The sequence below is a fragment of the Miniopterus natalensis genome, chromosome 1 (assembly GCF_054644295.1).
Source record: "Miniopterus natalensis isolate mMinNat1 chromosome 1, mMinNat1.hap1, whole genome shotgun sequence".
Taxonomy (NCBI): domain Eukaryota; kingdom Metazoa; phylum Chordata; class Mammalia; order Chiroptera; family Miniopteridae; genus Miniopterus; species Miniopterus natalensis.
Genome location: NC_142081.1, coordinates 57,706,754 through 58,712,945, shown reverse-complemented (window position 1 = coordinate 58,712,945; position 1,006,192 = coordinate 57,706,754). Strand labels below are relative to the sequence as shown.

At 41.2% G+C, this 1,006,192-nt stretch overlaps 19 protein-coding genes, 1 non-coding gene and 4 pseudogenes across 45 annotated transcripts; 11 read left to right on the top strand and 13 right to left on the bottom strand.

The window, feature by feature from the left end:
• Nucleotides 1–13,034: 13,034 nt before the first annotated feature.
• Nucleotides 13,035–92,378, bottom strand: EHD4 (EH domain containing 4). The gene is made up of 6 exons (XM_087822120.1): nt 92,143–92,378; nt 72,417–72,593; nt 59,883–59,980; nt 33,059–33,471; nt 24,550–24,714; nt 13,035–17,223 (listed from the first exon to the last, which is right to left on the bottom strand). Exons 1-6 carry the CDS (start codon nt 92,376–92,378, stop codon nt 16,687–16,689), a joined length of 1,626 nt encoding a protein of 541 aa, XP_087678246.1. The 3' UTR covers nt 13,035–16,686.
• Nucleotides 92,379–100,754: 8,376 nt separating this feature from the next.
• On the bottom strand, nt 100,755–159,613 carry PLA2G4E (phospholipase A2 group IVE). Its single transcript, XM_016212303.2, is given in 20 exon segments — nt 100,755–101,053; nt 101,484–101,670; nt 102,569–102,735; nt 103,600–103,803; nt 104,348–104,455; nt 105,356–105,493; nt 106,072–106,186; nt 110,198–110,420; nt 112,639–112,775; nt 114,020–114,155; nt 115,966–116,003; nt 116,460–116,549; nt 116,647–116,807; nt 117,744–117,807; nt 118,492–118,534; nt 120,303–120,343; nt 121,310–121,441; nt 123,082–123,218; nt 128,480–128,552; nt 159,431–159,613. Coding segments are annotated over 20 exon segments (2,676 nt in total).
• A 13,066-nt stretch (nt 159,614–172,679) lies between these two features.
• Nucleotides 172,680–197,842, bottom strand: PLA2G4D (phospholipase A2 group IVD). 2 transcript variants are annotated; one of them, XM_087814769.1, is made up of 20 exons: nt 197,798–197,842; nt 193,488–193,560; nt 193,150–193,286; nt 192,475–192,606; nt 191,740–191,780; nt 191,309–191,351; nt 189,672–189,756; nt 189,213–189,349; nt 188,025–188,135; nt 187,857–187,894; nt 187,546–187,681; nt 187,071–187,207; nt 185,690–185,912; nt 178,894–179,011; nt 178,488–178,625; nt 178,122–178,229; nt 177,786–177,977; nt 177,343–177,509; nt 176,615–176,801; nt 172,680–172,906 (listed from the first exon to the last, which is right to left on the bottom strand). In XM_087814769.1, exons 1-20 carry the CDS (start codon nt 197,840–197,842, stop codon nt 172,680–172,682), a joined length of 2,475 nt encoding a protein of 824 aa, XP_087670895.1. The 2 variants fall into 2 exon arrangements, with proteins under 2 accessions (XP_087670895.1, XP_016067780.2); XM_016212294.2 differs by having other exon boundaries at nt 189,693–189,756.
• Nucleotides 197,843–221,807: 23,965 nt separating this feature from the next.
• Nucleotides 221,808–236,869, bottom strand: PLA2G4F (phospholipase A2 group IVF). Its single transcript, XM_016212302.2, has 20 exons — nt 236,759–236,869; nt 235,713–235,785; nt 234,975–235,111; nt 234,757–234,885; nt 234,299–234,339; nt 233,995–234,037; nt 233,449–233,515; nt 231,339–231,508; nt 231,102–231,215; nt 230,869–230,906; nt 230,518–230,653; nt 227,834–227,970; nt 227,334–227,556; nt 225,818–225,932; nt 225,457–225,594; nt 225,243–225,356; nt 224,095–224,283; nt 223,330–223,496; nt 222,353–222,539; nt 221,808–222,029 (listed from the first exon to the last, which is right to left on the bottom strand). The coding sequence occupies exons 1-20, from the start codon at nt 236,867–236,869 to the stop codon at nt 221,809–221,811; spliced, it is 2,550 nt and encodes an 849-aa protein (XP_016067788.2). The 3' UTR covers nt 221,808.
• A 2,415-nt stretch (nt 236,870–239,284) lies between these two features.
• On the bottom strand, nt 239,285–278,645 carry VPS39 (VPS39 subunit of HOPS complex). Of its 2 annotated transcripts, XM_016212346.2 has the most exons (26): nt 278,442–278,645; nt 270,957–271,022; nt 265,748–265,780; nt 265,185–265,249; nt 264,905–264,947; nt 263,571–263,665; nt 262,520–262,618; nt 261,826–261,918; nt 259,655–259,838; nt 255,682–255,802; nt 255,458–255,578; nt 252,465–252,594; nt 248,380–248,522; nt 247,798–247,941; nt 247,188–247,329; nt 247,003–247,089; nt 246,639–246,712; nt 246,203–246,301; nt 245,491–245,608; nt 244,844–244,972; nt 244,086–244,188; nt 243,802–243,847; nt 242,788–242,937; nt 242,508–242,642; nt 242,217–242,308; nt 239,285–241,402 (listed from the first exon to the last, which is right to left on the bottom strand). In XM_016212346.2, the coding sequence occupies exons 1-26, from the start codon at nt 278,512–278,514 to the stop codon at nt 241,327–241,329; spliced, it is 2,661 nt and encodes an 886-aa protein (XP_016067832.2). In that variant the 5' UTR covers nt 278,515–278,645; the 3' UTR covers nt 239,285–241,326. The 2 variants fall into 2 exon arrangements, with proteins under 2 accessions (XP_016067832.2, XP_016067833.2); XM_016212347.2 differs by lacking the exon at nt 265,748–265,780.
• A 1,628-nt stretch (nt 278,646–280,273) lies between these two features.
• TMEM87A (transmembrane protein 87A) lies at nt 280,274–320,184 on the bottom strand. Of its 2 annotated transcripts, none has more exons than XM_016212332.2 (20): nt 320,010–320,184; nt 318,708–318,768; nt 315,525–315,610; nt 310,445–310,558; nt 308,548–308,601; nt 308,412–308,456; nt 301,947–302,064; nt 299,179–299,240; nt 298,226–298,409; nt 297,152–297,251; nt 294,667–294,760; nt 293,831–293,902; nt 291,381–291,489; nt 290,371–290,429; nt 289,287–289,390; nt 285,157–285,230; nt 284,344–284,405; nt 283,863–283,918; nt 282,735–282,765; nt 280,274–281,504 (listed from the first exon to the last, which is right to left on the bottom strand). In XM_016212332.2, exons 1-20 carry the CDS (start codon nt 320,148–320,150, stop codon nt 281,463–281,465), a joined length of 1,668 nt encoding a protein of 555 aa, XP_016067818.1. In that variant the 5' UTR covers nt 320,151–320,184; the 3' UTR covers nt 280,274–281,462. The 2 variants fall into 2 exon arrangements, with proteins under 2 accessions (XP_016067818.1, XP_016067819.1); XM_016212333.2 differs by lacking the exon at nt 293,831–293,902 and adding an exon at nt 293,166–293,234.
• On the top strand, nt 320,177–389,017 carry GANC (glucosidase alpha, neutral C). Its single transcript, XM_016212331.2, has 24 exons — nt 320,177–321,286; nt 323,082–323,144; nt 324,752–324,860; nt 333,647–333,774; nt 338,600–338,782; nt 339,536–339,581; nt 343,886–343,952; nt 345,353–345,449; nt 347,287–347,467; nt 347,684–347,837; nt 353,500–353,735; nt 357,490–357,616; nt 358,503–358,582; nt 360,422–360,565; nt 361,675–361,771; nt 365,728–365,829; nt 366,913–367,156; nt 368,532–368,596; nt 371,448–371,524; nt 375,118–375,192; nt 377,482–377,595; nt 378,796–378,908; nt 386,117–386,220; nt 387,038–389,017. Exons 1-24 carry the CDS (start codon nt 321,258–321,260, stop codon nt 387,145–387,147), a joined length of 2,745 nt encoding a protein of 914 aa, XP_016067817.2. The 5' UTR covers nt 320,177–321,257; the 3' UTR covers nt 387,148–389,017.
• Nucleotides 327,162–333,730, top strand: LOC148094148 (uncharacterized; annotated as a pseudogene). Its single transcript, XR_015714551.1, has 3 exons — nt 327,162–327,375; nt 328,856–329,287; nt 333,647–333,730. The product of XR_015714551.1 is annotated as an uncharacterized LOC148094148 (transcript).
• A 5,050-nt stretch (nt 389,018–394,067) lies between the features above and the next one.
• On the top strand, nt 394,068–441,863 carry CAPN3 (calpain 3). 6 transcript variants are annotated; one of them, XM_016212296.2, is made up of 24 exons: nt 394,068–394,616; nt 419,476–419,545; nt 421,470–421,588; nt 423,119–423,252; nt 423,968–424,136; nt 424,953–425,081; nt 426,182–426,265; nt 427,149–427,234; nt 429,467–429,544; nt 430,328–430,488; nt 431,621–431,790; nt 432,094–432,105; nt 432,805–433,013; nt 433,758–433,794; nt 435,555–435,572; nt 438,445–438,558; nt 439,509–439,586; nt 439,978–440,035; nt 440,136–440,200; nt 440,676–440,744; nt 440,833–440,911; nt 441,102–441,218; nt 441,413–441,471; nt 441,837–441,863. In XM_016212296.2, the coding sequence occupies exons 1-24, from the start codon at nt 394,308–394,310 to the stop codon at nt 441,861–441,863; spliced, it is 2,451 nt and encodes an 816-aa protein (XP_016067782.2). In that variant the 5' UTR covers nt 394,068–394,307. The 6 variants fall into 6 exon arrangements, with proteins under 6 accessions (XP_016067782.2, XP_087678138.1, XP_016067783.2 ...); XM_087822012.1 differs by lacking the exon at nt 432,094–432,105; XM_016212297.2 differs by lacking the exon at nt 435,555–435,572.
• A 1,120-nt stretch (nt 441,864–442,983) lies between these two features.
• Nucleotides 442,984–494,610, bottom strand: ZNF106 (zinc finger protein 106). Of its 4 annotated transcripts, XM_016212343.2 has the most exons (22): nt 494,512–494,610; nt 484,051–484,136; nt 480,055–480,116; nt 474,453–474,653; nt 469,948–472,092; nt 467,793–468,426; nt 466,489–466,558; nt 465,004–465,158; nt 464,855–464,915; nt 464,056–464,391; nt 459,485–460,259; nt 458,734–458,789; nt 457,991–458,136; nt 456,462–456,596; nt 455,031–455,147; nt 452,548–452,739; nt 452,016–452,078; nt 450,867–450,986; nt 449,861–449,932; nt 448,997–449,068; nt 447,226–447,372; nt 442,984–446,918 (listed from the first exon to the last, which is right to left on the bottom strand). In XM_016212343.2, the coding sequence occupies exons 2-22, from the start codon at nt 484,102–484,104 to the stop codon at nt 446,862–446,864; spliced, it is 5,670 nt and encodes a 1,889-aa protein (XP_016067829.2). In that variant the 5' UTR covers nt 484,105–484,136; nt 494,512–494,610; the 3' UTR covers nt 442,984–446,861. The 4 variants fall into 4 exon arrangements, with proteins under 4 accessions (XP_016067829.2, XP_016067830.2, XP_087678095.1 ...); XM_016212344.2 differs by lacking the exons at nt 469,948–472,092; nt 474,453–474,653; XM_087821969.1 differs by lacking the exons at nt 480,055–480,116; nt 484,051–484,136; nt 494,512–494,610 and adding an exon at nt 475,052–475,068.
• Nucleotides 494,611–498,744: 4,134 nt separating this feature from the next.
• Nucleotides 498,745–524,703, top strand: SNAP23 (synaptosome associated protein 23). Its single transcript, XM_016212349.2, has 8 exons — nt 498,745–498,819; nt 509,352–509,455; nt 510,013–510,054; nt 510,475–510,523; nt 511,251–511,368; nt 521,130–521,288; nt 521,988–522,132; nt 523,320–524,703. Exons 2-8 carry the CDS (start codon nt 509,399–509,401, stop codon nt 523,383–523,385), a joined length of 636 nt encoding a protein of 211 aa, XP_016067835.1. The 5' UTR covers nt 498,745–498,819; nt 509,352–509,398; the 3' UTR covers nt 523,386–524,703.
• Nucleotides 524,704–528,178: 3,475 nt separating this feature from the next.
• Nucleotides 528,179–532,881, bottom strand: LRRC57 (leucine rich repeat containing 57). Its single transcript, XM_016212359.2, has 6 exons — nt 532,736–532,881; nt 532,541–532,646; nt 532,296–532,434; nt 531,524–531,792; nt 529,604–529,789; nt 528,179–529,124 (listed from the first exon to the last, which is right to left on the bottom strand). The coding sequence occupies exons 2-6, from the start codon at nt 532,622–532,624 to the stop codon at nt 529,083–529,085; spliced, it is 720 nt and encodes a 239-aa protein (XP_016067845.1). The 5' UTR covers nt 532,625–532,646; nt 532,736–532,881; the 3' UTR covers nt 528,179–529,082.
• Nucleotides 532,882–533,036: 155 nt separating this feature from the next.
• Nucleotides 533,037–544,097, top strand: HAUS2 (HAUS augmin like complex subunit 2). The gene is given in 7 exon segments (XM_016212360.2): nt 533,037–533,160; nt 536,864–536,956; nt 537,310–537,379; nt 538,445–538,577; nt 540,295–540,403; nt 542,190–542,345; nt 542,348–544,097. Coding segments are annotated over 7 exon segments (711 nt in total). The 5' UTR covers nt 533,037–533,067; the 3' UTR covers nt 542,405–544,097.
• On the top strand, nt 538,760–538,860 carry LOC148094147 (U6 spliceosomal RNA; annotated as a pseudogene).
• A 2,972-nt stretch (nt 544,098–547,069) lies between the features above and the next one.
• STARD9 (StAR related lipid transfer domain containing 9) lies at nt 547,070–649,002 on the top strand. 2 transcript variants are annotated; one of them, XM_087822090.1, is made up of 34 exons: nt 547,070–547,133; nt 552,567–552,636; nt 554,507–554,623; nt 590,670–590,786; nt 591,926–591,958; nt 592,044–592,105; nt 594,090–594,202; nt 597,010–597,079; nt 597,860–597,932; nt 603,133–603,200; nt 604,249–604,346; nt 604,753–604,962; nt 605,143–605,240; nt 606,380–606,457; nt 606,885–606,953; nt 609,340–609,519; nt 612,078–612,179; nt 612,608–612,659; nt 613,003–613,140; nt 614,045–614,127; nt 614,270–614,373; nt 621,457–621,647; nt 622,086–622,557; nt 624,044–634,192; nt 634,382–634,579; nt 635,749–635,932; nt 636,310–636,447; nt 645,274–645,391; nt 645,545–645,666; nt 645,894–645,958; nt 646,097–646,299; nt 646,506–646,585; nt 646,818–646,976; nt 647,479–649,002. In XM_087822090.1, the coding sequence occupies exons 1-34, from the start codon at nt 547,087–547,089 to the stop codon at nt 647,578–647,580; spliced, it is 14,163 nt and encodes a 4,720-aa protein (XP_087678216.1). In that variant the 5' UTR covers nt 547,070–547,086; the 3' UTR covers nt 647,581–649,002. The 2 variants fall into 2 exon arrangements, with proteins under 2 accessions (XP_087678216.1, XP_016067790.2); XM_016212304.2 differs by lacking the exon at nt 612,078–612,179.
• LOC107536552 (importin subunit alpha-1 pseudogene) lies at nt 575,973–581,194 on the top strand (annotated as a pseudogene).
• LOC148094146 (small nucleolar RNA SNORD69) lies at nt 586,201–586,273 on the top strand. Its single transcript, XR_015716541.1, has one exon. It is a non-coding gene; the product is annotated as a small nucleolar RNA SNORD69 (small nucleolar RNA).
• On the bottom strand, nt 640,536–672,311 carry CDAN1 (codanin 1). Its single transcript, XM_087821978.1, has 29 exons — nt 672,207–672,311; nt 671,519–672,015; nt 671,100–671,303; nt 670,735–670,904; nt 670,491–670,604; nt 670,330–670,408; nt 669,789–669,909; nt 669,496–669,605; nt 668,996–669,085; nt 668,255–668,330; nt 667,495–667,700; nt 657,986–658,106; nt 657,707–657,853; nt 657,456–657,622; nt 657,012–657,099; nt 656,678–656,767; nt 656,448–656,502; nt 656,080–656,213; nt 655,896–655,999; nt 655,471–655,629; nt 655,047–655,110; nt 654,791–654,869; nt 654,458–654,606; nt 653,156–653,263; nt 652,966–653,029; nt 652,621–652,802; nt 652,235–652,342; nt 650,058–651,609; nt 640,536–645,715 (listed from the first exon to the last, which is right to left on the bottom strand). Exons 1-28 carry the CDS (start codon nt 672,294–672,296, stop codon nt 651,484–651,486), a joined length of 3,702 nt encoding a protein of 1,233 aa, XP_087678104.1. The 5' UTR covers nt 672,297–672,311; the 3' UTR covers nt 640,536–645,715; nt 650,058–651,483.
• Nucleotides 672,312–673,618: 1,307 nt separating this feature from the next.
• Nucleotides 673,619–771,507, bottom strand: TTBK2 (tau tubulin kinase 2). Of its 5 annotated transcripts, XM_087822002.1 has the most exons (15): nt 764,734–764,817; nt 757,929–758,120; nt 755,737–755,848; nt 737,230–737,303; nt 731,221–731,361; nt 729,360–729,464; nt 718,826–718,891; nt 714,481–714,573; nt 713,469–713,594; nt 702,226–702,383; nt 693,173–693,389; nt 689,512–689,723; nt 686,767–687,349; nt 682,606–683,876; nt 673,619–680,647 (listed from the first exon to the last, which is right to left on the bottom strand). In XM_087822002.1, the coding sequence occupies exons 4-15, from the start codon at nt 737,239–737,241 to the stop codon at nt 680,185–680,187; spliced, it is 3,447 nt and encodes a 1,148-aa protein (XP_087678128.1). In that variant the 5' UTR covers nt 737,242–737,303; nt 755,737–755,848; nt 757,929–758,120; nt 764,734–764,817; the 3' UTR covers nt 673,619–680,184. The 5 variants fall into 5 exon arrangements, with proteins under 5 accessions (XP_087678128.1, XP_016067813.2, XP_016067815.2 ...); XM_016212327.2 differs by lacking the exons at nt 755,737–755,848; nt 757,929–758,120 and adding an exon at nt 771,372–771,507 and having other exon boundaries at nt 764,734–764,881; XM_016212329.2 differs by lacking the exon at nt 757,929–758,120 and having other exon boundaries at nt 764,734–764,838.
• Nucleotides 714,580–718,586, bottom strand: LOC148094145 (deoxyuridine 5'-triphosphate nucleotidohydrolase pseudogene; annotated as a pseudogene).
• Nucleotides 771,508–811,954: 40,447 nt separating the features above from the next.
• On the bottom strand, nt 811,955–923,618 carry UBR1 (ubiquitin protein ligase E3 component n-recognin 1). Of its 4 annotated transcripts, none has more exons than XM_016212308.2 (47): nt 923,523–923,618; nt 911,925–912,181; nt 909,399–909,477; nt 902,533–902,643; nt 897,086–897,216; nt 895,092–895,230; nt 894,062–894,124; nt 893,481–893,604; nt 893,072–893,179; nt 892,310–892,398; nt 890,806–890,904; nt 889,481–889,638; nt 885,501–885,600; nt 884,845–884,973; nt 880,988–881,168; nt 878,992–879,053; nt 878,599–878,709; nt 877,607–877,672; nt 877,259–877,360; nt 875,139–875,202; nt 873,179–873,303; nt 871,238–871,290; nt 869,018–869,120; nt 868,510–868,558; nt 867,958–868,112; nt 866,544–866,643; nt 865,842–865,951; nt 863,426–863,512; nt 861,775–861,956; nt 857,863–858,068; nt 856,362–856,455; nt 855,000–855,149; nt 852,162–852,259; nt 849,358–849,451; nt 848,163–848,311; nt 845,715–845,770; nt 844,574–844,670; nt 839,738–839,805; nt 838,747–838,897; nt 838,243–838,330; nt 830,321–830,454; nt 828,020–828,128; nt 826,310–826,366; nt 824,093–824,170; nt 817,383–817,553; nt 816,042–816,143; nt 811,955–814,555 (listed from the first exon to the last, which is right to left on the bottom strand). In XM_016212308.2, the coding sequence occupies exons 1-47, from the start codon at nt 923,601–923,603 to the stop codon at nt 814,414–814,416; spliced, it is 5,262 nt and encodes a 1,753-aa protein (XP_016067794.1). In that variant the 5' UTR covers nt 923,604–923,618; the 3' UTR covers nt 811,955–814,413. The 4 variants fall into 4 exon arrangements, with proteins under 4 accessions (XP_016067794.1, XP_016067796.1, XP_016067797.1 ...); XM_016212310.2 differs by having other exon boundaries at nt 852,186–852,259; XM_016212311.2 differs by lacking the exon at nt 923,523–923,618 and adding an exon at nt 917,284–917,325.
• A 16,511-nt stretch (nt 923,619–940,129) lies between these two features.
• Nucleotides 940,130–970,960, top strand: TMEM62 (transmembrane protein 62). 4 transcript variants are annotated; one of them, XM_087821924.1, is made up of 14 exons: nt 940,130–940,309; nt 940,560–940,671; nt 941,705–941,842; nt 944,508–944,553; nt 947,703–947,844; nt 950,324–950,448; nt 950,594–950,716; nt 953,507–953,662; nt 955,207–955,366; nt 960,118–960,231; nt 962,098–962,182; nt 965,326–965,430; nt 967,445–967,563; nt 969,955–970,960. In XM_087821924.1, the coding sequence occupies exons 1-14, from the start codon at nt 940,130–940,132 to the stop codon at nt 970,279–970,281; spliced, it is 1,932 nt and encodes a 643-aa protein (XP_087678050.1). In that variant the 3' UTR covers nt 970,282–970,960. The 4 variants fall into 4 exon arrangements, with proteins under 4 accessions (XP_087678050.1, XP_087678059.1, XP_087678063.1 ...); XM_087821933.1 differs by lacking the exons at nt 944,508–944,553; nt 947,703–947,844 and having other exon boundaries at nt 950,673–950,716; XM_087821937.1 differs by lacking the exons at nt 940,130–940,309; nt 940,560–940,671; nt 944,508–944,553 and having other exon boundaries at nt 940,732–941,842.
• Nucleotides 970,961–971,149: 189 nt separating this feature from the next.
• On the top strand, nt 971,150–981,687 carry CCNDBP1 (cyclin D1 binding protein 1). 2 transcript variants are annotated; one of them, XM_087821916.1, is made up of 11 exons: nt 971,150–971,271; nt 971,442–971,501; nt 971,790–971,875; nt 974,159–974,240; nt 975,090–975,186; nt 975,363–975,436; nt 976,247–976,323; nt 976,644–976,927; nt 978,175–978,235; nt 979,550–979,596; nt 979,845–981,687. In XM_087821916.1, exons 1-11 carry the CDS (start codon nt 971,169–971,171, stop codon nt 979,957–979,959), a joined length of 1,086 nt encoding a protein of 361 aa, XP_087678042.1. In that variant the 5' UTR covers nt 971,150–971,168; the 3' UTR covers nt 979,960–981,687. The 2 variants fall into 2 exon arrangements, with proteins under 2 accessions (XP_087678042.1, XP_087678049.1); XM_087821923.1 differs by lacking the exons at nt 975,090–975,186; nt 975,363–975,436 and having other exon boundaries at nt 971,151–971,271.
• Nucleotides 981,688–981,904: 217 nt separating this feature from the next.
• EPB42 (erythrocyte membrane protein band 4.2) lies at nt 981,905–999,821 on the bottom strand. Of its 2 annotated transcripts, none has more exons than XM_087821913.1 (13): nt 999,812–999,821; nt 997,703–997,888; nt 996,851–997,084; nt 994,168–994,286; nt 993,189–993,293; nt 992,063–992,243; nt 991,369–991,510; nt 991,000–991,103; nt 989,989–990,231; nt 988,613–988,912; nt 985,732–985,892; nt 984,510–984,643; nt 981,905–982,279 (listed from the first exon to the last, which is right to left on the bottom strand). In XM_087821913.1, exons 1-13 carry the CDS (start codon nt 999,819–999,821, stop codon nt 982,117–982,119), a joined length of 2,082 nt encoding a protein of 693 aa, XP_087678039.1. In that variant the 3' UTR covers nt 981,905–982,116. The 2 variants fall into 2 exon arrangements, with proteins under 2 accessions (XP_087678039.1, XP_016067518.2); XM_016212032.2 differs by having other exon boundaries at nt 991,369–991,507; nt 992,066–992,243.
• Between the last annotated feature and the right edge of the window lie 6,371 nt (nt 999,822–1,006,192).

Here is a 1,006,192-nt window from a genome sequence, read left to right as displayed (position 1 = left end):
CCACTCTGCCTCTGCGTGGCCTCTTCCCGAAGGCGGCCCACAGCATTCTCCAGCTGCTGCACCCATGCAGCAGCCTCCCCGGCTGCAAAGCGCCCAGCCTGCACCAGCTTGTGCCCTGTGCCCACCACTGCCTGGATCAGAGCCTCGTGGCTGCTCATCTCGCTCTCCAGGTTCTGTGGAGTCGGGGGAAGACAGGTCCGGGGGTGCTACTGGACACTCCACTGGAGACCCCAGAGTTGTGCCCAAAGCCCCCAGATCCCACAGACTTGCCCCCAAGGAATTCCCTGTCCTTGTGACCCACAAAGAATCCAGGGTGCCCCAGAAGCCCCCTGGAAGCTGAGCTCTATTTCCTCGGTGGGTTGATGGGGTGGGCCCGCATCTGGTGCTTCTCCTGCAGGCACCTTGTGTTTCTGCAGAGCAGCTGTGATCTGACCGAGATCCTGGCCCAGGGCCTCCTCCAACACCAGCCATCTGTGCTCCATCGACCAGGCTTCCTCCTGGTCACCGCTGTGCAGCAACTCTGCCTTCTGCAGGGTCTGCTCCAGCAAGACCCGCCTGAGGGACAGCAAGGATCACTGAGGGGCTGGAGTTGGGTGAGCAGGGGGTTTCCCACTAGGCTCAACATTCCCCCTTAGGTAGACAGGAGTTTTGTTTTCACTGGATGACTCAACAGAGGAGATAGAGGCCTTGGGGGTGAAGGTCAGTGTAGAGGAAGCTGCCAAGCCAGCAATATTTTAACCTGGGCAGGAGGTAATTTGGGTTATAGAAAAGTTCTAGAGAAGGTAGAAGAGTTGGGGCAAGCTCTTACCGGGCTCTGATAAGAGGCACCACGTTCTGGTGGAGCCGAGTCAGCTCCTGGGCTTTGACCTGTAGCACCTCCACACTAGTGCCTGGGGAGGAGTTCAGCTCTGAGGTCTGGTGGGCCAGATGCTCACATGGGCTCCATGGGCCGAGACCTGGGCCTCCAGCAGGTCATGTCTCTGCAGCAGCTCCACTACCTTTGCCAGCTGTTGCCCACAGGCTGTGGAGCTGGCCAGCATCTGGTGAGGGATGAGTGGTCACTGCAGTCCCAGAGTGGTAGGTCCCCATTAGTACCAGAGCTGGCACCCCTGCTGTGTTCCCCAGGGGTCTGCTGGTCTAGGGCCCACCTGCAGCTCCTTGAGCTGGTTGGAGGCAGTCTCCACCTCCCGCAGCAGGCTCAGGGCAACCTGCATGCCTGCCATCCACTTCCTCTGCCCTTGGAGATGCTGAAGGAGCCACTCCCAGTGCTGAGTGATCTCCAGCTGCCTGAAGGATATGAAAATAAGGGTGGCCTCTGACAGGCTGGGGCAGGGAAGCTGCTTTGGGGTGCACAGCTGGTTGGGGGCTTGGCTGCCCTGCAGGAGCCTGAGCTCCCTGGATGAGGGCTATGAGCATCCTAGACACAGGCAGAGAAACCAAGAGGGCTTGGGAGGTTCAGGCCTTCATTCCCACCACTCCCAGCCTTTTTTCCAGTCTCCATCATAAGTGATAGCAACTCCATCCTTCTAGATGCCAGGCTAAAACCTTGATAATTCACTTTCTCATAGCCCAATCTGATCTGTCTTCAGGTCCTCTTGGATTGAAAATATATCCAGAATCCCGCCACTTCTCATCACCTCCACTGCTTCTTGGACTGGATTATTTCAATAGCTTCCTAACTGCTCTCTCTGTTTCTGCTTTCACCCTTTCTGTCTGTTCTGGCATCCAGAGTGATGGTTGTAAAACAAAAGTTAGATTGTATCCCTCCTCTGCTCAATCCCTCCCATGATTTCCCATCTTTCTCAGTGGAAAAACCAAGTCCTTACTGTGGCCTATGGGGCCCAGCAGGATCTTTGCCCCACCCTTGCCCCTGTACCTCCCTGATCTCAGCTCCTACTTGTTCAACATTGGCCTCCATGCTGTTTTTCAAACATACCAGGCACGCTCCCACCTTGGGACACTGCACCATTTCCTTTGCTTAGTACAGTCTGTTCTCTAGTGTGGCTGGCCCCTCACCTCTTTCTGGTCTTTGCTCAAAAGAGAACCTCCTCTTGCCCAGGCAGTGTGGCTCAGTGGTTGAGCACCGATCTATGATCCAGGAGATCGAGGTTTGATTCCCAGTCAGGGCACATGCCCGGGTTGTGGGCTCGATCCCCAGCAGGGGGCATGCAGGAGGCAGCAGATCAATGACTCTCATCATTGATGTTTCTGCCTCTCTCTCCCTCTCCCTTCCTCTCTCTGGAAGCAATAAAAAAATATATTTTTAAAAAAGTGAACCTCCTCTGGCCACCCAATCTAACTCCCTCCCCCTGCCCTTGGCACCTCATATTCCCCTCTCCTGCTTTATTATTATTGATCACCATCTCACATACTATACATTTTCCCTATTTGCATGTTTACCTTACTAGTGTGTTAGTGCTATGAGGGGAGGCATTTTTGTGTGCCCTTTTCACTGCTAAATCTCCAACATCTGGAAGAGTGCTTGGGAGTAGTAGATACTCAATAGGTGCTTGTTTAGTGAATGAATTAATAAGAAGCTATCTAGAGAGGACAGTGCTTTATCAAAAGGGATGAATTATAAGTGGTGGAATTTCAGGCTAGATCTTTTTAAAGGGAACCCTGAATCCATAAATCACTCCTCTGTGACTGGGAATGGGTATATGTAATGATAGAGGTATGGTAGGAAGGTCTTAGTCTGTTTTGAGGATGGTTTATGTGCCTGGGGCTCACCTGCATGCCACATCTGCCCAGCTGTGGTACTGCTCCTGCTGGAGGATATTCACGATCTCGGCCAATGCCTGGAAGTGCCCTTCCTGGGGCAGGATGCCAGCCTCCAGTATGCCCAGCCTCTGGGTGGCCACCTCCGCTGTGGCCGGGCTGGCGGGCAGGGCTGCAGCCTGGCCCAGCACCTGCTGTGTCTGTCAGGAAGCTCTCCTGGAGGGCTGTCTTGTGCTGGAAGCGCTGGGCCGAGGTTTCTAGCCGCTCGAGCTGCAGGAGTCTCTGCTGCAGGGCCTGGCTCCGTGAGGCCTCTGTCTGCTCCAGGCCTGCCCAGCACCGCAACAGCTCCACAGGCCCCAGGCCCTCGTGGGGCAGGTAGGGCCTGCGGTTCTGGGCTCAGAGTGCTGTCCGCGCCTGGAAGAGCAGGGCCTCTGTGGCCCCTTGCTGCTGCAGCAGTAGTGCCTTCTCCCGGGTGTGGAAGGAGGCAAAGGCCCCCAGTAGCTGGTGCGTGACAGGCAGGGAGTCTGGGAAATCCCGTGCTTCCAGCTGCACCTGCTTCTCTGCAATCCAGCGTAGCAGGTCGGCCACCAGCTGCTCGTACTGGGTCTGCAGCTCCTTTGTCTCCTGGAGCTGAAGCAGGATCTGGCGAAGGGAACGGGAATGGGTCAGGACGACACTTTGGGGTAGGCCCTGGAATGGAGGCACCTCCATTTTGGACACCAAATGCCGTCCGGGATTGCCCAGGTGGGTGGTAGCTCCTTCCCTCAGCTGAGGATGCACTGAAGTGGGGTCATCCCGACCTCCAGAGAAGCGGGTCTGCCTGCATTGCACACTCAGACCTGGGATTGTGGGGCCCCCGTCCTACTTTCTTCCATCTTATTTTACCCCATTTGGCCTTACCTCTGGGGTGTCATCCTTTACCTGAGCCTTTGTTCCCTTCCCTGAGGCCCTCCCTAGTATAGTCTGCCCCCTAGTATGGCTGGCTCCTCAATTCTTTCTGGTCTTTGCTCAAAAGTGAACCTCCTCTGGCCCTGCCAGTGTGGCTCAGCAGTTGAGCATTGACCTATACTCCTAAAGCAGCTCGGTGCCCTTGGCCTGGATCATCTCCCCCATGTTCGACTGAGACACCAATCCTGAGAACAGCCCTCTCAGGCCTCAGCCTCTGCCATCATGCCCAGAGAGTAAGAGAGCCCCCCCAAAACATGGACTCAGCCCAGCAGAGCTGCTTCTGTGCTTGTCCTTGCAGAATCTGGCTCGCTGAGCCTTTAATCCCATTAGGAGTTTAGCAGCCTAAGAGCAGAGGGGAGGGGAGGGGAGGGGAGGGGATATAGGAGGGGACATTGTTCACAGGCTTTCTCTGTGTGCCAGGAACCACGTGGGCACTTTGCTCAGGCTCCCTTCAACCCTCCCCGCAGCCTTCTATCACCCAGGCATTATTGCTCCATTTCTCAGATGGAGCACAGTCAAGTCAAGCGACGTGGCTAAGGCCACACAACCAGGAAGTGGCAGAGGCAGGCTTCAAACCCAAGCGTGTCTAACTCCGGAGCCCCGGCTCGCCCTCACCTCTCCTCGATGCCACCTTCCCTTTGTCACCAACCTCAGTGAGTCTCCTCTGGACAGTGTGCCCGTGGTGAGGCGGGAGAAGTGGTGGCAGTAGAGGGAGACACAGGTCATGATGGAGCGCTCATCGGGCCGCAGGGCTGCCACATCCTGGGCGTCCAGCGGCCGAGCAATGCCCAGCTCCTGCTCGGCCACGCGGAGAGCAAGGTCCAGGCTGTGCGGTGGGCGGTCGGGCACAGGGAGCCGTAGTCGAGCAGGTCTGGCCTGGACAGAGCGCAGACAGGGCTCTTCCCCGGAGCCATTTCCTGTGTGGGTTTATGTGGCCTTGTTAAAAAGGCAAACAAGCTCCTATGGGTCACTCACCCCCGACTGTGCATTAATTTCCCCTGATGTCACCTGAGAGCGTGGCTGAAGGAAGAGCTCCGACAGAAAGGGGAGGGTTAACTGGCTCAGGGACCGGGCTCCTGGGGAGGGGGAGCCACAAAAGGGCAGGTGCTTGCCAGGAAGACGACTGAGAATAGAATCAGGGACACAAAGTGGCGACAGGAAGGGGCCAAAGGCAACCCTGGCCAGGTCCTGGAATTTCCTAGGAAAGGGGGGAGGGGTGGGCACAGAGCAGCGCCCTGGCTAGCAGCCTCTTCTCCTCCTGTGCCCAGGGTGCAGCTGCCAGAGGGAAGAGGGAGAGTGGGTACCCTGAGGACCTGAGCCCTGGAGCAGCTGACGCAGGGGGCGGAGGCCTCCAGGAAGAAGGCTGGCGCCTGTTTCAGGCCAGGTCAGGGCCGGGAGGGCGCTGGGGTCCCTGTTCCTCATGGTCACCTGTGGGTGTGGGCGAGGGCACTGAAGCCGAGCCCTTCACTCCAGCTACGGGAAAAGTCGGTGATGCTGACGTTGGCATAGCAGGCCGCCTTCCTCTGGCACCAGACCAGCAGAGCTCCCTTGGCAGGCAGCAGGGCCGCACTAGCTCCAAGCTCCTCCTGGAGGGACAGGGCAGCGATCACCATGCAGGGACAGGAGGGGAGGCAGGCTGGGCGGAGCTGTGGTCCTGCTTCCCTCTTCCCCACGAGGGCTGATTGTGCTTCCAAAGAATCAGGTCTCTGAAAGCTGTCACCTCCGAGCAGCTAGCTTTGAGTAGCAATAGCTCCCGTTTCTCCAGCCCTTCTACTGGGCCAGGCATTGTGTTAACTGACCCTATGCCACAGGGAATTGAGGCCGGGCTTCATTAGACCCACTCCTGGCCACTGTGGGCTTTCTGCCAACCAGGCTTTGGGCCCAGACACATAGCTCTCCACCCCTCACAGCCCTGTGAGGTAGGCACTACCAGCATTTACATTCTAAGGATGACGCAATGAGGTGCGGTGAGAGATTCAGAAGCTTCCAGGGCTCCCCAGCTGATGGGGAGGGTCTCACTTGACCCAGGAACACTAACAGGGAGTCTACTTCTGATGTGTGAACTCCCCTGTCTCCCACCTCCATGCCTCCTGCAGCTGCCTGAGGGCAGATCAGACACTTTTTCAGGCTGGGAAATGACCATCTATATCTGGTTTTAGTTTCCTCTTACCCCTGCATGTTCCTCTTGTGGATAATTTCCTTACTAGTGGATGATGTGTCCCAGATCAGGTCTGAAGCCCATGGATCTAGCTCTCACGTCAGCATATTACAATCTTGCTGACATTCCGAGTTCTGTGCCTGTGATTGAAGAGTGAATATTAATTGTGTGGATGCCAAGGATCTGCTGTAGGGATAACAGTTGGGTGGAACTGCTCCGTGTGTGAGCCTGAGGTGCCAGAGGTGCAGCCAGGGCTGGGCTGGGTAACTGGGCACTCAGGGCTGAGACATACCCTGTCCAGGCAGATGTGGGAAATCTGGAAACACAAGATGATGACCCAGATGAGTCCCAGGATGAGTGTCTGGTCTCCATCCATGCATGATGTTCTCTGGCCCAATGAGGGGGACTGGCACCTGTGGGCACAGTTGGCTAGACTCAGCATGAAGCCTGTGGACCAGGGAACACTCAGAGTAATCACTAGTCCAGGGAGCCAGCCACCCAGTAGAGGGGTCCTGGGATCTGTCCTGCCCCACAGGGTCCCCAAGGGAGAAGTAGGCAGGGAACAAGGCCAGGAAAGCAAAGGCTTTCTAAGTGGTTGGGGCTTTGGCCAAAGCCCACCTGGGTGAAACCCCAACCTAGTGAACTGGGTTGAACCACTGGAGTGGGAATGCTCCCTGTATAGGTTATAGGTAAACCTGGGTCAAGATCATTGGTTCAGCTACAGGTGTTAGAAATAAGGGGTCATAACAGTGAATGTATGAGCTCAATAGATAACTGTTGTCTACCTCCACTTTTTGGGGCATCTCAGAGTCTCCAGGGAGGGCTCATCAGTGTTCCAGCTCCTGTTAGAAATTCAGATTCCCAAACTCTCCAGCACACTCTCATGGGCGAGAACCTAGGGATTTGCATTTGGAAAAACACCCCAGGTGCTTCTTATTAAAGCTGGGAACCTGCTGCCTTAGATCTTGTCACTTGGTCAGGGAGGAGGAGTGAATCAAGGGAGAAAAGAAAATAAACATCAAAGCTGCATATGACCTGGGCCCTTTCACCCTCTGGTGCCATCCCCTCCCCTGGATCGCAGGGCTAAGGCCTGCAGGATTCTTGCATTCCCTTGATATTTTAATCACAGACCACAGGGCCTTTGTACTGGCTGTCCCTGATGTCTAAAAGTACTATTCCCCCAGATAGCAGCATGGCTACCTCCCTCTCTTCCTTTACTCAAATGCTACTTTCTCCGTGAGGCCCACCCTGGCTACCTTATTTAAAATCAAAACCTGAGGACTATTCCTCCTGTCCAAACACACACGTTTTACCCCTTTACTCTGCTTGTGTGGGGATCTTTGTTTTGTTCCCTGATGTCTACTAAGTACTTAATAGAGTGTCCAGCACATAGTGGGTAATCGATAGATAGGCACTGAATGAAGAACAGGAGAGACTCCCCATGAGGCCTGGCAAGAAGCCAGCTTCAGCCAATCACCCGCCCTGTGGGAGGCGCTGCACCCCGGGTACTCCCTATGGGTACACTTTATTATTGCCCCTGGTGTCTAAAGAATGCACCCCATGCTCTGCCCTCTTCCCCTGGCATACTGAACCCTTCTGTATTCACCTTGGCTTGGAGTTGGGGTGTCTGGTTGGTAGGGTGTTGGTCAGCTCATACCAGCTCATGAGGGCTGATCTTCCCAACTTTGTGTTTCCTAAGGTCCTGCTGGTAGCTTGAAATCAGCCATGGTGAGGGTATCGATGCCTTGGAAATCAGCAAATGCTACAAACCGGGCCCTTAATCTACCCCAAGAGAGCTGGTTGCTAAACACTGACAAGCACAACATTGATCTGGGTTTACCTCTCTCCCCTGAAATAGGCCCCTGTGATCAGGTCTGGGCTTTGCTGACTGCAGCCCCCAGCGTCGGCATGGAGTGCCTGGCACATCACGTTCTCCAGAAATGAATGCATCTCACATTCTGCTACTTATTAACCATGGTTTGGGGCAACTGCCTTGCTTTTGTTTGACCATAGCTGCCTCAGATGTATAGCAGAGACGAAGCTGTCCCCTTCATAGGCTGTGTATCAGTGACATGATGTGTATCTAAGCTTCTGTGGAGCTGCAGGGCCTGACATGGGGCTTGCACCCTTTCCCGGTTCCCCAAGGGGAGGTGGCTGCTCACAGGCAAAGCCCTTGGGCCAGGTAGGACCTGGGACTCTGTGGCTGGCAGTTTTCTGCTCTTTTGTGTGCTCAGGGACCACAGTGCTCCAGTTCCTTGCTCTGGTTTCTTACCTCCCTGGCCTCCCTCCAGCACACCAGGCTCCCAGAGGGCTGACTCCAACCTCCAACCCAGGACATGAGTGACAGGCAGACACACTCAGGCTCTGCCCAGTCCATTCTAGTTTAGTGACTTCACAGCCTCTCCGACCGCCATCTCTCAGCTTCAGTATCTGAGGCCAGAGGCCTTCCTAACTCCTGCCTCTCAGTGTAAATGACCCTTGCCAGGCCCTTGACACTGGGCCTAAGGACTTTGCTGTGTCCCTGGAGTACCTGTCTCCCTCAGTGACTATTTCTCTGGCCTTTACTTTCTTTTAGGGTCCACCCTGTTTGCTGAGGCCCCTCCCCACTATCCAGTCCAGTGTCTCCAAGGCAGACCCAGAACCTCTCCCCTCCACTGCGTGGCTCACTGTCCGGGACCCTAACCCTGTGTCCTGCCCTCAGCCTGCCTCCCACGGCCCCACATACAGGCTCTGCTGGCCAGTTGACCATGGATCTTGCATGGTCTTGCCTCACTTATGAAAAGAAGGTTGAGAGCACACTGAATCTTTCAGTTTAGAGTCCTGAGATTTTCTCACTACAATCAGTGGCACATTTCATCCCGCCCACTAGAGCTGATGGCTGTTCCTGCTGCAGTCAGGTGCTTTTTTAGTGGGAATACTGTGCCAGGAGGGGCTCTGCTTCCCGGCCCTCTGTATCCAGCTGCTCCTTCTGGATTCAGGCTCCAGAGCCTCTACGATGCCCTGTGGCCAGCCCAGCAGAGGTGGTCTAGGAGTCCAGCCTGTCCCCGCTGCCCATCCAGCTCCAGGCCCAGAAACCCTCTCCCCAGTGCTCACCTTGGCCCTGAGGAAGGCCAGATCCCGGATGCTGTTCTCTAGGAAGTGCACGCGCATTCGGCCCCGGCTCGGGTGGCAGGGCCTCCCCGGAGATGAGCTCCAGTAACCACAGTAGGTGGGTGCCGTCAGCCAGCTCTGCATACAGGTTCTGGATCTTGAGACCCACCTGGGAGGGATTAGGGGAGGGCACAGGGTCAGTGCTGCCTCACGTGTCTGCCCCATCCCAGGACCTGGGAGGAGCAGCCCAGAGGAGCTGCCTCGAGGAAGGAGCTTTGGCCTCAGCTGTGCTGTGGGGTTGAGAGAAGTGGCCTCAGCTGTGCTGTGGGGTTTAGAAAAGTGGCCTCAGCTGTGCTGTGGGGTTGAGAGAAGTGGCCTCAGCTGTGCTGTGGGGTTGAAAAAAGTGGCCTCAGCTGTGCTGTGGGGTTGAGCGAAGTTTCAGCCAGATGACCTCCTTGCCAGCCCAGGGTCCACTGGCCAGGGAGCTGGGGGGATGGTAGAGGTGGCTATGGGCACCTGGCTCACTCACCTGGCTCTGCTGGAAGATGCTGTTGAAACAGTTGGTGAATGTCTTCTCCTGCATGCACATGTGCTGTGCCTGCAGCTTGCGAATGTGGCCCATCTCATAGGCAGGGTACATGGTGGGACTGGGCTGGGAGAGCCGTCCCAGGGCCCTGCGATAGTCCTCCTGCTTCAGGTGTCCTGTAGCCCCAAGGAGCTGCTGGGAATTGCAGGGCTGATGAGCCATCAGGCCTGGAACCCTTTGGGTTGAGGGGCCAGCGGGCAGACATTTCCCTAGACTAGAGATGTTGGGGGTATGGAGGTTGGGGGAGGAGTGTGGATATGGTGACTCCTCCGTGGGACAGGTGTGCCTCTGCCAGGCATAGGGGAACCCTCCCTGCCAGACTACCCACATTTGGTGTTTCTGGCTGGTGCCCTGCACTTGAATGGCCCAGGGCCCCTTTTGCCCATCCCACTTTCCAGATTCTTCTCAGAGCTCTGATGCCAGAGGTCTCCCCTGGTCTACAGCAATTGGCTGCTGCTCCTTGGGATAAGTAGGGTGGCGGAAGGAAAACAGGAAACCGCTCACCTGGGTGCTGTCTGGGCCTGGAGGAGACCAGGCTGGACTGACAGAAACAAAAGATAGGAACTGTGGAGGGGGGAGAGAGCCGTCAGGAGAGGCGGGGGCGGGAGCTGGGGCTGGGCGGTGGCCCTCTTCCCGAGCCAGCCGGACGGTGGAGCAGTGCAGGGCCAGCATTATCCACCCACCCGCCGCAGGGCGTGGCCAGGCTGGAGGGGGCGGCTCAAGGATGCTCCAGACCATTGGTACAGGATCCCCTCCTTTATTACGCCCCCAATGTCAGGTGGGGGCCCTGGCTCCCAAGACAGAGGCCCAAGGGGTGGCCTCGGGTCAGCTGGGGTTGGGAGCCCCATGGAGGAGCTGCAGTCTGGATAAAGGAACTGGAGGGCAGAACCTCTGGTCAGAAGCTTCTGTACCTAACTTCCCAGTTGGGGACTGTACCCCACAGGGCCTCTTTGGGAGCACCCACAGGGGAGGGGTGGGAGGGAACATACTGGGCTGGAGCCCCCTCCTGCCCCTTCCTAGGGAATCGTCAGATCCTGGCTCAGCTTTCCAGCCCATACGGAGCCGCACCCTACCTAGCCCAGGGCTGACCGGCAGGGCTGCTTTCTGAAAGGGGCTCCCCCTGGAAAGGGTAACCCGGACTCAGAAAGGTTGTGGAGACAACAGAGGCCCCTCGATTGCCAGAGTGTTCACTGTTTGGGCTCCAGGGCGGGGCCCCAGCACCTATGCACCCACAGACTTGGCCAGGTGGGGGTCCGAGGCAGGGGCTGCTCAGGGAGCAGGTAGCTCCTTCCCCCTCCCTCCCTGAGCAACTGGAGGACCGTGTGCCAGAGGGAGCGTGAGTTCTAATTCAGGTGTTTCACAGAATGGTCTGGCTAAACTCAGGGTAGCTGTCTCTGAGCTGGCTTTTGTGTCTGTGGTCCCAGCAGCCCCGCGAGACTCCAGGAGGAGGCACAGAACTCCTAGGAAGGTGACCCTGACAGGCAAGGCTAGCGAGGGGAGCAGCGGCCACAGCCTGCCCGAGAGCCAGGGAGGATGCATCTCACCTGAACCTGGGCTGTGGGTCTTGGGGAGGGGCAACTCCCCTACATCTGAGAGGAGCTTCCTCTCCTGTTGTCCTCTCCCTGAGAGGTCCCTCCTGCTACTGGCTCATTCTCGATGCTTGGGTGAGCCCCCGCTGCTTCCCCGCTAGCTGCCCGGGCCCAGTCAGCCACCAGTGGCTGCTGCTGCATGCCCCCCAGTGCTCCACGGTCCACCCTCCCACCGTCTACTCTCACTGCCCCTGCAGGTGCTCATCACGGGTCCCCAACCCATCATCCTGCCTGCTTGTCAGCCTACCCAGGGGCCCCTGATTTACCTCCCAGAGCACAACTCTGCTCACACCTAGGAAGACTCCCCATTGCCTGGACAGAAAGCTTTCCTGCCCACATCTGGGCTCCTGTTGTTCTCTCAGCTTAGAATGTCCCCCAGTTCCCCATTCTCCTATCAGCCCCAGTTAAAATCTTGCTCCTTCTAGGAAGTACCTCCTCACTCCAGCTTGTTTCTCCTCCTAAGACCCTTGGCCCAGGGCACCTTGTGCCATGTCACCACTGGAGGATGGGAGGGAGCTACATGGTGCTTTGCACATAGATCTCAGCAGAGTTTGCTGGAATTGAGGCTGTTGAGTGGGGCTGGGGAACTACTTTTCTCTCCCATTAGCTCAACTGCAAGAAAGCCTCTGCATGTGAGGACCAGCTCCTCTTCTGCAGTGACTGATTGCAGCCCCTGCTGAAATGAGAGTCCCTATTGGTTTTGGATTATTTACCTTATGAGTAAGTGAAGTCTTAAGTCCAAGGGGTTTAAACAATATAAAGGGAATATGTTGGCTCACATAACTGAAAAGTGTGGCAGGAGGACTTTAGGTGAGGTTTGATCCAGTAGCTCAGATGATGCCACCACAGGCCTGTATTCCCTCTGCCTAACCTCACTCCCCTGCCCCCAGCAGCTCTGGGCACCCCCTTTTTTTTCTTTTCACTTTAAAAAAAAAATCTTTATTGATTTCAGAGAGAGGAAAGGAGAGGGAGAGAGAAGCATCAATGATGAGAGAGTCGTTGATTGAGCCCACAACCGGGGCATGTGCACTGACCGGGAATCGAACCCCGATCGCCTGGACCCTAGGTCGACGCTCAACCACTGAGCCATGCCTGGCCGGGCTGGGCACCCTTTTGATGCCATTTATATTGTCACGCCAATAGACTTGCTTCTTTACATTGCATGGTTCAGAGAAGAGAACATTTCTCCTAAGAGTTGAAACAGAAGTCTGAGGGGCCTGGCTCTCACAGGCTTCACTGAACCACATGTCCATTCCTGAACCAATTTCTGTGACCAGGGGGATGAAATACTTTAATTGGCTCAGGCCAATCAGGACCCACCCTGAAAAGAGGGGATAGGGGCCTATCTCACCCAAACCTCAAGGCTCAGACTGAGGGTAGGTAAGTGGGAAGTGCTCTGCAGAGGAAATTCTAGGTCTGGATCACCAAATGGTAGATGGGTGCCAGGGGAAAACCCAGCTGTCTGCTATGGGCGGTCCACACCTGTGAGGTGTGGCAAGAGGCAGGAGCAGTACCAGCCAGCCAGGGCTCCACCCCAGCACCACCGCACCTTCTTGTGTATGGGGAGGGGACACTGTGGCAGGACTGCTCCTTTGAGAGTGCTCAGTGATGCCGGGCCATCCTCCGAAGGGCCCACCTCCATGGCCCCCTAGAGTCTTGGCTTCTTGTCGCTCAGTTGGGGCTTTAGCTTCCCTTAGGGCCTGCTCCCAGACCTGGCCTCTGCCCCCAGTGGATGGAGTTGCTTTCCCTCTAAAGAAGCCCCACATTGGGAGCCTCCCACCAGAGAGGACACAGGAAGTTGGGGGTCACAAGGATGTTGTGCAGAAGGGGCACCCTGTCCCCTAACTCCTCGACCTGGTTTCAGAATGGATGACAGGGATCCCCGCTTTACTCCAGACAGCTGCATAAAGTCCCTGGACAACCAGAGCCAGCGGAGGAAAGGCAGTGGTGTTTTCAGAAGTTTATTGAGCAGTAGACTGTATCTTTTTTGTTTGACTTCTAAACAAGATTACAAAACAAGTAGAAGCCACAGACAATAGTGTGGTGAAGCCTGGGGACGGGGTGGCATCCAGGTGGAGGGAGTCAATAGGAGGGAAGGGGGGACATCTGTAATACTTTCAACAATAAAGATAAATTTAAAAATATAGAAGCATTGTGTATTAACTGCATTGGCTAATTGACATGTAATCTGACACACTCTTAAATTAGGCCCATGTTTACCTGAATAAACTCAGTGGTTATCTGTCCTAAGAATGTTCTTCTCCTGCCACGTTCCGTGGAGGAAATAAAGTGACTCTGCTAAATGCTCTCTCTCCCTATCTTCAAGGCAATTTGTCGGGGGTATTGGATGTCAGGCATGATACCCGTGGTTAAACCTCACCCCAGGCGGTGGGCTCCAGTACCAGACATTCCCAGTGTGGTGGAGAAGAGCTCCTTAGGAGACCCAGCCGACCACTGGGAAGGAATGTGGTCAGGGGCAGCGGAGCCAGGGCTCTGCCAAGGCCTCTCCTGGAGCCGCTAAGGAGGGCAGGGGTGGGGAGAGCAGGAGGCTTGGCCTCTCCCCATGCTCTCTGACCCACCTGGACACCCAGTCCCGTGATAATTAATAGAATAAGAATTCAGTTCAAGGCCCACCATCCTCGGGAGGAACCATAGCTCCAAGTCCAAAGACTCTATTGCTGCATAATGACAATGTTCCAGAGAGAACCCAGTCGAGCCCTGGAGAGGAGAAAGCCAACTAAATGCACAGCCTTCCCCACCTAAATGCACAGTGACCCCACCTGGGTGGGGCATCCAGGAGCGCAGGGAGAAAAGAATCAGCGAGAAAAGAATTTTTGATGCTGAGCTGGAGCGAGCAGAAGGCTGAAGCAGGTTGGCCGTCTGCACGTAGCCACAGGCTGGGGTCTGGGGGGGGCGGGTGTTAGTGCCCACCTCCTTACAGATGGGTCCAGGAGGGCTTGTTAGCAGGCTTACAACTGGGAACTCAGCTTTAGGAAGCGTAGGCTAAAGTTTTCATTTGTTCCCCTAAGCTCCAGACTGCAGAGGTTTATGCTATCTCTGAGATATTAGTGCTGTGTAGAAACTAGATTTTCTTCTGTGGAATCATGGAGAGTATGAACATAGTTTCTTAGAACTAGAGTTTACCTACTTCCACCCTCCCAACCATCTGTAAACACTCTAGGGAGGGGGTACTTTCAAATTGGGGTGGTGTGGGAAGTGCAAGGTTGGCCAAGGCGAAAAGACCCTGCTGTTCCCCTGCCTTGCTGCGTGGGGGCGGGGGTGGGGATAATGGGCGTTCTGGACACAGATTAAAGGAATTCTGTGCAAGTCCTGGGAAGATACGGGTCCTCACTTGGGTGCCATCCCTAATGTTTTTCAGTGTTTTTCTTTCCAATCAATTCCAGTGACTTCATATTTTAAGAGAAGATATGAAGAAAAATGGACACGTGACTTCCTTTTCCCCTCCTCGGCAGGGAAAGGACTCAGCTGCCTGATGTTCTCCTACCCGAGGGCATGGGGGTAGGGATCACAATACCATGTTTCCTGCCACGTAGAAACCAGAAACCTCAGTCCACTGGCTCTCTCAACAGTTCTCTTATATATCTCTACATAGACAACACTTGGCCGTATCTACATATGTACAGGTTGACAAGTGTCAAAAATTCATACTCATGTGACATATATTTATCTTGATATATGACAATTCAGTAGAGTTAAAGAAGCAAGATAATTCTGAATGGAAAATCAGCTAACCTTGGCGTCTCTGAACCTATGGACAACTGAACACTGTTTTGCTCTTTGGAGGACGCCACTGTGCTTACATAAGTGGGCAGTCCTAATGCATTCACAGGACTCTGCTCATATCACAGTACAGGAATTATAAACCCCTTTTCTCTGTGTCTAATTAATTTAAAAGTGTGCAGTAAGAATAAAACCACACTATGCATTTATTTCTCTTAAAATTATTTAGAAAGCAAGCTAGGGAGTGTGAGGGCTGGCATCTGACGCATGCTGCACTAGAGTAAAAACTTCTCTTAGGTCTGCAGTTCTGACCCTGATGTCACAAGTAATATCAGAAAAAAAAAAAAGTGTCTTTTGGAAGGCTCAGGTGGAGCTCCGATTTCATTAATTTCTGGTGCGATGCGGCCATCATTGTTTTGTGTGTCTCTTTTACTGCCTAAGTAATGGTGAAGGCACCTGCGCCCCCAGCTGGCGCTCAAACAGCGGGGAGGGTGCAGTGAGCACTAACCACCTCCACCTGACACGGCACCTGAGCGCAAGGTCCAGCGGGGCTGACACGGGGGACTTGGGAGAGAACCCTCAGGGAGCTGCTGTACAGGGGCCTGCCCAAATCCTGCCTCATGATGGGCATTCATGATACAAACCACACTGCTTTTTGAAAAGGTTTTATATGAAAGGTTCCATCCTGTTTCTGTATAAAGGCTTTTATCCTATAAGAAAAAAACTGGACATAAGAAAAATGCCTTTAAAAAAAATAAAAACAGTGTCTAACACTAGTAGACTGATCTCTTCTACCTGACAGCTTGGGGCAGGCTGGATTCTCACTCCCCTCTGTGTCCACAGGCCCAGGACACTGCACTCACTAAGACATGGTTTGCTGAATTCAAATCCTGCCACTGACCAAGGAGCCTTGGGGACATGAAACATATCTAAGTGACAACTGGGGAGAATCACCTCTTTTCCTCACTGTAGTTTACAATAAATAGACTTTGCTACAAATTATTGGACAGACCAGTAAGAAAAGCTAATTTTCAGACTTCAACATGACTTGAAATGAATACTAGAAATCTTGCTGGGGCTAATAAAACTAATTATTAATTCCTAATTAATTCCAAATTCCTAACCAAATACAACTTTGCTGGGAAGGCCCAGGGGGCGGGGGGGGGGTGTGTGGCTGGGAGGGCCAGTCAGTTCGGGGCTGGGACAGACTCGTCTGCGGCCTGGCTCACTGTTCTGCTCGGGCCTGCAGAAGGCACGGGGCTCACACAGACACCGTGCATTCTCCTCCCAAACCTCGGGCAGCACTCGCCTTCTCTTTGGTAGACAGTATGGAGAGAACAGAAACCCTCTCTACTCTATTTTTTTTCCACTCTAAATATAGCAGGAAACAAAATAAATAAGATCATCTTTGCTCCCTCAGGTTGCCCTGAGGGACAAACAGGTTTATGATGAGGAGCGGTCCAGGGAAGCCGGTCCAGGGAAGCCCAGCAGACACGCTGCAGCTGTGCCCCAGCTCACGCCCTGAGCTCCTGGGACCCCCGCAAGCCCGCCCCCACACTTAGGTCTCTCCAGGCTTCTGAGTGCTCTTTGGTCAATTTCTCTTTCTTCTCCACCCTGCAATCTCCTTACCCCACCTCCCCCCAATATTTTAATAAAAATTCAGGGATTTTTAGAGGTGAAAGAACCTCATCTAGTGTCCAGTGTCTGCCCTCCCCATTCTACAGATGGGGAAACTGAGGCACAGAGAGGGCAGTGCCTTGCCCGGGGTCACTCAGTGAGTCAGTGGCAGCAAAGGCCTCAGGCCCATGTCCCAGGAGTCCCACCCCGCACTGCCTGCCCTGTGGGCAGCTTGCCCCTCAGTCGGCTTTCTGAAAGGACTTCCTGTGAGAGGGGGGCACAAGATGAGGGGGCAGGCTGTTGGGTAGCTCGTAGCCGTCCAGCTTGATCTTGATGAGGTGCTTGGCCAGCGCGAACTCCTCCTCGTCCAGCATGCCGTCGCAGTCACAGTCGGCCAGCTTCCAGATCTTGCCCAGGACACTGTTGGGCAGCTTGGAGGTCACCATCTCCTTTTTGGCGTTGACGCCCGATATCTTGCCATTGATGGGCGACAGAGCGTAGAAGAGCTCGTCGTAGACAGGCTTGTCTTTGGCCACAACCCACTCCTCCTCATCGGCGCCCTCCTTGGCGCCCTCCCCGTAGCCCTGGTTGAAGGGGCCCTCTGAGGTGCCGTCAAAGGCGCCGCCCTGCACGAGCTGCATGGGCATGTTCAGCTCCTCCTGGCTGATGAGGCTCATCAGGGATGAGATCTTGCTGGTCAGCATGTTGTCCACGGCCTCGATCAGCTTGGGCTTCAGCGAGTGGAATTTGGTGAAGTCGTAGTTCTCAAGCTGTTCCTGCAAAAGGAGAAACCACAGACTTGGTCACATGCCATCTCTTCAGGAAGCAAACGGAGAGGAATTCTCCCTTAAAGCAGACACTCCATGCCCGGGGCTGTTCCAGAGCTCTGTCCCCACTTCCAAACTCGCCAGATACAGGAGTGACTTTTGGAACAAGAAATAAGATGCACGGGATACAATGTTTTGCTACAGTAGCTAATCTCTGCTGGTGGCCTGGTGTGCCTGACAGTGAATCCCTGAGGGCTTTAAGACGACCTTCCCTCACCCCGCCTTTTTCTTATTTTTAGTCCTCTAGAGATTCAGTATTTTATCTTTTATGACATCCCTCAGTTGACCTTCAGGACAATGCTGGGAGTAAGCAAGGAGAGGCATTAACAGCCGTTATACAGAGAACACATGGGCACCCTGGTGGAGTCGACAAGGGACCATGCATCCTGCCCCCTGACTAGCGCTCCTTGTGCTGTAACAGGATGCTGTGGCAGGGGGACTTATTTAGTTAAAACAATTAAGGATGTTGTTTTTGGATCAGCTTTTTAAAATGTAGTTTAGGGTACAAATAAGTAAAAGTTGAAATGGGTAAGAGGGAACAGGGTAGGGATGGGGAGAGTGAGTATAAATCCACCCAAAATACTGGTCAACTCCGGCAGGCCTCAGCTCCACCTCCCCGGAGACTGGCCGGTGAGCAGGCAGAGAAGCAGGAACACAGCCTCCAGGGGGACAAGGCAATCGCCTGGCCAGGGCAGGAGCCAACCACAGGAGCCACAGATGCTCTGTGGATGGCTGTGTAGAAACACTCTACCTACCTTGGTTCTCCTCGGCTACCCATCCATCCATCCATCCACCCACTCACCCACCATCCATCTACCCACCATCCATCCATCCAACATTTATTGGCCATTTGTTATGTTCCAGGTCCTGCTTTAGGGCCTGGGGATATAAATATGAAAAGCCATAGTCTATACCCTCAGAGAGCCAATGTTGCAATAGAGGAAGAACACTCAAGTGTATCTGTTCCTGTCTACTTTCAAAAAGAGTTGATTTAGCTTACAGCGAAAATGTTAACATGAACTAGAAGTCATTAGAAAGGGAAAACCCAAGTCATTAAAAGGGGGAGGGTGGGAATGGACACAGCAGACAACTAAGGAGAGGAAAGCTGCTGCTCCTCAGCTGCCCCGGCTGAGGTCTGGGGCTGGGGGATCACATCCCCTCCTTGTCTGAGGGGAGAAACCACCTGCTCATTGCAAACTTTCTCTTTGTCCTGAATTATGAGATTTCCCAGGGCTTTTTATGAGGGGCCTCAAAGATCTAGTGAAAAGTGTCTTCAACAGCAGTTTTGTCAAATAGATGCAGCAAATTCCAGGTTCTTATATGGACTCTACGTGAAGTATTTCTGTTGGGACAGCTCCAGAGGGCCGGGTGCGCAATGTTTGGGAGATGAGGCAGGAAAAGAGGTTTCACATACCCTTCGATCTGACGTCTGAGGCAGAAGTAATGTGATAGGCAGTTAGAAAATATAAAACTTTGTGCTATCACAAATATCACACTTCTATTGTAAATATTTTTTGAGGAAAACCCAACAAACAAAAATAAAAAATTTAAGTCACACCTGGCCAGCGTGGCTCAGTGGTTAAGCATCAACCCATGACCTGGAGATCATGGTTTGATTCCCGGTCAGGGCACATGCCTTGGTTCTGGGCGTGATCCCCAGTGTGGGTTGTACAGGAGGCAGCCAATTGATGATTCTCTCTCATCATTTATGTTTCTCTCTCTCCTTCTCCCTTCCTCTTCCTGAAATCAATAAAAGAAAAACATAAAATTTAAATCACTTATGATTCCATCACCCAGCAATAACCTGATATTTTGGGATATGCATTTCTAGCTATTTTTATAAACACACACACACACACACACACACACACACACTTTAACTGAAATAAGAACACAGTGTTTAACAACTGGTATTTTAAAGAAGTAATATCTTTCCATGATATTAATTTTTATACGAACTAATTATTTTTTAGTGACTTTCCCAAACTATCTTTTGCAAAGACTGTATCCACTGTAATCTGTTCCTTAGTCTGTGTTCAGCTAGTGTTTTGACAGACATTTCCTTGACTGCCAGGAGCTAAAACAAAAAACAAAAACAAAACTCCAAGACTAACCAACCAACAAAAAAATCCCACCTCCCATCTTTGCAGAATTGCTCTGTTCTGGGGCCGTCCTTCCACACTTAGCCAGGCTTGACACTAAACCCAGGAATCAGCCTGACGTATAACCTTACTCTTAATAGCTATATAACACTGAGTTTATAGTTGAGCCATTGCCATTTACCTTGTCCCATGTAGTTGGGTGTTTAGGCTGTTTCCAATGGAGAATCAAAATTGTGGTCTCTAGGGTATACGGGCAGGGGGGACATTCTAAGCTGTTCATTTAGAAGCGGAGCCCTTAGCTTTAGATGGCAGAGGGGACAGAACTGAAAGCTAAACAGCCTGGCACCATCTCTAGAGAGGCACCTCCAATACTCTTCTCAGCAGCCAACTCTGCAGCTGTGAAATCTTGCCGGGCTGGGCTGACATCAGTGTGCGGCCTGCACTTGGCTTAGAGCAGCAGGGCGGTGCAGGCTGGATTTTAAAATGCATTCCTCCATCCTCATGGACAGACTGTGGTCACCTGCATGCCACCCCAGCATCAGCACCAAATGATGCTGCCATCATCTGTCAGCCAATGGCACTGAGACGGGAAAGCCCGAGGAGGAAAGCAGGCAGCCTACACAAAAATCCGAGTGCCGCTGGGGTAACCAAGTCTGGATTCTCCTGCGCCCACAAACACCTACCCTATTTCCCCACGAATGAGCCCGAGTCCTGAGCACACACAGAGCCCTGTGTCTGGCTAAACAGACAAATGAGGGGGGTGTCCGCCCAAACTTTCCACCCTGCTGCAGGGGATGTGGATCCAGACTGCAACCCTCTGGGAGGCTGTCAAGGGGAAATGGCCACACACTTACAGGGGTGGACAGGGAGCAGCTGCAGCAGCAATTCCTGCCCCGGAGGGCACATAGGAAACGACTGCACTACCCCACCCCAGGCCTGACCAGGGAGTGTGGGGTACAAATTAAACCACTGCCCTCCGCTAGGATGGCTCCAAAACAGAAGTCTTTTTAATGGGATGAATACACCCTGGGGAATTTAAAGATTTACTCATCAACAATCACACCTGTCAAAGCCACCAAGCCCAGGACCCTGGAAAGGCTCCCTCCCAGATTTGTGTCAGTTCCTAGCCCAGTCTCCACGGGCTATCCCTTGCCCACTCACTCCCAACATTCACCAGAAGCAATTCTCCAATTCAGAGAGGGTCTGAGCAGATGGGGATGGCTCTGCTGCCCTCTGCTGCTGAAATGCTGCCAACTCCTTAGCCCTGGGGGCCAAATTCTCCTTGGAGGACTACGGAGGCTGCAATAAAGGTGGCCTCGCTAGTGTTCTCCTTGTTTTCCAGTAGATACATCGGTGTGGTAAATCAGGTTCTCTCCCAAAAGAGCAGGGTGAACACAGGCAGCTTCTCCAGCAGGTCACAGGTATCTCCCAGCACCAGGCAAAAGCCTTCAAAATACACCTGACTCGTTATGGCTAAGAGTCAGCTGGACCAGCTTGGTCTATGAGGGCACAGTGAGAACAGAGACTTAGAGCTGGCATCGGTGAGCTTTCTGAGTGACCCTGAGATGTGCAAAGATCATAATAAAGTCATTGCCAAGCTTAAGCCCTGCCAGGACTGTACGCAATCAAGGTTAGGTCAAATGTCTGTGCTGTGGATGATGTCAGATGCTCAACAGACTCAGGGGATGGCACAGGCCCTGACCCACACCATGACCCACCTCCCCAAAGCTTCCAGGGTTTCAGCAAACTGGCCTGAAGCACACCTTATGGGCTCCAGGCCTGCCTTGTTCCCTGGGGAGTGCCTGAAGGGACTGGGGCAGTATGATCAGGGCCCAGCTAGCTTCCCGAGGAGGAAGCCTCTTCCAGCTTTCAGGGGTTTGCTCTGGAAACTGCTGGTCTATAAGCCCTGTGAGAGTCAGAGTCAGGGCTGGACCAGGGTCTGAGAGAGTCACCACCTTAGAGCCTGCTATGATATATGTGAATGGAAAAGAGGGGCTATGTAGCAAACTTGACAAGCTCAGTGATCAAGAGGAACCACACAGGATGTCTAATCACAGATTCCTAACGGGGCATGTCATGGTGCACAGTCACACTCCGGGCCTATAGATTCCTTAATAAAGGGTTAATTTGTGCCTTAAGTAAGCCCTGCCCATTGTTTCTGTGCATCTAAAATAACAGACCCTTAGACCGTCAGTAACTGTCTTTCCCAGTCCCCTCAGAGGAGGCATAACCACGTGCACCAGGGCGGGACCACTGGGAAACTTCTTAGTTATCTTGTTGCTCCAGACCACCTCTATTTACTGTAAATGTGAAATGATAAGCATCCTGTACCTACCAATGTAAAATAAATACGTATCTGTTTTTACTTTTTACCCAATCCTAGAGATCTCCCCGCTTTGCTCTCTCCTGCCTCCTACCAGCAATGGATTTCACATAACCTTCCTTGTATTTTCCCCTTTGATTCTAAATGTATAAAAAGACCTGTAAAACTCCCATTCTTTGGATCATTTGTTTCTGGCTGGTCCTCAGTTTTTTGGCTCAGATAAACTCTTATAAATTTTTTTCTATAGGTGTAGGTATAGACTTTCTTTTTTGACATAAACATACACTAAGTTAACAGTGAACAGGTGTTGGGGATATGGCAGTGAACAGGACATGGGTCAAGGGCCTCATGGGGTTACAGCCTTGTGAGGAAGGAGCCCCTAAATAACAGACAACACATTAGTTAATTACACTGAAGCACAACAGCATTTGTGTGGTAACAAGGAGCACATGTCCCAACAAGAAGCTTTGCTGCCAAAAGCTTCACTGCAAACCACAGTCACAGTGGCAAAGACCATAATCTACACTGTACACCTTATAGGGGCAAAGCTTTTTGCCATTTGTTCATTTTTGTTCATTGATTTATTCTAGGGCCTAGAACAGTACCTGGCCATAGGAGGCTTAATGAATATTTCTTGGGTGAATAAATAAGTGGACATAAATGATGGAGCACCTGTCAGGTGGGACTCCTTGATCCCAGTTCTAGGGCACTCAGGTGTTCATTGAAGGTGCTAAGGCACCTGATGTGGGAGGTTCTCAGTGAAGGTTTAAGCCCTTCCTGTATTGTCCAGCTAACTGGGCTATGCTTGCTCCGGAGACCCAAGGTGAGGGGGCACATGGCTTCCTTGTTTTCTCCCCCAGGGACTGCCCTTCTGCCCCAGCACAGAGAGGCCTAGGCATCCTCTGACCCAGCCAGGCCCAGGCTAATGTGGTCATCAGATCTGGTCACAGTTAGCTCCCTATGTCAAAGCAGTTCACTGGGGGGTGGGTGGGAGGCCCTGGTAGGGAGGCTTGCAGCAGTCCCCCAATGGCTCAGTGGTGCTTCAGGTCTTGGGAGCAGCATCTTCTTGTAGGGTATGGCATTGTGGTTAGCATCATTAGGCTAACGAGCCACAGAAGCCCCATTAGGCCTTAGTGTGCCCAGTTTTCAGTTTAGTCAAGGAACCAATTTCCCTTTAAAAATTTCTGAAGGATGCCAGGAGTCAGGAGTCTTTCAGCTGGTCATGGGGTGCAGGGCCAAGGGTGTGAAAGTGGAACCTGCTCAGGAAGATGCTCCAAGAGGCCCCTCAAATTAGCCATCTTGTGACCAGAAAATAAAGCAATGTGTCTTCTGAATGCAGGAATACTTACTTCATTTGTGGAAGAATGCAGGTGTTTCTGTATTGATTCTGAAGCCAGCTAAGTCCTATTTGACCAGATCATATATTCCAGATACACTCACTCTGAGTCCTGCCATTGCAACAGTGAGTATAACCCACTCCTCTTTTAGTGTGTACTTACATAAAGTTCACATTAAAAAAACCCCTCAGGACTGGCACTTCCCCTCCTGCTGCCTGTTGACACTTGTCTCCCCTGTTCCCCTTCCCCCTCCCGGGCAGGCAGAAGCTCACAGGCCCAGCCTTCCAGCTGCACTTTAAACTGCACTCTCACTCAGTGTTGTCTTTCTCTGTGGCTCAGGGTGCAGCCAGTATTCAGGTATCCTGTTTGGCTTATGTAGTATTCTTTGAAAGTTTGAGCCAAAATTGGAAAGCCGGGGGACTTTATAGATTTCCAGCTTCCGGTGAGCTATCCAGGCCTGCATTCCCACAGGGCAGCGACCACTGGGCAGGACAGGGCCTTCCTCCTGGGCTGGAGCTTGGATCTCCAATCTGCCCCCATCATGGGCCCCCCACAAGTTTTCATCTCCCTTGTAGAATTGATTTCTTCCATGTAGAGACACATTTCTAGGAACCCACGCCTCTATCAAATGTGAGAAAATAAGAGGTCAGAGAGGACACAGTTTCTCTTCGCCTGGCTGCAGCCATCTCAGTTTGTACCGCTTGCCTCCCAAAGAACTGTGGCCTCCAGTAGACAGGTCCTTGCACTGGACAGGAAGACAGTCAGTATGGCTCTGTGAGGACCATCTTCTTGTCCAGTCAAGGACCTGTCTGCCTTGCTCAGAAGGATGTGGTCAGCATTGGTATGTTCACCTAACACCACTGCGGGTGGTGGGCACAGTGGTCAGGCCAGAGGGGCTGAAAGTAGCATGCACTCGGGCTCATCTGGGGCTGCCCACACACCTCAGCGAGACCGTGAAACCTGGCCAAAGGCTGCTCAACACGGACATCTAACAAAATCCTCAGTGAGCATGTCTCAAAGTGTCTAGTGAAGTCCAGCATGTCCACAGAGCCCCATGCCTCTTACTGGCCACTGAGCCTGCAGCTGCGACGCTGCCTGAGCATGTAATCCCATAGCACAGGGCCCCGCTGGACGGGGTGCTGGAGGGGCAGCCTGGGCGACCTCCAAGGTCACTCCCAGCTCTAATTCCCTTAAGGTTCTGGGATTCTAAAAACCAGGTGTCACCTCAACATCAAAACAACCTTGAACAGAGCCTGAGAGGGCAGTTCATGTAATTTTTTCATGTGAGCTTAATTAACTCCCTGAACTGTGTCCCCTTTGGTTCAAATGTTGCAGGAGGCAGGCAACTTCTGCCTTATTCACAGCAGCCTGTTATCACAGATCACAGTGAGGAACAGAAATTCACTGCATTCTCCTCCAACCTAAACCATGAACCATGTGTACCCAGTGACCAGCTGGACAAAGTGGCAGTGCCTCTGTCCCTGCCCATGACACTGTTTCAGGCACCCAGTACCTGCATTGCCTTGACCTCCGGGAAGTCCCCTGCAGAAATCTGGTATTCTCGCTGCAGCTGAATGTAGATTTCTGGCAACCTGCTGATGAGCTCTCTTTTCTTGTTTTCCTTTCCAAAAACACTCGGCATCTCCTTCTTCAGGTGGCTGATGATGTAGGCGTGTACCTGAAGGGGTAGATGTCAATGAGGAAGTGCCATTTAGAAGTACACCAGAAGGACAAACAAGAATGCATCTTATATGCATCACAACACACAACAGGCACCCACACAGAGCCACGGTCCTTGGGAACAGAGAAGGGCAAGGACTGGGGGAGATGACAAGCCTGGTTCTGGACATGTAGAATATGAGGTATACCAGGTATACGGGGCAGCTGTCACAGGGTGGCTGGAAGGGACGACCAGAGCCTGGGAGAGAGCTAGCCTGGATGATGGGTTTGAGAGCTGGAGTCGAGGGGGTGGCCAGAGCCACGCAAATGGATGAGACACTCGGGAACTGAGCAGAGAAAACCCCATCATTATGGGTCAGGAGGGGAAAGAGTTGGAAAAAGACTTTTGGATATGGAATGTGGCAGCTACGGACTGTGGGAGGACAGATCCAGGGAAGAGGTGACAGATATCCGAGTTGGGCCTTGAAGAGCAGGTAGGACGTGTGGGTGAGGGGAGGGATATGGCAGCCTAAGGGAGGAACAGCATGGACGGAGGTGTGGAGGCAACGCTGGGCCAGGCTTGGGGCAGTGCCAAGTACGAGGCTGCAGCGCAGGCTTAGAGGTGGGGAAGGTGGGTGCGTTTAGACTCCGCTCGGGGAGTTAGGAGCCGATGATGGATTTAGAACGAGCCTGCTGTCCTAACACTGTGCTAATGATGGTTCTGGGAGAGCAGGAGGCAGGAATAATGCCGTGAGCGCCCTGCTTTCCAGGTGGGCTGATGATACCTGGCTGTGTCCGGGGGGGGGGGGGGCGAGGTGGGCTCACACAGATTTCCCTTGGAACAATGTCCTAAAAAGCATCCCTGAGGAAGGCAATTGACCTGGGGAAGTTCTACGGCCATAGTTCAGTTTGCCTCGGAGTGACTGTTCTATGTCTGTGCAGGGAGTGAGTGAAATGGGTGGGGCCTGGGTGGGAAAGATCTTAGTTCTCTGATTAACCAGAAGACTTAAAGAGTTTCCCCGGGGCCAGTGCCCAGGAGCACCAGGAAACGAAACTGGAGCTGCCGTAAACATGAGCCCAGTGAGCAGTGAGATGAGAATTCACATAACCTTCCTGTGAACGATGTAAACCCTAAGATCTCCACAGGGGGCACTAAAGTCATTTCTGCACAGGACCAGCTGCCTGGGCCCATGCTGGACAGCAGAAGCTTGCTCTGGGAGAAAGGCTCCAACACACAAAGGGGAGCCCCAGAAACCCTGATCACATGGGGGTAGCAGGCCAGACTAGTATCCGGGGCATGAATCCTGCTTGGCCTATGTCACCACCTTCCTTAAAAGTTTGTACTTTTCCACTGATTTCCAACTTCAGGACATTAGAAAACGTTCATTACAAAAGTTCTCTTTGTGTATCTAGAATTCTAGAGTAATTTAGAAGTCAAGAAAATCACTAAAATAAGAAAGGATGAAAAACAGAGCAGTGATTACAAAACAAAAATGACTATGTAGCTACGGAAAATCCTATTAAAGAAAACAGACTTCTACTATAATCTTGTGGAAGAATGGAAATTAAATAAAGGGGGTGAGCAGATACATCCCCTGGTTCAGCTGAGGGACTCTGTGCATGGATACACACTGGGCACAACCAAAACCATTCTGCTAAGACCCAAACACTAAAATAAGTGCATAGTACAATGCTGGAATCCTTGGACCAGATAATGCCACCTTCTCCATCTCTATAAAGGCCATTTTTACACAAGCATGCATTGTGTTGCCTGGCTACTGCTACAAGTATAGGTTGGGAGAGACGATTCTAAACTTTCTGTCACTAGTAATTTTGTTTATCTACTTACTTTTCAAACTAAAACAACTTATAATATTTACATGATTCTTTGAGATAGAGAAGCCCAAAATTTGGGAATCTTTTATTTAGAGTGATGAGCTTTAGCTGCTTTCCTGAGGATATGATGAATAAGTGGTAAGACTGGTAATTTCCTTGCCTTGGATAGTGATGCCTGACTTGGTTTGGATGGGCTGCGGGGGGCCCTGTGTAGCCCCGAAGGACTTGGAATGGCTGCCATATTTAATCAGGGAGGCCCAGCTGCTCACCAGGGGTCCTTGCGTGATTTTCTTGGCCTCGGCCCTCCTGGAACCTCAACTGAACCTGTGGATACAGCAGCTCCCTTCCTTGCCCAGACCTAGCCTGCTCTGGAGCCAGCCCCAGTTAAAGTAGGAAGTTTGACAACTGCTCAGTCTCCCATTTACGAGGGCTTCTTACCAACACCTAACCGCCCCCCTCCCACTAGCTCAGGGCTGGAGCAGCTGCCAGGCCCCTGTAGGGTTCCCTAAGGCCCTCCCACCATCTATTACTGAGGTACCTTAGAGTTTCCTGCCCCTGCTCAGGGAAGGCTCACTCTCCATCCAGCCCCTGGCCCAGGCGCCCTGTTCCTGGTACCCAGGGGCCTGCTCTACCTGGGCTGAGCTGCAGGTGATGCGCACCTGCCACAGCTCTCCACCCACTGCCTGGCACCTGCTCCCTGACCTCAGCACTCATACTGTTCAGTGGCTGGCGACTGAGGCTGATGAATAATGGGCCACCTTTGGACACCAGGCCTCCAGGGCCCTGACACAACTGGGGTAGTTTCTGTGCCAGTCCTCAACTCCCTCCTCCTCCTTCCTGCCTGGTGCTACCTGAGTCAAGACCCTCAGGCGGCCTACTCATGCTGCAGGCTGCTCTCAGCCTCAACCTCCACTGCTAGGTAGTTCCATTGGCCTGTTTTGTGGAAATTTCCTATAGTGCCGTCTCTGTATGGCCACACCCCTCTGGCCTTCCCTGGGCACCCTGAGACAATAACCCAGGGTCAGATTCCATGAATGGGCCACACCTCTAAGGAGGTGATCAAGTTACAAACTAAATTATAATCCTTAGAACCATGGAGTATTAAATCTAGAAGAGATCCCCCATATCTAAGTGAACACCTGGTTCCAGGAAATTCATCTGACTTACTCAAGGTCACACAGCTAGTTAGGGGATGTAGAGTTGACGCTACCATTCAACTGCCTCATCCCATGCTTATACAATTGCTTTCTGTGGGTATGAATTAAAAACCTTACTGAAGCTGTTGAAAATCTGGAATTCAAAGTGAACTGTGTCCTATAGAACAACAGTGTGGGCAAGTTTGAGGTTTGGTTTCTGCTTGCTCCTAACTCACAGGGAAGCTTTGGAAGGTCACCTACTCTTCCCTTCCACACACCAAAAACAGATATGACACACAACAACACTGTGGACACAGTGTGGGTAAAAGCTGCAACCATCTGGCAGGATGGCACCTTGTAATTTTCTAAGGTCTCCTGGTAAACAGAGGGCGCAGCTGGGATGGCTGAAATCCCCAGTCAACAACAAAAGCCCTTATGTGCCAAAGGTGTCTCTCCAAATAAATGTGGGATGGAGGGCCAGACCAGGCGGTGGTCCCCCTAGAAGGAGGTGGAAACAGTCTGACATCTTTTGTTCTTCATAACGAGAGAAAACTCATTGAGAAGAGAAATGGGAATGAGAAGACGGGGGAGAGGGGGTGAGGGGGAGGCAGGGCGAGACCGAGCACTGGAAGGTGGAGGTCAGGCCCTGCCACCACTGCCCACTCCCTGAGCAGCTCCAGGGGGTGGCTAATCCCCAGCTGGTTGGCTCATTTGCAATTTGGAAATTACAATCCTTACCTCACAGGGAGGGTTATCAAAAGGTTGTGGACTTGAAGGCACTCTGTCCACTAGGGAGAGGAGTAAAAATATTACTTATTATTGACAAATGGCCAAAGACCGACAGCTGGAGGGGTAGCAATGCCAGGGAAGGCTCGTGGCCATTTAGTCCTCACTGAATAATGAATAAACTCTCCGTATTTAAATAGTAATACGATGAATTTGGGTCCCAAGTGCTTTATCCACAAATAAAGGACATTGAACCCTGGGGCTTTTGAATATTCTTATCTTGTCCAATTCACCCACTCCATTGTATAAAACTGGAAAAGCCCAAATGTCCATTTTTCTCTGGGCTAATAACTCAATGAGCAGAGAGATGTCCTCCCTTTAAGGGAACATGAATTGATAGTTCACATGTAGACTCTGCTGCAATCTCATTAACTGTGTCCGTGACAAGTGTTTGTATATATCCAAGACTGAGAAACATGGAGTCAGAGTAAAACTGGATATATCCACCCTGGGCTTGGAGGGCAAACCCAGCAGTGAGAGCTGGAAGCTTCCAGTGCTCGGGGTCAGCAGGAATGGAAATGCTCATGGAACTTGGATACCTGGGAGCAGTTAGTCTGGGAAAGCATGATTCTACACTGTGCAACCTCATCTGCAAGCTAACATGACCTGTCGGAGACCCGAGCCTTTGTGGCCAGCGGGAACCTTGCAAAGAGCCCTTGACATCAGGGGAGCAACACGTTTTTAAAGAGGGCTCATGATGATATAAGAAATTCAGTTCACAAAGACCCAAAAGATGAGCCCATGGGGGTCATCAAGTGTGAGACTTGAGCGGGGGTTTGCTGTTCTATTGAAATCAAAGCTGGCACTGATGGTTATGTGATTCTGAACAGCTTAAAGGGGACTTGAGGGGACCCACCCAGCCATCTGAGGTCAACCTTCAAAGACACAGGCTTCCCTTCATGGGCTCCAGCACTGACACCCCCACAGTAGCTCGGGGCTGCTGACTGAGCTATTTTTAAAGCCTGGAGGCAGACTAGCGTTACAGGGACCATCACCACCTGCTGTGGAGTGACTCACACACCTTAGCCTGGGTTTGTTTGGTGAATTTCAAAATGTCTAACTTCTCCATACAAGGATCGGACACTGACAGTGCAGACAAACCAGAAAGCTGGGCTCCACACATTACACGTGCCCAAAAAGGGAACATGTTTTGAAGATGAAACCAAATTTCACAGAACTACAGTGAACCCCGAAAATCACTGGCCTCTCCTTTTCCTTCTCATTTTTAGTAGTTCCTTCCACAAATGTTGACTCGTTTTCTTGAGCAAAGATCTCCACGTGGGAGGGAACCTTTCCTATTCTTGTGCAGTGTGTTTATAAAGGGGAGGGTCTGATAGTGAACTGGCCTCGATTTTTACTTTTGTGCATTTATCCCATAAAATACTATCTTCTCAGGTTTGTAAGAGCCTCATTTCTTTAGTTTGGTTATTTGAATCATAGTTGACTACAACTGAATTATATTTTCTAAACCTTTTTTTTGGTCTTTCCCCAAATACCTTACTTTAAAGAATCATGAAACAAACCCCAACTGCATCTTAGACTGTGGACACTCTTCAGAGAATGTCTGCTGATATTATGAGATGTGTGATCTTTGAAGCTAACCCAAAACCCGCTCCAAAGGTTTCCTGTTATGTGAAAAAGACAGCTGTGAAAGAAATATATAAATAAACTAGGAAATCATTACGTTTCAAGAGCTCTTTAATAAGAGTGACGTTTTTCATATTATTAAAATGTCATCTTTGTCATTTACTTTGCCTTCTACTGTCCTGCATAACTGGCAGGACAGTAATGCACTTGTTTTATTTCTGGATGGGTCATGAATTCTGCCTGATTATGGTGTGTCTATAAATAGTCACACTCCATACCCCAACTCAGATCTGACATCTCCTAGGTGACTCTGAATATCCTTTGCAGCCTTTCAAAATGTCAGCTTGATAAACCTCTAAATTTTGTAGGGTTTCTATGGATAGAGAATTTTATAGAATAAACAATGGCAAATCAATGCAGAAAGCAAGGACTCGCGTTAAGGAACAACAGATGCAGTCCACTCTGGATTTCAGGTGAACACCTCCCTGTCCGAGGAGTCAGACCAACTGGGGTTGGAATTTGTATTTTGCAACTTACAGGCTGTGAAGCCTTGGGCAAGTTGCTCCACCTTTCTGAGCTTCAGCTCCCTCATGAGAGAAATGAAGATAGAGTCTGTGCAGTTACTGACTAGGTCAGACAAAATAACATATGCAATGCAAACCATAATGCTTCCTGAACACAGCAGGCCTGCCCTCCGTAAGGACTGACTTGCCAAAGGAAAACTGGATCAAGAGAAATAAAGATAAATATACCAAAATCAAAGAGCATTTTCAAGAAATATAAATAGAGCAAAGAGAAAAACTCTGGCGACTCCTTGTCCATTTAAGCAACAAGCTCGCAAGTGGTCATAAAACTGCAGATGGTGTGAAGTGGATGGCATCGAAGGCCACTGTGCTGAGTTCTCCGTCTTATCTGCCCGAGACTGTTCCCTGGCCCCCTGCACAGCATGGTGCTGCCCCAGGAGCACACTGGCACTGAGAAGCTCAGCTGAAACATCTGTACTTCAAACATGTTTCATTATGAAAAAGAACAAGCCAGCACTATTCTCAGGAAGAAAAAAAAAAAAAAGACAAGCTTTTTTCCTAGAAGTAAGCTCAGCAAATTGACTGCCCCCTGCCCCCATCTACACAGGGCTTTCATTATTCCTGGTGTCTGTCCAGAGCAGTATTCTGTGTCTCTCTAGACCCAGGCCATGCTGGCCCATGCAGAGGGTGGCAGAAAGTCCCACATGCTTGGCATTCCCAGTGAGCTCTTGGCTCTTTATTTCTTTATACGACTGACTACAACTGCATCTCTAGTCACTAGGCTCTCAACAATGACAGGTAAATTAAAAATATTCATGTGCATTTAAAAGTAGTTCCAAAAAAATCTTGAAATCTGCAAAGGCTATGACATGATTTACCCCAGCCTTGGTTATAAAATAATGTTGGGTATTGTGTACCCTGAAGATTAAGTCCAGCTGTATCTGCTGGAGAAGAGAAATATCACATGCTAACGGGTCACTAAATGGGCAAAATCAGACTTTCTGCCACCAAGCATTAAGCCCAGGACAAGCAGGAGAGAAATCATTTCAGGAGAGCTACAAGTAAGTGGACTGACAAACTGGTTAGCACAACTGCCTTGTAGAACTGGAATAAAAGTGGTCATAGTTCCGGAAAGGAAACTGCTTATAGCAGGAAGAAAGGGTACAGAGCAGTGACTCACAGGAGCACCAGTGACTGAGATTAGCTGAGCAATATGGGAGGGATGGGACAGAAGCTGGGCAGAGAGGAAAGGGGCTGAAGGAGGTACTATATACGGGGCTGCGGCAGCCAGGAGAGATTGCTGCTGTGCGAGCACAATGGCACGAAGACAGAGGCTACTGAAGGGCAATGAGGAGGTGTTGGAAGGATGATCACCTTCATCCTGAAGCAGGATGAAGCCCTCCTGCCTTCCCTGGCCAGGCCCCCTCCTCAGAACACAGTGTCCACCCCAACAGCACAGAGCTGACCATTCTATAATGGGGTTCGGCGCCACTGTCCTCCAACCCTCCAGGTGGCCCTCCAGCCCTGGCCCAGGTGAGCAATTGTTGGCTGAATGAGGCAAAGTAGTGGAGGCATGGTCAGCTCGAGCCAGAGCAGAAGCCACTCACTGTGCAGCCAGCAGACTGCCACTCGCCCCTGTCAGGCACACACTCCTGGGGCTGCTGAAAGGCTCCGCTACGAGTGAGGGAGCCAGAGCCACCGTATACCCGCTCACAGGCCACACCCAAGAACGGGGATAGGGTGTGACCCCAAAACCAGTTAGGTTAGGCTGAACCAACCTTCCTTCTAGGGCTCCTCTGGGTCCTGGCAGTGACATCAGGTTTAGGCCTTAGGCACAGGTGACTAGTGGTGGCATCTCAGTTCTGCACTAGTCCCACCAACACCACCTCTCTCCAGTTCTGCTGATTACGTTTCCATTGTCCTAACTCAGTGATTTTCAACTGGTGTGCTGCACAAGTTTTTAAAACATGCAATACTATTTAGTCAGGGGCACTGACCTCTTTTCCCTTACACTGTAAAATAAAAAAATGACAATAGCCAACACAACAATAGCCTCCTGATGTAAATGAATAAAAATCATACCTATTTCTTTTGTCAGATTGGCAAAAAATACATTTTTTGGTGTGCTGCAGACTTTTAGTAATTAGTTGATGTGTGTATAAGATGAAAAAGGTTGAACACTGCTGTCCTAACTTAACAGTAGCTTCCAGGTAGTAAGTGCACTGATCCCTCCCCATGTGCCAGGTGCTACACCAAGTGCTTTGCAAGCCCTGTCACCCAGAATCCTCACGAGCACCTGTGATGTGCTCTTCTTAGTTCCATTTTACAGATTAGAAAATAGGTTTAGAAAGGTTAAGCCATTTGCCCAAGGTCAGAGAGCTAGGAGCCAGAATCTAAACAGGGACACCAATCTCAAGGCCTTCTCCTAACCTATGACAAGTTCCGTTCCCTAAGCCCCTGCCTGAGGGTGCCACCCGGGTACGTGCTGGCTTACCTTGGCCAGCCTCGCTCTCTTGATGAGGTCGTTGAGCTTGCGCACCGCTGCCTTCTGGGGCAGGCTCTGTATGTCTCTGAAGAGGTCTTGGGCCTCAGCCTCGAAGAGCCTGCGGTTGTCAGTGTTCTGGAGGGGCTGCGCCCAGAAGGAGCCGATGTAGACGCGCAGCACCTCGGGTGTGTTGATGACCTTGCCCAGCGACCACATGAGGGCCCCGTAGACACGCATCAGCTGCTGCGTGTCCACTTGGTCAGCCTTGTTCAACACCACACGGATCTTGTCGTCCTGGCCCCGGAAGGCCTTAATGGCCTCTGAGAACTCATCCGAGATGTCGAGTTTGTGAGCATCAAAGAGCAGGATGATCCTGTCGACCCGCTCAGCGAACCACTGCAGGACCTGGCAGAAGTCGTACCCTAGGTGGAGAGAGGTGCACGTCAGTACAGCCACTGCTGCGTGTGGGGGACACGTTTAACGAGAGCCCGGGAATCACTGGTTCTCCAGCAGCGGCCAGGAAGAGGGCCTGTCTCTCAGCTGGAAGCAGTGGAGGCCTCGTGACCTGAGCATCACTTCAAAAGGGCCCCCTCGATTGGACACATCTAGTTAATGCTGGGGTTCCCAGGAGCCCTTCCATGGGAAGAAACAGGGACTAGAAAGGGGCTCATGGTCACTGGGGCACTGCTTATTTCCTATCTGTAATTTAATTTAGTCCTCACGAGTCTCTTATTTCCCCTAGCACAGTCCTTGGATCAATGGAAAAATTCACCAAAGGCTCTACAAAACTGTAGGTCACAGGTCAAAACTTCTACTTCTATTGGAGTCTCACTTTCCTGGAAGCACCAGAGATAGAGGAGGAGAACCTAGAGGTCACCTTACTGGAGCCCCATTGGGTGTCCAGTAAGCACAGCAATAGAGGAATACCCTTTTCTTGACCCAAGTTTTTAAGAGTGTTAAGGAGGTCAAAGGTTGGGCTGGCTGAAATTGTGACCGATATTTATCACTTGGGCTATTTATATCTTAAGGATGTTGTAAATATTTAAAAAAATTATGTCTCACACTCATTCTGTGAAATGGTCTCTTGCCAGTTTCTTTTTTGGAGTGGCGAGGCCCACCGCAAGTTTTGTTTAGTTTGTTTTGGCCACGTACCAATACACTTCAAATCATGCAGTTAAATCAACACTCCTCTCAGCCTGTGGTCAAAACTTTCAGGCATTTCCCCAGGGAACAGAGTCCCTCAGAAAGCAAACAAGAGGAGGCCAGTCACACAAAGTTTATTTTTCATCTCAATCTGATTAGCTGTGGAAGCAGAGTCTCAGTGCAGCCCATGAGAGCCCGGATGGCACCGTTCTTAACTCCTGCTTTAGTCCTGTGTCTCTTGTTTTAGATTTTGAAAACTTCCAAATGCATAAAAGTCTAGAGAACCATAACATGAATGCTGATATACTCACCAGGTAACTTCAATAAATTTTGACACGTTACCTTATTGGCTTCAGATACTTTAAAAAATTTAAGTCTAGTTTATTTATATAACAAAATACCACACAGCACTGAGGATAAACTAGATTTTCACTTGTCAATCTCTGAAAAATTGGTAAGTAAAAAGAAAAAAAAAAAAAATCAGTTTCTGAAGGATATGCATAGTGTGATAACATTTAGGTAAGATGCTAAAAAACAAAGCAATACTCAACAGCCCATGGATACACAGTGCAGCACAAGTACAAACACGTCACCACCCATTTCAGGATATTGGGAGTGAAGGATCTCAGATGGATGAGAAAGCGCCCAGAGGACAAGGGTCTATTAGGCAGAAATGAAGGGGGTCCATGCACTACAGTTTCCGTGAAATTTGAAGAGCAGGTGTAAGGGGAGCAGTTGAAAGAGAAAACTGATTCAGACACATTTTTAATAAAAAAACAAAATGCTCAGCAATGCTGAAGCCCCCTGTGCACCCGCCCTGAGCCCTTTACTCAACCTCCTCCCAGAGGAAACCGCTGCCCGAACCCGGTATTTATTGTCACCGCCCGTGTTTGTGAGCTCCCAGGTCACGAGGTTCACTTCTCTAACCTGCCTCACTCCCCAATTCCCTGGGGATGACGAAAAAAGTAGTTCTCAGAATGTGGGCCCGAGTTTATTGTCACTGCTGTGAGCAGCCAGTTTAGAACAGAGGAAAATAAAAAACCGCTTGAGCCGCGCACACAGAAGCATGTAAAGATTCAAAGTCAAGATCTCACTAGTTCTGTCACTGCGAGGCCAGAACAAACTGTCTTCCGAGATAGGAGTGAGTGGTTCTGTCATCTGAGACCGGCTTGTGGGCCAGAGAGCCCCAGATCCGGTAGTGGATCCTCAGCAGATAAATGAAGGCGCTGTTCCCGGGGCGGGGAAGACACTTGGACCCGCCCACCAGAAGGACCTGCCTGTGAACTTGCTTTTCCAGTAGTGATGACTGACCTCTCTCTGACCCAAACACTCTCTCACTGGGCCTCCTTTGTGACCAAAATCAGGTAACTGAAAGTTCAGAAACAGGTTAAAGAAAATCTGTGTCTGGTGCATGATTTGCATTTTGCTGAACACCTTTCTGTTGGGGTGGGGGTTCCTCATAGGCCAAAGAAGCTGCAGGTGGGGCAGACAGTCCCTTGCCTCACACGTAGCAGGCTGGGGCACAGGTGATCTAGAATCAGTCATCACCTTCCACCAGAGCAGATTGTTGAATCTTGAGGGAATGATGCAGACACAGGAAGAATGAGACTTTATTCATAGTGGTGGTGGCTTCCTAACCTAGTTTTTGAGCCTAGCTCTCCAAACTTCTCATTAATTCTGTGAACAACCTGATCTTTTGGGAAATTCCTTTTCTCCTTAAGTTAGCCAGAATCAGCTTCTTTGGTGTGCTACCAAGAACTACGATTTGTAAATAATTTCCTCCCACGTTTGACTGTTTCTGAACTCTGGATGCTTCTTACAATCAGGCCAAAGGAAACTTGCCACTCCCATAACTGTCACCACTGGTGCACACGCAAGGTCAGCCATGCAAACAACATCTTTTCCTCCGAGGGCCACCTGGGTTGAGGGGTTGGCCCTGATAGCACCACCTGTGTTTAAGCTGTAACTTAAATTTGGGTTCCTAATAGTTACTTTAGATGTCTTTTAGGAACACTTCATTCCAATGCTTCGGTGCAATAAAAAGTTACTGGGCACCGAGCTGCCAGACGTCAGTTTGCTGTAAGTGAACTATTATTCCTCCCTGGAGGAATGGCTGCAGGCACATACTCTCTTGTTCTAAAACAGCAATCAGAGCCTAATAAGGTCTGAGTAGTACAGGCAGATAGATTGGTGTTTGTCACTGAGCAGGTGCAAAAGGATTGGTTGTTAGACATCAGGCAATACAATCAAAGGTGGAGAAATCACCAGTGTTTCAGAAGAAAGCAGAGAATTATCAAAGCTGGGAAAGGTTGGTTTACTCAAGCCCCCTCCCGCTGTTTTTATTATTACTCAGTGGCATTAAGCACATTCACACGGTTGTGTAGCCGTCACCACCACGAACCCCCAGAACCCTTTTCATCTCCCCAAACTGGAACTCTGTGCACTGTTTGTCTTTCTGTGCCTGGCTTACTTCACTTTAACATAATGTCCTCGAGGTGCACCCATGCTGTAGCATGTGTCAGAATTTCTTTCCTTTTCAAGGTTGAATAGTTCTGCTCAATTCTTCTATCTTCACGATATAAGATGGGCACCGAATACCTAGCTAACAAAAAGTTCTGGTTGATTTTATTTTATTTTTTAAAAAATATATCTTTATTGATTTCAGAGAGGAAGGGAGAGGGAGAGGGAGAGAGAGAGAGAGAAATATCAATGACGAGAGAGTCATTGACCGGCTGCCTCCTGCCCATCCCCGACTGGGGATTGAGCCCGCAACCCAGGCATGTGCCCTGACAGGGAATTGAACTGGGATCTCCTGGATCCTAGGTCGATGCTCAACCACTGAGCCACACCTGGCCGGGCTCTGGCTGATTTTAAAGAAGTGATTTAATTGATGATGTTTAGTCTGCCTGAATAAATGCAGAAGGAAAACAGTGATTCTGAAGGAACTAGACCATTGATTCTCAAAGTGTGGTCTTGCATCAGAATCAAGTAAGAGACTTGCTAAAACTTAGACTCCCAGTGCCTCCCTAGAACCACAGAATCTAAATCCCTGGGGTTGGGCATGGTGAGCTGCATTTTATAAGCTCCTCAGCTGGTTTCGATGCCTGGTAGCTTGAGGACCACTGCCTTAGATGGAACACTAAGGCATGGATGGCAGATATGTCTATGTCATTGCTGGTCAGCAAAACAAAACACATTTAAAGTAGTTTCTTTTTACTATAAAAAGTTACCGACAGATGGTTAGGTGGTGCATCCTGAAGTTGAGGAAACACAGAATTTGAATCTGCTTGTTTGAAGATGAATGTTAAAATTCATGAAAGCTCCCCTATCGCTGCTCATTCTGGGCCTTGGCCCTGCCTAACCCTTCCCCTCCCCCTCTAGGTTAGGACCTAGATATCCAGCCTAAACTCTCCTCTTTCTTCAAAACATGTGTGTGAACCTTGGTTAAGTTACATACTTAACTTTATTAAGCCCCAATTTTCTCATCTGTAACATCAGGTTACTGAGAGGTTTAATGAGAAAATGCTTTTAACGCGCTCAATACAGTGCTGAGACTTGGTCAACTGTCATCAGTGTAAGCTATTACTACTGTTTTTGCTCCCTCCTCTGATGTAGGACTCAACTGCTCCCTCTTCTGAGCTCCAGGAGCCCTTTGCTTGTGTTCCTATCACACCACCTTCCACAGGGTGTTATCATCGGGTGGATGTACAGAGCTCTCATTAGACAATAAATTCTTTAACTGCAGGGACCGTGTCTTCCTCATGGTTGCACAAGACAGTGGTTATCAGTGTGGGCTTTGGACTCAGGCTGCCTGGGATCTAATCCTTGCTCCATTACTGAGTAGTTCTGTGACTTGGGTAAGTTACTTAACCTCTCTGTGCCTCCTTTCCTCATCTGGTAAATGGAGCTAATAACAGTATCCACATACCTCATGGGGCTGTGGAGTTAATATATGTGGAAGCACTCAGAATCATCTTGGCACCTAGAAGGCTCTCCAAAATGTTATCTACTAGTTATTTTTAAAATCTTTGTATCCAGTGCCTGGTACATGGTGGGAAGTGCAATAAATATTTGTTGGAGGATGCCTGGTTGGGAAAAGTATAGTCTGCAACCATGGAGAGAAACAAAATTAATTAGAGTCAAGGTGACAATGCAACGATGCATGAGCCAAGCATGAGGCCCAGTGCTCAGAAAGTAGCTAATAGAAGATACAGACTGAGCAGAGAACTTCTTGTGTTTTATAAATAGAGCTAGTGGACACACAAAGGCCCAGTGGCCTTTCTTTTTTTTGCTTGTGAAACAGATGGAGTTCTACTAGTTGGTCTTAAAGACCCCGGGTTGTACCTGAAAGAAATCTATGATTCTATCAGAGACACTTCCTGGCTTAAGAAAGTCCAGTGTATAGCCACGCTGGCTGGGATAACTCAGGGCACACATTGTACTCAGTAGGAGGAGAGCAGTAAATTTTCCCAAAGATTCTGTTACAGAAGGTGGCCAGGTCCCAATGAACATGAAGTAGGTCTGTGGCAGGACTATCACTTAAAACCAGGTTGAAAACTAGTGGTCCTCAGATTGAACGTGGCTCCTGGCTGCAGTTTTGTTTGGCCCACATAGTGTCTGCATTTTGAATTGACTGTCTTTGGTGCAAACATGCATTGTCCACCTGGTGCCCATTTCTGAGTGAACACCACAGCTCTGACTCAGCTTTAGAGACTAAGCTGTGCCCTCTGAGAAGCCACCCTAACTCTCGTGGGCTTCTGCACGGGTCTCATAGCCCTCCAGAGAACTGTACCGTGTTAGTTCACAGGCGTCTCCAGACTGGGCCATGAACGTCTGAGGGCAGAGCCCCTTCTTACCCTGCTCTCTCCAGCATCAGAACAGTGCTCACCAAGAGCAGGTCTCAGCAAATGCTTCCTGGGGACTGAATGTTTTCTGTGGAAATGTATTAAACATTCCCAGATCTGGCTTTAAACAATTTTTTGGAGCACATCTCTGGAAATTGGAAGTACACTAAACATCTTGGAATTTAACAAGGCATGTTAAATACAAAAATAAAGAATGGATTAATTAATAATTATCAAGTGCCTAGGATGTCCTGAAACTGTTGCTGAGGGACATACAGCTATAAAACTGGGGCTACTAGCTTTACCCATAATAGCCCCAAACTGGAAACCACCCAAATATCCCTGAACAGGTGAATGGATAAACTCTGGTACATCTATGCAGTGGAATACTACTTAGCAGTTAAAGCAATGAGCTGACATATGCAACAGCTCGGGTGAATCTCAGAAAGATTATGCTGAGTGAGAGAAGCCAGACACTAAAGAGTACACACTGTGTGAGTCCATCTAATCGAAATCCTATAACAGGCAAAGCTAAGCTCCAGCAACAGAGAGCAGATCAGCAGTTGCCTGTGGCTGAGGGTGGGGCTGGGACTTACTGACAAGTGACATGAACAAAGAAGGAACTTCTCAGGGTCACAGAAAGTTTCTATTTCTTGGTGATGATGTTGGTTACACGAGTATGCAAATTTGTCAAAACTTGAATACAATTAAATGAGTGCATATTCACACAATTAAAATGTGTGCATTATGTATATGCTATACTTCAAATAAAATTGACTTAAGAAATAAAAAATAAATAAGAAATAAAGAAGGAAAGAAAGAAAAAGAAAGGGGAGGAAAGAAAAACCCCAAAGTTGCTCAACTTGTTTAAAGATATACTCCCCACGAACTGCTGAATGGACCTGGAAGTTGAAATCTGTTCATTAAGGGGACCATGTAGCTAATGTGGCTGATATGCAGTTGAATTTAGCTAAAGCAGGAGCTCTATGCTTTAGCTGAAATCAATTTTAACCAAAGAAACTGTTAAAATTTGGCTAGTCCATTGGAACTTTGAGAGTTGTATAATTTCACATGTGTCCTGCCTTCTGGCCTACGTGTGAAAAGAGACTCTCATGGTGATGGATTAGGGTCGAGAATGCTCTGAGCGTGCGTGTGTACACATGTGAGCATGCATGCAGGTGTACTGTATGTATGTACACGCATGTATGTATCAGTGTGCAGGAATCAACATAATAATAGAACTGTTCCCAGGGTGCTCAATATATTTTTAAAATTTATTCATTCAATTATAGACATTTCAGTTCTATAAGACCTTCCATTGGAACTTTTATTAGCCTGGAACAAAACAGAGATGTAATCAGTCCAATGTTTAAAAATATAATTTCTATCTTTGCAAAAGGACCCAAAAGCTCTAGAGCTTTGGGAGTTGGGAAAGAGAATTTGTCCTGCGGAAGGTCTCAGCTTGGCATTCCTGGCTCCCCATTCTGGGAGCTAAGGGAGGGGGCAGGAAGGAAAGGGCCCCTTCCACCCAATGAGGGGCTTCCCGTCACAGTCACAGCCCCCATGGAAACCGGTCTCCATCCCGGCCACAGGGCCCCACCAGGAAATGGCATCTGAGGTTAGAACAGTGGCCCTCTGGCTAAGGTAAATACAGAGTGGGGTCCCTGAGGAAGCAAATTTGGCAGAATATTTTTAATAGAACAACAGAAAAAAAAAAAGCTTCAATTTATTCCCAGAGCCAAGTTTCTAATTACATGAGTTTTAAACAAGATGTGTGTCAATAAAAGGATGCAAGATAATGAAGGACACCAGGACTGAGGCCAGGTTCTTCCTCCCACGCCCCCCAGCCCTATTCAAGGCCACTGCCTAGCTGGACTCTGCCCAGCACTGCTCCTCTTTGGTGGGGCCCTGGCTGCCCTTCCCGGAGCTCCCAGCTAACATTCCATGCAGGGGCATTCATACCCCACCCCCAGCACTGACTGTAGATTTGTTTGTGTAACTCAGGCCTCTCTTCCCGAGGCCCTCTACGTGTCATGTCTATCTTTGTGTCCCTCCTGCACCTAGCTGATTGTCCAGCACAGCCTGTCCCCGTCCTACAGGCACTGAGAGAGTGCTGGCAATGCCCTTAATGTCTTTCTCATCCCTGCCTCCTTCCTCGCCAATCCAATCCTCAAAGGATCCCCACCCCTTTTTAGGACTCAGAATCTCAAAAACTGTGAGGGTCCTAATTACTTCTAGAATAAATGTTTACAGAACTAACTCTGTATCACTAGCCCCCACCTTACCTCTCCAGCCTAGCCTTTTCTCATAGTCTCTTACTAAACCCAAACTACACCGGGCTCTCTGCTGTTCCCCAAAAGCATCCTGCACGCTCCTGCCTCTGCACCTTTGCCCACACGCTTCCTCTGCCTAGAATGCCCTCCCCTCTGCTCCATCTCCAATATACATACTCTTATGGCATCAATAATTTTTCTTTCATAGCACTTATACTCTATAATGATATATTTATTTGGTAGTGACAAAACAGAAATTCTATGAGGGCAGGCACCCCACTTCTCATTTTGTCCACCACTGTAAACCCAGTATCTCCTACCGAACATAACAGGTTTTCAGTAAATTTGATTTATTCCTTGAAAAATTAAAAATAGTACTACCATCTGATTCAGCAATTCCACTTCTGGGTATTTATCCAAAAAGAATTTAAATCAGGATCTTGGAGAGATATTAGCACTCTCATGTCCACTGCAGTACTATTCACAGTAGCCAAGATGTGGAAGCAACCTACGTGTCCATTGGCAGATGAATGGAGAAAGAAAAGTGGTGGATACATACAATGGAATATTATTCAGCCTTAAAAAAGGAAATTATGCAGTATGCCACAACATGGATGAAGCTGGAAGACATTATGTTAAGTGAAATAAGCCAGTCACAGAAGGACAGATACTACATGCTTCCACTTATATGAGGAATCTGAAATAGTCAAACTCAGACTAGAACGGTGGTTGCCAGGGACTAGTGGTAGGGAAAACAGGGAGTTACTATTCAACAGGCACAAAGTGTCAGGTAAGCAAGAGGAGTAAGTTCTAGAGATCTGTGGTACAACACTGTGCCTATAGTTAACAATACTCTATTGTACACTAAAAAATTTACGCGTGTAGGGGGTGGGAGAGACTGGAAGAGATTAACCAAAGAACATATATGCATAGCTCATGGACACAGACAATACTGCGGTGAAAGGGGGCAAAGCTGGGGCAATGGAGGGCATCTGTAATACTGTCGACAACAATCTACGAGGGTAGATTCCCATGTTAAGTGAATAACATGAAATTAAATTAAAAATAAAATGGAATAAACTTGGTTTAATAAAGGGAATTGACTTGAATAAGAAGTATAACTGATTTTTTTTTTTTTAGCAAGGTAGAGGGTTTAGTTGCTTAAATAGTCCTGTGAGTTTCTTTAAAAGGCTGCTACTAAATATAGGAAGTACAAATTGGCTCAAAATAAACATCAAATATCGGGATCACTCAGGTATTAGATATATATATTCAAAACTAGTCATTTCAGTTAAGAATAACAGCTGCTTCAGTTGGACATGTACAAGGAGTCCTTGTATTGTTTCCAGGCTGAGTTTACTTTGTAACTGGAAAAGGCTGTTTCTGAAAATGTTATTGGGGTTGGTGTAGAGTAAGAGCTAAAAATAAATACTTGCAACAAATATTTACTGGGCCCTATCAACATTCCTACACTGCTCTGAGAGCTTTATATCAACAGAATCTCCTGTAATCCTCATACTAACCCCATGAGGCAGGTACTATCATTATTATTATTTTTTTACTTCTTTATTTTTTTCCATTGCTTTTCACAGAGAGTAGAAGGGAGAGAGAGTGGAAGGGGTGAGGAGAGGTGAGAGATACACATTGATTGGTTGCATGCACCCCAACCTGGGCTGGGGATAGAGCCTGAAACCGAGGTACGTGCCCTTGGCTGAAATTGAACCCAGGACCCTTCAGTCCTTGGGCCGACACTCTAACTACTGAAACAAACTGGCTAGAGTCAAACATTATTATTATCCCTGTTTTGCAGGGAAGGATACAGAGACTCAGAGAGGTTAAATAACTTACCCAAGGTCACACAGCTATTTCCCAGGGGAGCTAGTGTTCAAACCCTGGGACTCTCATTCCAGAGCCTGCACTTTTATTCACTGCACTGTACCAGAATGGCGGGATTAGAGATCACTTTATTTTCTTTTTTATCATTTTAAAAAGTAGTTTTCTAAGTGTTCTACAATAATATATACTATTTTTGTAATAAGAAAAAATAAGCATATTGTAAAAATTATTGGTCCAGATGTGACTGGGCTAACAACATTGAGGAGGGAGTTCCTTTTCTTCTACATGGTGTTTACAGTGGTTGGCGTCCGATTCTAGTGCTTTCCAGCTTCTGGCCACTTTGCAGCTCCACAACCCCTGGGGGAAGAGGCAGCCCCAATCAGCTGTGCTTGCCAGAGCGAGAGGAGCAAGCTGTGGGAAAATGATCCTAGACACTTAGCTCCTGCGGCCCCCCTGCCTCCCCTCTCTTCTCCGGCTGACCAGACACAGCGGGTACAGGGTGGGAAGGGGCTGATGCTAAAGCCCACCCAGGAGACCAACAGGCTGCCCAGAGAGGACAAACACTGTGGCCTCTGCATCTGCACAGGTGTCCTGAGTTCATTTTTTTGGGTGGAGGTTCAGTGTCGGCTCACTCAAGGTGTTCAGTGGGTAATGGCCAGCTCGGGGAGAAGGTGATTAGTTACAAAGAATCCCCACAGTTAGAGTTCCTGGCCACCGCCTCGCTGTTCCTGGCCTGAAGGGGGTTTGGCGGCTGAACTACCACAATTTAAATAAAATCTAGGACTGAACCTGTCCTGGGATGGGTGTGGTGCTGTGTATCCTCTATCTCCTCTCCCCATGCCTTCTGCTTTGGAATTTAGTCCAAGACCCTGCAAAATAATTTTTTCTGTGCCTGTTTCCTCCTAAAATAAACAAGGTCACCTCACAGCCTGTCTCTCCTTCCTCTGGAGGATGTTGTGAAGATAACAGTGGGGCAGATGGGGGCCACGTGACCCCAAAGGACCACCGCGCCACAGCTTCACACCACACGGGGAACGGGGAGCAGAGAAGGGCTCTACCTGAATACTTAGCCAGATGAACACCGCTGCCCCGGTCACGTGACGCAGTAAAAGGGAAAATTTGGTTTCATATCTTATTTTCCATTTCAGATTAAAATTAGGTTAAGAAGTAGATCCATTCAAAAAGGACTGAGCCCTAGAAACAGACAGCAACCGTACAAAGCATTTTAGGCTCTTTGCTGGAGACAGAAGTTGGTGAAAATCTACCAAGAAAAACCTACAAGTCCTGGAGCCTGGCTCAGCCACTTTACTTAGCCAAGCCTTAGTTTCTATATCTATCTGATGGGTCAGATGACCAGTGAGGATGCTTTCCAGATCTTAAATTAAAGTTATATATGGTGGTTCTGAATATTAAGCTTTTCTAAAATAAAAAGTCATATTCTCAGGAGAATCAATTTAATGTCTGTAGAAGTCAACTAGCTAGTACCAGCATAAGAATGTAAAACCGTGTAAGTGGCTACAGGAATACTCAGTGACTGAAACTAAACAATAAAATTATCACGAAGCAAGTTTCATTTTATCATAGTCATTCCACTGGACTCATGTGCTGTGACATTTTGAGCTGGTTTGAAGGTCCTTCATGTTTCCATAGGGACAGTTAGTTGCCCTGAAGTTTAATTTACTTGTCATTCAATCTAAACAACTCTATGCTGAAAGAAAGGACCTGATGAAAAGCCACAGCATTTGAGACTTTCAAGGATGCTTAAGAGGACATTCGATTCAATCTTCTATTATTATAATCAACAGAACCCAGGAATCAAGTGTCATGCACATGGAAATGGCCCATCCCTCATTTTCAAGTGGGCTTTGTGTACCTCAGGCAAGAAAGTCTCAGACAATACGTCCATAAATCAGAGTCAGCCTGTACTTGCATTGGATTTTCTTGAGGCAAAATGCCAATGGTTTACAGACTCCACCCAAGTGTGATGAAGCCAAATACTTACAAACAAGGCTTCAATGGATCTTGTCATTTTGTGGTTCAGAAGGGCAAAAAGACAATGTTTCTTCGAGCCACAATTTTCTAAAGAGAAATGTTAAACCAAGAAGATGACAACTTTGGGATCAACAGAAGGCATGTAAGCACCTTCTGACCTTAAATGCCCTGCCCTGTTTCTCCTTTTAAACTTTCCCAGAGTTGTATGAGTGTTCTGCGAGCCTCTGGACACTGGCCAGTCATGAAGTCCAGCTCCAGCAACTGAATTATCAGCTAACTTGCTCCTAAAGCCAAACTATTACTCAGAGATAGTTATTTCTGGGTTTCTGCCACAGATGGAAAGACAGATCAAGTCAGTGGGGCCCTGTGAGTCCACACTGAGTTCCTTATGAAAAAGAAATGAGTCACTTTTTTACTAAGTAAAGGTTCATGTAGTTACCAACAGTATTTCAAAATGGTCAAATACCTCCAGAAAGGAAACACTTTGAAAAGATTTGTCAATATGAAAAGATACTCAACCACACTAAATGAAAATTAGAATTATAATGAGATGCCATCCACCTATCAGATAAAGCAAACAAAAAGATAAAGAAAAAATAATTGGCAATGCCCTGTGTGGGGAGGGTGTGTGGAAACAGGCCCTTCTGCCTTGTTGGTGGGATGTAAATAGGTACATCTTCTAGAGGGGGCACTTGCCATCAGCTACACAGTAAAAAGATCACAGTTCCCTCTGATTCAGCGATTCCATGACTAGGAGTATATCTTATAGTTACATGTGCACATTACTGTGCTGTTTGTAACAGCAAAAGATTAGAAACAGCCAAAATGTCATTCACCTAAAGGATACCAGCTATTAGTGTTGGCACATCTACAAGACAGATGAGGAGGAGGTAGCTCTGAAGTCCTGACGTGGATGTGCCTCAAGGTTCACTGCTAAGTGGGAAACCCTGGTGCAGAGCAGTGTGCAGAGGATCCCACGCTGGGAGGAAGCCCGGGAGACAGCTGACAGGGTTTGCCCTGGGAGAGAACGGGGGTGTGGGCCGGACAGACGCTCTTCACTATCTAACAGTCTGTAGCTTGACTTTCTCACCCCCAGCATATATACACATTTGCACAAAACAGTGGTTCTCCTGCAGAGAAAGGGGAAACGCTGAATCAGTGGTCTGACTTGTGCTCTGCATCGTGAGTTGGATTCAAACAAGAGGTGGTTTTGAGAAAGAGACTAAGAATCCAGGAGAATTGGAGGCTTCTTGAGGAAACTGGGTCATGGCACATGCGAGAAATATCCCTAGATACGAGAAAGAGAATGTTGGCAAAAAGAATTGGGAAAGGGACGAAAGCTGGAGCCCTCGGCCACAGGAGAACACCTCCTTGGGGTCATTCTCCTCAGCAGGTTCCAACTCCAGCCCTGCCTGCATTCTCCTGGCATCTTTCCACAGCTCTGCGGCCAGTCCAAACTTTTCCTTTACCCTCCCCCCTCCTTTTTTGGATCCCTGGAAGAGCCAAGTCCTTGTCTGTCTGAGTCTCAGGACTCGGCCACCATCTGCTCTCCCTGGAGAAGCTCTGAAACACTTGGCCGAACCAACCCTTTGATCCTGGTCAGTGTATGCCAGGGCAACCCCCATTCATGACATGAACAAAGATCGCCCTCACCACCAGTTATTCAGCAGGACTCTATGCTCAGTGGTTTATACACACTGCTTCACCTTCTCTTCAAACAACCCTGGGAGGGTCCCACAGTGAAGTGGGGGATCCAGGATTTGAGCTTAGGCCAGCCTCCTTCAGGGACCACAGTGAGCTTGCCTGCTCCTTACCACCTGACTCTCTGCTTCCATGGAAAACCCAGATGCCCTGAAAGCACCACTATTTCCAGTGAATTTCCACATCCAGATGGTGGAGATGCCTACCAGACACCAGTGCAGGAAACCTGACTTCCATCCACACTTCCATCTCACTCTATGCATGCTTCCTGGCTCATGTCTATGGAGCACTTAGGTATTTACACAGATTACTCAGATCCTCACAAGATCCAACCCTGCAAGGGAAAGTACTTTTCCCCTATTTTATAGAGGAGAAAACTGAGGCTCACGGGGTGGAGTAACTTGCCCAGGTCTTCCAGCTGGGTAAGTGGAAGAGCCAGAGAGATGGGAAAATGTCTCAGGCCAGTGTTTCTCGGCATGAACTGCTCCTCTCCCACCCAGAAGCCTTCATTGGTGCCCAGTGATTAGGGGGAGAGGGCTTTTGCCACATAACAATAGGGATGGAGGCTGTGTAACAAGGATGTCCCCATTATAGCAGTGAAGTTATTAAACATTTGAAAATGCAAATGACAAATCTTTAAAAAAGTCATTCTTTAGTGGTTCCTAAATATATTAGATTCCAAAGAGGACTAGAATGGTTTGGGGGTGCTCCTACATGGAGTGAAGGCACAGAGGACTGTGGCATCAGATCAGGACTGTCGTATGCCCACAAGGCTAATGCAATAGCAGTCACTTGGTCACCAATGGGGTAAAGTGATTCTGCTCCCTTTCAAAGCCCTCACCTGGGAGGATGTTGGTTAGTCACAGAGCTCAGCCCAGTGCTGGGTTGCCCCTCACTCTACGCAGACACCCCCTCTTTCACTTATATCTTCCGTCCTGTCACCCAAGGGCAGCATTCACACTGGTGAAACAGATGTGGGACAAAGCTCAAGTCCATTTTGATGGGTTTTCCAAGCTTGTGATCATGCTTTCTTTCACTTGGTTTGAAGGTGGCAGAGAGCATAGGAGGGAGCAGGCTCAGTGCTACCCCAGATTCCTCGAAGTGGGGACCTCCTGCTTCAGAACCCCAGGACAGCCAGCTTTCTGGGCCTACCTCAGAACCCCCGGTAATAACCTGTGTTAGTTGTTTATCCTTGAGGACAGGAGATAGTGTATGATTCCCAGAGCCTGAGAATCACTGCTCTAGGCTTCAGGGCATCGTTTGTAGCCTCACTGACTCCAGGGCAGAAGGGGAGCCTAGGGGAGAGGGTTATCGAAGAATGGGTATGACAGAAGAAATGACAGTGAAGGCCTGGTGTCAAAGGAAGAGAAAGTCAACCAATCAAACGAACCCACAGAAACTGGGAGACAGACCCAGAGACAGTTCTGTTTTTGCCCAGTACAAGAACACCCGGATGCTCATAGTGATAATTCTGAATAAAGAGGTTATGAGATAATCCTTCAATGGCTTCCTGTTCCTCTCAGAATCAAATCGACATGCTTCCCTAAGGCCAGCAGCTCACATCAGCAGGCCTGCCCAGACTCACTGCCCCCCACTTCTCCAGCCTTCCTGGAACCGGCCAGGTCTTACCTACCCTCTGACTTTGCCTGCAATGCCCTTCCCCCAACTCCCTGCCCGGATAGTCCTTCATTCTTTAGGTCTGAGACTAAATGCCACATCCTCAGAGACCTGTTCTCACTACCCATCTAAAGTAGGAAAGCACCCGATGTGGGACTCAGCCAGTATTTCCTCCAAGTCTTTGCTTCTGCTTGCAATGTGGGCTCATGCACTGGCCCCAGTGAATGCTCCAGGAAGGTGGAGACAGGGCCTATTCTGTTGCTGCTACAATGAAAGTGCCTGGTACCTGACACAGTATGTGCTTAAAAAATGGACAGGAGGCACCTAGCAGAGCGTGGTGCATGACAGACAGTGTAAGCAAAACTTCCCCTTCCCACTGTCCTCTGAGGATGCGGGACAATGGGTACTGTCTTTCCCAAAGATTACCATCAAAAAGCGCTAAAGAAACCCCCAGGAGATTTGGTATTTGTAGGAGAAAAGAATCAATTACATGGAAACTTGCCCTACATGGTACCCTTCCCCAGCGCTGCCTTCTGTGGGGTGTGTGTGTGTTTGGGGTGGGGGGGGCTGGGGGAGACCCCCAGTTTGTGTCCTTGTCTCTCGTGGTTAACAGCACGGGCTCTGGAACCAGGAGGTCTGGTTTGAATCCCACTCAGCCACTTACTTGCTGCTTTGGTTATCAGTTACCTTAAAACTTAGTGGCTTAAACAACTTACTGTTTCCTCTGGTCTGAGGGTTGACTGGGCTCAGTTGGGTAGTCCTTGACTGGGGCCTGTCATGAAGTGATAGATGGTAGTTGACTGGAGCCACCTGAAGGCTCAGCTGAGCTGATCGTCCACCACGACTTCACTCACATCTCAGATGGAGGCTGCCTGAGCCTCTCTTGCCTCTCCATGCAACTCGCTTGGGCTTCCCTCACAGGGTGGTGGTCTCAGGGTGGCTGGACTTTTTAGATGGCAGTTGGCTTCTCCAGAACAAACATGCTAAGAGGTCCAGGCAAAACCTTTAGGGCTTCCTATTATTTAGATTTGGGAAGTCAGAAAGCACCACTTCTGCTGAATCCTTCGGACCAAAAAGTGAGTCGGGAGGCCACCTGACTCCAGGGGAGGAGATGACACCAGGGCATGAATACTGGGAGGTGTGGTTCCTGGTGATGGGGATGGTGGCAGCAGCAGGCAGCTTTTGAGACTAGCTGCCATACTGGCTACCGGAACTTGGGCAAATTACTTAAACTCTTTGTGCTTCAGTCGTCTTGCCTATAAAATGGGATAATAGCTCCTACCTCATAGAGCTTTTCTGAGGAGCAAATGAGTCGATAATATATGGAAAGCACTCAATAATGCACTAAGTTTTTCTCTGATTAACCTCTGTATCCCAACGTATGTGAAATGTTTTATGATCACGAGCTGCTCTATATGGAAAGTAAGAGAAGTGCCCGTCTCTCAACTCCCCTCCCCCCAATTTTGTTTTTTATTTAAAAGTCTAGGGGGGTTTAAAGTTTGGGTAGAAGAGGTCATTCCCCATGATCAAGTATGCGTTTAAAATAGTAACGATAATGAAAAATAGCTGTCAGGGCTTGGCAAATGCCATTCTGAGTCACGGCAATGGCGTGCTCACATAGGGGCAGAAGCAGCAACACTTGTGTGGAATTTCCCGGGCACCGGTGGAAAAGGAGCCATGAATGTGTTTGTCAGCAAACTTCCCCAAAACAAAAAGAAACCAGGATTTCCTGTTGGAGGCCAAAGAAGCGAGTGATGTCCAGGACCTCACAACTCAACTTCAGACTGGCCTTAGCACTAGCCAGAAAACAGGATCTGAAGACAAATCATCAGTGGGCAGCCCAGCCCCTGAGGATGGACACTTTTCGGGTGCTGCCAAATTCAAACAAAGCTCAGAGACAAGTCACTGAGCTCAAGCTCTAGGTATAAAAGTAATTTCATAACCCATCGGAGCCTGTGGACACATGTTCTATTCTACAGTATTCTCTACCACGTCATCTGCTACTTCATACCCCTCAGTATTCCATGCAGCCCTTAGGACAAAACCTAGTCCCCTGACATGTGCACTCACCCACTACATACCCAAGTTCCAGCCTTGTGTACAACTTGAACTCCTCCAAAGGGCCCTGAGCTCACACATCTTCCCAGTTCTTGCACACACTCTTTCTGCCGTCTGGGAGAGGATAACAATAGTAAGGGGAGCCACAATTATCTTTCCCTTGACTATGCACCAGACAAGTGCTGTGGTGAACATTTCACTTTATCACCTCACTTTATCCTAACCCATCCTATGAGGCCCTGACCTCGATGACTGATGAATGCACACATTTACCTGGAGGCTCTGATCAAGTCATCAGGTCAGACATATAGATCAATCAAATAGAACTGAGAGTCCAGAAATAAACCTTCACATTTATAGCCAATTGATTTTTAACAAAGGAGCCAAGACAATTCAATGGGGAAAGTACAGGTGACCCTTGAACAACATGAGCTTAAACTTTGTGGGTCCAGTTACATGTGATTGTTTTTAATAAATACGTACAGTACTGTAAATGTATTTTTCTCTTCCTTATGATTTTCTTAACATTTTCTTTTCTCTAGCTTACTTTATAGGAAAAAAACAGTATCTAATACATATAACATATAAAGTATGTGCTGACTATTATGGTATTGATAAGGCTTCCAGTCAACAGTAGGCTATGAGTAGTTAGGTTTTTGGAAAGTCAAAAGTTCACACAGATTTTCAACTGCCCATGGAGTCAGTGCCCCTAACTCCCACATTGTTCAAGGATCAATTGTATTGTCTTTTCAACAAATGGTGCTGGGACAACTGAATATATACATGAAAAGAATCAAGCTGGACCCTAACCTCACACCATATAGAAAAATTAACTTAAAATGGATCAATGACCTAAATGTAAGTGCTAAAACTATAAACCTCTTAGAAAAAAATATAGGAGTAAATTTTCATGAGCTTGGGTTATTAGGCCAAAAGCACAAATAACAAAAAATTAAAATAATAAATTAGACTTAATTAAAATTGAAATCTTTTGTGCTTCACGCAATACCATAAAGAAAGCAAAAGACAACCAAGAAAAAAAGACAAAATATTTGCAGATCATATATTTGACTAGTACATAGTATAAAGTATGTTAAAACACAACAATAAAAAGACAGATAATCCAATTAAAATATAGGCAAAGGATCTGCATACACATTTCTCCAAAGAAGATATGCACGTGGCCAATGAAGTCCATGAAAAGATGCTCAACATCATCAGTCATCAGAGAAACACAAACCAAAACCACAACAAAAATACCAGTTCATAACTACTAAAATGGCTCTAATCAAAATGATAGTGTTGATGAGGGTGGGGAGAAACTGAAACCCTCATACACTTTTGGTGGAAATATAAAACAATGAGTCACTTTGGAAAATAGTCTGGCAGTTCCTCAAAATATTAAATATTGAGTTACCATATGATCCAGCAATTCTGCTCCTAGGTATATCCCTAACAGAATTAAAGACATATGTTTTCACAAAAACTTGTACATGAGTGATTATAGCAGCATTATTTGTAATAGTCCAAAAAACAGAAACAAACCAAATGTCCATCAACTAATGAAAAAATAAAATGCCATTCAACTATAAAAAGGAATGAAGTACTGATACATGCTAGTACATAGATGAACCCTGAAAGCATTGTGCTAAGTGAAAGAAACCAGACACAAAGGCCACATATTGTATGATTTCATTTATATGAAATGTCCAGAATAGGCAAATCCATAGAGACAGAAAATAGAATAGTGGTTGCCAGGGTCGGGAGGGACAGGGGTAATGGGTAGCGATTGCTAATGAGTACGAAGTTTCTTTTTGGGATGATGGAAATGTTCTAAAATAGGTTGTGACAATGGCTGCACAACTCTGTAAATATACAAAAAAATTCACTGAATTGTCAAAAAAAAAAAAAAAAGAAAGAAAAGAGAGAAAATGTAAATTTAAAAAAATAGGGGAAGAAGAATGCTTTCTCTGAGTAGCTTTGCTGAGTCTGCCTACCTCCCACCCCCCAGCTGGAGGCTGGTGAGGTAACCTCTGTTCACTGAACTTCCTTATCAGAACTTTAAGTAATGTGCAGGGTTAGAAGGCTTGTTTGCAGGTCCATCCACACCAACAGTGTGTGAGTGCCCTGCCTAGGGCCTGTGTCTCACTGATTTTGAATCCTGGCATTCAGGACAGTGCTTAGCACTCAGTAGATAATCAACGTATAGTGTGTGTTGAATGAATAGCCTCTAGTATGCCCCTAATACTACCCATTGCTTTTTATACAATCACTTCTAAAATAAACACCAAAAATATCACACACAAACACAGTTGTTTTAAAATTCTTTTTTCCATCAAATATTTTTTAAACTGAATAATCAATTAAAGTGTTATCTCTTTTCTACTTTCTGTGAGACATGATTTCAAAATTGAAAAGCAAATCATCAATAAAATGATCAAGATAATGTGGGAAAAAGGTAGAAACATTTATCCAAAAATAGCATTTTCAGTTCCTGAACAACAAACTTCACATTTCAAATAACTTGACAAAAATTTCCCCTACTCTATAAGACTGAAGACTTTACGAGACAAGAAAACTAATATAAATCAATATAAAGGTTAATTAAATTCAGCCTTTGAAAACTCTTTGGCCTTCAACAATAACAATACAATGAGATGATGAAGTTAATAACAGCTAATATTTATTGACCACTTACTATGTACTAGGCTGGGCATTATTTTCTGTGTCCTATATATTAATTCAGTTGCAACAACATTAAGTGGTAGGTACTATTACCCTCATTTTATAGAGAGGTTAATAACTTTTTCAAGGCCACACAGCTGATAAGCGGCCATAACTCAGTAAGTTCAATTCTATTGCCTATGCACTTCCTGCTCTATGTAGGGCAGCCTTCAGGGACTTCAGTCCCTTGGACCAAGGAAAGCAATTTGTTTGATTCTGTCTATAGACTGATTAGTGTAGGTTAGAGAAAAGATCTGTGGTGCAGCTGAAAAGATGGGACTGTCCTGAGCTGGATCTGTAATTGGATGGTGACCAGAATGGGGGAGAGGACAGCACTGCCTCACAACCCCCCCTTTATTTAATTATTATTTCTTCTCTTATTTATAATACTACCCAAGTAAGGCCTGAATTTCTTGTTCCAGGGGTACTTGACAGGCATTGCAGGCCCCTCTCAGAAACCTCATGAAGTTCAGCGCTTACACCTACAGCCTGGCTGTGAGGTCTACCTCAAGGACAGGCCCCACCTGCTATCACTGCCCTGCCTAGGGAGCTGTTGGTATCTGAAGTCTCTTTAATCCACTGCTTCTTAAAAGGCTCTTCGCTGCTCTTGAAGCTGGCTAACGTCTCGCCCCAAGCCTTCTTGTTCTTTTAGGGGACAAGACACATATGTGTTTTCCTCTCTACTCCTCTCATTCCCAAAGCCTGTGGGGAAAGTCATGCTTCTCTGGACATTTCTAATGTTCTTCTGCCTTCCTTGGACGGCCTTCCAAACTCGGTCTTTTGTCTTTCAAGTTCAAAAAATATGTCCTGTAGGTGTGTTTGCACTTCCCTGATTATGGTCTGTTTTGGTCTTCTCTATTTTTCTGCACCTTTATTGATTACAGGTTGGATTTCCGTGCCTTGTCTCCCAGTCTGTCAGCTCTTTTGCGATACTATATTCGGGCACCTCGGCTGTGCTGGCAGATCCTGGAAGCTGCATATTCATGTTTGCCTGTCAGTATTCAGAGGCCTTTTTTATTTTTGAGGACTTCACTTAGTGCTGTCCAGATCAGGAGGCCCTAACGATGTCTGTATGTAAGTGTTAAAACATTAATCAATGATTTCTCACACTAATGTTATTGTCTGTTATGTTATTTGAAGTGCAGTGAGATCCTTTCTGTTTCATGCATTACTATTATTTATTGTTTTTACTAGCCCGACATTTTCTGCCCTTTTATTTTTTACTATCATTGACTTACAATGAAAAGAGCTTATAGAGAGAAGAGCTTCCATATTACAAGAAGACACTCTCTACCTTTCACTTGACAAGCTACTGGTCCTGGGAGAATAGGCACATCTGTTACAAAATTCAGATCAAGAGTTTCTTTCTTCTAGAGTTAAGTTTTTAAAAGGGAAAAACTGGACTATTTTTGTTACCAAAGTCCATTCTGTTGACAACTACACAGGACCTCAGTCTCAAGAAACCACAGCACCTTCCAAATGCTTATGTGCTAAATACATGGCCAAGCCCACCAGCTGCCACAGTGGAGTTTTTACAGTGCCCTCCTTGTCAGACAGGGACATTATGATTGAAGCCAGACCCAGAGGTTTATAGCTAGTAGCTGGGAACAGACTTGGGTTCATGCTGGGTCCAAAAATAAATCCTAGATGATGTTTAGGTTCAGCATGAAATAAACAGTACTTTAGGACGCAAACAGTCCAGGAGCCAGAATAATAAGAGAATGGGAATGAAAATAAGGATGTGTGAATACATGTGCTCTTTTCTCATCACACACACAAAAAAGAGTCAAGAAAAAAAAAGAGTAAAAAATCTGAATGCTGTCATCAGGGGCAAAGAGTGTTTCTCAAGAGTAAATCAGTCAGATTTCACCCACCCACTTTGAAAAAATAATCCAAAAAATCTTAAGAATCCAGATATTCTTTTATTGGCTACAAGAAAAGAATCAGAAAAGTCTGTAGAACTTTTAGGTAGCTATTACTTCATTAGAATACAATTACTATCAATACATCAGAACACTTTTACCCTTGCTTGATAGGAATCTTTTATGTCAGCCAAGAAAGCTACAGTTTAGTAACTAAGCTCAATCGTTTGTTTTTAAAGATTTTATGCCAATTATAATTAAACTAAGGAAAATTTGAAAGGTGATGGGTTTTCTAATGGAGTAGAATACTAAAAATTGCTCCAAAGTCACTACCCTAGTGGGTTTTATTTATAGAGTTCCCAAACAGGAGATTTACTCCCCCAAATGCTGACTCTGCACTCTGATTTTCCTGGAGCACAGAGCAGGGAGACAAGAAGTGCAGTGACGTGATGTTCAGGGTCAGTGTGAAGATTCTGCTGATGAGAAGGCAGTGCTAAGACACACTCTAATGGGTAAAGGTCACTTCTAACAGAAGAGTGGTTTACCATGCTTTGCCTCAACCCTAACACCTCAAAATACAAACCAGCCTGTAGAAATGTCAAGTGCTTCTTCTTAACACCTATAACTTTGGCCTAGAGAAGAGCAATGTCTGCGAAATGCCATGTCCTCCTTGTAGTCACACTTGCCCCCTCTATTCAGCACAAAATAAAAAGGAACTAGGCTTATGATGTCATAAGAGAGAAGACTGATCAAGGAAGAATGGGCCACAGGTGAGGCAGGTGACTGAACCCCAAGTTCAGAGTCTCCATTAAAAAAAAAAAAAATCTTTATTGATTTGAGAGAGAGTAAGGGAGAGGGGGAGAGAGAGAGAGAAACATCAGTGATGAGAGATTCACTGATTGGCTGCCTTCTGCATGCCCCTGACTGGGGATTGAGCCCACAACCAGGGCATGTGCCCTGAGCGGGAATCGAACCATGATCTCCCGTATCCTAGGTTGATGCTCAACCACTGAGCCATGCCAGCTGGGTCAGAGTCTCCATTTTTGCTTTTACTACTGAGGCATCAGGACTCCTTCATGGAGACGCACCCTCACTAGAGCATCTGTTCTCCAGAGCTCTGAGATACCTGGGCAATGCCAGCTCCCCAGTTCAGGTCCCCCGTTCCCCATCTGACCCCCAGCAAAGCAGCACAATGCTCCACCACTCCACCTGCCACCTGTCTGTCCCATGCTGATGGGGAGAACTCCGGGTGTGGTGTAGTCAGTAGGTCCTCCTGGGGGATACTCAGCAGCCACCGCACACTTGCCACCTCCTCCTGCAGCTGCACCATCTGTCCAGCATGCTCTCAGCTGGGGCTGTACAGCCCTGCAGGCTAGAGGGTGGACAGGGTCCACACCGCAGCTTCAGCCTCCAGCGACTGCCTGAAGCACTCTTCCTCTGAGCCTGTTCTCCAAAAGTGGTGCCTTCTCAACAGTTTTTACTCTGACCACTCCCCAGATGTCAAGCTCCATCACCCATCTGCCCAGCACTGGGGAAAGAATTCTCATGCTCATTGGAAGGCTCTGCTTTCCAAGGGGAGTAAGGATGAGGAGGGTTTCCTTGGCCAGGGCTCATTTTCTGCCTGCGAATAACTGTATGTAACTTAGATACAGATCCTAAATGATCAGCACAGTGTAGACACACAGCTCAATACATGGTGGCCATTCTCATAGCACCACCGTGGATACACACTTCAAGGAGCGGCCTTAAATGTGTAAGAGGGGCCCACGTGGTGAGACCGCTTGTTGAAGGTTAACACATCGACCGCATAAAGGGACAAGGAGAAGGCACAGCAGCTGCCACCATTCCTCTTTCACAGACAGCTCTGTAAGGGAGGCACAGCTCCACTTATTAAGTCAATGCAGGTTCAAGTGTTCTGCACCTCCTTCCTCACCCCATGTTGACTTAAGTGCCTGACGAAGTGGGTATTGTGATCTAGGAAGCTGGGGAGATGCAAGTAGATATGAGCGTGTGTGAGGCTGTAGCACTGTTTGCAATAGTTTAAGCAGAAGCAGCTTTAAAACAGTATATATTCTTTGGGGTTAATGCGTTGGAACTGTCAGCTGAGTAACTCCAACCACCAACTGTGCCCAAATACGGTATGATACTAGAGCTGGGGAACACTGGCCCTTCGCGTATTTGCTATCACTGTTTGAAGCTCTGTCCTTCCTCACCAGCTGCTATTTTTTCAGGGTGCCAGGGACCAGCCGACTGGTTGGAACCACATGTGCTATTTCTGTGCATAGGATGTGTGTAAGCACATGTCACAGTAAGCCAGACCAGGATATGAGTCAGACTATTATAAAGTGTTAAAAAGGACTGATCTTCAAAGCATCCTGAAAGCATCATGCTAGGCAACACTGCTGCGAAGGAGCTACAGTTTGAAAGACACTTACAATTACTAAGCAAAGGAGAAATCCTGAAGAATATGGGTGATTAGAATTGGCCAAAGGCCTACCTACCAATGAAAAGAAGTGGACAAGGTTGAAGCTACAATCTAGGTCTTAAAACTTCAAAGTAAAAAAGAAAGATTTATTACCAGGACCACATATTTCTCCAGCAAACCTCAGTCAGACATGTATAAGTAGTGAAACATGGGAAGCTTGGAAAAGCTGTGGAACATGGGTTTATTTTCCTTTTAAAACAAAACATTAAAAAAATTTTTTTTAAAAATATATCTTTATTGATTTCAGAGAGAGGAAAGGAGCGGGAGAGAGAGATAGAAACATCAATGAGAGAGTGATTGATCGGCTGCAGCCCGCAACCTGGGCATGTGCCCTGATCAGGAATTGAACCCCGATCGCCTGGATCCTAGGTCGACGCTCAACTGCTGAGCTAAGCTCGGCCGGGGCTAAAACAAAACATTTTATCTGCATAGTAACTTTCATGGGGCCAGTTAATGGTCCTAAACTGGCTCTTAAAAAAAAACTATTGGCACTGAGGTGTAAAGATACAAAAAGATGTCTATCTATAGCACTATTTGTAAGAGTGAAAAAATTTTAACCATCACACTATCTACAAATTAGCTAAATAAACTATTTTACATCTCTTTGACGAAGCCTAAGCAGCTATTAAATGGAATAAAGTAATTTGAATATACTGGCATGGAGTGATGTCTGTGACAGATTGTTAGGGCAAAATCAAGCTGTAGAAAATGTGCATAGTGACCACATTTCTGTTAAAAATGATATGTTGTATATGCATAGAAAAGAGTCTCTAAGGAGCCAGAGAAAATCATTAATAACTGTCATTTGTGACAGAGGGAGATTTTTGTTACATTCTACTCATTGTTTGAATACTTTACAATAAACATTACTTTTACAACAGAAAATAAAACTGACAAAGATAGTTAAGAGAAAAGAACAGCATTAGCCTGACTTCTGCTATAAGTGTAATGTTCTTGCAGGCCTCAGGGCAGCCTAGTGACCCACTGAGCCCCTGGCCAAATGCGTGAGGCACAACCAGGCAGCCCTGAGCTCTCGGAGAGTCCCTGGAGGCTGCGGTCAGCATCTCTGAAATGCCACGAGAAAGGAGGGTGCTCGGACAAGGGAAGTCCATTATTTACCCCTCTCCTGGGACACTTACTTTCTAGTTCTCTGTGGCCTCTGTAACTACACTTCTGCTTCAGGAGCACCATGGGAGTTCCCTGCGTGGCCATGGGTTATGGCCATGACCCCAGACAGGTCCCTGCTGGGATCATGGCCATGGGTTATGGCCATGCAGTGTTCAGCATAGTTTCACTGACTTGCTGTTCAAGGGGTGGTGAAGAGCTGTCAGCTCCATCTTCTCCCTCCCAGCAAAGCCTGGAGGGCTTATCCTTTGCTTCAAGGGCCAGGATAAAGGGAACTTGACCTGTCTCTGTGGCCATAGGAATCCATTATGGTGCCCTCCCAGTCAGGAAGTTCCCTTCTCTAAGTAAATTGTATCCTCTGGTCTGCCCCGGATGTCCCCTTTCTCCAAGAGGGTGGGAGAGAAAGCAGGTCCATCTGTTTAACCACAGTGCAAGGGTCTGGAAACAGTGACTGCCTCAACCTTCTTTCCTGAAGGCTAAAGATGCCGACCTCACTGTTGTTGACGAGCATTTTCTATTCTTCATCAATTTCCCTGAATACCATGCAGTCTCTCTCTCCTTCCCACCCGAGCTACCCTCAGGTAATTCCTGGTCATCCTCCAGATTCTGGCTCAAATTCATGTCCTCTGGGAGCCTTTCCCAACACCCCACGGCCAGGCTAGGTCCCCTTATACTGATATACAGCCCCATCTCAGAGCACTTATCCCAGCTCTCATTTTCTATTTATTTCTGTGAAAATGTGATTAACGTTTGTCTTCCTCAACAGAGCATAAGCTCTGAGAGCAGAAACTGCACCTGCTTTGCTGCACTCACAGAGCACAGTACAGTGTCTGGCGCCAAGTACATACCAGTAACCGCTCAATGAAAGAATGCCGAGGGGGCAACTGGGTGGAAGATGTGCAATGGGGGAGGGAGGAAGAGCAGCTGGGAAGGCTCTGGCCCTTGTTGTCATTAGCTTGCCTCCTTTATTTTTTGTCATATGTGTCCAAGTGAATGGTTAGCCAGATTCCTTGGTTATTTCTTGGGGCCCCTGCGCCTCTGGATCCTGGGGCTGCCCAGGAATGTTGGGGGTGTCCTGGAGCATGGAGAGAATACACTAGCGACAGAAATCCTCTGCCAACGGCAGAGAGAGTCTTGGCCAGCGTTGGAGGAGGCGGGGTGGGGGGCACTGACCTCGGCTAATGCGCTGCTTCTCTCCAGACAGGATGCCAGGGCTGTCGATGATGCTGATACTCTTCAGGACCTGATTGGGCAGCTGGGAACACATGAATCTGGAAGAAAGAGAGCAAAGGTGGGATCAGAAACTGCCTTGCAGAGTGTTCTAACCATGAGCTCCTTGGCCTTCCTGGGCTACTGACATCACCTACTGTAAAGTGGGGGCTTGTAGGGGACTGATGGGACCACCACTGGGACTACCACCCATGGGGCAGGTATGGAAGGGGCCCTGGCACCTGCTGCTATCTGCCACCAAATTCCTTACTGTTCATTGTGATTTTTGCTAACATTTATTGAACACTTAGTTATTTTATAACATCATCTCATTTGCTCCTCGTATTATTCAGAAGGGAGAAATTACTGTTAACTTCAGAGAGGTTAAGTAACTTGCTCAGAGTCACTCAGAGCTAGACCTTAAACCCAGGTCAGTCTGACTCCAAAGCCTGTCAGCCTCCCCAGCACTTCCCCATGCTGCTCCTTGGCCAAGCATCCAGGTTTCTCCTCCCAGTGAATACCATGCCTCCTCCAGGGTCCCTGCCCGACTGGGCAGGAACATCCCGAGCTCCCTGCCAGCCCCTGCCTTATCCCTAAAGTGACCTCGGAGGTACTGGAGCCTGTTTTCACTGTGTGATGCCCTAGGGACTCAGCACCCAGCCTGGCACTTGCTATGGCTTCAGGCTCAGAGTGGGGCAGGCACCTGTGGGCAACCCCTCAAATCTTCCAGGTGACTGAGTCCTAGGGGTGCCCTATAAGTGGATGAAGGGGCAGGGTAGGGGAGGACCTGGCTAAGTTTCTCTAAGCCTCCTTCCTTGTCCATCACTTCCTTTCCTTTTCCTTCTGCTCTCCCTCCTATGGTTCTGGTTGGCTTCCCTGGCATAGGCCTCATGAGGTAGAGTGGAGTGGCAAGAAAATTGTGGCCTGGGGCTCAGCAGACCTGGGTTCAGGTTCAGCTCAACCTTTGCCAGTAAACTGCTGTGGGACCCTGGACAAGGACTTCTCCCCTCTGGGCCTCAGTTTCCCTTGTAAATGGAGACACTTGGACCAGGGCCTGGTGAGTTTTTTTAGCTCTAATACTGTCTAAGTCTAGAGTAAGGGAGGGAAAGGCTTTGTTCCCTCCACCCAGGGCAACAGAGCCCAAAGTGGATCTCTTTTAGGCACTGGGTATGTCTGAAGGTAGAAACTGTACAGGGAAAGGAAGCCTCTCCTTTTCCCACATTGTCAATGCTAACTTCCATATCTGTGTGGGCAGAAGCTTGAAACCCTTGTGAAAGCTCAATTTTTCCATTTAGTGGAGCTGGTGGGATTACTCAGAAAGTAAATATGCTGGGAATGCAGGACAGGGAGGCCTGCTCAGCCTGCACAGTGCAGAGGTGGACAGCCCTGAGCTTTTTCTGTAACTACTGACCTTTCAAAATAACTTTCTTTGAAGGTGCTCGGGACAAGTTTGTCATACATTCTTTCCTAGATATTCAAGTTAGCCCGGATGATGTAGGAAAGACATTATGATCATTTTGTAGCTAGAAAAGTTGAAGCTCAAAGTAGTTACCACATCCCAAGGTCATGCCACGAATGCATGGCTGGCTGCAGAGCACAACCTAATGTTCTGATGTCATATGAGTGGAACTCAACTCAAAAAGTTAAAAACCTCACAAAGTGAAAAATAAAGGGTCAAGTTATTTTAAGAGAAGCCCCTCATTTCTGATTTTTCCTGCCCCTCCTGCACCCTCCACCTTTATATAAACCCCACTGCCCACCACTTGGAGATCTGTGAGAATAAAGTACATGGGGATCCCCAAGCATTCTTTGTAAGTTCAAAGAATAAAAAATGCCACATTCAATTCTCTAGAACCGGGGTAGGAACAGAGCTCTGAGCACATCTGTGTTGGACCACACTTCTTGTCAGTAATGATTTGGTCTCTTATGACAGTCCTGTCCTTTCTATCAGATGGCTGGAGACATTTGGCAATCTGGAAAAATTGCACATATGTGGAAAAGCATTTCTGGGAGAAGCTGACCTTTCCCCCCAAACCACTCAATATCAATATTTCTGAAAAACAAACCTCTGAATTCTATTGTAAAATTAACAGAGGGATTCAAAAATTTATCACCTGTCCATTTCCTCCTGTGCAAAATGACAATGTTTCAACAACTCCCAAGGCTCCTGACACATCAGCAGAGGCAAAATGTATGAGTCACAAAACAAAATGCAGTCAGATATGGTGAAGTTGCCACACAATAAATAAGGAAGAGAGCTGTGGGGCCAGGAGGGGTAACTGCAGAACAAAGGAGGGGAAAGAGGGGAAGGGGAGAGGAAGGGAGAGAGGAAGAGGAAGGGGGAGGGAAGCAGGGAGGGGGGAGGGGAGAAGCAGGGACTGGAGGAGAGGGGGCAGGGGGAGAAGAGGAGAGGACACTAATGTTCCAATTCAAGGAGGAAGGGAAAGAAGGAAGAGGGGGAAGGGAGCACCCAGAGAGGGGGTGGTTGGGACTGTGTCCAAATCTGGGCTCCACTCCACAGAAGCAAGCATATAACGGGGAGGGGGATGGGGGGTTGGGGCGGGGAAGGGAGCACAGAGCACAAGTCAGCTTTCAGAACCCTTGTGGGGGAAGGACTCAAACTCTAAGGGTTAGAACCACATGTACGTTTTCTTAAATAGCTGTAATCAGAAAAAAATCCGAATGCAATCTGTTAAAGCAAACCTATCTTACGTTTATGATCTAAGAGAAGAAGATAAAAAGCAAGGTTATTTCTTGGGTAGGTTGCAGTCAGCCATGGGTCAGGTCTCCCCTGCTATGTGTGTTGCTGAAATGTTTCCAAGCCCAGATTTGCTGTCCCAAGATGGATTTCCTGCTCCTTCCTGGAGTGATTAACATGAAGTGTATCCGTTCCTTGCCTTCTACATTTCATGTGAAATATGCAGACATGTCAGTTAAGTCCAGGAGCCTCACATAAACTTTTATAAAGTGTCTCCCTCATCCAGGGCTGACTTGATATTTTATTTTCTGATAAAAAGAGGGGACCAAGTCCTACTCTGGACCCCTTTTACCTGTCACCCCCACAACTCAGGAAAGCTCTGGGGCAGCAGAAAGCAGGTAGGTAAAGGAATGGTCTGGGTTGTAAGGTCTTAGGCCAGAGGAACAGTACAACAAGGGGTGAGATTAGAGTTCTTGAAATTGCTTCCAAACACTAACATTCCAGTTCACTGGTCAACATTTTCAAAGAACTAGGCACTACCTTAATACTGCTTTTGATTTCCAAACAATGTAGTGATATCTAGTAGTTAACTCACTGGATCCTCACCACAACCTCAGAGGTAGGGGCTTTGTATTATTTTACAGAGGAGACTAGGGCACAGAGGGGTCACCGACCACAATTTGCCAAGTCGCATGGCTGGTATATGAAGCGCTGGGATGCTAACCTGGCTGTTCCGACTCCAGAGTCCAGGTTCTTAAGTACCAGGCTGCACCTACCATTTCATGCATTTGAACCACAACAGTGCACTTTATCACACAGAAGGCAACATCCTAAAACAAATGAGTGACATGCCATAGTCCTGAAGTCCCCACTGAAGAGGCTCTGGCACGTGACTTTTTCTCCACCCATTGGTGCAGGGTAGAGCAATTAACAGGAGGCTGTGGATCCAGGCTCTGGCCTCTTCCTTGTGACCTCCTGTAGGTCTCTGAGCAATTCTGAGAACTCCCAGGCTGTGATTAGGTTCAAATAAACCTAAGCTCCCAAGGAGAGGATACGGAGCTATTTGAAAGCACCTCCCTTACCAGCTCACTTTACTGATAAGAGTAAAACCAGAGATTACACAACTTCCTATTTACACAGTAAATAGCATACAATATACAAAAAGACTTTGAGCCCTAGCTTGTTCGGCTCAGTGGATAGAGCATCAGCCCACAGACTGAAAGGTCCTGGGTTCAACTCTGACCTAAGGGCACATATCTCAGTTATAGGCTTGATCCCTGACCCTGATAGGGGTGCTTGCAGGGGGCAACCAGTTGATTTGTCTCTCTCACATTGAAGTTTCTCTCTCTCTCCCCCTTCCACTCTATCTGAAAAGCAATGGAAAAAAAAAAAAGACTTTGACAACTAACCTGTAATAATTTTATATGGTCCTACCACACATATGTCTGATTTAACCTTCTACTGCCTAGGAGCAATTTATTTTAAATCCACACTATAAAAAGCCCAAAGTTACCTATCCCCAGATTTTACGGAATAACCACTTTTTCAAGTAAAAGATGGTTGAATATTGGCAATTTCATGTGGTTCAACCTAAATATGTACTTTTCTAAATCTGCCTGTCATGGGGGCAGGGGGGGAGGCCGGGTGCAATGCGCCAGTCAGTGCCAGTGCCCGGAAAGTCTGCTTGAGCCCAGGCAGTAGAGCTGGTTTTCGGGAATGTCAGGACCAGGACTGTATGGGCAGCTGCCAATAAAGAACAATAGTTTCATCACTGGGGAGCCACCACAATCCTGAGGTTAAAGATTAATGGGAAGAGCTTCAGAGAGTTTATTATGAATAAGCACAGCACGCACACAAAAACCAACTAATGCCTCAGATCAAAAAATTTTTTTTTGCTGGTAAATCAAGAGTGATTCTTAAGAGTGATTCTTGGCAAGAGCTTATTTCCCTTAGTCTCTGCAGCTAAATTAGCAGGTGGGACCAGCACATGTCTGGACTGATGCTACACACTTGTATTAAGTTTTTATTTTTATTTATTTTTTAGTTTAATTTTTTAAAATTTATTTTTATTGTTGAGAGTATTACAGATGTTCCACCATTTTCCCCCCCTTTTGCGTCCCTCCACCCTGCTCCAGCCCCGCCCTAGGCCTTCAACGCACTATTGTCTGTGTCCCTGGGCTATGCACACATGCATATAAATTGTTTGGTTAATCTCTTCTCAACTCCCACCTCCCCCGAGATCTGTCAGTCTGTTCCGTATTTCCATGTCTCTAGACCTACTTTGTTTGTCAGTTTATTTTGCTCATTAGATTCCACATATAAGTGAGATCACGTGATATTTGTCTTTCTCTGACTGGCCTATTTTGCTTAGCACAATAATCTCCAGGTCCATCCATGCTGTCTCAAAGGGTAAGGGAGCCTTCATTTTCACAGCTGCATAGTATTCTATCGTGTGAATGTCCCACAGCTTTTTTATCTACTCATCTACTGATGGGCAGTTGGGCTGTTTCCAGATCTTAGCTATTGTAAATAATGCAGCTATGAGCATAGGGGTACATATATTCTTTCTAATTGGTGTTTCAATATCCTTAGGATATATTCCCAGAATTGTTCCATTTTTAATTTTTTTGAGGAACCTCCATACTCTTTCCCACAATGGCTGTACCAGTCTGTATTCCCACCAGCAGTGTACTAGGGTTTCCTTTTCTCCACATCCTCACCAGCACTTGTTGCTTGTTGATTTATTGATGGCAGCCATTCTGGCAGATGTGAGGTGACATCTCATTGTAGTTTTAATTTGTATTTCCCTGATGATTAGTGATGTTGAGTATTTTTTCATATATCTCTTGGTCATCTGTATGACCTCTTTAGAGAAGTGTCTCTTCAGGTCCTTTGTCCATTTTTCAAAAAAAAAAAAATATCTTTATTGATTTCAGAGAGAGGAAAGGAGAGGGAGAGAGAGAGACAGAAACATCAATGATGAGAGAGTCATTGATAGAGCCCGCAACCCGGGCATATGCCCTGACCGGGAATCGAACCCTGATCACCTGGATCCTAGGTCGATGCTCAACTGCTGAGACACGCCCGGCCGGGGTGTTTTGTCCATTTTTTAATTGGATTGTTTGTCTTCCTTTTGTTGAGTTGTATGAGTTTCTCTATATATTTTGGAAATTAAACCCTTATCGGATGTATCATTGGTGAATATGTTCTCCCATACAGACAGTTCCCTTTTCATTTTTGAGGAGGTTTCTTTTGCTGTGGAGAAGCTTTTTAGTTTGATGTAGTTCCATTTGTTTATTTTTTCCTTTGTTTCTCTTGCCCTAGGCATTGCATTAGTGAAAATTCTGCTATGTGAGATGTCTGATATTTTGCTGCCTACGTATTCTAGGATTTTTATGGTTTCATGACTTACATTTAAGTCTTTTATCCACTTTGAGTTTATTCTTGTGTATGGTTTAAGTTGGTGGTCCAGTTTCATTTTTTTGCAAGTACCTGTCTAATTATTCCAACATCACTTATTGAAGAGACTATCTTTATTCCATTGTATACTCTGCCTCCTTTGTCAAATATTAATTGAGCATAATGGCTTGGGCCGATTTCTGGGTTCTCTGTTCTGTTCCATTGATCTACATGCCTGCTCTTGTGCCAGTAACAGCCTGTTTTGATTACAGTGGCTTTGTAGTATAGTTTGATATCTGGTATTGTGATCCCTCCAACTTTGTTCTTTCTCAAGATTGCTGTGGCTATTTGGGATCTTTTTTGGTTCCCTATAAATTTTTGGAGTATTTGTTTTAGATCTGTGAAATATGCTGTTGGTATTTTAATAGGGAGTGCATTGAATCTATAGATTGCTTTGGGTATGGAAATTTTAATGATATTAATTCTACCAATCCATGAACATGGTATATTCTTCCACTAGTTATACAGTATTTTCTTCTATCTCTTTTTTCATTGTCCTGCAGTTTTCCGAGTACAGGTCTTTTACCTCCTCGGTTAAGTTTATTCCTATCTATCCTAATTATTTTGTTACAATGGTAAATGGGATTGTTTTTTTAGTTTATCTTTAGTTTAGTATATCTCTTAGAAAGTTATAAAAATGCCATTGATTTCAGGGTGTTAATTTTGTATCTGCTACATTGCCAAACTCATTATTAAATCTAGTAGTTTTTGGTGGAGTCTTTAGGGTTTTCTATGTACAATATCATGTCATCTGTGAATAACGACAGTTTTACACACTCCTTTCCAATTTTGATGCCTTTTATGTTTTCTTCTTGTCTGATCACTGTGGCTAGGACTTCCAGTACTATGTTGAATAAAAGTGGTGAAAGTGGACAACCTTTCTTGTTCCTGTTCTTAGGGGAAATGGTTTGTTTTTGCCCATTGAGTATAATGTTCGCTGTAGGTTTGTCATATATGGCCTTTATTATGTTGAGGTATGATCCCTCTATTCCCACTTTGTTGAGAGTTTTTATAAAAAGTGGGTGCTGGATTTTGTCAAATGCTTTTTCTGCATCTATTGATACAATCGTGTGATTTTTATCCTTCATTTTGTTTATGTATCACATTTCTTGATTTGCAAATATTGTACCAGCCTTGAATCCCTGGAATAAATCCCATTTGATATGATGTATGATTTTTTAAATGTATTTTTGGTTCCGATTTGCTAATATTTTGTTGAGGATTTTAGCATCTATGTTCATCAGGGATAATGGCCTGTAATTTTCTTTCTTTGTAGTCTCTTTATCTGGTTTTGGAATTAGGCTAATGCTGGCCTCGTAAAAAGAGCTCGGAAGTCTTCCCTCCTCTTGAATTTTTTGGAATAGTTTGAGGAGAACAGGTATTAGTTTTTCTTTGAATGTTTGGTAAAGCTTGCCAGTCCAAGACTTTTGTTTGCTGGAAGTTTTTTGATCACTGCTTCAATTACATTGGTTGTTATTGGCTTATTCAGGTTTTCTGATTCCCTGATTGAGTTTTGGAAGATTGTATGTTTCCAGCAATTTGCCCATTTGGCCCAGGTTGTCCAGATGCATATAGAAGTTCATAGTATTTTCTTACAATCCTTTGTATTTCTGTGGTGTCAGTTGTTACTTCACCTCTTTCTGATATTATTTGTGTCCTCTCTCTTTGTTTCTTGATGAGTCTGGCTAAAGATTCATCAATCTTATTTATCTTTTTGAAAAACTAGCTCTTCATTGATCTTTTGTATTGTTTCTTTAGTCTCTCTGTCATTTATTTCCACTGTGATCTTTACTATTTCTTTCCTTCTACTTACTCTGGGCTTTTCTTGTTGTTCTCTTTCTAATTCTTTTAGTTGTAGGGTTAGATCATTTATTTGAGCTTTTTCTTCTTTCTTTAGGTAGGCCTGTAATGCTATGAACTTCCATCTCAGGACTGCTTTCACTGTGTCCCATAGATTTTGTGTTCTTGTGTGTTCATTTTCATTTGTTTCCAAGAATTTTTTGACTTCTTCCTTGATCTCATTGGTAACCCAGTCATTGTTTAATAACATGCTATTTAGCCTCCATATGTTTGAATGTTTTTAAGATGTTTTTTAACATAGTTGATTTCTATTTTCATGCCATTGTGATTTGAGAAGATGCTTGATATGATTTCAATCTTTTTGAACTTGGAAAGACTTGTTTTGTCTCCTAACACGTAGCATAACACACATACACAAAACAACTAATGCCTTAGATTAAAAAAAATTTTTTTTGCTGGTGAATCAAGAGTGATTCTTGGCAAGAACCTGTTTTCCTTAATCTCTGCAGCTAAATTAGCTGGTGGAACCAGCATGTGTCTGGCCTGATTCTGTACACTTGTATTAAGTCAGTTTTTAAAAAATTCCCAATGATACTAAGTGACTATATAATACTCATAATCTAAAAAAAGTCTATTTAGTAAAGCCTCATTTAATTACAAACACAGAGGTAATAAAGAGAGTGTAAGTCCAAAAATATGCATATGTATTCTACTATTGCTAAATTATCACACAAATGTAAGACAATATTTTTTTATCATCACCATCATCAGGCCTGGCTAAAATGACAGATGCACTAAAAGTACTGTTTAGATCTCTTCCGGTTTAAAGTAAGTTTCAAAATTTAATCCCTAAGGCCAATGATTAAAGTTATTTTTTTTAAAAATCGAGGCAATGAAGAAGTAAATGAGATTAAGAATTTCATCTGTGGAAGACTACATTCAAAATTATACTATATGCTAAACTTCAAACAATATCTGTAGCTATCTGAATTTGAAAATCAGACTAACATTTTTAGAAAAGTAGATTGAGGAGAAAACCTAACATCCAATTCAAAGCAGACTGCAGGGGGAAATGCCAGAAGCCAATGACTGACACTTGTTGAACTGACCAAAATAACTGGTATCTGTCTCCCAGGGCTCATGGCCTCAGGGTGCTGCTGATATGTCTATCTCCTCTGCGATGTGGAACTGCCTCCTGATAAGAGATTCTGTAATCACATTCCCAAGGAGCAACTCCAAGACAGGCCCATTTGTGGAATTCCTCTCGGAAGTGAAGTTACAGAATGTCACAGTAGTTGTTTCCACAGAACTCTTTTTGTTCTAGACTCAACTCCTGCTTTTATTGCTCAAGTATGGAATTTCTATAATTTAAAGCTGCCCTTTTGGGAATCTGTTTTCATTTCTCAAAAATGCACTGTAGACTGCCTGTTACGTTCTTAGGAACCAGAATTGGAGATTGTGACTCAGGCTCCACTGCTTTGCTTAATGCTTTGAGGCTGGTGTCACCTTGGGAAGTACTATGCTCTTTTAAAGATGCTGCTAGGGGCAAATGTCCAAGCCAATGCCCTATAATGAGGGGGCCAGGGCAATGGACCTAACCCATGGGGGACTGGTGGTTGCTCAGTGGGGAAAGAGTAGTTCTCCACAGCAGGCAGACAATTCTCTTTTTTACTAATTATTGTATGTTGACCTCATTCCTAGAAAGTATGCTATATAAAAAAAAGTTTCCCTGCCTTGATGCTAAAATTATGTACACATCTGAGCGCCCTATACTAACTGACTCTCTTATATAAGTGCTGGGGTAAACAGCAGCCTTTTCATCATTGTTGGTGGGCTATATTAAGAACAGCCTTGTAAGTCAGATAGGGGGGCATTAGGCAATGATTCTTAGTCTAAACATTATATCACTGGGCAGCTTAGTATATTGGTCAAAAGCAAGGTTCTGGGTTCCAATCCCAGCACTGCCACTCAGCTGAGTGACCCTGTGGGAGTTAAATCAACCTCTCCATGCATCAATTCCTCCTCTCTATGTTGGGGATGATAGTAGCACCTAGTCACAGGGTTTTTGTGAGGATTTAGAGCTAATGTAAAGTTAGAACAGTATCTGACACAGTAAATGCCATATAATTATTTGCTATTATTTTTCTATATATTCTGAATTCAATTAACATTTGATTATATAATGCATAGATTATTTTCTGCAAGTTTTCAATTCTGTGATAATGAACCTTGCCATTCAAAATCTTCCTTCCTTCCTTATCCTCACCCAAGGAGTGAGGATATTTTTCCACTGATTTTAGAGAGAGTGGAAGGGAGGGAGGGGAGAGAGAGAGAAACATGGATGTGACAGAGACACATTGATTGGTTGCCTCCCACATGTGCCCCAATGGGGGTAGGGATTGGACTTGCAACCCAGGTACATGCCCTTGACCCTCGACCCTCTGGTGTGCAGGCAACACTCTAACCACTGAGCAACTCCAGCCAAAATCTTTCTTGAATGCTTTGTTTTCATACTCATCTGCTAAATGTTTGGGATTTGAAAAAAAAGAAAAAAAAAATCTGTTGGGAAAGTAAATCACCGGCCAAAATTTAACAAGCCAAAAGCCACTCTTCCTACTGTTTCCCTCGTGAACATGGACTTTACAAAATGGGAACTTGAAAAAAGTCACAGCTTATTTCTTTTTTAAGCCTTTGTCAGGCAAAAAGAGAGAAAGACTAAGTGCAGTGGTAATGAAAGCAGAGGACTCCAGGCGGCCTTCCACAGAGAAGGATGCTGTACCCTGCACTTCCTTTCAGGGCCAGTCTTGGGACAGGAAGCCTGCCCCATGACCATGGCTTCCTAGGAGGCCCTGATGGGGGAGCTTCTTGTCCCACTTCCCCTCATGTGGTTTACTCCTTCCCATGCTGCCTGAGAGGGGGCCTCCTCTGTGGTCCCCCGTCCCCCCCCGCGCCGCTCGACCCCTACTTCTCCCACCAGGAGATGCTCTGGAGTTAAGGAATAAACTATAAATCACTGTCAGCAACAAGATGAAATTTCTCTCTGGCTCCATCTACACCATCGGCACCTTTCTATTTATCCTACTGCATAGCTCCCTCCCTGCTACTTGGATGCTGTCTTTGATCTGTGGTAGGAGCATAAAAAAGCCCTTAAAAGAGAATAAAGTTCCAAGAGAGTTCACGTTTTCACAGAAGGCACCTGTGAAGGTTGCCTGGGCCACTGTGGGCAGAGTGACCGCACGGCACCCAGGCATATCATTCATTCCACAGTCCTTGTGAACGGCGCCCCTGGAGTTGTGCAATGAGATGCCTCAGCCTCTGGGAGGACAGCAGTCAGTTAGGAGGATACATGCTAGTTTTAAAAACCAGCTAAAAAGGAGGAGTACAGCTCAAGCCTCTAGTCTGTCAGCTCTAGTCCCACCCCTCCCTAAAGGGGCTTGGATGATCCCCAACCTGTCCCTGAACCTCCCACAGCCCGCTCCCTCAAACCAACCAGTCTAAAGCAGTAAACTCTTAAAAGAGAAGATGAGAGGAGAGGGGAACAATAGAAAAAAAGAAAGAGAAATGTTAAAAAAAAAGGCTAGGTGTGGCAAAGAGGGGAGGCAGGTAAGAGCGGATCATATCTGAGAGGGCAGGGCCGCCTCCAGGAGAACCTGCAGGCTTGTTCTCTGCCCTCTCACCTGTTTCGTTGGGAACTGGTGAAAGGTTACAGGGTAGTACAAATAAACGCGTCTCCAGAGAAGACAGAGCCTCAGCTCTCCTACAATTTCACATCTATAAATAATGCCCATGTATGAAAATTAACTTTTTGTGTTGTTTTAGCTCTGCTTCCCCTGCTCTGCTCTGATAAAAACGAAGCAGCTCACAGCATGGGAGTGAGAAGTATAAGGGACAGCAGGGGAGGGGAGGGGACCTGTCTTGCAATAATCAACAGACTAAATCTGGGGGTCACGTGTACCTCAGGGGTCCTCTGGGCTCTGCATGGGAGGCCCCGGCACACTGCCTGAACAGTGGCCATCCAGCCAGCAAAGGGAGCTCACACCTCACAAGGCAACTTGATCCATTTCTGTGCAGCTCAAACTATTAGAAATTTGTTCCTTATACTGTGTGGCCTTATAATGTCCAATCCTGGGCCTTAGCTCTGCCCTCTGAAGCCACCCAGAATAGGTGTAAATGATCATTTTCTATGAAATTCTTTCAAATGTATATTTTAAATTGACTTTAGAGAAAGGAAAGGAGTGAGAGAGAGAGAGAAAAACATCAATTTGTTGTTCCACTTGTTTATGTATTCATTGGTTGATTCTTAAATGTGCCCTTAATGGGGATGGAACCTGCAACCTTGGCGTATGGGACAATGCTCTAACCAACTGAGCTACTTGGCCAGGGCAAGTTTCAAACATTTGAGTATATATTCTCTATAATGTCTCTCTTCTAGAACAGACATGCTCTGTTCTTCTGTTTTTGAACCTTTACACGTAATTGGCAAGAATTCAAAGAAAAGTTTTAAATGACCTGACCAAAGATGGCAGTTTGCTGGTCCTTACCGATTCAGGAAAGCATTTCCAAAGCGACCGAGCTTTCGGAATGGCTTTTTGGGGTCCACGACTAAAGCATTCCCGGGAGTGCTGCCCTCGCTTTCCCCATACATCACAGCGATGAAGGAATCGGTGGTGGGCTCTGGACCAATCCTCATGCCAGGGAAATCTTGCTCCAGTAAGTATCTAGAGAGGGGGGAGAAAAGAAACTTAGCATGTTGTCACAAAGCAAAAGGTCAGAAAGCTTCCTGGGTCTACCAATTTTTAACACAATCATTTAAAAATATAACCCCCCAGAAAAGGAGACTGACTTACTCTTTTGCTAATGTTTTTTCAAAGCTTAAAATCTACAGACCTTTTCCCCACCCCCAGCATAAGAAGCCTAGGGAACAAAGTCAGACATCTTTCAGACTGACTGGGCTTCTAAAAGTGCACCTCTGCTCAGCACAGCAATTCTTGTTCGTGGTTCCATTGGTGCAACAGACACCACCCCAGAGAAGTGTACCCAGCCAGCTCCTATGTATCCTGGAAGATGCTGCTCAGGCCCACCTTCTTTAGAAAGTGCCCCTGTCCCTCCAGCGTGTTGGGGACAGCTCCTCTGTGGGTCCCGGGCACCCTGTGCCTGTGGCCATCATGGTGCTCACCATGGGTACTGTACTTCTTTGCTTGCTGTCCCTTGCAGTCAAGCCCATGTCTGTGGCCAGACCCATATCCCCAGCACCCAGCACACATCACTGTGCCTGCCCAATGAATGAAATAATGAACCATTTCCTTCCTTGTCACTGATAAGTCTATGAGGCCGGCACATCCTCCCTTGTGCATTTTACAGCTCCCTTGGGCTCTTGGAGGCTGTAGCCATAGAAGATGATTTCCAAATAATTCAGTAGCAACAGAGGCTACTATGGAGGAGGGAGGTGAAGGAGGGGAACTCAGATTAGATGTCACCAGGGCCATCGTTAGCCCTGTACTAGGATTCAGGGTGCAGCAAGGAGGACTCCAGCTGGATTTTACCCCCCAAATGTCCCTTTGCCCAGGGGCCCTTATGTAGTTTAACCTGCACAACTGTATACAGTGGCCCTAGCAAATGTCATTGGGGATTCTCATTCAGTGGACTGAAGAGACCAACTGATGTGATATGGGGCATTACGGCTGGCTCAGTGACATGTGGAGGAGGGGCAAGTCTATTTTCTGTGGGAACTGGTTGAGCCCTAACAAAGCTCCCCACCCCCCACTAGCACTTCATTCAGCTCAAGTCACTTATAGAGTCCTTTCCTCCCCACCAAAATTCCCTTTCCATGATGTAGGAAGACAGTGTGCTTATGCAAATATGGGGGGGGGGGGTGGCAAAGACCACTCCCTCCTTTCTCTGCAACCAAGGGGAACATGAAGAAGGGAGTAGAGCTGACCCTTGAACAATGCAATAGAATATCCACATATAACCCAGCCGGTGTGGCTCAGCAGTTGAGCATTGACCTTTCGATTCCCAGTCAGGGCACATGCCCGGGTTGCGGCTCTGTCCCCAGTGAGGGGTGTGCAGGAGGCAGCCGATCAATGACTCTCTCATCACTGATGTTTCTGTCTCTCTCTCTCCCTCTCCCTTCCTTTCTCTGAAATCAATAAAGACATATTAAAAAAGAAAAAAGAAAATCCACATATAACTTTTGACTCCCCCAAAACTTACCTACTAATAGCCTACTGTTGGCCAGAGGCCTTACTAATAACAAACACCATACATTTTGTATGTTATATGTATTATAAACTGCAAAGGGAAGGGGGTGAGGGGAGGTAGAAGAGGGTATAGGGGAATAAGTGGTGACGGAAGGAGACTTGACTTGGGGTATACACATGATGGCTTATAGAATTGTACACCTGAAACCTATATAATTTTACTAACCAATGTCACTCTAAGAAAGTTAATAAAAGAGTAAAAACACTGTATTCTTACAATAGAGTAAGCTAGAGAAAAGAAAATGTTATTAAGAAAATCATAAGGAAGAAAAAATACATTTACAGCATTTGCTAAAGCAAATCTGCACATATGTGGACCTGCACAGTTCAAACCCATGTTGTTCAAGGATCAACTGTACTTTGGAGTACATTTCACTCTTTACCAAGCAACAGGTGGAAATGCAACACCTTCAGAGAACACTGTGAACAGGCCTGGGGGTGGGGAGTGGTAGGAGAGTGTCCCAGTTCAAGGTGAGTGGAGCAGAGTCGTGTCCCCACCCTGCCAGGGAGATGACACGTCACCTCGGTGAGAGGCTTAAGGGCAGAAGCCTGCACAATTTACTCTAGCTGCCCATTCCTGCAGTTAACAATCTCCTTGGTCCTAATCTATTTCCTTTATTTCTACAATGTCCTGACTGGTTAAATTTAAGCCCAGTACCTGTGGTTTTATTTCCAGGGATAGAAGAAAAGAACTGAACTATCAATTGTCCAACACAATCTTGCCATCTTTCTATGAATAAGAAATTAAGCCACCCTTTAGACCTGTTTTCTACATAAATAAAAGTGAAATTGTTTAGCAATCTTAGCAGGCTATTTCTAAACGTTTAATTCATTTTGTGGCTAGTTTTAATGCCATCCAAAGTTACTTTATTTCTGTGAAGCTGTGGAGCACCAGAATAGATACATCATTTAAATACATCCCCTGAATTTACAGTAAATGTGAAAAAATTGGATTGTAGCACCCAGCATTTACCAAGTACTCACTACTAACCTGCTGTAATACAAAGCCCTCTATGCACACATTGTTTCATTCAATCCCCAACACTCTGAAGTGGGCACTAACACTCTCAGTTTATAGGTGGGAACACTGAGGCATCAGAAAGGCTAAGCAACCTGCCCAAGGTCACACAGTGTTTCAGTGGAAATGGAATGCAGGCAGTTGGACCCCAGGTCTTGTGCTGTCTCTGGATATGTTTAACACTGGGTTCAAGTTGGTGGTTTGCTCACAAATGAGGAGCACAGGGGAGTTCAGGGCCATAGCACACAGTGTGCCACTGGGCATAAGGCACCATGACGCCATATTTCCTTAAAAGTGCAGGAAAAGAGCCCTCCAGATTGCCCTGCATGGTCTTTGGGCTGCCCTAACAACAGGGGCCAGCTCTCCCCCTTCTCCCTGGAGAAATGCTGGGGAGAAGACATGCTATTTTTAAAACATGTTCAAATTTAATTTTTAAAAATTTCAAAACCTTTTCAGACACCTAGTAGATTAGTAAATACTAGTAAATACTCTTAGGAGCAGAAATAGTCATGTTTTTAAATTCTTATGAAATTCCACACAAATACTGGTCAAAGTGACAGTGTCTTACATTTTGTAAAACTCCAGCATGTGCAGAGTGTATGTGGAGTGTGTGGATTTCACATATACATAGGAATGTGGAATTTACGTTTGAGGGATCTCAAGTCTGAAGTTATCAGCAGCAAAGCTAGAATTCAAGTCCAGATCACACCCCTCCATGTCCAGTTTGATTTCCATGCCCTGTGGCCTGGATGAGGCTAAGCCAGGAGGCCGGGAAAGAGATGGAGGAAGGGGAGAAAATTGGGGAGAGGGGCCGGGGCTTGGAAGAACAACAGCCAATGTCACCAGGCTCCCTGCAGTACACACAGTTTCCAATACACAAAAAAGGGTTAGGCCAAATGTTGTGAAACTTGACAGGCACCCTCCATAGAATCAATTGTAACTACAATGGTTAGCTTGCCAAGACAGCCCACAAAAGGTCACACATACCAATGAAACAGATAAGTCAGACAAGAACTGTAGCACTACCTTTTTTGGGGAAAGCTCACTATAATATGGCCCCTTCTCAGCACCTTCCCAGGCCTGGGCAGGAGGAGGACCCTCCAGCTCCAGGTGGTGGGGAGGTGAGAATGGGACACAGGCAGGGATGGAGGGTGTGTGGAAGCTGTAGTTAAGCACTGAGTCCCAGCAGGGCAATAACTCACAGGTTAAGGTGTGTAAGTCAGACCATCATTATGGAGAAGTGCCTGAATTGCTTCCTGATGTTTCATTTCTATAAAAGGACAGCAAACCCCACGATTTTGGAATGGCAGGAGTTTCAATGAAAAACCTAAAGTATAAGATTGTTTAAAGAAGAGCATGTTTCTTACTCAAGTTCATACTGTAATGGAAGCTAGAATTTCCTACGTAACAACCCTGCCAGGCAGAATGTTAACAAATAATTCTTTTTAAGTATGCTGCTAACATGAATCAATTTGAAGTAAAAAGTGCCCCTGAACTGTGACCTTGATAAATCACCCAATCCCAGGTACAGAGGAAGAAGCAGAACTAGAAAAAATTACTGTATTTTATAGTTTGCTTATATTATTAATTTCCTTAGTGATACTTTCTCCCATAAATAAAAAGCCAAAATTCAATGTTCTATTTCATTAGCAAGGTAATACTAATTAAAGATATAGTGTATGAGCACTTTAAAAAAATGCATAATAGTCAATGCTGGTGAGGCTGTAGTAGAATAGACACCTTTATATATGCTGGGGGATGAATAAGTTGGTATAACCTCCCTGAAAAGCAATTTGATACTTTGTGTTAAAAAAACCTTTAAAATGGGGGTAATTCTACTTTTTGAAATCCATCCTTAGGAAAAATCCTTAGGCACATGAAAAAGATTTCTGCCTGAAGATGTCCATTGCAGCATTATCTATAACAGGAAAAAAAAAATTGTGTTCTTTCCTATAGCTCTTATTCCCTCTATGATAATATAAAATTTACTTATTATTTTATGATTTATTCCCTACCTCCCCCTGGTAGAGTACAAGCTACAGGAAAGCAAGGCTTTTTCTCTCTCCTGTTCACTAATGCTTCCCAAGCGCTTGGAACCATCTCTGGCACATGGTTGAGATGGTCAATACTCACTGACAAAGTAGCCTCTCCAGTCTGTCTGATGCCCCCGCTCCTCTCTCTTTCATTTCCCTACTCATAGCACAAATCAGTATCTGAAATTATCTCACGTTGCTGTTTGCATGTTACTGTCCCAGGAGCATACTGAAAGAGAGGACCCTCATCTGTCTGGCTCATCACGGTATCCCAAAATCTAATAGTGTCGCCCAGCCGGGCGCGGCTCAGCGGTTGAGCACTGACCTATGATCCTGGAGAATGCGGCTCGATTCCCGGTCAGGGACATGCCCGGGTTGTGGGCGCGATCCCCAGTTGGGGGCGTGCAGGAAGCAGCCGATCAATGACTCTCTCATCATTGATGTTTCTATCTCTCTCTCTCCCTCTCCCTTCCTCTCTGAAATCAATAAAGATATATTTTTTTTAAAAAGTCCTTATTAAAAACAAACAAACAAAACCCAAAATCTAACAGTGTCTGGCACACAGTAGGGGCAGAACCAGTATCTGTGGACTCACCGACTTTCTCTGCGCCCTCATCCAGGTGGTCATCAGGTTTGGCCTCGCTCCCTGACTTCTCTGCCTCATCATACCTCATTTGGACTCTGGTCACTCCATTCTTCCAGCGGCGTCCCAGCTTCCCTCTCCTCCACTTGCCCTTGAAGGTCAGATTCTTTTTCTAAAGTACCACTCTGAGGGCCTAGTCCTTCACAGGTAACTTCTATTCGGCAACCCCCGCAGCCGCCCCTTGCAGTCTGGGCTCTTGCTCCTCCCCTATGACCTTTTCTTCTCCCCTTGATCAGTCTCTTCTAGGCCTGAAATTCCTGCCCCCATCTTTCCTTGCTTCTTTCCTCTGGCTGGTGGGGAACCATGCCTCATGATGTCTACTATCTATCCAGCCCACTCTTTCAGCCACTTTACAGCCTCCTTTGGGGCGGTCCTCCTTGATCATTCCAGGCCTTTTTATTTTTTTTGGACACTCCCTGCCTCATCTTCTCGTGTGAGCTCTTCACAGAACACTTAGTAGTGGTGTTATTGGTGGGCCTCTTTCCTCTCTTCTGATAGGCTGCCGTTTCCTGCAGGCCACCTTCCACATACTCAGAACTTTAGAGCCCCAAAGTCTCTTAGGAATCATTTGGTTCAACCCCATTTCTGTACATGCGAAGAGACTGAGGAGGAGGGCAGGAATGTGACTTGTTGCTGGTCAAACTCGCCAGTGGCCCTGCAGGACTGGAGCCCGGAGCTCCCCTCTCCTGGGTCAAGGCTTTTGCTCCACGTTCAGCCCCACAGCCTTGGGGTCCTACCATCCCCGCCCCCCCCCAGCTTCTGGTCCTCTAAGCAGGACCTGCCAGGTCCATGAGTTAATATATAACATGCTAAGCAGATTCCCCAGAAGAGTTTTTACAATGGATGACAGTGAAAGATACACTTATGTCACACTGCTGGGCAGGCAGGCACGTGTCACAGGCAGTGAGAGAACTAAGAACAACCAGGACAGGGAGGATCTGACATAAGCCAAGGGAGAATGGAGCGAGATGAGGTTCAAAACCAGCAACCTAGAAAGGAAGAGTCTGAGCGGATTCTGAGGTGTGATGTACAAAAACAGGTTACCAACACAGCCCAGGCATGAGGCTGATCAACTGTGTTAAAAAAAATTTTTGTTTAGACACCTCAGAGGCTTTCCCAAAGCCACAAGTTCCAGGGACTTTGTGGTGTTATCTGCGATAACAAAAATTCAAAGGAGCAAGAGGCCACAGGAAGCCTAGAGAAAAGAGTCTACCGTGATTCAGAGCTGCTGCCCCCGCACAGGCATCCTGTGCGTTGGACTGGGTTTCTGTCCCTGGCTCCACCTTGCTCTCCTTTTCCTGTGTTCTCAGAGAGGCTGCCAATTCCAGCGGTGATTGCTCCCAGAGTCTTGAGCCAAGCCATCAATGTAAAAAGGGACAAAAGGGACAGACATTTGTATTCCAAGAAGAGGGCTGGAGGGGGTGGTGGGAGGATGGGAGTCCCAATATCAACTTGTGCCTGTCGGAGGGCCACAGTTCAGCCTCATCCAATGGCTCCTGGGCACACTGGCTGTCATGCTCATCCTAGGCTCACGGAGCTGCCTGCACGTAAGAGTGCATGTGGACAGTGTCTTTCTTCTTCCACTGCTTAGGATAGAATTTCCTTTTTTTTTTGAATCCTCACTCAAGGATATTATTTCCATTGCTTTTTCAGAGAGAGTGAAAGGGGGGGAGAAGGGGGGAGAGAGAGAGAGAGAGAGAAACATCAATGTGAGAGAGACACATTGACTGATCGCCTCCTGCATGTGCCCTGATGGGGGTCGGGGATCGAGCCTGCAACTGAGGTACGTGCACTTGGCTGGAAATGAACCAGGGACCCTTCAGTCCGCAGGCCAACGCTCTAACCACTGAACCAAACTGGTTAGGGCACTAGAATTTCTTTTAACTTCATAGAAAAAACATCACTGTGACAAGAAGAAAAAAATCTTCAAGAGATGAAAAGTCCCTCAACATATTCAAGCACTCGCCATTTTCCCAAAGACAGACTTAAGAATGACTAAAATACAAATGAACAAACTGTACGAGGCACATTATTCCAAAATTCCAGCTGCAAATCTGGTCTCCCTGAATACTCATCCATGCATTCTTAAAGCTATTCCATCCTAAGTGCCTTATGGGGAGTACTGTTTCTATCCCCACTGTACAGATGAGAAAACTAGGGCTCAAATAGATTAAGTGGTTTATTAGAACCTAGGATTTCTACTAGTCCTGTGGGAACACTACCTGCCTGAAACAGGAGCCTGAGAGGCTGAGTCAGGCTCCAACAGGAGCGTTTACAGGAAGGCATTCCGTGAATCATAACAAACACGCAAATCTAAGACTTGTTAGCCGTATTCTGTAATTAAGTAAGCACTCTGAAAACTAATATGGCACATATATTTGGGGTGTATTATGGGCATTAATTTAAAATTCTCAAGCCAAAATCTAGAGATTGTGTAATTACTTGTGTAATGATAAATGAGATTTAAAAAATGTTTGTGTCTACACTGGCCACTGTGGATAGACTTTGAGGGTTCAATTCATTGATATGGCCTGGGACATTTTTTAAAAGAGCATTAAACAAACCCCAACAATCATTTTATTCCTTTGGGTATTTCTAAGGTTTTAAACCATAGAGATGTGAAAGAAATATTAAAGTACAACTTTTGAGCTCAGTGGCGAAGCAGTTTTATTTCCTTATTTTTAAATACATGGCTATGAGTTTAAATAATTTCAGTTTCTAATAAGTGTTGGAAAGTTTTACATTAGGTATTTATTGATAACACTTAATCCACTGTCTCCCTAGGAGAGGGAATGAAAAGGAAGGGTTAGTCCTTCAACTCTGGTTTGTCTGGAATCTGGAAATGATGTTTTTAAAGCAGTTTCCTTTGTTTACCTTCATGTTTAATAGGAAGAAATGGAAGTGGGTGGAGAATCAAACATCTGCTGGCACAAACGTCTTATAAAATGGTCCCGAATATGTAAGTTAGTACTACCACCAACTCTATTTCTAGAAACCACCAAACAATAGATCATTATGAAACCACGCCGTACACTTTATAAGGCTTTTCACACCTTTTATCACTTCACCCTCACTGTCGTTGGAGCAGGTATTTTTATCCCTTGCTTATAGAAAACTGTGCTTATGACAAGTTAAGTAGCTTGCACAAGACCACATTAGTACAAGATAATGACCACTTTTAACATTCTGAAATATTTCTATACATTTTCTGCAAATATAACTTCTTTTATAAAATTAGGATCAAGTGTTTAAACAATTTTGTATCTACATTTTCACCATTAGTTTTTTTTTAGACCATTAAAAATTCTTTGTAAACAATTTTTCCCCTCAAGGTCATGTTTTTATTGATTTCTAGAGAGAAAAAGGAAGGGGGGGAGGAGAGAGAGAGAAACACTGATGTGAGAAACATCAATCTGTTCATTGCCTCCCACATGTGCCCCGACTAGGGATCGAACCTGCAACCTTTTGGTCTATGGATAACGCTCCAACCAACTGAGCCATCTGGCCAGAGAAAAATAATTTTTTGTTTGTAAATAATTTTTAATGACTGCATACTGTTCTAAGGTGAACATGTATCAATTTAATTTACTATTTCCTAACTTTTGGGCATTTAAATAGCTTCCCATTTCTTACTACCATAAGTAATGCTGAGATAAATATCACTGAACAAATATTTCATCTACTTTAAAATTTCAGTATTCTCTGAGTTATTGAAAAACTAAGTCACAGTGAGCTTCACTTGCATTTAAAAACTGTATGTCTTCCTTAAGTGTGAAACCTTTTATTTTCATTTTTGTTTTTCCCTTAGTTAAATCATTGACATATTATCACCAGGAATGCTTATTCAGAATTTCATATTTGAAACTGCCGACCTACTAAGGGAACATTAACTTATTGGAACAAGAAACTGGAATTTGCTGGGCAAAGCCTTTTCACATCTCTGTTTGTCCTGCTATGAAAGGAATTTAAACTACACGGGGGCTGAAACGTTCTTAAAGCACACTGCTGCTGTCTGACCTATGCCGTTCCCTGCAGCTGCTCCACTCCACCTTCCATGCTGTTCTGGAAGGAGGATGGAAGGATGGGAAAGGAAGAAGAAAGGGAGAGGAAGTTTACTGGAATCAAAGGCAACATGTTTTCTGATTTCTTACAGCCTTGTTAATTTTCCAGTCATTCATACATTTGCTCATGCAATGATCTATTTAGTGTTTTCTATGTTATGACTTGTAATTTATGAATCTTACAGAAGACTGTAAGTTGATCCGGGAGCACTGTAGCCTTCATAAGGGGGCTACAGAACACAGCATTTCCCAAAGTTACTTGGCTAGAGAACCCTTTTTTGTTTTGAACACCTATTTACAATCTCCCAGAATTGCATTCCACAGAACACAGGTTAAAGTAAAAAGGCATTTAATAAAATTTAACATCCATCCTAATTTTTTCAAATGAAATTATTTTAAAATTAGCAATAGAAAGATAATTTCTTAATGTGATTTATTTATAAAATATTAAACCAATAGCTAACATCATATCTTGAACTGAAATAACACAAGGCATTATCATTAAAATTAGAAGCGTGATATGAACACTTACTTTCCAATACAATAAAATATGAAACAAAAGAGGAAACAAAGTAATCATGAATGTAACTGATATACCTGTCTATCTAGAAAACCCAAGAGAATCTAATGAAAAGCAGTTAGAAAAACTTGAATCACAGGAACAGACACAAAATGAAAATGCCAAAAAATTCATTAGCTATCTTAACATACTAGCAATACCCATTTAGAAAATATAAAGGAAAAAATCTGATGCACAAAGAGACGGAATACAAAATACTTATGAACAACATTAATATGAGTATCTCTAATTTGTATGAGTAAATCAACCACTTCTTGAGATATAAAAGAAGGTCTGAGTAAAAGCAATGCTGAATTCCTGCTTGGTTAGAGCAAGTCCCAAGATATAAAGCAGTTCCAATACCCATGGATCTGAATGGGATTTTCTGGGAAGGATCTAATGAAGTAATTTGAAAGTTCCTCTGAAAGAATAACAGGAACCGATGATGGACAGTATTTGGAAAACAAAGAGAAACAAGATCAAAAGAGTCTGCACTACCATTTATTAAAGAATGTTTTAAAGTGACAATAAAGATATTTAATACACTGAAAGTAACTTAAGACAGTACGGTGTGGGTCTAAGAATCTACCAACAGAACATTAAGATGCAAGAGAAAGGTCCCCAAAGATCCAACAATTTAACAAATTAGCATTAGAGGAAACCTCAGATGACATTAGGAGAAGGTAGAATTATTCAATACGTAGTATCAAAAAAAATAAAAACCCCAAAATATGAATACCTTTGAAACAGATTTTACTTCCAAGTGGGTTAAAGAGTTAAATATTTTTAAAAGCCTATGGGATAAACTAGGATTTTCTACGCATAAGAGCGATAAAAGACATTTATAAAAGAAAAAAAGTGGAAGAAGGCTTGACTTGGGGTGAACACACAACACAGTATACAGATGATGCATTATAGAATTGTACACCTGAAACCTATACAATTTTATTAACTAATGTCACCCCAATACATCCAGTAAAAAAAAGAGAGAGAAGTGTTAGATTTGACCACAAATATTAAGTATATTTGCATGTCAAAAATTATCATAAAAAATTATAAAAGCAAACTCAAACTGAAAAAATACTTCTAACAATTAGGACAAAGGGTTGATGGCCATGACTGAGCAAAATATTTAAACATCTACAACATAAAAAATAATACTCAAATGAAAACTGGGCAAAGTTCACAGAAAATTCACAAATAAAAACAGATGATGACTATATATTTTACAACTTCACCAGTTTAAAAAAAAGAAAATTAGAAGAAATTTTTCCCCTATCATATTTATTTGTTTTTAATAGTAATGCTTAGTCTTATTGAAGGTTTGGTGAAATAATGAATCTCACATTAGACTCCCTGGTGGGAATCTAATTTGGAATAACTTTTCTGAAAAGGAATATGTATACATATGTGCTATAAAATCAGAAATACATATAAACTTGATGAAGTAATTCATGCGAAGACAGCTATTCTAAAAACACCTAGAAATACTAAGATTTATAGCCAAGAATATTCATAACAGCATAAAATTAGAAACAATGTTCCAAGCTGTACAATAGAATGTGATGCAGTCATTAAAGTTATATTTGAAGATTACCTAACGACACAAGAAAAAGTCTGTTATATTAAGTGAAAAGGGCTGTTTATTAAATTGTATTTACTGCATAACCCGCAGTTTTGTAAGCATGGCTTCTAGTCTTTATCTAGGTTGTTTGCTAAAAATGTGAACAGATGGAGCCTGGACCACACTCCAAGGAAGGTCCACCAAAGTGAGGCTTTGAGGCTGACCCTTTCCAGGCTTAATGATTCAATTGTCACGATTCCATCAAGTGAACCTTCATCTATCAGTTGTTTCCAAATGTTTCCTGGAGGAGGCCAACCAAGAATCACTTTGAGAGGTAGTTTATAAACACAGAAGCAGATTTCCGAGCCTCTCCCACAGTGATATTTCACTTTGGGATGTCTGGGATGAGGCCTGGAATCTGTTCAGAAGATCTCCTGGTGGTTCTGACCCACAGCCAGATCCAGGAACTATAGCTTTCTAGGTGATAATTTTCTAAGGTTTTGAAAAGTCTATTGAATGTCTTTTAGAAGTAAGGTTCTAGATGTGAGTTACAGAAGAGAATCCTGTTATTAAAAAGAAACTTTTCTCCCCCACAATTTCCTAATCCTTTGGCATTGCTGCCCTTTGACGGCAGGTGATGTAATGAGCGGCCGAGAGGCCAATCTGCAGTGTCTCACTGAGCTGACTGCTGCCACCAACGCCACACCAAACCCGCCCTAGAGCCCCCACTGCCCTCCTCAGAATCTTCGCTCCAAGTCCTGCCTCTTCTTAGGCTTCTGAAACACCAGCTGCTGCCCTTCTACAGCCCCTTCCATCAATTCTTAACTCATGCTCATCTTGAACCAAACGTCTGGAATGCCTGTGACCAGGGCATGGTTCCTCCCCTTCAGTGCCCAGCTGCTGAGAGTTTTCTATATTTGACGCTTCACTTCCCACTCATTCCTCAACCCATCGCCACCTGGGTTCTATCACCACCACTTACTGACATGGCTCTTGCCAAGGTCACCTGGCTCCTGATGGCTAATCCACTGGTTCTATTTTAATCCTTTCCCAGAAGCAGCTGACATTGCTGACCACCCCTCTCCTCCTTTCCCTGGCTTTTGTGGAGGATGTCTGCTGTTTTACCTGCCCAGCATCCATTGCCCCTTTCTGATAATAGCACCCTGAGGAGGAACCTCTCCCCACTCTGAGTCCACATGGTTTGGAGGTTGACTACCCTACTCCGGGCATCGGTTATTTCATTGCCCTTGGCTCTAGGGATTGGCGTTAGCAATTGGCTCAGGGATGGGCATATGGCCAAAGTTGAACTACTGAGACTCAAACTTGAGATTTTTGCTAAACTGTTGGGGGAGAGATTCTCTTTTTTTCCCACTGGGGTTGCTGAGCTGACAGAATGTGAGTGTGGCATTGGAGAGAGCCACCTGCCCACTCCATGAGGGGTAACTGACTGAGAAGGAAGCCAACATGAGGGTGACAGCAGAGCTGAGAGACAGAGTCCTCAGCTTATTGTGCCGCTTGGGGTCCTAGGCCAGGCCTGAAGCCAGCACACCTTGTCTTATCAGCTTCATGAGAAAATTTGTATATTTTTTTACTTAAGCCTTTTATAATTAATTTTTCTGTCACTTGCAACCACAAGAGCCCCAAGATGGCTCTGAGCCACCATCCTCCCTGACATGACTCCACCTCTCTGGTGACTTTTTCCCAAGTGTGTCCACAAGCTCCTCTTCCTCACTCCAGACCTGTATGTCCCATCCCTCATGGACTCTATCCCTGGGTCTCCACTTAAACACAGGTTACAAGTTTAAATCTAAGCCCATAATTATGCCCCCACTCTTCCTCTTCTTGGGTCCCCACCTCGGGGGATAGCTCCTAGTTATCCAAGAAACCTGGGCTTCATCATTGGCACTTTCTCGTCCTCACTTCCTGGCCCCCTTTAGGCAGCTAATTCTGGCTCATTTCTCATTGCTTGGCTTTTAGGTTGTATCCTTAGGGGGACTTTTCCAACCTCCAAGCTTGAATGAAGGATCCCCATCCCACCCTGTGCTTCTAGTGTCGCAGCTCATCACCCAGAGCCCTAGTGGCTTGTGGATTCTTTTCCATGTTCCCCACAAAACCCTAAGCTCTGTGATAGTCAGGCCCATTCCTGAAATCAATATTATTGAACAAATGAACACTAGGGTGTGTAGGGTGATCTTATATATTGTAAATATAGTCTATTCTTCTGTAAAAATTAAGTATTTCAATATCTCAGAGAGATCTGCAGAGGTTATGGTATCTGGCACAGGAGACTATGATTTTCAGGGGCTCCAGTGCCTAAAGGAGGGTGGGAACCACCAAATTGAACTCTTGGTGTTTCTTTAATGGGATCTTTTCTGTTTTTTTTTAATTTTTAAAATTTGTTTATTTTAGAGAGAGGAAGGGGGAGCGAGAGAAACATCTATTTGTTGTTCCACCCATTTATGCATTCATTGGTAGATTCTTGTATGTGCCCTCACAGGGGATTGAACCTGCAACCTTGGCATATGGGATGATGCTCTAACCAACTGCGCTACCCAGCCAGGGCTCTAATGGGGTCTTTTTTAATGGGCAAATCAGGCTGCCTCCTGTGAGTGCCTTCACGTCCCTTCTCTTTAATAATGGAGTCTAGAGCTTATCAAAGGAATGAAGTAGAGCTTTGTTCTTAAACACAATCTATTTCTCCCCTTTTTTGAAAACTGGGATATTTGGCTGGTTCCAATTTTCTGATACTTTCCGTATTCCTCATAATTTCTTAAAAAACACCAACTGTAGTTCTTTGAGCACAAGTACAAATTCTTCCTATACCATCCTCCCATCCACCTATTCACCTAGGTACTTGCTGGGCCTTGCCTGTGCAGGCCCTTGAGAGTACCTCACCCTCAGGGTTCGAACTCCCTCTCGAACATGGCTGGGCTCCCTCTACCATCTCTGGATAATTCGCTGTGAGGGGAAAGGAGGAAGCAAAATAATGGCTGCGTAGTTCTGCTTTCTGTTCATGTAACAGCAAGAGTCCCAAGCACTGAGCCTATCGCTTCCTGATTCTTTTTCTTGTTCTAAACATGCCTATAAAGGTTTTTTAATTGTTGGAGGCATTTCTGCCCTCTCAGCCTGCTCATTCAGCTTCTTAATGCTTCATACTACCCATAAACCTTGTTCCCACCCTTGCATATGGAACCTCTCTCCCCTTTTTCCTATTAACATTATATTTAAATAATATTTAAAGTTTTAAAATACAATTAATTACTTTATCAAGTCTTTTATACAAAAACAGTGTACCTTGATTTTAGTAACTTGAGTGTTAGGAAGAATGAACATGTTTATACATTGACAAGAATATATAGGGAAAAACCATATAGGGATTGTGTGGTAGCAATTCCCTTTTTTCTCACACCCACTCCTTAGTTCCTTTTATCCCTGTGTTCTTTTAGCTATTTCTACTTCTTTCTTTTGTTTTCTTTTCTTTCTGGCATCCATTTTTATTTTAAATTATTGCACACAGATGCAGAAATTTCTTGACTGGCACAAATTGCAGAATTATGGAAGTTAAATAAATCATAGGATACTTAATATTGGAAGATTGAATTGTTTTATTTTTGTATTGAGATATAATTCATATACCATAAAACACACCCTGTTAAGGAGTATAATTCTGTGGTTTTTAGCATATTCACAAAGTTATGCAACTAATACACTATCTAATTTCAGTACATTTTCATCACCCCAAAAATAAACGCTTATCCATTAGCAGTCACTCTCTATTCCTTTCCAAGGTGGATATTCAATTATCCCACCATCATTTGTTGAAAAGAATATTCCTTCCCCTATTGAATTGTTTTGGAACCCTCATAAAAACAAGTTTACCATAGATGTATGAGTTTATTCCTAGACTCTCAATTGATATATATGTTTATCCTTAAGCCAGTATCACACCCTTGTTTACTGTAGCTTTATAGTAAGTTTTGAAATCAGGATGTATGAGAACTCCGGTTTTGTTCTCTTTCAAGACTGCTTTAGCTATTCTGGATCCCACACATTTCCAAGTGAATTTTAGGATCGGCCTGTCAATTTCTGTAAAGAAAGCAGTTGGAATTTTGGGTGGAATTGCGCTGAATCTATAGATCACTGAGTAGTGCTGACATTCTAAAACTATTAAGTCTTCCAAACCATAAACATTTAACGTTTTCTTTAATTCCTTTAAACAAAGTTGTGTAGTTTTAAATGTGTAAGTTTTACACTACTTTTGTTAAATTTATTACTAAGTATTTTATTCTTTTAGATGCTATTATAAATGGATTTTCCCCCTTAATTTCATTTTCAGATTGTTCATTGCTAGTGTGTAGAAATATAATTAATTTTGTACATTGATCTTGTGTCCTGACACTTTGCTAAACTGATTTATGAGTTTTAAGAGATTTTGTAAGGATTTTCCTAAATCTTTAGGACTTTCTAAGATCATGTCCTCTGTGAATAGAGATAATTTTCCTTCTCTCCAATCTACATGCCTTCTATTTCTTTTTCTTGCCTAATTGCCTTGGTCCCTGACGTTTTAAAGCCTATACAGTTTCTTGAGTGACTTCCCTCTTTTTTCCTCATTAGAAAAAAATTTCTGGGAGAAGGGGCCAGGGTGTAGGAGGAAGAGACGAAGCCAGGCCTTTAAAAATCAAGAGTTGCAACTGTGTGGTTTGAATTGATTTTCGGTGAGCCTCGTATCCTCTCAGTGGAAATATCTTCCTTCACAGCACCTGAGCCCAGGGACTTGCTGGGGAAATCTCTGAAATCTGTTTTCACTGGGTTTTGGGACACAAGCCTGACCAAACCCAACATCCACCCTTCTTTGCTGTTACAGAGCCTAAGATGACATGGCCATTTCCCTGTGCCCATCTCTTTTTCTTCTCTGGTCAATTCTATTTTGTTGGTCAGAGGTAGAGCACCAACAGTTCCTCTCATTGCATCTTCCATCTTATGGGAAATAAAACTGTCAGTGAGATAATAGGTTTATCAGCTGTTCTGCTTCTACCCCAAAGAGACTTTGACAAATATCTTCATCACATCTGAAGTCTCCTTCTGGGTCAGTTTTGTGATCCATGCGAGGAGAGTCCACCAAGCCTCTCCTATTTGTTCTCTTCCTTGTACTTGGGCCCCTCGTATTTTCTTGACACTCAGGCTCTTTATCCACCCCACCCAGGAGACCTTTTCATTGTAACAAACCACACACTTAATTTCCTCACTCCTGATGAAGGTCCTGGCTTACCATGTTTTAGCAGGGCTCCTACCTCTTCCCAGTTATGGGAAAAAAGGAGGGAAGAGTAAGGTTCCATTAAAAAGGTATGGAACGCACACCAAAGGCCTTGCTGAGTGGCTTTACAATAAGGTAAGTATCCCTCCACATCAGTGCAGGCTCTGTGTTACCAGTGACCTCTTGGGATGTGCACAAAGTGAGGTGGATAGAACCCATTACTATGTAAATAGGGGCATCCCACAGCCAAGTATGAGCTTTTAGTGCTTAATGGCTAGAAGCAAACAACATGGATACTGACCAGCTCAGAGAAAAGATAGCCACGGATGCAGGCAGGATCCAGGATGGTTAGCACCCTAGGCCAACTCCTCTGCCCCAGTTAAAGTGCAGGTCTCTAGAGGGTAGCTGCCCTTTTGTTTGGGGCTTTCCTCCTAGGAGCTAAATCTCTTCCTCCTAGCTCCACTCTGAAACCAAACTCAGGTCTCTGGTGCCTCAGCAAGCTTCCTGTCCACCCTGATTTCCTTCTAACTTCACAGGTCCACTTTGCGCCTGCTACTTAGGCCAGGAGAGGTCTCAAAAGCAAGTGCCTTTCTGATATGGTAACTCCTCCCTCACCCTGGGGTTGCACATGGCTCTGCCTACAGAGAAGTGGTCAACTTGGGTGGAGTCTCCAGGAGTCAGATCTCAAAATTCTTCTTAAAACTATGCTTAGCTATACCACAAAGCTCCTACCAAATGATCAAGCAGAGAGAACAGTGAGAAATACTACAATTAAATAGTAAACAAACAAAAAAAGATCAATTCACATTCCTTTGAATTGTGTTCCCCTGCCTCAGGCTTGCTTATCGAGTCTATAAGCATAGAATGAGCCACATCACCTCCAGGTAGGTACAGCATCAGCAAGGGCTCCCTAACCACACAGGGCATAAAATAAAGCCCCCGTGGCAAAGACAGACAAGGGAACTGCATGGGGTGCTGTGAACATGCCACCACTAATGTCTGAGATTACTATAATTATAACAATGCTCCCTCCTCATCCTTTATCTGCATATTTCAAAAGATCTACCTCCTACTCTTGTACCACTTGGTTATAATACTTCATTATCCCATATACTTAAAAAATTGTTAGCATTCCTAAGACCTTAAATGCATTGTCTGTCATCTTTCAAGGCACCAGTTACTGTAATATTTCTATGGTTCATTTTGAGTGTCTGGGGTGACATATATAATGTTATTTTCAACATATAAGTACCAAAAAAAGCAATTTTAAAATTATGTTTTTCAATCTTCCTTCACATTTAAGTTACTGTCTAGAACAGCGATTTTCAACCCTTTTCATCTCATGGCACACATAAACTAATTACTAAAACTCTGCAGCATACCAAGAAATATATTTTTTGCCAATCTGACAAAAAATAAGTATAATTTTGATTCATTCACATCAAGCAGCTATTGTTGTGTCACCTGTTGTCATTTTTTAATTTGACATTCTAAGGGAAAAGAGGTCAGTGCCCCTGACTAAATAGTCAGGTGTTGCATGTTTTAAAAATTCTTGGGGAACACCGGTTGAAAATCACTGGTCTAGAACTATATTTCAATATAGTGTATTTGCTTTGCTGAACTCATTCATAGAGTATCTGTAGGCCTGGATTGAACATATTTCCTGTAGTGACAGCCACTCTATTTGTAGGAACTATTTAGGATCCTGGAGTGGAGAAAAAGAGGCCACTACTTAATAGCAATGGCATGTATCCAAATATAGATACAGTTTTCTGAACACCTGTTGAACATCAGTGATGAAAAGACTGTTATAATTTTCAAAACCCTGGACCCAAACCTTAAATGGTCAGGCACTCTGTTTCAACTGACACAGGGTTTAACCCAGGAAAACAAGTTTCCTAACCAAAGAATGTAAAGTCTTAATAGCCTCTTCAAAAATCTGTTTCAATGTCAATTATTTCCCATCAAAAGTCACCACTGAGGAAGCTGTATTATTTGAACCTTAGGGTAGGCATAGTAATTGTTTGTTTTTGGAGACACAGAGGGCATGACAAATATTTTTAGTTGTCAAGGGTGAGCCAGAAGGGAATGACCCACCTAAGAAATGGAAACTAACTAATAGTAATTTGACACTCCCCCTTAGTTTCACTGGGTGCGGTTTGCTACACGCAGCTTACTTCCTACGACACGACACGATAAAGGCAAGGCTGTGCAAGAGCTGAATGAAGGTGGCCTCTCTGCCCCTAACCCCAGTACAGTGGTGGGGGTGGCATGCAACCTCAAGGGAAGGGGGCATGGGCAATACCCTCTACTGTTGCCATTCATTCATTCATCCATTCATTCAATAGTTACGCGCTGGGCACTGTGCTAGAGACTTAACTCTCCAGCTATGACTCAGTCAGTAGCCCTTCTGATACCCCACACCACTGTCCCCATTTCCAGCTCTAGGCCTCACTCTCTCATCAAGATGCTTATTATAGCCTCTCCCTCCCAGGTCCCCAGGCCAGGATGACAGGATAAAACCAGCCAGAGCAGTGCCTTTCCAAGAACAAGGAAAGAGGGCTCGAAGTAAGCGCAGAACAGGTCCCCGGGGACCTCCCTGGCCCCGTGAGGAGAGCCGGCCCCCACCCGCGCGGCGCGCTCCGGGGCAGGCCCGCGGTCACCACGCTCTGACGGGGAACCTGAGGTCACATGGATGCTGGAGGGGGAAGCAGAGGCGAGGGGGTTCCGTGAAAGGGGAATTGGGCGCCGCGGGGCGCCCGAGGGCGGCGGGAGGCTAGTGACCACACGCGTCCACTAGGAAAGACCGCCTCCACCGTGGTGGTGCGGGGCAAGGGTCCAGGCGGGGGTGAGGAGGGGCGGGGGGGGGGGGTACCTGATGAAGGTGGTCTTGCCCGTGCTGTACTGGCCCACCAGAAGGATCATGGGCTTGTTATCGAAGTCGGCGTCCTCCAGCGCGGGCGAGTGGAACTCGTGGAAGCGGTACGCCTCCTCCAGCGGCAGCACCTTGCGCAGGTAGAGCGAGCGCAGGCCGCCCGTCACCGTCTGCACGGCGTCCGCGCCGCCCGAGCGTTCGCGCCCGCCCGCCTGCCGACCCATCCAGCTGAACATCCTGCCGCCGGTCCGCGTGTCCGCCCGTCCGCGCCCGCGCCCGCGCCCGCCCTCAGCTCCGGCCCGGCGCTACCACGCCACCCCGGCTCTGACCCTCTCGGCTCGCGCTGAGCCGCCCCAGCGGCGCTCCGCCACTCCAGCTTGCCCCGCCTCGCGCCGCTGCAGCCAATCTCCGAGCGCCACGTCACGAGCGCTCGTTCACTATTCAGAAGGACCCTCTGAAGTCCTTCCTCATTGGGCCGCTGCCAGGGCGGCGTGGAGGTGTCAGCCAATGGACAGGAGGCCTTTAATGAATTACTGATGACGGAGCCTGTCTGGCGGACTGAGGCGGGGAGAGGGTGTCCCTCCGGCCGGGTGACGCAGACTCTGCAGCCGAGAGGCTCTTAGTCGCCTGGTCTCCACCTCTGGCCAGGTGGCGTCGGCTTCCGGGCAAATCTGAGCTGGCAAAAAAAAAAACAACAAAAAAACCCAAAAAACAAAAAAAGTACACCCAAACAACAACAACAACAAACAAAAAAGAAAACAAACAAATAAAAAAACCCAGGAGCCTCCGGATGCTGCCTGGTCTCCTGGAATATTCACTCAACCTCGCCCTGGAGACAAAAGTTAAGAAAGTTGACAGGCAGGTTCTTTCTAACCACTGGCAGGTTATTCATTTTATTGGTGGAGACCCTGACTCACGGACATAATTGACAAAATTTGAAGTAGGGGAAGTAGACTCCAATCTACTTGGGTACATGTTTCTCTTTGACAAACTGCCTCCACTAAATTCTGGAGCAATCGAAGGCCTTGTGCCCTTAGTTTTCTTTATCTGATTTCCTGTAAAACTGAAGATTTAATTCTCATTGATTACCAGTTTCCACATATTGACATGTAAAGGAGCTAATGTTACCTCCCAGCTGTCTCTTTTTTCAAGTTAAAAAACAACATTTACCTAAATTGAAATTGGAAGAAATAGTCAGCTGTCACGTTTGGTGACCTAGGTTACAGTTTTTGAATATTTCTCAATCGTTTTAGAGCATTTCTTAAGGGTGATCCATGGACCCACCTGCAGAAGAACAACCTGGGGTGCTCATTAAAATGCAGAGGAGTGGTCCTCACCCCAGATCTTCTGAGTTAAAATACTGAGTAGGGATGGAGCTCAACAAGTGCCCCAGGTGATTCTGATGTACCCTAGATTTGGGGAAATATGATGCACAACAGTACTCAAACTTGATAGTAATGCAGATTCTGATTCCGTGGGTATGGGGTGGGACCCAAGACTCCCCATTTCTGACAAACTCCCAGGTGTTGCATAGTTGCTTGTCCAGAGACCGTACTTTGAGCACCAAAGCTATGGTGAAGAGAGAACAGGACTTGGCATCAAAAGACCTGGGGCTGAATCCTGATAATATAAATTACTAATGGCTATGTGACCTCACATGCAATGAATTACCATTCTGCCTCAGTTTCCTTGTTTGTAAAATGGGAACTCTTTTGGAGTCATTGTGTGGAATCAAATATTTAGAGGAAGCTAAGCTATATGTAAATATGGAAGAAAAAAGAAAGTCAAGAAAAAATGAAATTAGATATTGGCCTCATGTCAAAATAAAACAAAGATTGAAATGTGAAATTAAAATGAAAACCATAAAACTATTAGGAGAAGGTACAGGTGAAGATTTATAAAAGTTTAGAAGGGAAAAGCCTTTCTAAACAAAAGCAAAGACAGAAATTATGAAAAAAAATGTTGATAGATTTGTCAAAAAAAGGGTAAAAGCTTCAGCCCAGCTGGTGTTGCTCAGTGGTTGAGCACTGACCCATGCACCAAAAGGTCACCTGTTCGATTCCCAGGTGCAGTCTTGATCCCCAGTAGAGGGCGGGCAGGAGGCAGCTGATCGGTGACTCTCATCATTGATGTTTCTATCTCTCTTTCTCCCTCTCCGTTCCTCTCTCTGAAATCAATAAAAAAATATTTTTTAAAAAATGTGAATACATTCAATTGCTATAGGAAACAGTATGGCGGTTCCTCAAAGAATTAAAAATAGAACTACCATATGATCTGGCAATCCCGCTTTTGGGTATATATCCAGAAAAATTGGAAGGAGTGTTTCTAAGAGATATTGTACACCCATATTCATAGCAGCACTATTCACAATAATCGAGAGATGAAAGCAGCCCAAGTGTTCATTGATTTATGAATGGATAAACAAAATATGGTATGCTACAATGAAATATTATTCAGCCTTTAAAAGTAAGGGGTTGAATCCTGTCACATGCTACAGTCTAGACAAACCTTGAGAACATTATGTTAAGTGAAATAAGCCAGTCACAAAAAGACAAATAGTGTGTGATTCCACTTACATGAGGTACCTAAAGTAGTCAAATTCATAGAAACAGAAAGTGGCCAGGGGCTGGGAGGGGTGTGAAATGGGGACTTGTGTTTAATGGGTATAGAGTTTCAGTTTTGCAAAACGAAAAAATTCTGGAGATATGTTGCACAACAATGTGAATATAGTTAACACTATTGCTCTGTACACTTAAAAATGGTTAAGATGGTAAATTTTGTTGGGTACTTCTTACCACATTTAAAAAAAAAATGAATGTATAGGATTTTTGTACTTTTGTAAAAAAGAAAAAAATTAAATTATCCAATGAAAAGATGAGAAGGATAAACCCCCACATAGTAATGCTCTCTGAGTTTTGGAATGATAAGTGATTTTAGTTTCCTTCATGGTGTGCTTTTGCATTTTTTGATTTTGACACAATTGTGTTCTTGTTTTATAATCAGAAAAAATTTTTAAGGAAGAAAATATTTTATTGTCCTTAATCCTAAAAAAATAAAGAAGAAGAAGAAGAAAGAAAGACCTGAAGGAGTCTGGCCCAGAAGAAACACCATCATGTCTTTTCTTCCCTCTCTGTCTTCTGATAGGCACAGTGTCAGCTTTTCTGCTTTTGCTCTGCCCTCTGTGGAGTGGGAGAGGGACCGATTCTCCCCAGGATAGTAATCTTGCATCCATTGCAAACTGTGATAGTCTTCTGGTTTTCTTTTTTCAGACTAAACAATCCCAATCTCAGTCACTTTTAAAAATCTGAATTCAGTTATTTTTCAGGTTAAATCCTATTACAGACCATTCTATAGGGAGTGCTATTGTTGCCTGGAAATTTGTTGTATTGAATAATTCTTAAAATAAGTAACTTGGTAATAAGACTAATGACTTTCTTTGCTATAGTAAAATTATAATTGTAATTCTGTGGGGGATTCCCCCCCCCCTTTCTTCTTGGTAATTTGATGGTCACAAGGTTTGCACTAGATCATGTCTAGCATCTTACTCTGATACCTTTAAATTCCAGAGTGGTTAAAGGCCTGTGAGACATGTAATGAGGAGACTAGAGGAGGTCCTTTGGCCTGAGAAGAGCCCCCTTCACCCTGACTCATCTCTTCTTTTTCTGTGGCCATTTACCCAGGTTACTGCTGCCACTTGGAGATGTAGCCTTTAGGAAATGCAGGTGGAGATGTCTCGTAGGTACTTGCAGCAAGACTGCCAGTTGTCTCTAAATTGTCTTTCTTCAGTAGTAGAACTGATTTTTAGGTGGGCATGTTGCAAACCAGGTAAAAAAAAAAAATCTAGTCTCTCTGCGGTTAAGCTCTGGTTGCTATGTTACCTGAAGGATGTGTGGGACTTGCAGAAATTCTCCTTTAAAGAGAATAAAGTTCAATCTTTCTTCCCCCTTCTTCCTTCTTGTAGTCTGGGATATGGATGGATATGATGGCTGGAGCTCCAGGGCTCATCTTGGACCATGAGGCCAAGGACTATACAAGGGATGGTAAATCAGAGAGCTGGAAGGAGCAGGGTCCCTGACAAATCAATGAAGTGCCATGCCAGCCTTGGACTGCCTCCCTGTGGGCTCCTTTTACATGAATGCATTTAAGCCACTATTTCTCAGGTCTCTGAAATGAAAGTAATTCATAACTAACACTGAATTTGTTACTGGAAATGGAGTCTGTGGTAACAGAATCCAAAAAGTGATAATTCACTTGCTGGAAGAGGGGCAAGGTCAACTTTAAAGATTCAGTTATTACAGAATGGGATTTAAAACTTGGCCACACTTTGTTGACAGGCTTCTTTTCAAGAGATGGAATCTTTGTCCCCTACCCTTAAATGTAGGCTGGCTTGTGAATGCTTCTGTCATTAGAGTACAGTGGAAATGGTGCTATGTGACTTCTGAGGCTAGGTCGCAATACTCCATGCAGCTGCCACTGTGTAACACTCACTCTTGGAGCCCTGAGCTGCCATTGAAGAAGACTCACTATGGCCTAGCCAGGCGTGGCTCAGCGGCTGAGCATCGACCTGGGATCCAGGAGATTGCAGTTCCCCGTCAGGGCACATGCCCGGGTTGCGGGCTCGATCCCCAGCAGGGGGTGTGCAGGAGGCAGCCGATCAATGACTCTCTCATTATTGATGTTTCTGCCTCTCTCTCTTCCTCTCCCTTCCTCTCTCTGAAATCAATAAAGACATATTTAATAATAATAATAAAAAAGAAGACTGACTATGCCGAGATCACGAGCCTGGGGAGGCCACATGAAGGTGCTATGACAGTCAGTCAAGCTCAGCCTGTCCTTCATTCTCCCCAGCCTTCCCAGCTCAGGCATCAGATATGTGAATGAAGTAGCTATCTCAAAAGTGGGTCCTTCAGCCTCAACTGTTACAGACCCCAGCCACCTGAGTCCTCCCCAGCAGTTCAAGTTATTTGAGCTGAGGCCCCACACATGGAACAGATAAGAGTTGTCCTTGCTGTGCCCTTGCCAATCTCCTGACCCACAGAACCTGTGGGCATAATCAAATGGTGGTGGGGTTTTTTGTTGTTGTTTGTGTGTTTTTATGCCTTTATACTTTGGGATGTTTGGTTGTTCAGCAACAGATAACTGGAACAGCTGGTAATTCTTATTATCTTGTTAAGATAAAAGTTTGGGTTGGTTTTTTTTTTTTTTTTCACAGAAAAGAATTCCAGGTCTAGGCAGGCCAGGACTAGTTTGGTGTCTTCAGAGTCAGCAAAGTCCCCCTGCTGCCAGGAATGTGGACATGATGGGTGGAGCTGCAGCAGCCATAATGAACCAGAAGGCAAACTTGAGGATGGCAGAACAAGAGCTGAAAGGTCTCTGATAAGAAATAAACTTCTTCTGTCTTGTTTAAGCCACTGTAATTTTAGACCTTTTGTGTTACATAGCAGAAGTAACGCTAACTGGTAGAGAATTTGAGTACATGAATCAAGAACTTAGGAAATTAGTTTGGCTAGAGATAAAGGTTTTAGAGTTTTCAAAATAGAAGCAGTAGTTGAAGTCCTGGGTTTATACGAGATTGCTTTAGGAGAGTATAGAATGAAAAGAGAGGAGAGCTAAGGAGAGAACCTCAAGGAATACCAGCATTTAGAGGATCACTAGGGAGGTGAGGCCAGGAGGGGCGCTTGAAAGTAGGAAGAAATCTAGGACAGAAGGTATCCAGCAAACCCGGCCCCTTCCTTCTAGGGCTGGGTTGGCAGCCCCTAATGTATGCCTCTGTGCACACAGCTAACAGGGAACTTTCTCTCTGTATTGCAAGGCTCCTTTTCCATGTGTGCCTCCTACATGGGACCCGAAGGAAGCTCCTTGAAGTGTGTGTGTGTGTGTGGGGGGGGGGGGGTCAATTGTTAATCCTTTTATTGTCCCAGACCTTCCAACAGTGACTGGCACATAATGGGAAGGCAACAAATATTTGCAAGCAGAACCGAATTGAACTGCGGTTGGCAAGGAAGTCATGGGAAGGGAGGGTTTCAGGAAGCAGGGAGTGGTCAGTAGTGCCAAATGCCGAGATCAAGTAAGATAAGGCCTGTAAAGGGCCAGTGCCATTTGACTCTGTATCTGGAAACTGGGAGGGCACTGGTGACCTTGGGGAGTAGTGTTTTCACGGGGATGTAGAAGGAGAACACATCTGCTGTGGGACAGGGTGGCTGGGTTGCGTGACAGTGTAGTATGCTGGCCACACTCCTGGGAAGGAAAAGGGAGACGAGGAGGAAGGACACTGGGGGAGAGAGGAATTTTTCTTAGCTTTTCTATTTAACCATGTTACAGGTGGAGAGCAGGGAACCTGAGGAGGGAGCCTCCCTGGCCTCGCCAGGACACGGTGCCCTGGCCCCTCTGAGAGCTGATGACACTTGTTCTTTAATCCTTGTGTGGCCCTGTAACATCACCAGCATTGTTTTAGAAGCTAAGTCACTAGTTAACTTCTCAAAGTTGCATAAAAACCTGTCCGTGTTTTTCTCCCCAACCCCAGTCTAAGTTTCTGGGAAGTAGGGGCTGGTTGCTGACCGCGACCACCGTGCACTAAGGAATTGCTCAGCTGGGGCTGGCGGCACTTCCTTCCTCTCGCTCCACCAGCGCTTCCTGAAAACCATGGGGCTTCAAACAGCGTGGGTCAGCAAGAGCTTGCCCTCCACTGGTTGCTGACATGGCTTCATAAAAAGAGGAGTGCCCCACACAAGAAGGCAGGGGCCCCTGCAGGAGAAAAGGAAGCTGCCTGGGAGAGGAGGGAGGGGATGGAAATGTCTTTCTGACACCTCTGGCGGTGGCCAGGCAGGAACGAGGCAGGAGTTATGCAGGTCTTACAGCATCAGGTGGGAATGAAAGCGGATGAGTCAACAGCATTTACCCTCATGGCCATTTTATTCCATGCTCAGATAATACAATGATTTTAGAAACCTCACTCTACCTACTTTGATGAATCCAGGCAGGGCTGCCTTGACCTTACGACAAACAGGTCTTGCAGCGTGGCTCACTCTGATAATTTAAGGAGAGCCTGTTTGTTGCAGATGGAAGGAAAAGATGTCAAAGTGGAGGCAGCTGGCTGCTGAGGTGGAGGGAAGGGGTGGGTCCCAGGTTAGCATTATCTGGGTGGGGACCAGTTTTGCAAGTCCAGGAGCCCAGTTTATCAGTGGCTCAGGGGAGTCGTTCGTTTATGCTTTCTAGGCTAAAGGAGGTGGGAATCTCCTTAAAATGTAGATTGGTTCAGTGTGGCTGGGGTGGGGCCTGAGATTCTGGATTTCTAACCAGTTCCCCACCACACTTTGAGTAGCAAGGATGTGAATTGGAGGCCAAATTTTCTAAACTTTTGGTACCTGTCATCACTTGTTTCCTAATAACCAAAGGACTGCTTAGGGAGCACAGTGGCCCAAAATGAGGGACATGTCTTCCAGGTTTGCTGGGCTTCATGCAGACTACATGCCTTTCTGGTTTTACCTTCCATCCGCCTGGGCATCTCAATGGCTCAGTTTATACATTTTTCAAGTTCCCAGCCTGATGGGAGACCTGGATTCTTTGATTTGACTTCTTTGGCCCAGGGCTTTCCCAGCAATTCATCTGGAAACCATCACCAGGGATGGCTTTTTCTTCAGGGCTAACCTGGTCCTTTCTGGGTAGATCCTTCTTAGTTTCTTTCTCTCAGGGTGACTCTCCAAGAGCTGGAATGTGCTGGCTATGGTGTTTACATGATAAATAACAGGAATCCCATTTAGAAATAAATAATCCCATCTGGAAAACAGAGGGGAGGGTGCAAAGAAAACTGAGAAGTGCTCCTGGAGCAGGTTGATCAGCAAGCGTCAGCTTCCTGGAATGGGCGGCACTGGTCAGCATCAGCAACCTGATGCCTCACTCCATTTACCTGCCTCGACACCCCTGAGTTGCATCACAGTTTCTTGGGCTGTGAATCTGAGTCGCAGACTTGGGCTTTGCCTGGCATTTCTTTGGAGCTTAATGCTCAGACATGGTTGTCTGGTAGGGATCACAGGAGTCACCAGTCCTAGGGTTCTGAATGGCTACAGAGGGACTGCTGAAACCTATCACCTGTTTGGCTTTGTTGTTGAAGAGACCAGGATGTCTCTAGTTCTCCATTTACATCTTCTAGCATCATGCTCCCTATTAATAGCCTGATTCATAAAGATAAAATATAATTGCCTACAAAATTCACAAGAATATAGTTGACTTAAATTTTAAAAAGTGCTTTTTTTCAGAGAACCCAGAGTACTTCTCACGTCCTCTGGTGCATCCCCGAGGTCCTCCACGCCAGGATGCAGAGAGGAGCAGGAGGGGAGGGCTCTGAGCTCCAACTCAGTCTGAGGTTTCTGGGGAACCAGCCTCCTCCTCAGGCATTGCTTTTATTTCTGGACTTTAGGCATGTGTGGGAGCCTATGTCTACTGGACCCCTTTCCCTATAGGGAAAGATTTAAAAAATCCAGTGGGTATAATCCAGTGGTCTCTTTCTCTTTCTCTTTCTCTGTCTCCCTCAACTTTTAAAATTTAAATTTACATTTTTTTGATAGAAGGCCCAGACCAGCCTGCCTGCACCCCTTGCCAGACAGCGAAGCCAGCTATGTGGGCTGGTCAGCGCTGATGGGTTCCGCTCCTGAGCTGGTGGAAGCAGACACAGAATCAGTGAGGTTCCCCAGGACCTAGGGACACTGGTTCTTCAGGAGTTTCTTCTTCTCCACTGCCATCCTCAGGGCCTGAAGGAGCTGGTCTTTGTTATTCAGGATGTTGTACTCGCAGAGGTTCACCAACTTGTCGAAGGCAGCCTCCGTGTATGTCAGCTCCTTGGTGGCATAGGGAGTTTTGGGGCCATAAATGTCAACCTGGCCCTTCTCCAGCTCCTCGGGGCTTCGCTCCACACCTGGAGGCAGCAGAAGGACTTGCTATAGACTCTTATTATGTTAAATTGTAATGACTTGTGTCCTACCTCTCCCCCAGCCCACCTTGGCATGCACGCGCGCAAGTGCGCGCGCACACACACACACACCCCCCTCCAAGCTCCTAGGGCAAGGGCACAGCTTTCCCATCTTAGGACTGCCCCAGCACCAACACAGTGCCAGGAGCATAGCTGGATCTTAATAAATGTTGAGTAACTGAGTTTGAGAGTAAAGTTTGACATTGCCAGCTCACGGAGCTGTGGGGGTCTTTTCTTTCTTGCCAAACCAAGGTTGACTCAGTCTGGAGCTAAGCAGGCTTCCTGTGAGTGCTATTAGAAGATGGCATATGTTTAAAGACAGGAGCTTCAGTCCAAGGCCAGTGGGTGGTGGGAAGTGAGCTCACAGGTGGCTTACCTGGGGCCTTGTACTTTTGGAAGGTGTCACTGATGAGTGGGAAGAAAAGCACAATGGGGGCATCAGGCTCCTCGGAGTTCTTCATCAGGTAGCATTCCTTGAGATTGTTATTCCCCTCCTCTTGGATGTCATAGTTGGGGAAGGGGATGTTCTGCACAGAGCAGTACTCACAGGTTTGTTTCATTGGCTAGAATATCACAGGAAGATATGTTTGAGGATTTGGGGTGGGGGAGAGGGTGGATAAAAAACACAGAGATCTTAGATCCAGCTTCCTGATTTCCCCAGCTAACAACTCAGGTCTCAAGCAGCTTGGCCTATTTGTGCTATTTTTAGAACAAAGCCTGGTCAGGACAAAGGGCCTGAGGCAGTAGGTTGGTGTGTGTCGAACTGTAAGCTCCTTCCCCGTGTAAAATGGACAGAAGCCCTTTAGATGATGCTTCATCCAAACACAGACCTGGGTGGATGTGGACGGCAGCCTGAGGGTGATGAGCTGAGCCACGTACAGCTCTGGCTGGCAGGCTCCTGGGGGACAAGTATGGGCTTTGGAACTGACAAAGTGTCGGGGGCTCCAAAGGACTCTGAAAGGGTATCATTATAAATGTAATGTAACAGAAAGAGCAGTGGACGTAGAGGAGCAGATCCCCTTAATTTGCCCCCCTGTTCCACACTCACTAGCTGTGTGATCTTAAGCAAGCTACTTATCCTCTCTGTGCCACAGTTTCCTCAGCTACAACATGGGAAAAACAGCAGTTGTGCCATCTACCTCAAAGAGCTGGTATCAGGATCAAGTGAGATCATGTGTAGGGAAGATGTTGTCACTCATTTACAAACTTAAGTTATGGCAAACACTCAGATGCAAGAGTTGGAATTAGCTCAGTGAGTCTTCCCAAACCCAGGGGACAGAGTGCGGGGGAAGGGGGGGCACTGCCTGTGAAAGGCCAGCAGGCTGCCCCCTGAGGCTTGGATAGCGCCCTTCACAGCACGCACTGCAGCTTGAGTTTCTCCAATGCTAAATCTTGGAGCCTGGAGGGGGCTCACGTTCTGGTCTGTTACAGAAGAGGAGAGCCTTTTATTGTCACACTTGCCTTTGTCTGGGACCCTGCACAATAATTGAGGTGGATGATGAGGTCAGCTTTCCTCTCCGGCCTGAGGAGGGGTGGGTAGCTGGAGTTGACAAAGAACGCAGTGTCCAGCAGACACAAGTGGTTCACGGACTGTGTCAGCTGGTTCGGGAAGCTGTCAAGCACAGTGTCTGAAATCCAAGACTTGCAGTTACCATGACACCCCGGTACTTGATCTCAGTGGACGGTCAGAGGTACCTGGTAGGGATGGAGTGCCCTGCCCAGAGCTCATGCACCTCAGCCTGGACCTCCAGCCCTCCCAGGTCTGTCTAGGATGCCCAGGTGAGTGGGTGCCCCTTGGGGTGGGCTGATGAAGAACAGCATTATCTTGGGGTTTTAGCAAGTCTTTCATGGGATATGTACAGAAGACCCAGTACAACTCAGCCACAGGGCTTGTGGAGTAGCAGGGTGTAAGACTATCCTATAAATTGGTACAAACTCTGGGCGCGGAGCCAGTGGCCCTTTCTACCCAGACGGTAAGATGAGGATTATTAGGCCAGGCCTAAGCAGCCATTTGCAGGCCGTGGCCAGATAAAATACAAAAGGTGGTGGGAAATCAACCTCAGAGCCTTAATGTAGTGGGGAGGAGGCACTGAGCTGAGCCTGCAAGACCAAAGTCTAAGGTCTGGCTCTGCTACTTCCCCCTTAGGGGTTCTTGAGCTGAGCCATCCCTGCCCAACTCAAGGTGGCACCATTTGCATGCAAAGATGCCCCTGGAGCACAACTGCAGAAAGTCTCATTTCCCCACTGTAAATAGGCCAACTTCTACCTGCTGGGATTGTTGGATAGATTCAATGAACTAACTATGTATACTGCTCTGCCCAATGTTCAAGACTTCACCCAGGAATACACCATGGGGTGGGGTGGTCTGCCACATGGCCTCATGAAAATGGTCAGAGAGTTTTTTCATCCTATTTCCATGGCTGCCTTGACACCCTTTTCCTTCCTCCAGACATAGGCGGGCCTCAAGTAGCAGCCAGGCAGGGGCGGGGTACCTTTCCACTTGGAGAACTGGCCATTCTGGAGGTAGTTGGTGTGCAGCTGCAGCCCCAGTAGGAAGTTGTGGAACTCAGACACAAACGAGCGGTAAGTGAGGATGTGGCGGAAAGTATTGGAGAGCCATGACCCTGGGATCACCACCGAGGTCTCCAGGGCGTTGGCATCACATTTGGGGATTTCAGGAAGGAGCGGCTCATCTTCTGCAGGGGAGAGGGTGTGGAGAGAAGGTCACAAGAGTTGGGGTCCCAGATTGCTCAGGCAGAGCCCTGCATGGTGGCCCAGCACCAGGGGTGAGTCACTGTAAGTGCCATTCGCACCTTAGTGCATAGCTCTCAAGACCCTGGCATTGGAGTTGGAGCACCTACGTGAGACACAGAACAGGGGTTGCGGGGAGAGGTAACAAGTAGGAGGGGTTCCAGAGAGGCTGGTCTAGACCAGCAACCTTTAACTGTGCTCATAGATCCCTACCCCCTTCAGCTCTCTGGGGCACCGCACAGACTACAGAGGGAATCTACTCCCCAGACCACCTAGCCCTGGCCCCCGGGGGCCATATGTCTTCATCTACAATCACCCTCCCCTCTAGGCAGGGAAGACCCTCTAGCCCTAGCTGCCTCCCCGTGTTTGTGGGCCACAGAGATGGTACTGAAACACCTGGCACATAGACTAATCCTCAGTTTGTGATCCACTGCTCTCCCCCCATCCCCCATTACCCAACCAAGAGGGGAAGCCAGTGGGTTTACCCACCAATGTCTTGTACTTTCTCCCTTGTCCACCTGTGAAAAAACTCTTCTGAAGATCGGGCAAAATTCCAGGCATCGAGCAGGTTCACAGAGAAGATGCTGCTCCATAAACCTAGGGAGCAGGGCCAGCTGTGAGCAGCTCCATCCAAGAGCCCCCAGACTCACCCAAACACTGACTGGGTCTGCTTTGGCCTTGCTTCCCACTCCAAGTCAGGCTGCTCAGAGGCTGGGACAGACTTTGATGTCCCTCTGCCCATAGTGTAGCTCAATCCTGGCCACATGACTGATGATCCCCAGCTCTCAGCTCTTTTCCACCTTCCTCTCAGAGCTGGGAGAGGGTACAAAGGTATATAAGGCACAACCCCAGCAGCGACTTAATGTTGATAGGTGCAGGCTTCAAGTTCAAGTCCAAATGCCCAGTCTTGTATCAGTTAATACACTAGTTTAGGTACATGCCTGGCACATGATGAGCACTTGATAACTCTAATGTTATCTCTTATTATCATGATTTTTAAATGTAACACATTAATAATAACAATCATGAAATCTTTCACATACGTTGACCCATTTGGGTCCTCATAAGATAGGGTTTATTCTTAAGCCAGATTTACAAATGAGAAAACTGAGGCCCAGAGAGTTCAAGCCCAAGTGTCTTAACTATAAATCTCTGAACCACATGCCCAATAGCATAGGTGTTAGAGGAAGGAGAGGCCACCACGGGCTGGGGCTTCTGGGCAGGTTTCACAAAAGATATGGGGCTTGATTTGAACCTTCTGGGATGGGCTGGATTGGAATAGATGGGAGAGGGGTTGGGGTGTAGAGAACTAGTTTAAGTAAGGGCATAACTCTGGTGAGGATGAAAAATGGGTCTGTTTTTTGAAGACGCCCTTTGGTGGATGAAGTTCATACTCTGAAGGGGAGAATTAAACGAGTGGGCATCATAGTCAGGCCCCTGCACCCAGAGCGCCAGCATGGGGCAGGGTTCTCAGGGGCCTCCCCCATCAGGAGTCACCTAGCAGGTAGCACATCCGAGACTCTGGGATCCTCCGCATCAGCCGTCCCATGAAGAACTCGGAACCGAAGAGCTCGGTGGGGACGAAGGCCCCATACTTCTGCATGCCCACCTCGTACGGGGAAAACTCGCACCACTCTGCACAAGCAGCAGGGCAGGGCGTCAGTCTCAGGTGGTACAGCCACGCCCTCCATCCTGGCCACCTGAAACTGAGACCCTTCCTTGGGAAGACCTGGACAGTGAGGCCACAGTACCCCCACAGGACACATGGGGGCGCCATCGCCAGCTTCAGCTGGCTGGGCAAGACAGTTTTGCAACCTGCATGGCACATTTGCTCCTCAAAACCAGATAAACAGGGACCAAAACTGACCCCAAAGCAGAGCTGACCCCAAAGCAGGGCAGGTATTTAGAGTCTCTCCCTCAGGGCAGCTTAAGAAATATCTAGGATGCTTTCCCTCATGACCTTTATTTCCCCCTGTCCCCTCAAACCGCCACCCAGGGAAGCCAGGGGACCCTGTCCCTATCCCCCACCCCTCCCTCTTCTCCACCATCCATGCCCCAGGGCAGAAAGGGGTAGCAAAGTCTATTCTTCAGCTGTAAGGAGCACCTTTTGATGTGAAGGTTGGCAAAGGTGTGGGAGGCCTGTGTGCTGGGTGCAGGGTGACTTTGCTTGCTGAAAAGGGACCCCCTCGTAAATTGCTAGTCATCAGTGTTACCTCTGAAATCCTGGTTGCTTACATCGTCCTTGACATTGATGGTGAGGTAGATGGGCAGGGGGTTCTGGCCCTGGCTCAAAGCAGCACGCTGCTCTGAGAGTTTGCATTCATTTCTCTGTGGGGAAATAAAGGGGGTTAAGGAAAAGAAGCAGACAGCTCCAGGACAGCACAGAATGAGGGACAGCTCGGACTTCCTGAGCCAACCAGGCTGCTTTGTAGGGCCGGGCTGACAGCAGTGAAACCTGCTTTTAAAATGCACCAGTAGGAGGTGCACTCATCCTGGACTGTTCACTGCTGCAGACATGTGGATGGTGTGGGACTGCATGTGCAGTTCAGGGCTGTCCCTCAGAGTCGCAGGGTTCTCCTGGTGTCTCGGGAACCAGGGAATGAAGAGGTTGGGGTGGAAGAGGCCACCACGGCTCCTCTTCATCCCCTCCTCTTCCACCCATTCAAACTGGACCAGCTCCATTTTTTCTATCTGCTTTGCGTGTTGCATAAAATGTGCTTGGGAGGGGAAAAAAGCTCCCATCCTCCCTCCCTCCCTCCCTCCCTCCCTCCCTCCCTCCCTCCCTCCCTCCCTCCCTCCCTCCTTCCTTCCTTCCTTCCTCCTCCTTCTCCTTCTCCTTCTCTTCCTTCTTCTTAACATAAGGCTTGGAAACTTGGGCACCTGGTGGCAGCCAAGGTCCCTCTAAGTTCCCAGAGCACTGTGCTGTGTAACCATAGAGGGAGTCCTGCAGATCAGCTGGGGCCACGGGCCACCCTTCAAAGTGAGCCAGCCAGTGTAGACAAGGCCAACTGGGGTCTTAGAGGCCCAGGTGCTGATCCCAGGCCAAGCAGCTGCCTACTAGGTGACCATCCATGGTTAACCGAGCTTGTGAAGGCCATGGAACCCATGTGGGATGGTAAACACATGCGTGGGCCAAACAACTCTCAGGCCTCCCTTGAAAAGCAAACAGTACAAAGCCACTGTAATCAAAACAGCCTGGTATTGATACAACAACAGGCATATAGATCAATGGAACAGAACAGAGACCCCAGAAATAGACCCACGCCATTATGGTCAGTTAATATTTGACAAAGGAGGCAAGAGCATCCAATGGAGTAAAGACAGTCTCTTCAATAAGTGGTGCTGGGAAAATTGGACAGATACAGGCAAAAGAATGAAACTAGACCGCCAACTTTCACCATACACAAAAATAAACTCAAAATGGATAAAAGACTTAAATATAAGTCATGAAACCATAAAAATCCTGGAAGAAAACATAGGCAGTAAAGTTACAGGCATCCCACATAGTGGACTTTTCACTGATACATCTCCCAGGGCAAGAGAAACAAAAGAAAAAATAAACATATGGGACTACATCAAACTAAAAAGCTTCTGCACAGCAAAAGAAAACAGCCTCAAAATACAAAGGAACCCCACAGTCTGGGAAAACATATTTGCCAAGGATGCATCTGATAAGGGGCTAATTTCCAAAGTGTACAAAGAACTCATACTACTCAGCAAGAGGAAGACAAACAACCCAATTAAGAAATGGGCAAAGGACTTAAATAGACAGTTCTCCAAAGAGGACATACGGATGGCCAAGAGATACATGAAGAAATGCTTGATGTCGATAATCATCAGAGAGATGCAAATTAATTCCACAATGAGGTGTCACTTCACACCTGTCATAATGGCTCCATCAACAAATCAACAAACGACATGTGCTGACGAGGGTGTGGAGAAAGGGGAACCCTAGTACACTGCTGGTGGGAATGCAGGCTGGTGCAGCCACTATGGAAAACAGTATGGAGGTTCCTCAAAAAATTAGAAATGGAGGTGCCGTTTGAGCCAGCGATTCCACTCCTAGGAATGTATCCTAAGAATCCTGAAACATTAATCAGAAAGAATATATGCACCTCGATGTTCATAGCAGCACAGTTTACAATAGCTAAGATCTGGAAACAGCCCAAGTGTCCATCAGTAGATGAGTGGATAAAAAAGCTGTGGGACATTTACACCATGGAATACTATGCAGCTATAAAGAAGAAGAATCTCGTACCCTTGGGACAGTATGGATGGACCTGGAGAATATTATGCTAAGTGAAATAAGCCAGGCAGCGAAAGACAAACATCACATGATCTCGCTTATACGTGGAATCTAAAGAACTTAATAAACTGATGAACGGAATAGATTCAATGACATGAAAGCATAGATGAGACTGACGAATGTTAGAGGGATGGAGGAGGGTGAGTGGGTGGAGGGGGAGAGAGTAACCAAAGAATTTATATGCATATATACACAACCCAAGGACACAGACAATGGTGGGAAGAGGGACTGGGGAGGGGGAAGGGACGGGGTGGAATAGGTCATTGGGGAGAAAAAGGCACATCTGTAATATTTTAAACAAAAATAAAAATTAAAAGAAAAGAAAAGAAGAAAAGAAAAGAAAAGCAAACAGGATGCCTGTCGTAACTGGGCCCAGAGATCTGGGCACCATAGGGCTTACTGTCCTGGAAGTAGAGGAAGGTGCAGACTCATGGAAGACCTAGTCCACACTCATTGTCAAGGGGGCCCGAGGGAAAGGGGCTCCTACTTCTGGCCAGCATGGAAGAGCAGAGGCCTCCTAACATTAATCCTAGACTTACTTTCCTGGGAACCCTGGGAACCCACACCAAAACCAGGAGGTAATGTTCAGACTTTTGATGTTGAAGCCTTGGTGCTCTCCTCCTCAACACATGGGGCAGGCACTAACTCGTTAGAAATATCAGCTACCACTTGTTGATGTAATTCCCATTCAAGGAATAGGAATAGCACAGAACAGGGCCAGAGTTTAAACCCCATCCTGCCCAAATCCAAAGCCAACACCCTCAGTCTCTGCCTGCCCTGCTTCATCACGAGGACAGGTTAGATCATAGGTTAAAAGGGGGGCAGGGCGGGGTGGGATCCATCAAAAGCTCTGAGTGCCTCACATCCAAATCCCCAAGGTCTAGCACAGCTCCTGGCATGCAGGATGTACTTAATTTGTTGAAAGATTGAATAAGTGAATGAATGAATGTTGAAGATGTGGTTTGGGCCATCCTTGGTTGGTCAAATTGTCTGAGTTTTCTGGAAGAGGGGACCTACTAGAAAATAATTTGCTGTCTCTTCTACTTCTGGAAAATTATTATTTGAAATCAGAACTCCTCAGACACCTTTGGAGTGTGGCAGACAGCCACAGTCCTGAATAGAAATTAGGTGGGAAGCTCTGATTTGGGGCCAAGCAATAGTCAAAGTTGGTCCTCCCTGGGCCTGTGCATCTGGAATGATCCAGGTGTTAGCTGAATTCATCCTGATACCCAGGATCACAGTATCCCACAGGTCTCACTCCTCCAGCATGTCCCACATGGCTCCTACACAGTTGGGTCTCAATATAGGCTGATTATCTTCTTGGGCACATATTGCTCAGATCATTGGATCTCAGATAAGGAAGGAACCTCATTGGGTCCATCCTCTATGTGGTGACCTTGAGAAGGAGCCCTGCAGACCTCCAGCTACAGGGAATGTCATTGAGTGAGGGTCCCAGCTGCTGTGTTCTGAAATCCATGATGTTTGTGCTGAGGCCACACTTCCCATGGGCAGCCCCCAGCCCATTACGGAGTGGGGTAGGGATACTGAGGCTGGCCCATCCTGGGGGGTGTCGGGCTCCTCTGATGGACAACTTGGCTGGAGGACTCTCAAAGATCGTGCTGAACCTTCTAGATCATGCATAGCTGTTTATGATGCTTCCACTGGCCTTTCTTCCCTCTCTTCTCCACTAGGGGTCAGACTTGCACCAGAGTCTGATGACTCTCCAGTCTTTTTCAGCTCCCTCCCTATTTTCTCACAGGTGTCTTGGTATGGCTCTCAGAGGACATGCTGCCTCTCTGCAGGGTTGTACCTAAGTCATCCCCAACAAATGGGTCTCAGTCATACTCTAAAGCGATGTGAGAAGACAGACCTACCATCTTCCTCCGTCACACATTTGGGCACCTCACACCTTTTACCTGCAAGAATGCATCTGCAGGTCCAACCTAACTCCCTCCTGCTGCGATATAAGCCCAGACACCCCCATGAAGGAAGAGAGCTGGGCAAGGCATGGCCCAAGTGAAGCTGGTACCTACTTCGTCCCCCAGACAGGCCTCGATCAGTAGGCCCCAGAAGTCTGTAAAGTTGACCTTGTAGCCTTCCTGACTGCGCTGCCGGAGCTCCTCCCGGAATTTGCGGAGCTGGTCTGGGAACAGGGCAGGCATCTTGTCCTTGACCACGTGCCTCCGGGCCTCAAGGATGGCAGGCTCCAGGTTTTTGGAGGACCAGTCAGGATCACGGTATAAGGTTGCCATGGTCCTGGAGAAAAACAAGCATAGCCGATAGAGTTGAGCCAGCCCTGGTCCTATCAACCCCAGGCCCTGGCAGGTTTCATGGGAAACCCCAACCTGCCAGGAGAGGAGCCTGGAGCAAGTGGGATAAACATGATTACACACAGTCACGATTGCTACCATTTCTTGATTGCCTGTTGTGTGCCAGGTGTAGCATGTTGCTTAAGAATGAGGATTCTGGACCCAGATCTTCCTGGGTTCAAATCCAGACTCTACGATTCACTAGCTATGTCATCTGCGGCAAGTTACATAATCTCTCTTCACCTCAGATTCCCCATCTGTGGAAAGGGGAGAGTTAAGGTAATTGTTTTTATCTCCCAGAGTTATTATGGAGATTACATCAGTTAATACAATGTGACATGGTTGGAAGAAGCACCTGGCCCAAAGTAAGTGCTGGGCCTTGGGGTGGTGGAGCATCATTGGAACCCAGGCTCGGCTGATTCCACATCCTGGAATGTTTCTACTCTCCCACACTAACTCCCACAATTATGATGCTGGCTAAGGATTTGTTTCCCTTCTTCTTAACTTCCATGTGGGCAGTGGGGAGCAATAAAGCAAAGATGGGGTCCCCCTGGCCCCAGGTCTTTGTCCCTGCTGCCTCCTCTCGGCCTGGACCCAGCTTTCTGCCTATGTGAGGACAGAACCCGGGACCGGCCACAGTGGACCTGTACAGTTAGCTGTCTGAACAGTGGCCTCTTCCTTCATAGGACTCGTTTCTGGTCAGGGAAGGTGGAGGTTGGTCAGGAGATTTCTTCAACATAAAGCAGCCTGTTCTCCATAAGGTTCACTCAGTTACTTTTATACTTTTTAAAAAAATTTTCAAAACCATCACAAATAATTGGTTTTAAAATAATCTTTCCCAGTGCTTTCCTAGGCCAGGTACCCGCCCTCCGCCACAGAAGCAGGTTATCTCCTTAACCTACTACCCATGGGCAGCCATTTAACAGGGAGCTTAAGAACCTGGGCCCTGGACTCTCACAGCCTGGGTTCAAATCCCAGCAATACCACTCAGCTGAGTGGTCCTGGGCAATTCCTTTGCTTCTCCAGCTATAAAATGAGCAGAATGGCATCTCCCTTATAGTTTTCTCATGAAGAAGCAATGAGATGATCCATTGGAAACAGTCACACCAGTGCCTGGCACAGAGGCGACCCTGATAACTGTCGGCTGTTCCTTCTATATCCCACCTGGGCTGGAGCCTCAGGGCCCCTCATACCCCAGGAGTCTTGGTTTTCCTAGGGTGAGCTCACATCTACTCGCCCAAATGAAGGTCACCCAGAGTGCCTCCAGGGTGGGGGCAGCAGCTTGGGACCTCGAACACTCAGAGGCCCACCAGCCACAGACAGCATAAGACACTGGCCTGGCTGAGAGAGAGGCCTTGGATGATCAGAGGGCTCTGGCCACACTGGACCAGGGCTGTGTTATGACTTTGGTGGCCCTTTCACCATCAACATACTCAAATTTTTGTTTTATGACTGTTGTATAAAGACAAATATTATAATAGTCTTTATTAAAATATTGTCTTCAACCTAGAAGTTCATTTTTTTCTTCTGATCTGAAAAGAAAACATTTTTGTGGGCCACTACAAGGACTGTGGGACCTAGACATGGTGGCTCCTGTGGAGAAGCCGACCTCATGCTGGTCTCACTTGGGGGAGCCCCGTTCTTACTCTTTGCTCATCAGCAGAGTGAGGAGGTGGGAGCCTGAGGAAGCCTACAGGGCAGGATGGGTGGTGGGCTGGAGTGTGGGCAGCCAGAGCAGCTGGACCAGCTCCATTTACCCTGGGAGACTTGATACCCAGCCCCCCTAGGAGAGAGGGCAGCTTCCTCTCCCCAGCAGGATGGTATCAGTGGCACCAGGAGTTCATTCACAGTTGGCCACCATGCTCCCAGGTCCCTGCACAGCCCCAGGGAAACAGTGACATCAGTAACGACCAACGTGTATGATGTATTTAGTGTCTCTCATGTACTGAGCACAGGGAGGGCCTCTCTAGCAACACCACGAAGTCGGTACTATTATTATCCCCACTTTAGAGATATGGAAACTGAGATTCAGAGCTGAGCTCACACAGCTGTAAGTGGTAGAGCTGCTTCTTACATGGGGGCGTGGAGCCTTCACCAGGGACCCAAGGCTGACCCTTCAGCTGTATGCTCTGGGCTCCACCGAACAGTAGCCCCCAGTTCCTTACCAGGTGGCCCCTGACAGGCCAGTGATGTGGCTGGCACAGTTCAGGAGGTTCAGCTTCTGCAGCCCCAGCAGGTGGCCGTACATGGCGGTCATGGATCTTGTTCCACCCCCAGTGGCCATGATGGTGATGAGCGGCACCTGGGCACAGAGAGGCAGGCTGTTCGGGCAGTGCTGGGTAAAGGAGCCTTGGAGTGACAGGCAGGAGCTGAGAAGGACAGTAGACAAGGGAGAGCCGGCTACACGGAGTGGACAGTGGGGCACTGAGGGACCTGAACATTGCCTTTCACAGAGTGACTGGCTACCCAGTAGGTCTGGAATTAGACCTTAGCTCCAAGCCCAACAATTGGTGTCAGTCAAGGGCTCTGAAGATTACACGGGTTTGGTAAGTCAGGGGGTCTTTCTAGCACTGTTAGTCTAGCCCTCAGCTAACACACGAGGAAATGGAGGTACAGGGGTCTGGGGAGTTAGCTCAATAACCCAGCTTATATCTCATTCCTTAATGGTTACAAATTGATTTTCTTCTATAGAGGGATTTGATGTGAGGTGAGGGCATCAGGCCTGGCACATGGTAGGTGCCTAATATGTACCACATGTGTAAGAGCAAGAGGAAATAAATTTCTGAAGTGGGATGGGGCAGGGTTGTCACTTCTGGGTTGACATAGGTTTACTATATATGCCCTTGGTGTGTTTCCCTAAAGATGAGAGGAGGGGGCTCTTTGCCAAGACTTACTCTGTTTTCATTTGAGCAGAGACTAAGATGCTTCTGTTGGCTAACACCCTGGCACAGCCCTCCTTGGGCACGAGGTCTCCACCCACACCTATGGTGGGCCTCGGAAGGCAGACGCTCGGAGGACTGACCTGCTGTCCAGGGGACTGTGGGCCTGAGTCCTCACAGGGAGGGGGCAGGGCTCTAACAAACGCTCCATTGTCTGTTCCATGGGAAACAGCTGGCCTTGCGAGTGGAAGCTGCTTTCCTCCAGCTTCTGCCCGCTGTTCTTTCTGGGTGTGTGCATGTATGTGCATACTTTGGGGGAAGGAAGAATTGAAAGATGAAAGTCCTAGGGCCTTGTGGGTGAAGGTGTGGGAGGGGGTGGAGCATCACGTGTTTTCCAGGCTTGCAGAGGAGGCCATTCTGTCACCTCAGGATCTTTTAGTGCTCTTTGCTTTCTTTCCCCACTCTGCTCTACCCTCCCCTTGTAAACACAACTAATCGTGCCCAATAGAGCCCTTACCTGGACCTTAGCATTAAGAGCAACCAGCAGAGGCAGCGGCCGGGGCAGCTGGGCAGCAAGGGCTGGGGGAGGCAGACGTTAGGGCCTGGTGTTGGAGGGACAAGCTCAGAGCCGGCACTGAGCCCAGGTGGCTCACCTCCGCTTACCCACCTCGTCCATCTGCAGGTCCTCCTCCAGCTGCAACACCTGCTTCAGAGCCTTGGCCACCACCACCTTCCGCTTCTCCAGGAACTCCAGCTCTTCCTGGCACAGGCTGTAGCCCAGCCGCACGTCCAACGTCTGGGGACTATGGGGACAGAGGATCTTGGGTGAGCAGGCCTGCAGACTCCACCTCCATGGAGAAGATGTGGCTTTAGAGTCTCTGCTTCATCTATAAAGTGGGGCTAATTGTGCTTAACTCCCAACTGTCTTCAGGATTTAATGAGATAACAAATGTAAAGACCCCAAAGCTTTAGATGGTGCATTGCAAGCAGGTACTCAATAAAATCAGGGACTCACTGAGCCCTCTGCCTCCTCAGCAAGATCTGGAAGGTCCAGGAAGGCTTCCCCCAGGCACTTTCTATAGACCAAGGCCAGACATGGTGACAGGGGGCCCTGAGATCCTTCTGGCACTCTCCCTGGACAAGGCTCTACAGTAAGGGCTCTTCTGAGCCTGATATATCACAGGCCCATTCTCCTGGAGTTCACATTCTTCCTTATGCTCTTCCTGCTCCTGGAATAATAATCATCCTATGTGTGTGTGCAGTTGACAAAAACCCTTTACCTCCCTGATGTCACCATGTCACCCCCCAGGTCTGCAAGGCAGGTGGGGCAGAAGCTGCTGTAGTGTGACCAGCGCCTGCCCTCTTTGTATCACATTCCTGTCCTGAACAAGTCCAGGTTTCCAGCCTGGCATCCAAGACCCTACGTGATCTGTCCAACCTCACCTCCAGCTACTTCCTAGGACAGCCCATCGGCTCCCAGAGCTCAGGAGCACTTTTGGTGCTGAGCCTTCGCACAGGCCCTTGCCTTCACTGGACGCTTCCTTCCTCTGCCCACCTACGTCCCTGCATCCTCCAAGGCCCAGCCCCTCAGTGACTCCTTGCAGATGGACCTTGACAATTTCTTGGTTAGTGATCTGAGTCACTAACAAGGTCACACCTCCTTGATGGCAGGGCTGGGAGCTTTTCCCTCACATTCTTCCATGTCTACCATGGGGTGCAGATGCAGCTGTGAGAAAAATAACTCTTTCCTTGACCTCAACAGGCATGGATAACAGAGCAGTGATAATCAGAACACTCGATGATATTTGCTGAATATCACTTGCCAAACTCCCATTGGATCCTCAAAGCAACCAACAATGGTCAGTACTTTTGGTATTGCTCCAACTTACAGAGGAGAAAAACTAAGACTTAGAGGGGTTAAATATCCTAAGGGCAGAGGGATAATCAAATTGGAAATGGAAATTATGATCACTTGATTTTTGACAAGGGTGTCATGACAATTCAATAAAGAACAATCTTTTCCATAAAAATGCTGAGACAAATGGAAACCCACATGCAAAAGGATGAAGGTGAGTCCCTGTGTCACACTATATAAAAATTAACTCAAAATCAATCATAGACCTAACTATGAGAGAAACCACAAAACATTTGGAAGAAAACATGGGAATAAATTTTCATGACTTTGGATTAAGCAATGGTTTCTTAAATATGACAACAAAAGAACAAGAATAAAAGAAAAAAATAGATAAATTGGAAGTCACTAAAATTTAAAATGTCTATCCTTTAAAGGACACCATCAAGAATGTAAAAAGATAACCACCAGAATAAAATAAAATAGTTGCAAATCATATATCTGACAAGGGACCTGTATTCAGAATATACAAAGGACTCCTACAACTTAAAATAAAAGGCAAATCACCCACTTTAAAAATGAGCAAAGAATTTGAATAGACATTTCTCCAAAGAACATAAACAAATGGCCAATAAGCCCATGAAAAGATGCTCAGCATCATTAGGCATCAGGGAAATGCAAATCAAAACCACACTGAGACACCACCTCCCAGCCCCTAGGATGAACAGATCAGAGGGACAGTCAGAAAGAGGGTACTTTACCAGGGTGTAGACTTCACGTGTAATTCACAGTTCTCTCCCTGGAACATGAGAGAAAAACTTGTCAGGGGCGATGATTCAGAGCCAAGTGATCCCAACCAAAGAAATGCAGAGTTACCACACTATCCATTCCCTGACTTGACTCAGCTCACATGTGTGCACACATCCGTATGCTCACACGCACGCAGGCACGCACACACACTACATGCTTACACACAGGCATGCTCACATGCACACAGGCACACGCACACATGTCACACACATGCTCCATCCCACACCCTCTTCTGGGCATGACCCCTCATCGTCCTTAACTCGGCCTCCACACACTCTTTGGCTCCACACTGCAGCTCAGCATCTCCTACCCCACCGACTCCTCTATCTGCCTGAGAGACCCCGTGAGTTACCCTCCCCGCCCCGCCCCCAGGCTTTTCCCATATCCCTGCCGCAGCAGCTCCAGGCTAAGCCGCTCAGGCCCCTTCCCAGACCCAAGCCCTCACCGCAGGCAGGGTCACCGCCTGGCCATCAGTGATGCAATCCAGGGGCTGGTTGACAACGTTGTTCCTCTTGTGCGAGCCGCAGCAGCAAAGCTGGAAGGAGGGGTGGATCTGTGAGTGGGGGTGAGGGGCTCCCCTGGCAGCCCACCTGACCCAGTCGCCCACACCACCCCCTCATGCTGCCTTGTACCCCACAGCTCCCTTGGCTTCTGGCCATGTCTACGTGCATCCGGGACTGGAAATACTTGGGGTAGTGGAAGTAGGCAAGGTTTGGGCAGCAGGACTCCAGGCTCTGTGGGATGCGCTGGGTGTGCTCGAAGGACTCCGTCACTGTTACCAGGAGGTCCTTCCCTGGAAGAGAGGACAAGAGGACTGAGACCCCCCAAAAGCCTCTTACTTCCCCCATCCCAACTTGGCCCAGTAAAAAGCATAGCTGGAGGTGCCCAGGACAGGGGTTTAGAATTACCTGGGGCACTGGTTAAAATGCCCCAGAGAGTCTCATTCTGTAGGACAGGACCAGCCCAGGAGTCTGCATTCTAAAAGGCTTGCATGTGAGGCTGACAAATGAGGTCCCCAGAAAACCCTCTGAGATGCTGAGTCCTCCGGACTAGTCCTCCTGGGCTCTGCTTCTCCGGGAGGTGCCTCAAAGTCACCTCCTACTCAGTAAAAGCAGCCTTCACCATACCCCAAGTCTTGGGTGGTGGCCTCTTCCTACCTTCCTCACCCATGTCTGTGGGGCCACACTGCTCCCCTCTCTTGGGACAGGGCTGGAAGTCCTTGCATGGGAGCATGAGGTGGAACGATGAACTGGGGAGTCTTATGTTTGTGGATCTCTTAGGCCTCTGCCAGCTACCAAATGCTAGGACTCTATGAATTGTCATCTGGACAGAGGAAGGGCCCTCTGGGCCCTGGGCATTGTTAGTGCCCGCCCACCCCAGCGCTGACCACTGCACCTGGTCAGATCCAGCAAACCCCTGGTGTGGCAGGAGTAGGGTGCGGACCACTATGGGTAGCACTGTGCCACTGACCCCGACCCGGGGTGCTCGTCACACCTGGGAGGCTCTGAGGGTCATGCAGGTGCCTGAAAGAGCACGTTCCTTATAGAGGGGTGGGGGTGGGGTGATAGGGGTTCACAACCCCTGGTCGTGAGATGATCCGAAGGCACCTCCCACCAAGCTCTTGGCTCCTCAGCTGAGCCCAAGGCAGCCCTGGAACAGCCAGTTCTGGTGCTGGGAGGGTTGGGAAGCAGCCCTCCCCCCAGCAGGCAGAGGCAGCCAAAGGACCCACTTTTCCTATTCTTCCTCTGCCTTCTGGATTCTGCATGAACCTCCAGGCAGGAGACTTGTCGAGCCTGCAACAAAGAAGCCAGGGTCATCCCAAGCACAAGCCGTGCCCCACTCTGTGTGACCTACCTGGGAAGCTGGGGGCAGGGGGCGGAACTGCATTTTCTGAACCTAAGCAAGTCCTGTCACCTTACTCAGAGATCAAATATTTGAAAATGAAGATCTCCTGAAAAATCTGGGGCTCAGCTCTGTCAGGGCTCATGTTCTCAGTGCAGATCGGGGGTGAAACCCGAGGGAAACTTCCTCTTTGGGCTTTCAAAGAGAGTAACTTCCAATGGAATAGCCTTCTCAGGAAGCAGAGGTGGGTCAAACTCCTTTGCCACAAACTCCCAAAGACTGACTTTGGGGGAGAGATTTTGAATCCCGGGGTTTTCGATGCATCTAATTAAAATGGCTATATCAACAGCTGAATTATGAAACTCTTTCTAATACTGAACTTGTTCTCATAGAGAGATTGGGGTTGGGGGGAGATGGGACTGAGATTGATTCTGGGAGAAGGCTGCCTCCTAGTGGGCTTTTATTGGGGAGGTTCCCAGGAGGTATCATCTTGAGGGATATGGGATGCAGGGCCAGGGTGACTGATGTCCCAGCTACCCCAAGCTGGGCCTAATGTTCTCTCCCACAATCTGTTCTCCTGAGAGCAGCGGCCACATGTGGCCTCTGGAGTTACGGGAACCTGAAAGGACAATTACCACCAGCACGCCATTGGTGATGAGGGTCTCAGGTGGAGAGGGACTGGAAAACAAAATGAGAACTCTTGGTCAGTTATGTCACTTCTGATTTCGCACAAAGGTGACAAAAAGCCGAAACAGGGTCAATAATGAGATAGCAGAGCCTCCTGGTCCTCATGAAAAATATTGGCTTAAGAAACCTCAGGTATATAGATTGTCAAGGAGAAAACTGGCCTAACATTTTAAATAGAACGTCCAGAAAAAAATAGATTTACAGGTTAGAAGGAGTAGAAGAGGAGTTTCTTTTCTTTGTCCTTAAAGAATAACTGTTCTTTATGTCCAACCAGACGAAGCACAGCGTTATGAGGCTAAACAGGCTGCAGGAAAGCCCAGGCCACCACCTAGAGCAGATGTAAACAGTTTTGGTAGAGAAACTGACCCATTCTCTGTTCTGTGCTTTATTTCATTTATGCGTTTAAGAAACGGTTCTGACCCAGGCAGAAAGAGGCCTGGTGAACAAGAAATGTCCTTGTGTTATAAAGCCCAGAACATAAGTCTCCATGGTCACACTTAGCAGTTCACCTAAGCCCAAGATGACTGTGTCTTCAGATCAACTCTTAGTACCAATTTTGACATATTTCATGTTGCAAGCCACTTTCTAATTCAGCCAAGGATCCTCCCCCCCCCCCCCCCCCAATTCCTGTCAAATCAAGATCTGGAGAAGAGAGACCAGATTTTCTTTAATGTGAAACAAAATTGAATCTAAGTTGTCAATCAGCTGTTGATGGAAAATGAGGGACCTCAAATACAGTAATGCCTCAGTTAATGCCCTCAATAGGTTCTTGGGACTGCGGTGAAATGATGTGTAATAAAACCAATTTTAACACAGGCCAATAGAATTAAACAAGAGTTAAGTTCCTATATCATCTCATCATTATAACAAAATGACAAAAGATGTTGAGACATTATCTGAAGACTTGCTGGAGTTCCAAGAGCCCCTGGCAGAGAACTCTCTGAGTGGAATGTGACATGCCCTGTTGTTCTAGAACACTTCTCTTGTCTTCCCTGTCCCTGGCTGATCATAAATCCAGGGGCCTCAGCTCTGCCGGGGCTACAAAGAGGGGAACAGCCAGCTGCCCCATCACAAGGCACACTGTCATCCTGGGCCAGGCTTGTCCTCTTGGGCAGGGGACCTGCTGCCCTCCCTCACCACCCCTTCTCTTCCTTCTCTCTTTGTCCTCTTGTCCTTCCCGTCCTCCAGCTCTGTGGCCCATTTCCACTGGAGACCCCAGCACAGTCAGACCTCCAGGACCCTGGATCATTCTTCTAATTAAACATGATGAGAACCCCACATGTTGGGTCAGGGCCTCCCCCTCACTTGGTTCCAGAGTGGGCTGCAGGGGGGACAGGGAGCAGCCTCTGCTCTAGGCCAAGGTTTGGGGGAGTTTGTTCTAACAGTTCTGGGTCAAGCAAGAGACGCCTTGGTCCTGACCTCTTTCTCAGCCTGGCTTCAATAGGCCTGATCGCTGGTGGCAGGAATTCTTCCTACAGGCAACTCAGGAGTGCAGGGGAGCCAAGGGAGGGCAGTTGGCCAGAGTATTTGATCTTTAAAGCAATACTGATGCCAGTAGAACAGGATGAGTAGGAACGAGGCCCAGGCACCTACAGTATTTTAAATTTCCCAGTGATTCTAACATACAGTGAGGAGTCTGAGGTGAGTGCCAGGGGAGAGAGTGGAAGAGGACAAGATAGCAAAAAGCAGACCAGGCTCTAAAATACAACTCAGGGGGTCAGGACCCTGGGGGAGCCCTCAGGAGCTGGGGCCTACTCACCTCTCCTCCAGCAGGAACTCCACCTCCAGCTCCTCCATGCCCTGCAGGGGAGGAAGGGAAGCAGCTGTGAACTGTGAGCTGCCCCAGGAGCCTCTGAATCTGCCCCATCCTTCCCACGAAGCTGTCCTGCTAACATGGAGCTGCTCCTGGCCCTTCTTGTTCCCTCTGCCTCTTGCTGTCCCCAAGTCTTTGACATCAAGAACATCACTGACCACCCATGGGGCAGGGTATGGAGATGACCCCCAGTCCCAGCATGCAAACTCTTCTGCCCCAGAACATTTCCCTTTCATCTACCCCCATTACTCTCCTGCCCTCCCAAAGGGCTGTGCCAGGGGCAAGGAAGAGCTGCGATATTGCCCCCAGAAAGTTCAACTCTGAAGGGTAGGGGCCCCTTCCCTGCCTATCCCTTTACAGTGCTTACTGTGTAACTTCAGGCAAGTCATGACTCTCTGGACCTTAATTTTCCCACTGAAGTGTAAGCCAGGAGCGGGCAGGGATGCCAGTACCCTGACAGGTTCCCAGTGGGCATTCAAGCATTTGTTGAATGAGTGAATCTAGAATATCCCAGTCTTTTCCAGCTCTGACTTTCTCTGATTTGCAGATTTGCCCTCCTTTACTCTCCTCTGTCTTCTGTCCCCTGGGGATAGCCCAGCAGCAGGACACCAAGGAGAGGAACGGAGGAAACGGAATCAACACTATTGCATCTCCATTCTGTACTGTGACCAGTGCTAGGTGCCTTAGTCATGTTTTCCCATTTAAATCTCACAATGACCCTGTGCAATAGGTACTAATATCACCATTGTATAGACCAGGAAAAGAACTCAGAGGAATTAAATAATATCCACAAAGTCATAAAGCTAGTAAGCATTAGCACTGGGGTTTGAATCAGCAGTTATCTTTCTCTGACTTGGCTGTTACACAGAGAGGAGCCTGCGGAAAGGCCTCACGGGAATGACCAGATGCTCCTCTTGAGGCAGGAGGCTGAGGGGCTTGGCAGGTGCACTCACCTCTGGATTGAGTGGGAACTTCACATGGGTTTTCTTCCTGAAGCAGAGCTTTTTGAGGTCATAGAGAACTGTCAAAAGATGGTCATCTGGTGTCACTGTGTCTTCATCGCAGACGCTCAGCTCTAGCACATTCTAGGGGAGAAGGCAAGGTACAAGTCTGGTTACAATGGTTGCATCAACCCATTGACCCATTCCCAGGACAAGGGGCCTGACCTCAGTCCTAGCAAGGAGGTGGTCTGAGGGACAGGGACCAGTACAAAGGTCCCTGCTCAGGTGTGGGAGGCATTTGTAGGGAAATGGAATTAGAGAGGAAAGTGCCTACTCCATCCTTTCCAACTTTCTGAAGCCTTCCTGCCCATCTGCTCTGACTCCCCTATTGGATAATTTGGCAAGCTTGGCAAGAGCCTGTGAAGTGTGAGGGATTTCATTTTACCTGGAGGAAGGACAGAAGGGCAGAGCAAGCAAGACTCCTGCCAGGATATAGAATGTGCTCAGCACTGGGGCCCCAGGAGCTCAACACAGTCTCTGTGGTGTTAGAAAACCCAGATTAGAGAAGCTAACATCTTAACACTCCAGGGAAGTGATGTGCTAAAGATCATAGGCATTCTGATACTTGATGGGGTTAGGGTGAGGTGGTGGAACTTCATTCTTTGGCTCATCAGCTCCTAATGAGACCTCATGGAGGGTCCAAAGGCAGCATGTCAAGAGTTGAGCACCTACCCCATCATTTGACTGAACTCTGAGGTCAATGGTCTCAGGTGACATGGATTAACCTCTGGGGCCTCTTGTTCTAAGGATCCTGGGAGATGTAGGTAGAACCTGGGTTTGCTTTTTTGATCCCTATTTGGTGGGCATGAGGCGGTTCTGGGGGGTTGCAACTGAATGAGATCTGTTGACCTTGTAATTACTAGAAACCCAGGTATGTCCTAGAACCAACCCAATAGCCCCCTAGATCTTTAGACAAAGGAAGTTCAAATTCTGATTTCAAGATGGCCAGTTGAGCCCACATTGAAATCCTTTTCTTTGGCCAAAACCATGTATATGGTAGATATTTTAAAAACAATAAATGTAAAAAGTACTTGTCATGAACCAGAAATGGAAAAGCATGCCTAAACTATGAAAGCAGTAAACTGGATAGAGCTCCCATGTCTCAAGCATTCAGACAGTCAATGCTTCCATGAAGAGGCCAAATTTCTCCTAAGAAGCACTCTGCTGAGGCTGTCACAACTCAGGGTGTTCAAGGCAGAATTCTCCCGCAAGGAAATGTGAACTCGATTTAGAGTCCCCATATATCTGAATAAGACCAACATCATGAAATAAATCAACAAACGAAAGAACACACACCCAAGGAATTAGAAATAAAAAAGCAATCTAAAAAGAATTTAAGGTAGAGAAAGCCCTCTAGATGGAATTAGACTGGCTTGGAACCTAGTGATTAGAATAGATCTCCTCTTCTGTGTATTATCCTGCTTGGAGTATGTTCTGGAAGGTATTGGAAACACACTCTTTTTGGAGCAGGAGACACCCAGTTCCAGAAACAATTAGGTAGAAGGACAAGAGAGATAAGAAAGGAGGTGGAAGGATAAGCAGACTCAGAAAGACAAATATGAGACAGGCTGGAAGGAATGGGTGAATGGGAAGACAGGTCAATAGGGGGACAAGTAGGTAGAAAGACAAATGGGCATAAGGACACATAAGCAAAGAGGACAAGCAGGAAAGGAGGGGAATAGAAATGCAGGCAGGGCAGGCAGGTGCAGTCCTCCACATCTCACCTTCACTTGGCTCTGGATCTGGAAGTTGAAGCTTTCATTCCACTCTGGGTTTGGGCAGTTGGAGATGGTTCTAGTCCTCAGCTTCTCATGAGAAGCGGTGGGCAGCCAGAGGCTCACATAGCAGTCCGTCTGGCTCACTGTCCAATGAAGACAAGGGGGGGGGGGGGGAAGGGTGAAGTGCCAACCCAGGTCCAGAGAGGAGAGAGTACGGCGTCAGAAGGGAACTTCAGGCAAGTCGCTTCCAGAGCAAGAAGGCCTTGTCTTAGCTTCAGGTCCTCTCCTGACTCATGAGTCTGACTCTCCAGAGATTTTTGTCTCAGAACCCTGAGAAGGTCACAGACTGCAGGCTAAATGTTTCACAGAGGGGGACCCAGGTCTCACTGACTGTTCTCATGGACACAAATGGCCTTTGGCTCTTATTAGAAGCACCTGTGCCCAGACTGTTTTTCAGTCCTCATGGCTCAGTTGGTTGAGCATCCCATGCACCAAGAGGTTGCTGGTTCAGTTCCCGGTCAGGACACATGCCTGGGTTAGGGGCTCAATCCCCAGTAGGAGACAGGCAGCTGATCAATGTTTCTCTTTCATTGATGTTTTTGTCTTCTTCACCCTATCCCTTCCTCTCTCTCTCAAATCAATAAAAACTGTTTGTTTTTGTTGTTTTTTTTAAAGAAGCACCCTGGCTCCCTGGTTTGGGACAAGGCATAGCTGAACAGTGTTCTCTCTGCCAGGGAAAGATCTGGAGGATCATCCCCAAAAGGTCCAGTTTACCTCTTGCATTAACCCAAGGCACCAGGGAAACCAAAGTAGGGCTCAGCTCTTCCTCTGGGTTGAGGAGAAACAGGGATTAGAAGGGGTACCATCTGCTGTGAGTTACCTGTTCAGCAGGATCTAGGAGCAGGAACCACCATCTTCATATGACTCAGTGTCTCAACTGAACTTGCTGGGCTTTTCATACCTACACTTGTCTTCCAACATGAGGTGTGTGGCCCAAGAAACCCTCACTTCTGAAGCCATATACTTTTTTTGTTTGTTTGAAATGAACAACCCAAGTGTGCTGATGCTGGAGGTACTCTGGAGAAGGGACAAGGGCTGTGATTCCAATAGGTCCAGTCAAAGTGGAAGAAGGCCTCTCAGGTCTTTTGGTTGGAGCACCGGAAAGCATAAGGTGAAAAACAGCAACCCAGCCTGGCTCCCTCCTTCCCTTCTACACGGGAGGAGGGAGGAAGAGGTGCCATGACTGCCCTTGGCGCTCTCTTGGAGACATGCTGGGCTAATGCCCAGGGTTCATACCAGATACATTGAAAATGAGAAAAAGCAATAGTTTCCAGTGTCAGAGAGCCCTCTAGAAGGTGAAGCTGGTGTGGGCATGGGAGTCCTGTACTGCTAGGACTGATCCAAACTAGTTCATGATTGTTAATAACGTCCTGTGAGAGTGGAACCAGAAGTGTACCCCAGAATGACTTATTCCTACATTGCCACTACACTGAGAACTTTACCAGAGTTAATAACCAGGGGTTGCATCACAAGCATCCCTAGCTTCTGATTTTATCCTCAATGTCTGGTTAATCTCTGAGGGCTTATCATTCAGTGAACTGGAATTCACAGCCCTCCTCCCATTGAATAAAGGTGAGATGACACTGTCCTTTACATGTCATAATCATCATTTAATCCAGACACAAAGAATGACCGAAACTCAACAGGATTTTTTAAAAAATGACCTCATCATTCCCATCATCCCCTCTGAGCCCAACCTGGTATCCTCATCGCTGACTCAGCTGTCCAGGCCAGACACCAAGTATTGTCCTTGATTCTTGTATTGAGTCGATTTAACTCCTTTGGTCTCTCCAGCCCGCCCACTCTCCTTTCTTGCACTGCCACAGATACATGCATACAACATGTGTATGCTCACACAGATGCACACATGTGCTCACGCTTGTGCGAGACTCCAGACAAACCCAATCACTTGTAGGTCTCAGGAGGTGTCATACTGTTTTGTCATTCCTTCTGTCTAGATTACCCTTCTCTTCCACTTTCACCTCACCCTTCCCTTGTGTAGCCCCTCTAGGTTTAAGAAGGAACCTCCTCTGGAAGCCTTCCCTGAGCCCCGAGTATGGGCCAGGTGCCCCTCTTCGCCCAGAGCCCTGTGCTCTTCTGGCAGAGCGCCGGCTAGCACTGCACCCTGAACACAGGCAGGCCAGGAAAACCATGCGTTAGCACTTACGAGATATTTGTTGAGTAAATGAATGAATGTAAAAGCCCAACTTCCTGCTATTGGGCTATATCGGTACCTGAGAAATTCCGGGCTGAGTCACTGCAACAGGTAAGCGAGCTGGCGTGTCTAATCCCTCTGCCCACAGGGAGACTCCCTAGGGCCTGCTCAGTCCTCCTGGACCCCTCCTGTGGCTTTTTCTGGACACTGACCCTTCTCTTGGACCTGTAACATTCTCCGTGGTCTGCCTCCTGTACACTAGAAGCTGACAGGCAGCAACCTCACCAACTCCACACCTGTTTGCTTAACACAATATAATAGACCCTATAAAGGCTCCTTTCCCCCTAAAAGCCCTTCCCTATCATCAGCCCATGCCTAAAATTCTCCCATTAAACCTATAAATAAAACCTCAGTATTTTGGGCCTGGAAGAGACAGGGCTGATCAGACACCCACACTTGACACATTAGTTTGTTTTTCAGTCCTTATAAGGAGAGCTGTTCCCACCTCCACCTCCAAAAGTTGGGAAAAGGGAGAATGCAGCCCAAAGAAGGGGTAATCCTGGGGAGGGAGGGATGATGGAGGAAATCCGGTCGGGCTCAGGTGGCAATCTGGGGCAGGTGTCATTAGCTGATTGCAAGGACAGTGACAGTGTGTTTGTAATGAAGAATAATGTTTAAACAACGGTGACCCAATTCTGAGGATTTCAGGGACTGCAGGGGATTTCCTAGGCATAGATAGGTGACAGAAGGCTTGGTCATCTGAATGACGTGTATCTTTTCCTGAAAGGGGGTGGCAAAAATGACTCAACGATCTCTACAGGTGCTGGGAACACAGTCTCCCTAATACCTCTACAAACACCTGCCTCACATCCCTTGGGGTGCTGGTTTGCATTTTAATTTATTTTCCCAAGAATAATAAAAGCATTTGACAGCTGGAAGGTTTCTGGGCAGACTCCCTCCCAGTTCTGGCCCAGGTCTGGGCGGCACACTCCCTGACCAGGGGTGTTGTCCCTCAATCTCATCTCTTTCAGGCTCCTTGAACTGTTGGAAACAGACATATACTAAAGCTGAGCGAGAGAGGAATGTGCTTTTGATCCAAGTCAGAAGGGAGTGATTTGGGGAAAGGGTAACCAGGGCCTGGAAGGCATCAGGTTAGTCTCAAGCCTCACCAGACAAGGCAGCAAGAGCCCAGCCTATGACAACTGCGGAGACAAGATACAGTGACTGGACTGGCACTCCCAAACACCATGCATGCCCCTAACCCTATTTCTCAAGGGAAAGGAAAAAAACTAAACAACGAGGGGTGCTCAAAGGGGACTAGGTACCCTCAAAAGGCAGTCTGGGTGCCAAGGCTCATGTGGGGAAGGGGGAAGTGATGGAGCCAAACTTCAGCCCATTTCTCTGGCTGTCTGCGCCTCCATCCCACTACCTCTGGTGAGGGGTGTGGCAGGGAGAAGACAGAAAGGCCAGGCAGGGGTGGGACAGACATACCTGGGGAGGAGTGGATGCTGCCTGGAACTGCTCCTGCTGGAATGGGCTCTGGGCACTCCTTGGTGATCCAGGGGACTTGGTTTGAATCTTGCCTGATCCCTTTGCTTTTTCTATGGCTTCCTCCCTTCTCCACCCTCTACACTCTTCCCTGCACTACAGCTTCCCAGCAAGTGTCTCAGCCGCTCCCCACCTTCGCTCCTGCATAATCTGCATAGGATCCCTGGGGAGGTCATACAGTCCCTTCCTCGAGAACTCTGGTGCCCCATCACTTAGATCTGACCTCTCCCCTGCCTGCCTGCCTGCCTGCCTGCCTGCCTGGCTTCTTCTCCGTCTACCACTAGCGCCAGCCTCCTTCTCCTGGCTTGTTCCCTCTACTCCCCAGCTCTCCAGACCTGGGATTGAGCACTTTCACTAACCCTCATCTGCAAAATGGGCCTCACAGCACAAACCTCAGGTTGTTGGGAAGATCAAATGGTGTTTGGACGGCTGGCCCTAGCTGGCCCTCAGCAGGTGCGTGGGGATACACTCCTCTCTCTCCTTCAGGATGGTCCCTCCCCAGCCTGGGCTCCATGGGCCTCTGGATGCTCACAGCCTGCCCCTCTCAGACTCAGGCCCCCAGTGCAGCCTTCCTTAGCTACTCGCAGTTTTCAGTGTCCTCCTCTGAATTTTAATTCTGTACTGACAAGATTAGAATGTCATATTCTATGACTATCTATAACCACTTTGGGCAGAGATGTCTCCCCTTGTTAAAAAGTATACTCAATATCATGGCTCTGTGCATTCTCTGCCCCTCTGAGTTGAATCCCAAGGCAGTGGAAGTATAATGAAGCTTTGGGGAACCCTGGTGGCTGTTGGGCCATTCCAGTGAGTGGGGACACCCCCTCAGCAGTGGGGCCTTACCACTGAGCTTTCCCATCCTTGAGGGCCAAGCTTTCTCTCTGGATGGGGGAAGATGAGGAAAGCATAGGGAGGGGCTTTTGGTTCTCCTGGTCTCTTGAAATGTGACCCCAAAGCCAGGTATGGGGGGAGCATCCTGCCCACCCAGGTGCTGTCTTTCCTTCCTGAAGCCAAAGACTGCCCTGGGCCCCCATGGCCTAGGTATGCTGCAGGGGCTGGGATGAAGGGAAAGTTTAGGCTGCAAGAAAACACTGTATAAATAGCCCTGGTGAGTCAAGCCACTCCATGAGGCTGAACTGCAGAACTGAGGGCTATGGGGCTTCTGGCATGGTCCCTAGAACCCAATATGAGATCCAGTTCCTGAGAAGGAGCACTGGGACTAGGCCAGCAGCTGGCTCCATGATGTCTGAGGGCCTCTCCTTTCCTTCACCAAACAACCCCTAAACTCATGCAGAAGCAAGGATTGCCCATGTGGGAGAAGCTGGAGCTCCTGGAAATGGATACTAGGGAGAGGGCAGTGGGAGGAGAGAGTGAGGTGAACAGTGCCTTTGGACACAGGCAGATGCCAGGGCACCACGGTAGTGCCAAGGTTACAGCTAGAGGGAGGGGCCTGCAAATCAGTATAAACCCCAAAGGCTGAAATACAATCTGAATGTAAAACACACACCACACACACACACACATACACACACGTGCGTGCACGCATACATACACACACACCTGACCATTTCTTCAGCCAGGGCCTGTCTCCATCCAGGCCCCAGCAGAGAAGGAGGAGGGCAGGGAGAGGAAGATACTCACGCCTGTCAGCCTGCCGGACGTTTTTCATCCGAATGACCCTCACGGTTAGCAGGTAGCATGGAGATAGCCCCTCCTGTGGATTAAGAAGACAGTGGGCTTACTATCCAGGCAATGATGGCAGGTGGCCATGGCGGAGAGGGCAGCTCAAGCTGGCCACAGGCTCCTAGTGCCTGGACTCAAGAACCTCCCCACAGTCAAGCCGCATTTCGGGGCCCTGAAGGACTTTCTAGTCTCCAGGGGACCCCAGGTACGAAGGTGAGGGGTTTCTTCCTAACCACACTCTGAGCCACCACACTCTGGAAGAGGGACAGCTTCATGCCTGTTCCTGACTTTCCTGTTTGAACCTCGGGATTTGAAGCCCTTTCCCTGAAAGTTTTACCCAGGCCTAGATGAGTCTTTTTTCTAGTTCATTCCCAGCCCATGCCCACGGCAGATGCCACTGGAATCCTCCAACTCACCAAATGACAGTATTTATAGAGGCCTCTGAACTACAACCTTTACACATCACGAAGTCCACTCTATGTTGCTAAAATCACCTTACATCTTTTTAAGAGGATGCGATTCTTCTCTTTTAAAAATAATATTGGGGTTTGGGAAAAACAAAAGTATGAAGAAAGAGAGTCCCCATAATCTTACCACTAAAAAATGATCATTATTATCATTAAAAATTTTTTTAAAAATTTAAAAAATATACCTTTGTTGATTTCAGAGAGAGGAAGGGAAAGGGAGAGACAGAAATCAATGTTGAGAGAGTCATTGATCAGCTGCCTCCTGCAGGCTCCCCACTGGGGATCAAGCCCGCAACCCGGGCATGTGCCCTGACTGGGAATCGAACCATGATCCCCTGGATCCTAGGCCAATGCTCAACCACTTAGCCATGGCTGGCCGGGCTAAAAATTTTTTTAATATTATAACTATTTTATTTTCAACTCAGACTGTCCAAGGATATCTCGTCAGCCTTGGCTATTATCAGAGATGATAATATTTGTAATAGCAGCATCTATTGAATATTTACTATTTGTCAGACACTTTTCTTCATTTCTAATCCTCATCAGACCTTTGTAATAGAGATGTTGACATATTTTTTTTAAAAACTGAGATATAACTGACATATAACACTGTACTAGTTTTAGGTGTATAACATAATGATTTGATATATAGATAGATATCTATATATTACAATACGATCACCACAATAAGTTCAATTAACATCCATGACCACACATAGTTACAATATTTTTTACTTGTCATGAGAACTGTTATCATTTTGATGCCGGTTCTTCCAGCCTCTTCTGGGGCTTAATTCTAGCCAGCAACAATAGAATGATGACTGGGAAGGCTGTTGCTTAGATACGTAAGCAGGTAGATATATAAGTCAATCTTAGGGTCTCTTCTTCCTCTCTCCCCAACAGCTGCCTCCAAGTTAGAATAAAAGCCAATCTGACAGTAATCTATAGTTTAAGGATTCCTGTGGTGAGATTAACTCTGAAATATTGAAAATCTTCATAGTCAATAACTTGCTCTAACAGGATTCTGTTTTGAGCTTTGTAACTCGGGCCAAAGGCCACACAGACCACTTCTCTTCTGGTTTTAGAAATATGGCTGTGGCCCCCGGCCAGACCCGCTCTGGGTGCAGTGGGTTCCTTACTTCTCACTTGCACCTGGGCAAAGTGGTATCATAGTCTGATCTGGTGAGGAAGGAGGAGTCAGCTTTCACCCAGGAGAGTAGTTCTGGCAAAGCCTGTTCCCACTGGCCCACTTTCTCAGAGGGCAACTAGAGGCCTCCAAGTGGGGAGCCACCCAAGACTTCAGCCAGGCAGGGGTCAGTCCTCAGGGACATTTCATAGTGTCAAGGGGCTCTGAACTCACAGCCCTGGTCCTCTTGGCCATCACTACCCTTCTCCTGACTCCAGGAGGGGCTGCCCTTGGCCCTGCCCAGCTCTCTTGTGTCTTCTCTGGAAGGAAGCGAGCTTTTGCAGTTTCCCAGAGGACATCACCTGAGGTCTCCCTGCCTTCCAGGAAGAGATCCCTATTGCCATCTACCCTGACAGCTTCCAATGATGCTGACCATTTCTTTCTACTCTAACTCAGCAACAATAACATCAGCGACCACCCTCTGAGTGTCTGCCATCTGTTACGTGTTGTGTATGTAATGTCTACATTTTGTCTTGCTCAAACCCTACACACACCATGAAGCAGTTATTATTAGCTTCACTGCACAAATGGAGAATCTGAGCTTAAGTCTGGACTTCAGGCCCTCGCCTAGAATCAGAGGAGCCCAAGTTTGAATCCAGTTCTAATTCTCATAACCACGAGTATCCTGCCACCTCACCTGAAAGTGGCCCTTGGCAAACACGAAGACAGGTGCTACTTGCCTTCATCTCCTCTTCCTTCGTCTTTTGCTCTTTTTTTTTTTAATCCTCACCTGAGGATATTTTTTCCATTGCTTTTCAGAGAGAGTGGAGGGGAGAGAGAGAGGAGAGAGAGAGGAGAGAGAGAGACACAGATGTGAGAGAGGCACACTGATGGGTTGCCTCTCGCTTGCGCACCAGGGCCAGGGATTGAGCCTGTAACCGAGGCATGTGCACTTGGCTGGAATCAAACCTGGGATCCTTCAGTCTGCAGGCCAATGCTCTAGCCACTGAGCAAACCCAAACATCTCCGAACATGGAGAGAGTACAGAGGGCCAAGGGAGGAAGGCAGAAGGAACAGGGGACTCAGGTCTTGGGCCCAGATGATTCCAAGAATCAGGACTATGAAAAATGACCTTCTTGGCTTAAAATGTATTTTGCTCCTGATGTAATTATGCTCTAGTGGTGCTAGAGATAAGCGAAAATTCATGGACCCAGAGGTAATTGACACACAGGAGAAAGATGTGAAAGAACAAAACACAGTGTCTGTGACTCTGCAGATGGGAACCAGAAACCAGTGAGATTAAGAAACCAAGTGTAGCCCGGCCGGGCGTGGCTCAGCAGTTGAGTGTCGACCTAGGATCCAGGCGACCGGGGTTCGATTCCTGGTCGGGGCACATGCCTGGGTTGCGGGCTCAATCCCCAGTGGGGGGCCTGTAGGAGGCAGCCGATCAATGACTCTCTCATCATTGATGTTTCTGTCTCTCTCCTTCTCCTTTCCTCTCTCTGAAATCAATAAAGATATATTAAAAAAACACACCAAAAAACAAGTGTATGGGTAGCTTATGGTATGCTAAGGGTAAGCACTTCAGGGACTTGGACAAGCCCATCCCTAGGACAGGATGCTCTGGCTGGCTAGCAGGGTGAAAGTTTAAATACCTAAGGACAGGCATGGCCAGGCACTGTGCCAGCTGGACTGCAGCCCTGGAGCAGGGACAGGCATGAATCCTGTGGTTTATGGGGTGTTGGAGGGTCCTGGGGGGAGGACTAGGGAGCACTCAGTGGTGGAACACCAGGCAGGGACTCTGGCAAACAGTACAGAGGTGAGTTTAAGACACATTAGCAACTGTGTGGGGAGGACGACTGGGGAGGAGTTTTCTGGGACAACATTTCTCAGGCTGCTGGCACATTGCTCTGGCTTCCTCCCTGGCCTTGGTCCTTGGGGCTGATCTTGCCAGGCCTTCATCTCCCTCCAGACCGCCTCAGGACAGGGGGCATTTGTTGGCTCATATGGAAAAGATGTAGCCCCCTGACTCTCAGGAGTGGCTATTATGCCCACTCCAATATTACCCCTTCCCACCCCGTCACTTTATAGATGGCCCTTTGGCGGGAGGCTGGAGAACACAATGCATTACCCTCCTCTAGTGTGCCAGGTCCTGACTCCAGGTCCTGCAGATGGGTGTACTGCATCTGTTCTCATCCAGCCCTGCAACCCTGCTCTGAAGAAGGTGCTATTGTGCTGGCTTTGCAGAGAAGACTGAGCTGAGAGAAACTGCATCTCGCATAGGGTCATATGCCCCAGAAGTGACAGGACTCAGGTATAGGTCTCCTTGACTGTAGGGCAGCACAATTTCCAGCCACTTGGAAGCTGGCCTTCACCATGAATGAACCAAACCAGCCTTAGGCTAGTTCTTAGCAGAGGCAGGAGTAAAACCCTCAACTCCTAATTCGAGACTCTCCTTACACTCCAAGAATCTAGCTACCACTACGAATTAGTCAGATGAATATTTAGTCACAGATATTCACTCAGGGCCAGGCTCCCAGGTAAGGATGGGAGTAGGGAGAAGGCTCTGACAACTATGTGTCAGGAATGGTGGGTCTGACGCCCACCCTAAGGTCAGGTGTACCCTCACCAAACTAGCCCACAAGGTCTGGGTGCTAAAGAGGGGAAGACAGGAGCCTGTGGGAACTCCTCTCCCCAGGGCTGCTCAGGGCAGGTCCAGCTGGTGATGCCATCTCCTCCTTCCCAGAGAGCTGGGTGGATCCAACAGTTCCTTTCGACACCTGTGTCAGAGCTCAGACCAGCCTAGTGATAGCTTCCAGGATGCACAGGCCCTTCCTAAAAGGAGACCATTGGGGTGGAGACCCTGTGGGACCTCAGAACATTTCCCAGCTAATCTGAGCAACATCCCAGACCAGGGGTCACCTGCAAGGAGCCACTATGGCTGTTTTCCTTTTTACCATCCAGGCTAGGTGAGGGGTCAGGGCAAAAAGTCCCAACTCTGAGTCATGGACCCTCCAGGACCTGAGAGGAACAGGCGCAGTTCTCAGTTGCTTCACTCCCCACTTCGAGGTAAGCTCTGTCCCTCCTGTGGAGGGACTCCACAGCCCAGCCCATGCTCTTGGAAGCTCAGTAACACTAGAGAGGGAAAAGCAAGAGTTGACCACCTCCTCCATGAAGCCTTCTCAGATCCACTCTTTCCCTTCCCAGCTAGCATCCTTTTTTCATCTTCTGTACTCTCTAGTCAGTTATTAGCTCTGTAAATCATAAATGTTTACAAATGCAAAGGCCTTATATTGGCCTTCCTAGGATACCTGTGAGGGGTATTTAGCTGCTAACTAAAGTTTCCCCAAGGGCTGTGGGGAAATATGGGTACACCCCTGAAGGCCATGTCTATTCTGGCCAGGACAGCAGGGCACCGGCACCATGCAGCACTGAGCTCCCCTCCTGGGCTCCTTGGAGACTGAGCAGGGTCTCCATCTCCCACTCCAAAGGACAAGACACTTTCAGGCATCACACATCTCATTCAGTGACTTAGCGTGGGCTGGAGGAAGGTAATGAGAAATAAGTTGCTGCTGACAGTCCTTGGCATGGCGTGCCTATAGCAAATTAGAAGAGTGAGATAAGATAGGAAAGCCAAGGCAGCACTGGTGCAGAGCCGTGGCAATCTGACCATAAACCTTGGTCCTCCTGCCATCCTGAGAGAAGTTGGAGAGACCCATGAGTCTTAACCACAGGCCCAGGTGGGAGGCTCCTTGGTCAATGGTGACAGGTTAGCAATGTCGCCCATCCTCACTAGACATCACACCACATGCTCACATAGCATGGCAGTTTAGGATGTCCACAGGGTAAATACCTGCTCGCTGCTGGGATAGGCCAAATACGGACCCACTCCCGGCAGTGCTGAGCACTGTCTACCTGGCTGCTGGCCTGGTCCAGGATGGCCCTGAGCCACTCCGTGGCATCTTGTCAAGCCCTTGGGTACCCACAGCCAGGGCAACCACAAAGCCCTAGCCCCGACTGGGCCAAACACGTCTCCAGGTACCAGGTGGGAGCTGCCCCAGCAGAGGTGCTTCAGGTCTCTGGAGTCCACAGTGCCCCCAGTCTCCTTGCCCTCAGCTTCTGGCCCTACCCACCCAGCATTGCTTCCTTACCTCCAAGGCACAGGTGGCTAAGGGTCTGCCATCTTCTGCTTGGCATGGGTCTGGCAGGTAATGGGGGACCCAGGCGGGCATCTGCCTCTGTAGCATTGTGGCGGCTCTCCAGCTGGGTGGTGAGACTGGGAATTTATACTCTGACTCAGAGCTCCACCCTCTGGATGCCTCTTAGCATTGGACAGGATTGCTGGGGGAGGGATTAAGGTGGGTAAGCAGATAGGTAGTCCGGAGTAGGCCTCTTAGTATCAAGGGACCCTCAGGTCTTCAGATCTTGGAAATGCAGGGACCAGCAGGGGCTCTGGCCCTTGGGTCAACAGTCTGCTGCCCTTAGAAGCTCAAAATAACCAGCTGTGGGAACAGAGCGTGGCAAGAAGAGGATGCTGACTCTCACAATTTTCGGATAAGCCCTCACTCTTCAGCTAATCGAGGTCCTGGCTCTGGGATGCCCCTCTGGGGTGAGGGTGCCTGCCTTTTTAACTCTACTTAGTCCCATGGCTCAGAACCACAGGAGCTGTGGGCAGGGACCTTATAGGAGGCAGGGACTATGGCTAGGGCTCCTAAAGTTAGAGGGTAAAGAAAGAAAATAGTTGCCCAAATCCTTGTTGGAAAGAGTTGGTCAAGGGCAAGTGCCCCCAGCCCTTCCTGCTGGGAGGCCAGGTAGAGAGAGGGTGTGCCCAGCATATGCCGGGTCTCAAGGCAGCTTAGAGGATGCTCCTGCCCCACCCAACTGATCCCTATCTCTGGCCTGGTGGCTGGCTCACTAGGGGGCCTGGTGAGGTGGCTTCACCTGTTCGGCTGCCCAGCTGGGTATAGTGGGAGTTTCCTGCCTGAGCTATCGCCTGGGGCCCCACAACCGGCTTTTCTGGCCCACAGATTAAAGTACATTTATGAAACTGAGGGTGAAATCTGAACACAGGGCTGACTGGGCTCAAGCACAGGGATGGAACCTGGTTGATGGTATCTGTGGGACCTCTTCCTGTGCCAGGTAGAGGAAGTCCCCACCCTATCCCCTCTGTCTGCCAGGCCCTCCAGAGGGGAAATAGGGCCTTGGCTTGGACCCCATGCAGCCCGTGTCCTTCCTTACCCCTGACATCTATCCAACTGCCAAGGACAGATTCAGCACCCACACCCTTCCGTGGACTTTACTAAATTCAATTTAGTTTACACACTTAGTGAGTACCTACTGCATACATTGTAAGAGAGAAAATCCCAGGATTGAAGTTGTTGACAGTCCATCATGGGAGCCAAATGCTTCCAACCTCTCAGAGGCTCAGAGGTGGGAGTCTCCTGTGCTAACAGGGATATCCTAGGAGGATCAATGTAAATCCTTCACATTTGTAAACATCTGTGGTTTACGGAGCTAATAACTGACCAGAGAGCACAGAAGATGAAAAATGGATGTTAGCTGGGAAGGGAAAGAACGGGCCTGAAAAAGCTTCATGGAGGAGGTGGCATCTGAATTCGACTTTGGATAAGATTGCAGTAGCTAATGAGAGATGGGAAAGGCATAACAAGAGAAAGGAACAGCATGAGCAAGCATAGGGAGGCCAGAGGGCACGGCATGCTCAGATATAAAAGTGGTCTGGCGTCAGGGTACTGAGCTGTATGGGAGGAGATATGGGGGTGGGCGCAGGTAGAGAGTGGGACACAGTGGGTGGTGGAAGTTGGGCAGAGAGAGGGGAGACTTTGTGAAGGAACAAACCTGGAAAATACATTAGGGCCCAACAGTTGTGACCCTTAAAGACCATGCTTTAAATTCACTTATTCTCCAGGCAATGGAAAGCCATCAATAGTTTTTGAGCAGGAGAGTGACATGAGCAGAGTTGAACTTCTAGAAGGCAATGCTGACTGATGTGGTGGGCAACCCAACCCACAGCACATCAGTGTCCTAAAAGTGACAGGGTGAGGAGTATGGTGAGGTCCAGGGGACCTTCTCCCTGAGGACCCCACCTGTCTCCACATTCTCTCCACTCCCCAGCCCTTCCCCCATGAAATAAGCCTGGAGCAAGCCCCAAACTCCAGGGCATTCTTCAAACCCTGGACCTTGATCTTATTCTCACTGGAGGAGCCCAGCCACAAAATGTCACAGCCCACCGTGCTCCATCCACCCTAGGCATGGACAATCTAGCTCTCTGATCCTTGGATTTGCTTGGTGTGCACCAACTCCTCAAGAGCAGAGCCTCACTGTAGTTAAATGAAATCAAACTGGAGAGGAGGTGGGTGGAAGTTTCGCACCTTCTCCATAGCCTCTGACCCAGGCTGGAGCTGCTGCAATAGCAAGCTGAGTGGACATTCTACCAGCACGCACTTACTGAGTGCCTACTGTGTGCCGAGCTGGGTGCTGAAGGCTCAGGACAGGTTTTGGAAAAAAACACGGAGAATTCATGATCTAGTGAGGGGGGAAGGGGCTGAACTTAGTGCTAAATTGTCCAGTGTGAACTCCAGCATGGGACAGGAGGGGGACAGAGAACTCCAGTGTGGAGACACTGGGAACTGGGCTGGAAAGGTAAGGAGTGGGAGGCAGAGAGACGTCGGCAGACCGAGCGAGGGATGCCTCATCCCCTTCTAATCCAGTGTGTCTCTAAATGAACATACAGTTTAAGCTAAACCCCTGTTCTTGGTACACACCTGATGCTCTCTCCCTGCCCCCAGAAGTCCTTCATGTGGAAACTGCAGCTGCCTCTGCACAAAGGAGCAGGGACTAAGCTCCTTTCACTCAGCACCCCTGTCCCTGAGGAGATGAGTCTCCGAGGCCTCTGCCTCTGGCTGTGTCTGGGGACTTGTTCACTGGCTCCCATTGATGGGGCGGCCAGGACCTGCCTTTTGCCAACAGCCTCTTGGCCTCAGGTAACCCAGCATTGAAAAGTACATTCCTCTCAGAGCCTCATCTGACATCACTCCCCTCTGAACCCAGCGAGGATGAGTTCTTTACCTTTCCTTCCTTCCCACTCTGTCTTTCAGTAACATCTTTCTCCCAGCTTCCTCTGCCTCTCACCAGTTCATCTCACACACACCCGGCTGGCTGGTCAGTGAATTCTGTGACCACCCCTTCAACCTGTTATTCCCCTTCTCAAAGGCATCCAATGCTTTTCCATTCTTGCCAACACATTCTGGATTCCAAAACCTTCCATAAACCAAGGAGAACCCAGAAACAGCCCTGTGTATATATCAAATTTCAGTCTATGATAAAGGAAGTATTTCAAATCAGTGGGGAAAGAATAGACTATCTATTATTGGAAAAACTAGCTTACCCTTGGAATAAAATAAAGTTAGATCCCAACTTCATACCTATACAAAAATAAATTCTACAGGTTAAATATCTAACTATTAAAATAACACTATAGAAGATTTAAAATAAAATATTAGAGAATATTTAGATAACATTGGGATGAGGAGGATCTTCCTAAACAAAGTAGGAGCCAATCTGGAAAAGTATTGCCAGGTTTGCTGTAAGCACAGTTCCACCTCCAAAACATGTCCCAGATTTCTTCCCCTTAAGAAATATCCATGGATAACAAAATCATCCTTAAAGGGTAACAGTAAAGAGGAGAGTCTTGCCCTAACAGACCCTTAGATCAACTACGAAAACCACACTAAAACAAACAGTAGGTTGTTGATGCAAGAATAGGACCAATGAAACAAAATAGAGGGGTCAGAGACAGACCCTAATATTGAAGGGAACTTAGTATATAATAAAATTGGCACCACAGATCAATAGGAAAAGAGAAATCGGTTTAATAGTGACATGGTCTCCAGTGACTCACTATATAAAATAAAATAAAACAAGATGGGCTATAAACAGATCAACACATGAAATGGGAAACTATGAAGTTAATAGAAGACGATGTAGGAGAATCTATTTGTGACCTGGGGGCAAGAAGGATTTCTTAAACAACATTTTGAAGCCATGAACCATAAGGAAAAAAACTTCTAAATTTGATTACGTAAGAATTAAGGATTTGTGTCAACTGAGAACACACAGAAAAAGTTAATACTTTGATAGCTGACAGAATGACAGAAGATACTCGCAATGCATTTGCAGATCACCAAAGGAGTAATATCTAGCATATACAAAGAATTCTTACAGATGCCACAAGAAAAAGATGGCCATGCCAACATACAAATGGACAAAAGATTTGAACCTGCAATTTATAGGAGGGGAAACCCGAAAAGCTAATAAGCTCTCAAGGAAATGCTTAAAATTACTGATACTCAGGGAAATTAAAATGACAATGAGATTATATTACAGCTATTAAATTGGAAAACACTTGAGAAAGTTGGATAATGGTTTCTTTTCTGTGGGGAGAGAATGGGAAAGAACAGTGGGTACAGGGAAATAACAACCAAGAAGGCAAGCCTGGGCCTCACTGTGACCGAGGGTGACACGGAGCCGTGTCCTCAGCCGGTGCACTCAGGTGAAATTGTCCCCCCTCCAGCTTTCTCCCAGCTTCGCTGCCACTGCTCGAGTCCAGACCGTTATCTTCGCTCATCTCAACTCCTGCGCTAGCCTAGCTGGTAAGTGGAACCCCTGCTTCCACTTTTGCCTTCCTGTAAACCATTCTCCACAGAAGAGCACAAGTGATGTAGAAACATCAGCTGGACCGTGCGACTGCCTGGTGAAAACTCTCCCGTAGCTTCGGGCTGCCCTTGCTTGTTGCCATGGCTCTGAAAGGTCCTGTGTGGCCTGGCCCCTCACGTCTGTTCTACCCTTTCCCTCACGCACAAGTTCCATAAGCTACACTGGCCCTCTATGTCCTGAACATGCCAAATTCCTTCCCACATCAGGGATTCTGCACTTGCCTGAAGTCCTTGACGTCCCCATACGCATGGCTGGCTCTTATGCATCTTGGCTCTGCTCAAATGCCATTTTCTCCAGCAGCCCTTCCCTGACCACCCCTGTGCTTCTGTACCCCTCTTGCTGTTCATTTAATTTAATTTGATTTAATGTACCATATCTTGAATAATCTTGCTCATTTAATCTTTCTTGCCTCTTTCCACCAGGTTGTAACCCTTTTCAGGGCAGGGACATTGTTCGTATTGTTCATCAACTGGGAACACCTAACGCCCATCAGTAAGGGAATGGTTAGATTCTTCATGGCGCATTCACACACTGGATTATCTCACAGATGTTAACAGGAATGAAATGGCCAACGCTTACTGAAAGTTTACAAAGTGACAGGGGCTATTCTACATATTTTATATTACCTGTGAAGTAGATACTGATTTCTCATTTTAAAGAAGAATTGAGGCATGGAGAGGATAAGTAACTTGCTCAGTGTCACCATAGTAAGTGACAGGGCTGGGAGGAAAGCCAGTCTGACCCCAGAACTTCGGGTATAACCACAATACACTCAGCCTCTCAGTATATGTTACTGTCCTGGAAAACTGGGATTTTCCATTATGTTTTTTAAAAGCTTCTTTATGCTCCTATGTTACTTGATAAATAAAGATGAATTTCCTAAAACAAATATCAAGTTTCACAGCATAAAAGAAAATAAACACCACTCTCCAAATAATGGGAGATAAAAATCAACCATTGAAGTTAATATGCTGAGATGCCTCAGAACCTCTGGTCAACAAACTAGACCTGACTATTTGATGATGACAAGATGCAAAAGAGAGAGAGAGAGAACAAGAAAGGACTTTTATCCCAATGTAGGTCATATTAATATTAATATTCTTAGTGTTATCGATGGACCTGGCTCACATATATTTTCTGTCCTTCATTATCTTTATAACAAGATGTTAAGGCCTGGCTCAGTGTTCAGCTTAAACTTGTGGCCTCTGGTTTCAACTAGATGGTAGGTTTTATTTTTCAGTCTCTGCCCCCTCTCATAGCAAGACTGCCTGGAGCCTTTTGTTTTTCATTGCTTTTTAAAAATTTTATTGTTTATTTGTTTGTTTTAAATATGTTTTTATTGACTTCAGAGAGAGGAAGGGAGAGGGGGAGAGAGAGAGATAGAAACATCAATGATGAGAGTCATTGATCGGCTGCCTCCTACACTCCCCTTAATGGGGATTGAGCCAGGGCGTGTGCCGTGACCGGGAATCGAACAGCGATCTCCTGGTTCATCGGTCGATGCTCAACCACTGAGCCACACGAGCCAGGTGCCTGGAGCATTTTATACACTGCATTTACACTGTCACTTGTCACCTCTGTGAGGATGGCATTGTCATTGTCTCAAACCTGACTGAACATGGTATAGTTGATTAAGGGTCTGGACTTTGAAGTTTCATAGACCTGGATTTGAACACTGGTTCTGCTACATATTAGCTGTATAAACTTGGGTAAACTTATCCCTCTAAGCCTGAGTTTCTCCACCTGTAAAATGGGAAGCATAACAGTTCCTACCTCATAGGGTGGTTGTGAAGACTATATGAGAGAAAAGATCCTAACACATGGCCAGAACTTAATTAGCGATGGAGTCACTGTAAGAGGTATGATACACAGTATAGTAACATCAGAGACACAAAGATGTCATCCTTGTCCAAGGAGCTCACCACCTAAGTTGAGACAGGATGGTCATTCAAACGATCTTAAGATGATTATGTCACATATGAGGAGAGGTGTGAAAACATGCTGCACAGAGAGCATGGCCACCCAGGGCTGAGAAGGTCAGATGAGGCTGCCGAGAGAGGAAGAACTTGAACTTGACCTTGAAGGAGGGCTAGGGATCTGATGAATGAAAAAGTAGAAAAGGGCACTTTTGTCAGATGAGTCAGCATGAGCAAAGGGATGAAGTCTGAGAAAGGAAATTAAAGGAAATCCCAGATAACAAGTGCAAGAATTATGTTCTTTTGTTGGCAGTGATGATTTATGGAAGGTTTCTGAGCACAGTGTTTAAGAAAGAGAGCAAATTCCACTCCTACAGGTAATCAGCACTCCGTGGTTTCGGTTAGCTGGAACAGAGGCGTGCCTCCCTTCGTCAACCCCCTGTGGCTACTTCTGGCAAGCTGTGGCCTGCAAAAGGCCCCTGACAAATGTCTCTCTCTCTTCACCTATGAGGAATGGCTGCTGGGTCCTATCCAAATGGCCTGCAGGCTTCCAGGGCCTCCAGGGCCATGCAGACTCTGCCTCAGATTGACCAGCTGTCAGTTGCTCTGGGCTTGAGGTGTTGGGACAGAGAAAGATAAATCAGCATGTCTGTGGTGGAGGAATTCAGAGCAGAGCCTGTGTCTGAGGGAAATGGTGGTGTCAGCGGGAGATGGGGAGAGGCAGGGTTATAGGCTCCATTCATTTCTTCACTTTGTCTCCAGTCACCCGGGCCAGGCGAGAGCAGAGTCTGTTTGGGTCTGCCTAAATCTACACAGGCAAACACTGCCTTTCCCTCCGGCTACTTTACAGGAGCAGAAGGGCCTCTTGCTGGACTTGAGGCTGGATGTTGGCAGAGGCCTAGTTGGACAAAAGTCACCTGGCTATGTAGTCCACATGGCGCCAAGTGCCAGCCCCAGATAACATTGCTAAATGGCAGCAGCTGAGTTTACATTGGGGAACACTCACGGAGTGCTCATGAGGTCCGAACACTGGGCTCTGATTCTGGAGAAATTGATTCTGAACAGAGACCTCTTCCAAGTAAGGGACTCTTGGGTTAGAAAATATCTTCTCCTGAGAATCAAAGATTTACCAAGGAGTTAAAAAAGAAAACAATGAAATGTACACATCTTTAACTTATGCAGTTTCATTTTATGTTTTTGTCCTTGTAACCCCTACAGTCCTTTCCTCCCTCAAACTAGCCCTGGTCTCTGCTCCAAGGAAAGAGGCCAACTTTAAAATACAAAGAGAAACAGGAGTTAATCTTGGCTTCTGAATTTCTCTAGGCCTAGTTTTCCTGTAAATAATAGATATGGAAAAATACTTAGACAGTCACTTATCCTATTATGTGCCTCCACCTCCGCTATCCAACAGTAAAGATTTAATAGATCTCCTGGGGGATCCCTTATTGGAGAGTACGTGTGTCCTGCTTCCCACCTCAGGAAAATGCAGCCTCAGAGGTGCCCTTTGCCCACCAGAGAGTAGAGGAAGAGGCCTGGGCAGACTCATGACTCATGGAAACTCTCCAAGGCTGCTTGAGGGGTCCTGGAAGTTGAGAGCAGTGGGCATGCAAAGGATAGTGAGGCTGTGTGAGCCAAACAGTGAGAGTGTTCAGCTGAGGCTGCTGAAGGCTGAGAGGTCCCAGCTCAGGTAACGCCACATGAAGGGTGTTGGCGGACAGCCCAATAGGATGATTTGCACTTTTGGTAAACTGATCACTTGGTGAATTGACTTCTACTTTTTTACTTCAAAAATCAAATCTATTGAGCCCTGGCTCAATAGATGGCTCAGTTGGTTGGAGGTCTTCCTGTGCACCTGAAAATGGAAAGTTTCAGGTTCGATTCCTGGTCAGTGCACATACCCAGGTTGTGGTCCACTCCCTGGTCGATGCTTCTCTCTCACATCGATGTTTCCCTCTCTCTCTCTTTCTCTCTCTCCCTTCCTCCCTCTCTAAAATCAACTTTAAAAAAGCAATTTTATTGAGGTATAATTTAATATAATAAAATGCGCCTACTTGATGAGTTTTGACAAATATATAAAACTGTGCAACAACTACCACAATAAAGACATAGATTATTTCTGTCATCTCTAAAAGTTGCCTCATAGCCCTTTGTGGCCAGTCCTTCCCCTTTCCCTGGGCCCCAGGGAACCACTTATCTGCTGCCTGATCTGATAGGTTAGAAGTGTCTTTTCTAGGGTTTCATGTAAATGAAATCATAGTGTTCAGTCTTTTGTGGCTGACTTCTTTTGTTTAATGTAAGGTTTTTGAGATTTATCCATGTTGTTTTAGGTTCATTCTTTTTCACTGTTGTGTAGTATTCCATTGTAAAAATATTACAGTTTATTAATCAGTTGAAGGATAAAGCTGTTTCTAATTTTTAGTAATTAGGAATAAAGTTGCTATAAACATTCAAACATTTTACATTTTCATGTAAATATAAGTTTTCATTTCTCTTGGATAAATACCTATAAGTAGAATGGCTAGCTAGGTCTGACTGATTTTTACAAAGTCACTCAGAGCTGAGAGTGATGTCATACTGGGGCTCATCTGGCAATCCCAGTCCCCTGGACAGAGGCTCTGTCCTTGACAAGTCTCCACTCTTCTTCCTTTCTCTCATTTTCTTTTCTTCCTCTCCCTTCATCCTACTTTCTCCTGTTGGCTTCCCTTTTGCCTTCCCATCCCGCAGGCCTCTCCTGATGAGCTTAGGGAATCCACAGGGCAGATGGGGGCGGGGGACTGAGCTCCTGGCTTCTCCCACAGAGGGATAGTGGTAAGGAAGCTCTCACTGTTCTTGGTCCAAGACTGGCTGACCAGGCACCCCCATCAAACTCTACCAGGCCTCCTGATAGCTCCTTAGCTGGGGTGCCTGGGGGGAATCCCAGACTCTACAGGGAGAGGACTAGGGAGGTCTTCTAGCAAGTTCAGCTCCCAATGCCATTGTTTCAAGAACTGTATCTAATGGTTCTAGTCTATCCCATTTACTGGTGATCTGTCTTTTGACTAAATTTGGTTCTATGCCCAGCCAGGCATGGCTCAGCTGTTGAGCATCGACCTAGGATCCAGGCGATCGGGGTTCGATTCCCGGTCAGGGCACATGCCCGGGTTGTGGGCTGCAGCCAATCAATGACTCTCTCATCATTGATGTTTCCATATCTCTCTCCCTCTCCTTTCCTCTCTCTGAAATCAATAAAGATATATTAAAAATAAGTAAGTAAATAAATAAATAAATAAATTTGGTTCTAGCCAAGTTCTAACAGAGGAACATAGTTCTCCACTGGTTCTATCTAATTCAAGCTCCCAAGCTAAGGTTCTGCGGGTCCCTCCTGAGAGCCCCTCCCCACCACTTGTAGGGCAGGGGAGATGGGAATAGGGCAGTGTTGGCCTGGGATGGCTGATGAATAGGAGATGCCTTCACATCAAGTTCTAGGTTTGACAGGGACCAACGGAGTTGAGGAATGCCCTGACTCATTGTTGGTTTCAAGGTCACCAACCATTCGTGTTCAGAAAACTGCTGTGGAGTGGTGGGCAGAGCACTGGACTGGAAGCCAGGATCCGTGGGCTCCAGTCCTAACTCTGCCATATGATATAAAACAAATGGCTCCCCCTGTCTGGGCCTCCTCACTTCCCTCTTCTGTAAAATGGGAGGTTGGACCAGGTCAGTACAACAGGAGTAGGGCCTGGCCTCTGCCTCCTTTTATCATGTGAGGTGAGTCTGACATGGCCACAGAGAGACTACGGACCCAGGTGGCCTCAGAGTCCCTTCCTGCTGCTGGCTCCCGGGGTCTGGCCTGCCCTGCGGCCCACAGAGGCCGCACCATGCTTGCGCATCAGCTCAGCATGAGAACAGATAGAGGACTCTCAGGGCCCTTCTGTGTAAGAGACGACATGCCAAACTGTAAGCACAGGATGCTTGGTGCCAGAAAGGAGAAATGACTAAGAATATGGTTGGGACAGAGCTAAAAGTGGCTAAAATAAGCTGGTGTTTGGCGAGGGAAGTGGGAAATCTTATAAGGGGCACATTGACGGGGGTGCAAACAGAGCTTATGGCCTGTCCTCAGCAAGATCCAGGGTTGGGGACTCCTCTTAACCTCCCACCCCCACACTGTGTGTGTTTGTGTGTGTATGAGTGTGAGAGTGTGTGTTATATGTGTGCGAGTGGGTGATTTGTGAGAGTGTGTGAAACTGTGTGTGGTATGTGTGTATTATATGAGCACATGTGTGTGAGAGTTTTGTGTATGTGTGAGTGTGTGTATTTTGTGTGTGTAAGTGTGTATGTCGTGTGTGTGTATGTGGGAGCTTGTGAGTGTATTTGTTTTGTGTGTATGTGAGAGTGTGTGTGTGTTTTATGTGTGTATGTGTGTGTGGTGTGAGTGTATGTGAGAGTGTGTGAGTGTGTGAGTCTGTAAGTGTATGTGAGAGTGTGTGCTGTGTGGTGTGTGAGTGCTTTGTTGTGTGTGTGTGTGCTGTGTGTATGTGAGTGTGTGAGTATGTGAGTGTTTTATGTGTGTATGTGAGTGTGTGGTGTGTATGAGAGTGTACGAGTGTGCGAATACATGGGAGGGAGGCACATGTGCTCTATCTTATGGTGCAGACCTTTGGGAGGAAGAAGGATCCTGAGCCCAAATTGGAGAATAAACTCCTGTTGCATCAAAGTCAGTCAGTGTCCTCAGCCCCTGGGGGGCCTGGAACATGACCCTGGAGACCCATTTTCAGTTGTCCCCACAAGCCTCAGCCCCACGACCCTGCTGGACTCTGGATTCATGTAAGCCTTGAAACAGGTTCCGGCAAAGTACCCTGAGGGATTTTTGGTCATATTCGGTTCATCTGAAGGTAATGATCCAGGTTTGAGTTAAGGAATTTTGCACTGAGGAGGTGGAAAGTGGCTGAGCTGGCTCTGACACAGCAGTGACTTCTGGGAGGCCCACTCCCCCTGGCTGCCTGCACACTCTCCTTACAGGTTCTGTCTGGTTGGTGGCAGGTGAGAACCAGAGCCAGGGCTTGGAAAGCAGAGATGCCACTGGGACAAAGGGCATCCTGGGGTGTTGTTGGGTGGGGTTGACTCTGCAGTCAGGATGCTGTAATCTAGGTGAGGCTGAGGACTCGGGTGACCCAAGCACAGCAGGCAGGAGGGAGCAGGAGTCACTGCCTGCCTCCAGCAGTCTGGGAAAGCTTCCTCCTGCTGGGTCCTCCAGCTCTGTCCAGAGTAGGCCCTGGAGGGGGCTGGGCTCAGGCCTTATTGTACCCATGTGGGGGAGCTGGCGGCATTGCAGTCATCTCCTACCAAGTTCAAGTGACATCTCCTTCTATAAACATGCGTTTGTAGGGTGTGGTGAGTGGGGGTAAGGGGTGATGATGCAGATCTTCAGAGGGAAGGATTCTGGGCTCCAGGAGTGCAGGCCTGAACCCCCGTTGCACCTGGCCTGGAGCCCTCAGCTCCCATTTGCTGCAAACAATAACTAAAGACTCATCTGAGGGTGACCAACCAACGCAAACTGCACAGAACAACGGACTTTCAGTGCTAAAACCAGAGTCCTGGGCAAACTAGAATGATTGGCTACCCTATCATTTCTAACTTTCCTTGAAAATATTTTTTGAAGCAGAGATGGAAACACCTGGTACGGCAGACTGAGATTTATAATTATTTATATGTATTTATAATTACTTCTAGGCTTTATAATTATTTGAAGCAAAATAATGATTGTTTTTTAATTTTATTTTAGAATATATGAACAAAATCTACATGGGACAACTCCAAGTATTCGGGTCAATTCTGAGGTTAAGGGGTGAATGAGTCAGTGTGTGGGATCCTGATGTAGTGGACATAGTGACTCCCAGCATCCCTTTCCTTTTCCTCTGATAAGAGAACACCCTTTTCCTTAGGGATATTATGGAGCTGTCAATCATGGGGCACCCCCCCCCCCCATCCTCTATCCCCGCCAAAGGAGAGCCCCTGATCAGTCTGGCCAATCATCTTTCCCATCCTTTTAGACCCTGATTTATTCAGGAACAATTCAATCTCCTCTTCCTTCCTCTTTTTAGAATTATATGGGTGGTGGGGGGGGGATAGAGAGAGATTATTCTTTTCTCTGGATTATGATCTCTAAGGATACTAGTGGTCATCTTTGTCACCAAGCGGAAGGACTCAGCCTAAGAAATGAAGTTGACATAGGAAAAAGCAAAGTTGATGGGAGAAAAAGAGAAAGTTCTGAAGACATGGTCTGGAACACTAGATCCAGCTGTGTCTGAAGCCTACATACCACCTGGGCTTTTAAGTTACATGAGACAATAAAGCACTTTTTCCTCCCTTACATTTTAAAAAAATGTATCTTTATTGTTGAAAGTATTACAGATGCCCCCTTTTTTCCCCCATTGACCCCTTTTACCCCGCACCAGCTTTAGTTACTCTCTTGCTTGTGACTGAAGTTCTGACTAATGCACCTGGCCACCACATCTGTGGCAGGTCTCCACTTGTGGCCTCTGCAGCAGGGAGAGGGAAGGGGAAGATTACTGGGGGCCAGGGAGGGGGTGTCCTCTCTGCTTTTAGATTAGGGAAACCATCTCTTTTCCAGGCTACATCTAGGGTGGGAGGCGAGTGTCTGTGCTTGTGCCTTCAGGAGCCTCTTTTGGAGATAATGGGGCAAGAATTCTTCCAAGTCCTCTTTCTCATCTGCCCAGTACCTCCTCTAGATTTGCTAGGGTCTCTCTTTTGCCCCTGACTCTGGAAGTCAACTCTGTAATGCATCCACCTCCCACTCACATGCCTTCCTGCTTTTGTGACATCACAGCATAGGTAAAGCCAGTTCAAGACATGGGAGGACCGACAGTTGTTAGAATCATTCCATTTCAACACTTCATAAACTGGGATGGAGAAAGAGCACCTGTCACTGTCCCTGTCTAGAGGCAGGAGAGGGGAGGCTGTTCCCAGGCTGGGGGTGGATAGAGGCAGCCACCCTGTCCCAGCCAGTAAGGCTGAGCTGAAGGAAGGAAAAGGCAGCTGGGATGGCGCAGGCCCAGGAGATAAAGCAAAGGAAGAAGCAGGTGGTGGAAAGACCACAAGGAATTATAAATCATACCCTATGCAATCTGGAGAAGAATTCACAAATGAACTCAGTACTTGACCTTCAGGGTGACCTCTTAACCAGAAGATATCCAGCAGGGAGAAGATGGGAGGAGGGAAGAGGGGTGAGGGCAACTTGGGAGCAGAGATTGCTTTCCTGCCCAAATAAAACAGCCTCCCAGGAAAGCACACCTTTCCTGCTTAGCTTCTAACTTTAATTGCTCCATTTAAAAAAAAGTATTAAGCAATATTTATGATATACAAAATGTATAGAGAATAATAAAATGAACATCCATGAACCCACTACCAGCTTAAAAAATAAAACTTTGGTATCTAAGCTGAAATCTCCTTGTGTGCCCCTTACCTAGTCACTTCCCCTCTCCCTTCCTAGGAATAATCATGAACCTGAATTCATAGCTATCACTCCCATGTATTTCTTTATTCTTTTTCTACATAGGTATGCATCTCCAAGCTCTATTTGGTTTTATTTTGCACATTTTGAACTTTGGATAAATATCATATATGGGATATATATTCTGCAGTAAGCTTCCCCCCCAGTAGATACTATGTTTATAGGAGTCGCCTATATTGATAAGTGTAAATCCGGTTCATTCACTTTCATAGCTGTGAACTATACTACAATTTATCCACTTTCGTGTGATGGACATTTAAGCTTCCAAGTTTTTGCTATTACTATATACTATAGTTCATAAATTCTAAGACACATCCCTCCTCCCCCAATTTTAAAATCTCTGAATTAAGGGGTACTTATTTAAAATGAAGATATGCAATATTTAATTGGCAGTGTTTTCCGTTAGTGAGTTACCTTGGATTTCATTAAGAAGAATACAAACAGTGCTGCGTGAGCTCTGCTGTACACGCCATGTTTCTTTAGAGTCTATACCCCCGGAAGTATAAATCACTGGGGTATAAGGTATATTATCGCTAATTTTACTAGATATTGCCAAATTGTTCCCCAAAGTAATTTTTATTGTTTACACCCCCACCACTATGTAAGAGTTTCCGTTGGAGTATACTAAGGGTATCATCTGACTTTTGAGTTTTGCTAATCTGGTAAGTATAAAATGATATCTTATTGTGGTTTTAATGTGTATTTTCCTGATTATTAATAATCTTGGGTGTTTTTTTAAGATCTTCTACTTTCTCTAACTCATATTCTTGGGATTCTTCATTGACTCCCCTGCTTTAGGCCTCTTTATGCCCCTTTATTACAGTCAAATCCAACATCCATCAATACTTATCAATGTACTATAACAGCAGTTACCACAAGCTACATAACTACTGATGTTCAAGTAAGTTCACGCTAGGAAACTCATACTAAGAGAAAGAAAATGCTACATGCTGAAAAATGTTAAATGCATGTAAATTTTGATGGTTAAGAATTGAAAATCACCCAAATATTCATTATTGGTAGATATATTAATAAATTATGGCATATTCCTATGATTGAATTCTATGTAGTCATTAGAAAGAGAACTATAGCCCTGGCTGGTGTGGTTCAGTTGGTTGGGTGTCATCCTGTGCACCAAAAGGTTGCCAGTTCGATTCCTGGTCAGGCAACATTTTTCTCTCCCTTCTTCTCTTTCTAAAAATCAATAAAATATCTTTTAAAAAAGAAGAGAGAACTATAAAGAGAATGTATCTATCAATCTATCTATCTGAATTTAGGATATAATAATGTTGGCTGATTATAAGAATAAGCAAAAATTATAAATTTTCCTATTAGAATCATAACCACAAGAGAAAACAAGATCCCTTACACAATAGCAATAAAAAATAAAATAAATAAGCCTGGGAGTGAGGAAATAAACAAGAAATTTACATGTGAAAATGATGGCATTACAAATTATTAGGGAAAAGATGGATTATTTGACATTAAATTGGAAAATTAAACATTTTCTGGACAAAAACATACACACCCATTTTACCATTTGGAGAAAGAATAAAAAATCCATCTCATTCCTTATATTAAAGTAAATTCCAGAAGTAGATATAACCTACCTGGTTATTGTTTTATCATCATTAGTGAAGAAGTAAGATACAAAACTGAGTTGCATGAAGGAAAACAAAGATAATTCTGACTATATACATATTAAATTTCTCTATGTCAAAACAACTATAAATAATAATAATAAAAGACTAATTTGTAAAAATATTTGCCAAATTTATGATGAAGGGCTAATTTTCCCAATAAACAAAAAGCTCTTTCAAATAAATACTAAAAAGCCAACAAGTCAATAGAAAAGTTGACAAAAGATACAAACAGGCAATTCATGGTAATAATGTATATTTCTACCATTGCAGCTGTTCCCCAACTTCACTGAACATTGTAATCACCTGTTGATCCTAAAACAAATATTGATGCCTGGCTTCCAGATATAATTGATGTGGTATGTGACTTGGGCACTGGGATTTTTAAAAACTCCCCTGGAGATTCTAATATTCAACAAAGTTTGGAATCATTAGCATATGCAATAAGCCTATGAGATTATCACCAACAATAAGAATGTAAATTAAAATAACAAAGAATGTAAATTAAAACAACAAAGAGATGTTATCTTTCATTGATCAGATTGGCGAGGGTGAAAAGTTGGTAAGATTCAGTCTTGGTCAGGGTGTGGGGAAGTGTCAGCAAGACTTTGTTGATAAGATATAAATTGACACAAACTTTTTGGAGGATGATTTGGTAATCTCTATCAATACATAAAAATATTTCTAGGAATTTATTGTACATAAACTCTTGCACCAATCCTCAAAGATGTTTCATTTAGCATTATCCCTATAACTGCTTTTTATTTTTGTTGGTGTTGTTTGTTTATTTGATGTAACAAGGGCTATGGCTTCAAAGTTGTTGATGGATGGAGATAGCAGTCATCCCCTTCCCTAATATATCCATGGCATCTGGGCCTTGGACATTGCTGAGGGGAGCTGGCTAGCACTCTCTTTTAGGAATCTAGTTGCATCCATAAATTTACATAGGAGCAGAGAAGCCTTTTGAGGGGAAAAAGAGGTTGGGACCCTGACATCTTTCCATTGGAAATTCAAGTTACTGAAATGTATATGATGAATGAAGAGATCCTCAGGAGAAGCACTGAGGTCAGATAGCCAGGAAGGACAATGGGAGTCCCAGAGAGGAAATGCACCATAAGGATGAGAGAAGGTTGGACCAGTGTCTTGGATTCAGTACTAGGGCTTAGTTTACTGGAAGCTAAGGATCCAGGGTAATGCTGAAACTCCTTTGTGCTTATTTACCTTGTTACCATGGATCTTATTTTGGGCAAACTGGTTCCCTGTGTGTGGACTGAGGGAGCAGTATCATTACTGGTAACTAAGTAACTTTGCTGGGGGGCTCTCTTCATTGATCCTGACAGAGCAGGTGCATTCCTTAGCTGGGCAAATTAGAAGAGATGTTTTGGAGAGAAGTCTAGAGTCAGCAGACAAGTGATGGAAGAACTGCCTCAGGGACAAGAGCACTAACCCTGGGAGTTCTCTGGCTACTGGAAGAAAATCATTGGGAAATATTGAATTCTCTGCCAACTTGGCAAGGAGAGAAGAACCACTGTAATTTAGATATTAATAACCATGACATGTTTTCTAGGCTTTGGGGTAGTATTCATAGCATTGGAAACAACCTAGATGATATAATATGATATTGTAGCAATTAAAAAGAAATTTTTAAAAATTTATCTTTATTGATTTCAGAGAGAGGAAGGGAGAGGGAGAGAGATAGAAACATCAATGATGAGAGAGTCACTGATCGGCTGCCTCTAGCACGTTCCCCACTGGGGATCAAGCCCGAAGCCCGGGCATGAGCAAAAACTTTTTTAATGGCAGAAGAAAATTATTACTATTTGCTGTTAGGTGGAAAGGATGAATTTTACAATAGGAGCTCAATTTTACATGTTTAAATATATGTATCTATAAAAAAAACTTATTTCTATGTATATATGTGCCTAGAAAAAAGAATGAAAAGAAATATATTAAGGGTTCAAGAAGTTATGTCTAGATGATGGGATTATTGGGAATGTTCCTTTTCTTTATTCAACTTTAAATTTTTTCTAGTCTACTGAACAGATACTACATGCTCTTTATAGTCAGAAAACCAATTTAAAAAAGCAAAGTTATTATATGTTAAATAAATGGATAACATTATTATATGTTAACTAAATAAAGAGACAGGGAAAGAAAACAAACCTGTATTTCATGCCTCATCTGTGCTGGGCCACCAGGCCAGATATTTACATATGTCAACTCTGTAAGGAGCAGGCAGGTATATTTTCTCATGTTCATCCTCTGAGAGTAGTAGGAAGCACTGAGTAAGGACAAGGTCAGGCATGTCCGCCCGGGGGAAGCCTCTTCTCCTCTCACCCAGCAGCTGGGCCACTGCTCACCATCTGGACCCTCCTCTTTCCTGGCTGCAACATCCAGATGGCTCAAGGAAGGGGGGAAAACCATGCATGGCTCATTGAAAATTTGACTGAAGCAGCCCTGGCTGGGTGACTCAGTTGGTCGGAGCGTTGTCCTCTACACCAAAAGATTGCAGGTTCAGTCCCTGGTCGGGGCATGTACAGGAGGCACCTGATGGATGTTTCTCTCTCACAGTGATGTTTTTCTCTCTCTCTCCCTCCTTCTCTCTCTCAGATCAATAAAAATATCCTCCGGTAAGGATTAAAAAATTTTTAAAAAATGGAGCCCAAGACCGCAGGGCCTTGAAATTGCTGACTATGGAAGCTAACTTTGGGTGTGAAAAGGGCTGTCAAGCAGAGAATAAGATTAGACTGATGTTGTGTCACACCTGACTGGAAATGGGGCCTTTGTGAGTGGGTAGATTTGACATCAGTGTAAGAAGGAACTTGGTCACTTGGGAGGTAATAAGTTTCCACTGCCGGAATTATGCAAGGGGTACCTGCCTGGGAGGCACAGAGGAGAGTCTACTGGGCAGGAGAATGCTCTAGAACCCAGGTGATGTTTCAGCTTTGAGAGGCTCTTATTCTACGCGGCCATGCCCCTACCTAGGAATAGTTTGCTGGTCTTGAACTTGAAGCACCTGTGGGAGAGGCCTTCTGAAGGTCAGGACCACCTTTGTTGCCTCGTATATAAGTGACTCCTAGGGTGGAATTTTCACTAGGTAAAGAGGAGAGGGCAGGGCAGGGCCTGGTTGGCCTGGTGGGGTAGATATTTGGGGAAAGGTTCTGTGGATAACCATCCACTCTGGCTTTCCTAGACCCAGCCCTGGAACTCACCTCGCAGGGCAACTGTGACAGAAACATGGAACATTTGTCCTGGTTTATCTGCCCAATGACACATCCTCACAAACGGCAGGTAGTTAGGAAGCACCTTCAGCGTAGAGGTGGAGGATACCGGAAAAAAACAAAACAAAACCAAAAACAAAATCCAACCAAACCACAGACCAAGGCGGCCACCAACAAAATGCTTACTACAACAAAGTTTCACAAGCTAGTTGGGGACAACACCCACACAGAAAATATAGAGAATAGAAAAGTATTTTGGAGTCAGAGATCTGAATTCACATCTTGGCTGTAATGTTTTCTAGCTGGGTAGCATTAGGCAATTGCTTTATCTCTTTGAGACTCATTAACCTAATCTGTAAAATGGGATTATCAGTACCTATTTTGCAGGATTGTTGTAAAGATTGTATATACATGGTTGGTACACAGAATCTGGCATATAATGAACCTAAATAAATTGTAGCTATTGCTGTCTTTCTTATTTAGCTACAGGACAAATAAATTCGGCAGAACTAACTATAAGTGCAGCTGGAAGGCAAAGAGCCTAAAAGTAGTGTGAGCTGGTCAGAGAAGGCCTTGTTCACCGATGACAACCACTAAGAGCTAGGCACTCTGCTATGGTTCTGGGTGTCAAAAAGGGTGTCACGCCCTGGCCAGTTTGGCTCACTGGTTAGAGCGTCGGCCCGTGGACTGAAGGGTCACAGGTTCGATCCCAGCCAAGGGCACGTACTATGACTGCAGGCTCGATCCCCAGCCCCAGTGGGGACACGTGCAGGAGGCAACCAATCGATATGTCTCTCTCTCATCGTTGTTTCTTTCTCTCTCCCTCTCTCCCTTCCACTCTCTCTGAAAAAACAGTGGAAAAAATATCCTTGGGTGAGGATTTTTAAAAAAAGGGTGTCATACCTGTGCTTGTGGAGCTTCTGGTGAAGTAGAATTGATAGGCAATGAACAAATAAATAAAAAGCAATTTATAATCATTAATTATGTCTTATGAAGGAAAAGAACAGGATGCTACAAAAGATACTAACAGAGGGTAATTCAGATTGGGGGAGGAGTCAGGGATGACCTCTCAGAGGAAGCAGCCTTTTAAGCTTGATGTTACAGGAGATTAGAGTTAGCTCTACAGGGCCATAGGGAAGAGCTGCCCAGGCCGAGGGCACAGCATGTGCAAGGCGCTGAGAGATGGTAAAAGTTGGTGTGTTTAGCAACTGAACATGTGTGTCTGGGGCACTGTGAGTAGGGAGGGATGAGGTGAGAAATGTCTGGGAAAGTGGGCAGTTGGCTGGATCACATAAGGCCTTGAAAACCAGGGTAAGGATTTGATATTTAATCTTAAGGGATTGGATGCCACTGGCAGGTAATAAGCAGAGAAATGACGTGAATAAGATCACTCCTGGTGCTGTGAAGGGGGCAAATGGGACAAGACTGGGAGTGGGAAGATGAATTGTAGTGGTTCAGATGGGAAACAAATGGTGACTCAGGACAGGGTGAGGGGCAGAGATGCAGGGAAGTAATGGGATTCAAGAAACATTTTGAGATAGAACCTACATAGTCCAGTGGATTAGAGATGAGGGCAGGGGACATCCAGTTGGTTTTAATAACGTGGTGGGAAAAGATGTAATCCGTAAGGGTGGTCCCGAAGGGAAATCTATCAAGTACCAAAGTGGAAGGCAGATAGGGAGAGACTGGGGAACTGAGCCTTGAGCTGGGCCTGAAATGTGGGCCAGGTTAGGAAAGAAAGAGACAGCATTCCAGGAAGGAAGAAGCAGAATCCAGATGACAAGTGGGAATGAGCTTGCCTCATACCATGTGGGTGGCATTGAGTGGGATGAGCGCCATGAGGAAAGGGTGCTACTGGAGTGGGGAAGGAGCAGGGGTGGGGCCTGATTACTCCAGACCTCTGAGGCCACGCAGAGGTATCAGCCTTGATATCAGAGATAATGGGAAGCTGGATGGGCTCTTAGACCAGCAGCCAGCCAACCACATCTCACTCAACGCGCCAGGTCTGTGCCAGGGGCTGCAGAGACATGAGTAAGTGGACACAAAGCTTGTGCTTCCTGAAAATACTTACTGACAACCTGCTCTGATGATAGCATGGGATGTTAGAGAGAAAGCCTCTTGGCCCTTGGTTTCTTCCAGCCTCACCAGCTATCCATCTCAGCCTCCTTTCATGGCTCTTCTGCCTCCACCAGGCACCTCGCAGGTGGAGAGCAGGGGGGCACAGACTGCGTCTCTTTCTTCTGCCTCTTCACCCCATCCTTTGGAGATCTCATCCAGGTCTGTGGCTTTAAAAGCCATCTCGATTCTGCTTCATGTTCTAAAACTAATTATCTCCTGAACCGATCTCCTGAGTTCTAGCCTTGCGTTTTCAATTGCCCACCTAACATCTCCACTTGGATACAGAACTGGCACCTCAAATTTAAAATGTCCAAGCAAAAACTTCCAGTCCCCTCCACCCAAACCCATTTTTACATGGTGTTTCCCAGCTGAGTGAGTAAGGGGTACCTCCCAGTTATTAGGGCAAAAGCCTAGGGGGCATCTTTGATTTCTCATTCCATAGCCAATCTATCAGCAAGCCCTGGAAATTCTGCCCCCAGAAAAGTTCAGAATCTGTCCACATCTATCGTCCATTACTACCGCCCTAATCAAGCCACTGCCACTTACTCCGAGCCTACAGCAGAAGCCTCATCCGTCTCCCTGTGCGCTCGAGTCCCCAGGCAATCCGTTCTCCCCAGACCAGCCAAAGTGATCAAAGCCCTCTGCTGGCTCCCCAGGGCTTCAGAACAACACCAGAGCTGCTTTCTGCAGGACCTGCCAGCTAAGGCCTGACCTTATTTTCTACCACTGACTTCTCTCTTCTCCTGCTCTTTGCTCCCCAGACACACTGGTTTTCTCTCTGTTTCTAGAACAGACCAGAACAAAGGTCTTGTGCCCACCTCATGATCTTTGCACTTAGGATTTGCTCTCTCTGGAACTCTTTTCTATCAATCTTCTCATTGTTCAGACCTTGGTTCAAATGTTACCATCCTATCTGATGTCTCTTCCCTGCTGCCAGTCATTCTCCATCACATATTTTGTTTTGATATCTTTGACACATAAATAGTCATGTATTTATTTATTGAATGTCTTCTCCATTAAAATGTAAGTTTCAAGAGAGCTGGATCTTGTCTGACCTGCTCTGTGCTCTATCTCCCACTCCTACAACACTAGGTGCACAGTGGAACTCAATAAATATTTGTTCAATAAATAAATAAATGCTTTGGATGTGATTCCTGGTCTTCTTGAAATGAAAGATATGTAACAAGCCACAGGAAGAGTTACCTAAGAATACAGTACAGGAAATGGTAACCCTGAGAAACTCATTTTTGCTGAAGTGTTGCTGGGTAACAATATGCTGCCCAGTAATGCCAGCTCTAATGGGGCCTTAGAAAGATAAAGGTATAATCCACTGGGTTGTCCTGGAGAGGTTTCCCTCCAGGACCAAAGTAGAGGGCAGATGAGCTATTTGAAGATTGGTGGGTCCTTGTGGTTCCTTCCAAATTATCCATGTAAGTAATCAAGGACTCCTCTGTCACTGAATACACACACATCCTTTCCCACTCCAGCCCTGGCCAGTGTGGCTCAGTAATTAGAGCATCAGCCCACACACCAAAGGCTCATGGGTTCAATTCCCAGTCAAGGGCACATACCTGGGTTGCAGGTTTGACCCTTGGCCCAGGGCTCATGTGGGAGGCAACCAATTGATGTGTTTCTCTCACATTGATGTATGTGTGTCTCTCTCTCCCTCTCCCTCCCACTCTCTAAAAATCAATGGAAAAAATATTCTCAGTGTGAATTAATAAAAACAAAACAAAACAAAACAAAAACAACCAGACTCACTTCATACATACACTCCCTAACATCACACCCCCTTTTTGCAGGGCTGGCTGTGAGTTTTACCTTGTTCAGATATTTCATAAAGGTCTTAGGGAATGACCAAGTGACCAATTTCTAAGAAATTTGTAAAAATAAAGCAACTATAATGGCCCTGACTGGGTAGCTCAGTTGGTTAGAGCATCATCCTGATATGCCAAGATTTCAGGTTCGATCTCTGGTCAGGGCACACACAAGAGACAACCAATAAATGCAGAAATAAGTAGAACAACTAATCAATGTTTCTCTCTCTCTCTCAAATATTGAGTTTAAAAAGCCTTTTACATTTCACCATGAATCTTAATAAATTATAGTACAGGCACACAATAGAATACTATTCAGCCATTAAAACAGTAATTATGAAGTTTAAGTATCAATCTAGAAATCATTCATGGCTATAATTTTAGGTTAAGAAAAACCCTGGGCATAGATCTGGTATAAATATGATAAGCACAACTATATCAACATTATCTAAGGAGAAAAAGACTGAAAGGGAATCGTTACCATGTTAATAGGATTATGGTGGATTTTTCCTTTATGTTTCCAAATCTTTTTAAAATTACTTTTACATATATAAAAATGAAAATAGAAAGATGAACTGTAATGTCCTTGTGCGGTTGTCTCTGCCCCAGCCCTGTGGCCTTTCTTCTTTTCCCTCAGGCAGCTGGAACAAGATGAGCAACGGCGGGCACAGCTATGTTCCTGCACGTCAGGCACGGGGACGATGGGGCCCAAAGGTGAGATGTAATCATAAAGTCATAACAGCAACAATGGTTGACACTGTTCCAACTTCAGGCACTCTGCTAAGCATGTTATTTATTCCTCGCATTCTTTTTCCCCCGAAGGTGAAAAAAATGGAAGTCTGAAGATGTGAAGGAGCTGGTCTGAGGTCACAGTGCTGGCAAATGACAGAGAAAGGTATGGAATCTGGGTCTGATTCTACAACCGATGCTCTTGACCACTCTAACAGGGCCAACACGTGTATAAATATTGAACCACTGTGTTTTAATGGCTCTTATAACTTTCGGTCCGTCACTTCTAGGTGTGAGTCAGGAGGTGAGGCAGGCCCCTGACCTCTCTAGCAGGCAAGCACTGGGCACACGGCCCCTGCAGCGTATCAGGAACAGGCCTGGCCTACTGGACCACAGGGGCTTCTGGACAGAAGATAGAATCAGGAAGACGAGGGGAGGAAAGCCTGCTTGTGGGGGCTGGAGAATTGCAGGAAGGGAGGGCGGGAAGGTGTGAGCACTGGGACATGACTCCTGATCACTCTTCACTTGTGGCTCTGGGAGGAATCATGGGCTGGGGCCCTGGTGCTTCCTGTCTGGTCAAGGGCTGGGTGGTGTCCTGGGAGGATTGGTTAACCTCCAGCAGCCCCAATTTACCTTGTGTAGTAGACGGTAGGTTGATAGCCACAACTATGAAGTGGGACCTACTGGAGCCAGGAAAGTTGAGCCCATGATCTAGGCCCAATACGGACCCACCAAACCAGGGTCCGACAGAGGATGAGGCAGAGACAGAGGGCTCAATAGGAAGCGAAGGGCCCATGATCAGTGCTCCCTGTGAGTGAGGCTCAGGCCCACAGAAGGAAGCACAGCTAAGCCCTTGCATAGCTCAGCCTGGCATGGTCACCGAGACCATAGCAACCAGAGGGGCACAAGCGCACTGCCCCCTCCTCGATGGCTGGGAGCCTACAGGAAGCTCACACACTACCCAGAGGAGAAGCTGGGGAAGAAGATCTGGATCCACTGATAATTACCTAAAGACACTGTTCAATTTTTGTAGCTCACTAAATTTACAGATGGGATTTCTTTAAGGCTTTCTCTTCACTGACTAATAGATGGCGTCCACGAGGAAGGCTAAGTCAGTACATCCCCTCCAACTCCCTTTGAGTTGCATATGATGACATTTATGTGCCTGCCCTGCCCCTATGCTAGATTGCACAATTTGAGCATCTATTACATCTCAGGCAATCTGCTAGGTCTTTCACATGCAGGATCTCGTCCACTGTTCTCAGTATCATATTAACAGAAATATCTTCAGTCTCCTATCTCCTGTCAACTAGCTGTGTGACCTTAATCCCTTTGAGTCTCAGTTTCTTCATCAAATGAAGATACTAATCCCTTCCTAGCTGAGTGTCAGGCACAGAGAACACACTTAGTAAAAGGTTGTCATCATTTTAGTTAACAGTTTTTTGGGGCACAGTGACAAGTAAGGACAGAGATGTGATGAGGGTGGGGCTGAAAGAATGTCTCTGGGAAAGAAAAGAATTAACAAAAACACAACCTCTTAACTCTGCAACAATGCAGGTGATCTTTTTCAGAGTCAGGGAAGTGGGGGTAAAACATAAGGTACCAGGAACCCTCTGTCCAGGAATCCAGACGTACCTGAGAGCCCCACGGGGCCATAGGAAGGAGAGGTGGGAAATCAGGAGTTTCCAGGTCCTGTGTATGCTCAAACTCACTGACATTTCTTCCAGACCTGCTGTCTTCTTCATCCCCTTGTAGGCTCTGTGAGACAAGCACATCAGCTCCTAGGCCAGGATGGCCTTCCAAGGCCTGGAGAGTCATCCCAGCCACGACCACCTCTCTGGGGCTCTGCACAGGCTGTGGGGAGCTGGGGCTGCTTCTTAACAGCGAGGTGTCCAAACATCCTTGGGAAATTTCAAGAGAGTTTTACAAAAAAACGAAAGTAATGCCATCGGATTCCTCCTGAGGTAAATGTCCTGATGAATTATTAAGGCGGTGAAGGAAGTCGGGCTTAGCTGAAGGAGTCCCACATCTCTGTGACTGTTTCAAACAACCTGAGCTTTCTTTGGTGGAGAGAACTTTCCTGTGCTGCACGAAAAGTAAGCAGAGAGCTAGAATTATGCTCACATAGGGCAGCTCTTGGTCAAGGGAGGACTGCATTTCCTGGCTGAGAGCCAGGCTCACAGGTAACTTCTTACTGCTCAGAAGCTATTTTTAAAGTTGTGAAACTCAATATATCAGTGGGGAGGAGTAGGGGAGGGAGGGCTGGAGGTGAGGTGGCTGAGGTGCCCAGGTCCCTGAGGGAGACTCGCTTTCCTGGGAAGATGAAGCCACTTGCCCAGTGCTTGGCTGGCACTCCCAGATCTCTCTTTTGAGCTCTGAAAATAAATGTCTGGCCTGGTGTTCAGGGCTGATGTTGGGCCTGTGGGCCAGAAAAGAATGTAATAACTTATTCTGATTCTCACTTCAACCCTTTCTTTGGTTTAATTGGTACTGTGTCTGGCGGTTGAAGGGGGGTATGTCTGATAAAGTTCATTTGTCTGTCAAGACTCGAAAAATGGGCCTGAGCGTCTTCAGGATACACCAAGGTTGAGGTTTGACCTTTAGTCAGGGCACACACAAGAAGCAACCAATGAATGCATAAATAAGTGGAACAACAAATCGATGTTTCTCTTTCTCTCCCTTTCTCTGTCTCTCTCTGTCTCTGTCTCTCTCTCATCAATAAATAATTTTTTTTTTTTTAAAAAAGACCCCCAAAATGGAGGGTGGCCCAGCCCACAACCCAAATCTAACCATAAGTAAGTCTGTGCTTACCAGAAACATATGTCAGGGAAACCTGAGAGATACCAATCACAGTCCTCCAACTCAGCTTCAGCCAGTTTACCTCACCCTGGAAAAGAGGACCTGTTGTTAGCTGTATAAATGTAACAGAATGAAATGGTTCCTCTTTTGATAGCCCGCCGGCTGATGGCTAATTAACTAGAGGAATTCTGCTTGAGGCTTGAGCAGCCCCTTGTTGGCAAAGAGGTGGGGAAATATGCACAAGGTAATGACTGTTTTTCAAAGATTCACAAGTCTCCATAACTGAAATCAGATCAGTGGGAGTCCACATACCAACCAGGACCAAAGAGACCAAGAAATTTTGCACTCTTCCTTGGATCCTTTTAGACACCTGCCTATGCCAACACCCATCTCTTGCCTCTCTTCCTCCCTTCCCTTAATGTTAAAAGATGCCTGAACTCCAGACTGTTACGATGGATTTGAAAATCAGTTTTCCCATCTTCTCAAGCTAGACCTTCTTGATCAATAAACATTCCCTTGCATTTCTTTTGAAGCATTGGGTACACAAGCCTCCACATTGTCTCTTCTAACACTCTATAATACTCCCTTTTGCCCCAAATCCCCCCGGAAGAGTGTTCTATTGCTTGTGAGGCACTCCACTCCCCCAGTCCATGGATTGTTTCTCCTTAAATAAAGGACATCAAATTTGTTACTAATTGTTTTAGTTTTGTTATTTACACATCACAGTTTGATGTTAAAGATAAAAATACAAAACTAAAAACAAACTGTGTAGTTTGCAACTGTTTTAAAATGTACGTTCAAAATGCACTTTCTTCATTCCACATGTTGGCTCTGAGTGACCCTCTCTAGTTGGGAACACCCTATCACCCCCCATTTCAGGACTCTCTTTTCTGAGGTTGTCGTTTTCTAGTGGCGACTCTCTCTAGCCTAAACAGCCAGACCCCACAGTCCAACTGACTAGACTTGCTGGGGTGGGGAATGTCCGGCTCACAGGCCATATGGGGCCTGTGGAATCATTTGGTCTGGCCCTGCCAAGGCAACTGTAGGTGGGACTCAAAATTCAATAAATCAAGGAGCTTTTTTCATAGCTAAGTTTTAAGGTGATAAATTTGTATGGCCTGTGAATGATGTTATAAATACTCAAATGGCCCTTGGCAGAAAAAAGGCTCCCCACCCCTGGACTAGAGGCACATGTTTGGGTGGAAGATGTGTATAAAGTGTGTTTTTCCTATTTGTGCTGAGGGGCAGCAGGATTCCACTTTGGCATAGGGTTATTTCAAGCTGAAGGCAATCGAGAAGAAGCAGATACAAGAAAATGCCCTCCCCCTGTTTGCTTAAAAGCATGACATAAATTTACAAAGGTGTCCCTCTTCCCCTCTTTACCAGGAAGGACAAAAGGTAATCACCAGAGACAGCTCCAGGCCCTCATCAGCCCAGAAAAACACCAGAGGAATCCACATGCTAAGCTTTCTAACTAGTCCTTATCTCCCATTAGTTCTGAAACTGGACACAATGGGTCTGGGCTGCCTATCACTACTTCAACCAATTAAGAAGAGACAAGGTTGAAACATATTTGAGTGTTTATTCCATTATTGCCAGCAAAATGGGAGAGCAGAGGGAATTGTCCACATAATATCTGCTCTGCCTTTCCCTTATTACCTGACTGGTTATATAGGGCTGCATGCAAGGGGGAAAGGGGAGGAATGGCTGCAGGGCCTGTGGTCCGTGTGTCTCCTTCCAGAATCTTGAAGTCTGATAACAAGGTAGTTCATTTTTAATGGTGTTAAAACCCAATTCCAAAAACCCAGTTCTGCCAGTTCCTGAGACCTGAGAATAGTCAGCATTCTTGAGGCAAACTCCCAGAGAGGGGTCAGGCTCCAGGCACAGCAACCAAATCATAGCGAAGTGCATCCTGCCCTTTGTCTGTTCTCAAAATGCATTTTCTTTTCTGAGCAATGGACCCATCCAGGCCCCAAGGTGTCTCATCTTTTTACAGCTCTGTTTTCCTTCTTGCAGCACACCTTCCAGTTTCCCTGGGTCTGTAGGAAAACTTCTTATCTATAGTTAGTAAGGTGAATAATCATTAAACAGCTATGGTCCTATTCCTATTAGGTGCCTCCCCACTTTCACAATCACCGTTAACAAAGTATAATCAACATATCTGCCCCCAACAGTTCCCCAATATGTTCACTTTTCTATAGTTTGCTCCCCTAGAGAATCAAGGTCCTTTTCCTTTATCTTGTCATTTGTCTAAAAATGTATTGTCCAAGTTCTCACCACTAACTCAAAGGAATTAACTCATCTCCAAGTGCTCCTCTGTGTTACATGTTGGTTACCTGTGTTAATAACCATCTTCTTGTTTCTCTCGTGTTAATCTGCCTTTTGTGAGTCTAATTTACATGACCCCAGGCAGAGAACCTAAAATGAATCCCTTGAGGAGATGAGGGAGGAGACAAACCCTCCGTGACAGTTCCCTCTTCTCCAAGCCCCATACCTGGAAGGCTTCAGCCCTATCCACCCCCAGTCCATGCCTGCTTCTTACTTCAGGTTTATGGCTCACTCTTGGAAGAAAGTGCCTAAACAGCTTTTCTTAGAGAAGGAAGATGAAACAGTTTTCAAGCAACAAAAGCCCTTTTCATTTTGCTCAAGAAAGGGAGGTGGGGCTTTATCAAAAGGAGCTGATTTATCTTCAGCCATGGATACAAGGAGGTAATAATCAATTAGAATATCTCCTTACAGGTCCTTGGAAAAAGGATTGGGTGACATCAGGAAAGACAGGAAGGGCTGGGTGCTCCTCCAATAGTCCCTGACTCCAAACTGGATGGAGCAAAGCAGTTAAGGAGTTGGCGTGGGCTTGTGGGGTGGGCGGTGTTCTCACAACTAGAGAGCATACTACTTGCAAGTTACCTAACCTTTCTAAGCCTTGGTTTCTTCATTTGTAAAATAGGAATAATAAAGATGATGCCAGCCTCATAGAAGTGTGAGAATCCACGCCTGGCAAATAGTAGTCTGTAATCAATGTTAATCCCCTTGAAACCAGACACAAGGGGTCCGAGGCCACCTGTCACTACTTGAGCTAAATTAAGCAGAGACAGGATTGAATCATATGTGAGCATTTATTCCATTATTGCCACAAAATGGGAGAGCAGTCGGTTACCTTGGAAATTCTGCTCTGACTCTCCTTGCCAGTTGGCTGATTATACACCAGTGAGGGAGAAGATAACTACCTGCAGCTGTGAGCTACAGGTGTAAGAGAGAAAGGGGAGGGGAGGGAAGGGGAGGGAAGGGGAGGGTCTGCAGTCTGGCCGTCAGGAGCTCAAAGTCCAATAACCAGGGGGCTAATCTTCTATGATATTACAAACAGCTCAGCCCACTCCTGGGACCAGAGAATGGTCAGTGTTCCTGAGGCAAACTCCTGGACCGGGTCAGGGTCCCGGCACAGCAACCAAATCAAAGTGTATCCTGTCCTTGGCCTGTTCTCAAAATGTATTTCTTTTCTGAGTAATGGACCCACCGAGCCATCTTATCTTTTCACAGCCTTGTTTCAGCCTCCAGTTTCCCAGGGTCAGTAAGAAAACTTCTTATCTATAGTTAGTAAGGTAGATGATTATTGAACAACTGTGGCTCTGTTCTTATTATGTGCCCTTCCCCACTATCACCTTTTCTGTGTAATCCTCCATTACAGAGTGTGGCTTAAATAACCCAGCTTGCTACCAGAATGGATATATGTGAATATCACAGATCTATTGCAACTTCTAAAATTATCTCATTTTTAAAAGTATATATATATATATCCCCAATACATTTAATGTAAACATTATATACATAGGCTTTCTTTTCTTATTCCACCAAGGCAGGGGTGGCCGTTTTCCTAACTTTCCTTCAAGAATCAGCGTTGAGAGTGGTGTGCTTGGCATCACTTCCCCACACCTGCCCCCTCCCATACACCTGGGAGTTCTTCACAGAGCAGGAAATGACAGGATTTGGCTCGAGTTAAAATTTTCCTCATTCTAGGGCCCAGAATGCAGAAATAGGGAAAGGAAAGTAGCTCAGAGTCAGCCTGTGGCCAAAGCTGCAAACTAAAAACCCTTTTGGACCCTACCACCCTGGTACTAGGCCTCAGGGAAAGTGGCTGTGGGCTGGTGCAAACATCGGGAGCTGAGGGACACAGGGTGGGCCTGAGCCTGGAAAGTGGTGGGCAAGCCCAAACCCCCTGCCCCAGGGAAGTAGCTACTCTGGGTGTGTGCTCTGCAAAGCCCTCTCAGCTTCACTCCCTGAGATGGGGTGACAGGCAAGCCAGGCAGCAGATGCTGGCTGGGACCACAGTCAGCCTGACCAGATGGCCCAGTGTTGGGCAATGAGGACAACCCCAGGGCAGCTGGAGCTTCCGTATTTCATCATCGGTTCTGCAAGACTGGGAGCTGAGATTGCTTGTGCTTGGTTCTGCAAGACTGGGAGCTTGGTTCTGCACGATTGCTTGTGCTTCACCGTGTTAGGTTTGGACAAAAACTTAATATTCCTGAGGACTCACTCCTCCCCTGCATGAGAAAGTACCTTCAGATGAACTCAAACAACACCCTGTTCATTATGCTTGGTAATTCTCCACTCCCGCTCACAAAAACCACACGGGGGACCAAAAAGTTCCCTCCCTACACCCTATAAAGAGACTTCCTCTCCAATCACTCAGGGCTGATGCCATTTGGAGCTCAGCCCATCTGTATTCAGATGCTTTAACCATCTGTATTCAGGTGCCCTACTAAAATTGCCTTTACTTTCTCATCTGGCCTCCTGTGTTCTTCCTCAGCAAGCCTAACACAACGGTGACACGGTGTGGCAATGAAAACAAAAACAGCCAAAAAGTCAGGAGAAAACCTTGGCTGAAGGGAAGTTGTTCAGTTTCTTCTCGGGATTTTAATGACCAGGACCCACCCCTTTGGGCTAAGTAACAGACCCTGGGGGAGGGAGGGCGTGTGGTTATCACTGGCAGGAAAAATCCTGGAAGGAAAGACATTTATAAGTGGACTGGTTGGAGGTTTGAAGTCAATTAGATTGATAATTAACGCAGTCTTAATTTGAAATCCCAGAGAGTAATTGCACGCTGTTACCTTGAGGGCGAATCGTCACCCCTGGCTTAGACGAAGATCATGTAAAACACCCATGACAAGTTGTGAAAACTTCCTGACACCCAGGAGAGCGTGCTCCCCCTTTCTAGATGAGAGGCTCAGGATGCTCACACTTTCTCCAGAGGCGAAGGCTCTTCCTCTTCCTGGTGCCTCCATCCGCGAGTGGTCCTGCCACCCACCCAGTTGCTCAGTGGATTGATTAGTCAGGGCTCTTTCATAAACAGCGATTTGTTGCCTCATCTAGCCTAGAAAGACACTGGATTAACTCACAGCATTGAGAAATGAAGCTCCTGGGAAGCTGAGGAAGGATAGAACCTGGGATTCAAAGCAGCAAGACTTCCTCTTCCTCTCCTTCTCTTAGCCCTGACCTCATTTTCTCCTAATGTGGATTGTCCCCTTCCACCTGCGGGGATATAGCCATTGGCAGCCCAAGCTTAGCGAGCCCCATATGAAGGGGCAAGTTTTATTTTTTACCAGGCACTTTTATCCTAGGGAAGGGCTCTGATCAGTTAGCTTGAGTTCACTGTCTGCCCCTGGGCCAAAGAGATGACATATTGTGATAGACTAGTCCTGACCACACCCTCTCTCCTGAGGCCGCTGGGCAGGGGTTGATGGCAAAAGATCATGGGAAGGCAGGCACAAATGGAAGGCTATTACAGTCCACTCTGCAGATGCTGGCACCCCCAGGGGTTTAAATAAACTCTTCATTGAAGCTTAATGTACTTACAGAAAAGTGCATGAATCACTGTGTGCAGATCAAGGAATTTTCACTATTGAACACACCTACAGAACCAGCACCCTGATCAAGAGACAGAACGTTATTACCAGTATCCTAGAAAACCTCCTTGTGTTTCTTTCCAACCACTACTCTCCTGACCCCCAAAGGTAAACGCTGTCCTGATTTTTATACCATAATTCAGGGGTGGGGAACCTCTGGTCCACAAAATTATTTGGTCTGACCCTGCCAAGGCAACCGCAGGTGAGACTCAAAATTCAATAAATCTAGGAGCTTTTTTCAAGCTAAGTTTTAAGTTGATAATTTTGTATGGCCCACAAATGATGTTATAAATATCCAAATGGCCCTTGACAGAAAAAGGTTCCCCACCCCTGCTATAATTCATCTTATCAGTCTTAGAACTTTATATAAATGCAGTCACTCAGCATTATTCTTTTATGCCTGGCTTCTTACAAACTCAATATTATATTTATAAAATCCATTCATATTGTTTTGTGTGTAGACACAGTGTTCATTTTTATAGCCGCATAGATTTGTTTATCCATTTTACTGTTGATGGACATCCTAGCCAGAAAGAGGGAGTTCCAAGTTCTACTGGATTGTGATACTAGTTCAGTGAGAGGCTTTACCTAGGCATTTGTCTTTGAATTTTGCTCTAAATTATGTACTTCTTTGAATATACATAGTTATATGTAAATGCTGGTTACTAATTAATATTTAAGGTTGCTACATGAGTTTTAAAGTATATTTAATGGAAAGATTTAGAGAGTGATGAGTATGCTCTGTGCCCTGTGGGGCCCACCACGCCACACCTTTCTCTGTCCTGGCAGTGGTCATGGGGCAACACATCCCTCTAATGGTAGCCACCTAAACTGCAACCATGACTCAGAAGAAGTTAACTACCAGTTTTTCAAACGAGGCATTATTGCCAAGTGTTACAACCCAGATTATTTTTTAAAAACCCACAAAATAGAAAAACAAAAACAAAAAAACACTTTCACAGAAACATCCAGAATACTGTTTGACCAAATACCTGGGCATTATGGCCCAGCCAAGTTGACACATAATAAGATGAACCATCACAGATACTCTATGTCGGGTTAAGTAAATGTCCTTCTATTTCTAGTTTTTTAAGAGCTTTTCATAAATCCTGAGTTTGTGTTGAATTTTATGAAGCAATTACTTTTATATTCCTATCTTCATTTAGTCTATATATTGTTCAATAAGATGTATAAGTTTCATATTATAAAACCATTCTTGATCGTTGAGATAAATCCAACTTGATCAGGAAAAAGGAATGTCAATTCACCCTTTGCTCACCATTCCCACTGCCACCACTTTGGGCAGAGAGCAGAGTGCCAGCCCAGTTTCAGGACAGGTGATGAAACAGCCTATAGGGCCTTCCTGTCCCTACCTCCAGCTAAGGGCCTGGCCGAGGAGTGGCTCACGGGCTGCAGGAAGAGGCTTGAGCAATTCACAGGGAGCCTGTGGGTGGGGCCTGACAACTGCCTGAGTCACAGTCCTCACCCAAATTGGGGTGGGGCTGACAGGGCCTCCTAGCTCTTTGGTAGTCAGGGGACCTGGGGTAACAAAAGCTAGTCAGGGGATGAGGGAGAGGCAGAAAAACACACACACTCATGTACCAGGTATGGCCTTAAGCCTCAGCTCTGCCCACTCAGGGGCTGTACAGAACTCCTCGGTGTTCTCTGTCTTTATTGTAACTTTCCCAAATTGAACAAGTCTTTTTTTCTGCTTGTGCCCCTCCTCATTCTTCAGATCATAGGTGCCCTGAGTCCATCAAACCGCAAGGTTGAGGGCACAGTCCCTCAGACTGCCAGGTCTGCCCAGGACTTCCAATCCCATTTGCCAGGGAACTTACCAAAATGTACCTTCTGCGGGAACAGCCCCACAGAACTGCCCTCACTCCAGATACCTCACTCCAGCTGCAAGTTGAGGGGTCCCCAGAACCACTGTCACTTCAGATCAGCTGGCTACAAATTCAGGGGGTCCCCAGAACCACCCTTAGGTTTGATAATTTGCTAGAACAACTTGCAGAAATCAGGAAAGCACTATACTTATGATTACAGCTTTTTTGTTTTGTTTTGTCTTTTTTTAAGGTAAAAGGATACAAATTAAAAGCAGCTAAAGGAAGAGATATACAGGGCAGGGTCCAGGAGTGGGGGAACGGGCTTATTGTCAGATTTGCGCTTGTGTGAGGTGATTTATGGAATGTTCAAGGAAGCCAGGTGTTGGTCTGCATTGGGTGCTGTTAAAAAGTGAGGGCAATTCCGTGTCTGGGTATCTTAATAATTTTTATCTATAATTAGTAAAGAAGCAGTGATCTTTCATGCTAAACAGGAGAGGGCAAACCTCGGTCATATTGGTGGTCACACTGATCTTGTTTTTGTCTATGCTCAGACATGATTACAGAGTGACTTATTCTGTCTCACTCCATCACACTTGCATAGTGATGCTGTCATCTGACTTTGGTGTTGTCATCTGATGTCCGTGTTCTGTGCAAGTGTGTTCAGCAGGGGACACCACAGCCCAGCAGTCAGTGCCAGGTCAGCTCCCAGCAGACTGAGCCAGGGGCTGACTTTTTTTTTCTCAGCCCTGAGTTTTAGTGGTGATAAAATGGGGATAATAATTCTACCGAACCTATTTGGAGAGCTGTGAGAATTAGGGAAATAATGTAAAATGCCTGGCATAAAATAAAAGACAATAGTCATATAAAATAATAAGAAATATATATGTTTGTCTCTGTTCCTGGTTTTTGATACATATAGAGCTCCTAAAGCTCCTGTAGAAAGGGGTGCTAGGTCATTCATTATGATATTTACTCTTTGACCCCACTTCCTGACACAGAGTTCCTAAGACCTTTGTAATTTCCCGAGTGATAGGATCATCTGACACCAAGTACTGCAGAATTTCTTGGGTAACAGGACTAACTTTTGTTCTAATGAGACGACTCTTGCTGGGCTTCTGGTTGGAGCCGCTGGTCACTGGAAAGGGGGCTGGTCACTGGAAAGAACCAAGCCATAATTAAACGTTTGGAACTTTCAGGACCATGCCCTGTTCTCAATAGAGGGGAAAGGGGCTAGAAGTAGAGTTAATAATCAGTCATGCGTATGTGATAAAGCCTCCATAAAAATCCCAATAGTATTGGGTTCAGGGAGCTTCCAGGTTGGTGAATACATCCATCCCAGGAGAATGACATACCCCAACTGCATGGGGACAGATGCTCCTGCTCTTGGGACCCTTCTAGACCCCTCTGTATGTACCTCTTCATCTGACTGTTCATCTATATCCTTTATCAATCCTTTAATAAACTGGTAAACATCACTAAGTGTTTCTCTGAGTTCTATGAGCCATCCTAGCAAATTATTGAGCCCAAGGAGGGGGTGTGGAACCCCAATATATAACTGGTTAGTAAGAAGCACAGATGACAGTTGAGGACTTGCAATTGGCATCTGAAGTGGAGGGAGTCTTGTGGGACTGAGCCCTTAATTTATGGGATCTGACATTAACTCAGAATTTAATTGAATTATAAGACATCTGTCGGTGTTGCAGAGAATTGCTTGGTGTGGGAGAAAAGCCCACTCATTTGGTGACCATAAGTGTCAGAGGGGTTCTGTGTGAGTAGTAAAGGAGAAACACAGGAGTGTTTTTTCTTACTCCAGCCAGTAGATACCATCATCAACATCACTGAAAAATAAGTGTTTCCAATAAAATGGAGAAATTGTAGAATCAAAATAAAACCAAATACATAAGAGGCAGAGGGATGAGGGTCCTGAGGAGAAGTCATCAGACGAGGACAATCCCAGAGCCAGGGTCTGTCACTGACACCCACCTGGGGTCAGGGAAGCCATAGTTGTGAGTTTGTGTGTGTGTGTGTGTGTCTTTGAGTGTGGGAGATCATAAGTGAGTGTGGCAGCAATACATAATAAAGGATTATATAGGGTTGGGCAAAAGAAGGTTTATAGTTGTTCAAATGGAAAATAATATAATAATTAATAAATGGTAATAAGGAATAAACTTTGGCTCAATGGTTTGAGCATTGAAGGGTTGAGGGTTTGATTCCTGTCAAGGGCACGTATCTGGGTTGCAAGTTCAATCCCCGGTCCTGGTCAGGGCGTGTATGGGAAGCAACCAATCAGTGTGTCTCTCTTACATTGATGTTTCTCTCTCTCTCTCTCTGTCTCTCCCTCTCTTTCACTCTCTCTAAAAGTCAATGGAAAAAAATATCCTCCAGTGAGGATTAACAAAAAAAGTGAATAAACTCTTGTGTTTCAAGTGCTCACAATTGTCAGCCTACTTTTGTCCCACCCTATATATCATGACCAAGTGGGATTTGTCCCAGGAATGCATCCAAAAATCAATTATTTCAATACAGCACATCAACAGAATAAAGAAAAAAAAAACTACATGATTATGTCAATAGACCAAAAAAAAAGAAAAAAAAAAGAAAGAAAAGCATATGAAAAAATTCAGCACCTTTCATGATAAAAACACTCAAAAAACTTGGATTAGAAGGGAACTTCCTCAACCTGCCAAAGGGAATGTAAGGAAAACCACAGCTAATATCATACTTAATGGTCCAGATTGAATGCTTTCATTCCAATATTAGGCACAAACAAGGATGTCTGCCACTTCTACTCAACTTATACTGAAGATTCTAGTCGGGACAAGAAAAAGAAATAAAGGGTATTTAGATCAAGAAGAAAGAAGTAAAACCATCTCTATTTGCAGGTAACATGATCTTCTTATATGAAGAAAATTCTAAGGAGTAAAAAAACCTATTAGAGCTAATAAACAAGTTCAGCAAGATTATAGGCTATAAGATCAATATTAAAAATTTTTATTTCTTTATAATAAAAAGAACAATTCAAAAATAAAATTAAGAAAATAACCCAATTTACAATAGCATCAAAGAAAAGAAAATATTCAGGAATGTAATCAAAGAAGTTTAAGACTTGTGCATGGAAGACTACAAAACATTGTTGAAAGAAATGAAAGAAACCTACATAAATGGAAAGACATCACATGTTCATGAATCAGAAGACTTTCAATTGTTAAAATGGCAATACTCCCAAATTAATCAGATTCAACTCAATCCCCATAAAAATTCAAGCTGTCTTCTTTGCACAATTTGACAAGCTAATCTCAATATTCATATGAAAATTCTATAGCCAAAACAATCTAGAAAATGAAGAACAAAGTTGGAGGACTTATACTTCCTGATTTCAAAACTTACTACAAAGCTACAGTAATCAAGACAATGTGGTATCAGCATAAGGATAGACAAATGGATCAATGAAATAGAATCAGAGTCCAGAAATAACCCTCACATTTACAACTAACTGATTTTCAACAAGGGTATCAAGACTATTCAATGGGGACAAAAACAGCCTTTTCAACAAATGGTGCTGAAGTAACTGGATATCCACATGCAAAAGAATGAAGTCAAACCTGTACTTCACACCATTTACAAAAGTTAAAATGAATCAAAGACCTAAATGTAAGGCTAAAGCTATAAAACTATTAGAAGAAAACATAGGTGTAAATCTTCATGACCTTGGAATAGGCAATGGTTTCTTAAATATGACAACTAGAGCACAAGCAACAAAAGAAAATATAGATAAATTGGGCATCATCAAAATAAAAAATGTCTGTGCTTCAAAGGATATCATCAACAAAGTAAAAAGACAACCCACATACATTGAATCAGGGATTTCTATGTAGAATATATAAAGAACTCTTACAACTCAACAATAAAAGACAAATACTCCAATTAAAAGAAGGCAAAAGATTTGAATAGACATTTCTCTAAAAAAGATATCTAAAAGGCCAATAAGTATGTGAAAAGATTCTCTCCTTTTCTGTAAGATTTTTTAAAAATTGATTTTGAGCCTCCTGCTCGATCCCCAGTAGGGGACATGTGCCCCGAATCCATCTGATGACCCTTCGAGCACAGGACGACATCCAACCAACTGAGCCGCACCAGTCAGGACTGAAAAGATTCTTAACATCATTAGCCATTGGAGAAATGCATAGGAGATGCCACTTCATACCCACTAGGATAATTATAATTAAAAACACAGACTAACAACTATGGCAAAGATGTGGAGAAGTTGGAACCCTCACACAATGCTGACAGGAGTGTAAAATTGTGCAGCTGCTTTGGAAAACAGTCTGGTCCTCAGGGTGCTAGGGACCCTAAGCAGCCTCAAGACTGTGCCCCTGGAAGCCTGGCCGCTGGGGCCTGGTGCTTCAGAACTGTCCTCAAGGCCTGCAGGATGGCGTCCTGGCTCTTCCGAACATTGTAATCACTTAGTTGCAGCAGGCGATCAAAGTCTTCCTCCTTGTAGGTCATGTTGAACAGGGAGTAGGGTGAGGTGGCCCCAGTGAGATCCACCTGGCCGGCCAGTAGCTCTGTAGGGTCGCGCTGGACACCTGCTCAGGGGTAGGAGGGTGTTAGGAGCAGCACCCAGAGGCCTCTGCAGTTGGGCAGAACTAAGCCTCACAGCTGGGCACAGGGGTGGGCTGCTCCCCATTGAAGGGGCTCCTTGCTTCTCTCCCAGTCCTCTATGTCCTTTGTCCAGAAATATAAATGTGTATAGTAGGATACTATTTTGAGATATGAAAAGTTTGCTGCTCCCCACATTTCCTTGAAGCATTACACTTCTTCCACTATTCAGGTAACTCATATATCAATATAACCTTTGGGGGTAAGCTGGAAACAGCCAAAACCACAAAGTCAGTCAGGTTAGTGAAGGGATTCTTACTAATGATGAAAACAAGAGGCTGAAAACCAAAGGACTTCTGCTTTGCAAGAACCAGTCTTGGCTGAGAGAAAAAGGATTCCAAGATGAGTGTTGACCTTGTTAAGAGTAAAGCTGAGGAGGAGAAACAAGATGGCGTGTAGGTAGCAGCCGCACCCGCCGCCTCCCGCAACCACATCAAAATTACAACTAAAATCCAGAACCACCATCACTCAGAACCTCCTGAAATCTGGCTGAACAGAAGCCCTATAACCAGGGAACTGAAGAAGCACCGAGAGCAGTAGGAGGGGTGCAGACTCGGGCGGATTGGGGCTGAATCATGGCTGAATTGTGGAGACGCGGCCGCGGGCACACACCAGGTGCCGCGGTTGAAACTCAGAAGGGAATCTCGGCGGCAGAGGTTTCCAGGAGGAGGAAGGGGTACCAGCCCCACAGCAGGCCTTCAGCCCAGGGCTCCAAGCTGGGAAGAGACATCCCCACAACTTCGGGCTGTGAAACTAGTGGGGACTGTCCCTGAGGGTCGCGGAGGCTGCAGGAGCCCCAGGTTTTCCTCTTAAAGGGCCCGCGCACGGACTCACTCAGACGCGCTCCCTCTGAGCCCAGCGCCGGGCAGCAGCTTGAAAGGACCTGGGACACTCGGGGAGGAACTAACCTGCCTGAGATCCGGGTGAGAGGTGGAGGGGCAGCTTCCTCCCAGGCAGAAGAGCTGGCAGAGGCCATTGATCCTGTGGTGAACCCTCCCGGAATACAGCTGGCAGGCAGGCGCCATATTTGAACTGCCAGCGCCTGACTCTTACCTTTGGCCCCGCCCCATGATTCCCGGAGGCCCCGCCCCTCCCCACCTGCAGCTCATCCAGGCCATTTCCAGGGGCTTTTCTATGCAAGTGGCCTCTTGAGCCTCAGGCTTAGGACTTTCCTAAAATCTCTCAGACAAGCAGCAGCGGGCCCCATACAGCTTGATAAGTGGCCCCAGGCCTGGCACTAGCAGCAGCCTGCATTGGCTCATAGCTTGGCCTCTCCTGGACAATGCAAAGCCCAGCACAAGTAGCAGCCAACTACGGTTTGCTGTGTAGCTCATGCTGGGTGGCCCTGAGCAAGGCACTGGCAGAGGCTGACTTTGCACCTCCCCAGAGGCCCCAGAGACAGTGCACCTGGTGCTCAGACTCGACCACGCTGGATTACAACCCTACCACATCCACGAGTGACACTCAAGGGGCGCACTTGGTGAACACCAAAGCTCCACTGAAGTAAATCCTGATCCATAAGGGTGTCTCCAACACAGCAGCTCTTTGGTTGCAGTTGCAGCTGGTCCTCACAGATGATTGGCCTGGGGGTCAGTTCCTCCCAGGGATGCCAACAGCAACCAAGGCTCAGCTACAACAGGACAGTGCACACAGCCCACACAGGGGAGCACCTAGAAGGCCCAGCTCAGGTGACTGGGGAGGCTGAGCCACTGGATCCTACAGGACACCTACTACACAAAGCCACTCTACAAATTCCAGAAGACATAGCAACTTTACCTAATACATAGAAAAAAACACCTGGAAGCAGCCAAAATGTGGAGGCAAAGAAACATGCCGCAAAGGAAAGAACAGAAGAAATCTCTAGAAGAGGAACTAAATGAAATAGATCCAAGCAAGCTGACAGATAGAGAGTTCAGAATAATGGTTATAAGGATGTTTAAGCAGACTGTTAGGGAAATAACTGAGAAAACTGATAACATAATAAAGTACCAATTTGAAATGAAGGCTACAGGAACTGAAATGAAGAATAATTTACATGGAACCAACAGTAGAGTAGAGGATGCTGAGAATCAAATCAGCAATTTGGAACATGAGGAAACAGAAAACACCCAACCAGAAGAGCAAAAAGAAAAAAGAACCCAGAAATATGAAAATAGTATCAGGAGCCTCTGGGACAACTTCAAGAGGCCCAACATTCATATTATTGGGGTGCCAGAAGGGGAAGAAAGAGACCAAGGAATTGAAAACCTATTTGAAAAAATAATTACAGAAAACTTCCCCTACCTGGGGAAAGAAATCAAGTTACAAGTCCAGGAAGCACAGAGGGTCCCAAAGAAGAACCCAAAGAGGCCCACACCAAGACACATCATAATTAAAATGCCAAAGGTAAAAGACAAAGAGAGAATCTTAAAAGCAGCAAGAGAAAAACAGTTAGTTACCTACAAGGGAGCACCCATACTACTGTCAGCTGATTTCTCAACAGAAACTTTGCAGGCCAGAAGGGAGTGGCAAGAAATATTCAAAGTGATGAAAAACATGGAACTACAACCAGGATTGCTCTACCCAGCAAAGCTGTCATTTAGAATTGAAGGTCAGATAAAGAGCTTCTCAGACAAGGAAAAGCTAAAGTAGTTCATCACCACCAGACCAGCACTACAGGAAAAGTTGAAGGGTCTTCTTTAAGAAGAAGCTAATGAACTAAAGAATCTGATGAACGAAATAGATCCAGAGACATTGACGCATGCAACAGACGATCATATTTCAGAGGAAAGAGGGAAGGGGGGTGGAGGGTGGGAAGAGATTAACCAAAGAAGTTATATGCATAACCCATGGACACAGTTAATAATGGGGTGAAGGCCTGGGAAGGGGGTGGAAGGGAAGTGGAGGGGATCAATTGGGGGGAAAAATGGGATACCTGTAATACTCTCAACAATAAAGATAAATTTAAAAAGTAAAAAAAAAAAAAAAAGAGTAAAGCTGAAGGGAAATAGAAAACCAGGAATAATGCACAAAGGCAGATATTTGGTTTTCCCAGCAAAAGGAGAGAAAAATCTGACCAGTTGGTGGAAGGCAAGGATTGAAAGGAATGTGATACAGGTTTAGATTTCAAGGGTCTCAAAGAGAGGCCTAGCTCACTAGGCCTGGGCTGGGGTAGGATAATAGAGGCAAGGTGAAACCCCACATAGGTTTAGGGGACTGAGAGAGTGGGGCCCAGGGCCTCTCTTTCCTGGCTGTCTAGCCTGGAGAGCTTTTATAAATTCCTCCAACAACTTGGTACTGAGCAGCAGTGGAGATGACTGCAGACTATGACAGTGCAGGCAGCCTCTGGATGAAGGGATCCTTTGAACTCCAGCCCATAAAGCAAGAGAGCTGAGGGGCCCAGGTGTAGCTAGGGGAATTTGGGCGGGAGGGTAAAGGAGTCTGGGGTCATGACAAAGAGGACAGCAGCACAGTGACTTTGCAAACAGAGGGCCCCTGCAGGGATGTGGGCATCAGCAACAGACACCAGGGCACTACAGTGTTCAAAATGGGAGGGGAGGGGGATCTAGCCTTAAGATTCTCACTGGGGAGGGCACTAGGCAGTGTCTCTGAGGGGCCAGGCTGCCAGATTGTTATGGAGGGAGGGGCTGCCTTACCTGGGGCTGAGTGGTCCTTAAAGGAGGCGTTGACCAACGGGAAGTGTAGCAGAACAGGCGCATCAGGGCAGGTGGGGTCTGAGAAGAGGTGACACTCCTTGGGCTGGCGCTGGTCCTGTGGGCTGGGCTCCACGTGGGGGAATGGCAGCCCCAGGCCTCGGCAGTACACCTCAGTCTGCTGTAGCATCTGGTTGGGGAGACGACCCCAGGGAGAACCAGCTACTTCCTGGTCATCCTAGGTCAGTGCTCTAGAAAATGCTAGGATGGCTCCAGCCCAAACTGACTGCCCAGTGTCAAGACAACTGGTTCCTGTTCATGGCCCTGATAAGCTCAGAGGGAGGCAAAGGATGCCAGTGGTTTGCAATGCTGTTTAGTTAAAATCTTTAGGTAGGGTACCCCACCCCCATTTGGTCCCAGAGCCTAGAGGGCCTCAGTAGGGAACCCAGGGAGGCTCTGGGGGGATGGATGGACAGGCCAGGGTCTCTTCCCAGCTCTGACCAGCTGTTCCTCTTGGGGCAGGCATGCACGCTTCCTCCTGTCCACCTTTCCTGGGAGCCAGGGGCTATACCACCTCCATAGCCCTTTCCAACCAAGGACCCTTGCAGGAGGATATGGGTCAGAGCCTGTCACCCCCCTCTTCCTTTGGGGACACAGGTTGGCTGGGTCTGTGGCCCAGTGGCTATGCTGTTTGCCCCTGGAGCTCAGCCTGACTGAGCAACCAGAAGTACCTCAAAAGGTGAGGATAGAGAGTAGTCGAAGGAGAGTATGAGGTCCAGCCTGCGGCCTGGCCGGAACATAGAGGGATAGCTGGTATTGAGGAAGTAGCCGGCATCCACCAGGCAGAGTTGGGGCTCCTGTGGGGTCAGCTGGCCAGGGGTGGAGTCTAGCTGGCTGTCTGGTGGGGGAGGCAGAGATAGTCAGGGGCAGCCAATCTGCCACAGATCATCCATCCACAATCACCCCCCTTTATATTGCATTTGCCTCCATGTCCCTGTCTTACCTCTGGTGTCACTCCCTGAATGCATATGACACCTGCCCTTCCCATTACTTTCTGCAGGCCACACCCCAGAATTGGATGCTGTAACCCCAAGGCCTCTGCCAGTCCAGCCATGGTCTATCTGTACCTGGAGTCTAACCCTGTTACCCAAGGACAAATGGTAGTAGCCCTTACCTGCCCAGGTAGAGAAAGCCTTCTGGTTACAGTAGTCCTGGTGCAGCTGGAGGCCCTGGAGGAAGTTGGAACTGTGCTGGTAGAGCAGTCTGCCTGTCAGGAAGCCCTTAAATGCCTGGGCCAGTGCCGTTCCTGGCTGCAGCCACAAGGCCTCCAACCATGAGGAGGTCTTCAAGGAGGCAGGGGGGTCCTCTGGGCCCAGAGAAACAGACATTTGGTGCAGTGAGAGGTGTGGAGGTGCCTGGCCCTGCCTCCCTCTGACAGCCTCCCCCAACCCCAGTATCTGAAGGGGAAGCAGTCTCATCCCAGGCTCCCCTTACTGCTTCCCTTACCTACCCAGGTTCCTGATTTTGTCCTTGATGTGCTGCCTCCAGGTATCACTAGAACTGGTGAGGTCATACCAGGCGTCCAGCAAATTCAGGGAGAAAATGTTGCTCCAGATGCCTGAAGGCCAAACTCCCATGAAATATCAACCTCCAGCCTCAGCACCCTGTCCCCCATGGCTTAGAAGCCAGTGGTCCCCGTCCCTGGGTGCAGGTGGAAAATGGGAGGGGGAGCAGGCTGCGCCTGCAATGCCTCTTCCCCACAGCCCAGTGACGGCCCCCACCCAGGGGCTCTGCCAGACCTGAGTACAGGAGTCACATCCAGTCAAAGAGGCCTGGCGAGGGCCTGGCCAGGGCCTTCAGGGTGACCACCCCTCACCTTCCAGGAAGCAGATCCGGGACTCAGGGAGCCTCTTCATCAGCTGCCCCATGAAGAACTCAGAGCCGAAGAGCTCAGAAGGGACAAAGGCTCCATACTTCAGGAATCCCACCTCATAGGGGGAGAACTCGACCCACTCTGAGGGGCAGGACGGAGAGGTGGGAAAGAGAGAAGAGTGGGCAGGGGGAGCCCTAGCTCTGACAGGAACCAAAGATTCTGCCCCCAGCAGGCCTCAGCCTCTTCCATGCCTGGCTGACTCCTGCGCTGACCACTGCCCCACCCAGCCCCTTGACCACATACTCACCACCATCACCACCACCACCACCCCACCCCACCCACCTCCAGGACACCCCCTCTCATGCATGTGTATGATGGAGGGTGGAGTGGACAGGACTGAGGACTGTACCCTTGAAATCAAGAGTCTCCAGGTTGTTCTCTTTGACATTGAGGCTCAAGTAGAGGGGCAGAGGGTTCTGGCCCTGCTCCAGTGCAGCTCTCTGTCCTGACAGCTTCTGGTCCATCACCTGCAGTGGGGACATGGGGGCCTAAGTGAGGTTAGGAGCACCCTAGAGGCAGCAACTCCACCAGGACAGGAGTGGGGTGGGGACAGGCTGGGGGTGAGGCGGCTCCCGTTAGGATTTGGTGGAATGGTGGGTGCACACATTCAGTTACCACTCCTGCCCAATGTTCTGACCAGCCCCATGTGCAGGGTCACCATGTGGGGCTATGCAGACTGCACAGTGTATCTCCAGAGAGTGTCATTCACAAGGACTGCAGTGTCAACAGTGCACCCACCCCTACATCCTGGGGGTCCAGTGGCCCCATCTCCATGGGCTGAAGGGTGGAGTGGGTGTGAACCCTGATGCACAGACACAAAGGTGCACACACACCTATGAGCACGTACTGCTTTCTAGAAAGGACACTGGAATCCCCTTTTAGGTTGGCAGTTGAAATGACAGGAAGATGAGGAGGGAAACAGAGGGGAAGGATTGGAGGTGGCCTGAGTCAGGCAGTGGCAGTGACGTTGGGGAAGTGTTTTGGAGGTAGAATCAACACAGTTTGGCCTGGTTGGATGTGGGACATGACGGGCAGGTAGGGGCCTGGCAGAGCACAGCTTCAGGTGCAGGGTGAAAATCCTGCAACATGTTTTCAAATGTAGAAGGCCACCCAGATTTTACAGTCCATCTTAGTTAATCTTATTTAAGTGTGGCAGTGGTTAGAGGAACATAAGAGGAAACTCCTGGTGCAGACTAGGGTAGATGGAGTGCAAATAAGAAATACTCTCTTGGAGTCATCAAGAAAAACATCTTATTTGATGTCATTGGCTTTTGCTCAGAGACAGTGAGAAGCTCATCTGCAAGGAAATTCAGACCCTGATGTCTGTTTTCTAGGTAATTAAAAGGTGTTCTTTTAAGCTGGGAAATTTGTGCCATAAGGATGTTTCTTACTGTAAGTAGGAATTGTATATTGAATACATAAGCTCTCTGTATTACCAGCTGTGCCCATTTAAAAGCCCATTAAAATACAGTATAGAAATTTTACCTCAATACTAAATAAATAAATAGTAAGTGAAAAAAAAAAAAAAGGAATCCCCTTTAGTATACATTGTAAGCTCTGCCCAGGGATGGGCTGCCCCTTTTGGGTTCACCTTAATGCAGTTCAAGTTTTAGTCCCTCCCAAATGTTTTCCTGACATCCTTGCCTGTCCTGCATCACCCCCTTGTTTAGTCTTGCCTTCTGTTTCTAATTTTCTCTTCAGTAACACTCCAGGTTCTGCATTTGATGGCAAGGATTTTAGCTGGCCTTCTAGGGAGTTCTAGGGACACAGAAAGGTCTTGTTTAATGCCGGACCAGAGATGCAAACAGGGTTCATCTCAAGCATCAGCAAGGCTAATGGTGGCGGCTGCCTGGAGCCCCACCTTGGGAGGGATCCTGCTGCCACAGGCCCTGGGCTGTTTCTGACGAAGCACTGCATGTACAATGAATGTGCCACTCCTCTCTTGGACTCTGAACTGAAAGGCACCTCCCTCAGCAGCTAAACCGAGGGGGTTCCAACCTGCCATATCAGCCCTTCTCCTCAAGTTACTTAGAGAGTACGTCAAATATACAGATTACTGGGTGTATTTTGAGAATCAGCAGAAGCCAACACGGAATTTGCCTTTTTTAGTCTCCCCCAGGTGATTCTGAAGCTCAGCCAGGTGTGTGTCCCAGGACTCTAGCCCGGCCCATCCAGCAAGGAGACCCCCCCACCCTGGCAAAGCCTCAGTACACGGGTGAAGTTCCTCTTCCCACCAGCCTTCTGTCACTCAACGAGAGCACTCACGTGTCAACCACTGTCATCTTCTCCCTCACTTCCTCAGTGACACCAATATAACTTGAGTTTTAGGGAATCCACAGGAAAGTCCCCTCATATGCCTTAAGCTGCAGGCGCTGACCATCTGTCACATCTGTAAGTCAGACCTGCAGGTGTGAATGTGTGTGTGTGTGTTGAGAAAGGAGGGCGCTTGATTAATACCTGCATTTTCCATTCTCAAAGTCTTTTTAGCTAGGAATCCTGTTTGCCTGGTTATGACATGCCTGATGAGGGGAAATGTGTCCCTTTACTACAGATGCACAGTTTCTGCCCTGGGGAAAGGTTTGGTAAAGGATCAGCCCACCCCTCCATCGACTGAAGCAGGATCCTTCCTTTCAATAGCCCACCCACCGGTAAGTCATGGCAGCCTCTGGGCCTCCATGCTCCCTAGCTCCCAAACGAGGGTCCCTAACCCAGCAGAACATCATCTGATGACTCGAGGGGCCACCTGAAGGGAAGGAGCTGGGTACAGTGTTTGTGACATGGTGACAGCTCAGGGCACTGTACAGAGTGGGACTAAAGAGTGTGTAAAACCTTTTGTCCAAAGTTAAAGAAAATCATGTAAGACCTTACCTCAGGAAAAGATAAGAGAAAAACGAGTTTCTCCTTGAATGGGGAGCAGCTTCTAAGCAGTTCAGTGCTCGCCAGCAAAAGGTTCAAGGCAAAGTTTCAAAGAGAGTTTGAGAAGCACTGATTTTAACTAGTGTATTTTTAAAAATATATGTTTTTATTGATTTTTAGGGAGAGAGGAAGGGGTGGGGAAGAGGCAGACATCAATTATCTGCCTCCCACATGCACCCAGACCAGGAATTGAGCCCGAAACCTGGGCATGTGCCCTGACCAGGAATCAAATCTTCAACCTTCGGTGCATGGGACAGTCATCAACCAACTGAGCCACACCAGCCAGGGTGAACTAGTGTATTTTACAAGGGAATTTTTTTTTTTTTTACAAAAACTGAAGCAATATTATAAAAGCATGTGAACTAATAAAGTTGTTCTGAGTAAAATTCAAGGTATAATATTTCTCTGACAGTACTTAATATTAATGAAATTGTAATTTGTTGTGAATGGAGTTATATTTTCTGGCACTTTAAATTGACTTTTGGTACTGTAGATTAGTATAGTACAGTAATTAGATTGGTTTTATAGATACTTATTTTCACCTAAAGACTTAAGTTTAGAATCAACACTAAATTTGTCTAAATAAAGAATTATTTTATTTTTATTTTTTAAAAATATATCTTTATTGATTTCAGAGAGAGGAAAGGAGATGGAGAGAGAGATATAGAAACATCAATGATGAGAGTCATTGATTGGCTGCAGCCCGCAAGCCGGGCATGTGCCCTGACCGGGAATCGAACCCCGATCACCTGGATCCTAGGTCGATGCTCAACCGCTGAGCCACGCCCGGCCAGGCAAGAATTATTTTAAAAAGCATACAATGAATGTGAGGTTTAAGAGATAAAATATGATAACTAAGAAAGAAAGAAATCATATTTGAAAACCTTTCCTATTGGGGCAACATTTTTAAAGCCAAATGTGTGCTCATTTTTTGGGTGGTGCTCATTTTAAAGAACACATTATTGTTTAATAATACCACAAGAACTTTTATTCTTGTGAACGAAAAAAACTAAGTCTGTCTTTTAAAAAAATAACTATAATAAACCTTGTACATAAAACTGCATTGAGTCATTACTGAAGAATCAAATGGTAATTAAATTAAAGTCTACTTTATGGCCTAGGATCAAACTGTGTTTCCTAGCACCCTGTAAAGTGAACTGTTAACAAGCTTCTCCCACTCTATAGTAACTAATTGGTGCCACCAGGCAGTTAACAAAACAAACACCCTCAAAACTGAACAGGAGCTTAAACAGTAGATGCAAAGAGTACGTAGTATCTATTAATAAAATAAAAATACTTCAAGTAATTAGGTTGGTTTTATAAATTGAATGCCATTTTAACAAAAATCCCAATGGCATTTATCATGGAATTTGAGTAGCTGATTCTATTATGTATACAGAAGAGCAAAGGGCCAAAAGTAGCCAAGATCGTTCTGAGAAGAGCCAAGGTGGCAGATGGGGGTAAACTTGCCCTGTTCGATACCAAGATTTATCACAAAGGTAGAGTAACTAGGCCAATGTGATACTGGCACAGAGACAGAGAATCAGTCTCATCAGAATGGAACAGAGCTCAGGAAGAGGCCTGTGAATATATGAAGGCTGACACATGCAGAAGTAGCAAGGCAGATCGTTGGAGAAAAAACAAGTGATGTTGGGGAAATGTGCTACCTATGTGAGAAAAGACAACTGGATTCCTATTCACATAATACCTGAAGATAAACCCTGGGCAGATTAAAGTCCTAACTGTGAAAAACAAATCTTTAAAACTTTTATAAGAATATATAAGACATTTTATAACTTCAGGAGAGGGAAAGATTTCTTAAAAAGACCCTAAAAGCACAAACCATGAAGAAAAAGAATGATATATTGGTTTACATTAAAATTATGCATCAAAATCTGCTAGAACTGGTAAAGAATTAATATCCAGAATATATAAAGAATTCCTACAAAATAAGATAAAAAGATGAACTAAATAGAAAAATGTAAAAGAATTTGAGTAGGGCCCTAGCTGGCTTTGCTCAGTGGTTAGGGCGTCAGCCCGAGCACTGAAGTGTCTCAGGTTCAGTTCCAGTCAAGGGCACGTACCTGGGTTGCAGGCTCGATCCCGGGCCCAGTCAGGACAGTGCGGGAGGCAACCAGTCGGTGTGTGTCTCTCACATTGATGTTTCTCTTTCTGTCTCTCCCCATCCCTTCTACTCTCGCTAAAAAAATCAATGGAAAAAATATCCTCAGGTGAGAACAAAAAGAACAAAAAGAATCTGAGTAGGTAATCCACAGAAGAGGAAGGCCCAATGACAAATATACTTGAAAATATGATCAATCTCGCTAAAAACCAAGGAAATGAAAAACTACAATAAAATTTCATTTCACACCAATAAAATAAAAATTTAAAAATCTCAAGAGCATGTATAGAAAAGAAAGTATGATACACTGCTGGTGGGGGTGTGAATTAATACAACCCTTTTGGAGAACAATTTGATAATAACTAGGAAAGTTGACGGACATGTACCTAGTGGCCTAACAATTGTACTACGGGCGTATAACTTCAAGGCATAGAGAGTCTCTAACACGTGCACAGGGAGAGTTGTACAAAGCCATTTGTGTAAATAATATATTTTTCTTAAGGATATATATTTTTAATAAAAGTATACATAGTAAAGGTATATATAATAAAGTATATGATAAAGGTATATAAAATCTATGTTACGTAATTATATATTATACAATATAGTAAAATATACAGATTTCAGATATATATGTGATCATAAACCTGAATTCAGAATAGTGGTTACCTGTGGGGGTGGGAGGGAAATGGGGCTGGGGAGTGATCCACCCTGGGCTTTAATTCTTTCTGTTATATTTCATTTCTTAGGCAGGTTGGTGAGATCATAAATATTCATTATGTTATTCTTTATGCTTTATGCATTTTCTTAGGTCTGAAGACTATTGTAATAAATATTTAACAATATTAAGGTTTTTAAAATAAATATTTTAAACTAATAAATACAAAATAAGAATGGATGGTAATTTCCAAGTGGCATTGTACTTGCTAGCAAGAATAAAAATTTTTTAAAAATCAAAGCAAATTCATTTTTAGTTAGTTTACATGATAATCATTTTTGGTCAAACTCCTGATACCCAAAGATAAGAAAGATAAGGCCCGGCCGGGCATGGCTCAGCGGTTGAGCATCTACCTAGGATCCAGCCCATCGGGATTAGATTCCCGGTCAGGGCACATGCCCGGGTTGCGGGCTCGATCAATGACTCATCATTGATGTTTCTATCTCTCTCTCTCCCTCGCCTTTCCTCTCTCTGAAATTAATAAAGATATATTTAAAAAAAAACAACAACATGATTATTAAAAAAAAAAAGAAAGATAAGAATATTTCCTCTGCTAATATGTTTGATAGTTTATTTTTGTTATACATGTTAAATATATTTTTTGTGTTTCAGTTGTTTCAAATGCTTAAAAAAACTTTGTTCAGGTAATTACATATGGTAAAACAATATGGTAAATCACTGATTTTAATAATTGCATCAGTTAATGTAAGATTCAGTAGTTAACTTTCTAACCTTTCCTGAAAAAAGCAATGTATAAAAAATATATATACTCAGTTTTATCCTAATGGTGTTAGGATAAGAGTAAAGAAATATACTAGCTAACACAGAATGCTTACTCTATGCCAAGGTACCACTGAATGCTCACAACAACTCTGTTAGGTAAGTACTATTTTCATTCCTATTGTACAGATGAGAAAACTGAGGCAAGTAACTTGCCTAAGGACACATAGCTAGTAAGAGGCCTTGGAAGTAGAACCCAGGGAATCTGGCACCAGAGTCTGTGCTTTAACATTACCATGATGATGCAGAGAAATAGTATATTTCAGATTGCAGTATAAATAAAATAAAAGCTGTTTGAACAATCTCACTGACTCTTAAACACATGCAAAAGCTGTGTCTGGGGAACTGACTTTGGTATTGTCTGATCCCTAGCTCTTGGGAGACCCAGAAATTTCATTTTCATGGCAATTTAATTAAAAAATAGACTGACTCAAAAAGGCAGCACCCCAAAGTTAGGCAGACACTGAAACACAGAGGTGTCCACATTCTTTAACCAAGGGTCCAGGACTCTCATCCTTCAGGAAATGCGCCTGCGTGTCAGCTGGCTGCACGGCTGCCCCAGCCCTGCCATTGCACTCACGCTCCCCCCCGCACGCACAGGTGCCCTACCTGGCCATGCAGCATGGACTCCAGCACAAGAGCCCACAGGTCCACAAAGGTGGTGGGGCGCCCCTCCTCCGCTCGCAGCTCCAGCTCCCTGCGGTAGCTTGCCAGTCTCTCTGGGGAGAAGGCTTCTAGCTTGCTCTTGGCCAGGTGCTCTCGGGCATGTCGGATGGGTCCCTCGAGGTCCTTCTGCGACCATTCAGGGTCCCCATATAGTTGGGCCATTGTCCTGGGAAAACAAAGGGACAGTACAATAGGATGCTGAGGCCCAGCATGGGTCACTGCAACTCTTCCTTCCCACTCTTGACTTTTCCCAACATCTTGCTCCTGCTGCCAAAGCCCTGTCTATCTGGAAAATGTCTCAGAGCTTTCTCTCCTCCTAGTGCTGACCAATATAAATATAATGTAAGCCACATATGTGATTAAAAATGTCTTAGTAACCACACTTTTAAAAAGTAAAAAGAAATCAGTAAAAATTAATTTTAATAATATATTTAATTTAATTTAACTTAGTTTTAAAATTCACTGTATTTTATATTTATAACAACTCAGTTTGGACTAGGCACATTTCAAGTGGTCAATAACCACACATGGCTAGTAGCTACTGTATTGTACAGCAAAGCTCTAGACTCTCCCTACTCCCATCTTCATAGGGCTGTCCTGAAGCCCTTTGAGGCTACTTGTCAACAGCTGTCACCTAAACTCCTCTGAGAAGAATAGTCCTCTTTTACTTAAAGTCACATTTCAATAAGACTCAAAGGAATGCATCTCTAACAGTAAAAAGTTCCACCTCATTACAGGCAGGGTGGGGTGTAGGGAGACAATTCTGTCTTTAGGTAAAATAGTGCCTCTTGACCTCAATTTCCTCATCTGTACTATAGGGACAATAAGAGAAACTGCCTTAGAGAGTGTTGTGAGTATTAAATGAGGTAAAAACAATTAAAGAAAAAAGAAGAGCTATCAATTTGGAGCTCCTGGGACGAGTCAGACGTATTAAGTGCTTTACTTGAGCTGATCCACTCTAATCCTATGAAGGATGTACTATTATTACCCCCATTTTGGAGATGAGTCAACTGAGAATCAGAGGAAATAAGTTGGTCAAGGTTACCCAGCCAGTAAGTGATGTTGTGAAGGCTCAAACCCAGCTCCTTCTGAATTAGCTGCCTTGCACTTCTTCAGCAGCATGGAGTGGACATCCTGTAAGACCTCACCCATGGAAGGACTCTGTAATGTCTGTTTCCTCCCTTTTGAGAAAGCCACTTGGCACCCATCAAACCATACTGCTCACACCTATCTGGCTTCCCCATATAGAGGGTCTCTCTGGTGTCCACTCCAGTCCCGTCTGGGGCCTGGTCATCTCTGATTCTCCAGTCCCCAGGACTCTCACCATGTAGCTCCCGAGATGCCGCTGAAGTACGTCACACAGTCCAGGAGTCCCAGCTTTTTCAGAGCCAACAGATGGCCATAGAGAGAGGTCATGGCCCTGGCACCTCCTCCTGTGGCCATGATCCCTATGATGGGGACCTGGACCATACAAAGACACAGCCTGGCTTAACAAGGACAGGGATAGAGCTGCCTCCTGCCTCCAGAGAGGGGACCTGATCAGAACTGTGGTCAGGGCCTGGTGGAGTCAGAGTTAGAGCTAGTACTCAACCCCTCCCCAGGAAGTGACAGCTCTCAGACCTGGACAGAGCTCTAAAGGGAGTGAGAAGCCCAGAGCTTACCCATGCCCCATATCTCCTCCCACATGCTCACTCCCCAGTCTCTGCTGACTGGAGTGTCTGTAGAGAGCATAGGAATCAGTTACTCCCTTAAGGCCAGTCCAAGGTATCTGCACCCCCACTTCCCTGTATCCTCCAAACCTCATCTTCCTGTAGGTCTCTGTCCAACTGCAAGGCCTTCTTCAGGGCCTTGGCCACCACCTGCTTCCTTCTGCTCAGGAAAGCTTTCTCCTCCGCACACAGATCGAAGCCCAGGCGCACGGCCAGCTCCTCTGGGCTGGGGCAACAGAGGATCCAAGGGTCGGGGGCACTTGCTGAGCTCAGCCACTGGTTGGCCAAGCCCACAATAGCTGCTAAATAACTTCCCTGCTCCCAACCCCAACTCTTTCCACAGCGCTCCCCTGCTCCATGACCACCCTTCACAGTTCCGGACAGATATGAATGTCTCTTACCAGCCCTTAGCCTTGAGCTGTAACCTCACTCCTGGGGCCTGAAATCAAAGCAAGAGACCTTGCTCAGAATGTCCTAGACCCTGAGAGGAATGTGAGTATTTACTGAGGGCCTTGGGCTTTCCCATCATTAATCTCACTGGCACTTCCCCTCCAGGTGAGGCCACTTACATTTGTAGCAGGAATGTCAATGGTCATCTCCTTCTCCATAGTGAAGGGCTTCAGAGGCACAGTGAGGTGCCCAGCTGAGCTGCCTGAGTTCCAGCCATTGCCTTTAGAGCTCTGGAGGAAAATAGTCACTCATTCATTCATCCATTCACTCACTCAACAAATCCTTACTGAGTATCTAAACAGTGATCCAGAGACAGTCCTTCCCTGATAATACAAAAATAATTACAATTTTTGTAATTATTAAAATTATAATAATTATAATTACAAAAATAATAGCTAGTATCACCCTGGCTGGTGCGGCTCAGTTGGTTGGAGCATTGCCCCATGCACTGAAGGGTCATGGGTTTGATTCCTGGTCAGGGTACATACCCAGGTTTTGGGTTCAATCCCCAGTGGGGGCATATATGGGAGGCAACCGATCGATGTTTCTCTCTCATATTGATGTTTCTCTCTCTCTTTCCCTCTCCCTTCCTCTCTCTCTCTCAAATCAATAAAAAATATCAAAATAATACTAATGGCTAATATTTATTTAGTGCAATAACAGCTAATATTTAGTTATTGTTATAACTGAATCATGTATGAATTTATAAAGAATTTATAAAGAAGCAGGTAACGAACTGATGTTAATAAGTGTTGTAAAGGAAATAAGCAGTGTGGTAAGATAGAGTAACCAAAGGTGAGATGTGTGGGGTCTATTTAAGATGGGGGGGTCAAGGAAGACCCCTCTGAAGAGGTGCCATTTGAGTTGAGATCTGAAAGAGGAAGAGGAGGAGCAGGCAGCCTTGGAAGGAGCCGGAGGAAGACAGGGAAAGTACTTGGCAGGCTGGGAAAGCGAGAAGAGACAAGTTACAGATGGAGCCTCGTGAGCGAGGGGCAATGTGGGTCAAAATGAGGCAGCAGAGGTGGGCAGGGGCCAGGCTGTGCACAGCCTGTGGGCACAGACATAGGATTTTGTTCTAAGAGCATCACTGGAGGAGCCATTAAAGGGTTCAGACAAAGACAGACATGGTGTAACAGCCCCCCAAACCCACCCCAGGCCCTGGTGATCCTCCTGTCTGCCAAGGGAGTGTGTCTAACGGGGAGGCTGACAAGGCCACAGGGAAAGGCCAGAGAGGGACCTGCAGCAGCTGAAGCTGGCCCAAGGCTGGGGTTGGTGAGAGAGCTCAGAGTTGAGACCCAAAGACCCACCTTCAGGCGTCCACTCAGCTCTGCCTCTTGAGCCACCATGTAGTGAAAGCAGAAAGCAGAGGCTGTGCCCAGGGCAGATGTCTGTGTGTCCTCATATGACCCCTTCAGCACCAGCTCCAGCTCCAGGTTCTCCTGATCTAGGGAGAGAGGGAGAAGGTTAACACGAGGGGACCCAGAACACTGGCAGTACTGCCTGGACCTGGTGGAAGCCAGAGTGGCCGGATCATAGCAAGCAGGATGCTGGAAAGGGCCCTCCCAGCCTGCTGGGCCCCAACCCCCATGGGACTCCTGCCCCCCTGTGACATGCCCTCCCCCAGGTCAGGGGAAACCTCCTGCCCAGAGGAGACCTGTTGCCCTTCTGCTCTGTGGGTAAGAAGAGGCAGGCTCTGCCCTGCCACTTACCTCCGCCCTGTATGTGTTTGTCAGCCCCCCCCCCCCCATTCCAGGCAGAAGTCAGACCTGGTTCTGAGCAGGACTCACTTGAGACCACGGCTGTGCTCCCCATGCTCTCCAGACGAATGTCCAGGCATGACAGCTCTCGAGCCTGGGGCAGACCACATCATGGGCAGGGGGCTCTACTGGGGAAGCTGAGGTCCCCTCAACCTCACCCTCTGAGCCCCACTGTCCCAAATCCACCACACACAGAACAAGAAATGGTGTCCAGAGTGGGACTGGATGCAGAAACCCCTCACACCACCTCTGATGTGCTGCAACTGCTAAGCCAGGTGTCCTGGAACAGCCAGGAGGGCCCATCTCCACCCACCCCCAAGCTCTCCTAGATTTGCCAGACTTTTGGAATCTCCACAGGCCTCCAGCTGCCAGGCACAGTTTTCTTCCCTCTAGGTTTCTCTACAGCCTCAACCTGCAGGATGCATTCATTCTACTACAACTGCTCCCAAAGAGTTATACAAACCACTGGTCTATAGGATAGTGGAATGGATCAGAGAAACCCTTGAAATTTTAGCAACTAGAATACCTCCTGACGGTCGTCCACTTAAATGAGTTGCCAAACAAGCCTGCTGCATTCTCTCTGTAATGCGTACCAGCTGACGGCTGCAGCCCACTCCACTCTTGCTATTGACCCCCTCCTGTAGAAATGCCAAGTTCATCAACATACCCCTGGTCTCCATCACCTCAGATAAGAGGCAGCTGCCTTCGGTACGACTATTTTAATGTGTGCAGGCACACCTCGAATATACTGCGGGTTCCCTTCCAGACCACCACAATAAAGCAAGTGTCATAATAAAGTGAGTCATAATCTTTTTGCTGGTGGAAGGTCTTCTCTTCAATTTGTAAAAAAACAAACAAACAAACAAACAAAAAATGCAACATCTGCAAAGAGCAATAAAGTGAAGCCCAATAAAATGAGATATGCCTGTATTTGCAAAAGTGATCCTATTCCGTCAAGCAGGCACTCGTAGGACCATGAGGGGGTACTCCCTTCCATTTTGGGCTCTAGGTGCCTTATTCTCCTCCTGCTAGGCCTGGCCCTGCTCTAGGTCAGCTTGCTTATTGTGGGACTGCACTTTGAGCAAGAAGTTTCTAAGGCATCTCTCGCCACCACGTGTCGGTTCCTCCCCACAGCAGCTTTGTGAGCTTGCTGTGTTTTCAGAGAGCTGACCAGGACTCTCCACTGTCTCAGGGGAGAGCTGACTGACCCTCTGACCCTATCCCAAAGCTCCCAGATTGGAAGCACACCACCCTGGACACTCCCTCTGAGCCTCAGTTACCTCCACATTACCAACCTGAGCTAGGCCTGCATGGCTTTCTGGCCAGGGCTTCCTCTTCTGGGGCTAAGAACTATGAGTTCCTCACGGGTGACCATACACACCAGGAAGCACTAGCAATTCCCTCAACCCCCCTCAGCCATACAGCCTTGGGGGGGAACCTTCTCACAGCAGCCTCAGCCTCCCCTCTCTCCATGCTCCCTTTAGCCCCAGGCCCCTCTAAGCCCCCTGTCCCCAGCCACATTCCCTGGGGGCCACCTAGCTGAGAGGCCAGGGGTGGTCTTACCACCAAGCCCTGTCGTTGCTTTGTCCCTCTGGCCCACCCCCACCTCAGCGCTCCCTCACAAGCCTGGGGAAGGTAATGGTTACCACAAGGACGTTGTTGGTGATGAGGTTTTCTGGGCGGTCTGACCTGGAAAAATCAAACCATCCACAGTCTGGCCTTGCAAAGGCAAAGGCTCCCTATGCTGACCTGCCTCTCTCAAGCTCAACCCAAGCTCAACCCACGTGGGGACTCCTGGATGATACTGAGGGTTCTCTGAGTCCTGGATACTATTCAGGGTGCGGGAGATGCTTCTGAAGAGTGATTGGTGAGGAGAGAGAAAGTGGGGCAGAGAAACATTGACCTTCCTCTCCTTGTTTTTCTAAAAGGATCCCCACCCCCCAGACTGGCAGGGGTAGGGAGATGAGGGACAGAGAATTTGGGCTGGACAGACCAATGGGCATATCTGGGTCAATGACATTTCCCTAAATAAAGCCTGGGTCCTTAGACACTCCCTGGGCTGTGTGAGACTACTCACGTTTTTTCCATCAGGAACTCCACATCCAGTTCTTCCTGTCCCTGAAAGCAAACATGAGCAAGTCATCCACATTTATATATGTCTTTTGACATAGTTCTTTTACATTCATTATTTCATCATCTCACGTCTCTAAGGGAGGCACTGTATTACAATTCTTCCCTTTTTACAATGAGGAAATTGAGGCTTAGGGAAGGTCGGGCTACCTGCCCAAGTTACCACAGCTGGTAAGTTTTCAGAGAACAGGCCTCTGGCAAGGCTGAGGGGGAAGGTGAGGCGCATAACCCAAAGGAGGCTAGAGGATGTCCAGGGCCCATTTCATCTCCCCTTCAGGGGGATTCAAACCCAGGACTCTGGCCTCCCCACCCCAGCCTTCACCAGCTGGAGAAAGAACGAAAGACCTGCACAAAGCAGGCCTTGAGCACAAGGAGGCTTGAGGCAGTCAGTATGAGCGATGAAGCCACAAATGCCCAGAGGGTTAGTTACACACGTGTGTTCTGAGGGGCATTAGGAAGTCCTCCACCACCAAAACCTCCTCCCACAGACAATAACATTTCTCCATTGAATGATTCAGCCTGTAACAGTCAGGTTGAGTCTTTGTCTTTCCTATTAAAATGTAAATATCTCAGGAAGGAGTTTGCCTCTTTCTATGAATCAGTTCAACCCAGCAGCATCCTAATAGGTGGGCGAAACTGTGCAACTTCCTTAGCCTGGATCCCATGGGGACGCCCCACACACCTGGGGGCGCAGGGAGAAGGTCTTCCGGAGCAGCTTGCCAGGGAGGACTTCTGAGATGTCATAGAGAAACTTGAAGCAGGTGTCATCCTCCGTGACTGAGTCCTCGTCATAGACGCTCAGCTCCAGAACGTTCTGGGGACCGGAGAACAACTTAGCACATTATTTACTCATCGCTGTAGTCCACATCAGAGCCAGAAAAGATTATTATGATTCTACCCTTTACTTAAAAATAAAAATAACGATAAAATTTACAAGCAGTAAAAGAAAACCCAGAAAAGATCCTAATTTCCCCTGCTAATTTTTATAAAAATAATATTCTTACAAAGAATTCCTTCCCTCCACTGTATACCCCTGCTTTGCTGGTTTCCTAAGACACTGTATGGATCAGGCACTGTACCAGAAGTGTGTTACCTTTACTCTCACAGCAGCCCAAATCAGGAGGGGATTCTTACTATCTCCATTCCATAGATGGGCAGAGAGAGAACCAGCACTTGCTGGACGTCAGGCCTGCAGACACTGGGTTCACACATTGTCTTGCATGCAGCACACCCAGGTGGGGGCACAAAGACACCCACTCCCTAGTTTCTCTAAGCCCTGGAGGAAAGTGTGTTCCACCCCAAGAACACTCCCTGTGCAAGGTACAGCCTGTCCTCAGGTGGGTGGCCGGACCTTTACCTTAACCTGTCTCTGGATTAGGAAACTGAAGCCCTCGTTCCATACGGGATGACTGGAGTTGGTGACTGTTTTGGTCTTAAACTTTATTCCAGGTGCAGTTGGCATCTGTAGGACCACATAGGGGTCTGCCTCGCTCACTGCCAACATCAAGAGAACCATCATGAGAGAGAATTCCTCACACCCCTCTCTAGGGGCCTTGCCAGATTCCTACCAAGACCCTGGAGGCCACAGTGAGCAGTCCAGCCCAGCCCAGCCCAGCCCACGGCATCTGTCTGGGCCTTTCCCATGGGACCCAGGCATCCCTATAGCACTGAAGCCCAGGAGACAGTTCCACTCACACACGTCGGTCCAGCCCAGGCCTCGAGCCTCCAGGACCCTCACAGTGAGCCGCCAGCAGGCAGAAGCCTCCCTCTGGAGAGAAATAGCAGACAAATGAGTCCCTCCTGCTCATTCATGAGCCCACCAGTCTGGGCCCAGGCTGCTCCTGCGATGCTTGGTGACACTGCTGGGTATTCTGGGGCCAAAGTGCCTTTGCCCACCTCTGTCTGGGGGGCAATGGTTCTGGGCTGCAGCAGCCAGGGAAGGACAGACCACCTGGGGGGCTTGGAATCTTTGGGACTCTTCCTTTCAGGGACAGGATTGCACAGGTGGGGAAAGCAGGGAACTGAGGACTAAGGAATGGCCACCACAATGGACATGTCATTTTGGGATCGGCCACCTCCAGAGCTCACAGGGAGTCAGCCCTTTGGTAAAGCATGTGACCCCGTTGCCCAACCTGTCCCCTACCTCTGGGCAGGAAGTGGACGCATGACTCCAGGGAGGCCAAGCCTTGGGGAGCCAGTGGGCTGTGATAGCTGCAGGTATTCAGCCTCTCTTGGGTGGAAATTAAGAAACTCCAAGAGCATCAGGCCATTACTGTGAGCAGTGGATGAAAGATCATTGTGTAGAGAGATGCTGGCGAGCCCTTGTCGGTTTGGCCCAGTGGTTAGAGCATTGGCCCAAAGACTAAAGGGTCCCTGGTTCAATTCCAGGTTAAGGGCATGTACCTGGGTTGCAGGCTCGATCCCCAGCCCCAGTCGGGGCTAGGGCAGGAGGCAACCGATCGATGTGTCTCTCTCACATCGATGTTTCTCTCCCCCCGCCCCCCTATCTGAAAAGCAATGGAAAACATCCTCTGGGGAGGATTAAAAAAAAAAAAAGATCCTGGCGAGATCACGTCAGCCCACAGACATGTCCAGTGAGGAGGAAGAAACTAAGTGGGCAGAAGCTGGGAGGGGTAGAGAAGATGCTCAGAAGAAGGTGGCAGGAGGAAAAGCAGAAGACAGGTAGGGTGTGGCTGAGTCCTTCTGGGGACAGGGCACTGGGGAGATATCCCCAGACCCCTACTACCCAGGTCCTTGGCACTGCCAGGATCCAGAGTTTCATTCTTCCTGAGGCCTGGCTGTGTAGCTTTCTCTGGGCACCCTGCACAAGTTTCTCATAATAAGCCCCTGTGACCTGAGGCAGGGGCACCACCATGCTTGCAAGGTGAGCATTTGTCATGGCCTGGTTGGGACACAGTGTGGTGAGGAAACCAAAGCTGCTTCCTGCCTTGCATCCTCCCAGGACCCGTCCCACTGCGGCGCTTGGGATCGGAAGTCTCTTCTCCCACCAGGAACCAGTCTCTGCTCTGCACAGGTGCTGCTTGCTGGGGCCTGGCTCAGTGTCCACGGGAAGTGACTCTCCACCCCCCACCGAGAACCTTACAGGACAATGGACCACAGCAAAGCCACTCAGGACTCGTGACCCACCCCCACCCTCCTCCTCTGGGTCCCTGCATTGTCCCTCTCCCGTGGCTCCACGCTGAGTGTCCCTGTCATTCTTGTTATCTTTCTGGAAGACTTATTTCTCCCTTCCTGGGGATTAACTCCAGTGACACCAGCAACATTTCAAGTCTACAGATCTTAAATCAGAGGTTGACATCGGCATGGATTTAATGAGTTTTTAGACACCTGGCTCCATTTCCTCCCTGCACCTGTCACTGCAGTGCCGCAGAGAGGTGCTGGCTGGGGTCCCAAGGCCCTGCAGGACATTGCACTGCAGTGCCGGCTTCAAAACAGAGGGGGAGGGCAGAGGCAACCCACCCTCTAATGCCTCTTGGGGCTACTAAGAAGTGCCCCCAAAGGCTCACTTTCCATCCAGTCACGTTGCCCAGTTGGAGAATCATTGCCCATTTTTCACTCTGGTCATCGATACCCTCTTGACCTCAGAAAGCCCCCATCTCCTGGCAGGATATTTTTTCCTGGGGTGAAACCCCATTTCTCTTCACTTCTAAGACATCGCTAACACCAAACACCCAGAGGATGGGCTCTGACAATAATTCTGACTGATCATTACTAGGGGCAGTAGAGCCGACTGGCCAAGGACAGGCTCCCAGCCAGGCTGTCTGGACCTAAACGCTGGTCCTCCACTTATTTGCTGTGTGACTCTGGATAAGTCACTTCTCAGTGCCCTCGTTTCCTCACATGTAGTGGGACTAACAATAGTATCAACATCACACGGTGTTCTGAGGCTAACTGTATTAATGCTTATAAAATATTTAGCAAAAAGCAAGCAGTTTCTAGACAATTGTTCTTTTTTTTTTAAAGTGTAGTATTTTTTTAAAAAATATATCTTTATTGATTTCAGAGAGAGGAAAGGAGGGGGAGAGAGAGATAGAAACATCAATGATGAGAGAGTTATTGATCAACTGCCTAGCCTGCAACCCGGGCATGTGCCCTGACCGGGAATCGAACACCCGATCTCCTGGATTCTAGGTCGATGCTCAACCGCTGAGCCACGCCCGGCCAGGCTAGATAATTGTTCTTATTGCTAGTTATTAAGTGCGTTATGTTTCTAGGTGCTGTAGTAGCACATTACATATACCAACTTGACTTACCTCCCAGCAGCCTCATAAGATAGTGCCCTCACTTCGTCTCATTTGACAGATGAGAGAACTGAGGCTCAGGAAAGTTAACTTGCCCTCAGTCTCAGAGTTAGTAGGTGGCATCGTTAGGATTCAAAGCCAGGTCTGCAAGGCCAGAGCTCACAACCCGTGCGCTATTCTACCTTCCCAGGACTGTGCTGCTTTGTAAAACCATGCAAATTTCCCCATTGCCCTGTGGATATCTAGACACTAGGATTTCATTGACTTGTTTTAGCCAAATATGATTATTGAACTAACATGTTAACTAATAGGATTCCTTTTCCCCTGAGGGCACTGAGGCTTCATCTCCCCTGTTGAAAGATGGTCTTAGCTGAAATACTGCCTTCATTGATGACTCACCCTGGACACTCGAGTTCTCCAGCAGGGACCCTCCCGCACCCTAACCCCCAGCTTCCTGTAGGATCCTGAGAGCACCACCCTGCAGAGACTTCCAGCCACTGTCCCCCTGAGAAAGGTGAGCAGGCCACCTTTTCCCCTGCTGGCACCGAGCGATCCGCGGTGGGGCAGTGAGGAGGTTGGAGAGGGGTGGAAGCTGCGGCACAGCCTCGGGCCCCGCACCTCCTGAGTCAGGATGAGCACAGCAGGCACGTCCCAAAGCAAGTTCCAGATTCCCGGCCTGCCCTGCCAGCCAAGCTCCTGCCGCCAGAGCAGGCTCCAGTTTTCCATCCAGCAGGAGCGAGCCTGGGTAAGGATGCTGCAGAGGCTTGCCTTGAAGGCTGGGCATCGAGGGCCTGGCCTTGGGGGCTCAGCCAGTTCCCGGACCATCAGCCGGAGGCAAGGTGCTTCCCAGGTGTGAGGACAACCTCAGGCTCCCAGGGTCACTAAACCTTGGGCTTTAGTTTTGAGCCTGGGCTAGGCCTAGAGCAGGCAGAGGGTGGGAGGAAGATGCCCAGCCTTCTCCAGGGACAGGAGAGTGAAAGGGGACACTTCAGAAACCTCTGCAGCTGGGTCCTGGGGCTCAGGCTTCTGATGGAGTAGCAGATGGAGGCAGGGCTTCCGAGCACTCCCACCACCCTGCACCTGCAGCTTTGAGTTTCTCTCAGACCCCATCAGGGCACTTTCACTGGTATCCACCTTGCAGAGGGTCCGCCAGACCTCAGGCAGACACAGGCTAAGGCAGCAGGTGCTGTCCTGCGATGGGTGGGTCCCTCCCTACCTTCCCCAGGATTCCTTGGTGCCTCACCTGCCCCAGGCAAGTCTTCTCCAGGACCACTAGCCTGGAACAGCTTGTCTGGACCCAACTCAGGCCTGGATCTCAGGGCCAAGGCTCCAGAAGTCTGGGAAGGTTTACAAATAAGGTATATGCCTCAGCATAGTGAACTCGACACACTTTGCCCCTTCATGGCCACTTACTGGGGTTCCAGGGGAGACATGAGGAGCCAGTCCCTCTGGCCTTGGTCCCTGTCTGAGAATGAGAAATCTGAGCTGAGGGGAAGCACATGGGGTGAGCAGTTTGTAAGCTTCCCTGGCCTGATTGCAGCCTCATTGCTCTTGACATAGTAAATAATTGGCAGTGGGTGGGGATTTAGGCTGGCAGAGCTGCTGAGACACACGGGTGGCTTCTGGGCTTCAGCCAGTTCCAGAAAGTCCACTGCCGATAGTGGTGGGCTGTGGGCCTGGTAGGATCTCTTTCTGTGACACGCAGCCCCTGTGTTGCTTTGAGGGGAGGAAGGGAAGGGTTACCTGATGAGGATGGCCAGGTGGTTCCCTAGGTGTCAGTCTCTCCATGCCAATCCTTTCGCTCCGCTCCAGGCCCAGCTACTGCCAAGATGCCGGCTCCCTGGCAGGGCTGCAGCAACTATTGCAGTGGGATGGGACTGGCTGTGAATCTGCCAGCCTCTGAGGAGCCATGATCCTATAAACAGATTGGGGCCCCACCCCTAGATCACTCCCTCAGCGCAGAGCCTCCTCTTCTTCCCCAAGAGGCTGGGTCAACCAGCATCTCCAGAAACATCTGGCAGGGCTCCAGGACAGGCAGGTGGAGCACCACTTCCAGATGTGGGGCGTCAGGACTGCAAATGCAGTGAGGCAGGGAGACGAGTCCCAGGAACAGTGGCAGGAATCTGCTCCACTAAGGCAGCAGGCCTAGGGTGGGGTAGGGGCAGAGCTGAGGAAACTACTACAGCCCAGCCCCAGCCTGAGCCAGGCCAGCCTCTGGGGAAGGAGGGCTGTGCATCTGGGGGCAGACAAGAGGCCAGGCCTATTGGCAGCTCCATGCAGCCTGGAGCCTGGGTGTATAATCAGGGCAGTCATGCTGGAGGCCCTGAGCAGCCTTTGAGAGCTGCAAGTGGCCCTGGACTCTGGTTCTAGACCACTCACTCTCGGCTTCGGCTTTACTCTCACTCTTTCCATTTGGCTCTCCTAGGGGTTTAGAGGATTTTCATTAGACTCATATAACAAACTTTGTAATAAAGGTAAAAGAGACCAATCGGGAAACTCTTAGATAATATTACAGAAAAAAAACCACCCACAAACCAACTCTGTGAAGTCGTGTGTTTAAACTATTTAATGTGCACAAGAACACTAAATGTTTTCCTGAAATGACAAATTCAGTCATTTTATTGTCAATTTATGATGCAAATGAACAATAATGATTTGTTTTTTTCATGGCAAATGAAACTGAATTAATGTTAAATTATTGCAAATGGATCTAAAATGTATTATTACAGAATCACCCAAAAGAAGAAAATAGTCTCTGAACAAGTGAAAAATAATTGAATGGAAAATATTTCTAAGTTGCCTAAACCAGATATAAAATGGAATGAAAAGGTGGAAAATGTAGAAAACTACAAAGAACAGCTTATTCCAAAGTGGGTCATAGATGAAACAATGCACAAAGTCCCTAGCCAACAAGAGGCAGAGATAAGGATTATGCTCTCTGGGTTGAAAGACATGTCTCCTCCCCAGACTGGGCTCAGCCTAGCCCAGAGCCCACCCACCATGGAGTCTTCGGCTCTATGACCTGGGCCAGTCCCAGAGCCACCCCAGAGCCACCAAAGTCCTGAGGAAATACATCCTCCTGGGGAGCAATTTCACATCTCCCTGAACTGATGCGGGCCTCATCTGGAACCACATGGAGGGGCTTAGAGAGGCAGAGCTACAGCATCACCCTCCATGAGGTGATGCCCAGTGCAGTCCTCCACTCCAGTATGGGAGGGTCAGTAGCCCCATGCCCCAGAGGGCTCAGCTGGTTGGACTAAGAGAAGAGCATCTTGGTGCTCAGTTTCCCATCTGTGCAGTGATAAAAGCTGGGCCTGGTGAACACCATAAATTCCTGAACCAGGAAACCTTGATTTGAGATTAGGGTCTATGGATGGGATTTAGAGCACTCCCTCCAGTTCCTGAAATTATAATCAAAATTATACCCATGCTTCTGGAAAAGGGTCTTGAGCAGCCCTGTCCAACAGAAATGTCATGTGAGCCACACATGTCATACTAAATTTTCTAGTAGCTACATTTTAAAAAGCAGAAAGATACGGATAAAATTACTTTAATAATATATTTTATCAATTCAACAAGTAATCAAGATATAAAATTGTTAAGAAGATATTTCACATTTTTTTCATACTAAGTCTTCAAAAACCACTGTGTTTTATACGTACAACATATCTTAATTCAGACTGGCTACATTTCAAGTGTAATGTAGTAGCCACGTGTGGCTAGTGGCTACCTTGTCAGAGAGTGCAGGTCTATAGGCGGCCAGCCACAGAGCTCTGCATGGATGAGGGGAATAGGCCCCTCCAACAACAGTTACAAGACTTACGTGCCAAGACTTAGGATTTTCCTTGGTTGAAGCCCAAGATAGAAAGGGGGAGGGGCTAGGAGCAGGGATGAAAAGTTGTTGGCTTAAATCTTACTGGTCTCTTTACCCCTGACCCTGCAAGGCTGTCATTAGAGGTTAGACACAGGACAGGTGGATCAAGAGGGACAAAGGTCAGGGCAAGAAGACAAAAGAGAGGCAGAGGAAATCTGGAGGTGGTCAGTGTGGAGTATGGCCAGCAGGCACAGTGGGGTGTGGCTGAGGCCACATGTTGCTCACCCAGGCCAATGGGGTCCTCGAGGGGGGACATTCCTGTAGGAGGAAGGCTTCAGCACCTCCATTTTCCATTCCGTCATCCCTCCCTTGCAGGTGTGGGGGAGGAGTAACATTCCCCTACCCTCAATGTTCTTTTGGCTGTTCTAATAATCAAATAGACATGTGACAGATTAGCAAGCAAAAATAACACTTACTTAATACACACGTATGTATGGGAACCCCATATACATGAGAGAGTCAGAGACCTCAATGAGACAGGGTAGTAAGAAGCTAGGAAAATTCCTTGACAAGAGGAATGGCGAAACTGAGACAGATTGCTGAACAAACTGGTGGAGCAATTTACAGCCAGATACAGAGTCACTGGGGCGAAATGCCTGAGTGCCTAGCAATGGGCGAAACTGTGCCGGACCTCACCGCAGGGTGGCTTTTTCTTCCCTGGTATATCACTGGTCACTCGGTTTAGACCTCCTGATCTTTCCTCCCTAGAGATAACATCGAGGCCTCATTTGTATTTCAGCTCCAGGCCCAGAAAAGCAGCAAAACCAGGTAAGTGACGCCAGGACCAGCTGCAGTGACTAATGACCCCCTGCGCTGGCACTGACCGATCAGTAGAGACCGTGACCCTGAAAGGATACTGTTAGGGGGACTTGCTGAGGGAGAGATGTACAAGGCTTGTTGAGAATCAAAAACATGTTTATTGAAACCACCTGGATGCAGGTGGGGTGAGGCTCAATGGGCAGTTTCCACCCGAGGAGGTAGAGACGGTTTTTTACGGGGCTTAGTCAGACCAGGAGGGGGAATGGGGAGTGGGGAGTTGGGTAAAGAGTTCTTCACTGTTTTTTCTTTCTGTGTTCTTTCCGTCATCCCTGGAGTAAGGTACAGGTGTTCTCACCTGTTGTTTGTGGTTTGGCAGGGGCTTATGGTCACTTTGTGGTTTGTTGGTTGCCATGTTCCTGCTTCTGTGACTGTTTGTACCGAGGTGGGAGGTTTGGACTTGGGTTGCCAGGGACCTTATAGATACACATGCAGAGCTGATGAATATTCTATTGTGATCCTCCCCTAAACTCCCAGTTTTTAAAAGCCCTCAAAACAAAGGACCCAGTGCTCACTGTCCCTCCCAGGAGCACGCCATACACCATGCCTTTCCCATCCCCCTCCTCTTCCCCCACAGGCGTGCATCTCCTCAACTCTAAGGGTCCCCAGGAGACTTGCAACCAGGGGAGCAGTGGGCAGCAGCAGCTCTTCCTGGCTAACCCCCTGAACCTGTTTCCAAAGCCCCTTTTTCTCTGACTTCTCAGTGAGCCAAAGCAGCCCTGCCTAAGCTCTCTCCTGTTGCTTCTATCCTAAGCCCTTCCTTATTTCACTGTTTCCAGCTTTAATAAATATACTCTCAAAATCACATGGACTTGTGTTATAAAATCTTTCCTGCATGAAGTCAAGAACCCACACACTACCGGCTGGCCTGAGGCAGATCTGCTCTGGGCCAGGTCCCCTTCCCCGTAATACCATAAGCCCAAGAGGTTCAGAGACAGATAGGAAACATAAGACATAGGGGCATATAAAACATCCTGAGCTGGGGAGGGGGCGAGGTGCCTTGGGGGCTTCAAAGCATCATTGCAGAATGATAAGAAGAGCAGATATTTAATAAGTAAAAGTTTATCCTGCCCTACAGACAGGCCAAAAGAGGTTATCTCATAATTATCCCATTATGGGCACAGTCCCTTATTCAAGGGAGTCAAAGGAGGGCAGGAGTATCTCCTGAGCCCACAGCTAAAGGTGTCCTTAGCTCAAAACAATCCGCACAACACAGAAGCACTTCTTGGAGTGACTGGCTCTGAACCCCAACACTGGCTTTCCCCCTTCCTACCACTCTCCTCAAAATTTGCTCTACACTCACAGTAAATGAACATACACTTTTTCATTCGGCATTTATAGACCCTGTAATACCCCCAAATTTCTTCTGCAGAACCAGCCCTTCCCCCACCCCAACCCCCCCATTTGGATGGTGTTGCTCCGCCTCCTCCAGCTGTACAGGGCGCAGGCTGTGAACCTGCGCGTGGACTCTCCCCGGCCGGGCGATCGGCTCGTCGGATTCATGACCAGGCTGAGGGATGCGCCTCTTCTTTCCTGCTGGACAAGCACCTGAGAGTATCTGAAACTGGAGCTGCTAAATGTAGCCATCTTGCCACCACATGAGGAAGACCTGTGAGACGATGGAGCCAATGATAATAGTAACGCTTAAACAACACTTACTGAGCCCAGGCAGAGGTGGGTTTACTGTGGAGCTAATGGTGCTTAAACTGGGCCCTCCTCTTGCGCATGCCCTTCCAAGGCTCTGAGGACCCCCGCAACAGGTTCTTGTGGTCGTTCACCTGTTCATCAAAGTTGCAAAAGTAAGCTATTTAAACTACAACTGGTTAAGAACACTTTCTTCCCATTCTTTCATCTCCTCTGTCAGAGTTGATGTGACTGTGGATATTTTTAGCATCTGGCTAAGGAGACATTGAGTTAGAGATGCATTTAATTTCAATTTAGTGGGACATAATTATGCAGTTTGCAGTCAGTTTCATGTATAGTGAGGTTACTGCTAGCCATTCTGGTTTAGGAATAGTTTCCAAAAATACGACTGCTACCCACTGTGCCAAGTCACCTGGCATTGTGACACAGAGGTACACAAGGCCAGAGGTTGTACTGCCGTGTGAGGAGAATAGAGGAAGAGAAACAAGGTTGGAAATGTACAGAGCCAGAAAGTAGTCTGTGGAAAATTCCTCCAATCAGACACATACAAATTTAAGTGAAAGATCTAGTTTCCATTGCTTATGTGTCACACTGTTCAAAGCACTTTATATATAAAACATATGTATTGAGTCCCAAAACCTTATGAGGCAGGTACTATTATTCTCACTTTATAAATGAGACAGCTTAGGCAGGAATTAGTTGAAGAACTGCCCTCAGATCACCTCAAAATCTATCCTAGAGGTAGTGCTCTTTAACCACCACCTGCAATATGGTCTCTCTCCAGCAGAAGTACAGGCAAGAGGGAGCACAAGAGAGTCCCTGGATCAAGCCTTGCCTGAAGGAGTAAATCTAGTTCTGGGCTTTTAATTTGAGTCACAGCCTTTCCCCATCTACTTTAACTCCAGGAAAAAAGAGTTCAGTCACTCTCCTCTCTTCCCCCTTCCCCCTCCCCCCTAATAGCACCCAACGACAGTCATAGGGGAGAGAAGGCACCTGACTGGGGTGGAGAAGGAGACAAAGCTGAGGACCAGCCGACTCCAGTAGGTGGTGGGACAGGTTGCAAGATGTATTGTGTAAGGCAGGGATGACACACACTTCAGCATTTGACACTAATTACAATGTCAAGATCAAGGCACAGGCAGACCTGTGCTCTTGCCTCATGAAGAAATAGTTACTCACTCAGATGACAAGAGACAAGGGACCATTTCCTATTCATGACCTCTCAGAACCAAGCAGAAAAGGAGCACCAGTCCCTGTCCTCATTCTAGGGCTATTGAAAAAGATGAGCCTCTCCCTGAGCAAGGGGCAGGATACCACCAAGCCAATCTAGTCATTCATCCAACAAATATTTATGAGTGTCTACCATGTCTCAGATAGGGCCAGGTGAGTCAACACAGGCCTGATTCCCACCTCAGGAAGCTTCTAAACAGTGTATAATCTGCCTTCCACTCCAAGTCCTTCACCCAATGGAGCACAATGGTGTCTTAGAACCTGGGACTTACACTGCTGGCCCTTGAGTCCTGGGGCAGGTATCTGAGAAGAGAGCCTCTGGAATTTCAAGGTAAAGAGCTATGGAAGAACTGTAAACAAATATTTAGCTAATTAACTTTGAGGGCAGTGGTAGCAGGTATATGAGCTGCAAGATATTAAGAAATAGGGACATGTCTGATGTACCTGGACCAGTCTCCCTTCAGGATGCATCTGCCTTCCCCATCTGGCCTTCTCCAACTCTGTGGGGCTCTCTCTACCCCCACTCTGCTCTACTGGTCTTTTCCTCTCCAATTCCTCTTTTCATAAACCTTCCACACATTGGAAATGTGTGTGAGTGTTTAAAATTTATTGTGTTTATAACTTTTACATTTTAGCTCATAATTTTAAAAACACAGTCATTAAGTCTTTTATATATTTTTCAAAACCAAAACTAAACTGTTTTAAACATGAATAAGGTCTTTTAATGATCTTTATTTCTGTGGGTTAGTTTATCTCAATAGAAAAAATCTTTCTCTAAACTCCAGTGGTGACCTCCTCCTGCAACACTAGATTCATAGAAGAACCACATCCAGAGTTTCAGGCACCCTGCTCTGTTGCCAGGAGTTCATATAAAATGTACCCTTCTCCCTTCACCTAACTTTGACTCATCTGAAATGTGGTAGCTTTCCCACAAACCAGCAACCCCCAAGGGCAAGGACCATGAGGCAATCAGCTTTTCTGGCTTCAGGAGGGGGGTGTCTCATACCTGTGCCACCTGCAAGGCCTGGAGCCCCAACCAACCTGCAGCTGAGAAAGCCACATGAGCTCCCCTCCCTCCCTCTGTGCTCCACAAGGGGCTGAAGCCATAACTCGTCAAGCCCAGCCCTTCATCACACTCCCCAGCCACAGCTACAGTAGACATTTTCTCTCATGCACAGGATTTTAAATGTATATGTTAATGTGCTTTTAATGCTTTGACTCCTCGTGCTGTTTGTCTTCCCCCTCTTTGGCCAATGGCACCCATTGTCAAAGCTGGAGCTGAGAGGAAAAAAAGGGCCCTCCTCCTGCTTCGGTTCTCACAGTCAACCCTCCAGAGACAAGGCTTGAAAGCTGAACATTGTGAGGAAAATAAAGGGGTTTCTAAATTCCCAGAGTTCCCTTTTACATATCGTAGCAAAGTCCTGTTTAGAGAGAGAGTACTTAGGGCATGTGCCCATCCAACAACATACGATGAAGGGGGAAGGCACCTGTACGTCCAGGAGGAGGAGCCGGGAGGACAAGATGTTGGAGAGTCGTGTGTGTTAGCTCCTGCCCAGCCCCAAACCCTGAGGGAACATTATGTACAAACAAATCATTTGGGTGAAATCCCATAACTGTGGGCTTGGTCTGTTCTCTACAGGTGCATCATGGGAAAATCACGTTCCTTGAGAGAAGCACTGGTCTGACATAGGGATGCCCATGGTGGTTGTTAGAAATGATTGAGGAAGGATCTAGGTAGGGCGGGGGCTACCAATGGTCCCCCCCAATCTGCCTAGGCCCCCTATGGTATAGAAGGGGCCCAGAAGTCTTCCTGAAGGGCATAGAAGATAGCTAAGCTGAGAGTGAAAGGCCTGCATGGGGCTGCCATGGAGAGTGGTGAGTGTGACAGAACCCATGGTGTGGCCAGCCTGAGCCAAAGGATGGACAGGGTCTGAATGAGGCACAGAGTATTCTCAGCACCCAAAAGAGCTGAGGTGGGTCCAACTCAGCCAACGACCTTGGCCTCACCAGCATAGAATAGGACAGCTGTCCCACTAGCTGTGATTTCAGCAAGCAGGAGGACTCCAGAAAACCCCAAATAGATGCTAGCCTGTATCCCTAACCCTCCAAGGCTGTTTTAGGCTCTCCCTATGCCTAGCTGTTATATTGGTTCTGAAATATGCACTTCCTGAAAGTGGTTGAGTTTACTCAAATACAAAACTGAAGTTAGTTTATGTTAAGTGGCAGATTTTAATTCCTCCCAGTCCATGGCAATCTCCCCATTACACAACCATCCAGAGGCTTAGGAACTTGGGAAATGAGATAACACAAGTTATAAAAATGCAAAGAAATCTAAATGGGACATCTGAAAAAGATTCACAGAGGCAATATTCCTCAAGTGGAGACTTAGAAGACAGGTTGGTACTTATTGCTTATTGCAACATCAATGTACAGTATTCTATGCTACTTAGCAGTAGAGTACCAATATACTTAGCAGTGTAAGATGTTATTTTGGAGGTCATCCAGCAGCTGTGCTCAGTCTTTGTCTACTGTCTGTAACCCCTCCCCATTCCCCTGCCTACCCCTTCCCAGACCTCTCACCATCGGCCCTCTGAAGCCGCCTTTATCACTCAGCTTCTACAACCTCCCCATCCTTGCCCATATCATATTGCCAGCCCTTCCCACCCCCTGCTTCCTCAGAAAGGCTGAATAGAGGAGCCCTCTGAAGCAGATGCTTCCCATGAGGCATGGATTAGGCACCCAACAGAGTCCCCAGCCAGGGCAGAGGACTGTCCCAGAAGCAGGAGTCCCGGGAGACCCATCCCAGAAGGTTCAGGCAGCAGGCAGGGGACCAGCTGAACCCTGGGCTGCCCCTCTGGGTACACTCAGGCAGGAGGGCACTGCGATCAGAGGCGGCAGAGGCAGCCTTGCTAGAGAATCAGAGTCTTTACATCTGAGTCCAGTGTCAGTGACTCTGTTGTTGCATTATGCTGAACATGCTTACTGAGCACAGCTCTCCCCGGCACAGTCAGGCATTACCATAACATTTTGTATCAAACTAAGGCACATTCTAGGAAAACATTTATCTATACTTCCTAAATCTTTAAGAAAAGGAAGAAGCCCTGGCCAGTGTGGCTCAGTTGGTTGAGCAGTGTCCCATACACAGAGAGGTCACCAGTTGGATTTCCAGTCAGGCACATGTCAGGTTGTGGGCTCAATCCCCAGTAGGCATCTGGTAGACTTTGCTCTCTCTCCTCAATGTTTCTCTCTCTCTCCCTCTCCCTTCCTTTCTCTCTAAAATCAATAAAAACATATTTTTTATTTTATTTTTTTTATATATCTTTTTATTGATTTCAGAGAGAGGAGAGGAGAAGGAGAGAGAGAGAGAAACATCAATGATGAGAGAGTCATTGATCGACTGCAGCCCACAACCCGGGCATGTGCCCTGACCGGGAATCGAACCCCGATCACCTGGATCCTAGGTCGAAGCTCAACCACTGAGCCATGCCCGGCCGGGCTAAAAACATATTTTTAAAAAATCGTTATTTTTAACGAAAGAAAAGGAAGAAAATCACAATCAACAAGGCAAAACTTCTATTGCAAGAATCATGTGCACTCTAGTGAAAGATCCTTCTGAACACCTGAAATATAAATGCAAAAGTACTAAAATCAACAAAGATAACTCAGAACTTGAAACCAAAAACCAAGACAATCAGTAAGTGCTTTCTTTGAAACAAAAAACATACATAGATATGAAAATATTGAAATCTCTACAAAAAAATATTAAACAAGTTTCAGTTAGATGTCCTCAAAGTTATCAAATAAGGTGTGGCCTTATTTGAAGAAGGACCCAGAGGAATGTTAGAAGTTTGAAAGTTTGAAGTTAGCTTCCAACTAGCTCTTAACCACGCCTCGACTTGTATAAATTCAGAAAGAACTTTTCCAGCACCTGGGACTATTATTGGTTCTTAACTGCAAGATAACACTTTGACATACTTAGTTGATTAAGATCATACTTTTTAAAACTATCAAATAATATTTTTTCTCATTTTTTCATTATTAGTGTTTAATTTGCTAATCCAAATATTTTTACCTTCTGTGCTGATCATATATTATGTATATTTAATGTTAATATTTGTAAATGGAGGCAAAGAGCTGTGGAGCAGGGGCGCAGGGCAAGCAGCAGCCCAACTACGGCTGCTCAGCACTGAGGGAGGGGAGCCCGGGAGGGGAGCGATGAGGCCTCTGGGTCAGGGTGAGTCTTTTTCTCCAAATTAAAATCTGCTCACCCTGAAGAAGTTCTCAATATTTGGTGGTCCAAAGTGGCTTGGGGGGATGAGAAACAGACCTGCTCAGATCAAAAGAAGCATCTATGAAAAAGCTAGGAATTCAGGCCAGGCTCTCTCACACACGTACATACACACGCTTTAGCTTCCAGAACAATGAGCCCAAGTTCACATGAGGTGGCAGCCCTGCACCTGGCCTGAGTTCAAAGAGCCGGCTGTGGCTGAGCAGGGAGGAAACTGTGCACACCCACTAGAGGGAGGCCTGCCAGCGTGGGTCTGTCACCCCACAGCCTTCAGGAAGCTGAGCAGGGAAGGTGCTGAGTTGCAAGGAGGGACAGGAGTGGCTGGCGAGCAAAGAGGAAAAGATGAAAGGATGGTGAACCAGAAACCAAGACTAGCAACTAAAAACAAAGGACCTGTACAGGCATAATGTTGAGTGAAAGATGCCAGACACAGAAGGGTATACACTGCATGGTTCCATGTATGCCAGGATCCGGAACAGACAAAATTCATCTATTGACAGAGGTTAAGTGGAGTTACCTTTGGTTGGAATTATTTTCTGGGAGGAGGCACACGAGGACCTTCAGATGTGATGAAAAGTGAAGCAATATTATTAACTCCAAGGGAAACTAGAAGTTAAGAAGAAACAAATGTAATCATATACTGCACTAATGTAAATAACAAATGTTGACAAAAATGAGAACAATATTGAGAGTTGAGAGAGGGTAGGATAAAAGAACTAAGCCGTCACCTTCTGTAGTAGAAAGTCAATAAAAATCAAGAAATAACAGTAGAAGCATGTTGTGTAGAAATATGGAGGTAGACACCAACTCAAAGAGTTCAAGTTGTTACTAGTGGGCGGGAGTGGGACAGGGAGTTGATGCTTTTCATTACAAGTTTTGTAAAACTATTTGATTTTTTAAAATTAAGTGCATGGATTACTGTAATAAAAATAAAGATATCTGAAAATGTGCATGCTTTGTCATTAATAATAAACCACTTACAATACACACCACAATTTGTTGCCACTCCCACTGCTCCAGGACCCACGGCTGCAAACCACAGCTCAGAGACAGTTCATTTCCTTCAGATGCTCAGTTCCAGGGGAAGCTGCAGAGGCCGTGGAGGCAGGGAAAGTTTGGGGGAACAGTAATAGCAAGTTCCAGAGATGGTTCTGAAAGTTCCTGACATCCAAGAGGACATTCAACAGGTTCCTGGATAAGGTAATACTGTACCATACCTATCCTTTCCAAAAGGGAAATTTTCCCTCCTGAGTTTCCTTTTTCAGTAAGTAGCAGCAATGTCCACTCAGTTGGCCAATGGATTAATCACAATTTTTTTAGGTGCAAGTATCAGAAACCAAACTCCAACTGGCTTAAGCAGAAATGAATTTATGGAGTCCGTGGCGTCCAGGGGGAAACCCTGGGAGAAGCCCAGGTACCAGCCCTACCTTCAACATTCACCATTGTGTAACTTGAACAAGATATTTCAGTCACCTATGACATGAGGGTTATAATAGTATTGTTGTGACTATAAAGTGAGTTAACATTTTAAAGTACTTTGAATAATGACTGGTGCATAGCCAGCACTTAATATATAATTGTTATTATTATAAGCTATTATCCAGGAATCACAACAAATCTGGAGGGCTAATAAAAATATTCATCCTAGATGTATTACAGTGTAACTGAAGGACAACAAAGATAAAGAACAAAATATTAAAAGCCCTCAGGGAGGAGAAACCAGTTGCCTACAAAGTATTGATAAATAGGCTGGAGCAGATTTCTCAACATCAGCAAAAGAGCCAAAAGGAAGTAAAATAGCTTCAAAATGCTGAGAGAGAAAAATTGCCAAATGAGAATTATAACTCAGCCAAACTTAAGGCTTAATATTAAATGAAGAACTTATCAGATCAACAACAACTGAAAGTTTACCACCACCAACCCTCAGTACCCACTTCTAAAGATTTACTCCAGGAAGAAGGAAATAGAACTCAGAACAAAGGATTGATGGGAAAACAAGTTAATTAAGATATGGTAAACCAAAATATTGACTATGCAAATAATAATAATGATGACTAATATTGGCAATAAAAGAGAAAGAAAGAAACAAAACACAGAACTGACAATTTTTTTAAAAAAATATATCTTTATTGATTTCAGAGAGAGGAAGGGAGAAGGAGAGAGAGAGAGAGAAACATCAGTGATGAGAGAGAGTCGTTGATCAGCTGCCTCCTACAGGCCCCGACTGCACATCGAGCCCGCAAACCCCAGACATGTGCCCTGACCAGGAATCGAACCATGATCTCCTGGATCCTGGGTTGATGTTTAACCGCCAAGCCACGCCAAGCCAGGCAGAACAATGAGAATTTAAATAGAAAAATGTGTCAGAGCTAATGCATTCTGAGGAGCTGGTTTGTGCTGGAGAAGGGTAGAGAAATTGATTAACTTTAAACTCTGTTAATTTAAGCAAACGGGTTAAAATTTAGGGTATTTACAAATGAAATAGAAATAGAGGTGATATTTCAATATAATAAGGAGGAGAATAAAGAATTCAGGAAAGAAATTTAGAAAAAGCAGAGCAAATAGAAGGCATAAAATAAGACAGTGATGATGAATCCAAATATTTCAACCATCACAATAAATGTTAATGGACTGAAAAGAGATATTGTCAGTCTAGAGTTTCTAAACAAAACTTCTATAGCTGTTTTCAAGGGTGCGCTGAAAATATAAGGACCCAAAAATTTGAAAATAAGGGTCTAGAAAAAGATATATCAGGGAAACACTGATCACAAGGAAACTGGTGTACATATAGATAAAAGAGACTTTAATGGAAAAGTCACTAGGTTAAAAAAAATGGAATGATTAACAAAGACCTAAAAAATGTAAAAATATGCCATGTTCCTAGATAGAAAAACTCCATATTTAAAGATGTCAATTGTTTCCAAAATTAATCTCTATATTTAATGCCATTCCAAATGAAATTTCTGAAGTTTTCAATGAAACTTGACAAGCTTTATCTAAAATTTTATACAGGGGGAACTGATTTGTACTTTACGTTTCCACAGGGAGTGCTTTATGCAATTCCTCACAAAGGCACTGTTAGCCCATGTGATAGGGGATAAAATGAGAGGGTCGCATGTATCTTACAAACTTTTTCATTTTCATTTTTAAAGAAGCAAATTTCTAATTAATCAGAAAGGGAAACTGTAGCTGTTTAGGTCCAATCAAGAGTAGGTTAAATGGGAAGTTTAATATAATATGAAGAATTATTAGCTATGGTAAAAGAGTAAGTATAGATAGAAAGAACCTTTATATGGTAGCCTAGCACTGAGGAAGAATGTCCAAGGAAGGACAGTCTTGGAAAGGGTTCAGACCCTGTGGGAGAAGGTATTCAGCCCACTGGATGGCAGAGAATTTTGCTGGTTTGACCGGGCCAGAGCTGGTCTGCAGTTGCTGGGCATGCAATAGCCCTCACTCCAGAGCAGGTGTCAGCAGGTGGTGTGCATGTGCAATGTGAGTCCAGGCACCTGGGGAGGTGGGACAGGAGCCCTTCACAGCATGAGGGCGATGTGGAGGCTTTCGGAGGAGTCCAGGCCACTCACTGAAGCGCAGGTGGGGGAACAGTTGGTCAGCAAATGCTGACGGCGGTATGAGGTGGGAACTGGGTACCAGTGGGGGCAGGATCATCTGTGTGTTCAGAGGTCCTGATTTCCCTGTCAGGAAGGTGTGGAAAGATCATCGCCAGACCAAGGCAAGGTCACAGAGGGACCTTGTCTGGGCCTGTACCCTGGACAGGCACCACCGATATTCTCACACCCATGCCCCACAGATAGCAGGAGAGTCTCTCCCTCCTGTGCCCTCTCCTGAGGAGCTTCATATGGTACTCACCCCAAAAGAGAGATACTTACAGGAATCTTGCTGTTTATCACAGGGCATATATACCGAAGGGGCATTGGGGCCAAGAGGCAATACATTGATAACTGACAAATTACCCATGACTGTCCAGGCACCATGGTTCTCTCCTCAACACCATCACTTTGTTAGTCTCAGGCCAACCTGGAGAAGAATCTTTCATTTCCTCTGGTAGACTCTACCTGATGTGTCACAAATTCATGCATTCTCCTCTGAAGACTCCAAGTCATGCTCTCTCCACTCTCTCCTTCTGCTCGTGAGCCCTCATTCCTGGCTCCCCCTTTCCAGGACTCTTCTGTCTCTGTTCTCTTCCTCTCCTTAACTCCTCCTCTATTTTCCGTCTTTGTCTCATGCATGCACACCCTCAGTCAAGAATGTATGAGTTCTGACTCGACAATCTTACCGAATCCAAACCCTCCTACCGACTTGCAGGACCTCCACTGCCTGGCTGTCCCTGGCACAGCCAGTGATCTTCCCACTCCTGACAGCCACGGCAGAACTCCTCACATCCCCTCCAGGACGACCCGTCCCACCTTCTGTTCCCCTCTGCCCTTGCCCTGATGGCCTCTCCCCTCCTCTGCCTGTTCTTTGTAATCAGGTTAAGCCCCTTCCTTCAAGAAGCCTTCTCATGCTGGACATGCCAACTCCTTTCTCCTCTGTCTCCTCACAGAGGTGGCCAGCACCAGGCAGCTCACCCCTCAGCAGCTGTTCTGAGCACCAGGTATCTTCCCACAAAAACTGTTCAATGACTTCTCAACTTTTCCACAAACTACACCCTGATGCCCCATCCCCAGACTTTGGCCATGGAGATGGCCCAGAGCTAATGCCTGTTTGATAGAGAGTTGTTAGGTTGTGCAGCAGAAAGGGCCTGTATTGGTAACTAACAACCTGCTGGACCTTTCCATCCTGAGGCCTGAGCAGTCGTTCCACCAGCTGGCTCTGGGTCTGGCCACCAAGGGGCCCAGAGGCTGCAGGAAGTGCCTTGTACAATGCTCAGGGGAGCCTGTGGGTGGGGGCCTTACAGCTGCCCAAGTCACAGTCCTCACTCAGGTGAGGGTGGGGCTTTCAGGGCCCTGGAGGGGCTGGTGGCCTGAGTGTTACAGCAGCCAGTTGGGTCATAATGTGACAGACAGATAGATACACCACATACGGTTCTCGAGGCTTAGCCCAGCTCACTCTGGTGTGCCCTTCAGCCCTATATCTGGCTTTATTGAAAGTTCCCCAGGTGCAGAGTCCTTTTTTTCTTTTTAAACTTAAGCCCCTCATGATGTTCTCCACACCCATGCCCCAAATAGAGCATGCTAAAAAGTAAGCACTCAAGGATATAAGGTGGTTTGATGGTTAACTGCTTGAGTGTTGGAATTGTTAAAAAGCTCTGAGTTCAAGACCTGGCCCTGTCACTTTTGATCTTAGTGTTCTTGGGTAACTTAACACTTCTCTGCACCTCAGCTTGTACATCTGTAAAATGGGAATAATAATACCTCCCCCACAAAATTGTTGTGAGGATAAAGACAAATATATATGTAAAATGTGTAGCACAAAATAAGCATTCAATAGAGGATATATAATTATATTATTATTACTAAAAACAAGAGTTTGTGATAAAAATAAGGGAGGCATACAGAAAACCCCTAAAATGCAGAAGAGACAGAAGGAAATGGGAAACGTTTGGACCCAGTGGCAATCATGGGAATGTTCAGACCTTCAAGAGAACCTGCTGCAGGGGCATCAGTGACCGATGGCCCCAGCAGCCACCCTCGGGACCACCCCTGTGTTCACTTCAAGGCCACACTTTCCCAGGGCTGCTCCCAGCCAATGACTGACACAGTGGGGTACGAGAACCAGCCCTTTCCTGTGTGGTGTGGGACTTCTCTACCTGGCAGCTTTGGCTGCAGAACTCCCCATCTGCCAGGGTGGAATTTTCTTAGAACCGAGTGCAGGCTGAGGCTCTTTCTCCCTAATCCTCCTTCCTGGCCCCTCCCCTTTCATGGTTTATGATCTGCAGGCTGTTCCTGCTAGTCCAGCGTCCTGCTCTTTTCCATTCACAGGTGTTTCTCTCAATGCATCTCTTGCACAAATAAAGCCTCTTCTCAGAGGACCTGAACTCACATAGGTCCCATCGCTAACGCGGGACTTCTTTGGAGGAAGGACCCTGAGAGGGGCCATGAGTGGGGGGTCTGTCCCAAATTGCTGCAGTGTACCAGCTGGGGTGATGTAAATCTTGAGTGAGAATTGGGAGGTGAGTCTCCTCATGCCTCATGCCTCACGCCCCACATTCCATTCTGTGCTCCAGTTGCCTCTCGGGCCAGGCAATCTCTGACTCTTGTTGCCCCCATTCCCTGGTCAGACCCCTCTGGCCTGCACTTCAGATTTATTCTTCTGGGGCATGAGAATAATTACTGTGAGTACCGTTTGGTTGGACCAGTATTCTCCACAGGACCGGCGCAGAGTTTATTGACAGCTCCTCTCAAACCAGACATGGAAGTAGGGAGAACTGTAGGTGGGATGCAGCCCCCTTGGCACTGAGACCAGCTGCTGAGGTGGCCCAGGCCTGGAGAGCCAGGAAACTCTAGCCCAGGAAACATGTAACCCTGCTGCCCTTGGAGGAACAGAGAGTGGCCCTCTGAGTCTCTGGAGGCCTCCTTCTGCCCCTAACCTCCAGGTACAGCATCGCCTTGAAGTCTGCAGCAGGGTACTGTTGTCACATGGCTGTAAGAAGTGGTCAAAGTGTTTCCTCTTGGACATTAATGTAGGAAAAAAATAGAGTGAGGAGAAATCGAAAAGTTGACTTGGCTGCCCTGGACACCTGCCTGAGGTGAGAGAGAAGGAGGTTAGGAGCAGGTCACAGAGGCGTCCCACTCAGCTGGTAACATGAGGCCTCCAGGTTGGGCATGGGCTGGCCTTCATGTGTGGAACCAGAAATACCTGTAGGCTGGTCCCCACCTGAAACTCTTATTATTCTCAGGAATAATAAGAACAATCATCAGTTCTATGGTCCGTCATAACAGTCATTCACTGACCCCCACTCTCAGCCTGGTTGCCCATCTCTTGCTTTGTTATACTCTCTTGGCAACACACAACCCTGATGGAATCCAACTCTTGGACCGTTTGGCACCTGCACCCACATAGCTGAAAGTCTCACTTTAACTCAGACCGCCCAGCAAGCAGTTCCAGAACAGTCCTGGGTGTCCAGCCTGCTCTCTAGCTGCTGTTTTCCCCACTCACCCCATTCCTGCAGCCTTGGGCTCTTCCCAGCCTCTAGAAGACACTTTCATCTGCTAATGGACCATGTTTTCTGGGGCAGCTAGAAACATTAGGACCTCAGGCTGACATAAGCTATGGTGGCAAGTCCCTGGTCATATTGAGATTCCATAAAAGGGGATCTCTGGCCCTGAAGCCCCCAAATGCTTCTCATTCCCAAATTCCCTAGGGTCAGCCTAACCCCACAGCAAGCCTTCTCTGGGAGTTCTAATTGGAAACTACTGGTCTAGACCCAGGTCAGGCTTAGATTTCCAGGGTCAAGGCTTCAGAAGCCAGGCACAGTCTGGGAATGAGACAAGGAGCCTCAGGATAGTGGCCCTGGTCACATTTGGACACCATGGGAGACCTAAGAAGGCAGCCTGCAGTAGTTCTGGCTCAGAGGAAGGCACAGACCAGGAGAAGCTTTTAATATATGAAAGAGAGGGAGTGACAGGAGGCTTCTGGGCCGAGGGTCAACAGAGATTCTACTGAGCATGAAACTCTACAGTTGTATCTGGGAGCCACTTACCAGCCTGGTGAGGGCAGGGAAGGGAGCTTGTGTCAAGATTGTGGCCTCAGCTATTGGTCCCAGCACGTAGTTTTAAAATGTTATGGCTGAGGAAGTCCATGTGGTCCCTTCGGTCTGTACTTCTCCACTTTTTCATGTGTGGTACTCCTACAGGGTGGAGCCACTGATTTGGCACACTGAGGTAAATGGACACGTCCGCAGGGGGCTAAACACCCAGGCTGTCCAGCCTCTTCAGGGGCTGAGGAACTCAATGTCTCCCGTTCAGAAATATTGGGAACAGTAGCCAGTAGCTGGAAGCCCTGCCCTCAGCTACCAGCTCACCCTGCCAGTCCTCCTGCCCTGGCTCTAGCCCTGGCTCTGGCTCCACTCCAAGTCCAGCTTTTGACAAAGATACCTGCTTCCTGGGTGATGACAGCAGCAATCACACAAGGTTTGACCTTAGATCTGCCCAGCTCGGCAAGGAAAGGACCTTTGAGGAGGTCAAGGCTCTGCCTTCGGGGTGGTTCCCTTGACAAAGGCTTTTTCCTCACGTTTTGGAAGTCAGCCAGCACCACCAGGAACCTATGGCCCAGCTAATAAAAGAAAGAGAAAGCACATGTGTACACACGGAGGCACACGAGGTGGAACACCTCCTCCCAGGCCAGGAGCAGGGAGGAAGAGGAGGCGGATCCATGGGACAAAGACAAGGAGAGAGTCCTATGTAATGTCCCAGAAGACCAGGTCCTATCCTGGCCTAGGGGAGGGTTGGACCTGAGGACCAGTCACTCTGGCCAGCATCATCAGCCGTCTTGACCCCCGTCATGTGGCCCAGTTCTGGGCCAGCCTGGCCGAATGCACCTGGCAGGGCACAGGGAGCAGTGAGGACCAAACCATTTAGGAAGAGCCAAGAGGCCTTTTCTTCCTGGCAGCTCGGAGCAATTAGCACCCAGGTAAAAGTGACCGCCATGTATTGAGGGTGCGCAGTGTGCCGGCCACTGTGCTCAGCATGTCACACACTTTGTCCCATTTCACCCTCACAGCACCCTGTGAGCTGCCTCAAGCCTTAGCGAGGCAGCTCTCAGACCAGAGGCGCCTCTCCTTCCAATGTGTCAGATCCAACTCGTCTGGAGGAAGAGCGGACATCAGTTCAGATTGATGGTGCATTTGGGGACTAAAAAACACAGTGGTGATAACAAACAAACAAAACAAACAAAAAAACTCAGATATTGTTACTAGAATAAAATTTTATGCAACAATACTTGAAATTTCTTTATTATTTTGGATGTACAATAGTTAATTCAAAGTAGAATTATTTCTTAAAAAGACAAATTTAGAAAACTTACTGTGTAACTGAAAATTGTTATTTTTTTAAATGTTGAGGAGTGATCCTCTCCTATCTTGAAACTGGAAATTCTCCTTTCGAATACTTTACTTAGGCCCACCCCCAACACCAATCCATCAGATTAATGATGGAAAAGATATCAATGCATAAATTCATAACCCATGATTCAAAACAAGAAAAGGAGCTCTTTAAGGATCAAAAGCTCTGAAGCAACACTAAATAAGGGGGCGAACTGGAGCCTCAGCAGTACACCGGGCTGCTGCTGCAAGGTGCCATTGCTGGACTGTCACCCAGGGGCTACCGCACTGCTTGTGGGCTCCGTCACTGCAACCGTGCATTTCAGCCTCCTTCCCTAAGTCCCATACCACCACCTAATGGTCACTACTGTCACTGCATGGCCGATGACATGACCGGCTATCACAGCCCAGAGCAGGGATAGATGAGACTCCAACCAAGAATTACCAAAGGTATAAAGAAGGCAAAGCTCCTGACAGAGAGTCAACAAATAAAGAACCTACCCCCAAAAAATAGTTCACAGGACAATCAAGAAAATTTCTTAAGAGGTAAACATTAACACCATTTGAGTTAGAAGAGTGAAGCACATTGTGCAATGAAAATGTAGTTTTGGAAGATCCTACCAGAGAACTTTAAACTGAAAAACGTGATAGTGAAAAGTGAAATAGAAACTCACATGAGCTAGGTAGAGGGGCAGACTGGACACAGAAGAAAATATATTCATGAACTGGAATATGGAAATGAAAAGACAGAATTTGTAAAATGAAAGTTGAGGGATATAGGGAATCAACTCAGATCCATATTTCTAAATTCACTTAATGGGAATTATAGAGATCATGAAGAAGAATTGTTTTCAGATGAAGTTGGTAGATAATTTCTTAGAGCTTCAAAAAGACATGAATCCAAAAATTGCAAGAGCTCACTGATATTTTTTAAGGTCACACTTAAAAAAAAAAAATCACAGTGAAATTTTTGAAAAACCAAGACAAAGAGAAAGCCCTAAAAGTTAGATGAAGACCAATGACTCAGAAAGTTTACCACCCATGGACCCTCCATTAAAAAACTATTCAATTTTGAAGTCCAACAGAAAGGAAAATAAACCCAAAGGGAAGGAGTTATAAGAAGCAATAGTGAGCAAATAAATCAGTAAAATATATTGTAAAGCTGAATTAAATATTTCTATTTTTCAGTTTGCAATACATTGGAAATAAAATTCAGGTAAGAGCCCCAAAGTAGTTATAGAAAGTTTGGGTGGGAGGGGAGCAGGATGTCGGGCAGGAAACATGTTAGCATGCTAAGGTTCTTGTCTTGTTTGGGGAGAGAAAACGGAGGCTGCCTGACTTTTTAAAGGGGCTTTTTAAAAGTAAAAGTTTAAGTATTAAAAGCTTAACGGGAGCCCTAAACTGGAGATAACTTAAATTTCCATCAGCAGGTGAATGGATAAACAAACTGTGATATATCCATACAATTCCTGCTCAGCTGTAAAAAGGAATGAACTGCTGGCACACACAAGAACATAGATGAATCTCAAAAGCATCATGTTGAATCAAAGAAGCCAAACACCAAAGAGAGCACCCTATAGTGGCAGAAAGCAGATTAGTGGTTACCAGGGCCAGGGATGGGAGACTGATTGGGACATAACACAAGAGAATTTTGGGGTAGTGGAAATGTTTTATATCTTGATTATGGTGATGGTGACATGTATATATAAATTTGTACACTTCATGCCTTCCTACTGTCCTTCCCTCCCACCCTTCTTTCCACCACCACCCCTTTTTTGTCTGAGGAGACTGTTATGAATGCCCGGAGACGTATCTGAAGAAGCCAGGGGCCCGATATTTGGACCAGCCTCTGGGCTCATCTCCCTCAGCTAAGCCTGCGGTCTCAGGGCTGCCACTGTGGTACAACTCTGGGGGCAAGTTCCCACCATCAGTGCCCATGACTGGCAGCCCCTGGAGTTGTGCAGTGTACAACCTGGGCAGCCATTCACTGCAGCCTTGGAGGCCACACTTTTCCTTCCTGTGCATGATTAAAAAACTCTGACAAGTTGAAGAATGATGCTCCATTCTTGTGTGTCTACCCAGCCTCAGAGGGAACCAAGCTTACATCTGTGTTCTGGCCAAATCCCGCTAACCTAGTCACCTCCTTGAAACTTATTTTCACCATCTTGGGAAAGTGTTGGAAATGTGACAGAAATGGAGTAGAAACAGACTCAAATTTCTCCTCACCTAGGAACAGGAGCCAGGCCATCTTTAGCCCCTAACTCCTCACTCTCGTTGGCTCCCACATTTAATTCTGGAAATGTTTCCTCATTCTCTTGCTGAGGTCGCCCTTGCACTTGCTGACCAATTTCTTGGCTGCACCAACCTCCTCCTTCCTGTCCTCCCAGCTTGTCTTATTATGTCTTCCCAAACCTAATCTGAGCCAAAGTAGCATATCCTATACTTCTGTGAGAATGAAGGTACCTACCAGCTCTGGGCAAGCCCACATGCCTGCTTTCTTCACAAACCTTGCTGGCTTGCGAGGGCAAACACTGGCCCCCACCACCCTGGGTGGTGATCACATAGTGAAGCAGAGACCTTGTTGTATGCAACTTTTCATATATATTTGCATTTTTCTTAGGAGAAGGACCATGGCTTTCAAAGACTTTTAAAAAATATCCAAATAGATTAAGAACCACTGGAGTAGAATGTTACACACCTTTTTGTGGTTGGTATGTAATGATCCATCTCTTTAGACTGTAGGATCCCATTCATTTATTTGTTAAATATTTACTGAGCATCTACTATGTGCCAACTACTGCTCTAAGCACTGGGGATACAGCAATAAACAAAACAGACAAGAATTTCTGCCCTTGGGGTTTACTTTTCAGGGGTCAGAGATAGCTTGAGACTGTATGAAGGATTAAATGAAAGACTAAAGAGTCTAAGTTTGTTTTTGTTTTGTTTTTTAAATATATCTTTATTGATTTCAGAGAGAGGAAGGGAGAGGGAGAGAGAGAGAGAGAGAGTTGAAACATCAATGATGAAAGAGTCATCACTGATCGGCTGCCTCCTGCACACCCCCAACTGGGGATCGAGCCCGCAGCCCGGGCATGTGCCCTGACCGGGAATCAAACCACTATCTCCTGGATCCTAGGTTGATGCTCAAGCACTGAGCTACGCCCAACTGGACTAAAGAGTCTAAGTTTTGAGCTCTAGGGAGGTCTAAGAACTCCGTAAACTCTATGAGTCAAATTCTAAGAACTCTATGAAGTCCTAAGTTATGAACTCTATAGAAACCCCAATAAACAAGTTATTGATGATGGTGGGCACAGCAGTGGTGATGACACTTGCCATAGCAGGAGTTCAGGGATCAGCCTGGGGCTGCCCCAAAGGGAACCTCCTCCTGCTGAGCCAAGAGGCAGGGACAGTAGTGGCCTGTGATGAGCAGCAATGGTGAGGGGGCAGGAGAGAACCAAGCTGCCCCCGTCCCATGCCAGCCAAAAGCACTGGCCCTTTTGAGGCCCGACTGCCTCAGTCCTCCAAGCTCATGTCCAGCTAGAGGCCTGGGGGTCCCAGGCCAGGCCAGGGGCAGAGGCTGAGACCCAGCTACCTTCCTCCCAGCTGGAAGCCAGAACTAGGGTCTTCTTCCCAGAGTCAAGATGCACTTGGCTCCCTTGCATAGGTGGCTTCCTTGCATAGGTGTCCCTGATTGAAAGAGGAATGGTGACTTTGGTCCTGGAGAGAATGCTTATGTATGAGAGAGAGGGAGGTGGGGGTGCAGCCAAAGAGAGCACTCCTGGTGGAGGGGGCAGTAGGAGTAAGTGTTCAAGTGAGTATGCCAACTGGGCCATGGAAGGGCCCCGGCAGCCCAGGGGCAGGGCTGAGGAGAACGACAGAGGCTGACAGCCAGAAGCAGGAGGTCAGAGTACTCTCTCCACAGACCTAAATCTACCCCTGCTGGAGAGGCTCCAGGTATTTGGAGGATCCCAGGTGGGTCAGGAAAAATGAGGAACAGGCAGAGAGAGGGAGAGAAAGATTGCCCAGATCATCGCTGAGTCTGTGGAAGAGGCAGGAACCCAGGTGCCCGAGGTCCCAGCCAGGCTCCCTCTACCACTGCCCAGCCCTGGCCAACAGACAGACACTCCACGGCTGGCCCTCACCAGGAACATGCACACAGATGCAGAGGCACATTCGCTCTGCCCCCTGATACATGGATTTGCCCTCTAGACACACCCTGCTGGGAATGGCGAGACTATTTGCATAGGGTGGAAGCTGTATCAGTGAGCAAAGAAGGGTGGTGGGCCATGAGAAGGGACGACAGGGGAGACAAAAAGGCAAAGGAAGATTAGCGAAAAGGATGATGGAGATAGTGACCCAGGCGGGCAATCCCTTTATTCTCGATAGCACTCACCCTGCACCCGGGAGCTGGGGACCGGGCAAGGACTGGGGACAAGAGGGTATCAGGGATTGGGCCACGTGCACAAGTGTGGATTGGATGGGTGCATCTTGGCTTTTGGTCTCAGTTTAAGGAGAGTAACCTGCACCTTAGCTCTCATAGCTCCCATTCTGGTGAGGGTCCGAGGTCCTTCTGCATGTGGGGTGGGCCCTGGGAGTAGACTATTGCCTTGATGCCCCCTACACACTCCAGGGTAAAATGAGCACTGCTCACTTCTGTCCCACACCTCCAAGAGCCCCTGGAGAGACATATGCCCCCTTCTTCTCCCTGAAACGCATACAAGAAGGGCTCTGCCCCAAGTCCAAGCTACAGTTCTGCAGGAGCTTTTCGGGGTCTGGTGGACCTAAGTCAGGTCCCAGCAAGATGGGAAGCAGAAGCCCCACAGGGCCCACTCCTCCCTCTCCCAAGCCCTAGTCCGTATCCCCAGAGTCCCTCCTATGCCACAGTCCTCCCACTCCAGCCTGGATCAGCTTCCAGCCCTGCCCACAGCCTGCCGTCGGTCCAGGGCCAGCTGGAGGGCCTTCTTAATGGTCTCCACGTTGTTCAGAACATTGTATCGGCTCAGGGCCACCAGCCGATCAAACTCCTCCGGCTCATAGGTGAAGTTCATCATGCCATAGGGGGTGTCTGGCCCATTGACGTCAAAGTCCCCAAAGGCCTTCTCCTCAGCTGTTTGTCGCTCCACACCTGTGGGTTGGAAATGAAGGAGAGACAAGGCTGGGGTGCTCTGTGGCTAGAAGCTGCCAGCCCAGGACCCCCCCTTCCTTGCCCTCAGACATCTGGCTGGTTCTTTGTGGGCCCTTCCTGGGCTCACATCTCTGCTCTCTTGCCCATCAGGGATAGCTGGGCCAGTGCCAATGCTGAGGTCCAGGAAGCAGAGGGCAGCAGTGGCCAGCTCGGGCCCTCCTGGGTGCTTTGTTACCTCGTCAAGGGGGTCCACTCTCAGAACTTCACCCCGTCACCACCCCAGGGCCCTGTGGACCAGACCCAGGCCCAGGGCTTCCCCTCACCTGGGGCCAAGTGTGTGCGGAAGGTACCATTGACAAGGGGGAAGTGCAGCACAATGGGTGCACCGGGGTCCTCTGCCCTGGCAAACAGGTAGCACTCGCCAGGCTCCTCCAGGTCCTCAGGGAGCACCTCGATTCTGGGGAAGGGGATGCCGCGGTCCTGGCAGTACTTCTCTGTCATCTGTAAGACCTGGGCAGGGAGGGAAACTTCTGACCTGCCTGCCCCCTACCTGGACTCACAGGTCCAGTTTCCAAGGGCTGCTCTGCCTCCTACCAGCTGAGGGACTTCAAGCAGATGACATAACCCTTCTGAGCCACTTTCTTCATTTATAAAATAAAAATGAGAATAACTCTCTTGTGGGGTTGCTGTGGAGATTAACAATAATCACCAGTGTCCTCACTGTCGTTCTGCCCTGGAACTGCCCACTGCTTCCCTTCTCTGACCCTCCCTGCTCCCTCTGATAGGCTGTTTCAGTTTCACAAGGTTGCAACCGAATGATTATGAGGTCATGTTGGACCCAAGAGGAGGAGGAAGAGGAGACCAAAAAGGGAAGAGCTGGCCCAATAGCATGATCAGAACCTGCATCAGATGGTGAAACCTGTCCACCACCACACGGGGTTTGAGAGACCCGTGAGGGCACTCTGATGACTCTGTTGTTACCATAGTAACAAAGGGACAGCAGACCCAGACCCAGGCCCAGGCCCTGATGGGAGCAAGGAATGTTATCAGGAACAGGCAGGGTTCAGACAGGGGTCTTCTGTTCTCCAGGCCAGAAGACACCTGAGGACCCTCTTTGGATGCCTCTCCTGACTCCCACTCCCTCCCATAAACTCAGTGACCCTCTCCTCCAACCAGGGAGACCAGTGCCACTCACAGTGTGCATGAGGTGGCCCCTGCAGGTTAGAACCCATGCCCTCTGCCAAGGGCCATCCCCAAACACCCAGTCAGACCACCCTAACAGGGGATCCCCACCCCTTACCTCAAAAGGAGCATCCAGGGAGTAGTCAAAGGACACAATGAGGTCCACCTCTCTCTGCGGCAGCAGGATCAGCGGGAATGGAGAGTTGATGGCAAAGCCCCCATCCAACAGGCACAGGGAGTCCCGCATGGGAGTGAGCTGGTTGGGGAAGGCGTCTGGTTGTGTGTCTGCACAGGGACAAATGCTTGTTTTTCTTAGCAATCCTATTGCAAATGTCCTCTCTACGGAGACCTCTGCTTCTTCCCTGCTCTCTGACAGCCACTCTGGGGTCTCCCACCTCAGTCTCCACCCAGTACGGTCATCCCCCATCAGCCTCTGGACAGAAGGAGCCCACACTTCAATCCCGGTCAAAAGGCAGAGCTGGCCCGGCCGGGTGTGGCTCAGCGGTTGAGCATCGACCTAGGATCCAGGAGATAGCGGTTTGATTCCAGGTCAGGGCACATGCTCAGGTTGTGGGCTTGATCCCTAGTTGGGGACGTGCAGGAGGAAGCCGATCAATGATGACTCTCTCATCACTGATGTTTCAACTCTCTCTCTCTCCTCTCCCTTCCTCTCTCTGAAATCAATAAAGATAGATAGATGATAGATGATAGATAGATGATAGATAGATAGATAGATAGATAGATAGATAGATAGATAGATAGATAGATAGATAGATAGATAGATAGACAGATATGTAGATATGTAGATATATATATAAAGGCAGAGCTGGCCTCAGTGAGCCAGAGGCACAGGCAGGAGGGCCCCACCTAGAGCAGCACCCACCTTTCCAGGCCACAAACTCCCTGCCAGCCACATAGTCCTTGTGCAGACAGAGGCCACGGGTGAAGTTAAAGTTCTCCGCAGAGGTGAAGTGGGAGGTGAATATGTCTAGCACAGCCTGAGAGAAGGGCCCCTGGGGGGTGAAGAGTCTCGTTCGCAGCCTCGTGGGGTCCTGAAGCCTCTGTTGGTTATCTAGAGAGAGTAGGGTGTGAAATATAGTGAGAAGTGGTGCCAGCCTTTGTCCAGTGGCCTTTATGGTTCAGGGGGGGCCCCTACTTCTCCTCCTGATACCCCTCCTCCTCCACCCCACCTCCCAGGCCTCTGACCATTGCTTCCCAGAACCCCTTTAAATGCCTTTTTTCTTTCATGTTTCCCATGTTTTGAAAGTTGCCTATGACACTGCATTTATAAAATAATTTATTTCCCACCTTTCTGAAAATAAAGTTGCATATACAATTTCCAATCAGAATTTCATCCATTAAACACTTACTGAGTGGCTGTTGCATGCTGGGCACTGTATTAAGCAGCAGGAATGCAAAGGTGACTGGGGCCTGGCCCTCAGGGCTCACACCCACTTAGGGGAGAGTCATATAGAAAGAGAAGGAATCCTAACAGTGTCCTCAGGTAGGGACAATGAGGGGGTGTGTATGCAGTCTTCCAGGGATGTTGGTGGTCATACCCACATCAGCCTGGAGGGATGGAGTGGAACAGAGACACTCCCTGACAAAATGATGGCTCAGCTGAATCTTAAGAGTTGAGTAAAAGTTACCCAGGGGAGAAAGGTGGGAAAGGAATCCCTTGAAGCAGGGAGCTCATGGGCCATTTAAGGAGCAGGCGGAAGAGGAGCCCTGAGGTGTGTGGACAGAATATCAACCAGATGCCCAATGGTCCTGGGCCGAGTTGACCTGATTGGAGCCCAAGCAGAGAACTCAAAGGTGTAGCCCAATTATAAAGAACTCATAGTTCCCACTGTGTCTTCTCCGTGGGCCCGCCCTCAGCCCCCACCCCCGCTGCCTCTGCAGAGAAGTTGGTCCCATAGGACTTCTCTGAACCCAGTGGGAAAGCCAGTCCTTCACCATCCTCCCCCTCACTCTCTATGCCTCTGCCAGGGCCCTATTGTTGGAAAGAAGAATGGGGGGTCAGGTCTGAACCCTCACCTGTGACCTTCACGCTGCCACGGTGCCAGTCCAGGAAGCCAAGGTTAAAGCCGGCGGTCTTCTGGAAGATCTCATCCAGGCTGGCTGCAAAGGCACTGCCCCACACACCTAAGGAGACAGGCACGGTCCAGGCCCTCACAACTCCTCCACCCATATCAGGGCCTGGCCCCATGCCTGCCCTGTACCCAGCACTTCAGCTTAGACTCACCCTGCAGGTAGCAGATTCGGGGCTCTGGCCAGGGCTTCAGCAATCGCCCCATGAAGAACTCTGAGCCGAAGAGCTTGGTGGGAACATAAGCTCCATACTTGGGGAAGCCGACCTCGTGGGGGGTAAACTCGCACCACTCTGGGGACCCAGAGTAAAGGTAACATTGCCAGGGCTTCCCACCAGGACCCCAGTGTTTCCCTCTGGCCCTTGTGACTGAGCAAAAATCTCTGCCTTGCCAAGAGCAGAAGGCAGCAACCTCACTGTGCTCCAAGGCTCCGCCTGTATCCTGATAGTCTGGCCTTTTACACCCTCCAACCAACCGTCACCTCCACCTGCTTCCTATGTCTGTACACCCAGGCACCTGCAAAGTCTTCCCCGCTGATGTTGGTGCGGACGTTGACACTGGCATAGATAGGATAAGGGTTCTGGCTCTGGCTGACTGCCTCCTGCTGGTCAGAGAGCTTGGCTGGGTTTTCCTGGGCAGGAAAGAAGGGAAACTGATTGGCTTTTCCCATCCCAATGGCCCGAGGCTAGTAACCTACAGAGTGTAGTGAGTCCACTAGAGGGAGTGGTTGCCAAGGCCAGTGCTCTAAGGGACAGGCTTTGGGCTGCCGCAGAGGTAAGGCTACTGTGGGTTTTGTGCAATTCCAGGGGCATTAGGAACATCCTTCCCCCTTCTTTCCCATACAAGAAAACATATCGAAACCAAAGAAAGTTAGAGCGACACTTTTAAAGTAATAACTGAAGATCCAGTTTATTTTCTCTAAAGAGTAATAAAGCACTAGAAAACATGAATTCTTTTCTTAGAAATCAGAAACTGTCACCCAGCAAGACGGCGGCGTAGGTAACAGCTGACCCGCCGCCTCCCACAACCACATCAAAATTACAACTAAAATACAGAACCACCATCACTCAGAACCTCCTGAAATCTCGCTGAACAGAAGCCCTACAACCAGGGAACTGAAGCTAACGGAGTTCATCACCAGCAGAATGGTACTACGTGAAAAGTTGAAGGGTCTTCTTTAAGAAGAAGCTAATGAACAAAAGAACCTGACAAATGAAATAGATACAGAGACATTGACGCATGCAACAGACAGTCATATTTCAGAGGGAAGAGGGAAGGGGGCTGGAGGGTGGGAAGAGATTAACCAAAGAAGTTATATGCATATATGCATAACCCATGGACGCAGTCAATGACGGGGTGAAGGCCTGGGGAGGGGGTGGGAGCGAGGTGGAGGGGGTCAACTGGGGGGGGGAAATGGGACACCTGTAATACTTTCAACAATAAAAATAGATTTTAAAAAAAGAAATTAGAAACCACTTGTGATATACATCCACAACTGATAGCCACACACCAGTGGGCCAGGCCCCCGTGGCTGAGACCCTCACTCAGCTCTGAATCTCTCATTTTCCAGGGCATTCTGGGCTTGCAGTTCTACAAGGAACCACCAGATGGTATAAGTCATGGCCTCATGGCCAGTAGGTGAGAAGGGTGTTCTGCCTCAGCTGCAGATTGGAATCACTCGGAACACTTTCGAAACACACTTGTGCTAGCACTGGACCACAGACCAATCAAAATCAGTGTCTCTAGAAGCCGGGCTCAGGCATGGGGATGTTTTTAAAAAGTGGCACAGGTGATTCTAATATGCAGACAGACCTGAGAACTGCAGACCAGCCTCTCCCTCCCCAGGGGTTAGGAGCCAGGAAAGATGAAGGGGTGTCAGCCCCCAGGAATCTCACCCTTTGCCCCCAGGGAGCTCAGACCTAAGGGATAGCTTTGTAAATCTCAGATATTAGCCTAGCAGCTAAAGCAGAATTAGCTGGAGGGGCAGAGCTGGAAAGGAGGCCAGTTTATTTGTTACCTACTCTTCTCTTACCTCCTGGTACAGGAAATACTCCATGATGAGGCCCCAGAGGTCAATAAGGGAAACGCTGTGATTGCTGCTTTCCAGGTTCTTCAGTTCCTCGGCATAGTATTGTAGGCGCTCCGTGGACACTGCCCCCTTCTTGCTGCTGCAGACCCGAGCCTGGGCTCGCTCAGTGGGGCCCTGCAAGGCCACCTGGGACCAAGATGGGTCCATGTAGAGTGTGGAGATGCACCTGGGCATGGAGGAAATTTGAGGTAGTTAGGGACAGGAGAGCACAGCAAAGGGAGAAGGGGATGCAGGTGTCTGTGAGTGACCTCTCCTCCCCGATCACTCATACCCACTGCCCTGCATCACCCACTTGGGGTCCCTAGGAACTCAGTCCCTTCCTGCCCCTCCTAACCCCCTTGGAGGCAGCCTCCCCCCACCCCAGGGACTCCACCAGATCACCAGGTCACACCCTGCCCTTCAGAGCTCTCCTTTACTCTGTACTCTGCCCCTACCTCACTTACCAGGTAGACCCCGACACCCCACCCAGGTAGGTCACAGTGTCCAGGAGACGGAGCTCCTGCAGCCCTGCTAGGCTGCCGTATAGGGAAGACATGGCACGGGTTCCACCTCCAGAGCCCAGCACAGCCACCACAGGCACCTGGGAACAGCAACAGTCAAGATAACAACACATACTACCACTGTCATTCACATAGCACTGCCTATAATGTCAGACATTGATCTGAGAGACTTACATGGGTTATCTCACTGAGTCCTCAGCAACCCAATGAGATCCTCATTTTACAGATGAGGGAGCTGAGGCACAGGAAGGTTAGATATGTGCCCGCAATCATACAGTTAGTAAGTGATGGGCTAGCAATCCAAACAGTATGACCCAGAGATGGCTCTTAACCATGACACCAAGAGAAGATGTACCTGCAAGATATACTGGGTTCACCCAAAACAGCTAAAGCATGGTTTCTCAGTCTAGGCACCACTGATAATTGTGGACCAGGTAATTCTTTGTTGTGAGGAGATGTACTGTGTGCTGTAGGATGTTTAGCAGCATCCCTGGCCTCTACCCAGTAGATGCCAGTATCATCCCTCTCCCCTCCCCCAGTCGTGACAATAAAACATGTCTCTAGACATTGTCAAATGTCCCCTGGGTAGGGTGGGAGGGGTTGAAATTGCCCCCAGTTGAGACCCACTAAGCTAAAGTGACAAAAACCATGAAGCAGCCTGGACCTGTTCCAACATGAGCGGTGTCTGTGGGATCAGATTAGAAGTTTTTTGGTTGCTCAGCTTTTCCATGAAGGTTTCTCTCATTTCACCCCAGATTTTTGGTTCCTTTCCCTGTCCTCCTTTATTCTTCTGTCTTTAAAAAAATGCTTCCAGCAAGGACATCACCCCTTCAGAGAACTGGAGGAGACAGAGCTCTCTTTCCCTTCCACCTACAGGATGGAGATGAGCAGAGAGCAGGCATTACCCAAACGAACAGTCTAGTCTTGCTCAGCTTGTCAGCTCTGGGCACAGGCTCGTCTCCTGAGTTCACTTGCAGCCAGGAAAAAAGCCATCAACTTGTTCCTGATTTACCACAGGTCTCGCCCTCAGCGCCGCCTTTCCTCCTGTCTACTGCTATGAACTGAATTGTGTTCCTGCCCTCCCACCCCCAGTTCAAATGTTGAAGCCCAATGTGATTACTGAGGAGAGAATAATATTAGGGGAAAATTAATGAGGTCTCTTCTCAGATTCACTGCTCAATTATTCACAGAACTTGAAGCTTGAGGAAAAACAATAAATATATCCTTGACATTTAAACTTTTAATCTTTCCTAGAACTCTTCAGTCCTGTGTTAGACATTACAGAGATTATAATCAGTATATTATGCGTCAGTGCATGGACTTCAGTCAGACGTGAGATCTCCTCAAAGACAACTTCTTTGTGACTAGACTGCCTGGCACCCCACTTGACCGCCTGAAATCTATTATCATAATTACTGATACTAGTTCATTCATGGTAACGGACCGATCAAATAGCTAAGAATGCAAGGCCCCTTTCTCTCTTGTGATCCAGTTACATCATAAAAACAAATGATTTTTCTTTTTTCCTCAGGACATTTCCAGTTTTATTCCTAGTTATGTTTCCAGTTTCTAAGATGCTTGAATAAATCTCTGTCATTTATTTCCAGCCAGAGCCTTCTCTTTTTTATTACATGCAACACTGTATTTGGAGAAAGGGCCTATAAGGAGGTGATATAGGTTATGTGAGGTCATAAGGATGGGGCCCCAGTCAAATAGGACTGGTGTCCTTGTAAGACGGGTGGGAAACGCCCAGCCTGAGGGCTGTATACGGCCTGCAAAATCATTTCGTTTGGGCCTGCCAAGGCAACCTTAGGTGGGACTCAAAATTTAATAAATCTAGTTTTTTCATAGCTAATTTTTTTAAAAATCCTCAACCAAGGATATTTTTTCCATTGCTCTTCAGAAAGAGTGGCAGGGAGAGAGAGAGAGAGAGAGAGAAACACTGATGTGAGAGAGACACATCAATTGGTCACCTCCTGCATGTGCCCCGACGGGGGCAGGGAGTCGAGCCTGCAACTGAGGTACATGCCTGTGGCCGGAAGCGAACCCGGGACCCTTTAGTCCGTGGGCTGATGCTCTAACCACTGAGCAAAACTGGCAGGGCTTCACAGTTGACCATTTTGTATGGCCCAAGAATGATTTTATACATATCCAAATGGCCCTGGCAGAAAAGAGGTTCCCTACCCCTGTTGTAAGAGGAAGAGATGGAGACCTCCATCCCCGGCACATGCACGGAGGAAAGGCCATGTGAGGACGTAGCAAGAAGGTGGCCATCTACAAGTCAGGAAGAAAGGCATCACCAGAAACCAATCCTGACAGCACCTTGATCTTGAACTTCCAGCCTCCAGGTGAGAAAATAAATGTTTGTTGTTTAAGCCCCCCATTCTGTGGTGTTCTGCTATGGCAGCCCAAGCTGACTAATTCACCTCCCTTGGCCAGGGCTGTTCAGATCTCACTGCATACGGGGTCCCGACTCTTCCAATCAGCTCAGATGACAGGCCTGCCCCCTTCCTCCTCTGCTCCCCATGCTTCCTCTAGGCTTCCTGTCACGTTTTAGCCACATAGTCCTCTCAAGGAAAGAGACTGGATTTGGTTCTCGTGACACTGGGGTCTCCTCCATTCCATACCTGGCCACTGTCGGGAGACTGGCTCAATCCCAACACCTGCTGCAGGGCCTTGGATACGATCTGCTTCCTCTTGTCCAGAAACTCTCGTTCCCCGTCACAGAGGTCAAAGCCAAGGCGCAAGTCAAGGTCCCCAGAGCTGCCTCAGGTGGGGTGGGGTTGGGATACTGGATGACTGCTCAGTGGAAGAGAGCCTTGGGCGAAGCCAAGTTTTCACAGGAGCACACCCACACTCCATGGGACCCCTCAGAAAGATCCCACTAGAATCAGACACACCCACCCCTTGCCCCCAAGCTGAGCAGAGAAGGCAGGAGAGCTCCCACACGTCCAGCCCAGCCCAAGAGCCTTCCTCACCTCATTTCTGCCTTTACATTCAGAGACACCTCCTGGCCCTGAAAGAGACAACGGCTGTCCCTAAGCACACAGGGTGGGATTCTGCCACCTGCAGCCCCTGTTGCTCTGGTAACTCTGCCCCAGATGTGGACCATGGCTGAGCTCCTGGCTGGTCTGATCTTTACCCCCTCTCAGACCCCTCCCCCAGACCTTTTGTGGTGGTCACAAAGCAGGACACTCAGACAGAGCCTTACCTTCCCCACAGCCACCAAGCGCTGTTCCTCCTGACCTAGGGCCAGGGAGGAGAGCAGGATGCCCCCCTCACCCAGATTGTTGGTCTGAGCCTCCAGCTCAGCACTCGGGTCGCTCTGCAGAGAAGAAAACACTATGGAGCCCCCAGAGTGAAGGACACGTGCCAGGATGGCAGCTCTGGAGTCCGGCTCGAGCACCACTGACTCTATCCTACTCTTCCAGGCTCTGGGCTCACTCACCTGCAGGATCGTGAGCTTCTCTCCAACCTCCATGAGCAGCCTAGAGCGAAGGACTGGATTCACGTGGAAGGCAAAGGTGTCTGGGGGGTAGCCCTCCAAGGGAGGCTGCAGGGGCAAGAGCTGTGCTTTCTCGTAGGCCCCAGGCACTGCCAGACGAACTTGCCTAGAGCCTGGGAGCGGAGGGTCTTAGTAAGTGAGTGAGAGCAGGGATGTGTGTGTGTGTGTCACGATGGAAAAAGGGTTTTCTTCCCCTTGGAAACACCAACTCCTCACCCTTCTCACTCTCTGGCACTGTGACCCATAGCAAAGGCATCATGAAAGACACTTGGGGTTCTATAACGCACCTGGTCAGAACTGGGAACCTGGGTGAGGGTGGGAAACACACAATGCCTGGGAGAGGGGTAAAGGCAGGGAGGGAAAGGGCCCCCTGCCCAGAGCTAGTGGGCTGATGATTTTGAGATTATTATATTAAGTATATAAAACATAATTTTACAAAAATTGTATTATAATTATCACACATTAATTAATATATTAATCACCAGTTTTCAACTGGTAGTTCCCCTATCTCTTGCCCCCATTCAACCTCTGTGCTCATCACCTTGGGGGAGGTTTGTAGCGAGGCTGCAATTTTCTCAGTCCTTTGTTTCCAACGTGTAAGATCTTGGGAGAACACAGATGGCTTGCAGAGGAGGTAAAAGAAAGAAGTGGGTTTCTGGGCATAGAGAGAATTGGTGGCTTGGAGAAGGAGTGGGGAGAAGCAGGGGATGGCCAGCCCAGGCTAGAAGGTGAGGCTGGGCTGGGAGGAGAAGAGAGGCCTTGGCCAAGGAACAGCAGGGCTGCCCTGTTCCTAGCAGCATTCTGGGGAGGAGGCAAGACCCTAGAGAGAAATGGCTGAGCATGACACCCAGGCAGAGGGGACCCCAGGCAGACTCATAAAGGAGCCCCAGACCCCAAGTGCCCCAGGAGCAGAGGTCCGAATGGAATTCCTCTCCCTGCACACACCTCCTTGGCATTAAATGAGACCTAGAGACTTGACATGACCCAGGAGGGAGGGAATTAGAGAAAATAAGAAAAGTATATTCTTTCACACCATGCTTTATGTACTGAGATTGATATGTACGTGGTGTTCATAGTGAGAAACAGCAGAATTGGTGGCAGAGAGAGCAGATGCCCTGGAATGTCGCCAACCTGTGTTTGGTCCTGGCTCCACCACTCCCTGGCTCTGTGACCTTAAGCAAGGTCCTTCTCTGAGCCTCAGTCTCATGAATTAAAAGAGGATAATGATTATACCTACTTTACAGGGTTATTAAGAGGATTAAACAATAAACACATATCAAATGATTTAGCACAGTGTCTGCCACTCATAAGTGCTCGATGTTACCTGGGCGGGACCCATCATGTAGACTGACTTGCAGCCTCTCAGCATTGGAGGGACCTTAGCTGTCATGCAGCCTCTGCTCTCCTCCCCATCAGGCCCTCCTCCTGAGTGGCAGCCCTCTGAGGCAGATGCTTGGGTGGGCTCAACGCTTCACCTCTGGATTTCTCACTCTTTACCATGTGACTTCACTTCTTCTCACTGAGAGGCTGACTAAATTCCCTGCCCTCCATCTTAGGGTCAGCCTGAGGACCTGTTTTGACAACGTAATATTAGCGGCTGTGATGGGACCAAAGGCTTGAAAAGCACTTGCTCATTTGGGCTTGCTCTCTTGTGCCTCTGCCCCAAGAGCATGCCCAGGCTAGCCCACTTGTCACAGAAGATGGATGAGAGCCACATGGTACAGAGCCAGGTCACACCCGCCAAGCCCAGCCCAGCCCAGATCAGCCCAGCCCCCGCTAACCACCAGATGTGTGAATGAAATGCATGCTTCCTGCTACATGCCTCTGAGATTTGGAGGTGTTTTTATATAGAGTAGTTGGACTGATACAACCGCTATGCTTGAATACTTCCAGGGACAAAATTTCACTACTTCCAGAGGCAATTGTTTCATCCTTGTCAGCTTTAATCAGTGAAAAATTAAAAACTTTCTGCCCAGACTCACCTTCTTGAAATCAGCAGCCCTTCAACCCCCCAGGAGAGAGGGGAAAACCCAATGCCACTGGCCAGACTCACCATACTTTGGATGTAGAGCTGTCTCGTCTCCCCCTAGGGTGCCCTGGATTTTCAGACAGGGCTGAGCCTAAGGAAAGCAGAAGCCTATGAAAGCCAGACAGTTACAGGGCCCGAACCAGGAGGGAGAGAAGGGAAAAGGGAGAGATATCTTGGGCAGTGTCCAGATAGCAATCTTCCCAGCCTGTGCCTTATAGGCAGGGGTCTTCTGTAGCAGCCCCCACTCCTAGGACTCAGAGGAAGTGGCCCCTGGTGGGAATGGGGGAGGAGGGAAGGGCCTCTAATCCTGGCTCCTTCAGAAATCTCAGAAGCCAGGGTTCCAAGTGAGTAATGTGCTGTGCACAAGTAGAAGACTGGTTTTAGACTGTTCACTCAGTCAGGAGGCAGTGTCCTTCCCCCTTATCACTGGAGATGCCTACCCAGCACACCTCCACTCTGAGGAGGGTTGAGTGGCCTTCAGAGAGGCAAGTAGGTGTGACAGGTTCGACTGTGGACTCCTCAATGCCCCCCAGCCCTGTGCAGCCCCAAGCTAGGATCTCCCCTACTTACCACCAGAACACCATTGGTGATGACTTCAGATGCAGGCACCTGGCTGCAAAGGATGGTGGATTCATTGGATATCTGGGCCCCTTAAGGTGGCTGTTACTATAATAATGTTACCAAAGCAGTTGGAAGAGCCTGGGGAACATGGCAGGGTTTGGGGATAGGGGTGGGTGTTGGCCAACACTCAGATGGGCCTCAAGACCAGGACATTCCCTCTCAGGTCAGGCCAGCACAGGACCCGGTGACTGAAGCTGGGAGCTGTCCATGAGTTCAGAGTAAATGGGGGGACATGGGCTCTTCTTGGACTCACCTCTTCTCCAGAACAAATTCCACCTGTAGCTCTTGTGAATCCTAATGGAGGAGCAAAGAAGCACCAGTTTTCAAAGAGCTCCAAAAACCTCAGGGATCGTCCCTACCCCCAGCCCTGCTCAGCCAGTCCAGGGACTAGGAGAGGAAACTTGCTGTGGCTTCTCTGGGCACAGGAAGGGCAGTGGCATCTCCATGAGAAGCTTCATCCATTGAACACTATGTAAGGACACTGTTCTAGACACTGAGGGTTCAGCAATGATCAAGACAAAGTGCTCTGCCCTCAAGGAGTTCGTATGTTGATTCTGCTCAAGAGGAATTATTTGAGGGACCCCTTGGTAGGATCAGTGGTGCAGGATGGAGTCCTGGTCTGTGCTGACTGTGAGTCCCCTCCCCCGTGCCCTGTGTCAGGCATCCTCTACCTGAGCTCAGCTCATTGCCAGCACAGATGAGGCAGCTCACCTGTTGGTTGAGTAGGAAAGTGTGTTTGTGGGGTTGGCCAGGCTTGAGGCTCTTCAGGTCAAACAGCAGCAGGGAGAGTTCATTGCTGCCCAGGACGTCCTTGTCATAGAGGGTGAGCTCCAGGACATTCTGGAGACAGGACAGGCAGGAAATGGGAGCCTGAGGCAGGGCAGGCACCTTAAAGGAGCCCTTTCCCTCTGCCACTTGTTGGCTCTCACCTTCACAGCACCATGGATCTGGTAGTGGAAGGTCTCATTCCACTCAGGGTCACTGCAGTTGTCTATCACTCTTGTCTGGGCATGGCTGGGAGATGCTGTGGGCAGCCACAGTTGCACATAGCAGTCAGCTTTGGACACTGCGGGTAGGATGGGAAAGAAATCCTGGCTTCATGTTCTTATTGCTGAAAAGGTTGCCTGGAGGAGGCTGGGGCAGGAGGGGAAGGAGCAGAGCCAGGAGGAGGCTCCCATGTGGCAGGTGGGGTGAGGAGATGGACGGTGAACCCTCATCTTCAACTCCATCTCCACCAGTCACACCTCCCATTCAACTGAATGGAAATCCTACAGTGGCCAGTTGAAAAGATCACATGGCAGCACAGACCACTGAGTAATTAATTCCCAGAAAGGACATGATTCAGGTGACAAACTCCCCTCCCAGTGTGAGCGTTGGCATGGGGAGTTCTGGCGACAGCAGGTGTCACACTCTCTCCCAGGCTGTCACCACTCTACCTGCTACACTCAGGAAGGAGCTGGGGTCTGCACAGTGCTCCCCTGCACCCCCAGCTCCTGCCTGCCAGCTCTGGGGCTGAGGCCTGGACTCCCTCACCTCCTTCCACAGTCAGCGCCAGCCCCTCTGCCCCACTCCAAACGCACACACGCACTTCAGGCCAGCCCCTGCCGAGCTCTGCAGCGGCCGCGGGGGAAGGAAAGGGAGAAAGGGTGGAATTGAGGGTCACTCACACAGGTCTTTGCCCTGGATATTCCTGGCCCTCAGCACCTTCACCTGGAGGTCATAGTATGGGTGGGTTTCCCGCTGAAACAACAAAACTTGGGGGACTCAGTTCCAGGAAGCCAGATGTGGGGCCTGATCTCCCTGCCATGACGCCCAGTTCTGGTTTCCCCCCTCCCATCACTGAGCAGCAGCCTGGCCCAGGGTCTCTGATGTTTCTGTGCTGTTGCTGTGCCTGGGACCTGGGAAGTCTTGGCAGAGAAGGCGTTGGAAGTTCACCATGTTCGTAACAAGGCTGGACCTTGGAATCAGTCAGACTGGCTTCAAATCTAAGCTCCACCATGGACTAGCTGGATGGCCTTGGGCAAGTTACATGATTTCTGTATGGTTCAGGTTTCCCATCTATGTGGGGTTATGATGATAATCTGATAGGGTATGGTGAGTTTTCAATAAGATGTCGTGTAAAGTGCTTGATACATGTAACCATTTTTACTAATTATGGATATCATGCACCACAGACCTGCACTCCCCTCAGACCACAGTGCCACAGCAGCAGCTGGAGAGGTGAAGTGAGGTGCTTAGGAGATTAAATATTAGAAGAGAAAGTTGTGATCGGCCCCACCCATTAGCTCCCTGACAAAGGCTGGATGGCCTAGGAGGCTGAGGGCAGGTGAAGGGAAACCAAGAGTCACCCAGTTTGTACTGGTCAGATGAGTTGCTATGGAGACTGCACGTTGGGCCCAGGAGAGGTAACGACAGACTGCAGCAACTCATGGGAGTGAGACTATCTCCTTAAAACCCAACAGCCGGATTAGGGCATTCTGGGCAAAACCCAGTCAGCTGCAAGCGCTACAGGACCTAGCCCTCCATTCCTAATTATATTCAAGAGCCAAGGTCTTGGCCAGCCTTTCTAATTCAAACTCCCCCAGGCTGTCTGGAGCAAATTGGTCCCACCCCAGATCAAAACCCAATCCCCTGGCTGGCCTCAGTCTTCACAGGGGACACATTCCTAGGACCCCTCCAGTCCATATTTCTCAGGGAAGAGCAGGTACTTTACCCGGCAGTGACTCCATTCAGGTGCCCTCTTCTCTCTCTTTCGCAGCAACACTACCCCCAGTAGGGGCAGCCCCTTGCTTGTCAGCCACTGTGGCCAGAGCGCCCAGTGCATGGCCAGGCAGCCCACTTTCCAGCAAGAAGCCGTCTTCTTTCCAGAGCCACCCCCCTCACTTCTGGATACAATCACTGCTAGCTCAGGTCTAACAGGTAGTGCTGGGGTGGGGAGGGTGGAGCTGGCTGCTCTGTTGCAGACTCAGGGCCCTGTGGGCCTGGAGGTGGGGTTTGACAGACTCCAGGAAGTGACTGGAACCCAATTTCCTCAGGCAGGAGGCACTCTGGTTCCCATCCCCAGCCCTGGTTATCATTGGGCTGCTTATGTAAAATAGATACCTGAGCCTCACCCTCCATATGATTTGATTTGGTGAGGGCAACAGCAGCCAGGAGGTGCTGCATCAGGGGCCCAGTCTCCTCCAGCTATAAAAAAAACAAACCCAATACCTTTCAAGTCCCACCTTCCCCAGTGCGGAAGCAGCATGGAAATCTCTGATTCAGCGTTTGACTTGGACTCAAACATGTTTCTAATCTCTCCTGGCCTCCCTCATTTGTTCTCCAAAGAGAGGCTGCTCTGTGCAGAACCTGTGCAACACCTTAGAGCTGCAGATAAGGAGAGCCGATACATATTCTGAAGACATTCACAACCTCATGACTCCCTGCAGCTTCTGCCCAGGCTCTCTTCCTGGATCAGTGGAAATACCTGAATGGTCCAGGTATAGAGGAAGGGATACGGCCAAGTGGTATTGATGCCAGACACAAGGGGTCCAAGGCTACCTATCACCACTTGAGCCAAATTAAGCAGTGACAGGGTTGAATCATATGTGAGCGTTTATTCCAATAATGTCCCCCAAATGGGAGAGCAGTCGGTCACCCTGGAAATTCTGCTCTGACTCCCCCTTGCCAGTTGGTTGATTATATACCAGTGAGGGAAAAGATAACTACCTGAAGCTGTGAGCTACAGGTGTAAGAGAGAAACGGCAGGGGAGGGAAGGGGAGGGTCTGCAGTCCGGCCGTCAGGAGCTCAAAATCCAATAACCAGGTGGCTCATCTTCTCTGATGTTACAAACAGCTCAGCCCACTCCTGGGACCAGAGAATGGTCAGCGTTCCTGAGGCAAACTCCTGGATGGGGTCAGGGTGTGGGCACAGCAACCAAATCAAAGCGTATCCTGTCATTGGTCTGTTCTCAAAACGTGTTTCTTTTCTGAGTAATGGGCCCACCGAGGCATCTTATCTTTTCACAGCCTTGTTTAAGCCTCCAGTTTCCCAGGGTCAGTAAGAAAACTTCTTATCTATAGTAAGGTGAATGATTATTAAACAACTGTGGCTCTGTTCTTATTACATGCCCTTCCCCATCTCGCTATCAACGAGGGCAGGTAAAAAGCAGGTCTGCCAGTCCTTAAGCTACTAGAGATAAAGATTTTCACATCCTCCATTGACCAATGTAAGCCTTAGGCTGCAGGGGGTATGCGATGTCCCCTTTTCTGTGAACCACGGCCATCTAGGCAGCCAAGACAAGGTATAGTCTCCAGTAGAAAGCATCTCTGGATCAGTGAGCTGTTGGAAGATACATTTTTGTTCCTCAACCAAGACCTAGTCATCTCCACTCCCCTCCCCAAGGTTGGAGGTGGAGACTGAAAAAAACAAACGTCTAAAAAAACAGGTGATTCAACTTCAAAACAAACCCTGCTGGCAAGTTCAGACCAGAAACTCCCAGAACAAAGAGCATATGACCTTGGCCAGGCCCCAAGGGGAGGGTCTGTTTCTACTCAATATGGAGCGTGAAGCCAGGACCTGTGCTGGGGTCTCAGGGATGCTAGGGCCCAACCTCCTTGGAGGCCTGTACCCACAGCATGTAGGAGACCCCACGATCCACAGAGGAGCCTGAGGGAGGGTGTGAAGCGAGCTGGCCTGGCATACAGATAGCCTGGGTGATTTGAGTGCTTTCTGGGCTGTGCCACACTCTCCTGGAAGTCATCTGCCCATGCCTCAATAAAGGTATGCCTTAGCTCCAGATGTTTTTCATTCCCTGAGAAAGCTCATGAGGGCCACAGGAGGCTTAAGAGGGGGAATAAAGGACCAAATGATCTTTTCAGAGCTGGCCAAAGTGGACCAACATTTCTCCCCTTCTCAAACATCACTGGGTCAATCCAACCAATTCCATAGCTTCTGTGACCCTCCCAGTTATTACGAGCTGCAAGAAGAGGCACAAAGCCTTGGGATTAGCTCCAGTTCCAGTGTGTCCAGCAGGAATTCGTGATGCTGGAAACATCCTCTATCTGTGCTGTTGATACATCAGCCACTCTGCAGTGCTGGATGGCACAGATCGAGGCACACAGAACAGATGGGTTACACTGATCTTTGTTCACAGTCACTAATGGGCTTACTCTTCTCAACTCTTAGCTAAATTATGATCCTCATTATTTTCATCAAACTCCACAGGAAGGGGGAAAAAGGAGACCCAAACAGGCTTGGTTTGTTACTTTATGATGTTTATTACGCAAGGCCTTCATCAGTCCTCACTACAGAGCTTTCAGCTCCAGCCTTCTCCACACTCCACAGAGGACAAAGACAGTCTAGGGAAGGAAGACCAGAATTTGGGAGAACTGGGTCCTTTATGTGTTCCAGAGGCGGGAAACACACTCTTCGTTCTGTTGCTTCAAGCAGATGTGCCACACAGGAGTGGGAATGGAAGATATAAACACAGCAGGCCAGGAAGGCAGGGCTCACGTGGTGGGGCAGGGTGAGGGCTGCCTGCCAATCTCACTGCTGCTCTTGGAGGAAGCTTGGTCTTCACTGACGCAAAAGGCCAAGGGCAGCACTGCTTCCTGTGGGTGGGTGTGGCCAGTTGGGACGGTGGCTCTTGAGAAGTGCTCCTCGATCTCCAAAACCTAAGCAGAGAGTCCCTCTCTCTCTGAACGTGTTGCCTGCACTCATTGTCCCTTCAGACCCTCCACAGAGCACATGCCTAGAAGCCTAGTGTATAACTCTAGCAAGTCGGCCTATAGCACAGGCCTCAAACAGCAGTGCTGAAGTTTAAAAAGGATCACAGCACGTCAAGGACAGGCCACTAACGGGTCAGTGTGGGGCACTGTCACTCACCCTACTACCATTAAGGAACTGAGGAAAGAAGTCTGCAGAACCCTGGGGAAGACAGGAAGCAGGGCCTCTCTCTCTCCCCACGTGTCCTCTGTTACAGCGAGAGACACTCATATGTGCCTCTAGGGTGCCATGTGGAAGCCAGGGCCTCCCACACACAAGTGCTCAGAGGATCTGGCGGTGACATACTTTATAAACCCAGATGCTGCCACTCCTGCCGCCTGCAGCACTCCTGCTGCCCTGAGCACTTCACAAGTATGCCTTACACCACATCACTGTAAGCCCCTAATCTGGCCATTCCTGTGTGTACCAGTCATCCACTACCTATGATATCCCAGTGCAGCCCTGCAACCTCTGCAAAACCAAGCTGGAGAGCACCCCCCAGGCCATGCTGTAAGTGGGTGACACTGGCTGGAAAGAGAGAGGCGGCCCAAGCACAAAGTGCTTATTCACAGAGACTAAACCAACCTGCCTGGGCGGCTGGTGGGTGAACGGGGAGCAGGAGCCTCTGCAGATAGCAGCCTAAGAGGTCATACGCCCAGTGCAGTGCTGTCCATTCTTAGAGCTATGGCCACACTCACCCTGAGGAGAGGTGCACACGGCCCTTCCTAGGCCAAGAATGGTGCTCTCCTAAGCTTCCAGGCAGAGAAGCATGCAGTCCAAGGGGGATCTATTTACAAGATACCTGACAGTCAGTTATTAATTAACCCTAGAAAATACGACTTCCTCTTGTTTTTCACTTTGCCTGGCTTAAATATTAGTTATTCCCAGTGTCAGGAAAATGGGGAAGGAGGCCTGAGTAGAGCAGTGAGGAGAAAGATACAGGAAGAAAATAGTGGGAAAGAAAAGGACACTCAAAAATAGAGGCGAGTGGGGAGGCTTGGGGGGGCGGGGAGCACGCAGGTCACGGTGACCACGGAGAAAAGACTGTCACTATCTAGGAACAAGTGTTTGGCCTTTGCAGCCAAAGGAGCTCTGGTTCTGCTCTCTTCTCAGACTTGGTCAGCCATGCTGAGGTATCCCTGCGAAGCCCTGCATATGACTTGATAGAAAACTAAACAAACCACCCTGGGGTTGCAAAAGCTGGAGGCAGTTTCCTTATTCAGGTGACTGGTATGCGAAGGCAAGACAGTGACCGTCACCGCCTCCTCCAGTCTCAGCAGGTGTTAAATTCTCTGGGACTGCCTGCAACACAATGGTATATAAAGTATAACTAATCTCTTTTTCTATTAAAAAGCTGGTAACACCAGACCACAAGTCTGATTATTTCAGAGATGTTCCAAGGCGCAAGGTAGCCATCAGTGTCCAAATGGGGAGACACCTGGTGGTGGCAGCAGCCCCCGACCCTAAGGCTGGTGCCTGTTTCCCTCTCTGGGACGGCCAAGCTGTCCATCTGCTGAGTCCTGCGCACGCTGAGCTCAGGTGTCCGCCGGGTTTACCTCTTTGGAACAGAAGTAGTGCACGACCACTCCATTGGGGTATCTCGCAAATGCGCTGCAGGGAAGACAGATGACTTGGGAGTGAGGACTGCCTATCCGACCGCTTCTTACCCAGGAAGGCACCTTACCCGGGAGTCATCCTGGCAGCAGCCCACCCCCACCACAAAGAGCAGCCTGCCCCCAGGGTCTCTGGATTTACGTAGCCATCATCTCTGTCCAATAACCAAACACAGGATGAGGCCCACGAAGCTCGAGTGCACGGGGATATTTAAGTCATCAACGTGAAACACAGGCAGATGGGGCCGTGTGCCAGCCTGGCCTAGCACCAGCTTACGAGAGCCAATGATGCTCCTCAGAGCAAGTCTCAGGCTAGTTCTAACGCAGGGCAGAGTTAGGTCTTTCTAAAGAAAAGAATTCTTCCATGTAAGAAAGAGGGCAAATCACTCTCCTTTGAGGGAAAGGGGATCGACTAGAGGATATGCCTTAAAACAGTATGGTCCTGGCTCACTCAAATCATGACGCAGCAGGTTAAAAAAATCTTTTTTCTTCCTTCAAAGGTGCTTCCTTCAAAGATAAGGACTTTCTCCCCACATACAACTCTCACATACCCACTGGCTACATCACAATTTCTAGCTGCTAGAGAGGAAGGACTTCATGGGCAAGAAATCAACAGCCCTATGCCATACATTTCAGGTTTTGAAATTCTCAAAGCCCACCCCCAAGAGCCAGGACTGCCCTCTCTGGCCTCAAGAGCTAAACGTGCCCAGACAGTGAGGAGCTGTGCTTTTCCCCCGGGTTAGAGGGCAGAGCTCCATCCTGAGCATGACCCGCCCCAAAGCAGACCCTGCAGAGGTGCAGAGCAGGCTCACCTGTTCCCAATCTTCTTCTTACACACCATGCACACCTTCTCCTCCGTGATGATGCACTTCACCTGCTGGTGTAAAATCCGCTCTTCCTGGACCTGGGGGGGCAGAGAGATTGGGGGAGGAGTCCATTGTCTGGCCTGGGCCAGTAGGTTCCTCTAATTGAAACACTTGCAACTAAATGTCAAGTTGGTTAAAGGTGTTAAACAGGGGTCTGCTTTGTCTAAGGAATATGTATGTAGTAACTGTCTTACACTAAAAAGCACTAGCCCACCCTAGGGTGTGCAAGGCTCATACCCGCAGGAACTCTGCATGCAGAAGGTTCTTGAGCACCTGATTGAACCGTTTCTTTTGTGCATTTTCTTCCAAGACTTTTTCCAGAAAGATGCGTATATCATTAATTTGAGTGTTTGCTGGCAGAAGGTTGAGGGCCTGGGGATGGGAACAGAGTGAGGCGGGACAGGAGACTGAGGAAATGGCTGAAGCCACAGAGCTGGAGAACCCCAGGCCCTTTCTCCATCCCCTCTTGCCATTCAGTGCTCCCTGCGAGCGCCCTCCATCCCCGAGAAGAGCAGACCTTGGTGGTGTCCAATTTGCTGTGGTGCAGCTCGAGGACCTGCAGGGCAGCCTGGAGGTTGGCTTGTGGCTCCAGCAATTCCAGCTTGATGGGCCCCAGGCAGTGAACACTGGGAGGTGACAGGTACATACGGAGCAGGGACAGATACACCTGTCTCACACAGGTACAAGGCACACAGGTAAGGCTGGCGGCAACCCCTCCAGAACACCCAGCTAAGAGGGTTTGTCTACAGTAACAGCTGTCATGGAGCACTTATAGCTCATCTTTCTTACCTTTACAGATTTTGGTCAAACGGTCTAATGAAGGTATAAAAAATTAAGGATTGTGGTTTCCCTGAGAGAAAAAGCTAAATGCCTTGTTAACCACTGTCAAAATGCCAACGCTGCAAAACGACTCTAAGCGCTACCTCACTTCCTTTGGCGTTGAAGGCTGAGACCCTGTCACGTTCCGGCAGGTAAGGATTAAGCCAAGGTGAGATCTGCATTTCCTACTGGTACCAGTACCACAGGGTTTCTCCACCCAGCACTCAACATTTTGGGCCAGATAATTCTTCGCTGGGCTGTCCTGTATATTGTTTAGCAGCAGTTCTGGCCTCTACCTCCGAGATTCCACCCCCCTCCCCAGTCATGCCTATAAAAGATGTCTCTGGACATTGACAAATCCATGTGCAATCTCGACAGAGCACATCTATGCACTTTGTCAAGGACCATTAGATGTTCTTTCTCAATAGGCTGACCACACTGTTTATAATACAAGCGAGGACTCTTCCGAGAGTAAAGGGGTGAGGGCGCCACTCATAATCACAGGGAGGACAACAGACATAAGCCAGAACTATGCCATGCAAACCAGGACATATGGCCACCCTGCCTCTTCCTTAAGATGCACAAGCAAATTCAGTCAGTGCACAGACCCATGTCCTGTCTTCTATTAGCCCTTCACATTAGTGTCACCTGTGGCCAAACCAGAGGAGGTTAGGAAGACTAAGAGGGACCGTGGACCAGGGTCACTACTTACATCTTTGTAGCCATCTTTGTTTTGGTCATAATGCTTGTGGCAGTACCTGCAAGGGAGGAAATGCTTAGACAAGGCCAGAGGGGCCACATCTAGAGAAAGGTCATCAGTGCTGCCTGCACGAGCAGCCTAATGACAGCCAAAATCAGAGGCCAGCACAGAAGGTGACTCTCCCCCCTGTGGCAGCGCGGCGGGGTGGTGGCTTCCTTAGTCTCTCACGCCTCTCTTCTCTCTGGGGGGGCCTGCTTTCAGACCCCAGGGGAAATAGGATGACAGGGTCAACGTACTCCTCAGCCATCTTTGTATCCTTCAGAATGTGGACATAGATGAAGAGAGCTTGTTCATGTTTCCCCATGCGCCCCAGCAGAAGAGCACGTTCTTCTAAGAGGCCTGTGGGGGAGAAGGAATATAAGTAACCATCACCACCACTATGCAAGCACAGGGCCAGGGGCTAGGCTATTACGGAAATGGATACTGGAGCAATATAAACTGGGAGAAAATATTTTTATTACTTGGAATTTATGCAAGGAGAAAATTACTAAAATTTTATAAAGGGAGAGGGAGCTATTTTAGGAGGAACTTTATCCCATCTTTTTGTGACCATTTACGAATGGGGCAAGATCACCCATTCAACAGTCAAGTGCAGAGTAAGCACCTACTGCATGCCAGGCACCTCAAATCAGGGAAACAAACACCTGGTCTCTGTTCTCACTGTGCTTACACATCAGACAGATATGTGTCTTTTTCATACAAATTATGCCAGATTACAAAGATTGGTAAAGCAAGTGGCCAAGGACAGGTGCTGAAGCAATAAATAGGTTTCAACCTGGCTATCAGTTAGCATGTGGCTCATACCCCAAAGAGTCTCCTCTTGGTCACAGTACAAAAGTGAGTCCTTAGAGGGGACAGAGCAGGAGCACTCACCTAAACACATGGTTTTTCCCAGGCCCAACTTTTTAGAGGCTTGGGGAGCTGGAAAAAGGAAAGGTCAATTTCTGCATTACCGTCAGCTGAAATGGCTTCTGGATCCAATCCCAACACTTACCATCAAAAGGAAAATCACAGATGAGCCGGCCTGGGTCATAGTAGCTGGAAATTTCCAAGAACATAAGGAGCTTCCGTCGATATTCTCCCAGCTCACCCTCTTCCTCTCCAGCAGGAACTGGAGTTTTGCCTTTAAGGGAAACAAAGTTCAACCTGAAAGGATGCTGTTGGGCAGCAATGTGGGTTGTCAAGAAAAATGAGGGTGGTGAGGTTCAATGATGTCAACCATGATCATCAGAAAGGGTCTTCAGAAGAAAAAAAATAAAAATAAAAATAAAAATAAAAGGGCCTCCAGAGTGGTTTCCAGTTGGCCTTCTCCCAAACATCAGCTTAAGGTTTAAAAAAAAAAAAAAAAAAAAGCTGCCTAGAGAAGCACTCTGTTAAGCAAACCTGTTTCTTATCTTGAAGGCAGATTGTTCCTTCCCCTTCCCCCAGGGGAGACGCCAAGAGATTCTTAGAGATGCCCAGATCCAGACGAGCTGCTGAGTCTCACGTTCTGGGTCACTTAGCTGCCCTGGCTCCTCTGAGGAACTTACTGCTCACCTGGGACCCACAGAGAGTCTGCTTCCCCATGTCACACACAGCACCCTCGGGTCCCAGCTTGCCTCTAAGGCCAGGGGTCATATGACTGTCTATGAGAACTGGTACCTGCAGGGAAGGCCAGGAGGTACTCCTTCATCAGACCTTGCACCTTCTCACAGTACAGCTGGATCAGGCAGTTGTGGAACCGGGAGCCCGTCTCCTCCCAAACGTGGATGACATGTTCCTGAAGCGAGACGTAGATCTGCTTGGTCCCCTCAACACTGTGACCCAGCCCAGTCACCCTCACGGTTTTAAGGCCCAACAGGTCCCATCCAGACTGTCTCCTAATTAAGCTGCAAAGGCTACCAAGGAACAGCTCTTCTAAAACCATTGGGAAATTTTGCAATACAACCCAGCCACATCGGGAATTCTTATCTTGATTTCCGATCTACCCTCCTTTATTAATTGTCTCATAATCCTCTAAATTGGCCCATGTAATTAAGGTTAAATATTTGCATTCTGGTACTTAAAACCGATTTGGTTGTCCTGTGGCCACAGCTGAGTTAGGTTGTACAAATGTGGCACTGAAATGTTTTCCTCAGCATCCTTCTCTTATTCCTCTGTACTTTACCAAGGTTTACAAAGTATCGGCAAAGAGTGCCACTTCCAGCTTGGCCACTGGACTCTCTTTTTCAGAGAATGTTGAAATGACTCTTTTCCTTACATTCCTACCAGTCCCCGTGTGACCAAACCCCAATCTGAATTGCCTGATAACTGACCCAGGAGGCCCTGGATCCTGGGTTTGAAGCTTTTTAGTTCAGACCAAACAATATCTTACCAGATAAGGAATAGCCAGACCCTTAAAATTCTCTACCAGGAAGCCAAGCACTCGGTCTCGGGGCAGAGACTCCACCTCCAGGAGGTCTTCAGTGAAGATCTGTTAAAACAAACCCGCGTTCCAGCAGCAGAACCATCTGACTGCAATGCTGCCTGCCAAATGCACAGTATGCAGTGGACAGACTTCTGGGGGAAAGGGAAAGGGCGTGCAGGGTTTCTGTAGCCAGTTAGGGTGTGACAGACTGGGGCGCAGGTCTCCTGACACCTGTGCAAGACTCTTTCCACTACACCACACTGTCTCTCACATTTCCCAGTCTACTCTTTTGAACACCAGAGAAACTGCATGAATCCTTCCTCTATCTCCATCCATCCCTCTCCTGAGTGGAATCAGGCCCAACTGTGGCACCAGGTGAATCTAAGGACCTCTCATGACCTACCTTCAGGCCGTCCTCGGGGAAGTCTCTCAGCACCCACACTGAGTAGGAAAAAATCAAATGCAGGTTTTCTGTGCCTGGAGGAAAAATAAGACTTGGCTGCAGGTGAAGCCTATCCTGCCCACAGGACTAGGAAGGCAGGTACCAAGGTCAGCCCAGGATTTATTTTCTAGAGTCATTCAGGGCTGCTTGGCCCCACTGGGCTGGTTACATTCTAAGGAGCTGTCATGGGTCCACCACTGGGGGACTTTTACCCCAGCTAGCGGAACAAGGAAGGAGGGGACTGACCAGCCACATCACAGATGGAGGCGATCAGGTTTGTCTGACTACAATTCCTTCCCGACTCCCTTTCAAAAGCAGGACTCACCCAGATGTTGCAGATATTGCACCGTCCTCTCATGGCCTTTCAGAGGCGAGTTTGCTTTCTTGGACTGGTCCACCAGCACCTGCAGGGCTGGCCAAGAAGCCCAAGAACAAGGTCACGAGCCTCCTCCAGAAGGCCTATCCCCACAGATGCATCACACCTCAGCTCCCCTCCCCGCGTCCGGGCACCTTTCTCGTGGAGCCCTTTCTTCTCATACAGGATTATCAGCTCACTGTATTTGTGAGCCTTCTTCAGCACGTGCTCACTCTCTTCGATGTGGCAGTGATTGTTCTCCAGGCGCAGCAAGGGGGCTACCAGGGCCACGTTCGTCTGCAGAGGAAGCAGGACTTCAGCAGAGAGTGCTTCCTGGGGAGCCCCGCCCCTACCCAGCCAAGGCCTGCTTCAGGCTAAAAGGCCAGGGATTTAACAAAAGCAAGAGACAGCAAACCACCCCTTTTCAGGACTATAGGCAGTGGCTTTTATAGCATTTATGAGCTTTCACACGTTTTAATGGTATTGGGGGTCAGGGGAGGGAGGGGATATTTCCTGTGAGGAAATACTGTTCACATTGGATCACTAACCCCAATCTTACCAGAGAAGACCAGCCCACTGTAAGACTCTGGCCAATATCTTGACTTAAACTCTTAATTCCAAGAAGCTCACAGGCATCAGGCAAAGACTAGGTGGTTCCCATAATTAAAGATTTCACTCTTGCTAACAGCAGGCACCCCAAAGTGGCCCTTTTCCCATTTAGGCAGACTGGGGGATTGTGGGTATCCAAGTGCTCAGAGAACTCACGTGGAGGTAGCACTTGAGCAGGGTGGTGTCGATGATCTGCAACAGCTTCTTCTTGGACTTGATGGTGGGAGTGCCTTCCATGAGTGGGGAAGTGCTGGACTGGTGATCAGCATCATTCAGCTTCTTTACCAACTGGCTCCGTTTCTGCAAAGGCCAAAAATGTGGGACCAAGGCCAGGACTAATCTTCCTTTATCACTTGATCTACCTCCAGGTATAGTTTCAAATACCTCCATATCAGCTCGTGCCTATCCACACCCTGATCTCACATCGGCACGCAATATTTTGGGAAGTTTAAATATTTAATGGTCCTTGAAAACTTAAGTTTATATTTATGATGTATAGCTCAATTTTACATTAATAATTGTTACAATTCTACTCAGGTGACATTTGAAAAAACACAGTCATTTGGTTGCAGGAAATAACATTTAAAAAATTAAAATGACAGTTTGCCCACCCAGGCTTCTAAGTGTTCATTTATGGAATGCCTGAAGCACTACAGAATGCCCTGGGTTCCCTGCCGTAAAGAAGCATGTATTAGAACTCCCAAGTAATTCCTCCATACACCTCTCTCTCATACCTACCTGTGTCAGGTAGTCAATCAGAGCTAAGTGAGCCTTCTCCAGTTCAGCCCCGGAGAGTGCAGGCAGGGGGTTAGGATATTGCAGCTGCTTCCTGTAGTCTGTGGGTAGCAGGTCCGGGTACAGGCCCATCACATGGGTAGGATCTATATGGAAGGTAAACATGAAAGAAGCACAGCAATTTAATGATAAAATAAAACAAGTTCCAGACTGGTTTTTTAAAAAGAATGACAAGTTCATAAAGACTCAGTGAGCTACACACTTATAATTTGAGCACCATTTATATATATATTTCACTAAAACACTACAAAAATGGCATGTTTCTATATCCCAAGACACAGACACACAAACATGCATAATTAGAAATGAAAATTTATTCTCTAAAAGCACAGGAGAAAACAATTTCCAAGGAAAAACTGATAAGGCATTGAAGGTGAAAGATCAATAAAATAAAAAATAAAAAATTCTATGTCAAAAAAGGAATATTGCTAAAACAAAAAGACCAGACAACAGGCTAGGACAAAAATTTGCAGCATATATGGCAAAAGACTTAAAGGTTGATTACATAAAACAAATTCACACAAATTGGTAAAAAAACACACGCAAGATCTCATTTGATAAAAGGGCAAAAGATATAACAACTGACAAGAGAATATAAATAAGTGGGAAACTGTTCTGCTACATTAACAATCAAAGCCTTTTTACTCATTAAAAATGTCAGGTGATTCAATATTATTTTATATTGGTTTCAGGTAGACATTTATATAATTTATGAAGTGATCCCCCCAATAAGCCTAGTACCCACCTGGCACAATACATAATTGTTACAATATTGTTGACTATATTCCTATGCTCTACTTTACATCCCTGTGACTATTTTGTAACTACTGATTTGTGCTTCTTAATCCCTTCACCTTTTTCATCCCACCCCCCCAAACCCCTTCCTTTTTGGCAGCCTGATCAGTCTGTTTTCTGTATCTATGAGTCTGTTTCTGTTTTGTTTATTTTGTTCTTTAGATTCCACATGTAAGTGAAATCATATGGTATTTCTTTCCAAAGATACTAAAATTTACGCATTCTCAGAAAACTTTTTAAAAAGCTAATTTTGTGAGTTGATGGATTTGTTAATTAGCTTAGTTGTGGAAATCTTTTCAACATGTATAGAGTATACCAAACATCATGGTGTAAAATTTAAACAAAAATATATTATGATTTTATTTGTCAATTATACTTCCATAAAGCTAAATCCAATAAAAATAACATTATAAAACAATAAAAAGTGTCAGGTGACATTTTCATACCCACTTAATTAGTAATAAGAGTATTTTTATATGATACTACCCAGTGCTTGCAATTTTGTGAAACTGAATCACCTTATGCTACTAAGGCAAAAGATATTGCTACCTCAAAAAGGAAAAAAGCACTCACAACCTCAAATCCTACTTCTAGGAGTTATTTCTAAAAAGACAATGCAAAAGATGGGCGAAGCAACATCTGTATGAACAGGTAATGTTACAAGCATTATTTGTAACAATGCAGTTTTGGAAACAATGCAGAATTCTTTCAACAGCAAAAATAATGTATTTTTCATTCAACTGATAGAGTATTATGAAATCCTTACAAATTATAATTTTGAAAGGCACCCAGCAACATGGAAAAACACTATTAACAATTTTTAGGTAATAAAAGCTATGAAAGTGTATTATAACTATGTTAAATATATACACGAAAAGAAGCTTGGAGGAAGAAGAGACAAATGATGATCTCTGCAAGTACTAAGAATATCCACTACTGGGCAAGTGGATCAGATCTGAGACCAAGGTTAGTCAGCATAGGTGCTGCCCAAGAGGCCCAGTCAGGAGCCAACTGCCCCCTAGACAACAATGCCACCAGCACACATCCTGCTGCCACTGGAAAGGGTCCACTTGTGCCTTATCTTTCCTATTGGACTGCTCTTTGAGAGAGGAATTCCTGTCTGATTAGTTCTGGTTGGGCCCAGCAGAGTGCACTGAACTCTCTAGGAGCTCAGCATATATTTGTGGGATGAATAAATTCAAAGGTAGTAGCTTCATTAGGATTGAATTTAAACCTTTTGGACTGGGGTTCAAGTATCATTGGTATATAGACAAATAATCAAATTACTATAAAAGTTCTATCTTATTCCAGTGTCTTTTCAAAGAGCTGGTGGTACACTGAAAATAAATGCCCCTTTGAGTTCATTCAAAGGAAGGACAGTAGATATTTATGGATTTCAGGTTTCCCAGCTTCCATATCCCTTTTTAACAGCAACTTATTTCCTTTTGGCAAGCTCCCTCTTCCACAGCAGGTGTAGTCTTGGTGAGAGAACAGTTCTGGGCACCTACCTTTGCCTTCAGAAGCAGAGAGGGGCCACAAACTCTTACAGGGAGTGAGATTATGACCTAATCCTGGACAATCAGAGCCCCTTGATCTTGAGAAAGTGACTCAAGGATGACAAGCAGCGCAGCACACACCAACATATATCCCACCCATCCTCTTATGTTATGTGGGCACTCATCCATCAGGCAGGTCTGTGTTCCCTGGCCTTAAGCCTGGAAGGATCCTTGTACATCAGCAGAATATGGCAGATGGACAGTCATAAAAGGCAATGAGGCTTCCACTTAGGTCTGTTGTATTGCTCACTCTGCATGCGGACACTCAAGCAGCTTTGCAGAAAGACCAACTTGGTAAGAACTGGAGCCCGCAGTCTACAACCAGCACCAACTTGTCAGCTATAAGAGTGAGTCACCTTAAAAGTAAATCCTCCTGCCCAGTCAAGACTTCAGATGACAGTAGCCAAGCTCAGATACAACTGCAAATGCATGAGAGACCCCAAGCAAGAACTGCCCAGCTGAGCCTTCCCAAATTTCTAACCAACAGATACCAAGAGAGAAAACAGATAATTTGTTATTTTAAGCCACTAAGTTTTGGGGTGGTTTGTTACATGGCATTAGACAGTAATATAAGCTGGTAGGGGGCAATTTTTATTGAGGATGCAACAATAGGAGAGGTGGTGGCAGTGGCTAAGGAAGTGGCTGTGCCAGTGAAGGACTGCCCAGCCTGTCCACACAACAGAAGGATTACAGTAGTTCAGCTTCCTGTTTCCTGCTGGGAGGTCCTCCGGAGTTCCCTCGTTCCTATTATTCCTGAGCCTGACCCCCCAATTAATTTTGCAGGTCCCTCTACCTGCCATTCCCCTTATTTTCCAATAAACCATGTCTAATTTATCCAGATACTGCTTAAATTATCCAGAATTGGTCTCCACTGCTGGCAGCCAAGAACCTTAACTGTTACAGGGAGTTATCATAGCTCATTATTGGTCAAGGTTGAGGGAAGGTGGAAAAAGGGCAACACAAAGAGGAGAAAAGAGTCTAACCAAGGATATACAGATTGGTCCTAATTAAACAAAAAAGAAATACACAGAAATAAAAAGTTTAATAATAACAGCAAATATTTAATTGGTAGTTATTAAGTACCACACACTGTTCCAAGCATTTTACATAATCTCCACACTATGAGGTATTATTATTTGCTTGTTTTTCAGAGAAGAAAACTGAAGACGAGAGAGAGGTCCAGGACTCTGCCAGACAGAGGTCAAGGCAGCCAGACTCCAAAGTGTTTGCTTGTCACTATGATGCTCAGGGTTTTTAAGACACTGAGAAAAGGAATGGCTTCGCAACACTGCCCTGTGCTGGCTCTCAAAAATGACCTACTGTTTAACTCTACCAGCTCAAGTCCGGGACTTTTGTCTAGAATAGCATTCACCAAACACTCGATTATCCAATACACATTTGTTGAACTGAGTAACTTTCTGTTACCTTTCTCTAATGGCAATGGCAAATCATCCTGGAAAACTGGAAGTCTGTATTTACAGGCGAGACCAGGTTCATAAGATTAGGACTATAAATATCTCACCACCATAGTCACCTGCAGGACCCTATTAGATATGAGGATCAATGTAGATAAGCATAAACATTCCCCTTTCTCAGAAGTCTGGTATCATTTTTCCTGGTCCTTTCATTTCCCCTCCCTCTGGTAGTTCCTATCCCAAGGCTGTGCCCACTTGTTACCTGTGCCAAGCTTAGCAAAGACCTGCATGGACTCATCAAAACGCTTCTGGCAGAAGAGGTTGAAGGCATACAAATTCTTGATGTGATGGATCTGCTGTTGCTTTTCGCTGTCGGAATCATCTTTCATTTCCTAATAAGAGAGCAGAGTAGGTAAGAGCTCACTCACTCAACAAATATTTACTCAGTACACACTAGGTGATAAACTATATCCTAACAGGCACAAATTCAACGTGTACAGGCAGCCACATGGTATCTGCCCTTACAGTCTAACCTTAAGACTGATAAGCAACTATGCAATTAAAATACAACAGGGTTTCTACAAAATATACCTGACGAGAATTCCTGAGAACTACCAAGGCCATAAAACATAAAGGACTAAGAAACTGTCACAGATCAGAGGGCACTAAGGACACAGGACAACAAAATGCAATGTGATTTCTGGATTTGAACCTAGAACAGAAGAAAGGAACATTAATGGAAAAACTGGAAAAATATGAATAAAGTCTAGAATTTAATTTAACAACAAAAATAATAAAAACCAAAACAAAAGAGGGTAAGAGTGGTGACAGAAGCACCTGAGAGGGGTATGCAGCACCTGAGAGCGGGTCTGGGGAGGGCTCTCGGGAGAATATAAACTAAGACATAAAGAATGAGCTTGAGCCAGGCAGGTGACGGATGGGAGGGAAGAGAGAGGGAGTGTTCCGAGCAGAGAACAGCACATGTGAAAGGCCCTAAAATACCAGAGAGGGAACACAGTGCGCTCAAGGAATAAAAGACACTTCACACAGCTGGCAGTTAGCAAAGGTCCTGCTCAGAGCTATTTATTATCTCTATATCTTCCTTACAAACTTCCTCCCACTTGTCTCCTTTTTAACCAATCTTTACTATATTTAAATTCTTCTTTCAAAATGTCTTTCTTTTTTTTCTCTTCCTTTCCTCTTTTTATTGCCATCACCCTAGTCCAGATCACCGTCAACATGTGGCAGCACCTGGTCTCAGCCCTCCAGCTTGGTGCATTATAGGCTTTCAGACCTGGTGTAGCTCCCTTATCCAGCTTATTCCCAGACAACCAAGCCACACCCTCCACCCCAGTCTGGATGGGCTCCAACATCCTGGAGACACTTATTACCACCTCTTCAACTTCCTGAGGCTCCTCAATGCTCTCTGTTTCCTGCTCCTGATTTCACCTGTCCTTAAAGGTCCAACCTTAGGGTGCCTTTTCTGGCCCTCAGGGGACAGTCCTTTCTCTCACATTTTGTTCCACATTCTGTGAACACTGACGTTTAGTATATTATTGCCCTCTGAAAGTTAAACATACAGTCTTTGATTTACTTAAATAAAAGAGAGATTCCTCAAGAACTAAGATGTTGTTAACCAACCTTCTTCCATCATAGGAGAGACCACCTAGTAAGTACAAGCCTAGAAAAGAGAAGAAAAAATGGAAACCCACTTTCACCTTCCCTAGTGAAGATTAAACAGAAAACCTGCATCAGGAAGAGCATTGAAAAGACCTGAGACCTTCATGTTAAGAAAAATATAGATACTAGAAAAGCTATACACTGCACGATACCCCCTTTTATTAAGTTCAAAACTAAATACATATTCTAGCCTGGCTGGTGTGGCTAAGTGGTTGAGCATCGACCTATGATCCAGGAGATCACGGTTCGATTCCTGGTCAGGGTACATGCCCGGGTTGCAGGCTCAATCCTTAGCAGGGGGCAGCCGATCAATGACTCTCATCACTGATGTTTCTCTCTCTCTCTCCCTTCCTCTCTCTGAAATCAATAAAGATATATAAAAAACAAAAAACCTAAATACATATTCTAGCACACCTATATGTAAAAGATTAAACAAAAAAATTTAAAGGCCATGATAAACAAAAATTTTAGATAATTGCTGTGTCTGGAGAAGAGACAGAGGGACGGGATGGACAAAAACATACAGGGTTATCAGTTCTTTTTTTTGGGTAGCATGATGGTTCATGGGTATTCATTAATTTAAAAATAAAAAGAAAAGAATATAGGGCAATGCATGAGGGGAATGTAACAGAGTAGTAAGATGCTGAAATTAAATGTCCCAAGAAAGAAATAATTTTTATGGGATATTAAACATGCCTGACTATTAAGACTGGATTTTCATTTTAAATACAGAATTCATACATCCAAAATAAATTGTTCTTCAAGAGTATCCACCATATGTGGTTATGAGCATATGTATACCAAAATCTGTGACTATTGCTTTCCTTTCAGAAGTAATTTATAAGATACTCCAGAAATTAAGTTTTCCTACTATTGTTTTCATAAACACTTCTCTTTTACCAAATTACCACCATCTGGTTTAACGACTAGGAAACGCTCAGAATGACTTTTGGTTGTTTCCTAACATCAAATCCACCCACTACAGATGATAATAATTACCACTGGGGATGTTTAAAAGAACACCTGCATCGAAAGTCAGTGTCCAAGAAGTCTGGGGCAATGGGAGCATCACTGGCACCAGAGAACGGTCACTATGTTACCATGAACATCATCCTCTGCAAACATTCAAGGAGAGGGACAGTCATAAATATAAAAGTGCAGCCCTGCTGAATGCAGTAATCTGCAGTGGTAGCAGAACACCTAAGAAGGAAGGCCTGCTTGTCCAAGCACAGCAGTCCACCGCTGAAAGGGATGCTGAGAGGCCCTCTAGTGGCTGCATTCAACCAGTGTCACTTTACTCCAACGTAGACCATATCTATTACTTTATTCTATTAATTCTATGAGGTACATAATTATAATTGACATCCATTCTATATTTGCAAACTGAAAAAATGAAATCACTTAAAGTGATTTTACATAGATACTTTGTGGCAGAGTCAGACCCTGAATCCAAGCCCTCAGAATTTCATCTTTTTACCAGTAGAAACCAAATATGAAAAACTCAACCCAAACTACCTGTTTTGGAGAACAATGAGAAAGGCATACTCACACACAAATCTTAGAAACAAGACTTACTGCAAGTTGCAAAGCCAATTCAAACTGTTTGTCCTGGAGCAGCTGTTGAATTTGGGTTGCCATGGGGACAGGAATGAGTCTCCAAACAAAATGATTGCTGGCCACATAGATAATGTTTGATCTGGAGGCAGGAACAAGAATATCAGCAAAACAGCACAGGTTTTATGATGTCATAGGAGACTTAAACACTCTGTAATGACTCAGTAAAGGAAGAAATTCCTTACCCTCCTGAGGTGATGAAACGGGGCCTCTGCAATTCAATGCTCTGAACCAGAAGCCTCGGCTCGAGTGTTCGGATCTCCACATATCGAGGCAACACGGCAATGATGTAGGGAGGCTGGTGCTCTGTGCAAAAGAGAACATGTTGAGTTCTGATCTAAGGCTTTAAGTTTATGGACTATCAGTTGCCCATTTCAAAGCTGCATTTAAACAGGATCTCCAAAAAGCCCACAGGTCAAATACCAAGCCAGGATCCTACAACGTGAAGTACAAAGACAAAAGAATAGTTTGCCTGAGTGATGCTAAGAGAAATCCCTTGCACAAAAAGAATGCACACAGCTTCGCTAAGAGTGACCTGATCCCATTCCTACCATTTCTCCCAAAGAACTGGGTGGAAACTTCACTTGCTCCTTTCTCATCAGTCACAAAGTGAAGCAAGAGGAGGGCACCTTCTTTTTTCCCTAAAATTATGCTAAAGAAAGAGATCCCCATTTCTGATCAGTGTTGCTTCTGCCTGAGATTTCCACAGGGATGAGATGCAAAACTCCACTTGGCATTTGATGGCTCAGAGAAGGCAGCTGGATTGCCTCCTCAGTGCATCTGTTTTCTACCACTTACATGAGGTACCCAGAGTGTCAAATTCATAGAAACAAAGTAGAACGGTTATTGCCAAGGGCTAGGGGAAGTGGGGAATGTGTTGTTGTCTAACAGGTATAGAGTTTCAGTTTTGCAAGATGAAAAAGTTCTGAAATCTGTTGCATGACAATGTGAATATAGGTACCACTACTGAACTGTACACTTAAAAAATGGTTAAGAAGGTAGATTTTATGTTGTTTTTTTATTACAATTAAAAATAAAATTTAAAGAAATTAGTAAAAATGCACCACTAGACTAATTGTCATATAGACATTTAACCTCAAAGAAAATATTCATAAGAATAGCTTCTTCATTGTGGCTAACTTGCTATGAATTAATTTTCCCCATTATCTATTTTCTGATAAAAAGCTTTTTACTTTATATTTGAAATTTATACTCTAAATGAATAGTACAATAAAATTTTAAAGCCCAAAGGGAACTCAGAAATGAGGAAACTGAAGCCTAAGTAGTATTTCCATCAATTTGAATGTTATTGCTATTATGCTTTTATTTTTCATCTTGCCAAAAAATATACTTTAAAAACATATTTTTTTGTATTGGATTTTTAAATTTTCTTTTTAATGCTAGCCTCATTTTAAAAAGCTAGTACAATTTCCCTTAGTGTTTTTGTATAAATATGTAAAGTTTCTCTGTCCTTTTTTAATCTGAATAAGTATAGCCTGGCCAGCATGACTCAGTGGTTGAGCATCAACCTATGACCCAGGAGATCGAGGTCTGATTCCCCATCAGGGCACATGCCTGGGTTTCGGGCTTGATCCCCAGTAGGGGGCGTGCAGGAGGCAGCCACTCAATGACTCTCCCATCACTGTTTCTCCTTCTCTTTCCTCTCTCTCTCCTCTCTCCCTGCTGAAATCAACAATTTTTGAATGAACCACTAGACATAATTGCCATATAGACATTTGAAATAAAAAATTTTTTTTTTTTAAAAAGGTCCATTTTTTTTTTTTTTTTAAATAATCTATAATAGAAACCCTGCTGGTTGTCATATCTCATTTGTTCAGTCTCCCCAACTCTTCAGCAGTGTTTCTCAAACACAGTTAAGATGGTCTGGATCTCTTTGTATCTTCAAAACTTGGCAGAGTGGCTAGTGTGCAGCAGGCATATAACAACTGGCTGGCAAGGCCATGTTTCAAGAGCTTCCCAGAGTGGATCAAGACACAAGCCCAGAGCTCAGAGCCCTACACGTGCAGAAAGATAACTCACTGCACCCAGTGGGGCCGTGTGGGTGCTGTGGTAGGCTCTGCGGCAAGGACTCTGGAAGCACCAAGGGGGAAGTGGCTGACTCTGCCTGCAGGTCAGAGAAGATTCCATAGAGGAAGTGCCACTGTACGGGCCTTGTCATATAAGCAGGACGCTGCTGGGTGAGAAGAAAGGAAAAGGCAACAGTACAGACAATGGCAATGAGGGGGGAGTCCAAGATGTCTGGAGCCTGGGTGAAGTAGTAAAGATGGGAGTAGAAATATAAATGAAATTTAAAATGTATGCCATTTTAAGAAGTTAGTCTTCCTCCTACCAGATGGTGAGCCTCCCACCCTACCCAGAAAGAATGTCCTCTCCTTCAGTATGTTAAGGCACAGAAACACTTCTTTTTTTTTCTTTTTTCTTTTTTAATATATCTTTATTGATTTCAGAGAGAGGAGAGGAGAGGGAGAGAGAGAGAGAAACATCAATGATGAGAGAGTCATTGATCGAGCCCACAACCCGGGCATGTGCCCTGACCAGGAACCGAACCCCGATCGCCTGGATCCCAGGTCGATGCTCAACCACTGAGCCACGCCCGGCCGGGCAGGCCCAGAAACACTTCTGAGAAACAATGCTGAAGGCACTGGGCACTAACAAAGGTTTTAAAACATGATTTCATACCGGGGAATGAGAAACATACTTTAAGCATATTACACATACCTTCATCTAAGCTACCAACGCTCTCCTAAAAGGAAAACAAGGCCCCTGGAACACTGTGAAGCTTCTTGTGAAGCTCTTACCCCTCAAACTCATTAATATGCATAATCCTGGGCCTTATAAAATATTACCCTTTGGATTTATCTTCCTCCTGCTCAAACCACCATGGGAATAGCCACCTTAGAACTTGATGCTTTCATCAAAACACTACAACTGAGGAATCTACTGGCCTCTCCACCCTTCGCATGGGCCTCTAACAACTGGCCCTAATATTCCCCCATAATTCAGACCACCCGTTCTAGCGAGTGCAGTTTCTGCCATGCCCTCTCACAGATCAGCATGTCTTCTACATTTCCACTCATTTTTCAAATTATTCCTTCTACCTAGAGTGAAAGGGAATTTTTCTTAAAGCCAGATCCTAAACTAAACTCCCTGCCAGTCTACTGCAATCTTACCGATGTAATGAAACTACTTCCTGACTAATAAATAATGAACTGCTGAATCTCGAGTCATCCCATTTAACACATTAAGCAGTGCCTTAGGTAGCTTTGTCTCTTTATCCAAAATTTAATTTTTGTCTCCAGAGCTAGAGTCCTTAAAGTTTGCAGGCCCCATTCCACAGCAGTAACTATTATTAAAATGCTCATTTTTCCAACTGGCAATACCTCCGCAGAGAGCTGGGAGCCTGAGGCAGGTGTGGGACAGAGACACCTAATGTGTAGGACAGAGGCTGACACCTAAACACAGTCTGTACCTCTAAGCTACAAAAACAGCAGCAATAACTACCACATAAAATTCCTTCAATACTGAACTACATGTATTACAGAAATGAATAAGGAATTTCCACTATTTGGCAGAGGACACAATAAAACCATTAAAAAAGAATTAAGAAGTAAAAATAACAGTAGATAATTACTTCTAAAATGTATAATTCTGTTTAGATTTTCCTCCCTCTGGGGCAAGAATCAGCTTCCTATAAAAATCAGAATATTTGCCCTACCCAGTTTGGCTCAGTGGTTAGAGAGTCAGCCTGCAGACTGAAGGGCATAGGTTTGATTCTGGCCAGGGCACGTACCTCAGTTGCAGGCTAGATCCCAGGCCCTGGCTGGGTGCATGCCAGAGGCAACCGATCAATGTGTCCCTCTCACTTCAATGTTCTCTCTCCCTCCTTCCCTCCCTCCCTTTCACTCTCTAAAAATCAATGGAAAAAATATCCCCAGGTGAGGATTAAAACACATACACAAAGCCAGAATATCTCATTTTCAATAACCCTACAACAGTCATCTACTTATAAGAAGGGGAACTGAGAATGAATGACACTATAAACCACAGCCTGCTAAAGCTAAGAATGGGATTCCATTCTCAGAAGATGGCATACAGCTCCAGCCCAAAGGGGGCAACAGCAGCTACTGTTGGTCTCACCCATGGCCACTGGTATGTCAGTCCAATTCAGAGCACATTTCTGTGTGCAGATCCCTTCCTCATTGAGCACCACGGTGAGATCATCCTGACCCACGGCCACTTTTCCGTCCGCCAGAGGGGCAACTAAGGGCTCCAGTTGTTTTCCTGTTGGAAAGAGCTCTTTGATAGACCCCTTTCCATCCACCTATGGGAAGACACAAAGTGAGTCACCCAGCATTCTCTGGCCAGAGGCATGAAAAACTCAAGATAAAACCCAAAACCTACAGAAACCAATAATAATCCTCGTTTGGCATATGGAAATAGATAACAAATACAGTCTGTTATGGAAAATTTTGTCACCACTATGTAGAACCAGTTCTCTTTTTCTCTAAGAGACATGCATCTAGCCTGGCAAATAATGTCTAGTGCTGACCAGGATGAAGAGCAACTGGAACTCTCACATTCTGCCCGTGAGAATGCAAAAGCGTACAGCCGTTCCGTCAGTTTCTTTTAAAGCTACATAAACACTTATGATGTAACCTAGCAATCCCATTACTACCCATTTGCCCAAGAGAAATGAAAACTTACTTTCATTACACAAAAACTTATATGCAAATGTTTATAGCAGCTTTATCAGAATGGCTAAAAATTGGAAATAACTTTGCCTTTCAACTGATGAATGAATAAAGCTGTAGTACATTCATACCATAGAATACTAATCAGCTATAGAAAAGAAGATATTGACACAACACAGATGAATGTCAAACGCATTATGCTAATCATGTACATGATTCCATTTATATGAAATTCTGGCAAACGTAAAACTATAAGAGACAAAGAACAGATTACTAGAGGGTGAGTGTAGGAGGAGGGGTTGACCTCAGAGGGGCAGCATGAGGGAATTTCTGGGGTGATGGAACTGTTCTAAATCTTGATTGTGGTGGTAGTTACAGAACTCTGGGCAATTTGTCAAAACTCAGAACTGTACATCAAAGAAAATAATTTTTACTGTATATAAACAAATGAGTAACTTTTAAATATCCTGGTCCCATAGCAAGATTTCCCACCCTCAAATGACTCTACCCTTAAAAGGGAGATGGAAGCCTGGCTGGCATGGCTCAGTGGTTGAGCACCAACCTATGAGCCAAGAGGTCACGGATGTCAGGTGATAAAAATACTCCAAGTTCTGGCTATCTCCCATCCCTTACAGATTTCTCTTGGCACCTATATGCCCAGATGCTATTTAGTCACTTGCACAACAGTGACTCCTTAAAGAGTTTACAACTCTGATGCTGATAAAACTAGGATATTCCAACAATATAAATATGGAACAAATAATATATTAACTAGATAAACAATGAAGAGCTAACACAGTGGGGGTAGGGAAGGGGGGAGATGGGGAGAAAGGTTTCTAGAACTGCCAACACTGGATTATGAGAGGGGTATGAAGCTAAGAAATTTAGATGATTTATTAAATGAATGGTATATCAACCTTTTTCTATAGTTGTGTGCAAACAGTGCGCATACTGAAGAAAAAAGAGCAATGTTGTGGATAATTACTGCTTAGGTAAAAAAAAAGCAGGTTATATTACATAGTATAACATATGTAATACCCATATGCATATAATATGGTATATTTATAAATAAGGTGGAAAACCATATACCAAAGGGTTAACAGTGACTATTTTTGAGTGGAGGGATTACGGATGATTTGTGCCTCTTTTATTTTCCTTATCTATATTTTCTTATTTTCTATAATAAACACATTTGGCTTTTGAAGTTTAGAAAAACAAAACAGTGAAGATAATTTTTAAAACTCATATACTAAAAGATTGGGGGGGGGAGCAGAAATCTCAAAGTCTTAAAAATACTTAAGGTAATACTAAAATAGCAGTCCACAACAATGCTGTTGGACAGAGGCAAGGAGCTCTAAAGATCTGTTACAATAATTAGGTACAGGATATGGATAATTCATTATGTAGAGAACTGAGAGTTGACTCTGCCTGGCTTAAGATACACAGGCATCTTATTTGTGGAAGATGCTGAGAGCATGAAAAATAACTAAATATACAAATACAAACCGTGTTATGCCAAAAACTCTACTTAAGGCAGTCTCTTGACTTATAATTCAGAAGCACACAATCATCTTCCCCAACGGAAATTGATGATATTTGCAAAATAATAATTTTTACCCTTATTAGATAGTAGTCTCTCTTGAAACCCACACAGATGGAATTTTCACACCATGCCATGGACTTGGGCACATCTGGTACACTAAAGTCCCCCTGAAGAAAGACAGCAAGAGTTCAATTGGAAAGATGTTAAAAGAAAAAACTCCACCACGTTCCTGTTATTCCTTCCCCATTCTGCAAAATCACCCGCATTCTCACCCGAATTCAATTCTATACGCACAAGACCTGGAAACCACCCATAATAAAAATACAGCCAGTCCTTGAATAACGTCATTTCATTCAACATCGTTTTGTTATAATGTCAACAAGATGCTGTAGGAATTTAACTCGTTTATATCAATTAGCCTATTTTGTTATATGTCGTTTTGCTTAAAGTTGCAGAACCTATCAACTACGTTACATGAGGACTTCCTGTTAAGTCACCCAAATACTGGACAATGTGCATTTGAAAACCCACTTTGAAATAAACCAACCTTTACAGACTTTGTACAACTGTATTACTGCTGCCTCTGAAGAGCACAAGACTTTGACCAGTGGGCAGGAAGAAGCTCTCAGGTACAGAGCATTCATCTGAAGAAAACTCCAACTGGGATCCTGACCTTCACTACAACTGAACCGCTCGTCTTTCAAGCTGCAGGTCAACTCTAGCAGCACGTCCTACCCAACCCATGGACCAGGTAACAGTGGACTTTACCTGCAATTCATGAAACTCCCTGTCCTTCCAGAAATAGAGCTGCAGCTTCTTTTTCACAGCTACACACATCCGCAACACCTCCTCACCAGTCTCTATGTGCTGGGAAGACACACCCAGAGCAAATGAGGATGCGCACACAATGACTCTATAACTGAACAACAACTAGGTTAGAGAGCTTCTACCTTGCAATGGCTACCAATCTGAAAACCCCCTGTAATACAGTCATATAGCCAGGCAAGCTAAGCTGAGGAACGCCGGTGTCTAAGGTGAGCTCAGAAACAATGGGCTGAGGAGCACTTCCTCGCCAAGGTCTGCCGGTCAAAGGCCCTCGCACCGGCAACTCTTGTGGACATTCTTACTCGGAGAGGACAATCCCAGGGCAGGCCTTCACCTATACAACCGCTTCCCTCTTCCTCCCCCTAAATGCTTCTCGCTCCTGGCTGTCCATACATGCTGGGTCAGAGATCAGCATGTGTCAGTGGCCACTTTCAATCCTTTAAAGGAGTTGGGGGAAAGAAAACATCGACGCATAAAACAGTGCAGTGTCAATGCAGTTCAGCAATGCTAAAGAGTGATCAGAGTTGGGGGTAAGGCAGATTTTGAAGAATGTGTGATAAATTAGCAAAAATAAGGAGAAATGTCTTTCCTGAATGTCAAAAACTCTCCTAAAGACAAAGGCCACAATGATATGCTTAGAACAAGAGTCAATTTAATGTCTCATAGTTATGTTCATGGTACTGCTACAGGTTTGATTTCCTAGTAAAGGTATGTCCATGACAGGTGTTTTTATTTTTATTCTTGGTTAGTTGCCTCCTGCCATACAGATGTCTGGTGCTCTAATTAGCACACATACCAGGAATGCAAATGTTTCAACCTCGGACTACATATGAGGGGAAAACTCCTCTAATGCAATCCAAAATCAAATATTCTCTTTGGAGTCTCTGCTGGGTTTGGATATCAATGTTATTCTTCCCATCTAAAGGTAGAAATGATAGAGGAAAGGCTGTATTTATTGAAGCACAAAATCGAATTTCATCTTGCCAACACTTACCTGGAGGTCACATGTGAACAACGATGCTCCCTTTGCCTTTGAAACCGTAGTGATTTGTTGAAATGTTAATAGGTCATGGACATAAATATTATTTTCTGTTTAGAAGGAGACAAAAAATCACAATAAATTATCACAATTCTCTAGTACAGCCACCTTCAAGATAAAAACACACACAAACAAACAAACAATAAAAGTATAACTACCAAAGGAACCAAATGACAAATGTTGGTAAAAGATGGACCTTCAGTTTCACTAACAATGATTTATTCTGGTCTATTACGAAACATTGAAGAGGTCACTCAGCCTTCCGAACTTGGATATTTTGTTCCTTTAAACTGGGGCTGGCTTGAATAAAAGAGCTCTTTCACTTCCAAAGCACTCTTACACTGTTTCTCAAGTCTGGAAATTTGTGATGCAATATTTGTATAAGAAATGGTTTTCAAAGCTACTTACATTAGGAGGCTCCAATAAGAGAAAGGAAACCCCCTGCAGATTTTGTACAAACCCATTGCAAGAATTTCTTTTCTAGCAAAGCAAGCAAAATAATTTCACTCAGGCCTCCTAACTTTTGTCATGAAGATTTAGTTACTTTCAATGTTCCCTCTCTCAACCCAGAATCTAAGTTTAAAATGATTCTACTATTTGGGCACTGGGCTTAACAGTACTGAGTGTGCAGCAAGTTTCTAGTCGTCTGCTTGCCTCAGCTAGTCCTCACTGGCTGCCTTCCATGAAGCTGTGGCTTTCACACAAGGCCCTGAAGAGTCTGGCCCAGATCTGTCTTTCACCTGTCTCTTGCCACTCTCCACCACATAACCTAAGTCTGGCCAGTCTCAGGGCCTTTGCTTAAGCTGTTCCCTCCACCTATAATGCTCTGCCTACCACTTTCTTTCTGTCAAAATCCTAATCATCCACTAGATAATGTTGTCCCTCCCGTTACTAAGGTCCCACAACACTTTTTATAACTTTCCATGGTAACTTACCACACTGTATCATGATTACTTTGTCATTTCAGTCTCACAATCAGAACACAAGATAGAACCCATGTCTCATTCAACTCGGTATCCCCAAGGCCTAGAGTAGGGCTCAATGAATATTTGCTCAATTACTGAATGAATGAATGAATGAATGAATAAAGTTGACACTCCTTGGAGAACAAAGCTCAAGTTTATGGAGGATGCTGTTGCCTTAGTTACCTGTGTAGCCTGTTATATCTTGTTTGGAACATGTCAGTTTCATTGTTAAGTAATGGCTATCAAATTAACTATGAAAGGATTAATTAGGTCATAGTTTATGTTTTTTGACACATGAAATACAATCATAATCCCTTTTCTTACCTAACAAGCTGACTAGAATCTTAAACTGGGAAACGACATGGATCTGGAAAAGAGCAAATCATTAGACTCAATTAAACATTCCTGACAAGGGTTAGCAAACATTCATTTAACTACAGTCCTAAAAAGGGACTAAAGAACCTGTACCAATGACAGGGATCTGACTTACGAATTAGAGGACAGAGCAGTGGATTCAAAGAGTTAAATAATGTGACCAACGTTCTAGCTTTGCCAGGGTCTGTAGAAATCAAGTATAAATGTAGCAACCACCACAGCCGCCTACCTGTTGAATCTTTTTGGAGAAGTTCTTATTGGATTTCTCTAGTGTCACTTCAAACCTGTTGCAGCCTATGGAAAAGAAACAAACACAGTTCCAAACACAGGAATACAATATAAAAATTACAACACAAAATTCTGCTCCATACTGCTCTCCTACATGAGAGTCTTTTAAAAAATCTTACAAGACTAGAAGTCAGAGATGTAAAAGAGCCAGCTGTCCTTATTGCGTATAGTAAGTTGCTTTCAACTCCAATTTTAGAGCAGAGGGCTTCATGCACTTCCACTTGGCATTAGAGACAGCATCACACCACAGTTTACTGAAGCTGCAAGGTACTTGTGAATCTGAAGATCTTATCCTACAAAATAGTACCTTGGCAAAGTATTTCGCAAAAAAAAGAGTGTAAAAAGTAACAGTCAAATGTAAGAGCTCAAGCAATGAAACCCAGCCCAAAGCATCCTTAGATCCAGACCCAACTAAATCCCAGCTGTTACCCAATGTCCTGGGACAGAGCAAACACACTCAACACCATCCCCAGAGCTAAAGTAATTTAGTGCATCTACACTTACTGCCACTTTCAGGTGATGCCACAGCGGCTGGCACTGTTGCAAGAAAGGGGGAAAAGTTATATGCCATAAAAACATGTGAAGCCAGCCTTGCTGGGATGACAAAAATATTCAGCCTCAAAAGTCACCAAAGAGTCAAAAAGAAAATAATAATAACAGCAGCTATCATTAATTGGGTTTTAAAATTTAAGTGTTTTCAGTAACCTCCCAACTAACCCCAAGAAACAGGTATTATTATTCCAATTTCATATCTGAGGGGCCTCATGGGTCAAGCAGTTAGGTAGCAGCCCAGGGAAAGGCGATCCAGAAACAAGCTCGGGGCTGACGGGCAGCCCACGCCCCGAGCCCACACCTGCCCCCTGCCTCCCAGCTCCTGGAGAAGCTGCTCACACTGCTGACCCCAGCTGCGCCCCACACCCAGGAGAGCTCCTGCCCCCCCAAAGTCAGTGGAGATTCTCTGAGGCAGCCACAAAGGCCCATGCTACCAAAGCTGGTCATACTTCCTCCATGTGTAACTCAGCAGAGAAGTTGAAGAAGGGGTCGTGAAGTTTCGGGAGATTCACAAACATGCCCTGTACCATGCCATTATATTTCATAAGAAAAAGAATAATTCGGTCACTTCCTGCTTGACAGAGAGTTCAAATAGAGAGTTCTCTGTTTGAAAAGGGCTTTATTATTACTTGGAACAATTTTCTTTATAAGCAGAATGCTCTAGGGCAAAGATTCTAAAACCGTTTTGGTTTTAGGACCCCTTCATAATCTTAAAAATTATTGAGGACCCCAAAACTTTTATGTGGGTTATAGCTATCAAAGTTTGCCATACTAGAAATTAAAACTGAAAAAATTATGCCCTGGCCAGTGTGCTTCATTTGGTTGGGCGTCGTCCCACGGGCCATGCCAGTTTGATTTCTGGTCAGGGCACAAGCCTGGGTTTCAGGCTCGACTCCCTGTGGGGGGCATGCAGGAGGCAACCCACGGATGTTGCACTTTCACATCGATGTTGCTCTCTCTCCCTCTCCAAAAGTCAATATACTATTCTATTGAAAAAAAAAAAAACTAAAAAAAAATTTAAATGTTATTTATTAACTCAAAAATAACAGTGATAAACCCATTACATTTAGCATGAATAACATACTTTAATGAAAAAACTTTTTTCAAATTAAAACAAATGCACTGTTTTACATTTTTGCAAATCCCTTTAATGTCTGGACTAACAGAAGACAGCTGGACTCTCAATCTGTTTCTGCATTTAATCTGTTTTGATACATTGCTTTGGTTGAAGTATAGGACAAAAATCTGTCCTCATATGGGCAATATAGGTAGACAAGGGAAGAATATTTTAACAGCTTTTCCAGATTAGTCATGATCATCTTTGATACTATACCCAAACTTGACAAAGTTCTTTACAATGTGGAATCTGAAACCTATTAATGAACTTCTCTTTAAAGTTCAGTGGTCTATCTTACACTTTGAATGGATCTTTTATTCATGATTTAGAAACTGCATGCCCTGGAAAATATTGGTTTACTGAGTTATGCAGATTTTCCAAATGCTGGCACATTTCGTTACAGGATATATTTTTTAAAATCATACTCATTATTCCCCCCAATCTCATGAGAGAAAACTTTAGTATTGAGAAGCTGTCAAGCTCATGGGTGTGGGTACAAGTTTTCCACAATTCTAATTCTCTCTCAAAAGCTCTAACTTTATCATTAGCAACAAAAATTGTCAGTTGTTTTCTTTGAAGTGACAGACTGCCTTTGCTCATTTTAGAAAAAATATCTACCAGATACCCAACTGGTCTGAAAGACCATAGTCTACCTATCAGTCATTCTTTCAAGCAAAAATGATGCTCCATGAAAAAAAGTGGCCAGTTTGGCTCATAACTCAAACACACAAACCCAGACAGCAGCTGTGCTTCATGCCTTGGCACCCTATAGAAGAGAGTCATGTGAACTTCCCATGACATCACAGAGATTATTAAAAAGATGTGTTCTCATAGGTCAGGATATAATAAAATGAAGAATTTTTACTGTCTCACAAAGAACATTCTTAAGTGAAACCAGCTTTTTAAGAAAAAAACAAACCACTGCGAGTGCACGCTGGAGAACACAACTCCTAGCACAGTTTGGTACCAACAAGTTTGCTGATCACTATCTTGAACTTGTGCTAAGGGGCCAGCAGTTTTAGCTGCCATTATTTTTTTTTTACCATTGTAGATCCTCTGAAAGGATCTTGGGGACCACACTTTGAGAACCACTGCTCTAGGCAGACAGCACCACCGAAGGAAACCTAAAGCTGTTAAGACCTTAGATGTGCACTAATCTAACCTCTTTGTTTAAGACATGAGTAGAATGAAGCCTGGAGACTTTTTTGAGTTCAAAGGAGATGGCTCACGTCAGATCTGAACCCAGTCCCCTTAATCCCAGCCTTTCCATGACATCTTGTTACCCGCTTCCTTTCCTCAGGAAGACAGTCTAGTTGCAGACCTATCCAGGTTTGGAATATCTCAGATTTAAAAACCGAGTTAGTTTATGGCTGATTCACAGAGGCCCAGGTCTAGTCCTGGCCCAAAAACAAACCAGAACTAAACTGCTCTCTAAGCGTATAGGAAGAAGTTTCTAATCAGAGTCTGATTTTCTAATAGTCTAAGGTAGGTTAATATTGCTATTCATGTTGCCAATGGGGAAACTGAGGCCTAGGAAGATTAACTAACTTGTCAAAGGTTACATGGTTGAAATGATCACAGGGCAAAACTGTCACCACCAGGGTTCCAAGTCAGATTCACACTAATATTTTCAGTTTGAGTCTATGCTATGTTGAAAGATTTATTTTTATAGTCTAGTTTTCAATTCCTCATCATTTATACATAAATGGTATATTAAACAAGTCACTTTATTATAGTATTCAACATTTGATGGTACAAAGAACTGATTCTCTGTTCGTGGAAAAGAATACTAGGCTCTTATCTCCATGTTCTGCACAGTATCTGAACCCAAAATAGTCAAAACACAGCTGCTGAATGCTGAACAAACTCCAAGGCAAGCTTAATTTTCAAATTACAGACTGGGTAGATGCCGCAGAATGCAAATATTCTGGCTCTGAGAACTAAAAATTTAAAGCAAGAGCCAGCAAAGTACTGTCCATGGGTCAAATCCAACCCTTGACATGTTTTTGTAAATAAAGTTTTATTGGAACATAGCCACGCCCCTTATTTACATATTGTCTATGGCTGCCTTTTTGCTACAACAGCAGAGTTGAGTGGTCACAACAGCATCTAATGACCTGCAAAGCCTAACGTATTTACTATTTTGTCCTTTTTTGGAACAAGTTTGCTGATCCCTGATTTAAACTAAAGTTGAAACACTTAGAAATGAAATAAACACTGTTTTGAACTTACGGTTTCTCTTCTTACCACACCACAGCAGGTGCCTTTCTCTTCCTACTGCACCAGTGAAGGGCAGAATATGCCACCTCAAAATATGCTACTTTGGCTTAAGAATTATTTTGAGCTGAAGGCAACTGAGAAGAAGCAAGTACAAGAAAAGCTCTCTCTGCTCTCCTCCTATTTGCCTAAAAGCAGGACATAAATTTACAAAGCTGTCTCTCCTCCCCTCTCTATCAGGAAGGACAGAACTTAATCAATGGAAACAACTCAAGACCCTTATCAGCCCAGAGGTGGCAGCAGAGGAATCTACATAATAAACTTATCTCCAATTACATCCCCCATATATTTGCTTTGCCACAATTTGTCACTCTAGCAACTCAAAAGTCCTTTTCCTTTGTCTGGTCACTTCTCTAAAAATGTGTTGTGTGCTTGTTAGGATGATACAAAGGCCCAAGTTCTAATCACCCCTTTGCCTCATTCGTCTCTGAGTGCTCTCATGTGCTATACAATGCACCAGGTAATAAACCTCCACTTGTTTTTCTCTTGTTAATCCGGTTTTTGTCTGTCTAATTTACAGGTCCCTGGCTGATGAACCTAAAATGAGTAGAGGGAAAAAGAATTTTTCTCCTTCCCTACACCAGTAAGATGTTCTTCCCTTCCAATGTTACCTTTGCTCTAGGTTCTGAAGACTCTATTTCCATCTTCCCTTAAGCTACTTACTACAGAAAGTTATTAGGTTGCAAGCTATGACATTTTGCTTTTTCTAACATGGTGAAATAATGGCAACTTCATATGGTTCAAGGGGCTGTGGCATGAACAGATTTCTACAGACCTGAAGCTCCAGGGCACAATACCCAAACAGATCAATTTTCCATAAAAAGGGTGGAGAAATAAAATTAGGAAAAGGAAATGACGTGCTTTTTCTGTTAGAGGGTACTCTAGCAGAATCAATTTCACATACTTTTTACTTACTAGTCTACATTTTTACTGACAAAGTCACATTTGATTAGAACTTTCGTTTTTAAAGTCCTTTCAAACATTTTATTGTATCTGACACCAACAAATTTGTGAGAAAACCAGTTTATGGAAAAGAAAAATGACATTGGAAAGGACCTACTCAGTCAAATAGCCAAACACAAAGCTGGACTCAAACCCAGGTCCTTTTCCTCCCAGTTTACCCGTCGTAAGGTAATAAGGTCTTTTAAATCAATGGTTCCTGATTTCTTTCCCTACTACTACATCACTTAAAGAAAAATCTTATTCCCATCAGTAATATTTCTTATTTCTGGCAGTGAGTCTCCAAAAACTGAGGAGGGGAAGAACATCTAGTCCCCTCTGACCCAACCCCACCCCGCAAACCCCATGGCATATGGGCAGTGAAAATTTTTTTAAAACCTGGAGATTCTTGCCTGGCCAGATGTGGCTCAGCGGTTGAGCACCGACCTAGGATCCAGGAGATCATGGTTCGATTCCTGGTCAGGGCACATGCCCGGGTTGCGGGCTCCATCCCCAGTTGGGGGCATGCAGGAGGCAGCCCATCAATGACGACTCTCATCATTAATGTTTCTATCTCTCTCTCTCCCTCTTCTTTCCTCTCTCTAAATCAGTAACAATATGTTTAAAAAATAATAATAAAAAAATAAAACCTGGAGATTCTCACATGCTTCTCCTCACTCTCCCCTGGGCTATTCCCAACCCCATTCACTCTTTTAATGGTTCAGAAATCACTGATTTCACAGTTGTTCATTAGCCAACTACCAAAACTTTTTACCAAAGACATGATAGTAAGTCATGTCTTTATCAGTCTGGAAAGCTGCCACTTACCAATGTCCTTCCGAATCCTATACAGAAGGAGATGTCCTTGTTTCGTTCCAACGAGAAGCCACTCCTCTGGAAAAGGAAAGAGCTGTGAGAATCGTCAGCCAGTTTTAGGCAGACCCTTTCCTTATCTGGGGGTTGTAATCAGAATCAAAGGGTCACGAAAGTGAGGTGTGTTTTTTATAGCAGGTGTTTTGCAAAGCTAAAGAATGTTTATAGTCAAGAAATATTTGAGAATCAACCAATCAAAAAAGCACTTATTCAACAACTGTTAGACTAGACATAATAAAGAATTAAAAAAAAATCCCTGGCTTCATTGTTTCAAAATTAAACTGACCAAAAATATCACGGAAGTTTACAAAATCATAAGATGGATAGTATAAACATGAAACTAGGTATCTTATCTCAGAAATAACAACTAAAAGGCATCCTCTGAAAGTTTAATGATTTAACTTTTAGGAAAATAAGAAGTGCCATAGTATATTAAGGTTACAGAATTCATTATCTCAAAAGATGGTCTAGCAGATAATAACAAGTGTTGATGAAGATGGGCATAAATTGGAACCCTCATACATTATTGGCAGGAATACAAAATGGTGCAGTCACTTTGGAAAACAGTGTGACAGTTCAGCAAAAGACTAAGCATAGAGTTACTATATGACCTAACAATTCTACCCCTGGGCATAGAGAAATGAAAACATACATCCACACAAAAACTTGTACACAAATGTTCATAGTATCATCATTTGTAAAAGAAAAAGGTGGAAACAACCCAAATGTCCATCACCCGATGAACAGATAAACAAAATGTGGCGTATCCATACAATGGAATATTAGCCAGCTATTAAATGAAGTGCTGATACATGCTACACCAGGGATGAATCTGACATTATGCTAAATGAAAGAAACCAGACCAAAAAGGCTACATGTTGTTTGATTCTATTTATATGAAACGTCCAGAACAGGCAAATCTATAGAGACAAAAAGATTAGTGGTTGCCTAGGACTGGTGGGCTTGGGAGGAAATAGGGAATGAATACTAATGGGTTTGGGGTTTCTTTTTAGGGTGATGAAAATGTTCTAAAATTCCACTGTGGCAATACTTGCACAACTCTGTGAATGTACTAAAAACCACTGAATTAAACATTTTAAATGGGTGAATTTTATGTATGTGAATTACATTTTAATAAAGCTCTTATTAAAAAAAGATGATTGAGGCCCATACCTCTTAAACTTTGGTGTGCATCAGAATTATTTGATTGAGGCTTTGTTTACATTGCTGGGCCCTGACCTGCTTATTATTCAATAGGTCTGGAAGTGGACCTGGGAATTTGCATTTCTTTTTTTTTTTCTTTTTCTTTTTTTCTTAAACCCTTACCCAAGGATACTTTTTCCATTGATTTTTTATTATTTTAGAGAGAGTGGAATGGAGGGGGGAAGAGAGAGAGAAAAAAAAACATCAGTGTAAGACACATTGACTGGTTGTCTCCTGCCACGCACTCTGACTGGGGCTGGGAACGAACTTGCAACCCAGGTGCATGCCCTTAACTGGAAATCGAACCCACGACCCTTCGGTCTGTGAGCCGATGCTCTAACCACTGAGCCAAACCAGCCAGGGCTGCATTCCTAACAGGTATCCAGCTGATGCTGTTGGTTCAGGGGCTCCATGTTGGGAGACATTGGTCTACACTAAAAGTAAAGAGGTTCTGAAAGGGTTTAAATAATTACCCTGACAGATCTATATTTACTAATTAAGAGAAGTCAAGCACATACAGATACTTCTTCAGCTTTCTAATCTTGTAACACAGAGGTCAGTCAATCATACGCTCTTGCTCCTTGCAAAATAAAATATTGAATAATAGTACAAATAAACTATATTGAGCATGCATTGTATTACAGGAAATACTAAGCACATATCATGCTATTTAATTAACCCTCACAACTATCCTTTGAAATATGTCCTTTTCATAAATCCTCATTTTATATGTGAGGGAGTTGAGGCCTTGGGGATAGTGACTTGTCCAGAGTCACACATGTAGTAAGATGTGCATAGGAATGTCAAGACCTAACCACATGCTGTGATGCACTTAATAGGGCACCCACGTCAGAAGAATGGGTGTTGGCCAGAGGCTGTTGGAAGGCAGTGGTTATATTTATAAAAACAAATCAGGAGCCACCTCAGGAACATTTCTCCAGGTTGATGTTGTTAGTCTTCCAGAAAAAGGTAGTGATTCTGTCTTCTTTTATTTTGCATTTTAAAACAAAGGCAGGACACAGAAAATAAGTCACTAAGTGCTCTTAACAACATAAGTGGAAATCAGAAACAATACTAGCTCTAATGGAATGCTGGAGATTTATGTTGGAGCAGAATATGGGGGGAAAAGAATTCAGCTTACAGTACTTGCTTTGTAAAAGATATTGTTTAGATATCACTGTATTGAGTAATTGGTAATATTAAAGTTGATTTTTAGGACACCCACTGATATTTCAGATATAAATAAAATGAAGTGTGAAGTGTTTAAAAATTCTCTTATAATATACATAAAAATCTATAACCAAAAGGCCAACATAATAACGTTCACCATCTTCCCTATCCTTCTTCACTGTGTCCCCCAAACCCCTGCCAGTTCCTGTTTTTCTTTATCTCTTTCAACAGCCTTACCTTCCACGAGGTCTGCAAGGCCTACCAATTTTCCTTCCACAAGGTACCTCCCAAAAGCCTTCTCCCACAGTCTCTCCAGGGATTCCTGTGATGGCCTCAACTTGTCTCACTCCATGTGTTTTTCCACGCTTGCTGTCGGGTTACCTTACAGCAGATCTCTGATGCTGTCCCACAAGGGCTTAAATTCTCATGAAGCTATGCTACCTCAATATGCAGTCAAACTCATAAACATGACATTTGAGAGCCCATTTTCCATTTTTATTGAAATACTTATTTGCCAATAGATGTTTCTTATCAAATGTCTACTAGTCATAAAATGGAATTAGATAAGTTCATTGAAACTGTTTAAAAAGCCCTGGCCAGTTTGGCTCAGTGGTTAGAGCGTCAGCCCGTGGACTGAAGGGTCTCGGGTTTGATTCCAAACAAGGGCACATACCTCGGTTGGTTGCTCAATCCCCCACCCTGGTCAGGGTGCATGCGGGAGGCAGCCAGTCAATGGGTCTCTCTCACACTGATGTTTCTCTCTCTCCCTTCCACTCTCTCTGAAAAGCAATGGAAAAACTATCCTCGGGTAAGGATGGAAAAAAAAAAAAAAGAAATTGTTTAAAAAAATTTTTAATATGTTTTTATTGATTTTGGGGGGAAGAAAGAGAAGGAAAGAGAGAAACATCGATGAGAGAGAAATACTGATCAGCTGCCTCCCATGTGCCCCCTACCGGGGACTGAGCCTGAAACCCAGGCATGTACCCTGATATGGAGTTGAACCAGCAACCTTTTGGTGCACGGGACAATGCCCAACTAACTGAGTCACACCAGCCAGGGCTGTTTTTAAAATTTTTAATTGAAATTTTATTTGACCCTTTTCAACCTTTCATTTGGAGGTGCTAAGGAAAAATGCCTTCATCATATATGCAAAGTATTGTAACAACTTTCCTTTAAATAGTAAAAGCACCATACACATACTCATTCCTAATCCCCAAAGTCATAAGGAAAATGGAATAAGAGCATAGAACCTGGAAGAGGCTTAATTTGGTTACAGAGGACCTGAGCCACACTGGACCTTCATGTCCTAGTGACATGTCACCGTATAACAAGCTGTGCATGCAAAACACAGAAAATGAGGAGCCTGCAGAGCCGGTACAGCGCAGGGTAAACAGTCCCTTCTGAGACTCAACACTGCATATCAGAAGTGGAACACACTACACAAATAAGTAACACACTCATAAGCAAATGAGAATAAGCCCTAGAAAACTCCTGACAGCTTAATTCTGAGACACCAGGTTGGACTTGATCCCTCCTCAGAAGTGAGCAAGGCTGGCCCTTCTTGCTCATAATTACCCTATTGAAGCTCTGTCTAGCAGTGCAACCCAGTCCAACTTCATGGGATAAACAACTCCATTCCTGGCCCAATGCTGGCCATTGCAGGGAATAAGCTGGTGCTCACTTCTCTTCATTGGGTCAGAGTGTGTCTCAGAACATAAGCCCCTGATTAGCCACATCGGAATCACTTGCACTTATTAAAAATGCACATTCCTGAGCCCTGCTCCCAGAGATCTGGAGTCAATGATTCTGTGGTGGTGGGTGCCCTGAAATTTGCATTTTTAAATTTCATTTTATTATATGAGATATTTATGTAGTTCCAAAGTTAAAACTGTGAGAAATCTAGCTTCCATCCTTGTCCACTCTACCCTGTTCTCTCCTATTATAGGTAAGCATTTTAGTAGTTTGTGATTTATTTTTCCACTGTTTCTTTGCATAATATAAGCAAATATGATTGTGTATATACAAATACACACACACACAAATCTGCATTTTTGTTACAGGCTCTGAATATACATTAAAGTTTGGGAACCAGGCTCTAGAATCAGTCATAATTTACTAGATACACAACCCTGAAAAAAATTTAAATTCTCAGGTTTTTCCTCTGCAAAATGGAGTTATTATTTTATAAAAGCTCAATATGATTAGTATTCAATAAATATAATCTATTACAATTAATATTATTAATTAATAAAACAAATACTTAATGGATACTCATTAGGACTTTGGAACTGTTCTAGGGACTGCATACAAAGCAATATAAAAAACAAAGTTACTACTCTGAAGAAATTTATATTCTAATAAGGCAATAATAATATACAAAATAGCATTAGATGGCACTCCATGATAAAAGGGAAGATAAGACTGAGTAAGAGAATAGCACACTGGTGGATGTAGCATTCCCTTTAATACAGAACAGTTAGGGAAGGTCTTGCTGATTTATGTGACATTTCAGCAGACACTTGAATGAAATGAGGAATGAGCCATGAAATATCTAAGGCAGAGGAAACAGCAAGTGCAAAGGCCCTGAGGTAGATATGTGCTGTATGTGTTCATGGAACAAGAAAGACCATGTAACTAGTACTAGATAGGTTCAAGAGATAAGAGCAAAGGAAACAAAGTCAGAGAAGTAACCAGAGGCCTAATGATGTCAGGTATAGCCTGCCATGGTAAGGACTTTGGAACTTATTATAGTTGTGATAGGAAGCTATTGAAGGGTTTTGAGCAGAGAAAAGATGTGATTAGATTAAGTTTTCACAAGGTGGCTCTATATGGATAAAAAACTGAAAATGGCACAATGACAAACACAGGGTGATCAGTCTGAAGACTTCTATAGTAATTCAAATGAGAGAGGATGGTGAATTCATCAAGAGTAGAAAGAAATGGTTGGATTCTAGATTTATTCTGGAGGTGGTATCTTGAAGACATCTTCCAGTTCAGGCCCTGCAGGCTCCTGAATGAGTATCAAGTAATATGGATAATGACTAGAAATATTTATTGTTGCTAAAGTCTGAAAATAAAGTAGTTTTGAGGCAGAAGGTGGTAAATGACCTCTTGTAGCCCCAGTATCTACCACAGCATCCTAATAGGCAACAGGCATTTCTCCTGTTTGGGAGATCCAAAGCTACCTACCATTTCAAAACTGCCTTCAAGAAAAGCACAGGTACAGGGAATCTTTACTGTGACCAAGTGGAGTTGGTGAGAGGACTACTAGTTCCACAGGGTATCAGAGTCAAGCACTGGGACAAGCTAAGTGGAGTGTGGTAAGCAGCTGCACCCATCCTTTCAGAAGCATATGTCCTAGACAGAGTTGGGTACCCCTCCTTCATGTTTCCCTAATATGCAGCATATGTCTCTAGTATCATTTATCTTGTATCATAATCTGTTTATATGTCTTTGTCCCCCATTGTGTGTCCTAGAAGCACAGGTACTGTGTCTTACTCATCCTTATATTCCTGTCCCTACCAGAGAGGCTGGTCTATGTAGGCACTTAATACATATTTGATGAAGAAATAGGGGAATGAATCCCTTTGTGCAGTGTCAGGTCTTTCATTTTTAAAGTTTTTTTCCCCTCTATTTTTAATTCTTACTGAGAGCATTTAATGACAGAAAATGAAAACCTTCTTGACATATCTGGAGGAAGCAGGATTCTCTCAACTTAAAGGACTAAAACAACTTACTATGGAGGTGTGATTTTAAAGAGGCCTAGGGCTGTTAAAGGCGGGAGGGGTGCATATTAACATGAAGATCTGTGGTGAAAGCACCCTACTGAAGAGGCTGCAAAGAACTCTGCAACACTGACTGGGTGGCACTCTCCAGATGATGCATAAGATGCCAGCCACCATCAAGATTCCTCCAGGCCCTCAATATAAGATATGATTAAGGGTTCTGGGCCACCTTTTTATGGCCCTTGATTTCTAGTATCTGGACATTAGCAGGAAAGATTGAAATTATTTGTTTGGTCTTTGGTGGCTATTAGACACAACCAGTCACAGATAAGATCATAATGTTCATAGTTAAGAGTCAAAGTTTAGACCCCTAAAACCTTTGTGTTCCGCACTATACAAGAGATAAGAGATCCTGACCCTGGCTTTCTGCACTGCCACTCCCAAGAGTCTTATGCCAGTTATGATGAGTTAAACTTCAAGACAGCCTGGAATGATATTCTTCTACCTACAGAGTTAGGTAAGTTGGGTACTTGAATATAAGGCAATGAACCACTTGGCTAGATCAGCGATTTTCAACCTTTTGCATCTCATGGCACACATAAACTAATTACTAAAATTCTGCGGCACACCAAAATATATATATATATATTGCCAATCTGACAAATAATAGGTATAATTTTGATTCATTCACTCTGGACAGCCATTGTTGTGTTGGCTGCTGTCCTTTTTTTTAAGGGAAAAGAAGTCAGTGTCCCTAAATAGTCAGGTATTGCATATTTTACAAATTCTTGTGGCACACCGGTTGAAAATTGCTGGGCTAGATTAAGAGTTTAGAGTAACAACGTGAGTTACCTACAATAATGAGAAGTGAACAATGAATGACCACTAAGGGAAAAAAGGCACATGGTGTTATTCTGTTCAATCCCACCCTCCACCCCCATCCCCGCCCCCAAACCAGCACTACACAATCATCTGGGTAAGTTAAAGTCCCTGGCAAGCTGAAAACTTCCAACTGCTTGTGCCTCCAAACTAAAGACTTCTTGGGAATCGAAATAAGCCAAAGCGGAGCACAATAAGGAAAGCTCAACCTCCGACTCTGCACCAAGAGCAAGGGCAAGTGGAACGTCCCTAAAATGCTTAAGTCCCTGGGGATCTCCCACAGAGCCCCACCGCCCTCGCGCTCTGCAATGCTCTGCACTCCTTCATCCCAGTTCTCTTTCGGACAGCGTCAGACGGGAGCCCACACCACACAGCCAGACGCCGGTCCACTTCCCCAACCTCGTGAATGGTCGGGGCTGCTCCCGCGCTGCCCCCGCCTGGGCCCCTAGGTCTCTCGACTCACCCCAGGCAGCCAGACAGTCGATCTGTAGAGGCAGCTTTTCTAGGATCGGCACCGGCTCGAAGGCGTCGTGCATGGCGGCGAGCAGGGAGTCGCCGTCACAGACTCACTCTGTGCGGGCCGGGCTCATGAACAGGACCACGTAAAGGGAAAGAACCACCAGGATCTGGCCAGGGACTCCAACCATAGGCCCTTAGACAACAGAGCCATCATCGACACCGGACTTCCTGCTGCTCTAAGCCCACCCCTTCCGCAGGCGAAGTCCCGCCCCTTCCGCCCCAGCTTTTAAATCCCCTTTAAGGAATGCGCCAATGCTTCGGTTCCTATTTCACCCAAGACCCAGAGATTCTCCTTCGTGGGGTAGCTATGAGCTTAATAAGGAGGGAAAATCATCTTAATCTTAGAACTGTATTAGGAAGTGTAGTGTGGTAGTGAAAGAATTCGGCGTCAGACCTGGGATGGAAATCTGCCATTTTGGAAACTGGCTGTGACATTTAATTTTAATCTCCCAAGGACTTAAATTTCCGTATCTTAAAAATGACGGTGTTACGTACCTACCTAACGTTGTGAGCACTTAGTAATGCCTGACATACTCAGCACTCAATAAATAGTGTTAGTATTTCCATTATAATCACAGCCTTACCCTTACATTTTAAAGGTGTTCCAAGCCAGTGGTTCGCAAAGGGTGGTCCCTAGACCATCAGCATCTGGGAACTTGTTAGAAATGCGGTCTCAGCCCTCATCCCAGCCCTACTCAATCAGAAACTCTGAAGGGTGCCAAGGTGGGGGTGTCCACTAGTCAGTTTTAATAAGTTCCCAAGGTAAGTCCATGCACTGAAAGTTTGAGAACCACTGCAATGATCAGCATCTGGCAATTTACCCCCAAGAAAACAACAGGTATGTCATAAAATTAAGCATTTTGGTTTAAAGCAAAAATGTAAAAAAAAAAAAAAAAAAGGGGGGGGGGTGAGTCTATGATATGAAGCAAAAAATGTCCCTGGTCACTTTAATTTTACACAATCTGTTTCTTCATCTGTAAATTAGGAATATTGTTCCACCTTTACTAGCTGTTTCTGATAATCAAATATTTCCAAGTAGTAAGAAACAAAAAATTGCTAACAAATCTTATGTCTGTTTTTACCATAGAAGCTGAACACTTTGAAAATTTAGAATTGCCAGCTACTGTGCTGGAGGAAGATCTAAAAATACCTGTAGTTCCAGGAACATGGACAAAGACTAAAATAAACAATGTAAACTATAAGGTAACAGGTCAACATAATACTATATATCCCTTCTGAACCCGTTCTAAAAAAATGACACCCATATACAATCACAGTAACATAAGCAGCCATAGAAAAAGCAGAAAGAATTATCAGGTCCCAGGCTACAGAATTTATACTATAAACTCCTGCTTAACATAACTCCTGCTCTCAAGTCGACATCTAACCAGTCTCAAAAAATATTTGACCAACTATCCTGACACGTGTGACTATTATTCATTTACTAAGTTTTAGTATGAAGGAACAGAAGCATGTGACAATTATACCAGCCCTTTGCTAATAGGTTAACCTGGGAATATAGTCAGTTCCTCATATGGTTCCTTAGAGATACTGCCCAAGAGATTTTTTAAAAATCACCACAGCAAACAACTATAGAGAAATGTTACATAAATGTGAACACTTTCACTATGAGTTAGTGAAGATTGTGGTCACATGGTTATTGGTTTCAACAGGTTAAGACGATATAGAATAAAAACCATGTAAGGGAATTTCCCACAAGTTTGGGAGAAAGAAGGGGCTTTAGAGAAAGTCCAAAAAAAGAGAGAAACACATTAATTTTGTTAAAACTTTTTTATATTAAAAAATGGCATGAACTTTCTATTGTAGAACAAAACTTTTGGGAAGGCAAAAGTAGACAAAACCATTAAAACAGAAACAGAGTGCTTCAAATGAATCCCATCACCTTGTGATGTCTTAGAAACAGTCTCTAAACCAACACCAGATACAAGAACAGTTTACCCTAAAGGATGAGCAGCAGTCCAGGGCCTCCACACTACTTCATGCAGCAAAACTTCAAGCTAGAAGGACCTGTTTCCTTTGTATTAGCTCCTGCTTCTGAAGAATTACAGTCTTTAACGGGGTGCTCACTCACAAGCACTTAAATGGAGTGCCTCTCTGCATCTAGTGCAACAACCCAGTGAATGGCATGAAGGCAAACAAAGCATTGCCTAGAGTCTGCAATGTTGCCTTGGAGGCTTACAAAACAGTAGTTAAAAGTTCTGGAGTGTGCACCACATTGCCAGCAATGGGATGTGTCACAATAGCAGATGTCAAAAGAGTTAAGCTAATATTTCTCTCTAAAGTACATCTGAAATAGAAAAATCTTTAATATATACCATTTGTAAACAAAATTGCACTTGATTTTGCTTTTTTAAATGATCTGAATTACACTGTAACAGTTTTTTTCTCTCCCTCCTTCTTCCTTCCTTTTAATTATTGATAGAACCATGGCTCCTTAAGTCAGAAGGACTTTTTTTCTCAAAACTACCTCTGCTAGATGTAACCTTGACTTCCCCAGAAGTGGAAAGATAATGAACAATTTCCCCCATCACCTATGTAACTCCCTAAATAAATAAAAATTACAGGCAGTTGCTCCTGGAGATTACAATGGTATTGATGTCACAGTTGTTTAGAAGATGTTGAACTTTTTAGTTTGACAGATTAAACAATTTACACATCATAGAAGGTTCAGGAATAGCACACATAAGTTGCATAACATCCATGTCAGGGTGTGGGAGGGAATGGGGCATCAATGTTGTAAATAAGAAACTTGTAGGTTCTCATCCTATGAACATCATTCAATGAGATGTTCTAGTTCTGACACCTCTCGGCAGCTCCAATGCACAAAGATCAAGGAACAGATCAGTTGTCATCGCTCCTTTAATCCGGGAGCAGTGTAAGATGATTAACAGAAGATGATCTCTTCCCAGATACCAGCCGTCTTAACCGCACATCTTCCCACTCTTTACTCCATTTTGGACCTTTCAAAGTGTGTGATCATTCGTTCCTAGGGGGAAAAAAGGTTTATTCAAAATAGATTAATCTTAAATGGTCTACATTCCAAATATCTTCTAACGTAGTTGCTACACAAATGCATTTTCTGCAAGTACTTATGTTCATTAAATACTTAGAGAGATGGTTCCTGATCATCTATGAAGATTTTGAAAGACAGACATGTCTAGGCCCCACACAAGATTAAGCGAATCAAAATCTCTAGGCTTCTGTACATCAAACCACAAATCAAAAGGAACTGTATGCTTTAGAGTCCATTAAGATGATTAAACAAATATTTACTTAAGATTAAGCTTCAATAAAAATATATACTTCCTCTGATTCAGGAATTAAACTTGAAGAAATTATTAAGAATGTGGGCAAAGATTTAGTCACAAGCATTCTACTGCAACACTCAGGATTATAGGAAAATACTAGAAAGAATTAAGTGTCAAAAACTACAGAATTGTGTAAGCAAACTATTGCATAACCTTATAATGAAATATTATATACTCATTAAAACTACATTGATGAAAAAGTTCTAGAGATCTTTTGCACAACAATGCATATATAATTAACACTGTGCACTTGAAATTGTTAGGATGGTCATTTTATGTGTTTTTCAACATAATTTTTGGTGCACTCAAAAGGCTTCCTAAAATATTCTAACATTCAGAACATGTCCAGAACTAGTTTCCATTAACTCAGACTGCAATTCTTATATAAGACTTTATTGTGAAGCCTTCCAGATGAACCATATAGAAGCATATTAAAAGATTAAAAATCAACATACACATTAGGGGTACTAATTATAATCCTTAATATCTGAAGAGGATAATAACACAGACAACAATGAATAATAAGTAACCTAAAATAATTTATAAGTTTTGCTTTGGCCTACGATACTCCTTTCTCAATCCTTTTATTATTTTTGCCTAGATTAAATAAGGGTTAAATCTGAATTTTTTAAAGACAAAGGAATTAGAAAGTGGGACATTATGGATATTTGCTACCCAAATTAAACAAAGACATTCTCAAGTCTGACCACATAACTTTGGAAAAGGAGGACATATACAGAAAGTAAACATTCTAGAATATTTGAGTTCTAATAGTAATATTTCTCTTCTCATCCTTTTCACTGATACACTTACTGAGTCAAATAAATAAAATATCCCTGAACAGATAACTTATGACTCCCTATTAAGTCACCAGACTCACATTTTATGTACATGATTTGATTACTAACCTCATCAGAATCAAGAAGGGCTGGAAGTGCTCTGCAGAGAGGAAAACACCAAATGGAATAATTTAAAATAAAGTCATATGTGGTTCAAAAAGGACAGTGGAATAATAAATGCAATGTAAAGCTTTTTTTTTTTTTTTTTTTTTGTAAGTATATATTTGTATCCTATTAATGGCCATTTAGGGGGGAGCAAATAATTAGAATCAAAGTTACTAAAATTATATAGAAGAAAAAAAGTTGTTCTGTACTGTAATAAACCAATGTTTGATAAAATTATAGCCAAAGAAAGGAATTAAAAAATCCCCCAAATAAACAAACAAACAACACTTAGACTCATAGATACAGAGAACAGATTGATGGTTGCCAGAGGGAGGAAGGTTGAGGGATGGGGTGAAAAAGGTGAAGGCATTAAGAAGTACAAATTGGTAGTTATAAAATAGTCACAGTATAAAGTATAGCACAGGGAATATAGTCAATAATATTGTAACAACTATGTACGGTGCCAGGTGGATACTAGAAATATCAGGGAAGGACTTTGTGAAGTGTAGGACTGCCTAACCACTGTGCTATATACCTGAAACTAATACAAAATAATACTGAATGTAAACTGTAATTAAAAAAAAAAAACATTCCAAAAGAATTATCCCACTGATTTTGGAAAGACCTATACTGAAATCTTTCTAAGCAAAAATGTCATCTGAATGAATAATCTCAATTACTTTTGTCTGTACATCATCCCTATTCCTGATTTTTAAACACCTTTTTGTTTTTAATAATTCTTTTGAAAGGTTAACTATAAGCATTCTCATTAGTATACTCTGCCCCCCCAATTAAAATAATAAGTTAATACTAACTTTGAAATAGGATTCTTATAGTAACGATTCAAAAACTTATACTTCTGCCTGGCCAGTGCTGCTCACTGGTTGAGTGTCAACCCATAAACCAGGAGATCCTGGTTCAATTCGTGGTGAGGGAACATGCCTGGATTGCAGGCTCCATCCCCAGAAGGAGGTGTGCAGGAGGCAGCAGATCAATGACTCTTTAATCATTGATGTTTCTATCTCTCTCTCCTTCTCCCTTCCTCTCTCTGAAATCAATAAAACATATTTTTAAAAAAACAAAAAAACTTACACATCTGTCACAGAAGAAGGAACATTTTCTTCTACCCACTTCAAATCATCTTCCTGCTGGGAATATACAAGTACCAGTTGTTACTAAAATGCATAAAATAGTACATCTTGGGTAAGAATCTAGAGGTCTCAAAATCTTTAAATTTAATCTTGTCCCTCTGAAGTAATATATTCACATAATAAATGGGACTGCTAACAGCAAAGGCAAATAATTGATGAAAACCATTAAACAAAACCATCACTCTGGTCTTATACCTTTCCAGGACATAGTAACAAAACAACTAGTTAAAGATTACTAAGTCCCACATAGACTCACTTGCTGTGTCCGTTTTTTAAAATGTAAATGTAATATATATTAAAAGATTTAAACAGCAAGCTTAATTACAGCAACAGTAAAGAAAGTCATTAAGGCCTATACCTAACTGCTGACCTCCACCAAGGACTGGAGAACAGGGCAAAGAGGAGAGAAAAGTCATACTTACTGCTTTATTTACTTTACTATTTCCATTTGGTTCTTGTTTGGTACTTCTCATTTTCATTCCTTCTGTAGAAAGGAAAAAAAGGAGATTGGTTAACTATGTCAATATACTAGCAACGATCACAAAAATGGATTCAGAGTTTTATTTTAAGCTTACTGACATTGAATTATACAAGAGATGTTTCTCCATCTTTACATTTATGCTAGGAAGTTCAAAGCCAAATTTTCAGCTCATCTCTGGTAAGTAAACTGGACACTTAATGTCCAATTATTTACAGAATTTACCATAGCTTCATCTTAAGATTCATGCCCTTATTTTTGCTCCTCCCTAACTTCACCCCACACACAGCTGTAAAATAATAAACAATGTAATTATATCAAAATATCTTGATTTTGATACTCAAAATGTTATACAGTTGACCCTTGAACAACATGTGTTTGAACTATGTGGGTCCACTTATATGTAGATTTTTTTTCAATTAACATAGTAAATGTATTTTTTTCTTATGATTTTAATAACACTGACTTTTCTCTAGCTTACTTTATTGTAAGAACATAGCATATAATACATGTAACACACAAAATATGTGTTAAATGACCGTTTATGTCATCAGTAAGGCTTCCTTCCAGTCAACAGTAGGATAGTAGTGAAGTTTTTGGGGAGTCAAAAGTTATACAAGAATTTTTGACCGCATGGGGAGTCAGCACCCCTAACCCCCATGTTGTTCAGGGCCAACTGTACTTACTTTATTTTACTCTATTTCTAAAAACCAGGAAAGAGTATTTAAAGCAGAAACACAAGGTGAGTGTTACCCACCAAAGCTTTCTTTCAGCATAGGTTCCTTCTGCTCCTCCTCCTCCTCTTCCTCAGACAACGGTGAGAAGGCAAATCTGAGAACAAGGGCAGAACGTGAGGGAAAAAATTAGAAAACTACAAAAATTGCTCCACTATCTGGATTTTACGGGACTAATTATCGAAGCTCTGAATTACAGTCATTCATAACATCAGTTTGCTAAATAATAAAATAGTTCTTCCCTTTCAGAGGCTCTCAACGCCTGCACCGGCAAGGGAGCGGCGCACACCACCTCTGCCAGTGCAGGCTCAGCCACAGCCTACCTGTGACTTTAGACAAGTTCCTTTTTCCCTCCGTACCCCCCGTTTTACCATCTGTGTGTGGGATAACAGAACATTACTCAGAGGTGTTCTGTGACAAGTGATTTCAGAAAGTGCTTACAGTAATACCTGACATAGCATAAGCAGTCAGTAAATGTTTGTTTACAAGCATATGCATCACACAGAGGTAAGCAAATTCTCGTGTAACTTAAAATCTGTCTTCAATTAGGTATTTGAGATGGAAGTTCTGATCTTGTGTGTGTCAGGTAATTTAGAATCTGTTCCCAAATGGAGAATGGGAAGATAGCCTAATCTGGTACATCTCAGATATCTTTCCTTCACAACTTCCAAGAGACTCAGTCAGTAGACAGGTCATTCCTAGAATGCTTTAGCTTTGAGCTTGCTCTGTACTTACTATAACCTATTATTTTCATTCTACCTTTTTAAAAAATCTCCCTTCTGTGATTAAAAAAGAAAACTCTATAAGCTAGGAATAGAGAATACCTATAACATGTTAAAGGGTAACTAACAAAATTTCACAGTAGATATGAGAGTTGATGACACTTGAGAAGCATTTATTTTAAAGTGAGAATAAGATGAGGGGGCCCACTCTCCCTGCCTCAATTCAACAGCCTAGGCCAACACAAAAATCAGAAATGAAGCGGCAAGGTAATCTGGACAGGAATAACATTGACATTAGTTTAGCTAATAACCAATCTACTGAGAAATTATCAGAACAAGGTAATGCAGGAGGCTGGATGGATATTATAAATATACAAAACCCAACAGCATTTCTACATATTTGGAAAACTCAGATGTATTATTTCTAAAGTATGTATCCTAAGAGTCATAAATGTTTAAAAACACTTAAATAAAATTATAAAACATAACTGAAGCACTGAAAAAAAACAAAAAATGGCCCGGCTGGTGTTGTTCAGTGGTTAAATATCAACCCATGAACCAGGAGGTCACCATGTGATTCCCAGTCAGTGCACATGCCCAGGTTGCAGGCTCAGTCCCCAGTAGGGGTCATGCAGGAGGCAGCTGATCGACAGTTCTCTCTCATCAGTGATGCTTTTCTCTCTCTCTCTCTCCCCTCTCCCTTCCTCTCTCTGAAATCAATAAAACATATTTTTTTTAAGAAGAAAAAACTAAAAAATGAAGATATGCCATATTCAAAGATGGAATCATCAAAAAGATTTCCCTAGTTAATGCATTAATTCTATTAAATTCCTATAAAAATCTGAAAAGGTTTTCCTAGAATTAAACAACCAAGGTCAATTTTTATTGAGGAGCAAGGACCCAATAGTAAAGGACATTTGAAAAAAAAAATTAGAGGGAGAGTGGTTTTAGGCCCTCCAGATAGCAGGGCTTATTAGGAAGCTAAGATATTTAAGTGTGCTATTGAAGCAGTATCAGAGCAACTGAAGAGAGCAGAGAACCTATAATTAAACAATTCTTGATAAATGGAATCTCAATTGTGAAATTTTTTTTAAATCACAAAGTAACTTTATGACTTTACCTCAAGCTAGGAAAGGATATCTTAAAACAAGAGAGAAAATATACAATCCATGAGGGGGAAAAAATTTACAAATTTTATTCCATATTTTCAAGTGTTTCTATAACCAAGAATACCATAAAATGTTCAAAAATAATCAACAAACTCTGGTTATAGTTAATAGTTATAATAAGTGAGATGGGGGAAGAGTGAGGGGCAAGGGAGTACTAAAGTGTGTAAGAATTGGTGTACAAGGGTATTTAACACATCACTGTAGTTTATTCCTATTTTTAATGAACCCTATGCATAAGAAGTAACATAGCAGGCCTTTAGGGGGCCTACTTACAAGGATGCCCTATGGCTGGTGTCTGGGAACCTGGCACTTGATCTCTCCCCTGAGTAAGGGTGGATCACTGTGCCTAGACTATCTGCACAATACAATCTAAATTAAGGTTTGCTTACCTTCTGGGAACCTGGAATTTTGGTACATATTAAGTAGAGGGTGCTTATGTGTCGCCCCATTAAAAACCTGAGTGCTGAGTCTCTAATGGGCTTCTCTGAGCAGAAACACTGCTATTGCACTTTTTGTTGCTGAGGAAAAGAGAGCACAGTTGATGTACTTCCTCATAGGAGGGAGAGAAAATATGGATTTTTCTATATTCACCTGTGTCTTTTCCCTTGTTGATCCCATCATTTTGCTGTAAAAAACCTTTGCTTTAAGTACAACTATATGCTGAGGCCCGTAAGTCCTTCTAAACATACAGGTGGTCTTGAAACCCTAAACCACCCCAAACTGGAAACAGTTCAAATGCCCATCAACATGGAAATAAGTTAATTAACTGTACTACATCTGTACAATCTATGAAAATAGTTGTTTAATTTAAACCAGTTGTCTTGGAAGGCATTTCCACAATGTACTGTTGAGTAAAAGAAAATTCCATATTTGAACAGGGAGTAAAATGTGGAAGTATACATCACATTAGGTTGGTAACACTGGAGTTAAAGGAAGTGGGCACAATCTTTTAAAAAAGATGACAGAGAAAGGAAGAGGAGAGGTAAAGCAAAATTTTTTTAAAGGCTGAAAAAAGGGACAAATTTTATACAGGAAGAGCAGAAGTATGTTTATAATTGAAATACAAATAAATAAGACAATAAATAAATAATACAAGAATAAACTGTGTGGATCAGTTGGTTGGAGTGTTGTCCTGTGAACTGAAAGGTCACGGGTTTGATTCCCAATCAGGGCACATACCTAGGTTGTGGATTAAATCCCTGGTTGAGGTGTGTACTGGAGGCAACCCATCAATTCCTCTCTCACATCGATGTTTCTCTTCCTCTCCCTTCCTCTCTCTCTAAAAATAAATAAATAAATAAATAAATAAATAAATAAATAAATAAATAAATAAAAACTGTGTTTCACATACTCACAATGGTAAACATACTTTTGCCCACCCCCATACATAGATACAGCTATTGAGCAGATTAATAGATCAATGTAAAGGACAGTCATCAGAATGTTTAGATTCTTTCTGAATAGTATGAGTTGAGATTTCCTTTATTTTCTTCCATGCCATTTTTTTTTAACTTTCCTTCAAGGAACACAAATATTAAGTGTATAGTGTAAAAAGAAAGTCTATTTTCATAGGGGTCAAAGAATATCATTTATTTTATTTCTAAATCTTTTACTGGTATGTCTGATTACAAAACTAGCTGGTTAGTTTTCCTTCTTTGGTGGTGTGGTTGTGTAATATACTGTCTAAACATACAAAAGGAGAAAAAAAAAGGAAACAAAGGCATAGTCACAAAATTAAAATAGTCAGTTCCTAAATAATTGAGATTTGCCTATAGTTGGACAAATCAAACTGAAACATGGGCTTTTAATTCCAAAGTCATTTATGTAAGTTTTCATTTACCCTCTCTATTGTTACAAAGTGGGCTGGGCTACAGACTATAGAAATTGCCCTTTCCTTATGGACACTAGACAGGTGTGACTCTCATTACAAGTGTCAAATCTACCTTCCTTATTTTCCCCTACAAATATTTACATTATCAGATGTCAGAATGAAAGGGACCTCATATTAACTGGTTCAATCCCCCCCATTACATGTAGAAGAAACTAAGGCCCAGATTAGTGAAAAGAGGTAGCATGCCAAAAATTACAACACAAATTAATAGGAGAGCTGAGACAGAAACTTAATTCTCCTGATTCCAGACCCAGTGAGTGGTCCTTCCACTATTATGACATGACCCTGACACTGACACCCACTGCACCACCCTTATTCGACAACACTGGTCATTCAATGGTTAGAAGCATAAATAAGAAGTGTCCAAGAACCTCTGGTTGTTTGCAGATGGTCGCCAGAGAACCATGATGACAAAGAGGATCATGGAGAACAGCAACCGCCAGATGGCATCGTCCACCCACAGCTCCCGCCAATCCTACCAAAAGGGGAAAATGTACATTTATACATTATCTTTTATCCCTTTGTTCATAAGCCCTATGACATAGAACAAGAATTACTTATTATTAATTCAACTTATATTAACTAAGAGCCTGTTAGGCACTGTGCTAAGTGATGGGAATACAAAGTAAAGAAACACAGTTTCGTCCCTTGTAGTGCTTACTGTTGTTAAAGAAAAGGAACCAACTAGCCCTGGCCAGGTAGCTCAGTTGGTTAGAGTGTTGCCTCAATACCCCAAGGTTTTGAGTTCAATCCCCAGTCAGGGAACATACAAGAATCAACCAATGAATGCATAAATAAGTGGAACAACAAATTAATGTTTCTCTCTCTCTCGTCCCCTTCCTCTCTCTCTAAAATCAATCAATAAATTTTTTTTTAAGGCACCAACTGAATGGAGCACATGTGAGTACTTCATTGTAGCTCTGAGAATCTTTGGGGGAGGGTTTTTATACAAGGTAAGAGAAAGTAACATTAGATTGTTATTTTTTATAATTTTCATTTTAATTCATTTTTACAAAAACGGAGCCTTAGGTACCTCCGAAGAAATTGGCCACAATCTTTGTACTCAGATCTTAGGGAAATGACTTCTACTCAGATTAGCATTATTCATACATACTTAATGTTTAGAAGTCTAGATTTCTTGAGAATTTCTAGTTAAGATGGGGTCATGACAGACTGTGGTTATCACTTATAAAATTCTTTCCCACTACTGGGATATATAATCAGATCCCCCACCCCCAAAACAAAACAAAACAAAACAAAACAAAACAACAAATCCTGCCATACCAAGAGCCATAGTAATATAGAATACTTAAGGAGAGAGGGAAGCATTCTAACCATCAGAGTGGAGTCCTAACCCTAATTTCTTGTAAGGTGTGAACCTTACCATTGTCATCAACATTGCTGTCTGTGTATAATACAGTACACTATTCAAAAATGCATGTGTTTATAACTCACCGACTGACAAATCACTATCCTGAACTTCATGGTTGTCCAGATGATAAACACAATAGATGCTAACAGGAAATGAAAGATCTGGTCAGAGTATGAATATTGGTTTACATCCCCAATTACATTCTCCAATTCTGGTTAAGTGGAATCCCACACATCCCTAACACCCAATACATCACAATTTTTTTCCCCCCCAAGTTATTTTAACAAATTTATTCAGTACAAATTTACTTAACAACTACTATAAGCAAGGTCCACATTCTTGTCAATGCTTTCTGTACTTAAAGACTAATTTTGTTTACCATCTGGCTACTTCAGTAATCCTCACAATTGGAAAAAAAGGTATTGAAAATATGGCTTTTTCCAGCATTATCGACAATAAAAATTTTTTGCCCTTCCTTTATCCTTAGTATAGTAATGCTAACTTTTCTTTGGCTAGTCAGATGGAAAAAAAGGTTTCTAAAATGAATGCAAGACAAACAGAGTTGTTGGTTCCAACCACAGGCCAGACCTCCCATTCCCGGTACAAGGGGTTAAAGGCAGGCAAATTAAATTAGCCTACTTTGGCTATGGTCTACTTTATATTTTATGCATGCTTATGATATACGTAAAAGCAAAATAATAGCAACAGACCCTATAGGTATTTAACAAAGCCAAATAAGCCAGTATTAATGTCTTCTAAAAGGAATCTAGATACTATATGGCACTCAAGCTAACTTGCCTCAAGAAAAAAAAATGCTTCAGAAAAAGGACAGGAGACAGATACACTAAGAATTGAAATAATATATAATTGATTTTCAGCTATTATACTTAAAATAAGTGGTTCTCAATCTTTTTTGAACCACAGACCCCTTTGAAGAATTTGGCAAAAGTTAAAAGACAAAGGCCCCTTCCCCCAAATGAAATGCACAAAACCTTCGAAGTAATTTTAGAGAGCCTATCTATGGCCTCTCAGGTTAAGAATCTCTGTTTTAAAAGGATAGCATTTAACCAGCAGGAAGAAAGTCCCCACTTACCTGCCACTGCCAAGATAAGCGTGTTGGTGAAATGTCGATACAGAGAGAGTTTTACAATATTCCTCCGAAGTTTTAATAACTTCATTGTTTGAGTCAGGCTAATAAATATGTGTTTGCAGGTCAAGGAAATCAACATTCAGATAAAACAATAAGCTAGTAAATTAATTCTCAAGTTTCTTTGAGGATCTGGGGTCATACTGATAAGAGCTTCGGATCCCAGAGGCCTTACAGTTCTCTTATTCTCAATCTCACAAACACCCCAAGCCTCACCATGATTGCTAAGAAAGTCTTCATTTTTAACAAGAAACTGAAGACAGAACCAGGATAAAATAAGAATGCAAAAAAAGAAAAAAAAGTGAAATGAAAATGAGTAATAGACAAGGAAACAGGAATTAGCATCTGCTTCTCTCTTCCTTTAAGGTAGGCAGCTCTGTTCTCTATGCTCCAGCTAATCCAGCCTAGGGTCCTTAATACACTCATGCCTACAACCTCCCTGAGCTATAGTTAGCACCCTCATACCATGTAAAAGAACCTGTCATCAGCTGCCTGATCAATTCTGAATTAATAGGGCCATACTATTACAATTGGCTGAAAATTCCAGGCAGTAAGGCTCTAAAAGCAACAACTCTCCATTTTCAGAGCATTATTCCCAAGTAGAAGTTGCCACAGAAAGACAGGAGAAGTGATGACTGCCAACAACGCTATCTGCTCTCATGTCCAAGTTTCAGAATCAGCAGATATTAAAATAAGTGACTGGTACTTGGTCTGCCCTGTGACAGAGACTTAGCTGCCCCCTAATCATTGGGTTATCTTATTCTATGGCCCAGTCCCTCTCTCCCCTCTTCCCAATATTCATAGAGGTTTACAAGACACACTTGAAAGATATTGACCTAGAAAAGCTTTAGCTTTTTAAACCTAAGACCCTTCAATTTCAAACATTTTTGATATATGACAATCCATTCAAATGTACAAAATTACAATTTGGTTTACATTCAGTTTTTTATAGTCACAGTCTATTACGACAATAATACTGCACAATTACACATAGGACCAAATACACAAAAACCAAAACAGATTTTTAAAAATCCCAAAAAAATAAAAGTCCAAAAACTTGAATCCTTCATTTAACAGGTCAAGTCTGTAATAAACAAATGTTTACTTTTAAGAAGCAAGAGAAAAAGATTACTTAAATAGAAATGTTTGTTATCTACTGGTTAACTTTGCCTATAAATGAATCGACATTTATTTCAGAGCGGGAAGTCTTCAGGCAATTCCAAACCATCTTCTGAGTAAGGGTACAAAACACTTCCCCTATAAGGGTTAAAATCTGCTGAACCTACAGAGAATTTTAAGAGTCAAAGAATCTTAAATCACATTTTAAGATTTAAATTTTTTTCATCATTTTCAAAGCATTTAATAATTCCTAGAGGCTGAAAGAGCAGGAGCAGAATAGTCAGTGATTGTAGCACTAATTGGAGTACACAAATAAGGCCAAAATCAAGGTAAAAATGCTCATTTAAGAACAAAAACAAAAAACAGAGCTTTTATCCTTTTGCTCGATCCATAGTCACCAGCTTCTAAAGCAATTTAAAATTAAAAACAAACAAACAAACAAACAAAAAACTGCTTACCTGAGCCCTCAGGCTGTTATACTAAAAATACCCCAATCCCCAGACTAAGAAGTAATCAACAAAACTGGTAAAACCCTTTTCAGAAAGATCAATGGAAACCCATATCCAAGGGGAGAAAATGGACCGCCATCAAACAAGCCAATGAGAAGGATATCCACCAGCACAGGGCAGTGTCTAGGAAAGCCAAGGGGATAAAGGCCAAGAAAGCAAGATCAGTCTGGGCCTGCAGACAAAGAAAGAGAGGTTGGTAAAAAGAGATGTCTAGGGATGCACAGAGAAGAGACCAGCACACGATTCTGCATTTATATAATCACATGGAATGGTTTTGCATTTAGCTGAAAGAAAATAAGAAGGAGTAACACTTGGCACCGACATCATTGTGCCCCTCTGACAAACCATCATGCAGAATGTTAAACTGCAAGCATTTCACGCAAACTGTCAATTACAATCTCAATACAATAAAACATGCTGCTAACCACCAAAGAATTCCTAGCATGCTAAGATCCATTTTAAGTGACCATACTAAAAAAGTTATGGTAGTATAAGTCTCCATCCATCCTATCATTTCTGTCATTTTGATCTTGGTTACAAGTCTAAAAAGACCCTTCTTATATTTAAAATTACTGCATCATTAACATACTAAGAATTATTGATTTCATGAATTATAATATAATTTTACAAAAAAGTGCTCACCTCAAAATAAGATGTTAAGACAAGTATCTATCTCCCAAACTATGCTGCTTGTTTTCACAAGTTTATATATATAAAAGATGCTATTTATAACCCTACTCAATTACCACGGTATAATTAAAAGGATATCCATAAAATAGTACAGGCATCAATTGTTGACAGGGCCAGATTTACTATCAAAGCCAAGGTGTAAGCAAAATACTACAACAGCAGAAGAAATAAAATGCAATTGACAGAGGGCTACAGTTGCTCAAAGTCTAAGAAAACTACATACAGAGGACAGTGTGATTTGAACACCAAATTTGCATCCAAAAGTATTTTATTTAATAGGCAATTTATTGCAAAATTTATTGAGCCCAGTTTAACTGAAAGAAATGTAGAGTTTATAGCATTTACCATCTTGAATCTAACAGGTTATTGCAGAGTGAGTTTTCAGTAAGTAACTGCAATGACCTAGGGAGGCCCACTTCTCCTTCATATTAATCCAACTCTAACATAAATTTCTTTATCACTTATATCTCTGTGCTTTGGTTTCCTCCCCTAAAAGGGTATAATTATGTAATTCTCAAGAATTATGTGAAACTTAGTTACATTTTAAGAAAGCCTCTGAAACTCAAGTGCTGGTTAAGCAAACAGCACTGTCCCTTTAAAACAAAAATTAGATTAACCAGTAAGTACATAATTACAGGTATTGCAGCTTATACAAGAATGGAACCCACTGTCTGGGAGGAGGAACTAAACAAGTAGTAATTTGGGGACAGGTGGGAAAGCATTCATTCTGATCACACATTGAATTTTAAAGCTTAAAAAGAAAAAATGAGTTACATATACATTTTAAAAATCAGAGCTCAAAAGTAACTTAGAGGAAATAGTAAAGAAGCCCACAGATATTCCCAGTTCACCTTCTCAAGAAAAAAACTGTATGTCTGAACTGACCACAAAAACTCAGATTAAGCAGTACTGACCCCAGTAACTCTGAGGACACCTTCCATGCCAGAGAACAAAAGATAAAGGGCTCCAGCTACCACAACCTTATGAAGAGTGACTCCAAGGCGAGGCCTAAAGAGGAAGCAAAGAGATAGTTGAGTACAAATGTGACAAATGTGAGACAGGCTCATGTTGATTAATATAGGCCAATAACTTAGCACAGATAAGCCAGACATACTTTGTGAATTCACCTGAGAGAGAAAAACTAAGAAGACCATATGCTCTTAAATAAGATGCTGAATACTAAAATTTTACATCAGGTCTCCTGATTACAGCATCTTTAATTTTTTTTCCCTACTGATTTTTGGAGAGAGACGGGAGAGAGGGAGAGAAACATCGATGTGAGAGTGAAACATCGATCCACTGCCCCCTCCCCTGCAACCACCCCCCCACCAGGGATCAAGCCAGAAACCTGGTAATGTGCCCTGACAGGGAATTGAACTCACAACCCTTTGGTGCATGGAATTTTTAAAAATATATATTTATTATAGAGAATTTTAAAACATACCCACAGTATAATAAGCCCTTATATACCCGTTCTCCAGTTCTAATATCCATCAACCTATGGCCAATCCTGCCTCCCATGCACACCCCCATCCACTTCCCATCCTCCTGTATAATCTTGAAGCATATCCTAGACATCATATCTTTTATTTGTATATGTTTAAGTATGTTTTTAAACAGATAAGATTTTTTTTAAAAAAAACGTAATCATAAAATATTTTCAAATCTAGATATTTAAACGATTTCTTAACATACTCAAATACCCTATTGAAGCTCATTAGATAAACAGTACATCATAGAACTCATTCAACAAAATACAAAACATCTTTTGAGAAGCTTCTGCTTGAAGGAAGAAAAGTCTTAGATCCTTGATATTCAAAATGCTACTGAATCAGAATCTGTATTTTACCGAGATCCCCGAGTTATTGATTAGTGCATTATACACTAGAAAAGCTCCTTATGGGCCCGGATTTTTCTCCACGCTGGTATATCTTAGAAACCTAGAATACTTCTTGATATATAGGAGGCATTGAAATATTTGTTACATAAATTTTAAAAATGTAACACCCCCACTCCTCTAGTCCCATTTAAGCAAAACTCATTTACATGAATAAATGTTAAAAGTGAAAACCTCCCATATCTTTAGCCCACTTAAAACAAAACTCCCTGAGATAATTGTGTATACCTGGCTAGCTCCAATTCTTGTCCTATTCTCACTTGAACTCACTCCAACCAAGCTCACTCCAAGTCCTACCACTTCACCAAAACTATTCCTGCTAAGGTCCCTATATCCTGCATGTAGTTAAATCCAAAGGTCAATTGTCAATCCTCTTTGACAAAATCACTCTTTCTTTGAGTCTCCAGGGTTGTCTCCCACAGCTCTGGTCATCCTCCTCAATTTACTCTACTCTAATTCTACTTTGTCTCACTGACTTCTAAGTAACAGAAAATGTTCACGGGCTCAGTCCTTTAACCTCTTCTCTATATACATTTACATCCTTGGTGATCATATCCAGTCTCATGGCTTTAAATAACATCTACATTCTGATGACTCGCAAATTTATATCTCTACCCTGATCTCTCCCCCTTACTTCTCTCATTTGGGTATCTAACTGAACTCATCTTAACTTATGCTACCTAAGATCTTCCTGAACCCAGTCAATGTCAATTGCATCCTTCCATTTGCTCACACCAAAATAGTTGGCATCATCCTGGCTTCCTCTTCTCTTTCACATCACACATCTGATTCATCCACAAAGTCCATTGGCCCTACCCTCAAAATATATCCAGAATCTGACCACATTTTAGCATCTCTTCCCCTGGATGTACATATAGTTCCCTCACCAACTTGAAATCTTTGCTTAAACGTCACTAGGTGAGGCCTTCCTTGACCACCATATTTACACTTGCAAGCTCCACCCCCCTGCCTAGCAGTCTCTCTATACCTTCTGCCTGCTTTATCTGCTCCACAGCACTTATAATTGACATATTATATATTTACTCACTATGCCCCCCACAATGTAAACTCCAAGTCTTCTGTTTATTTGCTGTATCCCCAGGGCCTAGAAAAATGCCTAAGGCACTCAATAAAAAATTTTAATAAAAAATTTATTTTCAGACTGTCACAGCAAGAATGCTCTTCCCATAAAAAAAAAAAAAAATCTGATTTGCAAAATATTTTGGAAGATTAAAGTCACTATAAGTTTACTCTAAAAGTTTGGTGTTTCAATGTTGTTCACTAAACTGCAGGCTTTCCTACAGATGCTCCTTGAACTGTGAAATGCAACACTAACATTTTTCCAACTTTTACAACTTCTACAATATTTCAGATACCTTTCTTATTTCAGAACTACTTTTTTATATCAACTGTTACAGGACTACCACACTAGGAAGCTGCAATACTGTTTCAATTTAATCAGTGTTTTAATTTGCTCTTCCATACAGGAAGTGAATACTTACTTGACTATGCCATATCCCAGACTGACTATGATGACCAGGGTTCGAGCCAGTGAGCGTTTAACTGCTGAAAGCAGCTCTGCAAGGATCAAGGCGCCTTGGACTACAAGAAGAAGAAAGGGGGGGGAAGGGAGGCGAAAATCTAAGTTTGAGAAAAGGTGCAATTCTAGAACCAGAATATAGATCTCTAACACTCTTCAGAATTAAGCACTAAAGTATTAGTCCTACTAAAAAAAATACTTCTTCAATTTTTACAGGTATATAGGCTAATACAGCATAATCTTACTCATGTAAATAGCAATCTGGCTGTGTTCAATTTACCTTCTCTCCCCACCCCATCCCCCACTTCACTAAAACCGCAGCAGAATATCTCACCCACCTTGGACAGTTTATAGCATCTAGGAAATATTCCCCCCATTTTTAAAAACTGAAGTATAGCTATACACAGATAAACATAACACGCACACACACTGAGTTTTCAATTCATTTTCACATCTACTATTTTCAAGCCCTTTCAAAGGTCAGGGAAAGATTTAATTAGTATAATGTGCAACAATAATTATCAATAATTAAATGCTCTGATGAGAGAGAACTGAAGCTATCATAAAAAGCTTCAGTACAAAATAATTTCTGCCATTATCTGTTCACCTTACTAAACCATAAGCACCCTCTTATTTTCCTGGTATTACTGTATTTCACCAATTCATAGATGCACCCCAACCCCATTTTAACATCTGTGAAATCAAAGTATGACTTATAATCTTAAAATTAAATTCACCGTATTTACTTTCTAAGATGTGTATAATAATAGTGCCTTAAAAATCAATGGCAATGAGATTCAATGATGTTAATAGTCTTTCCCCAAATAGCCATTACTTTTGTGGATATAGTTCAGTAAATTTATTCTTAAATCACTGAACCCACAAGTTATAAGATTAAAAACAAAAGTCACAATCAAAGTTATTCTAATAATTAAGTAATTGAAAAGTTAAACCTACTTAATGACTGCTGACCTTAGGAAAATTGTCACACGTTTCACCCGCCCATCACTTACAAACTGACATTTTGGTTACATACCAGATTCTCCTTTGTATCGGATATTCTGAAATTCTGCATAGAAGACAGCTTTCTCAAGCATTCCCAGGAAGATGACAGCACCAATCCAAAACTGAATTCTCAGGAGATCTCGCCAGTAGCAGGCAGACCATGCCAGCCACAGAACACCAAACAGGACATACACAATGCACATCACCATAAAAAACTGCCACAGAAGTGGGTAAGAGAGAAATAGGAAGATTAAGGCCAAGAGCAAATTTAGCACCAATACACTCTTAACAAGATATAAAAAAATACATATCATACCTTCTACTTAAAAGATTACTTTATTTCTGTGGATCTCTATACTAACACACAAAACAACTGTCTCCTCTTGAGCAGAGGGAGACTACCTAAGGGCTTGTCATCACGCGACAGCTCATGTGTATTGAATGAGCTTTTTTAGCTCACAATGTAAAATTATATAAATGAAGTGAACACTAAAGAAGAAAAAAGGCGTGGCAAGGTTAGGATACCTGAAGACAATGAAACACGACAAGGTGGGGAAACTATAAAACGGAAAGGAAGAAGAAGGAAATGAACAAAGGAAATCTGAAACTATATTATGGATATTCCCACAGACACACACAGAAAGGACGAAGCTTCTGCACTGGTCATTTCGAGTAGGATCAGAGCTGCAGGGCTGTAGGAAGCGCCCCACTTCGAATCCTTCGGAGAACGTGAAATGTAAAACCATCTTTGAGGTACTTTCCAACTCTAAAATTCCCTCCTCATTTTACAGATGAGAAAATGAGGCACAAAGGGGTTCAATGACACTCCCAAGTTCACCTTCTAGTAAGAAGTGCAGAAGTACAAGCAATAGTTTGTGAACTGTTCAGAGACAATTCTTTAAAAAAGAATATTGCCACAAAACATGGATACTCTTTCAAGTTAAACTCATTTAACGTGAGGTTAAAGAATTTAAGTTCACTTACAATCATCAGCGGATATTCTTCAAGTGTGAGGTATTCATAGGGACCCTTCAATTCAACAGTCACTGCCAAAACACAGTCCTCACAATTAATGTAAAGGATGCAGGAATTAAACAAAAACATTATCTGATATCTGTTTAATAGAGTTAATGAAAACTCCAGTGGGTCATTATTTTTAACCATTTCAATCCTGGCGAATATTAGATGTGTAGAGCACTCTGAAATACACTAAGTGTTCTCATGGTTCATGCTATGTCCCACATGGGTCTCCATGCCTCTGCTCCAGTCAGTATCTTAAGTGGAAAAGCCCTTTTTCCTATACTCACATCCTTTAAAGACTACACTGAATGTATTTCCTCCACAAAGCCTTCTATGACCTGCCCAACTGGAATTTCCCCATCTCTAAATTCTAAACACACTTCATACATACTTTTTCTTACAACACATCATTAATATGCTTTGAAAAGTACAGGACTTCATTCTTTCACTTTGACTTCCTCTGTCTTCTCTCTCTCCTTACTTGTATTTTTCTATTGCCTTTTTTAACCTACTTCGATTTATGTGACTTTGCTACATTACTGTATCACTTTTAGAAGGTGCCTAATAACAACAAAGTGTTTAATGAAGCAGAACAAGTGACAGTAACAAGAATCTGAAAGGCAAATTTGACTTACTGAAGCAAATTTATGACTATTTTTAAATTGTAATGGGTAAAACTATTTAAATTTTATATCTGATTAATAAACAAAAACTGATCTACATGAGAAATGGTTTCTATCTGCAGAGAAACACTAATAAATGCCTATTCAACAAAAATGTCTCAATTTTTACCACGCAGAAAGGGCATGCCATTTTAAAAAACAAATTGGGTCTAATTCTTTTATGAACAAAAAGAGCATCCCATAATAGCAATCAAAAAAATTCATAGCAGAACTGGTTATTAAATCTATATCTTCTTAATCTAATGAAAGAGCAAATAAAATAATTAGTGAGTATTTGTCACATTCTTTGCTTACACTTTGCCAGAGGTCAGCAAAATACAGCACATGGGCCAAATCTGGCTATCTACTTTTTGTAAAAAAGTTTTAATAAAGAACAGTGATATCCACTCACTTACACATTGTCTACAGCTGCATTCACACTATTGCAGAGTTAGGTAGTTGTAGGAGAGAGAACATTTACTATCTGACCCTTCAAGAAAAAGTTGGCTAACCCCTACTCTATGCTAAACTAGAACTTGAGCACTTACTATATGATACACACTATGGAAAACAGAGGATGGTCCGATGTATAACATGTTTTCTGCCATCCTATTGGATTACTGTCTAGAGGAAAGTGTTAGTTGAAAAGCAACACCGAAAACTGTCTCTCTGAGCCAGACTCAGAAGGATGAATTTTTATTTTCCAGGATAAAGTAAAAAGCCATTCAGGCAGAAGAAATAACAGAGACAAGTGTAAAGATGCATGATATATTTAAAGAACATGTAGTCTGAGACTATACATAGTACCATATCATAGCATTTTGATACAGGCAGCAAAAGGTAAACTGGGGCAAGTTGTAAAGTTGTATAAGCCTTGCTGCAGACTGTGGGCATTTTATAGGCAATAGGGAGATTTCAAAGGTTTGAATGAAGGCAAGAAAAATGATAAAACTGTTTGAGAGAGAAAATTTTCACATGACGTAGTTTAGTCTGTGCTTTAAAGTTTCTTCTTGGCTCCAAACAACAGATGGATAAAACAATAAAGAAAACGAAAAGAACATAGGTTGGAAAACAAGTGTGTGTGTGCGTGTGTGTGTGTGAAGACCAAATAATGGCATCTCAGAAATTCAAGAAAGGTTTAACATTAGAAAACCAGTTAATATAATGCATCACATGAACAGATTAAATGAGGAAATCTATATGATCATTTTAATCAATATATCTGATAAAACTGAGCATTCATTCTTAATACTAAAAAAAGAAAAATACACTTAGTAAAATTGGAATAGAAAGGGATAGCCTTAACCAACTAAAGGATATTTTTTAGAAATCTACAGTAAACATGATACTTAATGGTGAAATATACCAATATGGTAAGATAAGGGTGGCCATCGCAATTGTTTCTAGTCAATATTCTCCTTGATAAAGCAGAGGAAAGAAAACTGCAGAGGAGGAGGAAGACAAAACAAAACAAAAACATTACAAGAAATAAGGCCAGTTAGTAAGCTATTGCAAAATTCCAGGTAAGAGATGACTCCACGAACTGGGCAGCAAGAGTGAAAAGGAGAATATCAAGAAAAACTGAGACAGTTGACATACAAAATTATATTAGTTCTAGGTGTACAACATAGTATTATGATTTTGTATAATTGAAAAAGAAATTTAAAAAAAAGAAAATATACTGAGACATTAAAAAATTAGCAAAGTCCATTAATTTTAAAATTAATTTTAAAATTGCCAGGTTTTGACTCGGTAACCAAGTTTTGACAAGTCTATTTCAGAATACCAAGAACATGATACTAATTAACAATTTAAAAAGCTGGAGGATCAAATGAAGGGAAATGAAACCTAGTATCTATCATATATAATAAGAACGCATATATGAAGTGTCTAAGCCTATGTCCGGTACACCTTGGATACAGAAAAATGTTAATTTCTCTCCCTCAATTTTTCTACTGTAGAACAAACATTCTCAATTATTTCCTCCCTTAAAGCAATTACACATGACTCACCATGCATGTACAACGAGATAATAATACAGAGGAGGAGGAAGAAATGAAATGTACTTACTAGTAAAAAGATTATTTAGTAAATTTTCTTTTGATGATTCCTTTGAGGGTGAAATGCCAACATGTACAATAAAAATGTATGGTGCATCTTGCCAAGTTTTCAATGGATCGTGCATTGCCTAGAGAGAAAAAAGGCATTAAAACTTCAAATCTTAAGAATTAAGAGCACAAGTTAATAATACAGTATGAAACTTTTGTTTCAGAATGTACCCAGAAGCATGGTTGAGCTCTCCATGTTCATCCATTAAAACAGTAGATACAACAAAACAAACAGGCCTATTGTATACACAATAAAAGAGGTTAGATTATAAATTACTAAAAGGCAGGACATATCCTATCTTGTTATACACAAAAATCACACGTTTTACTTATTTATTCTTCTATAAGGAAAGCCTCAACTAAAATCACTAAATTGAATCTCTGTTTAACAAAGCCATGCTAGGCCACTAGGCTGTATTTTAAAACATAATATCCCAAACTAAGATTACTTAGATCGCCTAAAAATATAACATCCATGTGAGATCAGTGAGTTATAAACACCACTTCCTCAATCTAATTCCCTTTGCTCATGCCCTTCCAAGACTACCAGAATTTCTGCTGATAAGGTCTCACATTTATACAAATTTAATCTTGGCTAGTCCATGTGGAAAGCAAGAGTCACTGTCCTGCAAAGTCCAGGAAGTGGAGTTAACAGCCTACATGTTTATAGAACTGGTTACTTAGGAAGAATCTGTTCCAAGGCCAGTTAGTTTGTACACAGCCCTAGAAAAAAGTCTTCAAAGGATTTGTTGCCATACATTCTAGACAGATTACAGACCTTCAAAACACAAGACTAAGACTTGAAGGTAAAGGAGATGAACACAGAAAACGATTTGGCTGCTTCTTCTTTGTGTGTGAAAGGAGGTATTGCTACTTAGACTTGCAATTTATTACCTTCTGGTCTTAAAAGGAACTTCTATCCAGAAACCAATGGGTAAGCTTCATTGATCTATGAAATCCCTCAGAGTGGATAATAGATTTTGTACATTTACGCATTTTCCTGTGGAGCCACAGCTTTTCTCAAATGGTCAAATTATCCTACAACCCAAGAAAAGACTAAACAAGAGTTCGAAAAATTATAGTCCATCATACAAATCTGAAGTGTCAAACAAAGCAGATTAAATGATTTTTCAGCTCTACATTTACTAGGTTATCTTAGTAACTTAAGAACATAAATGCCATGATGCATCATACATTTATCTCTGTGATTCTGATGGTCTTTTTCTGACAAAATTCAGAAGCAGTTTGTGAGAAAACTTTGTAGCTTCAAAGTTGCAAGTATATCACTTCCTATATATCCATAATTAACTGAACCTTTACTGAACTTACTTGCTCACTAACCAATAAAACTTTGGTGTAATAAGCTGCTCTGCTATTAATTTTATGTATCTTAAAACTACCTGTTACAAATTTCAAAAGGGACTGAGTAGTTCTCACATTCCAAAATTTGACAATGTTTACATTTAATTTTGGAATTATAAATGTTCTGACACTATAAAAATAACACTCATATGCCAGACACTGTGTTAAGCATGTAGCATTTATTATCTTCTTTAATCCTCACAATAACCTATCAGATAGGTACCGTTACTAGTTCTTCTAATAGGTGTCCTTCAATAGGTAAATGGATACATAAACTGTAGTACATCCAGACACTGGAATATTATTAGCACTAAAAAGAAATGAACTATGAAGCCACAAGAAGGCATGGACAACCTTAAATGCATATTACTAGGGAAAGAAGCCAATCTGAAAAACTGCGTATTACGATTCCAACTATTTAACATTCTGGAAAATGCAAAATTATGAAGACAGTAAAAGAAATCAGTAATTACCAGGGGCTTCAAAGTTGCAAGTATATCACTTCCTATTTACCCATAATTAACTGAACCTTTACTGAACTTACTAGTTCAGGAGGGAGGAGGAATGGTGGGGGGGTACGGGACTTTCAGGGCAATGAAATTATTCTGTATGACATTATAATGGAATATATCCGTCGTTACACATTTGTTAAAACCCAAACAAGTATAACACAAAGAACTAACCATAATGTAAACCATTGACTTTGGTTGATAATGATATGTCAGTGTTGGTTCACCAACTGTAATAAATGTACCACACTGGTGGATGATGCTGATGGTGGGAGGACTGTGAGTGTGAATTTGTGGAGGAGGTATGTGCAAAGTCTCTGCTTTCTGCTCAGTTTTGTTGTGAACCTAAAACTGCTCTAAAAAATAAATCAATTGAAAAAATATTATAACGGTATATATATAACATTACTGCTTAAATCAAACTAGAAAACTGAGTTAATCAGATATTAAATCTTTCATGAGTGAAGGAAGGGGGAGAGGCCCTTTCCTCTAAAAAACATTTTTTATCACAGCTTTTACAACAGGGGTAGAGGCACTGAACTTGTATCCTTTAAATAGGACTATAAAGTATTCCCTTAGGTTCACTTTTTAGGAAGAATAATCAAAGGACAGATAATTCTTTGACTCCTTTTTTACTATAATCTGAATAAATATTTCTAAGTATTACTTGTGATCTTCAACAAGGCCATCTTTCAGGCATCTTTAATCACTAAGAACAGGGCTCAAAGCTTATGTATATTATGCACTGAAGACCATTGAATAGAACACAATTTACAAACAGCTAATATGCACATAAATGAATGTTGTTTTAACAATCATTTTTTAAAAAATACAATTTACATAAAATGCTTTAAAACTGCATAAAATGCTTTAAATTAGAATAGCCATTGTTTGTTAAGAGGGACACTCAAATCTTATTGCAACAACTCTTCTCTCCAGAGCACTTTGGCAAAACATAAAAAAAGAACTTAAAAATCATATACACTTGCACCCAACAATTCTATCTCCAAGAATTTAAGCTAAAGAAATACTGTAAATGTGCACAGAGATATAACTAGACATTATGAATGTGACCTTATCCGTAACAGTGAAAACTGGAAACAACCCAATGCACATCAAGTAGGTGTTAATTATAAAAATCCTGGTAAAAGGAAATAGCACACAGCCTTAAAAAGGTGTAGTGCTCAATGTACTAATTTGTTAAGTAAAAAGAAAAAAATTGCACAGCAGTACAGAAAATACCTCATTTTGATTAATATGCATGTGTTCTGTGTGATCACAAGAAACTGCTAGAAAATAAAATTACAAAGGATTTTTACATTTAAGTTATAGAAGCAAAATGTTCACCAGCATGGAATTGTGGAGATCTAAAAACAAATATATCTATAAAAATATTCACTGCAGTGCTGTATGAAACGTAAATGTCCAATAATAGAGAATCTGTTAACAAATTGCAATGTATTTGTACAATAAAACACTACTCAGGCATTTAAACAATGATGCTATAAATATTTACTGAACTGGAAAGATGTCCATGTTATACTGCTAAGCTAAAAAAAAATTACAATAGCGCAGCAGGTTGTGGCTTAGCGCTTGAGCCTTGGCCTAGGATCCAGGAGGTCAAGGTTTGATTCCCAGTCAGGGCACATGCCCTGCCTGAGGTTTCAATCCCCAGTAGGGGGCGTGCAGGAAGCAGCCGAACAATGATTCTCTCATTGATGTTTCTATCTCTCTCTCTCTCTTTTCCTCTCTCTGAAATCAATAAAGATGTGTGTGTTTTTTAAAAAGTTACAATATGTATAAGATTCCTATTTTTAAATAAATTAAATATAAATAAGCACAAAGACAAAAGACTAGACGATAAATATATTTATAGTCTCAGTGTGTGGTAGTATTACAGATGATTTTCTTTTTGTTTATGTATAGTTTCTAAACTTTTTATAGTAAATATACATATTAGCAATAAGAAAAAACCCAATGGATGTTCTCTGTTTAAAAAAAAAAAAGTAATGAAGTCTGCCATGTCTACTCCATTTTTAGGTTAAAATTGTATATAACTATAATCAGGGCAGGGAGGGTGGGGACACTTCCAGAATGGAAAAATAAGGACCTCTGAAAATACACTCACCCATAAAAGCAACAAGAATATGGGCAAAAACTATCAAAATCAACTTTTTTGGAACTCTGGAAATTAATTAAGACTTGCAAACAATTCTTTAACTGTTTCAAGAAAAATAGCTGAAGGGGAAATCTCAGTAAGAAAACGAGCTGAATCTCAGTAGGAAAAGCAAGCTTACAGTACTTTTTGTAAACCCTAATCCCACGCCCCCGTTCCAAGCTCTTTGAAACCAAAGTACTCACAAGTATAACAGCTGTGAAAAACGAAAGTTTGGCAACCACTGAAAAAAACAAAACAAGTTTGGAGGCTCCCTAAAGCCCAACTACCAGAGCTATCTCTGGAAGGTGCTGAAAGCTCCATTCCCAGGGCTCAACTTTTATATGACCTCACTCAGAGCTCATTCGTGGGAAGGACCCTGTACTCATGGCACTCTCAAAAACACATAGCAATTGTGAAAGACCATAGCTGCCCCAGTCAATGTTACTAGGTGGGGCTAGCAAGAGGCTAAAAACTTAGAAAGAAAAATTGGAAATAAGATGTCCAAAGGGGTTTTGAAGAGCTCTAAGATATCCCTAGAAATCTAGAAGGCGAAGAATACATGCAGGACTGTGCATGTATGTGTGAGACTGGGCACACATGACCAAAAGAGACCTGAGAAGACCCTGATCACTCACCTCTGGCTGATCTTCAGGCTCTGTACAAGAAGGAAGTAAAAGTTAAGACAGTTTTAAATGGTGACAGAAGCCAGACATTAGGCCACAAACTATATGATTCCATTTATATGAAATTAACAGAAAAGGCAAATCCTTAGAGACAGAAGAATAGTGGTTGCCTAGGGCTGGGTGAAGGATGGAATGAGGAGTGACTGCTAATGGCTATGCCATTACTTTTTGGGGTGATGAAGATGTTCTGGAATTAGATAACAACTGGTGGTTGCACAACTTGTAAATATATTAAAACCCACTGAACTGTATGTTTTAAAAGGGTACATTCTGAGATATGCATATTATGTCTTAATAAAGTTAATATAAAATTAAAAGTTTTAATCAGTTTTGTAAAAAGCTTGACCCAACATGGACAACTATCTTATTTCCTCTATATTTTTAACTGACAAAGTTCTGAGGAATTAGTTATTGTGAATTAGAAAGCGAGTTATGAAAATTTAAGGCATATTTTTTAGTCTATGACCTATCTCAATTTTCTAAAATCTCTTCTATTTATATTCTATCACAAGATAATTTTTTTAAAAATTTATCTTTAACTATGGAGCAGTCAGAATATTTTCAGAGGGAAGGCAGGGGTGGGCAGGAGGAGGAGGAGAGATTAATCAAAGAACTTAGTTGCATATATGCATGACCTATAGACACCGACAATAGTGTGGAGAAGGCCTGGAGGAGGGGCGGGGTAGATGATGGGTGGAGCGGATCAATGGGGGAGAAGGGACATCTGTAATACTTTCAACAACAAAGATAAATTTTTTTTTTAAAAATTATCTTTATAGTTTAAAGTATTATAGATGTCCCCTTTTTATCCCCATTGACAGCCTCCCCCCCATCCCCCACCCCCCTGTAGGCCTTCACTGCAGTATTGTCCGTGTCCATGAGTTATGCATATTAAGTTCTTTAGTTAATCTCCCGCCCCACCCTCCTTCTTTCCCTCTGAAATTCCTCAGAGTTTAAGGTTCTTTTTTAAAAGTTTCTTCCTATTTACAAATAATAATTGTGAAAAATAATATAACTGGAGCCACTTCAAAATGAAGTTGGAGCTGCCACCCCAGAGGAATTGCGTTGCGCATCTTACTCAATTCTCTGAAATGTGCCAAATCAACACTGTACTCTAAACAACTGTTTGCAAAGCTAACAGAAAAGCAGACAGCCAGACTACCAGACTGAAAATTAAAGACATTCTTTAGAATTAGCACCACCATGTAGAGCCAAAGAATAATTTAGCTTATTTGCACTTACAGAAATTCCTTCCTTGACTTATTAACATCAACATAAATTCCTTTCTTCAATTCATATAATCTTTCACTTTACCTTTCTCATAAACACCCCCTGCCTTTACCTCCTAAGCAGAACACTATGTGAGTCTCTGCCAGAATCAGTGTTTCCCAGGACTGCAATTCTTTCTGGATCTCAAATAAAATGCTTTTGCCTCTCACCTTGGCTTTTATTTTTAGGTGAACATATCTATGGGGTAATAATTGCAAAAACAATACAGAATGATTGCAGCAAATATGAAAATTACAAAAATCACAAAGAAGAAAATAAAAATCACTCATATCATCATCCAGGGACAACCATTATTAACAATTTGGTGTACAGCTTCCAGTCTTAAGTTTCTTTTTAAATGTTAGCATATCAAGATAATTCAAAATACACAAACATAAGAAAACTGAAATATGTGTTCAATGCCCCAAAGTCTCTACTACACTTACAATTTTTTCTCCAGTAAAGGTAAGATTTGTTCCATTCTCCTTAGCCTTAAAACATTAAAAAAAAAAAAAAAAAAAAAAAAATTAATTCAAAATTTTTACTTTACTCTCAGAAATATTTAACAAGAAAAACAATTACCTCCTGTTTTTCTCCTAAAAGAGGCAATCGATGCACAAAATCCCCAGAAAAACTCTATGAAAGAAATATAAAACTAAAATTAAAGATATATAATAAAAATATAGCTCAAAAATCCATAAAAATTGTTAAAGCAAAACACATTATAACAGCAAATATAGTAATATGGCACTGACAGACAAAAGATTTTCAATTAACCACAAACAAGTGAATAAAGCCCTGCTTGCTGGGAACTAAAAATACCACCACAGCAAAGTGGCCACTCAATTCTTCTAATAAGAATTATAGATATTTAAGAATGACAAACCTTAGATAAAAGATACATGCTTAGGATGGAAGGATCTTACAATTTCCCATCATTCTGCACATAAGGAAAATGTGGCTCAAAGCTATAAAGCTTTATGTAGAAATAGGCTTTGAACCCAAGATTCCTAACTCTTGGGTTCACTGCTCCTTCCACCACAACACACTCCATGGCTATAAAAAACCTACTCTAATTATAGCACTTACCTTTCTTACCAGATATCAACAAATGAGGCTTTCTCCTCCCTACATAATTAGAGCACGTACTTCAACTCTGTTACACTAGACTGGAGGAGAGAAAAACTTACCAATAAGGGTATATGCCAATACCCTGGAAAGATTATAGCAGATCTAAAAGTTGGGAATCTTGGGCAACAGAATACAACAGGTAGCTTTCCCAATCAAATCTAGGAAAGGCCAGCCGATTCTCCTAGCCTGGGGGATAAATTTGGAGAACCAACAGAAAAACCCCTTACCCAACATCATGTTGTTCCTAGCTTTCTTTTTCTACCATTTTTCCACCATTTAAAAGATATTTTCTTTTTCTTCCAAGTCCATAAAATCTAAGCTACAACAAGTACTCAATCTTTATAGTTCAAGTATCAATTATTTCATTTGCTCATTACTAATTATTCAATTAAAGCCTTTTTATCAATAAACTACTTCTAGTAACTAGAGAGAAAACCTAGCTCTCAGTGAACTTCCTTGCCTCTCCAAGGCAATTTGCTACGTATTCTGAAGCAATATTTAAATGCAGTAAACACAAAGCTATAGTTACAGTCACTATTTTTAACACCTATAGCATATGTAATTTTTCTTTAAAAATTTGTGTCAAACCCTATTTCTAAGAGAATTTTATAATATAAACCCCACTTATATGTGTAAAATTCAACCCTTTGACTTCAGGTCTATATTTGAAAATGCTGATTTTTCTGAGGACATATCAATTAGATGAGATGACAAGAGAATTAAAAACTGGAGGTTTCAAATGTCCATCAATGCATAAACAGATAAACACAATGTGGTATATATGTACAAGGAAATATTATTTAGCCTTAAAAATGAATGAAATTCTGATACATACTATATGGATGAATCTTGAATACACTTTGCTAAGTGCAAGAAGCCAAACAAACATTGTATGATTCTTTTATGAGGTATCTAGAATAGTCAAAATAATGGAGACAGAAAGTAGAGTAACTGTTACCAGGAACATGTGTGGGGGCGTTATTGTTTAATGGTTATGAAGTGTTAGTTTAGGATGATGAAAAAGTTCTGAAAATGGCTAGTGGTTATAGTTGCAAAACAATGCGAATGTACTTAATGCCACTACATGGCACACTTAAAATGATTAGAACAATAAATTTTGTGTTATGTATATTTACCACAATAAAAAAAATTAGGGGTTTGGTTTTTACACACAAAAGAAATACAAATTCTTCTATGATGAGAAAATATGTAAGTGACTGGCTATGCACTTATCAAAACACGCTTCTAACTTATTTCTGTCAGAACAAACTGGGGAGTAGGAAACAGATATCACCCAAAATACATTTTTCATCTTTTCTATTTCCCTCCAACCACTACCAAACATTACCTGTGCCTTAAAGAGTTCACTACAGTTCTGGAACAATTTTGATGACGTTTGATATTTCCCAGACAAGCCCTTTTTTCCCCTAAGGTTTTCCAAATATGTTTCCATCTCTTCTGTCTGGAAAAAGAGAAATACAAAGTATTTAACTTACTTCTCACAAGCAAGATACTTAAAACACACAGATCATCTATAATACAAATATAGTTTGGGGCTTACTATTTTAAAAATTAACAAGCACCAGATAAAGACTATGTAATAGTATCCAAGACTAAAAATGTTAGACTCTAAAGTACAAAAGTCTATGGCTCACAAAGAAAGGGTAGTTCCTCTAAAAATTTTAGCAAGGCTGGGAAACTGTCAGACTCTAAAAGGTTTTGTCACAAGAAAATATATTTATAAGAGTTACCTGACTAAATTAACACCACCAATGAAAAGATATACTTGTGTTCATAAGCTAAGAGCACAAAATTGTTGTAGACATTCACAGCCCACTGCTGATACTCTGAAAAAAGCATCATTTTTGTGGCTTCACTAATCAGTTCTGTGTATTTTTTTTGATACCTACATGTCTGATCTCGCCCTTTTTTTTCTAGGGTCCAATATCACATCTCTACCTGTTTGTCATTTCCACAATTTTGTCCTGTGGCAATCCAAAATAATTTTTACATTCTTAACTTGTACTACCTATGAAGACTGGATCTGCTAAGCTCTTGACCAGTTTATCACGTTTTAAATATATGACGTTTTTAACTGTAAATTCAATTACTAATCTTTAGGAGAAAAAGACACTGAAAAAGATTTCAAATCATATTCTGATGACATTATCATTTCTCTCTCAATTCTTCAGTAGTCCTTTAGTCCTCCTCCTATCAATCCTACCCAATGTTGTATAATAAATGCAAAAAAACAATTACTAACACCACAAAAAAGATAATTTAAACCCTAATACTGGGCAGAAATTAAAAATGTTTAAGTTTTGAAAAACTGATTGAATGGTAGACATTTTTAAAAGACCAGTCACCACTTACCACTGCAACTAAAAAAATAAGATACCTAGTAATAAACTTAACCAAAGATGTAAAAGACCTGCACTTGGAAAACTACAGGACACTGAAAAAAGCAACAGATGAAGGTATAAATAAATGGAAAAATATACCATGTTCATGGACTGGAAGAATTAACATCATTAAAATGTCCATACTACCCAAAGCAATCTATAAATTCAATGCAATCCCTATTAAAATATCAACAGCATATTTCACAGATCTAGAACAAACACTTCGAAAATTTATATGGAATCAAAAAACACCCCGAATAGCCACGGCAATGCTGAGAAAGAAGAACAAAGTCGGAGGGCTCAGAATACCAGATTTCAAATTATACTACAAAACCACTGTAATCAAAACAGCCTGGTACTGGCACAAGGACAGACACACACATCAGTGGAACAGAGAACCCAGAAACTGACCCACACCATTATGGTCAATTAATATTTGACAAAGGAGGCAAGAACATACAATGGAGTAAAGACAGTCTCCTCAATAAATGGCGCTGGAAAAATTGGACAGGCACATGCAAAATAATGAAACTAGACCACCAACTTACACCATACACAAAAGTAAACTCAAAATGGACAAAAGACTTAAATGTAAGATGTGAAACCATAAAAATCCTAGAGAAAAACATAGGCAGCAAAATCTCAGAAATCTCTCGTAGCAATATGTTTGCTGATATATCTCCTAGGGCAAGAGAAACTAAGGAGAAAATAAACAAATGGGACTGCATCAAATAAAAAGATTCTGCACAGCAAAAGAAACCATCAACAAAGCAAAAAGGGAGCCCACTGTATGGGAGAACATATTTGCCAAGGACACATCTGATAAAGGGTTAATATCCAATATATAAAGAACTCATACAACTTAAGAAAAACAAACAATCCAGTTAAAAAATGGGCAAAGGATCTCAGTAGACACTTCTCCAAAGAGGACATAAAGATGGTTAAGAGACAAATGAAAAAATGCTCAACGTTACTAATCATCAGAGACATGCAAGTTAAAACTACAATGAGGTATCACTTCACACTTGTCAGAATGGCTACCATCAACAAATCAAGAACTACAAGTGCTGGCGAGGGCGTGGAGAAAAGGGAGCCCTAGTACACTGATGGTGGGAATGCAGACTGGTGCAGCCACTATGGAAAGCAGTATGGAGTTTCCTCAAAAGATTAAAAATTGACCTGCCATTTGACCCAGTGATCCCACTTCTAGGAATATATCCTAAGAAACCTGAAACACGAATCACAAAGAACTTATGCACCCCTATGTTCATAGCAGCACAATTCACAATAGTTAAGATCTGGAAACAGCCCAAGTGCCCATCAGTAGATGAGTGGATAAAAAAGCTGTGGGACATTTACACCATGGAATACTATGCAGCTATAAAAAAGAAGGATCTTTTATCCTTTGGGACAGCATGGAGGGAACTAGAAAGTATTATGTTAAGTGAAATAAGCCAGTCAGAGAAAGACAAGTACCATGTGGTCTCACTTATATCTGGAATGTAATAAACAAAATAAACTAATAAACAAAATGGATCCAGAGACATAGAAGCATGGAACAGGCTGAGGGATCTCAGAGGGAAGGTGGGGATGGGGAAGTGGGCGGGAAGAGATTAATCAAAGAACTTCTATGTTTATGAGCATAACCCATGGGCACAGACATTGGTCTGTGGAAGGCCTGGGGGTGGGGTGGATGCGGGGTAGAGGGGATCAATGGGGGTAAAATGGGACTTCTGTAATATTTTCAACAATAAAGATAAAGAAACTTAAAGAAAAAAAATAAAATAAAATTTAAAAGAAGACCAGTCAGATTATCTTTGAAAAGAAACCTCAAGAATAGCAAGGAAATGTAATTTTAAAGAAAATTTTTGAAAGAAAGAAAGAAAGAATGCAAACAGGAGGGTGGAAACAGAGTGAAAAAGGCCTAAAAAAAAATCTACCTTGGAGCCATAAATCTTCAATGCTCAAATACAGTGTACTATGGCAATTCTGAAAGTATGGTCCATGGACCCTTTCCTTCGTGAGGTCTAAGAGGTCAAAACTATCCCTTGTTCCTCCTCCTCCTCTTCCCCTTCCTCCTCCTCCTCTTTCTATTCTTCATCATCATCATATGTTATTGGCCTTGCCATCATCACCATCATCATATGTTATTTCCCTTGTACTGATAGTACAAAGTAATGATAGGTAAAACCACAGTCCCTTATCAGCAACCAAGGAAATGGCACCTAACTGTACTAGTACTCATTGTACTCTTCACAGTCACAAACTTGAAGTTAAAAAAAAAGCCAGTTTTATGTAAGAATTCCTTGATGAAGCAGTAAAAATTATTAAAGTTATTAAATATGAACCTTTTAAAAAATTATTAATTTTAGAGAGAGGATGGGGAGGGAGAAGGGGGGGAGGGAAGGGGGGAGAGAGAGAGACATCGATTTGTTGTTCTACCTGTCCATGCATTCATTGGTTGATTCTTTTATGTGCCTTGACCAGGGACTGAACCCGCAACCTTGGTGTATCAGGACAATGTCCTAACCAATTGAGCTCCTCAGCCAGGGCTTAAATCTGAACCTTTGAGTACATGCCTTAATATGCTATGAGACAAAATGGGGAATATTCAGCATACTATAAATGATTATGTTGAGAAAAAGCATTCTGCAAATGTTTTGACTTATAAACTAAATTGGATACTTTTTTCATTTATTTAACAAACTAGTTACTTAGACTTGGTTATTTGGGAGATATTTTCTTAAAAATGGGCAAAGGGAAGCTGTCACTTCAAGGAAGACAACTGACAGTATTCATTGCCAATGATAAAATTTAAATTTTCAAGTAACAACTGGAATTATGGAAAACTTGTTATCTGCCTCATTATGAGCTTAACAGTTTCCAATACTTAAGGAGGTTCTGATGAGATTGAAGGGTGATACTGACAAATATAATTTTTAGTTAATTGTAAAATGAGTTAATATTTGGAAAGTTTATATAATTTGACCAGCCAATATTTTATAAATGACCAATGAATGATGTTACAAAAACAAACATGGGTAAAAGGCCATTCAAAGTAAATACACACCAATTTATTTTACTCTAACAAAGTTAAAAAAAAGTTCCCTGATACTGTTTCAGATTCCACCTTACAATTAACCTTTAAGAAACTCCACTTATTACATTTTGGTAGAGAATCAAAGAACAATATCCACACTTATCTGAAAACATTTAAAAAATACTATTCCCTTTTCCAACTACATATCTGTGTGAGGCCATATTTTGTGCTTATACCTCAACGGAAATAACATCTCAACAGACTGAGTAAAAGATGTAAGAATCCAGCTGTGGCCCTGGGTAGTGTTGCTCAGTGGCAAGGGCGTCAGCCCTAGCACTGAAGGGTTGCAGGTTCAATTCTGGATCAAGGGGACGTACCTGGGTTGCAGGTTCGTTCCGGGGACCTAGTTGGGGTGCATGCAGGAGGCAACCAATAAATGTTTCTCTCACATTGATATTACTCACTCTCTCTCTTTTTCCCCCCTTCTCCATCCCTCCCTCCTTTCCATTCTCTCTAAAAATCAATGGGAAAAAGTATCTTCCGGTGAGGATGAACAAAACAAACAACAAAAAAGAATCCAGCTGTCTTCTATACCAGACATTAAACAGATTCACAAAAATACAAAATAATACTACTCTTTTTTTTTTAAAGTTATTTTTCATTAACAGTTTTTTATATTAACATGCAGTGAGTTTATTATTGTTATTTTAAAATGAATAATTATTTCTCTATTTTCTCAGTTTTAATTTCTAATATGGTAACCTACATGAACAAAGGCTTTTTGGAGTCTACATAACACTTAAGAATGTAACAGAGTTCTGAGACCAGAAAGTCTGAGAATTGCTGGCAAGTAGGTCTGCAAATTGGGAAGCATGGATCTAGTTTCAGTTTTTCTCCTCCACCGCTACATGACACTTTTTCCTCTCTAGGCTTGGAACCTGAAGATCTTTCAAGTTCAAGAAAAGTCTATAATTTTATGTTCCTACCTTGAAGTTGTAGATTTCATTGTAACAATCAGCACTTTTCAGATACCAGGTTATATTCAAAGATGCATCACAAGGTTCTCCATCAACTATAAAATAAGAATCTTTGTGAATAAAAGATGATTCCCAAACCCCACATCTCATTTATTTCCTGCTAACATGAGATACTTATAGACCATCCCTTCTCCAAACAGGTCATGAAGTAATACATGCAAAAAGAACTGGATATGCTTCAGAAAAAATTAAGCATTGTTATCCACGAAAAAAAAAAGGCAGTTAAGCAGTTTTTAACCTTTGAAATTGTATCTATTTTTATGCTTTAAAACCTTGATTTCTTGTTCTCTGTTGGAAAAAGCCTAGAAACAATAAAGCAGTCAGTCCTAAGTTAAAACAGGTCTTCTATTATCATTCAAATATTTATTGAGCAGAGCACTTAAATACAAATGCTACAAGGCACTGTGTTAAGCCCAAGATGGAAATAGGAGGAAACCAATTACTAAAACCCTTAAAAAGGCTACATTCTAGTTGGAGAGATGAGGGATAACAACATTAGAGATATCACAAGGCAATATTCAAAGTAGTTCCACTGAGGGGAAAAATCATGGCTTAAATCTTGGAAGATATCAAGATTGGACAGAAAGAACTATGAGTAAAAAGCAAACCTGGCTGGGCAAAGGAGAAAAAGAATAAGCAAAAATAAAAGAGTATTAGATTCTTTTCAAAACCCACCTTAAGAAAGGCCCAAGGAACCTACACAATTATAAAAGCCTCAGATAACTTATTAAACATAGTCTGGAACACAATATTCTAGTGGACCAAGGCATTAGTCTGAAGATTTGGAAGTTTGAAACTGACTATATGACTGATTGGCTGTCTCACTGGGGGAAGTCAGTATTACCTTCTATCTTTGATTCTTGCTGTAGAAGGGTAAATATACTAGAGATACCAACTTTATGCAAACATGACTGCATCTAGGAACCCACTTTTGGATCTTAACAAAAGCAGCACGTCTAAAGTTATAACCTTTCCCTTTTCTTTAAGTTGTTTTCTCAAACTAATGTTTAAATAACACATTTTGACAAGCCTCAATTAAAACGCAAAAATCTGATGTGCTGAACAGAATTTATGTGAATGATAAAAAGGATATTGCCACCTTGCTATGAACTGCTCAGAAAAACCTTATAGAGACAGGATTAATTAAATAAAAGTCAGTAAGAAGTGCCCCTAAGCAGGAGATTTGGAGGGAAACTTGGCTACAAAAATACTATTTATGTTAAAAGGCACCAGTTAGAACTTTGAATGGATGGCTTTAAGAGGTAATAAAAATTGCCTGGCCAGGCATGGCTCAGCGGTTAAGCATTGACTAGGATCCAGGCAATCGGGGTTCGATTCCCAGCCAGGGCACATGCCCAGGGTTGCGGGCTTGATCCCCAGTCAGGGGCGTGCAGGAGGTGGCCGATCAGTGACTCTCTCATCATTGATGTTTCTATCTGTCTCTCTCCCTCTCCTTTCCTCTCGCTGAAATCAATAAAGATATATTTAAATTAAAAAAAATAAAAAATATATCTTTAATAAAAAAAAGAGGTAATAAAAATGGTTCTGCCAATTTCAAGGAAAGCTATATAACATACCCACAGAAGTATAAGATCAGAGACAAGGTAAATATGAGAAAGCAGAGAAGTAAAATGAAAGATAATGCAAATTTTAAGGAGTAGCAAATCCTCCAAAAACAAAGAAATGTAGACACTTCAAAATATAAAATATGTAGTTTGTGTGACTGGGCAAAACACCATTAAATCAAAATACAGGTGAGAAAAGACTGTATGTAATAAAAGAGAAGAGCAGACAGGCCATCAGACAAAAGACAAACACTGCTACCCCTAAAAGCTATTCTTACCTACTAAGCCAACCTCATAAGAAAGACAAGTGTGTCAGAGTAGATTTGATTTAAATCAAATTTAAGTCATTAATCAGGAGATTATATGATCCTGGACATGGTGAATTCTTCACAGAAATTCTACCTGTCTCCTTCACCCCCAGTAAACTCAACAAGAGAAGGGTCCTTTTCTATCACTCCCTGCTGTCTCAAACAGTGCCTGGCACATAGTAAGTTTTTAATAACTACTTACTAAATGATTAAAAGAATAAAATCATCAAACTATAACTTCCAACTTTGCACTTTCATGGAGAGAGATATGCATAGAAGCCCACATGGATGACTTAGATTTTTATCCCTGACCTTGAAATAGAGCTGGCCATGTTCTCTAAAATAAAGCCAGTTTCAGAAATAAAAGGAAGCTTTTCTTTAATGCACAATGGGATATTTTGGATTGAGAGACAGTGGTTTTTCAACTGGACAGACTGGTTTTGTTCTACATAACCCCTATTTCCTGATAAAGAATATCTCTGAGTTTCCTCTTGCAAAGATCCAAGTGGTAAAATACTCCTTTGGCAAACAAAAGATTTACTGAACATATTCATTCATAGCCAATGATCTGACAAGCCTACATCATGTGTTCAGTAAACATCTAACAGGCACTCAAAAGCAAAATCGGTGGTATCTCTGTATCTCAAGAACAGATTAAAACACCATGCCCGCAATCAACCAACACAATTTGTCTAACTATACAGTTGACTCTTGAGCAACATGGTTTGAACTCCATGGGTCCACTTATACATGGATCTTTTTTCAATAAATACCTGTACTATTTTCATCAGCAGTTAGGAGTCTGTGGATGCAGAGGGCCGATTGCATGCATTGATCTATACCATTTTATACAGGGAACTTGAGCATCCTCTGATTTTAGTATCTGTGGGGGGATCCTGGAACCAGTCTATCCCCTACAGATTCTGAAGAACTACTTAAGTTTTGGGGGAGTCAAAAGTTATACATGGATTTTTGACTGTGAGGGGATTTGGAGCCCATGACCCCCTTGTTTTTCAAGGGCCAACTGTATACAGTAAACACCAGAAAAACAGGAGAAGAAAATTAAGTTCACACAAATAAGTATTCTGGAGATTATTCAGTGGAAGGACCTTAGTTATACTTCATTACCTAGATAGTGGACTATTACATTTCAGAAATTACATTGAAAGTAAGTCGTAAGAGGTAGAAAATAGGTAATTTAAAAGTTTAAAGATCACTCAAAAACTCAAACAAAAACTTCATGAAATGCAAAAACTCACATTTCAGGAAGATAGTGGTATTTTTGAAGAGGATCTTTCCAAAACTAAAATAATTTTTTCCCTGCAAAGATAAAGGGGAGAAAGGTAATTAGCATGTGATCACTTCAATTCCCAAGGCAAAATATAAATAGTACAAAAACCTACATTTATAAAACATTCAAGTTAGTTTTCTTAACAAAAAATGGCATCAACAACCTCCCTTTGGGTAAAATTCCACCATATTCAAACTGCAAGATTTTGAAGCTTGGTATAGATACGATTTTTTCCCCCACAGGCTCATGGGGCAAGGACTCTAGAAGTCCAGACTTAACTTAAATCATCACAGGAGGTACTCCTTAATCAGCCCATCCCCTTTACTCACTCATCACTGGCCAGAACAACCAATAATTTCCTCAAAAAAACTATCCTATGAGAAGATGGCCAGATTTAACTCATTTTAGTAACACGTGAATACCTAAAACTGAGAACCTAAATATCTTCAACAAATGAACAAAAGCTATAATGCTTGCCATATCAAAGCTCGAATAAGTTTTTGGACATTACAACCAGGGGGCAGAGCAGAATGAAACAAAAAGGCCACCGTGGATTTAATAGTACTAATGCTTTTCCGCATTTCCTGCCGGCATCAGATTTTTGCCTGATCACAGGACCATAGCTCTTACTCAAATGAGGTTTCAAAAGGGGGCAGGGGACAGAAAAGGTAAATCTGTTTGGTAACTGTCCAAAAGAAAGACTGGCCTTCCCATATCAAATTTTATAATACTATTTCTTCCATGTTAGCCATTCTTGTATTAGAATTTTTTTTTTTTTAATGCCTAGGTTTCCTAATCACACGGCAAAGCTTGGAATAACCGCTTCAAGTTCAAACGAAATCATACAACTTCGTAAGTAGAACTCTCCATCAACAAAAAAAGTGCAGAGGGGAAAAAGACAGACGCCTATTTACATACCCCTCTTATCCCACCCGGGGTCACTGAGTCCTGTAAACTTCCACTGGAAGAGAAAACTCTCTACCTATGCCTCAAGTTTACCTGTCTCAACTCAGGCACTGGAAGTTCTCTGACTGCCAGGAAGCCGTTCCACCACTCCTCCCCACGCCTGATGTGGCCCCGACATTCCCGCTACTCTAGAAATTCCCGGCTTTCCGCTGGACGGACGTGGATCCCAGTTAACCAACGACGGGGACACTCCCGGCGACCCCACCCCTTTGGAAGCCGACTTTGGCGGAACCTTCATGGACCCCTTGGGCCGCCGTAGCCCCACCCCTTGTTCCCCGGGACCCAGTTGCTTCAGAACACTCACCGACGGTATCGGAATGTGCCACTTGGACCGGTCGGCTGCAGCGACGGGTACTGGCCCTACGCCCAAAAGCGACAATGGGGACGGCTGAACCCCCAGAAGAAGAATGACAGGCACCACCTGAAGCCACGCAGCCGCCGCCATCTTCACAGCCTCGGAGCGTCTACCGAAAGCATTTCACCTTCTTCCGGCTCGTCCCGCCCTCTTCCGGCTCTGCTCTGGGGAAGGGGGGGGATCATCCGGGTCCTCACAACCTCGCGATGCTTGTTTGTTTTGCGACTCAGCGGCCCCTCCCTCCTGCGGTCGTCAAGGCTCCGTGCAGGGCTTTGGGAACACTGCGCAGGCGCCGTCCTGTCCGTAACCTGGTCACCTTGGCGAGTTAGGCTGATTTCCAAAAGACACTCCGCCTCCGTCGGCTCTTCTCTCTCCCAGCCCCTAGCGGGTTTGGGGACCAGACAAACACCCCGTGTAGCGTTTGGCTCCCTCCTCCAACTGTTCGCGCCAGCCCCTTATCCCGCCGAAGTCAAAGTCAGACTTCGGGGCCAGAAGTCTGGGAAAGCCGTAGTAGTCTGGCTGCCTGTTTGGTGTCTGGTAGTGAGTTCTCGGTGTCTGGAGGTAATTAAGCAAAGACTGGAATTTGTCGGTGGTGCAGTATACGCGATTCCTGGATCGTGTAATAAATAACCTCTTTAAAAAGCCTGTTTTAACCCTGAAAAGTATGACGCTACTGTAGAGTTTGGGTGGAGAACAGAAAGCGCCAGCAAAGACCTGGCCGGCACTTCCCACTCAAAATTTAAAACGGGGAGAAAGTGGGTCCGTTTTCAATACATATGGCGTGACTGTCGCTGACACAGACCTGCAGAAGCTTCGCCCCAACCTGGCAGGCCCATCTAGGTACTTCCTAGTTCTCAAGCTCTTGAATTTTCATCCTTTACAACTGCGTACACGCCCCCTCTGCTGCAAAGACAGTTTCGGTTCCTAACGAAGGCAGTTTCTCAACAGCCACTCATTACCAAGAAAAATTTGCCAAATAAAATAAGTCCCTGTAGAGACACTGGTTTGGGCCTGGGAATTCCAGGAGGAAGAATCGAATTGCCACTCCTTAAGGACACGGAGGGGACTCCCGTTTCCCAGAAATTTGTCGATGGTGAAGTGCTGGTGGTGATTTAGAAAGAGGGTTATCCTCGTTTTGAAAAGATCTCCCAGGGTCTTGGACTGAAAGCTGGGAGCCAGTGAAGTGACTTGGAAGCCATGGAAGTATCCGAAAAAAAGGAGATCAGGTAAAAACCCAGTGATCCTGCAGGGACTGACTCCAGGCAGGGGATAGTACCTGCAAGCAACATTTTGGCTTTGAAGGTTTTATTGTTTGATTGCACTTATTTGCATGCATTATATTTGTGCACTTAATCTTTATCGGGTGTTTTGGTTTTTTTTCTCAGTTTCCCAGAGATTAGTTGATATCAATAGCTAGACCTTCATAAAATACTTTCAGGATGGTTAACAAAACTGGAAGAGTTGTGATCAGAACTCTAACACATGAATTTCAAGCATATTGCTTACCAAATTCGTCTATACCCACCTCTTCTATCATTCCAGAGCTCATTCTTTAAAACTGGAAAGAGGAGACTACAAATTTCTTAATCTTTGCACACTTGATTTAAAAAAAACAGTAACAAAGACTGAGTCAGTGAAGGATTTGATTACTTCCATGATAAACCATTTTTTAGTATGGCCAAGTGTATGTTTGGACTTGTGTTTATATTTTGAAATTGGTGTTCAGTCATAGCTATAATCATGGACATGCTTACTACAGCTCTATTCAGCCACACCTCTACATGAAAGCCAGTGTTTTTCCCCTCTTCTACCCAGTAGTTGTTTTAATGGGCATATGTTAAATACATAATCTCAATTAGCAATATACATACATCTTGTTCATGTTCTATTCCAGAAATAGTTTTTCTGGAAATTTGGTCTTAAAAAACACTGACACTGAGATTGTCGGTATCGTCTTAAGAAGCTAAAGATTTTTCTTCTATACCTGTTTTCATTCTTATTCTAGCACCTTGCACATATCTCTATTGTAGCATTTGTCAGGTTGATTTGTGATGGTTGGTTAGGCTCTCACAGACATCATGGACATAGTCCTTCAAATCTTCCTCAGAGCCTAGCACTCAGTAAGAATATTCTGAAAATATTTTGTTGAATAAATGGATGGGTTGTTTTTTGTTTGATTTGGTGTTTTTTTAAATTGATCTTTATTGTTGAAAGTATTACAGATGTCCCCTCTTTTTCCCCATTGATCCCCTCCATCCTGCACCTGCCCCCCCCCCCAGGCCTTCACCACACTATTATTTGTGTCCATGGGTTATGCATATATGCATATACGTTCTTAGGTTAATCTCTCCCCATCCACCCACCCACCCCAGCTCTTCCCTCTGAGATTCATCAGTCTGTTCCATGCTTCTATGTCTCTGGATCTAATTTGTTCATTAGTTTATTTTGTTCATTAGATTCCACATATAAGTAAGATCATGTGATACTTGTCTTTCTCTTATTGGCTTATTTTGCTTAGCATAATACGCTCCACGTCTGGGTTTTTTGTTTGTTTTTGCTCCTTCAGATTTTATTGTTGTAGTCATAGCCTTCCTCATTATTTTAGTTTACTTATTTTTTGAATTGAATTTATTGGGGTGACATTGGTTAATAAAATTATATAGATCTCAGGTATACAATTCTGTAATACATCAACTGTATATTGTATTATGTGTTCACCACCCCAGCTAAGTCTCCTTCCATCACCATTTTTCACTCATTACTTTAAAAGAACCCTTTCTCATAAGTGACAGTGCTCTTTTTCTATTGCTTTCAGAGTAATCCTAGAACCTCATCTTTTATTCTTTACCTTGGATGATTTAAAAAAGGATCCTGTTCTGCAGCACATGTTATTGTGCTATGGCCATGACACAATTTTGCATTGCAGAGGTTTACTTCCCATGTTCATACTGTAGTTAGAGAAGGTGCAAAAATTGGATTCACAAACTCTATGTAACTTTCTTAAAATGTCTGTTTATTTAGTGTTGAAGATGAAGCTGTGGATAAAAACATTTTCAAAGACTGCAGCAATATTGCTTTCTACAGGTAAGGAGAGGAAATGTATTACTTAGATCAAAACATTCCTGACAATATTTCAAGATTGGTGTTCAATAAATTTTTGAGAACTGATAGGCTTTCTAAGGAAAAGGCAATTAGGAAATTTAGTGATTGAGGAATTTATCAGACATTTGCCTTTAACCTTATATACTTACTACTGTAGTACTTAAATTTTTCAGCGAACAGGTAGTTTATTTTTATTTTTAAAGTCAAAGCATTTAAAAAAAATTTTTTTTTATTGATCTCAGAGTGAAGAAGGGAGAGGGAGAGAGAGATAGAGATAGAAACATCAGTGATGAAAGAGAGCCATTAATCGGCTGCCTTCTACACGCCCGTTGGGGATGGAGCCTGCAACCCAGGCATGTGCCCTGATGGGGAATCAAGCTGGGATCTCCTGGATCATGGATCGATGCTCAACAGCTGAGCCATGCCGGCCGGGCTAAAAGTCAAAGCATTTTTAAACTGATATTAAAATTGTATGTCTTTGAATATATAATATGTTTATGTGGTTCAAAAATCAAATAATATGAAAATATGTACATTGAAAGGCATTATTTTCATTCCTATTCCCTTCCACCCAATTCCACATCTGGTCTTATTAATTTCGTATTTACCCTTCCCGTATTTTTTTGTGACTGCATATATTCTTATATTACCCTTCTTAAACCAAGTAGTTTGCTATATCCACTATTGTGTACCTCTTTTTTTTTTCCTGCTTCATGGTTTATTCTGAAGAGCTCTGCATGAGTATATGGAGAGTATTCTCTTTTTACGGCTGTATAGTATTCCCTTGGGTAGATGTATTATAATTTATTCTGTTTTTCTCATATTGCTAGGCTTTGGGGTTGTTCACTATAATATCTCTGTCACAGTGAAAAACTATACATACGTCATTTCCTACACACGCAAATATATTTATAAAATGAATTTCCTGGAGGGGATCATTGGGTCAAAGAGTAAATGTATTTGAAATTTTATTTATTACAAGATATCCCTCCTCAGGGACTGTACCATTTTGTACTTCCATCACCACTATATAAAATTGCCTGTTTCCAGAGAGCTTTATGTGATCATGAAATTGAAATCACCAAAAATTGTATCATATATTACAACTTTCTAGTTTATTCACACTGCTCTAAAGGAAGAAAATTGTATCATTTTCATTCAAACAAGTACCTTAGAATTCTGTAGTGAACTCCTGGTTACCTTGTTAAACCACTAGATCATACTGGATTTCCACTAGAAATTATTAATTTTCTATTAAAGTGTACATTTCATGGAAAGAGTGAAATTAATAAGCTAATAAAAGTCATCTATGAAAACTGCCCCACCTTCTTAATAAAGCAGACAAAACACCATCTTTGAGCAGTGCTATGTTGAACAATTTTATTAGTATTTTTCTTATTACTACTAATTTTATTAGCACTCTAATAACAAGGTACTCCTGTTAGTACTTTATTGGAGTACTAATATTGTCTGTGCCCAATTCACTTACTATCGTAGTAAATTTTAATGACTTCCCCTTGGTAATATAGTCTATTGGATGCTGACAGTCACAAATAATTCTTGGGCATCTGTATACTTCACATCTGTAGGCGTCAGAAACAGCAGCTCTCCAAGAAGTCCACCTATCGGGCATTCCTAGACTCAGTCACAACAGGCAAAGATAGTACCAAGTTCCAAATCATCAATGAAGCAACTAAGGTGAGATACAAGTATTTTCTACAGAGGATTATTTATTTCTATATTTATTTGGGTTGAATGAAATAAATTTCCACAAAGGCTAATTAAAACTATGTATGTTTTAAAAATAAACTTTGTTAGAGAAGTACTGTAATCTTTTTCATATCTACTAATATTACTATAAAAGTAATATGAATACCAACAATATAGATTGCCTGTGTATCAGATGCTTTCCTAGATGTTTTACAAATGTTATTTCCTTTTAAGTAGTCTTCATCTAAAAGTCATATCATATTATCCCAAATTTTCAGGTAAGGAAATTGAAGTCTAAAAAGTCACTTGCTCAAAGTCACAGCTAGTAACCAGAATCTTTACTAGCGACAGCTAGTAACCAGAATCTTCACCTGCTTCTGGGGACTCTATCAAGCACCCATGCTCTTTCTATCACTGTTACCCAACATACAGTTGAGCATGCAGCCTGAGCATGGTACAGGTTCAGCATTTGTCCAAACCTCAGAATTTGGGTGAGCAAGGGGAGAAAGGGACTGTGCAGTTGAAAAACCTAAGTCACAAATGTTCCATCTCCTGAGCTGCTTCACTAGCAGATCACCATAGTTATTATATACTGAAAAGATTAGAGCAGTATTATATTCTAAGTTCTTTTCCTCACCTGTCAAGTCAGCAAACTATTTCACATGGGCCAGTCATGGAGGAAGTGCTATGGGCTGGGCAAGGAAGTGTTACTCTGCACAAATACCTGATGCTCCCAACCTGATCCTCATTTCCAGATCCTCACCCATCTTTGAAAGGCATCCTAAGCTTCTAAAGCCCGGGTGGGGAACGTCTGGCCTGTGAAATCATTTGGTCTCACTCTGCCAAGGCAACTGCAAGTGGGATTTGAAGTTCAATGAATTTAGGAGCTTTTTTCATAGCTAATTTTTAAGTTGATAATTTTGTATGGCCCACAAATGATGTTATAAATATCCAAATGGCCCTTGGCAGAAAAAAGGTTCCCCACCCCTGTCTAAAGCCTCCCAGACCAATCTGACTTAATTGGTAACTCATGAAACTGAAAGACGTAGTTAAAACTATATGGTCCAGTTCCCTAATAGCTTAGATAGTAACTCCACCAATGCACTAAAAAAAACCCAGTTCTGGGAAGCGGACTGAGAAGAAATCTCCACATTCACTGCAAAGCTGTGAGAGGTCTCCTTACGACTACCATATCTCTGGTCCCATAGTACTACACCAAGGAATCTCCTCCAAGAAGATAGAACAAAAACTACCCTGCGAAGTCAGGGGGCTGTGTATAACATTTGTAAGGTCTTTAATTTAGCAGAGGGTCCCAGATAGTCTGGTCTCAGACAGAAGGAGCAATTACACAGTGAAGAAAGCTACCTCCCTTTGAAGTTTTAAAGATTTTAGCTTATTTCATAGATGTGGAATTTTCTAACATAGCTTTCTTGCCCAAATTCAAAATAGAGACTAGAATCATATCAACAGTTCTGTGTTCTCTATCCCTGTTCCCTGTCCCTGACTTCTGGTTACTTAAGGATGTAGTTATGGTGGCAGTACACTTAGTTCATCTCTCTTAACTAAACAGATGGGATGGTTAGCCCTTCTCCAAAATTTAGTGCTGCTTCTTATACGACCCATTTTTTTTCTGGAGGAATTTGCTCCTTTGAGTTCTCAGCTCATGGTACCCCAGAAGTCATAGAGCCTCTCCTGCTGATCAAAGTCTCCAAAACTATACATCCTTTTGTAGCCTAGTTTGATAGCTGTTCATGGGAAAACATGGGGCAGCACTAATTTCTTTTCTAGGGAGCCACCTGCCATTTTCATGTGGTCTAATAGCTTGACACCCAACCAAACACCTGTATTCAGGGTCAGCAGAGGCAGTTGGCTCCAGAAAATGCAAGGAGTCCACCAGACACCTTCTAGGAGTCATTCGGCCTGCTACCAAATGGCAGGTACCTTTTCTGTCTCATTTTTCCTGTAATTTATTCATTTTCCTTCCTGTCCCCAATGTATCTAATCCTAGAGAGTTGTGGCTGTCATCACTTTCCATCCTTGGGGGGTTTAGTATATTGAGCACCACCTGAACAATCCAGTGTCATGATGACACATGCTGAGGCAAAGTAAATGAGGCAAATGCACCTGAATACCAGTGTAGGCCAAAATGCAAATTCTCAGTACAGCTTGATACCAGTGCAGTTAGTGGTAAATCCCAACATATGGCTTTTTATGAGACTATAGATCATTTCTCTGCATACACCTCTCTTTGGATCCTGAAAATGTGAAGGATAACACTGTTCAGATCAGATGCCAGACCCCAAACCCACCAGATCTGATGCCTTCAGTGGAAAAGAAACAACAGTCCAGGAGGACCCACAGGATCTCAGCACAAGATAGCACATGGATCAGAAGGGTCAAACTGAGGAGCCTAACAAGCAAGGACAAATTATCCAGGATGTAAGCAACATGGTTCCCAAGACTGAGAACTTTGAGGACCCCTTGGGACAGACCTCATTTTCAGGTGAGCAATCTCAGGGCTTCCTAGTGAATCTTCATGCTCTGACTTCAGGCAAATTCATGCAACTGTATACGTTTTGGGAGGTCACCCAGAAATTCTAAGCTGAACTCCATTTTAATGACCTCCTAGCCACTTGGATTTGAAATTACTAATAGGGATTTAGGATTTTATGGCCTCCATCAGTTTGATAAGGACAAAGAAGATCCAGACAGTAATCTCTAAAGTCTGAGCCTTGTATCCCACTCACTGCATAGTCAAGGAGCCTCTGTTAGACATTGTTTCTGGGACGAGATTGGGGTTTTCACCGTGATTTCTCATTAGGCTATGGTTTGGGTGTGGCCTGGAGATTTAAAACAAGCTGCATACATTCACTTATTCAGAATAACAGCTTTTTATTTCAGGTTCAGAGATACAGAGCCCAAAGGCTAAGAGGATCCTATTCAGCTCACAGCTGCAGTTCTCAGATTTCACTGATGAGGCAGATTCTTACAAACCCAGCACTCTCATTGCCTGCCTCCCCCACACCGTTGAAACTCTTTACTTAAAGCAGTAACCTTGTTAGCGAGATCTGTTGTTAATTTTTGAAATCCTTCCTAATCCTCTATCCCCATTCTGCCTCTTAATAAGTAACCAGAAAACAGAACCAGGCTTCATTCAACATTGTCTTAGTACCCTCCGGCTGCCATAACAAAATACCATAGGCTGGATGTCTTAAAGACATCTATTTCTCACATTTCTGGAGCCTGGGAAGTCCAAAATCTAGATATCTGTTGAAGACCCTATTTCTAGCTTATAGAGTGCCACCTACTTACTGTATATTTACATGGTGGAGAGAGAACTAACTCTCCAATCCCTTCCTGTAAGGGCATTGATCCCATCATGATCCCACCTTCATGACCTCATCTAAACCTAATCACCTCCCAAAGGCCCCCTCTCCAAATACCGTCACTTTGAGGGTTATAGCTTCAACAAGTGAATTTGGGGGGCACACAGTGTAGCCCATAGCAAACATGATGTACCTGGGACACAGTAATGTTAAAATAAAAACTGAAGTATTGCCCTGTGTGTTGTCTCCAGGTCATGCTTTAGGCATCTAAGCTTTGAAGAAGAGCTGATTGCAGGTTCTAATGCATAAGTTTTCTCAATAGGGTCCCAGTGTAGTATCTTGTCTATTTCTGATGACAGAATAATAAGGTAGATATTTGATAAAGAAGCTTGCAGAAGAAAATCTAAAAGGAAAGGAGTTATCAGTAAAATTGTTGACTGTTTTTTTAGAACTGTTTTTGTTGTTGTTATTTTCAATTTTTTACCTTCAATGAAAATTTGACCTGGATCGAAAAACAGAGATCTACGCTTATGACACCAGAGCAGGGAAATTTATGCTGTCTTCTGAGTCTAGCTAAAAAGCCACAGACCTCTCCTTGACCTACTTCATATTGCTAATTTTGATGCTTTCTCATGACATGTTTACTTTCTTTTGCAGCCTGTTTGCAAGTTTTCAAAAGAGACAGCACTTCTAGCAGCTTCTCCAAGGATGCAGGGGTATCTCTGAGCACCTTCATGAAGTTAACCCTTGCCTCTTCATCTAAGCCTGACTTTGCCCAACCAGCCACCTCCTCGGCATATGAGGCACAACTACCATTTGTTAACCAATATAGTTTCTGCAGAAATGGCCAGGAACAGACAGCTAATTTGGAAACTAGCCAAACAATCAGAAGCACACCTGGACAGGCTAATTGTACTTGGAGAACAGGCATTAGCCTGGCATGAACTTGCTAATATTCTCTGTAGAAAATCAGTGCTTGCAGTAAACCAACTGGCTGCAACTGGAAGGGGCATCTGGTGCCCTGCAGAAATTTAATGAAGTCTTAGACCATTCTCTGAATCCTGGGAGATTGATTAACAGCTGAGAGAGGTTATTGCTCAACCTTCTTGGCCTTTTTTTTTTTTTTTTTTTTTTTTAATTCTCTAAGTTTGTGGTAATTTGTTAAGGCAACCCTAGGAAACAAATACAGTAAGTAAAGGGAGTTCTAACTGCAGGAAAGCAGGGATGATCCTGCCTAGGATTAATGGAAAGGGGAGAGGTGAAATTGTCGGGGGCAGAAATATTAATCATGCTGTGTTGACCATGGTTGTTAGCTATAGTTAGAAAAAATATTGGTCATATTCTGTTAACTGTGATTTTTCTGTTCTAATTAGAAAAAGCCTGAGATTCTGCATTTCAGTGGGCTCCCAGGTGATGCTGATGTTACTGGTCTACAGAAGGCCACACCTTGAGAAGCAAGGCCAGCAGTTAGAGTAGGGATAAAGAGGGAAGTGTTAAAATTTAACTGTTTTGCTTTGTTTTGTTTTAAAATATATCTTTATTAATTTCTGAGAGAGGAAGGGAAAGGGGGAGAGAGAGAGAGAAACATCAATGATGAGAGAGTCATTGATCGGCTGCCTCCTGCACGCCCCCAACTGGGAATCAAGCCCACAAACCCGGACATGTGCCCTGACCCAGAATCGAACCGTGATCTCCTGGATCCTAGATGGATGCTCAGCCTCTGAGCCACACCCTTCTTGGCCTTTTAGGTTAACTGTTCCTTATAGTAGAGAGAACTGGTGCCAGAGGAAAAAAGAACTCTCTCCATCAAGGAAAACTTGGTGGGGACATAATTTCCCTTCTTAATATCAACTGCCATTTAAATGTGTGTTTTAAACTCAGTCACAGACTCTATTAGTTATGATTCCCAGTTCTGGTTGAACAGAAAGTTTTGTTTTAATATAATTGTAATCAAGCCACTACTTGAATACATAGACAATACATAGTCACTACTTGAATACGTGTTTCTACCACCATGATTTATACAACCTGTCTGATATTTTTGCCCATATGGCCAAAAAAAACTAGACTTATAGATGACAGACTACCAGGTTTTGTATTGAGTATGGGAGAAATAAGATAGGAAAAGGGAATTAATACTCTCTTCCAAACTACAAAAGGTAAGCCTGTGAATAAAGGTTTATGAAAAACCAAGTAGAGACTCGTACCAAAAGGAACCTCCAAAATGTATTTCTTTCTCTGAGGATTTCTCTCATCTTCCCTGTGTAGGTGGACATTTATATATCTTAAATATTTTTAAGGGAGTAAAGCCCATGCTGTCTCACCTCATTTAAAATGTTTAGTTACATATTCTTTCACTTATTTTACATTAATCCATCTTGCTGCAATTTGAGTGTAACTGCTACTATTATCTAAGTATTAACACTAAATAATTCTTAGTTTAAGTGATCTAACTTCTGTAACTTAACATATTTTTTCATTGTCATTTCCAGTCATCACTAATAGGAGGAAGAGAATGGATAATTTATTTGTATATTATTGTTTAATAAGTGTCCAAACAGGTCCCTAGAGAAGAACAGGAATATCTAGAAATCCTTAATGTTTTAGATAGACGAATACAACAGTCATGTCCAGACTTTTTGACAGAGTAAGGTTTTGGTGGGAGAATTAAGCAATAACTGGCAGTTAAGAAGCCCAGGGAAGTGGTTCATAAACTGTCATCCGCAGAGCCCTGAGGATTCCATGGAGGTGTCTCATGCTCCATGCAGGGGGGGAGGGGCCTCAAAGGTAGGGGCTGTGAGCTACTCCCGACCATCTTCAATCCGAGTAGCTTTATTTATTGGACTTCTGAGAGTCCGCTGCTATTAAAAAAAATTTTTTTGAAGCCATTTAAAAGAGCATGGGCCAGATCAGGGGAGCAAATGTATACAAAGGTCTCAGGAAATTATGTGCTTGGAACATGAAGCTATATTGGTGATAAGAGATAAGAATAAATCTAGATATAGACCTTGAAAAGGGTACCTAATTGGAAAATTTGGCTTGCTTAATTAAGTTAAAATAACAACAGAATGGGGCTTTGACTCTGCTTTATATGTTTGGTTGCATAAGGTCGTTATGTAAAGAGCAGGGCTATTGCTACTTCCTCTCATATAATTAGGATTCTTTCTTGGGATGCAGCCTCAAGAACAAAACATACAAACCAGTCTTTGGTTTTAAAAACAAATTTTTAAAAGAAAGCTATTTTACTAAAATGGGAGGATCTCTGAGTACATAAACTAGATGCAATTTGTTAATCATATAGACAACCTCTGTACCCTCTGCTTGGCTTTTTTTTTTTGCCCATTTTTGCCTACCCAAAGTCCCTGAAGGCCCTGCTCATGTCCCTCTTCCTCCAGAGAGATGTCCCAGAACCTCTCTCCTTATTGACATCCTTAACATTCTCCTTCCTTGTTCTCCCACAGCACTGTCCTTGTCCTTCTATCTCAGCATAAAATGCTTTATGTTTACTATGTATGTTTTGTCTCTAAATTGCTATCTCCCTAAGAGTATAGCCATCCTTTTCACAACAAACAGCACATCACAATATTAGATGCCAAATAAATGTTAGTTGAATTGTATTTGAGAGCAATGGAAATACATGTCTAATTTGGGAGCGAATACGTAATCTAACAGGATTTTAGCTTTATATTTGGACACGTTTTCAAATTTAGAATTCTGACCCCACACTAATTCAAATGTACAAAAGAACTTTAAGCATGTAAGCAATAATTACTGTATGATTGGGGTGGGGGGTAAAGGGGAAATGGTCAAAGACTATAGACTCCCAGCTATAAGATGAATAACTTCTGGAGATCTTATGTACAGTATGGTAATTATAGTTAATAATACTCATATAGTTGAAAGTTACTAAGAGAGTAGATCTTAAATGTTGTCACTACAAACAGGAAATGATAATTATGAGACATGATGCAGGTGTTAGCTAAGGCTATCGTAATCATTTTTGCAGTATATAAGTATCAAATCAATACATTGTAGACTTTAAACTTACACAATGTTATATACCAATTACATTTCAATGAATCTGGGAAAAATAATTATAGTATGATCACTACTACATCATAACCCTGTCTTAAAAATGTCTGTAAAAACAGTCACAACCACTGCACTATTTACCTGGTCACTCTTCAGTGTCATGTCACTGTTTAAGTGCCTGACTTCTTTTCTGCATTCCCGAAAGTGAGGCTCCAGTAACATCACTTGTTTGTGGCTGCTTTGATATTCTACTTCCTATCTCTTACTTGCACCACATTGTACCTGCTCTATGCTATGTCACACAGCCTACCCAGTTTAGCCTTTCATTTAACATACATTATAGTAACAATAGATGTCCCCTGTTGTAACCAGAATTTGGCATCACACTTGATGAAGGATCTGCAATTCACCACAGTGTCATGGCACAACAGTTGAAAACCACAGTCTTAAAATATTTCTCCAATCTAGACACCTCACTTTGTAACCTTAATCCAGCCTCTCCTACTCTCTTGGGGTTTTTTGTTGTTTTGTCTTATTTTTCAAATTCTGTATTGTCTTTATGATTCCATATTGCATCTATCTCCCATTGTAAGCAGAACTTTACCTAAGTTCCCAAGCCTCTTAAGAAAGCTGAGAATATCCCAGCCTCTTGAGAAAGTTCCCAAGGCCATATGCCCAGATATACAGGAAAGTGCCTTGATTTTAGTGCAACAAGCCTCATTTATCTACACTAGAGAGCCCCAATGAGCACCATTTTTCTATTCTATTCTATTCTATTCTATTCTATTCTATTCTATTCTATTCTATTCTATTTATTCTATTCTATTCTATTCTATTCTATTTATTCTATTCTCTTCTATTCTATTCTATTCTATTCTATTCTATTCTCTATTCTATTCTATTCTCCTATTCTATTCTATTCTATTCTATTCTATTCTATTCTATTCTATTCTATTCTATTCTATTCTATTCTATTCTATTCTGGCCTGTTATCCTTCATCTTCCATTCAGCTGGAATCCAGTTACTCTAGTTTTAACATCAAACTCTTATTCTCAAGATACCTAGTTTGTCAGAGATACAGAGGCCATAAGTCCCAATTTTGCAAGAGCAGTTTCAGTTTATGCCTGTAATCCAATATAATTATTAATAGGGACCATTTTCACTCTTAAAGGTCTTGGTCCAGACAGTTATATGTTTGCCTAGCCATAGAACACATAGAAGGTGTTTCTTGTCTCTACCACAGGAAGAGACAAGGGAGTACGTATGTGGATTGAGGTGCTTTTTTCTTCATGATTGCCACTATTCTTGCTTGACTTATAATAATTTAAACATAGTTTCCTAGTCATTGTCATTGACTGTAGAACTGACCATCACTGGGGTAACCTATGGAAACTATCTCATATGTCTGTATCCAGGTTCCTCTTTTGGTTGAAGTTTTTGGTATAGAGGGAAATATTTTCAGGCTTAAAATCAATGAAGAAACTCCCCTGAAGCCCAGGTATGAAGTTCCAGATGTCCTCACAAGCAAGCCAAGTACTATAAGGTAAGCTAAGGATCAATATATCTCTAATACACCCTCAATATGTTATTTTATCTTACCTTGAGTAGTAGATTTTGTATGTACCTCATGGAGCAAATGGTTGATCAACCAGACTTTTGGGAGCAAGTAGAAGAAGAGCTATTTAATTTACTCACTCAAATTAACAGCAGGGCTCCAGAGATCTAATACACTAACCAAACTCCCATGCTTATAGTTAGATTGACTCAGGTTTAATTAAGGGTAGTCTTAGAAGTGTAACATGTAATTTGACTTAGAGGCAGAGGCTAATGAATAATCAGTGTCTAGGTGAAAAAAATCTTTGGGAATTAAAGCATTTTCACGTACCTGTAGAATCTTTATCACTTCTCAGCACTTTCCAGTGATATTTCAACTTGGTTCTGCCTGTTGTTTTCTGTTATTTTTTTTCATATTATTCCCCTAAAGGAATATAAAATTATGTTAGATGCTTTAAATTTTCACTACATCATCATAGTTTTATGTAGATTATTTTCCCCATGAAAAATAATTTCCATTATTTCCATGAAAATAAAAGATCAATAGATTATAAGGAGAAGTTCATTGTTATGGTAGAACCATCATAAATTTAAAATATGTCAATTCATTGAGCCACTACTGTATGCCAATATTTAGGAAACAGCAGGAATTAAAAAGAAAATGTTCACAAGGCTTTGCACTTTGGCAAATGGGTGTATATTTAATACACACACACACACACACACCCCTCCACTTGGCCATTATATTATTTTTTACTATCCTGGAGGATTCACTTTACTAGTAGATCATTTAACATTTTTACATTTGTATTCATAAGTAAAATTAGTCTGTAGTTTCATTTTGTATGTGTATAGTTTCTTTTTTAAATTAAATTTATTGGGGTGACATTGGTTAATAAAATTATCTATGGTACATCATCTGTATTTTTCATTGTGTGCCCACCACTCAAAGTCAAATCTTCTTCCATCATCATATATTTGACTCCCATTACCCTTACTACCCCTTTTAGTCCCTTTCCTTCTGGTAGCCACCATACTGTTGTTTGTGTCTATGAATTTGTTTGTTTATTTTTTGTTTATTTACTTGTAACTTTCAGTTTTATATCCCACATGAATGAAATCATATGGTTCTTGACTTTTTCTGACTTATTTCGCTTAGCTTGATATTCTCAGGATCCATCCATGTTGTCACAAATGGCAGTATTTCATCTTATGGCTGAGAACTATTCCATTGTATATATGTCCCACATCTTCTTTATCAAATCATTTGTCGAAGAACACTTCAGTTGTTTCCATGTCTTGGCCATTGTGACTAGTACTGCAGTGAACATAGGTGTGCATATATCTTTGCAAATAAATGTTTTGAAATTTTTTGGGTAGACCCAGAAGAGGGGTTGCTGGGTCACATGGTAACTCTATTCTTAATGTTTTTCCATACTGTTTTCCATAGTGGCTGTACCAGTTTGCATTCCTACCAGCAATGAATGAGAGTTCCTTTTTCTCCACAACCTCTCCAACACTTATTACTTGCCTTGTTGATAACAGCCACTCTAACAGGTGTGAAGTGATATTGTAGTTTTGATTTGCATTTCCCTAATAGCTAGTGAAGTTGAGCATCTTTTCATATATCTGTTGGCCATTGATTTGTATATTGTCTTCTCCGGAGAAGTGTTTGTTCAGGCCCTCTGCCCTTTTTTTAAATTGGTTTTGGTGTTGAGTTGTGTGAGTTCTTCATATATTTTGTATATTAACCCCTTGTCAAAGCTGTAGTTTTCTTTTTTTCTTTGCTATCTTTACCATGTTTTGGGGTCAGGGTGATACCAACTTTGTGTAGTAAATATGGTATATTAGTTCTGCTTCTATTCCATTCTCTTTGTAGAAGGCCTTTGGCTATTGCAGTAGCTAGAGCTAGTTTCTGATATCATTTGGGTTCTACCAATCAGATGCATTTATAGGTATCTTGATTTCAGAACTAAGTTTCCTATTTTGCTGGTATGGATTTGGCAGATATAGAATGGCTCTAAAGCTACCCTAGTTAGTGCAGTGGTTTCCTGATCTCTGGATTGCAGCTATGGTGGCATGATTCTGGAGCCCCAGCAGTTGCCACAGTGACTTCTAATTACCCACCTTCCTGATTCTAGCTGAGATGGAAGTTCCATTGGCCATACAGTTATGTAGTATTGTTCCAGGGGTCATTTCTAGACACCCAGACAGGAACCTACTACCTCAATCCTTACCATGATGTTGTAAGCTCCTAATTCCCCCATATTAAGTCATATACTTTATGCTTAAAATAGCCAGAGTTCTGTTATCTACAGTTGAATCTTGGTTGATATAGTCAGTGGTATCAGCAGTGAATAGAAGCAACAGGTACTCAAGGATGGGAATATGAAATTGGTTGGCTGATCTAGTTGGATTTGAAGGCCATGAGGACCTAATTATCATTATAGGATAATGATAATTATTAGTGTTGTGGGCCGAATTGTGTGCTCCCTGACAAACTTATGTGTTGAAACCCTAACTGCTTGTATCTCAGAATGTGACTTATTCAGATATAGGGCCTTTGAAGAGGCAATTAAGTTAAAATTGGGTTGTGAGTATGAACTCTAATTTAAATGACTGGTGTCCTTTAAGAAGAGGAGATTAGGACACAGCCGACACAGACAGAGGGATGATCATGTGAGGACAAAGCAAGAAGATGGCCATCTGTGCCAAGGAGAGAGGTCTCAGAAGAAAACAAAACTGCTCACACTTTGATCTTAGACTTCTAGCCTCCAGAATTGTGAGAAAATAAATTTCTGTTATTTAAGCCACCTAGTCTGTACTATTTTGTTATATCAGCCCTAGCAAGCTAATACTACTAGTAATAAACCGCATCATTCCATGACAAAGTTCCTTAAATTACTGCCTATAGTAAATTGAAATAAAATGCCTATTTAAAGCATGGCTGTGGCAGACCAAGTGGTGAGACTATATGGAATTCAAAATTCTGAGGTGGCCTGGCTACTGTGAAGAACTTAAGAAAGAAAGCAGCAGTCTCAGGGCTTTAAATTCTTAGCTCAAGGCATTGTCAGAAACCTAATAGGTTTCTATGACAATCTAAAGTCTCTTATACCTGTTGTAGCTACAAAGTCCTTGTAGCTGAAAATCAGATGCTGAGTTTGATTCCATGATTTGCTGAATTAGACCATAAGGTTGAATTCAGTCTCATTAGGTGAATTTAGGGCATTAACTTGGAAAAAGTGGAACCCCTCAAAATTGAATAGCAACATTTGGGAAGATGTGGATAACTCTGAATACAAACCTCAAAACTCCACCAAGCCTCCCATTCCAGCAGGAGCAGCTCTTTCTTCTCTACCTGGTAAAGCTGATCCTCCCTTGCTTGGACATCCTGTGTTGACCTGACTTAACATATACCATGCAAAGGGATTCCAGTGCTCCTTGTGCCTCCTACCACCCTTCACTGCTTCTAGACCCACTGTCAGAATCAGAATCCAAAATGCCTAGGGAGCCAAATACAGTTAAACCTGGGAGAAGGCTTATACACCTAAAGAATTTTATGATTTTATATTGGCAAAAACATGGGAAATATGCGTGGAAATGATTTTTCAGGGATTCCTAGACCAGTGCAAGGAAAATAACTTTAGCATCGCACTAAATTCATTTACATGGGTACACGTACCAGAGAATCTAGATTTGATATGCTAGCTGGGAGTGGTTCTAATTATTTGCTTAGTTGGCTACCTGTATTCTGTATTCAGCTATGTTGAACTCTGTTGAATGAAGCTGAGATTACAGAAATTCTTTGACACACTATGGAAGAAATGATCCATAGACTTAGGGATATAAAGATGTTGAAGTGGAAATATCATATGCAAACAGCTCAGCTAGCCCCTAATTCTGTTCTCCAAGAGGATCCAGAAGACACTCCCTTCATTATACATTAGTGAGGGAACACTGGGAAAGCATTGTAGTGAGCGAACATCTTTTGCAAGCCATTAAAATTGGCTCCTTGATTTCAGTGGAGATGATGAGACTCCAGGTAGCAGAGTCAAAGTAGCAGCATTTAGTTGTTAGAGACAAGGTGGACATGTTTCCATAATATACAGCAGAGTCTTAATGGTTAAACCCTCAGGGAAGTGAACAATAATATCGAGGGATCTATTAGACTGAAACAGATGGACTGACATCCTACTTGATGGAATGATCAAAAGAATTCTATTTATGTTTAATGGACAGTGAGATAAAACCTCTCAATTCCAAATAGAGTTAGTTTCCAGAACGTGGGGGAGGCCCAGAATTAATGGAGAAGGATATTGTAAGGATATAATAAGAACAAATTATCACTCCTAACCTTCCCCACAGAGGTCTGTGACCACTTAACAGTCTCAGTGTGGCTTCTTCTTTATATCCTTAGTTGTAGGACTTCCATTCAGCTAGATTTCAGGTTGTTCTGAATGATGGGTGTTCTGTAGTTTAGTTGTAGTTTTGATGTGGTTGTGAAAGGAGGGGAGTACCACATTTACCTATGCTGCCATCTTGACTGGATCTACTTATTCTTGCTTTATTATTTCCACTTTACAGATGAGGAGAAGTTGAAAGATGAACTTGTCCAAACTTAGACACCTAGTGCATGGTAGAGCTATGTTCAATCCAGGCTCTCTGACACCAAAGCCCAGCAGTTGTAGCTCTCCATTGCCCTATGCTATGTGACATGAATATTTATTTACTAATTAATGAATTTGAATTGAGAATTGCATTGAGCCATGTGAATCTGTAGCAATTTTTTTTTCTCTTCCTGCTTTGTTTTCTAGGCTAACTTCTTGCTCAGGGGATACAGGCAGCCTGGTATTGGCAGATGGAAAAGGAGATCTGAAGTGTCATATCACGGCAAACCCATTCAAGATAGACTTGGTATCTGAAGAAGAGGTTGTGATGAGCATAAACTCCCTGGGCCAGTTGTACTTTGAGCATCTGCAGATTCCTCTCAAGCAAAGGTATTTTTGCACATTACTTGACACATAAAGAATTTAAGAAAACCTGATTGTGAATACTATCTGCCTAAATCTATAATATGTCAGTATAGAAAATTGGTTTGCCAAAGAGTCTGGAATGACTGGACAAAGTCAGTCTACATTATTATTAATGATAGAAATTAAAATTGAAATGCATTATCTTTTCTAAAAAAGTTCAGATTGGCAAAGGTTAAAGAAATCCATAAAGTTTAGTATTGTGATGACTAGAGAGAAATGAGCACTCAAATACAATTGTAGGTGATAGAGTAAGTTGTCACAGTCATTTTGGAAGGCAGTGCATTATGCTGCTCTGTACTGCAGTAACACCGGGTGAGGGGAGCTGTGATCCTCCTTGCTTCCCTCAGGGGCCAGGGCGGGGATCCAGCCTGCAACCAAAGTATGTTTCCTTGGCCAGAATAGTACCCAGAACCCTTCTGTCCGCAGGCCGATGCTCTAACCACTGATCCAAACTGGCTAGGGCTGATGAAGCTATTGTTAAAAGATTTAATAAGAAAATTCATATATACCAATATTTGTATAAGAAATCAAGCTATTGGGTTAATGTTTATCATAAATGTTCAATTTCATAAACTTATTTTTATAGTGATGTTATTTTTAATATGTTAAAGCATATAATTTATAGGATCTCAAAAGTTGAAAATGAAAATCTTTATCATTAAACAAAATTCCATCAGTCTTGCCATGTGTAAAACAATTTTATTTATATTAAAACAGAGCTACCAGAGAAAAGGAGGAGCATGCATCAGTTGACACCTCTCAGGTAATCTAGATTGAACAGTTTGTCTTTTTTTAATCTTCTTAATCTTCATCATTATTGTGTGGCACATAATGTGTCCTGTTCTTTTCTTCTTCTTCAGATCTCTGTTGCTCATCTTCTCTTCTAATTGATTCATTCATTTATTTGTTCATATATTTATTCATTTATAAAACAGATCATTCCTGAGTGCCTGCTTTGTGCGAGCCACAAAAATGCTAGGCAAGGGGAGTCCACAGTGAATAAAACAAAGCCTGTGTCTTCATGAAACTTAGAATCTACTGGAAAAGACAAATACTAAAGAATTACAAGCATGAAGAGCATTACAAAAGGGTGCAATAGGAGACTGCAACAAGAAACTTGACCAAGATGGGGTCAGAAAAGACCTCCTGAGGGAAACAATGTTAAAGCTGAAATCGATGCATGAGGATACAGCAGCCAGTCAAAAAGTTGGGAAAAGCACATTCCAGATAGAGTTGAATATTCGAAGATCTTTAGGTACAGAGGAGTACATTTGAAGAAATTAAATACATGCATACACACATATATAACTTTTAGCAGGAGAAAGGACAGCAAAGGAAAGGGTGCTGTGTAACAAGGCTAGAGAGATAGGCAGGGGCAATTCTGTGGAGAGTCTTGTAATAGTTCTCTTATTCGACAAACATTTGGTGAGTACCACCTCTGTGCCTGGCACTGTTCAAAATATTGGTGATATATCACTGAACAAAATCAAATTACCCCATTATCATGGAGCTTACTTACATTTTTCTAAATACCCTTTTTGGACTTTAACCTAAGAGCAAAGGAAAACTATGGAAAAATTTTAAGCAGCAGAGGTACATGTTCTGATTTCTATTTTTAAAAAATTATTTCAGCCAAATTATGGAGAATGGGCATTTTAGAAATATTTTTTTTCTTCACCGAAAGCCACGTGCATCTTCAAAGGACCCCTGACAGTAGCTATGGCCACCAGGAATGGTGAAAATTTTTTATGGTGCAATAAGGACAAATGCTTCTTCCTTTTGAGAACTGACCCATACTGCTGAATATTACAGGGAATACTACTTTTTCATTTCAAACCGAGAAGATCAGGACAACTAAAATATAGCCTTACACAGTTTTGTGTCAGTATGTCAGATCAGCTTTTGGGAGACTTCTAACTAGGTAGTTTAGACAGTGGTTTTGAGACACACAACCCCTTGGGAGAATCTGATGAAAGCTGTGAATCATCTCTATAGTAAATTGTTTTTGGTTATACTGTTTGAGGGGAGTTCACAACTCTAAATATCGTCCATATACCCCAGCATAATAATCCCTACATTAAGAATTCAGATGTGGCGAAACAACATGTTACTAAATAATGATGGGTCAACAATGAGATCAAGGAAGAAATCAAAAGGTAAATTGAGATAAATTAAAATGAACACACAACAATCTAAATCCTATAGGACACAGCGAAAGCAATCCTAAGAGAGAAAGTCATAGCAATACAGGCCTACTTCGAGAAACAAGAAAAATCTTAAATAAACAACCTAACTTTACACCTAAAGGAACTAGAAAAAAACAACAATAAACAAAGCCTAAAGTGAGTAGAAGAAAGGAAATTATTAAGATTAGAATGGAAATAAATGATATAGAGACTGGTAAAACAATACAAAAGATCAATGAAACCAAGAGCTGGTTCTTTGAAAAGATAAACAAGATTGGCAAACCGTTAACCAGACTCATAAAGGAAAAGAGTGGACCCAAATAAATAAAATCAGAAATGAAAGAGAAATAACTGACACCACAGAAATACAAAGGATTGTAAGAAAATATTACAAACAATCATATGCCAACAAATTGAACAACCTAGTCAAAGTGGGTAAATTCCTAGAAACATATACTCTTCCAAAACCGAATCAAGAAGAATCAGAAAATCTGAGCAGACTAATTACAACTAATGAAATCAAAGTGGTAATAAAGAAAACTCCCAGCAGACAAAAGTCCTGTACTAAATGGCCTCACAGGTGAATTTTACCAAACATTCAGATAACTAACACCTATCCTTTGCAAACTATTCCCAAAAATTTAAGGAAAGGGAAGACTCCCAAACCCATTTTATAAGGCTAGTATTATCCTAATTCAAAAACCAGATAAAGATACTACAAAAAAAGAAAATTATAGGCCAGTATCCCTGATAAACATAGATGCTGAAGCTCTTGACAAAATATTAGCAAACTGGATCCAGCAATACACTAAAAAGATCATACACCATGGTCAAGGAGGATTTATGCCTGGGACGCAAGGTTGGTACAATATATGAAATCAGTTAATGTGATACACAACATAAAGAAATGAAGGATAAAAGTCATATGATCATATCAATGGACACAGAAAAAGCATCTGATAAAATCCAACACCCATTTATGATAAAAACTCTTAGCAAAGTGGGAATAGAGGGAACATACCTCAACGTAATAAAGGCCATATACGACAAACAACAGCTAATGTCATACTCAATGGAGAAAAACTAAAAGTGTTTCCCTTAAGATCAGGAACAAGACCGGGATGTCTGCTGTCACCACTCTTACTCAACATAGTGCGGCAAGTTCTAGCAATAGCAATCAGACAAGAGGAAGAAATAAAAGGCATCCAAATTGGAAAGGAAGAAATAAAACTGTCATTATGTGTGGATGACATGATATTGTATATAGAGAACCCTAAAGACCACCAAAAAACTACTAGAACTGATAAATTCGGTAAAGTAGCAGGATACAAAATTAATATTCAGGGTAGGGCAAAAGTAGGTTTACAGTTTATATGGAAAATAATACAATAATAATACAAGAATAAACTGTTTCATGTACTCACAACTGTAAAACTACTTCTGCCTAATCCTGTACCAATAATGAACTAGCAGAACGGGAAACTAGGGAAACAATCCCATTTATAATTGCACACAAAAAAATAATAAAATACCTAGGAATAAATTTAGCCAAGGAGTTCAAAGACCTGTACTCAAAATATAAGACACTGAAGAAAAAAAATCAAAGCTACAAATAAATAGAAGCATATTCCATGTCCATGGATAGGAAGAATTAACATCAAAATGTCAATACTACCGAAAGCAATCTATGGATTCAGTGCAGTCCCTGTCAAAATACCAATGTCTTATTTTGCAGAGCTAGAACAAATAATCCAAAAATTTATACAGAACCATGAAAAACCCTAAGTAGCCTCAGCAATATTAAGAAAGAAGAACAAAGTTGGAGTATTGCACTACCTGATATCAAACTATTCTAACAAGGCCATAGGAATCAAAATAGCATGATAGTGGCATAAAAACAGAGATCAATGGAACAGAATAGAGAGTCCAGAAATCAACCAATGTCTATATGGTCAACTAATATTTGGCAAAGGAGACAAGAATGTACAGTGGGGTAAAGACAGTCTTATATATGTAAAGAGCATTTTTCAAATTGCTTTCACATCATTTTGGCTCCTGTAAAGATATCATGTCAAATGATGTGGCAGTTCTTCAAGAAATTAAACATAGAATTACAATATGATCCAGCAATTCCATTTATGAGTGTATATCAAAAAGCAAAACTAAACAAACAGGTATTTGTATACCTGTGTTCTTCATAGCAGCATTATTTACAGTAGCCAAAAGATGGAAGCAACCTGGCAATCCAGGTGTCATTGACAGATGAATGCATCCACAAAATGTGGTACATGCATGCAAATGGATTATTATTCAACCTTAAAAAGGAAGAAAATTCTGACACATGCTGCAAATGGGTGAATCTTGAATACACTATATTAAATGAAATAAGCCAGACACAAAAGGACAAATGCTGTATGATTCCACTTATATGAGATATCTAGAGTAGTCAGACTAATAGAGACAGGCAGCAGAATAGTGGTTTCCAGGAGCTAGGGGGAGGGAGGAATGGGAAGTTACTGTTTAATGGGTACAGAGGTTCAGTTCGGGAAGATGTCCAAGCACTAGAGATGGATGGTGATGATGGTTGCACAACAATCTGAATGTATTTAAGGTCACTGAACTATACACTTAAAATGGTTAAAATGATAAATTTTATGTTATGTGTATTTTACCACAATAAAAAGTATATTCATGTCAGCTATAGTTCATAAGGATAATTACTGACATTTATATAGGACACAGATCTAATTTGTTAAATATACTGACATCACAAACTGATCTTAAGAGATGAACTCATTTCTGGGGTCTAATTTTTTAGTAATCCAAATAAAATGTGCTTGCAATGTATAAATTTAATTTGCCCTCCTTTTTGTGCCAATAGGAAAATCAAGAAGATCTGGGCCTGTGGGAGGAGACATTCAGAAACTTTGTGGATGTCAAAGTTAATGGTAACATTGAAACTGCTGTAGTGCTAAAACAGATCTTTCCAAAATGGCTAAATATCTCTACCCAAAAGTCCCTGGAGCTTTGGCACCTAAACAGGTGACTTCTTCAAGATGAACAGAAATCTCAGATTTGAGTCCCCTATTCTTCCATAATGTATTGCAACAAAGAAATAATGATTATATGCCTTTTGTGGGGAGTGTAAAAGAACGATAGGCCTCATGGAACATGGTCTCATGGAGGGGTCTAGATCAGCACACTGTTTGCACTATCCAGTATATCAGATAGCTGCAAATTCCACGTTCTATTTTTATGAGAGTCAAGTGATGACAAAACAATCTCTAGAGCTCATCAGCTCCAACATTCCAAGCCAGTGGTTCTCAGCCTTTGCCAGGCCTCCCCATCACTCACATGAGCATCACATGCCCATCTGTGACATTTCTCCCTAGGCTCAGTGATGCGTGTGTGTATGTGTGGAGTTTGTCTCTTTAGGAGATACCTTTCAGATACTTGGGCCTTGTGTAGTTGGAAAAAATGCTTTCTTCTTTCCTCCTCCCTACCTGTAGAATGACAGACCCTCCCTAATTCCTTGAGAATCCCTGTTCTAGCATCTATATCTATAGTATATGATCAGGACTGACAACTTGCCCAAAATTTATAAGCAAGGGGGCTCTCAGACTTCTTTCTGTAATATCATAATCTTTTTTACCTTTTCTATAGCACCCTCATTCCATAAACTTCTCCAATTAAGTATCATTTGAGGTCAGATACTTTAAGAATGAATTTAAGGCGATGTTATCTTTCCTAATTATTTGCATCTTTCCCATGTCTCTAAAATGATTGTTAAAGGACTATGTCTTTTGTTAAAGGAAATTATGTGTTTACAATCACAGGGTATTCTGAGGAGCCAGGAAAGATCTCCTGGTGCCCTTGACATTACAGTCCCTGGACACAGTGAGAATAAACTATCAGGTAGAAGACACCCACTCTTTCATCTAGCGAAGATTAAAATTGCTCAATATCCTTTATTTCTTAAAGCAAAGGAGTATGCAATATTATTTTATAAAAGTTTAGATTAGAAAAAAAAACCTAACATTCTGTAGTCATACTGTACCAATAGAAAAGAGATTTACTGTAAATGAGGACACAGAGAGCTTTAGCACACAGTTAAGCGAACACAACGAAAATGTGACCAGAACTTTGTCCTTTGCATTCCTGTATCCCCACAACACTTGAATATAACATCTTACAGAGTCAGCACACATCATTTACTGATATATCGGGGAAAGCTCAGATCTCTAGATCTCTAGTCGAGTCATCGTGCTACATTCATAGTTCACTGAATCTCTTTAATTGAGTGCCCCAAATGAGAAGCAAAACTCAATCAATATCCTGGTTCTTACAGGTCCTGCCTCCATTGGTTTGGATTTCTCGTTGCATGGATTTGAGCATCTCTATGGGATTCCGCAACATGCAGAATCACACCAACTTAAAAATACTGGGTAAAATGAAAACAAGAATTCTTACAGGAAGGGCAAATATGTGAGATGTCTGAAACAGTGCTAACATGTGCCCGGCCTTTTCCTCCTTGATGTTGCTTATAGATCTTTAAGAACATTCCTTGAATGATCCCACAAAGCAGTGGTTCTCAGTTTTTTTGGCAAAAATTAGACAATTATAAAAACTATAATGCTGAACCTAAAAATACAAAGGAAGTAAAAATATGAAGCTGCTGTGGTTGAAACGGGGGAGATTTTCATCACACCACCTCCTGGGCTTTGCTTTCACTTCTCAAGGCCTTAGTGTGGAACACTGGAGGAATGCACTGTGAAAAACACTGACCTAGAAAAAGGCTTTTACTAAAAGAGGTCTGTGAGCCAGAGAATGGGAAAGTGTGGCATTTCATATCACCTTTGATTGCCTCAGGGAGATCATTTCAAACTAACACTACTGGCAAATAAATGCCAGAGGCGTAGGACTAACTGCAAGCAAAAACCAAAGAGAAACAGTCTGATAAAGTTTGCCAGGTTCAGATGCTGCTTATATGACAGGAAGGCATAGTGACAAGTGCCTCAGAAACCGCGCTGGTTTCACACCAACCCCAACTCTGCTCTCCACCCCAATTCAGGTCCTGATTTTTTTCCCTACTTAGCACTGTGTCAGCACGTTAAGACACTATCATTTTGTTTTAGCGGCAGAGAAATACAAAGTTTGTCAAAGACACTTACTGTGTGCTTGCTATTGCAGAGGATTCACAGGAAATAGTCCTAACCTCACAAGAGATTCAGAAAAGATATCTAAGATATGTGATTATGCCTGCCAATTGCCAATTAACCTTTAAAAGACAGCATTTAAAAGACAGCATCATACAAACTCCATATATTTTCCAGGATCAACTGTACAAATAATGGTTTCTTTCCTTTTGCCTGTAAAAAAGAACGTATATGCTTAGGTTTCTGAGTATTTAAAGGGATACCAAAGGAATCAAAGGGGGAGGATCGTACTCACCCAGATTGGATCAGAAACCTTTAGGGAAGTAGTAAAGTTGAGCCTTGAAAGATGCCTAGGATCCAGGTGCAGGGGAGAATGGAACTACACTCTTCATTAATGATATAGGATGTCCTCCAAAAATGTATACACACTTTAACAGCTGATAACTCAATTTTCACTCCCTTTCAGGTTTGACTGATTTGAAATAATGGGTGAAGCCAGACTAAATTTTGAACAAAGAAAATGTATCCTAAGGTGCCACTAGACTTTTTTTTTTTATGGGGATGTATAAAAGAGAAATACTTGCTTTGCTGGTACAAAACCAGCAACAGTCGACGAATCGAGGGTACACAAATACAGAACAAAATTATTCTTTTGTTTGTTTTTAAAATATATCTTTATTGATTTCAGAGAGAGGAAGGGTGAGGGAGAAAGAGAGATAGACACATCATAGATGAGAGAGTCATCATTGATTGGCTACCTCCTGCACGCCCCCTACTGGGGATGGAGCCTGCAACCCCAGCACATGCCCTAACTGGGAATCAAACCTCAGTCTCCTGGATCCTAGGTCAGTGCTCAGCCACTGAGCCACACCTGGCTGGGCAACAAAATGATCCTGGTGTTTGTGATTCCATTGCTTTGTGTTATCAACAGTGCCTGGACCAGAATGGTCATCAGTTTGAAAACAGGCATTGACAAAAAAGTATTCATTTCTGTAGATTCCTTTAAATTTTGAAAATGAACTGTAAATAAACACTGATTGTATAGTCATTCAAAGTGTGTATACATTTTTTGAGGACACCCTGTATATTTGTGATGGTAATTGATAATCCTCCTTGTGTGTTTCAGTGATAAAGATGCTTACCGTCTTTATAACCTGGATGTCTATGGATATAAAATACATGACAAAAATGGCATTTATGGTTCAGTGCCTTATCTCTTAGCCCACAGACTGGGCAGGACTTTAGGCATTTTTTGGCTGAATTCCTCAGAAACACTGGTGGAGATCAATACAGAGCCTGCAGTAAAGGTAAGCTATGGACCATAGCTGCATGTCCTACTTACAGAAGAAACAAAACTATAAAGTGTAGTTATAGCTCTGGACTAGTTCACTGCCACCAGTCTTTGCAATATAATCAGTGAAAGTTAATAGTATGTAAGAAAGGAACAGACCATTACTCCCATTTGGATGGACATTGTAGGTTAGAGGGAAATTTTTCAAACCTTTATTCCATTTCTTTTCTAGTACACACTGACCCAGATGGGCCCAGTTGCTGCTGAACAAAAGGGTAGATCTCGAACTGATGTTCATTGGATGTCAGAGAGTGGAATCATTGATGTTTTTCTGCTGACTGGCCCTACACCTTCTGATGTCTTCAAGCAGTACTCATCCCTTACAGGTACTTGCATGTTGAAGTGCCCATTTCTTGTTCCATTATATTTCCTCTATTCCATGTATGATTACTGTAAGTTAACATTTATCACACACCATATAGAATTCAAAAACAATTTGCCTAAGCTTTTTAAGAAGCAAGCATTTCTCCCCCCACCCACATTCCATTCAGCTTGGTTAAAAGTTGCACTGGGGCTAGAACTCTCCATTCTCTTGCCATCTGCCTTCCTTAGAGCCTTTAACCCCTGGGCTTTCTCTGCCTTTATCTCGTGATCAGTAGCCTAACCTTTTCTATTTCTCTTCTCCATTAAAATATACCACTGGCTTTAGCTCTAAAGCATTTTACCTTTAAAAGATGTAAGATATACCAATTTCTGCACCTCAATTGGTGCAGAAAAAGCATTTGACAAAATCCAACACTATTTCGTGATTTTAAAAAACCACACACTCAGAAGACTAGGAATAGAAGGGAACTTTTTCAATATGATAAAAGACATTTATGAAATGCCCACAGCTGACGTCATATTCAGTGGTGAAAGGCTGAAAGATCAGAAACAAAACAAGGCTGCCCATTTTCACCACTGCTGTTGAACACTATACTGGAAGTTCCAGCCAGAGCAATTATGCTAGAAAAAGAAATAAAAGGTATCTAAATTGGAAAGGAAGAAGTAAAATTATACTTACTTGCAGAGAATATGATCCTGTATGTTAGAAAAATCCCAAAGACTCCACACAAAAACTACTAGAACTAATAAATTACCAAAGTTGCAGGGTACATGATAACACACAAAATGAGTTGTAATTTATACACCAGCAGTGAACAATCTAAAAAAGAAATTGAGAAAACAATTCCATTTACAATAACATCTAAAATAATAAAATACTTAGGAATAAATTTAACCAAGGAGGTGAAAGACTTGTACACTGAAAAATACAAAATATTCCTGAAAGAAATTAAAGAAGGCCTAAATAAATGGAAACATCTCATGTTCATGGATTGGAAGACTTAATATTGTTAAGATGGCAGTGCTACCAAAAGCAATCTACAGATTCACTGCAATCTACCAAAATTCCAACAGCCATTTCTGAAGAAATGGAAAAGCTGGTCATATGGAATTGCAAAGGGTGCTGAATAGCCAAACAATCCTGAAAACACAAAAAACAAAACAAAACAAAAAAAACAAAGTTGGAGGACTCATACTTCCCAAGTTCAAAAATTACTACAAGGTTAAAATAATACAAATAATATGGTACTGGCATACAAATAGACATACAGGCCAGTGGAATAGTATTAAAGGCTATAGACCCATACATGTCTGGCCAATTGATTTTCAGCAAGCTTCAAGACCATTCAGTCGGGAAAAAATAGTCTCTTAAGCACATGGTACTGGGACAAGTGGATATCCACATGCAAGAGAATGAAGTTGGAACCCTGCCTCACACTATACACAAAAAAGTAACTCAAAATGGATTAACATAAATATAAGAGTAAATGCCATAAAACTCTTGGAAGAAAATGGGTAACTCATCATGACCTTGAACAAATCAACAGATTCTTAGATATAACAACAAAATCATAAGAAGAAAAAAAATAGATAAGTTGGACTTTATTAAAACTTAAAATTTTTGAAGTGAAAAGACAACCTACAGAATGGGAGAAAATGTTTGCAAATCATATATTTGATGAAGTATTTGTCTAGTATCCAAAATATATAAAGAACTCTCACAACTCACCAACAAAAGACAGCCCAGTTCTAAAATGGGCAAAGGGTCCAGCTGAGCATGGCTCAGTGGTTGAGCATCGACCTAGGATCCAGGAGATCGGGGTTCAGTTCCCGGTCAGGGCACATGCCTGGGTTGCGGGCTAGGCAGCCGATCAATGTCTCTCTCATCATTGATGTTTCTGTCTTCCTCCTCTCCCTCTCCTTTCCTCTCTCTGAAATCAATAAAGATATGTTTAAAATTAAAATTTTAAAAATGGGCAAAGGACTTAAATTGACATTTCTCCAAAGATCCAGAAATGGATTAACAAGCACATGAAATGATGCTCAACATCTTTAGTCATTAGGAAAATGAAAATTAATGAAATGCCATTTCCTACCATCTAAGATGGCTAAATAAAAAAAGGAAAATAATAAGTGTTGATAGGATGTGAAGAAATTAAAACCTCATACATTGCTGGGGGAATGTAAAATTGTTCAGCTGCTGTGGAAACAATTCAGCAGTTCCTCAAAAAGCTAAACATAGAATTACCATATGACTGAGTGTGATGGTTAACTTTATGTGTCAACTTGCAGAGGTCATGGTACCCAGATGTTTGGTTAAACACTAGTCTAGATGTCATTGTGAAGGTATTTTTTAGGTGAAATTAATCGTTAAATCTATTTGAGTAAAACAAGTTACTTGCCATAATGTGGGTGTGCTTCATCCAATCATTTAAAAGAAAGCCTTAAGAGAAGAGGACTGAGTTCCCCTAAAGATAAAGGAATGTCTCCAGACTGCCTTCATATCTGGGCTGCAACTTCAGCTCTTCCTTGGGTCTCCAGCCTATCAGCCTGCTCTGCAAAATTCAGAGTTGCCAGCTGCTGCAATCACATGAACCAGTTCCTTAAAATCAACCAGTCATTCTCTCTGTATGTGTATATGTATGTATAGAGATATATGCATATATACACACAACCTATTCTGTTTCTTTGCACAACCTTGACTAATACATCCAGCAATTCCACTCCCAGATATTTACCCAAAGGAACTGAAAGCAAGGGCTCAAACACATACATGTATGCCAGTGATCACTGCAGCATTAGTCACAATAGCCAAAAGATAGAAATAAGTGCCCATCAAAGATGAATTGATAAATAAAATGTGTCATATACATAAATTGGAATATTATTCAGCCATAATAAAGAATGAAGTTCTGATACTTGCTGGAACATGGATAAACCTTGAAAAATTATGCAAAATGAAATAAGCCAAAAAAAAAATATTATGATTCCACTTATAAAAAGTACCCACAATAGGCAAATTTATAGAGACAAAAAGTAGATTAGCAGTTACCAAGGGCTGGAGGGTGAGATAAGTAATGGAAAGTTACTGCTTAATGCCTACAGAGTTTCTGTTTGGGGTGATACAGAGTTTTGGAAATAGCTAGTGGTAATGCTTGTACTACAGTGTGAATGTAATTAATGCCACTGAATTGAACACTTAAAAATGGCACATTTTATGTTATGTATATTTCACCACCAGTTTTTAAAAGTTGGTAATGTGATATACCAAAAAATATTGAATTGTATGCTTTAAGTAGGTGAATTGTATGGTATATGAGTTACATCTCAATAAAGCTATTAAAAATAAAAGTAATGTAGCATCACTTCTGCTCATTCTATAGTTAAAAGCCTCTGAATCCAGCCCATGTTTAAGGGAAGAGGAATTTTATTCCAATTTTAATGATAGGAACAACAAAGAATTTGTGGATATGGGAAGACACTCATATAGGAATAAGTACTGTTGAGGCCCACCTACAGTCCCTTTCAATGTTGTTATTATGGAGAATAAGCCTGATTTATAGGAAAATCTGTCAAAAACACTGGATCTGCCACCATGTTCAAAGAAATCTAGTTTATAAGTTTATAGATTATATGTTAGCTCCTAATGAAGATTTAACTCAATAATATCTTTCCTTTCTCTCCCTCCTAATAATGTTGGTAGCACAAATTTGGTTAAATCAATATTCAGTGTTTACATTTTTTAAAATGCCCAAGGGTAGCAGACACTTTAGCCATTCTTCTTTTTTCCTGGAATTTCCCGTCCAGGTCACTCCGTCCTGCTCCCATCAGAACTGTTGCTCTCTATCCCTGCACAGCTATCATCCTAGGTTTTCCAACTGCTGTCATCCTAGGACTTAACATTTGCTGTTTTCTGATGTTAGATTCCTCTTTTCTTGGGTCCCATGTTTTTGTGTGTGTTATATTGTCTTGTTTTTGTTTGTTGTTTATTTAAAGCATATTCTGGTAGTTTCCTAAGAAAGTGTGCATTAGGGGTACACTTTCTGCATCTTCGCAGTTATGAAAACACCTTTTCTTCTACCTTTATTGGTAATTTGGCTAGCTAGATTGAAAATTCTTCCTCTCAGAATTTGAAGGCACTTCTCTGTTGTCTTCTATCTTCTTGTTCCACAATCACTCTGAATTCTGTTCCTTTGTGTAAGGTCTGTCTTCCTCCCTGAAATATCTTTTTCTTTATCTCTAATATTCTGAAATTCCTGATATTTTGAAATTCTGAAATTTTACAATAAAATGCCTTGATAAAGACTTTTTAAAATAATCAGTGTGCTGGGTATTAGATGTGGACTCTTTCAATCTTGAAACTTATAATCCTTCAGTTCTAGAAAAGTCCTTTATTATTCCTTTGGTAATTTCTTCCCCTCGTTTTTCTCTTTCTATTCTATGGATCTAATCATCTTTCTTCCCATTTTTGTCTATTTTTTCTGAGCAATTTTCTCAATTTTATCTGCTAAGCCTTCCATTTATGCTATCATATTTCTGGAGATACTAATGATAATGCTTTTATATTTCCCCCTGGTTCTCTATATTGTCCCTCTTTTCTCAGAGATCCTTTCATTCTATTTTTTTATCTGGGTCCCTCTAATTTTGGAGGCTTTGCTCAAATGGGTAACCCTTGGCTATTTAGAAGGATAAGGCTCTGCCCTGGAAGCTCTGCATGCCTGAGGAGTCTTACACTAGTATTGGGGGCAGGGGGGATTCTCCTGTCTGCTAATATTCTGGGACCAGGGATGAGCCCTTCTCATCAGAATTCCCCTCACTCTGGTGAGAACTTCCCTGGCTTTGCTCAATAATTACCATCCCTCCCCTGCCTGCTGCCTTACAGAATTTTGTTCTTTTTGTTCCTGTGGCTTTGTTTTGTCTTTTCATTCCTCTGATTTTAGTGGGACTTTAGGAGGGGAAGAGATCAGGCAAGTGGTAAATGTTTTGATAAGTTCCTGACAGTTCTTCCTGCCTTCATTCTCTCCCTTCAAGTCAGTCTCAACACTGCTCCACAACGAATTTTTCTAAAACATGTGTCTGCTAAGGTTACAACTTGCCAAACTTTTGATAACTTCCCATAAGGGAAGATTTAGAATTCCTAGCCTGAACTACAAGGCCCTTTACAAACTGGTCCTCTCCAGTTTCATCTCCTACTGATCTCTTTCACAGAGTAACTACCTTGGAATATTTATTTTTCCCTCAGCTTATCATGTACTTCTCTGCTGTCTGTCTTTTCTATTTCCTGTGCCTGAATGCTCTACCCATTCTTCTGTCTGGTATACTCCTACTTAGTCTTCAAGGTCCAAACCAAGTGTTACCACCTCTTTGAAGCCTTTAAGACTCCACACTTCACTGTAGGCAGAATTTGTTAACCCCTCTTATTGCCATAGCACTAGACTGATACCTTCAAGAGAGCACCTCTGCCTCAGAGCAGAGCAGTTCATGTACATGCTGCCTCATCAGCCAAATTGTCACTTTCTTGACGGCAGGGACTATGCTTTCTTCTCCTTGATAGTCTAAGTACCACACTGAGTGCTTGAACCCTGTAGGCATTTAGAAATGTTTGTCCAATGTAGAATTATCGCTGTGGTGGTAGTTGGCTCAGCTGTTCTCTTCATCTTTTAGGCACTCAAGCCATGCCCCCTCTCTTCTCCTTGGGGTACCATCAATGCCGCTGGAACTATGAAGATGAGCAGGATGTAAAAGCAGTGGATGCAGGATTTGACAAACATGACATTCCTTATGACGTCATTTGGCTGGACATAGAGCACACTGAGGGCAAAATGTACTTCACCTGGGACAAGAAAAGATTCCCAGACCCCAAGAGGATGCAAGAGTTGCTCCGAAACAAAAAACGTAAGGTAAAATAAACCATTTCTGAACCTTTTAATTACAAGCACTTTTTTAAAAAAATATATCTTTATTCATCTCAGAGAGAGGAAGGAAGAGGGAGAGAGAGAGAGAGAGAAACATCAGTGATGAGAGAGTCATTGATTTGCTGCCTCCTGCACGACCCCGACCGGGGATGGAGCCCGCAACCCGGGCATGTGCCCTGACCGGGAATCAAACCATGATCTCCTGGATCCTAGGCCGCTGCTCAACCACTGAGCTACGCCCAGCCAGGCTACAAGCACTTGTTTAAACTTGCTTTGGCACATTAGTGGAGGACTACCTGATTTTTAAAATGGCCATGAAAATAGTACCTTTAAATGCACTTGAAACCAGGATAACAGAAAAGCAATTGTGAAAAGATGGTGACGCCATCCCTCCCTGCCTTATTTGTCTAGGTCTCCATAAGGTTGAAGGGGCCTAGCATTCAGGCCCATTTGTTATGGCCGCCCTGTAGTATTGTGGTGGGTCCCCCACCCATGCAAAATTTGGTTCTGATGTTGAGATTGATGACATCACACTGGTACCAAGATTAATTAGCCAAAGAACATATATGCATAACCCATAGACACAGACAACAGTGTAGTGATGGCCAGAGGGAAAGGGGAGCAGGGGCTGGGTGGAGGTGGGTAAATGGGGAGGGGGTAATGGGGACATCTGTAATAGTGTCAACAATAAAAATATAGTTAAAAAAATAAAAATAAATAATAATAAAAGATTAGTCACATAGTAAGGCATTCTTGGGGTGCAAGGCTGGCTCCCAAGCATGTTTGAAATTGGCTTGAGAGATCTAGAAAGGAGACTGGCTCAGCTTTTACCATGATTAGGGAGTTGGACTGGGGTGAAGAGTCTTGTGCATGTGCCAGGGCTTGTGTGGTTTGAACTTTCTGCTGGCACCAAAGGAGGGAGCATCAGGGCTTTCTCTGTCAGCATGCACAGATGTAGGAAGAAAGGTGAGGGGGCATGGTGGGGCTTGAAAGCCCTTAAGTTCATCAGAAACAGAGTTGATTTTTCATTACACCATTTTCCTGCATGCTTCCCTAATGGATTTCACCTGTCAATCTGGCCAAGGAAAGAACTAGAATAGAAAATGGGGAGGGGAAAAGATACTGGAACATGTGTAATACAAGGATGGGCGTGGTGGTAATAGCAATAATAAAGAGAGGGAAGGAGAAGAAGCGGGGAACCCGTATATATCACGTAAGCGGATCCCTGCACTCCCTCTCCCTGAGGTTAAAGTTGCCTTTTCAGTCCATTCTTTCAATCCCCAGGCCTTTCACAGGTGGCCAGAACCAACCCTGTTAAATCCTAATTCCCCAATTAATAAATAGCTACCACTTATCCAGCACTTCTTATGACCCAGAGAGTATGATAAAACACAGTATTCCATCCAGTCATCACGAATTATGAGGCAGATTTTGTTATCCCACTTTTCAGATGAGGAAACAGGGGCTTAGAATGGTTTTGTATGTTGCATAAAGGCACACTATGAGTTAGCAGCAAGGCAGGAATTTGAACCCTGATCTGCTTGACTCCAGAACCTATGTCCTTCTAAGCAGTGATGTTCAAGATAAGTGTGCTAAAGATGAAGGGAATGTGGATATGAGCTCCTTGGGTATCTTACAGTGAGTGGGGGAAACGCAAATCTACAACAGCCACAGTACAGGGCAGTAACATGATGGCCGAAGAAAGGTCAGAGAATGAAGGTTGCATCCTGCTGGCCTCGAGCAGGGATTTGTGCATTTTAGATGAGCCCTGAAAGATGAGTCTCCAGTGGAGAAGGTGAGAGAGGGAAGAGGGCAGTGCAGCCAGAAGCTGGAGCACCCAGTGGTGTTCAGAAAGCACCACAAGCTGGTTTGACAGGAAAATAAGGCATGGGCAAGATTTGAGTAGTGGGGAGTCTGACCTTATTGTAGGTTGTTTGTATGCATTTGAAGACATTAAAAGTTTCTGAATAAGGCGTCAATATGCAGAATGTATGAAGAACTCCTACAACTCAACAGTTAAAAATTGGGAAAGGGTCCAGCTGGCATGGCTCAGTGATTGAGCATCAACCTAGGATCCAGGAGACCACAGTTCAATTCCCAGTCAGGGCACTTGACTGGGTTACGGGCTCCATCCCCTCTAAGGGCATGAAGGAGGCAGCCAGTCAGTGACTCTCTCTCATCATTGATGCTTCTATCTCTCTCTCCCTCTCCCTTCCTCTCTTTGAAATGAATAAAGATATATATATTTTTTTTAAATGTGAAAGGGACTTGATAGATATTTCTTCAAAGAAGATATACACATCCAACAAGGACATGAAAAGATGTTCATTATCCCTAATCATTAGCGAAATGCAAATCAAAACCACAGTGAGCTACTACTTCATACCATTAAGGTAGTTACTACAAAAGAAACCCCACCACAGAATATAACAAAATGTTGGTGAGGATACGCAGAAATTGGAACACTTGTGCATCAATGCTGGGAATGTAAAATGACACAACCTCTATGGAAAACAGTATGGAAATTCATTAAAAAATTAAAAATAAAATTACCGTATGATCCAGCAATCCTACTTATGGGTATATACCCAAAGAATTGAAAGCAGGGACCTGAGCAGAAATTTGTACACCTATGTTCATATCAGCATTATTCACACACAATAGCCAAAAGGTGGAAGTAACCCAAGCATCCATCAACACATGAATGGATAAACAAAATATGGCATATACATGCAGTGGAATATCACTTAGCCTTAAAAAGGAAGGAAATTCTGACACATGCTACAACATGGATGACTGTGAGGATATTAATAAGCTAATCACCAAAGTGAAATAAACCAATCACCAAAAGACAAACACTGTACGATTTCACTAATCTGTAATACCTAGAGTAGTCAGAATCAGAGAGACAGATAGAAGAACGGCGGGGGGGGGGGGGGAGGGAATAGGAAGTTGTTATTTAGGGGTCTAGAGCTTCAGTTTTGCAAGATGAAAAGAGTTCTGGACATAATTGTACAAGAATGTGAATGTATTTAACACTACTGAACTGTACACTTAAAAATGGTGAAGATGGTAAATGTTGTCATGTATATTTTATCACAATTAAAATTTTTTAAATGAAAGTTTTTGAGCAAGGGAAAATTAAACTTTAGTATATAGAATCGATTTGAATAGATACAAGGACGGATGATTAGAAGGTTGTTCTAGCCAAGTAAAGTGGTTTTGAGGGCTGAGACTAGGTGGAAAAAATGATGCTAGAAAAGCAAGGAAGGATACTAGAGACACAGCCGTGATCACAGCTTTTCTGAGACCTCCTTCCTCAGTATGCCTGTATCTTTGGAATTGGGGTTTCTGTTTGGTTTTAACATGCTATTCTCCTGCTTTCTTTAATGTTTGCTTTTGTCAGTGTTATCTTAGCTTCTAAATGTCTAGGAAGCAGAAACCTTACCTGCTTAATCCTTTATGTATAGCACACAGCACCGCAGATAGATAGAAGCTTAATAAATGCTATCTTAAAAACATGTATTGGTTAGGCAGCAATAACTCCTATAAAGGAGCATTGACCTGGTGACCTGGTTTTGACATCAATTTATTTTTCTATAAGCACATAAAATATTTCAGTACTAATAGTTGTTTCTGAGTAAAACTTGAACCCAAGAACTATGATGAAAACATGTACATGATCATATGCCTCATATGAAACTGATGAGATCTTCAAACCTTTATGTCCTCCTGACAGCTCGTGGTCATCAGTGACCCCCACATCAAGATCGATCCTGACTACTCAGTGTATGCTAAGGCCAAAGAACAGGGCTTCTTTGTGAGGAATCATGATGGGGGAGACTTTGCAGGGGTATGCTGGCCAGGTAAGATATTACTTTATATACTTACTTCCCTTGTTCAGTCCCAATTAATGAAGGTTTCATGACCGTTGTTCTTAATTCCTTGTAGATGTGTCTTTCTACATTTTAAGTGCCTCTAAGGAGGAGATAGTGTTGCCTTCTTTTCTATCTTTCATATTAACACTGATACAGTGTACTTTGTATACATTTATTGGTCAATGAGTGAATGAAAAGTAAACAGGCAAACCTCAGTGGCATGCTATTTCTCTAAGCAAATAAAAATGAAAAGCCAAGGAATGAGAAAAGGAGAGGAGAAAGAAAAGGGCCCTGCCGTCTCTCCTCCTGCCATTCTTCTTTGCCCTGTTAGCCCATACTTTTGACTTCCCAGACTTTCATGAGTGACGTCAGCTGCCTCTGGCAACTCTGGATTCTTCATTTCTGAAAGTATTAGTTTAAAGCCATGGTAGAGATTCCTCAAGGACAAAAGGAAATCACCAGTCTATCATATCATAGCCCTCTATCATAAATCCAAGCACAGTAGAGAAACCCCAGGCATTTTCCCCCCTTCTATCAGTTATGAACGCTTCTCTGTTCTCTTTAAGAACAGAGAGGCCACTGCAGAATACTTGCCTCCGTATTTGGGCCATCTCAGTGAGGGACAAGCTCCACCTTGATACTTGTTCACTGGCATGCCCCTGGGCCTCTGGAGTTGAAAGGTCTAGTAGGTTGTCACTGGAGTCCAGCATTGCCTTCATCTGCTTCTCACCAGACCATGCCTCTGTAAAGGCTGTCTTTTTATGTTTGATGCCCATTAATTACTGACCTTTCACTTCTGATATTCCTTCTTACAACACATTTTACCCTGAGGACCACTGTTTCTAACAGGCTGTCTACTCTTCTGCCTCTACAGGTCTCTCCTCTTACCTGGATTTCACCAATCCCAAGGTCAGAGAGTGGTATTCGGGCCTTTTTGCTTTCTCTGTTTATCAGGTTTGTTTTTATTCATTTGTTCTTTCCAAGTTACTTGAAATGAAGAAAGAAGGAAAAAAAGTGATTGGATAGAATTACTCTGCTTCACTGAACAGCCCCTAACAAATAATGTTTGTATGAAAAGGCAAGGTTGGAGACACATTACAGACTTTGGTGGTGCCGGGAGAGGTGCCATGTGTATTATTAAATGCACAAAAGCTGTGACCTCTATTATAATAGGCTCTATGATATATCACAGTACTTAATAATAGAGAGATTTATTATATTTTCAAGTTACTATATAATTTTTGTATAAAATAGCATTGTATAACTATTATTTAAAGGTGATAATGCTATATGTGAAAATATCTTGCAAAGTATGTCATTAAAAGTAAGGTATAAGAAATAATAGATCAAGTTTTAAAATTTTATAAAAACCAGAGAAAACAGGAGAGATCACATCTAGAGAACTGTTTTCAGCCAATTGTGATGATCATGATAATGATGCCTAATATAAATTATTTGCTATGTGCCAAGCAGTGTGCTAAACACTTTCTGTGCATATACCATTTTATCTTCATAATAACCCTCTGAAGTTGGAGCTCTAATTAACTCTACTCCCACAGATGAGGAAATTGAGGCATGAACAAATTAAAAACCTGCTAAGTTCACCCATCTAGTAAGTGGCGGGCCCAAGATTTGAACTCAGTTCTATTTGTCTCCCAAGCTCAGCTCTTAACCACTCATCTAGTCTCTGAGCATCATGTATAAGGACACAGAAAATAACTTAGAGCAGGGATGAACAACACTTGGGCCACATGCTCACTTATTTCCCTATTGTCTATGGCTTTCCCACTACCAAAGCAGAGTTGAGTTACTGAAAAAGAGGCCTTATGGCCTGCAAAGTTGAAAATCTAGCTCTTTCCAGAAAAAGATTTCCATCCTTGCCCTAGAGTAGCCCCTGATAAATAATAATGCTTGTATGAAAAGGCAAGATTGATAAAGAACAGTCATGGTAGTTAAATGTTTGAAAACTATATAGCCTTGTTCATAGAAGTACACATGTTTAGAAGTAGTTAAAGAGACAAAAGAAAACAAATGAGCCTCCTTTAGGCACTTGAAAAACCATCATGTGGGTGAGGCAACAGATGTATTTTGAGGTATCCCAGAAGAAGCTAGGCAAGATGTTATCAGGAGCAGGACTTTCAGAAAATAATGGAATGAGCTGCCTGAAGGACTCCTTGTCTTCATGGCTATTGAGTCAAATGCTAAGAGACCAGGGATTCTATAAAGGGATTGTAAGACCGTGATAACTAGATGACTCAACTACCCCTTCCTACTCTATGTTGACCATTCTATGTAGAACACAAACTATAGATCATGCTAACAAGCAGGTATCTTAGCTGTCAAATTTTTCAGTGTTAGAGGGAAGGCAGAATTTTATCATATACAACTACAGTCGCCCTTCCCTCAGTTAAGAGTTGTAGCAGATGATGGATGATATAGAGCCTAACTGTGAACATTCACCACCTTTCCTGTGGGGGTTCTCCAGGTAGATCTTGGAGTGGACTTACTGGGCAATATGTGTTTCACAGACAATAGAGCACAGCATTCTTTCATTCATCAACAAATACTTACTGAGAACCTTCTGTGGTTCAGGTACTGTTCTAAGTGTTTGGGACCTATCAATGAACTCCCTGTCCAGTGGAGCTTTTTATTAGAGCAGAGGACAGAGCACAGATCATAAACATAACAAATAATAAATTAAATGGAATAGGAAAGAGGAATAGGGGCAGCTGTCATATTAACATCATCACTGTAGAAGTAGTATCTTGACCAAGATTTAGATTTACTTCCTAGGGATCTACTGACATCCTCTACCTATGGAATGACATGAATGAGCCCTCCGTCTTTAGAGGTCCAGAGCAAACCATGCAGAAGAATGCCATTCATCATGGCAACTGGGAGCACAGAGAACTTCACAACATATATGGTTTTTATCAGGTAAGACATCCAAGAAGAAGCCAATTATACCCATGTGCCCTGCCTTTTGAGCTGTAAGTTATTTCCTTTGTGATAACCATACTATATACTGTTCATTTCTCTTTGTGTGTCTTTTCTGACAACTGCAATGAGTCTTATCAGGTTGTAGCCAATATAAGACTTATTTCTCCCTTTGTATCTTTTCCTTCTATAATGAACTTGAGGAATTCTCAGATATTGTGAGATTCATGATAATATAGAAACATCTTCCCTGACAGGAGCCGTTAGGAAATGGCATTGGATACTACCTCAAAGCTTTTATTGATGTAAACAGTGTGTAAATACATAAAGGCAGTTAAAACAAATGTTTTGAAATTTTACAACTGTCTAAATACATTGAGTCTTACATTTATACTAAGGGAGTAAGATTTAGAACACACATACACAATTTCAATAAGTATACTTTTTCAATATAGAAAGCCTTCCTTAAGTACTTAGCTTTCTCAATAGAAAGTGGTAGAATTGTCTTCTATTGGCTAATCACATCTAAAAGACTTGGTAGTCACTGGCCCTAATTTATATCAGTGATTCTTTGTTATTTTCAGAATGTAACTTTTTATGGCTCTCCCACCAACTGGTATTTTCCAGTGGGAGCTACTGGCTAGATATAACATGGTTTTCAGATAGAATGTGTTTACTTCTCTAACAACCTCTTGCTATAATTGCAAACTACTTTAGAGAATTTCCTTATGTAGGCCAGGGCCAGTCACTTAACCTCACTGAATCTTAGTTTTTTTTATTAATAAAAACTATCTCAGAGGTTGTTGTATAGCTTGGAAGAGAAAATCTTATAAAATGCCTAATAATAGTAGACACCAAATAAATGCTAGCTTGTTATTTACTATTATTTCATTGCTATTTTAGTCAAATAAATTTTCCATTCTTTTAATAAGGGAATTTAGAGTAATTACATTGTAAAAATTGCTTGATGGATTTTTAAAAATATTTTCCGTTTTCCATTCCTACCTATTATTTACTTTTTGCATTGTAAATAAGTAGTTTATTGGGGATATCTACACAATGTCCTAATCCAGTCATCTGTTTGAAATTTTTCTCCTTTGACTTTATAGCAAAAGGCTACTGCAGAAGGACTGATACAACGATCTAAGGGAAAGGAGAGACCCTTTGTTCTTACACGTTCTTTCTTTGCTGGATCACAAAACTATGGTAAGGAATGGCTCATATGACCAAACTTAAAAACACAAGTCTTTATAGAGCTACTAATGCCTTCCTTTTCAGTAGCCATTGGGCCTTAGATGTGCCCTGAAGTATGTATATTGTCCTATAGCGGAGTAAACCAATTTTAATAAAGTTTAGTTACTCATTTCCCACTGAAGAAATGACCCCTTAATTGTTGGGTGAATGACCAGAGTATCTCAGTTTCCTGGGATGGTCATCTCTGATCCTGTCTCTTTGATTTTTCAAAAACAGGGAAAATATACTTCTAACACATTCCTTCAACCACCTGTTCCACTTAGCAATATGGCTTAAAATAGATCTGGCTGTTGCTTGCAGTCAGGGTCATCTATAACTGGATCCAGTTTACTAGCTAATGCATATCTAGTTCAACTTAACCACCCTGTGGCAGGAAGGCTATTTTAAGTCCCCTGGCCTTGCATAAATAACTGGGAGCTTAGGTCCTAGTTTGAAGAATCCAGCCTTTACTGTACTATAGACATTACTAGGTCTCCTACTCCACCCCTGCAGACCAGCCCCTATGGTACTCAAGAAAAGGCCAAAATATTGTCATCTCAAGCAAAGACCCATGTACAGAGATGCTCACCACAGTATTAGTTCTTGAAACAAAAAAGGAAAATCCAAATATGTGAGGGAATAGTTATAGAACTATGGCATATATATATATGTTAGACTGTTATAAAGCTATTTAAAATAGCCTTAATTGCATGAGAAAATGTTTGACATCATGATAAATGAAAAAAACAAGAATGCCTAAATGTTTATATATTATTCCTATTTTGTGTGTGTGTATATATAGTATGTAACATATAATATAGATTACTATATATTAATCTAAAGAAGTATAGTACCATGGTGATTATAAGTGATTTTAATTTTCTTTTTACCTATCTCTCTTTTCCCAATTCTCTACAAGCATCATTTTTAATCACTAAAAAAATAAAGTATTTTTAAAGAAAAAATTTATGAGCGGCAGTCAAGATAACAAAAACTATGCATACTGAGTAATCTTTGTTGGCCCAGTGCCTAGCTTTCAGTACTTTGTGTGAAGCTATCATCTTTGCCTCAAAGAGTAGCAGTGAGTGAGGCATTACAGAGAACACTATTGTGCTATCATATGCTGAGACCAGTAGCCAGAGAAAGCTTCTGACTAAAAAACCATATGAGACATGAAAACATCTGCATGTTTACATGAACTTTTCTTTCTTGATGGGAATGGCATCATTTAGATTTCAAAATCTTTATATAAATAAATACATATTTTATTTGAAGTCAAAGAGACATTATTAGAGTATTATTTAATAACAACATTCGCTTGGGGGGAAAAATACATATATATACACACATATATATATATTGCTGGCATAGTACAACCTAAAATTTCTATGGAAGAGTAAAACAAAAATAGCCACAAAAGCTATTTTGGTAGAACACAGACAGAAATGCTTCAGGAATTATCTAGATATAGTAAAATAAGGTTGTTTTCTTGTATGGATCTCTATAGTGGTATATAATCTATCTTCACAAACTCTTATCAACTATACAGTGAATAAGAACACTGGCTTTAAAGTCAGATTGCCTGGGCTCAAATCCTGCCTTTACCACTTAGTATCTCTCTAACTCTGGGTAGATTATAATACCCACTGTTTGCCATATTTCCCTCATCTGTAAAATGGAGCTAATAATAGTGTTTACCTGGTAGGTTTGTTGCGATGATTAAGTGGGATAATATAAGCAAAGAAGCTTAGTAAGGGCTTGATAAATGTTAACTGTTGTTGCTACTGTTGTTATTATGTCTCCCCTATATGGTCTGTACCACTCTTCTCACATTATAGAGGGCTTTGGTTGGGGGCAGGGGAGTAGGCATATAGTTCAGTGGAATAAAATAGAGAATCCAGATAGAGTCCCACATATATATGATCAATTAATTTGCAACATAGTCACCAAGGCAATTCAATGGAGAAAAGAGGTTTGTTTGTGGGTTTGGGGGTTTTTTTCAATAAATGGTTTTGGAACAACTGGATATCATGGGGGGTGGGCAAGAAGAAACTCAACCCTTACCTCATACCATACACAAAAAGTAACTCAAAATGAAATATAGACCTAAATTATAAAAGCTAAAACAAACAAATCAAAAACTTCTAGAAGGAAACAGGAGTAAATCTTTGTGACTTTGAGATAGGCAAAGATTACTTGGATAGAACACAAAAAGCATGAACTTTAAAAGAAAAAATTTATAAATCGAGCTTCATCAAAATTAGAAACTTCTACCCTCTCAAAGATATTGTTAAGATAATGAAAAGTCAAGCCACAAACTGAAAGAAATTATTTTCAGTATACATCTCTGTCAAAGGATTTGTATTCAGCATATATAAAGAACTTTTTTTAAAAATATGTCTTTATTGATTTCAGAGAGAGGAAAGGAGAGGGAGAGAGAGAGAAACATCAATGATGAGAGAGTCATTGATCGGCTGCCTCCTGCACGCCCTCAACTGGGGATCAAGCCCTCAACCCGGGCATGTGCCCTGACCGGGAATCGAACCCCGATTGCCTGGATCCTAGGTTGACGCTCAACCGCTGAGCCACGCCCGGCCGAGCAAGAACTTTCATAACGAAATAATAAAAAGACAATCTACTTTTTTTTTAAACTATGTCTTTATTGATTTCAGAGAGAGGAAGAGAGAGGGAGAGAGAGAGAAAGAAACATCAATGATGAGAGTCGTTATTGATCAGCTGCCTCCTGCAGGCCCCCCACTGGGGATCACTCTCGAAACCCAGACATGTGCCCTGACTGGAATTGAACCTCGATTTCCTCATTCATAGGTCGATGCTCAATCACTGAGCCACACTGGGGGCAAGACAATCTACTTGTAAAAATGAGCAAAAGATTTGGATACTATGCAAAAGAAGACATGAATGATCAATAAACACAAGAAAAGATGCTTAATATCATTAGTCATTAGGGAACTATAAATCAAAACCACAGAGAGACATCATTACAAACCCATTACTGTGACTTGAATTAAAAAGACTGACACTACCAAGTGTTGACAAAGGATGTAGAGCAACTGAATCTCTCATCTACTGTGAATGTAAAATGGTGCAACCACTTTGCTAAGCAATTTAGAATTTTTCTTAAATTCTTCAGTACACACTGAGCATGGACCCAGCAATTCCCCTCCCAGGTATTTACCCAAGAGAAATGAAAACATACGTCACAAAAAGATTTGTACACAAATATTTAAAGCAACTTCATTCATAATAGCCCAAACTTGGAATGAATTCAAATATCCATCAATAGGTGAATGGATAAACAATTTGCAATATATCCTTACTATGGAATACTACTCGGCAAATAAAAAGCAGTAAACAACATTATTCTGACAGAAAAAAGCTAGAACACAAAAGAGTATATATTATGTTTCCATTTATATGAAATTATAGAAAAGACTAATGTATAGTCATAGAAATCAAATCAATGGTTGGTTAAGATGGGGGTTTACTGACTACAAGATGTGAACTTCTGTTACGGAAATGTCCTGTACCCTGCTTGTGGTGGTGGTTACATGGTGTACACATTTTAAAAATTCATCAGACTCTTAACTTAAAATAGGTACATTTATTGTATGTAAATTATATCTTAGTGAGGTTGATTTTTTTTAAATGTTCCTCCTAAAATCAGACTTCCATAGACTTCAAAGATAAGTGTGATTTCAGAATATTTTCACAGATTGTTTTGTGGTTTTTAATAACGTTGTTACATTAGAAAATAAATTATAGTTTCATTGTGGAAACCCAGAATCTGTATATTTTAAGGTAAGGAAGATATGTTTTCTTCTGTATTAATTTGTCTGTTACAAATAAGGAACCTAAATATGATGGACTAATGTGTGATTTTTTAAATACCTTGTTCCTGGTGTCCAAAGGCGCTGTGTGGACAGGCGACAACAGAGCGAAATGGAGTTACCTGAAGATTTCTGTGCCTATGTTACTCACTCTCAGCATCACCGGGATCTCTTTTTGTGGAGGTAAGATGATGTCCTCAGGCTTGACGTGAGAGGAAATAGAAAGGGTGTTTCCGCCAAGCCTGGTCTCCAATCCCTTTTCGTTGGCTGTTTTGGGATAAATGTGGGAAAGAGGAAGTGAGGAAAGTGAAGGGTGGCTTCAAAGCTGTTTGTGACTTATCTGAATTGCGGACATGAAGTCAGTCAGAAAGGGAGCCAGAGTGCGCTTTCCCTCATTCTCCTGCTGCTTCCTCTTTAGCCACTTTCGGTAACTGAGTTTCTCTTCCTAAAACATGCCTTTTCTTCTTGAAAGAAAAATTGAAAGAACTACAAAGAATTTTGAAAATCAGAAATCTGCCTTATAGAAATTCTTTTTACTCAGCAAGTTTAAAATTCTGTGACATATTTTTACTGTTAAAAAAAAAAGATATGCTCTTGGGAAGGATAAATTTAGTTAAAATAAAATTCTCTAATGTGCTGCCTTCACAAATCCTAATAATTCTCTGCAGATGAGAGATCTCAATATGGAAGGTACTCAGCATGGTTACAGTTCCAGCTGCTCCTTGTTTTCTCTAGGAATAGAAGTGACTAATATCACTTTTTGATAGGTGTGTTTTTATGGTATTGGTCCGCATACAAGGAATATGTATCCTGTTTAAGCACTAAACATGAAATTCTACTTAAACCTCTAATTCTCATTTCTGTTTCTCTTTAGTTATTTCTGTAATTTTTATCTTGCTTTAGCTGTTGCTTTCAAAGGAAATCAATTGCCAACCCTCCACAGCCCTAAATACAGACTTATTGAATCATACAGACATTTTGCAATTTCTGGGTTACCTGGGTTCAGGAACATACCTGAAAGTTTACCTTGCAGCAAAGCCTCTGACCTTGACAAGAATAGAACATAAAAAGGGCGTACTGTCAGATCCCCAAACAGGCTCTTTTTCACTATGTGCTCCCTAATTTGAGGCCACCGTTTTATCCTGTCATTTTGAGTGCGCACACAGCACGCTTCTCCTGTCAGTCTTCAAGGCCTTGTTTTACTTGCGTGCATCGTTTGTTAGAAGCCTGGTTGCCTCACAAGCCTTTCTTTGACTAACGAATCAGCTGATGTCGGCGGCTTCATCGGGGATCCAGAGGCAGAGCTGCTAGTACGTTGGTACCAGGCCGGAGCCTACCAGCCCTTCTTTCGTGGCCACTCCACCATAAACAGCAAGCGACGGGAGCCCTGGCTCTTTGGGAAGGAGCACACCCGGCTCATCAGAGAAGCCGTCAGAGAGCGTTACGCCCTCCTGCCCTACTGGTACTTGCTGTTCTACCGCGTGCATGTGACTTCTGAGCCCGTCATGAGGTAAATCGGCTTCACCTGTCGGAGGCCCCGCAAATAGTCTAACCACCCGATAGGGAAAGGAGTAATTACACAGCGATTGCCATGTGTTTAGTCAAGGGTCACTCAGCTTATTGAGCACCGAGAGCAGGGTGCTGGCAATGGAGATAGCAGAAGATAACTAAAGAAATCTTTTGCTGCCTTGTGATTCAAGTGTTAATATTTGATATGAGACAGAAGTAGAGCTTTTTCAAAGAGAAATGAAATTACTTTTTAACTGAATTCATTCAATATTTAACCCAAAAGCATCCTCTCATGAAGAGCAATTTATTCTGCCAGTCTTAGGCTCTGTCTTACCCTTGGGGCTAAACTGTTCCAAGTTTGAGGTGAACATTTTTCCTGGTATATAAATTATATCCTGATTGTATTTGGAAGGCAGATATGAAAAACCGACCATCTAGGTTAGAGGAGGAATCACACAGGGATGCACACAGTACCCCAAGACTTCTGGACCCGCCTTCCTAAACTGGCTCAGATAAAAATCACCTGGGAGCTTTTCTAAAATGCAGATTCCAAGGCCACACCGCCAGACCTACTAGGAATCTCTTTGGGAAGGTCCCAGGGATCTATATTTGTTAGAACTTTCCCTGGTGATTTTAGACATCAGCCAGTTTTAGAGACCACTGCTGAGTTACCATTTTCAGTAGGAAAGGGAATACATTGTTACAAAGGCTAGTGAATAAACTAAAACCAAGTCTCTTATTAAAAAATATCTTTTCCTCATGAAATTGAAAAATATTAGAATCATTAATATTCAGATACATAGATATTGAAAGTTTTCTTTATAAGCCCAAATGCCCTTTAGATAATTGTGTACAATAACAATAGAACCAAAACTACACAACAGTCTCTCAAAACTCCAAAAATGTTGCCAGCTTGAAAACAAGAAAAAACAGTTCTTTTTATTTAAATAGGTAATAATTAAGGATGCATGAAAGGCAGTGACAGCATGAAAAAAAACGGAACATTATAAAATGGTTTTACAAACATTTAATTTGTTTTATACCAAACGTGTTAGGCATTTGTACTTGCACAAAACTCTGATTCTGCCTGTCAAAGTAATATTTATTTATTGTTCAACAATTAGAAGGAAAAATTGCAGGTACCAGAATTCTCAGTCTCTCATTGTGACATTTAAGCTAATTGATAGCTCTTTCACTTAAGAAAAATGTAAGTAATCATAACAATTGTTCATAAAATCTTGAATCATATGAAGAGTCTTGGGTCTTTGGCTTTTTCCAGTTTCATCTGAATAGTTACAAAACTGAAAGTATAAGTGATTGAATTATAATAAAACATCTAACGATGTTGAAGTAAGAATTTTTTTTCCTTACCCCAGGCCTCTGTGGGTAGAGTTCCCTGATGAATTAGAGACTTTTGGTGTGGAAGATGAATACATGCTGGGTAAGCATTTCTTGATTAATTATATTTATAATAAATACTGTAATTATGTTATTGTTATATTTTCTAGTGTGAGAGCAGTAAAAAAAAATCCCTAATTTCAAAAGAGCCAAAAAAATAAGAGATTTCATCTCCAAGATTAGTAGTGCATTAGTAAGATCATAGCTATTAGCTCTTATCATATTAACTTTAAATAAATCCATTATATTTGCGAATGCAATTGGTATTCTTGTTCTGGGTCCACTCCTAAGTCTTGTTATACCATTAAAGGGAAGGGGAGTAGAGCCCTGGCCGGTGTCACTCAGTAATTAGAGCTAGGCCCTCACACCAGAGGGTCTCAGGTTCGATTCCCAGTCAAGGGCACATACCTGAATTGCAGTTCAATCCCTGGCCTAGTCAAGGGCAAGTGCAGGAGGCAACCAATCAATGTGTCTCTCTCACATCGATGTATGTCTTTCTCTCTCTTTTCTCTCCCCCCTTCTTCCTTCCCTTCCACTCTCTCTGAAAATCAATGGAAAAAATATCCTCTGATGAGGATTAACCAAAAAAAGGGAAGACAAGTAGAAAAAAGTAGACCTGATGGTTGTAGTAAAGACACCCCACATGCAAAATAGGATTAGTTGGGTAGGGGGCGGGGAAGGTGGCCTCTTCTTTAACAAGGGTTAGCCACCAAATCCAGAGCATGGAAGTCTGTCGTCTTGGCAATAGCGCTCAAAAAGCCAGGCTCGACGGAGTTGCCCAAAAGGTGGAACTCTAGAGAGTGGAAACCCCAAAATGTAAAATACCTTGCTCTTTAGGTCTCTGCTCATCCTTAGGTCACAGTTGAAATAGCTACTTTCTTGGAGAACGTTTTCCTGACCAAAACTGCCTCCTAATACCTAATTCCACCTACTTAAGTCCAAGTCAGTCCCTCCCATTACATAACATTTATTTTATTTTGTACTTAGCCTTTTTGGTATTCATCTTAACTCTAATTTATTTGTAATTATTTATTTAATATCTGTCTTCATTGACTGTAAACTCCATGAGGGCAGGGACCATGTCAGCCTTATTTGCCACTATATCCCCAGAGCTTAGCACAGTGCCTGGTACTCAGTAGTCACTCTATAAATATTTGTTAAATTAAAGACTGAATTCATAAATGGGTGAATTTTACACACATGTAGTACCATGGTCAAAACAAAATTAATAATTCAGATTGTGTTTAGGAGACTTTTAGCCTTCCAATGATAATTGCCCAAGGAAGAAGATCTGAGTGTCCACACTGACCACACTTCTGGGTAACAGTTGTAGGCTCACCATTACCAACATCACTTTATAGCAAATAATGAAGCACTTGGAGAGTGCAATGGTGCTTTCAGACTACTGACACACTTGCAGTTATGTCACCAGAAATGGACTGGACCCAGAGCAGGTCTGCCTTGGGCCAGCCTTTAGTGTATGGGTTCTTGACTTTGTGCAGAAAAGATTTCACAATGTCAGTCCAGGTGATTTTGAGAGAGTATTTATTAAAGCTGAGGACAGTGAAACAAAGGAAGGGCTTAGGATAGAAGAAGCAACAGGAGAGAACCTAGGCAGTGCTCTCCTTTGGCTCTCTAGAAACATTATAGGAAAGAAGTAAGCCATGCTGGGCTGTGTGGACTCACTGAGAAGTAAAAATCACAGTGACAGAAGTGAGCCAAAGCAAGGCTGCTGTTGGCTCACTTAAAAGTCAGAAAAAAGGGGGCCTTGGAAAGAGGTTCAGGGAGTTACCCCAGGATAAGCTGCCACTGCCCACTGCTCCCCTGGTTGTAAGTTTTAACGGGACCCTTAGAGCTTAGGAGAAAGAGAACAAAGATACATACCTGAGAAAGAAAGGGGGAAGAAAGGTGTGGGCTCCAAGAGGGAGCCCAGGCTGGCTTCCTGTATCTTGAGGGGGTTTATCTGTTTTCTAAAGGTGGGGAATTTCAGAGGAGGTCTCAGGAGAAGATCTGAATAGAATATTCATTGGCTTTCAGGGTCATGGTTTCCACTGATTGGTCAGCGCTGGGAGAGGGGGTCATTAGTCATTGCATCTGGCCTGGAGCTGAAGCACAATGGAGGCCTAAATGTCACCTCTAGTTTGACCAAAACACTGTCCCTGTGGTCAACAGACCCAAGGCTTTGTTCCTAAGATTATTTGATGTGGGTCTGAACTTCATTGTTCTGAGGACCCAAGGCTTTGTTCCTACGATTATTTGATGTGGGTCTGAACTTCATTGTTCTGAGGGCCCAGTGCTTAAGGGAGTGGTCATACAAGGGCTTGTATGGGAGTTATATAAGGTTATTCTCCTGTACTCTTGTTCTTCCTCTAAGGGGGTCTAAAACCACATAACTAGTGATATGCCAAGGAAGGAAAGCTCAGGGGAGGATCCAAACCTCATGACCAGCAATGTGAAAAGTCAGGGGTTTTAAACCACATGAGCAGTGATATGCTAGGGGAGGAAAGGTCACCTTCGTTTTCCCAATTTTGCCCATTGCTAGGCACCTGGGGCTTTTGCCCTGGTCACCTTCTGTACCTGGCCCATCATCCTTGCTCTGCCATCTTTCTAACTGCTTACCACACAAAAAGAGACTGTGGGTCCCTCCCTAGAACCTCAATATACTGTAAATTGATTAGTGATAAGTAATCATACAGTCACCTCTGTGAGCACCTATCCTTTTTCTAGCAATGCATCTCTCTGATGAACCATTGGTTCAACTCACCAAGGTCTCTACCTTTAAGAAGTTCACAGTCTAGTGGTCCTTAAAATTACAAAAGCACTCAATTAAAAGGAAAGGATGTTTTCAGACCTCTTATACTAGTATTCAACTTTATTTCTTCTCCATTTTTCAGGAAGTGCTTTATTGGTTCATCCAGTTACAGAGCCAAAAGCTACTGTGGTTGATGTGTTTCTCCCTGGATCAAATGAGGTAAGAGTAAATAACAGTCACATATTCTATGTCTCATATCTCATCCCTCATTCAGATGAATTAGCCTGTTAGGAAATAGATTTCTTCATCATGCAGTTGTGAAGACAGCCCAAATGACTATAGCAACTACAGATTCTTGTAAGCCATGACCACTGTCTTCAGAGGTCAAGAAACTTAATGGAACAGTGGGGAGAAAGATGAATAGATGATGATAGCAGGGAGGATCAAAATGGTTCTTTATCTTTACACTTTGACTTGCATAAGTGACTCCTTATAAACACATTGAGGTTTTAGGTAGGAATAAATTTTTAGTCTACTAAGAGGTATCAAATTCTTGGGGAAAACAAGTATAAAAAGACTTTGCTCTTTTCTGACTCTATCTGAATCCTGAGTTTTGGCACCAAAAGCTGATCTCCAGACATTCACCAAGGTGGATAAAAAATAACAACAGTGACTTCCCTCTCTGCCCCTCCAGCCTTCTACTCTTGTATTGGTTATTGTCATTGATTATTGCCATTGTATAAAATATCATCCTCTTGGAGCCCAGGGCACTGAACCCAGGCAGGGAATGGAGCAGAGGTGGGAATAAGCCAAAGGACTGCAGAGCAGAGAGCCAGTCATGGGTGATAAGAGCAACAGTCTCCAGAGACAGACCAAGGATATATCCGAAGGGGCTAGGAGAAGAGACAGGGCAGAAACTCAGGGCATCAGGCCACGGAAAGAGTGTATGGAATGGAGAGCAGGAAGGAGACAGATCCTGGAGAGGGTCCTTGAGCACTAGAGCATTGCCACAGGCTTTAGCAGACAGGGGAAGGAAGCATGAAGGATACTGAACTAACATGGGACCATCATGGCAAGATAGTGTTGGACTGTCAAGGCAAGTGATGAGGTAGCTGAACCAGCCATGCTCACTGCTCAGTACTGTCAAGCGCTGTCATGGCAACACCAGGAAACCAGTGCCAGTGTTCTCCCTCCATCAAGCTTTACATGTTTGGTTGCTGCATTTGTTCCTTTTTTTTTTTTTTTTTTTAAGGTTGAATAAAATGGCTTAATGTATACTCCCTATATATTGATCTTTTGTATTGGTTTCTTGAGGCTGCTATATAACAAATTACCACAAACGTGGTGGTTTAAAATGACAAAAATGTATTCTCTCACAATACTGGAAGCTTAAGTCCAAAATGAAGGTGTTGGCAGGGTTGGTTCCTTCTGGAGGCTCTGAGGAAGGATCTGTTCCATGGCTCTCTTCAGTTTCTGGTGGCTCCCACAATCCTTGGCATCCCTTGGCTTGTAGTTGCATTACTTCAATCTATGCCTCCATCTTCACAGTGCCTGCTCTTCTGTATGTCTGTGTCTCCTCTTCCTTCTCTCTCTTATAAGGATGCTTACGATGACATTTAGGGCCCATCTGGATAATCCCAGATAATCTCCTTATTTCAAGATCCTTACCTTAGTCAAATCTGTTACCACAGAGGGTAATACTCACTTCTTCCAGGGATTAGGAAGTGATCAGGCTTTTCTCCAGAATGTTCAAGAATTATGGTCCTTGCCCTTGGTTTCTCCATTAATTTGCAGTTCTGAAGCTTAAGGCTCTTTAAAAAGCTTCCCTTGCCAAAAAGAAACTTGAAAAAAAGGTCAAATACAAGAGCTAAATAAATTGTCCTGCAAAGCATTTCTGCCAAGAGTATCTCAACTTGGTTCTAACAAAGCATAGACTCCCACTAAGAGGAACCAGCCCCCTTTCTGATTAGCCACAAATTTTTATGAATGACCTGTCACCATTACAGGCACATTGTTGTGACTAAGTAATATACTCCCTCAACACAATTTCCCAGAGCATTCTCTAATTGTTTCTCTTGCTTACATGTTCCCAAAGCCTGGGCAGAAGAGTCAAGCCATTCCTTGCCAGGTGTTTGCCTCTCTCGTTAGCTAGTACCACATCACAGGGTGCAAGGGGAATATCTAAGGTCCCTCACTGTCATTTTCCCCATATGTCTGTGTGACCCATTCCCTCTCCTTCAAGGCTTTTCTTGAATATCTCCTCAGCAAGGCCTTCTCTGACCACCTCTTTAAGATTATAACACACACACCCTTATACTGCCTCAGTCCTGCCCTCTTTCAACCTTTCTTTTTCTCCACAGAATGGTGCCACCTTCTAACATTCTGTATATTTGCTGAGATGTTTTGTTTATTATCTGTCTCTCCCATTAGAATGTTAGCTTTTTGAAGGCCGATTTTTATCTGTTATGTTCACTGCTGCATCCCCAGCACCTAGATGGGTACTTGGCACATAGTAGGCCTTCATTAAATACTTGCTGGATAAGGAGCTTGGTGACTGAGATCTAGGTCTGGTCTACATGGTGTTCTGTACCAGTTATACCCTTTCTAGGTTGGAGATTGTTGTATATGGCACCAGAACACATACCATATACCTCTCATTCTAATTAGTTCTACAAGTGGTAGACAGGTAACCCCAAAATCTTGTTTGAATCAGTGTTTTTACCTTTCACTCCCAGCTCTTTATCTAAAGCTACTGGAATTCGCCAAAGAAAGACATTACAAGAAAAGAAACCTAAGACAATATCCCTCATAAATACAGACACAGAAATACTTGATAAAACATTAGCAAATTGAATCCAGCCAAGGAGAATACTTCATGATGAGGTGGGGTGGATCTGGCTGAATTAAGAGTTCACTGTAGCTAACCATAGTCAAGTCACAGCTCTCTCACATTCACAGCAGGACAGTGACAGACGCAACAGCCCAGCTATATAAAGGATGTGATAATCCCAGGAGGTGAACTTGCGAAGGAGACTCTGTGGCTGCCAGAAATTATGCTGAACTAGCAGAGAGAAAAAGAGGTTTTTGTTTTTACGCTGCTTCTGGTGGTATCTTAAGGATTTATCCAAACAAATTACTTTGTAGGGGTTTTTTTGGTGCTTCAGCAACTAAACCCCCTTGACAGGAACCCCAGATAAGAGTTTGAACCTCTTCCCTGAACTGTACTTTGTAAAAAAAATGATCCTATAGCAGTAATTCAAGTTTTCATTTGTTTTTCTCCAAGATCTGTTTCCTTTTCTGACACTTTCCTTTTCTCCTGCCTCATCTGTGCTTCATTTGGTTGCAGTGTGATTTCCTTTTTTATTGTTTCCTTCTCTCCTTCATCATCTTTTTCACTAATAGATGCATTAAGTTCTTATAAGTCAACTGAACTGTAAAATCCATAAGGTTAAAAACTTCGTTTTTCTGTTCGGTCATGTGTACCTAACAGTGTTAGGCACATGGTAGGTTGTTTAATTGGTAACTTTTGGATGGATGGATGGATGGATGGATGGATGGATGGATGGATGGATGGATGGATGGACAAATGAGTGGCCTTTTAGTCAAATTAATCTGTCACAGTAGTAGGTTAGTCTTTTGGGATCTTAAAAGTATGTTACCTTCCTAACTTCTACTCAAGATTTTTTTTAAGTTATACTTATTTTAGCTTTCTGGTTATTTGAAATCAAGACAAATGGGTATTTTGCTAAATAATGAAATTGTGAGCAGAGTTGCTCATATACTCTTTTTCATTGGAGTCTGTTCCTTTTCAGGTCTGGTATGATTCTAAGACATTTGCTTCTTGGGAAGGAGCATGTACTGTGAAGATCCCAGTAGCCTTGGACACTGTAAGTTATTTTTCTCAAAAACTGTTATTTTTACCAATTGTGTTATATTAGCCTGTTCGGACTGTCATAACAAAATACCATAGACTGGTTGCCTTAAAAAATAGAATTTATTGCCCTGGCTGGTGTGGCTCAGTTGGTTGGGTGTCATCCCATGCACTGAAAGTTTGCCAGTTCCATCCCCGGTCAGAGCACACTCCCCCGTTGCAGGCTCAATCCCCAGTAGGGGGTGTGCAGGAGGCAGCTGATGAATGTTTTGCTCTCACATTGATGTTTCTCTCTCTCCCTTTTTCTCTCTTTTAAATAAAACCACACAGTAATTTGTTATCTTATAATCCTGGAGGCTAAAAGTACTAGATTAAGGTGCCAACCAATTCAGTTCCTGGTGAGGACTCTCTTCCTGGCACGTAGACACCACTTCCTTGCTGTGCCCTCACACGGCAGAGGCAGAGAGTGAGGAATGGAATCAAGGCCCCACTCTTAGGACCTCACTTAACCTTAGTTACTTCTGGAAAGGCCCTGTCTGCAAATACAGTCACATTGGAGGCTGCGGCTTCAACGTATGAATTTGGGGGGGACACAAATATGCAGTCCAAACATGCACCTACCCAGAAGGAACCAAGGATATTAGAGCTCTGCAGAATTACATGTATATATGGAGACAGAAAGTAGGTTAGTAGTTGCTTAGGGCTGGAAAAGGGACAGGATTTGGGGAGCAATGGTGAGTGACTGATGAGCACGGGATTCTTTTTGGGGTGATGAAAATTTTTAAAAATTTATTGTGGTCATGACTCTGAATATACTAAAAACCATTTAAATATATACTTTAAATGGGTAGCTTGTATGGCATGTGAATTATATCAATGAAGCTGTTAAAATGTGAGGAAAAAGTATAAAAATAATATATACTCTGATGAAACATGAAGGACAAACAACTCTTCCCTGTATACTTACATTTGTAAGTCTAAGAAAAATAGTAACACTGAAAACAGAAAGCAAACATGGTGGTCATCATACATGCCATACAGAATGTCCTTCCACAGGACCAAGTCAAAAAACATGTTTTGAATTGTAATCCTGGACCTCTAGGCCCAAAGGAATGCTATCAGTTATGATGTTAGAATCAAAGTGGCCCGTCCAGGTAGAATTTCTGAAGGGAAGTTGGCTCCTGCAGCTGAATCACCACCACTGCCACAAACCCTAAGTAGTGTGAAGATTAATAAATAGGAATTGATGTTATTTTTCAAAATTGTCAGTAGCAATATAAACTCCATTATAAAGAAAATGATTTCATATGTCAGCTTTCAGGTCTAGAAGAGACCTTAACATGCATCTATTCTAATCTCTCATGCTTGCAGGTGAAGACACTGAGGTTCAGAAAAGTAAAATTACTTGTTCAGGGTTGTGTCTAGATTATGGCAGAACTGAGACAAGACTCCATTCCATACTAACCTACTACCTCATTCTTTGACAGGAAAAAAAGAGACTGGCTGATGAGGGTGGGATGATAGATGTGCTTTGCTTCTTGCTGCCAACTGCGAGTCAAGCAGAGGTTCACATCCTCACTAGTCTATTCTCACTCCCTGCTTCATTTATATTCTTGTTCTCTTCTCCCTGCTTGTACTTTACTCAGAGCAAAGCACAGTTGCTATATGGTCCAGGGAGCTTTCTTACAGAGCACCGAACTGGAAGACAGGAAACCTGCTGGGCTTTCCCTGCTGGGAATGGCATTCCAGAAGACCCATGGGTATGGGTCATGCCTACAGCCCTGTTATCAGAGTCACTTAAAGTGCCCTTGGTGGCTTCTATAACAGAAGTTTCACAAATATACCCTCAGAATTGAGTCATTCATCCTGATGATACAGGGAATCAGGGAGCAAGACAGGTGTAACTTGCAGTGAGTAAGAACAAAATTCATCTCTCCCCAAAAAAGAAACTACCATCTTTCATCTACTAACATACCTATACACATCTGGGCCTGCTGGCACAGACAAGGTCACTCTTTAGTAGGGCCCTAGAAATAAATGCATTTGTTATATTGACAGGAAAATTAAAAATACAAAACCGAAAAGGCTACTGATAGGATAAGTAGAACAGATGATAAATTGATGAAGGGTGAGAAGTTTTTAGTGTTTGAATGCTTCCTTTTAATACCAAGGCCCTCATATTTGCCATGAATTTATATTGCTTTTGAGTCTATATTTGTAAAGAGTATACAATGAAACATTTTTAAATTCTACTTTGAAATTGCCTTATATGAATACTCCTTCGCTGAGTTTTGCTCTGTTACAGATACCGGTGTTTCAACGAGGTGGAAGTGTGGTGCCTATAAAGACAACTATAGGAAAATCCACAGGCTGGATGACCGATTCCCCGTATGGACTCCGGGTGGCTCTAAGCACTAAGGTATTTGGAAAGTGTTACCTTTACACATTTCATGTGTTACTACTCTTACCTCTTCACAGTGGTAGCCTTTTGAGTGTGTGACTTTATGTAAGTGGTGAACCCCATCTGTGGGATAGATGCTTCAGATGTTTATCTAGAAATCAAAGTTTTGTATCATTTCTGAATCATTGTCTAGCTTGTCTGACTTGTCTGGAATTGTTCTTAAAGGAGCTCTGAGAACTAGAAGTAATGGACATTTCCTCTAGGACACTGTGACCTTTGGTGCTTTGCAGCTTGGCATTGATACCACTGGACTGAAAGGTCACTGGGGCCTAGGAAGCCTGCCACACGGATTAGCCCTGAGACTCAGTCTCCTGTAAAAGGAATACCACCCCCACACAGTGACTTCTGTTATCAGATGGCTCAAACAACTAAAATCTCCTTGGGTAAAGGCTGGAAGCATCCAGAATTGATCTGTCCTTTTAAGCCAAATGAGTCCTATAGCAGATTCCTCTCCTATTCATTTGCCCAAATATAGTACCAAACACAAATTCTTACTCATGAAAATATTATAAAATAATTAAGTTTTTTTCTTACATTCTTCTTTTCCATCTGTTTCACCTCTGCATGTTTTATTGGGCCAAACTATGTGCCTTGGGCCCATAAGAAGCCACAGAATAAAATACAAGAGACTCGAGATCTATAGCACATCAAGTGTTGTCCATGACAGTAAGCTGCCATATGGAGTGCTCTGACATTGTTTGACATGCAAAAGGAAACCTCCTACTAAAAAAAAAAAGTAGGTACTAGATACCATTCTCTACATTGAGGGTCTTCTAAAGGTAGTTGATCTCATCCATTATATACTTTTTTTTTAACTTCAGTTTCATTCTATGAACTTTTATGACCTGTTGTCACACTTTAGGATAGTATTTTCAGGGAAGCCACCTATGCCACTGACCATACTTCATAATTTAAATTTCTTCCAACAAGGCATAACTTTTTGTGCCCCTCTTACATGATTTCCTTATTTATATTATTTCACTAAAGGGTATTGATTATATATATTTGTATGACTATTTTTACAGCTTGAATATTAAGCTTTTGTTCAACATAATTTTTCACAATTTTTAAAATCTGTTATTTCCCTTTAGGGGGTGGCTTTCTTTTCCCAGAAAGCTATTTTATAATCACATTCTCTATCTGTGATTCACTCTCCAGGGTTCTGCTGTGGGTGAATTGTATCTGGACGATGGCCATTCATTCCAGTACCTCCACCAGAAGCAATTCCTACACAGGAAGTTTTGTTTTTGTTCAGGTGTTTTGACCAACAGGTAATGACAGCTAAAAATCTGTGTGTTTTCAGAGGTAAATTATGCTACCCTTTTGCTATCCTCAAATACACAGCTGATATTTTATGATACAATTTAAAGAAGTTAATGATGAAGGCCATTTGTGGAGTATTTTCTTTTTTCAGCTTCATTCAGGTATAATTGACAAATAAAATTATAATATATTTAAAGTGTACAGTGTGATATGATATACGTATACATTGTGAAAGGATCCCACCATGGAGTTAATGAATACATCCATCACCTCACATATTTACCTTTTTTCGATGAGAACACTTAAGTTCTACACCCTTAGCAAATTTTAATTATACAACACGGTATTATCAACTATAGTCACCATGTTATACATTAGATCCCCAGACCTTATTTGTCTTATAACTGAAAGTTTTCATGTACCCTTTTATCAGCCTCTCCCTATTTCCCTCACATCCCATCCCCCAGCAACCACCATTCTACTCTGTTTCTATGAGTTTGACTTTTTTTTCAACATATCTCATATAAATGATACTATGCAGTATTTGTCTTTCTCTGTCTAGCTTATTTCACTTAGCATAATACCCTCCAGGTTTATCCATGTTGTTACAAATGGCAAGCTATCCATCCTTTTTAAGGCTGAGTAGTATTCCATCATGTATATATATCACATCTTCTTGATCCATTCATTCACTGACAGACAATTAGATTGTTTCCATACCTTGGCTATTGTGAATAATGCTGCAGTGAACATGGAGGTAGAAATCTCTTCAAGATAGTTATTTCATTTCCTTCAGATATATACCCACAAGTTGGTAGCTCTATTTTTAATATTTTGAGGAACACCCATACTGTTTTCCATAGTTGTCATACCAGTTTACATTACCAGCAACAATGTACAAGGGTTCCCTTTTCATCACATTTCCACCAGCATTTGTCTTTTTAATAATTAGACATCCTAACAGGTGTGAGGTGATGTCTCATTGTAGTTTTGTTTTGCATTTCCCTGATGATTAGTGATATTGAGCACCTTTTCGTGCACCTGTTGGCTCATATGTCTTCTTTGGAAAAATACCTACTCAAGTTCTTTGCCAATTTTTAATTGGGTTATTGTATTTATTTATTTTTTTTGCAATTGAGTTATATAAGTTCTTACTATATTTTGGATGTTAATTGTATATTTGGACATACCCTTTTTGGATATGTGGTTAACAGATATTTTTCTCCTATTCCTTAGGTTGCCTTTTCATTTTGTTGATGGTTTCCTTTGCTGTGTTTTGTAGTTTGATGTAGTACCACTTGTTTATTTTTGCTTTTGTTGCCTTTGCTTTTGGTGTAAAGTCTAAAACAATCATCACCAAGATCGATGTCAGGGGGCTTACTCCCTATGTTTTCTTCTAGGAGTTTCATGGTTTCAGGTGTACCATTTAAATCTTTACCCATTTTGAGTTGATTTTTGTGTATGGTGTAAGATAGGGGTCTAATTTCTTTTTTTTTCTTTTTCTTTTTTTGGCATGTGGATATCCAGTTTTCCCAAAAACATTTATTGAAGAGATTATCATTTCCCTATTTTATATTTCTGGGGTCTCTATTCTGTTCCATTGATTGATGTGTTTTTATGCCAATACCATACTGGTTTGATTACTATAGCTTTATCATATAGTTTGAAATAAGACATTGTAATGCCTTCAGCTTTGTTCTTCTTTCTCAAGATTTCTTTGGCTATTTGGGGTCTTCTGTAGTTCCATGTGAATTTTAGGATTTTTTTTTTTTTCTCAATTTTTATGGGGGTGACATTGAACTTGTATATTGCTTTGGATAGTACAGACATTTTAACAATATATATTTTTTAATATATCTTTATGGATTCCAGAGAGAGGAAGGGAAAAGAGAGATAGAAACATCAGTGATGAGAGAGTTGTCATTGATCGGTGGCCTGCTGCATGCCCCTGACTGGGGATGGAGTCTGCAACCTGGGCATGTGGCCTGACTGGGAATCGAGCCTCGATCTCCTGGATCCTAGTTCGATGCTCAACCACTGAGCCACGCCTGGCTGAGCTAACAATATTCTTTTAACCAGGAACACATAATATCTTTTTATTTGAGTCTTCAGTTTCTTTCATCAATGTCTTATAGTTTTCAGTGTGCAGATTTTTCACTTCCATGAGTAAATTTATTCCTGATTATTCTTTTTGATGCTATTATAAATGCAATTGTCTTCTTAATTTCTTTTTTTAATAGTTTATTGTTAATGTGGAGAAACACAACTATTTTTGTATATTGATTTTGTATCCTTCAACTTTACTGAATTTGTTTATTCTAATAGTTTTTTGGTGGAGTCTTTAGGGTTTTCTATATATAATATCGTATCATCTGCAAATAGGTAATTTTACTTTTTTCTTTCTGATTTGGATACCTTTTCTTTCTTTTCTTTCTTTTTTTGCCCCTAATTGCTCTGGCTAGAATGTCCAGTACTATGTTGAATAAAAGTGGCAATATTGGATATCCTTGTCATCTTTGAGTATGTTAGTTGTGGGCTTGCCATAAATGGCCTTTATTAAGTTGATATGTTCCTTCTATATCTAATTTTTTGAGAGTTTTTATCATGCAAAAGTGTTGAATTTTGTCGAAAGCTTTTTCTACATCATATGTTTTTTAAATTAAATGTATTAGGGTAACAGTAGTTAATAATATTATATAAATTTCAATTGTACAAGATCATATGATTTTTATCCTTCCTTTTGTTAATGCAGTGTATCACATTTATTGATTTGTTATGTTGAACCCTCTCTGCATCCCAGGGATAAAACCCACTTGATTGTGATGTATAATCCTTTGAATGAACTGTTGAATTCAGTTTGCTAATATTTTTTGAGGATTTTTACATCTGTATTCATCAAGGATATTTCCCTATAATTTTCTTTTCTTGTAGTCCCCTTGCTGGCATTGGTATCAGGGTAACGCTAGCCTTGTAAAATGAATTTAGAAGTGTGTCCTCTCTCTCTCTCTCTCTCTCTCTCTCTCTCTCTCTATATATATATATATATATATATATATATATATATATATATATATATATATATATATATATTGTGTGTGTGTGTGTGTGTGTGTGTGTGTGTGTGTGTGTGACAGTTTGAAAAGGATTTGTATTAATTCTTCAAAGTTTGGTAGAGTTCACCAGTGAAACCATCTGGTCCTAGACTTTTCTTTGTTGGGAGGTTTTTAATTACTGATTTAATATCTTTACTAGTAGTAATTGGTCTGTTGAAGTTTTCTATTTCTTCATGATTCAGTATTGGTAGGTTGTATGTTTCTAGAAATTTATCCATTTCTCCTAGCTTATCCAATTTGTTGGCGTATAATTTTTTACAGTAGTTTCTTATAATCTTTAGTATTTCTGTAACATAAAATGTAATGCCTCCTTTCTCATTTCTGATTTCATTTGAACCTGCTTGCTTTTTTCTTGGTGAGTCTAGCTAAAGGTTTATCTATTTTGTTTGTCTTTTCAAAAAACCAGCTTTCAGTTTCATCGCTCTTTCCTGTTGTCTTTTTAGTCTTCATTTATTTCTGCTCTGATTTTTATTATTTCCTCCCTCCTACTAACTTTGGGCTTAGTTCTTTATTTCTAGTTCCTTGAGGTGTAAAGTTGGGTTGTTTATTTGAGATCTTTCTTTTTTCTTAGTATAGGCATTTATTGCTATAAACTTCCCTCTTAGAACTGTTTTGCTGTGTCCTTTATGTTTTAGTATATTGTGTTTTTATTTTCATTTGTCTCAAGATACTTTATTTCTCTTTTGATTTCTTCTCTGACTCATTAGTTGTTCAGGAGCATGTTGTTTTATCTCCACATATTTGTGAATTTTCCAGTTTTCTTCTTGTAATTGATTTCTACTGTCATACAATTATTGTCAGAAAAGCTTCATATAATTTTGGTCTACTTAAATTTAAGACTTATTTTGTGGCCTAACATATGATCTGTGCAGGAGAATGTTCCACGTGTGTTTGTGTGTATAGTCAGCTACTGTTGACTACCTATTAGATCCATCTGGTCTAACATGTAGTTTAAGTCCAATGTTTCCTTATTGATTTTCTGTCTGGATGATCTATTCATTGTTGAAGTGGGGTAGTGAAGTCCTCTACTATTATTGTATTGCTAACTATTACTCCCTTCAAGTCTGTTAGCATTTGCTTTATATATTTTAAGAGCTCTGATGTTGGGTGCATAAATATTTACAAATGTTATATCCTCATAATGAATTGACCTGTTTATCATTGTATAATGATCTTTGTTGTCTCTTGTTACAGTCGTTGGCATAAAGTCTGTTTTGTCTTATATAAATATAGCTACCCCTGCTTTCTTTTGGTTCTTATTTGCATCAATATCTTTTTCCATTCCTTCATGTTCACTCTGTGTATGTCCTTAAAGCTGAAGTGAGTCACTTAAAGGCAGCGTATAGTTGGTTCTTGTTTAGCCGCCATTCAGCAACTCTATCATTTTGATTGGATAATTTAGTCCAAATATATTTAGAATAATTATTGATAGGTATAGACTTACTGTTGTCATTTTGTTCATTGTTTTCTAGCTATTTTGTAGTTTCTTAGCGCCTTTCTTCCTCACTTTTTCTCTTCCTATATAATTTGATGGTTTTCTGTAGTGGCATTCTTTGATTCCATTCTCTTTATCATTTGTGTATTTACTATAGGTTTTGGCTTTTTGGTTACCATGAAGCTTACATAAAACATCTTTTAATTATAACAGTATATTTTAAACTGATGACTTACTTTTTAACACACAAAAAAAAACTCTACATTTTTACACTTTCCTCCCCACCTTTGTTTTTGGTGTCATAATTTTGTTTTTTTATAATATGTATCATTAAAAACTTTTGTTATATTTAGTTATATTTATTTTTAGTTATATTTAGTTTAGTTATATTTATTTTTAATACTTTTGTCTTTTAAACTTTATACAAAAGTTATAAATGATTTATCCACAACCATTACAACCTTACAGTATTGTAGATTTAACTATATATTTACTTTTACCAAGGAGTTTAATACTTGCATATATTTTCATGTTCTTAGTTAGCATCCTTTCATTTCGGCTTCATGAACTCCCTTTAACATTTCTTGTAGGGCTGGCTTAGTGGTGATGAATTCCTTTGGCTTTTATTTGTCTGGAAAACACTCTCTCCTTCAATTCTAAAGAACAATTTTGCCAGGAGAGTATTCTTGGTTGGCAGGTTTTTTTCTTCTTTGAATATATCATCTCACTCCCTCCTGCCTTGCAAGTTTTCTGCTAAAAATTTTTCTGATAGTCTTATGGGGTGTCTTGTACATAACAAGTTACCTTTTTCTTGCTGCTTTTAAGATTCTCTTTGTTTTTAACATTTGAAAATTTAATTGTAATGTATCTTGGTGTGGGTTCTTTAGATTCCTCTTTTTTTGTTATTCACTGGGGTCCTTGATCTGGATGTCTGTTTCTTTCCCCAGGTTAGGGAATATCTTAACCATATTTCTTTGAATAAGGTTTCTTCCCTTTTCTCTTCTCCTTCTGGGACTAATATAATGCATATATTGGTTCACTTGAGGGTGTCCTATAAATCTGTTAAGCTATCTTCACTCTTTTTTATGTTTTTTTCTTTCTTTTTGATCCTCTGATTGGATGAATTCCACTGCCCTATATTTGAATTAACTGATCCTTTCTTCCACTTGATCTAATCTGATATTGAAACCCTCTATTGAATTTTTCAGTTCAGTTATTGTATTTTTCATCTCTATGGTTTCTGTTTGGTATACTTTTTTATATTTTCTATCACTTTGTTGAAACTCTCTCTGTGTTCAGGCATTACTTTCTGATGTTGGTATTTGTTTGATTATTATTTTGAACTCTCTATCATGTAAATAACTTATCTCTATTTCATTAAAGTCACTTTCTGTAGACTAATAATGTTCTGTTGTTTGTAAGATACTCCCTTGTTTCATTTTCCTTGACTCTCTGTGTTGGTTTCTGCCCATTAGATAAAACATCCTCCTCTTCTAGTCCTAACAGACTGGTTTTGTGAAGGAGATGAACTTCATCACTCAGCCCGGCCTGAGCTCCTGGTTGCTTCTCAAGCTTTTGTGATTATCCAAGCAGCCATCTTTGTTCTTAGTTGCTGCTAGTAGTTGAGGATGTACCAAGACCCATCAGTGACCCAAAGGGGGGAATGTAGTCAGCACCTAGATGCAAGCTGATTAGAGGACCTCCAGGCAGTAGCTGTAAAAATTTGCAGTCATACTCCTTCCAGGGAGAAATTGGGAAATGGGTGTTTTGCCTGCTCCCTGTTTGCTGAGCCCTGAGGGGATAGTACACCCATTAACAACTGCTTCTTTGTTTGATATAACCCTGTGGAACTTATAAACATGAATAAACACTGTTGGCTATCAGAGTTAGATGATTTGGGGGCCTAATCCCCAGGTGGGAAACTTAAAAGTTGGGATGCTAGAAGTGTAGTCCAAATCTTTCACTCTTCATGGAGAGGCTGGGAGTTGGGGTTCCCTCCCAGTTGTATGGCACTATGCGGGGGGGGGGGGGGGGCGGTTTATGGAATGTCTCAGCCATTCCTGCCTGTTTTGATGTGGGTATTTTTTCAGTCACCAAATGTGTAGGACTCAGCAAGTTTCTGGATTTCTCTTAAAGTGAATTACTCCATGTGTAGCTTTACATTTGGTTCATCTGTGGGAAGAGAGAAATTCAGGAACCTCATATGTCACTGTCTTGGTCTGGAGTCCTCTGGAGTATTTTTTCCATCACTCTATGAACCTGCCTTCCTTATTGTCTCCATTCTTCTTTCCTTCTCGCTCTAAAAGAATTTTTTTAAAAGAATTCAATTGAAGTTCCCATTAGTCCCATTTATTCAACCATTCAAAAATTCATTAAGTATTTTATTTCTTACAATTGAATTGCCATGTCCAAGTCACATTTGTGACTTCCATGTCCTTAAGTGATTTCTCTCCAAATGACATCTTAAAAAAAAAAAGATTAGTTTGGCTCCTGGTTACTTAGCCTTCACCATGTAGAGTCATCTGTTTCCACCTTTTCATCCTGGTAAATATGATAACTGTATGGTTCAGGCTTCCATAGGAGAAGATGGGAAGGGAACCAACAAGGCTGGGGATGTTGGGCCTGTTAACCCCTCTTCTTTTCTTAATGCCATTTATATTTATTTCAGTTGTGCTGATGAGAGGGGTCATTATCCCAGCAAGTGTGTGGTGGAGCAGATCTTCATCCTAGGTCTCAAGAAGCAGCCATCTTCTGTGACCACCCACTCATCTGGTAAGGAAACAAGCCATTTATTTTTATAAACATAGACATATCTGAGGTGAAGAGATGATTAGCCCTAAAACTGGCATAATGTGCTTAGCCAAGTAGACTCTGCACTTTCTGGTAGAAGCCAAATATGCTAGTATCTAGATGGAGCAAGGCCATCCTGCTTCTCTTCATCAACTGGTCTTTCTGCTCACTGTAAGCTGTCCATGGTTTTTTTTAAGGTAAATTAATTTGGGCTTGAAATAATATTGTGGCTTCTCTGGATATTTTTAACAAAAACTGTAGATACCTGCAGCCCTATTCATGTTTATGGAGTTTCTTAAAGGACATAGGATGAGATATATCCTTTCTAACCTACTGAATTTCTTGGACAAAGTATTTTGTTCCTTCCAATCTTGCATTCAAAACAATGGAGTGTGCCTGGCTGGGCATAGCTCAGCAGTTGCAAATCAACCTAGGATCCAGGAGATCACAGTTCAATTCCCAATCAGGGCACACACCCGGGTTGTGGGCTTGATCCCCAGTGAGGGGTGTGCAGGAGGCAGCCGATCAATGTCTCTCTCTCTCTCCCTCTCCCTTCCTCTCTCTGAAATCAATAAAGATATAAAAAACAAAAAACAAAAAAACAGAAAACAAACAAACAAACAAAAAATGGAGTGTTTTGTATTTAAAAATGTATGGAAGTGCATGGGTAAAGATGGTAGGTAAAATACTCCAGAGTATAAGGTTTTATGACAGAGTCAGAAACATTTCAGATACAAAGAAAAAAATTTTCTCTCCTAGATGTTCATTAAGCGTTCCCTTTTATTGTCTTGATATTTAGAAAGTAAAGATCAGCCTGTGGCTTTTACATATTGTGCCAGAACATCCACCCTGAGCCTGGAGAAGCTCTCACTAAACATTGGAACTGACTGGGAGGTCCACATTAAGTGACAGAGAAGTGCATCTGGTGATGAGTACCGGGAGCGGCCTGTACCCTTCAACCTTTCCCTTGGCGTTTTTTGAGATTTGTGCTGTGTACTAATTGACTACTCTGGCTCAAAAAATCTTCCATTAGTCATCAGTTTACTAATGAATGATATATGTTAGTTTTTACATTTTTAGATGTATTAGTAATACTCCTTTAGATGTATTAGTAATACTCAAGCACCACCTCTTCTGGATGCAGGGAGCCCTGAAACATTTATAAAGTTTCTTATTTTCCATTGCTTCTTAGGCTGTGGCCCTGTGGTTAGCACCGCAGGCCAGTAAGTGGCTTCTCTTTGAGCATGGCAGGGTGGGTGTGTTTCATGTGAGATGTGGGCCATGCCCACTGACTGTGGCCCATCTGTGAAGGTTGCCTCTGGCAAAGTCACTCTGGCTATAGCAGCTGAGTTGCTCAAGGCCTATTTCCAAGTGAACAGCAGCCTTCGGCACCCCCCACAGTTATCTTTCACCCCCTTAGACATGGGCAAAACAATCCTTTTCTGCTTGCACTGCATACACTGCAGCAACAGGGAGTTTTTCTCCCTAGACATTGATTCAGGAGTACAAAGGTTCTTTTTTCTGTTGTGCTTTTTGGCCTCTAAAGTTCCAAATTAATCTTCTTAAAATTCTAATTTCTTTATATTAATTGTTTTTATTAAATACTGTCTTCTAAGCAAAGAATATTTGTACCATGGATACAATATAATTAATAATAATTAATTATATAATTAATAATAAGCTATAATTAATCATAATAAAATAGCCCGGCCGAGCGTGACTCAGTGGTTGAGCATCAACCTAGGATCCAGGCAAGTGGGGTTCGATTCCTGGTCAGGGTACATGCCTGGGTTGTGGGCTTGATCCCCACTTGGGGGCGTGCAGGAGGCAGCTGATCAGTGACTCTCTCATCATTGATATTTCTACCTCTCTCCTTCCCCTTTCCTCTCTCTGAAATCAATAAAGATATATTTAAAATAATAATAATAATAAATACCCATGTCCTCACCACTGAACTTCATGAATAGAACACATGGCTTTGACCTGGGTAACTAAGGCAAGTGAGGCACTTACCTTGGACACACACAAAAACTGTGTGACAAAAAACAACAACACAGTAACCAAAATAAACCATATTTAAATGCAACATTTTTAAAAATCAAAATTAATGCAGAAAATCCATAATTAACAAAATATACAAAATTTAAATACAGACAGCATCAGTATTACTGAGTTTTCCTTTTGCCTCTGGCTCCAGTACAGCTTGGTGTGGGATAGAATATACAACATACCTGTTCCTCAGGATGCTCCCTGCTCTGGAGACCCCAGTGACCTCCTGCTGCCTGCCACAGCATCTGCTGGGGCAGCCTCATGTCCTCAGCACTCCTCAACATGCACATTTTCTTTTCAGGCTTCCTCCACTTAGCAATTCGCTAACTGCCACCTCTGTGCCTTCTGTTCCCTGGGCCCCAATATCCACCCCTCCCTCTGCCTATGCACATCTGACCGTCTGTCCACTCCCAACTCAAATCCTACTTTGCCATTAAGCCTTTCTAACTACCCTAACACCCCCGTTGCCCTGCACCCATGAGCAGTGATTTTCCCCTCCTCTGAAATCCTGCCCCAGTTATATTACGTGCTCTAACTTAGCATTCTCAGGGATCATCCCGTAATGTTTCAGGTTTGTCTGCCTTGTTCCCCTGCTAGACTGTATGTTCCTCAAGAGCATATTATATTTGTCTTATATCTGCCAGAGCACCATTATACTTGGCTTTTAGCAAGCATTGACTATAACTGGTTAACTGATGGATTTGATTGATTAAAAAGTGAGAATTGAGTATATTTGTTTCTGATTCACTTTTCTGACATAGGGACTCTTCTCTCTAGAGGCATATACACTGTGCATTTCCTTGTGCACATATTTCATTGCATTAGTTGAGATTTGAGTTTGGCACTGTATATAAGCTCACATAGATATATGCAGATTCTTTGCTCTTATTTCTATAAGTTTTGCAATTAAGGAGAAAAGAAGAAGCCTACATCAGCTGAAGTTGTATTTCTTAGTTTCAAATTTCTCTTGCCTGAAAACTAGGTGCTCTTACCTAATACAAATGATGATTTTAATAGCATTTAAAGCTAAATAATTAAAACCTATATTCGGATCAACATTTATTACACATCTATTTTTCCATTTAAATATTTTTGGAGGAAAGAATGAAACAATAACTACTAGAGTAAATTACTGAGAAACTGCTCTATCTTGACCCAGAACTATACTGAAACATTTAACCAGAGACATTGAGTGGAGAGAAATATAGCCTGGGGTTGTTTTTCATTATTTCTGTTTTTATTGCATCTCACATTTTACCCACCTTCTATTTCTGAAGCTATGTACCAGAGAGCTGTGTGGGGCTGAGCTGGCCTATAGGTGTTCTGTTACCTTGTACTTCTTGATATGTTTTCTCAGGAAATTGGATTTTATGTAAGAAACTAGAACCGCTTCAACAGAGCTTCAAACGAAGCTCTAAAATGAATGCATGTGTCTTTCCCTCAAGACTTAAATGCCAAGGAATGAGTTGACAAATCAGTTTAAAAGCAGAAACTGGCTGCCCTGGCTGGGTGGCTCGGTTGGCTGGAGCATCATCCCATTCACCAAAAGGTTGTGGGTGTAACTGGTCTGGGCGTGTATGGGAGGCAACTGATCGATGTTTCTCTCTCACATCGATGTTTCTCTCTCCTTTCCTCTCTCTAAAATAAATTAAAAACAAACAAACAAAAACATATCCTAGGATGAGAATAAAAGAACAAAACAAAACAGAAACAGAAACTGCCCAATAAAAATATGGGCAAAAGAAATTAAAACAGACAAAATAAACATGAAAGATGCTCAGCCTTATTAATAATCAAACAAATGATTTTTTTAAAATTTTTCTTTGCCTGATTGGTCAGAGGGAAGACTGCAGTTCTGGAATTTGGTCTGTGTGCAGAATTCCTTCACTTTTTCACATCCCTTTCCGTATCAGGGTATTATAATGATAAACAGCAGAAACACAGTCAAAACACATAAATATCTGGAGCTGAATGGTTTTTAGCTCATAATTGACCAGCCTACCCAAAAGCCTTTTTGGTAATGGAATTCCTATGACAATATCAGGCATTTCAGTCTGCTTTTAAGATTCCATATATCAACCCCTTGGAATGTCCTGCATAATTCCAGCAGGGGCACTCTAGGCTAAAATAATGTCTCAGCCCAGGAAATAGCCAACAGCAGCTCCACTGGAAACAGATAATGAGGCCATATAACTAGCATTCTAGGAGAAATAAAGGGACACTGGCATCTGATATCAGATCTGCCTGTCCTATGACCAGCCTTGCTAAAGACTGCGGTGCCACAGCAAGGCCAGCCAGAAGGAGGCAGCTGCTTCTTGACAGTTGTTTCCAACAGGGCTGATGGTATTAGATTCCTCTTCAGTCAGAACTCGGGGAAGGGAAGCCCTGACTATTTATATGCAAGGATCCAGAGATCTTATGCCTAATTTATGTTACTGGAGTCTTAGGTATTTACCCCTTCACTGGAAATCGGGAGACCTGGAGTCTAGTTTGGTTCTGCAGTGAACTAGCTGAGTGATCTTTGCCATGTCATTTAATATCTCTAGGCCATGGTTTCCTCATCTGTTAAAGAGATAATCTCTAAAACAATAAGTTTTCCACGACTTAACTAAAATACAGCAGGTATCTCAAGTTTCCTCAGTCGTAAAATGGGATTAATGAAACCTGCAGGGTTGTCCTACAGATTAGAAATACCTATGCATATGGAAAGGAAAAAATAGTAACTTTACTTTTGAGAAAGCTGATAAACACCACCCTAGCCAAGTAGTCAAGGCTGACATCACCTATAATAAAACACATCAATATCATGTACCTCTAGATATGATTTAATGAGAAGGGCACACTACCTCTATGATATTCTTCCCCCAAATCTATAATCTTAGTCTAATTATGTGAAAAACATCAAGTCAAGGGACATCCTACAATACAACTGACAAGTACTCTTCAGAAGTGCCAAGGTCATGAGAGAGAAAGACTGTGGAACTGTCAGGGATTGAAGGACACTAAGGAGACATGACAACTGAAATTCAGGATCCTAATTTGGATACTGCAACAGAAGGAAGAAAAAAAAATTAGTGGAAGCACTGAATAAATACAACATATGTCTTGTAGTTTAGTTAATAGAATTATGCCAACATTAGCCTCTTGGTTTTGATCACTGTACCGTGGTTATATAAGGTGTAAACACTAGGGGAAGCTGGGGTGAAGGCTATACAGGAACTTTATGCACTTACTACCTTTGTGACACTTTCATAAGTCTAAAATTACTTTAAAATTTAAAAATTTTTAAACTATGGGATGTGGCTAGCTTATCCTAGGCACTTATTGAATGATAGGTGTTATAACAGTTGTTAAATCAAAGAAATATTTATTATTTGCTTCCAACAGTTGTTGAATCAAAGAAATATTTATTGGTGGAAAAGACAGTGATATGGAGCCATTAATTGGCCTTGTTGCTGCAATAGAAATCATTCCAGCCACAGATATTGCATGACCTTGGCTAAAAAAGAGGGCATCTGTAATACTTTCAACAATAAAGATTTTTCTTAAAAAACTAGTTCTTTATCCTTGAAGAGGCTTCTGTGAATTGAAATGTGCAGCTATTTATATGCTCATTTTCTACCCATTGCTCATGGGCTCAGTTTGGATTTCTTCCTGATAGTATGTATCACTACAGCCAGGTAGCTGAATAAACCTTGAGTTTGGACCTGCTAATCTGAGAGGGGGTTTTATCCACCGTAATGGGTAGAGCAGAATGAATAGCACTTTGCACTCTGTTTGATATTCCCACCCTGCTGTGATAATTCATTTCTGTCACACCCTCGTCTCAGTTGCTAACAGATGGAGCTGGCTTAGACAGCTGAACAAAGAAAGATCAACATGTGTGTGGCCCAGAGAGAGCTCCTCCCCCCAGGGGCAAATCAGCCAAGAAACTTTCACTACATTGGCAAAGCAATGAGAAATGTAAGTCCTCCTCACATAGGGAAAGTTCATTCAGGAAATGCACAACACGTATTTATTAAGAGCTTAACTCTGAGGGCGGAGTAGGGACACAGTTCCCATCTTCACAGAGCTTACAGTCTTATAAGCAGACAGGAAGTTCAAGAAACAAACAGTAAAATGTGGGTCACTGCTATGAATCTCAAGGTGGGATAGACAGAGCACTGAACTGGGACTCAAAACGTATGATGCTGGGGAAGAAAACTCCCCCTCTGCTCTCCATGCCATTGGTGAGTTAGAGGGTGGAAGACATTCTTTTTAGAGGCTCCTTTAGTGCAGGCAGGTAACAAGCCTCTGATTGGAGACACTGTGACCACATGATCCTGGCAGATTGCACCTACCCTGGTGCTGTACACGTGGAAGATGTTCACGCTCGTAGAGTGAGTGCTGCCTGGCACCAATGAGTGCCTGTCACTCAACTCGATCTAACCTTAAAGTAACATTAACTTCAGGCCATCTAACAACATTTATTGAGTACTTAAGACAATCCTGGCACTATTAAATGTTTTACATAAATTAACTTAATTTTTACAACTGCATAGCAGAATGACTATCATTATACACATTTTATAGGTGAGAAAACTGAGACATTGGAAAAAAGGAAGAAGTAACTCACCTAACGTTAGATAGGCACAGCCGGTGAACAGCGGGCCCAGACTGGGAACCTCAGCAGTCAGCCCTCAGAGGCTGCCCTCCTCTATCTGCCTCTCCAAGAGTAGCAGTAAAGATCTTTGGGCATTTCCTTGGAGGTCCAGGAGGATAGGCTAATGGTTCCTACAAGGTGCAACTCCAGGCACAGGGCTCCCCAAACTGCAACCCCAGGGATCAAGAGCCTGGTTGTACTCCCTATTTCAGCTGTCACTTCCCACCTTCTCTCATAGCCTCTAACCTTGGGAACAGGCAGGGCTGCAGTCTGAGACAAGCATCCACTCAGCCACACTTGGAATGCAGCCATCTCCTTACAGCCTGTGTAGCAGCTACAGTGGGCAGAGGCAAGGCAGAGGCCAGGCAGACACTGCCCTTCCCCAGAGCCCTGAAACCAACTTTCGGTATGACATCCCTGGACTTGACCACCAGCCTGGTTCAGTATCCAGTTCCAACTCTAACTCAAGTGACTGACGTGGCATGCCGGGATAAAGTGTATTCAGATGCACTTTGTTTATTCTGGGGGTGGGGAGAGACAAGAGGTGGCTATATCAAGTGGGCAAGAAGGGACAACTGAGGACTGCTGAGTGGCATTTTCCATCTGGACAGCTCTACTCAGCGCTGACACCAGAACATTCTAGAAGAGTTACCAACTCCAATTGAAATGTTCTGATATCCTAGAGTTTTAGAAAGTAAAAATCATGCCCTCAAAAATGCCTAGAATATTCTCCCAGAATTCAGTATCTCACCCTTGTTAGCATTTTTCCCCAACAGTTTTCCAATAATTTGGTGTCCAATAATTTGATAGTCTGTGAAACAGACAATTCAATAACACATCAGCAGTTCTTTGCTAATTTTCAGTGTTCAACTTACTCGAATATTTCTCTTTCGTTTCCTGACAACACCAGGACTTAACGGCAGCACGCAAACGCCCCGAGCCGGGTCCTTCTCTCTCGACCACAGTCCAAGCTGCAGGCTAGCCTCTCTCTTGCTCTCATACTCATGATCTTTTTTCAGGTCTATTTTTAGTTTTCCTGGCTCAAGCTTCTTCAGGCCACTGTAACACAAGCCTCACTCTCTTTCTCTCCCTCTGGCATGTATGCTGCTGGTAGGAGCCCCCCAGGTAAAAACTGGGGCATAAACCCTTTAGCTCTCCTTCCTCAGGAAAGCGTATGGCTTCGGGATCACAGCTCAGTTTTTAAGACGGACGCAAGCTGGACGACCTTCTGATGGGCTTTAAACTTTGAATTGGATGTGGACATTTTTCTCTCAGATGACAGAATCACCCCAACTTCCCCTTTGCAGTTGCTTCCTTTCCTTGAAGGTAGCTGTATCTTGTTTTCTTTAAAAATCTGTTCCTTCCATATTTGCCTGCCATGCCAACGGTCATCAGCCCATCTGTGGCCCCGCAGACAGGGGCCGAGCCCAAGTCCCCAGGGCCAGTTCCCCACCCAGCCCAGGGCAAGACCACTGAGGCTGGGGGCGCCAACCCAAGTGGCATCTACTCAGCCATCATCAGCCGCAATTTTCCTATTATCGGAGTGAAAGAGAAGACATTTGAGCAGCTTCACAAGAAATGTCTAGAAAAGAAGGTTCTTTATGTGGATCCTGAGTTCCCACCGGATGAGACCTCTCTCTTTTATAGCCAGAAGTTCCCCATCCAGTTCGTCTGGAAGAGACCTCCGGTGAGTAGCTTACTGGTTGCTGGCTGGGTTTTGGCCTCAGGAGTCCTCCCACTCAGCACCTCCCCACGGCTCCAAGGTGCGCATGGCGCTGGGGGAAGGGTCCTGGCAGCAGCTCCGCCAGCTCTGTCCTCCAGTGAGGCAGGGCTGCTCCTCTCTTTTGCTCTCTCTCTCTCTTTCTGAAAAACATTCTGCTTTCTATAAAAGTAATTGGAATTCTGTTTAATTCATCCTATAAAAATAAATATTCCTTTCCCAAAACATATTCCAAACAATCTAGATCTGGCCTCTCTGTTTAAATATCTTGCATCTTTATAAGATTCCTTTAATTTCTTGGGCAACAGTCATGATGTTCTTCTTCAGTTTGCCAGTAGCCCTGTCTTTGTGAAACACAGAAGCCCTGGAGAGAGGGGAGTGGCAGGCAAAGACTACTTCTTCATGCATAAAATGTTAGGATTGGAAGGAGAAACACTGGCAATTGTTTTGTCCATATACCTCGCCTCACAAATGAGGAAATAAAGGCATGCCAGAGTGAATTATATCCAGAGAGCCCATGACAGCCTAGATTTAAACCCTTTCTCCTCTAGCTAACTCTTCCAGCCTCCAGGTTTCATTTACAGTGATCCCTGGCTCCCTCCTCTGATCATACCGCCAGTATGGCTCATGTTCTTAATTCAAAAACTATTTGCTGAGCATCTACTAGAGCCAGAAACCAGGCAAGTACCTGGGGAGAGAGCAGTGAGTAAGAAAGACAAAAATTCCTGCTCTCCTGGGGCCTAGCTTCCTGAGGGGAAGATGGGCATTGAACAAGGGTGACTGTCAGGAGACAATGTCCAGGGAGCTATGGGACCATCAGGCAAGGAAAGCTCACCTGGTCCAGGGAAGTAAAGCCTCCCTGAGGAAATAATTTACCCTGAGGCTCAAAGCTATTGATTAGTTTGATCAAGTTAGGTTGAGGCCCAGTGCTATTCATTAGCCATGTTTTTCTTTTTAACCTGAAATGAAATATCCAATAACCCTGTTCTCACCCTGCGTGTTCCACAGGGCTCCTTTCCTCTCCTGACAGTTCTGCGGCGAGGCCCATGACTGTCTCCAGGGCCCTCAGTTTAGAAGTGAGGACTTGAAAGAACTTTAGTCTTTAACTCAGTTGCTGCCCTGCTGCTAGGGTACTGGGACATGTCACACACACACACGCACACAGAAATATCTTCAACAACACCACTCCAGCGCCCCCACCCATGCCTTCAGGATGAGTCCAAACCCCTTGGCTGAGATATGGGCCCTTCTCAAGCTGGCCTTGCCCCTCTGTGCATCTCATCTTCACCCTCTCCCCTTGGGCCCTGACATATTCAGCTGTTCTCTTGTTCCAAGTCTTCTCATACCTGGAGGCCTTTGCCTGTGCTGTCCATCCGTCTGTCTGGAATACCCTTGTTTTCACCTCATTGACTCTTCCTCACCCTCTCTCCAAAACCCTGTTCAGGTGTTCCTTCCTTCAAGCTTTCTCACTTCTGTTGTCCATCTTCTGAGATCAAGGGCCATTCCTGCTCATCTTTTGACCCTCTTGCCCAGCAACGGGCCAGGCCCCCAGTAGGTCCTCAGCTGCTGCTGGTGAATGAAACCCCACATCTGAAGCACTGAGCACTGAGAGAAGAAATCCCTGCCTGCCAAGGCTGGGAGCTCCTAAAAGCCTTTTCTAATACAACTGTGAGAAAAAGCAAAAAAAAAAAAAAGTATATATACTGTGCTTAGTGACATCATTGCTGGATTTTAGCCTTAAAAGTTAGATTTCCATAGTAATAAAAATGTTTTAAGGTTCTGTAATGCTCTAAGTACTAGATCGATCCTAAAACTTATACTGTCAATATCAGTGTGACATGAGGGGCACCGATAGACCTGTCTGTCCCAAACTTTGCTCCTACCACCAACAAAAGTCCTGAATTTTCTACTGTTGCTAAAGGTCTAGGTAGCAAAGCCCACTTTGGGTTTAAATGCCCCTTTTCCTGGGGTAAAATTGAGGGAACACTGCCTATTGGGTTTATTATCATAAATTAGCACATAGAATAAGAGATGGTCAGAGTTGGAATGAATCTCAGAGATGTGGTCCAGCCCCTCACATACAGACAGGAGAGGTGATTAAGGTCCAGAAAGGGCAAATGACTTATTCATAGTCACACAAGTTGGTTGAAATTGAAAAACTGGAATGACTTCAGAACTTTCTGAAACAGAAAGCACTCTCGGGAGTCATAAGTTTTCCTTGTACTCCACAGGTGTAGTCACCTTTGCCAGGCTTGAGCAGTCTGAAAAGGAGACTATGTCTAGGAGAGGCCTTCCTGCTTTTACTGTCTAACACACAGAATCACTGAAAACCAGTATGATCTTTTTCCCCACAATCGAGAATTACTTATTACAACCAGATGATGATAATGATGATGATGAAGGGAGAATTATTCTCAGCCAATGATCATTCTAGTTAAGATAACATGCTGCACTTTCAGTCTTTCCCTCCTGCAAAATGATAGACTCAGGTCACCTGTCCCCGGCACACCTATAATCTCTCCTCCCACCTGCTGACCTGAGTGACCTCACTGCCTTTCCTTCTCTATTAGAGAGAGTCTCCAGGCCAAAACAACCTGATTCGTCTCCCCTTTTCTTACATGACCTATTTCTAGGATCAGAAGGCAAACAGCCCTGCCAGCATGGCTTAGCCGTTAAGCATCGACCTATGATCCAGGAGACCTCAGTTTGATTCCCGGTCAGGACACATGCCCGGGTTGCAGGCTCGATCCCCAGCAGGGGACATGCAAGGGGCAGCCTGTCAATGACTCTCTCTCATCATTGATGTTTTTATCTCTCTCTCTGAAATCAATAAAATATATTTAAAGAAAAAAGAAAGCAAACAAACCATATAATACTTCCCAATTGTTAAACCACATTTTCTTGATGACAAACCCCTGGGTAGACAAGAATGGTTTCTAGAATAGAGCTTCTGGGAGACTGATTACTCTTGCCCAGTATCACTGTGGACAGGTGTGGGAGGGAAACAAATGTGCCATTCTGTGCGGTGGGGACTTCAGTCACACAACACTGCTGGCCTCTCTCCTCCCCTGGATGGATTTGTAAAGAGAACCTGACCTGTGAAGCTCAGTCCTTGTCTTCCTTTTCCCTCCGGGGAGCAAGCTACCTGCTCCTCCCCTGGCAAGCTGTACAGAGGCAGGTCCTCATAGAGAATCCTGCAGAGGTCCTGGGCCACCTGCCACTACTGGAGAACAGTAATGATAACTGATCTTGATTGAGAACTCATCATATGATAGTAATTATTTTAAGTGCTTCCTTATATTAACTCATTTAATCTTCACAACAACCCTGTGAGGTAAATACTATTATTGTCCCCACTTTACAAATGAGAAAACTGAGTCTCAGAGGGATAAATAACTTGCTACAGACTTCCCAGTTAGTAAAGTTTGGAATTGGGATTTGAACCCAGGCAATCTGGCTCTAGAACCCCAGCTCTTAACGATGAACTCTATCTAATTCCGGGGTTTAGAAGCCAATATCAGATTTATCAACAATAAATGTGGCATCTTGGACTCCTCCTGCCCAACACTTACGTCTTATTCCTCCACTAGTTCAAAACTCAGGCATGGAAACAAGGTGTCATTTATTGGGTCTCCACAAGCTGTAACAGGCACTGAATGATGCCTCAGGGTTTGGCCCCTGGAAGCAGCAGCCTCTGTGAGCTGTAGATAGAATGGCACAGTGGCTAAGAGCCCAGTCTCACCAGGTTCAAGTCCTGGCCCTGCTACTTAACACTCGGGTAATCATGGTCATGTATTTTTCTCTTTGCCATAAATTTCCCATCTGAAAAATGGAGAGTAATCAAAATAGAAGAACCTATCTCATAAAGTTGATAAGAAGATTAAATGAGTTAATGCATATCCAACGTTTGAAGAATGACCGGCACCTGAGTGAGAGCCCAATAAACATGTTGTGCAGTCTTATCACCACCTACATCCGCTGTGCAGCCTTGAAAAGAGGCAACACATCTTTCCAGCTTAATATGTGTCTGGGACCAATCAAGATATCAACCAGAGCAATGTATTTGTGTCCTTCATACTTGATCTAAATAAATCAGTCCAACTGAACATGAGGATATGTATGTGAACAGGCCTCTCAGGGGCAGGTGATTGCTTGTTCTTTAGGACAATTCCAGTCATCCACATTAAATACAAAATGTGTGTTTTGATGTGGAAATGCAAGTGTATCAAGCGCCTCCAACTTATCCTCCAGCTTTTCCCCTAGGAAATCTTCTCTTCCTCCTCTGCCCTCCATTCTCCTGGGGCTGGTAGCTGGCACTCCACATTTTCTCTTTGCAACTTTCTGCTCGGCTTTCTGTTTCCACTGGCTGTTGTGGGAATTTACCACCTTCCCTTATCGCCAGATCCAGTGCTTTATACTTTACTGGCAGCGACTAGATCTCCTGGTCATAGGCTTCTCAACCTACCTCTTTCCTCAAATCCTGTTTCCATCCCTCCATCATGGCCCCACTTTTTGCTAGGTCAGAGCTGGGTCTCATCTTCACCCACATTTCTCTAGTGTATGCCTTCCCTCTTCCCTGTTATTATGATTACAACCCCATACACATTGGTGCTTTGCCCAGTTGGTCTGACCTGGCTCTTGGCCTTGTTCTTCTGCACAACTTGGGCCAACTAGTTCCCTCCTGGACCTGAGGAAACCTTCTCCCAGACAGACAGCAGCCCCTTTGGAGCCCTTTATACTCCAAACAGGTGACTTTATTCCCTATAGTTCCCAAACCTGGAAATCTTTTGAATTAGACTCTTTTTAAGGACAGGGTTTATGTAAGTTTCCGAGGCTGCAATTCATCATGAACCACATTTCACCAAGTCTAGAAGATTTTGGTGTTGGTACTTTCCTGATCTTATCAGAAGGTGTCCAAAGAAGGTCATGACCACCACCCAGCTAAAGGCAATTGAAGGAAACTTTCTAATGTAATGTTAGAAGGGTGATGTTAGAATGTAAGGGGGGGTGCCTTAGAATGGAAAAATAAGACAAATAAGACCTGTTTCCCCTTAACCCAGCTCTGCCATCCCCTTTCTACTACTCTTCTCAAATCATTTCTTTCTCCCACACCGCCTATCAGCATGGATCCAACCATACCTACTGGGTTTTGCTGCTGTCTGTCTGACCTGGTCTCCTGCCCCTTCCTGAGACCTCATTACCCAGGCAAAACCAACTTCTCTCTTGTCCCAGGACTGTTACACTAGGGGGTGGAAAATCATTGCATTATTTAGATGAGGTCTTGTTACTATTACAAAATTATCTTTGATTTTTTGCACCTGTGTAGCCAAGTGTGTTTAACAAAGCTGAATCCTTGGTATGGCAGATTCTTCCACTTCTCTCAAGAGGAAAACTCATAAGGAAAAATTAGGAAGATATTTGAGTAATTTCTCCCTGGGGGTGCACATGATTGTTTTCTATGGAAAAACAAGGGGAAAATTTGCCCCTTACATATAATAGGAGGAGAGCTAGAAACCAAAGAGGGGTGGGGAAATCAACAAGCCAGGAGGCCACACGCCCCAGTGTCCCTCCCCTTGACCTGGCCCCCATCATCTTTACTAATGATAAACTTGTGAAATGCCTGAGGCAAGCAACTTTTGGGTAAAGGGCGGAAGTTAGTACCTTGATTTTTACAGGCAGGACTGAGCCAACACACCGGAAGTCAGAGTGTGGAAAGCACAGGGGTGGAGAGAAAGAGGGAAGCATAAAGACAAAAACCACCAGGGACCCACTGAACCCTGGTGGGGGTGAAGAGGCTCTGCCCTCTCAGAGGCTATGGGGGGGGGGGTGATATCTGCAGGGAACTGGGCGGCCCTGCTAACACCTGGGAAGCATTCTGCTGAAGAGAAGCTGACGCTTGCTTTACCATTTTCACCCAACCTTCAAGTTTAAATAATCACCATCAGAGCTTTTAGAAGTTTATTACATATGCCCAGAACACCAGGAATAGAGAATGAAAACTACTATTAAAAACTCCTTACAGCCTGGTCGGTGTGGCTCAGCGGTTGAGCATCGACCTAGGATCCAGGAGATTGAGGTTTGATTATGGGTCAGGGCACATGCCCGGGTTGCGGGCTCGATCCCCAGCAGGGGGCGTGCAGGAGGCAGCCGATCAATGACTCTCATCATTGATGTTTCTCTCTCTCTCTCCCCCTCTCCCTTCCTCTCTCTGAAATCAATAAAAAGACATTTTTTAAAAACCTCCTTGTAAATCATAAGATGTTTGGGAACTGCTTTCGGCTATTCCAGGTAGATGGACATCTTTCCTGATGTTTTGAAGGGGAAACAGATGCCCCCTCTCCTCCAATAACCTACAGTTAGTACCTTTCACAGTCTGAAAATCCATCCTTATTTCTAGCCAGAACTCTCCCAGCCACAATTTTAACACATTATCTCTAGCTCAGAACCAGAAGACAGTGAAATAGAGTTGGCTGATTTCCTCTGTATAGTAATTCTCCCTATTCGTGAGTAATGTCATCCTTTCTTTACTTGCTTCAGCTCAGATACTCATAAAACTCCTCCAGCGTTACCCCATAGGTGTTAGTTTTCCAGCGCTGAAGAGGCCAGTGCTATCTGTGCTCCATACACAGTCAATCCTCATTATTCGTGGATACTTGTGAATTCACCTGCTCACTAAAATTCACTTGCAGCCCCACAATCAATACCCATGGTGCTTGTGCGGTCCTTTGTGGACATGTGTAAGGCAGTGAAAAATTTGAACCTCCCTACCCGCACTTCCCCAACTGAATGAAGTCCAACAAAGCGACACTCTGCCTTCTTCTTTCAGTCCTTTTTACAGTCGATTTAGTGTCATATTTTTCACATTTTTGTGCTTCTTATTGGTGATTTCTCTGCTTAAAATGTCCCTCAAGCCTAGTGCTGAAGTGCTGTCTAATGTTCCTAAGTTCAAGAAGGTTGTGATGTGCCTCAGGCAGAAAATACGGGTGTTAGATAAGCTTCATTCAGGCATGAATGATGGTGCTGTTGGCTGTGAGTTCAATATTAATAAATCAATAATATTTTGTTTAAATAAGGTGCCTTTAAACAAAAACACACACAAAATAAGGTTGTGTATTTATCGGTTGATCACAATCAGAGAGACTTCCAGGAACTTAATTCTGTATTTCCTCTAGGAGCAATAGCTCAGGATTCACTAATTCGGAGTTCACAGCAACTTTATAGAACATAACTACCATGAACATTGAGACTCTGACTGTACTTCCTATATGCTCTGTATTCTTTTTTTTTTCTTTTTTTAAAAAATATATATTTATTGGTTTCAGAGAGAGGGAGAGAGAGAGAAAGAAACATCAATGATGAGAGAGTCATTGATCAGCTGCCTCCTGCACGCCCCCGACTGGGGATTGAGCCAGCAACCCAGGCATGTGCCCTGACCAGGAATCGAACCCCGATCGCCTGGATCCTAGGTCGACGCTCAACCACTGAGCCATGCCCAGCCGGGCATGCTCTGTATTCTTAAATATCACAACTCGAAACAATATTAAGAGTGTGATCAGGCCCGGGCAGTGTGGCTCAGTGGTTGAGCGTCAACCTAGGATCCAGGAGATGGAGGTTTGATTCTTGGTCAGGGCACATGCCCGGGTTTCAGGCTCCATCCCCAGCAGGGGGCCTGCAGGAGGCAGCTAGTCAATAACAACTCTCTCATCACTGATGTTTCAACTCTCTCTCTCCTCCCTTCCTCTCTCTGAAATCAGTAAATTTTATATTTAAAAAAGAAAAAGAAAGAAAGGGGGCAAAATGCAGAGGACAGCTGACCACCAACTTCCTAGGACCTAGTTGCTTGGCCCTTACATCAGCACTCAAGTCGGAAACCTCTTGCAACCCATGCTGACACCAGAGGTCTCTTGCTCTGATGACATCTTCCATGTGCCCCATGGCCTCTCTAATTAACACCTCACCCTGTGCATCTTCCCAGGCGAGGGTTCACTTGACCTGTGCTACTGAATTCTGAAGAGAAGAAATCCTAGGTTGACACAAAATAAAAGTCACTCCATGCCAGTGTGAGATGGGAGGAAGGGAACAGAAGTGCGGAAACACTTAGGCTGTGAGCAGTGAGCCCTCTGCTCTTAGGGCACAGTCACTGTAGAGCTGCTTCTCTCAGGGTTATTATTTATCTTTCCAGTGAATCTGGTCTTGCAGGAGGTCTGCTTGTAATCTGTTTGAGAGAGTCATCTTCTGTCAGACAGTTTAGAGAGAAGTGGGATCACTGGGCCAGCCACAAAGAGGAAGAGCTAGGGGCATTGTGCAGAGTGGTTAAGTCAGCTGAATTTAGAACCAAACTGACCTGGCCTGAACCCTGGATCTGCCACTAGCAGGTCACATAACTCTCTAAGTTTTGCTTTTCTCTTCTGTAATGGGGATAATGATATTCTAATCTTATGGCCGTTCTGAGCCATCGTCCGTAAAGTCCTAGTAGGTGCTCAAGGTAAGGTAGCAATTACTATCAGCGTAGGCAGCAAAGGACAGGAGCATGACACACTGATGAACTGCACAGGCCTTAAAGTCAGACAAACTTAATTCAAACCCGGCTCCGCCTCTTAACAATGTACCTCGGACAAGTTACTAACCATTCCTCGGTCTCGGTTTCCTCATCTGTGGAACAAAAATAAAAGTTCCTTCTTTCATAGAGTTGTTGTAAGGATTAAATGAGATACTATATATAACCTGCTTAGCACAAAGAGTCAATAAATAGCGATGGTGGTAATTAAAAGACAAAATGAGGTGCCCAATTGAGAGCAGCCCCCCCTCTTTCTACTCAGCAAAGAATCATGACAGTGCAGCCCTGGGGGTGGGGAGGCATAAGTGTTGATGAAAGTGACAATTCTATAAATATCTTTTAGGACTGCCTTTCATTACATTCCAAAGACAGCAGCTCCTCCTGGGGGTCATGATGGGGACAGAGTCCTAGACATCACAGTGAACATGCTGAAATAACTCAGCAGTATGATGCTTCATTCCGTTGGGACAGGCAGAAACAGAAATAGCCAAGAAATGTATGAAAAGATGCACTTCCCTGTTTATAAATGTCAGAATATCTTTTTACGCATTTATGTATTTCTTGATCATTTGTTATCTTGCTCTCCATGTTAATGTCTTTCATTCATTTTTCTATTGAGTTGTTTGTCTTTTTCAACTTAAATTGTGGGCATTCTTTATATAGCTTGATAGTAATCACTTATTGGTTAGATGTACTGTAAATATCTTCTCCCACTTTGTGAATTGCCTTTTCACTCTCTTAAGGGTATTTTTAATTTAAAAAATTCTTAATTAAAGTTCTTAATTAAAAGGTCTAAATGAATTCTTAATCTACTATTTTTTCCTTTATGGCCAGTGCTTTGTGTGTCCTTTTAAAGTTTTTCTTAAACCAAAGTCATGTTAATAACAAAGGACCTAATAGGAATCTTCATCTGATTCCCAAATTTATTATCATTTAGAAACTACTTTTCTGCCTTTATATTTGGGTCTATAATCCATCTAGAAATGATTTTTGCATGTAGTATAAAATATGGATCACATTTTGTTGTTTTCCACATGGATATTCAAAGGTCCCAGCACAATTTATTAAAAAGACAACATTTCTTCCACTGTTTTGCAATGCCACTTTCTAAATAAATCAAGTGTCTATCAATGTGTGGTTCTGTTTCTATGCTCTATTGTGTTCCATTTGAGTTTATTTTGTCTATTTTTGTGCCAACACCACACCTTGTGCCAATAAATCTTGACATGCAGTAGAGCAGGTCCTCCCAACTTGTTTTTCTTCTTCAATATTGTTTTAGCAATATCTGACTCTTTGCCTGTCCATTTAAATTTTAAAATCAGAGAGTGGAGTTCCACACAAAAAAATCCTGTGGGGATGTTCACTGAGATTGCATTGAATCAATATGGAAGAACACACATCTTGACAATATTGAGTCTTCCTATCCATGAAGAAGGGATGCCTCTCCATTTGAATAGGTCTCCATTAGTGTACCTTTCAATCAAGTTTTTAAAATTTTTTTCACTGCAAAGGTCTTGAATATCTTTTGTCAAATTTATTCCTAGGCATCTTTTGTTGTTGTTATTTTTATAAATGGCATCTTTCTTAAAATTCTACTTGATTTCTCAAGCATAAACACTCATTTGATTCTTATATCTTATAAACTCTTAGTAATTCTAATAATTTTATTGCAGATCCCAAGTTACTGGTCTATAGACTCTATATTTCTATAGTTAGGTGGTTTGCCCAGTACGTTATGCACAACTGTATTCACCAGTCTAATTCTTGTCTTATTGCACTAATTAAACCCTCCGGCATAATGTTAATAGCAAAGGACCTAATAGGAATCTTCACCTGATTCCCAACTTTAAAGGGAATATTCTTAATGTTTCACTGTTGAATAGGTTTACTGTAGATTTATTTGTAGATACAACTTATAATTAAGAAGTTCCCCTCTAATCCCACTTTGCTGAGAATTTCTTTTGAAATCATAAATAGTTGTTGAACTTTTTCAAATACTTTTTCTGCCATTACTTGAGAAGATCATGTGATTTTCCTCCTTTAAACAGTTACATTAGTAGAGTTTTCCACCTGACTGGGCGTGGCTCAGCGGTTGAGCATCGACCTAGGATCCAGGCGATTGGGGTTCGATTCCCAGTGAGAGCACATGCCTGAGTTGAGGGCTCAATCCCCAGTTGGGGGCATGCGGGAGGCAGCCGATCAACAACTCTCTCACCATTGATGTTTCAATCTCTCCCTCTCCTTTCCTTTCTCTGAAATCAGTAAAGATAATTTAAAAAAAAAAATATATAGAGTTTTCCAATGTCGACCCCCTTGCATTCCTAGAATAAACCAAACTTAGAATGTATTATCTTTTTTAAACATCACTAAATTTTGTTTTGCAAATCTTTTATTTAAGCTTTTTGCACACGTAATTAGTGAGATTGGCTTATTATTTCTTTCCTGTGCTGCCCCATTATGTTATCAAGGCTACACTAGCCTCATAAAATGACTGGGGAATGTTCCTTCTGCTATTCTGTGAAATAGATTACGCAATATGAAAACTATATGTTCCTTAAGTATTGGGTAGAATTTTGCCAACGTTTTCTTAAGGGAAGATTTTTATTTATTGATGCAACCTCTTCAAAAACCATGTAATCATTTGAAATTGTCTTTCTTTTTGATACAGTAGTAACATTTATTTTTCTAGGAATTTGTAGTGACCCTGTTTTATTTCTAAGAAAGATTTTTTTCTCTCTAAAGTCAATCTTGTTAAATATTAATGTAGGTACACAAGCTTTGGGAAAAAGGTTTTGTTTGATTTTTTTTTTTTTTCATTCTTTTACTTCCAACATTTCTATGTCCTGATGTCTTTGGTGTGTGTATTATAAACTATAACTTTATTAAAAACCCAATGAGAAAACATGTGTTTTTTAACAGAAGGTTTTAGTCTCTTTGCATTGATTATGAGCATTGATATATTTTGAATTCATTTCTATCATCTACCATAAACTTTCCTTTTGTATTGCTCTTTTTTTAAAAATTTATCTTTATTGTTGAGAGTATTACAGATGTCCCATTTGTCCCCCCCAATTGACCCCCTCCACTTCGCTCCCACCCCCTCCCCAGGCCTTCACCCCCGTCATTGTCTGTGTCCATGGGTTATGCATATATGCATATAGCTTCTTTGGTTAATCTCTTCCCACCCTCCACCCCCCTTCCCTCTTTCCTCTGAAATATGATCGTCTGTTGCAGGATCAATGTCTCTGGATCTATTTAGTTCGTTCGATTCTTTTGTTCATTAGCTTCTTCTTAAAGAAGACCCTTCAACTTTTCCTGTAGTGCTGGTCTGGTGGTGATGAACTCCTTTAGCTTTTTCTTATCTGTGAAGCTCTTTATCTGACCTTCAATTCTAAATGATAGCTTTGCTGGGTAGAGCAATCTTGGTTGTAGTTCCATGTTTTTCATCACTTTGAATATTTCTTGCCACTCCCTTCTGGCCTGCAAAGTTTCTGTTGAGAAATCAGCTGACAGTCGTATGGGTGCTCCCTTGTAGGTAACTAAGTGCTTTTCTCTTGCTGCTTTTAGGATTCTCTCTTTGTCTTTAACCTTAGGCATTTTAATTATGATGTGTCTTGGTGTGGGCCTCTTTGGGTTCCTCTTGTTTGGGACCCTCTGTGCTTCCTGGACTCGTAAGTCTATTTCTTTCTCCAGGTAGGGGAGGTTTTCTGTCATTATTTTTTCAAATAGGTTTTCAATTCCTTGCTGTCTTTTCCCCCTTCTAGCACCCCAATAATACGAATGTTGGGCCTCTTGAAGTTGTCCCAGAGGCTCCTTATACTGTCTCCGTATTTGTGGATTCTTTTTTCTTTTTGCTCTTCTGGTTGGGTGTTTTTTGTTTCCTCATGTTCCAAATTGCTGATTTGATTCTCAGCATCCTCTACTCTACTGTTGATTCCATGTAGATTATTCTTCATTTCAGTTCCTGTCACCTTCATTTCAAATTGGTACTTTATTATGTTATCAATTTTCTCAGTTATTTCCCTAATAGTCTGCTTAAGCATCCTTATAACCAAAATTCTGAACTCTGTATCTGTTAGCTTGCTTGGATCTATTTCATTTAGTTCCTCTTCTAGAGATTTCTTCTGTTCTTTCCTTTATGACATGTTTCTTTGCCTCCACATTTTGGCTGCTTCCAAGTGTTTGTTTCTGTGTATTAGGTAGAGCTGCTATGTCTTCTGGAATTTGTAGAGTGGCTTTGTGTAGTAGGTGTCGTGTAGGATCCAGTGGCTCAGACTCCCCAGTCACCTGAGCTGGGCCTTCTAGGTGCTCCCCTGTGTGGGCTGTGTGCACTGTCCTGTTGTAGTTGAGCCTTGGTTGCTGTTGGCGTCCCTGGGAGGAATTGACCCTCAGGCCAGTCAGCTGTGAGGACCAGCTGCAACTACAGCCAAAGAGCTGCTGTGCTGGAGACACCCCTATGGAACAGGATTTACTTCAGTGAAGCTTCGGTGTTCACCAAGTGCGCCCCTTGAGTGTGTCACTTGTGGATATGGTAGGGTTGTAATCCAGCGTGGTCGAGTCTGACCACCAGGTGCACTGTCTCTTGGGCCTCCGGGGAGGTGCAAAGTCAGCCTGTGCCAGTGCCTTGCCCAGGGCCACCCAGTATGAGCTACACAGCAAACTGTAGTTGGCTGCTACTTGTGCTGGGCTTGGAGGTGTCCAGGAGAGGCCAAGCTATGAGCCAGTGCAGCTGCCGCTAGTGCCAGGCCTGGGGCCACTTATCAAGCCGTATGGGGCACGATGCTGCTTGTTTGAGAGTTTTTAGGAAAGTCCTAAGCATGAGGCTGGAGAGACCCCTTGCACAGAAAAGCCACTGGAAACAGCTTGGATGAGCAGGTGGGAAGGGGCGGGGCCTCCAGGAATCACGGGGCGGGGCCAAAGGTGAGAGGTGCTGGCGATTCAAATATGGCGCCTACCTGCCGGCTGTGTGCGGGGAGGACTCGCCAAAGGAGCAGTGGCCTCTGCCAGCCCTTCTGCCTGGGAGGAAGCCGCCCCTCCACCTCTCGCCCGGATTTCAGGCAGGTTAGTTCCTCCCCGAGTGTCCCGGGTCCTTTCAGGCTGCTGCCCCGCGCTGGGCTCAGAGGGAGCGTCCGAGTGAGTCTGTGCCGGGCCCTTTGAGAGGAGCTGCTGGGGCTCCTGCAGCCTCCGGGACCCTCAGGGACAGTCCCCGCTGGTTTCACAGCCCGGAGTTGTGGGGACGTCTCTTCCCGGCCCTGGAGCCCTGGGCTGGGGGCCTGCTGTGGGGCTGGGACCCCTCTGGGAAACCCCTGCCACCGAGATTCCCTCCCGGGTTTATCCCGCGGCACCGAGTGTGGGCCCGTGGCTGGGTCTCCAAGATTCAGCCCTGATCCGCTCATGTTTCCGCCCCTCCTCCAGGTCTTGGTGCCTCTTCAGTTCCCTGGTTGTAGGGCTTCTGTTCAGCCAGATTTCAGGAGGCTCTGAGTGCTGGTGGTTCTGTATTTCAGTTGTAATTTTGATGTGGTTGCGGGAGGCGGCGGGTGCAGCTGGTACCTACACCACCATCTTGTTTCTCTGTATTGCTTTTTAAATGCTCCTTTTTTCCTCTTTATGCCCATTTTAAAAAATTGATTAAAAGTGTTTTCTCTCCTTTTTTTCTTCCTACTAGTTTGGAAGTTATAGACTATTTCTGTTTTTTCTGTAGTTGCCCTGAATTGTTAACATACCTATTATCTTGATAAAGCCTGAAATTGGTCAGTAGTTTTATTTTCCTCATAAACAATATGAGGACCATATAGTACTTTAATCTCAAGTACTCCTCACCTAACTAATATCCTTTTCAGGATTTTAGCTCTATCTTCATTTTTCAACCTTAAAAATTAGAAAATAATATAATGTTTAACACAGTCAATATCTTTTTAGATTTACACACATTCACCAATTTCTTTGTTTACTGTTCCTTCTTGAGTCCTTGACTTTTACTTCTAGAATAAATTTACTTTTTCCTAAAGTACCTTGTCCATAAGTTCCTTTAGTGAGGGTCTATTTGTAGTAAGCATTCTTGATTTTTTATTTGTACAAAATTTGCTCTCACTCTGAGTAATCAGCCCTAGGTTGATTCTCGGTACCATCTCCTGCCTTACTCTGTTGTTGAAATCAGAGTAATAGGCCATATGCCTTTTCTCTCTGACTGCTTTTAAGATCTTCTGTCTGTCTGGAGCATTCTGCAATATCACTATGTTATGTCTGAACATATATTGCTTTATATCTTTCCTGCTTAGGATTCATTAGGATTCCCAATTCTAAGAGTTGTACTCATTGATCAGCTGTGGACAATCCCTTGGAATATTAACTCTTCCCATGTTTTCTATTATCTTCTTCTAGGACTCCAATTAGCTATGTGCTGAACATACCTTGCTTATCTCACATGTACATTAACCTTTTATTTTTCTTCTTTTTTTTTTTTTTTTTTTTAAGTGTCCCATCTTCTTGATTCTCTGTGTGGTGTTCTAAGTGGCTTCTTCTGATCTAGCTTCTAGTTCACCAATTCTCACATCAACATCACCCAGTCCAATTATCAAATTATTAAATTTCAATGTGTGAACCCTAATTGAATGGTTCAAAAATAAAAGCAGCTATAAAAGACATTTGGGGAACAAATTAAGAAATTAGTATATGAGTTTGGATCTTGGATAAATTAGAGAATAATAGTTCATTTTCTTAGTGATAATGGCATTAAGGTCAGTTGGAAAGTGTTCTTATCCTTTGGGAGGTACCTGCTAAGGACAAGTACCTGCTAAGTATTTAGGTGTGAAATGTGATACCTACAACATTCTTTCAAATGTTTCAGGGAAAAATTTATATGTACACATATAGATAGGTAAAAACAAAGATGGCAAAATGCTAACAATTGTATCTAGATTTAGGCTATATGGGTGTCTGTTCTTTAAACTTTCCTGTGAGTTTGAAAATTTTCATAACAAAAAGCTAGAAAACTAATAGCTGGAATTTAAATTTCAATAGCTAGGTTAAAATATAAAATCAAATAAATCTATAATGTAGAACAAAAAATATAGAAAAATACAATAAAATTAGTGGTAGCTTAACATCTGATTTTTAGGAGTTCCAATTGAAAGGGAGAGAAATGTCAAAGATAATACTAGAATATCCCAGAACTAAGGACTAAAGTCTTTATATTGAAAGGAGTCACTGAGTGCTCAGCACAAATAATCTAAAAATAAACTCATTCCAAGGCACATTAATGTGGCTTTGGAATTGGGGAGGGTAGGAAGGGAGAAAACCCTGAAAGCTTTCAGAGGGAAAAGACCGGTCACATACAAAGGAATGTTCAAAATTGCTTCTCAACAATGCCAGATACTAGGAGCAATGAAGCAAAGCCTTAAAAATCCTGAAGGAAACTGGTTTTCAACCTAAAATGTGAATAGCTCAGCTGGAGCGTTGTCCCTATATGCCAAGGTTGCAGGTTCGATCCCCAATCAGGGAGCATACAAGAATCAACCAATGAATTCATAAATAAGTGGAACTGCAAAATTGGTGTTCCTCTCTCTCTCTTCCCCTCTCTCTAAAATCAGTAAACAAAAAAAAAATTTTTTTAGGAATGTTTCCAAGAAAATTCAGCCTTTTTGAGCTAGTATAGTACCCTGTAAAGCTAAAATCATGGTTTCAGACTCTGGTGGACATAAGAATCTCCTGCTGTGCTTATTTAAATTGCAAAATCACAGGCTGGCCAACAGGAGTCAATGAGTGGGTGAGGAGACAGCATCCTCCTAGAGGGCAGTTGCCAGACCTGAGGTTCCACCACATCAGCTCCCTGCTCTCACATCGGAGTTGCCCCCTGATGCGTGGTGAAACTGAAAAGGCTGAACTTTCTTGAGAACATAATTCTGACACACACTATCCTCCTTCCCCACCCATCGTATTCTCTGCCTCATAGGTCCTGAACCTGCAACTGTGGGTGTCTGTTCACTGCCACTGGGGCCCACTCTAATGGGGACTTTCGTTTGAGGTTGAGTCACCTACCCTCTTGGTCCCTCTAGCAGATTAGAGTCCCTAAATGGCCAGTCAAGGTCTTTGGGGGGATGAGGCAGGGACATCAGGAGAATGAAGGCTTCATGAGCCTCAGACAATAGCGTGGAGCAGATTCCTTCCATGCATTCAGCAGCCAGTATAGGATTAGTGTATACGGCATGTTTTAAAGGCCCCATGCTATCTCCCACTGGCCACCAGGGTCAAAGGCATGAATGCCATTTGCTGAGGCAGGGTAAGCCTCTCTGTAATTATATTTTCTCTTTTCAATGAAAGAATCCCAGCAAGGCTGATGGAGGTACCCTAAATGTCTACAGGCCATTGTAGTCTGTCCCAGGGCTGTCCCTGGCTCGCTCGCTCCCCTTTCTGGCTCTCTGACTGGAATGGTGTTGCCCCTTGACCGTGGGCTCAGGGGCCTCCAGCCAAAGCTGCTGACTCTGATCCCGGCCTCTGGGCTGTGTTCATTTGCATCGAGATGCTGAGGGTGGAGGAGCTATATAGGCTCCAACCCATTCAGGAGAGGATTAGGCCTGGACTGAGGGCGCAGTGGGACAGAGGTCACAGTGAAGGCCCAGCTCCACTCCCTGAGAGTCACCATGCCCTACATGCTGCCAGGATTCTTCTGTGATCGTGTGATCAGGGAGAGGGACAGGAGAAATGGAGAGGGCACTGTCACACAGCCCCTCAAGTTTGAGGGGCAAGATTTTGTCGTTCTCAAACAATGGTGCCTGGCTCAGAAGTGCCTCTTTGAAGACCATATGTTCCCAGCCAGTGTTCAGGCCCTGGGCTCCCATGAGCTGAGCCAAAAAACCAAGATGAAAGCCATCACATGGAAAAGGCCAAAGGTAGGGATGGGAGACAGCTCCTGGGGACAGGAGGTCAAGTGTTCCAGAGCCTGAGGCCATGGATCCCTACTCTGAGCAAGTGGCTTAAGTTTCCCACTCATGTGCCCTCAAAATGCCTTCCTGCTTCCTCCTGAAACTGATGCTATTATCTATGTCTGAATTAGAAATGATTATAATATTTTATAGGTCCCTGAGACTGTAAGTATTTTTAAGAAAACTAATGCATGGATTTAAATTTACTGTAAAATAGTAAATATAATTGACTCTCATGTCTCTTTTTGGGAGCAGGTATTCTGGGGATGGGGAAGTGGGGTTAAGAATACTAACAGTTTCAAGGAGAGTTCTGTGGAAGATGGTTAACAGTTAAGAAATAGGAGGCTAATAAAGATCATTTAAAAACATAAAAAATAGAAATAAAAATTTTTTAATTAAAAAATAAAGAATAATTAAAAAAGAAATAGGAGGCTGCAGGAGACTGGAGACATGCCTTTTGGACCTTTCATGTAAGGCTGGATTATTAGTGACGTGTCACTTCTGTTTAGACAGAAAGGTCCATGCTGACCAGCCAGATTCCTTGCAGGGTGAATCTGTTTGCTCAAGGATACCTTACTGTGCCAATGAGGAGCCAGTTTGTTTCTGCTGGATAGGTAAAAGTAGTTGGGGATATGCAGGACCAGGGCCTCTCCCTGCATGGAGGCACTCATCACCCTAAAAGGGTTCACTGCATTTAGAGCAGGCAAGGAACCTTCTAAAGCAGTGGGCTCCAAGGTGGGGCATGTGCAACCCAGGGGGTCTGCAAAGGTGATCCATTGGAGTGTATGAAAAAAATATCTGAAGTAGTTGTTTTTTAAATAAACTTTCCATTTTAGAAAGTTTTAGGTTTGCAGAAAACTTGTGAAGCTAGTACAGAGTTCCTATACACTTTGCATTCAGCTTTCCCTATTATGAATATTTTATACTACTCTGGTACATTTGCTACAATTAATTAACCAAAATTGAAACATTATTATTACCTGAAGTAACTCCATACTTTATTCAGATTTCCTTGTTTTATACCTAATATCCTTTTTCTGTTCCATGGTTCCACATAGGATGTGACATTGCATTTAGTATTGTCTCCTTAGCCTCTGCTGGCTGTGACAGTTTCTCGGATTTTTTTTCTTGTTTTTGATGATCGTCACAGTTTTGAGTACGGAGCAGGTATTTTGTATAATATTCCACAACTGGCATTTTTCTGCTGGTTTTCTCCTAATTAAGCTGGGCTGATGGCTTTTTGGGAGGAAGACCACAGAGGTAAAGTGCCGTTTTCATCACATTGTATAGACTATCAACATGTCTTATCATTGTTGACCTTGATAACTGGCTGAAGCAATGTTGGTGGTTTTTCCCTACTATAAAGTTCCTTTTTTTCATTTTTTCATAATGCACTCTTTGGAAGAATGTCACTAAACATAGCGCACACTCAAGGAGTGGGAGTTACATTCTACCTCCCTTTATCTACATAAAGTATTGAGAATTCTGCATGGGAACTTTGTCTATTTTCTCCATTTATTTATTTATTGAATCACTTATTTATTTTAATGTGGATTTGTAAATATTTATTTTGTATTCTGTATTGTAATCAACTATTACTTTATTTTCTTGCTCTGATTGTTTTAGCTTTAGCCATTGGGAGTTCTTTCAGTGGACTCCTGTCCCTTTGACATATCCTTATTGTTGTGAGGTTTTTTGTTTTTTTCTTTGAATACTTTCTTACTTTCTGAAGCTATAAGATGCTCCAGGCTCATTTTATGCATTTTCTTTCACAGCCCTAGAATCAATCATTTCTCTATGGAGCCCTGGTACCTCTTATTGGAAAACAGTATTAGAAACCATGATCAGAGTGCTAGGTGTGCTCATCACTTCTGGGGTGTCATTGCCATTGTCCCTCTCAGCTGATAGACAAAGAAATTTCTTGAAACTTCTTCTTTGACCCATTTGTTATTTAGAAGTGTGTTGTTTAATTTCTAAATATTTTGAGATTTTGCAGTTACCTTATTGATTTCTAGTTTTATTCCACTGTGATCTGAGAATATACTTAGTATGAGTTCTAGTCTTCTAAATTTGTTGAAGTGTGATTTATGGCCCAAAATGTGGTCTATTCTCCCATGTGATCTTGAAAGTGTATTCTGCTGTTGTTGAATGGAGTGTTCTATAAATGTCAATTAGATCAAGCTGATTGATAGTGCAGAAAATCATTAAGGATAAGGTCAACTATATCCTTAATGATTTTCTGCGTGCTTACTCTATAATTACTGAAAGAAGGGTATTAAGGTCTCCAAATATAATACTAGATTCATCTATTTCTCTTTTCAGAAATATCACTTTTCGCTTCATGTCCTTTAACACTCTGTTGTTACATGTACCCACATTTAAGGCTGTATGTTTTGTTAGAGAAATGACTCCTTTATCATTATGTAGTGCATCTCTTTATCTCTGATAGTTTTTCTTGTTATAAAATATGCTTTATCTGAAATTAATACTCCAGATTTCTTTTTCTAAAATATGTTTTTATTGATTTCGGAGAGAGGAAGGTAGAGGGAGAGAGAGATAGAAACATCAATGATGAAAGAGAGTCACTGATCGGCTGCCTCCTGCATTCCCCCTACTGGAGATCGAACCCAAAACCCAAGCATGGCCCTGACCGGGAATTGAGCCATGACCTCCTGGTTCATAGGTCGACGCTCAGCCACTGAGCCACACCAGCTGGGCCCAGCTTTCTTTTGATTAGTGTTACCATGGTATATCCCTCTCTAGCTATCTGAATCTTTGTATTTAAAGTGAATTTTTTAGAGAAAAAATTTTATCTTTTAATTGGTGTATTTAAACCATTAACATTTAAGTTATTATCATATAGTTGGATTAATATCTACCATGTTTGTAACTGTTTTCTATTTGCTGCAACTGTTTTTTGTTTCTCTCCTTTCCTGCCTTCCCTGGTTTTAATGGAGTATTCTTTATGATTCCATTTTATCTCCTCTCTTAAGTATATCAATTATACGTCTTTTTTTAAAAAATCTTAATGATTAGAGTTTCCAATATACAACTAATCCAATTTCATCTTCAAATAACACTATACCATTATATGTGTAGTCTAGTACCTTATAATAGAAAATTCCCATTCGTCACTTCCTTCCCTTATGACATTATTGTCATTCATTTCACTTATCCATATGTTACAATTACTCAACACTGTTGTTATTGTTATTACTTTAAACAAAGTTATTTTTAGATTAAGAATAAAAAAGTAGCATGGCTCAGCAGTTGAGCATCGGGGTTCAATTCCCGGTCAGGGCACATGCCTGGATTGTGGGCTCAGTTCCCAGTCGGGGGTGTACAGGAGGCAGCCAATCAATGATGACTCTCTCATCCTTGATGTTTCTATCTCTTCCTCTCCCTCTCCCTTCCTCTCTCTGAAATCAGTAAAGATATATTAAAAAAATTTTTTAAAGAATAAAAAAGTAAAAGTTTTATTTTACCTGAATTTATTCCTCCTCTGATGCTCTTCTTTTCTTTATGTAGATCCAGGTTTCTGACCTATGTCATTTTCTTTCTCCCTGAAGGACTTCTTTTAACATTTTTTTGCAAGGCAAATCTGCTAGCAATGAATTGCCTCTGATTTTATTTGTCTGAGAGTTTACTTCTCCTTTAGTTATGAATGGTAATCACTCTGCATATAGAGTTCTAGGTTGGTGGGTTATTCTTTTATCAATGTAAATATATCAATCCAATCTTCTTTGCTTGCATAGGATCTGAAGAGAAGTATGCTGTAATTTTTATCTTTGTTCCTCTATAGGAAAGCTATTTTTCCCCCTCTTGGATTCTTTTTAAGATTTTTTTCTTTGTCTTTGATTATCTGCAGTTTGAATATGATATGCCTAAATGTAGTTTTGTTTTGTTTTGTTTTACTGATATTTACTCTGCTTGATGCTCTTTGGGCTTCATGGATCTGTGGTTTGGTAACTGTCACTAATTTTGGAAAGTTCTTGGCCAGAAGTCCCTTACATATATTTATTATAGCCCATCCTTTTAAATGTATGTTTTTGTTTATTTTATAATGTACATTATATGTTAGGACAATATTCATTAATATAATTTAAAACTAATAAGAATATTTACCTAGGGTTGCATTTTCAAAATATTAATGATGGAGATATTTTTTAAAAAGTTTGGAGACACTATGCAAACCACAGTTCTCAAGAACAGAGGAAATGGTAATCTGTTGTTTATTGCTGGGAACCCATCATTGGCAGATCCAGTCTTCAGGTTAGATTATAGCCAAAGGGGTAGCTAGAGGTCCACTAGTAGCTTAGGTACTCAAGCTAAAATGACAGAGCTGGGACCACTTACCCTCTATTCATACCAACCAACACAAACAGGTCTCCACACTCTAGGGGATATTTATGCAATGTTTATAAGTAAGGAGAGAGGGATAAGTAGATGGTAGGGAGAGGGTATCTAAGCTAATCAGAGATTTTTGATGAATTAACACTCAACAAACTTGGTAACTGACCCTCACCAAACAGCATCTCTTATGAGGGCAATTGAGGGTTACTAGGCTGTGGGTTAGCTAAAGGACAGAAAGATATGATATCCCATTTTTATTGGATCCTAATTCCCCTGGTTCTCTACATACTTGAGGACTCAGTTAATGTTTGGTGAATTCAGCTGAGGTACAGTTGAGGGTAAATGTGGCTTATTAGGGAATCTCTACTACTGTAAAACAATGTCCACTCCCTTCAAAAACCTGGGCCTCCAAACAGACTAGATATCAGTGTAGCTGCTGCTGCATTTCCAAGCAGTCAGCCCTGGAATTGGTAGGAGGTAGGAGGATGAGGGGTGCTTCTGAACTTATAGACCCAAAGAGAAGAAGCTGCACCTGTGACAGCTAAAAGACATAGCTAAAAATCCAGTGTTTGAGTCACTCTATAATATATTCCTTATAACACGGGCAGAACCTACAGTAGTCAAGTGTCTCAGCTGGCAAATAACAGAGGCCCAACTCAAACTAGCTTAGGCCAAGAAAGCGCATATAACTTGAATATTTAAGGGTGATGTTGGGTATAGACACTGAATTCAGCCCTCAAACCATGTCGTCAAGATATAGTCCCCAATATCTATCTATCTATCTATCTATCTATCTATCTATCTATCTATCTATCTATCTATCTATCTGTCTGTCTGTCTGTCTGTCTGTCTGTCTGTCTGTCTGTCTGTCTGTCTGTCTGTCTGTCTGTCTATCTATCTATCTATCATCTATCATCTTTCACCTCCCTCCTCTGACCTCCACTTCCCCATCTGTTTCCTGGGTTGGCTTTATTCTCAAGTAGATTAACTTCATAGTGGGGCAAAGCTGCCACCAGCAGCTTCAGACTAACCAGTTGAGCAACTCCAGCAGAAGGATGGATTTTTTTTTTCTTTCTCAATAGTTACAACAAAAGTCTTGGTCCATATCTCATTGGGCCAGATTTGGTCAAGTGCCCATCCTGAACCAATCACTCTCACTCTAACTGCCCCTATTATACATGTGGAAATGAGGGAAGGGGGGGACTCATCAAAATAACATGGGCTGACACTGGGGTTGCTCCCCAGTGGAAAATTGAGATATAATCCCAAGAGAAGGGGGAATGTATTTCAAACAGACAAAACACTGGGGAGATAAAAATAACATATGTCCACTATACCTTAATTGGCTTCTTTGTGTTTTTTGTTTGTTTTTGTGTTTGTTTGTTTTTAATTCTTTGGGATTTATTATTATTTTTTTTTTTAACACATCTTTATTGATTTCAGAGAGAGGAAAGGAGGGAAAGAGAGAGAGGCAGAAACATCAATGATGAGAGAGTCATTGATCGGTTTCCTAGCCCGCAACCCGGGCATGTGCCCTGACTGGGAATTGAACCCCGATCGCCTGAATCCTAGGTCGACGCTCAACCTCTGAGCCACTCCCGGCTGGGCGGCTTCTTTGTTTTTTAAGAGGACAGAGCCTTGTTTGGAATAATGAATTTTACATTTTATTAGTGGTTTTTAAAAACTACAATTGTGATGTTGATGTCCTCTTTACTACCAGACTGTTATTGCTTCTAGTTGTTTTGTTTCTTTGTTTGTTTGGTTGGTTTTAGTGAAGAGAGATAGGAAATGTTTTTTAAAGAGACAAAAATAAATCATGAGTTATATATTCAATTCAACTTTAACACTTCAGGGTTGTTACTTAAGTTATTCAGTTTTATAATTTTACATATTTTCTTTTACACTGAAAAAAAAACACCTTGGTTCCTAATAACAATATACATATCAAAGTTTTAAAATAATAACAATATAATTATTATTTCTTATGGTTTATATTGTTATGGTTTTGGTTTTTGACCTTAGGATATAACCCAAAATGGATAAACAGCCAAAATGCTACATTTTAATTAAGTCACTTAAACTCACTTTTTTTATGTGTGTAGTCATGTCATCAACTTGATATGCAGTTGGGTTCTTTTGCTTCACATTGTTTTCAGCTGTTACAGATTGCTTTTTAAAATTATCTTTTCTTAAATTTTGGCTCTTTTTTTAAAAATATATCTTTATTGACTTCAGAGAGAGGAAGGGAGAGGGAGAGAGTTGAAACATCAATGATGACAGAAAATCATTGACCAGCTGCCTCCTGCATGCCCCCTGCTGGGGATCGAGCCCACAACCCCGGCATGTGCCCTAACTGGGAATCCAACTGCGATCTCCTGGATCCTAGGTTAATGCTCAACCACTGAGCCACATCTGGTGTGTTGGGTTAGTTTAAATAAAGAAATGCACCCTCCAACAGAAGGGAAGACTTGCAAGCCACACACCAGATTCACTCTCTGCTCTCCCCATTTCTCAAGTTCTGTGGACCTGGAACATACACGCTGACTAAATATCTGTTACCACATCTTGGGAGAAAGATCCTTATTTTCCCTCCTGGATCTCTTTTCCTGTCATCGAAAAAACAAAAAAAACCAGCCATGCTTTCTGTTATCCCTTTGCCAAAGCTGTGACAGTAAAAACACTGCCCTCTGAGGGTACATCCTTAGTAAGACAGTATGTCAGGGTGAGAGAGCAGAGCGGAACAATGGGAAAAGGAGGCATGCTTTTGGCTTCTACCACTTACTGGCTGTGTGTCCTTAGGCAAGTTTCTTAACATCTCTGAACCTTGGTTTCCTTACCTAAAAAATAAGGATGATGGTATCCAATTCACGAGACGTTTTTAGATGCTTAAACGAGTGGTGTGTGTAATACTCCTGATACACAATGCCAGTACTACACAATGGACCTTAATAAATAATAGCTACTACTACTGTCATTCTTTCCTTTTGTTTCACAGGAAATTTGCGAGAACCCTCGATTTATCATTGGTGGAGCCAATAGAACTGACATCTGTCAAGGAGAATTAGGTAGGAAAGTCCCTCGGGTTATATCCAGCTAAACAATCAAGGAGGGGTTAAAAGGTGTGATCCCTTTACAGGGAATAAAGGGGCAATAATCTGCTTTTGTTTTCATAACATTACTTTATGTGCTGATGATTGCTTCATTTAATTTCTGTTCCTCCCACATTTCTCATTAGTTTTAGCCGAGTGTCCCAGGAGGTAGACCTCATTCCACAGCCTCCCCTCTAGAGTCTGAAGGACGGTCACACACTCCACTCAGCAAGACAAAGCCCTGCTTTTGACTGTTTTTAGCTTCCTTAAAAGATAACTCTGATGGGGAGGGGTGGAGATGGGGAAGGGGGGAAAATGGAGGACAGCTGTAATACTTTCCACAATAAAATAAATTTTAAAAAATAAATAAAATACACTTAAAAAAAAAAAAAAAAGGCAGCTTTGAAACTATCTGTATACCAAGCATGTCCCTTGGGCACATAGAATCTATATGTACACACAAAACACAGTACCAAAAAGGGGGCTTGTAACTCACACTCCTGTTTAAATTGCCCCAGAACAATAGTTCCATATTAAGAGTCTTTCAGCCTGGCTGGGTAGCTCAGTTGGTTAGAGCGTCACCCCTATACTCCAAGGTTGTGGGTTTGATCTCCGGTCAGGGCACATACAAGAAAGAGCTAAACAAATACATAAATAAGTGGAACAACAAATTGATGTCTCTCTCTTTCTTTCTCTGGTTCTCTCTTCCTCTCTCTCTAAAATCTTTTTTTTTTAATTAAAAATTAAAGGTCTTTCAACAAAGACAACATTTGCCCTGTGGATGATTATCCAGTTTTCTGACTGGCTAGTTAGCTTGGCTACCCCATCAGACCGCCCCCTCTCTCTGCCTCTTGTTCAGGCGGTGTCACCTCTGGTGCCGACCACAGGGAAGCTCTGTGAAGTAAAGTTGGGAGAATATCCACAGATACAGTTTAAAACTTGAGGATAAAGGGCACCAACCAAATGTAAGGAATAGGACTAATTTGGCCCCAGAAGGAGAGGTTGAGGAGGTTTTGGTAGCTAGGTTCCTGTCCCTGCAGAGCCCTGGGCAAGCTAGTAACCTGGGCCTTCTACCCAATTCCCTGTTCCAACGGAAAGCCTGGCTGCTTCAGGGGGCACCAGGGGGAGGGGCTGTCTCAAAGTTGCTATCACATCCCACACAGCAAAATAAAGGCCTTGCATAACTTAACCCATCCTCCTAGAAGGCAGTTCTGTGACTGTCAACGCACCAGGAGTGCCCCTTGAGCACTCTCTCCCCCCACATCTCTCTCTCTCTCTCCCTCTCTCACACACACACACACACACACACACACACACACACACACACTCACTCACTCACTCACTCACTCACTCACTATCGCCTCTAACTACTCTGCCAGAAAGGAAGTTCAGGGAATAAGAAAATGTCCCCATCTCATTCCATTGCCAGCAATGTCTTAGTGCCCCCTGCAGACTGTTCCAGAGCAGCTGCCTAATGACTTCTTATAACACAAACCCTCTTGACTGGTGACTCAGATGCTCAGTCTCCACTGAGGCCAGAAGGGGAAATGGACTCACCTTGCAAAGATGTGGGGCAGGCGGATTTCCTACAGGCCTTATGAAGAACGACCCAGTTATGACCCACTGCTCTGCTTCCACTGAGGTCCAAAAAGGAAATGAGGTTGCATTGCAGATGGAAAACCACTCAGGAGGGTGTAAGTTACCCTGTTGGTCGCATGGTTAAGGGACTGCTGTCAAACTCCTTCCCTGACTGGCACCTCTGTAAGGTCAGATCTGGAGGTAGGACAGTGAGCACCACTTAAACTCTGCTCTCAGAGAAGTGGAGCAACTGGGATTGGGTCTCTTTCTTGCCTGGAGGTACAGGCCCCTCCTTTGACCTGTGCCACGTGTCTGCTTACAGGGGACTGCTGGTTTCTCGCAGCCATTGCTTGTCTGACCCTCCACGAGCACCTGCTTTTCCGAGTCATACCCCATGATCAGAGTTTCATCGAAAACTATGCGGGGATCTTCCACTTCCAGGTGAGGTCAAGGGAGTGTCCAGCTGCCATTCACTCACCACTGGCCTCCTGGCTTTGACTTCCCAGTGGCTCCAGAAAGGTTCTACCCACCCTCCAAGCCATGGCTGAGGGCAGTGATCCCCTTAAGTCCTCAGCCTGTGAGGAAGCAGTTGTTTATTTCTGCCCCTCACAGTCCCCCGCACACACCTTCTGCTATGCCCCAGAAAAGCAGGAACACATCCTGTTTGCTGGCCTGTAGGTCTATTTTTGCCTCTCCAGTTGGCTGGCTGCTGTGTTATTACCCACAGTCCTTCTCAAGTAGGTCCCTGAGATATTAGCATGGGAATCCATAGGGCCCTTTAGGTTGTAAAGGAAACGCTGTCCATAACTGTGGCTCCTGTTACCTTGTTTCCATTTAAGGCAGGTCTATACCAAGTCTATCACTGGTCTCTTCTAGACTCAGGAAGGAAAGTCTGGTTAATCTGGGGACTAGGTTTCTTAGTTCTAAACTCAATTCAGCCTTTGGACATTTTCTGGATCCAACTTGCCCTGGCATAGAGCCAAATCCCTGTGCTGGTCCCCCACTGAGTGAGTTCCACATGTGGGGATCTAGCAGATACTAGGGTTCTGAAGCATCCATCCATCTCCAGCCCCAAAGGCTCCAAATGTCTTGGGAATGACCCAAACCATCAGTTGATGTAACTGCTGATCCTGTACCTCAGGACTGAAGACCTCAGAAAGGTCTTCTCTTCAGGTTCAGAGTTAGCATCCTGCTACCATCCGAGCACTGGGTAAGGCAGACAGGCCCTCAACTTTATTTCTCCCCTGTGCTGTCAAGCTGCTAGTTTCTCTCTGATATTTAAAGGGTATGGTATCTAAAGGGACATAAATACAAAGACAAGATAGATTTTTTTACCTCTTGTCAACAAGGGGAAAATACATCATTAGAAGAAAATTAAACTACATCTGACTTTCTTCAGTTAAAACTGAGTTGTTCAAAAAAGAACAACATCCAGAATTGCAATTGTTGGACAATTTTCCTGCTTTGGTCATAGTATGTTCTGGGCACGTTCTCTTCCACGTCAATCCTCATTTTCGACAGCAATTTCTACCTTTTTTGTCATCAAGAAATGCATAAATCAATACATTACCTTCACCTAGACCAGTAGCTCTCAACCCTGGCTGCATATTAGAATCAGCTGAGATACCTAGACACTAATACCTAGGCCCCACCCTAGACCTACTGAGCTGGAGAATAAAAATTCAAGTCCTCAGATATTCATGAAGCACCTACTATCCCGAGTCCTGGGCTGGACTCTGTGGAAAAGACAAAGTGGTTTATAACTCACTTCCTGCCCTCAAGGAGCTCACAGTCCAGTTAGAGAGAGAGTCACACATCCCAGACCTAGAATAGTATGAACAAGCACCAAGATGCAGAGCTGAGGAAGTTGGACTGCTTTGGGATCAAAGAGACCTCTAAGGAATGTTGAGTAGGGACACATTTTCCAATAGTAACCTGAGCATGTGACTCTGTGCTGATGCTTCTGTGCAGTTCTGGCGCTATGGAGACTGGGTGGACGTGGTTATTGACGATTGTCTGCCAACCTACAACAATCAACTGGTTTTCACCAAATCCAACCACCGCAATGAGTTCTGGAGCGCTCTGCTGGAGAAGGCGTATGCTAAGTAAGGCAACACTTTTGAATGCGAAGCAAGTCAAGAAATGAGGAGGTGGGCTGCAAAATCCACCGAGGCCTCACTCAGGAGAGGAGGCACGTGTATCTGTGCGTGCACACGTGTTTTTGTGTGTGTGTGTGCAACTGTGACCCCAAAGTCAGAGAAGATCAAGTCCAGGCAGAAACAGCTCTAACTAAAAACACTATGTTTAAGAACAGAAATGAAGACACGTGTAGGAAATCTTTAGCTTTAGCTTCCCAGAATGAGCTCTTTAATTCTGTCTTTGAGGTGGTGTTACAAGCCCTAAATCCAAGCATTATATTTCTGGAACTCAGATCCCAAGGTCTTGCTTGGCTCAACCTCTGAGGGGGTATATTAATAAAGCCATATTGCCCCTCAACTTAGAAGCCCCACCCCAGCTACTGATGGCTTTAATGAAGCCCTACTTAGGGTTCAGGGTATAATGGAAAGAGAACTATCAGGAAGTGGGAATAGCTTGTTTCTGGTCCCAGTGCCCTGGCTCTTGGTGGCCTTGGGTGAGTCACTCAGCCTCTGGAGCTCAGTTTCTCCTTTGTGAAGAAAGGGAATCATAGTAACTCTCCATTAGCTTACAGGGTTGTTGGAGGATTGATGAGAGAACATAACAGGACCCGAGAGTAAAGTTCTGGTGGCAGTAGTTTCCTGGGACCCTCTGGCCCAGGCTGATCTTCATCCTTTCTCCAAGGCTCCATGGTTCCTATGAAGCTCTGAAAGGCGGGAACACTACAGAGGCCATGGAGGACTTCACAGGAGGGGTGACAGAGTTTTTTGAGATCAAGGATGCTCCCAGAGACATGTACAAGATCATGAAGAAAGCCATCGAGAGAGGCTCCCTCATGGGCTGTTCCATTGATGTAAGTCTGGGGTATGGGGTGCAGGGCAGGGGGCAGCCAAATATCAGAAAGCCTTACCCAATGACTAGCATCACAGGGTTCTCCTCTGGGACAGGGTGAATGTTTTGTTTTAGGAAGCAGGAACCAGCTCTCAACTTTGAAAACTGGGAATTTCTCAAGGTAGAAGAGCTCCTGGGGATTTTCAATAGCGCTGGAATATTAGGAATAGATCCAGAGGCTTGTGTCAGTGTGGGAACTGCTCAGTCCCAGCATGCTCCTGTTAAGTTGGCCAGATACTTGGTTATGGACCTGAGTCCACTGGCTCCCTAAGAAAGCCTCTCAGTCATCGAGCTTTGATCACATCTCTCACTTGGGGCATGGGCTTTGTGTTGTAATCTGGGAGCAGCTCAGCCTGCAGTCCCCCTCTCAGTGCAATGAAGTGGTTTAAACTGAGACCAGAGCCAAGGGTAAGGAGATGGCAGACTGGACAGGCCTCCTGAGTTTCAGGAGACACACCTGCAGCAGGCTGCTCAACGTATAATAGTCTTGGTGCTTCCATTGCTGAGGAAGGGGCTCATGCTGAATTACTGTTCCTTCCTCTCCCAATACTCGCCTGGATAGGAAAGCTTGTCAGATCATCTAGCATGAAACACCCAGAGATGAACATTTTCTTCCTGTATCACTTATCTCTACCTTTACTCCATTCATCCTGTTTATCTCTCCTCTTTTCCTTTGTCTGTCCTCTCCCTTCCTTCTGTCTCCCCTTTTTTATCACCTTCTTTTGCTTGTTCTCTCTCCTTCTCTTGGACTGCCCCTGCCCTCCCCATGGGGCCCCAGGATGGCACAAACATGACCTATGGAACCTCTCCTTCTGGGCTGAAAATGGGGGACTTGATAGCACGGATGGTGAGGAATATGGATAACTCGCTGCTCAACACCACAGGCTCCGATGACAGACCGACGCGGGTGTGTACACCTCCAGTTGTCAGGAACGACCATCCCTCCAACCTGCACGGCCCTGCCCTGTTGGTTTCGCACTCCCCTCAGTAGCCAGTGCCTTACACACGGGTCCTCACCTGGGGCCTTCCAAGGATCTGAGTTGGAATAACTTACCCGCTCCTAGGCTCCAGAGGGTGGGATAGACAGGATTTGGAAGGATTCTCCATGGGAGCCCCTTCTCCGTGGTCCAGGCAATTTCTGTGATAACAAATGAACAGGAAGAAATACCAGAGAGACTTCATTTATTTTGAAATGTTTCTCCTCTTCTAACTCATTCAACACATATTTATTGAGGTGTCAGTTACTTTTCTAGCAAACAAAGAGAATTCTCTCCTCTTTGTTCACTATCCTAGTGAACAAAGCAAAGTCTCTCCCCTCATAGAGCTTATATTCTAGTACGTTCAGAATATATGCTCCCTGAAGAACACCGAGCCATAGAGTAAAGCAGAAGAAACATTAACCCATCTTTCCCCATCGAAAGGCACTAACTCTTAACATTTGGTATATGTCCTCCCAAGATTTTTTCTATGTATACACTTAATCTGAATTTTTATTTTTTAATGTTGTCATACTGTATGTACCTCTTTGCAACATGGTGTGTGGTTTTTGTTGTTTGTTGGTGGTGGTGGTTTTTAGTTAGCTTTACATTTTTTTTTTTTTTTTAGTATGTCTTTTTGATTTTAGAGAGAGGAAGGGAGAGGGAGAGAGAGAGAGATAGAAACATCAATGATGAGAGAGTCCTCATTGATCAGCTGCCTCCTGCACGCCCCCTACTGGGGATCGAGCCCGCAACCTGGGCATGTGCCCTGACTGGGAATCGAACTGTGATCTCCTGGATCCTAGGTCGATGCTCAACCTCTGAGCCACACCTGGCTGGGCAGCTTTATATTCTTAATGTGTCTCCTATAATATTTAAGAGTCTTCTCACAGCCAGAGGCACACTTTCAGGATGTAGAGGAGCCCTCGTCCCCACAGAACTCAGAAAATGACCCAGTATGAACTCTGTCTCAGGTGGCAGAACTTTTGCTTCCCAACCCCTGACAGGCTGTCTGGTTTTTGCTCCACAGACAATTGTCCCGGTTCAATATGAGACAAGAATGGCCTGTGGGCTAGTCAAAGGACATGCCTACTCCGTCACTGGGCTGGAGGAGGTGAGCCTGGCAGGGCTTTGTGGGATGGAACTTGAGGAGCTATTTGGGTTAAGCTCCTGAAGTCAGACTTTAGCTTTCTGTGTCCCTTTGTAGCTACAGAGCTTGCCTCCAATCAGAGGATCTGCTCAAGGCTCAGGCCAAAAACTTGGGGATGGAGGGGACCACTGGGACTCACAGAAGTGAATCTTGCCACAAGATGGTGCTCAGTTGATCTTTCTTTTTAGTGCAAAGATAGCCATTTTCCCCAAATTTCCAAGGAACAAATATACATCACTTTGGTTTTATGAAGTTGATTTCACGGCTTCTCATGCTTCCTGTTTTCCGGGACATCTGGCCTTTACTGGGTCACATCAGAGACAGGAACCTTGTCTGACTCACTGTGCATATTTAGTCAGGTTATGCCACAGGGAAGGACAGAGAGGGGCCATCATCTGGAGCAGCACACACAGCGGACTGGAGGCAGGGCACCTTTTTCTGATTGGTCCATCTAGAGGGGACATTTGTCTGTAATTCCTCAGCCAACAGGGGCGTTTTTCCTAATTCACACAGATATATAATGTGCTAGTGGGACCCTACAGTATATGCCCTGCCTCCTCCCCCAAAGCTCATAAGAGCCGGATGCTCACTGGGGAAGTCACTTCTGAGAAGATGTGAGGTGACGGCCAAGCTCTGACTCCCGAGGACTCAGTCCTGAGGTTCTGACCCCTCACCCTGCCATTCCACAGGGAGCTTCTGGTTAGTCTCCTTGACCAGGACCAGGCAGGACAGCCCCAGTACGGGATTCTCTCCCCATCCCTATCCCAGCCCTCAGAGCAAGACAGAAGACCCCCTTTCCATAAAGGTTCCATAACGGAGCGTGAGAGCATTTTCTCTTTTGCCCAAGACCCTGTTCAAAGATGAGAAGGTGAAGTTGGTGCGGCTGCGGAACCCCTGGGGGCAGGTGGAGTGGACCGGCTCCTGGAGTGATGGGTAGGTGAGGGGACCCTATGAGTAGGAACAACAGGGCCTAGGGCAAGGCTGGGTTGGGAACAAAGCCACCAGAGTACTACAGATACTTGGTCTAAAATTACCTTCCACCCGGCCAGGTGGCTCATTTGGTTGGAGCGTTGTCCATACACCAAAAGGTTAAGGGTTTGATCCCCGGTCAGGGCACGTACAGGAGACAACCGATAGATGTTTCTCTTTCACATCGATGTTTCCTCCCCCCCATCCCTCTCTCTCTAAAAAATAATCAATAAAGACATATCCTCAGGTGAGGAATAATAATAATAATGATAATAAATAAAATAAAATTCTCTTCAAAACCAATGATCCATAGAAGAGAAGAGGGGATATAGGCTCCAGAAAAGGGCTAGGAGATTAGCCAGGAGAGCATGGGAGCCAGAGAGCTAGCTGATGGCCATTGGTTGGAAAGGAAAGATTCTAGAAGCATGGGTTAGGTCCAGGTAGGAGGGGCATCTTAATGCAGGGGTCCAGACTAGACAAGTGACTCCCCTTCTCAGAGTCCGTTGCCTTATCTATAAAATGGGAACAATATTGGCTCTTCCCTGGTGGCTGTCAGGAGGAGAAAATGTGTTTGTGACTGGAGAGTACTCAGCCAGCCTAAGATTTCCTCTCCCTCACTGTCCCCATAGAAAGGCACACAGCCCTTGGAAAGAGCTTTACTGATTATCGCTGAGAGCAATAGACTGGGGGCAGCAAAATTTACAAACATAGGAAACTTATGACAAAGTCTCCAGAACATGTCCAGACCTTTATGGTCCCACACTAGCCACTGGCTGCCTTACGGAATGGGGGCTGCTCCGTGTGCCCCTCTGTTATCCCAAGAGGGAAGAGTAGGACTCAGCAGCTGAGGACCATGCCCAGGCTGCGTGTGCCCTTCAACCCCAGTGCTTACCTCAACAACCTCTCATCCCAGGGCACCGTAATTACCGGTTTATTCAGCCATTTGCTTACTTAGCAAGCATTTATTGAGCACCTACTGAAGAGCAGGCACAGGTCTGAGCACTAGGGATATTCCTCCCTCGAGAGACTGTGATAGGTGCTGGTCCTTGTCTCCTACTGTTTCCTTCACTCATTCACAGGACAAAACCTTACTTCCTCAGGGCTGAGTGTATGTCGGGCACCATGCTACTGTCTAGGGGCTTAGAAATGAACACAGAGCCACAGGCCCTGCCCCTGTAGACTTTAAGGTCCAGTGGGAAGGACAAACACTGATAATAATTGAGATAAGTGCCATGGGTAGGGTCACAAAGAGAGATTCCCTCTCCTAGCTTGGGTAGGATGGGAAGGTACCAGAAGGCTGCTGAACAGAGTGGCATTTGAACTAGGCTGTATGTTCTAGGACCTTGGTGCCCCATCAATTGTCTACTCCACTGGCCCAAGTGACCCACAGGGACCCTCGCTGTGTTGTCCAGCCTTAACCTACTTCCTACCAAGGCCTCTATTGCAGGAACTGCTGACAAGTGGGGTTCAGCCCTTGGTCACTCAAGGGGAGACTCCCCTTCCCCAGTGCACCCCTCCTTCTGGTCTCAGGACTTCCCATTTCCCTTCCAGAACTCCCTGACTCCAAGTTTAGTTTCATCTTCCTCAGTGTGCTTCATTTCCTCCCTCTTCAGGAGAGAGAGTGTGTGAAACTGCCCAGCTTCTAAAAACACAAGCTGGGCTGTTTCCTGGGCTGGCAGGGAAAAGAAAATGTTTACATGCCTGGTCTTTCTCTTAGTAACTCAGACAGTTATCAGAGGAAGGGGCACTGTTCTATAAGTTTTGCCTGCATTATGTCACATATTGCCCATCACAGCCCTGTGAGTGGGTAATATACAATCATTCCCCTTTTGCAGCTGAGAAAATAGAAGCTGAGCTGATACTGGTATTATTAAATTGGAATCTCAGTTTATTTATTTCCAGCACCCAACTCCTAACCTTTAAAGTGTGAGGAAGGGTAAAAGATTCAGCCAGAGAAGGGTCAAGCCCTTATAAACCCACTTAAGGAATTTGGTCTTAATCCTGAGGCTGGTGGAAAGCAATTATTGGGTTTTACAGTGAGGGGATCAGATCAGATTTGTATGTTGATGGCTCCCAGTGGCTGCAATTTGGAGATGGGTTACTCTTTGAACTCCTTTGTATTTCTCTGATACTTCCTATCCCAACCACATTAGCCCTTCCTTTCTTCCTTCCATAATTCCTCTGTTTTCCCTCCAGTTGGAAGGACTGGAGCTTTGTAGACAAAGATGAGAAGGACCGTTTGCAGCACCAGGTCGCTGAGGAAGGAGAGTTCTGGTGAGTCCAGGACTGAGGGAGATGCCAAAGGGTAAGGGATGGGGCAAGAGCTGAAATTTCAAACCCCAATTCCCAGACAGAGGCTCTCGGATTCCAGCCCTTGGGAGACCTGGGCCCTGTTCTCCTCCTCCAGCTGGAGGCCCAGCAAGGATGAGGTTCTGAGAGGAGCCTGCCAGGTCACGGTGATGACCCGGCTAGGAGCCAGGCCAGCTTCACGTGGTTCTGCCTCACCTGTGCCCCTCTCCCATGCATGCTGCTCCAGACACTTGCTCCCCAGCCTTTACAGAGCTGTTTTCTGAGCCTAGAAAGCTCTACTTCTCTGCTCATCCAGTGCCCTCACTTCCACCCAGATCATTTCTACTCAGCCTTCAAGTCTCAGCTTAAAGGGAACTTTCTTCAGGAACTCTTTGTCTTCCCTAGGACTGGAATGAATTTGTCATACTCATCGCCCTTAAAATCGTTTGCTTAATTGCCCTTCCCACAACTCTCTCCTATAACCAGCATGGTGGCTAGGCCCAGTGGAGGGTCACACAGTGACTTTTGGGAGAACTGAATTGCTGCTGAGCTCCCTCATCAAGGACACATGGGTTTGAGTCCTTATTGAGAGAGATGATGGTTTAGGGTGGTTATACCAGAATTGACAGTGTTTACCCTAAAAAGGGGAGGACAGTGTCCTGTCTGGGACTGTGACCAAGCTCAGCTGGACTATTTTATTGAACTGTGTTAGCCTTGGAGGCTTACCTTTCCCTCCATACGGGTCTCTCTCTTCTTCCAACCTCTCAGGATGTCCTATGACGATTTCATCTACCATTTCACAAAGCTGGAGATCTGCAACCTTACAGCCGATGCCCTGGAGTCCGACAAGCTCCAGACCTGGACCGTGTCCGTGAACGAGGGCCGCTGGGTGAGGGGCTGCTCTGCTGGAGGCTGCCGCAACTTCCCAGGTGGGAGAAGTTCTGCCTGGGGAAAGGGTCCAAACAGAACAAGCTCCAGGTAGAATAACGTTAACTAGCATTTGCCGAATTTCTACTAAGTCCCAGACATACGTTATCTTATTAAACCCTCCCTATTTTACTGAGAAGGGAACCAGCATGCTGAGGAGTTTGCAATAGAAGGTTGGTAACCACGTTTAAACAGGACATTGTATTAGAATAATACTGTGTTCATAATGCTGGGAATGGGACTAGACGACAGAGTTAGCAGCTACTGCAAGAGTTCAAGCCAGAAATGATGAACTCCTAGGCCAAGTTGGAGGGAAGAGAGCTTAGGGGAAAATATACTGGGTTATGTGGGGAAGGAAGAATGAAGAATGACTTCAAGATTCCCAGTTTGGGGGCGTAAGTGGATGGTGTCAATGTTGCGATATAAGAAACACAGAGAAAAATATTGATGTGTCACTTGTTTTCGGAGGGGTTGGTTGACTATGGGTTTGTAGGGAGGGAAGTTTAGTGAGGGACATGGTTTGAGGCACCTGTACTACATCCAGATGAAGATGTGTAATAGAGACCTGAATGCATAGATAGACTGGTACTCAATATGTATTTGTAGAAGGAAGGAGGGGAGGGAGGGAGGGAGGGGGAGGGAGGGGGAGGGAGGGAGGGGAGAAAGGAGGGACATAGGAAGAGAAGGAGAGAGAGGGAGGGAGTCAAAAGAGAGATGGAGGCTGGGACCTATGGCTCAGGCATCACCAGTGTGTAGGGAGCAGTTAGAAAGTGAAAGTGGATACCACAGCCTAGGGGGTGCAATGCTGGGGCGAGAGAACCGCTCTAGGACCAAATCTCAGGAACCAACAACATTAAAAGGACAGATGAGGAAAGCAAAGCCATCAGCCAAGACTGAGAATAAAAGCTCAGAGGAAGGAGGAGGCACACAGCCAGGCAGGGCAGCCCCATCTGTATAAAGCATAGGCTACCTGCCACCCCCACCCCAATAACAGACCAGTGCCTGAATCATTCCTTCCATATTTATTGAGCACCTAGATATGGAAGACAGATAGGTTCTCTCTGTCTCACTTCCCTTCCTGCCCATTCTCCAAGAGGCAGATCTGAATGTACATTTTCTTTCTGGGGGGCACAGACACTTTCTGGACCAACCCTCAGTACCGTCTGAAGCTCCTAGAGGAGGATGATGACCCCGAGGACTCACAGGTGATCTGCAGCTTCCTGGTGGCCCTGATGCAGAAGAACCGGCGGAAGGACCGGAAGCTGGGGGCCAACCTCTTCACCATCGGCTTCGCCATCTACGAGGTATGACAGCTTCAGCCCAAGAAACACACACCTTCTCAGGGAGGAGGCTTCCAGAGCGGTCCTCCCGCTTCCCTGATATTCAGTGGCCCCCAGAGCTCCTGGTGCCAGGCCCACTGTGTCACAACCTCTCAGATATTTGTAAGGAGTGGATAAAAACCAGGGCTGGCCAGGTAGGTACGCGGGGAGTCAGACTTATGTGTTCGCTCTACAATTGCTAGCGCTCCCCTCCTACAAGCTTTTCGTCTTCATTCAGATCTGAGATCCACAGAATCTGAGTGTCTTCTTTTTCTGTTTCTCCTCTAGGTTCCCAAAGAGGTATAGAAGTGGCAGCAGCCAGCAGCTGTGTGCAGCATTACTGGGGGTCCCGTGTCTGTCTGTGGCACATGGGGGACCTTCCTGGTGGGGTTTGTGGGCAGGACTATGATAGGAGAGGGCCTTGACTGCGTTCCTGAACTCCAAGCAGGTGCGTGGCCCCCTGGCTACCAACCACCCTCACGCTGTGTCCTTCCTCCTGTCCCACCAGAGACTGTCACACACATGCTTTCACATATTCATAGTCACTTCTTCACACTCACACACATGCTTTCTCACACTCATTCACACTCGTACAGTTACACACTCACTCATATCACACAGCCACATTCTGAGGGGGACTGCCCTCTTTGGGATGGAGGAATCACCTCCCTCAGACCCCAGCTAAGGGCCCTCCCTGGGGTCCTTCCCCAGCCTGGAGGTGATCGGAATTGACCAGCAGCAGTTCTGGTAAGTGGTCCTGAGTGTGGGAGTGATAGACTTGACCTTCACTTCTGAATCACAACAGAAAAAGAAGAGGGAATGGGGTAGGGAGCTGCGGAGACACTGAGCTATTTGAGGCCTTGGGAATCAGAAGTAGGTAGGTCATGACTGTGAGCTGGGTGACCAGAGCATTGGGAAGGGAGCCCTGGAGGGGGACTGTTGCAGGAAAGGGCATCCTTCCCGAGGGCCTCAGGTCCCTCGGGCTCCTCTCTGCTTCAGATGCACGGGAACAAGGAGCACCTGCAGAAGGACTTCTTCCTGTACAACGCCTCCAAGGCCAGGAGCAAAACCTACATCAACATGCGGGAGGTGTCCGAGCGCTTCCGCCTGCCTCCCAGCGAGTATGTCATTGTGCCCTCCACCTACGAGCCCCACCAGGAGGGAGAGTTCATCCTCCGCGTCTTCTCCGAAAAGAGGAACCTCTCTGAGTGAGTCCTAGCCCGCCTTCCCAACCTGTCCCTAAAAGCCCTCGTGGCCCTTTCCAGAGACCGGAGGCATGAGACGGCTGGACGGGTCTCTGCCAGGAGTCCTGGGACAGGTTGACCAAGCTGCACTCTCCCTCCGCTTCTGAGCCACTGGCCACATCTTCCGAATTCATTCATGTCAGTCAGTCCGTCAGTCCGTCAGTCATCCCACAGATATTTCTCGAGGATAGAGCAGTGAATTAAACAGAAAGAAATCCCTGCCCAAATGGAGATTAGCATTCTAGCATGAGACCGCAATGTATAGGAAAAGATATATATAGTATGTTAGAGTTTGATAAGTGATGGGTGGTGGAGGGGAGAGCGGGGGTGACTGAACTTTTAGGTAGGGTAGCCAAGGAAGCCAGCAAGGCCTCATCCTGCCCTCTAGGCCACCTGAGATGGGTTCCTAGGCCCTGCCACTCTGATCTTTGTCCCTGAAAAAAAGCTGAAGGTCTATGAATAGGTGGCTGGGACATGCCTTTTGGGAGCCCTGGGCAAAAGCAATGAGAATCCGTGTCTGCACTTTGCTGCTGGTGATGGTGCCTACGTGGGCCTGGTTCCTGGGGTGGGGGGTGTCAGTGCCTGGGCTTCTCTTAAGCTTCAGTCCTGACTTAGCTCTGAGAAGTCATGTGATCTGAGCAAATTCTTTCTGCATTTCCTACTTGCTTCTGGTGACACTGAGCCCCCTCATGTTTGTATTCCTCACAGAGACGTTGAAAATACAATCTCCGTGGATCGGCCAGTGGTGAGTGGTTTAGCCCTTACGTGTGAGGAGGTCCCGGGGACAGCTGGGTGGTGGAGGGGAGAGCAGGTATTGACAGAGGGAAATGGGAGTCTGGGGTGTTCAGAGCGATTACTCCATGTTACTGCAACTTCTGTTTAGCATGACCAGAAGGACTGAATGGGCCTTACGGTCCTGGGGGCATTTAGTCAGTCGGGGCTGGGAAGTACAGAAGAGAGTCCTAGAAGGGAGAGGCAGATTGAACAATTAGAGGGAGGTATCAGGGCCACAGAAAGGGATGATGAGAGCCTCGGCTAACACTGGACTACAAGGCACAAGCTCACAGAGGAAAAACGTACACATCTCCGCAAAACCTGAGTCCTGTACCCATTAGCTGGGTGACCCGGACACGTCACATAAAACCTCCGACTCAGTGTCCTCCTCTTTAAAATGGGGATAGCACGTGCCTTGCAAGGTTTTTATGAGGTTTGAATCAATGAGATCATGTATGTAAAGTGTCTGACTCAGCACAGCCCTCAAATGGTGGTTGCTATTCATGTGGTTTATACCTTACCAGATACTTCTCATGTGTGTTCTCTCATTTGATCCTTGCAAGGTTCCTGAGATGTAAAAGGTTATTGCCCCTGGTTTTAAAGCAAGGAAGTGGAGGTTCAATGAAGTTAAATGGCTCCCTCAAGTTCACAGAGCTACTAAGTATGCTAAGCAAGGCTCACACACTCTCTCCCCAATGCCATGCGGAGACCTGTCCCCAGGGGTGTGAGGCCCAGAGTTAGCACAGAGTTGGTGTATATTGGGGCCTCCTTGTGTTGAGAAGTCTTGTGGCTGCCTTGGGGCTTTGGGTCCTGGTTAGTAAACAGTCCCTTGTGCTCTGTGGGTGTATCCTGGGCCAATAAGAGGACAGCAAATGTCCCACTGAACTGTCTTCTGGGTGGTGACCTTCATGGTTTTAATCCTGACCCTGTACCAGGGCCAGATCTCCAAGTGCCTTCTGCAGTATCGCAGGTGTTGTTTTTAGTATTAAGTGCACTTGGTGCTATTCTTATCTTCTGGACGTTGGTCATCCAAGTACAGAGTTTATCAGCAGTTTTAAGCTTATGGGAACTGGGATGTCACCTAACAGAGCCGAGCAAGCAGGTGTAGGGGTTTGGGTGTCCCTCCAGTGGCCTGAGGTTCGCAGTTGACATTGGCTTCTGTGTCGGAGGCATGACTGGGATGGTGGTGACTGTGGCAGTGTGGAGGGTGCAGAGAGCAGCTGCTCTCCCAAATTGTTGCCACAGGGGGCGCAGGTCCACCCAGGCTGCCCGACCTAATTTTACAAAAGAAGCTCCAAACCTGGATTCCCATTAAGCCTCCCTATGTATTTGCTAAGTATTTGCTTAAAAAACAAACAAAACCCCCAAACTCTAGAAATCAAACAAAATTCATTTTGGGGCCAGTTTGGGTTAGCTACTTTTTTAGTATTTTCATAATCAAGTTCATTAAAAAATACAAAACGTTAGGTAGCACCTCCCTTTCTTTAGCTGTGTCCAAGAGCAGAGTGAACTATAAAAACAAAGCTGTAGCAGCTGCCCATATCGGGGCCTGGAGAAACCCCTTCTCCCTTTGTCCTCCAGGCCCCTTTTGGCTCCACGTGACCTGAATTTCCAAACCCCAGAACCTACCCAAAGTTGAGAACCAGGTCACAGGGAAGCCAAAGGCCAGTGGATTCTCTGGAAACTTGCTTTTCACTTAATCTGCATTTACTGTTTCCTTTCCTTGTGCAGAAAAAGAAAAAACCCAAGGTGGGTGTAACAGGGTGAGTGGGTAGACAGCGCGGGGTTTCTGGGCATGTGTGTGTGAGCGCACGCGCAGACTTGCCTCTCCCCCGCTGCCCCCACCTCCCTCCCTGTTGCAGCTGTGGGTGCAGAGCAGCGAGCTACCACTTGCTGAGTGAAGGCTATGTGCCAGGCGCCCTTCCAGGTGCTTCCTGTGGATAAACTCAGTCAACAACCCTGTGAGATTGATACTATCTATCATTATCCCCGTTTTCACAGGAAGAAAAGGTACAGGCAGGTTGACTAATACCCAAGGCTACAGAGCCAGTAAGGGGCAGAGTCAGCGCTTGGAGCCAGGTAGAGTCTGTGCTCTGAGCCACCAGTGCTGCACTGCCTGCCTCTCACCTGAGGGAGAGGATGGTCACCCAGTGGAAATGAGCCTGACACGGGAGTCCTGCAAAAGCCAAAGGAGCAGCCCATCTTTCTCAGAAGTGGGTTTGGCGATGCTAAGCAAGGCTTGATTCTTTGGGGGGAATGGCAACAGGTTCCGTTTGTCAGGGTACAGTGAGGTGGTGTGGGAGGATTCCCACGGAGAGTGAGGGTCTCGGGATGCCAGCTGCCTGCTCTATAGACAGGGCAGCCCCTTCTCCCTCCTCTCTTTTCCCTGCCTGCTCCCCAGTTCTCCTTCTTTCTCAGCCTTCTGGGGAAGGGATGGGAGAGGATATCTAGAGGGCCTAAGTCACTGCCAGGGCTCTTATTCAAGGTGAAGCCTGTTGCAAACCCCCTTCTAGACAATGACCTCTCACTCTGGACCTAGCCCCCCCCCACCCAAAGTCTTGGGTCCTGATAGACTCTACGTGCTGCCTGTGTCCAGATGGCAAAGGGCAAAGGGGAGAGAGCCTCCACCCTCACAGCCCCAGAGGAGCTGCTCAACTTGACTGGTTAAGGGGGGAAAGGAATGAGAGCTACCTGGGCTGCTTTCCCTCCGGGAGTCTTGAGGAGTCACCCTGATTCACCAGGGCCTCCGATGGCCCCTCCTGGGTGTCCTGGTTATAATCACTCTGCTGTAAGGAGACCACTGCTAAAGGTGACCATGTGTGCTAAGAGTATCTCAAGAGCCTCAGATCAAAGCTTTCATCTGTGACCGGGGACCCTGTTTTTTTCGTGTACTTTTGGAACTTGAGTTGTTTAGCAACTCAGATTTCCCCTACCCCATCCTTGCTCCATTTACCCCTTAACTTCCCCGGCCTCCAGGGCAGTAACGCCTCCGATAATGGTTACCCCTTACAGAATTTTGGTTTGACCGCCCAGAGTACCAGACTACCATCCAGAAATGACTGACATTTTGGACATCCTTAAGCCCACAGGGCAGTAGCCAATGTTTAGACAATGTTTGGTGTTAGTGTTTATGACAACATCTGGAAGGATCCTCTTAGAGGTCCTCCAAGTACTGTGCCCGTGCAGACCAGAGCTGACCCTCATCAAGCACCTACCACGCATTAGACACTGTGCTGGGGGTAAAACAGTTTTCAATCACAACAGTAGCTACAAAGTAGCTGCTGTCGTTATTCCTTTTATAGGTGAGGATTAAGATTCAGAGAAGTGAAGCAGCTTGCCCAAGGACACACAGCTAATGAGTGGGGAAACTGGAATTCATATCTGTCTGGTCCAAAACCCATGTTTCTTGCCCTCACCTCTCTGGTGCAGGCCTTTTACACTCCAAAGCCTGTATCATCCAGATCCACACTTGGGCCTAGAGATAGGTGCCTGGCATGGATGGGCACACATTCCCCTCAGATTGTGACCCTACTTGCTCTGGAATCCCCACAAGCTTCCGTTCCTTGAGCAAGACCCTTTGCTTGGAAGGCAGAGCAATCCAGGGCCTTTGGGGCCTGCTAGGAGCCAAAGCTTGGGGAGCTGTTGCCATAGGTTTGTCCATTCTTGCTGTCCTAGACGAACACCATGGAAAGGCAGATGGGGACGCAGAGCCCAGTCAGGTTCCTGTTCTGCTCTGACTCTGATTGCCCCCTTGCTCTCTGTCCTGAAGCCTCTGGCCCCTACCACCTAGCCTTCCTCTGCTTTCCCTGCAGGGCACATAGCACCAACCAGGCTGACAGCTGCTTTCCACCCTTTACGTATTCTCTTCGTTTGCATGAGCATGTATTGAAAATAATCCCTATATTTGTGTAGCATATTAAATGTTTTTGCAGTTCACTTTTACATTCGGTATCTCATGTGACCCCACAAGAGCCCTATGAGAAGTGTAAGGCAGGTTTAGTCACGTTAATGAGTGACTAAACTGAAGCCAGAGAGGATATTTCTCATGTGATGGCAGGGCTGGGATTCCAGCCCCGTGTTCCGACTTCTCACCCCTTGACCATGCCACGAATCAGAGTCCTTTTTGCAATTTGTTCTCTGCAGAGTCCTAGAGGTTCCTTGGAGGTGCCTCAGTAAATGCCCTGGTGGTGTAGGGGCACCTCTTCATCGAGCAGAGCAGCTCTGTTTTTAATGACTCACATACACTCGGCTTCTGGGGAAATTTAATTTGAACAATGTTTCCATTTAAAAAAAAAAAGTCTACAAAGTATTTGAAAATCACTGCACTCGATCACGTTGCTTTTAGCATTCTTAGCACTTTCACATGTGCTTACTACCTTGTTTAACAGTCATAACTCATCATGAGGAGAAGGAACGGAGGTCCAGAGAGACTTAGCATCTTTCCCCACAGCTTGTTAGTGGCTGAAATGGAGCTTGAACTGAGTGAGGTTGAAGAGCTCCTAACTGCTCTTTCCCTCTTCACTGGACCTGCCGCTCCAGGAGGAGGTGGCCTCCGTGTGCCCGCTCAGCCTGTAACCCCTGCCTCCTTCCTGCCCCCTCCCCACTTCCCTCCTCTCTCCAGCCCATCATCTTCGTTTCGGACAGAGCGAACAGCAACAAGGAACTGAGCGTGGACCAGGAAGCAGATGAGGGCAAAGACAAAACAAGCCCTGATAAGAAAGAGAAATCCCCGCAGGTTCTGAGCATGTGGCATGAATGGGGTGGCCAGCACACACTGGGGTTTTGTTTGGGGGTGCTCAGGTTGGAGGGGCTGCAGGGGTAGGATGACCCCTTAACATCTAGAGGTTTGGATTTATCTCACTAATCTTTTCTCTCAAGTTCTCCTAAAATTTGAGGTGCTGCTCGAGTGAACATCTTAGGGGTTGGCAGCCGCACCAAGGCGGCCCAAGGCCTGGGAAGGACAGGCTGAGCCTCCCTCCTGGAAGCCTATGCAGCTAGGACGAGGGACGGGGCAGGCAAAGCCCAAGACAGAACAACTCCTATTTCCTGCTGTCCTCAAGCTCTTAACCACAGGGGATAAAGAACAGTAGCAGAAAAGGGGGCGGCATCAGAAATGGACTGCGCCAGAGCCCAGGGGAGGGTGTTAGTCTGGAGTGGGAAGAGGTGGTCATTTAAGTTAGTGAAGGTGGGGCTGAGAGACAAAAGTCCACGGACAAATCCAGGCCCACCTCCTCCGTCCCGAGTGCCATGCAATGGAGTGGGAGAGGGGTCCTCTGAGGGCTTGACCTTGGTAACAAAGGCAGCTGGAAGTGTCCGAATGGCCTGGTCCCCTTTGTCCTGCTGGGGCTCATTTGGTTGGATGATCGGGCTCACAGCTGTGGAGAGGGCTCTAGCTGGCGGGGATGGGGAAAGGGACCACGGGGCTGTCTACACGTCTGCATGGCTAAGTTATCTCCTCTGTCTGGGTGTCTGGGTTGGGCAGGTATGCAGTGAAGGGTCGCTGGTGCCTAGACGATTCTCACTCCAGCTCACCAGGTTTGACCAGGAAGAGCATGTGCCCTGTACTGCTCCTGCTACCACCTAGGGCTGTTGTAGGCACTCGGGCTCCTTCAGCCTAGAGGGAACTCTCAAGGGTCTGCCCACCTCCCCGATCCCTGTGAACCAGTCTTCCTTGTGCTTCCACAGCCACGGCCTGGCAACACCGACCAGGAAAGTGAAGAGCAGCAGCAGTTCCACAACATTTTTAAGCAAATAGCGGGTGATGTGAGTACTTCCAACCCCAGCTCCCACACTACTCCTCTCCTTGATTAACTGCTCAACTGACCAGGTACTGCATCACTGTTCAGTAGGGGTCATTTTAGCTTTTGGTGGAAACGGGACATATGTGTGTAGTACAGAAATCCACAAGTCAAGTCCTTGAGTTTTAGACTAACACACCCATGGGGTGGCCAAGGCCTTTTTGCTCTGAGCTGCCCACTGCAGTGTGGACAGCTGGGAGTGCAACGTCTGTCTTCCACAGAAAAGCCCCAGCTTCCCTATGACAATAGCACTGACAGGGACTTTGCAAACATGGACAACCGAGATTTACTTTGCAAAGCCTCTGCTCCACCAGCTGCTGTGCTCTTGAACATGACTCTACTCCTTTCCTCCTCAGGACATGGAGATCTGTGCAGATGAGCTCAAGAATATCCTTAACATGGTTGTAAACAAACGTGAGTGGCTCCAGTTGTATGTGCGGGATTGGGGGGGGGGGGGGTGGCAGGGGTGGCAGCTATCTAAAAGTAGTTCCTCACTTTCCTCCATACCCCCCAGATAAGGAACTGAAGACACAGGGGTTCACGCTGGAGTCCTGCCGTAGCATGATTGCTCTCATGGATGTATCCTTCCTGCCACCCTTCTCAACCCTCCCAGGGGGCCAGGGCAACAATGAGGGGTGCCTAGTCTGGCAGAGGAGCCCAAATTCACACCCAAGGAAAGATTTAAGGACGTCCTGAGTCAGAACCTCCTGGCTATTGGTCTGAAAGAGGCTATTGGAGGAGGTCCAAGTTGGGAAGGCCATTGGTTATGACCAGCTCCTGTTCTTACCTCAGGCTGGGATTCTGCCTGGACCCTGGCCAAGCAAAAGTGGTCCTTAGGAGAGAGGCTCCCCTGGGTCATAGACACTGACTGGGGAGGTATGGAGGGGTGGGTTAAATACCAGGACAGGGCATTAATACAGGACAATGGGTAGGAGGATATCTTGGGCAGAGCCTTCCTGTGGGGCTACCTTCCCTGCAGAGCCCTCTAGAAACCCCCCTCCCAAATCCAGGAGGATTTTGCTATGTGCACCCTGTAGCCCTGACCTTCCTCCAGACAGATGGCTCCGGGAGACTGAACCTGCAAGAGTTCCATCACCTCTGGAAAAAGATTAAAGCCTGGCAGGTGGGGACAGAGAATAAAGTGTGGGAGTGAAAGAGGCTGACTCAGGGGTTTAGTGTATGACGACTGTCCTCAAATTTTCTATTGCCAGAAAATTTTCAAACACTACGACACAGACCAATCTGGCACCATCAACAGCTATGAGATGCGAAATGCAGTCAACGATGCAGGTGCTGGGGGAGAGGGGGTGGCTGGGATGTGGACTGGAGCTGGTAAAAGCAGGAATGGGGAGGGCTAGGCCATTGGGCCCTAGTGGAGAAAGGGAGACAGGGCCTCACATTTTCCTTTCCCAAGAGGCAGGGCAAGTAGAATGCAGGCCTAAGGACTGCAACTCTACTTCCTCAAGTGCTCCCTCCACAGGATTCCACCTCAACAGCCAGCTCTACGACATCATTACCATGCGGTATGCAGACAAATTCATGAACATCAACTTCGACAGTTTCATCTGCTGCTTCGTCAGGCTGGAGGGCATGTTCAGTAAGTGGGGCTACCATTCCGCTCTCCTGTGCCCTTCCTGCCCCCTCTCCCGCACTGGGAGCTGTAGGAATCTAAGCCTGACCGTCCCCCAGTCTACCGTATCCAGGATGAATGGGTTGGCAAAGGGAGGGCTATGGGTGATGCTCTGCCTGGCGGAGCATGGTCCTCTGGCCTGTGTTCCTTCTCCCACACAGGAGCTTTTAATGCATTTGACAAGGACGGAGACGGTATCATCAAACTCAACGTTCTAGAGGTAAAGCCTGTAAGCTTACCCCTGTATCTTAAAATTCAGAGTGGAGTCAATGAGGCAGACTGGACCCACTGTGTGCTCCTCACTTGAAAACGGTGGTGGAAGGATGGGATAGGAGAGGAACAGAAAGAGCAGCACAGTGGGGAATGTGGCTCATGGGGAACGTACACTCCAAAGGGTCCTCATTCTTAAAATAACTTTATGCTGGAAAACGTGTACCTTCCTAGGAGATATGGGGGGAAGGTGCTGCTTCCTAGAAAATTTTCCCAGGGTCTGGCATGCTGGGCCTGGGCGTTTTCCCCTGCCCTGTAAAATCCCTAGGGCTGGGCTGTCTTGTTTGCATTCTGATGTGGGATTTCCTCTTTCAGTGGCTGCAGCTCACCATGTATGCCTGAACCAAGCTGGCCTCAGCCAAGGCCATGCAGGATCATTCAGGACTTCAATTTCACCCAATACAGCTAGAACCACTTACCTCAAAGGTCGCGGTAGCTGCACCCCCAGCAGACCTCCAGGCGCCTCTTCAGTCTTGTTCCTCCCTCTACTTCACTCCCCTCAGCCTCAGTGCATCTGTCCACCTGTCATGCCCAAACTGACCGTTTAGTTAAGGAACTTTTGTCCCTTTGCACATGGAGGCAAGTGTCTGTCTGCCTCAGCTGGTTGTAGCCCAGCTGAGGGATTTGCTTGGAACCTGAGCAGCCTCAGCTCTGAAGCGAATGCTTTCCTTAGTGCGTTCTAGGCTGTTCACAGAAGCTTTAGCCAATGCACTCAGTACTTCCTGTGCTGGAGCCCTCTGTCACCTTTATGTCCTCTCAACCATCGGGCAACAACCAAAGTAGCACTTGGTTCTGTCTCACTATTTCAGGATGGGCCTACTCTGGGGGAAACTAGCTCAGTGAAAGAGAGCTGGATACTTTCAGTTGTCTGGCTCCTAAGTTTGGCTGCATTCTGAAAAAAGTGGATCTAAATAAAGGCATATGTATGACTGGTTCTGTTGTGTTTTGTTTTCTCACATTTAGATTTCAGCCATAGCAGGGCTGGGGAGCTTCCAATATTACACTCACCTATCACGTACAGAGTGCCCTAGTTTCAGAATACAACAATGAAAACACACATACACAAATAAACCCCAAATCCCACTTTAATCATGCCTATTTGTGTTTCCTGAGCATAGAAACCCCTGAGATACTTTCCAAAATATGTAAGGGAAAGCAGGGGAATAGCTCTTAGTATATAGAACAAGAAAAAATGGGTTACCTATAACCGGAGGGTCACTTACCTAACTGTAATACAGGAGAAATGTAGTTTTAAATCTTAGCTCCTCCATTAACTAACTGACCTGTGTATATGACCTTGAACAAATCCTTAAATGTAGCTGTTTGCCAAACGTATCTGGCCCATGGTCTGTGGCTTATCTATAACCACCTTATGTTTTCCACCCAATTTTCTTCTTAGTCTCTGTACCACCATGGAAAAGGAGAGGTTGGCTAGGAATGTGCAGGTAAGGTAACAAAAGTAAACAATTAGTAAAAGTACTTTATTTTCCTCTTGTATTTGCTTTATATCTTGCTTTACAAAGTTATGAAGTTCACAGGTTTATACCAAAATGTAAGACTAAGCTATTTGCTTATAAACATTTTTGCAGTCAAATGTCATCTGATTTCATTCTTCTAATCCATATTCAATATTTTAAAAAATTCAAATATCAGGGGTGCTACAACAGCTCTAGGGCATGTATTTCTCTTAAGCAGAAAAAAGATCTTCAATAGCCTTTCTTCCTTGACTCCCCTCCTCCCCCAATCCAATTAGGCTACTACCTTGAATATAGAGCAAATATGGGAAATTTCAGTGGCCATGTGACCCAGCAGGGCCACATACCTGTGAGTTGGAGGTGAGGTTAGTTAGAACTTATTGTCTGATAACTAGTAGGTTTGTTTTATGTCAGAATTTCACATCCACTTGCATATGGAACTCAGTATAACCCAAATCACCTCCACCACGGCTTCTATTCCTAGTCATTAGAGAGCTTCTTTGCAATCCTGAGGGTACCAATGATTTGGGGCAGGGACGAAATCATTATTTTATCAGTGTGACAGGCATGGCCTTCACAGCAATTCTCAAAGCTCTCCTTTAGGTAACAGGAACAAAAGTTCTAAGTCAGCGTATATTAATTGCAGTTATTTGAAGTCAGCGTACATTAATTGCAATTATTTGAGCAAATCGGGAGGACCATGCTGTTCAAATCTCACATCACAATATACTCTGATCTCCCCTCCAATGAATTCTCTTCCTTAAAACATACCATACCATTCTACTAAGTGTTGTACACCTACTCCCACCAAATCATCCACATACCTAGTCACTAAAGTTGTCCACTGTAAAATCTAACCCCCCAAACCCCTAAAAAACAGAAACAAAAAAACCTTTTTTAGGCAAATAATCACTTAAACAGCAGTGATGTTGCCTGTAACTTATAGGTAGGTCAGGAGCTAAACACTCAACTGCTAACTCTTCTGAGACAGGAAAAACTCCCACCCCACAAAAGCAGGAGTGTGGTAGCAATGATGTTCTCTTAAATTCAAGTAGCATCAGGTCAAAATAATTCTTTCCTCTTACAGTTCTGTTTGTACTGTGTTTAACTGCTGTAAACTGAGTAGAGGAGTATGCCAAAATACACTTTGAACCTGATTTAAAACTTTAGGATAAAACTTGAAGTGACTGATATTATATCAGAACAAACTGCCACTAAAACACTAGCATATGCACACAAAAGGATGTACACCATCCTCGGCTTCTAGCCGTAAGAAGTAGGCACACGTATTAAAAATAACATTCTAAAAAATGGCCTCCAACTCCTTGTAAGAAATGAGTCAGGTTTTTGTCAGGTCATGTAACGGTTTCCTTTCCACATAAAGTACTAAATACCAGAGTTTATGCAAATCCCTGAGCCACAGCTCTTCTCTAAGGGGGGACAGAGGGCTAGAATCAGTCAAGACATCATAGAAGACATAAAAATAGCCAAAACTCTGCATAACTTTCAAGACACTTTAAAGTAATAACACATAACCATACATAAACAGCCAAGATGATTATGGTGCATTTATTTCTAAACAGAGGGCTAGAACAGTGGATTTAGGATAACACACTAACCTGATGTTAGACAAATTTTACACATCCTTGAAACAAAGACATTACTGTCACTGCTTCAAAGAAACTTTTTGTGAAATGAGGAAAAGTATTCCAAGTATATGTGCCCATTGGCATACACATGTACAAGGAACATTCATACACACGAAGGCAGACAGACTGTGCACAATTCCACCAAAGTGAAACCCAAACTGGTTCTTACTAATTCTACCTGCAAAGGTTCCCCACGATTGCCCAACACCTGCCCTACAAAGGCTCCACAACTCTCATCTTTTCAGACATGTCCTCAGGCAGGACAGAAGGACACCTATGCAAAGTGCATGCAAGATTTTCTTAGCACACAGCCAGCCAACTTGGTAATGTGGCTTCACTATAGGCCAGCGAAAATGCCAGGTTTGGCAATAAATCCAAATATACTTTCCTGGGAATTCACCATTCCCAAACCCACAGAACAGCCTGGCTTCTCTGGTCACCTGTCCAGAAAATGGGGGAGAGAGGTGGGAAAAGCTTCATAATGTCATAGAGAAACAGCACAAAGAGTCTTTATGCACTAGAACCCTCTCTGTTCTCTCTCAAGGGTCATGTAAATCTCAATAGTGTGGTCAACAAAAAAGTTTTCCCATTCACAAATAAAGAAGTAAATAGCCTGTGAGGCCATTCATTATCTAGTAGTAGCTCCTATATTAGTTCTTAATGTTTTGGATCTAGTAAGAACCATTAGAGCTTTCCCTGGAAAAAACAACACATACTTCGTCTTGCATACAATTCCAGGGGGTTCACATACCCTTCTGAAACCTATCCGTGACTCCCCAGTGAAGTTCCCCTGCCCTAGAGCCACAGTGAAGAAGGCATGTGAGTAGATGTGTGTGTACTAATAGGAGTGGAGAGAAACCTGGATGCTCTGCAATCCTAGAAAACAGTAGGCACCACACCCCAAAGCTTAGTTATGTGGCACTGGGTTCCTCTCCTTTCTATCTCCCTGAAGAACCTTTCAGAGTTCTGTGAATCCAGAAACAAAAGAATGGAAAGTAACACTCCTACAGTTCTCTTAAGAGTCCAGAGAAAAGCCCAAAACAAAGCGATCTCACTAAGGCTTTGTTAATGTGGCTGCTCTCAATGGACAGGTAGTCTTCACCTTCACCAGATTCCACTCTTCCTTCCAAGCTAGTGGAGAGGTGAAGGCGAGGCAATGGTTTTAGAAATCAATCTCTAAGAAGCCTGCTTGAGGCTCTAAAAACTGAATTCAGATGCTTTATCCTAACTTTCCCATCCTGGTGCTGCAGGTGAGTGGAAAGCAGCTGCAAGCCCAGAGGGAGTGCCTGATGGCTGCCATCAGTCTAAGCACAGCTGAAGAATGGGAGAGACAGGGTTTGAAAATGGAGCAAACTAAAAGGTTTCAATCCCACAGCAGCCTTGAGAGTCAGAAACTGGAAAGGGAGATAAAGGCTGCAAATCCAGTTCGAACAGCCTGACAATCCCTGCAGCAGTGAGTGCCCAGGTCTAACAGCACAATTTCAAGGTGGACACTAGGTCTGTGTGCTGCCTTGAACCAAGCAGCCTAGCAAAACCTGCAGAGAGAGAGGTTCACTAGGTAGTGCTATCTGTAAGGACTTGTCATTATGTGATTTATTGTCTGAGTTCCTAAAATAGTCAGCAGACTGCTAAAAATCTACAGTGTCTTCCCTTAGCATTTAAAGCCAGCTCTGTCCACCTACAAAGCAAGAGAATATTGAAACACACTAAACATAATTGTTAAGAAGAAAACTATTTGCTTCTAATTTACATACCCAGTTATTACAACTAGTAAAATTAAAACTGACCCTAAAAATCTAGTACTTGAACAAACTGGTACTTAAAGCCTGACTACAGGTTTAAACCATCATAAGAATATAAACTAAAAATCACAAACAGAAATCAATAAAAATATGATTAGGGTCAAATCAGGTAATCAATTAAGGTCTGCATCTTTAATAAGCACCTGGAGAACATCAGTGGCATAAATTACTATATGCCATGCTGTCCCAGGAGTATGGTTCCTGAAAATCTGTTTAAATCTGACAAACCTCCAGCAAGACCTTAAAGCGTAACCCATCGTCCCATAGGGCTGCTCAGACTTATGCTAGTGGTAAGCCTGGTTGGTAATCACTTTCCTTCCCTACTTCACAGGGGAAGGGAAGAGGGTGGCCTTTTTAAGGGCCAATGTGAAATTAGTTCAACTAATGACTTCCCAACATGGGAGGCAAAAAACTTCATGAATCAACTTTACTGTCATCCTCAGCATGTCGTTCAATATGTCCAGCAGCATCCTAGGAATAAAGGGAAAAGGGCCCATGAGAGAGAAGCTGGTAGAAGGACAAGAGAAAGTCAAAGCCAGGGAGAGTTTCGTGGGTACATTCTATGATCCATCCATGAAAGGCAGTTAGGACCCAGCACTCTTCACTTGAAACTTCATTAAGCTATCCCTCAAATCTCCGAATAACAACAAAAAGAAAAACCCCTGGACTCTCCCTATTTATTACAATTCTCAACATTCTAACCAGGCAAAAAAGGTTTCCAAACCCTGCCCCCAGAGGTCAACTGACCTCAGGCTGTCCTTGAGTCCCAGTGATGTACCTGTTTGGATCCTTTCCTAGCAGTAAAAAAAGCATCACAGTTCTTCCAGCGACATTTCAGAGTTTGAAAGTTCGGGTTTGTATGGTCAGTCAGCAAATGTTGTTTTAAATGATCTAGAACGCCAAATATTAGAGAGCAACCATGCCACTAGAGAGAAACAGAATGAAAAAGTTAGAAAGGGTACCGGGAACACGCAAGTAGAATACTCCCACTTGTATACCATAAATTCAGTGGAAACAAAAAGTCCCTTATTATTTAATTTTTTCTTGGCTAGCAAAACAAAACTAGAAGCAATCAAATTAATTATCAATATGAAGAATCTTGAAGAAACTGGGAAGTCTTTTAACATTTTGGTATTTTAAGAAGGCAAAGCACTAAGGTAGCCAGTACATTGTTAGATAAGGGAAAAGTTAGTAAATATTTATAGACCAGTAACCATGAAATTACATTTAAATCATACTTATTCTTTATCTTGCCATCATAAAATGAGTTTCTTTGTCCATTTATTTAAAAAGTTAAAGAGCATTCCTATAATACTGAAAGGGCTATTTTTAACAATTCTAAGAACTATTGACTTGTAAACTTAAAAAATAAAAGTGCCTGATTAAAAAGGGGAAAAAAACATGTGTGGAAATATTTGTTGTAGAAAACTGTTGCCACGGAAGCCCGACTTTCCATACAATCTTGATCACGTGAATCACAGTCTTGTGATCATCTACTTTTTTTACTGTTTACTTCCCAATGTGACTCAATTTCACTTGTTAGTCAGAAAGCATAAAGAAATTTTGTCTCCGCTTTTTCCCTATAGGCTTGTTTGTAATAAATCTTATGATTCTAATTCTAACATGTTCATTTCTAAAATGTAATGCAAATTTGAGCATTTCCTCTCTCTCAGTACCATCCCATCGCTCTAGCTGTAAAACCAGACAGTATTTTCCCCATTTCTCTAGATAAATTAACTCTTTTATTTGTATACTCTGCATCCTGTTGTACTAAAAAGCAAACAGTAATGTGTAAAAGGCTGCAAAATAATTAAGCTGTGGATGAGCCTAAAATCAAATTTTAAAATGGAGAGTGTCAGTCAGAAAACTTTTCTTTGGTCACTAATATTAGAACTGATGAAACAAATTAAGGCTTATAAGGAATAAGTGTGAAAATTTTGAGGGTTAATAACCAGCACACCCCCCAAAATAAAAACTATGTAATTTAACCTAGAAAGTGGAGGTTTAAAACTTCGAAATATGCCCTGGCTGGTTTGGCTCAGTGGTTAGAGCATCTGCCCTCGGACTGAAGGGTCCCAGGTTTGATTCCGGCCAAAGGGCACATACCTCGGTTGCAGGCTCAATCCCTGGCCTCAGCCAGGGCCTATGCGGGAGGCAGCCAATTCGTGTGGCTGTCTGTCTCTCCCTCTCTCTCTCCCCCTTTCACTCTCTCTGAAAAGCAATGGAAAAAATATCCTTTGGTGAGGATTAAAAAAAAATTTGTGTTATCCCTAAGGAATGGGTATAGCATGAGCAAGTCATGAAAATAATTCTACTTTTTATTTTACATACTTATGCATTGTTGATTATTTTTATAAGCATGCATTGATTTTATAACAAAATAAAAATCACCCAGGAGATAAACTGAGTGGAGGGTTTTTAAATATACCTCATATCCAATTTTAAAATAGACTTTTCATTAAAGAAATATAAAAAACGCTACACTGATGACAATGAAGGTCTATAAATTAGCCTCCAGTTAAGCAACTCCAAACAGTTTCACTCCTTACCCAACAGCGATAATTCTGCATCAGATTTAGCCTCACGGCCTGAATACTGCCATCATAACAGCCAGTATAAATCTGGAGAAAGAGGTTTATCATATCAGACCAATACACACACACCAAAAAACTACAAAACATCCTGAAAATAAGAGTCAAAAGCTACTTACAGCAACTTAAGAAAACATAAAACTAGCCCCATGGTACTACAACATGAAAGTATCTTCTAGATCTTCTATTCTAGACCCTTTGAAGCTGTGCTCCTTAGAGAGCCACTCTTGGGAACCCGGCTGACAACAAAAATGGCAGGGCTCAGAGGCACCTACCTACACTTTAACTGGCTCTGGCTTCCACTGGGCATTATGTATTAGGCACCTGTATTTCATTGGAACACAGGGTTCTACTGCTCAGAGTCTAAAAACTTGTTCAACCTCATAATTTAAAAATAAAATAAGTCAAGGATTAGCAGGGTTAAGTGAGTTAGCTTCTACTTTTAGGTCTGCTACAACCATGCCACACTGGCCAAACCTCCTGACTCTACTCCAATATTCTGTTCAGATCATAATGTCTCTGGAAAAAGCACCATTCCTTTTTTTTTTTTTTTTACACGTCTTAAATTTATCTTCCACTTAGTGGTGCTATTAAATTTTTACTGTAATTATTTTAGCTATTAATAGAAAATGAAATATTTAACAATATTACTGGGTTACATCTTGATATTATGCCAAGAGACAGAAAGATAACCAATAATGAGGAATATCAGAAACAGATGGCCATTTTTGGAAGTGACAAGCAGTCACTTTATCATCAGTTTGTAGAATTTTTAGTAAATACATTCAAAGGCAAATGTGTGACATGGCAAACAATACTCACCATACTTTTATGGATGGTCATACACATAATCATGTCTTTGTGTCCTCCATAAACTTGCAGTCGATCATGGGACTTAGGTGGAGGAATCAAACAAAAAGAGAATTAAGGTTATTTACACTTTGCATACTCCCTGAAGGCCTTCGGCAGGTTTAAAACTACACCCGAGCCACACCAAACTGAAGTATCAGGAGCATTTTTTTTTAATCCTCACCTGAGAATATGTTGTTGTTTTTTAATTGATTTTTAGAGAGAGGAAGGGAGAAAGATGGAAAGAAGGAAGGAAGGAAGGAAGGAAGGAAGGAAGGAAGGAAGGAAGGAAGGAAGGAAGGAGGGAGGGAGGGAGGGAGGGAGGGAGGGAGGGAGGGAGGGAGGGAGGGAGGGAGGGAGGGAGGGGAGGGGAGGGGAGGGGAGGGGAGGGGAGGGGAGGGGAGGGAGGGAGGGAGGGAGGGAGGGAGGGAGGGAGGGAGGGAGGGAGGGAGGGAGACAGGGAGACGAAGAAACATCAATTGGTTATTTCTCGCACACGCCCCAACCGGGGACTGAACCCACAACTTTCTGGTGCACAGGATGACATTCCAACAACTGGGCCACCGGGCCAGGGTTCAGCAGCATTTTAACAGAAATATAATCTAATGGCAACCTTTCTAACAAGTCCTCCTCCTCAAGGGAGGAGCTGGTAATTGGAAATAATACAACCAATTTTTGTGCAGTTTCAAAGTCTCCAACCTGAAATTGTATATAAGGAGGACCAGATGGGTTTTAAAGATTGCAGTTGCTCTCCAGAAACCATTTAAATTTTGACACCTGTGAGCTGACCACGTATCTCAGAACAGTGTTTCTGAAAGCACCGTCCGCGAATCAGTTGCTTCATAATTACCTAGAGTGCCTGTGAAGAATGCAGATTCCTGGGTCCCAACTCAACCTTACTATATTAAAAATTCAACATCAAACCCAAATAGACAATCTTCCCAAATCATTCAAGCAAAATGCTGGATCTAAATTCTACCTGTAATTCATAGACGCGAACAAATTTATCCAGGCAAGCAGTCACCATCACCTTTCCTAGGATGTTCACTACAGTCACTGCATGATTGTGACCTTTATAGATCCGCACAAGCTCCCCAGTCTGCATCAGGAGAGAGAGAGGAGTCACTACTTTCCAGATATCTTCTTACTTTGAGATTTATAATTCTCTAATTCTAAAAGTCATAATTCTGAGGTTACTTGTACAACCACCTAGCTGTACTAATTTTAACAGCTGAAGTACTCTCACAAGCATTTGCTACCTATACAAAATATAATAAATGTAACCCGATGAAAAGAACTCGGTATCTCAGAAACATAAGGGTCACAGTTCTATCTGTATGTATTTTACAGCTTTCGAAGTATAGTTGGCCCTTGAACAATGCAAGGGTTAGGGGTGCTGACCACATGCAGTTGAAAATCAGCATATAACTCTTGACTCTTCCAAAACTTAAGTGGTCCCTCAGTATCTGTGGAAGAATGGTTCTAGGACCATCCCCGCTACCCCCTATAGATACCCAAATCCCAGGAAGCTCAAGTCCCCTATATAAAATGGCACAGAACAATGCAGTCAGCTCTCCACATCCACCGATTCACAATCACAGATCAAAAACAGTACAGGTGTTTATTGGAGGAAAAAAAATCCACATATATATGGATCTGAGCAGTTCAAACCTGTGTTGTTCAAGGGTCAACTATATTTTCACTTTTATCATTTCACTGGATCTGGATAAGTCCCTGAGGACTTGGATTATCCCCAGGTTTACAGACCAGGAGCTGGGCTTCAAAGAGTTGCCCTTAGGATGTGAGTAGAGTCTCCTGGCTATTTTTATTGGTTCTATTTTAAACTACATATCATATCCACTTTCTTAGTGCCTCAGATGCTCAATTTATTTCAAGTTTAAATGCGGCATTCAAACTAAACCTTACATAAACTTTGAGTCTGCCCCCTATTAAAAATGTTCATGGGTCAGAATTTCTAGGGTGCTCAATATTATCTCAGAGCTTATGCACAGGGATTATTAAGCCTCTGACTGGAAAGGGGACTTAATTTAAATTGTAAGAGATCTGACAAATCCTTCAAGCTTTAACTACCATTCTATTAAAGATTTCTTACACCAACAGGGCTTACATGAATGTTGTGGGCATGGACTGACTGATCACTGGAGCCACTGAACACAAGGTCATTCACCACCTTAAAGAAAAAAATTCAACGAGTTAGATTTGGTACAAGGTTCTGAGTTCCCTCTGTAACTTGCAATGCACATTGGTGAACTCTAATTTTGATGAACATAAACTAGGTATAAAATAAATTTCTCAAATTTTCTGAACTGAAACTTATGTTCTACCACCAGGTACTCTTGATGACTTAACAATGTGTTACTGAGTTTGTTACCTCTGTAGAGTGATTATGAGCTAGCCTAGAAGGGCATTAGAGTATATCTACATTCTATAGTCAAATACACTTTTACTGTTTCTAAGTTAACATTTAAAAAAAATAGTACATCCCTCGGTGACCCAGGCCTGAAGAAAAGGACTGTAACCTCCTTCCTCTTTTCAAGATGACTGTGTTCTAAATAAGGCATTAGACAACACAGTAAATGCCACCCAAACCCCTCTATTTGTGCCAGACAACTAGCTCCTGTTCTATGCGCTGTACTTGCCTTCATGCAAAGGACAGTTTTGCTGTGGCCCTCCAGCGTCCTGAGGAGGAGTCCGTTCCGTGCATCGCGTACACTAATGGTACAGTCATAAGACCCCACAACCAGCAGCTTTCGGGCACCTTCCTGAGCTGTGGCAAGACAGCTAACTGCCCGAGGGCCATGGCATTCAAAGATTTCGAGTCGTTTGTTGTTCTGAAAAATAAGGCACCATTATATGAAGTAAAAGCCACTTAGCTGATAAACCTCAAGATCAACTAACCCAAATCACTACCTTGACACGAACTCTAAATTCTACCACCTGTACTTAACTTCTCATACCCATCCCCCCATCTTTAACTTCCCACCTCTGCCTTTCCCATTCCAACTCCCTCTGCCCCATCTCAGGGGGGCAAACTCTTACCTTATGAACTCATGTCTAACTCCAACCTCCACTGTCCTGATCATAATTAGAACTTGACTCTCTTTTTACGCCCTCCCTCACTCACCTTAAGTTAATGATAATGAATGATCAACCTTTTTTTTCATATTCATATACATTTTCCATGCTACAGCCCCAGGAACTCTTTCACTATTTTTTTCCATCCAAAATGTATGCAACCTATTTGTCAGGGTGTTTCCAAAGTTCTCCATTGAGAACTACTTTCTTAGACAATTTCAGTAAGAGTTCGTCTTTCTCCACCTTTCTGTTACTCTGGTGCTCTTCTGACTTCTGGTTCTATGCCATCTTTCATGCCACCCTCTAGTGCAGCACAGAGGCCTCTGCACCAGTCAGAGTCGCATGGTCACACCCTGAATTCCCAAACTTCCCTTCATCTCAGATTTTAGATGTGCTTCCCTCATCCCCACACCAACCTGTTCATAAAGTCTCCCGCTTCCCAAAACCTCTAAAAATGAACTTTAGGTGCAAGCATGGGGTGAAGCTCCCAGAAACTAAATAAGCACTAAGCAGCAGCTGGGGGCCTACAGAGCCAAGCAATGACTTCAGCCATCCTGAGGTGCTCAGGAGACAGATCAATAGGACCCGGCCCCATGGTGGACGGGCCCTGATAAACTGCCCTGGCTTTCTGTTGAGACCCCAGAAGCACAGCATTCTAGGAGTACAGGCAAATCAGAAAAGGCCCAGCCCTAATAAGGCTTCAAAATTTGGTCTCGAGGTCCATCTTCTCTGGGGTTTTTCAACCATCTAAAGACTATTTAAATTTCCTGTCATCATCTTACCCCTAAAGTCTTGCTCCTAACTGTACCTACCTTTGATAACATCAGGCTCATAAAAGAGAAGATTATTAGGTAATTATCAAATTTTATTCATTAAAATATTTAAAATTTATTCTTCCTTCTTTATTTCTATTGCCCTGACCAAATCTAATCTAGGCTGTTAGCACTTCACATCTGGAATGCAAAATCCTTCACTAATTACCTTCTGTGATCTATTCCTATCAAGTGAACCAAATAACTTAGCACCTAAGTATATGTGCTAGATTCTTAAAGACAGAAACCAAGATATATTTTCTCGCATCTCTTATAAGTAGTTCAATCTAGCAATGTAGGTACTCACTAAATATAAGAATGATACTATAATTGGGTATAACTTAGTAAACATTCTAAGATGTCTAACATGCTGTTAAAAGATGACCAGATGACCTTGAGATACAGGGCTACAACATATTAGTAACCAAACCTAACAATTCCACCTCTTAGATTACATCTCCTACCCATTCTCTTCTCTTCATCCTTAGTGTAACCTTTCATGTCAGCTTCCATTAGAAAGCCTCCTAAATGGCCTCCCTGCCTCTACTATTACCAATATTTTCCAATCCTATCAACTCCAGAGTGACTTTTTCTAAAATACAAATTGGATTACATCTCTCATACATTAAAATCTACAACATGAAGTCCAACTTCATTAGCAAAGCACACAGGGCCATCAAGAACTGGTCCCTACTCATTTCCTAAGCCTCATCCTGGGGCCTAGCACAGAACAGATGCTCAATTAAGGTTTGCTCAACAAATGAATTTATCTTTGAGTTAGGAAAGAATAAGGCCACATGGGCATGAAGACAAGCCTTCAACTTAGCTCACTTTACAGAATAGGCCACCCTCATGAAACCCTAAATCAGTTCCAAACCACATCAATGTCATACTCAATGGAATTTACGCTCATTTTTCAGAGTGTCATTCCTAAAAATGAGATAGACTAGTTTAACCTGTGACTCATTATTTGGCTCCAAATTGCCAGGCTTGGTTTAATTTAGTAGAGTTACATTTTGGTCCTGGCACACTTGGGTCTACACAGGCAGAGTGCAGGATCTTCTTTCACTTACACCCAAAGGGAACAGTTTTTTAGTGGTTAATTGTTGCTTTTTCACATAAGAAAACAGGAAAATGTCTGTCTTCCACTTCTTCCCCCACAATTTTCCCCTTCTTTCCCCACACAATTCACTATTCTCGAGTAGGAACTCAGCCTTCTCTCCCCAACCACTAACCTCTATGTTGAAGGTGACCACAGTGCCATTTGCTAGTCCTGCATAGAGGATTCGCCATCTACTGTGAAGGCAGAGGACCCGGTCTTCCAGCTGTAACTGCTCCACACACTCTCGTGTCTGATAAAAATACACAACACCTAATCAGCAGAGTGTTAAGCAAGCAAAATGTGAAACCAATCCTCCTAACAGCAGAGTATGAAGTGATTTTATGAGGAAGAAAAAGTCGTATCATCTATTTTGTAGAAGGCCATCTTAGACTTTTTTTTCCTTTGAAATATATAGCCAAAGAGTCTCAAGCTGTAGATAATATAAAAAACAAATATAAATTCTATATGTTAACTTGGAGTGCAGAAATTCTTCAAAGAGCACTATGAATTGGGTATTAGCCTCTTAAATTAAGTAGCCAAAGGTAAAGTTAAAGCTGTATTTGGGATCTAAAAGGAAAGTAAAAATTATATTTGTATATATAATTGCATTAATCAAATATGTGCTCTCCTGCAATTCATTTTCTATTTTAATAGCTCCCAAGTGTCTCCTTCAAACCAGTGTGAGGTTAGCCAATCCATGAGTACCCAAGCCTTTAAAATATACAGAGCCCCAAGCTTCACCTCGAGTCCCTAGATTCTAATTCAATAGGCTCTGGAACATGTATTTTTAAAAATTTCCTTAGTAATTCTGATGCATATCCAGGTTAAACAAGGACTGTTTAATCTGACCTTCAAGAAACGATTTCCATAAATTTCCAGAACTGGGTTATATTAGCAAACTTAATTACCTAGAACCTAGAATAGGGCCAGTAACTAGTAAGTGCTCAAGATTTGTTGTTAATGATACCAAGCAACTAAATGCCCAGTGTAATTTTTAAGACAGGTCTGGATAGAGATGTTAAAATTAAGATGGTTGTAAGTGGGTAGGATGTGACAAGCTGTGGGTAGGGTAAAAGCTGTAGGTTGTCAAGGCCGTCTTTCTCTTCTCCCAACTTCTTTCATACCTAAAAGAGTCAGTCTTTACAATTTTTCAATTTCCTCCATAAAATTACAAATATAAATGCCACATATGAAATTGTAAAATAAAAAGAGAGTAAATATGTCCAAATGTTAAGATTCATTGTTGCCTCTGGTTAACCCAAGTGAGATCTTTTTGTAATTTTATAGAGGAAACTGAGCACCATACATACAATGATAAAAAAGTGTTACTGGCACATGCAACAATATATATGAACTTCAGATATTATGGTGAGCTAAAGCTAGGCATGAAAGGATCCATGCAGTATTGTTTATTTAGATGAAATTCAAGCACAGGCAAACTCTCTAATGATAGAAGCAAAAGAGAAAGTGGGAAGAATGAAGCATCTGTTTCAATGTCTCTATACAGTAAATACAGTCAAAGCAGTTCAACATGATCATTTTTCATTTCTCTGGACCCACTTACCTTAACATTATAGCAACGAATGGTGTGATCACTGGAACCAGTGTAAAGGGCAGCATTCTTCCCAGAGGTTTGAGTAACCAGGAGGCAGTTCACTTTGGAAGTATGGCCCTCAAAGACACCAATGCACTTCCGACTCTAAAGTCAAGCACAGATCAGATTACCATTGTGGATACAGAAGGATCAGATAAAGCATTTCCTCAACAAAAAGATGCTATAACGTAATAGCTCACTGCTGCATCCTCAGTGCCCAGAAAAGCGCCTGGTACACAAGCAGTGCTCGGTAAATATCTGACCAATGAACACAACAAATATCTGACCAACAAATGGTCACATGTAGGAAGGTACTTCCAACTATGTCAGCTGAGTCATACCAAAAAATACTTAGGGCAATTAACTGTAAGGTTGATTAGAATTTTAATGCTTAGGGCAAGGCTCTCCAACATGTAGACCAGAGATCCAGCAAATCCAAACTGTAGCTAATTACCCAGATAAGTTCCTGCATTTGATTAGTAGCTTATGAAAATGCTCCATAATATTCCAAGACATGCCAGGTGTCATCACAGGTCCCAGTGGTCCAGGTATGGTTTCATAAGAGGACATCATAATAGTTATCTGTGCTATCTCTGAGATCTATTTAGAATGTACAGATACACATATACTTTATCTTGCAATTCAGAGTTAGAGCCAATCCCCCAAACCTTACACTCATACTTCATGGTACCACTGCTTCCTTCCTTCAGTCATCCCTTTTGCCCATCACATTATTAGGCTAAAGGAACCTATACACTTATTGTCTATAGGAAACACATTTTCTTGGTCCATCATCTAACCTTTTGATTTTCAAGGGCTTCAGCACAAATACTTTCAGTGTTTGTTCGGACAAGATAGAGTTACTAAAGTTTCTTGGCTGTCATTGTTGATAAACAGAGTTAGTTTGACATATACCAAATTCAAAATTTAAAAGTTCATTCTATGAATATTCAGAGTAATGAGCATTAGAGTATACTAATTGTGTGTAGTGGAAGACTGTTGCTCTCCTTAATAACTTGCACAATTAATCAACTGTCAGGGAAAATGCCTGCTCTAATACTTCCCCAATACTCATTTGACCCCCTCTCTGTTATATAGCAGCCATGTAACTGAACTCATCACAAACTCCCAGGTTGGGATCTGACTAGTCCAAGTCTACTGCTGTAATCCCACCTCCCTTTGCCAAGTGATTATTCAGGGAATAATGCACTGAATAATTTGGTAGTAGGAGGGAAAAGAAACCCCAGTGGCTCCTGGCATCTATTTCTGAGCAGGAGGAGAACTACCTTAAGGAAGAGGTGATACGAGGAAGGCAGACTGGAGAGAAAGAATAAAATTAAGTTTCCAGTGACCCTGTTGAGCAGCTGGATCAACTTTATCTAAAGTTAGTCTAAAGCCCACCCCATCTCTAGAAAGCAAATAAATCTCCCTATTGTTATGAGGTGGAGTTTCTAAAATCTGCAACTACCATAACCATTCAAATTGCTCTATCAACTTACCACCAGATTATAAGCTCGCACAGTTTTATCTGCTGAACAGGTATACAGTAAGTTCCCAAATATCTGAATTGCATTCACTGCAGCCTGGTGCCCCTCAAAACTCCCTTCTGTGGGTTCATCATCATCTCCTGGCTCTGAAGATATTTCTAGAAAACAAGAATAAGTTTCAGACATATCTGCTGTGTCTGAAAAGACACTCAAAAATTAAAACCATTACATAATATATTGGTCCCTGGATTCTCCTTAAGCCTAGTTCCCCTCGCAAAATACCACATTTTTTTCATTAAGATCTTCATCATCAAGATTTCATAGCAAAAAGCAGGCAAGGCCTTTCAATTAAGAAAATGATACTATGTAATGAGTTTTTGAGTAATAACTGGAAGGTATCAAATATCTGTCACATACAGTTATTTCGTTGAGCAAGGCATTAATTAGTCTTTAAACAGTTCCATCTCAAAGCAAAAACCCCTGGAGCCAATGAAACCTTAATACTAAATAACTGAATAGATACAGAGCCAAGTAAGAGAGATGGGAGTAAGAAACTGAAAAGCCAGGACTTAACGATTTAAATTATTAAATTATTAGTTATTAGTTAAGAATACTGTAACAGCTGGTCAAAGCAATCCTCTTGATAACTCCTTCCTCCTATTCCACAAGAATATTTAAGTAGATTTAAACCCTGGCTCTAACATTTACAAGCCTTTTTCTTTGTGGTTAATTTAAATAAAGGAACAACCAAATACCTGAAGAGTTCTTTGATCCTTTTATGGAGGAGATCACCGTCTGAGTTTCTGCTACACTACAAAACAATAGCAAAAGTCTTCTTAGCATCTGTGTGAACAGGACAGGTAGTAAACCTTAAATTACCCTGACTCAAAGTATTGTTCTAGTCAATGGGCAAAGTAGCAATGATACGAGATCACTTTTCCATCTGAAATTTCTCTATGAAAGGAAATAAAAGTACAGCAAATATTTATAACACAAATGAGAAAGCAGCAAATCTCCATTGCCACGGTATGAGTCTGCCACATCTGGAATACCTATTGATTTTCTATAAATTTGATTCTTTTAAAAATTCCGAGTCATGAAAAAAGTTCTATTTTTTAAGAAAAGAATAATGGCAAAAGCTGTTCTGACTGGACCAATTCAACATCCCTACTTCACAGGTGGGGATATTTTTTAAGAAAAAGAAGAATGAAGCCCTGGCTGGTGTGGCTCAGTGGTTAGAGTGTTGGCCTGCAGACAGAAGGGTCACAGGTTTGATTCCCAGTCAAGGGCACATACCTGGGTTGCAGGTTTGGTCAGGGCTCCTGCAGGAAGCAACCAATTGATGTGTCTCTCTCACATCGATGTTTCTCTCCCCCCCTTCCCTCCCTAACTTCCACTCTCTCTATAAATCAATGGAAAAAATATCCTTGGGTGGGGATTAACAAAACAAAATCAAACAAAAGAATGATGAAAGCTGTCCTTATTGGACCAATAGGACATCCCTACCTTACAGGTACACCATCTTTATAGCGAGTGCCAATCTCACTGGTAGAGCTAACTTCATCACAACCAGAACGAGAAGTTTCTAATGAGTTTTGTTCTGTGCAGTTCCAAATATCCTTCTTAGATGGGCTGTCTGGTTTCTCTTCTCCGGATTCAGAATCAATGGCTACCACTTCTAACTGAGGATTAGGAATTTCTAGGACTTCCAGGGAGGAGTCACTATCGGGCTCATCTCTGACACTCTCTTGCTCTGGGCCAGTTCTGCTATCCTCCCAGGTGGAGGTTGTTACTTTCCCTCCTTTAGTTGACTTTCCAGTTTTCACTTTCCTCACAGGTTTAGCAGTAAATACATCCTGTTCAGTGTCACTATTCTCAGGAACATGGGCGGCTCGCAGAGTTTTCTTCTTCCTAAGTTTCTTCTTTTTCTTGTTTCCCCTCGTTTCGGCTGATGTCAGAGTAGACTCTGCTTGTTCAGGCTGCTCAGCTGGAGAGTGGGGCTCCTTCTCTAAAGGGGTTTCAGAAGCAAAGAACGACTTTGGAAAAGAACTGGTACAGGCCTCAGACCCGCTGTTGCCTTTGGCTGGCTCTTCACCTTCTTTATTTATGCCAGGAAGACCAGTTGATTGGGAATAGAGAGCATTCTCCCTGTTTCTGGTGTTTCCTTGCTCCATGGAAAGCTTCGGTTCTTGGCTAGGCTCGCGGAAACTTTCTGTTAGCTCTGACAAGGACAATGGTGCAGTAATGGATGGATCGACTGAGCAATGGTCACTGATCTCTCCTGAATGAAGAAAAAAATTATTGCATCTCATTTGTGTCTATTTATACTCATAAACTGCAATTATTTGTTACTGATTGAACCTCTAATGAATACTGACATTTGTTAACTAAACCATGGCTTTTAAAAGCTGTTATCTCTCAACTTCCCATAATCAAAATAAATTTCTATTAGAGCACTTAGGACTCTACCTTGCAGTAATCTCACAAATAGCATGGATGTCTTAGAGTCTACAAAAGCTCCTTATGGGCAGGAATTGTTTCTCGCCCAGGTGGGCGTGGCTCAGTGGTTGGGCATCGACCTAGGATCCAGGCGATCAGGGTTCGATTCCCGGTCAGGGCACATGCCTGGGTTGCGAGCTAGCCGATCAATGACTCTCTCATCATTGATGTTTCTATCTCTCCCTCTCCTTTCCTCTCTCTGAAATCAATAAAGATATATTAAAAAAAAAAAAAAAAGGAATTGTTTCAATCTTTTTTTCTTTGTTTATTATTTGAAATGTCTACTGAACATTGTGTTTTATTCTTAGACACTTAAGTATCTACTTAGCTGAAGTGCATTCACCTTTATTTGTTCTAAATTTTCATTATGCATGTTACCTGCACACACATCATCCAGTTTAGCTACATTAAGTAGTTTAAAAATCAGCCGACTTAAAAATGTCCATTTTCGCCCGGCCGGGCGTAGCTCAGCGTTGAGCATTGACCTAGGATCCAGGAGATTGCGGTTCGATTCCCGGTCAGGGCACATGCCCAGGTTGCGGGCTCAGTCGCCAGTCAGGGGCGTGCAGGAGGCAGCCAATCAATGACTCTCTCATCATTGATGTTTCAACTCTCCCTCTTCCTCTCCCTTCCTCTCTCTGAAATCAATAAACATTTTTTTTTTTTAAAGTATTTTCTTTGACTTAGTTATTTCATGTCTACAAATTTACACTGATGAAATAATCACATACTCAAAAACATATACAATATGTTATACAGAATACTAAAAAAAAACCACCTAAACCTTCAAAGATTATGTAAATTATTGCACATCTAGCTTATTATGTAACTTCTCAAATATTATACTAGTGAAATAAAATATTTTAGATGAAATATTTTTATGACACAGGGAAATGATCATGACACATTAAGTGGGAAAAAGCCAGGTTATAACAGCCTATGATTTGTCCTTTGTATAAAATCATCATGTAAACACAATCATGTAAGATTTAAGAAAAGACTGAAAGCCCTGGTCAGTGTGGCTCAGTTGGTCGAGCATCGTCCCATGTACCAAAAGGTCACCGGTTCATTCTGGGTCAGGGCACACACAAACATTGTGGGTTTGGTCCCCAGTTGGGGTACACATGCAGGAGGCAATGGATCGGTATTTCTGTCTCACATTGATGTTTCTCTCTTTCTCTCTCTCTACAATCAATAAAAACATATTTTTAAAAAAACCTTCCCTACTCGGATATCATAAAAAAAAAAAAGACTGAATACAGGATATCGCCCAAAAAATGTATATGCACTTTGAATTATTATAAAGTCGGTGTTTATTAACATACAGTTCATTTTCAAAATTTTAAAGACTCTACAGAGATGAATACTTTTTTTGTCAATGCTTATTTTCAAACTGATGACCATTCTGGTCCAGGCATTGCTGATAACTCGAAGCAATGGGATCATAAACATCAAGAATCATTTTGTTCCATATTTGTGCGCCCTCAACTCGTCGACTGTTGCCGGTTTTGTACTGTAAACTTTATCTTTTATGTATCCCCATAAAAAAAGTCTAGTGGCACTTTAGGATAAATTTTCTTTGTTCAAAGCTTAGTCTGGCTTCACCTATTATTTCAAATCAGTTAAACCTGAAAAGGAGTGAAAATTAAGTGAGTGTATGCATTTTTTGGAACACCTTATATATAACACATCTAGATTTTTAGTTACCCAAGTATTTACAATGAACATAAATTAGTTTTGTTTTTATAATATATCTTTATTGATTTCAGAGAGAGGAAAGGAGAGGGAGAGAGAGAGAAAGAAACATTAATGATGACAGAGTCATTGATCGGCTGCCTTCTGCACGCCCCCGACTGGGGATCGAGCCCACAACCCGGGCATGTGCCCTGACCAGGAATTGAACCCCGATCTCCGGATCCTAGATTGACGCTCAACAGCTGAGCCACACCCAGCCAGGCAGTTTTGTGGGGGGTTTTTAATTCTTAATTTTTAAATTGATTTTAGAGAAGGAAAAAGGGAGGTATGGAGAGAGAGAAAAACATCGATGAGAGAGAAACATTGATGAGAGAGAAACATCAATTGCTGCCAACCCCCCCACTGGGGGATCAAGCCTGAAACCTGGGCATGTGCCCTGACTGGGAATGAAACCAGCAACCTCTTGGTGCATGGAAAAACACTCAACTGAGCCACACCAGCCAGGGCAACATAAATCAGTTTTGCAATCAGTAAAAGAGATCTAATAAAAGCTTTTTAAAAAAATTAGCTTAAAAAGTCACTATATTCTTCATTACTAGTTTTTTAAGGAAAATACTAAATAATATACATATAATAGTAACAAAATTCAATATGAAAGATAACATCCAGTTGATACAGATATCTAGATTAGTGTTGCAACAGGTAGCAAAATCTAGAGTAATTCTTCAGAGTTTTTATTTTGGCTCAAGAAGTCAAACAATGTCAATTTGTTTACTTTTTACTTAATTATTAATATAGCACCACTGGGGTTATGCAAACTTCAGATAAGATTTTAAGTTGTTCAGAAGTTATTCTCAAATGGTAACCAAGTGAGTGTTATTATTTTTTTAAATCCTCATGTAAGGATATTTTTTTCCATTGCTTTTCAGAGAGAATGGAAGGGAGGGAGGGAGGAAGGGAGAGAGTGAGAGGGGGAGGGAGAGAGGGCGGAGGGGGGGAGAGAGAGAAACACCGATGTTAGAGAGACACGTCAATTGGTTGCCTCCCACACATGATCCCACCTGGGGCCAAGCCTACAACAAAGTACATGCCCTAGGCAGGAATTGAACCTGGGACCCTTCAGTCCATGGGCTGACATTCTAACCACTGAGCCAAACCAGCTAGGGCAAGTTGAGTGTTATTTTATGTAAAGACTAAAATTTTACCTTGGCTATTTCTCAAAACCACCCAAGTTCCTATTAGATGATTCCAAACCCCAGAGCCCCCTCTGCCTTTCATCATGGCCACCTGCCTCTCAGGCTTACATTAATCCTGACTTGTACTTTAGATGATTAAGACAGTAACTGCTGCCTGGCTGGACATGGCTCAGCGGTTGAGCGTCCACCTAGGATCTAGGCGATCGGGGTTCGATTCCCGGTCAGGGTTGCGGGCTCAATCAATGACTCTCTCATCATTGATGTTTCTATCTCTCTCTCTCTCCCTTTCCTTTCCTCTCTCTGAAATCAATAAAGATATATTTAAAAAAAAAACAACAACAGTAACTGCTGAGACATTCAGAGGACATAACTTATTTAGAAAACTGACTGAAAAATACCAATCCCATTTATTTCCCCAAAACTAAATAATTCTGCACCAATGCTAATAAATGGAATCTTTTAAAAAGGTGGTAATACAAAGTCAAATTGGTAATTCTATATTAGAGAACATTTAGGAAAGATTATTGATATTTAAATAATTTTCATGAATGAAGAAAACCTCAGGAAAAATTAATTGTAATAACTTCAGTTTAATGGGCAAGTATAACTTAACATCACTGATATAAAATTGCCCTAGACACATTACAGGGTTGCCCGTATACCAGAGAAAAGTATATATACTATTACCTTGCAGTAATTCCTTGGACACATTGCAAAGAGAGCCTTGTGACACAGCATTCACATTCTCATCTTGTTCAGAAGACATAGGTTCTTGTTTAATCTGAACTGATGAGTCTGGAGCAGGAACACTGCCATGGGCTTGGAAAGTAGGAGATGTGGTTACTTGGAAAGGAACTCCTGTGGATGATGGAGACACATTGGAAGATGGAGGCTCCAGAAAAACTGGGAAAAAGGGAGTAGGCAGCAGCGTGGCATCAGCAGATGTTTGAGATCTACTGCTCCTTTGTTCTCGTGTAAGGCTACAGGGAACCTGGTATGGGCGTTCAGAAGGTTCGTATGTTTCTGGAATGGAAAATATACATATATACAAATGCAAAAATGATATCTGAAGGTCACTTGTTTCTTAAGCCAAAGTGTGTTTTTAAAGATTACAAGAGAATTTAAAGTCCTTCAAAATAGTTGTCATATATCTACATAACCACCAAGGATACAGACAGAACAGGAATTAATAATCTAATTTCTCATATTTCAGTGACTTATCCAAAGTCACATAGGTAACTAATGGAAGAGCCAAGATTTGAACCCAGGTCTTTTGATGCCTAACCCAAGGTTCTTTCTGTAACATACTGCCCCCACTGCTCAGCATTTGGGGATGTAAAGTCTCACAGGCCTTTCAATAGAAGAATGGAACCAAAGAGACATGAGAGAAATCATGACTTTTAATGACTACTTTAATTCCCCTCTATAGAGGAAAAAAAGGTAACAGGCTACAGAGGGCCCAATCCATCACATTCTCTCCAAATACCTTGTAATCCCTGTAGAATTTGTATTCTATGGGTCCTCAGTGCACTCATCTCCATAGTTATCTAAAAATAAAGTATTTTGTTATAAATTTTCAAATCCGACTTTAGAGATGATCGATTCTCATTAAATGTTCCATCAGCTGTTTGTTACCTGCTGCTTGAGCATAAGTAGCCTCTGAACTTCAACATAAGCTGTCTGAAGTGCTGCACGGGCTTGCAGAAGATTGTTATCCATGCACTGCAATGACTTGCTTAGTTCTTCCTCCCTTAAAGAAATATTCAGCAGCTGGTCAACCTGGGAACGTTCTGCCAAAAGAAACCATGAGCCTTGGTTTAATACTGGAGACTTCCCTTTAATATTTAATAATAGAGCACCTCAGAAGATGGAACTATATCAGTTATCTAGGATAAGCCTTTATTTTCTCCCCAATAGGTACTGGAGCCTCACCAAATCTTACAAGTCATGTAGTTAAACAGTATTTAAAAGTGAGAATTGGTTAAGATGAAAGTGCCTCAAAAGTTCACAAGTACCACCACATGTACCACCACATGGTACCTTCTTACCTAATAACAATTTTCCACCACTACCCTTCCAGTGAAATCTTTGTCCCAAGCAAAAAACTGTTGTAGTTTTCATTTCCCTTTCTTCCTTTGCCTACCACCCTCTTCACCCAGGGCTTTTGCTTAGATTGGGCCCCAGGCCTGTTCTACTTGCACACTCTGCCCAATCCATATTTTTCTAGTCTGTTAGCTAATATAGTTATCTTTATTACAGAAGTTTTCCTGAAGGAGATATAGCTATAAAATAAATAAAATGTTCTGCTATGTGTATGTATGTCATCTTTGTCTCTTTCCCATTCAATATGCCAGGACCTCTTTCCTAAACTCCAGACCCACATATCCAACTACTAACTTGATATCTCTACCTAGGTGTCTCTAAAAGTCCTTTAACTCAAGGCATCCAAAAGGGAACTTGTCACCTTACTCTATTCTCAAGCTGTTCCTCTTATGGAGTTTTCTACTCTACAAATGATACATCATCCACACAGTTGCCCCAGCCAGAAACTGGGGTCATCCTTGACTTGTACCTTATGTGTCACTTCCAATCACCCAAGGCTCATCCAATCACTTTCCACACTAGCTATTATACTGGATCAGGGTAAGAGTCAGTGGAAAGCAAGTGTTGTAAAAGCATATCAGCCAGGGAGCCACCTTAATAACTTCTCTCCTTAACTCATATGAGAAAAGCAACCAAGATGCCTCAAAAATAAATGCCTCAAAAATAAAAGAAATGGCTAAATTGAACCAGAATGGACAAAAATTTACTGAAGGCCTGTTCCTCTTCATCTCACTGAAAAGGCCCAATGGAGACTTTCTGATTTTATAATGAACTCAATTTGTCCAAGATATATATTAACTTTAGCTTACAGATCTATGTGGCACCATGCATTTCTTCTATAGCTGCAACTGTATATAATAGAAAATCAAACTTGTCTATGCCACTAAGACAACAAAAATGTAAAAAATAATAATAATAAATGGACAATCAGTGTTTGACAACCATAAGCTATACTATATCAAGTTATAAAAGGGCTAAGAGAATAATTTCTTTCTGCCAGAATATTCTGCACTATACCTTTCTTTCCTTTAATTTTCCTTCTTTTATTTTTTCTCTCAAGACTTGGGAGTTCAGGAGAAGATCCATCCTGAGGAAATACAGAAAATTGAATAATATTAAATACATAATGGCCATTATCCAGAAGGGGAAAAAAATCAGTTCTGAGATAGTTATATAATAGTCTTCATTATACCTACCATCTCTAACAGGATAGTAGTAGGAATCTCAAGCACATGGTATGAACTAAAATATTAGTTGAATAAATGTATATGATTTTTAAAAAATCTAAGGTCAAGTACCTTCCTAGCATTCTAGAAGTGGTAAAGCCCACATGGCAAGGGCAAAGCATTTCAAACCTTGGTAAAGCAAGACATAGAAGTATGGACAATGCCAGTGATACATATATCTGATTTCATCATGGCACAGTCTCTATTTTATATTTCATCAATAAAATCTTTACAATAAAAAGCTAGTCTACTGAAATAAGCCCCAAGATATTAGCTTTGTCACAGGACAATCTCTCACCCAACAATATCCACTACAGTGTCTACCTCAAAGGGGGGCAGAGTTGGAATTTGAATCCAGGTCTACAGCCTAGGCCCTTATTTACTCTACTATATTACACTGCCTCAGTATTAAAGGGAACAGCCCATTTTCTCACAGTGCCAGATTCCAGACTGTATCACTATCACAATTCTTTTCAGAAAGGGTTCCTGAAAGGGTCAAGCAATATTAGCAACAGAGATGCCAGAACAGAAGTGGTGACAGAGAAGGAATAAATTCTGAAAGGCCAGGCTGGATAAATGAAGCATGAAAGATAGAGTAACAGAGACTATAAATATTTCTAAGACTATGCTCATATAGCTGCACTCTATTAGTATTAAAATTTTCTTGGTGTTAAGCCTAAAGCTCCTGGATCCAATAAGCCTACATGCTCTCCAAAGGCAACACTAGAATGCCTTTCTTCAGAGCAGTTCAGAATGCATCATGGAAACAGATAAAGTTACAGCTGAAGATGTGGCTTACTCCTTGTCAGGTGATACAAAAATGATTGACTTGAAGACTAATTTTAGAGATGACTTCATATTTTCCTGGTACTGTACATTCATATTCAATTACATGTAACTCAGTAGAATTACTCAGTGAAAGAAACCAGTAGAATAAACTGAAAGTAACAGTAAGAACCTTACAAGTCTTCTATTCCAGAGTAGGGAGAACCACAACCCTAGACACCCAAGAAAAATTAAACAGTTAAGTCTTTCTTGCAACCTCCAAGTCACCACATAAAATGTTCTACAAAAAACACAGGGAATCATACTCACTCCAGTGGCTCTTCGTTTCTTTCTAATGCTCTGACCATCATTTTGTTCAGCACCAGAGGTACAGCTACTATCTGTGCCGGCATCTGCCAAACTGGAGGCTGCAAGAGCTGAGGATGCATTTGATGATAAAGAGTTTCCTTCTCCATTACTCTCCTTGGCATTCTGATTCTCTGAAGGCGGTCCAGAACTCTCCTGGCTATTCAGGTCTTTTGCCAAATGCATCAAAGATTTTGTACAGTCAGAGGATAATTGTGCACTGTGTCGCCTGCGAGTACCAACATTTTCAGCCCTTTCACCTGTTCTTAGGGAGGCAGCCAGAGGCGTCACTTCCTGCTTAAGGCCCACAGTTGTTTTTTGACTCTGTGTAGCCCTCAATGAGTTACTATGTGAAAAAATCTGCTGGGGCTCATTTTCTTTGCCTACACCTTCCTCACTGAAGAAGCTATATACAGAAGGAGCCCTGTCCATGATCACACTGCTCTCAGAAAGGCTTCGCTTCCTTGCCAACCCAGGAGATGAAGAAATCGAAATATCTTCCCACTGGAATCCTTCTAGACTGGACAGATCAGGCTCCTCATCCAAATCCAAGACCTCTTGTTCATTTTGAACTAGAGGCACCATTTCTATGCCAAACCTTAAGAAAGAAAGAAAAATCATAAATCCAACATGGTTGACAGAAGGGAGCACCACTTAATGTGCCAGACTCTGTTAAGCACTGTGACAAATATAAGTAAGATGATTTCTGCCCGTGAGGAGCTCACAGTCAGAGCTTTACAGACATAAATAACCACAGTATAAGTTTTGCATTATAAGTTCTATAAATCAAAACATAGAGAGAAGTATGTCTAAATTCAAGATTAGTATATAGCTATAAGAATACATTTGAGAGTAAAAATGGAAGGTTTTGTTTAATATAGAGCTTGAAACCAACAAGTATGTAATTTTAATAGCAAATAAATCAAAACAAATAAAAATGTATACTAAGCATTCACAAGTGCCAGACATTATACTAAGAATTTTCTATTTGTTTTTTAATATGTTTTTTATTGATTTTTTTTAAAAAGAGAGAGGAAGGGAGGAGCGAGAGAGAAACATCGATATGTTGCCTCCTGTACACACCCCGACCAGGGATCAAACACACACAACCTGGGTATGTGCCCTGACCAGAAACTGAACCGGCAACCTTTCAGTGCACAGGATGACGCTCAACCAACTGAGCGACACGGGCCAAGGCAGAACCTTATATTTGTAATCTCAATACTCACAAGCTATGGAAAAGGAAAAGGGGACACAATAAACACGTTATTTCAATAAGGATCAAAATTTAAGCCCGGAGGGCTATATAATAATAATGCAGTAGATTGATGTTCAAGTAGCAAACCCAGGCTGAATGCTGCTTTACCTCAACATCAGGTGATGAGCCAACATGTTACACAAGTACTTAAGGGAAAATACTTTGTGATCACAAATCTAATGCCCATAGTAAATACAGAAGGGTAACAATCCATAGGTTCTAAGTAAAAGGTAATGAGAACAGTTATACTTAAAGTTGCACCACTTAATTAAGATCTAAAGATAAGGAGCAGATTTATATACTTTTTTTTTAAAGGCAGTGTCTTTTTTTTTTTTTTTTAAAAGATAGAAACATCAATGATGAGAGAGGCATTGATCAGCTGCCTCCTGCATGTTCCCAACCGGGTATCAAACTCGCAACCCGGGCACGTGTCCTGACTGGGAATCAAACTGCGATCTCCTGGATCCTAGGTCAATGCTCAACCACTGAGCCATGCCCAGCTGGGCGATATACTTTTTTAATGCTGTTATTTTCTGGCCCCTAAAACCAAAGTGCTGGATTTCTGTTTTTTTCTTTCTATGTCCCCATCTCATTTCTCAGAAGTAGAAATGACCTGAATTTTTAACCTGAATTCATCGATTTGTTGTTCCATGACTTATGCATTCATTGGTTGATTCTTATATGTGCCCTGACCAAAGATCAAACCCACAACCTGGGACAACGCTCCAACCAACTGAGCTACCCAGGCAGGGCACACATATTTTTCACAAACATTTAATTAAATGTAACAAGAATTCTCTTGATCAGGGTCAAATGGTAAGCTTAAAAGAAAGAGAAATGATACTGAAAAGAGGCACATACCTAGGTAAGCCCTTGCCTAGCTCTTGCTTTTTCTTGGTTACTTGATGAATGACCTGTTCCCAGTTGACATTTCTCCGAGATGCATTTAGAATCTGCCGAAGGGTTGGCTTGAGCCCAGATTCCTTCTCTGTTTCACTTTTCCGATGACCACTAATATTGCGAATGCGGCGAGCACTGTTGAGGTTTGGCTCAGGAAGGTGCACTCCAGTTTTGCTCTTCAAACTAATGTGCCGGGTGAGATCTCTTTGGAGTGAGGCAGGAAAGCCAAGTTTACTTAGTTCGGGCAGGAGAAGGCCTGAGGGCTGAGCTATATCGCTCTTTTGAAGATCTGCATCCAAGCCAGTACTCTCAAAGCCCTCTGTTTCATAAGATACATGAGATTTAACAGAGTCATCAACCTGTACGTCTTCTAGCGAGGTTTTCAAATCTAGCAATAAGCCAGCGCGTGGACTGACTGCAGATGTCATTTGTAACTCAGATTCTTTCTGGTGAACTACTGACTCGCACGGGGAAGTGGATAGTTTTCTAGATGTTTTCAGGTTTTGGTCATCTCCCTCCTTCTGATCAGCACTGTGAGTGCTGCAAGATAAGGCTTCTGTAGTTGCAGAAACCAGGGTTCCAGTTTTTGTTCCGTGCTTTTCTGTGTCAGATATCTCTCCATCACTTTCATCTTCTAATGAGTGTACTTGAAACTCAATCTTCAAAGACCCTTTTTCAGACTCTTCTACGTTCCTACCTGCTTTTTCATAGTTCCTAATCCTTTTAGAAGTGCTAAGTGGATTTTGCAATGTCTCATGAAACTGCAGCACCTCTTTGGCTTTTTGTAGTGTATCACTTAAATTCTCATCAGGTTCCCTCTGAGTACCAAATCTACTTTTATTCCCTTTTAAACCACGAGGACATGAAGTTTGCAATTTAGACATGTAAGAAGAACCATGACTGTCTTCCTCCGTGTGTTTGTTCAAGGAATTTGAATGTTCTCCGGGGGAAAAAGAATTCGCTTTGGTGATTTTTGAGGGATTCTTTGAATCTTGCTTTTGAGGGACTGATTTAGTGACTGGAATTGGAAGAAGTGGGGATTTCAATGATGGCATCTTATTTAAGTTACGTGCTTGTTCAGGTTTTCCTGTAATGCAGTCAGAAGTGGTTTTGTGGTTAAGCGATCCAGTATGTGTTTCTTTTTGCGTTTTCAATGTTGGGGAATTATTTGTCTCATCAATTTGGAGCTCTTGTGTTCCTAGGATTAAGGTAAAATCAAAAAAAGGCTTATCTATCATTTCTGACTTGTTACCAGTTACTTCTTTCATTCCTGACTGTAAATCCAGAGCCTTCTGGGATGGGTACGGAGTCCAGCGACGGAGCTTTTCCCTTGCTATGCTGCCACTCTTTCCACCAATTTTGGAAACTATACTCTCTGTCTGTTTACTGGTTTGGCTTTCCGGCTGCTCAAAATTGAAATCAAATAAGCTTTGTGAAGAAAATTTATCACTTGTATATCCTTCAGAAGGACCTCTGTATGTGGCAACTGTACCAACTTTGTCATTTTCTTGCCGCTGCCAATTGTATCTCTCTGGATTGTATTTGTTTGACTTAGATTTCTTGTTCCATAGCTTAGTCATGTCTTCCATTTGACAGTTAGAATTTCTGTTTCTGCCTGACTGAAATTTGTCTCCGGGGCTACTGTAATTCCAACTATTTGTATTGCGTACACTGGATTTCCAGTTTCCGTTACTGCTGTTCATATGCCAACTGGAAAAGCCACCTGTTCCTTCAGAATGCCAGCTGGAATTCCTTCCTGTAGCACTGTGATTCCAATCTACTGTTCCATTATTTGAATGCCAACCACCTCCAGAATTACTATGGTTATGAAACCAAGTAGAGGAGCCTCCTGCAACACCCTTATGCCACCCAGAACATCCTCTTGGTCCACCACCATTCCTTAAAGAATGTGCAAAACTGTTTTTCCTAGTATTACTAAAGCCCTCTTTCTCCCACTTCCAATCCCGCTGAGGAGGTCCCCGATGATGCCATGCTGGCTGGCTGTAGCTCTCTCTGTCTTGGTAAGGGATTCTGTCTTCTCGTCTCCGTTGGAGCCGCCTATCATCAGATTTTATTTCTTGGCTGCTATTGGAGGGTTCATCTTGTCTGGAAGAAAAAGTTTTTCATTACTGATTTAAAGAAATTCTTATATTTCCTTTAAAGGCATAACCCACCAAACTTCCCGACCTCCCTCCCCTGTTACTTAGAATATGTAATAGCAAGTCCATTTTTATTTCTAATAGTGGTTGCTTTCATATCTTTAAATGATATAAATTTATATTCACAATTTATCAAATTAGAAATTAAACAGTATCTTGTTTCTCCTCTCACCCCAGAAATATTAAAAGTTTGACACATTTATACTCCTTTTCTTATTCCTGTTTTTCTTGGCATGTTCTGGGATTTTTGTCCCTATCACCCAATTATTATATTTACATTACACAGCTTTTTGAAAATAAAAACAATTATATTTTGTAGCTATGGTTAGTTATCATAGTTAACACAATTTAAGTTCAGCTGCTCTTAATACCATTATTTCTCCAGTTGTTGGTTCCTTCTGAAAAACCCAGTTTCTTAACCTATTTTAAATGGTAAGCTTTTACTATGCATAATCACGTTCATTAATAAACACTTTATCAAGCACACATTCAATGACTGTTAGTGGTGAATGAAAACTTTTATGCTCCTTTCCTGTTCCTGAAGGGCTTACAACCTAGCTCAGAAAATAAGGTCACAAACAGGAGTAAAATAGCAAAAACCAAATAAGCAGCACCCACAATAAATGCTTTAAGGAGCTCTCTGTGCTGGAGGTTTTTATGAAGAAGCTACAGCTCTTTGAACTATTCTTGTTAGATAAGGAGCCTGTAGAAATGTGAATGAATTTAAGCAAACATCACAGGAATATGTGTAAAACTATTTCTTCTACAAACTTCCTATGATATGCCAAGCATAGTGCTTAGCATATGGTAGGTGCTAAAAAAAAAAAGAGGAATACTAGATAAAATTTATTGACTACCTACTAAGTGTCAGGCATTTAATGCTAAGAATTTTATACAGATTATCTCATTTAATTCTCACAATTCTGAAGCAAGTATTATTATTCCTACTTTTTAGCTGAGGAAACTGAGGATTAGGGTAGTAACTTGAGCCCGGCCAGGTGCGGCTCAGCGGTTGAGCATCGACCTCGGATCCAGGAGATCGTGCTTCGATTCCCAGTCGGGGCCCATGCCAGGGTTGCGGGCTTGGTCCCCAGCCAGGGGCGTGCAGGAGGCAGCCAATCAATGACTCTCTCTCATCATTGATATTTCTATCTCTCTCCCTCTCTCTTAAATCAATAAAGATATATTTTTTTAAAAAAAGGAAGTAACTTGCACAGAATACCACAGACAGTAAGTGGTATGGCAGAGATTTGGACCTTGGCAGTCTTACTCTAGAGTCTACATTCTTAACCAGTAGGCGATTGAATGAAAATTCCAAAACAAAATTTCTGTAGTTGGGTTCCCTCCTCTGAACTTGACATAAATCTTAAACTCAGTACTGACTTTAGTTGGCTCTAAAAGTTTCTACTGTCTGTAACATTAGAAGTTAACTATAATAATTAGAAGTTAACTATAATATGAATTTACTGAGAAGCTCTTTTACCCTCTGACTTAATGTTGAATCATTTATACAGATAAGCTACCAGTGGCACAAGAGCATAATAGCCAAAATAGTAGTCTCCTAGAGGCTCCAATACCTTAAAACAAGAGTCAACTATAGCTATACTGAAAGTAGTGACTATGTCATTTGAAGGACTGAACAATTTAAGAACCAAGTTGCCAGTGACATTTTAAAACTAAGAAAGTCTCCTTCAAGGACATGTTCAGGAAGCTTTTGGCATATAGAGTAAAAATTACTTTCTTTTTGCATTCAAACTTCTAAAAATGAAGTACAGACCAGATATAACTAGTACTCAAATTTAAAATATAAGTTTATTCAATAAGTATTAAAGCACTTAATAATAAAAGGATACATCAAATTTGGTAGAAGCACCAGCTAATTCAATTAGGCAAAACAGTTTTTCCTAAGGAATGCAATAAGACTATATAAAATATTCATGTGAAGCTTACATACTAATACCTTTCCACTAGAAAATTTGGGTATCAAATAAATAGAATTTATCAGTATCCAAAATCTCTGGAATAAAAACAGTCCTAAACATAGTTAACATAGTAAAAATTTCAGAGATGTAGCAGTGATAGCTAGCTTTACGCAGGAAGACCACTGAGTTCTCTTTAAAGCAGACAGTATAGTAGTTCAGGAAAGCATTCTGTTGCCCTTTTATGCATAAGACAGCAACTGCAAGTTAAACTTCACAACTAAGATAAGGTTGAATGCTATAGGCTGACAAGGATGGAAATGAAAAATGTATTCTCTACTATGCTGTTTCAGATGGGCACTTGAAAAAAACTACAATCATTACTCACCGACTTTGTTCTTTCCTTTGTTTTATTAACTGAACGAGTTCCTTGTCAAAATAATCTTCTTCCTCTTCTTCTCCCTTTCCGTCATCTTCTCTTTCCTGGGCATCAACGTTATCTTTGTGCAACTGGCCAGAAATGTGCTTTGCATATGCGGAAAGACCTACTTCTGTGACCCCGCATACCCGGCACTCATGACTGCTGTCCCTAGGGAAAGAGGGAGATGAGGGACATTCAATTCTCCCCACTGGCATGGCACACTCACCAGATCTGCTATAGTTTCCTCGGAAAGGCACCGAGCACTTTGGCACAGTGGAAAATTAGTGCTAATCAACTTCAATGGTCCTTTCATCCCTTTTAATAAGTTTGTTCATAAGTTACTTTTGAAATGAATTTAAGATTCTTTTCCAGCAATCAAGAGGCAATACGCTTCAGAATAATGTCGTTTAGGAGGAGAAATCTTCTTGAATTGCTGTACTTAAAATCTTGCCAGAGGAAACATGGTGAAAGGGGAGGCAGGGCAGGGGGCTCAGAGCAAACAGAAGTTGCTCTGTAGCACACCCATGGTGCCAGCTGCACTCAGAAAGCCTGGTGACAGCACTTACATTTAATCTCTCGCTCAAGAACTTTCTCCCAGTGAAAGTTAAGGGGTGGAGAAAAGAGTAGGCAGCATAGCCAATCCAAACAAGGGAACTAAATCGGAGCAGCTGGAGCTCTGCCTGGAATGTGAAGATTCCGGACCCAGGGCAACCGATCAGAGTAGTCTCAGCAAACTTTTTTGGTCTGCATGATACATGTGGTCTACATTCTGCATCAGAAGGGCTTATTTTAAAGGGAATGGAAAACATTTCAGTTGTAGGAAGTCAACAGCTGTGCTAGGCAAATGGTTTTTCTCAAGTTTCAGAAAATGCTACAGTTTAGAGAGAAACAAAACCAGGTTTTTAGTTAAGAAAACTGAGCAGACTTTTTTTTTTCTGTTTACTTTACCCACTTCATGGTAAAGCTCACCCTTGGCCAGTTTAAGAAGCTATAATAGATGAATAATTAAACTGCTTTTTAGCATCCTGAAATCCCTTGATTGGTTCAGCTGTTTATGTGGGCATTGATGAGAAACATCTGAACATTATGACCCCTGATATAATGGACAATAATATCCATTCCACAATCCAAATTGGCTTAACTGTTATCATCTGTCTTACACTAGTGATCTGGGTTACACTAGTGATACTTCTGCACTTCCTATGCCAATCTCAAAAAAAAAAAAGACATGCTGTCTTTGATAAAACAGACACAGACACACATAAACTACTCCATCTTCCCCTCACATGTCTATCAAGACATGGCAGAATTCATATAAATTAACCAGAAGAGACCTTCAAAACTAAGTACTTCATTTACTAGTTATAGATCACCTGAAAACAGTCATTAAAAAAAAAAAAAACTACACACACAACTTATTGAGCAACTACTAAATTCTAGGCACCATGATATGTAGATGGTTACAGTTGTCTATGGTAACAAAGTATAAATAAAAAAATGCCCAGTATGCCCAGTAAATTAAAAACACACATACACACTATATTTTATTTTGTAAGAATCATAGAAAATACCTCAAAAAAATAAGAAAAATCAGTAAAGTTTTTTGGACTTTGTAACCTTAAATCTGGATACAATATAGTTTTTCACATTAAGATTCATTTTAATGAGTTCTAAGTAGGTTCCCTAAAAATATCCTTACCTGATTACCCTGAGTATCAATATTCTAATTCCTTCTAATCCTCGAGGAACTCTATTACATTGTTTTCACTGAGAGTTTTCCACTACATTTATATACTTAAAGAATAATAATCCTCAACTTTATCCAATTTATCAGGGATAGTCATACTCTTCTCTCATGCAATTAAAATTATGGTAGCTCATTCAAAGTGAACATTAACTTGTAATAGAAAGCAAGCCTTTTCTCACAGCAACATTGAAAGAAGTTTAAAATATATAAATATAGCCCTAGCCGGTTTGTCTCAGTGGTCAGAGCGTAAGCCTGCAGACTGAAGGGTCCCAGGTTCGATTCCGGCCAAGGGCACGTACCTCTGTTGCAGGCTCCAGCCCTCACCCAGGTCAGGGAGCTTGCAGGAAGGCAACCAATCGATGTCTCTGTCCCACATTGATGTTTCTCTCTCTCTCTTTCTCTCTCTCTCTCTCTCTTTCTCCCTTCCTCTCTCTCTGAAAAGCAATGGAAAAATTATCCTCAGGTGAGGATTAAAATATATATATATATGTCCCCAAATGGCAGCATCAAAAGACTCTGAAGACTGTAACTAGCCTAGAATACATAATTTATACTATAATAAAATTTGAATCAACTGGATTTTCTGGTTAGAAAATCTTTTTGGCTTTAAAGTTTAAACTCTCCAAAACTATGGAACATCTTTTAGTCTACTTTTCTACCTAAAAGCTTATAGAATGCTAACCTGTATACTGCAGTATACAGGAACATCACTTTAAAAAGTACTCCCAAGTAAAACCCCTGATTTTACCCTTCCTTCTAAAGTGCAGAGAATTTTTCTCATATCCAAACTATCAAAATCCCTCTCACTTTAGACATAACTGGAAGGTCACACTGACTTGTTAAAACATTAAGGAATGTAGTGTAGACGGTATTTAACTCTGTTAAAAATAAATGTTTATGTTCATAAACCCACACACTTTGCAATCTCCAAAGCACAAGCATATGTTGGACATGTAACAGATACTTAAACACAGATTTTAAAAACATCTCTGCTTTCCTTGCAAAAACTATTAACCATAGTTCCAAAGTTATTCAATAGAAAAACACCTCAAGAGATCCTGCCCAGGAGGGTACAGGCAACATAAAAGTTAACACTAAAAACAATTTATCAAAAAACAGAAATCCCTAACATTTTTCTTATAAATGAAATCTAGTTGTAAAAACAGATAGAGAAGCTTTAGCTCTAAAGGAGAAAAGAGGATCCATATTCATCTATGGAAAGATTGGAGTAGGTCAACTACGTCTTGAAAATTCGAAAGTATCTGTGTCTGGAGGCAAGCATATTCCACACACAGTATGCATTCATGCTTCCATAGATGGTGTTTGGTAAAGCACATGTTTTAAAAAGTTAACAGCAAATTAAGTAATATCTTAATGATGACACTTTTCCAGTTATTGACCAATAACCAATTAAAATACTAGTTTGTATAAATATATAAAGTAATTGTTGGAAAAAAGTACTGCTTTACTTCTTGACTAATAAAGGCAAAAATTCTCCTCAGGGCGTGTAAAGGGCCCAAATTAGCTTCATCCTGTTACCACACAATTTCCTCTCCTATGAGAAAGGCAAAGCCTTAAGATATTCTATCCATAAGCGTTTCTTTATTAAGCCTGCTCTAACTATACCACAACAGCTGGTTGATAAATAAAGGTTTGTGCCTTTTTAATAGCATCTATCTGTATAAACTACTTACAGTCCAAACATCTGAACAAGTATATTAGGATAAAATAAGGAAATGCTCCAGATGTCCACAACTGTGAACCAAATAAGACAAGTTTTTTACTTCTCAATCAAGCTGGCATTCAAAACCTAAAAAAATATGCTCTTTACATTTTTAACTAGATCACAACCAAAAGTTATAGTGATACAAATATAAAGCGAAACAGAAAGCCTTAACGTCAGAAAGCTACTATTTAAACATGGAATCCAGAGAGGGGGGAAAAAAAATCACAAACTGATGATAGAAAGAAAAAGAAATAATAACTAATAACTACTTGTCCCTACGGTGTAAACTAACGACTGTCCCTACAATAAATGCTCCAAGTAAGTAAATGATCTGAGATTTTATCTGTTTTTTATAGTTTTGTGAGCTACCTGCTTGCCTTCTCCCTTGCAATCTGTCACAGGCCAGAAAACTATATAAAATTTATTAGCACTGTATCTAAAAAATTAGTATATAAGTACTAAAATGATCTCCTTTAAATAAAATGAGTTTGGGTGTTAACAATGACATTTATATTGTCAGCTCAGAAGCTTCTAATGCTTTCTCTTTAATTATTTGACCATACTCCAAATAACAAAATGGGGTGGGAGGAGAGGAAAAACAGCAGAGCAGTACATATGGAGTATGTGGTTCAGTTACGTAATTAAGACAAAATGTGTGTGCATAGCCAAATATAAATCTCCATATACGCACAGAAAGAGGTGATAGGATATATGCCACACTACTGACTTTCCTCCAACAGGGGAATAGGAGCTGGGGGGAAGGGGGTTAGACAACTTCTACTTTTTTTTTACTTTCTATAATTCTGTATTGATTATGAATATGAATCTTAAGTAATCAAAATTAACAAAGTGTTTTAAATACCTGATTAGTGATCTCTGAATATAACAGGCGTTAATCTTCAAATAAAATGGGCTTCTCCCCTAATGACTAGATTTATTGACCTCATTTGTTTTTTTTCATAATATAGTCAGGTGACAGGTAAATAGCCCAGAATAAGGTGAATTCCAGAAAGAAGTTTGTTGGAAACGGGACTAAGTAATTAAGATATTCCACATATAGTCGAAGGCTGACTGTATTTCAGAGGTTTCCAATAATAATGAGTTAAAGTGATATATATTCAAGGTATTATAAGGGCTCTCCACACTAAATCTGAGTGAAAGGCTCTTTCAGATTGCTGTTAAGACCTTCACACAGTAAGGGACTGAGAACATGGAAAAATTCTACTAATACGCTAAACAGTTGCTGAAAGTTTAATAACATATTAATTTGCCCACACAATCTAAAACTTTATTACTTAAAATACATATAACTCCAAATAGCTTAGGTTGGCATCCTGATCAAAGCTTGTAACTGTTATGCATGGAATAGGATATAATTAATATTTCTCAGTTTCCCAATGTTTCTCTTTCATGCTGTCTTCAAATTTCAAGTTCACAGAAGTCAAAACATCAAAAAAGGAACCACAGATGGGGGGGAAAATGACATGAAATATAGACATATGCTACATATAATTTTTTAAAGGTGCTTATACTTTCTTTCCTTAAACATCTCAAGCCTTACATCACAAAACAGCATTCTTAAATACTCAAGATCTGTACTTTGATTTCATTTACACTAATGAGATTCAGTACTATTTTGCAGACTCTAGACTTCTCAGACTATTCTAGCAACACTAAAGGTTTATTGCATGCAATAACTTGTAACAATGGGGCAATAATATAAAATGTAATAATATAATATAAATGGGGCAATAATATAAAATAACTTGGGACAATAATATAAAATGTCCTAGTTGCAAGGCTGGTGTGTAGGAATGACAAAGCTTGCTAATGAGAGCACTAGCTCTTCCCAATACTCCTTTGTTGTAATCTATTTACTAGAGCTGCTGTGAATTCTACACATTTGAGATGCACAAAGGTTTAATCTTTCGAATGATCAAAAAATCTATTGTACTTGTTATTAATACTAAAAAATAGTTCTATGCCATAAGATAATATTCATTTATGAAGGATTACTATAAAATAAGCTGACAGGTCTCATCAGCACTCAGCTCCCCCCACATTCACAAGTTTATGGAAGACAGCCGTTCCCATACCTGCCCTTCAGGTTCTCAAGTTCCCTGTGATGCAACATGCTCCGCATGTGTTCGTCCATCTCCTTCAAAATTAAAGAAAGCAGATTAAACTAAGGGGAATTGCTTTGGGGGGGAAAATTCGTCTGTTCCTGTTCAATCAACAACTTGGGCTCACGTTCCTAGTGTCAAGTGTTTGTTCTGGTTACTCTTCCTCAATTCAACATTGTAATCAGTTCCTTATTAAATACTTCTTTAGTTATGTTCTTGACATATTTCATTTTTAAATAAAGGAATTTTAAACAAAGACCTATACAAGTGGCTTCTAAAAAGGTTAGAAAGCATAGTGTTTAGAAGGAAAAAGCTTTAAGAATAAATTATGTGGGTTAAACTCTATCCCAATATAAGGAATTTACTAAAGTTTATTTTTTTTTAAAAACCTCTGAAATCACATAACTTCCCAACTATTTGACTACATACTCTCTTTCCCCACTCAACTGAGTTTCTCAAAAGTAAGTTACAACTCAAATTCATGTCTTGGCCAGGCCTGGCAAACAGTTGTCAATAGCTGTTGAATGAACAGATGGATACATCAATTCTAGACAAAACATGAATATAACAGAACTTCTCAATAGTTGATCATGAAGTTTTTAAAAACTACTTTGAACACAGCAGCTCAATTGTGCCTTCATCTTCACTGCCCGCTGTCCCCATTTGATTTGTTTGGCTCTAAAGAAAAGTTTGAAAATTTACTACGTTCTCCCCTCCCTCCCCGTCCCACCCTTCATGGGAAGGAAATTAAATCTGTGGGAAGAGCTTCCACTTTCAAACGTATATGCACATACCTCAAAAAACTAAAAAAGTTGTAAATGTCTGCCCCTTTGCCATGCCAAAATATATATATAGTCAGTATGCCATAATTAGAGAATGGCTTTTACACATATAATAAAAGGGCTTCTATAATTGCTGAGTATTATAATTGCTGTTAACTGTGCTCTATGCTTAAGTGCCTCAAATATTTTCTCACTTGAACTGCACACACTGCTAAGGGAGTATTATTCACTTCATAAGGACACAAGCATGCAGAGAAGCTAACTCATTTATTCACCAAACATTTACCAAGTGCTTATTATCATGTACAAAGCTAGGCACTGAAGGGGTAAGTGCGAAAACATTCCCAGTCTTGCCCTCTTAGAGTCATGGATAATCAAGTGGTTGAACTGGGACTCAAATCCTGGCAGATCTGACACCAAAGCCAGTATTTCAAACATCGTGCTACATTGTAAGCATCTAGTGCCTTGGGATTTTTCATTTTATAGTTTATTTGTCAAAAAGCATACAACAAACACTCCCATAAATGGGAATTTTACTGAAGATGACCATCATTTCCTCACCTTTACAAATGCTTCATTTGGAGGGGACAGCTTTACATGTGACCCCTTCTAACTACTACAAGTGATTGGCGACTAACTAGAATGGTTAGAACTGAAAACTGAGTCAAGTTAGTGACATAATATAGAATGAAAAAAATCCATGAATAACACACATCTGCTCAAACCTCTATTGATTGTGTTCAGTTTTTCCTCAGATTAGGTGTATATATGCCAGGGCCCTGGCCAGGCAGCTCAGCTGGTCAGAGTGTCATCCCAATACACCAAGGTTGCCAGTTCAATCTGGGTCAGGCACATACAAGAATCAACCAATGCCTGGCCAGTGTTGCTCAGTGGTTGAGCATCAACCTATGAACCAGGAGATCACAGTTTGATACCCAGTCAGGGCACGTGCCCCAGTTTCAGGCTCGATCCCCAGTGGGGAGCGTGCAGGAGACAGCTGATCAATGACTCTCATCATTGATGTTTCTCTCTCTCTCCTCTCTCCCTTCCTCTCTCTGAAATCAATAAAAAATAAAAATTTAAAAAGGAATCAACCAACGAATGCATAAATAAGTGGAACAACAAATCAATCTCTCTCAAACCAATAAATAAAATAAAAAAGATTTACATGTGCCAAATCCCCTTTTATTAAGTTAAATTTAAGTGAGTTCTGTTTCTTGCAATAAAACCATTCCTGACCAAAACAATATTCACTGAAATGAGTTATTCTCTAATATAAAAACCAATTCTATATTCTATTTCAATTATAAAAATATTATCATTCAAAACTGATTTTAACATACCTTTCGATTATCTAAAACATTTCCCAAATCTTTTCCTAAATTTACACATGAAATTCTCTCCCATCTTGCTGTAAGGAACGAATGCAAAGACACAACTGAGCTTGCAAAATAAGTGGTAAAGATCCATAAGCACGGATTAAAGTAACAGCCGCAAATGCATACCTGCTCAGTTACCAAGCTTCTCAGTCTTTCATACTTTAATGCGTATCAGGATACTCAGGGATGTAGTAAACAGCTCATACTTATGTCACCCTAACATCCTTTTCACCTTGTGTATATGGAAAAACCAAGGTTATACTAGTTTGGGAAACTAGAGGAGAAAGCACTGCCTCAACATAAGGTGTACATGATCTATCTAGAAATAAGTATTAGAGTTATCTCTTTCAATTAACCCATTTTTCTCATTTCTTAGACTCATTAATCTTAACACTTAAATCATGCTATTCCCTTGCTTAAGAAGCTATAGTTGGCTTTCCCTAAGGCAGGAGTGGACAATCCCAACCTTGATTTAATTTCATTATGATCCATGTAAAAGCATGAAGAGATGAAAACATGTTTCAAGCCAGAGTAGAAGAAATGCCAAAAAGCCTTAAAATAGCAAAATTATGAGATATAACAGATAGGGCTGCCACTCTATCAAAATCTGAGTCCACACCTCTGAGTGTCTATATCCATCCATCTTATACCTTCTCAATTTCCCATTCCTCAAATCTGAAAGTAGCAATAAAGAATTTTTGTTTATTGAAAAGTTATATAAACCCTGATCTAAACTTTTTAAAACCACAGGAGCAGCTATTTTGGGGTTTTGTTTGTTTGTTTTTTACTTTTGTAAAAGGCAGCAGGTATATTATTAAACACGATTTTAAAATCTCAATTGATTTTTCCATCACTAACAGAAATCCTATACGGGGGGGGAAAAATTCTTCACCCCAGCCTACTAGATGGATCATAATCAAATCCCTTGGTCTTGCACTCAACATTGTGTATCAACTGTCTTCACTTAAATCACAAATTAAATTGCAGTCCCACTATTCCCAAGACAAAACTGTTTTAATCAAATGAGCCTTCTTACAAGTCCTAGAACTGTTATATGCCATTCTGCCTCTGTATCTTTGTACATGTTCTCCCACCTAAAATATCTCTTCTCTATTTCTTTTAAGCCATCTTACTCCCAAACATCTTTCATGATAGCTCACAGTAACCTTCCCAGTTCTCTGAATTGACAATAAAGAGAATCTCCAATGACAATAAAGAACGTCTTGAAAGCATAGAGAAAAAAACTCAATATTGAAGCTAGCAGCACTACGTTGAAAGCAAAGAATAAAGGCAAGAAAAAGCAAAGAGTGAGACAATTTGCAGCCAATTTCCCTAAGGCACAGGTGAATTCTTTTAGTTCTTAAATATGTCTGTTTTTCTTTGTGCAGCATCCCCACCTTGTGGACATCTAGGATATTATTAATATCATTTCTGCTGTGCTATACTTCTCACAAGCACAGGCAGAAAGAGAATGCAGGTGCATATAATGCTGTATCCTCAGCTAATTAAAAAGTGATATAACCTCAAATAACCTAAATTGTAAGGTATTTTCTCCATAAATGGCTACTAACTAAATTTCTCTTTATTGTCTACTTTTGAGTATCCTCAAATTCTGGGTAGAGGCTTAATAATATAGTTACTGGCTTTATGAGGTAGTAATGAAAAAGAAACCAGTGGAATGAGACTATGGTTTAAGAAAGAAGCACAAATAAGACAGCATTAAAAGCTTTTACCATCTATAAATTTCATACGATGTCTGAAAAAATGACCAGTCATAAAGCCTCAGAGTCTTCCTCTTCTATTATTACCTTTTTTGAGCTGTACACAGTGTTGCACAATATGCATTTTCGTTCTCGTACCATAGTGACCAGATCTGAAGCACTCAACGTCACACCTGCAATGAGGAAGTAACATTTAGTAACATTTTTCCCCCCAGTCTTCTTAGATTCTTCTTAGCATGGCCAAAATATCTTGCCTCTCCCTCACCTCCACCCTGCTTCTCCCCTAATCTTCCCATCTTATTAAATGAAAATTCCAATTTTCCAGGTACCTAGGGCAAAAGCTTTAAGAATCATCCTTGGTTCTTCTTTCTCGCCCCATATCCAGCCTCACCAGGAAATCCTGTCAGTCCCACCTTGAAATATATCCAAAACCCAACCATTCCTCACAATTTAGCAGCATATCATCCCATGGCACCAGCCTACTGATGACTTCCTACTTCTACTCTTATCTTCTCACAGTCCATTCTCAAAACAGTAGCCAGGGATTTTCAGAATGAGATTCTTTGAAAATTTAAGTCAGATCAATAAGTCCTCTACTCAAAATCTTCCAATAGATTCCCACCTATTCACAGAAGATCCAAAGTCCTTTGTCATGGGACACAAAATCTGTTTCTCACTTACTCTCTGACTCCATGCCCTACCACTTTCCCTCCATCCCTCCACTCCAGTCACATTGCCCTCCTTCTACTCCTTGATCACACTAGGAATTCTCTTCTATATTTCCTGTTCTTTCTGTGTGAAATATTCTTCCCTAACAAGTCTTTATGGTTGATTTCAAAATGGTGGCATATTGAATGGAAGCTACACTGACCCTCTCCCAGGACAAAACTGAAATTAAAACTAAACTATAGAAAAACCTTTCTGAATAATCAACTGAAGACTAGCTAGAGAGCACCCTCATAACCAAGGACGTAAAGTGGAGATGGTACAGAGACTAGTAGGAACTGCATAGGCGCGAGAGGGCTGGCTGTGCTCCCACGGGCAGCAGCTGAAGATCTGGAGGGAGATCTCAGTTGTGGGGGGTTCCTGATGAGACCTTTGGGGTGTAAACTCCAAGCTGGGCTTCCCAACCCAGAGTGCCAGAACAGAGGAAGGTACCCACATAACATCTGACTATGAATAGCAGCAGGGCTCCTGTCTATCAGGGAGAGATGGCTGGAAATGAAGGTGCCCTCCTAAAGGGCCAATGCACAAAGTTTCATGTGCAGCCACTCACCTTGGGCTCCGGCAGAGGGAGGGCAGAATGGACTAGAGCTGTGTGAGGAGAATCCAGGAATGCTGGATTGGGGGACAGAGCTCAGAGGGCAGCCATCTGGATTCCTGTGCTAATACATTCCCCCATATGGCAGAGGGCAGACATTTACTATCCAAGCAGCTTTTTCGGGGGGAGAGGGGGGAAATTGCCCCACCCTGTTGGAAAACCCATTGTCCCACCCCTTGTTTCTACAGCCTGAGGCTCATTAAGAAACTCAATAACAATCAGCCACCCCACCCTGTAGAGTTTCTACAACCTGAGACTCATAAAAAACTGAATAACAATCAGTCTGTGGGTGCTTTGAGTCTTTGTCTGATTTGCTTCTGGACCCAGAGCATGGAAAAACAGACGCTGGTGCACATCCTGGTCTTTTCTAAACCCACCCAGTCCCAGCAGAGGGAACCACCTGTGGAATGCAGAAAGCTTCAAATAGGATACTCAAGGCTAGTCACCAACAGCATCTGACACTGGCCTACACCATAGACCATCCAAAAGATGGGGAGTCCTAGAGGATCTACCTAATACATAGAAACATATCCAAACACTCAGCCAAAGTTGGGAGACAAAAAAACAAGCCCCAAATGAAAGAACAAAAGAATTCTCCAGAAGAGCTAAATGAAATGGAGATAGCAATCTATCAGAGTTCAGAATATTGATCATAAGGATGCTCAATGGCATGAGAAAAGAAATGGAAACTATGAAGGAAATTAAGAATGACATAGTGAGAAATAAAAAATACATTGGAAGGAATAAACAGCAGATTAGGGAAAGCTGAGGATCTGATCCGCAAATTAGAAGACAGGGTAGAAAAAATCACTCAGAGGACCAAAAAGAAAAAGCAATTAAAAAACAGGAGGGGAGTTTAAGGAAGCTGTGAGATAACATGAAACATAACAATATTCACATCATATGAGTACCAGAGGAGGTAGAAAGTAAGCAAGAGTTAGAGAACCTGTTTGAAGAAATAATGGCAGAAAACTCCTCTAACATGGTGAAGGAAAAAGCCACACAAGTTCAGGAGGCACAGAGAGTGACAAGTAAGAAGAATCCAAAAAGGCCTATGCCCAGACACATCATAATTAAAATGCCAAATTCAAGACAAAGAGAGAATTTTAAAGGGAGCAAGAGAAAAGCAATCTGTTACCTACAAAAGAGTTCCCATAAGGTTGTCAGCTGATTTCTCATCAGAAACTCTACAGGCCAGAAGGCAATGGCATGAAGTATTCAAGATAATGAAAAGCAAGGATCTGAAACCAAGAATACTCTATCCAGCAAGGCTATATCATTCAAAATAGATGGTGAAATAAAGAACTTCCTAGACAAAAAAAAAAAAAAAGGCTAAAGGAGTTTATCACCACCAAACCAGCATTCCAAGAAATGTTAAAGGGACCACTGTAATAAGAAGTTGAAATAGAGAAAGTGAGAAACATAGGCATAAAGAAATAAAATGGCAATAGATAAGTACCTATCAATAATAATCTTAGATATAAATGGATTTAAATGCTCCAATCAAAAGACATAGGGTAGGGGAATGGATAAGAAAACAAGGCCCAAATATATGCTGTCTACAAAAATCCCACTTCAGAACAAAAGACACACAGGCTGAAGAAAGAAAAAAAACCCTTCTGGAGGACTTTAAGGGAGAGATCAACAGCAATACAGTCATAGTAGGGGACTTTAACACCCCACTGACTTTACTGGATAGATCTTCCAGACAAAAAATCAACAAGGAAACAGTGACTCTAAATGACACACTAGGTCAGGTGGATTTAAATGACATTTACAGAATATTTCATCCCAAAGCTGCAGAATATACATTCTCCTCAAGTGCACATGGGTCATTCTCAAAGATAGACCACATGTTAGGACACAAAACAAGTCTCTACAGGTTCAAGAAGATTGAAATCATATCACGCATCTTCTCAGATATTTACAATATGGAATACTATGCAGCTGTAATAAAAGGAAGATCCCTTATTCTTTGAGACAGCATGGTGGGACCTGGAGAGTATTACGCTAAGCAAAGTAAGCCAGTCAGAGAAAGACAAGTATCATATAATCTTACTCACATGTGGAATCTAATGAAGAAAATAAACTGATGAAAAAAATAGATCCAGAAACACAGAAGCATGGAACAGACTGACAAATATCAGAGGGAAGACAGGGGTGGGTGAGTGGGGAGTACGGGGGTAGAGATTAACCTAAGAAGTTATATGCATATATGCATAACCCATGGACACAAAGAATAGTGTGGTGAAGACTTCGAGGTGGCGGAGTACAGGAAGGAGGGGATCAATGGGGGAAAAACAGGGAACATTTGTAATACTTTCAACAATAAAGATAAATTAAAACATTAAAAGAAAAAAATATTTATGATTCTCATGGCTCACTCTCATGCTGCCTCATCAAGGAGGCCTTCCCTGAAGTCCTACTGAATACTGTACTTTCTGCCCCTCATTTCTGCTATTCCCCTATTAACCTGCTTAATTATTATTTTTTTTAATAGCACTGTGGTAGATTGTTTCCATAGATGGCCAAAGCATTATCTCCCACCCCATGTGCTCTTCTGCCATGTGATCTTGTCATCACCACCTACCAAAGGTGAGTCTAGCCCAGCCAGCATGGTTCAGAGGTTGAGCGTCAGGCAATGCAGGAGGCAACCAATGTCTTTCTCTCCCACATCAATGATTCTCTCTCCCTCCCCTTCCATCCCTCCCTTCTACTCTCTCTGAAAAGCAATGGAAAAAATATTCTCAGGTGAGGATTAAAAAAAAACACACACAAAGAAACACACATTTATGGATAGGTACAGTATTATCTACCCTTCCAGTATTCCTAATCTCCTAAAGTCTAAAATTAACATAAATAACTCTGGTGCTAAGCCTCAAAGCATAGTTATTCTTTTAATTCCCTTATATCCTAACATTTACTTCAACTTTAATTATAATTACTGTTTACATGCAGTATCTGATTACTTCATTCAACAAGCATTTACTGAACACCAAGCACAATTCTAAAAGTTGGGGAAATAGTGGTAAAGAAGGTATGTCCAGAAATGTTTTTAATACTGCTTCAAGTTATTAACCATCAAAGCAAAACAGAAACAAAAAACTGAGAAGCTGGCACAAGCAATAGCAGTCATTATGGAGTTTTTACATATTTACTCAACTGGAAACTAAGCACTAAAATACAAATTGTGTTTCTATTTAATAAAGTCAAATATGTCAACTCCTAGTAAACGGATAAAAAAATAAAATCATACAGTAAAATCATTCTCTATCAAGCTTTTAACCAAAGACTCCCTCTTTTTATTTACTTTTTCCTTTCATGAGCTCCATGTTTCTAATCTGCATGTATTAAGTAAATTCATTTTCACTTTTGTAAAAAAATCAAAAAGTATAATAGCAAACTATTTAATCAATAAGGAAGACCTACTATTTAAACACTGAGTTGATATGATTCCAGCCAAAGACAAAGGAATCTTAACTTGTATATGCTTAAAATAGGTAACTATGTGATTTCCATTAAGCTTTCTGAAATACTGAAGTTCGCTTGCAGCCTTATACATGGGAACCACCCAACTCAGATCTCTAAGTGCTTGAGAGGTTACATCATACAAATAAAGTAAGTACATAAAATTCCAACTATTGCTGTCCTCACTTAAACCACCTTATCTTCCCCCCTTACCTTTTACATATACTCACTGTAAAATCTATCAAAATTTCTCCAAATAACTGAAAAATATCTATGATATTCCTTAGCCTAAAACTCCTATAAATACTTTTTCTTAACATCCTAGTTACTATTCTCTCAACATGACTACCATTCCCATAGTCAAAACCGTATTACTGATTTTTTTTCTTTTAGATTCCCATACTTAGACGCTAAGTCCTAACGGATTTCTGTTTTTCACTGTTACCTATTCTTCAGTGTGATAAACCTGCATGGCCTTACTACATCTGTTCTTCTCCCTTCACCCTACTGCTCTACTCATTCCTGCCCTGACTCCTGCCACTAATTATATAAACAAGTTCTCATAAGCAGTATATCAGAATCACCCACATAATTTATTAATTTAAAAAAAACACCAAAAACCCACAGTTGTGCAGATAGAGTAGAATAAGTGCATTAGACTCTCCAGAGACTCCATTTTGTGCTTCATTATGCTCTCTCACCTTATACAGGAGTAGTTCCTCAAAAGTGACTTAAACTGGTCAGGAAGACAGCCTTCCAAATAACTACTATCTCATGACACTGTAATCCATCTCAAACATCAATGTCAGAATACTTCTCTGCCCTGGTTAGGTGGCTCAGTTCGTTGGAGCACCATCTCATATACCAAAAGGTTGTGGGTTTGATCCCCAATCCAGGAGCATGCAGGAGGCAACCAATTGATGTTTCTCTCTCTCTCTCTCTCTCTCCTCTCTCTCCCTCTCCCTAAAATCAATAAAAAGATATCCTTAGGTGTAGATTAAAAAATATATATATATTTCTCCAAATATTTATTATGTAGCTCAAAGCTGGAAAACACTGTTTAGTATCAAAGAACTTTATTTGGAACATTGTTACATTATCCCTTTCTACTGTTTAAACAACCTGTGAAATACACAAGAACAGGCTATTTGTTAGTAGGTATGTCTAATCTCCCTAGCTTTGCCATGAGAAAGGGATCTGTCTTTTCATATACCTCTAGCATTCATTAGTTAACCCAGTAGTACTTAAGATATTTGAACTTTGACATAAAGCCAACTCAGACTCTTTATGACAATAATATACTATAAAACACGAAAGAAAAAAAGCTTAAAAATTATTTCTTGGCAGGGGGAGTGGGGAGGGAGTAGTGGTACTCAGATCAGAATCCTTTGTTTGAATTCCACAGGTAACTTTCCATGCCTCCACCTTAACCCTGATTTCTCGTGAGCAAGACAGAACAACAGAGAGAGTGTTCAGTGATAGAACAAGTTTTGCCATTACCCCTAGGTTGCCCAAAAGGTTATGGAACAAAAGTATGACTGGCACTTCTGGGAAGTCCTCAATTTGCTGAGTGGGCCTCCCAGAAAGTTTCAAGGCTCCTAGCTAAGTTGACAACAGAGGTCAGGAAGTATTTGGGGGCACATCAACATATAACTACAACTTTCAAAGACTTATCCTGGGGTAACTGCCCTATTTGCTAGTTCTAAATTCTGGCTGACTCCTGTTTCCCAAAGCAAGTGATTGGTGGTTTCTTGCATTCATAAGCATTCTATTCACTAGCATTCCTACTTTTTATATTATCTGTCCTAACACTACATTTTGCAGGAATATATGTAGCAACCACTCTTAATTAGTAAGCATAGGACTGAAACAAAGATAAAAAGTTAAAGCTGTGACTCAGGAAAAGGCATTAAAAGTTGAGCCCCAAGGAAATTAAGCTGTTCATATTGCCCATTACCAGGCAAGGAAATGGACAGGGGAGACCTGAATTTAGAACTACTGTCAGGTTCCAATTCCTTACTCAATTCTGAAACTTGGTGAGCACTATGTCCTAAAGGGAAAAATAACTGAGAAAAAAACTGGGATAGCACCAATCCTAACAAAATAAAAGTATTAGCAAAAGTTATCATCATTTAACAGAGTAGGTCTTAAGCCCAAAGATGGCTTGTACAAACACTGTTTGAAAAGTATTACTGGGCCCGGCCGGGTGTGGCTCAGCGGTTGAGCATCGACCTAGGATCCAGGCGATCAGGGTTCGATGCCCGGCCAGGGCACATGCCCAGGTTGTGGGCTCGATCAATGACTCTCTCATCATTGATGTTTCTGTCTCTCTCACTCCGTCTCCTTTCCTCTCTCTGAAATCAATAAAGATATATTTAAAAAAAAAAAAAAAAGATTAAAAAAAAAAAAAGAAAGAAAAGTATTACTGGGTAGTTTGTTGTATTTATTTAGCAGTTTAAAAATTTGCATTCCTGGCCAGTGTGGCTCAGCAGTTAGAACATCAGCCTACGCTCCGAAGGGTTGTGGGTTCGATTCCCAGTCAAGGGCACGTACCTGGGTTACAGGTTTGATCCTCGACCCCGGCAGAGCTGTGTGCAGAAGGCAACTAACCAATGTGTCTCTCTCACATTGATGTTTCTCTCTCTCTAAATCAATAAAAACATATTTTTTTAAAAATAAAGTAAAATAAAAAAGACTGGCTGCAACCACTGTGGAGGATCTGCTGTGCAAGGTTGACCCCACAGAACAGAACTTACTTCAGCAGGGCTCTGGGCTCTACTAAGTGCACCCCTTGAGTGTGTCACTTGTAGAGGTGGTTGGGTAGTGCTTCAAAGTGATCTGAAGCTGTCTACCAGGTGCACTGACTCTGAGACCTCCTGGGAGGTACAGGCCAAGATCAGACACCACCTGTGCCCTGCCCGGGACCACCTGGCATGAGCTACAAAGTGATCTGCACAAGGCCATTACTTGAGCTGGGCTTGGAAATGCTCAAGAGAAGCCAAGCTGTGTGTGCACCACTAGCAGAGGCCAGCTACCACTAATGCCTGGCCTGGAGCCACTTAACAAGAGGTACCAGACCAGATGCTACTTGTTTGAGAGTTTTAGAAAAGTTTGAAGCATGAGCCCAAGACAGACCATTTGTACGGAAAAGCCAAGGGGAAATGGCTTGGATTGGGCCGACAAGTTGGATGGGGTGAGGGGTCTCAGGGAATCGACAGGGCAGGACTAACAGTGTGAGCCAGGTTGATGGAGACTCAGATACTGCTAGGGCCAGCAGGCTCTATGAGAACTCAGAAAAGGAACAATGGCTTCTGCCAGCAAGTCTTTCTGAAAGCTGCCACTCCAGCTCTTGCCCTGAAGCCAGACACTTCAGTTCCTCCCTGTATGTCCCTGGTGCCTTTTGAGCTGCTTGTCCCAGGACTGGGGCTCAGAGCAAGTCGTCTGTGAGCGGGCCCTTTAAGAGAAACCCTGAGTCTCCGGCTGCCCTCCGTCTCACTCAGCTACAATCCCTGCTGGTTTTCACAGCCAGAAGTTATGGGAACTTCTATTCCTGGAAATGGAAACTTGGGCTAGGGGCCTGGTGTGAGGCTGGGATCCCCTCACTCCTCAGGGGTGACTTCAGCAGCCAGATAGCCCTCCTGATTTTTTATCCACCATACGTGGGTGTGGAACTAGGCCATTCTGCATCTCTGCCCCTCCTACTAGTCTCTACGTGGCTGCTTCTTTATTTTCTTCGTTGTAGAACTTCAGTTCAGCTAGATTTCAGGCAGTTCTGAATGATGCTGTTCTGTTGTTTAGTTGTAATTTTGATGTGGTTGTGGGAGGATTCCAGTATGGCGTTAACCTATGCTCCCATCTTGACCTGAACCTTGGATCATTCTTTCTAACAGATGCATCATTAATTTAACAGGTTCACTACTGACTCAACACTTAAGAACTCTCACTTCTTTTTTTCTTTGATTTATTTATTGATTTTTAGAAAGGAAGTTAGGGAGAGAGAGACATTGATCTGCTGTTCCACTTATTTATGCATTCATTGGTTGCTTCTCATATGTGCCGTGGCAGGGGATCGAACCCAAAACCTCGTCATATGGGAATGATGCTCTAACCAACTGAACTACCCAGCCAGGACCAGAAACTCTCACTTCTTGATAGTCTCTTTCAGATTGAAAATTAAGAAACCTAATTGACTCTAAGGTTTCCATTAGAAATTTAGCACGGCGGATGTGCAACTGGAGTATTCATATGTAACTTGTCTGCCTAGGTGCTCTTATTCACTGAGTACACAAATTAATCCCAAAGTTCCCACTTAGATACGAAAATTACAAAATATGTGTACTTCTCACTGAGCCATTCCTTGTGCCAGAACCAAGACCACTAACATCTCCCATTATTCCCTTGCTTCAAACTACTTGTGCTCTAACCTAAATGTACAATAACACTGTTCAGTTTTTCCTTTTTAAACATCTTTATTTTAATCAAAACTACTGGCTCTGAACTAACCTGATCAGGCTGCTTCACACTTTCTACCTCTTTCCAAGCCACTGTGAAGTTCTCTTTAAAAACTACCTACTATCATTAAAGGCTCCTACCATTTTCTAGACTCCTGTAGTTAACTCTAGAAGCTATAACTGTAATGTAGATGCTTCTGAGCAGAAGTACTTAGTATATCTAACTTGGTGTGGCAGAAAAAAGATAAGCTTGGGTCCTGTATGTGAATTTCGCCACTTACCCCTAGCTAAATTAGCTTGAGCAAATTACCATCAAACTCTCTGCCCTCCTCTGAAATGTGCTCCAAAAAAACACCTTCCATTACAGTATCTCATTAATTTTTTGTGACAGACCCAAGTGTTACTGGCACATGTGTAACAGGTGCTAAATAAACCCTAGCTGAATGTAAATATTATCTTCCATTGTTTCATTTACTACCAAAGCTCGAGAACAGGACTTAAAACAAATTTTAAGATTTCCCATGGAATTTAGAACAATACTAGGCTCTTAGTAAGTGCTGAAAAGTTAGTTTGGCTTGAGTTGATTCGATATATAAACCATTATGGTGAATAAAGCACTCATTTAGTAGCTAAAAGAAAAACTTGCCCTGACCAAATGGCAGTCCCAAATTGCTAAGAGCCGTGGAAATCTCAAACGTCCCAGGATGATTTAACCTCAGACTCTCAAAAGATCATTCTCTCAAAGATGATTAAATGGAGCAGACTGAGGGGAGAGGAGGAGACAAAGCATTTTCTCTCTATTATTATGCACCGAGGCTTGGATTAAACATTAAACTGACACATAGTAAGCGCTCCATAATTCTGTTATTAAAATGCATGCCACTGGGGGAGAAAACGGAAGGAAGGCAAAACAACAACAGAGACTAACAGTCGCAAGAGGTCGAAAGGTGTCCGTGGCCTGGGACCCGCGGGCCTTTAAGCACCTGGATGTATGGACTACCGGCGGCACCGGGGGGCTTAAGGAGGTCAGTGGCCTTCCCTAAAGGTCAAGGGTCTGCAGCCACGTTTCTCGCTGGGGCGGGAAGCAAGACTGGAACGCCCCCGCGAGAATCTGTACCCCCCAAGCCAGGAACACAGCGGGCCCGCAGACGCGCGCAGGCTGCAGGAGGGACGGCCAGGCTGTCCCCGCACCACGCCCGCAGGAGCAGAGCCCCGCCGCGCCCTGCAGCCCCCGCCCTCCCTGAGGGGCAGACCACCGGACCCTGGGGCTCTCATATGCCTCAAAGCAGCCCGCCACCGCATACTCACACTTCCAGCCGACCCTCTTACTCCATCAGGCCGCCGACGCCCCGGCGAGGGAGCTTCCAGACGCCCCCCTCCGTTTGGGGTCCGGCGGCCCGCTCCGGACCCGCTCCACGCCGGGCACCGCCGCCGCCGCCGCCGCCAGTGCGCAGGCGCAGAGCGCCGCCTTTGCGCTCCCTTTTTTTTTTTTTCCTTTTGCAGCCCGCCTTTCTCAACTTTATTTGAACACGCGACAGTGAACAACGGACACGGGGGGGGGGGGAAGAGGCTTTACTCAACAAGAATGGAACACGCCCGAAGGCAGGCTGACTTGCGGGAAACAGCCCGCCGCACCGGACACTGCTTGTGGCTTGCTTCCTTGCCTACTTTTTTCATTCTCTTTACTATTTCTAGGCCTCCCTCTTGCTCTTACTTTTTTCCTAAGGCCCCACCATTCCCTTTAGATAGTGGCAACGGTTTCAGCTAAATTTCCAACCACTCCTTTGCAAAACTTACTAACGCGTACTGGAAATTGGAAAAGCTTTAGAACAGATAGACCTGAGTTCAAATGTTGACGTAGGTACTAATTTGTGACTTTGGACAAAATCACAAGTTTCCTTGGAACCTCACTTTCCTCCGAGTTAAAATTAAGAAAATCTTATCTCTCAGGGTGTTGCTAGTTTAAAATTAGCAGACAATCCAATACCTATGATTATATTCTTATTAATACCTACTATACTTATATTTATTATTAAACTTAGCTTATACTCATTCCCACAGGATGCTACTTTAGCAACTATACTAGTCAGATAAACCAAATTACATTAAGGTTGATAATGGTGTAAACCGTTACTCCTATATTATTGAGCCTCTAATAATATCTATGTTTAACAAGACCTTCAATGCCTCAAAGCAGAGTAAGCAGCTCCCACCAGTTACATGTAAATCCAGATTTGCTTCTAGAGGATTGAGCAACTATTCCAATTCTGTATTTGTGACATCACAAATCCTTGAAACACTCTAGGTCTGGGGTATGCTGCTCATCCTACTCTCCTTTAAAGACATACAATGGAAGAACTGCTTTATCTATAAGCTTGGGACCACAATCCAAGGAAAACCAAGGTCATCTGTTGGTGAGCATCAAGGTAATCTTAGGTTAGGGTTTCTCAACCTTGGCACTATTGACAATGTGGAGATAATTCTTGTGCTGTACTATGAATTGTAGGATATTTAGCAGCATCCCTGGACACTAGATGCCTCTAGTGCCCTCCCTTACATCTTCTCCCACCCTCCCACCCCCATCATCTCAACAATCAAAAATGTCTCCAAACACTGCCAAATGTCCGCTAAAAGGCAAAAATGTTTCTCGTTAAAAACCATGGCATTATGCCAGTGACCATCCCAACCCTAAATGAACTCAACCATACATTTTCTCCAATTCTACCCTCAAAAAGTCATTACTGCTTGAGAAATCCACACAGGAATGCAGAACTGGTAAGTTCATTTTTACTAATTGTATACAGGTCCTCGACACTGCTTACTAGACCTATTACTTTTATCTGGCCAACTTGCTCTGTCACTTTCTACAATATCCCAAATCTTTCTATTTTCCTTAAAATTCACAACCTATTTTCTATCAGCAGTTTCACAGAGAAAACAGAGGTCATCAAATGAGAACTTCTTTAACTTCCTGTTACAAAACATACAAACTTACAGATATTTACTTTCCTTAGGAAAAAAAGATGTCTTATCTCTCTTCCAAGACATTCTTCCCATCAGTGCTTTGAGTTCCCTTTACTCTTACGATCTCAAGATCTTTTACCACTGACTAGCACTTCTCTCTCTCTTTTTTACTTTTATTAGTATTTATTTTATGTTGAATTTACTCCCAGGCCAAAAATTTTGTTTCTTCAGTTTCTGCTGGGATATCTTTTTTCTCCTATGCAACCTCCTCTTCTGGTTTAGGAACAATCTGCTCTTTTTCAGGAAGGATCATCTCAATGTGGTAGGGAGAGCATATGTATGGTTAATCCACCCATGAGCTCTAAAGTTTTGTGCCACATCTTGGGGGCTTTGTTCACCTGGATGTGCTCAATGACCAGAGAATCTATATCTAAACCCTTAAGTTCAGCATTGCTCTCTGCATTTTTAAGCATGTGCAGCAAAAATTGAGCACTCTTTTTGGGCCACTGATCCTGTGTCCTGCCCCACTGTTTCCCCTGGACACACCTACCAACTTTACCATTCTGTAGTAACAGAATGGCACACATTGCTTCTGTAAAGTAACATCCCTCAGATACTTGGTGGCTTTTCTAATATGTATACACTTGATGGCCTGGGCAGTTTCACGAGTGTTTTTTGTGGGTTTTTTAAAAAAATCCTCACCTGAGGATATTTTTTCCATTGCTTTTCAGAGAGTGAGAGAGATAAACATTGATGTGAGAGAGACACATCAATTGGTTGCCTCCTGCATATGCCCCCTCTAGCGCCAGGGATGGAGCCTGCAACAGAGGTACATACCCTTGGCCAGACTCAAAATCGGAACCCTTCAGTCCGCGGGCCAACACTCTAACCACTGAGCCAAACCAGCTAGGGCACAGTGTTTTTAAAATGCACACGAAAATTTGAACCTCTTGATTTGCATGATTTTGTGGGTTTTTTTGGGTCAAGTGAATAGCGAACCATTTTCAGAGGGCACCTCTGGCTGCTTTCAGGAAGAGCTGACTAGCACCTCTCTATTCAACTGTACTTTCTCACTTTTATGTCCTTATCATGTGTAAGTTTCATCTGTTTTAATTATTTTTAAAAAATATATCTTTTTTTATTTCAGGGAGGGGGAGAGGGAGAGAGAGAGTTGAAACATCAATGATGAGAGAGTCGTCATTGATCAGCTGCCTCCTGCACGCCCCTGTCTGGGGATCAAGCCTGCAACCCAGGCATGTACGCTTACCGGGAATCAAACTTCGATCTCCTAGATCCTAGGTCGACACTCAACCGCTGAACCATGCCCAGCTGGGCTTAATTACTTTTATTTTATTGATTGTTGTTTTTTTGGCTTTTTTGAGAGAAAGAAACATCGATGTGAAAGAAACATTGATCTGTTGCCTCCCATATGTGCCCCAACTGGGCATCAAACCCTCAACCTGGATATGTGCCCTGACCAGGAATGGAACCCACCACTTTTTGGTGTACCAGACAACGCTCCAACAAACAAAAACAGAAACAAAAAACTTTGACCTCTTGCCATCTTCTTTCCCTCCTCCTCTCAAGGCCAAACTTTCCAAATACATTCTATGTCTTGCCCCCATTTCTGCATCTACCCTCTCTCCAAACTACTGCAATCCATCTTTCAACCTCACTGTTTTTATCACATAGCACTAAGAGCACCACTGACCTCTGTGTTACTAATTCAAAAGATGTTTCTCAGACTTCATCTTCCTTGACCCCTTAGGAATAGACTACTTTGAATCTGTCTCTCTCCCCTCTTTAAAAATTTCCAACACTGTTCTTTATTCTTAGAGGTGCTTGGAAGGATTCCCATACCTGCTTTAAAACCCTCAATAACACTCAGCGGGCATACTATAAAGTGCAGGCTCACTAGTCCAAAAATGCAAGAACTTCCTAGATCTAGCCTTGGCCAACATTTAAAATTTATTCCCCCTTTCACCCGGAGATATACGATGAGCTCTATGCCTCTAACTAGGATGAACTACAAAGAATTTCCAGAAGGCGCTATGTTATTCTTGGCATAAGCTGTCCCAATGAACAGTCTGGAAAAGTCTGTCTATCTCCCCCCCTCCCTGACTTCCGGAGGAACTCCTTATCCTTAATGATTCAAAAGTCACTTCCTCCGGGAACCCTTTCAGACACCCCTAAAAATAAGGCGCTTTGTTTATTGTGCGCCAACGGTGTCTCAGATATTCTATATGCCACGCACTATATTCTGTCCGCTATAATTTGTTCACATATCTATCTCCCAGTCTACACAGATCAAAAGACTCTGGAGGGCAGGGAAGGCATTCCATTCGTCTCCTTTCCTCAGCACACGGCTTGCCCTCATTAAGTGTCTGCTGCACGAACACTTCCCACCTGCCAGCGGCACTCCAATTACCCGTTAACGGGTGAGTCCCCAAGCTCTTAGCTTGCGTGGCAGGGATATTTAAACCCGCGGCCCGCTGATTGGCTCCCACTGCAGGGGTGTGTCCGCGCCCAGGCGCCAGGAAAGTGCGCAGGCGTGCGACTCCGGCGCGCGCATGCGCAAGAAGGGCGCAGCGCCTAGCTGGGTCTGGCGGTGTCCGAGCTGCCGGGCCGGAGAGGAGTGACCGGAACTGCTCGGTGAGTCTCCAGGAGTAGGGCTAAGGGAGCTGGTCAGGGTGAAGATTGGGATCGCCCCAAGAAGAAAAAGTATATCGTGACGGTTGAAAAGTTGATGGTGTAGGGCTCTAGGGGAGGAGGGGACGCCCTAAGCGGGACTGGGCTAGTCGGGCCCGGAGCGAGGACGTGAGGCGCTGAGAGACTGTCGAGGGGCTGGCGGAGGAAGGGTGGCGGAAGGGTGGTTTTCTGGACCCTTCCTTGAACCAGGCTCAGGTAAACCCCTATTCCCTCATCGCCACAGTGTTGCTGTGGTAAGGGTTAATAGTCTATCTGGTGGTTACAGTGATCAGACAACTCTGAACTAGTTGTTTGAAGTTTCTGAGGTCTGTGCTCTCTAAGAAAGTCCATTCTTTCCTCGCGGCTTTACCGCAGACGCAGGAAAAAAAAGGATCGGTAAAACGAATTGTGAAATTCGGGGTTGGAGTAGCGGGGGTCGGGGGGAAGTACTGGAAAGTGCTGTTTTCACTTCGTTTTTTTTTTATTGTCGTTAGTCACTACAATGTTAGGAAAGGCAGTTGAGGGTAGAGGAAAGCGAAAGACATTAAAGTTGGGAAAAGAAGATGAGAAGGAAGTATTATTTTGCCTTTTGCTACTTGTCATCTCTTTTGGCGGGGGGGGCGACTGGGTGAGGGGAGTTTGGATACTGGCAGTTTCTGACAGTGTTCCCTCAAACTTGTGAAAATAATGCAGCTTCTTAGTAGCAGATATTCCAAGAATTAAGAAGGATATTACTTCATCTGTCCTGGTGCCCTTAAGACTGGTTTTCCGATGTCCTGGTAAAATACTGCAGATACCCAGGTAGAAATGGTTCTCCCACGTTCTTGCCCAGCCCGATAACCGCATTTGAAATTCATGACACATCATTAGCTAGAATACTTTGGAATCTAATCTTAAAATACCTCATGCTAAAATTTTTAAAAAGTAATATTTCTGCCACCAGCAAAATTGATTACTAAGCATCCAGTGATCACTTGTCATTCATTCTTTTGGCAAGAGGTAATGAGAAAGAACATATTTATGTAAATACTAGGACGTATGAGGAGAAACACCTTTTCTCCCATTACTATGCACCTTTGACAGGTTATAGAAAGTAAAGAAAATGATCATATAAATTAACCTACAGTTTGAATATTTATCAGTGTTTCTAGAGTGTTTTTTGTTTATTTGTTGTTAGGTGCTTATCTGGATATGCACTAGAAAATTGCTGTTACCTTCATTTCGGAATAGGAATAACTTACTGTGCCATTATTTTCTTAACAATAGTACACTCTTTTCTATAAACAGTAGAATTTCTGTATGTATCTTAGTGTTTGTTGATTTTACTCTAAATGAACTTAAACGTAGTAACAAACTCAAGTAAAGATCACATATTTTCTAATCATTCAGAACACAACATTGAACCAAGAAGAAAGAAAACAAACAAGCAAAACAAATAAAAAAATAGACCCAGTTTCTCATGGGACAGCTGTCCATACTTCACTTACCTTGAACCACATACCACCATCCTAAAATTTGCCTTTTAAAAGGAGTATCTGTGTTATTATTTTACTTGCTATTTTTATTGGACTTTTAAAAAAACATTACCCTCTTCCAAAGTGATAATCTGTGAAATCATGGTTTTGATGTATTTTATACCTTTTTCTAGTTTACATTATAGTAAATACATAAATATTTTAAATATATAACTGTTGCTTATGTGACAGCTAAAACCATAGCTTGTTCTTGCTCTGTACTTTGGAAAATACAGCTTTAGGTCCTAATGTATTCATTTTTATTTATTTATTTATTTATTTTACTTATTTATTTTACTTATTTTTTTAATATGTCTTTATTGATTTCAGAGAGAGGAAGGGAGAAGGGGGGAGAGAGAGAGAGAGATAGAAACATCAATGATGAGAGAATCACTGACTGGCTCCCTCCTGTACACCCCCAACTGGGGATCGAGCCCGAAACCCCAGCATGTGCCCTGACGGGGAATCAGACCTTGATCTCCTGGATCATAGGTGGATGCTCAACCTCTGAGCCACCACCCGGCCGGGCTAATGTATTCATTTTTAAAATAAAGTGAAAATTGGACTACCGAAACTCTAAGGCCAATGGACTTCAAAATTCTGTGAGCCCTATGACTGCCTTCACTATTATGACACAGTTCTAGTAAATTTATTTACTTGGTTTCACCAAGTGAAAGTAGATTAGAATAGCAAAAGGAAAAAGGGGTATTTACTCTCTGAAATTTTTGTGAAATCAGGTGCCTTTTTTTTTCTTTCTTCTGATTAAGGCATTTTCTTTTCTTCCTTTGGTTCCTATGTCTTAAACATTCTGGAAACCTTTTTTTTTTTTTTTTTTTTTTTAATATGTCTTTATTATTTCAGAGAGAGGAAGGAAGAGGGAAAGAGAGAGATAGAAACATCAGTGATGAGAGTCATTGATCGGCTGCCTCCTGCACTCCCCCTACAGGGTGGGGATCGAGCCCACAATCTCTCGCATGTGCCCCGATTGGGAATGGAACCTCCATGTCCTGGATCATAGTTCAGTGCTCCACTGCTGAGCCACACCGGCCATGCTGGAAACCTATTTTTTAACTGTGTTTGTACTCTACATTATGTATATATAAGTTAGTATTTATAATATGATGTTGCTTGCATCCAAGAGTGCTGAACTTTTTACTCCAGCGCCATATTTTGTTTCCGGGTCTGTAGATGGACAAGGGAGTGGATGACAAGGACTGGTATTTTCTTTGTTGTGGGAAGTGGCTTGAAACTGATGGTCCAGTGCCTCCAACAATTGGAGGAAGAGGATTGTGGAGTCAGGAAACAGCATGTACTGTGTAATATTAGGGGTGGAGGGGTGTTTTATTTGCACTCATTTAAATTCACTGATATTTTGGTTTTGATTTTAATATAGGTTGTATTGCTACTAAAATATTTAAATCACTGATCACTATATTTTTCTGGAATTCCCTCATTGATTTTGTGAGTTCTGTAACTTGGATTTAAAGTTTGTTTTAAATTTATTTTAACAATGTTTTGACAATTGAGATTACCTTTAGATGGCCCCTTGATGCTTATAAAATAAAAACATTTTGGTATAGTATACAAAGCCCTTGACAACTTTTCTGCTATCTGCCTTTTGAAGCCACCTGTCCCACTTGTATGCATGTTAAACTCTTGCAGGACTATGGAAGCCTTACATTGTGGCACTTCTTTGATAGTCTAAAGTCACAATTTCTTTAGAGTTGATCATGCTTGGATTTTCATTCCCAAATCAAACTCATGATAGATGCTTAATAATTATTATGAAAAAATTATAATAACTTTATTGAGCACTACATGACAGCCAAATGCTTTGCATGAATTAACCCAGTCCTTATAACAACATTTGAAGTAAGCATTATATTCTCATTTAATGAGAAAACTGAATCACAGAGACATTAAGTAAGCAACAGTCAGGATTTGAAACCATATGCCTCCAAATATTGCGAACTTAACCATTACACTGTATTGCCTTTTGTTTAAACAAGAATGCTATTCTTTTAATCTACTGTGGGGGAATATTCTTTTCCAGGGATCTGAGTACTTATGCTTTCTATCCGTGACATCTGACTTCTGGTATTAGAATATTTGAAAACCGAACCGGAAAGCTTCTAGACAAACTTGGAGTCAGAGCCAAAATTTTGAATGGTTTGGGTAAATATTTCATTCTGAGAAGGTGAAGCCTTGCCAGTCATCCCCACCTCACACTTGGTATCTCCCTGGCAGATATCGTACTTAGGTCTGCCAGATTGTCTCTCTCTTCCCTGGAAAATAAATGCTGCATTCTTTAATTTTTATTTTTTCACGCTTTTATTGATTTTAGAGAGAGAGGAAGGAGAGGGAGGGAGGGATGGAGAAAAATAGAAACATCAATGTGAGAGAGAAACATCCGTCAGTTGCCTCTCGCACACACCTTGCCAGGGCAAATGCTACATTCTTGAACCTCCTTCTTATCTTTTATATAGAACATCCTTTTTCTGTTCTCATAGCCTTTTTTTTTAGATGGGGTCAGTATAATTGATTACTTGATTATAATCACATCTAGATCTACCCCCTCAGGATTATACCCCATGGTCACTTAAAGTAAAATTGTGGAAGTTCCAAGGTTGAGCAGGACTTGAAAACTAGGTTTCGGACACCAAGCAATTAAGTTATAATAGGTGCTTCTGTAAAACTAAAGTATATTTTTGGTTCATGTCGTTTTGGTTCATGTTTTTTGGTGGTACTTTCTCAGCAGTATACAATCATGTGCTTGAATCATGTGCTTCAGTGCTCTTTAAACCAAGATGTTTAATAGATATGATTTAGTGGTGTACTTACATTTGCATTGTTTTGGGGCCTCTACATAAGAATAGTTAAAGTTCTTCCTTTAAAAGGAAGTTGAAAGGAAACTAGGAAGAGGAAGTAAAAGGAGGAAGCTAGCCTTAAGATAAATAAGACACTTATCTAAATGCCTGCAGGAAGAATTAAATTTCCTAACCTGAGCCTGGATTCTTTTTGGCCTAACCTAGAGTATTTAGAATATTTTGTAGTTCTATGCATCTGTACCTTTTGAGTATGTATGAGGACATCCCCCCCCCCAAGCATTTTTAACATTTGATGTTAAAAATGGAATCTAAGAGCAAAAATATATTCCTAAAAAGAAACTAAGTTCTGCCCTGGCTGGTGTTGCTCAGTGGTTAGAGCGTTGGCCCACACACCAAAGGGTGGTGGGTTCGATTCCCAATCAAGGGCTCCTTGGCTCCAGGTTTGCGCCCTTCACCCAGTCTGGGCATGGTTGGGTCACATGCAGGAGGCAACTAGTTGATGTGTCCCTCTCACATCTATGTTTCTCTCTATCTCTCTCTCTCTCCCCCTCCCTCCCTCCCATTCTCTCTGAAAAGCAATGGAAAAAATTTCCTCATGTGAGGCTTAAAACAAAAAAGAAACAAAGAATATTCTTGGAAAGATTTTTTTTAAAATATGTTTTTATTGATATCAGAGAGAGGAAGGGAGAGGAAGAGAGAAACATCAAGGATGAGTGAGTCATCATTGATTGGCTGCCTCCTGCATGCCCCCTACTGGGGATTGAGCCTACAATCCCGGGCATGTGCCCTGACTCGGAATTGAATCCTGATCTCCTGGATCCTAGGTCGATGCTCAACTGCTGAGCCACTCCCGCCTGGGCTATATATATTTTTAGATGGAGCATTAAGATGTATTGATAGAGCCTGGCCAGCGTGGCTTAGTGGTTGAGTGTTGACCTATGAACCAGGAGGTGACACTTCAATTCCCAGTCAGGGCACATGCCCGGTTGCAGGCTTGATCGCCAGTTGCAGGCTTGATCCCCAGTAGGGTGCATACAGGAGGCAACTGATTAATGACTTTCTCATCGTTGATGTTTTTCTCTTCCTCTCTCTCTTCCTCTCTCTGAAATCAATAAAAACATATTAAAAAAAAAAAAGATTTATTGATAGAAAATAATAGCATATAAACTTGTATAATGACTATTTTAAATCTCTAGAAACAGTTCAGTGTTTTCAGATATACTAACATATAAATAATGATTCTGATGTTGCCTTTTTAGATTTCACTTTCTCTTGCACAAGTTATTAATTATACTCGGGAGTGCCAGTCCAGATAAGTACCTATCATTCGAAAACTTGGTTTAATTTAAACCTGTTTAATATCTGTCTTGACATGTGCAGACTTATGACTGGCATGAAAATAGTTTAGATGTATAGCCTGTACAGTGTCATCAACTTTAATGTTCAAATTTAGCCTTACAGATGGAAGTTAATATTTAGTAGCTATTATTTTCAGTGTCATTTACATAGATGTCATTCATATTTAACATTGCTGCTTTACATTCATTTTGCCTACTATTTCTATCTGCTTCCCTAATAATATTAAAAGAATGGCTGCCCTAGCTGGTTTTGCTCAGTGGTTAGAGCATTGGTCTGAAGGGTTCCGGGTTCAGTTCTGGCCAAAGGCACGTACCTTTATTGCAGGCTTGGTCCCCGGCCCCGGTAAGGGTGCTTGCAGGAAGCAACCAATCAGTGTGTGTCTCACATTAATGCTTCTCTCTCTCTGTCTCTCTCTCCCCCCACCCCTTTCTCCCTCTGCCTTCTACTCTTTGAAAAGCAATGGAAAAAATATCCTTGGGTGAGGATAAAAAAAAAAAAAGTATAGTAATAAACTATATGAGTGTAACTCATGGAGCAACTTCCAGTGTGACTAATTTTTGTTTTAGATTAGAAGGAATAAGACAGGAAACTAACTTGGTAGGCTATTTTAATGCAGAATTCTTGCTTTCCAGTATAAAATGGATTATTTTATAAAATAATTCTTATATTGGTCTTGGACACTGGAATTGGTGATGATTTAAAGGGTTGTTTTTTCCATTATTTCCTGAGTCTTTGTCCATTTTTATGAGTGAAGACATATGGATCTCCTATTGATTAAGTTCTAAGCCCTTTTTTCTTTGTATTCCTTCTTCCCAATAGTATTTTCATTTTCTAAGTTAATGTAGATAATTTTAGGTCTAAATTATTATAAAACAGCTGAAAACCATGATTAGCCTTTCTAGTTCTTCCATTTAACTGTCTGAGTCTATGGAAGAGATCAGATTTCATGGTTTTATTTTATTTTATTATTGAATTTATTGAGATGATATTGGTTAATAAAATTATATAGGTTTCAGTTATACATTTCTGTAATACACCATCTGTGTACATACTGTATTATTCACCACCCCAAGTCAAAGTCTCTTTCCATCTCATGGTTTTATTATAGAAGGCATCAGGAAGGGTGCCTAGCCTATTTTCTGATATTCAGCACTTCTTATATCATCTTATATTTGTTAAGGGTAGATACGTCCAACAGTAAGACTTTTTACCAGACCAGGAGCTATCCTTGGTGTCAGAGTAGATTCAAACTTATATATTAAGTCTGCTCTTTACTCACTCCTTCACCCTGGGCATTAGTTACTTAAACTGAGCCTTAGTTTCCCCATCTATAAAGTGGTATAATAGAGATAATATACTATATAAATACTAAGTAGGGTGTATGGCATATAGTAGGTACTCAATGAACATTTCATCTTCACTCCTCCCAACGTTTATAATAGAAAAGAAATTAAGGATAAATTAAGAGTCTTCTAGTAAGCCCAGATGGACTGTAGTAAAGGAGATAAGGTGTAAAAGCTCTGAGAAAAATTATTTTTTTCTCAAAGGCACACGATTAGCATAGCATGTCAAGTTCCTGGAGCACTGGAAAAATAACCCAGATATTTAATCAGTTTATATTTAAGAAAAGTGAGTTTAATGGGATCTTTGTGTCAAGTGATGTTTTGTTTCCCTTCTCCTCTCTCTCCCTTAATTCTCTTTACTTCATCATTCTGGATAGCCCTTTCCTGACCCCATGAGAAAAACTACTGGGGATAATAATAAATATGAGTAAAGCTATATAGCTAATTCTGTGTTGTATCCTGCCTGACACTTTTGAGTATAAAGGCTAATAAGAGCTTGTGGAGTCTTCTTTTGTCTCCTTTTGTCCTTCCCCTTACAATTCTACTTTATCTCTCTTGCTCCCACTTACTACATTCGTGTGCTCAACACCTTCAAGAGTCTGGAGTAGAGAAGTCTTAGGAAGCTTGTATCCTGATGTTAGCCTGCAAACGTGTGAGAACTTTACAGAAGTCTGTTTCTTGTCTTGTGTGTCATCTGCTCAGGGAAGAAAAAAGTACTAGGAAGCACTTTTGAGTTCACTGAAAGGGTGTGTACTTCAAAATATCCCTGTTGCCATGCCAGTAGTGACTGTTCATATCCGCCTCTCAGCTACATATGCCTTTTTTTTTTTTTTTAAATATATCTTTATTGATTTCAGAGAGAGGAAAGGAGAGGGAGAAAGAGAGCTAGAAACATCAATGATGAGAGAGTCATTGATCGGCTGGCTGCAGCCCGCAACCCGAGCATGTGCCCTGACCGGGAATCGAACCCTGATCGCCTGGATCCTAGGTCAACTCTTAACCGCTGAGCCACGCCCGGCTGGGCGGCTTTTTTTTTTTTTTTTTTTAATAAGAAAGCAGGACTCTTGGAGTCTTCAAGTTTGATAGAGATCAGTTTTGCATTTAAGCCTCTCTTTGAACCTACACACAGTTTTGCTCTTTTAAAATAAGATAATAGCAAATATTGACTTGTAATTGTCAAGAATCACCTCCAGGAATAGAATTACAAAATTATACAGTTTGAAAGATCTGGACTTTCTTACTCCCAAAATGTCTTTCTACTCACAAGATACTGTATTGGAAAACCTGACTAGGGTGTCATTTCTAGGCACTAATTGATTAGTGTGTATTACTTTTCTTGTCACTTTCTGCTTTGTTGGGCTTTGAGAGGGATAGATAACTTTAGAGCATACTGCCTGGGAAGGGCAGGCTTTGAATGGTATCTTGTTGGGGCTCTAGGAAGTGGTTGAGAAACACAAAGCTGCCTGGGCAGGAGATGGGGATATTACAGAAAGGAAAGTTTACAAAAATGGAGGTGAGAGAGTACAAAAGCATCCTTTTCTCTTTTTGTAATTGTAACTACAAAAGATTAACAAAAGAGAAACTAGAGTGAACATGTGTGATAAAGCCAAAGGCTTATAAGTAATTAGCAAAGTACTAAAGCATGTGGTTCTGTTTATAATTAATATCTAATGAATGATCAGTTCTTAATTCAAGAAAGGCCTCTATATCTTAGAATATGAACCTTTTGCCAGAACCAGAGTCCTATGGCAAGCAAGGTATGAAATTAAATTTTCATCTTTTTGCAATAATAATTAATGATCATATTTTTCATGAGGATTAACAGCTTTAAGCAAGGCTCAAAATCTTAATTAAACTTTAAAAAACCTGAAGAGCTATGACAGAATTTTAAACATTCCTGTACTGGGAATGTAGTAATATTGTCACTTTTTGTTTTATCAAAAACTATTTTACTAAAAATGTGGGTTAGCTATGAATGTGACTAAAAAGATTTGTATGTGACCAGAAGACCATTCCAGACCATACACATGTAATGGCAGTTTTTGGTTTGTGGTTCTAGTGGTTATTTGCAGGCTTTGTGCTACTGTTACATGTAGCTTTGTTTCTAAGATCCACTTAAGTACTTTGAGAGTACACTTTTTTTTTCTACTTGTTTGTTCATTCAGCACACGTTTACTGGAGTACCAACTGTCAGATCCTGTTAGATATTAGAGTGTTATATACAAAGATACAACACAAGCGTTCAGTCTAGTACATTTCCAGGTACCTAGGTTCCCTGTTTTTCAGTGAGTGTACTCCATGGCAGGATTTCTCAATCTCAGCATTTTGATATTTTGGGCCAGATAATTCTTTGTTTGGGGGGCTGTCCCAAGGAGCATTATTAGGATGTTTAGCAGCATCCCTGGCCTCTGTCAATTAGATGCCAGTAACACTAGCCCCCACCCCAGCTGTGACAATCAAAAACTGTCTCTAGACATTGCCAGATGTCCCCTGGGAAAATCCAGAATGTGGACCAAATTATCTGTCATTGACAGAGTCTTTTTAAAATTAGTTTTCAAAAATACAAAGCTAGCTAATGTAATGAAAAGAAAACAGCCTAGCCCTGGCTAGTGTGGTTCAGTTAGTTGGATTGTTATCTTGTGCACCAAAGGGTCATGGGTTCAATTCCCAGTCAGGGCACATACCCAGGTTGCATCGGTTGTACGTGAGGCAACCCATTGATGTTTCCATATTTCTCTCTCTTCCTCCCTCTCCCTTCCTCTATCTCTCTGAAAACAACAACAACAACAACAAACCAGCCTAGATCTGTCACACTTTGCTTATTACTCCACAGGATTCCACATACATAACAGTAGTGCTGAATAACAAGTTTTTAGGTTGAGTGTCTATGAGATCTCTTTCTGAGTTACTGTGTATAGGAGAATAATTGTTCCGTTTCTTAATGACTTCACTAAAACAATAAATAATACAGTAATTGGAAATGGTGAGTCTTAGTTCTTTTCTGGGCTCTTATATCAAGATTACCCTCTTCTTGTGAAAAAAATATTTTATTTTCTCTAATGAGTAGCCTGGACAACTGGCACATTTAGGATGTTTTCTGTGATCTTCAGGCACGTGAAGCCTTCTTCACCTTACTGCTTTTCCATATTCAGACAAGGTGTAATGAACATTGTGTAACCAAGAATTTATCTCAGTAGTTTCTTAAAGCTTGTGTTCTGGTAATGCCTGCCTTCTCATAGAGGCACCACTTTCCTATCGGAAACAGCACTTCACTAGAAGTTCGGAAACCTGAGTTTTAAGTTCACCTCTGATACTAACCAGCATTTAAGCATCCATTAATCCTCTCAGTTTCATTTTCTTCACCTGTGAGATACAGATAGCTAGATAACCTAAATTCCAAAAGTCCATGCTCTGCTCAAACAGATTTGTTTCTTGTATCCTTATTCTTACAGAATATCTACGTTTCAGTTTCTGTGCCTATCAAGAGTGTTAATTCATCATGGATAATCTGTCAGCAGAAGAAATTCAGTTGAGGGCTCACCAGGTTACTGATGAGGTAAGCATTTTACTTGGAATAAGTAATTAATTTTCTTTTAATTTTAACAGTGGAGGGATGAGGGCACCTTTTTAAAAGAAGACTATTTTGGCCTTTTCCAAGTCCCTTTGTATCAAAGAATGCATTTGCCCTAGGTTGCCAATACTAGCTCCTTATTTTTTCATTTTACCAAAAAACTGAATAAGTGAAAACAATTTGTATGCTTTTTTAAGGTAATTATTAACAGTTACAACAAACATATTCTAGATTTGAGGAATTCTGGACATTGAATTTTAACAGAACTTTCTAATATCTGTGTAATATACCTAGATTTTTGCTTACATTAAAATTTTATAAATCCCATTAACTTCACCACCCATATTTTTTCTTAAGGAGCACCTGGTAAGAAGGAAGCTAAAGTTATAGTGATCAACTTTTTTGTTTGTTTGTTTTAAAGGGAGGGATTGATATGCTGGCAATCTTTAAAAATAGAGTAGCATCATGAGTGTAGCCTATGATCAGATTTTTCCTTTTTTCTACATGTTTTAGAATGCTAAAATTCTTATGTTTTCTTCTAGTCCCTGGAAAGTACAAGGAGAATCCTGGGTTTAGCCATTGAGGTAAGAAAGTATTTAATTATCAAGTTAAATACAGAAACTATATAGGAGGGATCCTGATAGCATAAGCTGGAATTGGCTTTGTATCAATAATCTTTATTGTTTGACACCAGCAATTGATGAAATTGTCAAACCACGCACTAATGGGATTCTCCCCTCCCCACCTCCCATTGACAGAATTGGAATATGACAGGGAAGATGAGTGCATCATAAGTTTGTGATTTAATTATTTGGGTCTGGGGGGCATAGCTAGTATGTTAAAGTGTGTTGGTTTGGGGATATTAATTTTCTCTGTGGCTTTATTCCTCTAAGAACTTAGGTTTCTAAATGATTCTCTCCTGCTATTGGTCAGGCCTTACAGTTTTTGTTTCTGTTATTTTTGCTATGTTTTGTTGTGCTATCAGCTTTTTTCCCTTCTTTTAGTCTCAGGATGCAGGAATCAAGACTATCACTATGCTGGATGAACAAGGGGGTGAGTTGAAGTTATTGGCAGAAACTTTTGATTTGACTGACGATTCCAGAAAGCCCTTTCACATGAGCCATGTATAAAATTAAGCATTTGGGAGTGCCTTCCCTTAGTAAGATAAGAATGATATGTTGCTTGTTTTTTTCTGATTTGGATTATGTTATGTTTATTGCTAATTGAAGGTGGGGGCAACAGTGTCCAAATGTATACCAGTTATTTGTTAGGCAGTAGGACTTACTATGTGCATTGGTCATATGTACATTAGACATTGTGACATTTTTTCATTTTCAGAAATTAAGTCCTTAAATAGGTCTATATTCAGATGAGCTTGGAAGCATTCTGTTTGAGTTGGCCTTGAGTCATTTGGTCTAGTTTTTGCTAGTCTTACGACAGCTCGCAGGTTTTGAGCCTATTCAAGGATAGAACTGCTGGAGATCTGGTCTGGTCACAGTATACTTAATTTGATTGCAAGGGTGATCTCTAAACAAATCCTCACATGCTCCTATTATACAAATTTCTTTAGAACAAATCTTTCCGCAATAAGAGGCCAGGTGCCTCAGGATCGGGTATGTGAAAGATTGTTTTTATGTTGGACAGTATGTAAAACTTCCTGGCACTGGTACAGTCACTATGGTGTGTTATTGTTGGATTCAAGGTTAAAGTTTGCTATTTTATAATAATAATTAGTACTATGAATGTAATACAAAATGTAACTTCCACAACTTATTCTCAGAACAACTAAACCGCATAGAAGAAGGCATGGACCAAATAAATAAAGACATGAGGGAGGCAGAGAAGACTTTAACAGAACTCAACAAGTGCTGTGGACTTTGTGTCTGCCCATGTAATAGGTGAGTTGATAAATCAGGACCTTTTAAAAATAAATTTAAAGTGAGAGCATACCCCTTCCCTGTTCCCTAATAAGGAAATGAAGTGTGACTGGGCCTAAATAAGGAACTTTGTTAGATAAACTTAAGCTATTTCTCCTTCAGGCAGATCAAGCTTTTCATGTAAATGGGCAGATTCACTAAAAACCATGGCTTAAATTTGATCAATTCTTGGATCAAGTTCCAATTTCATTTTTTAGTAATACATGAAAAGATTGGGAAATATACATCCGGATAATACAGAACAGGATGGAATTAGTGTATTTTCTTTTCAAACAAGGAGTATTAACAAAATATATATTCTGTGCTAGGCACATGAGGGATAGCCAGGGGAGTAAAGGACCTGGATCCTGTCTTCAGAAGACTTACCATGTGGTTGGATGTATGAGGAAGAATAGCAAAAAGTAAAACATATAAATCTAGTGCATGTGATATCAACTAAGGCTAAGGGTACAGAACTGATAAAGGTTGATTTGGGGAACATGTTATAGGAGAGGCAGGACTTGAATTGGGCTCTTAGGGATTAGAAGGCTTTGGATGGACATGGAAGAACTGGGAGGGCATTTCCTGTGGGAGATTTAATGTAAACAAACATTACAGACAGGCTTGACTTAACTGAGCTGCATGATTTATGTAGATGAGAAGTGGAAAATAAGACAAGTAGGCAGTAGAAGTAACTTGAATACAAGAACTAAGGAGTTAATGGCTTGGAGTGGAGTATATAACTACACACCACAAGATTAGTTAGAAACCTTTTGTAATCTAGGCCTGTGAAGTAAGACCTTGCCATTGAGATTAGAGAGAAAAATGTAAGTCAGAATGCATTTTAAATCAGCTGATTGTATGTCAAACACAAGGAAGGAAAACCCAAAAAAGACTCCAAAGATCTGAGATCTTTAGTATACTAACTAGGAGATGAAAAGTCTTTAAACTGTTTCTATACAGTGTATGAGATTTTTTTTTTTATGCTTGACAGAAAGGAATTCATTCTTCTAGGTGACTCTATTTGAATATTTAAATTCTCTGCTTATTCAAGGGTAAACCAAACTCCATGGTATTGACAAATACTGTATTATTCAGACCACGATGAGGTTTGGACTAGGGCAATTAATCATTATCTTGCTTTCTGTTAGAAGGAGCTCATCTTTGTTTTAAAAAGTAATTAACAAAAAACCTTTGAACTTTACCCTTAGTTGAAAGGACAGTGTCTGGAGATTGAATGACTATCATTACTGCTGAGAGTATTCATTTTTTAAGAGCTTCATAAACATTCGTTCGGTATTTCTGTCTAGTTGTCTTGGTGTAGTAAACCAAGAACGGGATACGAAGGTTTACAGACTCTCAGGACTTTTACTCCCCAAAGGAGTTAGGAATGGAGGAACTTTTGTTATAGTGTCATAATTTTTGATAAGTGTTTTCATGTGATAACAGTCTCTATGCCATTTCTACTAGAGAAAATAGAGTTAAGTTGCTTGTTGATTAGCTTGTTTTAGACACAAGAAGTTAAGATTTGACAGTGTTCTATCTAGGCTTGTCCATTGGCTTCTTATTCTAAGACAAGTCTGTTTTGACCTTTTTAGACCTTGGATGACTCTCCAAAAGTGCATATTTTAATGACTATGGCTGTCAGTCAGGGTTTAGCAGATTATTGTAATCCAACAAATTAGAAATGCATAAGTTTTTTGATCCAAATGCTTAACTATGTTTTGCAAACTTGTCCCTTTTTTCTGTGTTCTGTGTACCATCTTGGAAGAGTGTAGAGGGAAAAAAGTAAGTTAATTTCCTTGTGATTAGATAGTATGAGAAGAGCAAGGAGAAAGAAGTCCTTCTTAGAACCTACAGCAAAATCAGTTCTGAGGCAGGGGTTGAATAGGAAGAGCAGTGAATTGTAAGATGGTCTAATATCATAGAAAGTGGGAAATGAAACTACAGAAGTATTAATTTTATTTCTCTTTGTGTATCCCAGCCAAACATGGGCAAGATTTTCTTGGACACTTGTGAAAGAGAAGGTAGAGTATGGTCCTGAAGCAGTTTTTTGCCTCTAACCTCAGCAGAACTCTTTCTCAGAGGATCAAGAGAAAGAACTTCTTAACAGATGGAGTCAAGAGGTTACTAAAATAGAGCAGTTGTTTCCTGAAGAGGAGAGAGTTAGAGATGTCTGATAATAATTGCCTTCCTTCCAAACTTATCTTTTCTTTATGTCATTGAGTCCTTGGCCTCTATGGTATCTCTTGTCCTCAGCTTTATCTGCTATCATTTCTGCCAGTGTTTTGATCTTTCCAGTTTCATCTGCTGGTTTCCATTTAGGCTTTTCATATAAATCGCTATAACATGAGCCTCTCAAAGGCCAATACAGGATCTTAGTCGTCTTCGTGTAAGGGTAGTACTAATTCTAGTATTAGTAATAACAGCTCAGGTCCACAGTCTCTTATCTGCCATTCAGAAATATAAAAGACTCTCAAAGCCAAAGGTTTGTTGTTGTTTTATTTGTGTTTTTTTCATAATGTGGTACCAAAATTCATTAAATAGGCCACAAAATATAACCTGAACTGAAGCTATTTATAATCTTTATCACACTTAATATGTCAGTTTGTTTCACTGCAGAAATATTGATGTATTTGATTATGTGGTATACTGCTCAAAATGTTTTACATATAAGGGTTTGGACAAGAGTTGTGGGCCTATAATGTTAATTTAGGCTCTTACTATTCTGAGAACTTTAAATTTAATACTAACAGTAACTTTAATATGAGATAGACTCTCTTATTATCACCATATTACATTTGGGGAAACAGAGGCACAAAGAGGCTACATTAGCAAGTGGAAGAGTTGAGATTCAAAACCAGCAGAGCCCTAGCTTTTTTTTTAATATGTTTTTATTGATTTTAGAGAGAAAGGAAGGGAGAGGGATAGAGAGATAGAAATATCAATGACAGACATCAATCACCTTCCTCCTGCACGCCCCCTTCTGGGGATCAACCCTGCAACCCAGGCATGTGCCCTGACCCGAAATCAAACTGGGGACCTCTTGGTTCATGGGCCAGTGCCCTAGCATTTAACTATATCCTACATTGCTTGACTTTGGTGAGAAAAGAATGAACTTTTTTGATGTTGCTGTTGTTAGATGTATTGCTATAAAGAAAATGTCTTGAGTAGATTTGTTCTTTGAGATGTTTTTTTGTTCAGTAGTAGTCATTGACGCCAGGTCAACAAATCCTTTTTTTTTTTTGAAATAAGACATGGAAATAGCTTTACTTAACAGAACTTTATATTAGAAGGGAATTTTAACTTCAGCTAATTTTTAAAAAATATGTCTTTATTGGTTTCACAGAGAGGAAGGGATAGAAACATCAATGATGAGTGAGTCATTGATCAGCTGCTTCCTGCATACCCCCCACTGGGGGTCGAGCCCACAACCTGGGCATGTGCCCTGACTGGGAATCTAACTGAGATCTCCTGGATCATAGGTTGATGCTCAACTGGTGAGCTGTGGTACGCCGGCTGGGCTCAGCTAGTTTTTTTAAGGGATTACTAGACTTTAAAAACAGACTAGTAGGATTAAACTTTAAAATTATGAATAAATGTCATGTTAGCTTGTTACTATTTAAATCCTAAAAGCAAAATAGCACATAGCCTTATTAAAATTTTTATATCTTTGTCAGTAATTTAGAAAAATTGTAATTCTTTTTTTTTGTTGTTAATCCTCACCCAAGGATATTTTTTCCATTGACTTTTAGAAAGAGAGTAGAAGGGGGGAGGGACAGAGACAGAGACAGAGAGACATTGATTGGTTGCTTCCTGCACATGCCCTGACCACGCACGGCCAGGGATTGAACCTGCAACTCAAGTATGTTCCGTTGACCAGGAATTGAACCCAAAACCCTTAGATGCGCAGGCGGATGCTCTAACCACTGAGCAAGACCAGCCAGCACAAAAAGTTGTAATTCTAATTAACAAGAGCTTAAAAGGGGGCAGACTTAAAATGGGAAGTCTCAGACTAGTAAACTTCCCACTGTACCAGTTTCACCATTCTCAGACAAGGTACCCGTCTTTACTTGCATTTCTTCAGTCTGTACTTGTCAAACATAATGGCGCAGAGTTTGAAGACAAATTGGTATTTCTGGACCACTTCCTAGAGAAGTTCAAAATTGGTACTACAGGTTTTATACTACTCCAGTCCTGTGTCATACTGAGGTACAAATATTTAGCTCTGATTGGTTAAAATAATACTGAGTTATATTTTAGTTCACATTTGAGTGCTTCCTCCATCCTGTTCACTGAAGAGATACAAAGATGAGTGAGGCATAGGTCTGGTGCTGTTTTATTTATCATTACTCTATTTTTGTGTCTCACATGGTATCTGATACATAGTAGGTGCTCAATAAATACTTGTTGATTGAATGTCCTTGAGAAGCTTGTTGGCTTACAATAGAATTGACATGTAAAATTATTTTTAAAAAATTAAAATACCAACAAAAATTATAATAGAAGTAATTAAGAGAAATCTGTAATCACAAAGAAAAGAATGAGGAAGTTTTACAACCTCTCCATTTGTATTTACCTTTCTTCATATTTTCACAATTTTTGGAAAGTATTATTACTCAGACATTCTTAGGAAAGATAAAGTATACTCTGATTTAAGTAGTTTTTTTGTTTTTCTTTTTATCCAGATTCTCAGATGTTGGTTGTTTCTATGAAATCAGGCAGGAATTTAAATGCATTGTTTTGAAAACTCTAAACCTGCTTCTGTTCTGTTTGACTGGCATTCACTATTTTCTGCATTTCATTCTCTCACCTAATCTTTTCCTTTCTAATCTGCTTACTAAAAATGAAGATTTAACATCAGAAGCCGGGCTCAGTAACTGATCAAAGGGAACTTTAAGATGCAGTCTTGTGGCGCAGTTGGGGCTGTTAACCTGCTATCTAAAGGTGATGCTTCAAATGGCTTTTCTGTGCATGTGCATGGATTTGTGAATGGTGGAGACTGTCCTAAAAACTGTGCTGTGGTGTGTACTGTAAAATGAATTTGTTCTTGATGGGTGCTGTCTGCCAAAAGGTGGACTTGACAAAAAGGATCTTAATTTATAATACCACCCTTTGACTAATGGCTCTGATAACTCAGATTTGTTAAATAACATTTAATATTATAAAAATAAAAATACCCTTGAACTTTCCTACGGGGTTTTAAGTAGGTCAATGTAGAGAATTGCTGTGTTCTAGTGCTGATCAAATGTAAGTAAATTCAGACTAAATCCATCTCTTTCTATAGGATTTTGATTTCAGCATCCTATCTTTTATTAAGCTTTCTTACTCCTTTGTGGTTCCACAATCAGGATTTTCTGTATTAAAATGTTGCTTGTAATGATTTGGATTCCCCATGATTTAGGCCACTACCAATACCAAATTGAGGAATTAATTGCCCAATCCAGCCATCTTAAATGTCATTTGGAACAAGGTGTGAGATATGAATTTAAAATGTTACCATATCTAGTATCTTCTTTTTTTTAAATAAGGGTTCCCCCCCTTTATATATGTTACAAACTGTTCCATAATTCTAATATGTCATGTGTTAGCTTTCTGTGGTTTCATGTTGAATTAATATGGAGCTAACTAATCTTTTTTATGTAATTAACTCTCTAGTCAGACTACTGTTGACTATAATGTTTGATTTCTTCCTTTTGGATCTCTATGGGAACTATCAAGACTGTGGTTAATTGTTAGAAAGCTAAATATTTGATTTTTACCCTTTTCTCTTTGTCTCCTTTTTCTTCTTTCCTATAGCCTGATCTTCCAATACACACATGCACATGTGTACTCATTACAATTGGTATTTATTTGATCCCTTTTCTCCTTGATATGAAAGAAATTTGGCTAATATTTGGCTTTCTTTTTGCTATTCAATTTGTAATAATGTTGACAACCAAAACTAGAAAAAGAAATTGTTAAAGTTATTGTGTTCTTACCCTGATGCTTGTTGTTTTCTGCTTTTATAGCAGTTTGTTGAATTAATTAAGGGATATTTTAAATTTTTTTAATTTCAAAGCTGTCATTTTTCAGTGAGATATATATGGAAAAAAAGTGGTTAAAGGTTATTAGGCTTCTTAAACTGATAGAGATGAAGCTAACTTTCCAGATAGAGTTCTTAATTACATTAAATTCTACCCCAAATTTATGTAAACATTTTATCATGAAGTCTAATTTCTTCCTAGAGGGGCTATAAATTTTATTATGCAAAAGAGTTCTATTGCAGATCAGAACCATTTCTTTTTTACTGTAAACCAAAACAACCTGGGCCTAGATGTCTCGTTATGTGAACATATCCCAACTATATTCAGCTACCTGTAGATCTCAAAGCTAGGGAATATTAATGGGCCAGAAGAGTAAACATACTGATGGTAATCTGTGCATTTTAAAGGCATGAACTATTAATTGAGGATTGGGTGGAGGTTGAAGCCAAAGAATAAAAGTACTTATCTAATGCTTTACAAAGCAACTTTGCATCCATTATCAACAGGACTTTTCACAGGTTTGTGAACTATTAAATGTTGTTATCTTTTTTACATAAAACTTAAGAGATGGAAGTTTGCTTAAGGTTTTACAGCTATTGAATGACAGGTCTGGGATTAGGATTCAAGTCAATTTACTACAAATCTTGTAGCTTTAAAAAAAAAAACCTCCTGGTGTAGACCTTTGCTTCCTCCAGATCAATTCCTCAGTGTCTCAATACATAGAAATACAAAGACTATTAGAGTAATCTAAAATATTTCTTCTAAAACAGATTGGAAGACCCTTAGGACAGTGTTTGTCTTCCCTGCCTGGGTAGCTAATGACCTAAAACAATAACAACAAAAAACTCTCAAGTTCCACTTCATACATATTGAAGCAGAATTTTCATAGTGTAACCTGTGCTGCGCCTGTATGTTCAAAGCATCCAGGTCACTCTGATGCTTATTCAAATTTGCGCATATTACCTTTAAAGCATTTAAGACCCTTTGTAGGAAGACAAATTAAATTAACATTAATATTATTATTACTATTATATCTTTACTTTATTTTTTTTTTAAATTTTATTGATTTCAGAGAGAGGAAGTAGGAGGAAGAGAGGGAGAGAAACATCAATGATGAGAGAGAGTCATTGATCGGCTGCCTCCTGCATGCCCCCTGCTGGGGATCGAGGCTGCAACCTAGGCATGTGCCCTGACCAGGAATCAAACCGCGACCTCCCAAATCATAGGTCGATGCTTAACCGCAAAGCCATGCTGGCCGGGCTATTACATCTCTGTTAACTTCTGAGAGAGGAAGGGAGAGAGAGAGAGAGAGAGAGAGAGAGAGATAGAAACATCAATGATGAGAGAGTCGTTATTGATCGGCTGCCTCCTGCATGCCCCTGACTAGGGATCGAGTCGGCAACCCAGGTATGTGCCCTGACCGGGAATTGAACCGCCATCTCCTAGATCCTAGGTCGATGCTCAACCACTGGGTCATGCCCAGCAGGGCTAAAATCATTATTTTTATTAGATAGGCAGCTACCTGACAATGCCCTTAAAAACAGATAACTTTCAAGGGTGTTCTAACTTGGTGGGAGAAGCCCCAGGGTAATAGCAAGTGGTAGGATCTAGAGCAACCAGAAGGCATTACCCAGAGTGAAGGTGCTCAAAGGGAAATGGAGCTATCACAAGGATAAAGATATGAAATCAACAGCATTTAAAAATCACTTCTTCATAAACATGCAGGTGTCATGTCATAACCGCATGAAAAAAAGTGCAGTATTTCCCCAACCTGTTTGAAAATAAGCCTGACAATCCAATGCAAAGCTGTAAAAAAATTCAGATTTTTGTATCATTTCCCCCTTGATATTGGAGGAACATCTTCAGGGAACCAGTCCTCTTAAAGGGAGAAGGGTTTAGTAACCAGTCTGATTCTTCATTTATAGACTGACTTAGTTGAACCTCATTCATATCATGTTAAAACAGTTTGTTTGCATCTTATGCCCTTTAAATCTAATTGTGGAAGGAAGAATTCTCAAAAGTTTAATTCAGATATCAGCTCTTAAGACTGAGAAGGAGGTTGGAGCATGTATATATCCCTTGATAGACCAAGAGCCCACAGTCCTGTTTTAACACATAAAGAGTAGACCTTCAGGAACATAGTGTCTTAATATTTAGTGACTTTTGAATTCCAACTCTCAGTCTTTGACCTGTTCTACGACCTGACATACTGATAAAAGCTCCACTTATCTTCTATTAATACATCTGGTTGTTCACTTTCTGATAAACTAATATGTTTATTTTGTTTACTAGCTATTAGCCTGCTTTAGAATTTTACCTGAGATCCATCTTATTAACAAAGAATACATGTAAATTGGTTTCACCAAACTAACAGATAATTATATGTAAATATTCCATTTAAAAGTGTATATATATCCCACCTTGTTCCAGGAAAGATTTAACATGGCTTATTAAGAAATAGAGTAATAAAACATAATAGCATAAGTTAGAAATCAATTGTGAGAACTTAAAAGTGGAACCAAGGAAGGACTTTGAGAACTAGCTCTTCAGTGTTCATGGATTTGTTTACCTTTTCAGTGCCTCTTAACAAAAAAGTAGTAGTATCCTTTCTTTAGCGTTAATGATTAAGGTCCAAGATCTAATTCTGTTTGCCAAAAATGAATCCTCACATATCTATTAAAGAAGGAGCCACTATTTTTATAAATTCTCTGCTTTTGTAGTTTTGAAACTTCCTCATTAACATATTTATGTGGAATAAATCAGAGGCCAGTATTATAGCCATATCCTACTTTGTTTTTGTATATAGAAAAAAACTAAAATTGTATGAGTGAAACTGTACCTACTCAATCAGTAAAAAGTTTTGTGTTTTTTTGTAATGGCTATTTTAAAATCATTTACATATGCTATTTTTCGAGCTGTTTATACCAGTTTGAGTAGTAAATCCCATAGTAAAATTCTGGCTTTGGCTGATTTTTGGCTATATCAATTACATCTAAAGCATATGCTTTTATTTTTAAGAGGCCTGGATTTAGGATTTTTTTCTTCTTCAAATTAGAAAAAGACTCTTAAATGAAAAAGCCCTAAACCAAAGGATTTATAACTGGCACCAGTTTTGTCAAGATTGTTAAGTTATTCATTGGTTGTTCAATTTGGAAATAATTCATGCCTTTCCTTCATGATGTTTGTTAAGAAATACTTTTTAAAGTTTTAATGCGAAATTCTAACTTAAAAAAACCGATCAGCTGGAACTACTCCAGTTCAAGTAAGGGCGTCTAAGTATTGCCTACTCAGCCTCCTTACTATTCCATCCTCATCAACCTCTGAGATGCTGCCAAGGAACCTCTTAAGGCATCCCAGAATACTGCCTAAGGGATTTTTTTTCCTAGTGTCCATTAAGTTCTTTTCTGGAGAGTGTTAGAGGCTGAGGGAACCTGAAAAATCGAATAAATGCATTTTGCTACTTGCTAATTGCTTAATGAAGATTTGGTGGAAGTATTTGAACCTTTAAAAAATTTTTAATGTCAGCGGGTATTAAAATTCATCTTTTTTCCTATGCCATATTGTGATGTTTCAGAGTATAGATATTCTAGATCTAGCTGTATGTATGTAGCTATTATGGTAAGGGTTCAAGCATCATTTTCAACAGAACAAGCACTAATAATTACAACTCTCCTTCTCCTGCTTTTTGGTGTCTCTCTGCACTCCTGACTCATATAGGACAAAGAACTTTGAGTCTGGTAAGGCCTATAAGACAACATGGGGAGATGGCGGAGACAACTCTTCCAGCAATGTAGTATCTAAGCAGCCAGGCCGAGTGACAAATGGTCAGCCTCAGCAAGCAGTCACAGGAGCAGCCAGTGGTGGATACATTAAACGGTATGCCAGCTCCTCCCAATATTTTTACCCCTTTCCTAAGTGAGTGGCTCACTGAGGAGGATGGGTGTAGTTATACATGAATCCTAATTCATCAGGTAGAAATAGCATTTAAAATCTGTCTTCTGACAAAATGTTGACTGTGGTTATTGGCCTTCAATGATGGATTTTTCTTTATATTTTTCAGTACTTTCCAAATTACTGAAGTAAGCTGTAAATAAGAAAGTGTGTTTTAAAATGCAGGGGTTGGCCAAATCCCTATAAGAATAGCTATAAAGGTCAGATAATATTTCAGACTTTGCAGGCCATACAGTCTCTGTCGCAACTACTCAACTTTGTTGTTGTAGGAAGGTTTGTAAAAACACAGATTGCTGGGATCTACTTCCATTCTGTTTCAGCAGATCTGGAATGGAGTGTGAGAATTAGCATGTTTTGTGTCTAACAAGTTCCCAGATGATGCTGGGAATTACATTTTGAGAACCACTGTCTAGAGTTGTTACTTAATCATCTCTTACATTGTGCTCTTTGATTCGTCTTTCAATTTTTACTATAGAATGTTTCTAATAATGGTAACCTATGTTCCCTTGGGTTTAACACTTGCTTAAACTCATTTCGGTTGCTTATTTTTATGCAAATTAAATCCAGACTTACTCCTTGTAGAATTCACCAAAAAATGCTGAATTAACTATCTTTTTGTGATAGTATAACAAATGATGCCAGAGAAGATGAAATGGAAGAGAACCTGACTCAAGTGGGCAGTATCCTAGGAAATCTAAAAAGCATGGCCCTGAACATGGGCGATGAGATTGAGACTCAAAATAAAAAAATAGACCGGATCACAGAAAAGGTAAAAGCATTTTAGTGCATATAAAAATGAGACATCTACTATAGTGTTTCAGTAATGGATATCTGTGCTAGGTACTTTGGGGGAGAACAATAGGTTAAGATCCTGTCCTTACCTGTGTTAGAATTTTGATTAGGTGGCCAGTTTTAGCACATTGAAAAACAGTAGCTAAGTTCTTTTGCTCACAGCAGTTGGTTCATTTTGAAACCAAGAACTTGGAATGAAATGGTTTTATTTAAAATTGTACACATGAAGCTTAGAATCTCTAACCTTTATGTGGGCTTCCCCCCTCCCCCCCCGCCAATGAGCAAGGTAGCTTTTGGAGTTTTATTTTGTTAAATAACAAATTAGTAAGTTCCTGAATCCTCCTAAGTCAGTAAGGTGAAAATCAGTTCTGCAGATTGGTTCTTTTGGCACAAAATAGTGTGCCACAGAGAGTAATGAAAAAGGGTGATTTTTTTTTTTCTACTGCGAGTAAGATAAAAGACACTGAAAGTGAAATTGTGTTCAGTGTTTGGATGTATCACACCTAAATGTCATTCTTACTCATTGTTACTCAGTTTACTTTGAAAGATAGGGTGAGTTTTTAAGCTCGACTCTCTGGTGAATCATGTAAAATTAATTTCATTGAGGCAAACAATGCTTTCAGTGCTATCATTGGGTTTACAATACATAATACCCATCATTTTAATTTGTATATTGATGTGGATGTGGTACTATATCTGTTCCAAAGGTCTTAGGGAAGGTTATTTCAGTCTCTCGGTTTTAGAACTAGGATAGCTCTAGATGGGATTGTATGATTCAGTGTAAGGGACCTCCCACTAGGTCCAGATCTGTAGCAGAGATGAGCATTCTGATATTTCATTGCATCTAAATGCCCTTGATTGTAAGATATATCCTTTTTTAAATATATAAGATGTATTCTAATTTCAAATATGATAAACTGTGAAAAAATATTGTAGAATTCATGAAATACAGGCAAGTTCTGTTATACCTTTTGTTATATTTATATACCCAAGTTTTTTCAAATTAATTTGATATTCTGTCCTTGCCCAAAGTAAATTTTGTAATGTGACTTCAACTGTCTTCTGAATTTTCTGAGTGTATCAGTTATTCCAAGTGTATGAAATTTAACTTCTATTAGATCAACTTACCTTGTGAAGTAACGTTGATGTCTTCTTTTTTTTCAGGCTGACACCAACAAAAGTCGTATTGACATTGCCAATGCCCAAGCAAAGAAACTCATTGACAGCTAAAGTACTGCTGTACTTCTTTACCATTTATTCATGTACCTAGCTCTTCCTTCAGAGTCATTGCCTTTTCAGAGTTTGAAATTTTGGTTCCACACTCTTCTAATCAGGAGATAATGTGGAAGAGGGGCAAAGAGTAACAGCTCCTTTTTTTATTTTCTCTTTTTCCCTTGAAGGTAGACTGCTGCTCGGCCTTCCTTCTAGTACTTTCTCAGTTTATACTCTTAGCTTGGTTTTTATACATCATATATAGCATTGTTTTTCACCCTCCTTATTTAATATAGCAGGTTCTTCTTTCAAGATTTGGAAGTATTGCCAAAGACAGCCATGAAAAAGGAAGCTGAGGGCAGGGGTGGGGGAGTGCAAGAAGGAGAAGCAAGTGATAAGAGGTCGTTACCTCAGTAAAACCTTCAGGACACAAAGCAAAAAGTTGCATAGCTACAGTAAAGATCTAGTTGGGTTTAGATTTTAAGTTGCAGTTATTGCCAATTTAGGCTAATACTTGGTTTTGGAGCTTTTATATACAATATTTTTGTTATACATCACAACTTTGCAACCTCTGCTTCAAAAAAGAATAGAATGAGTTTTCCTAAAGTGAGCTTAATTCCCAAACTCTTGATGGTTCATATATGTACATAGTGTCTGTGATCACATTTCACATTGCACCATACAGGAACACTTTGTACAAATGAATAGCTTTTTATTTTCATATTAGTATCATGGTTCCAATTCAAGCCTATTAACCTCATAAATTTGTCATTAGTCTTTGAAGAAAAATATGTAAATATGTATGTACATGAGAATTTCTGTCTAAAGCAGGGCGTAAAATTTGGGGGGAGTTTGACAAAATAAATCACGTGATTTCAGATTTACCTCAATGCCAACAATTATGTTTAGGTAGGAAAAAAGTTGTTTTGATCTCAGGTAGAAAAATTGTTAGATTACTTTGAGTTTTATGTAGACTTAGACTTTTAAAAAGGTAGACTTCTGTTTAACTAAAAGTGATTTGCAAAATTATGCCTTTGGTTTGATTATTGATTGTACTGTTATTCTTTTAGTACCCGCTTTACTTAGACCCTGAACAGTGTTATAAGAATCTGATTGGTATTTGTCACCTTTCTTTAAAAGCTAGCACCTGCACACATCAAAGCTATTGGGTTGGTTTGACCAATAACCACTGCTTGATCCCTACAATTAAATTTTTTAACTAATGGAATTGTTCTTTCAAAGAGGCGTGTTTCTATGACTGTTCTTTGGTGGTGTCAATCATTTCATTAGCTCTTATTCAACAAATTAAATAAAGCAAAGATCCATAAATCAAGAAGCACTCCAAAAGAAAGCTGCCTTTAGGCATCTTTCCCATTTTTGTTGGATATACTGACAAGACTTGCCTTTCTGTGATTTGTCATGAGGTTCATTTTAATTATTATTAGCCTTTTACTCATTTGAGCTTAAATACACCAGTGACTGACAAGAGAGTGTTTATGAGAGAGAACTACAACCCACTTGAGAAGATAGTTAACACGAGAGTTTTCAAAGGCTGAAGAGGAGCATATTTAAAGTGAGATTCATTTAGACCCTCTGTAATGGAAATGTTCCATGCTGAAGAGAGTAGTTTGGCAGCTGAAGATACATGTGTAAAGAAGGTATGAAACACTGGGGATTGTGCTATACTTAAACACCCTTCCTAAGAGCACTTAAAATTCTTTAACACTATTACGGCTAAAGGAAATAGTTCTGAGGATACCAACCTGCTACAGTCACAGTATAATGGGTTAGAAGTGTGAGCTTAGGCACCAAATTGTCTGGATTTATTTACACTGTAGCTCTGCCACTTGCTCGCTGAGTGACCGTAAGCCCGTTTCTGTGCCTGAGTTTCCTTGTCTGTAAATGGGGATTAACAATTCCTACCTCATAGACTCAACATGGTAATGCATGGAAAGCACTTAGAGCAGTGTCCAGCAAATGTAAGCGCTTAATAAGTAATAGCTGCTATTCCCTCTAGAGTGGAGGTCTGTCTGGACCAAGGATGGATCCCTTTGTGAATTTGATGAAAGACAACATCACAGCCTATCTATGAAGAGAAAAAGACACACAAACATGACTCATGCATAAATGGGTCTTGAAAGCCCATCCATGGATCTTAGGTTACAAACTTTATTTTTATTTTTTTTAATCCTCACCCGAGGATACTTTTTCCATTGCTTTTTCAGAGAGAGTAGAAGGGAGAAAGAGAAACATCAATGTGAGAGACACTGATTGACTGCCTCCTACACGTGCCCCAACCAGGGCTGGGGATTGAGACTGCAACCAAGGTACGTGTCCTTTGCTGGAATTGAATCAGGACCCTTCAGTCTGCAGTCCGACACTCTGACCACTGAGCCAAGCTGGCAGGGCAACTTTATTTTTATTGATTTGAGAGAGAGGAAGGAAGAGAGAGAAACACTGATTTGTTGTTCCACTTATTTATGCATTCATTAGTTGATTCTTTTATGTGCCTTGACCAGGGATTGAACCCACAACCTTGGCATATCGGGCCGACACTCTAATCAACTGAGAGTTTTCAAAGATTGTGCTACTGAGAAAGAGGATGAGGCCATAGAAATTAGGCCCATAATACGCTAGAAATAGAAGCTGTTGACTTCAAGATTTTCCCAGGTTTTCTCCTGTAGTATTTTTGGAAACTTGTTTGCATTACTTCTAAAAGGTAATGACTGAAGTGGTTAACACAGCTTTGCAGTCTGACCACCTGAGTTCAAATTTTGGTTCAGTCACTTAGTAGTTGTGTGACCTTGAGCTTATCTATAACTAAGGAGTTAAAATACAGTATTCTCTACTGAGCTTAATTTTTTTAACAGTAAGCTCGCTCTCTCCAAATTTCCAGTCTTATAATGGACAATGATTTTTATCCCCTATAGTTGTGCCTTTTTTTTCTTCCTTCAGTTTTAATTCATCCTTTATTACCACTTCAGCTCTAGATATTTTCATGTCATGTGTGGATTGTGAATACCAACTTAAAATTTCTACTTCCCAATTGTGCTTAGAATTAGTTTCTTTAAATGCTATTTTCTTTAGGTCACTCTCTTACTAAAATTCTAAGTTATCTAGGCCTAGCTGGGTTTGCTCAGTGGTTAGAGCATTGGCTCACAGAATGAAAGGTCTCAGGTTTGATTCTGGTCAACGGCACATATGTTGGTTGCAGTTTAGACCATGGTACGGATGCATGCGGGAGGCAACCAATCAATTTGTCTCTTTTACATCAATGTTTCTCTCTGTGTCTCCCTCCCTTCCACTCTCTGAAAAGGAATGGAAAAAATATTCTCAGGTGAGGATTAAAATAAAAATGCTAAATTATCCCAGTTACCCATGTCAGATTTGTATTTCTCAGATTGATCCAAGTTCCTTATTCTCTAGTCATTTGTTTTTTATCTTTTTTAACTTGGTACCTGATCAAAGCCTTTCATTTTTCTACAACTTGCTATATTCTATTTTAATACCTTACAGATGAAATAAATGGCACCATTTATTAAGTGCTTTCACTGCTGTGGGCACTGTTCTAAATGCCCTTGTTGGTTTTTTTTCTTTTAAATATGTGTTTATTGATTTTAGAGAGAGAAAGGGAGAGAGAGGGAGAGATAGAAACATTAATGATGAGAGTCATTGATCAGCTGCCTCCTACACGACCCTGCTATGGATTGACCCTGCAATCTGGGCATATGCCCTGACCAGGAATCAAACCATGATCTCCTAGATCATAGATCAATGCTCAACCGCTGAGCCACACCTAGCCGGGCGAGAGGGCGTTTCTGACTGAGCAAACAATGTAAAGGCAGTTAAAGGAGAGAGACATTGTACTGTGGGTTTAAGGAGCAGCAGAATCTGGCATGACTAGGCAGGCAAATGAGTGAAGAAAAAGTACCTGGAAATAAGGCTGGGTCTAAGTAGTAGTCATTGATAGGGGTGGGGATTTTTTAAAACTCAATAATTAAGTGGCTGGGGACATTTAAGTTGATAAGTTTCAATTTATTAGATGATAAGAACTGATAAAATATTTAGAGAAAAATTAATTGTTCAGTCAGTAGATCAATAAGATCAAGCATTAAAATTTATTTTTTTGAAAAACTCAATAATGATAAACTATTCCTCCCCAAATTGAGAAACAGAAAACAACGCGGGAAAAAGACTACCTAGACTAGCCCGGCAGGGCGTGGCTCAGTGGTTGAGCATCAACCTAGGATCCAGGCAATCGGGGTTCGATTCCCGGTCAGGGCACATGCCCGGGTTGTGGGCTTGATCAATGACTCTCTCATCGGTGTTTCTGTCTCTCTCTCTCCCTCTCCTTTCCTCTCTCTGAAATCAATAAAGATATATTAAAAAAAAAAAAAAGAATACGCAGACTAGATTTAAGGTCAGAGACATCCTCATAGAGATTAAATACTAGGCTCTTAGGATCTCTTGACATAAAGGTCAAACTAGGTTTGTAAAATAAGAACTGTCAATACACGGTAAATAACAGCCCCTTGGCCATGACAAAACTTCAGAAAATGACAGAGTGGTAGCTTTCTAAATGTTGATGTCAGTAACAATTTGAACCCATCTATCTTTGTATCTTCAGTTTCTCTTAATAGGCATGGTTCCACTACCACAAAATATCAGTCACAAGAAAGCATTGAAGTAATCCTGCAAACTGAACATGAAACATTTCTTCCTAATCAGTTTATTTTTAAACAAAAGGCCATTTACAGGTTAAAGTTTTCCTGTCTTCTTTTAAAAGATGAACCTTTCTTCCAGCCAAAAAGTTCATTAAAAATTCTTTATTTAGTATATTCTCTCATTCAGGGAATAAACTTGATTAACATAGGTTGTTTTAAAATACTGTAGTAGCTTATTGATGGGTAATTTGATTAGTAGTTATAAGTACAAAAAGGAGAAAAGGATTACCAGAAATAAGACATTATTTCTAACAAAGTTTCAGGAAAATCTTGATTATTAAAACCCCTTGTATCTTACAAGTTTTGCATATATGGTTTTAGCTCTTCAGAGCTCTCTACCAATAAGGCACCTGCAATAGTAAAGAATTTGCTACTGCAGCCTTGGGGAACATCTCTTAATGTTGTATTGATGCTTCTTTGACAAAGTACGGTTTTAATCAAGACAGTCACATATTTATGTACACCCTAAATTCCAAGTATAAATACTATAATTGAACTGATGGACTGGAATAAAACACAAATCCTTAGATTAACCGTAGCAGCCTCTGACAAGTTATTTGAATTTCATAAAAATGTGAAATGTTAACAGAAGTGGGATGGCAGCTGATTCTATGAGAAAGCTCACTCACTGAAACTAGACATGAAATTTCAAGCTGTGGTATGAAGCTATTCTGTTACCACACAGCATCCCCTGTATAAATAGCAATTAGGTACTGGTTTCTTAAAACCAAACTAATGATGATTTTGAAGATCAGCATTGTCCATTGCCCTATCCATGACTCAAAATGGAGACTTCTTCCTGTCTGTTCATTCCTTTTAGCTTATTTGAGATAAGCTCTACAAAGGAAAGAGATCAAATAAAATATAATCTCCTGGAGTATCAGCTCCTTACTGCAGACATCCTTAACAACAACAGGAGCCTTTGATTCAGCCAGATTGCAACAGGTTCCAAATTAACGTCCTATAAGGAGTCCCATGCTTGTGGAGAACATCATGCAAACTTCTTCTTGGTGGCCGTGAACCTCTCCATGTACTAAAAATCATGAAAGAAGAATATATACATATGTGGTATTTTTGCATGAGCAAATTTATTACCCTTTTGTTACTTAGGTTTTCATATGATTTTTTTTTTTTAACTTAGGTTTTTATTGGATATGGTCCTTCATTTCCACAAAATCTACCTATTCTAAATGCAAAACTAAAGCACATAGTTTTGGGGACTTTTAAACTTTTCTTTGATATTTTAATAAGAAACCTATCAGGAGACAAAGATGCTTTACAATACACTGTCTATAAAAAAAGTCACCTTGGTACAGTACAAGAATGTATACAAGTAAATCTTGGTACAAGAATTTGGCTGATTCTTAGAACTCACCTCCAAAATGGGGAACAAATCCTGTTGACAAATAGGATTATCCATGCAGCCTGTGGCTATAAACACTCATGTGGGTTACTTCACCATTGTCTTCTCTGGAGCAGTGACTAGAAATGCAGAAGTACATGAATACATACCTTATCATAGCCTTCTAGTTCTCGAAGTTTCTTTATTTCAAAAAGGTTGCCTTCCACAGCAAGCAGACAGATTTGGGAATCACTGAGGATGCTCTGTGGAAGCATGCTGAGCTCAAGGCAGTTCTCTTCCAGACGAAGAACTTTAAGGCGAGGACAGCAAGATATCTTTACCGAGATCTGAGATATCTATTGAACAACAAAAAAGAATAACAGGAAAAAGCATAAGCCTTGTAATGGTTATTTTTTACTAAATTAAAACAAAAATACCTTTCCTTGACTATTTGTCCTAGTTCTCCTTTTACCGCCTCCATTTTCTCACTACCTACTCACTCCAGAAGCCTCTGTCATCTAGCTTCTGTCACTACTTCCCCCACACTTTTGGGGAGGGGGTGAGGACTTGCATTTTGAACATCACCAGTGGCTTTTTGGAAATAAAATTTTCTGATAATAAAAGCACTATTTATTATAGAAAACTTGAGAATCAAATTCTAAAATTTAAAGAAAAGTTACCTGCAATCTGCCACCATAAACATTTTGGTACATTCACTGCCAATCTTTTATGTGTATATAAATGTTTGATTGTGCTACCTACCCGTTCCTTGAAACTCCTATTGTATCTAAGTACTGGGTTTTTCTTCCTGGCTTTTGAATTATTCCTGATTTTTGGCTCCCTTTCTTGTTCCTATGGACATTTTTCAAGCAGTAGTCCCTACTACTTAATATTTGATTGTCTTTCTAAACTTCCTCCTAGAAAGCTCATCCATTCTTTTTTTTTTTTTAATGTTTTTATTGATTTCAAAGAGAGGAAGGGAGAGGGAAGAGAGAGAGAAACATCAATGATGAGAGAGAATCATTGACTGGCTGCCTCCATGCCGCCCCTGCTGTGGATCAAGCCTGCAACCCCAGCACGTGCCCTGATCTGGAATCAAACCGCGATCTCCTGGATCATAGTTTGATGCTCAACTGCTGATACATGCCGGCTGGGCTCAAAATTTTTTTCAAAAAAGCTCAAGAATATTCACTTAAGGAAAAGAGGCTAATATCTTCAGAGACAGACTGAATTTCATAAATAATTTAGGATCACTACTATAGTTTTGTCCCAATAAAACATCTGCAATGATTAGAATGTTCTATATCTGTGCTGTCCAGTATGATAGCCACTTGTCACATATGGTTTTTGAGCACTTAAAATATGGCTTGTGACAACTGAGGAACTGAATTTTTAATTTAAATGAATTTTAATAACTACATGTCAGTAGTGGTTCCTGTATTGGGGCTATAGATCTAGAAGCACAGACACTGGAAAACTAAAGGCCACCTAGTCTCACTAAGTTTAATGTTTCATCATCTGTGCCTTATGTCTAAATCAAAGATGGTCTCTCCAGTCATACATAATTACCAAAGAGCTTCTGAAGTAATGGAAACAAATTTCAAATATTACAATCAAAGGTCTCCAACAATGAAGTGAGCTATCTCCAGAAAGCCTATCACTGATGGTTTCTTAGCAAAAGCAGGACACACATTTGACAAAGATGTCAAAAAAAGGACAACTGATTACCTTCAATGTCTAACTCTGAGAACCTATGAGTGTAAGCCTCTTTCCCACTCTGACATAGCTCCTTGCTAGATGACTAGAGACATCTGAGAAGGATCTGAAGAACTCTTCAAGATTTGTGAGGCAGTAGTTAAACTTTTGAAATTAGCACTCCATCACCTATCCCACCATCCAAAAAATACCTACACAACAAAACCAGTGTCAGCTAACTCCACAGGACTTTGGTCTTTGAAATTAGTTCCGCCCACAGGATACATCTCTCATCTAGCTTCTGGTGCCCAGCTCTATTATTACAGTTTAGAGAAAAACCAGTTATTCAGGAGACTAAACCCATATATATAGAAAAAAACCCTTAAGCTCTAGACCTGGTTCTGGTTGAGATTGAGTTCGATGACCTGCAGCTCTCCCACTATGTCAGGTACACTCCGAATCTGGTTCTTGGAGAGATCCACCACATCCAGCTGCCGTAGGTTACAAAGTTGGGGTGGTAGTGCTTGCAGACGGTTCCCAGAGAGGCTCAGTGTCTTGAGGGCAGACAGATGCCCAAAGGTAGAGGGCAGCTCTCTCAAGTGATTGTTGTTTAGGCTTAGTGTCTCTAGTTTTTTCAGATTGCATAACTCATCAGGAAGAACAGCTGGTAAAAACAAAAACGGTAGAAATCTGAATCTGATACAGCTGAAAAACACCTTTGATGAAGTTCATAAAAACTGTATGACAGCCCTCTATGCCTCTTGTTAATATACACAGAATTCCCACATGTTGTGCCATTTTAAAGTATTGTATTTTTTACCAACATAGTCTTCAGAAGGCGAGGGTGCCATCAAAATGCAGGAAAGCATTTATGTGTATCTTTTGTAAGGGAGCCTCCGCACAATCTGACAGCAGTTTTGTGGGATTCAGCAGCCCCTCCCCTTCGATCCCCCCCGCCCTCACCCGTCCAAATGATCCCAGTACCAATCATTATACCACACAGGAGGCTTTAGATGTAATTACAAGAGACAGAAAACTTCAAGGACTCTGACATTCTCCTGCGTCTTGAGCAACCTGAACGGTTTCATAACAAAAATCAGCTTGTAAGAGAACACCACCCTTAACAGCTGATCAGTGGCAAAAGCTTCCCAGACGCAAAAGCCATACTCAGTTTGTTGTTGTTCAAGGAGAGGCTCTTCAGCAGAATGAACTTCCCTATAATCATAGGCGGCAGGCTCTCGATCTTGTTGTTGGATAAATCGATGGTCCTGAGATTGCTTGTCAGTTTCTGCAACTCTGAAGGAAACTGGAGAAAAGGATTCACAGCGCGGAGAATCCCTCACCGATTAACTTCACCGCCCCCGCCATCCCTCTCCCTTTAAATTCCCTGATCGGATCCCTTCGAGTCTCACCTCGGTCAGCCCACGGTCCTTAAGCTGAAAGACACCAGTTTTCTGCGCGGTTTCCACGTGAGCACGGAGGGCACTGTTTCCCATCCTAGCGCCGCGACTCGGGTCCCTGCGGGAAGGAAGCGCAGCTGTCACGGCTCGGTCCAAGCACCCAGCCACCCCGACGGCCTCCCGGCTGTCTCCTGCCCCAGCCGTCACCTCCTGCAGATTTCTGAATCTTAGGGACCAGCCCAAGAGTGGCAAGGAAGAAAGGGAAGAACAGCCTGGCCACCAGGCCCTGCCGCTTTAGCAGCTGTTCCGAGGCTACACGCCTCTAGGGGCCTACGGGGATTCAGGGGGCCATGACTCGCCCCCTACCCCTCGGCTCACAGCTGGCCCCGAAGCGGAAGACCCGGGATGCGCGCAAGGCGGCGGAGCGCTTCCCGGGCTTCCGCCTGAGCCGAAACGGCTCGTGACGTCATCGAACCGCGCGGCGCTTCGGCCGCCGCTCTGCTCATTCCCAAAGCTGCTGGGAGACGGGGATCTCAGCCATGGCCGCGGCGAACCCTTGGGACCCCGCGTCTGCGCCAAACCCTGCGGGACTGTTGCTGGGCCATTTCGTAGCTTCCGGGATAGTCACTCAGGTACCTGGGCGGCGATGGCGTCATTAAGGGGGGTGCCCACGGTGGCGACAGAGGTGGCTGTGAAGTGGTGGTACTGGCTCGGGGCTGTACTAGAGACAGAGGGAGCGGCCCATTCCAGCCAACAACAGACACCGTTCTGAAGTGGGTTCTGCGAAAGCGGGGCTCCGAGTAGGTGGTGACTCGAGTAGACGGTGTTTCGGGTGTCTGCAGGCGAGTTATCCCAGGTCTGTTCGTGGGAGATAATAAAGACCGGTTACCTCCGTCCTCCCGTGTTTTGTTTTTTTTTCCTAATCCAGTGCTACAGTCTCTAGATTGCAAATGGGTGACGGGTTGGGAGAATGGCTAGGTAATTAAAGCATACGTTCCCAAACAACGCTCGTCTGTGTGAGGTATTGAAGCGTATTTGGGGCGGGAGGCGCTGGGTACACGAGAGTGCCAGGGGAAACGCGCATCTTTAAAGGCCCCTCAAAAAAAAGTATTGGTGAAAAAGACCCGAAAGACCTTGTAACCTGAATGGAGGAAGGCATTAATTTTGAGTAGGAGAGACTAGGGAGATTAGCGCAAGGGGTGGTAGTTTTAGATTGGGCCAGAAGACCATGTTCATAGGCCAAAGGGAAGAAGACAATAGAGGGAGAAACTGAAGATGTGAGGGAATAATGGAATACAAGTGAAAAAGGAACAAGGGACTCGGGAAAGTGGAATTGAGGGAAATAAAGAAACTTTTAGGCCCGGCCGGACGTGCCTCAGTGGTTGAGCATGGACCTAGGATCATGGAGATGGCAGTTGACTCCGGGTCAGGGCCCATGCCTGGGTTTCAGGCTCCATCCCCAGTTGGGGGCATGCAGGAGGCAGACGGTAATGACTCTCTCATGGTTGATGTTGCTATCTCTCCCTCTCCCTTCCTCTCTCTGAAATCAATAAAGATATTTAAAAAAAAAAAGTTTTTAGATAATAAGGAAGTTGAATATCACTAAGGAAACAGAAAAGTAGAAAGGTAAAGTCATTGGCAGAGATTAGCAGTATAAACATGATGAAAGATTTATGGAAAATAGACAGCTTTTTTTTTTTCAGAGAACGTGGAAGGGGGAGAGAGAGAGAGAGAAATATGGAGGAGAATTGGTTACCTCTGGTTCTTGGGCTGACCATGGCTGGGGTTGAGCCTGCAACAGAGGTACATGGCCTTGGGGTGAACTGAACCTGCGACCCTTTGGTCCAAGGGCTGATGCTCTAACCACTGAGCCAAACAAGCTAGGGCAAAATATACAACTTTTTATACTTAGAAGAGTCATTAGAGAATTCTACTTCCTTGAAATGAAACTAAGGCCTAAGGAGACCAAGAAATTTGGCCATGGTCACTTAACTAGTAAAGTGTGGGATTAGATACCAGAGCTCTCCCTTTTTGATATACTGGTTCATCTCTAAGATGAACTGTGACAGATGCTACTGTGACACTATCTTGAAAGTTTAAACTTCTGTTGAAGAACTCTTCTAAACTGCTTGAATACCTAGTAACAGGACCTTATGAATGTGGGGTGGGGGTTACAAGTAGTAGTAATGAATGCATTGGAAAATAGGAAAAACATAACCACATCACACCAGTTCTCACCTTCCTCACTTCTCTCCTGTGTTTTCTTCCTACCAAGTTGCCTAGTACTCTCACTAGTTCTGTAACAAAGTAATTTGATGAACTCCTACTATAAGACATTTGGGACTTATCCCTGTAGAGCTCTTGGTAGAAGGCATAAACATCTAACTAAAGGAGTAAGTCTCTGGTGAGAGAATTTTACGCATTGATGAGTGAGCTGTTTGTTGGGATGGTGGTGATTTTGGGGGAGGATCTTCCTAGTGTCCTTCAAGTAACAATAATTAGATAGATAGTTATCTGTTTTGCCTCTGAGTTCTGCCAGTCCTTAGCTCCATAAGACCATCTTACAATCTTACTGCACAGCTAGTCCCAATGAAGAAACTTTAGATTTGGAGCGTGGTTTTACTTTAAGTAAACTTTACATATGAAAACCTACTTTAATTAGAAGGGTTTAGTATAGACTCTTTCAAAATGATGCATTATATGATTCCTTTAAACAGTCCATTTCTTAAGTGCACTACATCATCCCATGTGCATTAAAAATTAAGAGTGATGCTTAAAATTGTGATGATACAACTCTTCTGGAAAACATAGCTTGTTTGAGCTTTGTTCTGTTTTGATCTATCCATTGGAGAGTAACTTAATTAAAGAAAGGTAGGGTTAACTGTGGGATAACATGGAGTATTTGCTTTCTTTTATGCTTTAGTGGCCTTACATTCTACATATTTGTCAGGCAAGTTTGAATGAGTCATGGCATCTTGATCAAAGCTCCCTCTACTGGTAATGTATAAGGTAAAGATCTGGACCTACAAAACACCCAGAATCTATTATTTTTTAATATATATATTAGGGCTTAGTCACAATTCTCAAATGGTTAGAATTTCTGTTTACTAAAGAAATTTGCCTACTCTTTAATTCCTGTCTCTCTTTTGTGGGGCCTCCCTTTCTTCAACATTCTTATTTTACCTCTGGTTTCTATCACAAGTTCTTGCCTGAGCTCCATTACCCTGTTGTTGAACCCAACAGTTTACTAGTTTTCACATGTGCAACTAAGCCGGGCTGGGTGTGGCTCAGCGGTTGAGCATCGACCTAGGATCCAGGAGATCGCGGTTCGATTCCTGGTCAGGGCACATGCCCGGGTTTGTGGGCTCGATGCCCCAGTGGGGGTTGGGAGTGCAGGAAGCAGCCAGTTGATGACTCTCATCATTGATGTTTCTCTCTCTCTCTTTCCCTCTCCCATCCTCTCTCTGAAATCAATAAAGATAGATAGATATATTTTTTAAAAAAGTGCAACTAAGATTAGTTTGTACGTATAGAGAGACAGAAAGAGACCAGAGAGTGAGTAGGTTACAATGAGGAATTGGCATTGGGCTCCATTTAGCTCATGAGCTGTGTAGTTTCCTAACCCCTGTCCTATAGGATCTCTAAAGTTCTTTCCTGTGCTAACATTCTGAAAAGCAGAAGAGGATGCAGAAAATTATGGATGAAGTCAAGAGATGAACAAGATAATATTCTTATTCTGAGATTACCTGCAATTTAAGGAAGCAATATAAAACATAGAATGAAAGGATTAAAAAGGTGGTAGTCTTTTTAGAAGAATAATTATGCCTGGGCAAAACATTCCTTTAACTAAGAGAGTGAGAATGTGAAAAGAGATAATGTGAATGACTTGTAGCTAATAGAGGTCATTTAATGAATCTAATAAATGTCTCCATGGGAGTCTGGTGTGGGGAGAGCATTTGATTTTAGCCCCAAGAAGGTCAGAGAGTCTAGGTGTTGGTCATTTGTATAGGGGTAATTCTCCAAAACCTCAGCCTTAGATTCCTCTGATAAACTATCAGTAATGCAAATCTGTTGTTCCTGGTACTTTAGGAAATAGTACAAAGTGATTAAATAATTTGGTTTTCTAACTTTTAAAATATTTGGGCAAATGATTTGTGATAGTGGAGGTTTTAAAAACAGAAAGTACACATTATTACTGTTGTACTCTGTATTTCATTTTTCAGAGGCAGTGATGAATGCAATATATCCTTATATTTTAGATCTATAGGCATGCTTTTCCAGTGCATATAGAAACTTTAGATGACATGCTGCCTCTATCTGTTTACTTCCCATTAGGAGATGTTAAATATATCTAAGAAATCAACTCCTTGCTTTGTGAACTTCTCCAGGCTACAGCAAACCACAAATATTCAAGCTGAAATCAATCAGGTAAATTATGTTGAACTTTTTACTTTCTACTTCTGGTACAGGAAAAAAATCTTAATTGTTTCCAACAGCAATTCTCTTGCACTTAGAACAGTGTCTAGTAAATAGCTGGATAGGTGTTTACTTGTAGTAGTTGTAACAGTAATAGTAGTAGTTGGTGGTAGTAGTAGTAGCAGCAACAGGGCTTGAATACCAATGTGAAAAGCTTCAGTAAATCCCCTGGGCTCTCATAACAAATCCTCCTCCTACCCCCCTTAAATATTACTTGGCTAAAGACTTTCCATTTTTATCAGAGACTATCCTTTAATCAGGCTCCTTTCTGAGTGAGCTAAATACTATTTTTGTTTCTCATGCAGAAAAACCTGGAAATTGAACTTCTAAGACTAGAAAAAGATGCAGCAGATATTGTTCATCCTTCTTTTTTGGGTAAGTGGTTTGGTTAAATGGGTGGGTAATCATTGGAATTTCAACTTTTTCTTGCATTACTTTAAATAAGCACCAGGCATTATGATATACCATTATTTTTCTAGGTATTGCCCCAAAGCTAACAAAGTTTCCTATTTTTGTGTTCAAACAGAAGTCTTTTGGCTTGACTAGTGCAAATTGCATAAAAATTGACCAAGGTAGGAGCTCTGCAAAATCAGGAGAGCTTGGAAGACAAAAAAAAGGGCTGAGGAACTTTACAGATTAAAGGCAACCAAAGGGACATGACATCTAAAGCATAGATTGAATACTTGATTAGAAAATTTTTTGCTGTAAAGGACATTATTGGGATACTTGGTGATATTTGAATATGGGCTATATTAAATATTGGTAGTATTGTGCCAATGTTAAATTTTCCGAATTTGATACTTGTAGTGTAGTTATATAAGAGATGGGAAATACATGCTGACATTTTAGAGGTAAAAGGTCATGATATCTGCAGCTTACTCCCAAATGGTAAGCAAATATACATGTAAGGGTGTGGAGAGAAAGAGGGCAGGGGAAATGTAGCCAAGTGTTAACAGTGAGTCTAGGTGAAATGTATATGGGAATTCAATGAACTATTCTTGAAACTCTCTGTAAGTTTGAAATGTTTTCAAAATAAAAATTTAAAAGAAGAGGCCATTAACTGAATTCTGGGGGAAATATTGAAATGATTATAAACAGCTTATAAGACAATTGTTTTTTAATGTTTGTGTAGAATATTAGAGGCAGAGATGGGAAAAGAGACTTTATTTGAAGAATACAGCTCTGGCTGTAAAAACTGAACTAGAAGTAGTGTTGAAAAACACAATGTAGCAGTGAGTTTGGTTGTCAGTAGGAAAAATAAGAGAAAATGAAATTGGTATTGGGTATTAGGAATAGCAAAGGGGAGATATTTAGGAGAGAAATGGTGAGATAATTTTTGACACTGGTAGTATCAAACCAAAGCAAGGAAAGAACTTATTATTGATTTCAAAATTTACTTGTCCTATTGCTAATTATAATTATTCTTTCTGGTTTGTGTAGATCAAAAGTGTCAAACTCTGCAAAGCATGAATAATCATTTGGAAGCAGTGCTAAAAGAGAAGAGGTCCCTCAGGCAAAGACTGTTGAAACCCATGTGCCAGGAAAACCTGCCTATTGAAGCTGTTTATCACAGGTTAGACTAAAAAGTAGACATTAACAGTTACATATGTTTTCTGAATATAGTTTAGACTAGTAGTCATTTCATAGCATAATTTATTAAATAATATATTAGTGATTATATCTATTAAATTATTATTAATGCTGATACGTTAAACCAGAAAGAAAATCTTCAGCTTTTAAAGTATAACTTGATAGTCGCTTCAGCAGCATATATACTAAAATTGGAACGATAGAGAAGATTAGCATGGCCCCTGTGCAAGGATGACACACAGATTCATGAAGCTTTCCATATTTTTCTGGCTAAAGAAGATGTGGTACATGTAGACAATGGAGTACTACTCAGCCATAAGAAAGGATGAAATACTACCATTTATAACAACGTGGATGGACCTTGAGAATATTATGCTAAATGAAATAAGTCAGTCAGAAAAAGCTAAGAACCATATGATTTCACTCATGTGTGGGATATAAAACTGAAACTCGTGAACACAAACAGCAGTGTGGTGGTTTCCAGAGGGAAGGTGGTTGGGAGTGAGGAGTGAAGGGGGTCTTAATATATGGTGGCGGGAGAAGATATGACTTTGGGTGGTGGGCACACAGAGCAATATACAGATCTTGTAACACAGAAACCCATACCTGATACTTATATGTTCATATTAACCATTGTCACCCCAATAAATTTAATAAAGTGTTATAAAAAATAAAGTATAACCATGGTGAAAAGGAAGGCATTCCTTTGTCCATAGTGTTTTGGGAACTATAAATAATGATTTTAATGAAAGAAATTAGATCCATAACATAGAGTAAATTGGGTAAAAATTATTTTTATTATGTAGAGATCATTTTCTATGAAGTAAATTTGTTGCATTAATGTTGCCTATACAGGGTGGAGCAAAAGTAGGTTTACAATTGTATGTGCAATACAGAGTTTATTCTTGTATTACTATTTATTAATTATTGTATTATTTTCCATACGAACAACTGTAAACCTACTTTTGCCCCACTCTATATAAAAATTCTGTTGAGGGAGTTTAAGCAGGGACAGATGAAAACAATGTCAACTAAAGGAGGGAAAACTGGTCTCATCTGTATTGTTTATATGCCTCAAAGACTTGGGCAAATGATTTAAGCTTTTGCCTCAGTTTCCCAGTCGATAGATGCTCTCCATTGCTCTCTTCCTCATGGGAGTATTTCAAGTACCAAATTGAAGATGTGAGTTATTATTAATAATAAAATAAAGAAGCAGGCATCTGGGAATCTGATCGCTAATTTTCTCTATCAGTGCCTCACTAGCTGACCCTGAGCAAATCAGTATCTTCTCTTTGGTATCAGATATTTTTATCTTACAGTAATATGATATACAAATCCCATTCTTGTGGACCTGTTCTGTATAGTAAAATACCATTAATGTATATGTTAATACATTATATATATCAGAAGAACTGAGTAATGATTTTAAAGCATTTTGCAAATGCAAAGGTTCAAAGTAGTTTTTATGTATAGGCTATTTCAGTGAAGTACATTTGTCCTTATTGTCTTAATCTTCACCCAGAATGAGTAGTTTGAAATGGATTTATCACTGATATTTCCATGAATGCAGAAAGTTATTATTGGATCATTGGGTAGATTGTAATTCTGTTATCTCATATTGAAAGTCCTAGTAGGGGAAAAGGAGAACACAAAATACACCAAAAAATAATAATAATTGGCTTTTTTCCTCCCTCTTTCAGATACCTGGTACATTTGCTGGAGTTGGCGGTTACTTTCATTGAGAGATTAGAAACCCATCTTGAAACAATTAGAAATATTCCTCATTTAGATGCAAATCTAAAGAAAATGGTGAGTATTAACAATAGCATTTAAGTACCTCATCAACTCCTTTCAGCTATCTTTAGTTCTTTCATACTAGAATCTCAAATGTGTGATCTACTTGTTTAATTTTTTGATGGCTAATTTGAGTGAATTATTTTTTAAAATCAAGAAGCTGTTTCTTTTTTTATATTCTTTAAAAGTCATTTTACATTCTTTTATTGAAATATTTAATAAATATGTTATCTTCTTTGTGCAAGGTATCATGAGAGATTAATAAGTATGACTAATCCCTGCCCTCAAATTCTCAAGGTTTGATGAGAGAGCTATAAGATACTTTCTACTTTATAGTATATTTGCACAATGAGTATAGCAGAGAATTAAAAAGAAGATGCTGTCTATTAAGCACAGAAAAGGCTGGGATTACTTTCACTTTAGGGAGATTGGGAGTAGGATAGGGTTTAGGAATACCCCAATAAAGTTTTATATAGGAGTTAGAGAGCTGAATCTTAAAGAATCTGTGAGGTTTGCACATGCTTTAGAAAGAAAAAGCAGCAGTGTGAGAAAAGACATGAAAATTAGAGAACACAATGCCCTGGCTGGGTAGTTCAGTTAGTTGGAGCATCATCCCGATATGCCAGGGTTGTGGGTTCAATCCCTGTTTAGGGCACATACAAGAATCAACCAATGAATGCATAGATAAGTGGAACAACAAATCGATGTTTCTCTTTCTCTTTCCCTCCTCTCCCCTCCTCCCTTCTTTCTTCCTCTCTCTATAAAAATCAATAAATAGAAATTTAAAAAAAGAAAATTACAGAGCAAAACTAGTTTGGGGAAGAGTGGTATTACACTTTTGGTGATGAGATTAATTCAGTGTTGGTTTATGGAATGCCTTGAAAACCAGACTAAGAGATTCAGGCTTAACTGTCTGAGTGTGGGAAATCATTGAATTTTGTTTTGTTTTTTAGAGAAAGGAACAGAGGTGTGACTTGATCAGAACTGTTCTTTAGTCATGGAGGAAATATTAAATAGAGTGGACTGAGCCTTGCCACTCAGCGTGGGCAGAGAGCATCAGCATAAGCATCACCTGGAAGCTTGTTAGAAATGCAGAATTGCAGATTTCATTCACCTTAGACCTTCACAGTCTGAATCTACAGTTTAACAAGTTCCTCAGGTGATGCCTATGCACATTAAAGTTTGGTAAGCTGTTTGTTAGAGGACTAGGCAGAGGAGCCAAAGGAAGAGAAACTTGGAGAAGAAATAGTTATTCAGATAAAAGATTTAAAGCAGAGGAATACAAAGGATTGTGTAGATTTCTCTAGAGTTTGAAGGTGAAATTTCTAAAATATTGTTACTATTTGGACAAGGAACATGTCCAAGGTAATGAAGTTTCTAGTCTTGCTGACGAGAATGAGTAGGAGCAAGATATTAAAGAAGTTAATGAGTTTGTTTTTTTGGTATTTCTTGCACAGATAGTAAATGTTCAACCATTGTTTGTTGAATTGCAGTTAAATTGAGTTTGAGATATTGAATGTACATCCAGTTGGAGATTTCTAACAGACTGAAATGTGGGACTGAATTTTAGGAAGGAGATTAGGGTCATCTGCTTCGAGGTGATAATTGACAAAGGTGAAGTGACAAACACAAAAAAGCATGTCTGTAAGAAGTGGGAGAGTGCAACTTTAAGGCATGTTTATATTCAGGGGCTGGAAAAGATCAGGTGTTAACTTTGGTATCATAACAGTTTGTGATATTATAATAATATATTGATGACAGGCATAATTTCTCTATTTTCCCCTTCTTTCAAATGTTACAGAGCAAAGCATTAGCCAAGATGGATATTTTGGTGGCTGAGACAGAAGAACTGGCAGAGAATATACTCAAGTGGCGAGAACAACAAAAGGAAATTTCCTCTTGTATCCCCAAAACATTAGCTGAAGAAAATGATCTTCACAAACGTATTGTAACATCATAACTCCTTCTTTACAATTTACTTCTGAAGTTCATGTCCAAATTATTACTGCCAAATGATTCAGTTTAGCAAAAATGATTTATGTAGTCATGTGAAGTCCATTTCTAGTCAATGATAACATGGGTGTTTATAGGCTTTGCTGCTAGCAGTACTGAGAGAGCCCTTTCTATGTTGAAGTACTAAAATTCCACGTTCGTTAAAACCAAACTAACTGTTCGTTTGTTTTTCATATATTTTCATATTGCTTTTCAATAAAACTTATGAAAATCAAGTATTACTATGACAATTTATTAACATGAGTGTATTATCCATATCTCCATATCTCAGGCAGCAGACTGTATGTCTTTTTTTAAAAAATGCTTGTTTCTGAATTAGAAGAGTCTTGAATCTGAACCTATGTTGATTGTTCCTGTGAGATTGTCACTAAATATGCAAAAAAGTAACATACTATCTTTTGAAAATCTTGCTTGTAAGATTTGAGTCCTTTCCTGATATGTCTGGGAACTTAAATTTGAAAAAGATTCCCTCCACTCTCACTAAGAGTTGTTCTCTGTGATGAAGCTACTTGTACAATGTGGTTTGTGCTGAATACCTGCTTTCCTTCTGGGAGTCTAGAATTTTGGTACGTGCTAGGCAGAAGGTACCTATGTATCTAGCCTGCAGAAATAACCCTCAGCCCAGCATCTCTTTAGCAGACGTTGCACACAGGTCACAACTCAGGTTCTGGGGGAATGAAGCACATCCTATGTGACTCCACTGGCAGAGGACTCTAGAAGCTGTCTGTGTCCTGTGAGTCCTCCAAGCATGTCATCGAATCTGGGTGGGGAGGGTCTTGGTGAATCTGACACATTGAGCAATTCCTGAGGGTGTTTACTGACAGCCTTAGAAATAGGCAAAGAAAAAGGCACATTATGGCAGAACTTTTAGAGGTTTACCTTACAAGATGCTCAGATATTTTACCTATCTCAGATTATTGTGCATATAAAAGGAAGTGGTATACTAAGACTTACTAAACCTCAAGATGTAGTCATTTGATCAGTACAATAACTACCCCTGGCTTATTTTTAGACTTAGGGTTCTCTTTTGTTTTAAAATGTGTGCATCAGCCCTGGCCGGTGTGGCTAAGTGGGTTGGGCATCATCCTGTACACCAAAAGGTTGCCAGTTCGATTCCTGGCTAGGGCACGTGCCTGGGTTGCAGGTTCGATCTCTGGTAGGGGGCGTGCAGGAGGCAGTCTATTGATGTTTTGCTCTCACATCTGTGTTTATATCTTCCTCTCCTTTCTAAAAAAAAAAAAATCAGTAAAAAATCTTTTTAAAAAATGTGTGCATAAGTATTTTTATACTGTTGTATTCTCTGTATCGGGGGGTTCACTGATCCTTGTATTCATCACATTCAACACAAGAAGATCTCAACACAGTGAATGAATAAAGTAGTTGTTTGTAAGGAAACAGGATCATGGAGAAAAATATCCTATTAAAACAACCAGGGATGTTTTGAAGCTTACTTTGCTGACTTTTGCAAGTGGGATATAAAACAGTGATCATAACATCTTAAACATTACCTAACACTTAAAACTTTCAGTTGTATTTCATCAGAAATCTGTTCAGGTCTGCTTTTTATAATAAACTCGCATATTCACAACTATAAACCTATTTTTGCCCCAACCTGTACATAAACTATATAATATATAATAAGGGTGATAAATAAAAATGTATTTTACAAAATAAAAAATCTAATTTCTAACTAAAATGTAGTGGCCCTTGTCTGAATTCTTTATGGTAGAGAGGGAAGATTCTATATTTAACTTACACAGTTAAAGTACAGGCATACAGGCTGTCTGACTCACAAAAACTTGAGGTAAGTTAAGCCTGAGGTCTACTTAAAAAAGAAAATTTAAATTTAGTACTATGGTAGAGTCAATAAGTGCTGATAATTTTTTTCTTTTTAATTCATCTTTTAGACGTGGATGCTAAACACACAAAGTAGCTCTGGAATATTTTTCTACTTACACTGGGAAATGTGAAATTTGTGAGTTCACTTCCAGCATAATGATGCCACTTTGTAAGGACTATTCTGGAGGAATGCTGCCTGGTCTTTCTAACATTTTTGGTATTTTACTCCTTCCTCTGATCTATGACTCTGCCAGACTGACTCCTGTTATCCTCTCAAATCTTTAATAAATTCGGGAAAATAGTCTGAGGAATAGGAAAATCCAAAGGGTTTCTTGATATGCAAAATACAACAGAGTTGAGTGAGAGATTAAAAAAACTAATATGGAATTTCCTGAGATGTCTAAAACAAATGAATTTAAATAAATATTCCACAGTTCAGGGAATCCATTCGTGTAATTGAGTTTAATTTTTTTTTTAATATTGATTTCAGAGAGAGCAAGGGAGAGGGAGAGAGAAACATCAATGATGAGAGTCATTGATTGGCTACCTCCTGCACAACCCCCACTGGGGATCTAGCCCAAAACCCAGGCATGTTCCCTGACCAGGAATTGAACCAAGATGGTGATCATAGGTGGTTGCTCAACTGCTGAGCCACACCAGCTGGGCAATTAGGTTTACTTTTTAAAAAGTATAGTTAGAGATAAGCAGACCACATTCTAGAATTCTTTTAATTTTGCCCTTTTCCCCCCTTTTTCCCATTCCCAAGTTATATTTTCCCCTCTCCTTTTGGAAATGTCTTATTTTTGTAGGAAATTATTTCTTTTAGGATATGATAAGAACAAAAGTGTCCCATTATCAGTTTATGAACCTTTCCTGGGAGACTAACTTGATAGACTTCTAATGTTGCTGTACCAGAATTTAAGATGATAAAATAGGAGTCAAATACCTTTTTTGAGAATTTGAACCACTTAATTTTCTTGATGTGGAAGGCTAGTAAAAACAACCACTTTTTGATCCAGCAATCCAACCCTGACTGGTCTCTCTTGGGTTTACGTCCTTTCGCACTCATCAGAATAGTCTAAAACCAGCAGCCAGAGTAATCTTCTAAAAATATAAATCATATTTTGTTCTCTCCTTAAAACTTTCCAGTAGTTTTCCAGCTCACCTAGGAAAAAACCTAAAAACTGTACCATAGCCTCATGCTACCTCTATGACTCTACCCCTCTGTTACTCCATTGTACCTCCACTAGCTTTCTTCTTGTTCCTCTAACATTCCATGCTATCTCTGAGCTCAGGTTCTTTACATTGGTCTGTTTCTGGAATTGTCCTTCCAGATAACTGCATACTCTTTTTAAGAAGTTTTACTGATTGATTGATTGATGAGAGAGATTTGTTGTTCCACTTATTTCCATTTATTTACACATTCATTGGTTGATTCTTACATGTGCCCACAACCTTGGTATATCATGAAGGTGGTATAACCAACTGAGCTACCTGGCCAGGGCAGCATACTCTTCTTTCACATCCTTCAGATTTTTCTCAAGTGTCACATTCTCAGTAAGACCTTCCCTGGCCATATCATCTAAAATTTCAACACCCTTTCTACTCACTTCCTATCGCCTTTCCTGCTATATTTTTTCTCTTTAGCTAATCTGATATACGTTTTACTTCAATTGTTATTTGTTAGTCTCTCTCACCAAGCTCCATGAAGTTATCTTCACTTCTTTGTCCCTTTGTGCTTAGAACAAAGCCTGTCATAATAGGTGCTTAGTTAGGAAACACTGTTAAACAAATGAATACTTGCATAGCTCCCTCCCTTTCTTGAAATCTAGTCAAGTGCCACCTTTTCAGTGAGGTCTCTTGAAGATCCTAGATAAAAAGCATCTTTCCCCCTACATACGCAGAGACCATTACTATATCTTCTTATCCTGCTAAGTTTTTTCCACTCAACATCATTTAACATAGTATACATTTATTTACTTGTCTCTTTTCTCTCCAGTCGATTTCAATTTCCACGAAGGCAGAGACTGTATCCTCAATGACTTAGAAGAGCATTTAACTCTTGGTAGGTACTCAATGATTATTTCTTGGGTCAATTAATGAACCATTTCTGACCGAAAGCGTTCCCTCCACAATGTCTGACCACAGACATTGCCAGGGTGGCCATGAGGTTTCCAGCACAATCGAGAGCTCCCCAATGGGCACTCTAAACTCCCTCACACTCCAAATGACCCCTCAAAGAGAAACGCTGCTCTTTGCTGGGAGCTGCAAAAACATCGGTGTTGTCCATTTCGTTTCTGCCCCTAAAATTTAACCAAAGAATTGACAGCTGAGGTGAATAAAAGTAGTCAGCAAGTCGCTGTAAACTGTCAGGCGTTGACCAAAGTTTAAGGGATTTACTTAACTGCTACAAGCTGTTTCTGCGTGTCGGAGAACAAAAGCTAGTTCCCTGTAAGAGGGTTCGGACGCAGCCCGCCCGACGCTGTCACTCACTGCGCTCCACCGCCCCCGGGGCTCAGGATTGGCGGAGGCTAAGCAGGCACCGCCCCGGCCGGAATAGGGCGCGCTTTTGGGCGAGGCCTTCTCGGGAGGTGCGTGGGCGGAGCCTGGCGGGGAGGGGCGGGGCGAGGCGGGCCAGGTCGGACGTCATCTCTCCCACCGGGCTCAGGATTGGCGGGAGTTCAGCAGGCACCGCCCCGGCTCTCCAGGGGCGCGCGCATGGGCGGGGCCACCCCGGGAGGCGCGTGGGGCGGGAGTGGCGGGGCGGGAGCTGGGGCTAAGTTTGGGGCTGGGGCTGGTGATGCTGCGGCTTGGCCGACTTGCCAGGCTTGGGCGGAGGCCGAGGGATGGCGAACGTGAGGGTGGCTGTGAGGGTCCGGCCCCTCAGCAAGAGGTGAGTCTGGGCGGGAGGGGGCGCGTGAGGCGTCAAGTGAGTTCGGAGGGCGAGGTCCCCGCTTCCCCCTCAAGTGATTAGGGCGTGGAGAAATCGGACACAAAGTGGCCCTGCGGGCCAGGGTCCGGAAACCGTAAAGGCGTGGCAAGGAGAGACCTTGGGTTGAGCTTTCGCGTCGTGCCCCGGGAGCGAGCGGTTCCTGGATGGCCTCGAGGGTGGGCTGCCTCGTCTCCGCGTCCCTGGAGTCCTGCCAGCAGGAGTTTTGAGGGACCTCGGCTCAACTCTTGAGGCCCAGGTTGGGCGTTTCTCACTGGGTACGTTGAGAAGAAGGGCTGGGGAAGTATCTTTACGCGGGGAGAGGGATGGTCAGTCTCTCTCTCCTTGGTGGCTCTGGGGTACCTGTGAGGACTGAGGCAGAATTGTAGGTGCACGTGTGTTTCTCCGCGAAGATGTGGAGAAAGGCAGAGTGTAAGGCACGAGAGGGAAACTGAGGCCCAGAGGGATCGTGGTTTCGCCCTATGCTGGACAGCAGAACTGTGAAACGGGAAGTTACTCGAACAAGGGCCCTTCTCTCAGCGTCGGCAGTGCCCATTTCCTCACAGGTGAATCTGATTCTGCACCTCTCAGCTCTTGAGGCATCCAGTGTCCACACACATAATTTCTTCCCCCTTTCACTAACTTTCCACTCAGGTTTGGAAAGTCAGGGAAGGCTTCGCAGAAGGGTTGGTGTTGGAACTGTTTTTTAAAGACCTGTTTGCTGACAGGTGGAGAAGGTGGAGAAAGCACTCTGTAGTAAAGCACTGACAGGTGGAGGTGTAAAAAGTACTCTGTGTGGACATAGAAGCATGGAACCGACTGAGGGATCTCAGAGGGAAGGCGGGGGAGGGGGTGGGGAGAGATTAATCAAAGAACTTACATGTTTATAAGCATAACCCATGGGCACAGACACTGGTCTAGGGAAGGCCTGGGGGTGGGGTGGATGCGGGGTGGAGGGGATCAATGGGGGTAAGAAGGAGACATCTGTAATATTTTCAACAATAAAGAAACTTAAAAAAAAAGCACTCTGTATAGTAAAACACTAAGAGAAAAGGGCATAGGCTGTTAGGAAACAGTTCTGGTTGGTTGGGGAGAGGGTATGTGGAGGGAAGTGAGTGATAGGACATAAAGCTGTGGGAAATGTGGTTTGGGACCAGTGGCACATATTGGAATTATTTGGGAAGTTAAAAAATTTTCAGGACATAAGATGGCTTGAAAATTGGGCAGAAGGGTCAAAAAAGGTATTGTCTCCCATAATAAAATTCGGTACTAGCAGGGATTGTGTTTGTCCTGATATGAAGGTGACTGGCTTTGAAAAGTCGTGCAAAAGAGGTACATTAAGGAAGAAAAGAAAGCAGGCAAAAAAAAAAAAAAAAAAAAGGAAAGCAGCACATGCCTAAACTGCTATGTTTAGATTGGTAAATGGATTTATGACATTTGGCTTCTGCTTTAAGGGGTGTGGTGGCTCAAGGTTGTGTGTGGGGGGGTCTGCTACCCTGAGGGTTGCCTTTGGCAGATCCTATTTTTTTTTTTTTTTTAACTCCTCAGTGGAGGATATGTTTTTATTGATTTTTAGAGAGAGAGAGAAACATTGATCAGTTGCCTCCCATACGTGCCCTTACTCAGAATCAAACCGGCAACCTTTCAGTGTACTGGATGACGCTCCAACCAGCTGAGCCACCGGCCATGGCCGTCTGGCAGATTGCCTTTTTGCAAAGCTGTTCTGGTGAGGGTTCTCAGGATAACAACATTGACGACTACTCACAGTAACTTCTCTGTTTCTTGGGAGCTAGGAATTTATAATAGCATGGATTAGATTGAGAAAATGCTGTTGAAATTGAGTTGCTGTTTGCAGCCACAGTAGAGAATAACATCTCATTAACCAAAAGTAAGGGGAAAGAAGGGTGCACAAAGCTTATTTATTGAGCTATGTGAATAGCTTTGAATAGCAAGCAGTAGAATGTCAAGACTACAGATATCCAGGTGTGAGCAGATTATAGCAGGCTTCAGCTATAATCAGGAACACAGATTCAGGAGCAGATATGGAGAAATCCAATGTGATGCCAGCTAAGAAGCTGAGACCACTCCCCTGTTCTCACAGAATCCTGCAGAGATGAAGCTATACGCCAAGATTTGTTAATTTCCAGCATCTTCACTAAGGCTCATCTGAATGTAGGGAATCTGCTGATTATGTAGTTTATTCCAACCCTCAGTAAGTCATTGGCACACACTCAGTTAACAAAGTCATTGGCTCTGATGTTGTATTTGGGACGAAATCTTAGAGATCATCTGGTCTAAGCTTCCATTTTTTTCTGATTTTCCAGGTGAGAAATGGCCTTAAGGTCTAAAAGTAGAGCCACGATTCAATTCACCAGACTAAACTGTTTCTTCCTGGGATTACAGAAAAGTTGAACTTCTCAGTCAAATGCCTATTTGCTCAGTAGGACTAGAACTGATCATCAGTAAAATGATAAAATGGGAAATGGTTTTGTTGCACACCCCTCTACCTCACACTTGTTTCCCATAATCAGAAAATTAGTAACATTATGAGGTTCTGTCCTTTGTCTATCCAGAATCATTCATCATTGAAACAGCATATTCTCTTTCACCAATACTATAGGCTCTGAAACACTTTCCATTGCACTGCCCAAAGTTACTTTTCATACACCATATTCCCTTTCTATGCTTTAAAAACATTTGTAAAATAGAATAACTACTTCAACGTTTTTGTGAAGATTAAGTGAAAGAATACATTTAAAATACGTAGAACATAACAGAATCTGGCTCATTATAAGTATCCAATAAAGTGTTAGCTATATAATTCTTAACTGTTTTTATTTCTCTCTATACTTAACTGTCTTTTTTTTAAGTTTCACAAATGAATAGATAAGTGGTAATAACTTGGTAATTTCCCCCTCTAGAACACTGATTCTGAAATTATAGTATGCATACAATCCACCTGGGGAGCTTGTTGTACTGCAGCTTATTAACAGGATTAAGTAGCCCACCATCTCCCGTATTTCTGATGAAAGTGGCCTGTGGACTGCTTTGAGAAACACTCTCCTGGGAGTAATGTGTAAAGGAGGATTTATTCCTTTGCAAAATCTTTAACCCTAAGGAATGAATGCCTGTTGGTGGAATTTAGGACACTGAGGTGAGTGGTAGTAGCTCCACTCTACTATATGTAAGACTCATCCTCAATAGATTTTCATGGAGCTCCTCAACTGAGGTTAGTGTCCTTTGTTTCTGTTGTGTGCAACCTTAATTCACCCTCATTTTGTTCTAGAATATTTTGGAACCACTAGGTTACCAATGGTAGGGGAGGAGCAGCATCTCACCCTCCTATAGTGTTATATCTTTCTGCTAAGAGTACTAGTTTTTTGTGTTGTTTGTTTGTTTGTTTGGTTACTTGCTTGCTTTATGCCAAAGAGTCCTAGATGAAACCTTAAGAAAGGGCAAACTTAAAAAAAAAACTAGATAATAAATTTGGAAAAGTTATTGTGTGATTTTTTTTCCTTATTTTCTTCTTGTCCACATTTACTTATATAGAATCTGTATATTACTTTTATAGTGAGAGGAGGGATAATAAAACTTACTTTAAACTGCAGAAAGGAAAAAATCTTATCTTGTAAAATGTTAACACCAAAAATGAAAGGTTGTGGGTTTTTTTTGTTTGTTTTTTTGTTTTAGAAAGCTGAGGGCTGGGGTGGGGGTCAGGGAGCACAGTTTAATGATCCTGGGAGACAAAATATCTCTGTTGATTTAAATATCCAGCCCTGGTCAGCCGGGCATGGCTTAGCAGTTGAGTGTTGATCTAGGATCCAGGTGATTGGGGTTTGATTCCTGGTCAGGGCACATGCCTGGGTTGCTAGCCTTGGTCCCCAGTTGGGGGCATACAGGAGACAGCCAATCAATGACTCTCTCATCATTGATGTTTCTATCTCTCTCTCCCCCTCTTCTTTCCTGTCTCTGAAATAAATAAAGATATATTTAATAAATAAATAAATAAATAAATAAATAAATAAATAAATAAATAAATAAATAAATAAATATTATCCAGCCTGGCTGGGCGTGGCTCAGCGGTTGAGCGTCCACCTAGGATCCAGGCTGTTGGGGTTAGATTCCTGGTCAGGGCACATGCGGGCTCGATCCCCAGCAGAGGTAGTGCAGGAGGCAGCCAATCAATGACTCTCTCATCTTTGATGTTTCTCTCTCTCTCTCTCCCTCTCCTTTCCTCTCTCTGAAATCAATAAAGATACATTTAAAAAAAAATTATCCAGTATGAAATGTGAAAGAAACTGTATCAGGGCCTTGGGGAAATGTCATTCTCTGGGAGAGGGAACATTTCTATCCAGGGCTTTATTTCACTGACAGGTTTAAAAAAATAAATCTAAAGACATCCTCACCCACAACCAACCCCATCCCCATTTCCCCCCTCTAGTCCTCAAATTCACATCCTGTGAATTCAGAGAAAGGATAAAATGAAACAATGTGTTTCCTCAACTTTCAGGTCCCAGACTAACAGTAATTTAATAACTTTCCTTGCAGTGGAGGAAGTGCTAATAAATTTCTTATCTATTAACATTTTGGTGGTGAGCACTTTAGCTAAAGCTCTTCATGTTATGAAAAAAAAATGTTATATCTAGTATATTTTATTCACTTTAGGCTTCAGTATGTGGGTCACTTGGATTAAACCCCTTAAAGTGAATTTAGGGGTTGGTTAAATGTTAAGTGTTACTATATAACTGCAACATAGGAAGATTCTTAAGGATCTTGGTTCTCATTCCAATATAAGGAAAGGACTGGGGAAATATTTTTTCAGGATCTCAATAGAAAGGACCCCAATACCCTTTTCATGCTTAAAATCCCAGAGAAAGTGAGAGGTGATGTCATGTTGTGTGCGGTACCAAGGATACTCTCCAGGGTTTCCAAGCCTGATGTCTAAGGTATAGGGAAGAGCCCAGGCTTTGTGGTCAGAAAAATCTGGGTTTAAATCCCAGCTCTACCACTGCTACCTGTATGACCTTGGACAAGTTACGTGCTTTTTCTCAGCTTTAGCCTTCCATCTGTAAAAATGGAGACATGTTAGGAAGTTATCTCAGAAGGGTGTGTTAAGAGGATTGCACAAGACTAAATACAATATGTACTGTACCTAATACAGTGCCTAGCATATAAAGGGTGCTCAATAATGGGGACTTTTAGTGGTCCAGAGCCAAATTCTAAAGATCCAGAGAAGCATGCCAAGTAGGGGACTGTTCAGTGTGATGCTTTCAGCCACTTATGGAGACAGATGCCCCAGTTATGGATACAGGAGTGGGGAAACATTTTGTCCCAATAGCACTGGTCTCAACTTCTCTTTTCTTGATCTTCTCATATGGGTTTGGATCTTGTTTCTAGGGAGACCAAAGAAGGAGGAAGAATTATTGTGGAAGTTGATGGTAAAGTGGCAAAAATCAGAAATTTAAAGGTAAGCCTGAAATTGTTTTCCTTTTTCTCTCCACTGAGGGGCTAGTATTATTACAGGAGCTTCTGGGCTGAAGATATGTATGTGAATGTGTTTAGAGGGAGAGTGGAAGAGCTTTGATCAACCACTAAGCAAATTTTAAAAAATAGGAAAGAAGTGCAGAGGATGTTGCTGCCACAGCTCAAGTTCTATCAAATAGGGTGCAGCTGTTTTGGAAACTGTGCAGTAGCTTCTTTGAAAGTAAACACAAGGGATGTATGGGGGATGGGCATGGCTAGCTTAAATCATGTTGAGGACAGTCCATGCATATACTTAACTCGCCTGAGCACCAGTTAGACTTTGTCCCAAGCCTCTCATTTGGTATCACTTTGTCTAGAGGTGCGTGCATCTGCTAATGCAGGATTCATTTTGGCCATAGTGGGGACCAAGTAAGAACCTTCACATCTCAGAAGGGAGTCAGTAACTAGTCTGAGTCTTGTTACAAATGCTCTTTCACAGATTTGACTGATCTTTGAGTCACAGTTGTACAAACTCTGGGAACTTCCTCCTCTACCCCTCACCCCCTCCTAGGGATAATTTCCTCCATCACATTCCTCCCTTACCAAGCCAGTGGAAGTGGAAAGGATTCTTTCTTTCTGTGCCTTGGGGAGTAGAGGGAAACAGGGGAGATGGCCATATGAACTGCCTGAGTGAGGGTTATCTGGACCTCAGGCCACCCAGCCATGCCCACTCACATGTTAGTCCTGTGATGTGATCTGTTTGCTTTTGTCAGTAGCTCTCTGTTAAAAGAGAACAGGAACTGCCAGACTTGTCAACAGGAGCTCCCTGGGGACCAATGACCTTTTATAAATGTATTTTTAAAAAAAAATATATCTTTATTGATTTCAGAGAGAGGAAGGGAGAGGGAGAGAGAGAGATAGAAACATCAATGATGAGAGAGTCACTGATCTGCTGCAGCCCGCAGCCGAGGCATGTGCCTTAATGGGAATCGAACCCTGATCGCCTGGATCCTAGGCCGATGCTCAACCGCTGAGCCATGCCCGGCCGGGCCCAATGACCTTTTATTCTTTGCTGTCTCTTATATCTCTGTTGCCTGATCACTTCAGCTGCTTTGTTCTGAGAGATCATATTTTTGCTTCTTAATAATGCCTGGCCAAGATCAAACTCTAATCTTCCCGCATGCCTTGCTGGCTGCTTATTTCCCTGAGGTCAGTTATCTACTAAGAATCTCTTAGTCATTGTGACAGCCTCATTCTACTGTGGTTTGTGGATCCTAGTGCTGGGATTGTCTCCCTGTCCAGAGTCTAAATTTTAAATAGTAAGACAGGCATTCTGTGAATAATGCCATTCTCCCCTGTACAGCACCTGAAGGTCAGTGCAGTTCTAAGCTCTGGCTCTGCCCTCATCTACCTTGGGCAGTTGGATTGGTACTAGTTCTTCTGTCCAACATGCTTTCTAATTCACTGGGGTGGATCCCCAGGGACCTCTGTGAAAGCCTGAGGTTGACAGAAACCTGTCAGTCCCAGGGACTAAAGTACTCATGCATTTCTGTATCTGCTATAGAAATCTTTAGAGGAAAAAATGATAGTGATAAGAAGATGCCCAGACAGGTAAAGGTTTTCTTTCTCAAGCTGTCCACCTCATTTGTAGGCAGATACATGATAGTATGATAGACATTTAATTAATTCTCTGGGGCTTTATCATATACAGGATGAGGACAGAGGTTAATTTTTCTCTTTTTTTAGATAGATATCATAAAGATCCTCATGACCAGTACAGGTCTCTCTAGCTATAGTAAGAGAGGAATCAAGTGCCACTAGCCAGATTCAGATATTATAATGGAGAAGACACTGGATCCTATGTTTGATTTTAGGTGGACAGTCGATCAGATGGGTTTGGCGACTCCCGGGAGAAGGTTGTGGCATTCGGCTTTGATTACTGCTACTGGTCAGTCAACCCAGAGGACCCCCAGTATGCATCTCAGGATGTGGTAATGTCATTTTTCCTTCACTCTTCTCAGTTTTTTGTAACTGTATAATTATTGGGAAATTAACATGAAATCTGGTCCCTGCCTATTTCTTTTTTTTTTTTTTAATATATCTATTGATTTCAGAGAGAGGAAGGGAATGGGAGAGAGAGAGATAGAAACATCATTGATGAGACAGTCATCATTGATCGGCTGCCTCCTGCATGCCCCCAACTGGGGATCGAGCCCACAACCCGGGCATATGCCCTGACCAGGAATCGAATGGTGATCTCCTGGATTCTATGTTGATGCTCAGCCGCTGAGCCACACCCAGCCGGGCTGCCTATTTCTTATGGTAGTTTGGTTAGAAACTAATGATGTTTGATCTGAGAAGTAGTAGTGAGGGCCATCAGTTGTAGAAAGAGGAAAGGACTGCTTGTTCAGGGAATGGGAGTTGGCTAGTGTTTGTTTTGGCTTGGGCCTCAGCGTGATTCAGGTGGGTACAAGTTAGTTTAGGTGGTGGTCTGCTCCTATGGTGAGTGAATGGGCTCATCTCAAACTTGGCCTTGTGTTGCATGCAGCAGAAGGCCCCAGGAATCCTAGAGGCTAGTATCTTCGTTGAACCTTAGGTTTGTGTTCCTAGGCTGAGAGTTAAGGCCTAGACAGCTAGTATGCCTGCCTGCAATGTATGTAAGAGGTAAATTCTGTTGATCTGATGAGGATTGAGAGGATCAGCTAAGGCTGTTGGTCATGCTTTCTATGTCTGGTAGTGCTACCTAGCTCTCTTACAAGTTCCTGAGGCAGCAGGTCTGGTAGGACTTCCCTCTGTTTCTGTGAAGAAACTTCATTGGTCTGGTTTGTTCTGTCAAAGGTCATGCATTCATTCCCCATGATGGCCAGCAAGCCTTGCCTCATTCAGTTCTATGACCACAAACAATAGCCCTCACCCCAGCTGCCACCAGGGACTGTGTGAAAGTCCATCCCTAAAATTAGAAATACATTTATTTCGCCTTTATGGATCAGTATCATTGTACTTACATATGAAAGAAAATACTACAGGAGTATGTCCTTAGGAAATACCACTGAAAATGGAAATATTATGGGGGGAACTCTGGACAATAATTGCCTATCTGTCTATATTCCTATGAATAAAAAGCCAAAGTGTGTTTTCTAAGTATTTTAGTCTTTTGTGAAACTTTTTCTAATTAAGTCCAGGGAACAATGTTATCAAGTTTGAGTGACTTAGAGGACAGTACTGATATTCTGTTAATGCAGACTTCTGAAGATGATTGGAGAGTTCTAAGCCATGGACGTGTAATCCCCCCATTCTTCCCTTCCAAGGGGAACATGTGGAAACAAGACCCTATACCACTGTGGGACTTGTGGTCTTTGTGGGCTCCTTCTGTTATGATATGAGCACCCTACCTTTGTAGTCAAACTGCGTTTGCTTAAAATGCTCAGCAGAAAAAGGCAGTGTGGCCATTCCATGGAACTGGCTGGAACTGGCAGGCCCAGGCTTGTCTTATGGCCCTTGATTTGTATCCCAGCACTCAAGTATCTCTGAGGTATCTGGTTACTGGTTTTTGTAACTGTTTTACTGAGATCCTCCAAGAAGAGCCAGGAAATAAACTGACTCTCAAGTAAGAGGATGGAATGTCTATAGCAGTTCACAGTTGTGACTGTGTTTGTGGCGTAGAAGGCAGTGCTATTCCTATTAGTAGAAAGTGTGAGCATACTGATGACTGTTTCAGTCCTCCCTGGCCACAGCACACTCAGGGCTCGCTGTTCTGTACCTAAGAAAAATTAACTATTTTGTGTAACATTTGATAGGTCAGTAATCTGGGAGGTGTGTGATGTGTGTAAACAAAAAAACTACATATTTCTATATCAACAAGCTTGGGTATGATTTTGGTGTGAGGTTCACATTTTACATTTATGTAGCTTGAGTGTGTAAAAATAATCTCATGGAAGCCCGGAAGTCCATAGATGAGGAGGATTCATAAATACGATTTTTCCTCTGTTTCCTGATTTGAAGTTCAATAGAAAGATCAAATGGGATTTGGACAGGAAGCCTGTGCAGAGAGATAAAACCAGAGTCTTCTGAGGTTGATTCTGACTTGTTTATTAATTGTCTAAAGCCTCATTGGTCCCAAGGGGAGTCAGGACAGTAAAGAGAAGGAAAGGAAACTTTGTCACAGGCTAGAGTAGTGCCAGAGGTCCCAGAATGGTGGCAGGACTCACATCCATATGATTTAGTTAGAGGGACTCATTAATTTAACACAGAAATTGGAGCTTAGACTTAACCCTAATCACTATGGCTTTGAGGTCACCAGGGGTAGGAGAAGCAGATTATCATAAAATCATAGGACTTGAGGTGGGAAAGAATTTCAATGTCATCCAGTTTATCCTTTCCCAAAATATAGCTATCCTCTCTGCAGCATTTGTGATCATATTTAGGGGGGTGTGGAGAAAAGGGTGAGTTTTATTGAAGTATAATTTAGATACAGTAAAATTCACCTTTTTAGTATACAGTTCTGTGAGTTTTGCCAAACTAAGGTGTGTAGTTTACCGTCAGTATATAAAACAGTGCATCACTCCCAAATTCCTTCACTCCCCTTTATAGTCAGGCTATTCTTCTTACCCCCAGCCCCTGGCAAACGGATTAGAAAACTGCTGATTTGTTTTCTGCCCCTAAAGCCTGGCTTCTTTAATGTAGTATGATGTAGTTGAGATTCATCTCTGCTATTGTGTGTATCATATCTTATTCTGACCTTGATTCAGAATTATTTAAATTGTCTTCTTGCCCAGAAGGAATCTCATGGCTTTGGATTCTAACTGCAAAGAGGGACCAAGTCCCTGGAGGACTGTGCCTCCTCCATCTCTGTGTCTCTTCTTGTTGTGAAGGAAGAACTGTCATTGCCCTCAGAAATATAGCACTGATTTCAGGATATTTAAATATCTGAGGGGGAAATTTCCTCCACTGGCCTTAGAGGAATTTTGAGCAGTATCATCAGCCATTGCTTGATAGATGTTGACAAGAACGTCACCTATTTGATGTTGGTGCTGCCTCATCATAGTCTCTTAGAATGTGAGAGCTTGAAGGGAATTTAGCAGTCGTCTAGGCCAAGCTTTCTCAGCCTCAGCACTGTTGATAGTTTGGCCAGGTAATTCTTTGTTGTTGGGGTCTGTCCTGTGCACTGTAGGGTGTTTAGCATAATCCCTGGCCTCTACCCACTAGATGCCAGTAGCAGTCCCAGTCATGACCATCAAAAATGTTTTCAGACACTGCCCACTAATCTATGGCAACCCCCTCATATTCCAGATACAGCCATGTGGCTTACATGGGGTTTTACAGATAGGTAATGCGGAAGTGGGACTAGACCCATATATCTTTTTTATTGATTTCAGAGAGAGGGAGGAAGAGGGAGAGAGAGATAGAAACATCAATGATGAGAGAGAATCATTGATTGACTGCCTCTTGCATGCCCTTGACTGGGAAATGAGCGCGCAACCTGGGCATGAACCCTGACTAGGAATTGAACCTCGATCTCCTGGATCCTAGGTCAGTGCTCCACCGCTGAGCCATGCCCAGCTGGGCAGCCCATGCTTCTTATATTGGTCTTTTCATTGCATTGTACCATTATACCTCCCTTTTTTCATATTTTACAGGCTTAAAAGATAAATTCAGAATTAAAATTCCTTAGTGCTTTAGCCCTTCCCAGTTCTTAGTGGTAATGCACTTAAATGGATCAGGTGTCAACAAATATGGGCTGCTAGAGAACAAGTCAGCTATTGCAATTTCTACTGAGAGGCTTTAATTGTTAAATATCTGTATATTCTAATGTGTATCCTTTCTTTTGATTGTCTCTCCAAATCTATTAAATCTATATTATTTACTCCATTTTATAGATAAGGAAACTGAGGCACAGAAAGCTTACAAGAGTTGGCCAGTGAATGGTGGAGCAGGGATTTAAATCCAAGACTGTCCAGCTCTAATTTGCATGCCATTTCCACCAAGCCTCACTGACTCCCAAAGTTAAAATAATCCCATTTAGTCTATTAGTGCCCAGGTCATCTCTTTATAAATATTATTTGATTTGATTCTGTCAACAGCCTAAAAGGTGGGTTTTATCTCTCTTTCATAGTTGAGGAAATTTAGGCTTAGAGAGGTTATATGATCTGCCCAAAGTCAGAAGTGAATCTTAGATTTGAGCACAGGATCATCTGAATGCAAAGTTTATATTCTTTACTCCACAGCAGTGTAAAAATTTTGGGAGAAAGAGGGATATAGGGAAAGGAAGGGATGGAAATTGAGGAAGAGGAGAGAAGGTGAAGGGGAAAGAGAGAGAAAAGACTACAGCGGATGCGGACTGGTAGGGGAATCATATTTGACAGTCTTGTCCATTACCCCATGGCCCTGGTGTCATTAGCTTCTTATTCTTTTTTTTACGTTAAAAAAATTTTCAATTACAGTTTACATTCAGTATTATCTTGCATTAATTTCAGGTGTATAGCATAGTGGTTAGACAATCATATACTTTACAAAGTGTTCCCCCCAATATTCCCAGTACCTACCTGGCACCAATACATAGTTATTACAATATTATTAACTATATTCCCTATGCTGTACTTTACATCCTCATGACTATTTTGTAACTACCAATTTGTATTAATTTCTTCACCTTTTTCACCCAGTCCCCCAACTCCCCTTCCCTCTGGCAACCATCAGTTTGTTCTCTGTATCTGTGAATCTGTTTCTGTTTTGTATGTTCATTTATATTGTTCTTTAGATTCCGCATACAAGTGAAATCGCATGATATTTGTCTTTTTCTGACTGACTGACTTCACTCAGCATAATACTCTTCAGGTCCATCCATGCTGTTGCAAATAATAATCAGCTTCTCATTCTTAAGGCAGGCCATTATTAGTCTAAATTGTGTTTTTAGTCTTTGTGAATATTTGGACTTGCCAAAGGCTTCTACAAAATTGGACTACATTTTTATCTGGCTTGAGTTGACGTTAAAGTCAATGTACTTCTCCTCTGAAGTTAGACCTGGATTTGAATTCAGGCACAGCCACTTAGCTGACTTACTTTGGACAAATTACTTAACCTCTCTGAGTCCTAGTTTCTTCAACTCGAGTTATGGAGAGGAGGAAATTAAATAATTATCTAAAGTGCCTAGCCCAGGGCTTGGCAGTCAGGAGTTGAATAAGGGAAGTCATAATGCTGTGGCTTGGAACCCTATTGTGATTACCACTGTTATAGTATGATTGAAGCAAGGCTCAAGCTTCTAAGAGCTGAACTAGATCTGAAAATCTCTGTGAATCTGCTTATGATCCCTTCTGGGATCAGCATGCTCTACTTGGAAAATTAACTTCCCTCCCTTCCTCCTGGTCAGGAACATCTGTTGGATCCCAGAGTCCTCTGCTGAAGCATATTGTGTTTGGGTGATTGTGTGTTTGTAAAACTTTCCATGAGGAGCATTAACTCAGCTTTACCCACCAAGAACTGTAATTGGCTGTCAAAACAAGTACAGACTGAGTCAACAGAAAGCAGGTCCAGGAACAAAGCTACCCAGCCCTTTCTGGAAAGCAATTGCTCCAATTCTCCTGGGAATCTTTATTTTAAAATGGTCTGTTATTTAGCTAAAACACAATAGCTAAAACACTTGTAGCTTTTCCAGATAAAAATTCATGTGAGTGAGCAGTAGATTTCCTCCCCACAACCATTGAATACAAAACTGAAATTATAGCAGCAATGTGATTGGGCTTGTTGTTTTAATATTTGTTTAGTCTCCACATACACTGAACATCAAAGAGCACACAATATAACCGTTGCCTGCCATCAAAGAGCAGAGAGAGAGAGAGACAGACAGACAGACAGAGACAGGCTGTGTGTGTTACAGATTCTTTGGTGAATATTTTCTCCAGTTCCGGACTTCGGCTTGAGGATGTCAAGAACTTGGAGAGGCTTCAGAGGAAACCTGTCCCCCCCCCCCCACTGTCTCCACCAAATAATTAAAGGGCTCCCTGCAGGAACCAAGAGGAAAGCCACTACCAGTGTGGCACACCTCATATCCATACTGTATGAGATAGGAAGATAGAGAGGTGATAATAATACCCTGCAAGTACAGAACGTGATGATGATTTTAGCAGTTTATGGAGCATTAGAACCAGCTGGTCTTCATTGCTATTAGGATAAAATAGGAGATTTCAATTTAAACTGCAGAGAATGATATTGCATTTAGGACATGAAAAGTAACTTGTGCAGAATTTTAAATCCTGTTATATGGTAGCTAAATAGTTTGACTTTAGAATTCCAGAATGTTGATATTAGAAGAAATGTTAAAAGACCATTCAAGACACTTATTTTATTTATTTATTTATTTATTTATTTATTTATTTATTTATTTATTTATTTATTTATTTTAATCTTTACCTGAGGATATTCTTTCCATTGCTTTTCAGAGAGAGTAGAAGGGAGAGAGAGAGAGAAACATCTATGTGAGAGAGACACATGTGGTCTCTCTATGTGAGAGAGACACATGGGGTACGTGTGGTTGCCTCCCACACGTACCCCAACCAGGGCTGGGGATGGAGCCTGCAACTGAGGTACGTAACCTAGGGCAGAATCCTTCAGTCCGCAGGCTGATCCTCTAACCACTGAGCCAAGCTGGCTAGGTCCTGCCTTCTTTTCTTGATCTTGCTGCCTGTTTTGAGAGGGCCTTGTCATTTGCCTAATTTAGGGAACCATGGTTTAGTTCCTCTGTGCATCTCCTTTCCCTAATGCGTGTATGTGCAAGGGAGCTGGGGAGCGTGTGGGCGTCAAAGCATTTTCTCATGAATATTTGCAGAGCTGTGTACATTCCATCACTAGTGCTATTTCTTCCCAACCAAGATGGAGACAGAAGTAGAAGGGAGAGCGCTTCATAAGAAAAAGCCTTTTTGTGCAATAATTGGATGGGGCTCCGCAGGCATGAGTGGGGGAAGGGAGATTACCATGAGTATTTCATTTCAGTATGTTCCCTCTGCCAGCAGCACAGCTGCTCAGCTCTATAAACATGTCCATGGGCTGGATTTTAAAGGAATAAGGTCATTTTCTTGGCTTCATCTAGCTCATTGTTTCCCCTCTCTAGAAACTTGATTATGAATCTTTAAAGACTCAGAAAAATATAGAAAACAGAGATCTTTGACACTTACTGCTTGCTGCTGGTGCTGGATGCCTATACAGAAATGAATAGCAGAAACTACAGAAATCTTTTAAAATGCAAAAAAGCTTGTTTGGATTTTTTTCCCCTCTAGGAGCCAAGGGTAACAGAAATTTCTGGTAGTAGCTAGACTCCTTGAGATCTAGGAAGAGAGAGGTTATCTGTAGGGGAGGCATGCCCTAAGCTTGGTAGTCACTTGTAGACCTGGGCAGCTAAGCGTAAATATAGATAGAATCCTGAGTCAGTTGTCCTTGACATTACCCAGTTCTCTTGCTTGTATCTGCAGTGCTGAGTACTCTTGTTCTCCCATTCCCTTTATACTTAAATTTGTCCTGGGGTTTAAAAGGATTGTCACTTAATTGCTTAAAGAGGAGAAGTATGATGATGGTGATGATTACTTTAAGAGTCTTTAGAAATACTGATTTGCAAAATCATCTAAACAGGAGGATGTAAAATGAAGAGCAGCCCTTTGAACAAAAGGCGCATGTCCACCACTGTAAGTGCACAGGCAGACTGATAACAGTAGGCCTCTCCAGAGGAAGCCACCTGGCCTGCCTCGATAGGTGCTAAATTCTCTCCCACATAGTTGCACAGTAAGCCTGTGTCCATGTACCCTCTCAGCACCATTTCAGTGGTCCTCTGTTTGGGGGAGCCAGTCCAGCCGACTAACAAAAGGCCCCTTCTAAATGCAGTGTTCTGAAAAGGGTTGACACACTAGGGGGTGGGGGAATGGGACTGGTTTCGCTCCAGTTTTGTGCTCAGCAGAAAGCAGATGACTACATAAAAAGTGTCAGCAAATTAATTTGTTTATTAAAATATTTTGCTGTAGAGGCAATACAAGCTAACTGTAAAATAGTCAAATAATGCAGAAGGGTATAACGTAAAAAAGTGAAAAAACCTTCCCCTTCTCTACCTCCCCACCAGTCTCAGTCTCTAGAGGTAACCACTGTCTAGTTTTGTTTGTTGTTTTTCTTGGTATCCTTCCAGACATTCTCTAATTATAAGTAAGCATATGTTATATATCTTTTGTTTAAAAGGGACTTACACTGTACATACTACTTTTTTAATCCTCACCTGGGAATATGCTTATTGATTTTAGAGAGAGGGGAAGGAAGAGAGAGCAAGAAAGAGAGAGAAACATAGATGAGAGAGAACATCGATTGATTGCCTTCCGTACGTGTCCCACTGGGGATCGAACCCTTAACCTTTCCGTATATGGGATGACGCTCCAACCAATGGAGCCACACTGGCCAGGGCACGGTACATACTATTTTTCAACTTACTTTATTCTACTCAACTTATCTTGGTCCTAATTTATTTGCAGTACCTGTAGTTCTACCTCACTGTTTTAATGCTACATAGAATTAGCGTTGTATGAAAGTATTATTGTTTAGTTTTCTGTGATGGACAGTTAGGATATGTCCAGATTTCTGCTATTATACATAGTACTGAAGTGAGCATCTTTACATTTTTTTGCAAGTATAACTAAGATAAATTGTTAGAAGTACAGTTGCATCTTTAAAGAGTATGTATAGTTTAAATTTCAATAGATTTTTTTGTCTAATTGCCTTCCAAAATGGTTGTAGCAGTTTACGCCCTTAACAATAATGTATCAGAATACTTTACCACATCCCTTGTCAACAGTAGGTGTTGTCATACTTTTTAATTTTTTGCCTGATATGTAGAAATAGTATCTTATTGTTGCCTTTTATTATAATCAAGGTTGACCATCTTTTCATGTTTCTTGGCTATTTGTATCTTTTCTTCCCTGTGAATTATGTGTTCATATATTTTCTCCCATTTTTCTACTGTATTGTTCATCTTTTTCTTATTTTTAAGAAAAAGCATATTAAGGAAATTGATCCATATGTCACAGATGTTGCAAATATTTTTCCTGCTTTTTACTTTTGTGTTTATTTTCTTTATGGTAATCGCACCCCCCCCCGCCCCGTGTGTGTGTGTGTGTGTGTGTGTGTGTTGTAATGGAATTTATCTTTCTATATGGATTCATGTTGTGTTAAGTTTTAAAAAGCCTTCCATTCTGCCTGGCTGGCATGCCTCAGTGGTTGAGCATTGACCCATGAGGCAGGAGATCATGGTTCGATTCCTGTCAGGGCACATGCCCAAGATCCCCGGTGGGGGGTGTGCAGGAGGCAGCCAGTCAGTGATTCTCTCTCATCATTGATGGTTCTCTCTCTCTCTTCTTCTTCCTTCCTCTCTCTGAAATCAATAAAAAAACATTAAAAAAAAAAAAAAAAAAGCCTTCCATTCTGAGATTATACAAGTATTCACCATGTTTTTTTCTGGTATGATAGTAGATTTATCTTTTTAATATTTCAGTGTTTGGTCCATTTGAAATGAGGCGGGGCTTCAGCTTTATCCACACCCCTTAAATAGTTAGCCAGTTGTCCCATTACCATTTATTAACATCCACTCTTTCTCTACTAATGTAAAAAGCCACTTTTATTTTTATTTTTTAATTTAATTTATTTTTTTAAATTTATCTTTATTGATTTCAGAGAGAGGAAGGGAGAGGGAGAAAGAGAGATAGAAACATCAATGATGAGAGAGTCATTGATTGGCTGCAGCCCGCAACCCAGGCATGTGCCCTGACTGGGAATCGAACCCCGATCTCCTGGATCCTAGGTTGATGCTCAACCGCTGAGCCACGCCCGGCTGGGCAAAAGCCACTTTCATCATGTACTAAATTCCAGTGTATACTGGGTTTTTTAAAAAAACTCTGTTTTGTTCCATTGATCTATTTGTATTCTTGTGCCAGAGCAATACTGTTTCAGAAGTTTTTAAATATACATAAAATTATACACCATACTGTTTCACTACTTTTTAATACTAGACAGGACTAGTCCTTTTTCATTTTGTTCTCAGACCATCCTGGTTATTTTGGTTATTGCTTTTCCCCCAAATGCCATGTACTTCCCTGCTTTTGCTCATGCTGGTTCCTCTTTCTAAAATATATTAAAATATCTCACCTTCCCAGTGCCATTCAAAATGTTCTTCATGAGCCAGTTATAATGGTACTTTCTCCTTGAAGTCACCATCCCTTAGTTTCTCACAATATTTTGTTACACTCTGACACTTTCTGTGTATTAAGTAAAATTACTGCTAAGTCATTCTTGAAAGCAAACTAGGCCTTATTCATCTTTGATTATCCCACATTCCCTAGCACAGTGACATTTCATTCTTCCAGTAAGCATTTAGGAAGCAACTACCATCTGCTACACAATGGCCTTGAATGCTGTGGGGAATATGGAATGAAGTAAGATGTCATCCCTGCCCTCAGAAAGTTTGTGGTCTTACTGAGAATACCAGGCTTTAGGCACATAAAATAATCAGCAATACCAAGCATTCAAGTGTTAAATGAGTGGTACTTACAGTAAGTACTTCAGGAGTCCAGAGGAATAACCTACTATCCATAGATTGCACTGAATGAATTTAAGGGATATCATTTCAGTCAGAGAGAAAGGCATAAGCAATGATTCTAAGGCAAGAATGTACAAGCTGTGTTCTAGTGGATTAGGTGGTGCCAGTCCAGGGTGAAGCTAAGAGGATGTAGTCACGGTGTCTATTTCCAAGTGTTCCAGGAGGTCAGACTCCCACATTCCACCTCTGAGCTGCCCAGACTCTTAGGATATATGGAGGCTAAACACAGATTCTCTGACACAGTGGCAAAATGGCCTCAGGAGCATTCTTTTTTTTTTTTTTTTTTTAATATATCTTTATTGATTTCAGAGAGAGGAAAGGAAAGGGAGAGAGAGATAGAAACATCAATGATGAGAGAGCCATTGATCGAGCCCGCAACCCGGGCATGTGCCCTGACCGGGAATCGAACCCCGATCGCCTGGATCCTAGGCTGACGCTCAACTGCTGAGCCATGCCCGGCCAGGCAGGAGCATTCTTGATACTTAGCTGAGTCCAGTAGATAAAGGCCATGGCATCACTCCCATTCCAAAAGCAAGAAAGGGAAAATGGGTACTTTCACTTTAGATAAGTTGGGAAGCCATGAAGATTTTTAACCTGGGGGCAGGAGGTAGAGTATCCTGGGTTACGGAAACAGCATTCATTCATTCAACAAACATTTACCTGAGGTATGCCAGGAGTATGCTAGGAGCTTGGTAAACAAACTGTGAGTGTGTGTGAGTGTATATATGTATGTATGTATGGCAGAGAGAGTTTTACTCAATTTCTTTACCTCACTTGATTTATCGCCTTTTCTGCAGATCAGATTTCAAGCAAATCTAATGTCTCTTCTAGAGGTTCTAATAGGCTGTAGTGCCCATATCATCTTCCTTTCCCCCACACTGTTGCTTGGGCATCACTGTCTTTCTTTGTTTCCTGGTCCTGGGCTTGAGGCCATGGTATCTCATCTTTGCTGCTCTCTCAGGAATCTGCCTATGAGGCATCATACACATGTGTTCTTGTTCCAGATGATAGAAGTGTTATGATTTTAACATTTAAGCTACTTCCTTGTAGAAAAATAGCCTCTAGGAGCACATTACTGGTTTTTCCTTATGTATGTGGATGTTCATTGAGCTTCACCAAGACCAAGCATGTCCAGATGCCTCCTTACCATTGAATGGAAGAGCATGTTCCTTCTACTCTTTGGGATCACAGAAGGAGACAGTCTGGGTGGTTCTGCCTTGCTTCTCAAAGTGTGGACCTTGGTATTGCCTAGAGCTTGTTAGAAATTTGTACTTTGACCCCCCCACCCAAATGAATTAAAATCTGCATTTAAAAAAGATCACCAAGTGAAGAAGATTCAGATCCAAGGCTTTTGGGGTAGAACTTAAGATGCTGCTGGGCTGAGGACCACACTTTTAATAATACAATTCTGGAGTATGTGATATATTCCACCTTGAGGGATGGAAATGATGACTGCTTTTCCCAAAGCCCAGTTAATTGTGTAAAATGTGCATTATTCCCTGATTGACATTTCTCTTACTTGTCTGTCTGGCTGACTGGAGAAAGAAGCTGTGTTAGACTCTGACATATCTTTCTATTCCCATCTCCTTCCCCTATGATGAGACAAACATTGTTTCATAACTGCCATCTCAGGCAAACCTTGATGGCTTTGGTCTTGTGAAACAAACTTTATACTATCTGATTTAAATAGCTTTGGATTTCTTTTTTTTAAAATTTAATTTATTTATTGATTTTGGTGAGGTGGGGAGAGACGGACAGACAGACAGACATCGATTTGTTGTTCCACTTATTTGTGCCTTCATTGATTGCTTCTTGTATGTGCCCTGACTGGGGATCATTGAGCCCACAATCTTGGTGTATCGGGACAATGCTCTAACCAACTGAGCTACCCAGCCAGGGCAGCCTTGTTTTTCTTCTCACTCAAGAGAGAGTGATAGTTTTCCACCTACCAACATCACAGGAATATTGTTAGGATAAAATGAAGTATTAGGCTGGGGAGAACTTCGCAAAAAGAAATATTAAATATCAGTTCATATTATTACTACTGTATTACATTCTCTGTTGTTTCTGTACCAAGAAAGTGTGTTTGCAGAGTTTTTCATGTTGCCAATGAAACTCTTTTGCTCTTAATTCTTTAATAAAACTATTTTTTCTAGAAATACTGTAATTTATTAATTTTAAAAAGGTAATATATGCACATCAGAAAAAACAGTACAAAAGGATTATACAGTGAAAATTAAATCTTTCCATTCTGAACTCCTTCCCCTATGTTGAGACAAACATTGTTATCAATTTCTTGTATATAGTTCCTGAGAATTCTGTGCAAATATATGCATGTAGTTGTATATTCTCTTTAAAAAAATGATAGCACATAAATTAGTCTGTATCTTGCCTTATGCAGTTCATATATCTTGGAGACATTTTAAATTCATATATATGTATAATTACTTCATTTTTATCGATGGCCATATTGTAACCTTCTGTTATGGGTATACCATAATTTAATTCTTACTATGAACTTTTAAACTATTTATGTCTTAAATTTACAGTGAATTTCTTGTAGGTAGCATATATGTAATTGGGTCTTGTTTTGTTTTCCTAATCAGACCATCTCTGCCTTTTAATTAGGATTATTTAGGTGACTTACTGTTATAGTTATGACAATTATTTTGCTATTTGTTTTCTATTTGTCTCATGTTCTTTGTTCTGTTTTTTATATTTTTCTGTCTTCTTTTGGGTTGAGTATTTTATCTTTGTTAGTTTTTTAGCTTATAGCCCTTTGTTTTGTTAGTGGTTGCTTTAGGGTTTAAAGTATACATTTCTAACTGATCACCATCTGCCTTCAAGTAATAATATACTACTTCCTGCATAAAATAAGATTCACTAGAATACTTCTATTTCTTTTTTCTCTATCTTTATACTATCAAGTCACACATTTTTATGTCTACATATGTTTTAAACTCCATAATGCATTATTAATAATTTTGTTTAAACAGTAAATTGTCTTTTAAAGACTTTAAATAATTTTAAAAAGCTTATATATTTATCGGTGCTCTTTATTTCTTTTTGTAGACCCATATTTCCACCTGGTGTCATTTTTCCTTCTGTCAGTATATTCTCTAACTTTATTTCAGCTATTATAGTTTGGACACTACAAAGATGGAGATTGTATTTGATTTATATCTCACAAACCACATAGCATTAAGTCAGGTGTCAATAGATGACCCACATTGGTTTGGTTTGTGATATGCTCCAGGGACTCTAGCAGAACTAATTTTAATTTAGCATTGTCTCCTAAACCAAAGGCAAGTCCAGCACAGTGATAGTATGCTGTGGCTTCTAGAGCATGGGCAGGGGACTTTTCCTTATACTCTAAAGCCAAACAAAATCAGAAGTTGATAATTTACTATGAAACAATTTGGAATATTTCAATTTGTTGGTCTTGGCTATCCCAACATCCTTGTTGCTGCTTGCTGTTCTTTTGAACCGCATATTTTGGGACAGGAGTTTGGCTTCATATTTTCTTTTCCAGGGTCTGAAGTTAGCAGTGGTCGATACCATATACTAGCTCTAATTATTCTTTTATTTACATACATTTATATAAGCTCAGCTCCCAGCAAAAATAAACTTTTTAGAATTCTGGGCAGATGTGGGGATGAAAAGGGAACAATCTGTTTATATCTTTGTTCTTTCTACTTCTACTTGGTTGGCGTCCTTTTCTTACCTCTTCCTTAAACCAACATTAAATTTGATGTTTCTTTTATTTGTGAAAGCTCATTAATGTCATATAATCATTATTTTACCTTGTTTATACTTACCATTAAAAACAATTAGTTCTTGAGGGAGACATACATAAAAAGATAATTACTTCACAGTGTGTTAAGTGCTGTAATAAATATTTTAATCAAGTGTTTGAAAAAACTTGAAGAGGGAGAGGTAGGTCTTTTTAATTGGAGCTGGGGAAGAGAGATTGTCAAAAAAAGTCTGCTTCACAACATGATTGCTCTGTTCAGGATTGAATAGGATTTAAACCTGTGGTTCTCTTCCAAAGGTGGGAAAGACATTTCTTAAGACTTGAAGGTGATGCTTCACATATGTAGATTTAACCACATAGCTTGGGAGTTTCTAAAAAGATCAGAGACTTCTCAAAGCATCATATGAATCATTCACTAATCTTAACTTAGAGATCCCTTCTTGGTTTCATTCTAGACACCTTAGTCTTATAATAAAATAGGTGTATGAATCATTTGATTGAGACTGGCTACTCAGCATATTAACTTGATGTATGATTGTTATGGAGGGAGCTGGGTTCAGTGAAAACCTCTCCTCTCTGCAGGAAAAGCAGACTTGACGGTTTCTCATTTTTCAAGTGTGAGGCAGAGGAACTTGAGCTATTTATAAACTCACTTCCCCCCACAGACTGAACACAATAGAAGCCTGAAATCAAGTGGTGACCAGATGTGCCCAGGCATCCCCCAGTTTGTATTTAGAAGTTGGAAAAGGCAGAGCCCCTGGGGGGTTGTTCTCAGGGCAGGGATGGATGGACTCACTCATAAGATCTTCTTTTGTATACAAAAGACGGGGACCCTTACATCAGGTCCCAGGAGCAGAAGTAAACAGAAGAGTATGCTCAAACTCGTTTTCCTTGCTTCTCTTTCTGGAAGTGGGGGATTATTCTTTTGCCAGTTATTTCATTGCTCAACTCTTGTCTCTCTAGTTATGCAATTAGACACGATAGAAGTGGTTCTGGGGATAGATGCTGAATTGATATAGAAGGATGAATTAATACAGCTTCCATGCAGTTTGTAGAGATAGTGGTTCTGCTAGGATGAAAAGAGATCTGACAGGAATGGAAACCCTTAATTACTTTTTTCCCCCTTTACTATTACTTCCATATTGAAATAACCCCATCTTGTTTGTGGTAGTTTTGTGGTTTAAAGTTCAAATATGTAGTGGTCTCTGGCTGGTATTGCTTTTCCTTTTCTCCCACATCAGAGATTTTAAGAAAATAGAAGCAACTTCCTCCTTCATAAGCATCTGGAAACATTCCTATGTAGTTTAGAGACTTGATTTCAGGGTTTGGAAAATGTTCTCATGACCAACTTGCTTAAGTGGGCTTTTTGAGAACCTACTCTGTTCCAGGTACTGACTTATTACCTGGAACAAATAATAAGTTATTCCTGCTGCCTGCTATGTGAGCTAACTCCTCCTGACTATGTGCTTGCCTCTAATATTTAAAGCATGATATGAATTAGCTCACAGAAAAATTTGGACTGTTAAGTTTTGCATTTACTATAGGAAAGGACCCAAGAGTCATGAAGAAGGAATATGTGTTTTCAAGCCTCCCTATTGATGCCTCTCTCTTAGATATGGAGAACATCACCTACTTCCAGTTTTGTATGTGAAGCAAGTGCTTGTCTACAGGTGCAGTCACGGTGTTTTATTTTGAATCCCCTGGATAGCCCTAATTGACCCAACCACTTTCTGAGACACAAGAAATAGCTCACACTTAATAGCAAGTGGATGCTTCATTTCATCTATTCTGACCTAGGGACCAGGTTTTGAAGTGGACTTTAAAAATGGTGAGATGTAGCCAGAGGTGCCCAGGAAGGAGTCTGGGGTCTGTGCACTAACCCTGCCATCCAATGTGCTTCCTTCCCAGCAAGAATAACTCAGCATCTCCCAGTACCTCTTTTTCCGAGTAGGTCCTTTTTCATCTGTGAAGTACCCTAGGGTGTCCAGTTTCATATTGGGGAGGGAAAGAAGGAATGCAGGGCTTCCAGATTGAGTCCAGAAGAATCTTAACATATGTTTTTGAATTAGGCAAAACCCTACATTATTTTCTAGGTTTTTCCTGAATTCTACCAGTTTTAATTTCCAAGTATTCATTTTTCAGCAAAGATGAATCTCATCCACATAGAAGCATTTATACACCAGAGAGAATGAATCTCTTAGGCACTCGTCAGCTCTGTCAGGGTTTTTAGAGGCTTATTAATAATTATACTTCATTGAAAATCAGTCCCAAGTTCCTGAGTGACTGTCCAGGTTTTTGTCAGTACATTTCTCGGTTGTCACCAGCAGGTAACTGTTGAGCTAAGTGCTCACCACTGTCAGGTCTCTCTTTCATCATCTTATTTTTTGTGTGTCTTTTGTATGCACTTTGGTAACAACCCTGAGAAGCACTTTTGTTCCAGGGTTATTGGCTAAGGCTGGAGTCACACTTTGTTTATTTCATTAAAGTGACTTGATATGAAGGGCTGAGATGCAAGAGCGCCACAAGAGCAGTGTGGTTGGAGATTTTGTGATTCTAACATGCAGCTCTTCTCTTCTGCAAACTAGTCTGCAGGGTTGAAGGAGGGAAGTGTGGCTCGAGGGAGGAAGGCCCCTGCCAGTGGTATGCATGAGACAGATGCTGTTCAGATCAACACAAAACTAATCTCTTTAACTAGACTTTGGATGCTTAGAATGATATGGGGCTTCAGCTGGGCCAGCTGAACCCAACTATGAAACTGGAACTTTCTTGGGGGCTCAGCTCATTTGCTTCTTGAGCATTAAGATTGGTCTCTAGAGACCCATTCAAACTAAATAACATTAAAAACAGGAAATTTGCTCCTAGCAACATGGTTGCAGGAAAACTTTTTCTACTTAGGCAGGAGGAATGAGAGTTAAAAACAGAAACTTCATCCTCCAGGCTTATTTTCTTCTTATATAAAAGTATTAGCAACTCAAACAACTTGAAGCAGCCTTGTCCTACTTGACTGCCTCTCAGAGTGCTGCCTGATGGGATCCATTACAAGAGATGTTAAAGAGCCCTTCTGAACACATTCAAAAATAGGAAAACAGCCCTGCTGGATGTGGCTAAGCGGTTGAGCATCCCTAGGATCCAGGAGATCGAGGTTCAATTCTCGGTCAGAGCACATGCCCGGGTTGTGGGCTCCATCTCCAGTCAGGGGCTTGCAGGAGGCAGCTGATCAATGACTCTCTCATCATTGATGTTTCTATCTCTCCCCCTCTCCCTCTCTCTGAAAGCAATAAAGATACATTTAAAAATATATATATAGGAATACAGTGCTATATGGAGGATACTGACCTGGTGATGTTCGTGTTTGCCGAAGATCAAATATGCAGAATTAATGCAGGCAGAATTTAGGGAGATCTAGGGAACAGCCATCATTTAATTTTATTCAGCACACATTTATTGTGCATATTCTGGAATCAGTCCATAGATGATGTATTCATTTATTCAGTCATTGTTAACTGAATGAGTACTGTGTGTTGTGTGTGCCTGCCATGTCCCAGCTGCAGCCTTAGATGTGTGACACTTTTTCCTCTTTAGTACTGCAGGGGCCTGCTCAGGTTTGCTTGTGATAGTAAGCCCAGGGCATCCCTAGACCCAAGGACCCAACTCCTGGGATTGCTGCTCTTTTGCATGATATGCTGCTGAGGCTAGTGGGGGTGCATAGGGTAGATGTTTTGAAAGCAGGGAGTGGGGACAAAGAGGAAGCTAAAAGCGAGAGAAGAAATGCTCTTTTTTCCTTCCTCCCCTGTGGTGATGTCACTCTGCCTAAATAGACGAGTGTTGAGGAAGGCTTCTGAAGTCCTCGGCGAGCATGACCCAGGCCATCTCTGATCCTCCAGCAACATTCACAGTCTCTTCTCTGGCTCAATCGATGTCATAAACAAGCTTCTGCAATAGAAAAGACCACATGGTCAAAAGATTCTTTAGCAGATATGTGTCATTATTTTTTGCTGGTGAGAAAACAGAACTCTTTTAAAAAACTTTTTGTTGAACTATACATACAGAAAAATGCACGTAAGTGTACAGCTTAAATTTTCTCTCCTCTTGAGTTTTCACACGCTGAGTATACCCGTGTAACCAGCATCCAGATCCAGAAACAGAACGTGACCAACACCTCAGAAGTCCCACTTGTGCTGTTAAAATACACTTTAAAGCTCTTTCCTGGAGCTTTTTCCCAGTGACTGCTCTGAAATGTTGAGAGGTGAGCTGCTTGTGAATGGGTCTGTCAGCTCTGTTCAAGAGTGATGCTCATCATGCCGGTTTTTGGTAGACCCAGGGCGGGGTCTTGTAAAAGTGGTTGAGAATAGTCTCTTCCCTTTTTTCCAGACTCTATCAAATGCTACAGTGTGTTGGGGTGATAGAGTTTGGTTGCAGGGGTTACTTTTATGTGTAGTTTTAGAGTTTGCCTGATGAAGAGAGGTTGAAGAAACACCGGTAATGGAGACCCTGCACAAAATACACCCATGAGAAATCAGGATGGTCTCCTGAAAGTGCCTAAGGGTTCAAATGGATAGAAAGTTTGGACATAGGCATAAGTCCTTCTTTATCACTTGCTATGTGACCCTGAGCAAATTACTCCTTTGTGGATATCAGTAATGTCCCTGCTAACCTGCTGATCTCTGAATCTAAGAGAGGGCAGACAGGCCAAGCATACCCCTGCCAGGCTTTCTCAAACTTCTCTTCTTTTTCTGACTTCCAGGACTGTATGTGGACTCCTTGAACAACCTAAGGCCCAAGACAATGTGCCTCTTCCTCTCTCTTTAATTTCTGCTTATATTGTGCTTTCTTTATGTTGGGTCTTAATGGGATTCAACTGAGAGCTGTCAGTAGCCTATTAATCTCCTTACATCCAGCCCTGGGCTGATTTCTATAGGGATGGATTTTAGTTTGCTTTTAACATCTATCATGACACAAGACTGGCAGCTACCTGAACCTCTTTTTTTAAACTAAATGCAAGTTAGTATGGGATTGAGATTCAATGTGGTGTTTCCTCTACAGAAATTTTCTTTACAGCCAACTTTGCTTGCACATGTTTATTTTATGAGGATATCCATTACATAGGAAAGAAAATATCACAATAAGTTTTTTAAAGCTTAGTGTTTGTCTCCTTGAAAAGTCCCTCTATAGTAAGGTAGAACCAATGTAAGCTTTTATCAGTTCCACTCTGCAGAAATGGTTGAAGTTTTCTTTATAACAGTGGTCCTCAAAGTGAGGTCTTCAAATCAGCAGCATCAGTATTAGCTGGGAACTTGTTAGAAATTCAGATTCCTGGGCTCTGCCTCAGCCTTATTGAATCAAAACTTCTGGGAGTGTAGCCTTTCAAACTGTTATAACAGCCCTCCAGATGATTATGATACATGCTAAAATCTGAACCAGCACTCCACAAATTTTCTATTTTTAGACAGGTGGGACATAGTCACAATTATTGGTTGGGAGAAGGATTATAACTTGAGAAACAGCTGTATTTAAATGAGCTAACTTCTTCATAGTATAGTATTCTCTAACTTCCAAAGTGCTTTCACATGTATCAATCATCATAGTCACATGTATTTGATTGTCACAAAATTGTGGTAGGTACCATTATTTCTATATTTTAGAAGGGCTGATAGTGACTGTCATTATCTAATAAGTTGTAGAGCTAGCACTTTGTCATTTGGAATCTGCCAAGTCCAAATCCTGATCTCTTTCTGTAGCATCATGTAGCCTTTCTATCCTCAGGCTGTGGGGTGGGCTGTTTTTCTGTCTGGCTTCCTCAATAACAGATCCTGAGATAAGGACTTATGTGAAAGTAATTTATTAGGAAGTATTGCTAGGAAAGAAGTGATAGGTGAGGTGGGAGAGACCGGTAAGGGAAGGCAGCCAAGCAATACCACAGAGTTGCTTTGAAGATGGAGTATAGAGTTTTCCTGATCAAGAATTTCCTGATCAGAGTTGTCCTGCACCCATCAGTCATTTGTTAAGGTTGCCTTCTAGGACACCAGGCTCTCAAATGGAGTTTGGAAGTCCTCCAAAAAAGAGACGGAGATACAGCTGCTGACTTTTGGGAGTGAAAGTACACTAGGTGCCTGGTGTGCATGAAAATGGTAAAGGAATCTAAGTGTGTGTGGGAGGAACCTTAATAGCACATGCTACACCATCAATGGTGATCTAGAAGACTGCAGTAGGAAACTAAGGAATTGTGAAATATATGCTAGTCCCAAAGTGGGATGTGGCAAAACGTCACTGTGTATCCTGTCCCCAAAATTTTCTGGGAGAGCCCTGCTCCTCACGAGTTTCTGGTTCATCCCATGGTCAGTGAACACTGAGTCTCCTATATCCTCTGCATTTACCAATGTGGGCATCAAGAATTGATATTCATAATGATGACCTCAGGGTCCTGTCATTTAAAAATCCTTAGACGCTAAGGAAAAATATACCAAACAACTTGAAATTTTAATTTAAATGAAGTTGACAGTGGTTCCTGACTAACCAATTAATCAGAAATTATTTTTTTTTAAAAATATATCTTTATTGATTTCAGAGAGAGGAAAGGCGAGGGAGAGAGAGAGAGAAACATCAAAGATGAGAGAGTCATTGATCGAGCCCGCAACCCGGGCATGTGCCCTGACCAGGAATCGAACCCCGAATGCCTGGATTCTAGGTTGACGCTCAACCGCTGAGCCACGCCCAGCCGGGCAGAAATGTTTTTTTAATAAGAGAGTCTCATTTTGTGATTATTTAGGTAAAAGTGGCTTAACCATTACTATGTGATAGTCATTCATGCAGCTCACTGAATAATCATCACTCTTCATCTCCTGCTGAGTGATAGAATTTCACTTCCTGGCGACATAGTGTGAGGTGGGGCCATATGATTAGCTCTGTCTAGTGTATCTGAGCAATCAGTTGCTGGAATGTGACCTTCCAAAGCCCTCTTTCTTCTCGAACCATGATCAGCAACATTGGAGGTAGGTGGTTCTGTCAGTAGAGTCCTAGAGGAGCTACAACCATCAGAGCTCCTTAATGACCCATACATGTGGCATGAGCCAAAAGTAAAGTTTTGTTGTTTTAAGCTACAATGCTTTGGGGGTTTACTGTAGTAACCTGACTTAGCCTGCCCTGACTGATAGACTATTTACTACTATGCTTTGGGGGTTTACTATAGTAACCTAGCTTAGCCTTTTCTAACTGATAGACTTCAATGTTGAGGTTATTGATGACTTTAACTTTGGTACAGTATCAGTCATTGTAAGAAAATGGGTCAAGGTGTTCTGTATATATACTGTCATTTTATTTTAAATGATAAATGGTTTTAATTTATTTCTAAGGGTTCGAAGGCCTTTTGCATATGCAGGACTTTTTTTAGTCTCGCTTTGTTCCCTTTTCCTTTTGAAACCCACAAACTTCTATTTTTGAAGAAATTGGCTCTAAAAAGGACTTTTGCCCTATAGCAGGGGTTAACAAACTATGGCTAGTGGGCCAAATATGTCTACCACCTGTTTTAGTAAAGTTTTATTGGAACATAGATATGCCCATTTGTTTATGTAATATTTATGGGTGCTTTTGTACTACAAAGGCAGAGTCGAGTAGTTGTAACAGACACCATATGACCCACAAAGCCTAATATATTTGCTCTCTGGCTCTTAATAGAAGAAAATTTGCTGATCACTGCTCTGTAGGATCTTTAATTATTAGGAATGGAAAGATTCCCAGGCGATTTGCTTTAGTTGTTGCAGACACCTTAGCTCCCAGAAGTGTTACCTGTTGGAATGAAGGCCTTCTGGATCTCCAGTGTACATTTATTTTTATTTATTTATTTTTAATTAAAACGTGTTTTTACTGATTTCAGAGAGAGGAATGGAGAGGGAGAGAGAGATAGAAACATCAATGATGAGAGAGTCATTGATTGGGTTCCTCCTGCATGCCCCCTACTGGGGATCGAGCCCACAACCTCAGCATGTGTCCTGACCTAGAATTGAAATGTGACCTCCTGGTTCATAAGTCAATGCTCAACCACTGAGGCACGCCAGCTGGGTGATTGATTGATTGATTGATTGATTGATTGATTGATTTGAGAGAGAGATTTGTTGTTCCACTTATTTACGCTTTCATTGGTTCATCCTTGTAAGTGTCCTGACTGGGGATCGAACCCAAAACCTTGGTGTATTGGGACAACACTAACCAAATGAACTACCTGGCCAGGGCCAATGTACCTTTGTTTTATATACTATCCTTAAGGCAGTGACATAGCTTACCCTGCTTGGATTCTACCTATGATAAAGCAAAGACTTTCTAAGCCCTGATAATCAAACCATCTTCCATATTGCTACCCTCATTGTCTTTGTCCAGGCCAGTTGCTGGGCAAACTGCTAACAAGTCCACTTCTCATGTGACTGGTGCTCAGCGATTCTGTTCTGTGCTTCTTCTTGTTGATGGTTGAACTTGCCAATGTGACAGGGATTTTTCAGACTGCATGGAAGAGAGGTGATCAGGTTATCTCACATGATGGGTCATGAATGTAAGGCTGTGTGGGTAAATAAGGAAACTGGAAATTGTCAGCAGTCATACAGCCAGGCCACATGACACTGGAACATTATTCATTACTGCTCAGGATTCAGTAGTAACTATTGGAGGCCAATGCAGCTTTCAGAGCTCCCCAAGAGAGTAGATTGTATCAGTTAATTTTGTTTTGCATTTGTGTGTTTTTTAGCTTAAAACAGCAATTTATTGTCTCCCAGTTCTGGAGGCTTAAAGTCCAAAATTAATGTATTGGCAGGACCATGCTCCCTCTGAGACTCTGGGTAGAATTCCTCCTTGTCCCTTCCCAGTTGACAGTCTGTCTTATGCGCATGCTGAATGTGCTTGCTTTTGCTTGGGGTCCAGTCAGTTGAGGACTGGAAAGCAGGGTCAAATGACATAAAACATGGGAAATTATGATCAAGGAGTCTACTTGTGGTTGTGTTTTTAGAAGGGGCTATGGGAATGGCAAGAACTCAAGAGTCTTCAGATTCTACTAAAGAACTTAATAAACTGATGAACAGAATAGATTCAGTGACACAGAAGCATAAATGAGACTGATGAATGTCAGAGGGATGGAGGAGGGCGGGTGGGTGGAGGGGGAGAGAGTAACCAAAGAATTTATGTGCATATATACACAACCCAAGGACATGGACAATGGTGGGGAGAGGGACTGGGGAGGGGGAAGGAACGGGGTAGAATGGGTCATTGGGGAGTAAAAGGGACATCTGTAGTATTTTAAACAATAATAAAATTTAAAAAAAGAGTCTTCAGATTCTATTCTAGCAAAGCAATCTTTCATCTTTTCTCACAGGATTCTGTCTGTTGAATCCATATTTTTGCAAGGAGGAAGAAGCATTAAAGCTAGATATCCATCTGCCTGTTTTAGGATTTCCTTGCTTATGTCCACAGTGTAGGACAGCCACATACGGGACATACCAGATCTCACATGCCATTCAGACAGTTGTCCATGAAAACATTATTTAGCAAAAAAAAAAAAAAAGCATCATTAGCGATAGCAGAATCTTGTATAAACAAAGATACGTGTTTTGGTGATCTCAAAGCTCAGTTTTCCTGGTTCCTTTAGGAACCAGAGGCTTAACCTGAGAATATGAACTTGTGTTTTTTCATGCATGTATGTATGTATAGGTATGTGTATCTCTTCTATATAGGTACTTGCTGCTATGTGCAATTTTTTTTCTCTCTCTCTGTCTACTTTTCAGAAAAAGAAGCCCTATACAAATGAACTGAGGGATGCCTAGAGACAGACAGGGATTTCTTTTTTTTATTATTTTAATTCTTTTTATAAGTATAGATTCAGAGATTAACATTAGCCTAAGATATGTATATATATAATTTTATTGGATTTGTTGGGGTGGATTTCTGTTTTTTATCTTTTGATAAAGGTGATAAAAGAATTGCATTCCATAGAAGAGGGTGTATTTTAGGGTCTGATATCAGAGAGACTGTAGACTTTCCTCCTTGACAACCCATCTCTTTCCTAGATGAAAGGTGGTAAAATATAGTGATTAAAAGCGTGGTTTATTTCCCAGATTCACAATACTGGCTGTGATCCTGGGTTAGTCCTTTTATCTCTCTGTGCTTCAGTTATTTCATCTGTAAAATTGAGATGATAATGATACGTACCTTAGAGTTGTTGTGAGGACTAAGTGAATAAATAAATATAAAACACTCAGAACAGTGCTTAGCAGATAATAAATACTACATAAATGTTATCTATTATTATTGTTATTATTAACTTGTCTGATACCTCATCAAGATCTTATTCAGCATAAAATAATTTCTTCAGTCCCTTTTCCATTAAAAATAATGTATCCCTTTTTCCTCTCTAGTGTCATGTGCATTTTAATAGGGGGCATTGTGAAGTTATGCTAACAATGCTAAGTAATTCATCTTAGCTAACTCAGATGAATTACTCTGATGAAGAGAATGTTTGATATTTTCCAGGATGGTGGGGAAAACTATTTGGGCACACTGTGTCTAGAGATTGAAGAATCAGGAAATCCCATGTTTGGGGAATATTTAGAATGATAGAACTTGAATGTATCTCAGTTTCCCTTCATTTTTAGCCCCAAATTTTCTTAAGTCTTGAAGCTATGGGATCCATGCTGCCTCCTGTGGAAGCCTGAGCCAGCTCTGTAGCTTTCTCCCGTTGTCTCGTGGCCATACCCATCAGTGAGAATGCTAATTTACCAGCTGCCTACCTTAACAGATTCAAGGGGAAAGTGTACAGAAATAAGGTGGTGCTGAATAGAACTTAATGTGGGAGTGAGGAAAGCTAAGAAGGATGACCAGATGCTGAAAAGGAGAAATGTAAGCTTGTTTCCTAATGATGCTATTTCTCTACTTAAAACTGTAATAACCAGGGCACTGTAAACTGGTTTGTTGATAATAGTGTCAGAGACATAAATAGCAACAATTTGGAAAGCCAACTCCAAGGTACTTGAGCCACTAGGAAACTGCTTTCTAGGGAAAAATAGCCCCCCATAGAGAACATAATACAGGCTGGTTTGATTCCAAAATTTGTGTCCTTCTTGGGCAGAACTGATTGTAGTCCCATTCAGTTTGAATCTGCTTGGTCCCTCACTAACATTGCTTCCAGGATATCAGAACAGACCAGAGCTGTGGTAGATAGAGGTGCTATCCAAGTATTCATTTCACTGTTGACATGTCTCTATGCTCACATCCATGAATAAGCTGTATGGGCTGTAGGAAACATTACAGGTGATGGTTCAGTTTTCTGAGACCAGGTTATCAGCTGTGGTGCAGTTGACCCACTGTTGGCTTTTCTTGCATTTCCTAATATGTCATCTTTAGCAAGTGGTTACTTGCTTCATTTTACCTGGAAACTTTCAAACCTTTGTCACAACAAGAATCCTGCACCCCTATTAGATGCTGTTGAGCACATTCTTCCTACTTCAGTTCATCTCCTGCATCATGGTGATCCAGAAATATTAGCAGACACCTGTTGTAGGCCATTTCCTACCTTTCTGATGGTCCAAATGAACAAATTGAAATGGTTGTGAAAACAGGAGTTGTGTTCCAACTTGTGAAGCTCCTAGGAAGTACTGAACTGCCAATTGTGACTCCTGCTCTAAGAGCCATAGGAAGTATTGTCACTGGCACAGATGAACAGACTCAAGTTGTAATAGATGTGGGAGCACTTGTCCTCTTTCCCAGCCTACTAATGAGCCCCAAAACTAGTATTCAGGAGGAAGCTACATGTACAATGTCAAACATCACAGCTGGCTACCAGGACCATGTACAGGAATTTGTGAATCATCGATTAGTCCCATTTTTTGTTGGCGTTCTCTTTAAGGCAGACTTTAAGGAAGCTGTATGGGTTGTGACCAACTGTACAAGTGGTGGAATAGTGGAACAGATTATTTACCTTGTTCATTGTGGTATAAAAGAGCCATTGATAAACCTCCTAACTGAGAAAAATACTAAAATTATTCTGATTATTCTGGGTGCCATTTCAAATATCTTTCAGGCTTCTGAGAAACTAGGTGAAACTGAAAAACTTAGTTTAAGGATTGCATGATTTTTTAAAAATTTATCCTTATTGTTGAAAGTATTGCAGATATCCCCCCTTTTTTCCCCATTGATCCCCTCCACCCTGCATCCCCTGCCTCAGGCCTTCAGCACACTATTGTTTGTGTTCATGGGTTATGCATATATGCATATAAGTTCTTTGATTAATCTCTCCCCACCCCCACCTTCCCACTGAGATTCATCAGTCTGTTCCATGCTTCTCTGTCTCTGGATCTATTTTGTTCGTCAGTCTTGCTTATTAGATTCCACATATGAGTGAGATCATGTAAAACTGAATCAGGAAGAATCAGAAAACCCGAATAGCTAATAACAACTGATGAAATCGAAGCAGTAATAAAAAAAAACTCCCATCAAACAAAAGCTGTGGTCTACATGGCTTCATATGGGAGCTTTCTATTCTTTAAGTTGTAGGGTTAGATAGTTTACTAAAAAGTTTTCTTGCTTTTTGAGGTAGGCCTGTAGTGCTATGAACTTTCCTCTTAGGACTGCTTTTGCTGTGTCCCATATATTTGGGGTTGTGGTGTGTTCATTTTCATTTGTTTCCAGGAAGTTTTTTATTTCTTTCTTGATCTTATTGGTATCTCATTCATTGTTTAATAACATGCTATTTATCCTCCATGTGTTCGAGTGTTTTTGAGTGTTTTTACTGTAGTTGATTTCTAATTTCATGCCATTGTGATCTGAGAGGCTTGATATGATTTCAGTCTTCTTGAATTTGTAGAGACTTGTTTTACATTTAAGGTTATTATTGATAGATACTTATGTATTGCCATTTTAATTCTTTATGCCTATGTTTCCCTCTCTATTTCTACTTTTTTTTAAAAATTTATCTTTATTGTTGAGAGTATTACAGGTGTCCCATTTTTCCTCCCAACTGACCCCCGCCACTTCAGTACCCCCCCCAGGCCTTCACCCCGTTATTGACTGTCCATGGGTTATACATATATGCATATAACTTCTTTGGTTAATCTCTTCCCACCCTCCACCCACCTTCCCTCTGAAATATGATCATCTCTTGCATGCATCATTGTCTCTGGATCTATTTAGTTCATCAGATTCTTTTGTTCATTAGCTTCTTCTTAAAGAAGACCCTTCAACTTTTCCTGTTGTGCTGGTATGGTGGTGATGAACTCCTTTAGCTTTTTCTTATCTGTGAAGCTCTTTATCTGACCTTCAATTCTAAATGATAGCTTTGCTGGGTAGAGCAATCTTGGTTGTAGTTTCATGTTTTCATCACTTTGAATATTTCTTGCCACTCCCTTTTGGCCTGCAAGGTTTCTGTTGAGAAATCAGCTGACAGTCGTATGGGTGCTCCCTTGTAGGTAACTAAGTGCTTTTCTCTTGCTGCTTTTAAGATTCTTTGTCTTTAACCTTTGGCGTTTTAATTATGATGTATCTTGGTGTGGGCCTCTTTTGGGTTCCTCTTGTTTGGGACCCTCTGTGCTTTCTGGACTTGTAAGTCTATTTCTTTCCCCCGATAGGGGAAGTTTTCTGTCATTATTTTTTCAAATAGGTTTTCAATTTCTTGGTCTCTTTCTTCCCCTTCTGGCACCCCAATAATACGAATGAATGTTGGGCCTCTGGAAGTTGTCCCAGAGGCTCCTTATCCTATCTTCATATTTGTGTATTCTTTTTTCTTTTTGCTCTTCTGGTTGGGTATTTTTTGTTTCCTCATGTTCCAAATTGCTGATTTGATTCTCAGTGTCCTCTACTGTTGATTCCCTGTAAATTATTCTTCATTTCAGTTTGTGTAGCCTTCATTTCAAATTGGTACTTTATTATAATAGTTATAGATTTTCTCAGTTATTTCCCAAACAATATGCTTAAGTATCCTTATAAACAAAATTCTGAACTCTGTATCTGTTAGCTTGTTTGGATCTATTTCATTTAGTTCCTCTTCTAGAGATTTCTTCTGTTCTTTCCTTTGTGACATGTTTCTTTGCCTCCACATTTTGGCTGCTTCCAGGTGTTTGTTTCTATGTGTTAGGTAGAGCTGCTGTGTCTCCTGGAATTTGTAGAGTGGCTTTGTGTAGTAGGTGTCCTGTAGGATCCAGTGGCTCAGCCTCCCCAGTCACCTGAGCTGGGCCTCCTAGGTGCTCCCCTGTGTGGGCTGTGTGCACGGTCCTGTTGTAGTTGAGCCTTGGTTGCTGTTGGCATCCCTGGGAGGATCTGACCCCCCCGTCCAATCAGCTGTGAGTACCACCTGCAACTACAGCCAAAGAGCTGCTGTGCTGGAGACACCCCTATGGAGCAGGATTTACTTGAGTGGGGCTTTGGTGTTCACCAAGTGCGCCCCTTGAATGTGTCACTCGTGGATGTGGTAGGGTTGTAATCCAGGATGGTCGAGTCTGACCACCAGGTGCACTTTCTCTGGGGCCTCCTGGGAGGTGCAAAGTCAGCCTGTGCCAGTGCCTTGCCCAGGGCCACCCAGCATGAGCTACACAGCAAACTGTAGTTGGCTGCCAGTTGTGCTGGGCTTGGAGGTATCCAGGAGAGACCAAGCTATGAACCAATGCAGGCTGCTGCTACTGCCAGGCCTGGGGCAACTTATCAAGCACTATGGGGCACGCTGTTGCTTTTTTGAGAGATTTGAAAGTCCGAAGCATGAGGCTTGAGAGGCCACTTGCATAGAAAAGCCCCTGGAAATGGCCTGGATGAGCCTGCAGGTGGGGAGGGGTGGAGTGTCCGAGAATCACCAGGCTGGGGTCAAATGTGTGAATCAGGTGCAGGTGATTCAAATGTGGTGCCTGCCTGCCAGCTGTGTGCGGGGACGACTCTCCAAAGGAGCAATGGCCTCTGCCTGGGAGAGAGCTGCCCCTCTGCCTCTCTCCCAATTTCAGGCAGGTTAGTTCCTTCCCAAGTGTCCCAGGTTCCTTTCAAGCTGCTGCTCAGTGTTGGGGCTCAGAGGGAGCGCGTCTGAGTGAGTCCATGTGCGGGCCCTTTAAGAGGAGCTGCCTGGGCCTCCCGCACCCTCCACGTCCCTCAGAGACAGTCCCCACTGGTTTTTACAGCCCGAAGTTGTGGGGACGTCTCTTCCCAACCCTGTAGCCCTGGGCTGGGGGCCCTCACTCCCCTGGGAAACCTCCACTGCTGAGATAACCCTCCTGGGTTTAAACCACAGCATCAGTTATGGGACCGTGGCCGAGTCCCCGGGATTCAGCCCCAATCCACCCGCGTCTCTGCCCCTCCTACTGGTCTCGATGCTTGTTCAGTTCCCTGGTTGTAGGGTTTCTGTTCAGCTAGATTTCAGGAGGTTCTGAGTGACGGTTGTTGTTCTATATTCTAGTTGTAATTTTGATGTGGTTGTAGGAGGTGTGGATACAGCTGTTACCTACGCCACCATCTCGTTTCTCCAAATCTCGGTTTTTTATATTTTTAATATATTATTTAAATAATAAAACATTATAAGAATAATACTGTGAATACTCAAATACTGATTCTTGTCAGTAAAGGTATTTATTACTGTGCTAAGTAGAAGTTTTACTAAAAGAAAAAAAGTATTTTCTAGTACAATCCTTTTATTTTAACAATGGAGTTATAGACCAAGACAGATAAGTAATATTTAAAATTCATTTAAACAGAATACATCATAGAATTTAAAGACATTTTCTCATATATATTTCTTTTGGTAACTTTACAAAATCTGATGAAGAGTTTCTTTTTGTGTGTGAAAATCTTAGTTTATAGTAGTAATTTTATTTCACAATAGAAATGTATGGGTTAAAAGGAACAAATTTCTCGTTATAAAGTAAATGTCTTGGGGATGAATAATGTACAGCATGGTGACTATAGTTAGTAATACTGTGTTGCACATTTGAAAGTAGAGTGCATATTGAGAGTGCATATTGAAGGTTCTTATCACAAGAAAAAAGTTTGTAATTATACGGTGGTGGATGTTCACTGGATTATTTATTGTGATGATTATTTTGCAATATATACAAATACTGGATCATTATATGGTATACTTGAAGTATACCTCAATTTTTTAAAAAGCCAGGGGGGAAAAATTTTAAGGGCCAAGAACTTAATGAATTCTGTTGGATAGATAACCTTCCTCTCAGTGACATGATTTTCTTATAAAAGGGGAAGAATAATTCCTAGGCCCTAGCAAAACCTTCAAGATATAAAGTTTTAATTATTATTTTACTTTAATGGTTTGTGAAGGTTTTTTGGAAATAAATTTTCAATAAGATAGAAGGTATAAAAGTTGTTCAAAAGGTGAAGTTGGGAAATACTATGCTATCTGTATCCAGATATCTGTTTTCCAAACTAAGTACATGGTTCCCCTTAAAATATATGAGGGTACCAGAGAGAGATGTAACTCTTTTGAGGAGTCCTTATACAGAAAAATGGAAAAAAATGAAGTGCAATAACAATAAAAGCTTTCACTTCTTTAGTGCTTACTTTGTGTCAAACATTGTTCTAAAGGCTTTACATGTATTAACACAATCTTCTCAAAACCCCTTTGAGTTTTAGGTACTTTTAAAATCTCCATTTCACAGATGTAGAAACTGAGGTAAGGTAACTTGCCCAAAGAGCCAGGTTTTTAACCTAGAAAGTTCCAAAGCTTGTGTTCTAACCACTAAACTCTAAATATAGCTGTTTAGAAGAAGAGGAATAATTCTAAGCCCTTACACAACTCCAGGCCCCATTATGTTATGTATTTTATATGAATGCTCTCTCTTCAAATTGTAGACCCAGAACCCTACTTTTCTATATATTCTACCACAAGTTTGGAGAGAGGATGGGTCAATAGAGCCACAAATAGTATCAACCTTACCTCAGCATCTCTGTGTGATGATATGTGTAAGTACAACTCTGGGTTACTTGAGGTTTTCTAAGTAACAGCGTTGGTGAAGACATATGTTTGAATAGTTTGCAGCAGTTGAAATGCCCCTCCTACTTCTCACTCATTCAACAACTTCTGAAACCTGTATTTGGAATCAGTATTTATTTCATTGTTTTGAACACTTTTTCATCTTAAATTGTAGTCGCAGATTTTTTTGTTATGAGTCTACTTGGAGTTTGGAGAGCATAATGTATAATAGAAAGAACTGCAGGACTACTGAAAACAAATAAAATCTACCATCAAGTGATGATAAACTGGATCTGACGGACTATGCTGAGTTTGTTCACTCCAACCCTGAGCTTCGTGTTCTGTCTCCTGTCCTCCAGATATGCTAATACCCTCATCAATTACCATCTCTTATTCCAGAAAATAAAAGAATCTATCAGTGAAAAATGTCTTTAGGAAAATACAGGTGGCTATTATACTTTAAACCGTCATGAAATCTTCAGTGGTATAGTTGATTCTAGCTGTTTTCAAGAAGGGTATGTCTGATAATGTTGCTGATATTGAGGCAGGATATCCTTTAAGATTTATTATGTTGATCTTTTTAAAAATAGGCTTTATTTGTTATAGCAGTTTTAGATTTACCACAAAACTGAGTATAAAGTACAGAGAGATCTCATTTACCGTCTGCCTTCCAGCTGCCAACATCTCACACTAGAGTGGTACATTTGTTACAGTCCATGAACCTACATTGATTGACACATCATCACCCGATGTTCATAGTTTACATTAGGGTTCATTTTTGGTTTTGTACATTCTGTGGGTTTGACAAATGTATAATGACATGTATACAACATATAGTATCATATAGAATAGTTTCACTGCCCTAAAAATTCCTCTGTGCTCCACTTACCATACCACCCTCCCCCTGCCAATCACTGATCTTTTTACTGTCTCCATAGTTTTGCCTTTTCCAAAATGTCATATACTTGGAATCATACAGTATATAGCTTTCTCAGATTGGTTTCTTTCACTTAGTAATATGCATTTAAGGTTACTCCATGGCTTGATAGCTCCTTTCTTTTAGCACTGGATATTCCATTGTCTGAATGTAACACCACTTATTTATCCATTCACTTAGTGAAGAACATCTCGGTTGCTCCCAAGTTTCAGCAGTTATGAAGAAAGGTGCTGTAAACATCGTGTGCAGGTTTTTGTTTTTTTGTTGTGTTTTTTAGCAAAAAAGAGAAGGTTTTTATTATAGGTCAGCTTTTGCTTAAAAGAAAAAGTATGTGACTATACCATCACCTCATTTTCTGCTTAAGAATTTTATGGTTTATGGAAATTCCTTGTCTTTTTTTTTTTTTTTAATTTTATTTTTTTGAATTTTATACCCTTTGAGACAGTATGGATGGACCTGGAGAATATTATGCTAAGTGTGCAGGTTTTTGTGTGGACTTAAATTTTTAACTCCGTGGGATAAATATCAAAGGGTGCAATTGATGGATTGTATGATAAGAATATGTTTAGCTTTTTTTTTTTTAAATCCTCACCTGAGGTTATGTTTTTATTGATTTTAGAGAGAGAAGGAGAGAGAGAGAGAGGAAAGAGAGAGAGTGAAACATGGTTGTGAGAGAGAAACATCAATCGGTTGCTTCCTGTATGCACAGATTGTGGATTGAACTGGCAACCTAGGTACTCGCCCTGACCAGGATTTGAACCCACAGCCTTTTGGTATATGGGACAATACTCCAGCCAACTGAGCCGCCCAGTCAGGGCGAGCATGTTTAGTTTTGTGTTAAAAAACCCTGCTAAACAGCCTTCCAAAGTGACTGTTCCATTCCCACCAGCAATGCATGAGAGTTTCTGTTGCTGTCCATCCATGTCAACATTTGGTGTTGCTAGTGTGTTGGATTTTGGTCATTCTAATAAATATGTGGCAGCGTTATCTCCTTGTTTTAATTTGCAACTCTAATGACATATGATGTTGAACATCTTTAATATACTTATTTGTCATCTGTATATCTTTTGTGACATATCTGTTGAGCTCTTTTGCACATATTATAATTGGGTTGTTCATTTTCTAATTGTTGAGTTTTAAGAGTTCTTTGTATATTTTGGATAGCAGTCCTTTATCAGATGAGTCCTTTGCAAATATTTTCTCCCAATATGTGGCTTGTCTTCTCATTCTTTTGGGAACTTACTTTTTAAAAAAATTCTGATTCCTGGATTCAGTTGCCCTTAGGAAATGGGTATTGGCAGGGCTTTTGGTTTTGGCTTCAGATGTTGGGAGTCCCCATACAACAGCACTTGGTGGGTTGTCCCCTATGTAGTTAGTACTTAAAAGCGTGGAAGTACTCCATTACATACAGTTAATATGTCTATTGAACACTTTCTTCTACTTATACTCCAGAGAAAAAATTGACGCTGCCCACCTCTCCTCCTGAACTGGACCCTCTATCTTTAGGTTACCTGTTGGTGACTTGTTTTAGCTTTCAGTCTGTTCTTGGTATTCACACTGAGCTTTTTCCATCTGCTTTATTATATTATCATAGTGAGAGTAGACCATGGTATCAGCTGGCCCTGTAGTACTCTATCTAGGGCTGTGCTTTTTCCTGGAACTTATGTTGAGCTAAGCATCCCAGTTCTTGCAGAATGGTAGCTATATCTTAACAGTTTACACTAATTCCGGGTTTGGAGTCTACTGGGTTTGCCTGTTGACATCTTTTACTGTTGAGTAAAAATGGTATCTTCAAAGATGTTTTTCATAAAACCTCCAGGCAATTATTTGAATTTGGATAAAGACATGGACAAAGTAACATTTTGTTGTTTCCTTCACAATCCACTGAGCTCACCCTGCTGAACTGTGTGTAAATGGTGAGAAGAAAGAGCGTTTGGACTAGATGTGGGCTGTCTCTGTCTGCACCTCTGTTCCCACTTCCTACTGGGGCACTAGAAAGAAAGGTTGAGTTTTGTGGAGCGTTTTCCAATTAGTAAATGGATGACAGCCAACTCAAATGGTCTGATGAAGAGAAACAACCCTTCCTTCAATCCCTGGGAATGTAACCCAGACAGATGTCAGGAGTCAAAGAGAACCCTGCCAGATCCCTAGCTTTGCTAATATAGGAGTGAATGAATGGGGAGGGAGAAATGCAGAGCTGGGAGGGAAATTGGGGGGTAGAGATGGTACAAGGCTTCAATATTTCACCACACCGTGGGTTCTTTTGGCCCTATACCTGTTGTGTTGTTTTTTTTTGGCCCTATATCTGAATATTAGAAACATTGAAAATGAACAAACAAAACAAATAGTTCACTGTCCAGAAGCCTAACTGCAGCTGCTAAAACATAGAACCAAAGTAGTGTAGTCTTGAGCCAGCAACTTCTTTGTCCTGTTGCCCCTGGTTATGTGTATTAGCTCACTTAATCTTTATAACAAACCTGTGATAGAGATACAAAATATCCACTTCACAGCTAAAGAAACTGAGGCTTACAAATTTTAAGTAACTTGCTCAGGATCACACAGCTATGAAGTGTGAAAGCCACATTCCAATTTAGAACCATATCAGGTCGTTCACAGAATTAAAGAAAAAGTTGAAAAAATGGATAGGAAACCACAGGATCCTAGGTAGCAGGGAAGCCAGGCAAAGCCATACCACAGACTCGTGTGATGTAGTCACCATACTTGGCACTTGTACTACTATTTGTTCAAGATGCAGTGCTGTTGGGCTCTTGATTCCACCATGGAGAATTTACCCACTATTCCTTCGTTTTTGCGTCATTCTTTCAAAATCCAAGTTGGAACACCTAGTTTGGTGAGCCTTATTTAACTTGTTGTTCTGGCTGCCAGGAGGTAGAAAGGAGTCTCTGGCCTGCCTGTTTTCTGTCATGGAGGGTTGGACCTTGCTTCCCACCAAGACTCACAAAATCAGAGACTTCCTCCAAATAGGAAGAGTATTTGAATTCTGAGCAACAATAATTCAAGGGGTATATGTCCATCATACAACCATAGGATGGGGATGTCCATGTGGCACCCTGCTGAGGACTGGTTGAACTGGGAAGCTCTGTGTTCCCTGTGAGCCAGGCTGTTTTTTCTTGACACCAGGGTCTGCCTACAGCATCCAACAGAACTTTCAGGTGCTACACAAAATACTCTATATGGGTTTTCACATAAAGACCTCTGCTGTTTCTGACTCAATAAAGCTGACCACCACAGAGATGAGTGACCAGCAGAACCAGTGAGCTGTTAGGATCAAACTAAGGAGAGAGCATACAGAAAAGAGATCCATAGGGAAAACTCCTCCCTGATTTCTGGGTTTAACTGATCCTCACTGTGGTGTATTGAGATCCTGAATTTGTATATGTTCTGGGAAATATTTCATTATAGCTTTACCTGATTAACTATATGAAACATTTTCTTGTAATGGGAAGGAAAAAGTATTAATGCACATGGTCTTTCTTCAGTAATTTGCTTGCATGTCTTTTCCTTTCTTTGCCTTAAGATTAGAGACTGTATAAATTTTGTAACTTTAACATCTATCATTGTGCCCAGCATATGGTAAGAACTTTTAAAAGTATTTGAATGAATGAATGAATTTTCCTTGGCAATCTTTTTCTGAAACTGAATTGATTCTTGTGAAATGGTGGAGAATTTATAGTTATGTATGTTTGAAACATTGTGTAAAATTTTTAGATTAAAAAATAATTCTAAATCTGCTATAGGAAAAGGACACAGTGACATGCTCTTTACTTGTGTTATTACAGGTGTTTCAGGATTTGGGGACTGAAGTACTGTCTGGAGCTGCTAAAGGCTATAACATCTGCCTTTTTGCCTATGGACAGACAGGCTCTGGGAAGACATACACCATGTTGGGGACCCCAGTGAGTATTGGTATTGGAATGAGATATCTTCCCAATGGCACAACAAGCCTGAATCTTGCATTGTCCTTGCCACTGAGAAAGAGAATGTGAATTTCATAGTCAGTAAACTTTAACAAGATTTAATGGACCCTCTACTGTATTAAGAATGGGTTTCTAAGCACTTTAATTGAAGGATAAACTTTGAATCATTAGCTCTACTAAACCCTGAAGAACCTTAGAATTTTACAACTCCCTTTGATGAAGCAGACCTTGTCAGTCCTTCTGAATTTCTCGTATCATAAGACCCAGACTGAGTGTTAATTGCTGGCTGGGGCTGAACAGAAATGAGGCTATGTGTGTTAGACCTGAGTGTTAGGAAGAAGTAGGAGAATCAGTTACTGGGATGGGAGCTTGCAATAGTGTGTAGGATTTATAAGAGCCTTCTTTATCATGGAAAATTAGAAGGGTAGAGTTCCTTAAGAATACCTCTTTATTTTGGGGTTAGAAGTCCCCTGGTGAGATGAACTGGTGGAACAGTGACAAATAGCACTACACAGGGATATTCTCTAGAAAACTATTCCTCCTGAAAGATTATCCTTGCTGTTTGGGCCCAGCTCATGCTCACTATGTCCATGTTTAGTGTGATTTTATATATTTGAAATTAAAAGAAGAAAATGCTCATTAAAGCAGAGGTATAAAGCCTTTAACCTGAGTACAGGTTAGCACTGGATCCAAGATAAAAAGGGAAGCTACTTCTCTCTAAATGTGTATTTTGAACACCATTGTACTCTAATTCTCCTGTGTGTGCAGAAACAGGAGGTAGGTTCTGGGAGGAACCACCATGGTAAACTGGGTTTATCCAAGAAGGATGAAATTCCATTTCACAGAAGCAGTTATCTGGGTTTGCTACCTTCTCTCTTCCTTCTTGTGGTGGTGATCAGCCTTTCATCTGGTGCATTCCTCCCAGGAGTGTCTCCTGAGAGCACTGGCGAATAGAGGCTTCTGCATATAGCCAGTGAAACTCCCTAAAGTGAAGAGGCTAGTACAGGGAGCCCATGTGCCTGCTCTCCCCTCCCCCCCACTGAGGACAGTTCCTGGGTGTCGGGGTGAGAGCATCACCGTGAGTGAACAGCAGTACTTTCCTTTCTTCTGTTTTCCAGGCCTCTGTTGGGCTGACGCCACGGATATGTGAGGTATAGACTCTCTTTTGACTGGATCCTCTCAAAGTAGGTCTCCTTTGTACACTCCAGTGAAATTCCAACCCTCTGGTTTATGCAGGGTCTCTTCATCCGGGAGGAAGACTGTGCTCCACTCCCTTCCTCCTGTAGGATAAAAGTAAGGTAAGAACCTACCAGGCTCTGGGGCCTAAAGTGCTTCTATTTCCACTCCAAATTCTGTCATGTTCAGCTGTTCTCTTTGCTTCCAGAGTCATCCAGAAGAATGGGGAAAAGCCATAGCAGAAATATCTTGCAGTATAGGGAGATGAGAAACATACTTTCTTTGAGTCGTAGAAGACTTAATTCCTATCCTCAGGCTTACAAGCAGGTGTCTCCTTTGTGCCAGTTTGCCCTGGCTTCACTCTCTGTACAGCTTCATACTAGCTTTTAGAATTTCTTCTCCAGCCCCCTACTGTGTTGTTCTCCAGGTTAGTTGTTCCCAAACTCTAGTTCCCAGACTATGCTGGTTACTCCAAGATGGAGTTTTAACCAGTCTGTAGTGAAAATGTTGGCAGAAGGTTACCAATTGCCCTTAGATTCTCTGTATCCTTTTTTGTGTATGTGTTCAGTGTCCTTTAAAAAAAGAGAGAGACATAATTTTAAACCATAAAATTCATGCTTTATTTATTTAATATGTTTTTATTGATTTTAGAGAGGACAGAAGAGGGAGAGAGAGAGGCATCAATGTGTTGTCTCCTGGACACCCCCTACTGGGGATCAAGCCCACAACCCCATCATGTGCCCTGACGGGAATCAGGGAATCAAACCGGCGACCTTTGGGTACATGGGATGCCGCTCAACCAACTGAGCCACACCTGCCAGGGCTAAAATTCATGCTTTTAAAGTATACAATTCAGTGATTTTTTCCTGATATTTATAAGGTTGTCCAGCCATCATCATCATCTATTCCAGAACATTTTTATCACCTCCAAAAGAGTAAATGTCCATTTAGAAAAATTAAATGATTATGAACATTATTTTTACATTTTTTAAGCTTGCAAAGTAAAAATTTGCAAACTCATGTGTTTGTGTATGTGTGTGTGTATAAACATATACATGTATATTAAATGTTTTATTGTCCATGATATCTGAGAACCACTATTCTAAGAGACATCTAGGGTTTTTATGTCTAAATATGAGAAGGTTAAGGAGAAATAATTTATAAGAAGTGTGTGCATGGAGTTCAGCTTTGAGTTGGAGCCATTTTTTCTGACTGCTGATTCCATAGGCAAGCATCTGTGTTCTGGTGAAGACTTTTCTGTGGAAGTCTGCTTTCTTTTATATCAAAATTTTTACTGATTTTATTTTTTTATATATATTTTTTATTAATTTCAGAGAGAGGAAGGGAGAGGGGGAGAGAGAGAGAAACATCAATGATGAGAGAGTCATCGATGGACTGCCTCCTTCACACCCCCTGCTGGGGATCGAGCCCCAACCCCTGCATGTGCCCTGACCTGGAATCAAACTGCAATCTCCTGGATCATAGGTTGATGCTCAACTACTGAACCACACTGGGCAGCTGTTATTATTTTTAAAAGGACTAAAATGCCAGTAGATTCCTATAAGATAGAGTATATCCTAAGCAGAATCCTGGTATATAAAACAGATAAAATTAGAATTGTCCTACTTAAATTAGGGTGGGGGCCAAAACCTTATTCCTTAGCTTCCTTCATTGCTCACCAGTGACCCTTGAGATGCCTTCAAAGAATAAGAGAGCTCAGAGAACACATTTGAAAACCACTTCAGCAAACAAGCTTGTGGACTCTGTGCTGTGATGGTCTCATCAAGGCACAGTTTGATGACAGCATACACTAAAACGATGCTGAAATAGCCTCCTGAAGGCAAATTGTGAATCAGTACTGACGCTGTGCTAAAATGTGCTAAACCTAAAACTGAGGTGTTGATATCCAGTGCTAAAAACCCTATTGTACACATGTAGAAAGAGACTCAAGGGGGATCCCTGGCTTGATCAAGGTCTTGGAGTATCAGAGATGGAACTAGAACAAGAACTTGGACCTTCTGACTGTAGGTGTTTTCCTACTTACTTGAAAATCTAATCATGTTGCCATTTTCCAAAATCTAACTGTGTCTCTTTGCATGTCTCTAGTTTTCTAGAAATCTATAATGAACGAGTGAGGGATCTGCTGAAGCCACCTGATCAAAAAAAGTCTTATACCCTGCGGGTCAGGGAGCACCCAGAGATGGGGCCTTATGTACAAGGTGAGCCACTATGGTCCTAGAGATCTGAGACCAAACCAGAGTCAGGGAAACTCTCCTAATGATCATTAATTCACTCAACAAATGTATAATGAATATTTACTCTGTACCAGCTACTGTACTAGACACTGGGTATGTACCGATAAAGAGAAAAGACAGTCCTGCCCTCATAGGCAAGCTTACAATTTTGTGGGGGTGAGTCAGAAAACAAGCACTAATTACAAGTTGTGATAATGGCTAATGAAAAAATAAATAGATGCAGTGATGGAAAGGAGCATTGGGTGTTGTAGGCAACCCATCTGCATGGGGCAGTCAAGAAAACTTCTCTGAGGAGGTAACCTTTTATGCTGACCCCTGAGGGGATACAGGAGCCTGTCATGTGAACAGTGGTGCAGTGAGGGGAAGAATGCTTCAGGTAGAGGGAACAGCATGAGCTGGAGCCCTGAAAGAATTGCTGGTGGTTTCAGGAGGTCAGTGTGTCTGAAACATGGTGAATGAGGGGGAAAAGGTTGGGTCTGTGGTGCCAGATCTAACAGGGCCTAGACTGGTTTCTAGGCCATTCTTCTTTTTAGGGTACTTTCTCTTCCACTGATGGTGATAGGGAGATGGGGAGATGTCAGACACAGGGCAGGGTCTGAGCTGTTTCCTCTTCACACACGATATTTGGTGTTTGGTACCATTTACTTTGTTGGGAGCCAGTTGGGGTTTCCTTTGTCCCAGATGCTAGCCTTATCTTTCTGGGCTTCCATCTTCCTCCAATAGGTGGCCTGGAAATTTTTTTACTATCTGCTTATCCCTCTGTGCCTTCAAGCTGATGTCCTTCCTGTTTCATTCAGCTCTTTGTTTGTTTCAGGACCTTTTATTTAAAAAAATCTTCCCAGTTTTATTGAGATATAATTGATATACATCACTATATAAATTTAAGGTGTACAGCATAATGGTTTGACTTATACATATTGTGAAGTGATTGCCACAAAAAGTTAACATCCATCATCTCATATAGATACAATAAAAAGAAAAAACAAAAAATTTTTCTCCTTGTGATGAGGACTCTTAGGATTTACTCTGTTAACTTTCATATATATATATCACAACAGTGTTATCTATAGATGTCATGTTGTGCATTATTACATCCCTGGTACTTAATTACAACTGGAAGTTTGTACCTTTTGACTACCTTCCTTCAATTCTCTGCCCCTGCCTCCATCTCTGGTAATCACACATCTGACCTCTTTCTGTGAGTTTGGTGTGTATTTTTAGATTTCACATATAAGTGAGTTCATACAGTATTTGTCTTTGTCTGACTTGTTTCAGTTAACATAATGCCCTCAAGGCCCATCCATGTTGTTGCAAATGGCAGGATTTCCTCGTTGTTGTTTTTTAATTACTGAATAATATTCCACTGTGTGTGTGTGTGTGTGTGTGTGTGTGTGTGTACATACACTGTGTGTGTGTGTGTGTAAATATATATACATATATATGTGTACATCATATATATGTACCGCAACTTAGTTATCCATTCATCCATTTGATGGACACTTTGGTGGTTTCCACATCTTGGCTATTGTAAATAATGCTGTTGTGAACGTGGAGGTGCAGATACCTTTTTGAGTTAATGTTTTAATTTTTTCCTTTGGAAATATTCCCATGTCCAGCTTTTTAAAATAGTCTTCAGTGAAAGGCTTGGTTTATATTATTACCAAAAGCAGAAGGTGTCCATCCTTGCTTACATTTAAAAAACTTTATTATAGAGAATTTTGAACATACACAAAAGTAGACAGACTGTAATGAACCCCCATATATCCACTACCCAGTGACATAACCGTTAACCCTTGGCCAGTTCTTCTCTGTACACATTCCTGTCTACTTTTCCCATCCTATATTATTTTGAAGCAAATTCCAGATGTCACATCAATTCATTTGTAAGTATTTTAGTATGTAGCCCTAAAAGATAAGGAATGTTTTTAAAGAAAACATAACCACAAAGCTAGTATCACATCTAAATAATAACAATAATTCTTTAATACAAAAAAAAACTTTAGTAGGTGTTCAAATTACTTTGTTACTTTTTAGCATAATTGTACTCATCAATGAGCCTGTGTATATAGAGATTCACTAGCATAGTTATGAAGACCCTTTTTGATTTGGCCAGTAACCAGTCATAAAAATTTACTTTCTTGTCCTCAGGGAACTCTTCACCTATCTAAATCTTCCCCATCCTACAGTGGCCAAATTTAAGTCTCACTTCCTTCGTGGAACCTGTCCTGACCATTTCTCTGATTTCCTGACCATTTATTATCCTACTCCCGTGGCTCTTGTCCAGATTGTCATGTATAATATAACTTCTCATCACTGTAAACTGTGAGAAGATAGGGACATGTCTACTGTATTTTTTGTATGACAGACTGAGTCTGTCATATTGTGGGGAGATAGCTCCTCTATACTTCAGGAATTTAGTGAGGGCCAAATGAAGTAGTATATGAAACTTTTTTCATAACCTACATAGCGAAATTGTAAGGGGTTTTGTTGTTATTGGTTGGTTGTTGTTGGCGTAACAACTATATGAATTAGTCTTAGATTAAAATCTCTGTGAGGGCAGAGACCTGTGTTTCCAGAGCCTATCACTATGCTTACCAGTAGGCTTCCAATTAATATTTGTTGATTTAATTTATTATCTGAATGATTCAGCAAGTTCCCCCATGTCTACTAAATAATATAATATAGAAATGATAAATTTAAAGACCAACAGGAAAAGGTTAAACTTTATCAAAATTTTTATTTAATTTTTTTCTCCTTCACAAATCTGATAGGTTTATCTCAACATGTAGTTACCAGCTATAAGCAAGTAATTCAACTCTTGGAGGAGGGAGTAGCAAACAGGTAACAGATTTGTTTGTTCCTATCATCGTTTTGAGCTCCATTCTTCAGTCCTGTGTTCTCATCCCGCTTTGGCATGTGTGACGACATCCATCTCTGCGACTCCCTACATTCATAATCAGGAGGCCTTTCTCGGAACAGTAATGTACCCACAGGCAGGTGCAGTGACAAGATTTAGTGCTCTTCTCCCTAGTAATGAGATGTTCTTAAATTGAAGAATGACTGACTTCGATTTAGATAAAGGGAATGCTCTCCTGACTTAACATTGGAATGAATTTCTTAGGGAGACTGAATTTCATCTGGCTTAAGCATGACCTTGACATAACTCAAGATCTCCTTTCAAAGGTCTTTCTGGCACTATAAGATTAATCTTCTCTGTTTTGTCATAACTTTCTCTATCTTTGAGGCTTCTTCTCCAGCAAGTTCTTTACCTCCCCTGGTATTATTTAATGGATCTGTCTTGGGGATATTCTTCCAGGTCGAGCACTCTTCAGTATTACCCTTTTGAACTGCGATTTTTGTTTCTGTTGCTTAAAAAAAAAGTCCTAATGTAGTTTAATATGAAGATACATTCCCGTTTATTCTCATAAATCAGTATCTAGGACTCTCCTCCCGCCCTCATTGGACCACTCTCCTAAGTATACTGGACTAAATATGGATGTTTTATAATTCTCATCTGTAAACCTCAGCATTAGCATTTCTTGTGTTCCCCATGGATCCTCAGCCATGCATAAACCGTGCATAAACAATCCTCGTCCTAATTGTCTTGCCTTGTATACATAGAATCACAGCAGCTACCCATGTTCATGAGGCCAGCAGCAGATCCCATGCCATCTTCACTATCCACTATACACAGGTTGGTTACCTCTTGTATTTGGTTAGATTTCTTCCTCTCCTAGTCCCTTTTGACTTCTTCCTGTTACAAGTCTGTTAAGCTGTATACCTAGAAAGGGTAGAGACATTTAATAAGACTAATCAAAATAGGTTCTCCTTATATTTTACTTTTAACATTTCAAAGCACTTTCATATATATGTGATCAGTATGGGCATTTAAAACAGAAAGCAAGATCGAAATGAAAATAAGCATTAAAATGAAAGAGTAGAAGATTCACTTCTATTATGATGTAATGAGGAGGTCAACAAATCCTGTCCCCGAAAAGCAGCTATAAAGCTGGACAAAACTGTCAAAAACAACCATTTCTCTATTCTGAAAATAGACCACAGACATATATAATAAACTGAGAAACATATATTCAAAAAAACTACTGAATTTCAAGTAAGAACAGCTGAGATGTATGGTGTATTGTCTTGGGTTGCTCCCATCCCTACACACACCCCAATCTCTGTGAATGAGGTAGTTCAATCAGGGGAGGGAAGGTTCTGAAAAACAGCAGTTTTGTTGCTGCCACTGCCAGAGGTGTTGATTTGGAGCATTGTCAGTTAAAGTGGTGATCTCAGTGGTAAGTGAACAAGGAGGACCAGTGGCTCCATCAGCCTGAGATTGTGGGTCTGTTTCAGGCACGAAATGAATTGGTAGACTATCTGGGGGTTTAATGAGTTCTGAGAGATGATACAGCCATAGGGGCTGTGATAAGATCCTCACATATCCTGAGGAACTGAAACTGCATACACATAGCAGAGACTAAGTGGACTCAAGCCAGCCACACAGTCCTGACTGGCAGAATCTGCACATATGTTCAGAGGAGACACAGAGGGCCCTGTGCCTAGTGAATTGAATGCTGGGTAAACTTAAAAACTGCCTGAGCTTTTAATTTATTCCCTAGCCCACACATAGATCCATCAATGGAGAATAGAAGTCTTATTGGCTGAAGATATTTGATTACAACTTCTGACCAATCTTTGGCTGAACGCTAAGCTATGCAGACACAGGGTGGTCCCTGAGAAGCCAACCTTGAAATTAAAAACAACTATGGGGAAAAACTACAGAGACTGCTTTGGCTGCATATTGTGGGGACACAGATTTTAAAGATTTAGACCAGGCAAGTTACCAAACAGAACAACCACCACTATCACCCTAAACAGGAAAAAATTAGAATCCAAAATTGTTACAATACATTATCTAAAATATCTAGAGTTCAACCAAAAATTATTAGACATGGAAAAACAAACAAGAAAGTATGATCCATGCTAAAGAAAAAAAAACCAGTCATTAAAAACTGATTCTAAGTGCTCCATATATTGGATTTAGCATACAACAGCCCCAAAGCAGCTAATACAAATATGTTTAAAGAACTAAAGGAAACCATTTTAAGAATTAAAGGAAAGCGTGATGACAATGACTGTAAGAAATTGCACTAAAATGATATAGATTATTTTTTTAAATGGCAATTCTAGAATTGAAATGTATAATAATTGAAATGAAAAGTTTACTAGTGGAACTCAGTAGCAGATTTGAGATGGCAGAAGAATTAGTAAACTTGAAGACAGACCAATAGAAATCATCCAATTTGAATAAGACAAGTAAAAGTTGAAGAAAAATGAACAGAGCCACTCAGACGTGTGGAACAAAAGTCTCCCAACATAAGTGTAATGGGAATTCCAGAAAGAGAGAAAAAAGAATAGTCTTAAGAAAATTTTGAAATATAATGGCTGAAAAAATTCCCCAGATTAATCTTCACATCTAAGATGCTTAGGAACTCCAAGTAAAATAAACACAGAGCCATACCCAGACACATCATAGTCAAACTGTTGAATGAGAAAGAGAAACTCTTGAAAACAGCTGGAGAAAAAGGACTCCTTATTTACAGAACAATTACATGATTAATGGCTGACTTCTCATCAGAAAGATTGGACCCCAGAAAACAGAGTGATGAGAAAAACACGTGTGAATCAAGATTTATCTATGCAGCAAAACTAGCTTTCAAAAGTGAAGATGAAATAAAACATTCCTAAACTGAAAAAAAAAAAAAAAGCCAGTATTCTTGCTAGCAGCTCTGTTACAAGAACACTAAAGGAAATCTTTCAGACTAAAATAAAGTGATATATTCTTTCTCATTTCCTCTAATGTCATTAAAAGAACAAAATTTTATAAAACAGTGATATAATGTTGTGTTGTTGCACATCATATGTATGCATTGTCATATATGTGACTAATAGCATAAAGGAGTAAGGAGGAAAAAAATGGAGTAAAGATTTCTATATTCTATAGGAATTAAGTTAGTATTATTTTGAAGTCAGTCATGGTAGGTTAAGATGCATATTCTGATCTGTAGAGCAGGAAGTAGCCTAAGTAGCACTAAGAGTAGCTCAAAATTATAATTTAAAAATCAGCAGAAATTAAAATACTTTTTTAACACACAGAAGGTGGAAAAGGAGGAACACAAAAACAAAACATCATGAGACATATAGAAAATAAATAGAAAACAACAGATATAATTCTGAACACACAAAGTGTGAATGGATGAGGGTACAAATTATCAGACTAGGTAAAAAAGACCCAACTATATGCTGTCTACAAGAAACACTCCTTAGATTCAAAGATACAGATAAGTTGAAAGTAAAAGGATAGAAAAACACACACCTTATAAATAATAACTATAAGAGAGCTAGAGTACTATATTAATGTCAGACAAAAAAACAAACAAAAACATTTAAAGACAAATACTAGAGACATACATTTCATAATGATAAAGGGTTTATACATCCAGAAGATACAACAATTTAAAATGTATGTGCTCCAAAAAATAAAAAAATAAAATGTATGTGCTCCAAACAATGGAGTCCCAAAATACATAAAGGAAAACTTGACATAATTGAAAAGAAAAATAAATAGGCAATTCAGTAACAATAGTTGGAAATTTCAATACCCCACTTTCAATAATTGGTAGGACAACTAGACAGAAATCAAGCATATAGATTTGAGCAACATTATCAACCAATGTGACCTTATATTTAAATAATACTACCGTTAACATCTATAGAACACTTATTTCCAAGTGCATATAGAACATTCTCCAGGATAAACCATATACTGCATGAAACTAAAGTAATCAAGATAGTGTGGTATTAACATTAAAATAGATTAATGGAACAGACAGAATAGAGTCGAAAATAGACCGACACATATATAGGCAACTTATTTTTTTAAAAAGTGGCAAAGGCAATTCAATAGAGTATGTCTAGTCTTTTCAACAAATAATGGTAGAACAATTGGATATCCATATGTTAAAAAAAAACCTAAAACAAAACAAGACAATTTTGATCTATACCTTGTACTTTATCTAAAAATTAATTCAAACTGGATCATAGACATAAATGTAAAACCTAAACTATTTTCCTTGTAGAAGATAACATGGGAGAACCTTTGTGACCTTTGATTAGGTAAAGTTCTATTTTAGATATGACACTAACAATACAAGTGAACAAAAGAACAAATGGAAATTTGGAAGTGGTCAAAATTTTAAACTTCTGTTCTTTGAACAACACTACTAGAGAATAAAAAGAAAAGCCACAGATTGAGAGTATTTATAAGACATACACCTGATAAAGGACTTGTATCCAGAATATATAGAGAACTCTCCAAACTTAAGAAAACAATGGGAAAAGTTTTGAACCAACACTTCATTAACGAAAATATTCAGATTGCAGTTAAGTACTTAAATAGATGCCCAACATCATTAATTATGAGGGAATGCAAATTAAAACCAAATGAGATATCACTATTCACCTTTTAAAATGGCTAAAATTAAAAAGAGTGATTATTCTAAATAGTGGAAAGATGTATAGGAGCTGCAGTTCTCATACACTGAACTACTAGTGGGAATGGAAAGTGGTATAACAACTTTTGAAAACAATCTGACAGTTTCTTAAAAAATTAAGCACATATCTACCATGTGATCTAGCCATTCCACTCCTAGATGTGTTTCCCAAGGAAAAAAAAAGTCCATACAAAGACTTGTAAACAAATATTCATATTTGTACTTGTACAAAATGTAGTTTGTAATAAGTTATATAATTTGTAATTATTCAAAACTGAAAACAACTCAGATGTCTATTAAGAGGTGAATGGATAAACAAACCATACAATGGAATACTACTCAGCAATAAAAATGAATGGACTATTGATACACACCTCAAAATGTATGACTCTCAAGATAATTATGCACAGTGAAAGAAGCCAGACATTGTATAATTCTGTTTGTATGAAATCCTGAGAAGATGAATTTATAAAGATAGAAAGTTGATGAATGGTCGCCTAGGGCTCGGGATGGGAATGGAGACTGATTGCAAACACACTTGAGAAAAACGGGAATATTTTAAAGCTGGATTTTGTTGTTTTAAAATAAAACAACAAAAAACCCACACTGAATTTAAGAAAAAGGAAAAATAGTTTCGCTCTTGAGGGCTGGATGCCCCTGAATAGAATATAGAGAGGCAGAGATTTTTCAACCCTTGTGTTTCAACACTGGTGTGCTGCAAGAAGTTTTAAAGTATGCAATACCTGACTAGCCAGGGGCACTGACCTCTTTCCCTTAGAATGTCAAATAAAAAAATGACAACAACCAACACAACAGTAGCCATCCCATGTGAATGAATCAAAATTACACCTATTTTATTTGTCAAGTCAGCAAAAAATATTTTAATAATTAGTTTATGTGTGCCATGAGACGAAAAAGGTTGCATATCGCTGCCCTAAATCAGTTAACCTGATGTGATTCATGCTAACAAGACTGACACACCAAACCTCTTGCAGGGGCCCCAACCTGCTGAGAAAGAGCCCCCTGGAGGGGAGATGAGTATTTGCCTGGTAAATTGTACTAAAATTCTTGGTGCCCCCGAGCATTGTGCTCAGAGGACTTTGTGGGATTTGTCCAGTTTTTCTGCGGAAGTCTTGCTTATATTTTCAGTGAAGTAAGTACCCAGAGCTTACGAATTATATCTATCAGATATTGTGATCTCATCTAGCACATTTGAATACAGAGTTTTTTGAATGAGTGGCTAAAAATCTAAAATATCACTTTGGTCAGGAGGGTGTATAAGGGGAAGAAAAAACACATGTGCCAAATGACAAGCTTTAAATGTTTTTTCTACCTTAGGCGGTTCTGGAGAACAACTTGCCCTCTGAAATCACTAGCAAGATCAACCTTGTGGACCTAGCAGGCAGGTAATTAGGATTTCAAAGCCAAGGGGAATTACTCCCTTGGCAGTGACCTTGTTCTTGCCCATTTTTTAGGGAATAAACTTGTTCCAGCCCTTTTCATAGTTCAGTAATACTGAGGAAATTACAAAAGAAATAAATTCTTTCAATGCTAGATTAAGAAATTATAACTTCTAGGACCTGGAAAGTTCCACATCAGGGGTTTTCAATCTTAGTTGCCCGTTAAAATCACCTGGGACCTTGTAAAATTCCCAATGCCTGGGCTGCACCTTAGACCAAGTAAATCAGATTATTAGTGGAGTCAGGAGGGGTGCAAGCATCAGTAGTTTTTAAAGCAGCCCGGTGATTCCATTGTACAGACAGAATTGAAAACCACTGCTCTAAGAAGGGGTAACTGAGTTAGCATGCTTTTTTCCTTTGACTTAGTACTGCCTTTTAAGTATTAGAAGGAAGCATGAATCATAGTCACATATCCAGAAAGAAGAAAGTCTTGGGGATAATGTGGTCATCAAAAAGTGTAAGATGAAATAAGGAAATTTTCTTATTTTAAAACTGCTAAACAATTGATATGATACAGCATTCCCTTAAAAACTAAGTGCTATCTGGAATAAACTGTATCAGTTAATCAGAAGTGTAAATTTTGAATATTTGCCATTTACTTTAAAAAGGAATTTGAGACAGTTGACAGTTAATGACACAGATACTATAAAGCCATTAATGTGTGAAATAAAACAATAAAGGTAGAGGGGAGGTATACCAAAAAGCCACGCTAATATAATTATTGTAAATGAGTATTACATTTAGCTGGAAGTGCTCTGGCAGCCAAAATAAAAACAGAAATGTAATGAATTATTTGATTTTTAAAGCCTGAGAAGCAGAAGAATGCCAGTTCATCACAAGATGGCAACTTTTTTTTCTGGAATTGAATTCTAAAAGGGACTTATTATGTGGGTATTTTACATGATGTACAACATAATGGATAGTGTCTTTGAGCATATTATAAGGATAGTGTTGTCTTGTTTGCTTTTGTTTTTGTTTTTATTGACTGTTTTAGTGAAAGAGCGGACCCCAGTTACTGTAAGGACCGGATCACTGAAGGAGCCAATATCAACAAGTCTCTTGTGACTCTAGGAATTGTCATCTCCACTTTAGGTATTTTGCTGATAGACTGGCTCATCAGAGTGGGAGGGAGACTTTGGAGAATAACTTATGTATTTTCATTTTGTCAAAATGGGGTAGATACAGGGTTCTTTTTGATACAGTTACCTTCTGGTTTGGAGCATAAAAATTGATATTTATCTGTTGTTTTAGACAACTTGGCCATCATCTTGTACTCTCATTTCAGAAAGAAGAGAGACTAAAATATTGTGTAGCTCAAATATCCATGTCATAAGCCCAAACTCTAATTTAGGGCTTAAACTTAAAGATCTTACCGTATGCAGAAAGGGATTAAGAAGTGTGGAACTTAAGTCTTTGTTCCCCAACCATTGTTTTCTTTTAATGAATTTGTTTTAGAATTTCTTTTTTCTTCCACTTTTATTATTTTTTGTCTTTTAAGCCCAGAACTCTCAAGTATTCAGCAGCTGCCAGAGCCTCAACAGTGTAACCAGCAATGGTGGTGACAGTGGGATTCCTAGCTCTCCTTCTGGGACCTGTAGTGGAGGGGGACCCTCCCGGAGGCAGTCTTACATCCCATATCGGGACTCTGTGTTGACCTGGCTGCTGAAGGACAGCCTTGGTGGCAACTCCAGAACCATCATGGTTGCCAGTGAGTGGGATGCTGGGGCTGGTTCTGTGTTGGGACTGGTACTGTGCCTCCGAGAAAGGGCCACGACCACCCATTTCATCAAGGGTCTCTTATACAACATGGACAGTAGCAGCAAGGCAAGTGGTTATGGGCTGGGTCAGAGGGCTTGGCATGTTTTTTAACTTTCTTCTTTTACCTCAGCTGTGTCTCCTGCACACACTAGCTACAGTGAGACCATGAGTACACTGAGATACGCATCCAATGCCAAGAACATCATCAACAAGCCACGGGTAAATGAGGTGAGACCTTCATCTGAAGTCCTGGTCTGTTATACTTTACCAAAGTTCTCCTTTTGTTCTCTCTCTCATTGATGTCTTTCTTTGTGTACTCACTCTAGCTTGCCACACTTGTTCTTCAAATGATAAGGAAGTGAAATTCTTTCTTCTAGTGTTCTACCCTTCTCTGATATCTCTACCGACTTCATTTATAACCTATTATGAATAATTTAGATATTTTCCTAAGACCATTCCTCTTAACATTCATGGTGTACCATTATCATTCTAAGAAAGCTTATTTAAAAGTTTCTTTATTTACTAATTTTATTCTGAGTTTTTGTTGATGTATGCTTTTTTTTCCTATGCATATGGTAATTACGTCTGTGTTTTGGGCTAAAAAAGGCATATAATAAATTTTTTAATGAGAATATTCCAAAAATTCCTTATCTGCTTTGCAATTTCGCTGAACAGTTCCAAGGCAGGCATTACAAACTGGTGGCCACACAGATCTAGCCCACCTGTGAACTGTTTTAAAAGGCAGTGTAATTAGTCCTGGCTGGGTGGCTCAGTTGGAGCATTGTCCCATGCACCAAAAGGTTGTGGGTTCCATTCTGGTCAGAGCACATACCTAGGTTTTGGGTTTCATCCCCAGTTGGGGCACATGCGGGAGGCAACCAATTAATGTTTCTCCCTCTCTCTCCCCCTCCTTTCTTCCCTCTCCCTTTCCTGTCTCTCTAAAATCAATAAAAATATTCTCAGATGAGGATTTTAAAAAGTTATTCTTTTAAAAAGGCGATGTAAATAGACAGGTACTAAGTTTAGTTACCATACAGAAAGATTAGCACTTACTATCTGTACATGCCCTGGCATTTGTGTTACCTGCCTGACCTGCTCTAGGACAGTGATTCTCAAACTTTAGTGTGTATAAGAATCTCCTGGAGGGTTTATTAAACCACAGTTGGGCCCCAGCCCTCAGGAGTTTCTGATTTAGTAGGTGTTGAGTAGGAGCAGAATTTGTATTTCTAACAAGTTCTTAGTCCTGGGACCACATCTTGAGAAGACTGCCCCAGAAGGTACTCCAAAGGAATAATGTACTTCTTCCAAGCTAATTGCATGATCTCATAGCTGTTATCAATCACTGGTGACTGAGTTCTCTGTTTCAGGATGCAAACGTAAAGTTGATCAGAGAGCTCAGGGAAGAGATTAGACGACTGAAAGCCATGCTATTGAGCTTCGAACTGGTATGTTGGCAATCAGAACTTGTATGTATTGAAAAGCCCCTTTTCTTCTGCAAACCGTCTGCGTGCTGCTTTGTGTTCTCAATTAAGTGACACCTGTGGAGCAGGGGCAGGTGCAAAAACTGGATGGGGATTACTCTGATTACCTGTGTAGTTTCAGATGGGGTGGACATCCTCTCACTGTATCATCTCTATTGTCCAAAGTGCATTTCCCTGAATGGCTCTTACTCTGTTTGTGGGTAGATATGGGGAATGGGCCCTCCAGAAAAATTTCTTTGAATTCACCTTCTTTGTGTCTATCTGAGCCCAAATACTTAGGCTTCTGATTTATTTCTGATTTTAACAATAGTCTTTTCCTTATGTGTACTGTCTCTTCCCTCTCACAAGAGTAAGGGTGGGACCCACAAAACACAACTCTCTCTTTGTTCAGAGAAACTTCAGATCATTGAATGAGAAGGATGGAAATCTGAAGGAGCTGGTTCTCCAGAATGAATTGAAGGTGAGTGTGTGAGGTGGACTCAGTTGTGCTTTACATCACCCTGGGAGGAGGCCTGATCTCTCTCCATCATTCCTAGGCTGGGGCTGCTCCCCTGTCAGGACAGAGAGGTTCTGTCTAGTTTAGAGATAATTTTTGTCTGCACTGATCCTTGAATGGGGGATTGGTTTGTCTGAACGGCTGGTGACCAGCTTTCTGACTTTGTTTTGTTCTGTCAAAAATGACAACTCCCTTTGTATAGTCGCAATAGCTTATAAAATAGAATTTATTTACCAGTCAATCAACCAACCAACATGTATTCATTGAGCACCAAATAGGTGCTCAGCATGATGCTGCAAAATATAGTAGTCCCTGCTCTCAAGTGGCTTACAGTCTAGCTGGAAACACATTTAGAGACATTTAAATTTAAACACATTTAAATGTAATAACTATATGAGTTAGATGAAAGAGCTTAGGGAAGGAAGAAATCATGATGGCTTGGAATTTTCAGTGCAGGTATTACATTGCTGGAGCTGAAAGTCCGAGAACTTGAACTAGACCTTGAAAAATTGATAGAGTTTGTTAGGTAGGTAAAAGGGGTAAGGAATTTGGGGTGAGAAAGGGATAACATAAGCAAATCCATGGAACTGAGGGGATGAACTGGTGTGGGAGGCCATGTGGAAGCACACAGTGTGAGAGGCCATGTGGAAGCACACAGCTAAGCTATCTGGGATAGGCGCTCTTGGTAGAGGTTAGGGAAGTAAGGTGAGGGCAGTTTGGGAGGTTTGAACTTGACATAAACGGATTGATCGTAGCTTCCTGAGCCAGGTTGGTGTTATAATAAAGGAGTGTAGTAGGGAAAGTAATATGACAGTTGTATGTAGGATGGATTGAAGGGAGGGGAGCCTATAAGCAGAGAGACCAAGGAGGAAAGAGACTGTTGTCGTGACCCTGTGAGAGCGAGGACAAGACATTTTGGGAGATTAGATTACATGGTGATTCCCAGAGACACTTAAAAGGAAAAAATGACAGGCACTATTTGGTGGCAGGTTCGATTTAGATCCTGCAACCAAATGTCTCAATTTCCAATCTTCTATTACATCATCCTATGTGTTATTACAGTATCCTGGCTATGTCAACATTTTGTTATCCAAACTAAACTTCAGGATTATATCACGTATCCAGAAGTTTCTCAAAAATTCTGTGTTTAACCATATGTTCTGATTTGGGGTTCAGAAAATATTGTGCTCCTATACATAAGAGATGAGGAAAGAGTCAAAATCATTCCAGGCTCATTAGCATTTTTGCATTGTGCAGGCCAGTGGAATTCTAGTGGATGCAGGACTCAGTGAGAGAGCCGGCCAGAGGGAGGTGTGTTCAGCAGTGCCTCCAGGTTGCTGTGCCAGGCTGGCCAAACTATAAGCTAGAGTGACCTGCTGCTGCTTGCCTCTGCCAGGTCCCAATCCAGCTTGGCCCTTTGGTTACCCTGTAGTTTTCAAACTTCAACCCAATGATTGTGACATTAAAAGTAATGTTTATAGGGTCCTTAACATATTGTACCTCAACTTGGCATAGTTTCTTTTTTCTTAAGTATTCCATTTATGATAGAAGAATTTAGTTGAATCCAGTTTCTTTTCCCGTGTTCCTTAGTTCTTACATTTCCAGGATAAGCTGCCTGCCTAGGCATGAATTTCCACCATAAGAAGAAAAAAGGACTCTGCAGTCAGTATTGTTTGTTTACATTCCCCAGGTGGTCTTAAGGCCTCTAAGTCTTGGTATATTTATATTTAAAACTGATCCTGATAAGCCCTCAGGATTTTATTATTATGTTGTTATTTTATGACTGTGGTCTTTCAGACCAGTTTCATATAGTCTTTGTTCTCCCCCCGGGAGACCTGTGCTTTGTGGTCTTTGAGCTACGTACACACTTACATTAGAAGTAAAAGAAAAAAAAAAAAGTCAAGGTGCTGCACCTTGAGAAAGAAGTGTTAGGTCACAAAAGGATTCCCAGCATGGATCACATAGAATAGAAGGGGGATGGGAAGGGGGAATTATAGATGTCTGACTAACATTTCAATTAATTTTTTTAAAATAACATTAATGGTGTGTTTTTTCCCAATTATAAAAACAATACATGCTTGTTGCAGAAAGCTTTAATGTTTATATGGGAGTTTCTATTTATGAAAGTAACACTTGCTTATTTAAGAAAACTTAAAAAACACAGAGATGTGACAGAGGAGGTGCAAGGGCCTCTGTGGGGCTTTGAATAGTAACGGGGGAGAGTAAGAAAGTAATACGGGGTGGGGGTGGGGGTGGGGATGGGGGTGAGGGGAATCGGGCCAGGATGACATCTGAACTTTAGTTTGCTTCTCATGCTGAGTCTCTGAGACCACCACCTCTGCCTCTGCAGATAGACCAGCTGACTAAAGACTGGACCCATAAGTGGCATGAGTGGAAGGCCTTCGTGGAGCATTACAGAGTGGACATCAACAGGAGGAGGGCTGGGGTTGTCATTGACTCCAGCCTGCCACACCTGATGGCCTTGGAGGATGATGTGCTCAGCACAGGTGTCGTACTCTATCACCTCAAGGTGCGTAGGCAGGTGCATTCCTTCTTCCTGAGCTACTGGTCCCAGAGGTCAAGGAGGGAAAAGCCAGGGGCAGCATCTGTGCATCTGTTAATTGAGAAATGCCACAGAGCTGCCTTCAGGTTTGCCCTCAGGAAACAACTAGCCAACCAATTGGGACCCATTTGGTTTTTGTATGAATAGAGCAGAAGACTGGAAATCAAAACAATCATTTATTCTTTTAGCTGCTGCTACTGTTGCTCTTATATAATTTACTTTTGTTCTCTGAGCCTTAATTTCCTCATTTTAAAATAAGAATGCTGCTGCTTGTATTCTTTTTCTGGCTTCCTGAAACACAGGAATGTAGGCAAGGAGGTGAAATCCTAACCTTAAAATACCACTGGTGCTCCTGAGCTGCTCACAGATGGCTAAAGGGAGAATCAAAAGATCTGAAACAGTTTCATTTCAATGCTTCCCCACTTCATTCAGCCTCCAAATCAACAAAACGTGCTCCTCCCAATTCTCCATTATTAGCTTTACTTGGGAAAGAAGAGAGGAGAGAGAAAGTAGATACAAGAAGTTTAGAGAAAGCATGAGGGAGAATCCAAAGGCTGGGGTGGGGTGTGGGGTGGGGCCGTGGGGGCATGACATGCAGCCACCCAGAGGAAAAAAAATTAAGGCCTTTCATGAAGGACCTGGCTCACCCGGTTCTTTGTCACCTGGAGGCCAGATCCTCATTTATAAATGAAGCAGTTAGAATTAGTGACTCATGGTAGATAGAGTCTTATATCCTGCCCTCATCAAAAATGTCCTGCTGTAGAGGGACAGTCTCTGTGGAAGGCAAAATATACTTTTCCTGGCCCAAATCCCTATGCTCACTGAAAATCCAATCTTCATTCTTATAATTGTCCCCAGCTGACAATGTAAAGGAAGAGAGTTTATGGGGCACATGTAATGCTGCTATTATCCCTGGAGAAATTAGACTCCTAATGCTGCAGTACATGTGGTAGTGAGATGTTAGCAAAGCTCATCATGTTCAGAAAGTCTCTTCTTAAGCCTTGAAGGAGTTGTCAGAGACTGAGCCTCTCAGACAGAAAGTTAAAGTAGCTTATTTTCTGATACACAGAGTATAAATTATCTCAGTGAAAATGCCTCAGGCAGAATCTAAAGACTATGGAACCACAGGGAGAGGTTGGAAGTCAGGAAGGGACGGGGTGTTTTAAAATGGTCAGTATTTGAGTAGAGCTGATCTGATATATTGATTGCATGTGGAATGAGCAGATGAAGCTAGAAGTTAAGCGGCAGGGCTTGGAGTAGCAGTAGAGGGTGAAAGGATGTGACCGGCCCCCTCTGAATGCAGAGATGCTGGTTTTCCTCCCTGAGCCAGTGCACACCCAGGGTGGCACTCCCTGCTGGGTGCATTTCCAGTGAACCTGGGGGATGGGGTCCAGTTAGTGGTAATACTGGCATTTCTGCATTTTATGTACCCATTGTTTCCATTTGTTTACACATTGTTTCCATTTGTTTACCCATTGGTTTGGGTAGTAGTATAACAGTAATCACTCAGATTCTGTTTTGTTTGTTTTTTGCTTTGCTGGCTTGTTTACAGATCCAGAACTAGTCACTAGAAACGCCCTGAAAGCTTGGGAGGAACCTTGGGCGGGAAGGGGGCCAGGGGAAAGGATGCATAGAGCACAGGTTACTGATATCCTAGAATTCATCCTCATAAGTGCCTTTGTGCTGCTAACTTTCCCCACGTAAAGAGGCAGAGGGGCAGCATGCACAGGTTCCAGTTCAGTCCTTGTTAAACCGATGCCATCACATTTTTTGGTTGTTTCTGCCCTGCAAGTCTAGAAGTTGTGATATGCTGTGGCCTTTTTCCTTTGGGGAGGAATGTGCCTCATCATCAAGGATGACCCTGAACCCACATGAGGGGTCTTGACCTCTTTCCCTTGATTCTGTTTGGCAGTGTTTGGAGGCCAGTCTCCATTGGCTTGTGTGATCCTCAGTGGCTGAGCAGAAAAGGCTGGGCTCTGGCTGTTTGTGGGTGTGCGTGTGGAGGGGGGCACAGAGCCTCATTCATCACTTCTAGGAATCTTTCTCCTCACAAGCTATTTTGGGGGAACTGCAGGGACCACCCCTCTGGCTGCTAACTGTGAAGCCTAGTATGACACACTCTGGTCACTTTGAAAACCTTGGTTACTAGGGAGGTGGTATGCTGAGGTTGGAAAAGCATGGAATTCTAGCCAGAGCTCTCCTGTTTAGTTTGTGGGTTCCTTGGGCAACTTATTCCCTATTAGCTTCAATCCCATGTCTATAAAAGGGGGATAATAATACCTACATTTTGGTTGTTAAAGGGTTAAATAAGAGATGTCTATAAAGCACTCAGTGCAGTGCCTAGGAAATAGTGAATCAATGAATGATAAATATACATCTAAACTCAACATCTCTGTTGCCGTGTTGCTGCCTTCCTCAAACAGCTATGTTGTCTGAATTGCCATGATCAAAGGCCAAAAGGCCTTGTCTTCTACTAACCTTGTGATTCATTTATACTAACTCCCATTTCCCCTCCTCTCTTATACTCTCTTCCAGTCCTTTTTGATTCTAGATGTGCTTTTCTCCTATTCGTGCTTTACCCTTCTTACAATCTGGTGTCTGTTAAACTTCATCTGCGGACCAGGAAGGTAAAAATCCTGTGCTTCCATACACCTTCATAGAACACGTGTGTCTGAGACTGACTGGACCGAACTTGGAACACACGAACCTTAGCCCCTGAGAGAAAGCTACACCTGTGTACCCACTTCCTCAGACTAAAGAATCTCTGACTGACGGCCCTGGCTATTCCCTAACCTCAGGCTATACTTGTTCGACTTTGCAAAGATCTGGTGCTGCTTTGTCAGATATTTTTTGCCCCCACCTTCTCAGTGTCTTCCTGGCTGCAGAGTGAGTGGGCAGAGCAGTCAGAACAGCCTGGACCAAAGTTGAGAGGAGTGGTGTAGAAAAAGCTAGGTGTGGGAAGACAGTGATAACACTCAAACAGGTGGACTCCTCTTTGGGGACAGGGCTGTGTCCCTTTTTATTTTCATTTAGATGACTTTGTTTTTCCCTTTAGGAAGGGACAACAAAAATAGGAAGGATTGACTCAGAACAGGAACAGGATATTGGTAAGTGACAGGGCATATGGTCTGACACTTTGTGGCAGATACTCATGCCTGACAGCTTTCTGCAGAGGAACCTGATGGTGCTCTAAGAGGAAAGGATCTTTGAAGTCCTAAGGGGCTTCTCTTTTTGCTGCTAGGTTGTCGGGCTGCAGCTGTGTGTCTGGGACATGGTAGGAGGGGGACCCACATGTAGGAGGATCCAGGTCTGGGAGGTTTCAGGTGGTGGCTCTTCCCATCTTGGGATACGAGATCTTCCAGATGTGGAGTCGGATCTCATGGGAAGAATGGAGGGGGTGTTTCCCTGGGCCATGCCTCTGCCCAGGTGACCTCCATCTCTTCTCTGTAGTCCTGCAGGGTCAGTGGATAGAGAGAGACCACTGCACTATCACCAGCGCCTGTGGGGTCGTCATTCTGCGGCCTGCCCAGGGGGCCCGCTGCATAGTCAATGGCCGGGAGGTCACTGCCTCCTGCCGCCTGACCCAAGGTAGGACTGTCTACCGCCCTGTGTATGCTAGGATGACTGATGGACCAGCTCCATTCCCATGGGCCAGACCCAGAGAACTCAGTAAAGCAGTTTCTGCACCCAGAGATCTGAATATTTCCTAATACAGTCTTCTTCCCATACATGAAGAAGCCCTAATTCCTGGGCCCCAGAATGGAGAATAACTCTGAAATTTGTCCTGTGTTTGTTAACTCTGTGTCCTTGGGGAATTATCTGAGCCTCAATTTTCTCATCTGTAAAATGGGGATAATAAGAGGATTGAATAGCAGGAAATGTGAGGCTTGAATGAGCTAATCCATGTAATGTTCTTAACAGTGTTCTTGGCACTTAGTAAATGCTCATTATCATTATTACTGTCACAATTACTACTATTATGAATCTGGGTTTTTTTGGTTTTTGTTTTTAACTTTATTTATTTTTTAATTTTATTTTTGTTTAAAATATTACAGATGTCCCTTTTTCTCCCCAATGACCCATTCCACCCCGTCCCATCTCTCTCTCCAGTCCCTCTCCCCACCATTGTCCGTGTCCTTGGGTTGTGCATATAAATTCTCCCCCTCCACCCACCCGCCCTCCTATTATGAATCTGTTTAAAATCTCTGTCCTTTGAGGCTGAGCTTATATTCCCCCTCTTCCATGAAGTATTCCCTGACTACTCCACCTGGAACTCATCTTGCTTCCCCTTGGAGTACCAGACTCTACCTGTTCATTTCATTAGTTTGATACATATGCTGTACAGTATCCAATGAATACATATATTATTGACTCAGCTAACTTATCCACTTGTTGAGGGCAGGACTTTTGCCTCACAAAACAGTGCCTTGCATATAGTGTGTACTCAGAACAGGAGCTGTTGATTGAATTCTCCTCTGTCTCTGTATCACAGGAGCAGTCATAACCCTGGGGAAAGCACAGACGTTCCGATTCAACCACCCAGCAGAGGCCGCTGTCCTTCGGCAGAGAAGGCAGGTTAGCGTGCTATTTTTTCTGTGGCTGTTGGCCTCCCTGCTTCTCCTTTCTGGGGGAGGAGTTTGAGCTTTGTCTGGTTCTCTTGGGAGGGTAAGGAGGGTTGATGACTGCAGCCTTGCTATGCTTTCTTCCTTGTTCTCAGGTTGGAGAGGCTGTTGGTGGCAGTGGCTCTTTGGAGTGGCTGAACTTGGATGGAGATGTCACTGCCTCCAGGTTGGGTCTCTGCCCTTTGCTTTGGAAGAAAAGGTGAGAAACAGCTGCTCATTCTGCTGTGGAACCTACTAGTTTTTCTTCTTAGTCCATTACAACATGGAGCTGGGAGACGAGTATAGCAGCCAAGGTGTGAATAAAGCCTGGTCTGAACCAGCTTGGCAAGTGACTTGAAGATGCTGAGCTAGGTGCTCAGCTGATAGTTGCCAGGGAACTGGACTTGGCCCTCATTTATTTCCTCTTCAGTACCGCAACTTCCTTCATCACTGACAAAGTATAGCATTTGTTGTTTCCTATGGCCACTTTCCTCTGTCAATAAGATTTAAATGTGGTGTTTTTATAGATAGCTTTGATACAGTTTTTGAACTTACCTCCCTGTATACCTCTTTACATTCTGTGCTACCTGTGTGTGCATGCAGGTGTGTGTCAATTAGCTTCCAGGACTATGGCATTCTCTGGTTTTTTTAAGACATTGTGGGGCTGAGAATCTTTTTTTTCTCTTAACCAAGGGTCCAGAATGATGCATAACAGGGGCAGGAACTCCAGGAACAATGTGAAAATATCTTGGGGTTCTGCCCTCTCACACTCACTTCACCAGCATTGTAACTGTGAAGCATGGAGCCAGAGTTTTATATGTGACTGGTGGCAACTACTTTTATTCTTCATAGTCATTTTTCATCCATTTCTTCATAGAATTCCCTTCCCAGATCTAGACACGTGTGGATTTGGTACTAGGAACAGTGGTATCCTTCTTTTCACAGAGCCAAAGTGGCTACTGCTTTCAGGACTTCCTTTAGAAAATGTCAGCAGGGGATTCGGTGACTGTCCAGCACCATGAGCACGGGGTGTTATGATGGCCTTTGGTCCCCTGGTTCCTTTACAGGGAACTAGCTGCTTTTTCCTCAGGCCAGGAGAGTTTAATGGCAGCTAAAGATAGTCCTGGGTCTGACCTTGGTAGTGGGGGATGTTGGATGCAGGAGCAGATGTGCTCTGGTGCAGGGAGCATGAGATCAGGCAAGTTCTCACAGTGTGGTTGCTAAGGGCCAAAGGGCCATGCACCAGAGTCTAAGGGAGGACCATCCTAGAGTCAAGAGACTGAAGGCTGTTTGGGGGGACGGGTAAGGTGGGAGAGGTGACATCAGGTGAAGTGTATGAAGGCCAAGATGGACTCAGGACTGAGGCTGGGGCTCTTGTTTTGTCAGAGTGGCCCTCTCTTTTTGTAGTGAATCCATGAAAGGAAGCCTTGTCTTAGGTAAGGTTTCCATTGGAAAGACTTACTGAGTCTCTGAGCCTGTTTGCTCACCTCTAAGTAAGGATACTACTCTCTCTCCCAGGGATCCTTGCAATATGGGTTGAAAAATCTAGAACATGTGGAGTACTTTGCTGAAGCTCCTGTTCTCCCATCTCACCACTGCTGACCAGAGGACACTGCTCTCCAGCCTTTTTAAGGCCTTCCTGGGCTCTCTGGCCCAATGGACACTGATCTGACCTTTCATTTAGAGAGCACAGAAAGGGATTAGAGAATCAAGGCCTCTCCTATTCGCTGCCTCCACTCTTTAGCACCAGCTCTAAGAGCCTGTGGGCTGAGCTGGTCCTTCCTAGCTTCCGTAGCTGGCATCTTATGCCAGCCCTGGTAGAAGTAGGGTGGTGTGGGCCTCCAGCCTGTGATTGGGCAGAGGAACTGGGAGGAGAACCCATGAGAGTGGAGAAAACTGCAAGTAGTCAGCTGGGTTCCCAGTTGGTTTGTGGCTGTATCTCCATGAGAGTCTCTTCTCTGCTCTTGGTGGGGTTGGCTCCCAAGCCTCCCCTTGTCCTAGGCTTTCTTTCCTTACCTTTTTTCTCTGGAGGAGCAGTTGTGGGGAACCTGCAAAGCTGAAACTGACTCCAGAGCTAGGGGAAATTGGCCAGTCTGTCTCCTTTCCTCTTGCAGCAGTGTTCTGGACCAAGGAATTTGTCCTTGAAACTGTTTGTTGCCCATGTTCTTTGCAGTTTCCCATTTGGAATTTTGGGGACTTAACCTTAAGTGCTCAGAGCCCAGGAGACACTGTAATTGCTGCCACTGCTACTGCTGCCTTAGTGAGTAGATGCTGCTGCATTTTGCTGCAGAAGCTGTCAGACTCTGAGGTGACCGGGAGGGCGCCATGGAGTCCTGGCAAGGAGGGGTCCAGGCAGCAGCTGGGGGAGGCAGGAGCCACTCAAGATGAAGGGGGCAGTCATCTGAGAGAGACAGAAGTCCTTGGCTGGCAGGTAACTGAAGGCTTGCCCTTGGTACTCTACCCAGACATGTAGCATAAGGTTGGTATTTTCTTTCTCACTTGTTTTTTGGGAACTTGGCTGATGTACTTAGCAGAGGAGCTGTTTTCACTGTGATGACAGGGGCATCTCGGGAGAGTGTGCGGTATCTGTAGTGATCCTCCCAGACCATCTCTCCTCACAGGCCTCGATGCTGCTGTGAAGGAAACTACTGGATTATCAGAAACTGACTGGCAGCTGCCTTTCTCCAAGAGGAGGGCTAGAGAGAGCTCTCCTCCAGGGAGGGAGAAATTGTAACCAGGGTTCAAGATGTCAGAGAAGGAAGCTAAATACTCTCCGGGAATTCAGAATAAAGATCCCCTCCCTGCCCCTTGCATCTGCTGGTCTGGATCTTAGCTGGGTTTGTCTGAGACACTCAGATGGGCTTATGTGTGTAATTCTGCCATGTCTGTAGTCAGACAAATTTTGGAGTAGTAGGGTGGACATGACACATGTATAAAATGTTTTCCATTAACTGCTTTTTTCTATTTGTGTAGCATTAACTGTTTTTTTATTCCAATTGCTATCCCTAGACTTTTGCCTCACATGCATCAAAGTGTTTTTGCTCTTTTATGTCCATTCTACTATGTGTATTTGGCCTTTTGCCCACAGTAGTCAGTGCCAGTCTCCCCCAGAGTGCATTCATTCAAGTATCTGGGCCTGTCCTAGTCCTTGGACCCACTGCATTTTTTTTTTAAATTTCATATTATTATTTTAATTTTATTTTTTAAAATTATTATTATTATTTTTCTTTATCTTTATTGTTGAGGGTATTAGGGGTCCCATTTTCCCCCCCAGTTGATCCCCTCCACTTTGCTCCCACCCCCTCCCCAGGCCTTCACCCCGTTATTGACTGTGTCCATGGGTTATGCATATATGCATATAACTTCTTTGGTTAATCTCTTCCCACCCTCCACCTCCTTTCCCTCTTTCCTCTGAAATATGATCGTCTTTTGCATTTGTCAGTGTCTCTGGATCTATTTAGTTCATCAGATTCTTTTGTTCATTAGCTTCTTCTTAAAGAAGACCCTTCAACTTTTCCTGTAGTGCTGGTCTGGTGGTGATGAACTCCTTTAGCTTTTTCTTATCTGTGAAGCTCTTTATCTGACCTTCAATTCTAAGTGATAGCTTTGCTGGGTAGAGCAATCTTGGTTGTAGTTCCATGTTTTTCATCACTTTGAATATTTCTTGCCACTCCCTTTTGGCCTGCAAGGTTTCTGTTGAGAAATCAGCTGACAGTCGTATGGGTGCTCCCTTGTAGGTAACTAAGTGCTTTTCTCTTGCTGCTTTTAAGATTCTCTCTTTGTCTTTAACCTTAGGCATTTTAATTATGATGTGTCTTGGTGTGGGCCTCTTTGGGTTCCTCTTGTTTGGGACTCTCTGGGCTTCCTGGACTTGTAAGTCTATTTCTTTCCCCCGATAGGGGAAGTTTTCTGTCATTATTTTTTCAAATAGGTTTTCAATTTCTTGGTCTCTTTCTTCCCCTTCTGGCACCCCAATAATACGAATGTTGGGCCTCTGGAAGTTGTCCCAGAGGCTCCTTATACTATCTTCATATTTCTGGATTATTTTTTCTTCTTGCTCTTCTGGTTGGGTGGTTTTTTGTTTCCTCATGTTCCAAATTGCTGATTTGATTCTCAGCGTCCTCTACTCTACTGTTGATTCCCTGTAAATTATTCTTCATTTCAGTTCATGTAGCCTTCATTTCAAATTGGTACTTTATTATATTATCGATTTTCTCAGTTATTTCCCTAATAATATGTTTAAACATCCTTAAATACAAAATTCTGAACTCTGTATCTGTTAGCTTGTTTGGATCTATTTCATTTAGTTCCTCTTCTAGAGATTTCTTCTGTTCTTTCCGTTGTGACATGTTTCTTTGCCTCCACTTTTGGCTGCTTCCAGGTGTTTGTTTCTGTGTATTAGGTAGAGCTGCTATGTCTCCTGGAATTTGTAGAGTGGCTTTGTGTAGTAGGTGTCCTGTAGGATCCAGTGGCTCAGCCTCCCCAGTCACCTGAGCTGGGCCTTCTAGGTGCTCCCCTGTGTGGGCTGTGTGCACTGTCCTGTTGTAGCTGAGCCTTGGTTGCTGTTGGTGTCACTGGGAGGGATTGACCCCCAGGCCAATCAGCTGTGAGGACCAGCTGCAACTACAGCCAAAGAGCTGCTGTGCTGGAGACACCCCTGTGGAACAGGATTTACTTCAGTGGGGCTTTGGTGTTCACCAAGTGCGCCCCTTGAGTGTCACTCGTGGATGTGGTAGGGTTGTAATCCAGTGTGGTTGAGTCTGAGCACCAGGTGCACTATCTCTGGGGCCTCCTGGGAGGTGCAAAGTCAGCCTGTGCCAGTGCCTTGCCCAGGGCCACCCAGCATGGGCTACACAGCAAACTGTAGTTGGCTGCCAGTTATGCTGGGCTTGGAGGTGTCCAGGAGAGGCCAAGCTATGAGCCAGTGCAGGCTGCTGCTACTGCCAGGCCTGGGGCCACTTATCAAGCCCTATGGGTCATGCTGCTGCTTGTTTGAGGAATTTTAGGAAAGTCCTAAGCATGAGGCTTGAGAGGCCACTTACACAGAAAAGCCCCTGGAAATGGCCTGGATGAGCTTGCAGGTGGGGAGGGGCCAAAGGTGTGAGGTGCTGGGGATTCAAATATGGCACCTACCTGCCGGCTGTGTGCCGGGAGGACTCGCCAAAGGAGCAATGCCAGCTCTTCTGCCTGGGAGGAAGCCGCCCCTCCACCCCTCGCCCCAATTTCAGGCAGGTTAGTTCCTCCCCGAGTGTCCCAGGTCCTTTCAGGCTGCTGCCCGGCGCTGGGCTCAGAGGGAGCGCGTCTGAGTGAGTCCGTGCGCGGGCCCTTTGAGAGGAAAGCGTGGGGCTCCCGCAGCCTCTGGGACCCTCAGCCACAGTCCCCGCTGGTTTCACAGCCCGGAGTTCTGGGGACGTCTCTTCCTGGCCCTGGAGCCCTGGGTTGGGAGCCCTTAGTTGGGCTGGGACCCCTCCCTTCTCCAGGAAACCTCCCCTGCGGAGATGTCCTCCCGGGGTTCAACTGGGGCACCGGGTGTGGGCCCGCGGCCCCGTCTCCATGATTTAACCCGGATCCGCCAGCATCTCCTCCCCTCCTCCCGGTCTCAATGCTCCTTCAGTTCCCTGGTTGTAGGGCTTCTGTTCAGCCAGATTTCAGGAGGTTCTGAGCGATGGTGGTTCTGTATTTTAGTTGTAATCTTGATGTGGTTGCGGGAGGCGGCGGGTGCAGCTTCTGTCTACACTGCCATCTTGTTTCGACCCCCACTGCATTTTGAATCACCTCACAGCATCCTTCACAGAGAAGACACTGCTCATGTTTCAGCTCCTACCCACGTACCTCCTATCCATCTATTCACTCTCCCACCCATCCATCCTTTACTGTCCTCCTAAAGCTACATTAAGGAATCTTAATTCCTCTAAGACAGAGGCAGCAAATGGTCTGTAAAGGGCCAGGTAGTATTTTAGGGCTTTGCAGGACTTAGAGTCTCTGCTGCTGAGACTCAGCTTTGCCATTGTGGCTCAGAAGCAGCCTAGACAAGATGTAAATGAATGGTGTGGCTGTGTTCCAGTAACACTTTACTCACAAAAACAGGCAGTGGACCCAATCTGGCCCACAGGCTATAGTGAACCTCTGCTTTGAAACCCTCTGTGATTTCATTCTGCTCTGCAAAGTGTAAATCTCCTGAGCAGAGTGAACCGCTTAAGAGCATGCTGCTCGGCCGAGAGCTGGTTCTAGTGTCCAGTCATTGCATCCTGGGGCTGGAATGAAGGCTGAGGGAGGCTGGATTAAGGCACTTTTGTGAGCCTCTGGTGGATCCTGACCCTTCTCAGCCATTCCCCCTCCAACTGCCATCCTGGAACGTCCACTCAGTTTGCTTCTTTAGGAACCCAAATGACAGGGATGAAGTGACCCTGCAGAAATAGCATGTGAGGTCCTCTCTAGAAGGTTATGTGTGACCCAGGGCAAGGTTAGCATGCCAGGCATAAGCTGCCAGTCTTTAGGGGAAGGCTCTCAGTCATCCATGGTCACCCAGGAACCTAGTAGCAGAATGAAGTATGACTGTAATCTAAAATTCTTTTTGAACTTTGTGTTATGGAAAATTCCAAATACACTACAAACAATCAACTCATAGTTAATCTTGTTTCATTTACATTCCCACTCACTTTCCCCCACTCCTCCCCACTGGATCTAAGCAAATACCAGACAAATTCATCAGAAAATGCTTCAGCATATATCTCTGAAGGGTATGTTACAGTCTAAAACTCTTGAACCCTCTTCCAGCGCTGGTTCACACAAGTGTGGTTGTGTAAATTCTCTGTCTGGAATGGCTGCCGCCTACCACCAGCTCTCAGAGGATTTCTGTTTCGGGGAATGGAGGTGTAGTTGTAATCTATGAACATGTGTGCAAGACTCTCCATTCCACAGGGACTCTGGGGCTTCTGCTCAACTTTGTTTCCAGCAAATACCCTTTTTTTGAAAAAAAAAAAGGCAAAGTTTCTTGACTTAGCTAAAATGTTTCAGGGCTTTTTGTTTGTTTGAAAACTGCTTTACTTTCCTGGTTATTTTTCTTAGATTGTGCTAAACCCACAATCTAAGAATACGCTAGTCTAAGGACTGTTCTCCCTCCTGCACTATGACATCATTAGCTGCCTGTGACACCACGCCTGTGTGTCCCAAGTTGCCAGAAGTCCAAAGCCCTCTCTGCCCTGTTGAATTTATGGGCTCTCTCAGAGGGACTTAGATGTCCACTGGTTTGTACTGAGATGGATTTGCATTTCCCTGGGTAACCTTGGCCCCTCTGTGACAGGAAAGTGCTGGGGGAGCAGCGTGACAAGGACCACCAGCTACCCAGGGCTGGAGAGACAGTCCAGAGGGCCGAGATTCAGCAGCAGCAGTGCTACACGGGGGATTTGAGGCAGCGAATCCTAGTGCAACAGATTAGAGCCAAGCAGGACCTGGAATTGGACCAGGCGCATGTCAGCTGGCAGATTAAAGACAGTAGGTGCCCGCTGCTCACAATGTCTGCTTCATCTTCTCATCTCTTCATTTTCATTCTTCCCCAGACTTCCGTATTCTCCCCTTTGTTTTCTTTGTGATATGATGGAATCTTTGGCATTAGGCATTCTCTCTTCTTTTTTTAGAGACCAGAGGCTCTTACAAGGGTCTGGAAGCAAGAATAAGGAAGCAGCTTCCTATTGCCCCTCAGAGTAATGGACCTCTGCTCACTCCTTCTCTTGCGCACATTTGTCCTAGCATATACCCACTGCTGTGCCGAGGCCTGGGGCTTCATTCCCTTGCCCTGTGGTAAGGGGATGTCACCCCGGCCAGCTTTTTCACTCTGTATAGGTCCAGCCATGGCCGGAGGTGTCTGAGTCCAGGCAGCCACCGGCAGGGAGGGAGGTGCTGACCTTCTCTCAGGGTGTTTTTGGTTCCCAGACCAGCAGTGGTGGCTCAGAGAAGAGACCTGGTTGGCCAGCTTGCAACATCAGCATCAGCAAGACCGTGTAGCAGAGAAAGAACCTGAGGCCTCTGTGCCAACTGATTCTTGGCTTCAGACATATCCTGAGACTCAACCATCCCCACTGGTCCGAAGCCAGAAGAGGGCAGTACCACGTCAGTTCCTTCGGAGACGAGCTCTACGGGCAGCAGAGCGGACCGTCCGGCGAAAAAAGGTCTCTTTTCAGCTAGAGAGAATCATTAAGAAGCAGAGACTGCTGGAGGCCCAGAGGAGACTGGAGCAGCTCAAGGCATTGTGCTGGCTCCAGGATGGTTGTCCCCAAGACCCCCAACACCAGGTCCCCAGCTCCAATGCCACGGCCACAGGGCATCAAGGTAGAAGCAGATCGACAAGTGGCAGCTCTTTGAGCCTCCGAAGCCTCTGCCTCCAGTACTTGCCCCAGCTACACAGGTACAGCCACCTGGAAGCTTTGGTTGAGGTTTAAAGCCTTGTTGCCCAGGCCGTGCTCTTTACTTCCCAATGCCTCAGCTTCCTCAATCTGTAAAATGGAAAGATGTATTTACTCCTCTCTTCCTTGTCACCCTTTCCCTCTTCTGACTCCTTCTTTCTCTGTAGTTGATATCTCCTAAGACTCAGGCTTTTTCTTTCTCCCACTCTGAGTGGCAGCTCTTCCTGCTTTGGTGTGATCTTCTGTGTGAGCCTTATTTTTTGTCTTTAGACCCTGACTATCCACTTACATATCCTTGTGTATTCCTGCCCCACCTCCCTCTCATCCTGCCTCAAACCAGACTCTGTTCCCACACATTCCCTCCTCCTCCCTCCCCACCTGACCTGCCACCTCAAGTGAGCTTCCTGACCCCACCTCCCAACTGGTGAGCGAGGAGAACATTATCTTTCTGACTCCAGGTTCAATTTGGGATCTTTCTTGTTTCTTTTCTCCTTCACTCCTTACATTTAGTCAAGGTGAGGATATGTTATCGCCCAGACTGCTTGGAACAGGGGACTGTGTCTACCTCTTTATGCTCTGGGCCTACCCGGGCCTTACCCATAGTAGGTAGACAATTAACGTCTGTGGGGTTATGCTTGCTCACCTCTCTGGTCTTCAGAGTAGTAGGCAGGCTTTTTTAAAACTTTTTATTATGAAAAAATTTTAAACATACACAAACTTGGGAGAATAATACCTAACCCATTCAGCAATTATCTGGAGTCACCATGCTTGCTTTATCTCCCCTCATTCCTTTTTCTGATGAAATATTTTAAAGCAACTCCTAGACATCATGCCATTTCAATCCTACATCAGGTATACACTTCTAAAGCATAAGGACTTTTACTATAACCACATTGTCATTATCACACCTAACAAAATTAAGATGAATTATTTGGTATAATCTAAATCTAGGCCATATTCAAATTTCTACAGCTGCCTCAAAAATATCTATTTATAGTTAGATGTTCAAATGAAGATCTATATAGGATTTACACACACATGTGGTTATATCTTTTAAGTTTCTTTAATTTTTTGTTTTGTTTTTATTTCTTCATATCATTGATTATTAAAAGAGAGTGAGCCAGTTCTTTAGAATGTGCTATGTTATAGATTTGTCCGTTTGATTCCTTGTAGTATCATTTAAATTGTTCCTCTGTTCTTTGTATTGCCTATTAACTGAAGTTTTCTTTAAAGGCATGATTAGATTCAGAGTCAATTCAACCTTTTTATAAGATAAAAAAACTGAGGTATAGAGAGCTAGGTCTATAGTCCACAGTTTCCTTTTGTACCTATAGAGCTTTTCTCTGACATGAAGGACTATAGGGGACAGTGACATTGGCCTAATTTTTAACTTCTTTCAATGCAGATTAGGTGGGACTTTATAGTCCCTCTGTCAGCAGGAAGTAGGGACTGCTTTCTTTTCTGAGATGGCTTTCCTTTTCCCCACAGTGTTTTCCGGAATCAGGGCCCCTCCACCACGTTACCTCCTATGCCTGACTCTACTGATCAGACATCAGAGAAAAGCCAATCTGAAGAGTCTTTGTCCCAGGCTGCTCCTTACCCTCCAAAGACAGGGCATTTCAACATCAACGTCCTTCGTTCCTCAGGCGAGGGGCAGCTCTGCACAGCCAGGGCAGCCTTGGCCAGGAGATCCTGGGCCCCAGGCACCTGCTTCAGCATGAGCTCTGAGTCTTCCAGCATCCAGGAAATGGAGAGAGTGGGCAAGCATCCCCACCCAATGGTGTCCCAGAACTTAGCATCTCTGGGCCAACCAGCTAACAAGCTGAAGCCAAGGGATGAGCCAGACGCCCTCACACCTTCTAGCAAGACCTGGAGGGCTAAGGGACTATCAGACTCTGGCCACAGACCAGCAGGGTGGCGAAAAGAAGGGGACCTTGGGACCCACAAGGCTGCTAAAGGAGCCAGTTGCAGTTCCTCATATCCCCATGGATCCAGACAGGCAGCTGGGCATGGAAAGGCAGCCAAGACTTTTTGGATAGAATCCAAACCACCTTCTCCAAGCAGGGCATCAAAAGGGCAGCAGAGAGTGTTGGCAACTAGGGTCAGAGACATTACCAAAAAGTCCTTTCGTTTCCCCTTGAAGAGGCAACACAGTGCAGGAGACCCAGACACCATGGCATCACTCACAGATGTCGGCCCAGTAATGGATCATAGGAGAGAAAAAGATGGTGATTTATCGGATGCAGATAGCACTTACTCGGTGGATTCTCTCTCCTGTGTCTGTGCCAAAGACCTAATGGAGCCACTGAAGCCAGGGAACCCCCAGGGGAAGGAACAGCATCTCTCAGAGCCAGAGAACACTGAAAGTGACAACAGCCAAATATCCGAGGACTCGCTGACTGAGAATGGGAACCAAATCCCACAGAACAGCCCAGGGGGCAGTTATCTCACCAATGGCTATGGTCACCCCAGGGCCAGAGCTAGAGCCACTGTGAGGGGCTTCACCACATCTTCGGACAGTGGACTATTCACCCAGGCTCGTAGGAGCTTTTCTCTGGATAGCCTGATTGACGCTGAGGAAGAACTGGGGGAATATCAGCAAGAAGAGCCTTTCTTCAGTTCAGCTGACGAGATGCCAACAGAGACGTTTTGGCACCTGCAGACCTCCAGTCTGCCCATAGTGGACCAGGAGGCAATGTACAGGCTTGGTCCCATCACTCAAAGAACAGGAGCCAGGCTGGATGCCATCTTGCCAATGAGTAGTTCATTTTACCTTGATTCCCAGCCCCAGCTCCCCTGTGAGCAGCCTGAGTGGAAGGTGGAGACAAGCTCCTTTGAGCAAGCCAACTCTCTCCAAGGCATGCAGGTTTCAAGAGGGAGCCCTCTATTGTCCATGGATTCCTGGTTTTCCTGTGACTCCAAGATCAATCCCAGCAGCCCCCAAGGAATAGTGGGTTCTTTATGTCCAAGTCCTGATATCCAGGAATTTCACCCCTGTGGTTGGGAGAGGCCTGGATACTGGCCAAAGATGGAAGGACTAAAGCCATCAGGTGCAGAAGCAGTCCTGTCCTATACCTCCAAACTGCCCCGAGACAGTGCTGAGCTGCCCTGCAGTGTAAGAGCTGTGTACACAATTCCTGCTTCTGATACATCCAGGCTATCACTCTGGGGGTCTTACAGGCTTCTTCAGCCAGTAGCTGACAGCACCTTTCAGACCAGAGGTGTCCCTGACACAGCCGAGCAGGGCAGCTCTGAAACATCCAACAACTCCAGTGTGTCGAGCGTGCTGCCTGCCTCTGATGCCTCATTTGCTCATGTAGGCAGTGCCCGTGAGAGGGACTGGGCTGCCCTTCAGCACAAGTACCTCCTTGAACTATCTCATCCTGTTTTGGAGGCTATAGGAGAGCCCAGGCCAGCTTTCACCTCCCTCGAGAAGGACTGTGGTTTCCTGACCCAAGCTTCTGGCAAAGGAGGAGATACTCTATTGGCAGTTGGTTCTAGGGTATCTAACAGTTTGAATTTCAGCAACTTTCCTATCCATATGTCCCAAATTAGGCGTTTGAGAGCAGAGAAAGAACAGGACAGTTTGAGTGTAGAGTTTGAAGGTACTTCAGATGCCTTTACAACTAGTGAGAAAGAGGTGAGTTACAGTGGAAATTATTCAGCAGACGTAGAATCGTCGACCTCTGGAACTACAAATGCACAGGTCTTTGCAGCAGAGAACAAGGTAGCAAAGTCCACGGTAGAAGCATATGAAGTCAAACAGAACAACTTGGAAGAGTCCTCCCAGAGTGGCGGGAGGAAGCCTAGATTGATGACTTCCTCTGATGTATGTTTCTTTCTGAAGAACCCTTGTCACAGTAATGTCACCATAGCCACTGAAGACCATTGGCCCCAATGCTGTGTTCCTCTCAGGAAGAAGAGTAGTGGCCAAGCAGGGCAATTAAATCGCAACAGCCACCACCCCCGACAGGAAGAGAAGGCAGACTACCAGGAGAGCTCCAAGGAAGTGGTTGGAAGACACACCAATCTTTCCTTTGCCTTTCCGACGGGTCCAGAGCTGTACCTCCACTCTGCTCCTTGGAATTCATTCCCATCTTCCCTGCAACCACCTCCCTTAGAAACATTCTACATGACCAAAAGCCGGGATGCCCTGACAGAAACTGCCTTAGAGATCCCGGCCTGCAGAGAAGCAAGAGTGTATTCCCCACCCCCCAGGGAAGCCTGGGGCTTTGGTCATGACTACCAAGTACTCCAGAATGTTTATTTAAAGAGTAATTTGCCAGTGCTGTTACAAAAACAGAATTCCAAGATTGCCTCATTGCAGCAGGTCACAGCAGAGAGGCCAGTTGATTTCAGCACCAAGGAAGTTAGTGGAGAAATAGGGAAATGCCCTGGAAATATTCAAGAAGAAAGCCATAATTCAGTGTATTTGTTTGTTGCTCAGAACAGACATTTTCTTACATCTGCCAGCACAGAAGTATGTGAATGTGAAAATCAAGTTGGAAATTTAAATAAACAGAGTCTTCCAGCACTCAAGGAGGGTGAAAAGATTACTATACAGCCATATTGCAATGTTTCCTCAGATAGTTCTGGGTCTGGGGAGCCTCTTCTTATTTGTGAATCTCAGGCAGGTGGGGAGGAACAGCAAGATCAGCATACAGTCCTAAGACATACCCAGGCCTCTGGGTGGAATAGACAGCTCCCTTCTGGGGCCAGGTCTGAATTCATCTATAAAACCATCAGTTTAGGCCTTGACAGGGATATGCTAGGGGAAACTGCTTTTTCTTTGAAGTCTAGATCACATCCTAGAGTAAGCAGCCCAAAGATAATGGTCCAGGATGGTAGTCCAACCCACAAGGGGAAAGGGAAGAATGAAACTGGGCTTTCTAGAAAATCTCTCCATCCCAAAGACAGCTCAGAAGAGTATAAGCTTCCATGGACAGAATCTACACATGAAAGATTCCAGTCAGTTATATACTCTCAGGAAAGAAACCTCACTGAATGCCAGGGCCTTGGAAAGTCGCAAGAAACATTAAATCCCAGAGAACCACCTTCTGGAAAGAAGCAGAATAAAAGAGTTAACAATGCTGATGAAATGGCCAGGCTAATTAAGAGTGTCATGCAGCTAGAAAATGGTATCTTGGAAATCGAATCCAAGCAGAATAAGCAGCTATATGCTTCCCACACACTAGGAGTCAGTAATGAATTTGTGTTCCAGGGCGAGGAGATGGCTGACCATGTCCTGAGGCCAGGCAGCTGTGGAGACCACTTGTACTTCAAGGATCAGCCTTCTCCAAAACAAACAGATGATGCTGTCTTTAGAGATGGTGAAATGGAGGGTAACAGCAGCACTGGGGAAGATCTCCAGCTCCAGGAAATCACCCTGAGCCCCTTCAAGTCAAGCGAATGGGTACAAGACATTAAATGTGTGAGAGAGCACACACTCCCAGCTGTATTAGATAGACCGGCCAGGGACACTTGTGATTATTTAGGGGCACGTACAACTCACAGTGAGTGCCCCAGAACTTTTGTTAATCCAAGGACGACGAAAGCATTGGCTAGAGCTGTGCCCTTGCAGGCCAGGCCTGAGTGGTCCTCTGAGAAGGAAAGCGAGTTGGTGCTTATATCATCAAGCCCCAGAGGGCAGCCCTGTGGCTTGGAAAGTCTTGAGAAATCAGAGACTGTGAAAGGTTTTCAGGAAAGTCAAGTTCCCAAACACATAAGTAGTTTTAACCCAGAGGAGCCAAAAGTTCAAGGCAGAGTTAAAGAAATGACTATGCAAAGAGGAGAGAGACTACAAGAGGAATACAGAATGGTCTCACCCACTCAGAAACTTCTTAGTCCAAGCCGACGTTGTATGGGCAGATTTTTCCGCCAGGAGACTGGCCCATTGCTGAGCTGGCCAGACTCCTCTACGGCTCCCCACCAAGACCCGAGTAACACCTTGCCACTGAATTCCCTAAGACCACCAAGAAGCTGTCTTCGTGCTCCTGATGCTACAGACATCTCTTCAGTTGACTATGTGCTGGATCCTACAGTGCTGAAAATGCCTGACAGTCTCTGGGTAACTGAAGCAGGATGTCAGGGCCAGAGTGGAGAGCTCAGAAGCCACAGCCCTCAGGGAAATGTTCGAGGGGGCTCCTCCATGCCACACACTGCTTGGTGTGGGTCTGCGATCTTCATGGCTATGGGATCTCGGGATCAATCCAGTGCACCAGAGACAATTCCTCAGGGGTCTGAGGGCAGGAGATCAGCAAGCAACAGCCCCCAAGACCAAGGAGGGGGTCCCAGAAACACCTCGATGGGCTTGAGTACCAGGGTGGGTTCTGCTTCTGAAGCCGAGGCAGCTGTACAGAAAGGAACAGAAAGAGCCAGCTCCCTGAACATGGTCTCTAACCCGCTTGAAAAGAGTGCCAGCTGTCCCTTAGAAGAGGGTAATGACCAAGGCAGGGAGGTAGGGCAGAAGGCAAAGAAGGAGGCTGAGGACCTATGTCCTACCATGGCTACTTTCTCAGCACCTATGCCCCTGGAGCCACACCTGGAACCCTCTGCCCATACATCCACGGGCCTGGCTGTGTTGGAGGAAATCAGAGAGACAAAGGCCCACGGAAAGCAGCTTCATGACTTGGTGGCTGAGGGCACAGTCCTTCCTTACTATGAGACTTTATTAGAACCTGAATGTTCTTCAAGGGCCCCTGGCAGACCTCAGTGTCAACAAATGGACCAGCCAGTGTCAGACAGGACTGGGAATATGGGTGAAGCACAGGGACTTTTTGTGGCATCTCCCTCTGCTGAACTAGGACATGTGTGGACTGATAAGAGGAATGTCCTTAAGACCATATCCCTCTCTGCAGACAGCTTTCAGCCTTTGCCCAACACTGAAGTTAAAGGGTCATGGCAGCCCTCACAGACTTCCTCCCATGCTGACCCTGCTCTAGGCAAAAGCCATTATTCTGGAGAACTGAGACATTTCCTGAGAGCAGATGAGCAGTTTATTTGTTACTCTGGTCCTTTTGAAATCATAGAGAAAAAGAAAGAAGCATTTAGAGTAACTTCTGCTGATCATGTAGGCTTGGACAGTCTTCCTTCAGTAGCTATAGAGGAGGACGGAAGGGTAATAGAGAAAGTAGTGGGTGCCTTATCTTCTCAGGACCCTTCTGACGATCCTGGAGTGAGTCGGCAAATCCAGTTAGTTCCCTGGGAGATGGCAGAGGGCATGCCCCCTGGCAGTCAAGAGAGCAGCCAGGCACAACAAGAACCTAGAACTCTAGACACCACATATGGAGGAGGGTCAGGTAACTTCATAGTGGCTGCACAGGGAGGAAAAACAACCTATTTTGAAAATCAGCTTGTGATCTGTGATGTTCAGAATTCTGCCAGTCTCTTAGGGCCTAACCAAGACTGTGTCCAGGACCTCCAGGCTTCCAATGGCTTAGAAGAAGGAAGGGAAAGTCCCAAACAAGATGCTGTCCTGCCTGGATCCCTGAGAAGAATTGAACTGGAAGCCCCCTCACAGCAGAGTGTGAAGGGGGATGTTGGTTCTGGGTTGGCAGAAGCCTGCAGGGCAGGCAGCAAACTTCTCGGGCCAACTCCATTGCCAGATAAGAGACCTAGTCCAGATCCTGGGGAAGATAGGGAAGAGGCTCTGTGCAGATGTCCACAGGAAACTTTTGACTGTGTTGTCTTCTCAGGGAGCATTGAAGGCAGAAGGACACTCAGCCCATCTGGGGGACAAGAAGACAGCAGAACTCTTCCTTGTCAACAACTGTGCAACCCTCAACCCATTGCTTCTCATGCCTGCTCCTCCCCTTCCCCCACTTTACTGTGTCACAGAGATGGTGACCTGGGGAAGGGGACTTCTAAGGCTGCCCCACAAACTCTCCACCCAATCTGCAAAGTATTTTGTAGGGTCTGTGGAATGGATGAGAGAGGAGAGAGCTATTCCAGTGACTCTGATACTTTCTTGGTGCATGGCCTTGAGCCCAAAGGCATTTATGTGAAATTTGGACCAACAGACAGTAGCACACTAGAACCCTCTGCCACTGCTGCTGTCCTGTCTCTGGCTCAAAGATGCAGCTCCCCTTCTGCCCCTGATATGACAACCAGTTCCGTCAGCCACTCAGTTGCTGTAGGGGATCCCGAGGAACAGGTTGCTGAGAAGAAAGCCAGCTCAGAGCTTGAGGCTGCCCCTTTTCCTAAAGGTGTGTGCTCTGAGCCAGTGAGGAAGTTTCAGGACAGCTCAGTAGGTGGCCAGAATGCACAGCCAGAACTACCTGCAACAACCAGGAGACAACACATCCTGCGTTTAAGTGAAGGGTCTGTTGAGAATGAGCTGCTGGTGGAACCACAGCATGGATGTTTAGAAAATGCCGTAAGATGCCTTCCAGAAAAGCCACAACTTTCCACTGAGTCCAGAGATCACAGTGACTTGGATCCCCAAGCCAAATTCGCAGCGAAGTTAAAGCACGTCTCCAGTCCCCAGGTTAGCAGTCCCTGGAAGGAGGAGAAGCAGCAGAGAGAGCAGACTTCAGGTGATGGCGAAGACCCTGACCAGGGCATGCGTCCCCCACATTCCGATGAAGGTGGTTTGGATGGTTGTCAGATGAGAGATGCAGGCAGAGAGGAGGGGGCTGCGGCCAAGGCCCCTGTGTCCAAGATGTACTCATCAGGCTTTCAAGACTCAGCCAGCAACCCCATGGGGCCTGTGGCCCAGAGCCCTGGCCACCCCTATTCTGGAAGGGAGCAACCGGCTCCCCACCACAGGCGCTCACTTCCTGTGATTGCAATCTTCTCTGGCCCCAGTCACTCCAGGTTCACCCCCAGACCACAGTTCTCAGTAGTCAGCTCTTCCCGATCTCTTCGGGAACTGAACTTGAGTGTAGAACCTCCTTCCCCCACAGATGAAGAGACACAGGAGCATAACAAATTGTGGAACCGACATCCTAGGGGCCACTCCTCAGAAAAGCCAGCAGTGGAAACATCTCCAGAAGCTGAGAGCTACCATCAGAAAGCCTCATCTAACCTGAACATTAGTTCTACTTATCACAGGCTCCTTCAACCTGCTAGCCCTCCTTACCCAACGCCTTCAACACCCTCATGCATGCCAACCCCCAATTTCATGACCCATTGGATGTCTGATGCAGTGAAACAGGCCCAGCAGGGAAAGCCAGAGAGCCTGGATGGCCCGGCCCAGTCAGAGAAGTGGTTTTCTCAGGCGGACAAAGGAGCACTGCACTTTGGCTCCAGTGACGTCAATCCCTATGTTCCGCCCTGCCCTCCAGAGGGTCCTCCGCCCATTGGCTGGAAGCAATGTGTGTTTGGTAGTGCAGTCGATGTCTCCTATAGCCAGACATCCCGGGGCCTGGTACCATCAAAAATAGCTTGGTGCTCCAGCATGGACAATGGCCTAGAGGACCGGAACACCCCATTCCACTCCCACCTCAGTACCTACACCAATGCCCAGGGCCTGGCAAGCCAACATAGCAGCATTGAAAATACTCGAGGTTCACAGGAGGCCTGGGAAGTATGGGATTCCTCAGTTGCCTTGGGGAACCACCACGTCCTGATAGGCCCTGAAGGAACACCCCCCACTAAGGGTCCTGAAAAGAGAGCCCAGTTCCCAGGTACCCCTGATGAAGCAGGCTGTATGAGGAGTGAGCCCCCCTGGGCTGAAGGAAGTGCTGCAGGTCCAGTGGATGAGATTATGCTGCTGTATCCATCAGAGGCAGGCAGCCCTGTGGGACAGTCTAGGATGAACACCTTGGAGCAGGGCACACAGACCCTGGGCTGCAGGCTCCACTGGAGCCACACCAACATCTCTGCTCATTCGGAAGCTAGTGCAATGCCAATCTCTGATCTGGCCTCCTGGGCCAGCATGCATAATCTGTCTCTCCACCTCTCGCAGCTTCTGCACAGTACTTCAGAGCTGTTGGGGAGTCTTTCCCAGCCAGGTGTGTCTGAAAAGCAGCGAAACACCAAGAGGGAGACCCCAGGTGAGACACCCTGGACCATTATGATGGACGGTTGTACTCAGACCACCATAGATGAGGGCATCCAGACTGACCTGGCCTCACCACCTCCACACCTCCAGGCCCCAGAAGCCAGTCCTCAGGAGGTCAATGTGGGCCTTGAAGTGCTGGGCTCAGATATCTCCACCATGTCTCAAGAAAAAGGACATGTCCCGGGGACAGTTCAAAAAAGAGAGGCAGACGAAACAGCATGGAAACCAGCACAACCCCCAGATCTTCAAGAAGAAAGCACCCACTGCAGGCCGCAGAGCCCTCCAGTACCCTCATCTCATTTGAGGCTTCAGAAGTCCCCGCCTGGACAGAACCTCCCTTCTTTGAGCCCCCAGGCTTTTCCTGATGCTTCCCTGCCTCCTGGCTCCCAGCCAGAGGAACCCTCTTGCCTGGCTGTCAGCAGCCCCAGCCTTAGCATCTCTCACTCTCCAGGACCCTGCCCCAATGCTGCAGAGTCTGTCAGGGAGCCTAGGGTCCCAAAGGAGGTGTGCTCCACGAGTGCCTTGTTGGTGGACAGGGCCTCCTCCCCAATCCTCACCCTTAGTGCTAGCACTCAAGGGTCAGGGCTCCCCCTAGGCTCTTTGTCTCTCTCAGCCCCTTTAGTGCAACCTCTTGAAGGCCACCAGAAGCTTGTCTCCAGCCTGGACCTTCCCCTCAACTCCTCCAGGCCTCCAATGGATAATTATTTTCAAACCATTGATGAGCCAGGTAGCTCCAAGAGAGTGCAGGCTCTGTGTGAAGAAGGCAGAAGTTCCTTAGAAAGGAATGAGGACAGGTCCGTCCTTGAGGTGAGTTCCCAAGGCAGCCCACAGCACAGCTCAGAAATCCAAGTTCATTTCTTAGAGCAGTCCCTTCAGCAGTTTCAGCCCCGAAACACCGCCTGGGTCCAGAGCAGACTGCTGCCTCTACCACTGAGGAACAGGAGTCAGAGGCTGGCTGAGGGCTTTGTCCCTGAGGACATGGCTTCCCTGCAGTGTCGCCCACTTAGCAGTAGGGGGGCAAATAAATGGCAGAGCAGGACAGAAAATGGGGGTAAGAGTTCAGCATCTCCAGTGGAGCTACAACCCACTCTAGACAATCGCTCTTCATGGGGAGGCCTGCAGGACCTCAGCCCCTGCCCTGTCCCTGGGTTGACTGATAAGACAAGGCTCCAGGGTTCTACCTTGGGCTCAGCTGAGGCCTGCCAACCTCAGGGGCTGCTGCGCTCCAGTTCCCAGATGTGCATGGCCCCTGAGCCCCAGCCTCACAGCCTGAGGGACCTCCCAGTGCATAACAAATTTAATAGTTGGTGTGGGGTTCAGGATGGCTCTCCTGGGGAGCTAGGAGTGATGAGGTTGCTGAGATCCAGACATGATCTCAGCTTTGGAGAGCAGGGACAGCATCCCTCACAACCTCTTGATAACCAGAGCCAGGATCCTGAGTGCTCCCAGAGAAAGCCGATCCCCCTGCAAGTTGGGGCTCAGAACCTCTCTCTCAGCACGGAACTCACAGAAGCAAAATTACACCACGGCTTTGGGAAGTCAGATGCCCTGCTCCAGGTGCTGCAGAGTGGGATGGGGGAAGCGCTCACTGCTGATGAACCTGTGCTGTCCACCTGGGAGGAGCTCCATGCGCGGTAAGGCCCCCAGCCTGGAGTGGGAGAGCAAGGGTGGCTTAGGAGGAAAGAGAATTGGAGAAGGCTACCAGCTGACTGTTCTCTCTCCTCTTGCTAAGTTCTGGGATATTCCAGGGATCAGAGCGAGATCATAAGATGGAGAAGGGTGTTTGTGGCCAGTTTCAGTGAATCAATCATGTTTTATCTCAGGCAAAAACAAACCATTGAGTCCCTCCGGAGACAGCGGGCTGAGCGACTTCAGACCTTCCGCCGGACACGAAGCCTCAGCCCCCAGAAGCAGCTGAGTCTCCTGCCTAACAGGGATCTCCCCACCCGTGACCTTGACTTACCCAGCAGGCGCCGAGAATATCTGCAGCAACTGAGGAAGGATGTTGTAGAGACAACCAGGTAGGGGTAGACCCAGAACCCTGCAGTGAGTAGGCTCGGGGTGGGGGTGGGGGTGAGAGGGTTGTGGGGAGCAGGGTCTGAATTTCAGCATCCTGGAGACTAGAAGCTGAGCAATTCCAGGAGTGGGTCTTCTCTACCTGTGGACAAGTGGAGGTGGCTGCAGGAGAGTGAGACAAAGGGAACAAAGAAGATGTGAGAAGGAGCAGGGGGGAGGGTGGTGTGGGCAAAAAGTCCTGGGAGAGAATGAACAGAGAAGCTATGGCACACTGAGACTGCAGGTCAGCGCCTCCGAATGAAATACAAAACCAAAGACCCTGTAGGCAAAGAGAGGATGGGTCATTCAAAAGTGGTGTTGCACAGAAAGTAAAGTGGTGGAAAAAGGTATTCATGAAATACTGGGGTAGCAATACCTATACCAGACAAAATAGACTTTAAAACAAAGGCTATAATAAGAGTCAAAGAAGGACCCAGTGGCTCTACTTCTGGGCATTTATCTGAAGAAACCCAAAACACTAAATAAAAAAGACAAAATGCATCCCTCTGTTCATTGCAGCAGCATTTACAATAGCCAAGATATAAAAGCAACCTAAGCGTCCATCAGTAGATAAATGGATAAAGAAAAAGTGGTACATATATGCAATAGAATATGACTCAGCCATAAAAAAGAATTAAATCTTGCCATCTGCAACATGGATGGACCTAGAGAGTATTATGCTAAGTGAAATAAGACAGAGGAAGACAAATGCCATATGATTTCACTTATATGTGGAACCTAAAAAATGAACGAACAAGCAGAATAGAAATAAACTTGTAGATCTAAAGAACATTTTGACGGTCGTCAGAGGGGAAGGGGTTGGAGGAATGGGTGAAAAGATGAAGGGATTAAGAAGTACAAAATAGGGAGATGTAAAGTACAGTTTAGAGAATATAGTCAATAATATTGTGATAACTAATGTATAAGATGGGTACTAGACTTATGGAGGTGACCACTTTGTACAGTATATAAATGTCAAATGTCTAATCAGTGAATTGTATACGTGGAACTAATATGTACGTGAAGTATAATTGAAAAGTAAAAAATTATTTAAAGTAAGAAATAAGTGTTGAATAGGCCAGGGCCAAAGCCACCATGTTAGAAGGCACCTCTCTGCCCCTGTGGTCCTTCCCAGGAGCCCAGGGTCGGCATCGAGGTCTGCTCACCCACCCTCTGACATAGAGCTGATGCTACGAGAATACCAGCGGGCTCGTGAGGTGGCCAAGGTGGAGATGGCCCGGGCCCGGGCCCGACTGCGGGAGCGAACTGAACAGGAGAGGCAGAGAATCCGCCAGCAGATCATCTCCCAGCTGCTGAAGGTGGGAAACAGGGCCAGCCTCTGATTTCAGGGTGGGCCTGGAGCCTGGAGGCAGACCTCAGACTGGGTCAGTCTTCACTGGGGCTGCCTCAGTCATGGGATGTAGCATTTGGAGGAGAGCATTAGACCCCTGGTACCAGGTCAAAGCTGTGCTCACTCTCTGCATGGCATCCTCATCAGACCAGCTCCTGTCACTGGGCCAGAGTCTGGGAGAAGTCTTGTCTTGGTATATAGTTGGGGTGGGGAGGTGTGAGGCTGAGGCAGGAGGCACTGGGAGTGATGGGATCTGGGGAGGTGAGAAGGGGTGGATCCAGGGCTGTGGGTCATGGGTAGTGAGGGTGCACCGGAAGCTGGTTGATGGTGATCTGTCCTTCCCAGGAAGAGGAAAAACTACACACCCTGGTTACCTCCAGCCCCCTATGCACCAGCTCCAATGGGAGCCTCTCCTCTGGTGTCACCTCTGGCTACAACAGCAGCCCGGCCTTGTCAGGCCAGCTCCAGTCCTCAAGCAGTGTGGTGAGTAGGCAGATGATTGGTATGAGCTGGGGGCCAGGACTGCTAGGGCAAGAGTTTAGGCAGGAAGTTCTGCCTCCTGGAGGCCACTGCTGACATCTGATGGACAGTGGCCTTTGACCTTTCCTCTAGTTCTTTCTCTCTCTGTTCATTCATTCAACAAATGTTTATTTTGGAGGTGTTGTTTTAGGCATTTGGGGTACAGCAGTGAGCAAAACTATTCTTGTCCTTAGACTATTAGAAGGATAAACATAAAAGAGGTTATTTTAAAATTATTTAATTATTGTTATATAGATAAATAAGGGATGCTAAACCAGTGTAAAACGGGAGACCTGACCTAGTCTGGAAGCTTGGTAAAGATGCTATGAGACTGTAAGGGTGAGAGCACAGTAAAAGCCTAGGCTGGTGGTGTCCAGAGAGATGTGGTGGCCAGAGGACGGCCTTCCAGAGGACCCAGCAAGGAAGGCTCTGAGGGAGGAAGGGTTTGAGGAACTAAAAGACTTGTGTGGCTGGAATGTGAAGAGTGAAATGGGAGAATGCCATGAAAATGGACCAGAAAAAGGCAAGATCATGTAGACTCTATTGAGAATTCTGGGCCCTTTCTAATTCATCTGATTATATTACTTCCCCAAAGCTGCAGAAAAGCCTTTAAGTAGGGAGTAGAATGATGAGATTGTGAGAAGGGGGCGAGAGCAGCTCTGGTAGACCTGCTATTGACCATAGCAGAGCTGAGTGAGAGATGATGATTGTTTGGTTTAGGGTACTGCTGGTGAAGGAACAGGTGTGGATGCAAAGGAGAGAAAGCATCCACAGGGCTCGGTGGAGGAAGGGAGAGGGAGGAGTTGAGAACAATGCATGCTTTGGGTTTGAGCAACTGAAAGGATGATCTTGTAGACAGTGACGGGAGCCCTGGACGTGCACAGGTTTTGTGGTGAAGATCATGAGTTTAGTTTTGTGTTTACTGGGTTGAAAGTGCCTGTGAGAGATGCAGGGGGCTGTTGGAATACAGATCTGGAGCTCAGAGGTGAGATCTGGCTGGGGATATAAAATTTGAAATTCATTTTATAAAGAAAAACTTCACATAGTAAAAAATATATAGTTTTCAAACAGTAGCAAAGTACACACGTCAATTGCATATTTCAGTTGCCCATTTGCCCTCCCCAGAAGCAGCCATTCATCCCTGTTTGGTATATACTTTCAGAGATAGTCTGTGCATCTATAAGGCTATATCTTTTCATAAAGCACATGAACGGAAGCATACGGTACCCAGTTTGTTCCTTTGCTTTTTTCTCCTTAAAACATTTTTTGGATATTGAGTATCAGTAAATCTAGGGCTGACTCGTTCTTTTTAACAGTTGAATAGTGTTTCTTTTTTCTCTTTAATTGCATGTTCTTAAATGTGATGTTTGTATAGATAATATGAAATAGAAAAGGCAAAAAATATATATATATAGGTAAGGGTATATAGGGAAGTACTCATCCTGTTTCCCATCTACCTAGTCCAAATCCCTTACCCCATCCAAGAAAACTGGTGATTTTTTTGGGGGGTGGGAATCATCCTAGATAAAGTGTCTTTACGCATACAAAATAAAGCATATTATGGCACTGTTCTGTACTTTATATTTTTTTCCAATCAGTATATCTACATGACAATGTAGAAAACTTTCTCTTTTTCTTTTTGATTGCTTCGTAGCATTCCATTGTAGGGATGCACTGTAGTTTACTTGACTAATCCTCTACCTTGGGTTGTTTTCAGGTTTTTGCTGTTATTAACAATGCTGCAGTGAATAGCTTTGTGCATGTATCATTTCTTACGTGCGCAAATATATCTGCAGATAAATTCCCAGATGTGGACTTGTTCTACAAGTATATGAATTTGGAAATTTGATAGACACTGACAGATTTTCCCTCACAGATATACTGATTTTTACTCCCACCAGCAACAGGTGAGAGTCTACCTTCCTCCCACACTCTTGCAAACATATGAAATGTTTGGACTGTTGCTGAGTCATCTGTTCATACCCTTTGCTCATTTTTCTTTTTTTTTTTCCCCCTTACCAGTTACTGGGAGTTCTTTATATAGTAGCAAGATAGCCGTTTGCCTGATATGAATTACAAATGTTTTTCCCCAGTTCTGCATTCTCTCTTGACTTTACTTACTGTTTGGAGCCATTCAAGACTTTCTATTTATCAGTTTTCCTTTTATCGTGTCCATGTTCTAAATCATAATTAGAAACACATTCTCCATTCTGAAGCTATAAAGAATTTCTCATATTTAAGTCTTTGATCCATTTGGAGGTATATGTAGTATGAGGTGTGGATCCAACTTTATTCTTTTCAGGTGGCTATTCAGTTGTGCCTGTGATGCTTGTTAGATAGTTCATCTAGACAGCTCATCTTTGCCTCACCAGATTAAGACGTCCACTTTTCTTGTACTAAGGCTTATAGTATATTCTACTACCCATTGCCCTTCTTTTTTGAAATTTTTAAAAATATTCTTTTATTTTTATATAAAATTTAGGATCAGCTTGTCTAGTTTAATGATAGAAATTTGTTAGTATTTTTAATAAGATCATGTTCAATTTATGAATCGACTTAGGGAGAAATCACATTTTATGCTGTGGAATTTCCTAACTAAGAACATAGTAGGTTCAAACCTTTTTATGTTTAAGTTTCCTTCATATATCTCTCAAATTTCTTGTCTGATTTATTATTAACTGTTTTAACTTTCTTATTAATGTTGTAAACAGGTTTTCTCTTCCTTTATATATTCTATCTGGTTATTTTATATGTTTGAAAGCTGTTGATTGCTGTGTATTAATTTTGTGTCCATATTATTTTTGGTTGATTCTCTAGATCTGCACTATTGCAGTAGCCACTAACACAGGTGGCTCTCTTAATTTAAATTAATTAAGTTTAAAATTTTTGTTCTTAAGTCACACTAGCCACATTTCACATGCTCCATAACCACATGTTGCTCCTGGCTACCATATTGTACAGTCCTGCTTGAGATTTTTTAGGTGTACAATCACATCACCTGCAAATAGTGAATGTTTTTACCATTTCCTTTCCAGTTTTTGTGCCACTATTTATTCCTCTTTTCTAATTGAATTACCTAGTAGCCTAAGCATAAATAAAATAATAGTGATGACAGTGAACATCCTTGCCTTAATTCCAGGATTTATTGGGAATGCTTCTAGTGTTTCTCCATTTAAGTTAGACACTAACTTTTGAGCTAAGATAGATAATATTTTGTAATACTAAGGAAGTATCCATCTATTCCTATTTTATAGAGTATTCTTTTCCAGAATAGTTATTTCAGAGTCTTTGGAGATGATCATTTGATTGACTGATTTGGGGGCTAATATTGAACCATTCTTATAGTCCTGGAATTAGTCCTGTAATACAAATACATTATATACTTAAGCATATCATGTATTATTTTAATGTATTGTCAGTTTACTTGCTAATATTCAGGATTTTGCTTCAATATCTATGAGTTTTTCTGTAGTTTTGGTTTTACAATATATCTCAGGTTTTGGTATCAATATTATATTCCTTTTATAGTAAAAAGGGTGAAAGTTTTTTTCTTAGTGTTTAGGAATACTGTAGTTACAAAAGTAATGGAAACCTTATACCTATTAAATTGTCAAAAATTAGAAAGCTGAATGATGCCAGATGTTGGCAGGACTTTGGGGATATAGGAACCCTTATAGGGTTATGACCCAGCATTGCTAGCAGAGTTTATGAGGGAACATGTATGGAATTGTTTATTAAAGTATTATTTGAAGTGGCAGAGAGTTAGAAGCCATTAGCAAATCCATTATTGAGAGAATAGATAGGTAAAACATGGTTGATGCACAGATGGAATACTATGTAAGAGTTAGTCAACAGATTAGGTGGACTCCTAGGCAGAGTATTGAATGAAAACAGTCTGAAATAGGCATAACACTATTTGTATAAATTAAAACTACATATATCCAAAACAGTCCTTTTTGCAAGAATACATACAAACAAAAAGATATACCCCCAAACACTCAGAATGATTTAAGGTAGATGGGAGAGGGAAATGGGAATGAAAGGTGAAAACATTTTTATTTTTTTATTTTTATTTATTTTTGTTGCTGTTGTTTTAAATACATCTTTATTGATTTCAGAGAGAGAGAGAGAGAGAGACAGAAACATCAATGATGAGAGAGTCATTGATCGGCTGCCTCCTGCACACCCCCTGCTGGGGATCGAGCCTAAAACCCAGGCATGTGCTCTGACGGGGAATCGAGCTGTGATCTCCTGGATCCTAGGTCCATGTTCAGCTGCTGAACCACGCCCGGCCGGGCAGTGAAAACATTTTTAGAATGAAAATCTTTTAAAACTTGGTATAGTTATACTGTAAAACTAACAAGGCCTGGTATTTGGGGGGATTAATGCTTTGAAAAGTCTCTTCTATGGAAAGTGGTCTGTTAAGAGTAGAGGTTGGCAAACTATGGCCCTTTGGCCAGATCTGGCCCACTGCTTGCTTTTGTAAATAACGTTTTACTGGATATAGCCTCACCCATTTGTTTATGTGTTGTCTATGGTTGGTTTTATGTTACAGTGGCAGAGAAGAATATTTGCAACTATTCCAATGGTCCCCAAAGCCTTAAATACTTCTGCCCTACCCCTTAACAGAAAAAATTTGTCAACTCCTGGTTTAGGTTTTCCATCTCTCTGGAGTCCGTTTTGATTCTAACTTGTTAATTTCTGTTCTATTATTATTCTTTTTTCCTGTGATAATTTCTCAGTCTCTCCTTGTCTCATGGTAATTTTGTCGAATTTGTCTGCCTTCTGTTTTCTCATGATTAGATTGAGGTTTTGCATTTTTGGCAAGAATACCACAGAAGTGATGTTGGGGTTGCCAGGTAAAGCAAAGAGGAATACAGGATCCCAGTTAAATAAGAATTTGAGATAAACAACAAATATATGCCCCATGCAATGCCTTATTTTCACTACATTAGGTCAGAGGATGCATACCCTGACTGGGAATCAAACTGTGACCTCCTGATTCATAAGTCAACACTCAACCTTTGAAACATGCCAGCTGGGCTTTTCTTTCTTTTATGTTATTATAAATGGACTTTTTTCCTTAATTTCATTTTTGGTTTGCTAATTGATGCTATACAGAAATACAGTTGATTTTTTTATATTAATCTTGTTTCCTGTACCCTTACTGAACTCATTTATTAGTTCTAATAGTTTTTTAGTCAATTCCTCAGGATATTTCTTTTCCATTGCTTTTCAGAGAGAATGGGAGGGAGAGAGAGAGAAATATCGATGTGAGAGACACACATCAATTGGTTGCCTCCCGCACTCACCCCCAACCGGATCCAGTGATGGACCCTGCCCAGAATTGAACCTGGAACCCTTCAGTCTGCAGGCTGACACTCTAACCACTGAGACAAACTTGACTAGCATCTTAGGATATTTCATATACAAAATCATATCATCTGCCTTTGTTGTTTTCTTGCCTAATTGCCCTGGCTAGAATCTCTAGTCAGTGTTAAATAAAAATAAGAGCAGACATTCTTGTTATTGTTCTTAGAAGAAAACCATCCAGCATTTTACCATAAAGTATGCTAACTAATCTTTCGTAGATAATCTTTATCAGGTTGAGGAAATCTCCTTCTAGTCCTAGCTTATTTAGTAAATCATGAAAAGGTGTTGGATATAGTTAAATACTTTTTCTGCATCTATTGAGATGATAATGTGGAATTCTTTATTACTATGGTGTATTACATTGATTGATTTTTATATTGAACTAACCTTGTATTCCTGGGATAAGTCCCACTTACTCATAGTGTGTAATCCTCATGTGCTGCTAGATTCATTTTACTGGTATTTTTTTTGAGGATTTTTGTGTCTGTATGCATACAGGGTATGGGTCTGTAGTTTACTTGTGTTGTTTTTATATCGGGGTAATTTGGCCTCATAAAATAAGTTGGGAAGTATTTCCTTTTATTTTCTGGAAGAACTGTGAAGGATTGGTGTTAAGTTTTCTTTAAATGTTTGATTTCACTAGTGAAGCTATCTCATCTTGAAATTTTCTTTGTGCGAATTTTTTTACTACTAATTTAGTATCTTTGTCTATTCAGATTTTCTGTTTTTTCGAGTCAATTTTAGTAGTTTTGTCTTTCTAGGAATTTGTCCATTTCATCTAAGTTATCTAATTGGTTGGCATATAGTTGTTTATAGTAGTAATTTATTTTTATTTTTCATTGATGTAAATATTTAAAGTTTAAAATTTGCCTCTGAGCACTGCTTTAGTTGTATCCCATAAGTTGTGATATATATTTTTATTATCTTTGTTTTGTAGTAATTTTGCAATTTCAGTTTGTATTTCACCCTTGATCCAATGTTAAAGAATTTTGAAAAAACTTTTTGGCAGAAAGGCCCTTTTTTCTGATTTTATTTTTAGTTTATTTGCTATGTATTGAGAGAATGTATGATTTCAGAGAAAGTGTGGTTTCTATTTTTTTATATTTATTGAGGGTTTTTTTGGTCATAAATATACCATGGACATCTAAAAATTATTTTTGTTGACTTATCCTCATTATGTGGTCTTTTTTCTCAGCTTTAGAGGTGTATATGTGTTTTATCATTAGGAAGTCTAATTTTTAATATTCTTTTCATGATCATTTTTATATCTTTAAATGGTCTTTATTTCTTGGTTTAGCAGTTTTCTTTTCACTCTGCCTACAAAACATGAGGACATCAATGTATTTCCACTTTCTTTCCTCTTTTTCTCTTTACCTTTTGTTATAGTATTTGCACTGTTTATGATGTTTGCATTCAAAGTTTTAGTTCTTGTGCTAGATTAAGTGGACTCTGCTCACTTCCAGCTCTTTGCCATGCATTCCTCTTTCCATCCTACTAGTAATTCTTCCTTTCGTAATTTTCTCAAGAAAGACTCAAGGGCACTGGATTTTCTAGGTTCTCTAGTTCAAATACAGAATATGCCAGTTTACACTCTTAAATAACAATATGTAACAGTACCTATTTACTCACTCTCCGCTTAACAGAATGCTATCAAGGGATTTTTTTTCTTCAGTCTGCCAATCTGATAGGCATAAATAGTGTTTCATTTCAGTTTTAATTTGCAGTTCTCTTCTTGTGTCTGAGATCAAGTGTCTTTTCAGATGTTTAAAAGCCCTTTGGTCTTTTTGCTCTGTGCCCATCTCTGTTTGGTTGTCCTTTTGTATTTGGAAGCCCTTCTTTATAGTAAGAAATTTATCCTTTTTTGTCATTTGAGAGGCCAGTGTTTTCTCCTAGTTGTATGTGTTTAGTTTCTTTATAGTTATTACTATATAAAAAATTTTAATTTTATGTTGTCTAGTTTTTATCCATCTTTTCTTTCATGGCTTCTGGATTTTGTGCCCTGTTTAGGAAGGTATTTGCCCACTATGAGATTTAAAAATTTTTATTTTATCATAATATTAAATTTTCCCCCACCCCTTATATTTTTCAGCCAAAAGCATAAAGAATTTTGGCATGATGTAGAAAATGGGTCTCTGATGTAACTTTTTTTAGGTGATGACTCCATTGACTCAGCAATATTTATTAATTCACAGATATATTTTTGGAAGTCATTAATGTAGCCCTGAGAACAGGTAGGATCACCTAGGAGTATATTATAGAGTGAGAAAAGAGGGCCTGGGCTTGAGTCTTGAAAAAACCCTTGAGGGGAATGAGCCAACAAGGGAAATGGGAAGAAGCACCAGAGAGATCAGAAGCCTGGGGACTTGGGAGGTGAGCATCTCAAGTGAAAGGGAGAGGCTGGCTGAGTGGAAGTGAGCTGAGAGGCTCAGTAAGTGAGGACTGAGTTGTTCACTAGATCCAGCCATTGGGACCTTGGCGATTGCTGCTTGGTGGAGCAGGGAGGCAAAGGCTAGATTTGAGTGGGTTCAGAAAGGAGTGACAGGTGGGAGATGGCAAACAGTGACAATCCTTTCAAGAAATGTATCTGTGAAGGTCAGGGGGGCAGAGATGCCTATAGAGAAAGGTTTTTAAAGGTGGGAGACTATTTGCATGCTTAAATGCTAATAAATAGGAAGAATCTAGTGAAGAGGGAGAGGTGGAGGCAACAAGTGAAGAAAGGTATCAGTAGTGAAATGTTCCTAAGAAGGGGAACTGAGATCTCAATTTGCCTAAAGTTGGAGAGGCCACTTGTATTTTGCAGAAGAAAAGGAGGTGAGGAGATAACTGCTTGTTCACTTCTTCTTGTCTTTAAAGTAGCGCTAGGTTAAAAACTGATGATAGCTAGTATGATGGGTGCCTGTAGACCCAGCAGAGGTCAAGGGTCATGTCATTGAGGAACTGGCTGAAGTTAAAGGTGTGATGACTGTATTGCAGATCCAGAGGATTAGGTCCATCTGGTTCCAAATTAGGACTTTTGGCTAAACTGCTGTACCTGGGGCTCGGGCCAAGGGTCTAGCTCCAGCCATAACCTCATTCCTGTTGCAGAGTAGTGCAGAGGTCCCCCGCCCACTGACCCCTGGTACCCAGTGCTTTCAGGCCCCAGTTCATTCTGATCCCTGTGGAACTTCCCTACAAGCAACTTTTGAGCCTGTGGCTCAGAGCAAGGAGAGGTTGTCCAGGGACTGGTTTGTATTGCTGTTGACCTCCTGGAGCACCTGGCCTCCTGTAATCGCGATAGGGAAGATCTTTTTCACTCAGTCTTTATGTTGGAAGCTGTTGGTGTATTTCAGAGGCAGAGGAGATAATTCTGCACTGGCTTTTTGGTGGCCTGCTCTCTCTCTCCCTTTGTTCTAGTCTTGAGCATCTTCTCTTCTGCAGGGGGACACAAATTTGCCTGATTCTGGAGACTCTTGGATCGGGGATGTGCAGGGCTGTTCTGCAGTGAGGAACAGTCACCTGAATCTGGCTGGGTCTGCCTGGAAGAGCTGCATCTACAGTGAGTGGTGGGGGCATAGCCACCTGCCTGGTTTGGGAACTTTGGAGGCTGAGGTCTGCTAGATCCAGGGAGTTAATATCCCTCAGAAGCTGCTGCTGCTGCCCAAGGCCCTGGTGCTCATGCTGCCTCAGAGCCTCCACCTCTTCATTGTAGGTCGCAGAGCCTCTCTGGGCAGTTGTTGCTGTTCTTCATCCAGTGTGTCCAGCCAGGGGACCTGCTTCTCTTCCTCCTATCAGGATTTGGCCAAGCACATTGTGGACATCTGTATGGCTGACGTGAGGAACTGTTCCACCTGTTCCCCACCGTTTCTTGAACAGTGCTCAGCTGGGAAAGAGAAGGGAGGGAAAGATCAGGGTGGAGGGTCAGCAGGGCTGATGTGGCTTCTTCAGTGGCTTTCTACCTTGACAAAAGGGGATTTCAGTAAATGCTGGCCTGAGTGACCAACCCAAGGGCCTGGTTTATACCATACCCACTAATTCGGGTGTGGTTGCTGTGTCCCTAGGTAATGGCTGCTTGCTCAAATGATCTGCACAATCTTTTTAGTCGCCAGGCAGCAGCTGGCTGGAAGTAAGTTCCTTTGTAGTGTCTTGTCCTAATCCTGTTGTCCTGCCTCGCGCCTCCCTCCTTTCCCTTCTCCATCCTAAGCTCCTCCTTTGTGACCCTGGAACCCGTTTCACCTCCTCCTCCTCAACCACGGCATTCCAGGTATCAGGGTGAGGAGCAGGAGGTGCAGCTCTACTACAAGGTGTTCTCCTCTACTCGGCACGGCTTCCTGGGGGCTGGGGTGGTGTCCCAGCCGCTGTCTCATGTGTGGGCAGCTGTGAGTGACCCCACCCTGTGGCCCCTGTACCACAAGCCCATCCAGACAGCAAAACTGCATCAGCGAGTGACCAACAGCATCAACCTGGGTAAGTCTAGGGAGGCTTCTGTGGGCTCTACCAGGGGATAGGTAGCAGGTCGGGAGGCTGGGTACTGACTACCTCCAGATTGCTCAGGCTGGATGTTGGGCTGTGGGATGATGGGGTCTTGGGGGGGTGGGGAGGCTGGACTGGGAAGGATTTAGGACTGGGTCTGTCTACGCACCTGCTGACTCTCCCCATCCCTGACCCTCCAGTGTACTTGGTATGCAATCCAGCCCTGTGTGCACTGAAGCAGCCCCGGGATTTTTGTTGTATCTGCGTGGAAGCCAAAGAGGTACCTGCCTTGCTGGTGGTAAAGATATTATGGGAAGAACTTGGGCTGGAGTGTTGTGAGAAGCAATCTTTGTGGGCCTCAGGTCCTCTGGGGGAAGGCAAGCAACTTGGGTGGGAGTAGGGGTGACAAGCCAGGCCTAGTGCTGCCTTCTACAATACTGACCGCACTGGAGCCCATCCGTTCGATCCACACCACATAGGCAGGACTCACATGGCTGTCTGTCTGTCCCCAGGGGCACCTTTCTATCATGGCAGCTCAGTCTGTATATGACACATCCATGCCAAGACCCAGCAGGTGGATGGTCCGAGGGGAGATCCTGCCCAGTGCCTGGATCCTGCAGCCCCTCACCATGGAAGGAAAGGAGGTCACCAAAGTCATCTACTTGGCTCAGGTGATGTACCCTGTGCAGCCAGCTTCCCAGCCCCATTGGAGTTTTGTTTAGCTGGTCCATGTCCTTCAGTGCCCAGGCCCTGTGGCCTGAGAGCTGAAGACTGAAGGGCTTCTTGGGTCACAGTAAGGGGAGTCAGCTGGGAGTCACAGAGGAAAGAATGAGAAAGGGGAACTATTACCAGAGAGCCCAGCAGCCTACCTCTGGCTGTTCCCAGGGTCCTCAGGAAATACAGGAGTTACTGAGAGGCAAAGGCAGCAGTCTCAGCAGGAGAGAGAGAGCATGACCCAGTCTATTTGACTCTACTCCCAGTTCCCTGACTTAACCTTTGTCTCTGGGAGGTAAAGCTGCTTAGATCTGAACAGCAGAGCCAAGGTCTGTAAGTTCCAGGACCGCAGAAAGTCTGAGGAGTTTCACCCATCACGACAGCCGGGGCGGGGGGGAGGAGGGGGGCACTCTCAGGTCTGTCTCTACCTTTGACTCTTCCCTCTCTGCTTTATTTCAGATAGAACTTGGTGCTCCAGGTTTCCCCCCTCATCTCTTAAGCACCTTCATCAAACAGCAGCCACTGGTTATAGCCAGACTGGCATCCTTCCTTGGTAGTTAGCATCTTACTGTCAAGATGGTGCTGCTGAGATTCAGGCCCAGGATGCTCCAGAAACTCTAAGGCAGCTCTTGTTCCTCTCTGTGAGGCTCTTCCTGATGCAAGAAGAGCCAAGGCTACCTGCATGGCCAACTGGGGAGACAGCACTCAGCCCTGAGTTGCCAGCAAAGCCCAGTCAGTAAGTACTTGGGCACAGCTGGCAGCTCTGCAGAGCAAGGGGCCTGAGCTCCTGACCCTGGCCATCCAGAGCGAATGAAGCTCAACTCATCTTCTTGGAGTTTTCACCCTTCTTTCCTGTCTCTGGGACCCTATGGCAGACAAGCTGCTCAAGGACCAGGACTGGACATAGCCAGTGGAGCTGGGAGATGGCAGTTCTCTGTCACAGTGCTTCCCTGGTGCGGCCCAGCCCTTGGGCTGGTAGGGAGACAGCCATTGGCTAAAACTCTGCTCAGAAATTGGCCTCCAGAATTCAGTTTCACTGTGGGATGGAGTGTTACCAAAACAGAAAACTGGTTTAAAAAAAGCTGCACAAACCAGAAGAGTGATTCAGAATCGTTTCTCCTTGAATTTTTACCGAACGCTTTATTATTACTTTTCCACCCTCTTCCTTTTCCTTACAGGAGAAGACGTTTGGGTCTTTGTCTCAGTCAGGAGTATTGAGCAATGCTCTGTCATGGAGCCATCACTGCAGAGCTCAGTAGAATGAGAAGACCACTCACTGTAGAAGCTGGCTGGACAGATTTGGGGTCTAGCTCTTTAAGGGAGGATGCGGTGGTTAGGAAGTGGGCAGCCTGATGCTGGCTGCTGACAAGGCAAAAGGAATTTCAGAGATGAAAAACTGCCTTTTGACAATGGGAGAGAACATAATAGACCTCCTAGAAGAGGTAAGTGGTTAGTGAGGAGGAAGCTCAGTTCCATTCCTTACTGCCCTCAGAGCCTGGGTCAGTGGTCTCGTTAGCATTTTACAGTGCTGCAGCAGCCACACCTATTTAGGATGGATGGAGAACGGGTAGTTTTCTTTTGCTTTAGCCCGGCTGGTTGTGAGCTTCTGAATATTCTGTATGGTTACGTGGAAGAGATTCCCAGCTTTAGTTCTGGTGCCCAGAAGCAGGTGACTGAGTGGGGAAGATGATGTGGTAAAAAGGTAAATTTCTGTAGAGTACAGCAGAGATTTATTTTTCTAAAAGTGTTTGCAGGATTTTTTTCTCTTACCTCAAATTTATTTATTTATATATTATTGAATGGTTTTTAAGTTGCCTTTAACCTTTTATTTTTCTGGGTTTTCAATTTTAGCGACACTTGATATATTTAACACCCTATTTATGTACTCCCAAAAAACCACCTCTTTTCATATAAATCTCTTACCAAGACTGTTGATTGAACTGTCAGAACACTTGCAAATTAAAAGTCTGATATGTACTTTTATTAGTGAAGACTGTCCTGGGATAACCTAAGTGTGTCATTTGAGCTCAGAATTTAGCCTGGAGATGGCAATAACTACTCATGGCCCAGTTTCAACTTACACAGTTTACATGGATGTACTAAGTGCTTTCCATGAACATGGCACTGCTTTAAGGCATGTAAATAGCAACCAGATTCATTGCCCAGTTAGGGCCAGCTGTAGCCCAAATACCAACCATAAGCAAGGATTCCAGAAGAGTCATTACCACACCTAACAGTGACCACAATCCCCTGGAAGGTACCTCTTTAACAGATGTGCATCTCAGGGGCTTCTGAGGCAGAGCCAGCAATGGGAATTGAGCATGGGGTAGCCCAGAGGTGACCTTAACCCCTTACTAGAGAAACCACACACCAGGCCTGTGAGTCAGCAAGCTAAAAAATATTAACAGGCTGATATAGCAAAATGCTAAAGTGTTAAAGATAATCCACAGACCTAAACTATCATGATAAAGTCAGCTTTTGGTTTAGACAAGTGATTTACAGACTTCATTGTGCATCAGAATCACCAGAAGGATTTGTTACACCCCAGGTTGGACCCCACCCGAGTTTCTGATTCAGTGACCTACATATTTGTATTCCTAGAAAGTCCCAGGTGAGCCTGAGGCTGCTGGTCTGGGGACCACACCTTGAAATCTTAATAATTAAGGGAGAGCAGATATAGGGCATCCCCAAAAAATGTACACTGAATAATTATAAAGGCAGTGTTTATTAAAATACATTCATTTTCAAAATTGAGCTATCAGCTAAGCTGTTAAAGTGTGTGTACATTTTTTTGGGACACCCTGTATATAAAAAGGAACTTAATTAGTCTACTAGCTCATTAGCTGCCTCTGTAATTCTTAATCTTACTGCTTAGAGTAGGCCTTTAAGGCTAGCACTAAGTTTCCTAAATTGGACCTGTGCTAAGTTTAACTGAGTGACCTTTAACCCATCATCCTTGAGCCTTCAGGTTTTCCCCTCTGCTGGCCTGCCCATCCCACCTTACTCAGAGCTGGGTGTCTGAAGTATCTGCTGCTTACCTTTGGGCTCAACTTCCTGATGTACTGCTTTTGTTCAGCCACCCCTAATGGGTGCAGAAAGTTCTCAGGCATTGAGAACTTCCTGAATTTCTGTAGGAGAAACTGAGTTTAAAGGAGTGACTGGGATGAGCTGAGGAAAAGGCATAGGTACGGCCTGACTGGGCAGAAGCATGATTGCAAAGTGGTAAAGAGACACTCCGTGGGACTTCGAGTAAAAGCTCTTCACCAGCTTTACTGTCACAGAATAGACCCCTCTAGGCCAAGAGACTCACCCTTCCTTGGTTCAGAGATCTCAGAACTTTTCCCAAGAAATAGACAGGATTTTGTAAGTCATTTCAATAGGGTTCACTGAGTACCTTCTTCCCCAACAGCCTGAATCCCCACAGATTTTACAGGACCTTAATTCACATTATCAAGGTAGTGTGTGCTTAAAAATCAATAGATCATTTAGAGATACGCAGAATGCTTTTGTTGCAAGCCAAATCACATTCCCCAGCGCTAACAAAACAAGCTTAAGAGCTGCCACCATCTAGTTTAATAGGGAGTACTGTTGAGTAGAAGCTTATCCTAAACCTTTCAAGAGTTGCACAGAAGCCAGTACTGTTGGCAGTGAGTCAGTAGGGCCCTCCTCATATGCTGGAACACTGGGCAGTGCTAGGTGGCCACTCGTACAGCTAGCTCTACCCTATCAACACTCAGCTCCAAGCCCACCTTGAGACTTTGCAGCCTTCTACAGGGAAGAATCAGACATGAAGCCCTCGGTGAAGAGTTTATTTTAAAAAGCTCTAGTGTTCTGCCCCACGCTTGGCCTCTGGTTGGAGCTGGAATCAAGAGTTACCTGCAGAGGGCTTAAAGCAGGGAGGTGCGGGGGTAGAGCTGGGTTTCTGTTGGGAGAGCCCCATCTCATCTGTTGTGCATTTTTAAAGAGATGGCAGTCCAGCTCCTGGTGGTAAGAAAATGTAGACTCCCAAGATTCATGTTTTAACTTTACTCACAAGTTAAGCAGTACGTCATTTGGCTCTGTCATGATTTCCCAAATCATAGTCTTAAAGATGCTGGGATAGCAGCAAGTGGGGCTCAAGCCCACATACATCATTTCATTTAGCATCCAAGAAATAAATGCCAACTCTTCCGCTCCAGGACTGGAGTCTCTAGGCTTTTCCACCATAATCCTGAATCAGGCAAACCCTCCTCCTTCTAGGACTCAGGGTGGCGAGCCTGCAGTCAATGAGAGGCCAGGCAGCCAATACTTACTTCACATGTAAGCAGGAAGCCTGATTACAGATTCAGCTACTCCTGCACCAGCAAGAGTGAGTCAGCATTGGGCACTTGGGGTGATGCTGGGCTCTTGGGCCTCCTCCTGAGGCACAGTCAGGTGAAGTGCCATGGTTCTGGTGAGACTTCAAGGCAGGGCCACTTTTGAACACTAGCTCTGGGCTAGGACAGTCCCCCGGTTTGGCTGCACCAGCTCACAAGCTCTTAGCTGGGGTTCTGGCATCTGGGGCTCAGCCAGAAACAGGTTGAAGAGTGTTGCTAATTCTTCAGCGAAGTCCTACAATAAGAAAAATTACAGAAAAGGCAGATACATAATTCTGAATGGTTCATCCGTTCTATTAAAAATCCCAAATATCAAGCCCCACCTATCATATTTCCTAACTGCCCTCTACACTGAAATGGCCCTGAAACCTTGTCCCATTAAGTACTCTGGAAGAGTAAACTGACGGAAGGCTCAGAACCATCTAGTGAGTACTTATCACCATCTAAGTACTTAATTTGCACATTATTTCATCTTGACAAACCCTAGAGGAATAAATTATTCCCATTTTATGGTTAAACTAAGATGAACTCTTTGCCCTAAATCACAATAGATGAGGTTAAAATTCAGGTTATTGATTTAAAAACCCACACTCACTATGCCATGCTGCTTTCCAACTATACCTGCCTTCCATCTTCCCTTCCTCCACTGACACGGTCCTTCATACAGTAGCTGCTCAAATGTGAAGAAGGCCCACCAGAACAGCTACTCCAATTTAGGGTGGTCCTGAAGACACCTGACAAAATCCACTGAGCTTTGGAAAGACGCTAAGAATGCCAGGCACCATCACTTGCCCCCTTTCAGGATAAAAGGGACATATGATACCTGTTCTCTTCCCAGGTCAGGGGAGATGACACCTTACCTCTGGCCACTGGGCCTCACGGAGGCTGTCCAGGCAGTCCTCTATCTCTTTCCGTCCCATCAGACCTTTCTCTACCAGCTCCCGGAGCAAGAACAGCAGCAGGTCCCACTGCAACACACATACAGGGGGAGGTCAGGGTGCTAGGAAGACTACACAGTGACCATGACTGATACTTAAAGGACAGAGCTGCTGAGGAGGGAGAAGACCTGAGGTTAGCCTCTATAGGAGTCCATTTCAGCATGGAACAGAAAACGAGCAAGCTGTCAGAAAAGGGGGAACAAAAGAAACAAGCTCATAACATTTGGGGTGAGGGTGGTAGGTATATAAACATAACCCCAGAGGGCTAACAAGCCTGTCTGGCCCAGCCACCCACCTCTCTGACTCACCTCCCTGGGCCGAGTGTCTGCCAGAAGGCCCACGTTTCTTGGGCTCAGCAGCAGCTGCAGTGGAACAGGCACCTGAAAGTCATCCTTCCACAGGGAAAGCAGCATGTGCAGGAGCCTTCGAGCCTGCCCTCTCTCCAGCCGGTGTTGTGCCGGGGGCCCTAGGACAGGAATCTGGTCTGCAACTATGGTAAGAAAGGAAAGCCAAGCTTTAAAAAATGGAGGCAGGGTCACCTGGCCAGTCCCTGGGAGGAGGACGAGCAGAAGAAAGTTTCATGTTCTAATCTTGTTTGTACCCAACCCTGAGACTGGGGGGATCTGGCAAGAGTGAGGTGACAGAGGACATACCAAGGAGGGATGCTAACTCCACAGAGCACTTTGCCAGATGCTGCTCGGCAGGTGGGCACAGGAACTGAGGAAAAAGCAAGGAGACCCTGGACATTAGCACCATCCTTAGAGTAGCAGCCCTGAGCCAACATGACTCTGGTTATTAGGCACATACAAGGACATGCAAGAAGAGCATCTTGCCATGCCATACCTGGCGGCACTGCAGTGTCTGACCTAGCTGGCCTAGAAGTTGCTCAAGATGCTCTGGGGACACTCCCTCCTCAGGGTCCCGGGGCCCCACGGCCACAGAGAGAACATCCTAGAGAGAGTAGTGGCAGGAGAAGAGAGACCACAGAAAATGTGGCTTGGGGTGGGGATCAGCCAGTGGAGAGGCAGAAGGAAAAGGAAGGCAGGGCTCCTGGGGTGAAGTGATTGGGCCAAGGTGCCCTTAAACTGGGGGCTGGGGCAGGCCATCACAGCTGGGAGAAGCAACCAAGTGGACAACAACAGGGGACAGATGGAGCAGGTAAGCTAAAGAACAACATGCTGCCAAAATTCAAGAGACAAAGCCATATCTAGCCAATTCCCGGACAGCACCTTCTGAGAGAATTTAAGAGAACCAGTCTACTGCATACACATATTTTCTATCCCTCATGCTTGTCTATTCATCTCAGAAGAGTCGAGGTTTCAGTACAGAAAGCCTCTATGTTGAAAACCAGTAGCTAATGGCCACTCAGCCTCTCCTCCTCCCTCCTGTTACATTCTTAGTCATGCCTTCTTAGTCCTAGCCCACATCTTTACTCCTAACTACTATCCTAGACGAGGGCAAACCAGTAAATACTTTAGGCTTCACAGGCCATGAGGTCTCTGCCCAACTACTTAGCTCTGTGCGGTAGCACAAAAACAGCCCTAGACAATTTGTAAATGAGCAAGCATGGCTGTGGTTCAATAACACTTTACTTACAAAACAAGCAGCAGACTGGTTTTGGCTTATGGGTTGTTTGATGACCTTGGCTCTAGATTGTCTCTGATTTTTAAAAATCAAGTTAAAAGCACTGATTATTCTTACTGCCTGTACGAAACAAGCATTACCTCCCACATAGAAATTTCTGAAATCACATCCCAATACCCGGTGACTGCCCCTTAAAGATTCCTACTACACTGGACAATCACCACCCACCCCCATCACCATCTGTGAAATATGTATCTAGTAAAAAATTTTCATATCTACCCTTTCCCTTTTTCAGGTGATTCAAGTACCAAAAGTCAAAGAGCAATTAGGAAAGCCCTTCAATTCAACCCTGTCCTACCTCATCCCATTCAGTATCAAACAAAATGGGAACTAGCTGGATAACACAGAAAGCTGCAACACAAATACTGGAGCTGATGTGAGAAAGGAGGGAGGCCAGGAAAAGAGCAACACAAATACTGGAGCTGACGTGAGAAAGGAGGGAGGCCAGGAAAAGAGCAGGCAGTGGGGGAGAGGAGCTGAAGGGAGTAGGGAGCTGTGTACTTTGATCTCGGAGATGAGGTGGGAGGGGAGGGGAGCATGGTGCTCACAGGCACGGGAGCAGCCCCTCCGATCCCCCCGGGCAGCCGGTTCAGGACCCTGGCCTCGAAGCATGCGACTCACTGCTGCTTTCAGCTCTCTCCTGATCAGCGCTGCAGGTTAGAGGGAGAACAAAAGGGGTCACCAGAGCAGTCCTGCATGGGCTCACCATGCCCTACCCATGCCCTTCGCTGTTTCCAGCAGGCTCCAAGTCCTGTTTCCCCCAGATGGCCTCCAACTTCCTGCCAGTCCACTTCTGAAAAACTTGGTCAGCCACTCCCCTTGCCTGGGACTTACCTGTAACGTTGGCTGACAACCAAGTACAAGCTTTCTCTGTTGCAAGCCCCACAGCAATGTTCTCTGCGCTGCTTAGAACCTGTGATACAGAAGGACTGCAGAGTTAGGGGCTGGAGGAGGGTTAGGAACCATGACGAATGCCCAAATTCATGACTGACCCACCCAACGCGAGCAGCCTCACGTGCATGTTCACGAGCACACACCTCTCCCACACCAACCGCCCAGCCCGCTAGCTCCAGGCATCCTTCCTACGTACAGCTGTTGGAGTCTCCTCAGGGAGGAGTGCCCGCAAGGCACCAGGGCTCTTCTTTTGGCAGAACCTAAAAGGAGACAGAGAGGGTCAGTGAGGTCTTATTTCAGCCTGATCCACAGAAGGACATGCCCTGAGTGCACCAATCACATGAACAGGAAGGGCTCTGCCTCAGGGGGAACTACTCTCAGGCCTCTGTCCCCACCCAGATGCCAGAATGGGAACCCCAACCACCTGCTCTTCCAATACAACTTGGACTTTGTGTCCCCAAAACTAAAGCCAAAGACAGCTTACAGAGGAGGCAAAAAAAGAATGAAAACAGTGGGGTGGGGAGAAGATGTGGAATAAAGGATATGAGTGTGAGGGGAGAAAAAAAGGCAGAAAAATATAAGCTAAGAGGAGAGAGTCCAAATAGACTGGTGTCTCTTACTCCCGCCCCTGGGTCAATGCCTGGGCCCCATGGGGGCACAGCTGGGAACACAAGATCTCCAACAGCTGGGCTGGATCTCCCCCTTCCTGCCTCTGCGTCACCAGCTGCTCTTGAAGAAGTGACTCTGCCTGGTGCACCAGATCTGCCACCAGCGTGGCCCTGTAGCAGGGACAGCAATGTTTGGAGGTAGTTGGAAGGGTTGAATCAGAAAGGGGCTGCAAATTCAAGGAAATCTGGTCAGAACTAACTTCAAAGAAAGTTAGCAATTTCAGCCTCCCCCACCCGACCCTTCCTCCCCAACCCCCTGCAACTGACTTTCCTCAGTTTGGCAACAAGGTATTAGGAGTTAAAAGGGAAAAAATGGTAAAAGAATGAGACTGGGACCCTCAACACCCCCATTCCTAAACCCCTCAACCCATACTCACTTGATATGTTTGACACAATTAGAGCCAATTCTCTCTGCCACAAACTCCACAGTCCTGCGTAGGGAGGGTGGCTGGTTGTGGAAAAAGGCTTGAGCCAGCTGTGCCTATGGGAGGAGGGAGCAGTGCAGTGAAGGATTTCCCTTTTCCCCACTGAGTGGCCCCCTGCCTCCACCTTGCCCCTCACCTGCAGCCCCTGGGTGGTCCGGAGAGGCTGGGCTCCCAGGCTGGTGGTGGTGGTGGGGGTGATTTTCCTTACGAAGCCCCCACTCCGCCCACTGCTGCCTGATACCCATGAAGCTAGCAGTTTGCGGAGCTCTCCTGCATCAGGGAAGACCAAATACTTAGTTCTAGAACCTGCCCCTGCCCCCCCAGCCCAAAGCATGTTGGACTTTAAGCATTTGTGAAGCAAAGAGGCTGAGGCACCTGGGGAGTGTCTAAGAACAAAACAACACATTATGGTGTTAGGCCCATGGAGTGCCTTTTGGGTACTCAAAAAGGGACAGGCCAAGGACTAAGGACCATTGTTGGGGGTGGGGGGACAAGTATCCTCACCGATATAGGGGCAGCAAGTGTAGAGTAGATGCTGGTCCACCACAGGCATGCCATCCTAGGGGAGAGAACAGCCAGAATTGGGAAGGCAGGCAGGCTTCTTTTCCTTCCCAGTGTGCCAGAAATTATATGAGAGTTCAGTCTCTATCCTGGCTTGTCTCCTGCTGGGCCTCAGACAGCCTACCCCTTTATTCCTGTGGACCCTATGGCTCTGGCTGGACCCCAACACTCACCAAACCATGCTCTGAAGCTTTTGTATCCATCTCAAAGACCTCCAACTGACCCTCTTCCAGAAAGAACAGGTCTTCGGGGACTGTGGGAATCTGAAGAGAGATTAAAGCAGTACAAGCTGCAGTTAGCACTGGAGATTCACCACATCTCCTACCTACCTCATGGTGTCAGGGTTTAGGCAAACTTCCTCTGAAACTATGGTAATTCCCATACCTCCTTCTGAACCTTCATCTTCTGGCTCCAACCTTGATGAGACTCAGACATTCTCCCTCTCCCCATCTCCAGCCACAGTAGTTGCCCCCCTCCTTTCCAAATCTGGACCCTCACTCCACCAACCTGGAAAAGCCAGCCCAGGACAGCAAGCAGCAACAGCTTATTGAGAAAGCACATCTCCCCTTCACCCTCCTTTGACAAAACCAAGTTCCTAAAAGGTAAATGAGGGTATCAACTGAATTTGTGCAAAGAAAGAAATGAAATGAAGTAAAAGAAAGCTATGGCTAGGATGGTAATTCTCAAAAGCAGATCCAAAAGGGACTGCAGGCAACCAGAATCTCCTCAGTGCCCCTTCTCTGATCTGTACTCCCTCTTAGCTGGGCCACAGTGGGAACAGAAAAGGGCAAATAACTACCCAGTGTCTTTTTTTATGGAGCAAACCCAGCCTCTCCTCTGAGGGTCGGTTATGGCTATGGTACCATATAGGAAGCATAGACTGCAAAACTCTCTTCTTAAACATCAACCTCACCCCACACCACTTTAAAGCCTTGCCCTTTCTCTACTCACCGATGTAGTTGTAGTAGGAGAGTGAAGATGCTGCGGTAATAGTCCAGCATGGGAACAATGTGGTCAGCCAGGGAAAGGAACTCCACCAACCAGGGCACCGTGAGCACTGCTCTGTGGGCCTGTAGCCCCTGCTGTAGCAGAGCTCGTACATCCAGGACTGGGGGCACCTGGCAGGGCCAAAACTCAGTCAGCAGGTCCCGAAGGGCTCTGTGGCTCCTCCCAGCACCCTCGATACCAGAGCCCCTACTCACCTGGCTTCTCAGGGCCAGAATGGAGTCCTGGAGCTCACGGGTTGGGGGTGGTTCAGGCCCCCGGTATGGCAGGAAAGCCACAAAGCCCAGGAATTTAGCCAGAAGCCTCAGGCTGAGTAGCACCACAGCAAACTGCCTCCGTTCACCCTGTAGATCAGGGAAGTAAACAGTCCTAAGCATAAGGCTTCTAGAAAAACCCCAAATCTGTTACAAAGTTCTTGAAAATATCCCTTCCCTCCTAGGTCACAATCCCTTCCACTCCCTTGTTCTGCTTTTAACCTGCCAGTCCACATCTGACTCTCCATCTTCATCACTAGGCTCAGGCTGAGGCAGGACAAGGCCATTGAGCTCCCGGATCTTCAAACTCAGACTATCCATGAGATGCTGATTAAACTGGAAACTAGGAAGGGGAGCAAGAAAGAAAAAAAAAAAGGCACTGGAATAGGTATAAGAACCAGAATAGAGAAGAGGTACTCCAGACAGGAAGGCTCAGTGGTGTTGAGAGAGGAGGCCAAGGAGCAATGAGGTCACTCACATGGGTGAAAGAATGAGAGAGAGATCTTAAGGTGGTGAGGTAGGCAAACTGTGCCCCACCTCCTCCCATGACCACATCAAAATTTCTACTAAATTATAGAACAATCATCACTGGGAACCACCTGAAGACTAGTTGAACTGAAGTCTTATAACTAAGGATATAAAGAAGCCACTTTGAGACTGTCAGGAGGGGTGGAGATACTAAATGGGCCACAAGTGGAGATTAAGAATCAGGAGGGTTATCTCAGTTGTGGAGGTCCACCCTGAAGAGAGAGGTGGACCTCCACAGCCCCATACCAGGTTCCCCAGCCCAGGCTACCAGTGCCAACAAGAGTCTCTATAACTTCTGGCTGTGAAAAACAGCAGGGACTGCATCCCAGTGAGACAGAGTACTGCTGAAGTCCCAGGCATTCCTCTTTAGGAGCCAGTACACAGACTCACTTGCTCACAAACTCACTCGCTCTGGCTCCAGAACAGGGGTAGCAGCTTGAAAAGCTCCAGGGACATGGGGAGGAATTGAATTGACTAGCTTCAGGGTGAGGGTTAGAGTGGGAGAAGTCAGGGCACCTCTGTCCAGGGAAAGAAACCCTGGCAGGTACTGTTCCTTTCTTGAGCTCTCCCAACACCCAGCTGGAAATCTGTGTTCTCCATTTGCTGGGTAACATGATTTACTGGCCCTGGTGATTCCCTGAGACCTGGTCCCACCCCTACTCGAAGGCCTGGCTTGAGCCACTTCCAGCAGCTTTACCACACAAGTGACTTGCCTTGGCTTGCGCTATAGACTTCCCTAAACTCTCTCAAACGTCCACAAAACCCAAATATGCAGAGGCTGGCCTTGGTGTGCACTATATCTCTTGCTAAGCAACCCTACGCCTGGTACAAGTGGCAACTGATCTAAATTTGCATTTTAACTCCCACCAGGTGGTCCCAAGCCTGGCATAAGTGGCAGCCAGTCTTAGATGGGAACATAGCTCCACCAAAGTGGCCAATGCCAAGAATACACAGCATAGCCTCTCCCAAGCACTGCTAAGTCCAGCACAAGTGGTAATCAAACATCACGTTATAGCTGCAACCAGGTAGCTCCAAGACAAGCACAATGGCAGCTGACCTTGGCCTGCACCAGAGCCCTTCCTAAGAGACTCCAGAACCAACACACCAGGTAGCTGGCTTCAGATCACAACAGTGCACCAGCCAAACAAGTCAACAAACAACACACCTAAAGGGGGACTTGACTGATCCCAGAGCACTTTTAAAGTGACTCTTGCTCTGTGGGGTCAACCCTCACACAAAAGCTGTTCACTGTAGTCATGGCGAGCCCTCATAGCCAGTCAGACTGAGGGTCAGTCCTACCCCACTGATGGGCCAACAATAATCAAGGCTCAATTACAACAAGAGGGCACACACAACCCACACAAGGTACACCCCTGGAGCACATAGCTCAGGTGAATGGGAAGACTGTGCCACAGGACCTCCCAGGACACCTACTTCATAAGGCCATTATGCCAAAACAGGGAGATGTAGCAAATTTACCAAATATATAGAAACAAATATAGGGAGGCAACCAAAACGAGAAGACAAAGAAACATGTTCCAAATGAAATAACAGGAAACTATAGCAAAAGAACTAAATAAAATGGAGACAAGCAATCTACTAGATACAGAGTTCAAAACACTGGCTATAAGAATGCTCAGTGGGGCGCTGGTCAGTGTGGCTCAGTTGGTTGGGTGTTGTCCTGCATACTGAAAGGTTGCCAGATTGATTCCTGGTCAGGGCACATGCAGGGGTTGCAGGCTCAATCCCTGGTAGGGGGTGTGCAGGAGGAAGCCAACTGATGTTGCGCTCTCACATTGGTTTTTTTCTTTCCCCCCTCTCTCAAAAGTCAATAAAATTTTTTTTAAAAAAAGAATGCCCAATGGGGCAAGAAGGCCATGTGAGAGGAAGCCAAGCAGAGATTGGCTGTTTTAAACCAAGAGAAGAAAAAAAAAGAATGCTCAACAATGCTCAAACATCGGGGAAGAACAGATGAACTTGATGAGAACTTCAACAAAGAGACAGGGACTATAAAAAAGCCAGTCAGAAATGAAGACTATAATAACTGAAATAAACAATATGTTATAGGGAATCAAAAGCCAATTAAATGAAGCAAAGGACTGAATCAGTGATCTGGAAGACAATGTAAAGGAAAATACCCATCAGAACAGCAAAAAGAAAAAAGAATTTAAAAAAATTAGATCCCTGGCTGGACGTGGCTCAGCGGTTGAGCATCAACCTAGGATCCAGGCGATCGGGGTTCGATTCCCAGTCAGGGCACATGCCCGGGTTGCGGGCTAGCTGATCAATGACTCTTTCATCATTGATGTTTCTCTCTCTCTCTCTACCTCTCCTTTCCTCTCTCTGAAATCAATAAAGATATATTAAAAAAAAAAAAAAAATTAGAATAGTTTAAGGTGTGTCTGGGACATCATCAAGGGTAACATTAGTATCACAGGGGTACCAGAAGGACGACAGAGAGCAAGGAATTAAAAACCTATCTGAAGAAATAATGATGGAAAACTTCCCTAACTTGATGAAGAAAATAGAAATACAAGTCCAGGAAGCAGAGAGTCCCAAACAAGATGAACCCAAAGAGGTCTACACTGAGACACATCATAATTAACATGTCAAAGGTTAAAGACAGAATCTTTTTTTTTTTTTTAAAAATATATCTTTATTGATTTCAGAGAGAGGAAAGGAGGGGGAGAGAGAGAGAGAGAAACATCAATGATGAGAGAGTCATTGATCGAGCCCACAATGTGGGCATGTGCCCTGACAGGGAATCGAACCCCGATCACCTGGATCCCAGGTCGACGCTCAACCGCTGAGCCACGCCCGGCTGGGCAAAGACAGAGAATCTTAAAAGCAGCAAGAGGAAAGGAGTTAGTTACCTATTAGGGACCTCCCATAAGACACTCAGCTGATTTCTCAACAGAAACTTTGCAGGCCAGAAGGGATTAGCACAAAATATTCACAGTAATGAAAAGCAAAGACCCAGAAAAAATATTACTCTATCCAGTAAGGCTATCATTCAGAATCACAGGACATTAAAGAGTTTCCCAGATAAAAAAAATCTAAAGGGGTTCATCACCACTAAACCAGTATTACAAGAAATGTCAAAGGGACTTCTTTTTTGTTTTTTTTTTAAAATGTTTTTATTGACTTGAGAGAGGAAAGGAGAGGGAGAGAGAGAGAAACATCAATTGGCTGCTTCCCACACACACCCTGACTGGGGATCGAATCCACAACCTGGGTATGTGCTCTGATTGGGAATCAAACTAGCAACCCTTCGGTGCACAGGATGACACTCAACTGAGCCACACTAGCCAGGGCTCAAAGGGATTTCTTTAAGAAAAAAAGATAAAAGAATAAGAAAAACATATGAAAAAAATTCTCACTGACAAAAGACACAAAGTGGTGGATAAACCAACTATAAGCTAGTACAAAGGTGAAAAGGCAAAAGTAGGAAGGTCATGTGTAATTACAATAAGGAATAGACACACACACACACACACACAAAGGAAGTAAAAAAGAATGACAAAAACATAAATGTAGGGGGGGGTGAGTAAAAACTGTAGTAATTTTAGAATATGTTCAAACGTAAATGACCATCAACTTAAAAGAGACTGCTATAAACATAGCTTGGTATATATGAAACACGTTAACCACAGACCAAAAATCTATAAGAGTGCACAAGATATACAGAGAAAGGAACCCATATACAACATTATAGAAAATCATCAAAATACAAATAGAGGACGAGAATAAGAAAGGAACAGAGAATTACAAAATCAATCAGAAAATAATAAAATGCTGCAATAACTACATATCTATCAATAATTATTTTAAATATAAATGAACTAAATGCTCCCATCAAAAGACAGGGTGGCCGAATGGATAAGAAAACAAGACCATTACATATGCTGCCTACAAGAGATGTACTTCAGATCAAAAGAACACACAAACTGAAAGTATAGGGATGGAAAAGTTTTTCATGCAAATGTAAATGAAAAAAAGCTGGGTAGCAATACTTCTACCAGACAAAAAAAGACTTTAAATAAGGGCTGTAACAAGAGACAAAAAAGCGCACTTCATAATGATAAAGAAATCAATCCAATAAGAGGGTATAACTCTTGAAAACATCTATGCACTCAACACAGAAGAACCTGAATATATAAAGCAAATACTGATGGACATAAAGGGAGAGACAGTAATATACAGTACAGGAGTTTAACACCCCATCAACATCGATGGATATATCTTCCCAACAGATAATCAACAAAGAAACAGCAACCTTAAATGAAACACTAGGCCAAATGGATTTAATTGATATTTTCGGAGCATTTCAACCCAAAGCAGAATATACATTCTTTTCAAGTACACATGGAGCATAGTCTAAGATAGAGTACATATGAGGCCGCAAAACAAGTCTCAATAAATTTAAGAAGATTGAAATCGTATCAAGATCTTTTCTGGCCCGGCCGGGAGTGGCTCAGCGGTTGAGCGTCGACCTAGGATCCAGGCGATCGGGGATCGATTCCCGGTCAGGGCACATGTCCGGATTGTGGGCTTGATTCCCAGTCGGGGGCGTGCCGGAGGCAGCCGATCAATGACTCTCATCATTGATGTTCCTATATCTCTCTCTCCCTCTCCTTCCTTCTCTCTGAAATCAATAAAGATATATTAAAAAAAAAAATCTTCTCTGATCACAATGGCATGAAACTATAATTACAGGAAAAAAATGAAAAACACATAAAAACATGGAGACTTAATTATGTTACTAAACAATGAATAGGTTAACAATGAGATCAAGGAAGAAATCAAAAGATACCTTGAGATAAATGAAAATGAAGACACAGACAATCCAAAAAAAAAAAAAAAATCTATGGGCACTAGTCGGTGTGGCTCAGTGGTTAGAGCACTGGCCGGCAGACTGAAGGGTCCTGGGTTCAATTCTGCCCAAGGACATGTACCTCAGTTGCAGGCTCCATCCCCAACCTGGGTGGGGTAAGTGTGGGAAGCAACCAATCAATGTGTCTCTCATATCGATGTCCATTCCCCCTGCTTGTACTCTTTCTGAAAAGCAATGGAAAAAATATCCTCGGGTGAGGATTTAAAAAAAAACACAAAAAAATCTATGGGACACAGCCAAAGCAATTCTATGAGGAAAAATTCAGGGTCTACGTCATGAAACAAGAAAAACCTCAGATAAATAATCTAACCTTACACCTAAAGGAACTAGAAAAGAAAAAACAAACAAAGCTCAAAGTGAGTAAAAGGAAGGAAATAATAAAGAGCAGAAATAAATGAAATTAACTCTACAAAACTATTGAAAAGATCAATGAAACCAAGAGTTGTTTCTTTGAAAGGATAAACAAATTGATAAAACTTTAGCCAGACCATCAAGAAAAAATTAAAGGGCTCAAATAAATAAAAGCAGAAAGAAAAGAGAAGTGACAACTGACACCACAGAAATACAAATAATTATAAGAAACTACTACAGTCCAGCCAGCGTGGCTCAGTGGTTGAGCATCAACTTATGAACCAAGAGGTCACCGGTTTGACTTCTGGTCAAGGCACATGCCCAGGTTTTGGGCTTGATCCCCAGTGGAGGCAGTCAATGACTCTCTCATCACTGATATTTCATCTCTCTCCCTCTTCCTTCCTCTCTCTGAAATCAATAAAGATATATTTATTTATTTATTTTTAATCTTCACCCAAGGATATTTTTTCCATTGCTTTTCAGAGAGAGTGGGGAGGGTGGGGAGAGAGACATGGATGTGGGAGAGATACATCTATTGGTTGCCTCCCACATGCGCCCTAACTGGGACTGGGCCCAGGGATTAAGCCTGCAACTGAGGTATGTGCCATTGGCCGAAATCAAACACAGGACCCTTCAGTCTGTGGGCCGATGCTGTAACCATTGAGCAAACCCAGCTAGGGCAAAGACATATTTAATTAAAAAAAAAAAAAAAAAAAGAAAGAAAATACTACAAATAATTATATACCAAAAAATTGGACAACCTGGAAGAAATGGATAAATTCCTAGAAACATACAAACTTTCAAGGCTGAACCAGGAAGAAACAGAAAATCTGAACAAACTGATAACGGCTAATATAGAATCATTAATCAACAAACTCGCAACAAACAAAAGCCTTGGACCATGGCTTCACAGGTGAATTTTACCAACCATTCAAAGAGTTAATACCTATCCTCAAACTAGTCCAAAAAAAACAGAGAAAGGAAGACTCCCAAACTCATTTTAAGAGGCCAGCACTATCCTGATACCAAAACAAAAAAGACTACAAAAAATGAAAATAGGACAATATCCCTCATGAATATAGATGTAAAAATCCTCAACAAGTATTAGTAAACTGAATTCAGCAATAACTTAAAAAGATCATAATCATTGTCAAGTGGGATTTATTCCTGGATGCAAGTTTGGTTCACTATCTGCAAATGAATTAATGTGGTACATCACATAAACAAAATGAAGGATAAAAATCATATAATCATATCAATAGATGCAGAAAAAGCATTTGACAAAACCCAACATCCATTTATGATAAAAACTCTCAGCAAAGCGAGATAATAACTCGACATACCCCAGTGAAAATCTGAAAGCTTTTTATTTAACATCAGGAAAAAGACAGGGATGTCCACTTTCACCACTTTTATTTAACATAGTATTAAAGGTTCTAGTCACAGCAATGAGACAAGAAAAAGAAATAAAAAGCATCCAAATTGGAAAGGAAGAAGTAAAACTATCATTTTTTACAGATGACACGATACTCTATACAAACAACCCTAACAATTCCACCAGAAAATTATTAGGATAAATGAATTCAGTAAAGAATCAGGATACAACATTAATATTAGGAAATTGGCTTCACTTTTATACACCAATAACAAACCCTCAGAAAGAGAAATTAAGAAAAAATCCCAGTTACAACTGCATCAAAAAAAATATCTAGGAATAAATTTAACCAAGGAAGTAAAAGACCTGTACTCAGTAAACTATAAGACACTGAAGAAAGAAACTGAAGATACAAATAAATGAAGCATATATCATGCTAATAGATAGGGAGAATCAACATTGTTAAAATGCCCATACTACCCAAAGCTATCTATAAACTCAATGCAATCCCTATAAATATCAATGGCTTTTTCCCCCCGCACAGAACTAGAATAATTCTAAAATTTATATGGAACCATAAAAGACTCCAAATAGTCATAGCAATCTTGGGAAAGAACTAAATTGGAGGTATCATGCTATCAGATATGAAATTATATAAGGCTATAGTAATCAAAACAGCTTGGTACTGGCATAAAAACAAACACATGGCTCAATGGAACAGAATAGAGAGCCCAGAAATAAATCCATGCATGTATGGTTAATTAATCTATGACAAAGGAGGCAAGAATATATGGTGAGGTAACGACTGTCTTCATTACATGGTACTGAGAAAATTGGACAGGTCCATGCAAAAAAGAAACAAGAAACTGGACCACTTTCATACACTATATACAAAAATAAACTTAAAATGGATTAAAGACTTAAATGTAAGGCCTGAAACCACAAAACTCCTAGATGAAAAGCAGAGGCAATAAACTCTATGACATCACTTTTAGCAATATTTTTTTGGACATGTCTCCTGGGGCAAGGGAAACAAAAGAAAAAATAAACAAATGGAACTACATCAAACTAAAGTTTTTGCACACCAAAGGAAACAATCAACAAAACCCAAAGACAACCTATTGAAAGGGAGAAGGTATTCACCAACAATACGCCTGATAAGGGGTTAATATCCAAAATATAAAAGGAACTCATATAACTGAACACCAAAAAATCCCAAACAATTCAATTGAAAAATGTGCAGAAGATCTGAATAGACCTTTCTCCAAAGAGGATATACAGATGGCCAATACACATATGAAAAGCTGCTGAAAGTTAACTTATTATCAGGGAAATGCAATTTAAAACCAAAATGAAATACCACCTCACACCTGTCAGAATGGCTATCATTAAGACACAAACAAGTGCTAGCAAGGATGTGGAGAAATAGGAAACCTCATGTACTGTTTGGTGGGACTGTAAATTGGTGCAGCCAGTATGTAAAACAGTATGGAGGTTCCTCAAAACATTAAAAATAGAACTACTCCCCGGACCACATGGTTCAGTGGATGAGCATCGACCTACAATCTAGGAGATCACAGTTCAATTCCCAGTCAGGGCACATGCCCGGGTTGCAGTCTCGATCCCCAGTAAGGGGTGTGCAGGAGGCAGCCGTTCAATGACTCTCTCATCACTGATGTTTCTCTCTCTCTCTCTCTCTCTCTCCCCCTTCCTCTCTCTGAAATCAATCAAGACATATTAAAAAATAATAATAAAAAAAGATCTACCATATGACCCAGCAATTCCACTACTGGGTATTTATCCAAAGAAATCCAAAACACTAATTCAAAAAGATGTATTGCACCCCTATGTTCAATGCAACATTATATACAGATACCAAGTATGGAAGCAACCTAAGTGTCCATTGGCAGACAAATGGATAAAGATGTGGTACATAGTGTATATGGAAATTACTCAGCCATAAAAAAATGAATTAAATCTTTCCATTTGTGACAACATAAATGAACCTAGAGGGTATTATGCTGAGTGAAATAAGTCAGAGAGAGACAAATACCATATCACTTCACTTATATATGTAATGTAATAAACAATATAAACAAACAAAATTATACAAAGAGCAAACTGATGGTTACCAGATGGGAGGGATGTTGGGGATATGGATGAAAAAGGTAAAGGAATTAAGAGGTATAAATTGCCAGTTATAAAAACAGTCACAGGGATGTAAAGTACAGCATAGAAAATATAGTCAATAGTATTGTGATAACTATGTATGGCTTCAGGTGGGTAATAGACTTATCTGGGTGATCACTTTGTAAGTTATATAAGTTATATAAATTTTTAATCACTGCTGTACACCTGAAACTAATATAATATTTAATGTTGACTGTAATTGAGAAAAAAATTTTTAATTAAAAAAAAAGAGGAAAACGGAGGCAGAAAGTGTGAGCTAGAAGGAGGCCCAGGTATCACCAGTCCCACCCTGTTATATTCTAGGCAAAGGAGAGAGAGAACCATCTGCCCTTCTGGGAAGACAACCCTCTCCTGGCCTCTGTCCCACTCACCGCAAGACATAGGAACCTTTACCTGCTGGCACTCAGAATAAAGTCCCTGAAGAATCCCTGACAGCCTGGGAAGGACGGGGGTGGGCAGGGACCACCACTGCTCTGAGGGGCTGCAAGCCGTTCCTGTAGGCGCCGCAACCGTCCCAACTTGTCAGCTCCAAGCATACTTAACACATCAGAAGCCTCACCCAAGATTGTGCTCCCAGCACCACCAGGACTCTGGCACATCTGGAGCAGTGGTGAGGAGAGAAATAAAAAAACAATAAGTTTTTTTTTTTGGAAAGAAGGATTGAACAAAATAAAGAGGAAGTAATAAACATTTATGGAATGCCAACCCTTTATTGGTGCCACAGATACATTTTTTGAGGTAGGGGTTATGTTCTTGTTTTACAAGTGAAGAAACTGCAACTGCAAGATGAAACATCTACCTAGGGTCAATAAAGCCAGGATCTAAAACCAGGCCCATCTGAGTCTTAAGCCCACACTCTTTCTACCACAACAGAATTCAAGGGTCAGAAAGTAGTGAGAGGTTGAAGGCAGGTAGGAAGGTAAGGGGTGTGAGAGGAGGCCCAGGGAGGTGGGGGTGCAGGGCATGTTGAGAGAGCGCCCTCACTCCTCTCTGCTGCCTGAGTTTCAACCACTACCCAAGAAGCAGAACTCCTGTTTGAACTCCAGCCCAGGACCTGCCTGGCTGCCCCCACTATCCCACAGTGCCAGCCATTACTTGGCTGTCTGTAATGCCTACTGTTCACTGTAGATTAATCTCCTGCTAGGGCTATTACCTGGAGAAGTTGTTTTTGAAAAAGCCGAACAAAATGACTGTGGCTGCAGGCTGCAGAGAGTTGACCCATCATGGCTCTGAGGAATGAAGCAGGAACAGAGTGTGAGGGAAGGAGGAAGGGGCTAGATCTGAGAGAACCACCTTGGGACTTTCAGCCCTTTACCAGGCCCTCTGAGCAGACCTCTGCCATAGCCAGCACAAGAAAGTAGGAAAAGGTAAGGGACACTTTCGTCAGTAGTGAGATCCCTTCAAGGCTAAAGATACATTTAGCCAAACAAGAAATAACATCACTCCTCTAATCATCAATCCTCAATGAGTGCCAGTGAGCTTCATGACCCAGGAGGAAGGTAAATCACTGGGCAGAAGATATTCTTTCTGCATCCTAGTTATGTAGCTATGCAAAGTGATCAGAATTGCCAAACCAGACAATGGGGAAAATAGAAATTGGAAAGGCTCTAACCAGTAACTTGGGCCAAAACTCAAGCAAACAGGAGTAAGAGCTTTGCATTTTTCCAAGCGTTCACCACCACAGAACAAGTATGTAATTTCTGAGTGAAAGGAGCTGGAGAGACAAATCCCCGAGGAGAGGCAGAGTTGTCAATAACTGGAGAGATTAAGAATAGGATAACAGCTTCAGGCCGGAAGCAGTGGGAGAAAGGCCTTCCTCCAGTTACCCAAGTACCACTAAGCTGCTCCCTGCTGGAAGCAAGCAAGACAAGGTGACCAGTGTTTGAGCACCTACCTGATCCTGCTGCCCAAGCCCTTCTCAAAATCCCAGCCAGGCTCCTCATGGCGATCTTCCCACTCTCGAAGTACCTCATAAAATACATCTCTGACAGACACATAAGAATGACTGATGAACTAAGGCACAGCTGATTTCATTCCCAGCTGATCTAACTCAATCCCAAGAGCACCTTCCCTAGCTCAGAAGAACTGAGGACAGGACTACCCACAGCCCCATTCCTTATGTTTTCCAAAGTTCCCTACAGGATGACAATGTTATAACCCAGCAGCAGCATACCACATGCCTAATGTACTTCTGTGGGTACCGAAAGCTCTAATTTGTCTGAGAACCCTGTGACTAAGTCACACCCTGTGAGAAGGCTGCTAAGATCAGAGGTTCAAGTCTAAGGGCATAAAGCAACTGTTAGCACCAAACTTTTAGTTTCTATGAAAATGACATAAGTTGCCTATCCCAGAGTAAATGTGGCTTCATCCCCTCCCCCTGAATTCCCTTATCACCTCTGCTTTTTAAAAGTATGAAAGGCTCGGTCACTGGAGAAGTTGGCACGATTGTCAGTTTCTGGCTGAAAGGAGACAGCTTGAACAGATGGTGGCATCGTCAGAGAGACCTAAAATATGGCAATGACATTAGGAACAGGAGCCTGCAGAGTGCATGCTCAGAAAACTTCATCCCTTTATTCTTGCCCAGTTACACCACAGGACAGTAGAATGGTGTGAGTTGGGCTGCCTGAACTATGAGGCTGGAAAGGGTCAGGTCTGGGCCAGTAGACATGTAAGATAAGAGTCAGTACCTTGGCAACACTGCCCTCGTAGGCAACTCGAAGGCGGCCTTGGAGAGATGGTGAGAAGCATAGCAGCCGCTCATTCTCAGCCAACAGCTTCAAGGTCCCTTTGTCCAGGTAGGAAAGAACTCTATAGGGTCAAGAGCACATATGACTGTAATCAGACACAAACTGCAAATAGGAAGCTGGCACCTGCACACCACACAGAATATGGAGCACGGAGCAGGTATGTAAGGCAAAGTCACAGGCCAAGGATTAAAGATGATAAAAGTAAAAGGGGAGGAAATGAGACCTTATGGAGTAGGGAGCAAGAGAGCAGGACAGGAACATGAGACATTAATCCAAAGGTCAGTCACCAAGACCACAGTGGGCAGTTTGATTCTTTCACAGGTTAAATTCATAGCCTTGATACAAAATTAAAGGGTTACATGTAGGAAAAGGTACAGGGTAACTGCATACACATGTTAAGCTCAAGTCCATACACGAAGTGGCCAGAAAACCAAGTGGACAATGGGAATAAGGCTCAGATGTCTCAGCTAGGGAAACTCACTGAAACTGATGTTCCAAAACCTGCACTGCGAAGAAGACACAATCGTGGACACTCTGGAATAGTGGGCTTTCCAGGGAATCTAGAAGGATAGTATCAAGCTGTCAGTTAAGAATTATTCCATTTCTAGACCCCATTTCTCAAAAAGAGGCTTGTTCACTGACCTAGGACTCCCAGACTAGGTTCAAAGTCACTGTCCTTGGCAGCCACCATTCTCCGGGCAGTAAGCAGCTGAAGGACGAAGAAAAGCTCCAAGAAGAGATTTGGCACCAGGTTTTCTGGATATAAGAAGAAACCCCAGCACAATGAGCACCATTCAGAATCAAGGCTCAGTTCTACATGCCTTATCAATTCTCTTACCCTACAGTTCTTTAAGTATCCACTCCAGAGCCCTTTGCTCTCACTCACCTGCAATGCATGAAGAATAGACAAGGGCTACCAGCTCTAGGCGCTGGCGAGAAGACACTTTGGCAGGATCAGCAGGTTCAGCTGTGAGGTTTCCTGTCCGGATGGGGAGGGAAGACCCCAATTCTGGGGTAGGACAGGTGGGAGCAGGTGATTGCTGCAGCTGCTTAGAGCTATGGAGATAAAGAGATATCATGAGCACTCTGCCTGGCTTCCCCTCCAAAGCTATACTCGGGTTCCTCCAGAGGGGACAGCCATAGCCCAGGAAACATACCCAAGGTTCCCAGGGGGCAATCAACCTCAGGGAAAAGCCTTACAGATCCCCCACAGGAAGGAAGCTAACATCCCAGGGAGCAGCAAGGCCATACCGCTCCTTCCTGAGCATCTCCCGCTCTTCTTGCAGACTTCCGCACCCTGGGGTAAGGCCATGGCCCCAAGGGCTAGAGTCCAGGACTGAGGGTTGGGAACTGGGGACAGAGCTGATGGGGGGTGAAGTGAAGCAGATCTTGGGCTTGGAGAGTGACCGCTCTTCGCTCACCGGAGTTGGGTTGATCCTGCGTGAAGGCTTCGTCCTGTTGAGAGTAGCTACAGGTTTTTCTCCAATTCCCACTTCAAGCATCCTGACAAGAGCTGGGGTCTCTGCGACACGCCCCTCATTACTGTAATTATCTCATTCCCAACCTTCCAGCAATTCCCAAGCTCTACTAAGGAGTGCCCAGCCCCAAGTTATTGACTCCCCTAGCATAGCTTTGCACCACCCATCTCCTGGATGAGAAGTGATTCTCACCCTGCATTGCCCGGGGGAATCGAGCCTACTGGAGGGAACTCCTCCAGGTTGCTGAGGTTTGGAGGATCAGAGCGCGCGCGGATGGGGCTGCCAGAGGCCCTAGGCCTGCGGCCCCCCGCCCAGGGCAGGCTCTCCCCGCCGACCCCCTCTTCCAGGCTCCCGAAGCCGCGGCCCCCTCGCTCACGGGCCTGCCCCGGGCCCCGCCTCCTGCCTCCGCGGCGGGCTGAAGGGGCCTCGGCGGCGGCGGCGGCGGCGGCGGCGGCGCTCAAAGGCTCGGTCGGAGGAAAGAGCTGGCTGCGCGCCCCGCGGCCGCCCCGCGGCGGGCCCCCGGGCCTTCCCGGCAGAGTTGCCGAGGAGCCCGGGGCCTTGGCTGGAGTCGGGGGACCCTGCGGGACGACACGGCTGCTCTGCTCCCTCAGGAAGTTCAGCAGGAACGGCACGAATTCCTTCCGCAATGGCCGGAGTGAGCTCAGCGCGGCCGCCTCCGGGGGGTCATCCTGAGGAAAAAGCGGCAATAGGTGAGAGGGTCAGCTGCCAGCCCAAGGCCGCGAACAGCGGAGCGGCCCCCAGTTAGAGCGCACTCGGCCCGGGCTGACAGCCAGCCACCCTAGAGGAAGGGGAACTAAGGGGTGGTATCTCCGCTGAAAGCGGATTCGGGTCAGGCCTGGGGGCGTGTCGGCGCTGTTACCTCCGAACTCTCAGCGCTGCGCGCGATCCACCGCACGGCGGCTGCGACCGACACCTCCTCTCGCAGCAGCGACTCCAAAACGGCCGCCATCCCGGTCTGGGCGCTCCGAGGCGATTGCGCAGGCGCCGGCGCGCCGCGAGCGGCAGGGGAGGGGCGGGGCCGGCGCCGCGGGGCGACCGTTGGGCCGCGGGGCGGAGGGGCGGGGCCGGGCCGGCGGAACTTCCCTCGGCTGAGGTTCGGCTCCGGCCCCGAGTCAAGGCCGCAGTCCGGGACTACAGGCCTGGTGGTGTGGGAGGTGCAGCGCTCGGCTATGGGTGCGCCCCGGCTCGGCCTGTCCTGCCCCGAGGGGCGACCTGCGGGGACTGGGGGTCGCGGCGGGAGAGACCGAGGGCCGGGAGAGCGGCCCGACGGTGAAGGTGAATAATTCTCCGGAGAGAGGCCCTGACTGTATCTTTCTCGATAAGCACATTATTTTCTAGCAATCGTTTACGCTTTCCAGATTCACCCGTTATCCCTCTAAAAAAGTTACTATAAAGTTAGCCTAACCTCATTTGACCTTTTTCAAAGGCTTGAGTTTTCAATCCCCGCCCATGCGGTACCCACAGGTTTTCCGTCGCCCGCGTCACTGGCCGACCTTTTACACTTGGAGCCAGAATTCTTGCTGGGAGGGAGGCTTTTTAAAATCCTCAGCCCACAGCCCTTCAAGTGCCTCGGGCTTCCCTGCAGTGTGTCTTTACATCCCTCACACGTAGTTATGATGGGTTTACACCAGGTTAATACTTCAACTGCTTTGCAATTGAGATGTTAATAGGCACATTCCTGATTAGCTTTCGGGAGCCTGAGTTACTCCTAAATTTATTTTGAAAAACATGAGCGCCAGCCCTTTGGGTGTTGCTGCTCACTGAGAAATCAAGAAAGGGAAATCAGGCAGAGAAAAACATACGGCACCAGCACTCCACGCCAAACCAATCCCGGAGGGGAGAAGCAGTGCCCAAGTGAATGCCTCCCAAGAGTTCCTCTGGCTCAAAAAGGGTGACAGGTGGAAAGGAGAGGGTGGTGAGGAGTGGGAATCACTCTAATACTACAAGGGATGTTTCCTTCACAGAAGGGAAAACCACCTCCAGCCAGAGAATGATGGATTGAAAGGGTGCTTTTGACAATTTCAATTTTACTACCCAGGAATCCATCTCCTCATATCCCTGAATCCTGGCTTTCACCTGCAGGGATACTGATAGTTTGTATTCAGTCCTGTGCTGCTTTTCTAGGCCTCTGGATGTGGTACTGCATTTATAGTAATACTTTCTGCTCCCTGATGACCTTGGAAACTCCGGTGCATTCAATAACGTTATTAAATTAGAAAAACAGTATTGCCCACTTTTGAAATCCAAGCCATCACACAAATAGAGCTAGAGTTGCATGCGGAATGAATATTTTATTACTAGATTATAAAAATAAAATACAAAATAATTTCAAAACAGAACTTAAAACACTGTACAAAGCTGTAATATGATACAAATGGAAAAATTAAATAAATAATTACACTTTTATGTACAGATGACCCATACAAAAGCACTCCATGTTTCTGCCAATACTCTGTCCTTGGTTGCCTGAGCAAAAATGCATAAAGAGGGCTGCTTGGAGGGGAAAGGGACACAATACCTTTGGAGGCATTTCCAAGAACAATTTCTCATCACTGATTTCATGAAGAGGAGAAGAAAGGGAGAAAACTGGAATTATCAAAGTCCTCTATGCTAACATTGGTCTTGCTCAACAAGAGAGAATTCTGGTTTGTGGTTCAATCTGATTTAACAGCTGCCAATAGTTCATAATTTTCAAGATTTATATCTAATGCAATGTTTCCCCCTTCCCCTTTTTTCCTAAAAGCTGTCAATGTGTAAGTAAATGGCCTAATTAAATTGGCATTGGCTATTTTAGGGAAGGAGTCAGGAAGGGGACCAGGGGCTGTGTATGAGGGAGAGGTGAGGAGACTCAAGCCTGGGTCATCAGATCTGTTCTCTGTTTGTTTTACCCAATCCAATTTCAGAGCCCCAAGTGGCACACTGTTACATTTCCTTTATCTTCCTATCTGTATTTCTGAATGTTTTTTATCTTAGTGAACTGATTTACCTATCTGAATAGTTTAAAAGAAAATTGTTTTGAAAAAGTTCCAAGGGCATCCCCCTCCCTGGGTTGCTCCCTAAAATAAATCATATTCAAGCTCTGGTAGCCTTGTTTACCCTTGTGGGTGAGTGAAGAACACCCAGATAGACTCCAGGTAGGTTGAAGTGCTGCACATGGAATTTTAAGGATTTAAACTGTGTATTATTGGGTGGAAGGGGTGAAGCATCATATGGCAAGGGTAGTTTATACAAAAACTTGGTTTACTCAATGTTTTTAACTGAGTGAACATTTCTGTACACAATATGGAATTAATTAAACGACTGAAAAGAAATAAAGTTCCTATCCATCGTTAGCATGTAAAGTTATGTCACCAGCAAATTCTGTAGTTACATGGGCTCAAAGATCTGCCTCAGTGAGTCATATTCTCTAGGTCAAGAAACCCAGAACCCCTGGCCCAGGTTATCTGAGACACATAACAGTATCGCCAGTGATAACACACTATGCCCGTAACTGTCACTTCCAATTAAAGAGGCAGACCTGATTAAAGTTTTACACAGCAACGAAAGAAAAGACTTCACTTCTTTTACATGTCTCTTTAAGACCAAGGATCCAGCAAAGTCTAAGGAAATATTCAAATCATTACTGAGTAAATGGTACTACCTGGCTGTTCAGTGCCTTGAGATTGTGTATAACCTCAAGGTGACGTTGATCTTGTCACTTTAATTTTCTTTAAATTTGTTTAAGGGGAATAATTTAAAAGTCAGAGCCAATAATCAAAACTGAATTTAAAAAATGTATTCATGGGCCAAGACTTTCTAATGTCATCATTTCATGTCCATCCAGGGATTTTTAGGGATTGAGGTGTGCAGCATCCAAATTCCCCTTTACATGAACAGGGATCCCTATCCCAGGTCCTGGAGCTACCTAAGAACTAAAGGAATTCCCCATACACCTCTTACAGTTCTCTCTAGCAAGGATGGCAACAGATAGGCTCTCAAGACTATCTGGGTTAAATTTCTCATAATTCTAGAGGGACAGCCAAACTACTACTATCCAAATGATCTGACGTTTCCACACTACACCCACATCCTTTAAAAAAAATTTTTTTTATAAGAATTTATTTGAGCCAAAACTGAGGACAACTGCTGGGGAGCAAGATCTCAAATGCTCTACTCCTAGATCCTTGAGGTCCACACCAAAGTTCTGTTGGATGAGACAGGGAAGGTGGGATGTCCTACAACCACCTGGGGCTTCCACAAGGAAGAGAACCATCTTACGCACCATCTACGGTTTCTGAACTTGGGTAAACATTGATTTGTGAGGACTACTATAGTGGTTCCATTCCTTAATCCTATAATACTTTTTGTATTAAAACATAGATAAGTAACTGCAGATAAACTGTCTACAAAACCAAACTCAAGAAAGTTAAACAATGGAGTTGTCAATCACTATAGCCACAGTAATACAGGCCCTAAAATCTCTCTCCCTTTAGGCAAAGCCCCAACACATCTGTGGTAAATGCACATAAGCAGAGATGGGCAGATGTTCAGGGAAGAATGTAAACAACTTAATTCCAAAATACAGGAGCATGACAGGAGAAATGGTTCCCTAACATGTGCCACGTTTTGATATAAAGGAATGAAAAACATTTTTAAATGTGAAAACTTTGATCTCCAAGACTAAATCTAGGCTTATCTATAAATAAATATATTTTCAAATAGCCACAGTATGATGCATTTTCCCCCTAAATTCTGAATTCTGAATCTTGCTTCTCTTATCATCAGTTCCTTATGTTAGATTAAGAATGTTCCTAGAACAAAGAATCCTCTGCTCTTGGAGAAAAGGCATCTATTTTTAACTCAAGGCTATTGGGTATAGTAAAACGAATTGTTGTTTTAACTACCTGTGTCTGGGTTTATAAAACATGCACCAATGTACACCTTTTCCTTGTAGATTGAATACAACCATAGAAATTTTCGCATAAAAATCTGTGGCTTGGAAGGAATCTCATGATTACCAAAGAACCTCAAGTTCCCATAGTGGCTAGGAGGAGCTAAACAGAAAGAGATACTGCTCAACTAGTTCACTGTATTAGTAAGCAGCTGAAATTGGTTTAGTATTTTAAAGCAAATAATATAAAGTGGATAATAACAGTGGGTTTCAATTATTTTGCTACTTATTTAGGACTTGATTAACTTGACAACTTTTACAAAAAACATTTCACAACATGCAACTTAAAAACAGTAAATGTAGCTATACCACTGTCAGCAAGGCCAGCTTGCAGTACCAAGTTGAGAATGATGGTGCCTGTCTAACACTTAGCATTGAAAGATGTTTATAATCTGTGCTATAAAGTTAAATTTAGTATGACCCAATTTACCTTTTTTGTTCACTATATGTTAAAGTTAAGTGCCTTTAAGCTGTGCAAAAGATTACTATGTGAAAATTTTAAATCTTTTAACCCACCTGTATACCCTGGAGATTTGGCAGCATAACTTAGAAAAAATGCTTACCTAAAGGGGCCAAATGGTTGCTAATTCCACCCAAGTAATTACAGAGATAAGATAGGGAAGGGAAGGGTAAATGTGACTAGGTAACCTGCCACTTTGTTGTGATAGGAGAAATGACGAGGCACTTTATTTTCAAAAGATAACTTACTTCTGCCCCATAATTGTTTTAGTATAGTTTGGCTTGACTTTAATTAATGGCCATGTCCCTCATCTTAGGTAGAATAACCAAACTGGTTTAAAACTACTTGGATGATCTATGTTTGTCACCGAAATCTGAAATATGCCATCACTAAAAAAAATAAAGAAAAACTACAACTCAGCTCATTCTTTGTACCATACTTTAAAATGAAACAAAACCAAAAATCCTTGTGCCAAAAGTGCTTTACTCAGGGCTGTGAACTTCTCTTTTTAGCCCGAGCCATGTAACATCTAAAAGCAAAAACTGCATTTAAAAACCATAATCGTAAATCTCTATATAGGGTGGGGCAAAAGTAGGTTTACAGTTGTGAGTACACAAAACAGAGTTTATTCTTATATTCTTATTTACTAATTACTGTATTATTTTCCATACAAAGAACTATAAACCTACTTTTGCCCCACCCTGTATAAGACAGTAGTACTTTTAAGTGGATCTACTGATACATAATATATAATTAGTCTGTGTTCTTTTAAAAGTATCAAGCAGAAAAATCTTTGGTTAACTTTTTTCTCTACATGCAAAATAAAATATTCTTACATAGCGAGGCTGTTTCTGGATCTTGAGTTTGTGGGTACCATTTAGAAAAGGGAGCAACATAGTGGAAAAGTTAGGAGAAAAATGGAAGGAACTAAGAAAGGAGAAAAAAACATTAAGTTGCCATCACTGTCAATTTTGACTACTAGCAGAGAAATGCCAGTAAGATATAAAATAACACACAAACCACACTGCAGCTTCATCAGCTTTTCCAACGGTTACCACAAACACATTTCTGACTAAAGGGGTCAGGACTTAAAGCTGGCTACTTTTAGTATAATTTAGCTAATACAACAGAAAAAAAGATAATTTCTTAATTGTAAATTACTTCCTAACCACCCCTCAAAAAGTAAGGTTAAAAGAGGAAAGTAGAATGGTCATTTAAAGAGATTTTTAAAAAAATCAATTTATGTCAGACCCATGATCATCATCCCAGTTTATCCACTTTAACCATAAGGACAGCATCATGTGATTAACATGACAAATCTTTGAACCAGTATTACAAGCATGTCCCAGTAATTTTCTCCCTATTAAAATCTTTAAAAAATGAAAATGAAATAACCTATCTTGGCTTGTTAAAGACTACCAACCTTTGCATTATACACAAGGAAGGCGAGAAGAATCTTAAGTGTCAAATACCAAGAACATATTTTCAGAAAATGAAGACAGGCAAAGCCCAAGTGTACGTGAGACACACCATAAAAAGGTATTTCACCATCTGTGATCTTGACATTACAAATGGAGAATGAGAAAGAATGAGTTTATATAAGCATAAGTTTCTCTATATATTTATAAATATTTATATAATTTACCATGAAGACATGCAAGTAGTGTTATAGCAACTATTATACAATATAATACAGAAGGATCAGTCTTTCAATGTTACAGTTGCTTTAGGTAAACAACAAATATGTCTTATCTATTGTATTCCCCTATAGTGCTTGAAACCAGAGAGAAATTAAGTTTCCACACTAGCTATATTTCTTATGGGAGACCAAATATGCCTCAATAGTGTTTTGAGTTTTGTTTTGTTTGTGGGTTTTTGTTTTGTTTTTGTTTTTAAAGCTCAACACATAAAGAGAACAAGATAAATTCAGTGCAGCTTCAGGGCAACTTTGATGCAGCATTAGAATATGTTCACTTGGTGAGAAAATATATTTTTTTCCCCAATTCAACCATATTAGGTTTGGCAGCAAACACAAGGTCAAAGAGAAAGCACAGATGTTTGCTAGAAGGCAAATTTCAACAGCAAGCGGACCAATTTACCTGACTTAATAAGGTCTTTACAACACAAAAAACACCAGAGTATAAAAGAGCCCATTTTCAAAGTTTACTATGATTTAATTTTGCCTGATTCCTGTTAGAAGAGTGAGATTAGAACAAATATATCTTCTTTGTAGCTTTATAAATTGAGATTACATGGAAATCAGGTCAAGAAGCCCAAATGTTCAAACTAAAGCACAGGAGAAGCAGGTAATAAAACTTTAAAAGATAAATACTGAACCTAAATTTATTTCCCCAGATACTCATTCCTAATTGACTGAATGTATAAAATACAAAGTTTGAGGATCATAAGTCTCAACAACATACCTAATTTCTTTCTATTTTTCTTTCTAAATCTCTAAAAGCATAAGGTCACATGCCACAGCACGGTACTTCCTTGGTATCATCTTGGAGGTTGATGTTAGAAATAGTTGGTACCTAGAAGAATTAAGGAAGCAAGGTCCATTCTGGTCAGTTTTCCTTCCACAAAGAGGAAAATTACAGGGAAAGAGCATTCTTCTACCTTGAAGGGTATTAACTCCCACTCTGCCCCTCTCTCCCTAAAGCACTAAAGCCTGCAAACTAGCTCTATTTAGACTTTTCCTTCCATTACCTAAGTGTCATCAGTTATTTTTCACAATAAAAATATACCGAGAATATAATGCTCCAAAGAAAAATACTAGGGGACTACAAAACAGTAATCGGATTTGAAATTTTTAGCATGTGCTGCTAAAAGCATATTAGAATGTATTGTTGTTAAAATACAAGAATAGAGATTGGATCCGGTGAGAAACACTAACTTTAAAAAATGTGAAATCCAGGGAGGGTACTAGGAATGAGGCAAAGTAAATATAGACAAACACACAAGCCAAATATATGTCTATTAGCATTGGCTCCCCAGCAACAGGCTTCTAACATATTGGAGCAATTCTGATCTCCAAAGTTTGGGAGTTTTGAATGAAAATATTAAAACAGGAAGTTTCAATTTTGCTATATAATGTTAGAATAGAGCCTTAAAAAATAAGTAGGCCAAATCCTTTAAAATTCCATTCCATCTCCTACCTCCAACTCTCTTGTTTCAGAAGCAGCTAAAAAAATTAGTTCATTTAATCAGTTTCTCCCCCTTGGATTTGCTAGACTGCCCTTCCTATGCAAAGGCATTGATTCCTGATCTGCTTGTTGCCTGCCTTAGTAATGCCTTATCATATATTTATGTCTCCTTATAAATAATTTATCATGTTACTTTCTTTTGCAAGAGAAAATCACAGATTTTTTAAAATAGTACAGGGACACACATGCAACAGGTTTAGGAGGATGATCTCACACCTTTCACAGAGATGCAGCCTGCCTCCTATCTGCTGAGTTTACTGGCTGACTTACTCTTCCCTGGGGGAGCTTTAGTGCTGGCTGAGTGGTGGTGGAGGCTGCCGGATCCTTTCAGGCCATTCTTGCTGGGTTTGCAATGCTCCTGTTGGCAGGACCTCCTAGAAGAGGAAGATCCCGAGTGGCTGGGAGGTGACTTGCTTCTCCCCAGATGCGGGGATGAACTCCTCTGGTCATGGTGGGGCCGTCCAGCCCTAGATGGTGAGGAACTAGACGTGCGAGGCAAAGAAGAGCTTCGAGGAGAGGCACTGGGACTCCTGCGAGGGACAACTGGACTCTTGGGTGGTGTTTTTGGATTGTGAGGGGATCCTGGACTCTTGCATTGAGTAGTGCTCCGGGGTTTCTGAGATCCATTTTGAAGAATTTGGGCCAGGCGGGAGAAAAGGTCTGAGTCGGAATTGCTACTCCCTAGAACTTTGTATCTGCGGAGCCTTAAAAGTACAGGGAAGAATTATTTTCATTTTAATTCATTTCAAGTGTGCCTAGAAAGTCCCAAAGTCCCAAATCATAATGTGTCTGATGTGAATTAAAATCTAAACACAGGATACAGTTGCTCTTTCACATACCAGTTATATGACCATGGACAAATTCTTTAACGTCTCCTAGCTTTTAATGGGAATACAGTGGTACCTCAGTTTTCGAATGTCTTTGTTGACGAACATTTCGGTTTACGAACACCGTAAACCCAGAAATAAATGCTTCGGTTTTCGAACACGCCTCAGATGTCGAACATGCCATGCAGCTTCCGCTGAGGGCAAGATCTTGAGGCCCAGCTGTCGGCTGTTGATCCCTCGGTTTTCAAACATTTCAGAACTCGGTCTTCCGGAATGGATTACATTCGAAAACTGAGGTACCACTGTATTATCAATTGCACAGCATTACTGAGCAGCCAAGTGCAATAACCTCAATAAAGTACTTAGTTGGATGTCTGCCATTCAGAAGCACTTAGATGTTATTACCCTTCTCCTATGGCACGTTTGCTCTTCTGATTTTAGGATTAAGCCTACTCTCAAGGATCTTTTAGTAAAAATTGAAAATTGGAATAAAACAATTCCTTTGTGCCAGGACCTAAGTGGGAAAGTTGAGTTCCCTCTGAGTTTCCAGTTCCAAGCTGGTCAGCTCTAATGTCTGGCACAATGCCACAGGCTTGGCTTAGTTACCAAGTGCTACTTTTAGGGGATACGTAAAATGTTAAATAATGAATGATAATTAAGATTTGTTTGTTGCAGTCCAAAGCAGTTCAGGCCACAGATATGCCATCTCTATTAAGCATAGATGCCAAGCAGAAGAAAAAGGGGGATGTGTAAATACTGTTCATGGAATCACCTTCTAAAATCTAAGTGACTGCTGTTTACTTATCATCATTCTTCCTATGGAAGTCTAGTCCCACTGGCACTTCCAATCTAATATTTAGTTACCCTTGAACCTGAAACCCTAGGGAAAGTCAAAACTAAACTTTCTTTAGTTAAGGGTAACAAGTTCTGCTGAGTAATGATACAGATAGAATCTCACTTCAATATAATTCAGAAATCCTTACAACAGGTGGAGGCCTATTGTTACATTATCTAGGATAGGCTATAGTTTTCATGTACATGTATTTTGATTTTCACTTTATTGTTAAAAGACTGTCCTTTTCCTCCCTCTTCTCCAAGAGTTTAGACCATTCTCCTCTGTGAAAGTAAGTAATGGCTCCAAGGAAAGCACTCTCTAACTGGTTCATCACTTCCCAACATTTTCCCCTCTTCTTCAAAATATAATCACTCTATGGTCAATTATACATGGGAAATTCAATAAAAAAGTATACCATATGGTAAATATTAAAGCAGTAACTTTATTATGTATAGTTGTATCATCAGACCTAGGGAAATCTCCTATAGGATTTTTGTTTGTTTAATTCATTATAATCAAATAAATAGTAGTGCTACCAGGGCCTAGTCATCAAATGATGGACACAGAATTTGACATCATAATGACATCTGTTATAAAAGGATTCTGATTAGTCAAAGCTAGAAAACTACCGAGTATCTAGTTAAAATGGACTGGAAGAGAAATAACTTTTGTTGCATGCTAATTAGCACTGCAAAAAGCTTTAGACATACACTCCCTTATTTCATCCTCCTAAAACCAAGAGGCAAATGTTCTACCCATTTTACACATAGGGAAATTGAGGTTCACATTGAAGAAAGCTAAGAATTAACTAAGAGAGCTAAGAATTAACCTGGATCAATCTGACCCCTTCTACTACACTGTGCTATAAGGCTTGGGAAAGGCAGGGGAGGAAGTAAACAATCAGAAGCAGGCAACAAAGAAATGAAACCACTGACGTATTATAGTCAAGCAGATAGAAACAGTGCTACAGACTTAACATACGGAGAGCATCCAGCATTACCTGGCTTCTACTCCGGGCCTCGTGGGTGGCTTTCCTGGTGGTGGCCGAGGCAAGAACTGTGATGGAGTTGAGCTATTGACTTGATCTGTGTTGACCCATGACACTGGCCTTGGAATTTTGCTCTTTCTAGACTGGGAGATGATAGGTGACAAAAAGCTATCTTCAGCTGACCTGCTCAGGGGGGTGTCTATTGCCAGTCTTGAAAAGGGAGTCAAGACTTCCTCCTCAGAAAAGGGAGCAGGAACAGTGGCTAGTCTCTCTTCCAGCAATTTATCAGAGGCACTTGAGAGGTCCCCAAGGAAAGACTTGAGTTGCTTTTTTTCCACCAGAAGTTTGAGTAGGTCTGGTTGATAAGCTTTCTTTTGGAGGAGTTTTTCTTTTGCAGAGACTGGAGAGGATGATTCAAAAGCTGAGTCTATCTCTTGTGCTAAAACAGGGATTCGGCTGTGTCTAGTTACGAAGGATGACCTAATCACATCCTTCCGGGATGCGGGACAACGTTCACTCTCTGAAACACAATTAAATAGCTCTCTATTTCTAGGTGCAATTTTCTCTTTCTTACCCTCTTGGTGCAAAACAGTAGAGAGGTCTCCTTGATCACCTGGCAAGTCTTCACTCTTGATGTCATCATCCTTAGATATCTTACTTTTTTGCACTGTTGCCACCTGGCCTATATGTTCTTCAGCATGTGGGTCAATGACTTCTGGAGAAATTTCTGAAGTTTCAACTGCCTGAAGAGTCATTATCTCATGATTTTTGTCTTGATTAGGCACCACACTAAAAGTCTGTGTTTTTGTCATATCAAGAGGTTCGGTAGTCGCTGAGTGATCTCTTTCCACAGTTACCAAGTCTCCTGGGAGAGAGGAGATCTCAATATAATGCTGCCCTTTACTTAACTTCTCATCTTCATTATCTGACCCTAGCAGAATGCTTTTCTCTTCAGTTTCCCTAGGGAAACTCTCAAATTCTCTCAAAGCCAGTCTGTTATGGTCAGGAAGGTCCTTTGGTCCCAGGTCTTGGGATTTGTCACACTCTCTAATATTGGGTAACATGTCATGACCAATATCTATCTGAAGCCCCAAGTCTGTTCTGCTTCCTCCACTAGGAGGTTCTCCCTCTGTCACAACCAAGCCAGAGAAGTTCTCTCTTGGAGAATAAAGTTCCACAGTGGGCTCCATGGGCTGAAGGTCTTTCTTCTCTGGCTGCTGACCACAGTGAAAGCTTCCTGAAGTTGACTGTGTAGATGCCACAGAAGGTCGAGGAATTGTAATCTGGAGAGAGAGAAGAAAAAAAGTTAAAATGCAATAATGTGGAATATAAATGAAGATGTGGGATTTGAGATTTAACACCTCAAATTCTAATTTATAAGAGGAACACAGATGTTGGCCAGGTCTGCCTAACTCATATATAAAATGAACAATTTTGAATAAAAATACATGACACTCAAGCTCCCCTACTCAGGAACTGTACAGCACAGTCTCCCCTGAGGTTCATCCCTGCCTTTTCTTTAGTCAGCTCTGTGTTCTGGAAGATGAGTTCTGCAGACTGTGCTACCCAGGATCCCTTGCCTTCTGATTTCTGGGTTTGCCCAATGTCCAGCACCAACAGAGAATCAGAGTTTGAGGAGAAAAAGGTCTGGTATTAATTCTCTCTGCTTCCTCCCCAAGGGACTGCAGGGTTAGTGGTGGCTACATTCTACCACTCCTGGCCACAGCTCCTGCTGCATGGCCCCACTCCCAGAGATCTGACTCTTACCAGGTTCTATTAACAGCCCCTCTTTCTCCTCTTTCAGGACTCAAGATAGGAATGACTCCCTCTATTTAATGTACCTATCCTAAGTTAAGGAAGTGATAACATCTGCTTTGCAAAGGTAAACCCTGAATTTAAGCCTCAAGAAGATAATCAAGATAGATATATTTTTTATCCCAAGCCCCACAAAATGAAGGAAATGGTAAAGTTTAATACCTTAGACATAAGTAAAACAGTGATGTAGCTGACATTTCTTTAGAGACCTTTAGTTAAGAAAAATATTTTAATTTTAAAATATTTGAAAATATGTCAAACTTATAATATTAAATATATAAATACAAGTCTTTCAACAACTTGATAGAGAAAATGTTGCATATAATGTAAGAGAACTATGAGAAATCTTTGTGGACAGGAAAGCGTTGATGGGAAGGCAAAAAATACTAGAAGAAACGAAGCCAAAGCTTTAGAAAGCCTTCTGTAGGGAAGCACACCAGAATGCTATTGGAAAAATACTTGAACAGTGAGTCACTAGCATCTAGAGTCAAAGAAAAGAAGAAACTGAATCTGAGAAGGTGGAAAAGGGAATGAATGGAAAGAGAAAAGGTGGGGTGGAGAAAGGGATACAGGGAAGGGAAGGAGGTGGTAGGACCTGCCTCTAGCCCATTGGGTACCTCTGTACAATTTGGAAAAGGTTGCTCTTCAAAGAGGAAACAGCCCTGCACAAAGATGCAGAGTTTGGCTGGCAAAGTTTGGGCTAGATTGCAGCCCCAAATGTTCCTTGGGGCATGCAGTAAACTACCTATATAACTGTACAAAGCAGTCTTGGGAAAGAAGGAAAGACCAACTAACTGATTAAAAAAAAGAGGTAGCCCAGTCAGAGGGGCTCACTTGGTTGAGTGTCATCCTGTGCACCCAAGGGTTATCAGTTCAATTCCTGGTCAGAGCACGTATTTGGGTTGCAGGTTCGGGGCATGTACAGAGGAAAACTGATCAATGTGTCTCTCTCACATTGATGTTTCTCCCTCTCCCTCTCCTTCTCCCTCTCCCACCCTCTCTCTCAGCATGTCCTCGGTGAGTATTAAAAAATAAAAAAAATAAAAAATAAGAGGTAGGCATTTATTTTACTGTTTTGCAGTGCAAGTAAATTCCTACAGAGCTATTCACAAAATCAAGTTTTGTTATCTTTTCTCAGTTTTATACCTGCCTGAAGAATTGTGTTCTAACAGAAAACATTTCATCCTTGGGGACAATGTTGTTTCTGGTGAGTTAGAAGAGCGGGCTGCTAGATGATGATGGAACTTAAGAAAAGCTGGTATTCTCACCCATGTAAGGACAGATGTACCTGCTGGTGCCTAAGACCTGTGTACACAGTTCCTTATTGCCTCCATATCTGGCTCTTCTGGAGCACCTGCTACTCACACAGTCACAGGGACAGCACTGCTTACTGAAAACAGCAGTGTAACACGAGTCTCCAGCTGAATGCCCAAAGTGAGAGTCAACAGTAGTTTCTTCAAAACATTCCTTTGCAAAAGGCCTAACACAATTGCATTCAGCTGCTTGTAAAACTGCAGATTCCTGCCCTAGCCTGTTTGGCTCAGTGGTTATGGCATTGGCCTACAGACTGAAGAGTCTAAGGGTTCAATTCCAGCCAAGGGCATGTACCTCAGCTGTAGGCTTGATCCTGGCCCTGGTCGTGGAAGGCGCAGGAGGCAACCAATTGGTGTGTCTCTCTCTCTCTCCCTTCCACTCTCTCTGAAAAGCAATGGAAAAAATATCCTCAGGTGAGGTATAAAAAATTTTTTTAAATTAAAAATAAATAAAAGTAAACTTCTTTAAAAAATGCAGATTCCTGGACTTGCTCTATCCCAGACCTACTGAAACAGAAATTCTGAAAGTGAGCCTGGCACTCTGTATTTTAAACAATGGACATCAAAGCTTAAACTATTGCTTGAGAGGAATGTCAAATATGAGAAATGTCTAGGTAGAGGTTACAAAAGAGAAGGGAGAAAAAAAAGAATTAGACTTAGCAACAGTATAAAGTACAAGCCATGAATGGTTAAATATATACCTTCCTCACCATATTTCTAATGTAGATACTACAAATATCTAGGATTACAAGTTTAAAAAAAAAATTATATTATATATACATACACATAGATAGATAGGTCTTGTGGTCTAAGTAAAAATGTTATTCTGAAATTAGGTTATGACATATTGTGTACCGAGTTGGTATCCTGATAGAAAAGCTCACTTTTTGAGAAATTTCATACTGAAGACTAGTCCAGGCATCACTCCCTATACCCATGTGCCTACTTAGGCCTCTGCTAAAGAACCTTAGCTGATCAACTGTTAGTCTTTTTTTAGTATCACCTTGAGTGGATAGTAGATAAATGACAGGAACAAATCTCTTACCGCAGTAAGGGGTCCTTCCGCTTGTGCCTCCATTGGACTTGTGGGTGTTGCTGCAATAAACTGACCACCAGCTCCAGCCTGGAGTTCTAGCCTATCTGTATATTGCTCTAAAGCAGCAGTGGCAAGGCACTCCCCAGAAAGTGCTAAGATCACATCTGAGGTTTCCTTCTTGAAATGAGTATTTTCTGCCCAAGGATCCAATCGGAGCTTTTCATCTTGAGGTGATTCCTCTAGAACTTGAAGTACTTCAGGCTCCTCATCAGAAGGGCTCCCCGTGGTTTTATGGCCTAAAACCTCATTTGTCCTAAAATCCCGAAGGTCCTGCTCCTTGTCCACAATCACCCATTCTTTGGAATCAACCTCCTGTTTGCAAGAGCTCAAATTAACAGCTATAAATCCATTGCTGCCACCGCCATCCACCTGCTCAGGGGTGTTGGCAGAGGCAGGCTTAGAAGCATCTGGAAGATATTCTTCATCATAGTTCCAGATGTGGTCAGTACGGGCCCCAGCAGGAACACAAGGCTTATGAAGCAGAGCAGGAAGAACGGGTTCCTTTCCTGCATCTTTCTGCATTTTCTCCAGGCTTAAGAAAACAGAGAAAAGTTACTCAACTGCTCAAGGGTAGTATATATTGCATAACCTATAAGCTCTATACAGAATTAACATTCACACAGAGATCAGAGAGGAAAAATATGGATAAAGCATAAGGAAAGTTTCACTGGTTGATAATGCTCTTCTCTTCACCTGTCATAATCCTGTTTTGGAAGATGGAGCCCATGGGAGGAAGATGTCTCTCCTGCTGCAGGACAGGAGAGAAGCCTAACTGGGTTGACTTGTATGATCCACTTCACCTTTGCTTTGCCAATTCAGTCACACTGCCCTCTGCTTCTGTGCTCTCTCTGAGGGACTGAGAACAACTCACCCAAGGGGCTTTTGCCTCACCAGAAGCCCTATTAAAGGAAACAGAGTCCTGGCCGGTGTGGCTAAGTTGTTTGGGCCTTGTTCCATGCACCAGGAAGTTGCCAGCTTGATTCCTGGTCAGGGCACATGCCCAGGTTTTGGGCTTGATCCCGGGTTGGGGGAGTGCAGGAGGAGCTGTCACATGGATGTTTCTTTCTCCCTCCTTCCCTTCCTCTCTCTCTAAAAAATCAATAAACTTTTTAAAAAAGGAAAGCAGCTAGTATACATAAGGAAAATACTTTCTGCATTTGTTTGTCTCTAGCAATGTATGTAAATGTATACTCATTCAATTACACTCCTCCAAAGGCAGGGCTTTGAAGAAGAGCAGGTAGTGTACCTGCTCACCCACACCCAGCCCACTATGCACAAAGAACTCCATATATGGTGGTAGGGCAGTGGTGGTGGTATGGGGGAAGATTCAGGGTATATTTTCAGTTTTGTTGGATCAAGAAGCAGTTGACATTATATATACAAATCTCTGCTGCCTGAGGAGCAGGTAACATAGTGTAACTGGTGGTATTTGGCTGCACTGGCTTCTGAGAACTGATCTCATCTGTAAGGAAGTAGTTTAAGCAATACACTTTTCCTTTCCTTAAGTTATAATTAGGTGCTTCAATTCCCTGTTCATTCTAGGTTCTGGCTTGAGTTCATTTTCTTGGATTAATTCTGTTCTCAACCTGTCTTATGTCTCAGCTCTTCCCTCAGCATGGACTCTCTTTTTAAAACGTTTCATTCTTTTGGTAGACTAATTTTTTACCAAACTAAGCTTTTATCCCTATTGTACCTTTATATTTATTCCAAATCTTAGCCACAACTCAAAATGTTTAAATACTGCCCCAAACCTAGTCCATCCTTTTGATCATATCAACATGTAGACACAAGCTTACATCACATAGCTGTGAGATGGAATGATTACCATGTGAGGAAGACTACACATAGATGAAGGACTGCTTAAAACGGAAGCCAGACTGGACCACGCCAGAGAGGCTGAATTGTCTCTGGACATAGTTACTACCATGTCAAGTACATGATCCTTCTAACCTACTATTCCACTGCCAATAATAGCCATCGGCGATGTACACTGAAGAGTGTGACTATTACTGAAGTCATTCTGGTCTTAATATTATTGAAGCCTTCTATAATTCATAAAACCATATCCTAATTTCTTTTAAAAGTTTCATTCTGACTTTTGTTTGTTATCAAAATTTGAGGATAATGGGCCTCACAACCATGAACTGCAATCATTACCAATGTATGGCTCTCTAAAGTTCCATCTTTCCTTCTTCTTAGGTAGAATGATAAACTTATTCACGTCTATTTTTCCTACAGCACTTACTCATAGAAGACCTTCATTAAAATGAACTGAGTTGCCTGTCCCTTGTATATAAATTCCTTTTTTCCCTCTTTCATGTACTCACCCCTCCTTCCTACTTAATGCCCTCTCCAACTCTACACTGCATCTTCTCCATTCCAATAAAAGAGATCACATTCCAAACAAAGTCACTTCAAAATGTTCATTTGACTTATACTTAGTATTATGAAGTTACCAGCCCCCACTGCTCAGCTCCCAAAGCCAAAGGCTATGTTATAGAACTTTTAAAAATATTAGGAGACAATTCACATCAAAAATCAGGATGATAATTAAAACCATGGATGAAGAGGAGAGCTTAATCAAATCAGTGCTACAGAAATGCAAGAATTTATTTGACTTTACATAATAGAAATAAAAATTTAAAATAATAAAATCTTAATAGCTTTTAAAAAAGAGGAAAAACTATTTTATACCAGGTCTCAAGAAACTTGTCAGTATCTGGCTTTGGCTCCAGTGTCAGACGTTTTTCCAGCTCAAAGCTGTGGATAGAACGTAACTTTCGCACCAATGGGACATCTCTGTCTGGCTGAGTAATCTCTGAGCGGACACGAATTGGTGAACCGAGGCTTGGAGCATTCAGAATACCATTCACTTGACCATGGCTATTCTCCTCTTCAGTAGCAGCCTAGACAAAATATAAAAGAAGACCATGAAACCATTCCAGTTACTATATGTGGTAGTAATTATTAAAGTCTTTCAATATAACATAAGCAAATGAATGGGATGTGTTTTCACAGGATTAGGATATTTTGGCTAGTTTAGGTCATGGCATACTTGTCTATTAACCCTTTATTAGGTGAGCTTTCTTAATTCTCAGGTTTCAGTAGTTTCTATATTTTTGGTACAAAGATCAATAGTCTAAAAATGTTTAATAGCCTTAAACCTTTCCTATTATGTCTAACTAAAAACTCCCAGGACCCCATCCACTAAACTAAAGCTAAAACTTGGAAAAGACATTCTCTTTGAGACAAGTGGTTTCACAGGAGGTAGGAGAGGTTACCAAGCCTCAATACCCCGCCACATTCCCTCTCTAAAAATCAAACAAGAAGAAGAAAACATGGTGTTTGAACAATAAGGAACTGGGCAGAGCAGGAGGCCACTGAGCATTAGGCAGCACAGAGGGGTGGAGCTACCTACTCACAGATGCCTACAGCAGTGCAATTATCAGGAAAATTAAGACTTCCACCAGTACTGGGATGAGAGAGGGGAATCTGGGACATCTTTTCTGATTAAAGGCCCTCAAGGAAATGCCCAATTTGTCTACTTTGGCTACTAGCAGAAGCCAAAGACAATCTTTTCTGAAGGAAGGTTTCTCCACTCCCTAATTTAGGTCTACAGAACTCCCACCAATGGTTAATTAAAGAGTAAAACATTAAAGAGAGTCAAACAAGCGCTGGCCAGTGTGACTCAGCTGGTTAGAGTGTAGCCTCATACACCAAAAGGTTGCGGGCTCCATCCTTGGTCGGGGAACATAAGGGAGGTAACCGATTGATGTTTCTCTCACTATCTCTCTCAAATCAATTAAAAAAACATACCCTGGGTTGAAGATTAAAAAAAAAAAAAGATAGTCAAACACATGAGAAGGCATGCCCCCGTGACTAAGAGTCAGCAAGCAGATATGATACTTTTTTTAAATGTAAACTTTCCAAAACCCTCCGCTATCAAACTTGTTTAGATACAGAATATAGAATAGTTATGGGTAAAATGTTTAAATAAAGAATTTTTTGGAATTAACTGATGAGTTTAATATTAAACATTCAATTAACAAATTAAACAAATTAGCTATAAAAGGCCACAGTTATTAATTAGTGAACTAGAAGACACAGAAAAAGAAATTACATAGAATGAAGCACAGCAAGGTGAGAAAAATATGGAAAAAGATATTAAAAGGTATGACAAATAGAATAAAAAAGGCATAATATATGTTTAATTGGAATCCCAGGAAGAGAGAACAGAAAGAATGAAGAGGTGGCAATATTCAGGTAGAGAACAGCTGTGTATCTTCTAGAACTGATAAAAAAATATGAATCAAAGATTCAGAAAACATAAGAAATCCTAAGCAGGATAAACAAAAAGAAATATATGTGTAGCCTGGCCGGCATGGCTCAGCGGTTGAGCATCGATCTATGATCCAGGAAATCGAGGTTTGCGTCCCAGTCAGGGCACATGCCCAAGTTGCAGGCTCATCCCTGGCAGGGGGCATGCTGATCAATAACTCTCTTTCATCATTGATGTTTCTGTCTCTCTCTGAAATCAATAAAAATATATTAAGAAAAAGAAAAGAAAAAAAAAAATATGTGTAGATATACTGTAGTTAAAATGCAGAACACCAAAGACAAGAAGAAAAGCTAAAAAGTAGCTGGGGTGGGAGGACAGGTAGAATGATCATTAAAAAAAAAAAATCAGAATAAACAGCAGACTTCTGATACCAATAGATGAAGCAAGAGAAAAAATAACTGTCAATCAAAAACTTTGAATCTAATAAAAAAGAAAAAAAAAAAGCTTTGAATCCAGCATAAACTATTGTTAAAAGAATGAGGTTGAAAAAAATACATTACTGCTAAGTAAAAATCGAAAGAGCTCTCTACCAAAAGACCTCAACTAAAGGAGCTTCCAAAGGAAGTATTTCAGGAAGAAAGATGAGTCCAGATTAAAAAAAATAAAGAAGACAGATGAGTCCAGGACTTTAAAAAATGCAAGGAAATGGTAAACACTTTTTTAAAATTCATATAAACATTAGTTGTACGAAAGAACAACACTAATATCTAAGTGGTTTTTTTAAAAAAATGAAATTAAAAAATAAAAGAGAACTAATAGAGATTAAATAGTGATAATGGATGAAAAAAAACTAAATAATTAAGATCTATGCCAAGTGCCATCTCACTCTCTCACATACACAGATAGCAATATGGGCTGGCAACTAGAGGTTTTTGGGTTGTTGTTTTTTTTACCATAAGAACAATTTGCTCTTGGTGCCATAGAGAGAGCCAAAGCTGACATTCCCTAAAATCTGACACTGACCTTCTAACAACTTTTTCACTACTTATTCCTGATTACTATTAGTCCAAATAGCATGTATTCAATAGCCAGACCACAGTGCACCATATCACACCTATTCAGAGAAAGTTTTTGCAAATGACTCCCATGATGGAAAGTATATACTCTTATTTTTTAAACATATAGTTTAACAATGTAGTATATATTATCCAAAGATAGGCCAAGCTCCTCAGAAGTGATCATAGAGAATTCTTTTCAAGATATATTCCTCATTCATAAAGCATGACTAGCCAACTTTCTATCAATCATGTTAACAGGTATGAAGCCTAGGTCTCATTTTACACACCTAGAAGCTTAACCTCCTTTGCAACTAGACCTTTATAAAAACATAGGAAGCAGCAAAAACTGATTTCTAACTCCTTGTCCCTACATACCATTTATCTTCATCTGATCCTCTATGAAAATGGAAATGATGAGGAACAGTAAGATCAGAGAGAAATTTGGGGAAAAACTGCCCCAAGGTTACTAAAAATTAATCATTCAATTCAGTATCTTTCCCCATACTTCAGGTGGACTTGCTTGCCATCCTGATGAAGAAAAATTCATGTCATTTTTTCAACATCCACTTCGTCAACTCATAAACAGTTTGCTTGATGCTTCCCACTTCCAACTCTCACTTCCCCACCTCCATTTGAGACAGTTTTCAGAATGGGTACTTATAGCTCCATCAGTCCACACCAAAGGAGGAGCCCAGAGTTATTGTCACATTATTTAGGAAGACTATTAACTTCTGTTCTATAGATGTCTCTTCCTTTTGTCTCAATGTCTAGTGTTTTTTTTAAAATACCTTTATCTTTTATACAAAATACAAGATGAAGATTAATGTTCAATGCCCATATTTCAACATTTTAGGCAAAATTAGCCAAAATATTGCAATTACAAATATAGAAATAACTAGCAATACACTGTTTTGTCTATTTCTCATTCAAAATTGAGAATCATTATACTTTGCTATAGCAATAGGAGAAAAATAATAAGTACATAGAAATACATCACTTCTATGCAAGAAATATGCACCTTACAAATCCCAAGCTTTATCTTGTTCCTGTTGGCATCCATCTCTTCCCAGACATCCTTCTCCTGAGGATGAGTGTGTCCCAGAGATCCAGGCAATTTATCTGGTGACATACCAACAGGGATGCCATTCTCCCCATCACTAAGCTGTTCATCTGGAAACACTTCATCTGTATTTTCTCGAAGCAAGTCCCCTGGGATGGGAGTGGCATTGGCAATTCTAAAAATGAGGGGTAAAGAAAAGGTAGAACTTAAAAACACCAGGGGGAAAAAATTACTAGGAGACTATTTTACATTTTGCATAAGTTAAATTATGCAATCTATATATCATTAAAAGAGTAAAACAGAACAAAACCAAAAAAACTTATTAATAGGTCATGTCAATTCTACAAAATAAAACTTTACATTTTAATCAACAGAATTTTCAACCTGATTTAAAAATAAAAATTCTAATACAATAACTCACTGATTTAACAATTACTTTAAAAGTTATTAACATTTGGCTTATTTTCCAAGAAGTCTTTGTCAGTTTTTGTACTTTCTGTTTTTTTAACCTTTCTCTTAAAGAATAACAAAAACTATAAACAGGAAAATGTTAAGAATCATAATGATATAAGCAAGTATCAGACCAATAAGTTATGTTATGTTTTTTAATAATGTGAAATGTGCATTTCTTTTTTCATTTATAGACGTTTTACTAAGTACCTACTCCATGCAAGGCCTTCAGGGGACATAAAGAGGAGAAAGGAAATTCTTGCCTTCTAGGGGAAACTAGAAAATCTGCAATTACACAGTTCATACATCTGCATGAACTGACCAGGAACAATATAGAAAATGTAAATTGGCACTTTGTCTATTTACTGCTTTCAAAGTAACTTCATGCCTATTTACATGATTGATCATCCTTCCCTTAGGCTTCTAGCCCATGAAGGGCTTTTCAAGTTCTGTTATCACTAAGTGATCAGGCCCCTGCCAGCTCTAACTCTACACTATACTCAATTTTTTTTAATACTGCTGATTGAACACAATATTTAGCATACAATGAAACCTTTTCTTAGAAGTGATCTGGAATGTTTAAAAGTAGAAAACCAGTCTTCAGTAGATTACACTGACACAATTATTATGAGTGGCAAAATAGGCATCTTCTCAGTGAACCACTCACTCTATGGGTAACAGCTATACCCTGGCCCAGGTGTCATAAATATGTTGTGCTGTGAGAACAAAGGTCAGTCATTTTCAGGGACTTGTTCCACCTGATTTGATGACCTTCACTACCACTTCTCCCTACCGAGGTCTTCATCAATAGGTTAGAGGTAAATAATATAGAAAAGCATTGGCCATGGCTCTCAGGAAAAAAACCTTATAGCCTTGTAAAGTAGTACCTGTAGTTCTGACACTAAGAACATCTTGAAAAGGTACTTTTGCCTAAAATAGTTCAAATGAAGGATTTAACTATAAAAGTAAAGTTCAGTAGGGGGTGGGGTGGAGGTAGAAGAGGGAATAGAGGGATAAATGGTGATGGAAAAAAATAAAATTTTTAAAAAGTTAAGAAATAAATAGGCTATTGAAGGATTTTTCAGGTATAAATTCAATATAATTTATTTATTGATACAAGGAATTACAATGGACACTAATATATGTGTTATGTGGTATTCCAAATGTTTATTGAAAAAATTCCCTCTATTTCTGAGGAAAGGGACTGGGGCCAAGAGGATAAATATTTGAGTTCAGAAAGCTCAGTCTACTAGCCCCAAGCGCCCCCCCAATCACTCAGTATTCTTCCAAATCCTTTTTTCCATATGCCGAGCTACTACTCTGCTTCTTTCCAACTACCCAATTCCTTGGCATTTTCTTCTTCCACTCCTCAGGGGACAAACCACACCTCCACCTATGAGACTGCTTCTATTTTTACTCTACCTTAGTTTCCTCTGTCTCTCTTATGCTTCACTATAATACCACACACTTCAAGGAGCTCTTCCATCGTCTCCACACAAGCTGGCTCCCCTCTGTACTAATTCTCCCATTTTTACTCCTTACATTATTTTCTTCCTTCTCCTTAAACTCTGATCCAAATCTGGACTTTGAGATATAGAAAGAATTCCTTTCCAGAGAAATTGTGTTAAGGAATAAGAATGATTGAGAAAGTATGTGTGAGTATTTTTAGCTCAAGGTATGTGTTTGCAGGTGAGATATAAATTATAGAAGTAGATTAGGGAGAAAAGTAAGGAGGTGTACGGGAGAACTGGAAAAGTAGTAAGAATGGACATCCTTTTCATATTCCCTTCCCCATAATCTAAGTCAGGAGCTGGCAAACTAGGGCTTGTGAGCCAAATCTGGCCTGCTTACCTATTTTCTGTTTATACAGTGTTATGGCACACAGTCACGCTCACACGTTTCCAAGTTATCTATGGCTTCTTTAGCACTACAATAGCAACGATAATGGAGACAGAGGCAGCAGAGTCCACAAATATTTATCTGGCCCTTTACAGATAAGGTTTGCTGACTCCTAATCTAAAGCATTTTCCTACCTTCTCCTGAACTTACTTTCTCCTTCTACTAAGACATTCAGAGTTGCGGGACATACATTATCATTTTTTATCTTTAACACTTATTCTCTAGGGCTTTGCACTTATTCTTCCATATCATTTGCAAACAGAGAATTCAGAGGTCAGCAAACTTTTTCTTAAAGGGCCAGACAATAAATGGTAGGCTTATGGGTCTAATACCCCCCCTGCCCCCTCAGTGATTCAGCTAGTTTAAATTCCATGCACTCTTTAAGCCTTGGGCTAATATGTATTATACAATTCTCGGTCTGCCTTTTCAAAGGCACTTCAACTTATAAATACCATGCTAGCCCCTCCCCAGGAAAACAGGACCAAGTTAACTGCCCAGTCAACTAACAGCAGGAATCCTAGTCCTTCTCAAGTCAGTTTCCCATTTGCACTACCTTTTCTCTAGCCCCTTTTAAATTATTTCTTTTTTTTTCCTCTTGAGGCTTTCCCCCCCGATTTTATTCAATGTCCTTTACGAAATTTTCATTTGAGTCTATTCTCCTTTGTGCATTTTGTAATTTACTCAATTCTGAGATATCTTTTTCTTCCATTTCTTTCCTGACTTCAATCAGTTCTCATTTCATTTCTTCCTCTCTGTTCCTCTCTCTGTCCCCACCTCTTTTGGGGTCTAATTCTTGAAAAAAAATTTTTTTTTTAAATTACAGTTGACATAAAAAATTATATTAGTTTCAGGTATATAATATAGTTATTAAACATTTATATACCTTACAAAGTGATCCCCCCAATAATTCTAGTACCCATCTGATATAATATAGTTATTATAGTATTACTGACTTATTCGCTATGCTGTACTTGACATCTCTGTAACTATTTTTTATAACTGGAAATTTGTACTTCTTAATCCCTTTCACCTTTTTCACTCACCCCTGGGTGAGGGTGGGGGGTGTCTATTTCTATTCTTAGTTTTTAAATTTCTGATGTAAGGTGGATATCCATATCTTCAAATTAATGAGCATATTTAATTCCATTTTGGGCCTTACAGTTGTCTCTTTCTTTCTTTTTTACAGTTTTCTAAATGGTTGTTTTTTTCTTTTTTCACCAATAATTACTCCCCCCCCCCCATCACCACGTGGTTGTTTTTCTGAGAAAATTTCCTTAGTTACTATGTATTAAATTTTCTTTTCTGATTTTTTTACTATAATGCTTTATGGAACTTTAAAATCTTTTTCCTGTTAATTTTTGTGTTATTGAAGTATTTTACAAGATTCATAGTTTAGTGCTGTCTTCTGTTAGTACAGCAAAGTTCAAACACTTAAGTGGATATTTATTTGTTTTTGTGGTCAGGGGAGATATGTGTGTCCTCTGATTTTATACATTCTTAAATGTAATTAAATTTTTTCTCCTTTTGCTCCTGTGCAATTATTGATTTATTACCTTTCAACTCCAAATTCATCTTTTTTGCCTGTTCTGTGAAAGTAGATCTGAGCCCTTTAGATGTTCTCCTTTGCTAGCTGGCACGGGAGCTGTGTTAGCAGACAGCACTGGAAAGAAACCGCAGGAGGAAAGTGCTCTTTTGGGTTCTAGTATACAGCTTGGCAAGCTTCTCCAGCACATGAGGCTTTCCCCAGTGCAAGGATCCTGCAGCACTGCAGCCTCTTCAGGGCCTGTCTCACACAGACAGCAGCAACTAACAGCTTTCCTGAGCAATGCCCTTTATCCAGAAGTTTTGTAGCAGAGTGTGGCTGGTGAGACACCCCCCATAAATAGCTTTCTTTGGTACCCCAGAGGGCAGACTTCCAGCAAATTTTACCAGTGTGGCATCAGAGTGACTTCTATCCAACGAAGGATGGACATAACTTCTTCAACAAGGTCAGTACTCACCTCAGCCCTGGGGTCCTGGCTGGGGGAGCTTTGTTTGGATGCTTAATCTTGGCCTTAGGAGTAGGAGCTGCACTTTATATTTGCTATTCCTGTATTATTTACAGTTCTCTCTCCTTCTTATAAGTCAATCCCACGTGATTCCAGCTCCGTGTTATAGGTAATGATCCTTTCCTTGTTCAAATTACTATGTAGTCTCTCTCCTGACGAACCCAAATGATTACATGCTTTATCCTTCACAACTCAACTGATAAAGGGCACTTCTCCCTTCTTTTTGTCTTTTTTCTTTCCCAGGAACGATGTGTTTTGAATCATGCATATCTGTAGTTAATGATCTGATCTATTTGATCTTTTTAGTATTTTTGTTCTTGGGATGAGTGTAGTTTTCTGGTGTTGGTTTTAGACCAACCTTGAGTTTCAGTGCTAGTTCTCCCCTTCTCCAGTTTTTACTGATCTGCCTTTATAAAGCCTTGTAGCAGGGCTGTGTGAGGCAGGACCATAAAAGATACCACACAAGGACTTGGTGTCTTTTTTCTCTTTTTACTTAGTTATTCTGAAGTTTGGGCATCCTTGATCTTGAAGTTATGCTAAGGTCATGGTTTTGGTGTAGTTTTATTTTTTTCTTTCATGTTATTCTGTCTTATTTTAGGAGGAAACGTTGGGAGATGGAAACTTACGCTGGTGTGTCTTCATTGACTACAACTATCTTGAAGTCCTCTTACCTGATTTTTGCAAGTTGGAGGCTTATCTATTTCTAACAACAATTAAAGGAGGAAGAGAACAAAGACACTAAAATAAAAATCAGAATTTCTATACAGCTCGCCCGGCCAGGCGTGGCTCAGCTGTTGAGCGTCGACCTAGGATCCAGGTGATCAGGGTTCAATTCCCAGTCAGGGCACATGCCCGGGTTGTGGGCTCGATCAATGAATCTCTCATCATTGATGTTTCTATCTCTCTCTATCTCCCTTTCCTTTCCTCTCTCTGGAATCAATAAAGATATTAAAAAAAAAAAAAAAAAAAAAGAATTTCTGTACAGCTTAAGCTCCATGACTAATATTTATCTAAAGTTGGATGATTCACTCAGAGTTAGGATTATTTCCCCATTTATAAAATGGGGTGGCTGGCTAGGGGTTCCAAGCTCAGATAAGCACGAGAAACATATGATACAAATGGACTTCTATGCAACATCCCTAGATTCTGACTCAGGAGGTCTGGGTGAGTCCTACAAATAGGTCTCTTAAACAAACGTGTGGTGATTCTGATGTAGCAAGTCAGGGCCTCACATTTAAGAATTCTTAGACTAGCTAATCAAGGATAACATATTCAGTTATATGAGCCCATGTAGGCTTTTCTGATAAATAAGCTCTAGGGATCCCACCTTTCAATATAAAATCAAAGCAATGGATTAGGATAAAATGTCCCAATTAACTCATATTGTATGAGGATTTTTTCCTATTTACTTTCTTATTTAAAACCAAACAGTTTGATTCTCCCTCTGAGGAGCATGTCTGCCCATTTCTATCTTCTCCTCCCCTAGGCGTATTACCTTTGTCTTTCCCCCTCCTAATCTTCAAGGTCCTTCTTTTGCTTCTGTAACTTGTTTCAGAAGCCTGGCTGGCTCACTTCTGCTACCTCTTATAATTTGAGTTCTTGGCTCTGAATTCTTTCCTTGCTGAACTCGAGAACCGAGGTCCAGTTTTGCAGCCAAAACCACTGGTAATACCCCAGCTCATTCTCAGTCTCAGGGCTTTAGTGATTGATCCCATCTCCATTCTACAGAATATTCCATCAGGATTCCAAGGCGGCGGTGGATCAAGTGGAAGCTACACTGACACTTTCCCAGGACCAAACTGGAATTACAACTAAAATACAGAAAAACCATCTTGGATAATCAACTGAAGACGAACTGGACATATAACCAAGGACATAAAGTGGAGACTGCACAGAGACTGGTAGGAAGTACAGAAGCACAAGAGGGCAGGCTGGGCCACCACAGGTAACAGCTGAAGCTCTGGAGAGATATCTCAGCTGTGGGGGGTTCCCAGTGAGAACTCTGGCTTCTAAACCCCAAGCTGGGCACCCCAGACCAGAGCAGTAGAACTGAGAAAGGTACTCAGATAGCATCTGGCTGTGAAAATAAGCGGGGTTTCTGTCTGCCAGAGAGAGATGGTTGGAAATGCAGGCACCCTCTTAAAGGGCCAATGCACAAAGTTCTGTGTGCAGCCACTCACTTTGGGATCCAGCAGAGGGAGGGCAGAGTGGGCTAGAGCTGTATCAGGAAAATCCAGGATGCTGGTTCTGGGGATAGAGCTTGGAGGGCAGCCATCTGGTTTCCTGTGCTGAGTCATTCCCCCATACTGCAGAGGACATATTTCTCAGGCATACCTTTACTATCCAGGCAGCTTTTGCCTTGGGGGAGGGGGTGAAAGAATTGCCCCACCCGATGGACTTTACACCTTGTTGTGGTCTACAGCCTGAGGCTCATTAAAAGACTCAGAATAACAATCAACCTGCAAGAAGAGGTGGATCTCTGAGTGCTTTGAGTCTTTGCCTGATCTGCTTCTGGACCTGGGGATTGGAAAAGCAGAACTTGGTGCACATCTTGGCCCTTTCCAAATACATCCAGAATGAGAAGAGGGAGCCGTGAACTGTGGATCACTGATAGCTCCAAACAAGGTACTCAAGGCCAGTCACAAACAGCATCTGACATTGGTCTGCACCAGAGACCCTCCAAAAAAAGCGTCTCTACCTAATACATAGAAACAAACCCAAACAGGCATTCAAAATGGGGAGGCAAAGAAACAAGCCCCAGGTGAAAGAACAGAATTCTCCAGAAGAAGAGCTAAATGAAATGGAAATAAACAATCTATCAGATATAGAGTTCAGAATGCTGATTGTAAAGATGGTGAGAAAAGATAGGGAAATTATGAAGGAAATTAAGAATCACATAGCAGAAATAGAGAATATATTGAAAGGGATAAACAGCTGATTAGAGGAAACCGAAGAGCAGATCAGTGAATTAGGAGACAGGGTAGAAAAAGCACTCAATCAGAGATCCAAAAAGAAAAAACAAGTAAAACAGGATTACAGCTTAAGGGAGCTGTGGGATAACATGAAACATAACAATATTCCCATCAGAGGAATACCAGAAGGGAATAAAAGTGACCCAGGTATAGAGAACATGTTTAAAGAAATAATGGCACAAAACTTCATTAACCTAGTGAAGGGAAAAGTCAAACAAGTTCAGGGGGGCACAGTGTCCCAAGCAAGAAGAACCCAAAGAGGCCCAAGCCCAGACACATAATTAAAATGCCAAAAATTCAAGACAAAGAGAATCTTAAACGCAAGAAGAAAAAAAGCAAGCTGCTACCTACAAAGCAGCTCCTATAAGGCTGTCAGGTGATTTCTCATCAGAAACACTACAGGCCGGAAGAAAATGGCACAAAGTATTCAAGGAAATGAAAACAAGCAAGGATCTGAAACCAAAACTATTCTATTCAGCAAGGTTATCATTCAAAATAGATGGTGAAATAAAGAGCTTCCTAGACAAAAAAAAAAAAAAAAGGCCAAAGGAGTTTATCAGCACCAAACCAACATTGCAAGAAATATTAAAGGGACTGCTATAATAAGAAGTAGAATGCTTGGTAAAGCTCCCCTGTGAAGCTGTCCAGACCAGAGCTTTTTTGTGTGCTGGTGTTTTTTGATTACTGCTTCGATTTCATCAGTTGTTGTTGGCCTATTCAGGTTTTCTGATTCTTCCTGATTCAGTTTTACATGATCTCACTCATATGTGGAATTAAATGAACAAAAAAAAAATCTGGTGTACAAAACAGATCCAAAGACATAGAAGCATAGACCGAGGAATCTCAGAGGGAAGGTGGTTTTGGGGGAGTGGTGGGGAGACATTAATCCAAGAACTTACATGGATATATGCATAGCTCATGGACACGGATAATAGTGTGGAGAAGGCCTGGGGGGAGGGTGGGCGGGGGCGGATGCTGGGTGGAGGGAGTCAATGGGGGAAAAGAAGGGGACATCAGTAATACTTTCAACAATAACGATAAGTATGCCATCAATAAATAAATAAATAAATAAATAAATAAATAAAACCAAACAGTTTGAAGCAATCAGAGCAGGTAAAAAATGGGTCAGAAAAAGAAGACAACCTGCCTCCCCCAAAGCAACTATTTATGCACGTAGAAAAAACAATAAACTCAAAAAACCAAGAAGATGGAAATATACTATAACCTGTTACTAATATTACACTTTGAAAATTAAATCACTCTTAAGAGGAACAAAACACATGTTTTGTTCCCACTAAACTTAAGCACAGTATAATTAGATATCATTGTGGCTCATTCTGTCCAGAGTCCCATGTATTCTTTAGAAGTAAATGCAACAAATGCTTAAATGAGAAAACCCACTGTAAATCTCACATCAAGTCACACAAGCTCTAAGCTCCCATTTCACAGTATGATTTATAAACACTTTCTAAGAACAGTAAATCTGAACAAAGGCATATACAAGAGCAATGTCAATTCAAGAAAAGCCACAGGCTTCCACCTATGTCTTAGCATTTGGTCATCTGAGGGAATCTGGATGAAAACATTTCTGCCAATATAACGCATCCAGGAAAGACTGCTAAATGGGCTGCTGAGGACATACCCAATTGCTGCAGGGGTCAAGCGGGTGTGCAGCTGAGGGGTGGTAGAAGTAGTGGTGGTTGTTAGAGAGCCATCAGTTCCAGTCTTCTCCCAGTCAAAAGGGTCACTCTCAAATACTCCAAAGGTTTTGATGCTGTTGTCAAACACGGATGTAAGAAGCTAAACCACAAAGAAAAAAACTAGAGTAAGCCAATAGTAAACAGTCACTTTATTCTTTAAGCACCCCAGACTCATAAATTAGTTTTGTAGATATTTTTTAAAACCCGATGACATAAAGAAGGGAATTTGAATAAGGACTGTATGTGGATGATGATACTGAATTAATACTGATTTTTCTTGGTTGAGGCACTGGTTTGTAGTGACACAGTAGAATGTCTTTGTCCCTGGAAGACATATAGTGAAGTGTCATATCTAAAACCTTTAGCATCAGGAAATGTGTGTTGTATGTATATTTGAGTATTCAGTTTCAATCATCTATGTGATTTTTTTTTTTGGTCAAAAGGGGCATTTCTATATGGTTCAACTAAATAAGTGACCAGTGTTAATAGCTGATATGTCTAGGTTAAGGAGTATACAGAAGTTCATTGTGTTTTTTTCCAGTTTTTTTTGTGGGTTTGAAAATTTCTTAGTTTGTGTGTGTATACACAATTATCAAAAAGAAATCTGCCCTATTATTTGATATATAGTATATATAATTTCAGCTTTTTTTGGCCTTTAAATTCCAAAAGTCTGATGTCATCTTGAGAAAAATCTCCCAAAGACCTTCCTTTACTGTTTCTGACAGTATGTACCATTTTCAGTTTTATGATTAGAGCCTTATTCTCTTCTCATTTCTCTTGCTCTGTATCTATTAGTATCCTATCCTTAGAGATTCATCTTGTACATTTCCCATCCCAGACCTGGAATCAGCACTTCCTCACTGAAGGATTTTGTGAAGGTCTGTTTTAGGCTTTAAAAAGATTCCTCTGCCTATTAAGTCGACAATAGATGCCAGAAAGGGGAGCAGGAATGAGGGTGCTAGGAACAGATGTGAGTTAGGAGGCTACTGAATTTAAACCAGCACAGTAACAGTGGAGGTGATAAAAAGTGGTAAGATTTGGATATAATTTGTACAGCCAACAGAACTTGCTGATGGATTAGATGAAAGCTAGGAAAGTAAAGAAAGAATAAGAAATAATTTATATTTCTGTCCTGGGCCACTGGGTAAATGCTACCACTTACTGAGATGAAAAACAGTGAGTCTGAGAATTGGGATATTGAAAATTTTATGGCATTTAGGAAGGAACAGGAACACAGATACAATGTTGATAGTCAACAGTGTATAGATATTAATAAGTAGTATTTAAAGCCATACTACTGAATGATATAATCTAAGGAAAGTAGGTAGTAAAGATGCCCAAAGGCTAAGGCCTGGGGCACTCTAACATTTAGATGGACTCAGCGATGGAAAACAAGAAGTGACTAGTGAGGCAGGGAAACCAAATGTGTGGTGTTCTAGATGCCAAATGAGCAGTCTCAACAAGAAAAAGGTCAAATGCTATCAGTTTTATTATTACCTCTGATTATTTAATTGATATGTCTCTCTCTCTCTCTCACCCAAACAGTAAGCTCCAATAGGCCAGTACATGTCTGATGTTGCTCATTATGTATCTAACATATGCCTTATATATGAGCGCAATATTGTGATCTGTAAGAAATATATATTTGGTAACTCAAATGACCAAAATATAGTCCTCATATATATTTGGTCTTTGTCCATGGTTCCTGGCGTTAAGCTCCCAAAACCCTTAGAATTTCCTGAGAGATAAGTGCAATGGAAGAATCTTTGGTTCTAATATTAGGTCTGGTCCTCCATTCCTGATATCACTTCAGAGCCATAGAGGTGAGATGAGTGTCTTGTTATTCTTAACAAGCCGCTTTCCACCACAACTGGGTTTATGTTAATGAGGTGACTTTTGGAAAGCACCTAAGGGTGAGGGGTGGTCACCAGAAGAACCCACCCTGTGATTAGAGGATTGGAACTTTCAGTCTCACCTTTCTGGTCTCTAGAGGGAAGAGAGGGCTAGAGGTTGAATCAATCACTAATGCTCAATGACTTAATCAATTATGCCTATGAAATGAAGCCTCCACAAAACCCCAAAATGACAGGGTTCTGAGAGCTTCTGGAGTGGTAAACACGTGGTGGTACCCTCACAGAGGGCTTAGAAGCTCTGCACCCCTTCCCCATGCCTTGCCCTATGCATCTCTTCCATTTGGTGTTCCTGAGTTATATCCTTTGGAATAAACCAGTCATCTAGTGATAAAATTAGTTTGCTGAGTCCTAGAACTGTTCTAGCAAATTATTTGAACCCAAGGAGGGGGTTGTGGGAACCTCTGATTTATAGACAGCCAGTCCATCAGAAAGACAGGTGACAACCAGGACTTGCAACTGGCATCTGAAGTGGAGGACAGTCTTGCGGGGCTGAGTCCTTAACCTGTGGAATCTGATGCTAGCTATCTCTGGGTAGATAGTGTCAGAAATGATTTGAATTGTAGGACACCCAGCTGGTATCAGAGAATTGCTTGGTGGTGTGGGGGGAAAACATACAAAACTAACCATGTTGGAATTGTGAGCACAAAATCTTTAGTCACTCCAAAATCATTTTAAGAATAAATGTTTGTGATTAATAATATTTACTGAAAGATTTCCATAACCCTACCTTTAAGTCCTAAAGAAAAAAATGATAAATGTACAAAAGGAAACTAAAAAGATAAAAGGAATTGGAAAAGACAGTTATAAAACCTGAGAATTTTTATTTTGGTCATATTTTTGTTGTTAACTATGTTATAGCTTAGACTTCCCCAAATTTTCAGAGGTAAAGGGCTGTAGAAAACACAAAAGAGAAGGAAGACAGATTGAGACTCAGCACATAGGAACTGAAGTTGCAGACCTTTGATCTCTCTCCTAACTCTGGAAATCGAGGTTCTCATAGAACAAGATGTATGCTTCCTGAAAGGTGGAGTTCCTACCCAGGAGGCAACACCTGCCTTGCTGTGTGAGTACTTACACCACTAGTGCTAAATGCTCTGCCTGTACTGGGCTGTAATAGGAATAATCCTAAACAGTGTTTATGCAAGATGTCCTTTTATCATAGAATTATTTTCTTATAATTATTATAGTATTATATGTCTTAGAAAATATAGCATATGCCATTGGGCCTCAAATAAGAATGTAGCACATTCCACTGAGCCTCAGTTTGTCACTATGATGGTGATTCTTGAGATCAGCAGCAGGAGGCAGAAGGATGGAAGGCAGAGAACAAAAGAAACAGAAGGAAAGCTCAAAGCACTGAGGTCAGACTAGATACAGCTCTGCTGATACTTTAAAGGACAAAGCATTCCTAATGTAGTAAAATAATTTTCCAATTCAGGAACAAGGTGGGGCTCTAAATCCTAATCTTCGATGTGTAGAAACAGGATAAGTCAAGGACTCTTGGTGGGGGTGGGCGGTGAGGACTGAGTTCACTAAAAGAAATAATAAAACAAAACAAAAAAACCCTCCAATTCAGTTACTCATTCAAGTAGATTTGAGAACAATATAAATTAGTCACCTTATAAATTACATAGATATATAAATATAAAACTTGTGATCCCTCATCTTTTTTTACCCCAATGTAACTGAGGAACAAAGCACTTTCCAACCAGAACAGGAGCTCACTGTGGCAGTAATTCTCAAGCTGAAAAAGGGGTAGAACAAATTGTGAAAAAACTTTTCAGATGATTCTGACACTTCCCCTCTAGGGATGCCCCAGGGGATGCAGCCACCCGCTAGAGAGGGTTTAAAGTCACCTGATGAATCCACAGCTTCCTGAAGAATTTTACGCAGAGGTAAGACATTTAATATATTTTATAATACAATAAACACAAAGTTAGAAAGCAAAATTCATATGAACCTTAAAGATAAATCAGGAGAATGCAAAGAAATTTTGAATTTGTGGCTGACACTTTAAGATTGTTCTGGACAAACATGCTCATAACTTTGCTGCAGTAGGAGAGATTGGTGAACTAGTGTGAGAAATTCTAGAGACGTAACATCATGAAGAGGGTGAATCTTCCTTGAATAAAAGTAGGGAAGGGGAGGAGGCTGGGAAAGAAGACTTTGGGGGGAGAAGAAAAAAAAGAGGAGGGAAGACCTGAGGAAGGTCTGGACAGGCAACAATGCAGTATTACTTTTTATTTAGCTACAGTTGTGGATTACTTGTGTCAATTTTCCTTCTACTTTACTTATGAATAAGAGGTAGTCCGTTTTCTTGATCCCAATTCTAATGGGATACACAATAAAATGATTTTTCTAAAGCAAATTATTCAAGACACACGCACACAAAAACCCCCCTAAAAAGCAGGTACTATATATCTGGGTGATGAAATTTTAAATAATTTGGATTTTCTACTTTTGGGTAATTTCCAAACTTTTATAATAACTATGTATTACTTTTAATAATGAGCAAAAATTTAACCAACAAAAATTTAATTTATCTAAAATAAATTAATTGCATACGTAAGCATGTGTACTTCACAAAAATGCCTGGTGCTAGCTCCCACCACCTTACTGCTATCCTTGTTCTGTAAAGCAATCAGTCATCTGACATAGACATAATGCCTTCGGGAAACACCTCTCCTTTCTCTAATCCTAGCACAAAAGCAATCACTAGCTTTATGATAGTTACCTACACATGAAATCCCAGTTTGCCCTTTCAAAGAGCATGGGGACTAAGTCCAGTCTTTGCAAAAACAAGAATTATTTGTAATGTGATGCTGAAGACTCACTGAGAATCCTGATATCTGAATTTTCAGTTAATAAATGATAAATTAGTGGATCAATAAAGCACTTAGCAGAATGCAATGGCAATGCTGGCTTGGCTGATTTAAAAATAGATTATTTACTGCAAAAGAAACTGACTCACTTCAGTGATAAGTAGATGTAATACAGAAGAAAAAAAAATGCACATGTTCTAGATTTCCCTCCACTGCCAGGGATTTTTAGCAGCATTGATAAAGGGGGAAAAACTGCATTACACCCACCCTTTGGAGAAAAGAACCAGAAAATGAGATCAAATAAAGAGAATGAGTTGAAGCCCAGATTTTAGCTGTTTTCACCATTTATGTCAAGATCTGGAGAAGAACTCAGGAGTTCCCCTGGTTGGCAGCCCCAAGGAACCTGAGGCAGTGTGAGGCAGCATGGTTGCTCATCCATCTCTCTCCATCTCTTCTGCTTATATCCAAGTCTAGACCATCACTGTTCCTGCCCACAAGGGAAGACTGTATCTCCCAGCTTCCCCTGCAGTTAGAATTGGGTCAATGTGAATATATGTCAAAGTGTTTAGATCACTTCCAGAACTGGTCATAAAACCCCCAAGCAATAATCCACACTTTGCTCTTCCCCTTCCTGATGACTGTAAAGGCTATGTATTATAGACAGCAGTGTCAAAATATGGATGGAACCTGGATGGTCAAGTTACCACTTGAGAGTTGCCTAGGAGAGCTGCCCAGTAACTATACTGCTTTGTGACACAAAAAAATAAGACTCTGTAATGTTAAGACATGGATTTTTTTAAATCTTTCTTTCTAAAGCATAGCTCAGCCTTTCTTAATACCTCCCTAAATAGTCTCCAATTCTCCTCTACCTCATCGGAATGCACACAACTACAAAAACAATCCTCTTAAAATACAAATTGGATCACAATGCTCCTGTTTGTTAGAATTCCAAGGCTTCCTGCTGCACAGAATAAAACCCAAATTCTTTAATAAGGACTACAAGCCCTGCATCATCTAGTCTCTGCCTTTCTTTCCAATTTCATCTCGAACCACTCTCTTCCCTCATTTACTATGTTCTAGTTACTTATCTTTTCATTCCTTTCTTGAATCAGAGCCTATGCCCATTGTTCTTCCTTTTGCTTATAACATTCTGCTTCTTATTTTTGCTCTTCACATGGCAAATATAGTCTCACTTTTTAGGGCTTGGCTTAAATGGCAGCTTCAGTAAAAGACCTTCCCTGACCTATTTTATGGGAGGCTCCTCTTTGTTCCTAGTTCAAATTCTTGTTTGCTTCACAAGCAGCCCATATATGCCCTCTGAAAAAGTTAACTCTTATCAGAGTCAGGGGATCCTAAAACAACTTTAAGTCCCCCAAAGCAAGAAGGGTCAGCTTTGGATTTCCTCTCCATCATATCCTCTGATTTTAGCCATGTTGTGGCAGTGTATGAACTGGTTGACATATACACATTTTAGTTTTAGGCTCACCAATGGTGTGTGTTTGTGGGTTTCATTAGTCTTCTTGACTTGCTAAACAGTGCTTAACATAACCTGAACACTTCAATAAAGATACATTTTGTGTTCTTATGTCAGAATCTTGTGATCCTATTAAGGACAATAATTTCAGATACTTACTCATATAATCTTTTAGTTCACTGAATTTTTCTTAACCAGTCATGTTGGTATTTACTTTACAGTGCCTATTGTATTCGTGGCCACCTCTCCAAGGAAGGCAGATGGCAAATTGGAAAGAGCTTGGGCCTTTTTGAACGGGTTAGAAGTGGGTTCAGACAACAAATTCTAGCACCATTAGTTTTTCCAGGCTACAAGGTTTCCATAAGTCGGGATAATAGTACTGCCCAGGTATTACTGTGACATTGCTGTGTGTGTGACAATAATTTGTAAAGGCACCAAGGGCTTTCCTTTATCCAGTCTGATGTTGCTATATTAGTTTTCCATTAACAGTGACACCTACAGGTGGAGTCCTGTGGTGGCAGTCAAGATCGATAAAGATTTTCCTTGGTGTAAATGTCCCACAGCTTTTTTATCCACTCATTTACTGATGGGCACTTGGGCTGTTTCCATATCTTAGCTATTGTAAACTGTGCTGCTATGAACATCGAGGTACATATATTCTTTCTGATGAATGTTTCAGGATTCTTAGGATACATTCCTAGGAGTGGAATCACTGGGTCAAAAGGCAGCTCCATTGCTAATTTTTCGAGGAACCTCCATACTGTTTTCCATAGTGGCTGCACCAGTCTGCATTCCCACCAGCAGTGTACTAGGGTTCCCCTTTCTCCACACCCTCGACAGCACATGTCATTTGTTGATGTGTATGTGGAATCTAAAGAACTTAATAAACTGATGAACGGAATAGATTCAATGACATGGAAGCACAGATGAGGCTGATGAATGTCAGAGGGATGGAGGAGGGCGGGTGGGTGGAGGGGGAGAGAGTAACTAAAGAATTTATATGCACATATGCACAACCCAAGGATGCAGACAATGGTGGGGAGAGGGACTGGGAAGAGGGGTGGAATGGGTCATTGGGGAGAAAAGGGACATCTGTAATATTTTAAACAAAAATAAAATTTTTTTAAAAATGCACAAAAGAATGAGCAGGTATAAGGATAAAAATAAAGATGATTTTCCTAGGAACCACTCAGATGTTTTCCTTTCTTAAAACACCTTAAAATAATTTATTTAAATTATAAGCTAGCTACACTTTTTCAATCACTATCTATATTTCTGAAAATGTTGGCCCAGCACTTTATTTTTAACTTTTAATTTGAAATACAGTCGACCCTTCAACAACTCAGGGGTTAAGGGTACTGACCACCCACACAGTCGAAAATCCATGTATAACTTAAGTACATCCTCCTAGTATGTGGATTCCTAACCACTTGTAAGTGGGCCTGCGTAGTTCAAACCTATGTTGTTCAGGATGAACTGAACTAAATATTCATAGGAAAGTACAAAAGTACTATACAGAGAAATCCCCTTCATCCAGTTTGCCCCTATGGTAACATCTTAAATAACTAGAGTATAACATCAAAACCAGGAAGATGAGCCCTAGCTGGTTTGGCTCAGTGGTTAGAGTGTTGGCCGCAGACTGAAGGGTCTCAGGTTGGATTCTGGTCAAGGTCACATACCTCAACCTTAGTCAAGGTGCATGTAGGAGGCAACCAATCAATGTGTCTCTCTCATATCCCTCCCTCCCTCCCTCCCTCCCTCCCTCCCATTCACTGTCTTGGAAAAGCAATGGAAAAAATATCCTCGGGTAAGGATTAAAAAACAACAACAACAAAAAACAAAATAGGAAGATGACTTTGGTACAATCCACAGAGCTTATCAAATTTTACCAGTTACATGCACTCCTGTGTGTGTGTGTGTGTGTGTGTGTATAGATCGACGTAATTCTACCACCTGAGGAGATTCATGGCCCAGCAGTTTGGTCTCTTATGGTTGCTATGCTCTTTCAAAATCTAGTAATGAAAACAATATAGGGTGTCCCAAAAAATGTATATACACACTAGGAATAATTATAAAAGATAGTCCTTACTAAAATATATTTCATTTTCAAAACTGAGCTATCAGATGTTAAAGTGTGTATATATTTTTGGGGGACATCCTATATTTATAGTAAGAATCTGCTTTAATCTTGGCTATAATTCTGTTATCTTCATCTTTAGTTTAACAGACAGAAAACAGGATTTATAGCACATAGCATATAATAGTACAGGGTGGGGCAAAAGTAGGTTTACAGCTGTATGTGAAACACAGCATTTTTTTCTTGTATTATTAATTCTTGTATTATTTTCCATGCGAACAACTGTAAACCTACTTTTGCCACACCCTGTATTTAGATTGATAAATTTGGATGTAATATCCCAAAACACCATAACATTTTACAAAAACAAGTGTCAGTCTTTATTCTAACTGAGACATGTATAAAAGATCCCTGGTAGAGAGCAAAACAGCTCTTCTCTCTAGGTCTACACCTGCTATCCGAGTGAGCAGCAGCAGGCTAATGGATGTATTGGCCCTGTGCAATTTGTTAAGATAATTATCTCTAGCAAGAAACACTGATTTTTAAAGATTTATAAAAAAAATAGACGTTCAAAGTGTAGGTGGCTTTATAAAACAGCATCATTTAACATTTTGATTATAAAATATATTCACTTTGGTTTTGACTCAGAACATACAAAGCTGGAGAAATAGTATTTGCCCTTTGATGTAGCTAGGGAAGCAGTTACACTAAATACTGGTATTTTTTTTGCTTGTTGCTGGAGGATGTGTGTTTTTAACTAGAGTGGTTGTCCAATGAAGAATTTAAAATTTTGAAAAAATAGTAATTAAACTCAAATTCAGGGATGAATTCCATTCACAAGAGCATTCAGATTCAAAGTAGGGTAATTTTTCTCAAAATGAAGGCCACAACAAACCTCTGTGAGGAAAGCAAGAGACAAAAGCTACAAAGCTCAGTCCTTTTTGGAACCTGATGTCACACTGATACTAGGCATCAGAATACACAGTCACACCAGCATCTTTTTTCCAATTACCCATCTCCCATCCACCTGCCCCCTGCTCCCACTCACTGCTTATAAAAGATCAGAAAGCAAGAATGAACCAGGTTATTTACAGAATCTGTGAAACAAAGAAAATATTACGCCTGCTCTTCCCAAAACAGGAATCTCACTATACTTTTGTTTTGTTTTTATGTGACAGAAACACAGAGAAGCCCCCAAGAGAATATACAAATGAAAAACTTGAGACTGATAATGTGTTAATTTAAACTAAATTATTTTAAAAAATTATCAGCACCCAAGATGGGAAAGTTGGAACATTTTCCAGCTCTTCCTGAATCTAGTCTTATAAGTATAATTTTACTACTTTATTGCAAGTAATGTGAACTCTCTGCATTTCAGAAAATACAAATAAAATGTAAATATAAGAATATACTCCAAAATGACTTGTATAAAATGTATTTTCTCCATTTGTTGGACAGCATACAGTTTATAACACAAATAGCCACATAGGGAAGAAGATGACAAGCTTACCCACCCCCTTAAGGTCTCTAAGGACCCAAGGTTGTATGTTGTCTCTCTGCTTTATATCTTGTTTATATCTTATACAAATGCTGCAATTTCACACAGAAATAGTTATTATATGCAAATAAGCTCACTCTGCTGTGGGTAGTCTTAGTCTTTTGACTATGCAACACTAACAACACTTTAGAATATAAAACTTCCACTAACAGTCAGTAAAGTCTAGGTGCTGTCCTTTGTAGATAAAAATGATACACTAATATATTATTATTATTAATCCATGTGTGGTTTCATTTCTGTTTTCAGTGGCAGTGATTATTTTACATTAAGCTCTGCCCAAGTTTTCTCTGAGATCAATAGAATCTTCTGAAATATAGCTCGTTGGGTTAGGGATGCAATTTGTGGTAAACCGAGACAACCCTTATAAGGTCTCATTAACTGATACTCTAAGGAAATGATTCACTGGCCACAGACAAAACAGAGCCAACAATCTTCACTGACTGTTGTCCTATAGAATATTAGTATGTGATATGCAATCCTTAAATCCTCAACAGATTCATTACCTAGTTGGACATTTCCTTCTGGTAAACATTAGCTACAGGATTTACATAATTTGAACTATCAGCAGTTCTACATCAGATGAATCACAGCAGGAACAGTAAAATCTGTTACATAATGAACAAACCTAAAACTCTAATGAAGTATGTTTATCCAGAAGGAAGGGAACACACACACACAGATGCTGTCATCATCAGTGAATTTCATCACATTCCTCAGAATGTACTAAAGCAGTATTATTTGCCCTGGACGGTTTGGCTCAGTGAGTGGTTAGAGCATCAGACCACGGACTGAAGGGCCTCAGGTTCGATTCCTGGTCAAGGACACGTGCCTGGGTTGCAGGTTCAATCCCTCGCCTGGTCGGGTTTGTGTGGGAGGCAACTAATCAATGTGTCTCACAACAATGTTTCTTTCTCTCCCCCCTTCCACAAATTCCCTTACACTCTCTCTTAAAAAAAAAAAATAATAATAATAATAATAATGGGAAAAAATATATATCCTCTGGTAAGGATTCAAAAAAAAAATAGTACTATTCTAGGGACCTCCCACAGTCATTTATAACACCCTCAAAACTACAGTAAGTGATGAAAGAGCCCAGCTGGGCGTGGCTCAGCGGGTTAAGCGTTGACCTAGGATCCAGACGATCGGGGTTCGATTCCCGGCCAGGGCACATGCCCGGGTTGCGGGCTCGATCAATGACTCTCATCACTGATGTTTCCATCTCTCTCTCTCCCTCTCCTTTCATCTCTCTGAAATCAATAAAGATATATTTAAAAAATAAAAAATAAAAATAAGTGATGAAAGAGAGAATAATTAGCCCACAGAACTCACAAAGATGATTACCTGATAGTCTGGTTTTGTAAAATAATCCAAAGAGGAGATGTGGTCCAGAAAGATGCTGAATTCTGGAGGGAGATGTTTCAACATAAGCCTGTGGTCATACCTCTCCTTAATAGAGCCTACTTGTTCCTGGGAAGAAAAGAGAAATGGAACTAAAGTCAATTTATCTTGGCAGCCACACATTAAGAGCCTCTCAGTAACAGTCTCAAGGGTATGTACTGGGGAATGAAACTGTGGATAATTAAGTATAAAGCAAGAACTGAGCTCATACTAACAGCTTAATGCATACTGCTTTAAAGTGGGGGTGGGAAAGAATGTAATGCAGAACCAAAGGGCAACACAGAGTTCTGCATCAGTGACTCCATAGCTCTCCCTCCAAAAGTTGATTTTAAATCTGGTCTATGTTTTGATATCAACACAGGTGTTTACAGTTTTCAAATCAAACAATATAACGTGACAATTAAAATGGAGTTTCACTGACTTATAAAAAAGAAAAGGAGAACTAGTGAAAATAAAAACTAAGAGGGAGAGCTAAAAATCAAATTAGAAGTGATAATGTACTGCCTGGTCGGCGTGGCTCACTAGTTGAACGTCAACCCGTGAACCTGGAGGTCACGGATTCGATTCCCGGTTGAGGCACATGCCCGGGTTACAGGCTCAAATCCCAGTAGGGGGAGTGCAGGAGGCAGCCAATCAATGATTTTCTCTCATCATTGATGTTTCTCTCTCCCTCTCCCTTCCTCTCTCTGGAAATCAATAAAAACATATATTTTTTTTAAAGTGATAATGTACTTAAATTAGTATCTATTTCTATGTATATAGAAAAGTCATAAAATCAATTAGATCTCTAATATCAGTTTAGAGACACAAAATATACATACTGGGTGTGATATAGTGAAAATGCTTGTAAATTTTAATTCTTATACATAAATATATTCTCAACAAAAATGCCTACCAAGGAAGAATTTTTATTCTTTCCCCTACCCCAAATTGACATTTCCATTTCCAAAATTACCTTGTCCTTTATTTTTCTCCATGGCAGCTGGCCAACCACAAATTCCACTAACATGTAGAATAAGGACCAAAGGTCATCATGTCTTCCCATTTCCTTCATAAGCAAAACAAAATTCAGTCATATTATATTACCACTTTGTGAGTATATTACATTGTCTAACTACATAGCTATATAGCAATGTACATGGCAGAACAGATGTACTTAAGAACTTTTTGATACAAAGAATACCCCAAACCCAGAAATGCTGGAAATAATATAATTAACAGTCCATTAATTAATAAATGAATTCATTAAGAAGAGAAGGTAGTTGCTAAGTGCTGAGGGAAGGGGGAAGGGAAATTAGTGTTTAGTGGGTACAGAGTTTCAGTGTTGCAAAATAAAAAAGTTTTAGAAATTTGTTGCACAATAATGTGAATATACTTAACACCACATATTGTACACTTAAAAATGGTTAAGATGATAAGTTTAATGTTTGTTTTTTCACTAAACAAAAACTATTTTTAAGTAAAAAAATATGTTTTCTAATTTTCTATTCTTAGCATAAATTTTAATTCTTTCCAGTGGAACCGAAACCTCCTGAGCCCCTTCCAGTGTCATCCAAAACTTGAACTTTCTCTATTTCTGGATAAAAAAATCTGTTTACAAATGAGCTGTGCAATTTGGTCACCTTTTTTTACTTCAAACTTTTCTTTGCCAAAATTAAACAGTACAACATGAACATTTCCTCTATAATCTTCAGCTATTACACCATCCAACTACATCTATGAAGTGTTTTGCAGCCAGGCGGGAACGTGGAGCTACTTACTCTTCCACAGCACCCAGAAAAAAGAGCTATCTGAAAGTCGGTGTTCACAAGGGTTTTCTCCATAAGTGGTACTGTGTAATCATAGGCACTGTACTGGTCATGGCACTTGGCCCAAGCGGACCGCTTGGCACAAGTGAAGCCGCAGGCTGCCCTCCTCCGCAGGCCAGGGCTGCTTGCTCAGGGAGACAGCGAGCGTCTTGGCACCAAGACATCTTTGGCTCAGGCTATGCCTCTGGCAGCACAGTGCTCCCCGTGGGGCAAGGCGGAGGGGCGGGGCTGGCCCAGGAGTCCTGCCTTCTCAGCCAAGTTTAATGTTATGTGTTTTTTCAATTTAAAAAGAAGTAAAGGAAATACTAAGAGTCAAAATTAAAAGAAAGCGCTCGTTTGACAAACCTAGCTGGTCTGACTCAATGGTTAGAACACTGGCCAGCAGACTGACAAGTCTCAGTTTCAATTCCAGTCAAGGGCAGGTACCTGGATTGCAGGCTCCATCCCTGGCCTGGCGGGGGCATGTGCGAGAGGCAACCAATTGATGTGTCTCTCTCACATTGATGTTTCTCTCTCTCTCTCTCTCCCCCCACTTTCTGAAAAGCAATGAAAAAAATATCATTGGGTGAGGATTTAAAAAAAAAAAAAGCAAGCTGAAAACGAGGAACCAGCTGATGCTGAATCTTCAGCTTTGACTGTTTTGGAGATATCTGTCATAGGTTTTATCAAGCAGGCAGGGGACAGGTGTAAATGCACTGAGCCTACACAAGACAGGAGTTGCAACTGAGCAACTTCCCCTACCACCACCATATATAGCTAGGACCCTCAAAGGGCTATCTTTAGTGCAACATTTCGTATGTATATTATACTGCAATATTTTTTTCTGTAGAATATAACCACTATCAAGGGATAGACTGAGTGGTTAAAAAAGAATTTTCCCTGAGAATTTGTTATCGCAGGCCTGCCCCTCACTCAGATTTGGGGTTTAAATTTATACCACTATTGTGGTCTGGGATACCAAGCCCAGGAATGAAGAATTTTCTGGGTGATTCTGTCCTGCATTGACAACAGATGCAAATGAAAATCTTCTCAAGATAAAAGCACCCTTAATTAAATTCAGGACTTCTATGAGACCCACCAAATATAAGCTCATTATGTGAAATTATAAAATACATTAGAAAGCAGGCTACCATAAGTTAATGACAAGAGAAAACATAAAGAACAGAATTAGATACTCAGAAATTTCAAAAATGGAATTACAGGATACAAAATATAAAATAAGAATGTTTAAACAAAAAATAAAACTAAAGTCATGAAAAAGGAACCATATTTTACCAAATAACTAAATAAATAAACCAATTAGATTTGAAAAAGGACCAAAAAAAAATATCTAGAAATAAAAAGTACCATTGTAAAAATTAAAAACTCCAATGGACAAGTTAAAAAGCTGATCAACACAGCAAAAAAAGAATTAATGAATTGGAAGGCAGATCTAAAAAATTATCTAGAATGCAACAGGGACACAAAGAGAAAATCTGAGAGTGAACTTAAGAGGCATGGAGGACAGAACAAGAAGATGTAATATACACCAATTTTGAGGTATGAAAAAAGGTATAGAGAAAAAGGGAAAGGCAATATTTAAAAATATAACATCTGAGAATCTTCCAGAATCAATGAAAGACATGAATGTTCAGATTTAGGAAGCACAACTCCCAAACTGAATAAATATAAACAAATCCACACCTAGGGACATTTGAATGTATTTGCAGGACACTAAAGACAAAAAGGAAGATATCAAAAGTAGGCAAAGTAAAAAATTAAATACAAGGTAACAACAATTAAATAGACAATGATCTTCTCAATAGCAACCATAGACAGAAGAAAGTAAAGTAATTTCTTCAAAGCACTGAGATAAAACAAGTATTAACAAAGGATTAAAATGTGGGACAACAATAAGACAAAATGAACAGAGTTCAAATGTTCTAAAAAGTCCTTATTTTGTTTGGGAATTATTGATGTTAAAAGTTTAAGGTACCAAAAAAATAGAAATCAAGTGTATTATATTTAGAAATTACCAAATCAGGATTGCAGAGTATGGAAGATGTATATCAGAATTATTTGGGAAATCTTTTAAAATTAGGCAAGCACCTAAGGTGTCACTAGTTGCACCCCTGTGTCACCACATAAACTGACAATCATTGCTGTGAAGTGAGGTTACTGTGTAAAGCATTCTACTCCTGAGGTGTGTTGGGAGCCAAAATGAAGGGAACAAACCACTCTTATACACTATCAAATTCCTCTACCAAGGGCAGATGGGTAACAAATAGGCAGGTTAACAGAGTAACTTTTAGAGTACTCTATGCTGGAGAAGCTTTTAGAAGAAATCTCTACTCTTCAAGTTATATATATATATGATATGATTTATGATATATATGTATATATGATATATATATCATATATATATATGATTTCTAATAGCAACTTTGGAAATGCTTATAGAGCTATTATGATTTCTGAAAATGTTTATGCTTATCTCAAAAAGAGTGTCTTATTTCAAAGATCCAAAATTGACATAATTATTTAATAGAATTAATTACAAAGCCTAATCCTTATAAAATTTTGTAAGACTCTACCTGGAAAATAAGAGTACTTTCTTTTCAAGGCAGAAAACTGACTAGATGCCATAAAATAAAACAGCACTGAATCAAACCAAATGAGTTAAAATGCTTAGCAGAGTACTACTTACTCATGAAAATACTTTTCCTATTTTCAATTTATAATTACATCATAGGAAACCAAATTAACTGGGGCATAGCATATAAAACCTCAGTATACTCTTCCTATTATATTTAGCACTGGTCAAAGTTTCATTAAAGCAATTTTGGCTTCACAGAACAAAAATATGGTAACAAAAGATCAAGAAAAAATTTATCTTGATTTTATCAAGAAATCACTTGTTAAATTTCTCAATTCCATCTAAACAAGTTTAAGGATTGAGAATCCATAAAATACCCACCACAAAAGGATTAAAGTAAAAAAAGTGTGTGTGGGGGGTGCACTTAAAAATTTAACCTAAGAGAAAAGGTATATTTACTAAGAAGCTTTGAAGTCGTATGCATTTGAGATCTTCATGAAAACAAAATATTTGATGGAGAAGGGCTATCACAGATTAGATGCATATTATAGATAAAATTATTTCATTTCATTCCCTAATAACTTCTAGAAATAGAACACAAATGTTTTATTTCTTCAAAATCCTGTATTAAATTCATTAATACTTACTTATACCTATTAAAGATACAAGATTCCCCATGACATATATATATATATATATATAATACTTCATTATTATCTTTTCTAGCCAATCCAATTTTATTTTTTCTGCAGTTGCACACATCTGTTGTTCACTATCCACCTTCCATGCATTAGTATTACTGTCTTTCTGTCTGCTTCAAAGTACTTTCCACACCTTTGTGCTCTAATGTGAAGAAGTCAACCTAATTCAAGCCATCAGAGTGCTTATACAGACAACACTCTAGTTCAGATACTTACTCTGTTCCGATGAGCATTGATTGATGCATAACGAACTGTCCCTCGAAAGCCTGCCACAGCTCGAGGCTACAACAAAACCAAAAAAGAATAATAAATGAGCTTCAAATAGCAAAAGATTCAGTACACTTGAGCCCATAAAGTAGATGTGAGAAATATGTGCATTACTGCCATAGTAAAGGACTATTTAAAATTCTAACTTTCTATTGTGAAATTATAGAAAATTCGAGATATTAAAATAGTAATAACATTTTAGTTATCAGTAAGTCCTAGTTTTCTACCTACATTTAAAAATAAAATGGCATTTATAACAAATAAATTCTGTCTATTAGAAAACATCAAATAGAATCATGTTAAGCATTATAGTATATAGACAAACATTCAGGCTCTGATTACAAATAAGCATATTAAGACCATGAGGAATCTCTGAGAAATCTAAGATGCCAACCTCTTCATGTCTTGGTTATTTCATTCAAACTCAACTCAAAGGTGGTGGCAACTTGTATCCCTTCCTATATATGCAATTCATATATTCATAAATTTAAGTTAATGAGTACTTACTATGAGCCAGGTACTGGGAATAAATCCAAACATGAATAATACATGATCTAAGTTCTCAAAGAACTCAACTCAGGATAAAGTCCAAACTTTTCTTACAGCCTACAAGACATTCTATGACCTGGCACTGTCCTCATTCCAAAATGGATTTATTTGTGGGTTCTCTTACTGAAGAGACTGACATTCCAACTGAAGAGACTAGCAAGTGCAATTCTCCCAGATAGATTCTAGCCAAGACAAGCCCAGGAGACTTTCCAGTTAAGAGTACCCTTGGCGTGGCTCTGACCTTACTTCTGCTATTGGGAAGGTTGAAATATAAGTAAAGAGAGATCAGCTGTTTAGAGAGGTATTTTTTTTGTTTTGCTTTGTTTTTATGGGAAAGCAAAAGTTTATTGAAGGAGAGACTAAAGCTCCTGCTGCAGTGAGAGGGATCCCAAACAAGTAGCCCTAAAGAGATCTTGAGGTGACTCATCAAAGAAATAATACCAGGTCAACAAAATTCAGCTACCTTATATAATGCAGAAAAGACAAGACCAATTTGGGGAAAACAACTATATATGCAAATAATTCTAATTCAAAGCAGATTATAATAGACATCATTAGCAAAGTACAATGAGCTATGAAAACCAAAAAGTGGTAAGGATTAGTTCCATTTGGTGGAAAGGAAGAAGGAAAAGTCTTAAGAATAAGGTAACTTTTAACTGGGCCTTGGCATAGGTGATCTCTTGAAACTTCCCTAACTGGTGACAATTTGGCTGATAGCTATGAAAGTTACAAATGCAAACATTCTTTCTGACCTGGCAATTTCACTTCTAGAAATTTATCTTACAAATATATTTGCATATGTGCAAAAATAGTGAATGTACAAATTCATCCACTACATTGGTGTTTATGATAGCAAAAGACCAGAAGTCACCTAAATGTTCATCAATAGGGGACTGACTAAATTACAGTACATCCATTCACATAATGGAATACACTTTGTAACTACAAGAAAAGAATGAAGAAGCTCTATATCCTATATGGAAAGATATAGCTATACTGGTAAGTGAAAAAAAAAGTGCAGAATGTACATCATGCTACCTTTTGAATCAAAAAGGGAAAAATGAGAATATACATTCATATTTATTGTATATGCATAAAGAAATTCTGGAAGAATAAATTAAGGAGCTAATAATGATAATAGCTACCTAAGGATGGAGGGACGAGGGAGAGAGGAAAAGAGTGGATTTGGAAGAGGGGTGAAATGGAGATTTGTTTCACTTTTTACCTTTTAATTTTTTAAAAGAAAGATTTATTGAAGCATAATTTACATACAGTAAAATTCATACTTTAGGTATACACAGTTCTCTAAGTTTTGACAAAGATATATAGTCATGTAGCTACCACTGCAATCAAGATACAGAATATTTCTATCATTCTAAGTGCCCCTCCATGCCCTTTGTAGTCAATCCCTTCCCCTCCACTCCCAGTCTCTGGCAACCTCTGATTTCTGTCCATCACTACTCTTAGAAGTGCCTGGGGTTTTTTTTGGTTTAACCATTCTAATTACAGTGTAGTAATATCTCACTGTGGTTTGAATTTGCATTTCCCTGATAACTAAAGATGCTCAGCATTTGTTAATATACTTATTTGCCATCTGTAGTATCTCTTCTTTGATCAAATGTCTATTCAAAACTTTTGCTCATTTCTTTTTCTTTTAATTAGTGAGTTGTAAAAATTTATTATAGATTCTTGATATAAGTCCTTTGTGTGTTTTGCAAATATTTTTCCCAGTCTGTGACTTGATTTTTCATTTGCTTAACCGTGTCTTTCAAAGAGCACGGTGTTAATTTTTTTTTAATTTACTGATTTTAGAGAGAGAAAAGGAAGGAGAGAGAGAGAGAAAAACATCAGTTTGTTGTTCCACTTATTTATGCATTCACTGGTTGACTCTTGTATGTGCCCTGACTAGGGATCGAACCTGCAACCTTTGTGTATTGGGACAACACTCTAACCAACTGAGCTACCTAGCCAGGACAAGTATAAATTTTGATGAATTGTTAGTTCTTTTATTTTTGCAACATATGAATACAGTATTATCTTTTCCAAAATTATATTTAAAAACATCTTTAGAGAAAAAAAGTAAAACATGAGAGTGGTTAAAAACCTAAGAGTGTACTTTATTAAAATAAATACCTAGATATTTGAGTGAAAATTTAAAAAAAGAAAAAGTATATTGTGCCTAGAAGAACTGACAGAATTACAACAGGAAGAAGAAAATGCATTTTAAGTAAAAAGAACACAATGAACAATGCCAAAAGGGAGGAAAGTACTGTAGTGTTAGGGAAAAGAGTTTGGTATAGTTGAAGCAAATGGTAAGAGAAAATAATGAAAACATAGGTTGGAATCAGATTAAGGATGGCCTTGAATGTCATAGTAAATTGTTTAATTTATAATGTGCAGTCAAATGGAATTCATCAAAAAATTTTAAGTATGGAAGTGATATGATTGAGAAAGTGCTTGGCATGGTTACTCTGCTGGAAGTATAAAGGATAGATGGAAAGGAGAGGGTAAGGAGATCGGTGAGGAAACTATTTTAATCAAACAAGAAATCAGGACACCTGTACAAGGACAGAAGCAGTATGAATGTGAAGAAGGGGATGCATGTTAGAGACAGAATGAGCTCCCAGAAGAATAAATCTGGAAGGAGAAAGAAAGGACTCTAGGCATGAGCCTGGATTTACTGCTAATCAAAGGGAGCAGATTGGGGGTGGGGAGAGATGGCATGAAGAACTTTGTAATAAAACCCCCAGGGGAAATAAGAAAATACACGGTGTCCCTTAAAAATGTATACACACTTTAACAGCTGATAACTCAATTTTGAAAATGAACTGTATGTTAATAAATACTGACTTAATAATCATTCACAGTGTGTACACATTTTGGGGGGACATCCTGTAGTTGAAATTCTGGAAAGGTAACAGAGAAAAAGACTTTAAAAATTGTTCTTAATTAGGTCACTACAGCCCTAGGCACTGGAAGTTTCAGCTGAATGGTTAGGAAGGAGAAAGCATGGCATTCCAAGAGCTTAGACACAAAGGGCCAATGTGAGATGCCAGCTGAAGCGCTAAGGAAACTGGGGCATGCTTTAAACCAGGAGAGAAAAAAGAGGCATGCTGAATGGAATCATTAAGCAAATAGAAATTCAACTCTGAAACTGTATGGATCAAAGCATCTTTGTACCTCACATCCCTATTTAATGTAACTAATATATCTTAAAGGTGATAAATAATAGAGGATCTCAAAGCCAACCACATAAACAACTCACTAATGTCACAGAAACAATCCATCATTCTGTTTGTAATGCATGCTGACTGATGATCCATATCATAAGTTTGGTAGATAAATACACATTACGTTTTGTTGTGTGTTTTTTAAAATATATCTTTATTGATTTCAGAGAGAAGAAGGGAGAGGGAGAGAGAGAGATAGAAACATCAATGATGAGAGAGTCACTGATCGGCTGCAGCCCACAACCCGGGCATGTGCCCTGACTGGGAATCGAACCCCGATCTCCTGGATCCTAGATCGATGCTCAACCGCTGAGCCACACCCGGCCGAGCCACATTACATTTTGAAGGCATTTCTTTGTGGTAATGAAAGAGTTTTGTATCCTGATTGCAGTGTTGGTTATCTATATAAGTAATAAAATTTCAGATACCACTCCCCCTACTCCTAAGAAAAAAGGTGTGTAAAAAATAGTAAAATCTGATTCAGGGCTGTACTTGAGTTAGTAATAGTACACTAGTATCAATTTCCTAGTTTTGACAATGTACTACTATGACTATCTAAGATCTATCACTGGGGGAAGCTAGGCGAAAGACACATGGTAACTGTAGTATTTTACAAAACTCCCTGAATCTGCTCCATACTCTGAACAACTACCCTTGGGTCTACAGAAGAGAGAAGAAAGCAAAGCAAGGGATTGGTTAATGCAAAATTAAGAATGGAGTTTGTCTAGGGCTGTAATGGCCAATATAATAGCAACTTCAAACTAAATGAAATTTGAAATTGAGTTCCTTCTTTGCTCCGGTCACAATTCAAGTGCTCATATGGCTAGTGGCTATCATATCGGACAGTGCAGACACAGAACATTTCCATCTTCATAGTAAGTTCTGTTGGATGGTGCTGCTAGAGGAAGGAAAAGGGATGCCATCAGGAAAGGACCATAGCATGCTTCTAAGGTGGGATGAGCTATTTCTTAACCTAGATGGAGGCCATGGATGTCTTAATATTCTTACTTGAGATTTATATATGTGTTTTTTACACTCTTTTAGAATATATATGGCAAGATAAAAAAACCACACAAAATATTGGTTACCCGTGTCCACTTATTCTGCCTTTTCCCCAGTTACAATGGGAAAGTGTTCTTGCTCTTACATAATGGGCTAACCTCACCATTGTGCCAGGATTTCTTCCCCTGCCAGCCAGAAAGAACTTGGCTCCTATAATTGTTCCTGCTCTGTCCTACATTATCAGTTTTTTCACATCTCCTGGAATATTACCATCAGCGCACACACATGTTAATAACAACCATTTTTTTAAAAATTAGGGAAAAAAGGATGGATTTTACTGCCCTTTCAACTATTTTGTTTTACCACTCCTCTTCAGAACAAAGAAACTCCACCAGAGTTGCCTATATTCGCTTTCTTCACTTTCTTTCTCCAACTCTCTCTTTAACCTATTTCAATTAGGTAATCCAGATGGTCAGTTCTCATTTCCCACCTTACTTGACCTATCAGTAGCATCTGGTGCAGGTGATAACCACCCCTACATACTTGAAACAGTTTCTTCACTTGGCTCCCAAGATATCACACTTACCTGATTTTTCTCCCACCTCACTGGCCGATCCTCCCCCGCACTCCTCTTGGCTAGCTCATAGTTCTCTATCCATCGTCAAGTGTCTAAAGTGCCCCAGTAGCTCAGAGTCAGAACCTCTTTTTGTTTTTTTACCTAGCCATGCCTTCTCCCTAGCTGATCTAATCTAGTTCCATTTTTTAAAATTACCATTTAGTTTTAAATATTGGTAGCAAATGATTCTTAAATTTATATCATCTCCAGCCCTGATTCTCCTTTGAGCTACAAATTACTATATCATATTGGCTTCTTGTTATTTCCATCTCTAATCTAAGAAGCATCTCAAACTTAACTTCTAGAAAAATAGAACTTGTGTTTTTTTCCCTTATCAAATCTGTTCTTCATCCTTCCCCATCATAGTTAATAGCATGACCATTCACTCAGGACAAAAATTTAGTAGTCATTCTTGACTCGTCTTTTTCCTTCACATCTCAATGTCAAATCCAGAAGGAAGTCTTATTAAATCTATCTTAAAATAAATGCAAAATATAATCATTTCTCACTACCTTATTGCACCACACCAATGTCTTAGGTCCCAACCACCACCAGTGATCACTAGATCATGGTATTAGTCTTCTAACTTGTCTTTCTGATTCCACTCTTGCTCTCAATAGTCTCTTCTTTACAGCCAGAGTGACTTTTAAAAAAGCATGTTCTAAAAATTGAAAAACTGTTATTTAAATTCCAGAAATATATTCCAATCCAATAAACTACATAGAACCTAAGTTCTTTGCCTGCCTAGCTACCAAGTAACACAAGAATATTGATAAAACCAAAGATAGTGTCCCCACAATTTCTAGGCACTTAAAAATCTCATGTGGTCATGTTTTAAATAATCTTCTACTATGCAGGGTTAGGCAAAAGTAGGTTTACAGTTATGAGTATGTGAAATACACAGTTTATTCTTGTATTATAATTTATTGTTATATTATTTTCTATCCAAAGAACTGTAAACCTACTTTTGCCTCACCTTGTACAGTTAGTTCATTGACAGCTCATGCAACAGATTATATGACAACCCTGCTCAAAAATTTCCAAAGGCTTCCAATCATACTTAGAATAAAATCTACCTCTTTCAATAATCATACACAATCTGGGGGGCCTACTAACATCTTAAACCTTCTCTCTCCACTTACCCTTTTATGCTGTGCCACACACACACCACACCACAGTGGCTCCCCTACATTTTCTTGAACACACCAAATCTACTCTGTCTCAGAGACTTTACACTCACTCACTGTTCCCTTTGCCTGGAACACTTTCTCAACAGATATTTACATGGCTTGCTCTTACTTCATCCAACTCTCAACTCAATACCTCCTCAAGAGGAGTCTTTTCTAACTAATACCTCTAAAATAGTCTTTTATACCTCACATGATACTGACTCTATGTCAATACCATGCTTTGCGTTTCTTCATAGACATTTATCATTATATAAAATTACGTATTTATTTGTGTATTATGTCTTCTCCACTAGAACATAACATCCATAAGAACCTTGTTTTGGCCTGCCTGTTCACCATTGTAGTCCCAGCACCTACTTCCATGCCTCACACATAATATGTGCTCATTAAATATGAGAGAATAAACATGAGAGAATAAACATGAGAGAATAAAAAATAACCCGATAATATTCTAAAAATTATAAAAAAATACTTGGGCCCAGCCAGGCGTGGCTCAGAGGTTGAGCGTCGACCCAGGATCCAGGCGATCAGGGTTCGATTCCTGGTCAGGGCACATGCCCGGTTGTGGGCTTGATCAATGACTCATCATTGATGTTTCTGTCTCTCTCTCTCCCTCTCCTTTCCTCTCTCTGAAATCAATAAAAGATATATTAAAAAAAAAAAAAATACTTGGAATAGAAATAGGATTCCAGGATAATATTCAAATCTAATAAGTTAAATAGAAACTAAGTTCATCACCTTCTGTAACAATGAAATGCTCAGTCTCTCTGATTCCCTCTTGTTCAGCCTGCTTTGTTCCCATGGCCTTCAGGCTAACAGCTTCTGCTCAGTCTTGCATAGACATGCTAATTATTAGAGGAATTCTGCTTGTGGTTTGAGGAGATAAGGAAGTGTGTATTGTTTATCAAAGATTTGCAGGAGCCTTGTGACCAGACTCACATCAAGTGGCACAATCTTCCTCGGACCACTGCTGGTGCCCAAATGTCTATAGTGGTCAATCGCCTCAAATGCACCACCACCCCGCCCCCTGCCAATCTCTCCTTCCCTTGACATAAAAGAAGCCTGAACTCTGTACTTTCTTAACTTGAATTTGAGGAACCACTAAGTCTTCCATCTTCTCAGCTGACACCTTCCTCCTTTTTTTTTTTTTTTTTAAATATATATTTATTGATTTGAGAGAGAAGGAGAGAGAGAGGGGGAGAGAGAAAGATAGAAACATCAATGATGAGTGAGTCACTAACTGGCTGCCTCCTACATGCCCACCCACTGGGGATTGAGCCCACAACCCGGGCATATGCCCTGACCAGGAATTGAATTGTGTTCTCCTGGATCATAGGTTGATGCTCAACCGCTGAGCCACGTCAGCTGGGGGCTCAGTTGACACCTTCTTGATCAATAAACCTTTCCTTACTCTTATGTTTTGAGCCTTGGCATTTCAAAGCATAGAGCACACAGACTTTGGACCAGTAACACTACCTTGCTATCTATTAATCATGCAAGACCTTCCCCAGGATCTGAAAGATTCTCTCATAATTTCTAGGCACTTAAATTCTCATGTGCCTATATTTTAAATATAATTTACACTTCTGTATACAACTCTATTATTATATAGTTAGCTCATTCAAAACCAGTGTTTCAACTTCTGTGCACCAATCTGCTAGGAATGGAAGTCACAATCATGGAAAGTTAAAACAAAACTAATGGTAAAAACTAGACACAAGTATAAGAACTATAGTGGGAGAACAAATGCCAGTATGACAACATGAGGAGCTCTACCAGATATGCTCCCCAGTAAAACTGGTGAAAATTATTTTAAAAAACAACTAAAGCCTCTGTAAATGGTTCTTAGGGCAAACAACAAATGAAGAAACATCTGTTCAGGAAAACCTATGAAATTCTTCAGCAAGAAAGGCAAGATCAATGGTATCTGAACCAAAATTGATCCTTCCCTTGTCTCTTCCAGATCAGTAAGGGTGGCTCTACTCCAGGCTGTTGAGCCCTAGAACACAGGGCTCCTTCCTCCCCAACTTCCCATACACAGGGCTTTCTTCCCTAGGAGCAGGACTTCAGCATTTCACATATTTTCCCAGCTGCCTGTTGCTGAGCAGGCTAAGGCCTGAGCAACTGTGGGTAGAGAGGTAGAGGCTCCTAGCCTTCTCTTATGGAGTAGAGACTCTACCTTGGACGTGGAATGCTGAGAATAATGGGACCCTAACTCTCCTTCTCTTGGCTCATGAGGCAGTGGTTCTTTGCTGAGAGACCTCAGACTACTGCCCCCTACTGAACCAAAGGGTTCAACTCCTAAAGTGAGTAAATCACTCAGAGAACAGCTAGCTATAGTCCTCACCTGCAAATCCAGAGCCTTGGCTAAGAGATTCTGCCTGGGGGCAGAAAGCAAAAAAAGAGATAACTACACTAATTTGAAAAAATATATATGCCTCTATGTTCAATGCAGTGTTATTTATAATAGCCAAGATTTGGAAGCACCTCAAGTGCCCATCAGTAAATGAGTGGATAAAAAAGCTGTGGTACATTTACACAATGGAATACTACTTGGCCATAAAAAAGAGGAAATCTTACCTTTTACCACAGCATGGATGGATCTAGAGAGCATTATGCTAAGTGAAATAAGCCAGTCAGAGAAAGACAAGTACCATATGATTTCACTTATATATGGAATCTAATAAACAAAATCAACTAACAAACAAAATGGAAATACAGTCATGGATACATGCAACAGATTGATAGCTGTCAGAGGGGAGGGGGATGGGGGGCTGGATGAAAGAAGGTGAAGGAATTAGTCGAAGAACATATATACAAAACCCATAGACACAGACAACTGTGTGGCGATGGCCAGAGGGAAAGGGGACTGGGGGGATGTAGAAGAGAGTAAAGGGGAGATAAATGGTGATGGAAGAGACTTGACTTGGGGTGGTGACCACACAATACAATATACAGATGATGTATTATAGAATTGTATACCTGAAACCTGCATAATTTTATTAACCAATGTCACCTCAAAAAATTCATTTTTTTAAAAAAGTGAAAAAAGGGGGGATAGAAATCATTCCATTTTAGGAGGCACAATTTGATTAGATTAGTTTGTCAAGGAATTTGTGCCCTAGCACACTGTTATAAACAACAGGGCAATCAATTAGTGGAGATTAACACTGTGTTTTTAGGGTGGGGAGTGGAAAAAACAAACTTCACTAAAATAATACAGGCACTAAACCAATAAACAAGCACATAATAACAAGCCCTGAAAGGGAGGACCAGTACCCAGAATTGCTACAACATATTATCGAAAATATGTTTCCAATAAAAAAAATTATAAGGCATGCAAAGAAACAGGAAATTATGACCCATACATAAACAAAAAAAAAAGGAAAAAAGCAGGCAACAGAAATTGCGAGAGTGACTAGATGTTGGATTTAACAGCAAAAGATTTAAAACTAGCCTTTATAAATATCTTCACAAAACTAAAGGAATGTTTGATAAAAGAAGTAAGGGAAGTATAACAACATCGTATCTAACAGAAAATATTAATAAAGAGAAATTTTTTAAAAGAACCAAATGGATATGAAAAGTACAATAACTGAAACAGAAGAACTGTAGTATGTAGAAAGAGCCTTGGACTAAAAAAAAAGACTTCTGATCCTAAAGGGCTAATGTATGTTCTTACTACAAGACAACTAAGTCTGCATCTAATATACTTTTTAAAAAATCTACAACTTTCAATAATAAAACTAATTAACTCATTTCTATGACTTAATCATAAATATATATGCTACTTCTTGAATGACATCCATTTTGATACATACTTAGCATTTCTTTAAATAGTGATACAATAAATAGGTTAAATCTCAAATATTTAATAATAATATGAAAAATCTTACTGGTCTGACGTCACCGCAGGAATTAGTAAATTGTCGAGCCAAGCCAAAATCAAGCATGTAACACTTCCTACATGTACTAGGAAAGCGACCCATGGCAAAGTTCGACTAGAAAAATAAAGAAGGAAAATATACATATTATTATAATAATTAGTCCTCATATCTTATCCTTCCTATATTTTAATTCTTCTACTTAAATTCTATATAATACATGTCCCAAATACACTACTGTAATCAATTATGTTTACTGTAATTAATACATAATTTCATTGTGGGTTCTATTAATGCCTATGATCAGGTGAACTTTGAGCAACAAAGAATTTAGGTGACCGTATAAAGTTATATACAACACGACACTGACTTAACTGGAAAGAACTCTAACTTCCTCTAAGTCACTGTCTAAATGAAAATTCAATTCCTAACTTTTTAAAATCAGAGGAACTAGGAGTGGGCAAAATTGAATACATAGCTCAGAAATATAAATGAATATCCTAAAGCTGAGTTTCACTAAGTGTAAAAATTAAGATGCAATTTAAAGAAACATTTCAAAACAGATTTAAGGAAAATATACTTTACATTCTTCCCTTAATAAAAATAAATGTAACATTAAATGACCACAAACTTGCAAAGATGGGTATTGTAAACAAGAGAATTTACAAAAGCAAAAGTCAAATTGTTGCAGAATTGTTAGCTTTTATTTTAAAACACTGTTCTACTTAGGGAACTTTCTGATGAAAATGGAAACTTTTCAATCACCACAATCAAATAATGACATTTAGTTTGGCAAAGAAATAAGAGCCAGAGGAATCTACATTATATTAAGTCTGACTCCACCATGTTAATTTTCATTGGCATTTTCAAGTAAACTATTTAAATAATTTTAGAAATTTTGTAGCAACAGATGGGTGTGATTTTCAGCTGAACCAACAAACATATGATAAATTTCTAGTAAATACACTATTTCAGAAATTAGTCATTCCCCTTGTGAGCAATTAAAAAAAATGAGAAGGAAAAATAAAAAAGTATATTTCACAGTTATGAAAATGACAATTTCTAAGAAAAACAATAGGAAAAAATATTCTTTATTGCCACTGTAGCACTCGGAGGAAAAAGTAGTATTTCAAAACTGATTGTTTCTTATAAATATAATTTGTCACTTAAAAATACCTCTCAGGGAGCATGCTCATGCCTTTCTCCTCCCCATTTCCCCCCCCAGGCATGTTACCTTCATCTTCCTCTCTCCTAAGCTCCAAGGACCCTTCTTTTGCCTCTGAAACTTTTTTTCTGTGCCCACTTCTTCTATCACTCACTTCTTTTACCTCTGTGCCTTTCTAACTAAACTTTTTCTTACAGTTTGAATCTTGGCTCTGAATGTTTTCCTAGCCAGAACTCAAGTAAAAAAACAAACCACACCAGATAAACAAAACAAAACAAAACAAAACATAGTTCAAAGAACATCATGCCAACATATCTAAAAGCAACATATGTAAATATTTTTAACCAATATTAGGAAAAAGAAATCCAAGGAATAACTATCAATTTAGGTGTAAGGCTAAGTAATTAGCAATGTTAACACATATAATAATAATAGTCAAGCATTGATCATTTTTAATTTGGCTGTTGAGCAACATTTTCATTGTAAGAGAAAAGCTCTTGAATATAAGTTGTAATGTGTAATTATCATTTTTTTTTAAAATGAAGAGGCAAATTATATTTTGCTTCCAGTTACATTTTTGCTACAGAAATTAAAATATTACTTTGTATGTAATATAGAAAGCTATATTTGTAATATATTGTGTCCCATTTTAAGATTAAGAGTAGCAAACAAACTTATTCTATGCTCTGGCTGCAAAAAGCCCCCTACCGGTTTGATGTCTCGGTGCAAGAATCCCACAGAATGGATGCTCTCAATAGATTCCAGAATCTGTCTACCCAGCCGAAGAGTAGTGCTAATAGTGAATGTGCCCCGGGACTGGCTACGGCGTAGATCTGCCAGATTCCGACCCTATGGAAACCAAATAAACACTTACAAATATGGTACTAAAACTATGTTATAAGAAAAAAGGAGGAATTATCCGTTTACCATTAAAAATGTTTTGACTTGAGTCCAGCCGGTGTGGCTCAGCAGTTGAGCATCTACCTATGATCCAGGAGATCACCGTTCAATTCCAGGTCAGGTCACGTGCCCGGGTTGTGGGCTCGATCCCCAATAGGGGGTGTGCAGGAGGCAGCTGATCAGTGACTCTCTCATCATTGTTGTTTCTATGTCTCTCCCTCTCCCTTCCTCTCTCTGAAATCAATAAAGACATATTTCTTAAAAAACGTTTTGACCGAAATAGCAAGGATTTTACCCAAACCATTATTCTCTCAAGAGAAGAGATTCTGTTAGGATAATACATTAATGTTTCAGACAAATCTAAGAATAACCAAAGCTTTTGAACATATTATGTTTCTGACTCACAATTCCTTTTGCTTCTGATGTCATAACAAAATATAGTCTGATTATTTTAAAAGATTACATATATATATATAATTAATTCCTTATTACTTCCTAACATTTATTTCCATACAAACTACTTAATTTTTCTGTCAGTTTCCTTATAAAATGGGGCCAGTGTTTTGTGAGGATTAAAAAAGTGTTAAGAATCGTGTCTGGCAAACAGTAGATACTCAAATAAGTGCTAATTATTGTTATTGTGAACAAAAATGGTATGAAACACTCAATTACTTTTAGCAGTAGATAGAAGCAATGAATGTATCTAACCTGTGCCAGATACATTACATTAGTGATTGCATTTAATTCTCACAGCACCTGAAACAGAAGTTGTCATTCCTGTTTTACAGATGAGGAAACTGAGGCTCAGAGAGTTTAAATAATGTTAAGCTGTTAAGGTAAAGTTGCCTTTCAAATCTAAGTCTGTCTGACTCCGAAGTGTTCTTCTTCCACTTTACAGTGCTGTTCCATCAAGAAAGTTCCTTATACCCTAGGTAACAACCAGTAATCTGATGAGAACAGGTTACAGTGCTACAGTTCTATCTCCCAAAGAATGGAAACTGGCCCCTATATCTCAAGGAAATTTAAATATCCCTATCTCTCTATTCCCGAAATTTTGTAGTATATGTTTAGAATTAATACCACTAATACCATCACCTCAACTAAAGACAGTTGATTCACTTTTGAAAAAGTAGATTCTTAAGTTACCTGAGTACCATCTGAAATAAAATATTAAATAGTACTCAAGAAATCTAAGAATTAAAAATTTACCAGCATGTCTGGAGCCTTTCATACTACGTATCTTCTTTAAAAATGCAGTTTTCCCACAGCACAAATTGGTAGTTATCTTTATTATTTTTGTAATGTTAGGGGAATTTATTGTTCTCTATATCCTTAGCAAATGGAAAGTGATAATCGAGAACAATGACTTTTATAATCCCATGAGAGTACCTAATAGCTTTCATTAGCATTCCAATAAATTTTTTCTTCAAAAATCAGTGTTATGATTGTCAAAAATATACCTAATACTGGAACTTTATTTATAAACACCTTCCACCATCATAAAAGCTTTTGAAAGGAAATCAATTAAACTAGACTTATGATATTAATAATGATTTGAAATTTTAAATCTTTTAAAATGTAAACCTCAGGTATCAAATAACAGAATCTAAAAAGATAAACACAAGGCTGGCAAAAGTATGAGGAAAGAGTTGTTAACATGGTAAGTACATGCAAATTTGATCCAGCAAATTATATACAGGGTGGGGAAAAGAAGGTTTACAATTGTGAGTATGTAAAACAGAGCTTATTCTTGAATTACTTATTAATTATTGTATTATTTTCCATACAAACAACTGTAAACCTACTTTTGCCCCCCTATACTTCAGAGTATATACTACAAATGGTTATTATTTGTTACAGAGATAAATTGAAAACAACCTATATATCCATCGTTAAATGAACAATTAAATAAATCATGGTACAGTCATCTCACTGACTAATATGCAGCCACTAAAAAAAGAACCTTTATACATAGTAATATGGAATAAATATTGAAAAAAAAGTAAATTCACTTCTTCCTAACTGATTTTGTAAGTTGAACATGATCCCAATAAAAATACAAATAAAATTATTAAAAATTTGAAACATCCTTAAAGGGAGAGAAAATAATATAACAAATTCTTATCTGTTATTTTACTACCTCCCAACAACGCACACCCTCCTCTACTTTCCCACACACATACACTGCATTATTTTCATGTAAATCCCAATCATATCACTTCATCTACATATTTTTAAAAGTGCGCAAAGAAATGCACTTTGATGTCCTTGAACCTCACAATATAAAATCAAAGAGGGTATTAGCAATTCTATTAGCCATTCTCAAAACTGAGTTGGAAATATCAAAATTAACCATGATATATTTTCTCTTAAAAAAATTTTATACATAAATACATACATACATACATACATACATACATATATATATATATATATATATATATATATATATATATATCCTGAACCCATCCACTTGAAAAGAACTTAAAACAATGATCACCAACCCAAGTTCAATAGGGACCCATAGCATCTAGATTGTGGTCTCTGAATACCCTTTCCCATTAACAGAATACAGGGCTTAACGGAGAAATGGCTAATTCCAGCTCTGAAGCATGAAATATATAGAATGAGCCAGGTACACAATGTTGTACCAGAACGTAAGGACACTATCAAAGACTCCTGCAGTCTAGTCCTGTCAAAATGAAGCAGGATCCAACTTGAAAGAAGTCCTGCTAGCCAAAGATAAGACAATTTGAACATTAAAAAGAAAAATGATGATTGAAAGATACAAAATATGTTAAATATATAAATTCAAAATTATATTTTTTAAAGAGAGCTAATTAGTCCCCTTTGGAAAATATTAGGGAACCAACTCACTATTCTGAAAACTGGTAAATAAAAGAAAAGAATCAAATATTAGTCCTGTCCTTCCTGTATGAAATGTTATCCTTCCTCAGGATAACCCAATAGTTGGTGGAATGCTTTTTAAAGAATTCCAGCTAATAACTGAATTAGAAATTACAGAATTATAGTAGTACATGTGCAACCCCACTGAAGTAATGGATCTAGGAAATGATTACTAATGGGTTAATAAAACCTAGGAGAAAAACCACTGGGAACTTTAAAATGAATGAATCAGGCTGACAGTCCCTGCATCTCACTGATCAATCTTAACATTCCTAAAAGAGAGACAACCAGACACTGACTATTGATGTGAATCAACTCACCTCTGAAGTATTTTGGCCGAACAAAACAAAATTGGAATCTGATTTAATCACCAGTTTATAGAAAATACAGGGAGTAGAAGAACACGTTAAACAATACCACAGGGAAACAATCAGCAAAACCCAGAATGTGGGAACTTCCACATGACAAATTACTCCATTTTTATCCATGACAATAAAAACAGTAACAAAAAGAAAATTGAAAGGAAAAAAGAGAGGGAACCTATAGATTAAGAGAGATTTAAGAACCCACAGTGACATTTCTCAGTCTATCCCCTGTATCCCAATAAAAACAAATTCACAGGAAAAAAAGAGATTTAAGAGGTCTATCTACTAAATGCAATGTATGAACCCTGCCTGGAACCAAATTCAAGTAAACCAAATATAAAAGAAGAGAGAGATACAATCAAGGAAATTTGAAGACTTACTTGAAATTTGATGGTATTATTTAGGAATTATTGTGTACTGTGGATAAAATGGAAAAAAGGAATCCTTCTTAGAAATATATATTAATATTTTTACAGATAAAATATTCCTTGGATTTGCTTTGAAATAATAATGGGGAGGGAGAGAAAATGGAAAATATACTTGGAACAAGATTGGCCACATATTGATAATTACTGAAGGTGGGTGACAAGTACATGGGTACATTATATTATTCCACTTCTGTGTGTATGTTTAATTTTTTCCAGAATAATAGAACATTTATAAAATATAGCAGCCTTGATGTTAGGCAATCTAGATCTACATCTGTTCTGGTTACAGGACTGAAAATATTTTTTTGTCCCTCCCTAGGTGATATGCTTATCATAAAATATCACCCTTTGGCTACACTAAGGATGCTCGTGTAAAGCCTCAATGGTGACAGGATAGTAAATGAGATCTGGCCAAGAACACTGGTCTCAGGCTTCCACCAAGCCCTAACACCCATCAGGTAACCAGTCCCAGGCAAACTACAAACCAACTTGAGCTTCAGCCTTTCCATTTGCAAAATGGGGAAACAACTTGTCCTATCCTCTCCATGGAGACATGGTGAGAATCAAATAAGATGTTCACAAATCCAAAATAAAACTTTAAAATATCATAGTTGAAAACTATAATATCATAGTTTAAAATATAAAAATTACATTATTAGCCAAAGTGAGAAAAAGCTGGATCCATATTAATAATCTAAAAAGGTTGAGGAACAGCTGCTTCAAGAAATAAAACTGTGCTGGCTCAAGATAGAGAAATATATGACTCAAAGACTTTAAGTCTGCAAAGAGATTAATATCTTTTTTTCTTTTTTTTTTTAAATATACCTTTATTGATTTCAGAGAGAGGAAAGGAGAGGGAGAGAGAAAGACAGAAACATCAATGATGAGAGAGTCATTGATCAAGCCCACAACAGGGCATGTGCCCTGACCGGGAATCAAACCCTGATCGCCTGGATCCTGGGTCGATGCTCAACCGCTGAGCCACGCCCAGCAGGGCAATATCTTTAAATCTAAATCAAATGCTGAAGGATAGCTGATGGAAACAAGAAAAGCCTTCCAAGAAGAGTAAGCATTTAGGCCAGGACCTATGTCTCTGAAATCACTGCTATGTAGTTAAGCTGAAAGAAAAGAAAAGAAAAGAACCAAATGCCCAAAACAGATTTTGCTACAGATGCAAGAAAACCTTGTGATCTCTAAGTCAGGCAGCAAGGTGAACGAAGCTTTTACATTTTGAGGGAGGCTACAGTTTGGAGGCGCGCGTGCGTGCGTGCGTGCGTGTGTGTGTGTGTGTTTGGGGCAGAGGTAGCAGCAGAGAGAGTGGGATGGTTTCCTCTTCTCCCTGCTGCAGTCATTACTCCAATATTCATTCCCCTTCTTAATTTCTCTCCACTGCCCCAATCCAACTCCACTTTCCATCTGAAGGATAGGGAACAGAGAGAGCAATGTTAAAAGATGAAAAGATAAAGAGGAATAGCATGTCTCCTCTATCTCAACTAGTGCTTAAATTTTTAAGTGGGTAAGGTTGGTACTTGAGTGCATAAGTGGAAAACTAGTCTTTAAAGTAACAAAGGGTAGAAAGGGAGGGTACAGGGGCAAGGCAAGACTCACATTATATATATATGGCAATCCATGTAGGGATTGAAAACTTAGCAATAATCACAATCAGTGAAGATATGAATCAACCAAAATAGCTGACAGACAACCCTTCCATCTTTGGAAATATTTGTATCAAGTCTGTTTAAATGATTTTGTAGGGTATGTTTTTATTGATTTCAGAGAGAGGAAAGGAGAGGGAGAGAGAGAGACAGAAACATCAATGATGAGAAAGTCATTGATCGGTTGCCTCCTGCACGCCCCCTACTGGGGATCGAGCCCACAACCTGAGCATGTGCCCTGACCAGGAATCTAACCATGATCTCCTGGTTCATAGGTTGATGGCTCAACCACTGAGCCATGCTGGCTGGGCTAAATGAATTTTCATCTGCATAATATAAAACATTCTGAGATGATACCAAGAATGTTGTTGTTGTTATTATTTCTTCTTCGTCTTTTCCACTATAATTAGGTACTTTGATAAAAGCTGAGAGATTTTAAGATAAATTTTCAAGGTAACTTACCTGCAACTGCATGACCACATAGTTGAAGCGATCGTTCCTCCCACAGCCAATAAATCTACAAACATGGTCTTTTCCTGGAGGGAAAAGAAAGAAAACAATGGAAAAGGTTATGTATATTTTCTCTTCTAAAAATCAATAATTTGTTTTTCTGTATAGTATTTTATGATTGAATATAAAGGAACTGTCTTAAGAACCTTAAGGATAGGAAATTTGTATTATTCAAATTTACTATTTATCTCCCACCAAATCCTACACTGCTCTTTGTGTAGTCAAATAAATGTTTACTGAACAAATAAATAAACAAATGAATGAGGGAACAAATGAATGATAATTTACTAAGAAAGGAAAGAATTAAGAGGTCATTTCAGATCAGCAGCCAAGACATTATATATATGAAGGCACAGAAGAGCAACAAATAAGAACTTTGTTAGGAATATAAATCCTGAATTTTAGATGTGGTCTGCCATTCACCATTATGACTTCAGTGAGTAGCTTAATCTTTATGGGCCTCACTGATCTGAATTAGCTCAGTGATTTTCAACCTGAGTTCCACATGTAAAATCCAAGGAGGTGCTGCCTAGGGTGCAGAGGGAAGCAGATGTGGAAATGGTGGAAATCTAGGATCCTGTCTCCTGATTGCACAAAAGCAAACAAAGGTTTTATTTATTTATTTATTTTTTAAAAAAATATATCTTTATTGATTTCAGAGACAGGAAAGGAGAGGGAGAGAGAGAGATAGAAACATCAATGATGAGAGAGTCATTGATAGAGCCCGCAACCCGGGCATGTGCCCTGACAAGGAATCAAACCCTGATCGCCTGGATCCCAGGTCGATGCTCAACCGCTGAGCCACGCCAGGCTGGGCAAAGGTTTTAAAAGAGGATAGAGACTGGTGGGTTCCAGAGGCAGAAGAGAGCACCTGCCTGGAGCACAGTGAATAAAAGGAGGGAGAACAAAAAGGGACAGCACTGAAGCAGGCAGCCCTGATCCTGAAGGGTCTCCGGCCCCTGATAAGGAATCTGAGCCACAAGTATAGGTCAGTGTTTTCCAACCCTGGCTGCTTATTAAAATAATCTGGGAAACTATTTTTAAAGATTCCTAAACTCTATACTGATTCAGAATCTGTGGGGGAAGATACAGGATATGAGTTTTTCAAAAGTTTCTTAAATGATCCAAAAGCAGATGGACCATGGATGAATATTTGAAAACTACTGCTGGGTAATGAGAAGCATCTAAAAGATTTTAAGGTAAAGGAAAACACACTTCAAACACTGCATTTTAGAACACTGCCATGGGGTGATAAGGAGTTCACTTCAGGAGGCACAAAGGTCACTCTGGGGATTGTTCAATGTCTCAAGAGAGAATAAGGATTTGAATCTTAAGTATTACAGTAGAGACAGAAAAAATAGGATAAATCTGAGAGATAATAAAGATGTAGTTTTTGACTAGAAATTGGTACAATTAAATGAAAAATTGTACCAAAATAAGAGGATATAGTAGGTTATATAGAAGTTAAGGGATGTTAGAATGTGGAGTTTGAGGATAACCAGTTGAATTCAGTAGACATTATAATTTAAAGCCTGGTACTGACAGCAAAAGCTGAGCTCCAGAAATACACTGTAGAACCATTAGTTAACGTAAGGTAGATGGAACTACAAACATAGATGAAAGACTGCCAAGTTAAAAGAATAAAGAATGAGAAGAAAAGAAACCTAAGAACAGAATTATAGAAAATGCAACATTTAAAGTATGAGCAAAAATAAAATTGTTTAAGAAAGAAACAGAGTAATAGCCTGAGAGGTAGGAGGAAATTATGAGAAAGAGGTATCACAGAAACCAAAGGAGAAGAGCACTTTAAGGTGGAAGTGGCTGATGACACGAGCTAGAAGGGCTGAGAAGTGCCCATTAACATAAAAAATTAGGAGGTCACTACTGAGTAGAAGGGGCAGGAGCCTTCTGTAATGGGTTAAAGAGTAAATGGAATATGAAACAATGAAGCAATCTTTGAAGAAGCTTGAGGAAGTCACAGACCAAGAACTAGAAGGGCAAGATTTGGTAGACTGATGAGAACTGTATCTTAACAGTAAAAAAAAAGCTTGTCCACTGACTGACTTAAAATATAAATACAATCCAGATTTATTTTAGTTAATAATTCCACATTCTCTTTTGCATCTGGGTTATCACACTGTTCTCTCATTCTTTGAGCTTTGTTGAAAAGAAAGAACAGGTGTAATGGAACAATAATTCACAATGGGTATAATACATGTTCAACACTTTACATGTATTTTACATGTTTGCAAAACTATAAATTGTAGAAGAATGAAAAGATAAAATGATGGTCAATTAGCAACTTACACTTTTCCTCAGCTTCACAGAAACAATTTAAAAAGTCATTTAAAAAGTATTTCTCTCTTATTATCATTTCTTCAAGATTCCACCTTCCTATCATGGAACACTTAAATGCAATGTCTCTGTTACAAAGACATTTCAACCACCTAAAAATAAAAGGTCATACTAGATTTAACTCCTCTTGGAATGCTCTTATAAAAATATCTTTATAATAAAGTTATACCAAAATACTACTTCTCTCTTGACACTAAAACCACGCTACTTTTAAAATGAAAAGAAACATATCAAATAAATTGTATACCCTTTTTTGGGCAACCAAAACACCAAGTTGGTAGCAAATTTTCTAGGATTCACCGATACATCTTCACTGCTTTACATATGAATTTGATGACTTCTTATCTCATATTTTATGGCATAATGTACTACTACTCTTCTATTTCAGATATATGCAATTAATGAAACTACTCAATAAATATGCACAAATTTTTGGAAGCATAGTGAAACTACAATTTAATTAGAATAGCAACTTCATCACCACTTAGAGAAACTGTGTGTTTTAAAAAAATTTAATTTGATTTTTGAGAGGGGGGGAGGAGAAAGAGAGAGAAACATGGATTTGCTGTGCCACTTATTTATGCATTCATTGGTTGATTCTTGTATGTGCCCTGACTGGGGATTGAACCCACAATCTTAGCGTATCAGGATGACACTATAACTGAGCAACCCAGCCAGGGAGCAACTGTTAAAATAATTTTTGTAATAACTAGTACAAACTGAGGTATCACTCCATGAGTACAGGGACCGTAGCTATTTGTTCTGGTACCTACCACCATACCTGGCAAATAGTGAAATGCTCAATCAATATTTGTGAACGAAAAAAATTAATAGAAATAATAGCTAAAAAACCATGCATAATAGGCAAGCATACTGTGCCAGGCATTATATTAAGTGTTTTACATGCATTTAATCCTCACAACTTAATGTATTATTTTTCCCCCTATTTTTCAGATGTAAAAATAGAGGCTTAGTGAGGTTAAATACTTTGTCCAAGATCCCACAGCTGGAAAATGATGGAGCAGTTTGATTCTAGAGCCTCTGTTCTTAATCATTATGACATAATCTACTGAAATGGGTTTTAAAGACAAGTAACACCCTGTCAATAAACATTAAAACTAAAAGGGAAATAAAGGCTGTGACAAAGCACAGACAAGTACTAAAGTAGGCAGTAGAAATACAAGATAAATTAAGATCCATGCCCTCAAGGAGTTCACAGCCCAGATACGTAAACAAAAAATTATAGTATGATGAACTCTGTATTACAAATTGCTATGGATACACAGATTTGAAAATTTTGTTTATGAGGCTTTTCATGAGAGTTAAATCACTAGATTTTAAATGTTTAAGATGAGAACACCTACAAAGTCTGAAAGATGATTTAAGAATTAATAGTCTAGCCTGGCCAGGCGTGGCTCAGCGGTTGAGTATCGGTCAACCTAGGATCCAGGCGATCGGGGTTCAATTCCTGGTCAGGGCACATGCCCGGGTTGCGGGCTTGATCTCTGGTCCAGGGCCTGTAGGAGGCAGCCGATCAATGACTCTCTCATCATTGATGTTTCTATCTCTCTCTCTCCCTCTCCTTTCCTCTCTCTGAAATCAATAAAGGCATATTTTAAAAAAAAAAATTAACAGTCTAGAGGGCTAGATAAAGGTTAAAAGGTGGGTTAACAGAGAAAGACAAGTATCACATGATCTCACTCATATGTGGAATCTAAAGAACAAACTAACTGATGAACAAAATAGATACAAAGACATGGAAGCATGGAACAGACTGACGAATCTCAGAGGAAAGGTGGAGGTGAGGGTGTAGGGGGGGTGGGAAGAGGTTAACCAACGAATTTATATGCATATATGCATAACCCATGGACACAGACAACAGTATGGTAAAGGCCTGAGGCAGGTGCAGGGTAGAAGGATCAACGGGGGAAAAAGGGGACATCTGTAATACTTTCAACAATAAAGATACTTAAAAAAAAAAGGTGGGCTGAAGTGGGGGCATGCTGAGACACAAAAAATATGCTGAAGTCTTGTATGCCACATAAAGGAGTTCAGATTTGACTCATTAGATAATGGACAGGGGAGATGGGTCGTTCAAAGGTTTTCAAGCATGAGAGCTACATGATTTGGCCTGCATTTTGGAAAAGTAATGCTATTCACCATTAGACTCTGATTTGCGGAGGACATGAAAAGCAGGGAGAGCCATTAGGAGGTTAATAAAATACTCCAGGTAAAAGATGAGGAAGGTTCAAATTAAAGCACTGAAAGTGAGAATTTAAAGAAGAGGAAAGATTTCAAATTAAGCTTTAAAAGACCAATAGGTTAGGAGAAGAGAGAGGAAAGTGAAGGAAGAGCTCTAGCTGAAGCTAAACTCACAAGGTAAACTGCATGAATATACACCAACACAAACGTTGTGGTATGTGAGAGAGGATATAATCATTTCTATTTTGGGGATTTTGCACTGACTTACCTACAGGGCATGAAAGTTGTGTTAGAAACGTAGGTGTAGAGTTTAACGAAGAGGTCAACTATAGAAGGGAATAGATCTGTATATTGTCAATGGAGGTAAGTGTTGATTGCCCACGGAAGACGGGTTGTTTAAGAACACTGATCAGTGCCAGAACACCAACATGCCAGGGGGGAAAAAGGAGCGCATGAAGGAGACTGAGAAGGAAATGTGGAGCCAAAGGAGTTTTATGCCTCACAACTTCCATATTTCCTGCGAAGAATTAAGCAAAATGATCTCTAAAAATGAGGGAAGTAGGGTGAGTTATACTCGAAGAGAATGTTAACAATTCAAAACAACTGCAGTAGAGAAAAGAAAAGACAGAGAAGCAGGCTGCCATTCAGATAAGAAGCCTTAGTAGAACCCAGATAACAGAACTATCGCAAGCTTTATGATAAAGTAGACAGTCTACTGAGTCATATCTAGTTGGTAAGCAAACAAAAAGAGCAAACAGTCCTATACTAAAGGCTACCAGGTCTGATCATGACTCTCCATTCACAAAAAGTTATTCAACTTCACACACAATGAAATTAGAGGAAAGGTCCAAAAACATTACAGAAACTATTCAAAGTTTCTAGGTAAACCATTTTATAAACTGTTAGTAACTCCCAGTATAGAAGACACCTAAATAATCTCAATGACACTCTAAAATAGGACTATCTTGTGTACAAGTGATGTCAAACCCAAGCCAACCCTCATTTTATTTCTACCTGATTAACTTCCATAGGTTCTTATACTTGTACATAAAGGCACCAGAATATAATAAATAAACTTAATTTCAGCATCTTAAGGCTATATTGTCTGTGTTTGCTTGTTTAACCCCTACACTGTAAATACTTCAAGGGCAGGGACTCTAGTACCCAGCTCTGCACACAGGGCATACTAAGTGTTCTATTAATTTCATTTTTTGGATTGTTCATTGCCAGTGTCTAGTACTATAAATGACTTTTGTATATTTATCTTGCATCCTGCAATCTTGCTGAATTTGTTTCTAAGTTCTAGAAATTTTTTAGTGGATTTGCTAGGATTTTCTATATATAGGATCATGTCATCTGCAACTAGAGATAGTTTTCCTCCTTTCCAATCTGGGTGCGTTTTATTTCACTTTCCTGACTTGAACAGAAGGGGCAAGGGCAGAAATCCCTGCATGTTCCTCATCTTTGATGGAAAGAGTAAGTCTTCTACCATGTTAGCTGTGGGTCTTTTTTATAGATGCCCATTATCAGGGTGAGGAAGTTCCCTGCTACTCCTAGTCTATTTAGTATTTTTAATCATGAAGGGGTACTGGATTTTGTTAAATAGGTCTTCTGTGTCTATTGACATATCATGAAGTTTGAAAAAATCATTTGTTTTATTGATATAGTTCGTTACACTGACTTTCATATTTTGAGCTAACTTGGAATTCTAGACATAAATCCCACTTAGTCATCATGAATAAACCTTTTCATCTGTTGCTGAATTCTGTTTGCTAGTGTTTTGCTAAGGGTTTTTGCATCTATACTCATAAGAGACATTGGTTTGTGGTTTTCCTTTCTTCTAATGTCTTTGCCTGGTTTTGGTATCAAGAGTAACATTGGCCTCATAGAATGATTTGGGAAATGTTCCCTCCTTTTCTATTTTTTTTTTTTGGAAGAGTTTGTTTTAAAAAATTGGTATTAATTTTCCTTTAAATGTTTGAATTCATCAGTGAAGCCATCCAGGCCTGGGCTTTCCATGGTGGGTAGGCATTTATTATTATTATAATAAATTTGATTGCTTTACCTGCTAATGTTTATTCAGATTTTCTATTTCTTCATAAGTCAGTTTCCATAGTTTATGTATTTCTAGGAATTTGTCCATTTCATGTAAGTTATTTAATTTGTTGCCATGTAGTCCATAATATTTCCTTATTATATTATTTTTTGTTCCTGTAAGATCAGTAGAAATGTCCCTCTTTAATTCCTTCAGCTCCAGAATTTCTGTTTATTTCTTTTTTATCATTTCAATCTCTTTGGTAAAGTAATCCTTTTATTCATTAATTTTATTCATGAGCTCATTGAGTTGCCTTTCTGAGTTTTCTTGTATCTTCTTGAGTTTCTTCATGACTAAAATCTTGAATTCTCTGTCATTTTTTTCCCCAACTATAAGATAACATTTACTTATAAAATCACAGAGGTAGAAAAAGTTATTTCTAGAAGAAATGGGCTTAGGAAACAAGTTACAGAGGTAAAGGAAGGGCCCTTCCAGTTTGAGAATGAGGATACTAATGGTAAAGTGCCTGGGAGTGGGAGGAGGCGGAGTGGAACGGGAAGGGAAAGGGAAAGGCAAGGGCAAAGGGAAAGGCAAAGGGAAGGGTGTGGGCATGCCCAGGAGCTCTGGGTCCTCCATCCTAAGGGTTCTAAGGATGGAGATTTTAGGGGAGGTCCCAAAGGAAGATCTCAATAGAATCTTCAACAGCTTTCCAAGTGTGTCCTTTCAGGGTTGTGGTCTCCACTGATTGATTTGTCAGCGGCAGGGCAGGGGTCATTATCCAATGCAGCTGGTCCTGAGGTCAGCCTTGTCTGGTTTTGTTGCTTTTCTGGGCCTGGAGCTGAAATACATTTCTGTGGATCAGAAATCTGGATACAGTTTGGTTGGGTGCTTTGGCTCAGGGACTCTCATGAAGAAGCAATGATGTTGTCAGTCAGGAGTATAGTCATCTCAAGGCTCAGACAGGTGGATTCACTTCCAAATTCACTCATGTATGTAGCTGTTGTTAGGCCTCAGGTCTTTGCTGGCTGTTAACCAGAGTCATCAGCTCCTTTCAGAGAGACATCTCCATAGGGCTGCTTGCACCATGGCTTCCCATTTATCATCTCACAGTTTCTGTGGTCATAAATCCAGGCTTCACTGGGCTCTCTGTTTCAGGAACTATCATAAGGTGTCAATCAAGCTGTTGGCCAAGGACAACTCCAGGTTCATCTGGGACAGAACCACTTTCAAGCTCACTCAGTGGTTGTTGGTAGGATTCAGTTCCTTGTTGGCTGTTGGTCAGAGTTTGGCTGTCAGTTCCTTGACAGGTGGCCAGGAAGCAAGGATCACTAGGAGCCAGAGGGGAACCATCTACCACACTTGTAAACAGTCAATCCTCTATCCTCAGGTGCTTCAGCAGTCATTCAGACTTGCACAGAATGGCAAAAAGAATTGAGTTGGCTGATGTGCCCGTTCCCAGCTGAGGCTGAATAAGGCAACAATCTGCCTTCTTTTAGGCGGTGGGAATGGCACTGGGGGTCAGATGGGACTTGGGTTCAGCAACCTCGGTACTTGGGTTCTGGTAGAAAAGAATTGAGAGCCAAGACCCAAGCTATAAGAGAACATTTATTTCGTTAATCACAGAGGTAGAAAAAGTAATTCCTAGAAGAAATGGGCTTAGGAAACAAGTTATAGAGGCAAAGGAAGGGCCCTTGGAGCTTGGGAGTGAGAAAACTAATGCTAATAAATGGGGGGGGGGGGGCACATTGGTGTGCTCCCAGGAGGGAGAGCGCCTGAACTCTCCATCATTTAAATCACAGTCTTTCATGACTTTGGTTTCTGGAGACGTGTCAGTTTCTTTCTGTTACCATGTTACCTTGGTTTTTTCCTGGTACTTGATGGATTGTTCCTCTGCCTGTGCATTTGAGGTAATGAACTCTTTTCTTGTTTAGATACCATTTTGATCTTAACAATTCAGCAGGTTGATAGAGGTCTTTTTTTTATTTTCCAGTAGATGGTGCTATAGCATGAATTTTTGTTTTACCCGCACTACTTGTGCCTCTGCAGTGGGGGGAGGATGGGGTGGAGGTTCTCTGCAGTGCTGGAAATTGGTGCCTGGGTGACGGGAATGGTGGGTGTCCCCACTGTGTCCTGGTCCTCTCAGTCTCGGGGCACCACCACCCGATTGGGAGTGTGGCGGGGAGCAGGGTTTGTGAGCCCTCAGCAATGCTACCTTGTTCCTTAAGGCTGCCGGCACTGCTGTGCTGTAGCTACTACCACGTTCTGACTCAATGTTGGGGGGTAAGGAGCAGGATTCTTGGGCACAGATGCTCCTTCTGCCTCTCTTATCTTTCATTCCTCTACACGTTCGAATATACCCACTTTCAGATGTACCAATTCATGGATCCCTCTGACATGTTTGTGAGTTAAGTAGAGGAACAACTTTGTTGGATTATAGATGTCTGACTTGTAAATCTGAGAGATACAAAGGGGTCTTCTCAGTTCGCAAGGATGTTGACTTCCTCATTCCTAATTTTAGTAATGTGAGTCTTCTTTTTTCTTGGTCTGTCTGGCTAAAGGTTTGTCAATTTTGTTCTTTTTTTTTTTTTTTTTTTTACAGAACCAGGTTTTGTTTCTGTTTTTCCCCATTATTTTTCTATTCTCAATTTCATTAATTTCCTGTAATCTTTATTATTTCCTTCCTCTGCTTGTTTTATGTTTAATTTGCTCTTCTCTTTCTAGTGTCATAAGGTGAAAGGCTAGATAATTTATTGGTGATCTTTCTGGCTTAATATAGGCATTTACAGATATAAATCTCCTTCTAACCACTGCTTAAGCTACACCCCATAACTTATGAATCATCACAGAAAATCTCTTTGGAACCTTAGAGGGTGGGGTCATTAATGCCACACACCATACAGGACAACCTATTATTTTTTTTGAAGGAGACACAAGCCTGATGGAAAGGAAAAAAACAATAACACTGACTTAAGAGTTAAATCTCAACTCTGCCACTTAATAATTATGGGACCCTGAGCAAGTTTCAGTTTTGTGAGAAGACCTATTGAGAATATTGAGTAAGATAATATATTTACAAAGCATATACTTGATCATCTATCCAGTATTCATTCTCCTTTACTAACAGCATCCAAATGGCTCTTAAGGAATGACCTTCCTCAACTGTGTATCTACTGTCTCAATGGACTTGATCCCCTCCCAAGCCTAAGGTTGGGCATTAACTGCTCTAAGCCAGAGTAATCTAGAAAATTCTCTTTTGCCATGGGTATCAGTTTGATAATGAAGAGAAAACTAGATATTCAAGACCTAAGACAATCAATGTATAACATTACTCTGATAGGACTCAAGACTTTTATCTGATAATTATGAGAGGGTTTTTTTGTTCTGTTCTGTTCTGTTTTATTCTCACCTCAGGATATTTTTTCCATTGCTTTTCAGAGAGAGTGGAAGGGAGAGAGAGAGAGAAACACGGATGTGAGAGAGACACGTCAATTGGCTGCCTCCTGCACAAGCCCCAACAGGGACCAGGGATCAAGCCTGCAACTGAGGTACGTGCCCTTGGCCAGAATCAAACCCGGAACCCTTCAGTCTGAGGGCCAATGCTCTAACCACTGAGCCAAACCAGCTAGGGTGACATGTTTTTAAAAAAAGAAAGAATGTAGGTCCCTTCTAATTGCTACCAGCAACCATCTCTCAATCATGAAGAAAACCAGTATGAGGATGAAGTCCACAACATGGAAGAGATAATTACAGAAAAAAAGAGAGTCACATGGACAGCAACACACAAAAGAATGAAAACTAGACCCTATCTTGCACCATACACAAAAATCAACTCAAAATGGATTAAAAACTTGAACATTAAAAAATAAAATAAAAAAAGACTTGAGTGTAAGACCTGAAACCATTAAACTCAGAAGAAAACATAGAGGGTAAGCTCCTTGACATAGGTCTTGACAACGACATTTTGGATTTGACACCAAAAGCAAAGATAACAAAAGCAAAAACAAATAGGTGGGACTACACCAAATTAAAAGGCTTCTGCACACTTGCCCAGGGGTACTGCCAGCCAAGCAGCTGCACAACTGGGCCAGGTGGACTGCTCTCGAGAACCTGTGGAGGGTGGAAAATAGATCCATGTCTGTTTTTATAAACGGCTTGTTGTAGGCACTTTGGGAATGTTTCTGGAATGAATGAGTTCCTAATAAAACAAAGCACATACACACACAGAAAAATAAAATAAAAGGCTTCTGTACATCAAAGGAAACCATCAACAAAATGAAAGGTAACCTAATGAATGGGAGAAAATATTTGCAAATCATATATCTGATAAGGGGTTAATATTCAAAATAAAGAACTCATATAATAGCAAAAAAAACCCCACCAAGAAACAAAAAATCCCCCCAAATGGACAGAAGACCTGAATAGGTATCTTTCCAAAGAAAATATCAAATGGCCAGGAGGTACATGAAAAGGTACACAACATCACTAATCATCAGGGAAATGCCAATCAAAACCACAATGATACCACCTCACACCTGCTAGAACTGCTATTATCAAAAAGACAAGAAATAACAAGTATTAGGGGGATGCAGAGAAAAGGGAACCCTTGTGTACTATTGGTGGGAATGTAAATTGATGCAGCCACTATGAAAACAGTATGGAGGTTCCTTAAAATATTAAAAATAGAACATATGATCCAGCAATTCCCCTCATGGGTATATATAGGGTGTTCCAAAAAAATGTACACACACTTTAACAGCTGATAACTCAATTTTGAAAATGAAATATATTTTAACGAACACTACCTTTATAATTATTCAAAGTGTGTGTATACATTTTTTGGGACACCCTATATATACCCAAAGGAAATGAAATTATTATCTCAAAGAGATAGCTGCACCTCACATTCATGCAGCCAAGATATGGAAGCAACCTAAGTATCCATTGACGGGTGGATAAAGAACACATAATGCGCATGCGTGTGCGAGCACACACATACAATATTATGCAGCCATAAAAAATAACAACACCCTTCCATTTGTGACAACATGGATGGATCTTGAAAGTACTATGCTAAGTTAAATAAGACAGAAAAAGATAAATGTTGTATGATCTCACTTATATGTGGAATTTAAAAAAACCTAAGTCCTCAAAATAGAGACTATGATTACTGGTGGTTGCCAGAAGTAGGGAGGTGAGGAAGGGATGGGGGGAATGGGTGAAGGTGATCAAAAGGTACAAACTTCTAATTGTAAAATAAATAAGTCCTGGGGATGTAATGTACAGCATGGTAACTACAGTTAACAATACTGAATTGTATATTTGAAAGTTGCTAAGAGAGTAGATCTTAAAAGTTCTCATCATAAGAAAATAATTTTAACTACGTGAGGTGACAGGTGTTAACAAACTTATGGCAATCATTTTGCAATATTACATACATCAAATCATTCTGTTGTACACCTTAAACAATTATAAAGTTATATGTCAATTATATCTCAATAAAACTGGAAGAGGGGAAAAAAAAGTCAGAACCCAGATCAAAATATACCTCAAGCCTATCCTACCTCTGGATCATTCAGTTTGGTGTGGAGGAAATCTGCATGGTGTGGAGGAAAATTGCATGTGCTCAAGACTGCTTAAGTTAAATATCAGCTTTTTCACTTGTTAGCTTGTTACTTAATCTCCACAAGCCACACAAGGAATAACAATAGCACTTACCTGAAAGGGTTATTGCATAGGTGAAATCAGCCAAAGTATGACTAATACTTAATACACTGTGTAGTACACAGGAAGTGCTCAATATATGCTCCCTATTATCATCATTAAAGATTAGTGATAATGGGCCCTATTTTGGAATGAGACAGATCTAAGCTAAAAATCCTGGTTCTTCTATTTACCATGATTTTTGACTATGGACAGATTAACCTCTTTTAGGCTCAATTTCCTCAACTATAAAATGAGGTAAAAGTTATGGCAAGAATTAAATAAAATATTTTTAAAACAATGCCTGGCACAGCCCTGGCTGGGTGGCTCAGTTGGTTGGAGCATCGTCCCGTTACTGGTCAGGGCACACACCGAGGTTTCGGGTTCAATCCCAGGTCAGGGTGCGTACAGGAGGCAACTGATCAATATTTCTCTCTCTCCCCTTAAAATATTTTAAAAACATATCCTCACGTGAGAATAAAAAACAAAAACAAAAACAAAAACCTGCCTGGCACAGGAAGTATGATAAATGGTTGGTAGCATCATCATTATGTGATAGGTACAAATTGCTTTCCAAAGTGTTTGTACCAATTTATACTTCTACTATTGGGACACAAGGGAATTCTCATTTCTCTATGCTCACCAACACTTAATACTGTCAGACTCTTTTCTTCTAATCTGATGGGTATAAATTGGTGTCATGCTATAATCTACATTTGTCTCATTACTAGTGACGAGCATCTTTTGATGGGTTGACTGATTGTTTAGGGGTGTGTTTTTATGAATTACCATTTCTTATCCTTTGCCTCCTTCTTTCTCTGTCCATTCCTGTGACTAACTACCTTGGCCTAGGACATCACTCTCTTAATCTTATAGAGGGTTTCACTGAAATTCTTTGCCTCTATGCTCTCCAAATATTTGAAGGCCCTCACTAGTTCCCTGCCACTATATTTTTCCTCTCCATATTACTGCTGCCACTTAACTCTCACCTACAGACTCAAGCCCACCTCACTCTCTCCCTTACGTTCAGCAGGAAGCCTTTATCGAGCTCTATCCAGCAGAGTACTCTGGATGACATCATGCATTCACACTTGCTGCTAGCCTGTCCTGACCTCACTCCTTGGTTTTGACAACTGAGGTTTTTTCTGCCTAGCTGCTCTTTTGTTACCTTCTCAGTGTTCTAGGGGTCTTTGTAGACATTTCTCTTTTTTATACATTTTAAACATTTTTCTTATAACTTATCTAAAATTTCATTAATTATTCTCTCTGTGTCAGTCTGGCTTGTGAGCCCCTGAGGACAAAGACCATGGCTTGTTTATATCTCCTGTACCTAGCACAGTGGTTCAAATTTTCCCAGTGCCTAAAAAGAAAAGAAGGAAAGAAAACAGAATGAAAATGACTGGCAAACTATTGAGCACCCTGGACTTTCTAGGACTAAGGCCACTTGCCTCTACTTCTCCATTCTACTGCCCCCTCCCACTCCCACAGGGCCAAATGCCAATCTCAGAATTACAGGCACAAGCTTGCCCTGCGTTCTTCACCTATCTCTTATAAACAACGTACTGGATTCCCCTAATGTTACTGCTCCAACAGACTACCACCTACGGTCTACTGACCCAGTTCACCTAGCATGTGCATCTCCCTGACCCTATCCATCTTGCCAAATTTGACTGTACTTCACTGTACCAGGCCAACATGACCAATAATGTAAACACCCACACACTATTCATAAGATAATCTCCCTAAAATACTGCTTTTATCACATCATTTGCCTACACAAGAAAACATAAACAATAATGCCTGGAGAAAGATTAAAATGGTGAGCCTAGAATTCAAGATTCATTCTACATTACTTATCAGACCTCATTTCCTTCAGTTCTTCAGCATAAATTATACACTCTGATGAGGTGTGTTTGTTTTTTTATTCTCCCTCTCAAATGTTCTACTTCGGTTTTTTGCTCACATTATTTCCCTCAACCTCATCTCCTCAAACCAAATACAACTCTTAAAATCTAAATATCCCTGTAGGAGGCAATATCAACCAATTAATACTCAGGATTAGATTTTCAGATATTAGCAAGTTGGTCACCTAGCAAGGCCCTGAAGGGAAAAAAATAAACAAGACAATTAACATAAGAGTTCCCTGGAGACAAATAAGAGTAATAGAGTTTGGTAACACAGAGAGAACTAGAGAAAGTCGTCAGCAAGGTAGCTCTGATCACTGGGAGTCATAGGCTGTTGACTCTAAGAAAATATAGGATGGAAATATATCAACAAACCCATTTTTAACTTTCCGCTTATGTCTCGCTTACATTTAAGAAATCCTCTAAAAGATAGGAGAAATCCTGAACGTATAAACCAGATCTTTACCAACCACTCAAAAAAACACCACTAGGGCTTTTTGTTAATCTTCTAGGTGTTAATCACTCTAACTCAACAGGGAATGCCTATGGTCTGTCATCAAGCTCTGTGCAAAGAGAAATAACCGTGGTATCTCCACCCAAAATAGACCAAAAAAAAGCAGACTTAATTTAAATAGAAAATATCTATGGATGTTATAGCAAGGTAGCATCTTGTTAGTTAAACAGACATTTTAGCTGTGATATAAAAAAGGATTCTAGCCCGGCCTGGCATAGCTCAGTGGTTGAGCATCAACCCACGATCCAGGAGATCACAGTTCGATTCCCAGTCAGGGCACATGCCCAGGTTTCAGGCTCCATCCCCAGTCGGGGCATGGAGGAGGCAGCAGATCCATGACGACTCTCTCATCACTGATGTTTCTATCTCTCTCCCTCCCTTCTCCCTTCCTCTCTATGAAATCAACAAAGGTATATATTTTTTAAATAAAATAAATAAAGCATTTCTATTCATCTAAGGCAAGTAGTAATAAATCCTTCTCTAACTGCCAGTCTTTTTTTAAATGCATATAACCTAATGAATCTTTTTGTTGTTACAATTTCAGATGAGCGTCTACTACTCTTGCTTTCAAATCAAGAGCTAAAACTATGGCAGGTGGGGGTATGGTGGCCTACAATCCAATATTAAATAATGAGTAACAATGTCATGCACAAGGCAAGTAATTTCACATGATTTGCTGTTAGAAGAAAGTAAAACAATCATAAAGGACCATCATCAATCATTTTCCATTTTAAGTTAAAAAGCCATTTAGCAATAAAATGAAAAGCTGAGCTGGAAGAATCCTAAATCTAACAATGCAATGCTCTAGAATTCAAAGAACAAATTCTTTGAATTCTTGTAATTTGTCATTTACAAATTAGCAAACACTGAGATTCTGCAAAGATGGACTACTCCTGATAAGGACACCACAAAACCAGGGTTAGCTTCCTTACCCATCTGTTACTTGCTCCTGATATTTACCCACTCCCCACCAAAAACAAAGAAACCACACCCACCCAAATTATAACAACTCAGGAAATATCTACACCATGGGAGATTAAAAAATACAAAGCTAGGCCCTGTTCTCAAAGAATTTACAATCTTGTAGAAGGAAATGAACATATTATAAGATTAAGGTAGACAATATAAGATCAAATGATAGCTATAAGAACAAAGAATACGCATTACAGAGAAATCAATAGATCTGTAGGATTAAAATGCATCACAGTTTGGAGCTTGACTGAGTTAACTTGACACATAATACAAAAAGAAGGAAGGGGTGTCCTCTACACCAAGACCCCAGGAAAAATAATTCCGCCAAGGAATCTAAAATACAAAGGTTCCTTCCAGCTCTCATGATAAAGCGCATCCAACAATCCCTTAGATTCTAAGTAGCTTACCAGGAGCAGAAGGAAGAAAGCAGAAGGAAGTTTCCAAACTCTTCATTCTACGTAACCATCAAAGGAAATTCCATCAATTAAATTTTTTTCTTCTAAAAGCTGAATAGCTTTATATTTCACACACAGATGTGCGGTACATTTTAAGTTCATTTTTGTATAATGTATGTGGTTTAGGTCAAGATGCGTTATTTTTGTATGTGGATGTCCAACGTTTCAACACCACTTATTGAAAAGACTATTCTATTTCACTTAGAAACTTTGTAAAAAATTATTGGCTATATTGGTGTGGTTCTATTTCTGGAATCTCTATTTTATTTCATTGATCTATATGTCTAGCTCTTTGCTAATACCCCAGTCTTGATTATGGTAATGTCGTGCTGAGTTTTAAAATCATGTAGTTTGATTTTTCCAACTTTTTTTTTCAAAATTGTTCTGGCTATTCCAGGTCCTTAGCCTTTCTATAGGAATTTTAGAATCAGTTTCTCTATAACTACAAACAATGCTGTTGGGATATTTATTGATAATGTGTTAGATCTATAGATCAATTTGGGGAGAATGAACATCTTTACTATAGTGAATCTTCCAATTCATGAATATGATACGTCTCTCCATTTAAATCTTCTTTGATTATTTTTAATCAGGGTTTATAGTTTTCAGCATAGATATATATTTTATTAACTTTAAACCTAAGTATTTCATTTTGGGGAGCTATTGTAAACTTTTTAAAATTCAAATTTCAATCATTTATCACTAGTGTATAGAAATGATTACTTTTTGTGGGTTGACCTTGAATCACTTGCTAAACTCATTTATTCTAGAAATTTTTTGTGGATTCCTTGGGATTGTCTACATAGACATTCATGCCATATGCAAACAGGGACAGTTTTATTTCTTCCTTTCTAATCTGTATGCCATTATTTCTTTGAATATTTTTGCCGCACCACTCTCATTCTCTTCTCAGTCTGGGTTTCTGATGACACAAATGTTAAACCTTATAATAGTCTCATAGGTCCCCAAGACTATTTAGTTTTAGCCTTCTTTTTTTGTTGTTCCAACTGGATCATCTCTTTTTTTTTCCAATCAGGTATACAAAGTATTTTTCGCTTAAGTGCAGCATAAGGTCTATGTTATTTTTTTTTTAAGTTTCCAACTGGATCATTTCTATTGATCTATTTTCAAATTCTGACTCTTTCATCTATCATATCCACTCTGCTACTGAGCCCATCCAGTAAGATTTTTATTTCCATTATTGTATTTCTCCATTCTAAAATTTCCATTTAGTCTTTATATCTTCTACTTCTTTGCTGAGGTGTTTTTTTTAAATCTTCCTGCTCACTCTTGAACATTTAGTTCTTTGTATCTTCTGTTTCTCTGCTGAGACTTTTTATCTTCCTGCCCATTCCTGGAACATGGTCATTATAGCTGATTTAAAAATTCTTTGCGATAAACACCTGTGTGTTCTTGGCACTGAGATCTGTGTTACCTTTTCCCATGTGAGTTTAAATTTTTCTCTTTTAAAGCTGAGTAATTCTAGATTGTATTTTGGACATTTTGAATATTATGTTATGAGACTCTGGGTTTTATTTAAGTCTCACTGAGAATGTCTGTGCTTTTTTTTTAGTCAGCAATTAACCCAGTTGGGTTCACAGTTCAAGTTCTAACATGTCTTCTGTGGGTTGTTTCCAATTTCAATTCAGTTATGTGTTCCATAACTGTCCCACGTAGTGTCCAGTTTGGGGACTGGGAGGTGGTCTATCCCATAATTCCATCCTCAATGTTTATTCATGCTGTTTAGAATCAGGCTCATGTATACACAGCTTGGACGTCAGCTCAGCAGTCCATAAGCAATTTTAAGTGGTTTCCCTGCAATCTTCTGGTTCCCTAGGGCTCCCTTTTCTCAGTCTTCCAACAGAAAGCTGGGCTTCATTAACCACACTCTGCTGTGTATTTCCCATGACTGTGTCAGAAGTCAGGCCCAGGACGAGCAAGAGAAGAGCAGAGGGAGAAGAAAATGGGATTTGCTCCACTCTCTTAAGACCATAGCTCCTTCAATTTGAGAGGAAGGTTTCCTTTTCTCTGTGATTTAGGCTCCAGCCTGCACCCACTGAGACCACTGCAGCCACTGCCAAGGACTGCTTGAAGCCCAGGGTGCAAGAGAATGAAGAAAAGAAAAAAAAGAAGAAAAAAGAAAAAGATGTGGAATTGCCACATTTTCTCTGAGCATTAGGAAACCCCTTTCCTGCTCCTTGAGTCAGAACTAGACGACCTCTCCTGGTGTTTTCTGTCCTTGTTAATAATGCTCACTTCCAAGTTTCAGGATACATTAAGTTCAGGAGGGGGCATACTGGAAGAAAAAAATGGTAAACTCACCACCGGTTCACTGGTACTTTCAATTCTGGTCTTCTTCCCCAATCTGCCTCCTACTACTTATTTTTCAGAGTCCTCAAATAGCCACTCCAAGCATTCTGTCCAGGTTTTATAGCTGCATTCAGTGGGAGAGACAGGGCGAAGTATGCTTACTCCATCTTATCTGGAACCAGAACCTGGACTGTTTTTCTTAACAAATTTTGTAGAACTGATTGATTAAACTATCTGTATAAGTTTGATTATAAATTTTAAATAAATAAATCCTGTAGTAATCTTATCGAGGAAAAAGGAAGAGGCAAGCTAGTAGAATCACATTTTTTTAAGCCTACATATTTTTGGATATTACATGTTTAGGAAAAAAAGTGAAGCTCTTAACTGCACTTTATTTCTTTAAATCTTATTTTACCCGTGGATTTTTACAAATATTAGGCCTGTTATAAATTCTTTTAAAGGAAAAAAGAAAGTAGGAGTTATCCAAAGCATAAGACAAAGGAAAGCGGACTGCAGATGAGAGGCCATAAACTGTTTAGGAACTGAAAAAAAATGTGTCATGTTAAGGTGGATAGACTTTACCTGAGAAAAGGCAGGCCCTGAATTATTTTAGCAAAGGTGGGGGAGCAACACGATCCAACTGATATATCTGAAGGATCACTCCTGCTGCAGAACATAAAGGTGCACAGAAAATGACTCTTACTGTTTGAATCTAAGGGGTAACATAAAGTTGCAGAACAGTAGATATAAAGTATGATTCCACATGTTGTTGGGGGATATGGATAAGGAAGAAAGATTTTTTAAAATTTATTTTAGAGAGGGAAGAAGGGAGAGAAGGAGAGACAAACATAGATGTGAGAGAGATACATGGATCGGTTGCCTCCCATACATGCCCTGACCAGTGAGTGATCTAACAAGCAACCTAGGTATGTGCCTTGATCGGGATCGAACCCGAGAGTTTTTGGTGTGCAGGACGATGCTCTAACCAACTGAGCTGACACACCGGCCAGGGCAAGGGAAAAGATTTTATACACACACACAATCATTTCATTATATATGTCATTCATGACATATATATGACATATATAATGATATGGTTATATATGTGTGCAGGAAACTAACTTTTTACTTTATTCTTCTGTTTAAGTTTTAAATTTTTTTACTGTGAACATTTATAGCCTTAAAAAGGTTGTAAATAAAATGGAGGTAGGTCTTATGTATGCATTAGATAAAAGATAGATATAAGATATTAAAACAAGACAAGTATGAATGAGTCTAACATTCAGTAGCACTGTTCCTAGCATATAGTAAGCACAAAAATGCTACTATAGATCTCCCCACAAATAAGATATTATCGAACATTTATATAGTAACTTCACAACCCAAAACAGCTTTTTAATTAAATTACATTACACTAATTTACCATGTATTTTCAAGCATGGATTTTGAGATGTTCATAATTGTTATATTGCATTTTTACTATAAAAGAAATGTTTGCATTATTCTTTTCAATTTCTTAAGCACCAAAGAACATACTAAAAGGAAAAAGTAAAAGATCCTCCTTTCCTGGTACCTCTAATTCCAATATCCAAACATAACCATTCCCAGTGGTTCTTGAGTTCTATATGATTACAGACTTTCTTTGTGCATATAAACCACATATAAACATATGTGTATGTACATATACACACATATATACATTATATTCTATTTCAAGGAAATGGATCTCTGCTCCTTAAAATAATCTAGACCTATTCTAGTTCCTATTTGTCATTTTTCTAAACCCAAACAGAGTAATGAATAGACAAATCCCTGCGCGGGCAGACAATGTTAACTCTCCCAACTAGGTAAATGTTTAAAGTGAACATACTGAACAAATAAAGTTCTTAGAGATCTCCTAACACTCTTTAATAAAACAGGTAAGTATTAACCAGGGCAAGCTAAATTACTTTAGAAGGAAAATTGCACAGGATGAAACAAACAGAAGGGCAGATGATAGGTTAAAGGATACAATGAAGGAGTAAGGGGTTATCCCTAACTTTTAGGTCCCAGAGTTTGACTACTATGCTCTCCCGCAAAAGGAGTTATCAGAGATCTTATAATACCCTTTGATGGAGCCGATGAAACTTCACGAGGGCAAGCACCTTAAGGAGTAACTTTCGTAGACAGTCTTCTATAATGGAAAGAAATTACATATTTCTTACATTCTTATGTCTAGGGAAAGAACGTAGTTGCACTGCACAGCAGTAGCTGGAGACTTCAAGCAGGGACGGCAGAGGAGGTGCAACTGCTCTTCTGTCATAGTGCCCCTTCTTCCAAACTCTCAGAGCTGTGCTCTGCAGTTTCCAAAACAAAAATAAAAAGCAGAACCAACATCTCCGGGTAAAAAAAAGTCCCTGAAAGCCAAAACAAAATCACTTATTTATGGGCTATGCTGTTTTCTTCTGCATTTATATGGGGCAAGACAAATTGTTTCCGAACTACTTCAACTGAGAATAATAAAATTATTTGGTTATCAAATAATGGCATTTACTCTATTATTTCTTGATATTAATAGGATCCTCACTTGCTTTCAGAGGTTGTAGAGGATAAAATTTTTGAAATAATTAAATAAACTTAATTAATTACCTTCTCATCCAAAGTAATATATAAAGAGAAAAACCTCAGTTTTACTCAAGTTGGTGCTTTGAAAGAACACAAAAAATAAGATATGCTGATCATTCACAACATGACATAGAGGGCTAAAATAGAGCAGAGGCAGGACAACTTTCTAGTCATTCAATGATTTAAGTAGTGATTTTTAAATACAAACTTTAAAAAATCCTCACCTGAGGATACAGTTTATTGATTTTAGAGAGAGAGTAAGAGAGGGAGGAAGGGAGGGAGGGAAGGAGAGAAATATCAACGTGAGAGAGAAACATGGATCAGTGCCCTGACCAGGAGATCGAACCCACAACTTAGGTATGTGCCCTCACCAGGAACCGTACCCACAACTTTTTTAGTGTACGGGAGGACACTCCAACCTACTAAGCCACCTGGTCAAGGCTACAACCACCTTCATTAGATTGAACACATTATGAAAAGAATACACAAGAATTAGTGAGATATCTGATCTACAGAATATTTTTAAAGAAAAACTATTTTATGCTTGGTATATATTTATACACCAACTGGAAGCAAGTTAACAAAATATAAACTTTTAAAGATCCTAGAAAGACTCCCTTTGGTGAAAAGATATACTAAGATATACACTAAGTATAAATTATAGCAATTTTACAATATTGTGGATTCCCAAAACATTAGACCCACCTATATGCAAAGATTAAAAACACTTCTAAAGCAAACAGAAATCATTTTCTGGAAGATTCAAATGACTGCCTTCTATAACAATGGAGAGTTGAATATGTAATATTCAACTTAGGTTTTGAGAACCTAAGTCCTAGTTGGCCAAAGGTAACTTTATCAACTAGTATTTATAGCACTCTTTAACAAATTATTCCAGAACCTCAATATTTCTTTTTCTTATCATAAAAAACAACAATGAATCTTATGAAAAAAATAATCAGAAATAGAAGAATAATGTTATTCTATTCTCCCACATCTCCATTTACAAATGTGTGCTATTACCAAATACAAAGCTACCTCATGCTATTATTTTGCCATGGAGCACAAAATAAATGTCAAGTGTAAATGCATAGAATTCCTGTCTTTTAAGAAGCTTGCAATTTAAAAGAGAACACATTTCATTTAGTTCCTTTTCTGGAGATTCAAAATGAAAAGGGAACCCAATGTATGGGAGAACATATTTGCCAATGATACATGTGATAAGGAGTTAATTTCCAAAATATATACTCATACAACTCAACAAAAAGAAGACAAATAACCCAACTGAAAAATGGGCAAAGGACCTGAATAGACACTTCTCCAAAGACGACATACAAATGGCCAAGAGACATATTAAAAAAATGCTCAATGTCACTAATTATCAGAGAGATGAGGTAGCACCTCACACCTGCCAGAATGGCTACCATTAATAAATCAACAAACAACAAGTTCTGGTGAAGATGTGGAGAAAAAGGAATCCTAGTACACTGCTGGTGGGGATGTAGGCTGGTACAACCACTATGGAAAACAGTGTGGAGCTTCGTCCAAAAATTAAAAATGTATCCAGTGATCATACTTCTAGGAATATATCTAAGAAGCCAGAAACACCAATCAGAATATATGCACCCCTATGTTCACTGCAGCACTGTTTACAACAGCTAAGATCTGGAAAGAGCCCAAGAAGAGCCCATCAGTAGATGAATGGATTAAAAAACTGTGGTACATTTACACCATGGAATACTATGCAGCTGTTAAAAAAAAAAAAAAAAAAGGATCTCTTACCCTTTGAGACAGCATTGAGGGACCTGGAGAGTATTATGCTAAGTGAAACAAGCCAGTCAGAGAAAGACAAGTATCACATGACCTCACTTATATGTGGAATCTAATGAACAAAATAAACTGAACAAAAAAGATCCAGAGATATCGCAGCATGCAACAGACTGTCATATTTGGGGAAGGGGGGGGGGGGCAGGAAGAGATTAATCAATGAATTTATATGCGTACATGCATAGCCCGTGGACATACAATAGTTTGGAGAAGGCCTGGGGAGGGGGTAGGAGTAAGGTGCAAGGGGTCAATGGTGAAAATTAGGTACTTTCAACAATAAAGATAAATTTAAAAAATAAAAAGTAAAGGCTATTTTTGAGATATTGTGAAAAATTAAACAATGGCTAGATTTTAGATGGTACTGAGAAATTTTGTTAGGTGTTTAAGACTACTGTGTTTATGTTATTAAAAAAGGGATCCCAAAGGAGTCCCTTAATGTAAATTATCGACTTAGTTAATAACAATGTATCAATATTGGTTCACCAACTGTAACATGTGTACCATACTAATGCAAGATGTTAATAATAGGGGAAACTGAGGATGGGAGGGAATATTGGAAGTCTGTACTCTGTGCTCAATTTTTCTGTAAACCAAATATGGTTCTAAAAAGTAAAATTAAAGAAAAACTAGAACATGGGATTCCTTTCCAATGAGGTCCTGTAATCCATTCTTAAAACTGGTCACCTGAATGAAGCATTTCCACCACCTTATTACTTCACTTTTTCAATAATACAGATCCCCTGAATTTTCCTAAAGTTTAACATAAACTACCTCTAATATGTTCTAATACCATTTTATTTATGTGTGTGAAAGTAAGTGGCTAAAACTTTCTATATTTCAATAGATACAATTTAATGGATTCACTAAATCATCAACAAAGCTCTTATAGGCAAAGTAATGTCTGTCAAATTTTGATATATCTCCAAACACCTCCCACCTGAAACCCACAAATTCCTTTATTGTCTGATACTTTGTGACTCTATAAAATAAAGAATATTTTCTCCTTTTTCTCTTCCTTCTCCTCCTCCTTCTTCATCTTCATCTTTAAAAAAAAAAGAGCTCTTATCCATTAGAGAAACAGAGTGAAGTATTTATAGATGACATATGTTTAGGATTTCTCTTTAAATACTCCAGCATGGTAGAAAATGTTAAAGGAGTAAGATATAGATGTGAGAAGACTGGCCAAATACTGATACTTGTTGAAGCTGAATATTGAATATGTGAATGTTCATTATATGATTTTCTACTTTTTTTGCTATACTTGAAATTTTTCATAATAAAAAGTTAGGGAAAAATCAAATTTAAGATTTACCTATCTCACCTGCAAGATTCTAGACACGTATCAAATTTTGTTAAGATGATAATGGAAATCTAACTCTTTAAAAAGTACATATTGATGATGACAGGTTCCTGAGGTACTTCAGAATTACTAGTGATCAGAGTTAAAATCATAGGACAGAATATTTTTTCCTCTTATACCAATATTGTACATAAAATTATATTCATTTTTTTAAAGTGGTATGGTAAAACTTTTTTTTAAATAAAAAATAATAAAAAAAAGAAAAAATAAAGTGGTCTGGTGAGACATAGTAAGCTCAAGAGAGCATGAAAATGGAGAGGTGAAGATAGGGAGGAAGTCACTATAAAACATTTATTATTTAAGATGAGAGAGAAGAGAGAATAAAGAATCTAACAGACTATGAAGGCAATTATCCCCTTTCCACAAAGTTTCAAAGCAAATAAATTGAAAAACAAAGATCTCAAGGTAGTATAGTCACAAATGGAGAGAAGGAAGAAACACAAATAAGTGGGCATATAGAGGTGTATCTCTGAACAATGATATTAATAAAAGAAAAGACTTAATAAGTTTTATGGTTCTATTTACTAGGGACACCTTAGAGAATAATAACTGAGTGTAGGAGAAGTACTACCTAATAGACCTACAGACGGATGTTTTCGTTTTTAAAGTGACTAAAATATTCGAACCCATCTGTAAAAACCAAGTACAACTTAGGAGTTTAGCTTGATTCAATAGAGAATTTTAAGATTCATCTAGAATAGTTCAGAGAGCTTTGAAAAGGAGTAATCTGATGTAGTAGCATGGAGAAGGTCATTCAGAAGAAAAGATGAAGTAAAATGGTAAGGCCTTCACACTTTGGGACCCATAAGAAACGAACATACTCGTAATGAGAGTTACGTATGACCTGAAGAAATCTAGAGTTAAGTACAGGGAAAACAGAGAGAAAACTGAGAAGTAAAGAAATCCAGGAAAAGACCTTATAAGAATTATGAGACTGGCCGGGCGTGGCTCAGCAGTTGATCATCGACCTAGGGTCCGGAGATCGCGGTTCAATTCCCGGTCAGGGCACATGCCCGGGTTGCGGGCTCGATCCCCAGTCAGGGGCGCGCAGGAGGCAGACGATCAATGACGACTCTCTCTTCATTGATGTTTCTCTCTCTCTCTCTCATTCTTCCTTCCTCTCTCTGAAATCAATAAAGACATATTTAATTAAAAAAAAAGAATTTTAAAAATGGAGACTGATTTATTAAAAGGAACAAAATTTAGGGTTTGGGCTAAATTCACCACAAAGTATCTTTTTATCTTATAAAGAAACAAATCCTTATACCAGGTATCAAAATTTTATCAAATGAAAACCAACCAATCCTCTAAAGGGTGTGCCTCTTTTATATACCTTTCCCTTAAATACTTAGCCTTTTTGTTGGGGTTACTGAGAAGTCATTATGCCAAATGGAAGAGAAAAGCCGTTCAGTCCCATAAAAATATTCTAAGGGTCTAGATTCCAATGCAAGCTCAACAAAAAGAAGTTGTGAGGCATAGGTACACAGAAGGCGTAAGTTTGGAAGCCAAGGACAGAAAGTCAAGGGCTGCCTCATGGAAACACAGACCAGAAGGTAAAAACCTATTAACTTTTGGAATGTAAAGGGTTCTGAGGAACAGAATGTCATGCGGTTATAAGCCGATAGGAAAAACATTTTAGGTAATAGTATGAAAGATAAAATAGAAGGAAAGGAGAGACTAGCATCCAAGGTTTATCACTTATAATCCTGAGTAAACTATGGTCAAAATAGGCAGGAGATCCTACTAAAAAGGCTACAAAGTTATATCCTGCCTCACCTGGAAGCATCTCCTTGGGGCCAAGAAAGAGAAAGACAGGTGAAGTTGTCCAGGCCAAGCTGATGCTGACATACCTTTCATGGGTTTGACTGAGAGTAAAACAGATCTCCTAGGATCTGTGACCTCAGGAAGAGGTAGCTCCAGCTGTACCCATTTGTGGCTTCTATGTGACTGAGCTGAGAAGAAGCTCAAAAGAAATAGGGAGAAAGGAGAAAAGGTGAGAAAAAGAAGAGTGCCATCTTTTTCCCTATTCTTCCTTCTCCAATTATCCATTTTTTCTAGTAGTGACAAAGGGTGCATATCCACTGTCTTCCTGACTTCCCATGTTTCAGGAGAGCTAAGTTTGGGCTAAAAATAACTATTAAACAGATCTATAATTTTATTAGCATCATGCTCTAATCAAACTAGCCACTTGGTACAGAAACTTGGATAATCAGAAAGCTTAAGGCAAAAGGCAAAATTAGAAGAATAGGTGTTGCCAGAATACATAATAAGCATTTCATTAACTTAATAGAAAATAACTGACTAGAATTACAAAAATCAGGGATTCACAAAGAAAGCACATTCACCTGAAAGACTATACAGCCATGAATTTGAAGGTCTAGTACACAGTATCTGACCTTGCTATTTCTACCAACTACAGTTACTTCTACCAATTACCGCAACTTCCTTTGCTCTATATGTTAGTACTAAATTCCTTTAGATGCTAATGAATGTCTCTTAACAATATCATACCTTCTAGAGCTTAACAAGGTCACTTAATGTGTTAATCAAGCGTATTTAATTTTGATTCAGATAAAACATTTAAATATCATATGTCGTTAAACTGAAAATAGAAAGATGATATAAACTAGCAATGTATTCAGTGTTTAAGTCACTGGATTGATGTCAGAAAAAAATTATTTATCCTTCTAGTAAAAAAATAGGGATCCAAGTAGTAAAAGGGACCTCAAAAATAAAAACAGAGCCAGAAAGAATTATTTTATGAAACTGAAATTAATGAAATCAACACATAGCAAGTAGTATTATTTCCATTCCATCCTGCAGCATGATTTGAAGGCAGTTTCTTCCATGTGATTAAGGCATGTTTAACATCCAAAGATACCAGTAGAAATAACTCAAGAGTTATATATGCTTGGTTGTTTTCTAAGGCAAATTTTACCATAACATTTATGAAACCACTTTCTGAAACAATATGTTTCAGGTAATTGACTCTCTCACATCCCTACTCACCATGAAAACAAATTGCCAAAGTCCAATTATTCTAAGAAATCAATATTTCCATTACTAGCTAGTGATAAAATTTCCAAGAGAAAAATGCTCAGCATGTTTATATCAATCTGACACCAGAATATTCAATTAATAGTTAGAGAATATAATTGAGGATCAGAAAGAAAACAATAAATTATAAATTGTTTGGTATATCATACAAAGCAACTTACCTTGTAGTTTTTTCAAGACAGCAACCTCCATTTTCAGAACTTGTTTTGGTTGTTGAGCCGATTCTACCTTCAATGCAACATTTTCTCTGGTAAGCATGTCCAAGGCATCGTAAATTTCTCCAAAGCCCCCACCCCCAATCTTCCTCAACTGCGTAAGAAATAAGAACAAACACAAACAAAATTACTAGAAGATTCTAATTGGAAACCAGTTTCTGATATTTAGAAAATATATATAATTTTGCTATTGCTATTATAAAAGATCTCAGTATTGTTAAATTAACCATGAATATGCCAAAAAGAAAACAAATTCCTAGAAATAATATTAGAACATTTTCCCACAGGTTTGACTGCAAAAAGTAATAAAATTATTTCAACCAAAAACAATTTTAAATTTGGTATACAGCTAGCATCAGAATTGTCACAAAAACATAGGATCTCAAAGTTTCACTTCCCATAAATGCCTCTCAACAACCAGATTTGTTGTTTTAATTCTCAGGCAATCATTTGAAGCTTTTTAAACCATGAAATGTTTTTGGCAATTGAAATCTTACCTGGAACCTGACTGAGATGTGTATATGGGGAGGTTGGAGATGGGAGCAGGGCAGCCAGAGCCCAGCCCTCTCTGCAGCACTTACCCTCCTCTCCGAGGCACTGAACAGGCTCCAAAGAGCTCGCAAAAAGCTCCTGTTCTAAACTATCCCAGGGTTCACTATATATCTATATGCTCAAATAAGAGTAAACTCTAATCAAATGCAACACTTTCATCAAACACTTAATATTCTTCCTGATAAAACATGTTAGCTTAACTGGGAAATATCAGGATCTCTGTCGTAGTACTATAAGCAAGTTCTGAAGAGCTAGTGACAACTGGACCTGTAGAGCTGTGAGAAACTGGAGTGGAAGGGGGTGGGATAGGTATATACTTCAAGCTAGAAACAACATTCAATAGGCCTTCTTCCATTTCCTGAAATTAGGTCTTCTCTTTACCACATTATCAAACATCTAGAATGTGTTATAATGTAGAAAGTCATCACTGGAGACATAGAGTCATAAATCCCAACCACCCCAGAGACCTCACCTCAAGTCCCATTGCTTTCTCCTCGGGGTCAGTTATCGATTACTATATCTAAGCTGATTTCTTTAACTTCTGAATTTCTATAGGAATTATTTGCTTAATCCCTTAATTAATCCTTTTACTAGGCTACATACTTCAGATAGCACTTGAATTAACACACCCTCCTGCTTTTTAGCCTTTAATGTTGCTTAACTTTCCAACTTTCCATTGTCAATGTCCTAGCCCCCTATAGCGAAACTAAGCTTCTTCAAAGAGAAGACCACTCCACCTATTTTTTGTTTTCCTCAGAACATTTGGCAAATAGATAACTATATATATAGGGTGGGGCAAAAGTAGGTTTGTAGTTGTTCATATGGAAAATAATACAATAATAAATAATAATGCAAGAATGAACTCTGTGTTTCATGTACTCACAACTGTAAACCTACTTTTGCCCCACCCTGTATTGCTAAATAACTATTCATTGCTTTGTATATATGAACCATAATCCTCCTCTATTCTGATTTGGTGATGGGAAGAGATACCATGAGGAACTCTGGTATGAGCTTGGGATTAAAAACAAAAGTTCCAATCCGGCTGGGCGTGGCTAAGTGGTTGAGCATCGACCTAGGATCCAGGAGATTACAGTTCGATTCCTGGTCAGGGCACATGCCCGGGTTGTGAGCTCCATCCCCAGTCCAGGGTGTGCAGGAGGCAGCCGATCAATGATGACTCTCTCTTCATTGATGTTTCTCTCCCTCTCTCCCTTTCCCTTTCCCTTCTCTCTCTGAAATCAATAAAGATACATTTAAAAAACAAAAACAGTTCCAGAACTTAATTTTGGTTAAATAAATTGCTCTTTGTTGGGTCCTAATTGGTTCTTGTGAGTCTTTATATTTTTTTCATTAAACAAAGCCTAGTGTAACTTAGAAAACTCATAAAAAGTCACAGGCATCTTTCTAATTATGGACTGTGATAAGAGAGGACTTCGTATTTACCTCATAAAAACCTTAATAAATGACGGAACAAAAAAAAAGTCTAGGCTGAAGTAAATGATTTTGTTCCTTGGTCTATTTCTATAATGTCATTTGAAAAGTAGTAAAGCATTAATTTTTTTATTGAACTTGACAAAGCCCTAAGACATCAGTGCTTATGAGGGAAAGAGACAGAGAGAGTTTAGTATGATGGGGGTTAAGCAGATTAGAGACAAAATAAAGGTAAGGCCTATGACAGATTGTGTTGTCTAAAGACAGCCACAACAATATTGCCCATCATTTTGCTCTGTCAATGTGACCTTGCCACTTCCCCATCAAAAGGTAGAGTCCATTTCCCCAGCCCCTTAAATCTGTGTGGATCTTGTGACTGCTTTAACCAATATAACATTGCAAGTAACACTGCGCCAGCTGTAATAATGGCCCTTAACCAGCCTATAGCTTCTGTTAACTTGTTTCTAAAGAGCCAGCCACCTGAGAAGCCATAGCCCTGTGAAGCAGTCCTAGAAAAATGAGCCACCAGTTGTGTGTGGGGGGGGGGGGGGAACACGGGCGGGGTGAAGCAACTAAGGATCCCCAAGGCACCAAACAAACCATCTGGAAATGAATCCTCCAACCCAACCAACCCTGCTAGTACCACATGGCTAAGGGACAAACCACCCAGACTAACTTCCCAAATTCCCAACGCACAAAATTGTGAGCAAAATGAATGTTTTAGCTCAGCAGCTGAGGATTGACCTAGGATCCAGGAGATTGTGGTTCGATTCCTAGTCAGGACACATGCCCAAGTTTTGGGCTCGATCCCCAGTGGGGGGCGTGCAGGAAGAAACTGATCAATGACTCTCTCATCATTGATGTTTCTATCTCTCTCCTTCTCCCTTCCTCTCTGAAATCAATAAAGATATATTTAAAAAAAAAATGAATGAATGTTGAAGTCTCCAAGTTTTGATGTAGTTTGTTACGTAACTGTAGATAACCAAAACACAATTTTTAACAATGAGCCTGTGATTTCTCACTAAAATTGCCTCTGTGCCTCCCAAATTTGGGTGACATGCTCCACGCACATATTAGCTCAAATTATCAGAAAAAAACAACTATGCCAGGCATAGCTTCATTTGCCACCTTTTAATGACTCCTGGTGAACAGTCAACTTTTATTACAGCAGTTACTACAAAGCTCTCACCAAAGCAACACTCATTTCTGATTTACATAAAAGATTACCAATTGTTGAAATCTGCCTGCATCCATGATGATGACATAGTCCTTTTCTTATACTTACTCAAGTAAATTTTCAAAGCCTATTGATTTACCTAATCAACTGTTCCATTAAAGCAAAATTTTTATTTCTAAAGGAAGAATCTTCTTTTTCCAATCTGTTGACAGATTAAGGAAACCACTAAAATAGCTTTGCTAAACCTGCCAATGGAGCAAAACTTTGAGTAACAAAAGACTGGGTATATTTTGTTTTCAATATATTTAAATGTTCCAAAACAGAAACAGCTCCCTTGAGAGGAGGAGAGATGGCCGATTCCAAGTCTAGGGCAACGAAGCCATCAAAAGACTGTTAGAATCACGTTAAAAGAACTCAAGAGATAACTTGAAGGGTGTCCCCTTAGTTGAATGAGACAATTTGAGCATCAGTAAGGATAATAACTATGAAGAACTAAAACACGTTAAATTTGTTTAAATCCATGAATTCTTAATTATATTTTTAAAAGTTCTCATTGGTCACTTTTAGATGATGCTAGGGAGCCAATTCATTATTTTTAAAATTGGTAAATTAAGAAAAAGAATCAAGCATTTATCCTGTTTTCCTAATCAAACTGTATCTCAGATAATCAAATAGTTGATGATGAGAAATTTCACTTTATAGATGTACTTTAATACATGAAAGAAAGAATATCACCAATCTGCAATCCCTAATGAATTAACAGACCAAGACAATGATCCACAGTACTAACACCACAAAAATGATGGGCAATAAATCAGTATGTACCGCCTGTTGAAAGTTCACAATACCCTTTATGAGAAAAATGCCTCCACCTCAGATTAGGTCTGAACTCAGATTAAATCAAGGCCCTATACATAATTAACATTTTACATAAAGTACATGACAGAGAACCATGTTAACATCACAGGGAAGCAATCAGAAAAATCTAAACCATGGAAAATTGTACAGGCAAATGGCCCAGTTTCTCCAACAAATAATAAGTAAAAAGAGATTAAAAAAAGAACCTAAAAATTAAAAAACTTAAATGATGTTACCAACTGCAATATCCAGACTTTATTTGGGTTTGATCCAAAATGTCAAAAAAAATTTCTGATATATCACCTCGGGCAAGGGAAACAAAAGAAAAAATAAACAAATGGGACTATATCAAACTAAAAAGTTTTTGCACAGCAAAGAAAATCATCAAAAAATAAAAAGACAAGCCACTGAATGGGAGAATACATTTGCCAATGATACATCTGATAAGGGGTTAATATCCCAAAATTTATAAAGAATTTATAATACTTAACACCAAAAAAAACTCCCAAACAATCAAATAAATAAATGGGCAAAGGATCTAAATAGACACTTCTCCAAAGAAGACATACAGATGGCCAACAGACATATGAAAAGATGCTCAATGTCACTAATCATCAGAGAAATGCAAATAAAATCCACAATGAGATATCACCTCACACCTGTCAGAATGGCTATCATTAATAAATCAACAAACAAGTGTTGGTGAGGATACAGAAAAAAGGAAACCCTCATGCACTGTTGGTAGGAATGCATATTGGTGCAGCCACTGTGGAAAACAGTATGGGGTTACCTCAAAAAATGAAAAAGGGAACTGCCTTATGACCCAGCAATCCCACTTCTGGGAATATATCCAAAGAAACCTAAAACACTAATTTGAAAGAACATATGAACCTCTATGATCACTGCAGCATTATTTACAATAGCCAAGATTTGGAAGCAGCCCAAGTGTTCATCAGTAGATGAGTAGAAAAAAAGTTGTGGTACATTTACACAATGGAATACTATTTGGCCATTAAAAAAAAGGAATCTTACCCTTTGTTACAGCCTGGATGGACCTGGAGAGTATTATGCTAAGTGAAATAAGCCAGTCAGAGAGACAAGTACCATATGATTTCATTCATATATGGAATCTAATGAACAAAATCAACTAACAAACAAAATAGAAACAGAGGCAGGGCTACATGGAACAGATTGACAGCTATCAGGGGAGGAGGGTTGGTGGACTGGGTGAAAAAGGTAAAGATATTAAGAAGGAAAAAAACCTCTTAGACACAGACAACAGTGTGGTGATTATCAGAGGGGCAGGGGGCTGGGGGGAGGTATAAGAGGGGAAATAAATGATGATGTAAGGAGATTTGACTTGGGATGGTGAACACATAATACAATATACAGATGATGTCTTATAGAACTGTATGCCTGAAACCTATACAATTTTATTAACCCATGTCACCTCAATAAATTCAATTGCAATAATAATAATAATAACTTATAAAACAATTGGGAATATGAAAGCTGGAAGGATACTTTATGATTTTAAGAAATTATTACTTTTTAGATATAATAATGATATGATTATGTTTTACAAAGAAGTGTTTATCTTTTAGAGATACATACTGAAGGACACATAAAAAATGCTAAGGGAAAATATATGTTTAAAAATATTTTGGGAGGGAGGTTAAAAAGATGAAACAAGCCCGGCCGGGCGTGGCTCAGTGGTTAAGCATCGACCTAGGATCCAGGCGATCAGGGTTCAATTCCCGGTCAGGGCACATGCCCGGGTTGCAGGCTGCAGCCGATCAATGACTCTCTCATCATTGACGTTTCTATCTCTCTCTCTCCCTCTCCTTTCCTCTCTCTGAAATCAATAAAGATATATTTAAAAAAAAAAAAAAAAAGATGAAACAAGACTGACTATAAATTGATAACTGTTTAAGCTGGAGCATGAATACATGGAGGTTCATTCTATCAGTGTTGCCATTTCTATGTATACTTACAATTTTCCTTAATAAAGGGTTTAAAAAAAAAAAAGAGCAGTTCATTATACTATATTTTTTTAACTTTTTTTAAATCCTCATCTGAGGATATTTTTTCCATTGATTTACAGAAAAAGTGGAGGGGTAAGAGAAAGAAACATCAATGTGAGAGAGACACATCGACTAGCTGCCTCCAACATGGGCCCCGAGACCAAGGCAGGGATCGAGCCTGCAACCGAGATACATGCCCTTGGCTGGAATCAAACCTGGGACCCTTCAGTCTGCAGGCCGACACACTAACCACTGTGCCAAACCGGCTAGGGTTGTACTGTATTTTTAAAATTTGTTCTTTCCCTAAGAACACTTTTATTTACCTTACTCAGTATTAGCTATCAGGTTAGAAAAATTTACTATTATATAAAACCAAACTTAATCATAGGTAAAAAACTGAAAATAACTGCTTTAGCAAGCAATATATGTATTATTCTTTAATGAAACGCTGTGTTTTTTTTTAATCAAGACACCAAAAACTACCCCTCAAATCTATCCATCCATCCATCTCTCTCTCTCTCTCTCTGACATATACTCACCACTTTCCATCTTTCTTTGACCAGGATTCCAACACTGAGGATGTCTGGTTGCTCTCCTCCTCCACTCATCGCAATTCACTGATAAGATAGAAAGGCTACACAGGCATCCAGCTCCCAAGGGTGGTTTCCATTTAACCTAAAACAAAAGAAATAGCAACAGCATATCAGGACTAATTAATTAACACAAACATTCTAGCACCAAGTAGCACTACTAATCCTATACATTAGGTTGCTTTGTTAGAAAGGGGAAGAACCCACAAACTCAGTTCCAAAATCTGTTTAGTGCATATTTTTTAAAAAACACTTATCTTTCCATTACAGATACTAGCAAAATAGCTAGACATTTCAAAAACATTACATTACAGCACAGATATAACTTACAGATAGCTGAGATTGCAAGACTAAAGAGAAAGCATGGTGTCAATAAATAGCAGTTGATCCAAACAGACCACTATCCTAAGTATAACATTGCTAAAGAAAAAGATCTGGTACCTAATGTATAACAGCTTATAATTTAACAGGTTGTAAGTCAGAGCTTACCATCATCAGAGCTAATAACATTTTAATGTTACATAATGCACTTAAAATGCATAGGAAATATACATGAGCCACAAACCCAATGCAATGATATTGTATGAAAAAGAGAACAACATGAACAACTCACCTATAGAAAATAAAAAAACAGCAGAAAAATATGGCTTAAAGGAGATGAAAACTGTGACCTAATATTATGGAACAAACTAAAGTATGAAAAAGAAGTTTTAAGAAAACATAAATCATAATTAGAAAATTAAATAAAAGAGCTAGGCAACAGGAAAACATAAAAGGAAACCTGAGAGAACTCAGAAAAGGATCAAAAGTGAAAGAAAATGAAATGAAGATTCAGGTAGATGAGACATGAGAGAAGATACCATGCAAATAAGGGAGAAAAGAGAAAGGAGAAAAATGAAAAAATAATTTTTAAGGAAATAAAAGGTGATAAATAAAAGGAAAAGTAAATACAAAATAGTTATTATAGAAGGCTCCCAGAAAGAAAGTCAAAGCTATAAATTAGAACAAATACTAGCCACTGCAATTCAAGAAAATTTTCTAGAAATAAAAAAAGGCTAAACCTGCATGTTGAAATGGTATACCACATACCTAAGAAAACAACTCAGAAGGTTAACACCAAGACACAGCCTAACAAAACCACTGAATTTTAAAGGAGGAAATAAATTCAGTGGGCATCATGAAGAAAGTACAAATTACTTACAACGCAAAGAAAATCAGACTGATGACAGACACTGGCACACACAGCTTTTATTAGTAGACAATGGAATTATATATTTAAATACCCAAGGAAATAAAATGTGAGCCAAGGATATTCTATCCTGCCAAACTAACCTTCAAGGCTAAACAAAATAAGCAGTTATGAACACACAGAACCAAAAAAGTATTGTTCCAGGAAATGCCCCTAGGAATCAACTATATAACAAGTATCAGACAATCAAAAAATTATGGTAGAAGATTTGGCATGAGGATTGACCTGAAAAGGCCTAAAAGCAATGAGCACCCCTGCCTCTAAATTGTAGACTCTAAACATCCTTTCCCACTAAAAGAAATCCGGGCTCCTTGGAGAAATGGCTTATTCTAGGTCTGGCATAGGAAACTGTACACAAACTAAATATAGGACATCTTGTCAAGTGAGAAAGCAAAAATGTTAACAATACTACTACAAGAAAATTAAATGGCAATCAGAGACAACTGAAAGGATTCTCATTTGCCAAGGATTAAACAATCTGAACATATACAAGAATGGTGATTGCAATGATTGGAAAACATCAAAAATATAAATACCCATAAGTTCATAGCAACACTCAAAGAAGAAAAAAGAAGAAAATTTCTCTTTGGTCAATTTTGGAATTTGCTAGGGGATAACTATTCTGAAAATTGGAAAATAAGTTGAAAGAATTAAGCATTTATCCCGCCTTTCTGATATGAACAGTATTTCTGGAAAACCAAAGAGATAATGAGGGCAGCTTATTCCCTAGAGAATGATTATGGCTAATAAATGCAGAAGAAATGATTGAATTAGAATATTACCTAGATTTAAGAATTCCAGCCCTGGCCAGTGTGGTTGCTCAGTTGGTTGGAGCGTCATTCCATACTCCAAAAGGTGGCAGGTTCGATTCCCGGTCAGGGAGCATACCCAGGTTGCACCCCAGTGAGTGCACCAACAGAAGGCAACCAATAAATGCTTCTCTCCACCACCCCCTTCTTCTCTCTAAATATCAACTTAAAAATAAAAATAAAAATCAAGCATCATCCTATACACCAAAATGTTGTTGCAGGTTAGCCTGTGTGGCTCAGTTGGTTGAGCGTCCTCCCATGCACCATTTGATTCCCAGTCAGGGCACATACCTCGGTTACAGGTTCAATTCCCAGTCAGGGTGCTTACGGGAGGCAACCAATCAACGTTTCTCTCTCACAACGATATTTCTCCCTTCCTCTCTCTCTCTCTAATCAATAATAACATATCCTCATGTGAGGATTAAAAAAAAAATTTTTTTTTAAAGAATTCCAATCCCTAGTTAAATAATAAATCTAGGCAATGACCATCAATGGCTGCTAAAATCATAAGGTAAAAAAGGTGGATGGGGAACTTTAATACAGAAGGATCAAGTTGAACCCATTGATCAATCTTAACATCACTAAAAAGCAGGACAATGGATATGATGCAACAAAATTTTCCTGATATGAGGCAACAAAATTTCCTCAGTACCACTCTTAAAGTCCCCTGCCAAAAGAAAAAGAAAGAAAAAAAAAGGAAGAACCTACATCTAATCAAACATCTAGATTTACTTACCAGTTTATAAAAATAAGGGGACTAGGAGCACATGTTACATGTCAACATGAGGATACAGTGAGCTAAATGCATAATGCTGGATATCCTAAAAGACAGTAAGACACTATTCCTCCTACAAATAAATGGCATAGAAAATAAAAGAGCTTATACTACACATCACAAGAAACAAGATATATATCAACCTAAGGCAACAACTAGAAAGAAATAGAAAAGCATTTTTAAAGTATTGAAAGTAAAAAGCACTGTCAACCCAGAATTCTGTATCCAGGGAAAATCCCCAAAGGACATTCTCAAATAAAGAAAACTTAAGATTGTGGTTGTCAGCAGAGCTTCTGGGAAAGAATTACCAAAGAAATTTCTTCTGATAAAGGGAAAAAAGGGAAACTCAGAAAAACAGGAATGAAGGAAGAGCAACAGAAAACTAGGTAAATATAACTGACTAATCTCCTCTTAAATTCTTTAAAACATGCTCGACAGTTAAGAACAAAAATTATAAAACTATCTGAAAGGACTGTCAATGTACACAGATTTAACTCATAAGTCTACTACAACAAAAAGGTGGAATGTTAAAGAGACCTATATGATGATTACATTTCTGCATTCCCCTTGGAGACGTAATATAATAATTTTAGAAGACTGTGAAAAATTAGATAGGTATATTGTAAACCCTAGAGCAACCACTTAAAAAAAATTTACAGTAAGACATAGTGAAAAACAATAACAGATTAAATAAAGTAGAACACAAAAACATGTTAAGATAGCCATGGTCGGTGCGTAGCTCAGTGGCTGAGAGTCAACCCACGAACCAGGAGGTCGTGCGATTCAATTGCTGATCACGGCACATGCCCGGGGTTGTGGGCTCAATTCTCAGTAGGGGGCATGCAGGAGGCAGCTGATCAATGACTCTGATCATTGATGTTTCTATCTCTCACTCCCTCTCTCTGAAATCAATAAAAAAGTATTAAAAAAAAAAGCCCTGGCCAGGTGGCTCAGTTAGTTGGAGCATCATCCCATGTACCAAAGTTTCAGATTCGATTCCCAGTCAGGCCACATACCTAGGTTGCTGGTTCAATCCCCAGTCAGGACATGTATGGGAAGCAACCAACTGATGTTTCTCTCTCACACTGATGTTTCTCTCTCCTTCTTTCCTCCTCCCCCCTCTTCTCTCTAAAGTCAATAAAAACATATCCTCAGGTGAAGATTAAAATTTTTTTAAATTAAAAATCATCACCACCATGTTAAGATAATCCAAAAGAAGACAGGAAAGGAGAACTAGAAGAATGAAAAGAAGATATAAATATAAAACAAATAATAAAACGTTTGACCTAAATCCAAATATATCTGTAATCACTTTATTTATTTATAGTCTACAAAACTATAAATAAACCAATATAGGAAAGGAAAAACTCACTGGTAAAAGCAAACATTTAGTAAAAGTAGTGGCTCATATACTTATAAAGCTAGTGTAAAGGTTAAGAGACAAAAGTAGTAAAATCATTTCTATCTACAATAATTAAAAGGAATACACAAGACACACTTCTCCGAAGAGGACATACAAATGGCCAACAGACATATGAAAAGATGCTCAACGTCACTAATCATCAGAGAAATGCAGTTAAAACAACAGGGAGATATCACCTCACACCCGTCAGAATGGCTACCATCAATAAATCAGTAAGTGCTGGAGAGGATGTGGAAAAAGGGGAACCCTTGTGCACTGTTGGTGGGAATGTAGATTGATGCAGCCACTGTGAAAACAGTATGGAGTTACCTCAAAAAATTAAAAATGGAATTGCCTTATGACCCAGCACTTTCACGTCTGGGAATTTATCTGAAGAAACCCGAAGCACTAATTTGAAAGAATATATGCACGCCCATGTTCATTGCAGCGATATTTACAATAGCCAAGATCTGGAAGAAGTCTAAGTGTCCATCAGTAGATGAGTGGATAAAACAGCTATGATACATTTACACAATGGAATACTACTCAGCTGTAACAGAGAAGAAAATTTTACCCTTTGCAACAACATGGATGGACCTGGAGGGTATTATGCTAAGTGAAATAAGCCAGTAAGAGAAAGACAAGTCCCATATGATTTCACTCGTATGTGGAATCTAATGAACAAATTGAATTAACAAGCAAAATAGAGACAGACTCATAGAGAGCAGACTGACAGCTCTGGGGGAGAGGGTGGGGAGAGGAAGGGGGTATGGGGAGGGATTGAGCTAAAGAAGAAAAAAGAGAAAGAACTCATGGATACAAACAACAGTGTAGTGATTGCAGAGGGAGGGGGTGAGTGGAGGTGGAAGAAGGTGTAGGGGGGATAAACGGCAATGGAAAAATTTAAATTAAATTAAATTTTTAAAAATAGGACATCGCCCAGGTGGGCATGGCTCAGCGGTTGAGACTCGACCTAGGATCCAGGAGATCGAAGTTTGATTCCTGGTCATGGCATGTGCCTGGGTGTGGGCTCAATCCCCAGTGTGGGCTTGCAGAAGGCAGCCAATCAATGACTCTCTCATCATTGATGTTTCTCTCTCTCTCTCTCTTTCTCCCTTCCTCTCTCTGAAATCAGTGAAGATATATTTTAAAAATAAATAAAAGTAAAATGTCTCAATTTAAAAAAAATAAAAAATATGACATTAAAAACAAAATGCGGGGGAGGGTGATGAGTTAATATGTAGTGCTGTTAGACTGGGTTCAGACTCAAGCAACCGTCAACATAAAATAGACTGCTATAAACATAAGTTGTTATATATGAATCTCACGGTAACCATAAACCAAAAACTTATAATAGACAAAAAAATACAGAGAAAGTAATCCAACATAACACTAAAGGAAGTGATCAGGACACAAGGAAAGAAAGCAAAAGAAGAAAGGAACAGAGAGCTAAAAAAACTTCAAAAATAATTAACGAAATGGAAATAAGTACATAGCTATCAATAATTACTTTTTTGTTAGTTTTTTAGTTTTTTTCTTTAATCCTCACCCGAGGACATTTTTTCCATTGCTTTTCAGAGATTGGAAGGGGGAGACAGAGAAAGAGAAACATCGATGTGAGAGAAACACAACGATTGGTTGCCTCCAGCTCGCCCTGAGTGGGGAATTAAGCCTGCAACCAAGGTACATGCCCTTGGCAGCAATCAAACCCCGACCATTCAGTCCAAAGGCCAACACTCTTAACCACTGAGCCAAACAGGCTAGGGCTATCAATAATTACTTTAAATATAAATTGACTAAATGCTCCAATGGAAAGACAAAGGGTGGTGGAATGCATAAAAAACAAGAGCCATATATATGTTGCTTACACAGACCCATTTCAGATCTAAAGATGCAGAATGAAAGTGAAGGGATGAAAAGAGATATTTTATGCAAACGAAAACGAAAAGAAAGCAGGGGTAGCAATACTTTTATCAAACAAAATAGACTTTAAAACAAGGACTGTAACAAGAGACAAAGAAGGGCATCATAAAATGGTGAACAGATCATTCTAACAAGAGGATATAACACTTGTAAACATCTATGCACTCAACACAGAAGCACCTAAATACATAAAGCAAATATTAAGACAAAGTGGAAAGACTGACAATAATACAATAATAGTAGGAGACTTTAACACCCCACTTATATCAATGGATAGATCATCCAGACATAAAATCAACAAGGAAACACTGGCCTTAACAACATATCAGACCAGTTGAATTTAATAGATATTTACAGAACATTCCATGTAAAATCAGCAGAATACACATTCTTTCCAAGTGCAGTTCGAACATTACCCAGAATTGATCACGTTAGGCCACAAAACAAGCCTCAATAAATTCAAGAAGATTGAAATTATATCAAGCATCATTTCTGACCAAAACGGTAAATCAATTACAAGAAAACTGGAAAAAACATGGACACATGGAGGCTAAACAAGATGCCACTAAGCAGCCAATGGATTAAGGAAGAAATAAAAAAAAATTTCAAAAAAATACCTTGAGACATATGAAAATGGAAACACAATGGTTCAAAATCTATGGGACACAACAAAAGTAGTTAGTTTTAAGAGGGAAGGTCAGCATGGCCGGCGTGGCTCAGCGGTTGAGCACTGACCTATGATCCTGGAGATTGAGGTCCGATTTCCAGTCAGGGCATAACAATCCCCAGCAGGGGGTGTGCAGGAAGTAGCCAATCAATGACTCTCTCATCATTGATGTTTCTCTCTCTCTCTCTCCCTTCCTCTCTTTGAAATCAATAAAAACATTTTTTTTTTTTTTTTTTAAAAAAAGAGGGAAGTTCATAGCAATGCAGGCCTATCTCAAGAAACAAGAAAAATCTAAAATAAACAATCTAACCTTTCACCTAAAGGAACTAGGAAAGGAACAAAAGCCCATAATGAGTAGAACGGATGAAATAAAAACCAAAGTTGAAATAAATGAAATACAGACTAAAAATATAACAGAAAAGATCAATGAAACTAAGAACTGGTTCTTTGAAAGATAAACAAAACTGACACATCTTCAGCCAGATTCATCAAGAAAAAGAGAGGGCCCAAATAAATAAAATCACAAATGAACAAGTTATAGCTGACACCACAGAAATACAAAGGATCATAAGAGAATACTATGAACAATTCCACACCAACAAACTGGATGACCTAGAAGAAATGGATAAATTTCTAGAAACATATAATCGCCCAAGACTGAATCAGGAACAAACAGAAAATCTGAACAGATCAATTACTAAAAACAAAATCAAATCAGTAATAAAAAAACTCCCAACAAACAAAAGTCCAGACCCGGGGGCTTCACTGGTGAATTCTACCAAACATTTAAAGAAGCACTAATACATATAATTCTCAAACTATTCCAAAAATTGAAGGGAAAGGAATGCTTCCAAACTCATCCTATGAGACCTTCATTACCCTGATACCAAAACCAAACAAAGACAATTACAGACTAATATCCCCAATGAACACAGATGCAAAAATTCTCAACAAAATATTAGGAAATCAAATTCAAAAATACATTAAAGGATCAGACCCCATGATCAAGTGGGATTCTCTCCAAAAATGCAAGGATGAATCAATATCTGCATATTAATCAATGTAATGCACTACATAAACAAAATGAAGGATAAAAACCATATGATCAAGAAAACATGATCATTTCAATAGATGCAGAAAAAAACATTTGACAAAATACAACATCCATTTATGATTACAACTCTCAACAAAGTGGGTGTAGAGAAAATATATATCAACCTAATATAGACTATATATGACAAATCCATAACTAACATCATAACAACAATAAAAAACTGAAAGCTTTTCCTCTAAGATTAGAATCAAGACAAAGAGGCCCACTCTCACCACTTTTATTTAACATAATATTGAAAATCCTGGCCACAGCAATCAGACAAGAAAAAGAAAAAGCACATCGAAATTAGAGAGAGAAAAGTAAAACTGTCACTAATTGCAGATGGCATGATACTCTATATAGAAAACCCTAAAGCCTCAACCAAAAAATTATTAGAATTAATACAGTGAAACTGTAAGATACCAAAGTAATATACAGAAATCTATGGTGTTTCTATACACTAACAAAGAACTACTGGAAAGAGAAGAAATCCCATTTACAATCCGATTTACAAAGTGCATCAAAAAGAATACATAGGATTAAATTTAATCAAGGAGGAGAAAGACCTGTACTCTGAACACTATTAGACACTGATGAGCCCTAGCTGGTTTGGCTCAGTGGTTAGAGCACTGGCCCATGGACTGAAGGGTCTCAGGTTCAATTCAGGTCAAGGGCACGTACCTTGGTTGTAGGCTTGATCCCTAGCCCTAGTACCAATCAATGTCTCTATCACATCAATGTCTCTCTCTCTCTCTCTCTCTCTCTCTCCCCCCCCCCATCCCCACTCTCTCTGAAAAGCAGTGGAAAAAAAATACCTTCAGGTGAAGATTAAAAAAAAAAGACACTGATGAAAAAAACTGTAGACACAAATAAATGGAATGACATAGTGTGCTCATGGATTGGAACAATTAATATAGTTAAAATGTCCATTCTACCTAAAGCAATCTATAGAGTCAATGAAATCCCTATCAAAATACCAATGGTATTTTTCACAGTACTAGAATAAAAAATCCTGAAGTTTATATGAAAACACAAAAGACCCCATATAGCAAAAGCAATCTTGAGAAAGAACAAAGTCGGAGGTATCATGCTTCCTGATTTCAAACTATACTACAAAGCTATAGTAATCAAAACAGTATAGTGCTGGCACAAAACCAGACACATATCAATAGAACTGAATAGAAATCCCAGAAATTAACCCAGTTATATAGCCAATTACTCTATGACAAAGGAAGCAGGACTGGACAATGGAGAAAAGATAGTCTCTTCAATAAATGATGTCAGGGAAACTGAACAGATACATGCAAAAAGAAAGGAAAACAAAGCAAAGCTAAGCTAAGCTAGCTGGACACCTTCTTACACCATATACAAAAATAAACTCAAAATGGCCGGGCCGGGAGTGGCTCAGCGGTAGAGCATCGACCTAGGATCCAGGCGATCAGGGTTCGATTCCCAGTTGGGGCACATGCCCGAGTTGCGGGCTCGATCAATGATTTTCTCATCATTGACGTTTCTATCTCTCCCTCTCCTTTCCTCTCTCTGAAATCAATAAAGATATATTTTAAAAAAAAACAAAAAAACCTCAAAATGGATTAAAGACTTAAATGTAAAGCCTAAAAACCATAAAACTCCTAAAAGCAAACATAGGCAGTAAACTCTCTGACATCAATCATAGCAATATTTTTTTGGATGTGTCTCCTTGGCAAGAACTACAAAAGCAAAAATAAACCAATGGGACTACATCAGACTAAAATGCTTTTGCACAATGACGGAAACCATCAACAAAATGAAAAGGCAACCTATTATATGGAAGAAGAAATTTGCAAATGATATATTCCACAAGGGATTCATATCCAAAACATATAAAGAGCTCATACAATGCAGCATAAAAAACACACACACACAAATAGCCCTAGCCAGTTTCGCTCAGTGATTAGAGCGTCGTCGGCCTGTGGACTGAAAGGTCCAGGGCTCTATTCTGGCAAAGGGCACATACCTCAGTTGCAGGCTCAATCCCTGGCTGCAGTTGGGAGGCAACCAATTGATGTCTCTCTCTCACATTGACATTTCTCTCCCTCTCCCCTCCACTCTTTCTGAAAAGCAATGGAAAAAATAATCTCAGGTGAGGATTAAAACAAATAAACAAAAATAAAACAACAACACACAAACATTTGATTAAAAGGTGGGCAGAGGGCCTGAATAGATGTTTCTTCAAAGACATACAGATGGCCAAAAGACACATGAAAGGATGCCTAACACCACTAATCTCAGGGAATTATAAATCAAACAAAGAGATATTATCTCATACCTGCCAAATGGCTATTATCAAAAAGACAAAAAATAACAAGTATTGTAGAGAAAAAGGAACGGTCATGCACTATTGGTGGGGCTGTACTGGTGCAGCCACTATGAAAAACAGTATGGAGGTTCCTCAAAAAGTTGAAAATAGAAGGAACTATACTATACAACCCAATAATTCCAACTTTGGACATTTATCCAAAGAAAACAAAAATACTGATTCAAAACGAAAGATGTACTCCTATGTTCACTGCAGCATTATCTACAATAGCCAAGATATGGAAGCAATAGATAGATGAATGGATAAAGAAGATATGGCTGTGTGTGTATGTATTCTTTTTATGGCTGAGTAATATTCCATTATATATAAAAAGTAACACTCCATTATTAGAGTAATAAAAGATATATAATGGAATATTACTCAAACAAGATATATAATAGAATAGTACTAAACCATAAAAAATGAAACCTTGCCACTTGAGACAACATGAATGGACCTAGAGAGTTATTATACTAAGTGAAATAAATCTGACCAAGAAAGACAACGTAAAATTTCATTTATACATGGAATCTAAAAAACAAAACAAACAAAACAAAACAAAACAAAAATGAATTCATGGATACAGAGAACACACTGGTGGTTGCCAGAGAAAAGGGTGGCAGGAAGAAGGGCGAGAAATATGAAAGATTTCAGAGGTCCAAAGTTCTAGTTACAAAATAAATAAGTCACCGAAATGTAAATGTACAGCAAAGGGAATATAATCAATAACACTGTAATAACTGTACAGTGACAAATGGTTACTAGACTTACGGTGATCACTATGTAAGGTATATAGAAATTGTGTTATACACCTGAAACTAATATGATGTTGTAAGTCAACTTCAATAAAAAATGAATATAAATGACCTAAAAACACCACTGAAAAGACAGAGATTATCAAGATGAATATGATTTCAACAACAAATTCACTTCAAAATTAATGATATATGTAGGATAAAAGCAATGAGATTCCCACTTCTGCTCTAGTTCTCTTTACCTTCTAAATAGCAACTTAATCCTGACACATCCACCTGCATCAGCAAAACATTGGTGACATTTTTGTAGCCTGGCAAAACAGATTAATTTACAGCTAATTTTGCTTTGAAGCAGATCAAATGTGACTTCATACTAAGGCAGCATTAGGTACTGTATGGAAATACATCATTAACTTTAAACTCATCCAAATATAATTTACCAGTTTCCAGAATTTCAAGCACAGAACTTCCTGAAGAGAAAGCCATTGTTCAATTACAGTTCAGTGTGGATAACAAAGCAAAATTTAGAAGTAAAGTTATCTATTTGATATTTAACTTTTTATTAAATCTTTAAATTTTGGTCTCAGTATATATTGCCTTTTTATTATACAGTGTCCATCCCAAGTGACAGATGAGTGGATAAACAAAATGTAGTACATACAATGGAATATTATTCAATCTTAAAAAGGAAGAAAAATTCTTACACATGCTACATCATGAATGAACCTTGAAGACTTTAAACTAAGTGAAATAAGCCAGTCATAAAAAGTAAAACATAATTCCATTTATAACAGATACCTAGATTAGTCATATTCTTAGGGACAGAAAGCAGTTTCTGTCTGGTGGTTGCAGGGACTTCGAGGAGAGGGTAATAGTTTTCCATAGGGATTTGAAGTCTTAATGGGTATGGAGTTTCATTTTGGGAAGATTAAAAAGTTCTGGCGGTGATGGTTACACAACGATGTGAATGTACTTAATGCCACTGAATTGTATACTTAAAAATGGTAAACCTTATGTATATTTTTAACAAAGTAAAAGAAAAAAGTTTAAAAAAATTTTTTAAATATATCTATTAATTTCAGAGAGGGAGAGAGAAAGTTGAAACATCAATGATGAGAGAGTCATCATTGATTGACTGCGCCCTGCATGCCCCAGGCTGGGAAAGGAGCCTGCAGCCCGGGCATGTGCCCTGACTGGGAATCAAACCTCAATCTCCTGGATACTAGGTCGATGCTCCACTGTTGAGCCATGCCCAGCCAGGCGATAAAAGTTAAATTTTAAGACTACTAGGTATCTCTCAGATATAACTACAATACCAAATACTTTTAACTATCTCACTTTATTTTTTTAAGAAAACATCCATTTTCTTTATTTACTTTTCAATAAGTTTAAATCCTTGAGGAGTACAATATGGCCTTTGCAGGAAGGTTGCTTTGGAATTTAGCATGAACCATGCCACTGTTTCCATGAGCCCAAGTTTCCTCAGATTACTCTGGTTTTGTGCCACCAGTAGTCACTGTGTTGTTCTTTGTTTTGTACACATAAGCACATCTCTTGCCTAGACAGAATTCCGTTTTATCTCAAGCATAGACATCTTCAATTTTAAGAAGAGCTGTGTGCACCCTTTTGTTTGCATGACCCCACTACAACCAGCAAAAATGGCTTTGGACCACAGCCTTCCAGACATATTTGTCATTACAGAAGTCCTGTTCCCAGCAGGCCTCCACAGGCTCCAAGATCTATCTCACTTTAAATTACCAGTGGAAAGGTCATGGAACAAAGTAGTATCTGGGTAAAATCCTTCAGAACACTAAAGTAAATCTAAAAATACACCTGCTCCAATTAGGAAATGAACAATAGGGGAAAAGCCCAGAATCCTTTAAGCTACCAAGGTATGCTAGACTGCTTCTAAAATGGCTCCCCACGAACCCCATCTTGTGCATGGATCCTCTTCCCCTGAATGGGGGTGGACCTAGTAACCTGCCGCTAATGAATAGAATACAGTAAGTGATAGGATGTCACTTTGCAGATGTACTATAGAAGACTGTGACATCTACCTTGCACACATTCTCTTTCTTTGACTCTTCCTAGTTGCTTGATCTGATGAAGCAAGCTGCCAAGGAAAGGCCCACATGGCAAAGAACTGAGGGCAGCCTCTGAGAGCACTATTGATTCCACTTTTAATAGGTACCAACTGCTAGCAGGGAACTGAGGACCTCAGTCCAACCACCCACCAGGAACTGAATCAGTCCATCATTGGAGTTAGCTTGAAAATAGATCCTTCCCTAGTTGAGCCTTGTGATGACTATAGCCTACCTTGATTGCACCTGTCATTGGCCCTGAAACAGACTACCTAGATGAGTCACATCCCAAATCCTGACCCAAAGACACTGTGAAATTAATAAATGTTGTTGTTTTAAAACACAAATTTGGAGTAATTTGTTACACATTGATAGATAACTAATACACCAGGCTTCCTTGGTATGGGGCAACAGTATCTCAAAAGTTTTACCTGAAGCACAGGTTCTTTTTAATTCCACATCACAAATTATATCTGAAAAATTAATGTAATTTGGCTGCAGCACCAATGCTGTCAAATAATTATTTGGGACTCGTTTTTCAGTAATGCTAATAACTTAAAAATAATCTATCTTGGTGTAACGATCTAGATACTACTTGAGAGAAATTAAATAAATTCTTCCTTGGCAATATCCTCAAAGACCTAAAATAAGGAACAAAGAGCGTGCTAATGAATTCAGACAATGCTAAATCTGGAGGTATTGACAAAATAGACCCAAAGAAGATCAAAATATGGATGGAACATACTAAATGGAGATTCAACTTGTAAAATGGCATGAGTTGAAAATCATTTGAGACATTTGCGAGGTAGAAAAAGATTGAGAAGAAAATAGCTGGCAAATTAATAAGTAAACACTGACAATCCCTAGATTACAAACTCTGTGAAGATAAAGATCATATCATAATCATTATATTCTCTGCCAAGATAAAAACTGATGAACTTCGCATTTTATCAATAGATATTTAGTGAAGTTAATCTGCTGAAAATGAGACATCAAACTGTATGTAATTTAAAAGTCATATAGATGCACATATACAAATGTAACAAATAGATGAGAGAAAAATGAGAAATAAACAGAGGATGAAAATAAGAGGCACAAAAGGCAAATGGATAAAAACTGTATAGTAATTCCAAAAACATAAACCAAACCAAACTGCAGTTAATGAGAACTCCCTATAAAAGTATTATTTGAGAAATTAATGTAACACTGCAGTGTGTTTATTGTCTTTTCTAACTCCAGGGACTCCCCATAAAACACAGATTTAAACCCGACTACCTAGATTGAAATCCTGGCTGTGTAACCTAGGGCCCATTATTTAATGCCTCTGTGCCTCAAATTCCTCATCTATAAAAAGGGATAACAACAGTGGCTATATAAGGATTAAAAGTGATAATATATGATAAATGTAAAGTGTTTATTTATCACAGTGCCTAGCACACTATGCTCAATAAATGGTAGTTCACTATTTTGCATGCTTCTTAACCAATAGAAGGGAAAATAGTCACATTTACAGACATACTACTGTCCAAAACAGTCCCTGTACTGCTTGAATCTTGATGAAAGGAAATTACCATGTTTGCATGGAGGCCAGCATTTAAGCCTATTATACAACAAGTATTTATCAAATTTATATAAAAATGTTAGCAAGGGAAAAATTACAACTGTGATTACAAATTAAGTTTCAGCATTTGCATTGCTATAATTTTGCTTTTAAGGTTAATAGAAAAATTAGCTGATCAAAAAGGGAATAAAAATAAACCAATGTCACCTACTATTTCTAGATTGGAAAAATTATAAATTAGATCCCAAATGTGTTTTGACTTGAAACAAATGATGAGTACCCACCTACATAAAGGAAAAAAGCATTATCATAGGGAATATCAAAGAAATTATTTAAAAATAAAAAAGTAGCCCGGCCGGGCGTGGCTCAGTGGTTGAGCATCAACCTGGGATCCAGGCGATCAGGGTTCGATTCCCGGTCAGGGCACATGCCCGGGTTGCGGGCTGCAGCCGATCAATGACTCTCTCATCATTGATGTTTCTATCTCTCTCTCTCCCTCTCCTTTCCTCTTTCTGAAATCAATAAGGATATGTTGAAAAAATAAAAAATAAAAAAGTATTCTCATACACTGTTGGTAGGAACAAACTTTGGAAATAGTTCTGTATTATAAAGTAAAGCTGAACATATGCTCACAGAGTGACTGAGTAACTCTTTTCCTAGATATCCTACAAACACTCTTCTCTCATGTATACCAGAAAATATGTTCAAGAATGTTAATAGCCACAGTGTTCATAAATGCCAAAAACACTAAACTACCCAAATGTCCAGAAAGAGAAGAATGGATAAATTGTAGTATATTCGTACAATAAAACAAAGTTTCCTACTGCTGACACATAAATCACCATAAATTTTGTGGCAAAGCAACACAAATTTATAATCTTACAGCTCTGGATATGAGAAATCCAGGCAGGCTTCCAAGGGGCTAAAACCAAGGTGTCAGCTGGCTATGCTCCTTCTGGAGGCTCTAGGGAAGAATACCTTTCCTAGCCTCTTCTAGCGTCTAGAAGCTGCCTGCATTCTTTGGCTCATGGCTCCATCCTCCATCTTCAAAGCTAGTAGTGTAGCATCTTCAAATCTCTCTCTGCCCTCTGCTTCCTTCTTCATCACATATTTCTCACTGTCAAAATATATATGCCTCCCACCCTAGCCAGTTTGGCTCCAGTGGTTAGAGTGTTGGCACATAGACTAAAGGGTCCCGGGTTCAATTCCGGCCAAGGGCACACACCTCAGCTGCAGGCTCAATCCCAGGCCCCAGTCAGCATGTGAGCAGGAGGCAGCCAATTAATGCGTCTCTCTCACATCAATGTTTCTATCTCTCCCCCTTCCACTCTCTCTGAAAAGCAATGGAAAAAATATCCTTGGGTGAGGGTAAGTATACACAAATATATATACACACACATACATATATATATGTGCGCCTCCCTCTTATATATGATTACATTGAACCCACCAGGATAATCAAAGATAATCTTCTCATCCCAAGAGCCTTAATTTAATGACACCTACAAAGTCCCTTCTGTCATATAAGGTGACATATTCACCAGTTTCTGGGAGTAGGACATGAATATCTTTGGGGGATCATTACTCTGCCTACCACAAAAACTATACTATAGCAGTTGAGCGCCGACCTAGGATCCAGGAGATCGAGGTTCGATTCCCGGTCAGGGCACATGCCCGGGTTGCGGGCTTGATCCCCAATGGGGGGCGTGCAGGGGGCAGCCAATCAATGACTCGCTCATCATTGATGTTTCTATCTCTCTCTCCCCCTCTCCCTTCCTCTCTCTGAAGTCAATATAGATATATTTTAAAAATTTATTTAAAAAAAAACTATACTAAAATGTAAATGAAAAAACTCCTGCTACACTGAACTACATGAATAAATCTCACAAAGGACATTGAAAACGAAATAAAGCAAAACAAAAGTATACATGCAATATAAGTCCCTTTATACAAAGTTCAAAAATAAGCAAAATCAAACTATGTTAAATAGGGGTGCAAACATAGATGGTAAGTCTATAAAAACACATGTTAAGGACATGATTTTTCACAAAAATCACAAGAATGGATTTTTTGGGGGGTAAACAAGGGGGGCTTCTGAGATGCTGGCAATGTTCTAGTTCTTGATCATTTGGCTTTATAATTTTAAAGATATGTTTTATGTACTCTATGATTCATATATCTTATACAAAGAACAGTAACAGGTAACACAGTTATATAAACCAGAGGCAGGGAAAGCCAGACACAAAATAGAACAGGCAACAACCACCCAGCAGTGTGATAGACAGCAGGAGACTGTTCCATCTATGCAATGTTGAAAAGCCAGTTAACCTGTGAGTTGACCATGGGACAGACAGAAATCTAGGTTCAGAGTAAAGAAATAAGCGTAGAATCACACACAAAATTTATAATGTCTTCCTATTAAGCTATGAATTTTTTTAGTTTAAGAGCAGAAACCTACTCATCTTTGTATTCCTAGTACCAGCATAATACTTATTATAGAACAACCTCTCAATAAATTTTTAATGATTGAAATGTCTTTCACCTCCGCCAGGGCCAAGTGGCTTAGTGGTTGAGCATTGACCAGAAGGTCTAGGTTTGATTCCTGGTCAGGGCACATGCCTGGGTTGCAGGCTCCCCAATAGGGTGCATGCAGGAGGCAGCAGATCAGTGATTCTCTCTCATCATTGATATTTCTATCTCTCTCTCTCTCTCTCTCTCTCTCTCCCTTCCTCTCTCTGAAATCAATAAAAACATATTGTTTTTTAAAAATGCCTTTCACCTCCTATATGGCTGAATGAAATTAAGTAGTCCTCAAGCAAATAACTGAGAGTCAATTTCAAAATTCAACATATAATCATCAATAAATTGTTGTGAATACATTAAAGAGTAGAAAGAAGTATAATGCATGGGACCGGATGATCATACAAAGTTTCTGAGAGGAGGTAGAGAGAATTTATAGTGGTTTGGTAGATTGCAAAATAATCACAGATTTCTCCCATTCCACAATATACTTCCCCTTACAATGTGACCTTGTTGCAATTCCCATCAAGAGATAGAGTTTCTTTCTCCATCCTGGAAAACCAGGTTGGCTCTGTGACTTGCTTTGACCAATGAGACATCAGCAAACATGACCCAGATGCTTGAAAAGCACTTATGCACTGGAAACTTGCCCTGTTTTACTAGTTTTGGAACCCAGATTGTGAAGAAACCCAAGCTGTCTCACATAAGTGAGCCAGAAAGATCAAAAGAATCATGGAATAGTTAATAAATGATTATTGTTTTAGCCTCTGAACTCTGGAATGGTTTGTTTCAAGGCAAAAGCTAACTGACTGAGGAGGTAAGCAAAGGCACAGAAGAGGAAATGAGCACAATATACAAAGTGCATGGGTAAATGAATACATAGATCAGTCTAAATGGAAATGAGTTCTGATTGTGAAGAAAGAAGACATAGGCCTGAAAGGTAAACTGAGCTAAGACTAAAAATCAAGCTAGGTACAGGATACATTTTATTCTATTTCAGTAGACAAGGAGGAGCTACTGAAGGACTTCAGAGCAAGGAAGGATATAAGAGGAAAGGAAGTCCAGTTAAGACTACTATAATCTAGACAGGCTGAAGTAATAAAATTCAAAATTCTCCTCCATTTGGAGGGAAGCTAGATAATTCACTAAATAGATAACAGCATGGTTTTATAAATGCAATATATAGTTTATGTAAGATTCTACTCTTTAATAGAAAAACAGGAAATTTATTTTTACCTACAATTTTAATCTCAATGGGAACAGTGCTAGAATTAATCATCAGAAGAGTTTATGACATGTCTAAAGGGTAAAAAAATACTTTTTACTCCATATTTGAGCATAAAGATAATATATAGATTTCTAATGATACCATAACTGTGAAATACGACTCTTCTTTGAGATTTAAATATACCCACCAGACTATTTCAGCTTCTGGCTTCCACAGTGTAATAGGGACCAGACTTACCCTCCTACCTTAAACAACTAGAAAAATAGACAAAATATATGAATGAAACAAAGGATTAGACAAGAGACAGCAGGCAGTGAAGTATAGGGATCCATAAAAGAAGGGAAATAAATGAGGTAAGCCTTACAACTGCCCCCACTTCACTGCCTAAAGAGTTTCCAGGTCATAGGACAGGAATGGGGAACCCGAACGAGCCCAGCAGTTTCTGTGAGTTGAGGAAACAGAATTGAAAGTTTTGGGGAGGCCAAGGTAGGGCAGAACACTGGAGAGAACTGCACAAAGAATGAGCTCTGGATATCTAGAGAGGGTTCCCCTTAAGGCTTTGGCTGAGTACTTATCAGTGCACATGTGTGAGGAAACAATCAAGGCCAGGGAAAGGACCACTGGAAAGAGGCAGGACGAAATAATCGTGATGCTCACAAAGGGCCATGAACAGTTTGTATACTAACCAGAGTGAAAAAGACCTTCAAAAACATCGAGGGCCTTAAATGAATCAAACTGTGAAACAAACAAATAAAACAAATCCCAAAAGTATTTAAAGGAAAACAAACAAACAAATATATCCAATACATAACAATGTAAAATCACAATGTCTGGCATCCAAACAGAAATTACCAGGGCTGCAAACAAGAAGAAATATCACTCAACAAAAACAGACCCCGAAATAGTACAGATGTATATGCATATATGCACAACCCAAGGACATGGACAATGGTGGGGAGAGGGACTGGGGAGGGGAATGGGACAGGGTGGAACGGGTCATTGGGGAGAAAAAGGGACATCTGTAATATTTTAAACAAAAATAAAATTTAAAAATTAAAAAAAAAAAATAGTACAGATGATAGAATTGGCAGACAAGGATTTTAAACAGCTGATTTTAAATATATTCAATATAGTAAAGAAAATAGAGAAAAGCATTAGCATGCGGAGAGAAGTGGAAGATATTTAAAAACTTCTACACATGAAAAGTATATATCTGAGATAAAAAATATGAGATTAACACCACATTAACCACAGCGGGGGAGGGGGGACTGAGCTTGAAGATACAGAAAGAGACTATCCACAATGAAACAGAGAGATAAAGACAGGAACCAAACAAAGCATCAGTGAGCTATGGGATAACATCAAAAAGCCTAACATATATATATTACCGGAGTTCTAGAAGGACACAATAAAGAGGTTGTTTACCCTTTTATTTTGTTGTGAGTTACTGTAACCATACTGTCTTATATAATGTTTCTCTCCACTTTTAGTAGATATACATTTTAATTTCTAGAAACTATTATTGAGCCCAGAGAGATTCCATGCTGGAGAAAAAGAAGCTGAAAAAAAAGTCTTAAATTTTTCAAATTTGATAAAAATTATAAATATACCAAACACCCCCTATTATTAAAGTAAAAGATCATATGCTTTTCTAAGTCATCATGATCTACTATGTAAACAAATAGTATTTAGAATACCTGATCTACATTCCAAAACTAGATTAAAATATAGTTAGATGCAGAGTGGCTATCTCATATATCTCAAAAGTCAAAATAATATATTTTTCACAGTATAAAATATTATCTAAATTATGCTTTAAAATAAAATAAGCTGAGGTGTAGACACAAGTTTACAAAGACTACACACCAGCTAAGTTTTCAAGACATTTACTAATACTAATGTAAACAACAGAAACAAGTATCAGAATAGGATAAACTCTGTGGAATTCTGTTTTTGTTTTAACCCATAGGTTTTAGCAAGAGCCTCTCTAAAGAGTTAGTAAAAAGAGATGAAGATTTGTGAATAAAACTCTATTTTGCTGATAGCAAAAGAACAAAAATTTAGTGACCACTCACACTTCAATCGCTCCTTCTAAACTTTCACAGGAGGTAAGATATACTTCTAGCAGCATGGAATATCTCTAGGCTAATTAAACAAATTCAAGAAAGTAAAATATCTATTAAAGAGAAACTTTACAAGTCAGCATGGTTACAACTGCAACAGAAAAAAAGTGTCAACAACCTAGTTCTCTTTTGCTTGACTACCATACTAACAACATATAACAAATTCTTCCCTTACAGAAAGAAAGTACAGCGTAATTTACATGTCAAGATTGTAAGGAAAACACTAAATAAATAAGACCCTTCTTTCGGTAAAATCTACCGTAGCCAGATCAACCAAACAAAGCATGTATCTATGATCCTCCCACTAAGACAAAGAAAAAAAAAAAATCAATACAGAGACTCTAACTACATACCTGGAAGACCTCTTTCTTGTAACCATAGCACACCCTCCTACTGGTGATGCCTAATGCCAACTTCTGAGGTTGAAACAGAGAATGTGAAACATAACAGGAACTCTGTCAGTACTCAAGCAATTGAGGCCTGGGAGAATCTGAAGCAGAAACCCATATTGGAGGGAGAAGTGGACTATTTAGGACAGAAGTTTTCAAAGTGTTCTGGCATTCTAAAAGGATCTGTCTAAAGCTGTTTCAGGAGTTGTGTGAACATTTAAATATTATTAAAATTTTTTAATTTAAAAATATTGATTTGTAATTATTTAACTACTTATAGCTATAATATACCCACTAACCTCTGAATCTGGTAGAGTATGTACAATAAACTTAAAAAATACTATTTTTATGGTTGATAAAACAGAAGACTACTTTCCTGAACCCACCTCCCAGACTGTTAGGTCTATCTGTTAATATGCTCATGTGGTAGTCTGCACTTTATTTTCATGATATTTGGAACACTTGTAATTCCGTGTTCTGTAACTGTCTGCACCCACTGTCTTATAAGCTCCAAAAGTGAGATAATTTCTGTCTTGCACACTGCTGAATCTCTAATCCCTAGCACAGTAGCACAGTAAATGCTTAACAAATATTTAATAAATAATGGATGAGTCCATTGCAATAGTACATAAAGCGATATAATAAGGTTCAGAGAGGCTAAGTTAAGGTGGTAGCAGTGGAAAGGAAAGGGAGAGGCTTTATGTTAGTAGATCAAGAGAAAGGGGAAGCCAAAAAGGAGGGGAGGGGAGGGGAGGGGAGGGGAGGGGAGGGGAGGGGAGGGGAGGGGAGGGGAGGGGAGGGGAGGGGAGGGGAGGGGAGGGGAGGGGAGGGGAGGGGAGGGAGATTTTTGAGCTTAGATGACTGATTAAACAGTGATACATTTATAGAATTAAAGAAGGTAAAAGACAGCTGACTTTGGTCTTGGGCATGTTGAATTTTTCAAGCGTTAGATAAGTAGCAGAAATGAAGTCCTAATCAACTTACTATCTACCATGCGATTTAGCTTCCAGATGATTTTTTTCAAATCAAATTTCATGGGAGGTAAGGCTCATATTTTTCTCTTTACTCATTTTTCCCCCCTATTTTATTCCCCTCATTTCTGCCCTATTTGTCACTGAAAAATCTGACAGCCCTGGCCGGTGTGGCTCAGTTGGTTGGAGCATCATCGCACACACAGAGAGGTGGTGGGTTTGAATCCTGCTCAGGGCACATGCCTGGGTTTCAGGGTTCCATCCCTGCTTGGGGCATGTAAAGGAGGAAGCTGATCGGTGTTTCTCCCTCTATCTCCCTCCCTCCTTCTCTTTCCTCCTCCCTCTCTAAAAATATATACATATATATATGCATATACAAAAAAGTATGCCTAAAAATAACCTGTTTAAAAGATGAAATTTTCTAGCAAAACTGACATTCACAATATGTAAACAATATAATTTCAATTTGTATTTTAAACCTACAATCAAGGATCAGTAGATATTAATGACAGAAACTTTTGAGTGCTAATATGTGTTGTACTTATACTCAAAATTTAGCTCTAAAAAACTCAACTTTTCATATAGACTTAAAGCTCTTTTATCAAGTATGGAAGTATGATACTTACCCTGAAAGCACTATGTATTTAAAGCACAAAAGCTGTGTAAGTATTTACAAAACAAGGATTCTATCCACTCAGGCCTGGGGATGGGGGTGGAGTGGAATCTAACACTGTCATCACTATTGGTTACAATACACTGGATAAGAACAGAAGATAACAAGGAAACAAAACAGTATAAATATGCTTAATTTAAAAATCTATAAATATGAGTGATGTGCTGCAATATTACTAATCAAGGAAACTGGCATAGCTCCGGCTATATTTTGAATCAAAATATAGCTCAAAAACAGCAAACAAAGAAATACATGACTAGAGTAATTCTGAGTAACATGCACTCAAGTTGTAAAGACTGTTTGCCACTTATCTATAAAACAATTTTTCTATAGAAGGTTTTCTTAAGTGGGGAAGGAAGTGAGCTATATTTCCCGTTAATTCCAAACGCTGTTTTATTTTGCTAATCAATTCAGCCACCACTAATTTAATAATGGTCATGAAACATTTTTCCCTTGTTATATGTAGCTTTTCTCCTTTAAGCAACAAACATCTATCATCTCAGAGTTTCTAAGAATTAGGAACCTGAAAGTGTCTTAGTTGGGTGGTTCCAGCTCAAAGTCTCCCAAGAGTTGTAATCAAGTTGTCATGTCTATACACTACTTTTTAAAGTTATAAAACTTATAAAGAATTGCCTGCCCTCCACCAAAGTTAAATTTAAATTTCATGATGGGAGAACTGAGCTCTGTAATATTCATTTACATTGAAAAGCCAACAATCTTTCGCTAACTGTCCATTTTAGGGCATTTTTTTAAAGCTTTTTTAAAAAATATATCTTTATTGATTTCAGAGGGAGGAAGGGACAGGGAGAGAGAAAGAGAAACATCAATGATGAGAGAATCATTGATCAGCTGCCTCCTGCATGTCCCTGGCATTTTTTGATGTACAATACCCTCGAAAGTTGTCTAAATTATACAAACTTCACTTTGAACACTACATTTACACGAAGCCCTGTATAACTGAGTTCAATATGCTAATGCAAATGAGCCTAAAGATTTCCTGAAGCATTATAATCATCAGTATTTAAAAGAAAGTGAAAAGACATAAAAATCTTAAATCATATAATACAATAGGGAATTCGCTAAATTATGTATTAACCATAGTACAAGACAATGACCAAGACATATTATTCTTAGTTAGCCCCCTGCTGAAGATCAAATTTGTTTCAATTTGATATTATAAATTAATAAAGCTAGGGACTTATTTCTTTCTCCTTTCCTGAAAGAGGAAAAGGTATTTACTAACATCCTATCATAAAGGAAAAATCTTAAAGAAACTTTCCTTTATAACCATGTTTCAAATATCTCTTTCAGTGTCTTGATAAAAATGTATTATACAGGAAAACATAAGCTTCTAAATTAGGGGAAATCCTTTCAGAATGTTTTCAATTTGGGTAGCTCACAATATGCCATCCAAGTCCATGCACTTATTATTTGAACATTTTTTAGCGTTAAGATGAATTCAAGATTAGTCATATTAAGTAATATTTGCCATCATCACTGTGTCTCTATAAAAAACAACAACACGAATAGCATTCAATTCCCTCAATACTTTAAAATCTCCCATCTCCCCTCCCCTGGAAATGAACCTGACTATTCCATTTAGCCAAAAGAAAACAGCAAACACATCTCTGTGGTCTATTCTGGCAAATCAGTGTTTTAGAAACCAATGCAACTGTTATTAATGGCTCAGAACCAAACACTGTAACAAAACACAGAGTGGAATCCTCCAAGAGCGTGTGTGGATACATGTGCCCATTCATAATAATGTGATCCTCGTACATGTATAAAAACTCAGTTTCTACTGAATACCAAAACATCTTTACATAATACACAGGTTACAATAAAATTGCCCTCTTTCAATGTTCAAAGAAAGAACAATTTCTAAAGCTAGTGATGAGAAGAGTTAATACCGGGACTGCTGCCACCTATCAACTTTAATTCAAAGCAAAGTACAACTCAATGTCATTTTTACCTCTAATGCAGCCACGACTGAAACAAAATTAACTTCGCTGTGTGATAAAGTATCGTGGTATCCTACTGGATTATTTACTTCCCTGATATGTGTGGAGTATATATGTATGGAGTCTTTTGTCCCTCCCACAGCAACCAAGGGTGTCTACATCATCTTAGTCAAAGCAAATGACGAGCAAATCCCTCAGGTCATTACTTCGAACCCTAAGTAACAGAAAGTGTGACGGCCTTTTCGTAGTCGTTACTGCACAGCAGACAGATCCTATAGCCCCATGACCCCTGTTACCATCTTTGGGGAGGTGGAGTAGCAAAGAAGCGCTCAGTACAGCCTGCGAATCCTAGGTTTCGTCCTGGTACCAAAAGCAACATGAATACAAGTGATATGTGGGTCACACACAGGGAGAGAAAGAGAGCGAAGCTTCGCGACCCTCTAAGTTCGGTGAAGACACCAAAAGCCTCTGGGGCAACAGGGCACAAGCCTCCAGGAAAACCGGGGAGAAACAGACGGTCTCCGAGGTGGAGTGACTGGATCTGGCACAAGCCCGGGGCGTGGGCAGCGACCGCGGAGTCTCGCGTACCCTTTCCCTCCGCTCGAGGGTCGGTCACTTCGCCAGGGGGGCGGCCAAAGGAGGGACCAGAACCGGCGGAGGGCGGGGCCCGGGATCCCCCGGCCGCACCCTGGGGGCTCAGGGGGTGTGTCCTACCTGGGCCGTGGCGGACGCGGGGATTTCGGGCGGAGGACTCAGGGCCCGGACCCGCAGGGGTCAACCCTCAGCAGGCGGGACCGCCGCCGCCTGCCCATCCCCCGCCGCCGACTGCGGCGGGACCCGAGCGCGGCTTCGCGGGCGGGCCGTCTGGGTAGTCCCCTCGGGTACCGTCCGCGTTTACTGGCGGCGGCGGCGGCGGCTGCTGCTGTCACTGCCGCTGCTGGCCACCCCCCGCCGCTGCTCTTGTGCCAGCCCCCGCGCCTCCTCCTGCCGCCGCCGCCGCCGCCTCGTCCCCACCGCTCCCATCGCCGCTGCGGCGACTACTGCAGCGCCCGCTGACCCGACCCGACGTTATTCTCCCCCTTCGCAACCCGGCACAGCCTAGCCCACCTGCCCTGCCACTGCGCACGCCCACCTCTCCGCCACAGGTGCTGATTGGAGAGCGCGTCGCGAGCCCGCCACGTCGGTTGGCTGGTTCCATTGCCTATCACGAAAGGGGCGGAGAGTCAGGCAGAGCGCGTCTCCGCCCCCCACCGGAGCCTTGCCGCTATCTTCAGGTTTGCCTGAGAGGGCGAGTTACCGGGAAGGGAGCATCACAATAGCAGCGCGCGTGCGCGCGGGCATTCTGGGGCTCGTAGTTCCAGCCCCAACCGCAACTACCCTCGGTTCGGCGCAGCGAAAGCGGCAGCGCTCCTGGGACCGGCGGGGGCGCGCAGCGGAGCCCTGTAACTCGTGTGGTGGTTCTCGAGAAGCGTGGTTGTGGCCCCAGGGTTGGTCTCTTCGGGAGAAAACTGTCGCGATGCGAGCGGACGTGCTTCTAAGGAAGAAGGGCCCCAAACCGGGAGGCCCCGCGGCGCCACCTCCTCCGAACCTGAGGGCCCGGATCTGGCAAGTGGGCGCTGTCCCCGGGACCGCCCAGCGCGGAGCAAGTCACCGGTGGGAGCTGGGGAGAGGCCTAGGGGTGTGAGGAGGGAAGGAGACCGAGGCCCGCGCCAGGGACGTCCGCCTGGAGCTCGGGAGAATCCTTAGGGTTTTCACAGCCGACGAGGAACGAGGTTTCGTTCCCTCGTTTGGAGGCACCGCCAGCCGAAGGGTCAGTGAGCAGCCCCTGGGGACCGGTTACGGGAGGTGACTGAGAGAACGAGAGAGTCCCTCGAAGACGTTCAGACTGAAGCGAAGAGGGCGGAGCAAAGAGCCTGCGGGGCCCATTTGCCCGGGGTGGGGGGTCGGGCGCTTGGACGAGGAAACCCGAAGACTCAGCCCCTCTCCCACCCGTACCCACCACGTTACGGAAGAAAACCACCGAAAGGGGTTAAACAGCTCTTCCAAGTCTAGAAAACGAATTCGTGGAAAAAACAAAACTCAGGTCTCTCAAACCTCCCGTGTCCAGTGTTGTTGTTTTATGTTCGTTTTTTTGGTTTTTGTTTTGTTTGTTTTTTTAAACTAATAATCACAGTGGCTCCCAGGAGTCTACCATGGACTGAAAGGATGCAATGAATTATGAGCTTCATTTTACGTTAAATCTTTTTATTCACTCAAGTGACATTATGATTAAAGCCAATTAAGAACATGAAAAAGGGTTTGAGGCCGTAGACAAAATTTAACGCTGAAAAAAACAAAAGAAAAAATATTAAAGGGTTAAATATGACTTCTATATTCAGTCTCAGAATGGTTACAGAATCTGTTTCTTCTTGTTCAGGAAGTGCCACAGCCTCTCTGACATTCTTTAAAAAACAGCAGGCACCTCTGCTGTCTGACATGTCTAGACCCTTGGATAAAAAGCAGGACATAACATACGTTAAAGGCAGCTGATGATGCAGCTCATCTTGTTCTATCCAAACTTAAAGAAGTTGCCAAATTGTTTTTTTCCCCACTGATTGAAACCGCAAGTTGCTTTTTCCATTACTTCGTCGAACAGAATATAGCTCACTGCAGAGTATTGGCTGGGCAAATAATTTGAATTGAAAAGGATTAGGGTTTCTGTAAATTCTTAAAGAAATTTATAGGGGGGGAAAGTCCAGATTCAGTGACATTATGCCTAGCAATATTAGAAGTAGCTAGTCTCTATTTGAAGAGAATATTTTTCACTCAGCAAATACAATGTGTCCTCTTCAAGCTACCCAGGTATATCACTGCTATCATGGGTAAGGGTTTTAGTGAATTTATTCACGGAACTATTATTGTTTTAAATGAGTCAGTATTTACGGCTAGATTCTCCAAATGATGGAAAGATGATCATTCTTCTGATTGTTATTTTTTGACCAACTGCCATATGAATATCCATGAAGAGTAAGAGCATGTGAGAAAACAGCCCAGTAGCTATATATCAAGAGAGTCTTAAAAAGTGCAGTGCAGAGGAAAGTGTTCTGTGATGAGTATCTTGAGAATAGGGCAACAGTGTATCTCAGAATAGAAAGTGTAAGAATGAACATTCAGTGAAAGTTAATGCCACAGGAGTAGGAATCCTGGGATACTGGACTGGCCAAGGAAAACAGCTTCCCAGGCCTACCTTTTTCTCTGCTGTTTTCCATTAAGAATTATTGGCCTGCTCCAAGAAATATTTTTTTAGTTAGGCTAAATGGAAAGAATATTTATTCAAGAGCTGGTACTGAAATTCAGGAATCCTCTTTGAGATTGCGATATATACATATCTCGAATATATTAAAAAATAAATGTGGTAGTCAGTGTCTAAGAAGGCCCGTCCTCAATGATCCCTGCCTCCTGATACACAGTAGTTCCTCCGGTACTGAATTGGGCTGACCTGTGTAACCACTATAGTTTTTTCACAAATTTTGTGTAAATTCCAAGGCTAGGTCATGAAAGACTTTGCATCTTCCACTCTATGCTCTCTTGGATCACTTACTTAGAAGCCAGTTGCCATAACATGAGGCTACTCAAGAAGCCCCTTGCAGTGGGCACCTGGCAAGAATCTCAGGCATTCCAGCAGTTAATCAGCACCATCTTGCCAGCCATGTTAGTAAGCCATTCTTGGAAGCAGACCCTCTGGCCCTGGCTGAGCTGTCAGACGACTGCAGGCCCAACTGGCATCTTGACCGCGACCTTGTGAGAGATGCCCTGAGCCGGAATCACCCAGCTAAACCACTCCCAAAATCCAGACCTACAGAAACTATGTGATAATAATAAATGTTTACTGTTGCTTTAAGCATTAAGTTTTGGGGACAATTTGTCATGCAGCAGTTGATGATAAAGATGGGGGGGGGCAGAGGGAGGAATGATCCAAGCCAGGGATGTGTGCCCGGGATAATTGAGTCTGAAAGAATGATACTCGGATCCTTGGGTCAGTCTTAGTGAGTATATTCAAGGATAATACGCAAAGATTTCTACTGAGTTTGAACACAGAACACAAAGGCCCTTTCAACACAGTGTTTCTCCTAGCACATAACAACTTACTGGAGAATCCCTTTCTCCTTTCCCTTTTCCTCCATTTGTGGCCTCCTCCACTCATCTTTAGATCTTTCTCTCTCTCTCTTTAAAAGCAAATCTCATGTTGTACACCTGAAACCAATATGTTACATATCAATTATAGCCTAATTTTAAAATCTCAGAATTGTACATTTTAAATGGTATGTATGGTATGTAACATATCTCAATAAAGCTGTTTAAAAAACTGCACAGCCCAGGTGGCATGGCTCAGTGGTTGAGCATCGACCTACGAACTAGGTAGGTGGTCACCATTCGATTCGGGTCAGGGCACATGCCTGGGTTGTGGGCTCGATCCCTAGTAAGGGACGTGCAGGAGGCAGCCCATCAATGATTCTCAGCATTGATGTTTCTTTTTTTCTTTTTTTTCAATCCTCACCCGAGGATGTTTTTTCCATTGCTTTTCAGAGAGGTGATCAAGCCTGCAACCGAGGTACGTGCCCTTGACCAGAATTGAACCCGAGACCCTTTAGTCCTCAGGCCAACGTTCTAACCACTGAGCAAACCGTCGAGGGCAGCACTGCTGTTTCTATCTCTTCCTTCCTCTCTCTGAAATCAATATAAACATATTTTTAAAAACTGCACAGTTCTATGAAACTCAATAGCATACTGGTTCTCTAGTGCTTCCAGGGACCAACAAACAGGCATGTTTTTAAATTTTTCATCAATCTAACCAGTTTCTATTTGAATATTACTTAATCTACTAAACAGACTAGAACCTATGAATGCCAGCTACACTGCTGGACACTGGGAAAACAAATATGAACAAAGTGAGTCCCTCTCCTTAAGGGTTTCACAATGGATTAGCAAACATGCAAATCCTATTACAATACAGGGCAGTAACTGCTATAATAAAGGTATATTATGTAATATACGGATGCTCGAAAACAGGAGTCAGTAAACTATAGCCTGCAGGCCAGATCCTTGGGGTCCCCTGAGAGCTTGACCTCTTTTGACAGAAATGCATTCACACCAAATATATTAACTACCTCAAGTGTTTGTATTTTTAAAAAACTTCACCCTTTTTTAAATTTAATATATCTTTATTGATTTCAGAGAGAGGAAGAGAGAGGGAGAGAGAGAGAGAAACATCAATGAAGAGAGAGTCGTCATTGATCGGCTGCCTCCTGCACGCCCTGGATGGAGCCTGCAACCCAGGCATGTGCCCTGACCGGGAATTGAACCTCGATCTCCTGGATCCTAGGTCTATGCTCAACCACTGAGCCACGCCCAGCTGGGCCATCCTTTATCTTTAATTAAAGACAGAGAAATGGGGGGGGTAACCTCACTTTGGGGTATATGAGTCCATTGTGTTTTAACCTATTGAGTATCAATTTATGTCCAGTGATCATTAAAATACAACATAATATTAGCAAAGATGGACACTGATTAGAACTAGACAAACTAAAAGTTAGTTTGTATTGATAAAAGTAATTCTAATTATAGTTATTTCTTGATCTACTTCCTACTTATGCCTTTTATGAAATACAGAACAAACTATACTATTAAATGTTAACTTTTTGCAAATTTTATTCTATTAGAACAATTCTGTACATATTTGCTCAGTCTTTTAAGTTTTGTCTTTATTACAAGGTCATCTGTTAACAAAATCCTTGTATACTCACAGTTTTCAAATGGGAAACTGGTGAGGTGCCATTGTGATTTCTGATGTGTGCCTGCCACAGTCTGGAAAAAGTTCAGTGACTTTCTGGTTCAGAGATTGATTATCTGCTCCAAGCACTGGATATCTGTGATTTTCAGGCTCTACTGCCAGGAAGACTAACTCGATGGCAAAGCTAATAGCGCACCCTAGTGGTCACAATGTTCCACTGCCAGCTGTATTGAAATAAAATAGAAGGGTCTCTTCTATTTTGTCTTATTAATCAAAGCAGATTGTCCAGTGACTAATTTTTAAATAATTTTTAGAGACCTGATGATGAAGATAAAAAAAAATTATGTTTAAATATTTTTCTGGTGGTATTTGGGCATTGTATGCTCTACAAAATAAAATGTATTTGCAGATGGGAACTAAAACTTCCAGAAATTTTATTAGGTATCACATCAAGGTACTGTACAACATCCTATGGAGGATTAAATAAATATAAGACGTGGTTCTTAGATAGGTTATTTTGAATTACAGTTTTTTTGTGTATATGTCTTCTTTCTATAAGCTCTAGAGGGATCATTTCTTATTCTGTATATTTTCTATACTTCCTTTCACTGTAAATATTTATTAAATACATTCAATACTTTTAAATACATGAGTGCAAAAAGTTAAATACTAATAAATACAAAAATACAAGTGTCATCATACTTTGTATTAATTTCCAAACAAGTGCTATTGAGATCTCTGGGTTTGCCTTTTTCTGCATCAATAGGAAGTTTGGAAATAGATTCAAGTACATTTAATATATGATAAAAGTGGCATCTCAAGTAGAACAAAGATGCATCTTATAAGATGATTATATATCGCTCTCTGATTTTCTTTAATTCTTACCCAGAAACATAACAAAGGGTGGTTATCAAAAAGCAAACAACAAACTCCCAGCATGAAGGTCTCAGAAGAGAGAGAGAGGAGAGAGAAATTCTATTAAATACACCTTAGAAGTGGTAACAACAGTATAGAACTAGACACTGGACTTTTAGTTTCCTGGGTCAGTCTGTCTAATATGCAGCATTCAGATGCCATCCCTGCCTGTTCTTAGCACTGCACCCCATTGTGCATCACATGTTAAGCTTGCTCTGGTTAAATCAAGGTTGCAAGTAAACAGGGGATGTCTAGATCCAGTTGAAGATGAGACCCAGCCTGTCCTCTTGCAGAAGGGTGCCATCCTTATTCCTCTTCACTTTCTAAATTGAAACTTCCTTTTTCAGGCTCACACAGATTTTCAAAAAATACATTGCTAAAAAAACAAAAATTTTAAATCTTTTTCATTGACTGAAATAGGAAGTTTGGAAATAGACTCAAGTACATTTAATATATGATAAAAGTGGCATCTCAAGTAGAACAAAGATGGATCTTTGTAGAAGGTGTATTCAGGTAACCAAACAGCCATTTGAAAAATATAATAATAAAATTCGGCCACAGACAGAAACTCCAAATGGATCAGAGATCTAAATGTAAAAAAAATGAAAACTATACAATTACTAGAAGAAAACATAGATGAATTCCTTCAAACCTGTGTGTGAGAAGAGGATTTCTAATTATGACCCAAAATCCAGACCTAATAATTAAAAGAAAAAGATTAAAAATTCAAGTACAAAAACGTTAAGAGATCTTTTCATGGCATGAAACACCATAAATAAAGTAAAAATGACGAAGAAAATACTCAGAATGTATATCACAGGTAAAGGACTAATATCTTGAATATGTTAAAACTCTTTAAAAATCAAGGGGGGAAAAAAAAACAATAAAAAGTGGGCAAAAAGCAACACACCCACGACATGGCTAAAATTAAAAACACTAACAGCATCAAATATTTATGAAGATGTGGAGCAACCAGAACTCTCATACACTGTTGGCTGGAACATAAAACGGTACATCCACATTGGAAAAAAAGATCTGAAAAGATATCTAGCCTATTATTCAGTAATTTGAATTCTAGATATTTACCCAAGAGAGAAAAAAATCTATGTTCAGATCTCTTGCTTTTTTTCAGCTTCTAGCGGCTGCTCATATCCCTTGGCTGTTGGCCCCCCTTCTCCATCTTCAGTCAGGAGCACCAGTGGGCCAAATTCTCTGACACAATCTTCTGCCTCCCTCTTCCACTTTTAAGGACTCATATAATTAGATTGGGTCCACCTGGATAATCCAGGAAGATCTCCCCATCTCCAGGTCCATACCCTAAATCACATCTGCAAAGTCTATTTTGCCATGTAAGGTGACATAATTGTATATTCCAGGATATTACAAGGATGCATACTATCAACATGATTTATCACTATTGATATTGGCCTTGATCACCTGGCTGAGGTAGGGGTTGTCAGTCTCCTCCACTGTAAGGTCCCCCACCCCCGCCCCTTTCGAACTGTATTCTTTGGAAGGAAGTCACTATCTGCAACCCATATTTGAGTGGAGATGAAATGGAAAATTTTAAGTACTTGTTAAAATTATTTTTACAAAATGGCTAAAAGTCAAAATATATAACTGGTTGCAAAGGAAGGGAAGAAAACTCCAGAAAAATAACTTGGAGCTGTTTTAGAGGCTCTGAAATTTCATGGGCCACTGAAGGTTTTTAATCAAGCACTGCTCCTGAGGAGCCACTGTATTATCAATTAGAGATACTACTAGATCTGTGCTTTAGGAAGGTTAAATGTGTGACAACACACAGAATTCAAGAAAGTAAGAAACTAAAGGCAAGAATACTGGCAAGGAGGCTACAGCAACTGTTCTGGAGAAGGTATTAGAAGGGCCTGAGCCCGGCCAGGCGTGGCTCAGCGGTTGGGCGTCGACCCAGGATCCAGGCGATCGGGGTTCAATTCCCAGTCAAGGCACATGCCCGGGTTGCGCAGGCTAGGCAGCCCATCAATGACTCTCTCATCATTGATGTTTCTCTCTCTCTCTCTCTCCTTTCCTCTCTCTGAAATCAATAAAGATATATTAAAAAAAAAAAGAAGGGCCTGAAGTGGGGTGGTGATAGTACAGTGCAGGGTATAATCTGAAGAAACAATTGATGCGATCTGGCAAGTTTGGCAAATGATTTCCTGTGGAAGGAAAGGTAAAAAATAATTTAGATGTCAAAACTGCATGACTTGGAAAATGGGGGTAATTTTAACAGAAAAAGAAGACAGGAAAAACTGGTTTGCATCAGAGGAGGAGTTTGATTTTGTGAGCTTGAAGATCCAGAAACACTACCAGGTAAAAAGTTGAAAATGTAAGCCTGAGGTCAAGGCTGGACACATAGATTTGAAAATTTTTTCACCTAGAGTTGAAATCAAAGCTGTGGGAAATGCTAAGTGTAGCGTTTACTAAGGATGATGGGGGGGACTCAGGGCAAAAAGAAGAAAGACCAAGAGCAAAGGAGGCAGAATAGTAGAAAGAGGTAGTTCTAGAGCTACTGAGGCTTTGGGTAAATGTCACAGCCAAGTGAGTTACATTCTCCAAGTCACCTACCTGCTTTTGTCTTCTTGCATAACTCAATTCAAATTTTCTGCTTTTGTCACCTTCTCTATTGCTTATAATGTCCTTTTTTCTAAATTGGTGTGACCTCATTATTTTACTATCAGCCAGGAGTAATGTCCTTTTTTCAGTTCATCTCTATTGCTGATCAAGGACCACATCAACTATTACTACAATTTCGTTAACCAGTTCTGGAAGCTGGCATAAAGAACTTGTTACCTGTCCTGATTGGGGCATATTTATAAGAAAATAAGTTTTAGCCTGGCTGGTGTGGCTAAGTAGTTGAGCCTCGGCCCGTGCACCAAGAGTCCACTGGTTTGATTCCCAGTCAGGGCACATGCCTGGGTTGTGGGCTCGATCCCCAGCAGGGAGCATGCAGAACACAGCCGATCGATGTTGATGTTTCTCTCTAATCAATGTTTCTCTCTCTTCCTCTCCATTCCTCTCTCTCTAAAAATCAATAAAAATATATATTTTTGAAGAGCAAAAGCCTTAATGATGATGATATACATAAATGAACCAATAAAACAAGAATTACAAAAAAAAGTCCTAGTAACTGATTTTGCATTCATTGAATTGGATTACTTTCATTTTATATTTACATTGAATCTGATAGTTTCATTTGTTTCAAGTCCTTTTTGTTAACAGTTTGATAACATTTATTAAAATGTTCTTTTAAGTGGCTTCTGGCTTCCCTAAAGGAAATGTCTATCCTAAAAATGGCTTGAAATATGTGCATATCTTTATTGATTGGTTTACTAAAATCAAACTTGATGTGGACTAAGTGGAGACAGACATTTTATCTTTTAAAAATCAATTATCCTCCATTCCAACTGATGCGTTCCTAGCTTAGGTCACCATTTCTTATCTACATCACTTTAGAAGTCTTTTAACTGGTCGTCCTTCTAATCTTCCCTAGTGACTTTATTTTTCCCTACTGTAGCCAGAGAGCTCTTTCTAAATGCAAATTGGACCACATTATTCATCTATGAAAAAGTTCCTTATTGTCTTTCTTAGCATCACTTACAAAGCTCTTTATGATCAATTCCCACTCTTGCCATAAAACTGCCACACACTATAAACCAACCCATGCAAAAAGAGAAGGAAAAAAAAGGTATAAATACTAAAAGGGAAGAGAAAAAAGAGCATAGTTATTATCTATATACACAGTATATCCCAAAAAACATTTAAAGAAAAAGTATTAAAATTAATGAGACCGTGAGCTACCATTACTAAATACCCACCAATATGACTACAATTAAAATGACAGCCCAGCTGCGCGTGGCTCAGCAGTTGAGCATTGACCTAGGACCCAGGAGATCATGGTTCGATTCCCAGTCAGGGCACATGCCCGGGTTGCGGGCTCGATCCCCAGTTGGGGGTGTTCAGGAGGCAGCCCATCAATGACCCTTTCGTCATTGATATTTCTCTCTCTCTCCCTCTCCCTTCCTCTCTCTGAAATCAAAAAGATATATTTAAACAAACAAACAACAACAACAAAAAACAGGGTGTGTGCATATATTTATAAAAAAACAGACAATACCAAGTGTTGATAATATGGAACAAGCGGAACTTTAGAAAAAACTGACAAGTTTTTAAAAAGTTAAACATAACCCAGTCCTTCATGTATATATAATGTGTATATCTCTCAATATATATACGTATACACATAAACATACAGGGTGTGGCAAAGTAGGTTTACAGTTGTGAGTATATGAAACAGTTTATTGTATTATTATTATTTTCCATATGAACTGTAAACCGACTTTTGCCCCATCCTGTATATACACATACACAGTCTTCAAGAGAAATAAATGCATATGTCTACAATAAAACACTTGTATAAATATGTTCTTTATTCATAAATAACCAAAAATTAGAAACAACCCAGATGTCGATCAATAAGAGAGGAGATAAACCTTTGTGTATTTATATAGTTGAATACTACTTAGCAATAAAAGGAAATAACTTCTGGTTCATACAACACAGATGAATCTCACAGGTAAAAGAATCTGAAAACAAAGAGTACATATTATATGATACTATGGATGGGCATACTGGTGTGTGCACAAAGTGTGAAAATATTTGCATTAGATGTTCATGCTCACCAGAAAGCATCCATTATAGAAGAGGTACTAACCAATCAAGTAGTCAAAATAACTAAGACGTTAGCATCCTTTGGCAACGGACACAATAGGCACATGAACGGAGAAATGGAGGTTAATCATGAGCCCCAAATCATGGACTTCCACTTACCAAGACTCTTAGAGCTACTGCTATCTTTGAATGTCTATCCTGTCAGTAAAGAGTCCACTGCTCTATTCATAGGGCACTCCTCTTCAAGGAGATCAACCAGCTACTTGGTAGCAAGCTGACTACAGTAGGATGCGTCTATCCTGGAACAGTCAGTGCTTCATTCTCACAAGATTAGACACTCAAACTCAGGTTGAGTTTACCCACAGAGCTTCAGGTACCACCAGTGTCTGGTGGCTTATAGAGTACCTGTTCCACTAGCATGGAATTCCATACAACATAGCATGCAATCAGGGAATCCACTTCTCAGGTAAGGAGGTGCAGGAGTGGGCACATGACTGAGATACACTGGTCATATTGCATGCTGCACTTTTCAGGAGAGCTGAGCTGACAGACTATTGGAATAGCCTCAGCTTAGAGGCAATGCTCTGAGGGTGGGGTGCCATCCTCCAAGATGCAGTGCATGCACTAAATCAGAAAACTTTATATGGTGCCATGTTTCCAACAGAATACTTGGGGTGGAACCAAGGAGTAGCTCTACTCAACATCATTCCCAATGACTCCCTGGAGGACTCTGTGCTTCCTGTTCCTGCAACTCATCTACTGATGGGCACTTGGGCTAGTTTCAGATCTTGGCTATTGTAAACTGCGCTGCTATAAACACAGGGGTCATATTCTTTCTGGCTGGTGTTTCAGTATTCTTAGGATATATACCCAGTAGTGTGAATCACTGGGTCAAAAGGCAGTTCCATTTTTAATTTTTTGAGGAAACTCCACACTGTTTTCCACAGTGTCCCTCTTGTTTTTAAGATCCAACAGCTTTACTAGGATACGCTTGCTTTTCAGAGAGAGAGGAGAAACATAGATGGATGTGAGAGACACACATCAATTGGTTGCCTCCAGCATGCGCCCGGACGAGGGCTGGGGACTGAGCCTGCAACCGAGGTATGTGCCCTTGGCTGGAATCACACCTGGGACCCTTCAGTCCCCTAGCAGACGCTCTAACCACTGAGCCAAACAGGCTAGGGTACAAGTTTTTCTTTTTCAGTAAAGTTTTATTGAATTGTATTCTGTTCCATTGCTTTGTTTTCTTCAGGAATTCCAATTAATATATTGAATCTTCTTTGCCTATTTTCTGTATCTATTGCTTTATCTGAAATGCTGCTTATCTTTGATTTCCGCCCCATCTTATATTTTTTTACTGTGCTTTCCATAGTTGACTTGCCAACTTTTGTATTCCTTTTAAAAAATTTTCCCTAATTTTTCTAGTTCCATATCCTCCTGTTTTCTTGCCATATAGATTTTTTTTAAAAATTATCTTTATTGATTTCCAAGAGAGGATGGGAGAGGGAGACAGAGATAGAAACATCAATGATGAGAGAGTCATTGATCAGCTGCCTCCTGCACGCCCCCCACTGGGGATCGAGCCTGAAACCTGGGCATGTGCCCTGACCAGGAATTGAACCTCAGTCTCCTGGATCATAGGCCGACGCTCAACCGCTGAGCCATGCCTGGCCAGGCGATTTGATCATTTTCTTAATAGCTTATAAATCATTTTGAATATTAAGTTACAGTTTCCATCTGCTTTGGGGACCACAATTTTCCACCATATTCTCATCAGTTGCTACAACTTTACTCAGCTCATTTTTACTTTTCTTTTTCAGATAAAAATTTGTTTGGGGCTAGATTGTTGTATTAGAGGTCTCTAGAGAAACAGAATCACTAGGAAATATATATATACTTTCACTGCATAAGTCCTGTTATAAATATTTAATTATGGAGGCCAAGAAGTCCCACAATCTACCACCTGCAAGCTGGAGAACCAGGAAAGGCAGTGGATTAATTCAGCTTGAGTCCAAAGGCCTGAGAACCAGGCACTCTGAAGTCAGAGAGCAGAAGATGGGTGTCCCAGCTCAAGAGAGAGCACGTCACAGGGATGTAGAGCATAGGGAATATAGTCAGTAATATTGTAATAACTATGTATGGTGCCACGTGGGTATTTGAAATATGATTGTCTAACCACTATGCTATATACCTGAAACTAATACAAAATAATACTGAATGTAAACTGTAATTGAAATATTAAAAAAAAAAAAAAAAAAAAAAGAAGAGAAGGAAATCATCATCCCTTCGCTTTTTTTTCATTTGGATCCCAATGGAGTAAGACGATGCCCACTCACGTTGGTGATTCAGTCTACTGAATCAAAGTCTAATTTCTTTCAGAAATATTCAGACACATTCAGAAATTCCATTTTACCAGTGATCTCGGCATCCCTTAGACAAGTTGACACATAAAATGAACCATCAGTTATATTTCTTTTTTATATGAGATGGATTTTCTTGACCATTAGAAGGTGCTTGTCAAATGTGCAGGGACGGTCCAAGAAAACTTAGTTTCATGGCTCTAGGTTTCCCTCTTCTGTTAAAATGTCAAGCACTCAAATAATACTTTTACTTCCATCTTTAAATGCTGCATTTTGCTAATATGTTACTTTATACATTAAAATATGCACACAATCTGAACTTTCTCTCTTACCCACAGTATTGTTGCTATTCTCAATCTGGTTTCTGCTCTTAGCAGTTTTCCACAGGGTGAAGATCTTTCTTTAATGATGCCAGTATTTAGTGGTTATTTTTAAGAATGTAGAGGAGTTATGCCCGGCCGGGCTTGGCTCAGCGGTTGAGCATCGACCTAGGATCCAGGAGATCGGGGTTCGGCTCCTGGTCAGGGCATATGCCCAGGTTGCGGGCTGCAGCCGATCAATGACTCTCTCATCATTGATGTTTCTATCTCTCTCTCTCCCTCTCCCTTCCTCTCTCTGAAATCAATAAAGATATATTTAAAAAAAAATGTAGAGGAGTTAGGCTGCCACTTCATTGTTTGATTCTCTCTCAAGACTGAGCAGTTTTTTCACCGATCCTCAGTTTAAAGCATGTGAGGACTTGTTATCTTGGCTGGTAATTCTCAGTCCTGATTGTCCAGGTTTTCTATTGAGTGGGGTTCTCCTCATTTAGGGGTTGTTGGCAGCTCTTCAGTTCTGTACCTCTTACTCAGTATCTTCTTTCACTTTGCACCACTTCAACTGCACAAGTCTTGCTGCTGTTGATGTTTTGAATATATCTGCCCATACTTGAGAGTTCATGGAAGTTCCCTGAGAACCATGGATTTTTTCTTTTGGTATCCTGGTTAGTGTATATGGTTTTCAGGAAGTTTTGAGGAGATTCAGAAACTATACATACTGTTGTGATACCACCTAACACTGGATATCTTTTAACTTTATTAATGCCATCAAATTGTGAACAATCTGTCAGGTTATATGATTTATTTTTCCTAGTGTTGTCCAGCTACTCTAGTATAAGCATGGAGAAGACTCCTTAGTGACCTCTCCCTGCCAATTACAAGTGCCTTGTATTGTCATGTACTCAGCCCCAAACCCTTTCTTCATTATCTTTAGTGTTATCCTCCTAGAATATTTTAAAGTCTTAAAACTAAAGCAATGCCTTTAAAAATAAAACTCCAGGTAACTTTTCCTTAAATAAAGCTTATGTAGAAATACTTAATCTGAAATCACTGGGGGATAAAGAAAGAAAGCTCTCAATTTTAAGTGTAGAGTTATGGTTAGAAACAGAAGGAAATCACACTGAATAGCTTAAGGCTCAATTCCGGGTGACTCTGATTTAGGATCTAGGGTGAAATAGAAATTTGTATTTTGTTAACACTCACTGGGTGATCCTAATGCAGAGTCATGTTTGAGAACCATTACACTAGACTTATGCTGTCCAATATATAGACGCCACTAGCCACACACGACAAATTTAATTAAAATTAAACAAATTAAAAATTCAGTTCCATGATTGTACTAGCCACATTTCAAATGTCAATAGGTGCATGGGGACAGGGACTGCCAGCAAATACAGAACATATCCTTTACTGCAGAGTTCTGTATAGTGCTGCTTTAGGCAGTTGTCTCCATATAGGGTGTGCTACCCAAAGGGATATATAGATTTACTTGGAAGATATTTAAATAGAAATATTCTATTTTTTCAACTGATTTATTTAAATTTCCATTTTTGGGCAACGTACTTAATGCATTAGTGCAGTATTGCATGGATACAAAAATACATAATGCATGTTTAAAAAGTATTTACTGATGGAGTGTATGGTTAAAAAGTTTGGAGACTAAATACCTACGCTTTTAAAGAATTTGTTTGGGCCCTGGCTGGGTGGCTCAGTTGGTTGGAGAGTCGTCCTGTACATCGAAATGTTGCAGGTTTGAGAACTGGTCAGGGTGCGTATGGAAGACAACTGGTTGATGTCTCTCTCTCTCTAAGTCAATAAAACATATCCTCCTATGAGGATTAAAAAAAAAAAAAAGAATTTGTCTGGGCTGACAACTTTTAACTAGAGCTCCTTTTTAGGTATAGATTTTTATACTTCAAACCCAATCCCCAAACATAAGAAGTCCCTTTTTTTCTTTTTAAATATACACATATAAGATATTTTATTTCAAAAAGCACAAGAACATTATACAAGTTTTAAATTTACATTTTGCAATAAAAGATATCAATATATGCATTATTTGTATAACTTCATCATGGATGGAATTTGAATCAGTGGTATAAACATGTTGCAGTCACTAAATATAGATCATCACAGTGAACCAAATGCATAGTTGTTATGAAATGACAAATGACCACTAAAGGATGAACTCACAGCTCATACACCAACATAATAAATTAATTATACAGATATGTTTTCCTTCACCGTATCATAAAAATTCTTGCCAACCCCTCACCAAACATTAGAAAAACAGTTTTGGAGCCATCCTGTTGTCCTAGTTCCTCCACATTCTACACTAAAGAAAATAAAGTGACTTTTTGCTCATTTTGTAAGTAAATTTCATAAGCATGATTAGCTTGCAATGATGAAGGCAAACCACTAGGGTTTTTAATATAATTAGAAATTCCTTGGGCTAGGGGCAGCACTGAGACACATATTCATCTATAGTGCAGGGAGCTCAATCAATCTCTAGAAGTGGAACTCAAAATGAAGTAGGTTCTTTGGCAGTAAAGGTCTGACTGGCCACTGCAGGATAGTACTTCTGACACCTTGAGAGTTTAACCCCAGGATTTATGAAGTAAATATAAAAAGCCTAGAAATAAAAAGTAAGTTTATCTTTGCTATATTGGGGCCAATCAATTAGGGCAGAAGTCAGCATCTTCTGTTGCCTATTCTGGCTCAGACTTCCCAGTGAGCCAATCTACCCAACAAAATTACATAAGAAATAAAGGGAAATGTTCTAATCACTTAATCATACTGGCAAATTTGACAAACTGAATACTGAATTTTCTGATCCTCACTCATCAATTACTACAAATTCAGTTCAGTGAAGTTGAATCTATTTCCTGATACCTTCTCAATAATTATTCAAGTAGAAAATCATGATTGTGATTCTGATGCCTGTTCATGCCAATCCCTTAGTACAAAAGCCACCTTTACTTTATATAGAAATACCAAAAAAAATCTAACCCCAAAGGTGCATCATCAGTCACTTCACATATTTTTTTATTTGCTTGCCTTTGCTGAGCAAAAAGAAGGTAGGAAAACATTTACACACATATATGACAGTAGTCGCCAAAGGCAAAATAAGATGATCTTTGAACGCATCTTTCAAATTCCTAACATTACCCCACAGTCAACAGAAGCTAAAGTGGAATATTTCAATTTATCTTCTGTCTGCTGTTTAACACAAATTCTTGATAAAAGTTAGTGTGCACAGATTTGGGAGAGCTTGATTATTTATAAATAAGATGGCTCAACCACAGCATGTTGTAACAGGACACAGACTATTGATCACATGGCTTTTTTGGTTGTTTGTACTAGTCATAAAAATCAGACTTTATGAAAAGGTCACACACAGATAACAAACGAAGGATTAGTCTTTTACAAAGACATAGGAGGTTGCAGAATTGGCTTAAATCTGATTGTTCTAATTTATAGCTGTCATGCTCCATTCACTGTGGGAATTTTCCTTTCTTCATTCTATAGATAGTTTACATCAGAACTGCATCAGATTTCTAATAGTCAAATAGGAGGGTACCACATCAAGAGATAAGTGAACTCATTTTAGAAACTTTCCTTTGGAAAATGGAAAGTATAATTTCAAAGCTCAACAAAGCTGTTTGTGGTCAGAGGTGAGGATTACAGAGAGACTGCCCTGTTGGGTGAATAATGAATGCGCTACCCTAACACTGGCAGAAGTTGGCCTTAGAAGTGACAACTCTGTCCATACAGAGACTTAATTTCTCACTGAAACAGTAAGTGGCACATTAGGGGTATTTCCTTAAAAGAGAAATGACTAAAAATTTATTTTTTTGGAAAACTTTCTCAATTACAGAACTTTCTCAATTGACGTATACTGCTTGATTTCTGCAATTCCTCTTTAGTTGCGAGGAAGAAAATCAGAGATTATTAGAATCTTGTCAGTGATCCAGTGTTAGCTAAACTAACCCGGGGGACGGAGGGGGGAGAACACAAATAACAAAATTGTAGAAGATTTAACTAACATATAATCATGTCCACAGCTGCTTGATGTGACTTCATTGATCAGGGAGATGAAATGAAATGGGATAGATTAGGAAGGGAAATGAGTTTTCTGGATATTAGCAGAATCAGACACTTGGGGTGAAGAAGCGTTTCTTCCGTGTTCTAGAACATAAATCACATTAGTTTATGTTCTTTTTCCCCTGTAAGCATATGTTCACTAATTGAAAGCAATACTCCATTAAGGAATATTTTATTGATTTATATGAATCTGGACACAACTGGACAAGGAGCAAAAGACCCTCCAACCCTTCCCCAGCCCTCAGAAAGGTCTCCATAATTTGGAATCAGTCTTCATTACAGTCTTCATTCGTGATTGTCCTGAGGCAGAGTTGGAGCTCATAATGACTGCCAGTTGAATCCAAATAACATCTGATTAGTTTCCTGGCTCCTAGCAATCTCTTCTATTATGCAGTGTTGTTGCCACACCAAATGGAGCTTCCGATACCTTTCATGACACAAATGAAGGGGGTTGCCCCTCCTTCCGGAAAAACAAAACAAAACCAACATGTAAGTTTGATCAGATAACTGCCACACTGCTGCCTAAATGAGCCTGAACTCTTGAGCTGTACTTGGGGCTGGGAAGAATCACTAGGACAGGGCTTTAAAAAGGGACTTTTCCCTTCACCGTTGATTACTAAGAACTTGATAGGTTATTTAGCTATTGAAGTAGAAATTTACTCCTTGATTATTCAGAAAATAGGTCAAGTATACCATGAGCACTATGGGACCTCATTTAAATGGACAACAGGTTTTTAACTTGAAGCAGCAGTATTTTTTGGGGGGTGGTTAGTCTGAGTGGAGTTCTAATGGCTTTTTGGGTTCATATGGTTTGTTCAGCTTTGATTTCTGATCTTTGCATAGTAAAGGTTAGATCTGAGATGTAACACTAAGCCCTCAAATTATATTCTGCTCCTCAGAAATATGTGGTTATAGCTGTCCTTATGACACAACAAATTTGCTGGTGATTAGCAAATATTTAAATCAAATTATTCCACAACAATTCTAAGGCTGCACAGTTTGTTAACACTATATAACTAATTCAAACTGACTAAAGTTTGGCTGCTGCCAATAATGGAGAACTATGAGATTTTCACTCCTGAAACACTTGAGTATCTCAGCTAGTTGGGTATTTTTAAATTGCCCAGTTAATTTTAAAATTCTTTGTTCCTTTTTGGAACAACTCAGATCTCTTATACTCAATCATTAACAACTTTCACAACTGAGATTTTTCTCATATTTTTTTAAATTCAAAGAGTATCTCTACAGGTCAAATGATGTCACAATAAAAACAAATCTCTGCATGATCAAAGAGGTTCCAAGTCCCATCTAGTAAGCCATTCATTCCGAGTAATATTTCAAAAGAACAAAATTTCAGTTAAACAAAGAGTCAGTTTATGGTAAGGAGATCTAATCTTTATCTATATGTACTTTTGGGACCATTGTGCCTCATTTCCTCTTTCTCATAAGTCATGAGCAGTTCTCCAGTACCTAACACCAGGAAGGATACAGAAAAATTCAGGATTCTAAATATTTTGCTTTGCTAAAGCGAACAGGGCTGATATAGCTGGCTAATAAAAAGTTTCAAGTATTGCAATGGAAATGACGAATATCCATTTTAAACCGAAGTCCCTTACTGGACACTACGGATTTCTTTCTTTTATATATCAGCGTCAATTAAACCTCCTAAGTAAATACGAAGAACAGTTAATTAAAACAAATAGAGCATGCAAACATCAGGATGGCTGGTATCTTTAAAACTTTTGGAGAAGTATTACCATCAAATTTTAGAGAAGCACAAAGTTGTTAAAAATTATGTGTTACATTCTAGATGACATATTTAATATTTTTAATTTGCAGCTATTTAAAAATATCCCTCAATATTTAGCATTAGCTTTTGTGTTTAAAGAACTATTATCATCCACATATAGAAGGTGACTAAATTAAAATAAAATAAAAAACCTTACTTCAGGCCAGGATCTGTTTCTCCATATTCATCCAAGTAGGGAGAGGGATAGGCACAGCCTCTGGCTTTACCTTCAACTAGGACTACTCTGCATTCTCTGATTCTGAAGAAAAAAACAACCAGGGAATACTAAGTGCGTGTGTGCAAATGACAGGCACTGCACCAAGACATGGCCAATATCTGTTAGGAATTCAGTATAAAGACAATATAGACATAAACAAACAGACTAAACTGTGTTTTGTCTAAATAAAGAGAATAAACATTACTATTTTTGTTAAAGCTATGGGAAAGGATCACTGGACTTAGAGACATGGAATCAGTACTGACTATATATACTGAAGAGAGGAAGGAGTCTGTCCTACTTGAGTCATATGTACCCTGGGAAATGGTGACTGGAGTCGTTTCTGTTATGTTTCCTGACCTATGAAGTGGAAGGGGGAGGAAGATGAACACAAGAACAGAACCACATCTCCCAGTCTGATAAACTTGGGCCAGAAAGGTCAGCTACGGAAGTATCAAGACTTTTCTGGTTAGAACCAGCCTCCAATAATGCCACTTTAAAGGTATTAGGGACTCGTACAACAGAGAAATGAAGACACAAAAAATAATGCTGGTGATAAGCACTATAGAGAGAAATTATAAAACCAACAGTTGGACTAGGTACTGGCTTTCCTCACTGTGGTGGGCTGTAGAGGAAGAAAACAGGTGTTGGGGTTTGGCTTCCATGCAGTCATTCCCCTTATTCCAACTGATGCCTACAAATAATTAGATATGCCACAGGTAGTGAGTTAGCAGTGCTTATGTAAACAGAAACTATATTACATGGTGAGACTGGAAAGAAAAAGCACAAGCATCCCTCTGAATTTCACCTCACAAGAGCAACTTGTAGTACCCTTCTTTCATAAACAAGAGACTACTGTTCTACTCTGTCTCTTGCTGAGAGACCAGGGAAAACAATGGTTGGTTATCAGAGGAAATGAAGACAATGAAAATATTCAAAGGACAACTTAAAGCAATAATTTACATATACTTTTAAAATATAATTTTTAGGAGTCTAAGCTCTTTCACTATATCTGAGTATTACACATACCAGATAATCAATACAAAGTCTATTATATTTGTTTAAGATTTTCCACAAATGAAAATCTGAGCAGAATCCTACTTTTTTATTTTTTACTGTACTAATTTTGTAATATCTTTTCAAATGCAGTCTCATGTGAATAACTGGTCTCTAACTTCTAATATCATTTCCTATTAACACACTGTCCTGCTATAATGGCCTCCAAATTGAATCCAAATTCCCCAAGTTCATTATGAAGCTTCCAGATCACATACTACTCACTTCAGGAAAATGCAGACTCCAGCTCCACAATGAAGAGCATGAAAAATGCAAGCTCCAACCTCTTCCCCATTCACAGTTTCTTGGCAGCAAATGTTCTGAGAACACAGTATGGCCCCACAGAAAAGACAAAGGACAGGGTTCTTTCGCTCATCGTCTGCAGACCGTGGGCACCTCAAAAGGGAAGAAAACATTCAGTATGGTGGAGAAACAAAAAAAAGCATATGTCCAGTTAGCAATGAAACATGGTTTCATCACTGGCTGCTTTGCAGCAAAGAAAGACCTTAAAACACAAGGAAACATTTAATTGGACAATTCCTCTTTAATACTTCCTCCTAAGACAAGAAAATTTATTATTAAATACAGAGTCCTGATCATTCTCATAAAGTCTGACAATTAACTATGCCTTGAGATTGAGATGTATTTATAGAACCCAGTCTTCATCGGATATGACCAATTTATAGTCAACTGCCTCCTCCTGATTTGTTTAGTCAAGTTTGTGTCCTATGTTGGAGGAATATGACCTTGTAGACATACAATATTTTTAAATCACAATTTGCAGTAAGTATTCAAACAAATTTCTCCCCCATTTCTTTGAAGTAATGAGATCTTTAGGGTTGAAATGAGACTGCAGTCTTTGAGATGATGCCCCCTTTCATCTGGAAACACAGCAAGTCTTAGGAAGAAAAAAGTAACAGAATTGATTTACTTGAACCAAGTAGTACTTTGAAATTCCACCATTTTATATAGTGGCATGGTATAGCCTTGCTATAATGCCCCCCAAAGAGGGTATCACTCTCTGAATTAAAGTGATAATGGTTATTTTTTAAAAAGAGCTTCCCATGCTCCTTTCTCTGCTATATACTGGACATGATGGAAACATCAAGAATTCTTTAATCTGGGCAGTAAAAAGTAAATGAAACCACAGGAGAGATCCAGCAAGGCCCATAATAGAGTCAGACTCTCCAAAAGGGTGTTAACAATTTCTTTTCTAATCCCCAGTTTCTTAGACAAGATAAGAAAACTACCATAGGAGCAAAGGGACTCTGCAGAGGTATTCCATTCCTGTCTCCTGTAGATGAGAGGGCTATTTTCACTTCCAGGGGGTTGCTCCAGAATGTAATTATAGCTCTTTTTTTATAAAGGCAACATCTTCTTTCACCTTTAGCACGGGATGGCTGAGTCTGAGTCTCCAGCCATCTTACAGAGGCAAATGGGGGCAATGTCTAAAGTATAATAACTGAGCGGCCACACTACACTAGAGATGGCTCAGTCTTAATGTTAACTAGTGGTGACAATAAAACTGGAAGAGATCATAAGATTTATTTTAATTTTTACTTGAAACCAGTAAGTAGTAATATCATCCAGGAGGATCTTCACTGTGATTAATAACACTCTTTTCAGATCCTTCTAAGAGCCAACAGCATGATAGATATCTTTTAATGCCTGGGAGGTACTACCTATTATTCACTGGGGTCCTGGGGTAGCAATATAGCCCCAAGAGTAGGAAAATCAGGAAACTTAGAGTTGGATGCAATCTTTGAGATCATCTAGCTAATTTTTTGAGGGCTGAAAGATAAAGTGACTCAACCACTCCGTTAGTTGGTTGACCTTAATTTGCATAATACAAGCATCAAGAAGCCAATACCAAGATCAATTCTATCTGGTAGCAGAGGCTGGAATATAAACTGCCTGAGCCCTGACTGGGTCATTTAAACCCTCTGGCTTCATGGCATAAAGCGTTCCTTAGTCATTTCTGTAGGGCAGTGACTCTCAAAGTAGGCCAAAGAAAGACTCTTTAAGCCCTCAAAATGATCCTAAACTGCATTCCCTTACTTTGGTTCCTTCAAGTGATAGCAAGTTATTTAACATATGATTAAGGACTACTAACTGGCACCTTGTACAGTAATTAGTATCCTTACAACAAAATTTAAGAGTTAGTTGTGTTTAATTAATTTCTAATTAATTAAGTTTACTAATTAATTTAAGTTTACTAAGAAGTTTGGCTGCAGGACAATGCTTAGTAACATTACAAAACTCCTCACTGAGCTTTGGAATTCCTGCAATTTGGGAAAAGGGTGCTTTATTACCAGTATATCATCAATGAAGTGTTGAATGGGCTTTGACTTTCAGGCTGCTGAGATTCTTGCCTTTTAATTACAAGTCACTACTAGTTTCATGTCATCATTATCAATCTGGTTTGCTATGGGTGGTAGTGTGATGCCCTCTGAATCTCAAGAATATATAATTGCATTAATAGTAATGTTGGCTTATTATTTTCAAGACATAATGCATTGTGATTAAAATGAGAAATATTCACATACCAGTGGCTAAAGCAGGTATGAATATAATTTCTCCACTCAGTGACACTCCATTGGTGGTGTTCTGCTCATGAACTTATGCTACTCAAATAACTTACATTATATTATAGCAAGGTAAGTGTAAAACAAAAATTACTGTTAACTTTACAGGACCTTATTTTATCAAAGAGAATCATGTGTTTAAGCTCATACTGTTCTCTCACAAAAGTAACTAATAGGTAATTCACACATGGTATTAGTAATGAGTACAATGTAACTTGTTTAATTTGCTTCTCACCAGTCCCAATTATCCAGTTTTTTTATTTATTTGAAAGTGATCAGTGAGAAGGAAAAGGAAGATAAAGACAAGTTTGAGAAACACTGCTTTAGAGTAGTGTTTAATCTGAGGTAGAGGGGCATGGGGCCAAAAAAGGCTAAGGGGGTGTACTCCCTTTTTCCATTACTTAGGCTTGAACCTGAGTTACAATGCTATTATCTGTTTTATTGTTATAATGGGAGCCTACATAGATTTTGTTAGGGGAGGGAAAGGGTTCTTCAGTGTTTCCTCAGTGAATGTATGTGGTCACCACATTGTAATGCATGTAAAATGGCGTTTAAAGATATATGAATCAACAATGATTCTTAGAATGCTAAAGAGAGGGGAGTTCTTGTAGCTTTAAAAAAACTGAGGAGGCATGCCATAGATGGTGGAATAGGGAGCTCCAGGAATCAGTTCCTCTACTGAAACAACTATTGATCTGGCAAGAACTGGCTGAAGCAACTATTCTAGAACTCTGGAGTGTAGATGAACACCTGCAGTGTCCATAGCAGTACTTGACAAAGAACGAAACTGGCAAATTTTAGTGAACTATAGCATTTTGTGTAGTGGCTAGCATCCCCTATCCCCCAGCCCCATAGCAGGTAGCTATGGGGAGGCTGCCTGTAATCCTGGTGGAGCTGCTGGTGCCAGGATAGGCAATAGGAACCTTGTCCTCAAAAATCAGAGTAGTATATGTGCTTCTGCCTGGCAGTTCACTGAGGGGCTAGGCACAGAGATCGGTCATTGTTTCAACTACTATGGGCTGAAGTGACTTTCTTGGCGGTGATGGTGAAGGGATTTAAAGAGACAGTATATTCTTAATATATTTTTCTCCTTCTCTTTTGTTTTCTTATTGGATCCAGGAATTTAAGGAAATCTCTGTCAATTCATAGGCTGATCACAGAAATAATGGAACATACAACAAGGAATAAAGTCTTTGCAAAACTAGTTTGGAAAAGCCACAAAACGGACAATGGCAGTTTTTATCAAGTGACAATGGCAATTCCTAGGGTGGGGGTATGTGTGTAGGGGGTGGAGAATTTCCAGAGTTACTAGATTACAATATTGAAAACATCCAGTTCTCAACAAAACTTACAACACTTACAAAGAAACAAAAAGGTATGGCCCACTCGCAGGAAAAAAAGAAAGTGACAGAAACCATCCCAGAGGAAGCCTAGACATGACTTAATAAACAGACTTTAAATTAGCTCTCTTAAATGTGTTCAAAGAGCTAAAAGGAAACCAATGACAAAGAACTAAAGGAAATTAGGAAAATGCATGAAAAAGGAGGAAATATTAGTAAAGAGAAATTATAAAAAGAAAACAAACAGAAAAGCACAACAGCTGAACCCTGGCCGTGTAGCTCAGTTGGTTAGAGTATTGTTTGATATGCCAAGGCTGTGGGTTCTATCTCTAGTCAGGGCACATACAAAAATCAACAGATGAATGCGTAAGTGGAACAACAAATCAATGTTTCTCTTTCTCTTTCAAATCAATCAATAAAACACTTACTAGAGGGGTTCAACAGCAGGCAGAAGAATCAGTGAATTTTAAGGCAGGGCAATTGAAATTACTGAGTCAGAGGAGTAGAAAGAAATAAAAATTTAAAAAAGGAACAGAGCCTAAGGGTTTTATGGGACACTATCAAGCATACCAACATATACATATATTATGGGAGTCCTAGAAAGACAACATAAAAAAAAAAGGGCCAAAACCTCCCCAAATCTGCTGAAAGGCATGAATCTACACATGAATAATCAAACTGAATTATAAGCAGGACAAATTCACAAAGAACAACACTGAGACACATTATAATCAGAGACAGAGCTAATGTATGCTATTAAAACCAAGCTGGTATCAATTCAAACTAAATTTGATATCACAGGACATTAACTGTAATTCCTATGGATACTCAAGGAAGTTGCAGGGTGTAAGATCAACACCTAAAAATTCGGTGTGTTTCAATACACCAGCAGTGAATAATACAAACAGGAAATTAAGAAAACAATTTCATTTACAATAGCATTCAAGAGAATAAAATACCCAGGAATAAATTTAATGAAAAAGGGCAAGGCTTGCTCAATGAAAACTACAAACATGACTAAAAGAAATTAAAGAAGGCCTAATTACAGGAAGGCATCCATGTTCATGATATGGAAGACTACAGAAATGGAGAAGCCAATCCTCAAATTCATATGTAACTGCAACGGGTCCCAAATAATCAAAATGATACTGAAAAGGAAAAAGCTGGAAGGCTCAAACATTACAATTTCAAAACTTACTACAAAGCTACAGTAATTAAAAAGTGTGGTACTAGCAATAGAGTAAGACATATAGACCACTAGTACAGAACTGAGAGTCCAGAAATAAACCCAAACATCTATGGCCAACTGACTTTCAATGTGGGTGCCAAGGCTATTCAAAGGGGAGAAAATAATCTCTTGAAAAACAGAGCTAGGACCAACTGCACCCACTGAAAAGAATTCACCCATTCACTTCATTGAAAAGAATGAAATTGGACCTTCTACCTTATTCTAAAACTTACCTAAAAATGGATCCACAGCCTAAAGTAAAAGCTAAAACTATTAAACTATTAGAAAAAAACATAGGAGTAAATCTTCATGACCTCAGATTTTGCAATGGATTCTTAGTATTGACACAAAAAGCATGAACAAAAATTAAAAAATAGAGAAAATGGACTTTTATGCATCAAAGGACATTATGAAGAATATGAAAACAACCTATAGAAAGGCATAAATTATTTGCAAGTTAAAAGTCTGATTAGGGCTTAATATTCAGAATATATACAGGACTAACAACTCAACACAACAGTCCAATTACAAAATTGGCAAAGGACTTGAACAGACGTTTCTATAAAGAACATACAAATGTCCAATGAGCACATGAAAAGATCATGTGACATCACTGGTCGTTAAAGAAATGCGTATCAAACCACAATGAGCTACTATTAAACCCACTGGAATGGCTTTAATTTAAAAAAAAAAACCCATACACAGAAAATAAGTGTTGACAAGGATATGGAGAAACAGGAGCCCTTGTACACTGATAATGGGAATGTAAAATGGTACAGTTGTGCAAAATGGTTCAGTGGTTCCTCAAAAAGTTAAACACAGAATTGCCATAATGACCCGGCAATCCCACACACAGGTAAAATTATCCAAGAGAAATTAAAATACATGTCCACACAGAAACCTGTACATAAATGTTTATAGTAGCACTAATTCATAATAATCAAAAGGGGGACACAATTTAAATGCCAGTTAGTGGATGAAGAGATAAACAAACTCTGGTATATGTATACAATGGAGTATTATTTTGCCAAGAAACGAAAAAAGTACTGATACATGCTACAACTTGGATGAACCTTGAACACATTATGCTAAGTCAAAGAACCCGGACGCAAAAGGTCATAGAGTATATGATTCCTTTTATATAATATATCCAGAATTGGGAAATCCATGGAAACAGAAAGCAGATTATTGGTTACAGGGGGTCATGAAAGAGGGAATGGGAAGTGATTATTTAGTGGATATAAGGTGTTTTGCTGGGGTGATGAAAAAGTTTGGAAACTAGAGAGAGGTGGTGGTTGCACAATATTGTGAATATACTAAATGCCACTGAATTATACACTTTATCATGGTTAATTGTATGTTATGTGGTTTTCACTTAAAAAAAAAAAAGATTGAAAATCTTTGTTATAGAGAATGTTCAGTGGCCACTATAAAACAAGTTTACAATCTTTCCCCAAAGAGGAACCAGTTAGTAACCCTGAAGAGGCAGGAAACAGGAGTGTCCCCAAGAAAAAGAAGAAATTCTCTTTGAAGGAGGAGCCACTCAGCAGTGGACCTGAAGAGGCTCTGATAGCAAGAGCAGCAGCTCCAAGAAAAAGCAAAAGCTCCAAAAGCTATCTCAGGAAGATCAGAATGGATAGTACCCTGGTGGAGTATAACAACCCACAGTGATGCATCCCTGTATCCCAATAAAAACAAAGAGTTGAAAAAAAAAAAGTTTGCTACTGGTGGTGTATACCAACTGCAAGCTCAAAAAAATTTAAAAAATATATTTCTTCTTACCTGAAATGAGAAGCTTGATTTAGAAGGCAGCTATAGTCATCAGGAAGCTCTATCAAACTATTTCTTTTTCTAGGGTACCTAAAAATGTAATTTAAAAGGCAATTTTATCTATCAGAAAATAAGCCCAGATCAAAAATTGACCAATAAAAGAATATCTTAAAAAATAACAAAAGGATCCATACTTGTAATCCATACTAATTCCCACTGTTACTAGATTAAATCCAAATTTCTCAACCTAGAATTCCAAATCTTGTATCAGCTAGCTTCCTTTCCAAACTCATCTTCCACTATTTCCTAAGGCTAAATTTTTTCAGCTAGATTTCTATACTGTCTAGGAAGGCAACATAAAATAGTAGTTAAGAACATAATCTTTGAAATCAGACAAACCTGGTTACAAATCCTAAATTCTCTGATACCAGATAAGTCATTGAACCTAAGCCTGTATTTCCTGGTCTGAAACTGAGGATGAGTATATTATACTTTTTTAATCATAAGGCACACCATCGATTTGATAACACATTTTTGCTGGGGACATAAAAGACTCATGCTAATTTAATATATGTTATAGGAATATCAAAGAATCTCATGGAGCTGTTGAGGACTCAGTAAGATACTGAAGTAAAATATAATATACTTAATACTTGATACATGTTTGCCAATGTTATTATTCATTGTCACCGTACTGGATACAATAAGAACTGTACTTGCAAGCCTTGGGGAAGGTCATCTGAATAACATGGAATTCTCTTCTCAAACCTCAAGCAATTTAAATTCTGTAATTCCTTCTATGTTTAGCTAAAAATGATTTCCTCTAAGACTACCCTTGTGTCATTAGAATCTTTTACTCTTTAAATTTCTATAGCATTAACAGTATATTCCATATACAGGGGTAGGCAAAAGGAGGTTAAATTACTAGCCATCATTACCCAAAACATAAATCATAAGTAAGGATACAAAATAACAATAATAATATGACAAATAATACAAACAAATAATATAATGATAAAGAATACAATAAACTGTTTCACAACTGTAAATCTTTTGCCCACCCCTGTATTATTATACTTTAATCTTACGTCTTGAATTTATGTATATAATTCGATTGTAAACTACACATTACCAAAGCTGTATGTATTATGCTAGTACCATGGTGGGGAAATAGTGGATGTCTAAAAGGCACACTATGAATTGGGATAAGGGAAAAATGGTACGAGATTAATAGTCCTAAATCATGTACTCATCTTTTAAACTTTTCTCTCTACTCTAAGATCTTTCTTTTTTTGGTGATGTGAATACTATATCTGAGCACAGGAGCTGGATCTATCATCTCTAAATCACTAAAGCTGGGTTAAAGGGTAGATAGTATATGCACATCTACAGGAACGGCAAAAGAGTTTGAGGGGTGAGAAAAGATGAGAAAAGAAGGTAGCAGAGGCACACTGTCTCACAGTGTTTGCTTTAGTCAGAGAAAAATGGTACTGGTGTTAGTATTTAAGGCGGGGGGTGGTGGTGTCAGGTCCTCTGCTTGTTTATTGATGCAATTCAATTAGAATAAAAATTAGACATTGTACATAATACAAGCCAGGCCCTGGAGGGGATACACAGAAGATAAGCATGCAGTCCTAGCCCTTGTTAAGTTTACTGCTTAGTGATGCAGGGTGCTGGCAGGTATACAAGTGCACACACATGAGACGATACATTAAGATAGGCTTCTGGGAGGAGGTGATATCTGAATTAGTCCTTGAGGAAGATGTGGATTTTGACTGAGCCATAACTTAAGGGAGATAGGAGAGCTAAAGAAAAGTTTTGTTGGGTCATCTGGAAGCATGTAGACAGGAAGAGAAGAGGAGAGCAAATAGTTCTATTTATATCTTACTGTATTCTCAAAGGAAAAAAGTAGGAATACTGTCACTACCCTCTGATTTTAACACATCAACAGCTCCAAGATGCCATCCCTTCCTTTGCCTTTTAATAGGCTTGGACTAGCTTAAGGAAGAGGAACTGGTGGCATCAAACTATTTGGGAAAAGGGCAGCCAGTCCAAGGGAAAAACAAGTGTGTAAAGAATCTGATTTCTGGCAAAGACCTAACAGAAATGTAGGAAACACTGTACTGAGTGAAAATGAAGACGACAGACTAGAAAGCATGCTCAACAAACCAACTAGTTTTGGAAACACAACTTGTAGATGGGGGGAAAGGACTGAAAAGTAAAACCAACCTGACTACGGTGCTTTTTTGCTTCAAACAGTTTAGTAAGGCAGGATCTGCACACCACCTATATGAGCAGCCAAAAGAAAAAAACTTTAGTACAATATTCACCATTGAGCCTTTCTCCCCAAATCTTTCTGTCCGTTCTTTCCAAGTTCCTTCTTCTAGGCTTCTTTTATCTTATATTTTGCTCCTTCTCCCCTACTTTTTTTTTTGTATCTTACTATTTATTTTCCCTCTTTTAATTAATTTCTTTTTAAAGGGGTTTATCAATCAAGGTCCTACTAGAAAAACAAAAACCATTCTGAGTACTTCAACCAGAGAGACTTTAATACCAGGAATACCAATTCCTGGTAATAAAGGTAATTGAAGGGCTGAGAAGCCAACCAGGAGACAAAACGGCAAGGAAACCCAAAGATTAGCCAATAACACGAAGCTCCCACCCCTCTTAGGCTGGAAGAAGAAAAGGAAATAATGGTATTACTTAAGCCAGGGGCTAGGGCCACCAATGGATACTGTGACCACAGCAGCCTTGTCTGGTGGGAACTGGAACCAGAGAAGAGCTACAGCCACTGCTAGAGATGCCCAAGGCAGAGAGAGGCAGTCTAAGCACTTAGGCTTCTCTCATCCTCCTGACTTCCAATATCCTGCCAGCGCCTCCCACTGGCCAAATGCAGGCAGAAGCCAACTGACAAGGGAAGGGAGACTGGGAAAGCCTGCAGGGGCCAGTCTCCTGCACTTCAAAGCATAGGATGAGGAAAGGCTTTGAGGACTTTCTATTTCAAAGTTTAAATTTTTATCACTTGACTTTACAAGAATTAGCAAGTTCAAAACATCAATTTCAAGAATATAAAAATAAAATTAGTATAACCTACTGTGATTATTATACTCAACACAAAGCATGATACTGATTTTTCTGACCCATTTTGATTCGTTTTTAACACACTGAAGATCAGAATACCTCATGAGAAATGGGGAAACAGAAAATAACCTAACAGAAGAGATGAGGGCACGGAGAAAGGTGAAAGAGGACAGGCAGACATTCGCACAAATCCTATTGATTAAAGAAAAAGGCAGACAATTAAAGAGAATAAAGGAAGTCATGGGGGTAAGAATAACACAGTGAAAGTTGATTATAAAAATGACTGAAAACGGTAGCAGCAGAGATATGCGTAAAGACATTAGAGGTTAGGAGGGTAAAGAGTGATCAGGAAGACCAGGAAGTAATGGAGTAGGAAAAGTTTTTCTGAAAGACACACTTTTTCCTGGGAAGTTTAACTGATATATTTTTGATCTACCAAATGACTTTTTTCCCCTCATTCACCTCCTAAGATGTGTGCTACCATAGATGTGCTACTGTTTTGGATATAGTCTCCAAATGGGGTTCTTTTGATACTTAATTGTGACATTATGGCTATGACAACATGACTTTTACTAACACCCCACCCTCCGCCTCTGGTTTAACACTGGGATGATGAGACAGTAGCTCTGGGGAAAATAAGTACAATGAATGGTAGTCATGGTGGAACAAGTAGATATTTCAGCTGCCCGTGGCTGTTAAGTCTTATTCATAGTTCCTTTAGTGGGTGAATTAAGAATCTCCTATATTTTTGCCATCCCCTTCAATCAATGCTAATCAATTTTAAAGCTAGCAAGTAATTTAAATTTAAATTCCCAAACTGTATAATAACTCAACAGTGATATTTTGTCCCCATAGTACCTCTGGAGGAGGGGTTTTACAGTGTGCCAATATTCCTGGAAAAGCAGGAACAAATTTGTGGGTAAAGATAAATAGCTGCAGAGTGCACTGTACTCTCCTTCTGCAGAATCTGCAAGAGAATAGAGATACATTTAATAAGTACATTACTCTTTCTTGGTCAACCTGCTAAAAGAGTTTCTTTATTGTTAATGTTCATTTCTTTCTTTCTTTTCTTTTTTTTTTTTAATATGTCTTTATTGATTTCAGAGAGAGGAAGGGAGAGAGGGAGAGAGAAAGAAACATCAATGATGAGAGAGTCATTGATTGGCATGCCCCCTTTTGGGGATCGAGGTTGCAACCTGGGCATGTGCCCTGACCAGGAATCAAACTGATCTCCTGGATCATAGGTCGATGCTCAACCACTGACCCACACTGGCTGGGCAATGTTCATTTCTATACTCTCTATATAAAATATATTTTGTACTCTATAAAACTGTGGGTGGCAAATAAGCTACAATGATCCTTTAAAAACACAAATCTGATGGAGTCATTCTCCTGATCAGATGTCTCCAATGTCAAACCACCACATGATATGTAATATGAAGTCCTTCTTGTGGCATAAAGGCCCTACATCACCTATCCCTGGATGCCTCCTAGACCTTATCTTCTGCCACTGTCCTCCTGTTCATTATGCTTTAGCCACACTCTTCTCTTTATTATTCTTTGACTACGTCAAGCAAAGCCTTTGCATTTATTGCTCCTTCTGCTTAGGAATGCTCTTCCTTCAACTCTCTGCCAGGTTCAACCCAGTTCTCTTTTTTCAATGTCTCCTCACAGAAAATCCTTCCATGACTATATACCTAAAAGAATTATCCATGCCCTAGCTGGTTTTGCTCAGTGGTTAGAGCATCAGCCTGTGGAATGAAGGGTCCTTGCAACCTCGACCCCTAGCCCCAGTCAGCGCAAGAGTAGGAGGCAACCAATCAACATGCCTCTCTCACATTGATGTTTCTATCTCTATCCCTCTATCTCTCCCTTCCACTCTCTGAAAAGCAATGGAAAACATATTCTCAGGTGAGGATTAAAAAAAAAATTAAAAAAAGAATTATCACTCTGGCCCCAGCATTCTCTATTTCCATGACCTGCTTCATTTTTCTTTATAGTACTTATCACCATTTGACATAGCTATTTATCTGTCTGTTTACATTTGGTCTCTTCCCAATAAAGGGAGGACTTTAGCTGCCATATTACAACACTGACTAGATAAATTAATACATGATTTTTTAAACTGCAAACAACAGCCCAGCCCATGTGGCTCAGTGGCTGAGTGTCAACCCGTGAACCCGGAGGTCACAGTTCGATTCCTAGTCAGGGCACATGCCTCGGTTGCAGGTTCAATCCCCAGTAGGGAGCGTGCAGGAGGCAGCCAATCAATGATTCTCTCTCATCACTGATGTTTCTATTCCCCTCTCCCTCTCCCTTTCTCTCTCTGAATACAATAAAAAAACCCCACACAAACAGCGCAAACAACAGATATGAAATGGTAACTACTTGAAAAATAGCATCCTATTTTATATATAATCAGGACAAACCTAGATCCAATAAACCCTACTAAACTGAGTTCAAGATAAAGAAATTGTTAGCCAGGTAAAGCTGACCTGGTCAGTTTAATACCAAAGGATAAAAGGAAGAATCTACAAGCAATTTTGGTGACTCTTCCAAAAATCATACAAGTGTTCTGATTTTTACCTATACAAAGCCACGAGGGAGCCTTCTCAACTTTGATCTAGATTTAAGGCAAGTAAAGGAGAAAGAAAATGACTCTGTTAAATATACAGGCCTTGGTTTAATATTGCAGGCCTTTCCCAGGAGCATTTTAATTCTTTTATAATACAGACGTATATTCAAAATTTAAACAGAGTGTGCAGTAAAGTTTTCCTCCTACCTAGCCAAACAGTTCTTTATCCTAAGGGCAACCAATGTTTCCAATTTCTTATATATCCCATCCTATCAGATATATTCTGCTTGCAGGCATTTTATAAACTCTAGCACATTAATTATACATAGAAAGGAGCCATGAGTAGGTTTTATAGATTATAAAGCTAATTTGGTTTTTGGTCTGACCTTTAATCTACACCAGGGCAGAGGTACACATATCCAGAGTGAAAACTGATGAATGAGGAACTGGGGAATACTAGAATTAGCAAGCTGGGGAATACTAGAATTAGCAAGATTTTTGTGTGCTCTCCCCTTGTATTCTTGAGCTGAAGGTAAGAAAAAATAGTATCTCATTTACTACTCTGATTTCATTCTTCTACTTACTGGTAAACAGATCTTCAGGTGGAGTTACTCCAAGTAAATAGTGGAAAAACAATGCAGCACAACGAAGGTAAGGGGTGATGCCATTCTTCAATGAGACCCACAAATACCAGCCAGGAATATCACAGCCAACGCAGCTAAGAGGTAATAATTCCAGAATAGAAAAGAATATTGATAAGACTAAAACCCTAGATTTTAAATAGGCCCCCTTTCAAAAACATAGTTAAGGATTTAAGTAATTTTTATCCATTTAATTTTTAAACATTTAAAACAAAATATTTAACTAGCTATAGCTTCAGTCTTTAAATCTCCCAATAGTTTCTAAAGAAAACCACAGGTGATGCCAGAGGAATGATGGTGTAAGAGATCTCCTTGGTCTCTCCCTTTGAAATTTCAACAATTTGAACAGCTGTATTTCAACAAATGATTCCCTGCTCAAAGCATAAATACACCTGAGATCCATGCACTGAAACACCTAAAGGTGGACAAGTGGAGCAAAAGGGGAAGGCAAAAAGGGAGAGGGGCTGATACGAGCCAGAGATGCAGACTGGAAGCTGTGGGGCTCTGTTGGAGAGGGGAGGAATCCAGTGGTGGCTGACACTCCCTTCAGCCAGGAGAATCAGTGGGCAGGAGTGAGCAGTACAAGCTGCAGCTGAGCTAAGAGACCTAAGCAAAAACACACATGGCACATTGTCAAGTGGTGGACATTTCAGATAGAAAAACAAAGCCACAAACCTGGCCACCTTCCCTTAGCCTCCCAGAGGATGCCTCCCTTTGCCATTGGTGTCTAGTTGCATCTGTGAGCCTGAGAACTTAGCACTACAGAATCCCATTTCTCTCTGAGTGAAGGGTGCACTCTGTGACTGGTCCTGGGGAGGGGGCACTGGGGGGACCTCGCAGAGGCCCAAGGTAGCCATTACTGGGAGGTCAAAAAACAAAGAAGCTGGTGGGTTCCTTAGCCCCTCCTAACCCCAATGCATTGCAGCTACACTGAAGGCAGCCAGAGACAGTGAGGGCTGGGATTTCACAGAACTGAACAACAACAAACTTATGATTCAGCACCACCTACTGGAAAAGAATAAAGACCTCTTCATATTAATCTTCTAGAGAAATGCCACTCACACACTGATGTCTAGATAGAGAAGGGATTCATCATATACCATGAATAACCAAGGTAGTGAGGCAGATCAGAAAGAAAATGAAAAATCTCCAGAAAACACACTTAAAGACATGGAAATATGTGACATAAATGACAGAGAATTCAAGATTGCCAGTTCTAAAAATACTCAATGAGATGTGAGAAAATACAGACATGCAATTTAGTGAGTTCAGAAAACAACAAACAAAACCAGTACTTCACCAAAGAGATTGGAACTTTAAAAAAGAACCAAATAGAAATACTAGAGATGAAGAATTCAATAAAAGAGATCAAGAATAAACCAGTGAGCATAGAAAACAGAGTAAACCAAATGGAGGAAAGGACCCGTGATATCAAAGATAGAAATCTAGAAATGACGTAAAGGAAAAAAAAGAGAGACATGAGCATGACGAAAAAGAAATGAAAGAGCTCTACAAGAACTATCTGACTCTATCAGAAAGAGCAATATAAGAATAACAGTCATCCCGGAGAAGAGAGGGAGAAGGGAACAGAGAGCCTATTCAAACAAATAGTTGAGAATTTCCCAAACCTATGGAAAGAACTAAATCCTTGAATACAAGAAGCAAACAGATCACCTAGTTATCTCAATCCAAAGAGGCCTTCCCCTAGGCACACTGTATTAAAACTGTCAAAAATTAATGACAAAGAATTCTCAAGGCAGCCAGGGTAAAGAAAGTAACCTATAAAGGAAGGTCCATTAGGTTATCATTGGATTTCTCAGCAGAAACTATACAAGCCAGAAGAGAGTGGAACCAAATATTCAAACTACTGAAAGAGAGAAATTACCAACCAAGAATAATATATTCAGCAAAGTTATCCTTTAAATATGAAGGAGAAATCAAGACTTTCCCAGACATACAGAAGCTGAGGGAATTCATTACCAGAAGACCTCTACTGGAAGAAATAGTCAAGGAGGTTATTCTACCTGAAACAAAGAACAAACGGTCACAAATCTACGAGTAACATCACTAACAAACTTAACAGCATAAACAAGGATAATCTGTGACAACAAAAACATAAAAGGGGGGTAAGGTCTGAATTTGCAGAGGATGGGTATCAGATGCATTTAAAAAAAAAGGACTATTGCCCAGTGGCATGGCTCAGTGGTTGAGCGTCAACCTATGAACCAGGTGGTCACAGTTTCATTCCCCGTTAGGGCACATGGCCAGGTTTCGGGCTTGATCACCAGTAGGGGGCGTGCAGGAGGCAGCTGATCAATGACGCTCTCTTCTTTCTATCTCTCTCTTCTTCTCCCCCCCTCTCTCTGAAATCAATAAAACATATTTTTAAAAAAAGAAAAACAAAAAAGGACTAATATATAGATATATGAAATTTTCTTTTTCATAAATCTAATGGTAACCACACACAAAAAACCTGAAACTGAGACACATAGCATAGAAAAAGAGTAAACAAAGGAAAGAAGTATGGAATATCATCAAACAAAAACAACAGACAGTCCTGGCCAGTGTGGCTCAGTTGGTTGGGGTGTCATCCAGTACACCAAAAGGTCATGGGTTTGATTCCTTGTCACCACGGCACATACCTATGTTGCAGGTTCAGTCCCCAGTTGGGGCATGTACAGGAGGCAACCAACTGAGGTTTCTCTCTCACATTGATGTCTCTCTCTCTGTCTCTATCTCTTTCCTTCTCTCCCCTCTCTTCTCTCTAAAAAAAGCAATTCACATATCCTCAGGTGAGGATAAATAAATAAATAAGTAAAACCTGAACAGACAGAAGCAAAGGAAAAGAACCAATGGAGGCACAAAGCTACGAGAACAAAGATAAAAATGGCTATAGGAAATCCTCATACATCAGTAATTACCCTAAATGTAAGTGGACTGAATTTACTAATAAAGAGGCACAGAGTAGCACACTGAATCAAAAAACAAAACCCAACCATATGCTGCCTTCAGGAAACACATCTAAGCTGAAAAGACAAAGATAGATCCAAAGTCAAAGAATGGAAAATGATTCTCCAAGCAAATAACATACATAGAAAAGCAGATGTAGCCATACTTATATGTGATAAAATAGATTTCAAAACAACAAAGGTAACGAGAGACAAAATGGACATTTTATAATAATGGGGATATTACATCAAGAAGACATAACATTTCTTAATATATATGCAATCAGCCAGGGAGCACCAAAATATATAAAGCAACTACTCACAAAATTAAAGGGAGAAACAGACAAAAACACAATCATAGTTGGGGACCTTAATACTCCATTGATAGCTCTGGACAGATCATCCACACAGAAAATCAACAAAGAAATGTCACTCTTAAATGTCACATTAGGCCAAATGCACACAATTAACATTTACAGAACCTTTCACCCCAGAACATTAGATTATATATTCTTCTCCAGTGCACATGGAACATTCTCAAGAATAGATCATATGTTGGGCCACAAAACTAGCCTCAGCAAATTTGAGAAGACTGAAATTATACCAAGCATACTCTTGGTATAAGACCACAATGCTTTAAAATTAGAAGTCAACTGCAAAAAGAAAGTAAAGAAACCTACAAATATATAGAGATTAAACAACATACTACTAAAAAATGACTGGGTCAAAGAAGAAATAAAAGATGAGATCAAAGATATATATAAATGAGAATGACAATACCACATATCAAAACTTCTGGAATGCAGTGAAAGCAGTAATAAGAGGGAAGTTTATATCACTGCAAGTCTATCTCAAGAAACAAGAGAAATCCCAAGTAAACAACCTAACATTACATCTTAAAAGAACTAGAAAAAAAACAAAAGCAACCCAAAGTCAGCAGAAGAAAGAGAACAGAGCAGAATTGAATGAAATAGATAATAAAAAGACTATACAATAAATTAATACAACAAAGAGCTGGTTCTCTGAAAGGAATAATAAAACTGGCAAACCACTGGCTAGACTCACTAAGGAAAAAAGAGAAAAGACCCATATAAACAAAATCAGAAATGAAAGAGAAGTTATCACAGGCATCACAGATATACAAACACCATACTAGAATACTACGAAAGACTATATTCTACCAAATCCAATAACTGAGAAGAAATGGATACATTACTAGAAATATGTAGCCTTCCTAGACTAAATCATGAAGAAATGGAAATTCTAAATTGACTGATAAACAGTAATAAAATTGAAACAACCATCAAAAACCTTCAAAAGAAAAGTCAGGACCAGGTGGCTTCACTAGTGAATTCTACCAAACATTCAAAGAAGATCTGATACCTATCCTTCTCAAACTCTTCCAAAACGTTAAAGAGGCAATACTTTCTAACACATTTTATGAGGCCAACATAACCCTGATACCAAAACTGAGCAAGGATATAACACTAGAAAAGAAAACTACAGAACAGTATCTCTGACAAATACAGATGCAAAAATCCTAAAGAAAATACTAGTAAGTTGACTACAACAATACATAAAAAAAATTATACATCATAATCAAATGAAGTTCATTCCAAGGACAAAAGGATGGTTCAATATACACAAATCAATCAATGTAATATACCACATTTACAAAACAAAGGATAAAGATCATATGATCTATCAGTAGATGAAGAAAAAGCATTTGATAAGATAACAACATCCATTTATGATTAAAACACTCAATAAGATGGGTATAGAAGGAAAGTATCTCAATATAATAAAGGCCATATATCACAAACCCTCAGCTGATATAGTCAATGGTGAAAAACTTTTCCTCTAAAATCAGGAACAAAACAAGGATACCTACTCTCACTACTCTTATTTAATACAGTTCTGGAAGTCCTAGCAAAGGCAATCAGGCAAGAGAAAGAAATAAAAGGCATCAAAATTAGGAAGGAATAAATAAAACTTTTTGCAGATGACACAGTTCTGTATATAGAAAACACTGAAGACTCCATCAAAAAATTATTAGAAACAATAAACATATACAGTCAAGTTGCAGGATACAAAATCAATGTACAAAAATCTACTGCTTTCCTATATATTAACAACGAAACTTCAGAAAAAGAAAAAAAATAACAACCAAAACCAAAACACAATTCCTTTTGCAACTGCATCCAAAAGAACAAAATACCTAGGAATAAACTTAACAAAGGATGTGAACGACCTATATACTAAAAACTACAAAGCATTATTAACAGAGATTGAAAAAGACACAATGAAATGGAAAGACATTCCATGTTCATGGATTGGAAGAATCAACATAGTTAAAATGACCCATTACCCAAAGCAATATACAAATTGAATGCAATCCCCATCAAAATCCCAATGTCACTTTTTAAAGAGCTAGAACCAAAAATCATCAGATTTACATAGAACCACAAAAGACCCTGAATAGCCAAAGCAATCCTGAGAAAAAAAGAATGAAGCTGGAGGTATCACACTACCTGAATTCAAATTATACTACAGAGCTACAATAATCAAAACAGCACAGTATTGGAAGAACAGACACATAGAATAGACCAATAGAATAGAATTGAGAGCCCAGAAATAAAACCACAGGTATATGGGCAAATAATTTTTGATAAAGGAGCCAAAAACACACAATGGAGGAAAAAAGCCTCTTCAATAAATGGTGCTGTGAGAACTGGAAAGCCACATGCAAAAAAATGAAACAAATTACAATTTGTCCCCTTGTACAAAAATTAATTCAAAATGGATCAAAGATCTAAATATAAAATCTGAAATACAAAGTACACAGAAGAAAACATAGGCACTAAACTTATTGACCTGGGTCATAGAGAACATTTTATGAATTTGACCCCAAAGGCAAGGGAAGTAAAGGCAAAAATAAATGAATGGGACTATATCAAACTAAAAAGCTTCTGCACAGCAAAAGAAACCACTAACAAAACAAAAAGACAACCAACTGAATGGGAGATGATATTTGCAAACAACAGCTCCGGCAAGGGGTTAATATCCAAAATTCATAAAAAAATCATACAATTCAACACCAAACAAAAAATCCAATTAAAAAATGGACAGAGGACCTGAACAGACACCTCTCCCAAGACATATAAATAGAATCAGATATATGAAAAGATGTTCAATTTCACTAGCTATTAGGGAAATGCAAATCAAAACTATAATGAGATATCACCTCACACCGGTTAGAATGACTATTATCAACAAGACATGTAATAACAAGTGTTGGAGAGGGTGTGGAGAAAAAGGAACCCTCATTCATTACTGGTAGGAATGTAAACTAGTACAGCCACTATGAAAAACAGTGTGGTGGTTCCAAAAACAACTAAAGATAGAGTTACCATATGACCGAGCAATCCCTCTTCCAGGTATTTATCCAAAAAACTAGAAATCACTTATTTGCAAAGATTTATGCACCCCTTATGTTCACTGCAGCATATTCACGGTGGCCAGGGCATGGAGATAATAAAGTGTCCTTTCATAGAGGACTGGATAAAGATGTGGTACATATATACTATGAAATGCTACTCAGCCAAAAGAAAAGATAAAATACTGCCATTTATGACAACATGGATAGACCCTGAGATTATGCTAAGTGAAATAAATCAGTCAGAAAAGGCTAAGAACCATATGGTTTCACTCATATGTGGGATATAAAAATGAAACTCATAGACACAGGCAGACAACAGTATGGTGGTTATCAGAGGGAAGGGGGTAGGAGGATAGTAAAGGATAAAGGTTGCCAAATATATGGTGACAGAAGATGATATGACTTTGGGTGGTGGGCACACAATGCAATATACAGATCATGTATCATAGAAATGTGTACTTGAAACCTATATGACCCTATTAACCAATGTCATCCCAATACATTTAATAGAATTAAAATAATAATAAAAAATTACAAATCTTGCATCTTTTACCATGTAGATTTTTAAGACAAAGAGCTACGCTCTTCTTTTTCCTAATCCTAATAATGAAATATAGAGCAGATATATTTATCAGTAATTAAACAAAGTAGGTTAGCTAAAAAAAAAATTTAATACTTTCCTGATTTCTGTATTAAACTTAACTGGTGATTTGTAGCGTGGTAAACTATTCTATATGACACTGTAATGGTACGACACAAAGAGTGAATGTAATGTAAACTATGGACTTTAGTTAATAACGATGTATTAATACTGGTTTATCAAATGTACCTCACTAAAGCAAGATGTTAATAATAGAAGAAATTGGTAGAGGGAGGGAATAAATGGGAACTCGGCACTTTCCGTTCAATTTTTCTGCAAACCTAAAAAATAAAGTCTATTAACATAAAAATAAGCAGAAACACACACATTCAGTGCCTAAAGGAAAAAGCACACAAAATAAAACAAGAAAACAAACTTAGGAAGAAGATGAAAACAAACAGAGGAACTTGGCAGCAGGTGAAGCTCAGCAGATCACTTGTATTGTACTTTTGGTTTTAATCTCTGCATTGCCAAAGCATTTCACATATTACTCATAACAGCCTTAAAAAGCCTCTAATTAGTTAAGTATATCAACTGTACGGATTGCTTTAAAAGGACAACCTAATTTCTATTTTCTACATTTACTTAAACTAAATTCTGTCATTTAAAAAATTTCTATCATCTTTTGCCTATATTCCCATAACAGTTACAAGAATAAAGATGTGCCAAAATTTGTTCAGGCTTAGGCACAAATAAATGGCTGTTATTCCAAAAATGCTCTGCTCATTTTTAAAAATTAAAATGGTTCAAAAGTTATACTGTCAAACAACTGAACAAAAATGTGGAATTATTAAAACAATTCTGAAATATATTCAACTAATGGACTGCGGTTACTCACCCACTTGTATATTGAGAAACTTCTGCCATAAAAGACGACGCAGAACGAGCCTCTTCACTGTCTTCTTGAACCTGAGCAAGGGGGAGGCCTGAAAAAGAAATTCTGAAAGATAAATCTATAAACTCGCTATTCAATTTATAAATTACACCTCAATTTCATGGTTCCAGGATAATAAATAATATCTACTCAAGTGAGGTTCTTTCCCTTGTTCTCATTCTGAATAGTTGATTCTGATATTAAAACTATTAGGTAAACTATATTACCTGGAGAAACAAAAACAGCAAAATCACAGCCTTGTTAAACATAGATATTTAATAAATATTTATTATTACATAATAATTTATAATTATATTTAAACAGCATCCATAAAGAACAAATGAATGATCCTTCAACAACAAACATAATATAGAACTTAGCAATATACGATTAATCACAAGCACAATTAATTTTGCCAATAAATCATGGGAAAACATTGTTTACAGTTAACAGTAATGGGAGCTTTACCTGTGTCTATGGTAAGAAGTATCTGAAGCATGTGTGCCATGGTGATCAAATGGAAGAGATAAAGGTGGTTATAGGAAGAACTAATTGATGAAGGCTGTAGATCAACTGTGTCATCCCAATACAAGGATGGGAATGCTAACACAGCACCTACCTATGAGAGAAAATGGACATCAACATGGCTAATAACAAGCACCAACACAAATTAATCTCATAACTAAATGTAAAGGTCACCAGATGCTGCACTGTATTTGTATGCTTTAAAAAAATAACCATTATATTTTTCTTACTCAACGGAATATCTTAGAATATACTGTACCGTAAACGGAGGACAAAAGTTATCACCAAACAGGTTGTCCCTTTGCTGGGTCTACTTATTCTAGTTCTAGGTAGTGATCCCAACCCTGGGGGGAGGGGGGGGGTTCAGAGGATTCAACGTTACAATCACTTGGGGAAGCTCTTAAAATAACACTGATACACAGGCCCTACTCCAGTCCAACCAAATCAAAATCTCAGGGGTTAGAGCCCTGTTTACCAGCATTCTTTTCAAAGTTCCCACAAGAGATTCCAAAAGGCAGGGTTGACAACCCCCGGGTAGAGACCTGGAAAATGAGGGATGAGGATACTGGCTAACAAAACTCCATGCTCCCAATCTCACCACTGCCCCTCCCCAAAGAGTGTGTTTTGAAGGACTGGGATCTTACAGGAATTGAATAGTTCAAGAAACTCACAGAACAGTTGCCACCCATCCATAGGTGCTTGGGGGAAGCTATCACTAAATGACTAATAATTTTAAGATAGTTAATGCTGTCATTCACTGCTTATAATGTAAATAAGTTAAAAAAAGGGGGAGAGGGAAAGCATTATATATACAAAAGAGACAACTTCATAGTATGAACACCAATAATTTATAATCTTGAAGAACATAAATTTGAATGAGGAGAACACATGAAATTATAAACTTGAGCGACTTAAAATTTTACTGAACACTTACCAAAACATGAAATAGATCTATAGATAGAAGGCAAGGTGTATCTTCTGTTTTTAGGTTAGGAAGAACAACTAAAATAAATAAATAAATAATTTTAAGTCAGTAAGATAGCAATGTAGTTAAACATAATGCAAAATATAAACATCTAAAACAAAAATATAACTGGGTTATAAAATAAAGAAACTAATAAAATGGTATATTATACCTTTAAGATAAGGGAACCATAATTAAATATAAACTAAACCGAGAAAAGGCTCCTGGAAAGCCCTAGATACAATTTAAAGGTTAAAAGATAAGATATAGGAGGAAAAGGTAAATAAACTAGGATAATTGAAATAGAGATTATTCAATAAATATATGCTGAATGATTACATTTATACAATGTTCTCGATCACCTTTTCCCCCCCAACTACAAATTTCTAAATATTCTGTGATAAATAAAATATGTGAATAAATTTGGGGTGGGAAGCAGGGAGAGCATGCAAAGCAGTGTTAAGTGAAATGAGAATGGAGAAGATCCTCCTGAACAAAATAATGGTTTATATAGATTGAGGACTGGAAGGAAATGAAAATAGCTCAAAAGCTATTGACTTTCTAATTTAGTCAGTCTCCAAATTCACAAGTGAGGGAAAGAGTGACAAGGAAGTCAAATCAAGACTTTAAAACAACAAGAGTTGTGTATATATAAAAATGAGAAAATTAATTATATTTCAATAAAGCTGTGATTTTTTTCAAATGAAGATAAGAAGACTCTTTCCAGATAAGATCAATTTCTTAAACCCAAATCCAAGAATCTAAGAGCATAGGCATCTGAGTCAGAAATGGGTTCCAGTACTGGTTGTGATTATTTGTCATAGGCAAGTTACTTAACTTCTCTAAGTCTACAGTATACACAAGACTGTTGGGAAGTTCATTAACATATATGCATTTAAAGCACCCTTCCCAAGATGGTACGTAATAACCATTCAAAAAATGTTACTAATATTGGCTTTATAAAACAAACTAAAGTGATCACAGGGCTTTGTCATTAACTAGCTGTTTGTTCTTGACAAGCCACTTGCTGTTTCTAGCTCTTATTTCCTCATATTAAAATTTTTCAGTATTTTTTTTTCCTTTTAAATGTATCCAGGAACCAGAGAGGCCCAGGAGTCTTCAGCTTTTAGGTCCTAGAGATGTCTCTAAATTCTGAGTCTCAACCCTTTTTTTTTTTTTAATCCTCACCTAGGTATATTTTTTGCATTGCTTTTTCAGAGAGTGGAAGAGGGGTTGGGGGGAGAGAAAAACATCGATGTGAGAGGAATACATCGATTGGTTGCCTCCAGCATGCACCTGCAACTTAGGTACGTGCCCTTGGCCGAAATTGAACTCAGGACCCTTCAGTCTGCGGGCAGATGCTCTAACCACTGAGAAAACTGGCTAAGGCTTTCAGTAATATTTTTGACATATCTGTTAACATCCATGACACTACCTATCTTATTTGCGTCTGTGTTATAAATTGTTTTGCTCTCAGGACATTTTAATAACTCTGAATTCCTTGTCCTGAATTCTATCACCTTTTCTGCCAGTGGAATATTTTTTCTGCCATCATTTTTCTTACAGGAAGTTGTGAAACTTTTTTTCCCCTGACTGCTTTATGGTCAGGGCTAGGTTCAAATATTTGTCTTGCCTCTTGCTGGTTTTATGACCTTGGTCAAGTCATATAACTACTCTGGACCTTAGTTTCCTCATCTGTAAATGGGGATAATAACTTCTTTGAAGGATGGCGGTTAGAAGAAATGAGATTATATAAAAAGATCCTTGTATAGTACCTAGCACATACTTGGCTGTGAGCACCGTATATCTTATTGCTACTGCAGAATTAACATTAAAAACAATATTCATTAGTTTTCACACAAAACAGCTCTCTATTGTGGACTTTCACTTCTCTCAATCATTGTTATTCATTTTAATTCAAAATCTTGCCCCTGACCATCTTACCCCAATTCTTTCCCTAATTTCTGCTACTATATCCAGAGATACATATATCCTCTAATTTTTCCTTTTCCTAATCCAACCTATACAATATCAAATTAACTTTAGAATACTATTGCCCAAAACATTTCAAAAATTCCTAATAAACTAAATAATTAAGCTCAAACTTCTTACATTTAAGATCTTTATTTTTATCAAAACAACTTCACGTTTCTCTACCTACAGGTACCACTACTCCTGTATAACTTGTCTATTTGAACATACCACATACTTTCCCTACCTCCTCAATGTCTGTTCAAAATGTGCCCTGTGCTTAGAATGCTGTCTCTGTTCCTCTCAACTTGTCTTTATAAACTCTCCCTGCAAGACTCAATTCAAAACCTGCCCCATTAGAGAACAGCAGGGCCCTCTTCCATGTCTCAATTTTTTTTAAAACTTTTTTTAATATATTTTTTTATTGATTACAGAGAGAGGAAGGGAGAGGGAAAGAGAGACAGAAACATCAATGATGAGAGTCACTGATTGGCCGCCTCCTGCATGCCCCCTACCAGGGATTGAGCCAGAAACCCGGGCATGTGCGCTGACCGGGAATCAAACCTCGATCTCCTGGATCATAGGCTGACACTCAACCACTGAGCCATGCCAGTCGGGCATGTCTCAATTCTTTTTTTTTTTTAAATTTATCTTTATTGTTAAAAGTATTACAAATGTCCCCCTTTCCCCCCCATTGATCCCCTCCACCCTGTACCCCTCCACTATTGTCTGTGTCCACAGGTTATGTATATATGCATATAAATTCTTGGGTTAATTCCCCCACCCTCCTTCCCCTCACCTTCCCTCTGAGATTCATCAGTCTGTTCCATGCTTCTGTGTCTCTGGTTCTAATTTGTTCATCAGTTTATTTTATTCATTAGATTCCACATGAGTAAGATCATGTGACACTTGTCTTTCTTTGACTGCCTTATTAGTATTAGCATAATACTCTCCAGGTCCCACCACGCTGTCTCAAACGGTAAGGGATCCTTTGTTTTTACACCTGCATAGTATTCCATTGTGTAAATGTTCGAGAAGATGCTTGAAGCACTTATTTGCAACATACATCTGGTATTTGGCCACTTTATAATGTGTTTTCACAGAGGTTCTGCTTCTTTAATTCATTCATACACCTTATAATGGCAGAGACCGCATTTTATATCTGCATACAGGGTGGAGCAAAAGTAGGTTTACAGTTGTTCATAAGGAAAATACAATAGCAATACAAAAAAATAATAATACAAGAATAAACTGTGTTTCATGTATGTTTTATTATTTATATTATTTATTAATTATTGTATTTTCCATATGAACAACTGCAAACCTATTTTTGCCCACCCTGTATATAGTTTATAGCCCTAATACCTTGCAAATAAAGATGCTCCTGCTAACAAGTTTTCACGACAAACTTTTATATATAGGCACATATTACAGAGCAAAAGCATATCAATTCTGTTAGTTACTGCTAATTAGTGATTATGCACTATTATTTTAGTTCCTGCCATTCATAATGATGTAAGTTAGCCTCCTTGTTTGCTCCTTATTTTGAGGTATTTTAAAAATCATAAATCTCATAATGTGTGATAATTGCAAAGGCAGGGTGTGCTAGTAAAACAAGGTATTCAAATTATGACTGAAATGAAGAGAAAAACCAAAAAATTAAAACCAAAACCAAAATAGTACTATGTAAATAGGACAAACTGCTCAACATAGCAAGAGGTCTTAAGAACAAAGACAGCCACATGTAACGTGCAAAGTTCTGGGCCTATCCAACTGACCAATAAGAGAAAAAGTAAATGAAAGAAAGGAAAAAATTTAAGTGTGTAAACTAAAAGAACAGCATCAGTATTAGATTCCAATTAGTGTGAGGCTAATTCAGGAGACAGCTGGAAGTTAATCTGAAAATATAAAAGCTAAGCATATTGGAAGTTCTAATGAAATGTAGGTGGCAGCCTTGGATGGAGTTGTAGGATCCCCACGTCATCAGAGTGAGCTGAAAGCTGCTCAGGAAGAGCTCTTTAAGAATCCTGTGGGGATTAACAAGGAGGAAAGTGACCTGTTTCAACAGACTTTAAAGGTAAAGTAGCAGGTCAGTTTTGAAAAAATGCCTGCTAGATCAGCTGGAAGAAAACTATGCCTGGCTTTAAAGCTTAAAAAAACTGAGTGACTCTTACTCTCTAGAAACATACTTGGGAAGGACAAGCTTAACCTCACTACCTGTAACATTTTGAACTTATAAACAAGTAGACTTATAAAGTCCTTTTTGAGCCAGACCTGTTTAAGTGCAGAGGAGCTTCTGTGCTACAAATGCCCAAATGAAAATGCAGATAACCAAAATGAAAGCCAAATCATTGTATTGCTGTATAATCTCTAATCCTTTTTATTTTTATATTAATTGAAAGCATCATATGAACTTAATTTCTAGTTGTTAGAATCTGAGAAAACCAGCTGTTATATAGCCTGTCTCAAAGAAAAGGGCACAAATGCATAAACCTGCATTCTGAGACTATTAAATTTCTTTTATTTTACATAACTTTGACTTTAATTCACCAGCAAAATTAAACATATTTTAAAATGAAATGATCTATCCATGTCATTGCTCCCTTTTCTAACCAAACTGGGATATAAGGATGTTAGTGGTTATGGATATTGGTTCAATAAAGCCCCTAGGTGGGTATAGGGACATAAGTTGAAAACATTTGGAAAGTATCTGATACTTAAAATGTAACTTCAGGTATTACAGAGACAACTGTATGTTTTGCTTTTGTGAGTGTTCAAAATGCGATGGAAAAGACATGTAAATATAACATCATAATAATTCAGAGAAGACTCTACCTGATAGGAGACGGATCAGATGTTTCTGTATCAGGACCTGAGGACAGGTGCTCCTCTGTGCAATGGCAAACTGCATTAATGCTCTGAGGCCATTATGCTAGATTGTAAGAGAAGGGAAGAGAAAAAGATAAGGGAAGATAACAGACCTAAGACATCTGCTGTAAAAATAAATCCCAGTCTGCAAGAGTTAGCTGCAGACTTATTATATACTTTACATGCTTGCAAATAAATTAGAATATTTTTAATACTTCTAAAAAGTTTTATGGCCTCACCAAATTCTTAATAGATTTTCCCATGACAAAGAAGCATTCAAGCTATAATCATTTCAATTCTCATTTAAGTACTCATTTTCTCCAGAGTCAATTTCTTAAATGCTTGGTCTAATTTATTCTATTGAGACCTATACAAAGATATATGTTAATAGAAATTCTAAAATGATGGCAGAAAGCCCCTGAATTCAGGGAACAGTGCTTCTATTTCCCAAATAGAAGGAAGAGAACTGAAGGGAGGCCCATTGTGGACTACAAATCCTCTGTGCGAGCTATCAGAAAAATAAGAGGGAAATGGCTAGGAAGGGGGTGGTCTAGGAAATCCTTGGTTGCCCATTCTGTTTATGGGGCTACTGAGAGCACATTTCCCAAGTACCGTTTTCAGGGTCCACACGTTATGAGACTTAGGCCTGAGGCAGGAGTATAGCCCTGTAGTGTCAGGATATGCCCATCAAGGAGCCATGGCTTAGTTTTATTCTTGAATTCAGTATGATGATTTATCTAGAGCTAAGCCATCATTAATAATTAATGTTATATGATGATGCAAAGTTAGTGAGAAGGAAAAAACTGTAGGTTTTTAATTTGGCAATAAACAGAGAAGGGGAGAAAAACTAGCTAGTATCATCTGAAATCTCTCTGAATTACATTGCGCCACCAAAATTAAGTAAACTTTAAAGTGTACAAAAAAATAAAATAAAGTGTACAACGGCCATTCAGTATCTATGAGACTGAAGTAGCTCCTTAAAAAACAACATAGAATTCTGCTAATTTTACAGAAAAAGGAGCAAATACAGAATTTTTAAAAAGGTAAACTGTGGGTTCCCTAAAAAAGCATACCATGAGTTACATGTACTCTGTATGAACATACATACCTGTCTATTCTGAAGTGCTCCAAACAGAGGTTTTCCTTCATCTCCCAGGAGGTTTTCTCAAAGAGTAAAAAAAACCCCAAAAATAATAAATCCTGAATACTTGGTTTCTATCAGATATTCTTTTATTAATTACATTTTTATTAGATAATTTGCACTTTTCCCCTCAAAGTATCATGTTTAAGTCTACGACAAAATTTCAAAATTTTTGAATAAGAGAATATTATAGAAGCCAAAAACAGATCATTTACAAATTGCTACTATATCTAATAATGTCCCTGCAGCAATCTACAAAGAATACTTGGGGAAAACAAAGGTTCCTGGTTCATTTTTCTCCTTTTAACATCTCTTCTATGCAAAAAATGTTTAAATAAGCAATTTTTATATATAGTCGCAACCTATTTTTTTATTATAGTTGACATATGTCATAATCTATTGCTTTGAAAAATAATGTATAAGGCAGATGCAAATAACTTTATTGCTCTTACAGAGAGTATGAAAAAGAATTATAACAGATTAAGAGGAAAAAAGATGAAATTAAAAATACCCAAAAAATGAGTATATTCCGTTTTGTTGGCTAGGGCATTTATTGCTAAATTATTCTTTTTTCTCCCCATGGATTCTCAGCAGCAGATACATCTACGAGTGGGGAAGGTTTATTTCCTCTCCCCCCCAATCTTTGAATGTTCCCAACTATGACAACACATTCTGTATATGTCTCTCCATTCTCATAGGGAATGAGGTATGTTAGTTAGCAGCTTATGCACTAAGAATAAAGTACAGTATTATGTCCACTGGATGGAAAAGCACTATAGTAAAAACAATGTAATACTATACTAAAAGAGTTCAATTACTAGGTTATAGAACCCCATATGAAGATTCAGTCCTATTCTCCAATGAATTTCTCACTTCTTTTATGACAAAACTGTGACTTTTTTTATGCTTAGTGTCTAAATAGAAATTCTTGGTTCCTAATGCTTATATTCCTGCTATGAAAGTCTTCAATAGAAAGTGAGATTTTATTCTATTTAAACCTATTGTTACTATTTCTCATTTTACTTAATCTTAGTAAATATAAACCTGAGTATTATCTTTTACTCATGATTTAAATCTGACAGGTTTGGAAGTAAATCCTAAAATCTGTTCCTAGAGACTGATGCTGAAGTGGCTTCATGTTACTTAATTCAAATCATGAAATAGTGTCATGTTATAAAAATATATTTAAATAAAGAAAACGTGGTAGACTTCATTAAAAACAACTACCAAAAATATATATGGGAAAGACTGAAACTGGTTAATAATAGTTATTATTCTTTCATATAGTATTGTATATCTCATAAGTGTAATGAGCAAATACGATAAAAATGTAAGTCATTCACCCTGTCAGCACGGCTCAATGGTTGAGCATGGACCTATGAACCAGGGGATCGAGGTTCAATTCCCGGTCAGGGCATGTGCCTAGGTTTTGGGCTTGATCCCCAGTGGGGGTGTGCAGGAAGTGGTCGACCAATGACTCTCTCTCACTGATGTTTCTATCTCTCTCTCCTTCTCCCTTCCTCTCTGTAGTCAATAAAAAATAAAAATAAATAAAATCCATTCCTCACTGCTATACTTCCCACCCCACACCAGCTTTACTGAGGTATAATTGATGTATAACATTGTTTAAGGTGTATAACATGTTGCTTTGATTGCCACATTTTTCTATAGAAAGCTTTTAATATGGCAAATAATTTTATAGTAGGCTTCCTTTCAGACTTGGTTGGCTTCTGTCTGTTAATCTGTCTTTTCTGAACACCTCAGTCAATCTTCCTTTCCCATTTTGTTGTTTTGTTTTTTTTAAAAATATATCTTTATTGATTTGAGAGAGAGGAAGGGAGAGGGAGAGAGAGAGATAGAAACATCAATGATGAGGGAGTCATTGATCAAACCCGCAACTGGGCATGTGCCCTGAACGGGAATCGAGCCCCGATCGCCTGGATCCTAGGTCGACGCTCAACCGCTGAGCTACGCCCGGCCGGGCTCTTCCTTTCCCATTTTAAGTGACCTTTAAATTTTTTAGGTGACTTTGGTTTCCCTTTCTTTTTCTCTTAAAGTATAAAAGAAATAAAAATTACTAAACCTTTCTGGGGTGATTCTTCTTCCTTTGCCTTTTTTCTTGATCTTCTAGTGTTGTAAATCTAACATATTTTGACTCTAGCTTGCTTCATGATGTACTTTTCAAATATTTTTTGCCTATGTTGCATATGGCCATTATTGTAGTTAAAAAGAGATCAATATAAAAATTTCCAGACTAAATGACATCAGGCCACACTAATCTACTGAAATATCAGTAGTGTTCAAACAAGTCAAACTATTTGGGGCCATCAGGGGAAAAATGGAGTTAATTTTTAGTCAGTCAATGTTAACTCTGTTTCTATAAAACCTCCAAACCTGTTCTTTTATAGGCTTTACCAATTGCCTGGAGAGTAAAAGCACATGTGCTCCACGTCATCATGGGGATTCGAGGATCCGTTTCATCAGGAGGCACTTTCAGTCCAATTCTATATACTGTTGTGGCAAACAGAATGACCATTTCCTTGATGCTATTAGAATATTTTATCCTAAAAATAAAACAGGAAATACTTATATAATGATTTCAGTAAAATGGGCTACCTACTGAAAAGAGTAATTAGGTATTGAAGCAACAAACTGTTTAACTCCTTTTGACAAAGTAAATTACTCTTTGTCAAGTTAGAGATTAGAGCCTCTGCAGAAAATTTATTAAGAAAACATGGGAAAAGCAGAAATGTGTCTCCTATAAGTAGAAAAATCTGTGATAAAATGGTAATGGCTCATATAACTTCACTACCTATGAAAGATGCAGTAAATGATCACAGCAGAAAAGGGTCCAGGCCCAAATTAAGGACAGGCTAGAGAGAGAAGAAATAAAATTCAGAGGAAACAGATCTGACATAACAAGTTTTACAACACAAGAAGTACTTTTGTCTTGACAGGGTATATGTGTTGGGAGAGGGAGGGAGTGATAATACCATGTACTTGGAGGGATAATTTCTGGTTTCCTGAACTTCCATTTGTAACAAGTAACATATATTTTCAGTAGCAGTGGGATACAAAATATAAACAAGGATCATAACCAAAAAAATGTACCTCAGGTCATATTCATTAAATAATTCCTGATTTAGATATAATTTTCAAAGTGTCCTCACATAAATATCTTTCCAAGAATCTTATGAGGTAAGTAAATTAGAAGGCCACTGTCTCAATTTTACAAACAAGAAAAATGAATTGGGGAGGGGGAGAGATGACCTGAGCTTTTCAGAAGTAGCATAGCAAGTTAAATGTGACTTTAACTGAAGTCTCTTAAATTTTGCTTTTCTTGTAGGTTATACTAAATAGAAATGGCATTCTTGTTGGTCAAAAATGGTCAATTACAGGTATGGTTCATCCTAATATATATTACTCTAATATCTCAAACCACTTAACTTTATTAATACAAATAAAACTCCAGGGAGAAAAAATACATAATGGGATAAAGAAGCAATTTTACAAATAAAGCAGGAAGGCAGGAAGTATGGAAGCAAGGAAGAATTGTTCTTCACTCTAATGTTCACAACCATTTACAAACTTCTCTTATTTAGATACTTACGAAGGCTGAATTCCATAACTCAGGATAGAATGGAATTCAAAAGTGGAATCACCCATTCCTTGATCAAATAAGACCGGAATTGTTGGGTTTTCTCCTTATAAATTAAAAGGGAAAAGAAAGAAAAATCATGAGTTTAGCCTGACACACATTGTAGCTTTTTAAAATTACATATGATCATTTTCAAAAACATTAAAAATGCTAATAAGCAATGAACAATCATTTAAAATTTTTCCATACAGATAATATTGTGCAATATTCTTCTGTTCTCCCTATAACTGTTACACATTAGATTTTTTAAAATTGATTTGGGAGAGAGAGATCAATTTGTTGTTCCACGTATTTATACATTCACTGATTGGTTCTTGAATGTATCCTAACCAGGGATCGAACCCACAACCTTGGTGAATCAAGGCAATACTCTACCCAGCTGAACTACCCATCCAGGTCTAGATGTTTTTTAAAAAAGGACAACATATATAGTACTGCTCTGTATCTTGTTTTTTCACCAATAGATCAGAAATGTCTTTCCACATCAATAACTCCATCTACATTTTCATTTTTAATAAATGCATAGTATTCTATTAGTAAGGCAGCATATATGAGTGAATAAGAGCAAAGGATTTGTAGCCAAACTGCCTGGGTTTGAATCCTAGCTCTGCCATTGACTGTTACTAAGACCTTGGGTAAATATTAAACCTCTCTGTGGCTCCATTTCCTCATCAAATTAGAATTGTTGTTTCCCTATATGGAATTAGTTGCTTTTTTCTGGTTGCTTTCAATATTTTTTTTCTTCATCTTTGGTTTTTAGCAGTTTGCATATGATCTGAGTGTGGTTATCTTTTCTGTCTGAGGTTCACTGAACTTATTAAATTTGCAAATTTAATGTCTTTCACCAAATTTGGTAAGTTTTCAGTCATTATTTCATCAAAATTTTATTTTCTGTTCCATCCTTTTTCTGGGGGGGACTTTGATGAAACAAATGTTGGGTTAAAAAAAGAAAAAGATTACACAGTTCCTATCTTTACCCCATTGCTTTTCCTGTCTTTTCTACAGATAGGATAATTTCCACTGATCTAATTTCTCAAATTGACTCTTATTTCTCAATCTCCATTTTTCTAATGAGCCCATCCAGTTAATTATTATCTCATAGTATTTTTTCAATTCTGTTATTTCCATTCAGTTTTTTATAGTTTTTTTTTCTGCTGAGAACAATCTTTCCATTCACGAAACCTTATGTTTCATGATTTATATAGCTGCTTTAAACTTTTTGTCTGAAAAGTTCAACATTAAAACATCTCAGGATTGGCATTTGATTTTTTTTTTTTTCCTTGAAAGCCGGTCAGATTCTCCTGGTTCTTTGTATATTGAGTAATTCTGGATTGTATCTTGAGTATTTTGAATATTACTCTGTGAGGTTACGGCTCTTAAAATTCTCCGGAAAAATGTACTTTGTTTTGGTAGGCAATTAGCCCAATTTGGTTCAACAAATTCTGTCTCACTGTCTGTGGGTGGTTCCAGTGTTAGTTTTCAGAGCCTTTGCTATACCGTTTGGTTTGCCAGGACACAAACTACTCAAGGTTTAGTCTGAGACTTGAGTGGTGATTTAATGCAGCTTCTATCTCAAAGCTGTCGCTATGCTTCTTGGGCCCTGTTCTGCACAATGTGCAGCTTGGAAGGGAGCCAGGACTTGTGTTAGTCTCAAAAATAAATTGCCCTTACTCTCCTTTACTCTCTAGCTCCAAGGGACCCCTTTTCCTAGTTCCTCTGGTCAAAATGACAGGTTTCTCTCAGTTTTAGTCCCCTGTGCTGTTGTCAGCTACCCTTTTGAGTAAAACTGTGAGGCAGAGAAAAACATTATTGAGGATTCACCCTGCATTCTTTGTAACATAGGGGTCCCCTTTTCCCAGTTACTTAGGCCAGTGAGATTGGCTTTCTCTTGTGGACTTAGGTATCTACATGGCAGTGCAGCTCTACAACTGGGGCTAGCCTCGGGAGAGGGTCAGAAGGGGGGGGGGGGAAGCACAACAGGAATTCCCTTTACAGTCTCCAGCTCTGAGGAGCTTCTTTGCCTGGTGCTGTGGCCAGAAAAAGATCACCTCTCTTAGACTTTTTGCTGTTCATGTCTGTTACACAGTTCTGTGACTTTGTCAGCCCTGGAGTCAAAGCTGGGAAATAAAGGAGGGGGGAAAAAAGCCAGGAAACTCAATGCCTGTTCTAATCACTCTTCAAATTTTGATTTCCCTTCCTAATCTCCCTGCCATTGTTTATTTCTCAGTCTTTAGGTAGTCTTATCTCCAACTGTAAAGAATATATAAATGAGGTAACAGATTAAAAAGGTTTTTGCTATTACTATTAATGATAACATAACAATATTAGTAATAGTAATAGCTAACACATATAGTATTTACTATGTGCCATGCATGGTTCTACTTTACAAAGGATAACTCGACCCTTTAATCAATGAGATAAGCACTATTATTATTTCCACTTTACAAATAGGAAAGATGAGGCACAGAGAAGTTAAGTAACTTGTCCAAGATCACATCAACAGTGATAGATATAAGATTTAAATCCAAGCAGTGTGACTCCAGATTAATCACTGTCTATACTGCCTCCCAGTATTAAAAAATTATTAAATCAAGTAAAGTAATTAAAACCAAACTTAGCCAGGGCTTCAAAAACCTTTATTTTCTGATATTTAACATGTATGTATTTTTAAACCATATTTTAGAGCAGTAAGTACATTTTTCTTAGAAAATTTAAAGATTCTGACATAGCTAAATAAAAAATAATTTTAAGCAAACCTTTAGCATGTTTTATATTATAACCTGATATTCTGGCCAGAACAGTTGGTATCCATCGTGCCAGGGTCAAAAGTTGAGCAAGAGCTTCTGCATTCTCACTGAAAAATGATATTTAAAAATTGTTAAAGCCATTGGCACAAATGGAAAAGCTTAACTTGTGGTGTTCTTCCCTGGAAAAAGTCAAATTCCTCCAGATTAACTGCCTAGGTCAGAGAACACGTGGCTAAAAAAGTAGTTTTGGGAGGGAGGGGAATTTAAAAAGTACAAGGAATAAGATTTCACCCATATTCCCATCACCTAGGAGCAATTAATGTCAGTAAATGGAATCACCATGCTTTTTGTTCAAGTCAAAAACTAGGTGTTGCTACTGATTTCTCTGATTCCTTTATGCCCCACATTCTAATTTATCAGCTAGTCTCAGAGGTTTTACCTTCTAAGTATATTCTAAGTTGATCACCTCTTTTACCTCCACCATTATTACCCCAATCCAAGTCACATCATCCCTCACCTGCACTAGTTCAAGAAACTGTTTTCCTGCTTCCACAACAGTGTTACGATTATTATCTGTGTATTTATCATACAGCAGAACCAGGGGGATGTTTTAAAAATGTAAATCAGGTAACATCACTCCCCTGTTCAAAACATTCCAATGGTTTCCCATCACACATAAAATACAATTTCAACTTCTAATCTTAGTTCATTCATAGCCCTTTTATGATCTGGCTCTTTGCTTCCTCCATTCCAACCGTGCTGCCTTCTTGCTGTGCCTGAACATGCTGATTGCGTTCCCATCTCAGGGCCCTTGCTCTTGATATTGCCTGTGTGTGGAATTCTCTTTTCCCAGAGAGTAGCACTGCTTGTCCTTCCCTTCATTCACGTCTCTGTTGAAATGTCACCATCTCAGAGAGAAGCTCCCTGACAACTCTGTCTATAGAGGCTCATGCATTGGTATGTCTCTAGCCCCTTATGCTGCTGCTTTAGTTTTTTCATAGTATTTCTCATTTAACACTTTGTATATATATGTTTATTGTTGGTCTTTCCTCTCTGTAATGTACATTCCATAACGGCAGGGACTTGACCCAAACTATTATTAACAAGCAAGGGGGACCACAAATAGTGTTATTAAAAAGGACTTTAAAATAGGAATTTGCTCATTTGAAAGACAGTAAAGTTAAAATATATAATGAACTGTGCTCAAATTCACATATCTGGGCACACACTTAACCAAAGAATTCTTTTAGTTCTCAGAAATGAAAGTGTACTATGATTAATTATGACCAATTTTCTTTAAAAACACTAGCTTATTATTAGTTTTGATTAACTTTTTATATGCTCTTAACTTTAATATCTTAGATTATACGATGTTGATTTTTCTAAAAATAAAAGTGGCAAATATAATGAACTACATAGGTAAGTTCAATTGTCTAATAAAAATGTTATATATAATTATGTATTTCAGATCCTAAGTAAAATTGTTCCTATAGATTAAAAATGTCACAGGATTCAAAGAGAACCAGTTGTAAAGATCAGTTTAACTTGAGAAAGGATTGTCCTGAAGTACCCTATTCTTAAAGACATCTTAAAGAAGGTGCTGAATATTCCTTTAGAGAATAATTTACATATTTAATAATCCTTATTTGGGGAACCACTATAAAAAAAAAGGCTTGTACAGGCTAAAAAGAAGTTGGACAGTCACTATATTTCATTATGACTTATTTTATCTTTGTCTTCATGTGTAAAATTAGTTTCGGTTATGGAGTCAGGTCTGGGTTCAAATCCTGGGTTTTTCTCGGGATAAGTAAAAACTACTGACAGTCTTCAATTCCTTATCTTTAAATGGGAAAAACAGTACCAACATCATTAGACTATTTAACAGAATAGCGTAACAGAGTGTCCGGAACTTATCAATTACTGAAAGAAAAAAAAAAAAGGACAAATCTTTCTGATGCCACCATCTTCCAAAAAGATGACATTCTATGTCCCAATATGTTGAATAGAAGACAATTTCCAAATTGGGTTTTCTAATGATATGGAATAGTGGCGAAAGAGCTACTTATTGACCCTGCTTGCCAAATCTATCACCTTTGAATTCTTCTGTTGTGGAAGGACGTTAAAAGTATTTTATCAACAAAATCATTTTCTTTAGTGCAACTTAGGTCATCACTACAAATTCAGTAAGTTTTAAAGAAACTGAAATAGTAATAATAAATAGTACTGTTATCAAGTAGAACAGTGAGGAAGAGAAATACACAAGTGAGTGCTCTAGTTTTCATTAAAAACTAATTTGCTGTTAAACTGCATTTATAGATGGTCAGAATATAAACTTAGTCTACATATCTAAAAACTATCCAAAGATATACAATGAATCAGGTGTTTTTTATTTACTTTGATAGTTGAAATTTTGCCCATGTCTCTCAAACTACAGCATTTAGATCTGCAGAAAAATAGAATTATAATTAATAGTACAAAGACATTTAGAGGAGCCAAACTCCAAACAGCAAATCAAATGGTGGCAAAGGAAGACATGAAAAGAACGAATCTTCTTTGCAGTTTCTCTCCTTCTGTGAATGCTAAGAGAGAGATTAAAATTCTATTGCTTTCACGGCAGTTGGAAGATTTACACAAAACATATAGATTTGAGTAAATGAGTATTTCAGTTATTTAAGAGGCCAAGAATTAGAGCTAATTTTAATCATATTTTTAAGCAGAAGGTTATGAAATAAAAAATTATTACTTTAAATAGGAAAAAAGAAACTAATAATCTAACCAAAATAGGCATAATGAAAGGATTAAAGACAGCTTTTTATAAAATTAATCAAAACATAAATTAAAATATACCTGTTTATTGTTCGAGGCTGCAAAGGAATAATGGGGATCACAGTATTGCACAGGGACTTGCAGAGGGGGCAAAGATATTCTCCACTTTCCAAGTCGAAAAGGTCAACATGAATACGCTGCTGAAAGCTAAGCTGTACAGCTTCAAAATATCTGCAAAATTCCAAGACATAGGTCCATTTACACATGTATCTTCGCTCCAATCCAAGTGAGAAAAATCTGAAATTTTTGCCTCAATGTATGTCTTTAAAATCCACATGCAAAAATACACAAGTTATAATTATAGAAGAAATAGGATGCCCATTCTATCGGGGTAAAACTGGAGGATTCATCAGGGTAGAAACAAATTTTCTTTTTTAAAAATATATCTTTATTAATTTCAGAGAGAGGAAAGAAGAGGGCGAGAGAGAGATAGAAACATTAATGATGAGAGAGTCATTGATCGGCAGCCTCCTGCACGCCCCCAACTGGGGATCGAGCCCACAACCCGGGCATGTGCCCTGACCGGGAATTGAACCCCGATCGCCTGGATCCTAGGTCGATGCTCAACCGCTGAGCCACGCCTGGCTGGGCACAAAAGAATTTTTAAATAATTTTATTGAATCATAACTTGTCTCCTGCCACAACAACATGGAGATACAATGTAGACACTACTTCCCTCAGTTTCTAATGACCAATTGAAGTAGCCACTGGCTATTACAGGAAAATTATGCATTTTAATCCAATGCCAAAAGGGTGAATCCTATACAAAAGACTTCCCAAGAATTATATTTCTGAATTGTTCTCTCTTCCAGAGGTAGAATTAGAATTTCTTGTCTATTCTATCTCAAAAGTACTTTTCACTCTGTTTTGAGAGGAATGAGATTTTTAAAAAGATTATTGCTTCTTTTACGCAAATATTGAGCAACTAATTAGTTTGTGAAGAGAAAGTGCAAAAGAATGATGAATTGAGAATTTAAGTTCGTAACTTTACATACCAAGTTCTAAAGGTGATAATGTAATGAGTACCATGCAAACAAAATTAGTAATTAAAATCACTTTGCCCAGCCAGGCGTGGCTCAGTGGTTGAGTTTTCAACCTAGGATCCAGGAGATCGGGGTTGGTTCGATTCCCGGTCAGGGCACATGCCCGTGTTGCAGGCTGCAGCCTCTCGATGACTCTCTCATCATTGATGTTTCTATCTCTCTCTCTCGCCCTCTCCCTTCCTCTCTCCGAGATCAATAAAGATATATTTAAACAAACAAACAAAAAATAGCTTCAATTATTCAAATAAGAAGGAAAGACATGAGAAAACATGCCTTTTTGTGGCCTTTAGTGAACTTCAATATTCCTAGTTTCTTTCAAGAATATGTCAGGACAACTTACTTCTGCCAGCACACTGCATGCATTACATGACCACAGCTTCCTGTATAAGTTCCATATGCCAAGTCTGGATCCATGAAAAGTGGGTCCAGGGATTCTGGTACAGGAAGACAAAAATGAGAGGTATTGTATTTATCTCTCCCACAGTCATAAAAAGGAGGGAAAAAAGAGGTTATCAGGTCTCAAATTCTAATCATAAACTTTCTAAGGAATATCCAAGAAAAGTACCACAATATCATGATAGCAGGATCTCTATTCTTAATAGTAAGTAAAAAGAGGAAAATATAAAACTAGACTTCCAGGTCTGATTAAAAAATTAGTATGGATTAATGACTAGTTCTACTCTTGATTTACATTTTTATTTTGAACATTAGGTTTAAGTTGCCCTATCTTGGTTGAAGTTATTATCTATGACTCACACAAATTTACTTCTGTAATTTTATAAGTAATTTGACTGGGTAATTTTAAGGGATATATAGGGAGATAATAATCTACTGGATAAAAGCACAGACTACAGGATTCAAAATCTGGTTTCATATGACAGTTATAACTCATGGCCTTGGGCAAGTTACTTCTCTGCCTCAGTTCCTTCGTCTATAAAATGGAGCCAATACTGGTAACTAATTCATAGGGCTATTGTAAGGATTAAGTGAGTAAATTCACAGAAAGCACTTAATCTGTGCCTGGCATATGGTAAATATTCAATAAATGTTAGCTTTTTAAAAAAATCAATATTATTATTCCAAGGGTATTTTTAAAATAAAGCAGCTATCTCCTGATGTGCTATAAGAAGTGCAATACATTAATTAGTATTCTTGCCAAGAAAATGCTTACCATGAACCTAATCATGAGGCAAGAATCAGACACATCCACAATGTAAGATACTGTATAAGACTATTGGCTTGAATTCTTCAAAAAAAAGTTATTATCATGAAAAGAAAAAAGGCAAGTAACTATTCTAGATTCAGATAGATTAAAAGAGACACAACTAGAGCAACACATGAAAAATGTCTGGATCCTAAATGATAAAGTCTAGCTAACAAAAGACATTTTGAGGGTCGCTGGGGAAATTCAAGTATGGATTTCATATTAGGTGATATTCCTGATATGTTATTTTCTTAAGTGTTATAATGGTATGGTAGCATATAATAGATTGTCCTTAGTTTTAGAAAATGCATGTGGAAAAATTTAGGGATAAAATGTCATGATGCTTGCATCCCAATTTCAAGTGGTAGAGCGATGAGAAATGGAGGAGGGGGGAGAGAGAGAAATAGGGGAAAGAAAAAGCACTGTGGTCAAGTGGTAACAAAAATTAAAACAAAACAAAGGAGCCAACATGGCATGTAAAGACCCAAGAGTCCATTTTACGTATAGGTAAACTGTGATTTGACCAAATAAGGCTAAATACAATCTTGCTCCCAAAGTTCTTCCAGATAGTATTTTTTTTAAATTACATAAGTATGAAATGAAATGCTCAAAAGGATATTTATTAAACAATACATACCCCCTGAGAATGCTATGGGTTTCCCCCTGTGCTGGGTTAAGGCGGTGGATTTCTGGACACAGGCCGATAATACCATGGCATTATTTTCTATTTTCACCTCTTGTTCTTCTTGGCAGAGGATGCATGTCAGCACCTCCTTTTCAATAACAGACGGACCTCGTTTAGGACCCAAAGCAATTCTAGAGTAGTCACTGACTGGTGGGGTGCTACCAAGAGAAATGGCCAGAAATAAGGACACATGTTTTGGTCACTTGTCTTTATATCTTGGTAGATTTTAAGTAATTATAGGGTAAGAGCTTTAAGAATAAAAACAAAATAAAAATTATATTTAGTAATATTAGCTTAAAATCTTCCCCCGATTTTTCCTGGCTTTTATCAGTTATTCTGCTTATTCGAAAATACATTTTGTGTTGTTACGTACAAAAAAAGCAGATCACAAAGTAGAATGTATATTATAGTTATACTGAGTTTATTGTACCAAGAAGCTGAGTTATCTATTTTCATTCTGATTATAAAAGTAACACGTTTATTAAGAAAATTTGGAAAATCTAGAGAAGTATAAAGAAGAAAATAAAAAACATTATACTCTAACAACCTAGAGATAATCACTTGTGTATTACTTTCCAGTCTGCTTTCTATTTATAACATTTTTACATAATTAAGATCATATTACGTATATAGATTTGCATCCTTTCATTCACTCATATTTTAGTTGTTTTCTCATGTCGTTAAAATTTCTTTAGAAACATTATTTTTAAATGGCTGCACAGTACTTGTACCATATGTGCTATAATAGTTTTATCCATTTCCTTTTATTAGTCATTTAAGTTTCTATTCTGTTTCGGTAGCTATTAAAAAAGTTACACTTTAAAGATTTAGTAATTCTTAGGGTCAATGTGTGCAATAATAACATCATAATAATAGTAAATATTTATAAAGCATTAATTGTGATGTGAAGCACACTTTCAAATTCTTTACATAATGTTAATCCATTTAATCCTTCCAACAACCCTATGAGATAGGTACTAGTGTTACCTCCATTTTTCAGAAAAACAAACTGAGGCCTAAAATGGTAAGAGACTTACCTAATAACTTATCACTAGGAAGTAGCAGAGCCAGGATTTAACCCAGGTGATCTGACTTCCCAGGCCACGCTCCAAACTACTCTGCAATACTGCCTCTCTACCTGTTCAAGAAGCTCCCTAAAATGTCACAGATTATTCAATAAACTTGGAATAACTTAAATGTTCATTATCAATGTAAATGGAATTACATAATACGGAATACTATGCAGTTTTTAAAAGGTGGGTCTCAGCTAGCTGTGGTATCCCCTCCTAGGAGGCATCCAGTAATATGTGGGTAGGGTTTACTTTTTGATTATCATAAACGAGGGGACACAACTAGAGTTATGGATGAGGGACCACAGATGCTAAATGTCCTGCAATTCATGGGGCATGAAAAAGAATGGCTGCCCAAATGCCAAGACTGATAAACACTGAGCTCATTTTATATATGTAAGAATATATGTAAATTTCCAAGACATACTATAATGTAAAAATGCAAAGTTGCATAATATGTAGATAATATCATTTATGCAAATAAAATAAAAGGCAGAATAACACTATATGATTCCTATGGCTACATATATTTGTATGTTAATAACACAGTAAAAATTATGACAAGATCTATATAAAATTTGTATTTCTGAGAAAGAGAAGAAAGGGGTCCAGGATTTGGGTCAGAGCTTAAATGGAACTTTAGCTTTATCTCTAATGTTTAATTTTTAAAAGAAAAATGAGGTAATATAATGTGTAATTAAATTTTTGTTTAAAAATGTAAGACTATATTTGTGACTCTGGGATAGGAAAAGCTTTCTTAAACATAAAACAAAAACTTAAAACTCAAACACCAATAAATCTGTTTTATCAACATTGAAAACTTCTCTATGGCTAAACTTCACAATTAATGTTAAAGAAATAGGAATATGAGAAACATGCAACAAGTTTACTAACTATAATTATAAAGGACTTCTATAAATCAGTAAGATAAAAGCAAACCTCCCAATAGAGATGGGCAAAGGATAACAACAGGCAATAGCCAGAAGACAAAAATGCAGCAGGCTAGTGAACAATCATGAAAAGATGTTCAACCTGGAAACAGGAAAATTCAGACTGACACCAATTTATAATTTTGAATATGTCCAATATTTTCAAGTACTGATAATATTAAGTATTAGTGAAAATGAAGAAAATAGACATACTCATACACCTTTGGGAGTAGAAATTCATAATACTACTTTGAAGGGCAATGTGGCAGTATCTATTAAAATTTTAAATAATTATGACTCAGCCCTTTCACTTATTAGAGTCCACCTGAGAAGTGTTTGTACAATTGCACAAGGGGCATGTACAAAAATGCTTGGCACATACACGTTGTTTATAATAAAGGAAAATTGGGAAATAAGGGGAAAACGTAAATGTCCAAAATAAATAAAATGTTATATATATATATTCAAAGTATGAAAAACTATGCAGCAGTCTTAAAGATGATGTAGATTCTACATTACAGATCTATATATATTGACATGACAGTGAGGGAAAAAGCAAGCTGCAAAACAAGAGGTATGGTAAAATAAAAATAAACCACTAAGAACACAAAACAAGACTCATTATTTCTGTATGTACACTTGTTTATAGGAAGAGGTCTAGAACAAAAGTTATTTATAGCAATGGTTAGCTGTGAAGAAAAATCAGGAATGTAGAGAATGGTCAAAGGGGACTTACTGTATTGAGCTGTTTTCAATGAGAACACATTCATAATTTTATTATGCAATCAATCAGGCAATACAAAGAATGAGAGCACTGAAGCCGTTAATTAACCCTGAATATACTTTTGCTTGCATTTTCTTCTTTGGATAAATATACAGTAGTCTCTTTTCCATTACTTTCTAAATAGTACATTGTTAATACGTAATACTAGAGTGTTGGGACTTTATGCTTATTGTTTTAAAGTTTTGTATTAATTTCTAGTGTCATTACCATAGTTGGCCAAGGATAGCTTACCTTCATATCTTTTTAAAAAAAATCTTTAAAATATATAGTCATTGTTCTTTGTAGTTTTGTTACCATACTCAGGTTCAGGATTAGAGACACATTATATGGAGTATAATGTTTCTACTGTTACTGCAAAACAATTTCTCAAAAGTATCCACAATACACATTATTTTAAAGAGCCATGAAAGCTTGTTTTCAAAAATAAGCATAGGAAGTGTTTCCAATATTTTACATTGGAATGCTTTTCAAACTACCATTATTTTGGCTCCTCCCTTTTCTCATTGTACCTATATATACAGGCCACAAACCGTGGCTCTCGGAAGGCTAATCGATTTTCCCAAGAGCATACCACAGTCAGGACTCAGATAACCAGATTTATAGATTCCCATTCCAAAGCACAATCCATGACTATAACTATATGCATTGTCTTCTTTCTCTTTAAGAAAAAAATAAACATATAAACCACCCTTTTTGTGAAGGATTTTTTTCAATCTGTAGTAACTGCAGTCATTATCAGAAATCATAAAAATGATGTGGAATATATGAACTGATATGTAAATGTGTATCTAAAATAGCCAACGTATAGAGGTAATAGGAATCAATTTCTATTTCTTCTGTTCACATCTTCATATCTTTTTGTGCATAGAGGTTCCCAATAGTTTATTACGCACTTGAACTGTTTCTCAACATAAAATTACACTCAATACATACCTTAAAGCCTTCCCTGTCCCCTTTCTACCTTAAAAATAGTATAATTTCTCTTACTATAAAATATATTTTGGAAAAACATCATTTATAGTGAATATGGAATTTTTTTTCAAAAACTGATTTGCTAACTTTTAGTTTTGCTTTGTTTTACCTCTCTTCCTCCATAATGGAGTCTTCCTTCCCAGACATTTCTGATGTACTATCATACATGAGTTTGTGAGTTTCAATGAAGTTTTTCTGTAAGGCAGACATCTGAGCCATGATCTTCTGGCGATGGAGCCTAGCAGCTTCAGCTTTTCTTTTTCGTTCTGCTTTTTCTTTATCATGAGCAATCTGGGTATGATAAAACAACAAAAATTAGGTAAGAGCTAGTGTTACAATTTACATATACCCTTCAGCCAGGCAAAATTTCCTAGAGAAATAGTCTTATAAAATTGATTATCCCACCCCTTAAGCCTAGATTCAATCTTATGTCTTAAAATCAGCATAGTCTCCTATTACATCATACAACTAATTGCTTCTTTGGTTATTTCAATAATTAAATACAAAGGCCAAATACCTTAAATACCTAATAAACTATCTTTTATACTCAATGCAGGCACATCAAGAAAAACACTAAATAAAACAAAATTTTGAAATCGTTTGTTAATCATTTAACCGTTGACAGTTAATCAATTTAAGCCAACCTGATGATGCCCAACAGGTACTCCTAGGTACGCTGCTAAGACTGAGAAGTTGAACACTATTACTGAGATGTAGTGGCATTTTTTATTGTGTATTCTAACTTAAACCCAATGTTTTCCTTTCATGAAGGATAATTAATAACTATAAGTAATAATATTCTAATAATTTTAAAATAATCAAAACCTGATTCATTATATTAAGAAAATTCATAACCTAAATATTATATTTCACTGAATCTAAAATGTACCATTATCTTATATTCCACTAAAAAAGCTGCTGATTAAATTACAAGGAGCTGGCATGGCCAGGCGTGGACTCAGCAGTTGAGTGTTGGCCTAGGATCCAGGAGATTGTGGTTTGATTCCCGGTCAGGGCACATGCCTGGGTTGCGGGCTCGATCCCTGGCCGGGGGCGTGCAGGAGGCAGCCAATCAATGACACTCTCTCATCACGGATGTTTCTAACTCTCTCTCCCTCTCCCTTCCTCTCTCTGAAATCAATAAAGATGTACTATAAAAAAAAATTGTAAGGAGCTGTTGATTGCAAGACATATCCCAATTTCAGATATTAAAACAGTTTGTAAATTAATGAAGTATTTCCAACAGAGCTCCACTGCACAGCCATTTCTTCTGATTTTGTAAAATACATGTATTATATTGGATAACTCCATGTCAAGTACCACTAATCCCTGCAGTATAGAAGCTTAATAAGCCATTGCTGGCACTGCTCAATGGTTAGAGCACTGGCCTGCCCAACAGAGAGTCACAGGTTCAATTCCCAGTCAAGGGCACGTACCTGGTTGCAGGTTTGTTCCCCAGAGGTTCCCAGCCCCTGGTTGGGGTGCATATGGGAGGCAACCAATCAATGTGTTGTTCTCTCACATCAATGTTTCTCTGTCTCTCCCCACTCCCTTCCACTCTCTCTAAAAATCAAAGGGAAAAAACAGCCTCACTCCTTGGGCAGGGATTAGAAAAAAAAAAAAAGAAGCTTAGTAAACAACAGAAGATGGACATCTCACATACTTTACAACAGGTTCCATCTAACAAAAAGAAGCAGTTCCCACATATCAGCAAAGTTCAAAGACAGAGATTAATGTCACCATTATAATAATGCTATTACCTCATCATTCTTAACAGATTCTGATCCTGATGTAGTTGCAACAATTAAACAAGATTTTTCTCTTAATCGCTTCACTGTGTCAAACATCTGAAAAACAAATAAAATGTTAAAAGAAGATTTGGTAACACTGACCAGGAACCGAAAAATTCACTAATCTGATTTTTGTAATCATGTCTCCAAACGTCTTTGACTTAAACTATACACACACAGAGTGTGACTCTTGACTGTGACAAACACCTCCCCTAGTCATTTAGCAATCCATCTGCGGAAGAGGCTGCAGGCAGCAAAATCAACTGATTCAGTCTGCAGGTGTTACCATACCTCTGCTTTTGCCAGGGCAAGTAAAAAATTTTAGTTCTTTATATTTAAATATATTCTCATAAAAAGCAATCCTGCTATATACAGTCTTGCTATTTCCTACCTTTCATTTTTACTTAATCATTTATCTCTGGAGGTGTTTCCACAACAGCTATCTCATTCTTTTTACCAGATATCAAGGTTTTAGCAGTATGGTGGTATATCCATAAACTAACTGATATTTTGAAAGAGCCTCACTCTCATGTGGAAAAGTGTCCCACAAGGAACTTCTAACACAACTTTATATGAAGCATCTGGCTAAAATAACTAATGTTTGTAAGAGCAGATACGTGTGCTTTTTGTATATTTTGACAATGAACTTTGGTATTCCAACAGAAAAGAAATTTTCAAGAATAAATCTTCAATTTGTAAGACCTTGTCTGTAGAATATAAATGTTGGACTAAATGACAGTTCAATTTACTTTCTTAATAAAGGTAGAATAGTTAACTACTTCTTTTGTTTCTGTTTTGGTTTTATATTCTTAAATTATTATGCCAGTAAGTTGAACAGAAATACAAAATATTCATGAAATCTATTTCACAAGAAATCTTAATAATAACATAATTATCTTACAGTTATAGGTCCAATTACATTAAGCTTGGTTAAGGAGTGTCTAAGTAATAAAAAGGGCAGACTTCTTGAAATACAAATCAGTACAAAGATCTCTATTTGATATGAATGTAGAAAATAACCACTCTATATCCTAATTACCAAACAATTATCTAGCTGATAATATCAGAATATTTTATTTTATTTTTATTATTAAAAAAAAAAAGTCTTTATTGATTTCAGAGACAGAAAGGGAGAGGGAGAGAGAGAGAGAAACAACAATGATGAGAGAGAGTCATTGATCGGCTGCCTCCTGCACGCCCCCGACTAGGGATCAAGCCCTCAACCCAGGCATGTGCCCTGACCGGGAATCAAACCACAGTCTCCTAGATCTTAGGCTGATGCTCAAACACGGAGCCATGCCTGGCCGGGCGAGAATATTTTAATAAATACAGTGAGGGGAAACTCCATAATCTTGGTTTCATGTTTGCATGCGGAGGGTTTTCCATTAAAGTAACATTCCTAGTCTCTCTTCCTACCCTTATGCACTCCTTCCCAAAGGCACAGTCATCTACCCAATAGTTCAAGCTCCAAATCCAGGAGTCATCTTGACTCCTTAATTTCCCTTTTTCCCTTCCATCGAATCTATCAGCATTCAAATCTATTCTATAGATTCTACCATCAGATTATACCTGAATGAGTTCAGCCTCTTGGCACCTGCATCCTAGCCTAGGTCATGCTCACTTCTACCAGGATTACTGCAATAGTCTTCTAATGGTTTCCCTGATTTTACTCTTGTCCCTTATAATCTATTTACCCCACAGCAGACAGAGTGATCTTGTAAAAATATAGACCAGACACTGTCACTTAAAATCCTTCAATGGTTTCCCACTGTACTCCAAAATAAAATCCATCACTTTACCCTGACCTGTAAGTTCCAATACAACCTGGCTGCTGATTCCCCTCTGACCTTGTTGCCTACCTTTCTCTCCCTTTCCCCATTGTATGCCAGTCATACTGGCCTTCTTTCTGGACACCTTAAGAGCTTTTGCTTCGTTGTTCCCTCTTTCTACAGTACTCTTCCAGATTCTTATAAAAGTAGCTTCGTGTCATTCAGTTCCAATGTCACCTCCTAAAAGAGACCTTTTCTGATTACCCATCTAAAGTTACCCCCTACTCATCTGAATTACCCTGGTATTTTCTTGTGTATTGTCTGTATCTCAATTAGTATATATGCTCCATGATAGCAAGTACTGTATCTGTCTTGTTAGAGTACAGAAATGAGCACAGCACATACGAGGATTCAATACATGCTAAGTGAATGACACGCATGAATACTTTTTTTTTAACACCACTAAAACATAGGGAAAATAGGATTACTAACATGAAAACTTAAGAGTAAACATAAAAGAAGTAAATGACTTCACAAGAACATCGTGGTTTAATTTTGGACGTAAGCAGAGGATTCTTAATTAAACTAAGATATAACCAGTTATTTTCCAGGTTTACCTGGAGTATCCACGCTATCATGTCCTTCTGGCCTTCTAACTGGGGAATTCCCTTGAGTTTTTCCAAAAGCATTTGTATATTTTGAGCATTCATGGCTGAACTTCCTAATCCTTTTTTAAAGACACAAAAATTACATGTCACAAGCAAATAAATGTCTTCATAATTATATACAAGTTATAATTAATAGTTAATATTATTCACACTGATAACCAAAGTTTGCAATCAATCCCTTAACTATATTACGTTTTTAATGGAAGAATCTACAATTACATGAAGCATGAAGTACTAAATTAAACAACTTGAAAACTTGAATTACTTTAGGTCTTTCTTGCTCATTTTCCACCGGGGCTGCTAAGTAAAAGCTAATCTTACTGTTCAGTCTCTTGCCTTTTCTCCACATGTCTCATGTCTAGTAAAAGTAATTAAGAACCAAAGCTCCAAAAATATGAAAGTGGGAGCTGTTACATCCATAAACTGAATAGATTTATGATGTCTTCAAGGATCTAAAAAATACAGTGTGCAAATGGAAATAAGATGCTTTTCTCCTCTTGGTCATATAATGGATATTCCTGGAACGTGGTTCAAAAAAACTGTCTTAATTAGGTAGCATTTAATAAAGATCTAATCTAAACTTATCCTGTTCTTCCAGGCTGAAGACAGCGCAAAAAGAACACATTATCATTCACTCAGACTAAAACATACTTGAAGCCTTATGGTAGAAGTCAAATGTCACTTCTTCTTCAGGAGTTTTTTGAAGCTGTTGCTTTTCTTCTAGTAAGCCCAATGCCAGAATATGAAATGCCTAAAGGGAAATACAAGAGAAGATCTTTGAAACTGTGCTTCTTCAGGTAAATATATTTTAAATGGATGTTTAAGAATAAGCAATCTGATATGTAAAAAAATGGTCAAAGGTTATGAACCAGAAGTTTACAGAAAGAGAAATGATAAATACACATATGAAAAATGTTCAACCTCACTTAACATTAAAGAAGTGTGAGGTGAAGCAAGATCATCCTATTTTTCACCTATAAGAGTGGCAAACATTTTTAGCTTTTAGTAAAATACAAAACTGGCAACGGTGTTGAGAAGCAGGCACTTTTCACCACACTGGTGATGGAAAAGTAAATCGATGTAACATTTTTGGCAGCCAATTTGACAATATGTATTAAAAAATATAAAGGTATAGACCCAGTATACTAGGAATTAGTATGATAGATACACTCAAGTATACAAAGATATTTGTATAAGGATGCTCATTTTAGTGTTCTCTGTTATACAAAGACTTAAAAGCAACCTAACGTAGGCCTATATGCACTAATGTGAAATGATTTCCAGAAGATACAAACTTTTAACAGTGCTTATCTCCTAGGCAGAGAGCACTGAGAGTCAGGGAGAGAAATGTTAACTTTTGATTTCAAATATATCTGTATGGTATGACATTTTTTTACTGCCATTTATTTACCACTGTTGTTATAAAAATTAAGATACACATACAGTATGACAGCACTTAGAGCCTCCAGGCCAATAAGAGCCAAGTGGGAAAAAAAATTTAGTTAGGCAGGTGCTAAATATCCAATTACAGCTACCAAAGGTAACATTAAGTAATAAATCTATAACAGTATCAAGAAAAAAATACCTGCTTCCACTTAATGAGCTAATTTTCATAACAACTCTATGAAATAATTATAACTATTTTACCAATGGGGAAATTACTCTTTCCTCCTAAATAGGACATGAGGTTGCCCAAGATTCAAGCCTAGACTTGTCTGTCATCAAATATTTATTACACTGTCTCTTCATAAAACAAGTGAAATAAAAAATACAGAAAATTATGACACAATAGTAACATGCCACTTTATTAGCAGGAGCAAGTTTTGTTTTGTTTTTTAAATATAAATGGTTCCCAAGAGTAAGGATGCTAAAACATGAGAATGTGTCACTAAGGAAACCTGTGCCACACCTAAGCTATTTCTAATGACCCCTGGGTCTCAGGTGTACTGGTTATGGTTCTGACTCAAGTTAGAAAGTTAAGAGCAGGAATCTTCTCTAGAACCCCATGAACTCTATAAAGTAGAGAAAATATCTGAAGTAGAGAAAATATTTCAGTTATACATACCATCTGGAGCATCCCTTCAGTCCACAAGTTAGAATCTGTGTCTAATGCCCGCTCAAATATGGTCCTGAGAATGTATATCATGATATCACAATTTAGAAGGTTAACCACTTTGCTGAAAGCAGGGCAGAATTCAGGAGGTGATGGTGGTGGTAATGCTATAGTGGATGGGGGATGGATGGCAGAAGAGACAAAAAGGCACATTTTTATTTGGGTTATTCTACATGCCAAATTGCAAATATCAAAATCATATATTACATGCAAAAACAACATGATTTTTGTTACCTTTAAAGCACTGAAAACATCAATGTCAAGGGAAATATAAGTCACTAACTATGTCAATAACCCAAAATAAACTCCATTTGCTATAAATTTAAAATCCTGTCACCACTGATGTGGGTCATATCTTAATATATGAACAAGAAATAAAGGGTTTTCTGCACTTGTATTAGTTGCTCACTCTAAATAAACAAGAAAACAAAACACTATAGACTTGGCTGATAACAAAATCACAGAAACAGTCAAAATGGGTCAATTCAGAATCTCACTTTTTACCTTCATCTTTGTTTTCCTGTTTTCTCTTTTTCTTCTGCATATGTTCAGCCTACATATTTTTTAAAAAAGAAGAAAGTGTATCTTTAAATATACTGCTTGACAAGCATGACACAAATGGAATATTTTGAAGCAGGCAGGAAAGATCCACCAACCTACCAAATTATTTTGTATACTGAAGTATGTATTCAAAATGCTACCTTGTTCCAGAAACAAAATGGCTATCCTTGGAAAGGTCACTGCGAAACAGGTGGACAACATCCCTCCTCAAGAATTAGTGCCCATTCTTTCAGTCAACAATATTTACTCAGTGTCTATTTTTGGTATAATGGTGAAAATTTGAATATTGTCTGTATACTAGATAACATTATTGATTCAATTTTAATTTCTTGGATGAGATAATGGCCTCTGTTAATGAGTACCAGCATGAAACCACAGAAAACCCAGAACTTTTTCTGTGGAGCCGGAAAGCATTTTACATTTATTTTCTGAAGAGGATACCTTTTCCTACCTTACTATGCTGTGTTTTGGAGTAATGATAAAAGTACATATTGAAGTCTTTCAATGAGTCATCTTTCAGTTCGTAAACTCCATGGCCTGATACACCTGGTTTTCTAAATAAATAGAAAATACAGAGATGAACTGCAGTGTTCTTGAAAATAAAATACAGACAAAATAAGAACCTAAAAATTAATCTAAAAGTCAAAATCTAGAGGAAGAAAACATAATTATATCTCACTCAGCTTCTTAAACTGAAATGACAAATTTCATTCCAACAATAAAACTAAAAATCTAGCCCTGCCTGTGTGGCTCAGTGGTTGAGTGTCAACCCATAAACCAAGAGGTCCCCGGTTCGATTCCCAGTCAGGGCACACACCCAGGTTGCAGGCTTGATCCCTAGTAGCCGGTGTGCAGGAGGCAGCTGATCAATGTTTCTCTCTTTGATGTTTCTATCTCTATCCCTCTTCCTCCTCCCTCTCTCTAAAAAGATCTATACTGCATGCTCAAAGTCCTGAGAACAACTAAACTGTGTTTCATAATTATGAAATTCAAACAAATCTGAGGAAGTTTACTTTATACTACAGAGAACTGATCTCATGCTCTTCTGAAATCCCTAAGAATTCTTTTTTAGCCTCTGAAGCCTAAAGGTTGTCTGTTCAGCTAAAACACAGTCATTGTATTATCTAAGGTCAAATCTAAAATGGTAGGGAGACATCATGCCCTCAGTAAGTTGTAGATAAAAATATAGTGTTAAATCCTCTATACAGCACTGTAAGGAGAAGCATCAAGGCCAAGGAGAGCAAATATGGTATTAGTATACCATAAGAGCAAATATGGTATACTAATATTAGTATACCATATTCGCTCTGCACATTTAAACAGCTTTCAGTTTCTATCTAACTCTTAACTGAAATATTTCACTGAACATTATTAGAGTACTGAAAAAGCTACATTCTATTTTTAAAGTTATTTGAAACTAGTTATTTATCTATAAATATAATAACAAGTAGAAATTTACTACTGGTATCAATTTTTAAAATTTTAAGAATTAATACACTTAAAATCTTATTTCCATTTTATACATCTCAAAGAATCAAAGGATTATAAACTACTGTTTTTTTTGGCTTTGTTTTAAAAATGTTTTTATTGATTTTAGAGAGAGAAGAAGGGAGAGGGAGAGAGAGAAATATCAATGTGAAAAAGAAACATCAATTGATTGTTTCCTGTATGCACCTCGAATCCAGAACCTGGGTATGAGACCTGACTGGGAATCGAACTGGCGACCTTTTGATGCATGGGACGATGCTCAACCAACTGAGCCACATTGGCCAGGGCATAAAATACTGTTTAAACCTAGCAGAGGTTTTCATATTCAGGATAAACAATTTTTCAACCTTGGGTGAAAATACTTGTAATAGTTTAAGGTGACTATGCTTTACCTTAGGACAGCAATTTTCAACCTTTTTCATCTCATGGCACACATAAACTAATTACTAAAACTCTGCGGCACACCAAAAAATATATTTTTTGCTGATGTGACACACACACAAAAAAATAGGTGTAATTTTGATTCATTCACACCAGACGGCTATTGTTGTGTCGGCTGCTGTCATTTTATTATTTGACAAGAGGGAAAAGAGGTCAGTGGCCCTGACTAAACAGTCGGGTATTTCATGTTTTAAAAATTCTTGCAGCACGCCAGTTGAAAGTCGCTGCCTTAGGAAAACTGCTGCATGCCAATTTTTTTGTCGGTGTGTGTGTGAGAAAACACTTCCAACTTGAATTAAAACATGTAAATTTAAAATTGGTTGTGAATGGAATCTGTCCCAAGTTCAGTAAATACACAATTCTTTTTAACAACAAAAAATCAAACAAAAATAAACCTATTAGAGAAAAGTCTAAAATTAATATATAAAATGAAAATTTAGGAATAAATTTACCAGAATAAAATTTATAGAATAAATAATCATGGCTTAGTTGATGGGAAAGGTTTCTTTGTTACATACTAAGTCACTTAATATTACACATACCGGTATTTCTCATTCACCTGTCCAAAATACTCATTTCTTCAACGAATATGTACTAACTGCATGCCCCTTGTTCTCCTTCTAATCTGTACTCCATTCTTCTTGGGAATTCAGGCAAGAACTTCAGAGCTTCTCCAAAGTATCCAAAATACAATAACAAAGATCATCTACTCTCAGAATAAGCATAACCATTAAGTACTTACTTAAATGTGGCCACTTTGTTTATGACTTTCTCTAAGCCAGTTTCATTATTTTCCTGTTGAAACAATGTTTTTGTCATTTTTACTTTCATGTAATGACTTTTTCTTCTCTTATCATGAACTAAAATACATTTTCAACAACATTCCTGAAGTACTTCATACACAATAAACAATCAATTTCCAATATAAAAAAATAGGTCTAAACCCAATTAGCTTTGTTTGGAGGGAACAATTTCTTAACAGGTTAAGACCTACATATAAACTGCTTATGGAAGAAATTTTATCTAAGTTTGCCCTCATATGCATGCACACATGCACACACACACACACAAAACCAATAGTTCAAAGAAAAAGAACGTTATGTAGTATGTTCATCACCCACACCATTTAAGCACATGCCCATAAGGTACTAATTCCTAAAATAAAGGTAACAAAATAAATGGGATCTAGAGCAAAACACATATGTAAATGTCCAACTGTATTCTGGCTTCTGCAATTATAATTTTTTTCCTGAGTGGCCTAAACTTTTCTTTGAACAAGGATTTTTTTAATGAAGTCATTTAAAATCAGGAAAAGGACCTAGTGAAGATATTAAACTAAGATCATAGCTTCCTATGGTCTTGCAAAAATTAAGAGGATTCCTTTAAAAAAAAAAAGTACTTGGGGTAAGTAGTGAAAAGTTAGATATATCCAAAGCATTTTTCTTTTACAAAGTACGGTATACATATTACTAGTAGTATGTGAAATTAATTTAGGTGGCACACAGTTATGTATTTTTTACATTTTTGAATTATTCACTAATGTTAATATGTATTAAAAAAAGAAACCTACATTAAACTTACTATTTCACTGATATTGCTTAGAAAGATCTAAGGAAAATGTAAGTAATCTGATTTTAAAATGTATTCATAATTATATAATTATTAATTTGGTGAAAGAATGTGCAAAAATTACACAAGTGATATGCCAAATGGTTACAGATTAGAATTAGTTAACAGTAACTAGACTTATCAGGGTGATCACTTTGTAAGGTATATAAATGTCTAATCTCACTATGTTGTATACCTGAAACTAATATAACATTGTATGTCAACTGTAACTGGAAAATTAATTTTTAAAAGTGAAATTGGAAAATGATGTAAATAAAAAGACACAAATTTAGGGGGTGGGAAATGACCAGTAGTTCAGGCTTATCTGTATTCTACTTGTCTGGAAAGCCCTGATAGTACAGATAATTAAATCTCAAGGGAAAAAAATATGAGACTCATAATCTTTAGAACTATTACTTAAATATCAGTATATATAAAACATAAATATCACTGGTGGCATCCATGAGAATGCACCCTACAGACGTCCAATTACAGGGAATAGAGATACTATACAGGCCCATTCTGGGAGACATGGTAAAGCATCAAACCTTGTGTAGGCTACCCAGGAGTCTAGGATGCATCTATCTAACTTTCCTTCCCTCTTTCCTTCACCTGGAGACAAACTTGCATCACAGTCTTATGGCTCCCAATCAGCCTTTCCCAGCTTTCTCACCCCTTTCTCTCCTAGGCATTGTTCCTAATAAAATCTTAAATGTTTTGTCTTGACATCTGCTTCTCAGAAGATCCAAACTAACACACCACCCAAATAATCTCATTTCTGAAAGCTTCACAAAGACCTTTCCTCTGGAAAAGTCTTATTTTAAAGTAAATTAAAAGTCAAGGAGTTTCTTGCTCTAAAATGTCTCCTAAATAGCCAGAATATTTCTAAAATGTTTCCTAATGCCCAGGCTTAAAGTTTATACCACTAAAGAATAAATGGTGATAGTTTTACATCAGCAGAATTTGCTAAACAAATTTTCCTAAAGCTTTGAAGTAGCTCCCAATGAAAGAAAAAGAAAAAAAACTATCCATCCCATCTTGAGGTGAATGAAGTAAAAAAAAAAATTAGTCTTACATTCTCGGGTAAATTTTTGGCAATGGCACTGTGTGGCATGGGTTCAATACAAAGCAAGTGAATAATTTCTCTCATTGTAACCTCTTCTTTGGTCACATTTCCCACTCCAGGTACATAACGCTCTCCTAATACAAACGATGAAAAAAAAGTAACACAATTAATTGCTTTCTATTTAAATCTCTTGCCACCAGGACCACTTCTAGACAAAACATTGCATTAAATTAAGTCTGTGAGAGAGGGACTGAAAATTATTGGACATGTTCCTAAAACTGAAAAACAAGAGTCTATGTGCTGAAAGGAGGAGAAAGAAAAATGAAGAGATCTAAAGATCATAGCCCTCTCTTTCTTTTACACACACACACGTATACAAACACATACTCACACATTATAAACAAGGCCCCTCTATTATATTAGCATGTGTTTCTAATCCAGAAAACAAGGCAGATGGCATTGAATGAGCAGTGGCCATCACTGATTAATAGCTTTTCTTTCAAGATCTTCCTCAATTTTGCCTTTACTTGTTATTTATGAAAGAACAAAGTGAAAACTGAAAAAGAAAATACTTAAAGATGTCTTTATGAGTCAAATGACAAAACAGTTATATGAATCAGGAATGGCTGGTGTTGCTAAAATGCCCACACGATCAGGTGTCCACTTTCCATCTCAAAAAATTACCAAATGGAGAAATAGCTAAATTAACAAGAACTTCATTGGTGTTAACAGCATCTAATTCCCATTGCCTTAAGAAGGTTTACAATATCTGGCTGTAAGTCACCACTAATTTTCAATACTATAACATCTGTACAAAGTTCTATGATATCTACAAGAGGGTTATGAAAAAGACAGTAAGCCTTTGCCTAACAGACTTTAATTGATAGCAAGGCCAAAACTAGATCTTCTGACTCCTAATCTGAATCTTTCTTTTTAATGTTTTCTCCATTTTAAAATTAGAGATTTTATACATATACATATTTTTAATGTTGACTCCTGAATTAATGAACTTAGGAACATGGCAAGTATTAACTAAAAATCAAATCACATAGGAGGGAAAAAACAATAAATTTGAGTAAAAACAATAAAGCAAAATAGAAGCAATAAAATAGTAAAAATATAAAACAGAAAAAATGCAGTATAGTATTAGAAATTTTTTTCATAAAGCATTCCATGAACAAATACAAAAATTCTCAAGTTTTTATGACTTAATAAAGTATATCATTAACTTTAAAAATCTTGTACACACTTTAATTTGTCCATTTTTTTTTTAATCAGTTTCTTATGGAATATTCTGGACAGGAAGAGTTAGTGCCTGGAAAATTTACATCTCACTTAGCAATGAAGGTTGACCATACTTCCTGCTGAGATAAAGCAGCTAGTCCAGCAATGAGCCTTGATAAATAACATGAACCCATGTTTTCAGATTTAGCTAATGGCTAGACTCCTCATCAGGAACTATTAATACAAAGCAAAGTCTGCTGCACTAAAGTAAGAAACGAGAGCCAGAATGAGAAGTTAAGGACTTTTACTTAGCTGATAAAATCAACAGAGACTATACCATAGAACATACAAAAGTAAAAGTATGGCCAATATCTGCACGAAGATATAACACAATAAAAATCTATTTTATTTAGACTTACGTTACGCTGGAATTTCATATCTACAGAAAATTTTTAGCACTCAATGTATAGGCATTTTTCACCTACATTTCTATCTATGATAAATACCCCAGAGCTCTATAAACAAGTCCAAACAATTACAAATCAAATATTGAGAAGTAAAGATGTAACAGCTGTGCTTTTTTAAAAGGCTGAGTTTCTAAATATATTAATCACATTAGTCACATTAATATATGTTCTATGCTATATTTTGGAAAAGAGTAAAATGATAAATTATAGCTCTTATTAATGTTCTCTCTAAAAAGTAACTCAACCCATGTCTATTTCAAAGCATGTTTAAATCTTACCCACAATATAGATGAGGACTTGAAGCATCTCTTCTGTTAATGTATTATATTGTTTAATCAAATCCTATAGAATAAAAAACAATAAATTAGTTGCATAAGAATCCAAAACCTCCACCAACATATATTTCTGGATCAGACTCATGGTCTCTCCAGTCTATTATTTTCTTTCAGACCACAGCAACAGAGAATCATGCGGTGAATAATTCCCTTTTTGACACCAAATTCAACAAAGTTCGTAATACCTGGAATGTAATAAGAACTCGATAACAACTGTTAAATATTATTATTGTTAATTATTCCCTATATAGCCCTAAGTCAACAAACTAATTCTAATCTGTAACTTTTCCTCTATTACTGGCTTCCTTCTTACCTGGGTTAGTGAGGCAGTGGCTTCTAGTAGATACCAAACAACTATGGTGAGAGTACCCTTCCCTAACACATCTCTCATTAAGCATTGTTGGAAATTAGATATTTATTTTCACTAAGTATAAAACATGACCAAAAATTAGCTTATATTTTATATCCTATTCATGGCCCTTTACAAGTGACTTCTAATTTGATAGAATAAAACAATGTGATTCATAAATTCAAAGTAGTCAGGAGCTACTTTATAAACTGGTATCAAATACTAAAACAATGAGGATGTGACAAAACTCCATGAGACAAATTATAGACTGTGAAAAATGTAACAAATAAAATAAGAATTAATATCATTAAATAAGGAACTTTTACAAAAACAGAAAAAGGGCAAAGGACAGGAATGGATAATTCACTATAAAAGGCGAGTAGAAAAGCCAACAATCATGAAAACATGGTAAACCTTACTGATAATTAAAGAACTACAAGTGAAACACCATCTTTCACCTATCAGATCAACAAAGATTAAAAATGCCAGTGCCATCTATCCTAGTACCAGGACCTAGTAACAACACATGAAAAGTAGTAATCAAGGGATGTTACTGGTTAACTATTACTTGCTTTTATAGACAGTGATTTGCTGGTCTTCTCTCAAGTGTCTAACCCAGTGACTAGCAATCTATAGCCAGTGGGCAAAATCCAGCCAAAAGCCTGTTTTTATATGGCCCTAGTAGCTAAGAATGATTTTTCCAGAAAAGCATGTGTAATCAATTGCATGATAGGGAATACTAGCATTGAGCCTCAATTAAATAACATGCTATGACAAAAAAATACGTTCTTTTCGTTAGTATTTTTCATTTCATCAACAAAAATTGTGGAAATTTATTTCTATTTGCTATATAAGTACCGACTTACGATATTCAGTTTGGTCTCCTAGCCCACAAAGGTCAATTGGAATTATTGTTAAAAAGGGACCAATTACTGTTTCACCAATTCTAACTTTATATGTAATTTAAGTATGCTATTCTGTGGTGTCATTTAAAAAATTCATATTTATTCACTATACACAGGTTTTCTCTTTTTTTGATTATTGTTACTGTTTTTCAGTTTCAAAGGAAGCTCACGTTTTTAGGCTATTTGGCAACTTGTTTTTGGTGGGTGGGTGATGAATTATGTGCAGTGTGGTAATTCAGATCACCTAAATATATGTTTCAATAAACACAATCTAGAAAGGCAAAGAAGAAGGAAGGGAGAGAGGGAGAGAGGGAGAGAGGGAGGGAGGGAGGGAGGGAGGGAGGGAGGAAGGGAGGAAGGGAGGAAGGGAGGAAGGAAGGAAGGAAGGAAGGAAGGAAGGAAGGAAGGAAGGAAGGAAGGAAGGAATAATGTAGTTGTATATTTATTTAGTGACAAGAAAAAAACCTATTACAATATTTTATTAAGCACAAGAGGCAAATTACAAAATAGCACATACAAAATAAGACAATTCACCAAAACTTTAAAAGTGATCATTTCTAGGAGGCATGTTTCATGTGACTTTTTCTTCATTTTTAAAATTTATATACTCTAATTTTTATAGAGTAAAAAGAGTACATATGGAAGTATATGTAAGAGTATATGACTATCTATGTAGATATATATGTATGTTAAATGTATGTGTGATTTTTGCAGATACAGATAAAGAATAACAATCTTAAATATGATTTAAATTGTTAACAATAACGTTTTATTTGGAATTAATTCACATCTCAGTTTCTGTTGCTTACCTGGTCTTTTGTGGATATGGTTTTGTTAAAAGCATCAGCAAGTTCATACCTCTCAAGTACCAGTAATAAGAACTTGTTGGGATCCATTAAAGATGCACCAATCTGTGAGAGACACACAGCACCACAGTTATTGGGTTTTTGTGGGAAACATTAAACAGTAGTACTGTCAGGAAAATTATAAAGTCTGCAGAAGAAAATGTAGTAGTTCCTTCCATTTCTATATCATATTTTAACAGTGAGAAAAATTTAAGTAAATACGTTAAAAATAATTACAATATCTTCTCTTATTACCAGGAATCTAAGAAGGAAGGTTAAAACATAAATATCAGAAGTAATTTAAATAGGTACCTGAAGCATGATGATGTCTTTATCGTACATTTCTTCTCTGCACTTAACATCTTGGTAATAAAATACCTATAAAAAAAGGTAGAAAAGCAGCTACAAAAATGATTTTATCTCGAACAGAATTCTCAAGCAAAACTATTCTTAAAACTTCCTCTAAACTAGAAACCACACGAATTCCTTAGTGGCAAAAAATAAGTTATAAATCTACAAATCATTTTAAAGGATTTGTGAGAATAAAGTGATAAAATGTGGCATGAAAATATTTCAGTTAAAAATGCTCTATATTAGTTATTACTCTCAACATGCTTAGCAAAGAAATTTATTTCCCCTAAGTTTAAAAAACCCACTTCAATAAAAATAAACCAACTTCTACAATCAACCATAACATCATTTTTCTCCTAAGTGGTATATTTACAATTTCTATTTCCCCACCTTTTAGGAAATGCAATTCTCTTTATTTGCTTTAAAACAAAAGGAAAAATTATAAGGTGGCCTTCAATAAGAAGGTGGTAGGAAGGCTACTGGTCCCCAAGTAAGGTAATCTTCAGAAAAGACCTATGTTAATGGGCAGGTTTCTGGTGAGCCATTCCCTTTTTTTTTTTTTTTTTTTAAACTGTATCTTTATTGATTTCACAGAGAGGAAGGGAAAGGGAGAGAGATAGAAACATCATTGATGAGAGTCTCCATTGATCAGCTGCCTCCTGCATGCCCCCAACTGGACATGCAACCCAGGCTTGTGCCCTGACGGAGAATTGAACCGCAATCTCCTGGATTCTAGGTTGATGCTCAACCGCTGAGCCACACCCGGTCGGGCTGAGCCACTCCTTTTAAGGAGAAATGTCTACATGGTCACTAGAACTTTCACTTCTGACTTTACATAAGAAAACAGAAAGCAAATACTCAGCAAAATCCAGGGATACAAGGTAAAATTATACATTTTTTAAAAATCAGAAAATGAACACATTCATAAATGTGAATAATTGGCTTTCCCATACCTGGCTAATGAGAGAGAGTCCATTTCTTCGCCACATCTCAGCAACAACCTGGGCAACCAATACCAGACAACGCAAAGGAAATTCTACTAGAGCCTCTACTTGAAAGTCCTCCTGAAACAGAGTGAGGTCAGTTTTACTATTTATTAGAAGGTGTGGATGTGTCTCAAAGTTATGGCAGTATATATTCTTCAGTACTCTCATCTGTAATATGGAAGAGCTTAAACTAGATGACTCTAAATCCCTGTGATTCAGATTTCAATGTATTATATACAGGTATAAAATTACGAAATGGGAATAGTCATGTGGGTTTCAAAATATTTTTCTTCCCACTCATCAACCAAGAGGTGTTTAGAATAGGATATAAACAAATCAACACTTAATACAGCCACTTACAAAAGGCACAAATTCATGCAGTCTTGCAACAGCGCCCAGCCTGCTTAAACGCACATGAAGACCTAAAGGTTAAAAAAAAAGGAGGAAAATGAAAAAGCAATAAACCCAGTTAAAACTGACTCTTAGTTAACTCATCAAGTTTAGAAGCTTGTGAGATTTACATTTACTGAGTTTAGAAATGAAACCTCAGAATGTAAACTCTGAATTTCTAATTCTGAAACAGTGTTACTAATATATTTAAGATCCTACACTGTGCAAGGTATGCTTATTTTGCTCTTAACCGAGCATCAAAAGAAACAAAAACTTATCTAAGTATTTTTTTAATAAAATAGAAGCAACATAAAATAACATGTCCATTATACAACATACAAAAAAATAACTGAAAATGAATCAGACCTAAACTTAGAGGAGTTAAAATGATAAAATTCTTAGAAGAAAACAGGGAAAAGGCTTTGATGACATTGGATTCGGCAATAATTTCTTGACTATGACATCAAAAGCACAGGTAACCAAAGGAAAAATAAATTAAACTATATCAAAATTACATTATTTTGTGCATCAAAGGACACTATCAACAGAGTGAAAAGGCAACCCACAGAATGGGAGAAAATACCTGCAAATCATGTATGATTGTAATATATAAAGAATATATAAAGAACTCCAACAACCCAACAACAAAATATGTGATTAAAAAATAAACCAAGAACTTGAACAGGCATTTATCCAAAGAAGATATGGTCAATAAACACAGGAAAAGATGCTCAATACCACAAACCACTAGAGAAATGTAAATCAAAACAACAATTGAGATATCATTTCACACTCACTAGGATGGCTATTAAAAACACAAATAGAAAATAAGTGTTGATGAGATGTGGAGAAACTGGAGTCCTTGTACATTGCTGATAGGAATGTAAAATGGTACAGCTGCCACGAAAAACAGTATGGCAGTTCTTCAAAAACTTAAAAAGGAGAATTACCTTTAAATCCAGCAATTCCACTTACAGGTATATACCCCAAAGAACTGAAAGAAGGACTCAAACAGATATTTGTACACTCAATTTCATACCAACATGCCAAAAGGTGGAAACAACAGAAGCACTCATTGATGGATAAATGGATAAACAAAATGTGATATATACATATTACAGAATATTACTCAATTTTAGAAAGGGAGAAAATTCTGATACATGCTACTACATAGATAAACTATGAGGACATTATTCTAAATGAAATAAGTCAGTTATAAAAGGATATGTGTATGATTTCATTTACGAGGTACCTAGAGTAGTTAAGTCACAGAGACAGAAAGTAGAAGAGTAGCTGCTAGGGGACTATAAGGAGTGGGAAATGAGGAGTTATGTTGAATGGGTATAGAATTTGAGTTCGGGAAGATGAAAAAAATGCTGGAAATGGATGTTGGTGATGCTACACAAAACAATGTACTTAATGCCACAGAACTGAACATTTAAAATGGTTAAAATGATAAATTTTATGTTATGTATATTTTACCACAGTTAACATATACACTTCTATAAAGTTGTTAAAAAAACAACAAACCCTGACAGGGCCAGTTTACATGCAAATACATATCAAAGAATGAATAAAGAAAATCTATGATCTTTCTTTTGGTGGTGAAAGAAACAGTGACAATACCACCACATTTCTGCAATTAGCAGAAAAGAGACTAAAGACCAACAAGATTTTACTACATTGAAATTTGGGCAAGAGATAAGTTATTAAGTTAGTCTTCCTTAAGTGTATACTACAGAATCCATTAGTTGACCAAGATCACAAAAGGCCCAGGAAAACAACCATCTTTAGATGTTCGGTGACAGCTCTTTGAAGGACAGTGACAGTGACAGATCTTAACTGCAGTATCTGATTTGAGTATGCCTGTACATATTAAGCATAGAACAAAAACAGAAATGATTCTACTACTCTGAATATCTAGGACACAAAGCTAATAGAAACATGCAAAAAACCAAACACTCACCAGCAAGAGTCCTAGAGAGTGGAAGATGTATGCTTACGAGATCTTCAGATACTCTGTAGGACTTGGTTTCCAAAGTATGACCACACAATTGTACTACTGTCTTGCTACTAGACATAAAACTTGTACTACACCTCATCACAGCTTTGTGACATTCTTTATAAGCCACTAGTAAGAGTTCTTCCTAAAAGAAAAATGCAAATAAATTATCTACTTTATCACATTATTCAATAAATATTTACTAAATAAAAACACAAAATTGTTCTGTATATTACTAGGGCTACCTCCACAGGACCTGCAAACCAGTAGGAAATATAAGATAGAGGCACATGCACACACACACACTTACAATCAAAGTAAAAAATTGTAAGTACCATGTAAATGATAGAAACTAATTACACTAAGAGGGGGGAAAAAAGTATCACAAATAATTGGGAAGACATATTGTGAAAACAATTTTGAGTGGAGTCTAAAGAATATGCAGAATTTAAGTATGGAGAAAAGAGGAGAAAACGATGGCAATGTAAGCAGAGATACAGAATAAACAAAGAGAAATAAGGGGAAGTACACCTCCTGTTCAGGCAGTAGAGAGGAATAAAAACTAGAAAAATCAAAGGGTTTATGGATGGAATTAATGAACAAGTAAACTGGAAATATGCCTTGAAATCAGCATGTGAATAAACTGATGTATCTTAAGTATAATAATATAGTCAACTCACTACTTCACTAATTAATGGGTGTCAACAGAGTGGGAATGTTAGGAACCAAGGAAACCAATAGGAAGATTACTACAAAGTCTAAGTGTAAGGTGATAAAGTTCTCACCTAGAGTGGGGGCAGTCAGGACAAAAAAAATGAACCCATAAGAAATAAGTCAGAAGTATAAAATAAATTTAGGGTAAGGAAGATACAAATCCGGGTGTGTATGGCAGAAAGAGAGAAGTCAAGGTCACTTTTTAAGACAGTGTTTCTCATACTGATTCTATCTGGAAAAAGGAATACTATTACCAAATAAATTTTGAGACTATCCCTCTTAGAAATTAGCACATTAATTAAAGAGTTTGAGAAGTTCAGGGCCCTCAGTTGGTTAGAGCATCGTCCTGATACACCAAGGTTGTGGGTCCAATCCCCAGTCAGGGCAAGAATCAATTAATGGTCCTGGCCGGTGTGGCTCAGTTGGCTGGGTGTCATCCCATACACCAGGAGGTTGTCGGTTTGATTCCCGGTTAAGGGCACATGCCCAGGTTGCATGCTTGATCCCTGATAGGGGGCATGCAGAACAAAGCCAGTCGATGTTGCACTCTCATATTGATGTTTCTCTTTCTCTCCCCCTCTCCCTTTCTCTCTCTAAAAATCAATATTCTTTGGGAAAAAAAATAAAAATCAACCAATGAATGCATAAATAAGTGGAACAATAGATCAATGTTTCCATTTCTCTCTCTGAAATCAATAATTTTTTAAAAAAAAAAAGAGTTTTAAAAATTTCAGCCCAGCTGGTGAGGGTCAGTGGTTGAGTATCGACCCATGAACCAGAAGATCACAGTTCAATTCCTGGTAAGGGCACATACCTGGGTTGTGGGCTCGATCCCTAGCAGGGGGCATGCAGGAGGCAGCCAATCAATGATTCTCACCATTGATGTTTCTCTCTCTCTCCCCCTCTCCCTTCCTCTCTCTGAAATCAATAAAAATATATCTAAAATAATAATAATAAAATAAAAAGTTCAGTGGTTTAAAAAAATCCTGTTTGAATTTGTTCAAACAGGAACAAATCTTTTGTGAACACAGAGCTCTTTCCCAATCTTTTGTGAACACGGAACTTTTTTCCTATAAAAAATATCTGTTAACAATTTAACACAGAGAATGCAGTGGCTCTGAGATTTCCCATATGGATGAATGTATGAATCATACTGTCATTAACAGAGCAAGAGCAGTCAAGAAGAGAACAGGCAATTTTGTAACTATGTATGGCAATAGATGTTAACTAGATTTACTGTAGTAATAAAAATAAAGGTTTATGCTAAAATATAAAAGATAAATAAAATATAAACGAACACCCCTACCCCCCAAAAGGGAGAGAATAAGCAAGTTTTAAGCAGAAGGAAATGATGACAAATCAATTTATTATATTCTGAATTTGAAATATAAGTGTAAGATCTAAGCAAGAATGTCTAGCATACAAACAGAAGTGATATTATAGCTTGGGAGAATCATCTCTAAGGAGTTTTAATTGCAGTGGTAGAAATAAAAACAAACTATTGGTTAATGTCTCATTTAGTAGGCAGAAGAAATTGGAGGGAAAAAGCAATCACTGATTGAAATGGGTAGTCAACAGAAATATTAAGATATGTAGGTTTGTGAAAATTAAAGGGAAAGAAAGTTTCAAAAAGGTTAAGGTGCTCAACAGAATACAATGCTACAGACACTTTAAGGAAGATAGGGACTTAGAAAAGACCTCTGAATTTGGTTACTAAATAGATCCTTTGAAATTTTTTCAAAAAGCAGTTTCTGTCAATTGTTAAGGACAAAAGCCAGACTCTAAAGAAGTTTTAGAAGCTACAGAGTGACAACAGTAGATGTAAAGGACTTCAGGTTGGGCAGATATCAAGATAAACAACAAACACTTTGACCTCATCTCTGAGAAGCAAGCATTCCCTTCATAAGGCTGAGAGGAGCCAAAAATATGTGCTGTGATGAGTTGCTGAACAGTATTTCCTGTCTTTATTGTTCTATAAAGCTACTGTGCTAGATTAAGGTCCTTTGTGTCTGTGAGAATGACTAATTGCAGGTGGTGGAGCAGAAAAGGAAAAAGAGAGCTAGAATACAGTTTACAGAGACAGCAAAAACAAGTAAGGGGATTTTTATTCTTGTTGTTTTTAAGGATAGGGGAGTCCTGTGTGTTTATAGGCAGATGAATGAAACAGCAGAAAATACCAGAGGAGACAACTAAGAAAGCAAACTCCAGAAAGAAGTAATAAAGGTTTGGACAAAGAGCCTATGTAGAGACATTAGTTTCAGAAAGAGAAGAAAAGAGAGAGACCAAGAATGAAGATACAGAGAAACTTAGTCAGTGAATAGATTGTGGTGAGAAGTAGAGAGAAACTGAAGAAAATGAAAGAATCTGACTCAGATGTCAATTTTCTCAGGACAGAAATAAATGAGATATTATTCCCAAACGAGAATCTGGGGTAGGATTGTGTATTTAAAGAGGGTTATGGTCTAAAATTATTGCTTAAGGAAATATATTAGTCTTATACTTTGAAATTAATTTTCTTTTCTTTTTTAAATATATCTTTATTGATTTCAGAGAGGAAAGGAGAGGGAGAGGAGACAGAAACATCAATGATGAGAGAGTCACTGATCGGCTGCAGCCCACAACCCGGGCATGTGCCCTGACCGGGAATCGAACCCCGATCACCTGGATCCTAGGTCGACGCTCAACCGCTGAGCCACGCCCGGCCGGGCTGAAATTAATTTTCTTAATGGTTTAACACATATAATAAAGCACTTAACCGAACACATATCCACCCTTCTCCATTGTTGGAATATTTAAAAGTCTATGTTATGTGGTCCTAATTTTCATATTATTTATATTCACATCCAAGGAAAAAATAAGTAAATAAATGTATGTTGTTCTATTTGTTAAACCTCACTATTCCTAAGGTAAATGAAACTACCATGGAGAATATTTTCTAATTAAGAGTAAAAAACTGAATTTTCCTCCTAAATTTAATAAGACAAATTCAAACATATAAGAAACAACTTAATAAAACTTTACATCAAGCAAGTTGCAACATATAACTGTGCTACAATAACCACTAGAGCACATAAAAAGATACTGCTCCTACTAACAATTTTACTTACATCACAAGCACACCACTCTTGGAACATGAGTAAAATATTCTTCAACTGCATCTGTATAGCAATGGCAGCCTCCCAGTCAGGATCCACTTCTATGTGTTGACCAACCTGCCTTCTAATTTCTTCCATTCCCTGCAAGAAAAGAGTGGTTAACATACATGTGGACCTTCTTTTTTGCTCCTCTACTAGCAAAATATGAAATTGTCAGGATTCATATTCCTATATGGATAGCTTAACATGGCTGTTATACTAGGTCAGAATGCATGGGTTCAAATCCCAGCTCTGTCACTTTCTAGCTGTGTGACCCTGATCAAATTATTGCTAAGCTTCAATTCCCTTACCTATAAAAAAGGGAGATGATAATAACTACCTCATAAGATTGCTATGATGCTCAGAAGAGATAATGCATGGAAAGTGATTACTATAGTATCACACGGTAAGCATTCAGTAACATTAATAGCAATAGCAGTAGTTAACTAAGATATATAGAAAGATCTATTAAAGCAGGATCAGTGAGGCAGGTTTTAAATTTTATTTCTACTTTGCTAGATATATTCTTCCTTAAATAAAAACCAAAATTTTCTTTAAAAAATATTAAAGACTGAAGTTAAATTTTTAAAAATAAATGTATCTTACTGATATATAGAACTGCATCATACCTGCATACAGGTAAGAATCTTCAAAAAAGATTGAAAACCTTCAAGGAACTGCATTCTTAATCTTTCTGTCCATACTGTGGGCTTGCTGATTAGGATATACCTATAATTTTAAGAGACAAAGAAATATTTCACTTCCAAGGGCTATAAACAATGTTGATCCATCAAAGTTACATATTGTAATTTCTTACAATTAGAAGTTCTGGACAGAGGTAGAATTATACCAACAAAATGTGAATGCTCCACAAAAGGCAGATGTCAAAGCTAAGCCAGACTTCTGCACTCAAAAGTTAGTTCTGATTAAACGAACCCAGAAGCAACTGAGCCTATCACAGCTGGATAACTACAGTACAGATTTTCTTGGATTATTTATACCCCTCACCCAAAAAGTCAGTTAAGCCCGGGACGGGCTTGGCTCAGCAGCTGAGAGTGACCTAGGATCCAGGCGATCGGGGTTCAATTCCCGGTCATGGCACATGCCCAGGTTGCGGGCACAATCCCCAGTCGGGGGCGTGCAGGAGGCAGCCGATCAATGACTCTCTTATCATTGATGTTTCTATCTCTCTCTCCCCCTCTCCCTTTCTCTCTGAAATCAATAAACATATATTTTTTGGGGGGGGGGGGAAGCCAGTTAAAATCACCGTCAGCCTCAAAATGCATGTCAAAACTGCATGTATAGAATATATGCTGTTTGTACAAACTAGTTCAGAATCTTTTGTAAACTATAAAATACTTATTGTGCACTAAAATCACACACTTCTTTCCCCAAAGGCATGTAATCGTGAGAACTATAGAAAATTTGCAACACATACAGTAGTTTGGTCTAAGAGGATTTAACAACTTTGTTACTGCTGCTCAACATGTAATGACTAGAGATTTGTGAACATCTGTACTGGTTCTCCAGAGCCACTTATTCTTGCAACGTGATATCATTCAGCACAATAAATATACTACTGTTGGAGGTGGGGGGGGGGGCAGTCAGGAGATTTAGAACTAGTTTCATATCCAATGAAAACAGTGTTTATCATGAAATGACTTCTCAGGAAGGAATCTAACGATTATAAAAATTATTTTGCACTCAGTCAATCCAAATCAATTCCTGTTAAACACCAGGCATTGAGAACACGGGGTCTGTAGACAAAAATAGGTGGCAAAAACAGTGGAAGAGAAGAAAATCAAGGGCAGGATGGGACAGTAAGGGGGTGATTTGGCTTCAGAGTCTACTACCCTTTTCAGAAACAGAAAGGAATAGGTTAGAGTAACAAAAAGAAAATATTCACTTAATAGCACCAAAGTTCAATTGCATCTCTTTTCTAAGTTTCATTTTCACAGTGATTAGCAACTGAGAAACAAAATATCCCAACAGATACCTTCCACAGAGTGAGAAATGAAACTGAATAGAAGTTTATTATTTAAAATGATCGTGCGCCCAGCCGGGTGTGGCTCAGTGGTTGAGCATCGACCTGGGATCCAGACGATCAGGGTTCGATTCCTGGTCAGGGCACATGCCCGGCTTGCAGACTCAATCAATGACTCTCTCATCATTGATGTTTCTCTCTCTCTCTCTCCCTCTCCTTTCCTCTCTCTGAAATAAATAAAGATATATTTAAAAAAATAAAAATAAATAAATAAATAAAATGATCGTGGTATAACAATCCCTCCCTTCTATCAGGCAGACCTCAGAGTACTGTGTTCATTTCTTGACAACTAGCTTAACTGGTGTACATTCAACTAAAGCAGGTTCAGTAGAGAAGAGCAACAAGATGAAGGAATTTTAAATATGAAATGAGTATGGTTGAGGAAGCTAATGCAACTCAACCTAGTGAAGACTTGGCAGATCTGCCTGCTGTCTTGCTTCTGCTAGTACCAACAAACATTAAATGCTGAGCTACAGTCAGATAAGTAGCATATATGGTGAGACTATCGAGAGCTATAAATTCTATAAGAATTCAGACTTTATTCTTGAAACAATTAAAAGACATTAAGTATTAGTGGTTATTTCTAACTGATTTGAAAGCAGGGTTTCAGGAAAAGTGATGAATAAATAAGTATATGGTGAAAGAGTAAAAATAAGATATGACTGCAAAATTTTCTATCATGAATGAGAAAATGGGGCTCAATAATTATTTGTTCAATGAAGGTGTATCTGATTGATGTTTTAGGCTAAGTTTCAGAGAAGGTTTTGTTGATGTTTATTTTGTGAGGCTAAATGATGTAGTGAAAAGAACTTCAGTTTTATAGATAAATAGTGCTAGGCTCAAATCCAAAGTATGCCACTTACTAGCTCTGTGACCTTAGGCAAATGATTATAAATCTACAAATAAAGATTATATCACCTACCTTATGAGAATGTTGCAAGAATAAAATAAGGTGAAATAAGTTAAGCTCCTTAGCATATAACATTTACTAAAAAAGAACAGAGGACCCTTGTGAGAGTGAATTACATAAGAAGCCCAGCACGGCATCTGTTGAACAGGTGCTCAAAATATGTTCACTTTCCCTTCTCTTTGTCACCAGAGATATCTCTATTTAGGTAAGGATGTAGGACAGAAGTTGGAAGCATCAGAAGAGTGGGAAAACTTTGAAATTACCTTCCAAACCAGGATCTCTAAAGTTTTACCATATGGGTAAGTATGTAGGGATGTGCTGACTCTAAATTACTCACCAGAGAATAACTACAGTCAGAGATCCATAAAAATATAAAATAAAATATAAAATAAAATAAATAAAATAATAAAGTATAAAATATGACAAGACATGATATGATTATGCATCTCCTCTCTGGATATAAAAATAACATAGTTACAAGAGTACTCCACAGTAATGAGAGCCATAGTAAAGAGATTTTTCCTGTACAGTAGACCTAAAAATGATCAATACACTGATTTAACACTGATAACTTTAAGCACTGCCACTGGGGTTTTTGCATATTTTTTGTTTGTTCTGCATAACATAAATTATGAATAATCTGTGAATCGCAATCGCTAAATGGTGATTCACCAGTGAATTCTTCCACCATCTCTACTTGTACTAAAGATGTGATAACATAATAATTTACTGAACTTTAAAGAAAGGTTTATATGTAATAATCATATTTAGAAACTGAGGAATTTGAAAAGGTCTAGGAGCATTTTCCTCAGAAATATCAAGGATCCAATGCATACTTCCAGAAATCTGTCAAATGTATTTTTGTAACCAGATTCAACTATTTCTAGGTTGGTTTGGAAGCCTAATTGTTTCCAACTCTCTATACCCTATACGGTCACAAGAAGTAGACAAAATTTGAGTTTTTTCCCCCTAGGGACTAGAAATAATTATACCCTGGAGCACTTCATTTAAAATAGCAAATTAAAGAAAATATATTTGTCTTAATATATTCTTAAAAGAATTTTTTGAAGTTTATGATTTATTGAATAGTTGATATCATAACCCTTAGAATATTCACCATTTATTTCTAAAATAAATTTCCTTTTAGGTTCAACAATCTCAAGATGTATATATGATTCCAACTTTAGTTTAAAAGGAAACTCTCCACTCTCTTCAAGGAGAAAATCTTAAGAAACCACTGATGAATATCAATAACTTGGATGTATATGTATGAAAAAGGGAGTTAAAAGAAATTCACATCAATAAGATCACCTGAAAATGTGCCCAAAGAGACTATACAAGAGGGAGAGAATCAAAGTACATGAGTGGAACTAGGTGGAAGGCTTAGTAATTATGATAGAGATTCATTTAGTGACCCTAAGTTGCTGTGACAGGACCCTTCTCAGTATCTTCTTTATCAACCTGGTTTTAACTCTATAAGAAGCCTTCACTTATAAAACATTCATTGGCATGAGACAGAAAGAGTTCTTTATACTTCTCATCATTATAAAGTGAATCCTAGATAACCAAAGGCATCAGAGGTTTATCTGTAAGACAGAATAAATAAGCACACCGTGTTTAATAAATACCCTCACCTTTTACCTCGAACAACTTACTTTAGATCACATATTACAGCATATACTCTTCCCAGTTTGTCCTGGCTATAACCCTGGAAGTTGAATTTGTTGTTCCTATCCAGGTACTCAGGCAAAACTTCTAACAGAGTTTCAGTAATGACAGAAATAACGTTCTGCTCTTCAATAAGATGGCGAGCCTGTAGGATATTTCAAGAACATTATCTTTAGTATTAACCCATCTGGTTGCTCAGTAAGTCTTTTTTTTTTTTTTTAAAATATATCTTTATTGATTTCAGAGAAAGGGAGAGGGAGAGAGAGAGATAGAAACATCAATGACGAGAGAGTCATTGATTGGCTGCCTCCTACACACCCTCTACTGGGCTCCAACCCACTGCCCGAGCATGTGCCATTACTAGGAATCAGAGATCTCCTGGTTCCTAGGTCAATGCTTAACCACTGAGCCACGCCAGCTGGGCTAAGTAATTTTTGATATATTTACTGAGCATCAAACACAGTTCTTAGTCTCACAGAATAGCAATTTCTGAGAAGTTATTTTCTAAAAGTAAAAATTCCCTATTCCTCAGGAACTAGAAAACACCCGTCTGGACACCCCAAGCCCATTACTCAGGTTATCTATATAATGTTTACCATCAGTAATCGCACAATGAGTCAAAGTAGAACAACCATAGACATACTTTGTAATGTCTATCACGTTATTTTTTATTTCATAGACATACTTTGTAATGTCTATCACATTATTATTTATTACAGCACATCCCCCTAACTCCCAGTCCAATGTCTCTTCCCATCCCATCCTTTTCTTTAGACTCTGAAATGGGAAAGTATAGTTAGCCAAACTATTCAAAAGAAAGAGGAAAAGAAGTAGTACTAAAAGGAAGCAGAATCCTCCACTCTCCTCCCAGGTCTATGCAGCACTATATCTCCCACGATGCTGGAATCATACCCTACCTCCTGCTTTATCTTAATCTATCCACTCACCCCTCCCCAAAAAAGCCCAATAACTAAAGAACAACAACAAAAAGCAAAAAAACAATTGTTATTGAAAAGGCACTGCTCCTAAGTTACTCTTGAAACTGAGAAACGAGTTCTGGACTTCACCTGCAGGAATCAGAACATTAGGACAAAGGTAGTGCCGTCATTCCCACTCCACAAGTTATCTTATCTTTGGATACCATTAATGTATTATTCATGCACAGATACCACTTAAGTATTATTCAATTTTCCAAATGAAATTAGCCCAACATAGTGATTCTGACATTGTTTTGATTCAACGCTAAGCAAAATTCTTAAAAAGCAAAACAAGTTTTACTTAGAAAGACTGCAAAGAAATTATTAATACATACCAGAGTAGGAACAGTAAACATCTGAACTGACAGTGCAGTTATAGAGATACTCCTGTCATGGTCATCACTGATATATTCTTTCTGCAGCTGTTTATAATACTGAAAGATATAATAATAAGTGGAGAATCAACTAAAAATGACTACTGAAAACTTAAAATCCCAATTTTAACAGCTGCTTCAAATGTGTTTCTATGTATATGAGACAAGTATTATAATTCCTGTTTCTTAAGGAGAGATAATATGGTCAACAAAAGTATGTCAGAAAGAGAATATAACAAACATGAATTCAGCTGCCCAATCTAGCAGAGTTGGAAGTGAAAAAAAAAAAATGCACAAAACACAGGTAAAAAATCACAGAGGATGGCAATGGTGAAGTATATCCTTTCTCCAAACAGAATCTGGGGCAATGGCTAGCAAATTCTATCCCAATGGTACAGGGCATGGGCTATATTCCAAGTTAGAAACTGATATGACCCAGAAAACCAACCAATCAGATCCAATCCAGCCTTAAAACCGAATGGATGCTGGCTGTACATAACTTCTTATCCACCCTGGTGAACACAGCTGAAATAAGCTGGTATAATGGGAGGATGAAAATACTAATACATTCAGGCATGTATCGAGCACAGTGTTAAATCCTTGATCTACATATTTAATTTTATCCACCAGAACTCCTATAAATTTTAAGAGGTAACCATTGTGTACAAAAAATATCATCTTAGTAGGGAGAATGGATTTTGTCTAAGAAAAAAATTTCATTTCAGATCACACAGATCACAAATGTCTTAATGACTTTTAACAATCTACTGCTAAAACCCAGGGAGTGAGGGATCTTACCCTACAGTATCATCTGCCTTGAACAATCATCATTCCTCTCTCTGCTTCTAATTCTATCCTGGGTCCTACCTCTGCCCTGTCTTAAGTTTTACAGAACTTCCTACAACTCAGAATCAGAGGAAACCAACAGGTATTTATTGTATGCCTTATATAAGGCAAAGCAGAAGATTCAAAGGTTCTGTAACACCTTGCAATCTAACTTTAGGAACAGACAAAATATATATATATATAACAATAGATCTATAAAACTATTAAAAAGCCATGTTTTTTTTTATGTTTTAGCCTCCCTTAAGTATAACTCTTGCCCATCTAATTCCTGCCTCCCTTTAGCATTTCATGTATGTTCCTTTTCCCTGCTATGCCTTTCAGCTAGTCACTTCTATTCTTATTATAATTTTATTAACAGATAGATGATTAGGAAGGATGAATGAATGTGATAACTTCCTATTGTTCTGGGTAGGCAAATAATAGGTCATTTTCCACCTTTCTCCTCTTCCAGACTACTGTTTCCATACTAGCAAATGTGAAAATAAAAAAAGTTGGACAAAGAAATGAATCATAAAATTAAATTCTGGATTCATAATTATCTACTTTGTTTCTATTACTTCATTTACGAAAATGTTTTTCTATTTCTACTTATTGATATCTATTTATAAAGAGCAATTACCTTTACAAATTCCATAGCAAAGAATTTTTTGTATTCCATCTCCATAAAAAAACTGCTGAAGATCAATTCGTGAAGGATCTTACGGGCACCTAAAGATCATTTTGGGGGGAAGTAGGGTAGTATTACCAAGGCAAAAAAAACATTCCAGCTATTAGAAGTGGCAGAATATTATAAAAATATTTCACGTTAGTAGACCTCAAGAACTCAAATATGAGTAGCATATATTATATTAATATTTAATAGATAGAACTTAAAATACATACATATACGGCCTTTTCCCTCCTTTTCTATAATCTTTTCACTACTTTATCTTACTTCATTCTACCTCTCCCAACCTTTCTCCATTCTTTTCATTCTATTTCACTCAAAACTACTTTTACTCTGTATCTTTCCCTTTTCCATCCCGTTTATTCTCATCTTTTACTTTTTGTTCTTTGTTTAGATTTTAAAAGTATAAGTACAGCTTTAATAATAGCACTACTACATGAATACACACACACACACACACACACACACATACATGCACACACATCCTCATTTCACTGGCCCTGATTAAATGAAAAGGCACTATAGTTAAAAAGCAGTATCCCTGGGTTTTAACACAGAAGAATATATATTCATTGGTTAACCTTACCTTAAAGTATAATATCTTATAAACCAAGATCACTGATATTAGTAAACAAAAGAGATCATAGCTCTGCTTTAAGGTCATAATCTTCCTTTGCTTCATGGCAAGCAGCATAAGCAAAGATGACCACCTACCTTTATACAGCTTTGCATCCCAAAGCATTAACCTGCTTATGAGACAGGGTTTCTCAGAGCCAGGTTCTTCTCTAAGGCATGCTTGGCAAAAGATCTGTCTAAAATCACCTACAAAAAAAAGTCACCACGTAATTTTTATTCTTATACTATTTCTCCTAAAAGTATGTTTCCTATAGCATGTGAAAAAATTAACATTAATCTGCCCACATTTGGTATCGAGCAAGAATAATTCTATCGACATCAAAGAATCACCAGCCAACAGAATATTATAGTACTTGAAATGCACTCCTGAAAACTAATCAAGATGTATTTAAAAAGGAAATTTTATTTTATACTTAATGATATATTTTTTTAAATTTGTAGCTTTTTTTTTTTTTTAAAAAACCCCAGTATTAGACTATATACTTACTTGAATAGCTCATAATTTTGTTCATCCAGGAGCCAAGACGTAAAGCAAATTTCTGATGAGCCATAACCTCAGAGTGTAATACTTCTACATGAAGTGGATGTTGAGAGACATTTTCAGAATGACTCTACAAATAAAAGGAATATTTAAAATAAAAGAAACACAACCTAGTTTAAAAATTTTGTTTTTAACTAATCTATTCTTTAAAAAAAGAAATTACATAACCCTTGCAGTTCCAAATCTCTGGATCTAAATGCCTCAATACTTTCTTTATGTAGGATGCCAAACCACTTCAAAAATATATTTGACCCAGCCGGCATGGCTCAGCAGTTGAGCATCGACCTATGATCCAAGAGATCAAGGTTTGATTCCTGGTTAGGGCACATGCCCTGGTTAAGGGCTCAATCCTGAGTAGGGGGCATGCAGGAGGCAGCTAATAAATGACTCTCTCATCATTGAATCTCTCTCTCCCTCTCTTCCTTTCTCTCTCTGAAATAAATATAAATATAAACATAAAATTTCTTTTATTGGGTTCTTATAATGTACACTCTTAAATTCTCTTTGTCCCTAATTCAGAAAATTACCTTTATATCTTCCTTTGCTTCCTGGCAAGCAGCAAAAGCACCTGCTTTAACAGCCCGACGACCCTAATTATAGACAAACGAGAATTAAGCAGCAGAATGACAATTCCAGTCAATTTGTAACATATAGCCCAAAGACCCAAGGAGCTCGTAATTATTCATCATTTGTCGACTGCCTAAAAGTCAAAAGATGGGCAATACCTGGAAGATAAACATAAATGTTTAACACCTTTATGTAGCTTAAGAACTTTTAATACCACTAGTAGAGAATTTCTATACTTTAGGATTTTAGATTTCCTGCCTAGCAACATGTCAGTTCTTTACTATTTGTAATGCGCTCTATTTTCTATCTGATAATAACTTAGGTTTACTAAACTCCATCTACATGTTTTAAATATTTCTCATAAATAAACTTAAAGTTCCAGCATGTGTTCCATAACACATTTAAGGTCCACTAGTGGGTTAGAGGTGAGACCAGGATATTGTTTTCTCAAGTCCTAGGACCATTACACTAACTACTAATTACTAATGCCATGCTGCTTCTTCCACTATATTACACTCCTCTCAAGGGCAGGATTGTGTTAAATATTCTTTCTATATACCTGAGGAACACATTTTGCTTTGGATGGGTAGGAAATAAAAGCTGAGCCATAAATCATTATTATTCTAAAAAGTTTTAGTAAATGTTAAAACCTCAGAAATGATCAACTTTTCATAATTCATGCATGTATTCATTCATTCAATAATTAAGAGAAACAAACTGAAGTTGAGCTGACATTCTAAACTACTCTTTGCCAAATACATTCAGCAAACTTTCTATGTAGACAAAAAGAGGAAAGTTATAAATAGTGAACTACAACTACGATACACACATAGAAAAATCAAGTTTTAACCAGTTTATGTAGGATGTAAGAAATGAATAAAGATGGTTGTACCAATCACAATACTAAGGCACTTGGCAAAGGCTCAGTCAACACCTGACTTCCAGGAACTCATGTAAGACAGCACAATAATTCAAACGAAGCTCACGAACCTCTTTGTCTATGGCAGTGGTATGCAACTGGGCCTCTGCAAGCTCACAGTCAAGAGCTCTTTGTAGGCTGTATATGACATGGTCATATGAATGGTGTTCATCATTAAAAAGGACACAATAGTATCTTTCATTTTTCTCCCTGTTTTTTTAAAAAAAAGATATACATTCAGATACTGCAACAAATAAACAGGAAAATGTGAAAAATAGGCTAAAATAATATATGACATCTATACTGAAGCAACATTGTGTAAGCTCTTACATATGAGAAAGTACCACCGTGATACTGATACAGGAAATTATTTTAAGTGGTACAGTACTGTGGAATTTTTAAAACCCTAATAAAAGTATTACCTTTCCCATGTTTTTCCCCCAATTTTTTTTTATCACTTCAAGATATAAAGTATTACTCTCAGTTTCGTGGTAGTACGGTTTTAATACCACTCTTGACTCTTGCTAATCTCCCATCTTGACAAGATCTCGGACTTAGAACCTTCAAGCAGGCAATAATAGTAAGATTTTATTAACATTTAGTTTTTATTGAATTTATTCTTGTTTTACCTTATATTTCTGGTTTTACAGTACATTTAAGTCGGGTTTTTTTAAAGTGTATAGATTTAAAGTGCCAGCACTACCATTTGACTGAGTGAGGGACCTTATAGACCTTATAGACATGTGGATGGCTTAAGCTTTTAATAATCTAGTTGAGATGACAATGCCTCTTCTGTCTCTAAGAAGAGTACAATGTCTACATTTGAGAGTGGTGTGAGGATCTTATAAAATAAGTGAAAACAGCTATCATGGGCTACACAAATTTATGTTATCAGTTTTAAACAGTTTATAATAGGCTTTTACAATGCACTCAATTAATGATCCTCATAACTCTAAGAGGCAGATTTTCTTGGGCTTCTTATAGCTTAGGATATGGAAGCTCAAAAAAGACTTCTTCATGGCCACAATGCCAATAAGCAGCGAGGAGGACTAGAACTCAGATTTATGAGTCTGAAGTCTGACGCTGCCCACATATACACCTACACTCAAGCAACTCTCCCTTTTTAGGCAGGCAGATTGCTAACTAGTATTATGTTGACCAACACAATTTCTTAAAGAGTTTAACTGATGTTGTCACATATTTGAAATTGAAACCTTTGTGGAAACAATCTCTGATGACCTGTATTTCCCTGAGCAGTTTATGGCCCAGCAAGAGTCAAAACAATATGTTTATAGTCTTTATAAACTGAAATTATTAACTTTCTCTCCTAAAATAAAACAATCCAAAAAACCTAGGAAAGTCAAAAAAGAATGGTATTTAGATTTGTGATGCAATTTTGTAAACTTGCTAAGATTACACGGATAAAAAAATTCCCCCAAGGCCAAATTATATCTTTATATCAGGTCTGGAATTCCCTTTTGCATTTGTAAGTTAAGAGCAAACATTATTGTCACTGAAAGACTTATTTATGGCTGTTAGGACTTCCTGGATTTGGGCTTAAAAATGTTAAACATCTACAACTGAAATAATCCTAGATATCAAAGCACAGGGCAAAGGGCATCTCCTAATTCCCACCATCAAATGTTTTTTCATCAACACCTAGACTAAAGGGAGATCCACTGTTTCAAAGTCCCTACCTTTGTTCACAAACCTCTGGGGAACCTGGAGGTTGGTCCAGGCTAGTATCAATTTGGGCAATTTACTTCTCTACAGGGACAAGTGGCTGCTAGGAACTTATTATAAATCATTTAGAACAAGACCCTCAAAATGATTTTTTCTTAAAAATGTTTTTTTTTCCCTTTTTGGCTTAACTTCTGTTAGTGCCTAGAAGAGTATCTAATATAAATGGATATTTTGAAAATATTCCCAAGAGGTAATTCTCTATAAAATTTTCATAATGATAATAAATTAAGCAGTAAATAACAACAAAAACATTTTTCCAACACTTATTTTGCAATATAAATAACCATCGTTAAAACGTTTACCTTTTGAAAAATTTCCCCACCTTATCTGGAGTTCCGAAGGCAGTTCTTTTTCCTCTTCCCATATAGTCATTTCTACAATGTATTTTATCACTGACGGGAATATTTTCCTGGCTTGGGCAATTACCTCTTCATTCAATGAACAACGTAAGTTCTGTAAGAAAGCAGAGAAAAGCACTATCAACATTGTATACAAATAAATGGATAAAGAAGATAATGTTATTAATTAAAATAATTATTTTTCTTTTCTAAAGATTTTTTATTTTTATTTTTTAGAGAGAGAGAGAGGAAGGAAGGGGGAGAGAGGGGAAAATATCGATGTGAGAGTAAAACATCAATCAGCTCCCTCCTGCTCCCTACCGGGATCAGCCCCACGACTGGGGCATGTGCCCTGACTGGGAATGGAACTGGCAACCTTTTGGTGCATAGGACAATGCCCAACCAACTGAGCCACACAAGTCAGGGCTATAATAATAATAATTTAAAAAAAAAAAAATATTTTTTCATTGATTTCAGAGAGGGGAAGGGAGAAGGGGAGAGTGAGATAGAAACATAAATGATGAGTCATCATTGATCGGCTGCTTCCTGCACACCCCCGACTGGGGATCGAGCCCGCAATCCGGGCATGTACCCTGACCAGGAATCGAACCGAGATCACCTGGATCCTAGGTCGACACTCAATCACTGAGCCACACCCGGCTGGGCTATAATAATTATTTTAATGAGTTCATTACACCATCCTCCAAGAATGAAATCAAGCTGACCTCAAGGGGGTTGCTATTCATAGCAATTTAGCTTAATTTCCTGTGACCAAGTTGGTGCTACAGATAACAGAAAGGAAAGGAGGCAGAACCACGTCCCCTGTCCTTTTTAGTGATGCTCTCCCATATGGATGCTCTCTGCCTTTCTGAGTAGCCTAATTATGATAATATCAGAGAATTATTGGTTATCCCTTATAGCTTACAAAAAGTTTTTCTCATGTCCTGGCTGTTGTGGCTCAGTTTGTTGGGCATTGTCACATGCACTGAAAGACTGCTAGTTCAATTCCCAGTCAGGGCACATGCTCAAGTTGTGGGCTTGATCCCCAATAGGGGTATGCAGGGGGCAGCTGATCAATGTTACACTCTTACACAGAGGTTTCTCTCTTCTCCCTTCCTCTCCCTCTGTAAAAATCAATAAACTATTCTTTGAGAGAAAAAATTTTCCCCTCATAAATTGAGCTGGTGCCCGTAGCCAATCTGTAAGAAAGGAAGAGAATTAATGACATTTAAATGATATGGAACCCATCCAAGGTCAAACAGCCTAAAAACAGTAGAGAAGCAAGACTAAAATCTCCCATAAAAAACGGTTCTTTTCATTACAGAACATCACCTCCTTAATAAAAAGCTTGTTCAAACCAATCAGCTAAAAAATGCATCCATATGCTCTGTATTGTATGGAAATACAAAACAAAGACACAGTGAGATACCTCTTCACACCTGTTCATGGGACTATACTAAAAAAAGGCAGATAATAACAAATGTTGGCCAGGATGTGGAAAAATTTGAACTTTTATACATTACTGGTGAAAATGTAAAATGGTGCAGCCAATTTGGAAAACAGTCTAACAGATGTTCAAAATGTTAAGTATAGGTAACATATGACCCACCATTTCACGCCTAGGTATCTATCAGAGAGAAAGGAAAATACATGTCTGCACAAAAACTTATACACACATGTCCATAGTAGCATTTTCTTTTTAAAGAAAATTATTGTTGAAAGTGTTACAGATACCCCTCCTTTTCCCCACTGATCCCCTCCACCCTGCACCTGCCCCTGCAGCATTATTCTTAATAGCCCAAAAGTGTAAACATCCAAAAGTCCATCAACTGATAAATGGATAAGTAAAATGTAATGTGCCTGGCCAGCATAGCTCAACGGATGAGCATTGACCTATGATCCAGGAAATCCTGGTCCGATTCCGGGTCAGGGCACACGGTGCAGGTTGCAGGCTCGATTCCCAGTATGGGGCATGCAGGAGGCAGCCAATCAATGACTCTCTCATCATTGATGTTTCTATCTCTCCTTTTCCCTTTCCCTCTCTCTTCCCCTCTCTGAAATCAATAAAGACATATTTTTGAAAAGAAAATGTGGTGTATATCTATATATTGGAATATTATTTGGTCATAAAAAGGAATGAAGTATATGCTACCATATGGATGAACCTTGAAAGCATGCTAGGTGAAAGAAGCTAATCACAAAAGACCACATATGGTATGTTCCCATTTATAAAAAATATCCAGAACTGGCAAATCTATAGAGACAAATTAGTTGCCTAAGGTTGGGGAGTTTGGAAAAAATGGAGAGGGACTGCTAATGGGTATAGGGTTTCTTTGGGGGTGATGAAAATGTTCTATAGTTGACTGTGGTAACAATTACATAACTCTGTGAATATAATGAAAAAACACTGAATTATATACTTTAAATGAATGAATTTTCTTATATGGTATGCAAGTTATATCACAATAAGCTATTTAAACAAAGGACTAAACAGAAAGAAAAAAAATAGTAGCTTTTTAAGACAAAAAATCCAGTGGAAATCCACTATAAATTTGTGAGTCACACTTGGCCAGTGTTGGGGATGAACTGAGTTAATTCCTTGGTGGTATTGGGAAAAAACCCAAAGGGCTGCCAAATTAACAAATAGCTACTTTTCTGATTCAGAAATATGAGAAGTTTTTCCCTTTATTTAGATCTTTTTAAAAATTCTTTCAACGTTTTATAGTTTTCAGAATATAAATGTCATACTTTTCTTAAATTTATTCCTAAGTATTTTATTCTCTTTGATACTATAGTAAATGGATTTTTTTTCATTAATTTCACCTTCAGATTATTCATTACAATGTATAGAATACAAGTAATTTTTGCATAATTATCTTGTATCCTATAATCTTGCTAAACTTATTAGTTCTAATTATTTTTTAGTAGGTTCCTTAGGATTTTCTACATATTTTGTATAAATCGTGTCATCTGTAAATAGAGCTAGTTTTACTTCTTCCTTTCCAATATGGATACCTTTTATTTCTTTTTCTTGCCTAACTGCCCTGGCTAGAACTGAGTACAATAATGAATAGATGTAGCAAGAGCAGAATCTGTCTTGTTCCTGATATTAGGGAGACATATCCAGCATAATTATACTGTGAGTTTTTCATTGATGCCCTCTATCAGGTTGAGGAAGTTCCCTTATGTTAAGTTTGTTAAGTCTTTTTATCATGAAAATGTGTTGGTATTAGTCAAATGCTTTTGCTGCATCTATTGAGATGACCATGTGGTTTTGTTTTTTATTCTATTTATATGGTGTATTACATTAACTGATTTTCAGATGTTAAACTATGTACTGCATTTGACATCAGATGAGGCTCATTATGCCACATCACCCCACTATTAGTAATGATGCTAATATTCATGACTGGTTTCAGGAATAATAGTATGATACCACCATTATAAATTTTCATTTTTTTCTCTTATGACTAGCAAGTAAGCTATGAGATGACAATTTAGAACCATGTGAAAATTGTTCCTCATCAACTCAAATCTTAATGGTTTTCACATCCACTAATGATCCTTATCTATCATATATTTCCTTTAGGGCTTGCAAAATGTTGATTTTTCTTATTCTATTATTCCTTTTTCATTAGCTTTCTAGTATTCATCTAGAAAGAAGAGCTTTACCTCGTCAACTAGAAATACTTGTTTACCATGAAACACAATTCCTACCAATTTTCAGAGTACAGAATTGATATAATAACCACTACCATGGCAACAAACTTCATCAATCTATCTGTCTATCTATTTTAGCTTTCATATAAGTTTCATTAGGAACTCATGGATTTTTGTATATTCAGTATGAGTCAATCAATTTATTGTGGTTATTTGTTGTTATTTTTTTGATGCTCCAATTGTCCAACACTGTTCAATGGAAGTCCTTTCAAGCTGGGTCCTAGGTTCCTTTGACATAAGCCCATCCTTACAAGCTTACTGATTCCCTGACTAAGGCATGGAATCTAGTATTTTCACAGCAATCCCTTATTGCATTTAGTGAGGAACAGTATCTGACGAGATCAAAATCTGGGCCCGCAGGGTGTTCACTGCTTTAGGGTTATCTGGAACAGTTTAAAGGGTACAAAAACTCTTTACTCGAAGTTTTGAAAAGAATTTCTCTGTGAAACTCTTTGAATGTGGCATTTTTTAGAAAGTATTGTCTCATGACAATTTTCTGAATTTCTTCAATGGCTATACTGTTCAAGTGTTCTGTTTTTGAATAAACTATGGTACTTTATACTGTTTGACAAAATAATCCACTTTAAAATGTATTTATAGACTCATATAAGAGAGTCATTTATGCCCGGCCGGGCATGGCTCAACAGTTGAGCATTGACCTAGGATCCAGGCGATCAGGGTTCGATTCCCGGTCAGGGCACATGCCCGGGTTGCAGGCTGCAGCTGATCAATGACTCTCTCATCACTGGTGTTTCTATCTCTCTCTCTCCCTCTCCCTTCCTCTCTCTGAAATCAATAAAGATATATTAAAAAAAAAAAAAAAAAAAAAGAGTCATTTATAATCCTTATAATTCCTTCTGTGGTTCTATCATTATTTCTCATTCTCCTTTCTAATTATCTACATCTGAGCTGGATCATGTTTTTTTTCTTGAGTAGGTTATATAGTACATAATCAATTTGTTGACTTTTTTTAAGGAAAGTAATTATTAAATTTATGTGTTGCTCGGCCGGGTGTGGCTCAGCGGTTGAGAGTCAACCTGGGATCCAGGTGATTGGGGTTCAGTTCCTGGTCAGGGCACATGCCCAGGTTGCGGGCTCAATCCCCAGTCGGGGGCATGCGGGAGGCAGTCGATCAATGACTCTCTCATTGATGTTTCTATCTCTCTCTCTCCCTCTCCTTTCCTCTCTCTAAAATCAATAAAGATATATTTAAAAATAAATAAATAAATTTATGTGTCAGTTCTACTATTTCTTAATTTATTACATTTGGCTCCTAACAATAATTTCTTCCATTTACTCTTTTAGGCTTAAATATGTATTGTTTACTCTTATCAAACTGACTGCTTAATAAAAAGTATTCTGAGTTATCTTTTTTTTTTTTTTAATATATCTTGATTGATTTGAGAGAGAGGAAAGGAGAGGGAGAGAGAGACAGAAACATCAATGATGAGAGAGTCATTGATCGAGCCCACAACCTGGGCATGTGCTCTGACAGGGAATCGAACCCCGATCACCTGGATCCTAGGTCAATGCTCAACCACTGAGCCACGCCCGGCCAGGCCTGAGTTATCTTTTCATTATGAATTCGTTATTAAGATTCTCAACTGAATTCAGTTTAACCCATGCACATAACTTTTACTTCTATATAATTTCACCAAGCTTAAAGTAGTTAGCATTTTAAAAAAACACACACAAAAACTAATATTCTTACCTCTTTTGCAGTGCCTGCTGTTCCAGGTTCATGACTTGCACAAAAAGGGCCAGTTCTCCATGCCTCTGTGTCTCCACAGTCACAAAATCCTCCTCCAGTAGAAGTGTGCATCTAATAAATGAAAAATGAGTTTGTCTTGATTTCAAAACATATTACAAAGCAAGGAAGAATGACACAGGTGACTCAAATAATAAATGTTCCCTAATACTTCTACCTTAATTGCATTTAATGTAATGGAAACTGGGTATGTAAAAAACCTGAATACTAACCACAACAAAAAAGGACCTTCAAATTTGATAAATTTTTTGAAACATACTCTAATTTTTAAATAATAGTTTTAAAATTTTTGTACTAATGGAGAACAGATTGTGAAGCATGCAATAAATAATCTATACAATATCCAGAATGCTTGAGTAATGAGATTTTCTAATTAAACATTTAAAAATCATTATAATGATACTTATATTGTACTTAAGAAATGTATAAAGCATTTTCATCTATTTGATACCTCACAGTAACTAAAATTATTTACATTTTTCCTTTCAGAGTTCTTGCAAAAAAAAAATATCTAAAATATACTAAGCCAGATAGAGAATGACATTAGCCTGATTTTGAATCTTCTCCAAAATTTCCCCCTCCAAAACATACAATGAACAAGGAGAGCAATAAAACCACAAGTGATCCATGTCTGCAGCACTACTAGGGAACAAAAAATAAACAGAACTTTCAAATGATTTGTTCTATCAGAGGTCCCATTGCCTATCACTTCAAGCCTGTGGATGTAGATGAGAGGGGAGCTTAAGAGATGCCATGAAAGGGAGCAAAGGGGTACACGTGACTCAGATGAAGCACAGACAAAAGCACACCCAAAAAGAGAAAGTCCAATGCTAAGGGACAAATACTGAACACAGGTTGGGACTTGGTGATTCACAAGGAAAGATAATGAAAGTAAGCAGGACCAGAAGTGGCAACCTCAGAGAATCATTGCTTTTGGAGGAAAATCAAATACATTAAAAAAGGTGGTAAGCTCTTAAAGATGTGACAGTAAATAAAAAAGGAAGAAGGGAAAATTAAGGATCCTATAGACGTGAGAGAAACAAAACATACCAAACCCTGTCTTCCCTTCACCACTACCACCACCATCATCTATAAAAGAAATTTCACAGAAGAGGGCAAAACTGACAGGAGAGAGCATCTGTGAATCCTGTCCATGAAGTAAAAAAATAAATTAATTAAAAAGTAGGCCATATCCACAGAAAACTATTACCAAAAAAGGGGCAAAAAACACAACAAAGAGCCAAAACCTAATCATGAAGCTGAAGAAAACTGTAACATAATTCTCCAAAGTAAATTACATAGTCTCAAAAAAGCGTTTGGGGATATGAAAATCCTTAATCAGATTAAAACACCTTTAATCAGAAATATAGAAACTAAGAACAGAGTTCACCCAAAAAAAACAAGTTAAATAAAATGAGACTTGATAGAACTCAGTAAAAAAAATTAGAAAACAAGAAAATCATATCAGAAATCAATTCTAAACTACAAGGTGTCCAAGATAACAGACTGAATGAAAAGTTAATAAATAGCAAAGCATGAAAACAATCAAGAAAATGAAAATGTGAAGTAAAGAAATACAGGGTCTGAGAAAAAGTGGTTGAAATAGAATGTAGGCTTGAGAAAGCCAATATAAGTATAACTGGAGTCTTCAAAAAGAAAATCAAAACAATGGAACTGACCTCATGTTTAAAACTGTAATTTAATAAAACTTTCTGGGGGAAAAAGAAGACCTGAAGGTACACACTAAAAGGGCCCATGAGTAACAGAAAAACTCATCCAGTGTTATCAACTCCAAAACATATCCTACTAAAACTAATAGACTTTAAAGATCAAAGTCCTAAGACCTTCAGGCAAAAAGATGAAATAACAGCATGGCCAGTGTGGTTCAGTGGTTGAGCATTGACCCATGAACCAAGAAGTTGCCCATTTGATTCCCGGTCAAGGGAACACGCCAGAGTTTCAGATTCAATCCCTGGTAGGGGGCGTGCAGGAGGCAGCCGATAGGTGTTATGCTCTCACATCAATGTTTCTCTCTCTCTCTCTCCCTTTTCCCTTTCTCTCTCTCTCTCACAAAATCAATAAACTATTCTTTTAAAAAATTAAAAAATTCACATGTAGCTTCCAGGCTATATAAAAATAGGCAGTGAGCCAGATTTGACCCACAAACTGCAGTTTATTGACCTCTAGAGGACCAAGAGGTGACTGGGGAAACTTTAGAAAATGGACAGATGGTGAACATTTTATATATTTAATTGTAGAGCTAAGAACAAATCAAGGGTGAGGACATGAATAGAACATAAACATGTGATTCTCACAAACAAAAAGACTACAACTAAGAAATGAGAGAAGGAAAAGAGAAAGTTAACATAAGATCATCAGCTATTATACAGATAATAGAAGGGAGTCAAAGATACCATTAAAACTAACAGACTAGATAATAGAAAATAAGGGGATAAAAAAAAAACTAAGAGGAGTATAAAAATTATTAATACAGAGGTAACCACTAGAACAAAAGTACCAAAAGAAATTAGAATATACAAATCAGTATTTCTTCCTTCATATATATAGTAAACTGAAGAAGGCTAGACTCACCCATAATTACTAAAAATAAAGCTATATAAAAAGAAGGTAAAAGCATAATCTTAGAATAGAGAATGTCATGGAAGCAAGGTACAAAACTCAGAAACATTTAAAAAATGGCAAATTTAATACACACATTTAGAATGTCAATAAGATAAATGATAGCATAAATCAAGTTAAAAAAGCAGAAAACAGATCTTATAAAGCCAAACATATACTTAACTTATGGTATAGCTATCCCACTCCTAGTTCTCAAGAGAAATGAAACACACAAAGAACTGCACTTGAATGCTTATAGCAGCTCTCTTTAAAAGCTAGAAACAACCCAAATGTTCATCAACTGATCAATAGATAATAAATTGTGGTACATCCATACAATGGCATACTGACCAGGGTTAAAAAGGAACAGACTGCTGACACATGAGAGGATCTCAAAGGCATTTATGCTAAGCAAAAAAAGGCGGTTACTACATACTATAGGATTTCATTTATATGACACTTTGAAAATGCAAATCTATACAGTCAGAAGACAGATCGGTGATGCCAGGAGTTGGGGGTAAGGGGACAAAAGAACTGCAAAGGAGCACTAGAGAACTTTTGGGGGTATTGTAAATGTTTTATATCTTTTATAAAATTTTATCTTTATTGTTGAAAGTATTACAGATGTCCCCTTACCCCCACCCCCTACTGACCCCCTCCTCCCCACTCCCGCCTCCTCCCCAGGCCTTCACTGAGCTATTGTCTGTGTCCATGGGTTATTCATATATGCATGTAAGTTCTTTGATTAATCTCTCCCCGCCTACTCCCCCACTCCCATGCATTTAATTTGATTTATGCTATCATTTATCTTGATTTGGTGGCAGTGGTTACTGAACTATGTATGTTTGTGAAAACTCATGAAACTGTACATTTAAAAGGGTAGGTTTTACTGCATATAAATTATATCTCAATAAATCTGACTCAAAAATAAAAATATTCAGAAGACAAACATATGAGAGAAAATATTTGTAAAGTATATAACAAATCAGTAAGAAAAAGACAATAGAAAAATAAATAGAAACAAGCAAGAAATTAAACATACAAAATATGAAAAGATGTTAATACTATTAGTAACAACAGAAATGCAAATTAAAACAATGAAATTATTTCAGTAATCTAAAATCTATTTCACTAACAGATTGGCAAAAAGTAAAAACACTAATTAAATAAAGTTTGGGAACAGGCAAAGAGAAAGAACATTGTCATATCCTTTTAATGGGAATGTAAGTTGGCACAAACAACCCAAGAACAACATTTGGCAAAAATCTATCAAAATTTTAAATGCACATACTGTTCAATCCAGAAAATCTACCTCTAAGAATCTCGCCTTGGGCATTTTTGAATATATACACTGAAGTACATGAAAATAAAGATATATGTACATTACAATATCGGTTGATCAGTGAAAAACTGGAAGCAATATAATTGTCTAGAAAAAGGCAATGAGTTAAATATATGATTAGATATTCCCACAAAGGAATACACACAATTAAATAAGGTAAAAGTTATTATACATATCAACATAGAATTATGCCCATGATATACTGTTAAGTTGAAAACAAGTTGTTAAATAGAATATACAATAGAATCCCATTTATACACACACACAAACACCTCTCTTAAATATATAAATATATGTATGTCTGTGTACATGTTTGTAAATATATGAAAAAAGATCTGTTAGGATGTACATTAAAGTGTGTTTAGTTTAACAAAGAAAGTACAATGGGGCAGAAAGGCAACTATAATTTTTATTTATATTCTTCTGTATTATTTGAAAATTTTAAAAAGTTTTATTGTATTGCCTAGGTAAATAAACATTTTTTAATGCTGTTGTGTTTCAAAGACAATACATGTATATAAATTCTCATCATATAAGATTAACAACAGGCTGATGTTAAAATAGACGCTGATAGTTACTTTTATAATTAAATCTTAGATATCAGCTCTGCCTATGATTTAGCACTTTTGATCCTGACACTTCATTTCAACAAATGTTTGTTGAAAGCCTCTATGTCCCAGGTATTATGAAAGACATAGGAGGTATAAAGTATACCTCGACCTTGTCTTAGAGAGCTTATAGTCAGGTAGGAATGAAAGACACAAATATAAATATATCATTGCCATTTAGTAAATAAAGATAGAGACATACACAGGAATGGAACAGAGAAAAAGAACACTGTTAGTGAGCTTTGTTTTCTTTTCCAGATTTATTCTAACTGGCTCTAGAATGTGTTCCAAGAAAAGGGTACCAAGGTTACAAGCCAGCTTGGTTTTCAGTATCAGTTCCCAAGACACAAGAAGACCCTAGTTAGGTAAACTTCAGCTAATATTTTGGTTCTACTTGATCAAAGTTATATTATTCTGATCTTGGCTTCTTAGAATTTAATCTACTCTTCAAATCAGAGACCTTGGTTCTGTCAGCGAGAATGACTGCAAAATAAACTGCCAAAGACCTTGCTCCTATTATCCAGGAAGAGAGCAAAGTTAAGTAGCAATGCAAGGGTAGTCTATATTCACCATTCCAAAACAAGGAAAGAGAAAAAACATTAAGAATAGAACAATTTCATTTCAATAGCGATGGTAAAATTATTTTAAAAGTCGGGTTCAGTTAAAAAGTTTCTGTTAAAAGGTTTCTGCAGGTTCTGCAGGTTTCTGCACTGCTGCTTGTACTACATTTGGTATAATTCTTTTCTAAAGCAATTTGGCAAAATGTATTAAGAACCTTTAAAAGTTCATTTTAAAAAATTGAGACTTTTTTAGAGCAGTTTGTTTAAAGAAAAATTGAGCAGAAAATACCAAGTTCATACATAGCCCTTCTTCCCCCAACCCTACAGTGTTTCCTGTGCTATTAAGACCTTGATTAGTGTGGTACATTTGTTACAACTGAGGAATGGAACCAATGATCAAATACGTAAATTCCACCAGTGATTAGCTTTGTAACCTTGGGAAAACATTTTGACCACTCTATATCATAGGCTTCTCAATCTGTTCTTTCTTGTGCACAATAATAATAATACTTATAACCTATACCTATAGCCCAGCACTTCCTGAGCTAGAAACAATAATGTTGAGGCCAGTCTAAAAACATAAACAGCACTTTCAACTCTATGGAAGACATAGTCTACATAAAATTTTAGGCATGTTATATGTACAAAAAGAAACATCAGTTATTATGTTTATCTAAGCCCAGAGTACAGAACCAATACTATTACTTAAGAAACACATTTCAGCTAACAAGGCTGTCTAAAAATGTAACAGGAAAGAAAAAGCCCTCAACCTCATTAGTAACTAGGAAAATTAAAGTAAGATCATAATGTCATAATATTATATAACCACCAGATTGCCTAAAATTAAAAAGACACCAAATCTTGCCAAAATGTGGAGCAATGGAAACTCTCATATACTGCTGGTATAACCACTTTGGAAAACAGTCTGACATCTATTATGACCGAAGATTCGTATACTCTAGAACTCAGCAATTCTATTCCAGATATGTAGCCCAGAAAAACTACTGTATATGTGTACCAAAACATACAAATAAGAATGTCACAGAATTGCTCATAGTAACCCCAATCTAGAAGCAACCTACATTATCTATATACAGCACAATAAATAAAGACAACATGGATTACTGAACATTTTAAGGCCACTGGATAAAGTACAGCTATATACATAAAAATGAGTGAAAGAAGTTACTCAACAGGAAAAATAGATACAGTATGACTCCACCTATATAAAGTTCAAATACAGATAAAACTATTCAATATGATTTGAGTGATAAGCTAAAAGGGAAATCAAGGAAACCATTATTGTAAAACACAGGACAGGTTACTGTGAGGGGTAAGAGAAAGATTGTGATGCAGGAAGGACAAACAGGAGGGCTCTGAGAGCTGGCAATGTCTTATTTTCTTGACCTAAGTGGTGGTTACATGAGTGTTCACTTTATAGTTGCTCTTTAAGCTATTCATAGGCATTATACAATCTTTTGCATAAATTTGATATACTCACAAAAAATTGTATGGGGCTACCTCTTGAAGTAGATGTCCCATCACATGATATGTTTAATCAGAGCTATAGGTTCACATATCAGAACTGTAATAGCAGGAATTCTAATACTGGTCAGGAATATGACCTAGATGGCCAACAGATTCCTGCGAATCTACATATTTATAGATCTATTTTCATACCTTGTAACGATGATTTTTATGAACACTATTCTGGAAGCAGTCCATACAGAGTACACATGTTGGATCAATTGCACAATCCCTGAAAAAGATTAAAAATCAGATTCTAAAATTTAGATTACTCTCACTGATGCTTAAAAGGTATGACTATAATGTAATGTGAATGAGTTTCCTGTATGGTCCACAAATTGAATTAAAAAATGCTTCAAAACCTGAATTCTAAATAATTTTAGCCATATTTGAATGTGTAAGTTTGGATATTTGGTTTTGTTTCTTAAATCATCCTCATTACTTTGAGCCTGTACATGGTTTCAAACTGTTAAAATACAATTCAAATGTTTTGTGAAAAATGATCAACTTTTTAAATTATTTGCAATCATTTTACCCTATTACATTTATAAATACACTTTACAAACACTGACTGTTCACTGGTAAATGAAGCGTGCATAAAAACAAAAGTCATTTGAATGTAAGCATCATAAGGACAGGGATTTCTATTTATTTTTAAAATTTTTATTTATTGATTGATTTTAGAAAGAGAGGAAGGGAAAGAGAAAAACATCGATTTGTTGTTCCACTTTTTTATCCATGCATTGGCTGATTCTTGTATGTGCCCTGACTGGGGATGGAACTCACAACCTTGGCGTATCAGGACACTAACCAACCGAGTTACCCAGCCAGGGTTCTATTTATTTTATATATTGATATGTCCCAAGCACCTAAACCAGTGCCTGGTACATGGTAGCTATTGAACTAATATTTACTGAATGAATGAAATTCAACCTCTCTTAATTTCTTCCCTAACAACATCTTTTAAAATATACTATTTTATTTAACATTCTTAGAAAAACATTAAGAACAATACACAATAAGTCCTTACTTAACGTTGCCTATTGGTTCTTCGAATTTAAGTAAAACAACATATAACAAAACCAATTTTAGCCCTGGCCAGATGGGTCAGTTGGTTGGAGCGTTGTCTCATACACCAAAAAGTTGCCGGTTCGATCCCCAGTCAAGGCACATATGGGAGGCAACTGATAAATGTTTCTCTCTCATATTGATGTTTCTCTCTCCCCCTCTCCCTCTCTAAAAATCAATTTTAAAAAACATCCTCGGGTGAGGATTAAAAAACAAAACAATTTTACAATAGGCTGAATGATAGAAACAAGAGTTAAGGTCCTATGGCATCTCATCAATGTTATAAAGAACAATGGTGAACAAAATGTTATTTGAGGACCTGCTGTAAATTAGTGCAAAATACAATATTAATTTTTAAGATATTTTATTTAGAAGAGGAGAGATGGAATTGGAAGTTTTAAAAATGATTCTTAAAAGACTAGTAGGAAATAAAGACTGCCTAACAATATTCTCTAAAATTTATATGATCTACTGACCTATTTAGAGCAGGATTTCTAAACCTCAGAAGTACTGACATTTTGAACCAGAGAGTTATTTGTCAGACTCAGAGAAGGCCGTCCTGTGCATTGCAGGATGTTTAATCAGCAGCCCTGACCTCTACCCACTAGTACCATTCCCCTAGTTGTGACAATTAAAAATGTCTTCATGACACTTTCGGAGAAATGAAGTCTACAAATGTTTGCTATACTTTAGCTGAAACTGATTAGGCTTCAGCTAAAAATACATAAGATAAATGAACCTTACTAATGCTATAAGGCAAATAGTACACAAATTAATAAGCTTTTTCCTGAGAAAAGAATTGGATAAAATGATAGTATGTTCTAAACAACTATTAACTATATATAAACCAGTCTAACCTAGAATTATAGCGAAGCAGAAAACAATTCTCTGTATTTATAGTCTAAAAAGTCACACTCCTCACCTAAACTACCTCTAATAAAGGGGAAAAAACTGAAACTGCTGCTAAGATCTAAGAGTTGAAAATTTCAGGAAGAAGTAGGGAGTAAAATAGTTCTCCATGCTACCATAATGTTTAAGGCAACTACTCTCACAAAGAGCAAAAACCCTAAACCTGCTTCCAGCTTCCATACCACTGGCCTCTTTTACCCCACAAAATTCTAACTGCTCCTACAGGTCCGCAATCCTTTGGCACCAAATCTCATATGGTGGCAAAAAATGACTTGAAATGATATGAGACTACAGATTTTATTTATACATACACTTGCTGTGAATATTCACAGATTTCTTACAAAAATGCTGTGTTTCGTTTTAAGACCCAGTCCTGACTCTGCTGAGGAAGTATTTGGAATTCTAAAATACACCTGGCCCCAAAGGTTTCAAATAGGAGTATGTCGACTATTAATAAGGCAAAAATCTATCACTTACATACACGTTTGAAGAACATGAAGAAAAAATGAGAGAAGTGTTTAATTATCAATCATATAAAAAAAAACAAGCTATACTAGCGAAAACAGACTTATAAGTGCATGATAAAAGGAAGTTAATTAAGTAGGATTAAATATGTAATAAACCAAAAAAGGAACATCATGAAATAGATACAAAATACCAATACTGCAATTATAACCAATCCTATAAATTTCTAATTCTTACCTACAAGAATATGTTGTCTCTCCACTTTTGAAAACCTTCCCACAGAGTTGAAATGCTCCACTATGCTTTAACTTCTCTAAACAAATATCTGGATCTTCTCCAAATAAATACCATTCCAGTGGAGTGAATATTGATGTTTGTATACTCTCCTCTTGCTTTTCCAAGTCTGGGTCCATTTCAGCAAAATAAATTTCAGGCACCAACTGTGCCAAATGGTGCAAGAAAGTAGTATGAAAATCAACTTGCTGATCCCACCACTGAAAGAAAAGAAAATGAGTAGACTTTGTTATAAGTTCCTTCTTAAAAATCTAGGGGCACAGCTCTGTAATTTCAGAGAAAGTGATTTACAATATATTCTTATCGTATCTTTTGCCAATACAAAAGGAAAGAGGGTGATTTAAAAAAAGCCTTGGAAATAAGTGATTGCCCATATATACCATAGATATCAGGGGAAAAAAAGAACAGCGGTAGTGGGTGAGAATTATCCTTCCTTTCTGGAATGGCCAACTTTTAGTGTGTAAAGGTGGCTCTATTATCAGTCAGAAGCTGTACAGACAAAGCATTCTCCATACTCTTAGTGTTTTTTTTTAAGGAACCATGCATTTAATGAGAGATCAAAATGAATGAGTGCCAAAGAGCTGTTAGAACACAAAAAGCACTACCCATCAAAGGAAAAAAATAAATAAACTGGATCTCATCAGAAGTAAAACCTCCTACTCTTCAAAAGAAACTGTTACACATGGCTTCTGTGCCATGCTTATTTGCACAGGAAAACATACTCAACACCATTAGTCACTAAGAAAATGCAAATTAAAATGGCACTGAGATTACCTTACAAAACCCAGCAAAATGTAGGGAGGAAAAAAATAAAGCCTGGCCAGTGTGGCTCAGTTGCTTGGAGCATTGTCCAGTACATGGAAAGGTTTAGGGTTCAATTAGTGGTCAGGGCACATACCTAGGTTGTGGGTTCAATCCCCAGTCGGGGCACATGCAGGAGATAATGGATTGATGTTTCTCTCTCAATCTATTTCTCCCCCTCCCCCAAAAATCAAAAAACATGTCCTAGGGTGAGTATTAAAAAAGTAAACAATGGCCCTAGCTGGTTTGGCTCAGTGTTTGGAGTGTCGGCCCACAGACTGAAGGGTCCTGGGTTCGATTCCCGCCAAGGGCACATACCTTGGTAGTAGGCTCAGTCCCCGGCCCTGGTTGGGACACGTGCAGGAGGCAACCAATCAATGTGTCTCTCTCACATCGATGTTTCTCTCTCTCTCTTTCTCCTTTCCACTCTCTCTGAAAAACAATGGAAAAAATATCCTCAGGTGAGGATTAAAAAAAAAAGTAAACAATGTTATGTTGCTTGACTTAGACAAACAATAGAACAAATGTCAATACTTTTGCAATTAAAAAAAACACCTCTTGAAAATCTGTAAGATATAATACACCCATTTAAAATGATGCCAAATAGTTTCAAAGTATCTCCCTGACAATACTTATTAACTAGGAAGGGAAAAGATAGTAAGTGTAAAGTGGAGACCCTGCAGATACCAAGTTAACTAAGTGATTAAGATAAATATCACTAGTACTAAGAAATAGTAATATCAAGAATCCTTTAATACAATGCACTGAGAAAAATACAGCACCATTTTTGTGTTATTCTTGCCCAAAATGTATAATCTCATTCCAATCATGAAAAAACATCAAACTCAAATTAAGGAACACTGTACAAAATAACTGTTCAATACTCTTCAAAAGTGTCAAGGTCATGAAAAACAAGGAAAGACCAGGACACTGTTACAACCTGAAAGAGACTATGAAGAAGCTGAGACACAGAATCCAAGAGATAAAGGAGAAATAACTAAATGTAATGTGGGATCCTAGATAAGATCCTGGAACAGAAAAAGGACATTAGTGGGAAAACTGTTAAAATTCAAATAAGGTCTGTAATTTAGTTATTATCAAGATTAATTTCCTGTCCCTAATAATTGTATTAAGGTTACGTAAGATGTCAACATTAGCGGATACAGGCGTGAGGAATATAAAAGAACGCCTGTGCTATTTTTCCAAGTTTTCTGTAAGTCTAAAATAAGTTCAAAATAAAAAGTTAGAAAAGAAACTGATACTGAAGATGTTTATTTACTAATATAAGAAAGGCATTAATAATATGTAGTTCAGTAAAGTAGGTAACAAAGCAATACATATAAAGTCTTGTTTTGGTTAAATATTACATATATTTATGTGGAGGAAAATCAGAAGGAATATATACTAAAATGTTAACAGTTGTAGGTAGTGAGATTTTAGCATATTTTCATGGAATCTGTATGTTTGCTTACCTACTATGAATATCCTTAAGTGATTTCATATGAGGAAGATAAGTATTTATTATAATATTAAAACCTTTTTTTAAAACTGTGCCTTCCAGCCCCAGCCGGATGGCTCAGTTGGTTGGAGTGTCGTCCTGTACACCAAAAAGGTTGCAGGTTCAATTCCCGGTTAGAGTACATACCTAGGTTTCGGGCTAGATCCCCAGTGAGGGGGAGTATGAAAAGCAACCAACTGATGTTTCTCTTTCACATCGATGTTTCTTTCTTGCTCGCCTTCTCGCCCTCCCTCCCTCCATTCCTCTCTCTCTAAAATAAACAAACATATCCTTGGGTGAGGATTAAATAATAAATAAAATAAAATAAATTCACTGCCATTAAAAGGAAAGAAAAATAAACTGTGCCTTCCAGTATTCTAACTCCACGTCTCCAGGGTACTCACAGACCATCCACATGTCTGGCAATAACAATAACTAGCAGAAAAACAGTATCTAATGTTTTATAGTATACCTAAGGTTCTTTCCTTCAAACAGTACTAAATGGAAAAGAAAATCCTGTATATTTAGTGCTATATACCAAACAAAAAACTTTTCTGTCCCACCTAATTATGGAAGGCACGGAACTAGTTCAAGTTTTTCAAGAATATTTTCAAAAACATGAGAAACTTGAGAGTCAAAACAGAAGAGAGCCAAAAACCCATGGGATCTTCTGGTTCAAGTCCCTCATTGCACAGATGAGAAAACTGAGTCATAGTAAAGAAGTAAACTGGCTTGTCCAAGATCCAATAAGCAATTAATTAGTATCAGTGTCAGGAACAGAACTTAGGTATCCTAACTCTTAGAGTTCAGTGCTCATTCTCCTTAACCAAATATAAATATACATTTATCCTTAAGACCTGCTCAATTTCACTTTACTACTAAAACAAAACAAAACCAAAACTTTTTATTTTTTTCCTCCAAATGAAGGCTCTTATTAACAACTGCCCAACATTCCTGGATACTACTAAATACTGTATCTTTGTCATTACATGTCTTAGTGTGAAGAATTAATATTTTGAAATGTTATCTTTATACTGTTGGTTGATTTGAGCAGAATGTCTGGGTGTTGATACCTTAAATGTCCTCTCTACCAATCTTACCACTAGCTCTCTGTCCTCTGACCCCCCCTCCCACCCCACTTGAGCTATTTCTCAAGGTCCATTTATATCAAGGTCCACCTTCCTGAATATTTCACTGATCAACCTAAGAAAATTTCTCTCCCCTGTAACTCCAATATAGCACTTACTGGGGGAGGTACTCATTCAGTACCTAAACCTCTCCAGAAAACATGTTACCTTTAAATGTGTATATCTAGCCTCTTCAACCAGAATGTCAGCTCCTTGAGGGGGAGAACTTTGCCTTCCAAATCCCTATATCCCGCAGGCCTACCACAAGTACATAACAAAAATTCTCAATCAATGCTGAATGTTATAGACTTCTAGCTATAGAACAAAGTAGATGTATGACAATATTAAGCCTTCTAAAACTTTGTTCTTATAGGAGATAAAATAACATTATACTACTTTACTAAGAGTTTTCCTAGATGACTGTCACAACAATGAAAAGTTTTTTCAATTAAAATTTCTCTCTCCCACCCGCCAGATAAGAAAAGCCACACAGGATGTACTTTACTGGGTGACATGTTCAGGAATTTATTGGTGATTGGAGTAGGACTGCTTTTCTTCTGTAGGGTTGCTTTTTGTAATTTCCCCAATTTAAGGCAAGAATAAAATTAAGAATTTTTTATTTCAATATCCAGAAAAACAAAACAAAATACTTTTTTTTAGCATTTGGAGTTAAGAGAAGGCTTTCCTAATTGTTCTCTGAATACAAGTTCTCACATCATTTAAATTTCCAAACATTCCAAACATTTCCCTTGTCCCCAGAGACTTACTTGGATGCCTGTTTGGGAACATCATTCTGAAAAAGAAACTTTCTTTAAGTATAGTCTATAATTCTTTTTCTAATTCTTCTGTTTTGAAGTGGTAACAAAATCTGGATGCTCTAGAATTGACCATGTGGCAAGTACTGGGTTAGTATGGAGCATTTCTAGGCACCAAGAAATCTTTTGGTTATACAAAGTTCTCTTGTAACACCATTTGACAGATTCATAAAGTTAAAAAATAAGAAAACCACACAACCCTAGTTCAACTGCTCATGCCATAGGGAAACCCTATCCTATATGATAGTTCTCTAAGCCTGTCAAAACACTTCCTTTCAGTCAACTTCCATTCTTACACCTCACAATGAAACCAAAATCTACCTTCCTGTAACTTTTAGCCTACACTGCCTGAAATAATACAATACGATTTACTCTACTATTTCACCCAACATCCTTTCAAATAAATTAAGATAACTATTATGTTTCTCATTAGTCTCTTTATTTTGGGACTAAACTGGAACATAGAAATTAAAGACATTTGTCCATCCGTAATGACATGGTATCCAGACCACTCTCCATTTGATTACTCTTATGGAACATAAACAATAAGCCTCCATGCAGGGGAGTGGAGCTATTTATTACCTTCCTTATCCAGAGCACTAAACTGCTTTAAAAGATCATGTTCTTTTTTTGGCAGCCATATCACATTATGACTGAGTGAGCTTGCAGACAACTCAAACTCTTAGATCAATCACATATGAGACCTAGTCTTAATAATTGTGATGAAAGATGGAATTTACTGTTAATTACTTGAATGTAATTCACCTTCTAATAGTTTACTTAATGCCACTCTTCAGAACAAAGTCTATTTGACTTGTTTGGAAGTGTGGGGCTATAACCACTTAATGTGTCTTTATAGACTGCCTTTTAAAATGCCTTTGAACTTTAGTATTTATGGGTAAGCTAGAAATAAATTACTTTAGACACAGAAGGAAAAATCTATTAATTTATCCACTTGTTTTTTATACACACATACTCTGCCTTATAATCTAAGAAAGGATTTTAGTGGGTTTGCAAATATATATATTCAATACGGTAGGAAGAGAGTATGAGATATGTACCCCAGAGTTTGGGAGAGCAGATTTCATTTATCCAAAGACTTCATGGAAAGCTTAGAAAAGTGGAGCATGAACCTATGGTTGGAGGAGAAAAAGGAAGAGAATGGTTTAAGAAAGACAGTATGTTCTCAAAGCCAAATTCTGACTGCATGTTTATATATTTCAACAGGAAAGAAAAGAGAGGGGCCTTGTTTATCATGACTCTATATTTGACCCAGCCTATTTTATCAATGCCATGAAGACACAGTAAACGTTCTTATCATATTTACAAATACAAGGCTGGGAGGGATAAAAAATTCTCCTTAGGCTGATATTGCACTGAAACTAACAAGGTGAAGCTTTATTGTGATGAAAGTACACTCCATCTGGATAAGGCCTACGTCATTTCCAGATAGCAAGTAGGCACTTTGGTAAGTATAATAACTCTTCTGGAGTCTTTCAGTAACATTTATTTAGTACAGCATATTTCTGTAAGCACTTAGCTTATTACAGGGGTGTAACTTAACATAAAAAAAAAAAAAGGTTGTACCAAATGCTCTTAAAAACCAAACTCATCAAATAACCATTATTTCTTCAATAAGAGGCAGAATACCTTAGAAAACTACATAAGAGTTCATAGTAAAGCCCCTGGGACTAAAGAGGTCTTACTATTTTGTCTTATGCCATTTGAAGCTATGGGTTAAAAGCTTAAAGAAAACTGTTCATTTCACAGAGCATAGTGTATGATTAATACCTTGAGAGAAAAGGGTAAAATGATGGCAAGGGAAATCTGAAGTAACCTTCAAAGCTAGCACACATGAAGGAAGCATGAGCAGGATGCAATGGTTCACCCTGTGTCACAGATTTATATACATACATATCTACCCAGAAAGACTATGCAGTATTGAGTACAAAAACTACTTTACTTGCAGGACAATGTCTGTTATTAAACATAAGCAGTCATGCCCTGGCCAGTGTGGCTCAATTGGTTGGGTATCATCCCGTGCACTGAAAGGTTGCTGGTTCAATTCACAGTCAGGGCACATGTCCAGACTGTGGGCTGGATCCCTGGTTAGAGGGTGTGCAGGAGGCAGCAGGTGGATGTTTCTCTCTCCTCCTCTCCTTTTAAAATCAATAAAAAATATTTAAAAGACAAAATACATAAGCAGTCACTCCAGCACCAGCTCATCTATACCAAGTTACTATTATTTCCTAGCCTCTTACAGGTAGTGGGACTAAATCTGTCACTTTAACCTGAAGTTTTAAGATTTCATATGTGACATTATAGAAGTTGGTACTGAAAATCAGAATTTTCCCTATTTACCCACAATAGAAATTAGAAGAAGATAATGAAAAAACAGGCACTAGACCCTGCTATGATCTGGGGACAAAGCACTTTAGTCTGGACTCATGAGACCTTGGTTTTCATTCTAGTTTTCTCACTCTAAGTGTGTCCTTACTACAGAAAGCTGTGCTCTGGCCTAAAATGATATCAATTCAAATTCCTAAGGAAAATCCTCCACCGAAAATAGTATATAACTTCTCACTCCTTCCTCTTTATCTTAATATTTTAAAGTCAACTATCAAAAAATTATGTAATCTATTAAAGATCCCCTACAGTTATGAAATTATAGATAACTTTTTCCTTGATTTTCATAATTTTGCACACATAACAATATTAAACTTTTTTTAAAAAAAAGCTAAAATCCCCCATTTGGGTACAAGATAACTTTTGGGAGTAATGGAAATGTTCCATATCCTGATTTGGTGGTAGTTACACGGGTGTATACATCTGTCAAAACTAATCAACCAAATGCTTAAAATTGGAATGATTTTATTGAACATAAATTATACCTCAATAATATTAATTTTTTAAAAAATCCTCCCTATTCAATTTGAAACTTTTTAGCCTTATCTCTTAACCTCCTCAACTCCTAGTACCTTCACCTCCACTCTACCTCAGCTAATGTCTCCTCATTCATTCATTCAATAAAAATTCTGAAGCAATGTGCTAGGTAGTGGAAATATAGATGTGAACAGGAAACAGTTCATACTTTCAAGGAGTTTAATGTCTAGAATGAAAGACAGACAACAAATAGGCAATGCTGAGTAAAGCCTGAGACATGCTATATACAGTAAGAGTATGAAAAGGGTGCTATAGGAACACAGAGGCACATCTAAACCTGGCTCTACCATCACAAACGCCTGATGCACCTTGCCTCCACGTTCTAAAACTCCAAATTTCCCCTTTTTGACCATAATGTTCAGTCCTTCCAGTTATGTCAACATCATAACTTTCATACCTTAAATCCCACCAATTCCCTTGGCTCTTCTTAGCTCCCTGGTCAGTCTGGACTCCCAGGTGAGCTGCTACCCCAGCATGCGCCTTGCTCCATCCTCCCTCCCACACCCTCCCTTCACCGGCAACTGCCCTCTCCCAACCACTGCCAATCCTGCTCAAATAAGTCACTAATGTTGGTCCTCGTTTATTCACTAAGTCGGTAAATGTCTGCTACATCAAGCACACACTGGTATGTGTTAGTGAACAAGTCAGACATGACCCTTGCCTTCACGGAGCGTACATTCCAGTAGGAGAGACAGGCAGTTAAATAAGCATACGACAGTGCAGTAATTACAGATTGTAATAAATGCAGTGGAAGAAATAAACAGGGTCCTTTAACAAAAAATAACAGGAACCCATCTTTCAGTAAATATCAAGAAAAAGCAGCAGGAAAACACTCTAGAAAGGAGGAAAAAAACAGCAAGCAAAGGCATAGGCCTTGAAGCAAGATAGAGCATGGGCTTGTTTTAGAAACTAACAGGCCAGAGTGGCTAAATCTGAATGAGGAGAAAGGAGCAAGAAGTTAGGGTACATGCAGAGGCCAGGTCAGGCAGGATCTTGAATGGCTTGCAATGAGTCCAGATTTTATTCCAAGTACAATGGAAAATCACTGAAGAATTTAGGCAGGAAACTGATATGAATATGATTTCGTTTTAAAAAGATTTACTCTGGTTGCTATGAGAATGACTGTAAGAGGGCAAAATGGAAGCAATGAGACCAGTTAAGAGGCCACTGCAGTTGCCTAGGCAACAGATGGTGACTAGGACTAGAGAGGTGGAGTGGAGACAGAGATTTGTGTGTTCAAGAGCTATTACAGAAATGTCATCTACTGAGACAGGAATAACAAAACTCTTGATCTGCCTCACTCTTTCCCTCTCCCAAAATCTGGTCCTTCTTCTCAGTATATGACACAACTACACCCACGAATGCTTAAGCCAAAAACTGGGGATAGAGGTACCATCTATTTCTTCCCTTTTCCCTCATGCCTAATCCACAAGCACATCTTTTTGTTTCTACCATACTTTCAAATCTCTCTCAAATCCATCCTCTTCGCCCACCTCCAGTGATCTCTCTAGTGCAAGCCACCATCAACTATGGCTTGGGTAAGTTACTTCAGTAGCTTCCTAATTGCTCTCACTACTGGAAACACTTTTCAGACATCTAAGTGGATATGTCAAGTAGGCAGTCGGATTTGTGATTCTGGAGCTCAGAAGCGAGATGACCTAAATTTGGGAACTGAACGCATACAGATGGTATTTAAAGTCATAGAACTGAATGAAATCACATAAGCAGAGGAAAAAGAAAAGAGATTAGTACCATGGCAGGAAAAATCTCCTGAGATGAACTTAAAGAAAATCCAGCCAAAACAGATGGAAGGCAAAAGTTCTGTCAGACTACCCCACATACTGTATGAATTCCCAATTTTTCTCAGTCCTCATCTTCCAGGACCCAATAAACCACCCTCTCTCCTACAAACTACACCCTATGACACTACCCTACTCTCACCTCATACCTGCTTGGCTACTCTCTTTCTAGGTCTTTCCCTGGTTTTTCCTCCATTTTCTGCTCCTGAAATTCAATCATTCCTATTCCCCCTCCTCCTCTCTCTCTCTCCATTTCGCCCTCTCTCACTCCATGTCTCTCTCTCTCGCTCTGTGTATGTATATATACACGTACACATACACACACACAACTTTCCTCCTCAAAGATCTTATCCATCCCCACAATGTCAACTGTCAACTCTGAACTGAGAACTTCCAAATGTCTTGCTCAATGTGTGGCCCACAAGACTAGGACTTCAGAATCAGCAGGGTGTGCTTCTTAAAATGCAAATTATTGGACCCCACCCCAGACCTACAGAATCAATTTCCCTAATCATTCTCAAGCAATGGCTTTTATAAGTTTCCAATAATTCATACGTATTATTTCACTGTAATTGTGTGTTAGGTGATGTTAGCAATTTGAGAGCCTTCATATTTGTTGATGGCAACATGCCAGAAAAGTGACCTAGGGACAAAGAAGGAAGTTTGATTTAGGGACAGCAGAAACTATATCCATGGACAAGATTCTAGTGGAATTGGTAAGATTTCTTAAACACCTGTAACTCTCCCATATTTATTATTTTTGTTTTCCCTGTTTCCCAATGGTGATTTAAAATACAAATCATTCAAATGTCAAATAATTTCTGAGCTTGTTTTGCTTAATAGCAAGGAAGTAATCTGGAATCTTCCTCCACTGTCAGGATAAAATTGAAGACAGTAGCTTTAAAAAGAAAAGGAAAATAGGATGTTATCTGGGTTCCTCAAGTAAAAATCCAAGCCAAAAAAAGTGATTATGAGGCTTAACAGTCACAGGTCTTCATCCACTTACATCATTCTATCTTGTGTTAAAATTATTTGAGCACTTGTCTTATCTGTGTCACTGGACGCTGAGTTCCCTGAAGCTATTACACTTCTCTTAGCATCCATTTACTACTTTGCAAAACCCAAAGCCTTGCCCAATGAAATCTAATATTTCTTGAAATAGAGTTTGCAATATAATTCTAGTTCAATTCCTGTACCATTATCTCCAATCTCAAATAAGTGAAGTCCAGATTGGTGCGGTTTCACTGTACCACTTGGAAGGAATTAATATACCAAAGCTTTAAACAAACACTAGTCATCTTTAGCAATAAAAATTACAGTAACATTTCTGCCTACAAAACACAGTTTCCCCATTACTTCTAAGATGTAAAAAGCACAAGTTAGCATTAAGACCAGATGTTTGCACTGCTTCCAAACTTTCCCTATGTTCTCATTTCTTATTATCTCAAATAGATGCTTCCTTCTTCAGTACCAGCAGTGAAGTGAGGTTGAACTGCTATTTGGGGTAGAGGATAGCTGTAAGCACAGCTGTTTGTCACAGCTGGTGGACAAACCCTTATTCCAACTCCCTCCCCACCTGGTTTCTAACTTCCAGCCAAACTCACCAGTCCCTGGGGTAGACTCTTACTTCTGGAGCTCACTCTGTTCTCTCATAAAACAATGCTCAAGTGCCTGCAGTGTTGAAATACTCCAAGAAGAGTTCTCACTAAAACTACAAACCAAAGAAACTTCAGGAAGAGGTGTATATCCTACACTTTCCTGTATGCAAGAATAAAGACAAACTGATAAAACTCAACATCAAGCTGTGATTAACATTTGCGTGTTTCCCATATATCCCACCAGATGCAGGGAGACATCCAAAACACTACCTAATGTTATCCTCTGCCTCTTATCCTTCTCAGTCAGCTTTCTCTCTGTAGCCAGACGATTGACTCAAATTTGCTCCCTCTGTCTCGCCTTCCCATTCTTTCAACATACAGCAGATCTGGATATTACTTGAAATGTCTGGAAGTCTCTTTCCCACCTTTAAAAAGCAGCGACAGAGGACAGGGTTTTTCCATTGAGGATTAGGCCTGGGGTTCTCAAGACACTGGGATGAAGGGCTACCACTGCTACAGCCCACATCTTGACGTGTGTCGACAGTGGCAGCATACCCTGACACTATCAGGCCCCACCCAGCCAGCTATGCAATACATAGCTGTATCCTGGATTCCGACCCTCTCGAGGGGTTAACGCTGCGTCTATCGGGAAAATGGCTTTTCCTCCCACCCCGCCTCAGCCCCCACACCAGAGCATCTACCAACATCATCGGTTCTTTCCACTTCAGGATAGAGACACGCTTGAGCTCGTTACCACAAATAAATGACAGTCACTATATTCCGTAGGCTTGACCAGTAGCAATGAGGGTGGTGACTAACTTTTTATTTGGTGTCTTCATTACAGATCAACCCACACGACTGACTACCCCCTTCCCAGAGCCGCCATAAGGGGTGAAGCCTCACATCCTCCTGAGCGCGGAACTGGGGGTTATAAAAGGAGCTTGTACCACAAGGACTCACCGATGCCAGTTGCTGCGGGGTCTGGGGTAAGTCCGGGCTGACTTCCATCCTCTCCGCTCCCCTGCCCTCCTCGTCCGCCATCTTGAGGGAAACTGACGCTTGCAGTTGCAGACCCCCCGGCCGGAGACGAGCGGAAACCTGTAGCCGGCTCAAGAGACGAGGGACGACACTTTTACGACGGCCCCGAAGTCGAATTTGACGCAGAATCGAGCAGCGGCTTCCGGTCCGCTTCCCGGAAGCTAGCGTCACGGCGCGTAGGGCCAGAGGGCTTTACTTGCCCGCTTACCCAGTGGTGGGCTCGGTGCCTGACGGTAGTATGTCTGGTTTTGGTGCTGGGAACTGCTGCATCCACGAGGTAAAAAAAAAAAAAGCCAACCACACAAATTCAGCGTCCATTATGAAAGGAAGAAAACCGTCGGTTTTAAGTGAAAACCCGTTCTGAGTCTCTTTCTGGCCGGGTGGTTGGTCTGGGTGTGTTTTGTCTCTCAATGTACCTGCAAGTACCTCGCGCAGAGACCACGGAATGAGAAAGTACTGAAAGCGGTTACATCTTTAGGAATGTAGCCCGTGGGCACTTGCACATGCGCACAATAAAACTCGGGCTCTAGCTTTTTGGGGAGTGGTAGTGAAGGAATAACTAATAATTGGAAGCCTAGCCATTCATTAGTAGAGGGAAAACAAAAGTAAACATGGTAATCCGCATTATGGAACACAGTGCAACTCTTGAATTTATTTTTTATTACTTGTTGGTTGTTTGACCTTAGGCGAATTAACTTCACTGAGATTTGGTTCCCTCATCTATAAAAAAGATGTGGTAATAAGACTGTTTTTGTCATATGATGGTTGTGAGGGTTAATGACACACCGCCTAAAGCCCCAAATGCCTGACATTGTTCAGCACAATGCCTGCTAGTATTCAGGATGAACATTTTTGTATTTGTATTTTTCTGGCTGTCCTGCATCCAGTGGCAGTTTCTCAGTCCAGTAGGGGAGGGAGGAGGTCTTTCCATTGTGGGAAGGCTTGTTTCAGGGGACAGTGTCCCCAAACACATGGTTAGATTTCCTTCCTGTTTGGTATGCTCAGGCAGCAATGTCCATTCAGCCTATTGCAAAAAAACAATTTTGCTTCCAGCTTATTGGTCATCTGGAGTTCCCTGGGTTTCTAAGCATTGCTTTCTAAGCCTGTCTCCAGCTTCCTACAAAATCTATGGGTCCCTGATATCCTTTCAATAGATAACCCTTTTTTCTTAAGATAGCTAGAGGTGGGTTTTCTTTGAAATGGAAAGATTCCTAGTTGTACATTAACTATTAAGTTATTATTTATAACATAGTACTGCCTTATATTCCAGTTTGTCATGTTCTACCTTTTTTTTGTTAGTTCCTTGAATGCAAGAACCAAGATGTATACATAGAAATATCAACCACTATGTTAAGGACTTTAGATGCATTTTAAAGTATAACTCTCAAAACAATCCTGTGATGCAGTTCCTATTATCATTATACAGACAAGGAAATTAATAGCTCGAACAAGTGAGGTTGCTTGTTCAAAGAACTGCAATTACTAAGTGACAAAACCTAGATTCAAAACCTAGGTCTGTCTGGCTTCAAAATTTGTGCCTTTAACCATTTCACTCTCCTACCAATTATAAAAAAATTATTTTTGTCTCTTTTACCTCTCTGCATGTAGTATAAATGTCTCTTGTTAAATAAATAAAATATTCATCAGGTATCTGGCATACATTTAACATCCTAGTACATTTATATTAGACATTGTATAGGCCATGAACCAAGTAAAACATATAAACTTATAAATTATTGCTCTTTTCTGATTTAGAGCAAGGTATGAGTAGGCCTAGTTTACAACAGGATTATGAATTTGTTCGATTCTTATGCAGAGACATACTTCTTTTTTTAGTTAGCATCAGTTCATAGTAAACTTTGTGAGTAAATATGTTACATGGTCATTTTGCAGGTGCCATTTACTGTTTAAAGTATTATCAACAACTAATAGACGTTAATTAGCTTTCTCAAGGCCCCAGAATGACACAGCCCATTGGGACAGCCACACTCAGAACTGTGTTTTCCTTAGACTCCTCATTTATGGGTGTGCTGGAGGTTTTCAACCCTGATTACACATTAGGATCATCTGAGAGCTTTTTAAAATTCCAATGGCAGGACTCATGCTAGTGACTCTGATTTAATTTAAAAAGGGTAGGACCTGAGTATCCTTTAAAAAAAAAAATCTCTCCCAAGGGATCCTAATGAGCACTCAAGAGTTGAACCTGCGACTGATTCCATTTCAACTGACCTCCTTCTTAGAGATACTTTCTTATGTGGACTCGACATGGTTCCTCCTGCCTGGTACAAATCCTTGATAGTGCTCATCAGATTAGGGAAGAGTAACCTTCCTTATTGGTCTCCCTATTTCCACTCTCTTGCTTGTACTCATCCTCTATTCTCTTGCCAGAATTATTCTTTTTTATTTTATTTTAAATATGCCTTTATTGATTTCAGAGAGAGGAAGGGAGAGGGAGAGAGAGAGATAGAAACATCAATGATGAGAGAGTCATTGATTGGCTGCCTCCTGCACGCCCCCAATCAGGGATTGAGCCCGCAACCTGGTAATGTGCCCTAACTGGGAATTGAACCGGGATCTCCTGGATCATAGGTCAATGCTCAACTGCTGAGCCACACTGGCCAGGCTCTGCTTATTCTTTAAGATCAGTTTATATATGACTCTCCCTGAGAAATTTTCTGATTCTCTCATTCTCCAATAGGCAGAAGTTCTCCCTCTGTGCTTTCATTGCACTTTTAATTACTTAGATGCCTGTTGAACCTGCTAGACTATGAGCTTCATGAGAGGAGGAACTTGTTTCACCACTTTGTATTCATAGAACATGGTAGCTGCCAATTAGATCATGAATGCTCAATATTTCTGGGGGGAAAAACTCAGAAAAGACTAAAATACTACACATACAAATTACTGTAATTGAAATTTATAAATGGTTCTTAAAATACAGTCTTAAAAAATCAACTCACAAAATGTGCATTGGTCTCACAGTAATTTCCAAAGCCACATTAGAAGCTAGCACTTACAATTTTTTCATTGTTAGAGGCTCCTTCCTAGGGATCTTAGAGTTTTCACCTTGAGATCTTATTAAAATACAATATGTGTTGGCAGGATAACCACTTATCAGATTACCTTTTAGCAGCATTAGTTTAACAGATGCTGGGATTGTACATGGTGTTAGAGGCTGGCTTTCAAAAGAAGCTGATTCTGAAGCAGAGTTTAGCATACAGGTTTATTAGGGAGAGTGCTTGGGATCAACACCTATAGAAGGGAAAGAAAAGGAAGGAAACATGTTTGAGCTGAGGGAGAAGCTGAGCTATAATGCAATCTGAATGAAGGTCTCTGGGGATTTCTGAAACTGGACTAGTTCTTCAGAGTTGGGATGGAGGTGGGGGTACTTAGGCCTTTAATCACTCATGTTGATGAGTCATTAGATGTGGTCAGTCCTGGCAAGAAGAGTCACCTTGAGCAAGGCAGCTCTCTTCAGCAACAGAGGCAATTCCTGCTGAGCCAATACAACTGGAAGCATTCCCAGCATCTAGGATAGTAAGTCCTTCATTCCCAAAGTTGAGTCTGGATGGCACATCATAGTTGCCACCACAGGAATGATTAGAAAGGACTAAATGCCCGGCCGGGCGTGGCTCAGCAGTTGAGCGTAGACCTAGGATCCAGGCAATTGGGGTTTGATTCCCGGTCAGGGCACGTGCCCGGGTTGCAGGCTGCAGGTGATCAATGACTCTCATCATTGATGTTTCTATCTCTCTATCCCTCTCCTTTCCTCTCTCTGAAATCAATAAAAATATATTAAAAAAAAAAAAAATTTTTTTTGAAAGTGAGCTAAAAATGTCCAACAGCAAATCTTCTTTAGTTTAGCCTATAATCTTGGGAGACTGTGTGATACAGAGAAAAGACTGTGAAACCCAAAATGCCTAGGATTTGAATTCTAATTTCACCACTCCCTTCCTGCAAAGTATTAGGCAAGTCTACATAGAGTCTCTGAGCCTTAGTTTTCTCATCTATAACTGTAATAAAAAAATTTGCCTGATTAGGTGGTTGTTAAGAATTAAACAAAATGTATGTCAAACTACTTTGTCAGTTATCAAGGGCCATACAAATAAATGGAGCTGTTATCCTGTTTGACTTTTTTGATTAAGTTAACTAGTACTCCTTTGTTCAAAAACTGTCAGGTAACAGAGAGGTAGTAGTGGTGGGAATAGTAAAACTGCTGTCTGGTTGGCTAGAGCCCAAGCTGGGCTTTTCTCATCTTTGTTTCACAGTGATGGTAAGGGAAGATGAAATATAATTCTCCAGACTGATTCTGACTGCTCTGTGCAAAGCATCACCAATTACAACTCTTTTGTATAGTTTCCTCTAGCTCTTGCTGGGTGTACTGCATTCATCCAAGAGGCTGCCAAGGTGCCTACTCTATAATATTTATTTTACTTAAAAAACAAACAACTTTTTACCATATTGGATATAGTAAACTTTTTCCCCAAAGATGTACATAGGTTTGGTATGTTAACATGTTCTTAGGAGATCAATAATTCTGAGCCTTTATACTAAGCTCTACAGGTGGGAACTGGTGATCTCAGAACATCCTCAGAAGGATGTTTAGGAAGTCAGGAAGAGGAGGACAAGGGACAGAGGAGTTAAGGCTTTTGGGAGATGTGGGGAATAAGACACCAGAGCTGATAGAAATTTAAAGGGCTTGGACATGAGAAAATCCTTTAACCCAGAAAGTATTACCTCCTTTACTCCTTAAAACAATCTTGTGAAACAGAGACTACTATAGTCCCTATTTTAGAGGTGAGGTAACAGTGGGTAAAGAGGTCGCAAGAATGAAAAGGCCGACAACACAATTGTTACTTGGGGAGAGGAACAAAGACTAAAGGAAGGACTGAGTAAAAGAAATGGAGATAAGGCGCGAGAAAAACAAGAATTTGTGACTTCAGTGGAAGGGCAAGTGGAGTTGGGCTATAGAAGGGTCTAATGCCCTTCCAGTCAAGAGACAAATAAGGAAAGGGGAAATGAGCAGACAGGAGTGAAGGGGAAAAGAGGGTAAATTGCGAAGATAAGCTCTTAACACGATGAAGAAGAAAGAGGAGAAAAGGAATGTAACATTCCTTATTTTCAGACTTAAAAAAAACACAGTTGAGACAGTTTACTCAAAGGTCTTATTTCTGTTATAAATACATACATACACTTTTTGTGACATTAATAAAAAGGCAGCAAAATTAAAATTAAGTGACATAGTTTAACAATCCCAGGAACTACTATGCACCCACACCTATAGTAATCATGAAGGCAAGGATATTATAATAATTTATTTTATGCCATGTCATTTAACTTATACAACCTTTTTCTAGGCATCCAATTTCCAAAGAAACCAATAGATATGAAAATCTTTTTTTTGAGGGTGCAAAGATGCTTTAAAATTAAATGCAGTTAACCTTGAATTGTAATGGTCTTATCCCATACCTTATTAACATAAATCAGAGTTGTTTCGTGTAGGGTTTTTTGTTTGTTTGTTTTTGTATTGGTTGGCTATGCCAAATTTTCAGTAGCTGTTAAGAGTATACTGTTAACTATTTTTCTTCTTCTATGTTCATGGTAGGTTTTTCCTTAATGAATCTAGTAGTGTTTGAATACTGATATCCCAAAATACTGCATTTCAGATATGGGCTTTATGAATGTGTGTGTGTTTAATTTATTGATTTTTTAGAGAGAGAAATGAAAAGAGAGAGCGAGAGAAACATTGATTTGTTCCACTTATTCATTGGTTGATTCTTGTATGTGCCCTGACTGGGGATCAAACCCGAAACCTTGTGTCTTGGGATGATCTCTAACCAACTGAGCTACCCGGCCAGGGCTGGGCTTTATGTTTTGAAGTTCAAAATAATTTGTTTTAGAATGTGATTACCTCCATATAATAAAATACACCTTTTTGTTCATAGTAGTTCATAGTAATTTGATGAGATAAAGAGATTTGAGGCAATAATTTGCTAAAAGCTTATACTAAAGGTCAGCAAACTATGGTTGTTCCAACACTTATTTTTGTACTATCTAACCTAAGAATGGTTTTAAGTAGTTGGAAAAATAAAAATAAATAATAATATTTTATGAAATGGGAAAGTTATTTGAAATTCAAATTTCAGTGTCTATAAATAAAGTTTTATGGAATACTGCCACTTGTCTCTGGCTGCTTTTAGCTGAGTATTTGCTACAGAGACCAGATGGCCCACAAAGTCTGAAATATATATTATCTGGTCCTATACAGAAAAAGGTTGTCTACCCCATCCTAGAATACAGTACAACTCTGTTCTGAATAGAGATGACATAGTCACACTGAGGTCAACTCTGAATATTGTCCTAACCAAAATTGTGATACAATTGTGGGAGGATGGGGCCTGGGAATAAGAATGAAGGTAAGCCCTTAAGGGCATTTCTTGTGGTTGTTGTGAAAGAGGGCTAGTATCTTAGAGGGAGTCTGCTCACTCTGCCCAACTTAACCCTGAAAGCCCCATACTATCACTATTGGCATATCAAGAGAAACATGGAGGTCAATCACAAAGGAGTGAGCTCTAGAATTGAAAGGCTCCTCTGAAAGATATGAATGGGCACACTTGGAATCCAACATTTTCTGGGTAGTAAACATTTTCTTAGTGGCAAATGTGTTGAAATATCGCCTCCTTAAACTGAGTGCATGTAAAGTTTTGAGTAAAACTCAAAATAGATCTATGAAGGTTATCAGGATATGCCACCCCAAAATATGCCACTTTGGGATAAGGATTATTTCGAGCTGAAGGCAATTAATAATCAACAGATACAGGAAGAGTTCTCTGTCCTTATCTGCCTAAAAGCAGGGCATAAATTTCTCTTTGGGAAGGTGGCATAAATTTCTCCCTTCCCTCTCCTGGACCAGGACGCAAAGAGTAACCGTTATCGTGGGAGACAGAGAGCCAGCACCAAGAGGAGCCTGCATAAGATAAACCTTACTAAAAAAACAAAACAAAACCCAAAAACCAAACAAAAAACCCTCTTCCATTAGTTCCCCTGTATATTTCCTAGTTACTTCCCCACAATTGACCTCCCTTTAAGGCCAAACCCTTTGTTAAGAAGGGTATATGTAAGTTTACCAGTCTAACTGCTGCTTTTAGTTACTTTTAGTTACTTCTTTTTTGAGAACTCCTGTGAATGTAAAAAATATTAATAAACTTGTATGCCTTTTCTCCTGTTAATCTATCTTTTGTCAGTTAAATTCACAGGTCCCCATTTACTGAACCCCCATTTACTGGAGAGGATAGATGAAGTTTTTCCTCCTAGTCCCTCCACATCAGATGCCTTAGTCCCATTAACAGCATTCCTGACAGAAAAGCTCAGGTCTCTCTTCGTATAGCTCCAGTGTGGTTTGGGTGGGGAGGGTTATTATTTTTCCAGAGCTCCTGATTCATACCTGAATAGCAACAATGTGAAAAAGTTCGGCCTCTACTGAATCCCAACAGACAAAACTTGGATAAATATAAAGGTAAAACTTATACATACACATATGTATATAGAAAGCATCTAGGTTGAACTGAAGGTTTGGATTTGTAAAAGGTGTTAAGTTATTTTTACAGTTCTAGTCATTATCCAGCTTCCTGTTACTCTTTTACTTTACATGTGTGATAATTGTTAGCCTTTTTTTTTTTTTTTTTTTTGGTTTTCGCTGACTAGAGTTCCTGGATTGTCTTAGTTGGGCCAGGCATGTTCCTTGTTAATAAATATTTCTTGCCCTGGCCGGTGTGGCTCAGTTGGTTGGAGCATCTTCCAGTGTACCAGTTCAATTTCCCGTCAGGGCATAAACCTAGGTTGCAGGTTCTATCCCCAGTCTGGTTGGGGCGCATACAGGAGGCAACAGAGTAATGTTTCTCTCTCATCAATGTTTCTCTCTCTCTCTCCTTACCTTCCCCTCTCTCTAAAAAATAAAAATTAAAAAAATAAATCAATAAAAACATATCCTCAGGTGAGGATTAAAAAATATATCTATATATATTTCCTTCCTTTTCAACATTAGGGACTGTTTTTTTTTTTATTTTGCTTAATCTTTGGCTTGTTGGATATGTAGATATTGGGAAGTCTTTGGGTATGACTTTAAAATGGCAGCAACTTGAAGGTTGTAGTGTTGGAATACAGGTGTAAAAATGGGACATGTTCAGAAACAAATCCTGTGTAACCTCTGCAAATTTGGAAAGGTATACACAGTATGGGGAATGTTTATTGGTTTGATTGATGATTGTTTGTTTTGGGGTATTTGGTGGAAAAGTTAATCCAGACTCCTCATATAGGGAGGCACTCCTAATTTCATGATTAGTTTATAAAACAAAACAATATAAACCTGAGTTTTGTGTTTACTAAAGGAAATATAAATTTTAAAGAAGAAGAAAACAACAAAGAAAATTTAGAGTAGTACCACTGTCCTCATCTTCTGGCTCTAATTCCTTCTCAGTTTCTACTCCTGCTACTTATAAGGACCTGTCACAAGAGTGCTAGTTTCTGAGTTGAGGAAAGGGACTGGGGCCATTTGTCCTCTCAGGGAGTCTGTGGACCATGGCAACCCCATGGGGGGGCAGATTGTACTTGAAGAAAGAGGCTCCCATGTTGAGCTGAGAAGCAGGTCGATAGGGTCAAAGCCAGGATATGGAGTGGGTGGTCCCCATTACAACAGGAGTTGTCAGTCTTGGACTAAGGATATTCCACAGCTGTGGGGGGATCGGCCCTATGTTAGAACAGGGGAAGTCCTGAGAATGTGATGAAGTAGTCAAGGCTGGAGGCTTCAGGACCAGTTTAGGAAGAGTCAGTCCTGGGTGCAGAGATTTTACTTCTGGGGTTGGCTTGCAAACCTAGGTTTGTTGGGGTTAGCTTCATTTCAGAGATAAGGATTTTCATACCTGGGGAGCCATTTGTGGTTCAAATTGAGTCAGACTTGGGTTAGGGTTCATAAATAGGCGGAGATCTTGGGTTCACCCTCAGCCCTAGAGCCAAAGGTTTCACTTAAGGGTACAGCTAGTCAGAGTGTTCTGTCATTGTGTAATCGGTGAAACGCTGGCTCTCTCTGATCATCTTAATTCTATCTTGCCTTTCTCCCATGCCTCCAGGACTATAGCTCCTGCTATAGGAATGCTAATTACCTAGAGATTCGGCTTGAAGCTTGAGTTTTTTCAAGAACAGCCCCTTGTCAGAAGGGTCTTTACTGAAGAGATAGGGAAATATGTACAAAATAATGACTTTATCAAAGATGTACAGGAACCTCTAGACTGGACTCAGATCATTGGGGGGGGGGGGGGCGGGGCAGGCGGAGATAAAGGGGGGGTGGTTAAGGGCACCAACAGGAAACAGATTTAGAAATTTCCCACTCTTCCTTGGATCCCTGCCAGCTCCTAGCTGTCTACAGCTCCTACCCACCTTTTGCCTTGCCTCCTCCCTTCCCTTGACATAAAAGAGCTATAAGGCACCAGCATCTTCTTGAGCTGGGCCTTCTTGGTTAATAAACCTTTCCTTACTCCAAACTCTGATGTAATGAATATAGGCCCACAAACATTGAACAGGTAACACTTGCAGGTAGTCCACCACAGCATTTAAGCTGTGGTGGAGGCGAAAACGGTGTAGAAAAAGAGGGTTAGACAGATAAAGAATTTGCCAAAGTTAACACAAGTAGGAAGAGAGAGTCAGGGTGTGAATCAAGATGCATACAGAAAAGAATAAGACTGAATGCTCAATGGAAGGAACTTTGTTTAGACATGCAGGGAGTAGCTCAACCTACCAGGAGAATAAAATATAGTTTGCAGAGGGACAAAGTGAATTCTTTTACCAAATCTGTGGAAGTATTATAGGCACCAGAAGCACCCAAAAAGGTGATAACAGACAGCCCCCCGAGTTGAAGGGAGAGGGCTGTCCGTTCCTCAGTTCTTGTCAATCTCGTAGGAATTCAAACGAGTGACCCCAGATGACTGAGTTGTAGTAAAGTGAATTTATTAAAGAAATAAAGCAAGCAAATTTATTAAAGAAGCAAGGTAAGCAAATCTTTCATACGTCTGGCTTATGAAAGTGCAGACGGTCTTCCCAGCCTAGTCTGAGAAGTGAGCCTGGTGGAGGTTCAAGGGGTTATATACTCTTCTGTCTATAGGTTTTAAAATTTCTCTGCTGAATATCTTGGTAACTCTGAAGGTCTCCCTTTTACTTTGTTAGGGCTTTCCCAGAATTTATGAGAAGCATCTGGCAATTTTATCTTTAACAAGCCCCAAGACTGCTGGCTTCTCTGTTTAAACAGCGAGATGAACACTCCCTCTTCTCTCCTCCTTCCCCAAAATGGCTTACTTCTTCGAGATAAATCTCTCCCTTCTTTCCTTCCCCCTTCCCCCCTCCTGCCTTAGCAGTTCTAGGGTGACTTATGCTATGTATCCTCTGGTTAGGGAGAAGAAGCATGAAAACTCTCCCTTCTTTCCTACGTTCTTTAATTAGTGAGGAGAGGTATTAGCCATTTGTTCTCAAGCATCCTTGGCTAGGAAAGATAATATTTTGCTGCAAACTAGCTGCAAGCTGTCTGAACTGTTAGGCCTTGTTTAATTTTCTTGTCTAGTTTCCCTATTCCTCCTGCCCTGGAATTTTCCTAGCTTCTCATTATCCAGTAACAGAAGGAGTTATAGGACCCAGTTTGCAGTAGACGGCATTAATCCTGGGGTTCAAGTGGTTTGGTAAATATTAAATAAACATGAAAAAAATGTCTTTGTCCAGGATCTGAGTAAATTCTGGTAAAAGGACCCAAGATTGACCCATAATGATTTGAGCACCTGTCAGTGAAGCCCGCCAACCATCTATATATTCTATCTAGGCATCTTTTTTCCTTAAACACAAACACTTTTTTTTGAGCATCGGTTGCTAGGCACTGTGCTAAGCTCTTTAAACAAAACTTGTAATAAAAGTGGAGGTGAATTGAATACAAGAAATACATAAAACAGCCCAGCCTGTGCAGCTCACTGATTGCGTGTTAACCCGTGACCCTGGAGGTCAGGGTTTGATTCCCGGTCAGGGCACATGGTTGGGTTGCAGGCTCAGTCCCTGGTGGGGGGCATGCAGGAGGCAGCCGGTGGAAGATTCTCTCTCATCTTTGATGTTTCTATCTCTCCTGTCCCTTCCTCACTCTGAAATCAATAAAAACATATTTTTTAAAAAGAAATACATAAAACAATGTATTACTAACAGAGACGAAAAGCAAAAGGAATCCCTAGGCACAGAGTGAAAGCAGATACCAGGATTACAGCTGTGCAGCAGACGTGGTGAACAAACAGACCAGGTGAGAAGTCAGAAAACTTTGGAAGAGGCCACCTCTGAGAAATAAAAATGGCACAATACTTGAAGGGTTTAAAAGTACCAAGTAGAGGTTTAGACAACTAGTAAGAGTTTGAATTAGTGATATGAACTTGGAAAACTAAACAGAAAAATCAAGATAATTCATCACTGAAGGAACATGAGTTGTGTAAGAAAAGTTGTCCTCAAACAAAGGTTAGCAAAATGCGGCCCCCAAATCCACCTGCTGCCTTTCTGTATTGCCTTCAATCTGAGAACAGTTTTTACATGGTTGAAAAAAGTCAAAAGAATATTTCATAATACATGAAAAATACATGAACTTCCAATTTCATGTTTATAAAGTTTTGTGGGAACAACTATGACCTCACACAATTCTAAGAGAGAAGCTTCTGGAAGGCTAACTTTTAAATATTAAAAAAATAATAATGTAACCAAAATATTTTCCTGGTAGTTTCAGTTTTAATTGATAAGTTTGGTGATTTTTCTACTTTTTAAAAAAAATATGTTTTTATTGGTTTCAGAGAGAGGAAGGGAGAGGGAGAGAGAGATAGGAAAATCATTGAGAGAGAAACATCGATCGACTACCTCCTGCATGCAACCCAGGCATGTGCTCTGACTGGGAGTCGAACCAAGACCTCCTGGTACAAGGATCAGTTGACGCTCAACCACTGGGCAACACTGGCCCAGCATAATTTTTAATGATGGTATTAGTCCTCTGCATTTTTTTTAAGGCTTGTGGATTCAAGCCTCATTGCATGGATAATAGAATGGCATTTGTATCACAGGAATGAGAAAGCTGACAATCTTATGACCTTTTTTCTATCTGTCTCATACATTTAAATACATGTAAAGAATGGATTTGATTTTCTCCAAACTTGCGTTGCTTGACTCATTCCAAAGTGGCTATATGGTGATTTCACTTATAGGTGGAATCTAAACAAAATAAATGAACAAACAGACTCATAGATACAGTGAACAAACTGAAGGATGTCAGATTGGGGGAGGGGGGGAAGAGGGCTGGAGGGTTGGGTGAAAAAAGTGAAGGGAGTAAGAAGTTACAAAATAGTCACCGGGATGTAAAGTACAGCATAGGGAATGTGGTCAATAATATGTGATAACTATGTATGGTGCCAGGTGGATACTAGAAATATTAGGGGGATCACTTTGTAAATTATATAATTGTCTAACCTGTATTCTATATACCTGAAACAAATTTTTAAAAAGTGGCTATATAATCTTTGTCTCTTTTACTCAATCATAAAATGACTTATAAATAGTGATCATTTTAATAGTGACCTAAGATCAGGCCTCTTAACTTTATTTTTTCATTATTTTTATTTTCAAAATTGTGGTAAAATATACGTAACATAAATTTTACCATTTTAATCATTTTAAATGTACATTGCGTACATTTTAAGCATACAATGGCATTCACATTGTTGTGCAACCATCACCACTCTCCCTCTCCAGACGTTTTTCATCTTGCAACACTGAAAACCTGTGCCTATATTCACTCCTCATTTCACCATCCTCTCAGCCCCTGACAACCACCATTCTATTTTCTACCTCTGAATTTGACTACTCTTGGTACCTCATATAAGTGGAACATAAATATTTGTCCTTTTGTGCCTGGCTTATTTTACTGGTATAATGTCCTCAAGGTTCATCCATGTTGTGGCAGGTGTCAGAATTTCCTTGATCTGATTTCTTTCTTTTGCAGGTGCTTCAGTTTCCCTATACAGTACAGAGCCTTAATTACCTAGATGAAATTCTCCCCAAATTTCTGTTTTCCTAAGGAATAAAAGAAGTGTTCCTTAAAATGTCTGATACATACTGATGTCCATAGCAGCATTATTCACACTAGCCAAAAGGTGGAAATAATCCACATGTCAATCTTCAGATGAATGGAATAAAGAAAATGTGTCACATTCATACAATGAAATATTTAGCTTTAAAAGAGAAGGAAATTCTGACACATGGTACAACACAGATGAACCTTGGAAACATTATGTTAAGTGAAATAAGCCAGACACAAAAAGACAACTATTGTATGATTCCACTTACATGAGGCACCTAGAATTAGGTTAGTATAAGAAATAGTGATCTGAAGATAGTTTCTACATTTTATGTTTATGAGAGTCACATAATTCAATTTATGACTATTGATGACTGTACTTATTTGTGAAATGTCCAAGTGATAAATCTCCCTTGATTTTATTTCTAGGAAAGTTTGCTTTCATGATGAATTGCTGCTTGCTCTCTTTATGAGATAACAAGAAATCTACCTTTCCCCTTTGACTGTTAAGAACTGAGAGCCACTTTTTATGCTGATTTGTAGCTATTAGCTGGTCAAACCAGTATTTCCCTGAGAATCATTAACCATCCTTAAATAAATAAATTCCTATTTCTACTCACTATGAGCACTGTGAGAGAGGCAACTTGGGTACAATTCAGATCTGCAATTCAGACCGCTGACCAATGTGACTTTAAACCATGTTTCTCTGTCCAAAATGTCTTTAACAGCATGTCTGTTCCTATCATCTATCACACAGCTGCTCGTGGCATTCCATTTTTGGAAAATGATTCTCATATCCTTGAGGGTCATGGGCCTCTCCAAATGCATTTTATAATGTGCCACATTGCCTGTGTTTTAAACCAGATTATCTCTACTATATCTTTCATATCTGGTTTAAAAATATTTACCCAGTGTTTTCTAGTGGTGCAAAACCAAAGACTTTATTGATACGGACAGTGCTCTCCACACATATACCATAGCCCCTAGTTTTTTTGTCACTAGCGTTCCGAATTTCGATGCTAACTTTTAGCTATTTTTTTCTCCCCTCCACTCTCCATCAGCTGTCAAATTCTGCAGTTTCTGTCTTTACCATTTTACATCTGATCCTTTCTAATCTCAGTGTCACATTCTCCCATCTTCTTCCTCCATTTTCCCCCCCACTTTCCTCTCACTACCTGGGTGGCTTAGTCTGTTCAGGCTGCTAAAACAAAGTATCACACACTGGGTCGCACATAAACAACAGACATTTATTTCTCACAGTTCTGGGGGCTGGGGAGCTAAGATAAGGGCACAGCATGGTCAAAGCCCTCTTCCAGGCGGCAGACTTACTGACTTGTCCGTGTCCTCAAAAAGTGGTGGAAGGGGCAGGGATCTCTCTAGGATCTCTTTTATAAGGGCACTAATCTCATTCATGGGGATAGGGTAAAAGGCCCTACTTGTAAATACCATCACATTAGGAATTAGTATTTCAGCATAGGAATGTTGTGGGGACACATTCTGACCATAGCACTCAGATTATTCCAATATCCTCCTAACAGTAGCCTCTGCTACAACCCTCCTCTGTCCAGTGGGTTTCCTATTCTGTTGCCAGATCTGTCTCTTCACTCTGGGCATTTATAAAGGCCTTCCACAACGTGGCTCAAACCAAGGGTCTGGTCTAATTACTACTGTTCTTTCAGGCGAAACCCAGGCTCAGCCAAAGAAAGTACTTACTGTCTCCTCAACATGTCCTCTATTTTCTCACCTTAATTCTTAAGTTCATGTTGTTAGGTCCTGGTGGAAAATGCTTCTCCCCAACCCACCCCTAATTTTTGTCACCCAGAAATACTATCCATTCCATAAATGCCACCTCCTTAATTAAACTTTTCCTGATTCTCTTCAAAGATACAATCTCTCCCAGTTTTAACCTTCCTCTAGCCTTTTCTGTCTGGTTGTCTCTTGTGGCAAATGACATTTTTGTCTTACATTAAACTTACTTATGTATTTCCCTCTCCAAAATAAACTTCTAAGATAATAAACCATGGCTCTTTAACTACTTATCATTATGCTTCATTATAATTTCTCCTTAGATCAATGCCTTGCTTCCAAAGACACTCAAAAAGTATTTACTGAATTAAAATTGGCATTACTCCAAGAAAAGAGGGGTTTAAAAGGGTGCTCTTTGTATAAAAATGTTTATTCCAAACATTCGAAACATAATAAACAATCTAAAAGTTCAGCAAATAGGGAATGGTTAGATAAATTAATGACAGGGCCCTGTAAAACAAGGGTAAATGAAGTAGGAGGCTTCGCTAAAATTAAATATGACAAAGTTTTATTCCAGGGGCTTAGGATTTATAAACTGAAAACATAGCTCGGCAATGTCCAGTGTTCCGATGGAGAAATAAAAGTTGAGAATTTTCTCAGTAAAAAGCACATGTCTGGGAAAAGTCAGTACTGCATTCTTAGTCCATGTATTTTCTCAGAATGGTAATCTTCCACATATATCGTGATCTGGATAATTAAACATTCTTTTTTAAGCACAACAAAGGGTTAACTATATGATATATATATATATATATACACATCTCCAGCACATGAACATTCTTAAGTCCTTAAGGGGTTTTTTGGAATTTGGGTATCTCCAGGCACTGTTGCACAACTGAAAAATCCAAAAGTTTAAGTTCCCAGGTTAGTTAAAGGAAGAGGAGAATTGTTTCCTCTGCCTTAGCCTACTTCATTTTTACAATTCAGCAGCTTGACCATAGTGACTCCGTTTTATTTCCTCACTCTTTTCCTCAGCCCGAATCTAATTCTCCTCCTGTGCCTGGCCCATAGGAAGTATTTAAAGTGTATTAAATGAACTGTATTGGAATATTATGTAACCAAGTGCATATGAAATTGAGTTCAAGAAAAAACAATTTTCACAATAATACGGGTGTGTTATATCTACAAAACACAAACACAAACTATGGAAGCACGTTAATAATTAGAAGGGGCCAGAGAAAGCCAACTGTCACATTTGTACTGCGGTTGAAAAGGCGTCCTCATGCACACTTTGATTCTCGCAGCCGGGTGAAGCTCGCCCCGGAGGTATTATTAGGCCGTTTTACTGCTAAGGAAGCCAACTCCGAGAGGTCAGAAATGACTAAGGCGGAGCCAGAATTCTAGCGTCCGCCTCCCGCCCGCGGCTCCTTCCTGGCCAACCCTCGGCAACGTGGGCTGGCGTTGGGGGTCTGGGTTTGCTGCTTCACCCTCCTTACTTCAGCAAACCAAACCCAGAGCCGGGCCGCCGCCAGGGGCAGGTGCCCGGGGAGGCGCAGGTGCCCGTGGCCGCGTTCCAGAGCGGCGCGGGCGGCTCGGCCACAGAGCCCCGAGGCCGGAGCCCGCCGCTGCCCCGGGCGCGGCGCCCGCCGGCGCTATGGCCGCGGTGCTGGCCTTCAGGGTGGTCGCGGGCCTGGCGGCCGCGGCTCTGGCGGCCGTGCTCCTGGAGCACTACGGCCTGGGCGGCCAGACGTCGCAGTTGCCCCAGCCCCGCGTCCGCAGGAGGCCGCACCCGGCGCCGGGCCCTGGAGCCAGCAATATCTTCTGGGGTCTGCAGGTGACGCAGGGGGAGCCCGGAGGAGGGTGGGTGCAGAGCTGCCACGACTTCGCAAGACGTAGGCAGTTTCCGCGGGGGCGCGACCCCCAACTCCGGGCTGGGGGGCGGGGGGCTCGGTGCTTCCCCTGGGGGGGCGTCTTTGGTGCACTGCACCTTTGCCTTTTCCTAACCCCGTAGAGAGCCGCTGGGTCGCTGGGTCCGGGCTGCGTCTTCCTGACTCATATCCCTGTTTCCAACCTGCTCTCGGCAGATATCCGACATTCACTTGAGCAGGTTTCAAGATCCAGACAGAGCCGCAGACTTAGAGAAGTTCTGTTCGGAAACTGTTGACATCATTCAACCAGCTCTCGTCCTAGCAACAGGTAGGGAAGGTTGCCGGGTGTCGTGCTGTTCTGTGGTCGGGAAGGTCGAATGCCGGCCGCCCGGGCTGCAGCCCTTCACTTTGGGGACGTTGGAAACAGTGTAGCCAAAGCCCCGTGTGAGCCCTTCCCCGTGAGAGGAAGTAAAGTTAAAATTCCGTTTGCCTAGGGATAACTGAGTCAAGATACAGGCTAAAAGGTTTGTCATAGCAAGGTTTTGTTAAAGTGGAAGAAGCGGGATTCAATGTTCTCATCTGTGTTTGTTGTTGCAGCCCTGAATTTGAGAGAGAATTAGGGAAAGCCCTTTAACGACATAAAAAGTTATCTTTGGGGAAAAAAAATCCACTAACTTTTCCATGTGTTTCACAGAGTTGGTTAATATTATATTGTCAATGATTTGAGACTTAAATGACTCAGGACACTTTTTCTTCGTCCGTTGGTACTTCTGTGACTTTTCCCTAGAGTCTTCAAACCCCTAGCCATTTGCTCCCAAACTGTGTTGGAGAAGCTAAAGGAGCATCTATCTTGTCTACTAGGGGATTCACCCCACCCGCCTTACTGAAACATCTCTACTGATATAATGGAATAGCAGTCCTCATTTTATGGAAAACTTCGATTTCAAGTGTCTTTTGGTATTTTATTGTCCAATCTACACCTTCCAGAATGCTTCTTGCTGTAAAAATAATACTTGGGTCAGATTACAGTGGTTTCCATAGATATTAGGCACCTGCCCAGGCTGTTGGAATTTCTTTCAGTTTTCATTAGAGTCCCATGCTGTCTTTAAGATACATATTTTTTTCACAGCCCATTTCTAATATCATAGGAGGTTCAGTAGACACTTGCGAACTTATAAGAAACAAATAAAGCCCTTGCTGAGAAAATCTAGATGGCTTGCTTTGGACATAAATGGACACATGCATGGCTTATGCTTACACATGTTGAGTACTTTATCTCTTTTTTTCAGTGTGCATTAAAATAAATTGAACCTCTTTGGGTTTATTTTGCATTTTGATTCAGTTCTTATGTAAATCTACAGGAGATCTGACAGATGCCAAAACAAAGCACCTGTTGGGCTCTAGGCAGCAGGAAGTAGAATGGCAAACTTACCACGGCATTCTGAAGAAGACAAGGGTCATGGAAAAAACCAAGTGGCTCGATATCAAAGGAAACCATGGTAAGAGTCAAGACCCACATATAAATAAGACTACACTTTTATTTCCTTCAGGAGCCTAGATTCTCCCATTTAGATTGTAAAATTATAAAATGGGATATTGTAACATAGGTTTAGAGATACTGAAGGCCACAATTCTGAAATACAACTATAATATGTGAATTTAAAACTACTGATGTCACTGTTAACTTTTGAGGGGAAAGTTAATATGGTCTTTTCTTCTTTACATGGAAGAAAAGCTTCTAGCAAAACCCATGAAGGTGAGTGTTTAAAAAGATACATATTTTGCTAGTAAAAGAAGCCAAACCTGCCAGTCTACATACTGTATGATTCTAGTTATATGACATTTAAGAAAAGGCAAAACTATAGACAGATAACAGATTGCAGTTGCCAGGGGTTGGGGATGGGGGGAGAGGTTGATTATAAAGAAGCAACATGAGAGGATTTGGGAGTTAATGGAACTGTTCTGTATGTTGATTGTAGTGGTACATATATGACGATGCATTTCTCAAAACCCATACAACTGTACATCACAAAGAATGAATTTTACTATATATAAATTTAAATATTAAAATTACAAATAAATCCCAATCTGCATGGGGAGAGAAATGGATAATAATCCCTTTCTGTTTTTTTGATTACCATTGTTGTGTTAGTAAGGAAATGAACTCTTCTCCAAAAGTATCCTGATGGTAGTAGATTTGTTTGTTTTATAAAGGTCGACTTTCTTATTGGTTAGATACTTCATTTGTCTGTTTCATTTAATTATTCACTGCTGTTAAGAATCTAATTATATTTTTAAAAACAATACCATTTTAAAAAGAGAAGTGTATCTGGTGAAATACACAGCTGTTGGTTTGATCAAAAGATCCCCTCTTACAAAGCAACTAGGAATCACAAATTGAAAATGGGGTATTTGACTTTCAGCTTTCTCTGCTGTATTTACATTTCCTTCTTTTTCTTGATCCTAATTAGTGGTACAGGTCAAATTCCTTTGCAAAAAATAACAAATGTGTGTATTTTTTAAAAAATTTCCAAGCCAAAGTGCTGACTTATTTAAAGGAAGAAATATCAAACAGACTCTTGTGTTTAAATAATTTGGAGTTCATAATAATCTAATTGGACTTGCATAGGCATAAATGCTTATGGTATTACTATATATACTTGCATGTTGTGCTAAGATAGGAGCAGAAACTAATCTTTACTAAAATTTATAACAGTATTTCTTTTACTTAGCAAGAGGATTACATATACATTAATATTTCTTTTGGCCTAAATTGGACTTACAGCTTAATTTCTAAGGGTATTAGAAATGGAGTGGATTCCTGGATGTTAAACAATTTTAGCTATTGCGACCAGTCAGTCAAACTCTATGAAATCACTATATTTCCAGATAAGTATTCTATGACATCCTGAACTTTAATTCTTACCATTATATAATTCCTTTCTTACTGAATCTTCTTTAAGATTTAAGAAGAGAGAGGCTTTTGTCCTGTTATCAAAGTAATGTGCTTTTTAGAGGCACTTGGCATATATCCATATATCAGACATGAATCCAGTCCTTGCTGGCTTCCAGAATCACATGATTAAAACAACAGCAATAACCGTCCAATTTTGTAACTTCAAATTGATGTATATTCTGAATAGGACATAATTCAAAGTATTTATTATTCTCTAGTACACTAGATGCCTTAAACAAGTTTCCAGATAATCTGACTTCTATTTTCAAATTTAAAAAATTATCAATCTAATTCATTGGCATTCTACATTTAAAGTGTTATTGGTATGGATGGACCTGGAGAAAATTATTCTAAGTGAAATAAGCCAGGCATCACATGATCTTGCGTATACGTGGAATCTAAAGAACTTAATAAACTGATGAACAGAATAGATTCAATGACATAGAAGCATAGATCAGACTGACGAATGTCAGAGGGATGGAGGAGGGCTGGTGGGTGGAGGGGGAGAGAGTAACCAAAGAATTCATACACGTATATGCACAACCCAAGGTCACGGACAATGGTGGGGAGAGGGATTGGGGAGGGGGATGGGATAGGGATGGAACGGGTCATTGGGGAGAAAAAGGGACATCTGTAATATTTTAAACAAAAATAAAATTTAAAAAAGAAGTTATTAAAAGAATTGTCATTTTTCTTTTGTCATTAATGTGTTTGCATTTTTTCTTTTTTTTTAAGAATCTTTTTTTAAAAAAGAAATATCTTTATTGATTTCAGAGGGAGGAAAGGAGAAGGAGAGAGAGAGAAACATCAATGATGAGAGAGTCATTGATCAAGCCCGCAACCGAGGCATGTGCCTTGACTGGGAATTGAACCCCAATCGCCTGGATCCCAGGTCGACGCTCAGCCCCTGAGCCATGCCCGGCCGGGCCATTTTTTCCTTTTTAATATTTCCACTGATTTTTCAGAGAGAGAGGAAGGGAGAGGGAGAGAGAAAGAGAAACATCGATGTGAGAGTAGAACAGCGATTGGCTGCCTCCCAGATGCCCTCTACTAGGGATCGAGCCCACAACCCGGGCACGTACTCTGACCAGGAATCAAACCAGCAACCTTTTGGTGCACGGGATGATGCTAAACCAACTGAGTCACACCAGCCAGGGTGCATTTTTCTTTTTAATATAGATGATGTTTGCTCTTTTCTTTTTAATTAGATTCATTCAACATTCCAAGTCTGGAGAGCTCCGAGAATTATTACAGGTACTGTAATTAACAGAAGACAGACCGTGATGTGTTACAAGAAGGGTACAGTCAATGAATAGGTGAAAACATTTTTTTAATAGATAAAATTTCTATTTACAGAAACTGATAATTTAGAAAAGGAGACTTTTTTTTTTTAATGTGTATGACAGATTCAGTTTTTTGTTTTTGTTTGTTTGGGGGACTTTTTCTTTTAATTCTTTTTATTTCATGTGCTTTCATGCTTTTTGTTGGCTAATGGTACTTTTAATATTCCATATAGACTTTTTTTTTTTTTTTTGCCATTGATGCATAGCAGAAATCATTTAGATCAGAGCTTGTCACCTAGAGTACTACAGGTTTTAAGAATACTGAGATACTGATTCTCTCAGCCTCTGGGGTGGCTGAAGATCCCGGTTGGTCACCCCGGCTACTTTGTCCTTTCATTCCAGAAGTCATACAAATATTAAAATTTTCTTTATGTGCCATGAATGTGAAAACGACTGTGAATGTGAAAGGATCTTTGAGATAGAAAACTGATTTTCTGGTCTCAATGTGTTGAGATTCTTCTTTTGGTTGTAATTTCACTTGATTTCTGCATTGTCAGTCAAATAGCAATATTTATTAAGAGCCCATCATTAGTTAAATACTACGAGAGATACAGGAGTTAACATTGAAAAAACATGGCCTCTACCTTCAAGGAAATCTGTCTAGCTAAGGGAGATAATTGTTTACGAGACAGTTAGAAAAGAACATGAAAGTGGCTGATGAAATGCTAGATAATTACACATGGTAATCACTGTGAGAAATCAGAAAAGGCAGAGGTCAGCTTGGGGTAGACAGAGATACTTTATTTTTAACTTAAAAATTTTTAAAAATTGGATATAATTGATATATAGTGATGTGTAAGTTTAAGGTGTACAGCATGTTCATGTGCTACATTTATATATTGCAGTATGAGTACCACCATAGCATACCTCTGTCATGTCACATAATTATCACTTCTTTTTTATGGTGAGAAGAATTAAGATTTAGTCTCTTTTCATCTTTGAAGTTATAATACAGTATTGTTGACTATAATTACTATGCTGTGCATTGTGTCTTCAGAACTTATTTATCTACTAGTTGCAAGTTAAAGAAGACTCTAAAAGAAGTGAAAATTGTTTTCAGTCTTAAAAGATGGGTAGCATTTGGAAAAGTAAGACACTTGAGTGACATATTTTAGGTAAAAAAATAAAAACCAAACCAAAACAAAAAGAAGCCCCTTGAGCTATAAAAGCTAGAATGAACTTTGGAGGGCAGTAAGGAAACTGGTCGTCACCAAAATAAAAGTTGATAATGAGGACTGATACGACATTGGAGGTCTTAAGTGAGAAGCATGAAGATTTAGATGTGATGGGTAATAGGTCACAATCCAGTATAGGTTCCTAAGAAGACAAGTAACAAAATGAAAACAGTATTTTATAAAGACAGTCGCATAACAACAGCTACAAAAGATAGGGATAAAAAAAGAAGAAAGAGGGAGAGATTGGAGTTATGTAAATACCAAATAGGAGAGTCCTGCAAAGGACTTGAAAGGACTTGAAATAAATAGACAAACCTAACTGAACCAAGTTCCTGGATATGGGGATAGTTGCATCAATTTCAGGATGATAGAACTGGTTAACATATAATTAGTCATGATAACTTGGAAGAAGAGGTAGTCCTCTTTTGTTAATGTGAGAAAAGAAAAAGACAGAGATGAAAATCTTTCACTTCCTGTTAACTGTTTATATCTTTGTGACTATGGGAATGGAGTTAAGAAACATTTTCAAAGAAGAAGTAACAGGACTTATGGTTTCACTAGTTATTGGGAAAGTAAAGTTTTTAGTCACTTTAAAGTTTCTTTCATATTTTTGTTTCTAACTGCCTATCTGAGTTTAATAAATGGCACATATATGTATGTACATATACATATATATATCAGAAATATCAACCTGAAGGAAAAAATCTTAAATCTTGAGCTAAGAATGCTCCAGAGAATGCCAAAATGCAGAATTCAAAAAATGTTATAAACTATCATGTATTTTAACCTCTGCCTTTAAATAGTTGGATTTATTTTTAGATAGTTGGATTTTAATGTGTCAAAAATATAGGAATGAAAACAACATATGAGATTATAAAATCCTGAAATATAACTGAAAACAAGTTAGGCAGGAAAAATATAAATTTTTTAATAACGAAATAGCCCTGAAATGAAAATTTTAAAAATACCAAGAAGAGAAGCAGTAGAATAGATTATTAATTGTAATGTCTATGACAATATATTTATTTTATGATATATTTGATGGCTGTTGTGGCTTAAATATAGCTCCCTGATAGCACATTAAGTTTCAGAAGTTTATTTGTATTTTTTCATATATGTTCTTAGGTAAAAAGTCATATAAGACACTTAGATATTTTCTTATAATATTTTGACATTTGAATAATATAGGGATACCCCAATGTAGTCTATACTTTCCCTCACATTTATTCAACAAATACTTAACGAGTGCCTGCTCTGTGTGCTGTTCCCCATCCTTTCTTCCTGCTCTTCACTCTCCTACTTTATGGACACCTGAACACTGTTGACACTTAAGGTGGTGAGGACTTTCATTACTGGATGTGGACCCTGTGTATGTTATCATATATTTTTAGGAACTGAAAAAGATTTACTGACCTTTACCTATACTATCATTTTTCTCCTTGTTTGATGACTTTACAAGTTTTTATTGCAAGATAATCCTCTGTAGTCCTATTTCAAGAAGTAAACACCTTTTGTATCTCACTGCACCAAGGATTTTACTGTGTACTTAATAGGACTTCATTACATTTTTTAATGATTGGTAAGTACCATTTCACTGGATTCTGAATGATCTCTTTTTAAATGTTTAGTGGGCTACTTAAAATCGCTCCCTACTTCTCTGCTTTACTTTTTGTTTTGGTTGCTGTCTCTGGAGACAATGGGAGAAATCTATAAAATTTCTTTTACAGTTTATCCATTGTGGATCTAGTTCAGTGTATTTATCAGATGAGGAAATTTCCTTTTTAAAAGAGGCAAAACATAGTGCAGTATTAGGGAAGGAATTTAAATGTATTCCATTTTGTTTTTTATGATTGCACTAAAACTTTTCTGTCTTCTATTTTTTTAGGAAATATTCTGCCGTACGTAGGGATGGCTCTTTCCATTATGTCCATAGTACTCCCTTTGGCAACTATTCTTTCATCTCTTTGGATGCCACCCCAAATCCAGGGCCTAAAAGACCCTTTAATTTCTTTGGAATTTTAGATGAGGTACAGTAAAAATCTCACTTCTCTTTGTAACTAACCTATTTTTCTCAGATACATGTGGCTCACTTAAGATTATCCTAGGTAAACAAGTCCTTATCTAGAAATATTTGAAAAAAATTTTACTGTGATTACATGTATGGCCAGAAGAAATTACTGGCTACTTCAGTACTATTATTATTACCCCTATTCTTGTCCCAAAATCTGGGAAAGAAGTACCTCACATTTTACATTTATTCAGTAAACATTTATTAAATAAGTAAATATTAAATAAATAAGACACACTTAGCAAGGCACAGGGCATACAGTTTTATATACTATATGGTATATTCCTAAATCCCTGCAGTTGCCATTTTTAACTGAAAGTCTCTCTCTCTATAGATATGTAAATATATAGATACTGGATTTTTAAAAAATTGATTTCAGAGAGAGAAAAGGAGAGGGAGAGAGAGACAGAAACATCTTCGATCTGCTGCCTCTTGCACTCCCCCTACCAGGGGTCAAGCCCGCAATCCTGGCACGTGCCCAGACCGGGAATCGAACCGTGGCCTCCTGGTTCATAGGTCGATGCTCAACTGCTGAGCCACACCACATGGGCAGATATTAGATATTGTTTTGAAAGACAATCCTTGAAATAAGTTTCTTTTAAAGTATTTTTTTGAAAGCTAGGTGAAAACTGTTGCTGGATTAAAACTGCCTGGAGAGCATACAATGGTGGGATAAACATCAAATAATCACACACACACACACACACACACACACACACACACACACACACACACACACACAGAGAGAGAGAGAGAGAGAGAGAGAGAGAGAGAGAGTCTGGAAAGTCACATCTGAGAACCTCTCATAATTTTTTGGTATACAAATGTCAACTCATTAAATGTTTAGTGAGCACATGCCCACACGTAAGATGTGTGTGCCTGTGTATAAGAATACAAAGATGATAAGGTCCAGTGTCTGGTCTCTTAAGATATTTAATCTAGTGGTGGGGACCAGCGCAGAATTAACTGTCATAAAAGGCAGAATTTACTAAGTGCTGAAAGAGATTCAAAGTGATACGAGGGTTCAAGGGGCTTGAAATCAAGTGAACAGAATATTGTCTGATGCATTATATTAGGTATTTTATTTAATGTAGGTGTATTTTGTTTCCTGCCTACCAAGTATCTTTAGACAGAGTTAACATGTTATTTTAAAATGTATTCCTTAGAATAATGTTTTTTAAGGTATGATTCAAGGATCATCTGCATGAAAATCTTCTGGAGTCTTATAAAATTAAGATTCCCAGGCTTTACCTAAGATGTATCAAACTAGAAACCCTAAGGGTAGGGCCCAGGAATTTATTGCTTTAAGCTCTTTACAGATAATATTAATATATATTTATATATGTACACGTTATTTTTGAAATCCACTTGAAGGATAATTTGCGTGCAATAAAATGCACTCATTTCAACTGTTTGAAGAGTTTTGATAAATGTCTATACTGATGTAACTCTCAGTACACTCAAGACAGGACATTTCCATCACCACACACAGTTCTCTTGTGAAATCAGTTTCCACCCCCTATCCCAGGGGACAACTGTTTGGTTTTCTATAAGCATAGATTAGTTTCACTTGCTCTAGAGTTTTACATAAATGAGACCATACAGAGTGTACTCTTGTATTTGGCTTTTTTTGCTCAATATAATGTTTCTGAGATTTATCCATATTATTGTGTGTATCAGTAGTTCTTTCTTTTTTATTGTCAAGTAGTATTCTGTTGTATGGATATATGCAATTTGTTGATGGTTTCTAATTTTTGGCTACTATGAATAGAGCTGTTAGAAACATTCAGGTACAAAGCTTTCTGTGGACATAATATGCATCTTGTTTTAGTATCACTATCCTCTTTATTAATTGCAGTGTGGTAGACAGGGCTGAAAAGGTTAGTAGTTTTTTTATTTTTATAAAGAATTTTATAAATTTTTAAAAATTGTGTAAGCTGCCCAGCTGGGTGTGGCTCAGCGATGGAGCATTGACCTATGATCAGGAGACTGTGGTTTGATTCCTGTTCAGGGCACATGCCCAGATTTCGGGCTCGATCTCCAGCAGGGGGCATGCAGGAGGCAACCGATCAATGACTCATCATTGATGTTTCTCTCTCTCTCTCTCCCTCTCCCTTCCCCTTCCTCTCTCTGAAATCAATAAAGATATATATATATTTTTAAATTGTGTAAGCTAAAGATTATTTCTGCCTCCTCATCTATCAAATGGGGATATCTGCCCTACTTAGCTCAGAGTTATTTTTAGGATGAAGTGAATTATATTGTATGTAAAAACAGTTTAAAACTTACAAAAGTCCATACAAGTCATCAATTAATAGGGTTTCAGCCCTAAACTTAAATATACTTAACATTATAATACTTCAAGGGAGTTGTTTAATCTATTGACATTAGATTTCAGCCTGAGACTAATTAAAGATCCTATTTTTCTTTCATTTCAGAAAAGGATGGAGGAGCTTTTATTGCTGTCAAAAGAAAGCAGTCGGAGCAACCACAGTATTTGGTTTGGACACTATGTAACATTTACTATTCTTTCTCCATCACCAGGAGTTCGGTCCATAATGAGGTGAGGCAGGCTTCCAAAATCAAAATTAATTGCTTTTAATAATTTTATGTTGCTCTGCCTATCTTGCTTTTCTGAATAAATATTTTCATTACTTTGCACCACAAGTTATCTTTGTTCATTATTCCATTTATTTTTTATTGGTTAGTTCAGCTACAGCTTATTTTTGTGGGCACCTCCATACACTCGGTGGACTGATGCCTGTTTTGCACACTCGTCACTCCCAGGGCACTTTGGAACTTGAGTTGGGAGACTGGAAGAAAAACAGACGGTAAGGGGTAGTTACCTCACAGAATAAAACTAGTACATGTTAAGTTTGCTAAAGCAGTAATAGCTTTCTTAGTGCTGTCGTGGGTAATCCCAGTTAAGGAAAAACTTGTGATATTTCTGGGTTTTTTGGTTTTTTTAAAATCTTTATTTATTTCAGAGAGAGGAAGGGGGAGAGAGAGAGAGAGAGAGAACCATCAATGATGAGATACTCGTCAGTGATCGGCTTCCTTCTGCACGTCCCCAACTGGGGATCGAGCCCCCAACCCAGCCATGTGCCCTGACCGGGAATCGAACCGCAGTCTCCTGGATCCTAGGTCGATGCTCAACTGCTGAGCCACACCCGGCCAGGCTGTTTTTGAAGTAATATATGTACCTGGCAATCTTTCTCATTATGCAGAAACCTTTTTGCAACAGTTATCTTTGCTGTCACTATGTTATGTTGGATCTTCAAGATACATCCATTAGGAAACAGTTCTCAAACTCTAGTGTGCCTAAGAATTACGGAGGACCTTAATAAAAATAAAAATTTCTAGGCCCTACCTCTAGAGATTTTGATTGTGTTGGTTTGAGTTAGAACCCAAGAAACTGCATATTTTAAAAGCACATCAGGTACTCTATGGACCACACTTTGAGAAACACTAGGACCAGCCCTGTTCAGGTAGCTCAGTTAGAGTGTTGTCCCGATACACTGGACTGTGGATTTGATCTCCAAACAGGGCACATACAAGAAGCAATCCATGAATGCATAAGTAAGTGGAACAACAAATCAGTGTTTCTTTTTCTCTCCTCTCTCTTTCCCTGTTTTTCTCCCTTCCTCTCTTTCTCTCTCTAAAATCAATAAATAAAATTTTTTAAAAAGAGAAACACTAGGACTAGGAATATGTAATTTTTCCCCTGAGTTGTATTGTATTTAATTTTTAATTTTTATTTTTTAATTGATTTTTAGAGAGAGAGGAAGGGAGAGGGAGAGAGAGAAACGTCTGTGTGAGAGCGTAACATTGATCATCTGCCTCCTGCGCACCCTGTACCTGGGATCGAGCCCACAACCCAGGCATGTGCCGTGACCGGGAATCGAACTGGAAACCTTTCGGTGCCCAAGACGATGCCCAACCAACTGATCCATGCTGACCAGGGGTCCCCTGAATTTTGTATCGACATTTCTAGTTATCGCTACAAGATGCTAGTGATTTAAGTTCTTCAAATAGATGATAGTTGGTTTTGTTAAGGTTAAAGTCTTTCTAAGAAGAAACATAACTTTTTTATAAAAAGCATGCAGTATAATTTAATATATAGGATGAACTATAATTTTGATAATAACTATTTAAGTGTATGAGCTTAAGTATAGATGAGTATCCTTTCATTGTTTAACTATTATCAATTGCTGTTTAGTTTATTAAAACTCAATGCCCTGAAGATATTAGGTACCCAATAAATATTTGCTGAGCTGAATATGTTTTCTTTCATTTTTAACTATTTCCATTAATTAAAAAGCAACTGTACCTTGCAGGTGGTACTTACTCATTTTAGTTGATTTTCTAGAATCTTTGTAAGAGCTACGTTTGAAGCCCGTAGTTAGTTGGCTGCTGTAATTACTTTGAGCTAAGACCTGTCTATTCATGACTGTGAGGCTGTGGGCTGGGCTGTGATTGCTTTGTACCAGACAGCCTTCCTAATCCTTGATCAGCCTCTTTATTTCTTATCAATACTACATTTACAAGTTAAGTGATATTAATTATGAAACCATTTTTTTTTTCTTTCTCTTCCCACCTGTTCTTTTGTGTTCCAACCCTGGGGTTTTATTTGGAGTTTTACTGAAAGGACCTAACGGTTACCTTCCCTTACTAAACATTTAAGTTGTATTAGTAAAATAGTTTTAAAAAACAGTAATCTTAGGCTAGGCTTTGTTGTGGATGCAAATAAACCTGTGGCTTAACACAACAGATATCTGTTGTTTCACTTATGTAAAGCTGGTATGAGTCAGGACAGTTCTCTTCCACGGGGTGACAGGGATTCGGACTTCCTTCGTCTTAAAAGGCCACTGCTTCAACACCTCAGTTCCAGGGCAGGGAAGAGAGCATGGAGAACTCACACCCACTCTTAAGTACTTTGAACCAGAAGTGTGATACATGTCACTTCTGTTCACAGCTCATTGGTCAGAACTGGTCACATAGTCCCAACCTAATATTAGGGAGACTGGGAAATTGCAGGGTAGCACATGGAGTATTTGGTGAGCACTGTTGTTTCTGCCATAGTTAATCATTTCTCAGTTCTAAAGGGTAGAAAATACAAAACTTTGGCTATTCTTTAATGAGTATTTATACATTTCATTGTGTATTTAGAAAATCAAGACAACTCAACTTTTGTTAATTTATTTGAAATTATAGAAATAAAGATTTAAAAGACAAGTGCAAGGTTTCTAATTGTGTTTATTTTAATATTTTATGTAGCATTGTTGATGGTATGAAGAATGTCAAATATTAGGCTTATGATGAATATCTCAGGTTCAAAATAGTCTTAAAGTATAGAAATCAAATGAATTAATTGAACAAGCATTTATTTAAAAATTAAAGAGTGCATGCTATGTACCAGACATTTTTCTAGGGCACAGTTAAATTTGTTGCTTCAGTCAGATCTCCGTTGTTGTGACAAATGTGAAGTATAAAGCAATTCATATTCAAATTCGTGATCTCAGAAAGTATACTTTTATATTTTGACATTTGTTCTGTATATAACCTTTATGCCTCTTAAAATACGAAGCGACTAAATTGCCTTATTGTCCTCTGGTCTCTAGGTACCGCATCTTTGCTTTTGATCATGACCTCTTTAGCTTTTCGGATTTGATCTTTGGCGAGTGGCCTGTGGTTCTTATCACCAATCCTAAGTCACTCCTCTATAGTTGTCCTAAACATGAACCACTAGAAAGAATCCTTCACTCAACACACATCAGGTATGTAGAACATTTTCAGAATTTACTTTCAGTTTGATATTGATGGAGAATAAATCATTGTGACTGCATTCCCATGTAACAGTTATGAAATGCCCCACTTTAGTTGTCTCAACAATCTAAACATTATGTAAAGATAAATTGCTTACTGTTTTGTTCCAATGCAGTTAAAAAATATATTTTAGCCTTGGCCAGTGTGGCTCAGTTGGTTGGAGTTGTTGTCCCATACACCAAAAGGTTCTATTTCCAGTCAGGGCACATACCAGGTTTTGGGTTAGATCCCAGGTTGGGCCTGTGTGGGAGGCAACCCATCGATGTTTCTCTCTCCATCCCCCCCTTCCTCTTTCTAATATATGTGTATGTGTGTGTATTTTGTGCTGAAAGTTTAAAAACCATCCAGAAACCTATAATCCTACCATTATTACTTTTGTGTATTTTATCCCACCTTTTTATTTGCATGTTGTTATATTGTTATAATGTACATACTCTTTTGTATTCTACTTAAGAATATTTACATTATATATCAGAATTTTTTTTTCATTTTGCTACACAGCCTTCCAAAAAAGCAAAAGCTATATAAACCTGTGGAATTATTTAGTTGCCATGTGAATATGACAATGTGAATTAAAGAGACAACCTTTCTCAAACATTAAAAAAATATGTTTTTTATTGATTTTTAGAGAGAGAGGAAAGGAGAGGGAGAGAGAAAGAGAAACATTGATGTGAGAGTGGAACATTGATTGGCTCCCTCCCACATGCCAGCCACTGGGGATTGAGCCCGCAACCCCAGGAATGTGCCCTGACCAGGAATCAAACCAGTGACCTCTTGGTTCATGTGTTGATGCTCAACCACTGAGCCACACTGTCCAGGACCCCAATTACTTTTTAAAACAAATACTAATTTATATGTTACCAGGCCGTATGAGTGCCAATTTCACAGCACCCTTATCAGCATTGGATATTGTACTTTTAAAAAGATTTACTACTTAGTCTGGAAAAAAATGGTATCAAGCTGTTTTAATATATTTTTTGATCATTAGTTAAGTAAAACATCTTTCAGTCAGGTTTTTTGATAGGCGCTGTATATCACATTTAAGCATTACTTTCTCTGGGGCCTTAGCCTGATTTGTGACATTGCTTCTTTAGTGTAGAATAGAAGAATCAAATGAATGCATGGGAACCAAGTAAATAGATGGTAGGCTTGACATTGGATTAACAAAGTGCGATGCCTAACCTCTATTCTCTTCCTATGAGGAAAACTAGGACTTCCGGAGTTTCTTCAGAAAGATCTTTGGGTCTAACCCAGCTTGATTTATCAAAAGAAAATTGATTTTCTTTTCTAAAAAGTAAAAGAATAGTTTCTAATTTCCTACCAGTTCAGGTTTGCTGAATTATGCAACTCCAAAAACCACGTTCAGAAAGAAACCAGAGCATATGAGTAGTGGTCCCTACAACTGCACCATGTGATGGTTCTGTCTGTACTTGTTCTCCTTTATAAAAACAATGACAAACACCTAAAACCATGTTTTATATGTGCTCTATTTCAGAGTCTTGGCCTTTTCCTTAACCTCCATTACTTCTGTCACTGTTAAGATTGATGGAGTTCATATAGGGCAAGCTAGTCATTCATCTGGCCCTATTTTCACACTGAAGTGGGACCCAAGAAACTATAGTGATAGGACACATAACATAGAAGTAATCGTCCAGGTAAGTTAGTAATTTTCAATTTGCTGTATAAATGTGATTAGGCTATAACCACACTGAACTCTGATTTGGGTGGGTTTTTTTTCAGTCAGTTGGTAAAGATGAAACTAAGTTTAAATAAAAATTTGGATACATTGAATTTAGTATGCTCTGAAAATGGGCACTCAGGAGTAATTCTACTATGAGACTAAAAACTGAGCAGAGGAAAAAAGGAATGTGCAACTACTGTCCACAGCCCCCCCTGTTCTAACTTCAGGGAATTATTCTTTTGTTTTCTTTCAACTTTGGCCCCAGTGTCTTTTAATAATGGGAGAAAATTCACCAATATACCAAAAGATAATAGAATAAGTCAGAAAACATGTATTTATGTATCCATGCCTTTTATTGCTGTCTCCAAGTATAGGAAAATTGTTTCACTATTTCGAAAGCTCTAGGGAGGAGAATTTTCTAGGCAGTAAAGGATTTTTTTGTTTGGGAGTATGCATTCATAGCATATGCAGTCATAGTCTGCCTGGCATTTTTCTGATACAGCCTGGTGGGCATTTAATTCACTAGCACCTGCCAGAGTGAAACTGATCACTGTTACCAAAACAGAGCAGTTTCATTAACATTATGAAACTTTTTAAGGGATAGATTGTGCTCAGAAATTAGTTTCAAAAAATAAAATTTGTCAATTTCTACAATTTTATGATTTGATGACAGTTTTTAACTATTTCATCTAATATTAAGTTGGTTTGAAACATAGAGTAATCCTTCAGAAAACACATGAAATTGTTTTCTTTTTTGTTTGTTTCTTTGTTGGTTAATCCTCACCCGAGGATATTTTTTCCATTGATTTTTAGAGAGAGTGGAAGGGAGTAGGGGGGGAGAGAGAGAGAGAGAAACATCTATGTGAGAGAGACGCATTGACTGGTTGCCTCCGCACGTGCCTCAGCTAGGGTGGGGGGTCACACCTGCAAGCCAGGTACTTGCCTCTGACCAGGAATCAAACCCACAGCCCTTTGGTGCGAGGGCCGACGCTCTAACCCCTGAGCCACACCGGCCAGGGCATGAAATTATTTTCATTACTTTTTTTTTTTTTTGTCACAGAGAAGGATTTTGAGCAGGAAAGAGCTGTTAAGGAGATGCCCGACACTTAAATTCTTTACTTAATCCATATCACAATCCTATATGGTGGGTAGCTTTATCCCCAATTCATAGATGAGGGAACATGAGAAGGCACTTTGCAGTGCTAGAGGCTTTGAAGCGTTCTGCTTAGGGGGAAGAAGAAATACACAGGGAGGATGTGAAAGGGGTGATGGCTGGGGATGAAGTCTCAATGTCTTTCATATTAGAAGTTGGTCATTTTAAAAAGGCTTGAAGGTATAAGTGCACCTAGAATATTCCCTGTATTCACAGCCATAGGGAAGAAGTAGGAGCAACCATACGAGATCTGCTCACTTTAGGAGTGGGGAACCCCCCAATCCTTGGATTACTTCAGAATCTCAGCTTCTGTAGTTTTATGGAAAAAAAACAAAAAACCTTATTCATATTCCTTGAAACATTTCTGGCCATTTATTTGAATCCTTAGTAAAAATGTGAAATCACATATACTTTTTATATGTTTAACATTTCTTGCAACATTATTGAGGTATAATTTACATACAAATTATATGTGTATTTAAAGAGTACAATTTGGTGAGTTTTATCATGCATACACATCCTTGAAACCATTACTATAATCGGTGTGATACATCTTGTGCCCTTTTGTCACCGCCTTCTTTCCACTCTCATTTCCAGGCAATTTGTTTTCTGTCTGTATGTGTATAACTTTAAAAAATTAGTCTACTGAATATGAAGTAGGGAACCTGGTCCCCTCACTCATCAATGGGAACATTATGTCCTTTTAAATATGGTTTACTGTATAGATAAGTCTGAGAGAAAAATCTGTGAGAGATCGCATCAATTTATTATCTTGTATTTTACCCACTAGGTGTATTCATTGAATATAGATTCTGGGCTGCCTACTAACAAACATTCTCAGATCAATTCTCAGTGTGGTTCTTGAACTAGTAGCACCAACATCACCTGGGAACTTGTTGGAAATGCAAACTCTGTTTCTTTCTCAAACCTATGAATCAGAGACTCTGGAGATCGGAGCCAGCAATCTTTTAACAGTCAATCCCTCCAGGTGATTCCGATATGCACTAAAGTTTGAGAACCAGTACTTTAGACTGTTGCGTCTACTTTGCCAATTTAAATACTAGAAATTTCTATATCTCAAAATTAAAGAAAATCTCTGCTTTAAAGCAAATACTTATCATTTAAAGTAAGAATATTTTGAGTACAGTTTGATAAATACCAGTAAAGATTCTTTTCACTATTTAAAAACTTTTGTATGATGGGAAATTTTAAAAATATATGAAAGAGATAATACTATAATGGATTCCCATGTATCCATCTGTTAACTTAAACAGTTATCAACTCATGACCAGTCTTTACTCATCTATGCCTGTACTGTAGGAGCTCCAACCCAGGGAGCACCACACTGTTCTTTGCTAGTCCGAAAAAAATCACAGGGGGACCAGAGGGAAAAGGCATAGCCTATATTATATCTATGGAAGACCTGATGGCGGCCAGTCGGGTGTTTCCACACTTGGCCAGGGTAGGCTAAGGGGCTTATCTAGCAGAGGGGAGAGGGAGAGGGAGGGAGCCGTGCTGGGAAAGGCTTGCGTGCAGACCAAGGCCAAACAGAGAGTCTGATGAGAGGCTTATTAGCTGTCAGGGACGTGGGAAACACTTGGATCTGTGCTGCTCTGCTCCTGTGGCCACTGGCCAGGCAGGCACCTTTCCACTGATTGGGAGGGGGAATTGGGCTATATCTTCCCTTGACCCTACAATACTCCATGCAGTTCTCTCCCTCCTGCACCATGATGTCATTTTACATGTAAATATGTCAGTATGAATCACTAAAAGATAAGGACTGTTTTTAATAATGAAACCATAATATCATATTACACCTGAAAAATTAACAGTAATTCCTTAATATCAAACTGTCCAACAAGTGTTCAGTTTTTCCAATTTGTCATATATTTCTCTCTCTATATAGTGCATTTGGTTGGTTCAAATCAGAATCCAAACAAGGCTCAAATACTGCATTTAGCTGATTTGTCTCTTCAGTCTCTTTTAATCTATATTTCCCCTCTCACCCCTCCTGGTTTTCCCCCTTACAATTTATTTTCTTTGGAAACTGGATCTTTTATCTGTAGTTTCCTATGTTCTGGATTTTTGCTGTTTAGATTTGAGTCTGTTTGTTTTTCAGCAAGAATACATCATTTGGTGTTTTATGCTTTCACCATAAGACTATAATATCCAGTTGTCTCTTTTAGTAATGTTAAGATTGATCAATGTATTCAGGTATTGTTAACCTTATCTAATGATGTGCTGGTAAATATTTAACAACCAACTTGGAGGATGCTTGGTGGTGGGGGGGACTGCTTTGTAGCATTTCCCTGATTTATACCAATTTCCATGGTATAAATATTCCTACCAACACAACATCAACTGGCTTGCAAAATTTCTGAAAATTTAACAATTGGTCCTTGTGAGCCAGTAAAGCCAGCTCCAGCAAACTGCTGGCTTATCCCTCCATTCATTAGGAAGTACCCAATCAGCATTTCACTGAAGAGTTTTTAGCAGCTATTGATGATCTTTGCCTAGATCCATTATTTCATAGAGTTATAAAATGATGATACTCAAATTGCTACTCCTTATTATGGGAGTGTTAATTAGAATAGTCCCGTAAAGAAAACATTTCCCTTATCTTTTTGGCACCCAGATACAGAGTTCATATAGGAAAGGCAGGATAAATTCTTAATTCTTAGTCCCCCACCCTCCCTTTTCTAAACCAGTTCTCAGAATAATGAGTTGCTTCTCTAGCATCTGCTAAAGATAAGCAAATGAGTCTTCTATGGTATAGATGAATGGTATGTTATGAATTCAATGTTAAAAAAACATATGGTGGTATGTTTCAATCCATTGCATTTATTCTTTTTGATGCTCAAATTGTTCCATCTTTGGCTAGTGGGAGCCTCTCCAAATTGGCCACTAAGTCCTTTAATATAATCCTAGTAGTTTGTGTTAGTTTTTTTTACTTTCTGGTATGACAAGATATTCCAAGCTCTTCTTGTGCATTTCTTACTCAAGAACTGGAATCAGCCATTTATTATTATTATTATTATTATTATTATTATTATTATTATTGTTTTTAATGATTTGAGAGAGAGGGGAAGGGAGAGGGGAGAGAGAGAAACATCACTGTAAGAAAGGAACATCAGTTGGTTGCCTCCTGTACACAAGATCAAACTCAGAACCTTGGTATGTGCCCTGACCAGGAATCGAACCCTTGACCTTTCAGTGCATAGGTGATGCTCCAACCAACTGAACCACACCAGCCAGGGCTGGAATCAGCCGTTTTTCTAAAGAGCACTGGTTCCTTGTTGTGAAAAATGGTCTTTTGAGACTACGATTGGCACCAGCCCAGCTAGCTCACTGCTATTGGGTTTGTTTTTACTTCTAGGCCTTTTCAGTGAACATAGGGGAATACAGATTTTTTAAAAAGAGAAAATATATTGTGAGTACATGGCAATATTTTTAATTTGAATCTAGAATGACAAGGTTTTAAAGAAATTTTCTATGTAAAGTGCTTGTAGGAAGAATAAACAAATGGAAAGAAAGTAGCATGAGAGTTACTCCTCTGCTCTGTTTCTAACTAGGATTCCGCTGGAAGAAGTAAGAGTGTTCGCCACATATTTTCTCTTCAAGAGGATAATCAGCTCCGATTTGACCCTCTGGCATCATTTATTCTTCTTACTGACCACTGCATGGTGGTGAGTAAATTCAACCTAATGTTATGTGTGTTTCTACTGGATTTGGTAGGTCCAAAGTCCCTAAATAACCATGTGATGAGAACGCTGGACCTTATAAAATGAAAAGTTTAGTTATTCATATAGAAGAATAAAGTGCTTTTAAGTTGAATTAAAAGAAACAAAGGCATGGACAAGTAATACCTGTTTTGGGACCTGGTTCTAACCAATGCCATTAAACCAAGATAACTAAGGGAATTGTAGGGACTGTGCTAAGTCAGATTATAGATCTTTTTAAAATAATATTTCTCCCTACATAAATAATACATGCTAAATGTAGAAAACTTGGAAATTTTAGAGATAAAGTAAAACCATTCCCACATCATTCTTTTATCACACTACCCATTATAACCATTGTGTTTGTCATTATGATACCTGTTTTTCTCTTACATACATTTGTATAAGAGTTTGTAATATAAAATGGTAAATAGGCTTTTAATTCTCTTTTGCTGTCTGATGTTTTTCCATGTAGGAATTTGTTTTGACTCATATCAATTTATATTATTTAGTGACATGATGTTTATTGACTGCATTGTATTGTCATAGATACACCTTAACTACTTGCCTATTGTTGGGTGTTTGTTTCCAGTTTTTCCCTCTACTATGTAAATACTGCTTGTAAGTTTTTGCATAGAGAAGTTTTGGGGGATAAATTCCTAGAAGTGAACTGCTGGGGAAAAGAGTAGATACATTATTCTATATACTTTATTTATTATATAATTACATAAATTACTTATTATTTATTATTTTCATTGTTTTTTGTCTATCCTCCCTCAGTAAAATATAAGCCCTATAAGAGCAGGGGTCTTTATCTGGTATGCCTAACACAGGTCCTCAATAAATATTTCTTGAATGAATAAATGGTGGTTTTTTTGTTTTGTTTTTAGCTTTTAATATACATTGTCAAATAGTCTACCCTATTTCCCTCAGATCACACCTATCCTGGGTATTAACATAAAGTATACAAAAGATATACATTACAATGTTAAGAAGAAAATTTTAAACTCCTTTAATTTCACCTCCCAGAGATAATTAGTGCATATTCTCACAGACTTAAAATGTGAATTATTTTAATTTGCTTTTATTCCATGTGTGATTGCGTTTTTTAAAACTGACTATCTCATTTGTACAAATATTTTTGTGTCTCATTTTTATAATTTTTTTTGTCATTTATTTTTCTTTTGGGAATTTTTAATAACCACTTAGATCAGGCTTTGGAAATTTTGATGTTCTTATGAATTACCTAGGAATATTAGTAAAAGGCATATTCTAATTCAGTAGGGCTGAGATAGGGCCTGAGATTCTGCATTCCTAACAAGCTCAGTGTAATTCCAGTGATGATCTGGGACCATACTTTGAGAAATAAGGACTTAGAGTACATGTTTCTTAACTGTGAGTAGGTCTCCAAGTGAATGACTTCTTGATGGAGAAAGCAAAAAGAAAATGCAGTCTCTGTTTACTCAGCTGCAGTGTATTGTGGACTGTTTTTCCTTACTCTTGTATAACTTTAAATAAAACAAAACAAATTATGCTTCTCCTAGAACAGTGAAAGGGGACTATTTTAATTTGATCATTTTATATAACTGTATAAAATTACTTAGTTTCAACATTGGTCTAAGTATCCAAATTCTGAAAGAGTAATGCTGAGGCAGCTTCTAATTTTCTTTTTTTGAAGATCAGATATATGATTTTCTTTGACTATATATTTTTCTTATATATTCATTTCTGCTAATGATGTCATTTCCAATTTTGTTAATGAGGCCATTTTAAAAACCTTAACCAAAGCTGTACCCAAGTATCTATTTCACATTAAAATCTGTTTCTCTGCAGGCCCGGGTCCTTTTTGTGATGATTGTGCTGATCCAGCTCTCCATTCTCATTATTTTTAGGCATCGAGGATATCTAGAGATTAAAAGTAAGTCATGGTTCCTTTCATTCTTAGAAGACTTTATTTTAAAGTATCACATAATCTCCTCATTATTACCAAATGATAAATATGAATATAAACTCTCTTTGCCTGAGCTCTCTGAAGTACACCCTGCAAGCTATCACACATTTTCCATTGTACTCTTATCTTAAAAAACACACAAACAAACAGTAAACTTCAGTCAGTTGTTGCTACATGAGGCTTAACCAAAATGGGGGAAAAAATCACAATGTAGCCCAGCCTGTGTGGCTCAGCAGTTGAGCACTGACCTATGATCCAGGAGATTGTGGTTGAATTCCTGGTCAGGGCACATGCCCAGGTTGAAGGCTTGATCCCTGGTAGGGGGCGTGCAGTTGGCAGCTGATCAATGGCTCTCTCTTATCACTGATGTTTCTCTCTCTCCCTTCCTCTCTCTGAAATCAATAAAGACATTAAAAAAAAAAAAAAAAAAAATCAGTGTAGCTCAAAATGACCAAACATCTTTGCCAGATATTATAGATTTTCCACAATCTGGTCTTACCTAACCTGGCTATTTTTTCACCCAGTGACCTGTATTTTATCCTAGGTAATTTTTCACTGTTCATACCATGCTCATTTCTGCTTCTGTGCTTTTGCCTTGGCTATCATTTCTGATTTAAATTGTTTTTCTAAACTTGTCTAAATCTTAGCCTCCTTTAGGGATCACCTCAAACCCACTTTCCATACTATTTTCTCCAACCATTCCAGGTCATAATGAGCTCTTGCTTCTCTGAGTCCCTATAGTCCTTTCTTGACCATTAATTGACACATAATTAGCCAGTCACTTGGCTTTACATAACCACTTCTAATGTATATACATTTCCTCCTCAGCCAAACTGTACATTCCTCAGTGTAGGAGCTTTTGTTTTCTACTTCTTGTTTGTTTTTCACAGCACCCAGCACTGAGCTGGTGCATAAAAGACAGCAACTCCTTGTTGAATTAAATTTTTCTTATCCCTTCTTTGCTTGGGTCAAATCGCTGGGGTCAGGAACTGGTTGTGGGGGAGGGGAGAATTGTAGTAATGACAAAACAGTAAAATGGTTAACTGAATAGGTAGGTAGTGCTCACATCCTATTGAATGTTTTCCTGCTTATAATGTATTTTTAAACTTCTGTGAAAAAGTTCAAGAAACATTACTGCACATATATATTTTCCTGCACATAATGTAAATAAATAAGTGTTTGAGGGAGGGCCCCAAACTCATTGTGTGGGAATACCAATATCTTTGTGTAGTTATTTAAAATTTTTACAACATTTTTACCTGCATTATCTCAGTCCTTACAACAGTCCTCTGAGGTAGGTATTATTGTCCCCATTTTAAACATTAGAAAACTAAAGACTTTGGAGGTTATATAGGTTGTCCAAAGTCTCATAGCTAGTAAGAGACAGGAGAGACTTAAAACCCAAGTTTTCCAACCCTAGGTCAGTTCTTTTCTTTAAACAACACTTCTCAACTTTGCACCTTAGAAGCCCATGGGGAACGTAAAATCTCAGTGCCTACATAGTACCAATTACACCAGAATCTCTATAGGGATAGGACCTACACATCAGTAGTTTTTAAAATTCCCCAGATAGTTCCAATGTGCAGTTAAGGCTGAGAAGCATGGCTCTGTCTAAAGCAATATTTCTCAGTCAGGCTGCTTAGAATGACCTGGGTTGCTGCCTAAGCTCCCCCTCTCCCCAGGCCAATTAAATCGGAATCTCTGGAGGGTGAGACTTGGACATGAGTATTTTCCAAAATTTCCTCCAGGTTCTAATATTCAGCCAAAGGAGAGAATCATTGCTTAAAGTTAAAAGCATAGCTGCCTCTAAGGTTAAAGGATTATTTATCTATAATAAATAATAATTATTATAGGTGGATTTGTAGACTAATACTTTGAGAAGTACCGGACTAGAACAAGAAAGAAGCTGAGACAGGAATGAGTAGCAAGTACGTAATACACAGACTGAGAAAAGTCATGTATTATCGGGCTTTCTGTGAAACTAACGTAGCAGGCTGAACAGTGTTATATACTGGCCTGTGAAGAAAGACATACTAATTAACTTACACCAGGCTCTCTTATCATTGGGACCAGTTCTTTAAATAGTTTTCACCTCTACTGTTGCTCAGTGTGCACTGAGCTTCCTATCATAGTCTTTTGCTGCCTGTTTTATGATCAGCCACATATATGAGTGAAATGGCTGGCTGGGATTGAGGATCCGGGGTACTTAATCTGTGGCCACAGAGTGGAGCTTCTCTGTGTGAAACCCTTATACTTGGGCTTTTTGGCACTATATTTTAAGAGATGCTCATTTGGAGAACTTTATGGATCCCTTTCAATTGGAGCAAGAAGATAGCTGCGAGTTAAGGGTTGCATCACGCATGGGAAAGGCATATTTGAACAGATACTCATACTTAAGATTAGACTGGAGAATTTTTTTTTTTTTAATTCTTCACAGGTTTGAATTTTTTTTTTAGTTTTTTAAAAAAATATATATCTTTATTGATTTCAGAGAGAGGAAAGGAGAGGGAGAGAGAGAAAAAAAATCAATGATGAGAGAGTCATTGATCGGCTGCAGCCTGCAACCCGGGCATGTGCCCTGACTGGGAATCGAACCCCGATCACCTGGGTCCTAGTTCGACGCTCAACCTCTGAGCCACGCCCTGCTGGGCTAGACTGGAGAATTTTTGATATTTCTTTGATATGCTTTTGATATATTTTGATATACCTTTTGGAAGTTTATACTTTTGGACACTAAATGCCCTAGAAAACAAAAACTTGATCATCCTTTGAGTACAGCATTGTGTTTCAAATATACATAAAGATAAAATAGCATAGTCTTCTGGCAGGTATTTCTCTATTGTTTTCAGTCATTTAAAAAAGTGTGTGTGCGTACACACATGCACGCACGCTCCTCACAACTACACCATTGCTTTGAATTTCCTACCCTCCGCAATTCTAAGTGAATCGACTTATGGGGATTCCTGCCAACTTATGAATTTAAAGTGGTGTCTTATCATATAACAACAGATTTGCTGAATATATAGGATAGCCTGTGGAAGTCTTATAGAAAATGTCATAAATTAAACTTTGCATGTGTTCATTGGATTTTTCAACTTTATTCTCTTTAGGACCTCCAGGATTTATAAATTTGACCTCATTTTCCCTTCATGTCTTGAGCAAAATAAACATCTCCTACTATTCTCTGTTGTTGCTGACTCTATATACAGTGCTGGGTAAGTCAATTAGGAAACCTGAGATTGTGGACCAGTCTGCCAAGGAATATATTGAGAATTTTGACAATAGAGTCATTTAGGCTCTTGAGAATATAATGAATAGCACATGGTTCCTATTATATAAGTCATTTCCTGGGATGTGGTCTTGGGAAATAAAGTTGTTTCTTAACATGTATAAAGTACATTTAGTTTACTTAAGAGTGCTGAGAAGACCATTGCAGAATTTGTGTAGAAACCTAATAGAAGATAGTTCAGCGTAATTGCCATCTCCTCAGAGCAGCCTTGTTTGACTACCTTAAATTTTTGTCCCGTTTCATCATGCTTGTTATTTCCTTCATTCTTTATCAGAATTTATGATTATCTTCTGTGTTCATCATCTCTTCTTTCACTAGACTATCCATTGATGTCTTGTCTCTCATGTTCACCTCTGTGCACCACTAAGCACAATGTACGTAGTACGTAGTTCAGTGAATAATTTAATGTGTGGCTCCTAAAAACTCAACTCAAAAAAGAGAGAAACTGAGATGAGCAGTGAGTTCAGGCATATCTGAACCCTTCTGTTATATTAATTAATTATACCCAAAACTTACAAAGTCACTTAGCCACTTACGGAAACAGAAAGTACTGTGGTCTCTTTTTAAAGCTTTTTACTAATGTGCCTTAGTGACTGAAAGTCAGTTTAGGCTACTTGTTGCTTAGTCTTTGTTTTACACTTTTATTCCACCTTTGGACTTTTCTTTGCTCGTTACTAACTCCCACCAGAGAACACAAAGTAGTAAAATAAAAAATAAGACATTTTAACCATACTATATAACAAGCTATGGCAGATTCCCCTTTGGAAGTCAGTTTTCTTGTCAGCAAATAGGTTTAAGCTGTTTTGGACAAATGTCTTACACTAGGAAGCAAAGCAAGTGATTTGGTTCCTGGATGTAAAAGAAAACATTAAGAGGGCAGGAGTTGCTTCATTTTTAAAAGTGGAAACTTCAAGGGAAAACACTTTTTTAGACTAATATGTATCTAATGGACTTTATATAATATACGAGAAAATTACCTATGACTTTTAAAAGCTGAACTATATTCTTACCAGCAAATAATGGTATTTGCATTTTGAGAAAGGAAGTCTGACTGTCCCTTAATCACTCTTGACAATATAGTAGTTCTAGACACTTGCATACTGAGAATGGGCAGTAAATAACAGTAGGGAGAAGAAAATCATTCTAGCATTGTAGATGAAAGATTAAAATAAGGAAGCAGCCCTGGCCTTTGTGGCTCAGGTCTTCCCATGCACCAAGAGATCGTGCGTTTGATTCCCGGTCAGGGCACAAGCCCAGGTTGTGGGCTCCATCCCCAATAGGGGGCATGCAGGAGGTAGCAATCGATGTTTCTCCCTCCCTCTCCCTCTGTCTCTAAAATCAATAAAAATGTATTTTTTAAAAAAAATCTAAAATAATAATAATAAAGAAGCAAGTTAAACTCTTCACCATGCATATGTAGTTGATGTAAAAAGTAATGACTGGGTCAGCAAGAAAAGTTTAAAAGACATTAATATTAATTATGAAGAGAAGTGTATTTTAGAAAGATTAAAGTGGTTGACGTTTTATAGCTTAAAGGAGTAAATCTCAGTTATCTGGAAAATTAATTTATTAGGAATACCTCTTTGCTTCTTAAGGAAATGTTAATGAATTATATTGCGGTTATTGCAACAGAATCTCCTAAGATTTGTGAATGTACTCCTGTATGTTTCTGGAATCTACAAGCTACATATCCATTCCAGGTATAGCATATACTTGGACGATTTCATAACCCAGAGAAATATGGAGCAAAGGAGCAAATAGCTGGTTAACTAGGACATCGGGTGCAACATAGAGATTAGCAAAGAAGAAAAGCTATGCAAATAAAATGTTTATAGATGACTAGTCTCATATTTCTTCGTTATTCCTGTAAATACATCTTGTGATGTATGTAATTAGAGTAATTATTTAATCTTCCCCTTTCCTCTCCATTGCTTCTTCAGGACCATGGTTCATTGGTGAAATTACTAAAGGCAAAATGGGTTGCTGCTTTTCCTTTGGGATATTTGTTGATGGGCATTTCCTACAAGGCAGTATAACGTTTGTGGTTGGACTTCTCCAGGTAAGAAGTCAGAAGTGCGATTTAAGAATATCTTGGCGTTGTTGGACTAATTGTGTAACACTTAAGAATTAAATCTCAAATCCCAAATTAGACAGCATAGATCATGTTTCCTAATTTACTGGCAGGGTGTCTTTAATAACTGGTGTTTTGTTTGCCTTTTGAGTACTTCCTAAGCTCTTTCTTCCACCATTCTCTTGTAAACATCTAAAATACATTTTTGGCAGTCAGGGTTTATAAGAGGTGAAATAGGTTTTGGTCTTTGTTGTTTATTTCACTGTACTTTTCATTGACAAAAAAATGAAATAAGGGACTGATGGTAAAATAAATGATAGGCTTCAGAGTAAACCAAAATTGATTATGATGAAACAGGAAAATATTTCAGAAGAAGGAAAGGAAAAATGTCTATCATGAGAGAAAAGTGGGTCAGAGAAAAGTGGGTTATCCAATGGAAGCTGCACTGGGCAAAATAGACACGAGAGAAAAGTGGGAGAGAAAAGTGGGTTATCCAATGGAAGCTGCACTGGGCAAAACCAGACCTGGGCTTTCTAGTGATGCCTTATTAGTATACTTGTTTGGGAAACACTGATACATTTGGTTTACGTTTTGACTGAGATACCTTTAAAACAAGCAAACACACAAACAAAACCCTGACAATTAGCAAATCTCTATAAATAGGTTTGAAAGATATTTACCTAACCACTTATTTTACTTACTTAATGGGACTAATGGGCCAAAATCTGGAGGTGATGATCTGGAGTTTTGGAAGAGATCAAAAACGTTGTTCAAAATGAGTTCACAGTCTCATTTCAGAGTAGTAAAACATGATCAGCAGGATTATAGATAGATAAATAGGGAAGACCTCTGCAAATACTGACCATAGGCCCCAGCGTTCTCTGTAAAGCAGCATTTCATATGTACATACATTTGGACCCAGTTCGGTTTTCTATTATGTAAATGGAGGTTCTCTCTCAGGAACATTCTTATATCAAGTGAAACCTGAACTGTACTAAAGGGTGGGTTTATATTCATATTTGAATAAATAGTACAATAATAATGTATCTTACCTATCATCTAGGCTCATGACTCCCAAATCTGTATCTCTGATCTAGACCTCTTCTCTGCACTTCAAGTGCTTATATATCCAACTGCCATTTCCAATCTTCCCTTAGATATCTAATAAGCATCTCAACTTAATAGTATATGTCTAATAGGACCTTTAATTTCTACCCCCAAACTTGTTCCTCCCTAGTTTTTTCAATATTACTAAATGGCTCCACAATTCACCCAGTTTCTTTAGAATGTATTCTTCCCCTTCCCTCATACTCTATCTAGTTCATCAGCAAGTAATACCTTGTTTGCTCTACCTCCTATATAATCTTGAATCCACCACTTCTCTCCATCTCATTACAACCACCCTAATTTAACTCAGAATTATTTCTTGGCTGGGCTACTGCAGGCACCCCCTAAGTGGTCTTCCCTCTGCTGCTTTTGCCTCCCTACTGTCAGTTTGCCACAGAGCATCCACTGTGATGCTTTTAAAACCTTAATTAACCCACTCACTTCTCAGCTTAAAACCCTTTAAGCAGAGGAGTGACATGATCTGGGTCCTGCCGACTGCCTCAGTTTCCACCTGGCTCATCATGTTGTAGGCCATTGGCCTTAAATAGGCCAAGATCTCACCCACCTCTGGGCTTTTCATTTGAGTCTTCTGCCTGGAATGCGCTTTCTCCTACTCATTTCTGTCCTTCAGGCCTCAGAGAGCTCATCTACCAGTTACCCTCTTATTTCCTTTGTAGAATTTCTCAAAATCTGTAATTATCTTTTTTGGGGGGTTTCTTCCTGTTAGAATGCACACTCTATGATGCATCTTTTCTGACTTGTTCTGTTCACCATTGTGTCCCAAGCCTAACAATGCCTGCCACATAATCAATGATGAATGAATGATACAGCAACTAAACTTGGATTATAACTTAAATCTTCTAATTTGTATTCCAGTAATCATTATGCTACTTCAAATAAAAATACAGAGATAAGGAAAAAATATTGATACCCAAGTTCCCCCCTCACTCTGCCAAAAGAGGGTATGAATGTGTATATGCATACGTATTCAATTCATTTCCACCTTAAACATTATCGAGGGCTTCAATATAAATGAAATGATACCTGCTTTTAAAATGAACAAAAGGATACAGGCCAAAATATACAACTAACTACAAGTCAAATGTTGTGTTATAAGCAAATGTGATTGCAGCATAAGGAATCAGACAGTTAACTCCCAAGAGAGAAAGCAACATATTCTTAGGAACTGTCTAATGTATTAGGGAGACCTGGCCCTCACCCCTCTGAGGGCTTGCTAATAAGCTAATGGTTCTGTTCTGCTCTTTTTTCCAGTTGGCATTTTTTAACATCCCCTTGATGGCTTACCTGTGTTGGAGCTTGCTGCAGCGGTGCTTTGGTCACAACTTCAGGTCTCATCTCCGTCAAGGAAAATACTTGAAAATTATACCTGTTCACCTTGTTATGTTACTGCTGTATGCCTCGCAGATTTATTCCTGCTACTTTCTTCATATGACATACGGCACAGTAGCTTTTTTCTTCTCCCCTTTGCGGACCTGGTTGACACTGCTGACACCTCTTCTCATTTATCGTGTGTGGACATTGAACTCCAAGGAGCTTGGAACCTTTACAGTGCAGTTAAAAAGTCGCCTGAGCTCCTGAAGGCCATGTCTCACCTTTCACCTCTGTTGCCCAGGCCTCTGCCCCAGCAACAGGTGGAAGGCCAACATTGGTGGACAAGCTTCAGGGAGCTGCTGCTCCTTGGTTGCCCAGGAGTTGGAGTGATTACCTACTACTGATTCCTGCAGAATGGACTGCAGAAAAATCTAAATAATGCCATGATTCCTTCCTTCCCCAAGAAGGCAAAGGGTTGATTTGTGAAGAGTAAAATGGACAGGAGCTGGGTGTGTATGGGCTGAGGCCCAGTGTGTTTTTAGGGCTACCTCATGTAAAGTACCTAGCACAGTGTCTGGAACTCTGCAGTCAAGGGTGCCACTTTAGAGTCGGAAAACCAATGTGAACTTGGGCCCCACCCCGACTACCCTTGGGCAGTTAGCTCTCAGTCCCCGTTAACCCCAGGGTTAGGACCTCTGCTTCTTCAGTGGGGAGTGTTTTCAACCAATCAAATAAAAGAATGATGAATAAGAAATAACCCAGCCGGTGCGGCTTGGTTGAGCTGCGTTGTCCCAGGCACCAAGAGATCCCCGGTTGGATTCAAGATCAGGGCACCTGCCTGTGTTGCGGACTCGATCCCCAGTAGGGGGCAGGCAGCCAATCGATGGTTCTCTCTCATTGGTGTTTCTATCTCTTCCTCTCTATCTGTAAAAAAGAAAAAAAAAAAAAAGTCAATAAAAGTATTTAAAAAAAAGTAAATAACTCGGACTCGGGTTCCTTGGGAGGCGTGGCCAGGCCACTGGGGCGGGGCCTGGCGGGTTGTTGCCGGAAAGGAACTCGGGTCTGTGACGCCCGGAAGTGGAGCGGCGGCGGCTGCGCGGCGCTGGTAGCTGCCCCGGCGGCTTCTGTGTGCGGGCTCCCGGCCGTCTCCTGAGATGGCGAGCGCAGCCGCGCCTGCCGTCCTCACCCTGGCTCCGCCTCTGGAGCTGCTGCGGCATTTAGCGGGGGAGCTGCGGTTGCTCTTGCCGGGATTGCGGGGTGAGCTGACGCAGTTGGGACGGCCGACCGCAGGGGCGGGCTCGGGTCGGGAAGAAGCCGAGCTATGGCGGGGGCGGGGGCCGGGGGGAGGAGGTGGGCGCCGGAGGTGGCTCCGCTGACCTCTGCTCTGCCTTCTCTCGCCGGCCGGCGCACACGCCACACACGCCCAGTGGGCGAAGCCCAGGAGACCACCAAGGAGTTCAATCAGGAGACGTTCTGGAGAAGACTCAGTGAGTGCCTCTCCCGTGGGGTCCTCCCACCTGTCCTCTTCCGGCGACCCGACCCCTTTCCCCCTCGCTTTCCCCCGCCGCATGCCCTCAGCGGGGGTGGCTCCCCGTACCCACCCTGGCACCTCAGAGGTTGAATTGTAAAACATTGATTTCTGGAGATGTTTTTGAGGCGTCTCAGCCGGTAAGGGTGGAGAGGGAGCGCGTTATCTTGAGCAGCAGCTGCAGCCTTGTCATTTTGATACTGACATTGGCTTCTGCCTGCTCCGCTGTCACACCCCCCCCCCCCAGATGAGGCAGCTGTGAAAGTGTCAAGGGAAGCCACGACCCTGACTGAAGTTTTCTCTCGACTTCCACTGCCGCTGCCGGCCTCGCAGGTGGGCTTTAATTTCCTGTGCTGCCTCGTTCATTATTCCTTAGGAATCCAATCATTTTCCTTTAAACTTTTACACTCAAGCCATCTGTCAAGTAAGACTGCGGTTCTCATCTCACAGGGTGGTGATGGGGACCACATTGCCAAGTGCAGTACCTGGCCTGGAGTAGGCTGGTCTTCTAAATAGTATTGGTTCAACTTAAAGTTCGTTCTGGTTCTTTCTTTTCTGATAACTTTTTTAAGCACTTGCTATTCGTTTTCACATATGTGACCCCCATCTCACAGATGGGTAAGCAGGCTCAGAAGGTCAGGTAAATAAGCCGTGGAGTTAGGATTTAAATTGGGAGTTATCTGATGTCTAAGCTATATGTTTGTTATGCTACATCCCTTTTTATAGTCAGTTATTTTTATATTTAATCAGTAACATAATGTATGCAGTATAAAATTAAAAACATACCAAAGTTAAGTGTGCTGTGAAGCTTATATCTCCCTTCCCCAGTACTTTAGAATTATTCATAAGTATTCTATGCATATGCACATTTATGTACATATGCCTGCTTCTTTTTACACAGATGGCAAGATGCCATAAACACTTTCCTGGACCTTACTTTAAAAAAAAAGTTAACACTGTGCTTTGCAAATTGATTCTCAGCAGCACATATGAAGTTGCTCGCTTCTTCGTAACGACCTAACGACCGCATGGTATTTAGTTAACCTCTACTCTATGTGGACATTTAAGTTGTATCCAGTTTGTAACTATTATAAACAGTGCTTTAAATTGCCTAATACATTCTTGGTGTATGTGTGTATATTGGTTAAAAAAAAAAATTCCAAGAAGTGGAATTTCTAGAACAAAGAATTTATGCATTTTTTATAACCCTTTATTATAAAACTAATGAAAATAAACATGTCAACTGTGACCAAGTATGCTCTCTGCACAGTTTTTCTAGAGCTAGGTATACTTAATTTGGGATAAATTTATTTAAAAATGGCATATACTCATTGCCTTATTTGATATTCATTGTCAATAGTTTCATTTTCTTTCTCAATCTATACATCCAGATGTTTTGAAATTGAAAAATACTTTTTTGCTGCACCTACAATGATAAACTCCCTCTCTCTACATAACTCAGAGATTTGTATGAGGAAATAAGAGATTAATTATATGAGAGCACTTTAAAAGCTTTGTGGGAGAAAGTCAATATTTATTTCAAAGGGACTACTAATATTGCCTTATTTTTTTTATCTGCCAACTTCCTTTCAAATATACTTAGGACTTGCTGCTAAAATTCACAGCTAGCAAGACACATGAGGAGGCTGCACAGAACTATTTTATGTACCTGCTTAGGTCAGTGGTTTCACTCAGATGGAAAATTAGAATTTTGTTTTATCTGAATTATATATATTTGACTCACAATTGCTTTCTTAGAATCTCAGCATGTTAATCTTACTGAATAATGGTTTTGTTTATTTTTAATTCCAGTTCCATATGAACTGGTATCTTTATAAAATTATGTATTCAGATGTTGAAGCAATGTCAGATTGCCATAAAAGTTTCTAAACACCCTCAATTGCTGTACTTATCCATCCTAGACTGGTAAAAAGTTTATGGACTGGTACCATTTTGTAGAGCACATTTTACATAGCTCTGTCTTAGAATTTAGTAGTGAAGTGAGGACAAGGAAGATAAGAGAAAGTCAGTGACTGCTTAGAAAGTAGTCAATGCTGAGCATTGTAGAGTCCATTATTACCTTTAAGTATATTGTGATCCTGCTAGAGAGACAAAACACCTGGTTAATGGTCTAAGAGGATTGGCAGACTTTTTCTGTAAAAGGCCAGATAGTAAATATTTAGGCTTTGCAGGCCAGCTACTCAACTCTGCCCTTATAGTGTGAACACAACTGTAGGTAATATGTAAACAAAAGAGTGTGGCTGTGTCCCAGTAATACTATTTTTAAAAACTGGCCGTGTAACTGATTTGGCCCGCGGGCCCATAGTTTGCCAATTCCTGGTCTAAGGTGGTAGGGTGAATATTTCACAGAAATCAAGAATAAGTTTTTCCAGCTGTTTCTTAATGTTTTATTGAATTATCAGCTTAGTACCTGATGTCCCACTAACTACTCTCTGGTATGTGATGAGAGTAGCACAAGGCCCAACTCATAATAGGACTTCAGAAGGTGTTTGTGAATGCTATTCAGATGTCTGCGCTCTTCCAGAGTAGAAGGGTTGACCACATTGATCTAAGCCATTTCCTTTGTCATTCTGAAATTGATCTACTTCCTCATAGGAAACCCAGAGGCTCTGTGAACAAGTCCATGCTGCCATCAAGGCAGTTATTGCGGTATACTATTCACTTCCCAAGGATCAGGGTAAGCCACTATGTACACATAAACATTCAGTTTATAGGATAGATCTTGGCTAGTATGACAGCTTATATCCTGAAACTTTACCTTTTCCTCAGTTTGAGCATGTAATGTAACTTTCTCATAATATACAAAGATAATGTACCTTTATAATGTAAGTAATCTCTATAAATAAGCCTTTAGATATAGGCACTGTGTTCCCATCTCCCCTGCCTTGTAAGGTTTTTAATTCTCATTGGCTCCTTCCTCTCTAACCCATTAGATCACCACAGATGCTGGCTAGGTCTCAGCCCCATCCCCAGGCCCAGGCCATCCCCAGTCTCCGCGCATGTTATATCACACCCTATTGCTGAGTTCCCTTACACATTAAGTGGCCTCCATCCTGGCCTGTGGGTCCATACCTTGTTTGTTTTGTTTTTTTATCCTCACCCAAGGATATTTTTTTCCATTGCTTTTCAGAGCGAGTGGAAAGGGAAGAGAGAGAGAGACATTGATGTGAGAGACATATCGATTAGTGCCTCCTGCATGCGCCCTGACTGGGGTGGAGCTTGCAACCAAGGTATATGCCCTTGTTCAGAACTGAACTCAGGACCCTTCAGTCTGCTGGCTGACGTTCTAACCACTGACCCAAACCAGCCAGGGCCATGCCTTGCTTATAATCAGCACTCAGGAATGGTGGGAAGAGCGAGAAAATGACCTGGGGATATAAGTGAGACCTGAGTTTTGTGTGGGGACTCCAGTTAAAGCGTGTGGGTGCATATTACCTTAAGTTCTGTAGTGCTTAGACTCTCAGGAAAGTAGATGGTGACTTCTGGAAAGAAGACCAGGCTGCTTAGTCTTGGGGTTTGGCTACAGGAATCACCCTGAGAAAGCTGGTTCGGAATGCCACTGTGGACATCGTGGATGGCATGGCTCAGCTTGTGGAAGTGCTCTCCATCACTCCAACTCAGAGGTAGTGATGCCACAGTTGGGTTATCAGTTAATGGGGTTCCTTGTTTCAGGAAAGGGAAAAAACTCATTTCAACAGCAAAGTTGTTGTATAACTGAGAATAGTGACCAAGAGGAAGGAGCTCTTTAGGAGACAGGAACCTAGATTATTGATATATCCTTATTGATTCCTTTTCTCAGCCCCGAGAACAGTGACCTTATTTCTTGCAATAATGTCTGGGTTGCGTGCCAGCAGGTGCCTCAGATACCAAGAGGTGAGTAAGAGTGGGAAGTGGGCCGTTGACTGCTGGCCAAAGTAGCTAGTAGCTCTCCTTCTAGCTTCCAGTTTTGTACCATGTATATATTTTAACTTATATAAAGAGTTTAGTAGAATATGTATAGTTTATCACCAACAAAAAAAAAAAGGTATTAATATTTTCTGCCAGTTTTTTTAATTCTCATACTTCTTAATTCAAACTCCCCTCTTGCTATAGCTCTGTCTCTTGTTGAACAAATGTGGCTTGTTCTCCTGGCCCTGCCCCAGGATCAGTATTTTTCTTTTTAAAAATATGTTTCTATTGATTTTAGAGAGAGAGGAAGGTGGAGGGAGGGAGAGAGGAGGAGAGGAAAAGAGAGAAACATTGATCAGCTGCCTCCTCCACTCCCCCTACTGGAAATTGAGCCCACAACCTGGCATGTGCCCTGACCAGGAAGCGAGCTAGTGGTCTTTTGGTGCATGGGATGATGCCCAACCAACTAAGCCACACTGAAGATCAGTATTATGGGATACATTGAAGCAGTTATGAGGTAGAGCCAGCTAAGCCAAAAGCTGTGGTCATCCAAGAGAACCATAATGAGAAACATCATGTGACCATTTTACTACTTCTTGTGGTGAATGACAAGAAGCTTTTTAGACCCCTGTCTGGGTATCCAGAGGATGTAAGTAAGAATTTTACATTAAACCACTGGCCTTTTTGACTGTCTTTGGCACTCTCTTCAAATGAGAATACTGTTGTTGCCCTTTGTAGACTTAAGAGAATTGTTGGGTTTTCCCTCTAATTGTACTTCTGATTTTTTACTTACAGATAACAAAGCTGCAGCCCTTTTAATGCTGACAAAGAGTGTGGATTTAGTGAAGGATGCACATGAGGAAATGGAGCGGGTGAGGAGACTTCTGTCTTTGCTGGTTATGGGAAGGCAACTCTGTGCCTACTAGATGAGAATTGGTTATAAAGAGAGGAGATGTCCTGTCCATCCTCACTCCTGTCCTCCATCTCCCACCTCCACCCCATGCTGGTGTTTGATTTAGTACCACTCCCCTGTTCCATTGCTGGACTAGGAGAGCGAGAGGGTTTATGTAGTGATCCAACTCTGTCGCCATTAGTGAAGTAGCTGGCTGAGGTTTTGGGACAACTTAGACATGATCCTGAAAGTACAATAGGCTTTTTTTTTGGTATTCACATAAATCATGATATGTCTTAGGCTGTGGAAGAATGTGACCCTTATCAGGGCCTCTTGAATGATGTTGAGGAGGACAACTCTGACAACCATGGTGATGAACAAGATGATGTATTGGGGTGTCCAAACAATCAGGACTCATATTGGTCAGAGGAAGATCAAGAGCTCATAATCCCATGCCTTGCACTGGTGAAAGCATCCAAAGCCTGCCTGAAGAAAATCCGGGTCTCAGTGGCAGAGAATGGGAAGAAAGACCAGGTGGCTCAGCTGGACGACATTGTGGATATTTCTGATGAGATCAGCCCTAGGTAAGCCCCACTTGAAATATGTAAGCAGCAACATTCTGATCTCAGCTTGTGCTGTCACCCCAAGGTTTTCCCTCCAGTTTTTTATTTTGAAAATCTTCAAAGCTACAGGAAAGTTGAAAAAGTAGTGCAGCAAACACCCATACATCCTTCATCTAGATTCACTTATTCACATTATTTTTATATTGGCATATTTCTCTATAGATAGATGTGCCATTCCCCACCCCGAACCATTTGAGACTAAGTTGCACACATCAATGACATTTCACCCGTAAATACTTTTTTTATTATTGCATCCATGAAATTTAACATTGAACAAATTAATATTATCTAATATTCAAATTTGCCCACTTGTCTCTAAAGTATCTCTTACAGCATTTTTTAAAAATCTAGGGTTCTGTCTTGGTGTCACATTGTATTTGGTGATTATCTCTTTAGTCTCTTATAACTAGAATAGTCCTTGTCTTTTTTAGTCTTTTTTTTTTAACATTGACATTTAAAAAATTTTTTTTTAATTGATATTAAGAATTTTAAAGAATTGTTGTAGAATATCCTACAATTTAGATTCATGTGACTGTTTTTTCATGATTATAGATTATATTCCGGTTAAAGATTTTTTGGCAAGAATAACATGGTTGAGTGTTCTGTGCTTCTCATCGCATCACCTTGGGAAGCACATGATTTAGTTTGTCCTATTATTGGTGGTACTAAATTTGATCACTTGGTTAAGTGGTGTCCACTTTGGTGGCATTATATAGATGAACCCCTCCTGTATTAGTTATTAAATTGTTGGTTTCAGATTCTCACTTTTTTAAAAATATGTTTGTATTGATTTCAGAGGGAGAGAGAGAAAGAAACATCAGTGATGAGAGAGAATCATCGAACAGTTGCCTCCCGCATGACTCCCACTGGGGATCAAGCTGGTAACCCAGGCATGTGCCTCCACCAGGAATCGAACCATGACCTGCAGGTTCATGGGTTGACTCTCAACCACTGAGCCACACTAGCCAGGCCAGTTCTCACATTTTTAACTGAATTAATCATGTCTTCTAGTGAAACTGGGAATGTATGTGTTTGGCAAATACCCGTTGAGTTGATTCTTTATTGGTTGCCCAATTTAAGGAACGGAAAGGCATTTCTGGGGCAGTCATTTTCTTACTAGTTGCATCCTTAGTTGTGTACTGGAAGCCACCTAGCTGTGCTTTGTTTCTTTTTTTTTGTTAATGGTTATTTTTGCTTTCTGCCCTTAGCGTGGATGACTTGGCTCTGAGTGTATATCCACCTATGTGCCACCTGACTGTGCGAATCAGTGTAAGTATCTACATTGGTAAACCTAATTGGTAGAATTTCACCAATCACTAGTATTTCCTTTAGCTATAGGAAATATATTTGTCATACTTGGATGTAAGTACAGCAGTAATATCGTATTTCCTACATGTGTTTGTGCTTAATAAACGTTTGCTGAATTGTAATAGCCATGAGCTCTGGTACTACTTCTTTCCATAACCACCTAGGTAATCATGTAGAAAAACCCAAAGACCTTAAAAAATGCTTCTTTGAAAAAAAAGTCTTAATTATTGTAGTGCTTTCAGATCTTCTCAACCGGAAGTCATCTGTTTCTAATTTCCACTATAGGCAGAAATAAGTGCTCCAGAAAAAAACTCTCTTCTAATATAAACACATTATGTGATTTAACTATGAAGGGTCAAGTTCTTTATAAAAATCTGATTTATTGCATTCTTTCGAGTCCTGGGTTCTGTGCTAGAGAGAGTTTTATTACCTTATTTTTAGAAACTCAAGTTCTTATCTCTAATGTTATTGGAAAGAGAAGTAAAACTACCAGATGGCTTATATTTTACAATCAGATGTATCAATCTTCATAATATTTGATAAATTAGATAGTAGAAATTAATCAAATGTATCTTCACAATGTACAAACACCTTGAAGGAGAATAGGATCCTTTTGAGCATTAACTTTTTTTTAAATATATTTTTATTGATTTCAGAGAGAGGGAGGGAGAGGGAGAGATAGATAGAAACATCAGTGATGAGAAAGTCATCATTGGTCGGCTGCCTCCTGCACTGCCCCAACCGGGGATGAGCCCACAACCCAGGCATGTGCCCTGGCTGGGAATCCAACCTCGATCTCCTGGATCCTAGGTTGGTGCTCAACTGCTGAGCGACACCCGGCTGGGCTGGACATTAACTTTTTAAATTTGTATTCACTTTTTAAAAATCGACTTCCTAAGAAATAAACATTTTTAGAAATATACCTTCTTTAATTACCCCAAATAAAAATATAAAATATGTATTATATATTGGTGGCATACATACATCCTCATTTTATCTTGTCAATGGTGTTCTTAAAATTCTGTACCTAGATTTTTAAAAAGAGAAACATTGTTTCTGCTATATGTTCTGAACTATCAAAAGTTGGGACAAATTCAGGTTATATTCTTCCTTTTGCTGTTTCTTTAATTAAAAATATTTTAAACTAAAAAAAAAACAACTTATAAAAGTGTTACAGCAACAGTCAGTATTAATAAGATTTTGCTAAATAGAAAAGAATCCAAAATCAGGTTAAGCCCTTACCATAAAAATGAAACTTCTCTGTTTCTTTTCTAGTCTGCGAAACTTGTGTCTGTTCTAAAGAAGGCACTTGAAATTACAAAGTAAGTATGAGGACTTCTCCCCCAATAGATTTTTGAGAATAAACCTATCCAGCCATTCTCAACTTCCAATTCCCATTTCAAGGAGTGGGTGTGGAGTTTTCTTTCAACTTCAGTTGTAGAGCAGCTGAGTTTCTGCAAAGAAACTTGCATTTTCTTAATACAGTTTCCTCTGTGCTTCCTGTTGAGGATAGGTTTTCCCTTGACAATATAATAGATTTCACTTCCTGTTTTTCCCATTCCATTCACAGAGCAAGTCATGTGACCCCAGAGCCAGAAGATAGTTGGATCCCTTTACTCATTAATGCCGTGGATCATTGCATGAACAGAATCAAGGAACTCACTCAGAACGAACTTGAATCATAAGTTTTCAGCCTCATTTGTCCTCTCTCTTTTTCTTACTGTCGCAGCCAGGCTCTGGTGTCTGCTTTTAAAATGGGGCTACAATGCTTTCTGGTTTGAAAGGGAGTTTCTGTCTGTGCTCATTAAGAGACACTATTACCAAAGATTGTTGGTGAGGCCAGACTGGCAATTATTTGTAAAACATGTGAGTATGATATATTTTTCTGTGTTAGGTACAAAAGATAATCGCATGAGTTTGTGCTCCCAGATTGCCTCCCAGAGACCCCTGGGGAAGCTGCCTTATTCCTTATTTGCAATAAAGTGTGTTGTTTCATTGTTAAAGATGTTGACAGTCTCAATAAAATGCTAACCTGCCAGTGGTTAAATGAGTACCCTCCCACAGTTTCTACCAGAAATACAGGTTGAGACTAAAACATTGCTTTCCTTTGAGCGTGTAGGTCTGAAGATCTGATTCTGATCAGAAGTACACTTAGAATAAAACACTTGACTGTAAAGAAGGTGACTCCAAAGCCCCTCTTAGTACTTGAGTGTGTTATATAATATCACTTTTCTTATTAAGGCCTTCTGAATATTATTCCAGGTCACTCCATGCTTCTAAAATTATTTTGTGGTATTGAGCTCATTTGTTAGGTTTGTTCACCTTATTGAAAAGGATTTGTTTTTCTTATACATACTTGTATTGTTTTCTGTTATATATTATGTATCCCCAGATATAAATATAAAATTAAAAAATTTTTTTAAAATTCACTTTTTAGAGAGAGGAAGAGAGAGAGAAGGAAAGAAAGAAACATCAATGTGAGAGAGAAACCTTGATCCATTGCCTCGCACCTGTGCCCCAACTGGGGATTGAACCCCCGGCCTGGGTATGTGCCCTGACCAGGAATTGAACCCACTACCTTTTGGTGTATGGGACAACACTCAGCCTACTGAGCCACACCAGCCAGGGCTAAATACAAAATTTTTATAAACGAAAAAATTTTAAATGTATAAGATTTTATATAATTTTAAGAGTCTCTTTAGTTAATTCTTTTGCAAAACCATCACCACTTATATTTTTGCATCAGTCTGGAAGATTATATATTGGAAGCAAGGTAAACCTGTAGTGATGTATATTCTGGTGACTCAGCTTGGGCCTTATGTATGTACTGCAGGTCTCCACAAACTCTACTGCCGGGTCTTTTCCTTGTGTAGGTGTAATTTATCCCACCTGCCCTTCTGATGTCTCTTTAGGTATAAACAGAAGCAGCAGCCATTCTTTTGAGCAACTAGTGAGTACTTGGCATTGAGGTTCCTAAGTCAAGAGTTTTAATTTACCTCAGTAAAGTGCATTCTGTATTTTTAACAAATGTCATGAAGAAAAAGAACTAAATTCAAACTGAGAAAGTGCCAAAGCAACAAAATAATGCAAACAAAAGAATCATAATTTTGTACAAAAGGAGTCCAGTTCTTTTATTCTTTCTTACAGGGCCAATTTTCTATATACTTAATAATTTTCATATTCCTCTCCTAGACCAAATTCATGTTATTAACATCAGACTTTAATTGTGGGATACTTAGTAGATATAGAACTCACATAAAATTTATCCATAGCTGAATCTAGAAGAACATTCTACTCTCAGGTCCTCTGTTCTGTATTTAACTTTGGTCAGTTATCTTTGAGACTTTAAGGATAATAATGGTCAGGGATAGCAGCAACCAATGTATTCTTAGGATTAGCTAAAAATTTATTTTTTAGCTAATATTGTCCCACTTCATCGGAAATATAAGAATGATTTAATGATTTAAATGTTAGGTTCTTATCCTTACCTATAAGTTAATGAATGTGTTAGCACTAAAATGGTTATGAAAACCCTGAACCAGAAAAATCTGCATGTACTTATCTGAGTACCTTTTTAAAGATTTCCTTTTATCACTCAAGCCCAGTAGTTTCTAAGACAACTAGTCTTCATGAGGCTGCCTTAAGCAGGAGTGACAAATATGAATGTCTTTTCTATTGATTTCTGGGAATCAGAAAGATCCCCAGATCTTAGTCACTCTTCTGCCCAACTAAATGAACAGAGATTCATTTGTCTGATAAGCAAAGCTTCCCTTCCAGCACATTTGGTTATTGATCATAGATACAATGGGGTAGTTGGGGTAAATGATGTTGGAGCCGGCCGTTTAAGCTGCAAGTTCAGGGGCTACCACAGTGATACTTCTGTAGTTGGTTAGGTTCTGGAACATGTTGCAGTCCATTTCCACATTTAGCCGCTGGAGCCCCACCTTTGTCGGTGTGAACCAGAATTGGGTGCACAAGGTGTTTCCAGGCCGCACGGGACCTAATCTAAAATAAAGGAAAAAGCAGGTGCTAGTTCTATCCTAGGTTCATTGCTTTGCTGGTCCCAGTGACTGATCTTTCCCTACTTGAAGAGGTGGATCGTAATGAAATAAACATCTAAGTACCTTGGTGTTGAAATGAGGTTTCAAGGGGGTAGAAGACAGGAGCCTCCCTATGGTAAGCAATTTCATTGTTGAGAAATCCTAAGGGCTTCCAAGCTGCGTCTGTTGTTTTTGTGTGTGTTTTTTTGTAATATGTTTTTATTGATTTCAGAGAGAAGAAGGGAGAGGGGGAGAGAGAGATACATGAGTGATGAGAGAGTCATTGATAGGCTGCCTCCTGCACACCCCCCACTGGAGATAGAGCCCGAAACCTGGGCATGTGCCTTGACTGGGAATCAAACCGCGACCTCCAGGTTCATGGGTTGACACTTGACCACTGAGTCACGCTGGCTGGGCTGTTGTTTTTTTAATCACCTGTGGCTTCAGTATGGTCCCAGTCATGGTAACAGTATTGGGGTGTGTTTGGAAAAGCTATAGCTTTGGAACCCTCACACTGCTAAATGCAGCAGGTATGGCAGGTATTTTGAAATGTCAGTATGTCAACAAGTGGTGTTTGGAGCCCTCTCAGCAGCCTCCTGGCCTGCCTGTGGACCTTATGGTGACCAAGGGAATGGTACAGATTTTCTTTGAGGTGCTTTGCCTCACAATTGATCTGGAAGACCACAAAAGTCTGGTTAAATGTTGGCAGTCCCTCCTCTGAACTTGCTGGCAAGAATGCCTCATTGAATTTCATGAGGTTGAGGCATTGGCTCAGTACCAGAGAACCTACCAGGACCTTAGGGACAGTAAAAGTAATCATCATGAACTCTAAACTATATATTGTATATTCAATGAAGGATTCAGTGGACATAATGAGAGGAGAGATAATGAAAGAAGATACTTGCAACATTTAAAACCAACAAGGGACTAATACCTAGACTATACAGGGAACACCTACAAATCAAGGGAAAAAATGAAGAACACCAAAAGAAAGGTGGTCAAAGAACTTTACAGAGGAGGAAATGGAAAAGGCAAAGACATGAAGAGCTGAATTAAAACAATAATGAGATATTACCTTATTTCTATTAGACTGGAAAAAAGAGAAAGTTGAGTATTGCCAAGAGTGGAGGAATAGTAGTAGTATAGAAGCCATCGTGGAGTGCTGGGGAGAGTGAGGCTCCTGTAGCCATTCTGCAAACAAATCTGATAGTACCTGGTCAAACCAGGTCACATCCTATGACTCAGCAATTCCATTCCTGGACACATATCCTTTCTTCCCCCACCAAAGTTTCAAACAAGTGCATAAGGGGACATGTGTGGGGATGTTCATTGCAGCAGTATTTGTGGTGTCCGAGAGTTGGAGGCACTCTGGGTGCCCATCACTGAGAAGTGGAGTGGTAGGAAGCAGGGGATGTGCATTGTGTATTGTGTAGCAGAAACAATGGACTGGATATATGTGGATGAATCTTAAAAACAGACCTGAGTGAAAAGTAAGAAAAAGAATTAAGCATAACATTCATATAGCTTAAAAATGCAGGCTCATGCCCTAGCCAGTGTGGCTCGGTTGGGTGTTGTCCCGTGCACTGAAGGGTGGGTTAGATTCCCAGTTAGGGCACATACCCCGGTCTCGGGTTTAGTCCCTGCTTGGGGCACATGTGGGACGCAACATATCACTGTCTCACATTGATGTTTCCCTCTCTCTTTTCCTTTCCCTCTTGGTCAGGCTCATGAAGAAACAGTGTACATTTTATATATACTAACAAAAGGATACGAAGGGTGGTGGGAATGGGAGTAGGGAATAGGAATAAAAGAATATTTAAACAAAATTCAATATTGTGGTGGGCATTAGTAGAATGAAGCTTTCGAGAGGCAGCCTACCTTCCCCATGATATTCTCTAATGCCAGCCCTAATCCTCTCACCTGTATTCACCAGCAATATCGAGACTCTCCCTGCATGATCGGGGCAGCGGCCAGGGTCAGGTGGGTGCCTAAGAAGCACACAGCCTCCCTCCCTCCTGTCCCCCTGTACACATGGTGTCCTCGGGATGAAACAGACCCTAATCCCTTAGTTCTACTTAAGGGCATATTTGCTGTGTGTCCATGTAAACAGCACAAGTACAATTATTAACCTTTGATTCCAGCCTTTCTTACCATTTGAGATGTGTCAGTGGGATGAGAAATCTGTGGTCTCTTACCTGTAATTCCTCTCTCTGTGAATGAGCCCCCTTCCAAAGATGGAGATCACACAGTCCTTCATGGTGGCATCTAGGGAGTTATGGATGCTGACGGAAGCCTTAAGAGGCTGATATTGCTTTGCTGCCTCTGGCATCTGTGGGAAGAGACACAGTCACTCCCTCCTGTCCTGGGCACCCTCCCTGCCATTGCTCTTCTATCTCTGCCATCCTGACCCAAACACCACAGCTGACTTCTTTATCCCTCTACCTGGTTTTCCTGCATTTACTCATCCTTGATCCATCACAGACCATCTCTGATGGTACCTCTCCCCACTTAGAGATCTTGGAGGGTTTCCCATTGTTTTTGGAATGTAGCTTCAGTTGACATTCAGAGCCCTTCATGGTCTGGCCCCAACCCACTTCTCCAACCTCATTTGTTCTCCCCTTGACTAAACAACATTCAAGCCACATTGGTACTTTCCCATCCCCAGCACACCCCCTCAGGCTCCCTGCCTTTGGGCCCCTTCTGCCTGCAGTGGCCTTTCCCCACCTCTGCATTGGAAGCTTACCCATTTTTCAAGGCCCAGTATAAATGCCATCTTCCTTATGAAGTCTTCCTCAAACTAATCAGATGGAGTTAATCCCCTTTACTTCACTTACCCTATAGTGACTTTGTGGCTCTATTAAAGCACTTACATAGAAGACCAAATGTATCTCCCTTACCCAACCACAACCTCTGTGAGGGCAAAGACCAAATCACATTCATTTTGGCCAGGGTAGACGTGGAAAGATGACCAGACTAAGACCCGTAAGTCTCTAAAATGTCCCATTTTTATGATCTTGAACATGTTGCTCTCTAGGACAGGTTCCTCATCTGAATAATGGGAAAATTTCCACCTCACAGGGCTTTTGAATGAAAAGAAATGAGGTGAAAATACATTGGCCTATGTATAAAGTGCTAAATAAACATAGGCTATTATCCATATAAAGTATGGAGGCAGCAACCGGGAAGGACCAACTTGAGAAACCTTTACCTAACCACCTAAAGAAGTTGGAAGATTTAAACCTGAATAGCATATGTAAGAAACCATCTCTTTCAAGATAAGGAGCTCTCAATGTAGCATTTTCTGCTAATCCTGCAGCAGAGTCGCCTGCACTGAAGTGTGATGGCCTCCGATTCCTTCTGAAATGGGGACCTGAGTAGTAGCAGATGAGAGCAGTTTGGGAAGAAACTGGTGCCTACCTCAATGGCAAGGCATGGTCTGCAAATGGCGATGTCTTCCTGAGCAAAGCAGCTGAGGCTGGACGCTGAGTGTGTTGCCACAGCTGTAAGTCTGAGGAAGCTGTTCTCGGGTGGGCTCCGCTCAAAATAGGAGAAGGACAGGCTGGTGGTGATTCTCCTAACTGGGACACGTGACAGGAGGAGTGAGTGCAAAGGGCTGAGAGTGTGCACCCCAGAAACAAGCAACGGTTACACACAATGCAAAGGAGTGGGATCTCACGGAAGTCAGAAAGATGCCTCATCCCTCTCAGCAACTTCAAATCTGAACTCACCCAAGAGCCCATCCACCCCCCCTTCACTACCGCGCTTGGCAGACTGCCCCATGGGGTTGTAGGACAGTCCCTGTGAACTAGAACAAGGTAAGCTCTCTCGGCCTCAGTTTCCCTGTCTAATAATAACGCCCACCTAGTGGGATGGCTTGTGTTAAAGGAGAAACTGCAAATGAAGGGCTTATCTCAGACCCTGCTACACACTGTTGCTGAATATATGCTGACTTAATTCCTTCACATTCTCTGCTTCTCTTTGCCTTTTGCAGAGAAAACAAAGCCACCCTTCATCCTTGAGGAAGCCTCTCAAGCTTATGTTCCCATTTCCAACCTACAGACATTGACATCTACCCCGCCTGTCACTGCTCCCCCAGGAGAATGAGGTGTGCCCCCTGCTCAAGTCAAATCCTCTGCTTTTAAAATCTGTGCTCCATCCTGACCCTACCAGTGCCTAGCTGTGTAACTTTGAGTAAATTATTTAACCTCTCTGTGTCTCGGTCTCCTCATCTGTAAAATGGGGATAATAATGGTTCCTGCCTCATAAGGTTGTTGTGAGGATAAATGAGACAATGCACATAGAACACTGAAAACCATGTTTGCCACAAATAAGTGCCCAATAAATGTGAGCTATACTTATTCTAGTTGCCTCTCATTTCCCCAAGGGTTGCACCATCAATTAAAACCCATCTCTCACTGGGTGGAGGTGGACAAAGGGAGGGAAAAATGGGGGACATCTGCAATCATGTCAACATCTGCAATAATAGATTTAAATTAAAAAAATAAAAAATAAATAAAAATTATCTCTCCTGAGGCTTCAGTCTTTTCCTCTCTGCTGATTATTTTCCTCAGCATGTAAGCAGATTTTATTTTCTCTCATCTTAATTGCAAAACAAAAATCTTCCCTCTACCCAGTGTCTCTGGCTGACTATCACTCAGCCCTTCTTTTTAAGTTTTTTAAAAATTCTCATCCAAGGATATGTTCTTACTGATTTTTAGAGAGTAAGGAAAGGGAGTGGAGAGAGAGAAACATCAATCAGTTGTCTCCCCCACACACCCTGACCAGTGGTCGAACCAGCAACCCAAGTGTACCCTGATTGGGAATCAAACCTGCCTTGAGCTCATTGATGCCATGACTCTTGGCCACCGCTTTTCTCCTGGGATTCCCACATCTGGTCTCCAAACCAGGCCTTTATCTTGAATACCAGGTTTAGGTTTCCAGCTGCCTTTTGGCCATGTCATGGGCTTGATCCAACATGCCACAAACAGAACTCATCTTTTTCCCCAAACCTTCTCTTCCTCGTTTTCCATATTCTAGAGGCTCCCCCTCCCCCCACATACATATATACATATATTCACAAGTCCAATCTATAACCTCCTTACTATATCTTCATTTGAAGTGCTGATAGTTTAGTTTGTCCTTCATTTCTTGATTATTACAAAACCTTTCAACCTCTAATCCAGTGGTTCTCAATATTGGATGCTTAGAATCACATGGGGAGCTTTACAAAACAATCCCAATGCCAGGCCATACCTCAAATTAGTTGTATCAGACTTTGGGGGTGAGGCCCAGGTATTAGTATTTTTACAGTTCCCCTGGTGCAGCCGAGGTTGAGAACCACTACTCTAATATGACCCCTTCCATTTCATTCTCCCAAAAGTTCTTTTTTTAAAATGAATTTCTGATCATATCAACTCCCTGGTTAACAACTTTCACCAGCTCCCCATTACCCAGAGAACAAAATTCAAACTGCTTAGCATGACCTACAAGCTCCTGCATGATCTGGCCTCGTTGAGCTCTCACACCACTCCCCCTAGTTCTCCCCTCCCCACCCCAACCCTTTAGAAGGGGAACATGTTGGAGAGACTGGAGGGTGGGTGGTGATTAGGAGGCTGTTGCAATAATGTAGACAAGTTCTATTCCGCTGACTCTATTTTGCCTGCACATTGAAATTACCCAAGGAATTACAATTTTTTTTGATGTTTGGCTCCAACTATGGAATTTCTGATGTAATTGGTCTGGGGTGCAGTCTGAGCATAAAACTTCCCTAGGTGATTCTGATTGCAGGAAAGTTTGAGAACAGCTGTTCTTGTCCAGGAAATTTCAAACCTAGAATAACATAGGGAGTTTGTTTGTTTTTAAATACCAATGCCTGGACCCCATCCCAGACCAATTAAATAAGAATATCTGGGAGGAAGAACCTGTGCACATGTTGTTCCTTCTGCCTGGAATGCCCATGACTCACTTTTTTGTCCATCACTGTCCTACTCATCTTTTAAGACCCAGTGCTGTTTGATTTACTTGGAGGCAGCCTGCTCCAGCCTGGGTGCAATGCTCCCCTGCCATTGTATCTGTTTACCTAATCAAACACTTTTTACACTATCGCTATGGTCTGTTTACTTACTGCAGTCAGAATTGTGGAATGTTTTTTTCTGTGTGAAGCGCAATAAAATTATGTTGAGAAACACCAGGAGCTAGAAGCTACCTATTGAGACCTGCAGGGGGAGCCTTATGGCTGCAGTGTGCCCAGGGTGTGAGCTGGGTAGTTTAGGCATCCGGCAGGGCCATAGAGAGTTACCCAGGTTGGCGCTGAGTGTAAAGGACAGCTTCTCTCTCCAGAGCTCAGCAGCAAGGATGCCATTGTAGTACATCGCCTGCACCCCAACTGTCAGCTGCACATCCTTCTCCTGGTCACTGGGGTTAACCAGGGTCATGGAGACCTGGGCATCCCCTCTCAGGGGCAGGGAGCTGGGTGTTTCCAAGAACAGGTACAGAGGATCAGCAGTCTCAAAACTGGGAGGATAGATGTCATTGTCTTCCCCATGTGCCAGTTTCTCTATCTGCACTCTCTCCAGCACTTCTTTTTCTTGAAGAGATCCTGAAGAATGGAGAAACAAAGCAGGCCTCTTACCCAGCAGGTACAGATCTTTCTAATAAAAGCCCAGGATTAAGATTCATTTACCCACTGCTGCTCAAATGCCAAAGTCACAAGAACTTTGCATACCTCTAAGGCCATATTTAGCTTAAAAAAAAAAGTCTGTGTTCAGCACATCCACCACAGACACAGAATGTTCCTTCCAACTCACTCAAGAGCCAAGTTTTTTTCAAGTGCTATGATTTGTCCCTTGAATAGTTGGGAGAGTCAGCTTTTGGACAAGTCACACACTCCCTGAGGACAGTTTTGAAGAGACTTCCATCTTCTTAAGTGAAGGAATTTGAACTTATTCCAAGGGCAATGGGAGCCATGGAATATTCTGGAATTTCTAAGACACATCATTATACTTGTGTCTTAGAAAGCTCATTCTGGAAACTGAAAGTTTGGAAGGGGAATAATGATGGAGAGACTGCAGGCAGGAGGGTCCAGTTAGGAGGCCATTGGAATATTGTGGACAAGAGATGACGAGGCCGTGGGTTACCTATAGGAAATGGGGAAGGAGATGAGGGAACACATGTGAGAGTAATATGGGGCAGCAAAGGGGGAAGAGACAGAAGTGCAAACCTTATTGTTGGAACAAATAGGCAGACAGTGGTGCCATTAACTAATATGGAGGAACAAGCTGAGAGGGATTGGATAAGCAAGGGAGAGGGAGAACATCTTTGGGCAGCTGGACTTAGTACTAAGTGTCTTGTTTTATAGCAGTAGTTCTCAACTGGGGCCAATTTTGCCCCTCAGGAGACTTTTGGAAATGTCTGGAGATATTTTTGTTTGTCACAGCTGGTGGTGGAGGGGTGCTGGCATCTAGTGGTGAGAAGCCAGGAATGCCACACAGCACCCCACAACAAAGAGTTGTCTGGACCAAAATGTCAACAGCGTCCAAGGGGATTGAGAAACTCTGTTTTATATGATGGGGAAAGGATTGCAACCCTCTGTGACCTGCATCTGTGTAGCTCATCCCTTCCCCTCTTTTGCCATTTCAGGGGCCGAGAAGCCTAGGGCCCTCCCCTGCCCAGTACCTTCAGGATATTTGTAGTTCTGAGTGATGTCCTCACAGCGGTCACTGCCCACACCTTTGGTGCTGATGTTGTTGCCCACATACTTAGTGTTGGAATTGGTTAGTGCCAGTGTCCCATCCTCACAGCACTTCCAGACCACACATGAGGCGTTCACTGCAGTGAAAACATCTGCTACTGCGGGGGTCAGCCCCAGCGTCCCCTCCTTGACTGCTCTGACAGGGACCAGATCACAGGCCTTCAGGACTGAGGGAGAGAAAGAACAGTTGGCAAGAGGAGCCATGCCCAGACCTCTGCTTGTGTCAGATCTCCACAACCTCCGTTCCCATCCTAAACCCTATTTTCGCTCCCCAGAGATCAAGGTCAGAGGTGGGCACTAAGCAGGGTTTCCAAGGGGGCATGCAGAGGTGAAACACAACATTTAGTGACAATAATTTTGGTAATGGCCTGTGGCAGGAGCCCTCTCAGAAACTGGACAGGTAGAACCTCAGAGAAACACAATACACAGGGGTTCCTAAGCCAGCTTTGCTATGGATGTAATAGAAATAGGACACCTTTATTGAGCACTTATATATGCCAGACTCTGTGGACTGTGCTGTTCCTGGGAAAGGAAGAACCATCCTTTTATGGATCCTGAAGATTCCTTCTCTGAGCTTGAACCTATCTTGATCCTCTCTTCATCCACAGCCAGAATCTGAGAAGTCCCATATCGCAAGCCCCTGACCCGGCACATCTACCAGCTCTCCTGACACCCTCTGCCTTTCACTGAGGCTCAGCTTTCTCACCTGTTGCTCTGAGATGGGGCTAGTCTCCCCACAGCCTTGGTCTGAGATGGTTGACACCTTTGTCCCCTTGAGCCCACTGCCAGCCACTATCCTTTCTGCTTTTCCTGCTTTAGGGAATTCAGACCCCCTTTGGACCACCCGCTGCTCCCCTTTCCTCTCTAAGGGACTCCTTCAGCCCAGGTAGCTCTGTGCAGCCCAGGGTGGTACTGAGCCCACTCCCAGGTTTTACCTCCACCTTGCTTTGGAGCACTTGGGTACAGAATCTGCCATCCACCATAACCCTGGGGCAAAGCAGGCCGGGTCATCCAGCACTCTGTTGAAGTCTGGAAGATCCTGAAGGTAGCAAAAGTGTTTAAACAAAGGAGTCATGAAGAGATTCTAGAAACAGCAGTTGTGGCCATGCAGATGGGACGATGCTGTGTAAAAACTGCTGCAACACCAGGAAGGGGCGCACATGCCATAACTGACCATTAGTGTCCTGCCCCCCAAGAGTCTTGAAAGCCTCCTTCAGCACTCAAGGTGGTGGGTTCCCACGGGGTTATGCACCTGGGCTTGGAGCCCTTCCAGTCTGAGACTTCATCCCCTTTGGGCTTCTCACCAGATTCTGCCTCGCTGGCCTTCTCCGTTCTGCAGGCCCTCCTCAGTGTAGTACTCATCCACAAGCAGGCTCCCGCGGGTGCCCTGGGCTGAGGCGAACGTGGTGATGACGCGTGCAGGGATCCCCAGACACCGCAGCACTGCATGGAAGGGGCAGAGTCAGAGGGTACCGCAGAGGCCTGGGGGCACTGCTAGTGTTCTGGGTGTCTCTTCTGGGCAGGCACTGTCTTAAATGCCAGGTGATACCATGGAAAGGAGGGGCACAGGCGCCAGGAAGTTAGAACTGACACCAGGCACAGGACCTCTAAAGGCCAGGAAATGAGGTGCACACAAGTCACCCAGCAGGCAGAGCACACAGCAAGGGGAGGTGACAGAGCACTGGACGCTGGCTCCACTGGGCGAGGCGCAGGGGAAGTTTTGGAGCGAAAGTGACTTTGAAAGCAGAGTCCACCAGATGGGCCCAACTTTGCTGAGGGGGAAAAGGGGCAGAAGCTGGTCAGGAGTTGCTGTCATGAACAAATAGCTGGTTCCTCGCCAGATGGTGCACCGGAGCCAGTTATGGATGCGATGGAGGTGAGGAGCTGCGGCGGAGTGGAGGCAGTACCTGCTTTTGAAGATGTCCCTCCCGCGTCGGGGACCACAGGGCAACCCAACAGGAAGGCACCCTGTACAGTAGCCAAGGTGAGCCTGCTCTGTACCTGTGCAAGCAACAGCAGCCAACACCCAGGCCTGACAATCATACACAGGCCGGCCTCGGCCTGTGAGCCACTGCCGCAGGATGGGCACGCTGCCCCGGCGCTTGTTCACTGAGGCCCCTTCCTGGTCAGCCTGGGTCTGCGGGGTGGGCAGGACGCTCTTCTCCTTGAGAGCATGCAGCTGTTTGGGGAAGCGTGTGGATGCTACGTGAGTCTCAGGATGGTCAGCTTCTGGGGTGGGGTGGCGGTGACCGGGCGAGGTGAGGGCAAGAGGGACAAGCGGGGGTGGGGTGAGGAGGGCTCATCGCAGTTCTCCACGCATGGGGAACAGACCACCTGCATCAGAATTACCTGGACCATGTTAAACCTGCATGTTCCGGGGCTCCACCCTAGCTCACTGGGTTATAATCTCTGGGGGGCGGAGGGGAGTTCAGGAACCCACCTTTTTAACAAGTCCTCTAGAAGTCAGGGGTTTGTGGACCACACTGGCAAAGAAAGCCACAGAGGAGGTGAGAGTGGCCCCTCACTAGTGGCTGGGTTCCCTGGCCCTGATCCCTTTGAGGGTGTTTGCACCTGGGGTCTCGAGACCCATTTATCCTAAACTTTCTCCTCCTTACAGGCTGGCCCCATCCTTCACCACCCCTTCAGAGGGGAGTCCAGTGGCACAAGAGGAAATGGGGACACATCACTCCTGTGAAAGGACTTTTAGGAACAATGGAAAAGCACTAAGCTATCTTCATGATCTGCATGTCCTTAGGAATGAATTAGAAATAAAAACAAGTCCCTTGGACCACCTTAGCTGCAAACACTGAGTAAGATGGACCCCACTCCCTCCCTTCCGGACACCTAGGCCTAGTTTTGGCAGGGGGAGGAGGCAGGGGATGGAGGACCCCTCTGAGGAAATCCAGGCCAGGTTTAGTCCTCAGGTTTGTGCCCTGGAGGATGACGCCTCCCTTTGCTTTTCTCTCCCCTGTGGATATTACTGTCCTCCCCTCCTCACTCATGCACTTGTCCAGGAACTATCCCCCGGACCCTGGGAAGAAGGGACCACTTGTGTTTTGAAGATACCCAGGGCCATAGAGGGGGCAGCTCTGCTGGAGGGCTCCCACTTCCCCTCCTTACTCACCAATGAGCCCAAAATGCGGGCCACATGCACAGGGTTGCCCCACTCCTCCACCTGCTTGTCCACACTCAGTAAGTCCAGGCTGAGGTCCAAGACATCCCTCTCGAACTGTAGGGACCACACAGAGCAGTGATGAAGGCGTTCCATCCCACACCTCAGCCCTATCACCCTGTCCTTCTCTTAGACTCAGGCTTCCCTCCTTCCTCCCTTGCCTTGTCTCCCTGTGCCTGGCAGTCCAATCCTTTGCCTGTTCTATTAGCTGACTCTCCCAATAATGTGTGAACTCTTGAAGACCAGGGCTGTGCTGTTTTCTTTCACTTCTATCTTCATCCATTTAGTGCACTCCTACTGCTCCTGCCAGCTCTGACCCACGTGCGGAGGACAGCAAGGCAGTTCCTGCTCTCGAAAGCCCAGTTAGGAGTGGAGGGGGACAGCTAGCCACTTAGACTACAGATCTCAGCAACGGCCAGGGCTCTAGGAGAGATGCCACCAGAGCAGAGAGCCCAGTAGAGAGATTCACTCTGCCTTTGGGAGCTGAGGAAGGCTTTCAGAGGGTCTTAAAAGATGGGTAGGAGCTTTCCAAGAGATAAAGAAGGGAACCTGTTTCAGGTAGGGGGAACATTCAGCCTGCATGTCCAGGGGCTGGCCAGGAGCTGGAGCATGGGTGGCTCTCGGGGAAAGGAAAGCAGTGGCCTGGCTGTGAAGGGCCTGGCTGTCATGCCAGGGGATTGGTTTTCATCCTGTAGACAGTGGGGATTTACCAGAGGGATTTAATTTGTGTGGTCTTTAGGAAGATAACCCTGGAAGCTGTGAAGGATGGTCTTATATGGCCCTGACGAAAGAGAGGTACCACATGGTTGAAATTTCTTAAACATTTTGCCTCAGGGCCAGGGTCTTTTACACCTGCCAGCTCTGTCTGGCCTGAACACTGAAGGTTGTGGGGCAATCACTGTCCCCTCACCTTCCCCGAAGGTCCCCATACCTGACCAAAGTCCCAGGGCTCTTCCTGGATGCAGTTAGCAGTGCCCAGGTAGATGAGGCCATTCTGGTTCAGCAAGTACTCCCAGCGTTGAGCCTCGTTCTCCAGGAACACAGCATCCTCTGTGGAGAGGGAGGTGCAGGCAGGAATGAGGGGATGTGTGGCACTAGGCTTGTCTCCACATCCTGGCCTCTGTCCCCCTTGCCCAGTCACTTTCGGCTGCAGGTCTCCCCTTCAGCTCTGGGCTTAATGAGGACTGAAGAAGAACTTCCTCCTTTCACTGCCCACTTGGGGACCCTGTCTCCTCTCTGGTGGAGAGAGGGGGAAGGGGTCAGAGTGTCTGTGTCAGTCAAGGTGGCCTTCATGGTCAGCCAGGCCGACAGGAACAAGCCAACCTTAAAAAGCTTACTGGTTCCCAGAAGACACGTGCAGCCAGAGTGCTACTAACCCAGGAGAATTTGCCAGCAGCCCAGAGAACTTCCCAGTGGGCCTGTTATGTCTCTCTTACAAGTTCAATTAAAAAAAAAAAAAAAAAGTGTTTCAGAAAAGCCAATACAACATAGGCTGATAGGGATGAGCAGAAGGGAAGAGCAGCATTTGGCAAAACAGGGTCAGAGGGAGCAGTGGGGCTGGCGAAGTGAAAGCCAAAATGCTGGCTTTCTACTCTGGAGGTGTCCACAGGGGCCTAGGACTCCCACAGTCTCTTGCTAGTGCCTCTTCTGCTGTTCTCATCCAAGGGTTGGGCTGGGGAGGAGACAGAGGCTTGGAAGAGTCCATTGCCCACTTCAGGAAGCTGGGAGTGGTGGGGGGAACTGCTCTGCTTGCAAAGTGTCTCTCTCTGCATCTGGTGCTGGAGGTGGAGGGGGATGGGGTGTTAGACTGGTTCCTGGGGACCAGAAGGAGAAAAATATTTCCAAACCATCCGCCCAGGAACCTATCTGGGGCAAGGGGTCCTCAAAGCAACAGAAGAGTAGGATATTAGAAATCAGGAAGCCCTGAAAAACCTGGGGCCTAAAATCAGAGCCATATACACAAGGAGCCCTTGACTCCTGCCCCGAATCCTGAGTACTTTCTATGAAGTCAGCTGGACATCACTTCTTTGGAAGTCACTTCAAACTGGTGTTTGGCCCAGGTGCTGCAGGGCTCTGGGAAGTACATTCCAGAGCACAGGTGGCACCATCCTCTTTTTCTCTGCTTGGGTGCAGCCTCCCTTTTACAAAGTTTGCTGTTTATGAATAGGGCTCTGATTTCATTATAGGATGTAAAATTTCCTTTAGAATTTAGGAAAGCCCCATCTCCAAGTATCTAAGATGAGACTGAGTCCCAGATAATCTCTGAAAAATCTCCTAATCACCTCCCAGTGAGCAGAGCAAACAACTCACTCCTGCTCAGGTAGACACCCATACACACCCCCTCCCCCCTACACACACACGGAGGCTGTACTTAGGCAGGTCCCTACAAGCCAAGCATGAATGAATATTAGTTCCCATCTATTGTTCCACCTGCCCACCCTGTGGAGCCGGAAAGAAAGCCTTGAACTGAGGATAGGCAGGGCCATCTGAGCGACGGGTGATTGGAGAATCCTACCCTGGGCAAGGGTAGTAGAGATAGGGAGCCCACTGGGATTCAGGTGACACATAAAAAGGGAATCAGACCCTGGCCAGTGTGGTTAGAGCATCAGCCAGTGCACGGAAAAGTTGAGGGTTTGATTCCCAGTCAAGGGCACGTACCTGGGTTGTGGGTTGGATCCCAGGTGCATGTGAGAGGCGACCAACTGATGTTTCTCTCTCTCTCTCTCTCTCTCTGTCTCTCTGTCTCTCTGTCTCTTTCTCTTTCTCTGCTTTCCCCTCCCTCCCTTCCACTTTCTCTACAAATCAATGGAAAAAATATATCCTAGGGTGAGGATTGAGGATTAACAACAACAAAAAGAAATAGTTCCAACAGCCTGGGCTGAGCTTTGCCAGAGGTGGCCACTGGTTGGACAGCAGGAGGTTACCTGACCCCAGGGAAGCCCACCCATTGGGTGCTGAGCTACAGGAGGCCACCCTTGTCATTTACAACTCAAGGGGGGTATTTGGGGCCCTCAGTAGGGAGAGGACCCAGCAATCTGCAGTAGTAAGAACAGAACACACAAGTGGAGAGAAGCAGAACAGATTTACTGTGAAGCTGAAGGGGCCCCTCACTAGCACAGACCCCCTTCAGACCATGGGAGGGGCCTTAACAATTCAAAATTTTGTATTCTTTTTCTTTAAGAGGGTTCTCCAAATTATATAAACCTCAGGTTCCACAAAACCTGGATTCACCTGGGGACAGTCTTTGAGAGTCCAGGGAGGAAACAAAGAAGTTTATCCCTTAGGTCACCTCCATTCCTGAAGCACTTTCTAGTTCTCGCGCCTTGTACTGTTACAATAAAGGGTAGCTCTCCCAGGGCCATCTCTGACTCTCATCTCCTGTGACCAAATAGCCTGAGCCAACACGAGGGTTTGGTAGTGAGAGAAACCTTTGCTTTCAGTCTGCTTCTGCCAGGGGTGACACCAAAACCGGGCCCTGGGTCTGAGAGTCCATTCATCCAGGAAGCAGACACCGCAAGAGCGAGGGCTGGAGCTGCCCCTAGAGGCAGCTGCAGGCTGCACCCAGATCCTGCGCCTTGAGTACCCAGTGCCCGGCTGACCCAATCCAAACTCACTTCTAATCCAGGGGTTAAAGAGCAGGGTGAACTGGCCCAGGAGGCGTGGCTTCCTGCGCGAGACCTGCAGCAGGAGCGAGTAGTGGCCAATGACAGCGTCTGGGGGCGTGGTCACAGAGACGGTCCAGGACTCCGCCTCTCTCTCCTCCACCGCCGCGCTCCACCCCTCGCGGTCCCCCAGACTGGAAATCCCGAACGTGGCTTGGGTCCTGTTGGCCTTGGTAGGCTGTTCTCCTGCAGTCACAAACACATGAATTGGTCACCTGGACCTCTTGGTCACAACTGAGGAATAATAGAGTCGAGTATAACAAAATTGGAGCAGGTAAAAAATTGTTTTGGGAGGAGAGTAAGAAGCCCATCCATTAATGGGAGGCGGTAGAGGGTGGTGGGAGCGCACAGGTTCTCAGTGTCCAGGGACCTACATTTAGGTATGTCATAGTCTATAAAATGGGCATAGCAATAATACCTGCTTCGGAGTGTCAATGTGAGGTCTTAATGAGATATTGCATGTAAAGCCATTGGCCTAATATCCGGCATGTAGTACAGATTCAATAAATAGGAACAACTAAACGTGATATTCAGCCTGGATTAGATCCCATTCAGGCTTTTCTACAAAACTGGTATATTTGCAACAAAAAAAACCCCTAGTGATAATGTTGCAAAGCAACTTCTGAATCATAATAAACAAGACTTATTATGCACATTATCTCCTCACAGCAGCCCTGCTAGGTGGGCAAAACGTCTTGAGGACCAGGTACCATGTAGGCCATTTGCCCCTTAGTTCTCTGAGGGGGTGATGAGAAAGAACCCTCCAATCCTGCTGCCAAAGGGGTCTAGGCCTGCCCCACTTACCCGTTTGTGCAATGAGGGCCACCTTCTTCAGGGCAGGCAGGAATGCATGGACTGGCGCCCGGAAGTGCAGCCTGATGGTGAAAGGCTGTCCCCTCCTCACAATGAGGCGCTTGGAGCTGATGTCCTTGGTATGGTGCTCCTCATTGTTTCTTGCTGCCTTGAAGTCGCAGCTCTTGATCCCCAGGGCTATGTGGAAAAGAGAGAAAACATGGAGACTAGGTAATTGAGACAAGTAAATAAAACAGAGACCTGGAGTCAGAGAGACCAAGGCTCAAAAATCCTTGGCTCAATTTACTTACTAGCTGTGCCACCTAAGGCAAGTAACTTAACTACTCTGACCCTCAGTTTTCTCTTCCTTAGAATGATCACTCCTCCTTGCAGGGTTGTGGAGATTAAATGAAGTAATGTATATGCAGTAGTCCCCCCCCTTATCCCTGAGGGATACATGCCAAGAACCCAGTGGATGCCTACAAATACAACAAATACTATCAAACCCTGTACTATATACCAGAGATTTTCAACTGGTGTGCTATAAGAATTTTTTGAAAGTGCAAAACCTGACTATTTAGTAAGGGGCACTGACCTCTTTTCCCTTAGATTGCCAAATAAAAAAATGACACAGCCAACACAATAGCCATCTAGCGTGAGTGAATCAAAATTATACCTATTTTTTTTTTTTGGTCAGATTGGCAAAAAATATATTTTTTGGTGTGCTGCAGAATTTTAGTAATTAGTTTTATGTGTTCTATGAGAAAAAGGTTGAAAATTGCTGCTACATACTATGTGTTTTCTTATATATACATACTTATGATAAAATTTAATTCATAAATTTGGCACAGTTAGAGACTAACAGCAATAATTATTAATGAAAGGAGACAATTATAACAATATACTGTAATAAAAGTTATGTGAATGGTTTGGGGGTCATTATTAAGTAAAATAAGGGTTACTTGAAAGCAAGCACTGTGATACCACAAATTTTATTTGATAACCTGGATGGCTCTTAGGTGGCTAAAGGGCTGGTAACATATGCACCATAAATACCCTGGACCAAGGGCTGATCACATCCCAGGAAGCACATGGCGTGAGATTTCATCACGCAACTCAGAACGGCCCACAACTTAAAACTTATTGATTATTTACTGCTGGAATTTTCCATTTAATATTTTCAGATCACAGTTGACCATGGGTAACTGAAACCATGAAAAAGGGGAACTGTTGTAATACACGTAGCATAGGGCCAGACACATAAGTCCAATTAAATGAAACTTATTAATATCAAGAGCAGTGTTTGTTTTCATTGTTGACCCCCTTTTCTGGTCCCGATTCAAAAGCAATGAATAAAATCCAGAATCTTGCTCACCAGTACTAAGTTTTTCTTAGAACACAATCAGATAATTTTAAGAGCTGGTTTTGAAATCACTAAGTCCAATTCACTTGTTTTATACGTGAGAGAAGAGTGAGGCCCAGAGAGTAGAACCAGCTCACCCAAGATTTTGGCTGTTTCACCTAAAAGCTTACCAAATGTATGGCACCATGCAGCCCAGAAAAACTCTACAAGGAGGGGGCCCAAGAAAATTAAAACAGTTTATCAGACAATTCTCATTCACAAGACTTGTAAATGTGCTAACAGGCCTGTGGAGAGGCCATGAAGTTTCTGCATCCTCTGGGTCTGCCTCTTTTCTTGCTTTATGTCTGTCTTTGCCCCTTTTAGTTGGATTCCTTAATTCCCTTCTTTTCCATTTAGACTTGAAGTTATGACACCCTCATGTTTTTCCAGTATCATCTCCCATAAGTATCACAACTAGTGAGAATAGTCATGTTATGATGATCCTGGGACAAGAATATAAATCTGTGTTAACCATCATCACCTTCTTACCACCACCACCACAATTATGACCATGAACTTACCAGCACAATCTACCTTGTTGCCACTCCATAGCCCCACCACCTTCACCTCCACCACTACCAGCACCCACTACCACTCCTCACCATAGTCACACCGCCATCACTTCCACCACCATGCTACTTCCTTTAATGAAAACACAATGATAGAGGGGTTACTGACAGTCCAGCAAGCCCCATGGAGAGTTAGTTGGCTTGGCTCACCCTGTCCCATGGATGCAGGCTGCTCTTATCCACTTGGCCACAGGAAGTGCCTGTCTTGAACTGTTGCTTGGGGCTCCCCCTCTGAATCTGTTCTCTAAACAAAAAATGATGGAGGTATTTTTGTTGGCTTAAGAATCTATAAATAGTGGAGTTGCCTTCCGCTTCTCTTGTGAGCTCCCTGACAAGTTTCTTCTCTCCTACCCCCTCCCTGCTGGTATCTCTTGGACCAGCTGTTGGGAGTTACCATTTTCACTTTATCTCTTGTGCCAGGAGGCCCAAGCAGGGGTATGCCTGGCAGGCTGGAGTGGGGAGTGGAGTGGGAAAGATGTGCCACTTGGAGAAGCCCAGAAGAAACCTTTAAGCCTGTGGCTTCAGTGACTTCAAGAGATCCTCTGAGATGTTACCTGGATGACACTGAAAGACTCTTGAAGAGATGACTTCTCAAACAGGAGTCCCACATCCAGCCCCAAATCTCAGGCCCTAAACATATCATGGGCTGCAAGCTGCTAGATGTTTGTGGACTGTTTTGATAAACATGTAGAGAGAACATGTATGTCTGGGACTCATCTGTGTGAAAGAGATAAGAAGGTAGAATTTGTTGGTGAAAAATAAATGAAAGCAGAAGCCAGAGCTCAAGCTCTTCCAAGCCTACCAGGTTTTGGGATACCCTACAAGAGACGTTGTGGAACTATCTTGGGACTCAGAGCCCATGTCTTTTTTATTTCTATTTGTCTAGTCACCAAGGAGACAAGACACAGGAGAGGATCTCCTATTTGTTTTTCTTTGACCTTCTAATGCCCAGATTTTGATTGGGCTTCTGAGACTGTGTCACCAGAAGCACTCTCAGGGAAGCTGTGCTGGCCTGCATGTATATGGGATATCTGTAGAAGGGTATAAAAGAAATGACAAAGAACATTGGTTGCCTGTGGGGAGGAAAGCTGGGGGATGGGGTCAGAAGGTGATTTTTCTGCTGTAGGCCCTTTTGTACTTTTAAAGCTTTAAACCATTGCCCATTTGAAGAATCTTATAAAAAAATGAAGTTGCTGCCTTCTCAATCCCCCTACCACAAAACATTCTTCATGAGCAATGAAGAGGTAAATTTTTCATTATGTGATGATGATATGATTTTTACCTGGAAAACATGAATCTACTAAAATGATTATAAAAGATAAAATAATCTAGTAAGTTGATCTTAAGTTTTATGAATTCTCAATAAAAATGCCAACAAGTTTTTTCTCTGACATTAGAAAAGTTGATTCCGAGGTTCAAAAAGAAATTTCTAAAAAGGGAATGTAGTATGACCAGCTTCCTAGATATTAAGATATAATATGACATTACAGTACATAGACCAAATGTATGCATTAAGTATGTGCTAAATGTGGCAAGTAATATCTACCAAAACTTTAAATGTCTATACTTTTGAATCACTTTTAGATATTCTATTATGCAAATAACAAAACATGCATAAAATGAAATATATACAAGTATATCCACTGCACTGGTAGTTGCAATAGCAAAATATTGGAAACTACCTAAATGTCCATAAATAAGGTACTGGACAGAAAAATTATGAGACATGCATTCAAAAGAATACAAGTATGAAAAAGAATGAAGTAGCTTTATACAAACTGATATGGAACAATCTCCAAGCTATATTGTTGTTTTTTTAAAATTTATCTTTATTGTTGAGAGTATTACAGATGTCCCCTTTGTTTTTCCCTTGACCCCTTCTACCACACACCTGCCCTCCATATTCCAAGCTATACTGTAAAATGGAATAAGCAAGCTATAGAACAGTGTGAAAAGTAAGCTACCTTTCTATACAGGGTGTGTGTGGGAGAATATATATGAATTTAGTTGTGTTTATATAAAATATTTCTGGAAAGTTATTGCTTCTGGATAGGGAAATTCAGTGAGTAGGGGTAAAGCTTTTTTTTTGGGGGGGGGTGTATATCCTTTTATAGCTTTGTATCATGAGCATATATGATATCTTAATATTTTAAAAACGACAAAAACTTGGAGGGGAAGGAAAAGCCTGGCTGGAAGAACTATTTTGACCACTGTGAGCTCCCCACAGGAGGGCACTGGGGAGCTCATGAGCTAGCTTCCCTTTTGGAGGTTCGTTCTTCTGGTACTAGCAAAGAGAATCTCCTCTTTCCTGATACACTACCCACAGAGCTTCAAAAAACCCCCATGATCTAGCAGTATTCTACTTGGGGTACTTTTGGAGAGCCTATGATGAGGCAGACACTGTTGTGTTTCGGTTGAACTGGGGAAGGTGAGTACTTAATGTGAGAAGGGTAGAGGAAGGAGTGGTCAGAAAGGTCTGTCCTGCTTCCTACTATACCCACACCTTTTAACTCCCCAGCCTCTGGCAGAAAAACAAATTGTCAGCTGGTGTGTACCCAAGAAAGGTTCATTTATTCATTGATGACACAAGTATTTATTGAGCACTATTGTGCACCAGGAACTGTATTAGGCACTGGTAATACAGTAATAACTTAGATAAATGTGTCCCTGACAACCAAGGAGCTTATATTTCAGCAGGGGAAACAGATAGTATGACGTGCTTGCACCATTAATTATTTATCTGCTATAAAAGAGAGGTTTCAAGTTCTAGGACCTAGGTGTGGCAGTTAGGAAAGTCTCCTCTAAGAGAGTGACATTTAAGCTGGGAAACTGGAAGGATAAATAGGAGTTAGCTAGGTAATGGGGCACGGGGTGGGGTGGGAGGAGAGAGAACAGCATGTGCAAAAGCCCTGAGGCAGGGAGCAACTGAAGGAAGGCCATGGAACTGGAGCACAGATTGTGATGGGGAGAGGCAAGGCAAGGGCTAAACCTTGCAGAGTTGAGTTAAAGACTGATATTTTTCCTCAGAGAGCTGGGAAGCTATTGAATGGTATTTTAAGCAAGAGAGTAACACAATCAGATTTGCATTTTAAAAATACCACACTGAGTAAAATAGGGAAAATTATTCAGTGGGGGAAAAAGTGGAAGAGAAAGGACCAATAAGAAACTACAATCATGGTTCAAGTGAGAGATGATGGTGGCCTGGTCAGAGGAGTTTTGGTGAAGATAGAGGTGGATAGATTTGACAGACATGTAGGGAGTTAAAATGGGAAGACATGCTAATGGGCAAGATATGAAAAACAAAGAAGAAGGGATATTGAACATGACTCCCAGGTTTAAATAAATTAATTATGCTGGTACATAACTTTACAAAGCACTTTCATATACATCATCTCATGCGATCTGAACCTCAGTCTTGTAAACTAAATAAGGGATCATTACGTATTTTGATTTAATTGGTGAGGTTTAGGGAGTAAACATGTTTATTTTAATGAATGAATAATGGGTAAATAATTTAAAATACTGCCAGAAAGAATTTAAGGTGACTGGCAATGAAACATGATGCTTCAGAAGAGCATATGTTAAAATGATGCAAAAGATGAAAGATGGATAAAACTGGAGATAAAACAGAACCAACAATGAGGCCAAGAATTGTACATAATACCTACCTATATACATGCTGTCCACTCACTAGAAATGTACCTTTAAGCATCCCAGGGGTTGAGGCTTTCCCAACGTCTCATAGGTTATGGTAAAGACGAGTCAAACTAGGGTCTTCCAGCCCAAATCCCATACATTTTATTTCACATTAGCCTGTAATCTAAATCACCACTGGAAAGGTCTCTCTGTTCAATTTTCTAAAATTTCCCAAGGACTTCTGCATCTAGATATAGAAGACTAGCATGATACCATCTCCCCTACTAAGAGTAATTAGAAAAGCTGAAAAAAGTATTTTAAATATCTGAAAGCATCAAGGCAGCAAGGATTTGAGGGATCGAGGTCTTAGAGAGTAGAGAAGCTCAGAGAGGTGAGCCTGAGAGGGTGCCACTTTTCCCTCTGGGGCACTTGCTGATTCATAATTGGCAGGTAATAGCCTGAGAGTCTGAGCAGGTCTTCTGGCCATCTCACAGAGTTGGAAGATAAAAGTTGGAGATCCCAAGGGTGAAGGGCTTCTATAAACACGCCAGCTCTCAGTGGACCCTCAAGGGGCTGTACCCCAAGAGTAAAGAGAAATAGGAAATAGACCAAAACTTATAAAAACTGAAACATAGTTTTGTTTGTTTTCAGGAACTCAACCAATGGAAGTTTTTATCCCTGTTGACATTGTTATGGCTGTTATAATAATTATTATTATTTATCTAATAAAGTTGTAAATGTTGGAACAGCATAGAAAGGTTTAAAAAAATTCTTTTGATTGTGGTAGGAAGTTTATCATTTTAAACATTTTTAAGTGTATAGTTCAGTAGTGTTGAGTATATTTACATTGTTGTGAAAGAGATCTCCAGATCCTTTTCATCTTGCAGAACTGAAACTCTATACTCATTAAATGAAAGCCCCTTTGCCTTCTCTCCTCAACCTCTAGTAACCACCATTCTATATATCTATATATCTAGTAACATTCTTTCTATATCTACTGATTTGACTAATTTAGATACTTTATATAAGTGGGGTCATATAGTATTTATCCTTTTGTGACGGGCTTATTTCACTTAGCATAACATCCTAAAAGTTCATCCATGTTGGAGCTTGTGACAGAATTTCCTTCCCTTTTAAGGTTGCATAGTATTCCATTGTATATATACTTTCTTTTTAAATCCTCACCTGAAGATATTTTTTTCATTGCTTTTCAGAGAGAGTGGAAGGGAGAGAGTGAAACATCAATGTGAGAGAGACACATTGATTGGTTGCCTCCTGCAGGTGCCCAGGCCAGGGCTGGGGATCAAACCTGCAACTGAGGTATGTGCCCTTGGCCAGAATCGAACCTGGGTCCCTTCAGTCTGTGGGTCAATGCTCTATCCACTGAGCCAAACTGGCTAAGGCTGTATATACCTTATTCTGATTATCCATTCATTCAGTAATGGACATTTGGGTTGTCTCCACCTCTTGGTTATTGTGAATAGTGCTATGAATGCGGATGTGCAAACATCTCTTCAAGACGCTGCTTTCAATTCTTTTCTATATATACCCAGAAGTGGGGTTGGTGGATCATATGGTAGATCTATTTGAAATTATTGGAGGAACTGGCATACTGTTTTCTGAAATGATCACACCAGTTTACAATCCACCAACAATGCACAAGAGTTCCAAATTCTCCACATCCCCACCAATACTTATTATTTTCTGTTTGTTTGTTTTTATATCCACCATTTTAGTGGTTGGGAGATAATATCTGAATGTAGTATTGATTTGCCTTTCTTTCATGATTAGTGATATTAAGAATGTTTTCATATGCTTGTTGGCCATTTGTATATTATATTTGGAGAAATGCTTATTCAAATGCTTTGCCTGTTTTTAAATTGGGTTACTTGACATTTTTGTTGTTGAGTTATGGGAGTCCTTTATATATTCTAAATATTATCCCCTTATCAGGTTTATGATTTGTAAATATTTTCTCCCATTCTATAGGTTGCTTTTTCACTCTGTTGATAGTGTCTTTTGGTGAACAAAAATTTTAGAGTTTGATGTAGTCCTATTTGTCTATTTTTGCTTTTGTTGCCTGTGTTGAAACCTCATTTAAATCAGCCTGGATTATGGTGTTCTGCCTTATCCTACTTGCCTGCTAGAAGGAAAATCCTCTGGAGGATATTAGGATTATCCAGAGCCTGACTTAATCTCTGATTTTTACACACAGTATCCAATGTTCAACCAAAAATTACCAGGCATGGCAGGTAACAAGATTAAGTGACTGAGAACCAAGAGAAGAAAAAAAAAGGCAATAGAAGTAGGTCCACAGGAGATCTAGATATTGGAGTTATCCCAGACTTTTTATTTTATTTTTATTTTATTTTAAATTTATCTTTATTGTTGAGAGTATTACAGGTATCCCATTTCCCCCCCAATTGATCCCCTCCACTTCGCTCCCACCCCCTTCCCAGGCCTTCACCCCGTTTTTTACTATGTCCATGGGTTATGCATATATGCATATAACTTCTTTGGTTAATCTCTTCCCACCCTCCACCCCCTTCCCTCTTTCCTCTGAAATATGATCGTCTGTTGCATGCGTCAATGTCTCTGAATCTATTTAGTTTGTCAGATTCTTTTCTTCATTAGCTTCTTCTTAAAGAAGACCCTTCAACTTTTCCTATAGTGCTGGTCTGGTGGTGATGAACTCCTTTAGCTTTTTCTTTCTTTTTTTTTTTCCCCTTTAGCTTTCTCTTATCTGTGAAGCTCTTTATCTGACCTTCAGTTCTAAATGATAGCTTTGCTGGGTAGAGCAATCTTGGTTGTAGTTCCATGTTTTTCACCACTTTGAATATTTCTTGCCACTCCCTTCTGACTTGCAGACTTTCTTTTGAGAAATCAGCTGACAGT

Excerpts from the sequence above, each read along its gene's own strand:
- EHD4 (XM_087822120.1), bottom strand. The coding sequence starts at position 92,378 with ATGTTCAGCTGGATGGGTCGGCAGGCGGGCGGGCGCGAACGCTCGGGC. Across the intron at positions 59,981-72,416 it reads GGAAATGCTTTCCTGAATCG|ATTCATGTGTTCCCAGCTGC; the intron begins GTAAGGACCAGC and ends TCTTTCTTCCAG. Across the intron at positions 17,224-24,549 it reads CGGAGGTCAAGGCAATGCAG|GAACAGCTTGAGAACTACGA; the intron begins GTACTGGGTGCC and ends CTCCTTTTGCAG.
- PLA2G4D (XM_087814769.1), bottom strand. The coding sequence starts at position 197,842 with ATGGAGAGACTGACACCTAGGGAACCACCTGGCCATCCTCATCAG. Across the intron at positions 193,561-197,797 it reads CACCTGGCCATCCTCATCAG|AGGGAGGCTTCTGCCTGCTG; the intron begins GTAACCCTTCCC and ends ATTTCTCTCCAG. Across the intron at positions 179,012-185,689 it reads AGTCCATGCTGCATGGCCAG|GTGATGGACCAGAAGCTGTC; the intron begins GTAGGGCACCTG and ends TCCCCACTGCAG.
- PLA2G4F (XM_016212302.2), bottom strand. The coding sequence starts at position 236,869 with ATGCACTGGGCGCTCTGGCCACAGTGGCTGACAAGCAAGGGGCTGCCC. Across the intron at positions 234,340-234,756 it reads CTTTCCTACTCAACCAACAG|GATTCACAAGAGCTACAGGT; the intron begins GTGAGCTGCCTC and ends CTCCTCCATTAG. Across the intron at positions 231,509-233,448 it reads AGCTCTACATCCAAAGTATG|GCTCTAGGCAAGTTCGTCTG; the intron begins GTGAGTCTGGCC and ends CTCCGCTCCCAG.
- VPS39 (XM_016212346.2), bottom strand. The coding sequence starts at position 278,514 with ATGCACGACGCCTTCGAGCCGGTGCCGATCCTAGAAAAGCTGCCTCTA. Across the intron at positions 247,330-247,797 it reads TGCTCAAGTGCTACCTCCAC|ACGAACGTGGCCCTGGTAGC; the intron begins GTGAGTTCTCTG and ends CTTCCTCTGCAG. Across the intron at positions 244,973-245,490 it reads CCTCCTGGCCTTCCCTGCAG|GCAAAACTCCAGTTCCTGCT; the intron begins GTACCAGTTCTC and ends TTTCCCTTAAAG.
- TMEM87A (XM_016212332.2), bottom strand. The coding sequence starts at position 320,150 with ATGGCGGCGGCTGCGTGGCTTCAGGTGGTGCCTGTCATTCTTCTTCTG. Across the intron at positions 302,065-308,411 it reads CCTTTACTGGAGAAAAAATT|GCAATGCACGATCCATTGAA; the intron begins GTAAGTGTAGTA and ends TTTTCTCTCTAG. Across the intron at positions 284,406-285,156 it reads TATGCTGAAAGAAAGCTTTG|AAGGAATGAAAATGAGAAGT; the intron begins GTGGGTAACACT and ends TCCTTTCTACAG.
- GANC (XM_016212331.2), top strand. The coding sequence starts at position 321,258 with ATGGAAGTATCCGAAAAAAAGGAGATCAG. Across the intron at positions 339,582-343,885 it reads CATCAGTTGACACCTCTCAG|GAAAATCAAGAAGATCTGGG; the intron begins GTAATCTAGATT and ends TTGTGCCAATAG. Across the intron at positions 386,221-387,037 it reads TGTGACCACCCACTCATCTG|AAAGTAAAGATCAGCCTGTG; the intron begins GTAAGGAAACAA and ends CTTGATATTTAG.
- CAPN3 (XM_016212296.2), top strand. The coding sequence starts at position 394,308 with ATGCCAACGGTCATCAGCCCATCTGTGGCCCCGCAGACAGGGGCCGAG. Across the intron at positions 421,589-423,118 it reads CGGGGATCTTCCACTTCCAG|TTCTGGCGCTATGGAGACTG; the intron begins GTGAGGTCAAGG and ends GCTTCTGTGCAG. Across the intron at positions 430,489-431,620 it reads AGGCTGCCGCAACTTCCCAG|ACACTTTCTGGACCAACCCT; the intron begins GTGGGAGAAGTT and ends TGGGGGGCACAG.
- ZNF106 (XM_016212343.2), bottom strand. The coding sequence starts at position 484,104 with ATGGTACGAGAACGAAAATGCATATTGTGCAACACTGTGTACAGCTCA. Across the intron at positions 480,117-484,050 it reads CTGTGTACAGCTCAAAAAAG|GAGATGGACGAACACATGCG; the intron begins GTAATAATAGAA and ends TTAATTTTGAAG. Across the intron at positions 460,260-464,055 it reads GTCCAAGGAATTACTGCAAG|GAGAGATCAGTGACCATTGC; the intron begins GTAATAGTATAT and ends TTCTTCATTCAG.
- SNAP23 (XM_016212349.2), top strand. The coding sequence starts at position 509,399 with ATGGATAATCTGTCAGCAGAAGAAATTCAGTTGAGGGCTCACCAGGTT. Across the intron at positions 510,524-511,250 it reads TATGCTGGATGAACAAGGGG|AACAACTAAACCGCATAGAA; the intron begins GTGAGTTGAAGT and ends ACTTATTCTCAG. Across the intron at positions 522,133-523,319 it reads TAGACCGGATCACAGAAAAG|GCTGACACCAACAAAAGTCG; the intron begins GTAAAAGCATTT and ends CTTTTTTTTCAG.
- LRRC57 (XM_016212359.2), bottom strand. The coding sequence starts at position 532,624 with ATGGGAAACAGTGCCCTCCGTGCTCACGTGGAAACCGCGCAGAAAACT. Across the intron at positions 531,793-532,295 it reads CTTGAACAACAACAAACTGA|CTGTTCTTCCTGATGAGTTA; the intron begins GTATGGCTTTTG and ends TGTTTTTACCAG. Across the intron at positions 529,790-531,523 it reads TCAATCTCAACCAGAACCAG|ATATCTCAGATCTCGGTAAA; the intron begins GTCTAGAGCTTA and ends GTTGTTCAATAG.
- STARD9 (XM_087822090.1), top strand. The coding sequence starts at position 547,087 with ATGGCGAACGTGAGGGTGGCTGTGAGGGTCCGGCCCCTCAGCAAGAG. Across the intron at positions 597,080-597,859 it reads GAGGAGGGAGTAGCAAACAG|AATCACAGCAGCTACCCATG; the intron begins GTAACAGATTTG and ends TTGTATACATAG. Across the intron at positions 613,141-614,044 it reads CTCCTGCCGCCTGACCCAAG|GAGCAGTCATAACCCTGGGG; the intron begins GTAGGACTGTCT and ends TCTGTATCACAG.
- CDAN1 (XM_087821978.1), bottom strand. The coding sequence starts at position 672,296 with ATGGCGGCCGTTTTGGAGTCGCTGCTGCGAGAGGAGGTGTCGGTCGCA. Across the intron at positions 655,111-655,470 it reads GCATTGACCCAGGGGCGGGA|GTTCTGCCAAAAGAAGAGCC; the intron begins GTAAGAGACACC and ends GTCTCCTTTTAG. Across the intron at positions 653,030-653,155 it reads AGACACTGCAGTGCCGCCAG|TTCCTGTGCCCACCTGCCGA; the intron begins GTATGGCATGGC and ends CTTTTTCCTCAG.
- TTBK2 (XM_016212327.2), bottom strand. The coding sequence starts at position 771,440 with ATGAGTGGAGGAGGAGAGCAACCAGACATCCTCAGTGTTGGAATCCTG. Across the intron at positions 718,892-729,359 it reads CCTGCGGTGACGTCAGACCA|CCTCGAGCTGTGGCAGGCTT; the intron begins GTAAGATTTTTC and ends GTTTTGTTGTAG. Across the intron at positions 702,384-713,468 it reads TTACAAAACCAGACTATCAG|CTTCTTACATCCGTGTTTGA; the intron begins GTAATCATCTTT and ends TTTGTGGTTTAG.
- UBR1 (XM_016212308.2), bottom strand. The coding sequence starts at position 923,603 with ATGGCGGACGAGGAGGGCAGGGGAGCGGAGAGGATGGAAGTCAGCCCG. Across the intron at positions 895,231-897,085 it reads CCTTCGGAACTCCAGATAAG|GGAGAAAAATGAAAGATACT; the intron begins GTGGGGAAATTT and ends TTAAAAAAACAG. Across the intron at positions 894,125-895,091 it reads CCACTGCCATAGACAAAGAG|GGTCGTCGGGCTGTTAAAGC; the intron begins GTTCGTGAGCTT and ends GTCTATAATTAG.
- TMEM62 (XM_087821924.1), top strand. The coding sequence starts at position 940,130 with ATGGCCGCGGTGCTGGCCTTCAGGGTGGTCGCGGGCCTGGCGGCCGCG. Across the intron at positions 940,310-940,559 it reads ATATCTTCTGGGGTCTGCAG|ATATCCGACATTCACTTGAG; the intron begins GTGACGCAGGGG and ends TGCTCTCGGCAG. Across the intron at positions 953,663-955,206 it reads CTTCACTCAACACACATCAG|AGTCTTGGCCTTTTCCTTAA; the intron begins GTATGTAGAACA and ends GCTCTATTTCAG.
- CCNDBP1 (XM_087821916.1), top strand. The coding sequence starts at position 971,169 with ATGGCGAGCGCAGCCGCGCCTGCCGTCCTCACCCTGGCTCCGCCTCTG. Across the intron at positions 971,272-971,441 it reads GCTCTTGCCGGGATTGCGGG|TGGGCGAAGCCCAGGAGACC; the intron begins GTGAGCTGACGC and ends ACACACGCCCAG. Across the intron at positions 976,928-978,174 it reads TCTGATGAGATCAGCCCTAG|CGTGGATGACTTGGCTCTGA; the intron begins GTAAGCCCCACT and ends TTCTGCCCTTAG.
- EPB42 (XM_087821913.1), bottom strand. Across the intron at positions 990,232-990,999 it reads TGCTCCAAAGCAAGGTGGAG|TCCTGAAGGCCTGTGATCTG; the intron begins GTAAAACCTGGG and ends TCTCTCCCTCAG. Across the intron at positions 984,644-985,731 it reads GACCATGCCTTGCCATTGAG|ATGCCAGAGGCAGCAAAGCA; the intron begins GTAGGCACCAGT and ends CTCTTCCCACAG.